We start from the raw sequence: 1,090,936 nt of genomic DNA, 5'->3' as shown, positions 1-1,090,936 counted from the left end.
GGATTGCAGTTCTGGTCTGATCCAGAAGAAACCCACCTTTGCTGGATAAGTAATTGACAGTCGGTTCGTTTTAAGTCCACCATTATATCAATAATGCTGTTTTTTTCTTCTTTTTAAATTATCTTATTTTTCAAAAGTTTTATTGAGCTTTGATACTGCTGTTTTTTAAAGGGAAAAAAGAAAAAAGAGTTGGGCCTAAGTGACTTGTCTCTTGGTTCTTTCTCATTCTCTGGTCAGCTGGCCCAAGGAGATTAGGGCGCAGGGGTGGGGAGGTGGGGAACCTTTGGCCCTGCTCTGGTCTCCATGTGGTAAATGCAAGGGGTTAGGATTCAACCTGACTTCTAGAGGAAGGTCGGCTGGAAGCCATCTCTCCCTCACTCCAGCAGGCCATGAGGTCAACGCCTGACTTGTCAGGCATCTGAGGATGCATGTCAGCTCTGGTATCCACCCAGACCTCCCAAGCCTTGGGAGGCAGTCTCCCCTAACTTGCGTCTCGGTGTGGCTTTTTTGAAACCCCGGCTTGTTGGCGTCTCCAGCTCAGTGCTTCAAGGTATCCTTCTCTTTCTTATTTTTCTCCCCCAAACTTCTCATGACCTTCCTTTTTCCTTTCTGCTGTCCCTCATGTTTGCTCTCCTGGGCTAAACAGCATCTGTTTCCTAGCTCTCAATTCTCCATCCTGATGAGGTCACATTGACATCTCAGAATTAACTTGTTGAAATGTAAATCTTGAGTTGTTTTATATGCTAACTCTTCTCTGCCCAGTGCACCCAGTCTCAGTAAATGGTCCCACGTTGGCTCAATCAAGGCAGAGTCGGCATTTTCTCCTCTCCTACCCAACAGCTGGTTCTATTTTTTCCAAACTTTGTGTTGAATACATGCAGCATCTCTTTATTTCTAGCCTCCCAACTGTACTGCCTGCCCCTCTTGCCCTCCTGCAACCCAAACGCCACACAGTGGAGCAGGGTTGTCAAACCTTTTCTGTAAAGGCCTGGATAGCAAATAATTGAGGCTTCTCAGGCCAGGTGCTCTGCATTACAGCTACTCAGCTCTGCAAGGACATCAACCACAGGTGTGTCAGACACTTAACAAAACGGGTGTGGCCACGTCCCAATAAAACTGTGTTTATAGATGTGTTTTGTGCTGGCCTCAGCCTATCAATAGTGATGCTATTGGTTAGAAATACCGGGACAAGAGTTTGATCCCTTTTGGGGACACGTGCCTGAAAGTAATTTGAGTGTCTCTTTTTTTTAATGTGTATTTTTGTTGTGTTGTTGCTTAGTCACTCAGTCATATCCAACTCTGCAAATCCACGTGTAGCTCACCAGGCTCCTCTGGCCATGGGATTCTCCAGGCAAGAATACTGGAGTGGGTTGCCACTTCCTTCTCCAGGAGATCTTCCCACCCAGGGATCAAACCCTTGTTTCTTGCATCTCCTGCATTGGCAGGCAGATTCTTTGCATATATCTATATATATATAATTGCATTTATTTAATTTATTTTATATTTGGCTGTGCTGGGTCTTCGTGGCTGCGCACAGGCCGTGTCTAGTTTTGGCGGGTCGGAGCTGCTGCTTGTTGCAGTATGGGGCTTCTCATAGTGGAGCACAGGCTCTCAGGTGTTCAAGCTTAAGTAGTTGTGGTTCACAGGCTCTGGAGCATGGGGTCAGTAGTTGTGGCCCACAGGCTTAGTTTCTCCATGGCATGTGGGATCCTCCTGGTCCAAGGATCAAACCTGTGTCCCCTGCATTGGCAGGCAGATTCTTATCCATTGTACCACCAGGGAAGACCCTGAGTGTTTCTTTAAGAAGGTCATTAAAATGCTCCGTGAGACCAGCTGCCTGCAGGCCTAACGTGAATGGAAGATCCAAAGAGTGTTAGATTGCAGAGGCCACTGTGGAATCTCCTGAGAGGTCTCCTGGTCAGAGTCTGTGATGTCTGTCCATCCAAAGCGAACAGGCATAAAGAAGAAAGAGAGAACCTATTTAGAAGAGGAGTTCTGGTTGGGGGTTGCCAAAAGGAGGCTCTGGTAAGCATTGGTGATTGGAACACCCTTTCTGGAAGCCCCAGCAGAAAAGGGCAGTGGGCCAAGGAAGCCATTCTGCCCGCAGGCGTGTGGTGGTTTCTCTAGGAATGTGTCCCAGATCTGGATGATCTCTGGTGTTCGATTTGGGAGCAGAGAAGGCACTTTGTTGCAACCTTGGCTGCTCCTGGAGGGGAGAGTCCTGCCCCCTTGTAGTCAAGTTGATAGGTGCAACTCCCTGGTGACCTGAGGTTGTGCAGCCTATTTGTCGAGTTGATGGAATGATAGGTACCCTGAGCCCTGTACCGGGCTGAGTATGGAGGGCTTATGAGAGGGTCTCCTGGATTGTTGACAATGGCTTCTGATGAGGTGAAGTTAGTGTAAGCAGAAATGTGGGTAGAAATGATAGGACCTGGGGACTCAACTAATTCCTTTTATATTTGGGTCTCCTGGGTGGGCTTGCCTCCTGTGAGAAAATTGCCCCTCAGCCCATGGTCAGACCAAACCATAGGTCATTAGTGACAACCCAAGAGTCTGACTATGTGGCTCTGCAAAAGGTTGTGGTATGGCCTCCTTGAGGGCTGGGTGCACAGTCACGAGTTCCATCACCTGGGCTGAGCGGGAGAGCCCCTCCCCTCCTCCAGGGAGGTTCCCGAGGAGAGGTGGGTGGAGCCGCATCTTCCAGCTGCACTGGAATGGTGCCATCTGTGAAGACCACAGACTCCCCATCCATCCCAGACATTTATTCCCAAGGGGCTCCCCAAGTAGCCACAGTGGGGGAGAGGAGGCACCGTTACCTCCTCAAGTCTCCCAGGCAAGGGGCTGAGCACGGGGAAGCCACAGCTTCCTGTAATCCAGAAAGGGCTTTGACATCAGGTGTGGCCCTATCCTAAAGGTACATTTCCATTTTACCAAAGGGGCACTGGGAGCCATGCTGGACTTCCATTGGGAGGCATCTCTAACCCAGGCCTTTATCGGGACTTGGATTTGGAGTAGTGGGGTGGAGGCTACTTAGGGCCTCAGTTTCTGTAAGAGCCTAAGAGGATGCCCGCAAACTGCACTCCAGGTGGGTATTTTGGGGCTCCTACTGTGGGTAGGTGCTTCTCCAGGGAATCTTCCCAACCGGGGGATCAAACCCATGACTCCCACATTTCAGACAGATTCTTTACTGTCTAAGCCACCAGGGAAGCACACTGTGGGTAGGTGCTTAGTCTAAAAGTCTGTAAGAAGCCAGGTTAACTCCTGTTTGGTCCAGACACTAACAGGAGGCATAGTCAGATGTGGCCAGGCTCTTGACTTGGAAAGTAGGGTCAGAGGGCATTAAAGGTAAGGTTTGTTGGACTGTCTGCTGAACTGCTTCTGAAGCCCACTGTTGGGCTTCATCTCAACAGAAGGTGGCAGAATCATGCATGTGATTGCACATATGGGCAAACACAGAGATGAGGGGTGTGTTCCTCCAGAACATGAAAAGACCTAGTTTGTGTTTTGCCTAAGTATGGGGGTGATGTAATGTGAGTAACTGATGTTTTGACTGTTGGGGAGGTTTCTCGGCCCTTAGAGGACCACGTGATGCCCTGAAACTTGTCAGGTGAGGAGGGCCTTAGGTCTCAGAAAGGGTAATTGCCCAGCCACATTGCTGTAACTGGTGCGGGAGGACATACAAGGCTGCCTGCTGCTTCCTCAAAGGGACTGTCAGTCTAAGGTCATCAATATGATGCCAAGAACTGCACTTTGCAATTGTATGGTATTTAAGTCCTGGCAGCAGAGGTTATGTAACCTTGCAGAATTGTTCACATATCCCATTGGGAGCCTCAAAATGTATGTGGAACCCCTTCCAAAGTAAAAGCAAGTTACCCCTGGGATTCCTGTGTAATAAGAACAGAATAGAACGTATGAGCTAGGTCAGCGACTTCAAAGGACTCTCCTTGGGCCCATTTATGACCTCACTCAATCCTGTATTAGGAACTGCCTGAGCATTGTGGTTCCAATGGTCAGTGGTGAGGTTCCATTAGTCAGTAGGGGCTTAAGTACCAGCCACATGGATATTAAATATAAGGGCCTGCTGACTCCCATCTCAAGCATGTGAGTAATGCGGGGCATAAGCCTTCAGTGCTCTGTTAACGGTGGTGCTGGGGGCTGTTTACCATCCTGACTGGAGAAAGAGGAGTCCCTGGCATCCATTTGGCATGTTCCACCAGTAAGTCAAGAACCTAGGCTTGTTGCAGGTGGCGTGGTGTCATTCAGGGCATCCATGCCCACAGGAGGGAAACAGGAGTGGGAGAGGCCGCCCCCAGAGGAAGCCCTTTGAGGTGAATGGCCAAATCATGGCATTGAATGCATTTATGCCCCTGTGATGGTTTAACCAGCAGAGCCCTGTAAGAGAAGGGCTCCTGTTTGGGGAATTTAGAGGGATTTCCTGGAGTGACTTGAGCTCTGGTGTCTAATAGGACCAAAAAAGGATGCATAGTTACTGTCCCAGTGGACTCTCAGAGTGGTACAGGGGCGATTGTCCCGGGAGGTGAGACAAAGCCTGGATAGGTACCTAGGTTAGGGAAGGGGCCTCTGCCAGCCCTAGAGGTTAGGGAAGGGGCCAGGAGGATGGAGGGCAGCTGGACGCTAGAGGATGGCTGGCAGGAGGGGGCTGTAGCAGGGAGAAGGCCAGTTTCAGGGCCTGGAGTCAGAGGCTGGCTATCCAGAGAGTAAGTGCCCAGAAATCTGAGGTGTCATGACTCCCAGGGCAGTTTTGTCCATGATCACCTTCCCACTCAGCTCGGGAAACCCGGGAAGCCTCAGGAGCAAGTTGAATTCCAACCACCCAAAGATTGGAAAGTCTCTGGATGTGTGAGGCTGGTGCTCAGCTAACTGGGTAATCCTTGACCTTTCAAATGAAAAGTCATATTCTCCTTTCTCCTTTTCCCAGACAATAGGGCTCCCAGAAAATAGGTAGCATTAGAAGCCCTATTTCTCTGTAATGAGCCATAGGAAAGCTTTCCAAAACTGTTTCTTTAAACTTTTTATTTTGTATTGCGGGATAGACGACGAACAATGTTGTGATGGTTTCAGGTGAACAGTGAAGGGACTCAGCCATACATTTACATGTATCCATTCTCCCCCAAACTCCCCTGCCATCCAGGCTGCCACATAACCTTTAGCAGAGTTCCCTGTGCTAAACAGTCAGTCCTTGTTCATTATCCATTTTAAATACAGGTGTCTACGTGTCCATCCCAAACTCCCTAACTATCCCTTCCCCCATCCTTCCCTCTGGCAACCATAAGTTCATTCTCTACATCTGTGAGTCTGTTTCTGTTTTGTAAGTTCATTTGTATCATTTCCTTTTAGATTCCACATATGAGGGATGTCATGGGATATTTCTCCTTCTCTGTGTGACTTACTTCATTCAGTATGACAATCTCTAGATCCATCCATGTTGCTGCAAATGGTATTATTTCATTCTTTTGATGGCTGCATAATATTTCACTGTATATATGTACCACGTCATCTTTATCCATTCCTCTGTCAATGGACATTTAGGCTGCTTACATGTCTTGGCTGTTGTAAACAGTGTTTTCTCCAGATATATGCCCAAGAGTGGAATTTCAGGGTCATATGGTAACTATTTTTAGTTTTTTAAAGAACATCCATAATGTTCTCCATAGTGGCTGTACCAATTTACATTTTACCAACAGTTTAGGAGGGTTCCCTTCTCTCCACACCCTCTCTAGCATTTATTATTTGTGGATTTTTTTATGCTAGCTATTTTGACTGATATGAGGTGATATCTCATTATAGTTTTGATTTGCATTTAACAATTAGTGATGTTGGACATCTTTTCATATGCCTCTTGGCCATCTGTATATCTTCTTTGGAGAAATATCTATTTAGGCCTTCTGTTGTTTTTTCAATTAGGTTGTTTTGATGCTGTTAAGCATCATGAGCTATTCATAAATTTTGGAGTTTAATCCCTCATCAGTCATAGCATTTACAAATATTTTCTCCCAATCTGTGGGTTGTCCTTTTTTTGTTTATTGTTCTCTTTGCTGTGCAAAACCTTTCAAGTTTAGGCTCCATTTATTTAATTTTCATTTCCATATTCTGGAAAACAGATCAAAAAAGATATTGCTGCGATTTATGTCAGAGAGTGGTCTGCCTGTGTTTTCCTGTAGGAGTTTTATAGTGTGTGGTCTTACATTTAGGTCTTTAATCCATTTTGAGCTTATTTTTGTGAATGGTGTCACAGAATGATCTAATTTCACTTTTTTATGTGTACTGTACAATTTTCCCAGCACCATTTGTTGAAGAGACTCTTTCCAACATTGTGTAGTCTTGCTTCCTTGCTTCCTCACAGATTAATTGACCATGGGTGCATGGGTTTATTTCTTTTTTTAATGTGTTAATTTTCTTGTCTTTATTTTATTAGTTTTTTGGCTCTGTGGGTCTTCATTGTTGCATAGGCTATTTCTCTAGTTGTGACAAGTGAGGACTACTCTATTTGCAGTGCCCAGGCTTCTCGCTATGGTGTTGTATCTTGTTGTAGAGCATGGGCTTCAGTGGTTGCAGCACATGGGCTCAATAGTTGTGGCACATAGGCTTTACTGCTCCATGGCATGTGGGATCTTCCCAGATCAGGGGGTGAACCCGTGTCTCCAGCATTGGTAGCCAGATTAGTACAGGTCTTTTGTCTCCTTTGGTAGGTTTATTCTGAGGTATTCTTTTTGGTGTGATGGTAAATGGAATTGTTTCTTGAATTTCTCTTTCTGATCTTTTGCTGTTCAGTCAGTTCAGTTTAGTAGCTCAATCATGTCCGACTCTTTGCGACCCCATGAAGTGCAGCACGCCAGGCCTCCCTGTCCATCACCAACTCTCAGAGTTTACCCAAACTCATGTCCATCGAGTCGGTGATGCCATCCAGCCATCTCATCCTCTATCTTCCCCTTCTCCTCCTGCCCCCAATCCCTCCCAGCATCAGGGTCTTTTCCAATGAGTCAAGTCTTTGCATGAGGTGGCCAAAGAACTGGAGTTTCAGCTTCAGCATCAGTTCTTCCAATGAACACCCAGGGCTGATCTCCTTCAGAATGGACTGGTTGGATCTCCTTGCAGTCCAAGGGACTCTCAAGAGTCTTCTCCAACACCACAGTTCAAAAGCATCAATTCTTCAGTGCTCAGCTTTCTTCACAGTCTAACTCTCATATCCATACATAACCACTGGAAAATCTTTTGCTGTTAGTGTATAGAAATGAAACCGATTTCTGTGTATTGATTTTGTAACCTGCAGCTTTACCAAATTCATTGATGAGTTCTAATAGTTTTCTTATATCATCTTTAGGATCTTCTCTGTACAGTATCGTGTTATCTGCAAACAGTGACAGTTTAACTTCTTTTCCAATTTTTATTCCCTTTACTCTTTTTTCTCTGCCATAGATAGACCTCCCAAACTATGTTGAATAAAAGTGATGAGAGTGGCTATCCTTGTCTTGTCCTTGATCTTAGAGAAAATGCTTTCAGTTTTTCACCATTGAGTATGATGTTAGCTGTAGATTTGTCATATACATTGGTCTTTATTGTGTTGAGGTATGTTCCCTCTGTGCCCACTGTCTGGAGAGTTTTTAATCATAAATGGGAGCTGAATTTTGTCAAAAGCTTTTTCTGCATCTATTGAGATGATCGTATGGTTTTTATTCTTCAGTTTGTTGATGTGGTGTATCACGTTGATTTGCAGATATTGAAAAGTCCTTGCATCTCTGGGATGAATCCACTTGATCATGGTGTATGATCTTTTTAAGGTATTGTTGGATTCAGATTGCTAGTATTTTGTTGAAGATTTTTTGTCTGTGTTCATCAGTGATATAGGCCTGTAATGTGTGTGTATGTGGTATCTTTGTCTAGTTTTGATATCAGATGGTGGCCTCACAGAATGAGCTTGGAAGTTTTCCTTCCTCTGCAATTTTTGGGAACAGTTTCAAAAGGGTAGGTGTTAACTCTTCTTTAAATGTTTGATAGAATTCACCTGTGAAGCCATCAGGTCTTTTTTTTTTTTTTAAGGTTTATTTATTTATGGCTGCACTGGGCCATTGCTGCGATTGGGTTCTCTCTACTTGGGGCCATCCGGGCTTCTCTTGTTTCGACGTGTGGGCTTCTCATTGCAGCGGTTTGTCTTGTTTTGGAGAACGAGCTCTAGGGCACTCAGGCTTAGTAGCTGAGGTTCCCAGGCTCTAGAGCTCAGGCTCAGTAGTTGTGGCGCACTGGCTTTAATGTCCCTCGGCAGGTGGAATCGTCCCAGACCAGGGACTCAACCCGTGTCCCCTGCATTGGCAGGCAGATTCTTTACCACTGAGCTACCAGGGAAGTCCTGTTGGGAGTTTTTAAATCACAGTTTCAATTTCAGTGCTGTTTCCCCAAAACTATTATGTTAAGCCCCAACCCCCATGTGAGAATATGGAGAGAAAGCAGCCATCTACATAGAAGGCAAGAAGTAGCATCTCACCAGGAACTGTGTTGTCTGGCACCTTGACCTGGAACTTCCAGCCTCCAGAAACTGAGAAAATCAGTTTCTGTCATTTAAGCCACACATTCTAGGGTATTTTGTTATGGCAGCCCAAACAGACTAAGACATAATCCTTTGCAAATTATTTTTTCACATTCCATCCCCCAGAGGCAAACAATCTTTGTGGTGTTTTTCTACTTTATAGATGTTTTCAGCAGTTAATCCTCTTTAGTTAGCTAGAATTTCTTGTATTAAAATAAGGAAAGAGAATAAAAGAACTAACCTGCCTTTAGTGCCTATGAAATGCCAGTTACTCTAGGAAGCAGTGTCCATCCCCACTTAATATTCTCATCGGTCCTGTGAGGTGGCACAGCTTTTCTTGCCAGAGATCACACAGCCATAGAAGAGATCTAACACGTAAACTCAAGTGTATCTGATGCCAAAATACTAGCCCCATCCCCCTTTAAATTATTTCTCCTTAAACCTAAGCTACATTCAATAAAACCCTGATATTCAAAATGGAGAGAGGGAGAGTTGGCCAAGGACAAAGGTCTCTTCAGTTATGGAAAACTATTGAAAAATATAAGCAAAGCTTTGCTCTTTATAAAGGTCAGTAGGTTCTCAGTCCAAACGCTAGGAAAGGGAAAGACATGGTATCTTTCCTAAATACTTAGGGTTCAATTCAGTCCAGTTGCTCAGTCATGTTCAACTCTTTGTGATCCCATGGACTGCAGCATGCCAGGCTTCCCTGCCCATCACCAATTCCCGGAACTTGCTCAAACTCATGTTCAGCGAATTGGTGATGCCATCCAACCATCTCATCTGTCATCCCCTTCTTCTCCTGCCTTCAGTCTTTCCCAGCATCAGGGTCTTTTCCAGTAAGTCAGCTCTTCGTATCAGGTGGCCAAAGTATTGGAGTTTCAGCTTCAACATCAGTCCTTCCGATGGACACTCAGGACTGATCTCCTTTAGGATGGACTGGTTGGATCTCTTTGCTGTTCAAGGGACTCTCAAGAGTCTTCTCCAACACCACAGTTCAAAAGCATCAATTCTTTGGTGCTCAGCTTTCTTTATAGTCCAACTCTCACATCCACACATAACTATTGGAAAAACCATAACCTTGACTAGACGGACCTTTTTTGGCAAAGTAATGTCTCTGCTTTTTAATGTGCTGTCTAGGTTGGTCATAACTTTTCTTCCAAGGAACAAGCATCTTTTAATTTTATGGCTGAAGTCACCATCTGCAGTCATTTTTTAAGCCCCCCAAAATAAAGTCTGTCACTGTTTCCACTGTTTCCCATCTATCTCCCATGAAGTAATAGGACCGGATGCCATAATCTTAGTTTTCTGAATGTTGAGGTTTAAGCCAACTTTTTCACTCTCCTCTTTCACTTTCATGAAGAGGCTCTTTAGTTCTTTGCTTTCTGCCATAAGGGTGGTGTCATCTATGTATCTGAGGTTATTGATATTTCTCCCAGCAATCTTGATTCCAGCTTGTGCTTCATGCAGCCTGGCTTTTCATATGGTATACTCTGCATATAAGTTAAACAAGCCAGCTGGCAATATACATCCTTGACGTACTCCTTTCCCAATTTGGAACCAATCTGTTATTCAAGTCAGGTTCTAACTGTTGCTTCTTAACCTGCATACAGATTTCTCAGGAGGCAGGTAAGGTGGTCTGGTATTCCCATCTCTTTAAGAATTTTCCACAGTTTGTTGAAATCCATACAGTCAATGGCTTTGGGATAGACAATAAAGCAGAAGTAGATGTTTTTCTGGAACTCTCTTGCTTTTTCAGTGATCCAAAGCATGTTGGCAATTTGATCTCTGGTTCCTCTGCCTTTTCTAAATCCAGCTTAAACATCTGGATGTTCACAGTTCATGTACTATTGAAGCCTGGCTTGGAGAATTCTGAGCATTACTTTGCTAGCATGTGAAATGAGTGCAATTGTGTGGTAGTTTGAGCATTCTTTGGCATTGCTGCAGGTCTGTCTAACCAGGCTTGGAACCACATTTATGTAAGAATAGAGATCCATGTGTTACTGTTTTCTGATATTAGAACATAGGACAGCCAGTTTTTAAGCACTGTCCAGCTCTGCTTGTTGTGAGGCTGCCAGATGCTCCAAGGCAGAACCAAAGCCTCCTCAACTTTCCCCACATTTATAAGAGCTTCATAAAGTTCTTTAAACATTGTTGGTACTTGAGATTGTTAGCTGTGTCATGATTATTATTTTCTACAGAGAAGGAAAGGACACAAAATATGAAGGCCATGCTAACTGCTTACCAGATCTACTCTGGAGTAAAGTTCACAGATAGGTGATGATTTGGGGGTCTCAGCTCCGCTCAGCCAAGCTCAGTCCTACCTCCATCTTAAGTGAGCAACATGAGAAAAAAGAGGGGAAACTTGGAGACCTGGATTTGCTGCTCTACCTCTTGTTGCTCCAAAGAACAGTGGATCAAGGACTTCCTTGGCAGTCCAGTGGGGCGCAGATTCACCAGTGGAACCAAGATCCCACATGTGGCACAGTATGGCTTTTAAAAAAAAGAATGGATCCTTCTGCCAAGCAGTTTTTACATCTTTAGGTACATGGCCAGTATCCAGTGTTGAAGGAGAGCCAGAGGAGTGTATACAACAGTCTGTACTCAAGGCATATTCAGAGCAATTTAGAGAAACCAAGTGACTTCGTGTCCAACAATTAGGGATCTAGGACCAGGCCCTGTGGTGGTATATAAGCTATCATTACAAAGACCGATGTCACTGTGGACTGAGGAAGTGAAGTCCCAGGAGAGGACCTTGAAAGATGAGTGGAATTCGGAAAGGATGAGGATGGAAAGAGGCATGGTGATCAAAATAATGGATCCCTGAACAGATCCACATCCTAATCTCTGAACCTGGTGAATATGTTACCTTACATGATGAAAATTACTTTGCAAATGTGATTTATTCAAGAATCTTGAGATGGGGAGATAATTCTGGATCATCTGAGTGGGCCCAGTATAATCACAAGGTTCTTATAGAGGGAGGCAGAAGTGTCAGAGTGAGCAGTAGGAGATGTGACATTGGGAACAAGAGATTCGAGTACCAGGGGCTGCAGGAAGTAGGCAGCTTCTAGAAGATGAGCAAGTCAAGGAATGGAATCTTCCCACAGAACCTCAGGAAGGAACTAGACAGGCTGACACCTTGACTTGAGCCCAATGAGACTAATTCTGAATTTCCAACCTCAGAACTGTAAGATAAGAAAGTGTTTTCTTTTTTCTTTTAAGCCACTAAGTTTATGGTGGTTTTGTTACTGCAGCAACTGGAAACTAATACAGGGGGTGGAGTAGAGGGCCTTCAATTTTGAAAAATAGCAAGGTCAACAAACCCCAAAGGCAGTGATTTCTAGGTGGTAATAAATCCCCAGCCCCAATACTGGGGGTCAGGGGAAAAAAAGGATGCAGAGTGTGCTGCCAGGATGTATTCATTTGCTGGGGTTGCCATAAAATGGACCACACACAGGGCAGCTTCAACGTCAGGAGTGTATTGACTCACAGTTCTGAGAGGTCAAGATCTAAGACCAAGGTGTTGGCAGGGCCATGCTCCCTCCCAAGTCTCTAGAGAAGGATCTGCTCCAGGCCCCTCTCCCAGCTTCCTTGACTTGTTGGCAACATAACTCCAGTTTTCATGTGGTGTATTCCTCTGTGCTTGCTTCTGCATGTCCAAATTTTTCCTTTTTTGTAAGAACATCAATCATGTTGGATTGGGGGCCCACCCTACTCCAGCATGACCTCATCTTAGCTAACTATGCAGTTCCCAGATAAGGCCACATTCTGAAGTAAAAGGAGCTGCTGCTGCTAAGTCACTTCAGTCGTGTCCGACTCTGTGCGATCCCATAGACGGCAGCCCACCAGGCTCCCCGTCCCTGGGATTCTCCAGGCAAGAACACTGGAGTGGGTTGCCATTTCCTTCTCCAATGCAGGAAAGTGAAAGTGAAGTCACTCAGTCGTGTCCAACTCTTCCCGACCCCATGGACTGCAGCCCACCAGGCTCCTCTGCCCATGGGATTTTCCGGGCAAGAGTACTGGAGTGGGTTGCCATTGCCTTCTCTGAAAGGGAACTAAAACTTCAAAAAATGGATTTGGGAAAAGGGAGGGCAAATTCAACTCATAGCACAATAAATAGGAATTGTATCCTGCCAATGCCTCCTATAGCTTCCACAATACACTATATAGATGAGAGTTGCAAAGGGAACAAAAAGTCAGTGCTTTCAAGGAATTGACAATTGTGCCTTGGCTTGTAGTAGACTGAGATGGCATTAAACTCCTCATGGTCTCAGAATTTTTAGGTCATCTGAGACAATATATCCTGTAACAAGACAAGGTGAGAAATCCATGCCAGAAGCTGAGAAAGCAAATCAGCAGATTGAGGAAAGAATTTATGCCAGTGTGGGGATGGTACTTGAAACGCACAGTGCTTAGCTCCTTGAAAGGACTTAGAATTTCCTGCAAATCTTGCTCCTAATCATATTTTCATGGACCCCCTGGCTCTTATCACTAACAGTGCCTTCTGAAAGTGAAAATTCAGAGCAGTAGAAAGAGCTGCCAAAAAACAGGATTGGGCTCTGTAGAGTATTTAAGCAAACTGAGTGATACGGGATGCCTCAGGTGTTCCGAAAAAGCTCCTTGACAGGGCAAGGGCAAGGTAGAAAAACCAAAGAATGAATGGAGATGGAAAAATGAGCAGGAGAGGCTTCGAAACTCACGGATAAGGATAAGATAGTCAAAGACTTAACTGTCTAATCACAGTATCAAAGTATAGTGTAAGAAATACTGAGGTATTGTTGAGTATTGTTACTACTACAGTTGCTACCATTGTCACTACAAACAACTAGCTGGCTCTGATTTATCGAGCCACTAATGTGCACTGGAACTGTGATTAGCATTTATACAACATATCATTTAATACTCAGAACATTGATGAAAGAAGGTGACACGGTTAATTTAGTTTTACATATAAAGTACTCAGGCATGGGTATGTGTGTGCTCACTCGGTTGTGACTGATTCTCTGCAGCCCCATGGACTGGAGCCTGTCGGGCTCCTCTGTCCATGGGCTTTCCCAGGCAAATACTGGAGTGAGTTGCCATTTCTTACTCCAGGGGATCTTCCTGACCCAGGGATTGAACCTGTGTCTCTTGCATCTCCTGCATTGGCAGGTGGGTTCTTTACCACTAGCACCACATAAAGCCGCTGATGTGTACTGGAATTGTAACTAGCATTTATACATCATTTCATTTAGTATTCAGAACATTAATGAAAGAAGGTGACATAGTTAATTCAGTTTTACATATAAAGTACTCAGGCATAGAAGCATGAAATAATTTATACAATGTTACACAATAACTAGTACATTTTAGATTTAAAACTGAGACCAAGACCTTTTAGATGGCATTCTCATAGCTAGCAAACTGGATTGAACAGGATTTTTTTTCAGTGAGAAATGGTGTACCCATTAATGAATTTGGTTAATATATGTAAATATACTTTTTTTTAGTTTCTTTTTCATTATAGGTTATTACAAGTACTAACTAGAGTTTCCTGTGCTATATGGTAGATCCTTGTTGGTTATCTATTTTAATACAATAGTGTGTATATTTTAATCCCAAACTCCTAATGTATCCCTTCCCACCCCCATCATTTTATCTTTAAAAAGTAGATTGGTCCTTATTGTTAATTCAGCCCCCTCAAAATAAAAATAGGTTGATAACTAATTATTAAGTATTCAGATGCTGTGATATTCAAACACACTTGTTATCCAATCCGTGTCCTCAAGGGGTTAGCAGAGGAGGAATGACAGCGTAGAGAGAGTCAGTTATCGTAACACAGATGACAGTAGCTACAGGAGATACACCCATACGGGTGTTACGTGTACCCAGTGGGGGAACCAGAGAGCTCAGACTGAAGAGTTAGGAAGTGGTTTAGCTGTAATGGAAGTTGAATATAGTTCCCTGTGCTTTACTGTAGGACCTTGTTATTTATCCATTCTGAATGTGATAGCATATGCCTAGCCTGACCTCCTAGTTCATCCCTCTTCCCCGCGGCACCCACAAGTCTTTTCTCTTTGTTGTGTAGGTAGGTTCATTTGCACATTTTAGATTTCACATATAAATGATATCACATGGTATTTGTCTTTCTCTTTCTGACTTACTTCACTTATATCTCTAGGTCCATCCATGTTGCTACAAATGGCATTATTTCCTTCTTTTTTATGGCAGAGGAGTAGTCCATTATATATACGTACCGTATCTTTATCCATTCATCTGTGGATGGACATTTAGGTTGTTTCTGTGTCTTGGCTGTTGTGAATAGCGCTGCCATGAACATAGGGATATATGTATCTTTTTGAATTGTGGTTTTGTCTGAATATGTACCCAGAAATGGGATTGCAGGGTCATATGGTAGCTCTAATTTTTAGATTTTTTAAGGAGCTTCCATACTGTTTTCCAGAGAGGATGCACCAACTTACATTTCCACCCATAGTGCAGGAGAGTTCCCTTTTCTCCACACATTCTCTAGCATTTGTTATTTGTAGACTTTTTATTGATGGCCGTTCTAACTGGTGTGAGATGGTACCTCATTGTAGTGTTGATTTGCATTTCTCTGATAATTAGTGATGTTGAGCATCTTTTCACATGCCTGTTGGCCATCTATTCCTCCTTTGAGAAAAAGTCTATTTGGAGTTTCTACCCACTTTCTGATTGGGTTGCTTCTTTTTGCTGTTGTTGAGTTTTATAAGCTATTTGTATATTTTGGAGATTAAGCCCTGGTGGGTCATATTGTTTGCAAATATTTTCTCCCATTTTGTAGGTTGTCTTTTCATTTTTTTTTTTTAGTGATTTCTTTGCTGTGCAAAAACTTGTAGTTTGATTAGGTCCCATCTATTTTTTAATTTTATTTCTGCTACCTTGGGAGACTGACCTAAGAAAACATTGGTACAGTTTGTCAGAGAATGCTTTGCATATGCTCTCTTCTAAAAGTTTTATGGTGTCATGTCATCAGATCAGTCGCTTAGTCATGTCCGACTCTCTGCGACCCCATGAATCGCAGCATGCCAGGCCTCCCTGTCCATCACCAACTCCCGGAGTTCACTGAGACTCACGTTCATCGAGTCAGTGATGCCATCTAGCCATCTCATCCTCTGTCCTCCCCTTCTCCTCCTGCCCCCAATCCCTCCTAGCATCAGTCTTTTCCAGTGAGTCAACTCTTCGCATGAGGTGGCCAAAGTACTGGAGTTTCAGCTTCAGCATCATTCCCTCCAAAGAAATCCCAGGGCTGATCTCCTTCACAATGGACTGGTTGGATCTCCTTGCAGTCCAAGGGACTCTCAAGAGTCTTATCCAACACCACAGTTTAAAAGCATCAATTCTTCGGCGCTCAGCCTTCTTCACAGTCCAACTCTCACATCCATACATGACCACAGGAAAAACCATAGCCTTGACTAGATGAACCTTTGTTGGCCAAGTAATGTCTCTGCTTTTGATTATGCTATCTAGGTTGGTCATAACTTTCCTTCCAAGGAGTAAGCGTCTTTTAATTTCATGGCTGCAGTCACCATCTATAGTGATTTTGGAGCCCAGAAAAATAAAGTCTGCCACTGTTTCCACTGTTTCCCCATCTATTTGCCATGAAGTGGTGGGACCGGATGCCATGATCTTCGTTTTCTGAATGTTGAGCTTTAAGCCAACTTTTTCACTCTCCACTATCACTTTCATCAAGAGGCTTTTGAGTTCCTCTTCACTTTCTGCCATTAGGGTGGTGTCATCTGCATATCTGAGGTTATTGATATTTCTCCCGGCAATCTTGCTTCCAGCTTGTGTTTTTTCCAGTCCAGCGTTTCTCATGATGTACTCTGCATACAAGTTAAATAAGCAGGGTGACAATATACAGCCTTGACGAACTCCTTTTCCTATTTGGAACCAGTCTGTTGTTCCACGTCCAGTTTTAACTGTTGCTTCCTGACCTGCATACAGATTTCTCAAGAGGCAGATCAGGTGGTCTGATATTCCCATCTCTTGAAGAATTTTCCACAGTTTATTGTGATGCACACGGTCAAAGGCTTTGGCATAGTCAATAAAGCAGAAATAGATGTTTTCTGGAACTCTCCAGCGGATGTTGGCAATTTGATCTCTGGTTTCTCTGCCTTTTCTAAGACCAGCTTGAACATCAGGAAGTTCACGGTTCACATATTGCTGAAGCCTGGCTTGGAGAATTTTGAGCATTACTTTACTAGCGTGTGAGATGAGTGCAATTGTGCGGTAGTTATATGTTTAAGTCTTTAAGCCATTATGAGTATTTTTGTGCCTGGTGTCAGGGTGTGTTCTAACTTCATTGACTTACATGCAACTGTCCAAGTTCCCCAGCACCTTGCTGAGGAGACTGTCTTTTTCCTTTCGTATATTCTTGCTTCCCTTGTGGAAGATTAATTGACCATAGGGGTGTGGGTTGTCTCTGGGCTCTCCATTCTGTTCCATTGATCTGTGTCTGTTTTTGTACCAGTACCACACTGTTTTCATTACTGTGGCTTTGTGGTATTGTCTGAAGTCTGAGAAGGTTTTGCCTCCTGCTTTTTTTGCTTCAGGGTTGCTTTGGTAATTCTGGGTCTTGTATGGTTCTATATAAATTCTTGGATTATTTGTTCTAGTTCTGAGAGAAATATCATAGGTAATTTGACAGATATCACATTAAATCTATAAATTCCTTTGGGTAATATTGCCATTTACCATTATTCTTTCTTTGAATCCTCTTTAGTTTCTTTTATTAATGTTTTATAGTTTTCAACTTAGAAGTTTTTCAGCTCCTTGGTCAGGATTATTCCTAGGGTTTTTTGGGGGTTTTTTTGGTGTGATTTTAAAAGGCACTGTTTTCTAAACATTCTCTTTCTGATATTTCATTGTTAATGTAAAGAAATGCAACTTATTTATGTATGTTAATCTTACATCCTGCTACTTTGCTGAATTTATTTATCTACTAGCTTTTGTTTATAGTCCATACAGTTTTCTGTATTTAGTATCATGTCAGCACGTACATCTTCCATTCCAGTTTGGATACCTTTTGCTTCTTGTCTGATTTCTGTGGCTAGGACTTCCAATACTATGTTGAATAGATGAGGTGAGAGTGGGCATCCTTGTTCCGGGTTTCATTGGGAAGGCTTTCAGCTTTTCACCTTTGAGTATTATATTGGCTGTGGGTTTATCATAAATAGCTTTTATTATGTTGAGATATGTTCTGTCTAAACCCACTTTGGTAAGAGCTTCATCATGAATGGATATTGAATTGTTTTCAACTTTTAATTTTGTCCTGGAGTGTAGCCAGTTAGCAATGTTGTGATAGTTTCAGGTGGATAGCAGAGGGACTCAGTCATACATACACATGGATCCATTTTCTCCCAAGTCCCCTCCTATCCAGGCTGCCAGCTAACATTGAGCAGAGTCAAATGCTTTTTCCTGCATCACTGAGACGATCGTGTGGTTTTTGTCTCTCCTTTTGTTAATGTGTATTACTTTAATTTGGGTTGTTATTGCTGCACACAGGGGCTACTCTCCAGTTGCAGTGCACGGGCTCCCATCGTGGTGGCTTCTCTTGTTGCAGAGCATAGGCTCTAGAGCATTCAGGCTTCCGTGGTTGCAGCACATGGGCTTAGTTGCCCGCAGCATGTGAAATCATCCTGGACCAAGGATTGAACCTACATCCCCTGTTTTGGCAGGCGGATTCTTAACCACTGGACCACCAGGGAAGTCCGTGTAATATTCTTTTTCAGTGGTTTCTTTGTTTGGTTTATGTATCAGACTTCATAAAATGTCCTTGGGAGTATTCCCTCCTCTTCAATCTTTCGGAAGAGTTGGAGAAGGGTTGGTATAAATTCTTTGTATGTTTGGTAGAATTCATCTGTGAAGTCATGTAGTCCTGGGCTTTGTAGGTTTTCTTCTTTATTACAGATTGTATTTCACTTCTAGTGATCAGTCTGTTCAAATTATCTGTTTCTTCTTGATTCACTTTTGGAGGGCTGTATGTTTCTAGAATGGAGAAGGAAACGACAACCCACTCAGGTATTCTTGCCTGGAGAATCCCATGGACAGAAGAGCCTGGCAGGCTACAGTCCATGGCGCTGTGAGAGTCAGGCACGACTGAGCCACTAAACCAGCACCATCACCGTGTTTCTAGAACGTTGTCCATTTTTTCTAGGTCGTCAAGTTTGTTGGCGTATAATTGTTCATAGTACTCTTTTGTAATTTTTTTGTGTTTCTATGGTATCAGTTGAGATTTCTCCTTTTTCATTTCTTATTTTATGTCTTTCCTCTTTTCTTGGTGAGCCTGATTTGAGGTTTGCCAACTTTGTTTACACTTTCAAAAACCAGCTGTTGGCTTTATTGCTTTTTAACCTCTATTTATTTCCTCTCTAATCTTTGTTATTTACTTCCTTCTGCTGACTAGGTTTTGTGTGTTCTTCTTTTTCTAGTTCTTTTAAGTGATAGGTTGTTACTTGATGTTTTTCTTATTTTTGGAGAAAGGCCTGTATCACTTTGAACTTCCTCGAAGAACTGGGAGTATCTGTTTTGCTTTTGCTGTATCTCATAGATTTCATATGGTTGTGTTTTCAGTGTTCATCTCAAAGTGTTTTTTAATTTCTTTTTTTGATTTCCTCATTTACCCATTGACTTTTTAGTAGCCTGTTGTTTGGTCTCCGTGTAATCTTGTTTCCCCTCTCTTTTCCTGTGGTTCATTTCTAGTTTCATGCCATTGTGGTCAGGGAAGATGATTAAAATATACTCTTAAATTTGTTGAGGTTAGTTTTGTGCCCTAGTATGTGGACAGTCCTAGAGAATGTTCCAGGTGCACTTGAAAAGAATGTACATTCTGGGTTCTTTGGATGTAATGTCCTGAAAATATCAATGAAATCTAACTTGTATATTTAGGATCTCTGTTGCCTTATTTATTTTCTCTCTAGAATATCTGTCCATTGATAAGAATGTGGTGTTAAAACGTCCTATTATTGTGGTCGCATCAATTTCTCCCTTTATGCCTGCTAGTATTTGTTTTATGTGTTTGAGTGCTCCTACTATATTAGGTGCATATACATTGATGAATGTAAAATCCTCTTCTTGTACTGATCCTTTTTTCATTATATAATGTCTGTCTTTATCTCTCTGTATGGCTTTTCATTTTAAAGTCTATTTTGTCTGATAGGAGTATCACAACTTCCACTTATTTCTATTTGTATGTAACATCTTTTTCCAACTCCTCATTTTCAGTCTATGTGTGTCCTTTGCAGTAAGGTACATCTCTTGTAGACAACATATTGTAGGCTCTTGTTCTTTATTCAGTCTGCCACTTTGTCTTTTGATTGGAGCATTCAGTTCATTGACATTTATGGCAATTATTGATACATATGTATTTGTTGCCACTTTAAACCTTGTTTCCAACTGATTCTATGTTTCCTCCTTTTTCCTTTCTTTTTCTTTTTGTGGTTTGATGATTTCCAGTTCTGTTTCTGGTTTTTGTGAATCTAGTGTATATTTTTGATTTGTTGTTACCCTGTTTTTCAGATGTTAAATCTGTTTGCTTTAGACTGATAGTCATATAGGCTCAAACACATTCTAAAAATAATCTACATTTTTACTCTCCTTGAAGCATTACTTCTTACTCTTGTTGAAACATTAAACATATGCTAAAGATTTTATCTAACTTGTTAATTAATGAGGAAACCAGCAAAATGTTACTACCAGTTACAACCAGTCCAAAGGGGAAATTTCAAAAGCACATGTATATCAGCCATCAGAAATGCTGAATTCAATTAGTCAATATTTATAAGGCATCTTACAATTGCATCTCCTCAGGATACAGTTTTTAAAGGAGTTACTTGTTATTTGGCTGTGCTGGGTCTTCATTCCTGCGTGCAGGCTTTCTCTCATTGCAGAGAGGAGGGGCTCTCTTCATTGCAGTGCCCAGGTTACTCACTGTGGCGGCTTCTCTTACTGTGAAGCATGGGCTCTAGAGTGCAGGCTCAGCGGTTGTGGTGCATGGGCTTGGCTATTCCGCAGCATGTGGGGTCCTCCTGGACCAAGGATTGTGCCTATGTCCCCCTGCATTGGCAGGTGGATTCTTAACCACTAGACCATCAAGGAAGCCATCTTAGAATACGTTTTGCACCTCTATGGACAAGTGTTATTTGCATTGCTCTCGGTAGTACTCTAAGACTTAACAGAGTTATAAAGTAACTCAAAGACTATGGAAGACACTAATAATTAGGAAGAACGCAGTACACATGAACACTAGTAATTTTATTCTCATTTCTACGATTTTCACAATTTCTCCTGGCACAGTTAAGTGTGATTGGAGGGAAGGGCTCTAAGAGGATTGGTTCTGTCTCTTGTTACCCAACATCCTGGTCTTTATTACTTCTTCCTCTGCCTCCTTGTTATGTCAGTTTATTTCAGGAGAATCAGAGGAAATGTTGATATCTGTGTAACCATGGGCAAGTTGCTTCTTTGTGCTTCAGTTTCCTCATCTGTAAAATGATAACTTGGTACCTAGTGAAGGCAGTGGCACCCCACTCCAGTACTCTTGCCTGGAAAATCCCATGGACGGAGGAGCCTGGTGGGCTACAGTCCATGGGGTCGCGAAGAGTCGGACATGACTGAGCGACTTCACTTTCACTTTTCACTTTCCTGCATTGGAGAAGGAAATGGCAACCCACTCCAGTGTTCTTGCCTGGAGAATCCCAGGGATGGGGGAGCCTGGTGGGCTGCCGTCTATGGGATCACACAGAGTCGGACACGACTGAAGTGACTTAACGGCAGCAGCAGCAGTGCACAAAGTGAATATGTGAATTCAATAACTGAGTATGCCTCATTCTCCTTCAAAACACTTCCGCATCTTTGCGCTCACTGAAACCCTAAAGTATGCTAGTGTGACACCTTGCCACAAAGGCACCCACCAAGGAGTGAAGTAAAAGAAGCATGAGCATCACGCAGAGCTGATAGAGTAAGGATGGAGGACGACTGTGGACCAGTATATGCTTTAGCCGAGTAATTTTATGCTCTGGATTTTAGTTTCCTCATCTTGAGGGCAAAGACTTGGGACTGTAATTATCCATGACTCTGTGTTAACCACTTGTGCATAGGAATGACACAGCTGTACACATTTATCAACAACTTAACACTTGGTCCTTTTTAACACTTTCCCATAAGTACTGAAATACATTTTAGAAATTCCGATAGGACTTATAAAGGTACATGGATGAAGTTGAGTCCCCTGGCTTGCTCTAAAATGCCCTGTAAGCTCCATCTGCCATAGTCTGGTAACTAGAACATTCCAAGGCAGGTTCTGAGGTGGGAGGTGCCAGGATTACCTCAGGCTCAGGTCACTGTGGACTATATGAATTCTCCCTTCTTCCTCTATGAAGACAAGAACAGGAAAGTTGGTCTTAAAAGAGACCAAAGAGTAAATCTACTCTTTGTAAAGAGTGAGGGTTCTCTCCAGGTGCCTATGGGCTCTGCCTTTGGTGACTCTGAGGTAACACAGGGCAATTGACATCAGTCCTCTCGGGGAGCTTTGGCCGCCTCCTTTCTGCCTGAACACTTTGCGTATGCCCACACCCATCTGTCCTTTCAGTTTTGGCAGCATGTGTCAGCTCCAGGGAGCATTGTGATCTTAGCCTCCTTTAGGTTCACAGAATCTTCTGAAAGGCCATTTAGCTGTTGCAATATCTCCTGAGACTTTGTAGCCCTCCACACATCCCGTCAGGACTTGCAAGCCTCCTTGTACCCAGGGAAGACTCCTGAGCCCTCACAAAATCCCCTTGAGTCTGGGAAGGATAGTGAGGTGAGTCACCAAGGAGCAAAAGGCCGGCCAGGCCACCAGCAGGACAACGATCGCCTGGCTGAGAGAAGGCTGCACCAGGGAATTTCTCTCCAGGCTGCCTTCAAAGGAAATATCTTATCCCAGAGGTGTGAAACATTACATTCTCCCGCATTTGAGTTCAACCAAATGTATTTAACTATACACTTAGGTGGATTTTATGGTATGTAAATTATACCTAATGGAATTTACCTGCTTCAAAGGTCTTATGAATAGAGAAGTAGAGCTAGGACCCCACACTGCTAAGTCTGGGAGCTGCTTCTGCCCTGCAGCCTGCCCACCCTCTGTTTCTGGAAGATGACAGAGCAGGAACGAGACGGGGAGACATCTGGAAAGATCCCCACCAAAAGACTGTGGGCTTTGAGGTGATTTTTATTTTCAGCTTCTTTATGTTATCTGATGTCAGGTCAATGAGCATATATTGTATTTCAGGGAAAGCACTAAAGCTGTTTTCTTTTTGGAAAAGAAAATGAGAGAAGCCAAGCCCTTGATTAAGAAGAGCTATACTGTGGGACTTCCCTGGAGTCCAGGGGTTAGGACTCCACACGTTCAGTGCAAGTGGCACAGGATCAGCCCCTGGTCAGGGAACATGCTGTGTGACATAGGCAAATATATACACACATATATACTGTACTGAGAGGCTGGGCTTTCTAAGTGGCGTAGTAACCCATGCATGGTTATTTGAAAGTAAATTTATGAAACGTAAATGATGCTGTCTCTTCAATTTTCATTATAAAACTCTAGATACATATATCAGGCAAAAACCCCTCGAGATATGATAAAATCACCCAAGAATGCAACAAGCCTTTTAAGTTTACTTATTTCAAAAGGAAAACACTTTTTTGTGAAATCCTTGATGTTTGAAACAACTTTTAAATATACACCAATATTTAGTGTTTAGGGTTTCACATTTTGCACAATAATTTAAAAGACTAAAAGGGGAAATAGCATTTGATTAATAAAACAGATCACCAACCAATCAAATGAACAAACAGAAAAATCCTTTTATTTCAGTTAACCCCTGTGGATATTTCTACCTAAAAATCAAATGCTGCTCTCTGGTCTCTTACTCCATGGTGCTTTGTGGGAGCTGTTGGGTTTTAAAAAGAAATAAAACACGTTAGTTCAGCAGATACTGTCCACAAGCTTCCTCTCAGTCCCAAAGGGAAAAAGATGTGATTCCAGTCTTTGGAGTTTGCTTTTCAGTCTGTCAGAAGTGAACAGATTCATCTGGCCTGTAGGGAACAAAATTGAAAACTACCATGGCATCAACTTAAAATATAGCAATAAATAAAAACACAAGTAACAAGAACCACTGAAAAACTATTCTGAAAGAGCCTAAAGGCCTACAGAAGTAGTGTCAGAGGAACATTTATGGAATCTATAATCTGTCAATGTTGTATAAAAAATGAACAGTTTTGGCTTAATTCATAACTATCATTCTCCATGAGCTTGTAGGGATCCCAAATATGTCCTTTCAAGCAGCTAACAAACTTATCCATGGAAACTGCATAGGAGATTTTAAATGGGGAGTTTAATATACACGTGAGTTTAATGACGCGTGAGTGAAATTTAAGATCTGCCTTAGTTTTATTCCTATTATATAAGCCATCTTTGGAGGAGAATGCAGTTCCAAACCACATGGAGTCCTGAACCACTTAAACCTGCAGTTTCTGCACTGGTTCTACTTGGTGAACCACAAGGCAAGGGAAGCAATCATTTAGGACGAACCCGAGTCAACTGGGACTTGACCAAGTGTTGAGAACCAAAAAGGAAGGATTCTGCTTGGTCCCCCTGGAAGTAGATTGGAGTGGGGTTAGGGTCTTTTCTGTCCAATTCAGCATGTTTTATAGCTGATAAGTGTCAAGCTGCCTGAAAATGATTACTGAAGCATGAACTAGAAAAAATGAATCAATAAAGAAAGGGAACAAAATATCCCTGCATTTTCCCTGGCAATTAAAATTGGCTTTAGAGAAAATGATAAGAGAAGAAAACAAAGAAGGTCTAAAAGATGGGGGGAGAAGAAAGGAAGTTACATTTTGTGAAGAAAGGCAGACGGTGATTGATTAGAGAAATAATAGTTGACTTAAATTACCACAGGACCTTATTAGGGCATGTAGGAGAATGTTCTAGCTGTTCTAAATTACTAGGCACTAGAGAAAATTGTCCCTCTCTTGTCTTGAATGCTCTACTCCCTGAAAATTTCATTTGATTACTTTCTGGGTCCATCCACTCTGACAACTTAGGCTGAATGAAAGCTGACACAGAGAAGTTCAAATCACATGCCCCATAGTTTAGAATCTAATTCCATATTAAGAGATTGAGACTTTTCTCATCTATAGATTTCTCCATATGTTATTTTAGATAATTTATGTATTCATTTTTATTTTTGGCTGTGCTGAGTCTTCGTTGCTGTGCTGGCTTTTTCTGCAGTTGCTGTTAGCAGCGGCTACTCTCTAGTTGCGGTGTGCGGGCTTCTCATTGAAGTAGCTTCTCTTGCACAGCACAAACTCTAGGACGCACATGGGCTCAGTAGTTGTGCTACGTGGGCTCAGTAGTTGCAACTCCTGGGCTCTAGAGCACAGGCTCAACAGTAGTGGCACACAGGCTTAGTTGCCATGCAGCATGTGGGATCTTCCTGGATCAGGGATCAAACCCGTGTCTCCTGCATTGCTAGGCGGATTCTTTACCACTGAGCTACCAAGAAAGCCTCTCATTATGATTTTGTTGGTAGTTTCAGCAATTTAATGCTTAGTCCATTCAAAAAGAAAGCATCCACCGTGTGCTCTGAACTAAACTTGACATGTGGGAAAACAGCATGTAATATCTTTTATATCCTTGACCAAAAACTTTGTAGGGTAGAAGATTATGCCCAAGTGACTTCATCACAGAAAGATAGATGACAAACTGCCATAGTTCCAAAAACTGTCCAGGATAGCAACTTCTTAAGGAGAATCAGTTCATTCCAGGGCTAGAGTAGGAAGCAGAGAAGAACAGGCCAGATGTGTCTGAATTCTGCTAATGGTCCCCTTGGTGGAGATTAAGCAAAAACCAGCAGTGGAAAATCCGTAAGATTTAAAATATTGATGATCTGTCCCCTGAGGCAGAGCCATGGAAAGAAGCTAATGTAAAGAGGGACCCACCTCAAAGGAGAAAACAAAGTGCTTGGATCCCAGTAAAAGGAGAGGCTCAAGGTAGATATGGAAAGGGCAGATACCTAATATTAGGCCAAGCTACCTGCTAGGAAGAGACCCTAGACCAACCCTGTAGAACGGGAAGGGAAGAGAAAGCCTGCTTGGTGGGTGAGGAGTGCTGCCCCCTTGTGGGCACTAGAATACCCAGCACTGGGCCCTTGGTTACTGGATGGTGAGTGTGAGGAGGATGAAGGAAGATCAGAGGATATGGAGGAGTTTACCTGCCAGAACTGAACCTTTGGCTTCTTGGAAACATGAGCAGCCCAGTTCATGGAGTCAGAGGAAGAGCAACAAGGATGGGTCTTCCCTGTGGTCCGTGCCATCACATTGTAAAAAAGTAATTAGGGGGAGACTAAGAGCGATACTTCACCACCACAGAAAGGCTGTCATTTCATTGTGAAGAAGATGGAGTAGCCAGCTCTTCCTGGAGGAGAGAAGAAAAGCTTTACACAGGGTGAAAGCTAAAGGACAAACAGCGATGGCAGAATGGTGTCCTGTGCAAAGGCATAAGGCATAACAGCACATGAATAGTGGGGGCAGAATGGGTGGTGCACAGCCACTTTCCTGCAGGGAACGTGGAGAGTCTGGGGCCAGCTTGGGCACATGTGTGGTTCTCCCAACTAAGAAACTCCTGCCAGTAAAAGGGACCCGATGCAGGTTTGTAAGCCAGGAAGTGACAGGTATAAGTCTGTGTTCTCTGGTGATGATGAGGATGAGGCTCAGAAGGAGTAAGGATGAGGCTTAGAAGGCACCTGGAGTCTGGGTCAGAAATGAGGATATCCCTGCTTAACGTATTGATGTAAGGCAATAGAAGAAAGGATAAATGCAGTTGTTGTTGTTGTTTTAAAGCTGGCTTGACAGCATTTGGAAATCAGGGGATTTCCTTCATAAAAATTATTTGATGATCTCATCTTGAGAAAAGCTAAGAACCATACTAAAAATGTAATGTTTTAAAATTTCTGCCTTGAGTCAGTGAGGCACACAACTTTGTTTGGTCATCAGGACCTTGCCCCCAAAATACTAAATTTGGTCTTTCTAAGCAAAATAAAACAGTCAGTAATAGCCTTCTCTCCCCACTTCCCAACACCAACTCCACTTTCCTGCACCACACTGTTCTTGAAAGGATCTTTGGAGTTAACAGCCAGTGAAAGGTAAGACTTCCTAACACTCTTGGGGGAATAGAAATGGCGAGGATCAGGTGCTCTTTCAAACTGTGCCTTCAAGTCTTGCAGGTGGGTATTGTCTGGGACCCAGTCTAAGCCCCACAAGCTCCCTCTGAAAGGACAAGAGCAGTGTCCTAGTGCAAGCCAGGGCCCAAGGACAGTCACTGACGCTGAGCTGAGGGGAAAACAGCAGAAGGAATAGCTCTGGCCACTTCCCTCTTTGTCACTGGACCCCATCCATTGTTCAGAGTTCACGCTCAGATTTTGCCTCTATGTCTAAGGAGAATGGAAGGGAAAGGAAGAAATTAAGCATAGCTGTTACCAACCAGTGTTCTTGGCCTTCCTTAATCAATAGAAATTGAGTAGAGGCCATACAAGAACTTCAGGCAAGGCTTTATGGGGATCCCTGCTGCCGCAGTGGGGAGTGAAAACAACAAGTTCTTTGCTCGCTTGGTCCCTGCTCAGGGGCCAGCCTGCTCCTTATATGGGATGAGGGTAGGGGTGTGTCCAGGGGTCAGGCTGGAGGGTGGCTTAGGTGTTTTGCCCATCCCTTAGGTGGTGGTGTGTACAGGGGGCGTACACAGTACCTTGTTTTTGTTCCAGGCTCTTCAAAAGTGGCAACTGGGTTTTTTTGTTCTCTTTGTATCTTGTGGGTCCAGAATTTCCCCAGCTGCTCATGCACACAGGTATTTTTAGTCCCATATAGTTTCTTTGGACTTTGTTGCTCGATGCAACATTTGTCCAGGGGCAAGCATTGCAGCCAAGGATCCCAGGTGCCAGGCCTGTCTCATAACTGAGGTTCCTGGCTTGAACAAATGGGCAGATAAAGATGCCATTAACTGAGATGGAAATGAAGAAGATGGACAGGTTTGAACAAAACAAGAGTTCGCCTGTAAACATCGTATGATTGAGGTACTGGTGAGTCATCCAGATAGAGATGTCCATAAGTGATTAGAAACAAGGAGCTGAAGCTCAGGGAAGTAGGTGGGTTAGAGAAGAGAAAGAAGTGGATTAAATCACTAACCTGTCTGATTGAGTTTTTCTGAGAAATGCACATAGGAAGAGACAGGGGACTCTCAGATGATAAAGCCAGAAGAAATACCAACATTAAAGAAAGTGAAAGTCGTTCAGTTGTGTCCAATTCTCTGTGACCCTGTGGACTATACAGACCATGGAATTCTCTGGGCCAGGATACTAGAGTGGGTAGCTGTTCCCTTCTCCAGGGGATCTTCCCAACCCAGGGATCGAACCCAGGTCTCCCACATTGTGGGTGGATTCTTTACCAGCTGAGCCACAAGGGAAGCCAAAGAAGAAGATAAAAGAAGAGAATATTTTCTGTTTTACCTATTTGGTATCTGAAAATATAAACATTGCTTGGTGACATTGATTTACTCAAATTCAATTAAATAATGGAGCCCATAAACCCATCATTTGCAATCTAGAAGATACTGAATAACATCATTTCCAGAACTTCTATATTAGAGCATGTACTGCCAAAGTCTCTGGGTAAGGGTAAAAATGGGGGGAAGTCTTTCAAGGCTGAGTGGATCCTGAAAAACTGACCTTTTGTGCCCTGAGGGTGAACACACGTTGTGTCATGGGCAGCAGTTATAGGCAAGAACAGCAGAGGCCGTGGCCCAGCCGTGAGCTAGCCTTCTGGATTTTTAATTTAATCTTTTTGTTCAGAATGAACCAATTCTTCTTTTTGATATTTGCCACTCTAAATTGGTAGATGGGTTAGATAATTTTGTCTTAAAGTCGTATTTGTAAAGGGTGCGTTTACTACTTACATGCTAGGAGCCAGAATATTCCATGGACTGTCTCACTCTTTCTTTGTAAGTTTCATCCGACACAGCTTCTTTTCTCCAGGCCACCAGAATCTTGGTTTTTGAAGGCAAAGTTGGATGTACAAGCAAAACACACTACTACTTAGTGAATAGTGAAAACATCTGCACATGTCAACCACTCTCTTCCAGGTTCAGAGTTTACTTTGTAAAACATTATTGCAAGTAGTAATTAAACATTATTTGAATAGGCTCATACCTTTCATCCATACCCCACCTCACAACAAACAGTTCATTTTCTCAAACACCCGTGGCGGATTCATGTTGATGTATGGCAAAACCAATACAATATTGTAAAGTAATTAGCCTCTAATTAAAATAAATTTAATTAAAAAAAAAAAAAGAGGGCATGGGAACTCACTTGCTATTGAATGAGCTTGTGTAAGCCTCTGATTTTTTGTGAATCTATCTCCTTAATATTACAGCAGCTACGCATAACTTAAGAACTTATAAATTTGGTAGGAATGTTGCAGTTTGTTCCTGTAGCCCTGATATCCACTCCTAGTCATTGCTTTCTGAAGTCTAGCACCTAAATCAGGGTGAAGGACATTTGCCATGAAGTCAAGCTCTTTCCCTCTGTATTGAGCGTGTGTGTGAGAGAGAAGGAGAACCTAAGACACGCGACTCCACAGTCACCTTTTCTGGCAGGTTTCGGTATACCGCTCATCTGGTTTTCCTCCCTCTGGTGCCTCAGGGAAAGCGTTTTCTGCTTCAATTGACTCTCACTTTCAGGTATGCCTTTACACGCCCTGTTTGCTGCCTGCGCCTCTCAGTGCGAGCTCTGAAATCCAGGTAAGTCTCCCTTTCGGTCTCACTGGCAAGTTGACATTTTTTGGATTAAGTGAAGGCAGCTGCAAATTTAAAAGTTGTCAGGTAGATGGGGGACCAGCATAGAGAATAATCATTCCTTTTTCAGAACAATAACATTTATATATAGAGCTTCCCTGGTGGCTCAGCTTCCCAGGTGAATCTGCCTGCAGTGCACGAGATGTGGATTCTATCCTTGGGTCAGGAAAATCTGTTAGAGGAGGAAATGGCAACCCACTCCAGGATTCTTGCCTGGAGAATCCCATGGACAGAGGAGCCTGGCAGGATGGGGTTGCAAAGAGTTGGACAGAGCTCAGCGACTAAGTAACGATAATAACAACAACAAATTTGTACGCAAGACCTATATACTTAATACAGTATCCAGTGGGATGGTTGATACATAGTTTAGAGAAGGGTGCAGCCAATGACCTGAGCTTTTCTGTTCCTTAAAGAAAGCTTCCAATGATACAGTGTTGAGCTGCACGATTTAAAGTTATGTATTAGGGGGATACTTATTTTATCATGGTGATCTACGTTGTGACAGTTTAGAGAAAGTTCAAATTCTATAGAGCTGTCCATATCTTCAAAATAATATCCTAGGTGTATGTAAATGATAAGTTTCAAGGAAAACATGTTGTCTGCTGTCATTGAAAGAAAAGTTAGCTTTAAAGCATTGCATTCCTCATGCTTATGCCATTTAGGTGACACAGGTGAAATAGTTCGTGATTCCTGATGTAATGTGAAAAATAAAATGTGTTAAATAAGCATAAGGTTTCTATGAGAATTGTGGTTTTAAATGTATACAATAACTCAGGTGAGTCAAAAAAGAAGTTGAGTAGTAGTGTCAGTCGCTCGGTCATGTCCAACTCTTGAGACCCCATGGACTGTAGCCTGTCAGGCTCCTCTGTGCATGGGATTCTCCAGGCAAGAATCCTGGAGTGGGTTGCCGTTCCCTTCTTCAAAGCATCTACCTGACCCAGGGATTGAATCCAGGTCTCCTGCATTGAATCCAGGTCTCTGAGCCACAAAGGAAGAATATAATGTTATAAAATTATTAAAATTATCCCCTGTGTTAAATATTACTGTGCCATTTTCAAAAGAAAAGAACAGTAGTAGAAACAAGAGTGGAATGCAGGACTATCTATGGAGAGGCTGTTTACCGAATACGATTTGCACCCACACTGTGGTTGAGGGGCTGGGCACTTTGACATGATATGCCCCCCGTGTTTTCATTTATTTTCATCCAAACTGGACAAAAAAAAATGAGGAAACTCTTGGACAAGATATAGGCCTGAGCACAGTCTTCAAGTTGAAGGCAAATGAGGTAAAGTTAGTACACAATCAGCAATGAAAACCAGTTAGCGAGGCCAGAAAATTAGTTGTCAGTTTCATATATTTTACTGTTTATCACAGCACGTCCTCATTTTAAGACCAGCATAATCTAGCAACTTTCATGAAACAATTACCAAAATGCATCCAGTTCCTTTGTAACTATATTGACATGCTTTTCATCCCCAAAAGCAATAATATTATGTTAATTCCTGCTGATTCAGTTCAGTCACTCAGTCATATCTGACTCTTTGTGGCCCCATGGACTGCAGTATGCCAAGCTATTCACCACCAACTCCCGGAGCTTGCTTAATCTCACGTCCATCGAGTCAGTGATGCCATCCAACCGTCTCTGTTGTCCCCTTTTATGTGATTAATACATAGATCACTAAGATTACCAATGAGTTTATCAAGAGAAAAAATTTCATGTAGCCCCACTGAGGCTTTGCAAATGTCAATGTGGTAAACCAACCAGAAAAGCAGGACCAATTAAATGTGTAGCCTGATAAAGGAAGGTATGGATGAGATGACCACAACACCTGGAACTGGGCTTTATGTACACCGAGGGGTTTTATCATGACTGGGTAAGTGATTGCAAATAACAGAACTTCTAAAAAGCTGATGGACTTACTATACATGATTAGTCTCTCAGTTGTATCTGACTCATCGAACTGTAGCCCATCAGGCTTCTCTGTCCTAGGCTCTTCTGTTCATGGGATTTCCCAGGTAAGAATACTGGAGCAGGTTGCCATTTCCTACTCCAGGGGATCTTCCAGACCCAGGGGTTGAACCTGCGTTTCCTGTGTCTCCTGCATTGCAGGCATATGCTTCACCCGCTGAACCATCAGGGAAGCACAGCTTACTGTAACACTCTTATAGTTTGAAGCCAATCACCTAAAATGGGAAACAGAAAGCTGGGAGTAAGACTACGGCTGAACCACTTAGGGAAGGAAAGGTGGGGTGGCGGGCCCTCAGCTAGGGGTACTGAAGCCACCTGCAGGGGTTCAGAACTCAGTATTGTTGATACTTGAGGCTGATAGTTCTTTGTTAAGGGGACTGGGGCTGCCCTGTGCATTGTCAGATATTCGTTTAGCAGCATCTCTGGCCTCTACCCACTAGGTGTCAGTAGCATCCCCCTCCCCTGCTGTGACCAGGGGAAGCGTCTGCAGACACTTGCCAAATGTGCTCTGCGAAGGGGAAGCGGGGGAGGCGGAAACCAATCCTATGAGAACCCCTGTGCACGTGAGAAGAGGCAAGCTGCTATAGGCTTAAACATTTCAGTGTAATTGCAGAAATCAGCCATCATCCATGTTCACTGAGAAGGAAGGAGACTCAATTCCAGGAGGTAGAATTGAGTGAGGGGGAAATACGAGGAAATCAAATTGGTAACAGGAAGTCCAAGGTCCACTTGCTATATAACACAGAGAAGTAAGAGAATCAGGGGTAATTTCTGTCCCTTCATCATATTTTATTGGTTCATTTCAGGGAGAATGTTTTTAGTCACCTGAATTAACCAGAACTAACTCACATCTGCCTCACAGATTTCAGAGAGCTGAAGGATTTTAAACCCCCATGTTGGCAGTCCTTTGGGGCCACTCCCATTATCTCAGTAGAGGAAAGGGAGCCGGGAACCCCAGCCGGGTTCTACTGGGCCCTGGAGAACCCCACAGGATGAATGCTTCGAGCTCCAGGCCAGTTCTTCTGACCTGAAAGCTGTAAATCCTTCACAGGATGTGGTTCAGGGTTGTTTCACAAAGCATAGTTCTAAGATCAGTTCTAAATGGAGACAAGGACTGTCTTCCAGCTGTGATATAAAAATACGTAGCACTGTGTAATCATCTCTAGCCTTCTATACCATCCAAGTACTTCCTATTACATCATTTAAATCTTCAGATTAAAAGACAGCCCCGTTTCATAGTGGGGCTCTGGAAAACAATATTTACATATATAATAAAATCAAGAACTTGAAGCCACAGAAAGAGACTGTGGAGGAAGAGGCAGGAAAAAGTTTAGCACCAGGGAACACCCAGGGTTGACAATTTACACCAACATTTTGAAACCAAGATGAAGGGGCACTTCTAGGGCACAGCTGAGGCCTTCCAGTGAAGGCAGAGAAGCTGAAGTTAATGGAATAGCCAGTAAATAAAAATCAAGCTAGAAATATCATGTCACTTAGTGCTGAGGTCAGAGACTGGCATATTTTAAACCCCAAAATGAAAGCTGCAATGAATTCAAGTCAGCAAATATTTTTGATATTTTTCTAGGTACTACCAGGGGCTAAAAGATGAATATTTGCCTTTAAGGGTTTACAATCTAATAGGAAGGTCTAGACAAAATCATATTTTTAAAAAAAAAACAAAACAGAATGTTTCCACTCCTAGGTATCTACTCAAGAGAAATGGAAGCATGCATCCATACAAAATTGTAGATAAATGTTAATTGCAGCATTATTCATGATAGCCAAAGAGATTCATTTTGATATTTGGCAAAACTAATACAATTATGTAAAGTTTAAAAATAAAATAAAGATAAAAAAAAAAAAAAGAATAGGAAAAACCCAAATGTCTACCCAATGGTGAATAAATAGAATATGGCATATCCCTATAATGGAATATTACTTAGCATAAAAAAATAGTGCATTATTGATTCATGCTACAACATGGATGAATCTTAGAAATATCATGCTAATTGAAAGAAGTCAGTCACAAAGGACCACAAATTGTCCACAATGGTTTTATTTATTTGAAGTATGCAGACTAGGCCAATGTACGGAAAGAGTAGATCAGTAGTTCCCAGGGGCTGCAGAAGGAGGCAGATTGTTGGGGGGAAGGGGGCAGGGGTGGTGACTGCCCAAGGGTGTTGAACTTCTTGTTTGGGTCCTGGAATGTTATTTTTTTAATGAACTTTTATTGGAGTATACTTGATTTACAATGTGTTAGTTTCAGCTGTATAGCAAAGTCAATCAGTTATACACATATCCACTCTTTTTTTTTTTTAGATTCTTTTCCCACCTAGGTCATTACAGAGTATTGAGTAGAGTTCCCTGTGCTATACAGTACTCTCATTAGCTACGTATTTTATATATAGTAGTGAGCATATGTCAATCCCTCCACCCCCCTTTTCCCCCTCAGTAACCCTGTTTGTTTTCTACATATGTGACTATTTCTGTTTTGTAAAGAAGTTCATTTGTACCATTTTTTTTAGATTCTATCTACAAGCAATATCATGATATTTGTCTTTGTCTGACTTACTTCAAACAATATGACAGTCTCTAGTTCTATCCATGTCACTGCAAGTGACATTATTATGTTCATTTTTATGACTGGGTAACATTTTCTCATATATATAAAACACATCTGTATCCATTCATCTGTCAATGGGCATTTAGATTGCTTCCATGTCTTGTCTATGTAAATAGTGCTGCAATGAACATTGGGGTGTATGTGTCTTTTCTTTTCTTTTTTTTGTTTTTTGTTTTATTTATTTATTTATTTTTTTATTTTTTGTTATAAAGCAATTTTTTTTTATTTTATTTAATTTTTAAACTTTACATAATTGTATTAGTTTTGCCAAATATCAAAATGAATCCACCACAGGTATACATGTGTTCCCCATCCTGAACCCTCCTCCCTCCTCCCTCCCCATACCATCCCACTAGCCCCAAGCATCCAGTATCGTGCATCAAACCTGGACTGGCGTCTCGTTTCATACATGATATTTTACATGTTTCAATGCCATTCTCCCAAATCTTCCCACCCTCTCCCTCTCCCACAGAGTCCATAAGACTGTTCTATACATCAGTGTCTCTTTTGCTGTCTCGTTCACAGGGTTATTGTTACCATCTTTCTAAATTCCATATATATGCGTTAGTATACTGTATTGGTGTTTTTCCTTCTGGCTTACTTCGCTCTGTATAATAGGCTCCAGTTTCATCCACCTCATTAGAACTGATTCAAATGTATTCTTTTTAATGGCTGAGTAATACTCCATTGTGTGTGTCTTTTCTAATTATGGTTTTCTCCAGATATATGCCCAGGCATAAGATTGCTGGATCATATTGTAGTTCAGTTTTTAGTTTTTAAAGAAACCTCTATATAGTTCTCCATAATGGCTGCACCAATTGGCATTTCCACTGTGTAGAAGGGTTTCCTTTTCTCCATACCCTCTCTAACATTTATCCTTTGTAGACTTTTTGATTATGGCCATTCTGATGGGTATGAGGTGATACCTCATTGTAGTTTTGATTTGCATTTCTCTAATCAGTGATGTTGAACATATTTTCATGTGATTTTTGGCCATCTATATGTCATCTATGGAGGAATGTCTATTTAGATTTTCTGCCCATCTTTTGATTGGGTTATTTGGGTTTTTTGGATATACAGTTGCATGAGCTGTTTGTATATTTTGGAGGTTAATCCCTTGTTGGTGGCTTCATTTGCAAATATTTTCTCCCATTCCATGGGTTGTCTTTTTATTTTGTTTATGGTTTCCTTCACTGTGTAAAAGTTTTTAAATTTGATTAGGTCACATTTGCTTATTTTTGTTTTTATTTTTATTACTCTAGGATGTGGATCGAAAAAGATCTTGCTGTAATTTATGTCAAAGAATGTTCTGCCTGTTTTCTTTTAAGAGTTTTATAGGTTCTGGCCTTACATTTAGGTCTTTAATCCGTTTTGAGTTTATTTTTGTGTATAGTATTAGAGAATGTTCTAATTTCATTCTTTTACATGTAAGTGTCCAATTTTCCCAGCACCACTTAATGAGGATATTGTCATTTCTCTATGTATATTCTTGCTTCATATGTCACAGATTAATTGACTGTAGGGGTCTGGGCTTATTTCTGGGCTTTATATCCTATTCCATTGATCTATATTTCTGTTTTTGTACCAGTACAATACTGTTTTGATGTCTGTAGCTTTGCAGTATAGTCTGAAGTCAGACAGTCTGATTTCTCTAGCTCTGTTTTTCTTTCTCAGGAATGCTTTGGCTATTTGGGGTCTTTGTGTTTCCATACAAATTTAAAACGTTTTGTGAAAAATGCCATTGGTAATTTGATAGGGAGTGTATTGAATCTGTAGATTTCCTTTGGCAATGTAGTCATTTTGACAATATTGATTCTTCCAAATCAAGAACATAATATATCTTTATCCATCTATTTGTGTCATCAGATATTCTGATTTAATTTGTGTGGAATACTATGGGCAGCAGGATTTTTAAAGCTCCCCAGGTTTAACAATCCTCTGAGAATGGAATTCAAGAGGCAAGCATGTATATGGGACAAACTAATGAGTTTTAGATGTTTTGGTTTTAGATATTTAGATAGAGCTTATTTCCAAATAAGTATGCCACAGTGGGTACACTTCTCAGTGAGTGATTTCCGTATAGCATTCAAGATGGCATTCACCACTGGCTACATATACAGAATCCTCTGGGGAGTGTCATAAACACATTGATGCCTGGATCCCCACCCCTAGCAATTCTGATGGAATTGGTCTGAGGTGAACCTGAGCCTTGACTGTTTTAAAAAAAAAATCTCCTCAGGTACACACAGTGAAATATCATTCAACTTTAAGGAGGAAGGAGATTCTGACACACGCTACAACATGGATGCGCCTTGAAGGTATTATGCTAAGTGAATAAGAGTCACAAAGACAGCTACCACATGACTGCATTTCCATGAAATGCCTAGAGTAGCCAATTTCATAGAGTCAGAAAGCAGAATGGAGCTGGGGGACAGGGGAATGACAGGTTGATACTGGGTACAGAGTTTCAGTTTTATAAGCTGAGAAGAGTTTTAGAAATGGGGTGTGTAACAATGTGAGTGTACTTAGGACTACTGAACTGTATACTTTAAAATAGTTAAGATGGTAAATTTTATGTGTGTTTTATCATGAAATAAATATTTTTTAGAGAACTCATTAAAAAAGAATCTCCCCAGGTGTTTCTAAGGTACAGCCAGGGCTATGACCTGCTGCTCTAAGTGGAGGCACTCAACAGGCAGATGATCAGATGTGTGTGTGTGTGTGTGCACGCGTGCACGCACATGTGTTCAGTGGTGTCCCTTTGTGACCCCATGGACTGTGGCCCACCAGGTTCCTCTGTCCATGAGATTTTCCCTGCAAGAATACTGGAGTGGGTTGCCATTTCCTTCTCCAGGGGAATCTTCCTGACCCAAGGACCAAACCCACATCTGTTGCATCTCCTGCATCGGCAGACAGATTCTTTACCACGACCACCAGTGACCAGATAAGTTCTGTGATTCTGTCATTCATTCCCTCACTGAGAAACTGATGAAAATCCATAAGCAATTATTGATAAGAGAAGGGTATCTATTCTGATCCAGTCTGGATCTGCTTCCACTCCTCCTCCTCTTCTTTGGGGCAAGTCACTCTTGAACCAATTGATTTATGCTTGGAAGTTCACTTCTTCCTATCATGGCTTTGTTAACACTTAATGATAACTCTTGGACGGAGAAAGTTCCCAGAGGTTCATTTTCATCACAGAGGAAGCTCTGTTCCCTCCAGATGCTCTACGAAAGGTATTTCATGTGTTCTTTTCCTCCTGCCATCAGCAATGCAGTTCTGCCTCCTTTCTCTCTAAATCTTGAGTCCTTAGAATTCTGCAATCTGCATCCCTCCCATCTTTGCAAAGGAGGGAAATTTTAGTCCATGGCCTGTAGTTGGAAGCAGTCTTTCAGTTTGGAATCTGCTCTGTGAATGGATTCCCACCGGGGAGAAACAGGTATGGCATTATATTTCCTATGTGGCACTTTAATTACCTTCATCCACTCAGCCTAGAATATTTCAAGCCCTGAATGTAGGCTCGTAAATTATTGTCTCACTTATTTTGATTTATTTGATTATAGAGAAGAATATTTTCAAACTTTGTTTATATTGCCCATTCCTATTAAAAGGATAATCACTCTTAATGTTTGTGCATATCTAGAATGAAAGAAGCATGTAGGCCGGAGTACTGAATGCAGGAGGACATCAGATTTGGGAATTTCATGTTATCAAAAGTGTAGCTGGGTAACTGACTAAATGAGAAAAAAAAATAATAATAAAACAATAAGAAAGTACCACCTAAAAAAAAAATGCCCAGATTCAGGTGGCCCACAGCAATAAACCTTCCTAAGGCTCCATTCTGGATTCTCCTATAGGACTTTGCAAGGTTTTGTGTAAGATCATTAGTCCAAAGTTGCAAACTTTTTTTAAATCAGGTAGTGCTTATTTTCAAATAAGGATACAGCAGGGAGTTTGCTGCTCAGTGAGTGATTTCCGTATAGCGTTCAAGATGCAAAATGAACCCAAGCCACGTTGCCTACAGTCAGTCATTTCAAAACACCCTTAAAAAAACTTCATAAGGAGGCTGGCATTGAAGTTCAGGTGAGTGGCATTCAAGGCAAAGGAATCTGCATGAGAAAAGGGTTCAGGAAGTAGGAAAAGCTGTACTGATGCTGCAGGGTAGGGAGTGAAAGATTAGAGGTATTGAAATGTGGGACTCGCAGGAGAAACCAAAATCTCACTAGGAAAAGCCTTGAAGAAGAGAATGTCAAAAGAAAAAAAAAATCTCTTAACACAGGGAGCTATATTCAATATCATGTTCAGTTCAGTTCAGTTCAGTCCCTCAGTCGTGTCCAACTCTTTGCGACCCCATGAATCGCAGCACGCCAGGCCTCCCTGTCCATCACCAACTCCTGGATTCACTCAGACTCACATCCATTGTGTCAGTGATGCCATCCAGCCATCTCATCCTCTGTCGTCCCCTTCTCCTCTTGCCCCCAATCCCTCCCAGCATCAGAGTCTTTTCCAATGAATCAACTCTTCGCATGAGGTGGCCAAAGTACTGGAGTTTCAGCTTCAGCATCATTCCTTCCAAAGAAATCCCAGGGCTGATCTCCTTCAGAATGGACTGGTTGGATCTCCCTGCAGTCCAAGGGACTCTCAAGAGTCTTCTCCAACACCACAGTTCAAAAGCATCAATTCTTCAGCGCTCAGCCTTCTTCACAGTCCAGCTCTCATATCCATACATGACCACAGGAAAAACTATAGCCTTGACTAGACGGACCTTTGTTGGCAAAGTAATGTCTCTGCTTTTGAATATGCTATCTAGGTTGGTCATAATTTTCCTTCCAAGGAGTAAGCATCTTTTAATTTCATGGCTGCAGTCACCATCTGCAGTGATTTTGAAGCCCCAAAAAATAAAGTCTGACACTGTTTCCACTGTTTCTCCATCTATTTCCCATGAAGTGATGGGACCAGATGCCGTGATCTTCTTTTTCTGAATGTTGAGCTTTAAGCCAACTTTTTCACTCTCCACTTGCACTTTCATCAAGAGGCTTTTTAGTTCCTCTTCACTTTCTGCCAGAAGGGTGGTGTCATCTGCATATCTGAGGTTATTGATATTTCTCCCAGCAATCTTGATTCCAGCTTGTGTTTCTTCCAGTCCAGCATTTCTCATGATGTACTCTGCATAGAAGTTAAATAAGCAGGGTGATAATATACAGCCTTGACGTACTCCTTTTCCTATTTGGAACCAGTCTGTTGTTCCATGTCCAGTTCTAACTGTTGCTTCCTGACCTGCATACAGATTTCTCAAGAGGCAGGTCAGGTGGTCTGGTATTCCCATCTCTTTCAGAATTTTCCACAGTTTATAATAAGCCATAATGGAAGTAAAATTCTCTCCTGTAAGTACATGAAAATATTTTATATTCACTGCTCTTCTAGCAAAAACATTAATAATGATGATGAGGTATAATTTTTTGCTTTTTAAATCGACAAGGTTTAAAAATTTCTATTCAGGCCAATGGTTGTTCCCATAGTCTGTTGGTGAGAGTATAAGTTGGGACAAACTTTCCATGTGGCTGTTGATAACAGCATCAACATTTCATTTACACACGAGCACAGGTACACTCTTTGATCCAGGGCTTCCACTTCATATCCTGAGGAATAGTTAAGGATCTGAACAAAGACTTGGCAACAATATTTGTAACAGGAAAATATAAGAAAGGAAGTGCATGTCAACCTGTAGAGCATTCGTTAAACTCTGGTTCCTGCATTCAGGAGTATACCGTCCAGTCATTTAAAATACTGGTACAGGAGAGCATTTCACTTCCTCTCTTCTCTCACAGAGGCCCATGGGTACTTCCATCTGTGTCAAGGTCCCTTACAACAGGGACTTGTGGGGGCCCTCTGTCTAGAGGGGCATAGCTGAATCTACAAAGAGGGACACAGCTTGGGTTTGTGGAAGCCCCTCAGTGGTCCTGATGTCCTTCCGTAAGTGGAAATTCCCTGATGTAAAAATGTTTTTCTTGGTACAGAAAGATGCCTGGGATGTATAGATTGAAGCAAGCATGCAGTATTGTACTACTTCTGGGAAATATTTATATGCAAGCAAAAAAGTATGGAAAAACAAAGAGCAAGATATTAACTACTTTTCTCTGGATGGTAGTTCAATGGTTAACAATTCAACTTTGCCTTCTGATTTTTCTACTTTTTCAACAGTAAGTACACATGTTCATTGTATAACTAAAGTTTTTTCTAAATAAATAAAATGGACAAAATAGATTAATGATTACATTCTGTGACTTCAGAAACTATAAAACAAATATTTGCAAAAAAGTGTATACCCTTATTATTTAAGGAGTTGGGCACTGTGGGTATTTTTGTGTCTCAAAGAATCATCAGATATACTTGAAACTAATGAAACATTGTAAATTAACTATTCACTTAGGTTTTTAAAAGGAGAGAAAAAGAAGACTAAAGGATGATAAGTACCGAAAGAAAGACCATCAGACAAATTTTCAAGTCACTTAAAATTGATGACAATTTTTGATTCTATCAGTTACTGACTTTACCTTCCTTTTGTTTCCCCCCTAAACCTAGCAGAACTGAATTTAATTTTTTCCTGGCAAAAGAATGCAATTTTAACTGAACTTTCTTTTGCACCTTGATGAGTAATGTCAAAATCCATTTTCTGTTTGAATTGAATTGTTCTAAAATATTTACTGGAAATAGGTTTTAAACATATCCACCCCTTTTTTCTATACTAACAAGATATTCGCATGACTCTTCTGTTGTATAACTGTGTCAAGCAACCAGAAAGTTTCATTCAAACATGGCTAGTATCCCCACATAGCTATTTCTGTCAGTCTTTAGTGGAGTATTCACAGCAGCAGATAAAGACACTTAAAAGAGCAAAATACTTTCAGATTCTTAATTTACAAATACAATGCATTTTAATTTTTAAAAATAGCTCTGCTTTGAATGTAGCACTTAACCTAGTGATGAAATCTCATAAAGAATTTATAGGCAAAATTCTCTTCTGAGTAAGTAGCAGCTCTGAGCTAAAAGGCCAAATTCTCCATGACTGAGCAGTCTTTAATAAGCTGAGAATCACTTACATTAGTCATAGAGAAGAGGTTGCCAACAATTACTCTCTTTGATCCTGAACTTTTTGTGTCTATAACAGCCCTGCTTTGGGTGAGTACCATCTAAATTGCTTAGAATCTTCAAAGATTCATGCTGAATTTCTTCATGGCAGCAGACTCGAAGAATCTCTTTTAATTTTACAATTCCCAAGTGAGTGAGTGATAGTCGCTCAGTCTTGTCTGACTCTTTGCAACCCCATGGACTGTAACCTGCCAGTCTCCTCTGTCCATGGAATTCTCCTGGCAAGAATACCAGAGTGGGTTGCCATTTCCTTCTCCATACAATTCCCCAACACTGAGACAAATTCTCAGTTGGCTTGACTGGTCATGATGGGAAGAACAGCTGTAGATGGTAAATGTTCATTTGTTCTCTGTAGAAAGTTTTCTGCCTCAGAGATGAGCCATTAGCCACTGGAAGAGGAGACTCACTGGTCTGTACTTCCTCAGAACTAGGAAGGCTAGGTCTGGCCTCAGAGAGGCCGAGAAGAGTTGGTTTCTTCTACATCTGTTTTACTGTTGTTCTGTTTTCTTTGTTGTTTGAGGGGAGTGGGGTTTTATTGGCCACTCTATGGGCATGCAAGATTCTTAGTCTCCTGACCAGGGATTGAACCCACACCTTGGTCAGGAGACGACGCACAGAGTCCCAACCACTGGACCACCAGGGAAGTCCCCATCTACATCTGCTTTGGTTGTTCTCTTAGGGATTAAACCAGTGTTCAAAACCAGAAGCAACCAATCACAGCATCTTCTCCCAGCCCCTCCACAGGGTAACTTACTCACATCTTGCCAATGTTCTAAACCTCCCCACAGCATCTCAGAGAGGCCTCCTCAATCAGGAGACACTTCCTCTCCCCCAACCTCTACTCAGCCTTCCTCCAGGGGATCTTCCCAACCCAGGGATTGAACTCTTGTCTCTTGCATCTCCTGCATTGGCAGGCAGATTATTTACCACTGAGCCACCTGGGAAGCCCATAGTTCAACCACAGGCATTTATAGAAATACCTGCTGCTGCTGCTGCTGCTGCAAAGTTGCATCAGTCGTGTCCGACTCTGTGCGACCCCATAGACGGCAGCCCAACAGGCTCTTCCGCCCATGGGATTCTCCAGGCATGAGTACTGGAGTGGGGTGCCATTGCCTTCTCCGACATAAATACCTATGCTTATTTAAACCCCCTGTCTTGCATTCTGGCAAAGGAAGATAAAGAATCATAAAATTGGTCCCAGGCTTGGGGAACTGTTTACAAAGCACACATCTTAACCAATCTGCATCCTTTGCATGTTTTCTCACTCCTAGTAATGTATGTGAGTATGTAAATGAATGTGTATGTGTAAAGCTTCTGAACTCTGAAGTGAATTCTAATGTAGATGAAAACACTGTGTGTGTTTAATAACAGTGTAACAATGTGCAGTTACTGAGATCATATAGTAATGGTTATATCTATAAAATGACCCTCGACTTTACAGAAAACTTACTGTATATTTTCTTTAAATCACCAGCTTTCCAAAATTCATTTTTAATAAGATCCTGTCCTCAAATTGTATGTAATTTTTTAGCAATACATTGGTTTTCTAAAGACTGAAACATCATTATTCTCTGAATCATTTCCAACCTAATGCTCATGTAATAACTTGGCAATTGAAAGCTTTAATCCAGGAAGGATATTTCTGAGTCTATCTATGTTCAGGCATGAAGCTTTAACTACTTAATGTTTCTAGCCTCTTTCTGCCAAGTATTTTAGATCAAAAGTTCATATTTGACTGTAGAATATTACACGAATAATAGTTCCATTTCCCAAAGTCTTGGAATACTTTTTATTTCTGAAAAGTACATACCTGATTAAAACAAGTTTGGCCAAGTCAGGTTATAAAAACATGTTTAATCTTTAAGGTAACAATTCCAGTGAAATAATTCAGGATGAAACTTGTCTAAAAGAATAAATCCCTGGGAGGGAAATCTTAGCTAGTCCACATGTAGCACTAAGAGATTTTATACCTGACCTTTTTGAAAAAGCCTCTGTCTGTTAAGTCCAAACTTCAAATTAGGTGTTTATCCTTAATGTCAATTCTAGGAAATAAAAGGAACTTTGGGTTTGGATTGTTGGGTGAATAAAAAGAAAAACTCCATGTTAACCAAACTAGAATCATTTATTATACAATAAGATTTTTAAAGTGTATGAGGGGAACTTACCATATCTCAAAGAGAAAGAAATGTCATGCTTTGTTGTAGTATAATAATCTTTACAAGGAGATGGAAGATGGAAAATTCCCAAAAGTGACATTTGGTAACCTATGGGGAAGGAGACATTATGATCATATTCTTAACTGTAGAACCATGATCTACATATGTTTGCTGCTGCTAAGTCGCTTCAGTCGTGTCCGACTCTGCGACCCCACAGACGGCAGCCCACCAGGCCGCCCCATCCCTGGGATTCTCCAGGCAAGAACACTGGAGTGGGTTGTCATTTAATCACAGAATCATCAGATGAACAGAATAGATGTGGGAAATGTGTACACAAGAGAGAGAGTATTTTTCAATAGCCTGTATTTTTGGAGAGCAAGTTGAAGGAAAGTAATCCATTAAATGCAAAACAAATCCATGAAGAAAACTCTTACTTTTACCATCAAAAAACCTGAGGAGAAAGCAAGCTTATTCCACAGTATGGTAATTATTTTTCCTTTTAGGCTTATCCCTCCCACCTCTGTCTGCTTAAAACAGAATTTGCCATAAATTCTCTTGTCTCAAAGGAATAATATATAGGAGCAGCTGGAACCCATCCTGTGTGTATTATTTTAGAGTGTGGGATTTACATGATTCACCATCCAGAGGCCGATGGGGATGATTTTTGAGGAGAGAGAGAATTGTTTGGTTTTTAGAAATTTTTTTGCTTTGAGATAATTGCAGATTCTCATGCAGTTGTAAGAAATAATACAGAGAGATCCCATTTTACCCAGTTTCTACAAATGATAGCACTTTGAGTAACTACAGTACAATATACAACCAAGAAACTGACACTGAAATAGTCCATTAACCTTATTTAGAGTCCCCCAGTTTTACATGTTCCCTTTCGTGTATGTGTGAGTGTGTGTCTGTATATTTAATTCTATGCAATTTTATCAAAAGTCTAGATTTATGAGCCCATCACCACAGTTAAGGTATAGAATAGTTCTATCACTTCAAGGATTCCCCCCAGTTAGTTCAGTCACTCAGTCGTATCCGACTCTTTGGGACCCCATGGACTGCAACATGCCCGGCTTCCCTGTCCATCACCAACTCCCGGAGCTCTATCAAACTCAAGGATTCCCTAGTAATACCCTTTTATATCCACATCCAGCTCCCTTCCTCCCTGCCTCTATCACCCCTGGCCACCATGCATCTGTTACCCATCTCTATAATTTCATCAGTAAAGAAATGGAAATATGCAGTACATACTTTTTGAGGTGGGCATTATTTACTCACTGTAATTCCTTGGGTATTCATCCACAGTGTTGTATGTATCAATGATTCCTTCCTTTTTTTACTGCTCGTATGGACAGACTACACTTTACTTAGTGAGTGATAGTCTCAGTCATGTCCAACTCTTTGCGACCCCATAGACTGTAGCCCACCAGGCTCCTCGGTCATGAAATTCTCCAGGCAGGAATACTGGAGTGGGTTGCCATTTCCTTCTCCAGCAGATCTTCCCGACTCAGGAATTGAACATGGGTCTCCTGCATTGCAGGCAGATTCTTCACCATCTGAGCCACCAGGGAAGACTTAACCATTTACCCATTGAAAGACATCTGGGTTCTTTCCAGTTTGGGGCTATTAAAAAGATGCTGTACAGTTTTTTGTGTGAATATAAGTTTTAATTTTTCTGGGATGATTACCTAAGAGTGTAAGTGCTGGGTTGTATGATAAGCACATGCTTAGCTTTATAAGAAACTATCATACTTTTCCCCAGAGTGACTGTTCCATTTTATATTCCTACCAGCAGTGTATAAGTAATCCAGTTTTTCCACATCCTCTCTAGCAGTTGGAGTTACCAGTTTTTTTGTTTGTTTGTTTGTTTTGTTTTTTAGCTATTCTGATGGGTATGCAGTACTATTGTGATTTTGATTTGCATCTCCCTAGTGACTAATGATGCTGAACATCTTCTCAGGTGCTTATTTGCCATCTATGTATTTCCTTCATTGAAATGTCTATTCATGCTGCTTGCCATTTTCAATTGGATTGGTTTTTTAATGTTGAGTTTTGAGAGCTCTTTATATATTCTCTGGAGAAGGAAATGGCAGTCCACTCCAGTATTCTTGCTTGGAAAATCCCACTGACGGAGGAGCCTGACGGGCTTGGCGGGCTACAGTCCATGGTGTTGCAAAGAGTTGGACATGACTGAGGGACTAACACTATATATTCTAGGTCAAGGGGTTTGTCAGATATGTGATTGGTAATTATATTCTCCTTGCTTTTTTACCTCTTCATAAAGTTTTTAATTTTGATGAGGTTCCAGTTTACCAGTTTTCCTTTTATGAATCATGCTCTTATTGTCAATTCTAAAAATGCTTTGCCTAGCCCTAATTGCCCAAATCTCCTATGTGTTTGTAGGAGTTTTATATTTTACTTTTTAAGTCCATGATCCATTTTTGTTAATATTTGTATACAGTGTGAGGTTTTGGTTATAGTTCATTTTTTTGCCTCTGAATGTCCAACTGCTTCAGCACTGCTTGTTGAGAGACTGTCCTTCATCCACCTTTGAACCTCAAAAATCAGTTGATCATATTTGTGTAGGTCTATTTCCAAGATCTCTATTCTATTAATCTATGGGTCTGTCTCTCCACCAATATTACATTTTCTTGCTTACTGTGGATACATAGTAAACCTTAATATCAAGTAGAAATATTATTTAAATTGTTTTAGCTCTTCTGGGTCCTGTGTCTTTCAATCCAGAGGCTGTTTGATTTCTGCAAAATTATCATGTCTGCAGTTTGAGTTGCAATCAAGAGAAAACTAGTTCCTAGATTTTGGCTTTAAGAAGCAAAAAAAAAAAAAAAAGAATTCTAACCATTTAACTGAATTTTTAAAAATACTGTCCTGTTCAAATATGCTTTTAAAAGAAGTATGAAAGTGAAAGTTTCTCAGTCGTGTCTAACTCTTTAGACCCCATGGACTCTACAGTTCATGGAATTCTCCAGGTCAGAATACTGGAGTGGGTAGCCTTTCCCTTCTCCAGGGGATTTCCCAACCCAGGGATCGAACCCAGGTCTCCCGCATTGCAGGCGGATTCTTTACCAGCTGAGCCACAAGGGAAGCCCAAAAAAGAAAATAAAAGTGAAACTATTTCTATAAATAGCTATCAATAAAATAGAGGACTCACATTATAGCTTTAGCATAATGTATTTAGCTTTAGAGTGTGTTCAGTTTAGACCTTATTCCCAGTAAGACTTTTGCTTTCTTTTATTCAGTCCAACAGTAAACAAAATCTACTAATATGTTAAGGGTTATAAGTGTGTAACTTAAACATTAAGGAATAAAGCAGACAAGCTGTGCAGGCAGGAAATAGTGTGGATTGCCCACCCTGTCTTCACATATAGAGATTTAAGTTATATTAACTCAGAATTTAACATTTTAAGACAAACAGACTTTAAAAATCATTTTTAAACCAACATTTAAGGATATTATCTCAGAGGTTTCTCATGAAAAGTAGAGAATTGTGACAATTGAGATAGAGCTGCCCTTTAATGCTCTGTGATTGAACCCTTCATGACAGATCTGTTGCCTGGCAGGTACCAAGGGTTAAGTGTACTATACAGTCTGGAATTCCATCTGTACCATCTTTTATCTCAAAGAAACATGATCTGTTCCATGGTGTGTCTGAATCCAGCACTCCAGGTTGTAAAGGGAGGTCAACTGAATTTACATATTTTAAGAGAAAGTTATTTCCCAAGGATTTCTTAATTTCTCCAGTTGAATTTCCTCCAGGTTGGAACAACAGATATAAGAGGCAGGATTAGGACTCTCCTTCCTCATGTCTGTGTATTTGTCTTTATTATTTGCCCTAAAAGGACACACAGAGAATTTCCAGTGAATGGAGGTTGTTTAAGGTCAGGTTTCCTAGAAGCAGAGCCTGAGACAAGGATTTGTGTGCAAGTAATTTACTGAGGGAGTGCTCTGAAGAAGGAGGGAGTGCTCTGAAGAGGGAGAGAGTGAGAGCAGTAGAGCCAGAATGGGGTCCCAGCAGGAGTCCAGCTTCAACCTCCTCCCAGAAGAGACTTTGAGCATAAACTGCATCACAGAGTGGATCCCACCTGAGGCAATGGCTGAGAAACGTGCATCCATAGGTCACTGGCTTCAGCTGATCCAGGTGGGGACATGAGCACAGATGGCATAACCGCCTAGGCTAAGAGATTTCCATCAGGTTGCAGTTGCCAACAGTATCCACCAGCAGGGTCCTCATGATCACAGAACTAGTATTAAAAATAGGTGGACTGTCAACTCTCCCACTTAACCAGTCACTTCTTTAAGCCTTCTACCACCCTTAGACTGTCTCATGTGTTCTGTTTCTATCATGTTTTCAAGGGTTGCTCAGTTACGTGGAAGCTCAAGATGAATGCAGCAGAGGTACCTGTCAGCCCCCAACTGGCGATCTCCCGGTGGGTCGCAGCGGGCAGCTCACGGCTTCTTCTACCTGTGGACTGGACAGAGCCCAGAAATACTGCATCCTCAGCTACCTCGAGGTGGGTTGGATCTTTGTTTACTTGTTGGGACATGATTTCATCAGTGATGTAGATTTTTTCCAAGTACATCTAGGGCCATCCAGACAACAGGAGAAAAAAGGAAACAGTCCACCTTCCCAAACATCAGAGACACAAGTGATTCAATTCAACATCTGGGAAACCATCACCAACTGGGGAATAAGGAAGACAGGCTTCATCTATTTCTTGTTACCTTCAGAATTAAACAAAAAAGGTGGATTTTCTTTGTTCAGTCTTTGAAGGGACTACTATACAATATATGTTCTAATGGGCTGCTTTAGTGACTCCAGTGGAGTGGACTTATTAAATAATTGATGAGTTGGATGAAGATGGAAGATCCTCAGGGTTCAGGGTTATTATGCTAACATGGGCTCTTACTGCCCTACTTTAGATGGAGATGGACAGAGTGTAGACTTGAATTGATTGTCTGCCAGTGTCTCAATGCCACTTGGAAATTGTCTTGTTTAGAGACTATCAAGTCCCAATTTGAACATCTTTTTGTACCTTTTATTCTTAAAGACCAGTCTTATAAAAGGACAAGTTGCTTTTTTTCTTCCCTGGGCTCTGAAACAAGCATCCAAAGTCATCTGAATATCACACCTGCTCAAAAGCCTCAGGCAATTATGTCAACCCCTTAACTGAGAGGATGTGCAGGAAGGAAGCTGGGTGTAAGCCTAATGTTAGTGACCCAGGTTTTTCCATGTATTGTTTGTGTAAGCCAACTCCTGGAGGCCTCTGGGAAGGCTTTGTGTTCTCATTGGTTTTAGTAAATGAGGGTGATTATAAATAAGTGGAGACAATACTTGAGTGCTTAGCCCTGGTCTAAGTTTAGGAAGTACTTGTATAAGAGAGCAAATTCTCTACCTGGGCAAGAAAGTGACACTGTAGAAGTTTTGCTCAATTTTAGGTCAGGTGGGATGGAAGGCCCTTCAAGTAGCTTTCCTAAGGCCAGGTCCCCTGGACAAAGCAGTGGTTCCCAACTCTAATATTAGGAACTTTGCAACACTGGCATCACCCATCTTGTCTTTCCACTATTGGCATCTGCTTACATTCTCATGAGCCTAATCATTTGAACTTGATGTTAAAATAATTAGAACTTGATATTCCTATATGGCAAAGTTACACCAAATAGAAGTAAAACAAACTCCAGAACTTCTTCAGTCTAGGGAATCAGAAATCTTAAAAATCTTAGAACTGGGGGAAAAAAATCCCACAATATCTTCCAGCTGACAAAGCATTACAGGTGAAACTATAAGCATTAGTTACATAAAATTCATGTGGCATGGAGGATAATTTTTTTTTCATCGATCAACTAGAAAAGAGCTCTCAAGCAAAAGATTCTCTTCCAAATGTTTAAGTCAGCATTGACTCAGAGTGTTACCCAGGTTGGGCCTCTCATATCTATTTGCCACAACTAAGCATCCTCTGTAGCCAGTTCCATCAAAGACTGTACTTCTAACATGTTTACAGAAAAAAAATAAACAGCCTGAAGTTAAACATTTTCCCCAATATTTTCCATAGTATTGGAAATATTTTCAAGTCTTGGCAACTTTTGGTGGAATCATTGGGCTCCTGTTGCTCTATTAGGACAGATGTGGGGCAAATCTCCCCATATGCAGAACTGATCTAACTTGTACTGGTCCTTAATTTCTAAAGGGCATTTTGGTTTTCTTCAAGTATAAGGGCTTACGATGGCCAGTGAATATAAGAAGATTATAACACTCTCTTGAAAGTCTGGTTTACTTTGACAATCTGTAGCTGAAATAGTCATTAAAATCATCATGCATTTGTTTAACAAAAGAGGTGCGACTGGTCAGATTACCTAGGCCCTTGTAAGCCATGGTCAAGCATAAAATCCAGCGTTTGCTGAATACCTACCAGCATATTTGCTGTTTGGGGCAATTTCCAATATGGAGGATTGTAAGAAATCACTCCTGCTTCCTGGAAGCTTTGCAAAAATGCTCCTCCAGAGTCCCACAAATATTAGCCAGAACAACTATGCAGGCCATTGACAGGCCTTTGGGAGAGTTGCTCAGGAGTTGTAAGTAAATACAGCTACAAGTGGATGCAAACTCAAAAGGCCAGTCTTGACTGTTAAAACCTTTGAAAATCCATCCCAAGCAAAATTAGTTCCAATTCACAAAAACCTTCTACCTGGCAAGACAAGAGGGTGGGTCTCTCTGTAATGAGTTTAATGAAATTCTTACAAAATCCACATGTGCATAGTAAAGGTTTTGGCTCTGGAAGCTTTTATGCCAAAAATAATATCTGAGAGAGAAAGGATGATGGTTGCAGATAAACTAATGGCCAATTGTTTCATTAATTTCTTACTAATTTTTTTTTTAACTAAAGGAAGTTATTCCAACTCGAGTATATCCTAGTTATTTTTCTATAAAACAAACTCTAAACCCTCTGGTCCTTGTATGAGAAAAAAATTATTAGTTCTACAAATTTGCAATTTTGTCCCAAATGTTTACATTTATAAAATTTCTAAGTCAAGTCTTAATTTTGTTTGTTTTGGTAGTCAAGCACCTATTGATGGAAAAATTTATGTCTTGTAATTTCCTCTGCTTTTTATTTTTAGCTAGATTGAATGACAAATATAGCACATCCAGCTTGTTTTTAAATTCAGATCAACAATAAGTAATGACGACTATTTATTTTTAATTTTAATGATGTGTTTTCCAGGGGGAACAAAAATGCTTCATCTGTGATCCCAGATTTCCATATGATCCACACACCCAACCCAACAGCCACACCATCGAGAACTTAATCACAAGTTTTGAACCAGAGAGAGAAAAGAAGTGGTGGCAATCTGAAAATGGTATGACCAAGTTTCTGTTCAATTTTTTATTTCTTCACATTTTTGTAAGGTATCTTTCTCTCTGTATGATTTTGGCACTATCACACAAGGAGTTATATTGAAGTGCAATAATATCCACTGAGAATGTAAAACCCTGTATAAAAGCAAAATTCAATTTTCATTTTAAGAAAGAATATTTTCCTCTTGAGAAATAGAAGTATTTTTTAAGCACATACCTGAGAATGTTTTACTTTTTTCATGTGGGGAACAGTTCTGTATGCTCTTGTTCTTTGGGAAAATAAAAAGGGGGATGGGAGTAGTTTATGAGGTATTGGTAAATTAAGCCTAATAAAAAATACACTGATGTAAAACAGAAATAATAATGCCAGGAGAAGTCTGAGAGTTAATGCCATGTGCTTTTTCCTTCTTCAACATATGAAGGCAGAAAGAGAAAGGATATTTCTTTCTGCAAATCAAAAATTTTAATGTAAAAATTTAATTGAAGGGCTAGTTGGCTACTGACTGCAATTCTTTCCTTCCTGGTTTTTGCCCTTCCCTGTTCATGACATTGTGATCCTGAACCTCACACTGGCCCTGTTTCCTAGATGCCCCTGTAAATTTGGACCTGATCAGGGATTTCCTATTTCCCACCCCAGCTTTATGTGTTTAATGTAGCTTGTTCACTCGTATGGACCCTCTTCAACACTGGTCTGGAGCTTTAATCCCCCCAGAGGATTCCATTTGCCACATCCCTGCATCTCTCACCTTGAACTACAATTCCTCTATTCTGTTTGGACTCTAAGCATATTTCCCTAAAGGGATCCCAGGCCATAAGAGGGGATAATAGGTAAGATCATTGATTGGTGCCTATTAAATGCTAGTTCATTTGGATCCTAATGATTGGTCTCTTGTTGGACTCTCCTTAGTTAATGTTGGCAGTTTTTACCACACTGATGAATGGGACCATTTTTGCTTCACAGTTGCTTTGATCCACATGCCCAACATTCATTCCATGTCTCCTTAAGAGGGAATGCCCTTTTGTCAAAGCTGACTGCACAGAAGATGTGTTCTCAACTGAGTGCTTGGTTGAGAACAAGAGGGAACAGGTGATCTCCTTTCCAGAAAGAGCTGGGAGCCTTTGACACAGAGCCTGGGATGTGGCTGCCCTCTCAGCAACAAACCCTTCCCCAAGCCATTCACCCTAGAACACTAAGCTATATCCCAGTTCACCACAGTCAGGTCATTGTTCTCTGGAGCTAGACTTTCCAATATTGTGGCTCCACATATGGCTACTGAGCACATAAAACATGGCTAATCCACCTAACAGAAGCAGAAGATACTAAGAAGAGGTGTCAAGAATACACAGAAGAACTATATAGAAAAGATTTTCATGACCCAGATAACTACGATGGTGTGATCACTCACCTAGAGTCAGACATCCTGGAATGTGAAGTCAAGTGGGCCTTAGGAAGCATCGCTATGAACAAAGCTAGTGGAGGTAATGGAATTCCAGTTGAGCTATTTCAAATGCTAAAAGATGATGCTGTGAAAGTGCTGCATTCAATATGCCAGCAAAATTGGAAAACTCAGCAGTGGCCACAGGACTGGAAAAGGTCAGTTTTCATTCCAATCCCAAAGAAAGTCAGTGCCAAAGAATGTTCAAACTACTGCACAATTGCACTCATCTTACACGCTAGCAATGTAATGCTCAAAATTCTCCAAGCTAGGCTTCCATAGTACATGAACTTAGAAGTTCCAAATGTTCAAGCTGGATTTAAAACAGACACAGGAACCAGAAATCAAACTGCCAATATGCGTTGGATCATCAAAAAAGCAAGAGAGTTCCAGAAAAACATCTAATTCTGCTTTATTGACCACGCCAAAGCCTTTGACTGTGTGGATCACAACAAACTGTGGAAAATTCTTCAAGAGATGAGAATACCAAACTACCTGACCTGCCTCCTGAGAAATCTATATGCAGGTCAAGAAGCAACAGTTAGACATGAAACAACAGACTGGTTCCAAATATGGAAAGGAGTATGTCAAGGCTGTATATTGTCACCCTGCTTATTTAACTTATATGCAGAGTGAAACTGAGAGTCACTCAGTCATGTCTGACTCTTTGCAACCCCATGGACTATGCAGTCCCTGGAATTCTCCAGGCCAGAATACTGGAATGGGTAGCCTTTCCCTTCTCCAGCAGATCTTCCCAACCCAGGAATTGAACTGGGGTCTCCTGCATTGCAGCAGATTCTTTACCAACTGAGCTATGAGAGAAGCCCATATGCAGAGTACATCATGCGAAATGTTGGGCTGCATGAAGCACAAGCTGGAATCAAGATTGTCGGGAGAAATAACAATAACCTCATATATGCAGATGACACCACCCTTATGGAAGAAAGCAAAGAAGAACTAAAGAGCCTCTTGATAAAAGTGAAAGAGGAGAGAAAAAAGTTGGCTTAAAACTCAACATTCAGAACACTAAGATCACGGCACTTGGTCCCATCACTTCATGGCAAACAGATGGGGAAAGGAAACAGTGAGAGACTATTTTGGGGGGCTCCAAAATCACTGAAGATGGTGACTGCAGCCATGAAATTAAAAGATGCTTGCTTCTTGGAAGCAAAGCTATGGTTTTTTCAGTAGTCATGTATGGATGTGAGAGTTGGACTATAAAGAAAGCTGAACACCGAAGAATTGATGCTTTTGAACTGTGGTGTTGGGGAAGACTCTTGAGAGTCCCTTGGACTGCAGGGAGATCCAACCAGTCCATTCTGAAGGAGATCAGCCCTGGGATTTCTTTGGAAGGAATGATGCTAAAGCTGAAACTCCAGTACTTTGGCCACCTCATGTGAAGAGTTGACTCATTGTAAAAGACTCTGATGCTGGGAGGGATTGGGGGCAGGAGGAGAAGGGGACGACAGAGGATGAGATGGCTGGATGGCCTCACTGACTCGATGGACGTGAGTCTGAGTGAACTCCGGGAGTTGGTGATGGACAGGGAGGCCTGGCGTGCTGCGATTCATGGGGTCACAAAGAGTCGGACACGACTGAGCGACTGGTCTGAACTGATCTGATCTGATCTGATTGTCTATCTAGGGTTTCCTAGGTGGTACAGTGTTAAAGAATCCACCTGCCAATGCAGGAGATACAAGAGACGTGGATTTGATCTTTGAGTTGAGAAGATCCTCTGGAGTAGAAAATGGCAACTTACTCCAGCATTTTTGCCTAGAGAATCCCATGGACAGGGGAACCTAGCAGGCTATAGTCTGTGGGGTTGCAAAGTGTTCGACATGACTGAGCACAGCACACAATATATTATCTATAATATATATATATTTTTTTATATATTTATTACCTGTAGTGTGTGTTATTTATAATATGTCATGTTATTTATAATATATGGATAAATATATTTTATAGATATATAAAATACATTTTATGTATCTGTATATATATAGAGAGAGAAGGCAATGGCAACGCACTCCAGTACTCTTGCCTGGAAAATCCCATGGTCAAAGGAGCCTGGTAGGCTGCAGTCCATCTCGAAGAGTTGAACATGACTGAGCGACTTCACTTTCACTTTTCACTTGGAGAGAGAGAGAGAGATAATAAATATAAATAATTTCTCCTGTTTCTTTTTACTTTGTAAAATATGCCTGCTGGAAAATTTTAAATCACCCATGGGACTCATACATCCATGGGACAGTTCTACTCTAGAAAGCAGCTTCCATCATGTCTGGATTGGACCTGATACTTCACATCCCTGCTATACCTGGATGGCACCAGGCTGTCTCAGTGCAAAGTCCTGGCCAGGATGTTCGGGCTATAGTCCCTCTATTGTCTTTGGATACCTAAATGTATTTCCTGCAGGGGACTCTAGACCATGAGAAGGGAGTAAGGAAATCATCATCATCAGTATATAAGATGATTTAGGGCAAGCATAGTATGAAGCTTTTTCAGTGTCGTCCATTGGACAGGAACATGATGGGTCGCCACAGAGGCGCCCATAGACCCTCAGTCCCAGGAGAAAAATCCAAGATGTGTTTTGTGCTGAGTGACAATACAGCTAGGTCCAGTGCTTCCCTGTGGCTGTTGGAAGGAGAGGGTGTGGGTGTTTGCCATGTGCTGGCTCCTAGCTTATATGAAGTCAAGATTTAAGGTGAACACGATGAGCCCTCTCTTTCTACCTACAGGGACCATCCAGGAACTCCCTTGGTGGTGTGCCATACTGCCACACTGTGGCTGTGCGTGTTGTCACTAAAATATAAATGTGGGCGCAATCAGGGAAATATTACCCTCACATAGGCCTTATCCTGAGTGTGAATGGCATGGAAAGCCACTCCAACAGACCCGGCAAGAGTGTTAATCACCAGCCGTAAGACTCCAGAGGGTTTCATTACAGACAATTGAGGAATTAGCAAGGTAAACAGTTGTCTCTCAAAATCACTGATTTTCTTCTTTCTGGATTTTCCTTTAGGTCTTGATCATGTCAGCATCAGACTGGACCTAGAGGCCTTATTTCAGCTCAGTCACCTTATTCTGACCTTTAAGGTACAGATGAGTAGACTGCTGCCCCCTTATCTACTTACCAAATGCTTGGCATACCTTAGATTTCACTTCCTTGCTCCCCTGCAGAGAACAAAAAGCTGTTAAAAATCCAGACTGGAGCTTTGTTATCTGGGCTTTTTGCTCTTGAAAGAAAAACAAAAAAACACCAGTGCTCATTAAATAATAACTTACATGATTAACAAAAAAGAAAAGACAGAGTGAGTCTTAGAAGAAAGATACAGGAGAAAGAAAACCTCCACACTCTGGGGTGCTAGAGATGACAAAAACTAGAAAGATAATTTGGAGGATAAAAGGCCAGGCACTGGAAATTATTTAAGGAAATTAAAAAAAAAAAAAAATGTGATCAAAAGAGGAAGAAAATTTAAAGGCTCTTTACTGAGTTAGATGCCAGAGAAAATCTGTGCTATCGTCATTCTTTAATCATTCATCAGAATTCTAATTTTGTCAGGCCTGGTGCTAGGTTTTAGCTATAAAAGATGAACATAAAATTAAAAGTTTTAAAAATTTAAGAAGTAGTCTTTGATTTCAAAGAACTCACAGTCTAGTCATAGGTATAAACAGATATATAATTTTGAAATCACAATGCAGAGTGACAAGTGCAGAAATAGATGTACGATTATCTGACATGGCTAAGGCAACTCGGGGAAACGGTAAACTTCATGGTAGATTTTGAAGGATGTATAAGCCTTTGCCAGAGAAAAAGTATTCTAAGTGAAGAAAACCACATGCAGATTGCTATAAAAATGTCAACTGCATTGGTTTTTTTAAAAAAAGTACATGCCATTTTTCTTCAATTAATTTATACAGAAACAATTTTAAAATGGAATTTGATTCTGAGACAAAACATATGCTCATAAATAGTCACCCACTTGATAGAAAGATTTTGGTGTGTTCATGGTAGAGTAGATTTTTTTTTTTTCTTTTCCTTTTCTTGGCCTTGCTGCATGGCATGGGGAATCTTAGTGGCCTGACCAGGGATCGAACCTGTACCCTCTGCAGTGGAACCACCAGAGAATTCCTTAGAATAGATTTGAAAAAGATACAAACAAAGGTATTAAAAATGAAATTCAAAAATATTGTCAATCTGGAATGAGTTATAAATTCTACTTTTGCGAAGCATGACAAGTTTAACTGATTTTTCTTCTAGACTTTTTGGCCTGCTGCAATGTTAGTTGAACGCTCCACAGACTATGGACACACCTGGAGAGTGTTCAAATATTTTGCCAAAGATTGTGCTACTTCCTTCCCTAACATCACATCACATCTGGCCAGGCCCAGGGAGTGGGAGACCTTGTTTGTGACTCCAAATATTCGGATATTGAACCCTCCACTGGTGGTGAGGTAGAATTTCCTTTCTTCGGTTTCTTTCCTAGAAATGAAATCTTTTTGTTGTTACCGTGGTTAATCGAGATGAAAACAATTTAGGTAGTGTCTACTGAAACAGAACATGAGCTGCTGCTTGTTTAGGAATGGCAGTGTCTAAATTGAAATGAGTCCTGAATTCAGCTCATATTCACATAAATTACAAGTATCTTACAAGAAATGATCCTGTACAAGAGTGCCCCTGCTGAAGGTAAACAAGGGCTAAAACGCAAGTTGGACACTGTGGCCAGGATGCCAGAGGTAGGAATATCTTTTTCTAGTCCTTTCAAAGGAACCATAAAGGCTAATGGCAGCCCTCCATGCTCTGCAAGCCCCCCAGCTGGGTGGAATCTGCCCAGAACTTCCTGAAAGCAAAGCTGGTGATGGGCAGAAAGTCAGGGGATAGGAGTAGGCTTGGGAGATATTACCTTATCAGGTAGAGTAGTAGGAATGGTTGACAGAAGGCAGCTCCAGAATCCCCCAGGGCCAGATCCACACTGATGAGGGCTTGCTGAACCATGAACCCATCACTCCACCCCAACCAAGCGTGGGAGTCCTTTCCACCAGTCGTATGAGCACTTCTGTCTACATGGACCACTTGTGCATAAAGAGCCAGGATGACTGTTTAACAACCTTCCTTCACTTTCATTCTTGGTGCTTTTATTCAAATGAGAACCCAAATGATAATCTACATTCTACACCAGGTGGGAAATAGTGGCTCAGCCTTCTTGTAAGGTCAGGATATATTCTTTAAGAGTATATTGAACACTTACGTTTTGGGGATAAAACACTCTAAATTTACCTACCTTTGTTTTACAGGTTGTTTTAAAGGTGTTGGATCCCAGGTTTGAAATAGAAAACCCTACAGCCCTTACATCCAGGGTATGAATTGCTTTATATTTTTCACACTGACTTCTTTTGTAAAACTTCATGTGAGGGGGCTTCCTCGTCATTGCATGTCTATAGGATGGTAAGAGAGTATCGGTCAAGGAGGGTGCTGTGAACCCATCCAACCTAATGCACTTTGATTTATTAATTTCATTATTTTCCTTTCTCTAGACCTTGTGACATTAACAAACCTGAGGATAAACTTTACCAGGCTCCATACTCTCGGGGATACTTTGCTTGGAAGAAGGCAAAATGATTCCCTTGATAAATACTACTATGCTGTGTATGAGATGGTGGTTCGAGGAAGCTGTTTTTGCAATGGCCATGCTAGCGAATGTGGTTCAACACAGAAGACGCGCGGTGATGTTTTCAGCCTTCCAGGCATGGTGAGTTACAAACTCACCTGAGAGCAAAATCGGCTCTCCTATCTTCCCTTCACTGTCTTAGTGCTGAATGTATGTCAGCTCTGTATGTGGGGATCAACAATCCAAGAGCCCTCTTTGTGCCAGGCAGATATCATTCAGTCTGGCCCATCAGGCCATGTGGGGGCCTTTGGTTCTCTGGACAGAAGTTCTTGTGAATTCTGCCACATGTGGCCATCATTGAGCTAATGGGCAGAATTTGTAATTTATGATTTCCAGATGGTCCATCTTATCTCTCTCGTTTATTGGTTTTTTAGGGAATGGAGATTTGATGGGGAGGAACCATGTCACATACATTGTCTCATAAAAATGTATTGATGGTCTATTCATGTGAGAGCCTGGGCTCAGTGCCAAAGTGTTTGAGTGACATCTGATGCTGTTGAAAGCCGTTACCTCGAGTGACACGCTATGAATGACTCTGTCCTAAGCAGTGCAGATCTTCTCCACTCCTGGGACTAATCTTAAAGGAATAATACAGTAGAAGAATTTGATTTTGTGCAGAGTCTTGGGAGTGTGTCTAACTAAAAATAGTTTTGAAATATTGGTCATAACGGACAATGTGGGAGACTATAGATCTTTCCAATTAGACATCTCATATGTTTCACCAGAAATGGAACTTTTCCCTGGGAATGTGGGCACTGAGGGCATTTTGTGAAAAATCAAGAGAATCCCACACCTTTTCCAGTTTTAGTTTTCTAATTCCCTGAAGTTCCTAAATCATCCCCCACAGACACACACTCGTGCACACACATACACATTCTCCATCCTGGCCCTCAGTTTGCCAAGGGCCTGTGTTCAGGCCATGTGTTCCCTGATACCAAAATTCAGAAAAACAAAGAATTCCTTGTAGATGTTCACTTACACATCTTAAAATTAAAAAGTTTTTAAAATTAAAAAGTTTAAAAGCTAATTAAGCAAGTAATAGTAGACAGTCAGGGTTCGTATTGTAACTAACACGTAGAAAACTAAGACCCAGAGAGACCCCCTCGGGCTGGTATTTCATTTTCCATTTAAAGAACCCCAACGTCCTCAAAGTTCAAAGATGAGCCCCGTGTTCTCACTGTTCACGTTCCTCACGCATGCAGGTTCATGGTCGATGCATCTGTCAGCACAATACAGATGGCCCAGACTGTGAGAGGTGCAAGGCCTTCTCCCAGGATGTTCCCTGGAGACCAGCTACGGGCCTCCTGGACAGTGCTTGCCGAGGTGGGTGGACCTCAGTTCTTAGCATAGACTGAGTTTCCTTATACGAAACTCCTTACACAGTCTCTGCTTTCCCTTCTTTTGGAGAACATTTAGCTGGTTTCTGCTGGGCTTCTGGCACCACAGGGGGTGAACTTGTGACTTTCAGCTCCAACTGTGTGATATTCTCGTGCCTCCTGCACAGAAGAACACCAGCTTCTCCAACCCTCACACCAAAACTGAACATTAATTTGAACAACTAGATTATATGTTGTGTGGCCCCTTCCATAGGAGGGGCACAGCCATGGGGGGGGGGCGGGTAATATCAGCGGGGATGGTGTCACTCCAGCAATCTGGTGACCACTAGAAGTTGTACAGAGAGCCCCACTGTTTTCCTGAATAAATATACACTCAGTGAATGTGACCTTAAACCCATATGTCAGATAAGATATGGGAAATGAGGCCCAGGATGGAGTTTGACAGGCTATTGTGTTTTTTAATAAAATATTTAGACTTAAAAAGATAGGAGGGAGTTTAGTCATGTGTTTTCTGCCTCTGAATTTTGATGCATTTCTAAAGCTGTTATTCAGTTTCTTTTCCCAAATGTGGGAAAAACAGGATTTGACAAAGAGGTTATTAGATGAGCTCTTATGAAAAATCCCCATCCATGGGTGTCACAGTGGACATGACCCAGCAAAATGTGGCCCAAGCTTATGCTGTTTACAGGGAAAAACCCAACCAGGCAAGTAGCATAGATATTACCACAAAGATACACAGATCCCTTTAAACAGACAGCCTTTCCTTCTGATGATCTGGGTGAGCACCTGTTGGGAGGAAAATGACATTTAGCCCTGCTTCCAGCAGTTCTGCCCTAGAGAAGGAGAGGCTGGCTGGACCCAGCTCTAGCATCTTATCTGGAGAATCCAGTACTACCATACTACCAAACAGGTGATATAAACCTTCAGATTTACCAGTCTGAGTCAGTAAGCATATTCTTTGTGTGTGCTGTGTGCTCAGTCTAATATCTAATTCTTTGCCACCCCATGGACTGTATAGCCCATCATATTCCTCTGTATTTGGGATTCTCCAGGCCAGAATACCAGAGGGGGTTGCCATTTCTTCCTCTAGGGGATCGTCCCGACCCAGACAAACCCACATCTCCTGCATTGGCAGGTAGATTCTTTACCTCTGTGCTGCCTGGAAAGCACAGAGGTAAAGAATATGTTTATATTCTTCATTGAACAACAGCAACAACAACAAAAAAGTATTAGATCCTATGGCTTTTAGATCACCCAAATGATTTGTATTTCTCTGCTTGATTAAAAAAAAAATCTAAATAGTGAACATTTCGAGAACACATTCTATAGAGTATATGAGCAGAATTGGAGTGCTAAAAAGATCCTTGAAAGCAACTCTTTTAAGCTTCTGTGTACTGGTGTAAGGAGTCTGAAGAAAGTGGAGGAGGGGGAAATGGGTGATGGAGCAGGGAGCCACCATCCCTGGGATGCTCACCATGGGGACCTTGGCAATCTCTCATAACTTTGCTGGGTTTTCAGCTTGTCACTGTAACGGCCACTCTGACCGCTGTCACTTCGACATGACTGCATACCTGGCGAGCAGGGGCCGCAGTGGGGGCGTGTGTGACGACTGCCAGCACAACACCCAGGGCCAGCACTGTGACCGCTGCAGACCTCTCTTCTACAGGGACCTCCTTAAAGCCATCTCGGATCCTGACGCGTGCATTCGTGAGTCCCCAGCCTCTGACCCATCCTCGCACCTCATCTGAGCAGGGGATGATGGAACTGGCCCCCACTGGGCTCAGCAGCATCTCCAAACTGCTCTCGTAGTGGTAGGAATTGCAAAATCACTTAGGTTCTGAGCTTTTCTCTCTCTGAACAAGTTGGGCCAGATAATCTAGGTCCCGCCCTGTGGTCTCGCAGCCATGGCTGTGGTGGTTTAGTCGCTAAGTTGTGTCCTACTCTTGCAACCCCATGGACTGTAGTCTGCCAGGCTCCTCCGTCCATAGGATTTTCCAGGCAAGAATACTGGAGTGGGTTGCCATTTCCTTCCCGAGGGGATCTTCCTGACCCAGGGATTGAACCCAGGTGTCCTGCACTGCAGAGAGTTTCTTTACCCACTGAGCTACCGGGGCTAATACTGATGAATTAGGAAACTGGTCTGGATTCAACCAGAAGGGGGCGATAGTTTCAGAAGCTGCCACAAGCACCTGCAGTGTTAGCTCAGGGAAATAATTAAGTACGGAGATTGGCTATATCATTTGGCTGTAGATGGTTCAGTTTTGCTAAGCTAATTTACCTTGTTTCATTTTTCCTTTAAAAAAAAAAAAAAAGCATCTTTATGGCTACACCAGGTCTTGGCTGTGGTATGTGGGAACTTAAATCTTTGTTGTGCTGGCACGTGAGATCCTTAGTTGCACCGTGTGAACTCTTAGTGTGGCATGTGGGATCTAGTTCCCTGACCAGGGACTGAACCCTATCCCCATGAGTCTCAGCCGCTGGACCACCAGGGAAGTCTCTCATTTTTCTTTTTTTAATGTTTACATGTTTTTCATGTTATTAATCTCAACTTTTAAAAGATAATATTTTAGGCATAGATAAAAATAATAGAAAATAACATTTTATATATATAATATAAATAATATACCCACCACTAGCTTTGTCAGAACATAGTATCTTGCCCTTTCACCTTCAGAACATTACTACAACACCACAGCACACTGAATGGGATATTCTAGCTACCCACTTCTCTTTGTCTACCCTCCTTCCTATGGATAAACTATCATTACCTTGCTTCTTTTTACACTTTCACACGTTTTTCACCAACAAATGATACATGTTGACGTGTTTTCAAACTTGAGATAAATGATATTACGCTGTGTGCTTGCTCACTCATGTCTGACTCTTTGCGACCCTATGGACTGCAACCCGTCCTGCTCCTCTGTATGTGGGATTCTCTAGGCAAGATTACTGGAGTGGGTTGCCATTTCCTCCTCTAGGGGATCTTGTTGACCCAGGGATTGAACCCATGGCTCCTGCATTGACAGGCAGATTCTTTACCACTGTGCCACCTGGGAAGTCTGAGGCATTTGCTATGAAACTCCAGTTTCAGACTTTACATAATCATAATACATAAATTGAAGTCTTATGCCACTCCAGTACTCTTGCCTGGAAAATCCCATGGACGGAGAGGCCTGGTGGGCTGCAGTCCATGGGGTCGCTAGGAGTCGGACATGACTGAGCGACTTCACTTTCACTTTTCACTTTCATGCGTTGGAGAAGGAAATGGCAACCCATTCCAGTGTTCTTGCCTGGAGAATCCCAGGGACGGGGGAGCCTGGTGGGCTGCCGTCTCTGGGGTCGCACAGAGTCGGACACGACTGAAGTGACTTAGCAGCAGCAGCAGCAGCAGCATGCAAAAGTAAATCAGCATTCACCCCAAATACATACAATGTCCTAGATTTTAAAGTTTAAATCATCATGATATGGAATAAGCATAAATGAAAATTTTTTGCTCAGATTACTCAGTAGGTAGCTGATTGTATAAAAGTTTACCTTAAAAAAAAAAAAAAGAAATTTATCTTACATGCCCTGTTTAATATAAAGAATTGCTGCTGCTAAGTCGCTTCTGTCATATCCGTCTCTGTGTGACCCCAGAGACAGAGACAGCAGCCCACCAGGCTCCCCCGCCCCTGGGATTCTCCAGGCAAGAACACTGGAGTGGGTTGCCATTTCCTTCTCCAATGCATGAAAGTGAAAAGTGAAAGTGAAGTCGCTCAGTCGCGCCTGACTCTTAGCGACCCCATGGACTGCAGCCTACCAGGCTCCTCCATCCATGGGGTTTTCCAGGCAAGAGTACTGGAGTAGGGTGCTATGAATTGGGTCCTCATAAAACATATTTCTTTAAATTGATGTGCTAAGTGCCCTACATTTTTTACCAGAATCCATAATCCACTTCTCTCTCCCTCCCTGTCCTTCTGCCCCCATCTTTCTCTCTCTCACACATACACACACACACACACATGCAAACACACACAACTTTTATTAATGTTTATAAAGCTCTATATTTGTAAATGAAGATGAAATTTCTTAGATAAAATCAGGAAAATACAGTGTTTAGAAACAGATAATCTGGGAATCTGAAAAGAGGTTAGAAATAACTAATCCAAATATTTCAAATAAAGTTCATCAACCAGAGTCTTGCTCTTTAAGAGCACTTAGTATTAACTTAATGGTGCTTTTGGAGGAAAAGAAGGAAAGAAAATTAGTACCCTTGATTTGAAATTTAAAAACCATTCTTTGTGAATAAGGAGTTTCTCGAGGAAAGGCAAATGAGGAGCTTGTAAAAAAAAACAATTTTGAGACTTCTTAGCTTCTCTAAGCACATATTTATGTGTTTGTAAGTGTGTGTACACAGATGATGTGTATTTGACCAGCATTCTCATATAAGTTTTCTCTAAGCTGTCCTAGTTTGAGCCTAAATATTTACATGATCAGATTCCAGGCCTAAGAGTTGACCAGTTTTAAGTCTTCTATGATTTAAGACACAGTTGAATGTGATACAGAAGAAACAAATATTTGGTAGACTCCACCAATAATATGTTTGCTGAAATTTAATTGTGTGACCTGAAAAGATTTTATTGGACTTCTACTCTAAAGGCCACAATGAAGGATTATTTCAAACTTACTAGCCATTTACCCATTTCCCTTTCCCAAAGGATATTTCTGTGTATAATTAAATTATACTCTGGAACTCATTGCTGACCCTTTGGAGTGTCTCCCAGATAAAGATGAGTTTTTTTTCCTTTTGGCTACTTCTAAAATGAACCTAGTTTGTTCCTTCCTTCCTAGAAGCAACTGGCTTTAATTAGAAGAAAACTGTGGGTTTTTTCCCCAAACTAAACAGAAGTCAGTGCTAGTTTTCCATAGTAAGATTTTATCACCAGTCACAATCCAGTAATAAACAACTGAAAATCAAACAAAAGATTTTGTCTGACAACTGTTTGCTTCAGTGATTCCGAACTGACTGAATTTTTTCCCCTAAATACACTAACCTAAATGGTGGTTAGGTAAACATTGCTTTAGACTTGAGGGTTTTGTTTTATTACTCCAAAGCAAACATGTATAAATCTTAACATAGTTGTTTCTTAGAATCCAGATATTCATTTTTTTAAAATCTTTATTGATTTCCTTAAAAGTGGAATCCCTTGAAAACACAGGTCCACGAAGATACAAGATGACCTTGTTGGTCATCTCATGTCTACTAATGAATACACTGTCCTCTATGCCAAAGTCACAACCAGACCTCCAGTGATAAGAAGGCTGCTGCTGTATCGGGCAGCCCCAACTGTTCTTTCTTATACTCAGTCAAGCGCTACATTTCTAGCTTTTACCCACTGGAATTACTCATATTATCAGCATCCTTTTTCATATGACATTCCTTCTTTTAATTGTTTGAATTTCTACTGGAAAAAAAAAAGGTGGAGGAGGTTGTTACTTTTGTTACATAGGACTGTTTATCTCATTTTCCAAAATCTCTTCATCTAAGCTTTTGCCCCACCAACAGATTTCCAAAATTAAAACAAAGATTTGAACATTTCTTATTCTCTCTTTTTCTTTCCTGAACGTGCTCCTTTCCAAGAAGACTCAAAAAGAATGATAGCTCTTACCTTTGTAACATATTTTTCTGTAATGGGAAGGACAGATTTACTTTCTAAACAACCATATTTCAGAGACTTGGTAAACATTTTATGTGATTTTTTCCCCTCTTTATCATGTCCCTCGATGCCTTTATAGTGTATGAAATCAAATATATGATACATGTTTCATTACACCATCCCACTCTTACTTATCTCTTGACCTTATTTTCACCTTTAGAGTCTTTTAAAAATCTTTTTAAAAATTGAGGTGAAATTCATATAACATAAAATTGACCATTTAAAAGTGAACACTGGCACAATATTTTGCAACCACTACCCCTACTTAGCTCCACAACATTTTCATCACCCCGAAAATAATCAATCTGATGTTTAAACTGAGATATAATTGATATATGGCATTTTATCAGTTTCAGGTATAGAATGTGACTCATGTTTGTGTATATTGCAAAATTATCACTGCAATAAGTCTAGTTGGCATTCATTACCACACACAGTTACAATTTTTTCCTTGTGATGAGGACTTTTAAAATCTACTGTCTTAGCAACTTTCAATGTAGGATACACTATTAACTATGTTTGCTATACTGTACATTACAGTAATGATTTATTTATTCTGTAACTGGAAATTTGTGCCTCTTGACTACCTTCACCCATCTCTCTCATCCCCACCTCTGGAAACCACCAATTTATTCTGTGTAACTATGAGTTTGCTTTGGGGATTTTTTTGAGATTCTATATGTAAGTGAGATCATGTGGTATTTGTCTTTGTCTACCTTATTTCACTAAGCATAATGCCCTAAATATCCACCCATTTTGCCACAAATGGCGAGAATTCATTCTTTTGTGACTGTATAATATTCCATTTTGTAAATATACACAGTGTGGTATATTTCTTTATTCTATCTATTGATTGCTTAAGTTGCTTCCATGTCTTGCCTATTATAAAGAATGCTGCAATGAACATAGAGTTCATGTATCTTTTTAAATTAGTGTTGTCATTTTCTTCAGATAAGTACCTAGCAATGGAATTTCTGGGTATTTCATATTTTTTAATTTTGGGGGAACATTGATATTGCTTTCCATAGTGGCTGCACCAATTTACATTCCCATCAACAGTACAAAAAAGTTCCCTTTTCTTCACATCCTTGAGAACACTTGTTATTTCTTGTCCTTACCAGTAGATTGCCTCTTCATTTCGTGGGTGGTTTCCTTTGCTGTGCAGAAGCTTTTAAGTTTGATATGGTACCACTTGTTTATTTTTCCTTTTGTTTGCCTTTGATTTTGATTTCAAACGCAAACAATCATTGCCAGGACCAATATAAAAAAGTTTGCTGCCTGTGTTTTCTTTCAGGAGTTTTCTGGTTTAAGATCTTACATTCAAGTCTTCAGTCCATCTTGAATTAATTTTTGTGAATGATGTAAGAGAGGGATCCAGTTTTTTCTTTTGCACATGGCTGTTCAGTCTTCCCAACGTCTGTTATTGAAGAGACTGACATTTCCCCAGCATACAGTCTTGACTCCTTTGTCATAAATTAGTTGACCGTACATGTGTGGGTCTGTCACTGGCCCTCTGTTCTGTTCCACTGGGTTATGTGTTTATTTTTATGCCAATACCATGCTCTTTTGATTGCTATTGTTTTGTAATATAATTTGAAATCAGGAAGCATGGTGGCTCCAGCTTCATTCTTTTTTTAAGATTGCTTTGGCTATTCAGGGTTGTTTGTGATCCGTATAAATTTTACGGTTTGTTGCTTTTTTTTCACCAATCTATTCTTAACATCTAGCTTTCATAATAGACTTTCTCTGGTCCTCTTCCTTTAGAATCACTTAAAATTCTTTTAAAAATATATTTATGTGTTATTCAACATTTTTCTAGTTCTGAGATATGGGAGACATATCTGAGCAGCCCTTGCTCACTGGTTTAAGTATTCAAACATATTTATTGTATTTAAACAACTAAAGCAGTTATAGTGAAGGTAAAGCAATATGCTTCTATTTCAGGATTTCCACAATTAATTAAAATAATGCACATCTGTGTCCCCAGCTTGTGAGTGTGACCCTGATGGGACCATTTCTGGTGGGCTTTGTGTGAGCCACTCTGATCCTGACTTGGGGTCTATGACCGGCCGATGCCTGTGTAAGGAGAATGTGGAAGGCGCAAAATGCGACAGATGCAAGCCAAACCACTATAGTGGACTGAGCGCCACGGACCCCCTCGGCTGTCAGTGTAAGTCAACAGCAGCTGGATCATCACCTTGAATGCATTTTGAGGCTTGGAGCTGCCCCTGTCAATGCTAACATTTGGTCATTGTAAATACTTAAGTCCCAGCATTCTCTGATTTTTTTTTTTTTTTTTTAGTGATACAAAATCTCTCGCAAATTTTAGTGAATTAGTGGAGAACTCTTTTAGGTGGTTTGCTCAGTTTATCACCAAGAACCAGCAGGGGGCGCTCACATTTTCACTGCTGGAGCAAACGCAGGATACGGGTAAGTCGGCTAAGTCACTTCAGTCGTGTCCGACTCTGCGACCCCATGGACAGCAGCCCACCAGGCTCCCCCATCCCTGGGATTCTCCAGGCAAGAACACTGGAGTGGGTTGCCATTTCCTTCTCCAATGCATAAAAGTGAAAAGTGAAAGTGAAGTCGCTCGGTCGTGTCCGACTCTTAGTGACCCCATGGACTGCAGCCTACCCAGGCTCCTCCGCCATGGGATTTTCCAGGCAAACGCAGGGATAGCTGCCAAGAAATTTAATGCCCTTATGAAACCTTTAAATTAAAAAAGAAAAATCCTCTACCAGGATTCTGTTCCACAAATTTGTTAAATTACATTATGCATTTTTGCATAGATTGATGACTTCTTAGGCAATTTTCAATTGGGGGGAAAAAGAAGCAAGGAAGGAGTCATGGGAAAATAGAAATAACTGCAGAGTTTTTGAGGGCCAAATAGGAAGCCCCTTGGCTCTGCTGCTGCTGCTAAGTCACTTCAGTCGTGTCCGACTCTGTGTGACCCCATAGACGGCAGCCCACCAGGCTCCCCCCGTCCCTGGGATTCTCCAGGCAAGAACACTGGAGTGGGTTGCCATTTCCTTCTCCAATGGATGAAAGTAAAAAGTGAAAGGTAAGTCGCTCAGTCGTGTCCGACTCTCAGCGACCCCATGGACTGCAGCCTACCAGGTTCCTCAGTCCATGGGATTTTCCAGGCAAGAGTACTGGAGTGGGGTGCCATCGCCTTCTCTGCCTTTGGCTCTAGGATCACAGAAATTTAAGGCTGCCTGGGGTCTCAGAGAGCTGCTGATTCCTCAGAGAGTCTGGGTTAATTATTTCCCTTTAATCACAGTGTCATGCTCTGTGTTATACCCATATAAGGAACTGTGGATTATTTGCATGTTTAGAAAGCAGCATGATGAATCATTCTATTTTTTAAATGCTCTTCTTTTTGGATTTGATGTAAAATTTAATTTCAGGGTAAATATATAGGTAAGCCAATTTCCCAGTATACCTCTCAGTACTCCAGGCATTTACACTGGTTCACTGACTAACATTATGCCCTCCAAGAAATGGGCCAAAACTGGGTTTTGTTTTTTCTTTTGTCAAAGATTTAGTTACATATAATTCACATGCCATACAATTCACTTTTTAAAGTATACAATTCAGTGATTTGTAGTATATTCAGAGTGTGTAACCATCACTACAATCAATTTTAGAACATTTTCATTACCTTAAAGAAACCCCATACTCTTATTTCTGGTTATATATCCTCAAAATTGAAAGCAGCATCTTAAAGATGATTTGCATGCCCATGTTAATAGAAGTACTATTCACAACAGTCAAAAGGTGGGAGCAACCCAGGCATCCATTGATGAATGAATGGATAAACAAAATGTGGTATGTATGCATGATGGAATATTATTCAGCCTTAAAAAGAAGGGAAATCCTGATCCATCCTACAACATGGATGAAACTTGAAAGCATTTTGTTAAGTAAAATCCATAGAAACAGAACATAGACTGGTGGTTGCCAAGGGCTTGGGGGAGGGAGGAGGGATAGAGAGATGGTATTTAATGATACAGAGTTTCGGTTTTGCAAGATGAAGAGTTCTGGAGACTGGTTGCACAACGGTGTTAGTGTACGTAACATTATTGAACTATATGCGTGAAAATGGTGAAGATGATAAAGTTTATGTTACAGGTATTTTACTATAAAGAAGAAAAGAAACACTAGCTACCACCTCCCATCCCACCAGCCCTAGTCAAGCACTGATCCACTTTATGTTTCTATGTTGTTTGGTCACTGAGTCGTGTCTGACTCTTTGTGACCCCGTGGACTGTAGCATGCCAGTCTCCTCTGTCCTCCAGTATTTCCCAGAGTTTGCTCAAATTTACATCCATTGAGTCAGTGTTGCTTCTGTTTCTATAGATTTGCCTATTGTGGACATTTCATAAAGGGAATCATATAATGTGTGGTGTTTTGTGTCGGGCTTTTCTTGCTTACCACGGTGTTTTCAAGGTTTATCCATGTTGTAGCAACTTCATATCTTTTCATTGCTAAATACTATTCCATCGTTTGGATACACCACTATTTACCCACTCATCAGTTGAAGGACATTTGGGCTATTTTCAAGCACATTAGCTTTTCCTGTAGCAGATTCAGCAGGGAAAACACCTATCTTGCTCTGGTTGCACAGTTTCTTAGCCTTCACAACATAAACAGAACAAAACAATACCTGTGAGTGCAAGAGAAAGAGACAAAGAATAAAAAAGAAAAAAGTAAAGAGGCCCTAAAAAAGAGGAGAGAAAGGATTATAATAGATGGCATCTGCCAGAGAGGGAGCCATTAATAATAACCACGATGCTTAGAAACCCTTGCCCCTAGTTACTTGATCCAGCCAGCATCACTTAGGAGAATTGTGCCCCACTCCCCAACATGCATGACCTCTTGTCTCCTCCTAATTGGCACCCAGTAGAACCACAGGATGGAGAAGGCAAGGCACCCCACTCCAGTACTCTTGCCTGGAAAATCCCATGGATGGAGGAGCCTGGTGGGCTGCAGTCCATGGGGTCACAAAGAGTCAGACACGACTGAGCGACTTCACTTTCACTTTTCACTTTCACACATTGGAGAAGGCGATGGCAACCCACTCCAGTGTTCTTGTCTGGAGAATCCCAGGGATTGGAGAGCCTGGTGGGCTGCTGTCTCTGGGGTTGCACAGAGTCGGACACAACTGAAGTGACTTAGCAGCAGCAGCAGAACCACATGAGGGCTCTGAGAGTGTCTGGCATTGGCTTTCCTGGGGAAAGTTGAATGAAGTGCAATAGTGGTGCAGCCAGGCAGACAGTGAACTTGGCAGGGCAGGCTGCTCAGGGTTCTCATGGCCATGTTTTGCTCAGTGTAAGCTAATAAGAAGGTTTACCAATGTGAAGAAGTCAAAATGAGATTGACTATGTATGATGTGCTTTCAGCCTGCGACTGTCACCCCCTTGGGAGTCTGCCGCTCTTGACCTGTGATGTGGATACAGGCCAATGCTTGTGTCAGTCGTTTGCTACCGGACTACACTGTGAAGAATGCACTGTATGTATTTGCCTCTGATTCCCCTTTTAGGGGGACTTCTCTGGTGGCTCAGACGGTAAAAGAATCTGCCTGCAACGCGGGAGGCCTGGGTTTGATCCCTGGTTTGGGACGATCCCCTGGAGGAGGGCATGGCAATCTAGTCCGGTAATCTTGCCTGGAGAATCCCCAGGGACAGAGGAGCCTGTCGGGGTTACAAAGAGTCAGACACAGCTGAGCACAAAATCCCCCGCTTTAGGGAGTGATGTGGTCTTCTACTGCCATTGCCTAGAAGAGACTTGGTCTTGTTGATCACTTTCCTTACTCTGTTGTATTTCAGTATTCCTGTGGTAAAAGTATTTACGCTGCAGAAGTCAGCAAACACTGGAAATCAGCCCCTATCTTTCTGCAGAAAGCTAGTTGTTAAACATTTACCAGCATAACATTTACCCAATGGATCTGAATCCACCCAGACAATAGTTTTTATCTATTCTTCTCCTGAAAGTGCAAGCAATAGAGTGTAAGAGCATTTATTTGCTGCCGCCCCCTGCCCCTCCACCACCCCTTGTTAAGGCCACCAGATCATGGAGTCTTTTAATATACAGTCAGTTTCCCACCCCTACCACTCCTTGCCCAAAATTATTTTTGGATGAGCTCATTAAAAAAAAAAAAAACAAGTTTAAATGTATTGTAGATTCCTGTGGGAAATAAACCCTTGGATTTTTCGCAGACTCGACTACACACATGAGCATGTATGTCTCAAATTAGCAAAATAAAACATGTTCCCGCCATAAGAAATGTGTCATGCATTTAGAGAGTTAAAAATCCAGCTCTTTCCTTTGTCCTCCAAACTTGGCAGCCCACCGTGACATTTTAGAAAGAAAAAACAAAAACTTAACCTAATAAAAGAACAGTGACCTTGATGTGTCTGAAGAAATGTAGCTGATAAATAAGAAACATATGTCTGTTACAACATAGTTTGTGCTAATATTGTAAGTCGCTTTACTGAAAACACATGGGGATGAGGCAGAGGAGGAGGGAAAAGACAGCAAGGAGAAAATATGAAAAGGGAACTCTACCACAGGACAGGTAATCTAGAAGTTTCTTGTTGGAAGGTGAGCTGGGCCAAGTTCCATGACCATGAACGGGCAACACAAAATAGTGTAGAGCTAGTGAACAGGTCAACAGAGACACCGCATCAGATCATTCCAGACAAACCTTAGACTCGGGCTGACTTTTTTTCTTAGCTAGTTAACTGCCATTGTTCTTGCAAAAAGAAACTAACTGAGCGGGGGCCACTATTGGGGAATCTTGTCCATCATGGCTGAGCCAAGGCCTCTGCTTGGTACCCCGTGCAGATCCATCGATGGTGCACCGGGGGCCAGCATTACAACAGCATATGCTGCCTCGTGGGGGTTCTCACAACCCCAGCCTGAGTAAAGCAGCTCAGTTCACATTGCTTTTGCCGAAACTGAAGTTTGGTTTGTGGAAAAAAGATTTCAAAAGCCCTTAGCTGTGTTACATAACAAATTGTGCCAACTTTTAATGTTTAAAATAAATCTGAGTAAAACTGGGCATAAAATTGTACCAAGATAACAACAAAAAATACGGGTACTTAACAAACCCATTTCAAATGAGAATTCCATCCCAACCTAGATCTTAATTTCACCTGAGCTTGTTAAATAGGTATTTGAGCAGGGGAGTCTTTTTCTGAGTTTTTTATAGTAAACGTCAGAATTGAGAGGTAGTTGTTTGTATCTCACCAGCTGTTTATATCGAATAAAGGTCAAGATGTTGCAATGATGAGAAAAGTCTTGAAGAAGAGAGTTGGATCTCTCACATGGGGAGAGTTTGTTATGCCAAAACAATTATTTATAAGTAAGTGATTCTACTGAACGGTGATAATTCATACAAGATCTCACTATCAGCTGAATAATTTTTTTTTTTTTTAACTCACAAACATTGCTGTAGTGTGGAAGTAAAAATCCCTAGGGGTTTTATAGTCAGGGACTCCATTGGTTTTATGCAAACAGTTGCAAGTAGGCTAGTTGAAGAATTTCTCCTGACTGGCCTTAAACAACCCAGCTTGAAGCTAATATTTGTGCTATCAGAAGAACAGTGAGATTTCTATTGCATTTCTTTTTTTTTTTTTTAATTGGAGTATAGTTTATTTACGATGTTGTATTTTAGGTATACAGCAAAGTGGTTCAGTTATACCTGTATCTGTTCTTTTTCAGATTCTTTTCTCATTTAGATTTTCACAGAATATTGAATAGACTTCCCTGTGCTATGTAGTAGGTCCTTAGTGATTATCTGTTGCAATTTCATTCGAAGCAATACATAGACAACCTACCTACCCTCTTCATGAGAATAAGAGATGTTTACTTTTAGAAGATCATTATCAAGGGTGTAGGCAAGCAAGCTGCTGTGTGATTGTTCGGGCCCTGTGGCTGTTTACTGTTGACAATTGACTTGTAGTGCTTTTAATATTAATGCCATACTTCAGAGAAGCAGGTATCTTCACAACTGGACTCACCTGAGCATTTTCTGTTTGTAGGCTGGATACTGGGGACTAGAAAATCACCTCCATGGATGTTCTCCCTGCGACTGTGATGTTGGAGGTGCTTATTCCAACAAGTAAGTCAGTAAAATGAGTGAGTTTTGTGGCAGTGTTCCTCAGCCCCATTTCCATAAAATAAGCAAAAGCACACTTATTAGGACATGCTGACAGTTGGAAGTGAAGTCATTCCACGGCAGGCAAAGGGCGTTGAAAAGCAGCAATCTTGAGACATTAAAGATAGCCCACTTGATTTCTTTCACTTCAGGTATTTCTGAGGCTGAGAAAACAGTTCTGTTACTTGGGAATCCCAAGGTGGTGGGAAATATCACTGCTCATGTATGACCTGACCCACCTGAAACACCAGCCTTTGTCAGCCTGTAAAGAGAGGTCCAGCATTCTCCTTTGGCAGTTTTTAGAGGAGAAGCAGAGAGCCACTGAGGTGTGGCTCAGAGCCACTGTGGTGACCAGGGTTTCATGGATCTGGGTTGGTTTGTCAAGATCAGACCTGTAGAGCTGAGAGAATGAGCTTATGGTTACCATAAGGAGAGAATGGCTAGGGGAGGGATAGATGGAAAGTTTGGGATTGACATGAACATACTGCTGTATTTAAAATGGATAACAAGCAAGAATCTAGTGTATAGCACAGGGAACTATATTCAATATTATGTAATAACCTAAATGGGAAAAGAATTTGAAAAAGAATAGATACATGTGTCTGTATAGCTGAATCATTTTGCTGTATACTTGAAACTAGAACAACATTTTTAATCAACTATACTCCAATATAAAATAAAAAGTCAATAAAGACACCAGACCTGTAGATCCCATTGCCTCTCCACATCTTCCCCAGGATGACTGGCTGATGGACTCAAAGAATGGACTCAAATCCAGAGGGCACTTACCCCAGCACCCCTAAGCCCTTATCTTACACTTGCCCCCCACCTCCACTTTTATTTCACGAGGTGGGTTTGTTTCCCCACAGGTGCTCACCCAAGAATGGGCAGTGTGACTGTCGCCCCCACGTCACAGGTCGCAGCTGCACTGAGCCAGCGCCTGGCTATTTCTTTGCTCCTTTGAATTTCTACCTCTACGAGGTGGAGGAAGCCACACCGCTTCAGGGCCTGGCACCTTTGGTTCGTATTTCACTGACTCTCCTTACAGACTTCATCTGGTGGAGTGTAGGTAAATACATAAAGCACACCCTTGAGATTGTGGGTAAGGTACCCAGAAGAGAGTGGTTTTGCCCACAAACACGGAGCAGAGTTGATTCTATTACGGAATTGCAGATTCTATAAAGTCTTAAGGGCAGAGTTTGCATTCTATTTTATTTTTATAGCCCCATTCCAACACAGAGGCTGGCACAGAAGTGTGAATTGGATTAAGTTGTGATGACACAAACTTGACTCTTGCTCCTTCAAGGTACCCGTCAGATAGGGAACGTTTATTGAGCATTCCCTGATGACACTATAAACCGTGAGAGGGAAGGGAGGCTGTGTATTATTCCATCACCACTGTGGCTCTAGTGCAGAGCACTGTGATTGGTGCATAACAGAAAGCCGTGAATCTCTGCTACTGAATGAATGAATCTGGTACCAAACCAAGTGTAAGATGTGCTCACCAACCTCCTGAAGCTGATCTTTGATTAGCAGTCCTCAGTGCTGGTTGTAGGGGTGTGTGATTGAAAATGCCCCTTGGTCCCATTCATTACAAGTCACAGTCCTGTGGGGCATGCTCCCTAAAAATATTTATCTCAAAGTCTTATGAGGGGGGCAAACACAAGCATCCAAACCCAAAAGAGAAAAGTTAAGTTAGACTCTGATAGCACTCACATGCCTGTAACTCCAGCCACAAGCAGGAATCTGACACAGGAAAAGGCAATGTGAGGTGAATGACTTTAAGGGGAGAAGGCATATGAAAGTTGACTCTAGAGGCAGGGTTGGATGGAAAACTGGGAACTCATCCCAAGTTCCAATGACTAAGTCATTTCCTGAGATCTCTTCCTAATCTGGACATGACTGGTGGGAGGGATGAAGATACTCCTGAAGAGGCTTGGAATTTGCTCTCTTCCTGACTAAAATTGGGGCAGGAAGAGAAGGCTTGCACTGTCCTGACCTCGATTCAGCACTGCGGTGGGTAGAGTCAAGATAAAACAATCCCATGTCTGGATTCTTCTTCATGGTTTTTAGTGTTGCAGGTTTATGAGGGTAACTGAAAAAAAAAAAAAAAAAAAAAAAAAAACTTTGGGAAGAGAATATTGATATTTAGGCTCCAACTATCATGAAATAATAGAAAAAAATATACCTAATGATGTTGGTCCCTGGTTCCCGGCTCAGAGCTCCTAAAACCTTTGAGTTTTTCTATGGGATAAGAGCACCAGGAGCATCCTTTGTCCTAATGTTTGGTCTTTGACCCTGGCTGCTGACACAGAACTACTAAATCCTTTTGGACTTTCCTGGGTGAGAGGAACGTCGTTTGTCCTGATGAGGTAACTCTGGATGGCTTCAGGTCAGTGGTTGGTCACCAGAATTAGACACTTGAAACTTTTAGCCCCACACCCCATCCTCCAGGAAGGGAAGGGGTGAGGGAGATTGAGGTAACGATCTGTCATGTCTGTGGGCTGAAGCCTCCATACAATTCCCGCAAGTACTGGGTTCAGAGAACATTCAGGTCAGTGGCCACATCGATGTGCTGGGGGTGGTGCAGCCCAGCTCCAAGGAGACAGAAGCTCCTGTGTCTGGGTCTCTTCCAGTCCTTACCCTATGTACATGTTCATCTGACTGTTCATCTATATCCTTTCATCATATCCTTTATTATACAAAAAAAAACAGTAAGCATAAATAAGCGATTCTGTGAGCTCTGTGAGTCATTCTAGAAAATGATCTAATCCAGGGAAAGTGTCACGAGAACCCCAGTTTACAGCCAGGTGCATAATGCTGAGACCCAGGCTGATTGGCATAGAAAGGGATTAGTTAAGGTCTATGCCCTCCAGAAGTTTTTCACCACAGCTAATACTTTTCATAAATAGCTCAAGATGGGGACAGTGCCGTAAAACAAGAAGAGTCCATAAGTGCTTCAGGATTTTAGAGCCATGACTGAATCTTTATGAGTGGACTTAACACATAGGTAGAATCATCTGGACTGAGACTTGAAACTAATTAAGTGTTTCCATTGGTGGACTTGGGGAAAAGACAATCCAGCCAGAAAAGTTCCAAGTAATAACTCAGAGGAGAAACAACGCAGGTGTATTCACAGGTAGAACAGAAAGTTTACATAGAGAAGTACTGGAAGATAAAATTAGATTTTCCTACTAAAGAGGCTGGGCTTCCCTGGTGGCTCAGTAGTGAAGAGTCTGCCTTCAATGCAGAAGACTCGAGTTTGATCCCTGGGTCGGGATGATCCCCTGGAAAAGGAATGACCACCCACTCCAGTATTCTTGACTGGAAAATCCCACGGACAGAGAAGCCTGGTGCACTACAGTCCATGGTGTTGCAAGAGTCAAACACAACTTAGCAGCTAAACCACCACCATTAAAGAGGCTAAATTTTGAATCTCTCTGAGCAAAGGAATGACATGATGAAGACTGTCCTCTGTGTCCTCATAGACACCATCCAGCGGGAGTAAAGCCTGGTTTGGAGCAGCACTATCTGCAGTAGTACAGACAGGGATGGAGAAGGGGCCAGGTTCAGGGAGAAGAAAGAGGATGGAAAATGGAGACATACAGGGACATGAATCCAAAACCCATCTTACAAGTAGTTGTTTTAATACTCAAATTGGAGAGCTAAGAAGAATGACAATTAACTTTCTTGGTAGGTCTTCAAAAAGATATCTATATATTTACATCTATCCATCCATCCATATCTACCTACCTGTCTATCTAATCTGTCTTAGTCTGTGCGGGGTGCTAAAAGTACCATAGACCAGATGGCTTATAAACAACATGAACTTATTTCTCACAGTTCTGAAGGCTGGGAAGTCCAAGGTCAGGGTACCTACCGATTCAATGTCTGAGACCCTCTTCCTGGTTCTTAGATGGCTGTCTTTTCACTAAGTCCTCACATAACAAGGGATTTCTCTCAGGCGTCTTTTATAAGGGCACTAATCCCATTCATGAGGACTCTGCCTTCATGACCTAATCACCTCCCAGAACTCCTCCTCCTAAGACCATCACAATGGGGATTGGATTTCACATAGGAATTTAGCAGGAGGACACAAGCATTCAGTCTATGGCAACATCCTTGCTACTCAAAATATGGTGGGCAGATCAACAGTAGTGGCATCATCTGTGGATTCATTAGACTTGGAGACTCTCGGCGCCCATCTAGACCTACTGAATCCAGTCTGCGTGTTAGCAAGATCCCCACGTGATTTGTACACAGTTTGGGAAGCACCTGACTTGTTTTCTTATAGAAATTAAACATGGCCACAAAAGTTAGTATTGATTGAATTTAACATAGTATGGCATTTATTATCAGATCAGATCAGTCGCTCAGTCGTGTCCGACTCTTTTCGACCCCGTGAATCGCAGCACGCCAGGCCTCCCTGTCCATCACCAACTCCCGGAGTTCACTAAGACTCACGTCCATCAAGTCAGTGATGCCATCCAGCCATCTCATCCTCTGTTGTCCCCTTCTCCTCCTGCCCCCAATCCCTCCCAGCATCAGGGTCTTTTCCAATGAATCAACTCTTCGCATGAGGTGGCCAAAGTACTGGAGTTTCAGCTTTAGCATCATTATAGTATTCCATAATATGCTTTCTGTGTAAAATTAGTAAAATAGTTTATGATTTTGTGTTGTAAGATGAACATAATTCGTGAGAGGAAAAAATGAAGAGGACAAATAAACATAATCCTGGGGGTCCTGTCCAAAGGAGTTGACTGAACAGCCTGGTCAAGAGTCTGAACAGTGACCACTAGAATAGAGGGCTCAGGGCTTCCCACTCACAATGAACAACCAGAGCATCTGTGAAATTAAAAACTTTGTCTGTAAAACTCACAGTGAAACATCCAGCAAACATATAGGGGCTTCCCTGGTGGCTCAGACAGTAAAGAATCTGCCTGCAATGCAGGAGACCCAGGTTCAATCCCTGGCTTGTGAAGATCCCTTGGAGAAGGGAATGACTGCACACTCCAGTATACTTGCCTGGAGAATTCCATGGACAGAGGAGCCTGGCAGGCTACAGTCCATGGAGTCAGAAAGAGTTGGACACAACTGAGTGATTAATACACAGGGTACAGCGAAAACTTGGAAATGAACAATTGGAGATTCTAACAATTGGAGATTCTAATTCACACATTCAGTTATGTACACAACTGAATGACTAGGAGATAATATAAAAGTGAGTCCCACAAAACCCAGGATTTTAAGGAAACTGCAGTTGTATAGACGCAATTCTGCTGTTTTAGTTTAGTTGGTGGAATTTTGCTGTCCTGATATAATCTCTTATGGAAACATTTAAAGCCAAATTTTACAGACCATGAGAACTAAGAGAAATTGATCTGGAGGTGTCAAAATTACAACATCTAATAAATCTTTGAATTGGTATATCATGCATATTGTTAATGTTCAAAACACCATAAAACCTAATAGCAAAGAACAAATGTTTTCCCAGTTTAGAATTACACTAGTATAATAGCCCTTGAAAAGAAAACTCAACACATAGCCTTATAACCACCTAAAATTTCACATGTTCACAGAGAAACAAAAAATTTTAAGCTGCCTCCATGACTTCCTCCCGAGGCTATTAAGTGAGAATCATGATTCCCTTTTGGAGAAGGAAATGGCAACCCACTCCAGTGTTCTTGCCTGGAGAATCCCAGGGACGGGGAAGCCTGGTGGGCTGCCGTCTCTGGGGTCGCACAGAGTCGGACACGACTGAAGCGACTTAGCAGCAGCAGTAGCAGCATGATTCCCTTTTAAATTATGGTAGAATCTGAAACTCTTCAACTATGGTAAAATTGAAACTGTTGTTCGTTACTTAAACTACCATTTCTTTTCTTTTTAACAGCTTTTCTTTTAGCAACAGCTTTGCCTACATGCGGTGTGTATTTCCAGCAACAAGGAGATGATTTCATAATTGACAAAGGAAATATAATACTGAGAAAAAGTCAGCAAAGCATACAAGCAGATGAACAGAATGAGGTAAACCATTTCTTCAGGGTCTTTGTCTATTCTGCTAGAAGCAAATAATCTGGGTAATGCACTTAGAACCATGCCTGGCTCATGTAAGTGCTCAAGAATAGAGTGCTCTAAGCTCTTATTATCCTCAAGAATAGAGTGAAGGAAAGGAAGAAGCACACTCAAAGTAACTAGAGCCTTTGGGGAAAACCTCATTAGCTTTATTTCTCTACAGAGTGAAAACTTTGGGAAAGTAAGATTCTGGAGAGTTGAAGAGTCAGACCGTGCATTCATATTTTCTTGTCTTTTTAAAAAGGAGAGGTACAGTGCTGAGAAATGGCTGTCTTCCTGGTTGAAGACAAAGGACATGTTGGTGACCCTGAGGATGATGTGTGACTATGCTCCTGATTCTGAAATGGCTATAGTTGATCAGTGCTGGTATGAGTGACACGGTAATGCTGCCTCCTCAGGGCCCTGCTGAGGGCCAATAGCTTCTGCCAATAGCTTCTGCAGGCTACAGGAGACCAGAAAACCCTGTGGCCAGTCAACTACTATTTAATTGAAGTCAGGATAACTTTAGGTCTATTTGTTCATTCATTATGCCAGGGTCTTTACTGAGCATTCCTGTGTGTTTGCACGAAGGGACATGTTGGAAAAGCAAAAGAAAGCAGATATTGGCTGTCCTGTTCATACAACTGGCATTTGAAACAGTTCTTTATGCCTAAGAGACTTTCTTGATTGAAAGAATGAAAACAGAAATACCTAGACATAGAAAGCCTGCCCTTGAGATTGTTGTGGAAGAAATGAGGCATGTACACAGACAATGATTGCATTTCAGGGTGGGGTGCGTGAAGAGGTGCACAAAACGTGTTATGAATTTCCCTTAAGGAAAACCACCTCCAGCCGAGAGGGTCAGAGAGGGCTTCGTGAGTGGTGGTCCTCCGTTCAGGCCCATGTGCACGCCAAAGCAGTTTTGCTCTTCTACTTGTCTCTGTCCCCATGCCACCTGTCCAGAAAGCCTTCTCTGACTCTAGGCATCTCAAGCTGAAGTCTACCTGAAAAAGAAGGGTTGGGGGTGTTCTTGTTCCCAGTGGCCCAGATCAGTGAACTTCCTGATTTTACTGCACAGAAGTATCACCCAGGGAACTTGTTTCGAATGCAGATGCTAGGGCCTTCCACTTGAGATGCTGAATCGGGGAATCTGACTAGTGTCATGAAACCTGCATATTTTTTCAAGTAACTCCATAGCCACATTGGACTGCTGTACTGGGTAGTGCAGATAAGGAACATTTTCACTGTTGCAGGAAGTTCAATTAGGCAGTGTTGCTCTAGAGCAGTGAGGCTCAATTTGGAACCTGCAGAGACTTTAGGGAAACATAGATACATTTTGTAATCTTCAATTGGATTTAGATATTTGAGATGTTTGGCATATTGATTTTTTTAATAAATACTTTTTGGATCATTTGGGGAAAAAAGAAACCTGCATTTGCCAAGCACCCCTAGTAATATGAGTGATCCCTGGAAGCACTTTGAGAAGCACTGTTGTAAGCAGCCATAGACTCCTCTCCTGACTCTCACCCGAAACAACTACTTCTGTATTACTCACTTGGAAAACTTGTAGTCATCCCTTAAGACCTAATTCAGATTGATCCTTCTGTGACATTCACTACCCTAACATCCGGACATAGTAATTGTTTCCATCTCTAGGGTCCCATAGGTCAGTAATTTTCAAACTGCAGGTCATGCCTGTTGGTAAGCAGGTCATGAAATCAATTGACTGGATCAACTTAGTACAATAAAAGACTATAAACCAAGGGCATATTTTTTGGTGCAACTTTTACATAAGTGTGTGTGTGCATATACGTACACCCTAAATCACTGTCTTAGGTTGGGTTCCCTAGAAACAGAGACTGCAACAGAGATCTGAATGCCTGTGCTTTGTTGAAGGAGTGCTCATCAGGAGAAACCTGTCAGGAAGGAGGGCAGGAGGCTGGGGAGGGGGGAAAGTGAGGCAAGGATGGCATCCAGGGTAATCTAGCCTTGCCTGCTTCCCTGGGGAAACTCTGAAACACACGTTGCACCACAGAGTTGTCCTCCACTGAGGCCTCAGGGCTAGCCTGTTGTATTCTCATGTCAGGCAGTCATGGCTACAAACTGCCAGGGCAGACCCAGATCACCTCCCAAGTGAGGCAGCCCCCTTCAGCCAAGGGCAGTTCTCAAAAGAAGGGAGCAGTGGTGAGACATAGCAGCTAACAGTCCCAGGAACTGGTGGCAAGATAGAGTGGTCCAATAAGGGGATCCAGGCAGTGCACTAACAGCGTCAATTCCAGCTCACTCCGGGCATGCTCGGACCCATGGGCAGGGCCAGGGCAAAATAGAAAGTAAATGCAGAGCCCCCTAATTGAGAAATTAGGGGGACTCCCCTTGTCGTCCCGTAGTTAGGACTCCATCTGTCTACTGCAGGGTGTATGGGTTTGATCCCTGACAGGGAAACTAGGATCCTGAATGATGCACAGCCAAAATAGAAAACAGGGAAAGGGCCCCTTGAAGATAGTAAAATTAAAATTTACTTTCTTCCATAGTCTCTGTCTCTCAACTTGTCAAAATATTTTATATGCTATTTAATGTCATTCTAAGTAAAGAAATATATAAAAATTTAATTATTAGCATGAATTATACTATTCATCTCCATAGCATGCAATGCCAATTTTAATTGCAAACATAAGAGCACTCAATTTATACACATAATCATTGAAATTACACAATTTTTATTTTGGAGTCATATACATATATATGTATGTATGTGTATATATAGGAGAAGGAAATGGCAACCCACTCCAGTAATCTTGCCTGGAAAATCCCATGGACAGAGGAGCCTAGCAGGCTACAGTCCTGGAGTTGCAGAGTCAGACACACTTTAGTGACTAAACCATCACCATGCATATATATTTTATTCTTCCTAGAACAATGGGAATGCTGCACAAAACTAACTCTGCTGTTATTTCATGTCTTAATATGTGTTTGACCAACAGTACCTTCAGCTTACTGATGAGTAAGGAGGGACTGAAAGGAAAAGAAACTCTGAACGGCCTATTGTCCTTTTTCCTTCTAGTTACCATTTTCAGCGTAAGTAGTTGGCTGACACAAGGAAGTAACATGAATAATGTGTTTCTTAGAATGTCATTCCCTTCTTTCTGCTTTCAAAGAAATTTCTGGTTGGAACAGAAAAGGCAGCTTCTTGGAGCTGTTGGCACCCCTGCTTACTTGGTCATGGATGTAACACACTAACTTTGTACTACCTCTGAGTCTCCTGAATGCCTAAGCGTAGTAGGTCCATTTGAATCCCATGCTCATGGGCATTGTGTGCCCTGCATGCAAACGAGGCAGCAAGGAAGCAGACATACGCTGTGCATATGTCTTCTGTCCTTGTGCATGCTCCATTGTCCCAGGACATTTCACTTAGGAAACAGCTTCTTAAATCCTAATTATTTCAAGATGATAAGAGCAGAGCATTAAACCAAGCATGGGGTCCTTCTAAGCATGGGGTCCCATGCAGCTGCACAGGCTATATGCCCGTGAAGCTGACTCTACCCGCTTGCTTCTTAAGGTCACTCTGTGCAGGAGTGTGACCATCCAGCAGCTTTAAAGTAGTGGAATTCTTTGTCCCTACCCAAGAATTAAGACGTCTAATCCCATAGAGCCTGGAGTAGCCAGCACAAGAAATTCATGGTCACTGGAAATGACAGTGAATTTGGATACTTCCACTTCATTCCCAAACCTGTACTTTCTCCCTCCTGGGGACATAGTATCACATAAAGACCATTGGTTTATGTACTCCTTAAATAGCCTCTAGAAGAAAACTTCCCCGTCTCATAACATGTCATTTCTGAGCCAGTGGGGCTGATGGATCTTTTAGGGGCCCCATCCCACCGCTATCTCAAGTTAGCATCTTCTGGATGCCATGGTTTGTGGAGGAACAGTGAATCCCTAAGTCACATGACCACGGATAGACTTTTACTGTAAAGTGGATCCTTTGGGCTGAGGAAGTTGTGTTTTCCCACACTGGTAAAATAGACATTCTGTGAGCCATCAGAGAGTAGGGGTGCTGACCAGGGCCATAGAGTGTCTGATTCTCACCGATGTTATGGGAGACCACACAACATTGCCATAGACCAAAGAATCCTCTTCACTGTCCTTCAAGATAGGGGATCAGTATGATATTTTATAGAACATCTGGTTGGTCCAGATTCTTTTGGACTATGCTGTTACAGCAAGCAAGAGAATTAACAACTTTGGGGCAAGACTAAATATATACAATACACACTACTGCTCATCCCAAGCAAATACAAATTGTTTCTCTTCATTTCAGTAGCTGCATATTATGTACCAGAGTGTACACACTGGTGTTGATACACCTGGTCATGATATTCCATCCATCATCATATCTGCAAGTGGGGCTGCAATTTGGTTACATTTGTATTAAATTTGTAATGCAGATGTGATAGGGGACCCACCAAGTCTTGAGAGTGGCTCTTTGAGGACACCTCTAATTTGCAGTATTGGTTTTTATTTACTGTCTTGGCTTGGTGTGTGGGATGGGCAATGGAGGGTGGGCATTTCTCAAGCTTTTATTCGACATTTCCTACCTTAAGAGCACTAACCCTACTCATAGAATCAATGAGTAGAATCAATGCCAACTGCTAGACCATAGAATCAATGCCAACTGCTAAGCAGGTACATTCCAACAGTTCAGCTTTCTGTCAGTTCATACTTGATAACTTTTTAAAAAAGCTCTTCAATTGATTTTTTTAAAACTTCATGTATTTGTTTTTGGCTGTACTGGGTTTTCATTGCTGCACACAGGCTTTCTCTAGTTGCAGCAAGCAGGGGCTGCTCTCTAGTTGCAGTGCACAGGATTCCCATTGCAGTGGCTTCTCTTGTTGCAGAGCACAGGCTCTAGGTGCATGGGCTTCAGTAGTTGAGGCACATGAGCTTAGTTGCCCCATGGCATGTGGGATCTTCCCTGACCAGGGATTGAACCTGGGTCCCCTGCATTGGCAGGAAGATTTTTAACCACTGGACCACCAGGAAGTCCCTTGATCACTTTCGATTATACATATTAAGCAATATTTTGCTGACTGCTCATCTGTCATGCTTCTAGGAACATCATGTTCTACTAATCATCTTCATAGAAGATTCCCATAGGTCAGGCCACCTTGTCTCCTATTCCAACTTTGCTACGCATTATATTTATACTCATCTTGCTTTTGAGAGTTAAATATTCCCCAGCCTTTGACAGTCTGTGATTGTGTCCTCTGCACTGCTACTAAGGAGCTCAGATTTGTGATGTTTTGTCCTACCACCCTACAGAGGGTATGCAATCCTCAGCTTCTCAGCGATCCTGGTGGCCCCCTCACCAGTTCATTCCTCACTCTCTTGGTAAGTGGAGCATGGTCAGCAGATGGGTTTTCCAGCCTTGGACTTGATGTCCATTCCAGCACCCATAGTTCTTTGAGCCTTGTGGCCCATCCTCCCCAGCCTGCTACAGCAGTTCTGGCAGCTCTGCTTCATTACTCGGAACCACAGCTTTTGCCAAGCTTCTAAGAACTACTCCAGCAACATATTAGATTCATCTCACAGGGCTCCAGGGCCCTTGCCAAGTAGCTAAAACCTATATCACCAGTGACCCCAAACAAGCAAGCTCTCCTTACCTGGTTTCATAGTCTGCCCCCTTGGTCTGGCACCCCTCATGATCCATGCCCAGCCATCCTCTCCCAGTTGCTACTGGTTCATGTTAAGCAGGTCTCTCTAGGAGAGCCAGCACAACATGCTGAAATTTGACCCCGATTATTAGGCAAGTGCTCAGCGGGGCAGGTGCTGAGGAATATACTTGTTTTCTTTTAAGGCACCTGCATCATTTGAGATTTGTGGATAGTCTTCAAATGAGGCAGGGATGGAGGCAGATTGGGGGAGGACTCTTTTCTAATAAGGGTGAGTAGACTACACATATAGTCCAAGAGTGCTCAGGGGAACCTCAGGGTTCATGGTTCTCATGTACAGACCCCCCTGACTCCCTGCAAAGGGAAGCTCTGACTTTCGCATAGGTGATTTACCCAGGCTGAGAAGTGAACCCTCCCTGAAGTTCTACAACTTTTTCAATAAAGTATCATGCCTGGTCTTGGATTTTTCCTACCCGCTCACTAAAAGAGATGGGAATCTCTTTATTTTATTTTAGGTTGTGCCGCTCAGCATGTGGGACCTTAGTTCCCCGACCAGAGATCAAACCCACGCCCCCTGCATTGGAAGTGCAAGGTTTTAACCATGGTCTACTAGGGAAGTCCCAAGAGTCTCTTTAAATGCTGCCAAGGAGCCCGTCTGATTCTCACATTTGACTGTAAATTGCCCTGAGGCCTCCATCTTCATCAAATGTACCAATGACAACCAATAGCAGCCATCCGGGCCCACAGTCCTTATAACCCGTATCTGTCGATGCCAGAAATATTGCTCATGTCAGTGCCTCCCCTCCCCTCTTTATCCTGGCCCAGTTCGCCCCAGATGACAGTTTTAGCAATGGCTCTGCTGCTCCACAAGGGGCATCAACACGTTACCCACTGAGGACCTGTTGCCACCTGAACAGCAAGTGATTCCCCTCCAGGAATGCATCTTCAAGTCTACTTTTAGGCACACTCGGTTGGTTGTCTGCTACCAACTATTTCAGGTCAGGGGCCCTAGAAACAGAGCCTGAGACTGGAGTCATGTGCAAGTGATTTACAAAGGCAATCTTCTTTGGGAAAACTCTTTAAGAGAATGAAGGAGATAAGATGGAGGAGGAGAAAGAGTCAGAGGTGGTCTCAGGCAATCTCTATGGATTGACCCATAGAGAAAGTCAGAAACATAAACTGCAGATAAAGTTTTCCTACCTCTTGAGACCACAGGGCCAGCCTTTTATACCCTATCAGGCAGTCTTTGGTGGCTTCCCCAGTGGCTCAGAGAGTAAAGAATCTGCCTGCAATGCAGGAGACCTGGGTTCGATTCCTTGGTTGAGAAGATCCCCTGGAGAAGGAAATGGCAACCTACTCCAGTATTCTTGCCTGGAAAATCCCATGGACAGAGGAGCCTGGCAGCTACAGTCTATGGGGTCACAAAGAATTGGACACGACTGAGCCACTAACACACAGGCAGTCATTGGCTGTGAGCTACCCTAGGTGTAGGGGTGGGGATGTAAGAGGGCAATTCTCCAGAGAAGGGGCAAGTGTGAGCTGTTAGAAGTCACACTTATACAACAAATGGGGGATGGGTGTACCAAGTAAAGGGGATCCTATGAGGCACCTACACTGTCTGCTGCAATTTCCAAGATACTTTTTAAAATTTTATTATTTTACTATTTCTAAAATATTTTTATTTATTTGACTGCTCCAGGTCTTAGAACAGGTTCTTTAGTTACAGCATGTGACCTCTTAGTTGCAGCATGTAGGATCTAATTCCCCCTGCTAGGGATCAAACCCAGGCCCCCCTGCATTGGAAGCATGGAGTCTTAGCCAGTGAACCACCAGGGATGTCCCCAGAGTACTTTTTTGAAGTTTGAAAATGTTGCAGAATGAGTTTACACACACCTCCATCTCATTTCTTATTTACCTTAAACTCCTCCGTGGCAGGGATTCTAGTCTATTCATCTTTGCATCTGATTCAGAGGCTGGGATTGAATTGTTCCTAAATAAACATTTGTCAAGTAAAGAGCAGTTTGTGGGAGATCACAGAGCAACTTGAACTTCAGGCTAAGTAATTTGGGCGTGAGGTTGTTGGCAGTGAGAATGCGTTTGAAATGCTCGTTGGCAGCAGTGTGTGGTATGTATTGGACTAGAGGGACCACAGAGAGAACAGCCAAGACACTGTTGCAGCAACACAGGCAAAAAGTAAGAAAGAGGCAGAATTCCAGTGGAGGCTGGAAGTGTTGAGAGGCAGATGCAAAAGTCATCAAGGAAGTATTATCTACAGGTCCAGATGGTCCCAGGCTGACGTCCAGCATCGAGACCAGCAGGGCTGCTAATCAGCCAAGCGTGTGAGCAGTTTTGTACTCGTGCCCCCAGGCAGATGGGAAAAGATCATTTCTCACATTTGCATGAAATAAATATCTAGAAAAAACAAATCCATGTGGTTTTATCATTGTCATGCACAATTAGGCAAAATCCATGAAGTAGGCATGGGAATATTTTCTTACCCTTCATATTTTGGCCAGAACTCCATAGTCACATCTGAGAAAAGCCAAGGTCACTAATGTGGAATCACTCAGTTTATGACACATGGGGTACTTCACGTGCTGGCCAGTGATCTTGCTTTCCAAGTGGTCATTCTATACAGTAACATATGTTCCACAGCTGCAGAATCAGCACTTTATTCTCCGTGGTATTCTGGAATGTGTCCTGGTTGGAATAATTTATCCGGGACCCAGATGGATCATATACACATCAAGAAATACATGAGGTTTTTTATTTTCTCTTCCAACCCTTCACTCTAGGCAAAGTTGTGTTCATTCCTCTCCTATTTTAGGTCTCAGTGACTTCTAACCAACTGCCTGCTGTTTCCATCTTTCTCCGAGAGCCAGTTCCTGGGATGCCTGTTACATGGACGGGAGCTGGAGTTGCAAGGGTTCTCCCTGGGGCTGGTTTGAGATTTGCTGTAGGGAACGTCCCTGTTCCCATGGATTTCACAGTTGCCATTCGCTATGAAACTCAGGTATCCTTCAGCTCCCCTTCTGTGCTGGTGGTTCCAAGCTGAACGAAACACATTCTCAAGCTAAGTGTTTCCATTCCAGTCTTGCCTAGGTTCATCATAACAGGATTTACAGAAAGTTGAACATCTGGAGAGCATTGTAAACCAAAGTGTTTCCTGAAGATATTAAAGCAACACAGGGAGCCATATGTACACACACACTATTCCATGGAGAGAAACTAAAGCCGGAGCTATAGATTTAAGATACTAAGTCTAGGGAAGTGGTGATGAAATATTTGTATAAGAATAATAAATAACTCAAATAATGCAAATCCTGCCCTCCTAGGACATTTTCCCCCCTAAAAGTGTAATAAGCAACATATGTGCAGAGATTTAGACTCATGGGGATGCAGAAGAGGCATTTATTTGCACTTGGATTTTACCAGGAGACAAAAAGAAAGCTCAAAGCAACCTGGTCCTCTTGCCTTCTCCCTTTCGAGCCCTTCCCCTGCCTTTTGAGAAATATCTAAGAAAGAAGAGAAACCAAATTAGAAAAACACTTGATCTAGAGTTTTCTTTGCATAATCTTTTCTTTGGTGGTCTGAAACTCCATAGACCATCTCCCCTGGAAAATATTTTAGGTGGCTGGGGGTGGTCTCAGAGCCCCCAGAGTCCCTCTGGGGACCACATTCTGAAAGGGCTCGTTGTCTGTTGTTTGACCACCAAAGTGGATGATCTACTTTGAAACTCTTAATATGACATACTTCTTAATTTCTCACTTAACAAATTAAAAGCAAGGGACTTGAAGGCACTTTGACATGGTATGACAAGAACGTCATTTTTAAAAAAGATACGTGTATATAAACGTGTATGTATAAATATAAATAAATTTTTGTATAGACAGAACATATCTCTGACAGCTTTAAAAAGCTTTTCCAGATTGTGAGACTTCTAGAGTTTAGATAATTAACATATATGCACTCTCTCTCTCTCTTTCTCTCTCTCTCTCTATATATATATTTATACACATATAAATATATCTGGTAATATAATATTAAAATTATTTAATAATAATTATATAAATAATAAATTTATATAAGAATATTTATACAATGGTATGAAAGAAATATGTATCCTTTTGTAAAAGATTCCTTTTTTCCCCTTTGTGCTGTGATCCAAGAACATGATGAATTAATTGACTCTTTGGGAGACAGATGTTAAAGATTGGACCTTCAGGGGATGTTTAGGGAGTTTGAGATGGACATGTGCATACAACTGTATTTAAAATGGAAGACCAATAGGTTCCTACTGTTGAGCACAGGGAACTCTGCTCAGTGTTAGGTGGCAGCCTGGATGGGAGGGGAGTTTGGGGGAGAATGGATACATGTAGAGGTATGACTGAGTCCCTTCACTGTTCACCTGAAACTATTGCTACATTGTTTGTTAATTGGCTATATCCCAATACAAAATAAAAAGTTAAAGAAAATAGAAGATTAGACCTTCAAGAGTCCCAGGGGTTTTCTAGGCCCAGGAATTACATCTATGGCCATAAACAATATTCTTTCTACCTGGATCATAATTCAAATACCAGAAAGTTAGGCCTGAGGGTGACTCTCTTCTCACAAATTCAAAACACCATTTTCCAAGCAGACTTTGGGTTGCAAATTTATCCTGAGCACTATCCATTAGAAATATGTTGGTGCGTGCATCCTCGCAGGAACATGCCCTTATGTGATGCCTGTCTAGTCTGCAGATGACTGGACCATCCAGGTGATTAACCCCATTGGAGCAAGCAAGCACTGCACACGCGAGACCCCACAGCCAAAGCTTCAGGCTTTACCAGCAGCTTCCAGGTATGCATGGGGACCTGGCCTCAAATGCTGAAGATTTCTTAGAATGTTGTTTTTCTATCAGTATTTTGTAACCAGGAACTATGTGGGAGAAGAGGTGTATCAAAGGAGACAGTAATGTTTATTAAGTGTTTACTATATGCTTCACCCGGAGAAGGCAATGGCACCCCATTCCAGTACTCTTGCCTGGAAAATCCCATGGACGGAGGAGCCTGGAAGGCTGCAGTCCATGGAGTCGCTGAGGGTCAGACACGCCTGAGCGAGTTCCCTTTCCCTTTTCACTTTCATGCACTGGAGAAGGAAATGGCAACCCACCCTAGTGTTCTTGCCTGAAGAATCCCAGGGACGGGGGAAGCCTGGTGGGCTGCCGTCTGTGGGGTCGCACAGAGTCGGACACGACTGAAATTACTTGGCCGTATATGCTTCACCTGGTGGCTCAGACGATAAAGCGTCTGTCTACAATGCGGGAGACCTGGGTTCGATCCCTGGGTTGGGAAGATCCCTTGGAGAAGGAAATGGAAATCCACTCCAGTACTCTTGCCTGGAAAATCCCATGGGCAGAGGAGCCTGGTAGGCCACAGTCCATGGGGTCGCAACGAGTCAGACACAACTGAGCAACTTCACATTCACATATGCTACACTATGATTTACATTTAATATCACGTTGAATTTTCCTAACAGCTCAATCAGGTAGATCTTGTCTTCATCAGATGGGGAGGAAACTGAGAACATTTCCATGACTTGCTCGAGTTTTATAGCTGATGTATAGCAGAACCAGGGCTCCAGCCCAGACAGCCTGACTCTGATCCTGAATGTTTGTTTTCTGTTCCCCCAGATGCCTGGAGATGTGAACAAATGAAATGCTACAAAAATAAGAGTACAATGTTCAGTTTGAGTTATCTCAGCAGCCAAAAGTCTAGTTTTCAGGCCAGTAATTTTGCATTGGAGATTTGTGGCTGAATAAAACAGAAACCTTGTTAGTATTAGCCTGATAGATGGGAGGGAGTACATTTGCTCCATCCTTTCCCCAGAGCAGTCGTGACACCCCTTGGCCAGTTCCCAAGGTTTTGCTATTTAGCACAATCCTGTGATAGAACCACAGAGAATCTGAATGTGAACCGACCACCCAACCCACCTGAGCTGGTCTAGATCTAAACCAAGCCTCCATCCGGCAGTGGAACCCACTTCACAGCACACGTGGAACTCACCAAATGCAATGGCTGCTTAGCTTATATAGCTGTACTTTTGACACTGAGTTTTTGCTTTATTTCTTTTAATACAGAATCATGCTGCTTCCCACACCCATCTGTTTAGAACCAGATGTACAGTATTCCCTTGATGTCTATTTTTCCCAGCCTTTAGAAGGAAGGCTCAAGGCTCATTCACACATCCTGGTTGATTCTGTAAGTACTACAAAGCCTTGTGGGTGCTTCCTTCTGAACTGAGTTCCATTCTAATTGTACATGTCGGGTTGTACTTTGCAGTGTTTCGTGAGAAATAGAAATCTATTTGTTTCATTATGAAAATCATCTCCTGTTTATGAAGGTCATCGCATAACGATGGGAAATCTTCCATAACAGCACTTGTCAGCCCCAGTTTGAAGTGTTTTCGATATTCTGTTGTTGAGACTTCATGACAACTCTGTGAGGGAAGTCTTTGTTTATTCCCATTTTACAGACAGAATTGAAGCAAAGGGTCACAGAGCTAGTGAGTGAGGAGTGAGAATTCAGAGCCAGAAGGCCTGACTCCAGCATCTCTGCCTGGAGCCACAATTGTGTACTTGCATTATAGAAAGTCTGGGGAGACAGTCCACCAATAATCAGTTACTTATTGTCATCTTGTAACTTCCCATTTTCTACCTATTATGCTTTTCTATCATTGTAATCAGAGTGCTCAGACAAGACTTTTTTCCATGGGTTTTTTTGGCACTTATATTACATCATAAGCATTTTCTTCTGGTACTTCTGTAAGCTTACCATTTTTAGGAACCATGCATAGTGTTTCCTTGAGTAACTTCTTTCATTTTTTTCTCCTCTAAATTTGGGCCACAGGTATTCATTCCAAACCTTTCATTCAGTCCACAACTTTAGGCTCAGCCTGTCACTGGGCAGAGTTTAGACACTGAATAAATTTACTTAATCTACTTACCTATTCCCTTACTTGGGGTCATTTAAGTCGCTTCTATTTTTTATAACTCTGCATAGTTGGTATATTTTTTAATATTTTAAAATGCAGTCCTACTTTACCAAAATTTCATGGCTCTTGAAATCTGTCAAATTAATTTTCTGGTATGTATTCATCAATTAATTTTCAGGATCATCAGTAATGCATGAAAGTGCCAGTTCCATCCCACCATTAGCAGAATTATACAGAATTGTGTGAGATTTTTAAAAATTTTGTGGATAAAAATCAAATTGCTTTGTTAAAGTTTATTTTTAAATATCTGCGAGAATCTCCTAATATCGTGATTTAATTGTCATACTACAACCCTACCAAGTTTTACTGGAACACAGACATGCCTGTTTGTTTACATATTATCTATGCTGCTTTCAAGCTCCAAAGACACCACTGAGTATTTGCAGCAGAGACCTTATGATCATAAAGCCAAATATTAACTATCTGGCCTTCCTGGGTTTTTAAAGAATTTTTTTAATTGGCAGAAAATTGTTTTACAATGTTTTATTGGTTTCTGCTATGCAACAACTTGAATCAGTCATTCATATATATACACATACACATACATATATATATGAATATGAATATATATCCCCTCCCTCTTGAGCCTTCCTTCTGTCCTCCACTATCTGATCTTTTATAGGAAGTTTGTCAACCCCTGATTTAAGTAGCTATATATAAGTATATTCATATGTATATATCTCTCTCCATATTTTGTGTATTGTGTCTTTAAACTTAAGTTTATAACTATTGAACACTTTTAATTTATAAGCTAGAGCTTCTTAATTTCATTATCTGTTATAGAATTTAGTATGGGGCAGGTATATCTTGGATTTTTATCCAGTAAGTTCAGCTATTATAACATTTTAGGCAGTTATTCAAGATTACTTTATCAAAGATGGGATTGCAAGTTTTAGGAAAGAAAGAAAGGAAGGAAGGAGGGAGAGATGGAGGAAGGAAACGTACAGGACACCCCGTTAAATTTGAATATGACGTAAATATGTGCCAAATATTGCCCTCAAATATTACTTGAGACATACTGAAAATGTATTCATTATTTCTCTGAAATTCAGTATAATTGAAATGGAAAGTAGAAACCAACTCCTGAATGGGAAATGTAAACTGTCATGATTTCCCTAACCCATATAATTCATATTCTGACGAGGAACTTTAAATAGAACTGGGCTCATGAACCAACATGTGAGTTACAAAGAAAGAGAATCAAATCCAACAGGTTTAATGAAGGGGGAAAAAAACCTGACAGGTGGGAACCCAGGCAGAGAAAAGAAAGGGAAAGAAGAAAATAAGGATTCCTCGTAACAAAGGGATGTTATTATTGTAATCGTAACAGTCGTGAAACTTAAATTTATGAGAGCCAAGTTATTTCTCATTTTAAATCCATGTCCTAAATATCTCTGAAGTTTATATTCCAAAGTAATCACTGGATGCTGTGTTAAATGCATCCATCCAAATTGTCCATTCATCACCCATTCTCTGAGGGTAAAACCAGGCACTGTGCTGATTCCTGAGGGGAAAAAAATCTGGTTCTTGCCTTCAACACATCCTCAGCCTGATATAGAAGACAGCCGTGTAAACAAAACCACTGCAATGATGTTTGATAGATGTAGAATATACATGGACAATTTGAAATTAACTAAAAATATGTCCATTTGGTCAATTATCAAGTGACCATTCTCTTACATATAGCCATGAAAAATCCTAAACCAAAATAAAAATTAAGAGAGCCACCAGATATTGGCAAACTGTCCAAAACCCCAGAAGAGGCCTTTGGTCATCATTTTACAGTGAGATTCCTTATAAGCAGAGATTCGGTGCTCCTGATTTGAGGTGCTCATTGGGAAAGAGGAGTGAGGAGCCAGCAGAAGGAGCTCAGCCAGGATGGCTCGGGGAGCTCTGGGGCATGAACTGCCCCATGGGTTGGTTCCACATGGAGCTGAAGGGGTAGGGTGTCATCGTCAGCTACAGGCTCCCCACCCCGCCCCCAGGCCCCCAGGGAGCACACTCACTCCTGGACACAGTGACTGAGTCCAGTTCTCTGGAGAAGGGAACAGCTGCGAGCTTTCAGCATCCAGTGCCACAGCAGCTGGTGGGTGGGGAGATCTGAGCAGGGCACCTGCAATGTCCCTGAGAGTCCCTGACCCAGGACGACAGTAGAAGAAAATCCTTGCACATTATGATTTCAGACTAAAGCAATTCTGCTGTTCTGGGAAATACTCAATTGCTTAGAACTTGACCCTCTCTAAGTTCATTCTCCTCTGTAGCCTGATTAACTGAGATGCATTACCAAGAAAACCAGAGGAAAGCTGTGTTCAACCCTTCTGCACAAATATCTTTTGTTTATGAGTCAGTTCATTTTTTTTCAATCACCCTAATTACATGATAGATGCATCCATAAAAATGTGCTGAGACTCAAACGTAGAAAACGCATTCTAGAATATAAAACTGGCATTCTTCTTTTAAACCATGGGATGGACTGTAGTTGGTAACATAAAATCCTTAGAAGTTTCTAGGAGAAGTGAGTTGGCATTAGAAACCTCTGTAGCTAATAGGAACTCTTGTCATCTGTTCCATCAGCTTGGTGCCAAGAATGGCCAACTCTTAAACCAACTCTGACCAAGAACTGTAAACAGTAGTCCTGGATTGGCTACCCTCACTCCTAAGCCTAATCCATCTGGCTTCCTTCTGAGTGTCACCCTGCTTGGTTTGTGTTTGCAGAATGCAGAGTCATTTTAGTATCAACTTAAAGATACAATAATACTAAGAATGCATGTATACTTCTTTACTGCAGAATTTTTAATAAGCATTTACTGAAAATTAGCCACTGGGATAGGCATAGGTGTAAATAAGACTAGAACCTTCCCTGCCCTCACCAGGGCTGACGCTCTAAGAAGGAGATGTAGGCAATTATGGAGGAAGTGACAGCACAGTCGTGACAGATACTAGGAGTTGTGACAGGTCATTTGGTTTGGCTCAGGCAGTGGCTCTAAATGTCATCTGACACAACCTTCCCTTCTTATTACAAATGTTTTGTATTACTCTTTCCTATCCTGCAGAGAAATTCACAGGAATTATAGCCTACCTGAACACACAGCTTCTAAATACTATCAGTGTTAGGTGCAAACACAAAGGAGAAATAAAAGGGAAGTAATTTATGGAGATATAGTATGTACTTCAATATGTACATGCATGGACATGAACACACTGGGAGACAGTGAAGTGTGGAGATGCTCATACGTGTAGAATCACTACATATGAGACAGCCATGCAAACAGGTGTGTTGTAAATAAGTTTAACATGTTTTAAAATCACAGGGTAAAGCTTTCACCTGATAACTATAAACATAAACCTCCTTCATGGATCTTCAGTGAAACATTCAAAAGCTATCAGAGACATGAGCTGATTTTCCTTTTTGTGAGAATGTCTAGCATTTCTGATCTCCACCCAGTAAATGCCAGTCACACACCTCACCCAATTACTTTGACAGCCAAAATTACCCCTTGGAATTTCTAAAATGCCCCATGCGGGGTGGGTACCTCCCACATAGAGAACCAGTGAGCTGAGAGGTCAAGGAGCAGCAGAATGAAAAGAGATGTGACTTAGATATCCTGAGGCGATGGGAAGTCACTGAAACTTTGAAGAAGGAATGTTATCTGAATAGACTGCCTTTTATTTTTTTTTTTTATTTATTTTTTATTTATTTATTTATTTTTTTCCCAATAAAAATACACTGAATCTTTATTCTAATCACAATTGTAGGCATAGGACAAATTGTAAAGAAGATAAACTTTATAGCATTTATTCACTTTAAATTACAGTGTCTCCAGCTCTTCCCTCTGCCTTTTAAAAGATCGCTGTGGCAATAGCATAGAAAATTGATGACGGAGGGGAGACAAAAGTGGAAGACGGGACATCTTTGGGGCTGTCCCCATGGTCATCTGGGTGGCCTAGATTAGGGAAGTGATGGGAAATGAAGAGCAATAAACACATCCTAGACATATCAGTTGGTCAGATTGACCAGGCTCGTAAAGAACTTGATGTTGGGGGTGGGAGCAAGTGGGATGAATTGGGCGTGTTGATGATGAAGAGGCAGGTATCAAAGACGGCCTTCAGTTTCCTACACCAAGCAGCTTGGCAGATGGTGGCACTATTTCCTGGCAATAAGCACTGAAAGGAAAGCAGGTTGTGGGTGTGTTTGATTGGCAGTACCTGTGGGACAACCGATAGGCTCGTCTGTGCAGAGCTGGGACCCAGGACTGAGATGCAGCAGCAGACATAAATGCAGATGAAAACCAAAGACACAGCTTCATTACAATCACTTAGGAAATGGATGTGGGGTAAGAAGAGAGCCCATGAGAGAACCCCAAGGAGCCCCAACATTTAGGGGAGAGCTGTTGCGTTGGCGTGAAGGGTAAATGGGAGAGGAGGTAGTGAAGATGGCAAGGAAACAATTGTTAAAGAAATGTGACTGCCAAGGAATCAAGAGACAAGGCAGCAGCAGGAGACACATTTGAGATCAAGGAGGTGACTTTACAGACGGGAGAGATTTAAGCACATACAGATGTCGACTGAAAGGAAAAGATTGAAGAAGGAGGGCATTGTTGTTCAGTCACTAAGTCATGTCCAACTCTCTGAGACCCCATGGACTGGAGCACACCGGGCTTCCCCGTCCGTATTCCACAGGAATGTCCCCTAGGGCACAGGGCGTAGCTGCCGGGACATCTCTTCCCCTGGGACACCTCTCCTTCACCAGCTCGCAGAGGTGAGGATGGCTGTCAGTCCCTGTGAGACAGGAGTTTGGGCAACAGGAAGTAGGAGACTCCAGTCCCTTTTCTGTTACCTGTTTTCTCTATGGAATTTTGAGGAGTGAGAGGCAGTGACATGCTGGGAGGATGAGGTTAGAAATTTGAGGAGTAGAAATAGTCTGGATTATTGAAATCGTCATCCAAGTTTGAGATTGCAGCCCGCGGTGTGGGTGTGTCAGAGGACAGGAAGGAAAAGACTGAAGAGGGTTGAAGTAAAACCCATGGAAACTAACGTCAGTGTAGACAAAGCAAAAGGATCAGGGGAGATTTATCTGAGCCATCAGGTTCACCTCCCAACTTGACCTGTTGAATTCAACCTTACTTTCAGTGCTGTTTTTTCTACCATTTGTTCAAAATGACAAACTTGGTGATCAGTTTGCTATACCATTCTTCACTATTTCAACCAAGTCATTAGGAAACATTTTGAACAGTATTAGGTTATAATTTAGATAAAATCTCAAGAAACCTAAAGAGATAGTTATTCTTCATGTAACTATTAAACTATAGATCATTCCTCCTTGAGAATAAGCTTGAAAACATGTCCTTGTCCCCATAATAGCTGTGTGGTTTTAGCCAGCAATTCCCAAAATGCATCTGTGAAGCACTAGCATACAGGATGTTAATAAATATTATTTGGATATAGGACCAAGTGATAAAATAAGTGTGGAAACACTGAGTTTTGAAAGTATTTTTCTATCAGATCAGAATTTTTCTATCAGATCAGATCAGATCAGTCGCTCAGTCGTGTCCAACTCTTTGCGACTCCATGAATCACAGCATGCCAGGCCTCCCTGTCCATCACCAACTCCCGGAGTTCACTCAGACTCACGTCCATCGAGTCAGTGATGCCATCCAGCCATCTTATCCTCTGTCGTCCCCTTCTCCTCCTGCCCCCAATACCTCCCAGCATCAGTCTTTTCCAATGAGTCAACTCTTCACATGAGGTGGCCAAAGTACTGGAGTTTCAGCTTCAGCATCATTCCTTCCAAAGAAATCCCAGGGCTGATCTCCTTCAGAATGGACTGGTTGGATCTCCTTGCAGTCCAAGGGACTCTCAAGAGTCCTCTCCAACACCACAGTTCAAAAGCATCAATTCTTCGGTGCTAGGCCTCTTCACAGTCCAACTCTCACATCCATACATGACCACAGGAAAAACCACAGCCTTGACTGGACAGACCTTTGTTGGTAAAGTAATGTCTCTGCTTTTGAATATGCTATCTAGGTTGGTCATAACTTTCCTTCCAAGGAGTAAGCGTCTTTTAATTTCATGGCTGCAGTCACCATCTGTAGTGATTTTGCAGCCCAGAAAAATAAAGTCTGACACTGTTTCCACTGTTTCCCCATCTATTTCCCATGAAGTGATGGGACCGGATGCCATGATCTTCGTTTTCTGAATGTTGAGCTTTAAGCCAACTTTTTCACTCTCCACTTTCACTTTCATCAAGAGGCTTTTGAGTTCCTCTTCACTTTCTGCCAGAAGGGTGGTGTCATCTGCATATCTGAGGTTATTGATATTTCTCCCGGCAATCCTGATTCCAGCTTGTGTTTCTTCCAGTCCAGCATTTCTCATGATGTACTCTGCATAGAAGTTAAATAAGCAGGGTGACAATATACAGCCTTGACGTACTCCTTTTCCTATTTGGAACCAGTCTGTTGTTCCATGTCCAGTTCTAACTGTTGCTTCCTGACCTGCATACAAATTTCTCAAAAGGCAGATCAGGTGGTCTGGTATTCCCATCTCTTTCAGAATTTTCCACAGTTTATTGTGATCCACACAGTCAAAGGCTTTGGCATAGTCAATAAAGCAGAAATAGATGCTTTGCTGGAACTCTCTTGCTTTTTCCATGATCCAGCGGATGTTGGCAATTTGATCTCTGGTTCCTCTGCCTTTTCTAAAACTAGCTTGAACATCTGGAAGTTCACGGTTCACATATTGCTGAAGCCTGGCTTGGAGAATTTTGAGTATTGCTTTACTAGCGTGTGAGATGAGTGCAATTGTGCACTAGTTTGAGCATTCTTTGGCATTGCCTTTCTTTGGGATTGGAATGAAAACTGACCTTTTCCAGTCCTGTGGCCACTGCTGAGTTTTCCAAATTTGCTGGCATATTGAGTGCAGCACTTTCACAGCATCATCTTTCAGGGTTTGAAATAGCTCAACTGGAATTCCATCACCTCCACTAGCTTTGTTCGTAGTGATGCTTGCTAAGGCCCACTTGACTTCACATTCCAGGATGTCTGGCTCTAGGTCAGTGATCACACCATTGTGATTATCTGGGTTATGAAGATCTTTTTTGTACAGTTCTTCTGTGTATTCTTGCCATCTCTTCTTAATATCTTCTGCTTCTGTTAGGTCCATACCATTTCTGTCCTTTATCAAGCTCATCTTTGCATGAAATGTTCCTTTGGTATCTCTGATTTTCTTGAAGAGATCCCTAGTCTTTCCTATTCTGTTGTTTTCCTTTATTTCTTTGCATTGATCGCTGAAGAAGGCTTTCTTATCTCTTCTTGCTATTCTTTGGAACTCTGCATTCAGATGTTTATATCTTTCCTTTTCTTCTTTGCTTTTCGCTTCTCTTCTTTTCACAGCTATTTGTAAGGCCTCCCCAGACAGCCATTTTGCTTTTTTGCATTTCTTTTCTATGGGAATGGTCTTGATCCCTGTCTCCTGTACAATGTCACAAACCTCATTTCATAGTTCATCAGGCACTCTATCAGATCTAGTCCCTTAAATCTATTTCTCACTTCCACTGTATAATCATAAGGGATTTGATTTAGGTCATACCTGAATGGTCTAGTGGTTTTGCCTACTTTCTTCAATTTAAGTCTGAATTTGGCAATAAGGAGTTCATGGTCTGAGCCACAGTCAGCTCCTGGTCTTGTTTTTGCTGACTATATAGAGCTTCTCCATCTTTGGCTGCAAAAAATATAATCAATCTGATTTTGGTGTTGACCATCTGGTGATGTCCATGTATAGGGTCTTCTCTTGTGTTGTTGGAAGAGGGTGTTTGTTATGACCAGTGCATTTTCTTGGCAAAACTCTATTAGTTTGCCCTGCTTCATTCCCTATTCCAAGGCCAAATTTGCCTGTTACTCCAGGTGTTTCTTGACTTCCTACTTTTGCATTCCAGTCCCCTATAATGAAAAGGACATCTTTTTTGGGTGTTAGTTCTAAAAGGTCTTATAGGTCTTCATAGAACCGTTCAACTTCAGCTTCTTCAGTGTTTCTGGTTGGGGCATAGACTTGAATTACTGTGATGTTGAATGGTTTGCCTTGGAAACGAACAGAGATCATTCTGTCATTTTTGAGATTGCATCCAAGTACTGCATTTCGGACTCTTTTGTTGACCATGATGGCCACTCCATTTCTTCTGAGGGATTCCTGCCCGCAGTAGTAGATATAATGGTCATCTGAGTTAAATTCACCCATTCCAGTCCATTTCAGTTTGCTGATTCCTAGAATATCGACATTCACTCTTGCCATCTCTTGTTTGACCACTTCCAATTTGCCTTGATTCATGGACCTGACATTCCAGGTTCCTATGCAATATTGCTCTTTACAGCATTGGACCTTGCTTCTATCACCAGTCACATCCACAGCTGGGTATTCTCTTTGCTTTGGCTCCATCCCTTCATTCTTTCTGGAGTTATTTCTCCACCGATCTCCAGTAGCATATTGGGCACCTACTGACCTGGGGAGTTTCTCTTTCAGTATCCTATCATTTTGCCTTTTCATACTGTTCATGGCATTCTCAAGGCAAGAATACTGAAGTGGTTTGCCATTCCCTTCTCCAGTGGACCACATTCTGTCAAATAAAACAGAAAACAAGCTTATAGTTATCAAAGGGGAAAAGGATGGGGTGGGATGAATTAGAAGATTGGGATTAATGGATACAAACTACATGAAACAGATAAACAACAAGGACCTCCTGTGTAGCACAGGGAACTAAAGTCCGTATTTTGTAATAACCTGTAAGGGAAACGAATCTGAAAAAGAATACATATGTATGTATATATATTCTTGTGTATGTGTGCGTGCACTCAGTCATATCTGACTCTCTATGACCCCATGAACTGTTGCCTGCCAGGCTCCTCTGCCCATTGGATCTTCCAGGCAAGAATACTGGAGTGGGTTGCTATTTCCTACTCCAATATATATTCTTTTATATATATACAACTGAACTACTGTACTGTACACCTGAAACTAACAGAGCATTATAAATCAACTATAAATCAGTAAAAAGAAAGGTAACTTTCTTGCAGTACTTCTCAGAGGTCTAAGATGTTAATCTGCACTGCAAGTCACCCAAGAGGCAGATTGTTTGATGTAGAATAGCACTGTTCATGTGTAACTGAAAAAGACAAAACTTTCTCTTCTTTAATGTGTTTATTTTTAATTGAAGGATAATTGCTTTAGAGTATTGTGTTAGTTTCTGCCAAACATCATCAACATGAATTAGCCATAGAAAAAGACAAAACTTTCTAGAGGAGAGTTTTGTGAAATTAGAGTTCCAGAGTAATACTACAGAGTGCACCATCTAAGTCATAATTTTTTTAATTATTTATTTTGCGGCATGTGGGCTCAGTACTCGCAGTTCTTGATCTCCAGAGTGCAGGCTCAGTAGTGGTGGTTCACCGGCTTAGTTGCTCTGTGACATGTGGGATTTTCCTGGAACGAGGATCAAACCTGTGCCCCTGCACTGGCAGGTGGATTCTTATCCACTCTACCACCAGGAAAATCCCTAAGCTGAACTTGACATTACATCACAAGTAGTCTAGTTAGCAATCTTTCAAATCTAAGACAAATTGATTAGCACGTAAAAAATATAATAATAAAAAGGTAAAGGCTTATTTTCTTTGCCATAAGTCAACAAATGTAAATATTTAGTTGAAGATTTCTTAAATAAATTGAAAATCTTAAAATCTTCAGTTGCACGCAATTAAAAGGATGAAATTGAGTCTCTTTTCAACCATGACTCTCATAGATCTAATTATTTTAATAACTGGAATCTTGAACAGGATCCTACTATGAACAGAAATCTTTTTTTTTTTTTTTTCGTTATTTTAAAAGCTTGGTCTTATTCCACAAATCAACTCACTGAAGAATTTCTGCAGCAAGCAGGATTTAGATGAATATCAGCTGCACAACTGTGTTGAAATTGCCTCAGCATCGGGACCTCAGGTGCTCCCTGGAGCATGTGAAAGGCTTATAGCCAGTTTGTCTGCCAGGCTGCACAACGGGGCCGTGGGTGAGTATCTGTTCAATGGGCTCCGCTGAAGCACCGTTGCAAGGAAACATGAGTGAAATGGTTTAATATGTTTTAGCTCAACAGCCAATGTAAATACCAATTGCTAAGTGATTAGATATACAGTGCATTCTCTCCATGTGTTGAAATCATAACTTATAGTACAGAAAAAGTATATAAAAGAAGGGCCTGGCAGTCACTTGGGGAATGCCAGATTTCTGGAACAACAGTCCTAAAATATTTCTTTGGAATCCTGGGATGTTAGAGCTAGAATGAACTATAAACAACCTCTTTCATCCCTCAACCTTCATTTAATAAATGAGATTGAGTCCAAAACATGAGGTGGCTTGCCCATTTCACCAAGCTGTAGAACAGGGTTTAAGCACTTTTGAAATCTAGGTCTGAGTAACACTTCGCTGGGAAGGGGGCACTATCCTCTGCATTGTAAGATGTTTAACAGCGACCCTACCCTCTGCCCACCTGATATCAGCAGCACCCTCCCCCTAGGTGTGACATCCACAAATGCCCCCAGACTTTATCATATGTCCCCTGGGGATCAAGATCTCCCCTCTAGCTGGGAATCAGTGCTATAGAGTGATAGCCACAATGAGAGCCTGGGCTTCCTCAGTTCCTGTCAGATGCTTCTTCCATGCAGGATGCCCACCATTTCATGAAAGATGGAATAAGGGAAATGAAAGGCATAATCCAGCATCAACATGGAGCATGAGGAATTGAAGAAATAATAGCATCAATTAGAATTACACTGGAACAACTAATGATTGAAGTGATCTATTTCAAGCCTTTCAGTAACTTGTTAAGTAATCTTTACTGCTAAGTGATGTGTATTACGTAGTGTTTATTGAGCACTTACTTTGTGCCAAACACTACTTCACAGGCATGATTGTCTTTAATCCTTATAATCCGAGGAGGCAGAGGTATCCAATGAGACAGATCAAAACTAGAGCTACCAATGGGCCGAGGTGCTTTGCTGTCACTTCCTTTCCCTCTAACTTCCTTTGTTCCTTGCAGCTTGCAGGTGTCATCCACAGGGCTCGAAGGGACCCAGCTGCAGCCGACTGGGGGGCAAGTGCCAATAAAGCCTGGTGTGACTGGCCGCTGCTGTGACACGTGCTCAACGGGAAGCTATGGTTTGGGGCAACATGGCTGTCACCATACGTAGCAAAACCCAGACGGGGAAAACGCATGTGTTCTCAACCTTGGCGTTTTAAAGGCAGGAAAATCAATGTGGGGAGTTTAAAAGGGGTGGAATTGGGAATTTGACTATATTATTCAGACTATCAATGTAGGTAAAACACTGAAAATTTTTCTGCCATACTTTATTCTTTCATGCAGTGGGCACTAACTGGTCATCAGAGAAATGCAAATCAAAACCACAATGAGATATCACCTCATGTCTATTAGAAATTCTATTACCAAAAAAGACAAGAAATAATGAGTGTTGGCAAGGATGTGGAGAAAAGGGAACCCTGTACACTAGGAATGTAAATTGGTGCAGCTACTATGAAAAACAGTATGGTGGCTCCTCAAAAACTTAAAAAGAACTACCATATGATCCAGCTGTTCTACTTCTGGGTATTTATGCAAAGAAAATGAAAATACTAACTTGGAAAGATACTTGCACCCTCTTGTCCACTGCTGCATTATTTACAGTAGCCAAGGTATGGAAACAACCTAAGTTTCTACCAACAGATAAATAGATGAAATGTGATGTATATATAGATATGTATTTCCATGATATAATATATGATATATAAATCTGAAAAGATGATGCTGTGAAAGTGCTGCACTCAATATGCCAGCACATTTGGAAAACTCAGCAGTGGTCACAGGACTGGAAAAGGTCAGTTTTCATTCCAATCCCAAAGAAAAGTAATGCCAAAGAATGCTCAAACTACCACACAATTGCACTCATCTCCAATGGCACCCCAATCCAGTACTCTTGCCTAGAAAATCCATGAATGGAGGAGCGTGGTAGGCTGCAGTCCATGGGGTCGCTAAGAGTCGTACACGACGGAGTGACTTCACTTTCACTTTTCTGTTTTATGCATTGGAGAAGGACATGGCAACCCACTCCAGTATTCTTGCCTGGAGAATCCCAGGGATGGCAGAGCCTGGTGGGCTGCCATCTATGGGGTTGCACAGAGTTGGACACGACTGAAGCGACTTAGCTTAGCTTAGCATGTGTTAGTAGAGTAATGCTCAAAATTCTCCAAGCCAGGCTTCAACAATACATGAACTGTGAACCTCCAGATATTCAAGCTGGATTTAGAAAAGGCAGAGGAACCAGAAATCAAATTGTCAACATCTACTGGATCATCGAAAAAGCAAGAGAGTTCTAGAAAAACATCTGCTTTCTTGACTATGCCAAAGCCTTTGACTGTGTGGATCACAACAAACTATGGAAAATTCTTCAAGAGATGGGAATACCAGACCACCTGACCTGCCTCTTGAGAAATCTGTACGCAGGTCAGGAAGGAACAGTTAGAACTGGACACGGAACAACAGAGTGGTTTCAAATAGGGAAAGGAGTACGTCAAGGCTGTATATCGTCACCCTGCTTATTTAACTTATATACAGAGTACATCATGAGAAATGCTGGGCTGGAAGAAACACAAGCTGGAATCAGGATTGCCGGGAGAAATATCAATAACCTCAGATATGCAGATGACACCACCCTTATGGCAGAAAGTGAAGAAGAACTAAAAAGCCTCTTGATGAAAGTGAAAGAGGAGAGCGAAAAAGTTGGCTTAAGACTCAACATTCAGAAAACTAAGATAATGGCATCTGGTTCCATCACTTCATGGGAAATAGATGGGGGAAACAGTGGAAACACTGACAGACTTTAATTTTTTGGGCTCCAAAATCACTGCAGATGGTGACTGCAGCCATGAAATTAAAAGACGCTTGCTCCTTGGAAGAAAAGCTATGACCAACCCAGACAGCATATTAAAAAGCAGAGGCATGACTTTGCCAACAAAGGTCTGTTTAGTCAAAGCTATGTTTTTTCTAGTAGTCATGTATGGATGTGAGAATTGGACTATTAAGAAAGCTGAGTGCCAAAGATCTGATGCTTTTGAACTGTGGCATTGGATAAGACTCTTGAGAGTCCCTTAGACTGCAAGGAGATCTAACCAGTCCATCCTAAAGGAAATCAGTCCTGAATATTCACTGGAAGGTCTGATGCTGAAGCTGAAACTCCAATACTTTAGCCACCTATTTGAAGAACTGACTCATTTGAAAAGATCCTGATGCTGGGGAAGATTGAAGGTAGGAGAAGAAGGGGATGACATAGGATGAGATGGTTGGATGGCATCACTGACTCAATGGACATGAGTTTGAGTAAACTCTGGGAGCTGGTGATGGACAGGGAGGCCTGATGCGCTACAATCCATGGGGTTGCAAAGAGTCGGACACAACTGAGTGACTGAACTGAGCTGAACTGATACATATATCTATAATATAATAATGGAATATTATTCAGTCATTTAAAAAAAGGGAAATCTTGACATCTGCAGCAACTCGAATGGACCTAGAGGGTTCACGCTGAGTGAAATAAGTCAGAAGACAACAAATTCTGTGTGATCACATTTTCTCTATTTTTATTTTTTTATTTTATATGAGAGGATAGTTGATTAACAATATTGTGTTAGGTTCAGGTGTACAACAAAGTGATTCAGTTATGTATGTACATGTATCATAGTAGTATGTACCTGTCAATTCCAAACTCCCAGTCTATCCCTCCTGTCTACCCTTTACCCTTGGTAGCCATAAGTTCGCTCTCTAAGAGTATGATCTCATTTATGTGTGAATCTAAAACAAATAAACAAAAATCAAGTTCATGGATATAGAGCACCAATAGATGAGCAGTTGCCAGAGGTGAGGCAGGCAAAAAGAGTGAACAAAGTCAAAAGGTACAAACTTCCAGCTATATAATAAGTCGTGGGAATGTAATGTACCGCATGGTGACTTTAGTTAATAATACTGTATTCTGTGTTTGAAAATTATAAGAGAACAAATCCTAAAAGATCTCATCGCAAGACAAATATTGTAACTGTGTGTCGTGACAGATATTAATTAGACTTAACGATGGTGATCATTTTTCAATATATACAAATATGAAATCATTATGTAGTACACTTGAAACTAATATTATGTCATATGTCATTCCACAATTCAAAAAAAAAACACTGCAGTTGTCTACAATATACTGTTGATCAAATGAAATCAGTGAATTCTTATTAATAAGTCATATGTAACTGGGTGCAGGAGACACAAGAGACACAGGACTGATCCCTGTGTTGGGAAGATACCCTGGAGTAGGAAATGGCAACCCACTCCAGTTTTCTTCCTGGAAAATTCCATGGACAGAGGAGCCTGGTGGGCTACGGTCCGTGGGGCTGCACAGAGTCAGATATAACTTGCCAACTGAGCACATATACCTGGACCCAGTACATGCAAGGCTCTATTCTAAGCATTGTATGGAATCAAATTTATTTACCTTCATCGGGTTGATACAGTAAATTAAAGATTATGATATCAGAACTGTGACTCTCTCACCAACCCACCACTAGCCCCTTGACCCTGACAGGTCTCTCTTTGTTTTGCTCAGCTTGTCACTGCCACCCTCAAGGCTCAAAGAGCGCCATATGTGACCAAGTAACGGGACAGTGCCCCTGCCATGGAGAGGTGGCCGGCCGCCATTGTGACCGGTGCCTGGCAGGCTACTTCGGATTTCCCAACTGCCGTCCCTGCCTTTGTAATGGGTTCGCTGAACTTTGTGATCCAGAAACTGGGTCATGCTTCAACTGTGGCGGGAGAAACTGTGAAAGGTATGGCATTTATATGCACTTTTTTTTTTCCTTTTGTTCTGATTTCACAACATTCTCTAAAGGACCACTGTGTAGAGAATCAGTTGTATTGAAGTGTAGAATGATGGCGACGGGCAGGGGAAGATAGAGCGTCATTTCATCATCCTTCAAAATCTTGTTATGAACTGGACTTTGTCTGATAAATTAGTAACATGCATTTGGCACCTTTCTTTTTATATCCCTAAAATATGCATGTAAATTAGATGCTGTGATATCCAGTTTAATGACTAAGCTGTGGGACTTTCAATATGAAGCAGAAAACCTTTCTACAGAGCAAATGAGCATCTTCTAAAATGTTGAGTTTTAAGAGTTGCATTGTCCTCAGTTCAGTTCAGTCGCTCAATTGTGTCCAACTCTTTGTGACCCCATGGACTGCAGGGCGCCAGACCTCCCTGTCCATCACCAACTCCCGGAGTTTACCCAAACTCATGTCCATTGAGTCAGTGATCCCATCCAACCATCTCATCCTCTGTTGTCCCTTTCTCCTTCCGCCCCCAATCCCTCCCAGCATCAGGGTCTTTTCTAATGAGTCAGTTCTTTGCATCAGGTGGCCAAAGTATTGGAGTTTCGGCTTCAACATCAGTCCTTCCAATGAACACCCAGGGCTGATCTCCTTTAGGATGGACTGGTTGGATCTCCTTGCAGTCCAAGGGACTCTCAAGAGTCTTCTCTGACACCACAGTTCAAAAGCATCAATTCTTCGGTGCTCAGCTTTCTTTATAGTCCAACTCTCACATCCATACATGACCACTGGAAAAACCATAGCCTTGACTAGATGGACCTTTGTTGGCAAAGTAATGTTATTGTCCTAAAGCATAGCAAATCCACGTTGGCTAACGTGAGCTTTTCCTAGGAACACCTTAGTAAAAAGAATTTGCCTTGACAGATGCATCGATGGTTAGTTTTATATATTGATATATATATATAACACAAAAAAATTTTAATAAAAATCATTCAAATGCTTTCTTTATATAATGTCAAGTAATCAATTTGATTGATATTTCACAGATATAACTGATTTTTTTCAGATGTCTTAAAGCACCAATTTGGGTAATGTACAGATACTGCAAAAATTAATTCAATATCTATGTCTGTCCCTCAATCAAAAATTTTATTTAAGGAGCTTAAGCACAAGTGCAAATATACAATACAAACAAGGAAAAAAATCATGACGTCTGTATGAGTTAATGATACTAAAAGTGTGGCATTATTATTTTCTTTATTATAATTACCATCATGATATATCATATGGCCATTGTTTTTCTTATTTCTTACCTCTAAGGTTACATATGTCTCTAGTTAATCTTACAGCCTCTTCTCCATGTACACTCTGGTTTGGTTGGTCAGTTCTTAAGAGCTGAGACCGTGGTTGAGCTATGAGACCACTTCTAAATGGAATAAACCAAAAAATGGAAGGTGAACCCAGGGTTTGGGCACCTAAACATTGGCAGTTGCCTTTGTGATTGAAAGAGTAGAGTGTAGGAGAGATGGGATGGTTTTCCACTATCTTTCATGGAAATACCCTCAAAGTGTCCTATAAAGGTTATTAAAAAAAACCCTCAGAGGTTCACATGTCAGGAAACTACTCACCTCTCTGCACCTCCAGGCATGTTATCTCAGGCTGCTGCTGTTTCACCTCTAAGATTGGGTAAGTGTTGGAGTGCCGCATGGAGAACATGGGCTGAGATTAGTTTTGGATCCAGAGGCATATTTGAGTGGTTTTGGTTATTTGAGGACCCAGGAATCCTGAACTCACAACTCAGTGGTTTTTTAAGAAAGACTAAAGTCTGTTCTTCACCAAGAACTTTCTATATTCAAATAACCTTTTTATTCTCTGAATGGATAGTGAATGAAAATGGTTTTAATTTAGAACACTTTCTCTTATTCATCCCAAATGTGTGACCTTTCATAATCCCCAGAGGAGTCCAATTATCCACATCACTCTCCACACACATGCACACATGCACACACACACACTTCTTATCTCATTCTCTTCTCTTCTCCCCTTCTTTCAGGTGTGCAGTGTGAAGAATGCTCTGCTGGTTTCTATGGAAATCCAAGAATTTCCGGAGCACCTTGCCGGCCATGTGCCTGTAACAACAACATTGATGTAACTGATCCAGGGTCCTGCAGCCCAGTCACAGGGGAGTGCCTTAAATGTCTGTACAACACTCAGGGCCCCAACTGCCAGCTTTGCAAACCAGGTTACTTTGGATCGGCCCTCAATCAGACCTGCACAAGTAAGTCTGCAAAGCTCTTGGCAGGAAATGTGGCAGCTTGAACTGTGGTAGCAACTCCTGTACTCATTTAAGTTAGGTCTGTAGTGCCAGCACCCACAGAGATTGGGCTAATGTCCTGAACTCAGCAGCAGAAATGGGTGCAGTGCACACGCAGCTCAGTGTCATTACAGTAATAACTCACTGGTGTTGTAAGTTTGCCTTTTGTAACTGTACACTTCAGCATGTGCCCTGCAGGATTTGAAGTCTTCTTTCTCAGAGTGTGTACCCCTGTGCCCTCTGCCAGAATAAGAGGTGGAGTATCATTATGCAGATTCCTGGACTGTGCCTCAGACCTCAGAGAATTGGATCTCTGTGGGGTGGAGCCCAGGAATCTGCATTGTAACCAGCTCATCAACCAGACTTTAATGTATAAAGAGGAGAATTGCTGATGTAGAAGAGGACAAGAGTTTAATTCCATGATAAAGAAAGGCAAGGAATATGCTATTCATTTTTAGGAAGTATTTTAATTTATTTCAGTTCACCCAAGTCAATTTAGTAAACCATTTGTTTTCAGATCATTGGCTTAAGTGGAACTTTGGTGACTGATGTGAGGAAACAGTGATACTTTTATTCATCCTGATTGTGAGCTCTTGGGACATAGTTGGCTGAACCATAGGAAATTATAGTTGAGGGAGATCAAAAACAGTTGAATGAATTCAACCTACTTAGATTCTTTGATAAATTATGTTCTTGTGAAACGCTTCTTCCTCGGGCCTTTTAAAGAAATGATGCCTTCACGCTAAAAAGCTATTTGTATGGGTTGTTGACTGCCAGGGTTATCGTGGATTCACCCCAATGATGGCTCTGTGCTTCTAGGGTGCTCTTGTCATCCCTCTGGCGTGAGTCCCACTGAGTGTCCCCCCAGTAGGGAAGCTTGCCTCTGTGACCCTGACGCTGGCATGTGCCCATGTCTGCCCGGCATCACAGGCCGGACCTGTGACCATTGTGCTGATGGATACTGGAATCTGCTCCCTGGCAGAGCATGTCAGCCATGCGATTGTGACCCCTGGACCTCGCTCAGCAGCCGCTGTGACCAGGCAAGAAACTTTCAACTTCCTATGGTGTCAGAGTGAGACACAGTGGGGAGACATGCTTTCTAAACACATAAAGAATGTTTTCTTTATGTATTGCTGTGAATCAGTGTTTTTAGATAGGATTGGCCTTTTATGGGCATAGAGTCTGCATTTATCAAGGAATGAAAAGCACCAAAGAAGAGAGAATAAGGGTCTGAAAGTTAAGCTCTGCCCCATTCAGCTTTCTCCAGTCCTCACTGGGACTGGGCAAGTCAAGATTCAAATCACAATCTTCTCTTTCACTGTTTTGTACATAGAAGCATAGGGAAGCCCCAAGAAATCCATCATTAATCAGAATTGACTACTAACCAGAATGAAAACTGAGTGCCTTCAGAATCCATAATTCCATCTTTAAAAATCAAGCTGTCATTCCCATGGTTCACCAGTTGCTTTATGTATGGTTAAAAAAGATGTCCTCTTATTTTGTTTATCTTCAAGCTACCAGACCAGCAGCAATTGTCTCTAGAGAATGCAGTCCAGGAGTAAATCTTTATGGTTTCATGTACAATTAACTCTACACTTAACTGCACATATGGTTTTCAGTCAATAAAACAATGAGAATGAAAAATTTTTAAAGAATATTAACATTATTTAAGGAAAAAACGATCTCATGATAAGGTTTTTTGCTTAGTAAATATATTCTTTGAAACACTTTTCACATTAATAGAGATGTGAAAAGAAGGGTAAAACAATGATGAGAAGTTTTAGAGTCGAATCCACAGTATAGGGATTAGGGCTTAATTAGAATCAAAATGCCCATTTCAGAAGCTGGAATCTTCCCAATTAATAAGTATGTCTCACCTCCAATTTCAACTCCACTGTTCAACTTATTAAATGTCAAATTTTGTAGAAGTAAAGTTTTGAAGTAGTTCTTATATATAGAATGGGTTTCCCCTTCTCTTTTTCTTTATCTCTGAGCTTCCTTCCTCTAACCCATATCCACACAAATGCACACCATGGCCTTTTTTTCCTTAATAACTTTTTATATTAAGATAGACTTAGGTTTACAGAAAAGTTATGAAGATAGAGAAGATGTACCCCACACCAAGTTTTCTCTATTATTAAATTTACTATATATTAATATGGTGTATTTCTCATAATTAATGAATTAGTGTTGATACATTATCATTAACTAATGTTCATAATTTATTCATATTTGATTAGTTTTTTATCTGATGCCCTTTTTCTGTTCCAAGACTTCAGAACACCACGTGACATTCAGTCATCGTATCTCCTTAGGTTGCTCTTGGTTGTGACGGTTTCTTAGACTTTCCTTATTTTTGATGCCATAACAGTTTTGAGTATTTTGTAAAATGTCCTTCAGTTCACATTTATCCTGTGTTTCTCTCATGGTAAGACTTGGATTATGGATTTTGAGAAAAAGATGACCCATGGAGGTCAAGTGCTGTTCTCATCACATCACATCAAAGCTATACACTATTTACATAGCTTGTCACTGCTGCCCTGAACCTTGACCTCCTGGCTGAAGCAGCGTGCATCAGGTTTCTCTCCTGCAAAGTGATCCTTTTGCTCTTTTCCATACTGTACTCCTTCGGAAGAAAGCACTAAGCACAGCACCACACTTAAGGAGTAGGGAGTTATGCTCTGTCCCCTTAAGGACAGAGTATCTCCATAAATTATTCTATTCTTCTGCACTGGAGTTTTGTCTGCTGTTTCCCATTTCTTCATTTATTTAATCATTTTTTATATCAGTGAACTCAACGATATTTGTACTATACTTTGAGTTATAAATCAACACTACTTAATTTTGTTCTTCAAGTTGTTCCAGTTTTGGTCATGGGAAGCTTTTTCAGTTGGTTTCTTTTTTTTTTTTTTCCAGTTGGTTTCTTTAGGCCTTTGACATACCTCAATATTGTTGGTGTGTTTTTGTTTTTTTTAAGTACCTCCCTACTTTTTGCACTGTAAGATGTTTTAAGCTCCTTTTGTATATTTCCTGCCTCTGCCCTAGAATCAGCCATTTCTTTAAGGAGCACTGGTTCCTTCTATTGGAGAATGATGTTAGAAACCAAGATCTGGGCACTAGAGGACCATGACTATTTTATATGCTCCTCTCCACTCATCACACCTGCAGCCACCAACCACAGAACATGTTGAACAAATTAGCAGATTGCCATACACTGCTTGGTTCCTTAATTCATGAGGAAGTCCTCATGCTCATGACATCACTGTCTGGTATGCTTCTTAGACTTTTGGGGAAGCATATTTGTAGGAGCACTTGGCAATGACCACAGTTCAGCCATGGAGGCTAAGGGAAGCCTCCAGAGCTGAAAATCAGATGGTGTTGGTTTAACCAAAGACCTGCTTATGACAAGGGTATTTGGGGTAATCTGGTCCACAGGGGATTCCTTGGGGAAGTTCGCTCTTTACAATCAGAAACACTTTCATTGGAGTATAGAAGAGCCACACGATCATTGAGATTTCCAGCTGTTTAAACAACTGCTGATAAATGTCTCTGTGTCGGCCTGTAGGTGGTCCCTAGTGCATTCTTAGAGAAGCAAATATGCTCTGCAATATTTTCATCAGCAATTTTGATGGAGAAACATATGTATCAAATTTGTGGATACTACAAAATTATAAGTTAATATGATCAAGACAGAACAAGAGACAAGATATTTTACAACTGTCTTATTGACTGGAAACAGGATGACATGTCAGTGGAATAAAAATAAAGTTTTGCAATTGGGTTTTTTAAATTCATTGCACAAATACAGAGAGGGAGCAATAACTTGGCACCAGTTTGTGTGAAAAACATCTGGGAGATTTTCTTTGTGTGCTGCAAGTGAACCAGTGGTGCGGCTTGGGGATGCCCATTCAGGCAGGAGTGGGAGTGCCACGCCCAGCTCCAGGGCAGCCTCTCTCCTCCCACTTGTCCTCTGTACTGGTCAGATGACTCCCAGGAACATTGTCGTCATTTCTGAGTACCACATTTTAAGGACTGAATTGACAAACTAGTGTTTGTGGATAGTGGAGAAGCACCATGCTATTTTGTGATGAAGTCTTAGGGGTGATTGATTTAAAATAACGAAGCATATACAAGTTGAGAACGGCCACCTCTAGTTGAGAGATGGACTGTACAAAGGAAGAGGGAAGCTATATGTTTTGTGCAATTTCCTTAAGACTGGGCTTAGAACAACGGGAGCAAGTTACAAGGAGCAGATTCTGCATCAACATATGGAAAGCATTGCCCAGCAGTCAAAGACAATGTGGCAACGTGACAACTCTTGGGACTACAGGCTCCTGCAGTTCCCTATATTTAAGCAAAAGCCAGTGGTTACTCCAGAGATGGGTAGAAGTTTTAGTAGTCCAGTCGCTTTAAGAATTCAGCTACTTCTGGAGTCCTCTTTGGGTAAGCAGATTTGGTCAAGTATAATGTAGGACCACAATAGTGATTGGCTTTGTGTTTTTTCCCATTAATTTTCTAATCTCCTCAGTGTTCAGAAAATCTGGTCAAGAATCCAGTTGGGAGGATACAGAGAAGTTCAGCCCTCTCTCCAAAATACAGTTAAATAATTGTCACTAAATGATTAAGCTTCATTTACCAAAAAAAAAAAAAATATTTGTGGAGGAAAAACACTAGCCCAATTGGGAAAGACTCCAATTTACATTTCATAATGGAAACATTTGCCAAACTTATTGATGGATGTTAAAACCAGGTCTTTGGTCTCTCTCTCTCAGGGGAGAACTCTCAGAACCGTAGAGGAGAAGAATGTGGCCCATTTCCTATTATGTATTTTGTTTTCATTTACATCTGTGGCCGTTTACCAGTTTGGGGCCACCTGTCCCTGAACAGCTGGAAGCAGGCGGTATATTCAAGAGCCCTCAGCCAAAACGCATTAACTCTTGATCCTTGGTGTTGTCGGGGGTGGTTGCTGCCATGGGAATCCTCCTCCTGCCTCTGCACAGCTGTAAGTCCTAAATCACTGGAGGGAAAAGTTGTTTTGTATTTAATTTGCATTTTTTTTTTTTTAGATCATAAAGCTTGCCAATTTCTTACCCATGACCATTCTCACAGCTTACAGGCCAGTGTCCGTGTAGATTAGGCTATGATGGGAAACGCTGCTCTGAGTGTGAGGAATCATTATGAGGATCCCCTAGGGCAATGCATTCGTAAGTATTGGTTCTAAAAATGTGAGTACAGTCAACCTGGTCCTACCACAGGCTTGCTGTGAACCAACTGAATTTTAAATTCCTTTATTTGGTAGAAAATTCACAAACTTAAAAAAAAAAATTTCTATATTAATAAAATGAAAGCTGTATAAACCAATTAGATTTCTCTTTCTTCTTTTCCATTATGGTTTTTCACAAGATATTAACTGTAGCTCCCTGGCTATATAGTGTGGGCTTCCCAGGTGGCCCTAGTGGTAAAGAACCCACCTGCCAGGGCAGGAGACATCAAGAGACTCCAGTTCCACCCCTGGGTCGGGAAAATCCCCTGGAGGAGGGCGTGGCAATCCACTCCAGTATTCTTGCCTGGAGAATCCCATGGACAGAGGAGCCTGGAAGGCTATAGTCCATAAGGTCGCACACAGTCGGACACAACTGAAGTGACTTAGCACACACACATGTGCTATACAGTAGGATCTTGTTGTTTATCCATCCTATATATAATAGTTCGTGTTTGCTAATCCCAAACTCCCAATCCATCCCCTCCCCCTTGGCAACCACAGTGTGTTCTCTGTGAGTCTGTCTCTGTTTTGTAAAATAAATTCATTTGTGTCATGTTTTAGATTCCACATGTAAGTAACATCGTATGGTATTTGTCTTCCTCTTTGTAACTTCCTTCACTTACTATGGTAGTCTCTAAGTCCATCCACATCGCTGCAAATAGCATTATTTCATTCTTTTTATGGCTATGTAGTGTTCCATTATATATATGTACCATGTCTTTTATCCAGCCATTTAGGTACATTTAGGTTGTAACCATGTCTTGGCTATTGTGAATAGTGCTGCTATGATCATAGGGGTGAATGTATCCAGCCATATGCCCAGGAGTGGAATTGCTAGACCATATGACAACTCCATTTTTAGTTTTTTGAGTAACCTCCATATGGTTCTCCGTAGTGGCTGTACCAATTTACATTCCCACCAACAGTGTAGGAGGGTTCCCTTTTCTCCACACTTCTCCAGCATTTGTTGTTTATAGATTTTTTTATATATAATTTTATGTGTTATTTTTGGCTGTGCTGAGTCTTCCTTGCTGCAGGCTTTCCCCTAGTTGTGCAGGGTGGGAGTACTTTCTAGGTGCGGTGCTCGGCTTCTCATTGCAGTGCTTCTCTTGTTGTGAAGCACAGGCTCTAGGGTGCGAGGGCTTCAGCTGTTGCAGTGCTGGCTCAGTAGTTCCAGTTCCTGGGCTCAGAGTACAGCTCAATAATTGTGGCTTATTTGCTTTGCGGTATGCGGGATCTTCCTGGATCAGGGATCGAATCCATGTCTCCTGCAGTGGCAGGCAGATTCTTTACCACTGAGCCACCAGGGAAGCCCTAGACATTTTTATGATGGTCATGTGACCAATATAAGGTGATACCTCATTGTAGTTTTGATTTGCATTTCTCTAATAATTAGTAGTGTTGAGCATCTTTTCATGTGCCTGTTGGCCATCTGTATGTCTTCTTTAGAAAAATGTTTGTTTAGGTCTTCTGCCCTTTTTTCAATTGGGTTGTTTGGTTTTCTTTGTTTTGTTTTGTTAGTTATTGAATTGTATGAGCTGCTTGTATATTTTGGAAATTAAGCCCTTGTTGATCATGTCATTTGCAAATATTCTCTCCTAGTCCACAGATTGTCTTTTCATTTTGTTTATGGCTTCCTTTGCTGTGCAAAAGCTTATAAGTTTGATTAGGTCCCATTTGTTTATTTTCATTTTTATTTCCATTGCCTTGGGAGACTGACCTAAGAAAACATTAGTATGATTTATGTCAGAGAATGTTTTGCCTAAGTTCTCATCTAGGAATTTTATGGTATCATGCTTTATATTTGAAAATTCACAAACTTTAATCTTAGTTTTGAAAAAAAAAAAAGTATTTTTAGCCCTTAAAAGTTTTTTCTCTTATATTAAAACTTTGCACTATATTGAATGTTAGGTTATATTAAAATTCCTCAAAGTTGTTAATATGGAACAGATTTTTGAGATCATAACTTGTAGCCAGTTTTCTGCCATCTGGAAGCATGCTGATGAAAACAGCTAATTTGGATCAAGGTAGAGGCTGGGAAATGGATCATAAGAAGCCAGCAGAGCAGATGTTTCCTTAACATGGCTTTCATAACTTGGGGTTTATCACAGATTCACTTATATATTTATTTAAAAACAGTCCCAGAGTGTCTGCTGGGTCCTCAGGGTAGTGAGCAAAGAAGGCAAGGCCTCCAAACTTGAGGAGTTTGTGTTCCTACTGCCTTTCATTCCATTAGCACTAGTTATAGGATTTAAAGCGGGGCTGTTTATTTCTATTTATTTATTCTTAATACACAGCCAGTGCTCCTGGCATCTTTAAAAAATAAGATTGTCTTTTTATTTATTTTTAGCTGCGCCTCACAATATGTGGGATCTCAGTTCCTGGACAAGCGATCGAACCCATGTCCCCACAGTGGAAAAGTGGAGCCTTAACCTCTGGACTGCCAGAGAATTCCCAGGGCAAGGCTGTTTCCTACTACTTTCTGCAAACATGGAACCATTTTACATCCGAACTATCCAGTGCAGGGACCACTAGTTGTATTAAGCACTTGCACTATGGCTAGTGCAAGTGAGAAAAACAAGTGTTTATTTCATTTAATCCATTTATATTTAAACAGCACATGTGGTTAGTAGCTACCATATTGGACAGTGCTAATGTAGAGTCTGGGTTGGTTCTAGGAGGAGGGATTTTTGAATCCCTCTTTGAAATCCACTTCCAAAAGAAGTCAAACTAAAGAAATATCAGATGTGATGGACTTACCGTTGCGGTCATTTCTATTCTGTGTAGCCACATATGGGAATTCTTTCTTCCTGTCCATTCCTTTATAAATGTGCTTTTGTGGTTTAAAAAAAAAAAAAAAGCCTTTGGTTTTTTGCCGCATTCAAAGATGCAATTTTCCAAGTGGAATTGCTACTTTAAAAACCAGGAAGGAATGTTGGCTCTTAGAAAATCTTTCTTAGAGAGCCTATATTCCTGTGTCCCTCTAATATTTTAATAATCTTATTTTATAAAAATGCTTTCATAGAGGAAACTTTGCAAATGGACAGCTCAGGCTACAGACCCCACTAGTGCTCCTGCAGAAGAACAGATAATAAGGGGGAGCCTTGGCCTCTAGGTGGTGAAATGCACAGAGTACCCCCAGGGGTTCCTGCAGAGGCCTCTGGACCAAAACGAATGCGCCAGACAGATGATGTCTATTGGAGGAGCCCAGTGTGTTAATCAGTTTTTATTTGTAATTGGCATTATTCCCACTCAGGCTGCCGAATGGATTTTTAAATCACTTGTTCCTTACACTTAAGCCTGTGGCATAGGCTAGTGATTCCCTGACCTTTCGGAAATTGCTTCAATAATAATAATAATTGCTTCAAATAACTCCAGTAGCTCTCTTCATCCTCCATCCTTAGCTGTAATCAACAACCTACTCATCTGAAGTGCATATAGTATCCGGTTTGGGGAGAGTTTTTGTTAATTTTTTGGCTACACTGCATGGCTATGGATCTGCTCCTAGACCAGTGACTGAACCCAAGCCCTCGGCAGTGAAAGCATGCAGCCCTAACCACTGGACCACCAGGGTGTCCTAACCATTGGACCACCACCTAACATCCAAGGTGTTTTTTTGTTTGTTTGTTTTTCTTTTAATTAAGATGGTAAACTTAATGTTCCCCGTTTTTTGAAAAGACTTTTTTTTTTAGAGCAGTTTTAGGTTCACAGGAAAATTGAGAGGAAGGCAGAGATTTCCCATATGTACTCCCAGACCCTACATATGCATGCGCTCCCTCATTATCAACCTCCCCACAAGAGTGGTACATTCATTACAATTGATGAGCCTATATTGATACATTGTAATCATCAAAGCTCATAGTTTATATTAGGGTTGACTTGGTATTGGGTTTAGACAGATGTCTAATGACATGTATCTATCAGCATAGTATCATACAGGGTATTTCCACTGCCTTAAAAATCCTCTGTGCTTTGCCTTCTATCTATCCTTACACACCCCTTAACCCCTGGCAACAACTGATCTGTTTACTGTCTCTATAGTTTTTTTGCCTTTTCAGAATATCTGTAGCTGGAATCATATTACAATATTTAACTTTTCCAAAGTGACTTCTTTCATTTAGTAGTAAGCCCCTAAGATTCCTCCATGTTTTTTTATGGCTTAACACTCATTTCTTTATAATGCTGAATAATATTTAATTGTCTGGATATATCACAGTTTCTTTATCTATTCACCTAGACATCTTGGTTACATCTAACTTGGCAATTATGCATAACATTGCTATAAACATCCATTGTAGGTTTTATGTGGACGTGTTTTGAATTCCTTTGGGTAAATACCAAAGGGAGATTCCACACACACACTTTTTTGAGAACAGAACAGTCTTTCTTATGCAAGGAAGACACCACATCCAGGCTGGGTTTCACTAAGAAAAAGTGTGATCATGGGCCTTCTTAGAGAGTCTGTGACATGCCTAAACCACCCTGCAGGAACAATAGCAGTTGTCCACAAGTGTGTCACTCGATTGATACTCTTCACCCACATAGGTGAAGAACCCAGATGTGAACAACTCACACACTTGCAGTAAAAATGACATCTAATAATGCCCATGTAAGAACCAAGACCTGGGACTTCCCTGGCAGTCCAGTGGTTAGGACTCCACACTTGCACTGCAGGATGCACGGTTTCCGTCCCTGGGCAGAGAACTAATCCTGCAAGCCAAGTGGCGTGGCCAAAACAAAAACAAAAAACAGAACAAAAACCCCAGGAGCTGATTTGTCTGGAGTGAAAAGAGGGATGCTATGTTTTAATGGCCATTGCAAAGATCTCTGAAATTATCCTGCTTTAAATGTTCACCTTAGAAATGGGATTTAGGAAGTTTCTCAGGGAAGAGGAGGGGACTTTATTCTTGAGCTGGTAAGGAGCCAAAGGCCAGGTGACTGACATTCTCTGCTCCTTCTCCCATCTTTTTCAGCATGTGACTGCAACAAGGAAGGTTCCCAGAAGCCTGTCTGTGACCAGGACACAGGCACGTGTCGATGCCAGGAGGGCATTTGTGGCCCTCGATGTGATCGCCGTGCCCAGGGTCATGACCAGGAATTCCCCACTTGTCTTCGGTATCGCTTGTGCTTTGATCAATGGGACCACACTATTTCTTCCCTCTCCACAGTGGTGCAAGGGTTAATTAGGCTGGCTGCTAACATGGAAGATAAAAGAGAGACCCTGCCTGTCTGTGAGGCCGACTTCAAAGGCCTCAGAGAAAACATGTCTGAAATAGAAAGGATTTGGAGACATCCTGTTTTCTCATCTGAGGAATTCTCAAAAGTCAAGGATTATCATGACTCTGTTCGGTAAGGTTTGTGCAAAAGTAATATGTCGCCAAGTTCTTGATTTACCTTAACTCCCGAGAGCTTTAACCACTTTCAGCTTAGAAATGTACCTTTGTTAACATTAGGAGAATGATCATTGTTCAATTAGTAACCAGGCTGATGATCATATCTGTCTGTCTCTTTCCTATCTAGTTAAGATTGCATGTGATTTTTCAGAATGTCATTGATTATAACAAAAAGGCAACCACAAGGTTAATCGGGAAGCCCAAACTCAGCAGAGCTGAAGGACACAAAATTGGAAGTAGGAAGGTTTCTAATACACAATTTTTTTTCAACCATGTACTCAGGGAAATTTGCTTAATGTTCCCAAATTCCTCAGTTGTTTACACGCCCATACATTACTGTGAAGTTGTATAATGAGTACAATAGTTCTTTCAAAATGCAGTATCATTTTTTCATTCATCACATTGTTCTAGAGATGATGTTGATTGCTGTGGCCCAGGAGTCAGCAAGACATAGTTCACAAGCAACATCCAACCCATCATATTTTTTGTAAATAAAGTTTTATTGGAACACAGCCATACCCATCATTTACATCCTCTTTGGCTGCTGTCCCTCTGCAATGACAGAGTTGAGCAGTTGTGATAAGGATGCTATGGCCCCCAAGGCCTGAAATATTTACTTTCTCACCCTTTACAGAAGAAGTTTACTGACCTGATCTGGGCAAATGAGGATGAGTTGGGTATAGTTTCTACCCATCTAGGAGCACACAGTCTACAAAGAAACCAAGAAGATTATGGTTCTATAAAAAATATTCCTCCTCCCCAGAAAAGCTCATGGATTAAAGAATAGTTGAAGCTACAAAGTTTCATGTTATATAAAACACAAGTGTAAAATAAGGCCATTCATTTTGTCAGTTTTGTCACCAGACAAAAATTCCAGAAGTATATAGTAATTGCTTAAAAGTTAAACAGGGAGGATGATGCAATTCACCTGGTTAGTTCAGAGGACGGGCCACTGGCATCATAAACATAGCTCTAGGGCCCATGGTGGTAACATATTCAGATCAAGCTGGCAGGTGAGAACAAGCACTTCCATACCCTAGTAAAGACTGTGGGTCCCCAGAGCTCCCCACTTTTTAAGTGATGTCAGATATCCAGATTTCTATGGAAATGTCCCCACTTTAAAATATAGGCAGCTAATTCAATAGCACTTTTTAAAAGTGCTGTATAGGCCAAAGAAACATGGCTGAGAATGAGCTTGTCCCACGGACCACTAGTTTGTGCTTGTCAGACCCAGCAGGTAAAACGGAACTGAGAGAGCAGAAGGAGCCAGTCCATAGTGGATGGTCCAAACAAAGAGTGCAAGAGCCCAGAGCAGAGCCAGTGAGAACAGGAGTCCCAGTGCCGGGTCTGAAATGGTAAGGGACGCCTGCCCCTTCCTGGTCCACCTGTTGAACTCCTGTTCCTCTGTAACAACCACCCAAACACCGCCCCCTCTCTGAAGCCTTTCCTGACGACCTCAGAGAAAGGATGTGTTTCCTTCTCCATCTTTCCATGTCTTGGTAGTTCATTTGCCACTACCTCACTGAGGACCTCCTGTGGGCAAAGCTGTTTTCTCTATGAATGTATTCTCCAGGCCTGATTTAGTTAAATAATAAATGTTCGCTGGGTAAATTACAAATCAAAATGGCAGTAGGGGAAGGACAGAGCACTTAGGATGTCCATAAGCATAGATTCAGAAGTCAGACTACTGCAGTTGAAATCCACCCGAAGTATGAGGATACTTAATAATGAGGGCAATTTCTTTGTGTGTGTGTGTGTGTGTGTGTGTGTGTGTTCCACCAATCTGTCAAATGTAATATAAGCTTTGCTACATTTACTCTCATTTCCCCCTATAAGAAACAAATCATGCAGCTAAGTGAACAGCTGAAAACAGTGGATGAATTTGAAGACCTGAAAGAAACAATAGTCAGAATGAGGAATGAAACAAACCTCTTACTTGAAGATCTTCAGGAAGGAAATGATCTGCACTCCAGTGCCTGGAATGCAAACCTCATGGGTAAGAGAGAAAATGTACCCTAACTGTCTGTTTCTGGACAAGTTGATAAAATCCTTAGTGCATTCCATTAGTGAATCACCCTGTGCTTATTGCCACAGCGCCCAAGCACTTTAAAACATGAAAACATACCCATTAAAGGTAGTATTTGTGCACGAATATTTCAACTTCTTAAAACATTGCAGAGACTGGATAGCATTTGCGCAAAAAAAATGCTAACAATTATGCAATACTAAACATATACTAAAACCCAAAGTATTCAGATGCCAAGCCACACAAGGATCTTGTGTAATCATCAGCTTGGAAATTCTAATGTGGCCATAAGAAAATGAGAGAGATATGTTTTGATACCTTCCTGAATATAAGCCTCTCAGATTCCAGCAATCATAAACACAAAAGAATATGAATCAAAAAGAACTTACATATTTCTTGTAAGAACTTTGTAGGAATTTGGAGACATGTAACATACTAGAAGGCTGTAGTCCATATTGCATAGTTTTTAAAAATGAATGGGAGCCATGCCAAAGCCAAGAGGAGAAACAAAACTTGAATTAAGTCATAGCCTCTTTTCCCATGAGATCCTTGTTATGTTTGGAAATGGACAGACATCTTGTTAACTACCAGGAGAGGTAGCACTGATCTTATTCACACAGAACCCATCTAGTTGAGAGATGAAACCTATCTGAAGGCAAAAGCATCATCTGATTTTCCTTATCCTATGTCTGTGCTCCTGTTTGTCATCTGATCTTGAGCTAAACGAGAAAAAAAAAAAAAAATAGATGGCAACTATGACGCTAAAGGAAGGCCTGGATTTAATGAAATCACTGTTGATGATGCTTAATAAATGCCATATAAAGAGTAAGGAATTTGCTCTGATTCCTAATCTGGAAGAAGGTGCCCAATGAAAGAATTGAAAATCCATCAGCAGTCACCCAAGCCAGATAGAAGAAAGCAAAACTGACCCATGCTGATCCTCTCAAACTTGCATTCCAACAGCAGTTACTGGGCTTTTTCTCAATGCCTGACACTGTACTGGGCATTAGAGACAGGCAGTAAATTCAGCCAGTCCTCACCCTGAAGTCACCCCAATCTCATGTGGAAAAGCCAGGCATATAAACAACCCCAAACAGTGAACAGACTCTGTTAGAGCATCTTCAAACTGCTTCAGGAACATAATAGAGAGAATGGTATTAGTCCTGGGTGTATTAGAAAAGGCTTCATAGAATAAAGATAAATTTGCCAGATAAATCAAGGCAGAAAATCATCACAAGCAATAGAAAGATGAGTTTTATTTGTTTAGGGAAGTGGTTCATGGTAAATAAAAATCATGATATGTTAAGAATTCAGTTCAGTCACTCAGTCGTGTCCAACTCTTTGCCACCCCATGGATTGCAGCAAACCAGGCCTCCCTGTCCATCACCAACTCCCAGAGTTTCCTCATACTCATGTCTATTGAGTCAGTGATGCCATCCGAGTATGTTAGTATAAAAACCAGGAATGTTTAGAAGATAAAGAGTGGCTGTCATGCCTGGACTCTGGTTATGTATGGAGTAAAGATCAGAATCATGAACCTTTGGTTCCTAAAATAGTCTAAAACCCTAATATGCTATCATTTACATTAAAACATCACATTATGCTTACAGGAATTTGTATTTCTATCAAAATATAGAGAAGTGTTTAAGAACACAGTCTCTAGAGTCAAACTACTTAGCTTCAAATCCTTGCTGCATCTCTTACTATCAGTGAGAATTTACTGTCATCAGAGCCTCGTTTTTCCACTTGTAAAATGGAGTTTGGGCTAATTCTCAGTGTTTTGTAAAATTAAGGATGAAAATTGATCAGAAGTACCGGTATATAGAAAGCACTTAGCACCGTTTGGCAGCTCAGGCAGTAAAGAATCTTCCTGCAATGCAGGAGACGTGGGTTTGATCCCTGGGTTGGGAAGATCCCCTGGAGAAGGGAACGGCTACCCATTCTTGCCCGGAGAATTCCATGGACAGAGGAGCCTGGCAGGCTACAATCCACGGGGTCATAGAGAGTCTGACACGACTGAGTGACTTTCACTTTAGCACAGTAGCTGTCGTCATCAGCTTCAACATCAGTTCAGTTCAGTTCAGTCGCTGAGTCGTGTCCGACTCTTTGCGACCCCATGAATCGCAGCACGCCAGGCCTCCCTGTCCATCACCAACTCCCGGAGTTCACCCAGATTCACGTCCATCAGGTCAGTGATGCCATCCAGCCATCTCATCCTCTGTCGTCCCCTTCTCCTCCTGCCCTCAATCCCTCCCAGCATCAGAGTCTTTTCCAATGAGTCAACTCTTCACATGAGGTGGCCAAAGTACTGGAGTTTCAGCTTCAGCATCATTCCTTCCAAAGAAATCCCAGGGCTGATCTCCTTCAGAATGGATTGGTTGGATCTCCTTGCAGTCCAAGGGACTCTCAAGAGTCTTCTCCAACACCACAGTTCAAAAGCATCAATTCTTCGGCACTCAGCCTTCTTCACAGTCCAACTCTCACATCCATACATGACCACAGGAAAAACCATAGCCTTGACTAGACAAACCTTTGTTAGCCAAGTAATGTCTCTGCTTTTGAATATGCTATCTAGGTTGGTCATAACTTTCCTTCCAAGGAGTAAGCGTCTTTTAATTTCATGGCTGCAGTCACCATCTGTAGTGATTTTGGAGCCCAAAAAATAAAGTCTGCCACTGTTTCCACTGTTTCCCCATCTATTTCCCATGAAGTGATGGGACCAGATGCCATGATCTTCGTTTTCTGAATGTTGAGCTTTAAGCCAACTTTTTCACTCTCCACTTTCACTTTCATCAAGAGGCTTTTGAGTTCCTCTTCACTTCCTGCCATAAGGGTGGTGTCATCTGCATATCTGAGGTTATTGATATTTCTCCTGGCAATCTTGATTCCAGCTTGTGTTTCTTCCAGTCCAGCGTTTCTCATGATGTACTCTGCATATAAGTTAAATAAGCAGGGTGACAATATACAGCCTTGACGTACTCCTTTCCCTATTTGGAACCAGTCTGTTGTTCCATGTCCAGTTCTAACTGTTGCTTCCTGACCTGCATATAGGTTTCTCAAGAGGCAGGTCAGGTGGTCTGGTATTCCCATCTCTTTCAGAATTGTCCACAGTTTATTGTGATCCACACAGTCAAAGGCTTTGGCATAGTCAATAAAGCAGAAATAGATGTTTTTCTGGAACTCTCTTGCTTTTTTGATGATCCAGCAGATGTTGGCAATTTGATCTCTGGTTCCTCTGCCTTTTCTAACAGGTCAGCAAACTACAGTCTGCCTGCAGATCCTACCCACAGCCTGTGGTAGATTTTTTTTTTTTTTTCCCTTTTTTTAAAAAAAAAATTTACTTTTAATTGGAGGATAATTGCTTTACAATACTGTGTTAGTTTCTGCCATACATCAATATGAATCAACTACAGGTATACATATTTCCCCTCCCAGTCTATTTTTATAAATAAAGTTTCAATAGGAGACAATCTCACCTATTTATTTGCATGGTTACTGTTACAGTGGCAGAATTGAGTAGTTGTGACAGCAATGTAATGGTTGCTGCTGCTGCTAAGTTGCTTCAATCGTGTCCGACTCTATGCGACCCCATAGGTGGCAGCCCACCAGGCTCCCCCGTCCCTGGGATTCTCCAGGCAAGAACACTGGAGTGGGTTGCCATTTCCTTCTCCAATGCATGAAAGTGAAAAGTGAAGTCGCTCAGTCGTGTCCAACTCTTAGCGACCCCATGGACTGCAGCCCACCAGTCTCCTCCATCCATGGGGTTTTTCAGGCAAGAGTACTGGAGTGGGGTGGCCTAAAACATTTATACTCTGGCCTTGGTAGAATGAGTTTGTCAACTTCTGTGCTATGTAGTGGGATAAACTTGGTTCATCATCTTAGAGTTCATATAGGTAGTCAAAATTAATACCTTACATATGTGAAACATTTCACAGAGTATTTTTATATTATTTCCCTTAATCTTCACAAAGTATTATCCCTAATTTACAAGAAACATACTCTAAGAGACTAATGGGTTTGCTCAAGGACATACCCTCACAGTAAAGGGAGAAGCCAGCATTCAAATCTATGTCTGCAGACTTAAACCTCAGTGCTCTGTAGGTATTCCATCTGTATCTATGACAGGACTTCCAACTTTTCCCCATGAAGTGCAAACTCAAGGGAATGGATGTTGAGTTTTTGTATTGATCATTGAGAGCAAGATAGTCTAGTCAAGTTGGAGAATAATTATGTTGATAGCCCATGTATAATTTCAGTTGTTTCCACAAAATTTATCTTACCTCAATTGGTGTTGATGTAGATTTTTCAAAGAACATCAAGAAATATTATCAGAGTTCTTTATCTACTGAAAAGAAAACTAATGAAACTACATCCATCATTAACAACTCCAAAAATACCAGGAATGACTTCCTTCGTATCTTAGACACACTAACCTCAAAAGAAGACTTGTCATTGGAGAAATTAAAGCAGATCAAGATACCAAATATTCAAATATTGCAAGAAAAGGTAAATGTTCATGACAGTATAGTAAAAGTATCTGTGGTTTTTACTTGATATGTGTGTGCTTGATCACTCAGTCGTGTCTGACTCTCGGGGACACCATGGACTGTAGCCAGGCTTCTCTGTCCATGGAATTTTCCAGGCAAGAATACTGGAGTGGGTCGCCATTTTCTTTTCCACAGGATCTTCCCAACCCAGAAATCATGCCCACATCTCCTGCCTTGGCAGGTGGATTCTTTACCACTGGACTACCTGGGAAGCCCAACTTGATATACAAATCTTTTCTATTTCCCTGTCTAATGTTTTATTTCATTTTTAGTTTATATTTTATAAGTATAGGAATAATATATAAATAATATAACCTATATTTAATCTAAAAATAATGTAATTTTTTAATTTCTGAAGTCCAAGTTTGAAAAAAATCAAAAAGTAAAGATTGTGGCTTAATTTTATTATTTTATACTATTTACTCTTTTCCAAATGGTACAGACTGTGGACATTTACTCCTCCTAATTCATAAGTGAAAGGTAGTTTTTATTTTTAAAAAGATGAAATTAACATGGAAATGCTTAATATTTTCCAAAGAAACCATAAGTATGAAAGTGTTATTGATTGCCACCAGTGCTAGCAACAAATAAGTTAGATACGTATTCAGTTAACTAGGAAACATTTAATGGGTCATATCTACATATTAAGCATGAACAACTGTTGAAAAAACACACACGAATAGAGCAGGGTCTTGCCTCAGTGAGCCTGGATGACGTTAGAAAAACCCTCTGCCAACAAGTCACTTTTTCACATAGATCCCTTTTCCTCTCAGGTGTGTGGAGCAGAAGAGGACACGGCCTGCATGCTCTCATCCTGTGGCAGCCCGAGCTGTTACGGCTCCCCAGCCCTCTCAAGGAATGCCCTGCAGAAAGCTCAGGGAGCAGAGTCTGTGGTTCACAGTTTGAACAGCCAAGTTCACAGGTTGAAGAAACAGGTAAATGATGTCTTCTCATGCTTTATTTGCAAAGCTATAGCAATTTTAAAAAAGCAAACTGCTTGAAATTTTTAAATTTTCCATTTATTTTCTAAGTGAAAGAATAGATTCTAGATGTTAGGTGTTCTTTTGCCTGGAAATACAGAATAAAATTTTTAAAAAGTTATGAAAGTGTTAGTTGCTCAGTCATGTCTGACTCTTTGTAAACCCATGGACTGTAGCCCGCCAGGCTCCTCTGTCCATGGAATTCTCCAGGCAAGTATACTGGAGTGGGTTGCCATGTCCTTCTCCAGGGGATCTTCCAAACCCAGGGATCGAACCTGGATCCTCCTGCATTACCATCTGAGCCACCAAGGAAGCCCTAAAAATATAGACGTGACTATAAACGGTGAATAGAAGGAGATGAAAATATTGACATATTTTCTCATATATATGACATATAAAAATGTGTATGTATGTGTGTATAACATTGTGTGTGTGTGTGTATGGAAAGAAAAGAGAAAAACAAAGTATATGTTCATAGAATATACATAGACGTTTGATTATGATTCCTTTATAGCAAACACTGCATAGAAATGTGTAAATTCCTAGCCTTGGAGGTTTGAAAACTATAGAAATCTCCAAATAAAGAATAATTTTTCATTAATTCAAGAATGTGTTTGAAATTCTACTAAATAGACAAATTTTAATGTTAGAATTTAATGTTAGAAAATGTTTTTAATAGGATTATACCCTTACTTCCTTAAACTCCTTCCTAGGTTGATATGATAAAGTTGTTTTAATATTTAAGTACCTGATAACAGAATCTCAAATAATTTTAAACGATTTTAAAAATCATTTCTAAAAAATGAGTATAATTTTCAGTTACCTAGTTTTCTTCAGGCTTTTGATCAATACATTATATTTATCTTGAAAGGATAAATATAAATTTAAGAGTTTTGTGAGTACATTTTGTTCATCTTGAAAATAAGATGGTATGCTCCCTAGTTTCCTTTTTTTTTTTTTGGCAATATACATAGAGCCTTTGAAGAAGAAAAGCTGAAAAAAGCTGCATTTTTTTTAATCAATATAAGATAAATATTATATCAGTCAGCCCTCTTGTTTGCAAGCGGCAGAAACCAACTCCTGAACAGAAAGGAAATGTACGTGCAGACATCTGGGCCTCAGAATTAAAAGAAGGATACAGAGCCAGACTTGAAAATGGGGTGAGAACCAAAGCTAAGATACACACTCCTGCACGTACACCCTGCAGAGCAGCCATTTGTTCCATGAGCCTCGTCTCCATGGACCTGAGCCCCAGCTGGTCCAGAATCCAAGTTCTGGAGCAGGTCTCTGATTAGTCAGGTTGAAGAACATCCCTACACACCCTAAATGTTGACATTTTTTGTTTACCTAGGCATCTGTGGCGCTAGTGGTAAAGAACCTGCTTGCCACTGCAGGAGACATGAGACGCAGGTTCAATCCCCGGGTCAAGATCTCCTGGAGGAGGGCGTGACAATCACTCCAGTATTCTTACCTGGAGAGTCCCATGGACAGAGAGCCTGGCAGGCTAGAGTCCATAGGATCACAGAGTCGGACATGACTGGAGCGACTTAGCATTCAAATTTGTATTGCCATCTAGTTTTTTCACTTATATATTATCCTTCAATGCTTTAACAAATATTCTTTGAGTACCTATTGCATGCTGGGCATTTATCTACATGCTGGGAATTCAACAGTGAGCAAATACGAATCCTGGTCTTGCATCCCTGTGTTTAAATCAACCCTTAACCATTTCATGCAATATTAAACTACTATTGTGTCCCTCCTCAAAAACCAGAAATCTCACACCATTTAAATAAGTCCCATGTTAAGTGATTACTTTTAAAAGATAACCCCTGAAGTATATAATAGTAGAATCTTGCTTAATCAACATATAAATGGAGAACTAGAAAAGGATGAAGGTTGTCATGTTGATAAAATGGTGTGCTATTTTCCTCTTGATTAGAAGGGGGAAGCATGCCAGAAGAGATTACGAGAGAATTCTCAGGAGTCGTGACAGAGGATGGATTGCAGAGAGATGTTTTAAGAGTGAAGTAATTTAGCATTCTTGTTCTTTCTGAATATGGCATCAACTCATCTACACTGAGATTTCATCTGTGTAATTTAGTGCTTCCTGACCAGAGTATTTATTTCTGAAATTCTCATCTTTCTTCTATGTATTCTTACTCACAATTTCTCCACTTTATTTTTTATTGAAATATAATTGACATAGGAAATTTGTATTAATTTTAGGTGAACAACATAATGATTTGATATATGTATATATTGTGAAATGATTAGTACAATAAATTTAGTTAATATCCATCCATCACCACATGTAGTTACATTTTCTTTCCTGTGATAAGAAATTTTAAAATCTCTGTTAGCAACTGGTATCCATTTTAAAGTTTAAAAAGTTCTAGAGAATTAAGGAACAACTCCAAAAAATTAAGGTACCTATTTTTCATCATGTAAATATTTCTGTTTTGTATCATTTGCCAGTGACTACCATTAAAGCCTTTTCCACAGAATCTGTATGGCTTAAATTAAGCTGGCTTTTTTATGGGGAAATAAAGGGAGATTTTTTTCCCCTAACTATGCTTGATCCTAATTAGCCCTGCTTCTGTCACAATTAATTTATTCAGTGCAGCTCAACTTGTGGGTGATATTGTTCTATTGCTCTCCATTTTTTTCTCTTTCTCTCATTTTTTGGAATCCAAGAAAAAGTCCATGACCTTTTTCAAATCATGCAGTTAAGAATTTGCACTTCTAAGTTGTAAGCATTTTTTAGTCCTTATCGTTTCTCCAAGTATACACAGTATTTGTAATTTATTTTTGTAGCCTGCTCTGAGTTCAAACTCATTTATTAAAAGAAAGAGTGCTTCCCTTATACGCTCAAAGAGAGTATATTATTTGAATTTGAAGAATGTTTAAAAGAGTAACGATTTTAACTTATGTTAAACTTATTAAAATTAATATTTTAACTTATATTAAAGAAAATGTTCTCAGCTTCCTAAACATGATGATCACTGTAATTCTGTGAAATTTTTTGATACCCTAAAGTACTAACATTTCATAAAAAGAAAATTTGTATTTTCAATTTATATCAGGAAAAGTCATTGTTTTCAAATAGCAATTTTGATCACTAATAATGTTTTAAGAGAGAAGTTTACATTATTAAGAAAACAGGATTATTAAAGCAACCAATATCACCTTTTAAAAGAGTCCTTTAACATGAATCTATTGTTTAGTTATCTAGACTTCTATTTTAGTTTTAGTGAGTTCTATTTGGTCAGCTAAGTAACGAGACATCACAAAATATGCCTGATTGTTATGTTTGCCTCTTTTTTGTTTTTTTCTATTCCAGATTAGAAATATAAGTAAACTGGCAGAAGTTTGCAAAAAGAGTACACTACAGCTAAGAAAGAAACTGAGGGATATGAAAAGCCAAAGTGAATCTGAAGAACAAAAAATGAATCTTCTAATAAAAAAACTGAAAATATTTTTGTTAGGTAATTGTTTTTAAATATTAGGACTAATTTTTGTTCCTCCTTCTTCCCCCCCCCCCCATCTTCTCTTCCTTTTTCTTCCTTTTCAATGTATACTGAAGCATCAACCAATTCCAAATTACATTAATTGGAAATCACATGCCTAAATCCAAAATAAGACATACTCGTTGATCTTAAATTTCTTAATGAAAACAATTGCAAAATACTAACTGTATCAAAAAATATGGTTCTTTATATAAGGTTAATTTAGTAATAAATCCTAGAATTTAGTTAAAATTCCAAACAAGTGAACTTAGCGTTTAAAATTATATTATTTTTTTTAAAGGAAAATCTAACATGAAGACTCTGTCAGATTCCACAATCTGACAGAGTGAGATCAAGGTATGCCAATTGCTGGTTAGTATATTAAATACTGAAGTAAAGTGGCATCTAAAATACTGATTATTTTGGATAACTGTTATTGACTATTTTCCAAGACTCATGTTGGCTTTCTGTGACTGCCAGAGGGAACTATTTGATTCATTATTATTATGATTATAAACTTAATATCCCTCATAGTGCCTTATTTAAGAGAGGTTTGTTGTTTTGTTTTTGATCACCCCATGCATACGGATCTTAGTTTGCTGACCATGGATTGAACCCATGCCCCCTGCAGTGGAAGTGCATAGCTTTAACCAATGGACTACCAGTGAAGTCCCTGGGAAGGGTTTGTTTTAAACTCCAGAGAATTATCAATTAAAGATAAAAATCAAATAGTACAGCTGGAAATTGACCTGAAAACCTCACTTTCTGCAAATAATGTCATTTGGGTACAATACTACATGGAATTGATCTGAGAAAGCTTTCTTTCCCACAGCCATCTTCCAAATTCAGTAATTTAATATCTCCACATGAATTAATAGACAGTTAGGATGTCGGTTTCACTTTATTAAATCTCTTTGCTATTGATTTTTATAAGAGACCCCTGTGGCCAAGTTCTATTTCACTGTTTCTAGAAATTGTATTAGCAGCTCTAATACTGATTTTCAAAATAAGAAAAAAATAAGGAGTGAAAATAATCAGTAAAAATGACCAAAATAATCTGTGAAAGTGACTGGGTATGAAATCAGTCAGATGGACATTTGTTCAAAAGCAAATTTTCAATGAGAAGCTAGATGGATTGATATTTACTAGGCATATATCCTAGTAGATCTGTGATTTAATCTAGTAGATTTAATCTCATAATCAATGTCAATTAATGTGAGGAACACATTAGCTATTTCTGCAGATACAAGTTAATTCAGACACCAAAACTAAATATCAGAACTACCACCGCTGTTGTATGAAAATGGTAAAATACAGTCCTGAGCTCAAGCAACAGATCACAAAGCAGTTTCTGCCTGTTTTCCTCCTAGTTCACTGGATCATAGAGCCTACTGCTATACTGGTCCTGGTTCTCATTGCTACTAGAATGTTACTTTAAATAGAGTCACAATAAAAATGTCACTTTAATTAGCCGAAGGAATTGGGGGCAGGGGGGAACTGTGTTCAGATTATTACAACAAAAATTAGGCTAGGCATCAAGAAAAATCGTGTTCCATAAAAGGAACTTCCCTGGTCAGAGTCCCGAGATTCTTGGTCACCAGGAAGTGGTGCCTTTCGCCCACCCAGTTTCTTCATTTTTCTTGGCTGTAAAGCCCAAATAAAAGTATTACATTTATGGTGACCACACTATGCAGCTCTTTTTTGACCATCTTAATATTTTCCTTGTGATCTGAATTCCTTATTAACAGAGTTTTGTGTCACTTTTCCTGAAAGTGAATTTATAATCATTTAAATTTTAATTTTTAATCTCATAATCAATGCCAATAAATGTTTCATGACTGAATGTGGAATTAAGCTCAATTCACTTTTTATTAGCACTTTTCTTTTTAACAAAACAGTTACCATTTCTATAAAGAGCCAGATCCACGGTTCTGTTTAAAATATGGCTTTAATTTATTCATGAAAAATTCTTGTTGCATTTTTTCAAAAGCATTATAGGAAGTAAAGCATTCACTTTGGGAATTTGCGGGCGGTCCAGTGGTTAGGACTTGGCACATTCACTACCAAGGGCCCAGATTCAATCTCTGGTTGGGGAACTAAAACCTTACAAGCTACGTGGCACAGCTTTTAAAAAAAAAAAAAAAAACTAAGTAAAATAGTCCTTTTATATTAAAACTAGCTAAGGCAAAATGACTGCAAAGAAGGTATATACTTAGGTCGTGTCACTCAAATACTGAAAGCCATCGATGGCTCCCATTGTCTCTTGAATGAAGTCCAGTTTCCTTAGCCCCACGTTTAGGGACTTGTGTGATCCAATCCCAGCCTTCCTGAACTTCAGCTCTTTTTATTTTAAACTTTTTAAGACACTTTTTAACTTTTTCACATACTTTTTACACACCCCCTCCACTGGCCAGCCAAACACACTATTTATCTGTTTCACCCTGATCTGACAATGCCCTTACCTGTCCCTTCAACCCACATCTCCACAGATTTAATCTGTGTGGGCTTCTAAGGCCGGATTTGAATGTCTTCTTAAAGTTCTTCCTGAAATATTTTCTCTTCCCTCTGAACACCACATCATTTTGTCTTACATTTATTCCTTCTCCTCTTATGAAATATCAGTAATCATCTGGAATGACATAATTTCCTGACTTGATGTAAACCCCTTGGAGATCAGATCTGTATCTAATTCATCTCTAACTTCCCCCATGGGACTCAGGATATGTGCCTCAGTAAGGAGCCAGAAAGAGACAAAGAGTTATTACCCCAAACACCAACAGTACATCTTCTACTTCAGTTCTCAAAGGAGGCCAATTCTATTTTCTGAAAAGCAGGGCATAAATGTATTTAGAAGTTTCTTCATAAGATGTTGCTCATACTATATTTTGTCATATCCCTTCTCAAAATAGGCTTTTGAGAAGTAGTATCAGATATAATTACCCTGTTATGCAGATAAGCAAAAATTGTTAGCCTTTTTATTATTTTAAATTAATTTATTTTAATTGGAGGATAACTACTTTACAGTATTGTGGTGGTTTTTCCCATACATCAACATGAATTAGCCATGGGTGTACATGTGTCCCACCATCCAGAACCCTCCTTCCACCTCCCTTCCCACCTATCCCTCTGGGTTGTCCCAGAGTACCAGTTTTGAGTGCCCTGCTTCATGCCGAACTTGGACTGGTCATCTGTTTTCCATATGGTAATATACATGTTTCAGTGCTATTCTCTCAAATCATCCCACCCTGGCCTTCTCCCACAGAGTCCAAAAGTCCGTTCTTTACGTCTGTGTCTCTTTTGCTGCCTCGCGTATAGGATCATCGTTACCATCTTTCTAAATTCCATATATATATGTGTTAATATACAGTATTTGTGTTTCTCTTTCTGACTTAATTCACTTTGTATAATAGGCAATTGTGAGCCTTTTTAATGTCATGGGAGATTAGAGTGGAGTTTTGTTGAGTCCAAACCCAGGGCTTCCCTATTGTCTCATTCATGGTGTTTGAATCTTTTGTTTTAAAATTGAACTAGAGTCGGACACGACTGAAGCGACTTAGCAGCAGCAGCAGCATAGCTGATTTATATTGTTGTTAATATCTACTACATAGTAAAGTGATTCAGTTATACATATATTTGCTTTCTTTTTTATATTCCTTTCCGTGATGGCTTATCACAGGATATTGAGTATAGTTCCCTGTGCTATGCAGTAGGACCTTGTTGCTGATCCATTCTATGCATAATAGTTTTCCATGGTTTTGAATCTTAGAGACAGGCATCTAAACATTTTAATTGCTTTTGAATCTGTACTTACAATAAGCAATTATTGTGAAGACATTATGTAGGTCACAAAATATCCCAAATCTGTTACTTTTCTAACATTTGTACAGGTTGTGTTCATCATTACACAAACAGTGTTTCTTTCACAGAGAAGGGAAAATTGAGGGTGCAGAAGAGTCTATGGGACACTTACAGTCTAGTTCCTATATTCTAGGGACACTAATCAAATACAAATAGATTTAGCTTAGAATTCATTGTGATGCTATTGACAAGATAGAGTGATAAGGAGACACAGTTATCTAAAATGCATCTTCTTATTTAAGAGGAAAACGTGCCTCCAGAGGATGTAGAGAAGGTGGCAAATCGTGCACTTGACATCCACCTACCAATAACATCGCAAAATCTAACCCGTGAACTTGACAAAATATAGAAACTTATGCAACTCTGTGAGGACTACAGGACAGAAGAGGACGGGCTAAACAAATCAGCAGATGGAGCCCAGAAGGTTTTGGTGATGGCAGAAGCAGCTGAGTAAGTGCAATTAATATTAATATTCTCCTCCTGCTCTAACAGGCAATCTGCTGAAAGGCCATCAGAAAAATATTTGCCTAAGGAGCTATAGCATTCAAATGAAATTACCCTCTGATAGTTCATTGCCCAAAATGAAGGCTAAGCTGTCTGTGGAGGTGCCCCAGAAAGCTGGGAAGCTGGGAGGCAGTGCATAAAGATGCTGGTTTGCCATTTTCCTTAGACTGAGCGCCCTTCCTGTGGTCTGTTACCTCTTTATACCAATATACGCCAGTAAATGCCATATATTGCTGCTGCTGCTGCTAAGTCGCTTCAGTCGTGTCCGACTCTGTGCGACCCCATAGACGGCAGCCCACCAGGCTCCCCCATCCCCGGGATTCTCCAGGCAAGAACACTGGAGTGGGTTGCCATTTCCTTCTCCAATGCATGAAAGTGAAAAGTGAAAGTGAAGTCGCTCAGTCGTGCCCAACTCTTAGGGACCCCATGGACTACAGCCTACCAGGCTCCTCCTATATTAATTATATGCCAATATCTTATTAAGTGGTGGGGATATCTGTGTATTTCCCCCTTCTTTTACACTGATTTTTGGTTCTTTCTATATTTATGGCAATAAGCAGTACTTTGAAAATCTAAACTTAAAATATATATATATATATATATATATATATATATCATGTTAAAAAGATATGATAGTAAGGAAGAGAAGAAAAGGACTCTAGTGCCCCTAAAGTAGTACTGGAGTAGAATGATATATACAGCACACAAAGTCAACTAATTCTTGCTTCCTTTTGCCCTTGTCAACTTCACTAACCAAAGATGAGAAGCCACCTTGATGTTTTTATGATCGTGGGGTACTGTGAGTCAAGGTCATAGGGTCACTGGATAATGGTACCATCATCTACATCCACCATCATTTTTGGATGCCCTGAAGCAGAGTTGAGACCTGAACTATCTCACCATCCACTTATACATATAAGGTTCCTCAGACTCCACTGAAAGCCCAGCCCCACCCAGTTTTACTATTTACAACTAGGAAGATTAAGTAACTACAGCACGATCATACTGCTGTTAAAAATGATGCTGATGAAGTAACATGCAAAGATTCTTACAGTGTAATGGTAATACTCTTAGAAAGAAGATAACACATTATACACAGAAGAGGCTCTCAGTCATGAAAACAAAAATCTTATAAGGACAAAAATGTTAGAATATGCCAATATCATAAAAGGTGGTAGAATTATTGGTACATTTTCTCTCCGATATTTTTTTCTTTCTTCTATTTTGGGGAGTGCTCTCTAAATGTACTATAATGAGCAATACATTGAAAATCTAAGGGAAAAAGGAATTAAAAAGATACAGGGATAGGGGGAGTTATGAGAAGGCAAGACTCAGGAACCCTCTTCTGTAACTGTAGAGAAAGAAGTGTGGAAAAGGAAAGCTACATACTGTATGATTCTTACTCTAAGACCTCTGGAAATAGCGCAACTATGGGGACAGTGAAAAAAAGATCAGTGGTTGCAGAGATTGAGAAGAGGGATGAATAGGCAAACACAGAGGAATTTTAGGACAGTGAAAATACTCAGTTTGATACTATAGTGATAAATGCATGTCATTATACATTTGTCCAAACCCACAGAATGGACAACACTGAGAGTGAGCCCTAATGTAAACTGTGGCCTTTGGGTGATTATGATGTGTCAGTGTAGATTCATCAGTTGTAACAAACGGACCCTCTGGTGTGGGGTGTCAATGACTGGGGAGGTTATAAGTGTATAGGAAATCTCTGTACCTCCCTCTCAATTTTGCTGTGACCCTAAAACCGCTCTTAAAAAAAATAGTATTTTTCTTTAAACAGAAAAAAAATTACCACTGGGAGGAGAGGATGGGTTGATTGGAGAAGGGGATGTTTTGCCATTTAGCTATATACAAACATTTCTAACTATGCCTCTATTAAGGTCAGTCAGCTATCTCCCTGACTTTGTACATTCTTCCAAAGGTTCTTCTGAGCCTGTAGATCTAAGTATCTGGTGAATGTTGACTTGAGGTGAGCTCATTTCTGTAAAATAGACTATCACTTGGAATGCTTGTGATTTTAACCTCTGACTGGGCCCCTGGGCGGCTGGAATGTCAGTGAAGCTTAAATAAACCTGAATAAACACAGCCTGTAAATGCAAAGCCTTTCACTCTCTTTGCTCTCTGTGGAGCCTCTTGACTTGCCCACCCCCCTACCCTCCAATAAGAATTTCAAGAGCATTGCTTAAGTTTGAGGAGTCAGGAAAGAACTGGCTGAAGATAGTTTTTTGTTGTTGTTGTTCCGAGCTTGGCACTTTTATTACCCAAACAGCTCTGCTTATGACAAGTTAAGAAATGATATCTATGTCTTTGATTTCCATACCTGGCAAAATCTGTACCTATGTAGGCATATACAATATAAGTGTTTTTATTGACATTTAAATATACCTGCTTCTCAAAATGAAAACTTCAGTGCTTTGCCTTGCTTGAGAGTAATTTAAACAGACTTTATGAATAATTCAGGAAAGTTTTTGGTTGAGTCGAATGAACTCTCAAGGTGAAATAAATGAATAATTGTATATTTATCTAATCTGATATGTTAATATCTTACCTCAGAAAAGCAGAAAATGTCTATCAAATCTCAGCAAAATGTTGAATAAGTTGCAGCAAGTTCAAATCACTCAAGGACAGGCAGATTCTACCATCACACAGCTGACTGCCGAGATAACAAAATTCAAAAAGAACGAACTTCAGGTATTTCTTTATCTTCTTTGAAACTAACCTGAAATAAACTTCAACTGTAGAGACAGCACAGGTTTTATGTCTGCCAATGTCATGCTTGTCGTACCTGTTCAATGGGATTATTATGATGATAAATTAGGCTATGATAGTATTATATGTGTAATTAATGTTCTACAGAGCTCTCCCAGCATTATCTCTTTTCACTGTTGGCCAAGCCTGGGGGACAAAGCAAGTGCTACCACCAACTTGTAAATGAAAAAACTAAGACCGGGGAGACTAAGTCACTTGCCTAAGGTCACACAGCTAATTAGTGATAGATTTGAGGACAGTTTATCCCTTCTTTTTTTTAAATTTGTTTAATTGGAGTGTAGTTGATTTACAGTGTTGTGCCAGTGTCTGCTGTTCAGCAGAGTAATTCAGTTTTACACATACATACATTCTTCTTAAAATATTCTATTCCATTATGGTTTATCCCAAGAGATTGGATATAGCTCTCTGTCCTATAGAGTAGGACCTTGTTGTTTATCCGTTCTAAATGTAATACTTAACATCCACCACCCCCAAATACCCAGTCCATCCCTCCCAGCCCTCTGCCCCCATCCCCCATGTTGGCAGTCAGAAATCTGATCTCTATGTCTGTGAATCTGTTTATGTTTGGTAGATAGGTTTATTTGTGTTGTATCTTAAATTCCACCTATAAGTGATGTCATATTATCCCTTCTTATACCAGGGAAAGTCATAGAGCTTTGAATGCTCACCAACCAATGAAATTAAGTTAATTGTTGCCAGACTTTTATAATGAAGTTTACATAAAATCTCACCAGCATGTCCTAAAACTGAAAGATAACCCAAAAGAAAGGGTTCCATCCAGAGTTTGGCAGGAATAAAGCCATGCTTTAACCCACTTGATGGGTCTGGAAGAGGAAGCCTGGCAGTTAAAGGACAAAACAGGTCCTAGTCTGAGAGTCCATGGCATCTCTCCTCCAAGACTCATCCCCTTCCCAGCAGACTGCAAGCTCCTCAGTCTCTGTTCTTCAGCTCATTTTAGATATCTAAATGCAGGCATCCTGAAAAGAAAAGCAGAAAGCACCAGAACAGGATTAGTACACCAGGAAATTAAAAAAAGGTTAGATATGAAGAGGAGCAAAAAAATAAAGAAGGCCTCCAGGTTTTCTCCTTCTGTGCATCTACTCTAGAATAGGGGTTGGCAAAATACAGCCCGGGGGCCACATGCACCCACCAACTGTTGTAGTGTCCAAAGTCACACAGTTCAATTGGAATTCAGCCACATATTGTCCATAGATCATTTGTGCAGCCACAGCACTGAGTTGAATATTTGAAATAGAGATTTTCTGGACCGCAATGTATAAAATGTTTACTGTCAGGCCCTTTACAGAAAAAGCTTGCAGATTCGTACTCTAGAAAAACTCCCACATATACTCGAGGGCACAGGAAAGGGCTTCTCTGTTTCTAGCAGCATGATGGACCAGTACACAAAGGAAAAAAGAAACCTGAAAATGTTATTTTAAAACATTTTTAAATGCATTGCTGAATAGGTAAAAAACGGAAGACAGCTTCAGAGGCCAAAAATGACGGACAAGCATGATCCAGAGAGGTAATTGATCAGGAAGCCGACAGCACGCAGAGGGCAGCTGCCAGTCCCTGGGGTATCAGCACTGCTGGTTTTCATAGCTGCCACAAGTAAGAGAAAAACCCATCCAAGGAGGCCATGAGGCCCCTGCAGAGAGTAGGGACCTTAAAAAGCACACCCTCAAGGAAAATGTTAGACCATTACACACAGAGAGATGGTAAAGACACTAGCCTCTGTGTGGAGGGGGATAATCTTCACTGAGAATTATTAACAAGCTGGCTCTCAGGTAAGATGCGGCTAGAATCCATACTACCTGGGTGACCCCCATAAACCAAGCTAAAAATATCATTTAAAGTGACCCTGAGTTGTCAAGGCCCTCAGATGCCTGACAGAGGCCATGAGAAATCCTTTCCAAAGGACTGTACCTTAAAACCAAGCCTCAAAGGGTTCCCTTAAAACACATAATAAATAAACAAATTGCCTTAAGCAAGAATCATCAGAAATAGCAAACAAGAGAATCAGAATGCAGGAGACTTCAAATATAACCATTACTGGATATCTGATGCAAAATAAGAGTGTTTATTATGCTTAAGAAAAATCAAAGAAGGTAGGAAACTTTGGCCAAAGAACAAAAGAGATAACAAATGACACATCAGACTTTAAGACATCACAAGCATAGTCACCAAAATAAGGAATAAGGGTAGTTCAGTTCAGTTGCTCAGTTGTGTCCGACTCTTTGCGACCCCATGAACCATAGCACACCAGGCCTCCCTGTCCAAATAAGGGTAAGGGGTTTGTTATTATTTATAAGGGAGAAAAAAATAAGAAGCCACCCCCACATCACCAGAGAAGAGAAAAGTCAACTTTTGTACAGTCAAACTGTGAGACACTTTAAATTGGTAAAATTGAATACACAAGAGCTATGCAAATTGGCTTAAATGACCTGTACAAGCATGATTTAAAAATTCAAACTGCAGAAAAACACAGGATGCTATATGTATAAAGTTTAAAAGTAGAAAATACTGTATTTTGTTAGAAATACCCCAAAAGACAGCTATTATATACATACATACACACACACACACACACACACACACACACACACACACACACACATATGGAATGAAGTGGAATTATGTGGAATGAGAAGTGTTAGATTCAGGATAGTGGTAACCTTTGAGGGGGTGGAGGGAGGTAGGGAGAGGAGGGTGGTATACCCAAGGCCTTGGCTCATGGCATTACTTACTCTTAAGCCAGAGGGTGGCTACATTGATATGTGCCATATTTTCTTTAGACCCTATTATCTGAAGCATCTTATTATAACATTGTTTTAATAGAACAGAAAAAGCAAAGGAACAGTTTTCTTTCCTTTTACACCTAGATTATTTGTGGAGGGATCATTATATCATTTATTTTCTTAAGGAGACTTTTTTCTTTTCTGGTGTTTCAATCAACAGCAGGCTGAAAATCAGGCCCAGGAGATGAAGAATAAGCTGGACATAGCAAAGCACCAGTCAGTGTTGGAGGGTGGACTTGCCCAGCTGCAGACCACGTTGCAGAGGGATCGAGGCGAGGCTGTCCGTGCATGAGCTCAGGCTGAAGCAGCCCGGCACCAGGCTGGGGGCCTTGAGGAGGTCATTGATCCTACCTCTGCCACCAAGAGCAGACAAACAGTGCTTCTTTGAAGGATAATCCTTAAGCCCAGATTTTTGTGCCATTTGTCAGCATTTCCTTTAGTGCTAGTCCATGTTCCATAGTGTGTGTGTAGGGACCCCGCTGGGCATGGAGACGCTTCTGTACATGGAGGGCTGTCTCCCAAGGAAGAGTTTTGTGACTATATTATGTTAGACTGTTTACCCCCATCTAGTTGAATTTTTTCCTAAACTTCCAAACGTTCACAATTTATGTCACGGGTCTAACTGTACGTCTTTGCCCTTTGCTCTAATTAAATCACATAGCAGATAAAGAAGTACAAGTCACCTGCCAAAGAGAATAGATTGAGTTACAAAAATCAGAGTGAGTTCATGAACCAGTTGTGGAAAATGGCCTATTCATTTCGGTTGCTGAAAGAGGCTGTCAACTCATTTTCTTGGCAGGAAATCTTTGGTTGGTCTCATTCATAATAGCAGCTTAAGCAAAAGAAAGAGGTTGAAGTGTTTTTTATAATTGGTGTATTTTCTTGCTCTTAATTCCTAATATGCTGGGTACATTTTCCGCTGACTTGGGAGCTGAGGGTGTTTTCTTGAAACAGAGGTTGAGAAAGGTGCTCCCTGCCCACCTGCTACCACTTCCATAGCCCACTCCTGGGTCGGGCCTGTATTCATCTGTCTAACGTGCTAGGTCGTCAGGCACTCAGGCTGACCCTGAAGATTTCCCTTCTAATACTGAGGGAGCGCTTCATTACCTTCTGCCTCCCTTCCTACCGCGTTCCTATCTCACCTTTGTACCAAGCAAATCCTGTGTCCTTGCTGCTTCGGAATGTTCATCCACTCTCTCTGACCTTCACCTTGCACTTGTAGGTGTTCAACCCAGCTGAACCGAGACCTTTGTCCAGGGCAGCACTGAGCCAGTTCTGTCCTGTGTAGCTCTGACCTTATACTTCAGGACAAACGGGTACCTCATAAACAGTTGCCATCACATAAAACAATGTTTGATATTTTACAACAGGAAATTTTCATTTTTAATTCACTAAAGCTGAGAATTTTTGCAGCCTGTAAACAAACAAACAATGCCAATGAAAGCCATGTTGGACATCTCAGAATGACTCAAGCATGTTGAGTGGATGAGGGTTGCCTCTTACTCCTTTTACGAACAGTATCAGGCAGACATCACATGTGTGCGTGCTTTACAAGTATCTTCTGATAATGAGAATGTTGCTCTGTTGTAGAAGTTTGTTGAGCTACAGAATCAATATGCTGTTCTCCAGCATAAGATGAGCGTGTCAGGACTGACGAAGGAAACATTAGGAAAAGTGAAACAGCTAAAAGATGCAGCAGCGAAACTGGCTGGAGACACAGAGGACAAGATGAGAAGAATAGCGGGTACCTCTTCTTTATATGTTCCCAGCTTTCTTGAGGTATAATTGACAAATAGAATTGTGTGTATTTAAGTGTACAATGTGATGGTTTGATGAATATGTGTGTTGTGAAATGACTACTACAATTAAGTTAACACATCCACTGCTTCACATAATTACCTTTTTGTGGTGGTGGTTTAGTCACAAAGTTGTGTCCAACTCTTGTGACCCCCATGGACTGTACCGTCCAGCCTTTCTGTCCATAAGATTTTCCAGGCAAGAATACTGGAGTGGGTTGCCATTTCCTTCTCCAGGGGATCTTCCCAACCCAAGGATTGAACCTGGGTCTCCTGCACTGCAGGCAGATTCTTTACCGACTGAGCTACCAGGGAAGCCTGTGAAGTTGTTCAGTCATGTGCAACTCTTTGTGATCCCATGAATGAAGCCTACCAGGCACGTCCATCCATGGAATTTTCTAGGCAAGAGTACTGGAGTGAGTTGCCATTTCCTTCTCCAGGGAATCTACCTGACCTGGGGATTGAACCTAGGTCTCCCGAATTGCAGGCAGACTCTTTACCCTCTGAGCCACCAGGGAAGCCCAGCCTTTTTGTATATGTGGTAATAATGCTTCTGATCTACTGGTGTGCACAGTACAATCTGAACGATCCACAGAACCATTCATCTTACAACTGGAAGTTTGTATTCTTTGACCAACATCTGCCCAATGTCCTCTACTCCCCCAACCCATGGCAGCCACAATTCTCCTCATTCCGTGTGTTTAGATCCCACATATGAGTGAGATCATGTAGTATTTGTCTTTCTCTGTCTGGTTTATTTTCACTTAGCATGATGTCCTCTAGGTTCGTCCATTGTCGCCTATTGGCAAGATTTCCTTGTTTTTTATGGATGAACTATATTTATACATATATATGTATATATCTGATACATGTATATATGCCTCTCACATTGTTTCTATCCAGTCATCCATGGACAGACACAGGTTGTTTCCGTGTCTCGGCTATTGTGAAGAGTGCTGCAGTGAACACAGGAGAGCAGTATCTCTTTGAGATACAGATTTTGTTTCTTTCAGATGAATACACACATTGAGGATTCCCAGATCATGTAATAGTTCTATCTATCCTTTTATGCACTCCCCCAGTTTGACAATAATGTCATATTAATAATATTCCACCTTCCTAGTAGGACAAATACTGGTTTCAATTTATTGTTGACACAGTTTAACCACTTATGAGTCCACTAAGTTGAGACAGATGTAGGAGCTGGGTTTGTGACTGAAACAGAACATGCCTTGTGCCTGGTCTTACTTCAGAGAGTATTGATGAACTCTGACCTGTATTAATTGGAGCACACTGAAATTGCCTTTAGTCACCTTGAAATGCCCTTGTCCTAACTTGGTGCTTCTGTTATTTCTTTGGCTGTGCTAGGTCTTGTGCTGGGTCTCAGTTGTGGCATGCGAGATCTTCAGTTGTAGCCTGTGGACTCTACTTCTCTGACAAGGATTCAACCCAGGCCGTGTGCATTGGGAACACAGAGTCTTAGCCACTAGACCACCTAGAAAGTTCCCTAATTTGGTGCTTCTTAATCAGGGGTGATTTTCTCCCCTCCCCTGGAGATAAAAATGTTTGAAGACATTCCTGTTTGTCACAACTAGTGGTTCAACTAACGTTCTAGTGGATGGAGGTTAGGGATGTTGCTAAATGTTCTATAATTCACAGAATGTCTCCCCGACAGTGAACAGTTCTTCTGCCCAAAATATCACTAGTGCCAAGGTGGGGAACCCTGTCCTAACCTATGCTGCTCATTGCTGCTCATTTTCTCTTCTCCTTCAAATTACTTTTTTGGAGTTAGTATGATCTAGACTCTAGAGTGCTACTTTAGCACAGGTCTGTAGGTAGCAACTCGGAGGGAAAAACACTCTGAACAAAATGGAAATTTTGATGCTCAAGAAGTGTAGTAAATATTGATACTATATGTAATATAGATAACTAATGAGAACCTACTGTATAGCTCAGGGAACTCTACTCAGAGCTCTATGGTGAACTAAATTGGAGGGAAATAAAAAAACAAAGAAGGAATATATGTATACATATATAGCTGATTCACTTTGGTGTACACAAGAAGCTAACACTACATTGTAAAGCAATTATGTGCATGTGTGCTCAGTCGTGACTGACTGTTTGCAACCCCATGGACTATAGCCGGCCAGGCTTCTCTGTCCACGGAATTTTCCAGGCAAGAATACTGGAGTGGGTTGCCATTTCCTACTCCAGAGGATCTTCCCCACCAGGGATCGAACTGGTGTCTCCTGCATTGCAGGCAGATTCTTTACCACTTGCACCACCTGGAAAACCCAAAGTAACTACATTCCAATAAAAATTAACTTAAATAAATAAAAGCCAAAGAACCATGAAAAACATAGACCAATTTGGCTAAAGAATTAGTTTCCATCAGACATCAGAGGTTAAGTAAATAAACAGTTATGTAAACACAGAACACATATACTTTAAAAGTTAATCAGTCTACTTTTCCCACAGCTGATACTTGTGATTGTTCTGGGCAGTCGTCATGTCCTGAACCACCTCTAAATCATCAAGAAATATCAAATGATGAGTGGTCTAGTTTTACTTCCAGTTGTGTTTATTGTTTCCCAAAGACCCTGATGCTGGGAAACATTGAGGGCAAGAAGAGAAGGGGATGACAGAGGAAGAGATGGTTGGATGGCATCATCTAATCCATGGGCATGAGTTTAAGCAAGCTCCAGGACATAGTGAAGGACAAGGAAGCCTGAAGTGCTGCAGTCTATGAGATCACAAAGAGTCAGACAGTGCTTAGCAACTGAACAACAAGAAATGCTTTCAAGTTAACCAGATTCATTTAGAATATAAGTAACTCTCAAAATATTAAAATAACTGAAACTCCTCACTTATAAGGACTTCTTTAGTATAAAATGGATTCCAAGGAGAAATGTCACTAACCTCAGATATGCAGATGACACCACCCTTATGGCAGAAAGCAAAGAAGAACTAAAGAGCCTCTTGATGAAAGTGAAAGAGGAGAGTGAAAAAGTTGGCTTAAAACTCAACATTTAAAAAACTAAGATCATGGCAACTGGTCCCATCACTTCATGGCAAATAGATGGGGAGACAGTGGAAACAGTGAGACCTTTAATTTTGGGGGCTCCAAAATCACTGCAGATGGTGACTGCAACCATGAAATTAAAAGACACTTGCTCCTTGGAAGAAAAGTTATGACCAATCTAGACAGCATATTAAAAAGCAGAGTCATTACTTTGCCAACAAAGGTCCATCCAGTCAAAGCTATGGTTTTTCCAGTAGTCATGTATGGATGTGTGCGTGTGTGTGTGTGTTAATCGACCAGTCGTGTCCAACTTTTTGTGACCCCATGGATTGTAGCCCAACAGGCTCCTCTGTTTATGGGATTTTCTAGGCAAGGATACTGGAGTTGGACTATAAAGAAAGCTGAGTGCTAAAGAACTGATGCTTTTGAACTGGGGTATTGGAGAAGACTCTTAAGAGTCCCTTGGACTGCAAGATCAAACCATTGAATTCTAAAGGAAATCAGTCCTGAATATTCATTGGAAGGACTGATGCTAAAACTGAAACTCCAGTACTTTGGCCACCTGATGCAAAGAACTGACTCACTGGAAAAGACCCTGATGCTGGGAAAGATTGAAGGCAGGAGGAAAAGGGGATGACAGAGGATGAGATGCTTGGATGGCATCACTGACTCAATGTACATGAGTTTGAGCCAGCTCCAGGAGTTGGTGAAGGACAGGGAAGCCTGGCATGCTGCAGTCCATGGGGTCTCAGAGTCAGACACAACTGAGCAACTGAACTGAACTTATTATAAAATGAGTCTTTGGCCCTATAACCATTTATATCACTGCTGTGACATGAAAAAATGAAAATGTGACATCAGTGTGGGCCAAAGTCAGGAAAAATAACACCATACTCTTACTGTTGAATATCTCTGGGGAAGGGATGGGTGAAGAGGAAAAATACTACTTTTTACATTTGTAGAATTGTTTTAAAAATAGTGAGCTTCTTTTCATTTTCAGTATTTTCCTAATAATTTTAAAAATACTAAGATTCAAAAGGACAAATGTTTTTTTACCTTGAACCCCAGGGGTGATACCATGAAGAATCAGTTTTTATTATTCCCAGACCTTGGTCCCTGTTATGGGAACAAAAACACAAGGAGAATCCTTTCTGTCTTATATTTTATGTCAGGGTCCACATTGTTTCTACTTTCCCGCATAGACTAAAACTTTCACAGTTCTTGAAATTAAGTTGGAAGAGAAGTTTAAGTCAGGGGACATCTACTCAGAGAGACCGAAAATAATGCCTTCTACTTCTTTCTCTCTTCTCACTTTAAAGCTGTTTTCACAACTCAACAAGATAGGAAAATAAGACAGTGGTTTGGCCATCTTCCCAACTCTGCCACTTGGGAACAGGCTGAACCACAAGGGTTGTATTCTATTCCATCTGTTAGGAAGAGAGGCCCATGGGATTCCAGAAAGGAGCCCTGACTTAACTTGACGAGGTCAAAGTGAAGAGAGTGGAGAGTGGGCCCCAGTCTATAGCCAAGATCCCTCTGCAGAGCTTTGTGTCAGTCAGGATCCTAGCAAGAAATGAAAACACACTTGGATACAATTCTGGATCATGTGTTTATAAGCAGAGTTGTCTCACTTATCTATTCAACACATCACAAAGTGTTCCCCAAATTTAACATCTTAGAACAACAAGCATGAACTGTTTTTCTGTGGGTCTCTCCTGGGGTGTTGCTCAAGCAGCTGCATTGGCTGATGGATCAACTGATAGGTCTGCCAGGGCCCAGGATTGGCTGAGGTACTGTGCCTCTCTCCACCGGGTCTTTCAGCTCAGGTTGCTTGACAGCCTGGTGGTTACAGGGTTCCATTAGAGTGAGTAGAAGGCCCAAGGCTCTTGAGGTCCAGCAACATCATTTCTTCCGCTTTCTGATGGTCCAAACATCTGACAAAGAAAGCTAGACCTGGTTTGAGGGGAGAAGGTAAATAGGCTGTATTTCTTGTTGGAAGGAATTAGAATAGAAGCACAGGAATTAAGGGCATCAACCAAGGGCATGGAGGTCATGGGTGACCAGCAGAGAAGCCATTAGCATCCCTGAAGGAGCCACGAGAAGCAGGAGTGTGAGTGCTAGAAAGCAGCCCTGGGAACACCAGGGCAGAAGGGAGGAGGCCGCATTGCAGGAGCTGGACTCAAAAGATGGCAGAACTACCAGAACCCTGCTGATCCCCAGGGATGCAATCTGCTCACTCCCCTCCCCCGCCACCCATCACTTCTCAGAACCACCTGGCCGCCAAGTGTGAATGAAAGCCAGAGGTCAAGGGAGCCCCAGGTGATATCATCCAGGGAGGCTGGCTTTCCAAGACAGGCAGGATGGGGAATGGATCTGGTGGGGCAAATGAAGAGTATCTAGCATGCTCTTATTAAATTACTTGGTAGAAACACCAGGATCCATTAACATTTTTCTCTTAGTACAAATAGTCTTCTAATGCTAAAACCCCTCTTCAATCCCACATGGCCTGTATGTGAAAGTTTCTAGTGATTGATAGAATGCTCATCACCTACCATAGCAACTTCTTAGTCTTTGAACTGCTGTGACTACTGGAAAGTTGTTGTTTTTTTTTTTTTTTTTGGTTGTGCCTTGCAACATGTTTGATCCTAACCAGGGATCAGACCCATGCTCCCTGTGTTGAGAGTATGGAGTCTTAACCACTGGACCGCCAGGGAAAATTCTTTATATTCAGACAGAATCTTCCTTCATGGAGCTTTCATGTGCTGGTTTTATACTATGTCCTCGGGATGACCAAACATGTACATTCTGCTTTTCTGCCCACAAGTACTTGAACATAGCTATAGTACATATCCTGAATCTTCTTTCTCCATTTGAAGCATAACCAGTTAATTCAACTTTTGTTCACAAGACAGTTTCATATTTCTTCAGCAGTCTAGCTTGTTATGCTACATGCTACATGCTAGTTTGACAGTAACCCCAAACCAACTGAGTATCCACGTGTGATACAACCAAGTGAAGTGAAACGCTTACTTCTTTCTTTTAGAAGTTCCACTAAAGAAGGTCAGTTTCGTTTCTAAAGGCCACCTCACACTGTTGACTGTAGCTCTCTCTACCTCTTTCATCCACTACTTTATGAGCTCCTGGTTAGGGTTTACTATAATTCCCAAGTATTTGTTGGATAAAGAACAGATAAGTAAATGCTTGGATGGATGCATGCATGGATGAATTCATGGATGGGTGTGTGGATGGATTTATGCAGTCATAGATAAGAAGACAATGGCACCCCACTCCAGTACTCTTGCCTGGAAAATCCCATGGATGGAGGAGCCTGGTAGGCATCAGTCCATGGGGTCGCTGAGAGTCAGACACAACTGAGCAACTTCACTTTCACTTTTCACTTTCATGCATTGGAGAAGGAAATGGCAACCCACTCCAGTGTTCTTGCCTGGAGAATCCCAGGGACGGGGGAGCCTGGTGGGCGGCCGTCTATGGGGTCGCACAGAGTCGGACACAACTGAAGTGACTTAGCAGCAGCAGCAGGAGTAAGACCAGATAAATCCATGCACCTATGGTCACCTAATCTATGACAAAGGAGGCAAGAATATACAATGGAGAAAAAAACAATCTCTTCAATAAGTGGTGCTGGGAAAACTGGACAGCTACATGTAAAAGAATGAAATTAGAACATTCTCCAACACCATACACAAAAAGAAACTCAGAATGGGTTAAAGACCGAAATGTAAGACTGGATACTATAAAAATTCTTAGAAGAAAACATAGGCAGAACACTCTGTGACATAAATTGCAGCAAAATCTTTTATGATCCACCTTCTAGAGTAATGGAAATAAAAGCAAAAATAAACAAATGGGACCTAATTAAACATTTCCTCCATTCTCTTCCTTAAGATTTGGAAAAGAAGATCCAAGCTTTGAATCTTAGTAAACAAGAAAAAGCTGATCAGCTGAAACAGTTGGAAGATCAAGTCATTGCCATTAAAAATGAAATTGTCGACCAAGAAAATAACTATGCTACCTGCTACAGTTAGGTGGAGTTAAAATGCAAAATCATGTATGCCTTCATTTCTGCCTTCTGATAAGCAAACCTGAGGAGCTGTGCTGAAGCTGAGAAGCACAAATGACCAGCCTTTTCTGCCTCCTCCTCTGAGCCCTGTCCTTGCCCAGCGTGGCTGGGGAGTGAAGTCTGGCCAAGAAAATGCCACTTCATATGGAATAGAAAAGGAGTAGTAAAGAGATCATCTCTAGTTTCAGAAGACTTTGCTTTTGCCTTCCTTTCCTTTCATAGCTTACAAATAATGACTTGCATGTTACAAGTGTAAATCTATAAATAAGGATGTATTTATACTCATTTCAATCTAATAGCCTAAGTGTTAAATAAGTTGCCAGCACTTGGGGTTGGGAGAATGGGGAGTTCTAATCAACAGGCAAGATGTTTCAATTAAGCAAGATGAGTACATTGTAAAGGTCTACTACATATTATACATATAGTCAGTGATAACATATTATACACTTAAAAAGCAATGAGTGTAAATCTCATATTAAATGTTAACACAGTAAGATAAAAGTAAATAAATTTAAACAAATTAAACCAATATGTCTAATACTAGAATGGCATAAATATGGATGGCATATACTAGATTGTGCTATATTTTATTTGGATATGCTTTGTCTGTAAAACTCTTATTCTATTCTGAGTAAAATGCATACAATTCAAAATGTAACTCGTTTTTACACCCACTTTCCTATGTATTCATTCTCTCAACCAAAGGATTCTGTTTTCCCAAAATGACACTAGAACAATATTCTAGTGTTGGAATATTGAAGAAGGAAGATAAATACTGAGCTACTTTTCATAAGTTGTCCGCAACCACATTTGCTGTAAAAATCTGCTTATTTTTAAAAGACTAGTGATCATGTTACTGTTTAGTATAAAAGATCAGATTGTTTCATTTCAAAATGGATCTGTTATTTCATATTAACCTGTTGCATGTATGTTATACAATAGAGCACATTGTGAAAGCTCTCCTTCAGAGGGATTATTTTAAGGGAATTTGGCCCCACATTTGTGAATAAGAAATAATATACATCAGTATGAAAGAGAAAAAGCAGCTGGAACCATTTCCATTAAGGGCTGACTCTTAACAGATGGACTTAAAAACTCAACAAAGAGGCCTTATGATCACATATAAATATGAAATTTCTTTAGATGTAGGTTACCAAGGAAAATCACAGTTTCCCTGGTGATTCTGAAGAATGGGATGAAACTTTTCTACAGAAACAACCATCCCAGAAATCTCTCTCAAAATATATGATTATAATCCTTCACACATTTAGCACTTGGACTTTTGGAAATTTCCACCAACAGCACACAGAATGAGCCAGAGTTGAAGAACACAGCTATCATATTTCTATCCAATATAGAGAGTGGAACATGCTCCAACTTTCCCACTGGGATACTGACTTTCAACTTGGTACAAATGATAGACTTAATTTTGCAAGCATGGTGATCTGTTTGCAATAACCATGTCAATTACCTTTTCGGTGGGCAGACTGTACAAGTAATAGGCCACAGAGCAAAGAAAGGATTAAAGAGGGAAGAGTTTCTATCCTCTGACTGGGGATGCTATTGAGGTCTGGAGAGAGTGAAAATTCCCCAGTCATGACAAAAGCACTGTGATCTGGGGAACCAAGTGTGAGTGCAAAGGCAAAGATAAACCCATCATCTCTGTGGGCCTCCAGGGATTGCAGCTTGATGAGGTTGGGAATTATGTGATGGACTTTGGACAGATTGTGATTAAAAAGTGGTTATGCTTTCAAAACTTTGGTGTTGAAAATAATCTTTGGTTATCTTTTTTTAAATGTACATTGGTGGAAAATCTCGTTCCTCAGTAATGTCGGGTAAATCATCTTCACTTCTATTACTTGCTGTATCCATTGTTCAAGATGTGACTAAGGCAAAAATTCAGTGAAAACAGTATCTCTTATACGTTGCAAAGTAATTTGAGCAAGATCTAACCTAAGACCAGTTAAACTTGTACATTAGGAAAAAATTCTTAAACACAAGGGTGGGAGGGGGAGTTTTGTGGATAATCCACTGCAGCATTGCTGCTGCTGCTGCTGCTAAGTCACTTCAGTCGTGTCTGACTCCTAGCGACCCCATGGACTGGAGCCCACCAGGCTCCCCCATCCCTGGGGTTCTCCAGGCAAGAACACTGGAGTGGGTTGCCATTTCCTTCTCCAATGCATGAAAGTGAAACGTCAAAGTGAAATCGCTCAGTCGTGTCCGACTCTTAGTGACCCCATGGACGGCAGCCCACCAGGCTCCACCATCCCTGGGATTCTCCAGGCAAGAGTACTGGAGTGGGTTTCCATCGCCTTCTCCACTGCAGCACTACTTATGGTAAAATTAAAGAAATCCAGTAATTAACAGCAAAAAACCCCTAACACTATGATATTTTCCAGTCTGAGTTGCCTTGATTGCAAATGCTGAAAACCAATGCTAGTTTATCAAGCAGGAAGGGAATTTTACCAAAAAAGATATAGCACAGAAAAATGAAGAAACAGCTGGAGAAAATGTACCCAAGGACAATTATGCATCTGGACGTATATTCAAGATCACACCTCAGGTGACACTCAGGTAAGGATGCTCAGGCTGGTCGTGATAGACACTCTCCGCCATCCTGTTTATTTCCAACTGTCTCTGCACCCTGAGTCACTTTCTCATGACTCAGCATCCCTGGTGGAAGTGTCCAATTGGCTGAGCCTTTTCATGTGCCCTGGCTGCCAGGGAGCGAGAAGAGAAAAATGTCTGTCCCCTTGGGCTTTGGTAGTAGAAAAGGAATTTGGCCTCCATCTATCTTTGAACTCTTCCAGAGTAAGAAGAGTTTTGCTGCCAGGCAACAAAGAATCACAAGTTTCCGTTCTAGCTTACCTCTTTGGCTTTCTAATACCATAATACATTCTTCATCCCATCTTTTCTTCCAGAACACAAGCATTTCCACCAAACACAATGTTGTATTCACTCAGCCATCTGGAATTACATCCCATGTCTTCAGAGGAACCAGCCGAAGGTCCCCCATCGTGCATTCAGTGCATCCAGCTTTCAAGTTGGGTCTCCAGCTGAACTCCATTTCTTTTCCACTTCTGTTATAAGTCTGTCTTGATGTACTGAACTCATAATCAAAATAACAAATTTCACCACCAACATATACTAAGTACAGAATAGCAGGGGTTGGGGAATAGATGAAAAAGTTAAATATATTTTGTATTTTATAATACAAAATATAAGTATCTATAAAACATCACAGATTGAGAAATACAGATTGAGGTAACAGTTTTCATTTTTATAACTGCTCAAGAAGTTGTAGTTGGGGATTTCTGATTTTTCTTTATGTTCTGTCTTCACCAACATCTCTTTGCCAGGTAGAATCCCCAAACCTTCTTTCCTGAGGATTCTGAGTCTTGGAAGGTCCTGCATGAATTGGGGAGAATGTTCTTATGTTTTTCCCCGGGAAAAGGCAGGACTAAACTGTCCAGATTCTAGCCACTGTGTCCCAACAGCTCTATTTCCCTTTAAAAATCAAGATCCAATTGAAATTATTATATAATCCACCCCCACCCCACCCCCATTTTTTGCAACCTGTTTATCATTTAGCATGAGGAGCCTGAAAAACTGGAAATTGATATGCATTGCAATTCAGTAGAACAACTATTATGTCATTAAGTGAAAACATACTTCCTTAGAGACAAGAGCCTAATGTCATGGGTACAGAAAGTAAAATTTTGCCTTTGAGTCATTTAGGCATAATTGTGAGGAGCATCACATATATTTCCACTCTTGATTTTAGATCCATGGATTCTGCCTAAGCAATGCTTCATCAACTTTCCTGGTAAAAGGCATGGCTCAGCCTCCTGTCTAAGAAAGATAATTCGATGTAAGTAACCAAAAAAGAATTAGAGTATGTAAAGCACCCATAGGTGATAGTCAACTGAAAATATGATTAGAAGAAGACACATTTTAATTCTTCTTATAAAATGCTTACAGGCATCACTATGTATCAATTTGCTTTGCCTCATTATAATTTTTTCTAATACTTTCCTAAATCATCCACCCAGCACTTGGAGGTCTGTTGATGTATGAGGGCCAACATAGAGAAAGCTAAGCTAAATTCTGACATCAAGAGGAGGGGTTGGGGGAAGGGCAGGAGCCGGGAGCCAAAGTTCCTGGGAATAGTGCCCAGGTCGATAGAGACAGGCTGGAAGATTCAACAGCAGCGGCGGGCAGATAGCATCTAAGACGCTGGATGTGGGGTGCGGCAAGGTGCTGAACCATGGGCTGGGTGGGTCACACAGGACGTGGGTGCGCCAGTAAGTGTGAGGAAACCCTGTTACCAAAGACCAGCTAGAAACATTTACAGCTCATCTACGAGTTCATTATGAAGATCACGAAAATCATTATGGCGATCAGGAGATAACTGGTGATGATGTATCTGATATGGTCCGTTTAGGAAATAGTTCCATGTCTTCTCCTAAATTAGAAACTACAATTCCAGGTAAAGCCTGGCTCGGGGCCTGTAGGTGAGTGCAACTAGCCAAAGCACCAGGGGGCAAGATGAAGTGAAGGGAAACAGACAGTAGAACCTGGCAAGAACAAAGGAGCCTGATATAGGGCACCGGCTAGAAAGTGCTGTTCATTACCCCACTTCTTTCTCTTGGTAATAGAACTCTCCATGGTTTAACCAGACCCAGGGCTGCCTACTTAGACTATATTTCTCAACCTCCCTGGGACTTCAATGTGACCTTTGGACTAAATTCTGTCCAACAGGATGTTGGTCAGCTGAGTGTGATTTCAAGGATACAACCGTAAAAGGAAGCTGTTTAGAAATAGACTCACAGACATAGAAAACAAATTTATGGTTACCAAAGGGGAAAGGGAGGGGAGGATGAGATAAATTAGGAGTTTGGATTAATAGATACAAACTACTATGTATAAAATTGATAAACAGCAAGGACCTACTGTATCACACAGGGAACTATATTCAGTATCTAGTAATAACCTACAATGGAAAAGAATCTGAAAAAGAATAGACGTATACATACGTGTATAACTGAATCACCCTGCTATATACCTGAAACTAACACAACATTGTAAATCAACTATAATTCAGTTTTTTAAAAAGGAAGCTCTTCATCCACTGATAGGCAGAATAGGTTAGGTTAGTTAGTGAAGTCGCTCAGTTGTGCCCGACTCTTTGGGACCCCATGGACTGTAGCCTACCAGGCTCCTCCGTCCATGGGATTTTCCAGGCAAGAGTACTGGAGTGGGGTGCCATTTCTTTCTCCAGGGAATAGGCAGAATAATGACCCCCAAATGATGTCCACATCCTCATCTCTGTAACCTGTAATACATATATGGCAAAGAGAAATTAGGAGTACAGTTGACATTGAAGTGCTAGTCTGCTAATCAGCTAATCTTGACATGGGGCAAGCAGCATGGATAACCCAGGTGGGCTCAATGAAATCATAAACACTCTTGAGCGACAGCTGGGGAAGGTCTCGGGTGACGCTGGTGGTTTTGAAGCTGGAGGGAAAGTGCCCTAGAAGCTGGAAACAACCAGGAAGGGAGTTCTCCTCCACTGGTTGCAGAAAAGAATACAATCATGTGACACCTTGACTTTAGCCCAGGGAGACCTGTCTTGGACTTTGAACCCACAGAACTGCAAGGTAATGTCATGTTTTAAGCCCTGTGTTTGTGGTGATTGGTTACTGCAACCATAGGAAATGAATACAGCTTCTGTTTATTTTTTCATTTGGGCCAGAATATGGTGAGTCAGAAGTAACCATGTAGATGAGGATAACACTGGTGAAACACGGTAGAAGCAGTGCAGGTTCCTGGAAGATTGTGCTGGTCAGGGTCCCAGCAGGAGACAAGGGCATGAGCCAGACAGTTTAATAAGAAACTGCTGACAAAGATGTGGACAGGGAGGAGGAAAACCATAAAGGACAGCATCCCACATCCAGCACCAGTCAGGGGGCTATAGCCAGCTTTGGACAGGGCTGAGGGACAGAGGGTGAAAACTATAGACTAGAATGGAGTGTGTGGAAGGGGCACTCAGCATGACCTATAGGGACTTTCCTGGTGGCCCAGTGGTTAGAAATTAGCACTTTCACTGCCCTGGCCCAGGTTCAGTCCCTGGCTGCGGAACTAAGATCCTGCAAGCTTGAAGGCATGCATCACCACCCCACCCCCTAAAAAATCAAAAAAACAAAAAAGGACCTGTAATCTTTGATTAAAGGATGCAGCCAGCTGTGACAATCTGCCGAGGGTCTTGGGGGACAAACATGCTGCAGCCACACTCCCCTCATCCCAAGTCTAATCTGTTGCTAGTGCTTCCCATTAGCTAAACCAAGGGACCAGGTTGATGTGTCCAGATAGCCCAGCCTCCTGGGGCACAGAGAGGGCCAATGACCTTGTGGATCACATCTGCCTGTACCTGACTCGCCTGGACTACCTGCCAGCATGAACTTGTCTGCAATAGAAAAGCAAACTCCTATTTATAGCACTGGGGTTTTGAACTTGGTTAAAGCAGCTGAACCAACATCCTTATTAGTATCTTAAGGGTCCTAAGTGAAAGTGAAAATCACTCAGTCATGTCCAACTCTTTGTGACCCCATGGACTATACAGTCCATGGAATTCTCCAGGCCAGAATACTGGAGTGGGTAGCCTTTCCCTTCTCCAGGGAATCTTCCCAACCCAGGGATCAAACCCAGGTATCCCACATTGCAGGCAGATTCTTTACCAACTGAGCCACAGGGGAAGCCCTAGGTGAATTCTTTACCAGCTGAGCCTCAAGGGAAGCCATAAGGGTCCTAGTTCAGTTCAGTTCAGTCGCTCAGTCGTGTCCGACTCTGCGACCCCATGAATCGCAGCACACCAGGCCTCCCTATCCATCACCAACTCCCAGAGTTCACTCAAACTCATGTCCGTCGAGTCAGTGATGCCATCCAGCCATCTCATCCTCTGTTGTCCCCTTCTCCTCCTGCCCCCAATCCCTCCCAGCATCAGGGTCTTTTCCAATGAGTCAACTCTTCGCATGAGGTGGCCAAGGGGACTTTAAATTCTGTCTAAACTGCTACAACTGCCCCCACTGCCCTGTATTATGAGGACAGGGGACCAAGGGTCAAATGATAGATGCAAATCCTGATATGTCCCCTACATGACCCTAGGTGATTCATAGTCTCTTGTATCTCAAGTCCTAATTTCTTTCATCTTTAAAAAGTCAATAAATAAACCAGGCCTACCCCACCCCCAGCCCCTGCCCAGGGTCACAGAGCCAGTTCACATGAAAGGGCTTTGAGAAGAGTGAGGTGTGACTGAAATCCTCTAAGACTGCAGTCCCAAATCTTTTGGGCATCAGGGACCGGTTTTGTAGAAGACAGTTTTTCCATGGACTTGGGTGGAGGATGGTTTCGGGATGATTCAAGTACATTACATTTATTGCACACTTTGTTTCTGTTACTATGGCATCAGCTCAGATCCTGAGGCATTAGATCACAGAGGCTAGGGAGTCCTGCTCTAAGGCAATCTCTGCCATGTTATGTGTGCTACATTTCCTGTGCCCTTCTGGTCTTTGCTCCCGTACTATTGCCGGCCTTGAAACATCAATTGTTCTCTCTCCTCCAAACCTGATGCTGCCTTAAGGGAAGCTCACTTTGCCCTGAAGGTCTCTCTGTCTCTAGTCTGGTTCAAAGCCCTTTTTCTCAAGTGTTCTCTTATTTTGCCGATTGGCTGATAAATTCTACCTGTCTAGCCAGAGAGTAAGTTCCATAAGAACACAGTATATCTTCAGTCACTTCTATGTCCCTTATAGAACTTGGTATAATGCGGAACACACTAATTTGTCCACTTACATGTTAGTTCCATGAACTGACTCCAAAACGTTGCGAGTCAGGCATTCTGTAGACCACTGCTGAATTATAAATTTTTCAACCGTTATATGAAACCAGCTCACCATATAGTTCAACTCTCTAAACATGTATTGAGTTGGCCAAAACATTCGTTCAGTTTTTCCATGCTGTCTTACAGAGTATAATTCAAATCTTTGCTTCCATATTTGGAGGGGAAAATGTCACATGGGAATAGAATACATAAGACAAAAGAAATCTTTTCCGCATCTCTACCACTCTCATTAGGTAACCCAACTCCAGAGCAGCTATTGAAAATGCTCTGCAAACTCCTCCCCCATGCCAAACTCACACGCTCTCTTATGTCCCCTTTTCTTGCCTCTCAAAATCTAGTCTCTTTACTTTGCAGTTGGTCACGCTTCTTTTCCTCCTACCATGTACGTGTGTTTACAAGACTGTTGCCATTTTCCAAGTCACAGGGCCTGAAATGAGGGTGAGCCACTCCCAAAGGAAGGTCATGGCCTTGCAGACAGGCAGCAGGGCACTTCCCAGGCACAGCCCACTGAGCCAGGGAGAACGACAGCCTCTCCTTTTCACTTGTTCAGGCTTTGCCCAGAAAAATCGATTGCATTAAGTGACTAAGCATAAAATGCTAAAGGACACATTTGAAAACATAATTTTATAAATATCAAATACTTAAAGGTTTATACATTTATATATGCTTAAGACATATGCAAAATCTATCTACTAATAAATACAACTAGAATTGGTAAGTTTCTGAGTGATCCTAATCAAACGAGTTTAATCAAACTCTCCTGCATACAAACCTTTCCCCCTGCCCCCATTACTCTCTGACTCCTTATCCCCACTACTCCCTGAAACCCCACACTCCCACACACACATACAAGCCCATGCATGCTTCTTTTCCCCTTGCCACACTCCTCCCCAAACAAGCTTGAATAGAACTTTTAAAAAATTCACTGTGTTTCTAACTAAAAGTTCTTTCCCAGCCTTGATTCTGGTGCTTCAGAAAGTGAGCAGTTTTTAAACTTTGATCAAATTGCTTGCAGGCATTTTCCATTATAAGCTTTAAGGTTTTTGGTAAGGCGCTGCCAGCTTACAGTTAATCAGAAAAAGGCCCCCTGTTTCTCCTTTCATGTTGCCTGCCCTCAGCCCTCTGCTCTCTTGTAAGGGTGAAAGAAGGAGCACTTCATTTTTTTCCTCTCCAACACAAAGCAGCCAAAGCAGAACTTCTCTTAATACCTGCTCATCTGCCAGCATCTAGCTTTTTCTTCTCTGGGGAATAACTTGAACCTATATATAATCTTTTTAAAAAATGAAGTATAGTTGATTTTACAGTATTTCAGGTATATAGCAAGTAAGTTACACATATATATATGTGTGTGTGTGTGTATATATATATATATATATATATATATATATATTCTTTTTCAGATTCTTTTCCATTATAGATTATTATAAGATACTGAATATAGTTCCCTGTGCTATACAGTAGGTCCTTGTTGGTCATCTATCTTATTTATAATAGGAGTGTATATCTGTTAATCCCAAGCTCCAAATTTATCCCTCCTTCCTCCACCTTTCCCCTTTGGTAACCATAAGTTTTTTTTCTCTGTCTGTGAGTCCATGTTTTGTAAGTAAGTGCATTCAAGCCTACATATAATCTTTAACCTTCTCATCAAATTCTATGAGTGCCATGCTAGAAGGTTTCTACTGCTCTACCAACATACTTCTGAGTCAGCCTGATAACTGAAAACTGTTACATGAAGCCACTTTCCACAATCTATATTAAACACATTAATCAGAAAGTATAGAAATGTAAAGTGTTTTCCTCATGGTCATAGAATTTGTGATTTTTTTATTAACAGCCAAGATGATTTGCAGAGATATCTCACTTAGTCCCATGCCCAGCCGTCATAGTTCTGTTGATGATGGTTGGTTGCATTTTATCTTATGTTTACTATGTAGTAATAGATTAAGGATAATGCATGTCAAAGCTCTCTCTATTCATCCCAATGTGACACTAAGAATTAATATCTAATCTTTAGGACTGGTACTTTCTTGCAATGAAGACTTTGAAATATTTAGCCCACAAAACGTTGACAGTAGTGTTAAAAAATGAACCAAACCAACAGCAGCAAAAAAAACCAAATGCTCAAACAATGAAATCTACCAGTGGAAGAGATTACCTCTTATGGAGAAAGATGGAAAATGACTGTCAGGGGACTTCCCTGGTGGTCCAGTGGTTAGGACTCCATGCTCCCACTGCAGGGGGCATGGGTTCAATCCCTGGTCAGGGAATTAAGATCTTACATGCAAAACATGAAAAAAAATGTTCTGTGATATATATTTTAAGAATTCATTTAATTATGTAGGAAAATAAAGTAAATCTAACTACTAAAAGAACAACTTGTTTGGGAGCACTAGTTCTATGTGATATAAAATTTTCTAGAATTGTATGGTAACCAAATAGCCATCCAGATGATTACCTCTGCCAAAGTGACTATCTAAATTAGTCCATGTGTTTTCTTTTTTAAACTTATTTATAATGTCGTGTTAATTATTGCTATACAGCAAAGTGATTCTGTTATATGTATATGTACATCTTTCTTTTTTTATATTATTATCCATTATGATTTGTCATAGGATATTGGATATAGCTCTCTGTGCTAAACAGCAGGACCTTGTTTTTGTCCATTCTATATACAATAGCTTACATCTGCTAACCCCAACCTCTCACTCCATCCCTCCCCAAACCCCTGCCGCCTTGCAACCACCAGTCTATTCTCTGTGTCTGTGATTCTGTTTGTTTCATAAATAGGTTCATCTGTGTCATATTTCGGATTCCACATATAAGTGATACCATGGTATTTGTCTTTCTCTTTCTGACTTCACTTACTATGATCATCTCTAGTTGTATCCACGTTGCTGCAAATGGCATCATTTCATTCTTTTTATGACTGAGCAATATTCCATTGTATATATATGCCACATTTTTCTCCACTCATCTGTCAGTGGACATTTAGGTTGTTCCCATGTCTTGGCTATTATGAATGGTGCTGCTGTGAATATAGGGGTGCATGTATCTTTGAGTTATAGTTTTGTCTGGATATATACGCAGGAGTGGGATTGCTGGATCATATGATAATTCTATTTTTAGTTTTCTGAGGACCTTCCATACTATCTTCCATAGTGGCTGTACCAACAGTGTAGGAGGGTACCTTTTTCTCCACATCGTCAGTATTTACTTGTAGACTTCTTAATGATGGCCATTAGAACTGATGTGAAATGGTACTTCATTGTAGATTTGATTTGTATTTCTCTAACAATTAGAGATGTTGAGCAACTTTTCATGTGCTTACTGGTTGTCTGTATGTCTTTAGAGAAACATCTGTTTAGGTCTGCCGGTTTGGGGATCCAAAAGCATTGGATATCTTTCCATTTCTTTTTAAATTTTTATTTGTTCATTTTTGGCTATGCTAGGTTCTTGTTGCTACATCTGGGCTTCCTCTTGTTGCAGAGAGTGAGGGCTGCTCTTTGTTGGGTTGCTTGGGTTTCTCACTGCAGTGGCTTCTCCTGGTGCAGAGCGTGGGCTCTAGGCACGCAGGCTTCAGTAGTCGCAGCACATGGGGTCAGTAGTTGTGGTGTGCAAGCTTACTTGCCCCATGGCGTGTGTAATCTTCCCAGAGCAGAGATCAAACCTGTTTCCCCTGCATTGGCAGGCAGATTCTTAGCCACTGGACCACCAGGTCCATTTCTTTGAATCATCTTTAATTCTTTCACCTCCTTGGTCCAGTTTATTCCTAAGTATTTTAATGGGAGGGGTGCGATTTTTATTATTATTATTATTTTAGAATATTTATTTGGCTGTACCAGGTCTTCGTTGTGATATGAGAGACCTTCACTGAGGCATGCAGGATCCAGTTCCCCAACCAGGGAGCAATCCCAAGGCCCTTGCGTTGGAAGGTAGATTCTTAGCCACTGGACCACCAAGGAAGTCAGGGTGCAACTTTTAAAACAGATTGTTTTTTATATTCCATTTCTGATACTTTATTGTTGGTGTTAAAGATGCAACAGATTTCTATATGTTAATCTTATATCCCGCTACCTTGCTAAATTCATTTATCAGTTTTAGTAGTTTTAGTGTGGAGTCTTTATGGTTTTCTCTATATAATATAGGTCATCTGCACGTAATGACATTGTTGCCTCTTTCCTTCCAATTTGGATACCTTTTATGTCTTGCCTGATTGCTGTGGCTAAGACTTCCAATGTTATGTTGAATATAAGAGATGAGAGTGGGCCTCCTGGTCTTGTTCCAGATTTTAGCAGGAGGGTTTTCAGCTTTTCTTTTTCTTCTTTTTAATATTTATTTATTTGGCTGAGTTGAGTCTTAGTTGCGGCATGCAGGATCTTCATTGCATTACATGCATGCTGAATTGCTTCAGCTGTGTCTGATTCTTTGTGACCCTGTGGACCATATCTCACCAGGCTCCTCTGTCCATGGGATTCTCCCAGCAAGAATACTAGAGTGGGTTGCCATGCCCACCTCCAGGGGATCTTCCTGACCCAGGGATCGAACCCACATCTCTTATGTCCTTTGCATTGGCAGGAAGGTTCTTTACCACTAGTGCCACCTGGGAAGCCAGGCAGGATCTGTTGTGGTGGCACATGGACTCTCTAGTTGTGGCACACGGTCTCGGGAATGTGTGGGCTCAGTAGTTGGTGGTGCGTGGGCTTAGTTGCTCCGTGGCATATGGGATCTTAGTTCCCCAACCAGGGATCAAACCTGTGTCCCCTGCATTACAAGGTGGATTCTTAACAACTGGACCACCAGGGAAGGCCATTTTCAGCTTTCAACACTGAGTGTTACGTTGGCTGTGAAAGAAAGTGAAAGTTTAGTCACTCAGTCATGTCCGACTCTTTGGGACCCCAAGGACTGCAGCCTACCAGGCTCCTCCGTCCATGGGATTTTCTAGGCAAGAGTACTGGAATGGGGTGCCATTTCCTTCTCCAGAGGATCTTCCCAACCCAGGGATCAAACCTAGGTCTCCCACATTGTAGTCAGATGCTTTACCATTTGAGCCACAAGTGAAGTCTTGTTGGCTGTGAGTTTGTCATAAATAGCTTTATTATCTTGAGATATGTTCTCTTCTATACCCACTTTGAGAAGAGCTTTTATCATTAGTGAAGGTTGAATTTTATCAAATGCTTTTTCTGCATCTACTGATGATTATGTGGGTTTTGCCTTTTCTTTTGTTGATGTGGTATATATGTTGATTTTGGCATATGTTGAACCATCTTTGTGAATGTGGGATGAATCTCACTTTGTCATTGTGTATAATCTTTTTTATGCATTGTTGGATTCAGTTTGTTAATATTTTGTTGAGAATTTTTGCATCTATTTTCATCAAAAATAATGGCCTATGATTTTCTTTTTTAGTTCTATCTTTGTCTGCTCTTGGTATCAGGGTGATAGTGGCTCCATCAGTGTTTGGGAGTTTCTTCCTCTTCAGGTTGTGGAAGAGTTTGAAAAGAATTGATATAAGTTCTTTGTATGTTGGGTAGAATCACCTGTGAAGCTATCTGCTCCTGAACTTTTGTTCATAGGCAGTTTTTTAAATTACAGATTCTATTTTGCTTTTAGTGATTGGTCTGTTCAAATTATCCATTTCTTCTTGATTCAATTTTGGTGGGTATATGTTTCTAGAAACTTCTGTATTTCTTCTAGATTGTCAAATCTGTTGACATTTAATTGTTCATAGTATTCCCTTACAAATTTTTTGTATTTCTGTGGTATCAATTATGTCTTTTTTGTGTCATTTCTTATTTTATTTGGGTTCTCTCTTTTCTTCTCTGTGAGCCTGGACAGAGATTTTCCATTTTGTTTACCCTTTCAAAGAACCTACTCTTGATTCATTTTTTTTTAAAACTATGGTTTTTATGTATGCGTGTACGTATGTATTTCTTTTTGGTTGCACTGGGTCTTCGTTGCCGTGTGCTGGCTTTCTCTGGTTGTGGCAAGCAAGGGCTACTCTTTGTTGCGGTGCATGGGCTTCCCACTGTTGAGGCTTCTCGTGTTGCAGAGCACAGGCTCTAGGCACACAGGCTTCAGTAGCTGCTGCATGTGGGCTCAGTAGTTGTGGTGCATGGGCTTAGTTGCTCTGAGGCATGTGGGATCTTCCCAGATCAGGGATCAAACCCCTGTCTCCTGCATTGGCAGGCAGATTCTTTACCACTAAGTCGCCAGGGCAGCCTCTATAGTGTCCTTCTTTATCTTTCTTTATGGCCTTTCTTTAGTCTATTTTGTCTAATATGAATATTACGACCCTCACTTTCTTACCTTTTCCATATTTGCATGAAATATCTTTTTCCATCCTTTCATTTTCAATCTACGTGTGTCCTTTGCGCCAAAGCGGATCTCTGTGGGCAGCATATTGTAGGCTCTTGTTTTTCAGTCCAATCTGCCACTCTGTGTCTTTGGATGGGAGTATTTAGTCCACTGACATTTAAGGTAATTACTTATAGATAGCTATTTATTGTCCATTTAAACCTCATTTTCCTATTGATTTTATATGCTTCCTTGTCCATTTCTTTTTCCTTCTGTGGTTTGATAATTTCCTTTTGTTTTATACTTATGTTCTCTGCTTTCAGGGTTTTTTTCCTCTGCCTTTTTATTTTTGTGACTCTATTGTATGTTTCTGATTTGTGGTTACCATTTCAAGTATGTTCACCCCTTCCTATCTCTAATTGCCTTCAACTGGTAGTTTTATAGGCTCCAACTGGTAGTTTTATAATTTTTCACATTCTGGGGGAAAAAAGTCTGTATTTTCTTACTCTTTTCCTCCACATTTTATGATTTTGATGTCCTCTTTTACATCTTCATATTCATCCTTTTACTGTTCAATGTTTTTTCTTGATCCTCAGTTAACTGAGACTGTTAAAGTTATCACCATTCTGTGAAAATTCTAAAAAGAGTAGAATTGGAAGTTAAGTGGAGCCTGAAAAATCTAGCAAGCAAACTCGTGTGTGAGAATTCCAGGGCTTTGTACCATGGGAAGAAGCTCAGATCTTGGAGAAGCTGTATAAACATTGCATATCTTAAGATAAACACTTAGGGTCTTATGACCTTCAGGTTTAGGTTTGTGTTGGCCATTACTGCATCATGACTCATCTAGGGAAGGCAAAATATGAATGGGAAAAAACAGATATTCAGGATTAAGGGAATAATTGCTTTCACTTGAAAAGATGACATATAACATTTTATATGAATAAAATAAATGTAAAAAGCCAATCTATATTGATATGATTGATATGTTAAGTTACAAGTTTTTCTTTTTAAAAATCCCAGTTTGGGGAACTTCTCTGACAGTGCCAGTGGTTAAGACTCTGTACTTCCTCTGCAGTGGGCCAGGTTCCATCCCTGGTCAGAAAATTAAGATCCTGTATGCTATACAGAATGGCCAAAAAACATTAATTAAAAAAATGTCATGTTCTGTTCTTCAATCTGATACAGAAAAATGTGCATCTAAATTTTCTCCTTATACTCAGTTTCTTTAAACCTACTTTGGGAGGCATATTTACTATGCAGACACTTTTAAAGATTTAAACTTTGATGTAAACAAAGTTCTGATTTTTCTTTAAGAAAAATCAGCTTATAATTGGTAACACAGTTTACCATACTTTGATTAGAACATAGAAGCAAAGGAGTGGGTTAAAAAAGTCATCCTGGCTGCTGTAACACTGCATTCAAACCCAGACAGACCATGACACTTCCTACGGAACTCGAACTCAAGTTTCTATCAAGTACCTGCATATTTTAAGGGATATCCACAAGGTTGATTTGTTTTTCCTCATTCTAGGCTGGTCAGAAAACAGGCCCTTTTCTTCGATGCGAGCATTGTCCAGTATCTCCATTTAGGTTGGAAAGTCTTTTAACAAGAACTTATGTCTAAACGTATAGTCACTCTTTCTTCCAACCACAGGAATGCGACTACTGTAAACTATTTTAAAAACTGAGTTTTTAGAACAAAGGCTATGCATATTAATAATGGAGACAAAAGAGGAAGCTATCATCTAATATTTGAGGCTGTATACACAGATAATTCCTAATGATAGCTCTTCTTAATCTCAAGAAATAAAGCGTATGTATACTTTTTTCATAATTGGAGCCTAGTTTTTCCTTCAGGTATAAAAATAGGTCCCATCTTTTTAGGCAACTGAGTATTCCATTACAGGGATCCATCATGATTATTTAACTAATCCCCTAGTGAGGACCATTAAAGTTATTTCCAGTTTTTCTTTTGTTACAAATGGTGTATGCTTAATTTGAAATATTTTTCCAGAGTTAATTTGAAATATATATATAATTTTAATACACATTTCAAATATTTATTTATTTGGCCCCACTGGATCTTAGCTGCGGCATGCAAGAGCTATTTCCCTGACCAGGGATCAAACCCAGGGCCCCCTGCAGTGAAAGTTCAGAGTTTTAGCCCTCAGACTATCAGGGAAGTCCCTAATACATGTATACTAGCGCTCCAGAAAGGCACAAGTTTACCTTCCCAATAATCGCTTATACTAGTGCCCTTATGAGCTTGACGATAGATAAGACTGGGGGACATTAACTCAACCATGTATATAATCACCACCTTGCAGCTTCTTGTGAAAGTTGCTCAGTTGTGTCCAGCTGTTTGCAACCCCATGGACTATACAGTCCATGGAATTCTCCAGGCCAGAATACTGGAGTGGGTCGCCTTTCCATTCTCCAGGGGATCTTCCAAACCCAGGGATCGAACCCAGGTCTATCCACATTGCAGGTGGATTCTTTACCAGTTGAGCCACGATGCAGCTTCTTACATGATTGTGAAAGTGCAGTCACTTCTTGGTCATCCTGATATAGATTTACACTCTCCACATAATGGTAGAGAGCAAGTTAATATTGAGTTAATACTATACATTGATTAATCCTTCATGTATCTAAATCACAAACCACTCACTTTTGGATATTTCCCATGGAAAATGAAACATACTACATGCTCTTTTAAGTACAAATGTGTATTGGATATGATTCATTTTGCTAAAGAACTACCTGTGAATGATTTGTTCCCCACCTCCCAAAACACCCTGGACATAATGCCAGGTGTTTACTGAACAAATACATGCAGCAAACGCCTGCTGCCGTCTGTGCTCAGTGTTAGGACAATTAAGATGCTCTGAGGGCATTTGGACTTCAGTCTACACAGAATCTATTCATGCACTAACCAGTTACTTCCTTAATACTCTTTATGCACCTACTGTGTGCTCTGTGTGGTGCTGGTATTGGGGGTACAGTAGTGAGTGGGAGAGAGGGTTGCATGACCTCAGGTGTGGCACACCTATTCTAAAAATCTAGAAAGACCTCCTCCATCCACTAGGCATATGTCTGAGTATCATACCTAGAGAATAGAATGGAGAAACTTCCACAGGTGAGCTATCATCACGTAAACTTCGAGCATAAGTAAAAGCTGGCTTGGCAGAGAAGAGGGAGGGGCATTCCAGGCAAAAGGAATGGGATGAGTCATAAATTAGGGTCTGGGTTTGGGGAATGGTGTATCTATGGAGGCTTAGTGGGGGTGGGAGACTGATAGGCTGAGAATGCAGAAATGAGAGAGAGTGTATAGGAGCCAGATTCCAAAGAGCCTGAGTAGTGTGTTAAAGCATCTGGACTTTTTGGGGTTTTTTTCAGTCTATTTGTTTGGCTGCACCAAGTCCTAGTTGCTGCATGGGGGACCTTTGGTCTTCCTTGCAGCATGCAAGAGCTTTCAGTTGTGACTTGTGGGATCTACTCCCCTCACCAGAGACTGAACTCAGGCTCCCTGTATTGGGAACATGGAGTCTTGGCCACCGGACCACTAGGGAAGTCCTGGCACCCAGACTGTTTCAAAAAAAATTTTTAACTGAAGTGTTTTTGCTTTACAATGTGTTAATTTCTGCTATACAACAAAGTGATTCAGTTATATACAGATTCTCTTTCTTAGTCTTTCCATTATGCCTTACTACAGGATATTGAACATAGTTCTTTTTCCCTGTGCTATGCAGTCAGGCCTTGTTATTTACCTAATCTATATATACTAGTTTGCCTCTAACCCCAACCCCCCAGTTAAGTACCTGAACTTTGTACTCCTTTTACAGATAAGGAAATTGAGGCACACAGAAATGTAATTTATATGGTCCCAATTTAAGAGCCTTGTAATGTCATTTGGTAAACCCATTTGTGAGAAACAATTTTAATTCTATGGGTCTTTGAATTTATATTTCAAGATAAGAACTCTGACTTATTCAAAATTTATAACATACTTTATTCAAAATAATAACACTTTGTATGTCAAAAAAGACTTTTGGTTAGGTCTGTTTTTTAATTATGCTATTAATAGTTGTAGACAAATAGTCTCCTTATTTTAAAAAAGAGTTAAAATATTACAGATAATGCAGAAATTCTCTTTAACTCCCAAACCAAGTACTTGGCATCAAATTACTCACTATTGTCTGTTTGCTTTGCCTCCATCTATAACTTCATCATTGTCTATTCATATGTATATATTTATAGAAACAGAGAACTATAATGTTCTTCCTAGACTTTATCCCTTGCTGATCTTTACCAATAGTGTATATAATTTAGACAACCCTGGCCTCAGAATGTAGAATATGTACCATTAATGCATAGTAGTGCTTAGCACATACTAAATGCTCAAGAAATCTTAAAGAATAAGAGATATATGTTGCTGCTAAGGTTTAAGGTACTAATTAGGCAGATGGGGGGGTTGCCAAAGTCAGAGGTCAGCCAATTAGTGGGGATTATCACCACCTGGATTAAAAAGTCCTATGAGTTGGTAACTCCATTGTCAGCTCCATATTCCACAATTTCCAAATAGGATCACTGAGAAATCCATGCAGTCCTAGAGGTTAATAGCAGCATTTTATTAGCGATCTTGAAAAGGGCAAATGCATGCTGCAACTTCTTTGTCTGGCGAAAAGCCCAATTTGTGAGACAGCACCTAATCCTAGAGTGAAACCTAGTGCTAACTTGTCTCTGATGTGATAAAAACACAGCCACTGCTCTGGGTGGGCTGGCCTTCATAAATCTGATTAGCTGCTTTGTTGTGCAACAGCACAACAGCCATGATGAGATAAATGCTCGCTTTCCAGAAGAGCAGGCTTATTCCTTTAGAGGAACTACAGTCGTGTTAATGCTTCTAGAAAGCCAAGGGCACTGGGGTTGGAGAGATGAGGCAAGACTGCATCTCTTGGAAAGTAGAGATGGCTTTTACTAGCATTTCCATCACTTCTGAAATGTGCTCAGAGCAAAGACCCCATTTTCCCAGGGTGAAAATACTGAATTGAGAACTCGGAACCGTTCCTAGTACAAGCCATGAATATTAGTGGAACATTTAACTAGCTAATTAAATCTAGTTTCTTAGATCACCCTATGTAATAATTAACAACCCAAAACTATGAGATAGGTTTGCACCCAGGGAGTAGATCAGGCTATTGGTTCAAACCTCTGGTACAGATGTTGCCTGAACCTGCTAGGTTCAAAATATAGGTTAAATAAGAAGTGCTTTTTCTCATATTGATGTTTGGCAGAAACCAACACAATTCTCTAAGGCAATTATCCTTCAATTAAAAAATAATTTAAAAAAATTTTTAAAAAGCATTTTTTCATTCCATAAGCATTTCAGTAAGGACCCACAAAATCCCAAGTATAGGAACTCATGGGGAAATGTAGCAAGGACTTAGGCCCATTAGCAGCTGAACTTTACCTTTCTTTCTTTTTTAAAAAAAGTTATTTATTTATTTGACTGCATTCAGGAGCTTTCATGGCAGCACACAGACTCTTCAGTTCTGGAGTACAGGCTCTGTGCAAGCACAGTAGTTGTGGTGATCCAGCTTGGTTGCTCGGCAGTGTGTGGGATCTTAGTTCCCTGACCAGGGATTGAACTCCTGGCTGCTGCATAGCAAGGATGATTCTTAACCACTGGACCACTAGGGATGTCCCTGAACTTGACCTTTCAAATAGAGAAAGAATCTGAATTTTTTTTTTTTCTGGCTACTCTTGATTTAATGTTTATGTAAAATGGATGTGGGTTTGGATTTCTGAATTATCGGATACAATTGAAATATTGAAGCAATTCAGCCTCTCAAAGATCCAACCACGAAGTCTGATATACCAGTGTTCTCAGAGCATCAGGATTAGCAGCCTCTACCTTCTTAATGAACTGATATTCTGTATTTTCTCTGGGATAAGTTCTTTCCTTAAGCTAATATGATTTTGTCTCTTTGAAACCCAAAGCTGTGGTTGTATTCTATTTCAGGATACAACACTGGAGCATGCTTAGTCGCTCAGCCATGTCTGACTCTCTACAATCCCATGGACTGTAGCTGGTCAGGCTCCTCTGTCCTTGGGATTCTCCAGGCAAGAATACTGGAGTGGGTTGCCATTTCCTTCACCAGGGAGAACCTGAATTTTTTTTTTTAAAGAGTAAAGGAGAAGTTAAAAATTAAAATATTGTAATACAGAAAGTCCTTTTTTCCTCCTCTGGCTACTGGTGAATTTCAGCATCTTTAAAAGGCTGAGGAAGTAATACCACCAGCTGAAATAAAAGTTTCAAAATAATCTTTAAATATGATTTTAGGTGGATTGCTAGAAGAGATGAACTTTCAGTTCAGTTCAGTTGCTCAGTTGTGTCTGACTCTTTGCGACCCCATGGACTGCAGCAAGCCAGCCCTCCCTGTCCATCACCAACTCCCAGAGTTTCCTCAAACTCATGTCCATTGAGTAGGTGATGCCATCCAACCATTTCATACTCTGTCGTCCCCTTCTCCTCCCACTGTCAATCTTTCCCAGCATCAGGGTCTTTTCAAATGAGTCAGTCCTTCACATCAGGTGGCCAAAGTATTGGAGCTTCAGCTTCAGCATCAGTCCTTCCAATGACTATTCAGGACTGCTTTCCTTTAGGGTGGACTGGTTGGATCTCCTTGCAGTCCAAGGGACTCTCAAGAGTCTTCTCCAACAACACAGTTAAAAGCATCAATTCTTCGGTGCTCAGCTTTCTTTATAGTCCAAATCTCACATCCATACGTGGCTACTGTAAAAACCATAGCTTTGAGTAAACGGACCTTTGTTGGCAAAGTAATGTCTCTGCTTTTTAATATACTGTCTAGATTGGTCATAACTTACCTTTAAGGAATGTTTTTCTAAATCTTAGTAACCATCAACCACTGAGTGTTAGTTGCCTTCTTAACTTGACATTGATGACTTTCAATACAAATTTATTTTAAAGCACATTTCTATTGGTGTGCTGGGTCATTGTTGCTGTGTGTGGGCTTTCTCTAGTCGCGGCAAGAGGGGGCTACTCTTCCTTGGTGTGCATGGGCATCCCATTGTGGTGGCATCTCCTGTTGCAGAGCACAGGCTCTAGGGCTCCTGGGTTTCAGTAGTTGCAGCACACAGGCCCTGCAGTTGTGGTGTGCAGGCTCTAGGATGCGAGGGCTTTAGTAGCTGTGTTGCATGGGCTCAGCTGCTCTGAGGCATGTGGACTCTTCCCCGACCAAGGATCGAACCCATGTCTCCTGCATTGGCAGGTGGATTGCTGTCCACCATACCACCAGGGAAGTTCAAAAGCACATTTTAGATGGCAGAGTATTTTTGTCTAAGTATCTAATATAAGATATCTTAAGTATTTCTATAGTAAATTATTGTTGTTCAGTTGCTAAGTCGTATCCGACTCTTTGTCCATGAACTGCAACACACCAGGTTTCTCTGTCCATCACTGTCTCCTGGAGTTTCCTCAAACTCATGTCCATTGAGTCAGTGATGCCATCCAACCATCTCATCCTCTGTTGCCCCCTTCTCCTCTTGCCCTCAGTTTTCCCCAGCATTAGGATCTATTCCAATGAGTCAGCTCTTTGTGTCAGGTGGACAAAGTATTGGCGCTTCAGCATCAGTCCTTCCAATGGATAGTCACGGTTAATTTTCTTTAGGATTGAGTGGTTTGATCTCCTTGCTGTCCAAGGGACTGTCAAGAGTCTTCTACAGCATCACAGTTCAAAAGCCTCAGTTCTTCTGTGCTCAACCTTCTTTATGATCCAACTGTTACATCCATACATAACTACTGGAAAAACCATAGCTTTGACTATACGGACCTTTGTCGGCAAAGTGATGTCTGCTTTTTAGAGCACTGTCTAGGTTTGACATAGCTATTCTTCGAAGGAGCAAGTGTCTTTTAATGTCACGGCTACAGTCAAAGTTGTAGTCATTTCTTAAACTTCCACTTATACAAACAAAAATGTTTGAATGTATCTATTACAAGTGACAAAAGCTGACCAAAGAAACAAAAGCCTTTACTTTTGATAGCCTTAAATCATATCTGTGAATTGGCAAATATTTGCATTTTTAAAATTCCTACCACCCTTCTTTTTTTTAATTAATTTTTTGGAGTATAGTTGCATTATAATGTTGTGTTAGTTTTTGCTGTACAGCAAACTGAATCAGCTATATGTTTACATATATCCCTCTCTTTTGGACTTCCTTCCCACTGAGTTTGCTCTGCTGAGTAGTTCTCATTAGCTATCCATTTTATACATAGTATCAGTAGTGTGTATATGTCAATCTCAATCTCCCAGTTCACCCTCTTGTTCCCCCTTGGTATCCGTATGTTAGTTCTCTCTGTCTGTGCCTCTATTTATGATTTGCAAGTAAGATCATCTATACCAATTTTTCTAGATTCCACATATTTTACTGCTCTTCTTTAGCTAGGGCACTCATGAATGAAGGTAAAGATAAGATACACCAGAAAAATGAAATTTGAACTCTTGACTAGTATTCAAGTCTTAAGGTGAACTACACTGAAGTTAATCCTGCTATAAATCTGATTAAAAAAAAATTAAGAGCTTTCTTGAGGCTCTGTAGCTTTCCCTCAGACATTAATCTCTCCTATTCATTTTTAAATGAGGTTAGCATCCAAACATTAAAATCCACAAACAAAAAACAGTGACCTGAATCATCTTGCTCCGTATTAGGAGGTAAAATGCAATATGTGTGCAGCCTTGCAGAGAACCTGTGATGAGCATGGATGAGGCCTTCTTACACCTGTTTTAGTGACTATCTTAAAACACTCAAATATTGACCTGGGTCCTCTCTCACTTGTGACATTTCTTTTGCTATATTTGAGAGTAGATGATTATTTTTAAGACCATATTGATAAAGACCCGCCTGAACCAGTCAAGATAAACTAGGCTATGTTACAGTCAAAACAAAAAGACAAAGACCTCCCAACTCTCAGGCTAAAAACAACAAAGTTTCCTCTTATACTACAGATCCAGAAAAAATTATTGACTAAGGTAATATCTTCTGGCTTCAGGCACAGCTGGATCAAGAAACTCCAATGTGGCTTTTTTCTTTGGTTTGTTTTTTATTTTTGACCACATCAGGTGTCAGTTGCAGTACGTAAGATCTTTGTTGCGGCATGCAGGATCTTTGGCTGTGGTGACTGGGTTTCTGTCTAGTTCTGGTGCACAGGCTCCAGAGTGCAAGGGCTCTCTAGTTGTGGCACATGGATTTCAGAGCTCCAGGGCTCTATAGTTTTTAGCACGCGGGCTTAGTTGCCCCACAGTTTGTGGGACCCTAGGTCCCTGACCAGGGATTGAACCCGGGTTCACCTGCATTGGAAGGCAGATTTTCAACCACTAGGCCGCCATGGCAGTCCCTCTAAGGTGGTCCTTAAGGATTTGCCCTACGACTTCCCTTCGTTTTGCTTTCCTCTGTGTTGGTCCCAGTTTCAAGCAGCCTCTACTAGTTCTGGGCAGATGTCTAGAACTCCAGGTCCGGAAGAGGTATTCTTCTCTTCCATGAAAATCCCAGTAATTCCCACAGAAATCCCCAGAGTCACCCTAACTGGAAAACTTAAGTTCCATACCCATCCCTAAACCCATTAGTGGGAAAAGGGAAATGGGAACTTACTGAAATCCATGCAGGGATGATCACCATCCAGTGATGTGGGCTGAAAATATGGACAGACGAGTCACCTCAGATCTAGGAGCTGTTTTCTGATAAAGGGATGTTACTGTAAGCCTAAGCAACAGTTTCTGTTGTATGGGTCCCAGACTGAAAATACCTGACTCAGGCCCTGATGTTTTCCATTTTACATTACTGGTGACAGTGATGACTCCTTTGTGCTCTCTTAATGGTTATTCAGTTTTAGTTACTTATCCAAATTCCACTAAAATACAATCTTTACCCTCCAGTAGCTGGTGGGGGATGGGGATGGAGTACACTTAAAACTATTGATACAAATTACTATCCTGTATGTTATAAAAGTATGTAGAAAATACTGTGACTTTTGTCCTAAAGTTTACTGGTCATTGAACTTGCTTTTCTAGACGAATTCTGAAGCTTATGTTTCAATACAGCAAAAACCTAGTAATTTTCATGAGAATAAGTGTTAAATAGCCAGGTTTAGGACTTAACGATGAAAGTCTAGAATGTGACATCCTTGTTACATCACTGTCAACTCGAGGATTTAAAATGATACACATAGGTGGCATTCTAAGATGATAAAGGTGATCTTGAAAGCATGTCTTGGATTTTCTTGAACAAAAATAATGCCTCAGGGAGACAACTGTCACACATTCTTTTGAGATGGAACAGCCAACAATTGGCAGTCCCATCTGTCATTCAGAATGCTGTAGAACTCTCCAGAGAAGCCTGCCTTAGGCTGAAGCAGGTAGTGCCAGGTACATACAGGTACAGGACAAGAGGCTTCTGTCAGCAGGAGTAAAGCATTGATGGGCTTCACTAGCAAAAGGGATTCATTTGCCCTAAACTTATAAGATCTTCAGAAAGCAGAGGAAGTTGTCTGAAATATAACAGAGAAGAAAATTTTGTTCAGGAGTGAGATTGGGAAGCGTTCAAGTCTGGTCATGATTATTCTTTTTGTCTTGGCCTGGAAATTTGTTAGACAAAAGTAGACATTTAAGATTTAAGACGGTTTTTAAAACATGGAAACAAGTCTTGATTTACTTTGATTCAAGAAACATTTATTGAGCACCAAAGACATCACATGAGACAATGTTTATGCACAAAGGAATGTTACATAACACTGGTATTTGTCTTGATGTCTATTGGGGGAGATAAGGGGGTAAACAAATAGTCACAGGATTATGTCATGTATGCTGTAACAGGCTTTTACAAGGTGCCGGTAGACAGACTCGGGTTTGCAGAAGATGGAGAGGAGGAAGTCATGTTTAACTAGAGGTGTCAAAGATGTGTGACAGCTCTCTAAGTTGAGGTCAAGGAGGGCAGAGAAATGAAGGTATAAGTAGTATGTCATGTCTAGGGCTTCCCTTGTAGCTCAGCTGTAAAGAATCCACCTGCCAACGCAAGAGACATGGGTTTGATCCCTGGATCAGGAAGGTCCCCTGGAGAAGGAAATGGCAACCCACTCCAGTATTTCCAGTATCCAGGAAATCCCATGAACTGAGGAGCTTAGCAGCTTACAGTCCATGGGGTCACAAAGAGTTGGACATGACTTAGTGACTAAACAACAACATATCTAGGGAACCTCAGGAGGCTAACATGGGCAGAGGGAAACCATCGAAAGCTTTTGATGTGATCAAAGCTATGCTTCTGGAAAATCCTTCCAGCCATGTTATGGGGGGTTAGACTGGAGTAGGGTAGAGTTTGGCAGGTGGAACACCAGGCAAGTGGGTTTTCAGGTCATACTAGAAGAGAGATGACTAAGGCAGGATGATGAGGTTGGAGCCATGGGGCCATGAGGGTTAGTTGCTAGTAAGTAGAAATAATGGCCCAAGTGATGGTAAGAGATGAAGATGGAACCATCCAGTGTGTTTCCCAGGCTGAGCTGGCTTCAAGGGTATTTATGATCTGTGTAGCCTCACAAAGCCTCCCCCTCAGAAAGATCCCATGATTGGTTCAATGCTCTATTGGCATCATCGTGAAATCACTGAATTTGTAAACAAGGGGCCCAACATGCTCATTTTCATTTTGTATTGGGTCTGCGAATCATACAGTTTCTGTATGATTCTGTATGAGCTAAGGGGGGGAAATCAAGGTACAAGTAACTGCAACTAGAAACAGAAGAGATGGGTGGAGCGATAAGTTCAGTTTTGTAGCCCATGTGTCTATAGTCATAAAGTAGTGATGTTCAATAAGCTGTTAGAAACTGGGTATAAATTCCAAGCAGGGTATATGTTAGAGTTATCGATGTGGGGAATAGCAAGTCCAAGGTGGTAGAGCCCAGGGATGTGGATTATAGTGAGTAGAGAGGAAATCAGCTGGAAAAGAAGCTTAATGCATAAGGGATCAGAGAAGGCAGAGAGAAATGGAAGAGTGGGGAACTGAAGTCCTGTGGGACTTTTTAAGAGAGAATCGAGTCCTGGAAGCCAAGGAAAGGTCTCAAGAAGGGAGGAATCATGAGGAATCATGCCACAGAGTAATCAAATACAGAGAACATCCATTGCATTTGGCAATTAGAGGATGGAAATGAGAGCTGCTTTCCAATGGGATAGAGGAGAAGCCAGGAGGAAACAAGAGTGCAGACTATCCTTTCAAGAAGGTGGGCTATGAAGTCAAAGGGAGGAATGGAGTAGAGGGTGTGCAGAATAAAGCTTCTTGGTTTTCTTTTTGTTTGCCTTTAAAATGGGGGACTTGAGCAGGTTTGTGTGTGAAAGAGCATTGCTCTCAGGAAGTGAGAGCAGGACACACTTTCCAGGGCAGAAGCACAAAAGATAAAAGTGAGAATGAAGACAGACACATTCATAGATCGAGTGGTCAGAACATACGCCTGCAAAAACAAACAAAACCCAACAAATCTATTTTTTTGAGTAAAGGTAAGTTTCCTACTGAAAGTGTAGTAGTAAGGAGCACGGGGGGCTTTAGAGGAGTGTTGAAGGTGTCTGCCCTCTAGCAGAGGACACTGACCAGTGACAGATAGAACCACCAAGTAACAAGGAGGGCTCCCAGAAGAGGCAGAACCAGAGATGCCTGCAGTTCCTACGAATGAAAAACTAATAAGCAACTTTGGCCCAGGGTATCCAAAGTTCCACAAAGGGAGAAGGCATTTACCTGTGAATCTTTTTAAGTTCTGAAGACCCTCCATCACAATATTAGACCTTCACAAGAGGACTAGCTGTCTGGGTGCTCAGGGCTGCCCAGAAAGCACCAGGGATCCTGAGCATCACGTAGAGGCAGAAATCTCCAGAGGCTACAAGCAGGGCAAAGTGCTGATTTGGTGAATAATTAATGTAGCACCACAACCTAAGGCTCCCCCACTCCCTCAGTGGAAAAGGATGTAGATAAACTCACAAAGCAACTTACTCTATGGTCTAATGATTAAACTTCCCGGGGCCCTATTTCATTTCAACCAAGTTAAAAGCTGACCAACTGGCCACTTAAACCCTTCTGCTGGGGTGATTAATTAGAAAGTAAAATCTCTTGACTGGACTAACAACTAACATACTCCCCTCATTTCAGAGGGCACTTTTGCCCAGAGGACTAAAGAAAGCTCAAGCTTTGATTCCAGTCATTGCTAAGGCAGCAGAACTGGGCTAGTTTACCGAAAGGGGGGCACAAAATGACACCACCGGCTTCTGTTCCCCCCTCTACTCCCAGGAGCTGGGTGAGGGTATATTTACGCCTTATATAACCAGACAGGTCACATTCAGGGCTGCTAGAGACCGGACATTAGAGGCCCTCTCTTCCACCCCAGCATTTGTACGCCATGTTATTCCTCCCGAGAATCTGCGAAGTTGTGCTTTTGTGGAGATTGTTAAGTGTGTCTCGAGAGACTTCCTCTCACGGTGAGATGAAGAAAAGTGTCAATAAACTAACCTACAACGTTGTTTGAGAAGTTACCTGAATTCGCACCTTACGTCTGGATTTGGATTTAAAAGTCGATTTTAAAAAAACAATTAGATGGGTAATTCAATGCTGTGGCCACCTGGGTTGCAGGCCCCCCAGGCAGGTCCTGAGTTGGTGCGCAAAGGCAGCGGAGCGAAGAGCACTTTGCTTCCTTGGAATGAAGACATCCGAGGTCGCGCCGAGTCCGGGTTCAGCAGGACAGGGGGCTTCCCCGCTTTCTCGGAAACAACCTGCCAGGTGACCCTCTTTCTAAAGGGTTAACCAGCCCACGCCTAGCGCTAGAGTTTACAGCCTTGGGCACCTCTTCGTGACTCACTCCTTATAAATGTAAATGCAGGAGCAAGCGGTAGGTCCCGACCAGCCCCCTCGCCCGCCAGGCGATTTGAACACCTACCTCCCAGACCCGCCCGAACGCCTCGGGGACCCCAGCGCACCGCTCAGGACACGCACCCGGCGGTCTCCCAGCAGCCCCGCACGGAACTGGAAGACCTACTACCCCATCGCATCCGCAGATGCAGCCTTAAAACAAAGGAGGGGCGGAGGGAGGGTGGGACCTGAACCTCACCCCCTCCCCGCCAAGCAGGGGCCGCCCGGCTCCCTCCGACCTGACTCCGCGTGTGCGCATGAGCAGAGGCGCCTCCCTTGGTTCCTCCCAGGGCGAAACTTTCTAATTCCCTTCTTTGGGCTCAGGGGCTGCCAGGCGCCGAGAGAGCGCTCGTCCCGCCGGGTGAGCAGGACACAGTGGCGGCGCGATGTTTCCCTCCCCACCCTCCCACCCTTCGCTTCCGTGGGAGCGGCAGGAAACGCGAGGGCCCCCTCTTCTCTGAATATTTGCCTTTTTCTCTCCACCTCTCTAGAAAAGAAGACTGGGAAAACAGCCGGCGGCTCGGTGGCCGTGTCCCCTGGGCTGCAGGGACTGGACATGGGGCGGCTCCAGGTGTTCGCGTTCAGTTTCTTAGGTAATTCAGAGGAAAGGGGGCGCGGGGTGTGTGTGTGAAGGGGTGGGCTTGGAGGAAGAATAACCAAACCTTTGGACTCAGCTTTGGGGGAAGCCTGTGGGAAGAGGGACTTGATAGAAATCTGCTTTGGGATTAATCGCCAGCGCCCTCGGTGGTGGCCGGGGACCGCATCCTGGGGTGTTTGTGCCCAGAGCTCCGGGTGCTCCCGCAGCTCCCGCTCTGGGCTTTGTGTCTCCGGCCCTTTTTCGGTGGGACTCTCCATCTCTGGGGTCAGGCTTCCTGGGCTCTGGGGTCAGGCTGCGAGGGCTCCTCAGAAGCCCATCCGGGAGAGTGCCTGAGCTGAGTGCAGGCTTCATCCTGGGAACAAATTGGGGCCATGTGGCTTTAATTAACCATCGCTGTTTGCCCCCGGATGGCGCCAGAAACAGCTAGATCGGGAGCTTCTCTGGAATGACGAATCGCTGAAGCCAGTCAAAAGCCTCAGGGATTGACCACTCGCCCCTTGTTCGGGACAGTGGTGTTCCCCGCGAACCCCATGATCCCCCGTCCCCGGCGAAGCGTAGGCGACCTCCGAGTGTGTGGGCACACACACTCACGCGTCCCCACGCTTACAAATTTCCACGCACACACTTGCACTGTCACCCAAGGATGCACAGGCTACCGTGTGCGTGCGAGTTCACATACTAGTGGGTGTGCGGCGTTTGGCCGCCTGCGTCCGGGTCCAGGAACCTCGTAGTGACCGGAGCTGCTTCCCAGGGCTGATCAGGGTGGGCGCGAGAGTAGGTGGGCTTCCTAGGAGTGATGCTCTCAGTTACTGGACAAACCTGCTGTATCTGTTTCTTTCTGAATCCTTCTCTCCACGTTCTGCCTTCCCGGCCTCACTCCATTGTGTCTCTTTCCTGTGTATCTTGCTTTTTTCCCCGAATCTACTCTGTCTCCGCCCCCTGCTTATTCTCTTTGCATGGGCCCGCTCCCTGCTTGTGCCCTACGCTGTCCGCCTGCCCCTTCCACAGCCCTGTGCGGAGTCGGAGTGAGCGCTCAAGAACCCGATTTCAGCTACGGCTGCGCGGAGGGCAGCTGCTACCCGGCCACAGGCGACCTTCTCATCGGCCGAGCGCAGAAGCTCTCAGTGACCTCGACCTGCGGGCTGCACAAACCCGAGCCTTACTGTATCGTCAGCCACCTCCAGGTGAGGGCAGAGAGATGGCTCCGCGCACACCTCTTCCAGTCCCCACCGAAGGGGAAGGCCTAGGAGACTCCATATCCTGCCAGCTATCCGGATAGGAAGCTCGGCAGTCAGGGAGTCCCGGGATCAGGCTGGTAGCTCACCCTTTTCCCTCATCTCAGTTTGCACAGTTGCATCCGCCAAACGTTTCCTGCCGCCACTGTATAGAAAGGCAGAGCTGCAGACAGATCTTAGGGCCCGTGCGCAAGCCCTGACCCAGGGTCTCCAAAAGCCCATGTTTTTTTTTTGTTGTTTTTTTTTTTTTTTAATTTTGTTTTTCAATCTTTCCTCTTTGGAAAATGTATGTAAAAGGTGGTTTGTCCTCTTCATTTTTTATATACTGAGTGGTGATCTTGGGTTTTCCCCAAGTCTTTCACTTGGATAAAGGGTATTCCAGCCCTAGCAAATACCTTGCAAGGTCACTCCAATCATGGAGAAAAGCACTCCAATGTTTTGCTCTCCTCATTTGGTGCTGCTCCCATCCACCTCCATTAGCTATCAAGATCAGATGCTTGCTTTTTCAAAATGCCCTGGTTGCCATGGTACCCTGATAGAGGAAGACCAAAATGAAATTTCAGAGTGTTTTCTGTTTCTAAAAGTGGATCCAGATCGTAGATTTCAAAGGTCACATTTTTAATAAGACTAATTTTGAAAGAAGGTACAAAGCATAAACTACCCAGAATCAGAATCCATTTCCTTGATTTTTTTAAGAGACTGATATCTCTGGCCTGTAAAGCAAACATAAGAGTTTAGGCTCCTGTACAGGGTAAGTTCCAAGTCAATTGCTCTAAATTTGGTCACTCCCCCTACATGTAGATCTGCCCTTCAGGAGAGGGACGGGATATTCTGTGGTTTGCATGCAGATGCCTTCAAATGGAGTCACTTTTAAAAAACAGAAAGAGAGCCCTTTCTGAAAACCTGATAAATTAAACCAAAGGAATGTGGTAAAGTAGATTCCACTTATTTGCTTCCAGGTTTATACAGAGATGTCTAGACTGCTTCCTCCTGATTAGAAGGGAGGCTATAATTACACTTTTTTAAAGTTCTGGTAATTGTTCTCTGGTATTAGTTTCCTTGACTACAAGTCACCAAAAGCAGTTGATGTTACCTTTTTTAACATTAGCATGTAAATTTCACCTAAAATATTATGCTAACATTTACCTCCAAGGCCAGGACATCCTGTAAATGAATTACCAGATCCTGAAAAATCCACCAGATCCTGCTTTGACCAGAATGAGAATTGGACTGTTTGTCTAAAAGCAAGTAGAGCCAGACTCTCTAGTTTGTATGATTAGCCATGAAATTGTGGGGCGCTTTTCAGATATCAGGGCTTCCCAGTGGCTCAGTGATAAAGAATCTTTCTTCAGTGCAGGAGACATGGATTCCATACCTGGGTCGGGAAGATCCCCGGGAGGAGGAAATGGCAACTCACTCCAGTATTCTTGCCTGGAAAATCCCATGGACAGAGAAACCTGGCAGGCTATAGTCCATGGGGTTGCAAAGAGTCAGACATGACCGAGCACACATGGAGGCATGCTATGCTTCAGATACAGAGCCTAGAGAAAGGAACTGGGCATGTAATTCTCTCAAACATTGAACAGGTGTAAAACTTGAGGCAGGAATCAGAATTATTGTGTCCAGGGTTCCCCTGCATTCCTGATTTCTGGTTTCTGTTTTCTAGTTAGTATATCTTGCCAGTCTTAAAATCCCTTTGGGAAGAAGGTGATAACCAATAGCTAGCTAAATACATACAAATGCAGTATCGTAGGTTGATACTGTCCTTACAAGGATATCACCTTTGCTTAATGACTTGCTGACCGGAGGACCAGAGACATATTAATCCATCCTTCATTACCCAAACATTATTGACAGGAGTGTTTCAGTATTCACTTACGTAACAAATTGCCAACCACAGGCATTACTTTCTGCAAAAATCCATAGGTGGATAATGTGTTAAATGTTGTTTGTAAGATGTGTGTGGGGTCTCAACAGATTTCTGCCTCGGCATCATTTTCAGACCTAATAAGCAGTTCAGAAAAACTTGGGTAGAGAGCCCAGCCTCATGTGGAAAAGAGAACCATTAAGTGATGCTGCTGTTTACAATTCACCATGATGGAGTGCAAAGAAGGCTGTTTTGGCCGTGGCTCACATTTTAGGTAGAAGGCAAATGTTAAGCCAGGAGTTTAAAGCTGCTCTAAAACTGAAAGTAGTGGTAGATTTTTCAGTTCAGGTCCTTGGCATTCTTTGACTTGGTCCCAGTTGTCAGTGCTCCCAACTTGACAGGGCAGCCTGGTGTCCCCTTCCTGGATATTCTGAGCAGTTTGTGAGCTAGCCTGCATGCTGCTGCCACGAATTCGCTGTCGGGGCAGGAGAGAAGCTAAGAAGTCTTAATCTGTCGTTCCCAAAGCTTCTTAAATATATCTGACTAATGAACTGTGGTGTTGGAGAAGACTCTTGAGAGTCCCTTGGACTGCAAGGAGATCCAACCAGTCCATTCTGAAGGAGATCAGCCCTGGGATTTCTTTGGAGGGAATGACGCTAAAGCTGAAACTCCAGTACTTTGGCCACTTCATGCAAAGAGTTGACTCGTTGGAAAAGACTCTGATGCTGGGAGGGATTGGGGGCAAGAGGAGAAGGGGACGACAGGGATGAGATGGCTGGATGGCATCACTGACTCGATGGACATGAGTCTGAGTGAACTCCGGGAGTTGGTGATGGACAGGGAGGCCTGGCGTGCTGTGATTCATGGGGTCGCAGAGTCGGACACGACTGAGCAACTGAACTGAACTGAATACTTGGTTTCTGCCTTATATAGGTTTTGGAAAATCAAGCCAGTTGAATTGTTCTCTTTTTATTTTCAGTTTGCTTTATGTCAGCAAAAATTCTCTAAAACCTCCTCTGCATTTTGCCTCAAGAGTAAGCTTTTCCAGCTATTCATTGAGATTAAGGCTTAAGCCTAGAAATTTCATTTTGATTAAATTAATAGCTTGTGGAAACAATGCCTTCTTTTACTTTTGACCTTGAATTTGCTAGAGAAGAGGAAAATTTCAGGAGTATATCATACTCCGTTAAGTTAAAAAGTGAAAGACATGTGCTAGGTCATTTAAGTAATTTTGGCACATTCGTTTTTCTTGAAGAAAGTAGGTTTGATTTTTGTATTGTGGACTTGATTTTTGGTGTGCATATGAGTGTGTGATTGCTTCCCAGACTCGTGAAACTATCTTTGCTTTCAGGAGGACAAAAAATGCTTCATATGCAATTCACAAGATCCTTATCATGAAACCCTCAACCCTGACAGTCATCTCATTGAAAATGTGGTCACGACATTTGCTCCAAACCGCCTTAAGATCTGGTGGCAATCCGAAAATGGTATGTGTGGTGTGGGAATAACTTCCATGGAGTGTGATTGGTTACCTGGAAAGTGTTTACAGGCGCCTGGGTGTTTGTAATTACGATTGGTTTCCCTATCCTGGAATTATGGCCTTCGACAGATTTACTGCCCAGAGCACTGACTTCTCTTGGTAAAATCTGATCCTTCTTCTTAAAGTATGCACTTCCTGTAAGAAAGAAGTCTTTCATGTGAAACCAAAGGAGGATTTCGTAGTCTTCATCCTGAGGGGCCCTTGGGGAGTGTGGCAATGTGCTGGGGCAGTCTGGGGAGGGCATGGGAAGGCCTTGCCCCACTCAGGCCCTTATCCTTCTGCAAAACAGCCATCTTTCATTTTGATCAATCCCAAAAGAAAGGGCAAAATCAGCGCCCACCACCTTCCTCCATCTAGAGAACATTTAGTAATAGTACTATGAATACACACTAGACATAATTTCTCAGACACTCAACATGGATGATGACCCTAAGTCAACTTTTCTAATGAGTGTGTGAATCCAACCCTTTTTCCTTTCTTTGCCATTTGGGTTGGGATTTAATAAATTCATCCAATATGATGTTACTATTGTGCTGCAACTAAGCTCAACTTAGTTTTGCATTTGTTTCCAAGTCAAATGCTGAAATTTGGCAACTAACAGTAGAGTTAATGTGTTGTTAATAATGAGTTAACTTTATATCTTTTTTTAAAAAAGCATTTATTAGAAAGGACTCTCAAAGAAGTGAATCTAAGCTTGGCCAGAGGAAGCCTGGGCACTACTAGATCCCTTTATTATGTATTCTATGCTCAGGAAGCTTTGGGCTGCTTTGCAGTTATTTATCAGTCTGTAAAAAGGAAGCATTTTTTTGCGCCACAAGGCTTTCAAGATCCAATTCTCGACCAGGGATCAAACCTGGGCCCCCCTGCAGCAGAAGCATGGAGTCCTAACCACTCTACCGCCAGGGAATTCCCAGGAGGAAGTCTCTTCATAGACTTATTTCTAATTGATTATGAAATTGTGCATGCTTTCTACTATTGATTTCTAGGGAAGGTTGATTATTCATTGGTAAGCTTTGGGACTCCATTGGTTATCAGCTTGATTGAGATAGATTAGATGTCAAAAAGCAATTTATCAGTTAAAGCCTTGTTAATTATTATAGGAGGGTATCTAAGTTGAGAGTTCGGGGTAAAAGAGAAGTTTCTGTAAGTCGGCACTTGAGTCACAGGGGACTTGTGAAATAGCATAGATCTGATTACAAGTTTGGGACCTATCTCACTGTCCACATTTTTCCAGTGAGACCAAAAGACAATTAGAAGGATGCCTTGGGAATTCCCCTGCAGTCCAGTGGTTAGGACTCCATGGTTTCACTGCTGATGGCACAGGGTTCAGTCCCTAGTCAGGGAACTAACATCCCTGCTAACTAGGTGCAGTGCGGTGCGGCCAAAAAAAAGACAGAAGGGTGCCTCAACATCAGTATCAAGTTAATACTTGATACAGACAGTAAAATAGTTCATCAAATTCTGTAGTTCTCGAGGAGGGTTTTTCTTGGTTACGTCAGGTGTTAATCAGTTTCCACAACTCTGAGTTTGTGGGACAAGAGAGGACAAAGGCCCGAAAGAAGGGATTTTCAAACCAAGAGTCTTGAGAGCTCTGTCTCTGTTATAAGAGATTAGATAGGATTAGATGGATGGAACTTCGTCTTTAGAAAGTCAGACGGATTGTTACTGTCTCCTATCATCTCTCTGCTGTCTGATAGTTCACAATTGAAGTTTCTTGATGAATGTGATTTTTATCTATTTTCTGTGTGTTTTATCCAAGTTGAGCTTTACATGATGCATTAAATTATCAGTGCTCAGGCCCAGAAACGGGCTTGGAATGTGCAACTGCTTTTAACTTAGCCCTCATGCTTTATTCCCAGGTCTGACCATACACCATACACCATAGAAGAATGATCTTGGTTCTTTTCTCCATGGATTTTTCTTCCCATATTAAAAAAAAAAAAAACCTGTAGCACTTTATCAGGTTAGGAATCTAAAATGGAATGTGCTTTTCAAGCCCACATCAGCAGATACATTCTTATGTTACAGAACTGGTCCTAGTCTTGCTCTGACTTTACATTATTTCGTTATCTCTTCATTTTAAACAAATAGTTCAGGTACTTAAAAGCCTGGGAAGGGAGAGACGGACAGTTGCTTAGCTAACATGTTGCTCAGAAAGAAACCTTGAGAGTCGGTTTGTAATATGGCTCTTTTTCAGAAGTTAGATAAGGTTTGTAATATGGTTCTTTTTCAGAAGTTAGATAAGGTTAGTTAGCATGACGATACTGTTTTTCTTTAACATTCCAACTAACTCATATCCGTTCCAGTGACTACTTTCCCTCCCTCCCCCACCCCCACCCCCAATTGACTTGGCTGTTTTCCAGTGGGAGAGTTTATTTCAAAAGTCTTACTGATTTCCTGAAAATACACCAGCCTGTGACATGATTCATTCTGACACATTCCTGTCTTTCTGCATTTAAGACCTCTCTTGGTCCGGAAGCTGAACCCCCAAAAGCTCTCTGGAGCACAAGAAACCTGGAAAGGTCTCCTTTACCAAACAGGCAGGCTCGAGGGCCCAGGGGATTGTGGAGGAGGTGCTTTCCATCCCTGGAATTCCAGTGGCCTTTTTAGCCTTTTAAAGTGGGATGACTTGACCCCCAGGGCATAGTGCAAAGGCTCATTTGTTTGTTCAGGCTTTCCCCTGAAAGGGAAGATGTTAGTATTTGTTCTGGGGCAGTTTATTTATTTGACCCATTCTTTGTCTCTTTGGCATTATTTCTCCATTGTGGCAATGCACCCAAAGGCTTCTCCAACGGGGATAGGTTTTTCTAAATTGGAGCGTAACTCACATTCATGATGGACTCCTGTTTTCTTTGCTGCTGCATAGAAACAAAAAGGAATATTTGTGTTTCGACTGGATTGTGTCCCTGTGCTTTAGACTGCAGAGCTGAACCCCTACTGTGCACAGGAAATGCCCCCTCTCGTTTCCCCTTTGAGAGTCCCTTGGCTTAGAGAGTTGGAAAGACTTTTAGTTTTTGCTAAGCAAAGGATGTCTTTCTTGACAGCAACTAAAAAGGCCTTCTGCCAGATGTCTTGTTCCATGGAGCACATTCAATACGTTGAACTCCAGAATGATTTATGACCAACCAAAGAGTCATTCTGAGATGTGCTTTATCACCTCAATCAAGTCAGGGCGTTATTGTTATTATCTTATCTTCAGATTAAGGTGGACTGCAGAGAGAATTTCTATGAGGAGCATAAAGATAGTTGAAGAAAATAGACTCAATTGTTCACAGATGTTCTTGTTTACCTTGCTATTTCCTTTTGTCTTTTTTAAAAATATCCTATAGGCGTGGAGAATGTCACTATCCAACTGGATTTGGAAGCAGAATTTCATTTCACTCATCTCATCATGACCTTCAAGGTAAGGAATCCTTCTCTTTCTCAGAAATGAGAGCATTGTGTAATTCCCCCTTTCAGAATGGATGGCTGTTGTGAGTTGGGCTAAGTGGGAACCTAAACATTATTGTTGCTATAAATTAGGATAATTGAGCAGCTTTTAAACATGGGCATGGATAACTACACTTAACAGATACTCTATCTTTGTGGCAATAAGTAGAGAGAGCCACTGTTCTATGATTCGACTGTAAACTTTTAATTAGATATCTGTTAATTTCCCCATGGAAAGAGACAGCTTTGACTCACTCCCAAACCACAGTAAAACATCTGGAGAATAAATCCCTACCCCCTTGGGTTGATGTTTTAATGCTGACTTTGGTAACTGGAAAGGAAGTGTGTTATCTTTAGTTTTCAAGGTTTTGCAAAATTTGTGGGAACGGTTTTACAGTTCTTTAAGAAATGTGCCTGCTTTCTTCAGTGAGGATGTTTTTCCCATCCTTTTTCTTTGAGAGATGTAAAATGACTCCAGGACTAAGGAATGGCCCTGTACAAAGTCTCTTTGTTTCTTCTTAAGCAGCTGCCTGGAAATGACAGGCTTCATATGGCTTAAAGTACATGTTGGTGCACACAAAACCCATAATTTACTTATTGCTTCTCAGATTAAAATCACTTTTGAATCGTTTTCTGTTGGGCATGGGGGCCTTATCTCTACCCTTGCAGGTTTTAGAAAAGGTGCCCAGGGTAGATTTGATTTACCATGTGGGCAGGTAACCACTAAAGTCTTGCTTGTGTCCTCTGCATGAACCGGGGAGGCCTAGGGTCAGGGGTGGGCATTGAGGTCAATGTGACTAGGGGAGATGCTGGGCTACCTGTCCCCAGGCCTGGGTTCATCCCCTTGCTTCTCCCCAGGAACCCACTCTTGCTGCTTGGAGAAAAGGTAGGGGGAAGGTTTACACTGTGACACCTACTCCTATGAGGCGGGGGAGGACTTTCTCTAAACCACTTTGTTTCTTCATTGGCCATGAGCTCAACCTGGCAGTTAGAATTAAGACTCAGCCTCAGATGTTGTCTGCCTGTTGTTCAGTTGCTCAGTTGTGTCTGATTGTTTGCAACCCCGTGGACTGTAGCCCACCAGGCTCCTCTGTCCATGGAATTTTCCAGGCAAGAATACTGGAGTGGGTTGCCCTGCCCTCCTTCAGGAGAATCTTCCCAACCCAGGGATTGAACCCGTTTTCCTGAATTGGCAAGTGGGTTCTTTACCACTAGTGCCACCTGGGAAGAAGGTGTACTTGCAAATAACTCGATACAAGGCAAGGTGTGTTCACTGCTATAGCAGAAGTTCGGATAATGTACATCAGCATGGAGGATGGGGAGATTCATTTTAGCCTGGAATAAAGGAGAAAGCTTTACAAGGAGAGGACTGTGATTGCGCTTGACCTGGGTCAGGAAGAGTGAGCAGGATTTTAGGAGGAAGAGGTAGAAGAAAAGGCCTTCTTGACAGAGGAAAAGGCCTTCTCTCTCTCTCTGTCTGTGGGACAGTTTGGACAGAGTTTGTTCAGCATGTACTATGTAGACATGCCTTGAATGTCTACACTTGGGCCAGTGAGGGGACCAACAGGAAGTAAGACTATAGCCAGAAGGACCTTGCTTCCTTCCTGAGGAGTGTGAACTTTATAGGAGATGGGGAGCCATGGACAGGAAATGAGACCTGTGTTTCAGGAAATGAGGGAGCCAAGAGGAAAAGCAAAGGAGGGCCTGAGGCATGGAGAAGAGAAGGCATAGAGGCAGGGGCTCTCAAGGTCCGCGGTAAGGGGGAGCTGACTTAGGCAGGGCTGTGGTTCTCAACTAGGAGGGAGCCACCTCCTGTAACTGGCGTCCTGGCAGTCTGACGTGGTGAGCTTTTTCTAATCATACATCACCCCTTGCTGCCATACTCTGCTACCCTCTGCGACTGCTAACTTTGAGTCATTACCCAGAGGAGGAGCCTCTGTTTGTTAAGGGAGTCAAAGGTTGAACCATGAACTGAAGAAAGATTAGAAGCAGAAGAGCAGAAGGCAGGGTTAGGAAAGGGATGAATCAAAGATTCCTGAGATGTCCGAGCTGGGGAACCTGGAGGCTGCTGATACCATTAAGAGTGGTGAAGACAGGAAGGGGATGAGGATGAAGAGTGTGTTTCTTTTTTTTTTTAATTTATTTTATTCAGCTATAGTTGATTTACAATGTTGTGCTATGCAACAAATGACTCAGGTATATATATATGTATATACATATATATACACATTCTTTTCCATATTCTTTTCCATTATGGTTTATTGTGGAATATTGAATATAGTTCCCAGTGCTATATAGTAGAACCTTATTTATTTGGGTAGCATTTCCCTTTTCCACTGGCACCTTCCTGACCCAGGGATTGAACCTGGGTCTTCTGTACTGCAGGCAGATTCTTTACCTTCTGAGCCACCAGAAAGTGTGACAGTGAAAGTGTTAGTCACTCAGTTGTGTCTGACTCTTTGTGACTTCATGGACTATAGACTGCCAGGCTTCACTGTCCATGGAATTCTCCAGGCAAGAATACTGGAGTGGGTTACCATTCCCTTCTCCAGGGGATCTTCCCAACCCAGCAATCGAACCTGAGTCTCCTACACTGCAGGCAGATTCTTTACTGTCTGAGCTACCAGGAAAGCTGAGCTACCAGGGAAGCCCATATAAAAGCTACATCTGCTAATCCCAAACTCCCAATTTATCCCTACCCCCTTGGCATCCAAAAGTCTGTTCTCTATATCTGTGAGTCTGTTTCATAGATATGTTCATTTGTGTCATATTTTAAATTTCATACAGTAAGTCACATATGTACCAACAAGTTCTGTTTTGAGAGTTCATAGGTCCAGTTTATTCGTAAGACCGACAAAGTTAGCCTAGGTACCTAATTAACACAATCAGCTGTGTAGTACTGTACTATAATTGGTGTATCATACTTTTCACACAAATGATACATAAAAGAACAAGCCAACACAAAAAATAAAGAAAACATTTTTAATCTTACAATAGTTTGGAAAGTACAGTAGTACAGTGCAACAGTTGACATCTGGGGGCTGGCATCAAGGGAACAGCGAGAAGAGTTACCAACTGGAGGAGGGAAAGGAGGTGGGAGATGGTAGAGCTAAAGGGTCATCAACAAGGAAGACGGAGGGCAAGCTGGGATTTCACCCACGCCTGATGTTGATGGCACAGGTTCTGGTTCCTTGCTGGATCCAATTCTATCTACTCTCTTGAAGAAAAAAGATCCAGTGATGTCTGGGTAGTAACATGTTCACATCTTTGAAAATTCCGAACTTGAAAGTTCATATGTAGGGGACTTAACTGTGTAAGGGATATCATATGGTATTTGTCTTTCTCTGTTTCACTTAGTATGATAACCTCTAGGTCCATCTGTGTTGCTACAAATGGCATTCTTTCATTCTTTTTATGGCTAAGTAGCATTCCATTGTATATATGTACCACATCTTCTTTATCCATTCGTCTGTAGACTGACATTTAGGTTGTCTCATGTCTTGGTTATTATAAATAGTGCTGATGTGAACATCTTTTTGAATTATAGTCTGGATACAGGCCCAGGCTTGGGACTGCTGGATTATATGAGAATGTTTTCAGGCAGATAGATGCTTACTAACTGGATTGGATTTTCTTAGGCTTGCATAATCTAGTTAGCATATTGACAGTCTGTTTTTGTACATAGCCAGACATTTCCAAGCTCACAGCTTTTTTATTTAGTATAAATTCAGAAACAGCCACGCAGCAATGTAAGGCCTGAGAAGGTCAATGACTCAGCAAACAGCATAGAGAGACTTCCCTTCTGTAGGTAAAATGCATTGTCCTGGTTTCCAGCAGCTTCCTAACCTCACAGGAATTTGGCCTTTTGGGACTTGGAAGGTTCCAGAAGGGAGGAATAAGGAAGCACAGCCAGGATAGCTGTAAGGCTCCCTTGCAACATAGAGACATCAGGCTAGTCTCTCTCCAGGTGTCACCACCCAGGAGGTGTGTCCCGTGGGAGGGTTTGCCATGGTTCAGTTAGTTATTGGGGTTTTTTCCCCCTTATTTTAAAATTCTTAGCCTAATACTCTCTCAGGTTTAATATAAAGTATTATTTCCTTATATTTCTGAATAGGTAAAAAATAAATTAAGCCTGAACAACTAGTAAATGCATAAGCCAAAGAATCTATCAAAATATGACTTTCCATTTCCTTATCCTTGTCTCCTTTTATCAGTGAGAAAGACCGTCAAGATTATTAAGGAAGGTGTGAGGAGATCTGGGCATGTACTGCTTTTCACTTCAGTTGTCACCCAGATTTCTATCAAGTTGTCACCCAGATTTTATTTATTTTTTTATGATATGAAGTGTTTTTTATGATATGATATGTTCAAGTTCTTGGTCATCTTGGCCTGCAACATTTGATCTCTCTGAAAAAAATTTTCATTTTTATATAATTTTTAAAGGTCACTCTCCAGTAACAGTTATTACAAAATATTGGCTATATTCCCTGTGTTGTCCAATACGTCCTCAAGCCTATCTAACACCCAACAGTTGTTCTCTATGAGTCAAGCACTGGTTGGAATTCAGAAGTGCCTTTGTTCAGATTCTGTTGGCTGAGTCAGCTTACCTTTCATTCATCACTGTTGAAGCATTTGCTTATTCTTAGAGTTCATTTTGTTTCATCTCATATTTCCAGTTGTCCCTGTTCACCACAACCTCCTATATCTGCGTCCTGCTTGTTTCCAGAATTCTTGTCCTTTTCCTCCTTCTGACATCCATTTTTCAGGCTGCTATTACACCAGAAACCAGAGGCAGAAAAGATCTTCATTCAGCCTGGATTTGATAGGTCTTCACTCAGCCTCAATTGAAGCCTCTCTGCGAATAGCTGGCGAGTTAGGTGATCTCTCTGAGCCTTCATTTCCTCATCTGTCAGACAGATGTGTTGGGAAGGTGTGTTAGTGTGCTAGGACTGCCGTAGCAAACTGCACAGACTGGGTGACTTAAACAACAGAAATGTATTTCTCAGAGTTCTGGAGGCATGTAGTCTGCGATGAAGGTGTCAGTAGAGGTGGTTTCTTCCGTGGCCTCTTTCCCTCCTTGGCTTTGTACATGACTGTCTTCTCCCTGGGTCTTTACCTCTGTACCTGTCTATGTCCTAATATATCTTCTTCTTTAAAGACATCAGTCATATGGGATTAGGGCCCACTCCAATGACCTCATAATTTTACTTTCAGTTCAGTTCAGTCGCTCAGTTGTGTCCGACTCTTTGTAACCCCATGGACTGCAGCACGCCAGGCCTCCCTGTCCATTGCCAACTCCCTTAGCTTACTCAAACTCATGTCCATTGAGTAGGTGATGCCATCCAACCATCTCATCCTCTGTCTTCCTCTTCTCCTCATGCCTTCAATCTTTCCCAGCATCAGGGTCTTTTCAAATGAGTCAGTTAGTCACATCAGGTGGCCAAAGTATTGAATTTTCAGCTTCAGCATCAGTCCTTCCAATGACTATTCAGGAATGATTTCCTTTAGGATGGACTGGTTGGATCTCCTTGCAGTCCAAGGAACTCTCAAGAGTCTCTTCCAATACCACAGTTCAAAAGCATCAATTCTTTGGTGCTCAGCTTTCTTTATAGTCTAGCTCTCACATCCATACATGACTACTGGAAAAACCATAGCTTTGACTAGATGAACCTTTGTTGGCAAAGTAATGTCTCTGCTTTTTAATATGCTGTCTAGGTTGGTCAAAGCTTCTCTTCCAAGGAGTAAGCGTCTTTTAATTTCATGGCTGCAGTCACCATCTGTAGTGATTTTGGAGCCCACGAAAATAAAGTCTGTCACTGTTTCCACTGTTTCCCCATCCATTTGCCATAGTTACCCTTTTAAAGACCCTTGTTATTGTTCAGCAGCTATGTCCAACTTGTTGCGACCCCATGGACTGCAGCACACTGGCTTCCCTGTCCTCCACTATTTCCCAGACTTTGCTCAAACTCATATCCATTGAGTTGGTGATGCCATCCAACCATCTATTCTCTGTTGCCCCCTTCTCTTCTTGCCATCAATCTTTCCCAACATTAGGGTCTTTTCCAACGAGTTGGCTGTTCATATCAGGTGGCCAAAGTAATGGTGCTTCAACATCAGTGCTTCCAGTGAACATGGAAGGTTGATTTCCTTTAGGATTGACTGGTTTGATCTCCTGCTGTCTAAGGGACTCTCAAGAGTCTTCTCCAGTATGACAGTTTGAAAGCACCAATTCTTTGGTGCTTAGCCTTTTTTACAGCCCAACTCTTACATCCATACATGAATACTGGAAAAACCATAGCTTTGACTAGATGGACCTTTGTTGGCCAAATGATGTCTCTGCTTTTTAATATGCTGTCTAGGTTTATCATAGCTTTTCTTCCAAGGAGCAAACGTCTTTTAATTTTGTGGCTGCACATACCATCTGCAGTGATTTTTGGAGCCAAAGCAAATAAAATCAGACACGGTTTCCACTTTTTCCCCATTATTTGCCATGAAGTGATGGGACCAGATGCCATGATCTTAGTTTTTTGAACGTTGAGTTTTAAGCCAACTTTTTACTCTCCTCTTTCACCCCCATCAAGAAGCTCTTTAGTTCCTCTTCACTTTCTGCCACTAGAATGGTACAATCTGCATATCTGAGGTTGTTGATATTTCTCCCAGCAATTTTAATTCCAGCTTGTGAGTCATTCAGCCTGGCATTTAGCATGACAAACTCTGCATATAAGTTAAATAAGCTGGGTGACAATATACAGCCTTGACGTACTCCTTTTCTAATTTTGAACCAGTCCATTCAGTTCTAACTGTTGCTTCTTGATCTGCATACAGATTTCTCAGGAGACAGGTAAGGTGGTCTGGTATTCCCATCTTTTGAAGAATTTTCCACAGTTTGTTGTGATCTACAAAATCAAAGTCTTTAGTCTAGTTAATGAAGCAGAAGTAGATGCTTTTCTGGAATTCCCTTGCTTTCTCTATGATCAGATATTTGCAGTTTGATCTCTGGTTCCTATAGCTTTTCTAAATCTAGCTTGTACATCTGGAATTTCTCTGTTCACATACTGCTGAAGCCTAGCTTGAAGGATTTTGAACATTATGTTGCTACCATGTGAAATGAACACAGATCTACAGTAATTTGAACTTTCTTTGGCATTGCCTTTCTTTGGTATTGGAATGAAAACTGACCTTTTCCAGTCCTGTGGCCGTTGCTGAGTTTTCCAAATTTGCTGGCATATTGCATGCAGCACTTTAGCAGCGTCATCTTTAAGATTTTAAATAGCTTAGCTGGATTTCCATCACCTCCACTAGCTTTGTTCAGAGACATGTTTCCTAAGACCCACATGACTTCACAGTCCAGGATGTCTAGCTCTAGGTGAGTGACCACACCTAGCAATGTTTCCAGAGTTCATCTGTGTCATAGGAAGTATCTGAATTTCAGTTCTGTTTATTGCCGAGTAATAATAGTCCATTGCTTATGTGTATCACCTTTCGTGTATCCAGTATCCGTTGATGGACACTTGAGTGATTTTCACTTGTTGGTGATTATGAATAATGCTGCTCTGAATGTTTATGTATGAGAGTCATCTGAGTCTCTGCTTTCAGTTACTTTGGGGTGTGTAGCTGGAATTTCAGGGTTCTCCAGCTTCTTGCATTAGTAATTCCTTCCCCTTGTTTTTCCAAAGCACACTGCATGTGACTCTACTATACAGTGTGATGGGTATTTTTGCAAATGATTTCTACACATTCCTGGACCTTATTGGACGAGTTACAGCACTTAGACCATGTCTGGTACTGAGTAGCTGTCGTTACACATCTACTGAATGATTAAATGATGGCATGAAGGAACAAGCACTCAACCTCAGCTGCACGTCATGGGCATGGTGGCTTAATGTGCCAAAACTTGTCTGCACTAAGGCCTGTTTATAATCAGCTTCTAAAGAGAAACAGCTTACTAGTCTCTAATAGGGTGGGAGAAAGTGCAGTATTTAGAGGTGCGACACTGCTGCAAGAAGAGGCTCCGTGGAACAGCTTGAAGTATTTGAAATCCAGCCACAGTGAAATACCAACCACATGCAGTCAGGGTTTGTAGTACACAGTTGAGTGATATTTTCCTCTGGGATTTAAAAAAATATAGATAACCAATAAAAGCATGCAGTGAGTCTCTTCTACCCTGCCTTTAGACATTCCGTCCAGCTGCTATGCTGATAGAACGGTCGTCTGACTTTGGAAAAACCTGGGGTGTATACAGATACTTTGCTTATGACTGTGAGAGCTCATTTCCCGGCATTTCCACCGGCCCCATGAAGAAAGTTGACGACATAATTTGTGATTCCCGATATTCTGACATTGAGCCCTCAACGGAAGGAGAGGTTTGTTTATACTTTTTATTTTCCATGCTATTTACAAATCCAGTTTTTGATCATAGCAAAAATATCAATTGCTCTTATGTCTATTTTTAGGTGATATTTCGTGCTTTAGATCCTGCTTTCAGAATAGAAGATCCTTACAGTCCAAGGATACAGAGTAAGCCTGTTTTCAAATAAAAGCTTGGATGGAAAACAGCAATCATGGGAGAAAGTTTACCCAGACCACTGCTACCCAGAATCTAAATACTCAGTGCTAAATCCACCCTCTTCATTTCCTTCTTTCTCTGCAGTGCTCTACCAGAAGCTCTTGAAATTGGCAATAATCAAAGTCCTCACTGACAGGAACATATTTTGATAAGAGTAAAAGGTTGATGTCATAAGTCCTCAAACCATTATGCTGGTCATATAATACTTTATTTACTTTTTTGTTATATATATGTATGTATGTATGTATATATGTATATAAAAATAACATATGTGTGCTAAATTTCTTCAGTCATGTCTGACTCCTTGCGACCCTGTGGACTGTAACCCACCAGGCTTCTCTGTCCATGGGATTCTCCAGACAAGAATACTGCAGTGAATTGCCATGCCCTCTTCCAGGGAATCTTCCCGACTCAGGGATCAAACCCAAAGCTCTTAAGTTCTCCTGAATTGGCAGGCAGGTTCTTTACCACTAGTACCAACTGGAAAGTCATATATGATATTTGTGTGTGTGTGTGTATGATACATTAATATATATCCTATATATTATGTGTATACGTATATAATTATGTATATGTATAATTAAGGCTTCCCTGGTGACTCACCTGGTAAACAGTCTGCCTACTAATGCAGGCAGACAAGAGACATGAGTTCAATCCCTGGGTTGGAAAGAGACCCTGGAGAAGGAAATGGCAACCTGCTCCAGTATTCTTACCTAGAAAATTCCATAGACAGAGGAACCCATGGGTTTGCAAAGAGTTAGACATGACAGAGCTCACATGCATAATTAAGGTACAGGTTAGCTTCCCTGGCAGCTCAGTCGGTAAAGAGTCTGCCTTTAATGCAGGAGACCTGGGTTCAAACCCTGGGCTGGGAAGATCCCCTGGAGAAGGGAATGGCAACCCACTCCAGTATTCTTGCCTGGAGAATCCCATGGACAGAGGAGCTTGGTGGGCTATAGTCCATAGGGTTGCAAAGAGTCGAACACAACTGAGTGATTTTCACTTTCACTTTTAGGATGTTGCTAACAAAGTGTCCCCCAAAATGCAGCATCTCAAACAAAAAAGTTTATTTCTCTCTTACAGAATTACCCAGAGGGATTTCCAGATAAAGTACTTTTCAACCTGCCACAAGCAAGCAGTCTTACCAGATAAAATACAGGCTGAAACCCTGTTCAATATGAATTTTCAGACAAATGATAAACTATTTTTTAGCATAACTATATCCCCTGTAGTATTTGTGACTAGTATGAGCATATTTCATGCAATATTTGTGGGTGAGGAAAACCATGTCTCATGTGGTATTTGGGGCATATTTGTACCAAAATGATTAGTTGTTTATCTGAAATTCAAATGTAACTGAGCACCTTGTATTTTTATTGCTAAATCAGGCACTTGTAGCCATTAGATCACCTAGGTTCCCAAGTTTCTTGTGGCTTATAGTCTGTGCCCACATGGTGAGACCTGGAAAAACCTCACCTTATCCTTGTACCAACCTGCAAGAGGGGGCAAGTAAAAGGCAAGTGGCTTAGAAGCCATACATCACATTTGTTCACACGCCATTGGCCAAAGTAGTCCCCTGGCTACACGGCAGGAGATGCTGGGAATCCTCTCTGGCTGGTGGCTGTGTGTGTTCTCAAACTCTTGGCCAGGGCTCTTATTGTCAGAGGAAGAAGAAAAGAAAGAATCCTGGGGGAAATCATGGGTCTCAACCTTGCTTAATATGATCAATGAGGGTTGTAGTTCCATTTTCCAGATGAGTCAACTGAGGCTTAGAGGGTTGGACTAACATGCACAAAGTGACTTGGCTATTTAATGTCGGATCCTAAGTGTTCTTGTTATGACTCTCAGTTCAGAGGGCTTTCCATTGTTCAGTAACCATGCTTATGTCCTCACAAAAATACAATTTGATCTTGGGAGGCAGAATGTGCACTAATTAAAAGAATGGGCTTTGGAGTCCAACAGAGCTGGGTTTAAGTTCTAGCTCCAGTATATTCTGTGATCTTAGGCAAGGAATTTATTTAAAACTTTTCTTAGTCTTTATTTTTTCATCTGTAAATGGAGATAATCATATTGACCTTTTGGTTGTTGTGGAAGGAAAATGAGTTAATATATATAAATGACTCACCAAAGCGCCCGACACATAGAAAGTGCTGGATCCGTGAAGCTGTTGCCACTCTTGTTGCTGCCTTCAGCTGTCACTCAGACCTTTTCTAGACTGGGTCCCACACCTCAGAGCGAAGGTGAGGCTCCCTCTCTCCAGCTGCTGAGGTGCAGTCAGCTGAGCAGAGTTGGGGCAGGGTCTTGCTGGTCTTCCCCTAATTTGAACCAAGCCCCCATGGCGCGCACACACATCCTTACCCCCCAGCTCACAGCATGAAAGAGTAGAATTGAAGGACTCCAGGGAAGATTGCCATGAAAGTACTGTTTCCCCACTTAAATTAATTTTTCAAGTGGCCCAGATCATCTCTGGTCCAGAATTTATTCATCCTATCATCAAACACATTTTTTACATGTTTAAATTTTATTAAAAAAATATTTTTATTGGAGTACAGTTGGTTTACCTTGTTGTATTAGTTTCAGGTGTACAGCAAAGTGTTTCAGTTATACATATATTCATTATTTTCCAGATTGTTTTCTCATATAGGTTATCCCAGAATATTGAGTAGAGTTCCTTCTGCTGTATACAGGAAGTCCTTGTTGATTATCTATCTTATATACAGCAGTGTGTGTACGTTAATCCCAAGCTCCTGATTTAGCTCTCCTTCCCCCCACCCCCGCCCCGCCATGTTTCCCTTTGGTAACCATAAGTTTGTTTTCAAAATCTGTAAATCTTTCTGTTTTGTCAATAAGTTCATTTGTATCATTTTTTAAAATTAGCTTCCACATATAAGCGATATTCTGTCTGACTTCACTTAGTATAATATCAAATATTTAATGGCACGTTCAGCCTTGTGCCATTTCTAAGTGTGCTCTGGGAGACCTGTGCTCCCTGCTCTCAAAATCCAGTTGCGAGAAGTGTCTGCACACGTTCCTTGACCAACACTTCCTGGGTCTCTCAATGGACTCTTAAGTTTGTTCCTTTTGGGTGGTACTTGTTTTACTTGGGGAATGTGCTGCCATTAGAATTCTATTGTGTTTGCTGTTCAATGGCATCAGAAAACCTATTTCTATATTAAACAAGCATCCATTGTAACAGATCATGCTTTGGATTTACTTTGTGATCAAGGGAACAATATCTCTTTAGCTGTCCCTATTGTTCTGAGTCCTCTGAGACTCACTTCAGAAGTGATTGTGCCTCTTACAACAGCAATCAATTTGAGGCTTAGATGTCGTTAAATATGGCAGGAGAGCTCGAAGGGAGCACAGTTGCTCTTCTGAGGACTTCCACAGAGATCAGCTCAAGGGTTTCTAAATACTCCAGCTGCTCTTCAAGTTTGTTTTTTGGCCTCTTGTCAATAGGCACTTGTGCTCGTTCTGTGCAGGAGAAAATGCTGGCATTCAGAAATTCCATTCAGCGAAGTAGTACCACAATTTCTCTGTTTAGTTTTTGCTTTTACAAAGAGCCTAAGTTGAATGCATGGCCTCATAGACTTTCTCTTTCAACCCACAGCTATTTCTATAGTCTTCATTGTATGCCGTGCATATGTTACAAGTATTTAAAATTGTATCTAGGCTTTGAAAGTATCTGATGTATTGGGCAAATGCCCCATTGTCCTGTGTTGTAAATTGTAAGAATCCATCGACAGAAATGAAAGAAAAGCTCAGAAGCAGTTTCAGGCTATGGAGCTAAAAGGGAAGGGCAGGTAGACTGTTTAGTAACTCATGTTTAGCAACTTAGTGGTTAATGAAAATACTGATGGAGAAGGCTATATGACTGTTGCTTTATCAAGTTACTAGAGAATGTAATTGACGGCCCCGCTTCTGTAATAAGCATTGGTCTATAAACCCAGGAAAAGGAAGGAAAGTTCAAATAAGAGACATTTCTCTACAAGAACCTCTATTTAGGAAAGCAATCTGCCCCAACATCCCAATACTAAACTCCTTTATCTTCATGCTACTGTATTATATTGGTAATTATATTGGTAAATTGTATTGTAAAACAAGGATCAAAAAAGGTGTAGGTTGTAATGGTGCTTCAAAACTTGTTTGAGATGGTCAGTCCCTTGATTATGGTTATCCTATCATGTCAAATCGATTTTAGTAACTTGTATTTCATCTGATTGGTGGGAAATTTCAGGTAGCATTTTTTTCCCTCCAGAAATAAACACAAACATGTTTTCTAACTATCTTACAATAATAATGACAATTAGGGTGCTTTGATAAATTCTTGCCCACCTAAATGGAATTTTCTGATTTTGAGACTAACACTAGTTGCTGTGGGAACCCGATGGTATTGCAGTAGTGTAGATTACTGTGTGCCAGTGGCTTCTGGCAAGCATGCAATTGCATTCTTAAATTTCTCTACTTTCACACTTCTTTCTGCAACATCAGTCTGCCAACAAATCCATCACAGAATATATGTTCTTGCTAAATGGTGATGAGAAGAGAGTAACCTTTCTTCCAGAGACTGTCACTTTAGGCTAAACTTTATTATTACATGCATCTAGATCATGAAAGGGAAGTAAACTTTACATAAGCTATTTTTATTTGTCATGTGTTTCTATAAAGAAGAAAAGTGTTGTCTTAATTGCAAACAAAGTCTTGCTTCTTTGATCAAACTTTTCATCTTCTTGGTGACCTTCGTAGATCTCTTAAAAATTACCAACTTGAGGATCAAGTTTGTGAAACTACATACTTTGGGAGATAACCTTTTGGATTCCAGAATGGAAATCAGAGAAAAGTATTATTACGCAGTTTACGATATGGTGGTTCGAGGAAACTGCTTCTGCTATGGCCACGCCAGCGAGTGTGCCCCGGTGGACGGAGTCAGTGAAGAAGTAGAAGGAATGGTAAGTACGTGCTCCAGGAAGGCTTCTCCTTTGTACAGGTGATTCTTAAAAGCAAATTGAAGCTAGTCTTAGCGTAAGCCTTTTTATTTTGAGTTTGTCCAGACTCCCTTTAAATTTAATAGCCTTTTGTACCATTCCAGTGGTTGATTTTTTCATTTTCTGTTTGCTGATTTTCTTGGACTGCAAGAATGTGAGGACTACTCGTTTCACAAACACTGAATTAATTTTTGAAAATTGTGGCTGCAGGCTGCCTCTATGGTATACATTTTATACAACAAGGATTAAAAACTTTTCTCAACTAAAAAAAAAAAAAAAAAAAACTTTTCTCAACTGACAGTCCAATCTTGAGGAAAGATTAAAAACCACAAGCATTCCAGCCTTCATGCCAGAAAGCATAAATTGACACCAGCCCAGAGAAACTGGAAATTTGAACTTAGAATCACGGCTTACCATTTAGGAGTCAGTGGACTTTGTATCTTGATCTCCAAGTTTCATTCTTTTCCCACTTTTATGCTGTGTTTTCAAATTTTTAAAATTAGTTTTAATCAGCGCTTCCTTGCTTTTCAATGTTCTACTGTGCAGCAAAGTGCATCAACTCTATGTATATATATACACGTGTGTGTGCTAAGGTGTTTCAGTTGTGTCCGATTCTTTGTGACCCCATGTGATCCTCTGTCTGTGGAATTCTCTAGGCAAGAACACTAGAGTGGGTTGGTATGCCCTCCATATGTGTGTGTGTGTGTGTGTGTGTATATATCCCCTCTTTTTTGGATTTCCTTCCCATTTTGGTCACCACAGAGCACTGAGTAGAGTTCCCTGTGCTATCCAGTAGGTTCTCCTTAGTTATCTGTTCTATACATAGGATCAATAGTGTATATATATCAATCCCAAACTCCCAATTCATCCTACCACTCCTCCTTGGTGTCCATACCTTTGTTCTCTGCCTCTATTTCTGTCTTGCAAGTAAGATTATCTATACTTTTTTTTCTGGATTCCACATATATGCATTAATATATGATAATTGTTTTTCTCTGTGTTTTCAAATTATGTAATTTTAAAAAGGGGGACTTGGATACTTGCCAAATGGATAAAGTTAGGGTGTTGTTCCAGTTTCTAAATGAATTGATAATTCCTGTTAGAAGAGACCAGAGTTTCAGTCTTTTGCCAAAGGGTCTTGAGTAAGTACATGGCAAATGGAAATTCACATCTCGCTTTCCTGACTGTGCACTGGGGCTTGCACTGGACCATAGGCCTCACTTCTGGATGAAAGGTGTGCCTTGCTTAGTTGCTGTTGACCTTTTCAAAGAGGGTTAGTCCTCACCTACGAAGGTGAAGATGCAGGAATGAGTGTGTTCAGTTGTCTAAAACTTCTGCCTTCTCTTTCCTCCAGTTAGAACTTTTATTGCACAGAGAAAGTTAAATTTTTAACAGAGCCTAAAGGGAGAATAGATCCTTCTGATCTTATTGTTCCATCTTACAGAGAATGCCAGGTAGATGATAATTCTTCTCAGTGTAACAAATCCTGTGTGTAGCTAACCTCTTGTAGTCCTGTCACCCCCATGCATCTAATGGTACATTGTACTCTTGATTCAGATGCTATAGGGTCCTGTGGTGTGGGCTTTGGAACTGTTTTTCAGTCTTTGCAAAATCACCTTATAATTAGGATTTTAGTCTGCTAATCACACTCCTGTCGAGGTGGGTTCAAGGTGGGCCTGTCTATCCTGTTTCTAAATTCCATTCTGTAAAAACTAGTGTTAGGTGAGGGATGAGCGTACGTGCATATTTGCTGGGTAAGAAGAATTGATTTTTCATTGATGTGCCTCAAGGGCTCGAGTGACAGGTGGTGTGTGCAAAAGAACACATTGTGGGCCCTTCCTCAAGCAAAATAATCTGCTTCTTTTTCTGATGTTTTATATTTTTTTCCTTGAAAATGTAAACATGGCAACTGATTAATTCTTAAAATCTCATTTTGGGTTGAAAAAATGTTTTTTAAGTGCTGAGCCAGAAGTCAAAAACCAAGCAAAGCAAGCAGAGAAATCCTGTCTTTTGTATGGTGTGGGGTAATGGTTGCAGGAAATTGAATTGGTCCTGGTAATGTATACATTTAGTTCTCCATTATAACTTTTGTTGATTCGTATTATACTAATTTTTTTAAAACTTAAAAAATTCTTAAATGGCTAATTTTGCTCTTCTGTGTTTTTTTAGATCAATACTTCAATAAAAATATTTATTGAGTACCTATTAAACAGTAGAAACTGTTCCTAGAGATGGGAATTAAAGCCATCAAGACAGGACTCACAGTGGGAAGGGACAAAATAAAAACAAAGCAGGACTTTTCCTGATTGTTCAGTGGTTACTACTCCATTCTATCACTGCAGGGGACATGGGTTTGGTCCCTGGTCTGGAAACTAAGATTCTGCATGCCTCTTGCAGCCAAAAAATAAGGGGGAAAAAAATTAAAACTGAAACAGAAAATTAGAAAATAAAAACAAAGAAACCCTCATTGTAGTGAGGTAGAGATAAGTATGAAAAAGGTATGATATTTATGACTATGACATTTTCCACTGCTTGTGGGGAAGGTCTGGCCATTACTATATCTCTTACTTGGCTCTTTCCTGTTTTTGTAACTTTCAAGGTTCACGGACACTGCATGTGCAGGCATAACACCAAGGGCTTAAACTGTGAACAGTGCATGGATTTCTACCATGATTTACCTTGGAGACCCGCTGAAGGTCGAAACAGCAATGCTTGTAAAAGTAAGTCTCAGGCAGGGAATTCCCTGGAGGTCCAGTGGTTAGAACTCCAAGCTTTCACTGCCAAGGGTGGTGAAAGTCCCTGGTTGGGAAACTAAAGTCCTGTAAGATATGCAGTGGTACCAAAACAACAAGAAAAAAAGAAGAAAGTCTTAGGCAAAGGGATGTTTTGAATCAGTTCAGACCCCAGGATCCATTTTCTGAGTAGACGTGCTATAATAGTACACTATTTTGCAAAAGGAAGAAAAGTTACTACCCTTTTCCCAGCCTCGCCCTAATACTCCTAGGAAGCCATTATCCACTCAGATTAATCAATTAGCATTTATTAAGCAGCTCCCATGTGTTTGGCAGATGTTGTGTGCCACCTGTAACATTGCACTTTTTTCAAGGCCAGATGACTGAGAAAAATGAATGAAAACGATGTTGTGGTGGATCCATAAGGTCTAAGAGAGATGGAGTACTTGTCAGCCTTGTTCTGTGCCAACCCAGGTGCAGCCTGTGGCCTCCTTCCATCCATCCATCTGCCATCCCTCCTGGTGCTATTCTCTGGGCAGAGGGGAAGTTTGAAAACCACCACCCTCCCCACCTCACACAGTGATGCTGATAGATGATCATCCCTGCAAACATGCCTGCCTCTGACCCCACTGAGGACAGAGGGGCTAGGAGTTCAGAAACCAGTGAGGGCTGGAGTGGTCAAGGTTTTTGTTAGTAAGGACAACTAGCTGGGCCCTAGCAAGTAGTTAGGATTGTTTAGATAAAGAGAAGAAAGCAGGGGGAAGGTGGAAGGGAGTTCAGATAAGGAGAATACAAAACACAAGGCTCCTAGGACCTTCTCATGATATCGTGGTTTAATTCATGATTCCATGGTTCCAGGGTTTAATTAAACCAATGCATCCAAGGCAGGATGACACAGTCCCTCCCTTTAGGATGGATAAGATCAGTTGTAGAGCCCTTTGAGAACCCAATTGAGTTAAGCTTCCTTGTGAGAAGACAAGAGGAGTCGATGAGGATAGTTGAGCACGAGAGGGAGACGGTTAAAGCTGGGTTGGACCAAGAGGACTCTGCCAAACAGGCTAGAGGAGAAGCAGACTGACCCAAGAAGACTGGCTTGATGGCTGTTAAGGGTCTGATTCATAGAGCCTGGCCTAGGGTGGTGGTAGGAATGGGGAAGAAGAGAACGCAGCCTTCATACCATGTTCCTCAAAGCCAAGAGCCCAGACAGGCTTCCCCAGGAACATATCGCCTAGAAAACCCTCTGGAGTGATGTATTCCTGTCCTACTCTGCACACAATCCAAACGAGTCCTCCATGCAGTGCAGCCTTCCTGTGGGTGAGCCTGTGAGGGGACTTCCCTCAGAGCTTTTACACTTTTTATAGCCCATTCTCTTCCAAAGAGGGCAAATGAGGTTATTTCATAAAGATCACACTTGGAAGGTTTCCGGCATGGTTTAGGATTTAAACTGATGGCATAAGCAGATGTATTTTTTCCACCTCCAGTTCCTTCTTGTTAGTTGCCGTTTTGCCTGACTTCATCCCCAGTTTCCAAAATGAGCTTCCTTCCCACCAATCCCATCCTCCACTGGTTTTTCTTGTTCAGTCCCTTAGTTGTATCTGACTCTTGGTGACCCTGTGAACTACAGCATGCAGGGCTTCCCTGTCCTTCACTGTCTCCCAGAGTTTGCTCAAAATCATGTCCATTGAGTAGGTGGTGCCATCCAACCATTTCATCCTCTGTCGTCCCCTTCTCCTCCACTGGTAAGTAGATTGAAAAGATTTTTCCTGACGTAGATCTTGTTTTGCAGAGTGTAACTGCAACGAACATTCCAGCTCATGCCACTTCGACATGGCGGTCTACTTGGCCACTGGCAACGTCAGCGGAGGGGTGTGTGATGACTGTCAGCACAACACGATGGGGCGCAACTGTGAGCAGTGCAAACCGTTTTACTACCAGCACCCGGAGAGAGACATCCGAGATCCTAGTCTCTGTGAACGTACGTAGGAGAAGGTTACGATGGGGCGGGGAGAGGGGGGGATCTGTTTGGGTCATCTTTCAGCTTGAATAGTCGAGTAGTAACCATCCTCCTCTCAGGACTCAGACCTAGCCTTATTTTAGCCGCTATATAGGATGCTGGGAGTGGAAGTTAGTTGGTAATCCAGTCTTCTTTAGTCTATTTTTGTGAAATTTGGAGGGATGAAGGGAACATAGGTGTTTCTGCAGACACACACATTGTGTTACCTGGTGCTTCTCATCCTTCTTAGAATGTACATGTGACCCAGCTGGTTCTCAGAACGGGGGAATCTGTGACAGCTACACGGACTTTTCTGCTGGTCTCATTGCCGGTCAGTGTCGGTGTAAATTATACGTGGAAGGAGAACATTGTGATATCTGCAAAGAAGGTTTCTATGGTTTAAACGCTGAAGATCCATTTGGTTGTAAATGTAAGCACTTGTGTTAAAAAGTTTGGGAGTTCTCGTGTGCACGTAATTCCCATTTTACCTGGCAATTCTTTATCATGTTGATGACTACAGACTCACTTGCTTGTGTTTCTTTGCTTCATTTTATCTTTAACCAAGCTTGTGCTTGCAATCCTCTGGGAACGATTCCTGGCGGGAATCCTTGTGATTCTGAGACCGGTTACTGCTACTGTAAGCGTCTGGTGACAGGACAGCATTGTGACCAGTGTCTGGTAGGTAAATCCTAATTACATGGGATGGGTGGTTTGTGAATGTGTTCCAGTAGAGAATGATTTTCACAGTTGTTTTGTAGGTTCTGCCTACAAAACACCCTTTTATGTAAATCATAAAAGCCACTAGTAGACAATTCACAAAAGAGAAATTACTAATGAATAATTTTGTCAGGATATTCACCATTACTATTAGAACCGTAAAATAAAACCAGAGTGAAGTACTGTTTTTACAGACAAAACTAACAAGTTTTTTTTTTTAATGGTAATGCCTACTAATAAGTGAAGTCATAGTGGGAGGCTGGTACTCGAGTGCTGGTGATGAAAATACAGATCGGCTCATACTTTGCAAAAAGCATTTTGGAGATGTGTATCCATTGCCTGTAGAAATGTGCATACCCTTTGACCCAGTAATTCCACATCTGGGGATCTATCCTAATGAAATAATCAGAAAATTGGTCAAAGATGAATTCACTAGAAGACTCATAGCATCTTTTATCAATAGCAAAAAACACTTGGAAGCAACAGGGAAAATATTTAAATAAATTTGGGAGTTTCTCTACAGTGTGATGGTTTCCCTGCTGGCACAGCAGTAAAAAAAAATCCACCTGCCAATGCAGGAGACGCCAGTTTGATCCCTGGGTTGGTAAGATCCCTTGGAGGAAGAAATGGCAACCCACTCCAGTATTCTTGCCTGGGAAATCCCATGGACAGAGGACCCTGGTGGACTACAGTCCATAGGGAAGCGAAGAGCTGGACAGGACTTAACAACTAAGCAACAACAAAACAGTATGATATTTTGTTGCTATTGAAAATGACGGTAACACAAGGGGGAAATGCTTATGCTGGTGTCAAAAAAAGCCACAGGATGTGAGTAGTATCTTGATTATGTAGGGAAAAAGTTCATCAAGAAAAACAAAATCTGGAAGGAAGTAGACCAAAAGTTCACTATGGTGATCTGGAGAATATTTATGAAGGTAATTTTTTAAATTATTTTATGTCTTTTATAACATTCTTGTGATTGCTTTCATAATTACTGACTTACTGCCAGAGTAATTCTAAAGAAAATTGGCATATTTGCTGCCAGCTCATGTTAATTTTTGGATGAAGGTTACTTGCAGGGCAAAGAAACTGCTCTGATCTGGGGTTACCATGTGGCTATGTGCAATCTTCTCTGACCCCAGTGACCTGCAGCTTGCGGTTCTCTATTCTAGAACACTCACGCCTCGTGTAGGCTTTCTGCTTTCACAGTGCAAAAGAACGTTTGGTGGAACGTCGTCCAAAACACGCCATAACTTGTCTCTTGCTGGGTCTATTGTGTAATTACAGGAACCCCTCTTTAGATGTTTAATCTTTTGTTCTGCAGCCAGAGCACTGGGGCTTAAGCAACGACTTGGATGGATGTCGACCTTGTGACTGTGACATTGGGGGAGCCTTAAACAATAGGTGAGTGGAGCTGCTCAGACACTCTTGCGCTCAGTCATCCCCAGGGTCCTCATGACCTCTAGGACGAGGTGACGCTCAGTGTTTTCCTGAGAGGCAGAGAACATTTACCTTTGCTTTGAATCTGTGATAATCACTTTTACCTGTGTTCTGCTGCTGCTGCTGCTAAGTCACTTCAGTTGTGTCTGACTCTGTGCGACCCCATAGACGGCAGCCCACCAGGCTCTCCTGCCCCTGGGATTCTCCAGGCAAGAGCACTGGAGTGGGTTGCCATTTCCTTCTCCAATGTGTGAAAGTGAAGTCGCTCAGTCGTGTCCAACCCCCAGTCACCCCATGGACTGCAGCCCACCAGGCTCCTCCGTCCATGGGAGTTACCAGGCAAGAGTACTGGAGTAGGGTGCCATTGCAAAGATTTTTAAAGATTGATTCATTCCAAGAGTTAGCTTTGAAGCCTTCTCTAGTCTGTTTATGTTTCCTGGTTTTTAATAGTGTTACTTGTTTTGTATTTTACTTTTCTGGTCTGGTTTGTGTTTTTTTTTTTTTGGTGACACAGCTTATGGGATCTTAGTTCCCTGACCTGGGATTCAACCCGGGCCATAGCAGTGAAGGTATTGAGTCCTAACCACTGGACCGCCAGGGAACTCCCTTATTATTTTTTAAATTATAAACACAGTACATGCCCATGGCTTAAAAAGATTCAGACAGCTCATGTAGGTATGCTGCCTTTTTTCTCCACTGAGTTCCGTTGCCTTAAAGTGCCACTGTTAGCAATTCCTTGTATGTCTCTAGAAAATAAAAATGGTGCTCAGAATACATCTTAAAACTGACAATTTCTTTCCTCTCATTTCTTTTGAAATAACATGTTGGGTGTTGTTTTTTAAATAGACAGTACAAAGAAATAAAAATTGTCCAGGATTTCCTACTTAGTTGTACAAACTTTTTTTATAAATCAAAATAATATATGTATGTACGTTACTCTGCAACTTGCTTTTTTAATCTAGAGATCTGTTTTTCATATCAGCATCAATTTTATCTCCCTTTTTTTGTATTCTGTCATGTGATAGTGCTATGATTTATTGATTTTATTATTATTATTATTTTAAATGTTGTAGAGACTTTCCTCGTGGTTCAGTGATTAAGACTGAGCTTCCACGGCAGAGTGTGTGGGTTTGATCTCTGGTCAGGAACTAAGATCCCACATGGCACGTGGTGCGTACCAAACAGAAATGTTGTGGTTAGTATCCTTGTGGATAATCTTGATGAATGTTTGTAGACATGTCTGTAGATTGGATTCCTAGTGATGGAACAGCTAAGTCAAATTATATGTGTATTTTCTATTTTACTGGAGATCTCAGGTTGTTCTCCAGACAGATGGTGCTAATCTGTTTTCTTCTCAACTGGTTACAAAGTACTGTTTTCTCCCATCTCCACCAGCAGCTGGTATCATCAAATCTTTTATTTTTCACCAATCTAAAAGACAAAAAGTGGAGTCCCATTTGATTTGTGTAAGGACTCTCTTCATTTTCTTCTTCGTTATTTCTTTCTTTTTTTTTTTTTTTTTTTACAACTTTCAAGTACATTAATGAAAATTACATACAATAATTTTAGGGACTTAAATATGTTGGCATTCCTTGAATCAATGAGATATGATACTCTCCCCGAAATGATCAAAATACACATTTTGGCAAGATGTTAAATTTGTAGGAGTTGGATTTATTACCTTTGAGTCAGAGAGAATTCTGGTCTCTGTGTGTTACTGGATCAGATTCAGAACATCTGGTAAAAATAGTGTAAGTGACTGTTGGGAGGATAGACAGATGTTTCCTTGTGGCCTTGAATCTTGCCTGGGAGAATGTGCTGAGTTCATTGAGTAAGCCTCACGGATTCAAAAACTGACTCTCTAACAAGAAGTTTTCCCAACACTGTAATAGTCTACTTGGGAAGGAATGAGACTTTAAGCAGCAAGAACATGTTCTGTTTGGCTTCTGTAGTTGATTTGTTCTGTTCCAGATCATGTAGTAAACTCTGGACTGCACGAAGCCCTCGGAACTCAGGGTGAATGTCCGTTCTTAGAAAACCGCCAGAGGGGAGGAAGCGAGGATAAGTCCATAAATGCAGAAAGAGACCAGTTGCTCCCTCTGTTAATGAAATCAGTTCTGACTTTCCTTGGTGACTCCCAGAACACATGCTGATAAATCATTCCTTTAGTAACCAAGTCCTCAATTCAAAGCTGTCATCACTACGAAAATCCTTCTTAATTAGAGGAAAGCAGCACACTTACTTCTCCAAATTATGTCCTAAACTCAGGAATGTCCTGTTCCTAATGCCGTGTCTCTGTCTCTTCCACACCATGCTTCCTGTCTCTAAATCCACCCACACACAGCCCCTGGCCTACCCTTCCAATCTCCTGCAAAACCGTATAAAAACCAGAATGTGCTAGTCAAGAGTTTGTGAAGCAACACATTTCAGTCAAGTTTTGTTTTTGTCTTTTTTATTGGAGTATAGTTGATTCACAGTGTCGTGTTAGTGTCTGCTCTACAGTAAAGTGAATCAGTTATACATATATCCTTTAGTGAAGCTTTTAAAGCGGGTAATTTGATCTTTCTAGGGTGATGGACGAGATAGCTGCCTTATCTTTTGGCATCATTGGTGGGGAAAAAAGAAACCTTAAAAAAGCCTCTAGTCTTGTGATTCTTCAGTATTTTGTAGTGATCCTGTTCGTTTTTTTAATTTATTTATTTGGCTGCCCCAGGTCAGAGTTGTGGCACGTGGGACCTAGTTCCCTGACTCAGGGATTGAACCCAGGCCCCCTGCATTGGGGGTGAGGAGTCTTAGCCACAGACCACCAGGGAAGTCCCTGTAGTGATCCTTTTCAAGGCTGTTTTTTCCCACAAGGACTTTAAGAATCTCACAGGGGTGATAGAGGCCCTGCCTTCTAAAGCACTTATTCTACTAGAATACTCAGTGCATAGCAGATACTCAGAGTTACACTTTCTGAATTGTTTTGTTACAAGCGCTCAAATATCTTCCACCTGACAATATTACTTTGCTCTGCCTCAGACCCATGTTGAATAAACATTGATCGAGTCAAAGAATTTGAGAAACTAGATTTTTATGATATAAAAATCAAACGCACTCTTCCTGGGAGATGCAGTCTCTAAATCAATCCCAAACATTCCTTAGTTACTTTGGCCAGGGCCAGAGTAACTGTAAAGTCATGAAGTGGAAAAAGTTTTTTAATGTTTTTGTTTAATGAGCCGAATGACTTTTGGTAGTACAATAAAAGTGTAGTAATCCATGTCTATTATGTTGACAGCTAGTCTCAACTTTTGAATATTTTAAAGTAAGATCTGATTTGTTTAAATAATGTGACTTAAGCCAGGTTAATGACGTTTTGCCTAGTAGATAACCCACTTTAATGAATAAATAAGAGTGCATGCTAAGTAAATGCTACTTGCAAATATTTAAAAACACTGAAAAATATAAATATCTTGGCAGCATCCTTTGTAATTATTTCATCAGTGTAGTTTAGGACTTTGGTATCTGGCTTGAAGCCCACCACTTTTTTGAAGACCTCTCCTTCCTAGGCTTAAGTCCCCCAACCTTCCTTTGATGTGAGAACATGTTACTTCTGCATCTGTATTAGCACTGATTCTGCTTTGTAATAGTTGCTTGTATTTAGAAGATCTCTTTGAACAGGGATTGTGTCGTACCTGTTTTTGCATCTCCTTTTGTCCCCAGCATAGTGATAACGTGCTCAGCAAATGAAGAACTGAAATTTATTGTACTCTGAAACCAGAGCAGAAGTCAGTAGATATTTTCATCAGTGTATTGAATGATCCTGATGTATTAATTAACCCTTTGTTAATTGCTATGGCAGCTGGGCATAGAGAGGTTATAGAACACAGGTCCTACTCTTTAAAAAAGTATTCTATTGGGGGCGGGGATTGGTTGAGGGGATGGAAAAGCTACTCTGGATAAAACGTATGATACTGACTGCTCAACACTGTGGAACCAATTCTTATTTGTAATCCGAATTTTGGAGATTTCAGTGTTGAACAGAGGAGTGGGTTTTGTCCTTTAATGTTTTTCTTTTGCTTAACTTCTTAGTAGTAAGGTTGAGATTGCACAGTATTTTCCCTGCTTATCACTGTTTAAATGAGTTTTCCTTCTACTAGTCCTTAATTTCTACATTTATGAGAAATCTGTTTTTGAAAAATGATGTTTTAAAAAATTTTTATTTTATGAAAGTATAGTTGATTTACAATGTTGCATTAATTTCTGCCGTACAATAAAGTGATTCAGTTATATGTGTATATATCAGATCAGATCAGTCGATCAGTCGTGTCTGACTCTTTGCGACCCCATGAATCGCAGCACACCAGGCCCCCCCTGTCCAACACCAACTCCTGGAGTTCACCCAGACTCATGTCCATCGAGTCAGTGATGCCATCGAGCCATCTCATCCTCTGTCATCCCCTTCTCCTCTTGCCCCCAATCCCTCCCAGCATCAGAGTCTTTTCCAGTGAGTCAACTCTTCGCATGAGGTGGCCAAAGTACTGGAGTTTCAGCTTTAGCATCATTCCTTCCAAAGAAATCCCAGGGCTGATCTCCTTTAGAATGGACTGGTTGGATCTCCTTGCAGTCCAAGGGACTCTCAAGAGTCTTCTCCAACACCACAGTTCAAAAGCATCAATTCTTTGGTGCTCAGCCTTCTTCACAGTCCAACTCTCACATCCATACATGACCACAGGAAAAAACCATAGCCTTGACTAGACAGACCTTTGTTGGCAAAGTAATGCCTCTGCTTTTGAATATGCTATCTAGGTTGGTCATAACTTTCCTTCCAAGGAGTAAGCGTCTTTTAATTTCATGGCTGCAGTCACCATTTGCAGTGATTTTGGAGCCCAGAAAAATAAAGTCTGACACTGTTTCCACTGTTTCCCCATCTATTTCCCATGAAGTGATGGGACTGGATGCCATGATCTTCGTTTTCTGAATGTTGAGCCTTAAGCCAACTTTTTCACTCTCCACTTTCACCTTCATCAAGAGGCTTTTGAGTTCCTCTTCACTTTCTGCCATAAGGGTGGTGTCATCTGCATATCTGAGGTTATTGAGATTTCTCCTGGCAATCTTGATTCCAGCTTGTGTTTCTTCCAGTCCAGCGTTTCTCATGATGTACTCTGCATATAAGTTAAATAAACAGGGTGACAATGCACAGCCTTGACGTACTCCTTTTCCTATTTGGAACCAGTCTGTCGTTCCATGTCCAGTTCTAACTGTTGCTTCCTGACCTGCATACAAATTTCTCAAGAGGCAGATCAGGTGGTCTGGTATTCCCATCTCTTTCAGAATTTTCCACAGTTTATTTTATGGGATATTATGGTGTATCCCAGGATACTGAATATAGTTCCCCAGGATACAGTACGACCTTGTTGTATATCCGTTTTATATGTAATAGTTTGCATCTGCTAATCCCAAACTCCCAAAGCATCCCTCCCCTACTACCCTCTCCCTTGGCGACCACAAATCTGTTTTCCATATCTGAGAATCTGTTTCTGTTTCATAGATAGGTTCACAAATAGATTTGTGTCATATTTTAGATTCCACAAATGATATCATATATTTGTCTTTCTGTCTGACTTACTTCACTTAGTATGGTAATCTCTAGGTCCATCCGTGTTGCTGCAAATGGGATTATTTCATTCTTTTTATGGCTGAGTAGTATTCCATTGTGTGTGTGTATATATACACACCACATCTTTCTTCATTCATCTGTCAGTAGATATTTAGGCTATTTCCGTGTCTTGGCTATTATGAATAGTGCTGTTCTGAACATAGAGGTGCATATATCTCTTTGAATTACAGTTTGTCCAAGTATATTCCTGGGAGTAGAATTGCTGGATCATATGGCAGCTCTGTTACAATTTCCTGAGGAATCTCCACACTGTTGTCCATACCGGCTGCACCAATTTCCATTCCTACCAACAGTGTAGGAGGGTTGCCTTTTGAGAAGTAATCTTGGCCTTTATCCTTTGAGGAAAAAGTAGGGCTTTATTAGGTTTCTGTTGGTGCCATAACAAATTACCACCACCACTTAGCAGCCTAAAGCAACATAAATTTAAGACCTTACAGTCTGTGTTTCCACCTGCAGGCTCTGGGGAGGCTCTTTCCTGCTCACGTGCACTGTTGGCAGAATTCAGTTCCTCTTGGTTGCAGGATGCAGTTCCCATTTTCCTGCTGGCTGTCAGCAGAGGGCCATTCCCACCTTCTTGAGGCTGCCCACATTCCTTGACTCATGACCCCTTTCTTTCACCTTCACAACCAGTGACGATGGGTCACATCCTCCTCGTGGGACAGCTCTGATCTTCTCTGCTTTGAAGTATTCATGTGATTTGCTTGGGCCCACCTGGGTAACCTACGGTAATCTCCCATCTCAAGGTCCTTAAGCTTGGTCCCATCAGGAAAGTCTTTTGCACCACATGAAGTAACATGGCCATAGAATCCAGGGGTGAGGACATGGAGGACATGGGCATCTTTGGGAGCCATTTTTCTGCCTGCCATAGGCCCTGATTTATTCTGTTTTATGTCATTACTTTGCCTAACTGGCCCAATGAATTGCATCTGTATCTAGTTGCAGATAAATTGGTGAAGGGAACTTGTATAATTATCAAGGGTATATTTCTATCTGAAATGATTTTTGCTTGAACACAGGAAAGAACAATGATACATAATAAATCTTTGTCTCCACTCTGGAGGAGGCGATATTTGAGCTTCCAGTGAAGGCACAGATGGGATGAGTGTGGCGTGGTAGAGACCTGGTCTGCCCTTGACCGTGTCTGCTCCCGTCCCTTCTGTCTTCTCTGGGCCACCTCTGTCCTGGTGTCCCCTCAGCTCCTCACTCAGATGAGCATTGTCTTTGCTCTTAGCTCTGGGTGGGCACTTCCTGCATTTTATTTTGCTATATTGGTCAATTGCTCTTTTTTTGTTTATACCACCAATTAGATTGGAAGTTCTTTAGGACAGGGACAATTTTTTTCTCCCCTTTTTCTTTCTCCGTTTCATTTTGAGGGAAATAATGGACTAACAAGGAAGGAAGGATTTGTTCAGAAGAGAATTGACAGAGGCTTTCCTGGTGGTCCAGTGGTTAAGACTCCATGCTTCCATAGCAGGGGGCTCCGGTTTGATCCCTGTTCGGGGAACTAAACCCTGCATGCTGCACAGTGAGCCAAAAAAAAGAGAGAGAGCTGACAATGAACTGAAAGGGGAGAGTATCAACACCAGGAAGCACAGCTGCCAGGGCTAATATTTGCTCAGTAAATATTTATAAAAGAGTATGAGTGTGACTCGGCTAAAGCCAAGGACGGGCACCGGGAAGAAAAGCAGTTGTTTTCAGAGGAGAGGTTATAGAGGCTGCTGGAAGCCAGGCAGAGACACCATGACTTGGTAGAAGAAGAAACAGTGGTAGCGTTTTGTGTTGTGGGCTTTTGTGAAGTGATGAAGGTGGGGCTCTGGGAAGACTCATTTGGCTGCGTAAAAGGATGGACAGGGCGGTGGGGAGAGAGGAGCTGGAGAGGTCAACTTGGGAGGTGAATAGAGTGACAGGTGTGGAGCGATGACATAGGGTACTAGGGTAGCCACAGTGACAAGAGGAAATGGCTAAGTGGAGAACCATCTTGAAATAACATGTGTTGTATTAAGGATAAAGGAAAGGGATGATTATGTCTCACCTACATCAGAAATTTTTTTTAATTGAAATATAGTTGATTTTCAGTATTGTGTTAGTTTGTGCTGTACAGCAAAGTGATTGTTATACATATATACAGTCTATTTCATTATGGTTTATCATGGGATGTTGAATCTAGTTCCCTTTTCTGTACAGTAAGACCTTGTTAATCCATTCATGTAACAGTTTGCATCTACTACCTGCAAATTCCCAATCCATCCCACCCCACCCCACCTCCCCTTGGTAACCATGCGTCTGTTCAACAACAGAGGAATTTTAAATCTGCTGATAGAAATAGCAGAGCTGAAGGTAGATCAGTGTGTGAGGTGACGAATAGCTTGGGACAATATGAATTAGAGGTGACAACTGGACAAATCATGGAAATGCCCCACGCATGACTGAAGGTGTACAACCAGAGCAAAGTTCTGAGCGGGTGAGGGCCACCTGCTTGGGGGCAGGTAAAGCCTTTGGTGAATGAGTTCACCAAAGGAATAAGTGTTGAATGGGAGCCACACCTACTGGCGACAAGAATTCAAGTGTGCAGACACGGGCGTGTGGCTGCGGGGGCCGACATGAGGGGAATTCCCTTCACAAGGTCAGGTTCTCATGAGTTGTTTCTCCTTTAGAATTGTGCTGCAGATAACAGTACTTCAGGAGTGTGCCCACCTCTCCTTCCTTACCTTCATTTGCTTGTTCTCTAGTGGTGGATAGCATAGAAAGGATTTGTGTGTGTTCTTCTTGGGTGGTTCATGTTTGAGACATTTGTTCCCTCAGTAAACATCTGCTGGGAGGAAGGGATTTTCTTTTGTCCATATGATGTCATGCCTGATGCCTGAATTTTGGAAAATGGGTGTTGTTGGTTGGATTATGTTTAAAGAGGGTTAGATCCTAATTGGAGCAAGCTTTCTTCCTCTCTGGGAATAGATTTAAAGTAACAATTCCAAATCGCGTCTTGATTTTAATGAAGTAAAGATGGATCCATGTAATTCAGGGTTTTTTTGTTTGTTTTTTTTTTATTGAAGTATATTTGAGTTACAATGTTTTAGGTATCCTGCAAAATGATCCATATATATATATATATATATATATATATATATATTCTGTTTCAGATTCTTTTCCATTATAGGTTATTACAAGATAGTGACTGTAGTTCCTGTGCTATAGGTTCTTGTTGTTTCCCTATTTTATATATAGCAGTGTGTATCTGTCGATCCCAGACTCCTAATTTATCCCTTCCCCTCCTCTTTCCCCTTTGGTGACCATAAGTTTGCTTTCTGTGTAATTCAGTTTTATCCTGTACATAAACTCCTGTTACCAGGGAAAAAACAGACAAACGTAGGCTGAGGACCAAATGAGTATGTTACAGTTAAGGCCTTTATTACCTAAATAATGACCAATAACACAAAAGCACTGTTTCCATTAAATAGTATTTTTCTTTTTAAAATTCAGAACACCTATCTTTCATGCATTTATTTCTTGAACCAATGTTTGGGTGTGTCTATGTGCTGAGCACTGGGCCAGCTGGGGGGTCGGGCAGGGTAACTGAGGTGAGTCAGGCACAGTCCAGGCCTTCAGGGAGTTTCCTGTCAACTCAGGGGTTAGGTAGGTCTATCAATAATTGTACAACAAGAGAGAAAGTAATAAATGTCTTAGTACAGAGCACAAACAATTGAGGCTTCAGAAAGCACCATTTGAGAACAGTAGAGGGAGGGAACCAAACAAGCCTTCAGGAAAGGATGATGGTTGAAAAATTAGGAGAATTTGAAGACACAGTGCCTCAAATGTAATGAAGCCAACTTCAGGACCAGCTTAGTTGTTGACGTTTCTCCTGCAAGGAGGTGATGGCGTGAAGGAGAAGGTGGTTCCTTCTATGGGATGGGGAGTGACAGTCAGGAAACATGATGCCTGAGCTGAATTTTGCGAGAAGAATGGGTGGGTCTTTGCTGGGTAAATGAGGGAGCGGGACATTCCAGCCTGCAGGAACAGGAGAAACAAAGGGAAAAGGTCATGCGTCCCCCAGCGCCCTGGAGAAACTCAGTCGCTCAGTGTGGTGGGAGAGGTGAAGAGAAGCCAGAACGGAAGAGGAGGGCCAAACTGGGGGCAGGGGACAGTGGGACTTGGCACACTGCCCCAAGGCCATCGTGCCTGCAAGTGTTATGGTTAATGCATCTCAGAAAGGTCATTGGGGCAGCTCTGGGGAAAGTGGAAGTTCTGGTTGAAAGTTGGAAGACTGGCAATAAGGATACCAGTTAGAAGACTTTAACTGCTTTTACTATGAATGAGAGAGGGAAGAAAGGCATAGCCTAGTCAGTGGGAAGTGGGGAGAGACACCCAAGATGCTAGGAGGGGCTATCACATAATTTGGCCCTTGATTGGTTACAAAGAGGGAATCTAGAGGATACCTTTTGATTTCTGACATGGCTGATGCAATGGTGGGTAGTGTCTTCTCCCAAGGCAGGGATTGGGTGCTGCCCTCTTGGATCCGTGATTAGCCTCTGGGACCACTGAGTTGGAGCTGTCCTTCTGAGAGTTGGATATTTAGATGTCAGGCCCAGGAAAGGGGTTGTATTTGCCAAAGAAATATGTTCTTGCCAATGTAAGAACATATGTGATAGCTACAGAAACACTGCCATGGCACATATGGAGCAGGGGAGAGCACAGGGGAGAGAACTGAAAGGCCAGGTTACTGAGACCTTTCAACCTCAGGTGCTGTGCTTGGTTACTCAGTTGTGTCCAACTCTTTGTGACCCCTATGGACTGTAGCCTGCTAGGCACCTCTGTCCATGGGGATTCTCCAGGCAAAAATACGGGAGTGGGTTGCCATGCCCTCCTCCAGGGGAGCTTCCTAACCCAGGAATCAAACCCAGGTCTCCCACATTGTAGGCAGATTCTTTACCATCTGAGCCACCAGGGAAGCTCAGGAGTTTAGGATTAATTGGTAGGCAATGTTTTTTTCCATGTACTTACTTTCAGAATGGAATAAGAATACCCTCCTGAGTATTTCACCCCATTTACCGTTTAATGGCAAACATGGGTCTGCTTCCAGTAGGTTCACTGATGGATGTGGTGAGCACCGCTGACCCTCTCTGCTTCCTTGCCAGTTGCTCTGCAGAGTCGGGCCAGTGCCTGTGCCGACCCCACATGATCGGACGTCAGTGCAGTGAAGTGGAATCTGGCTACTACTTCACCACTTTGGATCACTACATCTACGAAGCAGAAGAAGCCAACTTCGGGCCTGTAAGTAGGGGTGTGCTTGCCAGGTGGATAAAGCAGAGTGGAGGGGGGCAGTAATGTGATACACACATTTTGTAAAGAGACTAGGTAAGGAGCATCTTATCAGTGAGCATGAAGCAAGGATCAGGACCAGGCCTTCTTGAGAATAGTCCTATTTAAAACTAGGTAAATCCATCACCCAGAAAGACTTCAAAACATTCAGTAATAAGGCTATTTGTGTTTTTAAGGGGGTTGGCTTTTCGGTGTTTTTTTTCTATTCTCTACTGACACTCCAAAGTTATTGAGCTAGTATAGTTAACATTCAGAGTATATTGTTTCCGTTTTCTATTGCTGTGTAGCAGCTATCCCAAAAGTTAGTGGTTTAAAATACATGCCTGGCACTTCAGCTGGGGTGGCAGAAAGAGCTGAAGGCTGGCTGAGCACCGTTCTCCAAACAGCTGTCTTGAGCTTCTTCACAGCGTGAAGAGTAGTGAGACTTCTGCCACGGCATCTGCCTTCCAAGAAGGAGGAAACAGAAACTGCCAGGTCTCTTAAGGTCTGGGCTAAGAAGACCCAAAAGGTCATTTTTTCACATTTTGCTGGTCACAAGTCACAAGGCCAGACCAGATTCAATGGCAGGGGAACATAGTTTACACCTCTAGATGGTGAAGCCACACCCACGTTCATTATAGGTGAGGACGGACTTCATCTTTGGAGGTGACTAATCACAGGTATTGTATGTAATCCTGTGAACACACTCGAAGTCACCCTTGAGTTAAGCAACTCACATTGATCCATTCTCAATCTCATTGACCATCAGAATTCACTCATCAGTAGTGAACATTCATGACTGTATCGCGTTTCCTCATTTGTACCTGGAGCTTGAAAGAAATGCCAATGAGGATGACAGAAATACACCCATAGATATTGGGCTAGTCTTGTAGAAATGCAGAACATACCTGGTCACTCCTAGGCTTGCTCATAACAGCATTTGGGATGTTCTCTTTCCTTCCTTCATGCTCATTCCCCTGGTTGTATCGTAGAAGGTATATCCTAAGCCTTAATTCCATCTCCAGTGTCTCAAGACTACTTCAACCTAAAAACTAAAAAGAAACCAATTACCTGTTTATATTCCAAAAAATTATAGAATCTACTGGGAAAATGTGGCTGCAAAAAAAAAAATAGGTTTCATATCTACAGTTTCGGACCTTTGGGTGCCTTCAGATTTCTTTAACTGTTAACATCGAATTCCATTTCAAGTAAAGCATCACGCCTGTCCCCTTGTCCTTAGGGGGTCAGCATAGTGGAACGGCAGTATATCCAGGACCGGATTCCTTCCTGGACTGGAGCGGGCTTCGTCCGAGTGCCTGAAGGGGCTTACTTGGAGTTCTTCATCGACAACATACCATATTCTATGGAGTATGACATCCTAATTCGCTATGAGCCACAGGTAAGCCCTCATTGGACTAATGGGGCTTGGGGGATACTGGTAAAAGTTTTTCTTCTAATGGACACTGAGTCTTTGTGAAATGTGCAGGCTGCCTTGGAATAGAGGAACCTCTCTGACTTTCTATCTTCCTCGAAAGTAAAAATATACATTTTTATTAAATTCAGTTTCACAAACATTTAGTGATCTCTTTGTTAGGCACTTAGTCTTGCTGAGAACTGAGGTGGTGATGAGAACGTGCTGGGTCCTCTTCTTGCCCTCATAGCCTGCCCTGCCCAGGGATGGACACGTGTCCCTAACTGGCATCAAAGGTGGAAAGTGTAAGAGCAGAGACACAAGCAATGCTGCCAGATGAGAGGTTCATACCAACCAGACTGCCCCGGGGCTGCCAGGATGTTTCCTTAAAGAGTCAGTTGTAGGTCTTAAGATGGAGACAGAATTTTGACACAAGCGGAAGTGAGGGACAGCGTGAGCAGCAGATGGAGGGGTGGTTAGAGTGTCCTTCCACAGAGAAAGGGTGGTTGGAGAGGCTGTTAGAAGAAACGCTGGGATCAGTAAATGAAATTGGAGTCTGTATTAACAGGAAGCTTTTGAAGGGTTTTGGACAGGGGATTGTCTTTAAGCTGTGGGTTTGAGTGTTCTTTTTTTTAATCTTCTTAATTTTTGCTTTTAAGTCAGAGAAAGACAGATAACCATATGATACCATTTATATGTGGAATTAAAATATGGCACAAATGAACTTATTTACACAACAGAAATAGACTCACGGACAGAGAAAACAAATGTATGATTACCAAAGGGGAAAGGGAGGAGGGATAAATTAGGAGTTTTGGATTAACAGAGGCACACTGCTATATATGGAACACTGAAACAATAAGGACCTGCCATATAGCACAGGGAACTATATTCAATATCCTATAATAACCTGTAACAGAAAAGAATCTGAAAAAATAGATATGTGTGTATATATAACTGGATCTCTTTGTTGTATCCCTGAAACTAACACAACATTGTAAATCAACTATACTTTAATAAAAGATAATAAAGTGTGTTTTAAGGTGGATGGAAAGGGATATTGGGAGAGGCAAGGAGAGCTATGGAAGGCTGTTTCAGTGTCCAGGTGAGGAGATTTGGGCTGAAACTGGGGTAACAAGCCAAGAGCATGGTAAGAGGGAAGGGAAATGCAAGCGAGTGTTTCCCGTTTAAACTTGGCAAAAGATAGGTGGCTGGAGACTTCCAAACAGGCAGCAGCAGGCCAGCGAATCGTCCTTCTGATCCTCTGCTTCTTACTCTAGCTCCCCGACCACTGGGAGAAAGCTGTCATCATGGTGCAGCGGCCCGGCAAGATTCCAACCAGCAGCCGGTGTGGAAACACTGTTCCCGATGATGACAACCAGGTGGTGTCCCTGTCACCTGGCTCCAGGTCAGTGTGGCAGCGGTTTGCAGCTCAGTAGAACCAACATGCAAATTAATTATTTTGCTGGTGTCTCACCTTGTGAGTTGTACAGTAACCATTTCAGAGCCAAAACCAGACACAGACTATTCCTTCCTTTGGGATCTATGGGGAGCTTTGATAGATTGGATGCTTAAAGGTTGACCTTTGTTGTTTTTCTTTTCTGTTTTGGGGCAGGTACGTGGTCCTCCCCCGCCCCGTGTGCTTCGAGAAGGGTGTGAACTACACGGTGCGGTTAGAACTGCCACAGTACACCTCCTCGGACAGCGGTGTGGACAGCCCCTACACCCTGATTGATTCCGTAAGTGGAGGTCATTTCCGATGCGAGCGGGGAGGACTGGGCAGACAACGTGCATCTACTTCCCTAGAGGGCTTTGTGGAGGATCATGCTGAGGAGTCTTTCCTGCCTCCAAGGTTACTTTGCTTGTTTACTTTAATAAAACTCCACCCTCTGGAAGACTCTACTCAAGCTGATCCTTCCTGAAAATAGGAAGTGTCTGAACAATGACATTTCAAAACTCATCAAACTATGTAAGGGGTATCTATACTTTTTCTGGCAAGAATGTTTTAAGAATGAGAAGATTTCCACTTGACGTTGATTTGCGTTAATTGGTGACCCCAGACAGCCACCTAAGAACAGTGTGTTCTGGTTTCTTCCTAGCTTGTTCTCATGCCATTCTGTAAGTCACTGGACATCTTCACCGTGGGAGGCTCAGGAGATGGGGTGGTCACCAACAGCGCCTGGGAAACCTTTCAGAGATACCGATGTCTAGAGAACAGCAGGAGCGTTGTGAAGACGCCGATGACTGATGTTTGCAGAAACATCATCTTTAGCATTTCTGCCCTGTTGCACCAGACAGGCCTGGGTAGGTATCACTGCTGCTGCTTGTGCCCCTTCTTTCTCAAAAGCTCCGAGGACACTTGGCATCATGAGATACATTGGCAGGCATGTCTGATAGTTCTTTGTTAGGCATACAACACAAAGGAAAGAGTGTCTCAACTGCAGTTTATGTTTGTTTTTTTAAGAGTGTGTTAGTGATAAAGCACCTCTGACAGTGGACTCAGTCATCGAGAAATACACAAAGAGTAAGAGACGAGGGAAAGGTCCCTGAGACTTGCCATATGCAGGGCAGGAAGTTGGAATGAAATCAGAGGAGCATCCCATAACTGAAATAGATGTTTTGCTCTTCGAAAGGTCACTGGCCTTTTGTTGAAGATCCTATGATATTTGAGCTTTGAAGGCAAAGAGAGAAAACATTAGTGACCTCCTTCCTAGAAAAACTGATTTTATCTGTCAGCTTGCTCCTGCTGCTTCCCTCACACCCCTCTGAGGGAAGATAAATGCTTTAAATGGGAATTCTGAATGAGCCAAGATGCCCACAAGGGGTCAGGGAAGAATCTGAGCAAAAGGACAGGCCAATGCAGAACTGGGTGGGATGTGCTGGGCTATCGCTGTGGCAGGCATGGCTGCCCTGGGTCATGGGCTCTTGCCTGTCTTCCCTGCAGCTTGTGAGTGCGACCCTCAGGGCTCCTTAAGTTCCGTCTGCGACCCCAACGGAGGCCAGTGTCAGTGCCGGCCGAACGTGGTGGGAAGAAGGTGTGACAGATGTGCTCCTGGCACCTTTGGCTTTGGGCCCAGCGGATGCAAACGTAAGTTGACCGGAAGAACTGTAACATACTCATTCACATCATAAGTCATGCAGCTTCAGAAGGCGTGCTGCACCCCGGAAATTGATCACAGAGGCCCATGAGCATTCTACACTGAAAGGAGGGGCCCAGCCTGTATAAGAGGTGTGTTTGCATTTAACCAGTTTCTCAACGTGGTCCCTTGGTTGCCTATTTCTTCAGCTTGTGAGTGCCATCTGCAAGGATCTGTCAATGCTTTCTGCGACCCCATCACTGGCCAGTGCCACTGCTTCCAGGGGGTGTACACGAGGCAATGTGACCGGTGCTTACCCGGGTTCTGGGGTTTTCCAAGTTGCCAGCCCTGCCAGTGCAACGGCCACGCCGATGACTGCGACTCAGTGACAGGGGAGTGCTTGAGCTGCCAGGACTACACCACAGGGCATAACTGTGAGAGGTATGTGCCGCCTCTTGAAAGGAAAGAGAACAAGGTTGTTTTTGACTGAGCAAACAGCATCTTAGACAAACCACAGAATGACTCTCTACCAGGCTCCAGGTTGCTCATTCATTTCTAATCCCCTTGGTATTTTCTAGGAACTCATTCATTTATCTAGTACAGACTTCGTTTACAGCTTCTGTGTGCCAGGCATTGTTTGAGGGCAGAGGGAGATACAACAGAGAACAAAACTGGCAGGAATCTGCTCTCTTGAAGAGTCCTTCTAGGCTGCACAGCAATCGTCTCTGGCTCGGCCAATTCTGGCCTAGGGTGAGAGTTGTGAAATGTTAATTCCTAATTTGGGTCAAAGTAGAAACCAAATCCAAACGGGGATTAGCCACATTAATGGCTTTGTTGATCTCAACGTTTTATGCAGCTAGCGTTTCCAGGAGCCCATGTAAAATGTGCACAAGTAGATCTGTTCTCCAGTTGCTGCTGCTAAGTCGCTTCAGTCGTGTCCGACTCTTAGCGACCCCATGGACTGCAGCCCACCAGGCTCCTCCTTCCATGGGGTTTTCCAGGCAAGAGTACTGGAGTGGGGTGCCATTGCCTTCTCCAGTTAGCAGATGTTAATTGGACAATTATTATGGATGTAGTGCAGTGCCCCAGGGCTAGGAAGAATGGGACATAGAATATGCCTCTAATCATATTATAGCCCAGCTCAGTAGGTAAGAAATAGTCTGTATGAAAAGATTACATCCTGACTTACATCATTCGTTACTAATTTAAAAAGGCAGACATGCTCTTAGAATCTGCTGTTTTGCGAGTACTAGTCTCCACCTTTCACGTCAATAAACCTCTCCTGATATCCACCCTCTATGGTACTTTTGCTTTTAAAAAAATATTCAGCAAATGTTCAGTCAGTGCAAAATTTTCAATTTTAGTGAAAATTGAATATGTGATTACAGCATGAGGATGTGCAAGGCAGCAAATACACGGCTCTTGGTTGTGTGCTGGATGGTATTCAAGAATTTACTCCTTAGAGTAAAAGTCAAGTGTTTCCAACCACAAGATTGTGCTGTAGAAAGATAGGAGACAGTTAGACAAGATTGAAAGGAACAAATTAATGTATTGGTGTCATTTTTCGTTCTCTGCATTTGATTTTTCATCACCATTGTTTCAGTGGACACGGAAAATAAATTCAAGACAGACAGATGAGAAAATCAGATGAAAAGGGTGAAGAAGGTGGGGAACACTGGTCAGCAGAGGTGATTGTCCACAAGGCTGATGTGAAATCATATTTCTAAAGCGTTCTGATTGCTTGCAGGAGAACTCAAAAGGATGTAGGAGGAGGAAGGGTTTTCAGCCCTAGTTTGATGACAGAATTTCACTGAAGTATTTCAGATGCCACTATTTAGTTTGAGCTGGTTTCCCATTCTCTTCCTCTTCTCGAGATGGTCAACTCCAGTCCTGTGATTTTAAGAAGCTCTGGACTCAGATTACTGCCAAGGGGATTAGAGAAGGAGGAGGCAGGAAGTGAACACTCAGTTTCAATCATGATGTGTTTGGATGTATTGCACCTAGAAATGCCTCATAGGAAAATTTCTCAAACTGTTGCACAGAATTGCTTCATTCCTGTTGATTTCCCAGCATGTAATTGGGACATATGTTCTTGTATTGTGTCTGTGTCTCATAGAAGGTTAATGCCCTCTGAACAACTTTCCCCTTCTATTTCTTCATCCTTCCCCACTCCCCATTTAAAATAATCCTCTGCCTCAAAAAGAGAAAAAAGAAAAACAAACTGAATTAGAAGTTCCAGGCCCAATTCTGCTCCTGACCTGCTCTATCTTGGGTGATTTAGCTCACCTCTCTGAATATCCAACTTTATGATAGTAGAATAACTAAGTTGGATTAGATGATATCCAAACTTCCTTCAAGCTCTTATGCTATAGGAAATTTAACACGTAACTTAATTATCAGTCATGTTGAAAAGCGCCTTGGCATACTAAAAGAATTCCTTGCTGAAAGTTGGGAGGCTGAATCCAAATTGTGGCTTGTTACTAACTATTCATTTGAGCTTTGCAAATCATTTCTGCTCCCTGGCTGCCTTATCTGTAAGGCAGGGAGGTGGGACCTGCTGGGTCTGGGAACTGATAAATACCATCTCTCATCCCTGAGAGATAGACACAAGGGACATGCATCTGGAGAGCATCTTTCTCTACTTTTCACTGCTTAAGGCTGGATTGTAGAACAAGCCACCATGGGCTTACTGACACATCGCCCCACCCAGGCATGGGCAGAGACCAACAACCACAAGCTCTCTTTCCCCCAAACTCCTTAATGCACAGAAGGAGCTGACCAGAATGCCCAGGACAGGCAGCTATTAGAACATTAGCATGCACTTGGGGAGAGGTACACTCTTTAGGGAGGAGTGAATGAGAGTCCAGGTGAGGCCAGGAGTGTAACTCTAATGCAGTGGTCCTTCTGTGGGATCCCCAGACCAGTGGTGGCAACGTCACCTCCTAAATCAGGAGACAGAACCCAGCAATCTGTGTTTAAAAGCCCTCCAGGGAATTCTGATTGAAAGTAGTGTTTAAGCCACTGCTCTACTGGAAAGTCCTTCATGTGGAAACATGAGGAATCAAGAATGATGTTCCTAAACAGAGAACATGGTTTCTTAGACTTTGTCTTGTAACGTATGTCTTATCACTGCAGTTCATGACCTCTCTCCTGGAACTGATGCAGGTGCTTGGCTGGTTACTACGGAGACCCCGTCATTGGGTCAGGAGACCACTGCCGCCCTTGTCCTTGCCCAGATGGTCCCGAGAGTGGACGCCAGTTTGCCAGTAGCTGCTATCAAGACCCTGTTTCTTTGCAGCTTGCCTGTGTCTGTAATCCTGGATATATTGGTAAGTGATGTGCAGACTCTCAGAGGAAACGATGTGTCCTCATGAGGTTAGTGGTTAAGAAAGAAGAAAAGCTGAAGAGTGAGCCAATTTAGTTGCTTTTTAAAAAAAAATATTTATTTAAAAGTGAAGGGAATCTGAAATATAAAAGATGTTCTTTTCCTGTTTGGTATGTGGGATAGTCTCGATTCTCATGTCTCTGATAAAAATGTTATAATACAGAGCACAATAACAAGTTCATTTAAAGTCCCTGTGAAGTCTAATGTTCTTAACCAGTTCTGTTCCTAACCAATAGAAAGATTAATTTATATTTCACTTCTTCCTTCCCTTATCCAACGCCTAATAGGAGAGTCTCAAAAAGTAAAGTAGCCAAATAGTGGGCAGAATGAAGGAAAAAATACCATCTGCGAGTCCCAGACAATAGAATTGATCAAAGCTAGAAATATTCTTCATTATTTGCTGTACTCACATTATCTGCCAGCATTCATGGAGTGTAGCAAGTTGTACATACAGTCTCCCTTTCTTTCATCCTTGATGCCACTGTTTCAGATACTCCTTATGCTTATACACAGCTCAGCCAATTTGCACTTTTTAGGATTTTTTAAAATTTATTGAAGTACAGTTGATCTACAATGTTGTTTATTTCCGCTGTGCAACGAAGTGACTCAGTTATATATATATTCATCCGTTTTCCTGTTCTTTTCCATGTGGTTTATCCCAGGCTATTGAATATAGTTCCCTGTGCTATACAGTAGGAACTTGTTTACTCTTCGAAATCTCTTAAGAAGGGAAATTGGCTGTCACAAAGGGCCTCATTTTTCAGGTTGCTCAGGGAGGAGCCAGGGTTTTTCAATGAAAATAATCCTTGGGTTAAGATTTAACATCAAGCTAAGCTTTTTGCTGTGAAACCATTATTTTGCTCCTGATTGTCCATCCCTGTGTAATGAGGAGCTGAGTCCATGGGTTGGAACTCTCCTAACTGTCCCTCCCCGACCATGACCGCAGAGAACCCAGGCTGAAGCACCATCACTGCAAAGAACCTGCTGCCTTTCCCGACTGGCAACCCGTTCCCTGAAATTGTGGCCAGCCTTGGCCCAGTAACTAGCACCCTGGGGATCGAGGCACCACCTGGGTGGGCTCTCTGGTTGGCAGGAATGTCGGGGGACCAGATCTTGCAGTCAGCAAGCCAAAAAGCCCCATGCTGGTTTCATTGGACAACAGGCTCCAGATGTGACGAGTGTGCCTCAGGCTTCTTTGGCAATCCCTCAGATGTGGGGGGGACATGTCAGCCTTGCCAGTGTCACCACAACATCGACACAGCGGACCCAGAAGCCTGCGACAAGGAGACCGGGAGGTGCCTCAAGTGCCTGTACCACACGGAGGGGGAGCACTGCCAGCTCTGCCACTTTGGATACTATGGCGACGCGCTCCGCCAGGACTGTCGTAGTAAGATGCACGCTCCCTCTGCCCCATCCTTGAATGACTTCCACTCTCCTGCTCCTCCTCCCCTGCCTCCTTCTTGAGGGATTTTATTCTTAGGGGATTTATTTCATCTATGTTAGTCATTCAATTCATGTCTGACTCTTTGTGACCCCTTGGACTGTAGCCCACCAGGGTCCTCTGTCCATGGAATTCTCCAGGCAAGAATACTGGAGTGGGTTTGCCATTCCCTTCTCCAGGGGATCTTCCTGACCTAGGGATCGAACCCATGTCTCCTGCATTGCAGGCAGATTCTTTACTGACTGAGCTACCAGGGAAGCCCATTATCTCATCAGGTAAAACACTTCTTCAGAAAGAGAAAATTTCACTAACCACAAGAGAAAGATAGGGATGATTTTTTTTTTTTTTTTACAGCCTCGTTCCTGGCACTGAAGTGTTGAGCTGTGGCTCAGCACCTGAGAAGGAACCAAAAGCTGTGCCACTGTCCCCATGATAAATGCCATCGATAGAGTGGATTGATTTTTTTTTTTTTTAATTGAAAACAGTTTTGTTAAAATAAGCACAGTGCATCCTTGCATTGCATAAACATCTGGCATATGCAGGTCGATTTTCTTAGGTAACTAAGCAGCTCAGCTATCTGAGGCTGGATATGCCTTTGTGCTCACCAGTAGCCGGCGCCACATGCCTCAGCCTCTGGACTGGCTCCCCAGCAGGCGCAGAGCTCCTCACTGCCCCAGACCTGCACTGCCCTCCACACCAGGCCCGAGGGAGGAAGCCACAGACAAACATCTCCACAAGTCTAGAGTGGATTGATTTTATGTTCTGCCCGTGGACTTGTTGATGGGCTAAGACTTCTGCATCCTAAATACACACTTTGGTCTACCCTTTTGTCAGTGATGGATAGAGCCTTCCAGCTTAAGGAAAAGAAAGGAGTAACATCTCTGAAGTATCTCTTTCAGAACTCATTATTTCTCTCTTATCGCGAGATCAGCCAGCATTTCCTGCTGCGGCTGCACGGCCCCCAGGCCCCTGTCTTTGTTGATACAAACACGTGCGGAATGTTGAGGACCAGCAGGACTGGATTCTTTCAAGCCTTCCTAGTTTAAAGGGCTCTACCTGCCATGGCTCACACAGCCGTGACTGCTGTTCCCTGCCAAGAGTTTGAAATCATTAGGTATCTCTGCTCCCACAGCTTTTATTTCCAGTTAAATCCTCAATCTTACAATGATTCACCAGCCACTTATTAAATCAAGTATTTTTGAAGGTACATGCCAGCCATTTTACATGTCTGCCTGGGAAATGTCAGAGCTGTGTGGAACACTATAAGATAAGAACCACAGTTTTAGATTATTATTATTATTTTTTAAAATCCCTTCCATTCCATTCTCTTCTTTTCGCATTTCCAGGTTGAAATCTAGAGAGAGAAAGTGGTCGTTGTTTGATGTAGCTGACTTCCGCACTGTCTGTATTTTCTGAGTGGGCCTCTGTAAGTTCATCTGACCAGGTTGTTCTTTTTCAGAGTGTGTCTGCAATTACCTGGGCACGGTGCAAGAGCACTGTAACGGCTCTGACTGCCAGTGCGACAAAACCACCGGGCAGTGCCTCTGCCTCCCTAACGTGATTGGCCAGAACTGTGACCGCTGTGCGCCCAACACCTGGCAACTGGCCAGTGGGACGGGGTGCGACCCCTGCAGCTGTGATGCTGCTCATTCCTTCGGGCCGTCCTGTAATGAGGTGAGGCACTGTCGCCCAGGGCAGCCATCATAACATGAGGAAAGAGGACTTTGAGTCCACATGAAGCTCTTTGGTGGCTGGGCCCCAGTTAGAGAAAGGCACCCCTCCTTGTGGTTACAGCCTTGCACCAGGACACCCAGCTTGGCACACACAGCACAGACTGGATATCTGCCCTCACTTGCCCCCGTGGGCTGGGACAATGTAAAGCAATGTGCACAGAGTCCCCACTGGATACCACTGGGGCACAGCAGCCTAGGACCCCAGCAGCAGCAGGGGGGCAGCTCGCTTTAGAATGGACCAGGGGGGTCATTTTTTCCAATACCTGGCTGCTGAATCAGACTTTTTTTTCTTAGCCGCAGAGCCTGAAACGGGCCACATAACAATAGCCAACATTGTAGAAAGTTCTCCTATTCCCTGACACACACAGAACGGTGTGCCACACACAGTCACAGGTGGTCCAGGCTTGTGAGTGACGTATGAGGATATGAGTGAGGAAACATGTCAACAAAAGGGAACCTGCTCTGGGCCTTCCCAACCCCACTTGCAGAGGAGCGGTTAGGAGATGCCAGCCTGGGGCCCTTGGCACCCACGATCGGGGTGAGGTTCCCTGTGCTCGGTCAGGTCAGGCGCGAGGTCTTCTCGGGCAGGCCGTTAGGTCTCCCGGCCTTGCAGCTGATCTGACACAGGTCTGTCTTTGGCCTCAGTTCACAGGGCAGTGCCACTGCATGCCTGGCTTCGGAGGCCGCACCTGCAGCGAGTGCCAGGAGCTCTTCTGGGGGGACCCCAGCGTGGAGTGCCGAGGTGAGCATGGGCGCCGGACTCGCGAGTGGATGGGCCGGGTGTCTGTGGGAGCTTTCTGTCCGGCACAGCACAAATGAACTTGTCTATAAGAACTAGGCTGAATTACAAAAGAAAGCATGCTCATTGTTTAACAACCACAAAACCTGGAACCCATCTCCACTTACATGGAGACATGTAGCTGGTAAAAGTGGGCCTGCTGACTGCTGGCTTCGCTCCCCAGGGCTGAGGCTTGTCTGCCTTGGTACAGACAAGCATACATACACACTCCAGATCACACAGAATGGCTGTATTTTTTACTATTTTTTAAGTTGAAGCATAGTTGATTTCCTTGGTGACTCAGACAGTAAGCGTCTGCCTGCAATGCTGGAGACTCGGGTTCCATCCCTGGGGCAGGCCATGGCAACCTACTCCAGTATACTTGCCTAGAGAATCCCTTGGACAGCCGAGCCTGGCAGTTGTTTGATGTGGCTGACTTTCGCAACCATGGGGTTGCAAAGAGTCGGACGCAGAGCCATGAATACATAGTTGATAGACAATATTTCAGATGTACATCTTAGTGAATCAGTTATATATACGTATTTTCCAGATTCTTTTCCCTTATGTGTTATTACAAGGTACTGAATATAGTTCCGCGCTGTACATAGGTCTTTGTTGTTTTTCTGTTTCACATATAGCTGTGTATGTGTTAATCCCAACCTCATAATCTATCCCTTCCCCACCGCCACCTTTCCCTTTTATAACCATAAGCTTATTTTCTGTGTCTGTAGGTCTTTTTCTGTTCAGTAAATAAGTTCATTTGTACTGTTTTTTTAGATTCCACATGTAAGTGATTCATAGAGTCTTTGTCTTTCTCTGACTCACTTAGTGTGATTATCTCTAGGTCTGTCATGTTGCTGCAAATGGCATTATTTCATTCTGTTTTTATGGCTGAGTAATCAGAATGGCTTTTTAAAATGCTTTTAAGCAAAGTGAGCATCAAGTTCTGCACATGGATTCCCCCCTAACAGTATTTTGGGGTAAGCTTCCTTGTCAGCACAAGCATTCTGGTAAGATGGTTTGATCCCAGTGAAACAAGCAGATAGTGCTGACAGTTAAAGCCCTCAACTGTCACCCCCACCAGCAAGAACTCGGAGGGTAACGTCCTAGAACCCTCGTGTGCAACAAAGGAGCGGGAGACAGGACCACCACATGTGTTAAATGTGACGAAAACCCAGATTCTCCCTTAGGCTTGTGACTAACTAGGACTTTGAGGGAAAGCTTGATGTTTTCTTAAGAACAAGATATTGCTACAGGCATGTGAATCAGAAGGATTGCTTAATTTTTATGCTGTTGCAGTATTTTTCCTGCCAGGTTATTTTTCAGATCTTAAAGCATTCTTGGAGAAGATTTTAGTAGACTGTTCCTATACTGTTTTCCTCTTCTTTCTTTCCTACTTGGGTTTTCTTCCTTATGTTTTAAGTTTATAACTATGGATAAATATCTTCTGTACTTTCTTATTTGCTCTTTGATATATTTTCTTCATTATACGTATGAAATTCTGGGTCCCTGTTGGACACTACATTTTTTAAAAAAATCTCTTTTTTAGACTGAACTGTAGTGAGAAATAATATAGGTTAGCAGTTCATTCAGAATCTTCCGCTGAAAGTCACAAATCTAGAAGCTGCATGTTGTTTCAGAGTCAGCTCATATGTTCCTTAACTAAGTCCAAAGATTCAAGCAGTAGACATGACCAGAACCAATGGCCTGTGATTTGTTTCTTTCATTCGCTGTGTAGCCAGAAGGGTCTGCGCCAGTATCTTGGATGAGACGAATGTTTGCTCCACAGAGGAGATGACGAGGGCTGTGTAGATATACAGATGTATTCATATATATCATTCTTCAGTCCCCGACGTTGGTTCTTAATGGAACCTGATTTTCTCACTTCCTTTAGAAGGTCCATGATATTCAGTGGACCACTTGCTCTAGGAGGTCCCTTGCAAGTAAAATCCTGCTTAAAATCTGGTTTCTTCAGGACTTCACCACTATTTTGTTAAATTTCTCAATCGTATACTGCCCCAGGGGCTTGATTTTCTCCAGATAATGGCTCTATCATGCTTATAGCCTGATTCTGTCAGCATGTGTCATTGGCAAAATAGCTTTGACTGCCAAAGCTTTCTGACCTTTTGCTCCATCTAAGCTTTGTTAGCATGAAAAGCCTGTTTCCCAGAGTCAGAGTCAATCAGAGGATTGTTCACTTAACACTCAGAACTTTACCCCTTACCCTTTTATCTTTAAACCTTCACCTCTAAATCTGCCAGAGAAATTGTGGCTTATAAGCACAGTATCAACTTGTTTAGGTCAAAAGTGAGATCATGTTTTAGAAATTTTGCAAGGAGAGAAATCCATGGCATTGATGTTCGCCAACTTCTTTTGTTTGTTTTACGCAGAGGAAAGGTCAGCCTGTTACATAAGAAACTGTGGAGACCCAAATGCTTTTGACACCCCATGAAGGAAGTTCATAACTGAAGGAAGGCAACTAGAAAGGGCAAGAATTGACTGCAGCATGCAGTGGGGGAGTCCTGGCCAGCTATGGGCCCTGTGCACACAGGATAGATAGCTGTTGGAGCAAGACCAGAATAATCTGATGAGGGCAGGGACAAGAATGCAGGAACAGATCGAGTTCAGGAACACAATCACCAGTGCAAATGGGAGGGCAAGAGATTGAAGGGACAGGGTCCAGCAACCAGCGGGAACACAAGTAGGTGTTATCTGAAATTAGATTGAACTATGGGCAATGAAAATGTGAACAGTCTTCTCAGATTAAGTCACTCACTGCCCAGGAGTGAATTTCAAATCTTTCGGTTGAACAAGGCACAAGTTCAGACTTTCTGGAGCCACCTCACTAACAATATGCTTATAGAAAGACTTAAGTCATAGCTAAGTATTCTCCTTATGGAAAAAAATGGAGTTATGTCAAAGACAAACGAGCTGAGCCTCCAGCTCGTGAATTGTTGAATGTTCCCATTGTCCAGGCGGGTTGGGGCTCTTGGCCGACAGTGCTGAGTCTGAACAAGCCCGTCACTGTGCTGGACGGAGAGGAGCTCGCCCACCCAGTCCTGAACGTGCCCGAGAAAAACCTCTGCCCAGAGCTCTGCCCCATACCCTGAGGAGTCAAAGGGTCACAGGAGGAATCTTCTGTTGACTGGCAGACCGCAGAGGCAAGGCCTCTGGCTCTTGGGAAAGGCCAGGCTGATTGGAAATAGGGGCCATAGGTGAGAGGCTCTGGCTGTTTTTTTCATCCTGCTTGTTTCTCATTTCCAGTAGTTTTTGGTAGAAAATCGAAGCACATTTTTGCTCAGACATAATTTGTTTTTTTAATGCTTGTCATCTTTTCTCAGGCTGGGATTCCTTTATAATCACCCACCTTTTTGCTTTATTTCCAGGATGGCTCAGGAAGTCAGATTTAATTTGACTCTCTAGAGAATTGCAGATCTTTTTGTTAGTAGAGGGAAGGCTTGTCCATAGCCACGTACCAGATCCAGCTCACAGCCCCCTTCAGTAGAGTTTGACTGGAGCACAGTCATGCCCTGGTTTGTCCATATTGTCCGGGCTCCCTTTCTGCTGCAGGGCCAGTGTTGAGGAGTTGTGATGGAGCCTTTTATAGAAAACGTTTACCATCTCCTGGGCCAGACAGCCAGCTCATTTCTGCAGATGAATCCTATTCATTCTCCAACTTCCGTTTCAAAACTTTTGAAACTTCCATTTAAAATCATACTACTGAGGCAAAAAAATTAAAAAAAAAAACACGTGGGACTGGAGGAGGTTAGAGAATTTACAGAAAAAGAAAATCACATTTCAGAGATTAGAAAGTACTGAAATTTCCCTTAGAGTAAAATAGAAATGCCGAAGTAAAGCAAGAATTAACCTTTGGCGTGAGAGCACATCCCCGGGGATCTATTGAGGCAGGTTCATGACAAAAATGAGTAAACCCTGTCCCCTGACGTGAGGAGAGCACTCTCTTGGTCCCCAGGCAGCTTCAAGTTCAAAAGGAAAGGTGTGGGGACCAACACAAGCCTGAGTGACTGCCCAGTGTGCCCAGAGGGGAGTGGACACTGGGGAGGAGGGCCGCTCCCTGATCAGGGCACCTTGCAGGCTCCGGGGGGAAACAGCGCGTGAAGCTGCAGGAGGGCAGGAAACGAGAAGTGCTGAACTCTGCAGGTGTCATAGCGGGGAGCCAGCAGGAAACGAGAGGTGCTGAACTCTGCAGGCGTCAGGGCCGGGGGAAGCCAGGCAGGGACCGGAGTCCCCTCGGCAGGTGTCATGGGAACTGTCTTCATGGAGAGACAGAGGAGATTCAGTGCCATCAGATGGTGGAAAGCCCTTGAGGATGGACTTTCTTCAGTGGGCAGAGGAGGTCTTGCAGACAAGAAGGGACGGATACGAAGAAAGCAGAAAGGGACACTTGCTAAGAAAGAGGCACGTAGGCTATTTCCCATTCTGCTGTTTCCTTGCTGACAGTTTCTTCCAGATCTCAGAGTCTGTAAAATGGGTACACTATTTTTCATCTACCAACCTCTTAGAGATCATGTTTTATTAATTTTTTAGTTGAAGTACCATTGCTGTACAATAGTATATAAGTTACATGTGTCCGATATAGTGATTAACAATTTTTGAAGGTTATGCTCCATTTATAGCTTTTTTTTAAATAGTGACTATATTCCCTCTGTTGTGCAATATATCCTTGTAGCTTATTTTATGTACTTATTTATTTGGCTGCGTCAGGTCTTGGTGGTGGCAGTCTTCTTCATTGTGTCACGTGGGGTCTTTTGTTGTGGCATGTGGGCCCTCCAGCTGTGTCATGGTCTCTGGTTGCTCAGGCTCTGTAGTTGTGGCACATGGGTTCCAGAGTGCTCCAGCTCAGTAGGTGTAACACACAGGCTCAGTTGCCCTGCAGCATATAGAATCTTAGTTCCCCAACCAGGGATTGAACCCGTGTCCCCTGCATTGCAAGGTGGATTCTTAACCACTGGACCACCAGGGAATCCCTCCTTGTAGCTTATTTTATACTTAATAGTTTGTACCTCTTGTTTTAAATGAGGAGAAAACTTAGTGAAAATAGAGATGACCCACTGCCCATGTAACCAAGAATATATTTATATAGGAAGGTGGAATTCTCATGGCTCATTAAAATGATGACAGTCTCATTTTTAGAATGCTGTTCTTCATCTTCATGATTTGTTCATCTTAAAAATCAGGCAACAGCTTTCACTATATATAGTCCTTTCCAAGAGAAAGGTTTTGGTCCTTCACCTAATAATGCCATTCTTTAAAGCCACACTGAGTTGCAGGTCCCCTGGATTCCTATCCCTTCCTCTAAAGAGGAGAAAACACATTGGCCCTGTCGGAGACAACCAGTACAATTACTTGATAAATTTTCCCAGTCCCAGTGTATGTGAGGTTGGAGAGTCTCCTTCACAGCTTTACTGTCTGTAAAGTTTTAAACTGTCAGGTGAGAACCAACCTTTCTGCTTCAGCAGAAAGGAAGATACTCTTAGTGGGTATTTTTTACAAGGTCATAAGTTTGGGCCTTTTAGTACTTGCCTCCAAGGTGACCCCATCAGAGAAGCAGTTCTGGAAGCTTAATAAAAGAAGGAAGCACATGTCCACTGGCGCTTAACAATTCACCAGCTTCAGTTTGAAATGAAAACCTGATGCGTTTTTAGGTAGTCAGACTTTTTCAGTGATGAAACTGCAGTCCAGCCATCTATTAAATTTGACTCTGCTTTTCAAATGGAAGAAAGGAATGTGGTCAGCAAACGGGTCCTGGTCTCTGGAGGTGCCAGAGCACTGCCCACCCTCTGGGACACTGGTCTTGAAGGGCAGGGTCCAGAGATCAGCTAGCATGAGAATTAGGTAGATTTTGGGAAAAGAACGTGACCGCTTTTTTCACATTATGTAATCATTTGCCAAATATGCCTTCCATTGCTAACCTTTCTGTTGAAGTGACTTGTTGGAGGGCACAGTTTTAGACTTTCTGCTGTTGTCTCATTAGCAATATGCTTCTGGAAAGACTTAAGTCATAGGTAGGTATTCTTCCTATGACAAAACACGTAGCTGTGTGAAAGACAAGGAAAGTCGTAATGAGAGGCCACTTGCCTTTTAAATCCCACAGTTTGGGACCAATATTTTCCCCCTCAAAGAGGCCATGACAGAATGAGAGCAAGACATGCCTATTCCAATGACATAAATGAACACTTGTTAGAGAAATTAAAAATAAACTCAATGTATGCACACATCCCTTGCCCCCAGCATGAATTCAGTGAAAACCTCTTTGGGACTACACCTTTGCATTATCTTCAGGAAAGAAAGATTTTCTAAGCAAACTAAAAGCATATGCACCATCTGGCACTGTTGTCCCCAGCATAACAGTAAAGCAGGACAGATCTGGGGCTTCCCTGGTGGTCCAGTGGTTAAGATTCTCTGCTTCCAATGCAGGGGGCATGGGTTCGATCCCTGGTTGGGGAACTAAGATCCTACATCCTATAGTGCGGCCAAAAAAAAGTAGGACAGATCTGCTGGGCCACGTGAGGCCCCACACAGAGCTCCCCACTGGGGCCTGCAGGACAGGAGCACCTGACAGCCTCATTCATTTCAAATGGCATCAAAGGCCCTCTGCTTACACAAGTCCTTAGGTCCATTCATCAGCTTACACTGGTGAACTAGAAGGTCATGATTGCTCCACTACCCCCCTCCACACAGACACACACACACATACACTTAACATGCAAAAGGAAGGTGAACAGCTGGGAAGATAACATGGTCAGTACTTCTCAAAATGGGGTATAGTGACCCTCAATATCAGCATCTCTTGGCAACTACTAGAAATATAAATTCTCAGGCCCCACTGATTCCAGATCTGTGGGGAGAAATGGGGCGAATGTGTTAAATGAGCCCTGTACATGATTCTGATGCCTGCTAGAGTTTGAGAGGCTAGGACTTAGATGACCTAGGTAACTTACAGCTTTCTGGAAGATGACTAAATTCTATGAGATGATATGGAAATCCGTTCCTGAAGGCTAAACAACACAGACCTTCAGATACAAGCATTAGCCGAGTTCTTCCCAGTCTCTTTGATTTTAGAAACTGATGGAGGCAGTGGTTTTCCCAAGTCTTTCCCTTTCTTTTTTTTTTTTTTTTTTTTGAGGCGGGGGGGTGTCATTAGGTATTCCACTAGAAAAAGATCCCACAGTATAATGAGTTTGGGATATGACTGGGTAAAAAAAAAAAATGTGGAACAAGGTTTTTAATGCAGAACTCTTCTGACTTTTTAACATGCTGTTTGTTTTGAATTTTCAAAAGGAGAACGTAGAATTTCCCAAAGCTACTTGATCACAGAACTCTCATTTCATCCTGAAAGCAATCCTAAGAGTGGCTAGGTATAATCATTATCCCTTATAGACATGGAAAGCATGACTCAGTTTTTGTCCCAGCTAGGGTCGGGTGTGGGGAAGGCAGGATTCACCAGCAGGCAGCCTGAGTGTTTATTACAACACTGTTCTACTCAAACTTGGTGCTTGAGATCGCAGATTGTAGCTGGCAAACAGAAGCCAGGAAAAGCTAAAGGAACAATACAAAGCAGGGTGTGAGGAGAGTCAGGTGAATGGTCCAGTCCACAAACACACATCTTTCTGGCTTTGGAAGGTGGAGTATTTTGTTTCCAGGACCATCCATGAAACTGGTTCTGGAAAGTGTTTCATTAGAAAGTCTTTTGGAGACAATACTATTGACTCAGGAAGGGTTTTTTGGTTTTTAATCGAAATGTAGTTGATTTTCCAATGTTGTATTAGTGTCAGGTGTACAGCACAGTGATTCAGTTATATGTATATTTTCGGTTATATGTATATTTCCTACTATGCATTATTACAAAATATTGTATAGTTCCCTGTGCTCTATAGTAGGTCCTGGTTGGTTATCTGTTTCATATATAGTAGTGCTGCAGTGAACATCGTTGTGCTTTGCCACAATTGAGTCCTAGGAAAATTATTTTCTTTTGTAGGGGGTGTGTTGATGTCTCTTTTATGCCTGTATCAAAAGTGAGGGTAGAGCCTCGTTTGGCAGACAGTTGAGCTCCAGTTTGAGAGTTAACCCTGTGCACAGAGCTGAGAACGGAAAGATGGTTAAAGGCGTACCTCTGCCCTTGGAGTCCACTATCTACTTAGGGAAATAGGATCTTTGTTTTTATTTTTATCCTCACCTTTTCCCAGAAGGGGTTTAAGGCCAGGGATAAGGGGTGTGTGTGTGTGTGCATGCTCAGTTGTGTCCAACTCTGCGATCCATAGACTGAGGTCCGCCAGGCTCCTCTGTCCATGGTATTTTCCAGGCAAGAGTACTGGAGCAGGTGGCCACTTCCTTCTCCAGGGGATCTTCACGACCCACGGGTCAAACCCGAGTCTCTTAGGTTTCCTGCGCCAGCAGACAGGTTCTTTACCCCTAGTGCCACCTGCAGGCCTTTGTTATTCAAACACTGAACAATACAAATGTCAAGTGTTGATAGAAAACCAAGTTAGTCATCCGAGCTTTGGGACTCTGAGCCGGGGTTCAGTGGCGCAGTGCCTCAGATGCCAACCCTACTGGGCCAGTGAGAGGTTGGCACTGAATGGCTCCCAAGGCCTTTGCACTTCAGATGTTTTATGAGCCTCTGCTCTTAGCGCTGGGGGTGGTTAGTGCAATGGCAGGCACACACAAGTTAGATGATACTTAATTGAAAGCCTTTTAACCAGACGCTTAGAATTCCTGAGACTTCTTTCTCATTTAGTTTTCTCTTTATCAACCTTATTGCATTTCATCAACCGTTCACTGTTCTGTGAACGGGTAGAGGGATGTTGGTATGTTGCTTGCTCATCACTGCTCTATCTTAGGCCAGAGGCCTCACATCTTTAGGGTATCACCTGACAGACCCTGTCCTGTCCTGACAGGATCTACAGACAGGTCAAAAAAAGGGGAGCAGAGGCAAGACAGAGCTTAAAAGCACAGACTCTGGAGCTGCAAAGTGCTGAGTTAGACTCCTGGCTTGGCCGCTTCCCTGCTGCAAGACTTGGCAGTCACATAATCTCTCTAGACCTCAGTTTTCACATCTATAAAACTGATGATTGTAATACTTGGATCCCATAGGGTTATTGTGAGGATTAAGTGAGACGATGCATGTAAACCAGTTGTACAGAGGCAAGTACAATGATGCACAATGGTGCTCACTTAAAGAAAAATTTATTATCACTATAATTGTTAAGCAGCAGCTAGCCAGGGTTGAGGTACCACGTGTTGTTGGGGGAGCAGCTATAGTCTCTGTGAGGGTCATTGGTAAACTGCCGTAGGCCATGTACAGACCTTCCTGTGTAACAGTGGCTGAGGGTATAACTGCCTAGTGGCTGTTTGGGCTCTAGTGGCTCAGCCAGCATTGCTGTCTCCCTTCTAGCCTGTGACTGCGACCCCAGGGGCATCGAGACACCGCAGTGTGACCAGTCCACTGGCCAGTGTGTGTGTGTGGAGGGCATGGAGGGCCCACGCTGTGACAAGTGCACCCGGGGCTACTCGGGCGTCTTTCCCGACTGCACACCCTGCCACCAGTGCTTTGCTCTTTGGGACGTGATCATCGCTGAGTTGACCAACAGGACCCAGAAGTTCCTGGAGAAAGCCAAGGCCTTGAAGATCAGTGGTGTGATTGGGCCTTACCGGGAGACTGTGGACTCGGTGGAGAAGAAAGTCAACGAGATCAGAGACATCCTGGCCCAGAGCCCAGCTGCCGAGCCACTGAAGAACATTGGGAATCTCTTTGAGGAAGCAGAGTAAGTAGTTGATAAGCCAGAGTAACAGCTCACGATGTTGTTTCAACTTGGTGAATCAACAGCACGGTGCTTCCATCAGGAGGGGTGGTCAGTGCTGTGAGTGAAAATAGATGCTGGGCATTCATCTTCTGGCAGTCACTGCTCTGGGCTTGGGGGCGAATGGACCCAGAGTTGTGGGGACTGCAGTGCAGAATGTGTACACGTTATATTCAGCACTTTTCTCTGCAAACAATAACTCTTGGGCAGTAGAAGGTCTGGATACAGAGACAAAGGATCCATAACAGTCACAACCGGGGTACTTGCTAGGCTTGTGAACTAAAATGACTCACACACTTCCAGGCCTCCCTTCTCACCTAGGGCGGAGGGGAGGATACTCTTAACTTTTTCCTTACAGAGTAACAAAAGGATTAATCTATGAAATGGTAATGTAATTGCAGAAAACATTAAATATAAGTTGTTGTCATATGTTTTGCTACTTCCAGGGAAATTCCATTACCGCAAGTAAGACTCCTATTTCTAGGTTATTTCTACTGCTCAGCTATTGGTCCACTAGAGCTGTGCTTCATTCATCCAATTTTAACAGATTCCCTACGATGAAAATTCCTCTTCTTAGTCCTTCTCTGGGCAGTCATATCTCTGATTGGAGAGTGTGTATTTTGCCAGTGAAAGCAGAGAGAATTGAGCTGAGTGATGCTGAACTTTTATGAGATTATTTTTTTCCCATTTCTCCCAGTTATCTTTCCTGTTCTCAAACATTCCAACTCCCTTTGCCAGAAAGGACCCCCAAAACAGCAAAATAAGATCTAGGCTAAAGGACAAAACAGGAAAGGATATGGAGCATTTGTGCTTCTCCAAATGCTATGAGTTTTTATTATAGATTCCCCATTTGGCAGGAGCAGGGGCTTTGTTTCATGGCTAAATCCTATACATTCAGGCAATAGTACATTATGCCAGAACTACAGGAGCAATTTTGTGTGATGATACTTTAATCAGCATCTCTAAGAAGTCAGACGGACTTTTCATTCATCTCCACACTGTGTATGAGAAGCAGGAAGCTAACAGCTGACATTAGCTCAAGTACCTTGTAGGAGGTCCTTTCTACAACTTCTAGATTTAAAGTAACTGGTCCCTTGACTTCAAGCCTCAGATCTTGTGCCCAAGATCATGTGGTTGATCAGGGTGTTAGGAGATGTCTGATGTGAGGCGATAATGCATTTAATGAGGAATTTTACCTCATTAAAAAAAGACCACAGTACAGCTCAGCCTTCTTACATGTAGCGATAACAAGCCTTAAAAGGCCCTGGTCTGAATGCAACCCCATTTAAGAAATGATTCTTGGCCTTGGCGTCATGCACCTTAAGGGAGAACAGAAAACTCTGGGATCCTTCGGGAGCCTGCCAGAAGAGCGATTACATTCCACCGGCAGCTCTGGTTCTACCTTCGCTCTTCATCTAATCACACAGATTGTAATCATCTCAGGAAAACTAATTTCATTAATCTATTTCCAACACAGTATCCAAGGATGCATGTTTTAGGATCCTGAGTGGCATTATTTAAAAATCTACAATGTAAGGTTTGATTTTTTTTTTTTTTAATTATAACATTATATGAGACCTGAGGAGAAATGAAAGCCTTCTGGGAATCAACAGATTAATAAAAGCAAAGCACTGGAAAAAAAGAAACTAGCCTCGGGTCAGGAAAAAAAGCCATCAGGTTTACAAAATGTAATTTAACCCACAAATCCTTTTAAGCACTTTTCCTTTGAGTTGGGTCATGGTATTATCTCAGCCTTAAATATCATTTTTCAAATGGCCTCCAACCTTTCAGCATCTCTACATTTTCCCAGTTTTTTATATGATTATATCCCTGAGAAGACAATTACACTCCATTAGGTGATACCCAGAGCTGAGGTCTTCGTGATTTGCACTTTCTTTGTGATATGTACACACCTGCGCACTGCATATGCGAGTAATTTACAAATAGATGCCTAAACTACAGCTTTGGAGACAGAAGATACAGAACAAAGGCAGTTGGGTTTGCATTCCAAACGAAATATTGTGCAAAGTAAACGGTTATCATATTCCATCCTCAGTGATGCTGCTTTCTTTCTCAGGAAAAATGAAAGGGTTGCTTTGTTGGTGGAAGGTGGCTCCTTTGATGGGACTTTGTCTGAAGGGGGGTGTGTATGAAAAGCTTCTTTGCCTTGTTTCCACTGTCTTCCTGGTGGCCATGGGGCTTTCTTTCTGCATGTCTTATCTTGAAGGAGATCCCTGAGGTTCAGATAGGAGTGTTTTTGGCAGGTGACTGGGAGCCATAATTCTACATGGGAGTCACTTATGTCTTTTGAGTTTGTGGAATTGTATGGGCTTGCAGCTGCTTATGTTACAGAGTGGGACGCATGCTCTGGATCTGTGCTCATGTTATATCAGATATTGAGAATCCCTCAAATAGCCCATCTGTCACAACACAGCTGAGTGGAACTGCTGTGTTTTCCTTCAAAGCATTGAAGAAAGAAAAATCATTAGATTTAACATAATCTCTTAATGATAAGATTAAAACCAGTACTTGAAGATGAACTGTTATAAACTACTGAATCAATTTGAAATTACAGAGTAATGGATACAGTATTAGGGGAAAATGTAAAAATGAGACTTCTCATTTTCCCTTGACTTTCTTGCCCTTAAGTTCATTTACCCTTCTCTTTACAGGAAACTAACTAAAGATGTCACAGAAAAGATGGCACAAGTAGAAGTGGATTTGTCTGACACAGCTATGCAAAACAACAGCACAGCCAGACAACTAGATACTCTACAGGCAGAAGCAGAAAGTCTAGATAGCACAGTGAAAGAGCTTGCTGAACAGTTGGAATTTATCAAAAATTCAGATATTCGGGGTGAGCATTTTTTTAATGCAAATACTTAATGGAGCACTTTCAGAAGAAAAGTAAGTGCTTTGTAATAATTTTAAAGCTTTTCCTCATTGAGTCTCTGGCACAAAGGAGGATTAAAGTCATTTTGTCAGTGTGGGATGTGGGGCACAGACGGGACTGCATGGAGTGGGCAGTGGTCTTTATGTTAGAATGGCATCCCATTTAGTGGTTGACCTTCATATGACTTGAAAAGGGGCTCTTATAAAAAGTTAAGAAATCAAGTTGATACTTCTGCAAATCATTTTATATTCAAGAATGTTACTTGACCAGGAAATCACACTTGCAAATCATTTATTGATATTGTAGGCCATATTATATAGGACCCTCTCCCCGCAAAGCAAAAGAAAGTAAAATATGTCAGATCACTCTATGCATCCTGTTTTATGCATGATTACATTTTTTTTTTTAGCTAGTTCCTTTAAAGCCAAAACATGTCAGGCTGTTTTATGTATATAACATTAGCCATTTGAGTGGATATAAACAGTTAAATGAGAAAAGGGAAAACTCATCTGGACATGTAATCTACAAGTTGTCTCACACCAGCTATTTAGAAAGAACTGGATGCTTGCCTGTGTAGGAACAAAATCTTCATGATTGACTTAATTTTTTAATCCAGATGTTTGGCATCCTCCAGAGCCACAGTTAGGTGCCAATGGGACAAAGTATATTCATTGATCATGAGAAGAAAGTTGTATTTCTTTAAGGTTTTTATTCTTTGAATTTTAAAACAAAACCATATGGTCAATTTAGGGAGATTGGGTACAAGGGGATTAACTGTGGGCAATTTCATCTCATGCTCTAGGAGCCTTGGACAGCATTACCAAGTATTTCCAGATGTCTCTAGAGGCTGAGGAGCGTGTGAATGCCTCCACCACAAGTTCCAACAGCACGGTGGAGGAGTCGGCCCTCACTAGAGACAGGGTGGAAGATTTTATATTGGAGCGAGAGTCGCAGTTCAGAGAGAAACAGGAGGAGCAGGCCCGCCTTCTGGATGAACTGGCAGGCAAACTACAAAGTCTTGACCTTTCATCTGCTGCCGAAATGGTAAGGTTTGAGTTTGGCCCCCAGGCTGCCATGCTACAAGAGAAAAAATACCCTGCTTTGTCTTTAACACTGTCCACTTTGCAGATGAGTCAGCGGGAGGGAAACCGGTCTGGGGTTTCTGTGACCAAGCCAGATTAAAAACAGCAGCATGTGAGTTTCCGCCTTCCTCTCGCAGCAATTTCTCTGTGGTACAACCAAAGAATCAGGACTACTCTCCCATGCTGCTGAATTGACTCACTTCTTATCTAAATGGGATTCTTTTTATACTGTGGACATTTTTTTTAAAACTTTGTTCTGACTTGAAGTGCAAATTGCATCCCAGTGAAACAATTCAGAATCATTCTCAGAGAGACTGCCTAAAAAAAATAAAGGGAGCTAAAGAATTTTTTTTAATGGATAGGTTATTAGTTAAAATGTTCCTTTGTCCTAGTAACTTTACATAGTTAAGATTAACCTGAGACCAGCCTAGAAAGTAAATTTACTTCCCAGAAGCTTTTAAAAAAATAACTCTGGAGTGAAATGAAATTGAGTGATGAGTTTAATGGAAATCAGGCAGAAAGCAAAAAAAAAAAAAAAAAAAAAATCCAAACTAGGTTTTTCTTCCTCTTGCTCCCTTACTGTTTTTCATAGAAGAATACTTATCTGAGAGAAGCTGCAGGGTGTTGTTTATAACCTTTATAAGGCTTCTGCTCTCTTGGCTTTAGAAATAGAGGATCAGTACAAGAAGGGGTAAAGTGAATTCATGGGAGGCTGGGAGTTCAGACTTCATTACAATTTTGTCTTGGTGACAGTCTTCCGTTCCTGAAACAGACAAAAACACTGTGCTGTATTATGACAAAGTTAATTGATGCCTACAAGATTATGTTTTCATTACCTTAGGAAACTTGATAGCATCTAATGGAAAGGTAGGAGATCTCTTACCATTTGTTTAATACAGAAACAGAGGCGTAGAGAAATATGTATTCGTACCTAACATGAGACAAAGCTGCCATATGCAGGCATGAAACGCCAATTCTCTTTCTTCAATAGTGACTCCTTCCTTATAAATTCTAATTAAAACTAGTCATCACAAGTTTCTCCAAACTAAAATGAAAAGCAGCTAAGGATGCTAGAGTATGTCTGCTTTGCAGCAGGGGGCATCTTGGGAATAGGTGGCCTGTGGGCAGCTTCCTCCAGCTATTAAGAACGGGAGCCCTGCCTGTGCCTGCTTTCCATCAGTTGAGTGGCCTAGAAACTTGCCACCTTCTTCCCATCTCTCATTGTATGTGCCTGTTAATAATCTTGTGAGAACTCCCTTTTTAGGTTCCACACCACCACTTTTTGTGTAGAAAGATTTTTGCTCCTTTGTGTTTTTCCAGGACCTTCGGTTCTGTCTTTGTGTATATTTAGTTAGACTGATGATGTTTTCTTCCAGGCCTGCCAGGCTGATGAAATAAAACAGATCTCCTAGGGTGTTAGAATGTTTTTAGAAAGTATCCCTGAGGTCTTAAGCCTTCTTGATTAAGGCTTGTGTTCTTGTATAGCATGCAGAATAAACTTTATTTTCTGAAGATTTTTATGTGCTATAAACCAGATACATGAAAGAGTATTACTATAAGAGATAATAAGATAATTATCACAGAACTATTAAGTTATTGAGTAGACTGTATTTTGAAAAAACTACTCTTCTTAAAAGAAGTACCAGCATGCTTTGTTTGGGAGTATTCTGTTAACTATTTTTCACTGTAGTATAGCTTTTCCCTCTTTTCAACATGAGCATTTTCCACAAAATAGCTCTAAACACAGTTTGTCTTCCTGCTCAGCCTTTTCCGTCATATAGCAAACCTGTAGTTTATCGATTTGCCATATATATTCTACAACCAAGCCTTTGGAAGTTTCTGGCAGGAGAGAGAGGAGGAGTCTGGCAGGGGCTTTGGGGGTTATTTGGAAAAATTATACCCACCTTTATTTTCTCTCTTCCTCTCCCATGTGGAATGTTCCCCACTTCTGCTAAAAATCTAACCAACCCACTCTCCTTCCCCAGCTACAATCCTCAGTAATCTCCATCTGCTTTCTTTCTTACTTGATCTGACCTATTTTTGGCTGTTTTCCCTAGAGTTAACGTGTCTTCCTAACTAGACATAAAGTTACTAAAAGGCCTGATTATGGGTCTTTTATATCACCCTTTTTACCAGAACAGTTAACAGGCTACTAGGTCCGTTCTCGATACCATTTTTTCTTTCGGTAAATTCAACCAGTTAGGAGACCTTTCAAAGGATGCATTCTTTGGCTTTCATATCAGCAGACTTCAACTGGATGGAGCAGAGCCCCTACGTGTGGTATTAGGGCAGAAGGTACTGAAAGCACTGATGCAGGGTTAAATCACTATTGCCTTGGAAGGAAGCAAGCTGGCTTACCCCTAAGCTCTTTGCTCCTCTCTATCCTGAACACTTTTCCAAGCACCCTTGCCGAGGACCACCTACACACTCTCTTGGGCCACCCAGGCCCTGCACAGCTGTTGGCTACCTTGGACTCACTCTGCACCCCGTGCTTGTTCCTTGGCTTTGTTGCAGACGTGTGGAACGCCTCCAGGGGCCTCCTGTTCCGAGACGGAATGTGGCGGCCCAAACTGCAGAACTGACGAAGGAGAAAAAAAGTGTGGTGGGCCTGGCTGTGGTGGGCTGGTCACTGTTGCACACAGCGCCTGGCAGAAAGCCATGGACTTTGACCGAGATGTCCTGAGTGCCCTGGCTGAGGTGGAGCAGCTCTCCAAGATGGTAATTCAGTGGATGGCCTATTTTTGTTGGCTTTCAGTTATGGAGGACCTGAACGGGAGAAATCTCAAATGCTGACTAATAAGAAAAGGCAAAAGTTTTTGTAAGATCAGGGAGATGAGGTTTTATTCATAGGTGGGCTAAGAATTTGCTTATTTCTCATTATGATAATTTGAAATATCCATGTAAATAACCATTGGTCCAGGGTTATGAATACATCCAGCTTTTATTTCAATTGAGCTTGGAACCTGAGAAAAAGACTAAAGAACAACTGGGGAAAAAAATTGTATATGCTAGCCCTAGCTATGTAAGACCGCTGTATAGGAACTGATATACTGATGACTTTGTCTACACAATAGTATGGTTGAATGCGAGACATTTCTAAAACCCATGATTCCAAATATAGTTTTTCCTCATCATTTTCTGATCATTTATAGTATTCTCGTCTGTTTGAGTGACATTGTTCCATGCGTATTTTACTCCCCATATATAGGTCTCTGAAGCAAAACTGAGGGCTGATGAGGCAAAACAGAATGCTCAAGATGTTCTGTTGAAAACCAATGCTACCAAAGAAAAAGTGGACAGGAGCAATGAGGATCTGAGAAATCTGATCAAGCAAATTAGGAACTTTTTGACCCGTAAGGAATTTTTTCGTTTTACTTTTAGATATTTCTTCCTATCTAGGAATATAAAACAAATTTTTAAGAGTACTGGAGAGGCCATAATTCAAATCTGCAGTTTTGATAAAATCAACTTCTTGCAGGGGATAAAATACTTCCAAATTTTAAAGTATTTCCATATTAGGAAATATTTTCATTTCTTAACATTTATGTTCAGTTCAGTTGCTCAGTCATGTCTGACTCTTTGCGACCCCATAAATCGCAGCACGCCAGGCCTCCCTGTCCATCACCAACTCCCAGAGTCCACTCAAACTCATGTCCATTTAGTCGGTGATGGCATCCAGCCATCTCATCCTCTGTTGTCCCCTTCTCCTCCTGCCCCCAGTCCCTCCCAGTCCCTCCCAGCATCAGGGTCTTTTCCAATGAGTCAACTCTTCACATAAGGTGGCCAAAGTACTGGAGTTTCAGCTTCAGCATCAGTCCTTCCAATGAACACCCAGGACTGGTCTCCTTTAGGATGGACTGGTTGGATCTCCTTGCAGTTCAAGGGACTCTCAAGAGTCTTCTCTAACACCACAGTTCAAAAGCATCGATTCTTCGGCTCTCAGCTTTCTTTACAGTCCAACTCTCACATCCATAAATGACCACAGGAAAAACCACAGCCTTGACTAGACGGACGTTTGTTGGCAAGTAATGTCTCTGCTTTTTAATATGCTGTCTGGGTTGGTCATAACTTTCCTTCCAAGAAGTAAGCGTCTTTTAATTTCATGACTGCAGTCACCATCTGCAGTGATTTTGGAGCCCAAAATCTGACAGTTTCCACTGTTTCCCCATCTATTTCCCATGAAGTGATGGGACCAGATGCCATGATCTTCGTTTTCTGAATGTTGAGCTTTAAGCCAACTTCTTCACTCTCTACTTTCACTTTCATCAAGAGGCTTTTGAGTTCCTCTTCTTTCTGCCATAAGGGTGGTGTCATCTGCATATCCGAGGTTATTGATATTTCTCCCAGCAATCTTGATTCCAGCTTGTGCTTCTTCCAGCCCAGCGTTTCTCATGATGTACTCTGCATATAAGTTAAATAAGCAGGGTGACAATATACAGCCTTGACGGACTTCTTTTCCTATTTGGAACCAGTCTGTTGTTCCATGTCCAGTTCTAACCGTTGCTTCCTGACCTGCATACAGAGTTCTTAGCTGTATATAAGTAATCTCTAATTTATGCAGATATAAGACATACTTGATGTGATACCCAAATAGTAAGAAGTCAGACATGTACTATGAGAATTGAATTTGGAACTTGTGTTAGAGAATACATGTAATGTCATTAGAACCTTAATTATAAGGATTTTTTGTTTTTTTGGCATTGTCCCCAAAGCTTTGTAATCCTATTGTTTTCAGGATATTTTATTTATGATTAGATAGCTCTATGTCTTAAGCATTCTGTACAGAAATAGAAAATCTCCAGGATTTGTGGTCCAGCTCATAAATGTTGCTGGTCACAGTTTGAGTTCCATCAGTGAGGATGGTTGTGGTTGCAAGTTAAACTCTCAACTGAAATAGATGTAATCAAAACAGAGATGTCTTTTATAATACATAATCAGTTCAGTAGTAGCTACATGATTCTGGAATCCATGCATTTCTCATCTTTCTGCTCTGTCATTTTAATTAAGCATATCAACTCTTCTCAGGCTCGCTCCTCCTCATTACAAGGTGGCTGCCAAAGTTCCACAAAGACACAATAATAGCTAATGGAAAAAAAGACCAGCTATTTCTTTATTGTATCATTTTTAAATAGAGGAAATCTTTCCCAGAAGTCTTTGAAAAGTCATTTCCATAAATCTCATTGGCCAGAAATGAGTACCATGTATAGATGTCACTGATACAGTAATTCCATACAGTAATGGGATTACTGTAATTGGCAGGCTAATCAGTATTTAACTCTGAACTGATAAGCTTACCTTAACTTACAGGTTGGTACCTGAACAAAATCAGTATTCTGTTAGTAAGGAAAAAGGGAGAATAACTTAGTAATAAGGAGCCAACAGTATTTGCTAAGAATATCTTATGGACTATTCTGTGATGGTCATCATTCAGTTGTGTATTTCCCTGGGCTTTATAATTTTAATATTCTTTCAGTTAAAAAAAAAAAAAGGCTTAAAAATCAATGACATACTTAGAATTTAAACTCTGGTATTTATCTTTTCAGGCAACTATATTGACTCTCTTGCTTCTCTGACTGGATTGTCTAATTTCCTGAATCCAGATACTTTATTAGGGATTTCAACACTTACATCTGCATTTACAGCAGTAGTCTTTTAACTCAAAGTTTTCATTGCCTTTTAGGATCAAGTTCCAGCTTTTTACCTTTGCCTGTAGAGTGTTCTACAATCTGAACTGAACAACACTTCACTCAACTTCCACATAACATGCTCTGCCCATCCTGTCTCTCCAGCCAGAGATGTTCTTTCTTCTCTCAAACCCTCTCATCCTTCAACACCCTCCAGTCTTCCCTGACAACCCCAGCTCGTCACCATCTCCAGTAGTATGCATTGTCTGCATCACTTTTCCTGTGTGTAGGTCTCATCTCCCCAACTCAAATTAAAAACGCTTACATAGGAAGTACCTTTGCTTGGTATAAGCCCACCAGGCTGAACACACAGTAGTAGATGACCAATATGGTTGAAAGAGTGAGCCATCTTTACTTTTTACTTTTAACAGAAGATAGTGCTGATCTAGACAGCATTGAAGCAGTTGCTAATGAAGTCTTGAAAATGGAAATGCCTAGCACTCCACAGCAGTTACAGAACTTGACAGAAGATATTCGTGAACGAGTTGAAAGCCTTTCTCAAGTAGAGGTTATTCTACAGCAAAGTGCGGCTGACATTGCCAGAGCTGAGATATTGTTAGAAGAAGCTCAAAAAGCCAGGTATCTGAACACAGTTTTATATGCCATTTAGCGGAGCTCATTTTGTGTATCTCTTCCTCTTCCTCCTAAGTCACTTCAGTCGTGTCCGACTCTGCGACCCCATAGACGGCAGCCCACCAGGCTCCACTGTCCCTGGGATTTGTGTATCTAGCATGGAGTAGTCTTTTCTTTGATCAGTGACATTTCTCACCGAGTGACCTGTGGGAGTCTCTCTGCATCACTTCAGGAAAGCTGGTCTTTAAAAGAAGACCAAGTACTTTTTTCTTGTTCACACGTATCACCCTGTTCTTTTTACTCAGCAAAAGTGCAACAGATGTTAAAGTCACTGCAGATATGGTAAGGGAAGCTCTGGAAGAAGCAGAAAAGGCCCAGATTGCAGCAGAGAAGGCAATTAAACAAGCAGATGAAGACATCCAGGGAACCCAAAACCTGCTCACTTCGGTAAGAGACTGCAGTCATTGTTGCGTATGGGAGAAACACACTCACACATACATTTGTCAGGAAAGAAGCACATCTGACCATTACCTATAAAGATTCTTACAGCTGAACATCAAAGGAGTCTTTTAATAAATCTGTACTCCCTTAGCACAGATGCTAAAAGTCTTGTTTTCTGGGAAAAAAAGGAGCATGAAAACAAACATTAAACCCCCTTTCATTTGCATCCCCACAAAAAGCCTTATGAAAGATAAGTTTCCAGTTCCTTCAAGGAATAAGATTCTGTTTAGTATGAAACATACTATTAATTCATTTTTAGTTTTAGAACATCTCCAGATGGAGAGACAGGATGGGCAGAGCAAGCTTTTGCAGCCCAAAAGCAACTACATAGTTAAGACTAGATTTATGAGGTGATCATTCACAAAAACTTTACTAGTTTTGAAAACCACTGGAAAGCAATGAATTAAATTGTCTGCTTCTGATACCTAATTTTAGATGAATCTGATAGAGCTCTTACTTCCCAGATGGCTCAGTGGTAAAGAATCCACCTACCAATGCAGGAAACATGGGTTTGATTCCTGGGTCAGGAATATCCTCTGGAGAACCCCCTCCAGTATTCTTGCCTAGAAAATCGCATGGACAGAAGAGCCTGGCGGGCTACAGTCCATGGGGTTGCAAATGAGTCAGACATGACTTAGCAACTAAACAGCAATAGAGCTCTTACAGCTAGACAATCTGTTTTATGCAGAATACATGGGAAATTTACATGCAAAATACCCTTAGAGCCTACCAAATATTAAAGGCATTCACTAAAAAAAGAATTATTCACATGGATTTAGTGCTCTAGTCTAAAATCTTAAAACTCTGAAATTAGATGCTTCTCTTACTGGCTGTCAATCCCCCTTCTCAAGACAACAACCCATCATATTTAAAACCTGGGAGATGGTTTTTCAATCTGCTTTCCCTACCATTAGTTAATGTAAGCCCATCTTCCTCTATTCCATTACCCTCAGTAAAATGAAGCCAGACAGCTCCTCAGCCACTTTAAGTTTTGAATATATATATATATATATATATATATATATATATAACCCTTTGTTTGGGCTACTTAATCAAGTTTAGAAAAATTGTATTTTCACCCCCAGTCTATGTTCCAACCCTTTGCTTTATCTCTAGGTTTTTCAATCTTGTCAGTGTGCTGTTAACATGTAAATGAACTTTAAGTGACTTTTAAAAAATGACTATTTTGAAAAGCAAAATGGAAACTATTAATCAAATTGTAGATGAAATATTTGGCTTGATGATGCAATTTATTTAAAGATGAAACCTTGGAAGGTAGGAAGTGTTTCAGGTAAACAGTAAGAAAGAGAAGCTCTAAACCATATTAATGAAAGCTTGACACAAACTATTCACTTACTTACTCTAAGTGTTATCTTCTAAGAATACTCCCTAAGAATTGTTTTCTAACTAATGGGTGAACGCTCAAATCAAGAATCATTTGGTTTCAAACAGTTATAACTTTGAGCATATGTGTATACTGATCCATTAGTTATGACATTATTCTTCAGAGTTATTCTACAGAACAGAACCATCCTTGAAGATCATTTTTAAGGAAAAATAGGTGCTCAGTGAAACTGGTTCTTCTGTCATGGGTCAAGCTTACTTTGGCTAGCTTTAAAAAAAAAAAAATCAGCATTTATTGATTATACTTTGAAAAGAGATCAAACATGGACCCTCCCCAGTTGCCCAGATGAGATACTTTTACCCTAAATAATTCTTGAGTACTTACAGCTTCCAGTTGTAACTTTCCCAGATCTATGCCACGTCACAATCCTATAGTAACTTTTCATAGTTTTAACATTCCAGGTTTCCAGGTCTTCATTAATTAGCTGAAAACACTCAAATTAACTTTGCAGGTAGCTCCCAAAGTGCTTTAATCTCCACTACTAGAGCTTAACATTTACAATTGATAGAAAAAAAACTAAAATTGACTGGAAGTTATAATTTCCCCACCCACATTAATTGAGAAAGTTATGTGGCTATCCCTTTTGCTCACATCAACTTCCTTGTGAACACTGTGTAGCCAGAGTTTGCAGGTGTCCTTAAAATGCTTTCTTGGCACATCACACTGCCTGGTAGTGGTTCAGTAAGAAAAAATTTACGTAAATTTCAGCCTAGACTGTCAGAAGTACTGAAAGAATAAAATATATGAGATGTATCAGAGACTATTTTGAAGTTGGGCACTTTGTATCAGCTTTCTTGAAATTTTTAGTAATTACTTCTGTTGTTCTAGAGCAGTGGCACAGTAGCCTTTTAAATTTTTCTCTACACTTGAATTCATACCACTTGCTACCACTTCTTGAATTAATTGCTGAATATAATCTATTATATACTTTCAGATAGAGTCTGAAACAGCAGCTTCTGAGGAAACTTTGTTCAATGCCTCCCAGCGCATCAGCGAGCTAGAAAGGAATGTGGAAGAACTTAAGCGGAAAGCTGCCCAGAATTCTGGGGAGGCAGAATATATTGAAAAAGTAGTATACACTGTGAAGCAAAGTGCAGAAGATGTTAAGAAGGTAAGAAGAGCTTTGTTACTGCACAGCTGTGTGAACAAGGGAGCAAGTGCTCTCCTCCAGGCCTTTCTTGGAATGGTTATTCATCAGAAACATCTTGGGTGACCTGTTTTGAAACAGCAGTCTTTAAAGACAAAGATGGAAAAGAATGGGAGTGGATATGAAAATATCCATACATGAGATGTAGGCCCTCAAATCCAAACTTGGATTACGGTTTAGAAAAATGAAATTAATTTAACAAACATATTGAACTTATATTTCAAGTAGGAAGAGCTTTATGGCAAACAGTAAATTACCTGTTCATTTGAGAAATCTTTTAAAGCGGGGTAGAAAATGCTTAAAGAATCCCTAACAGACAACAGCTAGTATAGAACCATATCTTACCTCTTCTGTGCTCATTTGGAATTAACCACCTCTTCCCTCTAACTGGAAGGTACTATATTTTGCAGAGGAAAGTCTCAAGCCCCCATTTTTCACTAGAAGCCAAGTAGTCACTGAAACACATTTAATTTTTAAATTTGTGTCAGTAAATATTTATCACTAAAGAAACCTTTTTAAACTTTTCAAGGGAGTGTTGAAACTCTTAAATGAATAGTAGGAAGCTATAAACTGAATGAAATCAAGACGTTTCCTTGAAGCTACTGTAGTTTTTAGGCATTATTACAGATAACTTCCCTATACCTTAGTCAACGGTCCTCCCACTTTTTTCTGATGTCTAAATATTTGGATCTCAGCACACCTATGTTTGAGAGAATCTATTTCTCTAACTCTCCTTCCATGAATTTTCTTACAACACCTGCAAAGAAAAAGCCTGTCCCCCAGGGACCTACAGGAACTCCACCATGTCTTTGACATATTTTCATTTTAAAAAATCATGTCAGGAACAAAACTCAGTCATTTGTGGAGACATGGACGGACCCAGAGACTAATACAGAGTGAAGTAAGTCAGAAAGAGAGAAAAAAAACATTGTACATTAACACATAGATGTGGAATCTGAAAAAAACTGATATAGACAATCTTATTTACAAAGCAGAGAGATACAGATGTAGAGAACAAACGTATGGATACCAAAGGGGAATGGGGAGTTGGGGGTGAGGTGAATTGGGAGATTGGGATTGACATGACATATATGTACTATTGATACTGTCTATAAAATAGCTAAGTAATGAGAACCTGCTGTATAGCAAAGAGAACTCTCTACTCAGTGCTCTGCGATGACCTAAATGGAAAAGAAATCCAAAAAACAGGGGATATACACATACATACAGCTGATTCACTTTGTTGTATATACAGTAGAAACTAACACAACCCTGTAAAGCAACTCTATTCCAGTAATAACTGAAAAATATAGAAAATAAAAATTATGTCAATATTATATCTAATTATACCATTTCAAGTTAATGTTTTCAGTTACTTACTCTTGCGTAGCTTGAAACCTGAGTACCTGTGGTGATGGCCTTTAATTCAGAATGCTGGCTGTGCAAGTTAGCATCTATGTGATCTAATATTGCCACAATTATATTACTGACACTAACATTATTACCTTTTTTTACCAAAATGTGGAACTGCAGACTCTGGACAATGAACTTGATGAAAAGTACAAGAAAGTAGAAAATTTAATTGCCAAGAAAACTGAAGAGTCAGCAGATGCCAGAAGGAAAGCAGAAATGCTACAAAATGAAGCAAAAACACTTTTGGCTCAAGCAAACAGCAAACTGCAACTCCTGAAAGGTAGATTTTTTTTTTTTAAACTTATTATTAGAGTTTATTTAAAAGGTAAAGTACCATTCACTCTGTCTCAAGCACTTAGAGCCTTATAATAAAAGAGGATCAGTCTTTGATTTTGAGATCATCATAGTATAACTGCTCAGACCTTTTATTTTTATTTCCCACAGATTTAGAAAGAAAATATGAGGACAATCAAAAATATTTAGAAGATAAAGCTCAAGAATTAGTAAGACTGGAAGGAGAAGTTCGTTCACTCCTAAAGGATATAAGCCAGAAAGTTGCTGTTTATAGCACCTGCTTGTAACAAAGGAGGGGGAGCTGTAAGTAAAAGATGGCTGAGGTGACCAAAGTAAAATCATTACCTTTTAAAAACTGACTTAATGATCTTCAAAATAAAACTCAACCTATTTAATGTTTTTAATCACCACATTTTGTATGGAGTTAAATAAAGTACAAAGCTTTTATATAAATATATATTGAGTATATTTTTCCTGATTTAGTATTTATGAATTCCTTTAACAAAGAAGGCTATTTTCGCAGTATGCATTTATAAGCTCACTGATTGTCTCCATGGAGATGCTAATTTCTGTTATGTCTACAGGCCAGTATCACTCATCTGCTTGGGTCAATATCCTCCACAAATCCACCCCCAAAAATCACCTTCCAGTTGGATTCCCAGATCAAAATTAGAAAGGAAGGAAGTACCCTAAGCTACCCTCACCATCTCAGTGGCTGCTCAGTTGATCCAAATCTACTCTAAGTACTCCTTACTCTAGAAAAGAGAACAAAAAAGCAGCAACTTTCAGGGAAGGGTTGAAACTAGAAAGGCATGAAACTAGAAATCAAGCACAGAAAAAGCATCAAGAAAAAAACAACTGCATGCAAACTAAACAACATCCTAATAAAAACCAATAGGTTTAAAGAGGAAATCCAAAAGGAAATTTAAAAATACCGAGACAAATGACAATTAAAAAAAAATAAACATACAAATCTATGGGATGCAATAAAAGCAGTTACAGAAGTTCTTAGTGATACAGGCCTTCTTTAAGAAACAAGAAAAATCTCAAAAACACTTAACCCACAACCTAAAAGAATTAGAAAAAGAACAAACAAAACAGTCAACAGAAGGAAGGAGATAATACAAAGAAATCACTACTAATAACACAGATTTATATGCTGAGAACTATGAAATATTAATAAAGGAAATTAGTGACTCGAAATGGAAAAATATCCCAAGCTCTTGGATTGGGACATTTAATGTTAAAACGGCAATACTATCCAAAGCAATTACAGATTTAATGTGATCTCTATCAAAATTCCCAAAGAATAGCAAGGAGAGATAAGAAAGCCTTCCTCAGTGATCAACACGAAGAAATAGAGGAAAACAATAGAATGGGAAAGACTAGAGATCTCTTCAAGAAAATTAGAGATACCAAGGGAACATTTCATGCAAAGATGCATACAATAAAGGACAGAAATGGTATGGACCTAGCCGAAGCAGAAGATATTAAGGGGTGGCAACAATACACAGAAGAACTATAAAAAAAAAATCTTCATGACCCATAAAACCACGATGGTGTAATCACTCATCTACAGTCAGACATCCTGGAATGCGAAGTCAAGTAGGCCTTAAGAAGCATCACTACGAACAAAGCTAGTGGAGGTGATGGAATTCCAGTTAAGCTGTTTCAAATCTTAAAAGATGATGCTGTGAAAATGCTGCACCCAATATGCCAGCAAATCTGGAAAACTCAGCAGTGGCCACAAGACTGGAAAAAGTCAGTTTTCATTCCAATCCCAAAGAAAGGCAATGTCAATGAATGCTCAAACTAGTGCACAATTGCATGCATTTCACACGCTAGTAAAGTAATGCTCAAAATTCTCCAAGCCAGGCTTCAACAGTATGTGAACCATGAACTCCCAGATGTTCAAGCTGATTTAGAAAAGGCAGAGGAACCAGAGATCAAATTGCCAATATCCACTGGATCACAAGAGAGTTCCAGAAAAACATCTACTTCTGCTTCACTGACTATGCCTTTGACTGTGTGGATCACAATAAACTGTGGAAAATTCTGAAAGAGATGGGAATTCCAGACCACCTGACCTGCCTCCTGAGAAATCTGTATGCAGGTCAAGAAGCAACAGTTAGACCTGAACATGGAACAATAGACTGGTTCCAAATAGGGAAAGGAGTACATCAAGGTTGCATATTCTCACCATACTTATTTAACTTATATGCAGAGTACATCATGTGAAACGCTGGGCTGGACGAAGCACAAGCTGGAATCAAGGTTGCCAGGAGAAATATCAATAACTTCAGATATGCAGATGATACCACCCTTATGGCAGAAAGTGAAGAGGAACTAAAGAGCCTCTTGATGAAAGTGAAAGAGAAGAGTGAAAAAGTTGACTTAGTTAAAACTCAACATGCAGAAAACTAAGATCATGGCATCTGGCCGGTCCCATCACATGGCAAATAGATGGGGAAACAGTGGAAACAGTGACAGACTTTATTTTTGGGGGGCTCCAAATCACTGCAGATGGTAAATGCAACCATGAAATTAAAAGGTGCTTGCTCCTTGGAAGAAAAGTTATGACCAACCTAGACAGAATATTAAAAAGCAGAGACATTACTTTGCCAAAGTCAAAGCTATGGTTTTTCCAGTAGTCATGAATGGATGTGAGAGTTGGAATATATAAGCCAAAGAATTGATGCTTTTGAACTGTGGTGTTGGATAAGACTCTTTAGAGTCCCTTGGACTGCAAGGAGAGCCAGTCCATCCTAAAAGAGATCAGTCCTGAATATTCATCGGAAGGACTGATGCTGAAACTCCAATACTTTGGCCACCTGATGCGAAGAAGTGACTTATTTGAAAAGACCCTGATGCTGGCAAAGATCGAAGGCGGGAGGAGAAGGGGACAACAGGATGAGATGGCTGGATGGCATCACCGACTCAATGGACATGAGTTTGAGTAAAATCTGGGAGTTGGTGATGGACAGGAAGGCCTGGCATGCTGCAGTCCATGGGATCACAAAGAGTTGGACACAACTGAGCGACTGAACTGAACTATCAAGTACCCATGACATTTTTCACAGAACTAGAACAAACCCTAAAATTTGTATGGAACCATAAAAGACCCAGAATTGCTACAGCAATCCTGAGGAAAAAAAAAAAAAAAAAATCTGGAGCTGTAACACTCCCAGACTTCAAACAATGCTACAAAGACACTACGACAGCAGTCAAAAAGATAATGGCATTGGTACAAAAAGACATGGATCAATGGAACAGAACAGAGTCCAGAAATACACCCACACACCTACCATCAACTTTCAACAAAGGAGGCAAGGATATACAATGAGAAAAAGACAGTCTCTTCAGCAAGTGGTGTTGGGACAGCCACATATAAATCAATGAAGTTAGAACACAGCCTCACACCATACACACAAATAAAATGGCTAAAATGAAATAATGCCATTTGCAGTAATACAGATGGATCTAGAGATTATCATACTAAGTGAAATAGGTTAGAAAGAGAAACAAATACCATATGACTACCATTTACATAGGATGAGATGGTTAGATAGCATCACGGACCCACTGGACACGAATCTGAGCAAACTCCAAGAGACTGGAAGACAGAGGAGCCTGGGGTGCTTCAATGTACGGTATAGCAAAAAGTCAGACATGTCTTAGCAGCTCAACACCACCACCACTTACATGTGGAATCTAAAATAGGATACAAATCAGCATATATATGAAACAGACTCAGAGATAAAGAGACTTATGGTTGCCACAGCAGAGGGGGCGTAGGGAGGAAAGGAATGGGAATTTGAGATTAGCAAAGGCATATTATATATGGCATGGATAAACAAAGTCCGACTGTATAGCAGAGGGAACTATACTCACGATCCTCTGACAAGTCATAATGGAAAATACATATAGGTATAACTGAGTCACTTTGCTGTACAGAAGAAATTAATACAAATTGTAAATCAACTAGACTCCAATAAAATTTTTAAAAACCAGAGGGCTGTCACCTACAACAGGGCTAGGGTTGCTGAGGGGAATGTTTAAACTGAGCCAACGTTTAGGGACACTGCTTATGCCAAGGGGGCAGGTCTACAAAAGTACAGAAGGATGCTGTCATTTCTCAGATCTTACATTGTATTTTATTTAATTTCACAATCTGGTAACAATCACTTATTCCACAGGACAAAGAAGATACATGGACCATAACTGTCAAGGCTTTGTCAACTTCATAGCTGAGTTAGCTGGAAACAGGCCAGGCCCTAAGTGACTTTTTCACACCTTCTCCTTAGAGCAAGGCTATTCTGTATTCCACTTAACAACCACCCACACATCTAACACAGCTGCATTTGAAGCTGGGCCCAAACCAAATTTACGGTTATGTAAACAGCTGTAAATTCGACAATAAGGCAACTTTCTTCTGGTTCCAAGCATTTATTTGTCACTCTTATTTAGGTAGAAATCCTAATAACTAACAAGGTGGTTGTGCCTCCTCATCTACTAGAGCATCTAAATCTTTTTCCCCCTTGATTATAAGTATTTTACTTACAATTAAGTAGAAGTAGAAACCTTCACTACTCCTCATTCCTTTTCAGCCAAACAACTAAAAATCTCACTTTGAAATTACTCTTTTTCATTGAAATTACTAATTTTAATCAGCTCAATGAACTGGGCAACTAACAGCCCCATCGTCACAAGTCAAGAGAATACTTAGAACTTAGTACATAACAAGTGAACACTTAAAATTTGTTTTATACAGGACTTCATTCCCAGATATATTTTCACTCTCATACTGAATGAGAACCTTTAAAGTTGCATTTAACTATTATTTTGTGTCTCTACTGCTAGTAGTCCATATTAAATTATATTTCACTATTCTTTAATCAGATCTTTCTACCTAGAGTAGAGGACACATTTTAAGTTTAAATAAATTAGCACTTCACAGGATATTGGGATTTCAGATTTTAAAAAGATTCAGTTTATTACCAATAACAGGGAATAGCACATTCAGACCAACACTCCTATAGATTAACTGAAAACTCTGAATTTTAAAAAAAGTAAAGTTACTGGACAACAATCAGAAGTAGGTGGGGGTAGGGAGGGAGAGTACCACTCAAACAACAGCACTGGGTGGAATTCTCATTTTTAATAGCTTTTCACTTGAGGGCAAATCCCAGGAAGTGGCAACTTGAGCAGAAGCCAAGTTTTACTGGTTAAGGAATCAGAGGACAGAGTCTGGGGAAAACAACAGCAAATGAAATGAGGGGAAGAACCCCAGAAAAGACAGGTCTAATAAATTCTGCACATTCCTTGTCCAGTCTCTGACTTACCTGTGCACTACACGTGCATGGTACAAACTTCAGCCCAAGTGAAGCTAAAACAATTGAGTAGAGATTTCAGCTGCGTTCCCCTCCATCCCACACAAAGACAACAAGAGTTTGGCATTCAAATCAAGTTAACTGCTCACTAAAAAATTCAATATTTTCCAGAGGTAACAGAATCCAGTCTTTAGAATGTATTGATTTATAAGGACTGTAATACAATTCAAGACCACTGGACATGTGGAAAAAAAAGGAAAATGGACTTATATGTAAATAAATTAAAACCTGAAGGTTACTAAACATTTTCCTTTAATCTCCGATCAACTGATATCTTATTCTGCATAGCCTTCTGCTTATAAACTATATTCTCCAAACTTTCCTTAATATATGTTCCTTTAAATTGCCATCAAGTGCACTGCAATTTGACAAATAAATGTGAATGACTTATGCAAAAGTCTCTTTAGTATTTAACACTTATTTAAGAAACAGTCATTTTAAATATTTATCAATAAATATTATTCTTTAAAGAAAAAGTCAATTTTACCCAGACAGGATAAACTGGAAATCCACTTAGGAAAAGAAAGACGATTAAAGATTCCCTTAGGTTGCTTCTCCAAAAATAAATGGTAAACATTTAGTAGGTATTGCTAAAACAGATGAAAGGATGATGACCTTTTAAATACCTTAGTATTGTCCTACAATGTGGAAAGAAAAGATACATCCTGGTCTATAAAAGCAATAATAAAGAGTAACAAAAATATACACTAGAGGTAGTCAAAAAAAAACTAGGACCATCTTGACATCCACTCAGAATAACCAGTAAATGAATATTTAAGACATATTTATTTCTGTGTCTTCATTTTCCACTGTAATACATTGCTTCTCCATCTGATACTTGATTTTTGTATATACACTGCCTTACTTTGGTTAACTGTATAACTATACTTTAGACCTCAACAGAACCTTAAAAATCTAAACAAAAATTTTACCTCTAACCACCAAGACATTGGGGATTAAAATAACTGAGATCATCATTTTTTATTTACATCAGTTTATACATGTTTCCAACTTCTTCTAATGACTGTTTCCAATGTGAAAACCAAGTTTCAAATAACCTGATCACCTTGGTTCAAACAGAGCTATTCACATACCATACTCTAGTTGCATCCATGTAAGTAAATCCTGTATCAGAGATAACAGCTACTTAACATAAATTCAGTGACAATGAACCCTTCATAAACAGCATGAAAATATGGGTTGAAGAAAATTTTCCAGGAAGCTACTATAAGTAGCTTTTTTCCTGCAGATATTAATGCAGTGAAACAATATTAAATTTATTTAAAATATAGATAAGAGATTATTCAATTCTGTCCAAACCTATTAAATACCTTCCAAAAGTTTCCTAATTCAGTCCTAGAAATTTTTGCAGCTGTGAGCATTTCCTGTTCAGAAATGTGACCTCTACAAAAGTCCCCAGGAAATTGCAGAAAAATATAATCTTCTAATTTAAAAGTTGATTGATTTGCCAAATGATGCAGCCAAGTTTGCTTCTCTAAAAGCTTCTGATAAGGTCTGAAAGGGAAGAAATTTAGAATTAAAAACCAAGTATTTGTGGGTCAGAAGAAAATGTAGGTAGCCATTAATTGTGTGTTGTTACCGGATGGGCATGACAGACTCGAGCTATGTCTTCACAGGATGCGCCATACTCCAGTGCAAGTGCAGCTTCATTTACCATTTCACCAGCACCCTTTAAAATAATAAATCAAGAAGTAATTCTGTTTCTATGGCAAAACAACTATCATCTCATAGGACAGATTAGAATAGTTCTAAACTGCCTCCAGTTGGAAAAATCCTAACAGAAAGAAGTAGCACAGAAGAGCTTGGGCTCTGAAGAAAAATGGCCTGCATTCCAATCTTACCACTTACTACCTCAATTACTGACTGTACTTCATTCCATTTTACTCACCTTAAAAATGGGATGAACAACACCTACTGCACAGAGCCCTGAAAACCCAAGTTAATGCATGTATTTAGGAAAAACTTGCAGAGTAAGCACTCAAATGTTCTATTATCATCACTGATACATCAGATACCTAGGGGAGGGCATACTTCAAATGCAGTGGTAGGAAAGGCTTCTCTTAGAAGGTAACATTTGAACCAAGCTAAATAAGCCAGTCATACAAAGATCTGGAGAGACAGGATTCTAAACAAACGGTCTATAAGCACAAAGGTTTTAAAATGGGACAAGTTTTGGCCTATTAAGAAATTGTGAGAAGGTGCTCTCACTTTCTGAGATGGCCCACACTCTGTGGAGTATGTTTCTCTCTAAATAAACCAACTTCTTACCTATCAGAAAAATACAAAGAAAAAAACTGAGAGAAGGCCCATGAGACAGGGAATTAATGAGCAAAGAGAATGATTGGAAAGAGATGATGTCAGAAAGATAGTCAGGACCAAAATTCAGTGGAGCCTTGGGTGTAAGTCTGAAGTGGAAAGGACCACCAGAGAGTTTTAAGCAGGCAAATGGCCTGGTTTGTGTTTTAAAGGGAAAACTTAGTTGCGGCATGGAAAACAGAGGATATGATAGGCAAGACAGTGCTAGAAACAATCCATAAAGAGGCTATGTTCAAACTTCTGCTAGTAAATAATAACCTCAGAATGTAACCACTAGGTGGTTTTAAATTAATGTACTAAATAGCAATGTTTTCCAGAAATCCTAATGGGATTTCTGGCTTTACAATACTCACTGGTCCTAGAATATGTGCTCCCAATACTCTGTCTGTTGATTTCTGCCCAAGAATCTTCACCATGCCATCTGTGTCAGCATTTGTCTTAGCTCTGCTGTTAGCAGCAAATGGGAATTTCCCAACTTTGTATTCAATACCCTGTGAGAGACAGAAATTGAGAGCTTACATAAATTCTCAAAAAATTCATTTCCATTTGCTGAAATCATCTACCATTTATAAGAACTAAATCCCAAGAAGGCAGTTCTTCACAAAGCATATAGAAGGAAAGACCAAAAGGTTTATCACAGAAAAATATTTTGGAAACAAACATCAAGTAAATTCAAGTGTCAGCCCACCTGGATATACTTCAAAGTCAAATGTAAGACCTCTAGAATTACTAATTTTTAAATACAGGCAAGCAAATACTTTCTCCTTTATGATACTAATAAAGTAAAAAATTATTCAAACTTACCTATAATGTTCTACATAGTTATTAAAATGCATTAATGCAATAATGACAGGGTTCTTAACCACCATGGTCATTAGGTCAAATCACACGTTAAGAATAAAACCACCCTCATTCAGAATTACCTCTTCTTTCAACTGCTCTTCTGATTTGCCAACCCAAGCAACTTCAGGGTGTGTGTAAATCACTGATGGTACACAGTTGTAGTCAATGTGTACAGCGCCACCAGCCATCCCTTCAACACAGATAATGCCTTCATCCTCTGCTTTGTGAGCCAGCATTGGACCAGCAACCACATCACCAATTGCATAGATACTGCAACAGAGATCAACAGAAACAGCGAACTTCTGAAATCAGACACTCATCTTCTGTTATGCCAGAGTCAAAAACTATGAGCTTCCAGTTAGTAAATCACCGAAAAATAAATCAAATACAGCTCTTCCAAGTTCAAGTTCTACACTGCATAATCAAAAATTCAATTAATTATTTTTCTTTTACAGGTTATAATTTTACTATTCTACCCCAAAGCCAATGCATTTTTAAGGCATGAAAAGTGTTTATTTAAAATTATTGAAAATGCAGGTAGGTATGCAACTTACTTTGGAATTTTAGTTTGGAATCTGGTATTCACTGGAATTCTACCTCTAGTATCCAGCTCAATTCCAAGCTCTTCTAGTCCCAAATTCTGAGTAAAGGGTCGTCGGCCGATGCAAACCAGCAGTACATCACAAGTGATAACTTCAGCTTTACCACCAGAAGCAGCCTCAATACTAGGTAGTAAGCAGTATATAATTGTAAAACACATCTACACGAATAGCTGACAGATATTGGAAACTTAAGACCAGACATTGCTCAAGTATTAATGACACTTCTGACAGTCTATTTTAATCATAAATAAAACATAAACAGGGTCAGGCAATGAAAAATGTACATATCCTCTAGAGGTCTATCATTTGAACCTCACAACAAAAGGCTGTAATTAACATGGTTTAAGAACACAGATCCAAGCTCAAGTAGTGCTTCTGCCCCCACCAGCTGTGAGACATTAAGCAAGTTACTTCAGTGTTGAATAAGTAGAATACCAGACACATAGTAAGCAATCTAATCAATAATCTTACTGATTTCCCCATGCATCTGTCTAAAAATAATGATTTTACTGAATGTTGAGAGTTTAAGTTGTTCTGAATGTATACTATGAAAAAGTACATAACAAATGAGAACACTGGGTTAGTTTTTCTATCATCAATGCAATCATGAATTTCAGAGGGCTGACTGGATAAGCAATACTGAGCTACACTACACAATAAAGTGGTACTAAGTTATAAAAAATCTGATTCTTAAAGCTAAATGTTTTTCTTAAAGAAACACACAGAAGGATACCATTTCAAAAACAAATGTGGCATACTTACGAAACATCAATTTTTCCATCTGATTTCTTAGTAGCACCAGTAACTTTTGTGTTTAATTTAAATTTAAATCCTTGTTTTTGAAGGATACGTTGAAAGTTTTTAGATATTTCCATATCAATTCCAACACCACCAACATGACCCAAAAACTCAACTGCTGTCACATCTGCACCAAGCCTTTGCCAAACTGAGCCCTGCAAACAATAATCATGAAAATAAAGGCTTTGATAGCAAATGTTTAAAAAATCATCTTAAACAGTTTATTGTAAGGTATTTTCCTAGGTTACTATGTTCCTATTAGAAACTCTGAGGTTTAAAATTAACACTGTGACAAACATGTATGCTAATGCTAACTCACTTCAGTCGTGTCCGACTGTGTGTGACCCCATAGACGGCAGCCCACCAGGCTCCCCTGTCCCTGGGATTCTCCAGACAAGAACACTGGAGTGGGTTGCCATTTCCCTCTCCAATGCATGAAAGTGAAAAGTGAAAGTGAAGTCGCTCAGTCATGTCTGACTCTTAGCGACCCCATGGACTGCAGCCTACCAGGCTCCTCCGTCCATGGGATTTTCCAGGCAAGAGTACTGGAGTGGGGTGCCATTGCCTTCTCCAGACAAACATATATAACTTCATACATTTATTCATTCAGCATTTACTGAACACCTACTATATGCTAGGCACCATTTAGATGGTAGGTATACATCAGTGAGCAAAACCCTGCCCTCAGAGACCTTAAATTCTGATAGAGAAGACAAATAAGTTGAATTTATGCAGAGGACAGTAAAGTGTAATGAGAAAAATAAAGGTGAAGTAGAACCAGAACTACTGCAATGAGAAGGACTGCAATTTTAAATATGTGGTCAAGGGGAAGCCCTCGTGGGGAGCGACAACTGCACAAAGACTTGGAGAAGGAATGAAATACACTGGTAACTGCTTCAGAAACAGGCAAGACTGTGAAAAGGAAGGCTTTGAGGGGAAAGAAGTACCTCTTTTTGCTAATTACTGATGCTTGCAAAGTATTAATCTAGCTTCATATTTTATCTTCTCAAGATGAACGTTTACTTTTTTCATTCAAATTATAATTTAAACGAAACGCTGACATTTTATTTTAACAACATTTTAACAATTATAACTTGTGAATACTTATATGTCAAATTGGCAATAGGAAGATAATTTTACAGCATTAAACAAACTATGAAAAGCTATGAATATATCCTTTGCAAGAACTTACATTAAAATCACCTAATAATTTAAAATTCATTGTAAGATTTTAGCAACTGAATAAAGTTCATGTATTTATTTTTTGTATTTCATGAATTTTGGGGGTGAGAGCTGAGTTAACTAGAGGCAATACAGTGACACTAAAAATTCAATAACAAACATACACAAAAAATAACTCGAAATTATGGACCTAAATGTAAAATCCAAGACGGTAAAACTTTTAGAAGAAAACAGGAGAGAATCATTGTGACACTGAATTAGGCAAAGACTTCTTAGCTATAACACCAAAGTACAATCCATAAAAGAAAAAAAGTAAATTAGACTTCATCAAAATTAAAAACTTCTCTTCACAAGACAGTATTATGAACACAAAAAAGAGAAACCACAGGCTAGGAAGAAATGTTTGCAAAACAACTATTTGATGAATGTTTGCAAAACAACTACTTGATAAAAAAAAATATTTGCAAAACTATTTGATAAAGAAATGTTTACAAAAAAACTATTTGATAAAGATTCTATGCAGAACTCTCAAAACTCAGTAACAAAACAAATGGACCCAAGAAAAAAACATACAAAACATTTAAACAAATACTTCAAGGACATAGAGATGGCAAAAAGCACATAAAAATATGCTTAACACTGCAACACTAGAGAAATGCAAATTAAAACCACAATGAGATACTACTGCACACCCACCAGAAAAGCTCAAATCAAAAAAACCAACAATACCAGCTACTGGTGAGCAAATGGAACTGAAACTTACAGTGCTTGGGGATGGAGTTATAAAATGATGCAGCCCTTTTGGAGAACAGAGTTCCTTGAAAGGTTAAACACAGAATTACTCCTAGGTATATACTCAAGAGAAATGAAAACAGATGTCCAAACAAAAACTTGTACAAAAATGTTCATAGTAGCATTATTCATGTTAGTCCTCAAGTGAAAACAACCCAAATGTTCATAACTAAAGAATGGATACAGCACATTTTTAAAATTCACTGAATGGAAAATTATTTGGCCATCAAGTGAAATAAGGTATACCTAAATGTTGAGAACATTATGCTAACTGAAATAAGCCAGACACAAAATGCCACATATTGCACGAATTCCATTTATATGAAATGTTCAGAATAGGCAATAGACATAAGAAGCAGATTAGTGTTTTCCAAGGACTGGGAAAATGGAGAAATATAGAATGACTGGCGGCTCAGATGGTAAAGAATCTGTCTGCAGTAAGGGAGACCCAGGTTCAATCCCTGGGTGGAAAGATTCCCTGGAGAATGGAATGGCAACCCACTCCAGTATACCTGCCTGGAGAATTCCATGGACAGAGAAGCCTGGCAGACTACAGTCCATGGGATCACGGTAAGTCGGAAACGACTAAGCAACTTTCACTTCTTTCTGGAGTGATGAAAATGTTCTGGAATTGAGATACTGATGACAGATGCATAGCTCTGTAAATACACTAAAAATCACTGAACTGTACACTACAATCATTACATGATATGTAAGTTATAGCTCACTACAAAAAAAGGAATCACTCCTCTGAATCTAAATCAGAATAGTAAGAAACAGATAAGAGTAGAAATGATAAGCAGCAGCACCATCTTGAGAGAACAGTAAGCAAAGCTAGACAAGTGCCATATTCTTTAGGAAAGCTGATTTCAAAATCCTTAGATAGGAAAACTCCAGTAATATCTACCATTTATTCAGAGCTTATTAAATGCAAGGCACTATGGTGCCTTAAATGTATTAACCGTATTAAATCTCAACAAAATCTTATAAGGTAATTATTCTTATCCTCGTTTTTATAATGGATCAATTAGTTCAGAGAGGGTAATGAATTTAACAAAAACATAAAGTCATTAAGAGACAAAGCTAAGATTCCATTTTAAATCTGTCTGATTTGAAAGCACTACATTAAACTGTAATGGAAGAAAGAAAATGAACTGTAAAAAATAAGTCATATGAATAATCTTTATGAGAAAATAGATACGTATGTCGACACAGTAAGTTCTCCATAAACCTAAATTTTTAAAATGACATGTAAAAATTATTTTAATATAGTAACAGACACCTAAAACATTGTGTCAAGATGTTTAAATGACTTGAAGCTTGCAAAAAATCTAATGCAAAAGTGCAGAGATGGAAGAAACAGAGTCATTGCCTTGGGCTATTATTATGCTGATTAAAAGGAAGTAAAGCTATATGATTCCTTTATGTTTGTTTGTTTTATCCATCAGTGACAACAATTTTCAATGTGGCGTGAACAGAAGAAATAGCATTAAAATAGAAGTGAAGCCCCAAATAAAAACCAATTGTTTTGGATGAATTAATTCCCAAATCGAATAAATTAGATAGACCACAGAGTTTGGGTAACAGACAGTGAACTTTGGGAACTTAATTAGCCTAAGAGCACTGTCAAGAGGTGGGAAAGAATAGATTCTAAAAAAGAACATTCCTGGAGATTAGCTCAGGATGGTGGAGAAGGATATGAGTTCACTCCTTACAAAAACACATCTAACTGCTGAACAACCACTGACAGAAAAAACCAAACTCTGGAACCTTCCAAAATGACACCCTACATCCAAAGATAAAAAAGAAGCCACAAAGAACAGTAGGAGAGGCACAACTGCGATAAAATTAAATCACAAACCAGTTGGGTGGGCCACTCACAAATCTGAGAACAATTATACCATGGAAGTTATCCCACAGGATAACTTCTGAGATACTTCTGAGCCCCATGTAAGCCTTTCCAGCCTGAGGGATGGGAATGGGGAGGAGTTCCCAGAGAATCTGGCTTTGAAGGCCAGTGGGGTTTGATTTCGTTACCAGAGTGGAAGGGTGGGCAAGAGGGATAGTTATGAAGTTTGGGACTGATATATACACACTACTGTATTTATAATGGATAGCCAGTGAATAAGTCAGAAAGAGAAAGACAAATACTGTATATGAATGCATACATATGGAATTTAGAAAGACAGTGCCGATGATCCTAAATGCAGGGCAGCATAGGAGACACAGATATAAAGAACAGACTTTTTGAACTCAGTGAGAGGTGTCAGTCAGTCAGTTCAGTCGCTCAGTCATATCTCTTTGCGACCCCATGAACTGCAGCACGCCAGGCCTCCCTGTCCATCACCAACTCCCGGAGTTCACCCAGACTCACGTCCATCGAGTCAGTGATGCCATCCAGCCATCTCATCCGCTGTTGTCCCCTTCCCCTCCTACCCTCAATCCCTCCCAGCATCAGGGTCTTTTCAAATGAGTCAGCTCTTCGCATCAGGTGGCCAAAGTACTGGAGTTTCAGCTTCAACGTCAGTCCCTCCAATGAACACCCAGGGCTGGTGTCCTTTAGGATGGATTCATTGGATCTCCTTACAGTCCAAGGTACTCTCAAGAGTCTTCTCCAACACCACAGTTCAAAAGCATCAATTCTTCGGCACTCAGCTTTCTTTATAGTCCAACTCTCACATCCATACATGACTACTGGAAAAACCACAGCCTTGACTAGATGGACCTTTGCTGGCAAAATAATGTTTCTGCTTTTTAACATGCTGTCCAGGTTGGTCATAACTTTCTTTCCAAGGAGCAAGCGTCTTTTCATTTCATGGTTGCAATCAACATCTGCAGTGATTTGGAGCCCCCCAAAAATAAAATCTGTCACTGTTTCCATCTGCCATGAAGTGATGGGACCGGATGCCGTGATCTTCGTTTTCTGAATGTTGAGCTTTAAGCCAACTTTTTTACTCTCCTCTTTCACTTTCATCAAGAGGCTCTTTAGTTCCTCTTCACTTTCTGCCATAAGGGTGGTGTCATCTGCACATCTGAGGTTATTGATATTTCTCCCAGAAATCTTGATTCCAGCTTGTGCTTCTTCCAGCCCAGCGTTTCTCATGATGCACTCTGCATATAAGTTAAATAAGCAGGGTGACAATATACAGCCTTGATGGACTCCTTTTCCTATTTGGAACCAGTCTGTTGTTCCATGTCCAGTTCTAACTGTTGCTTCCTGACCTGCATACAGGTTTCTCAAGAGGCAGGTGAGGGTGGGATAATCTGAGAGAACAGCACTGAAATATGTACATTACCATATGTGAAATAGATGACCAGTGCAAGTCCGATGCATGAAGCAGGGCACCAAAAGCCAGTGCTCTGGGACAACCCAGAGGGATAGGGCAGGGCGGGGCGGGGCAGAGGGGGGTGCTGGACCAGCACACATACACACCTGTGGCCAATTCATGTTGATGTATGGCAAAAACCATCACAATATTGTAAAGTAATTATCCTCCAATGAAAATAAATTAACTAATTTAAAAAAATGTTTTTAAAGAAAACAAAATAGATAGCCAACAAGGATGGTCTATATAGCACAGGGAACTCTGCTCAATATTATATAACAACCTAAATGGGAAAAGAACTTGAAAAAGAAAAGATACATGTATATGCAATAACTGAATCACTTTGTTGTACACCTGAAAATAACACTGTTAATCAACTATACCCCAATATAAAAACATTTTTAAACAAAAATAAAAACTGAAAAAGAATAGATTCTGAAATGTGGAACAGAAGTCAATCCCTGTTAAATACTAGAAAGTAGAGATTTATAAATAGCCAGTTTGACAACCATTAGACACTACCATAAGTGTTTCAAACAGGTCATGTAAGCTACCCAAATTTTATTTCTGAAAGTTCTTCTGGGCTGGTTAATGCAGTATATTTTGGTATCAGAAAGGTAACCAGTTATGTTCATAACTGGTAAAAGGCTGCAGTATCAGGGCCTCCCTGGCAGTCATCCAAGATTCTTGCTCTTCCATGGAAGGGGGAGTAAGTCTGATCCCTGATCAGGTATCTTAAGATCCACATGCTGTGTGGTATGGCAAAAAAAAAAAATTTAATTTAAAAGCCTTTTAAAACCAAAAAAAAAGACTGTAGTATCAGATTGCTTTTAATACTTGGCATTGACAACCTGAATAACACTAGAGAATGCTTGATTAACCAATTGCAGATAAGATCAGATGATGGACCACACGCCTTAGTTAACATACTTCCCCAACTTATGAACAAGACAAAGCAAGAAATAACAGTTAAATGTAAAAGTGACAGAATCAAGACAAAGAACTAGGCTGGAAATACTGGGTGCAAGTGAACAATACTAAATTAAAAGCAAGGATAAGGTTCAAAGTCCTTTATTTAGGTTTTAAAAAAAAATCAGAATTGCTCAAGCAAAAGATGTGAGGTTTTCATCTGACCACAATCTCAATATGTGCTAAAAACAAATGAACAAATATCAAAAAACTGATCTTCAAGGGTTACACAAAGAAGCATATTATGCATATCAGAAGACTAAAAATCATTCTCACCAAAACCCAGACTATTTCGCTTAGTCTGGAACATCATTTAAAAATGACAAACTGGACTGGATCAAAAGGATGACAATGAAATAATGGATCTGTTATCTAAAAAACCTAAGTAAGAGTCATTAACAAAAGCAATGGAGATTTAAATATGACTAAAACTCAGTCTCTGCCTTTCAGGAGCTTATGATCCTATAAAAAAGAAAGACATAAACAAATAAATGCAATATATACTATTATCAGTAGATGATGAAAACATGTAGACACATTACACTAGACTCAAAGAAGGAAGGACCTGAGTTTTCTTAAACAGAAAGTGAAGTGAAGTCACTCAGTCATGTCTGACTCTTTGCGACCACGTGGACGGCGGCGCTGTCCATGGGATTTTCCAGGCAAGAATACTGGAGTGGGCTGCCATTTCCCTCTCCAGGAGATCTTCCCAACCCAGGGATCGAACCCGGGTCTCCTGCATTGCAGACAGATGCTTTATCGTCTGAGCCACCAGGGAAGCCCCCAGAAGTCTCCACTAAAAAGGTAACTTCCAAGCTGACATTTGAAAAATATTTATTATACCAACAAAAGTTTATTAAGCAACAATAACAAAAGCTAATATATGAGTACATATTATATATCAGCCACTATGCTAGATACTAAAGACACACAGTAAATGAAATAGCCGGCACCTCTAGCCTCATGGAGCTTATGATTTAATGAAAGAGAGACAAGTGAACAAATAGTATCAAGAAAGTAAGATAAATGCTAGAACAAGGACAGGGTGCAATGGAACACTCGGCAAGAGTACCTAAGGACATCCATGGTAGGCGGGGAAGGGCTCATAAAGCACAGAAACTCACAGAGGGATGAAATGTTCCAAACAGGAGGAAGGCCTGACTAAAGATAAAATACAAAATGCAGCTTGTTCAGGAACTGCTATTTCAATATATCCTGAACATAGTTTGAGAGGGAGAGGGCTTAGAAATGAAGCTGGAGACTTGAGCCAGTACAAACAATATTTGAGTTTGTACTTATCCTAACAGAGGATATATTCATGAGTTACCTAACAGGTAGTATCACATTAGAACCCACAGAGAGGTCACTTACAGTTCCCAAACGTCTTATTTAGGCCTCTAGACAGATGGCAGTACCACTCACTGAGGTGGGAAATGTTAGAAAATAAACAGGTTTTGCTCTGTATTTTGGTAAGTGAAGGAGGGAAAGACAGGTTAAGTTACACATTCACTGAGTGCCTGTGAGACCTACAAATAAAGATACTGTAAGCATTCACATACAAAAGCTCAGAGGTAAGGAGAAAGGATTAACTGCACATATATTTATGAGTCTTCAGGTAACTGGTTAAGAGTGAACAGAATATTCTCTGAAAAGACAAAAAGAATCTAGGAGAGAACCTTGAGACAGAATCTAGAGTAATAGTAACAATTAAAGTGAAGGCTGAGAACAGGAACAAAGAAAAGTCAGCCCAAAGGGTAGATGGAAAATCCAGAGTGCTATTTGCAGAGAGGGCAAGGGAAAAGTTTCAAAGGCAAGAAAATCAACAATGCTGTTTGCTACCAAAAAAGCAGTGAAGAAAACAGTCTACTGGATTGAGCAGTGAAGCCATACATGCCCCATCAAGAGCACTCTGACGGCACGAGAAGCCATGGGTGAAGATGTAAGTGAGAGCTGATGAAACAGTGTGGGCATCTCTTCCAAGGAGTCTGGCTGTGGAGAGAAGGTGAGAGGGGAATCAGGAACTTAAGGAGGACACAGGATCAAAAAAGGCTTATGTTTGTGTACGAAGTCCATGTCTTTAAGTACAAAGGCATCTTAGCATGTGTGAATGCACATAGGTACCCTCAGAGAAGCAGGTTTAAATGTAAATGAGAAGGAAGCAAAAATAGGAGAGGCTAAAGACTAAAAAAAATACAAAAATAAAAATCACAAAACAAAGTCGCCAAGAAAGCAGGAGACAGTGCACCCCCAAGCACAGGTGAAAGGCTGAGTCTCAGGGAAGAAAGCACGCACACAGACACAGCAGACAAGGCAAGAGAACAGTGTAACGCCGGGCAAAAATACTTCCAAATCCAGCCATCGGGTTGAGGGTGTATGTCTTTCTCCTGGTGTAGTCAATATCCTGGGTATAACATAAAAAAAGGAAGCTGAATCCAACCAGGACCAGAGTTTTGCCAAGCAGATATGACAGAACAGTGCGGCAAGGGACTCAAGAACACCTGTAAGGAAGTCGTTAGTGACGCACTATGGAATCTAAGCTGCTTGGAAAGCAGTCAAGACGGGATAAGGGCACAGAGCAAAGACACAGAGGAACCTAGGGACTAGAAAACATGATAAACTCAGCTATTCTTCAGCTAGATAGGCTCTCTGAGGAAGAGGAAAGGAGTTTATGGTCAGAGAATAAAATGTCTGGATTTGTGATTTTAGAAGGAGAGGTAAAACGGCCCTGGGAAAAGACTCCTAAAACAGAGGGAAGAGGTCACTGGACAGAAATAAAAGTTGCCAGATAGACAAGAATGGAGAACAAGATAAGCAAAAGGTATGAGACAGCACATTATTCAGAGAACGTCAAGTAATTTGCCATTTCTAAAACTTGAGTTAGAGGGATCAAAATGAGGACAGAGATGCAAGAAAGATGCAAGAAAGAACCACATCATATAAGTCATGTCTTTATCTGAAATGCAATTCACTCAGAATGAGAGCTGTCTGCTGAAGGGCTGGAAGATTTAAATATCTGAAGGGCTGGTAGATCTTTAAAAATCAGTCCAATTCTAGGGAATACAAAAGCTGGAAGATACAGGGAAGCAGATTTCGAAACAAAACAGAATGTTCTAATGAGTAATGATTACTTAAACAGATTATCTTGAAAACTATTACTAGATAGTATTTAAACAAAACTCAACACTAATCTGCCTGTGATGTTAAACAAACAATCAGAGGAACTCTAAGTCCTTTCCAACTCCACGGAAGTAATAAGGGACAGAAAAAACATCACTCACCAATTCTACACCTATTACTCCTGCACCAATGACAACCAATTTTTCTGGAACTTTTTTTAAAGACAAAGCACCTGTAGATGACACTATTGTATCTTCATCAATCTGTTAATAAAAAAAAAGAGACAGACAATCAAAATTACTTGAAAAAACCTGACTTATAATCTGTGATCTTATTCAGTATAATCACTAAAAATATTAAGTCATTTATTTGCTTTGAGCTATTTATGACTTTTATCCATGGACTTAATTTTATCAAAACCCATTAGAAATGGCTCACTTAAAAGTTTATCATGTAGCATCTCAAAATAGAATGGTCAACGTTAACCTCATATTGAATTCAAATATATCATAATATAAAGTGTTCCATTTCTGGTCAAGATCACTGCAGAATAAAGACAGGCAAATTCCCAAAGCTGAATGACTGTCAACATATAGTACTTCAGTCAGGTGTCTCTCATTCGAAGTTCATAAAGAACATAAAATATATTTAAGCAGAAAAGTTGTGCAGTTGTAAAACATGTAAATACCGTAATTCCAGGAAAAGGAGTGACTTCTGAACCTGTGGCTATAAGAATGTTCTTTGTATCAATAACTTGAGTGCTGCCATCGGCTTTCGTGGCGGTGACCTGATTTTTCCCAGTTATCTTTCCATATCCATTTACATGAACAACCTTTATAAAATAATATTTAAAAATTCACAAAGTTTAAAAATAATTTTTTGGGTAAACAAACGTGATTTGTAAGAAAAAACTATTAAGTAAGTTATCCAATACAAAACACCTCCTTACTTGGTAACACTACAAATGGCGCAGCAAAAATTTTGTTACATGCATCAGGGAAATCTATTTTAGGCTAACATACTGTTTTAAGTTAAATATCCTCCTGCAGCCAATTTCTAACAGCATCACTGTCAGCATAAAGCAATGTTTATCATGTATATAAAATAATGCAAAAATCTGAACATAAGACACACTAACCTTATTCTGTTTGAATAAGTGGGCAATTCCACCTGTTAAAGCTTTTACTGCATTACTCTTCTGCTCCATCATCTTCTCCAAATTCAAACGAACTTCAGACACTGTAATTTGTTAAATAAATCTTTAGTCCATAGCTAAATTCCTGAAGCAATGTGATATTTTTCACTAATCAAGGTCTGAAAAATTGCAGCCCAATGTATACAGAACTGCATAAAAGGCTGTATTAAAATTTTTTAATCTAATAACTGATACAATAATCATAGCTGACGAAAGGCCAACAGCATCCTATGACAATAACAGAACACATCACACAATGTAAAAAGTCCACCTTCAGCAAAAATTAAGTCCAAAATAAACCATTACACCCCACTCTGACAATACAGTCTTTAAACACCTTATGACAATTATAAGTCTGAAAGAGATTTAAGTAAAAATGACAAAGTAAAACATCACTGGAAATTTTAAACCAAAGACAATGCTAAATTTCATGAAACAAAAGCTAGTAAAAAATCACATCTGAAAACTTCAAATATAGTTTAATATAAAAGAGTTTAATCAACTAGATTTTACTTACTCATTTAATTCACAAGAAAACTCTGAAGCAACAATATAATAAAGAAACTCAAATTCCAAAAGAACTTCAGAAGCAAGAAGAGTATGTCAGAAATTAGCTCAGGCAACCAATACATATATTAGAGATGAGGAACCAAAGGCCCTAAGAGATGTCATCTACTTAAGGTCACAGTGCTAGAACAAGAAGCTGTGCCTACAATGCACATCTCTGGTTAACCCTGTCTCTTCTTCCCTTAGTAGGTACAGAAGGTCAACTTTGATTCTACTTTTCATCTAGTTTAAAATATTTGCTTTAATGTATGTACATCACTCCTATACCTATCTGCCTACACTACAGCCCAAGCTTTCAGAAACCTACTACTATAAAGACATAAAAATCAAATTAGCCTCCCCCAGCACAAGATGTGTTTTGACCTTTCCTAGGACTATTCTCCTGGATGTATCTGTAAACAACAATAATTGGAGAAAAAGGACAAAATGAAAACAGTCCAAAAAGAATGACAGGAGATAGGACATACCAAATTAAAACATTATGAAATGTCCATTTCCACTATGCCACCTCCTTCCCCCTCTCCTTGCATCTCTTTTCACTACCAACGACTTAAGTAGACCTTCCTTCCTTCACCACTATTTGCCCATTGCACTAAGGAATCCAGCGCCCCCCTAGTGATCTCTTAGTGATCTCTAAGTTTTAAGGAAACAAAAACTGAGTCTTCATACACACACACTCTGTCTCACACACACACAGGTTAGCAAAAGGAACAGAAGATGTCATAGTAGAAACATCATTAAGATCTGTCTTACTCTTCCCTCACTAACCATATATTACACTGTCATCAGACACAAGTCCTTAACCAGAAGAGCCAAGTGACGATATTGCTAAATGTGAAAGATATACATACTTTCAATTCCTCTAGATGCAAAATCTTTTCCATGGGCCAAATGGTAAAAGTGAGAGTTATTCAATAAAGCCTAAAGGAAAAAAAAAGACTAAATTATCAAATTTCACAAACTATATACATGCAAAAACCACTTACAAAATGACAGTCTCTACATGAAATAGCATATAGGACTACACCAATTCAATTTCTGTCCTTACATATTTAATGTAAGAAAAACAGTAACAACTTAAACGTTCAGCAAACAAGAATGAAAAAACTACCTTACTTTCTTTAAAAGCAAAGGATTAGGTATACAACGTCAGAATGTCAGGTTAAAAAGGAAGTTATTTTTCATACATAAAGGGCTTAAAAGAAGAATTTACTGCCTATTAATTGTTTCGCTGGAGAGGAAAGCCAAAAAAATGGAATATGATCCTGTCATCAGAGCCTAGCTCAAAGGCTAGGCATTCTGAGACAAGGAAGTTATTTCAGGAATGTATGGCAGACTGACAACAGTAACCTAAATTTTAACAAAGAAAAAAATGTGTTTTTATCATCTCTGGGTTATTTTTTAATAACTGTATTAGTTTAACATTCTAATCTCAATATATCCTTCCAGTTGGTGGCTAATGAAAAAAATTTCTACCCTGTACAAAACATATGCTCACCTTAGAAGGAATACAACCAACATTCAAGCATGTTCCACCGAGTGTTTCATTTTTCTCAACACAGACTGTCTATAAGCAAAGAAAACATTATTTATTGCACATAACCTGCAATGTTTCAGTTCACTAAAATTCCAAATGTATGTCTTAATTCTTCTATAAAACATGCTACTGAAAGTGTTTGTGAGAATGAAATATATAGACTCTTTTAAAATTTATTATCTGCATAATACTACCCAAAAGTGAATCACTCTGAAAGATATTTGTTTAAAAACCAAATCATGTTTTTATTTAGCTCTACTACTCTATCTTCCAAAGTGTGTGTGTGTGCAGGCCAAGTCGCTTCGGTAATATCCAACTCTGTGGGACCCTACAGACTGTAGCCTCTCAGGCTCCTCTGTCCATGGGATTCTCCAGGCAAGAATAGTGGAGCAGCTGCCATGCCTTCCTCCAGGGGATCCTCCCAACCCAGGGATCGAACTTGCATCTCTTAAGTCTTCTGCACTGGCACACAGGTTCTTTACCACTAGCGCCACCTGGAATTCCCAAAGTGTGACTAGAAGCCAAAACAAAAACAAAAAATATGGAGTGGGGGGTGGTGCGCGGCAGGGAGGGGACAGTGACTTCACTTTCCATTTCACGAAAATACTACAACTGAATAAATCCTCTCTCTTCATTAGTCTCAGACCTAAATATAATTTATAGAATTAGCAAATTATTTATCATTATTAATTACCTGCAAAGTATTTTGTGAATGTGCTCAACCTTTCCCAAATGAAAAGGAAATCAATGCCTAATCTGAGCTTAAACCTTACCTTGAAGCCTAACTGGGCAGCTTTAATAGCAGCAACATATCCTCCAGGACCAGAGCCAATTACTGTCACATCAGCATCGACTACAATCAAAGCAAATTGATACAAAACAATAAATTGCTTATTACTGATCAAAAGCATTACAGTTAAAAAAAAATCTTGCATTTTATACTCCAAAAAAGTGCAAATAACCAGCATTTTCTACATAATACTATTCATTCCGAGGTACCAGACATTCTCTGACATAACTGAAAATGACACAGATTTTTAAATTTTGTGTTCTATGTATTCATTATGGCATATAAAAATATAACTGAGTTCTGTACCCACTGTATCCACTGACTTTGCTAAATTCCATAGTTTTATTGAATGATAATGGACAGAGATTTAGTGACATAGCTGTACAAAGGAAAGAGCCTGAGCTTTGCAATCTGTCATACCTGGCTTCAAATCTCAACTCTTATCATTTATTAGCTGTGTGACTAAGTGACTTCATTTTTCTGTCATATAGGAACAATAATACTGCCATAAATGACTGATGTTTGGATTAAATAAAATAATTTCGTATAATACCTTAGTTCTTTCAATAAATTCAAAACCGATTATATCCTTTTCAGGTACTTAACTTCTAAAATAACAGGGGGAAAATTCTGCTTCCCTATAATACTTGGCAAATACGTTCTGAACTATTTGAATAATGATAAATTTTTTACAGTTTAATAGGCTAAACAGAACACTCAATTAACTATTCTGGACATTTATCATATAAAAATAAGAAACTGAAAATTAACTTTGATCAGTAGTCTCAGGAGTATAATAATTATGAAACAAATGTAAAAATAAATTCCAATTATTCCCAGTCTTCTCAATGCAACATCAAATCAAGCAACAATAACCATTAAGAGTTAGAGACAGTCTCCCTTCTCCCCCATCCACTGTCCTTACAATCTCAGTGACTTTAACACACTTTCACATATGTTTTTCTCAGAACTTCCTAGGAGAAAGGTAAGGATGGCATATATATATATATATATATATATATATATATATATATATATATATATATATATATGGTAAAAAACACTAGGTTAAAAAAGAAAAAACCCACTAGTTTCAGACAGGTCAATTAAACTTGCCCAAGGTCATCTAGCAGCCATGTGACAGAGACAAAATTAGGCTTTTTGTCTCCCCTTCCAGTGGTCTATTATTTAATATTACTCCATTCCTTAATTTCAACTACTTCAAGAGCAATAATCAAGCTGCGTAATTACTAGCTATCTAATCTTAGGTGAGTAATTTAATCTGCTTCACCTTTAGTTTTCTCATCTGCAAAATAAAAGTGAAGTCGCTCAGTCATGTCCGACTCTTTGTGACCCCATGGACTGTAGCCCACCAGGCTCCTCTGTCCATGGGATTCTCCAGGCAAGAATACTGGAGTGGGTTGCCATTTCCTTCTCCAGGGGATCTTTCCGACCCAGGGATCAAATCTGGCATTGCAGGCAGAGGCTTTAACCTCTGAGCCACCAGGGAAGTCCTCTGCAAAATAAGGAGTACACAAAAAAATATCTACCTCACAAGGCTGTAATATAGAACAAATAACATTTGCAAATAGCTTAGCACAGTACCCAAATGTATATAGTATTTGCTATATAATAGCTATATTCTGATCTACAAAGACAACAATTTTAATTTCTTATCATCCCCTTCCCCACAAAACACATACCCCCTAAGGGATGGGAGTAGAGTATCCTTTAAAAGACTTTTGCTGGCCTCAAAAGAATCACAGAAGCTATGTTGGAGGACAAGTAATAGGTTATCCAACCCAGTTATCCACAAAATCTAAGAATCACCCTACTGAATAAATTAAAGTACTGATTATCCTTAGTAATAATTTGGGTTACTCACACATGAAAAAAATATAGCTAGACTAACACACGATAAAAAGTATTGTATCAATTCTCCTGATCCATTTGTGCTTTTTGGCCATACTGCTTAGTTCACTCATTCATGTTCAGAATTAAATATATAATAAAATATATTTTGATTTTCAAATAGAAATTTCTATAAAATACATTTCTATTTTCAAATCTTGAACCAAATGAAGACCTAACCAACATCCCTTAGTTTGGGTCTAATTTTTAATTTCACAGTAATCTAAATACAAGCTAAAAAACTTATTTCTTGCCTAAATTTTTAACATATTTTAAATTATAATATACAGGTTTATTGAATAAACTTAAATACAAAAAAGTCAAAAACGTGTGTTTTATTTCCCAATTTACTATGTGATCTTAGGTCTTTTTCAAAGCTACGGAAAATACCAAGAAACAGTTCAGCTTGCACTGAAGATACTGGTTGTTCCATTCCATGAGAATCCCACTAACATGCTAGGAAGCACAAAGATGAAGGGAAAGAAGAAAAGTCTTCATTTAAAGATCTGTCAGCTGAAGTATAGGAGGGCATTCAGTTCAGTCGCTCAGTTGTGTCCCATTCTTTGTGATCCCATGGACTGTAGCATGTCATCATATGGGTATGATTCAGGGCAAAGTTTTAAAAATAAGCCATTATTTAGGGAAAGTATACCAATGTCTGCAATTTACTTTGAAATGCATCAGAAAAGTAAGATGAATGAATTGATATGTATATGAATGGACAGACATGTGATAATGTAAGTACAGAAAAATGCGAAGAATCCATGGGTATTCACTGTAAAATTTTTCCAACTTTTCTAAATATTTGCAATTTTTCAAAATAAAATACTGGAAAAACAAGCCAGCCAGCATTCACCTTTAGCAAAGGCTGCTTGCAAGTGAAGGGTTATAACACATGATTCTGACTCACTATTTCCTTGTCAAAAAGTATTTCTCAATTTGGTTTCTATACATAGTTTTAAAAATTAGGATATGGCAAAGTAGTTAAACAAAATGCATTAATTTAGAGAACATTTAACAGAAAATTTAAAACTAGCATCAGCCTTTACAAGTGAAAAAGAAAAACAGAAAAGGAAATGCAAATTGATAGCCTAAGAGAAAGATGACTAAGCCAAAACAGCAAAGGACAGCTGGATAGTAATCTACATTTCAGGTGGCAGTGAAATACCAAGAGGAAGCTATCAGGCTGATACTTAAAAAAAAATACTGGGTACAATAAGTGGTGACCAACTTAGTCAATACCATGAAATGAATGGAAAGAAAAAGCAGGGAAAAGTGCTCTAAAAGTTACAAAATATTGCTTATTACACCAATAGGAAGAAACTAAGGATATAATATAATCAAGGCTACCACTAAAATAAAGGTGTCGGGCTACAAACCAATTATAATCATCAACAAATACAACATGTGTATTAAAAAGTCAGTCTGCAATATTATTTACCACTTGGATAATTTACTACATGCCAGGCAGTGAGCTAAATGCTTCTGGTTGTCTTATTTAAGACTAAGGACATCTGTTACATAACTATTACTGCCATTTAACAGGGAGCAGATAAGGCTGAGGGGAATTAAATAACCTGCATAAGGTTACACAACTAGTAAGTGACCAGCCAGCATTTACGTTAAGTTGTTCAGATTCTGAAGACTGTGCTCCTGTACCATTATGCCTTCCAAACCACTCAGATGGTCCCATCATCTCCAGGGCAATCAGGAATTCCAAGCAAAATGACAAAAAGTTCTTCATTATCAGAATGAAATAAAATTTCATGAATGCCTACCCTATGAGGAAATCATCACTATCTTCAGAAATCTCACAGTATAGTTAGGGAAAACAGGTACATATCAAAACGTAGAGAAATCAATTGTAGAAAACAATTAATAATTGTCTTTTAAGGAACAAGAACAAATATTATAAGGCAGTAATCATTAATTGCCAAATTCACTAAATGAATATAAGAGCTACATGATAAGGTTTATCATGTTTTGTTGTGTATTGGGGGGAGAGAGACTTTTTTTTAATGTATTTATTTGTTAATTTTGGCCACAGCCCACAGCATGTGGGACCTCAGCTCCCGGACCAGGGACTGAACCTGTGTCACCCGAGTTGGAAGATGGAGTCTTACCCACTGGACCTCTGGGGAAGTCCCATGTTTTAAAATTATCAATAGCCTTAATCTTCAGCCTATTTCCATAGTCACATTCTATACCTTAATCACCCAAAACTGCTTGGATTCAAAGAAACTCTTGAATTTTAATACTTTACTTTCTGATCATAATCCTACAACCTCCTAGTTCATGAGCAAAGAGAAACACAGTAAAAGAAGAAAGAATGGCGAAGTAAAATACATCTGAGTTCAAATATAAGCTCTACCATCCCTTAAATTCTTGGGAAAATTATTTAATCTCCCTGGGCTTTGATGCAATATAGCCATAATAGTGACAGTAATACCTACATCCCGGGGTTGAAAGGCCAGAGGTAAGATATGTCAAGACCCTGGGAGGATGCCAGGTACCTACTGGGCACTCAACACATGTTTCGTCTCTCCTTAGATCCATCTCCCATCTTTGGTCTTGCAGCCTCCAGTAGATTCCCACCCTCCATAATACCCTACACAACTACATCCTGACAAAATCCAACTCAGATCTTATTCTTTTGCTTCTCATTGGTCTCCCTATTTCTTGTTAGATAAAGTTCAAGTTCCTAAGTGCACATCCAAATCTCTTCAATAACTTTCTCCAGCCTCGTCTCCCACCACATTCTGCTCATCCACCAGTATCATGTGGTGTAAGCTTCAGCAATAATGAGTTACTGGTAGCTTGCACCCAGACCTGTGTTGGTCTACCCACACACATTCTGCTCCACCTACCTAGAAAATAAATGCTGAGAGCATACCTTTCACATTACAGACACTATTCTAAGCTATTGGGCTACCAATAAATGGCAGAGCCCTGGTTCTTACAGTCTAATGAGAGAGAAAGAAAAAGTATAAAAACTCCAAATGTGCAACCAGAATGAGCTTTAAAAACAAATATGATTATATCATGCTCCTGCTTAGAACACTTCAGTGACCTCCAACTGCCCTTAAAATAGTGTCTTTTGTAACCTGGAAACATCAACTCTCAACTATCAACATATTCAGCCACACTGGCCCTTTCAATCTCCTCAAATGCACTACACTCCTTCTCACGTCAAAATATCCCTACATGCCATTTCTTCTACCTGGAACACCTCCTTCCACACATGCTCCCACAACGCTTTTCAGATATCAACATTAATTTCCTTAGGAAAATAATTGTGACCAGTCTCAATCCATATATAGCTATCATATATAGCTATATGCTCCATCAATGGAGCCTTCATCATAACTATAATAATTTGTTCAGTGTTTATCTTCCCCCTGCAAACTATAAAGCTGCATCTTGTCTGTCTTATCCTCTAGTGTATCCCAGCAACTGGTATAATAACCAGGACATAGTATAGACTTTGTTGAAATAATGAGTAAATGAACAGATGGATGTAACAAATGTGACTAAGTGCTATAAGTATCTGTCATGAAATGGGTCATATCAATAACAACACAACCTGATGAACTTGGCCCAGATTCAGAAATCACCCAGATGCTGTAACAGGGACTGTATCATAATAAGCTCAAACTTCTCAAGCTGGTCAACCAATACTCATCTAAGGAGACAGGTCAAACAGATCAGTGATTAAGAGTGTTTAAGTTCTAGAGTCAGAAGAATTTCCCCAGCTACACAGCTGGTAAACGACAGATTTCCTAGCTCAGCGCACTAAACTCAGGTCCTCAATTTCATAAAGGAGAAATCAGCAGTACATAACTGGTGGGGCAGCCACAAGGATTAAAGACTGTGCTTGAGACAGAGTAAGCACTCAATGCATCAGCTAATATCACTGTTGTTGCATCAGTTAGTATCACTGTTGTTTCTGGACACTTACTGTATACCAGGCACCATACTGGATGCTTGTGATGGAGCATAACTAAAACAGACATGATCCCAGGGTTTATTCAGTAAATAAGAACTGAGTACCCACTGGTCTATTTTCGGTGATAAGCAGTCACATTCAGTCCTTGCCCTAAAGAAGTGTACACTCTTGAAGAAAGGTCAGTCATTAAATAAATAGACAAATATAAATATGTACATAAAATACTTGTTACTGCATCCAACCAAAGACTTTACACACAGTATCTACACGAGTACTAAAGGATTTATAATCTACTCAATATGAATGCTCAGTTATGCCTGCAACATTACAATCTAAATTCCTGCTCAGGGACAGCCTAGCAGATAGAAGGTACTAAATGAAACTTTGTTGAATATGTAACACTAAAGGTGCAGAGTGAGCCATAAAAAGTCTTTACTTGGCATGCTTTGGAAACGAAAATCTCCTGCTGAATTAAGAATTTCCATTTAACAAAAGAAACAAAGAGTGTATACCAACTATACCTCAGTGAAACTGAAAGGGAAAGGGGATATAACGGGTTGAACTTTCTCCTCCACCAAATTTGTATTTTTTAAAGGATTTTTTTGACCTGTTCAAAGCAAGGGTAAATCACCCACTGTTGGTCATTACTGACCAGAATCCTCCTCCTACCCTCTCTCCTAAGAATAAAATATACCAAATGCCAGTAGTCTGACAACAGTTTAAGGATACAGGAAAAAATTATTTCACAGAATGCAGGAAGACCAATGGTCACAGTTACCCCCAGGTAAGCTTTAAGACATCAACATACAACTTTACTTATGATTATACAAGAAATTTCAAAAAATGTCAAAACATGATTTCAAATAATCAATAGTCTTGGTACTGGGAAGCCAAAGTATCTTATTATAAATCCAAGAACTTCCTGTTTTAAATACCTTTTTTTTTTTTAAGTACATATCCTTTATAGAAACTTCAAAAATACAGAAAAGTGTAAAAGAAGAAAATATTCATAATCCATAGCTTCCTTTCAGGGTACATTTTTCTAATCTTTAAAATGTGCTTTTGATAAGCCCATTAAGATTTCCATTCAGCACAGAAAGAGATGTCTCATCATTCTAAAAGTGTTAAGCAACTAACACACTCAGTCTTACCAGAGGACAGAATTAACTTTTTATTTTCTTGGCACAATATGTAGGCTCTTAGCTCCCAGCCCAGAGGCTGGACCCAGGCATCCCGAAGTAGTAGTCCATAACTTTAAAATGGAAACCCCCTAGCCACAATAACCTTCTTGCTATTCCTTAAACCACACAACTCAATTCCTACCTCAGACCCTTCTCACTGCTGGTTCCCTCTACCTGAAATTACCTTCTCACACCCTCACCTTACTCAGGCCCTTGCACAGAAAAGGCCTGATACACTATCTAAAATAGTCACCCTACCCCCAACTACCAGACTTCATTTTCAACCACTTCCCAAATTATTTCCCTGTTTCTTGTATACTGTTTGTATTTCACCATCAGACTTCAAGTTCTGTAAGAGCAAGGCTTTTTCTTGTTCACCACCTGGAACACACTACCTGTTCAACAGAGCATTTAAGTGAACAAACATTTGAACAAATGAATTCTATAGCTAATTACTTTGCTCTTAGTTACTCTTAACATTCACTTGCTTTTACATTTAAATATAAAGGAAATATGAGCAAAACCTGTTTTACTAAGCACTTACTTGGTTGATCTGCATAAGTTCTTAGTGGCACTACAGAAACTCCTTGCAGACCATGAGATATTCGACTGAAATGGCCTCTCTGAAAAAAAGAAAGAAAATGATCCTATTATGTAAAATATGAATTCAAAACCACTAAAGATCCATGAAGTCAATAATGAGTCAAATGTATCGAGCAATGATTGCTAATGTATCTTCCACTGACACAGGGAAGTTACACAACAATTTCTGCTTTTGTAAAAACAATCAGCTTGCCACACTTTTTTTATACATGTTCAACATATCATTTCATTTTTTTACCTAACTAAAACATGTTATTAAATGCTGCTTACGTTTTATTTTATTTTCAGAAGGCATGGCTAACTTTTGGCGCCAGAGATTATTTTAATGGCATTAACTAAAGTGTTTAATGGAGAAGGCAATGGCATCCCACTCCAGTACTCTTGCCTGGAAAATCCATGGACAGAGGAGCCTGGTAGGCTGCAGTCCATGGGGTCGCTAAGAGTCGGACACGACTGAGCGACTTCACTTTCACTCTTCTCTTTCATGCACTGGAGAAGGAAATGGCAACACACTCCACTGTTCTTGCCTGGAGAATCCCAGGGATGGGGGAGCCTGGTGGGCTGCCGTCTATGGGGTCGCACAGAGTCAGACATGACTGAAGCGACTTAGCATAGCAAAGCGTTTAAAGTTTCAGCTTAAGTACTTGGATAATCTACATTATGAAAATCCTTTTACATGTAATTATTGTTTCCTAAAATCAAAACTACCATGTACAATCTATGGAGATGTACCTGAACCACACAAAATGAACAGAAAATTAGACAAGATACCTTAGGAAAATGCACCATGTACTCGGACCCAAGAGCTACTAGTGTTACAAACTGCATCATAACTCCACAACAATCTCTAAACATGGATGGCTACTATTTTCCTAAGAATAGTGAGGCACAAAGGAACAACTGCAAATAGCTCCTATCAAAGTAGGCAGTGAAAAATCCTACACGTTGATCTAGGAACGCTGTCTACTTCAAGGCAAGGCTTGCACTTGAGGTGAGGACAGCGGACCAAAGAACAGCAGAGTAGAGACCAGGGCTGAGTTTCAGTTCCAGCTCTCTCACTAAACGTACATCTAGCTTGTTACATTAACTTTGCGAAACATAGGCTACTCATCTTGAAACAAAGGAGTCTAACTTCTCTATTATTTTTAAGGTCTCCGTCAATACTGTTTTCAGTCACAAACCCAAATATATACAATTTGGCTGTATTCGGTACATTGATGTAAAGAGAAGGCTATCTTGATAACCTGCTACAATTAAAAATACAAGCTCTAAGGGGGAGGTCAATGCACGCTCGCTTAAAGCTGCAAACACTAAAGGGACCTTTGAGGAATTCCTGGGGCCAAGAGTTAGGGCTCAGTCTGAGTCTTTCAAGCGGTGGCCCAAGCCTGTCTACTGCAAAAGGCCACTAGGGCCGGAATTAGAACTACGAAAAAGTCAACCATAACGGGCAAGGGTGACTCCTACTTTCTCCGCCAGGGTGGAAGGGCCTATGCGGGACTCCCAGGCTCCAGGCCCAGGCTTGGGAGGGGACTGTGTGTGGTTGTTGGCCGTCACACAACCGGCGGAGCTCTCCACGGCCCAGGCTTCTGCCTCCAAGCCGCCGCCCCAGCTGAGCGGGTTCAGGGGTGGAGTCGCGGGTGGAGTCCCAGGTGGTCCCGGCCTGGCCGCCGGTCTCTCCCACACCCACACTTAGGCCGCGTCCCGGATCCCGTCAGTGGGCCTCTCTGGGCCTGATTCAGCACGATCCCACCCAGTGGGCCCTCACCTTGACCAAGGAACAGTACACACGACTCCAGCTCTGCATCTTGCCGCTACACCTTCCTTTCTGCCAAGGATTTCACCTCCGCTAAGCGTCTCCGCCGCCTCCCCAAGGTCTCCCCGCCCTGCGCATGCACGAGCGCGGCCTACGTCATCGGTCGGGCGCTGCACGATTGGCCCGCGTGGTGCGCGCCTGTCAGGCCCGGCGTCGTACACTGTCGTAAAGAGCGTAAAGAGCGTTTTGTGGCACCGGGGAATGCGGGACATCTTACACGTATGGAAGTGTGCGGATTTGCGGTCTGATCTAGTACTTGAAAGGCAGAACAAATAAACTAAACTGTTGCTTCCTTAAAGCACGCTACGGAAAGTATCACTTCATGGGAAATAGATGGGGAAACAGTGTCAGACTTTATTTTGGGGGGCTCCAGAATCACTGCGGATGGTGATTGCAGCCATGAAATTAAAAGACGCTTACTCCTTGGAAGGAAAGTTATGACCAACCTAGATAGCATATTAAAAAGCAGAGACATCACTTTGCCAACAAAGGTCCGTCTAGTCAAGGCTATGGTTTTTCCAGTGGTCATGTATGGATGTGAGAGTTGGACTGTGAAGAAAGCTGAGCGCCGAAGAATTGATGCTTTTGAACTGTGGTGTTGGAGAAGACTCTTGAGAGTCCCTTGGACTGCAAGGAGATCCAATCAGTCCATCCTAAAGGAGATCAGTCCTGAGTGTTCATTGGAAGGACTGATGCTGAAGCTGAAACTCCAATACTTTGGCCACCACATGCGAAGAGTTGACTCATTGGAAAAGACCCTGATGCTGGGAGGGATTGGGGGCAGGAGAAGAAGGGGATGACAGAGGATGAGATGGCTGAATGGCATCACCGACTTGACGGACATGAGTTTGAGTGAACTCCGGGAGTTGGTGATGGACAGGGAGGCCTGGCGCGCTGCGGTTCATGGGGTCGCAAAGAGTCAGATACGACTGAGCTACTGAACTGAACTGAACCAGTTCTTGACTGTGCTAGGCTGAGGAATCTCAGCACTTCTGAGCATTATCTCACTTTATCCTTAAACTATATGAAGGATTCCAAGTATTTACACTTCTTGGATGAGGTTAAATACCACCTCCAAAGTCCTACCAACGACAGATAACTGGAGCCCTAAGGTTAAATACTTTAGGCTTATTTACTGCTTTATAATCTCTCCATCAGCTCAAAAACCATATTAGTGCTGGGGTCACAGACTTTGGTATCACCAGCATCCTGCTCTAAGTAACTAAGCTAACTGGCAATATGTAGAAAACACGTTATCTTCTGTCTCCTCAGCTAGTTAACACACCTCCCTGTTAGAGTAAATTAGAATGTGTGGGGTGATGGGTGAAATTATAGGTTTTTATAAGAGATACTGGAAAACAATGTCTTCAAAATTGAGCAGAGGGACTTCCCCCAGAGTCTGTGTGCTTGTGCTTAGCCACTCAGTCATGTCCGACTCTTTGCAACCTGGTGGACTGTAGCCCTCCAGGCTTCTCTGTCCATGGGGATTCTCCAGGCAAGAATACTAGTGTGGGTTGCTATGCCCTTCTCCAGGGGATCTTCCCAACCCAGGGATTGAACCGAGGTCTCCTGCATTGCAAGCGGTTTCTTTACCGTCTGAGCCCCTCTAGGGAGGCCATCCCCTGCACTCTAGGGGTTAAGAATCTGCCTTCCAATGCCAGGGATGTAGGTCTGATCCTTGATGGGGAACTAGGCTACCACATGCCAGAGCTGTGGGGCCAAAAAAAAAAAAAAATTGAGCACAGAGGTACAGAGTCTGATCTTTGCTTTGTAATAACTTTGTAGCATAGATATAACTTAATTCTACATTTCTTGAGTTTACTACCCAGGCACTGTGGATTTAAATACTACTTAGAAATTACTGAGAATTCCCTGGCGGTCCAGTGGTTAAGACTCCACACTCTAACTGCCAAGGGTCTGGGTTTGATCCTTGGGCAGGAAACTAAGATCCCATAAGCCTTTTGGCACAGCCAGAAAAAGAAAAAGAAATTACTCCTTGCCTAGCTAAGCTGTTTTGGGAGAGAAGATACGAATGATATTTAGTGTTTGTTTTTAGAGACTGCCACTTCACATTCAATGTCCATTTTCCCTGTTCTTTCCTCTGTACATGAGCATTTTGGCCATCTTAACCATTTTCATGCATTTAGCACCCACCTACATACACTGAAGGAACCCACTTAGCAACTAAACAACAATGTACACTGATAACTCCTAGATCCTTAGCTCCTGTCTCTACATCTCTCCTGGTCTCCAATTCCATATTCTCAACTCTCTACTGAACATGTCCAAGTGGGTGATTCTGCCAGCACTACAGTTTCAATTATCTAGTATCTAAAATATTAAATACATATTAGCTTCCTTCTTGGAGAAGGCAATGGCACCCTACTCCAGTACTCTTGCCTGGAAAATCCCATGGACGGAGGAGCATGGTGGGCTACAGTCCATGGGGTCGCTAAGAGTCGGACATGACTGAGCGACTTCACTTTCACTTTTCACTTTCATGCTTTGGAGGAGGAAATGGCAACCCACTCCAGTGTTCTTGCCTGGAGAATCCTAGGGACAGGGGAGCCTGGTGGGCTGCCGTCTATGGGGTCACACAGAGTCGGACACGACTGAAGTGACTTAGCAGCAGCAGCAGCTTCCTTATGATTCATGATGCCTCCAATCATCCATAGTGAAAAATACTATAGCCATTCTCAACTCTTCCCTTTATCCCAATATCTAACTAGTCACTGTTGTAGTTGACTACAGCTAGAAGCAGACCTGGAGATAAGCATTTGAGTACAGCAAGTTTGTTGAAGAGATTATCCAAGAAAACATCAGTAGGGGATGGAAAAGAGATGGAAGTTATTTCAGTTACATTAATGAGATTGTTGGATGGCATCACCCACTCAATGGACATGAATTTGAGCAAACTCTGGGAGATAGGAAAGGACAGGGAAGCTTGGCATGCTACAGTCCATGGGGTGGCAAAGAAGTATGATACGACTGAGTGACTGAACAACAACAATGAGTAGATTATACATGTGGGCAGTTGGGTCTCAGACACATCGGAGACCTCTGGAGAGTGGCACAGAACATGCTTCAGAGTTGTTCTACCCAAAATATATCCATCAACTTCCATCAGGCTTTGGTTGAGGACTGCTCCCAGGGATTTTTAACTATGTGGCATATCTGGGCTGTGTGAGCCCTAACAGAGAAATCTCTCAGGCAAAACATCCCTGGTGCTTCTAAAAAGGCAGCTTTGGGTGAGAATGAAAAGAAAAAGTGAATGCTAAAAGTATACAGGTGAGACTAATAAGGTTGGCTATAATCACCAAGTTCTATCAATTCTGAATGTGAGAATAAGAGTGAAGGGAACACCAACACAGATTCCAAACTTTTACCTTAGATAGTGGGGTGTTTAGTGAAACCAGTACAGAAATAAAAGGAAGTACAGCTCTGGGGAGAAACTGGAGACAGACGGCTCCCCTAAGAAAAACAAATATCGTATATTAATGCATAAATGTGGAATCTAGAAGAATAGTACAAATGAACCTATTTGTAGAGCAGGAATAGAGACACAGATGTAGAGAACAGACACAGGAATGCAGAACGGGAAGGGGAGGGTGGGATAAATTGGGAGGTTAGGACTGATGTTTATACAGGCTTCCCTGGTGGCTTAGGCAGCAAAGAATCTACAAAGTGGGAGACCTGGGTTCAATCCCTGGGTCAGGAAGATCCCCTGAAGAAGGGAATGGCTACCCACTCCAGTATTCTTGCCTGGAGAATTTCATGGACAGAGGAGCCTGGCAGGCTGAAGTCCATGGGGTTGCAATGACTTGGACATGAAAAGTCCATGTCTGAAAGTCTGAAGTGAAGTCACTCAGTCCTGTCTGACTCTTTGCGACCCCATGGACTGTAGCCTACCAGGCTTCTCCATCCATGGGATTCTCCAGGCAAGAATACTGGAGTGGGTTACCATTTCCTTTTCCAGGGGATCTTCCCAACCCAGGGATCGAACCCGGGTCTCCTGCATTGGAGGCAGACGCTTTAACCTCTGAGCCACCAGGGAATTCAACTAACCCTAGCATACTACATGTGTAAAACAGATAGCAAGTGGGAACCTGTTGTTTAGCACAGGAAGCTCAGCTCAGTACTCTGTGATGGCCTAGATGAGTGGGGCAGAGGGTGGGATGGAAGGGAGGTTTTAAAGGAAGGGAATATATGTATACATATAGCTAATTCACTTCATTGTACAGCAGAAAGTAAAGCACGATTGTAAAGCAACTATACTCCAATTTTTTTTTTAAGTGATGCTTGACCTAAAATCCAAACCGTTCGAAGGAGTGCTCCAGGCAGTAAGCATCATCACCATACCCATTTTACATATGGGAAAGAATGTGGTGAGGAGAACTGGAATAACAATCAGGGGACCAAAGTTCTAAAGCTGAATGCTCTTCTCTTTCTGTGTAATCTAGCATTAGTCCTGTCTTGGGACCTTGGTTGTCTAGATTTTCAAATGAGGGGCTACAAGCTCCTTTCCAGATATAAAGCTCTTCCACTGAGTTGCAAAGAGTTTGCTTCCAGAGAACCACAAAACAGTCACATCTGTAACAGAAGTTTGTTACTTTGGGGACTGTTGTCTAGCGGAACACTCATTCCATGTTTGAGGGATCTATCACAGCGTGAGATCACATGGCACTAGGAGGCCCATGTGGCCAGCCCTGGCTCTTCTGAGCCCCGCAGGTAGAATGGGCACAGAACCTAAGCCAAGCAGTCGCTCCCGCCGGACCACCATCAAAAGGGGTGGCACAAAGAAACTGACAGCTTAGAATCCATCCTACTGGCAGCTGCTGTGCCTCCAGTGTCAGTGGCCAGTGGTGTGCTCCATTCAGACCCTTCCTATGGAAAATCTCAGCTGGGGCCACCTAGCTTCTTGCCGGCTTCTCAAAACCACATTGGTTATTTCACTATCAGATAACCTGCCAATAATTTCTTTTTCCCAAAAGTGAACCAGAGATTATTTTGCAGAGGTTACTTTCAATCCAGAAAGTTGAGGTGCACTACACACCTTAAATGAACCTAGGAATCTTATTATTATTATTTTTTTGGAATCTTATAATATTACAAGAAAGGTGTCATAAACCCAGTGTTTTTTAAGGAAAGGAAACTAGCTCAGAGAGCTTAAATACTATACCTAAGGTCAAGCAATCAATCAGCAGTAAACCACAGTGAGTCCCTACCCTTCACACAATTCTGTGCTACATCTGTTCATGGTGCACACAACACTAACCAGGAAGGAAGGGAGTTCTTTGGCTCTTTCTTTGTACCACCTCATTCATCTCTGGTGTTGGCTGGCCTCGATTGTTTGCTGGAGTTGAATGTCTCCATCTGTTAGAACACGATGCTTCCCTCATAGCTCAATTGGTAAATCATCTGCCTGCAATGCAAGAGACCTGGGTTTGATTCCTGGGTCGGGAAGTTCCCCTGGAGAAAGAAATGGCAACCCACTCCAGTATTCTTGCCTGGAGAATCCCATGGATAGAGGAGCCTGACAGTCCGCGGGATCGCAAGAGTCGGACACGACTTAGCGACTAAACCACCAAACTGCCCATAGAGCCCTTTTGCCTGGGTATTTTGTGGATTTACTGTAGCCAAAACTCAGCCTCTGTGCACAGTATTGAATTGAATCTCAGAGACAGAGTTTGGGGGAAGTAGCAAAGAATTGCTTTATTGCTTTGCCAGGCAAGGGGGCCACAGCAGGACAATGCCCTCAAAAGTGTGTGTCCCATCTGAAGGGAGTAGTGAAGAGTTTCATGGTAATGGTTCACAGGGCTCCTGGACATCCTTCTGACTGGTTAGTGGTGAGATACTTGGGAGGCCGCATCATCAGCATGTAGACCTTTGGCCTGGGGTTGATGTACTTCTGGGCAGCATATAGTTACCTTCTTTTATCCAGTAGGGGTTTGAGTATCTGCAGAAGAGCTTAAAAATAGGGTTTTGTGTATCACTTGAGGTGGGGGTTGGGGGCTTCCCTGCTGGCTCAGTGGTTAAGAATGTGCCTGCCAATGCAGGAAATGCAGGTTCAAGCCTTGGGTCAGGAAGATTCTCTGGAGAAGGAAATAGCAACCCACATCAGTATTCCTGCCTGGGAAATTCCCAGGACAGAGGAGCTTGGAGGACTACAGACCAAGATACTGACATGACTTAATGACTAAAGACTAAAGAACAACAACCCCTTGAGGGGGAACGAGGACCCTGCCCCCAGGCTTCACTATTGTTTCTTGACTGCTTCTCCCTTGTCTCCACAGTTATCATTCACTCTGAGATACCTTTTGAAAAAGAAGGAAATTCCAGAAAAGAAATGTATGTGTTGGGGTAGAGATGATGGGATATACCATCCTCTGCTTCAAAATGACTCTAAATATAGAGATATTATAGATCACTGATGTGCAGAATCAATAAATCAACAGTTACCAAATGGTCTTTGTTGAAATATTGTGCAGGATATTGAAAGGAATGCAAAAATGTTGTCAGCAAATCTCTGTGATCTCAAAAGCTATTTAATTGAGGAAATAAGGCATTTCCTGCAAGCAGTGAAGAATATGTGACAACAGGCCAGCTCAGGCTGGGCCCTCTGTTCATACTTTTTCACCCCAACCACAATTAGTCAAACTCACACCCTTGCCTCCTCTGAGTCTTCCATCAAAATTCACTTTCTCAACTAAAAATAAAATTACCGTATGATCCAGCAATCCACGTCAGGATTTACATCCAGACAAAAGCATAGTTCTAAAAGATACATGCACCCCAATGTTCATAGCAGCATTACTTACAATAGCTGAAACACAATGTCCATTAACAGATAAGAGGATAAAGAGGATGTCAGTTCAGTTCACTTGTTCAGTCGTGTCCAATTCTTTGTGACCCCGTGAACTGCAGCACGGCAGGCCTCCCTGTCCATCACCAACTCCCAGACTTTACTGAGACTCATGCCCATTGAGTTGGTGATGCCATCCAACCATCTCATCCTGTCATCCCTTTCTCCCACCTTCAATCTTCCCCAGCATCAGGGTCTTTTCAAATGAGTCAGCTCTTCGCATCAGGTGGCCAAAGTTGGAGTTTCAGCTTCAACATCAGTCCCTCCAATGAACACCCAGGACTGACCTCCTTTAGGATGGACTGGTTGGATATCCTTGCAGGCCAAGGGACTCTCAAGAGTCTTCTCCAACACCACAGTTCAAAAGCATCAATTCTTCAGTGCTCAGCTGTCTTTATAGTGCAACTCTCACATCCATACATGACCACTGGAAAAACCATAGCCTTGACTAGACGGACCTTTGTTGGCAAAGTAATGTTTCTGCTTTTTAATATGCTGTCTAGGTTGGTCGTAAATTTTCTTCCAAGGAGTATGCATCTTTTAACTTCATGGCTGTAGTCACCATCTGCAGTGATTTTGAAGCCCCCCAAAATAAAGTCTGCCACTGTTTCTTGATCTGCCGCAGGGACAGGGGCTCTGGGTGCAGCAGACTTAGGTATGGCATAAGCCCTCTTGGAGGAGGTTGCCACTAATCCCACCATAGAGCTACCAGAACTTACACAGGACTGGGAAATAGACTCTTGGAGGGCACAACAGAACCTTGTGCACCAGGACCCAGGAGACTGTCCCAGACTTGCCTGTGAGTGTCCAGGCATCTCCAGTGGAGACGTGGGTCAGTGGTGGCCTGCTGCAGGGTTGGGGGCACTAAGTAGCAGTGCATGCATAGGATCTTTTGAGGGAGATCACCATTATCTTCATTACCTCCACCATAGTTCAGATCAGATCAGATCAGATTAGTCCATCAGTCGTGTCCAACTCTTTGAGACCCCATGAATCACAGCACACCAGGCCTCCCTGTCCATCACCAACTCCCGGAGTTCACTCAGACTCACGTCCATCGAGTCAGTGATGCCATCCAGCCATCTCATCCTCTGCTGTCCCCTTCTCCTCTTGCCCCCAATCCCTCCCAGCATCAGAGTCTTTTCCAATGAGTCAACTCTTTGCATGAGGTGGCCAAAGTACTGGAGTTCCAGCTTTAGCATCATTCCTTCCAAAGAAATCCCAGGGTTGATCTCCTTCTGAATGGACTGGTTGGATCTCCTTGCAGTTCAAGGGACTCTCAAGAGTCTTCTCCAACACCACAGTTCAAAAGCATCAATTCTTCGGCGCTCAGCCTTCTTCACAGTCCAACTCTCACATCCATACATGACCACAGGAAAAACCATAGCCTTGACTAGAAGGACCTTTGTTGGCAAAGTAATGTCTCTGCTTTTGAATATGCTATCTAGGTTGGTCACAACTTTCCTTCCAAGGAGTAAGCATCTTTTAATTTCATGGCTGCAGTCATCATCTGTAGTGATTTTGGAGGCCAGAAAAACAAAGTCTGACACTGTTTCCACTGTTTCCCCATCTATTTCCCATGAAGTGATGGGACCGGATGCCATGATCTTCGTTTTCTGAATGTTGAGCTTTAAGTCAACTTTTTCACTCTCCACTTTCACTTTCATCAAGAGGCTTTTTAGTTCCTCTTCACTTTCTGCCATAAGGGTGGTGTCATCTGCATATCTGAGGTTATTGATATTTCTCCTGGCAATCTTGATTCCAGCTTGTGTTTCTTCCAGTCCAGTGTTTCTCATGATGTACTCTGCATAGAAGTTAAATAAACAGGGTGACAATATACAGCCTTGATGTACTCCTTTTCTTATTTGGAACCAGTCTGTTGTTCCACGTCCAGTTCTAACTCTTGCTTCCTGACCTGCATACAAATTTCTCAAGAGGCAGATCAGGTGGTCTGGCATTCCCATCTCTTGAAGAATTTTCCACAGTTTATTGTGATCCACACAGTCAAAGGCTTTGGCATAGTCAATAAAGCAGAAATAGATATTTTTCTGGAACTCTCTTGCTTTTTCCATGATCCAGCGGATGTTGGCAATTTGATCTCTGGTTCCTCTGCCTTTTCTAAAACCAGCTTGAACATCAGGAAGTTCACGGTTCGCATACTGCTGAAGCCTGGCTTGGAGAATTTTGAGCATTACTTTACTAGCGTGTGAGATGAGTGCAATTGTGCAAAGAGCATTCTTTGGCATTGCCTTTCCTTGGAATGAAAACTGACCTTTTCCAGTCCTATGGCCACTGCTGAGTTTTCCAAATGTGCTGGCATATTGAGTGCAGTACTTTCACCGCATCATCTTTCAGGATTTGGAATAGCTCAACTGGAATTCCATCACCTTCACTAGCTTTGTTGGTAGTGATGCTTTCTAAGGCCCACTTGACTTCACATTCCAGGATGTCTGGCTCTAGGTCAGTGATCATAGTTCAGCACCAGATAAATAGCAGGGAGGGAACACAGCTCCACCCATCAACAGAAAATTGGATTAAAGATTTACTGAGCATGGCCCCACCATCAGAACAAGATCTACTTTCCCCCTTTGTCAGTCTCTCTTATCAGGAAACTTCCATAAGCCTCTTATCCTTCGCCATCAGAGGGCAGACAGACTGAAAACCACAGTCACAGAAAACTAACCAATCTAACCACATGGACCACAGCCTTGTCTAACTCAATGAAACTATGAGTCATGCTGTGTAGGGCCACCCAAGACGGACAGGTCATGGTGGAGAGTTCTGACAAAATGTGGTCCACTGGAGAAGGGAATGGCAAACCACTTCAGTATTCTTGCCTTGAGAACCCCATGAACAGCATGAAAAGAAGATATAATGAAATATTACTCATCCATAAAAAAGAATGAGATGATGCCATTTGCAGCAATGTCAACTATGAATTGGGCTTCCCTGATAGCTCAGTTGGTAAAGAAACCACCTGGGTTGTGGGAGACCTGGGTTCGATCCCTGGGTTGGGAAGATCCCCTGGAGAAGGGAAAGGCTACCCACTCCAGTTCTGGCCTGGAGAATTCCATGGGCTGTATGGTCCGTAGGGTAGCAAAGAGTCAGACATGACTGAGTGACTTGCACTTCACTTTGTTAGGTAGGTAGAATAGGGAAAAGGAGTCCAAAATGGCGGTGGCTAAAAGACAAGGAAGGTCAAAGGAAGGTCCGAGGATCAGAGTGAAGACTTCAGGCAGAACAAACAGCACTCCTGGCTAAGCCCAATTTGCATAGGGCAGGCCCAGGTGGAGGAAAAAACATATAAAAGGAGGAGCCAAAGCGCTTTCTCTCGGTCTCTCTCTCTCTTTTTCTTTTTCTTTTTCTCTCTCTCTCTCTCTCCCTCTCTCTCCCTCTCTCTCCCTCTCCCGTGCGTTCACGCACTGTCTCTCTCCACCCCCCCCAACGCACTCCTCCACTCTCTTCTCTTTGAGTCTTGGATTCTCCTGCTATCTTCTTAAATCAAATGGAGCTGTAACACTGATTTGCCTAAGAGCTGTAGCACGGTTTGTCCAAGACCCAAGAGCTGTGACGCGCTGAGGGCTTTAAGTCCGTCGCTCCAAATCTTTGTTGTGACGAGACAAAGAACCGAGGAACATACACTCGCGTGACATCTATGGTGCCGTGACTCGGATATAACCTGGCTGAAACAACCTCTGCGCGGAAGAGGCCAAGCACAGCAGGAGCCCAACTCAGCAAAGCTCCCGAGAACCCAGCGCAGGAGAAGGCCCATCGTACTTGAAACTGGGACAGCGAAAAACGAACTCAGCAGAAAGCTCATGAGGCCCAGTCTCAGATTCCAGAAGACCTCCAGTTAAGGTAAGAGGTCCTCGCTCCTATGGCTGGAGGGACCTTTACAATCTCGTTTCTTGTTTCCTCAAACCTCCCGCGAATAGGCGGGCGGCAGGGGACACAACTGAGGGACTCTGGAGAGGCTACTCCTCAGCATGTCCCAAAGGCACTATCTGCTGAGCCCCAGTAGCTGTTACACAAGCCGGTAGGGGTTCTTCTGTCCTTTCTCTTCTCTGTGCCAAGGATCAGACCAATGAAACTGTGAGTACCGGTCAGATATTTAGCAAGTCTTCCGGTGGGCTATGAAGGGGATTCCTTGGCACGTTTTTCCCACTGCTTTTTCCTCCTGTCCTTCAGCTCTCTCCCGGGACTCAAGCCCAGCCAAACCTAATGAAACTCAGGCTCTGAAGTCTCATTGCAAAAATTCATTGAGAGACAAAGCGATAAGAGGTGGATTTGTTAGGATCCAGAGAGAAGCCACTCTTCGGGGTGTGAACTATTGCAGAGGGCAAGGGCTGGGGCCATGGAATTAGGCCTAGCTAGGTTTTGTGAAGGGATGGAATTCATATGCTAATAAGTGAGAGAATCATCCCAGCCATTGGGGAACCACCCTCTCCTCCCTCGTAATGTGACCTTGTGCCTTGGAGCTGTCCTGCCACCTCTGGGTGTGTCTGTTGGCTTATAGATTGGGGATTAAGGTTTACTTGAATTTGACTTGTCATCTTGGACCCAAATGATTTTAATTGGTTTACATTATACCCTTGTGCTATGTCATTCTTTCAAAGGTTGTGCTCTGCCCCCTTCCCTCCTGTTTCATGCTCTTTTTCTGAGCCCCATCCAGACCCACAAGGTTGCCTCTACAATCTTCTGGAGAGACAACCAGAAAATAGCTGGCCTTGGGAGGGAAATACTCTATAATATTCAACCCCCTAATCCTACCCAATACTGGTCACACTGGAGATCTTGGGGACGCCCAAACTCCAGTCCGGGGGATCCCAGGAGGTCATCATGCCTTGACCTGCCTAGGGATCGGTCTTTCAAAGGTTGTCACGCCTCAACCTGTTCAGGGATCCTCTAGTCCCAGGGGTCCCAGGAGGTCATCATGCCTTGACCTGCCCGGGGATTCGATCTCTAGAGGCTGTCACGCCTCAGCCTGCCTGGGGATCTGCACCCTGACCAGGGGACGCCTGGCTTTCAGGTTGCAACAGTACTGGGTAGGATGAACTTACATCATATCTATTCCCGTCCACGGTAGGCAAACAAACATCTTAATTCTACCCAGCACTGGTCACACTGGAGATCTTGAGGACGCCCAAACTCCAGTCCGGGGCGTCCCAGGAGGTCATCACGCCTTGACCTGCCTAGGGATATGTCTTCGAGAGGTTGTCACGCCTCAACCTGCTCGGGGATCCTCTAGTCCCAGGGGTCCCAGGAGGTCGTCACGCCTCGACCTGCCCAGGGACACAATTCTCAGGAGGCTGTCATGCCTCGACCTGCCGGGGGATCTGCACCCTGACCCGGGGATGCCTGGCTCTCAGGTTGCAACAGTTCTGGGTAGGATAAGCTTCAGAAAGACTCACCCCTAAGGAAGTCCACCCATGGAAACATAAAGAAGCCTATTACTTGTGGGACTGTGCCCAGTCTCAGCAATAACTCAGGAGCCCAATGAGAACCCCATTGCCTTTCTGGAGAGGCTAAAAGAGGCACTCCAAAAGTTTACCAACCTGGACTTAGACTCTTACGAGGGACGGGTGATTTTAAAGGACAAATTCCTGTCCCAATGTGCATCAGATATCAGAATTAAGTTACAGCAGCTACAACAGCAGGACCCTGCTACCTCTTTAGATGAGATGGTCCAGACAGCCACCAATACCTTTTATAACAGAGAACAGGAGAAGGAGGCCAAGGCCCAGGAGAAGGAGAGAAAGAGAGACAAGGCATGCCCAGATGCTGGCCGCCCTCCAGAGAAGCCCTATGGCAAACCCCGAGTCCTTGAGGGACAAGGCACGAGACAGATGCCTGATCTGTAGACAGGCGGGGCATTGGGCCAGAGAGTCTCCTAGAACGGCTTGCCACAAATGCCATCAACTGGGACAATGGGCGGCACTCTGCCCTCGGGACCCAAGAGCCTCAAGGTCAAGTGCCAAGCCTACCCTCACAATGGTTCAAGAGGACTGAAGCAGCCCGCTCCAGCCAGCCCGCCTGTCACAGATAACCATCACGGGGCTGGAGCCAAGGGTGCAACTGGATGTGGCAGGTAGGTCCGAGAATTTCTTGGTTGACACAGGGGCTATTTCTTGGTTGACACAGGGGCTACCTACTCTCTCTTGATCTCCTACTCCAGAGCCTTCTCCTCCCAAACCTGTACCATTTTGGGTGCTACAGGAAAAGCAACTACTAAAAGATTCACCCGAGCACTTCTTTGTTGCTGGGATGGACAAACATTTTCCCACCAGCTTCTGGTGGTCCCTGAGTGTCCTACCCCCTTATTGGGAAGAGATATACTCACTAAACTGGGGACCACCCTTGTGATGGGAAATTTTTCAGCCCCTAGAGCTCTACAGCTCCTGGTTACTACTGAAGAACCCATTACACTTCAATAGAGAGGGACCAAAGACTATGGGAAGACAAAATTAACCCCCAGGTGTGGGACCAGGGGATTCCTGGACGAGCTCACCAAGCTGAACTGGTCATTATTGTCCTCCGAGATCCCACTCGGTTTCCTAACCAGAAACAATATCCTCTCAAAAGAGAGGCTCGGAGGGACTACAGCCTTTAATAAATAAATTCCTTGCTTGTGGGCTATTGGTCCCCACCAGTTCGCCATGTAACACCCCAATCCTCTCAGTAAAAAAAAAAAGACGGAACCTGACGAATGGTTCAAGATATCCAGATCATAAATGAAGCTGTAGTCCCCCTCCATCCCACAGTAGCCAATCCCTATGTAATCTTGGGAGAAATCCCACCCAGTGCCAAGTGGTTTACAGTCTTGGATCTCAAAGATGCATTTTTTTTTGCATACCACTGGCTAAAGAATCCCAATACCTTTTTGCCTTTGAGTGGGAAGCCCCAGGAGAAAAACACCAACAGATGACTTGGACAGTATTACCTCAGAGGTTCAGAGATAGCCCCCACCTGTTTGGACAGGCCCTTAGCCGGGATCTCCTAGATCTGGACCTGGGACCTAATGGGAAAATATTACAATACGTAGATGACCTACTAATCTGCTCTCCAGATGAGAAAAGTGCCCAACAACATGCAATTCATGTTCTAAACTTCTTGGCAGAAAGGGGATATAAAGTCTCCCGTGCTAAGGCACAGATGGTTGAGACAAAGGTCACTTACCTGGGAATTCAGATTACACACGGGTCCAGGAGGCTGTCCTCTGATCGGGTACAAGGAATCCTCCAGTTGCCCTCCCCCACAACTCGAAAACAATTGCGAGCTTTCCTGGGGCTAACTGGTTATTGTAGAATCTGGATACCCAATTATGGTCTAATTGCCCAACCCTTATATGAAAGCTTAAAGGGACGAGATGATTCAATCCCATTGATGTGGGGAACTCCTCAAAAGAAGGCAGCTGCTAAGTTGCTAAGTCACTTCAGTCGTGTCCGACTCTGTGCGACCCCAGAGACGGCAGCCCACCAGGCTCCCCCGTCCCTGGGATTCTCCAGGCAAGAACACTGGAGTGGGTTGCCATTTCCTTCTCTAATGCATGAAAGTGAAAAGTGAAAGTGAAGTCGCTCAGTCGTGTCCGACTCTTAGCGACCCCATGGACTGCAGCCTACCATGCTCCTCCGTCCATGGGATTTTCCAGGCAAGAGTACTGGAGTGGGGTGCCATTGCCTTCTCCGCAAAAGAAGGCAGAGGCTACACTAAAACAGGCCTTAACTCAGGCACCTGCCTTGAGGTTGCCAGACCCAGAAAAAGCATTCCAACTTAATGTCCATGAAAGAGAGGGAATATCCTTGGGAGTGTTAACTCAAAGGTTGGAATCTGAGCCCCAGCCTGTAGCTTACTTGTCCAAGAGGCTCGATCAAACTACCCGAGGTTGGCCCCCCCTGCCTTCGAAATCTTGCAGCTATTGCAATCATGATAGAAGATGCTTTAAAACTCTCCTTTGGGGGCAAACTAACTGTTTTTACCAGCCACCAAGTAAAACAACTCCTAAATGGGAGAGGCCATTTATGGATATCTGATCAAAGAATCCTCAGATATCAAGTAATGCTGATGGAAAATCAGGCCTCACTATATCCCCTTGTGAGGTTCTTAACCCAGCCACCTTCTTCCCTACCCCCGAGGGCTCTCTCCCGTGTCACTGTTGTCTAGAAACCTTGGACCACTGGACAAAACCCCGAGAGGGATTGTAGAAGATCCTCTGACCAATCCTGAGGAAATCTGGTACTCTGATGGAAGCAGCTTTGTCCTGGATGGAAAAAGAAGAGCTGGGTGTGCAGTAGTCTCCAATTTTGAGACCATAGAGGCTAAGCCTCTGCCACCAGGTACTTCAGCCCAATTAGCTGAGCTCATAGCCCTGACTCGAGCTTTAGAGCTGGGAAAAGGAAAAAGAATAGCCATTTACACTGACTCCAAGTATGCCTTTCTGGTGCTACATGCACATTCGGCTGTTTGGAAAGAAAGGGGCCACTTGACCACCTGAGGGTCCCCAATCAAATATGGTGATCAGATTCTTCAACTCTTGGAGGCAGTCCATCTGCCCACTGAGGTTTCAGTCTCCCACTGTAAAGGACACCAAAAAGGGAACACTGAAGTGGCACGAGGGAACCAAGCATCTGATCAGGCAGCTAGGAGAGCAGCATTACAGAACCATGACCTAATAGGGATTGCCACCTTAGTTCCACAGACTAATTTACCAGAAACTCCTTCATATACTGAAGGCGAGACTCTTAAAGCTAAGAGCGAGGGCTTTCAAGATCATATGAGGTGGTTCCAAAAGGAGGGACTCTTTTTTCTTCCTGGAAACCTCCAATGGAAGTTGGTTAACTCCTTACATGCCACTACTCATTTAGGAGAAAAGGCCCTCCAAGGATTACTAGAAAGGTCCTTCAGAGGAACAGGCTTCCAAACAACTGTAAGACAGGTGGTCTCCTCTTGCCCCACTTGCCAATTAAACAACCCCTAAGGAGCTTGAAGACCCCAGCTGGCCCAGCCCGTCCAACGATGTGGGGCCTACCCAGGAGAGGACTGGCAGATGGACTTTGCCCAGATGCCAGTTTCTCAAGGGTATAAATACCTATTAGTTATGATAGATAAATTCACAGGATGGATTGAAGGCTTTCCCACCTGGACTGAGAAGGCTGAGGAGGTGGTAAAAAAACTGCTCCATGAAATCATTCCAAGATTTGGTCTGCCCAGGTCATTACAAAGTGACAATGGGACATCACTTACTTCTAAGGTCACCCAAGGGGTCTCGAAAGCATTGGGCATTACTTATTATCTCCATTGTGCCTGGAGGCCTCAATATTCAGGAAGAGTAGAAAGAACCAATCAATTCTTAAAATCAGCAATAAAAAAGATAACCCAGGAGACCTCCCTGGGATGGAAGGAGGCTTTACCAATAGCTCTCCTCCACACCCTCATTGCCCCTAAGGAACAGGTTGGTCTTAGTCCTTATGAGATGCTATATGGGAGACCTTTTGTTTATGTCAATGACCTCTTCCTAGATCCAGAGGTTCAGACCCCCCTCGTCTTATACCATAGCCATTGGGCAATTCCAACAGGATATATGCTTGTGGGGTATGAACCAGGACCCAAAAGATTCTGAAGAGTCACCACTATATGCTCCAGGAACTCAAGTCCTAATTAAAGTCTGGAAAGATGGGTCCCCAAAGGCTCAACTCCAGCCCACATGGAAGGGCCCCTACCCTGTAATACTTTCTACCCCCCACAGCAGTCAAGGTACCAGGACATGACTCCTGGATTCACTACTCACGAGTCAAGCCGTGGAAGAAAACAGAAGAGGACACTCAATACACCTGTGAGCCCCTGGGAGCTCTCAGATACCTATTCAGGACTACCAATGAGTGTCATTCTAATGAACACCCCCAAAATCTGGTTTCTGGGGATAAAATTTCTCAGGATAACTCTAAAGAGCCAACACAGCTTGACAGAGATTGTACTCCAAAACAGACAGGAGATATATCTTCTAATCCCTGAACAAGGAGGGACTTGAGCCACCCTGGCGATGTGAATTTAAAATTGGCTAATGCCCCTACTAGTCTTTGTTATGCTATATTGATGATGCTTATGATTATTCCATGTACTGTCAATATTGGCTAACTTGTTTTGTCTCTGCCCAGGTCAACCAGCTACAACATGCAGTGCCAGTTCAACAAAGATATAAAACTACAGCCGACCACGGAAAATATCACACACCCTTGGACACCACTATAAGGACTCTGAGGCTTGAGACTAGTAAGAGGGGGAGGCCCAATACCCCTTGCCGTCCCAGTTCAGCAGGAAGTAGCCAGAAAGACCTCGACGCCCCTATTCCCAAAGAATTGGGCCTCCCACCTCTTGAGGGGGGAATGTTAGGTAGGTAGAATAGGGAAAAGGAGTCCAAAATGGCGGTGGCTAAAAGACAAGGAAGGTCAAAGGAAGGTCCGAGGACCAGAGTGAAGACTTCAGGCAGAACAAACAGCACTCCTGGCTAAGCCCAATTTGCATAGGGCAGGCCCAGGTGGAGAAAAAAACATAAAAGGAGGAGCCAAAGCGCTTTCTCTCAGACTCTCTCTCCCGCGTGCGTGTGCGCGCGCGCGCTCTCTCTCTCTCTCTCCCCCCCTCCCACCCGCCCCATGCACTCCTCCACTCTTTTTTTTGAGTCTTGGATTCTCCTGCTATCTTCTAAATCAAATGGAGCTGTAACACTGATTTGCCTAAGAGCTGTAGCACGGTTTGTCCAAGACCTAAGAGCTGTGACGCACCAAGGGCTTTAATGTCCGTCGCTCCAAATCTTTGTTGTGACGAGACAAAGAACCGAGGAACATACACTCGTGTGACAACTTCAACTACAAATTGGTGCTTTCCAAGAGCATTGCCAATAACTGAACAACAAGGGCATTTGCCATTTCCTTTTGCAGAGACTGGGCTTCCCTGGTAGCTCAGTTGGTAAAGAATCTGCCTGCAAAGTGGGATACCTGAGTTCCATCCCTGGGTTGGGGAGATCCCCTGGAGAAGGGAACAGCTACCCACTCCAGTATTCTGGCCTAGAGAATTCCATGGACTGTATAGAGAATTCCAGGGAGCTGAAGCTCCAACACTTTGGCCACCTGATGTGAAGAACCCTGGATGCTAGGAAAGATTGAAGGCAGGAGGAGAAGGGGACGACAGAGGATGAGATGGTTGGATGGCATCACCGACTCAATGGACATGAGTTTGAGTAAACTCCAGGAGTTGGTGATAGACAGGGAAGCCTGGTGTGCTGCAGTCCATGGGGTCACAAAGAGTCAGACAAGACTGAGTGACTGAACTGAACTGATCTTCCGTGGGGTCGCAGAGTCAGACACTGACTAAGAGACTTTTACTTCACTTTACTTCTACAGAGATTGAACCCTGTACTGCTGCAGCTGTTGAGTTTCAACACTCCCTAAGGGAGTTCAGGGTGGAGTGAGGCACGCTGTGCTTCAGGGAATCTAGTGAAGCAGGTCTTTAGATAGTTAGGTATTTTCAGGAACAGAGTTCATGATCCCAGTCCCTATATCTCTTCATATCTAAAAAAGCACTAAATCCCTTCATGATGACATCAGTTTATGGTCAGGGAAGCCTGGAGTGCTATAGTCTGTGGGGGTCACAAAGAGTTGGACACAAGTAAGTGACTCAACAACAACAAGCTTTAATATACAGAATGGATATACAACAAGGTACTGCTGCATAGCAGTGTGTGCATGCTAAATTGCTTCAGTCGCGTCCGACTCTTTGCAGCCCAGTGAACTTTAACCTGCCAGGCTCCTCTTTCCATGGGGATTTTCCAGGCAAGAATACTGGAGTGCGTTGCCAGGCCTTCCCCTAGGGGATCTTCCTGACCCAGGGACTGAACCTGCATCTCCTGCATTACAGGCAGATTCTTTACCACTGAGCCAGTGAGGAAGGACAGGGAGCTTTATTCAATATCCTAGGATGAACCGAAATGGAAAAGAATATTCTAAAAAAGAATGTACATATATATGTGTGTGTGTGAATAATCTTGCCGTACGGCAGAAATTAACAACATTGTAAATTAACTAAATTTCAATCAAAAAAAAAGTCATGTTCTCAGTGAGGGTTGTCCTGACCCTAATAAACACCATCTAGGCCCTTCATTCTCATTCTCCCTGATTCCACATTATTTTTGTCCACAGCACTTACCATCTTCTAACATGTGCTATAATTCCTCTGTTGTGTTTATTTTATAAAGTTCTCTGCTGCCAGGATCTAAGCTCCATGAGGGCTGATTTCTGCTTTGTTTACTGATGGTTCCCAAAAGCCTAGAAGAGTGCCTTGCACATAATTGACACTCCAAAAAGAAAAAGCAAAACAGAAAACTGTTGAATCTGAGAAATGGAATATTTCCTGTCATATCAAGAAACAAGGATGTCACAGTCATCCGTGACTACAGCCCTTTGGTGTGAGCCATGAGCCCTGAGGGTTCACAGGAAGGCAAATACCTGACATTTAGCAACCATCAGACTACAGCTACTCCCTACGGTGAGCCCTGAGGAAGCTCAGGATTTGAAAAACACAGACACAGTCCCCAGATGGCTGAGATGCGTATCCAAGGAATGATTTCAGAGAGCCCAGACTCTCGCATCTTCCCACAGGCAGAAAAGGGCTAGCTAAATTCCTTAACTTGGGTCATCTGGTTTTCTCTAATTAACAACAATCTTTCAATGTTTAGACTGCCTGCCCTTTGTTGCAAAACTTCTATATAACCTGGCTCCTCCTCTTGCCTCCTCCAGAGCAGTTCTCTAAAGGTTACTTGAGATACTATCTCCCAAGCTTGAAGTCTCAAAAATATCCGCCTAATAAAATGTAACCCTTAATTTTTAGGTTGCTTGCACTTTTTTCAATGGACAAATCTATGAAAGTAGACAAAAGATAGTAAATGCTGTAGGAATATTAATGGGGAGAGGTTATAATGAGCTGGGGACCTGAGGGAAATCTTTATGCAAAAAAACCCACAATTATTTACATTAGTGTTTTCCCTGTGCTTCCCATCAGAGGGTTCGGTTTCAGGGGACTAAGATCCCACAAATCACACAACACGGTCAAAACAAAAATAATAATAAATTGATCTTTGAAAAGTGGATAGGATTTTAACAGAGAAGAGTTAAAAAAAAAATGAAATGTAATTTCTGGGTCATGAAGACTTCTAGGCAAAGAGGATTAAAGGACAAAAAAGCATAATAGTTTATAGTGTGCTAGAGGGAAAAAGGTATAGACTTTGTAGTCACCAACTCTCCTTTGGCAATTCATTTGTTCAAGTCCTTGGAGAAACTGGCTAATCTCTTTAAATCTTTTCCTCATTTGTAAAGTGAAGAGAATGATACTATCACTGAAGACTGTGTAAAGGATTTTTAAAAACCTAAATAATGCACCTGGCACACAGTCATTCCTTAGAAAAACAAATTATTACACTGCTCTAATACACTGACATTTATCAAACATACAGTTGAATTCACTTTCACGATAATACAATTTGAGTCTCTTGACCTGAGTCTCTACAGGTATACCATTGAATCTTCCATAAAATGGGTTAGGGTGGTGCTCAAGCGGTGTGGTGGAGAAGGGCATGGCAACCCACTCCAGTATTCTTGCCTGGAGAATCCCATGGACAGAGGAACCTAGTGGGCTACAGTCCATGGGGTTGCAAAGAGTCAGACACGACTGAGCACCTGAGCACAGGTAGTGTGGAGAATTCCCTCTCTCAGGCACACACTCGCCATGGTCTACAGAGCGACCCTGTATTAGAATCATCAGTTTGGATGATAAAAAAAGAAATTTCTGCTCAGTGAAATGCAATTATTTGTCTAAGTGAGCAAATCTATGAATTGAAAATGGCACCGTGTGTACACAGGACTTCTAATTCCAAGTCTATTACTCTTTTCAATAAATTCTCTATTTCCAACCATTTTTATGGATTTGAGCCACACAATTATATTGCTGATCCATTCAATCAATGACAAACCTGCGATGTTTCTGAAATCTGTCGTTGCAGAGACTTCATTTGATACTTCTGTCTCTCATGGAGAGACTAAGGTAAGAAGAACTGAATTGCTGGAGTGTACCTCTCCAGGCCACTTTCTGCAGCTTATTGAAGATGTTCTCTACATGGTTTTTTCCTTGAAGAAGTTGAACCTCTGCTGGTGGAAACAGTACTTAAGGGGAACTCAGCTGGAAATACCCTTTACTTGATTTCACTCCACACATTTATGTAATGATGTTTCCAGTTTAAAAAAAAAGTATACTAGCCTTTGAGAAATTGATAGAAAAAGAAGTTAAATGACCCCAAACACTTAAAGATATGTGAATAAATACACAATGAGGTGAAAGGGTTGTTGCCATATCCAGGGATTAACAGAGTAAGAAATACTGTGGGAGAAAATAGTGGAAGAGCACTAGGAAATCACTTCAGCAGAGAACACCTGGAGCTACTTCTGAGACTGACAGGCTATGAAGAGGGACAGCTGAATACACAAACTTGATAAAATGGGCTTAGATGAAGAGTTGGGGGAGGGGTGATTACTGGAGAGATACAGTGATACCTAGATTAAGCATTTACTCTGAGTAACTGTGCTAAAGAATATAATCATTGTCTGTGCAAAATGGGCAGTTCTTTGTTACTGTCTACAGGCTAAGAAAGATATGTTTTTTTAAAAAAAATTTAACAGAATCAACAAAAAAAGATACTCAAAAGATACTCCAGAATTCACGTTTCTGCATCTCTTAAAGAACTGCCAATTTCTATCAGCTAAAGATATTATACTTTATTTTTTTCTGCAAAGTGAATCTTAGCTGTTAGACTGAAACATGTTTGTATCTAAGATATTTTAAACAAAAATACTTATCTTTTAATATTTTTCTTCAAATGATATTTTAAACAAAAATACTTATCTTTTAATATTTTTCTTCAAATGAAGAATATCTGTTTTCTGGAGGTATGCACTGTAGATCCTTTAGGAATCTTTCCTTTTTTTTTTTTTTCAGATTCATCTTTTAAAATAGAATTTAAAAACCAACAAGAATAAACCAATAACAAATCTCTCCTAAATAAGCCAAACTTCTATTCCCTCATACTAGCTAATTGTCACGCGAGTGTATGTTCCTCGGTTCTTTGTCTCGTCACAACAAAGATTTGGAGCAACGGACATTAAAGCCCTCGGTGCGTCACAGCTGTTGGGTCTTGGACAAACCGTGCTACAGCTCTTAGGCAAATCAGTGTTACAGCTCTATTTTATTTAGAAGATAGCAGGAGAGAGAGAGAGTGAGAGAGAGAGAAAGAGCACACGCACGCGGGAGAGAGAGTCGGTGAGAAAGCGCTTTGGCTCCTCCTTTTATATGTTTTTTCCTCCACCTGGGCCTGCCCTATGGAAATTGGGCTTAGCCAGGAGTGCTGTTTGTTCTGCCTGAAGTCTTCACTCTGGTCCTCGGACCTTCTTTTGACCTTCCTTGTCTTTTAGCCACCACCATTTTGGACTCCTTTTCCTATTCTACCTACCTAACATAATGATGAATGCCAAAAGTATGTTTAATCCACATACTAACCAAAATTCACCACCCTGTAGGGAGAGACTTCCCAGGAGAAGTGATTTATCCAAAGTATGAAGAGTTAAGGGGAAAAAAGATAATTGCCGTTAGGTGTTTCTTCCAGCACAATCAGCTCTCACTGACAAGCCACAAACAGGACTTTCACTAGGCCTGACTTTCACAAGCCAGGACTTTTACTAGGCTTTGGTGCCACAACACCCAGAGGATGGTGGGAAAGAAGAAATCCTGCCACCTTGTGACCATTTATTTTTCATAACAAAAACTGTTAAACCTATCAATGTGGGAACTTATAACTTACAAGGCCTGCAAGGCTGTAAATGACTCCTGCCCTGAAAAAATTGGCCTGAAGTCCCTTATCAAAGAAGAGTGAGAAACAGGGCAGGGTTTCAAGAAGCACATTTTAATATGTATATTTAATTCACACTGTAGTTTAGAAAGGAAGACAAAAGCAGACAAAAGCTTATAAATAGATCCTCTTTAGATATAATGTGAAAGTACCTGAAGAACAATGGACAAAGGTCCATAGTATTGTATAGGAGGCAGTGAACAAAACCATCACAAAGAAAAAGAAATGCAAGAAGGCCAAGCGGTTGTCTGAGGAGGCCTTACAAATAGTGGAGGAAAGAAGAGAAGTGAGAAGCAAGGCAGAAAGGGAAAGGCATGCCTCATTAAAGGCAGAGTTTCAGACAATAGCAAGGAGAAGAGGCTTTGTTCAATGAAAAATGCAACCAAATAGAGGAAAACGACAGAAAGACTAAGACTAGAGATCTCCTCAAGAAAACTGGAAATATCAAAGGAATGTTTCATCCAGAGATGGGCACAATAAAGACAGAAATGGTAAAGACCTAATAGAAGCAGAGGAGATCAAGAAGAGCTGGAAAGAATACACGGAAGAACGGTACAAAAAAGATATTAATGACCCAGATAACCACAATGGCGCGGTCTCTCACTCAGAGCCAGACATTCTGGAGTGTGAGGTCAAGTGGACCTTAGGAAGCACTGCTGTCAATAAAGCTAGTGGAGGTGATGGGAATTCCAGCAGAACTATTTAAAATCCTAAAAGATGATGCAGTTAAACTGCTGCACTTAATACGTCAGCAAATCTGAAAGACCCAGCAGTAGCCATAGGACTGGAAAAGGTCAATCTTCATCCAGATTCCCAAGAAGGGCAGTACTAGAGAATGTTCAAGCCACCAGACAATTGCACTCATCTCCAATGCTAGTAAGGTTATACTCAAAATGCTGTAGGTGGGCTTCAGTATTACATGAAGTGAGAACTTCCAGATGTTCAAGCTGGGTTTAGAAAAGACAAGAGGAACCAGAGATCAAATTGCCAACATTCATTGGATCAATAGAAAGCAAGGGAATTCCAGAAAAACATCTACCTCTGTTTCATTGACTATGCCAAAGCCTTTGACCCTGTGGATCACAACAAACTGTGGAAAACTCTTAGAGATGGGAATACCAGACCATCTTACCTGTCTCCTGAGAAACTTGTATGTGGGTCAAGAAGCAACAGTTAGAACCCTGTATGGAACAACTGACTGGTTCAAGATCAAGAAAGAAGTACAAAAAGGCTGTTTACTGTCTCCCTGTTTATTTAACGTATATGCAGAGCACATTATGTGAAATGCCAGGCTGGATGAGTTACAAGCTGGAATCAAGATTGCCAGGAGAAATATCACCAACCTTATAAATGCAGATGATACCACTCTAATGGCAGAATGGGAGGAGGAACTAAAGAGCCTCTTGAAGAGGGTGAAGGACGAGAGAGAAAAAGCCAGGCAAGAACTCAGTATTAAAAAACTAAGATCGTGGCATCTGGTCCCATCACTTCATGGCAAATAGAAGGCGAAAAGGTGAAAGCAGTGACAGATTTCCTCTGTCACTCTAAAAGGACTCTGTGGGCTCTAAAATCACTGCGGGTGGTCAGAAGGAGACTGCAGACACGAAATTAGATGATTGCTTCTTGGCAGGAAACTTACGACAAACCTAGACAGTGTGTTAAAAGGCGAGGACACCACTTTGCCAATAAAGGTTCCTTTAGTCAAGGCTGTAGTCCTTCCAGAAGTCATATACAAATGTGAGAGCTGGACAATGAAGAAGGCAGAGCATCAAAGAATTGATGCTTTCAAACTGTGGTGCTGGAGAAGACTCTTGAGAGTCCCTTGGACTGCAAGGAGGTCAAGCCAGTCCATCCTAAACGAAAACAACCCTGAATAATCATTGGAATTAAATTGAAGAAAGTAGAGGAAATCATTAGACCATTCAGGCATGACCTAAATCAAATCCCTGATGATAATACAGTGGAAGTAACAAAGCAGATTCAAGGGATTAGATAGAGTGCCTGAAGAACTATGGATGGAGGTTCATGATATTGTACAGGAGGCAATGATCAAGACCGTCTCCAAGAAAAAGAAATGCAAAAAGGCAAAATAGTTATCTGAGGAGGCCTTACAAATAACTAAAAAAAGAAGAGAAGCAAAACGCAAAGGAGAAAAGGAAAGATATACCCATCTGAATGCAGAGTTCCAAAGAATAGCAAGGAGAGATAAGAAAGCCTTCCTCAGTGATCAATGCAAAGAAATAGCAGAAAACAATAGAATGAGAAAGACTAGAGATCTCTTCAAGAAAGTTAGAGATACCAAGGGAACATTTCATGCAAAGATGGGCACAATAAAGGACAGAAATGGTATGGACCTAATGAAGCAGGAGATATTAAGAAGAGATGGCAAGAATACAAAGAACCATACAAAAAAGATCAAAAGGCCAGTTTTCATTCCAATCCCAAAGAAAGGCGATGCCAAAGAATGTCCAAACTACTGCACAATTGCACTCATCTCACATGCAAGCAAAGTAATGCTCAAAAATCTCCAAGCCAGGCTTCAATAGTACACGAACCATGATGTTCCAGGCGTTCAAGCTGGATTTAGAAAAGGCAGAGGAACCAGAGATCAAATTGCCAACATCCACTGGATTATCAAAAAATCAAGAGAATTCTAGAAAAACATCTATTTCTGCTTCATTGACTACACCAAAGCCTTTGACTGTATAGATCACAACAGACTGTGTGAAACTCTTCAAGAGATGGGAATACCAGACCACTTGACCTGCCTCCTGAAAAATCTATATGCAGATGAAGAAGCAACAGTTAGAATCAAACATGGAACAACAGACTGGTTCCAAATTGGGAAAGGAGTACATCAAGGCTGTATATTGTCACCCTACTTATTTAACTTTTTTGCAGAGTACATCATGAGAAACACTGGGCTGGAAGAAGCACAAGCTGGAATCAAGATTGCCAGGAGAAATATCAATAACCTCAGATATGCAGATGATACCACCCTTATGGCAGAAAGTGAAGAAGAACTAAAGAGCCTCTTGATGAAAGTGAAAGAGGAGAGTGAAAAAGTTGACTTAAAACTCAACATTCAGAAAACTAAGATCATAGCATCCAGTCCCATCACTTCATGGCAAATAGATGAGGAAACAATGGAAACAGTGACAGACTTTATTTTTGGGCTCCAAAATCATTGCAGATGTTGACTGCAGCCATGAAATTAAAAGACACTTGCACCTTGGAAGAAAAGCCAAGACCAACCAAGATAGCATATTAAAAAGCATAGACATTACTTTGCCAACAAGGGTCCGTCTAGTCAAGGCTATGGTTTTTCCAGTAGTCATGTATGGATGTGAGAGTTGGACTATAAAGAAAGCTGAGCACCAAAGAATTGATGCTTTTGAACTGTGTTGTTGGAGAAGACTCTTGAGAGTCACTCGGGCAGCAAGGATATCCAACCAGTCCATCCTAAAGGAAATCAGTCCTGAATATTCTTTGGAATGACTGATGCTGAAGCTGAAACTCCAGTATTTTGGCCACCTGATTTGAAGAACTGACTCACTGGAAAAGACCCTGAGGCTGGGAAAGATTGAGGGCAGGAGGAGAAGAGGACGACAGAGAATGAGATGGTTGGATGGCATCACTGACTCAATGGACGTGAGTTTGAGCAAGGTCTGGGAGCTGGTGATGGACAGGGAAGCCTGGCATGCTGCAGTCCATGGGGTTGCAAAGAGTCAGACACAACTGAGTGACTGAACTGAACTGAACCTTTGGAAAGACAGATGCCAAAGCTCCAATATTTTGGCCACCTGATATGAATAGCTGACGCACTGGGAAAGACCCTGATGCTGGGAAATCGAAAGCAGGAGGAGAGAGCGACAGAAAATGAGATGGTTGGAGACATCACAAATTCAACGGACAGGAAATGGGGAAATTTCAAAAGGTGGTGAGGGACAGGAAGGCTGGTGTGCTGTAGCTCAAGGAATCACCAAGAGTCAGACACAACTAGGCGACGGACGTTCGTCTGCTGTTTCTCGTGTTTCCTGAGGTTGGCCTGTTTTCGTGTGAAGTTCTCTCTTACCAGTGCATTTACTGGTACTTTGGGTGGTTCTGTTTTTATTGTCATTTGTGTCCACGCAAACTTTGATTTACTTCTTGATTTCCTCAGTAATCTGCTCCTTGTAAACTGGAACAGCTTTCAAGAGCCAGAAGGTCGCTCAGTCTCCCAGTGGTGCCGTTCCTTCTGCCAACTTCCTCCTAAAGGCTGGCCTCACTAACAGAGTACAGAACCCAGAGCAGGGCAAAATTCAGGGTAGGGGTTTGTGAGAAGCGGGGTTGGAATAGATTGAAGGTTACTGGGAAACACGACTTTAAACAAGGGCCTTGTGTCCTGAGAGGCACAGGCGGGAAGGAGAAAGTGCTGCTACCTTGTGGACATTTGCCGTAACTACAACCTGAAAACACCCGCTCAAGGAATTTCAAACTCAATGGCACCCCACTCCAGTACTTTTGCCTAGAAAATCCCATGGACGGAGGAGCCTGGTAGGCTGCAGTCCATGGGGTCGCTAGAGTCGGACGCGACTGAGCGACTTCACTTTCACTTTTCACTTTCATGCGTTGGAGAAGGAAATGGCAACCCACTCCAGTGTTCTTGCCTGGAGAATCCCAGGGACAGGAAGCCTGATGGGCTGCCGTCTATGGGGTCGCACAGAGTCGGACACGACTGAAGCGACGCAGCAGCAGCAGCAGCAAGGCCTGTGGGGCTGTAAAGGACTCCTCCTGCACAGCAGAAATAGCCTGGGTTCGTTAACAGAATAACATTTCCAAGTAGGGCAGGCTTTCAAGAACCCAATCTTCAAAGTTCAGTTTAACAGACTCTCTAACACCGTTCCCCCCCGCCCGAAACCCGGCACTTAAAATGATGCTCAACATGACTTTTTATTAAATGAACTGAAATCAAAATTACTAGGAGGCAATACCTCGCAGTTGACCTGATGGTCATCATCCATAGTCTGCAAAACATGGAAGACAGAGCATGGAGAAAACCAAAACCTCCTTTGCCTCTGTTGAGAATGCAAATTAGTCACAGGCAATGTGGATAACAGCATAGAGGTTTCTCAGAATCCGAAAGACACAGAGAGCTGCCCAGCAGGGAATCATGCCTTTTAAGCTGCAATGCGAGAAAACAACAGTTGAGAAAGACACAGGCGCCAGACGGCTCACTGCAGCACCGCTTGCAATAGCCACAACATGTAAGCAACCGTGATGTCTATCCATAGATGAATGGACGGAGAAGATGCACTACAACAGATACAAGGGAATGTTCCTCAGCCTTTATAAAAAAAAGAATAAATGCTACTTGCAGCACCACTGATGGATCTAGAGATTGTTTGAGGGAGAAAAGTCAGAGAGAGAAAGCTAAATATCCTGGGACCCCACTTATAAGTGCAATCTAAGAAAGAATGTTAGCAATGAACACTCTGAGCAAACACTATAGACTCACAGATTTACAGAATGCACTTGTGCTTGCCCGGGGGAATGCTGGGGAGAAAAGACAGCTATGGAGCTGGGAATGGACAAGTCCACACAGCTATAATTGAGTGACCAGCAAGGCCCTAGTGTATAGCAAGGGGAACTCTGTTCTATGTTAGGTGGCGACCTGAATGGGAGGCAAGTCTGGGGGAGAATAGATATGTGTATACAAATGGCTGAGTCCCTTTGCTGTCCCGAGATTCTATCATGACATTTTAATTGGGTCTCTTCCCATATAAAATAGGAATTGAAACAAAAACGAAAACACTACACCCACCCGAATATCACCACCCAGCTGACAGAATGGGCATCATCAGCAAAGTCTGCAAACAGGAAAGCTGAAGGCCTTCAGAAAAGGGAGCTTCCAATGTCTACCCTGCTGCTGCTGCTGCTGCTGCTAAGTCGCTTCAGTCGTGCCCGACTCTGTGCGACCCCATAGACAGCAGCCCATCAGGCTCCCCGACCCTGGGATTCTCCAGGCAAGAACACTGGAGTGGGTTGCCATTTCCTTCTCCAATGCATGAAGGTGAAAAGTGAAAGTGAAGTCGCTCAGTCGTGTCCAACTCTTAGCAACCCCATGGACTGCTGCCTACCAGGCTCCTCCGTCCATGGAATTTTCCGGGCGAGAGTACTGGAGTGGGGTGCCATTGCCTTCTCCGAATGTCTACCCTGGGAAGGTATTAATAAAACTGGTTCCCTTGAGGTTCTTCCACACCTAAAGAAAGATGGACTATGAGAGGGCACTCCCACCCCCGGCGTCTTTCATGTACAAACCTCTACTTGAAAAGGACAGGCACACCCCAGCCTTTACTGCAGCACTACTTCCAAGAGCCAAGACAGGGAAGCAGCTTGACATCCATCTACAGCTCAGGGCACAAAGAGGAGCTGATACTTACATTCAAGGGAATGTCACTCAGCCCAGAAAAGAAGGAAAGAATGCTATTTGTAGCAACATGGAAGGACCCAGCAAGGACCCCAGGAAGCCAAGTAAGTCAGACAGAGGAAGATGAATCTCATCTGGGATCTTTTAGAGGAGGAATCTCAAAATGGACACACAGGACGTCAGTTTCAAAACACACACAGCTTAGAGACTTGACAACCCACTTGGCGTTCCCGAAAGGGACGTATCAGGGAGAGGAATTTAATAGGACCTTGAGATGATCATAGACACATAAATATAAACATAAACTATACATCCTGAATGATGACCTACAGAATAGCACAGGAAACCCAACTGAACATCCTCATACTAACCTAGACATGCAAGTTGTCTGCAGAAGACTAGATACACACCCAGGGATACCTGAATCAATCTGTTGTTTCTTTAAAACTCACACCACCTGGGAAATCCACAATATTAGAAAATACACACTATCTTACAGATTAAATGGAAGGCCAATGTTATTCACCTCAAGCCTCGGTGACCAGGGCTGTGGGCCCATCCCTGGAGCCTGAGCTGCCTTTGGTCCCAGGGCTGCAGCATCCCGGGGCTGAAGGTGCTGAGAAGGATGTACCAGCCAATGAGCCCCAGCTGGACCTGTTGTGTTTGTCTCTATTGGATAAAACCACGATTTCCAGACTGGGGCCAGCCCTGCAGAGCTAAAGCCATCTCTAGTGCATTCTAGACAGATGCTGGTCCCTGGGAACTGGAAGAGCCTTCCAAAGTCAGGGCATCTCTCAGTTTCTGAGGGGTGGGGTTCTTTCTGCCAACTTCCTTCTAGAGATTGGCCTCGCTTAGAGAACACAACACTCAAAGCCGGACAAAACACAAGTTTGGGCTTTGTGAGAAGCGGGTAGGGGAGGTTGAAGGTTAATGGGACACATGACTTTCACTAAGGCCCTGATGCCCTCAGGAGGCAGGCAGGAGGCCTCCTGAGAAATCTGTATGCGTATCAAACTGTATGCAACAGTTAGAACTGGACATGAAACAACAGACTGGTTCCAAATTGGGAAAGGAGTGCATCAAGGCTGTATATTATCACCCTGCTTATTTAACTTATATGCAGAGTACATCATGAGAAATGCTGGACTGGATGAAACACAAGCTGGAATCAAGATTGCCAGGAGAAATATCAATAACCTCAGATATGCAGATGACACTGCCCTTCTGGCAGAAAGTGAAGAATTAAAGAGCCTCTTGATGAAAGTGAAAGAGTTGAGTGAAAAAGTTGGCTTAAAACTCAACATTCAGAAAACTAAGATCATGTCATCTGGTCCCATCATTTCATGGCAAATAGATGGGGAAACAGTGGAAAGAGTGACAGACTTTATTTTGGGGGGCTCCAAAATCACTGCAGATGGTGACTGCAGCCATGAAATTAAAAGACGCTTACTCCTTGGAAGAAAAGTTATGACCAATCTAGACAGCATATTAAAAAGCAGAGACATTAGTTTGCCAACAAAGGTCCATATAGTCAAAGCTATGGTTTTTCCAGTAGTCGTGTATGGTTGTGAGAGTTGGACTATAAAGAAAGCTGAGTGCCTAAGAATTAATGATTTTAAACTGTGGTGTTGGAGAAGACTCTCAAGAGTCCCTTGGTCTGCAAGGAGATCCAACCAGTCCATCTTAAAGGAGATCAGTCCTGAATATTCATTGGGAGGACTGATGCTGAAGCTGAAACTCCAATACTTTGGCTATCTGATGCGAACAATTGACTCATTTGAAAAGACCCTTTAATGCTGGGAAAGATTGAAGGCAGGAGAAGGGGACGACAGAGGATGAGATGGTTGGATGGCATCACCGACTCAATGGACATGAGTTTGAATAAAGTCCAGGAGTTGGTGATAGGGAAGCCTTGTGTGCTGCAGCCCGTGGGGTCGCAGAGTCAGACACGACTGAGCGTTTGAACTGAACTGAACTGAACTGGTGCCCTCTGGGCACAGCTGGGAATGAGAAAGTGCTACCGCTTTGTGGACATCCTTGGTACCTACAACTTAAAATCCCCTGTGGAATCGAACTTCAATCGAACTTCCTTTACAGTCTGTGGGGCTGTAAAGGATTCCCGCACTGTAGAAATGACATGGGTTTGGTAACAGAATAACATTTCCAAGGAGGGCAGGCTTTCGAGGACCCAATCTCCCAAGCTCAATTTTACAAACTCTTTAACACCACTCCCCGTTAAACAAACAAAAGAAGCAGGTGTATAAAAAGATGCTCATCGTGGCTCTCTACTAGAGGAACTGAAATGAAAACCACTAGGAGCTAATAGTTACCAGCAGACCTGATGGTCATCATCCAAATGTCTGCAAATCATGAAAGCCAGGGAAAACCAGAACCTCCTTTCCTCTGTTGGGAATGCAAATCAGTCCCAGGCATCCTGGAAAACACAGAGGTTCCTTAAAATCTGAAAGACGCAGAGAGTTACCCAGCAGGCAGACACGCCTTTCATCCACATCGGAAAACCAAAGTTGAGAAAGATACAGATACCCAACCGATCGCTGCAGCACCGCTTACAATAGCCACGACATGCAAGCAACCGTGATGTCTATCCCCAGATGAACGGACTGAGATGTGGTACATAAACACTGGGGAATGCGCCTCAGCCATTACAAAGAATAAATGCCACTCGCAGCACCACTGATGGATCTAGAGATTATCTGAGTGAGAAAAGTCAGACAGAGAAAGCAAAATATCCTGGGACATCACTTATAAGTGTAATCGACAAAAGAATCTTAACAATGAACACACTGAGAAAACACTCACAGGCTCACAGACTTACAGATTGCACAAGTGCCTGCCACAGGGGAATATCTGGTGGAAGGGAAAACTATGGAGCAGGTGACTGACAGTCCCAGCAGATATATTTAAAACTGACCACCAAGGCCCTAGTGCATAGCTAGGGGAACTCTGCTCTGTGTTCTGTGGTGACCTGAATGGGACAGGCAAGAGTGGGGAGGATAGATATGTGTATACCAATGGCTGAGTCCCTTTGCTGTCCTTGAGATTCTATCACAACATTTTAATTGGGTCTCTTCCCACACAAAATAAGAATTGAAACAAAAACAAAATCACTGCAACTGAGTATCACCAACCGGCAGATGGAATGGTCATCATCAAGTCAGCAAGCCAGGAATGCTGCAGAGGGCCTTCAGAAAACAGAACCTTCCAGTGCCTTACCCTGGGAGTATACTAGGAAACGGGTTACCTACCACTGTAAATAAAAGCTTATATGTTCCCTCCACACTTAAAGAAAAATTGGCTATGTCGGGCACTCCTATCCTTGGCCTATTTCCAGAGAAACCTCTACTTGAAAAATACACACACACCCCAATGTTCATTGCAGCACAGCTTACAGGAACCAAGACATAGAATCAAAAATAACATCCATCAACAGAGCAATGCACAAAAATGAGGTGATATTTATATACAAGTGAGTGAAAAGAAGAGAAGCAAAAAGCAAAGGAGAAAAGGAGAGATATTCCCATTTGAATGCAGAGTTCCAAAGAATAGCAAGGAGAGATAAGAAAGCCTTCCTCAGCAATCAATGCAAAGAAATAGAGGGGAAAAAAAATAGAGATACCAAGGGAACATTTCATGCAAAGATGGGCTCGATAAAGGACAGAAATGGTATGGACCTAACAGAAGCAGAAAATATTAAGAAGAGGTGGCAAGAATACACAGAAGAACTGTACAAAAAAGAGCTTCATGACCCAGATAATCACGATGGTGTGATCACTCACCTAGAGCCAGACATCCTGGAATGTGAAGTTAAGTGAGCCTTAGAAAGCATCACTACGAACAAAGCTAGTGGAAGTGATGGAATTCCAGTTGAGCTCTTACAAATCCTGAAAGATGATGCTGTGAAAGTGCTGCACTCAATATGCCAGCAAATTTGGAAAACTCAGCAGTGGCCATAGGACTGGAAAAGGTCAGTTTTCATTCCAATCCCAAAGAAAGGCAATGCCAAAGAATGCTCAAACTACTGCACAATTGCACTCATCTCACATGCTAGTAAAGTAATGCTCAAAATTCTCCAAGCCAGGCTTCAGCAATATGTGAACTGTGAAATTCCAGATGTTCAAGCTGGTTTTAGAAAAGGCAGCGGAACCAGAGATCAAATTGCAACATCCACTGGATCATCGAAAAGGCAAGAGAATTCCACAAAAACGTCTATTTCTGATTTATTGACTATGCCAAAACCTTTGACTGTGTGGATCACAATAAACTGTGGAAAATTCTGAAAGAGATGGGAATACCAGACCACCTGACCTGCAGCTTGAGAAATATGTATGCAGGTCAGGAAGCAACAGTTAGAACTGGACATGGAACAACAGACTGGTTCCAAATAGGAAAAGGAGTACATCAAGGCTGTATATTGTCACCCTGTTTATTTAACTTATATGCAGAGTACATCATGAGAAACGCTGGGCTGAAAGAAACACAAGCTGGAATCAAGATTGCTGGGAGAAATATCAATAACCTCAGATATGCAGATGATACCACCCTTATGGCAGAAAGTGAAGAAGAACTAAAGAGCCTCTTGATGAAAATGAAAGAGGAGAGTGAAAAAGTTGGCTTAAAGCTCAACATTCAGAAAACGAAGATCATGGCACCTGGTCCCACCACTTCATGGGAAATAGATGGGGAAACAGTGGAAACAGTGTCAGACTTTACTTTTTTGGGCTCTAAAATCACTGCAGATGGTGACTGCAGCCATGAAATTAAAAGACACTTGCACCTTGGAAGGAAAGTTATGACCAACCTAGATAGCATATTCAAAAGCAGAGACATCACTTTGCCAACAAAGGTCCGTCTAGTCAAGGCTGTGGTTTTTCCAGTAGTCATGTATGGATGTCAAAGTTGGACTGTGAAGAAAACTGAGCGCCGAAGAATTGATGCTTTTGAACTGTGGTGTTAGAGAAGACTCTTGAGAGTCCCTTGAACTGCAAGGAGATCCAACCAGTCCATCCTAAAGGAGACCAGTCCTGGGTGTTCATTGGAAGGACTGATGCTGAAGCTGAAACTCCAATACTTTGGCCACCTTATGTGAAGAGTTGACTCATTGGAAAAGACCCTGATGCTGGGAGGGATTGGGGGCAGGAGGAGAAGGGGACGACAGAGGATGAGATGGCTGGATGGCATCACCGACTCGATGGACACGAGTTTGGGTGAACTCTGGGAGTTGGTGATGGACAGGGAGGCCTGGCGTGCTGTAATTCAGGGGGTCGCAAAGAGTTGGACATGACTGAGTGACTGAACTGAACTGAATGTTACTCAGCCACAGAATAATTTTATTTTATTTTTAAACTTTACATAATTGTATTAGTTTTGCCAAATATCAAAATGAATCCGCCACAGGTATACATGTATTCCCCATCCTGAACCCCCCCACCCTCCTCCCTCCCCATACCATCCCTCTGGGTCGTCCCAGTGCACTAGCCCCAAGCATCCAGTATCGTGCATCGGACCTGGACTGGCAACTCGTTTCTTACATGATATTTCACATGTTTCAATGCCATTCTCCCAAATCTTCCCACCCTCTCCCTCTCCCACAGAGTCCATAAGACTGTTCTATACATCAGTGTCTCTCTTGCTGTCTCGTACACTGGGTTATTGTTACCATCTTTCTAAATTCCATATATATGCGTTAGTATACTGTATTGGTGTTTTTCCTTCTGGCTTCCTTCACTCTGTATAATAGGCTCCAGTTTCTTCCACCTCATTAGAACTGATTCAAATGTATTCTTTTTAATGGCTGAGTAATATTCCATTGTGTATATGTACCACAGCTTTCTTATCCATTCATCTGCCGATGGACATCTAGGTTGCTTCCATGTCCTGGCTATTATAAACAGTGCTGCGATGAACATTGGGGTACACGTGTCTCTTTCCCTTCTGGTTTCCTCAGTGTGTATGCCCAGCAGTGGGATTGCTTCAGCCACAGAACAGAAGGAAAGAATGCTATCTGTAGCAACATGGGAGGACCCAGGAAGGATCCCAGTAAGCCAAGTAAATCAAAGAGGAAGATGAATCTCATATGGTATCCTATATAGGAGGAATCTCTTAACTGATACTCATGAAGTCATCTTGAACACAGACACTGACTTAGAGACTTTGCCAACCCACTTTGTATTCCACAAGTGGAAATATCATTGAGCAGAATGAAACAGGAGTTTGGAATTATCATAGACACATTCAAATATAGACATAAAAATAGATCCTCAACAGGACTTACAGAATAGCACAGGGAACCCTACTGAACACTCTTGTAATAACCTAGATGTGACAATCGTCTGCCAAAGACTAGATACACTTTCATGTTTCCCTGAATAAAGCTGCTGTTTCCTTACAACACAAACAATATGGGAAATCAACTACATTCTAACACAAAACACACACTATACTGCAAGTCAAATGAAAGGCCTTCTGTATTGACCTCAGGCCTCAGGGACCCGGGCTGCGGTCCCATCCCTGGAGCCTGAGCAGCCTTTCGTCCCAGGGCTGCACCATCCTGGCACTGAGGGAGCTGAGAATGATGTGCCAGCCAATGAGCCCCAGCTGGACCTGTTGTGTGTGTCCCTTCTGGATAAAACCACAGTTTCCAGATGGGGCCGGCCCTGCAGAGCTAAACCATCTTTAGTACATTCAAAGTATGGTGGTCCCTGGGAACTGGAAGAGCCTCCCAGAGTCAGAGGGTCTCCATGTCTCCCCGTGGAGGGTTTCCTTCTGCCAGCTTCCTCCTAAAGAGTCACCTCACTTACACAATACAGCACCCAGAGCAGGGTAAAATCCAGGGCTTGGGATTTCTGGGGAGTGGGAGCAGGAGAGGGTGAAGGTGACGGGGAGCACGACTCTCACTAAGGCCCTGGTGTCCCCCCGGCCCCCCACCCCCCCCAACCCCTGACACCAGAATGGTCATCATCAACAATTCGGCAAGTCAGAAAAGCTGGAGAAGGCCCAGAGAAAGAAACCCTCCTATCCCTTCTCTAAGAATGTGCATTGGTTAACAGCTACACTTAAGAACCCTATGGAAGTCTGTTAATAACCTAAAGAAAGAGATTGCCTATGATCAGACACTCCCACCCTTGGGCCTATTTCCTGAGAAAACTCCACTTCAAAAAGACATGTGCAGCTGAAGTTAATTTCAGCACTGCTTGTAAGACCCAAGACATGGAAGGAACTGTAATGTCCATTGACAGAAAAATGGACAAAGATGGTGTTGTACTCATAAACAAGGGAATTTTACTCAGCCATAAAAAAAAAAAAGGAAATAATGTCATCTGCAGCAACATAGATGGACTTAGCCAGGATCATAGGAAGCGAGCAGTCATAGGAAAGCAAATATGCTATGCTGTCACTTATCAAATGATGCTACAAATTGATACACGTGAACTCATTTAGGAAACAGAACAGACTCAAATTGTTAGAGAACCCACTGTGTGTTTCCCCATAAAACATGGGGAAAAGGAATCAATCAGAAGGTTGGGATTAATATAGCCACACTGATTTTACAAAATCAGATCATCAGTAAGGACCTACTCTATAGCCCAGAGAACCCCACTAGACACTCTGTACTATCTAGAGGGGCATAGCTCCCAAAAAAGACAAGATAAACATCTATGCCTACCCAAATCACTGACTGCAGCAAACACATCCTTTGAAGTCAGCTATGGTGGAGAGTTCTGATGAAACGTGGTCCACTGGAGAAGGGAATGGCAAACCACTTCAGTAGTCTTACCTAGCGAAAGCCATGAACACTATGAAAAGGCAAAAAGATATGACACTGAAAAATAAACTCCCCATGTCAGTAGATGCCCAATATGCTACTGGAGAAGAGTGGAGAAATGATTCCAGAAACAATAAAGAGATGGAACCAAAGCAAAAACAACACCCAGTTGGAGTGTGACTGGTGATGGAAATAAAGTCTGATGCTGTAAAGAGCAATATTGCATAGGAACCTGGAATGTTAGGTCCATGAATCAAGGTAAATTGGAAGTGGTCAAACAGGAGATGGCAAGAGTGAAATTTACATTTTAGGAATCAATGAACTAAAATGGACTGGAATGGGCAAACTTACTTCAGATGACTGAAGTCTATCTACTACTATGGGTAAGAATCCCTTAGGAGAAACGGAGTAGCCCTCATAGTCAAAAAAAGAGTCCAAAATGCAGTACTTGGGTACAATCTCAAAAGCGAAGACTTGTCATCATGAACAACAATGTTTATAGAGTACTTCCTGTATGTCAGTCACTGTGCCAAACATTTTACAAAGAGTACACAATTTCATCTTCACCATGACACACTGTAGGAGTTAGTATTATCCTACATTTTACAGCTGAAGGAACTAAGGCTTAGAGATGGCAAGAGATGTGTTCTGGCCATTGGCTTTAGAAGATATACAGGAAAGAACAGCAAGAGAAACAATGTACAGAAACAGAAAGCAGGACCGATTACAATTGATAAAGATAGATAAGGATATAAAGGAGGAGAAAATATGTGTGCTGTAGCAAATGAAAAACCATCTTAGTAAACACAGGTCTGAGAATCCACCATACAAACTATTAAGACTTTCCATGCTCTGGTACAAATGGATGTTCCAAAGTCATTTCAAGATGCACAATTTGTATGGAAATACAAAAAACCTCAAATAGCCAAAGCAATCTTGAGAAAGAAGAATGGAACTGGAGGAATCAACCTGCCTGACTTCAGACTATACTACAAAGCTACAGTCATCAAGACAGTATGGTACTGGCACAAAGACAGATATATAGATCAATGGAACAAAATAGAAAGCCCAGAGATAAATCCACACACCTATGGACACCTTATCTTTGAAAAAGGAGGCAAGAATATACAGTGGAGAAAAGACAATCTCTTTAACAAGTGGTGCTGGGGAAACTGGTCAACCACCTGTAAAAGAATGAAACTAGAACACTTTTTAATACCATACACAAAAATAAACTCAAAATGGATTAAAGATCTAAATGTAAGATCAGAAACTATAAAACTCCTAGAGGAAAACAGAGGCAAAACACTCTCTGACATAAACCACAGCAGGATCCTCTATGACCCACCTCCCAGAGTAATGGAAATAAAAGCAAAAATAAACAAATGGGACCTAATTAAACTTCAAAAGCTTTTGCACAATGAAGGAAACTGTAAGCAAGGTGAAAAGACAGCCTTCAGAATGGGAGAAAATAACAGCAAATAAGCAACTGACAAAGAATTAACCTCAAAACTATACAAGCAGCTCATGCAGCTCAATACCAGAAAAATAAATGACCCAATCAAAAAATGGACCAAAGAACAGATATTTCGCCAAAGAAGATGTACAAATGGCTAACAAACACATGAAAAGATGCTCAACATCACATATTATCAGAGAAATGCAAATCAAAACCACAATGAGGTACCATCTCATGCTAGTCAGAATGGCTTCTATCAAAAAGTCTACAAACAATAAATGTTGGAGAGGGTGTGGAGAAAAGGGAACCCTCTTACACTGTTGGTGGGAATGCAAACTAGTACAGTCGCTATAGAGAACAGTATGGAGATTCCTTAAAAAACTGGAAATAGAACTGCCTTATGACCCAGCAATCCCACTGCTGGATATATACACTGAAGAAACCAGAATTGAAAGAGACACATGTACCCCAATGTTCATTGCAGAACTCTTTACAATAGGTAGGACATGGAAGCAACCTAGATGTCCATCGGCAGACGAATGGATAAGAAAGCTGTGGTACATATACACAATGGAATATTACTCAGCCATTAAAAAGAATACATTTGAATCAGTTCTAATGAGGTGGATGAAACTGAACCTATTATACAGAGTGAACTAAATCAGAAAGAAAAACACCAATGCAGTATCAGTTCAGTTCAGTCCCTCAGTCATGTCCGACTCTTTGCGACCCCATGAATCACAGCATGCCAGGCCTCCCTGTCCATCACCAACTCCTGGAGTTTACTCAAACTCATGTCCATTGAGTCCATGATGCCATCCAACCATCTCATCCTCTGTTGTCCACTTCTCCTCCTGCCCTCAATCTTTCCCAGCATCAGGGTCTTTTCAAATGAGTCAGCTCTTCTCATCAGGTGGCCAAAGTATTGGCGTTTCAGCTTCAGCATCAGTCCTTCCAATGAACACTCAGGACTGATCTCCTTTCAGTCCAAGGGACTCTCAAGAGTCTTCTCCAACATCACAGTTCAAAAGCATCAATTCTTCAGTGCTCAGCTTTCTTTATAGTCCAACTCTTTCTTTATAGTCCAACATCCATACATGACTACTAGAAAAACCATAGCCTTGACTAGATGGACCTTTGTTGGCAAGGTAATATCTCTGCTTTTAAATATGCTATATAGTTTGGTCATAACCTTCCTTCCAAGGAGTAAGCATCTTTTAATTTCATGGCTGTAATCACCATCTGCAGTGATTTTGGAGCCCCCCAAAATAAAGTCAGCCACTGTTTCCCCATCTGTTTGCCATGAAGTGATGGGACCAGATGCCATGATCTTAGTTTTTTTAATATTGAGCTTTAAGCCAACCTTTTCACTCTCCTCTTTCACTTTCATCAAAAGGCTCTTTAGTTCTTCTTTGCTTTCTGCCATAAGGGTGGTATCATCTGCATATCTGAGGTTATTGATATTTCTCCCAGCAATCTTGATTCCAGCTTGTGCTTCATCCAGCCCAGTGTTTCTCATGATGTATTCTGCATATAAATTAAATAAGCAGGGTGGCAAAATACAGCCTTGACGTATTCCTTTAATTAATGCATATATATAAGAATTTAGAAAGATGGTAACGATGACCCTATATGAGAGACAGTAAAAGAGACACAGATATAGAGAACAGATTTTTTAACTCTGTGGGAGAAGGCGAGTGTGGGATGATTTGAGAGAATAGCACTGAAACATGTGTATTACCATATGTGAAGTAGATCACCAGTCCAAGTTTGATGCATGAAATAGGGCACTCAAAGCCAGTGCACTGGGACCACCCTGAGGGATGGGATGGGAGGGAGGTGGGAGGGGGTTTCAGGATGGGAGACACATGTACACCCATGGCTGATTCATGTCAATGTATGGCAAAAACCACCACAGTATTGTAAAGTAATTAGCCTCCAATTAAAATAAATTAATTAATTTTTAAAAAGATGCTGCTGTTTATTTGTTCAGGTGTGTGGGTGTCTGCAATGTGTCTGAAAACCAACAGATGGCAGCAACATGCAAGCAATAGTAAGTCACTCATCCTCTAGAGCTAACCAATTTAGCTAACTCTGCCATCAGTTCCGGAGAAGGCAATGGCACCCCACTCCAGTACTTTTGCCTGGAAAATCCCATGGATGGAGGAGCCTGGAAGGCTGCAGTCCATAGGGTCGCTGAGAGTCGGACACGACTGAGCGGCTTCACTTTCACTTTTCACTTTCATGCATGCCTGGAGAATCCCAGTTGCTCAAATTTCAACAGATCTCTCAGTATTCCCACCAAGTATGATTTGAGGAGCACAAATGATGTTTCATAGACATCCCTCCCCAAACATTATCACCATATGGAAGCCTTGTAAGAATGCTGATTTTGAAGACAATACACAAATAGAGTACAAGAGCAGCTCTCCTTTGGAGAAAGAGAATTCCCCTAGAGGACCAGATTGCAGTTATGGCTCCTTTCACCAGCAGTTCTGGCTTGATGGGAAGATCATTGCTATGGGGGTGATTGACATCCTTCCATACTGTGTATTGTCTGTATATTTGTACTACAATCTGGATTATTTATTTCTGTCTCTGAGTGTTTACTCTGCGCTCCGAGAAACTGCTTTTACTAGGCAACTTCATGATAAAACACCTCAACTCAGCTATTACTGTTAGGTAGTTAGAATAGGAAAAAGGAGTCCAGAATGGTGGTGGCTAAAAGACAAAGAAGGGAAAAGCCCACAAAAATAGAACAAAGGAAGGTCTGAGGACTGGAGTGAGGACCTCAGGTAAAACAAACAGCCCTCCCGGTTAGCCCAATTTACATAGGGCAGGCTCAGAGGGAGGAGAAATAACAGATAAAAAGAGGAGTCAAAATTGAGCCGGCAGCCTCTCTTCTCTCTGTCTTTTGGGTCGGCCCGCCCTCACTCCTCAAGGGTGTACTATCCTTTGTTTTTGTAATAAAACTGAGCTGTAACACGGAGCTGTGACACTGGTCTGTCCGAGGAAATTTCACAAGGCTGTAACGCTGGTCCATCCATTGGTTCAAATTTTTGTTTTGTTGAGACAGAACCAAGGAAATTTCAAATTCCCCTGACATCTACAGTGTCGTTTCCCAGATTTAACTTGGCTGAAACAACCTCGGCTTGGCCCCCGCGAACACAGCAGAAGTACAACGCGGCAAAAGCTCCCACTGGAAGCTGAATGTGAGAAAACCCAGAGCAGGGGAAGTGACAAGACGCCCAGCGTGCTGGAAACTGGAACAGCAAAAACCAACTTGGTAGAAAGCTAACATGGCTCAGTCTCAGATTCCAGAAGACCTCCAGTGGGGATAGGAAGTCCTTGCTCCTATGGCTGGAAAGACATACGGCTAACAAAATCTTAAATCCTTCACAACCTCTCATTTCTTGTTTCCTCGAACCCCCTACAAACAGGCGAGCGGCAGTAGGTGCCCCAGGATATCCTGAAGGCTCTACTATCTGCTGTGCCTTAGTAGCTGTTGCCCAAGCAGGTGGGGGTTCTTTTGTTCTTAATCTGCTTTGTGTCGAGGATCAGACCAATGAAAACTGTGAGCACAGGTCAGGTATTTAGCAGATTTTCTGGCAGGTTATGAAGGGGATTCCTCGGCACATTTTTCCCACTGTTTTTTCCTCCCATCCTCAGGTCCTCTCTCCATCTGTGCTGTTGCTTACAAAGTATTGGGCAGGTCATCATCTTTCCATTTCTGAAAGTTGTGCTTGAAACCGTTTACCTAAGATTGGGACTCAAACCCATGTGGTAGGGACTCTGTACTATGCTTAGTCACTCAGTCATATCCACCTGGGACTTGAGCCTGGCCAAAACCCATGGTGCCTGGTTTTAGGACCTAATGAAGCTCAGGCTCTTGATGTCTTATTGCCAAAAATTCATTGAGGGACACAGCAATAGGTAAGAGGTGGATTTGTTTAGATTTAGAGAGAAGCACAGTCAACAGGGTGTGGGCCATTGCAGAGGGCAAGTGCAGCAGCCATAGAATGTGGTGTGGTTATTTCCCCCCCACCCCAATCTGGGTGATTTCATATGCTAATGAGTGGGAGGATCATTCCAACAATTGGGGAACCACCCACTCCTTGGTCTTTTAATAGGGCCTTAGAACTGTCAGAAGAACATCTATTTCTGCTTTATTGACTATGCCAAAGCCTTTGACTGTGTGGATCACAATAAACTGTGGAAAATTCTGAAAGAGATGGGAATACCATGTCACCTGACCTGCCTCTTGAGAAACCTATATGCAGGTCAGGAAGCTACAGTTAGAACTAGACATGGAACAACAAACTGGTTCCAAATCAGAAAAGGAGTACATCAAGGCTGTATATGGTCACCCTGCTTATTTAACTTATATATAGCAGAGTACATCATGAGAAACACTGGGCTGGAAGAAACACAAGCTGGAATCAAGATTGCTGGGAGAAATACCAATAACCTCAGATATGCAGATGACACCACCCTTATGGCAGAAAGTGAAGAGGAACTAAAAAGCCTCTTGATGAAAGTGAAAGAGGAGAATGAAAGGTTGGCTTAAAGCTCAACATTCAGAAAACAAAGATCATGGCATCTGGTCCCATCACTTTATGGGAAATAGATGGGGAAACAGTGGAAACAACATCAGACTTTATTTTTCAGGGCTCCAAAATCACGGCAGATGGTGATTGCAGCCATGAAATTAAAAGACGCTTACTCCTTGGAAGGAAAGTTATGACCAACCTAGATAGCATATTAAAAAGCAGAGACATTACTTTGCCAACAAAGGTCCATCTAGTCAAGGCTATGGTTTTTCCACTGGTCATGTATGGATGTGAGAGTCGACTGTGAAGAAAGCTGAGTGCTGAAGAATTGATGCTTTTGAACTGTGGTGTTAGAGAAGACTCTTGAGAGTCCCTTGGACTGCAAGGAGATCCAACCAGTCCATCCTAAAGGAGATCAGTCCTGGGTGTTCATTGGAAGGACTGATGCTGAAGCTGAAACTCCAGTACTTTGGCCACCTCATGCGAAGAGTTGACTCACTGGAAAAGACCCTGATGCTGGGAGGGATTGGGGGCAGGAGGAGAAGGGGACGACAGAGGATGAGATGGCTGGATGGCATCACTGACTCGATGCACATGAGTTTGGGTAAACTCCGGGAGTTGGTGATGGACAGGGAGGCCTGGCGTGCTGTGATTCATGGGGTCACAAAGAGTTGGACACGACTGAACTGAACTGAAACTGTCATGGGGCCTCTGTGTGTGTCCTTTAGCTTGCAGATTGAGGATCAAGGTTTAGCTGAATTTGACTTATCATCTTGGATCCATTTAATTTTAATCGGTTTATGTTATGCCCTTGGGCCATGTCATTCTTTCAAAAGCTGTGCCCTGCCCCCTTCCCTCCTGTTTCATGCTCTTCTCCTGAGCCCCATTCAGGCCGTCAATGTTGCCTCTACAATCTTCTGGAGGGACAACCAGAAAATAGTTGGCCTTTGGGAGAGAAATGCTGTATAATAGCTAATCCCTCTAGATATTCACGCCTTCATCTTCCATGTTTCCTACAACATGTGCAACAACAGCATCTCAGTGAACCCGCTAGAGTGGGTGACAGGCACACAAGGCCTGCTAGAAGTCCATCTGTTGGTGGCATTCCTCCAAGGGCAGTTGGGCTTCTGGGGATAATGTTTGCCACTTTGGGAGTTCCGCAGGCCATTTGGGCCCAAACCGTTGACACCCTTCTCCTAAAGTTACAAACATACCCCCAGATCAAAACTCCACTCCACTTTTATGGAACATTTGGTCTGTTACCTTTTATAAGTTTGTTCTTAAGCCACTTACTAACTCCTATAACCAAGATCCTGCCCCCTTATAGGCAACATTGCTCCACCCTGCTTATTATTAAAATACTTTTAGTGCACCTAACCAGCAATGCTGAAGAAGCTGAGGTTGAATGGTATTATGAAGACCTACAAGACCTTCTAGAACGAACATCCAAAAAAGATGTCCTTTTCATTACAGGGGACTGGAATGCAAAAGTAGGAAGTCAAGAAATATCTTGAGTAACAGGCAAATTTGGCCTTGGAGTACAGAATGAAGCAGGGCAAAGGCGAACACTTTTGTCAAGGGAACGCACTGGTCATAGCAAATACCTGCTTCCAAAAACACAAGGGAAGACTTTATACATGGACATCACCAGATGGTCAATACTGAAATCAGATTAATTGTATTCTTTGCAGCCAAAGATGGAGAAGCTCTATACAGTCAGCAAAAACAAGACCGGGAGCTGACTGTGGCTCAGATCATGAACTCCTTATTGCTAGTCTCAGACTTAAATAAAAAAGGGTAGGGAAAACCATTAGACCATTCAGGTATGACCTAAATCAAATACCTTATGACTATACAGCGGAAGTGACAAATAGATTCAAGGGATTAGATCTGATAGACAGAGTGCCTGAAGAACTATGGATGGAGGTTAATGACATTGTACAGGAGGCAGTGATCAAGACCATCCCCAGGAAAAACAAATGCAAAAAGGCAAAATGGTTGTCTGAGGAGGCCTTAAAAATAGCTAAGAAAACAAGAGAAGCAAAAGGCAAAGGAGAAAAGGAAAGATATACCCATCTGAATGCAGAGTTCCAAAGAATAGCAAGGAGAGATAAGAAAGCCTTCCTCAGCGATCAATGCAAAGAAATAGAGGAAAACATAGAATGGTAAAGACTAGAGGTCTCTTTAAGAAAATTAGAGATACCAAGGGAATATTTCATGCAAAGATGGGCACAATAAAGGACAGAAATGGTATGGACCTAACAGAAGTAGAAGATATTAAAGAGAGGTGGCAACAATACACAGAAGAGCTATTCAAAAAAGATCTTCACAACCCAGAAAATCACAATGTTGTGATCACTCACCTAGAGCCAGACATCCTGGAATGTGAAGTCAAGTGGGCCTTAGAAAGCATCACTATGAACAAAGCTAGTGGAGGTGATAGAATTCCAGTTGAGCTATTTCAAATTCTAAAAGGTGATGCTGTTAAAGTGCTGCACTCAATATGCCAGCAAATGTGGAAAACTCAGCAGTGGCCACAGGACTGGAAAAGGTCACTTTTCATTCCAATCCCAAAGAAAGGCAATGCCAAAGAATGCTCAAACTACCACACAATTGTACTCATCTCATAAGCTAGCAAAATAATGCTCAAAAACTTCCAAGCCAGGCTTCAAATGAACCGTGAACTTCCAGATGTTCAAGCTGGATTTAGAAAAGGCAGAGGAACCAGAGATCAAATTGCCAACATCCACCAGATCATCAAAAAAGCAAGAGAGTTCCAGAAAAAACATCTACTTCTGCTTTATTGACTATGCCATTGCCTTTGACTGTGTGGATCACAACAAAGTGTGGAAAATTCTTCAACAGTTGGGAATACCAGACCACCTGACCTGCCTCTTGAGAAATCTGTATGCAGGTCAAGAAGCAACAGTTAGAGAAAAAAAAAAAAAAAGAAGAAGAAGCAACAGTTAGAACAGGACATGAAACAACAGACTGGTTCCAAATTGGGAAAGGAGTACATCAAGGTTGCATATTGTCACCCTGCTTATTTAACTTATATGCAGAATACATCATGAGAAATGCTGGGCTGGATGAAGCACAAGCTGGAATCAAGATTGCCAGGAGAAACCTCAGATATGCAGATGACACCACCCTTATGGCAGAAAGTGAAGAAGAACTAAAGAGCCTCTTGATGAAAGTGAAAGAGGAGGGTGAAGAAGTTGGCTTAAAACACAACATTTAGAAAAGTAAGATCATGGCATCCGGTCCCATCACTTCATGGCAAATAGATGGTGAAACAATGGAAACAGTGAGGGATTTTATTTTTTTGGACTCCAAAATCACTGCAGATGGTGACTGCAGCCACGAAATTAAGGAAGTACACCCATGGAAACAGAAGGAAGCCTATCAGTTGTGGGACTATGCCTGGTCTCAGCAATAATTCAGGAGCCCAATGAGAACCCCTTTGGCTTTCTGGAAAGTTTAAAAGAGGCCCTCCAAAAGTTTACCGATCTGGACTTAGACTCTTACAAGGGACAGGTGATTTTAAAGGACAAATTTCTATCCCAATGTGCAACAGACATCGGGATAAAGTTACCATCAGTTACAGCAGCAGGACCCTGCTGCCTCTTTAGATGAGATGGTCTAGACAGCCACCAGTACTTTTTATAACAGAAAACAGAAGAGGGAGGCCAAGGTCCAGGAAAGGGATAAAAGGAGAGAGACAAGGCATGCCCAGATGCTGGCCACCCTCCAGGGAAGCCCTATGACAAACCCCAAGTCCTTGAAGGACAAGGCATGAGGCAAATGCCTAATCTGTAGACAGGAGGGACATTGGGCCAAAGAGTGTCCAAACCGTGACAAGTCTACTAAAATGGCTTGCTACAAAAACCATCAATTGGGACATTGGGCAGCACTCTGCCCCTGGGACCCAAGAGCCTCAAGGTCAAGTGCTAAACCTTCCCTCACGATGTGTCAACAGAACTGAAGTGGCCTGCTCCAGCCAGCCCACCTATCACAGATAACCATCACAGAGCTGGAGCCAAGGGTGCAACTGGAAGTGGCAGGTAGGTCTGAGAAATTTCTTGGCTGACACAGGGGCTACCTACTCTGTCCTGACCTCCTATTCCAGAGCCTTCTCCTTCCAAACCTATACAATTTTGGGTCTACGGGAAAAACAATTACAAAAATATTCACCTGAGCACTTCTTTGTTGCTATACGGACAAATATTTTCCCACCAGTTTCTGGTGGTCCCTGAGTTTCTTACTCCCATATTAGAAAGAGATCTTTCCCTGCCTTTGAAATCTTGCAGCTATTGCAGTCCTGATAGAAAATGCCTTAAAACTCTCTCTTGGGGGCAAACTATTTTTACTAGCCACCAAGTGAAACAACTCCTGAATGGGAGAGGCCATTTATGGATGTCTGATCAAAGGATCCTCAGATATCAAGTAGTGCTGATGGAAAATCCAGGCCTGACTATATCCTCTTGTGAGGTTCTTAACCCAGCTACCTTCTTGCCTACCCCCAAGGGCTCTCTCCTTTTTCACTCTTGCCTCGAAACTTTGGACCACTGGACAAAACCCCGAGAGGAATTGTCAGAAGATCCTCTGACCAATCCTGAGGAAATCTGGTACACTGATGGAAGCGGCTTTGTCTTGGATGAAAAAAGAAGAGCTGGAGAAGCAGTAGTCTCCAATCTCGAGACCATAGAGGCTAAACCTTTGCCACCAGTTACTTCAGCCCAATTAGCTGAGCTCATAGCCCTGATTCAAGCTTTAGAGCTGGGAAAAGGAAAAAGAGCAGCCATTTACACTGACTCCAAGTATGTCTTTCTGGTGCTACATGCACATGCTGCCATTTGGAAAGAAAGAGGCCACTTGACCACACGAGGGTTCCCAATCAAATATGGTGATCAAATCATTAGGCTTCTTGGAGGCAGTCCATCTGCCCACTGAGATTTCAGTCTCCCATTGTAAAAGACACCAAAAATGGAGCATGGAAGTGACACAAGGGAACCAAGCAGCCAATCAGGCAGCTAAGAGAGCAGCATTACAGAACAATGACCTAAGAAGGGTTGCCACCTTAGTTCCGCAGACTAACTTGCCAGAAACTCCTTCATATATTGAAGGTGAGACTCTTAAAGCTAAGAGTGAGAGCTTTCAAGAAGACCATACAGGGTGGTTTCAAAAGGAGGGACTCCTTTTTCTGCCTGGGAACCTCGAATGGAAGTTAGTTAACTCCTTACATGCCCCCACTCGTTTAGGGGAAAAGGCCCTCCAAATATTACTAGAAAGGTCCTTCAGAGGAACAGGCCTCCAAATGACTATAAGGCAAGTGGTCTCTTCTTGTCCCGCTTTCCAATTAAATAACCCTGTCCAACAACATGGGACCTACCCAGGAGAGGAATGGCAGATGGACTTCACCCAGATGCCAGTTTCTCAAGGGTATAAATACCTATTAGTCATGATAGATACATTCACAGGATGGATTGAAGGCTTTCCCACCTGGACTGAGAAGACTGAGGAGGTGGTAAAAAAAACTGCTCCATGAAATCATTCCAAGATTTGGTCTGCCCAGGTCATTACAAGGGGACAATGGGACATCATTTACTTCTAAGTTCAACCAAGGGGTCTCTAAAGCATTGGGCATTACTTATTATCTCCATTGTGAGGCCTCAGTCTTCAGGAAAAGTAGAAAGAGCCAACCAATCCTTAAAATCAGTGATAAAAATGATAACCCAGGAAACCTCCCTGGGATGGAAGGAGGCTTTACCAATAGCCCTCCTCCACACCCATATTGCCCCTAAGGAACAGGTTGGTCTTAGTCTTTATGAGATGCTATATGGGAGACCTTTTGTTTATGTCAATGACCTCTTCCTAGATCCAGAGGCTCAGACCCTCCGGTCTTATACCATGGTCATTGTACAACTCCAACAAGATATATGCTTTCTGAGTGTCAACCAGGACCCAAAAGATTCTAAAGAGCCACCACGATATGCTCCAGGGACTCAAGTCCTAGTTAAAGTCTGGAAAGATGGGTCCCCAAAGGTTCAATTCCAGCCCACTTGGAAGGTTCCCTACCCTGTAATACTTTCTACCCCTACAGCAGTCAAGGTACCAGTACATGACTCCTGGATTTGCTACTCATAAGTCAAGCCATGGAAGAAAACAGAAGAAGACACTCAATACACTTGTGAGCCCCTGGGAGATCTCAGATACCTATTCAAGACTACAAATGAGTGCCACTCTAATGAACACCCCCAAAATTAAGTTTCTGGAGATAATATTTCTCAGAATAGCTCTATGAAGCCAATACAGTTTGGCAGGAGTTGTACTCCAAAATAGACAGGAGATAGATCTTCTGATACCTGAATAAGGAGGGACTTGAGCCATCTTGAATGAGACATGTTGTTTCTGGGTAAATACCTCCAGCTAAGTTTAAAAACAGTCTCACAGTTCACAAGAAAAATAGTCAGATCCTACTGGATCTCAAAGAACGAGCTGGAGAGTTCTCAGGGTGGCTACAATCTCTCTTTGGGGGATCCTTCTCTTGGCGAGGGGAAATTTGGAGTTGGCTAATGCCCCTACTAATCCCTTTCATCACCATATTGATGCTGCTTATGACGGCTCCATGTATTATCAATTGTCTAACCTGTTTTATCTTTGCCCAGGTCAACAAGCTACAACATGCAGTGCCAGTTCAACAAGGATATGTAAAACTACAGCCGACTACAGAAAATATCACTCACCTTTAGATAGACACTGCTCTAAGGACTCTGAGGCCTGAGACAAACAAAAGGGGGAGGCCCAATGGCCCTCACCATCCCAGTTCAGCAGGCAGTAGCCAGAGAGACCTCAATGCCCCTATTCCCAAAGAATTGGGCCTCCCATCTCTTGAAGGAGGAATGTTAGGTAGTTAGAATAGGAAATAGGAGTCCAGAATGGTGGTGGCTAAAAGACAAAGAAGAGAAAAGCCCACAAGAATAGAACAAAAGAAGGTCTGAGGACTGGAGTGAGGACCTCAGGTAAAAAAAAAAAAAGCCCTCCTGGCTAGCTCAGTTTACATAGGGCAGGCTCAGGGGGAGGAGAAAAAACATAAAAAGAGGAGTCAAAATTGAGCCGGGGGCCTCTCTTCTCTCTGTCTTTTGGGTCGGCCCGCCCTCACTCCTCAAGGGTGTACTATCCTTTGTTTTTCCTCATAAAACTGAACTGTAACACAGAGAGGTAACACTGGTCTGCCCAAGGAAATTTCACAGGGCTGTAACACTGGTCTATCCATCACTTCAAATTTTTGTTGTGATGAGACAAAACCAAGAAAATTACAAACCACCCAACATTACCACATGGGTTTCTACATCCATTCATGTCCCAAGATGAAATATAAGACAATATTGCAGTCAACAAAGGGGTGCATGTATCTTTTTGAATTAGTACTTTTCTTTGGAAAAACACTCAGAAGTGGAATTGTCAGATTGTATGATGGAATTATAAGATGGTGGAGTAGAAGTATGTGTGCTCGTCTTCTCCTGCAAGAACTCCAAAATTACAACTCACTGCTGAACAACCATTGACAGGAGAAGGTTGGATCCCACCAAAAAAAGATACCCTATGTCAAAGGGCAAAGGAGAAGCCCCAGAAAGATGGTAGGAGGGGCAAAATGATGTTTAGAATCAAACCCCATACCCACCAGAGATGCTCGGAGGGCTCAAACAAACCTTGTGCACACCAGGACCCAGAGACCCCACAGAGACTGAGCCAGAACAGTGTTTGAGTGTCTCCTGTGGAGGTATGGGTCAGCAGTGGCCTGTTGCAGGGGCAGGGGCTCTGGGTGCAGCAGACCTGGGTATGGCATAAGCCCTCTTGGAGGAGGTCGCCATTAACCCCACCATAGAGCCGCCAGAACTTACACAGGACTGGGAAATAGACTCTTGGAGGGCACAAACAAAACCTTGTGTGTACCAGGATCCAGGAGAAAGGAGCAGTGACCCTACAGGAGACTGACCCACACTTGCCCGTGAGTGTCCAGAGTCTCCGGCAGAGGGATGGGTCGGCAGTGGCCTGCTGCATGGTTGGGGCACTGAGTACAGCAGTGTGTGCACAGGACGTTTTGAAGGAGGTCGCCATCATCTTCATTACCTCCACCATAGTTTGGCCTCAGGTCAAACAACAGGGAGGGAACACAGCTCCAATCAACAGAAAACTAGATTAAAGATTTACTAAGCATGGCCCTGCCCATCAGAACAAGACCCATTTTTCCCCCTCAATCAATCTCTCCCATCAGGAAGCTTCCATAAGCCTCTTAAGCTTACCCATCAGTGGGCAGACAGAATGAAAACCACAATCACAGAAAACTAACCAAACTGATCACATGGACCACAGTGTTGTCTAACTCAGTGAAACTATGAGCCATCCATGTAGGGCCACCTAAGATGGACGGGTCATGGTGAAGAGTTCTGACAAGACATGGTCTACTGGAGAAGGGAATGGCAAACCACTTCAGTATTCTTGCCTTGAGAACCCCATGAACAGTATGAAAAGGAAAAAAGATAGAACGCTGAAAGATGAACTCCCCAGGTCAGTAGGTGCCCAATATGCTACTGGAGATCAGTGAAGAAATAACTCCAGAAAGAATGAAAAGATGGAGCAAAAGCAAAAACAACACCCAGTTGTGGATGTGACTGGTGATGGAAGTAAAGTCCAAGGCTGTAAAGAGCAATATTACATAGGAACCTGGAATGTTAGGTCCATGAATCAAGGTAAAATGGGAGTGGTCAAAGAGGAGAAGCAAGAGTGAAATTGACATTTTAGGAATCAGTGAACTAAAATGGACTGGAATGAGTGAATTTAACTCAGATGACCATTATATCTATAGTGGGCAAGAATCCCTTAGAAGAAACGGAGTAGCCCTCATAGTCAACAAAAGAGTCTGAAATGCAGTGCTTGGATGCAATGTCAAAAACAACAGAATGATCTCTGATCTTGGAATGTATCCAAGGCAAACCATTCAATACCACAATAGTGCAAGTATATGCCCCAACTACTAATGCTGAAGAAGCTGAAGTTGAATGGTTCTGTGAAGACCTACAAGACCTTATAGAACAAACATCCCCAAATGATGTCCTTTTCATTATAGGGGACTGGAATGCAAAAGTAGGAAGTCAAGAGATACCTGGAGTAACAGGCAAATTTGGCCTTGGAATACAGAATGAAGCAGGGCAAAAGTTAACAGAGTTTTGCTAAGAGAATGCACTGACAATAGCAAATACCTTCTTCCAAAATCACAAGAGAAGACTCTATACATGGACATCACCAGATGGTCAATACTGAAATCAGATAGATTATATTCTTTGCAGCCAAAGATGGAGGAGCTCTATACAGTCAGCAAAAACAAGACCGGGAGCTGACTGTGGCTCAGATCATGAACTCCTTATTGCCAAATTCAGACTTAAATTGAAGAAAGTGGGGAAAACCACAAGACCATTCAGGTATGACCTAAATCAAACCCCTTATGATTATACAGGGAAAGTGACAAATAGATTCAAGGGATTAGATCTGATAGACAGAGTGTAGAACTGTGGATGAAGGTTTGTGACATTGTACAGGAGGTGGTGATCAAGACTATCCCCAAGAAAAAGAAATGCTAAAAGGCAAAATGGTTGTCTGAGGAGGCCTTACAAATAGCTGAGAAAAGAGGAGGAGCTAAAGGCAAAGGAGAAAAGGAAAGATATACCCATCTGAATGCAGAGTTCCAAAGAATAGCAAGGAAAGATGAGAAAGCCTTCCTCAGTATTCAGTGCAAAGAAATAGAGGAAAACAATAGAATGGGAGGGACTAGAGATCTCTTTAATCTCCTGTGGATATCCAACCATTCCATCCTAAAGGAAATAGCCCTGAATATTCACTGGAAGGACTGATGCTGAAGCTGAAACTCCAAACTTTGGCCACCTGATGCGAAGAACTGATTCATTTGAAAAGACCCTGATGCTGGGAAAGATTGAAGGCCGGAAAAGAAGGGGATGACAGAAGATGAGATGGTTGGATCGCATCACTGACTCGATGGACATGAGTTTGAGTAAACTTCAGGAGTTGGTGATGGACAGGGAGGCCTGGCCCGCTGCGATTCATGGGGTTGCAAAGAGTCAGACACGACTGTGTGACTGAACTGAACTGAACTGAACTGAGAGATCTCTTCAAGAAAACTAGAGATACCAAGGGAACATTTCATGCAAAGATGGGCACAAAAAGGACAGAAATGGTATGGACCTAACAGAAGCAGAAGATATTAAGAAGAAGTGGCAAGAACACACAGAAGAACTATACAAAAAAGATCATGACTCATATAGCCACGATGGTGTGATAAATCATCTAGAGTCAGATATCCTGGAATGTGAAGTCAAGTGGGCTTTAGGAAACATCACTACAAATAAAGCTGGTGATGGTGACAGAATTCCAGTTGAGCTATTTCAAATCCTAAAAGATGATGCTGTGAAAATGCTGCACTCAATATGCCAGCAAATTTGGAAAACTCAGTAGTGGCCACAGGACTGGAAAAGGTCAGTTTTCATTCCAATCCCAAAGAAAGGAAATGCCAAAGAATGTTCAAACTACTGCACAATTGCACTCATCTCACATGCCAGCAAAGTAATGCTCAAAATTCTCCAAGCCAGGCTTCAACAGTACATGAACTGTGAACTTCCAGATGTTCAAGCTGGATTTAGAAAAGGCAGAGGAACCAAAGATCAAATTGCCAACATCCATTGGATTATCAAAAAAGCAAGAGAGTTCCAGAAGAACATCTATTTCTGCTTCATTGACTATGCCATAGCCTTTGACTATGTGGATCACAATAAACTTAAAGAGATGGGAATACCAGACCACCTGACCTGCCTTCTGAGAAATCTGTATGCAGGTCAAGAAGCAACAGTTAGAACTGGACATGGAACAACAAACTGGTTCCAAATAGGAAAAGGAGTGCATCAAGGCTGTATATTGCCACCCTGCTTATTTAATTTATATGCAGAGTACATCATAAGAAATGCTGGGCTGGAGGAAGCACAAGCTGGAATCAAGATTGCCAGGAGAAATATCAATAACCTCAGAAATGCAGATGATACCACCTTTATGGCAGAAAATGAAGAAGACCTAAAGAGCTTCTTGATGAAAGTGAAAGAGGAGAGTGAAAAAGTTGGCTTAAAGCTCAACATTCAGAAAAGTAAGATCATGGCATCTGGTCCCATCACTTCATGGCAAATAGATGGTGAAACAATGGAAATAGTGACAGACTTTATTTTGGGGGGATCCAAAATCACTGCAGAAGGTGATTGCAGCCATGAAATTAAAAGATGCTTGCTCCCTGGAAGAAAAGGTCTGATCAACCTAGCAGCATATTAAAAGTCAGAGACATTACTTTGCCAACAAAGGTCCATCTAGTCAAAGCTATGGTTTTTCCAGTGGTCATGTATGGATGTGAGAGTTGGACTATAAAGAAAGCTGAGTGCCAAAAATTGATGCTTTTGAACTGTGGTGTTGGAGAAGACTCTTGAGAGTCCCTTGGACTGCAAAGGAGATCCAACCAGTCCATACTAAAGGAAATCAGGCCTGAATATTAATTGAAGCTGAAACTCCAATACTTCGGCCATCTGTTGCCAAGAACTGACTCATTGGAAAAGACTCTGATGCTGGGAAAGATTGAAGGTGGGAGGAGAAGGGGACAGCAGAGGATGAGATGGTTGGATCACATCACTGACTCGATGGATATGAGTTTGAGTAAATTCTGGGAGTTAGTGATGGACAGGGAAGTCTGGCATGCTGTAGTCCATGGGGTCACAAAGAGTCAGACATGACTGAGTGACTGAACTGAACAAGAATAGAGTAGAAAATATTTCATTAGTAATTAAAATACTGATGAATGTTGAAATGGTAATAGTTAGGATATACTGGGTTTAATGAAATGTAGCATTACTGTTCATTTCTCCTGCTTTTGCTTTTTTAAATGTGGCTACTAGAACATTTAAAATTACATTTTTAAAATTACACTTATGGCTCCCATCTGTGTCTCATGTTTACATTTCCCATTGTATTTCTACAGGACATCTGTGTCCTGAAGACTAGATATTGAACATGAGACTCAAGCCTGGCCAATCAGAGCAACCCACTCCCTTGGCCACAGTGATTGGTTCAGGGACATAGGCTGCCACTAGCAAGTGAAACACACTCTTGTTCTTCCCAGATGTCTATCTAAGTGGATATAGGAACTGAAACAGTTGCAACTGTTCTGATCCCATACATGGCCCTAAGATGGAGCAAACACAAGGACCTAGAGACAAGACAAGGAGAGAAATGACATTTCAGTGACATTTTTTGAGCCTTGGATTAAAAACCATGCCTATTCTTTGGACTCTTCAGTTAAAGGAGCTCACAGATTCTCTTTTTTGCTTAAACCAGTTTGAGTTAGAATTTCTATCACTTGCATTAGAAAGGTTCTTAGCTGTTACACCTTTGTATTTGACACTGGAGATCTTTGAGAGCAAGTTTCAGTCCAAAAGAGGTGGATGTCAAAATCCAAGGACTGAAAACTGGAATGGTAAGGAAATGGAGGAAGAAAAGGGAAACATGACATATTGTGGTGAAGAGAGAGAAAAGTCAGGTTCTACTCAAAAAGGAATGGGTGAAAGGGGCTGGGAATTCTGTCCATTTGGGTGTAGTTGCTTGGTTTGGCTTGGAGAGAACAGGAATATTCTCACTGCCTGGTTTCCCTGGATTTGGGATCAATAGGAACTGGGAGCTTCCTCCCATCACACTCTCAGAAGAGCAGCCTTAATATGGGGGCTCTCCTCACCCCACAAGAAGGACCTCTGGAAGTATCCCAAGCAATAGGTGATGAATGCTTGAGGTGGAGAAGAGAAAAGAGAAGGAAATAGTAAGAATACAGAACTACAGTGCTAGGGGTTGGCAGGATAAAGGAATGAAAAAGGGAAAGATGATCATGATGCAAAATTTCATTATCTGGAACATGGGGTGATTTGTGGTGATGCCTTTCACCTATGAGGACACATGGGAGAGGGAACAGGTATGATGGAGGAGGTGGTTTCAGAGGATGCACGGTAGAAGCAGTAGGTACGATGCAGGAGGTGGTTATAGAGGATGCACAGGAGAGGCTGCAGGTCTGATGCAGGAGGTGGTTTCAAAGGACGCCCGGGATAGGGCAGCAGGTCTGATGGAGAAGGTGGTTTTAGACATGATAGTCCATTTCTGTGCTCTCCAAGAACCACAGGAACTGGGGTAAGGATGTCCCCTAACATTTCCCTCCCAGTCATACTCCACTAGTCCCTTCTTGTTCTTCCCAAAGGCTTCTAAAAAGGTCTCTGCCTCTGGAGATCTTGAGACAAGATCTTGAGACAAGATCCCATCTTCCTGAGACAGGAAACCCCTCACCTTCGGAGGACTCACCAAGAAGGCTCAGGTAATGCTCCACCCACCGCTGCACCAGAGCCGACCTCACGCTTGGCTGTCCAGCCAGTGTCAAGCCCGGGATCAAGAAGCGGGTCTCCCCATCTTGTGGGACTCCCAGTCTCTGTGAGTAATTCTCTTGGAGCCCCACAGCACTCTGCTTGGGGGTGAGGTGGGGAAGAACCTTCCCAACAGGTAGAATAAACTCACCAATCAATGCTAAGAACTCTATTTTATTTTTGGGCACACCACACAGCCTACAGAATCTGGACCTTGCAGTGAAAGCACAATGTCCTAACCATTGGACCACCAGGGAATTCCCAAAGCTAAGAGCTCTTGGCCCTACTCTTCTATAAATAATCTCCCCTGCCCCCACCTTCCTTATTTAGAGGATGAGCAGTGTAGGAGTCAGTGGTGGTTGATAGCAATAGGCTGATCAGTCTGCCTCTCATTACACTTACATAAAATTATGTATGCTGCTAAGTCACTTCAGTTGTGTCCAACTCTGTGCGACCCCATAGACGGCAGCCCACCAGGCTCCCCGTCCCTGGATTCTCCAGGCAAGAACACTGGAGTGGGTTGCCATTTCCTTCTCCAGTGCATGAAAGTGAAAAGTGAAAGTGAAGTTGCTCAGTTGTGCCTGACTCTTAGCGACCCCATGGACTGCAGTCCACCAGGCTCGTCCGTCCATGGGATTTTCCAAGCAAGAGTACTGGAGTGGGGTGCCATTGCCTTCTCCAAAAATTATGTATATGTATCTATAAACATGTATTTATGCACTGAAAGCTATCTAAAGGTTATTTACCAAAATGCTTACTGTGATAATACTCCTGCTGCTGCTACTAAGTCGCTCCAGTCATGTCTGACTCTCCTAGATACCTTTAAAAAAAAAATTCCTTTGGAAACAAAGGTTTAGATATAATAGAGTAAAAGGTGTTAGAAGATATCTAGGTGCAATATACGCAGGTATTCTTATGCCTCGTATGCTTAAAAAATGAAAATCATATAAGAATAGATTGCAAACATAAACTTTTGAAATTTCTATACGGGATAAATATCGTAATCACCATTAAAAAGCAAATGGAAAGGTAGGAAAGATATTTGCAATGCATACGACAAAGTTTTAATATTTGTAATATTCAAAGGATCCTTAGAAAACAATTCTAAAGAACAGAACATTCCAACAGAAAAACTGGTGAAGGCAGTTTACAAAAGTAAGGCTATAAATGATGAGAAAATACAGGAACCAAACTATAAACTTTATCATCTATTCAAAGTTATTGTTTGAGACTTTTTTAAGCTCATTTTAAAATTAACTCATTTAAATGTCAAAACAAACCAATTTTGTTTTATGTTATTATTTTGACTACTTATGATTATATGTCATAATTGTTATTTCTCCCATTTTATAGACAAGGAAATGGAGATACAGAGAGATTGATTACCTTTCTAGAGGTCACACAGGTAAGTGATGGAGCAGGGATTTGAATTGAGAAAGTCTGGTTCCAGAGTTCATCTCTTAATATTTCATTATATGTAAGCACAGATCACCAAGCAACATCTAATAATACTGCCTACCTCTCCACACTCATCTCACTTCATTACTCCCCAGTTCTCTAGCCACACTGGCCTCCTTTCTGATCCACAGACATGGTAAGATGTTTTCTACTGTGGAATCTTTGCAATATTGGTCCTTCTGCCTGGAATATTCCTTCCCCACTTCTAGTTTTATTCATCCATTCTTCACTCCATCCATCATTCACTCATTCTTGCATTCATTTATAATACCTTTAAACTTTGTACCAGGCATTGTTCTAAAATCCTGGTTCTATCCTGTGCTATAGGGCTCATTCCAGATGTTACCTTTTAGAAATTTTTAAGCAAAGTGTTCAAGGGGGCAGCTTGATTTCCCCTGATCACTTACAGTGACATGCAAAAGGAGAGAGATGAGTTGAAGAAGAATGGAGACTTTGTTTAATAAACGTTTGTTAACTAGTGCCCCGGGGTGTCAGATGGTGAGCCCCAATGTGAAATGCTGCAAAGAAAAGTGAAATAGACATGTTTATTACTCAAAGGTCCTTGAGGAGGGACACAGCACACCTTGATGAGCCTCTTGGCTCAAGGCAGAATATGGGTAGAGACCCCTACAGAACCTTGAACTCTTGCCTTATTAAGGTGAAGGGCTTTTAGATTCTAGAGCTAAGGTCAGATTGGTCAATTCAAACCAAGAGTGAGGTTTTGGTAAGCTTTGCAGGAGTCTTATCTAAGGGGTGCACAGGGTAAGGTTGTGGGCTATGGGGGCAAGTGTTTATCACAAGGGTTATTGGAGAGTCATATCAGGAACTTGTCACATTTACTTGTGACTGGAGGTTGTTATCTAGAGAGGAGCTACTATCAGTACAAGCCCTCTTCAGGCCACACAAAATGGATGCTGAGTCGGCAATATTATGGAGTAGTTTAAACTCTGAACAACAGAATTGTTAAGCAAAAAAGAACCAGAATTTAAAGACTGAGAAAATTCTCAGTGTGGCCACATGGCAGAGAATGAGAAAGTTCATTCTTAAAGAGAATGCTAAGGGTGTGGCTGAACAACTTTGATAAAGTTACCATGACCATGAACCATGATCTCATCACCCATCTCAGCAGAAGCTAGGAACAGAGATGAGGCTTTACCAGCAGAAACCACAAGCTGAGATAAAAGGAAGCTGAACAAAGGGAAGGACTGCAGGAAGGCTGCAAGCTTGTTTATCTTTCAAGAAAAGGGAAGAATGAAACCAAAGGTGATCATGGAGTTGCCACTCCCACCACAGACCCAGGGAGCAAGGCTGCTTCCTTCTACCAGAGGGTGAAGCCCCCAGCAGGGACCTTCAGCATGGGAGGAGGAAGCTCTACTGAGCCTTGGGTATGATGGTGCCACCCCAGTGAGCCTGGATGACAGAATATTAAACTAAAATGGATTGCTCTTGAGCTTTAAGATCTAAAGGAACTAACTTCTTCCCATTTAGGTAACCACAGAGCATTGAGTAGAGTTCCCTGTGCTTACAGTAGGTTCTCATTAGTTATCTATTTCATGTGAGTGTGTGTGCATGCAAGCCCGCTAGGTTCCTCTGTGCATGGAATTTTCCCAGGCAAAAATACTGGAGTGGGATGCCTTTTCCTACTTCTTTATATGTAGTATCAATAGTGTATATATATGCCAATCCCAGTCTCCCAATCATCCCCCCCATCCCCATTCCCTTTTGGTATGCATGCATTTGTTCTCTGTGTTTGCATTTCTACTGTTTAGCAAATAAGATCATCTATGCCATTTTTTCTAGATGCCACATTTATGTGTTAATATACGATATTTGTTTTTCTCTTTCTGATTTACTTCACTCTATAGGAGAGACTCTAGCCAAAATATGGATAGATGTAAATACGTCGCTGATTCAATTTGCTGTAGAGTGGAAACTAACACAAAATTGTAAAGCAAGGACACTCCAATAAAAATTAATTTTTAAAAAAAGATTTAATGGGATTTACATATTTAAGTTTTGGACTTCCTTGGTACCCACCACTCTTTGTACCCACCACTCTGTCCTTTTCTCCCAATTTCTCCCTTTTTTAGAATGGGAGTGTCTATCCTGTGTCTGTCCCACCACTGTATTTTGGAAGAACATAACTTGTTTAATTTATACATAGGATGGATAAACAACAAGGTCCTACTCTATAGCACAGGAAACTATATTCAGTATCCTGTTACAAACCATCGTAGAAAAGAATATGAAAAGAATATGCATAACTGAGTCACTTTGCTGTACAAAGTAAATTAACACATTCTAGAGCAACTATTCTTCAATCACATTTTAAAAATTAAAAAAAAAAAATAACTTGGTTTTACATGTTCAAAGTGAAGAGGAACTTTGCCTGTGAATCAATGTACTTAGACTCTCACCCGTATCTGATTTAAGTGATATAAAGATGAAACTTTGGACTTCAGGTTTCTGAGTTAGTTAAGACAGGGGGAGCTGTTTGGATAGAATGAATGAATGAATTTTGCATGTCAGAAGGACATGAAATTGAGGGGGCCAAAGGTAGAATATTATGTACTGAGTGGTGTCTCCCCAAAATCATATAGCAAAGCTGAAACTCCAGTATGACGGTATTTGGAGATGGGGCTTTTTGGGAGACACAGTGTTTCCGCCCGAATTGGAGGCTTTGTTTTCCATGGCTTCAGTTACCCAGGGTCAACTGTAGTCCAAACACAGTAAATGAAAAATTCTAGAAATAAATAGTTATGTTTTAAAGTGCACGCCCTTCTGAGTAGGATGATGAAATCTCATACCGTCCTGCTCTGTCCAACCCAGAACATGAATTGTCCCGGTGTCCAGCATATCTACCCCTTAGTCGCTTAGCAGCCGCCTCAGCTATCAGATTGACTGTTGTGGTATTGCAGTGCTTGTTTTCAAGTTACCCTTATTTTACTGAATAATGGCCCCAAAGCACAAGCACAAGAGTCGTGATGCTGGTAATTCTGGTATGCCAAAGAGAAGATTTAAATGCTTCCTTTCAGTGAAAAGATGAAAGTTCTCAACTTAATAAGGAAAGAAAAAAAAAATCACAAGCTGTGATTGCTAAAATCTAAGATAAGAATGAATCTTCAATCAATGAAACTGCGAAGAAGGAAAAAGAAATATGTGCTAGTTTTGCTGTTATACCTCAAACTACAGAAGCTATGGCCACAGTGGTTGATAAGTGCTTAGTTAAGATGGAAAAGACAGTACATTTTTACAATAAGATATTTTGAGAGACAGAGACCACATACAGTAATCTTTATTACAGTATATTGTTATAATTTTTCTATTCTATTATTTTTGTTAATGTCTCACTATACCTAATTATAAATTAAACCTTATCATAGTTATGCATATATGAGAAAAATACAGTATATCTATGCTTCCATACTATCTGCAGTTTCAGGCATTCCAGTGTACAGGTTCTTAGAACCTCTCTCTCACACAAATGGGGGACTACTGTGATTAAGTTTAGATGAGGTCATAAGGGAGAGGCCTTCATGATGGGATTAGTGCCCTTATATGAAGAAATACTCAATCCCTCCTCCCCAACCCACTGTGTAAGGGCACAGTGAAAAGGCGACCATCTACAAGACAGGATGCCAGCTCTTGCCACTAGAACCCGACCATTCTGGCATCCTGATCCAGGAACTGCAGCTCCCCAAACGGAAGAAATAAATTTTTGTCCTTTAAGCCACGTAGTTTAGGGTATTTACTTATGGCAGTTCAAGCTGAATAAAGCAAGGGGTCTCCCCACTTTCTCTTTGTCACATAACGTCTGTGTTTTCAAATTAGTTATCACTCTCTGTAACTATCTTATTTGTTTTTACTTTATTATCAACTTCATTAAGATAGGAGCCCTAAGGTGACAGGGACATTTTCTGTTCTACCCTCCAAGCCTAGAACAGTGCCTGGCGTGTAACAGCTGCTCAATAAATGAATGAGTAAACAAGGAGAGAGAAGAGCTGAACACTTGCATCTTTAGTTTTTCAGAAACACCTGCTGAGGTTTTTTTTTTTAGGCTGTAGACTCCCTATGATCCTCACTTTCCTCCTTTCTCCCATTCCTTCCTCTTCTGCTTTCAAGAAAAAATGTAAATCATATTCATTTGGAGTGCATCCAACTGGAAAGCAGAAGGAAATAGAAGGGTCACTGTTATCCTTTTCCATCTGTTTGATTTTCATTAGAAAAAGAATTTTTTCCCCCAGTTCTGAAGAAAGAGAACAAAAGTCAAGAGTCATGAAAAGACCAAAGGTTACAAGTTACATAAACTACAGCAGAGTGTAGTTTTGTGTTTACTGCATAGTTGTATTTGTTAAATTAGGATCAATAAACAATCATCCAGAAGTGTATTGTTTACACTTTGCACTAAATACACACAGGCTAATTATAGAAAACACAATGATGTTGTTGAAAGAAGTTAGAATTCAGAACTGAACTTTTTCTTCTGGGTCAATCTTGGCCAAACGCTACTCAAAACAAATGAGAAATTTCTGTACTTCTTCCAATGAAAGGTCAAGAATGAGCAAATCGGCAGCCCGTGGGCCACACCCAACCTGGACACTTGTTTTTCCAAAAATCCAAATGTTGAGATTCTTTTCAGTCTGCATTCCAATGGCAATAATCTGCTGGAATTATGTTAGTGCTATCCTCTGGGCATGATTTTTGAGCTTTAAAACCTGACTGGATCTCACTAGTGTGTCCCATCCCTTATTTACATCATTTGCTTGGTTCCTGTCTGTATTCAAAATTAAAATCTCCATCTTAAAATAGAAATCAAAATGTCCTAATTTATACCAACTAAAATTAAGCCAGTGTTCATCCAGGATACAGCAGAGTGGTTGTATCTATTATTTACGGCCAATGCTAATTTGATAGGTCAGTTCTCATACTGTACAAATTGTTAACTCTTTTTTTTTTTTTTTTTTTTGCAGAACTGCCAAGCTTGTGGGATCTTAGTTTCCTGACCAGGGATCGAACCTATGCCCCTTGCAGTGGAGTCCTAGCCACTGGATCATCAGAGAAGTTCCTAAATATTGTGATTATAATTCTTGCCTAAAATTCTTCTGGAAAAAAACTTTTTTAAGTTGGAAATATATATATATATATTTAGTTTGACAGTTTGATTTGCATTATGGATATTCAAGAAATGAAAAGCTATTAATATAATACAATGGAGGCAAAGAAACTAGACTTGTGGGCAGACAGGTTAAACTTTGTTAGATCTGAACTTAAAAAGAATGTCAAACTGTGGGTCAGTAAAAAATATTTATTAAATGGAAATAATCCAATAATATATAATTCTTTAGGTGAATCCTGTGCATGTTTATCAAGTTAGTAAATGTTACAATTAATGATATAACTGACAACTCATTCTTGAAAAATTAATCTCATAATCACAAAATTAGATCAGATCAGATCAGATCAGTCGCTCAGTTGTGTCTGACTCTTTGTCACCCCATGAATCGCAGCACGCCAGGCCTCCCTGTCCATCACCAACTCCTGGAGTCCACTCAGACTCACGTCCATTGAGTCAGTGATGCCATCCAGCCATCTCATCCTCTGTCGTCCCCTTCTCCTCTTGCCCCAATCCCTCCTAGCATCAGAGTCTTTTCCAGTGAGTCAACTCTTCACATGAGGTGGCCAAAGTACTGGAGTTTCAGCTTCAGCATCATTCCTTCCAAAGAAATCCCAGGGCTTATCTCCTTCAGAATGGACTGGTTGGATGTCCTTGCAGTCCAAGGGACCCTCAAGAGTCTTCTCCAACACCACAGTTCAAAAGCATCAATTCTTCGGCACTCAGCCTTCTTCACAGTCCAACTCTCACATCCATACATGACCACAGGAAAAACCATAGCCTTGACTAGACGAACCTTTGTTGGCAAAGTAATGTCTCTGCTTTTGAATATGCTATCTAGGTTGGTCATAACTTTCCTTCCAAGGAGTAAGCGTCTTTTAATTTCATGGCTGCAGTCACCATCTGCAGTGATTTTGGAGCCCAGAAAAATAAAGTCTGATACTGTTTCCACTGTTTCCCCATCTATTTCCCATGAAGTGATGGGACCAGATGCCATGATCTGAGTTTTCTGAATGTTGAGCTTTAAGCCAACTTTTTCACTCTCCATTTTCATGTTCATCAAGAGGCTTTTGAGTTCCTCTTCACTTTCTGCCATAAGGGTGGTGTCATCTGCATATCTGAGGTTATTGATATTTCTCCCGGCAATCTTGATTCCAGCTTGTGTTTCTTCCAGTCCAGCGTTTCTCATGATGTACTCTGCATAGAAGTTAAATAAACAGGGTGACAATATACAGCCTAACATACTCCTTTTCCTATTTGGAACCAGTCTGTTGTTCCATGTCCAGTTCTAACTGTTGCTTCCTGACCTGCATATAGGTTTCTCAAGAGGCAGATCAAGTGGTCTGGTATTCCCATCTCTTTCAGAATTTTCCACAGTTTATTGTGATCCACACCGTCAAAGGCTTTGGCATAGTCAATAAAGCAGAAATAGATATTTTTCTGGAACTCTCTTGCTTTTTCCATGATCCAGCGGATGTTGGCAATTTGATCTCTGGTTCCTCTGCCTTTCTAAAACCAGCTTGAACATCAGGAAGTTCACAGTTCACATACTGCTGAAGCCTGGCTTGGAGAATTTTGAGCATTACTTTACTAGCATGTGAGATGAGTGCAATTGTGCAAAGAGCATTCTTTGGCATTGCCTTTCCTTGGAATGAAAACTGACCTTTTCCAGTCCTATGGCCACTGCTGAGTTTTCCAAATGTGCTGGCATATTGAGTGCAGTACTTTCACTGCATCATCTTTCAGGATTTGGAATAGCTCAACTGGAATTCCATCACCTTCACTAGCTTTGTTGGTAGTGATGCTTTCTAAGGCCCACTTGACTTCACATTCCAGGATGTCTGGCTCCAGGTCAGTGATCACACCATCGTGATTATCTGGGTCATGAAGCTCTTTTTTGTACAGTTCTTCTGTGTATTCTTGCCACCTCTTCTTAATATCTCCTGCTTCTGTTAGGTCCATACCATTTCTGTCCTTTATGGTGCCCATCTTTGTGTGAAATGTTCCTTTGGTATCTCTGATTTTCTTGAAGAGATCTCTAGTCTTTCCCATTCTGTTGTTTTCCTCTATTTCTTTGCATTGATGACTGAATATTTGCAGTAATACATAGGAGTTTCACCTACTTAATTGGATTTCATTACTGTAATGAAACTTTTTCTTGAGCAATAAATTTGTGCCTGTCTCCTATGCCTTTGCTTCCCTTGTGGCTCAGCAGGTAAAGAATCTACCTGCAGTGCGGGAGACCTGGGTTCAATGCCTGGGTTGCGAAGATCCCCTGGAGAAGGGAAAGGCTACCCAGTCCAGTATTCTGGCCTAGAGAATTTCACGGGCTATATAGTCCGTGGGGTCGCAAAGAGTTGGACACAACTGAGAAACTTTCACTTTCACCCATGTCTTTGCTAAACGAATTGGTGAATGATTTATTGCCGGGGTCCAGCCCCAGTGGATCCAGGGAATTCGAAGCGAGGATGGCATCGGAGAGGATCAGGAAACAATTGCTTAATTAAACGTTAATTAAGGATATAAAGAGTGGTTAAGTAAGGATAGCTCAGTGAGGAAATTCAGTGGAGAAAAGAGGCTGAAATAAGGATAGCTCAGTGAGGAAATTCAGTGGAGAAAAGAGGCTGAATAATTCAGCCAGAAGGTGAGAGAAAGAACGACATGGGGAGACGAAGTTTCAGTGAACAAGGCCCGCACTTTATTTTTCAAAGTAGTTTTTATACCTTAAGTTATGCATAGAGGATAATGGGGGAAGGGGTAGAGTCATGCAGTAAGCCAGGCTTTCTTCCTGCAAACTTATCATATGCAAAAGTTTAGGTGATTTGCATCATCTTCTGGCCCGGAGGCCTGTTAACATTTTAAGACCCTTTCTTCAGAAAACTTATTTTTCTCTAAAGGTGACTAGTCAGGCGCCACCCTCCAAAAGCATTAGATAAAGTTGCATTTCTACAGGGCAAAGGTGTGGTGGGCTATAACAAGAAAAAGAATTAACTCAAGGGTCCAAGGTTACAAACATTAAAGCTACTACTTACACCAATTATATTAATCAATACACTGCCAGGGACACAGCAGGTAAGGGATATGGAGACTTAGCAGCTAACATTGGCCCAACAAGTGAAAAACCCTTCACCAATACAATTTCTAATCAATCTTTTAACTGCTCAAAGGAATCTGTGTTTAGACAGTTTAGAACAGCTCATGCCTCTCACAGTTGGGAGGCTCTGAGCAATCACATGCGGCTGGAAAAACCTATTCAGGCAGGCTAGAGGACTTCCAAAGGAGTTTGTAGGTTGGAACACTATCATCCAGGAACTTTATTAACTGGAGCTGTAAGTTAACTCTTCTTTTCAGAGAGAGGTAGTGGGGGACAGCCCCCCGTAAAGTCAGAGGTGTAGGTGAGAGCACAAAGCAGAAAGTAGGCAGACTCTGGTTTTGGGGGTAGATGCTCGAGAATTTCCAGGGGGACTCCTGAGGCTTGATCCCACCTTTGCGTATGCCCAGCCTCCTTCCTCATGACCTTTGCCAGGGGTGGAGCTCCTACTCCCGGCAATTTATGTTCCATGTTTTTGTGGAATTAACTGGTTTCAAAGCCACAGATATTCTCAGCACTGCAAGTGCTGGGGGTCACCATAATCACATTATGAAAATCACCATAATCACAAGGCAGGTTTCAGTGCAAATCCCAGAAAAAATATTCTAATTAACCCAAGACTGTCTCAAGCGATCTCTTTCTATTTTGTTGCATGCTGGGAGCCACAGCTGCCCTAATATGTTTGGGTCATCTTTTAGCAGGGAAACTGGTGATGATCAGCCCTGGAAATGGCTTTAGTAGCCATTGGTATTTTAGTCCTCTGCCTCTTTACAGCCTGGTCCACTACAGAAAGCCAATCACTCTCCTTTTCTTGTTCTGTCTTGTCAAAAGAAGCAAACGGTTCAGGGTGAGCGGTTTGGACCTATTTATAAATGCGTACAATCATTGAATTATGGAATATTATGGAAGGAGCCTTTCTAGTTGATTAATCTGCTCCATCTCCTTTATGGTGGAGGAAACAGGTTCTTAAGAGGTCTTACAGCTGGTAAACTGCAGTCAGTTTAAGAAGTTATCCCTGTTGTTTCTGATGAGCGTTATAGCATTGCTATCTTGAACTGTAGTATCAGCACAAGGAAACTTCACAATGGTAAATATACTATATTTCAGAAAATCTATACATTTCACTCTAAGATATTACATGTCACTGTCCTGCTAACTTGAAAGTGAGAAAGTGAAAGTCGCTCAGTCCTGTCCAACTCTTTGAGACCCCATGGACTATACAGTCCATGGAATTCTCCAGGCCGGGTAGCCTTTCCCTTCTCTAGGGGATCTTCCCAACCCAGGGATTGAACCCAGTTCTCCCACATCGCAGGCGGATTCTTTACCAGCCAAGCCACAAGGGAGGCCCAAGAATACTGGAGTGGGTAGCCTATCCCTTCTCCAGCAGATCTTCCTGACTCAGGAATCAAACCGGGGTCTCCTGCCTTGCAGGTGGATTCTTTACCAACTGAGCTATCAGGGAAGCCCCTATTTTTAAATGACAGGATTCTCATTAACATGGTACTCAGGTTTGATGTTAAGAGTCAAGATTTCTGGTGAGATTTAGAAGAAATTTCAACATATGCCCAGTGTGATATGAGGAAGAAAACGGGAGCCTGGTGATTGACCGTAATCAGCGTGAGCCTCTCAGAGGCACAGCTGACACTGGAAATGCCTCGTTCCCCTTGCTTGGATTCTGTGCGTATCTTGTTTCCCATCCTGTCATCTAGATCCTCACTCTGTCTCTAGCCTAAACTTCAGACTCAGGCATCATCTCTGGACATTTCTAGCTGCCCAAGCACGTTAAAAAGCCAAAAGGCTCCTCAACTAAGCCCATGTGCCACAACTGTTGAGCCTTGCTCTAGAGCCCAGGAGCCAACTACTGAGTACACATTGCACAACTACTGAAGCCCACTGGCCTTAGAGCCCAAGATCCACGAGAAAAGAAGCCATTGCGACGAGAAGCCTACCCACTGCAACTGGAGAAAAGCCCCCCACTTGCCACAACTAGAGAAAACTGTGAGCAGCAACAAAGACCCAGCACAACCAAAAATAAATAAAATTAATTTATTTTCAAAAACCCAAAGGGCTTCTAATACAACATGGTAAATCAACTATATGTCAATAAAATTTTTTTAAAAAGCCACAAACCCAAAGGGCTCAGCAGTTCTTAAACCATGTCTACCATTGTCCCCATCAAAGATACACTCTACTATCTATGAAACAATTTCAGATGACCGTCCCCAAAACACATCACACGGAACTTAAGTCCTATTCCTGTCCACCTTCACCACGGCCCTGCTGTTCCCCCTGGAAATCTCTTCTATCTCAGTGAATCGCTAAACCAGCCCTCTAACTGCTTAAGCCCCAAACCAAGGAGATAGAATCCATGCCTTATTTCCTCTCTGCTTTCAATCCTTCAGAAAGCCTTGATAATTCTAGCTCTGACTGTAACTCAAATGCACCCACCAGCCCACCCTACCTTGAGCCCCTCCACCTCACTTCTTACCTGAAGTCCTATAAAGGCCTCTTTTATGTGTTCTCCCCTCTTCCATTCCTGCCTCCTTTCCAATTCCTTCACAAACCAGCACTGAGTGACTTTCTTCAAACACCAATTAGATATGGCTATTTCTCCGCAGGGTGACAATATACAGCCTTGATGTACTCCTTTTCCTATTTGGAACCAATCTGTTGTTCCATGTCCAGTTCTAACTGTTGCTTCCTGACCTGCATATAGGTTTCTCAACAGGCAGGTCAGGTGGTCTGGTATTCCCATCTCTTTCAGAATCTCCCACAGTTTATTGTGATCCACACAGTCAAAGGCTTTGGCATAGTCAATAAAACAGAAATAGATGTTTTTCTGGAACTCTCTTGCTTTTTCCATGATCCAGCGGATGTTGGCAATTTGATCTCTGGTTCCTCTGCCTTTTCTAAATCCAGCTTGAACATAGGGAAGTTCACGGTTCACATATTGCTGAAGCCGGGCTTGGAGAATTTTGAGCATTACGTTACTAGCGTGTGAGATGAGTGCAATTGTGCAGTAGATTGAGCATTCTTTGGCATTGCCTTTCTTTGGGATTGGAATGAAAACTGACCTTTTCCAGTTCTGTGGCCACTGCTGTGTTTTCCAAATGTGCTGGCATATTGAGTGCAGCACTTTCACAGCATCATCTTTCAGGATTTGAAATAGCTCAACTGGAATTCCATCACCTCCACTAGCTTTGTTCGTAGTGATGCTTTCTAAGGCCCACTTGACTTCACATTCCAGGATGTCTGGCTCTAGGTGAGTGATCACACCATTGTGATTATCTTGGTTGTGAAGATCTTTTTTGTATATTTCTTCTGTGTATTCTTGCCACCTCTTCTTAATATCTTCTGCTTCTGTTAGGTCCATACCATTTCTGTCCTTTATCGAGCCCATCTTTGCATGAAATTTTCCCTTAGTATCTTTAATTTTCTTGAAGAGATCTCTAGTCTTTCCCATTCTGTTGTTTTCCTCTATTTCTTTGCACATCATGAGAAATGCTGGGCTGGAGGAAGCACAAGCTGGAATCAAGATTGCCGGGAGAAATATCAATAACCTCAGCTATGCAGATGACACCACCCTTATGGCAGAAAGTGAAGAGGAACTCAAAAGCCTCTTGATGAACGTGAAAGTGGAGAGTGAAAAAGTTGGCTTAAAGCTCAACATTCAGAAAACTCAGATCATGGCATCTGGTCCCATTACTTCATGGGAAATAGATGGGGAAACAGTGGAAACAGTGTCAGACTTTATTTTTCTGGGCTCCAAAATCACTGCAGATGGTGACTGCAGCCATGAAATTAAAAGACGCTTACTCCTTGGAAGGAAAGTTATGACCAATCTAAATAGCATATTGAAAAGCAGAGACATTACTCTGCCAACAAAGGTTCATCTAGTCAAGGCTGTGGTTTTTCCAGTGGTCATATATGGATGTGAGATTTGGACTGTGAAGAAGGCTGAGTGCTGAATAATTGATGCTTTTGAACTGTGGTGTTGGAGAAGACTCTTGAGAGTCCCTTGGACTGCAAGGAGATCCAACCAGTCCATTCTGAAGGAGATCAGTCCTATTATATTTGTTGGAAGGCCTGATGCTGAAGCTGAAACTCCAGTACTTTGGCCACCTCATGTGAAGAGTTGACTCATTGGAAAAGACTCTGATGCTGGGAGGGATTGGGGGCAGGAGGAGAAGGGGATGACAGAGGATGAGATGGCTGGATGGCATCACTGACTCGATGGACGTGAGTCTGAGTGGACTCTAGGAGTTGGTGATGGACAGGGAGGCCTGGTGTGCTGCGATTCATGGGGTTGCAAAGAGTCGGACACGACTGAGGGACTGAACTGAACTGAACTGATTCCTCTGCATAAAAATCCTCCCTGGCTTCCTGTTGTGTTTAGAATAAAATCAACGTCAAACTCTTTACTATGGCCCTGAAGGACATCAAACTATCCAAACTTAATTCAAGCCACTCTTCCATTCACTCACCACTCCCAACTCCAGTCTCCCTCCCCTTCCTCAATATGCCAAGCTCATTCGGGCCCAGGGCCTTTACACACACTGTGGCCTCTGCCTGGAACCCTCTTTTCCTTTGCTATTCCCATGGCTGATGACTCCTCATCTTCAAGCCTGGTTTAAATGACACTTTCTCAGAGAAACCTTCCCTGATCACCCTTTTAAAAGTATGATCCCCTCTTAGACTCTATCTCAGTGCTCTGTTTTCTTTGCAGAATCTGTACCATTTATAATTATTTTATTTGTGACTTTCTTTGTTTTCTCTGTTTTACTAACCTGTAAGCTCCAAGAGGTCTAGGATCTTGACCATCTTGTTCATCTATTTATCTCTGACTCTGAGCCCAGGGCCTGACCCACAGGAGACACTCATCAAGTGTGTTTTGAATGGACGAATGAATGAAAGCCTGTTTCCTTCTCAGCATCCCCTTCCTGCCCAGGAGAATGTAAATTCTATTGAGATGGGAGACAGATGGGTCCCTGGGTTGGACAGCTAGGTTTGTCAAGTAGAGTAAAACTAAAGCTTTGTCCTCACCCAGACATTCCAAGGACAAAGCTAGTGGCAAAAGCTGAGCTCTGCTAAAGTAGAGAGATAAGGTACCTATTCCTGAGATCAAGGAAGACTTCCCTGTCTGCACATGTGCAGGAAGGCTTTTGGGGGATTGAAAAGGGGAGGGGCCCCACCCCATAGTAAGTGTGGACATGTATCCATAGGCCTCTTCGGTGGAATCCATCTTAGCAAAAAGTTGCGCAGGCATCTTGGCAAGGGTCTTAGGACCAGTCAGGTGTGAAGAAAGAAACAAGATAACTGGCCACGTGTAAACAAAGACCTGGAAGAACTGTCCTATACAAGTGATTTAAATCACCTTACTGTACTCCTCTTCATTCAGGATGCACTCTTCTCTGGGTGTGTCTTTCTGCCTAGCTTCTGACTTCAACGAACTGTTTCTCTGTGTGCTCTCCCATACTTTGGGCTGTGTCTCTAATAATAAACTTTGTACCCTTGTATAGTTTTTGCCTCCTTGCAACATTCTTCTTTCAAAGAAGGGAAAGAGCCAGAGCCACTTTGCTTCTGGCCTCTAGCCCCTGGTGGTCTAGTGGCTAGATTCCTGGTTTTCATTCAGGCTGCCTAGCTTAGGGATGTCCCATGGACGGAGGAGCCTGGTGGGCTGCAGTCCTTGGGGTCGCTAAGAGTCAGACACGACTGAGCGACTTCTCTTTCACTTTTCACTTTCATGCATTGGAGAAGGAAATGGCAACCCACTCCAGTGTTCTTGCCTGGAGAATCCCAGGGACGGGGGAGCCTGGTGGGCTGCCATCTATGGGGTCGCACAGAGTCGGACACGACTGAAGCGACTTAGCAGCAGCAGCAGCTTAGGGAACTAAGATCTCTCTTGAGGACCGCTCACTGCAGTCTCTCGGAGATCACTGTGGCAACTCTATCCCGTTGTCAGCACCTCTATCCCCAGCACCTAGTAATGTGAATGAATACTCTAAATATTTGTTGAGTTAAAATGAAAAGCAGCAGCTCAGTTAGGAAACAGTGGGAAGAATCTTCATTGGAGGCAATGGAGAACGAATTAAAAAGGCGGAAGGCAAAATAATGATCTTGCTATTTTTGGTACAATCACCTGTTACATGTATCCTTTACTATAAGTATGCAATATTATGCATTGTTGACTTAATATTAGCCTATGGTTACATTGCCTTTCTTGTCTTTTTCTTTTTTCTGAAGCTAATAATTTTTCTTTACAAAGCTCTCTGTGCAGCTATCATTAAGTTCTTCCAAAACTCTCTCTCTCTCAGAATTTTAAAGCACCTCTAAATACTCTTCTCTTTACCATGTGCTCAAATCCATCAGATGACCATTAGTTCTGCATCTTCCCTTGCACCCTCCATCCTCCTGCTCCTCTCTGTACCCTCTCATCTCGCTGCCCAAGATTTCCCTTTGCTTTTCTTCTAGCTTGGATCTCTTATTTCTAGGGTCCTATGTCTTCTCCTTTCTTAGTTTATCCTCTCTTTTGGCAAAGCATCTCCTGCCGAAGCTTCTTGAGAGAGAATGGAAGGGAAGTCTCTTCACTGCTAAGAATCCCACTTCTCATTTCTAAGGATTAATCCTGCTCCCTTACAATCTCCTTTAATTAAAGGCAGGGGCTAGGAGTTATTTTTCTTTTAATCTCCTAGTCTATGTACGACTGTTCCCCTGCCAGTCCCTGTTCATCACAGATCCTAAAATTATCCTAGTTATTTATCTGTTTACCAATATATTATCTTTCCACCTTACATGCCTTACTCCATCAATGTATCTTCAGCACATTAAAGTTGCCGGTCCCACTAAAATCACTGAATAAATAGACAAATGAATTAAAAAAAAAAAAAAGGTGGGAGAGTGGAAAGTGGAGGGCACAGGCCACCACTTACTACTGGGAAGACTACCCTGGTACTGGTTTTGCCTTTTCGAGGCACTATGATATACAGAGTCAGACAAACCCAGCAGAACTATAGAATCTAGGGAAGGCTACAGAAATGTTTCTTTCTTTTAGAATAATTTTAAACAACAGATCTCAGTGTGTGGATTATCCTGTAGAGAGAAAACCAATGCTGATTCTAGATTATAGATGCTTACAGCACTATATCAAACAGGAGAATTGTAGGAGTACACATTTATCTTGGTAACTGTGACAATTACTTCTTTCTATTCTGTGGCCCTGTGATGCTGGTGTAGACCAGGAGAACTCTGCCTAAGGCAGGAAGAAGTTACAACCTCCTGCATCCCCCTCACCTGACCCTCCCTACCTCCATACTATTAATTTCTTTAAGCTGGAAAAGGTCCCTGGGTATCTTTTGACTGTTTAAGAGTCCAGTTCAATATGTTTGCACAAGTGTACAAAGATGTATGTTCAAGGATTTCTCTGCACTGTTGCCTCTCTTAGCAGCCCTCTGGATCCCCACAGTGGGGGCTGGTCCCTTGATACTTCCCAGTGCTAAAGCCATGTGGGAAATCTCTGTTGATGGACTCTGCTGGTTTAAAGGCTACCAAGACATGCTTGTAAGTGAAAATAGCAAGATGAAGAATTATGTTTGTTCCTACTTCTATAGCTACAGAGTTTGTATAACTTAAAATATGTCTCTATGTATAAAAAGTTTCAAGATCCTCAAAATGCTATTAAAGCTTGCCTCTAAGGAAGAAGACAGGAGGCATATTATTTAAGGTGTTTTTAGCCATAGGCCATGTATTACCTTTTTTCAATAAAAAATACTACTGAATTTTTAAAATTGACAAATACTCTCTCATGAATTGTAGACTCCAATTCTTATCAAGCTTAGAGTAATTAACTAGAATAACTAGAGTAATTAACATTGGGTCTGATTCCTTCATGATTAATTAAAATACTGATAATATTAGGGTGGTACTTTGCAGTTTCCAAAACACTTTCACATATACTATTTCATAACAACCCACTGAAGAATGTACTAGCAGTAGTGATACCAATCACTTTTATCAATGAAAAAACAAACAAACAAACCCCATTCAAGGTAAATAGGAAGTTGTGGATTCAGGACTTGAATGAGGTCTTTGAACATCAAATGCTGTGATCTTTCCCCCAAATGCAACTTCTCTCTTCACTAAATCATTTTCTAAAAGAACAACTCTCTACATCAACTTCAAATTATAACATAATTATTGGGATGTTTATCATCTCTTTAAAATGCTGTTAAATTTTAGGTTTCTTGAAAAGCCTGAATAAGAATTTTTCTATTGTTGCTGGATGCCATTTTCCGCTTCATGGGAGAAAACATATGAATAATGTAAGACTTTTTTATCCTCTCTTGTTTATCCATCTATTATCAACATTTTATTGCAGGCAGGAATAGGGCTATGGGCATAATCCTGATGTTGATCCCAGAAAATTGGTTCTTATGAGCCTATCCATAGCCCTAATGGGACCAGAACAGTTAAAATAGACACTTGACAAAATTCCAATCCTAATGATATAAAATAGAGGAGGGAGTTCCCAGGATCCCCCTCTTCCATATTGATCTGAGTAACTTGACATAGCTTTTTGATGAGCTGACTAGATGGCCCTCTGTTGCAATAAGTAGGAAAGGGGCCTCTCTCTTTCCTCACCAGAGATTTTCAATCCTGTGTGCACAATGCAACCATCTAGAAAACTTAAAAAAAAAAAAAAAAATTACTGGTGCTTGGGCCCAACCCCCAGAGTTTTATGGGTTAATCAGTCTGAGCTGGTGCCTGGACATAGATATTTTTTAAATCTCTGTAGGTGATACAATATTAATAAGTGTTGGGGCTGTGTTTAACAGCTGTCTTCTCCTGGATCTATTGTGATGCAGCTTTCCCCTAAAGCAAAAACATCCCCAGCCCTATCAAGGTCCTTTAATGTCCCTCAGTGGGCTTGGCCAGCACCATCTCTCCCACATTCAATGAGGCCGAACTCTGAGCTTCCAGCTGAGAACTTGATCAGGCATTTGAACAGATTCCAGACAGCCTCTTAACAGAACACTGCTGCTGCTAAGTCACCTCAGTCGTGTCCAACTCTGTGTGACCCCATAGACAGCCCCAGCCCCATCCCTGGGATTCTCCAGGCAAGAACACTGGAGTGGGTTGCCATTTCCTCCTCCAATGCATGAAAGTGAAAAGTGAAAGGGAAGTCGCTCAGTCGTGTCTGACTCTTCACGACCCCATGGACTGCAGCCTCCCAGGCTCCTCCATCCATGGGAGTTTCCGGGCAAGAGCACTGGAGTGGGTGCCACTGCCTTCTCTGTAACAGAGCACTAGCCTTGCCTATACCCTCTCATTGTGCCGCATATGATGTGAGAAGGCTCCAGATCCAGGCAAAGACTCAGGTCTTTTTATTTGTCACAAGAGGATATAGATTTTACCCACTGGAATTTAAGCTGGATGGATCTATTTCAATCAGTAACAGAATTTTTATATTTCAGGACTTGCTAGGGAATACAGCCTGGTACTCTCTGCTCCGTCCAGTGCCTGAGAACAAGTCTCACTGAAACCTTAGAGTTCAAGGTCTGTGCAAATCACCTCCTTATCTACAGTCTATATGTTCCATCCTTGCCTGGAGCAAACAGGGAGTGTCAGGCTTGCACACCATTACTTTTTCTTTTTATTAAAAATTTACTGAGGGAGAGTTGATGTACACTATTATATTAGTTTCAGGTATACAACAGTGATCCAAAATTTTTAGAAATTTTTTTTATAGATTATACTCCACTTAAAGTTATAATAAAATATTAACTATATCCCCTTATTGTATAACATATCCTTGTAGCTTGTTTTATATTTAATAGTTGTTCCTGTCAATCCCCTACCCCTATCCTGCCCTTCCTCTCTTCCCTCTCCCCACTGGTAACCACTAATTTGTTCTCTCTATCTGTGAATCAGCTTCTTTTTTGTTATATTCACTAGTTTTCTATTTTTTTAGATTTCATATGTAAGTGATATCATACAGCATTTGTCTTTCTCTGACTTATTTCACTAAGCATAATACTCTCTGAGTCCATTCATCTTGCTACAAATGGCAAAATTTCTTCTCTATGGCTGTAGAATTTTCATGTACCTGTTAGCTATCCCTTATGTCTTTTAAAGAAAAATGTCTATTTAAGTCTTCTGCCCATTTTTTAATCTAGTTTTTTTTTTTTGTTAAATACTGAGTTGTACAAGCTGTTTATATATATTGGACATTAAACCCTTATCAGTCACATCATTTGCAAATATCTTCTCCCATTCAATAGGTTTTCTTCTAGAAGACCTAAATGTAAGACTGGAAACCATAAAACTCATAGAATGAGTTCAAGAGTGTTCTTTCCTCTGCAATTTTTTGGACTAGTTTAAGAAAGATAGTGTTAACTGTTATCTAAATGTTTGGTAGAATTCACCTGTGAAGCTGTCTTGTCCTGGACTTTTGTTTGTTGGGAGTTTTTTTTTTTTTTTTAACTGGTTTAATTTTATTACTGATGATTGGTTGGTTTATATTTTCTATTTCTTCTTAGTTTAGCCTTGGGAGATTGTACGCTTCTGGGATTTGTCCATTTCCTCTAGGTTGTCCACTGGCATTTATTTTTTATTGGAATTTAGTTGTTCATAATAATCTCTTATAAGCCTTCATATTTCTGTGGTTTCAGTTGTAACTTCTCCTTTTTCATTTCTGATTTTATTGATTTTGGCTCTCTCTTTTTTTCTTGAGTCTGGCTAAAGGTTTATAATTTTTGCTTATTGTTTCAAAGAACCAACTCAGTTTCACCGATCTTTTCTATTTTTTAGTCTGTATGATAATTTATTGCTGCTCTGCTGCTAAGTCACTTCAGTTGTGTCCAACTCTGTGAGACCCCATAGACGGCAGCCCACCAGGCTCCCCCGTCCCTGGGATTCTCCAGGCAAGAACACTGGAGTGGGTTGCCATTTCCTTCTCCAATGCATGAAAGTGAAAAATGGAAGTGAAGTCGCTCAGTCGTGTCCGACTCTGTGAGACCCCATAGACAGCAGCCCACCAGGCTCCTCCGTCCATGGGATTTTCCAGGCAAGAGTACTGGAGTGGGGTGCCATTGCCTTCTCCGATTTCTGCTCTAATCTTTATCATTTGTTTCTTCCTACAAATGCTGGAGAAGGTGTGGAGAATGGACTCTTCCTACATTGTTAGTGGGAATGTAAGCTAGTGTAGCCACTGTGGGAAACAGTATGGCGGTTCCTCAGAAAACTAAAAATAGAATTATCATATGATCCAGCAATCCTACATGTTTCCCAGGCGGCCCAGTGGTAAGGCATTCGCCTGCCAATGCAGGAGACGCAGGTTTGATCCCTGGGTCAGAAAGATCCCTGGGAAGAGGAAATGGCAACCCACTCCAGTATTCTCACCTGGAGAATTCCATGGACAGAGGAGCCTGGCAGACTGCGGTCCATGGGGTTGCAAAGAGTCAGACACCACCGAGCACTCATGCAATGCAATACACACCAGCAATACCACACCTGGGCACATATTCAGTCATAGCTATAATTCAAAAAGATCTATGCAACCCTATGTTCATAGCAGCACTATTCACAGTAACCAAAACATGGAAACAGCGTAAATGTCCATCAACAGATGAATGAATAAAGATGTGGTACATATATACAATGGAATACTACTCAGCCACAGAAAAGAATGAGATAATGGCATTTGCAGCAACATGGGTTTAACTAGAGATTATCATACTAAGTGAAATGTCAGAAAAAAAAAGACAAATACTATAGGATATCACTTATATATTGAATCTAAAATATGACGCAAATGAACCTGTCTAGGAACCAAACAGAATCATGGGCATAAAGAACAGACTGGTGGTTGCTGGGGGGGCGGGGGTTGGAGGAGGGATGGAAAGGGAGGCTGTTGTTAGCAGATGTAAGCTTTTAAATAGAGAATGCATAAACAACAAAGTCCTACTGTATGGCACAGAGAACTATATTCAATATCCTATGATTAAACCATAATGGCTGCTGCTGCTGCTGCTGCTGCTATGTCGCTTCAGTCGTGTCCGACTCTGTGCGACCCCATAGACGGCAGCCCACCAGGCTCCCCCATCCCTGGGATTCTCCAGGCAAGAACACTGGAGTGGGTTGCCATTCCCTTCTCCAGTGCATGAAAGTGGAAAGTGAAAGTGAAGTCTCCCAGTCGTGTCCGACTCTTTGCAACTGCATGGACTGAAGCCTACCAGGCTCCTCCGTCCATGGGATTTTCCAGGCAAGAGTGCTGGAGTGGGTTGCCATTGCCTTCTCCATAATGGATATATACATATAAATGAATCATTTTTCTATACAGAAAAAGAAATACATTGTAACATTGCAAATCAATCAACTATACTTCAATTAAAACATATTAAGAAAAACTAAAGTCTATTTTGTCTGATATAAATAATGCTAACCCAGTTTTCTACTGATTTTCATATGCATGGAAAACCTTTTTTCATCCCTCATTTTCAGTCTATGTGTGTCTTTAGATCTGAAATGAGTCTCTTGTAGGCAGTGTGTGTATATATATATTGTTCTTATACCCATTCAGCCACTCTATGTCTTTTGATTGGAGCATCTAAACCATTTACATTTAAAGTGATTATTAATAAGCATGTACTTATTGCCATTTTGTTAACCATTAGATTTCTATACAAATGTCACTACAATGGTAACATTGAATAATATAGCCTTGAGGTTTTATGGTGATTTAATAAAAGGAATAGCCATTGAAATACCAGCCTTGATTTTAAGTAAAAGTATATTTGAAGACAGTAGCCTATATTTTGTTCAGTGGATGAAACAGTAACATTTTTTTGCTCATTTTGTTCAATCAGCAAACACTTATTAAGCACCTCCTTTGGACAGATAGGTACTGGCCATTTATAGATAAATCAGGTAAGTGTCTATATTTCCAAGAATTCACAGGATAGTGTAGAGAAAGAGTATAAACAAATAGTTACAAAACCATCAGCCAAGTGCAATAAAAGAGTTTAGTGCAAGGTGCACAGAGGGGCCCCAGTTTCAGCCTTGGCTGGGCAGTCAGAGAAGCAGGTCCGAAGGGAATGACTGAGGTTCCCCCAAGTTGAAAGTGGATGTTTAAATTTTAGAAAGATAATTCTGGAATATAAAGGAGGTAGATTTATTGAATAACCATATATCGTGTAGCCCTCACCATGACCCCCATACTATTCTAAGTGCTTACATGGAGTGATACATTTAATCTTCATAACAACTCTTTGAGGAAAGAACTGTTATCCCCATTTACACATGAGGAAACAGGCACACAGAGATTATGTAACTTGATTGAGATTGTATGGCTATTAAGGAACAAAATCAAGATTTAAACTCAGGCTGTTTGGCTCCAGAGCCCACACACTTCCATTACGCTACAGTGCCTCAGGGACAGAGACAGAGCAAAAGGGAGATGGGTGGACCAGCTACAAAGCTGATGTCAAGGGGAGATGGATACCTTGCATTTAACAGGCGAAAATAACAGAAAAAATAGACTGAAACTCACTCTGTGGTTCTAGCTTGGGGAATTAGGAAAAAGATTAAGCCTTTAACTGAGTAAACAAATGATAGAGGTATACGCTTCAGATAGCCCAAAGTTAGAGGAAAAGGGAAACAACATTTATGAAACAGAATTTATGTTCTAGGAAATCTAAATATTCAATAGACTAACATGTTTAATTCTTATAACTTTAAGAGCTGGTTTTTAAATATGAGAAGACAGAAGTTCAGAGAGGTTAAGTGAAGTCACACAATATATTAGACATCTGCTGGTTTGGGCTGCCTAGAATCCTAACAGCACTTCGGTTTTTTCTGGGGGAATCACATCCCTCCCATTACATGTAGTCTTCTTGGTGGGGCATAATTTCAGGTACCCGCCTCCCAACAAAAGTTGAAAAGCTGTGTCATTCCTCTTTCTGGTTATTGGTGTACCCAAGGAGAAGACAGGCTGGTCAGAGTTTGTTTTGGTTGCTTGACCCTAAGAAATCCTAACTGAAATCCACAGTAATTGTCAAAGCCGAAATTGTCAAACCCTGGTCCCTCTGCTGCTGCTGCTAAGTTACTGTAGTCGTGTCCGACTCTGTGTGACCCCATGGACGGCAGCCCACCAGGCTCCCCTGTCCCTGGGATTCTCCAGGCAAGAACACTGGAGTGGGTTGCCATTCCCTTCTCCAATGCATGAAAGTGAAAAGTGAAAATGAAGTCGCTCAGTCGTGTCTGACCTTCAGTGACCCCATGGACTGCAGCCTTCCAGGCTCCTCCATCCATGGGATTTTCCAGGCAAGAGTAGTGGAGTGGGGTGCCATTGCCTTCTCCACTGGTCCCTCTAACGCCCATCTAATGGACATCTAATGTCCATCTAATACTTTTAGATTGTATAATGACACCTTGCTGCTCCCAACATTTCTGCAAGCAAAATACATGGTGATTGTTCACTATAGGTTCAATATGAGTTCTTTTTTTTTTTTTTTTTGCAAGCCATTAGGTGTTTATTCCAAGTAAACTAGCGAAGCCACCATGGAAAACATTGAGCAGTATGGAGTTCCTCAGAAAACTAAAAACAGCTCAGCCATACAATTCAGCAATTCCACTTTTGGGTATTTACCCAAAGAAGACAAAAATACTAACTCAAAAACGTATACACACCCTGATGTTGACTGCAGCATTATTTATGATTGCTGAGATATGGAAACAGCCTAAATGTCCATCGATAGATAAATGTGGCATATTCCATATATAATTCAACCATAAAACAAGAGTGAAACCTTGCCATTTGCAACAATATAGATGGACCCTGAGGGCATTATGGTAAGTGAAATAAGTTGGACAGGGAAGGACAAATACTATATGATCTCACTTATATAAGAAATGGGCTTCCCTGGTGGCTCAGAGGGTAAAGCGTCTGCCTGCAATGCGGCAGACCCAGGTTTGATCCCTGGGTTGAGAAGATCCCCTGGAGAAGGAAATGGCAACCCACTCCAGTATTCTTGCCTGGAGAATCCCATGGACAAAACAGCCTGGTAGGCTACAGTCCACGGGGTCGCAAAGAGTCGGACACAACTGAGTGACTACTTCATTTCATATATGGTAAATGAGAAATACAAAAAAAAAAAAATCAAGCTCAAAGATACAAAGAATCAGTGGTGGTTGCTAGATGTGGAGTGGGAGATGGGCAAGGTGGGTGAAGGGGGTCAAAATGTACAAAATTCCAGCTATAAAATAAATAGGTCAGGGGACTGTAATGTACAGAATGGTGACCACAATTAATAATACTGTATTGCATATTTGAAGGTTGTTAATACCTTTTTAAGTAGATCTTAAAAAGCCTCATCACAAGGAAAAAAAAACTTTGTAACCATGTGTGGTGACAGGTGTTGACAAGGCTTACTGCTGTGATCATTTTGCGACATGTACAGATATCAAATCATTACACTGTATACTTGAAATTAATCTCAATTACACCTCAATAAAAATAATAAAAAGGTGCTTATTCCAGGGTGAGTGAAGAGTTTTATCAGGCAATTAAAATCAGGTTTATTGAGGTATAATTGACATACAACAAAATTCATCCTGTTTAATGAACAGGTCTATGATTTTAATAACATATACAGTTGTGTAATCCCATCAAAATCAAGATATAGAATTCCCTTATACCCTTTTATAGTCAATTCCTACTACCCCAACCCCTGGTAACCAATGATCTTTTAAAAAATCTCTATAGTTTTCCATTTTCCAGAATGCCATGGAAATGGATTTTTACAACATGTGGCCTTTTGAGTCTGCAAAATGAATTTAAGAGTTATCCATGCTGTTTCATGATCATTAGTTCACTTATCAGGTAAGTTTTACTGAATGTTAAACTTGTTAAGTTGTCAGACAATTAATAAGAAGTTGTTAGCCTAGGCTCTGTTCCAGGTCCTGGGAGTACAGCAGTGACTGAAAGAATCTTGGTTTCTGCCTTTAGTGAGCTGACATCCTAATGCTGGGTAGGGAGGCAGACAGGCAATAAACATATAAAGTGAAGTCGCTCAGTTGGGTCTGACTCTTTGCGACCCCATGGGCACCAGACTCCTTCGTCCATGGGATTTTCTAGGCAAGAGTACTGCAATGGGTTGCCATTTCCTCCTCCACGGAATCTTCCCGACCTAGGGATCGAACCCAGGTCTCCCACATTGTAGACAGAAGCTTTACTGTCTGAGCCATCAGGGAAGTCTTAATAAACACATAAACAGGACTTTTAAAAGAATTTAATTTCAAAGATTTGCAGGTGCTAAAATAGGATAGGATAGAGTGGCAGAGGTGAGGATAGGGGTGCTGATTTATCTAGGGTGAGCTTTTAAGGTCTCTCTAAAAGATGGGAATTGGGATCCACATAAAGAGATGTGGGCATCCATGCAAAGATCTGGGAAAAGAGCAAATAACAGGAAGAACAGTAAGTGCAAAGGTCCAGAAAGGAACCAAGCTTGATGTGTTCAAGAGACAGGAAGAAGGTTAAAGGGACTGGTCTGCCGAGGGCCAGGAGCAAATTGTTGGTTAATTTGGGGAGATCCAATCAGGAAGGTTTAGTAGCCTAGTGTGAGAATATCAGTCTTCTTCTAGTTGCAAGGGGAAACCGTGGGAGAGATTTCTTTATAAAGATAGCTCTTGTTGCTATGTGGTGGATGGACTGTGCTGGGTGGGTATGGGTTAAGAGTAGAGGAAGGGAGATGCATCTGGAAACTTTCTCAGAGTTTCAGAGACAGTTGGCAGTGGCTTGAACAAGGACTGCAGCAGCGCAGATGGTAAGAAATGTTGAAATTTTCCACTTTTGTGGCATGATAGGAAAAAAGAACAAAAATCTCCCAACCCGTTACATTTTAATATATCTTTTAAAAGCTTTGACCTTAAAAATCTCATAGATGCAAATTTGGAGAAATGTACAAAAGTTTAAAACATTCAAGGTAACATAAAATAGGCTAGTGACTAATCTGCACGTATGCGTGCTCAGTTGCTCAGTCATGTCCGACTCTTTGCAACCCCATGAACTGCAGCCCACCAGGCTCCTCTTGTCCATGGAATTCTTCAGGCAAGAATACTGGAGTTGGTTGCCATTTTCTTCCTCCAAGGGATTGAACTTCATCTCTTGCATCTCCTGCATTGGCAGGCAGATTCTTTACCACTAGCACCACCTGGGAAACCCAATCTATACAGTGAAGGTAAACTAGTCTTGATGATTAAGGTCAATATATGCTAAATGGGGGAAATTCTTTTGATTCACTGTGGGCACTGATGAAATTAAGCCAGAAGCTCATCTTTATCTACTCTGTTGTCATAACAACAGGCAAAGAACTCACAAGGGCCATAATCTAAATACATTCACATGAACCCCAAATTTGAAGAGCTATATATGTGGGTTGGATTCCAAAGTAAAAGGAGTAGGAAGAGATTCATTGCTGAGGCTGTATCTGGTCAAAGTCCCATCACAGTCACACTTCTCAACCTTTAGGCTTAGAGATGAGAACCATTATAAAGTTGAGTCAGAAATATAGTGAGCCTCTAACTATAGTAAACTGAAAAAAAAAAAAATCATGTTCTCCTACGGCTTTCAGTTTTTATTTCTTTACATCCTCCATTCCATCAGGACGTGCAGGTCCTCAAAAGGCACTCGGTGCTGTGGTCTGAGATTATCATTTGGCTTTATCATTTTGATCTACAGCTGATGCCACTTTTCCAGCCAAGACCAGCCTCCCTTAAAAACAAAGATCTCAACTTCAGAGGGAATGAAGAAATGTATCTTAATGGAGTGTTCTGTTCCTTTCACTGTTCAAAGGATTTGAGAAATTTGTTTGTTTTGAAACAAGTAACCAGCCTCCTCCACCTGCATATTACTAACCTCCTGGGGGGCACCGTGCAGACCTGAAGAACTGGGTGACCCTCTCTTATCATCCTATCCCATTCTTGCCCTGCTTCCTGTTTACTTTTTTGGTTTTGTTTTTAAAGTGAAAAGAAAGAAAGTGAAGTCGCTCAGTCGGGTCCTACTCTTTGTGACCCCATGGGTACCGGGCTCCTTCATCCCTGGGATCTTCTAGGCAAGAGTCCTGGAATGGGTTGCCATTTCCTTCTCCAGGGAATCTTCCCGACCCAGGGATCAAACCCAGGTCTCCCGCATTGTAGAGAGATGCTTTACCGTCTGAGCAACCAGGGAAGTCTTGTTTTTAAACTGAGTTTATATCTGACTTACCCTCAGACTTTCAGTTAGGGTACAGTATACTACAAGTGTTTGCCAGGGAGGAGATTCAGAACAGGGACTGCAGCCTTTCAGAGACAGTGTGTTAGTCAATCGAGAAATGCAAATTATAGCCACAATAAGATATCAGCTCATACCTGTCAGACTCGCTATCATCAAAAAGACTACAAATAACAAATGTTGGTGACAATGTGGAGAAAAGTGAACCCTTGGGCACTGTTGGGGGGAATGTAAATTGGTTCAGCCACTGTGCAAAACAGTATGGAGGTTTCTTAAAAAATAAATAAATAAAAACAGAACTAGTCAACACCATTGTTGTCGTTGTTTTACTCACTAAGTCATGCCTGACTCTTAGTGACCCCATGGATTGTAGCCCACCAGGCTCCTCTGTCCATGGCATTTCTCAGGCAAGAATACTAGAGTGGATTGCCATTTCCTTCTCCAGGAGATCTTCCCAACCCAGGGACAGAATCCATGTCTCCTGCTTGGCAGATGGATTCTTTACCACTGAGCCAACTGGGAAGTCCAGCCAATGCCATAGGACCCAGCATTTCCACTCCTGGGTATGTAACTGAAAAAGATGAAAAGCACTAATTGGAAAAGATAGAAATACTCCAGTGTTCATAGCAGTATTATGCACAATTGCCAAGATATGGAAGGAAGCAACCTAAGTGTCCATCAACGTGGATAAAGACAATGAATGAATAAATACTACTTAGCCATAAAAATGGCACCCCACTCCAGTACTCTTGCCTGGGAAATCCCATGGACGGAGGAGCCTGGTAGGCTGCAGTCCACGGGGTCACTAGAGTCAGACATGACTGAGCGACTTCACTTTCACTTTTCACTTTCATGCATTGGAGAAGGAAATGGCAACCCACTCCAGTGTTCTTGCCTGGAGAATCCCAGGGACGGGGGAGCCTGGTGGGCTGCCATCTATGGGGTCACACAGAGTCGGACATGACTGAAGCGACTTAGCAGAGACTTAGCAGAACCATAAAAAAGAATGAAAATTTGCCATTTGCAACAACATGGATGGACTTAAAGGATAATATGTTGAGTGAAATAATCCAGAGAAAGGCAAATACTGTAAGATATTTATATGTGGAATCTAAAACAAACTGTGCATGCTAAGTTGCTTGAGTCCAACTCTTTGTGACCCTATGGACTGTAGCCTGCCAGACTCCTGTGTCCGTGGGATTTTCCAGGCAAGACAACTGGAGTGGATTGCCATGCCCGCCTCCAGGGGATCTTCCTGACACAGGGACTGAAGCCACGTCTCTTATGTCTCCTACATTGGGAGGCAGGTTCTTTACCACTAGTGCCACCGGGGAAGCCCCAAAACAAACTAGTGAACATAACAAAAAAGAAACAGATTCACAGATGTAGAGAACAAATGTTACCAGTGGGGCGGGAAGGAGGAGGGGCAAGATATGGGGAGGGGATTAAAAGGTGCAAACTACTATATACACAATAAATAAGCTACAAGGATATATTGTATGACACAGGGAGTATATTTTATAATATATTTTATAATAACTTTGAATAGAGAATAGCCTTTAAATGTTTTGAATCAGTATGTCATATACCTGAAATATATATAATATTGTACACAACTATACCTCAATAAAAATTTTTCTTATTTAAAAAGAAAAAAAGATGCTGTGTCAATGGTGTTACTCAGTCAGGAGGCAGGAAGGTGGAGGATGGGAGCAGAAAATTAAACAAGATTGTCTCTACAGCCCTCTCCTCCTTTTCAGCATGAATCTTTTCCAAGGAAAATGCCTTGACCAAGACTCGACAAAATCTGTGGGGCTTAGGAACCTCAGAAGAGGACCTTTCAGAGAAGATAACACAGGTCAGGGAGCATGGTGGCAGCTTCTCCTGCTCTTTTCATACAGTTACACAAGTATACTCTATCCCCGGCTCCTGTGTCCACGCCATTAAAAGCAAACATGGTCAACCACGTCCACAGGGAAGACTTCATCCTTCTGAAGCCTATTCACAGCTTAAGAAGCTTTTTTTGAAGGGCAAACACACTTGTAACTAACATCATACCATTGCTAATCATCCTTCTTTGTATAAAGTAACATCTAGCTGAGGACAAGAGTGAACTGCAAAAGATAAGTCCAGAGAAAGGAAAGAGAGAAGTATTATTAGTTTTTATTATATGTCACTTTAAAAAGAATGTATTGTATTACTTTTTGCATTAATTTTTTTAACTTTTTTTTTGTATTGGGGTATATCTGATTAACAAACAATGTCATGATAGTTTCAGGTGAACAGCGAAGGGACTCAGCCATTTACATACATATATTCATCCTTCCCTAAACCCCCGTCCCATCCAGGCTACCACGTAACATTGAGCAGAGTTCCATGTGCTATACAGTATGTCCCTGTTGGTTATCCATTTTAAATATAGCAATGTGTATGATGTCACTTTTTTTTAATTGGAGGATAATTGCTTTACAATGTTGTGTTGGTTTCTGCCCTGCAACAACGTGAATCAACAATAAGTATACATATGTCCCCTCCCTCTTGAACCTCCCTTCCACCCCATACCCCATCCCACCCCTCTAGGTTGTCACGGAGCACTGGGTTGAGCTCTCTGTGTTACACACCAACTTCCCACTATCTATTTTACAGATGGTAATGTATATGTGTAGTGTTACTATCTCAATTCATCCCACCCTCTCTCTCTTCTGATGGGTCCACAAGTCTCTATGTCTGCATCTCAAGAAAGGGTATTATTGATGAAGTAAGATGCTACTAAGGTTTCTGCTGGATTGCCTAAGACACATTATTCAAAAATATATTGAGAACAACTCTTGGTATACATTCATCTGTTCATTAAATAAAGATCGCTTTTGGACCTGACAAGATAATGTAGCCATTTGGCATGTAGTAGGTGGTCATAACTAACTGTTAGTTATAAGCGTTATTATTACTATCCCTACCGGCATTAGTACTACTGCTACTATTACTCTTTGGCATGTTAGACATTATACTGGGTTCTGGGAACAGAGAGAAGCAAAACCTAGCCTCTGTCCTCAGGGAACTTACAGTCTAGGAGAGGGGACAGATGAGTGAGTGCAGGCTGTGGCTCAGTGTCGCTAGTGCTGGGTGGGGTGGCCAACACACCGGGGAGACTGGCACAGGATGGAACAGGGATGGGTACTGCTTCTGAGAAAGTTGTAACTGAGAGGGGTCTGGAAGGATAGATAGAAGCTAGTCAGGTATAACAGTCAGTGTCTTAATTGTGAGTAACAGAAAATAGCTCTGGCCAGAATCTTTGGAAATGACATCAATTAGCCACACAGCTTCAGGGAAAGCTATGGAACAGTTTGGCAAAGTGGTACCAATGTGATGTGGATGTTGGTGGTGGTGTGGCCAGGAAACTGCATGCCACCCCTGCCATGGCCAAGTAGCGTGTCTTCCCTATTCTGCTTCTTGGTGGCTTTACTTCCAGAGTCCACGTTCAGATCAGTTCAGCTGATAGACCAAGGCTGGCTCCCTATCCACTCCTTAGGTACCAGGGTAGCTGGCAAATTGAGTATTGGGTCTTTCCCACTTCTGTCAAGGAAGACACTTGTTGTTTCCTGACAAGACCCATATTGTGAGGCTTGTCCTCACATGGGATAAAAGTTTAGAGGCTATGAGTCAAAATGCATCAAATGTTTTCTGTTCCAGGTAAAGCAGGAAGGAAAGGTCACTGTGGCAGAGGGGCCAACATATGCAAAGGCCCGACCAGGGGTGAGAGACATACGGTGAATCTGCAGCCTTCGATACTCCAGTTTGACCGGAGCATGGACTGGGGGGAGGGAGGTATCTAAAGACAGAAGTAGAAAGGCAATCAGAGTTAGATCAAGGGGGAAGCCTGTTGTGTTTTGTGTCCTCTAAGGACTTTTGTCTTCAATTTATGAATGAAGTATGGTAAGGTTTTAAGTTTGGGAGTAAGGGACAGGGTAGTAGAGATGGGATGGGGACTGGCAGGGAAGATCAGATTTTTGAAGTTTGAGCTGTGTATTCATAAATCTTAGCAGAAAACATCTTTATCGTGTTAGATCAGAGGTGTCTATTCACTTTTGCGTCATCTGGTCAATCACAGCTCTCCATTCTGCCTTTCTGTGTCATAAATTAGATCCACTTATCCCAAATTACAACAGAGGACATTTCTGGGTTGTAAATTCTTACATTCAAGCACAGTGTAGACACGAGCAGGTTAAAAACTGGCCAGGATTACAAGAATTGTGTTTAGATCCAGTACAAACTCCCAACTATAGCAAATTTTCCCAACGGTATAAGCAGTGTACTAGACCATGGAGGCAAATCACCTAAATCAGACATCGCTTTAGTTTTCTAACCCACAGGAAATGTTTTCTTCAGATAACATGGAGTAAATTGGAGGTGTGATGATAATCTGGCCAATTCAGGGCTAATGGTCTGATGGAATTTGTTGGCTAGTGTGGAAATCAGGAGAAGGAAAGAAGGCATCTGGAGTGTTGTAGCTCACTGGCTCTCCAACCAGGAGAAACCATGAGAATGAATAATGCCTAGGGAAGGTGATACTCTGGGTGACGCGCTGGAAGTCACAAAGGGGAACAACCTAAATGTTCATCAACAGAGGAACTGATAAAGATGATATGGTACATGTATACAATGGAATATTACTCAGCCATCAAAAAGAACGAAACGTTCTGCAAAAGTGCCATTTGCAGCAACATGGACAGACCTGGAGATGATCGCACTAAGCGAAATAAGACAGAGAAGACAAATGTCATGTTATACATTTATATACAGGATCTTTAAAAAAATGAAACAAATTAATTTATTTACAAAATAGGTTACAGGGGGGAAGGGATACCATGATGATGTGATCACTCACTAGAGCCAGACATCCTGGAATGTTAAGTCAGGTAGGCCTTAGGAAGCATCACTATGAACAAAGCTAGTAGAGGTGATGGAATTCCACTTGAGCTATTTCAAATCCTAAAAGATGATGCTGTGAAAGTGCTGCACTCAATATGCCAGCAAATTTGGAAAACTCAGCAGTGGCCACAGGACTGGAAAAGGTCAGTTTTCATTCCAATCCCAAAGATAGGAAATGCCAAAGAATGTTCAAACTACCATACAATTGTACTCATCTCACATGCTAGCAAAGTAATGCTCAAAATTCTCCAAGCCAGGCTTCAATAGTACATGAACTATGAACTTCCAGATGTTCAAGCTGAATTTAGAAAAGGCAGAGGAACCAGAGATCAAATTGCCAACATCTGCTGGATCATCAAAAAAGCAAGAGAATTCCAGGAAAACATCTACTTCTGCTTTTTGACTATGCCAAAGCCTTTGACTGTGTAGATCACAACAAACTGTGGAATATTCTTCAAGAGATGGGAATACCAGACCATCTGACCTGCCTCTTGAGAAACCTATATGCAGGTCAGGAAACCACAGTTAGAACTGGACACGGAACAACAGACTGGTTCCAAATAGGGAAAGGAGAACATCGAGGCTGCATATTTTCACCCTGCTTATTTAACTTATATGCAGAGTATATCGTGTGAAATGCTAGGCTGGATGGAGCACAAACTGGAATCAAGATTTCCAGGAGAAATATCAATATGCAGATGACACCACCCTTATGGCAGAAAGGGAAGAACTAAAGAACCTCTTGATGAAAGTGAAAGAGGAGAGTGAAAAAGTTGGCTTAAAACTCAACATTCAGAAAAGTAAGGTCATGGTATCTGGTCCCACCACTTCATGGCAAATAGATGAACAAACAATGGAAACAGTGAGAGATTTTATTTTTTTGGACTCCCAAATCACTTCAGATGGTGACTGCAGCCATGAAATTAAAAGATGCTTGCTCCTTGGAAGAAAAGCTATGACCAACCTAGATGGCATATGAAAAAGCAGAGACATTACTTTGCCAACAAAGGTCTGTCTAGTCAAAGCTATGGTTTTTCCAGGAGTCATGTATGGATGTGAGGGTTGGAGTATAAAGAAAGCTGAACGCCAAAGAATTGATGCTTTTGAACTGTGGTGTTGGAGAAGACTCTTGAGAGTCCCTTGGTCTGCAAAGGAGATCAAATCAGTCGATCCTAAAGGAAATCAGTCCTGAATATTCATTGAAAGGACTGATATTGAAGTTGAAACTCCAATATTTTGGCCACCTGATGCGAAGAACTGACTCATTTGAAAAGACCCTGATGCTGGGAAAGATTGAAGGCAGGATGAGAAGGGGATGACAGATGATGAGATCCTTGGATGGCATCACCGACTCAATGGACATGAGTTTGAGTTAGCTTCGGGAGTTGGTGATGGACAGGGAAGCTTGGCGTGCTGCAGTCCATGGGGTTGCAAAAAGTTGGACACAACTGAACCCCTGAATTGAACTGAACTTTATGGTGAATTTTAGTTCATATTAAATAAGAACACTCCAGGAACAAACGGGGTGTAATGAAGCAAACTCCTTGAGCCAAATTTCTCATTCTCCAGTCTGCATCATTCTATCCTGTTTTTCATTTTTCCCTGTCATTCATTTACTTACTTATTATCTGTCTTGCCTCACTAAAATGTAAGCTTCCAAGAAAACTCCATCTGTTTTGTTCCCTAATACTTAGAGTCTGACCCTGAGTTGGTGCTCCGTAAATATTTGTTGAATGAATGAGTGACTGAACCAGTGACTTCAAGCATGTTCTCTATAAACAGAGCTTATTTGAAGTCAAAGGCAAAGAGTCTTCATCTTTATATTATCTTTTCCTTCCTACCCTCTCCTCCCAATTTTCCAAACCCTAATTCCTGTTTAATATCACTTGAGTGACTAACACCAAACCTCTACACACTAACCGCACCCATGTTAATGTCCATTTGGTCCACACCCACCATGCTGCCCTGCCCATACTGGAGAGGCGGGGTCTTTTGAGGGGTGTAAGTGATTTGAAAGGTGACAAAGTCAAATATTACGGTACCCTGGGCCTTGTGGGAGATTCTGAACTGAAATGAAGAAACAGCGAATCTCCCTTCCATACTCACATTTTATTACAGTCATTGGCTGATGAAAGGCTCACTCTAGCTGTGATGGGCCAGGGAAGCCATCAGTAGGAAAAACCAGGAGCCATCTGACACTGACATGCTTGCGTCTCCAGAGCAGTGCATTAATTACCAGGCGTGGGGATTCACCACTGGAGATGCACTGGAGAGTCGGGGCTGGCTCGGGAAGACCCAGGGGCCTCAAAAGCTCTGAGTTCCTGGGAAGTATTTTTGTCATTTGAGCTTAACTCTTCAAGTTTTACTGGCAGAAAATTCTAATTATCTATAGCAGCTATTATAATCACAATCACCAGGTACCCTATGTAAGGTCAAAGATGCAGATCTCATCTGCCACCAGTGAGTGATAAGTAGGTAATATGAGTGAGAAATGACATTTATTTCTCAGAGTATACCCTTCTCTGACCTAGGGGTTTTATCTGATCTCATTTAATTTACCTATGGTCTTCAGTTAGTTCTTTAGCCAAGACTACAAATCACCTCTAGCCAGACACACTGCAGATATAGGTTCTTTGTCACAGAGTAGTAGATGAAATATGAATCCAAATGTATCTCTCTTGAAAAGGAACTATCCAAGGAACAGACTGGAAGAAGAAATAAACAATAACACCCATATATTTTTATTAGAGTAGTGAAAGAATGGTATATGATGAAAACATGTATTTTTGTTTCATTTTGCCCTAAGGTGTGGGATTACTTCATGTTTTTACTCATACACACCCCTTCCCATAGCTGCCACTCATCTTTCTGCCTCTTCTTTGTTTTCTCCATGAAGCAGGTTTCTGTGACTATTCTAGGAATTAGGAACTGCCTTGAACTTCTGCTAAAGCAGTTGAAGAGAGAAAAACAATCTAGTTTTTTTTTCTGAAAAATAAAAGCAAGTACTGCCTTCTCCTCTTCAATCACCTTGACTGAGCCTTCTCTACTTCTGTCAGCTTCTCTCAGTTTGGGACCCAATTATTACATCTTCTACTGTTAGTCCCAAAATATACAACATTCTCTACCCGCATCCAACCAACGTAGAATCGAATCTAGAAGTGAATGCTAAAAATTGAGTGAGATAAAAAAGAGAACCAATTATCTTTAAACAAAACAAACTCAAAAAGACTTGTGCTCACTGATTTGTTCCTGTGATGACTAGAACTTTCCTATGTTCAAAGTAAGAATGTAAAATGGTGAAAAACATTGTGAAAAACAGTACTGTACTTTCTTACAAAGGTAAACAAAATACTACCATATGACCTAGAAATCCTACTCCTAAGTAGTTAGCCTAAAGAAATACAAAAAATCAACTGGGCAGAAATATTGACAGTGGCTTTATTCATTATTGTCAACACCTGGAAACCACCCAATGACCTTTGTCAACATTTAAAGCAAAAAGGTAAGTGGTTTAGCCAGCAAAACCCAGTTTGTTTGGGAGTAGCAGAGGAATTGCAATTTGGGACATGAGAACTATAATGAATCATAGACAAGTCCAGAGGACAAAGGAGAGGAGGATTTCTTTTATAAAAGAAAGGAAGTTGGGAGGAGCTGTTTGAACAAAAGTTTATTGGAGGAGAACAAGAATTTGAGGTTGTGGTGGCTGCTCACTGGCTGAGTTGTTGCTGGGAAAGAAGAAAATCTTCCTTCTTCCTGTTGGACTATTTGAAGGAAGCTGCCACACTGGCACATGTGTGACAGCTTCCCTTTCAGGGCTTCCTGACTCCATTTTGAAAGATATTTTTCTTTATTCATTTTTACACCTTCAGTTGTGGAATGGTACAAAACATGATCCATCCACACTAAGGAATATTACTCAGCAATAAAAGAGTAATCTACTAGTACATATAAACATGAATAAACCTCAAATACGTTATGCTAAGTGAAGAAGCCAGACCCATAAAGCATTATGTGATATATAATTCATTCAGGCAAAAACTGTGGGGACAAAGGGGCTTCCCAGGTGGCTTAGCAGTAAAGAATTCGCCTACAATACAGGAGACATTGGTTGATCTCTGGGTCAAGAAGATCCCCTGGAGGAGGAAATGGCAACCTATTCCAGTATCTTTGCTGGGATAATCCCAAGGACAAAGAAGCCTGGTGGGGTACAGTCCATGGAGTCACAAAGAGTCAGACACAACTGAGCTACTGAGCACACAGGAACAAAAAACAGACCATGGTTGCCAGGAGCTGGGGGTAGAGGAGGAAATCACTACAGAGGGAATTCTTCTGGATGATAAAACCATTCTTAATCTTGACTGTAGTGGTAGCGACACAACTTACGTGTCTGTCAAAACTTACAGCTCAGATAGTAAAGAATCTGCCTGCAATGCAGGAGACCTTGGTTCGATCCCTGGGTTGGGAAGATCCCCTGGAGAAGGAAATGAAAACCCACTTCAATATTCTTGCCTGGGAAATCCCAAAGACAGAGGAGCCTGGCAGGCTATAGTACAGAGAGTCAAACAGAGTTGGGCACGACTGAAGTGACTTAGCACATTAAAAAACGTACTGTATGTATATGACATTCCAATTAATCTGACATAAAGAATAAGTGACACCCCCTCTATCTATATAAGATAAAGGCGGTTTATCTTATTCTTAGCTCCTGCAAGTACTTTTGTATCTATGTGATCCATACAACTGAAGGAACACTGCTGCTTTTGGTGCTTTTATGAAAAAGCAGTCATGTCATTCTTTGCAAGCTCACTTTGCACTCTGCTCATGCTGGCCTCATGCAGTCCTGGACACACTGCAGCCTCCACACCACCACCCCTCTGCAACACCAACACCCCTCCATTAGGGCTGCTCTGCCCCAACTGCTCCCCCAACTAGCTCCTTCTGATGCTGTAGGTCTCTGCTTAAGCATTACCTCCTTAGAGAAGCTCCCCTTGATTCTTTCAAGCTAAAGAATCTCTTATTCTCTGTCACCATGCCCCATTGGTTTGCTTTGATAGTCATAGTCTTTCCCTTTTTACTGTTTACTAGTAAACTTTTTAAAATCACCTATACAGATCTCCCTCAACTTAGATGGGGTTATGTCTCAATAAACTCATTGCAAGTTGAGTCTATCATAAGTCAAAAATGCATTTACTACACCTCACCTACTGAACATCATAGCTGAGCCTAGTCTACCTTAAACATGCTCAGAATGTTTGGGCAAAATCATCTAATGCAAAGCTGCTTTTATAATAAACTGTTGACCCTAATCCCCAGTGCTATGGTATTAAGAGAAGGGGCCTTTGGGAGGTAGTAAGGTCATGAGAGTAGAGTCCTCATGAATCAGATTAGTGCCCTTATGAATGAGACCTCAGAGAGCTCCCTCTTCTTTCCAGCCATGTGAGGACAAAGCTAGAAGACCTCCATCTATGAACCAGGAAGGGATCTCAGACACCATATTTACAGGCACACTGACCCTGGATGACCCAGCCTTCAGAACTGTGGGAGACACATTTCTGTTGTTTATTAGTCACCCGGTCTATGGTAACTTGTTATTGCACTCAGAACAGACTAAGACATGTATTCAATAAACTTTTGTTGAACCCAGGAGCCTAGAGACCCTGCTCAGAGTGAGCAAAAGCAATCAGCAGCAGCAGAAGTCAAGACAGTATCATGATTACCTATAAAGCCAACAGCTGCTATTATCTCCTAGTCTAGAGGCATAAGGTGTCTACCATATTGAATTACACTGAAATCCAAGCTATATAAAACAGTTCATCCCTTCCTCACCAGTACATTTCTTCTCTTCATTGAAAACCTTCTGGGGTGAATTTCCTGGAGTTTGGGCAGAACCAAATCATGTCTATTGTGCATTGGACCATTATGATGATAAGCATGTGCTCACAATGTACCTTTGCTCTGTGCAACACCACAGCGAGAACTCAAACACAATAGGAAAGGATCAGGTTTGATCAATATGTGATGCAAAAACCTTCTCAAACTCAATAAATTATTAACTGATAAGTTAAAGCTTTTCCTAATGAAAAAGTGATTTAAAAGGATCATTTCCTACTTAAACCACAGTCCAAGATTCAGAGGTTGATTTCTTCTCTGGTAATTATGAGTCAAATGTTTAAATTGGGCTCATATAGTAACTACATATTTATCCCCCGAATCAAAATCTATGTCTGTAGAAACCACCGAACAACTTTTTTACTTGGGGTTTTCTTAAACATGTGTCATTAATGTTTTAGAGTGGGGTCTTGGTATCTGACATTCCCTCTGCCCAGAACACTCTTCCCATATATCCTCATGGTTTACTCCTTCATCTCCTTGGAGACTTGGCTCAAAATTTATCATATCAATAGGTTCATCCCAACTACTTAATATCACACCCATCATCTTTCCCATCCAGCTTCTGTGTTCCCCTTTCCTCCATGGTGCTGATCCCCATCTGCCATATGGTAAATGCTATACGTTTTGTTTATTGCACATGTTTCCTCATTTTTACTGATTATTGTATCCCCCTGGCACATGTGCCTGGCACATGTAGTTACTATATGAGCCTACAATATGTAGTTACTATATGAGCCTACAATTTAAATATTTGGCCCATAATTACCAGAGAAGAAATCAACCTCTGAATCTTGGACTGTGGTTTAAGTAGGAAATGATCCTTTGAAATCAATAAATATGTGTTGCTGCTGCTGCTAAGTCGCTTGAGTCATGTTAGACTCTGTGCAACCCCGTAGATGGCAGCCCAGTAGGCTCCGCCGTCCCTGGGATTCTCCAGGCAAGGACACTGGAGTGGGTTGCCATTTCCTTCCCCAATACATGAAAGTGAAAAGTGAAAGTGAAGTCGCTCAGTCATGTCTGACTCTTAGCGACCCCATGAACTGTAGTCTACCAGGCTCCTCTGCCCATGGGATTTTCCAGGCAAGAGTACTGGAGTGGGGTGCCATGGCCTTCTCCGAAATGTGTGTTGAATGAATACTAAATAGATTGTTATAACTTATACTATCAACCATTTCCCCCTAGATGATATATATTTACTTTCTCAGTTGCCAGGTGGGAGTTCACAGCTCAGGAACTGCAAAGTCCAAGGGAAAACTAACGTTTCTTAGGCTTTATGGGGTTCCTGAGCTATCCTCATTGATGAGGGCATTTCTCTGAAATTCTCAGGACAAACCAAGCAAGTCTCAGGGGGAAGCAACATGATGGAAAGACCAGTGTCCTGGGCTCCAGGACTCACTAAAGCCATGGTGTCAGCCAATTCACGTGACTCTCTGAGCCTCAATTGCCTCCACTATAAAAAGGAGATGTGCTTGCCTCCCTTATCAGGCTGAAATGTGGGTGAACTGAGAATCTTTCCCCTCCCAATCTTGTCTCCCCCTACTTCCCCATTCCTCCCCGCCTACCTTACCTTCTGGACCATATTCCACTGTGGAAATGTGATAAGCTAACCAGAGCCAATGAGTGGTAATGGGTTAATGTGCCTGGATTTTTATTTTTTTAATTTTAAATGAAAGTTTAGAAAGTCTTTGGCCTTAATCTGGATGAACAATTTTAGATTAAAGCAAGAAGGGAAGAATTACGGCTAGAGTCAGGGGTCAGGGGGGTTTGTGGTTAATCACTTAAGGACCAATGTTCCTTTTGGTATGCCCAAAATAATAGACTTCAAAATGATTCAGGAAGCAACAGCTGCAGGCCTCGGGGAATTATTCCCATGTATCCAGTACTCCATGAACAAGAGGCTTCTCCTGGTTACTCTATCTTAGGTACACACATGCTTTCTAATGGAAAAGTTTACAGTAGTTTCCAATTCAGTATTCTTTTGCTGCAAAGGCCACGTAGAGAGAGAGCCCTGCCCTGCCCTCAAAACCCCCTCAGCATTGTCTCTAAATTGATAGATGTTCTGTCTCCAATCCTGATGAGTATTACTGCTGTCCACATATATCTGGAGATCAGTGGCTAAAATTGACTTAGCAGCTTCTGCATTCCTGTCCTTTGTGTCATGTCAACATTCCCCTTTCCTTCTGAGTGTTTTCCTCCTGTGTTTGAATCTAGGTTGGTGGTTGGTTAATGCTGGGACAAGTGTGATGGTGGTGGTGTAGAGGGGGTGTTTAAAATGACTGTACATCCTTTCCCTGTATGAAAATCTAGAACCTTTGTGTGTTGCTAGTCTCAGGGCTCAGCTTCTTGCATTCCTGGCCAGTTCAGTCTGTGCTTCATAAGGAATGTACCAGATGTGGGTTTGTGATATGTGTCTTTGCCCTTTATTAATCTTCCACAGAAGTGTTAGTTAGAGCCAAAATTTCCAAGACTTTCCCTGACAGAAAAGTTTAGGGGACAAAAAAAAAAAAAGAACGCAATGTCTCTTCCCTTAGTCTGTAATATTTTTGTTTACAGGGGGAAAAAATTTATTTATTTATTTTAGCTGTAAACCTCACTCTATCCTGGCTTTCTGGCTGGCACGCACACACAAATGTAATCTTTATATCAGTTCAGTTCAGTTGCTCAGTCGTGTCTGACTCTGCGACCACATGAATCGCAGCACGCCAGGCCTCCCTGTCCATCACCAACTCCCAGAGTTCACCCAAACTCATGTCCATCGAGTCAGTGATGCCATCCAGCCGTCTCATCCTCTGTCATCCCCTTCTCCTCCTGCCCCCAATCCCTCCCAGCATCACAGTCTTTTCCAATGAGTCAGCTCTTCACATGAGGCGGAGTACTGGAGTTTCAGCTTTAGCATCATTCCTTCCAAAGAAATCCCAGGGCTGATCTCCTTCAGAATGGACTGGTTGGATCTCCTTGCAGTCCAAGGGACTCTCAAGAGTCTTCTCTAACACCACAGTTCAAAAGCATCAATTCTTTGCACTCAGCCTTCTTCACAGTCCAACTCTCACATCCATACATGACCACAGGAAAAACCATAGCCTTGACTAGACGGACCTTTGTTGGCAAAGTAATGTTTCTGCTTTTGAATATGCTATCTAGGTTGGTCATAACTTTCCTTCCAAGGAGTAAGGGTCTTTTAATTTCATGGCTGCAGTCACCATCTGCAGTGATTTTGGAGCCCCCAAAAATAAACAGAGCCTCAAAATCCAAGTTCTTTTGTTCATGTAACAAAAATTAATTGAGGTCTTCCTTTGCACATACAGGAGTTTCCCTGGTGGCTTAGATGGTAAAGAAGCTGCCTGCAATGTGGGAAACCCAAGTTCAATCCCTGGGTTGAGAAGGTGCACTGGAGAAGGGAATGTCTACCCACTCTAGTATTCTTGCCTGGAAAATTCCATGGACAGAAGAGCCTGGCGGGCTACAGTCCATAGGGTTGCAAAGAGTCTGAGATGGCTGAGAAACTAACACATGCAGTTGAGTGAGTAAGAATGAAAGGCAGGGACCAGGAGAGGGGGTAGAGTGAGGGAGAGTGTGGCCGGAGAAGACGGAGCAGTGTCAGGTGAGGTGGAGCAGGCACGCTCTCCAGAGATCTGCCCCTGCTCACCCCTACCCTCCCCAAGCTACCATCACCAACTTCCTCCCAGGGTCTTTAGATTATGGCAACTGTGGTGAGACACAGAAGTATCTCCTGCCCTCAATTTTTTTTTTTTAAGGCAACATTGATCTCTTCCCTGCAAATAAAGTTTCCATGATGACACATTCATTTGGTGAGAATATGAAAGGAATACAGGGCACAGAAACAAAGGAAATGTGCAAGAGGCATATTTTAAAAAATATTTATTTATTTATTATGGGGTCATACCATGTGGCTTGTGGGATCTTAGTTTCCTGACCAGGGGTTGAATCTGTGCGCCCTGCAATGAACCTGCAGGGCTATAATCACTGGACCACCACGAAATTCCCTGCAAAAGACATTTTGATGCATAAAATTGAAGCAGCAGTTCAATTCCAATTTCACCTCATGTATGCATGCTAAGTTGCTTCAGTGTGTCTGATTTTTTGTGACCCCATGGACTGTAGCCCTGCAGGCAAGTCTGTCCATGGGATTCTCCAGGCAAGAATACTGGAGTGGGTTGCCATGCCCTCCTCCAGGGGATCTTCCCGAACCAGGGATCAAACCTTGTCTCTTACTTATCCTGCATTGGCAGTCAGGTTCTTTAACACTAGTACCACCTCACTGAAACCAAAGCACACTGTTAGCCTATCACCTGAATTTCCCCCAACTCTACTCCCCCAGACTCTTTCCACGCCTCCAATAATTATCTTTTTATTTCCTCTCTGACTAGATCTTATCTCTCAATGTGGTGTCAGGAGTACATGAAGTTAGCGTGCCTTGCTGAGGTCAAAGCCCTAAAGCCCTGACAATTCTTGACTCTGCCACCACTCCACCACCACTCCTATCTCACCTGCAGGTGACCCTGGGATATCACCAGAAGAGAAGCAGAAGCCAACTTTAAGAGCGGGGAGACCCTCCCTGGCTAAAGGCTTTGCCAGGCTGCCTGGGAGGCAGAACAGTACAAGGGACTGAGTAACACCCCACCATCTCCCACACCCTAGTTTGGACTTGGCAAGTGTTAATAATCCTCCTCTTTGGAGTTTACCTCCAGAAAATGTCAAGGTTCCTCACTCCTTCTTTGAGCAGCTCAGGCTTCCGCTTGGAAGATGAAAGAGACAGATATTTACTAAAATGGGTTAATCAGTAATTTCAAGCTAATTGACATGTGACCTTGACAGCAATTCATGAAGGATAACCTGGCACACAGTTAACACTTAAAAGAGATAGCCATATCCTGATAAAGTGCACGTGATTAACACATTGCTGCAGTTATGACAAACTCTATTTCTCCTGCACCTTAAGAAAAGTGTTCACCCATACGAAAGTAGGCGAAAGATTTTCTGCACAGTTGGCCTGATACGTGGCTTTCACCTCGAGCTATTGAAAACAATAGCAACTAGGTAGTAACTGGTAAGCATGAGTCAGAGCCTGGGCTAACCACTTTGTCTCATTTATTCATCTTGCCTACTCTACACTGTAACCCTATAAGGTACGTTCTATTACCATTTCTATTTTAGAGATGAAAAAGATGAGACAAGAAGAAGTTTTAAAACTTGTGCATGTTATACCCCTAAGTGCTGAACGTGGGAATCAAACTCAGGAAGTTTGATGCCAGATCCATGCACTCATCGCCTTTAAATTACTTAGTGTCATCTATATTTGCTGGCACTAGAGGGGATCTGTTGTGCTTTCTTCCAGTCCCCTGAACTCAGGGCAGTAGAAGGTAAATGGGATGCAGCCACCGTGGAAAACAGTATGGAGGTTACTCAAAAACAAAAACAAAACAAAAAACTAAAAGGAGAACTACCAAATGCTCCAGCAATCTCACACCTGGACATATATCTGGACAAAACTATAATCCAAAAAGATACATGTACCTTTATGTTCATAGCCACACTATTTACAATAACCAAGACATGGAGACAACCTAAATGTCCATGACAGACGAAAGGATAAAGAATATGTGGTACACATTATATACAATGGAATACTTGTTGCTGTTGTTTAGTCACTAGGTTGTGTCCAATACTTTTGGGACCCCATAGACTATAGCTCACCAGGCTCCTTCTATGAGTAGGATTTCCCAGGCAAAAATACTGGAGTGGGTTGCCATTTCCTTCTCCAGGGGATCTTCCCGACCCAGGGATTGAACCCATGTCTCCCACATAGGCAGGCAGATGCTTTCCCACTGAGCCACCAGGGTAGCCCGTAAAAAAGAATGAAATAATTCCATTTACAGCAACATGAATGGACCTAGAAATTATCATGAAATAAGTCAGAAAAAGAAAGACAAATACCATATGATATCACTTATATGTGGAATCTAAAATATGACCCAAATAAACTTATCTATGAAACAGAAATAGACTCACAGACATAGAGAACAACAGACTTGTGGTTGCCAAGAGGGAAGGTAAGTCGGGGAGGGATGGAGTTTGGGATTAGCAGCTGCAAACTATTATATATAGAATGGATAAACAGCAAGATCCTACTGTATAGCACAGGGAACTATACTCAATATCCTGTGATAGAGACTTCCTGGTGGACCAGTTGTTAAGATTCCGTACTTTCAATGCAGGGGGCAGAGGGGGCACAGGCTGGATTCCCCGCCATGGAACGAAGATCTCACATGCCTCACAGCATAGGAAAAAAAGAAAAAAAGATAAAAGAAAATAAAGGCAAATTGTTTCACAAAAAGAATATCTTATGATAAACCATAGTGGAAAAGAATACGAAGAAGACTGTTTGTGTGTATGTGTGTGTATACAACTGAATCATTCTGCTGTGCAGCAGAAATTAGCACAACATTGTAAATCAGCTATAATTCAATCAAATAAGACATGTTTAATTAACTGAAAATCACAGGAGAGTAGAGGTGATCTGGAGACTGGGAGAAGTGGAGGGAGGACTCTTGACTTCCCCTCATGTTCAGCTCTCCACTGTCATTCATGGATGTTTCTCCATCCAGGATTTCTGCCTATCCAACTTTTGACTTTTGGATTATAAGCATTGTGCCAAATAAGGGAAGAATAACTTTTTAAAATCACCAAGTTTGGTTTCATACTGCTAATGAATTGTGTGAAAAGAAAGAGTGTGCTCCACCTCCATTAGTTTGGAAAGGGGCAAAAACACTCGCCTCACTCCCTTACTCTACACTCTGCACTCAGTTCATACACCAAAGGATGAACATGGCAGTGACTTTCCAGTTCCTGATCTTTTACCAATACTGAGTGTATTTTGTGTCCCCCTTGATCTCTCTTCTGGGTAACTGATTTAATCAACATACCAAGCATATATCACATGGACATTTCAGAAGTTTTGAGCTTTGGAAGCTGTTAAAAAGTGAACTATGAAATTATTAGACCATTTGTCACTACTCTTGATTCTTTTGGGAAAAAAAAAACTTTTTTGCTTTGGTGAAAGCAGACTATGAATGAGGGAATGGAAGAACCTAGTCCAAGTGGACTTGGATGTACCCAGATGGAGAAAGAGGAGCTAAGGAAACAGTCATTCTTCTCATCTGGGGCATCTGAGGAGTTGAGACAGGGGAAGATGATCCACAGTTTATGAGTCCCTCCATGAGCCAGGCACTGGGCTAGGAGCTTTTATAAATATTTTTATAACTTAATTGTTTATAATTTTATAGCTAAAAGCTAACACCTTCTAGCACAGTCTTCTAAGTACGTTACATGTATAAGCTCATTTAAGAGTCACAAGAACGAGATAGGGCAGATTCTGTTATCCTTGCTTTAAAACATGAGGAAACCAAGTCATGAAGAGGTTAACTAACTTGGTCCCATCACTTCATGGGAAATAGATGGGGAAACAGTGGAAACAGTGTCAGACTTTATTTTTGGGGGCTCCAAAATCACTGCAGATGGTGATTGCAGCCATGAAATTAAAAGATGCTTACTCCTTGGAAGGAAAGTTATGACCAACCTAGATAGCATATTCAAAAGCAGAGACATTACTTTACCAAGAAAGGTTCATCTAGTCAAGGCTATGGTTTTTCCTGTGGTCATGTATGGATGTGAGAGTTGGACTGTGAAGAAGGCTAAGCACTGAAGAATTGATGCTTTTGAACTGTGGTGTTAGAGAAGACTCTTGAGAGTCCCTTGGACTGCAAGGAGATCCAACCAGTCCATCCTAAAGGAGATCAGTCCTGGGTGTTCATTGGAAGGACTGATGCTGAGGCCAATACTTTGGCCACCTCATGTGAAGAGTTGACTCATTGGAGAAGATCCTGATGCTGAGAGGGATTGGGGGCAGGAGGAGAAGGGGATGACAGAGAATGAGATGGCATCACTGACTCGATGCACATGAGTTTGGGTGAACTCCAGGAGTTGGTGATGGACAGGGAGGCCTGGCCTGCTGCGATTCACGGGGTTGCAAAGACTTGGACACAACTGAGTGACTGAACTGAACTGAACTTGCCCGAGATCCTGCAGCTGGTATGTGTTAGAATCAGGAATTAAACCTAGTTCCAGAAACACAGCTCTTCCTCTCTGGACCACATTACCTCTCAGGATGCTCAGAGAGGTTACCTGGTTCAATGTTGCACAGCTAGAATGGCAGAACCAGGGCTCAGAGCCCAAGTTTGTCTGGCATCAGAATGTATGCTTCTTACTATAATTTTCTGCTACCTACGCCTACTACATCTTTCCTGTTTGATCTTATGATCGCAGGAAAGTTTTCATCCTACTCTCAAGGAACTAATTCAGATACACCGCTTCCTCTTTTCTTTCTTTTCTCTCTGCTTCACCTCTTCCCTCCACTTTCCTCTCCCACTTTCTATTTTTCTCTGGTATTTTTTCCTTTTCTTGTTTTTCCTCCTTTTTTCCCCCCGTTTCCTGCTCGAGTCTGCCAGGTAATGCACAGAAAGGGCAAGGAGGACACAAAAGGTTACTAAGCTTTGACCTCATTAGTTTAAGCCCAACTTAGCAAGGTTAAGAATAATTGCAATCTGACCAGAAGCTAAAATGAAAAATTAAATGTTTATCTCAAGAAACATGTACATAGAGAATTGGTCCAACTGTTGTGACAAACGGGGCATTTTGAATTTTAATACGTTCAACCTATTGACCAATTAGATGGATCATTACGTGCTCACTGTACTGTTTAATGATTCTGTCAGGGGTTTAGTTATTGATGTCGGTGTTCAGATTAACCAAATTACACAGCTTTACCCTTAGGCCAAATCCTAGGAAGCCAGCAGGCTCAGATGTACAGAGGGCCAACAAGTTGCCAGTTTATTGGCCTGGAGACAGCTACAGTTTCTAAGACACCCACAAGTGCTTCAAATAAAGGCATTTATAGAACACATAACACCTAAAAGACTCCATAATACTCATTCACATCATAACCTTTTTGGTATATTATACAGAGTGTGTGGATCACAATAAACTGTGGAAAATTCTGAAAGAGATGGGAATACCAGACCACCTGACCTGCCTCTTGAGAAATCTGTATGCAGGTCAGGAAGCAACAGTTAAAACTGGACATGGAACAACAGACTGGCTCCAAATAGGAAAAGAAGTACATCAAGGCTATATATTGTCACCCTGCTTATTTAACTTATATGCAGAGTACATCATGAGAAATGCTGGGCTGGATGAAGCACAAGCTGGAATCAAGATTGCTGGGAGAAATATCAATAACCTCAGATATGCAGATGACACCTTATGACAGAAAGTGAAGAAGAACTAAAGAGCCTCTTGATGAAAGTGAAAGAGGAGAATGAAAGGTTGGGTTAAAGCTCAACATTTAGAAACTAAGATCATGGCATCCGGTCCCATCACTTCATGGCAAATAGATGGGGAAACAGTGGAAACAGTGGCTGAATTTATTTTGGGGGGCTCTAAAATCACTGTAGAAGGTGATTGCAGCCATGAAATTAAAAGACGCTTACTCCTTGGAAGGAAAGTTATGACCAACCTAGATAGCATATTAAAAAGCAGAGATATTACTTTGTCAGCAAAGGTCTGTCTAGTCAAGGCTATGGTTTTTCCAGTGGTCATGTATGGACGTGAGAGTTGGACTATAAAGAAAGCTGAGCCCTGAAGAACTGAAGCTTTTGAACTGTGGTGTTGGAGAAGACTCTTGAGAGTCCATTGGACTGCAAGCAGATCCAACCAATTCATCCTAAAGGAGATCAGTGCTCATTGGGAGGACTGATGTTGAAGCTGAAACTCCAATACTTTGGCCACCTGATGCAAAGGGCTGACTCATTTGAAAAGACCCTGATGCTTAAATGGATGAGATGGTTGGATGGCATCACTGACTCAATAGACATGAGTTTGGGTAAACTCTTGGAGTTGGTGATAGACAGGGAAGGCTGGAGTGCTGCAGTCTATGGGGTCACAAAGAGTTGGACATGACTGAGCTACTGAACTGAACTGAACATTATGTATTTCTTCTTCTATTCAAGGATTAGATCTGTCCAGGACTCTGATAGTGATCTCTTCTCCTTCTGCTAATGCTCTTTCATGCCTTCAAGTCCCGTCGCCTGCTGATGACCTCCAGATCAGTGTCTCTAGATTCTCAGTAACTCTAATTATCTTCCTGAAGTCATTACTTCACTATCCTTCTGGCATGTGAAACTGACCCAGAACTAGATTCCTAGAATTTTCCCCATCAGATCAGATCAGACCAGTCGCTCAGTCGTGTCTGACTCTTTGCGACCCCATGAATCACAGCACGCCAGGCCTCCCTGTCCAACACCAACTCCCAGAGTTCACTCAGATTCACGTCCATCGAGTCAGTGATGCCATCCAGCCACCTCATCCTCTGTCGTCCCCTTCTCCTCCTGCCCCCAATCCCTCCCAGCATCACAGTCTTTTCCAATGAGTCAGCTCTTCGCATGAGGTGGCCAAAGTACTGGAGTTTCAGCTTTAGCATCATTCCTTCCAAAGAACACCCAGGACTGATCTCCTTTAGAACGGACTGGTTGGATGTCCTTGTAGTCCAAGGGACTCTCAAGAGTCTTCTCCAACACCACAGTTCAAAAGCATCAATTCTTTGGAGCTCAGTTTTCTTCACAGTCCAACTCTCACATCCATACATGACCACAAGAAAAACCATAGCCTTGACTAGACGAAACTTCCTTGGCAAAGTAATGTCTCTGCTTTTGAATATGCTATCTAGGTTGGTCATAACTTTCTTTCCAAGGAGTAAGCGTCTTTTAATTTCATGGCTGCAGTCACCATCTGTAGTGATTTGGAGCCCAGAAAAATAAAGTCTGACATTGTTTTCACTGTTTCCCCATCTATTTCCCATGAAGTGATGGGACCGGATGCCATGATCTTAGTTTTCTGAATGTTGAGCTTTAAGCCAACTTTTTCACTCTCCACTTTCACTTTCATCAAGAGGCTTTTGAGTTCCTCTTCACTTTCTGCCATAAGGGTGGTGTCATCTGCATATCTGATATTATTGCTATTTCTCCTCGCAATCTTCATTCCAGCTTATGCTTCTTCCAGCCCAGCGTTTCTCATGATGTACTCTGCATATAAGTTAAATAAACAGGGTGACAATATACAGCCTTGACATACTCCTTTTCCTATTTGGAACCAGTCTGTTGTTCCATGTCCAGTTCTAACTGTTGCTTCCTGACCTGCATACAGATTTCTCAAGAGGCAGATCAGGTGGTCTGGTATTCCCATCTCTTTCAGAATTGTCCACAGTTTATTGTGATCCACACAGTCAAAGGCTTTGGCATAGTCAATAAAGCAGAAATAGATGTTTTTCTGGAACTCTCTTGCTTTTTCCATATCCAGCGGAAGTTGGCAATTTGATCTCTGGTTCCTCTGCCTTTCCTAAAACCAGCTTGAACATCTGGAAGTTCACAGTTCACGTATTGCTGAAGCCTGGCTTGGAGAATTTTGAGCATTGCTTTACTAGCGTGTGAGATGAGTCCAATTATGCGGTAGTTTGAGCATTCTTTGGCATTGCCTTTCTTTGGGATTGGAATGAAAACTGACCTTTTCCAGTCCTGTGGCCACTGCTGAGTTTTCCAAATGTGCTGGCATATTGAGTGCAGCACTTTCACAGCATCATCTTTCAGGATTTGAAATAGCTCAACTGGAATTCCATCACCTCCTCTAGTTTTGTTCGTAGTGTTGCTTTCTAAGGCCCACTTGACTTCACATTCCAGGATGTCTGGCTCTAGATGAGTGATCATACCATTGTGATTATCTTGGTCATGAAGATCCTTTTTGTACAGTTCTTCTGTGTATTCTTGCCACCTCTTCTTAATATCTTCTGCTTCTGTTAGGTCCATACCATTTCTGTCCTTTATTGAGCCCATCTTTGCATGAAATATTCCCTTGGTATCTCTAATTTTCTTGAAGAGATTGCTAGTCTTTCCCATTCTGTTGTTTTCCTCTATTTCTTCACATTGATCGCTGAGGAAGGTTTTTTTTAATCTCTTCTTGCTATTCTTTGGAACTCTGCATTCAGATGCTTATATCTCTCCTTTCCTCCTTTGCTTTTTGCCTCTCTTCTTTTAACAGCTATTTGTAAGGCCTCCCCAGACAGTCATTTTGTTTTTTTGCATTCTTTTCCATGGGGATGGTCTTGATCCCTGTCTCCTGTACAATATCACAAACCTCCATCCATAGTTCATCAGACACTCTATCAGATCTAGTCCCTTAAATCTGTTTCTCACTTCCACTGTATAATCATAAGGGATTTTATTTAGGCCACTATTCCAAATCCTGAAAGATGATGCTGTGAAAGTGCTGCACTCAATATGCCAGCAGATTTGGAAAACAGCAGTGGCCACAGGTCTGGAAAAGGTCAGTTTTCATTCCAATCCCAAAGAAAGGCAATGCCAAAGAATGCTCAAACTGCCACAGAATTGCACTCATCTCACACACTAGTAAAGTAATGCTCAAAATTCTCCAAGCCAGGCCTCAACAATATGTGAACCGTGAACTTCCAGATGTTCAAGCTGGTTTTAGAAAAGGCAGAGGAACCAGAGATCAAATTGCCAACATCCACTGGATATGGAAAAAGCAAGAGAGTTCCAGAAAAACATCTATTTCTGCTTTACTGACTATGCCAAAGCCTTTGAATGTGTGGATCACAATAAACTGTGGACAATTCTGAAAGAGATGGGAATACCAGACCACCTGATCTGCCTCTTGAGAAATCTGTATGCAGGTCAGGAAGCAATAGTTAGAACTGGACATGGAACAACAGACTGGTTCCAAATAGGAAAAGGAGTATGTCAAGGCTGTATATTGTCACCCTGTTTATTTAACTTCTATGCAGAGTACATCATGAGAAACGCTGGACTGGAAGAAACACAAGTTGGAATTAAGATTGCCGGGAGAAATATCAATAACCTCAGATATGCAGATGATACCACCCTTATGGCAAAAAGTGAAGAGGAACTCAAAAGCCTCTTGATGAAAGTGAAAGTGGAGAGTGAAAAAGTTGGCTTAAAGCTCAACATTCAGAAAACAAAGATCATGGCATCTGGTTCCATCACTTTATGGGAAATAGATGGGGAAACAGTGGAAACAGTGTCAGACTTTATTTTTCTGGGCTCCAAAATCACTACAAATGGTGACTGCAGCCATGAAATTAAAAGATGCTTACTTCTTGGAAGGAAAGTTATGACCAACCTAGATAGCATATTCAAAAGCAGAGACATTACTTTGCCAACAAAGGTCCGTCTAGTCAAGGCTATGGTTTTTCCAGTGGTCATGTATGGATGTAAGAGTTGGACTGTGAAGAAAGCTGAGCGCCAAAGAATTGATGCTTTTGAACTGTGGTGTTGGAGAAGACTCTTGAGAGTCCCTTGGACTGCAAGGACATCCAACCAGTCCGTTCTAAAGGAGATCAGTCCTGGGTGTTCTTTGGAAGGAATGATGCTAAAGCTGAAACTCCAGTACTTTGGCCACCTCATGCGAAGAGCTGACTCATTGGAAAAGACTGTGATGCTGGGAGGGATTGGGGGCAGGAGGAGAAGGGGACGACAGAGGATGAGGTGGCTGGATGGCATCCCTGACTCGATGGACATGAATCTGAATGAACTCCGGGAGTTGGTGTTGGACAGGGAGGCCTGGTGTGCTGCGATTCTTGGGGTCGCAAAGAGTCGGACACGACTGAGCGACTGATCTGATCTGATCTGATTCATCACACTGTAGAACTTTATGTCCCACACATAAGTTATCCCTGTATTTCCATTAGTTTCCTATCACTTGTGAAGGGCATGCAAGGCCCTTCACAAACTTGCTTACAATTTAATTCTCTCCCTCCCTCATTTTCCATCATTCTTTTCCATCTACCTGACACTCCAGCTGAATGAACTCAGATGTTCCTGAACATGTTGCTGGGGCCAGTAGGTGACCCCAAAACATGCCTCTATGGTATATTGATTATTCTGAATTAAAGTTCCTTAAGAAATGGTCAGTGCAAGAGGGACACTCTGACCTTCCCACCTCCCCAAAAGCAGGAAATCAATCTCTCATGTGAAAAGTACACTCACTGTATCTGGAGGTAAAAGATATCCCTGTCGCCAGAGGTTGAGAACTCAGGCCAAAGGGACTTACATACACAAAACTTGCTACTTCTTTAATTTATTAACCCATTCCCAAACTCTGTGTAGATGCTTCACTAACTGCAAACCCCAAACTTAAGTTTGTCCTGTCAATTCCTCATGAATGCATCATTTCTTTGTCTAAAAAGTATAAAATCTGCCTGTTCTGGTCAGTTCTCAGGTCTCATTTCTATAATACCTCTATATACATGAATTAAAATTCATTTCTTTTTTTCCTGTTAACCTGTCTTGTGTCCACTTTATTAAGTCCAGCTACCAGAACCTAAGAGTGATAAAAGGGGATATTTTTCCCTCCACAATAATGCCATACTCTGTGTATCCTTGGGTCTTTTTTTTTTTTTTTTTTTTACTATTCCACATGGTATGTGAGATCTTAGTTCCCTGACCAGGGTTCAAACCTGTGCCCTTTGCAGTGGAAGTGCAGTCTTAACCACTTAACCCTGGCAGTCTTCCTCTGCCAGGGAATTCCTATCCTCAGGTCTTCACACATGCTGCAGTTCTGCCAAGAATGACCTCCCCTTGCTCCAGCCCTAGCAGTGCCTGGAAAATGCTTCCTTATCTTTCAAAACCCAACTCAATGTCTCCTCTTCTGGGACACCTTCGCAGACAGCTCTTTTCTCTGCAAACATACACCACCTGGATCTCCACATAAGATGCTGTTTTTCAAGGATTGATTTACTTATCATCATTTATATTGGTTTCCTGGGGCTGCTGTACCAAATTGTCACAGACTGGGTGGCTTAAAGCAACAGAAGTGTACTCTCTCACAGTTCTTGGGGCCAGAAGTCCAAAGTGCATATACCTGGACTAAGATAAGGTGTCAGCAGGGCCACACTCTCTCCAGAAGTTCTAGAGGAGAATGTGTTCCTTCACCTTCTGGGGGCCACTGCCATCCCTTGGCTTGTGGCCACATCACTTCAATCCCTGCCTCCACCTTCACATCACCTTCTCCTCTGTGTGTGTTGTAAGATCTCCCTCTACTTCCTTCTTATAAGGATAATGTGATGGCATTTAGTGCTCAACATACCTAATCCTAGTGCTCACCAAGCTAATCTCCCCATCTCAAGATTCTTAATCATATCTGCAAAGACTGTTTTTCTAAATAAGTTAACACTGAAAGGTTTAAGCATTTGGGTCTAATATTTTGGGGACCAACATTTAGGCCACTACGCTATCCCAATAGTCTGGGACTTCAGAACAGGTATTCCTTTTTTATTCCCAGCACTAATAGAAATTCAATACTTGTTTACTGGCTGATTAGGGAATAAACAGAATTCAACATTCTCATCTTACAGATATTGGCTGTTTATTCACTCAACAAAGCATTTATTATTATGTACCAGATACTACACAGGAAGTACAGTGACAACACAAAACAAACATGACTCGTCTCATAGAACTTATATTCTAGTGAAAGAAATAAGCATTTTAAAAAGGGCAGATATTGGGACTTCCTTGGCAGGTCAGTGATTAGCATTCCAGACTTCCATTGCAGGCATCATGGGTTCAATTCCTGGTCGGGGAACTAAGAATATCAAGCCACACACTGAGGCCAAAGAAAGAGGGGCAGCTATTACAAAATGCATAATTATGGAGTGTAATCAGGGTCAGGAAAGGAAAGAGCAAGGATCAACAAGAAAGAAAAAGGAGTGCAGATCAGCAAGTGCTTCTTTATGGAAGTAACATTGTAAGCTGAGATCAAAGGATGGATAACTGGAAAGTGAAGAGTCAGGGGTGGGGTGCAATTATTTCCGGCAGAGGGAACAACATATGCACGGGTTTTTGTGCTGTAAAGAGCTTGGTGAATTCAAGAAACAGGATCCAGAGAGGCTGGAGTGTAATCATCTAGAGGCAAGAGAGGAAAGATGTTGGCAGGACACATGCAGGCTTTGGGAATGTCTTAACAATTTTGAATTTATCCTTGAAACAGTAAGAACTTAAGGCCAGTGATTAAATGACCATATTTTAGTTTTAGAAGTTGTCTCTGCCTGCTGATTTGAAGACTGATTGGAACAGTCGAGAAAGGAAAGGGAAGGCATGTGGGGAGGCCACTGGAGGGGTGCAGTGAGAGCTGCTGCTGGCTTGAACTAAAGTGATAGCCCCTGGTAAGGAGAGAAGTGCACAAACCGGAGATATAATTGGAAGTACAATAGATAAGCTTCACATGTTAAACCAGGAATGGTGTGTGGGTTGTTTTTTTTTTTTTTGAAGATGAAGTTCCCATGTCCCTCTGGTCTGGGTAGAGAAAGTACAAGAATTAATGAACAATATATTTAAGGCTTGTTGATTTTTGGAAAGGGTTTCAAGATCTTCCAGTGGGGAAAGAAGTCTTTTCAATGAAAAGTGCTGGTACAACTGGATTTCCATAGGCAAGAAAATGAAGTTGGACCTTACCTTATACCACACAAAACTTTTACACAAAATAATCAAAGACCTAAAGATAACAGCTAAAACTACAAACAGAAAAAAACTCAAGGATAGATCTTTATAACCCTGGATTTGGCAATGGATTTATAGATGTGACATTTAAGGCATAAACAAAAGAAAAAATAGCTAAATTGGACTTCATCAAAATTAGAAACCTTTTAAAAATGTTTTACTTTGGAACCCCCAAATTTCTAGTTACACTAAGAAATAATGATGTCATAAAATGGCATGAAAAATCTTAGGAAAGAATAAAGGGATTGAATATAGAGGCTGGTAGAGATAAGAATTTGTTGACTTGACAAAAGAATGAAAGCATAATATTCCAAATTGGCAATGGGTGGAGTGGCAGGAGAGGGGTGGTGTCTGCTTCTGTTACCAAATAAATACACAGAAGTTTCATTGCTTAAGGGTTTGGGGTGGGGGAGCCACAGGGAAGAAGAGCTGCTATAGAGGAGGGCTGAGCATTGAAGACAGATGCTTCCTTGTTTTTAATTCTATAATTTTCTCAACTGCTCAAAGTCAGGTCTAGTTCAGCAAAGTTTTAAAAATAGTTCAGTTCAGTCGGGAAGTCCTGTTCGACTCTTTGAGACCCCATGGATTGCACCACACCCACCTTCCCTGTCCATCACCAACTCCCGGAGTTTGCTCAAACTCATGTCCATTGAGTTGGTGATGCCATCCACCATCTCATCCTCTGTGTCCCCTTCTCCTCCCGCCTTCAATCTTTCCCAGAATCAGGGTCTTTTCCAAGGAGTCAGTTCTTTGCATCAGGTGACCGAAGTATTGGAGCTTCAGTATCAGTCCTTCTGATGAATACTCAGGACTGATTTCCTTTAGGATGGACTGGTTTGATCTCTTTTGCAGTCCAAGGGACTCTTCAGAGTCTTCTCCAGTACCACAGTTCAAAAGCATCAATTCTTCAGTGCTCAGCTTTCTTTATAGTCCAACTCTCACATCTATACATGACTACTGGAAAAAACAGCTTTGACTAGATGGACCTTTGTTGGCAAAGTAATGTCTCTGCTTTTTAGTTTGCTGTCTAGGTTGGTCATAGCTTTTCTTCCAAGGAGTAAGTATCTTTTAATTTCATGGCTGCAGTCACCACCTGCAGTGATTTTGGAGCCCCCCAAAATAAAGTCTGCACTGTTTCCACTGTTTCCCCATCTGTTTGCCATGAAGTGATGGGACCGGATGCCATGATCTTACTTTTCTGAATGTTGAGTTTTAAGCCAGCTTTTTCACGCTCTTCTTTCATTTTCATCAAGAGGCTGTTTAGTTCCTCTTTGCTTTCTGCCATAAGGGTGGTGTCATCTGCATATCTGAGGTTATTGGTATTTCTCCTGGCAATCTTGATTCCAGCTTGTGCTTTATCTAGTCCGGCATTTCACATGATATACTCTGCATATAAGTTAAATAAGCAGGGTGATGATACACAGCCTTGACGTATTCCTTTTCCTATTTGGAACCAGTCTGTTGTTCCATGTCTAATTCTAACTGTTGCTTCTTGACCTGCATACAGATTTCTTAGGAGGCCGGTCAGGTGGTCTGGTATTCCCATCTCTTGAAGAATATTACACAGTTTGTTGTAATCTACACAGTCAAAGGCTTTGGCGTAGTCAATAAAGCAGAAATAGATGTTTTTCTGGAACTCTCTTTCTTTTTCTATGATCCAACGGATGTTGGCAATTTGATCTCTGGTTCCTCTGCGTTTTCTAAATTCAGCTTGAACATCTGGAAGTTCACAGTTCACATACTGTTGAAGCCTGGCTTGGAGAATTTTGAGCATTATTTTACTAGCATGTGAGATGAGTGCAATTCTGTGGCAGTTTGAATATTCTATGGCATTGCCTTTCTTTGGGATTGGAATGAAAACTGACCTTTTCCAGTCCTGTGGCCACTGCTGAGTTTTCCAAATTTGCTCACATATTGAGTGCATCATTTTAACAGCATCATCTTTTAGGATTTGAAATAAGCTCAAGTGGAATTCCATCACCTCTATTAGCTTTGTTTGTAGTGATGCTTCCTAAGGCCCACTTGACTTCACACTTCAGGATGTCTGGCTCTAGGTGAGTGATCATACCATCGTGGTTATCTGGGTCATGAAGATCTTTTTTGTATAGTTCTTCTGTGTATTGTTGCCACCTCTTCTTAACATCTCCTGCTTCTGTTAGGTCCATACCATTTCTGTCTTAGGACAAATGCTCAGTTTGATTTTTATTGCATGCATAAAGACAGACAGCAGAGCAAGTAAGATGTGGGGCCAATCTAAGAAAGATTTCCAGCAATCCTTTCATTCATTATTTCTGGTTCAGTCATGAAAAAGGATTCATCATGCCTTCAGCTATTTTTTCTAACTAGTGAAAACTAACATTTGTCAAGCACTTATTATACACTCAGTCATTACATTAAATATTATACATACAATATCTTCTTTTACCCTGTCAAATTTCCTTTTAGGTAGATATTATTTACAAACTCACTTTATTTTATTTGTTTTATTTGCCTGTTTTTAAAATTTTTATTGAAATATATTTGATTTACAATGTTGTGTTAGTTTCAGATGTACAGCAAAATAATTCAAATATATATATGCACACACATATTTTTTAGACTCTTTTCCATTATAAGCAAACTGGACTTCATCAAAATTAAAAGATAAATTACATTAAATTATAAGATACTGACAATAGTTCCCTGTACTATATAATAGGTCCTTGTTGGTAATCTATTTTATATATAGTAGTGTGTATACGTTAATCCTAAATTCCTAATTTATCTCCCTCCTTTTCCTGTTTGATAATCATAAGTTTGTTTTCTATACAAGCTCATTTACAAGTGATTAAAGAAGAGCAGTGGGTAAACAGCTTGTTGAAAGTCAGAGAGCACAGCCTAAATTGGGACCTGGGAAGTATGATTTCAGAGCATTGCTCTTAAAGCCACTTCCCTGTATGGTCTACTCTTGACTTTTCAGTGATTTAAATTTTACTTAGCTTCTCTAAAGAACACTAAGATATATAATAACAAATGAGAAAATATCTTTTCTCTCAGAGATTCATGAAAATTCTCCATTTGAAAATTACCGTAGAAAATTGTTTAAAATAATCAGTTTGTAACACAAAGAATAAAAACATGTGAGTCAATACTGATATAAACACTTGGATAACTGAAGAAATAGAGGAGAAGGACTAGCTCTTCCTTACAGAAGATATCAACTAATATTGTAGGAGAAATGAGGGAAATAGAAAATCATCATTAGAATATCAGAGTAATAAATACTATTATTTATACCATAGGCAAGATCCACAAATTGATACTAAATTAGCATGTGCAGGTCAAGAAGAAACAAGATATTTGCATAGTCCCAAATTATCTAATCCCCACAAAAAGTTATTCATTATGAAGGCAAAAATAGAAACTAAATGTTAACTATACAGTGGAGAAACCTGGCAGATCCCATCTTAACCTCATGATCAAGGTTAATGTTATCAGTAATAAGATGTATCTGTATCATGTACCCCAGTATGATATAGGAAGAGACATTACTTATTTTTAAACTTTATAATATTGTATTAGTTTTGCCAAATATTGAAATGAATCCACCACAGGTATACATTTGTTCCCCATCCTGAAGGAGACATTACTTCTATGGTAGTCTTCCCAATGATGCATAACCTCTATCTAAGCCTAATATCAAAAAATATCAGAAAATATCAGACAAACCAAACCGAGGGATGTTCTGAATAACTGATGAGAATGATTTAAAAGTCTCAAGGTCATGAAAGATAAAACTATCACAGATTGAAATAAACAATCCTTATGGCAGAAAGTGAAGACAAACTAAAGAGCCTTTTGATCAAAGTTAAAGAGGAGTGTGAAAAAGTTGGCTTAAAACTCAGCATTCAGAAAACTAAGATCATGGCATCTGGTCCTATCACTTCATGGCAAATAGATGGGAACACAATGGAAACAATGAGAGATTTTATTTTTTTGGACTCCAAAATCACTGCAGATGGTGACTGCAGCCATGAAATTAAAAGATGCTTGCTCCTTGGAAGAAAAGCTATGGCCAACCTAGACAGCACATTAAAAAGCAGAGACATTACTTTGCCAACAAAGGTCCATCTAGTCAAAACTATGGTTTTTCCAGTAGTCATGTATGGATGTGAGAGTTGGACTATAAAGAAAGCTGAGCACTGAAGAATTGATGCTTTTGAACTGTGGTGTTGGAGAAGACTCTTGAGAGTCCCTTGGACAGCAAGGAGATCCAACCAGTCAATCCTAAAGGAGATCAGTCCTGAATATTCACCAGAAGGACTGATGAATATTGAAGCTGAAACTCCAATACTTTGGCCACCTGATGCAAAGGAATGACTCATTTGAAAAGACCTTGATGCTGGGAAAGATTGAAGTTGGGAGGAGAAGGGGACAACAGAGGATGAGATGGTGGATGGCATCACCGACTCAATGGACATGAGTTTGAGTAAACTCCAGGAGTTGGTGATGGACAGGGAGGCCTGGCGTGCTGCAGTCCATGAGGTTGCAAAGAGTCGGACAAGACTGAGCAACCGAACTGAACTGAATATTTTGTCACAAGTGAAAATTACATGACATTCAAATGTTAGTACTCATGAATAGTTGTATTGGTATACAGCTATGCTTGTTTATTTGCATATTGTCTATGGCTGCTTTCAGCTCCCACAGCAGAACTGAGCATTTGTAATGGAGACCATATGGTCCACAAAGCCTAAAATATTTATTATCTGCTTCTTTACAAAAAAAGTGTGCTGAGCCCTGGTATACGTGGTTGCCCACATCAGCTCCTTATGGGTATACAATTGTGCATCAAAAACACTTTTCTTAGTGCTACAAAACAGGTCTGTGTTAGCCACAGAATCATAATTTCATGCCTATTTTATAGAAACTTGGGAAATGTTAATTGAATAAATTATGTAAACATCTCAATTGTCCATTAAAGATTCCCACAATAACCACACTGCCTTCACATTATGTGTAGAAGGATGTTTCTACATAGGGATTACAGCAGTCTTCATACTTGTCAATCAAGCTAGTACCAAAGATTGTAATAGATTATGCAGCATGTGTCTACCTCGTTTTCTCCTTCCCTTTCTACCTCCCTCCATTTCTTCCCTTTTCCTCCTCTTCTTTCCATTCTAGCTTCTCCACAGCTCCAAGGGGAGTACGACCACCTCCACCTGACAAAGATGTCCCCAAAGATGCAGAGAGCTCATTATGCACAGTCTCTAAGAATTGTAAGGAACTTTTAGGAAGCAAAATGCTTGAAAAAGGGGTTTAACAAATCACTGAGTAATATTTTCTTATGGTATCAACTTAACCTAATCCTGAGCAGACACTACATGGTTAATTCAAGAACAATATGTATGGAATCACCAACATGTATGCTCACAGGGCAAGTACAGGGTGAGTACATAAATGGGATTGGCCAACAAGTGATAAGCATATGCACTAATAATATAATAAATATTAAATAAACTAATAAACATTTATGGAACACCTACTATGAGTTCCATAAATGTGATAAACATATGCACTAATAATACAGTAATAATTAGTATTACCCTCACAACAAATCTATAAGGTAGATACTGTTGTTTTCTCTGCAAAACAAATACAGGAGCCAAAACCTAGAGATGTCAACCTACCCAAGGGCACATAACTCATAGGTAACAGTCAGGATTCTAAGCTAGGTTTGTCCATGTCCTGGGATAATCTTATTAACCGTATGACTGTGTCCTTTCTCCCCTCACATATGTATTTTCATGTTGCATACTTTTTTCTCATATGTATACAACCTTTCTCCTACAGTACCTAGGGCATATCAAGGGCATGAATGAGCCAGGGAGCAGGTGAGAATGTGAGTTTGGGATTGTTATGCCAGAAAGAAGTCAAAAAAAAAAAAAAAGAGAGAGAGTTAATATTCAGCTTTCAATTCCCAAAAATCAAATTTTCAATTCCTTAGCACAACAACAGGTTTAAAGGCAGACTTTGCCAAGAGAAAAGTATTTTTCTAAATTATCTTACCTCTTCAAGAACCGTATCTGGAAGACTTAAGCACAACTTTAACAGAGGTATGCTGCTAAATCGCTTCAGTCGTATCCGACTCTGTGCGACCCCAGAGACGGCAGCTCACCAAGCTCCCCCTCCCTGGGATTCTCCAGGCAAGAACACTGGAGTGGGCTGCCATTTCCTTCTGCAATGCATGAAAGTGAAAAGTGAAAGTGAAGTCGTTCAGTCGTGTCTGACTCTTTGCGACCCCATGGACTGCAGCCTACCAGGCTCCTCCATCCATGGGATTTTCCAGGCAAGAGTACTGGAGTGGGGTGCCATTGCCTTCTCTGAACAGAGGTATAGGTAAATCAGAAAAGCCTCCTGTCTGTTCTCTCAGTGGCCTGTGGAGAGAAAAACAGAGTTATAGAGTCAGGGAGAGATGCTGCAAAAGACCCTGAAGCTGGGAAAGATTGAAGGCAAAAGCAGAAGGTGGGCAGCAGAGGATGAGATGGTTGGATAGCATCATCCACTCAATGGACATTAATTTGAATAAATCCCAGGAAATAGTGAAAGACAGGCAGCGTGGTATGCTGCAGTCCATGGGGTTTCAAACAGTCAGACATAACTTAGTGACTGAACAACAACAACAATCTTCCCTCTCTGGGCCAATGCCCCTGTGAGAACAGTAATAGTAGATAAGGTGAAGGGAAAGCCTGGATTTGAGGAGTTTCTGCTTTCTGCTTAAAGTGCTGAGAGGTGGAACCGCCTATGAGTTGCCCTGTAGCTGCATGGAGGCCACCATGTTGAAATGAAGTCAGGAGGTGGCACGGTTAGACAGCGGGAGGGCCTCACTCCACTTTCCACAAGGTTGTCAGTTCACACATGATATTTTGGGGGTTGGGGGACAGGGACGTGTGTTATGGATATGAGTTTAGAGACTGGTTGAGGTATTTTCCAAAAGTGTTGGTGTGCCAAGGCCCCTCAGGCCCAGTGAAGACTAAGGCATGGTCCAGGTGTTAGCTGCAGTAAGGGCAGCCTAACCAAGCCAAGAGAGAAGACCCCCCCCCCCACTTCAGCTCCGACACTGGCGGAGTACTGGGGTGCTGGCCCATCACTCTTAGCAGTTTCCAGTCCAGGCTGTGGCTCTGAGGACCCCTTCTCCATCACAGACACTCCCTCACACTCCACACCCAGTCACCCAAAAGACTTAGCACCATCTGGAAGAGGGTGATAGAAGTCTGACGGACTGAGCACCATTCCCAAAGAAACTGAATGTGTAAGTCCAAAGACACTATTCAATGAGACTAAAATAGTTTTGTTGAATGCAAAGTAGAATTTTCCCCACTAACGTGTATACTATGGGAGGTTATAAAGGCTAGCATACAGGTTATAGGTTAATCATGAGGGATTATTAAGGATCTCAAGTAGGTTATTTTTGATCATCAAAAAATCTGGGCATAGTGTGAGTAAATTTGTCCAACCCCACAACCTGTGCCCTAAATCATCACATTTTACTGCTAGTATATGCTAATGGTAAAGGTTTGGTCAAAATCGTAGGAAGGTGAAATGTTTTAACATTCTCCAAGTATATTTCTTGGCTGAAGTGGGGACAGAGGGTGTATAATCTGTTTGTGTATTATTTATATAATAATAATAATACCTTTCTCATTGAGCAGCTATGAGAATTGAGGCTTAGAACAGAGCCTGGCAGGAAGTGCTACATGTTTGTATCATTGTCATTATCATTTTCTATGGTAATTATGATAAATATTGTTGGCTGACTCCCTAGCATCCGTATGTCCCTTTCTCCCAGAGTAGCAACCACACAGTTTAAGTGGAATTAAGCCCAATCCCAGGCATGGGTCCTGATTACTGAATGCATCAGAGTGATCAGCCCCTTCTCAGAGTGATTGGTTTAAGAGTAGGCAGAGATCCTAGGGAGAAGACACTGGCACCCCACTCCAGTACTCTTGCCTGGAAAATCCCGTGGATGGAGCCTGGTGGGCTGCAGTCCATGGGGTTGCTAACAGTCAGACACGACTGAGCGACTTCACTTTCACTTTTCACTTTCATGCATTGGAGAAGGAAATGGCAACCCACTCCAGTGTTCTTGCCTGGAGAATCCCAGGGACGGGGGAGCCTGGTGGGCTGCCATCTATGGGGTTGCACAGAGTCGGACACGACTAAAGCGACTTAGCAGCAGCAGCAGCAGCAGAGATCCTAAGTTGGTTCAACCAGAATAAAAGTTGGGGCTTCTATCTGATGTTTTTGGGGAAAAGTTCTCTCTTTTCTTTGTATAGTATAGTGAATGAACTTGTGATTTAAAATTGCACCAGCCAATTTTGGTACTATATTATTTAGGATCTATTAGGGACGGGGGAGCCTTGTGGGCTGCCGTCCATGGGGTTGCACAGAGTCGGACACGACTGAAGCGACTTAGCAGAAGCAGGAGCAGCAGTGGGTCTCAATATTTTTTGGTTTAAGGACATTTTGCATCCTTAAAAACTGAGAACCATAGAGAGCTTTTTTATGAGAGTTTTTATGTATGTGGATTATATTTATCAGTATACATTGCATTAGAAATTAAAACTGAGAATTTGAGAACTATTAACTCATGTAAATAATAATAAAAATATTTCTTCAAGATTATGTAAAGATCATAGTTTTAAACTTTAAAAAAATGAAATTTCCAAAATAAAAAAATCAATGAGAAGAGTGGCATTTTTTAAACCTCTTCAGTATTTAGCTTAATGAAAGACAGCTGGATTCTCATAGCTGATGCACTCAAACTGATAAGATATCTATCCTCTGGAAAACTTCACTCTTTGCTTGGGATAAAGGCAAATAATGTCTAAGCATTTGTGTCAGTTTCCTGTGGTTACTGTAACAACGTAAACTTAGTTGCTTAAAACAACAAATTTTACCTTCTACTAAGTCCAAAATCAGCTTTGCTGGGCTAAAAACACAATGTCATCAGGGATGGTAACTTCTTGAGGCTCAGGGCTCCCCAACTCCTGGTTAGGAATCCAGCTGCGGAGCAGGAGGCAAGCAGCGACCTGAACCATCGCTGGCGTATTACCGCCTGCACCATACCCGCTATTGTTCACATTACTGCCTGAACCTTCCCCCGCTCCACACCTCTGTCCGTGAAAAAAATTATTTTCCACAAAATTTGTGCCAAAAAAGTTGGGGACCACTGCTCTAGTGGACACTCCATTTCCTTACCTTTGCCAGCTTCTAGAGGCTGCCCACATTTCCTGGCTCATGGCTCTTTTCTCCCTTCTCCAAAACCAGCAACTCTGAATCATCATGGCTTCGCCTGTGACTCTGCTCTCTTACAGCCCTCAGTGATTATATATATATCCCACCTGGGTAATCCAAAGTAACTGCCTTAGCTTAATAGCCTTAACTTAATAACACCTGCAAAATCCCTTTGGTCATGTAAAGTAACATAGTCACAGGTTCTAAGTATTAAAATGTCAACATCTTTGGGGGAATCATTATTCAGCCTACAACAGCATTATTACAAAAATAGACTTGACCTCAGAGATCCACTAAAATGGTCTCAGGGATCCCAAGGATTCTAGATGGCTGCTCAAAATAATAATAATGGTATAAACCATGGGTCTGCAACCTCTGGGATCTAATGCCTGATGATCTGAGGTGGAGCTGCTATAGTAATAATAGAAATAAAGTGCACAATAAATGTAATTTACTTGAATTAATCCCGAGACCATCCCCACCCCACCCACATTTGTGGAAAAACTATCTTCCATGAAACCAGTTTCTGGTGCCAAAAATACTGGGGACCACTGGAATAAACAAAATACCTCATATTTTAGTTAAGGCATAAGCAGGTCAAAACTTTCATGGAAGTTCCAGTTTCAGGGACCCAGGATCCTTTCCTCTGATTCTGTCATAATCTGCAGGATTCAAGATAGTTTTGTCCTCACAAGTGTTGCCTTCTTCTGTATTAATTCAGTGACTTGTTACCATGAAGAAGTATTTATCCACTTCCCCACCCCTGCTTCTAAAAGTAAGACTGAGAAATCACTTACATCACTTCTGCTCACATCCTGTTGGCCAGATCTGGTCTGTTCATGTAGTCACATCCAGCCACCAGGAGGCTTGGAAAAGTAGCTATGGCAGGGCCATCATGGATCCAGCTAAAAGTTCTGCTAGAATCGAGTAGTCTCTACTTCAGTTCTAGTAAGGAAAATCTAAGCTGATGATGAAGGACAGCAGAGCCAAGCAAATGAAGCCAGACCAAGCCTTAACTGAACCCTACCTCTGAACTTTTCAACTACTTGGGCTATTACTTTTTTTTTAATGATAAAACCTATTGGACTTGAGGTTTCTATAATTTGCAGCAAGAGTTATCTGCTTCAGTAACTGCATAGTATTTTCCTAACCAAAGAGCGGGAATACAGGATTTTATAGTTTAGTCTGCACTACAAGAACAGTGAGACAGGTGATTTGAAATTGGAGTCGTGGCAAAAAAAAAAAAAAAAAAAAAAATTCAGGGGGAGAGGATGGGATACTCACTAGTTATTAATGGTAGTTGCAACACACGCTGCTCATTAGCTGAAACTTCAACCATAGAATTTTTTAAGATGATTTGAACAGCATGGATTACTCAAACTTTTTTTTACCTGGATAAGCTCTACAATTATAAACTGGCATCATTCAATATAAAACTAAGGATGTTATTGGGGCTTATGCAGTCTTGTTATGGTATTGGGAACCTGGACTCCTTCCATCTTGTTATACTTCCCTAAAGTAGCTGCTGGTATCCACATAATCCAGACCAGCGCACCATCATATCTCAAGTCTACCCAGCAGGAAAAAAGGAAAGGAAAATCATCCCCTGGCCCTCTAAGGGGCATGAATCATTGTCAAGGAAAATCATCTATCACTACTAGTCCTTCAGGTTTGACTGGAAAATACATAAGAACATAGATAAGGATGATCACTTACATAATTTCTTTTGAATTTTAAAATACTGTTTTATTCTCAAAGCTATAAATAAAATATTGAATTACAATAGATATGGGCAAATGTTGAGACAAAGGCACATTTTAGGCAGTCAAACAACGTTGGATGGTGAGATACAACATTGGATAATAAGAGACAAATCTTAGCAAACTTATTAGAAAATTGCACCCAAATAGTGAGATTCTGATTTCTGTTAAATGAGCCGCAGATCTTGAATCTGGTACCCATGAAACTCACAATAGATATGGGGATGTCCAGTTCACACTCTTGGATGTCAAATTTTTCCCTATACAGACACAGAGAAAGAAAATGTCTAAAAACCTGAATAGGAGAAAATAAGTTTTCTCAAGTTAACAAGGAAAGAAAGAATAAGGACAGAAATGAACATTTGCAGGCAGGCAAGGTTAACAAAGTGTTCTTAACCTTCATCCCTGAGCCTGGTCTCACTTAATAGCCTTCTTTTTTTCCCCCTTTGTCCCTCCCACCTGAGGAATGAGGGATCTTAGTTCACCAACCAGGGATCACCCTGCACCCCATGCAGTGGAAGAATGGAGTCTTAACCACCGGACCTCCAGGAAAGCCCTTCATGTTCCTCACTGAATATCTATTAAGATAGCATGCTTTTGGAAAGGGACCGCATAGTCAAAACTTCTTTTATGACAATACTATGTTGGAGAGTGAAAAGAGAAGCCAGTGGGACCAAACACAATTTGGAATTTTTTCAAAGCTCTATAAATGTTCAAAGAAGTAGAAGATGATGTTTGGGGTTGATAGCTAATTTAAATTAAGTGTAAGCTAAATAATTTTTGAGCTAACAGTTATGTCTCTATGGTTCACAATAGTCTGTTCTCTGATCATGGCTGTGATATGTGCTGGCTTAGCTTAGATCAGAAATGCGCAACGGTAAAGTACATTTTAATGTTACTGGAACAAAAGAGAAAAGCTGATAGGAGTCCTGTTTCCTATTTTGAGAAATAGAGCAATGGAGCAAAGTCAATTATTAATTAGGACTAGTGAATTTTGTCAAAAAAAAGACCTTTTTCAATAAAAGAAGTCATTTTTCCTTCCTTTTCATACCCAGTTGCCCATGATTTACGTGTTCTTTCCGTCTGTTTCTAATATGTTGATTACACGGTAAAGAACACAGTAAAGTTGGCAGTCCTTGCCTATTCAGTCTCTTCATAATGAGCTCAAAAAACATCGAATGGTGATAAATACTAACCATACTAGAAGAAGCAGTTCTTAAACTTACAATGGGCTGTTCTATTCAGAAAGGCATAATAAATCAGCAGATTGTGAATCAAATCTGATTTTCTCATAGGAACAATGCTGCAAGAGCAGGGTTATGTTTGTAACCAGATGCCTCATGCTACACAATGTTTTTTCCTCTGAAAGAAATGACCCCAGTATCACATCTAACCAATTCTGAATTATATGCCTATATACAATACAATAGAACACTTTAATGTGTACATAAATCAGTTGCCAATGCAGTCCAATAACCAAAGTATAAGATTTGTATTTATTCATAAAGTCCTATGGAGAATTTTGGCAAGATGAGCAGGGAGGCTCTGACAGAACAGTTGAGCATGCCTAGAAATGACTGTTCTTGGGACTCAGGAGACAGAGAGGCTCCTGAGAAATGAGCTATGTCCAGTGAGGTAAGCCTCACACACTAGAATGGGGAGCATGAGGCGGGGAGAGAGAACCCCCGTCATGTGAGGTTCTCACCCCCTCTGGTGAGGGGGGCATGAGGAAGGGAGAGAGAGCCTGAGGTCTTAAATACATGGTCACGCCAGATGGTATCTCCTTTCACTCAAGCGTTGGTTGCTTTTGAGAACCTCCTCTATAAAGCGTCTCTGCTTCATTCATTTTACCTGCTACTGGGTCCTCTGTTGGGCAATAGAAATAGCCATGTCTCCCTCTGCCATGAGCACATGTGGAGGAAAAATGGAATGTTTGCATCACATCCATAAAACCCTTTATAAGTCTTCAAAGGTCAGTGCTATTTAAACAGATACAAAAGGTAAAAGGTTCTTATAGTTTCTATTCTTATCTATCGATAATGAAAAATTCCATCTTTATTATCTCTTGATTGGCTTTGTTAACAAATAAACTTGGGGTGGTGGAAGGGGACTAGCATTTTTATTCTGTATATTTCCATCAAATGTATATATGTATTTTTTACAACGTGCACGTGTAACTTTGTGCCACAGGAAATAAAAATAGAAGAACCTGAGAAGGACACTATAGAAATGGATTGACTGGGGCCAAATTAAGGGAAATTTTAAAAGAACATGAGATAGATACGATAAAGCAAGATTTTTTTCCTTCTAGTTTTATTGAGATGGTGTATCAGTTTGAGGGATACAGCAAAATGATGTGAATTGCACACATCACAAAATGATGACCACAGTAAGTTTAGCGAACATTCATTATCTCATGTAGCTACAACATTAAAGAAATAGAAAAAAATTTTTCCTTGTGATGAGAATTCATGATTTACTCTCTAAAAACACTTTCATATAGAACACAGAGTAATATTAATTATATTCAGTGTGTTATACATTATATACCTAATACTTATTTCTCTTATAAATGGAAGTTTGTACCTTTTAACAACCTTCATCCAATTCAATTTCCTCCCACCCCCACTTCCAGTAACCCCAAATCTGATCTCTTTTGCTATGAGTTTGCTTATTTGTTTTTGAAGCACAATCGACTTACAACATTATATTAGTTTCTGGTATACATTTCAAAATTATCACCATAAGTCTAGTTGTCATCTGTTACTGTACAAAAATATTACATAATTATTGACTAAATTGCAGACATTTCAGACTTGTGACTCATTTATTTTGTAACTGAAAATTTGTACCTCTTAATTCCCTTCCCCTATTTCTCTCCTCCCCCCAGTTTTCTCCCTTCTAACAAACGCTTTATTCTCTGTACCTATGATTCCATTTCTGCATAGTTGTTTCATTTGTTCTTCTGTTTTGTTTTTTTAGATTCCACATATAAGCCATACAGTATTTGTCTTTTTCTGTCTGACTTATTTCATGTTTTCACAATGATAAGATTTCACTTTTTTAAATGGCTGAGTGGAATTCCATTATATATATGAACCATATCTTCTTTGTCCAATTCACCTATTGATGGACACTTAGGGTTGCTTCTGTATCTTGGCTATTGTAAACAATGCTATAATGAATATAGGGGTGCATATATCTTTTCAAATTAGTGTTTTCATTTTCTTCAGATAAAAACCCAAAAGTGGAATCCTGACTTGCATGGTAGTTCTACTTTTAGTTTATTGATCAATCTCCATGCTGTTTTCAATAGTAGCTGTACTGATTTACATTCCCACCAAGAGGGTATGAGGGTTCCCTTTTTTCCAGATCCTTGCCAACACCTTTTATTTGATGTCTTTTTGATAATAGCCATTCTGACAAGTGTGAGGTGATACCTCGTCGTGGTTTTGATTTGCATTTCCCTAATGATTAGTCATGCTGAGCATCACTGAGGGTGATGGGCAAGGCTGGATCAGATTGCTGGCTATGGGGGACCCCAGGGGTCTCAGGACTAGGGCTAACCTACTGATAAGTGAGGCTGGGTCCTGAGCTCTCTGGTGGGCAAGGTCAGATTCTCTGTGTGGCCAAGGTAGCTGAGGGAATCCAAGTTTGCCTTTCTGCTGGTGGGTAAGGCTGTGTCCCCACACAGCTAGATGCTTGGCCTGGGCTAAAGTATTTCCTCCCTTCCAGTATGAGGGTTATTATTTTCATTTTGCATATGAGGAATTTAAGTGGCTTGCCCAGATTCTCCCAGGAAATGAGTGGCAAAGAACCAGGACCAGGGCAGTCAGTCTTAACGGAGGGGGAAAGATAAGCTGTGACAATGGAGAGAAGGAAAGGGACTTGGCAAAGCAAAAATGAAAGAGGTAAAGGCTGATTCTCAGCCTTCAGACTAGGTTCTTAAGAGTGATGTGGACAAACCAGGAGATGCATTTGTAAAAAAGAATGAAGTAATTTTATTTTTCAATATTATCATACTCTAGATTCTTATTTACATTGCCTTGAATGGTATAGTTTTAAGACAGCTTTCCAGAGATGCCTTATTCTTTTTAAAAGCTATATCGTATATCATTGTATGGACATACTATATTTAATCAGTCTTTCCTGATTAATATTTTACCTGTATTTAATGGGATTGCTTTGGTAGGTTGCTGTTGCTCCAATTTTTTAGAATTTATTTCATTGAAGTATATTTGATTTACAATGTTGTGTTAATTTCTGTTGTACAGCAAAGTGACTCAATTGTACATATATCAGTATTAGTTATCATATTCTTTTCCAATATAATTTATCAGAGAATATTGAACATAGTGCCCTGTGCCATACAATAAGACCTTGTTGTTGATCCATTCTCTGTATAATAGCTTGCAACTGCTAACCGCAAACTGGCAATATACATCATTCCCCCACCTCAAACCACCCCCTTGCTATTATTACCTGCAACTACACAACATTCCTGCAATGCAAATTCTTGTATGCAATTATTTTTACTTATTTACAAATACACATCACTAAGCTAAGTTTTTAGAAGAATTAGGTCAAATAATATTTCCTTTAAAATGTTTAATAATCTTTTAAATGTTGATAAGGACTGCCAACGGAGAAGGCGATGGCACCCCACTCCAGTACTCTTGCCTGGAAAATCCCATGGACGGAGGAGCCTGGTAGGCTGCAGTCCATGGGGTAGCGAAGAGTCAGACACAACTGAGTGACTTCACTTTCACTTTTCACTTTCAAGCATTGGAGAAGGAAATGGCAACCCACTCCAGCGTTCTTGTCTGGAGAATCCCAGGGGTGGCGGAGCCTGGTGGGCTGCCGTCTATGGGGTCACACAGAGTCGGACACGACTGAAGCGACTTAGCAGCAGCAGCAGCAAGTACTGTCAAATAAATAACACGTACTAATAAACACCTGTATTCACAGAGCACAGATGGTCCTAATTCTCCACACTGTCATTAGAATGAATATTTTCAAGCCTTTTGTCTTGGCAGACTGATGCAGGAATAATGTGACTGTATTATAATTTTAAGTTCTGCATGAAATATTAGACATTCTGAGTTTCGGGAGCTGCAGGGTCACTTAAAGGGAGCATTCATGTAGGTGGCTAGGAGTACAGGATCTGCATTTGAATGAGTGTGAAGTCAGCATAAATGTTGATTTTGGAATCACAACCATGCAAAGAATAAAGTTCTCTCCAGACTTGCGGTTGCTGGAAGGGGAGGTGGTGAGATGGAGTGGGAGTTTGGAGTTACCATATGCAAACTATTATACATACAGTGGATAAACAACAAGGTATATGTGGCCTTCCCGGGTGTTGCAGTGGTAAGGAATCTGCCTATCAGTGCAGGAGATGCAAGAGATGCAGTTTCGATCCCTGGGTCAGGAAGATCCTCTGGAGTAGAATCCTCAGTATTCTTGCCTAGAAAATTTCATGGACAGAGGCACCTCTGTCTGATTTGACAGACAAATGAAAATAGATTAATTCAGTCTTATTATTATTCAGGTGTTGTGACTCTTGTGGACAACACATTATAACATTTACTCTTTACTAGAAAATTCTAGTGTTAGTCGCTCAGTTGTGTCTGACTCTTTGCAACCTGTGGACTGTAGTCCGCCAGGCTTCTCTGTCCATGGAATTCTTCAGGCAAGAATACTAGAGTGGGGCAGCCATTCCCTTCTCCAGAGGACCTTCCCAACCCAGGGATTGAACCCAGGTCTCCTGCATTGCAAATGGATTCTTTACCAGCTAAGTCACCAGGGAACCTTGATGAAGCTGGTACAAAACCCATCCAGCTCTTTAAACTCCCCTAAAGACGAAGTTGACTCATATTCAAAATATTAAGTAATGTTGGCAATAAAGTAGAATATAGTTTCCAAATGACCAGTTTGGCCATCCCATCCCAATATACTCTGCACACTCATTCTTTTATTGGGAGTCCCACCTCAGAAATGAAGACAAGCCATGGGAGGGAGGTTGAAAATGATGAGGATGCAAGGTTGTAATGCTATATTTAAACACATAAAATGCAATCCTCCAGTCCAATATTGCTATAAGAAATCTTATACTACCACACATAATAAAATGAGTTGAAATAACAATAAACAATAAAGGAAATATGACTTATGCTTGAAATGAGAATCATGAACCCTGGGTGACTGTTCTCAAATTTGTACAAAGTGTACTTCCTGCAAACGTGTCAGAATCACCTCCCACTCCCTTTTTCTACCACTCCTTCCTCCCCCCATTTATATCTGAGGATGACTTTGCCTCCACTAAGCCACTCTAATCTAAAATCTTCCAAAGGATTATATTCTACAGGATTGCTTCTTGTTTCCTTCTGTATTTTTTTCTAAATCTGATTGGTGATCACTGGCTTGTTTTATTCTTTTCTTTCTGTTCTAAAATTTGAGTTTCCCTCTAGGGTCTGTCTCATCTTGACACTAAGAGGGATAAATAGAGATTCATATTATATCAGGAATTATTTTCCTTGATGGACTGGAATCCTTTTGGGGTCAATCTTTATGAAATGCAAGACAGTCTCATTTTCTAACTCCTCAAGGAAACAGAAAAAAATGATCTGCATGGGCTAACTGGAACTTTGAAAAGGCAGCCTGGGGTTCTATTAGAATGAGAATGATTTGATGTCTAGACATAACAGTAGATCTCAGGGAGGTGAACTTTTGTTGTTCTCTCCATGACCAAGAGATTTGCCTTGTGGTGTAATTTCTTTCCACTTTATCAATGATGACTGGGGATGCACCTGCACTATGCCAGGGAATTTGTTTTGATTTATTCAGGCAAACACTTGAATGGTCAACTTAGAAGAAGAATAATCAAATTAACTGCTTAATGTAATGAGTCAACTCCCTCTTGACTGTGCACCACACACTGTGCACAGAATGCACGTACTGACCTCACTGACAAGTCAATGCAGCCACAATATGGATTCTATTAACTCCGCTCTGTGATTTTGCATATTTCTTGTCTTTTGAAAAGCTGAGGAAAACTGCCATTGCCTTCTCCGTTTTACCTCTAGTAGAATTCAATACAGCTCGAAGATCATGCCTTTTGGTGTTGTAGAGTCAGGTGATTCCAGGTTACTAAAAATAATAACAGCCATTTAAAAGCATTGTGAGTCATGAGATATCACCCCTGAAACAACCTTGTGCCTAGAAAATAGATGGATTAGGAGAAGATGGACATCAAATCACTGATTTTTTTTTGTTGTTTACAAATACTAATTCTTCTTACTGGAGAAGGGCATGGCAACCCACTCCAATATTCTTGCCTGGAGAATCCCATGGACAGAGGAGCCTAGTGGGCTCCAGTCCATGGGGTCGCAAAGAGTTGGACACGACTGAAGCAACTAAGCACGAAATTTTCTTCTTAAGCAATTTTTTTTCACTTTAAATGAGAAATAGAATAAAAAATATTTTATCTCAATTCAAATTTGTAGCTAAGGTCAAACTAAGATTTAAGCACAAATTTGAAACTGGCTTTCTATTAAAACAAAGGTAAGTATTAATAATTATTATATAATATTATAATTATATAATTAATAATTATACACTCATATAACAAGTATAATAATTGTAATTATTATAACTGCATAATTATGATAATATAATATAATAATTCTAGCCTTTCATATTTATACTGTACATCAGTATGTTTATTTACTTGTTTATACACTCAACAGCTTTAACTGAGCGCTGTGCTAGGTACTAGAGATAGAAAGACAAATAAATAAAACACAGCCCTTCTTCAGGAAGTGGGAGAATGTTGAAAAATGAGAAGTATTTAATTCAAGGTATCAGGTCAATTAAGAGAATAAAATTTGACAGGAGAGAAAAAGGTTTGTTTCCTAAGATATATCTATATCAATACATTTGTTATGTTAAACCTCAACTGTTATTTATTTTTTAAAGACTGCCTCTATGTTACAATCATACAATGGCTATAAAAATAGCTTGCTCATATATACTATTAAAGGTTTATGTAACGAAACTTGGGCAAACTTTTTGAGAAATATTCTTTATTTTGTTGTTTGAGGGGGCAATTTTGCTTCTTTTTTTTCAAGATATAACCCACCTAATGGCTAAAAAAAGATCAGTTATACCAGATGTTGACAAAGATGAGGAGTAGCTGGAATTCTTATACATTAATGATGGGAGATGAAATTGGCAAAACCAGTTTGGGAAAACAATTTGGCAGTTTCTCATGAAGTTAAATATATTTCTATCCCCTGACTCAGCAATTCACCTAGATTTTTACCCAATAGAAAATAAAACATGCATCCAAAAAAGACTTGTCAAGAAAGTTTATGATTGCCCCAAACCTGGAAAAAAATGCAAATGTTTATCAAAAAACAGAATGTATAAACAAATTCTGGCATATTCATACAATGGAATATTATTCAACAAGAAAAAAGAATGGGCAACTGATACATGTACAACATAGATGAACCTCAAAAATATTATGCAATGATACAGAAGCTGTATACAAAAGTGAAGATACTGTAAGTGCCACTTATATCAAGTTCTAGAACAGGCCAATCTAATTGAAGATGATAGAAACCAGAACAGTGTTTGCCTCTAGGGGTTGGTTGGGATTGACAATAGAAGAAAGAGCAGAGAGATGTAACATTGCTGGCTTTGAAGATGAAGTAGAGTTATGAGACGAGGAATGTGGGTGGTCTCTAGAAGCTGGAATAGATAAGGAGACAGATTCTCCTCTAGAGCACTCAGAAAGGAACACAGACCAATCAACACCTTGATTCTAGCTCAGTGAGCTCTATCTCACACTTCTGACCTATAGAAGTATAAGATAATAAGTTTGAGTTGTTTAAGCCATTAAGTTTGTGGTAACTTGTTACAGGATCACTAGAAAACTAATACAAATGGGTATATGCATTTGCCAAAACTCAGCAAAATACACATTTTAGATCTGTATGTTTCACTGCATGTAATTTATATCTTGTGATGGATTGAATGGGAGAAGGCAATGGCACCCCACTCCAGTAGTCTTGCCTGGAAAATCCCATGGAAGGATGAGCCTGGTAGGCTGCAGTCCATGGGGTTGCTAAGAGTCAGACAAGACTGAGCGACTTCACTTTCACTTTTCACTTTCATGCATTGGAGAAGGAAATGGCAACCCACTCCAGTGTTCTTGCCTGGAGAATCCCAGGGACGGGGGAGTCTAGTGGGCTGCCATCTGTGGAGTCGCACAGAGTCGGACAGGACTGAAGTGACTTAGCATAACATGGATTGAATTGTGTCACCTGAAAAGATATGCTCAAGTCTTGGATCCCAGAATTTCAGAATGATGGTATTTGAAAACAGGATAATCGCAGATGTAACTAGTTAAGATGACGTCATAGAAAATAGGATGGACCCTTAATCCAAAGTGAATATCATCCTAATAAAAAGAGGAGAAGGGACTTATCTGGTGATCCAATGGTTAAGAATTTGCACTTCCAAAAAAAAAAAAAAGAATTTGCACTTCCAATGCAAGGGGCATGAATTGGATCCCTAGTCAGGGAACTAGGACCCCACATGTCCTAGAAAGTAAAATTGAAAAAACAAAGAAAGTAAAAATTAAAAACAAACAAACAAACAAAAAACAAAAAAAAAAAAACAAAGAAAGAAATTAAAAATAAAAAGAGAAGACAGAGACACACAGAACACCAAGTGTTGACAGAGGGAGAGATGTGAGTGAAGCAGCTTCAAGACAAGGAATGCCAAGGATTGAGGTCACCAGAAGCTGGAAGAGGCTAGGGGGAGTTCTATCTCAAGTTTCATAGGGAACATAGCCCTGCAACACCTTAATTTCAGACTTTTGGCCTCCAAAACTGTAGGAGAGTAAATTTCTGTTGTTTTAATCCACCTAGTTTGTGGTACTTTGTTAAGGCGGCACTAGAAAACTAATGCATATTTTAAAAGAAAAGAAAGAAATCTGCAGTAAAAAATAATATATTACAGATTCAGTTGAAGCCCTACTTCATAGTCCTCCCTGCTCCCGCTGTGAATTTCCTCCCTCTTACCACAGAGTTAACCACTATTCTTAATTTCTTATTTATCATTCTATTGCTTGTTTTTATATATTTGCCACGTATCTATGAACCATAGCTTCCCTGGTGGCTCAGATGGCAAAGCATTTGCCTGCAACAAGGGAGACCCGGGTTCAATCCCTGAGTTGGGAAGATCTCCCGGAGAAGGAAATGGCAACCCACTCCAGTATTCTTGCCTGGAGAATCACACAGACGGAGGAGCATAGTACGCTACAGTCCATGGGGTCGCAAAGAGTCGGAGACGACTGAGTGACTTCACTTTCACTTTCACTTTATGAATCATAAGCATTCTGTGTCTTTAAACTTTATATGAACAGAATCATATTGTATTTATTCTTTCATACTTTTTTCCACTTGATTTGTGCTTGTCAGATAAGTTTGTGTCATCATGTGTAGCTCTGATACATTAATTTTTATTATGCAGAATTCCACTGTATGAACAAAGCATAATTTTTTATTCATTGTCTTGTCAATAGACTTTTGCTGCCATGAACATCTTTGAATGCATGGTTCTTAAAAATATATACCTAAAGAGTAGAACTGCCAAGTCTTAGAAATTGTGTATCTTTAGCTTGATAAGACAGTGCCAAGTGTCTCTCTGAAGTGATGCCCCAATTTACATTCACACCAGTAGTACAATAGTTCCTATTGCTCCACATTCTCTGTAACCTTTGGCATTTTCAGGCATGTCAGGTAAAAGAGATCTCAGTTCAGTTCAGTCACTTAGTCGTGTCTGACTCTTTGTGACCCCATGGACTGCAGCACGCCCACCTTCCCTGTCCATCATCAACCCCCAGAGCTCGATCAAACTCAGGTCTATTGAGTTGGTGATGCCACCCAACCATCTCTTCTTCTGTTGTCCCCTTCTCCTCCTGCTTTCAATCTTTCCCAGCATCAGTTCAGTTCAGTTCAGTCACTCAGTCGTATCTGACTCCTTGCAACCCCATGAACCACAGCACGCCAGGCCTCCCTGTCCATCACCAACTCCTGGAGTCCACCCAAACTCATGTCCATTGAGTCAGTGATGCCATCGAACCATCTCATCCTCTGGCATCCCCCTCTCCTCCTGCCATCAATCTTTCCCAGCATCAGGGTCTTTTCAAATGAGTCAGCTCTTCGCAACAGGTGGCCAAAGTATTGGAGTTTCAGCTTCAGCATCAGTCCTTCCAATGAACACTCAGGACTGATCTCCTTTAGAATTATTGGTTGGATCTCCTTGCAGGTCAAGAGACTCTCAAGTCTTCTCCAATACCACAGTTCAAAAGCATCAATTCCCAGCATCAGGGTCTTTCATAAGGAGTCAGTTCTTCACATCAGGTGGCCAAAGTATTGGCGCTTCAGCTTCAGCATCAGTCCTTCCAATGAATATTCAGGACTTATTTCCTTTAGGATGGACTGGTTTGATCTCCTTGCAGTCCAAGGGACTCTCAAGAGTCTTCTCCCAACACCACAGTTCAAAGGCATCAATTCTTCAGCACTCAGCTCAGATCTACCATGCAGCAAATGAAGCTTAAGGGCCTCCCATTTACTTAGACTTCTTCAAGAGGTGCATAATTAATTTACATTTGTAATTTATATTCTTTTTCTTAAAATGAGCCTCATAAATTGCATAAGCTTCAGGTTCCATCAAATCTAGCTCCACCCCTACTGATAACAGATATGAAATGGATCTCATTGTACTTTTAATTTACTTTTTCCTGATTGCTAGTGAAGTGGAATATCTTTTCATATGTTAATTGGCACTTCAAGTTTTCTGTAAGTTGACTGTACTGGGTTTTTGGGCTTCCCAGGTTGCTCTGTGGTAAAAGAATCCATCTGTCAATGCAAGAGACACAGGAGACACGGGTTCCATCTCTGGGCTGGGAGGATCCCCTGGAGAAGGAAATGGGAACCCATCCCAATATTCTTGCCTGGAAAATTCCATGGAGAGGAGCCCGGTGGGCTATAGTCCATGGGGTCACAAAGAGTTGGACACGACTAAGCACACTGGGCTTTTGCCTTTTGTCTTATTGACTTGTAGGAGTTCTTTATATATGCTGGACATTAATCCTTTTTAATTGTTCATTTTGGAGCTTGTCTTCACTATTACTCCAATGTCTTTCATGTTTTAACTTTAGTGAAGTAGGATTTATCAATCTTTTTCTTCATGATGAGCACATATTTGTGATGTGTTTAAGAAATTCTGCTAGCCCCAAATTATAATGGTATTCTTTTTTCTTATGAAGGTTTTCAAGACTTGCTTTTTACATTGATATCTTTTTTGTGTGTGTGTGTAATAAAGTTTTATTAAAGTATAAAGGAGATAGATAAAGCTTCTGAAGGGGGTAGAAAGAGTACCCCTACATTGATATCTTTAGTCAACTTGAAAATGTTGTGTGTGTATGGTGTGAAATTTGATCTAAATTTGATTTGTTCCATGTGGATCCCAGTTGTCTCAGGACCAATTATTGAATGTTATTTAATAATGATAATCTTTTCATGACTGAAATACATCAATTGTATATCAAATTTCAATATGTTTCTGGGCCTTCTGTTCCATTGGTATATTGGTCTCCCACAGCACAATAGAGCACTGTCATATTTACTAAAGCTTTGTAATAGGACTCTACATCTGCCTAAGTAAGTCTCTCTGCTTTTTCTTCTTCAAAATTGTCTTGACTTTCTTGGTTCTTTGTACTTTTATATAAGTCTTATGATGAAGATTTCCTATTAAAAAAACCTTTAAATTTTCACTGCAATAGCATTTAATATAATTAATTTGGGAAAAAATCTTTGTGATACTAGGTCCTCACATCCATGATGTATGGCTTCGTATTTTTCTCAGATTTCCTTTTTGTGTGTTATGGTGTTTTGCCATTTGTGTCCATAAGGTTCTTATATGTCTTCAGATTAAAATTTATTCCTACTTATCTTCATATTTTTTATTGCTATTACCAATGGTATCTTTCTATTATATATTTTTATTTGGTGATTGTTAGTATATAGGATATAGTATATAGTATATTCTCAAATTCTTTTTTTTTTAATGTATTTATTTTTAAATGGAAGATAACTGCTTTACAATATTGTGTTGGTTTCTGCCATTCATCAACATGAATCAGCCATAGCAATACCCATGTCCTCTCCCTCTTGAACCTCCCTCCCACCCCCACCCTAAGTCCCCCTCTAGGTTGTCACAGCACCAGGCTGAGTTCCTCGTGCTATACGGCAACTTCCTATTAGGCATCTATTTTACACACAGGAATGTATATATTTCAGTGCTACCTCTCAATCCGTCCCGTCCTCTCTTGCCCCAATTGTGTCCATAAGTCTGTTCTCTATGTCTGAGTCTCTATTCCTGCTCTGCAAATAAGTTCATCCATTTTTCTAGATTCCATATCTATGTGTTAATAAACAATATTTGTTTTACTCTTTCTGCTTTCACCCTGAATAAGAGGCTCTAGTTTCATCCACCTCATTAGAACTGACTCAAATTCATTCCTTTTTATGGCTGAGTAAAGGAATTCTTTTGACTTGTCTTTATTCAGCTGTATCCAAAAACCTTACTCAACTCTTATTTGTTCTGAAATAAATAATTTTTAACTAGATTTCAGTGGTTCTGAGATTTTATCTTTACATGCAATGTTTTCCAGTTCTTTCAGCAACCAAAGCTAAAAACACAATTTGATCAATGCACAATAGTTCTAAATAAACACTGTACATTTTTATTGAAGTATAATTGATGTACAATATTATATAAATTCCAGGTGTACAACTTAGTAATTCAATTTTTTAAAGGCTATATTCCATTTATTGTTATAAAATTGGCTATATTCTCTGTATTATACAATAGACATGTTGTATAATATATTATAACTTATTTATTTTATACATAGTACTTTGTACTCTGTATATTTTTTAAAACAAAAAGCCGTTATTTTGTGTTTTAAATAATGCCATAACTAATTCAGTTGCACAGTTAGTGCATGTTTGAGCCAAAGTTAAAAATACAGGTTAGATTAATTTAGAATAAACATTAATGATTTTTTCAAATTCTTTTGGAACTCCAAAATTGTACCACATATAATTCATTCATTTAACCGTCATTCAACCAGTTCTGTGGTAGATTCATTCTAGATATTGGGGATAGAGTCGTGAAAGAGATAGTCAAGATCACTGCCTGTATGAAGCTTTTACTCTAATGAGGGAGCCAAACACTAAACAAGCATTCACAAAAAAAACCTGCTTATTTTTTAACTATGACGCTACATTAGGAAAGTTGATTAGTCACTAAGTTGCGTCTGACTCTTTTGCAACCCCATGGATTGTAGCCCACCAGGCTCCTCTGTCTGTGGAATTTCCCAGGCAAGAATACTGGAGTGGGTTGCCATTTCCTTCTCCAGGGGATCTTCCTGACCCAGGGATCAAATCTGTGTCTCCTGCACTGGCAGGCACTGGCAGGTGGATTCTTTACCACTGAGCCAGCAGAGAAGCCCCACATTATGAAAGTACAAGACACTATAAGAGAATATCATGAAAGGAGTTCACTTAGATTTGGGAGTCAAAGTTCTCTTTGAGGAAGTGATGTTGAAGCTAGTTAACAGTCATACAGAAAGGAAACAGCCAGGCAGAAGCAGAAGGAAAAGAACACTGAAGCAGAGGAAACCCTGTCTGAAAGGGGCAGGCAAATTCAGGGCGCTGAAGATGTCACTGTGGATGGAGGGAAGAAAACAATAGGCAGAGCAGAGCTAAATAGGGTTGTGGAGTTGGGCAAGAGTTATCATGCAAGACTTTGGAGGCCTTTTATCCTAAGTACTACCATTAGCTTTCTAATGAGACCTAGCATGAAAAAAATCATTCTAACTATTGGGTAGTGAGAAGACTGGAAGGGCTAAGAGAGGAAAAGAGAAGTGCAGCACGAGGCTATTGTGAGAGATGGTGGTGATTTAGGCTAGGAGGCAAGAGTGAGATGAAAATTTGTAATATATTTTGGAAATAGATTCAGCAGGACTTGGTGATGATGCATTGGCTAGGGGTTGTGTTTGCATGAGAAAGTAAGAACATGACTCTTGGATTTCTGACATGAGTAGCGGAGGTGTTCTTTACTACAGTAGGGAAGATTAGAGATGAAGCAGATTTGGGAGGAAAGATCAAGGGTTCAGATCTACATGTGTCAAGTGTGAAATGCCTGTGGGACTTTCAAAGAGAGATACCAGGTACACAGTTTAAATATGTGGATCTGGAGGGCTGAAGTTAGAAACATGAAACTCCCTCAGAGCCGTGGGACTCTTATTTAGTGTAGAGAGAATGACATGGGGTTGGGGGGTGGGGGCTGCTGCTGCTGCTGCTGCTGCTAAGTCGCTTCAGTCGTGTCCGACTCTGTGTGACCCCATAGACGGCAGCCCATCAGGCTCCCCGATCCCTGGGATTCTCTAGGCAAGAACACTGGAGTGGGTTGCCATTTCCTTCCCCAATGCATGAGAGTGAAAAGTGAAAGTGAAGTTGCTCAGTCGTGTCCGACTCTTAGCGACCCCATGGACTGCAGCCCACCAGGCTCCTCTGTCCATTTTCCAGGCAAGAACACTGGAGTGGGGTGCCATCGCCTTCTCTGGGGGAGGGAGGACCTGGAACTCTACAGAGAGCTTGTGCTTGCACCTGAACAAATGTCTCCTAGAGTGGCAGAATACAAAGAAACTGTAAGGAACTAAAAAGAAGTACACACAAGCACAGTTGGGGCAAATTATGAACAATAAGATACAAAGAAAGGCCACAAACCAACTGCCACTTCCAAGGTGCTGGGAATGAAAGCAGGGTACTATTATGCATGATTCCTGCAATAGCACCACCAACGGGGTGGGCAGACCACCTAAGCCAGCCCTCTGGTCTGACCCAGATGTATCAACTCACCCCTACCTTCACCCCATTTAAGGAACCAGCCCACCCCCCTCAGGGAGCAAACAAAGGAACCCGTTACTTGTTCTCGCTCCCTCGTGCAGCAGCACCAATCCCAACAAAGCTTGCCTGAATTTCTCACCTTGTCTGTTATCAGTTTCTATTGATTCCAGAGTCCAAGGACTCAAACTGGTAACAAGAAGAAAAGGGAGTCTAGGACAGAAGGGAATGCCAAGCAAGGAGTTGGGTAAAGGTGGAGTTGGCAAAGACGTATCAGGTGAAAAATGGAGACAGGTGGCTTGAAAAGAATTAACATTTTAAAAAGAGAGAATTCCTTGGAAGAGTAGTCAGCACAATCAAATGCTAAAAGGTTGAGTAAGATGAGGATTCAAAATACCCACTGGGTTCAGCAACATAGGGTTTGCTGCTTTTAGTAGGAGCAATGGGCCGGACATATGTTAGAGCCAAAACAGAGGCCTGTTGCCTGGAGTTAGGAGAGCTTCCTAACAAGGGCCTTTATCACACAAGTTAGCCTGTACACCACTCTCTTGCAGCTCATGAGCATTCCATGGAGTGACCCAGCCAAGAAGTAATACCTCTGAACTCCCATCCAAACTGCTAGGAAAAGTGTCAGGAAGACAACCCTCACTGAGATTTTTTTTTTCTTAACTTCTACATACACATCTGCTGTGCAAATCTCTGCAAACCAATGTAATGCACACACACACATACAAGTGCAATGAGAGGTATAATCTCACGAGGAACTTGAGGAAGCTGTTGTAATCATCCCATCTGCTGATCAGAGTCTCAAAGGTCAAGACACTGGAGTCTTTCCATTGTTGTAAAAGTTAATGGAAGTTAAGTATTAAAGACGACAGAAAGGTGATTTCCCCACTGCCTTACATAACCTATATATAGTCATCAATACACATATGGATGCATGCAGAACCTATAAAACTAAGTGGATGGACACTGCCTCTTAGAACTGGGCTATATTTCAACATTGCTGAACAGCCTCAATGACTGTGTATCAGGTAGGAAATACATTTATGATTTTTTACTCAAATTGGTTTTCTGTTTCTTGCAAATGGTATATTTTCTGACTGAAACATATTCAAAAGTTAAGGTGGCATTCTTGAGTTTGTTCCATGATCAGGAATATTTTAAATCATACCTAACAATAGGCTATGGATAAGGAAGTAGCAACCCACTCCAGTATTCTTGCCTGAAAAATTCCGTGGACAGAGGAGCCTGGTGGTCTGCAGTCCATGGGGTTACATGACTGAGTACGCAGGTATGAGGAGGGTGGAGGTAGATGGGTTGGTAGCAATAAACTGGTAGAACTAAAAAAAAAAAATTATACCTAACAATAGGCTTAAAATGTTAGTCTGGAGCCATAGCAATGTGATGTAAACATTTGAGTAGATTTTGATATGACATTTGAGTAAACGTCTGTATGCATTTTTAGGACTTAAAATAGCCCTTTCAATGATAGCAGGGTTTTGTATTCATTATTCCCCTATTCCTTTTATTCTGCACCCAAATCTGATTTTATTAGTAGACCATCTATTCTGAAGTTTAGCAAATAAAGCAGGATTTTAGGAGAGGCTTTTCCAGGAGATAGGATGATCTATTAGAAGGTGTTGAGAAAAGTCTTTTGGTCCAGAAGTGAGGGATTTAAGTGCCAAACTCCCCAGATAGTCCAAGAAGGGAAAATGGGAGTGGAGCTGCTGCTGCTGCTGCTAAGTCACTTTAGTCGTGTCCGACTCTGTGCAACCCCATAGACGGCAGCCCACCAGGCTCCTCCATCCTTAGGATTCTCCAGGCAAGAATACTGGAGTGGGTTGCCATTTCCTTCTCCATTGGGAGTGGAGGGGGGCGTGCAAAAAGGGAATAGAAACAAGTAGGACAGATAGTAAAAAGGAAGAGAGAGAGAAAAAAATTGCCACTGGAAAGCAGCAGAGTGTCATATGCCATGATTAATACTATATTGTGCAGCAGTATTTTTCCTATGGATTACCAGCCCTAACAAAAAATTCATTTCATTCTCTAAAATGTCAGAAGATTACACACATTCTCCTAAATGTGAGCATGGGAAATAACTTATTAAATTTCTGGATTAAATAATTTTCTTTTCCAAAGAAAATTTGTCATTCAGAAAAACAGTGTAATGAAAGTTGGCCACATAAAGATCATTTCTACTGAGAAATGAGGAAGCAAATATTTGATTTCAGACAAAAGTAGTTTTAGAGTGGGTTAGTTTTACAGTGGGTTAACACATATCTTGCCTCCTCCATCTTGATAAATGAATAAGTATATAAGTAAATGAACAAATGTCTCAATGTCTACTAAACAGCTTATATTTGACTAAGGAACAACATCCACAAAATCAGAATGGATGTTTTTAAATTGCTGAATAAATAAGTAATAACCTGGTTCAGCTTCTCTCCATGATGGAGGTCCTTGGTTCTCCAAACAAGAAGAAAAGAGCCTTCCTCCAGCCTCTGTTTCACTTTATTGGGTAGTAAAGGGGAGAATAATCAGGTTCACTTGAATGAGATTGAACTCCAGGCTACCCGGGCTCACATTCTGTGTGTGTGACATTGAGAGCAGGAGCGTGGCAGAGGGGCTCTTCTGCACAAGGACAAGAGCACTGTGTGTATGTGTCTCATCTGGAACTCTGTCCCCTTGTCTCTCAGGGATTCAGGGCTCACGGGTGCCCCTACATCAAAAGGCAGAGAAGAGTACATACTGGAAAGGATCGTTCACAAGACCTGGCTTCTTGTCCTAGCCCTGTCACTTGCTTAGCTGTGAAACTTGGGAAAGTCTTCTATCTTCTCTGATCTCAATTTCTTGATCTGTAAGTTAACGATAATAATTTCTACCTTCTCTGCTCAAGGGAGAAAAGTGAAAGTGCTTAGAAAAACGCAAAGCCTTAGAGAAAGTCAAGGGATTCTCTTTAATTTTGTCAGCTTCATGGGTCTGAGATGCCTTCTTAACAACTTAACACTTAACGTTTTTCATAACAGTTCATCCTTTTGTCCAACAAAATCCTCTGTTTCAGTATTTGTCTCACTAGCCTTTGAACATGATGTCTTAATCCCCCATTGCTTTCTTATCTCTTTCAAACTTATCTGTTCTTTAAGGTCTAACACAATTCCTAGATAAAATCTTTCTCAGTGCCAACCCACATTCACATCCCTTCTTCTTACAATTTGTTATCTGTATCACTCACATTGGACACTCCTTCTATGGAAGTAAACTTTGGAATTTAGAACCACATCATTTCTATATCTTTTGTTTATAGTTCAATTTATCTCAAAAAATCTTCCTGAGTAATGACTACTTTACAGGTACTCTGCAAAAAGGAAAGAAATGATTACGTTTGGGCTTTGTCCTTGAGGAACTGAGTCTTATTGGCAAGAGAAACTTATAAACAAATAATGACAATTCAGTATCCTCTGGGACAGAAATGCCTACCAGGTGTGTACAAAAGGAAATGATTAGCTCTTTTTAGAGGATTCCATGAAGGCTCTACAGCACCATCATATCTTACACAGTTATGTTAGGAAGTTTTCCTAAAAAACAATAGAATAATAAATGCTTGTTGAAGGAACAAACCATTGGTCATTGACAGCCAAGTATTTGAAAGGATGAATTGGAATTTACCAGGTGTTGGAGGAGAAAAACACGGGTAAAGGAAAAAGTGCATGCAAAGGAACGGGGGCGATGTTAAATATCATTTGTTTGTTAAGAAATTTCTGTAATTATGAAGGAGGAGTGAAGAAACTTGTGAGATAGGCCAGAACCAAAATATACAGGGCCTTGTATATGCTAGGAAGCTTAGATAGCTAGACACTTTAACATTACGTTGAAATAAATGGGTGAGAATGGAAAACTGTCAATTCTGGAGAAGTTTAGAATAAATATGAAGTCATAGAAAAGATGGTAGCACTAATATTTTCAGACAGGTACCAGCTGACTGTGTCATGTACAGTCTACTGGTCAATATTAAACTCAGTCCTGAAATTATTACCTATGCAATTAAAGCTAAGAAGGCTCTCCTTATATACCCTAATTTCAGTCTTCACAATGGCCCTTTATTGTTGTTTAGTCGCTAAGTACTGTCTGACTCTTTTACAACCCCATGGAATGTAGCCCACCAGGCTCCTCTGTCCATGGCATTTCCCAGGCAAGAATACTGGAGTGGGTTGCCATTTCCTTCTCCAGGGAATCTTCCCCACCCAGGGATCAAACCCACATCTCCCACCTTGGCAGGCTGATTCTTTACCACTGAGCTGTCTGGGAAGCCCTTACAATGCCCCTACAAGGAAGGTAATGACATCCCTTTTCACCATGAGAAAAACTAAGGATTGACGCACTTGCCCAGAGCAACTCAAACTATGGCCAAGTAATGATGTGAAGGCAGGTCTACTTAGCTGCCAAATTCTCACTCTTTTCGGCTGCACCTCCTGACTGCATTAGGCTTGACTTAGTTTCTCAGCAGTAAGACTGATAATAATGATTGCCAATAAAAAGAGCTGTCAATAATAAAAATAATGTTTAGTGCCTGAACTAAGATGAAAACTGAACTAAGTTCCTAGAAGGTGTTATAAGACCGCTGTAAAGCAGGTACGTAAGCAAACTTCTTGACTAAGCAATACAGGATGTTCTTACATTCTTGCCCACTGAACTAGAGTTGTGTGCATCATCCATATTATTTTAGCAGAAAAAACATCCAAAATATTTTTCTATAGCCATTTGCTTTGGGACTGTTTAGAGATACTGCCCCACACCCTCAGGATCCTCTTTCCAGCCCCATCACCTTTTTAACAAAAATAATAATATTTATTCTTTTTGCCTGTGCTAGGCCCTCACTGCTGTGTGTAGGCTCTCTCTAGTCGAGGTGAATGGGGAGCTACTCTCTAGTTGGGGGGCAAGAGCTTCTCATTGCCGTGGCTTCTTTTTGTTGCACAGCACAGGCTCTGGGGCATGCAGTCTGTAGCAGCTGTGGCTTAGGATCAGTAGCTGCAGAGGCTCCAGATTGCAGGCTCATTAGTTCTGGTGCACTGGTTCCTCTTTGGCTGTGGATTGGGGTCCCTCTGAAAGTGTTCCCTGGACCCATTATTCTGCTTGTTCTCCCACCTCTCCCCGAGGTGTAGCTATCTTCAAGACATGGCTGTATTTCCCATTGTCCAAAGACCAATTCATGAAATAAGGCTGACTTACTTCTGGTTTTCCGCTGACTGGCACAGCGGTATTTTGAAATCTGGCTCAGGGTGGAGTCAGTGACAGCCAACTTTGTGCAAGGGTGGTGGAGGTATCTACCGTGACTGGGGAGAGGCCAGGAAATATTCAGCATACCTGCTTGCCTCCTGGATTCAAATGACCACCAATTGAAGAAAAATACTAGCATCACTTATGCGCATCTTGGTTCAAATTAGTTTCCCACAGGAAGGGCAGACGCTGAAAGAATAGAACACTGAATGGATAAATGTATAAATGCTGAGATATGCAAAAGTTAGGGCGATGGACACTTTTCAGAGGAGTGGGGCAGGCAGAATGGAGGTGCCCAGGTAGCCGGAAGCCCGGTGGTGACAGTTTTGCACAGCCCGTTGTGGATGGGTGGAGTTTGGGGGGTTGGAGGGGAATGGGTAATGTACACGACTCTCCCTAATTCCTATAAATATCAAAGTGTTATTAATAAATCAAAATGGTCAAATTGGAAAAAACTGAACTCTATAAAATAATCCCAGGACTAAATTTGTGCTTGGGGCAGGGGGTTGGTGGCAGGGAACGCAGAGAAAGACAAACTTGTATGCCTAAGTCACAGGACCAAAGAATGTAGGTATATGTATATATGTGTATGTGTGTCTGTGTATGTAATCGGTATGAAATAAAAGCCAAAAAATTAAAAAGAACACATCATAGGAAAGGAGATAAGAGTGGAAATGTATACAATTGAGATTTAAAGTTCAAAAATCATTAGGAGGAAAAGTGCCTGAGAATGAATTTCAATCCCCCAAAACCACTGACCCCTTAACGAACCCAGAGAAAAATCTGAGGCATGAAGATAAAACAGAAATGAAAAGGTTATACATTAATATGGGTGTCATATTTGAAACTGAAATTGTTACTCTAAGCACCAAGAAAAAAAAGTTTTCCAAGAATTTCTGAGGTAAAGGTAACATGTTCAAGTTGTTTTGTTTTTAAATTAAGAAAAATCACTTTTGAATTCCTAACTAAATTAGGTCATTCTCAAGAATCCCAGAAATGATGGACTGGGGAATGACATTAATTTATGAGTGTCAGGAGCTTTTTTCAGCAGAGACACCAAAGAAGTGGATGATTCAGTGGCTCAGATGGTTGGTTACATGTGGACTATAAGGCAGCTGCTTTCGGGAGCAGTGATGGCGGCCTAGGGAAGAACCACAAGATCGGAATTGTGGCCCTCAAGCTCTCTAAATTCTGTAAAGATTTCTTAAGCAACCCTGACTCTTGCCCTCAAGCACTCCCTTTGTAGTCTGAGCCTTTGACCCACAAAAGAGCCAGACATGGTCCTCCTCAGGGAAGGCAGCTTCATGGAGATGGAGATGTAATCATATCTGCCATCCTTGTCACTAGTAAAAAAGATTAGACCATAACGTAACAGAGACAAAACACATAACAGCAAAAGGAAGGAGAAAAAAAATAAAATGACTAAGGAAAAGAACTAATGTGTTTCCATCAAAACCTGCTGGAAAATATGAGTAAAGCAACAAAACGGTGGCTTTTTTTTTTTTTGTCCATGGCAGCATCTGCCATAAATAGAATGCACAGTACCTGAGTCATCTTCATTCTAAGGTTGGCTAGATTGGGGACATTCCTGGCCACCCAGTGGTTAAGACTTGGAGCTTCCCCCATAGTAGGTGTTGGTTCAATCCCTGGTTGAGGAGCAAAGATCCCACATGCCTCGTGGGGCAGCCAAAAAAGAAAAGAGAGGAAAAATTTATTTATAGGGCTTCCTTGCTGCAGTCCACCGGGTCGCAAAGAGTTGGACACAACTGAGTGACTGAACTGAACAGAACTTGGCTGTCCAGTGGTTAAGACTTCGACTTCCAATGCCAGGGCATGGGTTTAATCCCTGGTCAGGAAACTAAGAGCTCACATGCCTTGCAGCCAAAAAATCAAAACATAAAACAGAAGGAATACTGTAACAAATTCAATAAAGATTTTTATTTATTTATTTATTTTTGCAGTTAAATGTTTAAAGGAATATTTACAGCATTAAATACTTTTTAAAAATTATTTTTATTTATTTTATTTTATTTTTTAACTTTACAATATTGTATTGGTTTTGCCATATATCTCCATGAATCCACCACAGGTATACACGTGTTCCCCATGCAATAAAGATTTTTAAAATGGTCCACATAAAGAAAGAATAGCGAAAAGGGTCTCACAGTCATAACAAAGTTCACAGGGACTCAAATGCTAGAGGTCAAGCCAGAGGTTGGGGCAGAAATGATAAGAAAATAAATGGGCAATATGCCTTGAATTTCAGATTAAAAGCATTTCAAAAGATATTACAAAAATTCTGATGGATAAAATGAAATAGCCTTGGCTCGAGTTAGCAGCAATGAATAGACTTTGATTTAAATCTTATCTGTCCCAATATCCACAATGCCATAACTTTGGAAACTTTACTGAAAAAAAAAAAAAATTGAGTAAATTCTTTTCTTGAGATCTCGCTTTACAAATCAAAAATGCACTGACTGGTTAGTAAACTGAGTCACTTCCTATTGTTCTTTGGCAATCTTTTAAAAATCAATCAATCAAAACCCTTGTTTACTTACCCAATGAATCCATGTCCAGCTCATTGCAGTAAAAAGAGATATCATTGTCACAAAACACAGTCTAGGTCCCTTAATCCAGCCTCTTTTGATCTCAAAAGGTGGTAACATTCAGTTCAGAGCTCACTCATCTGTAAATTGCATCACATTATCTCTGAGTTATTTAAGAAGCAAGCTCTGTTTGGTTTCAGGCATTTTAACCTGCTAAAGGCAAGAAGGGTTTGCCACATAGTTTCAAAGGTCTTCCACTTACTACAACCCTCAGAGAGGGCAAAATGATCGAGCCCATTGGGAATCAGTATGTTGTGGCCAGGCCAGTGTATTCTGCAAATGCTTTTGGGGAAGACCATAAGAAGAAACAAAGACATCATAAGACGCTTCTGGATCATCTCAAAAAGTTGTGCCGGTAAGATATTTTTCTAAAGTACTGGTATTAGGAGTAAATGAAGCACTTTCTCTGAAATTTTTAAGCTTCCAAGTTCTTCTTTCTAGCCCAGTCTCCAGAGTCAGTCTTTGATTTCCAAACCTCCTACTCCAGGGCTAGAAAGGTAGTCTCTGAAATGAACACTATCTCAGCTCTCGACACAATCTTTCCATATCAGAAAACTGATAGATGAGGACAGAGGAAAATTTTCTGTCAAGTGTTGTACAAGTCAAGCTGAGGATGACAAATAAGTTCTATTGTGGCTAAAGAAAAGAAATATTGTTCTTTAAAAAAAAATCCTTTGGTGGTAGTCAGGGCAGCTAGTACGTGTAAAGAGGTGAATATTAGTGGGAAGATTAGTGAAATGATATCATCTTCAACAAATTTCCATCTACAATAGGTACTAAACTTAAAATTGGATATTAATTAACTGACCTGTGGTTTTCATTGTTTCAGCTGTTCTGCACAAAGGGCCAAGAAAATTGCCTTCTCCTCCTTCCCCATAGCATCTTGGTTGCCAGCATATCGCATAAAGGAATGGCTCCTCAGTGACATTGTTTCTGGAATCAGCACAGGGCTGGTGGCTGTACTGCAAGGTAACTTTTTTTGAGATGTAATTTATATATCACAAAATTCATCCTTTTAACGTGTAAATTCAGTATTGGGTTTGTTTGTTTGTTTTGGATATTTACAAAATATTGTGCAACTAAGGTTCTGCAACTATCATGGCTAAATAATTCTGAGACATTCTCACCATATGCATACCCCCAAATCTCTGGCAAATCACTTCCCATCCTCCCTCCACCCAGCCCCTTGGCAACAACTTTCTGTCTCAATGGAGTTATCTATTCTGGACATTTCATGCAAACAGAATCATAGAACATATCAATCTTCTGTGTCTTGTTTCTTTCACTTAGCATAATGTTTGCAAGTTTCTCCCATGATGTACAAGTCCTTCATGCACTTTTATGGATGAATAAGATCCTACTCTGTAGATACACTACATTTTGTTTGTGCGTTCATGAGTTGATGGACATTGGGTTGTCTCCACCCTGTGGCTTTTATGAATAACACTGATACTATTATGAACACTTGCACACAAGTTTTTGTGTGAATGTATGTTTTAATCCTCTTGGGTATATACCTAGGAGTATAATTGCTGTGTCATATAATAATTCATTAGCAATGGTGAAGATTCAAATTCCTCCACATCCTTGTGAACACTTGTTACTGTCTGCCTTTGTTACTTTAGCTATCCTACTGAGTATGAAATGGTGTCTCACTGTGGTTTTGATTTGCATTCTTCTAATGACTAATGATGTTGAGTATCTTTTCATGTGCTTACTGGCCATTTGTATATCTTTGGAGAAATGTCTAATTTAAATCTTTTGTATATTTTAAAATTAGGTTATGTATCTTTTATTTTTGAGTTGCAATGGTTGCTTACACATTCTGGATAATAGACCTTTATCCAACATATGATTTGCAGGTAATCTCTCCCTTTCTGAGGGATGTCATTTCCCTTTTTCATAGTATCTTTGAAGTACCCATTTTTACATTTTGATGGAGTCCAGTTTATGTGTTTTAAATTTGGCCACTTATGCTATAGATGTCACTAAGAAACCCTTGCTTAATTCAAGGACACAAAGGTTTATACCTAAGTTTTCTTGCAATAGTTTTATAGCTTTAGCTCTTACATTTACATCTTTGATACATTTGAGTTAATAAAACAAGTTTTAAGGTGCAATCTTAAATAACTAGAAGACCCTAATAAAAACTTCTATGATCCCTTTGCATGAAATAAAAACACTGATGCTTGTATATTTACAGGTTTAGCATTTGCTCTGCTAGTCACCATCCCCCCAGGCTACGGGCTATATGCAGCCTTTTTCCCAGTCATCATCTACTTTTTCTTGGGCACTTCCAGACACATATCTGTGGGTAAGTGAATTACTGGGCTAATTAATGCTCATTGCTTTTTCTTTATGAATGATGTTATCCATGCATTGTATATGCGTGCTAAGTTGATTCAATTGTGTCCGACTCTTTGCAAACCTATGGACTGTAGCCTGCCAGGCTCCTCTGTCCATGGGATTCTCCAGGCAAGAATACTGGAGTGGGTTGCCATGCCCTCCTCCAGGGGATCTTCCCAACCCAGGGATCAAACCTACAGTCGCTTATGTCTCCTGCACTGGCAGGCGGTCTCTTTACCACTGGCGCCACCTGGGAAGCCCCAGTCATGAATTGTATCAATTCCATATTGTGCAACATCCAGAAGAGGAGTCATAATTTCTTGTAATTACAAATTAGAACTGGGGCTTGGGAAGGAGACCAGAACTCCAGATGGTAATCTTTCTACATGCTACATTTTGGTTGAAAGACAACTGTGCTATGGGGAAGCATAATGACTACAATTCACTCTGTCTTATTAGGTCCATTTCCAGTTCTGAGTATGATGGTGGGAGCAGTAGTTGTGAGACTAACCCCAACAGACAGTGCAGCTGATTCAACATTCACTAATAGCTCAATGACTAACGATTCATCAATAGATGAGCAGAAAGTGATAGTGGCTGCAACAGTTACAATTCTTTCTGGAATCATCCAGGTGAGCATTTTGTCATAAAATCTACCCTCCCCAATCTATGTGTCCTGACTGGTACACATCTTTCTGGTTTTTCTACTTCTTGCCACCCCTCCCAACTCTTCCTGTTGTGCCTCCTTCAGTGGCCCACTGGAAATAATTTAAGAAGAGTCACTCATGGCAACCGTAAGAAGAGGGACAGATCCACTTTGCAAAGAGGAGTGAATGTGGGTCTGGAAAGTAGGAAAAATGAGAACTTGGAGGCACATGTGATGACAAGTAAATGCTGAATTCAATAAAATACCTGGGAATTAATACACTCCCAGTTCTTACTAAACAGAACTGTATGCAAGTAATAGAGAAACTGGCAGCTAGGAAATTTTTTCTCATTTCACATTGTGTGTGTGTGCTCAGTCACTTCACTTGTTTCTGACTCTTTGCCACCCCATGGACTATAGGCCGCCAGGCTCTTCCATGGGACTATCCCAGCAAGAATACTGGAGGGGGTTGCCATTTCCTACTCCAAGGGATCTTCCCAACCCAGGGATAGAACTGGTGGCTCCTGCATTGGCAGGCAAGTTCTTTACCACTGAGTCAACTGGGAAGCCCAATTTCTTATTGAAAGTGAAAGTGTTAGTTGCTCGGTCATGTCCAACTCTTTGTGACCCTATGGACTCTGTCCATGGAATTCTCTAGGCAAGAATACTGGAGTGGCTTGCCATTTCCTTCTGTAGGGGATCGTCCTGGCCCAGGGATCAAACCCGGGTCTCCCACATTGCAAGCAGATTCTTTATCATTTCAGCCACCAGGGAAGCCCTGAAGCTTACCATCTGAGCCACCAGGAAAGCCCCAGATGGTAAAGAATCTGCCTGCAATGTAGGATAACCAGGTTCGATCCCTGGGATGGGAAGATACCCTGGAGAAGAGAATGGCTACGCACTCCAATATCGTTGACTGGAGAATTCTATAGTCCACATAGATTAGAGAGGGGCTTAAAGACTTACTCCCAAGCCACACCCCTACCACCATGCTGCTAAGTCGCTTCAGTAGTGTCCGACTCTGTGCGACCCCACAGATGGCAGCCCACCAGGCTCTGCCGTCCCTGGGATTCTCCAGGCAAGAACACTGGAGTGGGTTGCCATTTCCTTCTCCAATGCATGAAAGTGAAAAGTGAAAATGAAGTCACTCAGTAAGTGTCCAACTCTTCGTGACCCCATGGACTACAGCCTACCAGGCTCCTCCATCCATGGGATTTTCCAGGCAAAGAGTACTGGAGTGGGTTGCCATTGCTTTCTCCTGTCCTCAAGATGTTAGATAGTGATAATGTCAAACTCCTCAAGGTGTTGCCTAAAGACAAAAGCGTTAAAAAAAAGTCAATTCAAACCAAGACATAGTGACATGTCAGTTCAATGATGGAGTCTGAGTGCATCTCCGATTCTAGTGCTTTTGCAAACTCACAGCTTAGGTTGCATTCTGGTGACAGGAGTGGAGAGTCAGACCAACTTTCTATATCCATTTACCTTATTATTGCAAAATCCTAATGCTTTGGGGGAATGAATCAGTTTTGCCCTCAGTTAAAATCAAGCAGTTTTGATGTCATAAACAGTTATGTATTTTCCAACAAAAGTCGACCAACTTGTTTGAGGGAATCTGAATGGATGCTTGCCCATGCATGCAACAGCAACCAAAAAAAGGTAACTGACAATTCCCCGGGAAAAAGTTATGAAGACTGATGTTAGATAAAATTCTGCTATGAAAAGTTTATGGGGTGAGTCTCCTGAGAATACCTTGCCTTCAAAAGAGGGAAGAAAAGAAACATGCTAGTTCTTGGAGGTATACTGAAATGATGTGCCATTTGAACACCATGTAACATTTGGGGTGGGGGTGGGGAGGAGGGAAGCAGAAGGAGGTACCTTAATGGAAGGTGTTCCAGGAGGCTGAGACACTTTTCTTCCAGACCCAAGAGTGGAGGCTGAATCTCCACAGTTTGAACCATTTCAGTGGTTGATCTTTCAGATTGTCGAGGTGTATTGCGAATCTACACTAACAAGGCTCTGCCCTCTCTTTGCAGTTGCTGATGGGGGTTCTACGGCTGGGCTTCGTGGTGATTTATCTATCTGAGTCCCTTATCAGTGGCTTCACCACCGCTGCCGCTATTCATGTTTTGGTTTCCCAGCTCAAATTTATGTTTCAGCTGACAGTCCCGGCACACACCGATCCATTTTCACTTTTTAAAGTGAGTATTTTTTTTGCTTCAAAGATAAGGAATACATGAAATTCACGATCGTGTTTCCCAGAGAACTTTCCTTTTGTGCCTTTGCTGTGGGGCTTACTTAACAACTTCCAGGAAATCAACAGGCTGTGAAATGTATTCACATGAAGAAAAAATTAGTGGCAAAGAGAACAACACTGAAAATCTTTCACAACTCCCATGCAGCTGATGTAAACAACAGAAATTAAGTATCACTTCTTTTAGATTTGACTCTTCGGTATATTTTAAAAGAAAAAAAATGATGGCGCACATTTTAAAATCTTTCTCAAAATCTTATGTTGAAAGAAATGTGCTAATTGGATGGCACTGCATCCCTATTTCTAAAAAAGCAGGTCTTGTTTTTTTAGAATTGAAATTCTTCTGACTCTTATGTATCCTTATTTATAAAGCAAAAGGAAATTGGCCAATATGTAAACAGAACAGTGGTTCTTCTCTCCTCTGGAGGATGTACTTTAGAACAAACAGTGTTCTTAGCGCCTCTGAATTTATGTATTTAAGTCCTCACTCTTTTTTTTTTCTTTTGTGAGTCTAGCTAAAGGTTTGTCTCCTCTGTTTATCTTTTCAAAAAGCAAGCTTTTAGTTCCATTGATCTTTTCTATTTTTTTCTTTTTTAAGTCTCTGCTTAAATTCTTCCCTCTCTGTTCTTTGTTATTTCCTTCTCTTTCCTGACTGTGGGGCTTGTTAGTGCTTCTATCAAGACAGTGTTTGGGAGTCTGAGACAAAACTTGCTCCAAGTTGGAACCAGACCTCTCTCACTCCCATTCAGAGCTATTCCAGAAGTGGAATCTTTTGGGAGTCATTTGGGATCTAGTCTGGGCCTGCTTGAGCTGTCCAGATCCCATAGATATGGAAATCCAACTGGCCTTGGGAATTAAGACTGTAAACAGTGCACAGCTAGCCAGGAAACTATTTTCCAAAGGGACAGAGAGAGTCAATGAAGAAATATAAGGGGTCTGAACCTTAAAAAAAAAAAAAGCCAGGAATTAAGGGGAAACATGCTAAGAAAAACTATCAGAGGTGAAAGGTGATTCCCTGGACAGAGCAATATAGTATTGATTATGAAATGAAAAATGAAGTATACATATAGCTGATTCACTTCGTTGTACAGGAGAAACTAACACAGCATTGTAAAGCAATTTTCCTCCAATAATAAAAACAAGAAACAAACAAAAATGATGGCAATGACACCTAAGAGTAGAAGAGACCAGTTATAAAAATGTGAAAAGCATCCCAGAAAATTTGACACTAGATGAAGAGCATCAATAAACCAGTGTGATGACAATGCTATGCTAACTTACTCTTCACGTATCTCCATGCTAGTCTCTACAGTTACTAGGGTTTAACATGAGCAGAACAGGCAATTGCTATCCATCTGTCAGTCCTTTCATGTCTTACGTTTATTTTTATGTGTTTGGAATTAAGTGTTGTATCCAAATTACACATTAATATAGCACTTGGGTTTTTTAATTTTTATACTTTCAGGTCCTAGAGTCCGTATTCTCACAAATAGAGAAGACTAATATTGCAGACCTTGTGACATCCTTGGTTATCCTGGTGGTGGTATTTGTGGTTAAAGAAATAAATCAGCGCTACAAAGCCAAGCTTCCAGTGCCCATCCCAATTGAACTCATTGTGGTAAGTGATCATCTTCAGGTTTCCTTTCATAATTTGTTTGCCTTGTGTTTTTTTTTTTTTTAATTAATTATTTATTTCAACTGGAGGCTAATTACTTTACAATATTGTGGTGGTTTTTGCAATACATTCACATGAATCAGCCACGGGTGTACATGTGTCCCCCATCCCGAACCCCTCTCCCACCTCCCTCTGGGTTCCCAGTACACTGGCTTTGAGTGCCCTGTTTCATGCATTGAACTTGGACTGGTGATCTATTTCACATATGGTAATATACATGTTCCAATGCTATTCTCTCAAATCATCCCACCCTCACCTTCTGCCTTGTGTTTTTATGTTGAAAACCCTCCCTCTCTGTAAATTAGGAGGTTTTGGTGAGACAGGCAATCTCGCTGCAGTTTCTGGTATGACATTTAGTATGGTATTTCTCTTCATTCATAATTTAATAACTTGCTTTGACGATTTGGGGTTTATTCTTTCCATGTAAGGCAAGAGAAGCCTGGTGATAGACTCATTGGAATGAAGCTGTGGTTCTGTTTCAGTAGTACATTAGAATTGCCTTGGGACTTTTCAAAAAGTAGCCAAACCTGAGCTTGAGATTCCTATGTAATAGGTCAAAGAGTGGCCTTTGGCAATGGTACTTTTTTTTTTTCAAAGCAAGACTCTTAGTGACATCTCCCATTTCTAACATGGGCAATTTGCATCTTTGCAGACTGTGATCGCAACAGGTGTGTCCTATGGCTTTGACTTCAAAAGAAGGTTTAATGTGGCTGTGATTGGGGAGATGAAACCTGGGTAAGTGTCTTTCTCATGATGGCCTCTCCAAGCACCAATTAGAGAGCTAGCAGTAGTGACAGAGGACTCTAAGCTGAAAGGCACTAACCCTCCTCAGCACTCTCCCTGCATCTGGCATCCATCCTGCATCCAAGAGGAAGGCTCACTTTTGTCCTTCTAGGAATAAGTCACGAAGGACATCAGGTCTGCAGTTCTTAATATCAGAAAGTGTCTCCACGCGAAAGAACGCACAAATCAGAGAAGGGACTCCCAAGCATGTAAAAGCAAGATAGTAGAAGCAGAAAAAGAGGTTAAACTTGTTCCTTCTCATAAAAAAGAACCGAGAGAAACCAGATTTCCCTGGCCATTAATTACCATAAACATTATGTAGTATTTTGTTTGACGTTACTGGAGCCAAGTTCCAATAGTTCAAAGGAGACACTGAAGGAATACCTGCCACACACTGCTTGAGCAATCCAGATGGGCACACTCTGTCCTTTCTCAAGATCAAGTTCAAAACAAGTCCAGAGCAACTCTTACCGCTCCAAAAGGCTGGGAGGTGCAGTTTGTACAAGGAGTTTGAAAATGTAGTCCATTGCCTTTATTCAATTGTTGAGAGAGATCCAGTTTTGTGCTCTTTCCTCTCTCTGCCTTCTGACCATCGCATCAGTTTCTTCCAGCTTGCTTACCAAGGAAACATTTTATTCCTGGTAATGAAACAAAATGAAAACAAAAATGAAAACCTTCCCTCCTTCCAGTACCTAGGAATATTTAAGAATTATTCTAGGAATAAGAATTTATATGCATTTCATTGTTGACTTAAAAATAACTAACTTCTAATAGAAAGTGAAAAGTGAAAGTGAAGTCGCTCAGTTGTGTCTGACTCTTTGGGACTCCATGGACTGTAGCCTACCAGGTTCCTCCATCCATGGGATTTGCCAGGCAAGAATACTGGAATGGGTTGCCATTTCCTTCTCCAGGAGATCTTCCGGACCCAGGGATTGAACTTGGGTCTCCCGTGTTGTAGGCAGATGCTTTACTGTCTGAGCCACCAGGGAACTTCTATTAGAAGCAAATATATATTTTTAAGCAAAAAATATTTTTATCACCAGATAAAAATGTGTTAAACTTGTGATATTTAGATCACAAATATCACTTTAATAGTAGAAATTAGGCTGAAGTTGAAAGACTATTTCTAGGGTTTCTCTCTACTCTGCAACTTTCAAGTGATTATACTTTATCTTGTCAGAAGGATGTTGGAAATAAAAGATAAACTTAAGATCACTGAGTTACAGTGACATTACTTAGTAAATGTATTTTAAATGTCAACGGACATCTCTCCACAGTATGTGTGGGTGAAGAAGCGGGTGACATATTTATAGATCATCATACCCTACAGAGAGGCAGTGTAGCCCAGTAAGCAAATTCATGCTTTCTAGAGGCAGAGTGCCTAGAATTTACTCCAGACTCACTTCCTGACCTTGAGCAAATAATTAAACTCTGTGCCTTAATATCTTTGGCTGTAAAAAATGGGGCTAAAAATAGTAGTTATTACATAGGATTTTTGTAAGAATTAAGTGAGTTAATTAATGCATGTGATGTCCTAAAGTGCCTGGCCTACTGTAAGTATTCAAACTGCACTACTGCTATTCTTAATTTATCACCTAAATTACTGTGCCAGACACTTTACATGCTTTTCACACTCCCACTTCTCCTGAGCGATGATTGAGTGAACATTTTAAATGCCCATTGGTGTTTGCAAATAGAATATAAGTGAAAGATAATGATTATTAATTATTGCTAATCTGCTATTAATGAATATGACATCTTAGAAGTGACTTTGTGAAGTCATGTACACTGAATGCAAATACTTGGCTAAAGGAGAGAGATCATTGAAATAGTAAACAGAACACCAAGGATATATTCAGATTCCAGAGGGACACTGTAATAGTAGCTAAGAGGCACTTTGTACTTTACAGTATGTGAATAGTATTCACATTCATTGTTTTATTTGAACCTTCCACAAAAATTATGAAGAAAAGAGAACAAGTGTTATTATCAGCACTTTACAAATGAGGAACCTGGGTAAGTAGCACAGCCAGGAAATCAGTCCAGTTTTCAGACTGCAAATCCCCATCACATCATTCTGCCTATGGCATTTAGAGGCTAGAACAAAATAATAATAGCAGGCTTCTGGGTATTTTGTATAAAATGCAAATTGTATCATTCATTTTATATTTTACATATATAATGTTCCTAGCTAACTTTCTGATTTGTAAAAGCTGCAGAATATGAAATAATAGTTCTCCTTCAAAATTAGAGCTAAAACTGTACTAACACTTACAAAACATGAACAGCAATTAAAAAAGAATTGAATGGACCCAGTTAACCCTGTTGTAATAAGTTTTACATCAGAAACAGATGTTTATAGGAGCTGAACATTTTAGTAAATGTTATTTAACTGCTCTAAGTCCATGAAGTATAAACACAGACATATCCTCTGTGACTTCAGTGTTTGCCTGACACAATCTCACTTTAAATGGAAACCCACTCTCCATCACGGCTGCAGTTGGCTGTAGCTGATTAGTGGAGCTCAGGGCAGAGTCCAGCGCTTGTTTGCTGAGAGTTTCCCATGAAAGTTTATTGTTATCAATGGAGGGAAATATATCTTGCTTTACTTGTCTCAGAACTGTATTTGCTCAAAGAGCCTTCATCTATGGATAACTATTGGAGGTATCATGAGCAATGCTTTGTAAACCAATGTCACAATACAACTGGGATCTGAGATGTTTTGCAGGAAGCTTATATTGATCTAAATGTACACTGTAATGTAGCTATACTAGCAAAATCATATCAGATTTATCACTATCATTGGACTAGTTTTACAGTCTTATATCAAATCCAGGCAGCATTGCTTTTCAACATTAAGATAACAGATTGCAAGGTATTCAGTGGTGCTAAATTCTTGCTAGTCATACTTGAAAGGCACAACTCAGCCTAGAATGCATTCATTCATTCATTGACTTGCTCAACAAATACTGACCACCTGATATATGCTGTGAAAAGTGTTTGATCCTGGTCCTAAAACAGTGAACTAGTCATTGTCCCTGCTCTGGGTCTGGGTGAGAGTTTCCGGTTGGGAGGGCGGATGGAAACAGGAGGAATCAAACACTGGAGAAGCACAGACAATCTCACCTAACCCTGACCTTGGGGATGAGAAATGACTTTCTGGAGGGAACGATGGGATTGAAGGGAATGGTTCAGGCAGAGGGAACAGCAAATTAGAAGCTTCCAAGGTGGGAGAGGATGGGTGATGAGAAACAAAGAAAACTTGGTCTAGCTGGAATCTAAATTCTGAGAAATGGTAGTAATTAAGCAAGATGTGGGGGAAGGGGCCATTGGGGCATTGCTAAGGAATTTGGACTTTTTCCTGAGGATACATGGATGCTGTTGAAGGCTTCTAACCAGGTGGGCAACATTCTGACTTGCTTAATTTCAATTTCAGGTTTCAGGCCCCTATCATACCTAGCAGGCAGACTTTCCAAGATACCATTGGAGACTGCTTTGGCATTGCCATTGTTGGCTTTGCAGTGGCCTTTTCTGTGGCCAGCGTCTACTCCCTCAAGTATGATTATCCCATTGATGGCAATCAGGTAAGTATACAACCGACAGTGGGTCTAATTAGGCAACTTGAAATACTACTTTGCATACATAATATTGATGTGCTGCATCTAAAAAAGATTCCTTCTTGCTCTCCTGTCAGGAGTTGATCGCCATGGGAGCAGGTAACATATTTGGTGGATCGTTCAGAGGATTTGCAGCAAGTACCTCTCTCTCCAGATCAGGGGTCCAGGAGAGTACAGGAGGCAAAACTCAGGTCCTGGGGGGTCTTTGCTAAGAGGCCCATCTTTGCTTGAGTCAATGGGGATTTGGAACCCTGGGGGAAAGTTGAGTTTGTGATGAGAATGTTCTCCTCTCCACAGATAGCTGGCCTTATCTCTGCTATCATTGTGCTGATTGTCATCGTTGCCATCGGATTTCTCTTGGAGCCTCTACAAAAGGTAGCACTCATCCCTCAGGCTGACATCTCTCTCCTTAGATGATGAATCGAGGGCTCTGGTTCTTAAACTCAGGAGGGATAAACTAAACTAGGGAAAATGAGTATCTACAAACTCTCAAGTACTCTTCTTCGCCAGTATTCCATGGGCCAAAAATATTTCTTTCTCTCCTGGCACTATTTTATAAATGTTAGGAATGCAAATACCCAACAACGCTACTCTTAAAACTCTACACTGCCTTATCAGTTCTACTCTGCTGATCAACTCTACTCTTCAGTCTCTATGTGTTTACCCCAGATATGATTAATGTTTAGATTGGAAGGCACCCTGGCACTGAAGCTTCTGTATGGGTTGACTAAAGTGAAGATTTTCTTAAAGGTTGATGCCATTGAGGCCTGTATGGAATTCAGAGAATGGTACTACCAACCACACAACTTGTTCTTAGGAGTACGCCCTGCAGCTCCCAGAGTGTGGTTTGACTCCAAGACCAAAACGGTCAGATTGATGGATGGGAGCAAATGGCTAGACTTTGACCTTGCACCTTTACCCTCATGCTCCTCTGTCTGCCTCTTTGGAACTGTAATTTTTGAGGGTGTAGTGTTATGCTTTGTCCGTCACTGCAGTACCCAGGTTACAAAAATAACAGCGGGCCCTAGGAAACACAGGATCTGTAGGAAACCAAATGATGGTCAATATATTGTTCTTTTCGGTGTTAATGTGATTTTGAGGTAGTACAGAGGGCACTGGCTCTAGTCCTATAGACCTTCTTCCAATCTTGCTCTGCTGCTTATTATCTCTGTGCTTTAGGCAGATTATTTAACCTCTCTGAACCTCAAGTTGCCCATTTGTAAAATAGAGAGGGAAATAGCACCCACTTCACAGAGTTGTTGTGAAAATTAAATGAAATAGGGCATGTGAAGTATTAATATTTAGTCCAGGGTGTGGCACATGATAAACACTTAACCAATGATACCCTTTATTGGGGAGATTATTATTGTTGTTATTCTACAAACATCCAGTTATACCTCTGACTACAGAGGACATAGACAGAGGACACAGTCCACCAAAGTCTATTGGTTTTTATCTAGGCCTTTTTCTTGGTTGGTTGGTAGCTGGAACATGAGTTTTATCCCAGGTTTCTGGTGTCCTGATATGGTTATCCCAAACCTGGCCAAACAGTGCACAGTACTTGTTGTCAAAATTATGCATTCTTACTATGCTAACCTGATTTCCAAAGGAGTGGCATAAAAGGAGTCAAAAAGTCACCCCTGAAGAAATATTATGTGTAACAATGTATATCTCAATAAAAATAAATGCACACACAACCCCCCTACATAGAGAATTCGGCCTGGTGTAGTTCTTCCTGTGTGTATCCTTGGTCTCTACCTCACCCACTTCAATTTGGAGAAACTAAAAAAAAAAAGCAATTGCCACTTAAAATCCTATCTCTTTCGTGAATAAACGACACCAACAACGCTGGCCAGGATGTTAATCAAAGGCCCTACTCTGTAAAGGATCCATCTGACAATTCTTAGATCACTGTGTCTATAATGTTTTTTGTTTCATCTAAATAACTGGTCTGCTTTTATCATATGAAGGCAAAATAACCTTTCACGATAGCTAAGAATGAATGCTCCTTTAGCACTTACTAAGTATCAGCGGAGTTCTAAGCATTTTTTTAATAGTTAATCCTTAGTATCAACTACAGTCAGGATAGCCGGTTCCTGGTAAAAATGATCCCCCTTTCCCTGCCTGTGGCTTCTCAATGCTCTGTAATCTTTATTTTTTTTAAGGAGTTATTGTGTATGTATTTCACTGTAAACTGTTACAAATTTTTTTAATTAAAAAAATTTTAATCGATGTATAGTTAATTTACAATGCTGTTAGTTTCATGTGTACAGCAAAGTGATTCAATTATACATATATATTCTTTTTCAGATTCTTCTCCCTTATTAGAAGATACTGAGTATAGTTCCCCGTGTTATACAGTAGGTCCTTCTTATTTGTGGGTGTTTAGTCACTAAGTAGTCACTAAGTAGTTTAAGTCGGACTCTTTTGAGACCCCCATGGATTGTAGCCTGCCAGCCTCCTCTGTCCATCGGATTTCCCAGGCAAGAATACAGGAGTGGGTTGCCATTTCCTTCTCCAGGGAATCATCCTGATCCAGGGTTCGCACCTGAGTCTTCTCATTGGCAAGCAGATTCTTTGCCACTGAGCCACCAGGGAAGCCCCTTTGTTATTTACCTAGTTTCAAATTGTTTTTCCATGGAATATTGACCAGGTACAAATTAATGAAAAGAAGAAAATAACATGTCTCCTTTGCAAGTTGCACTTGACTTGTGTTATACTAAAGATCCCCAAAGCAGGAGGCTTATTGTACAGAGTTCTCTGAACCCTTCATCCAGCTCCCACAAGGGTGGCATCTTACACAGCTACACTGCAATATCAAAACCAGTACATTGACCCTGGAAGGACAGGTGCTGAAGCTGAAGCTCCAGTACTTTGGCCACCTGATGCAAACAACTGATTCGTTGAAAAGACCCTGATGCTGGGAAAGATTGAAGGCAGGAGGAGAAGGGGAGGACAGAGGATGAGATGGTTGGATGGCATCACCAACTCAATGGACATGAGTTTGAGCATGTTCCAGGAGTTGGTGATAGACAGGGAAGCCTGGTGTGTTGCAGTCCATGGGGTCAAAAAGAGTTAGACACGACTGAGTGAGTGAACTGAATTGAACTGAAGCTTCTCCCTGAGTTTTTTTTTTTTTTTTTTAACAAAGAGCAACACCCACTCCCTACTACAGTAAACAGACACACACTAGACTATCTCTGATTAGAAAGAATTGCTTTCAGTCACAGGTCTTCAGATCTGCCTTTCTCTGTCCCCAGGTACAGATGAGTAAGTGCTATCAGATGGCATGTCCCTGTCACTGTGGTGGAGCCAAAATCATACCTGGGATAGGTCAGAGTTCCAGGGCTGCTGTGCTATGCATTGGCATTGTACAGGAAAAGGGTGTATCGTTTGATAGGCTTTGAGGCCCTTGAAAGGATTCACTTATCTACAGCCTTCACCTTTGCTTCTATATGGTTATTGGATTATCTCAAAGTACATCTGCTCTTTCTACAGTCTGTCCTGGCAGCTTTAGCACTTGGAAACTTGAAAGGAATGCTGATGCAGTTTGTGGAAATACGAAGATTGTGGCGAAAGGATAAGTATGATTGTGTAAGTAGAGGTGATATTATCTGAGAGAAGAACTGGAATTGCATTTTAATGCTGATGTAAAATGTATATTTATATTGTAAACAAAGGGAAATTTTGTTTCTATCTACCTGTTCAAATAACCTAAGTTTGTTTTATTTATTTAAGTTTTATCTTGAAACTGCACACTCTAATGATTATTCTCTGGGATTTTAATGAAAAAGGATGAGTTACTTACAAGTAGGAAATAGTCCATGAAGCACATAGAGAAAACTTCTTAGATCTCTTCTTAAAATTCTTGTAGTTATCTCTAATGCCACAGAAACTCTGAATCTTATGGTATTCATTGCTTCTGGTCTTCATTACCTCATATGGCAGTGTCCAGAGAATCTATGAAGAACTCAAATTCTGAACATCCCTTTTGGAAACACTCTGTAAAGGCTCCCCTCACTCTCAACAAGCCTTGCTCTGAGAAGCTGTGTCCCTAAATTACATCAGGGTCAAAGTCTGCGGTGTAAAAAGGCTTGTTAACATAGCCTATGGTTCTTAACAAGCATAAAGTAATAAGCCAGGTTTAGTTTTGCAGCTGCTAGATCAGTGTTCGGGACTTGTAACTTTTGGGACATGCTAGGAGTCTGGTACAGATGAAAGTGTTAGTCGCTCAGTCGTGTCCAACTTTTTGTGACCTTATGGACTATAGCCCACCCACTAGGCTCCTCTGTCCATGGAATTCTCCAAGCAAGAATACTAAAGTGGGTAGCCATTCTCTTCTCCAGGGCATCTTCCTGACTCAGGAATTGAACCCTGGTCTCCTGCATTGCAGGCAGATTCTTTACTAGGTGGGCCCCCTAGGGAAGCCCCCGGCAGAGACAGTAGCCTTTAATTAAATCAGCAGACCAAAAGTAAGATATTAGTCCAGATTCTACTGATTAATAACAAACAGCAACCGGTTCTGGAATTTTAGCTAGGACAGATTCAGTCATTTCCTTAACTGGTTCAGGGATGGGATTAGAAAATGGATACACTCTCTTGGGATTTTTGAAAAGATTTGCTTGTGCTTCTGCAGCTTCTGAACCTGAGCCAGCAGAATGACCAGAAGGCAGCTCCCTTCTACTGTGTACTCCTGACCTCTGCTTTGGGCCCTAGAAGTTCATGCTTTCTTATAGCTCTGAAGCTAGGACACTGTATTTGAATCAGAGTAGTAAACGGTAATGTATGTGTTGCTTTTTTTTGACAGCTAATCTGGGTCATGACCTTCATCTTTGCCGTTGTCCTGGGGCTCGGTTTAGGCCTGGCAGCTAGTGTGGCATTTCAGCTCCTGACTATCGTCTTCAGGACTCAGTTGTAAGTGCTCATTGTGGTCTGCATCCTTGCAGGCTTTGAGTTGCCTGGGTCAGAGGAGGAAAAAAACCTGTCACTGGTTAGGGGGAAAGCAGTTTAGTTGATAAGTATGCAAATCTATCAAGACTGGCCAGACTGGGACTTCCCTGGTGGTCCAGTGGTTGACTCTGCACTCTCAGTGCAGGGGGTGTGGGTTTGATTCTTGGTTGGGGAACTAAGATCCCACAAGCCTTACAATGCAAACCCCACCCTGCTAAAAGAAAAGAAAAGAGGATTGGCCAGTCTATTCTGCCTCACTCCAAGGCCTGATGGCAAAAGATGGCCCAACCTTACATCAGCCGAATCCTACCAGTTGTTGGTCTGCTTCCTTCTTTGACAACAATTCAAATAAATCATAAATCTCTGAGTCTGTTTACCCAGCTATAAACTGGAAGTAATTCTGAGCAAGTTTACTGTCTTTGCCTCAGACTTGTTAAACACAGGGCAAGTGTTCCTGAGAAGATTCTGAGATTCTGTGTGTCTGAGGGAGGGTTGTTTCTCTGGGCAGGTTGTTAGATTGGACTCCCACCTGGAAATCATGGAGCTGTATTTAGAGAACTTTTCAAAGGCCCCTTTCAACCTAAAATGCCACAAAAGCCACTTAGAAGTCTTGATTTTTTAACAGAATTCAAACAGATTTCCCGTCCAAACATCTTCTGGATTCTTAAATCTGTTATAAAATATCACCACCATGTGGTCACTCAGTTTTTGATGGATTATATGACGTGACAGAGAGAGAAAGCTTCTTGGGATCTAAGGTGTTCTAGAACAGAAGGTGTTATCATACTTAAATTTGATGGACTGATGGAATACATTTACATTGAGATGTTCCTACACTCTTCTATTCACTTATTTCATTCATTTCTTTGGGACTCATCAAACATGAGACAAATTGAGCGGTTGTAGGCAAGTCATAATACTTCTCCATGTCCTCATCCATACAACAAGGTTATTGTATCTGCCTTATTTCACCCAATAACTGTAATATTCAGAATCAAAATGGCAATCAAAATGGCAAAGGCATATGGAAGTGCTTTGTAAACTGGATGTGGGAGATGGGAGAGGAGACAGTTTCGGAGCTGTGGGAGGGTCAGTCAAACAAGGTGTTTGCCCTCTAGGGCATGATGGCATGAGAATTTTCCAATCTTTAAATTTTAAATTGGATAAGTGAGCCTGCTTTGCGATGCTAGGAAAACACCAGCATTAGCCTTATAGGCTTAATAAATATGCATGAATGATTCACTTGGTGTTGATTTTCCCTACAGTCCCAAATGCAGCATGCTGGCTAATGTTGGAAGGAGCAACATCTATAAGAATAGAAAAGATTATTCTGAAGTAAGGTTCATTTTTTTACTCTTATTTGCTAAGTAATATTAACATAAATCTAATGGGCACCATCTAATATGATTTATCTGCCTTACAGATATATGAACCAGAAGGCGTGAAGATTTTCAGATGTCCATCTCCTATCTACTTTGCAAACATTAGTTTCTTTAAGCAGAAACTTATCGATGCTGTAAGGTTTGGGGTTATTAATTTTTTTTTTAATTCCACTGAATACCTAGGAATGAAATGCTTATTCTATAACAAGGAGGAGGGTCACTGATTTTACATATACTGCAGATGCGTAGTGTTCATATTTTTGTATCCTTTGTCCCAGGTGGAACTATCTTATAAGGGGTCCATTAACATGTTAGGAAATGAGACTCTTTATATAAGGTCCAATATAGAGACTCTTTTTATTATATATTGCTGTAAAGTAAAAAGACTTACCGTAAGATAGATGGTCTCCTATAGATTTTCCTTGGGAATCAACTTCAGAAACAATATTTGACTGCATCATTGAAGAGATTCAGGATAGCAAGTGAATACTTAGAAATGAATAAATAAAATATAAATGAATATTTAACACTAAATAACAACTAGTGTCCCTGGTGGACTGGAAAGAAGCTGATAAAAAAGCAGACTTTAAGGTTAAGAAACAAAAGCTCAGCACTCTTTCATGTTCCTTCTGGTCCACTCTGTCCCTCACATAGAGCTTGCCTTAAGCCCTAACTATTTTTAGTCATCTGTTATGCATCAAATATCTTTCTACCCAAGTTTTTTTTTTTACAAAAATGGGATCAGATTGTCTATCTGGCTTTAGATGCTGTTCTTTTCACTTAATCTAGTATCTTTTCATCTCACTACATTTTTTGGTCAAGGGTTTTTTATTATATAATTTGATCCTCCTTATTACTCTGGGCTTTCAGGTGGTGTCAGTGGTAAAGAACCCCCCTGCCAATGCAGGAGACATAAGAGATGAGGATTTGATCCCTGGGTCAAAAAAATCCTCTGGAGGAGGAAATGGCAACCCACTCCAGTATTCTTGCCTGGAGAATCCCATGGACAGAGGAGCCTGGTGGTCTACAGTCCATGGAGTCGCAAAGTCAGACAAGACTGAAGCGACTAAGCACGCACACACATACTTATTACTCTGGAGCTAAATATTACTGCAATAAGAACACATTTGTTTTGGAAAGGAAAAAATGAAAGTTACCCTCAGATCTAATACTAAAATTATAAAAAGCTCATATAATAGATATTATAAAGTATAATTATAAAAATTCTAATAGAATAAAAAATATCTAGAAGCAGGATACTAATTAGATACGACTCATATTCAACAAATGGAAAAAAATAAAATGAAATTCCCTAAGGGTTTTGTGGAAAGAAAACAAAAACTTCAAATACAGTTTAGATCCATTTGTGGATACTCTAGGGATAAGACCTGAATGGTACAGAGGTTTCTGAATGTTAGTTAACTGCATACGGAGTAGCAGACCATAGGTCTGATACAATGCCCTCAATGATGATGTTAAATTTTGAATTTCAATGCAAATTTTAATTTTAATGTAAATATCTTTCATATATGTCCCAGTCCCTCAACCCATCCCATTTAATTATGCTATAACTATCCCATTTAATTAAGTAGAATTATACTATAGCTAGAATTAGGTTATATAAGTAAAATTATGCTATACAAGTAGCAGAATATTCAGCATTCTTGTAACACAGCAATGGTTTTTCAGATTGGCTTTCGTCCACTTCGAATTCTTCGCAAGCGCAACAAGGCTTTGAAGAAAATCCGAAAACTGCAGAAGAAAGGCCTGCTACAAGTAACACCAGTAAGCTTCTTTCTCACATTTCTACATATTACAGCTAAAAGCTTAGTAAAATGTAGTTCAAGTGGTTGGTTCCATTCCTTTTAATGAAATGGAAGATAAACAAGGTACTTCGTGTGTCGATTAGTGTCATATTTTTAGGGGTCTCTTTAAAATTGTATTCTCCAGGGAAAATTTTTATTCTCCAAATAAAATAATTAAAATCCCATCACTTGAGCCAACTTTGACTCTATGCTTCAGAAATTCACTGGTTTACCTTGACATTCAGTGCTTTTCTTGGTCAGAGTTTTTATACATGTGAGTATCCTCTCTTGCAGAAAGGATTTATATGTACTGTTGATGGCTTTAAAGATTCTGATGAAGAGCTGGACAATGATAAGATTGAAGAGCTGGATCAGCCCATCAATACCAAAGACCTGCCTTTCCAAATAGACTGGAATGCTAATCTTCCTCTCAACATTGTGGTCCCTAAAATCAACCTCCACAGCCTCATTCTTGACTTTTCAGCAGTGTCATTTCTTGATGTTTCTTCAATGAGGGGTCTCAAAACGGTAATTTTTTTCCTGAATGAAAACAACTAATCAGTGACTAAAGGTTAAAAAAAAAATTTGTACATGTGGACGGATCTTCCTTTAGATAACACATGCATGCTTAAGCAGAAGTAAAATTTAATCTTAGAATATTTCATGGAGGGAGTGCAGGTGGGGTGTGTTTGGTGAACTCTTTAAAAGTGCATTTCCCATGAGACTGCATATAATTTCTAACATGTGCTTATAGACAATACTGCTCACAATCCTATTAAATTCCAATTCTGCTGTGCTTCAAATCCTTGGGGGGGTTCTATCTAAATTGTCCTGAAATAGAGATCTTGCAAGAAAGTAGAATAGTGGTCCTTTTATTTTCATCCTCATCTGTCATAAGCCAATGAATTTTAACTTGGCTATATAACAATTTGTCCTTTTTTTTTAAGTTAGATATATGAAAGAATATATGTCACATATGATTTTAAAAAACAGAACTGGAACAATCTGGTTGCAAGCTGTTTCCTTACCACAGGTTTGTCAACGTTTCTAAAAGAGTTTCTAACAGAAATGCTGAAACAGATATAAAGAAAATTTAAGAATGCCACATCCCCCTCTTTTGCTTTTTTTTTTAAACAGAAATCTGCCTACATAAAAACTGAGCTAAGATCTATTAAGTATAGGTGAACTGGATATAAAATTAGAAAACAGGATTAATTTCATCTCCTTCAAACTTAACCTTTTAAAAAAATCTTAGTATCACATGACCTTTGAGACTTTGCTTTGTTTGCTTTTGTCTATTTATTTTTGTTTTGAAGGAGAAATACACATAACATTTATTTTTTGATCTTGGCATATAGCACAAAGGACAGGGACTCTACATTAGGTTTCCTGAAGGTCCCAATTCTTACTTCAGCCCAGTACAGCCTCCAAGTTTTTACTGATGATAATAATAGTGATATTAATGATCACTACTGATATTAATGTAAACGGGACAAGCTACTTTCCTTACCTTTTATAACCTTTCTCACATCACTACTGGCATTTGTTATGAGCCTAGAGACCAGGAAAATGGATAAAGATTCTTTGGTGCTAGACACATTCAGGCACTGTGGACAGGAATAATGAACAACATATGGGTTATGGGTTTTTTAAAACTTTTATATAGATAGAAAGCTCTAGTAAAGATCATTCCATAGAATAAACTGTTTAAAAATTACATCAGAGTTCCTCTTGTGAATCAGAGCAGACATTTTTTCATTATACTTCCTTCAAGAATGATCATCTTTAACTTTTTACTGAAGAGGAGAGTTCTTTCCTTTAGACTTCTGTCATAGAGCCTTGTTATTAATTTTAGTATCTCTATAGTATTATCTCTTTTCAAAATGTAAAGGGCTCTGAAAGCAACATATTAGCATAAGACACAATTATGATAGTTTTCTTTACGTTTCTGACAAGTGAAACTATTCCCTAAGGAAGATCTGCTTTCTTTTTAACAGATTCTGCAAGAATTTATCAGGATCCAGGTAGATGTGTATATTGTTGGAACTGACGGTAAATTGTTTTATTTTCTGATAATCCCTTTACTGCTAGCTCTCAATCTAGACAGTTTCTCCAAAGAACAGGCATTTTTTATGATCACCAAGAAGGTCTAATTTGTAGATTTCCAACAGCAATCTCCAGGGAAACAGCATCTTTATATTTGAGTTGTGTTGAGTCTCAGTGAACTCCGGGAGTTGGTGATGGACAGGGAGGCCTGGTGTGCTGCAATTCATGGGGTCGCAAAGAGTCGGACACGACTCAGCGACTGATCTGATCTGATCTGACACATAATTAACTTTACAATTTGAATTCTAGTTTAACAGGCAGCAAAGGAGTGAATATGTAACCACAGTTTACTGTAAACTTCCTAAAAAAGTAGGTTTGTTTACTCTCTTCCTTGCCTCCATTGAATTAGCCGCCCATAATTACCTGGTTTCTACTTCACTTCACTGATGAGGCTGCCCTTGCCAAGGTCATCAATGATATCCACGTTGTCAAAGATCAACCACCCCCATCCCAGCCTCATTCTCTTGTAGCTTTAACAGCGGGCTCTTTCTTTGGCCTCTGTCTCCCTGACTTTTGAAAGACCTTTCTTCTGAGTCCCTTCCCACCACTCTCAGAGCTCTGCAGTATCTCACATTGGTTCCTATCCACACTGCTATCTATATGTTAATGAACCCACAAACTGTATCTCCAGCTCAGACCTTTTTTCTGAGCAGCAGACCTGTGTATTCAACCATCTGGATGTCCTCCAACTACCTAAGATACACACATTCAAAACTAAATACATACATCCCCCCAACTACTACTTCTCCTTTTCTATCTTGGTCACTGCATCACCACATACCCACCCAGTTGCCCAAAGTACAAATTTTGGAGCCATCTTTAATCTCTCCTCCCCATTCCTCTATATTCGGTGAGTCACCATGAATATTTCATATTGAATCAGTCTCTTCCTCTCCATTTCTACAGCTTTAATACAGCTCCTTATCATTTCTCATCTAAGTCCTCTGAAAGAACTAATCAGTGTCCTTGTCCATCCCTAGAATGTTCTCCCATTTTCTGACTCATCCCATTAATCTTTCTCATGAAGCTTATAGTCCAGTGGGAAAGCTTGATAATAAACAAAGATATTTCAGGTAATGATAAATGCTGTGAAGAAAAAAATCAGGGTTGAGACATAGAACAATAGGGGTAATGCTATTTTACATAGGTGATTAAGGATGTCCAGAAACTCAACATTTGAGCAGAGACTGGAATAAAGTGAACGAATCAATCTTAAAAGTGTCGGGGAGAAAGCATTTTAGGGACGGGAGGACAAGTGAAATTGAGGGAGGTATGAAACTGGCATTAATTTTTCTCTGTACTGGCTCCTGTCCATAAAATCTACAGATCTACTCTAGTTTCAAGGGTTCCTTATAATTAAAAATATCCTCTTAATCTCAGTAATCCATTAAACAATTTTACTCTTCCATCATCCTAGGTCTCTTGAAACCATCTCATCCTGCTGCCTCTGCTGCCTGGCATCCTTCTAGGTCCTTAACTAAGATCATCACCCTTGCTCACTGAGTGCCACCTGCATCCTGACGACCACAATGCCCTCATCTCCCTCTATTGCAGCAACTGCTAGGTCTTGTCCTTGTTGAGTTTCCCTGTGAACAGACTTCCCCACCTCCACGCTTTCATACCTTCTCTTCCTCCTCTCTCCCCAAATCCTAGGCATTCTTTTAAATGGTATCTGCTTCATTAACTAACCCAGAATCCTGCCAAGAGGAAATAACCTTTACCCTTCTCTCTATGAATTTCCATAGCACATGATCTGTGCCCCTCTTATTCATCTGACAACAATGTGAGGACCTACTATATGCTAGGCATTATTTTAGGAACCAAGAAAAAACATTAATTTAAAAAATTAGATTGCTTCCTGCCTCTATGATTCTACACTTTTCATTAAGATAGTATATATGTGCTCTGTCTTCCTCGAGGGCAAGATTCATGTCTAATTTATCTTTTGATCCTACCCAGCCAGAGCTTTGCATATAACAGACATGAGGCAATATTTGATTGACTGATCTGAGCCAAAGCTGCAGGTTAGTTCTTCCAAGAATAGTAGTAATTCCTCAAAGATTACTGGAAAGGTAATGGAGGGAGCCAAGGAAGATGTTTTCTGATGGTATCCAGAAGCTTTAGTAAAATGGACTACAGTAAGCTAATTGGTAAATTCAGAACCATGACATTGGTCCGTGACTATATGTTCTATTTTGGCAGAACCTCCATTTTTAGTAATAAGCCACCTTTGAAGCTCCTGTTATTAATAAGAGAAATTAACCCACAAGGCTCCTGCCTAAAAGTGTTTCTCATTTGATCCTTTTTGTTTACATAAAGGTATTCTACATGTAATTTTATTAGAAAGATGCCCGTCAGTTCCAGAAGACATTGTACTAATGGTACGCTAATATTGTACTAGGGCAACTCCCAAACACTCTACCGAACATCAGTGAAATGCACATTTGAAAACAGACATTCAAGTCCCCAACCTCAAAGAGAAACCCATGGTCAAACACTTAACTTCTTTCTGTTATTCTTTCTTTCCTCTCTTCAGATGACTTCATTGAAAAGCTTACACGGTGTGAATTTTTTGATGATGAAGTCAAGGACTCAATATTTTTCTTAACAATCCATGATGCTGTTTTGCATATTTTGATGAAGAAAGATTACAGTACTTCAAAGTTTAATCCCAGTCAGGTATCAACTTTTGGGCAACTTTCACATTTGTATAAACAACCACCTGTACTTCTTAAATTTCTCTTTATTTTTCAATATTAAAAAGCATATTCCTAATTCTTAATTCCATCTTGGTTTTCTCAGGAAGTAGAAGCAAAACTTGATGATTTCACCATCAATACAAACGGAGGATTACGTAATCGGGAATGTCAGGTAAGACTCTTCAGCAGGTTTATGTACATATATATAGACAGTATGACAAAGAACTTTCAAAAATGCTGAGGCCTCTTCCAGCACGCTATAGAAAGTCCAGCACCTGTTTGAGCCTAGAAAACTGAAGCAATCCCAATCTAATAGGGACATTAGGGGAAAATAAACTCAGATCAATATAAAAAGAGATGGAAAACAGTGATACTAGACCTCTTAGTGCAATAATGAGCATACAGAAAGAGAATGTTTTATGTTTTCAAAGTATTTACAACCAAGATCTTATTCTGGTCTCGTCATAATCCATGAGGCAGGGAAGGAAATACTATTTCCAGCTACAGACGAATTCATGATGGAGCTGAGAAGCTAAATACACTTCCTGACCCCTACAGGCATGGGAAGCCCCCAGCCAGGATCTAGCTCAGTGCTGAATGTTAGGTTCCTTCACTTCCTTACTAGAAAGAGTTGCTGAATCATTTAACTGTATAGTGCCATTCCATTCTACAACATTCATTTCTAGAATATTCAGTCCTTTAAAGGTCTGTCCCTAGTTTGGGAAAAGCAGAACTACAAATCAAAATGAGTATCCCCTATAAAGCAAGTATATGGTAGGTGCATTACATTCATGATCTCAATTTTTACAACAACATGCAAAGAAGGTATCTTCATTTCACAAATGAGGAAATTAGAAGGGCTCAGAGTTAAACTAATTTGCTTAGGGTCATGCACCAAATTGACAGCAACAGGATTTGAAGCAAGATCTGTCTGATGTCAAGATCTATGCTCTACAGACTATATTATACTGGCTCTATCCTTTCGTGAAAAACTATTGGAAGTGAGGGTCCCAAGGAAGAATCCAATGCTTGTCGTCTTCTCTCATATGAAGAAAGGTCTAAGAAGAGTATCAGAAAGGAATTTAAGTTAGAAGCAATGTATAGCATAAGATAACCTTGCATGATTATTAAGAGTTCAAATAGAAAAACCTTAGATAAAAAAGCCATTCCAGAAATTTAGATAGACCTGAGGGGTGAGGGAACCATGATTCTGCTTCCCGGAAAATTCACACCTAGCACCTTGTCTGAGGATTCTATAGAGAGAGCCTTACTAGAAACCCTCTGCCCAGCAGCTGGACTCAGAATTGTCACCAAATTTTAAGAGACAAAGTAAAGGAACAGAATTTCAATCCAATGTCTGATCAAAGCTTTAGATTTAACACAAGCCCCTTGCATTACTTAGAGGAAGATAAATCGGCGGTTGTGGTTATGCCACCAGTGGTGATTCATGTAAAATCTGAGTGTCCCTGGCCAGCACACATAAGCCCTTGGAGTTTGTGTGGCCCCTGAAACAAATGTGAAGAAATAATTACTACAACACATTATATTATTTTGGTTAAATTAGGCCTTTGAAAAATACACTTCTACTACAACATGGTGTCACATGGGTCTACATTAACCAAATATCCCTGGAAAACGTTTGATCATTAAAATTGAAGACAAATTTGTTGGTGAATCTGGTAAATTCTAGCTCCCAATTTTAATCAGATTGATCATGTTTACTCCTTTTAAATACAAGATATGATTATTAAAAGGGATAGAACTTAACAAGTCTTTTAAAACAAGAACTTTCTCTCTTCTTCCAGGTACCAATTGAAACAAAATTCTAAACAAAATGTAATTCAGAGAGATCCTCATCCATCACATAAAGAACTTTATACCCAGAAAGTTATTAAGTTCATACATTGTATGAAGAATATTTCTGACAGAAATTATGTTTCAAACTTTGGAACGAGATTGTTCTAGCATGGTATATTTTTCACATATCTAGTAACCAATTATGTAAATACTTTTAATTTTCTACCTTGTAGATTTATCAAAAGAAAATTATTTTGTTTATAAGTATTTTTATAGCACTGACAGATTTCCATCCAAGTCACTACTTTTGTGCATAGTTTGCAGTGCATTTGCACCATTGCTTTGAATCTTGTAATTTATATAGTTCATACTAATATATATTCATTTAAAAAAATCAATTGTACAATAGGTGTGTCTTGCTTTATTAAGTTTCTTATTAGCTTTCTGAAACATGTTCACAGTCCTCTTTACAGTGATCTGACTGGAAACCTGCTACATGAGAATCCTTCTAACCTTTCTGCAATGAGACTTATATTTTATAAATTTGTTATTTATGTAACAGAAATTAAACATCATCACCAACAGTAAAAGATTCAGTGGCCTCTGTTCAACATAAAGCCACTATGTTAATGGGAAAAGTTGTGCCAACTGTTTTAGATCCCACTTCTTAATGTTTATTGTCAAAGTACTCTTTCATTCTTTATTAATAGTCTTACTGAGAGGGCTTGTCTACTTGACTTAAAACCAATTACAGAAAAATAAAACAAAGGCTTACTTACATATCTTCTCTTAATTAAAAACTAGAATCTCAACACTCTTTACAGCAACGTATCTTAAACTTTTTGAGTCATGGACATCTTACAGAGCCTCATGTACCCTATGAACTTTGGGGAAAAAATACACATACACATTTGTGTATGATGCTCTATGAATCCCAGGTTAAGAGCTCTTCCTTTATAGAGGGCAGGGAGTAGAAATTGAAAACATGAGCCTATTGAATTGATCATTTGCCTTGGGAGTGGGACAAATGCCTTACATACAACGGACATGTCTGCATCTTCCCAAGCAAAGGTGCCCTCTATGCTCTTCTTGCCAACCAAAAGGAACAAGCATTCCAATTACCGCACCTCCATCACAATCCATTCAACCATAACATCTTGAGGCTCACTTTCCTCATCCTTAAATGTGCCTCTAAGGTGAATATGCTTTGAGTAAGGGGTATGCATGGAGCTGGGCCTTGACTTGCCTGCCTCAGAGCAAATACTGGAAATTGACTAGGACAAAAACTCTGACCTTTGATTTAGGAAGAGGCCAAGAGATTGGTGCTGGGAGACAAAAATAAAACTTACACAAATCAGAGCAAGACTGAAGGGGAGAGGACATCCAATGATCAACTGGGAGACAGAACCACTTGTCAGGAAGCAGCTATATTACTGAAATTAAGAAAAGTTGGAGCTCATACATGCCAAGCAGGTTTATCTTCAAAATCATTTTCTAATATTAACTTGTGCATGTGATACATATTCTTGTTTAAACACAGTAATTTCTCACTGAGAAACGTAATGTCTTAAATGCAAGCTTGACCACCAACAAAGAGGAATATTTCATATTTGCCTGCCATCTTCACCTGGACATCTACATGCCAAAACTGATCTACTGATCTTCTCCCCCTCATCAGCTCTACTAGCATCTTTCCACCCCAGTTAATGCCAACTCCACAGTTTTCCAGCTGGTCAAGCTGAAAAATCTGTCAGGAAATTCAACTGACTCTACCTTATATCTAGAACCAACTCATTTAACTCTCAAAAAAGTCCCCATAAGGTAGGTTCTACGTTTATCCTCATTTTTCAGAAAAGCAAAATAAATCAAGGCTCAAAGATTAAATAATTAGTCCAAATTGCATATACTTGCTAGTTCTATTGGTAGTAGAACCAGAATTCAGTCCAGACAGTCTTGACTCCAGAGCTCAGGCTCTTAACCTTTAGGAAATATTCTCTCTCCAGAGAAACAAAAACCTATCTCAAATGATCTAGCACAAGGCAGGACTAAACTCAGGAACAATATAGATGCATTCTACAGATATGTTCCAAAGTCACTTATTTAGCACTGCACAATTAAAAATACCCAGAAAAGCAATTAGCAAACATTAATTCCAGAATCAAATTATCTCTCATTATGGTTGTATATATATATTACATTTTTGTAATATTTTTTAATGTTTTTTTTCTACCTGGCCACTGTATTTTGAAAAAGAACATAAAATTTTTTGAGGAAAACTTAGGGACTACTAACTTTAGGGGTTAGAATATAAGCTCCTAATTGGCAGGGATCATATCTATTTTGTTCATCATTATATACCCGTGTCCATCATATAGGTGTTCAATTTACGTGTAGAAATCGAACCCAATCATTACATTCCTTTGCTCAGAACTTCACAATGGCTTGCTATGTCAGAGGAATAAAGTCCAAGCCTTTACAATGGCCTAGGAAGCCTGTGATCTTTCCATTCCACTGTCATTACCTCTCTGACCTCTTCTTACTACTCACTCATTTGTGCTATTCCTCAGAGAATGCCAGGCTTCTTTAAAGCCTTCAGATTTAAAGCCTTCAGATTCTGTCTTCTGCTTGGAAAGTTCTTCCACATATATATGTGGTTAACTCTTACCTACTTCAAATCTTTGCTCAAATGTCAACTTTTCGATGAATCCTATCCAGACTGCTCGATTTACAATCGCAAACCTATCAACACCACATTATTCTTACTTTCCTGACAAGTGTGATTTTATCACACTTCTAGCATGTTATATAATTTAATGAAATTTATTGGTCATCTGTCTCTACAGACTTGTGCATCCCAAGTGATTAGAATGGTGTCTGATCAAGTATACATATCATGTATCACTTATATGCAAAACCTAAAAATAGAAAAAATGAACTTATAAATCAGAAAGAGAACAAACTTAGTTACCAGTGAGGAAGGGCAGTGAAAGCTGCTCAGTCTTGTCCCAGTCTTTGCTACCCCATGGACTACACAGTCCATGGAATTCTCCAGGCCAGAATACCGTGAGTGGGTGGCCATTCCCTCCTCCGGGGGATCTACCCAACTCAGGGATCGAACCTGGGTCTCCTGCATTGCAGGTGGATTCTTTACCAGCTGACCCACCAGGGAAGCCCAGGAAGGGTACGTACAGACTGGGAGCTTAGATCAACATGTACACACTGCTATACTTAAGATAACCAACGAGGACCTACTGTATAGCACAGGAGCTCTGCTCAACATTCTGTAATAACCTAAACAGGAAAAGAATTTGAAAATGGATATATGTATATATGTAACTGAATCACTTGGCTGTATACGCAAAACTAATGTAACACTATTAATCAACAATACTCCAATATAAAATTTTTTAAATTTGAAGTGGCATCTAGCATATAAATGAATATATTTCACATGATGGATGTTCAGTATGTATCTGAGTACAGGCCACGAAATACTACTTACCATGGATTATTAAGGTGCTTAACCAGAGCATGAAGCCTATTATTTAGTTGTCAGCTCTGCAACTAACATGATTTGTACACCAAAGTTATAACAGTGGTTATCTCTGGAAGGGAAAATTATGGTGGTGGTCGAGGGGATCTTTATTTGTAATATGACATATTTCTCCCCAAAACTTACTGCTTGTATAACTGAAATGAATACAAATTTTAAAACAAAAAATTAAAAGGTTTTGAAAGCAACACATAGGAAGAAAAGTAAAAGGGAGTAAGATTTTTCAATGTGAAGACAGAGAACAATTTCAAAGGTAAATTAACAGGAAAAAGTGAAAGTGTTAAGTCACTCAGTCGTGTCCAACTCTTTGTGACCCCCACGGACTGTAGCCTACCAGGTTCCTCTGTCCATGGGATTCTCCAGGCAAGAATACTGGAGTGGGTTGCCATTTCCTTCTCCAGGGAATCTTCCCAACCTAGGGATTGAACCTGGGTCTCCCACATAGTAGGCAGACTCTTTACTGACTGAGCCACCAAAAAAGACTAGATTAATAAGAAATAGACTTAAATACAGTATTAAAGTTGGTGCTTACAACTAACTTAGACTTGAAAAAGGATATTCTGAAGACATAGGCTAGATTTTTAGAAAGACGCGGTCCTGCCCAAGTGATAAAAACTCATGACCCACCACTGTTCATTTAAATCCTGTGATTCTGTAATGCCTAAAATTTCAAATGGGAGATGAGGAAATTAAAGTTTAATATTAAAATGTTGCTTTAACAATTCTGCCTTAACGGTTTTCCCCTCAAAGTCAGAAAACTGAAGGGGCATGAATCAAAACAAAAAATGTTTGAAAATTCAAATATTTTTATTAGTATTATTACCAAGTATTTTACCTGGCTTACCTCTCTTTCCCCTTTAAGTCTAGTATATCCAATATTGCTTTATTAGATCGTGCATATATTGTAGTACGTAAAGTCTGCTTGGTCTAGGCCACAACTGAACAGATTACAATTACAAACCAGTAAAGAAAAATAAATCCACTTCAGTTAGAATATAGTATGATTATGTCAAGCCTCAATTAACATCAATATACCAATTTGATGGTTGATCTAATAATCAGAAAAGTGTATTTTGGTTTCAGGTACTTGAGATTTTTCCACATACTTTTTTTTTCCATTAACGCTTTTTCAAAAATAAGTTTACATGGTTTTTCCAAAAAGACGTATGAAAGATACCCTTCGAGTACATCAGAACAAAGCCAAAAGCAGCTCTGTATACTTCATATCATAAAATGACCTATTTCAAGTTTAAAAATACGGTCAAATTATCTTTTCCATTTGCGTTTTAGTGTTAGTCTCTTATACAATAACTTGAGCAAGTGGTTTTTTACAGGGCAAAATGAATATTAAGTAGTTTCTTACAATCTTTGCAACTGATAATTTTCTCCAATACTATATATTATACTCTGAACAAGCATGCCACTTTAGAAATATTAACGTTCACCTTGCTGGTTTTAATCTCCCAAAACGTGAAATTTTGCTGTAAAAGTTGTATCGACGTGGAAAATTCTGCAGTCTCCCAAATGTGTCATCATTAGGTAAAAACTCACCTAGGCAAAATAGTATTTATGCTTTCATTTTATTGTTTTTAAGAATTAAACTGCCACCTCAGTAGTCTTTTAAGAGCAATATAATGAAACATACATACATTTAATTTAGACTTACGTCCATCATAGCTTCAAAGGCTTCCCTGAAATAAGGCTGGGATTCACATCTTTTTCCTTAAGGAAAGAAACACTAACAGTAATTTTGTTATCCTTCTACCCACCCACCCTCATTCAAACAATAACTAGATGAATTCAAGTCTAACACCATTAAAAAAAAAAAAAACTGTCTGCTACAACACATTCATCTGAACTGCCTCCCTGCATAACACATATTTCTTAAACCTAACCAAATATTTTAAAGCCTACAAGACTTAACATGTGGAATTTTACCGTGATAACATTTTTTTGTTCAATACATTCTAGTGAATTTCAATTAAGTCAGGTGAGCTCTTCATAAATAGCTGAGAAGCTTTAAAGTGAGTTTTGTTATTTCCTATTACATGAAACCAAACTATTGGTACTGAATTTTCAATAATATTTTAACAGCTCCTAAAAAGGGCCATTAAAGGTAATCAAGTTTGCACCAGTCCAAGTACCTACAGTAATATGATAGACACACTCACCACCATTTCACACTATTTCACTCCTATGCTTCTAATAACAATTTCTCATTAGAAACACCACATTAACACTGAACTCTCAAATTGCTAGGTGTGAAAAATCACGTACTTTCACTTAAAAAAAAAGTGTATTATTTTCAGCTGGTCATGGTTGAAAGGGCCATTTATATTATTTCAGCTCTAAATTTATAGATGACTTTGTATCAGTTATCCAAAGTGAGAAACTGCTTTGCCTGTTTCTGACAGAATTAAATGGTAAATTAGCCATCAGTTCACCTCTTGTCAAAAAGAAATGTTCTAAATTTATACACTATAAACTATTTAATAATAAACGGTATCTGTATACTACACATTTCATGTTTATGTTATGCACCATTTTGGGGGGGGAGGAAGTACTTCACAGGGGTGTATTCAAAGGATATATAGTAATATCCCAAGAATGTTGATTTATACATATGAATTCTGTATAAACTGTAAGTGGTCATCTTAGCTGGACTGTAACAAGCCCCTATAATGCAAAAGCTGACTCCGAAGGCACCTTATAATGCATTGAAATTCACAATTTAGACATTACTTTTCTCTTCAATACAAAATCATCTGGTAGTCTTCACTGTTGACTCTGCTAAAAAAATGTTCCAAGTTTTAGACTGCTTAACCAATAAAAGAAACAGGAAGTCAGTAATAGTTAAGTTAGAGAAAAACACCTTATCATACAGTAATGAAACCTGAGCAACGCAAGTATGTGATTACAAGAACATCCTTCATTAATACAGTATTCAAATTCCTCCATGGCATTCAAATTATACTTTAAAACCCAATAAACAAGAATCCACTTAAGTACAGGATCAAATTCTACCATGAAATGAGGAATTACATAAAGCCTATTCAGCCCTAAATATTTAGTTTCAGACAATGAGCAGAGAGGAACACACTTCATCTAAAGAATACCACTTATACAGTTCTATAAAATGTTACTTAAGGTTAATTAAAGTGTGATGCATCATATGACTCCAACCATTCGGTAAAAAGCATTAATGAGTAACAACATCCCCAACAGCTTGGAGCCTACAGAGTTGATTACTTTGGCCCTATCTTTCCAAAAATACAAGCAATGCCTCTTAACATTACAGACATAAATATTCTTAGTACTGGAATTTCAATGTATTTTGGTGCTCCTGAGGCTGCCTATAAATGAAAAGGCATCCAAGTGAAGTGCATTATATACCTAATATACCTCAAAATTTCAGTGCCTAAAATGTGAAATAATTTTCTACCATTTAACAGTCTGCCCTACAGTAAATTTCTATTAGATTTTTACTTTTAGGATTTTATTGTAACTTTGGGAAATTAGTGGTAAAACATATGGTTTAAAAAACAGTATGTGGCTGCACTTAAGTTCACATAAAAATAGCATTTTTACAACCATATTGAAGTTTAATCCTTTTACACAGGTTAACAAAATGTATCACAAGAAAAACTTAAACATTGGGTTTAACAAAGGACGTACTTTTGAAAGTGTAACAATGGAAAAATGTTTTCAATTTTTTTTCTTCTTACAAATGGTTACCTCTGGGTCAATTTACCACACTAGGGGAACAAAGTTCTTAAAATATAGCTGTGCTCAACTGAGCCACTTAACTGCACTACAGTATAGTACTTGAAATCAATCCTAAGGTCAAGATTTAAAACCATTTTAAGAGACAAGACCCTAAGTGTTGTATAGCCACCTCAGTAAGAGGCGCTTTTCCTTCCCCGAACAGTCAAAGCTTAAAGAAAAGATTGACTATACATATAAGTTTTGTTTCCTCATCATATCATCAGTTCAGAATACTATTATCATTGGTAATACGGTCTATATCTTGTCTGATCTGGATGATGTGGTCCAGGTAGTGGGGTTTGAGAAGGCGGACCCTGCATTCGTGGAGGAGGAGGTGGCCCTCTTGGTGCAGGCCATATACCAGGACTCATTCCCCCTGGTTGTGTAAATGGAGGGCTCAGAGTTCCTTGATCTTCAGTGAACTGGGGTAAAGAGTTGGGGTTGTAATGGTGAGGAGGGGGTGCAGTTACAGGTGGACCACCATGTTGAGGTGGGGGAGGTCCTGGAGGAGGATGATTCATATAAGGTGGCATCTGGGCAATAATATGTCCAGGGGGAGGGGTAATTGGTGGTGGAGCAGAGGTCATTGGTGGAGGTGGAGCTTGGCTATACACCAAGTGAGGAGTACCTGCGGCCTGGGGAGGATGTGGCATTGGATGGCTTATTGGTGGTGGAGGAGGTGGGGGTGGTGCATAATGTTGCTGTGGAGGCATAATATGATGAGGGTGCGAGACCACTGGTTGACCCTGATATTCAGGATGATGGTGAGCAGGTGCGGGGGCAGGAGGTGGTGGTTCTCTAGCACCTGGATTTGAGTCATCCTGAATAGGGACAGTTATTAAATTGCTGTGTTTTCTTGTTGAAATACGAAAGGTTTCCTGACTGACTGAGCGAGGTGGAGGTGGAGCCATGGACAATTCAGCTGGAGGAGCACGAATATCCTCATGTGGCTGATTATAGTGCTCGTGGGGCACATGTTGCAAAGGAGGTGGTGGCATCATGATGTGCTGCTTTGGCGGAATATGGCTCATATGGTGCTTGTCTGGCGGCATGATAAAACGATCGGGGATTTCAGCTGGTGGTGGGGCAATAGGAGGAGGATGAACATTTTCAAGTGAAGCCCGGGTAACAGGTTTTCCAGCTCTCATATGGCGGTGGTTGATATGAGCCTGTAAGTCTCTCTGAGACAAGTATGTTCTCTTGCACCCTTGAACAATGCTACACATGAAGAGAGAACCTCGTGTACACTGCTCAATTCGCTGCACAGGATCACTACAGCTAAATTAGAAGGGAAAAAAGTTTGATTTACTAAAAATAGACTAAAAACAATGCACTAAATTTCAAAGATATGACTAGTTTTAAATTTTATTATGGAAAACTCTGCAAAAAGTTCACAATTAAAAGTTATAGTTAATGTAAGTGAACCTTTAATCTTTTCCACTTTATGGTCTGTTTGCTATTAAGCATCAGCATTTCTGTCAACATCAAAACTCTTAAGAAAAAAATTTTAAGTGTTTATCAAACAGAGTATGTTTGAAGCAAAACCCTTTTCTTACCAAGATTTAGAATTTATCTGATTTCACAAACAATTCTATGTTTTGAATCTGTGTGCAAAAACCCCCAAAACTCCAGGAAGGGCAAACCAAAGGATCTTGTCAGAATCACAAAATGCAAACTTGTAGAGTATTTATTGACCAGTAAGCAATTTTCTGAGCAAATAATACTAAGTAGAAGATACTAAGTGAAAGGTGTTGCAAGAACTACAAAAATAAACAGGATCATCCTAACCATCAAGGTTCTTAATATTAAACAATATTTTAAATTCAAACCATGAATGCCAAGAGTCCTTTCAAGGAGGGGGGTCTTCCTGAATTGTCAAATTTACTAATATGAAGTATTACACACTCCTACTTTTCTAAATTATAAACACTAAATTTAACTCAATTATTTTCTTAATGAGTCAGGGTCAAATTGTAACTATTCTTCTTCATTCACTATTTTTTAATACACTTTTGACTTTAGAAGGCTTCTTGAAACAACAGAAAGACTGAACTAGGAATTGGAACTGGGATCTAGTATATTGGCTCTGAGATCTTGGAGAAGTTATTTAAACTTTATTTCTTTATCTGTAAAATGGGTTATAACATCTAACCTTAACTCATAATGCTTTTATATAGACTTCATCCTAGTTAAAAGATGCTTACTCCTTGGAAGGAAAGTTATAACCAACCTAGATAGCATATTCAAAAGCAGAGACATTACTTTGCCAACAAAGGTCCGTCTAGTCAAGGCTATGGTTTTTCCTGTGGTCATGTATGGATGTGAGAGTTGGACTGTAAAGAAGGCTGAGTGCCGAAGAGTTGATGCTTTTGTGTGGTATTGGAGAAGACTCTTGAGAGTCCCTTGGACTGCAAGGCGATCCAACCAGTACATTCTGAAGGAGATCAACCCTGGGATTTCTTTGGAAGGAATGATGCTAAAGCTGAAACTCCAGTACTTTGGCCACCTCATGCGAAGAGTTGACTCATTGGAAAAGACTCTGATGCTGGGAGGGATTGGGGGCAGGAGGAGAAGGGGATGACAGAGGATGAGATGGCTGGATGGCATCACTGACTCGATGGACCTGAGTCTGGGTGAACTCCGGGAGTTGGTGATGGACAGGGAGGCCGGGAGTGCTGCGATTCATGGGGTTGCAAAGAGTCGGACACAACTGAGCGACTGAACTGAACTAGTTAAAAGAACGTTTGAAACATCAATGAAACAGTGAAAATGACAGGACTTAATGATTAGTTAAGCACTAAACATGTATAAGCTATCATCATTGAATATGCAGGCCAAGTCATATAACCTGTATCAAATGGCTCCATATTCTTGATTTTGAGTGGTGGTAGTGTTCCTTCCTCACTGAAGGCTGGTACTACTACTTCATACTTAGAAGGCCTCCCTTTAGTGGCCATTTGGCACACTTCTAATTTTTTGCTTCTAATTTGCTGTAAACTCTGAAATAGCTCCACAGTAACAGGATTGGGAGGTGGGGGGCATTTCTTTGGGTGATGCTTAAGCATTAGTATATAATATTTACATTAATTTGGGTTGTCATTTCTTCACTTTCTGACCCAGGTCTGTTAATCCAGATAAGCTTATGTTTTAATATCCCTAACAGCCAACCAGTGATATGCCTACTGAAGTTACACTGAAAAACTTGAAAACTAAATTCCCTTTTAAATATTAACATCAAAACACTTACATAAAAGAGAAAACCTTCTGGTGTCCTCTACGTGGTGTTTTACAACATCCAAAATCCCTTATCTCAATGAGGCAATCAAATTCACTATAGAATTTAAGTGGGTGTACACTGTGTTGGAAAATTAGGCACTACAGAAAATGAGGCAAATAGTGAATATGCACTTTCAATTTCCTAATTCTTTTGAATTATAATTATATTGAGAAAATATTCTTTAAACTCACACTATAAAATTAATGTGACTTTAAAGGGCTAATAAAATATGCTAAGAGAATTAGTTCTTACTGGTTTGTTAATGAATCATTCATTCTCTCCCACAGATGCCAATCTTCCTACACCATAAAAGAAAATTATCCCTTACAACTGTCCATAATTTTGTTATCAACTAATACTACAACCCTTGGGATAGGTTCTAACTTAGGTTATAAGCGACCTAGAAAGCCTACAGTTGTTCCAAAGAAGTTTCTCTCAAAATTTTTCTTAAATCTTCTATCAGGGGTTCTGAATTGATATAAAAATTCATAGTTTATTCTGGATCCTTTAAGACCATTCCCAAACAGATCACTATTGATCAACACCTTCCGATGATCTTAACGTGTCTGAGCCTGTCTTAGAACATGAAGGTGTTCTAAGATGTACTCAAGACATAATCAGGGGAGAAAGGCATTGAAACATGTAAAATATCATGTATGAAACGAGATGCCAGTCCAGGTTCGATGCACGATACTGGATGCTTGGGGCTGGTGCACTGGGACGACCCAGAGGGATGGTATGGGGAGGGAGGAGGGAGGAGGGTTCAGGATGGGGAACACATGTATACCTGTGATAGATTCATTTTGATATTTGGCAAAACTAATACAATTATGTAAAGTTTAAAAATAAAATAAAATTAAAAAAAAAAAAAGACATAATCAGATTTGAAGTCAATAAATAAAAGTTTATACTTACATAGTACTTGCTATCTGCTACTCATTTACTTCTAATAACAACCCAGGGAGGTAAGTACTATTATTAGCTCCATTTTACAGATAAAGAAATCATCTATGTGACATAGTTAATAAATCACAAAACAGAGATTTGAATCCAGTAATTCTAATTCCAGAGTCTTTGCTCTAAATCACTACGTGATACTACCTCTCTAGCATCCCATTAAAATGAGAAAATATTTTAGGTTTACAATGCTAACTTTGTGATGTATTTATTATTGTTATTTTGGCCAATGTGAATTAACTGATAATAGCTAATTAGCCCTATCCTAAGGAGAAGGTTATAGTCAACTCTTGGCTCACAGAGAAACATTAGCCAGGTCTACACACTTGACATCTTGCCACTGGTCTATATCATACCCTCACCTTTAACCTAGATCATAAATCATTATATCACAATCCTTATTATTTAAAAATTTAATGATGATCTTACCCCGGACACATCTTATCTCCCTTTTTTTCATGTAAAATAGCACAGTCATAGCAAAACACATGCTTGCATGGAATCTGCGAACAGAGACACGTTACAGTTAATATTCTAGAGCAAATTAAAATACTTCGATAAAAAGCAACAGTGAGTGCAGTGACCTAGACATAGAAGGCACTTGAGAACTGTTGGTTAAAATGAACATTTATTAAGTACTAATTACATAAAAGCAACAGTTAACCTTTTTCAGTCACAAAGCTCTTTGTGAGAATGCAATGAAAACTTTGGCCCTTTCCCCAAAAAAACATATACATGCACATTCATGGTCCCTACAGGTTAAAAGCTCCTGAAGAATACTGTACAATGTTTCACCTAATCCTGTTATCTCCAGGAAGTATTTCATGGCAGTGAAAGAACAAGTATCTTCTACATTTAATATAAGCAGGCTTCTTCCCTGGTAGTCTTAAGTTAATGAACTTACATATATTTAAAAATAAATCAGAAGGACACAGTAAAATAATGTTACACTATTTTAGAACTCATAATTCATTACTGTTATTTAGTTATGCCACACAGCAAAGCAACAGTGCAGAATCCACAGCTTCTACCACCACAGATTTAACAGTAAATTCAACTTTTTCCAACAAAAATGTAAAACTATCTTTTTATATTATCAAAATTACTATAAAATTACAGTTGGGGCTGTATTTTAAGTGCTTAGAATTCAATACTCAGAAATCATAAATAATATTTAATTCAGTTCTATATTAAAAATTTTAGCCTTTAGAAATACTGATTTTATTCTATTAAAGAAAAATTTTTTTTTTCCTTAAGGATCAAACCATCCAAAGAAATTAGTTTCCTTAATTTTTTACAAGCAATCCAAGAATCTGTCAAGATAATTCTTTAAATGCATATTATCCCCAAATGTTCCTTAGCTATTTTATACTTATTCGTTATAAACTTTATTGTTAAACAATAATAAATCTATCTACTTAAATTTCAGAGTCCTCATCTCTACACAAATATATAAATTTATAAAAACAGAATTTAACTTAGTTATACTTACCATTCGCCCATAAATTTTAATAGGTAATCCACATTTGTCACAGAAATGAACTGGAGTATCATCCTTTTCACCTAAGATGTTTATCTGTTGAAATAATTAAAATTTCCTTAAGCATTTCTAAAAATTATGTCTATAAATTACACAATGAATTAGTATAAAAGTTACTAAAACAATTAGAAATGAAGATCTCTTGATATAATTCCCACATATGCCACATTATTTGGGCAACCATCAGTTTTGGGTTTTTTCCCCCTTTGACAGTGTTATTACTTATTGATTTTACTTGACATCACTGAAAATTACTTCAGATTATTTTTGGAAACAGTGAAATAGGGCATTAACAAACGATTTATGGGTAATGAAAGATATAATTATAATAAAAGTTCGCACTATTCTTTATGCAATCTAAATTGTCCTAATAAAGTATTTAAAATATTTCATTGTTCTAATAAATTTTTTTATTTTTACTTATACCTGAAAGTCCCAAAAAAGGTGTCCAGGAAATCTTCGTTGATTTCCAAACAGTTCACCCCCTTTACAGTCATACCGTTCTTCTTCATTATAATCAAATCCTTCTGAGAAAACAAAATGTTACCTATTAACTTTTTACATCTCAAATTTCATTTTGGAAATACAGGTACATAGACCTGTATTTTACATGGACAAAACAGACCTGTTCACTGACACCTTTCAAAGCTCCTCTAAGAACAGCATAATCAAGTCTTACTAAACAACTGCTAGAAATGATCCTGGGACCCATGCAGTCCAATTCTCATGCCTGAGAATATTGCAGTACTGGAGACCATAACAACACACAGAAGCAGAGCTAGGAAGGGACCTCTGCTCTCTTCACTCCTATTCAAGGGCTCATATTAACCCACCAGACTATTTCTGGTATAAAACTACTAATAATTATCATCATGATTATTACACAAGATACTGATTGTCATTTATTCTGATAATCTATAAAAGTGATATTACATTGTAACTGGTATTAGTGCCAAAGGATTAACAAAGAATTCTGCAGGCTTTCTTCTTATCACTTAGAAAATTAGGTAACCTCTTCTTCAACTTTAAATTGAACCTGATTTTAGAAACCTCAACATACTCATACTTCATCATTTCAATTAAAACCTTTCTTATTCACCCAAATAGCAAAATTTATATCCTATCTACAAGTCTCCTCCCCTACACTGTATGTATCAATATCAATAAAGTTCAAGATGAAGATCAAATATGCTCAATTTCTCTGACCTGATTAAAAAGTTGATGGCAATCCTCTCATCTTATACAAAAGAAAAGAAAATCAGTGAACAGTCTGATGGGGATTCTAAGCAGAATTCAATTACCTAAAGTAAAGCTGAGAAGACAAATCTATCCCTCCAATATGCCAGGCTTCTCACGACTTTTGGCCCTAGAACTGGTTAACATCTGCAGACAGACACACAGGCACAGATGCAATAATTTCTTGAGGCTGATACTGATACACCAGTGTACTGCTATCTAATTACCTGCAACACCAATGTAGAGTTCTTCTAAGTTACATCTGAGTGACCCTAGGCTCTTAGATGGCCCATTTATATCTTATAAAAGCTGCTGTCATCAAAAACTCAAAATAAGGAAAATTAATTTTTCTACTTATCTAAAACTCAGAAAATTATTGAGCAGAACAAGAGCTAAGAAAATCACCAGTACATTATCATTATCCAGAGTGGTTCAACCTATACTCCCATCATTAAACTATACATATATCTGTATAGATAACAAAGCAGCAGCTGCTGCTCCATCAGTAACCTAGGGTACTCTGTCTTTGGCCTTTCTAGTTTTAAAATGGAGAAGGCAATGGCACCCCACTCCAGTACTCTTGCCTGGAAAATCCCATGGCCAGAGAAGCCTGGTAGGCTGAAGTCCATGGGGTCACTAAGAGTCAGACACGACTGAGCGACTTCACTTTCATTTTTCACTTTCATGCATTGGAGAAGGAAATGGCAACCCACTCCAGTGTTCTTGCCTGGAGAATCCCAGGGACGGGGGAGCCTGGTGGGCTGCCGTCTATGGGGTCACACAGAGTCGGACACGACTGAAGCAACACAGCAGCAGCAGCAGTTTTAAAATAATTTTTTATAACTATACAGTAATGTATAAATAAATTATTGTGTAACAGTAAAACAATGCAAAAAAGCTAAAATCCCCTTCCTAGCCCTTTCCTCTCAGATATCTCTTCATCCCCTCCCACTTCAAGTCACACCCCATTTTTGTTTTAACAACCAAATATATATCCATAAAAGTTCCAAAGCCACGATCAGCAAACTTTATCTAACTTTATCTGCCCAAAGACCAATTAATACTGCCATACCTGCAATTACTCAACTATGCCAATATAGTGTGAAAGCAGCCATGTGTTGGGTGCCCTAAGCTCAGTCATGTCCAACTCCTTGTGACCTCAGGGACTATATACAGCCCACCAGGCTCCTCTGTCCATGGGATTTTCCAAGCAAGCACACTGGAACAGGTTGCCATATCCTACTCCAGGGGATCTTCCCAACCTAGAGATCGAACCCGAGACTCCTGCATTGGCAGGTGGATTCTTTACCACTGACCCACCTGGGAAGCCCGAAAACAGCCAGACAATACGTAAAAGAATGGGCATGCATGTATTCCAATACAACTTTATTGATTAAAAACAGCACTGGATTTGGCCCATAGACCACAAAAACTGTTTTATACTCAAGAAATGGTGAAAGTCCTCTCTAAGGATAACATAAAACCCAGAAGTTCAGTACAAAAGACAAAGAATTGTCAAGCTTCTCTACAATAAAAATTTTATACATAAAATTCAAAAGACAAATTGGGAATATACACAACATATAACAAAAGCCAATTTTGTTAATCTACAAAGAACTCATAAAAATCAAGAGAAAGACAATCAAACAGGAAAAAAATGGGAAAAGGATATGAACAGATAGAGCCTAGAAAAAAGAAATGACCAATACTATGAAAACATACAGCACTACTCATAAATTAAAGAAATGTGTATCAGTACAAAAATCTGTAAAGGATAATAGTACCAATATTGGCGTGGGAGTATCAAGTGACGTACTATTTTTTAAGAACCATTTGACAACAATCTATTAAATTCTAAAATGCATACATTCTAAATCCACCAAGTTATAAAAATGCCCAAATTCATGCAAAATTTAAATTTCAAAATATACATACTAAGGTGTGTATTCTACAAAATATACATACTAAATAAATAAGGACATTTACTGCAAAATTGTCTCTAACAGCAAAATGTTTTAAAAAAATTGTTAAAGTATGGTACATCCTTAAGTGAAATACCTAAACCCATTTTCTTAAATAAGATACATCTGAATCTACTGAGAAGGCAGAATCTCACATGCATCTTACAAAAAAGGTGGGGGGTGGGGGGGGCAGTGATAAAGCAACTATGAAAATGTCATACCAGGGATTATTTGAGGGGGGAATAAAAATGGGAGAACAATTTTACTTTAGTATTATGTTTTCTGCGATACTGTTTAGATCTTTCTAAACAATAGATAGTATTACTTTCAACAACAAAAGAAAATAAATCAAAAATATTTATAAAGGGATAGAAAGTAAAATATGCCAAAATGAGAAGTCAAAAGACTGAAGAAGAGAATATTTAAGATAAAAAAAGAGGTGGCTAAAAGTAAATAAAATCACATGGCTTATTTGGTGGAATCAGATATAAAAGAAAGACTTTTGGACCTGTTAAACACATTACCTTCATCACCAGCTGGAGCCTTTGCAGGCATCCTGTTTATAGTCCTTGGAGTTCGAGGTGAAGCTTTGGCTTTGTTCCCTTGTTTGGAGATGAGCTTTATAGGAATTCGTCTTCGAACATCAAGACCACCCAATGATCCAGAACTATTAGTGCCTTGTAACTCATTGTCTATGTTAGGAAAAAAAGTTGTAATTTCTTTTAGGTTTTCTTTTTGAAGGTTATTCTGGCACAGGTATTAAAGCAATATACCCAACATCATGAAGGGCTCAGTATCTGATTTTAAATACTAGGCTATGTAAGTTCAAGTACCAATTTTCTCTATTCTGGATAAACTCTTAAAGCAATGCTTTTTAAGACATGGAGCCCTTTAAAAAGTTGACAAAAGCTATAGAACCTCTCCCTAAGAGGATGGACAATAAAATTTTCCATGTAGTTGAAGAGGGGTTTATAGAAACATAAAATCCTTCATCAGCCTAAGGTAAGAAACTGTCTAGCAACTGTAAGATTTTTTTTTAAAGAAGGAATAAAAGGTAAAGAAAGAACAACAAAAAGAAAGAAAACCATCATTTCCATCAAGCATGCAAAGTAGGCACTCAATGAATTTAGTAATCTGCATCTACATCCGGACAATCAATAAAACTGGAAACACAAAACTAACACTGACAATGGTAGAATTAAATCAATAATACCCTGAAAATGAAGTTAGTTTCAGGGATGTGATTATCCTCTTCGGTATAAAATAATTTTTCTAAGAAGCAGTCAGGAATATACTAAAAATTACCACACAATTTAGTAGTAAACACACACACTAATGTACTATACCATTTCTAGATGCACAGGTGACTGCGCTGTTCTTAGTCAGCACTGTAATGGTAAATTATGGGTGAGGAGGATGCAAGACTTCTGTACTTCAACTAGGCCTACACAACTGACACTTTCTATGTCTCTGTTACTAGCTTATGAAATAAATTTACTCATATCCAATGAGTAATACGAGCATTATTTCATAGAACTGACTCTATTTTAAGATTAAAAGCCACCTTTTTTCAAGTCCATGATGACATATTACAATCCAGAAAATATCTACCTTTATCTGCTAAAAACAGAAAGGGAAATGTCCTGAAGTGGGAAATGCAAATAATTTAAAACAGTAACATTTTAAACATGACAATTAGCGAACAACACTATGTAACTGCCATTGCAGAGGACAGCACAATCAGAGACATAACCAAACTATCCACATTAAATTCACTAAAGTCAAATTTAGAAGTAGTATTCTACCCAGCAGTAATCATCTCCAAGAATACTAGAATTACACATCGATTTGCACTCTTTCTCAATAATACACAGAACAAAATTCAAAATCGGTCCTTAATTATTAATTTAAATATCTTTCAGTCTGCTTTCTATTATTATTTTCGTAACAGCTAACCTGCAAAAAAAAAAAAATCATGGGAATGGGAATACATGGACAGTTGAGAATCTTAAACTAGGATAAATCCATCTTGATTTAACTCTCCATACTTCAACAATCAATTAAATCAATACTTGATTTAACTCTCAATGTATCAACAATCAGATAATGCTTTCATCTGCTTTCACTCTAGTTGCATTTAGTTGCTAAATATCTACAAGCAATGAAGTAGCAAAAAGATAATAATGTATTTCATCTGCTTTGACTCTAGCTGTTTAAAGTACCTACAAACAATGTAATAGCAAAAAGGTATGACAGAATGATTTTTTTTTTGCTTAGAAGGTAATTCCTGATTTTTCAATGAATTAAAAAAATAGCAACTTATCAGAGACAGTTCAATGTTGTCTTTCCGACAGTAAAAGAACTCTGAACGGTTTTTCCTTGGTGAAACAACACTTCATTACTACAAGTCCTTTTCACACTACCCTAGACATCTGAGGTCACAATTATGACTTTCAAGAGCCTACTGCCCTCTAACATCTTGCAGCCTGCCTCAGACTCCAAGTTCAAGCTGTTAATAGTGACATCACTCTGGGTTTATCTTGGGGCTTGGGAGGTTTTTATTATGAGTCAAAGTATACTTTTGAATATCACAACTAAAAATCCTAAAACCCTAACAACAAAAGTCCTTGGATATTATAGAAAGTGAGAATTAAGGAGGTAACCACTCATATGAAGTGAAATCCACTGTAAAAGGCCTAATACGGAATACTGTATTATATAGGTTTTTAAAAGATTTGTGCAGAATCTTATCTTGAATTAAAGGAATCAAGAAATATTTTTACAAAATTTAGGTTACAGTTACAACTAAGTGCTAATCTTTAGAATGGCTAAAGACTCAATCAACTGTTAATTAGCAGTTTCTTAGAGTAATTTTCTATTACAATACTACAGGATAGCCTTCTTTTTATGACTGACAATTTCAGCACATTCCCAAAACCAGTCATTTTTGCATAACATTCAAGAGTTCCATCAATCTCCCCAGGGGCCTCTTTTAATCCTTTGATATTAGAATTTTCCTTTTGAGATGCCTATCCTGACATAATGTGTTCAATTTACTGGCTATCTGGCACGTCCTCATTTCCCAATGATTTTATTTGTGATTCAATTACCAAACTCACATTTATGAATATCATAAAAACTTGAATATTTTGTAAGGTTTGTAATCACAATCAGTGTACAACATTTAATACCATTTTCTGACACGAAACTGCTAAGGACACTGCCTTATAAGGAAATTAACTAAAAAACAAAAAAAGAAAAGAGGCTCATGCTAAGCAGCAGGGATATCTGAGTAGGAACTATTTTTTCAAGTGGTCAGTTCATTAGTGAATATTTCCATGTTAGGATGACTTTTACTTTCTTAGGCAACTTTTAACTTAGAAAGTAGGATAATAAATACTCAGATACACACCAACCCACATTACAATTTCCTAACATAATAAACTGTGAAAAGTGCTCGACTCCCAATTCCAGTAACAGGCTCAAATGAGAAACATTTCACTAACGTGGCACGTTTGCTTCTCTAACACCAAGATTTCACGGTTTCAATTCCATAAAACCTCCAAATACTAGAGTTCCCTAGAGCCTGCTGCTAGGCCCTCTTCTCTACTGTTTTGCCTTTCCTTAAGTGATCCCATCCATCCTCACGCCTTAAAATCATTCCAAACAAACTGCCCTATGATTTCCACTTGACATCTCCCCTTCTATGTCCCAACAAACACCTCATACTTAGCAGTTCAAAGTCTTGTTGCCAGATTCCCATTTGTTACCTCTACTCCATTTAAAAAAAAAAAAAAAGGTATTTTTCTCCCAAGTCCTCCAGTAAAGGACACCACTCAAACTAGAACCCTACACACCTTTCCTTTCTCTCACATGCCTCCAAACCAATCCACCAGGGCCTGAGTTCTATCACCAAAATATTCACTGAATCTGCCCATTCCTGTTTTTAGTAAACCAAGCCACCGTCACTAAACCACGCTTCCCTTCTGGTCTATTGCAACCACTTCCTAAATTTTCTATTTATCTTGCCTCCTTCTCTTACACCATTCTTCATACAACAGCCTATTACACTTTAAAGAGAGATTATGTTCCTCCTCTACTTCTGTTCAATGGCTTCATATTGCACTGAAAATAACACTCAAATCTTTACCATGGACTTCAAAGTCTTGCACCACCCGACTCCTGCCTTCCTTACCAATCTTATCTTAGGGCTCTTTCCCTCTACATAAGTGCAGCTGACTGGTTTTCTCTTCATTTTCCTCCCTCAGAGTCTTAGTACGTGCTATAAACGCTTTCCACGTGATTTACGCCAAGCTGGATTCCTCTCATCCATCAGATCACAGCTTACAAATGTTACTTTCCTAAAAAGACTCTTCTGATCACCATCTCTGAAGCTTCCACTTTCCACAGCCCCATATGTCTTCTTCAAAGCCCTCATAATCTGTATTTCTAAAAACTTGTTCATTGTGCTTTTCCCAATAGAACGTAACTTCCATGAGGACAGGTACCCAGTTCATCTTGTTTACCATTCCACCTCCAGGCCTAGAAGAATATGTGTATATACATACGTGTATGTGTGTCTGTGTGTATATATATATATATGAAATTAAGTGGACAGTTGATGACTGAGGAATCCTAACTAATACTTGATACTGGGAAAAAAGCCTTTTATCACCTTACTAGTAATACGGCTGATACAACTGAACGGAGCAGTATCTAACTCCAAATGCACTCATTCAACATCCAAAAACTGCAAGGAAGCAAAAGACAAAAAACACTTAAGAAAGAATGGAGTCATTCTTACTTGGAGAAAGTGATGAGAATATCTTGATTTTAAGCTCAAGACTGGTGGTGGTTAAGGACCACAGCTGAAGCGCGGGGCATGCTATAGGCTTAAGCAGAAAAGCTGCTCCCGGTATCATTCCAAAAACCATATCCGACTCCCTTCTCCCACCTCTAGTCCAAGAAACACCGGAGAGACAACGACAGGCAGTGACCACCGCAGCACCCGCCCAAATCTGACTGAAACAGCAGGAAGTCTCTAACCCACTCTATCACATCGACTCCCAGCGTAATGAGACTTCCCAGACTCTACCCACCAGTCCCCATAACGCAGGGCAGAGCACCCCAAATGAGGGGAAAAACTGCCGGCGCTCTGTCCTCTCCGCGAAGCCCGCGCCTCCCGCGGTGCCGGGTCCGGGCTCAGAAGGAGCTGCCGTTGCCGGCACCGAGGCTGTAGGTACCACATCCGAGGGTAGGCCAGGAAGTAGCAGGCCCTCGCCGGACACGGGAAGGGGGTCTGTGACATTCCTTCCTCGCCGCCACACCCCAGTGCTGTAAGGCGAATGTAACCCCTCTACGTTCGCTGGGCGACCCGTCCCCGGCCGGCCAAGGGGGCATGGAACCTGGACCCCCACTGCCTCCGCCTCCTTACCAGTGTGATCCATGATTCGACTCGCAGGGCACAGTGGGAGCGGAAGTCAACCGCGCCGGAGTCGCAGGGAGCGCGTGCGCGGTACCTTCCGGAGCCCGGGAGGCGGAAGTGTGGTCAGGTGAAACCAGGTTGGTTCCCTCCAAAAGTTCCCTTCTCTTGCGTCCGCTAGCCGACTCCGGTGAGGGAGTCAGGCTCAGTTCGGGCAGAGAGAGAAAAAGCGAGTACGCGGGGAGCGTCAGTGTAGAGGCTGCTAAAGGTTCCTCTCTTGTGCTTCCAGAGGAAGTAGCCTTTTAATGTGGAGCGGAGACTGACGGGAACGGGGGAGGGAGAGAGCCGGTAGTAGCCGGAGGACTAAGCTCGCGGCAGGTAAGGCGGCCGCCGCGCCCCGCACCGCCGCACCCCCAACCCCGCGCGGAGCTTTGCCTTCTGGGACTTGTAGTGCCCCCGGCCGGGACCCTGGTGCCGACCTAGCCCAACTGCGCAGGCTCAGCCGTTGGGCTGTCCCCACCCCGGCGGGCGGAGTAACGGTTTGGAATCCCCCAGAGTCCGCGAGCTACGTTCTCCGGCACCCCCGGTCAAGGAAGAGTGTAAACACGCGCGCTCCGGAAAGCGTCCTCCAGCGGGAGGTTGCCTAGGGGACGGTTGAGCTGTGTAAGGCTACCAGCTAGAGAGAAAAGCTCTGTGCATATATGTCTACATTTTGCTTTGCCGTGATGAGCTGCACAGACCCACGCAGAGCTGACTTGGGTATCTACCCCGGTTCCCATCTCTCAAGTTGCTAACAGTTGAAACCCATTTCTAACGCTTGATTAGCATTCATTTTCTAGGGAAACCTCCCCCTCCCCCTAGAACTCCTGTCCTAAGGACTGTACGCGGGGCCAGGTGGAGGACGGATGCGGCGCAGCCGACTCTTAATAAAGGTCAGCGGGGACTCCAGTGCGGAGTAGAGCTGAGGATGGGGAGAGAACGTTAGGGCTGGCCGCGAGGGAGCCGTGAAAAAGGGGAAAGGCCTAAAATGAAGAGACAAGTTACCGCCACGGGCAGTACCTAGTTCCAGTTCTTGGTCCCAAGGGTTGGTGGTTGCTGCAGCTTTCATCGTTCTCAGCCGAAACAAAAGACAAGTGCCAAAGAGTGATTCCTGAGGACCTTCTGGGCCGTCTCCACCTCGCGACCCTGGCGCATGTGTCCACTCCCTTCTCCAGCCCTTCACACTTGATGATCTCGAATGAGTAGAAAGGAGCACAATTAGTGGAAAACACAAGCTGGGGAGTCAAGGGATTTGGGTTCTATTCTTGTCGTCCCTTGGTGACGACATCATTACCTTGTGTTATGCACGCTTTCAGTGCCAGAGTTCCTAGATCAATTAAAGATTATTGTGTCGACCTCTTAGAGAAGCGGTTTCATGGTGCTGAATTCGGAGTCAAGTTATGTGTAGCGATGTGCTCTATCTGTATAGTTAACCAGTGAGAGCTTGGAAGAATAATGATGAGTAATACTGTAAGTGTTCTGTGTTATTTGGTGAATGTTTTGGTGGGATCTTTTAAAAGACTTACCGTTTGTGCAGCTTTATAGACAAGTTTTTAGGTGCATTCACAACTAAGGACAATTGTGATTCAGAGTTACTCCTGCTTTTGTTAAAATGTAAGTTTCTGTATCCCTAAGTGGTTTTCAAGATGCTTTCAATTGCTGGGCATTTTTTGTGTTTTGCAAGTTGGAGGAAACAACCTTTCTTCCATACCTCCCTGTTTCTCTAAATACAATACTGATAATGAAAATCAAGCATTTTCCACCAATTTTGTGTGTAAAAGAAAGTAGTTGTCACCTAGAAAGTGGTTTTTTTTTTTAATTTTTTTTGATCCTCATATTTAGCCTATCAACCATCCTTCAGACAAGGTCAGTTGCATTCAGGGTGGTATGGCCATAAACTCAGTCATACTTCAGATTGATGCAGATCCAGGTTCAGAATAATAATATTAGTGTCTGCTGATGCTATTTAAAGAATTAGAATTTTTTTTAAAAAGTCTTCAAACTGTGTTTTATGTAATTTAATATGTAAGTCAGAAGTTATGTCAGCATTTTATGGTGCTTCAAGTTATGAAAATTTACTAAAAGGAAACTCACATGTTTAGATTTCTTATTGCTAAAATGTTAGGTAAACATTTAAATTATTTGATTTGACCTCGTGCTTTTATGCATTTCTATAGCATCTGTGCTCTATATTCACTTTCCCCTTAACTATATCCTTACTTTACTAGTACAGTGGCAATATGACAAATTAATTTCTTCCTCAAAAATGATAAGAGAAATTGTATGTAACATTTTATTACTGCCCTCTGGTATCCATTGTTGCTAACCTTTGTGCTGTAAGCAGTCACAATTTTACTGAAAGTCAACATTTATACTTAATTTATAGCTTGGTACTGTCCTAAGGTTTATAAAAATGAAACATCATGGTAATGGACAATCAGAAGCACCAAGGTATATATCATATTTTCATCTTATTGACAGACATCTGCTAGTCAGTGCTCTTCAAGGTGTTTTGATGACCTTGCATTTAAATACATAGCACTATTTACTTACAAAAAAAATAGGATGTATGTGTCAGAGAGCTTGAGACTCCTCAATGGCAGATCAAGGGCAATAACTTTCATTTCTTTAATGTTTTTTTTTGTTTTTTCCCCTCACTGCAGTCTTATGGAATCTTAGTTCTGGAACCACATATCAAATCCTGCCCCCTGCAGTGGAAATGCCAAGTCTTAACCACATGCTCTTTTAATTGTAACACTGTAGTGCCTAAGACCACAGAAGGAAAAAAAACATATAAATAATGGTTCCTATATGCAGAACCATATAGCCTAGCATTTATAGAAATAATTAAAAACATGGAATTACATTCTGTGTCTTTCAGGAGAATGCAGTGCTACCTACATTCAGAGAAAAGTATGAGCTGAGGGAAGTTAGGTAGACTGACTTTATCTTGATGAACAGGATTGCATTTGAAGGTGAGAAGAGAAATGAAAGAGGCACATCAAACCAGAAAGAGCAAGGTCACAGATGTCATAGCTTCTATAGAGAACAGTGATCAGCTTCACTTTGGTCCATGTTTGGGAATACTGAAAAATAAGGTTTGATTATAGAGAGCCTTGAAAAGATTTCAGAGTAACAGTTCAGAAAGAGCATATAGACAAAACCTAGCATGTTATGTTTATGAAAACAACACAATTCAGCAAGGTAGATTCAGAAACAATGAGCCGATCTTAAGTGTGGGTAGGAGGAAGTCAGTACTATTAACCTGTAAGAACAATTGACCAGGAAGCCTGAGACTCCCTGTGATGGCCAAAATGCCAGCAAGCGCGAGTGATCTGTTAATAAGAGAGCCGATCAGGACAGTGTCCACTAAACGTGAACAAGTTTGATAAGTAGATATGAATAGGAAAGGTAGTGGACTGTAGTGATAGATATATGGACTTGGATGTTAAAAACTGGGTTCTAAGCCCAACACAGCTGTAAGACTTTAGACAGATTACCTAATCTCGTGGCTGGCTAACTTCATTTGTAAAGTGGGAATGATAATAGTACCTACCTGTAGGGCTACTTTGAGAATTAAATATTATTTTCTATCTAAAGCATTTAGTACCTACTGGCACCCAGTAAGCCCTCATAAAATGATAGTTTTTATTACCAGAGTAGTTACTATATTCATTGCTTCATGAGGTGGTTAAGTGAGACAACAATATAGCACCTGCCCCATTATTAAATGAGTGTTAAATGTTAGCTGCAATTTCATTATTGCCTATACATATGGATTGGAGATAGGTTTTGACAATAAGGTCAGTAGGGCAGTTTTAGACCTCTTAGCATACTGATGCACACACCAAGCAAGCCTGATGTTTAGCCAAGGCTCTTTGACTTTTGTTTATTGGAGTAAAGTGAGTGATTGGCCTTCAAGCATCATTAGCAGACTTAACGAACTCCAGCCTCTCCCGGTCCCAGCTTTCTCCTCTCCCTACCAGCTGCTAAAATGGCCCAAACATGTTACCACAGCTGAGCCTTATTAAGTATGGCCCCCAGCTTTCCAAAAACTATCAGAAACGGCAAGAGACAGATTTGGGGAATAAGAAGGAAGCAAGACTACAAGGACTGAACATTACTGATTGAAGGCACTTCCCCACTCTGTCCTTTGAAGCCTGGTGATGTATTTACCCATTTGGATAGGAATGTTTGTTCTAGAGAATCTCTGCAGCCTTCCTTCTCTTCTGAGGACAGTTTTGCAGTGGATATCCTTTCAGCTTATAGGCCTGCTCCTCCCAACCGCTCCTCTACTAAAAGATTCATGTCTTGTTTTTTTCTCTCCACATCTATGTTCAGCTCACATCTAAAAGAATGTTTAGCGGTTTTACACTACTCTGAGCAAACTGTGTCATACTAGTACATGAAAACAGTTTTTTGACAGTAGATTTAACACCCACCTGTCGCTCAGTTGAGAAAAATACTAGGCCTGAATCTGCAGTTCTTACTCCCACCTTAAAAACCTACCTACCCATCAAGGCTTCTGTTCATGTGCCATTTTCCCCGTCAGGGCTTCTCTGACTCATGCTTCCAACAGGTAATATATGTAGTAGAGAAAGAGCATGAGCTTTGGGATGAGGCAAAATGGGGTTCCAATCTCAACTCTTGCTGTGTGATATTGGAAGATTACTCAAGCTCAGTTTCTATGTCAGTAAAATGGTGACAATAACATTCCTTGCAGAATTGGTCTGAAGATCATAGGAGATCCATCTGTGAAGGCTTCTTATTGCTTGCTAAATAACAGGCCCTCAATAAATGTTCATTTCCTTCATTCCTCTTGGTAATTACTGCTCTTTCAGATCTACATTTAAGATAGCACTGTCTTAATTCATATTTTCAAAACATATTTTCTCCAAGTATGCCCCTAGAGGATAGCATGCATTAGTAGTTCATACTTGTATAATATACAGTATTTAGCAGAAGGCACTCACAAAAATATTTGTTTACTTACTAAAGAATGCCATCAAACATAATATGACCCTGTCAAAAAAAAATTTAAACTTTTGACCACAAATGGATATGGCAAACAACTGGATAAAACCTTGCAATAAAAAAACAACTGCAGTAGGATGGCAATGACCACAAGAATTGTAAAGAATTAGTGACAATTTATTACACCAATTTTCACAATTCATTCAATAAAATGAGCAAAGAGCATTTAATGCCAGAAGACAACAACCCATATCTGCCAACATGAAATTCAAACAGTACAGCGAGCCTGAGGTTTTCTTGAGTGAGAAAAAAATATATTAAATAGTAATGCATATATGTGGAATCTAGAAAAATGGTACAGTTAAACCTATTTGCAAAGCAAAAATAGAGACGTAGATGAAGAGTACAAACACATAAACACCGGGGTTGGGGGAGGGGGAATGAACTGGGAGATTGGGACTGACATATATATACTATTGATACTATGTATAAGATAGATAACTCATGAGAAAGCACTGTATGGCACAGGGAACTCTATGCTCTGTGGTGACCTGAATGAGAAGGAAATCCAAAAAAGAGGGGAGATATATATTCATATAGCTGATTCACTTTGCTGTACAGCAGAAACTAATACAACATTGTAAAGCAACTATACTCCAATAAAAATTAAAAAAAAAAAAAAAACTGTGTAGGTGTGTGCTTGTTTAAACATATACACGTTTTGTTGTTCAGTTGTTAAGTCATGTCTGACTCTTTGCAACCCTGTGGACTGCAGCACGCCAGCCTTCCCTGTCCTTCACTATCTCCCAGAGTTTGCTCAAACTCATGCCCTTTGAATCAATGATGCCATCCAGCCATCTCATCCTCTGTCATCCCCTTCTGCCCTCAGTCTTTCCCAGCATTGGGGTCTTTTTCCAGTGAGTCAGCTCTTCACATCAGGTGGCCAAAGTATTGGAGCTTCAGCTTCAGTATCAGTCCTTCCAGTGAATATTCAGGGTTAGTTTCCTTTAGGATTGACTGGTTTGATCTCCTTGCTGTTCAAGGGACTCTAAAGAGGCCTCTCCAGCACCACAGTTTGAAAGCATCAATTCTTTGGCACTCTGCCTTGTTTATGGTCCAGCTCTCACATCTGTACAGGACTACTGGAAAAACCAAAGCTTTGATTATACGGACCTTTGTCAGCAAAGTGATGTCTCTGCTTTTTAATATGCTTGTCTGTGTTTGTCATAGTTTTCTTCTAAGGAGCAAGTGTCTTTTAATTTCATGGCTGCAGTCACTGTCTGCAGTGATTTTGGAGCCCAAGAAAATAAAATCCATCACTGTTTCCATTTTTCCCCATCTATTTGCCATAAAGTGGTGGGAATGGATGCCATGTTCTTAGTTTTTTTAATATTGATTTTTAAGCCAGCTTTTTCACCATTAATTGGTCCTAGCTGTATGTCAGTTGGCGCAGGAGCCAGGGGAAATGCTGTACTGATGGAGCAAAGGCAGGGCAAGAAATGGACACACAGGCCTTGCATTGAATATAGGCAACTGTGTTGTCTTTATGAAAGTATTGCTACTGATCTGCTAGGTGTGGAGAGAGCTGAGCAAGCTGTTTAGCTGTGTTGCTGCTGCTGCTGCTGCTGCTGCTAAGTCTCTTCAGTCGTGTCCGACTCTGTGCAACCTCAGAGACGACAGCCCACCAGGCTCCCCCATCCCTGGGATTCTCCAGGCAAGAACACGAGTGGGTTGCCATTTCCTTCTCCAGTTCAGCTGTGTTACTAATGATTATTTCTGTATAGACTGCCATTGAGTGATTCCCAAAATTTTGTCCTTATATTTTTTTTGTATTGCTGCTGCTGCTGCTAAGTCACTTCAGTCGTGTCCGACTCTGTGCGACCCCATAGATGGCAGCCCACCAGGCTCCCCTGTCCCTGGGATTCTCCAGGCAAGAACACTGGAGTGGGTTGCGTTTCCTCCTCCAATGCGTGAAAGTGAAAAGTGAAAGTGAAGTCGCTCAGTCGTGTCCGACTCTTAGCGACCCCATGGACTGCAGCCACCAGGCAAGAGTGCTGGAGTGGGGTGCCATTGCCTTCTCCCTTTGTATTGTTGGAAAAGTTTTAGTTGGAATTTTTAAAAATTTGTCATCCATATAGCTGAATCATTAATGACCGTAAGTTGAAAACTATGGTAAATTTAGGCAGAGTTCTAGAATTATGAACATACAGTGTTCTTTAGTATTATCACCATATCACAGTATGTTAACTACTGCAGTTGATAAACCTGATTCCACTCAGGTAAGAAGTTTAAATCTGAGGTCTATTAATTATGCACTGTATTTTTGTAACAGCGTTTCCCCTATTGGTCAATATTTCTGTACATATCCCTAAGAGGTAATAAAGTCACAATGCCATTATCACACCTCAGTCTCTTGAGAAAGTCAGTGTCATGGGGAAAAAAGGGATAGGACTTTTCTAGATTTATAAGACTAAGGAACTATAATAACTAAATGCAATTCTTGCAGCTTCATTGGATCCAAACTCTAGAAAACAGCTATAAAAGATATTAGGGAAGTTTTAATATGGATCGGCTGGAAGATGACGTAAGGGAATTAATTTCTTCAGAGCAATAATGGTATTCTGATTAGAAGATGCATGCTGTCATAGTTGGAGGTTGAATATCATGTCAGCAAGATACTTTAAACAAAATATATGGCTAATCGGCATAAAGTCACGTAGATAAAAATATATAGCTAATAGGCATAAAGCCATGTAGATAAAAATATATAGCTAATAGGCATAAAGTCATGTAGATAAAAATATATAGCTAATAGGCATAAAGTCATGTAGATAAAAATATATAGCTAATAGGCATAAAGTCATGAAGATAAAAATATATAGCTAATAGGCATAAAGTCATGAAGATAAGGCAGATGAGGCAATTAATGAATCTAGGTGTGGTGTACTACTGTATTTCAGTTTTTCTGGTGTTTGAAATACTAGGTAATAAAAAGTTGGAAATGCTCTGGAAAGACTCATTTGCAATAAAAATAAATGTACACAAAAGAAATTAAATACCTGGTACTATGGACTGTTTCCATCTTCTCAAAATTCATATATTGAAGCCCTAAACCCCAATGTGATGGGGCCTTTGGAACGTAATTAGGATTAGATGAGGTCATGAAGTTGGGACCCTGATAATGGGATTAGTGCCCTTGTCAGAAATAATCCACTCACCAATGCAAGAGATGTCAGTCCCTGGGTTGGGAAGATCCTCTGGAACAGGAGTTGGCACTTCAATCCAGTATTCTTGCCTGGAAAATTCCATGGGAAGAGGAGCCTAACAGGCTACAGTCCATGGGGCCGCAAAGAGTTAGATATGACTGAGTAAATGAGTGAAGAGACAGCTGAGAATTTGTTCTCTCTCTATTCATGTGCACACCCCAAGGAAAGGCCATGTAAGCAGACTGCAAGAAGGCAGTGAGCTAGAGATCTCTCAGCAGAATCCAACCATGCTGGCACCCTCAGAGACCTTAGAGGTCCAGGCTCCAGAACTGTGAAGAAATAACTTTCTATTGTTTAAGCCACCCCATCTATGATATCCTGCTATGGTGGCCCAAGCTGACTAAGATTGAGTTTGGTACCAGTGAGTGGGGTGCTGCTGTCACAAATACCTAAAGTTGTGAAAATGGGTGATTGGAAGAGGCTGGCAGAGTTTTGAGATGTGTACTAGGCATACAGACATTAAGAAGAAATGTAGAATGTTACTGCAGAAACACGCTTACAGGAAAAGGCAGTCCTCATTATCAAATGGTAAAGAACCTGGCTGCACTGTAGTGCTTCGTGGAAGGTGCAACTGTCGTTTAGCTAAGGAGATTTCTAAGCAAACTATTGAAGGGACAGCTTGGTTCTTCCTGACTGCGTATAGTAAAATGCAAAAGGAAAGAACTGAATTGAAGAAGGAATTGTTAAGCAAAAAAAGGAGCCAGAACTTGAAGATTTGGAAAATCTTCAGCCTATTCATATTGCAAAAAATGAAAAAGCTTGTTCTGAAGAGGCTTGTTCACTAAGGCTATGGCTGAACAACCATCTGGTAGAATTAGGGACTGAGTCGGCCATCTTAACAGAAACCAGGCAGAAAGATGGGATTATATGACAGAGACTGCCAGTTTGAAGTAAATGAATAGAGAAGATGGGATGGAATGAAGGAAGGTTGTTGGACTTGGATTTCAAAGGGTGGGACCATGAAACTATCCTTCAAGAAGCAAGATGGACCCCTTAGGTGACTACACAGATTCTCAAGGCTGCCACGCCCATCACAGATCCAGTGAACCCAAGGCAAGGCTGAAGAAGGCAGCAAGGCCGCCTCCATCTTGGTTTCAAAGGGCAGGACTGCTGCTCAGCAGAGCTGCATAGACAGGTCCCTCCCAGAGAGCCATGAGGGCAGGGCTGTCCCACTGAGCTGTGGGGCTGGAGGGCAAGAGCATCAAACCAAACAGCCATAAGATCTAATGGAGGGAATTCCCTGGTGATGCAATGGCTAAGACTAGGGGCTCTCAATGCAGGGGACCCAGGTTCACAGTGGCTAAGACTCTGTGCTCTCAATCCAGGGATGGAACCTGGTAGGGGAACTAGATCCCACATGCTAAAACTAAGAATTCTGCATGTCACAACGAAGACCCAGGACAAATGGAATTTGCCTTGTGGAGTTTTGGACCTGCTTGAGTCCTGGGTGTTCTTTGGAATGAATGATGCTAAAGCTGAAACTCCAGTACTTTGGCCACCTCATGTGAAGAGTTGACTCATTGTAAAAGACTCTGATGCTGGGAGGGATTGGGGGCAGGAAGAGAAGGGGATGACAGAGGATAAGATGGCTGGATGTCATCACCAACTCAATGGGCGTGAGTTTCAGTGAACTCCGGGAGTTGGTGATGGACAGGGAGGCCTGGCGTGCTGCAATTCATGGGGTTGCAAAGAGTCGGACATGACTGAGTGACTAAACTGAACTGATCCTTCCTGGAGAAACACTGGGCTGGAGGAAGCACAGCTGGAATCAAGATTGCTGGGAGAAATATCAATAACCTCAGATATACAGGTGACACCACCCTTATGGCAGAAAGTGAAGAAGAACTAAAGAGCCTCTTGATGAAAGTGAAAGAGGAGAGTGAAAAAGTTGGCTTAAAGTTCAGCATTCAGAAAACTAAGATCATGGCATCTAGTTCCATCACTTCATGGCAAATAGATGGGGAAACAGTGGAAACAGTGACTGACTTTATTTTTCTGGGCTCCAAAATCACTGCAGATGGTGATTTCAGCCATAAAATTAAAAGATACTTGCTCCTTGGAAGGAAAGCTATGACCATCCTAGATAGCATATTCAAAAGCAGAGACATTACTTTGCCAACAAAGGTCCATCTAGTCAAGGCTATGGGTTTTCCAGCAGTCATGTATGGATGTGAGAGTTGGACTGTGAAGAAAGCTGAGTGCTGAAGAATTGATGCTTTTGAACTGTGGTGTTGGAGAAGACTCTTGAGAGTCCCTTGGACTGCAAGGAGATCCAACCAGTCCAAACTAAAGGAGGTCAGTCCTGGGTGTTCATTGGAGGGACTGATGTTGAAGCTGAAACTCCAATACTTTGGCCACCTGATGCGGAGAGCTGACTCATTTGAAAAGACTCTGATGCTGGGAGGGATTGGGGGCAGGAGGAGAAGGGGACGACAGAGGATGAGATGGCTGAATGGCATCACCGACTCGATGGACGTGAGTCTGAGTGAACTCCGGGAGTTGGTGATGGACAGGGAGGCCTGGTGTACTGTGGTTCATGGGGTCACAAAGAGTTGGACACAACTGAGCAACTGAACTGAACTGATTCTTCCTTCTTAATTATTTCTCCCTCTTAGAATGGAAGTGTCTCTCCTATGCCTGTCCCACAACTATATTTTGGGAGCACTTGTTTGGTTTTACTGCTGGAGAGGAATTCTGCCTCAGGATGAATCCTATCTACAATTTCATTTATGAAATGAATGTATTCCTATCTACATTTCATCCTATCTACAAATACCATTTTTGTATTTAGATGATATTTTATTTAGATAATATTTAGGTGAAACTCTGGACTTTAGACTTCAGAGTTGAGAAGTTTACTGAACTTCTCCCTAAGAGTCTAGAGAGATATATACTCTTCCTTCATCAGGAAAAAGAGAGTCCAGATGGTCAGGGTGGAATCTGAGCTTTCTCATTGGATATGGTGGGAGGGAAAGTGCCAGTCTTTGCCCTACTTCAGCTATCCCATTTATTGTGTTTGTTTATCTCTTGCAATGAAAGACAATAAAAGTGATGGCCTGGCCCCCTGTGTTCGTGCTTAGAGCACCAGAGGAATTCAGAATGAATGCTGTCTGCCCAGTGTCCAGTGCAGGACATATCTTTAGTCTCTTTGTATTGCCCCAGGGGTAGCTTAGCTGCTTCCTGGGAACCTATCAGTCATCTCCCAGGTGCTAAATCCACCACCACCATCCACTCACCTCCCAATGTATTAACACATGGACCCTGAAATTTATTTCCTGAGCAGTCTCAGTCTACATAGTCTGCAAAATGGTGTTGGCTGTTTCCAGCTAATAAATAATAAGCATGTAGTGAATGTTATCCAGATCTTCATCACCACCTTTGCCAGGTAGATAAAAATCCTGAACTCAAAGCTGTTTCAGAGATGATGTCCACTAGATGGCATTGCTGCTACTGCTGCTGCTGCTAAGTCGCTTCAGTCGTGTCCGACTCTGTGCGACCCCATAGACGGCAGCCCACCAGGCTCCAACGTCCCTGGGATTCTGCAGGCAAGAACGCTGGAGTGGGTTGCCATTTCCTTCTCCAATGCATGAAAGTGAAAAGTGAAAGTGAAGTCGTTCAGTCATGTCTGACTCTGTGCGACCCCATAGACGGCAGCCCACCAGGCTCCTCCGTCCATGGGATTTTCCAGGCAAGAGTACTGGAGTGGGGTGCCATTGCCTTCCCCACTAGATGGCACTAGTCACAGGTAAATAAAGTCCCACATACATTCTGTCTTCCATCAAGTTTGGAAGTCCTATGGAAAGAGAAAAGTGTAATAATAAGAAGTGTGGTAATAAGGCAATGTGCATATACTGTGGCCCCAAAACTAAGCATTTGATCCATAATAATTATTAAAGCAGTTGTCCAAAACAGTTACAGGTCAAAATGTGTTCTGGTTTTTGATTCCCAGACTCCAGGAGATTCTGATGCAGTGTATCAAATCTCGACCGTTTGAAAGATAATTCTCTTTTCATTTAGCATCTTGTAATCGCTATCCTCTCCTTTCTTCCCTTTGCAGCCACAATTCTAGGAAGAGCAGTCTCCCTGGCTCCCCTTCCTCTCCTCTCTTTCTATGCCCTCCCTGCAATCAGACCATTTTGCTAACACCCAATTGCAAATGCCCCCACGCAGGTTACCAGTGAAATTCCTCATGTCAAGATCTTTGGGTGGTTTTCGGTGCTGGTCTAAGAAAGCCAGCTGCAATATTTGATTGCAGCTGTTAGCATTTATCCAGTAATTACCTAGCACCTGCTATGCATTTGACACTGTTCTAAGCACTATGATATATAGCTAGATAAGGCTCTGTCTTAAGGGTGCAGCCAGGTGAGAACATTCATCAGAGATATCAGGCCCCAGGCTTGGGCAAGTGAGCCCCACTATTTAGGTGAATAGGACAGCAAGCTCTGATAAATGTGCCCACTTTGACTCACTTCTCTGCTTTGCGTTGCAATCTGCCTTTCAGACCACTTGCTCAAATATTATTTTCATCATATTATTTTTAATATTCCTTTTATTTATGTATTTGGCTGTGTCTGGTATTAGTTGTGGCACACTGGATGTTTCTTGCAGCCTGTGAACTCTTAATTGCAGGATCTAGTTTCCTGCCCAGGAACTGAAGCCTCCTTTCCCCCAACCCCTGCATCAGGACCATGGAGTCTTAAGCCACTGAACCACCAGAGAAGTCCCTCATCATATTCTTAACAACTCTCCTATCAACATAGCATCTTAAAATTGCTGAAAATATGATATTTTAGGAGGAAGTAATCACTCCTTAAAGAGATCCCTTTGCCCCTTCCCCCATGTAATGACACAGTGAAAAGTCACCTTCTGTGAGCCGGGAAGTGAGCCCTCACCAGACACTGACTCTGCCGGAGCCATGATCTTTGACTTTCCGGTCTCCAGAACTGTGAGAAATGAATGTGTGTTGTTTACAAGTTACTGAGTTTTTGGAGTTTTTGTGACAGTAGCCCAAAAACTAAGACAAGCACCTATGGCACAGGGAGAGCTGCTTTACATAGTATGGACAAAGAAGGCCTCTTTGAGAAGATGCCATTTAAGCTGAAACATAAAAGTTGCCAAAGAGTTAATCTTTAGAAGACCCTGGGAGGAAGCCTCCAGGCAGAGGGAACAGTAAGTGCAAAGGCACCGCAGAACTTGGAATGTTGGGAGACTGAAAGGAGAGCCATTTGCCTAGAGGTTTGTGTTGACAGTGGCTAGAGAGGAGGCCTTGTTTTATCAGAGGGGAGATCTCACTGAAGCATGTTTAAGAGCTAACAGAATGGATTCAGTAAACAGAGGAATCGAGCTACAGAAGGGATGGGGCTCCATCATGAAAGTGGAAGCATTTGCTTTGCTAAGAGCAGAAATGTGCATACTTTGTAAAGGTTTTAGTCTCCTTTCCAGACCCCCCTTTAATTTTCACTGTCAGCAGGATTCTATCCATGACTGTCTCTCAGTTATCCTCTCTAAATCTTCCTTATGTAGACACTCTCATGCCTACACCACTCTCGTGGACTTCTCATATCCAACTGTAGGTAGATATATTTTAATCTCTCAAATTATAGCTCCAGCCCAGACCTGTCCTCTGACAGGATTTAGCTGCTTATTTGACATTTCCACTTGGATAGAGGTATCTTTAATGTATGCAGAATACATTGGGATTCTTGAGTGGATGGGATTCTTCTCCATACACAAAACTCAGCACACTGCAGAGGGTTGTTGGTGCTCATTGAGGACCCAAGTTCCACTTCTTCTCTGACCTCTACCCCCATTCTTCGATACAGATCTTTGAAGTGTTTTTATGCTCATGTAAGATACAATAGTAAGCATTACTAGAGTCACCAGCACTTCTGGCTCTCCTTTTCCTAGACATCATATTTATTTATATAAAAGGATTATGTTTATCTACCTCCTTGAAGGTAGGCTTAGCTCCAGCTCTTATGTTAGCCACTGAAATGTGGTTGAAAATTACATGTGCTGCTTCCGGGTGGAAAATATTTAAGATTAGGTGTTCAATTCTCCTTGCTTTTTCCCCCTCTTCTTTGTTTTAAGGTTATCATTTGTTGAGATAAAGATAGCTAAGATTAAAGCCATTTGGAATGCTGAGCCATCACGTGGAAGAAAATTGCCCAGAGAGTCATTTGAACATGCAGCAAACTTTGAGCAAGAAGGAAAACAATAAGAAAAAAAAAAAACCAAAAAAACAGACCCTTTGTTATATAAGTCACTGAGGTTTTGCTTTTTTAGTTCTCGTGTGTGTACCTGTCTGTATTTTGGGGTTACTACGTATAATATGACATACCTTGACTGATTAAAAAAAAAAATGTTAAGAAAATTCATTGTTTAAGGCAAATCTCTTCTAGCCACTACTTCAACTAGCTGGGCGCTCCTAAGCCTCTTTTAACTAGAAATTCTGGAGCTGCCAGTGCTCCCAAACTGTCCGTCCTCAACTCTCCCCGATTTGTTATCATCACCATCTACTTTGTCATTCAGTCCTAAATCCAGAAACACAGATCAGCTTAATTCCTCCCTGTTCCTCACTCCTACAGTCTGATCACCAGATTTTTTTACGTCTGTCTCAGACTTGTCCCAGACAACTGCAATAGCTTTCTTCCTATTCCCGTGTCTAGTCTTAGAATATATAATACCTTCAAAATCAGAAGTGAACAAAGGGTCTACAAAGCTTCTTCCTCCTGCCCTTGCCCCCAGTCACCCCTAGTCCCTCTTCCTGAAGGCAACCAGGATGACCAGATCCTGTGTATTCCTGGAGAGATACTCTCTGCACATGGAAACAAACAATTCACCCAGAGTAACCTTCTGAAAACCAAGCTGGCCATCCCTTTCCCAGCTGAAAGCCTTCCATTTACAAACTCTTGAGTATCTAGGACCTTCCTCCATCCTGCCGATCTTTCGGTCCCAAATGACCGCTTTCAGCTGAGATTAATCCTGCCTCAGGGCTTTTCTTGATCTGTTCCCTCCGCATGAACAGTTTTCCCCCAGGTCTGTGCTTGCTAGTTCGTTCCTCAAGCATTACCTTCCTGGAGAGCACACCCACCCTTCCCAAGCCAGTCATCCCCCATGACAGAAGGCCCTTTGTGTGTCACCTTCAAGCCTCTACCACAAGTAAAATTGTCAGCCTCTATTTACCAGGCTCTTGGCCTGTTTATCAACCATCTCCCACATTAGACTTCAGCCCAGGAGGATAGAGATGGGCTCGATTTTGTTGCCCACTGAGTGTCTACCCAGCTTCTAGTTCCGTACATGTCACAGAAAAGGCACTTGATGAATAAAGAGCTGATGGAAAAGCTACTACCCTGAACAAAATAAAGGAAGATGAAACTAAAAAGAAAGTAGCCTTAGCTCTTTAAGCAGGCAGATCAGGCCTGCATGCCGTTTCTCCTCCAGATCTTCATCCTGAGCATCTTCTCACTGAGTGGCTGGCTGTATCTCTGGTTGGGCCACCACTCAGTGTAGAGAAGAGGTGGTGAGGGAATAATAAACAGGCTTCATCCCCACAGCTTGGAAGCCTTCGCTTTTTCCGGAGCAGGTGACAGCTAGCGCAGAGTACTCGTTTGCACCCTTGTATTTTGTCACAGACATTTAACAACTGCTTTAAACATAAATATTAAGCAATCACTTCCTTCTTTGTTTTAGGGACCAAAAGTTCTTTTTTTTTTTTAAGGGAAAAAAAAAGGTAAAACCAGAAAAGACAGGGACTCCTGCATAGAAACAGCAACATGTTTATGAAGAAACGTTGATTCCTCAATCTCAAATCAGTATCCACTTCTGCTTTAAACGCTTTAATATAGCACATACCTTCCTAATCATAAAAGTGATGCCTCATATCATTGTAGATGATAGAATTCTGAAATTGTCTTTAAAAATCCCTGAGCTTAATCCTTCATCTGTTACTCTGTCGTTGGAAACCAACAACAAAAGCTTCATTCATCTCTAATTTCACCTTCTGAATTTATTTCTAGGTATCCAGGTCAGCTGATTGGATTAGCTAGGTAATGTAACCCAGCCATTTTGCTTTTATCTCTTACCAGAGTGGAGGATAGATAAAATCCAAGCTTCTTAATGTGGCATACGAGGTCCCTCGTAATCTGGCCCCAGTCCACCTCTCAGCCTTATTTCTCACCACTTCCTTCCTTTACCCACTTAACTGGGAGCTTACTGGTGAAAGGGCATGGGCACACCAGTTGTTCTACTGGTCCAGACCACTCCTATTCACCTGAATACTTCTGTGCCGGGGAATCAAAGGATGCCCAGGCCTCCTTTTGTATATGGTGTAAGCTTGGAGGAGTGGGTTAAAGAATCTTGAAGTGCTATATTCACCATGAATTGTTGAGCTCAGAAGTGAATTCACCTGGAAGGGGTCGGGCTGACTACTCTGATCAACACACAGAGATCAGGACCCATCCTCAGGTGTGTAGCAATGCCACCAAGTTCACAGGTCTCTTGAAGAGAGCTGCAATGAACTGAATGTGTCCCTCTCCCAAATTCAGATGTTGAAACTGTAGCCCCAGAGTGATGGTATTTGGAGGTGGGACCCTTGAGGGGTAGTTAGGTCAGGAGAGTGGAGCCCTCATGATGCAATTAGTGTCTTCCAAGTAGGGAACTAGCTATGTGAGGACACAGCAAGAAGACAACCCCTAGTGTCCTCTATAAACCAGGAAGAGGGCATTCACTGACCATGCTGGCACAAGATCTCAGACTTCTAGCTTCCAGAACTGTGAGAAATAGAAATAAACATTTGTTGTTTGAGCCACTCCATCTATGGTAATTTTTTATACTAGCCTGAACTGAGTAGGACAATAACCATACCTGTTCTCCATATTGAAGGGCCTCTGCCAACTTGTAGTACTGGTTGGTCAAGGACTTGTATCCTTCTTTTACATCCAAAGGGTGATTTTCACATGCTCCTCCTGTATGGCCCAGAGCTCCTCCATCCTGGGATAGTCACGAGCAAAAATGGAGACAACTTCAAGCACATTCTAAAGTAGAATATTGGTGATTGATGTATCCTGGCCACAGGAAGTGTATTATCAGAGGTGCTCCTCCAACTCAGAATGTGCTTGTTCAGTCTGGAGTGGTTGGATGTGGAGAGGTGTAGCTGTGCTTTTTTTCGAGGCCCTTCAGAAGGAATTGTGTGTTCATGATACAGCTATGCATCTTGAATGCCATGGTGTGTACATGGAGCTATGCGTGTGCATGTGTGCTCAGTCACTTCAGTCATGTCCCACTCTTTGCAACCTCATGGACTTTAGCCCATGAGGCTCCTCTGTCCCTGGGATTCTCCAGGCAAGTGTACTAGGGTGGGTTGCCATACCCTCCTCCAGAGGATCTTCCCGACATAGGAATCGAACCCACATCTCCTGCAGGTCCTGCATTGACAGGCAGGTTCTCTACCACTAGGGCCACCTGGGAAGCCCAACATGAAGTTATACTTGGGATAAAATTGCATAGAGCTATACACACGCACACACACAGTGACATGTGATAAGCTCTATGGTTTGTACCAATGTCAATTTCCTGGGTTCTGTATTGTATGTAATTGTACAAGGTGTTAACATTGGAAGAGACTGGGTGAAGGGTTCAAAGGAACCTTGCTGTACATGTCTGCAAATTCCTGCAAGTCTATAATCATTTCAAAATAAAAGGCTCTTTTTTTTTTTTTTAAACGTAATGGGGAGGGATTCAGAATACTGGAGCACTTGGTCTAAAACAGTGAAGTGGGTTGGATCTTGTGCAAAAATATTTCCTCTGTGTCTAGGCCTGAAGATGTTCCTGAAGAAAGGGATGAAGTGGGCTACCTCAGAATATTTAAAATTAGTATAAAGTCTAGGTAGGTCTTCAGCTTCTTGGAGCTCTGTGAGAATACTAGTGAATCCCCAGCTGCTTTTCTGAAGACCTGTATGGAGAGCAGGCAGACAGGCAGATGAGTTGCGTAGACCACAGGAACAGGCCAGAAAGCCCAGGACTTCCCTGGTGGTTCAGTGGTTAAGACTCTTTGCTTTCAATGCAGGGGATACAAGTTGATCCCTAGTTGGGGAACCAAGATCCCAAGTGCCATGTAGTGCAGCCAAAAAAAAAAAAGAAAGAAAAGAAAAAGCTGTTAGTCCAAAAAGAAAAATACACAAATGAGTTGGGTCAATGACTCCCTCGAGTATTAAATGATAATAAACATCTGAGGTGCTCAATTTCTTTAGTCATCAGACAAATGCAAATTAAAAACACAGTGTGATCCTAATACACAACCACAAGAATAGCTCAGATGAAAAAGACACACAAACCAAGTGTAGACAAAAACATGTAGCAACTGAAACTCTCATATATGATGAAAGTGTGAGTCCATGCAATCACTTTGGAAAATAGTCTGCCGTAGATACCTATTGCAGTGTCTACTGAAGTAGAACAGGTGTATTGTGGTTGTGGTTTAGTCACTGAGTCGTGTCCAACTCTTTTGCAACCCCATGGACTGCAGCCCTTCTGGCTCCTCTGTCCCTGGGATTTCCCGGGCAAGAACATTGGAGTGGGTTGCCCTTTCTTTCTCTAGGAGATCTTCCCAACCCAGGGATCGAACCCACATCTCCTGCACTGGCAGGCAGGTTCTTTATCACTGAGCCACCAGAGAAGCCCTGAACATAACTATATGACACAGCAACTCTGCTCCTAGGTGAATACTTCATAGAATAGTCTGCATATGTTTACCAAAAAAATTTAACAATGTTCTCAGCAGCACTATTCATGAAAGCTGAAAACTGGAAACAACCCAACTATTCATAAACAGTAGAATAGACAAATAAGTGGTGGTAAATTTATACAGTGGAATGTGCTGTACTGTGCTTAATCTCTCAGTCATGCCCAACTCTTTGCGACCCCATGGACTGTAGTCCACCAGGCTCCTCTGTCCACGGGGATTCTCCAGGCAAGAATACTGGAGAGGGTTGCCATGCCCTCCTCCAGGGGATCTTCCCAACTCAGGGATGGAACCCAGGTCCCTTGCATTGCCGGCAGATTCTTTACCATCTGAGCCATCAGGGAATCCCAGACGAATACCATTTAACAATGAGAATTAATGAAGATTGTTATCTACAATAACATGGATGAATCTTATATTTGTAATATTGAGTGCAAGAAGACAGACACAAAAGAGAAAGGGAAACAATCTTATGATTTTGATAGAAATCTTTCCATTTTGATTCCATTTATATTAAATTCAAAGAGCAAGTGTTAGAAGTCAGGACAGTAATTATCTATTGAGGCAATTACTGGGAGAGAGCATGAGAGGGCATCTGGGGAGCTGGCTATTTCCTGCTCCTTGATCTGGGTGCTGGCTGCACTGGTGTGCTTATTTTGTGAAAATTCATGCAGTACACTAGGCTTTGCATCATTTTGATGTGTATTCATACCAGAAAGAAAAGTTTGCTTAAAATAATGAAAATCATTGCACAGAACAAGCTGGAAATATTTGGGTAAGAATTATAAGATTGAACTGAGATATTTATGTGACATTGTTTATTGCATCAATAAGTCTTTTACAAAAATAAATTACACCCAAAACAAACGGAAGTAGAGCTATGAAGAATACATCAAAATGATGACTGATAAGAATACTGAACCACTGCACAGCACAAGAAACCAGTGACAAAATATACTTGCAAATTATATGATCCACTGGATTATTATTAAAAATACATAAAAAAGTCATACAACTCAATATCAAAAAAACAAACAACCCAATCAAAAAAAAAAAAAAAATGGGCAGAAGGGCTTCTCTGATGGTCCAGAGGTTATGAATCTGTCTGCAGTTACAGGGCAAATAGGTTTGATCCCTGGTCCAGGAAGATCCCACATGCCATAGGGCAACTAAGCCCGTGGGCCACAGCTACTGAGCCCACGCATCACAATGACTGAAGCCCACATGCCTTAGAGCCTGTGCTCTGCAACAAGAGAAGTCACCACAGTGAGAAGTCTGTGCACCACAGCTGAAGAGTAGCCCCACTCGCCGCAACTAGAGAAAGCCCCTGTACAGCAATAAAGACACATTGCAGCCAGAAATAAAGGAGGAAAGGAAGGAAGAAAGAGAGTGAAAGGAAAGAAACTGGGGCCTAAAAGGTAAATTTTTTTTTTCATGTGTAGAAGACCCAAATAGACATTTTGTCTAATGAAAACATACAGATGATCAATAGACACATGGAAAGATGCTCAGCATCGTTAATATCATCAGAGAAATGCAAATCAAAACTACAGTGAGATATCACCTCATACTTGTCAGAATGACTATCATGAAAAAGACCACAAATAACAAATGTTGGTGAGGATGTGGGAAAAAGAGAACATTTTTACACTGCTGGTTGGAATGTAGATAAGTGCAGCCACTGTAGAAAGCATTATGGAGACTCCTCCAAAAATTAAAATTAGAACTACTATATGACCCAGAAATTCCACTGCTGGGTATTTATCTGAAGAAAATGAAAATACTAATTCGAAAAGAACGTGCACCTCAATGTTCACAGGAGCATTATCTGTAATAACCAACATGTAGAAGCAACCTAAGTGTCCAAGAATAGATAAAGAAGACATGAGATATATATATATATATAAAATGGAATATTAAAAAAATGAAAAAATGCCACTGGAGCAACATGGATAGACCTGTTAGGTATTGTGCTTAGTGAAATAAAGTCAAAGACAAAAACTGCATGTTATCACCTATATGTGGAATCTAAAAAATAAAGCAAACAAATGAATATAATGAAATAGAAGCAGAGTCACAGATAAAGACAAAAAATTAGGGGTTACCAGTGGGGAGAGTAGCAAGGTAGGCAAGATAGCAGTGGGGACTTCTGAGGTAAAAACTACTGTGTATAAAATATATAAGCTTCAAAGGTATATTGCACAGCACAGGAAATATAGCCAATATTTTATAATTTTAAATGGAGTATATTCTATAAAAATTTTGAACCAGTTTATGATACACCCAAAACTAATATAATATTGTAAGTCAACTATATCACAATTAAAAAAAAAGTACTGGCACACTTAAAATTTAGCATTTTTATTATATTTAATAGTTTCGTTCAGAAGGGACACATCAGAGTAGTTTAAAAGGTAACATTATTTTTCATAAAAAATATGTGCAAATATTTCCATATGTACATGATTTGACTTTTTCACTTGTTGAAATTCATATACAATAGTAGAATCTTATCCTATAGGTTAAAAACATAACAAAAACTTTACTTTCAAGTAAAATTTCTACTGAAAATATAGAATTAAAATTATGTTTACTATTCACAAGATGCATTAAGAGACAAAATTACTAGAGTGAGCTTGGGAAACAAGTCAAATAGACTGTGGTCTTATATAGCCACAAATGGACCCAAGATGTTAAAAAACTCTAGCCTTTAAAATATAACTTTGGTATTTCCTTTGACTTAAAAAAAAAAAAAAACAGAGCAGTGCATATTTCCTCTATTGAACAGAGGTATTCATCCATTTTCTGCAAGACTATTACATTCAGTCTTTAGAGCTATGACTTGTTGCCATTATAGAAAAGTATTACTGTAAAAATGAGATAACATTACAATCCTGGTTATGTTTCTCACCTCAACTAGGTGAGAAATCTGTTCCCTATCAATTAAAGACAGAAAACTCATGAGCATCAAAGACTATTGTAGCATCACAGGCCACTATAATTCACTGAAATTCTAACATGTAGTGGGGGTAGAAGGAAGAGAAGGATGCTTTTTAGTTAGCCAATTTGATCTGATCACTAATGACATTTCTTCAGAAGTAGATACAGACCTTATTTCTGATTATATTTAAGAAGAAAACCAGAGATAAGATACGCTGCCTTTGGATAGCCAAACGCCTTTAGGAACTCCACACATATGTGCCAGAGATACAATACCATTCTCAGTCAAGTTAAGACATTATCTCAATTGAAAACCTGAGTATTTTTCTCTAGAAATGAAGTACAACTTCATTCAGTCCAGTGTGAAATTCATGCAACCAGTCCACAGGACCAAAGCCAATATATTATACACAATGCCTAGAAATATTTGGCCCTCAGAAAAGGTTAAGTAAAAATGTTTTGGCTTAACATATGGATTTTTAAAAACATATATTTTCAATGTATATATTCCAAACCAACTTTTTTCCTTTGATACTGAGCTCATTTAGAATGCTTTATCTTCATATCCATACACATAAGCAGTTCACTTTTTAGATTTTTTGAAAGGTGTTTAGAATTTAGTTAAAGATCACTTCACATACTTGCTAACATTTTAACAAAAAATATAAACTTGTTTTAGTCACCATGGTCTTATGAACATATTAAAATTGATTTTTGTTCAAAATAACACAATTTTTCTGTTAGATTTTAAATAGACCATACTTAAATATACTGTACACAATGCTCATTTCTATAAACTAGGGTAAATTAAAACTGCATTTTTCAACTAAAGATAGTGTATCATATATTTTTACTGGATCTTATTTGTGAGCTTTGCTTTTTATATCAAAAAATGATATCAATAAACCACAATAATCTTATCACGTCACTTCTCTGAGTCAATTCTATAGCTTTTAAATGAACATTTCCTTTATTCTAGTTACATATCTGGTCACATATAGTAATACCTCATTAACCAAATTTGTATTTTTAAAACTTTTTGGATGCATTTACCAAAAGGGATTTCTAAAGACCTTTACTGATAAGTACACTAATAATTCTATTTCGGCCTTTACTCACTGTGACATTACACTGTGATCAGAGCAGCTCATAGGTATCAAGGTCAATCAGAAATAGATTTACAGGATAATCGTTCCTGACTCACCTGCCCACAGAGACTGTTGGGTGATCCTTACCCCAGCTGTACAGAAGTACACATGTACCCACATGCACACTCCTAGCAAATCTGTTGTAGGAGTAGCAGCATGGTTCCCTCAGATCCTGCAAACTGCTAAACCCTCTTTGACCATGTTGCACATTTTAGAAGTAAAATACTCATTTTATAAATAAAGCCTAGAAACAATCTTTGTGCTTCTCTTTCAGTGGTTAAGAGGTTAAAAAAAAAATTTTTTTTTAAGTCTACTGGAAAAAGAATGAGTGTTTCAAGTTCAAAGAAAATAGTCAATGCAGAAAATATTTGCATAGAATTACATGGTGGGGAAATTCTGCCACGCAGTCTTTGCTTAGAGTGACCTCCTGAGCTCAATTTCAGGAAGCAAGTCTTCGAATAGCCTGTGGAAGCAAGGGGGAAACAGTGTTGATGCAACAGAATTCTCCTTAAGTCTACCTAATCTTTTTTGCAAATATGTCTTCGTAGCGTTGGTTGCTTCCATTTACTCAGGTGTATACCACCACAATGAAAGTAGGGTAAAAACTTAATTTTGTACCTCATCATATGCTAATTGGATGTAGTTTAAAAGCAATCATTACTATTTCTTGAGCACTTACTATGTACAAGACTGTTTTATTCCTTTACATGTATCCATTAATAGTCAAAACTCTGTAACGTTATTATTTCTATCTTACATGAAGAAACTAAAATGAGGTCAGGATAAGTAAATTGTCGCAGGCTACTCAGATGGTTAGTTGCAGAATCAAGGCCAGCACTCAAGTCTGTTGGTCTAAAGTTCAGCCCCTTAAAACCACTCTGCTTTACAGTTTCCTTATCTACAGGAGCCCTACCTGAATGATGCTTTTATGTGGCGTCAAAAATACTTCTATAGTGTGGCAACTTCTTAAGTTCCAATTGTGATATATGAGTTCTCATTCAACTAACTTGTCCTTATAGCCTTAATCATAAACAGTAAGCTGGAAGGACTTCACAGCTTCATAATAACATTCCTGGGCTCATTAAGCTGATGGGCTAAAATGCAGAACCCCTGATTTTCACTCTACTTGGTGATTTCTTCCCTAAAAATCTTCTCTGCCTGTAATCTAGCAGAAAATACATAGTTCTGCATTAAGGTCAAAACCAATTCTATAACTGTAAATGAGGCGCCCACCTAGACCATGGTTCATGTGAAAATGCTCAAGTCTTTAGTGGACCCCTGCTCAATAGGACAAAAAATTTGATGTAGCTGTTATGAAAATAAACCCATTCTTAAGTCACAGTAATGTAAATATCTTGATGAGACCAAGGGACATCATAGTTGACCCTGTCTGGGATTTTGTATCCCCTTCTTGTTCAGGGAAGAACTAACAAATTTCTTAGCCGTGAGGAACAGTAAAGAAAACAGGAGTCTCATCCAGGGTAGAGTCTGTTATAAACATGAAAGCTACTCTCAAATATTTAAGGACTGTTCAGAGAAGGCAACCAGAATGATCTCAGTCCACTGGATGATTCTTAGAGAAAGGGTGAATCTGGTTTGTAAGCACAGCTGACACCTGGAGACTTCCAGCTGTGTAGCAAACCCCCTTGAAAAGCTACTAGTTGCCAAAGTCTAGAAACATTCACACAAAAGCTGAGACAACATCCTTAGAGATGGGGTAGGAAGGATCTCTGCAGAGCTGAGGATGTGGGGCTACTTGATTTTGAAACATCTTTCAACTGGAATCTGTCTCTTTCTAAAGCCATCATCAGTCAGAGGAAGAGGTTCCTACTCTTCACATACAATTAAGTTGGCCAAAAAGTTCTTTTGGTTTTGTCCCTAAGAGCTGGCAAACTCGAACGAACTTTTTGGCCAACTCATTATTTCTGAGGCTTATGAAACTCCTGGCTTAAAAATTCCCTCCATTCACCTTTCTCCTATCCCACTGGCCTTAGGTCTCTGAAAGAGAAAGTGTGCGTAAGTTTAGTATAAAATCAAGACAAATGTGTTGGCTGCTTCCAGTTGCTGATCACATCTGTAGGCTTGGAGCAAAAGGCACCTCCCCATCCCCTGGTACTTAATGTCTTCAATAGAGAATCCTTGTTTTCCATTTTACCCTCTTGGTATTTTCTTAAAATTATTTTCCCTGGATAGTTTTTATCAAATATTTTTAATACTCCAAGTATTATTCTGTTTAATTCAAATTCTTTTCTTTGAACAAAAATACTGATCATACCTCATCTTGGACATCAAGTTGTTCTTCGATCATTTCTGCTTCCATTAATTCAAGAGGATCTTTACAGTCTTGGATGAGGGTGATCTTGACAAAAGAGAACACAGAAACTATTTATTAGAAGCCTAATAGCATCAACCTACCTGGTTCTTCACTGAAAATGATTTGCAGCTTGGCTGGTGCCTCTCATCTAAAATCTACATACTTCAAAATCCTTTTCAGCTTTCTTGATCTTTCATATTTCCCACTTAGAATTCTCCCTCCACCATTTTTTTCACATTCAAGTGTGAACTGGTATAGTTCATTGTCTAACCTCCTTTGCAACTCTCTTCCCCAACCTCTGAAGTGTACACTTAGCAAGTCATCTGGTCAGCCTAAATGATTCTGCAGTCAATGGTCATTTTCTTTCAATAACCAAGCTAAGAGCACTTAGTAAAGCATTGAGCATCCAGGGAACTCGAAGTGAAGGGCTCCTGACTGACAACAATAAACAATCTCAAGTTGAATTGAATGGGAATTAATTTTATTGGAGATAGAAACCAATATCTATGGACCAAGTAGGTTATTCAGGAAAATTCTGCTTTTTAGCCATAATGTGTAATTTAATCTACACACAAAGGAAACCAGTAACAATCTGGACTTTGTCTTACCCATAAAGCATATTCCCAAAGCAACTCTAAATGTACATTAAGATAAGAGTAACATTTCATTTTAGCTACTTTTAACCTCACAAATAAAAAACTCAATTCTCTTTACACTATCCTGCTTTGTTGTTGTTACCTACGGGGAAAACAATAAGTCAATTTTCAGTTATATTAAAATTTTTTTTCATTTATTTATTTGGGTACTGCTGCTGCTGCTGCTAAGTCGCTTCAGTCATGTCTGACTCTGTGCGACCCCATAGACAGCAGCCCATCAGGCTCCACCATCCCTGGGATTACATTGGGTCTTAATTGTGGCTTGCCAGCTTCTCTCTAGTTGCGGCACAAGGGCTCAGATGCCTCGTGGCATGCAGGAGCTTAGTTCCTCGACCAGGGATCAAACCCATATCCCCTGCATTAGAAGGTGGATTCCCAACCTCTAGACACCTGGGAAGTCCTTAGACATATTAAAAAATATTTGCAGGTTTTCAAAGCTGAGCATCTTGAGTGTAGCACCTTTTTTTTTATTTATTTAAGATCCACATCTTGGTATTTAGAAGTAGTATTTTCTCCAACACCATTAAGTAGAACAATCTTTCTACTAACAATAGGTGAATTGAATAATGTACTATTGTTTTCTAAATTAGTTTCACTTCAAACAGTAACTTTCAATCTACACTAAGAATCTACTTATCCTACTTTTAGAAAAAAAGGAAGCAATTTAAAATATAGTGGACTGTGTTATCAGAATGATTATTATTGTTGTCATTTTTATAGACATTTTAGTTTCCCAAATTCATTGTGAGACAGTCCATGAGAGATGACATTCTTGTATTAAGCAGTAGGCCCAGCCCAATGACGCACATCAGAATCCTCAACTCTCCTGGGTATTTTACAGGAAAAATGATAAAATAAGGAGGCCAGTGGGAAGTCAGAGTCTATCCTGTTTTTCGGAGAATAAACTCTAGGATGATTTGTGGTTTTCAATTTTTTTTCTTCAAAGATCACTTATGACCTAATGAATCCTATTTAAAAACATTGATAGGAAATTTCCTGGCAGTCCAGTAGTTAGGACTCCACACTTCCAATGCAGGGGGCACAGGTTCAATCCCTGGTCAGGGAACTAAGATCTCACAGTCACACGGTGCGGCCAAAGGGAAAAAAAAAACTGATAAGAGTTTACAGACTGCTGAGAATTTAAATTGCATTTACATACAAATCATAGAAGATCCAAGATTTGGTGCCTTTTTTCTTAAAAGTCAGTACAGCTACTGCCTACTTATATTAGTAAACCCCCACATTGTGGAACTAATAATGTACTGGTTTCTACCGGGTGCTTTCCTATAAACTGTCCCATTGAATCTTCATATGTACCCAGCAAGGGGAATGTTTTACTCCCATTTTACTGATGAGAAAACTGAGGCTCTGAAAAGTTAAGCAGGTGGCTTAAAAACTTCACTGGCCTGGGATTCAAATTTAGGTTTGTGGAATTTTCTGCCATTTACAGAAACCATGGTAGTTTAGGAAAGCTACATATGTAGAAAGTTTCAATGTTCACCGTTTCTAAAATGGAATCTTGAACCTCTTGAGATTTCACCTGGTTCTGGAGATGGAGGACAGCATCATGAACAGTCATAAAAAATATGTCCTTCCTGATGTTATTATCATTAAAGAAACCACATTTCTCCAGCTTTTCTATCACATGATCTTCAAAAGAAAAAGATAATGTTTAGTTAGTCTCTAGGAAAAGATATTCTTACAACATCAACCAATGCTAAGTTTTGGAACCTCCTCCTTTGAATCTTTTTTTTTTTTTTTCTCATTTCCAGAATGTGATCCTGCTCTGTCAGTTTCTTTTCCAGTAGCACACGGAATGGTGACACCATAACTGGTTGTGGTATTAATAGATGGTCTTGTTTCCCAGCCATCTCTCTTTTTCCAGGGAACCCATTCTCCTGCTGCTGTGAGTCTGGCTGCTAACAGTTCACAGCTATACCCTTCAATGGAGAACATGCTTTGGCCAATGGGAACTGTCTCGCCTGAAGAAGGCCTAGGAGGTTTCACCCCCTCCCTTGGGTGGCCCGCAGCCACAGCTGGACTGATCTGGAGGTAAAAGGGCCAGCCCCCCACTGCTCTTGCCTCAAGAAAACCATCTGGTGCTCTTCTTGAGATATTCCCCTGTGAAACCAAGCTAAGTAGATTCTGAAGCCATCCCTTTGTCTTCTCCTCCTGCCCTATCCTGCTCCCCTCAGTTCTTGATGAATTTTCCAGTGTACTGCCTTAATAAGTCACTTGCGCTAGAATCCTTATCTCAGGCTCTGCTCCTAGAGAACTCAGTCTAACCACTACTATTCCTATACACCACTTGTACCTCGACAGACACAGATTCGTGCCCTGCAAGTTCCTCTAGTTCTCAGGGATATGAGTCATTTTCCAGCTCTGCTCTCCCGAGGACAGTTTTTTCCCCATTGATCCTCCACTGCTAAGAGGACATAGGTTTCCAGGTGTTACCAGCTCTATGACACAAGTTGGAAGTAATCCTTCTGGATTCAAAAAGACCTTCAGAGTAATTGTTTAATGGGTAGAGTTTCTGTTTGTGGCAATGGTAATTTTGAAAATAGATAGTTGTGGTGATCTTTGGGACACACAGATCTTTTTAAATTAGTGTTTTTGTTTTTTTCCAGATATATACTGAGGAGTGTAATTGTTGGATCCAGTGGTACTTCTATTTTCAGTTTTTTGAGAAACCTCCAAATTGTTTTCCACAGTGGTGGTACCAATTTACATTCCCACCAACAATGTACCAGGGTGCCCTTTTTCTCTACATCCATACCAACATTTTTAACTGTAGACTTTATAATGATAGAAATTCTGACAGGTATAAAATGATATGATTGTTGTTTTGATTTGCATCTCTCTAACAATTAGCACTGTTGAGCATCTTTTCATGTGCCTGTTAGCCATCTATATGTTTTCTTTAGAAAAATGCCTGTTCAGGTCTTCTGCTCATTTTTTTTGATTGGGTTGTTTGGTTTTTTGATATTGAGTTGTATGAGCTATCTGTATTTGTTCCAAATATTTTTAATTGAAGTATAGTTGATTTACGATGTTGTGTTAATTTCTGCTGTACAACAAAGTGATTCAGTTTATATATATATATATATATATATATATATATATATATATATATATATAAAACAGAATATCGAATATAGTTCCCTGTGCTATACAGTAAGCCCTTATTGTTTATCCATTCTATACATACTAGTTTGCATATGCTAACCCCAACTCCAAACCCATTTCTTCCCCACCCCTCATTCCCTTGGCAACCACAAGTCTGTTCTCTATGTCTATAAATCCGTTCTGTTTTGTAGATAGTTTCATTTGTGTCATATTTTAGATTCTGCACAAGTGATATCATATAGTACTTCTCTTTCTATGACTTACTTCAATTAGTAGGATAATCTCTAAGTCCATCCATGTTGCTGCAAACAGCATTATCTCATTCTTTTTATGGCTGCATAGTATTCCATTGTATATATGTATTAATACCACATCTTCTTTAGCCATTCATCTGTTGATGCACATTTAGGTTGCTTCCACGTCTTAGCTATTGTGAACAGTGCTGCACACAGAGCTGCACGTATGTTTTGAATTATAGTTTTGCCCAAGAGTGGGATTGCTGAATCATATGGCAACTCTGTTTTTCATTTCTTGAGGAACCTCCATTCTGTTTTCCATAGTGGTTGTACCAACTTACATTCCCACCAACAGTCTAGGAGCATTCCCTTTTCTCCACAGCCTTTCCAGCATTTGTTCTTTGTGGCTGTCTTTATGTTTTGGATATTAACTCCTTGTCAATCACATAATTTGCAAGTATTTTTTCCCACTCAGAAAGTTGTCTTTTCGTTTTGTTGATGGTTTCCTTTGCTAAGCAAAAACTTTTAGGTTTAATTAGGTCTTGTTTTATTTACAATAGCATGGAAACAATCTAAGTGCCCATCAACAGATGATTAAATTAAAAGATGTGGCATAAATGAAATGGAATATTATTGAGCTATAAAAAAGAATGAAATTCTGCCACTTGCAGTAATGTGGATGGACCTAAGGAATATTACGTTTAGTGAAGTAAGTCAGAGGATGACAAATGCTTTATGATATCACTTATATGTGGAATCTTAAAAAAATACAAATGAATGTGTATGCAAAACAGAAACAGATCCACAGATGTAGAAAACAAACTTATGGGACTTCCCTGGTAGTCCAGTGGTTAGGACTTCACCTTCCAATGCAGGGGGTTTGGGTTCAATTCCTGGTCAGGGAGCTAAGATCCCAAATGCTTCATGGCCAAAAAACCAGAACATAAAACAACCGAAGCAATATTGTAACAAATTAATGAAGACTTTTAAAAATGATCCACATCAAAAAAAAAAAAATGCTTCAAAAGCAAGAAAACAAACTCCTGGTCACCAAAAGGTTGGTACAAGGACAAATTAGGTGTATGAGACTAATTGATACAAACTACTGAGTATAAAATGGATAATCAACAAGGAAATCCTATATAGCACAGGGGATTATAGCTATTATCTTGTAATAACCTGTAATGAATTATAGTCTGAAAAAATACTAAATCACTATGCTACATACCTGGAACTAATATAATATTATAAACCAACTAAAACTTCAATTAAAAAAAAAAACAGAAAATAACAACAGCAACAACAAAAAATGTGCAGTAAATGTAAAATACACACTGGATCTCAAAGATGTAAACAGAAGCAAATGGTGCAAAATATCTCAGTAATAAATGTTATACTGACCAAAAGAAAAAAAAAGGAAAGAAAGCAAGAAAGGGTAGTTGTGATTAATTGCACAACACGGTGAATGTACTTAATGCCACTGAATTAGTTGGATTCTTGACTAAAAGTCTTATATCTCTTTTACCACAATAAAAATAGTTTTTGGAAAAAAAGCCCTTTGGACATTATGTACTCACATTCCAAGGTAGGAGAAAAGGCTTAAAGAAAAGTCTTATAGATAGATACATATATATGCATTTACCTTGAAGGGATGCAAAGTACACATTTACATCAATTCTTTGGAATTCTTTGACAATCTAAAAATTTAAAAAGGAGAATTTGTAACAATGAGTAACTTTACCTGCCTTTAACTCAGTAGCATTCAACTACTTGCTCAGGAGAAACTTTGAACACTTTCATGGTGAATCAGGAGTCTGAAGAAAGTTCATTATTGGAAATTGGAAAACCACCGAAGTTTCAACATACAGTGATGATGCTTAGGATGAAAAGACCATGTCTCAAGAGGTGGCAACATCCAGTGCTCAATAGCCCAGCACTGGATAGCACACAAGAGCTTCATAAATACTTGAGGAAGGAAGGAAAGAAGGGATAATGCAACCTCTGCTGGTTGGAGAGAAGAGTATGAGTTTACGTCTCTGAGTGGAAGAGATATGGCTGTGGATATGCGGCCACCAGACACCAAGTGTAAACACTGGCCTAGAAACCAGGGTCTCTGTATTTGACTGTAGCAGTGTCAGTATAGTGATTGTGCTCTTACACTATAGTTTTGCAAGATGTTACCACTGAAAGAAACTGGGTAAGTGGTACTGAGGATCTCTCTGTATTATTTCTTATAGTTTTATGGGGGTCTACAGTTATCTCAAAATAAAAAGTTGAATTAAAAGAATTAAGACAGAAGACCTATGGACAAAACAAAAGACCCATGGACAATAATCATACAGAGCTTAAATTTTCTGGGGAAAAAAGATCAAGACCTCTATGCAAGTATAGAGTTTGGAGCTTTCAAAATTGTCACTTTAGCATTTGAAAGCAACAAGAAGCCCCAGCTAAGTTAAACCTCAGTTGAGAGTAGTTTGATATTATTACATAAACCTGATTGTCGGTGCCTTGACCCTGCCTGCTTTTCTGCCCAATCCTCTTGATACCTACATGAAGCTTCACTTAAACTTGACACTCCTGGTCAAGTTGACCTCATTAGTCTGTTTTGAGCACTTAATACAATTGTTATTTAAAAGATTATTTAACATTTTCCTTGCCCCCTAGATCGCTTAGTCCCAGGAGGGTAGGAACTATGGCTACTTCATAATTATTAATAGTTTCTGGTCCCCAGCCAAGGGCTTGGCACATCTGAGGCATTGCACATCTATTTGTTAAAGGAATCACTGAACTTGACCTTGCATACCTGCTTTCTGATAAGAATGTTTCTGTCCCGCATGTTCTTCATTCAGCTCTTTGACTGCCTAGATGTCTGGCCTACTTCCTGCAGATCTAACCCTGATAATGCCTGGCTTTTCCAGCCCTACCGTGTTTCTCATTCTGCTGCTGTTCACATAACAGATAAAAACATAATATTAAATTTTGCCCATTTTTCTTTTCATATTCCATGTCATATATATTCTCAGGAAAATAAAACGTAACAAACAGTAATACTTGCTGACAGGTGACCATGTGCCAGACACTCTTCATTCTTCTCATTTAATCCTCATAACAAGCCTATGAAGGAGGTACCATCACTATCCCCACATTCAGATGGAGAAACTGAGGTACAGACAGATTAAGCGATTTGCCCACAGTCACACCACTAATAAGTTGAAGAGCCACGATTCAAGCCCAGGGAGTCCAGCTCTGCAACCCATGCTTTAATAATACATTCCATTGCAAAAGCATCCCCCTAGAAAAATTACAGAACCTGTGCAATCAGTTACCCTTCTGTAAGACCAGGAAACCCACATTGTTTTACTATTACCAAAGCTCCAAATCTGTAATTTGAAACATCAGAACCTTACCACACGCAATGATCTCACTCCAACAACATCCAAGAAAGAGACGGCTCCACAGTCAAGTACGAGGCTATGGATTGGCACTTTGGGAACATTCACTTTGACTGGAAGCTCAGAGTTCCAATCCACTTGGATCTCTATTTCCTTGGTTGGGATATCAGGTTCTTCTGGATTTTCAATGTCTTCATCAGGCTCAAAAGCATTATTTGATGAACCAGCACCACTTATAATGCCATTCTAAACAAAGAAAGCATTGCCAACTTAATTACCAATTAGCTGGGATGTCTTTCAACAATTAATCTAAAATGACTTCATAGTCCTATAGACTGTTCCTTGGTAAGCAAAACATCAAGAGGATGAACTCTTAGGGAATAAGGTTTACCTCAGCCCAAATTTTGATGTTTTCTAGGAAGAAAAATGGAAGAGCAGTGGAGCCAGGAAATGCTTGATTTCTGGAAGATGATGGAACTTAGGCAAGAGATATATTGGCAGGAATGTTTGAATAAAAGGTAATACCGTAGCTCTAAAAGTCTATGAACCTATAACTGTCTTCTATTGTGAATAATTTTCTGGTATTGAATTAGCACTTGTTTTGTTCCTTTCAGTAAAAATAAGGTTTATTTCATGAAAGAGGAAGATAAATCACACCCTGTGTTTCCAAGGAGCTCTGTTGATGTCATTTTATTCTTTCCCATTCTCTCTTGCCTAAAAGAACAACTCAGCTGTTCTCTGACATACATGTGTCATCTGCCTGTTCACCTCTGGGTACCAAAGAGGGTACATTTAGTTTTAGACGATCTAACTGCTTTAATGTCATCTGAGAAATGAGAGAATTTCAGAGTGGGAGCGGAAAGGATGACGCTGCCTTACCTTTGTTGCTCTTAACTGCCCTTTCTTGATGAGCTTTTGTATTTTTCTCAGTGCTTTCAGCCTCTTATTATATACTCTAATGGCATCAAATCCAACCTTTGGAAATAAATGTTAAGTGAGTTAGAACATTTGGTTTCTAATGCTCATTAATGACTGTTTTTACCTGGAAAGGCTATTTCTCAAGCGATATTACTCCCTTTTGTTGCTGCTGCTGCTGCTAAGTCGCATCAGTCCTGTCCAACTCTGTGTGACCCCATAGACAGCAGCCCACCAGGCTTCCCCGTCCCTAGGATTCTCCAGGCAAGAACACTGGAGTGGGTTGCCATTTCCTTCTCCAATGCAGGAAAGTGAAAAATGAAAGTGAAGTCGCTCAGTTGTGTCCGACTCTTTGTGCCCCATGGACTGTAGCCCACCAGGCCCCTCCGTCCATGGGATTTTCCAGGCAAGAGTACTGGAATGGGTTACCATTGCCTTCTCCATACTCCCTTCTATATCCTGCCAAAAAAGAAATTCTGAGGTCTGATGGAGGTCTCCACTACCAGGCCACCCTAACCTACCCACCCAGAGACTCAGGGAAAGTGAAAGTGAAAGTGAAGTCACTCAGTCATGTCCGACTCTTTGGGACCCCATGGACTGTAGCCTACCAGGCTCCTCCATCCATGGGATTTTCCAGGCAAGAGTACTGGAGTGGGTTGCCATTTCCTTCTCCAGAGACTCAGGAAAGGTGGTAGTATATTGAAGACTCTAAGACTGTAAAAAAAAAAAAAAAAAAACACACAGCAAAAAATAACCTTTTTAGCTTTAAGTCTTAACAAATTTCCTTAACATAACAAAGCCCTCTTGTTGCAAAATTTAGGAACATTCCTTTGAACCTTAGGAAAACACTGATCTAAAGGCAAATTCCACCTTCAAAGCATAGCATAGAATTCAAGACCAGAATTCCCTGCTTATATAACCCACTTATACTTTTTACCCTTTATTCCAACTGCCCCTCACCCCTTACCCAATATACATTCCCATATTTTCCTCTCAGCTCACACAGTTCCCAAACCCCTGCATTAATCTCCTTCCTTCTGCCCAACTGCCATGCAAAGCCTGACATGGATCGCTCCCTTCCATGAAATCTTAACACTTACTGTCTACACTTCCTCTTTGAAACTTACTCAGATTCTGCCTGGAGACATCTCTTGTGGTTTTGTCCAGCACAATTATTGCTACCTGAATTTTAACATATGTGTTGTTATTGGTTTTTTCCTGTCCCCAAATATTAATAGATTAGAAGTTATTTGAGGGCAAGGGTGTTATAGTTATTAATGCCCTGTACAAAGGGAACAGGGCATAGGGCCAAATAAATACCTATAAAATGAATGAAGTCTCAAAGGTGGTTAGAAACCAAATTTCTAGGGATAAAATACTTACTGTGGACTTGATACATTTTTTCAAACCATCAACGTTGCCATAAAAAATAGGACTAGAAAATCTCAGAATCTTCACACCTTCAAGTTCTTCAATCTAGCATTTAAAAAAAAAATTGAGTTTAAATCATTTAAATATTCAATTAAGCTTTTGGCTATTCAGCTAGGAGCGGAGTTAGAATTGCTCCAAGGAGCTAGGCAGTGGCAGTCAACTTGCCTTGAATAGGGCCGAGATTGCAGTTGGGAGACAGAGTTACACAAATTCCTGAACTTCCACAGTCACAGAGAAGGTCAGAATAGAAACAGTCTTAGAAAGCAATTATCCAGCCCTCTAATTTCCAGATGACGAAACTGAGACTCCAAAACACAGATACTGTATATCCCTGTAATCCCACTCCTGGGGCACGGATCCAGAGAAAAACATGATCCAAAAAGAGATATGCACCCCAATATTCACTGCAGCACTGTTTACAACAGTCAAGACATGGAAGCAACCTAAATGTCCATCGACAGAGAACGTCCATCGACAAAGAAGATGTAGCACATATATACAATGAAATATCACTCAGGCATAGAAAGATTGAGATAATGCCATTTGTAGCAACATGGATGGACTTAGAGAGTGTTATACTGAGTGAAGTCAGTCAGTCAGAGAAGGAGAAATATCCTATGACATCTGTTATATGTGGAATCTAAAAAGAAATGATACAAATGAACTTACAAAACAGAAACAGACTCACAGACTTGGAGAATGAGCTTATGGTTGTTGGTATGGGGGAAGAATGGAGGGGGCAGGGATAGTTAGGGAGTTTGGGATGGGCCTGTACACACTGCTATATTTTAAATGGATAACCAGAATTCCATAGCACAGGGAACTCTGCTCAATGTTACATGGCAGCCTGGATAGGAGAGGTGTTTGGGGGAGAATATATACACATATATGTATAGCTGAGTCTCTTTGTTGTTCACCTGAAACTATCACAACCTTGTCAATCGGTTATATCCCAATACAAAATAAAAAGTTAAAAAAAAAATGAAACTGAGGCTCCAAATCGTCATATGAATTGCCTCAAGTTCATATGACTGGCCTTCTCCCCATCTCCCTCAACTATTTTAAAATAGGGAGGGGGAAAAAAGGAGAAAAATCTAAGGGACTTGCAGGAACTGAAGCCTATTATGTTATTTGCTTGTTCTGGAAAAGGAAATGGCAACTCCAGTACTCTTGCCTGGAAAATCCCATGGATGGAGGGGCCTGGTAGGCTGCAGTCCATGGCGTCGCTAAGAGTCGGACACGACTGAGCGACTTCGCTTTCACTTTTCACTTTCCTGCATTGGAGAAGGAAATGACAACCCACTCCAGTGTTCTTGCCTGGAGAATCCCAGGGACAGGGGAGCCTGGTGAGCTGCCGTCTATGGGGTCGCACAGAGTCGGACACGACTGAAGTGACTTAGCAGCAGCAGCACCCTGACACACAATGGCCAGACAAAAAGTGAACCTAACAGAATCATCGACTTTTCTACCCTTTAGGGATCATAGCAGTTTTCATCCAGCCCCTTCAGATGAGAAACCTGAGGCCCTGAGAGGCTGACTGACTTGGGCAAAGTCTCCACAAGTTAGAGCCTAGAATTCAGAACCCCCAACTCACCAAGTGTTCCCTGACTCAGAGCATCATAGAATCATTTCTAGCTCTTGACAGCACCTGGCTCAATACAACTGCCAGAGACTGTGAAAATAAATTAAGTAGCAGCTACTGGAATTTTAGATTCAGTATCTAATATCTAAAAAAATTTTTTTCTTTGCTTTTAAAAACTATTTGTTGCTAAAATACATGTTTTCTTTATTTTGTTGTTTCTCTCTTTGCTTTCTTTCATGGCCAGGTCTACTTCCTACCATGAGAAATTTTTTAAATTGAGATAAAACTGGTATATAACACTATATTAGTTCTGTATATGCAACATAATAATTCTATATTCATATACACCACAAAATGATCACCACAATAAATACCCTCTTCGCTTCCTTCATCCATTTCACTGAACCTCCAACCCCCTTCCCCTCTGGTAATCACCAATCTGTCCTTTGTATCTGTGACTTTTGTTTCATTTTGTTTTTATTCATTTGTGTTGTTTTTTAGAATCTATACCTCTAATGGTATTTGTCTCTCTCTGTCTTATTTCACTTTTCATAATAACCTTAAGATCCATCCATGTGGTTACAAATGGTAAGATTTTCCTTTTTATCTCTGATTAGTATTCATGTGTATATGTGTGCCCACATGCGTGCGCATGCTCATTTCTTTATCCATTCATCTGTCAGTGGATACTTAAGTTATTTTCATATATTGGTTATTGTAAATAATGCTTCAGTGATCATAGGAGTGCATACATCTTTCTGAATTAGTGTTTTCATTTTCTTCACATAAATAGCAAGAACTGGAATAGGTGATAGTTCTATTTTTAATGTTTTGAGGAGCCTCCATATTGTTTTCCATAATGCTACACCAATTTACATTCCTACCAACAGTGTGTTCCGTCCAACAGAGGGTTCCGTTTTCTCCATACTCTTTCCGATACTTCTTATTTCTTGTTTTTTGTTAATAGCCATTCTGACAGGTGTGAAGGAAAATCTCACTGTGGCTTTGGTTTGCATTTCTCTGATAATTAGTGATACTGAACATTTTTTCCTGTGCCTGTTGGCCATCAGTATATCTTCTTTGGGAAAACGTCTTATTAGAGCCTCTGCCTTGTTTGGGTTTTTTTGCTATTGAGTTGTTTGAGTTCTGGGTATATTTTGGATATTAACCCATTATAAGATACATAATTTGCAGTTATTTCCTTCTATTCAGTTGGTTGCCTTTTCATTTTGTTGATAGTTTCCTTTGCACACAAAAGCTATTTAGTTTGGTGTAGTCCCACTTTTGCTGCCTTTGCTTTTTGATTCAGATCCAAACATTTAACATCAAGACTGATGTCTTGGAGCTAACTTCCCATGTTTTCTTCTAGTTTTATGGTTTCAGGTCTTATATTCAAGTCTTTAATCCATTTTGAGTTCATTTTTGTATATTATACAAGATAGTAGTCCAGGTTCATTCTTTTGCATATGGCTGTTCAGTATCTCTAACATCACTGACTTCTGCTTTATTGACTGTGCCAAAGCCTTTGACTGTGTGAACCACAACAAACTCTGGAAAATTCTTAAAGAGATGGGAATACCAGACCACCTGACCTGCCTCTTGAGAAGTCTCTATGCAGGTCAGGAAGCAACAGTTAGAACTGGACAACAGTTAGACTGGTTCCAAATAGGAAAAGGAGTACGTCAAGGCTGTATATTGTCACCCTGCTTATTTAACTTATATGCTGAGTACATCATGAGAAACGCTGGGCTGGAAGAAGCACAAGTCGGAATCAAGACTGCCAGGAGAAATATCAATAACCTCAGATGTGCAGATGACACCACCCTTATGGCAGAAAGCAAAGAAGAACTAAAAAGCTTCTTGATGAAGGTGAAAAAGGAGAGTGAAAACTTGGCTGAGGCTCAACATTCAGAAAACTAAGATCATGGCATCTGGTCCCATCACTTCATGGCAAGTAGATGGGGAAACAGTGGAAACAGTGGCTGACTTTATTTTGAGGGGCTCCAAAATCACTGCAGATGGTGACTGCAGCCATGAAATTAAAAGATGCTTGCTCCTTGGAAGGAAAGTTATGACCAACCGAGACAGCATATTCAAAAGCAGAGACATTACTTTGCCAACAAAGGTCCATCTAGTCAAAGCTATGGTTTTTCCAGTGGTCATGTATGGATGTGAGAGTTGGACTATCAAGAAAGCTGAGCACTGAAGAATTGATGTTTTTGAATTGTGGTGTTGGAGAAGACTCTTGAGGGTCCCTTGGACTGCAAGGAGATCCAACCAGTCCATCCTAAAGAAATCAGTCCTGAATATTCATTGGAAGGACTGATGCTGAAGCTGAAACTCTAATACTTTGGCCATCTGATGCAAAGAACTGACTCCTTGGAAAAGACCCCGATGCTGGGAAAGATTGAAGGCAGGAGGAAAATGGGATGGATGACTGAGGATGAGATGGCTGGATGGCATCACTGATTCAACAGACATGAGTTTGAGTAAACTCTGGGAGTTGGCGATGGACAGGGAAGCCTGTATACTCCATTTATTCTAAGGGATTCTTGCCCGCAATAGTAGATATAATGGTCATCTGAGTTAAATTTATCCATTCCAGTCCATTTTAGTTCACTGATTCCTAAAATGTCAGTGTTCACTCTTGCTGTCTCCTGTTTGATCACTTCCAATTTGCCTTGATTCATGGATCTAACATTCCAGGTTCCTATGCAACATTGCTCTTTACAGCATTGGACTTTGCTCCATCACCAGTCACATCCACAACTGGGTGTTGTTTTTTCTTTGGCTCCATCCCTTCATTCTTTCTTGAGTTATTTCTCCACTGATCTCCAGCAGCATAGTGGGCACCTACCAACTTGGGGAGTTCATCTTTCCATGTCCTATATTTTTGCCTTTTCATACTGTTCATGGGGTTCTCAAGGCAGGAATACAGAAGTGGTTTGCCATTCCCTTCTCCAGTGGACCACATTTTTGTCAGAACTTTCCACCATGACTCGTCCATCTTGGGTGACCTTACATGGCATAGCTCATAGTTTCACTGAGTTAGACAAAGTTGTGGTCCATATGATTAGATTGGTTAGTTTTCTAACCAAGAAAACCATCCCCAAGAAAAAGAAATGCAAAAAAGCAAAATGGTTGTCTGAGGAGACCTTATAAATAGAAAAGAAGAAAAGCCTTTTCTTTAGAATAGGCTTCAAATAGAATAGAAAAGCCTGTGAAAATAAGAGAAGCCAAAAGCAAAGGAGAAAAGGAAAGATATACCCATTTGAATGCAGAGTTTCAAAGAATAGCAAGGAGAGATAAGACAGCCTTCCTCAGGTATCAGTGCAAAGAAATAGAGGAAAACAGTAGAATGGGAAACACTAGAGATCTCTTCAAGAAAATTAGAGATACCAAGGGAACATTTCATACAAACATGGGCTCAATAAAGGACAGAAATGGTATGGACCTAACAGAAGCAGAAGATATTAAGAAGATGTGGCAAAAATACACAGAAGAATTGTACAAAAAAGATCTTCATGACTCAGATAATCACGATGGTGTGATCACTCACCTAGAGACAGACATCCTGGAATGTGAAGTCAAGTGGGCCTTAGCAAGCATCACTACGAACAAAGCTAGTGGAGGTGATGGAATTCCAGTTGAGCCATTTCAAAGCCTAAAAGATGATGCTGTGAAAGTGCTGCATTCAATATGCCAGCAAATTTGGAAAACACAGCAGTGGCCACAGGACTGAAAAAGGTCAGTTTTCATTCCAATTCCAGAGAAAGGCAATGCCAAAGAATGCTCAAACTACCACACAATTGCATTCATCTCACACACTAACAAAGTAATGCTCAAAATTCTCCAAGCCAGGCTTCAGCAATACGTGAACCGTGAACTTCCAGATGTCCAAGCTGGATTTAGAAAAGGCAGAGGAACCAGAGATCAAATTGCCAACATCCACTGGATCATTGAAAATGCAAGAGAGATCCAGAAAAACATCTATTTCTGTTTTATTGACTACGCCAAAGCCTTTGACTGTGTGGATCACAATAAACTGTGGAAAATTCTGAAAGAGGAATACCAGCCCACTTGACCTGCCTCTTGAGAAATCTGTATGCAGGTCAGGAAGGAATGGTTAGAACTGGACATGGAACAACAGACTGGTTCCAAATAGGAAAAGAAGTACATCAAGGCTGTATATTGTCACCCTGCTTATTTAACTTATATGCAGAATACATCATGAAAAATGCTTGGCTGGAAGAAGCACAAGCTAGAATCAAGATTGCTGGGAGAAATATCAATAACCTCAGATGTGCAGATGACACCACCCTTATGGCAGAAAGTGAAGAACTAAAGAGCCTCTTGATGAAAGTGAAAGAGGAGAGTGAAAAAGTTGGCTTAAAGCTCAACATTCAGAAGACAAAGATCATGGCATCCAGTTCCATCACTTCATGGCAAATAGATGGGGAAACAGCAGAAACAGCTGGAGACTTTATTTTTTTGGGCTCCAAAATCACTGCGGACGGTGACTGCAGCCGTGAAATAAAAAGACGCTTACTCCTTGAAAGAAAAGTTATGACAAACCTAGACAGGATATTAAAAAGCAGAGACATTACTTTGCCAACAAAGGTCTGTCTACAGAGCTAGAACAAATAATTTCACAATTTGTATGGAAATACAAAAAACCTTGAATAGCCAAAGCTATCTTGAGAAAGAAGAATGGAATTGGAGGACTCAACCTACCTGACTTCAGGCTCTATTACAAAGCCACAGTTATCAAGACAGTATGGTACTGGCACAAAGACAGAAATATTGATCAATGGAACAAAATAGAAAGCCCAGAGATAAATCCACGCACATATGGACACCTTATCTTTGACAAAGGAGGCAAAAATATACAATGGATTAAAGACAATCTCTTTAACAAGTGGTGCTGGGAAAACTGGTCAACCACTTGTAAAAGAATGAAACTGGACCACTTTCTAACACTATACACAAAAATAAACTCAAAATGGATTAAAGATCTCAACATAAGACCAGAAATTATAAAACTTCTAGAGGAGAACATAGGCAAAACACTCTCTGACATACATCACAGCAGGATCCTCTATGACCCACCTCCCAGAATATTGGAAAATAAAGCAAAAATAAACAAATGGGACCTAATTAAACTTAAAAGCTTCTGCACAACAAAGGAAACTATAAGCAAGGTGAAAAGACAGCCTTCAGAATGGGAGAAAATAATAGCAAATGAAGCAACTGACAAACAACTAATCTCAAAAATATACAAGCAACTCCTACAGCTCAACTCCAGAAAAATAAATGACCCAATCAAAAAATGGGCCAAAGAACTAAATAGACATTTCTCCAAAGAAGACATACAGATGGCTAACAAACACATGAAAAGATACTCAACATCACTCATTATCAGAGAAATGCAAATCAAAACCACTATGAGGTACCATTTCATGCCAGTCAGAATGGCTGCGATCCAAAAGTCTACAAGTAATAAATGCTGGAGAGGGTGTGGAGAGAAGGGAACCCTCTTACACTGTTGGTGGGAATGCAAACTAGTACAGCCACTATGGAGAACAGTGTGGAGATTCCTTAAAAAACTGGAAATAGAACTGCCTTATGATCCAGCAATCCCACTGCTGGGGAAATCCCACACACTGAGGAAACCAGAAGGGAAAGAGACATGTGTACCCCAATGTTCATCGCAGCACTGTTTATAATAGCCAGGACATGGAAGCAACCTAGATGTCCATCAGCAGATGAATGGATAAGAAAGCTGTGGTACATATACACAATGGAGTATTATTCAGCCATTAAAAAGAATACATTTGAATCAGTTCTAATGAGATGGATGAAACTGGAACCTATTATACAGAGTGAAGTAAGCCAGAAAGAAAAACACCAATACAGTATACTAACGCATATATATGGAATTTAGAAAGATGGTAACAATAACCCTGTATGTGAGACAGCAAAAGAGACACTGATGTATAGATCAGTCTTGTGGACTCTGTGGGAGAGGGAGAGGGTGGGGAGATTTGGGAGAATAGCAGTGAAACAGGTATAATATCGTGTATGAAACGAGTCGCCAGTCCAGGTTCGATGCACGATGCTGGATGCTTGGGGCTGGTGCACTGGGACGACCCAGAGGGAGGGTATGGGGAGGGGGGAGGGAGGGGGGTTCAGGATGGGGAGCGCGGGTGTGCCTGTGGCGGATTCATCTCGATGTTTGGCAAAGCTAGTACAATATTGTGGAGTTTAAAAATAAAATAAAATTAAAAAAAAAAACAAAAACACAAAGGTCTGTCTAGTCAAAGCTATGGTTTTTCCAGTAGTCATGTATAGATGTGAGAGCTGGACTATAAAGAGAGCTGAGCGCCAAAGAATTGATGCTTTTGAACTGTGGTGTTGGAGAAGACTCTTGAGGGTCCCTTGGACTGCAAGGAGATCCAACCAGTCCATCCTAAAGGAGGTCAGTCCTGAATGTTCATTGAAGGACTGATGTTGAAGCTGAAACTCTAATACTTTGGCCACCTGATGAAAAGAGCTGACTCATTTGAAAAGACCCTGATGCTGGGAAAGATTGAAGGCAGGAGGAGAAGGGGATGACAGAGGGTGAGATGATTGGATGGCATCACCGACTCAATGGACATGAGTTTGAGTAAACTCCGGGAGTTGATGATGGACAGGGAGGCCTGGTGAACTACAGTCCATGGGGTCACAAAGAGTCGGACATGACTGAGCAACTGAACTGACTGAACTGAATATCACTGATTGAAGAGACTATCTTTTTCCATTGTATATTCTTGTTATAAGCTGTCTATGTATCTGTGAATTTATTTCTGGTTTTTCTATTATATTCCATTGATCTATATGTATTTTGATGCTAATACATACATACTGTTTTGATTATAATAACTTTGGAGTAGAAAGGGGAAATATTAATATGATCTGAAGAGAAACCAGAGTATATGACAATAGCTTTGTAGCAGAACTTGAAATCAGGGAGCATGATGTCTCCCGCTTAGTTCTTTCTTAAGATTGCTTTCGCTACTCAGGGTTTTTTGTGATTCCATAGCAATTTTACAGTTATTTGTTGGGCTTTGTTTCTAAATATATGTCTGGCTAATCTACCTTTACTATATTTGCCTTTACCAATGAGATTTTGACTTTTATATGTTTTCTTGTTGCTAGTAAGTAGCTGTAGATTGGGTGTGTACTTAGGGGAAGGGGAGTTCAGAATCTTCCTGCTTCAGAATCCATCTTGGACTACCCCTTTAAAATTTCTTTCTCTGCTTTTTCATCTTTGTTGCCTCTGATCATTAAGCAATCTTTTTTTTTTTTTGCAGCGAATATAAGCCCATCAATGGAATGTTCAGTTTCTTCATTTTTGATTTTCTGTATTATATATTATTTCTTCCAATGCCAAGGATACAGATGTCAAATAAGGTTCTTTGTGACAGAGAACATGATTTCACAGGGATTTCAGACAATTTCATAGAGGATAATGATAACATAGAGAAATAGAAATTTTTTTCCTCTTGCTGCTTAAAAAAATTTTTTATGCCATGGCTTTCAGCCCTATCACTAATATTTCTTGGTATGGGTTTTTATGTGTACATTAACTGGGTTCAGTGGGCATTCTGGATTTGTACATATTTTTCTTCTAATTTGGGAACATTTTGATACTTATTCAAATATTTTATCTTTTTTTTTCTCTTCTCCTTTTTTGGGACTGCTGTTACTCGTATGTAGATATATTGTATTTTGTCCTAGATGTCTCTGAGGCTCTGTCTTTTTAAAGTTATAATTGACATATTAGTTTCATATGTTCACATTGTACATATTATATACAACCTATTTGTATATATTGCAAAATGATCACCACTATAAGTCTAGTTAACATCTGTCACAATATGTAATTACAAAATTTTTTGTGTGATAAGGACTTTTTAAGATCTATTCTCTTAGCAACTTTGAGATATGCTATATAGTATTATTAAGTTTGGTCACCATACTGTATATTGCATCCCCGTGGCTTATTTTATACCTGGAAGTTTATGTCTTTTGACCTCATTCCCTCAGAGAAATAGAATTTTGATTCAACTTTTGGAAATAATTGAACTGCCTGTTTTTAAAAAAATACCTCTTACAATGGTTTGACATTAAAATGACATCTTAACTAGCATGAACAAAATTCATATCAGAGAGCTTCCATGGTGGCTCAGAGGGCTTCACTGGTGGCTCAGACACTAAGGAATCTGCCTGCAATGAGGGAGACCTGGGTTCAACCCCTAGGTTGGGAAGATCCCCTGGAGGAGGGCATGGAAACCCACTCCAGTATTCTTGCCTGGAGAATCCCTATGGACAGAGGAGCCTAGCGGGCTACAGTCCGTGGGGTCGCAAAGGGTTGGATATCAGAAGGCACACTGGGACAAAAGTTTTCCTAGTATGCCCAGTATACTTATGGGCTTTCCCAAAAGAAGTAGCCTCCCTTTTTGGCTACCTTATCCCTAACACACTAGAAGAGAAATATGCAACCTCTGAAAATCCAGCTTAGCAAACCCAAGTCCAGCCAGTGTCTCCCAAGGGCACTTACATTTTTGTAATTCTTGGTGCTTTTGTAGATGTCTGTGCTAGGGATACTTCCAAGGCTGTTCCAAGATGGACTAAAAGAAGAAAAATTAAGGTCAGGATTTTTTGGAACAGGCATATTTTGGAATAAAACGTTAGAAGAAATGACAGAATCTAAAGAGCCCATAATTTGGATGTCTTGGGACTCTGTCTTTATTGCAGATGACATTTTCTGGTAGCTAACTCTGAAGTGAACAGCTGGTATTTGTGCAAGCCTGGGGGTAAAAAAGGAAGTGTGCCTCTTTTCCAATGCCTGCAAGAAGTAATGAGCATCGTACTTTCATATGTGTGGCACTTTATAGGATAAGCAAAGAGCTTTCACACATGTTAAATCTTATTTGAGCCCTGAATGGTTAACAGTATTATCCTCATTTTTAAGGGTGAGTAAACTGAGGTTTAGAGAAGTTCAAAAAGGCTCTGGAGGGAAGAGAAGCACAGCCTCTGTCTTTAACCTGTGGGTCTTCATGGTCTGGAACAGTGCCTAGAACTACCTTGTGAGTTACAGCAACTTTCTGATGAAGTATGGAAAGTCTGCAGTGATCCAATTAGTCTCATTTCATAGAAATAGGAACCTGGGAGGACCAGATTGCTGATTTCCTGTTCCTGATGCAATCACATAAATTCCAGGATTCTTCAGCTGTGACTAGGGACATATGCTAAATACTACGCCTGAACAAAGAATGCCTGTTTGGGGTGCTCTCAGCAATGTGCTCTCTGGACCAGGCTTATAATTACTGGAAATTAAATCCTGGGGAGGATACTGCCTTTGGTTGGCTCAAAGCCTCATTACCAAATCTGCAGGTAAAGTGTTTCACCCATTTCTCCTTGGCTTAGTGTGCCATGCTGATTTTTAACTTTAAGCTCAGAAACTGTGTAGTCTGTCTCTAAAAACCCTTCTCCCCCTCAATCACACACAAGTTACAGTAAATACAGAGGCATCCAGAGCTCAGAAGACATCATCTTCCAAGGAGAGTTTCTGGGGTGTTTCCCAGAAGAAAACTGTGTGCTTTGGGAGCTTGAGAAGTCTTTCAGGCCCCTGGGCAACCACTTAAGGGTGCTGAGATGGTAAACACACACCTTTGGGTAGGCTCCAACATGCCAGGGGAGGCAAGGAGAATTGCTTGGTGGAACAGGAAAGGTGGACCTAGGCTAAGCTGTAGACATCTGTGTTAGGTTTACCAAGGTTTTTCATTCCTTCATGGCCCAAGTGCAGGCCAAGAAGGAGCCAGAAGTCTGGGAAGATAGCAGAGGCTTCAAGAAAAGCTTTCTTCAACTCTCTGTTCAGAAAATGCCAGAGACATAGAAAGGTACCTACCGAAGGCCTCTCAAGAGTCCCAACAAAACAAACACACCTCCAAGATGCCTCACAGATTGTTTTCCATTACTCTGAACTGTGTCTCTGCTGCTTTCACTCTCTAGATGACCTGATTATATCTATTTTACATTATTGGTATGGCTTATTAGGTACATACCTTATTTGGCAGATTTGAATGAATTTTGGCTACAATCAACTAACTTAAAGTCTCCTATTCTGGGTTATTACATAACTTCTGGGTTACTAGCTTCAAAAGAAAATGAGCCATAATATATTTAGCAGCTGTCTGGGACCAAGACTTGGGTCCCCAGTGCCTCTTAGACTTCATCTCATTTTAAAAAGAAACTACACAGCAACCTCAGTCTTTTGCTGCTCATGTATCTTTTAGACTTACCATGACTTGGAGGTGAACATAGCAGTAAAGCCTGTGAGTAAGTGCATAGATTTTGGGGTGGGATACATCTTTGAAATGCTGGCTCTGCAACATACTGGCTGTGTGATCTTAGGGAAGGTTCTTAACCTACTGAGTTTCAATTATCTTACCTATCAAATGAGAATAATAAAACATATTCACATTTTTTTAAAGACTAATTATGATAATGTTTAACTTGTAGAAGCACTAATAAATAGTAACTACTGTGAAAGGGAGTAGTTTTATTATACTTATCAAAATTGTATAAGAAATTTCAGGGTGTGTTGTCCTGTTTATCGATAACTTGGATCTTATATTACTCACAATTGAACTCTTAGGACCACAGTGAGAAATCCAAACACAAGGCCAGCTAGTAAACCGAGGTCCAGTCCCAGAATGATGGATGCCATGCATGTAAATACCCAGATAACCTAGGAAAACATGAAAATGAAAAATGCTAATTCATCAGGTACCATGAAGTGGGTGACTACCTGTAAAAATAATAAGATCAATTGTCCACGAACAAATCACAGCTTTGTAAAATATTCTGACATCTTTACATACTTTAAGTGGAAATTGGACTTCCCAATACAGGCCAACTGTCCCATTAAAATATTTTTAGATTTAATTTTTGAATAGGTGATATATTGTTGTTTTAGTTACTGAGTCATGTCCAACTCTTTGCAACCCCATGGACTGTAGCCCGCCAGGTTCCTCTGTCCATGGAATTCCCCTGGCAAGAATACTAGAGTGGGTTGCCATTTCCTCCTCCAGGGGATCTTCACCACCCAGGGATCAAACCCCCGTTTCCTGCATTGGCAGGCAGATTCTTTACCACAGAGCCACCAGGGAAGCCCTGATATATATTAACATAGTTCAAAATGAAATTGGTATGAAGCAGAGGCACTTTCCTGGAGGTCCAGTGGTTAAGACACCACATACCCACTGTGGGGGGTTCAGGTTTGAATTCTGGTCGGGGAACTAAGATCCCACAAGCAACATGGGTGACCAAAAAAGTGTGCAGTGAAAACTCTTGGTTGCAACCCTCTCCTTTCTCCATTCATTCCCATCCTCTTTTCTCTCTTACATCCTCTTTTATTTCTGTGTGTGTGTGTATGTGTACACATGTGCATATTTTTCACCAGCATTTTTTTTTTTTTTTGCAAATACAAGCAAATACCAATGCAAAACATAGATTATTTTCCTTTCTTTTAGGGTGTTATACACACTCTTCAATTTGGACCAGTCTCTTTTTACTTAACAATTTGTCTTGGAGATCTTTCCATATAGATAGATACGGAATTTTTTCCCATTCTTTTTATCTGTTCTGGTTTAAATTACAGCAAAATTCTGAAGGGTTTAGCTGCTGCTGCTTCTTCTTTTTTGTTTTTACAATTCCTCAGAAGAGTTGTAAAGATTACTTTAATCAAAATTATAATCGACATGGGGTTTTGCATTTTGTTTCTGCTTCGTGTTTTGTTTTATTTGTCCTTCTAGATTAGAGGGTTTTTTGTTGTTGTTGTTGTTCTTTGGCTTTGGAAGGCCAGCGGTATATGAAGGAGCTCATATGGGATTCTTGTACAAAATGGATCTTCCCAGCGATATAGGACCTTCACAAGTTGTAGCTCATGTGGAAGACTTCACAGTTTTGGCTTATCCACAAAATTCTAATTTCTGCTCTGCTTCCCAAAATGCAAGTAAGACTCAGGAGATAAGGGGACATAATAATATGGCAAGAAGCACATAAGTAATTCCTATTTCAGAAAAAAGGATGGCAAGCAACTTACAGCATCAGTCTTATTCTGCCTCCAAAGATGAGGAACGTCACACACCTGCATAAACATCCCCTTCAGGTTGGCAATTACAACAGCTGCCAAGACTGACTGCCAGGAGAGATGGGGAAATCCGGGTTATTTAGTGGAATGGTTTGCCATTTGGTGACTTTTAAATCCCCTGCTATTTCTTGGGTAGCAGAGCAGGAAAGGGAAAGTAAGCAATTGGTGTGGCGAGAAGCAAGGTTATACCTTCTGCAGGGGTTCCAGCAGCTTCCCCAGGGCAACGATGGCGATCATCACAACCCCAGCCGAGATGATGCCGGCAACCTGAAAGACACACACATCTCCCATAGTCTGGGTCTGTGCTTCTCACTCTGAATGTGTGCTTGCTGCACGCATGTGTGCAAGAGCCTGTTCATGGGCACACAATGCTCCCCCACCTCCCTCCTTCTGCTCAGTCCTGTTGAAAGAAATAAGAATTATTTGCTAAAACCAAATACGTTTAGTAGCTATGGCAGAGAAAAAGAAAATTTCGGGGCTAGGTCTGCTAGAGTAAGGCCAGTTTGGCTTGATTGCACTTGGATACATAACAGACCTCTATTTTTTTGGTGTCAATTTAAGAGGTCAATCATCAGTCATTTGTCATTCCAGGAAACCCAGCCCATCCTTGTTCCTGGACAACAGATCCTTGATGCATTCTTGGGAAATAACTTCTCATAGCACATAATTGATTCTTCCCCATTATTGAATAGGCAACCTGATAACTATTCTAATAACGCTTTGCAGGCACGGTTGCCATGATAATCTCAGAGAAAATAAATTCACCAGTACTGCAGATTAAAAAACACCACATGAGTCTGTTGAGAGGTAGGACCATAAAAGCAAAAATAAACAAATGGGACCTAACTAAACTTAAAAGCTTCTGCACATCAAAGGAAACTATTAGCAAGGTGAAAAGACAGCCTTCAGAATGGGAGAAAATAATAGCAAATGAAGCAACTGACAAACAACTAATCTCAAAAATATACAAGCAACTTCTGCAGCTCAACTCCAGAAAAATAAATGACCCAATCAAAAAATGGGCCAAAGAACTAAATAGACATTTCTCCAAAGAAGACATACAGATGGCTAACAAGCACATGAAAAGATGCTCAACATTACTCATCAGAGAAATGCAAATCAAAACCACTATGAGGTACCATTTCACACCAGTCAGAATGGCTGCGATCCAAAAGTCTACAAATAATAAATGCTGGAGAGGGTGTGGAGAAAAGGGAACCCTCTTACACTCTTGGTGGGAATGCAAACTAGTACAGCCACTATGGAGAACAGTGTGGAGGTTCCTTAAAAAACTGGAAATAGAACTGCCTTATGATCCAGCAATCCCACTGCTGGGCATACACACTGAGGAAACCAGAAGGGAAAGAGACACGTGTACCCCAATGTTCATCGCAGCACTGTTTATAATAGCCAGGACATGGAAGCAACCTAGATGTCCATCAGCAGATGAATGGATAAGAAAGCTGTGGTACATATACACAATGGAGTATTACTCAGCCATTAAAAAGAAAACATTTGAATCAGTTCTAATGAGGTGGATGAAACTGGAGCCTATTATACAGAGTGAAGTAAGCCAGAAAGAAAAACACCAATACAGTATACTAACGCATATATATGGAATTTAGAAAGATGGTAACAATAACCCTGTATTTGAGACAGCAAAAGAGACACTGATGTATAGAACAGTCTTATGGACTCTGTGGGAGAGGGAGAGGGTCGGAAGATTTGGGAGAATGGCATTGAAACATGTAAAATATCATGTATGAAACGAAATGCCAGTCCAGGTTCGATGCACGATACTGGATGCTTGGGGCTAGAGCACTGGGATGACCCAAAGGGATGGTATGGGGAGGGAGGAGGGAGGAGGGTTCAGGATGGGGAACACATGTATACCTATGGCGGATTCATTTTGATATTTGACAAAACTAATACAATTATGTAAAGTTTAAAAAAAAAAAAGAGTCCGAAATGCAGTACTTGGATGCAATCTCAAAAATGACAGAATGATCTCTGTTCGTTTCCAAGGCAAACCATTCAATATCATGGTAATCCAAGCCTATGCCCCAACCAGTAACGCTGAAGAAGCTGAAGTTGAACGGTTCTATGAAGACCTACAAGACCTTTTAGAACTAATACCCAAAAAAGATGTTGTTTTCATTATAGGGGACTGGAATGCAAAAGTAGGAAGTCAAGAAACACCTGTAGTAATAGGCAAATTTGGCCTTGGAGTACGGAATGAAGCAGGGCAAAGGCTAATAGATTTTTGCCAAGAGAACACACTGGTCATAGCAAATACCCTTTTTCAACAACACAAGAGAATACTCTACACATGGACATCACCAGATGGTCAACACTGAAATCTGATTGATTATATTCTTTGCAGCCAAAGATGGAGAAGCTCTATACAGTCAGCAAAAACAAGACCGGGAGCTGACTGTGGCTCAGATCATGAACTCCTTATTGCCAAATTTAGACTTAAATTGAAGAAAGTAGGGAAAACCATTAGACCATTCAGGTATGACCTAAATAAAATCCCTTATGATTATACAGTGGAAGTGAGAAATAGATTTAAGGGATTAGATCTGATAGACAGAGTGCCTGATGAACTATGGATGGAGGTTCGTGACATTGTACAGAAGACAGGGATCAAGACCATCCCCAAGAAAAAGAAATGCAAAAAAGCCAAATGGCTGTCTGAGGAGACCTTACAAATAGCTGTGAAAAGAAAGAGAACTGAAAAGCAAAGGAGAAAAGGACAGATATAAGCATCTGAATGCAGAGTTCCAAAGAATAGCAAGGGGAGATAAGAAAGCCTTCCTCAGTGATCAATGCAAAGAAATAGAGGAAAACAACAGAATGGGAAAGACTAGAGATCTCTTCAAGAAAATTAGAGATACCAAGGGAACATTTCATACAAACATGGGCTCGATAAAGGACAGAAATGGTATGGACCTAACAGAAGATATTAAGAAGACGTGGCAAGAATACACAGAAGAACTGTACAAAAAAGATCTTCATGACCCAGATAATCACGATGGTGTGATCACTCACCTAGAGACAGACATCCTGGAATGTGAAGTCAAGTGGGCCTTAGCAAGCATCACTGCGAACAAAGCTAGTGGAGGTGATGGAATTCCAGTTGAGCCATTTCAAAGCCTAAATGATGATGCTGTGAAAGTGCTGCACTCAATGTGCCAGCAAATTTGGAAAACTCAGCAGTGGCCATAGGAATGGAAAAGGTCAGTTTTCATTCCAATCCCAAAGAAAGACAATGCCAAAGAATGCTCAAACCACCGCACAATTGCACTCATCTCACACGCTAGTAAAGTAATGCTCAAAATTTTCCAAGCCAGGCTTCAGCAATACATGAACCGTGAGCTTCCAGATGTTCAAGCTGGTTTTAGAAAAGGCAGAGGAACCAGAGACCAAATTGCCAACATCCACTGGATCATCAAAAAAGCAAGAGAGTTCCAGAAAAACATCTATTTCTGTTTTATTGACTATGCCAAAGACTTTGACTATGTGGATCACAATAAACTGTGGATAATTCTTCAAGAGATGGGAATACCAGACCACCTGACCTGCCTACTGAGAAACCTATATGCAGGCCAGGAAGCAACAGTTAGAACTGGATACGGAACAACAGACTGGTTCCAAATAGGAAAAGGAGTATGTCAAGGCTGTATATTGTCACCCTGCTTATTTAACTTCTATGTAGAGTACATCATGAGAAACGCTGGGCTGGAAGAAGCACAAGCCGGAATCAAGACTGCCAGGAGAAATATCAATAACCTCAGATATGCAGATGACACCACCCTTATGGCAGAAAGCAAAGAAGAACTAAAAAGCTTCTTGATGAAGGTGAAAAAGGAGAGTGAAAACTTGGCTGAGGCTCAACATTCAGAAAACTAAGATCATGGCATCTGGTCCCATCACTTCATGGCAAGTAGATGGGGAAGCAGTGGAAACAGTGTCAGACTATCATTTTAGGCTCCAAAATCATTGCAGATGGTGATTGCAGCCATGAAATTAAGACGCTTACTCCATGGAAGGAAAGTTATGACCAACCTAGATAGCATATTAAAAAGCAGAGACTTTACTTTGCCAACAAAGGTCCATCTAGTCAAGGCTCTGGTTTTTCCAGTGGTCATGTATGCATGTTAGAGTTGGACTGTGAAGAAAGCTGAGCACTGAAGAATTGATACTTTTGAACTGTGGTGTTGGAAAAGACTCTTGAGAGTTCCTTGGACTGCAAGGAGATCCAACCAGTCCATTCTAAAAGAGATCAGTCCTGGGTGTTCATTGAAAGGACTGATGCTAAAGCTGAAACTCCAATACTTTGTCCACCTCATGCGAAGAGTTGACTCATTGGAAAAGACTCTGATGCTGGGAGGGATTGGGGGCAGGAGGAGAAGGGGACGACAGAGGATGAGATGGCTGGATGGCATCACTGACTCGATGGACGTGAGTTTGAGTGAACTCCGGGAGTTGGTGATGGACAGGGAGGCTTGGTGTGCTGCGATTCATGGGGTCGCAAAGAGTCAGACACAACTGAGCGACTGAACTGAACTGATGGGGACCAAGACTAATTTTGGTTACTATTTTTTAAATCTACAAGGGGACCCACTACCTGTACTTAATTTATACGGGAAAATTACTTATTTGACAAGAAATGCTGTATATTTTGTATCTATGAGCAGATTCAGTTGCTAGACAATTAATTTTCTGTTAAGTGAGAAGATAACCAGGGCTAGAGAATAGTTTGTCATCAGAATTATTTTTTCATGAATCATTAGGAGTCAGATGGGGATGAGAGAAAGCACAGGTTGCAATGTTGAGTATCTATAGATGTGCTGAAATTAGTTGATATCCACTGACACTCATGATTCCATCCATTCATTCAGCAAATATGTTTCTTATGTGTCAGGTACAATGTATGTGTCATAGGTACTAAGGCATTATTCTTACCTTGAGAACTTAATGACTGGAACAATCAACAGTCAACATGTATGTGCCAGAATTTTATAAACAGTTGCTTATTTAATCTATACAGTGTCCCCGTGAGGTGGATACAATGATTACCCCCCATTGCATAGATACTGAAACTGAGGCCCCAACACGAAAAATGCAGGAAAAGTCAAAGAACAAGGGAAGACTTGCCAGTTTAGTTGGTCATTAGTTCCTGGATTTTAGTCCAGACACTTAGACTTTTAACCCCAGAATTTAGTATACATTTCAGTAATTAAATACCAAGTGATTTCTGTGCTTGTTTCATTCTTCAGTATGAAATCCTGGCATCCTTCATTCCTAAATATAATACATGCCAGTGTGTGGCAGGGGGTATTAGCTTACCAGAATGCTATTATCCCCAAACCTTCTGCCAAGGGATCACTTTGCATGGGCATTCGTGGGGGGAAGGGAAGGGGGAGAGGGCTGTCCCCATTTGAGCCTGGAGTTAGCAGACAGTGAACATCAGCTCTTGGGGATCTGCCTGCACCCACTTATAGCCATGTGCCTTGGGGAGCTTGTCAGGTCTCCATGTCCAGTGGAAGCCACAGAAAACTTCACTGCTAACAGCTGCCCCTGAACACAGGAGCAGCTTTGGCAATCACCTCCAACCTTCCCCTTGACTTTCCCCTTGACCACAGATCTCTGGTTATGCTTCCTGTTTGAGGCTGTATTGTTTTATTTGCTCTCTCAGAGCTAGAAATGTCTTCAGAAAAATGGAGAAGGAAACTTGACTTTAAATAGGGTAATTCTGAAAATTAAAAGTAAATGTTTGTTCATCAGGAGCCAAGAAATTGGAGAAGGCCAATTCCTCTGACTCTGTCAGAAAGATCTGTTATGAATGGGAAAGGAGCATCCTGGGCACCTTGGGGACAAATCAAACTCTCCCTGAGCCACTCACTGTTGGAGTCATTCATTTTCTCAGTTACTCTCTTTTTTATATTTATTTGTGTCTCTACCTGGAAAAAAAGTCCTATTTGAAGACTGTGTGTAGATAGTGTGTGTTAAACTATTTACTTTGGATTGTTGCTCCTTATAGTCTCAAAGTACTATTTACTCTTAAATAATAGTTCTTTCTGTGTTGGGAGGAGAAGCCTCCCCAGGCCTAACAGAAACACAATCCCTGAGCCTGCCCCTCACCCCCATCCATTCGGTTTGGCATAGCTGACTCGTGTCCTCTGAAAAGGATGGCCTGAGTACAGATCCTGAACTATCTGGCCTAGGGAAGGAGGAGTTTTTCAGAGATTAACTGGGATGCTGGTTTGGGGGAAGGCCACAACTTAAAATCACAGTTAAAGGCAAGATCAAACCCACATTCAGAACTTCAAGAACAAAAGTTTTTCTCAGGAAGAAATTACAAAGTGTGTAACAGACATATGCTTAGCTAGCAAACTGTGGTTCTGTCAGATGCAAGGCCTCTGGAGGAAGCCCCCGATCCTTGGTAAAGGAAATGTAAATAGACAGCTTTTCATTTTCTTGAAGACAGAATAACTCATTAAGCCACAAAGAGATCTTACTAGGCCTTCTCTATTCCCAGATAACAAATAGAAAAAAATGTGCACCTTCGTTATCAACTGTTATCATCCCTGCAAAAGCAAGTAAGTGGATCTATCTGCCAGCTGGGCAACGACACAAAAAGGTTTGAGACTTACTGCATCATAAAACTATAAAGAGAGGTTTACAGGGAGGGGGTAGATCATCGTTACAGAGATGGAGAGGTCCCAAGTGGAATCAGAATGGGATGTGCAAGTTTTACTTTTTTCAAAGGCTAATTGTCCTGAGTTCTTGTGCAAGCCTTTCTGAGCCACCATTCCCCTGACTCATTCTTTACATCATTCTAGCTTTCACTTTTCACTTTCATGCATTGTAGAAGGCAATGGCAACCCACTCTAGTGTTCTTGCCTGGAGAATCCCAGGGACAGAAGAGCCTGGTGGGCTGCCGTCTATGGGGTCGCACAGAGTTGGGCATGACCTAAGCGACTTAGCAGCAGCAGCAGCAGATGGGTATTACCACATCGCCACCCCGTACCTGTGTCTTTCCCCCAGTACTCTCCTGGACAGCGGTGCGGGACAGGGCAGTGGTAGCCACAAAGCAAGAGAATAATCCAGAGAAGATGTTGCTGATTCCGAAGGCGATGAATTCCTAAGAGAGAGAGAGAATGAATGGTAGTGATGCTACAAATCAAATCTTTGGAAGACTCTTGTCAAGCAAAGAGCATTAAGAAAGCAAACTCCCAAGCCCAGCCTGCCTGGGAGTCCCAGTTTAATTCTTACCATTAAAGGTGCTTGGAGACCTTGAAAAACATGTGGAATCTGGGCTCCATAAAGCCTAAGAGAGGCTTCACTGCTCTCAACTGTTCTGAAGATTGACTTATCTTTTGCTGAAATGCTTTATCTTACTTCCTGGTGAGTGGCCTATCTGTAACTCTCACATAAAATATTTTTTCTGAGGTTGGATGTTTGCTAGGAAGTATATTATGACTTGGAGAATGATTATTCTGATGACTAATCGTTTAATTGCTGTAATTGCTATGCTGTGTTTATGGACACAAACAAGACTTGCAGATTCGCAAGCAGTGGAAAATCAGCGTGGTAATGGATCACGCTGGAATGGATCAGATACAAAACCCATCTTGTATCTGTTACTGGTATCCCCTGCTTTTCAAAAGTTTGGTTTACACTTGGCTTTTATAAAAGATCTATTTAAGTTAGTTACTTGTTTTTGCTAACTCAAAGAAATCTCAAGAGAATTTTTGCTATTATGAAAAAGGGCGAAAAGTTTGTTTTTGCAGCAACCCCTTATAAAGGCAGCATGCTCCCCAAGCAGAGAGAGTGGCAGCACCAAGCTCCTTCCTGGGAAGCTACACTCAGCATCTCAGCACGGAGCCACCATTGCTCTGAACTGTGTGAGCACCTGTTCACCTCAGTGTATTTTGTGCATCTGTTTGCAAGATGTGTCTTAAGGTAACTGCTTCTTCACTTGACTGCCATTTCAGCTCAAGATTTTCATAGGAACTCTCTACTTTTGGATATGGGGAAACCTGTAATTAATTGCACAATGAACTACCTCAGTTTAAAGTGGTCACAACTATTATCATTGATGTTTGTGGCAATCTTTTGCCATATTATAGCTGCCTTTAAAAAAATTACCAAGAAAAAAAAATTTTTTAATTACTAGATTACATGAAGAATTCTTATTCCAACTTGCTCCTAATATGTTAAGCTTAAATGTTATGATCTAACTTTTTAAATTAACTTTTATGAATTAACTTTTTAAAAATTAGGATTACTTTGACTTTTTTCTTAAAAGGTAAAGTGATGCACAGGGAATATAGCCAATTATTTTCTAAGAACCATAAATGGAGTATAACCTTTAAAGCTTGTGAATTGCTATGTTGCACACCTGAAACTTATATAATATAGGACATCAACTATACTGCAATTAAAAAAATAAATCTTTTAAAAATGTAAAATAAAAAAAGAGATGTATCTAGCTAATATAACACATGGAGCTTTTTTGGATACCTAGCCAAACAAATCAACTGTTCAAAAAACTTGCTGCTACTGCTGCTGCTAAGTCGCTTCAGTCGTGTCCGACTCTGTGCGACCCCATAGAGGGCAGCCCACGAGGCTCCGCCTTCCCTGGGATTCTCCAGGCAAGAACTCTGGAGTGGGTTACCATTTCCTTCTCCAATGCATGAAAGTGAAAAGTGAAAGTGAAGTTGCTTAGTCCTGTCCGACTCTTTGCGACCCCATGGACTGTGGCCCACCAGGCTCCTCCGTCCAAGACAACCTAAAAACTGGCTAGATAGTTGATGTTATTAAAGAATTATTATTCATTTTTTTAGTTGTGATAATGATATTGTGGTTATCTACCTAAAAACTGACTGGATATTAGATGATATTATGGAATTATAGCTAGTATTTCTAAAAATATAATGGTGTATCATGCTTATGTTTTTTTTTACATTCTTATCTTCCAGATATATAATAAAATATGGATATATAAACAACAAAATATATTTTAAAAATGAAGTGATACAGCATGCATGTTTCAAAATAACTTCAAATTAGCACACGCAGGAGAGAAACCAACTCAGTAAAGATGGTTGGGAGAAACCAATCCCTTCTTTAACAGACAACAAATTCTTTCCCATATTTTCTTCTTATTTGCAGTCCTACAAACCAGTTCAGCAAAAGGGTGACCATACCTGGTTCCCATCGATGGTGTAATCATGCCTGATGGCGTACACTTTTCCTACAGACACTGCAATGGCGTAAGCGACCACAGAGATGGAAAACGATGCAGTCAGCATCTCAGAAAACAGACTCACAGATGGCATTGCCGGAGGCAAAAACCTAGTTTTTAAATGAAAAATGCTGTGACTATTTGACTACAATGCTCTTCCCCCACCTCACCAAATGCTACGTCAACCCAGCCGTGGGTTGGGTTGATCTACATCAACCCAGACATGAAAGAATTTAACCCAAGAGAACAAGAGGTACATAAGATGGATAAGTGGTAGCACCTGCTTTTACAATGTTCAGTCAGAAGTAGGTGCTATCTCACTGGCTGATTCCTTTGTTCCCTATTTGAGAGACTAGGTGCTGCCTTATCTACACTCTGACAAGAAGAAACCTGTCATTACTGATTTTTTAATACCATATAATCCTATGCTGCACCATCTCACACATTAGTGTTTCTCCTTACAATTTCATCTTAGAGGTCTTTGATGTCTTTAATATCAAAGGTCTTTGATATCTAGGATATCTTTAAATGATATCCTGGCCGTTAAATGAGATTTACCCTGTATAAGAAGTGGGTCAGGTCTGTTACAGAGACAAAGAATGTAAGATGCTGAAACAGAGAAGTGGAAAATCCTTATTGAAGAGCCATGATACTGAAAATCTTCTTGAGTACCCCCAAAAGATTAAATGTATATGGTTATCAGAATGCTCCATAGTCACTATAGTTGTGGGATCAAACACTTACTATTTGACAAAACCAAAGCTACTCACCAACCATATAAAGAAATAAATTTACAAGTTTATAAGTATGCAATCATCCCCAAGTATGAAAATCAGAGAGGATTCCTTTCTTATGCCGCATCTTGATGATTATCTGTATGGCCAGTTCTCTGGCCGAAAAAAAAAAAAATAATAATCTCCCTGACCTACCTAACACCTGAAGCTCCTTTCATAGGAAACTACACTTTTTCCCCTATAGTTGGAAGTGGTAATGTAGAAATAAGGTTCTTATAGAAAGCCATAGAAATCTAGAACCTGCTAATATCTTAATATTATCCAAAGTATTATCCTAAATCTAATATCCTAGAAATTGTTTAATCTACCTTTCTCTTTTTGTTGATTAGGGAACTGAGGCCCAGAAGAGTGAAGTACTTAGTAGGTCTGAGTGTGAATGTTAGATATTAGATGATTTCCTGAGTAGCCAGATCTGATTTGCCCTCTTAGAGCCTGCTGGTTAAGAAAAAGAGTTAGTGGGAGAATAGGGGGCCCTGGTTTGGGTGAATCCCAGTGGGATGCTCAGAAGCTGACCACACTTGGAGAAATTGTATATTTGGCCAAGAAAGGCAGTAGGGGAGTAGGGCAAGTGGTTATGGTTTGGGGGACGGTGTCATTGGACACTGAGCAATATTGACATATGGCATTGACTTTCAATGGGATTAAAGAAAACTGCCAGTAATGGCTGTGCTTTTACTCCCTTCTTGGGGGATTGACATGGGGAGGAGATGAAGAGGTGGGCACGCACAATCTATATTTTGTTTTGTTTTGGTTGCGCCACACAGCATGTGGCATCTTAGTTTCCTGACCAGGCACAGCACCCATGCCCCTGCATTGAAAGTGAGGGTTCTTAACCACTGGAAGGTTAAGTTCCACAATCACTCTTTTGTTCCTCTTTATTTCACCCTTCTCATCTCACGCTCCTTTCCTTGACCTTTTCCAATCTCTCCACATCATGCTTTCTTTTTCAGTTTTTGTTAATGTTGTTATACTTATTTCTGGGGTATCAAAAAGCTGAACAAGACAAGTGAGATCATTACCCTTGTGGAAGAGCTTATATATATATATATATCCCGGGGGCCAGGCAGGTGAGGCAGACCGACCAATCATAACAGGTGGTCTGTCAGAGCATTCAACTTGACTAACGCAACAGTAAGAGGCTTGAGATCCATTTTCAGCAGGAGAGTATCCAGGAAATCTCTTGATAGGGCCAGAAAGGATCACTTGTGGCAGCAAAAAGGAGTGCCCAAAATCTAGTAATAGGACCTGGACTTAGGGGACAGGGCATTTGCCATGGACCTCCTCTAAGAGTTACACCTTAGGAAACCTGACAACGTGGATCTATAAAATATATTTTTAATATAGCTGCTTGTAACTACTCAAATAATCTAGTTGTTAGGGTGAAAACACTGGAACTCAAGGAGCCACACTGCATCTTTTTATTACTAAATTTATACCAGCATTAGGATTCACTATCAAAATGTTGATCCTCTAACGTAAAGTTTCCCAAACTTACCTAATCATTAGAATCATATGAAGCCCCTTTGAAAAATATTAATTAGGTTCAGGATGAGAACCAGGAAGGAATTTGTGTTAACAAGACCTCCTGTGATTCATAGAAAAAAGTGAATTTGTGAAACACTGGAATGGATGATACATAAATTAAGCCCCATGTAGCCAGTTGTAACTTTTCTTTCTTTTTTTTAAATAGATTAGAAGAAATCATACAATTAATCTAATGTCATGGCAGCAGTTCCCCGTGGAATAAGCCCCGGGGCTGGGCTGGGCTGAGGAATTTCAATTAAGAGCATGAAAAACACAGAGTGTTATAGGTCCCTCAGCTACTATTCAATGGAAGGGAAACCGGTACTTACTTGTCATCTAATAGCAAGTCTAGTCATGAATGCTGTAAGTTAATGTTACAAATCTAATAAACATTTGCGTTTCTTTTTCACTGTCATATGATCAAATTATGATGTAGGGCCCTTGGTCCACTCTGCACTTTATGAAGGATCTCACTGGTGTTTTACAAGAAGCTGAAGCTGAGATTTCAGTGGTTTGTTATTATCTTTGTGTTGCTGGCTCAGATGGTAAAGAATCAGCCTGCAGTGGAGGAGGCCTGGGTTTGATCCCCAGATCAGGAAGATCTCCTGGAGAAGGGAATGGCAACCCATTCCAGTATTCTTGCCTGGAGACCTCTATGGACAGAGGAGCCTGGTGGACTACAATCACGGGGTCACAAAGAGTCAGACACAACTGAACAGCTAACACTTACACTATAGGAGAACCCCCCTCTGCCCCAGGGCCACAGAAATGGATGATGACAGAGGACAAAGACTCTTAGTTCCTTACTCTTTTAATTCACCAGACTATCAAAATATCAAACCAAAAGATCATGCACTTTATTTATAGGAACAAATGATATAATTATTATCCTAAGCTGATTATATGGAAGAGAATTTAGGCCAGATCTCCCTTTTTCTTTAAGCAGATTGTTCTCAGTACAATAAGCGTTACACACCATGATTCTGCTTATACTGTAATTGTATATGTGAGTTTAAATCAGGAGTCTGGAGTTAACCGTGCATGTCCTGCCATGTTTTAAGAATGTAAAGAAAAAGAGAGAGCATATAGTGCTGCTTTTAAACAAATGACTTGATCTTTACCTGATAGTTTGCACAAATGGGATATTTCTTTAAGATCATACACATGAGACTATTGAAGGATCACCAGTGAAATGAAGCTTGTTTCATTTAAATAGGAGGTACTGACAATGTATTATTAATGCCTAAGAGGAACTCCATACTCACCCACTTGGGATGGATTTAACAATGCCAGCATTATACTTTTTTTCCAGGTCAACTCCATACGAAATGGCAGTAGCTGCTATTGTCTGAAATAAAACAAAAAAGGTTTTAAAAAAGTTCATTTGTTTGAACAGTTCCTTTCTTACAAAGCTAATTAATGCTGAATTTTCTAATTATACATTCTACTTACCACAATCACCTCTATAGGAATAGGGACTGGGATTTTGTGTTTAAATCGATCATTTAATTCCTTAACTGCCATACAGATGATAATGGTGAGTAATCCAGCAATGAAATCAGCAAGATTAGTGTTACTAATATTTTGAAAAATCTCAATCAGTGTCTGTAAAAAAAAATAATTTCATATACCTCCTGTATTAAAAATCACATCATAATCAAAGAGCACTTAAGAATTTCATGTAAAATTAAAAAAATTTTAATTTGTGTTTGTTAATACAGACACCATTAACTTCCAACCCTTGCAATGTAAATACCAAGTTGGTAATGATGGTTAACTTGGAGTGGCAAAAGTATGGGTGATTTCTGCTTTCTTATTTTAGCTTATCTGTATTTTTTACAATAAAAATGATATCTTTTAAAAGAAAGTATATCATCATATACTGTCTTTTGCTTGCAGAAAAGCTTTGAAATTTTATACCTTAAGTAGCTTTACAGGTGCTACTAAGTGACCTAATTTTCATCATGTTGATATGTATTATTGAGATTAAAAACAGAAATCAAAAGTCCTGGTTAACCAATATTTTAGGTTAAACTTTCACTAAACATGAATGATACAGATGTTAATAAAAATTCCTAAAATTCTTCATATGTAGATACATATGGATTCATCCATTCTTTATGGCAAAGAAAAGCTATTGAATTGATATATAGGTCAAGTAGAAATTTTTGGAAATTAATTTGGTACTTAGTTCAAACTTGAACTATGATCATTTAAATAAAACTAACTCTTTCAAAAAAAAAAAGCAAGAGAGTTCCAGAAAAACATCTATTTCTGCTTTATTGACTATGCCAAAGCCTTTGACTGTGTGGATCACAATAAACTGTGGATAATTCTTCAAGAGATGGGAATACCAGACCACCTGACCTGCCTCTTGAGAAATTTGTATGCAGGTCAGGAAGCAACAGTTAGAACTGGACATGGAACAACAGACTGGTTCCAAATTTGGAAAGGAGTACATCAAGGCTGTAACAGTGCTTATTTAACTTATATGCAGAGTACATCATGAGAAACGCTGGGCTGGAAGAAGCACAAGCTGGAACCAAGATTGCTGGGAGAAATACCAATAAAGTCAGATATGCAGATGATAGCACCCTTATGGCAGAAAGTGAAGAGGAACTAAAGAGCCTCTTGATGAAAGTGAAAAAGGAGAGTGAAAAAGTTGTCTTAAAGCCCAACATTCAGAAAACTAAGATCATGGCATCTGGTCCCATCACTTCATGGCAAATAGATGGGGAAACAGTGGCTGACTTTACTTTTTGGAGCTCCAAAATCACTGCAGATGGTGATTGCAGCCATGAAATTAAAAGACACTTGCTCCTTGGAAGGAAAGTTATGCCCAACCTAGACAGCATATTAAAAAGCAGAGACTTTACTTTGTCAACAAAGGTCCATCTAGTCAAGGCTATGGTTTTTCCAGTAGTCATGTATGGATGTGAGAGTTGGACTATAAAGAAAGCTGAGTACAGACTCTTGAGAGTCCCTTGGACTGCAAGGAGATCCAATAAGTCCATCCTAAAGGAGATCAGTCCTGGGTGTTCATTGGAAGGACCCATGTTGAAGCTGAAACTCCAATACTTTGGCTACCTGATGAGAATAATTGACTCATTTGAAAAGACCCTGATGCTGGGAAAGATTGAGGGAAGGAGGAGAAGGGGACAACAGAGGATGGGATGGCTGGATGGTATCACTGACTCCATGGACATGAGTTTGGGTGGACTCCGGGAGTTGGAGATGGACAGGGAGGCCTGCCATGCTGCAGTCCATGGGGTTGCAAAGAGTTGGACATGACTGAGCAACTGAACTGAACTGAACTCTTTCCAAGTGGACATAAATCCAATTCAAGAAAAACTAGTTTATTTTGTAAATAGGAGGTTTCTGGGACTCAAGGGAGATTAGTAAGGAAGACTCTCAAGAGAGAATACTAATACCATTGTTATAGGAACTTCCATAGAAGGCATGATTTTAGAAGGTTCTTCCAGACAAGTAAACTCCCAGTGAAGGTTACTTTCCTTTGAATGAGTCCTTTTATAGATATGTATTTCATATGAAGATAAAATATTGCTTCAAATAATTATAACAACAATCTGGTAACAGTTATGTATAGTGATCACCAAGTAATGTAGGAGTCATCTTGCCAGCAACCGCATTCTTTGGAAAACTTTCAAGAGTAAGGGATGAGAGGAGAAGCCATTGTGTAAGCAAAATACATTCCACCAAGTGCTTGAACTAGAGTTCAAGAATCTGACTTGTGGGAAGCCTCTTGGATTTTCACCCAGTATTTTTGTCCTTGCTTTAAACCCAATACTAGCATGTTTACTTTGAACACTTTCCAGAGGCAGTATAATTGCTAGAGGCATATACATTGATAGTAACAAGATGAAGCCAGTGATAGCAAGGTGAAAAAGAAAACAAATCAGAAACTATACAAGCAGACACAACAACTCAAGAATTTAAGGCATCTACCATAGCAGTGCAGGCTTCCCATTGCTAGTAGTAAAGAACCGCCTGCCAATGCAGGAGACGTAAGAGACGTGGGTTCAATTCCCTGGTCAGGAAGATCCACTGGAGGAGGAAATGGCCACCCACTCCAGTATTCTTGCCTGGAGAATCCCATGGACAGAGGAGCCTGGCCGGCTATCGTCCATCAGGTCAAAAAGAGTCAGACACGACTGAAGCAACTTAGCACACTTAGGGCTGTGTACTACAGCCCTAAATAACTCGGAGTCTTGAAGGTATTGCTATCCAGTTCTTTATATAATCAAATTTCTTGATGATGACCCTCATTAATTCATGAGCTAAACATAATACTTCAATTAACTGTCTACACAATAAAGGTTTACTTTCAACGCAAGATGGAAAAATTCAAACTTAAGAACAATATGAACAACTATCCCAACCCTAAAAATTTTCACCTTACAAAAATGATCACTATAGGATTTTCATGAAATCTATGGGTCTCACTTAGACCTTTGAATAAAAAGCATCTGTGACTGTATTAAAAATGTAATATGAAAAAAATAAAATAAATGTAATGTGAGTTGCAAAAACCAAAATCAGTTTACATTACACAATTACATCAAACAAGGCTTATGAATATATCAGTTGCCTATATTGAATATTTATTCAGAATCTCTTATGAAAAGTTATACAAAAGAAAGCTTAATATATGTGGAAATAAAACTCACCCATATAAACTGAAGTAGTCAGATTGTATTAATATTCCAAGATACAGAAATGAGACTTAAGAAAGCACTGAAAACTAATTCTAACTTATTAATAGTTTAATAAATTAAATTAAAATACTAACTAAAATATGGATACACTTATGATTCCATATTTCAGCCTAGTATTCTGACCAGGCAAATCAAGATAATAAAACTTTTCAGAAATGGGTAATATTTTATTATATTTCCTACTATGCTTGGAAAATTTTAGAGCCATTTCATTTAAAGAATTTCTTCCTACTGGGTGTATGAAGCCATAAGTTAAAAATTATACCTGTATTACATATGAGGAAATTCATTAGTTAACTTTTGGTGCCAAATTTATTTTAATTCATCTTGTCTCTATGAATATAACAAACCCCTTGCTGTCAGGAATTTCCTCCTACCAGAACTTCTGTGCATATATAAGATCAACCCTTAAAGTGTTACTTTTGTTTTATAATGGCTTCATTTTTACATACGGAAATAGGTTCTAAGTAACGAATCTGATCAAGCTTGGGGGTAGCTTTCAAAACTCTCACCATCTGGGCAGAACTTTTCAATGTGGTCTTCCTTCTTGTTAGGGAGGAAATGGGGACACAGAGCCAATTTAGTCAGCAAGCAGAAAGACTTCCCTTGTCTATCAAGACAGACCACTCAGAGTGAATGGTAGGAAAACATATCCAGTTTGAAATGGACTGCATGATTTACTTACATAATTGAGTAGGTACACGGTAGCTTGAGTATCACTAATTCTGAACTCTGCCAACACCTTGTCATTTTCTTTCTGTAGCCTCTATCTTTTTTTTTTTTTTTTTTGGCCACACAGCATGTGGGATCTTAGTTTCCCAACCAGGGATAGAACCTGTGCCCTCTGAACTGGGGACATGGAATCTTAACCACTGGATCACTAGGGACATCCCTCCCTTTTGCATCTTATACCCAGCCATCTCTGGCATTTGTAAACTGAAGTTTCTATTTTTCTTTCTTTTCCATTGTTTCCTCCTCCAATTATTTATATTCATTATTTCCTTTTTCTTTTTTTTTGAAAGAGGAGCAGGCAGATGATCCAAAGCACAAGTTTATAACAAAAGGGATGTTAACTCCGTTCCAGGGAAATCCATCTTACAACAACCTTACAGTCTTTCCTGGAGGAATCCACAAATGCCCTGCATTTGTTGAAGGATTCTTTCATGAATAATCACAACTGGTAATATCATAAGCAGAATTCTCTGTTCAGGTACTGAGCGGCTCATTCAACCCTTATGCAATTATTTCCAGACCTGCTGTTTCTTCTTTTTTCAGAAAAGCAAGCTTATATTCACCCTCACACAAGGATGACTGAAGTATCTTTATCCAACTTGGCTGACCTGTGAGGAATGGCTTGCAGAATTCTCTAACACATTCTAACCTGAGGCTTCAAGAATAATGTTCAACACAACATAAGGCACATAATAGCTTAATATTTTTGACCTTGTTCTATCTAGCATTTCCTAGTTTACTTTGGTCTCTGTTGAAAGTGGAGTTATTTGCAGTAAGCTTTATCTTAAACATGTCCTAAGAGACCAGAAAAACTGTGAAATTTCATTTCCCCCATCTTCAGAAGTCCAACAGTGACCAAGGACCCAGATTACCTATCAGGCTGGGCCTCCTGTTATCTGTGAGGATGCAGGCCTAGCAATGTTCATACAGGGAGGTGAGCACACTCAGTCAGGGGTATCTTGGTAGATTCAGGAGTCAGTGGGTTTGTAAAGGAGTGAAAAGCCCCTGGCACATGGCAGGTTTCAATAAATAACTTATTGAAAAGATGAATGGATGATAATAAAGGGATAAATGAATGAACAGTTGATAGAGAAAATAAGAAAGCAAAAAACAAACAACAACAATAACCACAGTGTGTAGAGACTGCAAAAATGAGAGAACCTGTCAGAAAAAGGCAATCAGATGATCTCAAAGCAAACCTAGGACTTGGTAGGGAAAAAGAAGTCAAATATGACATGCCCAGAATCACATCATATTTAATCATAGGATCATAAGTGGTAGAACCAAGACTCCAAAGTTCATAGTCTTGATCACTATGTTAAACTGCCTCCTCTACCTAGTCCTGGGCTTCTCCAATGGCTCAGCAGGTAAAGAATCCACCTGCAACGCAGGAGACACAGGAGATCCTCTGGAGGAAGAAATGGCAACCCACTCCAGTATTCTTGCCTAGGAAATCCCATGGACTGAGTGAGGAGCCTGGTGAGCTACAGTTGAAAGGGTTACAAAGGGTCAGGGATAACTGAGCTGTTGAGCAAGTATGCATCTAGTGCCACTGCTCAGCATGGTATCTGGCTCATAATAGACACTTGGTATATTTGTTGAATAGATAAAGTAATGCTAATGTTTAATGGAACTACGGCAATGCTGCAAACTTCAGCAAACCCTTGACCAACTCACTAATTTTTAGATAGGTATGCACAGCCTTACCTCATTTTAAAAGAAATTAAAGGTCATTAGAATACACGGGTCATTAAAGGACTCCATTCTTAATCCTAGCACATTGTATTTGGTATCATTCTCCCCAAGCTAGAGTGACATCATGTTACTATTATCACCACTTTTCAAGCATCGATAATATGCTCTATATAGAACACATATTTAGATCCAAGAACTTTTTCAAATCTAATTAGTGTGAAATACATCCTTCTTTTGCATCTCTTTTGCATGTTGAATCATCTCCGAATCTAACGTTCCTTTTCATCTATAATTGCTGGGACATTTACATTATGCATTTTATGGACTCTCAGAGTTAAAAAAGGCTTTAGAGATACATCTCCAATCATTTCACTTTATAAATAAAAAAGAAAATAAGTCTTGAGATGTGAAATAATAAGTAATTTCAGCTTAGTTCCCAGAGATTGTACCCACCTCCCCTGCAGTATAAGCAGAGTCTTAACCTATGGCCCGCCAGAAAAGCCCCTCAAAATAACACTCTTTTTTTGAGTACTTTGTTACTCATCAGCCCCTAGGCCATGGGCTTCTCATACAGCCTTATTTAACTTAATTTGTAGATATTATTACCAACTCCATTTTGCAGGGAAGGAAGCAGAGGCATATCAATTTGCTCATGCAATAGAGCAAATAATAAATAATAGAGTCAGGATATATGTGAATCTTGGTCATCGAAACTGAGTTTTCAGCCACTATCCTACACCCTGTGTCCAAAGTCACTTAGCTTGTCAGAGGCAAGGTTGAGAATGGAACTCAAGTGTGCTGCCTCCCAAACCAGTCTTCAGTATAAAACTTTGCTTTTATTAATATTTTGAAGATTGATGACACTTCTGAAACCATACTGACCCACTGAAAACAATGATTTGCAAACTCTGCCTTCTTCAATGTGACTCCTGGTGCTACTACTTCTTTCAGAGAAGAATGTTGTCAATGGCTCCCAAAGCATGACATGGAGGAGCTTATACTCTCCAGACTCAGGTTCAACAGGAAAAGTGAGCCATCCCTGGAGGCAAGCAACACTTACATAGATGATGGAGAGAATTCCATTATAGTTTTTGGTTGAAACATTGAGGACAATCTTTAGCTGTGAGACCAACACTTGGAAGGCAGCAGCTGTTGTGAATCCACCAACCAAAGGATCTGCCAGATACCTCACTATGAATCCAATCTGCAAACCTCCAAATATCAACTAGAACAAGAAGGAAGGAAAAATTAAATGCTTGCCTGGGAGAAGGACCAACACTTTTGAACTATTCATGAATTAAAACTTAATACCAACTAAAACTCTGGCCCTACCTCTCCCATCCACCATTCTAAAATTTGAAAAACATGTGTAGTATGAAAGTACTTCTAGATATATAATAAAAATTCATGTAGGTTTTCTTCCTGTGACTTGTAGGTTTCATGGCTCCAGTGACCAGAATATTTTTTGTCTCTTTATGGGTCCTGGCACAGCTCCCTTCTCCTATTTTCATTCTAATCACACATGTTCCTCTGTCTTGTTTTTTCTGTCTCTGACTTTGATGATTAAGTGAGCCTTAATAAGTGGAGGCTTGCTATTTTAGCATCTGACCTAAAACAGTATAACTTAAAAAATAGCTTTGAGAGTCTTAAATTGATTTGTTTTGCTTTTAAATGAGTCTTTAAGTCCACGTGCTTAACAGTTCTTTCAGATACAAATCCTGCCAACCTCTATATCGCTTGTAAGCCCATTACCTGTATGATTCCAACCAAAAGAGTAAGGGTGCTCGCAATCAATACTCTTGCTGCATCTCTAGCTGCAAAGTCTATTATGGTGGTATTCAGTGCAGTTCCATTACTGCTAGATACAAGAAAGTGTTCGTCGGGGGCCATGCTCAGAACAACAGATCCCACCATTAAACTGACCACTGGGAAAGGTCCTGGGGGAAAAAAGTCATTATCAATTAATAATTGTTAATCACTTGTAAATCAACTATACTTCAATTAAAAAAACTAAAAAACAATATTTATTATTAATTGCAAATGCTTAGGTTCAACATGTCTACACAGGATTAAAGATGCATCTGAAGTAATTAGCTGTGATTGGGAAAATACTGTTTGTTCACAAAAGAAGCTAAAAAGCAGATGTTTCAAGGCATTCATGACCCAGTAATGAGCAAGAGAGATGTGCAGGTGGGTCACTATACTACAGCTCTCAGACACTTTGCATTACACAGGAAGGCTGTCTAAACTGTGTGTGATCTCCTTGTGTATGGGTAGGAACAAGGGGATGGAGCGGGGAGTTGTCAAGAAAGGTTTCCCGGCAGAAATGGCATATTAGCTGAATCCTTACTTGTTCCATCTTATTTTTATTCCATGTAAGTTTATTTCCTAGAGCATCCAGTGTCCTGATCTCTGTGGAGCTGAGGACCTTGATCAATATCACAAGGTCAAAATTTGGTTAAAGAAATAGCTAAAGTAAAAAACAAACAAAAAATAGCAAAGGTAGTGTAGACTTTCTCTTTTTCTTTTTCCAAGACAAATTATTTTTTCATATCAAATATCACTCTGTAGGCTTCTACATTTCAAAAAGTACGTTTCTTTCAGCAGCTGCTCTATCACTACTGATATTTGTATCTATGATGATGAGGATCCTATCCTTTGATCATGGAAGGCTTTACCAGTTAGAAGGACTCAGTACCAAAATCCAGTAATCTGAAGTGTCTAAATGTATAGAATACCAGAGAGAAAAAAAATCAACTTCCATGTTCCTTACCTTGTCATGCATTTGGTACTAATCAACTCTCCCAGGTAAGGAAGTTCTTTTAATCATTAATCTCCTCCTGATCTCCCTTTATAGACAAGGAAATATTCCAGACACTGGCAGAAATATTATACAACTAAGGATAAGGATAAGGGTTGGAGATAGAGCAGTAGATGGCTCTATTTGTTTCAAGAGGATTGCCCAGGTAGACATGTCTAGCCAGCAGATGGATGTAGGCGAAAACTTATCTCAAGTATAAATGTCAACGTTGCAAAATAGCATTAAAACATTCATTTACTAGAACATTCTAGCAGAAGAAAATTCAAATTTCAGGAACATCAGGAAATAAATCTATTTGGGGCTATACCAAGAAGGAAAGCCAAGCTTAGTTTCTAAATTGTTTTGGCATAATTTTCCCAGTCTTCAAATATTAGTGACTTAAAATAACTACGTTCTTTAATAAGACAATGAATATGTATTTGATGAACATAATTTAGTAAAGCTAATTTAATCTAGCAAAACAGGTTCAAAGACCTCTTCAAGATTCTTTTCCCTTATCATTTTTCATTTTAGAACACTTTCTAAATAGAGTCAAATGTGTTAACATTTTTGAAAAGTCAAACATGGCAAGATTTGAAGGTAGTCTATAATTTTTTAACCATCTTTCAATTTTCTCCTCTTCATTATAAAAAAAGTTAGGTGTAAAGCCACCTAATAGCATAGTATTTTGAAAGCTAAGGAGAAACCTTTGCATCACTGAATAGGAAAGCCCTATCTTGCTAGAAAACAGTAACAAAGATAGGGAAGCAGAACACACATAATATAGCCCAAACACGTTCAGTGTGAACAAACAGAATTGTATATGCTTATAATTACCAACTGAGATGTGTCTTGATGTTCCAAAAATAAAGTACGTCAGGATAGGAAAAAAAGCAGAGTAGAGACCATATCCGACAGGAACAGCAGCTAGTAGAGCATACGCCATGCCTGAAAATACATCCAAAATGGTCAAGTTCAGGAACAAGCTTTGTGTCTACTGGACAGAGAAAAGCCTTTTCATAGGTCTCTTTAATTTGCAGCTCATCTTGAGTGATCTCCTTATTTTGCACATGGTCTGTGGCTATGCTAGGATGCAGAACGTGATTCAAATCATCTACTCAAAAGAACTGACACAACTGATCAGTAATTCAACCATCCACTCAGGTGAGTCGGGGGAAAAGCTGTTGATTAAAAACTTGATCAGTTCTATTCAAAGGTGTAGTCTGGCTTTGTCTGAATTAAGTGTTTCTCTGAGTAATGAGGAACATATGTACTTTCTCCTTTCTTGTTGGGGAACAGAAGTTAGATCCAAACAAAGAAAAAAATCTGACCTTTGTACATAGCACTAGGAGATCAACACCTTCGCTAGGCTTCCCCAAGGGGTTTCCGGGTCCATGAATGTCACGCTGTATGCAGAATCTCAGCCTTCCCTTGTACATGGGGGTTGGAAGGCAACAATGTGTTGGGGTTTGGGAGTTTTGTTTTGGGCCTTAAACAGTGAACATTTATTTTTTAGAGTTCTGAAAGCTAAGAAGTTCAAGATCAAACTACCAGCAGATTCAGTGTCTGGTAAGCACCCTTTTCTGGTTTGCAGATGGCTGCTTTCTTGTTGTAACCTCACACGGCACAGATTTCCTAAGGTCACTAAGCCCACCATGAAGACTCTACCTGATTGCCTTCCAAAGGCGTGTGTTGTGTTTAGTTGCTAAAGTAGTGCCCAACTCTGCAACCCCATGGACTGTAGCCTGCCAGGCTCCTCTGTCCATGGGATTTCCCATGCAAGAATACTGGAATGGGTTGCCATTTCCTTCTCCAGGGTATCTTTCTGACACAGAGATAGAACTAGAGTCTCCTGCATTGCAGGCAGATTCTTTTACCACTGAACCACATGGGAAGCCCTACCTCCCAAAAGCTCCGACCTCCAAATACTGTCATACTGGGGATTAAGTCTTCAAGAGATGAATTTTGGAGGGATACAAACGTTCAGTCCATAGCACTTTCCTTCTCCTGTGGGTTGTTTTTTTAAATACTTCATAGGTAGTCAGCATATCTTCTACCTCCCCACATTTCACTCACTCACAATGACAGAACATCAAGTTCTTTGACCTTTTGGTCATTGATAAAGAGTTACATGTATAACAGTTTTTTTAAAAAGTGATGGAAGCAGCTTAGATGTCAACAGATGAACGAGTAAAGACGTTGTAGTACATATATATACCGTAGAATATTATTCAGCCATAAAAAGGAATGAATTTGAGTCAGTTGAATTGAGGTGGGTGAACCTAGAGGGTAAAGTAAGTCAGAGGGAGAAAAATATTGTATATTAATGCATATATATGGAATCTAGAAAAACAGTGCTGATGAATCTATTTGCAGGGCAGGAATAGAGATGCAGGCAAAGAGAACAGATTTGTGGACACAGCAGGGGAAGGACAGGGTGGGACAAATTGAGAAAGTAGCGCTGAAACATATACATTACCATATATACAATAGATAGCTAGTGGGAAGTTGCTATATAACACAAAGAGTTCATCCCCATCCTCTGTGACAACCTGGAGGGGTGGGAGAGGGGGCTGGTAGGATAGCAGGGAGGTTTGAGAGGGAGGGCATATATGTATACTTGTGGGTGATTCACATGGTTGTATGACAAAAACCAACACTACATTGTAAAGCAAGTATCCTCCAATTAAAAATTTTTTAAAAGTGGCAACAACTTAAATTGGTGCCCCAAATGATGTATTTATCCCTGTCTCAAATCAGGGAAGTGGTTAACTACACTATATTTCATATACTGTAATCTATGAAATGAAGTTGATGTGCTGTATAGAAATAATTTACTACTAATAGTAATTTACCTCTTTCCAGTGCAATACAGTACATGTAAGAAATAAGTAAGAAAAGGCAGAATTCAAAATAGTGATCAGGGAGTGCCCTGGAAGTCCAGTGGCTAGGACTCAGTGCGTTCACTGCTGTGGTCCAGATTCAATCCCTGGTCAGGGCACTGAGATCCCACAGGCCAAGCAACATGGCCAAAACAACAACAACACAAAACAGTAATCAGCATGCATGCTTCTACTTTTGTTAAAGTAGACACGTTTGTTGTATGAATTTTAAAATGTGGGACGATTTCATACAGTTTAGACATGTAAAAAGTGTAATATAATAAACACCCAAGTATCCAACATCTAGTTTAAGAACTAGATCATTGCTGTACAGTTGAAACTTTCTATATACTTTTTCTCAATCACATCGTTTTTCCTCCCTCCACCCTCAGGAAGCAACACTCTTTTGAATCTAGTGTTTATCATTCTCGAACATTTTTTTATACTTTTAAATAGATACTTATTTATGTGTCTGGTAGGATATTTATTAAAATTTAGGTTTAGTGGACTATCTACAGAGCAGAATCAAAGGAGACTTCTGAAGAGGTATTTTTCATGTTCCTTATAATGTGTTTTCTAGTTTCCCACAATAAGCATTCATTCATTCAACAACTATTGATTATGTACCCTTCATGTGCCAGCCACTGTTCTAGGCTTAGGGGAATACTGGAGTAGACAAAACAAAGTCTCTGCCCTTAGAGAGTGTGCATTCTAGAAAAGTCTGTATTCTGATGTAATTATTTTCATATATAAATTACAACAAGCAATCATCTCAAGGACATAGAGTAGAAAGGTGAGGTCACAAAGGGAAGACAAGAAAAGAAGGAGCAAAAAAAAAAAAAAAAAAATCCAAATTAAAAAATATTAGAAAAGAAAAGAAAAGAAGGAGCAAGGAATGAGAACAGCCTATTTCCTATGTACATTTTTCAAGTCCTTCTCAAATTTCCACTTTCCTAAACTGGCTCTGCAGTCCTCACAGACCTGGAGAATGCAGGCTTTTTCAATTTTCACATAATATCCTATTTCAGGACAACTGCTACTCAAATATACTGTAATCATATTGTAAGGGAATTTGGTACAACAATTTTGAAATTATACATAATTTGTAAAGAAATTTGTCATTGATTTAAACTATGGAATCTCTGTGTTGGTGCTCCTCCTATGTAGGACGGTGCTACAAACCATAAAGGTGGTGCTAACAAACATTCAGAAGCATCTAGAAGGCATAGGTAGGAAGTAAGAGAGCAGGCCCCCCATATCTGTGAATAAAAAACAGCAATAAAAGGGCTGCATTGATTTCTTGCTGCCTGGAGGGAATTTTTTGTTAATAATAAAAGTGAAAAAGATCCCATGGCAGCACTCACCTTCTGAGATGGACCACACTCTGTCTGTGGAGTGTGTTTCTCTCTAAATAAATCCACTTCTTAGAAAAAAGCAAAACAAACCCCATGATCCTTAGCATTTCTGGCTTCTCAGTAACATGATTGATGAGTTTTTTCCTACCCCTTAGCAGCCCAGCCATCGGATATATCGCAGCCTTTGCCATCCCTAGAAACTGCAGCTCTGAAATCTCAACATTGAGCCTCCTTTTCTCCACCTAGAGACATGCAGCCTTTCCGCTCACCTATCCAGAATCCTTAGTGCAACATTTTTTTGTCCTCATGAGGCTTCTAACCCATGAACAGATCCACTATCCTTAGCACCCTCCCATCTTCATTTGCCTCCTTGTCCCTAGAATTTTCACAAATACTCTGGATTTCTTTGCTTCACTCTTTCTCTTTTTCTCCTGTCTTCTCTGATAAATCTCCAGTCTGGCCAAACTCAAGCATCACCCTTTTCCATGCCAGCATTCAAACAGCTGAATAACTGAACTAAAGACGTCTACATTTGGGCTGGCCAATTTCATGCAAATTTCATGATAGCAAGCCCCAGATGGAATGCCACACTGCCTGGCCATCCAATTACATTTCCTCAGCAAGTGTGCTTTTCCTCTTCTCAAGACAGCTACTCAGACTTCCCCTACTTTCCTCAAATTCCCCATTCCCCTTCTTAGACATGGTTCAGAGATGAACCTTAGACTTCATCCAAAACCTGGAATCCATGAGATGCCCATTGGTTTTTTACAATGCAGTGCTTGTCTGTCTTTTCTCCTTTGAAAATGGAGGAAATATCCCACGTATCTCTAAGGAGTAGCCTTCCCACTTCTATCCTTGTACCCATCTACACTTGTCCCTTGTCATTTCTCCTCTTCCTTGTGGACCACAGATTTTTCTATCAGCTAGGTCATTCCCACTGGGTTACATCTATGTTCTAGTACCTCCTGTATTATAAGAAAAATAAATCCTCCCATCACTTTACCATTGTCTTTTATGCCTCTGGAGCCACTTCTCTACTCTGCTTCATGGCAAACCTTCTTAAAAATATTGCCTGTGTTCCATCACCAAGAGTATTCCACACTACAGACACCCCCTCTTCCACCCATCCTTTAAAATAGAGCAGAAAACAATTCCTCTCTTGGTTTTGGAACCCACATCCTTCAGATTGTTCTTTTTCTCTATCTTCCTGAGCCCAACATCATGTTTCTTTGTGGCCCCTGCTCCTCTGCCCTGACTTTAAGTACTCCAGCCTGGTTCTTCTCCCCATCTACCTTTCTGCCTAGGTAGTCTCAGGGATTCCCACTCCTTTGAATATCATCTCTAGAGTGATGCTTTCCTGACTTTTATGTCTAGTTCAAACCTCTCCAATGACCGTCCTGCTTCTAGTAGCTCCAACTCCATATCTGGCATCTCAAATGTGGCACATGCAAAAGGAAACACTTGGTTTTCCATCCCAATTCTGCTTGTTAGCCAGTCCCTATCCATCAGTACGTGTTACCTGTGATTCCTGCTCCAAAATATTTTTCAGATTTGTGCAGCTCTGCCTCCTACTTGATTAGCTTCAAGCTGAAATGTCTGTCCTCAGGGCTAGGACTAGGGAGAGGCAAGTGAGGTGCCTGGGGCACATTATTTAGAAGGTCCCTGGAGGACTCACTTACCTAATTTTAATCCTGGCCCTGCCTAACCTTATCTCCTCCTGTTCACTCCTCTAAACCTCTCTCTCCTCCACCCATATTGGAATTCTTCCTCCCTTGAAAATACTATGCTCTATTTGACCTCAGGGACTTTGCATCTTTGCCTGGTACACCCTGCTTACTGCTTCTTACCTGGCTATCTCCTTCCCATCCTCCCAACCCTGATTAAATTTCACCGCCTCAGAAAAGCCTTCCCTGACCATTCTATCTAAGACAAACACTCCCTCCCCAAATTAACCCCTATTAAAGCCGAAGAATTGATGCTTTTGAACTGTGTTGTTGGAGAAGACTCTTGACAGTCCCTTGGACTGCAAGGAGATCCAACCAGTCCATCCTAAAGATCAGTCCTGGGGTGTTCACTGGAAGGACTGATGCTGAAGCTGAAATTCCAGTACTTTGGCCACCTAATGAGAAGAACTGACTCATTTGAAAAGACCCTGATGCTGGGAAAGATTGAGGGTGGGAGGAGAAGGGGACAACAGAGGATGAGATGGCTGGATGGCATCACCGACTCAATGGACGTGAGTTTGAGTGAACTCCGGGAGTTGGTGATGAACAGGGAGGCCTGGCGTGCTGTGATTCATGGGGTCGCAAAGAGTCGGACATGACTGAGCAACTGAACTGACTGAACTAAAAGCCTATTTGATCAACCACAATAGATATCACAACCTGTAATTATTTTTCTATTTATCTGCTTATTTAATTCCTGAAGTCTCCCACTTAGAATGAGTGCCATGAGGTCAGTATCCATGCCTGTTAGTAAACCACTGAATCCCCATGGCTGGCCTGTAAATATCGGTGGTGGTTTAGTTGCTAGTGAAATCGCTCAGTCATGTCCGACTCTTTGCAACCCCATGGACTGTAGCCTACCAGTCTCCTCAGTCTATGGAATTTTCCAGGCAAGAATACTGGAGTGGGTTGCCATTTCCTTCTCCAGGGGATCTTCTCGACCCAGGGATCAAACCCAGGTCTCCTGCATTGCAGGCAGGTGCTTTTCTGAGCCACCAGGGAAGCCCCGTATCCAACTCCTGTGACCCCATGGACTGTAGCCAGCCAGGCTCCTCTGTCCATGGGGTTCTCCAGCCAAGAATACTGGAGTGGGTGCCATTTCCTTCTCCAGGGGATCTTCCCAACACAGGAATCGAACCCGGGTCTCCTGCATTGCAGGCAGATTCTTTTCCTACTGAACCATGAGGGAAGCCCATCCTACAAATCTTAGATGAATGGATTTATGAATGAACCACATTAACCTCTCAGATATTCACCATACAAAGATAACTTCATAGAAATCATGCTTCCGGAAAACGGTATCACTCATAAAGTGAGGAACTGCATCCTTTATAAATTAAGACCCTAGGAATTAGATTCTGGGTTCAAATCCCAGCTCCACCATTTACCAGCTCCATGACCTTGAGCAGAATTTAATAGATTTTTTGACTATTGAAAAAGAGCTATAAAGAGTTGTTGTGAGGATTAAAGAGATAACTTGCCAAAGCCCTTAGCATTGTGTTTGATACTTAAACAAAACTAAAGTTAAATTAATTTGTATAAGATACTTGTCTAGGAACACTTGCGGGACACAGCTTGCAATACCATTTTTCATATATAAGGACGATTTGTTATTCAGTCCTCTTCATTAAATGTTTACCGGGCCAACTACTGGTGCCAGAATCATGCTAGCCACTGGCTAAACATGAATTAGACAGTTCTCATCCCCCAGAAGCCAGAGGAGGTTGCCATGCCACAGTTCTTAAGAGTCTACTGTGTAAGTCACACTTACTGTATGAACCACACTGTCCTGTCCAGCTCTCCCATCCATTTCTGTGACTGGGAACACAGGCTGCTCTCCACACAGGGGCCACAGAACATCCTCCTTCTCTGTGGGACTCTCCCTGGCTTGCTCTGAGTAATCCTCAGAGTTCTAAGAGCTCTAAGTAATCCTCAGAGTTCTATAGGCAAATTTTGGCTCAGGACATTGCTCAACCACTGTTACTAACTTCTCAAGTAGTCCATTTCAAGCCATCTCTCTACCCACATTTCTACACCATCGTACTTCCCATCACTTCGCAAAGTAAGACTTAACCTTCAGGGAAACAGCTCTGACACCTCTTCCTCCAGGAAGCCATTCTCAGTCCCCTAAGGCCAGGTTGAGTGACCCTGTGTGCACTGCCTTCCCAAGCAATATTACCACACGCCTACAGTCAGTCCTTCCATTGAATCATTGTCCATTTCCTCATTGGACTATGAGCTCCTTGAAAGCAAGTGGTGCATCTTATTCATGTGAGAATACCTAGAGGCTGGCATCTACTAGATATGCCACGAAATAATAATAAGTAAAGTCGATTTTTGTTTTCATAGTCCAGAGGTTTTGTGAAGTTGAGGTGAGGGCAGAAGCAAGATGATGAGGATAGGGTACAAAGGAAAATGCCCGTAATGCTATTCACCAGCTCTGCAATGGAGTTCCAAAATAAGGCTTAAAGGCAGTTTAAAAAATGTCCTGTGTTGGGACATTCTGCCAGAAGATTAAGATACAGGGATGAATTTAAAACGGGGAGGGAGAGGCAAGAGCAGAAAAAAACATTTACACGTAGTCTAGGCTAACATACTTCCTTCCCTTTCCTTTAGGAGAGTTTCAAATGGCATGTCGAGACCATGTAGGAAATGTAAATAATTTGATGAACTGCAATCATCATCTTAAAAATCTAAGCAGAATAAGACAGAATAGAAAATACTAGAGAGTATTACTTGTAGTGAGGATAAGTATTATTTCACAAAACTTGAGATGCGTGTGTACATATCATGATGTCATACAGATTTCTTACTGTGAGCTGTGACCAATGAAAATTGGGAAGCAGCTGCTTAGGTGACAGGGCTCTAGTTGGAGCCAAGCAGATAGAGAAGCAACAGGGTTTCCTGAGAAGAGAAGTGTAAGGAAGATGAGGAAGAAGGGAATCTTACCACTAAGGGGCAGGCTCTGGAGGAAAGATGCAGGCTATGATGGGTGAGCAAGCCTTTGGTACAGACCCATGGGAGGGAGGGGGGAGTTAGGAATGGCTGCTGGAGGCTGTGATTCTCCATCACTTCGGAGCTAGACCACCATCATCTTACCTTGAAGTGTTCCCACTAGACCAGTACTAACTCCTGAAATGATATCACTAAGTAGCCATTCCTTGATCCGGTATTTGGGAAGCCAGTCCAAGATGGGCAGGAGAGTCTTCACCATGCGAAGGGTTCTCTTTCTTGAACAACTGTCAAAAGGCAAGAAAAGGAGATTTCCAATCCAATCTTGGTCACAACCCACTGCAAATCACAAAGTTTTGAACCAAAGTCTGCTAATGTCTCTAACTATTTAGAAAAAAGCATACGAATTGCATGAAAAAAATACTAACAGTGAAGTGCTTACCATGTCTTTGCCAATAACTCTTTTTACCCTTTTAAATGCACTGTACTAGAAAACACAGGATTAAGTGTTAACCACCCCACCCCCTTAATCCTCTGAGAAAATATCCCCAAACAAGAACCCATTTTCTGGTCCAGCCACAGATTGATCAATGTGGAGTCTTTAAATGGAGATTACATTTGGACTTTCAACCTAGGTGTTTTCTTTTTCTTTCAAGAAACAAACTCTGTATATTCTGGCAATAGGAGCTTGGAGCCAGTTTTTACAAAACTCTTAACATGATGAATACATATCTTGTTGTACCTTACTACCTACTTTTTAAAATTCAACAACCTAGAGGTAAAAGAAAAAAATGTATTTTGGGCTTCCCTGGTTGCTCAGATGCTAGAGAATCTGCCTGCAACACAGAAGACCCAGGTTCAGTCCCTGATTAGGGAAGATCCCTTGGAGAAGGGAATGGCTACTCCAGTATTTTTGCCTGGAGAATTCCATGGATAGAGGAGGGAGTCTGGAGGGCTACAGTCCATGGAGTTGCAAAGAGCTGGACATGACAGAGCAATTAACATTTTTAGTTTTTCAAACAGTATTTGACTCTTGATTCAAATAAATTATTTTAAAAAATTGTATTTATGAGACAATTTGAAATTTTGTTGACTTAATTTTTTAATATTAAGGAATTGCTTCATTTTTGTGTGTGATAATGAAATTGTGGGTTGCATTTTTTAAGAGTTCCTAAAAATAGATACTGAAATAAATACAGTCCAAAGCGGGGGCGGGGGGGCGGGAGTGCGGGGGAACCACTATATGGAATTTGCTCCAAAAAAAAAAAAAAAAAGTGGAGTGGGGCAAGTATGTGGTAAGACAAGATTAACTTTGAGTTAATCATCCTTGAAGCCATGTGATGGGTAAAAACATGGGAGAGGGTTCATTGCACTACTGTGCCTGCTTTTGAATATATTTGAAATGTTTTTTTAAACGGTTTGAAATGTTTTAAGAAAAGAAAAAAGAAATCTAGCAGCAGCTGACAATTCCTTCTGTTTGCGATATCTACTTACGGGTGGCCCGAGTGGGTTTAGAGACTGATGGAGGTTCTTCTTGGAGAGCCCTACTTCCTGCACAGTGGACAACTAGGAGCACAGCGTGCTCTCCTGTGTTCTCGCCTTCATTTCATGCCTCTGAGTGTCATTCTTCCTGGATGCGCTTAGGGCTTTCAAGGACTCTTGGTCAAGTGACGAGTTACCCACTACCTCTTTGTAGTAAAGCCCCTTGTTCTCCCACTCTCCTCAGCCTAGCCTTCACAAGAAGACCGTAGGGACCCGCTGTACCACAAGGCGCACTCCAGGTGCCCTCGAGAGCAGCGCAAAGAGACGGCGCTCCCCGAACCTTCCCTCTCCAAAGTTGAGTTTCCGAGACTAGGATCGATTCGGGCCGAGAGTGATGGAGCCACCTTCCCACCAGGGAGGCCAGAGTCCGTGACCTGACCGAAGCCGTCCCTGCAGGGCGGGAGCGGCATCCCATTCTCCGCCGCTGGGCATGCCGGCGGGTCTGCGCGCCCACATTCCGGGATTCACTGCGCCCCTCGCCCCGTCCGCCGCGGGCGCTACCTGCAGCCCTGGGCCAGGTTCTCTCTCAGCGTCTTGCGCTCTTTCGGGCGCTGCTCGTACTGCTGCTGGAAGGCGAGCTCGTTGTAGACCGGCCGCGACACCACATAGCTGCAACTGTACTCGGGGAGCGGCGGCGGCTCCAACCTGTCGCCGGGCGCTGCCATGACCTGCGAGGCGGAGGGCGACGAGCAGGGAGGAGATGGGGCGAGGGAAGAGAAGAGGAGGTGAAGACCGCTAGTTAGCTGCCTCCCGGCCCCACCTGCTGCAGTTGATCCCCGAGAGAGGGATCCGCTCTCTGCCACACTCTCCGCCCAGGCCCGCCTCGGCTGGGCGCGCACCTCCAGCCCGTTGGAGGCCCTGAGGACCTCCCGTCCCGAGCCTACATCTGCTGCCCGGGGCTCCCGGACTTTTAAGAGAGTGAGTCCTGCGCTGGGGGGCTGCCGGAGCCAGACCCAGTTCCCCTCGGATGAGCAGCCAGGGCGCTGTCCGCGTCCTGAAATCTCCCCAAACCCGGGCTGGGGCCCGCGACGCGCGAGCGGCAGGCAGTAAAGGGCCCTTGTGAGCGTCCGCATCTGCCTAAACCCGAAGCAGCGCGCAGGGCCAGGAGAGCCCTGGGAGAGAAGCACAGCCCCCCGCGCCGGACATGGGGCCTTCAGGCCAGTTTCCCCGGGTCCCAAGGCTGCGCGCACGCTGCAGGAAAATTCCAGCAGCCGGGCGCGCTTTCCCGGGGACAGAACTTTGGGGAGTGGAGTGTCTCCACACCTCGGCCTCTTTCCTAGCGTCCTTCTTGCTCTCAGCTTCTCAGAAAGACTGTACTGTCCCCTGCCGGGCAGCTCCGTAGCGTGTCCATCCCCACCCCCTCCACTCCCCTCCCCCGCCACCTCCACTAGTCCCATCCCCAACCAGCGATGCCTCCCCAGGAGTTAAGGCAGGGCGGCGTGGCGTGCGTTGCATCTTCAGCGACGATCTCACCTGCTTCGACTCACGACCAGTCTGGAATGCCCCCGGGACAGCCGTTCCGCCGCCTTTATAGCGCTCTCAGAAGGCAGTGAGACGTTTTATTTACGGAGCAACAGAGACACCTTAGTCCAAAAAAGGGACACACAGACAGCGGTCTTTACCCACCTATCCTACCAGGGGGAAAAAAAAATTCTACCCCTCCCTAATTCTTTCCCTTTCCCGAAACAGGAAGGCTGAGAATCTTACTGGCTCTCACCCAAGAGCCACCCAAATCCACCGCCCCTCAATTACTAACGTGGGCTACGAGGTCAGGGGCGGAGCAGGCCCTGGGGAGCTTGTTACAGGAGACCAGAGCCCAGCGTGGAAGAAGAGGTCAGTGACTGCGAGGAGCGCTGGCCTTGACTCCTAGGTTGTATGAATCCGGAAGCTCCATAGTCTGGCACACAGCTCTCAAACCAAGTGGGGAAGAGGAAAGGAGCAGTGGCCAGTTTTGCATTTAATAAGGGTTTGGATTTCTAGAAGGTCTTTCATTGAAAGTACTCACTGAGTGGTGGTTATAGACAGTTCAGTAATTTATTCATAAAGCTTAGATACGAACTTTTCTGTGCTTATGTGTGTTTTACTTCACAATCAAAATCAAGTGCCCAGGTGACCCTCTTTCTTATTTGACTGACCCTTTGGTTCTTTTATCTTTCTTCTCATTCGTCTGAACTGTGAAGGGGGGAATATGCTGAAGTAAACAAGAATCAACACTAGAAGGGCGAGAGTGGGGAGTAGGAATCTATCGAATCTCCTCAGTATTTTGTCTTCTGCTAGGATGAATCTTGTTAAAGCCAACTATTCTGGTTAAGATGAGGGGAGGGAGAGTTCAGTAAACAAGAAAATTCTCTCCTGATTATCAACACCAGCCTTCAGTTACCCAGCTGGAAAATTCAGACAGTGGTAATTTCATAAGCATTAGGAAACAGAATCCTCTCAGGAGAACCCTTGGTGTAAATCTCTTGAAGTTGTATTTGACACGATATTACCATGTGTGTGTTTTTCTGAGTAATGAATAAATCAGTAGCTTTCAACAGATCTTCCAAAGCACATGCCTAGTCATTCAGTTGTGTCCAACTTTGTGACTCCATGAACTGTAGTGCTCCAGGCTCTTCTGTCCATGGGATTTTCCTGGCAAGAATACTAGAGTGGATTGCCATTTCCTTCTCCGGGCGGGGGGGTGGGGAGGGGAATAAGCTGGCTCAGTGGTAAAGAATCCGTTTGCAATGCAGGAGATGCAGGTTTGATTCCTGAGTAGGGGAGATTTCCTGGAGAGGGAGATGACAACCCACTCCAGTATTCTTACCTGGGAAATCCCATGGACAGAGGAGCCTGGTAGGCTACAGTCCATGGGATCACAAAGAGTCGGAAATGAATTAGTGACTAAACAACAAGAACAACAGACTAAGGTTAAGAACCCTTGAAGATACAACCTAAAAAGAAAATTCAGGAACTTACCTGGCTGTCCAGTGGTTAAGATTCTGCGCTTTCAATGAAGATGAGGCTTTGATCCCTGGTTGAGGAACTAAGATCCCACATGTTTCATGGCCAAAAGAAAAGAAAAAGAAAATCCAGGTCATTAAATTTAGAATTTTTATCCATCTGCAGAGAATAATGTATTTGTATATAGGATTCCCCCTACCCCGAGACGTTTGGCAATGTCTAGAGACATTTTTGGTTGTCATGATCAGGGGATGCTCCTGAGATCTAGTAGAAAGAGGCCAGGGATGCTACTAACCATCCTATGATGAAGTTTTCAATCCCTTTAAGTTTCTATATGTTATTTGAATGTACATTTATTAATAAATCGTTATGTATACTAAATATATGCATCTCTCTCCATATTTATAGTGTACATGCATTTTCTGTAAGTAGCAGATATCCAATTTATCATTGGATATCAAATTCAACTACACTGAAATAGAGGCAAGTTTTTTAATGTCTCCACTCCTCACACCCCCACAGGTACCTTCAAGATTCAGTTAAAGCTCCTTTTCCATGAACAGTGCTTGATGCTCTCAGAATTAATCCAATTACTTCTCTAAATTCTCTTGGTAGCTTATCTGAACTTCTCCCTCAAGACACCTCTTACTATCTACCTTAGGACCACAATTTTATTTACATACAAGTTTTATCTCCCTCACTAGACAAAACTTCATGAGGGCAAGCACAATGACTCCTTATATGTCCTATATTACCTTCTATAATGTATTCTAAAAAGATAAATCTTTGACCCAAACATCTTTTTTTAAATAACTAAAAATTATACGGTGTATTGATCAACAACTTTTTTTTTCTTTGCAGTCAAGGCTGTGTCATGGATATTTTTCCAGGTGAGTACATATAGAAACTCATTGATTTTGCTAATAGCTGCCTAGGATTTCACACTATAACTCAGTTCCATGGTAACTCCTCTAGATGAATGACAATTCTTCAGTGATTTAACTTGGAGGCATTCTGTGCAAATATAAATATAAACCATGTCCTATTCTGATAGGCCTTTCTGTTCGCTGTCACTTGTGGTTTTGAACATTTTTTAGTCTACTTCATTCAGCTGTGTGCACCACTTTGTATCAGAACTTGGTGATCATATGTTGATGGTAGCAATTCAAAGGAACAAGGGATAAGGTAGAGGTCTCAGAAGGACGGAGGACAAAAAAAGCTATCAAATAACACTAGGAGTCAATGGTGTAACTTTCCTTGGAGAATAGATGGAATTCTTCGAAATGCATTTTTCTAGGTAAGGATTCAGTTTAACAATTATCAAAATATAATAAGACTTGCGTGTACCTGGATGAATATATTGCCTTTTTGCTTGGTTGTTTGTTAAATGCCTTTTCTACTGAAGAAATGAGTGGTGCATGGACAGAATGGCCTCTCCCTTACAGGTTTCTATAAAAATAGAGAACTACTTCTCTCATTGGTCTGAATTTGGCCGTCCTTTGAAAACAGAGAAGAGTAGGAGGTGGTAACAGCTGGCTCTCTCCACCCAATTTATTTGTTATATTAAACACCTCAAATTACTCACTTTAGAATTCACCTGTTTCACAGAGGTGGGTGGTTCTTATTTACCAGAATTTAATCATTTCCAGAACTTCTTTCCAAAGAGATAGATGTGTCATTTCAAAATAAATGTCAGACAATATTATCGTTACTTTCCAGCACTTATTTAGCAGTTAATGCTGATTTAAAAGGCATTTTCTTATTTATATCCTTTAAGCATTTGGTAAGACAGAGTCCTCTATAAGATCTGCACACTCATTCATTCATTCATTCACTCATTTATTCATTCAAGGATTTATTAAGAATCACGTTGGCCGTGATACAATGATGAAGAAAGAAGTACGGACCCTTGTCTCATACCCGTAGGTGCAGCAAACGTTACTACATGGTCACAAATTGTATATTACGTTTCACTGACTCTAAAATGCACATTTTTTGCAAATCAGAACTACAATGAGGTACCATCTCATGCTGGTCAGAATGGCTGCTATCAAAAAGTCTACAAACAATAAATGCTGGAGAGGATGTGGAGCAATCCCACTGCTGGGCATACACACCAAGGAAACCAGAATTGAAAAAGACACGTGTACCCCAATGTTCATCGCAGCACTGTTCACAATAGCCAGGACGTGGAAGTAACCTAGATGTCCATCGGCAGACGAATGGATAAGAAAGCTGTGGTACATATACACAATGGAGTATTACTCAGCTGTTAAAAAGATTGCATTTGAATCAGTTCTAATGAGGTGGATGAAACTGGAGCCTATTATACAGAGTGAAGTAAGTCAGAAAGAAAAACACCAATACAGTATATCAATGCATATATATGGAATTTAGAAAGATGGTAACGATGATCCTATATGCAAGATAGCAAGAGACACAGATATAAAGAACAGACTTTTGGACTCTGTGGGAGAAGGTGAGGGTGGGATGATTTGAGAGAATAGCATTGAAACAGGTATATTATCATATGTGAAACAGATCCCCAGTCTAGGTTCAGTGCATGAGACAGGGTGCTCAGGGCTGGTGCACTGGGATGACCCTGAGGGATGGGATGGGGAAGGAGGTGGGAGGGGGGTTCAGGATGGGGAACACGTGTACAACCATGGCTGATTCATGTGAATGTATGGCAAAAACCACTACAATATTGTAAAGTAATTAGCCTCCAATTAAAATAAATAAAAAATAAAATAAAATGCACATTTTTCACATTTTATCAGGACTCATAATTGATGATGTGTTATAGTTCAATTAGCACTTTTTTTTCTTAGTGGTTCATAAAGTAATTGTGGATTTTACTATTATTGGCATTATAGAATTGATAAAATATGAATATATAAAAAATCATAAGTGAGCTATATTTTTGAGTGATTTCCTGTTATATGAGAATGATTTGAGTTCTATGTTAGTCTAAATTGAGAGCAGTCAGTCTTGCTAACTTTTTCTGGTCTAGAGGGCAAATTTTTACATAGTTTCTCCTTCCTCTCTTTTTTTAACTTAAAATTTTCTTTAGTCAGAAGAATTGAAAAATAATGGAAATATACAAATAATGCCCCAAAGTCTATTTTTAAAAGCAATCTAGATTCTGATTTTTATCATTTTCTACCTTTGAATTGTAATGTTTGTAGCTTATTCCTTATTTTTTTTTTTAATGTAGAATTGAATTGACTCACTTCTGTTTGGATGCAGCATTTGACCCACTGTTAATCACATTTCAAACAGAAACTACACCCTCTTCACACTGGCACCGGTGAAAAACCAGTTGCCCAGGGAAATCATTTTTCCCTGGGAAATTCAACTCTGATCCTGAGTTTTATTTTAATCACATTTGTTAATTTTCTCAAGACAATGGATGCTAAGTTTCTGCCATATGTAAACAGAAAAAGAACTTTAACTTTCTCTTTTTCTGATCTCTCCTCTGAACAACTGATTTGGCTTGCGTTCAGTAATCATACAGCTTTATACACTATTGTTTTCTATTTATTTCCTGTATGTTACCTTTTTCCTCCTCTCCAGATATAAGATCTGCTCCTTAAAGTCAGAAATAGTATCTTATATTTCTTTTATAGTATTAAAAAATTACATATAGCCTGTAGTGAGCTACTTGGAAAATATAGCAATCGTTTCTTATTGCACCACCCAAATGGTCTCTGTTAAGTTTTTTGCCTATTTCCTTCTTGCTTTTTTTTCCTATGTGCACACATGTATATATTTCAAGCAGGTAAGATTATAATGCTAGTCTTAATGCTAGTCTTGTTTTGTATCTTTACACAATACCTTGGCAAATTATGACAATGTAATAGGTAAGAAAATACTTGTTAAATTATTGATTGATTTATCATTTAATGATAGGATCTTGAGAAACTATTAGATAGAAATAAAACTTGTTAAAAAAAATAAGAGAATTTAGGCTTCTAAAGGAAAATCATTAAACAAATGAATTCTTTCCAAACCAATGTAGCAGCCCATTCCAATTTAAAGCAACTTACGTTGCCGATAAAAATTTATTTGTATATAATTCAATAAATTTTCAGATAGTGGAGGAAACACCACATTCTTTAATATAAATCCAAATTTGATATTGTTTTAGTAAAATTATCTCTCATTAGATAAATGAAATAATGACACATCTTTTTAAGCAAAGAGTAATTCGAGGGCCCACTCAAGTTTTTATGATATTTGTCTTTCTTTTACTTCACTTAGTATGATAATGTCTAGGACCATCCATATTGCCACAAATGATATTTTTATTCCTTTCTATGGCTGAATAATATTCCATTCTATATATCTCATACCACATCTTCTTTATCCTTTAACTTTTAAAGTTATCTTTGCACACCTATTCTGTGAACATGGTTTGTCAATGGAGGGAGAAAGGGAAACTTGAGAAATGTTTCAAGAAAACACTAATGTGCTGTGTTATCCTGAATTGGATATTTAAGTAATTCCATCCATTCATTCCTATATAGATACGTTTATTGATTCAGTGAATACTTATCATCAAACCCCATTTTAAGTTTTGGGGATACGGCACTTAACAAATCTGACAAAGTTTCTGCCCTCAAAATGGTACCAAACCAAAACATGTTCACAGTAAAGACAACCTGCTGACACGGGGTTGTGATGAAGGGAAGAGCAGTGTTTCTTGCAGGGCCAAGCCCAGAGTCCAGGCAGCTGAAGTTTAAAAGGCCTGAAGGTGGGGTTTCCCTGGTGGTAAAAATCCATCTGTCAATGCAAGAGACAGGGTTCAATCCCTGGTGGGAAGATCCCACATGCCACAGAGCAACTAAGCCCGTGTACCACCACTACTGAGCCTGTGTTCCAGAGTCAGGGAGCCGCAACTGCTGAAGCCCCTGTTCCTTAGTGCCTTAGAGCCCCTGTTCCACTCAAGAAAGCCACTGCATCACACCTAGAGAGTAGCCCCTACTAGCTGCCACTAGAGAAAAGTCCAGGCAGCAGTATAGACCCAGCATAGCCAAAAAAATGAATAATAAAACAAAAAAAATTTTTAAGGCCTAAACTTTCCAAAGGTTTTCAGGGAAAGCTTTTTAGGGAGGAGGTTCTAGGGTATGTGATCAGCTCATGGAAATTCTTCTGACTGGTTGGTGGTGAAATAATCCAGAAACAATCATCAGCCTTCTGATTCCAACCAATCTGAGGTCTATGTGCTTATGGGCAGCATACAGTAAGTTTCTTCTGCCTGGTGAGGGTTTTGGTATGTGCGAAACAGCTCAAAGGATATGACTCAGTATATTATCTATAGCACTTGAGGAGGAACTAATGGTCCTTGTCCTTGTTTAATGACTAAACTATTATTATTTGTCTTGTTTGACTTGTTCTTTCTGCATTGTCTCACTTCTCTAATTAAATTCATTCTTTGGTTAAAGTTTTTCTGTAGACTGAGCAACTAAACACAGCACACAGGCAAAAGGCAGGCAGAGGACATTGGTGGGGAGTGAGGGAGGCGGGGGCTGCTCTGGGAAGGCCCATAGCGTGCTGCTCGGTTACAGAAGAATTTATAGGCTAGTTGATGACAGTCATATACACGAATAAGTAAGTCAGATAATACTCTGTGATGATAAAAATCTGTGAGAGAAACAGAACAATGTCATGTAGAATTACTGGTGGGCAGTGATAGCAGAGGGAGAAGGAGGAAGGCTTTAAATGGGGTGGTCAGGAAAGGCCTCTCTCTCAGAAGGTGACCAGCCTTCCGGAAAAGGAAACTGCAAAGGCAAAAACTCAAAGTCAGGAAGGAGTTTGATGTGCTTGAGAACAGTGTGGTTGAGATCCAGATAATGCAGATCTGGAGATACCAGAGTGAGAGACCTCAGCAGCATGTGAAAATGACAACTCGGCACTTGGGGAGAGAGAGGACAGACAGATGAAACAAGACCAGTGCAAGTCCCTGAGAGGTCACAGGAGGAGGGAGAGGGGCTTTTCTTCTTCTCTAAAATGCAGATAATTGAACTCAGGTGGTAAGGAAAAAAATAAAATATTTTGAATGCTTTGGAGAACTATTCTCTCAGTAAGAGGTTTTTGGTAGCTATGTTTTTAAATAACATATATCAAGGAAAGGGGAAAAATTAATATTTAAAATGTATGGACTTCCCTGGTGACACAGTGAATAAGAATCCACCTGCCAATGCAGGGGACACGGGTTCAGTCCTTAGTCTGAGAAGATCCCACATGCCGCGGAGCAACTAAGCCCGTGTGTCACAAGTACTGGGCCTATGCTCTGGAGCCTGCACACTGCAGCTAGCAGCACCCGGGCACCTAGAGCTTGTGCTCTGAACAAGAGAAGCCACTGCAGTGAGAAGCTGGAGCACCGCAGCGAAGAGAAGTCCTCCCCCACCGTCCCAGCCCTGCTCTCTGCATCTAAAGAAAGCCCTGGCACAGCACTTTAGACCCAGTGCTGAACTCTCGCCACCACCAACAAAATGTGTCCTCTTGTTTCTAATTATTGCATGTGTGATTAATAATTTTATTGCTTTGGGGTACTGGTAATGCCTTACGCTCAGGAAGTTTTCAGTAATCAAGGTAGCTCCTGTAGATCTGAACAGAAATTGATCCAGTTAATCACACTAGATTCTTTTGGTGGAAAACAACAGCCTACTGTCTGAGGCCATTTATCTTTCTTTTGTGGGGGAGGGGTGCTGACTGACAGCTGTTTTGCTTTATAAAGAATATGCTTTTAAAATTCGTTCCTACCTCTACTGATCTACAAATTAGTAGCAGCACAATTAATCCTAGAATCTACTGTCTAATTTTTCATTTAAGAATGAATCTTAAATACCAACAGAAAGAAAGCCTGTCAAGGGACAGACAGATTGATGAGGAGAAAAAAAAAAGAGGAAAGGATGAAGCTGAGGGAGGCTGAAGAGACAGAATCAAAGGACTGGGATGGGAGAGAGAGATGGGAGGGGGAGACTCATGGCATTTTTTCCACTGGATGAATTGAAAATTCAACTGCTTTTGAGCATAAGTATTACCTTGAGGTGAACATTGTTATTCATATTATATAGATAAGGAGATACACACAGTTAAGTAATTTGCCAAGGGTCACACAGCCTAGCTGAGCTGGAATCTGAACCCAAGCAGTTTGACTCCAAAAACCACTCTCTTAACTTCTGTAAAAATATCCTGGGGCTTTAGCAACACCTGCTCACCTCCCCACCCCCCACCATAGCATAGAATTTCTAGTTGTGTATTAGCAGCCTAGGCTTCATGATCCCTCTGCTAGTTTCAGCTTCTAATTCTCCCCTTTTGATATGATATTTAGACATATGATATACACAGACAATGGTATATCGTGGGATACTAACAAGGTGGGTTAATGTATAGGATGTATAATGTATAGGAACACAGCAAGAAACCCAGAGTGTATTGTAGATGAAAAAAAAAATGAGGTGCAAAAAAATGTGTAGAGTATACTCATATTTGCATTCCTGAAGGGCGTATACATTTGCATATCATCTTAATCAGAGTCCTAGGAAGAGAGGGAACACACTGAGACAGAGTTAATGAAGGCACTGTTTACAAAAGTGTGGGGTAGGCTCGAGGAAAACCAATCAGGCTTGGTGAAGCCCTTTGGGGTTACCTGAAGGGAAGTGTTAAAAATCTGGAGAAAAGAGCAGTCAGCAGTCCTAGCCTAAGGGGGCAGTGAGGAGGGAGCTGTTACCAGACCCAGAGTGTGGTTGGACAGGGTTGCTCCACAGGTTCTGGAGCTTTCAGTACAGGAATAGGGCCTGCTGGTTCCAGGTCCAAGGAGGAAGGAGCTAAGGACGTAAGCACCTCTACTTCTCTCCCGTCTGATTGGCCTGCTGGTAGGGACTTCCCCAGCCTCCCTTCCTGCGTTGCTCAAGTTCTACTGGAAGAAATTAGAGAGCTGAGAAACCTGTTGGCATTATCCATAAGGTTAGTCTCTACGGCGCCCAGCAGAGCAGAGAAAGCTGCAAAGAAGATAGGGAGGGGTCCATGGAGACTCCATATATATAAAAGTAGAATGTTTCTGGAATAATTCACAAGACATTAGGATCTGATGGAAGCAAGGGTGCTTTTTTTTTTTTTCCTCATGGCTTGACTTTCAGGACCTCAGTTGCCCAACCAGGGGTTAAACCTGCACCCTTGAAAGGCCAAGCCCTAACCACTGGACCACCAGAGAATTCCTACAAGGGACTTTTTAAAAAGTATACTTTATTTTAGAGCAGTTTTATTTTATTTAATTTTTGGCTGCACCACATGACACATGGAACTTCCCCCACCAGGGACTGAACCTGTGTCTCCTGCAGTGAACGCTTAGAATCTTAACCACTGGACCACCAGGGAAGTCTCAGAGTAGTCTTAAATTTACAGAAAATTTAAGAAGATAATATGAAGAATTCTCATATTAACATTCACCAAAAGTCAATAGTTTCTTCAGATTTCCTTAACTTTTAGCTAACACCTTTTTTGTTCCAGGATACTACACTGGATTAAGTTTCATTAAGATTTCTTTTGAAATTAAGCAGGATCCTGTGGGGCCTTCCTGGATACAAAAGCCCCTCTAAGCCCCTCATTTCTGGTTTGTTGAAAAAGATCTGGTCTCCTAGACCTTCTCTGAGTTTGAAAAAGCAGACTTAAACAATTACTAATTCTGGAAGGGAGGGAAAAATAGTTCAAGGATAGCTTCCTTTTCTAGTGTAAGTCTGTGCTGCACTGTTCCCCCTTACTCCTTCCTCAGGGTCTTGGAGTTGTAATAGGAGGGAAAGGGACAGGGCACAACTTTTGAAAGAATGACGTAGCCCAAGGACAAAACATAAACCAATTAGAATCAAATGGGACCAAGAACAGACTGATTCCAAATCGAGAAAGGAGTACGTCAAGGCTGTATATTGTCACCCTGCTTATATAACTTATATGCAGAGTACATCATGCACAATGCCAGGCTGGATGAAGCACACACTGGAATCAAGATGGCCAAGAGAAATATTAGTAACCTCAGATACGCAGATGACACCACCCTTATGGCAGAAAAAAAAGAGGAACTAAAGGGCTTCTTGATGCAAGTGAAAGAGAAGAGTGAAAAAGCTGGCTTAAAACTCAACATTCAAAAAAAGAAGATCACGACATCCAGTCCCATCACTTCATGGCAAAGATGGGGAAACAATGGAAACAGTGACAGACTTTACTTTCTTGGACTCCAAAATCACTGCAGATGGTGACTGCAGCCATGAAATTCAAAAGACACTTGCTCCTTGGAAGAAAAGCTATGACCAAACTAGACAGCATGTTAAAAAGCAGAGACATTCCTTTGTCGACAAAGGTCTATCTAGTCAAAGCTATGGTTTTTCCAGTAGCCATGTATGGATGTGAGAGTTGGACTATAAAGAAAGTTGAGCACTGAAGAATTGATGCTTTTGAACTGTGGTATTGGAGAAGACTCTTGAGAGTCCCTTGGACTGCAAGGAGATCAAACCAGTCAATCCTAAAGTCCTGAATATTCATTGGAAGGACTGATGTTGAAGCCGAAGCTCCAATACTTTGGCTACCTGATGCAAAGAACTAACTCTTTGGAAAAGACCCTGATGCTGGGAAAGATTGAAGGCAGGAGGAGAAGGGGACGACAGAGGATGAGATGATTGGATGGCATCACCAACTCGATGGACATGAGTTTGAGTAAGCTCCGGGAGTTGGTGATGGACAGGGAAGCCCGGCGTGCTGCAGTCCATGGCATCACAAAGAGTCAGACATGACTAAGCTACTGAACTGAATTGGGACCAAGATGGCAGACAAGACTAGACCTTAATCCTCAACCAGCAAGTGAAATGACACACACAGAGGTGCCATTACAATTCCAAGGCAATGTCAAAAGACCAAGAAGTGGGCGGTGGCGCAAATCCTGGAATTCTCCACCCCTTCCCAAAAATAGTTGGAATAATCCTCCCACTCATTAGCATATGAAATTACCCAACTTATTTCCTAGTTGCACTCGCCCTCTGCAATGGCCTACACTCTGGAGTGTGCTTCTCTCTGAATAAATCCACTTCTTACCTATCACTTTGTCTCTCACTGAATTATTTCTGTGATGAGACATCAAAAACCTGAGCTTCTTTAGGTCCAGAAACTAGGTACCATGGGTTTTGGCTGGATTCAAGTCCCAGCCATGTGGGTTCAAGTCGCAAACTGGGATTTGGCTGGGTTAGAGTCCCAGCACATGGGTTCAAGTCCCATTCAGTGGTAAATGGTTTCAGAGTCACTATGAACACTAAATCCCCATACCTGAGCTTAAACCCCAGTAAATCCGGACCTCGCGTTTACAGGATAGACCTCTAAAGACTCATGATGCCCAACGAAGAAGCCTGGAAGAGAAAGAAGAAAGAAAAGGAGTCAGAAATTAATCTTTCTCAGTATGATATAATGTTGAGAACTTGTCTGGTGGTACAGTGGATAAAAATGCACCAGCCAGTGCAGGGGACGTGGGTTCAACTCCTGGTCCAGGAAGATTCCGCCTAAGAGCATCTGAGCCCGTGCACCACAGCTACTGATGGCTGTGTGCCTAGAGTCTGTACTCTGCAACAAGAGAAGCTACCACAGTGAGAAGCCCACACGCCTCAGGGAAGAGTGGCCCCCGCTCGCCACAACTAGAGAAAGCACAGGAACAGCACTGAAGACCCAGTGCAACAAAAATAAAGAAATAAATAAGCTTTATAAAAAGATAATGTTGACAAACAAGTACAATTGATTCATTTTCCTGGTCCAATGATGCTGAAATACATATGAATAAAAATAATGAGAAAATCATTCAAAAAGAAAAAGAAAAATAGTTCAAGGATGAAGCAGAGTCCTACTTCCTCTTCAAGGGATATACACAACAATTTAAAGCACATTGTTGAGCTCCTCTGCAGAAATTGAGACCACCCCTCACTCCCCCACCCCCACCAGGTGGAGGATGATGCCTACTTAGAGAGCCTAGATTGGTTGGAACCAGAAAGTTGATGATTGAGTTTTCTGAAACACTACCCTGTTACCTCACCACCAACCAATCAGAAGGAAGTCATGCACCCTGCATCCCTCTAGCCAAATGTTAACTTTAAAAACCCTTCCCAGGGGGAATTCTGGAAGGGTTTGAGCACAGACCACCCATTCTCCTTGCTTCAGCTCAGTTCAGTTCAGTCGCTCAGTCGTGTCTGACTCTTTGCGACCCCATGAATCCCAAAACGCCAGGCCTCCCTGTCCATCACCAACTCCCGGAGTTCACCCAGACTCACGTCCATTGAGTCAGTGATGCCATCCAGCCATCTCATCCTCTGTCGTCTCCTTCTCCTTTTGCCCCCAATCCCTCCCAGCATCAGACTCTTTTCCAATGAGTCAACTCTTCGCATGAAGTGGCCAAAGTACTGGAGTTTCAGCTTTAGCATCATTCCTTCCAAAGAAATCCCAGGGCTGATCTCCTTCAGAATGGACTGGTTGGATCTCCTTGCAGTCCAAGGGACTCTCAAGAGTCTTCTCCAACACCACAGTTCAAAAGCATCAATTCTTTGCGCTCAGCCTTCTTCACAGTCCAACTCTCACATCCATACATGACCACAGGAAAAACCATAGCCTTGACTAGACGAACCTTTGTTGGCAAAGTAATGTCTCTGCTTTTGAATATGCTATCTAGGTTGGTCATAACTTTCCTTCAAAGGAGTAAGCATCTTTTTATTTCACCATCTGCAGTGATTTTGGAGCCCCAAAAAATAAAGTCTGATACTGTTTCCACTGTTTCCCCATCCATTTCCCATGAAGTGATGGGACCAGATGCCACGATCTTTGTTTTCTGAATATTGAGCTTTAAGCCAACTTTTTCACTCTCCACTTTCACTTTCATCAAGAGGCTTTTGAGTTCCTCTTCACTTTCTGCCAGAAGGGTGGTGTCATCTGCATATCTGAGGTGATTGAGATTTCTCCCGGAAATCTTGATTCCAGCTTGTGTTTCTTCCAGTCCAGCGTTTCTCGTGATGTACTCTGCATAGAAGTTAAATAAACAGGGTGACAATAGACAGCATGGACGAACTCCTTTTCCTATTTGGAACCAGTCTGTTGTTCCATGTCCAGTTCTAACTGTTGCTTCCTGACCTGCATACAGATTTCTCAAGAGGCAGATCAGGTGGTCTGGTATTCCCATCTCTTTCAGAATTGTCCACAGTTTATTGTGATCCACACAGTCAAAGGCTTTGGCATAGTCAATAAAGCAGAAATAGATGTTTTTCTGGAACTCTCTTGCTTTTCCCATGATCCAGAGGATGTTGGCAATTTGGTCTCTGGTTCCTCTGCCTTTTCTAAAACCTACTTTAACATCAGAAAGTTCACGGTTCACATATTGCTGAAGCCTGGCTTGGAGAATTTTGAGCATTACTTTACTAGCATGTGAGATGAGTGCAATTGTGTGGTAGTTTGAGCATTCTTTGGCATTGCCTTTCTTTGGGATTGGAATGAAAACTGACCTCTTCCAGTCCTGTGGCCACTGCTGAGTTTTCCAAATGTGCTGGCATATTGAGTGCAGCACTTTCACAGCATCATCTTTCAGGATTTGGAATAGCTCAACTGGAATTCCATCACCTCCACTAGCTTTGCTCGTAGTGATGCTTGCTAAGGCCCACTTGACTTCACATTCCAGGATGTCTGGCTCTAGGTCAGTGATCACACCATCGTGATTATCTGGGTCGTGAAGATCTTTTTTGTACAGTTCTTCTGTGTATTCTTGCCACCTCTTCCTAATATCTTCTGCTTCTGTTAGGTCCATACCATTTCTGTCCTTTATGGTGCCCATCTTTGCATGAAATGTTCCCTTGGTATCTCTAATTTTCTTGAAGAGATCTCTAGTCTTTCCCATTCTGTTGTTTTCCTCTATTTCTTTGCATTGATCGCTGAAGAAGGGTTTCTTATCTCTTCTTGCTATTCTTTGGAACTCTGCATTCAGATGCTTATATCTTTCCTTTTCTCCTTTGGTGTCCTGCAAATAAATGCTTTCATTTACTACTTTCATTCACCACAACCCCGTGTCAGTAGATTGGCTTTGTTGTATAGCAAGTGGACCCAAGTTCCCTTTGATAATACTCTTGGCTGTGACAGACTTCCCTTGGTTTTGATGACCTTGACAGTTTTGAGGAGTGCTGGCCAAGTATTTTGTAGGTTGTCCCTCTATTGGAATTTGTCTGGTTTTTCTCATACTTAAAGGGGTGATATATTTTGGGGGGAGAGGAAAACCACAGAGACAAATAGTCATTTTTATCACCTATCAAGGTTACATAGTATCAACATGACTTACTGTTGATATTGACCTTGAGCACCTGGCTGAGGTGGTGTTTGTTGGGTTTCTCCACTGTAACATGACTCTCTCTCACCACCATCACCCTTTCTATGCTGTACTGCTTGAAGAAATTCACTACATGCAGCCCACACTTAAATAGTAGGAAGCTAAACTCCACCTCCTCGAGGACAGATTATCTACATAAATTATTTGGAATTATTCTGCAAGGGAGATTTGTCTTCTCCTTTCCCCATTGATTCATTTATTCAATCATTTCTTGATGTCTTTATGGAATTATGCGTATTTACTTTGTGTGTGTGTGTGCTCAGTCACTTCAGTCATATCCGCCTCTGTGACCCTATGGACTGTAGCCTGCCAGGCTCCTCTGCCTATGGAATTTTTTAAGTAAGAATACTGGAATAGGGTGCCATTTCCTTCTCCAGGGGACTTTCCTGACCCAGGGATCAAATCTGCATCTCCTGCATCTCCTGCACTGCAGTCAGATTCTTTTCCACTGAGTCACTGGGGAGGTCCTTGCATTATAGCCCAATGCTACTTTATGTGTTGATTACATTGTTCCTGCTTGGTTATTAGGAGATCTTCAGTTGCTCCTGTGCTCCTTTGACATGCCCCATTAATGTAAGGTGGTTTTTCATTTTTGGAGCATTCTCTTACTTTCTGGCATTACAACATGTTCCAGGCTTATCTTATATATTTTCTGTGTCAGTCCTGAAATCAGCCATTTCTCCAAAGAACTCTGGTTCACTTTATTGGGAAATGGTGATAGAAACCAAGATGTAGGTAATGGTTGTGCTCTTTGTTACTGCAATGTCATTGCTTACAGGCCCTCTCAGGTGATAGAACAAAGAAACATATTTATTATGTTATTAAATAACATTTTATATTATATATTATGAAACATATTATGTATCAGCTCAGTTCAGTCACTTAGTCCTGTCCAACTCTGCAACCCCATGGACTGCAGCATGCCAGACTTCCCTGTCCATCACCAACTCCCAGAGCTTACTCAAACTCATGTCCATCAAGTTGGTGATGGCATCCAACCATCTCATCCTCTGTTGTCCCCTTCTCCTCCCGCCTTCAATCTTTCCCAGTATCAGGATCTTTTAAATGAGTCAGTTCTTTGCATCAGGTGGCCAAAGTATTGGAGCTTCAGCATCAGTCTTTCCAATGAATATTCAGGACTGATTTCCTTTAGGATTAACTGGTTTAAACTCCTTGCAGTCCAAGGGACTCTCAAGAGTCTTCTCCAATACCTCAGTTCAAAAGCATCAGTTCTTCAGTGCTCAGATTTCTTTATGTTTCAACTCTCAAATCCATACATGACTACTGGAAAAACCATAGCTTTGACTAGACAGACCTTTGTCGGCAAAGTAATGTCTCTGCTTCTTAATATGCTGTTTAGGTTGGTCATAGCTTTTCTTCCAAGGAGCAAGCATCTCTTAATTTCATGGCTGCAGTCACCATCTGCAGTGCTCTCGGAGCTGAAGAAATAAAGTCTGTCACTGTTTCCATTGTTTCCCCATCTTTGCCATGAAGTAATGGGACTGGATGTCATGATCTTCTTTTTTTTATTGTTGAGTTTTAAGCCAGCTTTTTTCACTCTCCTCTTTCACTTTCATCAAGAGGCTCTTTAGTTCCTCTTTTCTTTCTGTCATAAGGGTGGTGTTATCTGCATATCTGAGGTTATTGATATTTCTCCTGGCAGTCTTGATTACAGCTTGTGCTTCATCCAGCCTGGCATTTCACATGATGTACTCTGCATATAAGTTAAATAAGCAGGGCAAAAATATACAGCCTTGACGTATTCCTTTCCAAATTTGGAATCAGTCTGTTGTTCCATGTCTAGTCCTAACTGTTGCTTCTTGACCTGCATACAGATTTCTCAGGAGGCAGGTCAGGTGGTCTGGTATTCCCATCTCTTGAAGAATCTCCCACAGTTTGCTGTGATCCACACAGTCAAAGGCTTTGGCATAGTCAAGAAAGCAGATGTTTTTCTGGATCTCTCTTGCTTTTTCAATGATCCAGCGGATGTTGGCAATTGATCTCTGGTTCCTCTGCCTTTTCTAAATCCAGCTTGAATATCTGGAAGTTCTTGGTTCATGTACTGTTGAAGCCTGGCTTGGAGAATTTTGAGGATTACTTTGCTATTGTGTGAGATGAGTGCAATTGTGCAGTAGTTTGAACATTATTTGGCTTGCCCTTCCTTTGGATTGGAATGAAAACTGACCCTTTTCCAGTCCTGTGGCCACTGCTGAGTTTTCCAAATTTGCTGGCATATTGAGTGCAGCACTTTCACAGCATCATCTTTTCGGATTTGAAATAGCTCAACTGGAATTCCATCACCTCCACTAGCTTTGTTTGTAGTGAAGGCCCACTTGACTTCACACTCCAAGATGCCTGGCTCTAGGTGGGTGATCACACCATCGTGGTTATCTGGGTCATTAAGATTGTTTTTGTATAGTTCTGTGTATTCTTGCCACCTCTTCTTAATATCTTCTGCTTCCGTTAGGTCCATACCATTTCTGTCCTTTATTGTGCCCATATTTGCATGAAATGTTCCCTTGGTATCTCTGATTATCTTGAAGAGATCTCTAGTCTTTCCCATTCTATTGTTTTCCGCTATTTCTTTGCATTGATCACTGAGGAAGGCTTTCCTATCTCTCCTTGCTATTCTTTGGAACTCTGCATTCAGATGGATATATCTTTCCTTTTTGCCTTTGCCTTTTGCTCTCTCCTTTTCTCAGCTCTTTGTAAGGCCTCCTCAGACAACCATTTTGCCATTTTGCATTTCTTTTTCTTGGGGATGCTTTTGATCACAGCCTCCAAGATACAAACTTCCATCCATAGTTCTTCAGGCACACTGTATATCAGATAGAATCCCTTGAATCTATTTGTCATTTTCACTGTATAGTCGTAAGGGATTTGATTTAGGTCATAACTGAATGGTCTAATGGTTATCCCTACTTTCTTCAATTTCAGTCTGAATTTGGCAATAAGGAGTTCATGAGCTGACTGTGGCTCAGTCTTGTTTTTGCTGACTGTATAGAGCTTCTCCATCTGACTGTATAGGCTTCAAAGAATATAATCAATCTGATTTCTGCGTTGACCATCTGGTGATGTCCATGTGTAGCGTCGTTTCTTTTGTTGTTGGAAGAGGGTGTTTGCTGTGACCAGAGTATTCTCTTGGCAAAACTCTGTTAGCTTTTGCCCTGCTGCATTTTCTACTCTAAGACCAAACTTGCCTGTTACTCCAGGTATCTCTTGACTTCCTGCTTTGGCATTCCAGTCCCCTATGATGAAAACGACATCTTTCCTTGCTTTTAGTTTGAAATGCAGTACTTGCATGCTGTCTCAAAAACAACAGAATGATTTCTGTTCGTTTCCAAGGCAAACCATTCAATATCACAGTAATCCAAGTCTATGCCCCAACCAGTAACGCTGAGGTTGAATGGTTCTATGAAGACCTACAAGACCTTCTAGAACTAATACCTAAAAAAGATATTATGTATATAGACATGTATATATATATAATATTTATATATGTAACCATCTGTAATTATTAAGCTAACATGTGCATGCATGTATGCTAAATTGCTTCAATTGTGTCTGGCTCTAAGTGACCCTATGGACTGCAGCCTTACAGACTCCTCAGTTCATGGGATTCTCCAGGCAAGAATACTGGAGTAGATTCCCATGCCCTCCTCCAGGGGATTTTTCCAACCCAGGGATCAAACCTGTGTCTCTTACGTCTACCTACACTGGCAGGCGGGTTCTTTACCACTAGCACCATCTGGGAAGCCCATTAAGCTAACATAAGTTTGAGTGACTAAGCATGCAATGAACTAATACTTTTATTTTGCAGTGTTTTGTGCAATTTGAGTTTATTTTTTTAGTTCCATATTTTAAGTTTTCAGTTATTTGAAAAGAAATAATATGGGAATTCCCTTGTGGTCCAGTAGTTAGCACTCCACTCTTCCATTGCAGGGGCCATGGGTTCCATCCCTGAGCAGGGAACTAAAATCCCATAAGCCATGCAGTACAGCCAAAATAATAATAATAATAATGTTTGAAATTCCCTAGTGGTAAGAAAAATTGTACATATGTATATATATCTGTTTTGATAGTTGTGGATTACTAGATAAAAAAAAAAGTTCTGTCAGAAAGACCATATAATCAAAATTTTGTGAATCAAGGTTTTTAAAATATATTAGGAAAACTAAGTGATTAAAATGGCTTATATGAGTTATCCTTTTTTAAAGTAGAAGAATGATCCCTTTGTATCCATATGTTGCACAAGAACTTCCACACAGTTCAAATGGAATTTGTTATCTTCTTTCAACCCCATTATTCAACCTGTGCCTGTTTCAGTGTCTTCCACCTTGATGAATAGATTACCCCTAAGGCAATAGCCTCCTATCAGATCTCCCTCCTTTTCTTCTTGCTCTTCTCAAAAGTCATTCTCCAAACCAGTCAAAAACAGTTCTAGAAATGCAAATCCAGTTACATCTATCCTTAGCTAAAATCTTTCAAAATAACTCTTCATTGCCATTAGCCCTCTCCTCTTATACACCTAAGATACTGATCTCTCTTTTATCTCTGAGCTTGGAGATCTGCTTCCTCTACTTGGAATTCCTTCCCACTTTGGCCATTCCTAGCTTCTGCCTTGGTTTTGTTGTTCCTTTCATGAATCCTTCTCCAGGAGCCAAAAGCAAGTTTAGATGATCTCCCTACACTGGTCCTAAGCAGTCTTACCACACTGAAGGGTACTTGTCTGAATTCACTATTAGACTTTAAACTCTTTTGAAGGTAAGGACTTTGTCCAGAGTGTAGTGAAGTCAGATTGAGTTTCAGCCAGAGCTCTGTTGTTTTCTACCTTTGTGACGTTGGACAGTTGTTTGCTGCTGCTGCTGCTAAGTCGATTCAGTCGTGTCCGACTCTGTGCAACCCCTTAGACGGCAGCCCACTAGGCTCTTCCGTCCATGGGATTTTCCAGGCAAGAGCACTGGAGTGGGGTGCTGTTGCCTTCTCTGTGGGCAGTTGTTTAGCTTTCCCTTGATTGTGTCTCATAGTTTAAAAAATAAGGTTATGTGAGAATAGTACCTAATTCATTGTGTTAGTGTGAGAGTTAAATGCACTGCCTGGCACATAGTGAACACGTGATAAACGTTAACTCTTATAACTGAGTTTTGGAGCCTTGGGGAGCAGTTTGAGTTAGATCTTGGTATATTTTGAGCTTCATTTCAAAAAAAGGTACATGAGTGTGTGTATATGCTATTTGATGTTGCCAGGAATTGCTAATTTTATCTGTCAAAAATTTCTTCCTAGCACGCTCTTTTGAGTCATGGATTTTGGCTTTTAAGTAAGCTAAAGGTTGTTAATTGGGAGAATGGCCAGAAAAACTTATCCATGGCTTTTGAATCACACGTTGAGCAAATCTGGCATCACAAGTGTCAAGCTGCCTTCTGTTTCTAATCACTTCTCTTTCTAATTTAGTTTCTCCCACAAAAAGGGATTATAATTGATTTTCATTGCAGAGTCCGTGGAAGATGTCACAAGATGTAAAGGCAATTATTTTCCAGTAGATGGAACCCATATTTGCTGAACGTTGCTGCTGGCTTCATCCCAAATGCTAAGCAGTGGCAATACTTTCCTAGATTGAGACGACGTGCCATTTATCTGGAGGAAATGCACACATCTTAGCTGAGAGAAAGCTTTCTTCTCCCTACATCACTGAAATTCCTTTTTTTTTTTTTTTAAAGAGGCAGCACTTTATTATTTATGAAAATCTCTCCAACAGCATGGAGGTCAATGGTCTGGGCCACAAAGGCTTTGAATCCAATTCTTGTCTCAAGATAGACCTCCCTCAGGGAATTGCACTTTTCCCCCTATACTCCGAATTTTCTTTTTCTTCCCTCCCTTCATTTCTCAGCATGTATCCTTTCCCTCCCTTTATTCTAACCTTAAGAGAACAGCCTCCCTTCTCTTGAGTTTCCATATTCTGCTCTTCCAATCATGCTTTTTATTTAAAAAAATTTTTGAATGTATTCCACTCATGCTTATCATTTTCTAAGCTTAGGCATTTGTCTCTGCTTTGAAATTCCTATAAAAAGAGAAGAATCTGGAAATGAATTTTTGTCATCAAAGCCAATATCATGAAAAATAGTGAACATTTACAAAAGGAGGAAGATTGCAAGTGCAGAAGAAAACAATGCTGTTCTCCCCTTCTGTCTATCAGAAATGGACACATCAAGCTTTGCTCATCAACTTCCTCCAGGACGTCTCCCAGCCTCTCCCTTGGATTGAATGCTCCTTCTTTGGAGATCTTACTATATATATTTTTTTCTACCACACATTTGACATCATCTGTAGTTGAGCCAGTGCCTTCTCTGTGTGTGTGTTAACTCCCAGTAGAAATAGGTTTCTTGAGGGCAGAAACTTATCTCTGTGACCCTGGGAAAGTTTCCTAACCTGTCTCACAGGTATAAGGAAATAGTTATCTTTCATGGTATTGTTGTGATGATTAAACTCAAGAGAACTTCCTGGACCTTGGTAGTTCATTCCTTTCTCTTTCTGCTTTGGTTTTGTGGTCCCCTCCACGGTGCTCACTTTTCACTTTCATGCATTGGAGAAGGAAATGGCAACCCACTCCAGTGTTCTTGCCTGGAGAATCCCAGGGACGGGGGAGCCCGGTGGGCTGCCGTCTATGGGGTCGCACAGAGTCGGACACGACTGAAGCGACTTAGCAGCAGCAGCAGCAGCCACAGTGCTCATGCTGGATGGGATTTGGGTTTGAGACCCTGCTTTGCCATTCCTTGGGAAACTCAGGAGACATATTTAAGTCTCCAAGACTTATTTTTCTTGCTTGCAAATTGGGGATAATAAAAGTATTTGCATCATAGGATTTCTGCAATAATCAAATGAGGAGTGGGTAAAGCAATGAAAACTCGGCATACAGTGAGTACTCAATCCAATGTTGGCTGTTACTATTATGATGATACTCAGTGTAGATTTGGTGCCCCCCAAAATACTTAAATTGGGGAAAAATTCATAGCACAGTCCTTTTAATAGATCAGCAGAGGTAACCTTGGTCACGATTTTCTACTCAATGGCTGTCTTCTATTTAGTTTGCCAATTCATCTGACACCTGGACCTTGTAAACCATTTGCTGGATCAGTTCAAACCTCATTCATGTAATAAAAATCAAAAATTGTTTGCAAGACAAAAGCCAGAACGAATTAGTAAGTGAAATCATAATCAAATAGGAAAGGTGTTTAACAGAGGGTGAATGAGAGATTCCCACTGGTATACATCTTCTTTAAAATCTTAATTAGAGTTCTGGAAAAGGCAAAGTCATATGCTGATATAATGTTAATCTAATTACACTAGGAACAAATGGAGATGCTAATATGGGCGGAAGACCAATATAAACAAATCTAAACAAGGCTTTCTTTCAAAGAGCTCGTAATGTATTATAAACATCGCCTTCATCTCAACAGTACTTCTAAAAAAGTGAAATAGATTCCTAAGTTAGCACTACTGTTTTCTTTTTTTAATCAGTGTTCTGATTTCAGGAATTGACTAGTTCTACAAGGGTGCTTCTCAGGCAGCACTAGTGGTAACAACCAAGCCCCAGCACTTACCGCATGCAATATCTAACTTACCTGAAAAAACCCAATCACTTAAGAAAGAGGAAACCGAAGCTCACCGTGGTTAAATGATTTGGCTAAGGTTACACGGCTAATATGTGCTGATGGTGGCGTGTGGTGTGAAAAGGCTCCAAATCCAACACAAAGAATGAGGATTCACATTATTATAATTCTGTTTTCTATTCAGAATGAACTATATGGCAAGCTTCTATTACTTTTTATTTCCTGGACTTTTTTGGGATGTGTTCCTTTGAGTTTTTTTTTTTTTTTTTTAAAGATGTATGTATTTATCATTGGCTGTGCTAGGTCTTCATTGCTGGGCATGGGCTTTCTCTAGTTGTGGTGAGCAGGGGCTACTCCCTAGCCGCAGTGTGTGGGCTTCTTACTGCCGTGGCTTCCCTTGCTGTGGAGCACAGGCTCCAGGGTGTGTAGGCTTCCATAGCTGCGGCGCATGGGTTCAATAGTTGTGGCACATGGGCTTCGTTGCTCCTGAGCATGTGGGATCTTTCCAGACCAGCGATCGAATCTATGTTCCCTGCACTGGCAGGCAGATTCCTAACCACTGGACTACCAGGGAAGCCCTTTGCTTTGAGTTTTTACTTTCTTGGGTATTTTTTAGTTCCCTTCTCTTGTGTTATTTGCCTAGTTTTCCATGACCACTGAAACATCACCGTTTAACCTCAAACACTCCTCCAGCATAATCAAAGTCTCCTTTCCATATGTTCCTTATATCCAGTATGTTCATTCACAACAGGAATTTGATGAACAACATCTTCCTGAAAAAGCCTCTCCCAGAGTCATCTGAGCTGCTTCCTAGCTAAGAATCTCCCTTCACCATCCTCCTGCCCTCTGTCTCTCGCTGAGCTGATCTCTGTTTTCCTGGTTCCTGGCTTCCACCTTTTCAGTTTACTCATCACGTAGGTGGAGCACATCCTCTAGACGCAGTTCCCTGAGGAGGGGTGTGTGGGAGGTAAATTTTTTGAGAATTTAAGAGCCTGAAAACGTTTTTATTCTTCCTTCATACTTGATTTATAACTTGATTGAGTACAGAATTCTGGGTTAGAAATGCTTTTCTCTCAGACTTTGGAAAGCTTTGCTCTAGCGTCTTCTACCTTCCAGATTTCCTTTTGAGAAGTTTGGATTCCCTTCACCTTTGTGTGTTGGTTTTCTCACACTTGTAGAATCTTCTCTCTGAACTCAGGTCATTCGGGTGGGTCTATTTTTAGACAGTATGCTAGGGATATGATGATATGATGGGCTCTCCTCTGTTTCTCCCTAAAAGGGCTCATTTTTATTTTCTGCAAAAAAGATTTTTTTTTATACCTTCCAGTTCTGATTTTATGGGTGAATTGAAATAAGAATCCAGTTTCTCTGAAAACATTGAGTTGTTATTATTTTTACTGTACTTTTCTTCCTCCTGAATATTTTGTATTTTCATCACATTTTTTTTTTTCCAGCTTGTGTTTTTGGTTTCAATTTTTTTCATATCAGAGGCTTTTCTTATCAGGTCTCCTAAGATTTGATTGCCTCCTTGTATGTACAAGTAGGGGCCTCATAGCTGCCCAGAATTTCCGAGTGAGAGGATGAGGTGTCCTGCAGGGAGAGTTGACTGGGAACCCCTGATGTCAACACTCATGGCTGTGTCATAAGGTCTTTCCTCCAGTGTCCGAGAGGTCCCCACCTAGAAAAAGACTTGTTTGGTCTTCTGCCTGGAAGTGAGGGACTGGCTGCTGTCATGGTGGGTTGAGGAAGAAGTTCTGCAATTAGTATGCTGTGTCATTTACTTAACACATGTGTTTTCCTCTTTTGGAAAAAGACTTTCTGCTTTAGCCTCTTCAAAGAGATGAATCATCTCTGTTGGGGTGAGGGAGGGACATCACCCAGCATGGCAGGAAGACTGGGGCATCTAGGGATCTAAGTGCTTTTCAAGCAGCTTTCAACTAACCTTCCTCATTTCAGCCTATGCCTGCCCTCCTTTGCCGGGAGTAGCTGGTGCCATCACTCCCAGAGCTTCTGTTATTTGGCCCTTTTCTTGACTTGCCCCTTCTCCCCCACCTCTTCCCTCCCCCGAAAGTAGAATTCATTCTTTTTCAATTCTACCAAGTCAGTACCACTTGTTCATCTGCGCTGCAGCTCCTAGAACATTGGTGCTGTTCCTTCTCACTTTTCTTATAGGTTATGCCTTTAAAAACTTTCTTTAGTTTTAGTGCAGTTTGCTGCTGCTGCTGCTGCTAAGTCGCTTCAGTTGTGTCCGACTCTGTGCGACCCCATAGACGGCAGCCCACCAGGCTCCCCCATCCCTGGGATTCTCTAGGCAAGAACACTGGAGTGGGTTGCCATTTCCTGCTCCAATGCATGAAAGTGAAGTTGCCCAGTCGTGTCCGACTCTTAGCGACCCCATGGACTACAGCCTACCAGGCTCCTCTGTCCACGGGATTTTCCAGGCAAGAGTGCTGGAGTGGGGTGCCATTGCAGTTTAGTGCAGTTTAGGAGAGAGTAAAAGTGTGTGTTCAATCAGGTATCTTTTTGAAATTCTGTTTTCTTTAGATAAAATCCTGCATCTGATATCTTCTAGTGTTGACAGAATTTTGCAACTGCCTTCATTAGGGAAAACCAAAGGCAGCAGGCTCTGGGCATGGTGAGCTTGGGTCTTGCTCTGTTTCGGTTTTGAAATGTACAACTGTGCTTTGGATTGCCTCATAGATAGTCTAATTAAAAGTACAAATTCTCCCGGGAACTATACACAGTATTTTATAATAATCTTACAAGGGAAAAGAATCTGAAAAATATGTATGTATAACTGAGTCACTTTGCTATATACCTGAAACTACACATTGATTTACATTGTAGATCAACTAATACTTCAATTAAAAAAATAAAATTTCCTCTATACTCCACCTCCCCGACACCCCACCAAATTCTCCACACTAAGAACTAATAAAATGTTATGGGTGTCTGATTACAAATCACACTTTCAAAAGTACTTGGCATTCACATAGTTTCCTCACTGTGGTAGCTAGAACAATAAAGCGAAGTGAAAGTGTTAGCCACTCAGTCATGTCTGACTCTTGCTACCCCATGGACTGTAGGCTGCCAGGCTGCTCTGTTCATGGAATTCTCCAGGCAAGAATATTGGGGTGGGTGGTTATTCTCTTCTCCACGGATTTTTCCTGACTCGGGGTCGAACCCAGGTCTCCTGCATTGCAGGCAGATTCTTTATCATTTGAGCCACCAGGGGAGCACAGATAGAAAAATAACACCCCCCTCCCCTAAAGATGACCATATTCTAATCCTCAGAAACCGTTAAGTGTGCTAAATTATGTGGCAAAGAGGAATTAAGGTAGCAGGTGGAATTAAATCAAAAGCAGATGGTAAGCAAATCAATTGCGTTTTAAGATCAACATTATCCTGGCTTCTCTGGGTAGGACACCATGTAACCACAAGAGTCCTTAAATGTAAAAGAGGGAAGTAGAAGACCAATGTCAGAGTGCAACGTGACATGAGGACTTCACTGGCTCTGAGGATAGAATGGGGCCAGACAAGTGCAGAGCTCGAAAAGGTGGGAAACAGGTCATCCACTAGAGCTTCCAGAAGGAACCCGCTCTGCTGATACTTGGATTTTAGCTCCCTCACACTTGGAAGAAAAGTTATGACCAACCTACACAGCATATTAAAAAGCAGAGACATTACTTTGCCAACAAAGGTCCATCTAGTCAAGGCTCTGGTTTTTCCAGTAGTCATGTATGGATGTGAGAGTTGGACTGTGAAGAAAGCTGAGCACTGAAGAATTGATGCTTTTGAACTGTGGTGTTGGAGAAGACTCTTGAGAGTCCCTTGGACTGCAAGCAGATCCAACCAGTCCATCCTAAAGGAAATCAGTCCTGAATATTCATTGGAAGGACTGATGTTGAAGCTGAAACTCCAGTACTTTGGCCACCTCATGCGAAGAGTTGACTCATTGGAAAAGACTCTGATGCTGGGAGGGATTGGGGGCAGGAGGAGAAGGGGACAACAGAGGATGAAATGGTTGGATGGCATCACCAACTCGATGGACATGAGTTTGAGTGAACTCCAGGAGTTGGTAATGGACAGGGAGGCCTGGCGTGCTGCAGTCCATGGGGTTGCAAAGAGTTGGACATGACTGAGCGACTGAACTGAAAACTTATTGCAGACTTCTAATCCCCAGAATCTTAACAGAATACACTTGTTATGAGCAACATTTGTGATAATGTATTGCAGCAGCCCTGGGAAACTAATATACATATTATGAAGTAAAACAGCAATTGTGATGCATGTTCCACTAAATTTTGAAAAAGTTGATTACATTAACTTTTCCCTCTCATGTCTTGCCTAGAGGCAGATTTGCTTAATATTTACTTATTTGGCTGCGCCAGATCTTAGTTGTGGCATGAGGGATCTTGGATCTTAGTTGTGACATGTGAAATTTTGTTGTTGTTGTTTAGTTGTGGCATGCAAACTCTTAGCTGTGGCATGTGGGATCTATCTAGTTCCCTTACTAGGGATTGAACCCAAGTCCCTTGTATTGGGAGCACGAAGTCTTAGCCACTTGACCACCTAGAGGTAGATTTGTATGAGCTAATGAAGTTTAGCTTTGGGCCTCTCACCTGACATAGGTACCCTTGGAATACTGGAGTGGTCGAGTGCAGCCAGGAAGCATTCCTGATAAACTGCCCAGGGAGAACTTAGTAGAAAGGGAGCTGGGTCTCCAAGGCTCTAGCAATTTGTCATCATTTTTGTTCTTATTCTGAAGAAATTCTCATGTTCAAATCTAATTTTGCTTTGGTAATTTTATACTGTTTTTCTTACAGAGATTTCCACAGATTTTATCTGCTCTGGGCAACCCCACGCCCCACCAACTGTAGGTCTGGCCCTACCCTTGCCCCTTTCTTATTTTTCAAAGAGTTAGAAATATCACACACACACAGGTGTGCATATATATTTTAATCATCAGGAAAGGAAAAATATGAGTGGCAATAAAGGTTCAAGTGGCTACTAAGACATCCCAGACCCAGGCCCTTCCACAAGATCAAATCTGCCAATGGGATTTGAAGGGAAATATGGCACTGGTCGGAGAAGGCAATGGCACCCCACTCCAGTACTCTTGCCTGGAAAATCCCATGGACAGAAGAGCCTGGTAGACTGCAGTCCATGGGGTCGCTAGGAGTCGGACGTGACTGTATAACTTTCAAGTAGACAACCTGAGTGACTTCACTTTCACTTTTCACTTTCATACACTGGAGAAGGAAATGGCAAGCCACTCCAGTGTTATTGCCTGGAGAATCCCAGGGACGGGGGAGCTTGGTGGGCTGCTGTCTCTGGGGTCGCAGAGTCGGACACGACTGAAGCGACTTAGCAGCAGCAGCAGCAGCATGTCACTGGTCTGGAACAGGGATGTATTAAGACAGTTGGTCCAAATTGTAATTAATTTTGTTGTAATCTTCAAATAGGATATACTCTAAAGACAGGGGATGAGAAGAATTATCTGAAGAGAATCTGATACATTAGAAATATAATTAAATTCAAATAAACATTTATTGCATTTCTATGCAAATCAGAGGCTGGGCTTTGCCTAGGGCAGGAGAAGAGCTGTCAGAATGACAACCCAGAGTTGTCAGGAAAAAGTTCTTGGCAACTGCCTTATGGTGCATTTTCATTGTGTAGAACTAGGGGGTCCACTTTTAAAGCATAAATTCTCCTTTCAGATTATCTTTTTCTCCCTTCCTTTCTCTCCTTCCTTCCCATTCTCTCTTTCCTTCCCTCCCATTCTCTCTCTCCCTCTCCCTTTTCTTCCTCTTTTCCCCCTGTCTTTCTTTCCTTTCTCTCTTCCTTCCTTCTCTCTTCTTCTTCACAAAGGCAATTTTCCATTGGGTACCAGTTTTTGTATAATATTCAGAGTCACTTTCTTCCAGAAAAAGTTGTTTTACTTCATTTAATCCTCTAAGTCCCTGAGGTAGAGTCTTGGTGGTGGTTTAGTTGCTCAGTCCTGTCTGACTCTTTGTGACTCCATGGACTGTAGCCCACCAGGCTCCTCTGTCCATGGGATTTCCCAGGAAAGAATACTGGAATGAGTTGCCATTTCCTTCTCCAGAACCTTTCCCCAATCCAGAAATAGAGCCGGTGTCTCCTGGATTGGAGGTGGTCTCCTGCATCGCAGGCAGGTTCTTACGCTGAGCCACCCCAGGTGGTGAGGTAGTCTTTCACTTTAAAAATGAAGAAACTAGGAGTCAAAGTGGGATTTGATTTATGCATATAATAATTATGCTTGTCTGCTCGTAGAGCATTTTCTGCCTATAAAATTCCTCATTAAATGTCCCACAACAGGGGATGAATCACATGCTCTTTGTCGCAGGACAGTGGCTTTCATCTCCTTTTTCTGTCCTCATTATGGCACAGTCCTGTTGCTTGGGTGGGTAATTCTCAATGGTGTAGTTAGTAGTGAATGGGGCATACAGGTACGACTGTATGTAACTTGAAGAAACCCTGACCCATCAGGTGATGGGTGATCTTTATACACCCTATTGGAGGTCTTGCTGTAGAAAAACATGTATTGATGTGGAGGAATAAAAGCAGGTCACAAAACAGGTCACAAAACATGTATGGTATGATTTCATTTTTGTAAATATTTGTATATATATATAAATATTTGTATGTAAGAGCATTAACTGAACTGTATTTTTTTCTGTTTTCTATGTTGTGTGTCAGTTTTGTTTCAAGGGGAAAAAAAAAACTTGAAAAAAAAAAAGCTTTCAGGAAGTAAATCCTTGTAGAGTGTTATTTCAGGAAGCCCTTGGCTGAGATGTGGCAGGAAGTCATCAGTGCACTGAGAATGAGAATGAAATTCTTTATCATGGGTGTTGCTTCAGGAGGAACAAAGGTTTCTGGAGTGATAATACAGTATGAAGAAACCTGGTGGACCAGGAAGGCACCTGGCTTAGGGAGCAAAGCCAAAACTTCAAATATGTTCTTTGTTCAAATTTAGAACACCTGTGACCACAAAAAACAAAAAGCCTGTAGGAACTTTAGTCTTTCCTAATTTTGTCACAATCACAAGTCAAGTTCTTATGTTGTATGTGTGTGTGTATGTACACAAGGGGTAACTGAACGCTCTTGTGTCTGTGTGCTTCGTCCTCCTTGTGGTGAAAGTCACAGTAAAGATAAAAAAGGAGAGACCAGAAGTCGACTTCCCTTGTAAATTCTTCCTGTGTAAAATGCACAGATATTGTTGGGGCACACTACACGCTGCTGATGGACTAATAACGGGTAAGTTAAATGTAAAAAGCTGGACTGCAGAGGATGTAATTTAAAATCATGATCCAAACGTAAATGGCAGGCATGAGGAGACTCTTCGAGTAGGAAAGAGATGGGCGGGCCCTCCCATCTACATACCACCAGAGCTCAACTATGAAATAATAAAATGCACTTAGTAAATTGTTTTTTAGTCACCAGGCCGTGTGTGACTCTTCTGTGACCCCCTGGACTGTAGCCTGCCAGGCTCCCCTGTCCATGGGATTTTCCAGGCAAGAATACAGGGGTGGGTTGCCATTTCCCTCTCCAGGGGATCTTCCCGGCACATGAAGATGTCTCCTGCCCACGTCTCCTGCATTACAGGCGGATTCTTTACCACTGAGCCACTTGGGAAGCCCCAGTTAACTGATTTAAGGAATGCTAAAACAAAAAGCAAATTGAATTCTCATTAGTGGGGGTCAAGAACTCTAGGAAGGTTAGCCTGAAGAATAAAAGAAATTCAAAAGGGCTTCATGGACTTCAGATAACTCATTCTAGACATGAGCAAGGCATAAAAAGCCCCTGTTATTTATACATTGCATCATGGGTCCTCAGACACATGGCGTAACACACGTTGGTTGGACCAGGCATGGCCGTTCAGCTCTGGTGGTATGTAGATGGGAGGGACAGAGAAGGCAAAGAACCAGATGGGAATGCAGAACCAGACCAAGCCACAGAGGTGGCACAGGATAACGGGAGCAGGTGCATGCAGGAGGCTATAGCTGTGTGGTCTGAGGCAAGGCTCTCGGCAGAGCCCCACCGGGACTGCAGCGTGGGAATTTACAGATCCAGGCAGGTTGGTGGCATCAAGACAGCACGATAGAAAGCAGTTAAATTCCAGGCTCTAGACGGTAGTTCCCAGTAATCTAGTTACCAGTACAGGGGCCCAATATAGAGTCAGACAAACAATGAAGATGACTAATGCCAAATTCTAGATGCTCAGCTAGAACTTTTTTCTTTTTTTGGCCACACTGAGTGGCATGTGGGAACTAGTTCCCCAATCAGGGCTCGAACCCATGCTCTTTGCATTGGAAGTACAGAGTCTTAACCACTGGACCCTCAGGGAAGTCCCTCAGCTAGAGCTTCTTAAGTGTGACTTTCTATAACCTGGAAGTTCAAGGTACATTTGCAAGTAGGGAGAGAATCTGACAAAACTCTTAACTGATAGAAAAGGGCAAGTGTAACCTTTCTGTTTGAACCTATAATACAACCTAAGATATAAGGAAGTCATTACTGACAGGAGGAACTTAATATGCAATTTGACTAGGTCTGTGTTTATTTATAATAGGATTTGCTAAATACCCTCACTGACAAGGAGAGTCAAAAGAATTAACAAGCAGAGTTCAAGAGGCCTTCAGCCTGGTGTAAAACAGACACACTCGGGAGCCAGACTCCATGGTCCAAACCTTGGTTAGTACATATGGCAGTATTTTATTTAGCAAATTATAGCTAATCTGTGTATTAAAAACTGGAGTAATATCTGGGGAACCAGGACACCTAAATTCTAGACTCAAATCCTAGCCCTGGATCTAACTACTCATGTTAACTTGGGAAAACTGCATACACTTTTGAGGACTGTTTGCAGACCTCTACAATTGAGATGAGGACTAAGACTACTTGAATGTACGAAGTGCTTTCTGGGAATCTTTCAAATCCTTATGCCCTTCAAAGAGCACTGGGTCTTTCCCCTTGCTGTACAGTCTGCACAACTTTTGGGAATTACTGTGTTATCTCAGTTTATATATTAATCCCAACCTAAATGTTATGATTCCCATTTCAGAGATGAGGAAATGGAAATCTAGCAAGTTTGATTTATCTGTGCAAAATCCAATGGCTAAATTAGTGGTGAGAATAGGATTATTATTTGGTTCTGTCAGTTCTAAAGCGGTATAACTTCTATTTTTCTGTTCTAGTCAAGCTATGGTTTTTCCTGTGGTCATGTATGGATGTGAGAGTTGGACTGTGAAGAAGGCTGAGCGCTGAAGAATTGATGCTTTTGAACTGTGGTGTTGGAGAAGACTCTTGAGAGTCCCTTGGACTGCAAGGAGATCCAACCAGTCCATTCTGAAGGAGATCAGCCCTGGGTGTTCTTTGGAAGGAATGATGCTAAAGCTGAAACTGCAGTACTTTGGCCACCTCATGGGAAGAGTTGGCTCATTGGAAAAGACTCTGATGCTGGGAGGGACTGGGGGCAGGAGAAGGGGACGACAGAGGATGAGACGGCTGGATGGCATCACTGACTCGATGGACGTGAATCTGGGTGAACTCCGGGAGTTGGTGATGGACAGGGAGGCCTGGCGTGCTGCGATTCATGGGGTCGCAAAGAGTCGGACACGACTGAGCAACTGATCTGATCTGATCTGATTCTGTCATTAGACTTGGTTTGTTGACCAGGCCAGGATCATAAATACTCAGAATCTGTATCTCACTCTGGTAGGCTGGCACTTTGATATTTTTAAGTTGCTACTTGTTCAGTTCTCTCCTCTGTCAGCGTTCCCTTGCCTTGTTATTTATGGTTCTGTCAGCCCATATGGCCTAATTCCCATTTCTTACTCTGTTAAATGTCTCCTACATGTCTGTTTTCTAGCAGTAACTCCTTTTATCTGAAATAAAATTCTTATGTACTTGCTCATTTCTTTTGTACTTGCCACGTTACAATGAAAAAAACTAATTATGCATGAAGTTGGTGCTAAAATGATCATAATAAAGGATAAAACAAACATCAGGGAAGTAAAGACTCTAGTAATTATTTTCCATTTTTTTTTATATCTAGGTCTTTAAGAAACAAGGAAGATAGCTTTCAAGTCTAAACACTGGAGTGACCTAAATCACATTAATATAACAATCATCCTCTTCTAAAGGAAACTAAATGAATACATGAATGGAAAATAGTATTTAATATGTAGCTTTCAGAATATAGAAACATCTCAGAGAAATTGTGACCCCAGTGTACGTATATATGAGGTAATGTCTGTATAATTAGCAACTCTCACAGCAATGGGAAACATTACTTTTTGGATACATTATACATAAACTTTCTATCTCAAGAATTCCACATTGTTGTAAAATTATTTCAGTTCAGTGCTATGGCAGTTATGCAAATAGATGTAAACTCCATTCCCAGATGAACATTAAAAAAGCAGAATGCCTACTAATTATGTGTTATTAACATAAGTGTCAACAAAAATAGTTTAACAGGTGCAGAAACACAATACTGAAAATATAATTATCAATACAGCTGTCTTAAAAGAGTTAACTAGTACCATCAGGCTTAAAAAAAAAGCACTTAAGGTCATTGTTTTCATGTTTCACTCTTTCAGCCACCATACACCAGTGTTACTATCGGTATCTAAATAAAGTGTTTAACATGCTTATATTTTATTTAAGAGCTGGAATACAGGCTTTACAATATATCTGAAACATCATCAATACTGTGATAATGCCATTACGATAAGTCTATGTGTGTGGCATTAAAAAAATAATGGCTGGTTATAGTATGTTTTTCTGAACTGAATTTTTAAATTTTCTAGAGGCTAACATGATAAGAAATTTTTCTTCTTGACATGGTATATTCACAATCTTCTTTCATAAAGTTCACAGGCATTTCTTGTCTTTCCCTGCACGATCCTGTAAGAAAAAAACATGACTTAGGTAGTTAGAGAAACAGATTCACAAATATGACAAGGACTTTTAAAAAACATTGTCTTTCAGTTCTGGTTTCCTCAGTGTGTATGCCCAGCAGTGGGATTGCTGGGTCGCATGGCATGGAAGCAACCTAGACGTCCATCGGCAGATGAATGGATAGGAAAGTTGTGGTACATATACACAGGAATATTACTCAGCTATAAAAAAGAATGGATTTGAGTCAGTTCTAAAGAGGTGGATGAAACTGGAGCCTATTACACAGAGTGAAGTAAGTCAGAAGGGAAAACACCAATACAGTATATTAATGCAAATATATTTACATTTAGAAATTGTATTAGAATTTAGAAAGATAGTAATGATGACCTTATATGCAAGATAGCAGAAGAGACACAGATGTAAAGAACAGACTTTTGGACTCTGTGGGAGAAGGTGAGGGTGGGATGATTTCAAAGAATAGCATTGTATGTATTTTACCATATGTGAAATACATGACCAGTCCAAGTTCCATGCATGAAGCAGGGCACTCAAAGCTGGTGCACTGGGACAACCCAGAGGGATGGGATCGGGAGGGAGGTGGGAGGGGGGTTCAGGATGGGGGACACATGTACACCCATGGCTGATTCATGTCAATGTATGGCAAAAACCACAATACTGTAAAGTAACTAACCCCCAATTAAAATAAATTTAAAAAATAAAAGCATTCTCTTTTCTATGTATAGTTATTAATTACAAGGATAATCAAATGAAAATACAAAGTCTCATATTTTAATAAACTACAAAATGTGTAGTTTTACTTGAAAAAGTGTTTAAAAGGAAAAGAAACAACACTCTTGTTAAGTTAATCTTTTCCCTTGCTTTAATCTATTTTGCTTTCATTTCACAGGTTATACAAGGAAAACAAAATTTCTAAAATTCCCCTCTTGCAAACTTAATTAAGATTTTTGGCAAAGAAAGAATGAAAGAAACAAAAAAATCCATACGGGTGGCTTTTTTTGTTGTTGTTCTTCTGATATTTGCCAATAGAACTGGCTTCTCAAATTATACTCTTTGCTGATCATAAGACGACTATAATACATCATTTAAAACTGGAGGAAAATGGGATAGAAATTAACCATGAGAGATCATTTTATTGAGAAAAAATAAAACAAACAATGGAGTTGTGTGGTTATTGCTGCAACAGAGAAGCTATCAAGCTCTCTTTTGGGCTGAGCATTCTTGCTTTCATCAGGGCAACTTCAGTAACATTAACTCAAAGCAACTGAGTCAGAGGACAGCATTAGAGGAGGCACCTGAATAACAAGGTATTGCTCTTATGTGTTCACATACATCTTACCACTTTTGACAAAAATCATAGCTTTAATGGAGCTGCTACCCTGACGAGTCCCTTAAGCGAAGGGTGATTTTCCAAAATGCAACTTTAAAAGTGGCTAGTGCTGACAAGTCTGTGCTGTCAACCTGAATATGCTCTGTGCTTTTTTTTTTCTAGAAGATAGTCAGGGCAAACAAGGCAAGGCAAAGAATACATGTTTTGAAGGTACTGTTTTCCAATATTTATTTAGTGCCTATAACAGGGAGGGGATCAGATGGGGAAATCCAAAGAGGTTTAAAAGATATAAAGTGGCATTTGTTTACAATAGAGAAACCAGTTTCCCCTCTTCCACCTGTTTCCTTAATATTTTAACAGTTCTTTATGTCATGATTTATTTTATTTAAAGTATATAAAACTGAAAAGTTAAGTTTCCCCTAAGAAACTTTATGATGTAATTCAATTATTGAAGTTGGTCTGACATCAGAAGTAAAATTCATGACGGATAATTTGGTACAGCTTTTTACTGTGGCTGGTCTAGAGCAATCTTTAGCTTCTCAAGTGGGTTCAGAAGACGAATATCAAAATGGTTCTGGCAAAGAAAGAATGAAGGGAACGGAAAAACCCAAGTGGGTGGCCTTTTTTTTTGTTCTTCTGATATTAGCCAACAGAACTGGCTTCTCAGTTCTGGCTTATACTGGCTTATACCCTTTCCTGATCATAAGATGACTATAATACAGCATTTAAACTGCAGGAAAATGGGATAGACATTAACCATAAGAGATCATTTTCTGCACTGGGAAAAAAATACCACCAACAACAGAGTTGTGTGGTTCCTGCTGCACCGGGGAAACCATCACGCTCTCTTCTGGACTGAGCATTCACGCTTTCAAAACAACTTCAGCAACATTAACCTCAGGACAAGTCAGAAGACAGCATTAGAGGAGGGATCTGAATAACAAGGTTTCCTTTGTGTTTTTACACGTATCTTACTTTAGAAAAAAACACAGCTTTAATGGAGCCGCTACTCTGACAATTCCCTTAAGCGAAGGATGATTTGCCAAATGAAATTTTTAAAGTGGCTAGTGCTGACGGCTCTGTGCTGCCAATGACCTTGAGTATGTTCTGTTTTCTTTTCCAGAAGAGTGTCAGGGCAAACAAGGAATGGCAAAGACTATTAATACATATTTCCAAGGGACTGATTTCTTTTTTTTTTTTTTAATTTAGTGCCTGTAACAGGGATAGCTCAGTGGTAAAGAATCCACCTCCAATGCAGGAGACATGGGTTCAATCCCTGGGTTGGGCAGATCCGAAATGGCAACCCATTCCAGTATTCTTGCCTGGGAAATCCCATGGACAGAGGAATCTGGCAGGCTACAGTCCATGGGATCGCAAGAGCTGGTCACGACTTAGCGACTAAACCACCACTACCACCATAACAGGGAGAGGATTGGATGGGGAAATTCAAAGGGATTTAAAAGATGTAAAGTGGGATTTGTTTACAATAGAGAAACCAGTTTTCCCCTCTCTCATTATTAATATTTTAACAGTCCTTTAAGATATTTTATTAAAAATAAATCAAGTATATAAAACTTAAAAGTTGTTTCCCAATGAACTTTATGATGTAATTCAATTATTGAGGTTGGTCTGACAACAGAAGTAAAATTCATAAAGGACAATTTGGCACAGCTTTTTACTGTGGCTGGTCTAGAGCAATCTTTTGCTTCTCAAGTAGGTTCAGAAAGTGAATATCAAAGTGTAAGAGTGACTTTTAAGAAAATGGTTCTTATATAATGACACCTAAATCTCAGAATTCAGGCTCTCATATTGGATAATGAGGGGTTAAGTATAGGTGAATGGGGAAAAAATGTGTCCAATTAAGAAATAACTTTCCTACAGTAGTAGACGTAATGGTCATCTGAGTTAAATTCACCCAACCAATCCATTTTAGTTTGTTCATTCCAAAAGCCACCACAGTCAACAAAAGAGTCTGAAATGCAGTACTTGGATGCAATCTCAAAAAGGATAGAATGATCTGTTTGCACCCAAGGCAAACCATTCAATATCACAGTAATCCAAGTCTATGCCCCGACCAGTAATACTGAAGAAGCTGAAGTTGAACGGTTCTATGAAGACCTACAAGACCTTCTAGAACTAATACCAAAAAAGGATGTCCTTTTCATTATAGGGGACTGGAATGCAAAAGTAGGAAGTTAAGAGATACCTGGCTGCTGCTAAGTCACTTCACTGACTGGAGTAACAGGCAAATTTGGCCTTGGAGTACAAAATGAAGCAGGTCAAGGTCTAACAGAATTTTGCCAAGAGAACGCATTGGTCATAGCAAACACCCTCTTCCAACAACACAAGAGAAGACTCTACACATGGACATCACCAGATGGTCAACACTGAAGTCAGATTGATTATACTCTTTGCAGCCAAAGATGGAGAAGCTCTATAATCAGCAAAAACAAGACTGGGAGCTGACTGTGGCTCAGATCACGAACTTCTTATTGCCAAATTCAGACTGAAATTGAAGAAAGTAGGGAAAACCACTAGACCATTTAGGTATGACCTCAATCAAATCCCTTATGATTATTTAGTAGAAGTGACAAATAGAATCATGGGATTAGATCTGATAAGACAGTTCCTGAAGAACTATGGACGGAGGTTCATAGCTCAGAGGCTGTGATCAAAACCATCCCCAAGAAAAAGAAATGCGAAATGAAAAACAGTTGTCTGAGGCGGCCTTACAAATAGCTGAGAAAAGAAGAGATGTGAAAGGTGAAGGAGAAAAGGAAAGATATACCCATCTGAATGCAGAGTTCCAAAGAATAGCAAGGAGACATAAGAAAATCTTCCTCAGTGATCAGTGCAAAGAAACAGAGGAAAACAATAGAATGGGAAAGACTAGAGATCTCTTCAAGAAAATTAGAGATACCAAGGGAACATGTCATGCAAAGATGGGCACCATAAAGGACAGAAATGGTATTGACCTAACAGAAACAGAAGATATTAAGAAGAGGTAGCAAGAATACACAGAAGAACTATACAAAAAAGATCTTCATGACCCAGATAACCACAATGGTGTGATCACCCACTTAGAGCCAGACATAATGGAACACAAAGTCAAGTGGGCTGTAAAGCATCACTACAAACAAAGCTAGTGGAGGTGATGCAATTCCAGTTGAGCTATTTCATATCCTGAAAGATGATGCTGTGAAAGTGCTGCACTCAATATGCCAGCAAATTTGGAAAATGCAGCAGTGGCTACAGGACTGGAAAAGGTCAGTTTCCATTCCAATCCCAACAAAGGCAATGCCAAAGAATGTTCAAACCACCGCATAGTTGCACTCATTTCACATGCCAGCAAAGTAATGCTCAAAATTCTCCAAGCCGGGCTTCAACAGTATGTGAACCGTGAACTTCCAGATGTTCAACCTGGATTTAGAAAAGGCAGAGGAATCAGAGATCAAATTGCTAACATTCGTTGGATCATCAAAAAGCAAAAAAGTTCCAGAAAAACACCTACTTCTGCTTTATTGACTACGCCACAGCCTTTGACTGCATGGATCACAACAAACTGTGGAAAATTCTTCAAGAGATGGGAATACCAGACCACCTGACCTGCCTCTTGAGAAATCTGTATGCAGGTCAGGAAGCAACAGTTAGAACTGGACATGGAACAACAGACTGGTTCCAAATTGGGAAAGGAGTACGTCAAGGCTGTATATTGTCACCCTGCTTATTTAACTTCTATGCAGAGTACATTATGAGTAATGCTGGACTGGATGAAGCTCAAGCTGTAATCAAGACTGCTGGGAGAAACATCAATAACCTCAGATACGCAGATGACACCACCCTTGTGGCAGAAGGCGAAGAACTAAGAGCCTCTTGATGAAAGTGAAAGAGGAGAGTGAAAGAGTTGGCTTAAACCTCAACATTCAGAAAACTCAGATCGTGGCATCTGGTCCCATCACTTCATGGCAAATAGATGGGGAAACAATGACACACTTTATTTTTTGGGCTCCAAGATCACTGCAGATGCTGACTTCAGCCATGAAATTAAAAGACATTTGCTCCTTGGAAGAAAAGCTATGACCAACCTAGACAGCATATTAAAAAGCAGAGACATTACTTTGCTGACAAAGGTTCATCTAGTCAAAGCTTTGGCTTTTCTAGTAGTCATGTACGGATGTGAGAACTGGAGTATAAAGAAAGCTGAGAGCCGAATAATTGATGCTTTTGAACTGTGGTGTTGGAGAAGACTCTTGAGAGTCCCTTGGACTGCAAGGAGATTCAACCAGTCCATTTTAAAGGACATCAGTCCTGAGTATTCATTAGAAGGGCTGATGCTAAAGCTGAAACTCTAATACTTTGGCCACCTGATGCAAAGAACTAACTCATTTGAAAAGACTCTGATGCTGGGAAAGACTGAAGGTGGGAGAAAAAGGGGATGACATAGGATGAGATTGGATGGCATCACTGACGTGATGGCCATGAGTTTGAGTAAGCTCTGGGAGTTGGTGATGGACAGGGAAGCCTGGCGTGTTGCAGTCTATAGGGTCACAAGAGCTGGGCATGACTGCGTGAGTGAACTAAACTGAACAGTTGTAGAGAGTTTATCTTGTTTAAAGATATTTGAAGGGCTTTCTTGCTCAGGATTTGATTTAATGCTCATGAGATATTAAAATCCTCATCTAAGCATTAAAGAAGCCAAGGTGCATGAATGTTAAATGATTCACCTGAGGTTTACAGAATTGTTTAACCATGGGGCTAAGAGTTTTTTTTCTTCAAATAGATATTTGTTACAGGGAATTGGTTTTATAGGTGGTAAGAGAGTAGAACTGAAACAGGATGGCAAGGCAACTTAGCAATTAGCAACAGGAGAAAACCACTCTTTGGGTTGAAGGGCAATGGAGGAGACAGTATTACAGATCCTAGGAATGAGGGACACCAGGTGGAAGCCCCCAGTGCGAACTGGGACTGTGGAAAGAGATGAGGCTGCTGTGGCAGATGCTGCCCAAAGCTGAGAGAGCAGGTGAAGTTCCTGGCTTTCCCCTTTTCCTGCCTTTAGTCTTTTACCCATGCCTCCCTTTGGCTGAATCTGCCCAGAAGCCAGAGAACAGATTCCAGAACTGATAGTCCAATGACCAGCAGGTGAAAGAGCCTAACAGTTAATGATGATGATTTCTTGACTTTGAATCCAGTTGTGAATGCTATCACTTTTCAGTTAGTGCCTTTGGGTACATTATTTAACATCTACGGGTCTCATTTTCCTTATTTACATAATATATATTTTAATTGACAAGCTAAGACAGAAAGTACAAGGATAACATATATGAAGCCACCAACTAAGTGCTCGGTCCAGGGCACATCCTTAGTAAGTACTATCTATTAAACATTTAAAAAACCTGGATATAAGGCCTAAATGCATTAACACCCAACTCTCAGCAAAACCTGGATGTAAGGCCTAAGTGCATCAATGCCCAACTCTCAGCCTGGTACTTGGCATATTTGGGATGAGGTCATTTTTTCAAAGACACAGATTTAACAGTCACTTTCTTGGGAGGGGATTTCTCATAAAAGCTTTGTGAACACTTTTATCAAGAACGTATAAGCTGTAATCTGAAATTTTGGGGGAAAGCTTTTTTGCATTGAGTGTCTCTTAGTAACATATACTTTTTAGGGATTAAGAGAATCATTGGCTGCCGCCACAGTGGGAAATTCAGCAATGGAGTCTTCCTGCTGCTTCTCCATCTAGGGATCTAAGTGTTTCTGACACCTAGGCAGAATCCACTGGTGTAAGGTACTCATCCTTATTGCCTATACTCTGACCTCACACATGGGAAGGTGAAAAAGTTCTTTTTCTAGGCGAGAGGCTTCTAAAGTGTTTCTCCACTTTCCATGGAGGATCTTGAAGGATGCAAAGGAATAATTCTCATCTCATTAGGCCATGATGAAGCCAACAATTTCAGGACCTCTGTTTTACAGATGGGTAAAGGGTGGTCTTGCTGAAAATCTAACTGGTTTCTCCAGACCCTGTGAACTGAGCTTTGGGTGTCCTGGGTCTGGAGCACATAAGGTATCTATCTGTCTCTGGTTGTCCTATTGTCAAAGTAGGTTAGTTAAACATGCAACTTGGCTGGGAATAACAGATTGCCAATGTGCTTTGGACCTTCTCTTAACTGGCTCTAATCAAGGCCAGAGTGCCTGGAAAAGAGTAATTCATTATTTCAGTAAAATTTCAATAATGGTGCTAATTATGGTAAAAGCTCTCATTCCTTGGGTGTTTGCTGGCCAGGTACAATGCTAAGTGGCCTACACATTTTCTTTAATCCTCCCAAGAAGCTGGTGAGCCAGGTGCTATTATTGTTCTGATTCTACAGATGAAGAGAAGTGAGCCCCAGAAGCGTGACATAAACTGCTTGGGATCACAAAGCTAGCATGAGAGTTAAGTTATTCCAGTTGTCCGACTCCAAGGCCTATGAGTAGAGTGCTTGCTTGTCTTGTACCAGGCACGTTGCTAGGCCTTGAAGATACAATGACCACTGACAAGCAGGGAAATGAGTCTTGGGACTAAGGTTTCTTGTACAGTGAAATAACTGTAAAGCTGTAATTGCTAAAAAGCATCGATTGAAGGCCACAAACACTACCAAATTCTAAGGAAAAGCCCAACCTGAAAGCAGAAGAGCAGAGACAGTCCATTTTGGGAGGAACTAGGAAAGCCAGGATTGCCTCTGGAATGGGTGGGTCTTCCCAGTGGGCTGGCAAATCAATTCAGGTTATGACCTGGCAGCCCAAGAGGGAAGGAAGACAAGCCCATTCCATGGGTGAATGTAGGGAACTGGCTCTTGCTGAACTGAAGGGGAAGAGAAAGAAAATCATGGCCCCAACTTTGTAACTTCAATGACAAAATGGTTTTCTCTATTTCCATCTTTCAACTCAACTCTGGAGGAAAAACATATATTTGAATGCTTTTGGGTTTGTCTTAAGATGTTTAAAACAGCAGGACAGAAGAGTAGTGTGATGTAGGTCTTCGATTTTTGGTTGTATTTTGACATGCATATGGCAAACATTCCAAATGTCAAAACTAAATTATTTCAGGACCAGCCTTTTTTTCAATGTTGCTCAATTCTTTTGCTTAAAACATCACCGCAACTGTAAGTTAGCATGCTGTAAATCTTTATGTCATGATTATCTTGCATATTGATGTCCCACTCTTAAGCCTCCAAGTAAAAATTGGCTTAATCATTTAGCAAAGTCAGAATTAAGAACACCTTGACTTGGGAAGGTGAACAGCCCAAATAATTTACTTAAGTAATTATTTTTTAAAAGCTGAGGCTCATAAAGTGGATGTCACCCACCTGAAGTTCTGAGTGTTCTCTCAGGAGCCGGTCGTACTCTTTTGAAAGTCTCTCTGATTGCATCTTCATTATCATCACGTCATTTTGTGCCTTAGAAAGGGCTAGAGAACATTGAATAGAATTAAAAAATCTTGAATTTGAAATTATTTCAAATTTATGGGAAAGTTGCAAAGAGAACTCCTTTGTAGCCTTTATTTGATATTGTATTCTCTCTGTACAAGCACAATTATTTTCTTGAACCATCTGAGATCAAATTACAGACTTCATGCCCCTTTCCCCTTAGGAGATCACTGTGTATTTCCTAAGAACAAAGATATTCATAGTATAGTTACCAAATTTAGGAAATTTAACATCAATATAATACTTTTTATCTGATCTACCATCCATTTCCAATCTTCGCAACTGAACCACTTACGTCCTTTTTATCATTTTTTTCAGTTCTAGTCCAGATATCTAGTCCTATATTGAAGATTAGCATTAAGATGTCATATCTCTTTAATTTCCACTAATCTGGGATAATTCATTAGCTTTCCCCCTTGCCTTCTTCTCCCTACTCTTCAATGACACTGATATTTTTAAGAACACAGCCCCCTCTTTTTAATAGAATGTTTTCCATTTTGATTTTGCCTGATGTTCTCTGATTAAATTCAGATTATATCTCCCTCTTACATGCAAATATGACATAATGTTGAATGTATGTTGATGCTGAATGTATCTCAAGGTTATAACATCCAGAGGCCCATCTGCCTCTGTTTTTTCCATTTTTATAGTTATTTTCCTCCTGTAACTAAGAAGTGGTGAGACACTTAAGACTATGTAATGACACCACCTTATGGCAGAAAGCGAAGAGGAACATAAGAGCCTCTTGATGGAGGTGAAAGAGGAGTGAAAAAGCTGGCTTAAAACTCAACATTCAAAAAACTAAGATCATGGCATCTGGTCCCATCACTTCATGACAAATAGACGGGGAAAAAAATGGAAACAGTGACAAACTTTATTTTCGTGGGCTCCAAAATCACTCCAATCGGTGAATGCAGCCATGAAATTAAAAAGTGCTTGCTCCTTGGAAGAAAAGCTGTGACAAACTTAGACAGTGTATTAAAAAGCAGAGACATCACTTTCCTGATAAAGGTCTGTATAGTCAAAGCTATGGTTTTTCCAACAGTCATGTATGGATGTGAGAGTTGGACCATAAAGAAGACTGAGTGCTGAAAAATTGATGCTTTTGAACTGTGGTGCTGGAGAAGACTCTTGAGAGTCCCCTGGACAGCAAGGAGATCAAACTAGTCAATCCTAAAGGAAATCAACCCTGAATATTCATTGGAAGGACTGATGCTGAAGCTCTAATACTCTGGCCAACTGACGCAAAGAGCCGACTCACTGCAAGACTCTGATGCTGAGAAAGATTGAGGGCAGAAGAAGGGGGCGACAGAGGATGAAATGGTTGGATGGCATCATAGACTCAATGGAAACAAGTTTGAGAACTCCAGAAGATAGTGAAGGACAGGGAAGCCTGGTGTGCTGCAGTCCATGGGGTTGGGACATGACTGAGTGACTGAACAACAAAACATCCTGTTTCTTGTCAAAATGTCAAGCTTATATTCAGCATCTACAGATCATTCTTTCCCAAAATCAATCTTTGTTATGATGATTGCAAAATAGTGATTTTCCAACGTCACCATTCAATCCAAATTTATCAGTCAGCACTGTAGTATAAAGAAGAGTCTTCCTTTCTTTCATATCCATCCATCCACCATCAGTATGAACTAAAAATAGATTCCTATTTTTAAAAATGATTTATAACTCATGAATATACTTCATTTCCCCCAGGTCTGGCCAGGGGGAACCCCTTTCAGGCTGGCATTTATGTCCTTTGACTATGCCCCCAACAGTTTCTGGCACAAGATGTTCCAGATTTACCCAGGTTCAGCCTGGACTCAAGCATTACTGAATTCAACTTATCAGAAGGGTCTGCTTTTGAAAAAACTTGAGGGTGGGAAAAATATTTTATCATTTTTACTAAGAGATGGGCGACTCTATTTCCTTAAGAATGATCACTTTCTTATACAAAGTAGAAAAATATGGGGTATATAAGTGGTGTTTAAAGACATTACTTCAACATGCCAAGTCAACACTTTGTGTAGAAGCCAGTGAGCAAATGTGCAGAAGGGAAGAGTTGTGTAAGATGGACTGGAGAAATTCTGGGAATCCTGAACTAGCTCTACATACAATTCTGCACATGCAGGCTTCAGAAGTTCTACATTTGTAAATCTTTGAGGGTAGGATTTGAGGAAAGAAAGTGGGATTTATAAAACTTAAGTCACTTTTTTTGCAAAATGAAATTAAATTTTAGGTTCTCTTTATAAACAGTTTGATTGTCTTCCCTCCTGAGAAGCCATCATATGGGCATTTTTATATATAAATGTGTAAGTCACTATCAACTGAAGTACCTTTTGTATCAATACTTTCTTGACTATTTTGTCTAATTAAACTCTGCATTGTTCTACATCTGTGCTGTCCAATATGGAAGCCACTAGCTTTATATGGCTGTCGAGCACTTTATTTAAAAAATTTTTGTAATTGGAATACAATTGCTTCACAATATTGTGTTACTTTCTGCTGTACAACATTGTATGAATTGGTTATATGTATACGTATACTCCTTCCCTCGTGAGCCTCTCTCTTACTCCCTCCATCCTACTTCTCTAGGTCATCACAGAGCACTGGGCTGAGTTCCCTGCGCAACACTTTAAATATGGCCAGCGCAACAGAAGAACTGGGTTTTAAATTAAATTTAAATTAAATTCTGATTTAAATAGCCATACATAACTAATGGCTGGTGATATTAGACAGCATAGCTTTATAATTTCCTCACATTACTTCTATAGATCCATAAATCTAAATTAGGTATTAAAAACTGAATTTGACAACTTTAATGTGTCACTTAGTAAAGAAAGGCATGGGTTGGATGTGGAAGAGAGATTTCTGGTAGTTAGATTTCGTAAGGACCCATAGCCACAACATAAACATAATGCGTTAGTTTTCAACTTGGGCATAAGGCATTTCCTAGAAGACACTCGTGGAGAAGGCAATGGCAGCCCACTCCAGTGCTCTTGCCTGGAAAATCCCATGGACGGAGGCGCCTGGTGGGCTGCAGTCCGTGGGATGGCTAAGAGTTGGACGCAACTGAGTGATTTCACTTTCACTTTTCACTTTCATGCACTGGAGAAGGAAATAGCAACCCACTCCAGTGTTCTTGCCTGGAGAATCCCAGGGATGGAGGAGCCTGGTGGGCTGCAGTCCATGGGGTCGCTAAGAGTCAGACACAACTGAGTGACTTCACTTTCACTTTTCACTTTCATGCATTGGAGAAGGAAATAGCAACCCACTCCAGTGTTCTTGCCTGGAGAATCCCAGGATTGGAGGAGCCTGGTGGGCTGCCATCTATGGGGTCGCACAGAGTCGGACACAACTGAAGCGACTTAGCAGCAGCAGCAGCAGCAGCAGCAGAAGATACTCGAAAAAACAGAGCATGGTGTCATCTTCAGGACCTTCCTTACTAAAAATGTTTAAGAGTCTTGACTTGGGTATATAAAAAGCAAAGAAGATTCTACAACTTAGTAATATCTGAGTAGTCTGTAATAGTGGTTTTAAAAATGTTGATCAGGAGCTTGTTTGAACAGTTCTTAATGTTAAAAATGACTTATATTTAAATTTCTGACATGAATAAATTAATTAGGAGATTTAATAAATCATATATCAACTCATTAAAAAATACTATTACAACTTTCTTATTAAAAGATACTATTTTCTTATGAATTGTTAGGACAAAGAATGAATCAGGTGACCCTACGAATCTGTCAGAAAAGCTAGAAACCATGTGTACAGCCTATCCAGAAGTTTCTTCTGATTATGAAGAAAGTACAAAGATATAACAAAACAACTGCAGGCAAATCCTGTTTTTCTAGCACTTATCAAGTCAAGGCATGAACTGTGTTTCTTATTTTATTTTGTATTTCAGTGGATATTACTAAACCTAATGATTACTAGCTTACTGATTTACTCCAATTAGGAGAGGCTGTTACTGTCTAAGAGTCTTCTGGACTGTTTCCCAGTCCTTTCTTTACCTCTCATTTTATAAAAACTACAATATTCTGTTTTGGTTGTCTTCTACCTCCTTCTGGAACTGCCTTTATGACTAAGCAATTACATAAAGTTGTTATCTGACATTTGAATATGCTTCTTGTTTTATTTCAAACCATGTTATTTTGGAAATAGCATATATAAGGAAGACATCAGACAAGGAGGCTTGAGGTGATACATCTAAGTCACTATTTCAATTTTCCCATCTGCCAAACTGAGCTATCACTTTCCAGTAGTGGTATGGAAATATTGAGATATTTCATGAGATTACTGGACAGGTTCAGTTATGCTCACTGGGAACTTTTAGAGGCACAAATCATTAATATAAAGAAAACTCTAATTAATATTACAGTGACATGTAGTAAGCCAAAATGTTTGTGTAAAACGACATGTAAGCAGGCCAAAAACATCTGTGGTTTTCCAAATGCCAAACTTACATTTATTGAGCTATTTGCACAGTGGGAAGTTGGTGAGACCGATGCGCTGTGTAAATGTATCATTATGATTTATATCTGAGATAACAGACAGTATCAACTAAACTCTGCCAGGAACATAAAAAAACATTTTTAGACCCATTGGCAAGGGAGCTCAAGTTGGCTGTGGTATACGAGGTATACCGCTACTGCTGCTGCTAAGTCGCTTCAGTCGTGTCCGACTCTGTGCGACCCTACAGACGCCAGCCCACCAGGCTCCCCATCCCTGGGATTCTCCAGGCAAGAACACTGGAGTGGGTTGCCATTTCCTTCTCCAATGCATGAAAGTGAAAAGTGAAAGTGAAGTCGCTCAGTCGTGTCCGACTCTAGCGACCCCCTGGACTGCAGCCCACCAGGCTCCTCCGTCCATGGGATTTTCTAGGCAAAAGTACTGGAGTGGGGTGCCATTGCCTTCTCCGAAGGACTGCACTAGAGGAAAACTAATTTGAAAAGTGTTCATACATCTGCTTTTGATTTTTTTTCAGTCCACTTGGTTCTATTTTTGAGAACTCGAGAGTGACATACCAGACTATTCAGTATACTTAATCCTTATATGTACTGTTCCTTTACAGGGATCATCACTGGACCATTAATCTACAGTAATAATTTCAAAATTCTTGGAAAGGACACACAAACATCTGTTAAGTAAGGGATGTAAGTTGTGGTTTTAATTATATTATGCTTGTTTTTGTATGTGACTATCTTGTCAGGTACATGTAGGTAAGGTCTGTTTTATTTTTTACTTCAAACATTACCTACTTTCTTTTAACCGCACACCCATATGTTGATAAGGTGTGTTGGTTCTACTTTCTTTATCTCTCTCCATTCTATCCACTTCGCTCAGTCACTATTACCACTCTCTTTTTCTCTACTGAAATGGATTCCTCACCTTGTTTCTTGGCTACTCTAGTTCATTGTCCACAGTGATGTCAAAGAGACTGCTCGCTCCTATGCCTAAAAACCCCACAACAGTGCCCCTCAGATGTAACATGTAAACATGGCTCACGAGACCCTTTATGATGGATCTGAGACCTACTTTTCAACTTGTATCACCGCCTCCATCTTATTTTACAGTCCAGTCACAGTGAGTTCCTTGTAGTATTTCAGAAAGTACTACTCTTTCAGTTACATGCTGCTCATTTTCTTAAAACATCCTTGCTCATCTCCTTTAACCTCCTTGCCTGACTCATTCTCTCCTACTTCATCTGGCTAATTAATATTTATCCTTTAAAATGTCAAGAAATTATTTTTGATCTCTTCTGTTGGTTTCTATTTCACCTTGAGCTTAATTTTATCACTTACGCTGAAATGTAACTATATCCCTGGGCTTCCCTGGTGGCTCAGTGGTAAAGAATCTGCCTGCAATGCTGGAGATGTGGGTTTGATCCCTGGGTCAGGAAGAACCCCCTGGAGAAGGAAATGACAACCCATTCCAGTATTCTTGCCTGGAGAATCCCATAAACTGAGGAGCCTGGCGGGCTACAGTTCATGGAGTTGCAAAGAGTTGGACACGACTTAGCAACTCAACAACAACAACAAACTATGTCCCCAGCAGACTGCTGACTACTCAAGAAACAAAGTTGGACTTCCCTGGTGGTCCAGTGGTTAAGAATCTGCCTGCCAATGTAGGGTATATGGCTTCGATCCCTGGCCCCAGGAAGATTCCACGTGCCACAGAGCAACTAATAAGCCTGTGCGCTGCAACTACTGAGCTCATGTGCCACTACTGAACCCCTGCACCCTAGAGACCACGTTCCACAACAAGAGAGCAGCCCTGCTTGCCACAACTAGAGAAAGCCCGAGTGCAGCAACAAAGACCAGGGTAGCCAAACATGTTTTTAAAAACTAAAAGAAAAAAAAATGAAGGTGTTTCTTATCTTTCTATTCTGAGCACCCAGCACTGTGCCTAGCGTTTGTTGGGTATTTAAAATATGTTCCTTGAAGGAATTAAAGAGCAGACAAATGAAAAGTCTAAGCTTTAAGCATGTGAAAAATCCACTTGTGTGGAATCAGTTCAGTTTTGAAAATACAATAAATGTCAGGTAAACAATGGAGGACCATTTTAATCACTTGATAGGAATCCTGGTTTCAACTAAACCCAATTATATCTTTAATGAAAAAAAATTCAGGCTAGCTGGAAATTCACAAAGCAAAAGGACCACTCATGATATTTTGATAAAAATATAGTTGTTACAAATATCTCATGCTAATTTAGAATTAAAAACCAAAAGCAAATACTATCACAGAATTGAGTTAAGAAAAAAACAAAACCAGAAAATACTTATTTTAGTAATGGGGCAAGATATATACAAGATATATACAAGCCTGGAGTATCTTGTAGAGTTAGAATGATGTACTTAAGAAAAAGATAAAGCAAAAAAAAAAAAAAAAAATCCATGATGAGGAGGATACATCAAGGAGATACAGGAGTCAACTGAAGGAGTTCCCAATGACTAAAGCTGAAAAAAATGACCTGAACAACAAAACAAGTAGTATTAAATTATAATCTGAAGTACAAAGTGGATATCCATGAGTTTTTCTGATATAAATAAATATAAATAAATCCATTCTATCCACTTTACTCAGTCACTATTACCACTCTCTTCATCTCTACTGAAATGGATTCCTCACCTTGTTTCTTGGCTACTCTAGTTCACTGTCCACAGTGATGTCAAAGAGACTGCTCACTCCTATGCCTAAAAACCCCACAACAGTGCCCCGCAGAAGAGCATCAATCATTTATTCGGATACTCTGTCCTCAAGGATATAGGGTATAACCCCCTACTTCTTAATCTTAGGCTATAAATAGCAATAACACCCCAGTAGCACACTGAGGGTCCAGATCTTACTTTCTACATACCACTCTTCACTTTAAGGCTCACTAATGAAATGGTTGATTCAAAGGATGGAGGAGGAAAAGTACAAGATAACCTAGGAATACCAAAGTTATACCAGAATGGAAATGCTTACAGAATGGGGGCATGACAAAATGATAGGGAATCCAGCTTGAAAAGACTCCCATTGGCCAAATCTGAGACAATCTGAACTACAAAATAAAATCTACTGAATACATTAAATAGGCAAATCAATAAATAACTGTGGGAAAAATGAAAAAGCTCCTCCTTTAACAACAGAATGGCATTTACTAAACAGAGAAGGAATAAGGAAATTAGAAAATCACCACTTGGAAACTGTAAAAATAATAAGGAAAATATGAAGAGAGAGAAAAGGAGAGGGCCAATGTAAGATGTTATCATTTGGGTAACTGAGGGAGGGCTACAGGGCTTTTCTTGGTAGTATTTCTGTGTCTCTTCTGTGATTTGAATTTATCATGTCTGAATAAAAAGTTAAAAGGAAAAAAAAGTCTGCCGTGAAGCAGAACAGAGAAATGGGGCAGTAAGTGAAGGAATATGAGACAAAAGAGGTTTTTACTTTTATCTTTTGGGATAGGAGGTGTCAGAGGATGCCTGTAGGGTGATAGGAAGTGAGGAAGTAATTGCAGAAAACAAGAGCGCTTGAGAAGGATAACTGGGTTGAGAGTCACAGCAGTAGAAGAGGGACTAAAACTTGTAACCCAACAACATTCAGAGTTTGAGTCCAGTTGGGGAAGGATGGTAGTTTTGGTGGTAAGAAGATGACTTTCTTTTAATTCTGAGTTCAATGAAGTAGGATGGATTTAGAAGTGAGATGAAAAGATCTAAAACAGTTCTGGAGAGTGAAAAAGTGAAGAATTTAGATAAGTGCAATAGGACTGTAACGGTGTTTAGGGACCATCTGAATGCAGTGACTGTATATTTAAAACAAAAAGTTAGTTCTTTCAGCCATCTTGAGATGCTTGTGTGCAGGTACAAAGTAGATGGATAAGTAGACTATCACCAAGGCTCAGACCTTGAGAGACACAAGGGAAATAGATGATGAGGGTGGTGGGGGGAGGGGAGATTGGAGGAAAAAGGAGGTAAGTAGTTTGCAAGAGCCTAATTATGATGAACCTTGAAATCTAAATTGGATAAGGAGGGAAGAGAGAGCATCAGTATTTGGGGGTGAGATTTGTTAGTATCTGTTAGCTACCCGGCCTGGAATACTGTGTGTGTGCTAGGGACAAAAAGTTGATTTAGATGTGGCCCTGCCTTCCCAGAGAAGGCAACGGCACCCCACTCCAGTACTCTTGCTTGGAAAATCCCATGGACGGAGGAACCTGGCAGGCTTCAGTCCATGGGGTTGCTAAGAGTCGGACACAACTGAGACACTTCACTTTCACTTTTCATTTTCATGCATTGGAGAAGGAAATGGCAACCCACTCCAGTGTTCTTGCCTGGAGAATCCCAGGGACAGCGGAGCCTTGTGGGCTGCCACCTATGGGGTCACACAGAGTCGGACACGACTGAAGTGACTTAGCAGCAGCAGCAGCAGCTGCCTTCCCAGCACTTACAATCTAGTAAGAAACATAAAAAATGAAAAATAATTTCTACAGAGTACACTACTAAATACACATCCACACAGAACTATGGAGGTCCAGAAGGAGGCCATTCAACCCAGCTTGAAAGGAGGGAGTTTCAGGGAGGCTTCTTAGAGGTGGTGACAGGGAAGCTGAAGGATGAGGGCAGTAGAGGCAGACAGACCTGCAGTCCGAAGGGTCAAAGGAGAAAAATGATGAAACACCACTGTTAGGACAACTACATGCTCCCATACTTAATAGAGTTCAATTCAGTTCAGTTCAGTTGCTCAGTCGCGTCCAACCTTTGCGACCCCATGAACTGCAGCACGCCAGGTCTCCCTAAAATTAAGACTGGACAAGGGTGGGACTGGCAAAACTGCAGATAATGCTGGGGGCAGATCACAGAAGACCACGTGTGCCTTCCTGAAGTGCTATTATAAAGGCAACAGGAACTAATACAGAGTTTTAAACACTGAAGATGCCAAATCAAATTGATGGTGTTGACACTCTAGTGGCAAAGTGAAGATGCCAAACTAACAAGAGTGACATGCTTTAGAAGACTGCTTGCTTCGCATGAGAAGGAGTAAGATATTTTTTGGAATGGAAACAAAGGGGCAAAAATAATTATACTAAAGAGTAAACATTAATGAATAAAACCCAAAATAGCTCTATTTTTCATATGCAGAGAGGGGAAATGAATGATTTTGTGTGTGTTAGGTATCGTTAGCTATTTTTCTACCTATTGTTAGGTATGCGGTGCCTGCCACTATCCTCTGGGGGACTATGAACATGAATGAGGTTTGTGGGTGAAGTGCTTTTGGGTTTTAGAAAAGACATGAATGTAAGGCATGATGATACTTATAACGATTACTGGGACTCTGGACCAAGGAACCAATGAGCAGGTTTTATAATAAATAAAATCAGACCTATGTTATGCTGTTGGCAAAAGAAACAATAAATGCATAAAGACTTCTTTCATGAATCTTAAGTTAGGTTGCTAAGTAATATATTTAAGAAAATTTTGTCTCTGTTGCTTAGCAAAGAATAATTACAAATTATATAAATATGCTGGTTTTGCACTTGAAAATCAGGGTGTACGTTTTAGGCAAAGCACTGTGTGCTGCTGCCAAGTCACTTAAGTTGTGTCCGAGTCTGTGCAACCCCATAGACGGCAGCCCACCAGGCTCCCCCGTCCCCGGGATTTTCCAGGGAAGAACACTGGAGTGGGTTGCCATTTCCTTCTCCAGTGCATGAAAGTGAAAAGTGAAAGTGAAGTTGCTCAGTTATGTCTGACCCTTAGCATGGACTGCAGCCTACCAGGCTCCTCCGTCCATGGGATTTTCCAGGCAAGAGTACTGGAATGGGGTGCCATTGCCTTCTCCAAAGCACTGTGTAGGTATAGCTTATATATACTGCTTCGAGAGTATGTTTTATAAAGCAATTTCATGTGAAAGCAGAAGCAACACGCGAACTCTCTAATTTACAAATCATCATGTATGCAGAACTGAAAGAATCGATTGACTCTGACTATAAAAAAAGAACTAGTTTTACTATATATAAGCATACATAATTCCTTAAATTATCTAATCAACATTCATTTAACAAGTACTTAGGTGTACAGCAAATTTTATAATAATATTAAGGCAGAAATCAATCTCTTCAATAGCATCTCATTTATACTAAAAAAGGTATTCTTTATTTAAAGACCTTTAACAGGAGTCAGTAAGGGCCAGATTGCAAACATTTTTAGCTTTCTAGGCCATGCAGCGTCTGCCTAGTTTGCTTAACTCCACAGCCCAGAAAACATGTAAATGAATGAGCAGGGCTTTGTTCCAATAAAATTTAATTTCTAAAAATCAAGGCAGCAAGCTGGAGTTGACCCATGGGCCAGTTTGCTGATACCTATGCTAAAACACACTTTTAAGTCTTATCAGATTCTCTTAGATTATCAATTTATTCAAAAGAACTATAAAATAAAGTATCAGAACATGAGAGGAGAGGACTCAAATTACACTTGAAATTTTAAGAAACTGCCTAAGAAGTTCCCCATTTATCTATTTTGCTTATAGAAAGAACAAATATTATATAGATACAGGATGCTGCAATGAGATTTCGCTTTAGGAAGGAAAGGTTTTCTTCCTTTTTCAGCTCATTTTCTTGGCTGAATGCTTTCCATCCATTTCGAAAGTGTCTTTAGAGTTGTCCAGTTTAATTTCTGTACTGCACTCGGCAATTACACATAAACCTGAAACAAACTGATTCAATCAATATGTCTATCAACATATTCAGAGAATTATGCTTGATTATATTTTAATCATCTGAACATTCCATTATTTGGTATGCATCTAGAATTCTCTATTCTAGTTTTTTTTTTTTGTAAACTAACTCATATGTTACACAGAGGAAGGAATAATTTGTAGTCACTTCATGTATATATGTTGGATCCATTCATCAAGGCTATAAGCTCTCCAGGGAAAAGAATATTTTCTCTTGCTGTAATGCCCCTTTGTAGAGCTAATGAAAGCTTTTCTTCAGGTAGTATCACTTACGCTTGCTGGCTTCCCGGGTAGTTAAGCTGGTAAAGAATCCACCTGCAATGTAGGGGACCCCACTTTGATTCCTGGGTCAGGAAGTTCCCCTGGAGAAGGGATAGGCTACTCACTCCAGTATTTTGGGGCTTCCCTGGTGGCTCAGATGGTAAAGAATCTGCCTGCATTGTGGGAGACCTGGGTTTGATCCCTGGATTGGGAAAATCCCCTGGAGGAGGGCACCATTCTAGTATTCTTGCTCGGAGAATCCCCATGGACAGAGGAGCCTGGTGAGCCAGAGTCCATGGGGCCACAAAGAGTCGAACATGACTGAGCAACTAAGCACAGCACACGTTGTCAATGCTATGAAAGTCATCCTTGAGTTTCTGTCTTCAGTTACTATTTTCCCTGGAGCTACTGGTCACTGTATAACAATTATAGAGTTTATTTTACATGAAAAGGGCCTGGAAATAGATAAGCTCACAAAATGGAAAACATTACAACTGAATGGGAATGTGACAGGGAACCAAGTGGGAGAATATATCACTATGACATATTTGTTCTAGGAAATAGTCCACAGCAAGAAAGTCTCCTTCTTCTTGTTTGATAATACTACTAACTGCATGTAGAGATAATATACAGTAAATGGCAATACACCCTTTATTTAAAAATTAAAAAACCAACCTAAGAGTTAAAAGCTGACTAAAGGGATGGGTCATATATTTGATTTAAATAAATGATGTATTGTTAATAACATATAGTCTATTGCCATATCCATCAAATAATCTATGCTATTTTTTTAAAATATGCACTTTGCTTCAAAGGAAAAGGAGATATTAAAGAAGCAGAAATTTCCAGATAAGAAGCATAAAAACATTTGTTAAAAGGTTATAAAGCAAAAAACATAATACGACTAAACCTACCAATTTTTTAAAAAGCATTGCAAAATTAAAAATAAGATGGCGGCTTTGATATAAGTGCAAGTTAAAGATAGCTGAGTTTACACCCACAAGAATTTGCAACTGTAAGATATGCTTAGTTTGGACTTCGAGAATTTATTTTTAGCTAGATAGATGGCTCAAATAGTTCCTTTGCAAGAAACTAGAAACCCCACAGTTTTAAATCTGTCTTATTCTTGTTTAAGACTCAAGAGGCAGAAACACAGGGTTACTGATATACAGAGTATTAATTTTTCTATAATTTTCTCTTATCTTGATCTTCAATTTCTCTTGTAAAGCACTTCAACTATTTTTACTCTCTGGTCCCCATGTTAGTTATGACTTGTGTATTACTGGCTTTAGAGGATGATGATTTTTTTTTTTAAAACTCAAACATGCTAAGGGTAGAGAAACTGGTCTGTAAAAGGAAATGCTAGAATGTTATTTCTTTTTAAGGTAAGCCATGGTGAAATGGAAGCCTTTATCCAGGAACAGAGTTGAGTAAACTAGTTGAGAGGTGAATAAAATAACTAGTTAATAAACTTGAAGTTTAAATAGGATTAGAAGATTCCGTTTCCTGATTCAAATCTAAGGTCCCCGTTATATGCTGCCAATACTTAGGTACACAGAATGGGCCTTTACACTCAGTTTCTGTTCTATTTGTATAGACTTTGAGTAACGTTTAAAATTTGCTTTATCTCCAGCAATAGCACTCCTCTGATGGAGCCAAAGCAAAAGCAGTACCCAGCTGTGGATGTGACTGGTGATAGAAACAAGTAAAGAGCAATATTGCATGGGAACCTGGAATGTCAGGTCCATGAATCAAGGCAAATTGCAAGTGGTCAAACAAGAGATGGCAAGAGTGAATGCCGACATTCTAGGAATCAGCGAACTGAAATGGACTGGAATGGGTGAATTTAACTCAGATGACCATTATATTTACTACTGTGGGCAGGAATCCCTCAGAGGAAATGGAGTGGCCATCATGGTCAACAAAAGAGTCCGAAATGCAGTACTTGGATGCAATCTCAAAAACGACAGAATGATTTGTTTGTTTCCAAGGCAAACTATTTAATATCACAGTAACCCAAGCTTATGCCCCAACCAGAAATGCTGAAGAAGCTGAAGTTGAACGGTTCTATGAAGACCTACAAGACCTTTTAGAACTAACACCCAAAAAAGATGTCCTTTTCATTATAGGGGACTGGAATGCAAAAGTAGGAAGTCAAGAAACACCTGGAGTAACAGGCAAATTTGGCCTTGGAATATGGAATGAAGCAGAGCAAAGACTAATAGAGTTTTGCCAAGAAAATGCACTGGTCATAACAAACACCCTCTTCCAACAACACAAGAGAAGACTCTATACATGGACATCACCAGATGGTCAACACCGAAATCAGATTGATTATATTCTTCGCAGCCAAAGATGGAGAAGCTCTATACAGTCAGCAAAAACAAGACCAGGAGCTGACTGTGGCTCAGACCATGAACTCCTTATTGTCAAATTCAGACTTAAATTGAAGAAAGTATTCAGGTATGACCTACATTAAATCCCTTATGATTATACAGTGGAAGTGAGAAATAGATTTAAGGGCCTAGATCTGATAGAGTGCCTGATGAACTATGGAATGAGGTTCGTGACATTGTACAGGAGACAGGGATCAAGACCATTTCGACAGAAAAGAAATGCAAAAAAGCAAAACGGCTGTCTGGGGGGGCCTTACAAATAGCTGTGAAAAGAAGAGAAGCGAAAAGCAAAGGAGAAAAGGAGAGATATAAACATCTGAATGCAGTGTTCCAAAGATTACCAAGAAGAGATAAGAAAGCCTTCTTCAGCGATCAATGCAAAGAAATAGAGGAAAACAACAGAATGGGAAAGACTAGGGATCTCTTCAAGAAAATCAGAGATACCAAAGGAACATTTCATGCAAAGATGAGCTCAATAAAGGACAGAAATGGTATGGACCTAACAGAAGCAGAAGATATTAAGAAGAGATGGCAAGAATACACAGAAGAACTGTACAAAAAAGATCTTCACGACCCAGATAATCACAATGGTGTGATTATTCACCTAGAGCCAGACATCCTGGGATGTGAAGTCAAGTGGGCCTTAGAAAGCATCACTACGAACAAAGCTAGTGGAGGTGATAGAATTCCAGTTGAGCTATTCCAAATCCTGAAAGATGATGCTGTGAAAGTGCTGCACTCAATATGCCAGCAAATTTGGAAAACTCAGCAGTGGCCACAGGACTGGAAAAGGGCAGTTTTCATTCCAATCCCAAAGAAAGGCAATGCCAAAGAATGCTCAAACTAATGCACAATTGCACTCATCTCACACGCTAGTAAAGTAATGCTCAAAATTCTCCAAGCCAGGCTTCAGCAATATGTGAACCGTGAACTTCCTGATGTTCAAGCTGGTTTTAGAAAAGGCAGAGGGACCAGAGATCAAATTGCCAACATCTGCTGGATCATGGAAAAAGCAAGAGAGTTCCAGAAAAACATCTATTTCTATTTTATTGACTATGCCAAAGCCTTTGACTGTGTGGATCAAAATAAACTGTGGAAAATTCTGAAAGAGATGGGAATACCAGACCACCTGATCTGCCTCTTGAGAAATTTGTATGCAGGTCAGGAAGCAACAGTTAGAACTGGACATGGAACAGACTGGTTCCAAATAGGAAAAGGAGTACGTCAAGGCTGTATATTGTCACCCTGTTTATTTAACTTCTATGCAGAGTACATCATGAGAAACGCTGGACTGGAAGAAGCACAAGCTGGAATCAGGATTGCCTGGAGAAATATCAATAACCTCAGATATGCAGATGACACCACCCTTCTGGCAGAAAGTGAAGAGGAACTCAAAAGCCTCTTGATGAAAGTGAAAGTGGAGAGTGAAAAAGTTGGCTTAAAGCTCAACATTCAGAAAACGAAGATCATGGCATCCGGTCCCACCACTTCATGGGAAATATATGGGGAAACAGTGTCAGACTTTATTTTTCGGGGCTCCAAAATCACTGCAGATGGTGACTGCAGCCATGAAATTAAAAGACGCTTACTCCTTGGAAGGAAAGTTATGACCAACCTAGATAGCATATTCAAAAGCAGAGACATTACTTTGCCAACAAAGGTTCGTCTAGTCAAGGCTATGGTTTTTCCTGTGGTCATGTATGGATGTGAGAGTTGGACTGTAAAGAAGGCTGAGTGCCGAAGAATTGATGCTTTTGAACTGTGGTGTTGGAGAAGACTCTTGAGAGTCCCTTGGACTGCAAGGAGATCCAACCAGTCCATTCTGAAGGAGATCAGCCCTGGGATTTCTTTGGAAGGAATGATGCTGAAGCTGAAACTCCAGTACTTTGGCCACCTCATGGGAAGAGTTAACTCATTGGAAAAGACTCTGATGCTGGGAGGGATTGGGGGCAGGAGGAGAAGGGGACGACAGAGGATGAGATGGCTGGATGGCATCACTGACTTGATGGATGTGAGTCTCAGTGAACTCCGGGAGTCGGTGATGGACAGGGAGGCCTGGTGTGCTGTGATTCATGGGGTCGCAAAGAGTCGGACACGACTGAGCGACTGATCTGATCTGATCTGAAGAAAACTAAAACACCAATTAGAGAACATAAGATACATGTACCTCACTATAGCGATAGTTACAACAGCCAAGATATAGAAACAACCTAATTACCCATCAACAGATAAATGGGTAAAAAAAATGTGACACACACACACACACACACACACACAATGGAATATTTGTTGTTGTTGTTTAGTTGCTAAGTTGTGTCTGACTCTTTGTGGTACCATGAACTGTAGTCTGCCAGGTTCCTCTGTTCATGGGATTTCCCAGGCAAGAATATTATTATTACTCAGCTATAAAAAAGAATGAGATCTTGCCATTTGTTACAACATGGCTGGACCTAGAAGGTAGGCTAAGTGAGATAAGTCAGACAGAGAAAGACCAATACTGTACTATTTCACTTTTATGTGCAATAAAAAAAGCAAACAAATGAACAAACATAACAAGATACAAAGTTATATATAGAGAGAAAAACAAGTGTTCGCCAGGGGTGAGGGTTGGTGAGGGGGAAGATAAGGAGAAGAAAGAAACAGGTGAGGAGATTAAGAAGTACAAATTTCCAGACTTCCCAGGTGGTCTAGTGGTTAAGACTCAGCCCTTCCACTGCAAGGGGCATAGGTCAGATCCCTGGTTGGGGAACTAGATCCTGCATCCTGCATTATAACAACAATAATAATAATAATGAGAAGCCTAGAAGAAACTTAAAAAAAGGAAGTGTAAATTTTCAGTTGCAAAATAAATAAGCCACAGGTATGAAATGTACAGTGTGGGGGATACAGTCAATAATTATGTGTTATCTTTGTATGGTGACATGGTAATAAGACTTACTGTGGTGATCAGTTTGAAATGTTTAAAACATCACATCACTATGTTGTGTTAAAGGAACTAGTATAGTGCTATAAGTCAATTACACTTCAAAAACACACTCGTAGAAAGAGAGCAGAGTTGGGGGAGGGGGAATTAGAGGAAGGCAGTCAAAATGTGCCAACTTTCAGTTATAAGTTCTAGGGATGTAATGTACAACATGATTAATATAATTAACACTGGTGTATGTTAGTTTCCAAAGTTGTTAAGAGAGTAAATCCTAAGAGTTCTCAACACAAGAAAAAAAAATTTTTTCTATTCTTTAATTTTGTAATGAGATGAAGGATGTTCACTAAACATTGTGATAATCATTTCATGATGCATGTATCGATAAATCAAATTATTAAACTGTACACCTTAAACTTGCATGCATATGTGCTTAGTTGCTAAGTCATGTCTGACTCTTTGTGATCCTATGGACTGTAATCTGCCAGGCTCCTCTGTTCATGGAATTTCCCAGGCCAAGAATACTGGAGTAGCCTGCCATTTCCTACTCCAGGGGATCTTCCCAACCCAGGGATCCTACTGGTGTCTCCTGCATCTCTTGCAGTGGTAGGTGGATTCTCGACCACTGAATCACCTGGGAATCCCACACCTTAAACTTATACAGTGCCATTTGTCAACTATATTTCAATAAAACTAGAAGAAAAATAAATAAAAAATTGCTTTATCCTCAGTAGGTTGCTTTTTAAGGACAGTTATTTTTTGGGCTCCAAAATCACTGCAGATGGTGACTGCAGCCATGAAATTAAAAGATGCTTACTCCTTGGAAGTAAAGTTATGACCAACCTAGATAGTATATTCAAAAGCAGAGACATTACTTTGCCAACAAAGGTTCGTCTAGTCAAGGCTATGGTTTTTCCTGTGGTCATGTATGGATGTGAGAGTTGGACTGTGAAGAAGGCTGAGCGCCGAAGAATTGATGCTTTTGAACTGTGGTGTTGGAGAAGACTCTTGAGAGTCCCTTGGACTGCAAGGAGATCCAATCAGTCCATTCTGAAGGAGATCAGCCCTGTGATTTCTTTGGAAGGAATGATGCTAAAGCTGAAACTGCAGTACTTTGGCCACCTCATGGGAAGAGTTGACTCATTGGAAAAGACTCTGATGCTGGGAGGGATTGGGGGCAGGAGGAGAAGGGGACGACAGAGGATGAGATGGCTGGATGGCATCACTGATTCAATGGACGTGAGTCTGGGTGAACTCCGGGAGTTGGTGATGGACAGGGAGGCCTGGTGTGCTGCGATTCATGGGGTTGCAGAGTTGGACACGACTGAGCGATTGAACTGAACTGAACTGAACTGATGCTCCATGTTAAATGATCTTACAATGAAGAAGTTATTTGAATGGGCTTCCCTGGTAGCTCAGCTGGTAAAGAATCCACTTGCAATGCAAGAGACCCTGGTTCTATTCCTGGGTCAGGAAGATATGCTAGAGAAGGGATAGGCTACCCTCTCCAGCATTCGTGGACTTCCCTGGTGGCTCAGCTAGTAAAGAATTCATCTGCAATGTGGCAGATTCTTATATTCAACCTTACAATAAATGTTATTTGAATAGTTCCCCCCAAAATTGCTGATGGAAAGAAAAAGAAAGGAAGAAAAGGAAGAAAGAATAATGGCAGGGTCAAGGAATTTGCCTTAGTCACTTTTTTTTCCTTTTCCCTTTATGTAGGAGACATACACTAGTACTCAACTTCTACTATTAGACTGCCAGTCCTGAGAACTTTCAATGTAGCATGCTATGGATATACTTCTGCTCCTAAAGGAATGAGGAACAGACATTTTCATATACAACTCAGTCACACTTAAAATCATTGCCTGGATGCATGCAATGACTGAATGATATGTATTTCTTCTAGTTTTAAGAATAAGTACTGAGAAGGTATTAAGAATAAATCCTGGGAAGCTCTCCTGGGAAGAATCTTTTGAAGTCAATCTCCTTGGATATCAGAAAGTTTTCCGCTACATACAAGGTCTATTTTTTATTATGAGGGCTTGTGAACTTTGTAAATTCTTCAGAGCTTAAGTTCTCAATTTTCATGGCAGTGCCCTTTCCCAATTACTCCACACACTGGGACATCAGAGCTACCATTAAACAGATCATTAAAAATGACAGATCAGGTCCTTACACCTGACTAAGTTAGTCTTGAGTGTAAATTGGATGCTTGGGGACATGCACGCTCTCCGTTGGCTCACTAGGGTCATATGACTGCATTGGAGCACAGGTAATTTAATTAACTAACTGGTGAAAAATCTGAGCTGGTGTTTAAAAACTGATGGAGATTTTGGCACTGCTGATAGAGTGAGTGCTCTTAATACCTGCTTTCAGAATAATACTTTCCCAATTTGGATTGAATCAGTTTAAATAGACATTTGTATCTGTGCTTCACTTCCACTAATATACTTGGAGAAAATGTTTCACCAAGATTAAAAGAAACACTAAGGGTAAGACCATGCATAAGAACAATATTCTATTTACCTCTTTTAAAAAATATACCGCACTGCCTTTCTACTCAATTTTGAAATATAAGAGAACTTCCTGAAACATTTCTTAAGCACCATCAGTCTTAATACTCTCAATTTATAGAAATCTATGAATATTATTTGAATGGTACTATATACAAAGCATTGTGCTGCTGAACTCATCCATACCTTGAACTACTAATTTATTTCTTAGTCTTGTCTGAATGAATTTGACTAGTATAGGTCAAGAGAACACAGCCAGGGTTATACCTCCATTAGAAATGGAACTTGGATCTTCTCAAGGTCAGTAACAATGTTATCTAAAATAAAATGTGTTCATAAAATACTACACTCCTTGCAGAAACCAAACAGAACATACTCAAACAGGTAAAATCTGCTTTTACCTCAACCTTGATTCACTTTGAAAGTAGTTCTGCAGTCTACACTTTAAATAGGAAACTTGGAATCGCTTGTTATCAGATCATAAACAAAATGCCTATATTATAAAAGAGTTCATCTTCTCCAAACATCTGAATTGTCAAAGAAATATTGAGCTTCTTTATATTACTCAAAATAACACTGAGTTTAGAGTTATATATCAGACTTGTGAAGTTAAAACTCAAAATACATGAGTTGGATTTTTTAAAAATCAAAGGGAGAAAAAAACTAAGCTGGCCAGGGTTAAGAGAGGTAGCATGGCACACAACCTACTCTTGTCTGCCTTTTATTTCTGTCCTACTCTGCTTACAACTTAAGGAAAAGGATCCTTGGCAGATATTTAAAAAAGCAGGAATTTAAAATAATTTTTTAAACTAATTAAAGGTATTTTGGAAATAGTCCCTTGAATTCTTCAGAAGGATTACCAGCAATATTTTGTGTTGGGTAAAAAAAGAACACTATTTCTCTTTTGAAATGTCTGATTACTAAATTTATTTTCATACAAATGTTAAAACTTCGTGATAATGTTCCAAATTGTTTGGAACTGCAGAAGAGCCAAAAGTACAACTATGAGAAGATTTAGAATTTTGAGCTATACTATTCCAAACACACCATCTACCATTTTGTCTAGAAGAGTAAATTATTTTTTAACTTACTGCTTCTAAATGATTTTTTACTTTAAATAAGAAGTAGGAAAGTGACTATATACTTTATATCAGAAAAAATATCCTACCAATTTTTTTAAGCAATTAGCATTTATCTTCAGGCTTTCCATTTCAAATGCAAATACATCTTGATGAACTCAACTCTGTCCAAACAATATACATAATTAACAATAGCAAGATGTATTACAGAAACTTATACTGAGGCCTATTTTTTTTTAATCTAAACTTACAAATGGCATAAAGTATTTTTTATTCAATTACTGAATGTTTTCCAATTTATTTCCAACACAAAGCAGTGGAAGAGATCTGAAATTGGAGAAGGCCTATGCATTGATTACTATCTTGACTGTGCCTGAGAGGTTCCCAGTATCTGGACAACATCAAGGACTATCTGTCATAAGCTGGAATGTTGCTCAGGGGTCAAGCCATCAACTTTGAGGCAGTTTCTTAGATGACATCAGATTTAGAACTTTTCAGTGCTATGCAGCTGCAGGCAATAATAATTTGTTCCTCCTTGTCTAAGAAGATACTAAAACAACTGTTTTTCAAAAAAACAAAAAATGCAGAAGAAATAGCTGCCTTCAGGGAAATGGGAGTTGGGACTCCCTACCCCAAGTCCTTATTGCAATGTATTTTGGAATGAGACACTGAATTCTCTACTGACACCCCCCAGTCTGTAGCTTACTCTGTCCGTACCATTTCTTTCAAGGAACGTTTTTCTTATATCTGGCACGTAGAAAATATTAGGGCTTATCTCAAGCCCTAATATTATAACCTTATCTTATAACCAAAACTTTCCCCCTGTCATTGCTTCTTTTAGCAGCAATGTACTATGATGAAAAACTGTGATAATTTTCCAAATGTGTTTACAAGCAACTTTTCAGGAACACAGGTCTTTTGCTAAGGCAGGAACATTTGTATTTACAACACAGATCTGAAACACCTACATGTTTGTCTGTAAAACAGAGCATGTTTCTCTTGGCTGAAACAATGTTTCATCTTCATATTTGAGCAGGAATTTGTAAATAGGTCACCCTTGGTATTTTAGCCAGAAGAACATGTAGCCACTGGTTTTGTTTTAGCAAAAGTAGTGAAGTTTAACAGCATAAAATATGATACTTCTACTTTTGTGCAGGCATATAACGTTACCATCTGAAGCCTTCTTTAATTCAGTTTTCAGTTTTTCTTTGTCTTCTTCTAGTTTTTTATTTTCTGCTTCCAAAATGTGTTCTTCCTTGCCATAGTTTTTCAAGAGCTATCAGAAAACAAAGTTATAGAAAGAAGTAGTCTTATATTGTAATAGCCAGACATTTTTTTAGGAAAAAAGCTAAATAATGTATTTTAAATTACTGGCCTTTATTCTTTGTCCTTTTCAGTGCTTTATACTTTTTTACAATGTAAACTTTTGTTAACAGAAACTTGGGTTTTTGGTAAACACACACACACACACACACACACACACACACACACTCTTTCTTCTATGATTGAAACCTCTGACATGAAAATAACAAGAGTTTCTGGCTGGGCTACAATTAAAATTATATTTTCAAAAGTATTCAGATAAAACATACCTTTTCCTTAATATGTGATGTTAATCTAAGGGAAAAAAATAGTTCTGAGGGTAATATTACTTGGAAAGCCTTTATGTTCCAACTGCAGAGCGGTCTACTCAGACTAGGTTTATATTGATGATTTGTAAGAAAAGAACATGTTTTCAGGATAGAAATGGGTAAGTGGAGTATGACAGGGCCACCTCTATGCTTGGACAATTCTACCTAATTTACATTGAATGGTCTCCAAATTACTTTTATCCAGTTAATCTTTCATAATATTATTTGTATTTTCAAATCTATTCTGGCTTTTAAAGTGTTTGTTTTATGTTTGTAGCTTATCTTTTCTAGGCAAGAAAAATTAAGATCTGAATAGTAAAATATTTGACTAAAATAAAAACATCATGGGGTAAAAATTTCACAGCCTGGATGGAAATCATCAGTGTTAATAGAAGTAAGTAGCTGACATTAAAAAGAACATTTTAAGATGTTTAAAGATGTTAAATTAATGTTTGAAAAACAGAACATGTACATATTGACATGGGTTATTTGACTAAGTAAAAAGGCAGCAATTTGATACAGAAAACCTCAACAGTAAGAAAAAAAATTAACTCAGGACAATTTAAAATAGACATAGAAAAGAATTTCTACTGCAGGGTGATTCCTTTCCTAATGTAAACTGACATTAAAACACTGATATATTAAACAAAACAAAGTTCTACTTAGCACTGCTACTACTACATGCAAATATTGTACAATACTATGTAGTATTAGGAGTAAAAATATAACAGAAATACAATCTTTTGCTCTCAGGTAAACTCAGGCTTGAGGAGAAGGCAATTCAACCCACTCCAGTACTCTTGCCTGGAAAATCCCATGGACGGAGGAGCCTGGTAGGCTGTAGTCCATGGGGTCGACAGGAGTCAGACATGACTGAGCGACTTCACTTTCACTTTTCACTTTCATGCATTGGAGAAGGAAATGGCAACCCACTCCAGTATTCTTGCCTGGAGAATCCCAGGGATGGGAGAGCCTGGTGGGCTGCTGTCTATGGGGTCACACAGAGTCGGAGATGACTGAAGCGACTTAGCAAACTCAGGCTAGTGGAAATGATGATATGAGCATAAATATTGCAGCACAAGATCAAATACAATACTGCTGTGCTACAACAGAGATCAGGCAGATCCAAAGGAGGAATTAAAACTCGAATGAATATATAATTCCAAGAATTTTAAGAGATAAAGAACTGAAGTACCTATTAAAACCGAACAAGTCTCATATCTTTAACATAAAAAAAAAACACATTTTTTTTTTAAGAGCAGAGACTAGGGAAAAAAAATCCCTCTGAATTCTACAGGTCTGTTGACCACTTCAACACAATCCTTACTTTTACTTCACTTGAATTCATTTCGCACAGTCTTCAGTGATTATCCAAACTGGAAGAGAACCAATGAGTTACAGGAAAGCTTACACTGACTGCCTGAATTAATATGCCACTGACTTGGAAAAGTTGAATTTGGTGTTGGTCTTGTAAATAAGCTTTCACTAATGCACCTATAAATCTGTTCAACTTTATTATTGAATTATGTGTAACTTGATGCTGGAGAAAGACCAACAGCCCTGGAATCTGAAATTTTATAGCCACTAGCTATAGTAATGCACATGTAAACTGTCCTACCCACCTCACCCCACCTGCCTAAGTGGCTGCGAAAAAACAAGAAGTAAAGCTCCACCACTGTTGTTATTTTAAAGCAGTCATATATAAGTTAATTGGTCTTTCATAATTATTTCATTAACTGAGTATCATAGCAGAATGGGGTCCCATGCACCATCTGCAAGTCATTTCATGGGCTAGCATATGATTGAAGGGAACAAAACAATGTGGTTTAGAGTGTGGATTCTAGAGGCAGGCTGCCTGCCTGGATTCAAATCTTAGTTCTGTCTCCTATTAGTGGAATGATTTTATACAAGTCACTTAACCTTTCTGTGCCTCCATTTCTTCATCTATAAAATGCAAATAGTAACAGCACCAACCTCCTAGGGTGGTTGCAACAATTCAAAGAGTTAATACCTTACTGTGAAGCCTGTGAATACTGTGAGCTATTATTTATAAACTTGAGACCCAGAACAAATGTGGTGACTGGCCGCAGATCACAATGCTAATTAATTACTGGCAGATTTGGGACTGGCACCCAAATCTCTTGAACTTTAGGGTAAAACACTTTCCATTAGATAATGTGTCTCTTATAGAGAATGAAGAGATGTTTTTACCATTATAAAATGAGATCAAAGGACAGAAAATGAAGCAAATAATATTAACATACAAAATAAGTCTGACTGTGTTGCTGAAACACTGGTGACATACTGTTTGCCTCTGAACACAGAAACACTGACACAGCTTAACGACCAATGGAAAGTTACATGACATCTATGGACCAAAGCTTTTTTCAAAACAGAACAAAAGTAAACATACAAACCAGTGCTTATTCTCTAAATGTTTCCTTAAAAGATGCTGTTAAAATCTACCCAAAGAAACATTTTTGAATCCTATTTGTGTAGTGGTAATAAGGCAGACATCATAAATAAAACATGGGTTTTTGAACAGGTCACCATGATACTGTAGCATCAAAATTATTTTTTTTTGCAATGAGTTTTCCCTTATTTAATAGGTAGTGGAGAAGACTCTTCAGAGTCCTTTAGACAGCAAGGAGATCAACCTTGTCAATCTTTAAGGAATCCACCCTGAATATTCATTGTAAGGACTGATGCTAAAGCTGATGCTCTAATACTTTGGCCACATGATACGAAGAGTCAACTCATTGGGAAAAAACCTGATGCTGAGAAAGACTGAAGGCAGGAGGAGAAGGGGGTGACAGAGGATGAGTTGGTTGGATAGCGTCACCAACTCAATGGACGTGAGTGCGAGCAAACTCCAGAGACAGTGAAGGACAGGGAAGCCCGGCGTGCTGCAGTCCATGGGATGGTGAAGAATCAGACACGACTTAGCAAATGAACAACAATAGTTTTAGAGAGCTTTATATTGTTCTAGTTAATAGGTAACTCTTTCAGAATTAATAAAAGGTGATGCTTAGAGTTCTTTCTGTAAGAGGCTGGGCTTTAGGATTTGGGTAATTCTCTACTGTTAGACTTACAATACTTTTTACATAAATATGAAAAGTGAAAGTCGCTCAATCATGTCCAGCTCTTCGTGACCCCATGGGTTATGCAGTCCATGGAATTCTCCAGGCCAGAATACTGGAGTGGGTAGCCTTTCCCTTCTCCAGGAGATCTTCCCAATCCAGGGATCAAACACAGGTCTCCCGCATTGAAGGTGGATTCTTTACTTGCTGAGCCACAAGGGAAGCGCAGGAGTACTGGAGTGGGTAGCCTATCCCTTCTCCAGCAGATCTTCCCGACCCAGGAATCGAACTGGGGTCTCTTGAATTGCAGGAGGATTCTTTACCAACTGAATTATCAGGGAAGCCCTCACATAAATATAATTTGATGTAATTCATAATTGATTGCAATTCATTAATCTGTAATAGGGAAATAATCTTATTGCATTGTTAGGAATTATTTAAGAAAATGTTTCACTTCTGAATGGTTCTTTTGACTTTTTTCCCTAAGAAGCAGAATTACGAAAACATAGGTTATAGGGCTTAACATGAACTGAAAACACTCAAGCTTGAGATCTGACTCCTAAATTTTAAAGTTAAGAAAAAAAATACCCAAAGTAATTTTGTATCTTCCATTTTCTCATTTGTTCTTTTTACTTAACATGGAAAACATCAGTACCTGATTTTCACTCTCCCTGAGGAGCAGGGGAAAGACAGCCTAGGGTTCTCAAAGAATTATTAGCAACATAACCCAAATTAGAGACTGAAATATTATATGCCATCTTCTATCTGTATCAACTATTTTTCTCTGCTTCTTATATAAACATCATTTAAAGAAAAACACACAGACACACACAAAGTCTTAACAGTAATTCAACTGAATGGGAAATGGAAACTTAAGAGAGACTTATTAAAACTTGCCTTATGTTATAAAGTAAAATTAACGGTAATAAAGGAACTAAAATTCATATTCCCAGAACTGTTTTCTCCTTGAATCATAGGAAGTAGGTCCAATGGCATTAATCTACTACTGAGGGAAACTTTGAGAACTCACAAATCTAAAGATAATAAAATACTTCTGGAACAATCATACTGTAGAATACTGTTATTTATGGTCATTTTCTACTTATAAAAATGCTCTTTTTGAGGCTGAAAAAAATATACCATCCCTTGGGAATACCAAAAACATTCACACCAGTTTTTTTTTAAAAAATTAAATACCCGTTTCAGTCTTTCATTTTCTTCCATGAATTTTTTGGCAGCCTGGTTAATATTTTCTGCTTGATGTTTAAGTACTCCTTTGTGTGACAGCTCTTTTGCCAGCTGAGTAATAAGGGTAACCAGACGTCTCAACACTCTAAGAAAATAAAAAAAATGTCAGAGTAGTATATAATTAGACTAATCCCCAAGAACTGTGACTTTAAGCACTAATTATCCAGTAATTCCCCTTCAGGTGTGGGTGTGGTAATGTTTAAGCAAGGGAGGATGTTTAAAGAAGTGTGTGTTCAGTCACTCAGTCATGTCTGACTCTCTGTGACATCATGGACTGTAGCCTGCCAGGCTTCTCTGTCCATGGCATTCTCTAGGCAAGAATACTGGAGTGGGTTGCCATTTCCTCCTCCAGGGTTTAAAGAAGACAAATACATAATCCAAGTCCTAGTTAAAAGAAGCCTGTGCCTCATTTCTTTGAAATTTTTGCCAGAAGACTAACTTTTGGAATGTGGGTTCAGTGGGACTTATTTACTTATTTTTCTCTGTAGAGGACTTTGGCCAGGAGGAGCAGAAAGAGAATTATGGACATTGTGGCAGGGCCAGTAAGAAAATTTCCCCCTCAGATCAAAATCTGCTATGTAAACAGCACTGTGCAGGATTTCCCTTGTGGTCAGTGGTTAAGACTTGAGCCCCCGTGCTTCCAATGCCGGGGGCATGGATTCAATCCCTGGCTGTGGAAATAAGATCCCACATGCCTTTTAGTCAAAATAAATAAATAAAAATAGCACTGCAGAAGGCTGGCTAAACCTAAAAATTACTCTCCTTGTATTGATGAGTAACCTCCATTGTTACTAATAGTAATCATTATCTTCAAGTATCCAATTCAAGAACTGCTAAGTGTTAATTACTATGCCAGGCATTGGGGATATAATTGGAAACAAGACAATGGCTCTGCTCTCAAAGGGTTTAGGCTTTAGTTGGGGAGGTGAGAGTTAAAACAGTATTTAATTACAACCATGAGTAATTAAATGACACTTGGAAGAAAAGTATATACACTACACGTTCTATGGGAGTGTACAACAGGAGACCTACCTACTTTGGGGAAATGATGGTCACAGGTCTCAGCTTACCTGAGAAAGGAGCTAAGGATGAGTAGAAATTAACCAGGCAGAGAGGGAAGGGAAGACTGTTTTGGCAGAAGGGAAAGTTGGTGTGAAGACCCTGAAGTAGGGAGGAGTTGGGTACACAAAAGGAACTCAATAAATATTTGTTGCAATAATGAATGAATGAAGGAGCAGCAAAGGACAGTGTGCGTGCAACGGTGGTATATGTGTCAGAAAAGAGTACAAGAGGAGGCTCCAGAGAGCAGCAGGGGTGAGATCCTGCAGGACCTTATGGGCCTATCAAACCTACAAGCCAGGATTATTATTTGTTATTTGGGTCTGCCATCTGAGTTCTTTCAAAAAAGATGTTAGTGTGCTAAATAGTACAGAAGAAAAATCTACACTGTAGGTGGAAAAAATGAGAAACATAAATCATGTTTTAAAATTGTGCTTAAAAAAAACTTACAGCCAGAAAAATAATGAAAATCCAGAAATGTAAAGATTTCTTTGAGACCTGAAGAGTTTCATTTGTGTATGTTCATAGGCAGCAGGTCTGCTGGCTGAGCTCTTTTCAATAGTATGAGTTGAGGAATATTTTCTTACTTCTCTCACAGCATCTATTAAAGAAAAAGAGGAAACACATTGCTTTTGGCTTTTAAGAATATAAGATTATTAATATAATAGAAAGCAGATTTAGCCCAAGTGACCTAACTTTTAGATAATGAACTTTAGCTAGAGGGTCTCTTTATAATACATGGGAGGATATTACGCTCAAAATAGATGCCAGTGGTAAACTTTGAATGTAACAGTATTTTGCTTTTTTACTATTGATCTAGGAGTCACCATCACTGCACTGTCTCTAATATCTGGCTACACTGCATTAAAATTCAACCTACTGACAATAACATATATAGGTCATATGCCATTACAATCAATTCCAGGCTAACCCATTTCTCTTATTGCACTAGCATTTTTATTACATCTACTGTAATTTTTTTTTACAGTGGAAGTGACAAATAGATTCAAGGGATTAGATCTGGTGCCTGAACTATGGACGAAGGTTTGTGACATTGTACAGGAGGCAGTGATCAAGACCATCTCCAAGAAAAAGAAACAGCAAAAAGGCAAAATGGTTGTCTGAAGTAGCCTTATAAATAGCTAAGAAAAGATGAGAAGAGAAAGGCAAGAAGAAAAGGAAACATATATCCATTTAAATGCAGAGTTCCAAAGAATAGCAAGGAGAGATAGGAAAGCCTTCCTGAGTGATCAATGCAAATAAATAGAGGAAAACAATAAAATGGGAAAGACTAGAGATCTCTTCAAGAAAATTAGAGATACCAAGGGAACATTTCATGCAAAGATGGGCACAATAAAGGACAGAAATGGTATGGACCTAACAGAAGCAGAAGATATTAAGAAGAGATGGCAAGAATACACAGAAGAACTGTACAAAAAAGATCTTCATGACCCAGATAACCATGATGGTGTGATCACTCACCTAGAGCCAGACATCCTGGAATGTGAAGTCAAGTGGGCCTTAGAAGCACCACTATGAACAAAGCTAGTGGAGGTGATGGAATTCCAGTTGAATTATTTTAAATCCTAAAAGATGATGCTGTGAAAGTGCTGCACTCAATATGCCAGCAAAACTGGAAAACTCATCAGTGGTCACAGGACTGCAAAAGGTCAGTTTTCACTCCAATTCCAATTCCAAAGAAAGGAAATGCCAAAGAATGTTCAAACTATTGCACAATTGCACTCATCTCGCATACTAGCAAAGTAATATTCAAAATTCTACAAGCTAGGCTTCAATAGTATGTGAACCAAGAACGTCCAGATGTTCAAGCTGGATTTAGAAAAGGCAGAGGAACCAAAGATTAAATTGCCAACATCCGCTGGATCATCGAAAAAGCAAGAGAGTTCCAGAAAAACATCTACTTCTACCTCATTGACTACACCAAAGCCTTTGACTGTGTGGATCACAACACACTGTGGAAAATTCTTCAAGAGATGGGAATACCAGACCATCTGACCTGCTTCCTGAGAAATCTGTATGCAGATCAAGAAGCAACAGTTAGAACTGGACGTGGAACAAAGGACTCTTTCCAAACTGGGAAAGGAGTGTGTCAGGGATGTATACTGTCACCCTGCTTATTTAACTTACATGCAGAGTGCATCATGCGAAATGCTGGGCTGGATGAAGCACAAGCTGGAATCAAGATTGCCGGGAGAAATATCAATAACCTCAGATATGCAGATGACACCACTCTTACGGCAGAAAGCGAAGAAGTAACTTTTCACTTGATGAAAGTGAAAGAGGAAAGTGAAAAAGCTGGCCTAAAACTCAGCATTCAAAAATAAGACCATGGCATCCAGTCTCATCACTTCATGGCAAACAGATGGGGAAATAACGGAAACAGTCACAGACTAATTTTTTGGGCTCCAAAATCACTGCAGATGGTGACTGCAGCCATGAAATTGAAAGACGTTTGCTCCTTGGAAGAAAAGCTATGACCAACCTAGACAGCATATTAAAAAGCAGAGACATTACTTTGCTAACAAAGGTCCATCTCGTCAAAGCTATGGTTTTTCCAGTAGTCATGTATGGATGTGAGAGCTGGACTATAAAGAAAGCTGAGCACCAAGAGCTGATGCTTTTGAACTGTGGTGTTGGAGAAGACTCTTGAGAGTCCCTTGGACTGCAAGGAGATCAAACCAGTCCATCCTAAAGGAAATTAATGCTGAATATTCATTGGAAGGACTGATGCTGAAGCTGAAACTCCAATACTTTGGCCATTGGCCACCTGATGCAAAGAACTAATTCATTAGAAAAGACCCTGATGCTGGGCAATATTGAAGGCAGGAGAAGAAGGGGATGACAGAGGATGAGATGGCTGGATGGCATCACTGACTCAAAGGCCACGAGTTTGAGCAAGGTCCTGGAGTTGGTGGTGGACAGGGAAGCCTGGTGTGCTGCAGTCCATGGGGTCGCAGAGTTGGACACGACTGAGTGACTGAACTGAAGTATTACTCTTTAAAAAAAACCTGAAATACAGTTGATTCACAATGTTTCAGGTATACAGCAGAGTGATTCAGTTATATAGTTATCTTTATTCCTTTTTCAGATTTTTCCCATTATAGATTATAATATAATTCTGTGCTATATAGCGGGTCTTTGTTATTTACCTATTTTATATATAGGCTACTATTATTTTAAATTATTGAGATTTTAGAAGTATTTGGTTACACTGAGATTTTTACTGGCAAAGATTTGTTGAAATGTGATTGACCTATGGTAGTATATGATCCCTCAAGTGTTTGTGGATGGCACCTGTTACTGAAAATATTCAGAGAGCTGCTCTTTTGATACTTTCAGTTCTGTTAAGTCTCAGATTCAGAGGAATCACTTTTCTCTAGTAGGAGACAGATTTCAGATTATAGCATCTTTATTTGGTGTACTCTTAGTCATTGATTCTTACAGTTTCCTGGGAAGGTATCTGCCTTCGATGTCACAAAGACCAGTGGAATATAAACAAGTTAGGTTGCTCCTTTCATGCAGTCATAAGCACTCCTAGGGAAGAGTTACTGCCATATAGGAAAGAGATTCTAGTTGAAAAACAGCTAATTTTAACCCCTATTTTACTTAAATTTTTTAACAGCACTTTGAACTAAAATTCACATAACATTTACTCTTAAAAGTGTATTTAGTGGTTTTGAGTATATTCACAAAGTTGTGTAACCAACACCTGAATATTTTCATCAACCCAGACAGAAAGCGCATATCCATTCTTGCCCTCCCTCCACCTCCTGGCAACCACTAATCTACTGTCTCTTTGCATTTGGCTATTCTGGACATTTGATATAGATGGAATCATATTTTATGTGTTCTTTTGTGTCTGGCTCCCTTAACCTTGCTTAATATTTTCAAGGTTCATCTATGTTGCAGCAAGTTACATAGATGAACTTGCTTTATTACTTTTTATAACTGAATAATTCTCTGTTGTACAGCTACACCACATTTGGTTTATCCATTCAAGAGATGATGGATATTTGGATTTTCTCCATTTTTTAGCTATTATGAACATGCTGCCATGAGGATTCACGTACAAGTTTTTATACTGACGTATGTTTTCATTTCTCTTAGTATATACCTATGAGTGGAACAGTTGGGTCATATGTTAACTCCCAAGTGGTGCTAGAGGGAAAGAACCTGGCTGCCAATCCAAGAGATGTAAGAGAAGCAGGTTCGATCCCTGGGTTGGGAAGATGTCTTGGAGGAAGACTTGGCAACCCACTTCAGTAAGGATACTGAGAATCTTACCTGGAGAATCCCATGGACAGAGGTGCCTGGTGGCTTACAGTCCATAGAATTGCAAAGAGCTGGACATGACTAAAGTGACTCAGCACGCATGCATGGTAACTCTATGTTTAACTTTTTGAGGAACTGCCAAACTGTTTTCCCAAAGCAGCTTTACCAGTTTACATTCCCAGTGTAATGTAAATTGGGATGGTTCTTATTTCTCCACATCTTCATCAGTATTTGTTATTATCTGTCTTTTAGATTATAACTATCGTAGTGAGTATGAAGTGGTATTTCATTGCAATGATTGTGAGTTTTTCAACTGAAAAAAAAAAATTTATTTCCATTTTCTTTAATTCCTTCGAACAATGTTTTTGTAGTTTTAAGCGTTGAGATCTTGTACATCCTTTATAAAGTTCTTTTCTAAAAACAAGAAGTTTTTAGGCTTCTTGTTGTACTTATAAAAGTAATTTAAAACTTTTCAATTTTGAATTGTTGCTTATAGCATAGAAATGCACTTCATTTTGTATATTGACCTTGTATTTTGTGATGCACTATAGTTCTTTGACACAGTATTTTTCTTGTAGACATTTTAGGATTTTCTAAATAAATAATCATGTCATCTTCAAATGACTTCTACTTTTTAATTTAAAATCTTAACACTTGGTATATTTTTTTTTAACTTAATATTATCTCGGTTAGAAAATCTATTACTTAATTGAACAAAAATAGTCAAAGTGAATATCCTTGCTTTGTTCCCAACCTTACGGGGCTAACTTTCAATATCTGACTAAGGATGATGCTAGCTCTAGGCTTTTGTAGATGCTCTTCATCAGAATGAAGAAGATTCCTTCTATTTGTAATTTGCTAATTAAAAATAATTCGATGTTTGTATATACTGTAAAATAGTTACAAGTCCATCACCATACAGTTACAGAATTTCTTTTTTCTTGTGATGCAAACTTTCTTTCAACATCTACTCTCCTAGCAATTTTCAAATGTGCAATACAGAATTATTAACTAAGTCACCATGTTGTTCATTATATCTCTATGACTTATTTCTTTTATAACTGGAATCTTGTATGTCTTGACTCCATTTACCTACCCACCCCCACCCCTGGCAACCACCAATCTGTCCCCTGTATCTATGAGCTTGATTTCATTTTTTAAGATTCCACATATGAATGAGATCTTAACAGTATTTGTCTTTCACTTAGCATAATGTCCTCAAGGTCGACTTATGTGAACACAAAAGGCAAGATTTCCTTTCTTTTTTGTCATTTCTAAGATTGCCTCAAAACAATAAGAGCATGCCAACCACTACAAAAACAACTAAAAAAAAAAAAAAAAAAAGTCTTTATGAGTTATTTTGAGCAGACCAGAGGAACCAAACAGTTCTTTGAAGTCATTGTTGTTTTCCTTGTTGTTTAGTTGCTAAGTCGTGTCTGACTCTTGTGACCCCATAAACTGTAGCCCGCCTGGCTCCTCTATCCATGGGATTTCACAGGCAAGAATACTGGAGTGGGTTGCCATTTCCTTCTCCAGGGGATCTTCCCAACCAGGGACAGAACCTATGTCTCCTACATTGGCAGGTGAATTCTCTACTTCACTGAGCCACCTGTGAAAGTGTGATGTCATTACTACTTGGCAATTAAACAGGAATAATACTCCTGGATCCATTATGCAGAAATGCTGAAGATTAAGCAGTACTACCAAAGAAAAACACAAACACGTTTGTAGAATGCACTGCTTGCATAATAATAAAGAAACTGTGTCTGAAAAGTGGGATGGGGGGCAACAATAAGAGGAGGATGTGACACTTAGTCAATTTTCTATAAGGCACATGGAGATCATCTTTTTGTGGGATCAATTCTGTAAGTGTTCACATTCCCGAGAAGCATTTCTGCTGACACTAAATAAACTCTTCTGGGTTTCCTACTTCCTTTCTGCCTGTTCCAACTTGCTAAAAGACACACATACTTTTCAGTTAGTATTGGCTCTAGGAATATAAACATCTAGTAATGATTATTAGACCAACAAGAAAAAAATTCCAAAATAAAAGATGACTTATGTTGAGTAATTCAAACCTACTGGGTCTGCATTATTTACACCAATGTCATTTCAGTGGAAGAGAACAGTGGACTATGCACTTTACATATGTAACTGCATGTTATTCTTTCAACACCTCAGTGAAGTAGGTGTTATTCCCCTGTTCTGAGATGAAAACACTGAGGCTTCATGGGTAAGTCCCTGTTTGACTGTCTTTATCATCCAGGGTTAACGGCCCCACATTAATCATCCATGATGTTCCTATTCTCTGGGAGTTGCTTTCTCTGCCCATAGATCTAGGTTCCTGCCAGCAGCCATGATTCTGCTCTGTGATCCTGGCCCCTGGCCATAGCTTCTCAGATGAGGACTGGATACCTGGTGTTAGCTGGTCAGATTTTTTCTTCCTTAGAACTGGAATTTAGAAATGGCTAGTTAATCCTCACATATGGCTGGCATGACAAAACTTAGCAGCTGTATATAATTCTGGCCTGGGAATTGAGTATCAGAGTCTGTAGAGATAAGGAAGAAGTAGATGGAGGGAGAAATACAGGGACACTAAATGGACACTTCACTTCCTATGAGTTTGGCTTCCTTCATTTTTTGGGCCACACTGAAACAACCCTATATTTTAATTTTCCCTTTCATGCTCAAGTGAGCGGATGCTGGTTTCTGATTTATGTAACCAAAAGAACCTTGGCTAAAGTTGTCAATCTTTATATGGCTACATGGTAGTTTTCAGTAGAAATTCTTGTGATAATTTTAGAATTAGAAGGGCACAGTACACTCTTAGAGCTACCAAGAGCTGTGGAGATTATTTCCTCTCTCTATTTTGCAAATGGCTAACCCAAACTTAGAGAGATGAAATGACATTCCAAAGGTCATTTAGTTAGCTGGTGACAAAGTTGGAATCTGGTTTTCCTTATTGTTTTACACCTGCTTGGTGTGATTTCTTCTATGGCTAGAGATTCAATCAGTAACATTAAGAACATACCATGAGACAAATACAGTTTGAAATGAACTGCAAATCCATTCACATCCTGATGCAATGACTTACTCATACCTTCTCATGCCATTTATTTCCAGTTTATAAAGAGGATTCCCCTCCAGAGGTTAGTAATATGGAAGATGAGAAGCATTTTCTCACAAGACAGTGGCACACGCAGTGGTCACGGCCTCAGACCAACACCTGGGAAACCTGCCTGACTCACAACACAACTCTGAGCGAACTCTGAGGGACAACACACTGCGGTGCTATCAAAAACTGAACTGCCAAGAAGTAGCTGGCTGATCTCTGACAAGTTACATAATCTGAGCTCAGTTCTTAAAAGCTCCTTAAAAGCATGGCAATTTACTCCTTCTAAAAAGCACGGCAATTATTTTGACTCATAGAATTTCTAATTTGACAAAAACCTTAAAAGTCTACTTCAAGGGAAAAGTAGTGTCTGGGATGTTGCAATACCTCTGCCAGCATCTGGACAAACATAAAGGAGGCCTGTCACCAAGGGACAGGATTTATACCCATGGCAAGAAGCTGAATCACCCCGGCATCAAGGGATCGATATTTTGACTATTAAGAGTTCTACTGAAGACCTATAATCAAATGGGGAAATGATGGAAAAATCTGCATGTTTTTGAGACAGACACTGAACCCCTGACTAGGTGAAAGAGGTTAACTGTATGCTGCACACAAGCATGTAGAACCTAGACTGGCTGGAAACAGAAGGTTGATAATGCTGACTCCCACCTGCCTCCCACCAACCCCTGAAAGGATGTCCACAAGCTGATCACGCCCTCTTTGAAACATTACTATAAAACTCCTCACTACCCCTTCTAGGTTGGGATATGCAGTTTGGAGGGCATTAGCCCACTGTGGCCCTCTCTACCTCACAAAGCAAATAAAGCTATTCTTTTCCACTTAAAAAAAAAGTCTGCTTCTAATTTCTAAGGTACTTGTTATGAAAATTTCAAACATACTGAAAAACTAGTACAATAAACATCCATATTTCCACTACCTAGATTCAACAATTGTTAGGATTTGCCATATTTGCTTTTTTTTTTAACCAACTGAAAGTAAGTTGTAAATATCATGAGACTTTACTTCTATGTATTTCAGCATGCAATTCCTAAGCATAAGGACATAATTCTATGTAACAGGTGTTGGTAAACTTCTTCTGTAAAGAGCAGCTTGTGTATGTTAGGCCACACGGTCTGTTTCAACTACTGCACTCTGTAGTTGTTCATACACAGACGACACATAAACAGAATGGCATGGTATGTTCCAATAAAACTTTATTTACAAAAATAGGCAACTGGTCTGTAGGTTATAGGTTGCTGACTTCTTTTATATAATAATAACATTGATATCATAACTAAAGTTAACAAAACTCCCTAATATTATCTAACAAATAGTCTATATTCAAATTTTTGCAATAGTACCTAAATGTCTGTGCTATAGTTGTCTTTCAACCAGGGTTCAATCAAGATTCACACCCTGCATCTAAAACTTCTTTTGAGGGCCATTGCTCTGTTTGTCTCCCAAACAGTTAAACCTGTGGATAACTCAGACACCACAATAACAAAGGACTGCTGCTGCTGCTGAGTCACTTCAGTCGTGTCCGACTCTGTGCGACCCCAGAGACGGCAGCCCACCAGGCTCCCCTGTCCCTGGGATTCTCCAGGCAAGAACACTGGAGTGGGTTGCCATTTCCTTCTCCCGTGCATGAAAGTGAAAAGTGAAAGTGAAGTCGCTCAGTCGTGTCCGACTCTTAGCGACCCCAAGGACTGCAACCCACCAGGCTCCTCCATCCATGGGATTTTCCAGGCAAGAGTACTGGAGTGGGGTGCCATTGCCTTCTCCGAACAAAGGACTGTATAACTGCTAATTCTGAAACCTAGGTTATGCATTGCAGCATTTAAATCTTAAAACAACATAAAAGAGATTAAGAACCACTGTACTCTGCTGCAATTTATGATTATATATATATATATAACAGTAATAATACCTATCAACATATCAATTATCTACTCCATAAAGTCAACTGTATACCAATGGCAGCATCAACTTAATTAAAAACCAATCAATAATAATTCATTAATGATAATAATAATATAAAAAATTATAGTTAAGCTTAGTCAAAGGAGGACTCTAGTACTTACCTAGAAACAGAACAATCAATAGGATTATAATAGTAAGAAAAGCCTTGTTCCAGAAACTTGCAATTTTACCCCAAACGCTAAAGGAAAATATCTTCTGCCATCTGTAAAGCAATACAATTACATCAGGTGTAAAAAGTCAAGAGAACACTTTGAGATACTTTCTAAATACTAAATTAACATTTTGGCAATTGTGTAGTGAGTGAAAAGAACTACGGAAATTTAATTTTTTGTAAGAGAATTGTCTATTCTTATCAATAAGAATATCTCATGAAATAAAGAACAACTTTCAAATTTAATAATAATCCAACATTTGATTATCTTCTGTCTGGTGCCTTAAATATTCTTAAGTAAAAGTAACTTCTGAAGTAAATACACATGATCAAAACCTTAAATAGGAATTCTCACAGTAAAAATGTTAAATTACTGATAGAAGTTATCACTTTATATCCTTTTCCTTATCAGGATAATAACTCAGAAATAACAAAGATCTATTGTTCTAACAACTAATAACATTTCAGGGTTAAGGGGTCTGACTTTCTACACTGTTTATTTTTATAATAAAAAAAATAGATGCAGTTTCAACGTCTACTCCAAGTAAAAAAGTCTTCCTATTTTTACTGTAAGGAAATTAAGAAAATCATCGGGCTATTATACATACATCGAATCACTGAGCTATTACGTACACATCAAATCACTGAGCTATTCTATAATGTGTGTGTAATGCTGTGTAGCACATACATAGTAAATACTGTATTACATAGACAGGAAAGAGCAAAAATCTTAAATATATGGCTTGAAAGGGAATTCCCTGGCGGTCCAGTGGTTAGGACTCTGCACTTTCACTGCTGAGTGCCTAGTTTCAATCTCTGGTTGAGTAACTTAAGATCCCACAAGATGCATGGCATGGCAAAAAAGGAGAGAGAGAGAAAAAAAAAAAAAAATATATATATATATATATGTATCTCTTGAGGGATATTTATGTGTGTTTATACCCAAGTAATTATATTCAGATCATTACTTGAACATAAAGAAAATGAAATAGGGAAACAGTCTAGATGGAATGAACAATATGAGCAAAGACACATAGGTAAGAAAGCATGAGTTATCAATGGCAAAGAGTGACAAAGTAATCTATCACACAACTGAAAAGGTAACAAATTTCACACAAGGGCATTTTAAATGAGTAACACATTAACTGAGTCCAAAGGAGATAAATAAAGATAAGCACTTGAGTAAACTTCGAATTTCCTTTCATGGACCACAGCCTTGTAAGTGGTGTGTGGGCCACTACACAAGTGTAGGGCTTGTGTAATTCAATGAAACCATGAGCCATGCCGTAAAGGGCCACCAAAGATGGACGGGTCATCGAGAAGAATTCTGACAAAAGGTGGTCAACTGGAGGAAGAAATGGCAAACCACTCCAGTAGTCTTGCTGCAAGAACCCCATAAACAGAATGAAAAGGAAAAAAGATATGACACCGGAAGATGAGCACCGCCCCCACCACCCCCCTCTGGGTTGAAAGGTGTCTAATACGCTAGTGGGGAAGAGCAGAGGGCAATTAATTACTCATAGCTCCAGAAAGAATGACGTAGCTGGGCCAAAGCAGAAATGACGCTCAGTTGTGGATGTGTGTGGTGGTGAAAGTAAAGTCCAATGCTGTAAAGAATATTGCATAGGAACCTGGAATGTTAGGTCCATGAATCAATGTAAAATGGATGTGGTCAAGCAGGCGATGCCATGAGTGAACATCCACAGTTTAGGAATCAGTGAACAAAAATGGACAGGAATGGGCGAATTTAATTCAGATGACCATTATATCTATGTGGGCAAGAATCCCTTAGAAAAAAGGGAGTAGGCCTTCATAATCAACAAAAGAGTCTGAAATGCAGTACTTTGGCGAAATTTCAAAAACGAGAGAATGATTTTGGTTCGTTTCCAAGGCAAACCATTCAACATAACAGTATCCAAGTCTATGTCCCAACCACTAAATGCCAAAGAAGCTGAAGCTGCATGGTACTATGAAGACCTTCTAGAACACCAAAAAAAAAAAAAAAACAATGTGCTTTTCATCACAGGGGATTGGAATGCAAAAATAGAAAGTCAAGAGACACCTGAAGTAATAGGCCAAACTTGCCCTGAAGTACAAAATGAAGCAGGGCAAAGGTTAACAGAGTTTTGTTAGGAGAACACACTGGTCATAGCAAACACCCTTTTCCAACAACACAGGAAATGACTCTACACATGGAATCATCAGATGGTCAATACCCAAATCAGGCTGATTATTGTCTTTGCAGCCAATGATGGAGAAGCTCTATGCATGCTCAGTCGCTCAGTTGTTTCTGACTCTTTGGCTACCCCATGGACTGTAGCCCCCCAGGCTTTTCTATTGCAGCAAGTGAGTTCAGTAGTTGTGGCTTGCAGGGTATAGAACGCAGGCTCAGTAGCTGTGGTGCATGGGCTTCAGTTGCTCCGTGGCATGTGGAATCTCCCCAGACCAAGGATTGAACCCGTGTCCCCTGAACTGGCGAGCAAGATTCTTATTCACTGTGCCACCAGAGAAGTCCCTTAAGATTATGTTTTGAAAACAACTCTAATAATAACCTGAAGTTTGTGGGGAGACAAAGTTGATATGGATGCAGTTTCTTTTGCCTCTTTGATTCCTACTCCAAGAATACTATTCAAATTTTACATTACAAATATTTGTATTTTTACAAAGAGAACTAGCAATACCTTGACCTAGGTCCAAATGTAAATTCACATTTCAAGTAAATCAACAGTATAAAAGGGAACACAAAAGGAGACCCGCCTCCACCAGAGGGAACAATTAGCAGTTTATAAGGGTTGATTTAAGGAAAAGCTAATAACAGCTACTATATAGAGTCCATACTATACTTCCCTTCTAAGCACCTTTACATGGCTTAGCTCATTTAATTATCACAACCACCATACGAGGTGGATACCAGTACTACCTCCATTTTACAGACAAGGAAACCGGCCAGAGATGGTAAATAACTTGCCCAAAGTCATACAGTAGCATGCAGAGTTTTGATATAATCCCAGGCAGTCGAATCTGAATATGTGTCTTTCACTAGTGGGTTATGTGAAAGTATGGGTTATTGCCAAAGTATGAAGCCTTTTCTTTGAAGAGTAAGGTGATTATACATGTTAAAGGATAAAAAGATGTGAACACACACAGTAAGGACATATTGTAAATGATCTGTGGACATACATATATACATATACACCATGTTTTTCTAGTGTACATTTGTCCAAGAGGATATATTTATATAATGTGTGTACATGGACTCAAATCTACCAAATAGCTACTTTATCAGGATAGAAAAAAATATATATTTGATAGGAAGAAAAAGATCCATAATCTATACACCATTTTGAGGGAGAAAAGATCAACGGACAAAAATTTTTTTTTTTTGCAAATCCTAAAGTTTTATGTTAGATGTTTATAAATACCATCTTTCTTTCTCTTAAATATAGGATTCTACTCTTGCAAGTATTACCAAAAAGCTGAAAAGGGTCTTACTGAGGATTTGAAAATCAATAGGATAAGAGACAAGGTGATGAAAGAGAAAGAGCACTTTATTGAAAGGCAGATTCTTGTCCTGAATCTGCAAAGCTCAACTAGATGACCTTAGGCCACCTTCTCATAGAATGAATAGGATGAATAAAGTTCAAAAATCTCAAAGGCCCCTTCCTATATTATAATTCTATTTTTTCTTTCATAAGCAGGAAAATAGTGATGGCAGAGCTGAGAGATAAAAACGGAAGTGAGGAGAAATCCAGGCAGGTAAGAAGAAAGTTAAAAGTTGTGGAAGATTACTGGATCCTGAAGATGAACCAACCTGTCCACAGGGCAGGAAGAGAAATGCAGATACAGAAAACAGCCTTGTGGACACAAGGTCAGGGTGGGGGTGGGGTGGGGGGGGGCTGAATGCGGAGATTGGGATTGACTTATATATTCACTGCCACTCATCAAGTAGCTAGCTAGTGGAAACATGCTAAAGCACAGGAAGCCCAGCTCAGTCCTCTGTGATGATTCAGATGGGTAAGAAAAGGGGGTGGGGTGGGAGAGAGGCCCAGGAGGGAGGGAACATATGTATACATACAGGTGACTGACTTCACCATACTGCAGAAACTACCACAATATTGTAAAGCAGTTATACCCCAATTAAAAAAAAAGATAAAAACTTTCATAAGTGTCTTCAAGTCAAGGAATCTTACTAAATTTCAGTGGGTTATCTGTAGGATCTCATTAATGAAAGATTTTCTTTTACATGAACAAATGTGTTGCAACATTTTTACACAAGAGTATTTCATCATTCACACTGCCAAGTCTGGATCTAAAACTGAACTCCTAAAAAGTAGATTACAATAGGGGTGGAGAGAGTTAAGGGTACAACTGAAATCCTACTGAAAGACCTTTGACGGTCTTTTGCTAAGAAACTAATGTTAAGGAATGGTTCTGATACTTTTGCATATTCAGCACTTTTAATTTATACTCAACTCTGCATGGGGATAAAGTAGTAAAACTGCCATTAAATGAATACCAAATGAATTATGTAAGACCAAAACTAAGAATCATTTATTGGCTTAAGTTTTCAAATGGTCTTTCCACAGACCCAGTGAAATATTTCTGCATCACGGTGTACTGTAAACATCATTTATCCATTTACTTTTATTTGGCTCACTATTCTAATTCACGACTGAGCGACTTCACTTTAACTTTTCACTTCCATGCACTGGAGAAGGAAATGGCAACCCACTCCAGTGTTCTTGCCTGGAGAATCCCAGGGACAGGGGAGCCTGGTGGGCTGCCATCTATGGGGTCGCACAGAGTCGGACATGACTGAAGCGACTTAGCAGCAGCAGCAGCAGCATTCTAATTCAGGGCAGTAAAACAAAAGTAAAAGCTAAAACAAGACATGTAAAAAGGGTGGCCATCACTTTACTACATCTATAATTAACAGAACCAAAAGGAAGGCGGACGAGGACCTTCTCCTTTTAGAAGGGAGGAGAAAAGTTATTTGTACGTATGTGTGCGCTCATTCAGTCGTGTCTGACTCTGTGCTTTCCCATGGACTGCAGCCCACCAGGCTCCTCTGTCCATGGAATTCTCCTGGCAAGAATACTGGAGTGGGTTGCCATGCCCTTCTCCAATTTGTACAAACAATAAAAAGCTTTATGAAATGATACTTTAATATGGTCATTAGCTATTACTTAATTGGCGTGTGTTTATTTTTAAAGAGAGCCTTTTATAGAATTAGCACTGAAATTCTTTTAAGAAAACTTTTTCCGTAACACACTCAACCGTCTGAAGAGCTCATCATATATGTTGCTGTAACGATTTGGAGGGTTCCTACCTCTGAGGAGGAATAAAAGGTAGACAGAAGATTAAAATGAGTCCTATTTCAGCGTAAAGAAAAGTTGCAACTGCCGTCCATTGGAGTGTCATTGTTTTTCTTCACACCTAAATAGATAAACACTTATTTCACTCAGTTGCCTTTCAAAGAAAATTCGGTTTAAGGAGAGGCCCTTGGGCCGCGAGGTTTCCGGCCTGGAGGTTTCCGGGGTCCGACACTCCCCTAAATGGGAGGCGCCCGGCAGTGACCCGGGGTGGGGAGGGGAAAGGGGAGAGGAAGGAGCCGGTCGAGGGTGGGCCCAGAGGCCCGGGTCGGCACCTCCCCGGCGAGCCTTACGGAACCAGCCAAGCGGCACCGCGGTCCTGCTTTCGGTCCAGGTTCACGGCGTCAGCAGCCCAACGCCACCCTCCGCTAACGCCCGAGCCCCGTCCCCATCCCCACCCCCGCTCCGCGAACGCGCCAAGGGAAGGGCCGGCCCCGCGGACCAACCGCGGCGATAGCAGCGCGACCCCGCGCCCCACGCCGCCTGGAAGCCCGCCGGGCTCCCGCCCAGCCTTACCCCGCCTGCGGCCGCCTGGCTCCCCGCGCTACTCCGCGGCCGCCGACGCGCGGGACGTCACACGCCGCGGCCGGGGGAGGGGAGCGTGCCCCACCCCCACCGCCACCCTCGCCGGACCCTTCCTGAGCTCCGGCCTCGGGTGTGGGGCCCGGCTGACGCGCCAGGCGGTGCGAACATGATGATTAGCATTAATTGTTTTCTAATTGGGCGATGGAGTTACGGGATGACGGAGACTCTTCGATCTGGTGCTTAGGGGCTGCCAAGGGCAACGTCTTCTGAGGAGCCAGTTTAACATTTCTAATAAAATGTGGTTTGGGTGGAAGGCGTGCGGTTAACCGACGTTTTGAAAGAGCTTGTGGGGTCCGGCGAAAGAGAATGGCATCGGGGCGGGCGGGTTAGACAGGGTGCTGCCATTTTAGTGAACGTGGTTAAAACACTCCTTCCTGTCTGTATTTTACTGTGGACAATTTCGTTGGCCGGAACAAGCTAGAAGTTACATATTAGAAAGGCCAGGATCTGGTGATTGTGCCACATTCTCTGAAAATGTAGGAGTAGGTAGCGTCCAACATTTCCTGTAAGGGTTTCCCCTTTTGTCCATGGGCTCGGAAGAGGAAATACACTTTAGGGATTGGGGACTAACTGGAAAGGAGAACAACGTGGGTATGGGTACACTTTTTCAATTACTCTTTTCAGGGTATTCAAATTACGTGAATACACTCAAATTATGGCAGTTCCCCCCCCCCCCCAATATTAACAACATATTAGAAATGCACATCAAAGTATTCTGTAGAGGATTATTTTGGGAACATTAAATAAATGGTAAAAATCAGGTAGTTATTGAATATAAAAACTCATTTGAGTCAGTGTTTTCTCTTTGTCACAAATATAGACAACATAGGTTAACCATAAGGGACTTAGAAAAAAAAAAATTAAGCGCGTTTAGAACTCCTTGCCCTTTACACTGGCTCCTTGGAAACGCTGTGCACCTTACTCTAATTATGCCATTGTCCTCACAACACAGGTAATTCACCTCAGAGTTAATTAACAAATTTAAAAATGACTACGTTTTGACTATAACTCCCTGTGTGCTAATATGGTACTCATATTTAATGAAAAGCAGTTATCTTTAAAAATCCATTAACTGAAAAATGAAAGCACAGAGTGTACCTTAAAAAATATTACAACAGGGTGTATGTTAAAATTGACTTATCTCATATTCCCAAATTCGTTAATCAACCAGTTCTAGATAACTGCTTATAAGTTTTTATGTTGGTCATATAGACCACTATCTTAATTATAGAACTGTTTTTAACAAATCGAGGTAATTCTTGCAGTGGCACCTTCACTGCCAACAAAATTCCACTAGCAGTATCTCCAAACCATGGAACTTTAAAAAAATTTTTCAATTTTTTGGCTGTGCCATGCCACTCAGCTTGTGACAATCTTAGTTCCCTGACCAGGAGACTGAACCAGCACACCTGATGGTGAAAGCCGGGAAAACTAACCACTATACTGCTAGGGTATTCCCTAAGCCATGGAACTCTAAAGTTAAAATTACCCTCAACTGCTGGGAGGCATAAAAATAACATTACTAAAAATGTTATGAAAATTAGGTTTTTAAATAAAACCTAGTTACTCTTCTCCAGGAAATAATATTTCAAGTACATAGTTGTCTTTTGGTATCTGTGGGGCATTGGTTCTAGGACTCTTTCAGGTACCAAAATTTGTGGATGCTCAAGTCCCATATATAAAACATTTTAGCACCAAGGGCCAACTGTGTAATTATCTCAAGACTATTGACCAAATTTTAATATTTAAGATGTAGGAGATAGAAATTAATAGTATCATTTATATACAGGACTGATGCTGAAGCTGAAACTCCAATATTTTGCTACCTGATGTGAAGAACTGACTCATTGGAAAAGACCCTGATGCTGGGAAAGATTGAAGGCGACAGAAGGGGACGGCAGAGGATGAGATGGTTGGATGGCATCACTGACGTGATGGTCATGAGTTTGAGTAGGCTTTGGGAGTTGGTGATAGACAGGGAAGCCTGGCGTGCTGAAGTCCATGGGTAGCAAAGAGTCAAACCCGACTGAGCAACTGAACTGAACTGATATTTACCAAGCTCTCAATCTTCTAAGAATTTAGAAGCCTTGAGATGTAACAAATATAATGTCATTTAAAGAATTTCACAGAATCTTAGCTTTTTTTAATAAAGGTTTTTTATTTTTGATGTAGATCATTTGGAGTTTTAATGGCTGCGAGGCATTAAAGGTTGAGATCTTGGCTCCCAACCAGGAATTGAACCTGCACCTCCATGCACTGGAAGGAGGTATTAACTACTGGATCAGGGAAGTCTCCCTTAGTTTTAAACTACAGAACACATCACATCTAATTAATTTGTTACATACAATTTAAAACAAATACCTTAAGGTATATAATTCATGAATTAGGAAGTAGCAGTTTAATTTTCCAACCTAAACTTTGAATTTAAGCCCTGAAAGCAATTCTATACAGAATTTTTTTCCTTTTCATTTCATATAGATGTTGGCATTTGCTGTCTTACTTTTCTGCACTGATTTTCATTTAAAACACTTCATGTTAACTAACGGATACCATATGAGCCATATTTTTAGTATTAAAATAAAAGTTTTATTTATTTAAAAATGTTAAAAACGTGATTTCTTTAGGAAAAAAATTCTCACATTTTAATTCATAATAGGATTCAGAGCAAGGTCTGTCAATGTTTGAAACACCTAGGATCTTTTTTAAAATTAAAATTTGGGTCTATCCTAGAGATCTACTGAACCAGAATCTCTGAGGATGTGGTCCAGGAGTGATTTTTAAAAATTCTGTCAGGGCATTGTTTTTACACTAATGTTTTAGAGTCACTGATTCAAAGTAAAAACCAAGATGTGACCTTCCATGGTTTCATTGAAGAAAGAAAATAATTCAAGTCCGGTCAATCCCATAATGGTCTGTAAGATAATCTAAGACTGCTGATGTGCTTGACAAAGCATTAAATATTCTTTTTTCCTGCCTTGAAGTTATCTTTTCCATCATATACATTAAATGTTGATGGAAACACATATAGGGAGTTCCAAGTTCAAGAGCAATGTCAACCCAGTCCCAGATGCATTTCAGTGGGGTTTCCTCATATCCAGCAAACATGGCCGGGTTTGCTAAGAGTCCTCTTGCAACCATCACACCTACAAATTAAAGCATATTTCATTTGTCCACACATTAAGAACTCATGGTTATGGGGTCAAACTCAATGAAACAAACTGAAAATATTAAAAAATAATTTATTACAAGATTTTACAATGCCCTTAGTTTCATTCTTATTAAACAATTCATTTTTATACTTTTTATAAACCAATGAAGTGTAAATGCAACTTTTAAGACTTTCTTTTTTAACGTTTTAAATACTTCAACATTAAAAATTAGTTTGGGGTTTTTTTTTAAGGGTAAACCTGGATTGTTATAAATTGGATTTGCTTGAAGTTAAGTTTATTTGCATTCTCTCATCTAGCAATAGGTATCACAGGGCTTGATATGCCAAAGTTGAGGCGGATAATGAAACTGCATAGCAGTCTGGGGTTTCTTTGGCTCCTATAGCCACTCTTCCATTCACAAATTCTCATTTCTATTCTGTAGGCTCTACTGGTCACTCAGTGGATGAGATGGTGGCAGAGAAGTAACTGAACTAATTCACTCCAATTAAAATAATCTGTTGTTCCTAAGTCAAAGGATTAACATTTTAGTAAACTGCTTAGCTTAAATTGGTACAACAGGAAAATAGGCTCCATTTGAAAGAAAAATAATGAAAACCACATTAACATTACTCTCCCACCCCCATTTAAAAATTTTTCTAATTAAAAAACAAAAAAGTCAAAGGACTTATTTCTTACCATCTGTCCCAGTAGTATGCCACACATTTTCTGCTTCTTTTAAGCTTCTGATGTCTCCGTTAGCAACTATAGGTATAGACATACTTTCCTTAATTATTTTAATGGCCTCATAGTGAACTGGCTGATGTCTTTCCTCAACAGTTCTTCCATGGACTGTAATCCAGGAAACTCCTGTTGCTTCAGCCTTTCGACAGAGATCTACAGTTCTTGTAAGGTCATCATGGATCCTATAATTTCAAAATCATATCTATCTTTTTACAGCACACACATCTTAATGATATCAATAAACAGAACATTATTTCATCTACTACATTATTTAGTTTAGCTATGCTGTTCATATTATCACCACATACCACAATTAAAGTTTTGTTCAGGTATCAGATCCCATTCAAGATCTTGAATTTAGCTATTTCACTATTGGCAATAACAGGATGACAAAGAATTGTTACCTAGTGTGGCTCTTTTTTGGCTTTGATAACTGCAAGATTCATCAGAGTACTATCACAGATGCATTGAAAGTTGCTATTGTAATATTTGCTGTGCATGCTCCAATCCACAAGTGGGAGAATTTATCAAAATATGTTTTTAACCTGTCACCAAAAAACTATTTTTCATTTTTGATGTGAAATTTTAGTGCAAATATTATTCCTATTTTCCACTCTTGGTATCAGAAATGTTTCTTAGCGTTAGTTATTTCAATAGTACGTGGAAAGAGTTGTTTTTTTTTTGGGAGTGAGTTTTTTAATAATAAAGGGACATTTTAATTTTTGTTAAATATGAAGAAATTGTTTTGAATTATAAATAAAAATTATGGTATCTGTTAATTCACTAAGCATCTTTGTTTCAACATTTTCATATTCTAGATGCCTATGTGGGGCTTCCCAGGTGGCTCAATGGCTAAAGAATCCACCTGGCAATGCAGGAGACATAGGAGACAGAGGTTCGATCACTGAGTCGGGAAGATCCCCTGAAGGAGGGCATGGGAACCCACTTCAGTATTCTTGCCTGGAGAATCCCATGGAGGAGGAGACTGGTGGGCTACAGTCCATGAAGTCACAAAGAGTCATACATGACTGAAGCAACTAAGCATGCACGCAGATGCCTGCATACGAAAAGGAGACATCTCCACATTTCCAGACAAAAGGAATATTCTTTTATTTCCTGAGTAATGGATGGACTATCGTACCAAGAGATTAAAATATTACCTTTACCTTATTTTAATAGATACTGAAAATCTGGGGTTTTCCACTTGATTTCTTACTTGTTTCACCATGTCTCGAACAAGCTCTGGCTTGTTTATTAAGCAAGCTCCATAACCTTCTGCCAGTGCCCACCTTCATAAAGTAAACATAACAACAAATAAATGGTAAACAACTGGAAGAGAAGATGCAATTCTAAAAGCACAGTAAGTGCATTTATCTATTTCTCTACCTAGCAATCTGGAATGGAACCATAATTTTTAAAATTCATAGATCCAACATTTCTAAGTGTATCAAGATTAGGAAAATATGTTCCCAGATCAAGAAGTATTTAGGGGAAATGGTTTTCACTGGCAAGTGAAAAAATTAAAGTTCATTCAACCAAAACAGATTTAAGTATTTGTAATTAATTGTAATTACTTCAGATTTTTTCAACTCCAAATGTGATGTTTATTATACATAACAAGAAGTTTTATTAATCTTAAGAGTAGATATTTTTGGCTTACAGCATTCCAACACCCACTAAACAGCTTACTGAACTCTACTAATGAGTATACAAACATGTCTAATCTGATTTGGATTATGCTATATGTAAAACCTTGACTTCATTCTTTGAACATATTTTGAATTATTGACAGATAATCTAGTATTGTGCCAAGAGGTAAGGATATTATCATCAAATTAAGCACATTCTATCAACACTCAGTTACTCAGACTCAACCAAGTAACTGTAGTATAAGAAGAAAAGGTAATTTTAATAAGGTATTCTTATAACTGAATCATAGAATCACGTATCATAGAATCACAATGCTTGGAGCAAGTAGCAGTAAAAATACATTTTAGGGGTTGTTATAAACATCAGAGTCTCACATAACTACTTATGGATGAGGTTCAAGGCAGATCCACACATAAAAAAATTCTAGTGGTGAGGTGAGACAAAAACTTGTCAAGGGTCTATACACTGTTGCAGCTGTCAGAAAATATCTTTGCATGTGTGTTTCTAAATAATATTTCCTTAGTTTTTCTTGCTTCTTAGAGCCCAAGTTCTTTATGTCTATCTTCCTTACTTTTCAGTTTTTGGAATACCAGAATGATAGTTAACCATGTTCACTAGTTTTTCCTAATCTTTTGAAAATTCTTCCAACTTCTTTGAGCTTTACCTCTGAGGGCAACCACAGTTAATGTCTATTCCATTCGCATAAGGACAGACTATACGAGCAGCATCAGATAAAAGTCTTGCATCATTAGCAGCAAACTGAACAATCAATGGGCAATCACCTGATAAAATGAATAGCTCAACATTAAAATTCACAGAAACACACACACACATGAGAAAACAAATTTTAATGTTTGTACAGGATAAAATTCTATTTTTAGACTAAGAAGCATGTGTTCAAACAATATAGCATTAAAATAACTTAAAATATTTTAAATTATTACATGCAATTTAGACTTGGTACAAATTCAAACAGTACAAAATTTGATAAAATAAGAAGTATAACACTTTTGCCAAACAGACTCCTTTCCTAAAGGTGAGATTATACTGCATTCTAAAACATTACGAAGACCTGTAAAATTTAAGCAAATGTGAACATTCTAAATACATTGCTATCCCTATGATGTTTTCCCCTGATGTACCTGAGATCTATATGCAGACCTGTTTTCCTGTTTTTAGTGCATATTCCACTATGATGGTGAACTACAGACTGTTTTTTATTTGAGACTCTTGCAAACAATGTTGCGATGAAGATACTCTTACATACATATTTTTGTGAGTATATTCATGAAGTAAATTCCTAGGAGTATAACTGCTGGGCAGGTATTAACATTTTGAAAGATACTATAAAATTTTCTTAGAAGAGTTTACCGATACACATATACACCAATATGGATGACAGTTCTGGTTTCCTTACAACTTATCCTACACTGTACATGTAACAACATATTTTTTATTTATAGCCTGTCTCTCCATACTTTTTGCAGAGTTCTCTATGTGCAATTTTTCTTTTGGTTGCTCCCTTTTTATTATTTAAATTTAAAAATAAAACAATTAGCTCTGCTATCTATCATAAACATCAAAATATTCTATTTTCTCCAGTTTTTAGTTTGTCTTTGAGTATTATCTGTGCCCTTTTCTTATATATAACAGTCTACATTTTAATATAGCCAAATGTATCAGAGCTTTCCTAGGTTTTAAAGGACACATTTTCCTCATCTTTGGATGTTACAGATTTTGAATAGATGTATTTTGACGTTTCTAAAGGTTTTTTTTTTTTTTAAGATTACCTGTATGAGATTTACTGGGTATTTACCAAAATGCAGATTTGTTGTTATGGCTCTAGTTCCACTGACTCAGAATTTCTATGAAAATCTACTGATTTACAGGATTATCAGAGGATAGGAGAATAAGCTTTTTCCTGAGGATATAGGTAGGATTCTTTCTGCTTCGTAACGCGAGAGTTATAAAATTTCAATTTAACAATCATTTATTTGTCAAATATATTTTCAGTGCTGGGCTAGAAGCTGAGGATACAAATCCACAAGAAAAAAATTCCAACCTTCAAGAAGCCCATAGTCTAGTGGGAGAGACAGACACGTAAGGAGGAAATCACAGTACAGTATGATTAAGTACAACAAAAAGTCTGTGCTTAGGCAACGGACATGAATGGAGTGTGATTAGGAGAGTTCCTTGGTCACAACTTTAGAGCATTAAGAAGTATGAAGTGTCCTTTCCCAAAGAGACAGGGATAAGGGGACAGGCCTGACTAAGAAGGATACTCTAGGTGGAGCAGTGTGAGAGATTAGGGCATGTTCAGGGACTTAAAATAACTTAGTATTTTGAAGAATAAAGTCGGTGGGCCATGGAGAAAAACTGATGGAAGATAAAGCTGCAGAACATGTGTTCAGTGTTCTAGATCATGAAGAACTTTATATTATCTACACATGCTGGAGTTTTCCTCTTTAGGTCAGTGGCTCTCAATCTTTAGCAAGCTCAGAAGCACCTGAAGAGCTTTTAAAAACACAGATTGCTTGTGACATACCCAGAGATTCTGATTAAGCAGGCTTGGAGTGGACTCTAGAATTTCCATTTCTAATGAGTTTTCAGATAATGCTGATGCTAAGTGGTCTGGGAAATCACTTTGAGAACCACTGCTTTAGGTGATGAGAGGTCTAAGGAAGATTTTGAGTTAGGGAAAAGAAGTGATCAAATTTAAGTTCTAGAGAGCTCACTTGGAGCTGTCTGCAGGACAGTTTGGGATGGGATAAGGCTGGCGGCAGTGAGATAGGAATCTGCCAGGTGAGAGAATGGGGCCCTGAATGGAGGCTGACTTACACTTTGATAAATTATTCATAGTTTACAAGGCACTGAGGAAAAACACATTGTAAAAAACTTATTAAACATTTATAGAAAACCGAAAGATCTTAAAGTAAGCTCTCTGAATTCTGTTGTCTGATTAGACAAGAGTGTTGAGTTTTTTTTGTTGTTGTTTTGTTTTTTAAGTTTTACAAAGACAGCAAACTCTGGCTTTCACGTACCTTGATTTGTGGTAAATTCACTGTCTCTGGCTTTTGCAGATCTGACAAAATCAGCAGCAACTATCATTGGTGTATAGCACAGATCACAATCGTATTTTCTGACTAGTGTTCTGAAAGACAACCTGTGAGCATATAAAACTTTAATTAGGCAATCAGAAAGCATGATAATCCTACATTCTTCAGAGTTTAGTTATTCATTAAATATTTATTAAAGTTCTGCTACGGAAAGATGCAGTAGATGTACTCTTCCTATTCCTCTTGCTTAGTGTAACTAAAAACTCTGGATATTATATACAAAACAAACATAAGCAAACTCTGAAAGGGGGAGAGAAGAGAGCAGACAGGCTAGTGACCTTGAGCAGGACCTAAGGAATGACAATGGTGAGTTATCCGAGTTTTGTTTTTCCCTCAAATATCCTAGGTTTGAAACTGAAGAAGCTGGCAACCTGGAAGCAGCAATGGATGCAGACAAAAACAGCCCCAGCAAAAGCCTGCTAATTTTACCCCAAGGACCAAGAAGGGGGCAGCCTAGCAAGCTTTTAAATAATGATGATTTTACTCTAGCCCAACACCAGAGAAAAATTTGTGGCCTGCACCTCCACAAGCAAAGCTCAAGTGGGGAGCCTCGACTTCTAGCCTTCCAAAGCTGTCACAATGTTCTCTAACACCCCTCCACGGTGGTGTTAGAGAATGCCAGGTAGGAAACTGGGACTTTAATCCTTGCTGGCCAGAAACAAGGAGGCTACCAGTGGAGACCAAGTGGGGAGCCTGGAATTCCACACCAACAGTGCAGCAGCAAGACACCCTTCTCCCTCACCCCAGGAACAGTGTCAGAGAATGCCTAGTGAAGAGCCAGGCCTTTCGTCATTGCTCAGCAGTTACCAGGCCACCCCCTGCATGGGGAGCTGGAACTCTTAGCCCTGCTCAACGGTAATGAGGAGCCTTATGCCCCTGGGGTGTCAAAGGAGACCAAGTGGAAAACCTAGACTTCTATCTCTACCTGAGAGTAATGAGGTGGTGCTTTCCCATCCTTCCCCTGCTGTGGTGGTATCAGAAAAAGCTAGTTAGAGCACAAGTTTCAATATTCAGAATCAAGCACTGTAATCCACCATATTAACAGGCTAGAGAAAAAAAAAATCACATGACTGTATCAACTGATGCAGAAAAAGCACTTGACAAAACAACATTCGGATTAAAAACTAAAACCTCCCAGAAAAACAGGAATAGAGGGAACTTTCTCAACCCTATGAGGAACATCCACAAAAAATTCTATACTTCATATTATACTTAAAGGTGAAAGAATACTTCCCCGCCAGATCAAGAACAAGGGAAAGATGTCTGCTCTCATCATTCTTATTCAGCACAGTGTTGGAACTTTAGGCAGTGCAATGAGGCATGAAAGTGAAATAAAAGGCATCAGATAGAAAGGAAGAAGTAAAACTATCACTATTTGCAAGTGACATAACTGTCTACTTAGATAATCCTAAGGAATTTATATGAGGAACCTCCTAGAAGCAATAAGTAAACACAGCAAATTCACAGAATGTAAGAATAAAACACAAAAAGCAATTTTACTTCTATATACCAGCAATGGACACATGAACACCAAAATTAAAAGTATAATAACTGAATGTAAGCCTTACAAAATATGGACAGAATTTGTATGCTGAAAACTGTATAACACTTAACACTAATGAAGGAAATCAAAGAAGATCTAAATAAATGGAGAGATACTGTGTTCATAAGGAGACTCAACACAAGGAGTTCAATTCTCCCCAAATTGATATGCATATTTAATACAATTCTTATGAAAATTCCACTAAGATTTTTTTTGTAGGTAGAGAAAAGATCATCCTAAAATTCATTTGGAAAGGCACTAAACAGCTAAAACAATTTTGAAAAAGAAAAGTGGGATTTATCAGATTACTTAATTTCAAGATTTATTACAATAAACTGTGGAAAATTCTGAAAGAGATGGGAATATCAGACCACCTGACCTGCCTCTTGAGAAACCTATATGCAGGTCAGGAAGCAACCGTTAGAACTGGACAAGGAACAACAGACTGGTTCCAAATAGGAAAAGGAGTACGTCAAGGCTGTATATTGCTTATTTACCTTCTATGCAGAGTACATCATGAGAAACGCTGGGCTGGAGGAAGCACAAGCTGGAATCAAGATTGCCAGGAGAAATATCAATAACCTCAGATACGCAGATGACACCACCCTTATGGCAGAAAGTGAAGAGGAACTAAAGAGCCTCTTGATGAAAGTGAAAGAAGAGAGTGAAAAAGTTGGCTTAAAGCTCAGCATTCAGAAAACTAAGATCATGGCATCCCGTCCCATCACTTCATGGAAAATAGATGGGGAAACAGTGGCTGACTTTATTTTTCTGGGCTCTAAAATCACTGCAGATGGTGACTGCAGCCATGAAATTAAAAGATGCTTACTCTTTGGAAGGAAAGTTATGATCAACCTACACAGCATATTAAAAAGCAGAGACATTACTTTGCCAACAAAGGTCCATCTAGTCAAGGCTATGGTTTTTCCAGTAGTCATGTATGGATGTAAGAATTGGACTATAAAGAAAGCTGAGCACCAAAGAATTGATGCTTTTGAACTGTGGTGTTGGAGAAGACTCTTGAGAGTCCCTTGGACTGCAAGGAGATCCAATCAGTCCATCCTAAAGGAGATCAGTCCTGGGTGTTCACTGGAAGGACTGATGTTGAAGCTGAAATTCCAATACTTTGGCCACCTGATGTGAAGAGCCGACTCATTTGAAAAGACCCTGATGCTGGGAAAGATTGAGGGCAGGAGGAGAAGGGAACCACAGAGGATGAGATGGTTGGATGGCATCACCGACACAACGCACACGGCTTTGGGTGGACTCCAGGAGTTGGTGATGGACAGGGAGGCCTGGCGTGCTGTGGTTCATGGGGTCGCAAAGAGATGGACACGACTGAGCGACTGGACTGAACTGAACTGAACTGACAGTAATCAAGACTGTGTGGTACTGGTAGAGGGACACATAGATCAGCAGACCAGAGACTGCAGAAAAAGAACCATATAAACATGCTCAGCTGAGTTTTGATAAAGATGCAAAAGTAATTCAATAATGGAAAGACAGCCTTTTCAACAAATGCTGCTGGAACAGACAACTGTCAGCAAAAACAATAAACCAACCAAACTGAGCCTATGTCTCACACTTCCATAGAAATGAGGAATTATGAACTTAAATGTAAAACGTAAACTAGAAGACTTTAAGAAAAAAAGTAGGACACAATCTTTAATATCTAGAGCTACATAAAGATTTCTTATACTTGAAAACAAAAGTACAATCTGCAAAAGGAAATATTGATAAGATGGACTTCATCAGTAAGTAAAAACTTTTGCTCTGCAAAAGACATGGTAAGAAAATGAAAAGACAAGCTACATGCCAGGAGAACACATATTTAAGCCACCTGTCGGACAAAAGATCTGTCTATAAAATATAAAGAGCTCTTAAAACTCAAGAGCAATCAAAACTGGGACAACAAAAAACCAAACAATCTTGATTAAAAAATGGGCAAAGGGTTTGAAGAGATTTCTCCCAAGAAGATACCCAAATGGCCAATGAGCACAGGAAAAGATGTTTAACATCACTAGAAAAACACAAATAAAAACCACAACGAGATAATTCACATTCATTAGGATGACTATTAAAACAATAACAACAACCTCCCAAAACAGTAAGTGTTGAGGAGAATGCTGAGAAACTGAAACTCTTGTGCACTGAAACGGTGTAGCTACTATAGTAAACAGCAGGGCAATTCCCCCAAAATTAAAAACAGAATTGCCACATAATCTAGCAATTCCACTTCTGGGCAAATACCCCAAAGAACAAAAAGCAAGGTCTCAAAAAGATATTTATATATCCGTGTTCATAGAAGCATTATTCCCAAGAGTCAAAAGATGGAAGCAACTCAAGCTGGGCTGAATGAATGAATGGATAAATAAAATGTAATATATACACACAATGGAATATTATTCATTCTTAAAAAGGAAGAAACACATGGGTGAACCTTGAGATATTATGCTCAGTGAAATAAGCCAGTCTTAAAAAGACAAATACTGTGACCACTTAGATCATACATATGCCAGGCAGGTAATAGCATCAGGACTCAAGCCTGTATCCTAGTCCCAAAGCTAGGCATTTGAAGATCCATGTGGCGGGGTGGTCTTAATACAATATTGTAAAGTTTAAAAATAAAATAAAATTAAAAAAAAATAAAAAAATAAAATAAAAAGTCAGAGCATAAAAAGGAAATCACACCTAGGCTCATTAACCATTTAACAACACTTACTTTGAATATCGCACCATTGGGGCACAGATTTTTACCAGCTGCCCAGAATGAAACATTTCTATTGGATCTTTTCTTCTTTCTTGACATGTTGTAGTTTGTATGTAGTCACTCTTCATGAAAACAGATTTATTTCAAATCTGAAAAAGACAATTAGTTTGCATGGAGGAAGCACTTTCACTTGAATCCCATCATTCTTACAATTTCAATTGCCAGGAACATGAATTTTTCATTAGGTTTTGTAGGCTTAGGAATCTTAGTTTCTTTTCACAGTATTGAATAGGATACTACAGAATTCTGACTTTATTTATACGTCATGGATAGCTTTTAGCACACTGTGAAATTATAACGTTTATATTTTATATAAATTATGCTTGTTCAAGTCAAAAACTAACAGTTTTGAATTTTATACTTAATTGACTATAGTAACAATTTCTGCTCAAATTAATAAGTGCTCAGGATGTAGAAAACTAAAAGATGTTTTCCTAGAATACATGTTATTATTTTCCATGTTAGTTTTTCCATTTTACTTCGTTTGGCATTGATTTAACCAAGAAATTTGATTGAATTAATTCATATATAGTACTAAGTATGTCTGGCACTTTGAAATACCCTTTTTTATCCAGAAAAGTTAAATGGTAGTAACAGAACAGCTTAAGTACCGAGTATTTTAAAAGACATACTGGTACGTTTAATGTTTATTCTTATTCTCAAATTCCATTCTTTTTATTTGAATCAGAAGGCAAACAAACTTTTAATTATATTTTTAAACATTTAAATGTTTTGTGAACATTGTTTCATGAAAATCTCAGTTGTAATCACATAGCTGCATAGTAAATCACTATTATACCCAGAGGGACAAGTGATTAAATTAGGTAATTTCTAAGTGTTTTACAGTTGCCGTACGGTACTTATCATTTCATAGTGTTGGCTGCTTACTAATTCCAATTTTGGCCTTAGTAATTTAAAAACAAATACTGGCCAACTTTAGAAAAGTCTAATTGCTCACCATGAAATTTTTTGGTTGGCTAAATCTGAAAGTATTGATATAACCTAAACATAAACTAATAATTTAATCTCCTTAGGTAGAATGTACAGGTGGAATAAGATAAACTAGTTTTACTGATCACTGTTTATTAGTTTATCACCATTTATCATCTAAACAATAAACATTTAGAGGTGGGTGTGTCAACTAAGTGGTACCTTTAATTAAACCTTGAGCTCATCTTCATCGGCTCATAGTCCCTGTATTCTTAATTCCCCATCCTGAGGACCCCAACAATCTTCTTGGAATCCCAGTTGATCTTATTTTTTTCCATTCAATAAAGATTAATTTCCTGCTATATGCTGAGAACACAGATGAAAATATTTTTGGTGTCTTTAAAAATGTATTAAACAAACTTATACAATAAGGCTAATACACACACTCAGACACAATTTCAGCGTTGTAGAAATAACTGCCAAGAGGAGTCAGTGAAGTTGGGGAAGTGTCCAGTTACAGAGAACAGTACAAAGAACTCCAGAGCAGCATGAAAATGCTTGATGTTTTCAGTGAACAATGAATAGTTCAGCACTGCTTGAGCTGTAACTAGACAGGATATGAGAGTGCCTACAAGTTAATGGGCTTTATACACCAGGTTAAGACTTTTTAGATTTATACTCTAGGGCCTTGGTTCTCAGACACTTTCCCTGCTCTGTGGGTAATTTTTACATGTGCACTCAACATGTTAACGTGTGCATGTGACATACTTCCATGGGCATGTATTCTTGTGTAAGTTGTTTGTCTCTCCTTGTACACTAGTTATAATTGAAAAGAATTTAGCAGGGAAATGAAGCATGATCAGATTTCTGACTTGGAAAGATTTCACTGGAGGGTTTAGGGGTGTTGATAAAATACTAGTAAGGATGCCACTGTAGTAGACCAAGCCATGTGTAATGAGTATCTGATCTGGGAGTCTAGGAGTGAGGAAAGAGGAAAGAGAATGCATTTAGGAGCTATTTAGAAATAAAAATAAACTAGCAAGACATTTAAGGGTTGGAAATCACCTGATGACAGCACGAGTTATATGTGCAGAGAGAGAATATTAGGATGATGTCAACATTTTTGGATTTAGAGCCTGGTGGATGGCAATTCCAATCAATGAGACAGAGAACCAGAAGGAAGAACGGACAGGCTTTGGCAGGGAAACATGAGTCGATGCTTGGACACATCAAAGAGGTACTTAGCTGATTTCCAGGTGGTGATGCCTCATATGGGGTATATACATATGGTTCTTAAGAAAAAGCTAGAGATACAGATTGAGAGTCTTTAACCTCTAGGTTAAACCAGAGATCAAACTGTCAATATCCATTCGGTCATTGAAAAAGAAAGTTCCAGAAAAACATCTACTTCTGCTTTATTGACTATGCCAAAGCCTTTGACTGTGTGGATCACAATAAACTGTGGAAAATTCTTTAAGAGACGGGAAAACCAGACCACCTTACCTGCCTCCTGAGAATATGTATGCAGGTCAAGTTGGAACTGAACATGGAACAACAGACTGGTTCCAAATTGGGAAAGGAGTCCGTCAAGGCTGTATATTGTCACCCTGCTTATTTAACTTACATGCAGAATACATCATGTGAAATGCTGGGCTGGATGAAGCACAAGCTGGAACCAAGATTGCCAGGAGAAATATCAATAACCTCGATATGCAGATGACAGCACCCTAATGGCAGAAAGTGAAGAACTAAAAAGCCTCTTGATGAAGGTGAAAGAAGAGAGTGAAAAAGTTGGCTTAAAACTCAACATTCAGAAAACGAAGATCACAGCATCCAGTCCCATCACTTCATGGCAAATTGATGGGGAAATAATGGAAACAGTGAGAGACTTTATTTTCTTGGGCTCCAAAATCACTGCAGGTGGTGACTGCAACCATGCAATTAAAAAGATGCTTGCTCCTTGGAAGAAAAGATATGACCAACTTAGACAGCATATTAAAAAGCAGACATTACTTTGCCAACAAAGCTATGGTTTTTCCAGTAGTCATGTATGGATGTGTGAGTTGGAGTATAAAGAAAGCTGAGTGCCGATGAATGAATGCTTTTGAACTGTGGTGTTGAAGACTCTTGGACTTCAAGGAGATCAAACAAGTCCATGTGAAAGGAAATCAGTCCTGAATATTCATTGGAAGGACTGATGCTGAAGCTGAAACTCCAATACTTTGGCCACCTGATGTGAAGAACTGACTCTGAAAAAGACCCTGATGCTGGGAAAGATTGAAGGCAGGAGAAGGGGACAACAGAGGATGAGATGGCTTGGATGGTATCACCGACTTGATGGATATGAGTTTGAGTTGGTGATGGACAGGGAAGCCTGGAGTGCTGCAGTCCATGGGGCCTTAAAGGGTTGGACTGAGCAACTGAAGTGAACCTCTAGGTAATATGCTGAAACTAGAAACATGGACAAAGTACTTATGGGTACCATATTGTGTAGAAATCATTAAAAGCGCCAACATTTAAGTAAAAGGGAGAAAAAATTTGAATATAAAGGAGACAGCAAGATGAACTTTGGAGCTGGAAGGAATAAACCTGAAACGTGATATTCAGAAGCCAAGAGAGGGCTAAACTTTTACAAAGGAAGGAGGGGATGAGCATCTTAAACATCAGAGAAGAGTGAGAATGAGGTAAAGACTAAAAAGGTAGTCCAATGGCAACTGGGTCACTGTGACGTTAGCAGGAATAATTTCATTCTTATTCACTCTTGTTCCCTTACATGGCACATAGAAGGGTTCCCTTAATGTTTTTGCTGAACGAAGAAATCAGTAGTTCTCAATCTTGGTTGTACATTAGAATGAGGCAGGGAGATTTTAAGCAGGATGCCCAAATCATACCCCAGAGCAATTACATGTGAATATCTGGGCTTAGGATACAGGTATCAGTGGTTGTTAAAGCTTTCCAGGTGATTTTAATGTGCAGTCAAGCTTCGGAATAAATAAATCCACATCCTCCAAAGCAAGTGACACTATAGATGTGTTTAAATGGGTTTATATGTACCTCTTAGCTCCTTTGGGATAAGACAGGAATTGAGTCTAATGTTTTACACTCAAGCTGGTATATACAGGTAGAGATTCAAAATTCTTCATTGAATGAATGTTCTGCAAATTTTTGATGTAACAGCCAGGAAAGGAAAAATGATCCATGATTCAAAGACAATGCTTATTTAAAAATTATTAGTCAAATTTTGTGTATTATTGATAATGAAAACTAATGTGACTCTGGGCACATTGCTCTTGGCAATTTTTGAGACCTCCATTCAGAACAAACAATCCTATTCAACACCAGAATTGATATCAAATATATTAGGGAAGAACCTCTGTGACAAAGTTAAGGCTAAGCACAACGTAGTGAGCTGAGGCTTGTTTGCTTGAGTTCTTATGCGTATCTAATACATTTAGACTTATAAAATACCTCAAACAGCGTTTGGCACAGTAAAGTATTTCACATTCTCAAAAATCTGTTAGCAGAATCAAGAGAACCCGTAGCTCTGGCACTGGGGAAAACTGGTTCCCTGTGTACATACTTAATGTACACAAAAGAAAACATTATTTTTTTACAAAGAAATGCTTAACCTTCTTGCACACGTGTGGCTGACCTGTTAACTTACTATTAATTTATTGAGGGAGAAGTAGAGGTGAACAGTGCCGATGTAATGGGAACTAACTTGATCTTTCAGCTCAAAAAATGGAAAATTCATCAATTTGTAGTAAGGAGAAGTCTGGTGTCGCTCACGACATGTGGCTGAAGCTAAGCAATAGAAAAACCTTAAGGATACTCTCTCATGGGAGAGTAGGTAGAGAATGAGTCCCACATCTTTCTGTTTCAGTTGTCCTGCTACTGCTGCTGCTAAGTCACTTCAGTGGTGTCCGACTCTGTGCGACCCCAGGGACGGCAGCCCACCAGGCTCCCCAGTCCCTGAGATTCTCCAGGCAAGAACACTGGAGTGGGTTGCCATTTCCTTCTCCAATGCATGAAAAGTGAAAGTGAAGTCACTCAGTCGTATCCGACTCTTAGCGACCCCATGGACTGCAGCCTACCAGCCTCCTCCATCAATGGGATTTTCCAGGCAAGAGTACTGGAGGGGGGTGCCATTGCCTTCTCCTCAGTTGTCCTACTTCACCGATTTTCGGCTCTTCCTAATTCTCCTCAGTATTCATTCGTGGCAACTTTCCTCTCCAAGCTTTCTCCACCTGCCTTTACTCCAAGAATGCGAATCAAGGCATGTGGCAGATACACGTGATGTGAAAGTCGCTCAGTCGTGTCCGACTCTTTGCGACACCATCGACTTGTACAGCCCATGGGATTCTCCAGGCCAGAATACTGGAGTGGGTAACCTTTTCCTTCTCCAGGGGATCTTCCGAACCCAGGGATCGAACCCATGTCTCCCTCATTGCAGGAGGATTCTTTACCAGCTGAGCCACAAGGGAAGTAGATACACGTAGGTAGCTATTAACACCCTCCAGCTGTACTTGAGGCGTGCAAACGAAGTTCCCAGAAGCCTCCGCTCTCTTGCCTCCATCAAGAGGCCTCTGTTCTTAGGTTCAGCGGGAAACGACGCGGCCACGTTTTGGCGCTCACCTTCTCCGCCCGGAGAACGCTGCTAGCACCAGGGGTGCGGCAGGACACGGAGGAAAGCGCCGGTCCCGCGACCTCGGCTTCCTCAACGCCCTGGGCCCTCAGTGCCCACCAGATCCGGGCCCCACGCCGATCAAAGGCAGGTTCGGTCCGGCACAATTAAGCGGAACCTCCTAGTCGGCTCGGAGCCTCGGACTGGGCAGAGCGGGCGGCGCCCAAATTCTGCGTCATCATCTGGGCGGGGCGCGCCGCTGCTGACGGCATCACTCCCGTACCAGCCAACATGGAAGGTGGTGACGGCGGCGTCTCTATGGCTGGCCGTGGGGCTCCGGGTTCCGGAGCTGCTGCAGCCACTGTCCGGGAGCTCCTGCAGGACGGTAAGGGGGGCCGGGCTGTGGTCGGGCCATGGGGTTTGGGAGCTGTCTGCTCCGCACCTGGGCCTGGGTGGTGGATTCAACTCGTCGCTTTGCAGAAAGTTTTCCGTTCTCGACGTGACCACTCCCCTCAGCCCGGCCCACTGGCACCTGGGTGCCGGCCTTGTCAACGTGTTTGCCCAGGGACTTGCTGACCCGTTTCTTTCCGGTTGCCCTGGGGACACCTGGTTTCTGGAGGCTCCTCATTTTCAGCTCTACCCTCCACGCTCCTGGGGCTTCGCTGATGTCCCGAGTTTCCGCACCTGGTGACCTACTGCTGCCGCAGTTCTTGACCAAAGGCTGAAGCGTTTAATGCCCTGAAAAGTGTAAGAACTAGGACACATGACAAGCGCTGAATGAAGGGGGTCTCTTTTTATGTAGATTTGGAAACATCCGCCCCTTTGACAAATTCTTGGACTGCACAGGTGGCCCCCGTTTACAAGCTCGCTTGTTTGTGGTTTATCCACAACCACACATGGGGGAGGGTTCGGAGCATTCATTCAAGCTGGGATTAACCATATGTATTGAATATAGTAGTCAAGTTTATTTATAGTTTTGGACAAATTGCTAGGAATAAGAAAAGTTAGACATACTACATTTGAGAAGCGCACACAACTGTATTAGTGACGTTCAGTTCAGTTCAGTCGCTCAGTCGTGTCCGACTCTTTGCAACCCCGTGAATCGCAGCACGCCAGGCCTCAGTGTCCATCACCATATCCCGGAGTTAACTCAGACTCACGTCCATCGAGTCAGTGATGCCATCCAGCCATCTCATCCTCTGTCGTCCCCTTCTCCTCCTGCCCCCAATCCCTCCCAGCATCAGAGTCTTTTCCAATGAGTCAATTCTTCGCATGAGGTGGCCAAAGTACTGGAGTTTCAGCTTCAGCATCATTCCTTCCAAAGAAATCCCAGGGCTGATCTCCTTCAGAATGGACTGGTTGGATCTCCTTGCAGTCCAAGGGACTCTCCAGAGTCTGCTGCAACACCATAGTTCAAAAGCATCAATTCTTTGGCGCTCAGCTTTCTTCACAGTCCAACTCTCACATCCATACATGACCCCTGGAAAATCCATAGCCTTGACTAGACGGACCTTTGTTGGCAAAGTAATGTCTCTGCTTTTGAATATGCTGTCTAGGTTGGTCCTAACTTTCCTTCCAAGGAGTAAGCGTCTTTTAATTTCATGGCTGCAGTCACCATCTGCAGTGATTTTGGAGCCCCCCAAATAAAGTCTGACACTGTTTCCACCGTTTCCCCGTCTATTTCCCATGAAGTGATGGGACCAGAAGCCATAATCTTCGTTTTCTGAATGTTGAGCTTTAAGCCAACTTTTTCACTCTCCTCTTTCACTTTCATCAAGAGGCTTTTTAGTTCCTCTTCACTTTCTGCCATAAGGGTGATGTCATCTGCATATCTGAGATTATTGATATTTCTCCCTGCAATCTTGATTCCAGCTTGTTCTTCCAGCCCAGCGTTTCTCATGATGTACTCTGCATATAAGTTAAATAAGCAGGGTGATAGTACACAGCCTTGACGTACTTCTTTTCGTGACGTTAACGTACTCCAAATCTATTTTCTTTCAGAATAAAGTTCAAATTTCTAAAGACCCTTCTCATCTGTTCTTAATTTCCTTCCCAAATCAACATCATGTTCAACCTTGTATAAAAATAATTTGTGTGCTTAGCCTTTACTGCATTGTAAAATTCCTTTTTATATTCTGCAGAGTTACCTATGGTAGGTGCAGAGTGTTTTTAAAAACTGAACATCACACTGAGAAGCATATGTACACATTTGTAGAACAAAATAAGTTATAAATGAATGAAATAAAGTTCTAAATTGCTGTTTGTTTTCTGTGTTGTATGCTTTATTATTGCTCTTAGTTTCTTGCCTTCTGATTATAATTTACATACTTTTGCCAAGATTTACTAATGATGTCCTTTTCTGAACTAGATCCTGTTCTGTAGGATCTCTGGCTAATGCATCTTTATATCTTAATTTAAATTCAGTTTTACAAAGTCTTGACTCCTGTTACACATACAATTTCCACTCTTAAGTAGCTTACGATTTTGGTAGGGGAAATAGTCCTGTAAAATTATAAAGTTAGACACTGTAATATAGCATTATAATGGTAGCAGTAGAATTATATATGAAGTAAAACATGAATAGAAAAGTGGATGATAACTGTTGGTGGCTAGGAAATGTCAAAAAAGACTAGTTGGAGTTGGTTTTGAAGTATAAATAGAACTTCTCCAGGTGAACTGCACGAAGGTAGTACATGCCACACATGGGTATTGATTTCAGTAGGTTTCACTCCAGGAACTGTAGTCAGTTTTTGGAGGGTACATAAGCCTCAGTGCTGCTTTCTGTATTTTCCTATTTGGTTCTCTTTCTCATCTTCAACAGTAATTACTTAAATCTTTTTTACTTTTTTCAAGCCACTCCCTTTGAGCTCAACAAATGGTTTTCAGGTTCCTTGGAAGAATCTGATATGAACTTCCTCGATTTCTTGCCATTAAATCTGTGAACTAGCCTCAACCTGTTGCCATCCTTTCTTCTTTTACATGATATTTTTAATTACAAAAGAAGTGTACTGCTTCCTAAAGACAGTCGCTCCTCTTGGTGTTCTGGATTTTCTTCCTGCCTCCTCCAGGACCAGTTACTCTCATTCTGTGCCATTGAGATCGCTTTGCTTTGGGGATAAATCAAATGGACACTGTTTTGGTCCTTATCTTACTTGATCTTGTGAAAGGTTTTGACTTTTGAAGTACTTTTCCTCATGTGGCTTGGGAGTTGCATGGTTTTAGTTTGTTTTGTTTTTAAATTTCCTTATTCTTTAAGTGCTCTTTTTCAGCTTTCTTTAGATATTGTTGTCTTCATTGTGTGCCAGTTCAGTGATTCACTCCACTCTTGCCCCCACAACATTCCTAAGGAAGTAAATATTCCCATCAATAACAGTGATTCACTGTGTCAGGGATCTGCCAGTGATGGAGATTAGGATTGATAGGGTTGGTGAGAAGATGCATAGTTTGAAATTTTGTGAGATGTTTCTGATGTGATGGCTGTAAGAATGAGAAAACTATAAAAGAGAAGCATTAGGGATATTCTCTCCTCTGATTTAAAAACCAGTGATTAGTATCCAGCCTTCACTATGTTTGATCTTTGTAACATATTTGACACTGCTACTGTTAAATCACTTAAGTCGTGTCCGACTCTGTGCGACCCCATAGATGGCAGCCCACCAGGCTCCCCCATCCCTGGGATTCTCCAGGCAAGAACACTGGAGTGGGTTGCCATTTCCTTCTCCAATGCATGAAAGTGAAAAGTGAAAGTGAAGTCGCTCAGTCGTGTCCAACCCTCAGCGACCTCATGGACTGCAGCCTACCAGGCTCCTCCGTCCATGGGATTTTCCAGGCAAGAGTCCTGGAGTGGGGTGCCATTGCCTTCTCCGATATTTGACACCACTGGCCATTTACTTTCTTTAAACTGTCCGTTTTGGTTTTTGCCATTCTGTCCTGTTTTTCTTTCTCTCTGAACATTTAATTTCTTTGCTTTCATTTTTTATCTTTACCCCCAAACTTTGGTGTTTCCCTGCTTCTGAATTGTTGTCCCCATTTTTTTGTGCATTCTAAAGTGGCTTCCTAAATCATCTGGTCTTTTTTTCATTGTTTGACTATTAATATCTTTGTACACAAATATACACATATATGGTCCTTACCTCTCTTCTGAGCTATAGAACCACTGTCTATTGGACGTTTCTATCTTGATAGTGAACAAGCACTACTAATTCTACATATAAAAAATCTGCACGTGGTACACACTGCTATATTTAAAATGGGTAACCAACAAGGACTTATTGTATAGCATATGGAACTCTACTCAATGTTATGTGGTAGCCTGGATGGCAAGGGGGTTTGGGGGAGACTGGATGCATATATATGTGTGGCTGAGTCCCTTTGCTATTCACCTGAAACTCACAACATTGTTAATTGGCTGTACCACAATACAAAATAAGTTATTAGAAAGGCCCGTGTATGAACAGATAGTATAGATTCTGCACATGAAAAAGTGAAATCAATTTTTTTCACCCTTCTCCTCTAACCCTTTGCTCTAGTCGTCTCTGTTATCCTTACTTGTATGTGGTAAGTTAGGCGTGTGTTTGTTCTCCTATAGGTTATGAGTTCTGTGGAGGCAGGGGTACATTCATGTTCATGTTTATACAAAGATTACATGTCTGTTAGTCAAGAAACTTGGAAATCATCTTTTAATTCTTGGTCTACCCAATCACCCATTTCCAGCCTGTGTCTTAAGTCCTGTACATTGTAGTGTCTGAATATTTGTCACTTCCTTGACATTCTTACTGCCACTATGTTTGGTCTCCATCCTGTCACTTGGGCTGTTAACATAGCACCGTACTCACTCCTGTGGCTCTATTCAGTGAGTATGCTGGTAAAGCAGCTTTCTGGGAAAAGAGCAAAATCCCCGCTTTTGTATTACATGTGAATTTTCATGGTATAAATACCCTTAGCATGGTCAGTTTGAAGATAGCTACATGAGATGTCAGCTGGCTCACACAATTCCTGAAAGTTTAACAGTTGGCTCTGAGGAGTCAGTCTGAGCCAGCCCCAGTACACCACTGCGTGGCTAATCCCTTTTCAGTCATCCTCCATCCTGCTGCCAGAAACTGTTCTACAACACAAGGCTCACAGCACTCTTTCTTGGCTGTAAAACCTTAAATGGGGTATAGTCTGAACATTTTGCTTGTTTTACCAGCCTCTTTAAAAACTGCACCCCAGCCTTCCTTTGGAACCTCAAATCCTGCCATCCTTTACCCTTTCTGTCAATATCCATTGTGATCTAGACATACTGAAGTCAGTATTATCCTTATTCCTCAGAATATACCTTTGTATTTGCTGCCTCTAAACCTTCGCTTTTGGAATAACCTCGACTTGTCTGCCTGGCGGGATCCTTGATTCTGAGAATTGCTTGGCAGACTGTAAGGAAATGGGGTTCTCAGGATTAAGGCCAAAGTAGCAGTTTCCTTCTTTCACTTCACTTCGAGAGTAGTCAAGAATGAATCTCTGCTTTTAGCAGAATGATACTTGTAGCTGATGTATAGATTAATTCATTCAGCCAGTATTGAACACCTGCTGTGTGTCAGGCATTGTTCATGCTCTGTGGGTGTGGTAGTACAGAAAGCAAAGACTTTGCCCTTGAGCATATATTATAGTGAATGTAGACAATTGAAGTTTTTGGAAAAGTACATTATAGCTTGTTTTATAATCTCTTGTCAAGGCAGTCTTACCTCTATCTACCATATGGCTAGGAGATAATCCTTTTTACCTACATTGACTTCACTTCTGTATATCTATTTTTAATTCATAATTCCATTTTCCTTTCACATATTTGTGGATTTCTGTACAGAAAGTTATCTTAACAGCTATATTTACTCCTGTTTTCTTTCTCGTAAGGGCCTACATTCAACATGGTTTCTGCTTCCTTTTACTCATTTCACTCATAAATCCAAAATTTCAATAATACCTTTAAGTTTGTATGTGCCTAGTTCTTTTAAAATTTCAGATTCACTTTATTGTAACAGTATTTGTGCATTGATCTGGAGATACTGGAGACCATAATTTTCAGATCCAGTCAATTTTCTAATTGTTGTTGACCTTGTTTTCTTGTGTTGAAAACTGTTGCTAGTATTTTTTTTTCAATCTTTTCTCAGTATTTTCTTTTAACTTACTGATAAAACTAGCTTTTTTGTTGTTTGCTAATCGTGTCCAACTCTCTGTGACCCCATGGGCTGCAGTATGCCAGGCTTCCCTGTCTTTCACTGTTTTCACAGTTTGCTCAAACTCATGTCCTTTGAGTCAGTGGTACTCTCCAATTATATCCTCTGCTGCCCTCTTCTCCTCCTGCCCTGAATCAGGGTCTTTTCCAATGAATTGGCTCTTTCCATCAGGTGGTCAAAGTATTGGAGCTTCAGCATCAAGCCTTCCAATGAATAGTCAGGGTTGATTTCCTTTAGGATTGACTGATTTGGGTCTTTTCCAATGAATTGGAAAAGGGTCTTTTCCAATGAATTGGCTCTTTCCATCAGGTGGTCAAAGTATTGGAGCTTCAGCATCAAGCCTTCCAATGAATAGTCAGGGTTGATTTCCTTTAGGATTGACTGATTTGATCTCCTTGCTGTCCAAGGGATTCTCAAGAGTCTTTTCCAGCATCACAGTTTGAAGGCATCGATTCTTTGGTGCTCCTAAAAACTAGCTTTTAGGAGTATGCATAGTGGTCCAGAGGTGGGCTCTGGAGCTAGACTGCCTTGGGTTCAAACAATGAGATGGTCAAAGTTTCATGCCTTGTCTCTGCCCGTCTCTTCACCCGTAAAATGGGGAGAATGATATTTCCAACAGGGTTGTGTGCATATAGAATAAATTAGTATGAGTTCCAACAGGTCTGTGTGCATATTGAATGAGTTAGTATGTATAAAGTGCTTAGGTCAGTACGTGATGTGTAGGAATATTCTTAGTAAATATTGCCACTCTTCTGCTGTTGCCACCACGTATTCCTTCTTCTTCACAACAGAAAGCCTTTTCATTAGTTTTTGGTGTACAGAAAAATCTCAAAATATGTTAACTGTGGTTATAATTGTTCTGTCGTTTAATTTCTGTGGTTTTGTTGTTTTTCAGTTGCTAAGTCGTGTCTCACTCTTTGTGACCTCGTGAACTGCAGCACACCAAATTTCCTGGTCCTTAACTGTCTCCCAGAGTTTGCTCAAACTCATGTTCATTGAGTCGGTGATGCCATCCAACATCTCATCCTCTGTCATCCTCTTCTCCTCCTGTCCTCAGTCTTTCCTAGTATCAGGGTCTTTTCCAATGAATGGACTCTTCCCATCAGGTGGCCAAAGTATTGGAGCTTCAGCATCAGTCCTTCCAATGAATATTCAGGGTTGATTTCCTTTAGGATTGACTGGTTTGATCTCTTTGCTGTCCAAGGGACTCTCAAGAGTTTTCTCCAGCATCACAGATTGCAAGTATCAATTCTTTGGCACACAGCCTTCTTTATGGTCTAACTCTTATTTTTGTACATGACTACAGGAAAAACCATAGCTTTGGCTGTGTGGACCTTTGTCAGCAAAGTTATGTCTTTGCTTTTTAATACACTGTATAGGTTTGTCATAGCTTTTCTTCCAAGGAGCAAGCATCTTTTAATTTCATGGCTGCAGTCACCATCTGCAGTGATTTTGGAGCCCAAGAAAATAAAATCTGCCACTGTTTCCATTTTTTCCCCATCCATTTGCCATGAAGTGATGGGACCAGATGCAATGATCTTCGGTTGAATGTTGGGTTTTTAAGCCAACTTTTTCACTCTCTTCTTTCATTCTTATCCAGAAGCTCTTTAGTTCCTCTTCGCTTTCTACCATTAGAGTGGTATCATCTGTATATCAGAGGTTGTTGATATTTCTCCCAGTAGTCTTGATTCCAACTTGTGATTCATCCAGCCCTGCATTTTCCATGGTGCACTCTGCATATGTTAAGCAAGCAGGGTGACAGTATACAACCTTGATGAATTCCTTTCCCAATTTTAGACTAGTCTGTTGTTCCATCTGTGGTTTGGTGCAATGTGATTAATAATTTTTCTTATATTTTCCCCAGAGTGTTATAGTGATTTTTTAAATGAAGACTTCGATGTAAAGACTTATACTTCTCAATCTATTCATCAAGCTGTAATTGCTGAACAACTAGCAAAACTTGCCCAAGGAATCAGTCAGTTGGATAAAGAACTACACTTACAGGTAATTCCAATCTTCTGGAGCATATAATTTATCCCAGAGTAATTATATATCATTTTATAATCCTTTTATTATTTAATCTAAATGCATATTTATATGAACAAATGTATATTTTCCCAAGTATATATATATTTTTACATTTTTGGCTGCACCACACAGCATGTGGGATCTTAGTTCCCCAACCATGGATTGAACTCACGTGCCCCACCTGGGAAACATGGAGTCTTAACCCCTGGACCACCAGGAAAGTCCCTCCAAATGCATTTTTTAAAAGTTTACTGGAAGCTACTTTTTGTCAGTTGAAAAATGGATATCCCATCTCTCGAAAACCTTTTATTCGTAGTTTGTTTTCATCATCTCATCTGATATGGAGGGAATATAGGTTGGCAAAAAATAGGATGTCTTAAGTCTTTCCTGGTGGCTCAGACGGTAAAGAATCCACCTGCAATGCAGGAGACTCAGGTTCGATCCCTGGGTCAGGAAGATCCCCTGGAGAAGGAAATGCAGCCCATTCCAGTGTTTCTGCCTGGAGAATTCAATGGATAGAGGAGCCTGACTCTCAGTTCTTGGGGTTGCAAAGAGTCAGACACAGCTGAGTGACTAACATTTGATAAAGATAATAGAAAATGGAATTTTGGAAGCAGAATAGTGTGAATAAGGAAAACTGTTCCCATCAGGAGTTCATACTTCCTGAACACAAAATGTAACATTTGATGAAATTGCAGATAGTTGATAAATTTGTGGTGGATAGGACACAAAAGGGGATTATGAGATAGGTCCAAGTCTCAGTTGTGCTGTTACCTATATACCTTGGAGTCTTGCCTTTTTTTCTGAGTAGGCACTTAAACATTTAAATTAATGAACAGTTGCATGAATAAATGAACATTTACCAGGAAACCTAGATCTGGTATAAAATGAGACATGTTCCCTTAAACTTTTTTGTGTCTTGCTTTATCAATTAAAACAGCTACTTGTTTAGGACTGGGATGACATCTAAGGTTGATTTAACTGTAAAATTCAGATTATATAGTTAGAGATCAGTTATTTATTGGGAAACATTTATAGTCAGTTTTAATAGTCTGGTTTGCTGTAGTCTGTGGGAATAGAAAAATGAACATATTCCCTGGCTCTCTAAGCATTCACAGACCAGTGGCAGACACAGACAGAAATAATGACAGGCAAGTGATGCCTGTTATAAACAGAGTAGTACACATTGTTTATGGGGGCAGGGGAAAACGCTTTTAATTCTGCCTGTGTTTCTTGGGGTAGCTTTTTGCAGAAGCCACCTGAAATTCTTTCTGCCTTTTTGTGGTTGGCATTTTCCTTATCCTTTGCATGTAGTAACTTCTCTGAAGGAATCAGTAAAAACTATTTAACATCTCCCAGAGAGGGCAAGTTATACTTAACAGTAGTTTTGGATGTGGGATTGAGAAAAGTCTCAGTCCTGGTATGAGATCTGAACCTGCTATAATTATTTTTCTGCAGAAGCAAAATTGGGATAATGCTGACTGAACTCATAAAATATAATCAAAATAATTTAAAATATCAGTGAGATGATTTAAATTACAAAAGACGTACAGAGATATGTATCAGTCAGGACTTTAGTACAGGAAACAGAAACCACTCTAGGTATTTAAAGCAGGAAAATACTTAATACAGAGGATTGGATGGACAGCTAATAGGGTGGAAGGATCTACCGTGGATGCAGCCCAGAGGCCTGCAAGCACCTGCTGTTAACTCCCATGTCCCTGCTGAAGTTCAGCTTTTGGGTGCTTGAACTCTGGTAACTGAACTCTGGAATGATGAATAGGGCTATCTTGGCTAGCTGTCTCTAAAGCCTCAGGTCTCAGGATCTGGCTTACTAGCTGAAACAGTAATGGGAAAACAGCTTTCCTCTTCTGTCTTCTAAATCTCTTGGAAATCCATCCAGTTGATTGCAGGGGAGACTATAACAGTGTAGTTTTAGGTTTTTCAAACTTTCCGCAGCATCACAAGGGACAAAGAAAGAGGATTAGGAGAAAATCATTGTGTTAGGATGGATGCATTAATCACCATGTCAGTGGACTGGGGAAAATTGAGAAGTCTTCCGGATAAGACATAGGAGACCAAAAGTAACAGTTATGTGATAGAGGAAATTGCTAGAATGACAGTGACATCTGGTATTGGACAGAGTGGAGGATTTAGGGTTCCAGTCAATGAATCTTCGCTCATGAGGAGCTTCAGTTTACAGATTAGACATGAAACTTCTTATTCATTGTAATAAAGGATTCCTGGATTATTCTAAAGATTTGCTTGATTTCTTGATGTTTCTAGGATTCTCTTGCATGTAGCCTTTAATTCCTAACCTTTTGTTTTTTTTTGGTATAACATTTCACACTGCCCTAATATTCTTAAAAATATCAGTCTTCCATAGGAAAGAGGATTTGCTGTGACATGGGGAAGCTGGAAACAGAGAGATGTTCAGGGAGGTGCTGATTCTGCTTTATCTTTGCAAATTAGAATGTGGTTGTGATGATGCTGATTAAGTTCGAGAGCTAAAAGAACCTGCTGTTTGAAAACACTCTTTAAAAGGAAAACATGTATTAATTAGTGTGGTGAGAATTAGCAGGTTTTTGTTGTTCAGTTTTGGCACATCTTCCTTCTGCACATCCTACTAGGAAAACATGGTGCTAATGAAAAGACTTCCTTGGCACCATGTCGAGCTTTAAGCATGTTTATGTTCCTGCCAATCAGACATCTCAAACACACCTTTCTTACTTGTATTTTTTTCTCCATATAGAGAGAGACCTTCAGTTCTACATTGTGGTTACAAATTAAAATACCTAATATTTGTAATGCTGATTATTCATTCTTGATTTTCAGGTCGTTGCAAGACATGAAGATTTATTGGCACAAGCAACTGGAATTGAGTCTTTGGAAGGTATGTTTCCATTAACTGTTATACTTTATATAGAGCTTGCCTAGGGCTTGGTAACTTTTCTTGTGAAGGATTGGAAAGTAAATAATTTAAGACTTTGCAGGCCATATTAGCTCTGTTACAGCTATTAAATTCTGCTGTTACAGAGTGAAACCAACTGAGTAATATGTAAATGAATGTGTGTGGCTGTGTTCCAACAAAACTTCAGTAAAGCTTTGCGGTTTTATTAGCATGTGTGTCTGACTTTTTGTGACCCTGTGAACTGTAGCGTGTAAGGCTGCTCTGTCCATAGGATTCTCCAGGCAGGAATACTAGAGTGGGTTGCCATGCCCTCCTCCAGGGGATCTTCCTGACGCAGCGATTGAACCTGTCTCTTACGTCTCCTGCATTGGCAAGCAGGTTCTCTGACCTTTGAGCTAAATTCTCTAGATTTAAATCATTGCTTAGCTTCCTACTAGATGTGTGAGTTTGGACAAGTTACTTTCTGTGCCTGTTTTATCCATAAAAGAGTGTTAATATGTACTAATATGGTGCTAATTTGAGTAAACAAAATGTTTAGAACAATTCCTAGTGCATATTTAGTGCTTTTATAACTGAGTTAATGAAAACAAGCAGAGAATTCTAGTGGTTAGAGGTTAGGACTCTGCAGTTTCACTGCTGAGGGTGCAGGTTCAATCCCTGGTCAGGGAACTAAGATTCAGCAAGTCACATTGTGGGGCTGAAACCACTGTCCCCCGCCACACCCCGCAAACCCCAAACAAAGTCAGCTCCACCAAAGTAATGGAAATAGGCTTCAGTTCTTTCATTATGTTTGACTTCTTTGAAATGCTTTTCAAAACTGAAAGTATAGTAGAATAATGCATTGGATTTTTATTGTGAATTCTTCTATTTTTGTTTGACTACTTTTATGAATTTTTCATTCTGTTAAATTATGTCTCATAAATATGAAATGCTAATACTGTGTTTTCTGTCACCACTTGTGATTACATTATTAATCACTGCACATCAAAAGAAAGCTAAATGATTTTTCCCTTTGTTGGTTGAATTCTTGAGGAAGAAGGATATTGCCTTTTGTGAGGCAATATTCTTTAATGCTTCCCCAGTATTTCTTACACATACTCAAAGGTATTATTCTCAGCATGTACACTGTTTCTAATGCATCCTGATGAAGAACATAGTATTTTAAAAATAATAGTTTGTCTGTTTCTTGAATATTTAGGATAGATACTAGACTATGGGAAAATTAAGAGGCTCTAGGTACTGACTTACTGTTGCAAGTTAATTTTTTTAATCTCATAGTATTTTATAAGTTTCTGGAAGCAAGAAACACTACCTGGTTTTTAATGGTAATTTTTGTAAACAAATGATAAATGATTTTTTTCCTTTATAAAACCTATAGGGATGTCATGGTAGTATGTTGATTTTGAGTTTAAATATGTGTAGATAAATCATCACAACAAAAATACTTCTTACTGTGGTTTTTGTATATATGCTTAGTTCTTTTTATTTTTTTTAATTGGCTGCATCATGCAGCTTGTGCGATCTTAGTTCCCCAACCAGGGATTGAACCCTGGGCTATGGCAGTGAAAGTACTGAATTCTAATTGTCACGGTCTGTGCATGGATTGGAAGATAATTTTTAGACATGAGGCAGAATGAGAGAATAGAGTTTATTACAGCGGGAGACACTTAGAACAGCAGGCCAGCTCAAGGGTGAGCCGATGGCTTTTGTGTGTTAGTGGCCAATTTTATAGCCTCAAGACCGAGTTCTTGCTGGGTGCCATTAGGTGATTGTTTAGGGTGCTATAGGGAGGTTCTCAAAGAGTCGGACGTGACTGAGCACAGCACAGGGTGGGTATTTTTTTTTTAATCTAATATGGGGTCAGGGAACTGGAGCTGGCTGGTTTAGATGGGTGGAGGCTCATGGCAACAATTGCTGTGGGGCTTGGTCAGTTCCGGAGATGACCTTGGTACAAGGCTCCACATTTGTGACCTTGGTCAAAGGCTTTATACCAGTGACTTTGGTATAGAGCTCCACATTAACCACTGGACCGCCAGGTAATTCCCTATGTGTGTTAAGTTCTGTAGTGTGCTGATTTTCCCCTGAATGCTTGCTTTTCAGTGATTACAACATTTAAAATACGCTATTTGACTGAGTTAGAATGATTATCCATTGGATGAGAGTATACAGTACAAAGGCTGACTTCTGTAAATTCCTATGGTAATCTAAAAGTATTCTGCAGATTATTTGAACATAAGAAGTCAAGGTATGAATCAGTATTTTAACATGATGTGTATTTCTAAGCATATTAAAAATTTTAAGATTTGTGTTAGGTATTTGAAAATGAGTAGTTTCCCAGCTTTTTACTTCATCTGCTTTTTCTCCTATATATTTAAAATTTTGTGCTTATAATTCATTTGGAGGTGTATTCATTTAGCCTATTTTATTAAAATTTATATTTTTGTAGAAACTAACAACGTGGTTGAGCAACTACACTCCAATACAATTAATTAAAAAAGAAAACATTCGGTAAAATCTACTGTGCTTTATCTCTTAAAATGAAATAAAACTTACTCTCTCTGTCCTGTTCATTTATTCATTTAAATTTTAATCGAGAATTTGCTAGATTCCAGGCACTTGTAACATTATAAAAAATCCCTGTTTTTATGGAGGTATGTTTAATTGTGCATGTGTGTGTGCCTGTCAGTCGCTTAGTTGTGTCCAACTCTTGTGACCCCTCGGGCTGTAGCCCGCCAGGCTTCTCTGTCCATGGGATTTTCCCAGCAAGAATGCTGGAGCAGGTTGCCATTTTCTCCTCCTTGGAATCTTTTGAACCCAGGGACTGAACCCACATCTCCTGCATTGGCAGGAGGATTCTTTACAACTGAGCCACCCAGGAATCTCACTTAAGCCTATTTAATTAAAAAGAGATTGCTTAATTTATTAATTTATTTGCTCACTCATTAATTGAGAAATTGTTAGATACCAGGCACCTGTGAACAAAAGCCACAGTCACTGTTCAGGTGATATTTATGTTCTAGGTAGGAAATTAGACCCAAAAAATACGTTAGTAGGAAACTTCAGGTATTTGTAAGTTCTAAAAGAAAATAGATGACGAGATAGAAGGGGAGTCCCTTACTAGCTAGGATGAGCAGGGATATCTCTGAGAAGATGACATTTGAGCTGAGATCTGAGTGATGATAAAGAGCTACCACATGACTCTCTGGGGAGAAGAGTATGGTAAGCTGAGGGACCAATAAATGGAATTAGTGTGGCATGTTTGAAGGGAAGAAAGTCTAGTATGATTAAGAGTTTAGTGAATGAAGAAAAGAATTGTAGATGAGGTTCTTGGAAAGGAATTTTGATTTTCATTCTAAATGCAGTGGTAAGCCATTGGAGGATTTTAATTAGAGATATTATGTGATTAGTGCTCTAAAATGTTTTCTCTGGTGGTTCTATAGGAAGGCAAGAGTAGGATCTGGGGTTCCCATTTAAAAGTTAGAGTAATAGAAGTTGATGGTGCCTTGAATTAGAGTGGTGGATGTAAAGAGAGAGAAGTGGATGGTATAAGATGGGAATAGAGTAGATAGGATTTGTTGATGGGAAATTAAAGGTCTGAGGGAAAAAAACTCACCAAGAGTGATTCCTGAAATTTTAGTCTGAAAAATTGGATAGTTGATGGTGTAAGTAACTGAGATGAGTTAGACTGGAGAGGATCATGACTTTGGGGCAGATCTTATCTTGGGTGTCTTAAACTTGTCATAAGAAAGTTCTGAACTAAAGACTTGTGTGTGTGTATGTGTGTGTATAGTTAGGCAGATATAAAGAAAATATAGATACAGGTGCATATGTGTATATCTCAAATCAGTATTTTATTGAATAGATCGAGATTTCATTCAGACCCCATGTTTTAAATACTAAGAGAGACTCTGGATGGAGAGGTGAAGATAACTGAGGATCATCTCTGGGAGTACTCCAGCATGTAGAGATCTAATGGAGAAGGAGTAGGAGCAACTACTGTGATCGGAAGGAACCCAGGGGGTGTAATGATTTGGAAGGCTAGAGTAAAACATGTTTTAGGAAGGGAGTGGTTCAACGTGAAGTGAATTTTTGAGAGTTTGAACAGGATCAAGACAGAACTGATAATAGAAATTGGCACCTTGGAGATTTCTGGTGACCTTGACAAGGTCTGTTTTAGTGGAATATGTGTGAAAGCTCTCATGAGTGGGTTGTGGAGAGAAAAACATGTAAGGAAGTGATGATAACAAGGAAGACCAGTGCATTCTTGGAGATTTCAGGTCAGTGAACCATAAAGCCAGCAGAAAAGCATAATCTCTGGGTCCAGAAAGGATTCTATTGAACTGAGCCAAATTAAAACATATTTGTGGCAGGCTTTAGTCCATGGGGTCGCTGAGTCGGACACGACTGAGCGACTTCACTTTCACTTTGCACTTTTGTGCATTGGAGAAGGAAATGGCAACCCACTCCGGTGTTCTTGCCTGGAGAATCCCGGGGATGGGGGAGCCTGGTGGGCTGCCGTCTATGGGGTCGCACAGAATCGGACACGACTGAAGCAACTTAGCAGCAGCAGCAGGAATGTTAATTAACCTTAAAATTACCTCATCTAATATGTGACAACATTCTATACTTGAATTTATTTATAGAATGCTGTGTTTTAAAACTACAGTGATGTCAGTTGACTATAGAAACTGAGTTTTAAAGAATGGAGTTCAAAATAATTAGATCTGTAATACTAGAAAACCCATTTTTAGGCATATAGTCAAATTTAAGATCTGTCTTCCTGAAAATAGTTCTACAATTTTATAAATGGTTCTTCATCGTGTTATATAAATAGAGAGTAAAGGCAATAATATACTTGCTCTCTGTATCTATTATTTATCTATCACTGGTGGTTAGAGAGAATATACCAGGAGCGGAGTACGTCACCCAAATTGTTCAGGGCCTTGGAGATCAAGCTGTGGACTTCAGTTTTAACCTAGGAATGAAAGGGAGACTGTGGATAGATTTTAGCAAATACGTGTTAAATATAATTTATACTTCTAAAGATCATGCAGGCTTTTGTGTGTGTGTGTGATTATAGTACAATGCGTATTAATAACGGGTTTCCCTGGTAGCTCAGCTTGTAAAGAATCTGCCTGCAATGCAGGAGACCACCATTCAATTCCTAGGTCAGGAAGAGCTCCTGGAGAAGGGATAGGCTACCCAATCCAGTATTCTTGGGCTTCCCTGGTGGCTCAGCTGGTAAAGAATTGCCTGAAATGCGGAAGACCTGGCTTTGATCCCTGGGTTGGGAAGATCCACTGGTCAGAAGGAAACGGATATCTACTCCAGTATTCTTGCCTGGAGGATCCCCACAAACAGAGGAGCCTGGCAGGCTACAGTCCATTGGGTCACAAAGAGTTTGATGTGACTGAGCGACTTTCATTTTCACTTTTCACACATTAACATGGAATTTACCCCTTTAATCATATTAATGCTAATTCAGTGCCATTAATAAGCATCACTATCCAGTTCCAGATTTTTTTCATCACTCCAAATGGAAACCTTGTAACCATTAAGCAGTCACTCCCCCTTCCTTGTGGTGGCTAGTGGGAAGGAACCTGTCTGCCAATGCAGGAGACACAGAGACTTGGGTTCCATCACTGGGTTGGGAAAATCCCTTGGAGGAGGGCATGGCAACCCACTCCAGTATTCTTGCCTGGAGAAATCCCATGTTCAGAAGAGCCCTGTGGGCTACAGTCCATAGGATTGTAAAGAGCTGGACACGACTGAAGTGACTTAGCACGTGTACACCCTATTCCTTGTAAGACTTCGTTGGTGAAGTAAGATTTGGAGTAGAGGAAAACTAGTTAGAGGTTTTTGAATAGTCTAGGTAAAAGATACAGTTTGATTATGATCATAGCAGAAAAAAATGGAAACATTTTTCAGTTTTTTCCTTTTAACTTTTTACCCAACTTGAAACCCATGTAAATTTCTAAAGTAATGTAAGCTGTTATGTTTTCCTAGGTGTCCTTCAGATGATGCAGACAAGAATTGGGGCTTTACAGGGAGCCGTTGATAGGTACTGTTGTTCATTTTGTAAATAAGTGAAATGGAAAGATTTTTATCCATTGATATTTTGAAGATGATTTTATCTCTCCTCTTTTTGTTTTTCCTTTAGGATGAAAGCAAAAATTATTGAGCCGTACAATAAAATAGTAGCCCGTACTGCTCAACTAGCAAGACTTCAGGTAGGTCCTCATTTGTCATTTCTTTGTAATTTTAGTTCATTTTGTCTTTATAAGGGTATAGATTTCAAGAGAATGAATTCTGAGGAAGTAAGAGAATATGAGAGAAAAAGAAAATATTCAAGTGCTTTAAAAGAAGATGTTCAGTTTAAAAAGTAAAAATCAAAACTACTATTCAAGTGAATTATTTTCACTCTTATTACTATCAGTTCAGTTCAGTCACTCAGTCGTGTCTGACTCTTTGCGACCCCATGAATCGCAGCACGCCAGGCCTCCCTGTCCATCACCAACTCCCGGAGTTCACTCAGACTAACGTCCATTGAGTCGGTGATGCCATCCAGCCATCTCATCCTCTGTCATCCCCTTCTCCTCCTGCCCCCAATCCCTCCCAGCATCAGAGTCTTTTCCAATGAGTTAACTCTTCCCATGAGGTGGCCAAAGTACTGGAGTTTCAGCTTTAGCATCATTCCTTCCAAAGAAATCCCAGGGCTGATCTCCTTCAGAATGGACTTGTTGGATCTCCTTGCAGTCCAAGGGACTCTCAAGAGTCTTCTCCAACTCCACAGTTCAAAAGCATCAATTCTTCGGCGCTCAGCCTTCTTCACAATCCAACTCTCACATCCGTTCATGACCACAGGAAAAACCATAGCCTTGACTAGATGGACCTTTGTTGGCAAAGTAATGTCTCTGCTTTTGAATATGCTATCTAGGTTGGTCCTAACTTTCCTTCCAAGGAGTAAGCGTCTTTTAATTTCATGGCTGCAGTCACCATCTGCAGTGATTTTGGAGCCCCAATAAATAAAGTCTGACACTGTTTCCCCATCTATTTCCCATGAAGTGATGGGACCAGATGCCATGATCTTCGTTTTCTGAATGTTGAGCTTTAAGCCAACTTTTTCACTCTCCTCTTTCACTTTCATCAAGAGGCTTTTTAGTTCCTCTTCACTTTCTGCCATAAGGGTGGTGTCATCTTGCATATCTGAGGTTATTGATATTTCTCCCGGCAATCTTGATTCCAGCTTGTGTTTCTTCCAGTCCAGCGTTTCTCATGATATACTCTGCATAGAAGTTAAATAAACAGGGTGACAATATTACAGCCTTGATGTACTCCTTTTCCTATTTGGAACCAGTCTGTTGTTCCATGTCCAGTTCTAACTGTTGCTTCCTGACCTGCATACAGATTTCTCAAGAGGCAGGTGGTCTGGTATTCCCATCTCTTTCAGAATTGTCCACCGTTTATTGTGGTCCACACAGTCAAAGGCTTTGGCATAGTCAATAAAGCAGAAATAGATGTTTTTCTGGAACTCTCTTGCTTTTTCCATGATCCAATAGATATTGGCAATTTGATCTCTGGTTCTTCTGCCTTTTCTAAAACCAGCTTGAACATCAGGAAGTTCATGGTTCATGTATTGCTGAAGCCTGGCTTGGAGAATTTTGAGCATTACTTTACTAGCATGTGAGATGAGTGCAGTTGTGCGGTCGTTTGAGCATTCTTTGGCATTGCCTTTCTTTGGGATTGGAATGAAAACTGATCTTTTCCAGTCCTGTGGCCACTGCTGAGTTTTCCAAATTTGCTAGCATATTGAGTGCAGCACTTTCACAGCATCATCTTTCAGGATTTGAAAGAGCTCAACTGGAATTCCATCACCTCCACTAGCTTTGTTCGTAGTGATGCTTTCTAAGGCCCACTTGACTTCACATTCCAGGATGTCTGGCTCTAGGTCAGTGATCACACCATCGTGATTATCTGAGTCGTGAAGATCTTTTTTGTACAGTTCTTATTACTATAGTGTATAATAATTTTACTAACTTTTTATAATTCAAAATTATTTCTCTTGATAGAGAACAAAAAGAAACCTAACTTTTATCCTTACAGTTTTCTGTGGTCAAATGTAAATAACCTAGTCATATAATTCCTATAATAGATGTTGCTGTTCAGTCACTAAGTCCTGTTGATTCTTTTAAATCCATGGACTGCAGCACGCCAGGCTTCCCTGTTCTTCACTATCTCCTGGAGTTTGCTCAAAAACTCACATCCATCAAATCAGTGATGCCACCCAACCATCTCATCCTCAGTCGTCCCCTTCTTCTCTTGCCCTCAGTTTTTCCCAGCATCCAGGTCTTTTCCAATGAGTTGGCTCTTTGCATCATGTGGCCAAAGTCTTGGAGCTTCAGCTTCAGCATCAGTCCTTCCAATGAAAATTCAGGGTAGATTTTCTTTAGGATTGACTGGTGTGATCTCCTTGGAGTCCAAGGGACTCTCAGGTCTTCTTCAGTACCACAATTTGAAAGCATCAATTCTTCAGCACCCAGCCTTCTTTATGGTCCAACTTTCACATCCATACGACTATTGGGAAAACCATAGCTTTGGCTATACAGATCTTTGTTGGCAAAGTGACGTCTCTGCTTTCTAAAACACTGTATAGGTTTGTCATGCTTCTCTTTCAAGGGGAGCAATAGTCGTATGGATGTGAAAGTTGGACCATAAAGAAGGCTGAGTGCTGAAGAATTGATGTGTCAGTACTTTCCTTTTTGTGACCAAATAATAATCCATTGTAAGGGTATGGCACATTTTTGTTTATCCATTTATTTTACTTACCTATCAGTTGATATTTCAGAGAAGGCGATGGCACTCCAGTACTCTTGCCTGGAAAATCCCATGGACGGGGGAGCCTGGTAGGCTGCAGTCCACGGGGTCGAGAAGAGTCGGACACGACTGAAGTGACTTAGCAGCAGCAGCAGCAGCAGTTGATATTTGGGTTGTTTCCTCTTATTGACTATTATGAGTAAGAATTCTTAGGAACATTTGTGTATAAATTTTTGTATGTACAGTTTTTTTAATTGGATGTGTATTTGAGATATGCTAGGTCATATGCTAACTCTATGTTTAATATTTTGATGTATCAAATCATATACATATACCTAAACAGCATTATGTGTGCTCAGTTGCTCAGTTATGTCTGACTGTTTGCAGCCCTATGGTCTGTAGCCTGCTAGGCTTGTCTGTCCATGGAATTTTCCAGGCAAGAGTACTAGTGCAGGTTGCCATTTCCTTCTCCAAGGGATCCTCCCAACCCAGGGATTGAACCTGTGTCTCTTGCATCTCCTGCACTGGCGGGTGGATTCTCTACCACTGGGCCTTATATGTCAATTAGAACATTTTGGGAGCGCCAAAGTGTTTTCCAAGGAAGCCGTACCATTTTGCATTCCTATCAGCTATGTATGAGGGTTTCAATTTTTTCCTTTCCTGCCAATACTTCTTTTCTTTTTAATATAGCCATCCTACCACTTATGAAGTAGTATATTGTTGTTTTGATACAAATTTTCCAAGTGACTAGTGATACTGAGCATTTTTTATTGTGCCTGTTGGTCACTGTGTATCTTCTCTGGAGAAATGTCTTTTCAAATCTTTTGGTCCCTTTTAAGTTATTTTTCTGTTTCCTTCCTTCCTCCCTCCCTTCCTTGTTAACTTTTTATATGTGTCATACATAATTCAATTCTGTTCTGGCTTCCAGTTTAGTTGTTGAGAAACTGTCATTCTGACCTGGTCTTTTGAAGGTAATCTGTAGATTTCCTCTGGTTTGTTTTAGGAATTTTTCGCTTTAGCATAGTGTTCTATGCGTGTGTGCGCTAAGTTGCTTCCATCGTGTCTTACCCTTTGCGACCCAGTGCACTGTAGTCTGCCAGGCTCCTCTGTCCAGGGGATTCTCCAGGCAAGAATACTGGTGTTGGTTGCCATTTCTTCCTCCAGGGGATCTTCCTGATGCAGGGATCAAACCTGCGTCTCTTATGTCTCCTACAGTGGCAGACGGATTCTTTACCACTGATGCCACTTGGGAAGCTGTAGAATAGTGTTATGTACCATATTAAATGGTTACGAAATGCAGCATCATGCACTTCATTTCCCCTCTTTGTTTAGTACAGTCTTTTGACAGTAAGTTTTAAGAATCTCATTTTTGCTACCTCACTTGGAATTCATGATAAAAATTTTTTTTTTCAAATTTATGTGGGACTTTATGAAAAATTTCAAGTATTCTAAGTCAATAATTGTGTTTAGAAGTTACATAGCTCATCACTTTATGAGTGAATAAAAACTTAGCTTCTGAAAGTTACTTGCTGAAGTTCATATAGCCAATATGCAGCAATGTTCAGACTGAAACAGAATTTCTCTCGCTAAATTTAGTATTCTGTGATTTTGATTCTATGGAATATGTAAAAAAGTAGAAAGTATGACTCCTGGTTTTTAGAAACTTGCTTGTAGTAGAAAAATTAAAATCAAATCTAGATTCATAAAGCATGGATGAAGAGCACTGGACTAGGTGTTATGAGACCCGACTACATTCTTCATCCTTCTAGCTTCATGGTCACGAACAAACTATTATTTTTTTGTTTGCAGCTTTGAGATATAATTGACATAACGTGTACATTTAAGATGCACAGTGTGATTATTTGGTAGATGTATATATTGTAAAATGATTACCACAGTAAGGTTAGTAATACACATTTCACTTTACATAATTACTATATTTGTTGTGGTGTTCTTGGTGGTTTAGTATCTTTATACAGTGAAAGTTTGGACTGGATCTGTGAATTCTCTTCCAGCTGTAAAATGCTGTGATTCCGTGACACTGTGATAGTTTCTTTTATGAGTGCTTTTATTCTTACGGTTATGATAGTGTGAGGTCAGGATTATTTGTGTTTAAAATAAACACTTTTTATATGTATTAGTGTTATTTTCTATAGTCTTATTGTAAAAAATATTATACTACTGCATAGCAGCAACTGAGTTGAGTATCTGGTAAATTTATCATAAAGGAAGAAAGAGGAGAAGGGAGAGAAAGAAAAGAAAAATGTGCCAGGTACATTTTGATATCTTTATTTCTAGTATTTAATTTTTCCTAAATTGACTCCTACCTTAGGATGAGTCTTACCTATAAGAGGGATGTTCATCATGGAAATTGAAACTTCTTTGATGTCCAAGGGCTCTTTGGAATTTTATGTTTTAACCATTTTTATTCTGTTTACTTTGTCTAGACATTTCCATTTTAAATTTTGGAGAAACTTTAATGTTCCTGTTTAATCTTTTTATTCTTTGAGCTTTAAATTCATTTAAGTGCATGTGATATAAGAAGAAGAAAGAAATGGCTCTGAACTTGTTTTTGCCTTGAACATAAAATCACTATGCTGTACCCTCAATTAGAAGAAAGTACTTTTACCTTTAATTTTTTTTTTTTTGCTTTTTATCCCCACTTTACTCTTTCCAGAAGGCTTTTTCTTTCTCTGAGCAGAAGCTTCTGACTTCATCTATATACATGAAAACATGAGTTGAATTTAATTATCACCCCAAGAATCATCTCCATCTTAGCTCTTTTTAGTAACGTTTGCTTATGAACTGCCTCAGAGTTTTTCAGAAAGAAAAATTTAAGAGCTTATTATCCTTTACATAGAATATATAAACTTTTTTAACTTTAACGTTATATAAGAAAATGAGTTTTTAAACTTTCAAATCTTATTTTTTTTTTTAACACTTTTAATCATATGTTTTGAAAAATACAACAGCTTTATTGAGGTATAATTCACATACGTGCATATAAATTTTTTATCTTTTGATTTTTTTCACTTTTTATCATTTTACTTTTTAAGTCACATATATTAGCTTTCCAATTTAAGGTTTTTAATTTAGTTTTTTAACTTCAAAATTATATAAGTAAGAAAGTTTGAGAAAATGTTGATATGAAGGAGGAGGAAAGGATTCATAAAGCCTTTTCTCTTTTTATGTTCATGTTTTTTACATGTATGTGTTTTTCACCATATACATTTATAGGATTCTTTTTAGTTTTCAGTTGATAACGAAGTCAAATAATTTTATCTGCATTGTTCTGTGTGATGATGATTTAGTTAACTGGCTTTATAAATAATTATCCACCAAACAAGTAATATACCAGGAAGGAAGGAAGAGGGAAGATAGCAGCAGCAGCATAAGACGCCAGTGTCCCTAAACACTTTGAAAACACTGAGAGTAGGCAGGATAGCAAAACGGGAGAACCGCTGCTGGTGGGAGTCATGCTGGGCTAGTTTGGGAGCTAGCATTCAAGGGGCGCAGCAGCTTTTGTTTGTGCTCTGGGAAAGCCACTCTCCGTTGAGAGTACAGTCATTGTGAGACCATCAAGGTGTGAGAAAGCATGTGCTGGTGGTGGGGAGATGAAGGTAGAGAAGCGCTGAGGCACGGGACAGGGGAGTGAAGCCTTGTGGTTAGCAGGAGGTAGCAGAATGAGTAACCTGGGGATACCACATGAAGCACATGAACCCTGCCTAAACTCCTGACTCACAGAGTTTTGAGGAAGAACAAATCGTTTAAAACCACTGTGTTTTGGGCTGGTTTCTTATGCAGCAAAAGATAATGGATTTAACAGCTGAACTGATTTTGATGTATAGAGATTGCTGTCCTCATAGAATCCAGGGACTTTTGCTCCTATAACCTTTTATTAGGACTCTGATAGATGATATACTTGAGACAATCAAATGACTAGAGAAACTTCAAAGTAAAAACTAGCAATGACAGTAAGAACGAGGCTTAAATGAGGGATATAAAGTAGTATGTAATGGCTGTATGTTACTTTTAAAAAATATTTATTTATTTTTGGCTGCATTGGGTCTTGTGGCACGTGAGATGTCTCCTTGGGGTGCACAGGCTTCTTTCTAGTTGAGGTGAGCAGGCTCAGGAGTTGTGGTGCCTAGTTGCCCCACAGCATGTGGGATCTTAGTTCTCCTAACAGGGATCAAACAGCTGTCCCCACGCTGGAAGGCAGACTCCAAACCACTAGACCTCCAAGGAAGTCCCTGGCTGTATGTTTTGACAAAGAAATAAAATTCAACTCTAAGACATCGTGGGGAGAGTATGTGGGGAACCGTTTTTTTAAATTGTCATCAATCATATTTTTATTTGTAGTTTCGGTTTTGAGTTCAGGTAATGTTTGTATCATGCAGCAAAGCAAATGAATAATTATACATATTCTAATTCTGTTATCTCTGATGTCTCTGGAGCCAGGAGTCTCTGTGGAAGAAATAATTTACATATGTAATTTAGAAGATTAAGTATAAATACTCTGTGTTCCTATTTAAGTGGAAGTATCAGTGAACTTATGAGATGTTCTAATTTTATCTTAAAATAGTGTACACATCATATGTATATATTTTTGTATATATGTATAATGTTAATCTGAGACTGTTTTATGTGTATTGTGGAATCAAGCAAATGAATATTTATGTGGTATTTTAATTTCAACATTTCCTAACTGTGTGTACTCCGAAGTCTCAGAAATGAGCAGACCTGGTTTCCCCAACATGGTCTTCAAATGCTGCTGACTTCTAAAGGAAATCAGGGCTTCTTTGATAAATCTTTGATTCCAGATCTGGGACATGAAATATACATTATAATATTTTTATACCTGTATATCCCAAGGAAACTATCAATAACCACTAAGTAGAGTCATGACAAAAGGATTCAGGAGCCAACTTGAAGAGGCTCTAGGGTGACCAGCTGTGTCAGTTTTAACACTGCAACACCTATATCCCAGAAAACCTGTCAGTCTCCGGCAAATCAGTAGATGTGATCAGGCTCAGAGGCTCCCATGGCCAAAAATGGGACATGGTGAGCACCTGTAAGGATAAGAGCTACAGTGGCTTCACATCTTTTTATTATCTTTAAATCTATGAGTTCATAATGATACCCAAAACAGTGAACTTAATTGTTCATCTTTTGTGGCTCTTAGGAAAATAAACCATTGATAAACCAACGGAAGGAACCCAGTGATAATTCTTACTTTTCTATATGAACAGTACCACTGGATAAACTAACATAGATGAGGTAAAGCTTCTTCTAATAGAGACATTTTATATGCTAGCAGATAAAGACAAAATGATAAAACTGGAGTAACACCATTTTGCAGTTATAATAATAATAATTATTTTTTATAAATTGGAGTATAGTTGCTTTATACTGCTGTCAGTTTCTGCTGTACAGCAAAATGACAGCCATACATATACTTGATGGTGGGGGTTTGCTTGCTAAATTGTGTCTGACTCTTCGTGGCCCCCTGGACTGTACCTCTGTCCATGGGATTTTCCAGGCAAGAAAACTGGAATGGGTTGCCATTTCCTTCTTCAGAGGATTTTTCTGACCCAGGGATTGAACCCAAATCTCCTGTGTTTCCTACTGTATCCCTTCTTTTTTGGATTACCTTCTCATTTAGGTCACCACAGAGCTCTGAGTAGAGTTCCCTGTGCTATACAGCAGGTTCTCAATAGTGATCTGTTGGTAGTGTATGTATGTGTCACTCCTAATTTCCCAACTCATCCTATCCCCTCTTTTACCCTTTGGTATCAATATGTTTGTTCTCTACATCTGTTGTCTGTTGCAAATTATGTGTTAATGGATTTTGATGTTGAGTATCAGTGTTGCTAACAACAGTAATGAATAAATTTGCCCAGAATATTAACCTGAATCTGATGAAGCTGCTTATATCCAACTACTAATGTTTAGGGAATATAGAAGATACAGGGGCTTGTTAAACTAGAAGACAGTAATCAACTAAACCCAGTCCGTGGGAAACTGTATAGATCAGATGATCCAACATATTTAACAGATTGCAAAGGAAAAAAGATGCTAAGGGAACCTATATAGATTTAAAAAGAACAAAATTAAACTATAGCATTTAGGTATATACACTTCAGTGATGAAGCTATAAATGAAAAAAATAAGGATATGATTATGACAAAAGCCAGAATGATGTCTCTCAAAAGCCAGTAGGGAGGTTGGGTGGAGGACGTTATGACTGGAATGCAAAAGTAGGAAGTCAAGAGATACCTGGAGTAACAGGCAAGTTGGGCCTTGGAGTACCAAATGAAGCAGGGCAAAGGCTAACAGTTTTGAAAGAGAAAGCACTGATCATAGCAAACACCCTCTTCCAACAACACAGGAGATGATTCTATATAGGGACATCACCAGAATGGTCAATACTGAAATCAGATTGATTATGTTCTTTGCAGCAGAGATGAAGAAACTCTATATAGTCAGCAAAAACAAAACTGGGAGCTGATGGCTCAGATTATGAACTCCTTATTGGAAAATTCATATTTAAATTGAAGAAAGTAGGGAAAACCACTAGGCCATTCAGATATGACCTAAATCAAAGCCCTTACAATTATACAGTGGAAGTGACAAATAGATTCAATGGATTAGATCTGATAGAGTGTCTGAAAAACTATGGTTGGAGGTTCATAACATTGTACAGGAGGTGGTGATCAAAACCATTCCCAAGAAAAAGAAATACAAAAAGGCAAAATGGTTGTCTGAGGAGGCCTTACAAATAGCTGAGAAAAGAGAAGTGAAAGGCAAAGGAGGAAAGGAAAGATATACCCATCTGAGTGCACAGTTACAAAGAATAGCAAGGAAAGATAAGGAAGCCTTCCTCAGTGATCAATGCAAAGGAATAGAGGAAAACAATAGAATGGGAAAGACTAAGAAATCTTTTCGAGAAAATTAGAGATATCAAGGCAACATTTCATGAAAGATGGGCACAATAAAGGACAGAAACAGTATGGACCTAACAGAAGCAGAAGATATTTAAGAGAGGTGGCAAGAATATGCAGAAGAACTATACAAAAAAGATCTTAATGATCCAGATAACCACGATGGTGTGATCACTCACCTAGAGCAAGACATCTTTTAGTCAAGTGAGTCTTAGGAAGCATCACTATGAACAAAGCTAGTGGAGGTGATGGAATTCCAGCTGAGCTATTTGAAATCCTAAAAGATGATGCTGTGAAAGTGCTGCACTCAATATGTCAGCAAGTTTGGAAAACTCAGCAGTGGCCACAGGACTGGAAAAGATCAGTTTCATTCCAGTCCCAGAGAAGAGCAGTGCCAAAGAATGTTCAGACTACAGCACAGTTGCACTCATTTCACATGCTAGCAAAGTAATACTCAAAGTTCTCCAAGCTAGGCTTCAGCAGTATGTGAACTGAGAACTCCTAGATATTCAGGCTAGATTTAGAAAAGGCAGAGGAACCAGAGATTAAATTGCCAACATCCATTGGATCATAGAAAAAGCCACAGAGTTCCAGAAAAACATCTGCTTCATTGAGTACTCCACAGCCTTTGACTGTGTAGATCACAACAAACTGTGGAAAATTCTTCAAGAGATGGAACTACCAGACCACCTGACCTGCCTCCTGTGAAACCTGTATGCAAGTCAAGAAGCAACAATTAGAACCAGACATGAAACAATAGACTGGTTCCAAATTGGGAAAGGCATACATAAAGGCTGTGTATTATCACCCTGCTTCTTTAACTTATATGCAGAGTACATCATGTGAAATGCTGGGCTGGATGAAGCTCAAGTTGGAATTAAGAATGCTGAGACAAATATCAATAATGCAGATGATACCATCCTTATGGCAGAAAGCTAAGAGGAGCTAAAGAGCCTCCTGGTGAAAGTGAAAGAGGAGAGTGAAAAAGCTGGTGTAAAACTCAACACTGAAAAAACTAAGAAAATGGCATCTGGTCCCATCACTTCATGGTGAATAGATGGGGAAACAAAGGAAACAGACTTTATTTTCTTGGGCACCAAAATCATTGCAGAATGTGACTGTATTCATGAAATTAAAAGGCGCTTGCTCCTTGGAAGAAAAGGTATGAGAAACTTAGCATATTAAAAAGCAGAGACATTACTTTGCTAACAAAGGTCCATATAATCAAAGCTGTGGTTTTTCTAGTAGTCACGTATGGATGTGGAGAAGGCAATGGCAACCCGCTCCAGTACCCTTGCCTGGAAAATCCCATGGTCGGAGGAGCCTGATAGACTGTAGTCCATGGGGTTGTTAAAAGTCAGACACGATTTCACTCTCACTTTTCACTTTCCTGCATTGGGCAAGGAAATGGCAACCCACTCCAGTGTTCTTTCCTGGAGAATCCCAGGGACAGGGGAGCCTCCTGAGCTGCTGTCTATGGCGTCGCACAGAGTCGGACATGCCTGAAGCGACTTAGCAGCAGCAGCAGCATGTATGGATGTGAGTTTGGACCTTAAAATAAATCTGAGCGCCAAAGAATTGATGCTTTTGAATTTGGTTTTGGAGAAGACTCTTGAGAGTCCCTTGAACTGCAAGGAGATCAAACCAGTCAATCATAAAGGAAATCAACCTTGAATATTCAATGGAAGAACTGATACTGAAGCTGAAGCTCCAATACTTTGGCTACCTGATGCGAGGAACTGACTCATTTGAAAAGACCCTGATGCTGGGAAAGATTGAAGGCAGGAGGAGAAGTGGACGACAGAGGACAAGATGGTGTATGGCATCACCGAGTCAATGGACATGAATTCGAGCAAACTCTGGGAAACAGTGAAGGACAGGGAAGCCTGGCGTGCTGCAGTCCATGGGGTCGCAAAGAGTCGGACACGACTGAGCTACTGAACAGCAGCAACAACAACATGGAGGGCTTATGTAGTGGCAGAGAGAGTTTTGTTTCCTGATCCATGTGGTAGTTCCAAGTTGATTTATTTAATTTCTGTATGTAATTTTCTATATATATAATATCTAAATATATTTTTAAATACTGATTTTTTTAGAGCAGTTTAGATTCATAGCAAAATTGAGAGGAAGATGTAGATTTCCCATGTATCCCTTGTCCCCACACATGCATAGCCTCCCTGTTAGTCAATATCTGTCACCAGAGTGGCATATTTGTTAAAAATGATGAACTTACATTGACACATCATTATGAAAGTCCATAGTTCTCTCTTAGTATATATTCTATGGCTTTTGCAAAATAATAATGACATATATCCATCACTATGGGGGTTCCCTGGTGGCTTAGCGGTTAGGAACCTGCCTGCAGTGCACGAGCTGCTGGAGATGTGAGTTCGATTCCCTGAGTCAGGAAGATCCCCTGGAGGAAGGTGTGGCAACCCATTCCAGTATTCTTGCCTGGAGAATCATGGACAGAGGAGCCTGGTGGGCTACAGTCCATAGGTCTCAAAGAGTCAGACACGACTAAAAGGACATAGCACACATCCATCTTTCTATAGTATTTCCAATGCCCTCCAAATCCTCTTTACTTTGACTCTTTATTCTCCCAACTCCTGGCAATGGCTCATCTTTGTAACCGTCTCCATAGTTGTGTCTTTTCTAGAAAGTCATATAGTTGGAATCATATAATATATAGCCTTTTCAAATTGACTCTTTCCCGTAGTAAAATGCATTCAAGATTCCTCTGTGTCTTTTTCTGTCTTGATAGATCATTTCTTGTCAATGCTGAATAATTGTATTATATTTTCTGATAAAAGTATGAAATAAAAAATAAGAAAAGGAAATTGGAGTGGAAGCAACTATATTAGGAAATGGTGCAAGTTGGTGCCTTATAGATTATCTAAGATGTGTTGACTGAGGATTTTATTAAATGCTGTTGAATTCAACATAATCTGTTAGTAGAGAGCCACTGAAGTTTATTAAAAGGGGGGACTAAAGTGCTGAAAACTGTTTCTAAGACAATAAAGCCAGCAAGATGGATTTCAGCAAGAGATTGAAAAGCTACCCAGGAGACCACAGTGTTAAGATAAAAGTGGTAAAGATTTGGATTAGGGTGATGCTTTTGGGAATAGAGGTAAAATAATTATTGTATTATGCAACAGAAGAATAATCAGTAAAACTTGGTGACAGATTAAGTATGGTTAAACAGAAAAGCATTAGAAATAAGCTCAAAGCTTTCATATTTGAGGGCATATCCTTTATTGGTTAGATATTAGGGAATTCTGGCAGAGAAGGCAATGGCACCCCACTCCAGTACTTTTGCCTAGAAAATCCCATGAGCGGAGGAGCCTGGTGGGCTGCAGTCCATGGGGTCGCTAGAGTCAGACACGACTGAGCGACTCCACTTTCACTTTCATGCATTGGAGAAGGAAATGGCAACCCACTCCAGTGTTCTTGCCTGGAGAATCCCAGGGATGGGGGAGCCTGGTGGGCTGCCATCTGTGGAGTCGCACAGAGTCGGACACGACTGAAGCAACTTAGCAGCAACAGCAGAAGGGAATTCTGGAAAGACAGTTTGTGCTGATTAGGCTAAAGTAAGATCTGGTATTTCTCCTCATGATGTGTTTAGAATCTTAAGAGGAATGATTGCTTGGGATTTTACATTCCAAATAGTACATCTAAAAATAGAATTCTGACAAGCAAGAAAGTGACAATAGTGGTTATTTTTGGTGATTACATAGTTGAGACATAGAAATATGATGGTGACTTTTTATCTTCTGATCTTTTGAATTATATGCTTCCATGACCTATTCATAAAATAAATCAAATTTAACTAAAAGATTTTTTCACAGTTTATTGTGATCCACACAGTCAAAGGCTTTGGCATAGTCAATAAAGCAGAAATAGATGTTTTTCTGGAACTCTCTTGCTTTTTCCATGATCCAGTGGATGTTGGCAATTTGATCTCTGGTTCCTCTGCCTTTTCTAAAACCAGCTTGAACATCTGGAAGTTCACGGTTCACATATTGCTGAAGCCTGGCTTGGAGAATTTTGAGCATTACTTTACTAGCGTGTGAGATGAGTGCAATTGTGCCGTAGTTTGAGCATTCTTTGGCATTGCCTTTCTTTGGGATTGGAATGAAAACTGCCCTTTTCCAGTCCTGTGGCCACTGCTGAGTTTTCCAAATTTGCTGGCATATTGAGTGCAGCACTTCCACAGTATCATCTTTCAGGATTTGAAATAGCTCAACTGTAATTCCATCACCTCCACTAGCTTTGTTCATAGTGATGCTTTCTTTCTAAGGCCCACTTGACTTCACATTCCAGGATGTCTGGCTCTAGGTATGCAGGTCAGGAAGCAACAGTTAGAATTGGACATGGAACAACAGACTGGTTCCAAATAGGAAAAGGAGTCTGTCAAGGCTGTATATTGTTACCCTGCTTATTTAACTTATATGCAGAGTACATCATGAGAAACACTGGGCTGGAAGAAGCACAAGCTGGAATCAAGATTGCCGGGAGAAATATCAATAACCTGAGATATGCAGATGACACCACCCTTATGTCAGAAAGTGAAGAGGAACTAAAAAGCCTCTTGATGAAAGTGAAAGTGGAGAGTGAAAAAGTTGGCTTAAAGCTCAACATTCAGAAAACAAAGGTCATGGCATCTGGTCCCATCACTTCATGGGACATAGATGGGGAAACAGTAGAAGCAGTGTCAGACTTTATTTTTTTGGGTTCCAAAATCACTGCAGATGGTAATTGCAGCCATGAAATTAAAAGATGCTTACTCTTTGGAAGGAAAGTTATGACCAACCTAGATAGCATGCATATTCAAAAGCAGAGACATTGCCAACAAAGGTCCGTCTAGTCAAGGCTATGGTTTTTCCAGTGGTCATGTATGCATGTGAGAGTTGGACTGTGAAGAAAGCTGAGCGCCAAAGGATTGATGCTTTTGAACTGTGGTATTGGAGAAGACTCTTGAGAGTCCCTTGGACTGCAAGGAGATCCAACCAGTCCATTCTAAAGGAGATCAGTCCTGGGTGTTCTTTGGAAGGACTGATGCTGAAGCTGAAACTCCTATACTTTGTCCACCTCATGGGAAGAGTTGACTCATTGGAAAAGACTCTGATGCTGGGAGGGATTGAGGGCAAGAGGAGAAGGGGATGACAGAGGATGAGATGGCTGGATGGCATCACCAACTCGATGGACATGAGTTTGAGTGAACTCCGGGAGCTGGTGATGGACAGGGAGGCCTGGCGTGCTGCGATTCATGGGGTCGCAGAGTTGGACACAGCTGAGCGACTGAACTGAACTCAACTAAAAGATTAAGATGCCTAAATCTTCAGTTTGTGGGTGGGGGGGGGATTTTTATTTGACATTATTTTATTATTTTAAGTAGTTCAAACTGTTGTTACTCAGAAAAGCAGTCAGTTAAACATGTTTAGTACTTGGCTGCCTTGATTTACATATGTTTGTAAACGTATATTTGATTGTATATTTGTGTATGTTGTATGTGCACGAGTGGGGCTGTGTGTGGCTCTGAGGTATATGTATATTTCTTTCAGAAAAAATGTTTATAGTTGAAGCCTCAGGACCCTGTCTTCCTAGGGCTTTTAATTATTATTGCCACCAGTTAGGATTTTCCTCCTTAGATGGGAGATGTTGTTGCTTCATCCAGCTTCAGGATCATTCAAAGATGGCTGTGATGTAGCAACATAGACTGTCTCTTTTTTCTTTATTGTCACCACTTAAGCTGACAGTAATTACATATATGTTACTCCATCAATCTCCTTTCTTGTCATTCTCTCCTGGCAGTCACCCTGGATTACCTCTGTCTAGAAATACATGAGTCATTATTTCATGTCTTAGTCTTTTGGGTAGGTAAAGACCCAGGATTAGATGTAATAACAGAAAAGGGAATAGAAGGTGACATACAAATTATAGGTTTATTTTTAAAATAGCTTTCTCTTTTACATTTAGTCATTAATGATAAATTAGGAAGAATCAATTAAGGGCATGCTTATTCTTTAAGGTCTAGTAAGTCTGTTCCCCTAGGGACGTAGGAACAATAAACTAAGAAACAATAAGGAACAGTACTAGGAAGCTGAGCAGCCCTAGCACAGTGGTTGTCAACCTTGGCTGTACACTGGGCCTGCATAAGGATATTAAAACAAAAACAAAAACCTGATTCTGCTTTAATTGGGCAGAGCTCTGTCTTGCCTGGATATTGGATCTCTAGCATCTGGGAAGATTAGACAGTCGATTCACTATGTCATGAAACTTCATGGATTGACTTTACTTACTTAACATTTCACAGGTTGCCTGTGATTTGCTTCGGAGAATCATTCGCATCTTGTATCTCAGTAAGAGACTCCAAGGACAACTGCAGGGGGGAAGTAGAGAGATAACAAAAGCTGCTCAGAGTCTCAATGAACTTGGTAAGTCCTCTTGTTCATCGATTCACTGGTTGAAGGATATTTGTGTTTCCAGTTTTTGGTGATTATAAATTTAAGCTACTTTAACATTTGTGTATAGGTCTTATGTGAACTTAAGTTTTCATTCCCTAGGGGGAAATGTTCAGAAGTGCTGTTTTTTAGGTCACAAGTCTCATGTTGATATGGTGCCTAGAAGATCTTTTGAATTCATTTCTCATTCATCATTCTTTTCTCAAACATTTAGAACAGCCTCTTGACATTTGAGGGTTTAACAGTCACAGCTTTGATTATTAACAAGTTGCAAGGTCCATGATGAAGGAGTTCATAATTTTTTAGGCAAAATTTTGAATATCTTCTAAGTATACAAAGAACCACCTAACACCTGCATTTTAATGAGGCTTTGTGATTTTCTTCTTTTCATTGGGTACCCAGTAATTTTTCTGAAGTGGATGTGGTTAGTGGAATTTGTACCATTTTAGGTTCAGAAAGTCCTTGATTACATCCATCTCAAATATCAAAAGTCTCCTTACTCTTAGTAATGTGTTTTGAAAGTAGTTGTGCCAAAAGAACATCAGAAAGATGTGCATTTTATGTTCTTTTTGAATTTTTCTATCTTTGATATTTAAATTATGTAGTCATACTGTAATGCTTATTGCTTGTTTTTGATTATAAAAATGTAATATCCTTCACAAATCATGCTTCAACAGCATTTCAATTTATAATGTTCAGATACATTGCTTAGGCACATCATTGGGAATATATTGAACTTGTAATCTAGTGTGCTTGGAATATGTTATATAAAAAGTTAATTTTTAAGCAGTGAGACATACTTTAGGGTTTTTTCATAATATGTGCTAAATATAAAAGTGTAAAAAATCCTAGTATCAGCTGTTATTTTTTGCTTTGTCACATTTAATTTCTGTGCTCCAAAAAATAAAATGTAGGGTGATAGAATCATTAAAAAGCAAACACACATTATTCCAAGGCTTATATTTATCATCACTTACACTCTTCCATAATAAAAAATCGCTAGGTTTTGATTTTGATTATCATCTCTTCTAGAAACAGCATATGCTGTGAGGCAAATGGTGATGTCTTCTTTTTTCTTCATTAAGGCACAGATTATGTGCTATTCAAAAATTTCAGAGGCATCACGTCTTCATCATTCCCCACTGTATTCTTGGACAGTCCTGGCATTGATAATAAGGAGAGCCAAGAGATTTGGAGTTAATGTTTTAATGTTAATAATTTAGTAATCACTGTAATGGTACACATGTACACTATAAATGATATTTCTGTGATTGGAACTTCTGTGAAATTATCGTGTTTATATTTGTATGGTTTTGGTTCTCATTAGAAAGAATACAATGATAAACAGTAGCAGGTACTTGAAATTAACTTAAAACCAGTCTCTCAAACTTGAAAGGTCTTGAAGCTTGAAATGTAGTGACCAGATGAAATACATCATCATCTGGAAATTAATTATATTCTGAGGGACTGAGGGGAATGTCAGTGACTGCTAATGGGTGCCACTCTTTGGAGTGGTGAAAATGTTCTGGAATTAAATACTGGTGATTGTTGCACAACTTCTGTCACTACAAAAAGCCACTGAATTGTGTGCTTCAAAAAGTTGAATTGTATGCTATGTGAATTATATATCAATTTAAAGTTATTTATCAATTAAAAAGTCTATTCTGGGACCTAGCATGCTGGTACATTTTCTTTTTTAAAAAATTGAGGTCTAAGTGATATACGGTAAACTGCAGCATATTGAAAATTTACATATTGGCAAGTTGTGACTTGAAGCCATCAGTATTATAGTGAACATGACTATCTCCCTCAAAGTTTCCTTATGCCCCTTGATAATTTTTTCTCATGCATTTATGGATCTGCTTTCTATGGAATCAGATAGTTTGTATGTGGGTTTTTTTTGGGGGGGCCTCTTTTAACCAGCTTAATTATTTTGATGCGTCTGTGTTGTGTGTATCAATAGCTCATTCTGTTTTATTGCTAAGTAGTTTTCCATTATATGGATATTCCCCAGTTGGTTTATTCATTCACCTGTAGATTTGTATTTCAGTTGTTCCTAATTTTTGGTTATTACAAATCAGGCTATCATGAACATTCATATAAAGGTGTTTTTATAGACATTTGCTTTCATTTCTCTTTGATAAAAAATATAGGTATGGAACAACCAGATCATATACTAAGTGTATATGATCTGAAATTGCCCAGGTATTCAACCCAAAGTTAATGAAAACTGTACTTTCTCTACATCCTTGGTAACACTTGTTACAGTCAGTCATCTTAATATTAGCCATTCTAATAGGTATGTAGTAGTATCTTGCTTGGAGAAGGCAATGGGAACCCTCTCCAGTACTCTTGCCTGGAAAATCCCATGGACGGAGGAGCCTGGTAGGCTGCAGTCCATGGAATCGCGAAGAATCAGACACGACTGAGCGACTTCACTTTAATGCATTGGAGAAGGAAATGGCAACCCACTCCAGTGTTCTTGCCTGGAGAATCCCAGGTACGGTGGAGCCTGGTGGGCTGCCGTCTATGGGGTTGCACAGAGTTGGACACGACTGAAGTGACTTAGCAGTAGCAGCATCTTGCTTTGAGTTCACAAGAAGAAGTTAGTAGAGCTAATAAATGAATCTAGCAGGATTTCAGGATGTATGATGAATATATAAAATTACTTGTATTTCTACATAATAGTATTAACAAGCAATTGGAAATTGAAATTAAAAAATACCACTCATAGTAACATCAAAAATATGAACTACTTAAGGTTGAATTTGACAAAAGATACACACGACCTGTATACTTAGGGTTGAATTTGACAAAAGAGGCAAATAGACGGGGAAACAGTGGAAACAGTATCATACTTTATTTTTCTGGCTCCAAAATCACTGCAGATGGTGATTGCAGCCATGAAACTAAAAGACGCTTACTCCTTGGAAGGAAAGTTATGACCGACCTAGACAGCATATTAAAGAGCAGAGACATTACTTTGTCAGCAAAGGTCCATCTAGTCAAGGCTATGGTTTTTCCAGTGGTCATGCATGGATGTGAGAGTTCGACTATAAAGAAAGTTGAGCGCCGAAGAATTGATGCTTTTGAACTGTGGTGTTGGAGAAGACTCTTGAGAGTCCCTTGGACTGCAAGGAGAACAAACCAGTCCATCCTAAAGGAGATCAGTCCTGGGTGTTCATTGGTAGGATTGATTTTGAAGCTGAAACTCCAATACTTTGGCCACCTGATGTGAAGAGGTGGCCATTTCACTCATTTGAAAAGACCCTTATGCTGGGAAAGATTGAGGGCAGGAGGAGAAGGGGACGACAGAGGATGAGATGGTTGGATGGCATCACCAACTCGATGGACATGGGTTTGGGTGGACTCCAGGAGTTGGTGATGGACAGGGATGCCTGGCGTGCTGTGGTTCATGGGGTCGCAAAGAGTCGGACACAACTGAGCAACTGAACTGAACACAAGACCTATATACTGAGAACTAAAAACATTATTGAGAACAATTAAAAAAGACCTAAATAAGTGAATAAATTTTGTCTGTGAATTGGAAGACTTGATCGTTTTTAATATGCCCAGTCTTTCTAAATTGATTTGTATAGATTCAACACAATTATAGTCTGAGTTCCAGCAGGCTTTTATTAGCCATTGACAAACTGATTGTAAAATTCATAATCAAATGCAAAGGATCTAGAATAGCCAAAACTTTTAAAAGAAAGTAAAATTGGAGTATTAACCATACCTGATTGGAAGACCTATTGCAATGACTTCTACTAACCAAGACAAAGAGATAGGTCAATGGAACGAAGTAGAGAGCCCAGAAGAAGATCCACACATGTAAGAAAAATGGATTTTTGGCACATTTATTGAAGAAAAGATAGTGTTCTCAACAGATGGTACTGGAACAATTGGATAGCCACATGTAAAACAGGGAACTTGTATTCGGACCTACTTCATATTAAAAAAATAAAGCAAAACTGAAAGTGGATCATTGTCCTAAATGTAAAACTTAAAACTATAAAACTTCTGAATGGAAACAGAGGACATTTTTATGGCTTTGAAAATGATTTCTTAGATGTATAACTGAAAGCACAGTCCCCTCCTCCCACCACCACACACAAATTGGTAAATTAGATGTTCTCAAAATTTAAATTAAATTTTAATTCTCAAAATTTAAATTTAAATTTCTATGAGTGATTCTGTTAGAGGAATGAAAAGCCATAGACAGAAAATGTTTGCAGAGTATATATTTGATAAAGGACTTGTATCTAGAATATATGAAAAACTTTGAACATTGGTAAGAACATAAACAACCCAATTAAAAAATAGGCAAACTGTTTGAACAGATACTTCATCAAAGAATGTATGTGAATGGAAAGTGAAATGAAGTCGCTCAGTTGTGTCTGACTCTTTGCGACCCCATGGACTATAGCCTACCAGGCTCCTCTCTCCGTGGGATTTTCCAGGCAAGAGTACTGAAGTGGGTTGCCGTTTCCTTCTCCAGGAGCTCTTCCCAACCCAGGGATCGAACCCAGGTCTCCTGCATTGCAGACAGATGCTTTTACCATCTTAACCACAATGGAAAATATGCATATAAAATACTCAACATCATTAGGCATTAGGGGAGTAAAAATTAAAATCAAACTGGTAACTTATTGACAGAATAAGCAGAATTTTTTTAGTGCAGACTTATATGTAGTTTTCATTCAGATTATTATGTATGGTTAAAAAAAAACTAGTGCAGATTTCAAGATTAAATTGTATCACAATGATTTGTGACTTCTTCAGGAAAAGTCTTGGGGGTAGATAATTTCGGTCTTTTTTGGAGCATTAGTTAAGGCAATACACTTAAATCACATTTAAGATATACCATGTTTATACAGTGAATGTATTTTATGCTGAGTGGCACAGTCAAAAAAAGAAAGTATATCCTGCATTAATTTTCATTGCGTCTGGTCTGTTCTGAGTTTTATAATTTTGTTGCTGAGTTGCAGCATATTAGCACCATATATCATGAGAAAATATTCTTAAAACCAAATTTATCACAGAAGCGTTTTATGAAATATTTATTATGGAAGGAATGGATAGTCTAAGTTCCTTTTATCAATTAATATCCTTTTTATAACTGATACTTTCTCAATCTGATAAAACAGCACTTATATGCAAACATTTTTGATTTATTCATAGGTGGGAAAAAGTATCATTTATATAGTCTTGGCACATAATACGTGATTAACTGATGAACTAATTAATTTTTTTGAGATGTCTGTAAGATGATATAGTTAATGAAAATTTTAGGAAGTTTTATTTCAGGCTTTTAAAAATTGTTTATTAGTGGGAAATTTGTAAATAATCCATATAACTGTTTCCAGGAATAAATTAGGTCTAAGATGACTTCTTTTTTAGTTGAAGTATAGTTGGTTTGCCTGGGAAATCCCATAAACAAAGGAACCTGGCAGACTATAGTCCATTGGCTGGCAGAAGAGTTGGATATGACTTCGTGACTGAACAACAACAACAAATAGTTGTTTTACAATGTTGTGTTAGTTTCTGGTGTACAACAAAGTGAGTTACACACACACACACACACACACACACACACACACATGTTCTTTTTAGTATTCTTTTTCATCATGATTTATTTCATCATGGTTTATTGAATATAGTTCCCTATGCTACACACAGTAGGATCTTGTTGTTTATTTTCTATGTGGTAGTTTGTATCTGGTCATCCCAAACTCTTACTTTATTCCTTTCCTGTTTGGTAACAATAAGTTTGTTCCCTGTGTCTGTGAGTCTGTTTCTGTTTCATAGCTAAGTTCATTGCGCCATACTTTAGATTTAATCTGTAAATGATATCATATGGTATTTGTCTTTCTCTTTCTGACTTAATTCACTTAATATGATGATCTTTAGGTGAGATGATATCTTAAATGCACTTAAAACATATATAGCTTCAACATAGCAAATTCAATACATGCCTTTTTAAACCTACAGTATTGGTCACATATGATGACAAATGTTTTCAGTGACTGTGTTTGATTTGTTGTTTTGGATCGCTTAAGTTGTGTCAGACTCCTTGTGACCCCATGGGCTGCTGCACTCCAGGCACCTCTGTCCTCCACAGTCTCCTGTAGTTTGCTCAGATTCACGTCCATTGAGTCGGTGATGCTATCCAACCATTTCATCCTCTGCTGCTCCCTCCTCTTGCCATCAGTCTTTTCTAGCATCAGGGTCTTTTCCAATGATTTAGATGGTCTCAAAGTGAAAGTGTTAGTCACTCAGTTGTGTCCGACTCTTTGTGACCACACGGACTGTAGCCCTCCAGGCTCCTCTGTCCATGGAATTCTCCAGGCAAGAATTCTGGAGTGGGTAGCCATTCCTTCTTCAGGGGATCCTCCTGACCCAGGGGTCCAACCAGTTCTCCTACATTGCAGCCAGATTCTTTACTGTCTGAGCCACCAGGGGAAATACTTACATATGTGACTGGATTCAGCTACCCCCAGATCGGAGTGATGCTGTGCTCAAATCCAGAATAATGGGTTTATGCTGATATTGAGGGTTGCCAGTAGTTGAAGACATAATTGTGTTATCAATAAAATAACATACCGATAAACCCTCATTTTTTAACTACTTGAATTTAATGTTAGTCAAATTTATATTTAACAGATAATACCCATCATTTCAGTTCAGTTCAGTCTCTTAGTTGTGTCTGACTCTTTGAGACCCCATGAATTGCAGCACGCCAGGCCTCCCTGTCCATCACCAGCTCCCGGAGTTCACTCAGACTCATGTCCATCGAGTCAGTGATGCCATCCAGCCATCTCATCCTCTGTCATCCCCTTCTCCTCCTGCCCCCAATCCCTCCCAGCATCAGAGTCTTTGCCAATGAGTCAACTTATCGTATGAGGTGCCCAAAGAACTGGAGTTTCAGCTTTAGCATCATTCCTTCCAAAGAAATCCCAGGGCTGATCTCCTTCAGAATGGACTGGTTGGATCTCCTTGCAGTTCAAGGGACTCTCAAGAGTCTTCTCCAGCACCACAGTTCAAAAGCATCAATTCTTTGGCGCTCAGCTTTCTTCACAGTCCAACTCTCACATCCATACATGACCACTGGAAAATGCATAGTCTTGACTAGACGGACCTTTGTTGGCAAAGTAATGTCTCTGCTTTTGAACATGCTATCTAGGTTGGTCCTAACTTTCCTTCCAAGGAGTAAGCGTCTTTTAATTTCATGGCTGCAGTCACCATCTGCAGTGATTTTGGAGCCCAGAAAAATAAAGTCTGACACTGTTTCCACTGTTTACACATCTATTTCCCATGAAGTGATGGGACCAGATGCCATGATCTTCGTTTTCTGAATGTTGAGCTTTAGGCCAACTTTTTCACTCTCCTCTTTCACTCTCATCAAGAGGCTTTTTAGTTCCTCTTCACTTTCTGATGTAAGGGTGGTGTCATCTGCATATCTGAAGTTATTGATATTTCTCCCAGCAATCTTGATTCCAGCTTGTGCTTCTCCCAGCCCAGCGTTTCTCATGATGTACTCTGCATAGAAGTTAAATAAGCAGGGTGACAATATACAGCCTTGACGTACTCCTTTTCCTATTTGGAACCAGCCTGTTGTTCCATGTCCAGTTCTAACTGTTGCTTCCTGACCTGCATACAGATTTCTCAAGAGGCATGTCAGGTGGTCTGGTATTCCCATCTCTTTCAGAATGTTCCACAGTTTATTGTGATCCACACAGTCAAAGGCTTTGGCATAGTCAATAAAGCAGAAATAGATGTTTTTCTGGAACTCTCTTGCTTTTTGGATAATCCAGTGGATGTTGGCATTTTGATCTCTGGTTCCTCTGCCTTTTTAAAATACAGTTTGACCATCTGGAAGTTCACGGTTCATGTACTGTTGAAGCCTGGCTTGGAGAAGTACTTTGCTAGCATGTGAGATGAATGCAGTTGTGCAGTTTGAGCATTCTTTGGGATTGGAATGAAAACTGTCCTTCTCCAGTCCTGTGGCCACTGCTGAGTTTTCCAAATTTGCTGGCATATTGAGTGCAGCACTTTCATAGCATCATATTTTAGGATTTGAAATAGTTCAATAGTAGTAGAATACTACTCAGCCATGAAAATGCATTTGAGTCAGTTCTAGTGAGGTGGATGAACCTTGAACCTGTTATACAGAGTGAAGTAAGTCAGAAAGAGAAAAACAAATACCATATATTAAGTCATATACATCTGGAATCTAGAAAAATGGTGTTGATGAACCTGTGTGCAGGGAAAGAATAGAAATGGAGATGTAGAGAATGGACTTGTGGACACAGTAGAGGAAGGAGAGAGTGGGATGAATGGAGAAAATAGCATCAACATCTGTACACTCTCGTGTGTAAAATAGATAGCTGGAGAAAAGTTTCTGTATAACACTGTTTTGACCTAGAGGGCTGGGATTGGAAGAGGAGAGGGAGGCTCAAGAGGGAGAGGATGTATGTATAATTATGGCTGATTTGTGTTGTTGTAGAGCAGAAACCAACACAACATTGTAAAGCAGTTTTCTTTCAATTACAAAATAAAGACATAAAATGGCTTATCTAGGTTTAGAAATTATCTGTAGGAAACTATACTTGACCAATTTGCTCTGCCATTAGTGAAAGCTAGACTAAGATAATTTGTATTTGCCTTTTATGCATATGCAGTCAAAGTCCATAAAGTCAGATGAGCTTTGTAAATTTAAATTGCTTTGATAAAAATCTATGTAGGTTGAGAATCCATGCATTAATATTAGTTTTTTAATATGATTAATGTTCAGTACAGACTTGTGTATACAAAATCTCTGTATTCCTAAAGAATGAATGGATACAAGAATGATTCATGGAGTCTTAAGTAATGTGCAAATATAGAACAATAAAGTTGCCAACTCATTTTATCTTTACTTTGCCTTTTGAGTCTACTACTATTAAAAGTTATTACTCTATTTTGAAAGGATGACATATTTTGTGAAAATTTTTACTTAAAGTTTTATGGGATCTTTTTTCTGTCTGTTTAACTAAGATAAGTCAGTTCTCTAAGGCAAGTTCTCTTGAGGCAAGTCTTTCATTTACTTAGAAGAGAAACAGAAGAACTGTACCCATAGAAGTTATTCTTTCTTTTAGCCAAAGCTAGTTTAAAAGCAGCAACACCCTTTCTCTAGTTTTCAGATATATTTAATATGAGGATTCTAAGTTTTTAGATGGTTGTGTCTTGCACTGATGGGTCTTATTGATTTTTGTTTCTGGGCTATAAAAAGTGTCATGCTTTCCAGAAGTTTTCATTTAACCCTGTGTGTCTTTCAGGGTGTCTTTAGCTTTGTGGGAAGCTTTCTTCCAGATAAAGATTTGTGGAACATCAAGAAAGTGAAGACAGAGAGTGGTAGAAACTAGTGCCAGTGGTAGAAACCAGTGCTGTTTCACAGTGAGAAGTAGAGTTAGCCTTGAGTACGTTAAGATACTTAGATATTTTTCCATTTAAGAAGAGGTAAGGATTTAGTGATAATGTCTATCTAAATTGATGGATTCTTTGATAGTGGTAGTATTTGATGAAGATTGCTGAGTATTTTGAACTCTGTAGTTTAGGAATTTTTTTTTATTTAGCCAAAAGATGGTGACATGCTCTTTTGTTCCTTGCTTTAAGTCAGTGCAGTTCAACAAGTATGGTGTAGTATGGTGAAAGTGAAAGTGTTAGGTGCTTGTTCATGTCTGACTCTTTGTGACCCCCATGGACCATAGCCCTCCAGGCTCCTCTGTCCATGGGATTTTCTAGACAAGAATATTGGCGTGGGTTGCCATTTCCTTTTCTGGGGGATCCTCCCAACACAGGGATCTAACCCAGGTCTCCTGCATTGCAGGCAAATTTTTTACCATCTGAGCCACCAGGGAAACCAGTTGTATGGTAGGCACAATAATGCGTCTCCTCAAAGATACAAGAACACTGGACTGGGTTGCCATTTCCTTCTCCATCTTACTCACTGCTGCTGCTGCTGCTGCTGCTAAGTCGCTTCAGTTGTGTCCGACTCTGTGTGACCCCAGAGACGGCAGCCCCCCAGGCCCCCCCGTCCTTGGGATTCTCGAGGCAAGAACACTGGAGTGGGTTGCCATTTCCTTCTCCAGTGCATGAAAGTGAAAAGTGAAAGTGAAGTCGCTGAGTCGTGTCCAACTCCTAGCGACCCCATGGACTGCAGCCTACCAGGCTCCTCCATCCATGGGATTTGCCAGGCAAGAGTTCTGGAGTGGGGTGCCATTAGAACCTGTGAATACAGTACTTTATATGGCAGAAGGAACTTTGCAGATGTAGTTTCTTGTGGACCTTGAGATGAGATTACTCTGATTATCCAGATGGGACCATTCTAAATACTTGAGTTTTTGAACGTGAAAGCGGAAAGCAAAAGAGTGAGCCAGAGAAATGGAATGGTAGAAGAGGAGGCTGGAGAGATTTGAAGCGTGAAAGTACTTAACCTACCATAGATGGCTTTGAAATTAAAGGAAGGGAGGCATGGACATGCAGATGTCCTCTAGTAGCTGGGAACTGTCCCCAAATGACAGCAAGGAAATGGGAACCTCAGTGCTACAACCTGAAGGAATTAAATTCTGCCCACATAATGAATGAACAAGGAGAGGGTATCTCTCTTAGAACTTCCAGAAAGGAATGTAGCTATGGTAACACCTTGATTCTCTCCCATTGAGACTCATTTTGAGTCCCGTTGAGACTTCTAACCTTCAGAACTGGAAGATAATAAATGTGTAGTTTTCAGCCTTCTAAGTTTGTGGTAACTTGTTCTGGTAGCAAATAAAAAGCAAATGCATCTATACCATATCAGCTACCTGGATGAAGGATTATTTGTTGTTGTAAGAAAGAGAGTGGCTGATCTGTGAAGTTCTGAACTAGGAAAACCTTATCAAAACAAAATAAAATACACATACAAGCACAGAAGTGCAAAGCTATATAACTTTTTATTTTCAGGAAATGGGTACTTTCTTTATACACAGATATGAAAGATTAACATGTTTTTAAAGTTAACAGCTGTAATGGAATAGGGGTTGTAAAATATCCTGCATACTCTTCTGATATCATGGCTAATGATATATCTTTTTCCCTGTTGCTCTTAAGAAACAAATAATGGCCTCAGGCCACATTAAAGATTTTATAGGTAAATGATTTGGGTGTAAAAGAAAACTAGTATTTATTCTAATCAAACTTATGTATGGCTTCCCTGATAGCTCAGCGGTAAAGAATCTGCCTGCAATGCAGGAGACTTGAGTTTGATCCCTGGGTGGTGAAGATACCCTGGAGGAGAAAATGGCACCCACTCCAGTATTGTTGCAGGGAAAGTCCCATGGACAGAGGAGCCTGGTGGGCTACAGTCCATGGGTTGCAAAGAGTTGGAGACAAACTTAGCACATACACACAACACATACAAGCTTAAATAATCAATTCTATACTGATAAATGTTTTAAAACCCTACTATATGCTTGCCTCTAAGACTGTTTTAGAGTTATTGCCCTGAATAATAAATCCATTCTTGGTCTTTGGGATATTTGTAGGATGTTATTCCAGATCGGATTATAGGCACATGATGGAGCCTGGTTATGTGACATAGTTACTTCTAACAGAAATAAGAATAATGTTTAGTCAGGATCTCAATACAATGAACAAGGCATTTTGCATAGAATTAATTTCCTGGTAAAGTTAGTAGTTCAATATCTTGTTTGCTTTTAAACTATGATATGAGGAATTGTGCTTGGTCTTCTCCAAAAATGCTGAGCTGTGGTAATTGCTGGACAGAGGGTGGAGGAGGCAGAGAAGGTATTTTTTGTTTTAATAAAGCTTGGTGGTGCTTAAGAATAGCCAACTAATTGATGTAGAGACTTTCTACCTAAAACAAAGGAATGAAAGTGATATTCCAGAGTGGGTTCAGTTCAGTTCAGTCGTTCAGTCGTGTCCGACTCTTTGTGACCCCATGAATCGCAGCACGCCAGGCCTCCCTGTCCATCACCAACACCCGGAGTTCACTCAAACTCATGTCCATCAAGTCAGTGATGCCATCCAGCCATCTCATCCTCTGTCGTCCCCTTCTCCTCCTGCCCCCAATCCCTCCCAGCATCAGAGTCTTTTCCAATGAGTCAGCTCTTCTAGCACTGAAAATAAAAACTGAAAAGGAGTAGCCGGGAAGACTTCTGAGGATAAATTACTTAAGAACAAATCTTGTTGAATGGGCACTTGGAGGCTAGTTCTTTTAATGTAATAACTGGAACAGCATAGTATTCACAAACTTTTCTTTCATCATAGTAATATTCTCTTTACTGACACTTTAAAGACTTCAAAACATCCTAAAATTATACCATAAAATAACATAATTGTTCCTGCTATGTATATAGTTTATGATTAAGAGACAAGAGAACATAGGCTTTGAAGCCATCTAGAGCTTGATTTAAATCCCATTTCCATCCCTGTTGCTAACTATGTTAGTTTTGACAAAGTAAATTCTCTCTCAGATTTCAAAGGACTGTTGGGTAGATTTAATGAGAAATTTATAGATTGTCTTCGACCTTGCCTAGCATATAGTAGGTCCCTCAGTATTGCTTTCCCTTTGTCCTTCTTTCTTTAGAAATAGAACTAAAGGATGAATTTGTTAATATATATTTTGAAGTCACATTGGTTATTCATCATTATCTGTGGTTGTGTGTTCCACTTTTACGTGTTCAAAAACGCCATCTTTTTCATTCATTTTTTAAAATCACATAGTATACAGTTTTTATGCATTTTTTTCTGGTAACAAAATAGTGAAGCATTACTATAAAAAATTTCAAGTTAAAGGTGGGCTCTGTGTCTCTATGTGTTTATGTGCTCAGTTGTGTCTTACTCTTTGCGACCCCATGGACTGTAGTCCACCAGGCTCTTCTGTCCATGGAATTTTCCAGGTAAGAATGCTAGAATGGGTTGTCATTTCCTGTTCTGGGGGATCTTCTCAACATAGGAATCAAACCTGTGTCTTTTGGGTCTCCTGCATTGGCAGGCAGATTCTTCACCACTAGCACCACTGATGTGGTGAATAAACACATCTAAACACATTAAGTCTCATATACTGAAGTGGGAAAAAGTATTTTTTTGAGTAACTAGACTAATTAATACATAGTGTTTTTTTTTTTTTACAACCATAATACATCACATAATTGAAAACACATTAAAAAATAAAATTTCAGAAAAATGATAAAAGCTGTCATTGACTGCTTGTGGCAAGTACTGTGCTAACCATTATATATATTTTATCTCATTGAGGTTTCACAACCTCAGTGAGATAAAGTAGATGCTATCATTTTGCAGATGGGCAAACAGAGCCTCGATGGGATTAAGCAGCATTCCTAGGGTCACACAGCTAGTAAGAAGAGGATTTCGACTTGCACTTATTTATTTCTTCTACTTGTTCTCTGGTGGAGGTGCTAATGAGAACCACAGTGCTATAAGACAAAATAATTTTGTCAGGTTGGGATTTTTGTAAATTTTGGGTACAGGCTTAGTTCAGTTGCTCAGTTGTGTCCGACTCTTTGTGACCCCTTGGACTCCAGCATGCCAGGCCTCCCTGTTTATCACCAACTCCCGGGGCTTGCTCAGACTCATGTCCATCAAGTCGGTGATGCCATCCAACCATCTCATCCTCTGTGGTCCCCTTCTCCTCCTGCCTTCAATCTTTCCCAGCATTGGGGTCTTTTCCAGTGAGTCAATTCTTTGCATCAGATAGCCAAAGTATTGGAACTTCAGCATCTGTCCTTCCAGTGAATATTTACGACTGATTTCCTTTAGGATTGGCTGGTTTGATTTCCTAGCACTCCAAGGGACTCTCGAGTCTTCTCCATCACTACAGTTCAAAAGCATCAATTCTTGGGCGCTCAGCTTTCTTTATAGTCCAACTCTCACATCCATACCTGAGTACTGGAAAAAACATAGGATAGCAGCTATAACAATACTATTTGTGAGTAGAAGTTGAAGGACTTTTACAGCTTAAAAACAGTTTAAAAAATTTTAATGGAATGGTTCCTCTTCTCCATTGATGCTGCCTACATTTTTCTTTTGAGATATGAGATTGGTCTGGGATTTAAATGTGTTCATTCTGAGTATTCTAAGAAAACAAAAATACATCTTAGGGGTTTGTCTTTTGCTTCTGGTTATTCTAGAAAACATTTAAGAGCATAAAAGAGGCATCATTTAAAGAGATCTCAGTTTTATTTTTAACACTTTATTTAACTATAAAAAAGATGCACCAAGTACACACTTTAATGAATTTTTTTAGATTTGATAATCTGACCTAATTAAAAGTACAGGGTAATATCAGAAAACTTACAAAAGGAACATACCAAAGGCTGGAGCAATTGCAATTAATGTGCAATGTTTATGGATTTGCCCAGAATTTTAAAAATGAAACATGTTTCATATATTTAACATTTTAAATTTGGGAAAATATGTTGTTTTAAATGTAGGAGTATTTTATAAAGTATGCTCGTAAATTAAGGTAACATAAAGCTGAAGAGAAACAAGATCTGAATATTAAAAAAGCAGTCTCAATCTGCATAGTACCTTTGTGAAGATAATGACTATTTTTAATACATCCTAATGACCAATTAATTTGACTTTCACAGTCTCAATTTTACTTGTATAAGTTTCATTTAATAATATTTAAAAAATAATTTTATTATTTTTGTTCTTTTATTTCTGGATATGCTGGGTCTTCATTGCTGTGCAGGCTTTCCTCTGGTTGTGGAGAGCAGGGCTACTCTGCAGCCGCAGTGCACAGGCTTCTCATTGTGGTGGCTTCTCTTGTTGCAAAGCACCGGTTCTAGGTGTGTGGGCTCAGGAGCTGTGGTTCCCCGGACCGTAGAGCACAGCCTCAGTAGTGTGGGGCACAGGCTTAGTTGCTCCACAACATAGTAATATGATTTTATACTTATGTTTGATGACTATTAAGTTCCTAAATTTGACTGAGGAAGGAATTTTGATAAGGCCTGCCATAGGTTATGAATTTTTATTTTTTTCAGAATAATCAGCTCAATTGTAGTGTTATTTAAAAAATTAAGTACTACTGTCATACTACTATCAATGGTTTAATAGAATAATTTTTGAATTTTTAAAATTATAATATTTTATTTGTGAAAACAAGAAAGTTAAGGTATATATTAATTTCTGAAAAACTAGAAAGTGTAGGTACATATCACCTAGGAATTCATTTTGGGAAATCTCCCAACTATTTCCTTGTACATTACAACATCTATTATTTATATTCTTTTATATTAATATTACATTACTTCCATGTTAATAAACATAAATATATCATTTTAATGCTAAGTAATATTCAGGTGAAAACTTTCTAAAAATTTCTGTAAATAGTCTATTCTTGTTAACTGCTTTGGTCATTTTAATATTATTTACTGGTATAACTATCCTTTGATGACCATGCTTGGAGATATATTTTTGCATAATTATTTCATTGTTAGGATAAATTTAAGAAGTTGAATTCCTGGTCAGAGGTTATGTTTAAGGTTTTTGCTTAATGTTTCAAAATGAAACTTCTTTCTTGAACTAATGTGAGAAAATATACCTATAACTTTGTCATCATTAATAGGCATTAGCTTTTAAAAATTATTTGCCAGTCACACATGTGAAAAACAGTATATTAACTTATCTTTTAACTTATTCTAATTTGCATTTTGTTTTTGCTGTGTTTGTCATTTGCTTTTCATTGATGAATTAGTTGTTACTGGCCTGTTTTCCTATTGCTGTATTGGTTTGTAGACATGTATTCTTTACGAAATATAGGTAAAATTGCTCTGCGTTATAGATGTCCCAGTTTATCCTACTCTTTCCTTTTTTTTAAGTATAATTTTTATAACTTTATGGTTACACCTGTTACTGTCTATCAGCCAGTCTTATTCCTCAGTCAGTTATTTCAAGGCTGTTTCCTTTCTGCTGCTTATCCAGGGACATGTGCTCCATTGTTCTTCGTTTGCACTCTTTAAAAAAATTATTAATCATTTTGGCTGCACTAAGTCTTTGTTGCTTTGCATAGGCTTTTTCTAGTTGTGAGCAGTGGGGCCCACTTCTCGTTGCCATGTGTGGGCTTCTCGTTGCAGTGGTTTCTCTCGTTGTAGAGCATGGGCTCTAGGCACGCAGGCTTCAGAAGTTGCAGCTTGTGGACTCCAGGGTATGCAGGCTTCAGTGGTTGCGGCACACAGGCTCAGTAGTTGCGGCTCGTGGGCCCTAGAGTGCTTGGGCTTCAATAGTTGCAACACCCGGGGTTTGGTAGTTTCAGCTCACTGGCTCTGCAGGGTGAGCTAGTAGTTGTGGTGCACCGGTTTAGTTGCTCTGAGGCATGTGGGATCTTCCTAGACCAGGGATTGAACCCATGTCCCCTGTATTGGCAGGTGGATTCTTATCCACTGTATCACCAGGGAAGTCCCGTTTACACCCTGTTTGTAGTTATATTTGGCCTTGTGATATTGATGCTGACATTTCAGTCTTCTTGCCACTACTTTTGTAAGTGCCTACAGCCCAAACCTTTTATGAAATCTTTGGGCAAGTGAGGGCTAAGTGCTATTATAATGAGCCTTATAAAAGTGCTTTTATGATTTTAAAAAAATGCTTACAAGATAGGTGACTTATTTATCATGGCAACTAGGATTTTATGGCTATTGCTGCTTGCCAGTTTTGAGTGGGCATTTTATGACCTGTCTACTAGATCCTGTAACATATGTTATTCATTAAGATTTTAAAAACATTTATGTAGTTTGAGAAGTTGGTTGTGTTGTGGAACCAGTAAGTCTATTTGTTAATATAAACGATAGTGATAGAAGAAAAGAAGTAAAAGCTTCTCATCTTCTTTCTTGGATTTAACAATAGTAATAAAATATTTAATGGTGTCCTTTATCGTGTGTTCAAAGTGCAGTTTTATTTTTGTTTGTTTTTTAGTTCGTTGTAATTATTCATATTGTATATTTGAATCATTGATAGGTAAGATGTTTTAATGAGGACTAGAAATTTTGCGTAAAATAGATTTATCTTAAACTTAGTTGATGAAAATTCAGTTTATTAACTTTTCATTTTGGAATTTTCTAGCAGCCACCTCTGCTAAGTGTCATTCTCCTGATGTTAGTCTTTGCCTTAGCTCAGATGGCTCTTTTGGTTTGTGGTTTTGCAATTAACCATTTTTCTGCCACCAAGTTTTTCTAGAACTTCGTTGAGAGAGAATATTTATGAAAGATTTTTCTGAAGGTTAATCAATTTTTCCATTTCTATTAATCAGTGAATCTTTGAAAGCAGGGAAGTGAGGATGAAAGGAATAAGTACATCATAATTACTGGGGTGCCTTTTTGTTTTGTTTTTAAGAATATCTGTTTTCTTATCAGTTGGAAGTGCCATCTTTTTCTTCCAACTGGTCTGCTTGGCTCCATTGCTGTTATTGTTCAATAACTAAGTCATGTCTGACTCTTTGCGACCGCATGAACTGCAGCATTCCGGGCTTCCTTGTCTATCACCAACTTCCAGTGCTTGCTCAAACTAATCAATGTCCATCGAGTTGGTGATGCCTTACAACCTCTCATCCTCTGTCATCCCCTTCTCCTCCTGCCGACAATCTTGCCCAGCATCAGGGTCTTTTCCAGTGAGTCAGTTCTTTGCACCAGGTGGCCAAAGTATTGGACTTTCAGCTTCAGCATCAGTCTTTCCAATGAATATTCAGGACTGATTCCCTTTAGGATGGACTGGTTTGAGCTCCTTGCAGTCCAAGGGACTCTCAGGAGTCTTCTTCAACACTGCAGTTCAAAAACATCAATTCTTCAGCTCTCAGCTTTCTTTAAGGTCCAACTCACATCCATACATGACTACTGGAAAAACCATAGCTGACTGGACGGACCTTTGTTGGCAGAGTAATGTTTCTGGTGATTGCAGCCATGAAATTAAAAGACGCTTACTCCTTGGAAGGAAAGTTAGGACCAACCTAGATGGCATATTCAAAAGCAGAGACATTACTTTGCCAACAAAAGTTCGTCTAGTCAAGGCTATGGTTTTTCCTGTGGTCATGTATGGATGTGAGAGTTGGACTGTGAAGAAGGCTGAGTGCCGAAGAACTGATGCTTTTGAACTGTGGTGTTGGAGAAGACTCTTGAGAGTCCCTTGGACTGCAAGGAGATCCAACCAGTCCATTCTGAAGGAGATCAGCCCTGGGATTTCTTGGGAAGGAATGATGCTAAAGCTGAAACTCCAGTACTTTGGCCATCTCATGCGAAGAGCTGACTCATTGGCAAAGACTGATGCTGGGAGGGATTGGGGGCAGGAGGAGAAGGGGATGACAGAGGATGAGATGGCTGGATGGCATCACCGATTCGATGGATGTGAGTCTGGGTGAACTCTGGGAGTTGGTGATGGACAGGGAGGCCTGGTGTACTGTGATTCATGGGGTTGCAAAGAGTCGGACACGAGTGAGCGACTGAACTGAACTGAACTGAACTAGGTTGGTCATAGCTTTTTGTTCAAGGAGCAAGTGTCTCAATTCCATGGCTGCATTTTGGAGCTCAAGAAAATAAAGTCTCTCACCGTTTCCATTGTTTCCCCTTTTATTTGCCATGATGTGATGGGACTGAATGCCATGACTGAATGCCATGATCTTAGTTTTTAGAATGTGAAGTTTTAAGCCAGTCTTTTCACACTTCTCTTTCACTTTCATCTAGAGGTTCTTTAGTTCCTCTTTGCTTTCTGCCACAAGGGTGGTGTCATCTGCATATCTGAGGTTATTGATATTTCTCCCGGCAATCTTGATTCCATCTTGTGTTTCATCCAGCCTGGCATTTCTCATGATGTACTCTGCATATAAATTAAATAAGCAAGGTGACAATATACAGCCTTGATGTACTCCTTTCCTAATTTGGAACTGGTCCATTGTTCCATGTCTGGTTCTAACTGTTGCTTCTTGACCTGCATACAGATTTCTCAGGAGGCAGGTCAGGTGTCTGGTATTCCCATCTCTTTCAGAATTTTCCAGTTTATTGTGATTCATATAATCAAAGGCTTTGGTGTAGTCAGTAAATAAGAAGTAGATGTTTTTTTGGAACTGTCTTGCTTTTTCTATGATCTAATGGATATTGGCAATTTGATTTCTGGTTCTTCTGCCTTTTCTAAATCCAGCTTGAACATCTGGGAGTTCTTAGTTCATGTACTGTTGAAACCTATCTTGGTGAATTTTGAGTGTTACTTTGCTAGCATGTGAAATGAGTGCAATTGTGTGGTAGTTTGAACTTTCTTTGGGATTGAAATGAAAACTGACCTTTTCCAGTCCTGTGGCCACTGCTGAGTTTTTCAAGTTTGCTGGCATATTGAGTGTAGTACTTTCACAGTATCATCTTTTAGTATTTAAAATAGCTCAGCTGGAATTCCATCACCTCCACTAGCTTTGTTCATAGTGATGCTACCTAAGGTCCACTTGACTTCACACTCCAGGATGTCTGGCTCTAGGTGAGTGATCACACCATCGTGGTTATCTGGGTCGTGAAGCTCTATTTTGTATAGTACTTCTGTGTATTCTTGCCACCTCTTAATATCTTCTGCTTCTGTTAGGTCCATACTGTTTCTGCCCTTTATTTTGTCCATCTTTGCATGAAATGTTCCCTTGGTATCTCTAATTTTCTTGAGAACATCTCTAGTCTTTCCCATTCTTTTGTTTTCTTCTATTTCTTTGCATTAATCATTTAGGCTTTCTTATCTCTCCTGCTATTCTTTGGAACTCTGCATTCAGATGGGTGTATCTTTCCTTATCTCCTTTGCCTTTAGCTTCTTTTCTTTTCTCAGCTGTTTGTAGGATCTCCTCAGACAACCTTTCTTGCCTTTTTGCATTTCTTTTTCTTGGGATGGTTTTGATCACTGCCTCTTATACAGTGTCACGAACCTTCCTTCATCATTCTACAGGCACACTATCAGATCTGATCCCTTGAATGTATTTGTCACTTCCACTGTATAATCGTATGGGATTTGATTTAAGTGATTGACCCCTTTTCTCTCTTATCCAACCTAGTGGAAAATAAAGGGAACAACCTTTTTTACCCACTCTTGTAAGAATGTAAGACTTAATGATTAGTGTTTTGCATTTTTATTTTATACCAGGATTAATTTTAATTTAACTTTTTTCATTCTGTTTGCTCTGATTTTTATTTTCTCATTTAATTTAATTGTATCTAAAGTTGGATGCTTAAAAATTTGTCTTGTATTTCCCTTAGGATGACATAGGATATAAATAATATTTACCAATTTTCCTTTCTTACTTCCTAACTTTAAGCATAGTTTTAGTTTTGGGTCTTTCTGAGTTTTGTAGAGATTTGTTCCAGAGAAACACATGCACACATATGCCTTTTAAATTTTACACACAATTTCAAAGGACTTAAGAGACTCCAGGAAATCCTGCACCAAAGTCATTGTTTATCTGAAATCATCTTTCTGAGTTTTGTAGAGATTTGTTCCAGAGAAACACATGCACACATATGCCTTTTAAATTTTACACACAATTTCAAAGGACTTAAGAGACTCCAGGAAATCCTGCACCAAAGTCATTGTTTATCTGAAATGTATTTTTTGGGAGATGTTTTTCTGTATGGTGGCTATATTCAATCACCTGAACTTCCTTTGTATATTTAAATTGTATTCATTAGCAGCCCATTTTCAGTAATACCAGCATGCTCTGGAGTTCTGTGATTCAGTGAAAGTGCTAAAAAGCAAAAGAATTATAGCAGTAGATAATATCAGTGTTTTTGGAAAGAATTCTTAGTGTAAGGTTAATAAGAAATGTTCCCAGAGTAGTGTTTTTGTTCTACTCTTTGAAGTATTTAAATAACACTGATTACCAGTGTTACTTAAACTGTTATAGAACCAAATAGGAAATTAAAGTTGTCATAAACTACCAAAGAGTAGCTGATATTTCCTTAATTGTGTTGATGGCACAAAGGAAATTTCAATAATATAGGAAAAATATTTGACTGAAACTGTCTACCTAATTTGAGTGACATCTGTTCAAAAGATACACAAAATGAATTTTTTAGTATTTTCCTTGTGAACTTATTTTAGAAGTAATAAATTTTGTATTGAAATGAATAGAAACATGCAAATATAGTGCTTACTTTCTGGTCAGAATAAGGTAACATTATGACAGACAGTAGTTGTACGATTTGTAATTAACTGAGTATAATGGCTGAATGAAGTAACACTTTACAGTATTGTCTTTGTGTTTGGTATTATTTTATCTTAGTGTATGATTTTTAAAGGAAAATCCTCTGGAGTAGGACATGGCAAGCCACTCCAGTATTCTTGCTTGAAAAATCCCACAGGCAGAGGAGCCTGGTGGGCTACAGTCCAACGGGTTACAAAGAGTTGGATGTGACTAAGCACTATACACACGTTGCCTAGAAAACTTCTTTTTAGAAAATAAATTTTTTTTCCGTTGATCATGCAGTGTGGTTGGTAGGATCTTAGTTCCTACCCTAGGGATTGAACCTGGACCCACAGCAGTGCTCACAAAGTCCTACCACTGATCCGCTAGGGAATTCCCAAATTTTAGTTCTTAAGGAAATAAATGTCCTGGTGAACTGTAGTACTGTTGCAGGAAAAGGGACCCCTTCCAAGAAACTGGGCTCTTGTCTAACACTCAGAAATGAATTGTCCGAGGAGACACATGTGCCAACAAAGCAAGAGATTTTATTGGGAAAGGGCACCCGGGTGGAGAGCAGTAGGGTAAGGGAACCCAGGAGAACTGCTCTGTCAAGTGACTCACAGTCTAGGGTTATGGTGATGGGATTAGTTTCCAGGTTGTCTTTAGCCAGTCATTCTGACTCAGAGTCCTTCCTGGTGGTGCAGGCCTTGTTCAGCCAAGATGGATGCCAGAGAGAAGGATTCTGGGAGGTGGTCAGACATGTGGTGTCTCCTTTTGACCTTTCCTGAACTCTTTCTGTTGGTGATGGCTTATTAGCTCCGTGTTCCTTACCAGGGCCTCCTGTCCTAAAACAACTCATGCGAATGGTTACTGTGGTGCCTGGCCAGGGTGGGCAGTTTCAGTCAGTGTGCTTCCCCTAACTGTATATAGGTCCAACTAAGAATTTTATAAGGTAAAATGAAGTGTGCTTAATTTTTTTTTCCTTAAGTAGGCATTGTGGCCTGAAATGAGTTCAGAATTGCTTCTATATCTTTTGGTTTAATAGTTATTTGAATGTCTGTCGCTGTGATAGTCTATCTTCTAGTATATAAAGTAATGGTTCTTAATCTTTAACACACAAATCATCTAAGAGAACTTATTAAAACTTGTTATTTGGATGCAGCCATAGAGGTTCTGCTTCATTAAGTAAAAGTAGGGCCCAGAAATTGGAGTATTCAGATAAACACCATGGAGATTCTGATAAAGGGGGCTATGTTTTGAGAAACTCTCCTAAACAAGATGGACAGGGAAGCCTGATGTGCTGCAGTCCATGGGGTTGCAAAGAGTTGGATACGACGGTGCGACTGAACTGAACTGAAACTGAAACAAGATTAATAAGTTTAAAAGTTGTTCCTTTCAGTTTCTCAAATATTTACTCATCCATTGGTATTTATCAGTCACTTTTTCTAGGGAAGCATTATGAAAGGTTACATTAGTATTACAGACTATTATTGTATTATTTGGGTTAAAGACAGTTTATAAAGTTAGGTAGCTACAGTTTGCTAGCATTTTGTTGTTTGTAAGAAGTGATACTTTGAAGAGATTTAATAGCAAAAGAAAGACTAAAGGTTTTTAAGAATTGGAAAGAAAATTCTTAAAGTGTAGACATATAATTTGATTTTTTTACATTTCAGCCTGCCCTGAGTGAGGTATTAACAATATTAGAGTGAAATACGTATCTTTGTTTCTTCTCCACCCAATCAGTATTCCATGATAGTATGACATGTGGGATTGTGTGTACTATTAATGGCTGCTGTGTCTATGTGTCAGTTCCATGTATTAATATATTTCTCATTCCTACAGTCTGTGTCTCATATGGCCCGAACTCTGATTTATTAGTATTAACATTAAAAAAATTTTATGTTAAGTTAATATGTTTTCATTTTGCATCACTTTCTAGTATTGTATGTCCTAAACTGTCTCTGCAGAAAGTGATTCCTCATAACCTTATTATCTTCTCTTGTTCCTTTTTCTTTTCTCCCTGAAAAGTTGGTGATGTGTTTTGGTAGTCTGCCTTGCTGAATGGCTCTCAGAAATATATGACATTAAATAATTGCTTACATGGAAGCAAGGTGAGGAGAATGACCTCAATCCCAGACAAACTCAGCTCTCCATTTCTATCTTACTTGATGCTTCAGGGTTTGATACTGGTATGAAGTTAATATTGGTGGCCCTGACAGGAGTGACAGCACTTTTTACCACTTGTTGGTGTAAATACAAAGCTGTCATCCTTGAAAGCCACAGATACAGTGTATAGAGGTCTGTTAAAAAAAGAAAAGTGTGAATAGAAGGGTAGAGATACTTAGGGTTATTTTCACACGTTATTTTATCACGAGCCAGGGGAGAAATATTACTGTGTTAAATTTGCTCATCTTTTTCTCTCGCAAAAATGAGTATTCTTTAGAAGGTGATAGCGTTCGTATAAATGATGAACCCAATGTCCCATTTGTTTCTACATCTTAGTACTGTTTTGTTCCAGATGTTTGTGAATTGTTATAGTATTCTTTGTCATATTACTGCTCTGTCTAGTCTGTTGACTGCATTTTAATTCTTTCACTGTTTTGAATGATTTTTAGGAAGAGTCTTCAAATTAATTGTCTTTTGTGAACTCAGATCTGTAATTCTATGTTCTCTTTGTATTTCTCTAAGAGTTAAGCATCTCTGAGTATTTTTGGATCTTTTCCCTAGTTTTTCTGAGTTTAATTATCTCCTTGTATTTCTTGTTTATAATAGGATCTGAGCTTCTCTCTTCCCTAACATTTATTGCTTGTCATCTCATGTTTAGCTTTCTTTGAGTTCACTTTTGGTCCCATAGGCAGCTGTTATCCAGAAGGGGTATATATGGGTATCCATCTCTGAAATGTAAAGAAAATAACTGTCTGAAGTTTTCTCTGGTTTTTGTATTTCTTATCTTACAGAGTGGAAATGAAGAAAAGAAATAGATTATTTTATGTGTTTTTCCCTTGCTTTTAACTTTCATTTAGAAAACTAAGCTGTTCCATAATTTGTTAAGTTACCTTTCTTACTTTTTGAAATGTAATTTGAAGCTATTTAATTATATTATAAAAAAGTTTAAGTACTTGATATTTTATCAATATTGTTTTTCAGAAACTTTGCTTATATGATTTTTTTTAATTTTTAAAAATTATTTTTATGTAGCCATTGACAAAGAATGAAGGTGATATGTATATAATGAGTTGGATGGGTAATTTATAATAAATTATTAGGAAAGACACAAAGGATCATATTTATATTTTTTACTTTGTATATGTCAAATTTGGCCAGTGTTTAAAATTTTTTGTAGTTAAAAAAATTACCAAAGAGGAAAATAATACGTTTAATGGAAAAACTCAATAAACCAATATGTGAAAAATATAAAGTAGATAATATAAAACATCGAATTGGAGTTTTCATTTTGAATATTTGTAATAACTAGAACATTCTTGAATACTGTTATTTATTTTACTTAATTGAATTTTCTGCTTTGCCAGAAATTTTTGTTTTTGTCCTTGTTACCTATGTATTAATGCTTTATTCAAAGCATAGTTTAAAAAGTTCTTAGATCATTGAGGAAATCTCATTTCTTGTGGTCCTTCTTACGGCCATCATTTTTAATTCTTCAGTCTTTTATACCAGTTGGCTTTCTAGTCAGTTGGATACTTCACTGATTCTGCCTTAATGTTGCCTGTCACATGTATATGCTGCTTTGCAGAGCTGCCAGCACTTTTTGCCGGGTCTTTCATTACCTATCAAGTGATGGCAGCAGCTTCCTATCCTGGGTTTTACCCAACTGTTTGGTTTTTCAGTTTCCCACTGCTGTGTCTTCATCAGCTCTTCTACATATTGCTTTTTTGTTGTTTGTTTTTTGTAGCTCACTTCCTACTGCATTATTCCCCTGCTCAGATTTCTCTGCTCGCATTGAAGACCTCCGTCTTGGGGTTCTAATTTAACTTACCAGATAAGTTCTCACTGCTGTATTACTTTTCTTCTACAAAGAACTGTGTTTTCTGTTTCCAGAATACACTTATTTAGTAGCTTTCCTTTTATTTTTACTGTTCTTAAATCCAACATAATTCTTTTCTTATCAAGAATTTGATTCTTTTAAAATACCACATTCTGATTTTTTTATAGGTATTTTCATACTTTTTACTACGTTGATTCTATTTTTTAAGCTCTGAGGGTAATACATAAGTTTCTGCCATATAACTCTCTTCCATAATGCCTTCTACTTTGTAAGGATTCAAATGTTAATAAAATTACAAAGCTTACTTGACTGTATAGTCATAAAATATAATAAAGCCAAAAGTTTTATTGGCTTTGGAAAGTAGTCTTGAAGTTACTGTATTGAAGAAAGCTCTACAAATAAAGCACTTGCTTTCTTATACTTTTAGGTTTTTGCATTTAAAAGTCTAATCTCAGTAAAATCTCAGGAGTTTGATTTTTTAATGTCCGTCCAGACAGCTGAATTTTGCTATAACTTTATTTGGGGGATTAAAAAAACAGACCACATACCTAAAAATTGACTTATCATGAGTGAGAAGTACAGAATTATTAGGAATGGCATTTTTAATTAAAGCATAATTGTAAATAATTCTTTTTTAATATGTTTGAACATCTGTTGGGTACAAGTTGGTAGAATAACAATGACCTTAAATTAGGAAACAAATAAAAAAAATAGTAGTTCCATATCTTGTTGAACATTCTTCTTTAGTTAGTTTTTAAAATAATAGTTGTTTCTGTAGTTTTTAAGAACTAACACAGCTGTATAGCAATTGGTATCTGTGAATGTGATTTGTGGCAAGTGGGTTAAAAAAATGATCTTAAGAAGATCCCATATTGAATTTATTGTTACCTTTATTGCTTTTGCATTTAAAACTTCATTCTAACATGAAAAATTTGCATTAATGCTTTTAAAAATAAAATTATTTGAAGTAAAGTAAAAAGTTTACATGTTATAGTAAGAGCCATTGTAAGAAGAATAAAAATAATTCACCTTTTCATTGAATAAGCATTTAAAAAAAGGTTGTCTAAGCTTCTCGTTCTTTCTTTTTAAGCTGAGATCAGCTATTGCAAACATATTTGTGACTTGTTTTTAAAAACTGAAGTTTCAACATAAATGTTATTTTAGTTTACAAGTTACACATTATTTAACACTAACAAGCTATCAGAGGTTATCTAGTAAATATGAATATCCTTGATTATAGATCATTGGGTACACTTCTATATATCTGAAAGATTACTACAGGTGGGCAGAAATGCTTGTTAGTTGTTCTTGTGTCAAGTGTAGAAATAGTAATAGTTTAGAGGGAAACGTTATAATGTTTGCTGTTTATTTCTTATTTTGTTAGTTTTCTTATTACAGAGAACAAGAAGGCAATAAGGCAGTTTAGACAGATTTATTAGAAAAGTGGTTTTTAACTGAGTTTTTTGGCGTGTTTATAGACTTGAAGATGAAAAATATTTAAAACATAAAGAGTTTTTCTTAATATGAAAACTTTAAAAATAGTCTGATTTTCACTTAGATTAAAAACTCGATATTAAAATATTTATGCTCAGAAATCCAAGTATAAAATTAGTTTAAAAAATTTAAGGAGTATGTTAGAAGATACTCTGTGCTAGATATACTTATCTAACAAAAATTTTTTTGATGTCTGTATGAAATCCTGATATCTCTTAAGAGTTTCAAAATATTAGTCCTACTTGTTTATGCTTCATATTGTCAAATTGAGACATTTCTTTAATTCTATTAAAGAGTACAAAGTAAGGCAGAAGGAAACTGTTCCTTTGCTAAGATTTGACATTATGTCAATTATTATCAGAAATATATCACTATTGAATTTCTCATGTAATCTCAGTGAATTCAAGCTATTGCATGGTGCTCTTTTCCCCAAGATATAAGATAGTTCAGTAAACTAGACTGGGTGAATTTCATTTATTTACACAAAAGTGGTGTATTACTGTTTTTTTTCTTAAGAGTCCAGCATTTAATTTTTAATTATAGAAGACCACCTGATGAAAACAGTTTCTTTCAATGAGAGATTGTTATTGAATTGTTTGACAAATTTTTTTATTTAAAAATGAGTTGCTACTTAATTTAGTGAATACAGTATGAAAAAACAGAATAAAGAATTGTTCAGTTAACCAATTACAAGGTAGCAAGTATTTGCCTACTTTAAATAACTTATTGCTAGTTTTCATATACAATGATAATTAGCACTTACTATTAGATTATAACACTTGGAAAATCCTTGTTTGATATAAGATTCTCAAACCTGATATCTATAATTGGGATTAGTAATTTCATAGTTTTCTAATATGAATTGAGGATTGGAGGCAAATGCTTTAAGTTTATGTGTTGTAGAGTAAAAAACATTCACAAGATTTATTGCCACTTTAGTGATTTTCAGAGTTGAAAAGAACTAGAGTATTTTGAAACACTTGGGAGCTCTGATAGTGTAGGAACATTGTATAAATTTTATTACTCTAAAGTTGCTATGTATCTAAAATTATAAGTAGATGACTTTTCTATAATGACATAAAGTCTTTTTTCCCCCATTCCTAGAATTCAGATTTTAGTAGTTAATTTCTGTTATACAAGAAGTCCAACTTGAATATAAAGTTAGGATGTCAGTTTATTTTAATGTTCTGGTTTTTGCCTGTATACTGTATTAATCCAGAGCATTTTGTTTAACTCAACCAAAGTGAGGAAGGAAGAAAGAAACTTTGGTTTTCTTCCTTCTTTTTATTGTCAGTTCATTTGTATATTATAGGCATAGTGCCTTTGATCTTAAAAAATCAAACTTTTCTTCATAATAAACTTGAATTTCAAAAGTTTCCCTGTCTTGATGTACATATACAGTTGTTTGTTTTTTTCTTTTTGAATTTTAAAATCCTGATAAATCCTGCAATTTCCTACATTCCAAAAAGGATAAAGTTTCATAAATAGGTCATTACTTTTGATGCATCAAACATTATAGCAAGTAGACTATGTTAGAAAACATAATATAGCAGTATAGAAAATCCTGGGTTGTTTTGATTGTTTGGAACCCATAATTTTGGTTTACATTAAAACACTATTCCAGTTATTAACATATAAATATATCTATAGTTTGTGGCTTAGAAACAAATACACTTTATAAAAAAATGCAAGGATACCTGTGTCAGTTATATTTTAAAGTTATACAGTGTTTTAAGGCTATGTATTTATTCTTTAGAAAATATGACTTACATGAATATCTTCTGATGGACATAATATTGACAAAATATACACATGATATTACCTTAACAAACTGCCATGCAACAAATACATTAAGTAATGAAGAAATTGAATATATATGACCTAATCTAATCTTGACATTTACATTGAAAGTTTACAACATAACCTATACTTAAATTGTTTTTCTTATATTTGGCAGTAATTCATTTTTTACAATTTAAAATTTTGAATGTGGGTTTGGTGAAACTTAGACTTTCCCTAGTCTGTGACAACCTGAGGTACTAAACATTTTTCTCTTATTTCACTATCTTCAAAGGTGAGTTTTTTGTTTCTTTTAGGATCTATCCAAGAGTTGTGTATTACAGCATTATTAGGCATGGGATCAGCTTCTACTATGGAAACAACTCGCTTTTTCATTTTACTTTTTAAGACCTTTTGAAATTTTTGTCTAGTAAATGCATATAATAGAGGGTGAAATATAGTTGTTCCATAACCCATGACTAGAAAACACAACCTTAATTTTACTAAAAGGTCACTTGGGCCTAAACATAAAATGGTGGTATTTAAAACAGAAATTGGTGTCCAGCAGAGAAGAAATGTAGAAATAATCAATAAAGACATTTTGAAGACTCTCTTTTGCCTTTCTCGTCGTTCACGGTGTCGTTTCATAGCTCGCCGGAGAGCGATTATTACAGACACTGAAGTTCTAACACCAAAGACTACATTTCTCCCACCACTGCCTTGTGACATGTCTGTAGTCTCGTGTTGTGTGGTTAGAGAGATTGTCTTTTTCTTTCTTGCTTTCTTCTTCTGCCCTGTTGAGAATCTTGTGCCTATTCGAATATTGAGAGCCTGAAGTATTTTGCTGTATGTGATTAACATCACTATGACAGTGAAAAAGAATATTGGAATCTGTACTAGCAGGTGATAATACATTCCCAGTTCAGTGTAGTATTCATTTGTGCTGACACACAAAAGTGTCTTGTTTTCCCATGTATTTCCACTTTGAAGGCTGAAAAAATTTACCTCAATAAAGGGAATCAGGAAAGAGAAAAACGAAAAAATCCAAATGGATATCATTAGCATTGCAGCTCTGCCCATTGTCAGAATTCGGTTTGCAGGCTTTACAGAGATGTCGTATCTGTCCAAAGTGATAGCGAACACGTTGATTGCTGTTGAGACACTTGCAAAAGATACACAGGCCTCATGGAAACAGCAGATGAGAGCAGTGTTACTCTCCAGTGAAAGCAGAAGGATAACTATAGTTAGAGGAATACATCCCACACAAATGATTACATCAAGTACATGAAGATTCATTGTAATAATGTTACTGACAGAATTGATTAAGTTGGATTTCATGCAGTAAAGTACCAATACGGTGAGGTTGCTGCCAAGTCCCAACACAATTTCTAACATAAGAAATCCGGTGAGAGACACTTGAAAGCTTAATGGATATGATAGTGGTTGGTACATATTGGTGTTGATGTCATCAATGTCATCTCGCACTGTAATGTTAGATTCAGACTGCATGTTGATTTCCAGAATGGGAGAAAAACACATTCTTTTGGAGCAGCTGTTTTTTCCCTAGAAAGTGAAATAGAATAAACTATTTGATATTCAGCAATTTAAATGACGTACAAAACCTGTGTTTATTGTGAAAAAAAATTTTATTGTGTACTTAGTTTAATTTTTAACTTTATAAACTGTTAATGGAAAATGTAGAAATGTCAAGATTACATTGTTTTGATGTAAAAGGAAATTGGTCCATTTGAAGAAATAACTATTGGGGATTGCTTCTATATGGCTTGAAATTATTTAATAAACTAAAAAGGTTTTTCTTATTAGGGTTTTTCAAGGTTATTATTTGAGATACAGTGTATTTTTGTATAATAAAACTACCCAGTATGCAAAAGTAATTTTAGCCCAGTGTTTTAAGATTTCATTTTAAATATTGTAAGTAGGTGGAAAATAAATGCTGTTTTAACATGTTGTGGCACAATTAGTGTAGGTGTAATTATTCCCATGAGATTTCAAATGAACAGGAGAAATCTTCATTTAAAATGATAAATGGCACAGAGCCCTAGTTTGTTTTAAATCACTTTGTCCTTGTTCCTGATTGAAATTCATATTCAGAAGTCTACAGTGTGCTTGGGGATATCTGGAGTTTTTTCCCACTGAAGTAGGAAAATGATAAATATTTCATATTTTGCACTGAACTTTACAAAGAGCAAAAATTGGAAGAAAAAAGACAGTATTTTGAAATAAAACACCACAAACCTTGGTAAAAGAGCACTAATCACTTCTATGAATGAATGATTTGTGACCACACCCTTTCATATCATTTAGAAGGAGAAAATGGAAATTTAATATCACTTAAGAAATAGCCATTTTTGTGATAGTTTAAAAGAATATATCAATTGATTTTATTAAGCAGAATTTTTTTAAATAAAAAATGAAATTTTAGGGAAAAAGGAGTATCTGAAACCCATTTTCTGAGGAATCTATTAAATTTTCACATTCCCTATAAAACCTTTTGTATAAATCACCCAGTATATATGATTTTAAGGAAAATTAAAAAAAAAAAACAACTCTTGCTAATTCATGCATATTTATGTTTTAATATAGAAGTTTAGAGTAATTTATAAAAATAATGTCTGATTTGCTGGGCTAAAATGTCAGTAATTCATATATTAAAATATAAATGATACAACCAACTATATTTCACATTTCAAGTACAGCATTTTGCCTGCAAAACCATAACAAATTATAAAAGCTAACAGTTTTCAGAACTTATGTTAGCCTTTCACTTGTTGTAACCTTTGACAAGTTTTAGAATACAGTTTTATTTATGCATATTATTTTAGAGGTAGTATTTCAGAAACACAAATGCTGATAACATTAATTTCTTTTGAGCTTAATATAAAGTATTACTAAAGGCATATATTTGAGTAAGTGAAAGTCTTAGCCAGCATTGAAATCCTATAAAAATGAGAATTTTATAGTGTGCCAGATTTTCAGAACTGACAGATTAAAACATCAGATCTTTGTCACAGCAGTTAGAAGTGTCAATTTTAGGCAATAACGGAGGGAAAGGCATTGAACTGTAGATCAAGATTCTTTTCTCTTGTAAATGTTAAACAGTGCTGTGGGCTGCATGCATCTTCTGACCTACCTGTTTGTTGTTGCCTTATGGGCCTTTTGGCTCACTATAGCAGTTTTCCACAATATGATAACATGATGTCATTGACAGATTTGGATATGATTTTTTTTACCTGACAACATGAAGTAGCTGTGTTTTATTTCATGTCTTGTAGGAATTCTTTCATTTTTCTCTTCAGTACTTCAACTGCATGAATTGTAAGATTTAGTTGGCTGATGGATTTCTAAAGACCAGTACAAAATACTTGTGTTTGTTTTACCTTAAAAAGTCACATCCGAGAGAAACTTCCTCAAATGATAGGCGTTATGTTTCCCTTTGAGAGAGTTTATGATGATGTTTCTTTATTTTCCAGAACATGTGAAAACAGAAAGGAAACATAAAGTTCCTAGCTTCTAAAATGTTTTTAGACATCCTTTTGTTACAAATGTAAATCTACTTCTATAGCAGTCCTCATTACTTTGAAATGATTTCTTGGTCACATAACTTGCTTTGTAAGTCCAGTCCATGTTCTCTTGATAAAAACCATCTGCTATTTAATTTGGTTTGTTTTCATTAGAAGAGGACACATAATTGGTCATAAAACTCAGATGGAAAAATTCTTTAGTAATATTAATTGATATGAATATCTGAATATTTAGTGCAGAAAAATACTTGATAAAGCCTCATTAGCTTGCTGATAATGTATGTCATTTCTTTTGGCAATCCATGTTTCATTGTTTCTTCAAGAATTGGTGGCTCCACGATTCTGGTAATGTTGTAGTATAAAGTTCTCCTTTAAAAATGCTCACCATTTTGTTTTCAGGGTTTTTCAGTTACATTGTTTTTCATTTTGTGGCTATTTTATATGGCATCTTCTTAGTATTATTACTATTGATGTGTTATAATCCCAGCAGTCATGTAGACCTCTGTTCTCCAGTTTTAACTCCTTAATGTCTTAAAATCATGTGTTGCAAGAATATCCTGCAGTTTATGGTTCAGACAGCTAGGGAGATGGAGATGATGGATCAGATGCATTCTTCATGTTGTCAGTTGTAAATACTGAATTAGCTGCTTTGAGCCCTTGTGAAAAAGAAAAAAAGTAGTTAAGCAATAAGGTTCCTAATAATTTTCAATTAATTGAAAGTTACTTTGGTTGTGCTTATTTAACACCATACACAATATTTGTTATCAAAGTAAGGAAACTGTATGTATAATTAGAGCCATAGCTTATGCATACATTTAAAGGTTTCTTTAAGTAAAAATATTCTCTTTTCCTAACGAAGACTAAAAATTGTTATTCAGTAACAGAGTTAACATTACAGACATTGTGTTTTTTTAAACCAATTTCTGCTCTCATTTTAGAAGTTAAGGTGTATTTTCAGAGATTATGAGCAATTAGCATACATTGAAAGTACTGTCATTCCTTCTTGTCTTTATAATAATTTAACAGTATTTCTTGCTGTAAAATATTATAGCTTGCTTATTAGCACAGGGTTTGAATTTTAACTGGTTAAAACAGATTCCATGATAAATACTATAAATTTCCTTGATGAAATGTTCATGTAGTTGAAATATAAAGGGTGATATAAAATGTAACTGCAAATTAAATAATTTTCAGTGAACATGCCCAATAATAAACTTAAGCTAAAATTGAGTAATAATAGCTAAATAATAAACCTGATTCTTTCAAGAAATATAATAGTTTTTTGAACACTTGAGAAAGACTAGTAATGACATTAGGATATTTAGTAATTTGAAGTGATTTAAAAAGCTGGGATCTTCATCGTGATTCAACAAAGAATATTCTTTATATTTAACATACCGTCCTAAAAAATTACATTTAAAATATACCATATCTTAAATAGATCTAAAAGATACATGTTTAGCAATAAGTAGAATTAAGCAAATAAACTCTTAAAATTTAGGCTGAAATTTTTCAAAGTAATTTTACCCCACTATGCTGGTTCAAAAGCAGCTGAATACTATAATAAGGAGCACAGCTTACCTCTGCTAAAGATTTGAAAGATTCTTGATGTAGTTGAAGCGTTTCCAGTTTTGATTGATTCATTTTGTTCACTGGTTAGTAGAGGACCGGGAAAGAGGGTCATAAACACCTCTTCGGAAGAGACCTTAATGAAAATATGTGTCTGTACTATGCCATTGTTTCAGCAGTACTGCTAATGTATGGAACATGTAGTGCTGCTTGGAGGCTGCTGCAGTCTCTCACTCTTCCTACTGTGGAATCAATAAGCATCTGAAAATACATAATGAAAGTAATTTAACATACTGAAGGCTTCTTGTCTCCAGAGACAACACTTAGATTCAGTCTTTCTAAAAAGGAATGGCACTGCTTTTCAGAGGAAAGCCTGTTCTGGGCAGCTTTTGCAGAATGACAGCCTACCTTGTCGCTTCTCTCCACTGCAGAGAGATGCAGTGCATTCACTAATTTTGATTGGTCAGTTGTATTGGGCTTAAATTGTGCTTCATATGTATAGCAGGGATTTTTCATCCCCCACTGTTTTATATAAGGGTGCTTTTTTAAAAGGCTATATTTATAAATGGTTGTGTGTTGCTCTTAAAAGAACATGAGTAAATCAGTCTTTAAAAATGCATATTCCTTTCTGGTTTGTTGTTCACTTATGCCAAACATCAAAAAATACAGGGAGGTGGCAGGGGGAGGGGGTAAGAAAGAATTACATAGTAAAATGTATATATTCTTTTTAAAGCCTTGGATAATTGCACTTGAAAATATTTTAGTTGTATATATGTTTTAGGTTGAGATTCTTTGTTCTACAAATAGAAAGCCATTGCATCTTTACTGTGAACCACGTTGAATTTCAACTAGTTTGTTTGTATTCAAGTCATTTTCTCTGTGTATTCCAAATTTTTGTGAACATCCAAAGGTGTTAAATATTATTATGACTGCAGTAGTCATTCATTCAGGTATTCATTCATTTCATTCATTCATTCATTCAAAATATCAATAAAACTTGATTTAAGGTTTTTATACCCTACAAATATTCTTTAAAATTCCATTGCTATTTTTAAAAGTATGTAAAGATTTAATCACATGTATTACTTTTGTTATTACTACTCAGCCTTCACCTCTGGTAACCCATTTTGCTTGGTAGATACATACTGGTCATGTGCCATTGTATTTTATTTCAGCTGATTGTTTCTGTTTTTAACATATGTTCTTTTAGTGGATTGCTATACCTTAATATTATATGCAGCTGCATGTTAAAGTTATTGGGTGAATATATTGGTAAAGGAAGTTAATTATGTATCTTCATAAGTTACAAAGCTAAATTATTTTTGGGATATTCTATCAAAAGAATTAAAAGCAATGATGGAAGTAACTTAAAATATTTAAATTTAAATTTAAATTAGTTTAGGTTGTTCAGTTGCTAAGATGTGTCAGACTGAATAATTTTCTGTTTTCAATATTGAACACATTTTATTGAGGAAAATTGTTTTTTTAGACTTGAATATATAATATGGCTGGATTATATATCTCAACAAGACAGAAGACATGTTTCAAATCATTGAATTATTAGAATATTGATTACCTGCTTCCATTATTTTAGGAATATTAATGATCTACATTTTTAAGAAAATGTCTACTAGGTTTTTAATTTATAATTGTAATTATTCTTTATAATTTTGAAAGTCAGTATACATTTTAATGATCTTCCATTGCTAGTGTTTAAGCTGCACATAGAGCTGGCTAAATAATATGTGGATTGTGAGTTGGATTTCCATAGGAGTTGAGAATAATGTGGTAGAAAATTTTGCTGTGAATTTCTGAAGTTTTTTGCACAGCTTTGGGTGGCAGAACTTTGGTAATGATAAAAATTAAAATATTGTTCCACTTTTTGTGCATTTTGAAAGTTGGAGAAAAGGATCTTAGAAAGACAGCCATGTTGAAAGGTTGTGCAGGCGTGCACACACACAGGCAATGTTGTTTGAAGCTTAAACCTAAAACCATAGAAAAGGTAGCATCAGTTGAAACTTATGGTAGAGCTAAGAAGTTTACTAACATACTGGAATACATATAGTGCTTTCCTGCCAGAGAATTGAAGTCTTTGTTTATATTTATCCTCACAATATCACCATAAAGTTGAGGAAACAAAGGCATAGAGAAGTTTAAGGACATGAAAGGAAAGTTAGTAGTAGAGCTGATGCTGGAACTCTGCAAAGCCCCCTCCAACTGAATATAGCTGGCCTTCTCTCTTTGGAAAATTCTGAGGGTTCTTTTGGCTTAAAATTGGATGATTTGGGTTTAGTCACTATTGAATAGTTACATGACTTTCAAGTCATACATTCTCTGTGTCACCATATAGCTTTTACTTTTTAAATTAATGTTTATTTATATGCTTTGTTTAGCTCTCTATGAGACAGTATTTCTAAGCTATACTCAGACTATTTTGAAAAAACATAAATTCTGGAATCTCTCTAAGACATAATGGCAGCAAGAATGTTCAGGTCTAGACAACACTTTTTATTCCCTGTGACTTGTGGTTAGGGATACACAAGATACTACAAGTAATTACTTCTTACTGCATACATTGCTTGGTATAGTTTTCTTTTTGTTTCGTATTTTATTTTTTGGCTGTGCCCCACAGCTTGTGGCATTTCAGTTCCTCTATGAGGGACTGAACCTGGGCCAAGATAGTGAAGGCCGAAATTGTAACCACTAAGCCACCAGGACTCTCCTCTATAGTTTTCTTTTTAAAAACCACAAATTGGTTTGGTGAATATAAGGTTCTCTGATTTCTTAGCAGGATAATTCTAAATTCCTTTGTTTTTAACAAAGAAGAAAATATCTAAACTCCTGGATTGAGAATCAGATTTATTTTTTCATGAAAAAAAATGACATCAAATTATAAATATCAGAATTTACAGGATTCTTCTTTCCATAGAAACAGACTTTCACAGTTTTGTTTTTAATATTTTTTGTGTTCATGTAGGATACTAATTTTGAAAAATGCTGCAATTAGTAATTTAACACCAAATATAAAATTTGTAAAATTTTGTAAAAATCATTTTATAGATTACTTAATTAGTTAATTAATAACCTTGGAAGGCAGTTTAACTTTCCTAATAATGACTAAGCAACAGATATGAATCTAACCTTGAAATAGCTCTATTAAAATCCTTTTTCACAAATTATATTTTTCTTTTGCTTGAAAGCATTTTGATTTTTATTTAGTTTAGAAACTAAAATTCCTGATATGATAGTCTTTGGTTTCTAGTTTTATATATTTGCCTCCTTCAGTTTGGACAACTTTGAGTATGAGAGAGTAATTTACTGTTCACATTTAAATTTACCATTCATATCAGATCATTCTTATCTAGCTTCTGTCTGGTTCTGATGCTGCAGAATTTTTGATGATTTTGAAATTATAAATAAAAAACTCAGTTTTGTGAAATGTTGGAATTAACCACAACTGATGGTGCTTTGAAACTGTTTGCAAAGTATGTATGCAATGTGCTGTGCTCAGTCGCTTCAGTTGTGTCTGACTCTTTGCAACCTGTGGACTGTCGCCTGCCAGGCTCCTCTGTCCATGGGATTCTCCAGGCAAGAATACTGGTGTGGGTTGCCATGCCCTCCTCCAGGGAATCTTCCCAACCCAGGGATTGAACCATACCTCTGGCGTCTCCTGCATTGTAGGCAGTTTCTTTAACCACTGAGCCACCTGGGAAACCCATTAGCACACTAAGACCCCCTAAACCTTGTTCCCATTAGCTCATGGTATCAGAATGTAGAGAAGCAAACCTACAGATCTGTCTCCTGACTACCTTCATAAGGCATGTAACTGGTCTGTTATCAACTACACACCGGCCTCCTGAATGCATGGTTTCTCCAGCCTTGCAGAGCCCCTTAAACTGCTGCTGCAAGCAACACATGCAGTAAGCAAGAGCACCAGTATAAAGACAAATGCTAATTGAATAGTGTCAGAGCAGCATTTCACATACTCCCGTCAAGCACAGGATATGAAGTAAGTGAAGAACAGAGCCTGGAGAAATCATGTCCTAGAACAGGACTGGTAGGCACTGCGAGTGGGCTGTGCAGTAGTGTCCTGTGCACTAGCAGGAAGTCAAGAGATGCACACCATACCCTGTTTCTACCAAGAAATGAGAAGAATGGGCTCTGACAGGAAAATATTCTATCCCTAAATAAAAACAGCATGGGACATGGACTCTGAATGCACATTTGTGGTGTAAAAGAATTTCAGTTCTCTGATTTCATAAAGCAAAAATCTCAAAAAAAAAAAAACAAAAAAACCACAAGTCTTTGTGATTGAGTTTCAGATTAACTGGCACTTTATTTTGCTTAAAACTTAAACATTGTCAGTTTGAGAAGAAATCCACTGTGATATATAGAGCTCCCCATTTTAATTCTATGGTTTCTTCTTTTGATCCTTGGTAAAATTTTTCATCCAAGAAACAGAATAGATACTTACATATATTTAAAAACATGAACCACTAGAGAATGAAATAGGAAATCAAGAAAGATTTAAGTTTTGGCAGCCTTGCTTTTTTTTTAATTCTTTAAAGACTGTAGCAGAATAAAAGGATCACTGGCTCTGCGTCTTCTAGAGATTACAAGTGATGGAACTAAAAACAAACAAACAAATCCATATCCTCAAACAAGGTCAGGTAACCTCAATTCCCTGCCCTGCCCTACAGTAAAAAAACATGAATACCTATAGTAGTATTTTTTTTTAATTCAGGTAGAGAAAGAAGCAATAACTTTAAACTAAAACCTCCTACATTTTTTGATTGCCATTCAACTTGCTACCATTAAGCAAAAAGCAAAATTCTCATAGTGTTTACCTCAAATCTTATTGCTTTACAACTGTGGCATACCCTCCATTAAAAATAAAAAGATGAAGCAGTCAATCCAGTGATTAATTTAACATGGCTTTCATTGAGAAAAGGGGGGACAGGGACGAGGGGGTCATGATGAAGAGAAGACCAATAGACAAAAAAGGTAAATTAAACACACAATGGTTTTCTTTAAGAAAAAAGAAGAAGAAGAAGAAAATGTTATTTTCAACAAGAGGGGAAAAAAGCATTGAAAGCCCATGAGTTAAACCATATTCTATCTTAAGTAGCTTTTCTTTCTTTTTCCCTCTTTTTTTCTTTTTCCTTGTCTCTCTCTCTCTCTCTCTTTTTTTTTAAATTAAAATCTCTCCCCAAACCATCATCACTTTTAATATTGCCCAGACTGGGCTTCATCTTCAGACCCTTCATCCCCGAATTTCTCATGTGGAGGGCTTGAAGATGTTTTCTTTTCTAGAGGACTTTCTGGTTCCTCATCTTCTTTGGGAAGAGGAGTCTTTTCCTTTGAGCCTGTGAAGCTATGGGGCGACCCACTTTCCCTTTGCCTTTCACAGGACTTGGTGTCACTGTGGCCTTTATTTATGTATGCAATAGCAGTTTCTAATTGCTGAAAAATCACTTTTAAGTTGTATTGTTTCAAGGGTACTTTTCAGTGAATACTTAATGTAGCTAACTCTCAACTCTCTAATATTGGAGGCCAAGGTAGAAAGAATTATTTCAGTATACAGCTAATTCAAAATTTTCATTTGGCTTCTCAACTTTAAATTTCTTTCACAGCAAATGTTTTATCAGAAAAATAGAAATAGACCATCTGCTGAAAACTCCCCATCAAATGAGGAGTAACCAGGGTAGTACAAAGTCAACAATATTGGTGATTCATTACTTACAAAGGAGGATAATTGAAAACTGATTATAATTGAATAAAGTACACGCATCAGAATTATATATCTGAACTGAAAAACTCCACAAAGCCTTCTTTCCCATCCTTCCCTACCTCACCTTAGTTGAGCATTTCAATTTTTCGTTTTTATTTTTCACAATATGTAATTGTAAGTCATTTGCCAGTATCTATTATAAAAATAAATATGTGGCATTTCTTTTTGTTTTTCTCATCCAAACCGTGATTTTGGACCCTGTGATTATTACTACTTTTTAATCTCCGTCTGTTGTCCTACTGTTGGCATGTTGTTTTGGAGGCCTGTCCAAATCATTATCACCCCTGACCCAGTTTTCTGGCTTACTCTTTTCACTGCCTGTATCTCTTTTTGCCTCTTTAAATATTATAGGTTTTGTTGACATTTTTCTCTTATATTTCAACCAAAGAATTACACAAACATGTTTGTGCTTTTTTTCACTTCGGTTTCTTTCTTTTTTTTCCTTGTTGCTGCTTCACATATTCTTGTAATTCTGTAGGTTATACAGAATCAAATTCATTTCTATGTTCTGAAACCAAGTCAGTTGATTAACTAGATGCTATATTTAGCAAAGCTATGGCAGATCCCCTCTTCTGTTCTGTTATGGGTCCTTTGCTTATTTCTTCTCCTCCTCTTTTTTTTTTTTTTTTTTAGTGTGGAGAAATGTAGTTATTTTTTGTATACTGACCTTGTGTCCTGCAAATTTACTAAACGCGTATGTTGTTGCTAAGTTGCTAAGTCACTTCAGTCGTGTCTGACTCTGTGTGACCCCATAGACAGCAGCCCACCAGGCTCCCCCGTCCCTGGGATTCTCCAGGCAAGAACACTGGAGTGGGTTGCCATTTATATGTTAGTCTTGAGAAATTATTTTGTGAATTGCATGGTATTTTCTATACAGACAGTTAACGTCATTTGCAAATAGAGAAAGTTGACTCCCTTTTGAACCATGTATAACTTTTATTTCTTATCTTGCCTTATGCTGTGTAGGACATCTGTTACTAGATTTTATATTAGGAGAAAGACTCTGCCATGGACTCTGAGCATTCCTGAAGGTCCTAGGACACGCTGGTGTTGCTGGGCATACTAAGAATGAAAAGACCTGACTATTCTTTCCTTGATCCATTTCTCAAGGATAAAGGAGTTGTGTTTGAAGCTAGCATCCTTAAGTGATGCAATAATAACTCTGCAAAGAGTTTCTTCTGCTTGTTATAAAAGTGGTAAGTTGTCCAGCTTAGTGTTCTTTGGCTGTGATGCAAACCCACTGTATCCAGAGTATCTGCCTAGGCTCCTCTGTCAGGAAGAGTTGGATGGGAAGGTTAACTGTCAGTGACATGATCCCTCATGCTGCTTGCTGTGTTTTGAGTCCTTTGTGTCTGATCCAGGCATCTTAAGCTTTCTGCCAGCATACATGACAGAAACAAGCTAGCTTTCATAGCTTGCAAATAGGGTAAAATCTAGACCCTTCATGATTTTTGACAATTTTGGGAACAAGAGCATAATGTTGACTGAAACATGGCTTCCTACAAAAGAGAAGACAAGGGCCCTTGTGGGCTGGTTTAGAGAGTATGAGATCTGGTAGCAAATGCTCTTGTTTAAGGGGTGGGCTAGGCACTACTGTTTTACCTGTTAATGAGTTTTTAGAAGCTAAGCAGTGAGAGAACTAAACAAAGCTGCCCGAATGGTACTTTGGTTTTTGCTTAGGCTCTAGGCTGTAGGAAGAAAGAATATTATTATACCAATGAGGCAGCAAGCCTCTCAGCCTAGACAAAAGGCAGTATAGCTGTAGCTACTGATTAAGGGCTCCCTAAAGCTAAAATAAAAGGTGCCAGCAATGAGAAGAGAGCGTTGGGTAAACTTAATACATTTTAAGTTCATTTGTTGAGTCTAGGTAGGCAGCCGCTTGAAATTGAATGTAGCTGTGAAGTCTTAGGGAGCAGAGCTACTTTTTCCCTTTGTGCCCTTCGACTCGTCTCCCCCCTTGACTCCAACCTCAGCTGCTTAAAGTAGACACCAAGTGTGGCAGGGACCTCAGGGAGAGGGGAGAGACTCAAACTTTTATAGCTCTGTTGGATAGAGGTGCCCAAGCACTTTCCAACCCTGTCCTGTGGGGGAGAAAGTACAGTAGGTGGCAGGGAGGCTGAAAGCACTGAGAACTGCAGGGTGGAGCTGTCGCAGTGTGCACATGGGCAGATTAACAGCCCCTAGGCTCAGGGGCTTAAAAGAGTTTCGAGGTAGGTGGGAGGAGGCGGCATTGACTCTGGGGTGAGGAGCCAAGCAGAAGAAAAGCCTCCCACCAGCTCAGGCTGCTTCTACAAGCTGGCCTCCTCCACTGCCCTGTACTCCGCCTGCTCCTGGTCAGAAGGTAATGTCTCCTGGCAGCTGAGGCTATAGTCTCTTTTGTGTATGTGTTTAATTCCTTGGTTTGTGTTCCTGCACGGTGCTGAGTGTGTCTTGGGGGGCACCACGACACTCAAATTGAAGAAAAGCTAAAGTGTGGGTGGAGCCTCTGGTCTTATTTAGTGTACTGTTCTGGCTTCCTGTGCCAAATATGTATTTGGTATTAACATTTTTCACATTCTCATGTTGTGAGTGTCTATAAATTCATAGGAGATTGACCCATTCATGGACCCCTGCATGATGCCCTCCCTGGTGATCACCATGTATCATCCTAGGAGGAAAGAAAAAACCTTACCTTTAGTTTAAGAATTTGAGGCTGCTAAAGTGTTCAGGCCATTTCTCAGCACAGCAGTGCCACCTGCCTCACCCAGCTGCCAAGTGCACCTCTTTTGAACAGTCCTACTGCTTAAGGTCTTGTTCAAACCAGACATTTGACCCATAGTTGTCTTGTGACTCTCTGGTCCACTGTCACCATTTGGGGGTAGGTTAACTCAGACTTGACAGCCAACAAGGAAAGGGTCCAATAGACTTAACTGAAAGAAACAAATGAGAGTGGTTTGTTCAAGGGTACAGCTGGCCTGGGCTTAGTGTACTTTTCGTTTTACATAAAGGAATAGAAGTGAACCCTTTTGGGGGAAACTTTTTCTTTCATTCCACCACCTGAAGCAAAGCACTCATTCCCTGGGGCCCTTGATGCACAGAAGTTCCTGTAAGTACATGGGCCTGGCTCACTGAAAGTTTGGCCAAGTTATAAGCTGATGATATTCATCGTGCTGCTGCAGCTGTTCAACCTCAGTGCCAGCTCCAGAAAACTGAGACTGGAGGTGACCACTTTGTTCCACTCTCATAGCTCTGATCAGTGCTTCTCTTGATTAATGTTGTATTTTTACTGACTCCTGGGCTGTTGCCTATAGCATAGCCTTCATAGCATCACTTGGAAGATAGGTTAAAAGCATCTTTCTTTGGGACTGCAAACTGTGGAAACAAATTGCAACCAGCAGTTTTGGTCACTGGAGTGTGTACATCCCAACAGCTGTCATTTCCACTTGGATCTGTTATCAGAAACAGCAAGATATCTGCTTTTTCCTCCCCTAGGAAAATAGTTTTTTTTTGGTTTTTTTTTGCTATTTCCTTTTCCTACCTCGAATGTATTTTCAACAATGTTCAGAAAATGAGAGGTTTTTTATACCCCAATGGTTTTAGGCTTTTATTCTCCCTTATATTAGAGATGGAAGAAAGAACCAAGGCTGAACTTCATGCCTTTCTCTCATTAGCTGCTCTTGTCATTCCAAGCATGAGGGATGCTTTCTTAGACCTCTCACTCTGCACCTGGCCTTTTATTTTCTTTGATGCAAACCTGGAGAGGCTCTGAAGAACCCGTGAACGGGTTGTGGCCTTCATGGGTTCTGTGTTTTCTTGCTGGCACACACTCAGCCTTTAGGAATTTATTAACAATTTTAGCTGAATTATTTTTAATTGTGTCTAGAATTGTTTTCCCGAGGTACTCAAGTGCTCATGTCTACATTTATTTTACAGGGCACCTGTTTTTCCTTAGAGTTTGGGTTGGTTGGTTGATTGGTTACCTTGTTACCTCAGCTCTCCTGGGAGCTATTTACCATGATGATATACATTAACTTAATGACTGTACTTGGTAGATTACCCTTTTAGAAATTGCATGGTTTTATTTAGTTATTTGGACAAGGTATTTTGCCTGTATGTTCATGAGGGATTTTGGTTTGTTCTTTTCTTTTATTGTATTTTCTTTGTCTGGTTTTGAAATCAGGGCAATAATGTTGGGTTCATAATGAGTTGAAAAACGTTTCCTCTTCCTTTAGTTTTAAAAACATTTATGTAAGATCGGTGCTAGTCTTACCTTAATTGTTTAATAGAATTCAATAGAGAAGACAATCCTAAAGGAAATCAACCTTTAATATTCCCTGGAAGGACTGATGATGAAGCTGAAGCTCCAGTACTTTGGCCACCTAATGTGAAGAGCCAACTCATAGGAAAAGACCCTGATCCTGGAAAAGATTGAAGGCAAAGGGAGAAGGGGCCAGCAGAGGATGACATGGTTAGATAGCATCACCAACTCAATGGACATGAATTTGAGCAAACTCCGGGAGATAGTGGAAGACAGAGGAGTCTGGCCTGCTGCAGTCCATGGGGTAGCAAAGAATCAGACACGACTTCGTGACTGAACAAAACAGAGAAAACATATGAGCCAGGAGGTTTTATTTTGTTTAAAGATTTTAATTATAAACTCAAGTGATTTAATAGGTAATAGAAACAGATTTTCTATTTTTCTTTTGTCTGTTTTGGTGATAAGTATCTTTCAGGTAAATTCTTGTATCATTTGAATTGTCAAATTTATTGACATTGATTTGTTTTTCTCATATTTTAATATTTGTACCATTGTACTGATACCTTCCCTTTCATTACCAGTATTGAAAATTTGTATCTTCTTTTTTCTTGGTCAGTTTACCTAGAAGTTTATCAGTTTTGCTAATCTTTTCAATAACCAGCTTTCGGCTTCATGTTCTTAATGAGTAGTGTTCTTATGGTTGTTATTCTGTCTTCATTTTTTTCTTATTTTCATTTTACATAGAGAGCTATACTGACTTTTTTTTCTTTTGTCATTAAACTTTTTTTTTTTTTTCCTGTAGGCATAATTTCTGATGAGAGGTCTGTGATGGATCTTACCTTTGTACGTTGCTATGTAATTTGTCTTTTTTCCTCCGGCCATTTTTAAGATTTCCTTTTTATTTCATTGTTTCCATAGTTTCACTGTGGTTTATGTTGGTGTAGTTTCTTTGTGTTTACCTTCTTTTGGGTTTGCTTATATTCTTGGGTGTGTGTTGTTGCTGCTGTTTTTGCTATTTGTTGTTTTTTTCCATCAGATTTGAAAAAAACCAGTCTTCAAGTACTTTTTCTTTTTTATATCTTTCCTTTTCTTCTGGGACTCTGATAACATGATTTTTGGCCCTTGGTGTGTGTGTTAGTCACTCAGTCATGTCTGTTTGCGATCCCATGGACTGTAGCCCACCAGGCTCCTCTGTCTATGGGGATTCTCCAGGCAAGAATACTGATGTTCCACATATTATTAAGGCTCTGGTCGCTTATATTTTGCAGCTTTAGTTTCGGTAGTTTTGCTGGCTCTGATTTCAGGTTCACTCGTCTTCTCTCTTGTAGTGTCTGATCTGTATTGAGCTCTTCTAGTGAATTTTTCAGTTCAGATACTGTTTTTTCCAGCTCTAAAAGTTTTATTTGATCAATTTTTATAGTTTCCATTTTCTCTTCATTGTGTTCATATTTTTTTAAAAACCTGTGTACATAATTATAATAGATGTTAATATCTTTATCGCTTAATTTCGTCATTCTTTTGCATCTTGGTATTTCTAATAATTTTTGATTGGATACTGGCCATTGTGTTTGAACACTGTAAATGGATTTTGTTTTCTTCTTTTAGTGAATGGTGTATTTTGTTCCTTCAGGTAGTCAAGTTATGGATCAACTTAATTCTTTAGAGGTTTGTTTTAAGCTATATTGAGGCAGTTTTAGAGCAACCTTTAAAAAAACATATGAGAAATGTTGGAGAGGGTGTGGAGAAAAGGGAACCCTCTTACACTGTTGGTGGGAATGCAAACTAGTACAGCCACTATGGAGAACAGTGTGGAGATTCCTTAAAAAACTGGAAATAGAACTGCCTTATGATCCAGCAATCCCACTGCTGGGCATACACACTGAGGAAACCAGAAGGGAAAGAGACACGTGTACCCCAATGTTCATTGCAGCACTGTTTATAATAGTCAGGACATGGAAGCAACCTAGATGTCCATCAGCAGATGAATGGATAAGAAAGGTGTGGTACATATACACAATGGAGTATTACTCAGCCATTAAAAAGAATTCATTTGAATCAGTTCTAATGAGGTGGATGAAACTGGAGCCTATTATACAGAGTGAAGTAAGCCAGAAGGAAAAACACCAATACAGTATACTAATGCATATATATGGAATTTAGAAAGATGATAACAATAACCCTGTGTATGAGCAAAAGAGACACTGATGTATGGAACAGTCTTATTGACTCTGTGGGAGAGGGAGAGGGTGGGAAGATTTGGGAGAATGACATTGAAACATGTAAATATCATGTAAGAAACGAGCTGCCAGTCCAGGTTTGATGCACGATACTGGATGCTTGGGGCTAGTGCACTGGGACGACCCAGAGGGATGGTATGGGGAGGGAGGAGGGAGGAGGGTTCAGGATGGGGAGCACATGTATACCTGTGATGGATTCATTTTGATATTTGGCAAAACTAATACAATTCTGTAAAGTTTAAAAAAAAAAAAAAAAACATATGAGAACCTTTAAAGGAACATTTAGAGGAACTTTTAAAGGAACATTTGAGGAGCATATGAGGAAAGTTTTCTCATATTTTAGTATTTGTAGGATCATACTGATACTTTCTCTTTCCTTAAAGTGAAGTTGCTCAGTTGTGTCTGACTCTGCGACCCCATGGACTGTAGCCTACCAGGCTCCTCAGTGCATGGAATTTTCCAGGCAAGAATACTGGAGTGGGTTGCCATTTCCTTCTCCAGGGGATCTTCCCAACCCAGGGATCGAACCCGGGTCTCCCACACTGTAGGCAGACGCTTTACCATCTGAGCCACCCGGGAAGCCCTCTCTTTCCTTACCAGTAGTGGAAATTTGTTTAGCCTTACCACTAAGGCATAATCCTTCATAGCTTTGTAATGAATTCCCCTTTGTTCAGTGATGTCCTTTCATTTTGGCTTTCCAAGCTGGAATATCTTGCTCAAATATCTCTTTGAGCCCGTAGAGTTGATTGGCTTGCAGATTTTCTAATAGTTCTTCATTTGACCTTTTTGAGTCTTACCATATATATTCATAGCATAATATTCCTTTGAATATTCAAGAAGCCCTATATAGAAATTTCTGGAGCTGTCTCTCTGCTTAGCTTATTTTTTTGTGCCTCAGCTTCTGGCTGCCTCAGCCTTCCTTAACTCAGATTCATCCCTTCAATTCCTCTAGACCCATTGTACTCCACTAGGGTTTTCACTTGGTTGTAGAGCGAAGTGTATTTAGTCAGAAAGACTTGATCATTATTTCACTTCATTTGTTTCCAGGAATTTTAGTCTTGGATTTGCTGTTGTCCAATATCTAAAGATAGTATTTTCATAAATTCTGTCCTGTTCTCTAGGTAAGCCTTGTACTAATTACTCTTTAGCTTGCAAGCAGAAGTTCCAAATTTGTTTTAAATGTTAATTATCATGGAATTTTCTTTTGGCAATTGATTATGAACTGTCTTGTGGCATTCCTTTTATCATGGTCCTAAAATTATTAAAATCTTTAATTTTTACTTTCACGCTTAATTTCTTAAATTACAGTCTTAATTATAGGCTGATAATATTTTGTATCATGTAATTCCATTCTTTCCATTTAAGATGTCTCTCCTGCACAGTTTTCTTTCATGAGTACCTCTGTTAATTTTTTTCCCTGTTGGAGAAGAAGATAACACTGCTGGAAAAGAGATCACAAAGCTATAGAGATTGATGCTTTTGTAGATTTCTGTCTTCTAATCTCTATAGTCATTTCCCCGCTTTCACAGGTGCTATTAGACCAGGGATTGATATTTTTTCTGTAAACGGCCAGATGGTAAATATTTTAGGCTTTTGGAGCCACATACAGTCTGTAATATGTATTCTTTTTTTCTTGCTGACTCTTTAAAGATGTAAAAACCCATTCTTAACTTATATGTTTCGCCTGTGGGCCTTAGTTTGATCACTCTGGACATGGACCACCACACCTTTGTTCAAGGAACTTTTCCCTCTGCCTCATTTTTACCAAAAGACCTTACTTCTTCACGGCGGGGAAAAAAAAAAAAGGAGACTTGAACTTTGTCACCTTCTTCCATCCATCTAAAAGCCTTCCTAGATCTTCGGTTATTTGTCGACCTTTCATTCTGTGTCAAATGAAGAATCATTATGCTATTATTCTTTCATTTAAGCCTAAACCTACTACTTGGATTCCTGTTTCATCCTCTTCCAAGTTCATTTATATCTTGTTCCGTCTTGCTATCATATATGTTATCTTCCCTTGTTCTTCTAACTGTACTCAATCAGTATGTGCATATTTGCTATCTGTCCTGCTGTATTGAATTTATATATTAAAATGTTGATTTTTAAGGGAAAAATCCAAACCATTGGAACAGTCTATCTTAGGTACTTTTAGTTGAACTTAAATTGAAAATATAAAAAGCTTGCTTTTACATGTAATAAAGTATAGAGATATAAGGTGTTTTTATGGTACATACTCATTTCTGGGTTGATTTTGGCCACGTTTTTCTTCATTTTGTAAATTAACAGCTCCTCCCTGCTCCCCCAATGACAATATAAGACTAGTAGATTAGAACATCTCAAGCAAAAATGTTCTGTTACGGGTAGGGATTTAGTTCTTTAAAAAGCAAAACATCAAGTACAGAATTTTTTATTAAAAAAATTTGAAATCAGACTAGATCTAGGCACATTGTGTTGCAAGCATCACCTCACAAATCTGCCAACGCATGTCCTTTCTGAGATTCAACACAGCTGCTGTCCCCACCAATTTCTCTTCTCTCCTCTTCTTGGTAGTGGATTGCATTGGTGTTTTGGTTTATGATAGGGAAAGAAAAAATACAGAAGAATCCCTTCCTCATTTTTCTTATGCTACTGCAGGTTTTAAAAGAACAGTAATGTGAGTTAATTAGCAGTGACTTCTGGCTCATTCTCGTGCTAAGAAACATGAAGGGCATTAGGTGTTTTAAATACACATGAGTCCATTAATGTAAAAAATAAACATTAAAGAATAAGGTTACTTATAAAGAATGAAGACACATTTAAAAAGTACATGTTCTTACAACAATTTGTTCTTTCTTTTTTCTGTAACACAGTTATTCCTCCCCCGCTCCCCACACAACAGATTTGTAATGTAAGAATAGAATCGTGGTTCAGCCTGCAGCTCCCAGAGGTAAAACGCGCAGTACTAGACTTCCATCTGTAGATGTTACTTTTCAGATTTCATGTCATTTTTTTTGTGTTAAATTAAGATTTGAAATCATCTTAAGCTTTCAAGGGCTGTATTTATGTTAGGTTGTTGTATTAAGTGACTACCTCATAGAGAGGTTATTTATACTTTGTAGTAAGACTTTGTATTTGTTAGGCGTATTTGTTATCTTTTGCAGTCGTAAATACTACAGTTTGGCAATGCTTTGAGTCTTTTCAATTTTAATGGCTTGCTTTTGTCTTATTTGATTGTATTTTTCTTTGTAACAGTCTTTTACTCTTGAATTTTACTGTCCCTCCCTCTTTTTAATGGATGTATAATAGCACTGTTTATGAACATTTGATCTATTTGAGTAAATTTCTAAAATTTGCTTTGAATTAGATGTTTTAGATATGTAAATATAACTGAGTTATTAAAAATTGAAGAACAGTGTTGAGTGACCTGAAAGGAATCATAATATAATAATTTAATGTTTTAAAATGCATGTTTGACCTTACTCTTGGATTTGAGAGTATTTGAGTCTAGAATAAAGAAACACATTTACCAATATTGTAATAGATGTGTCAGATATTTAAATCTGTTGACTCACAGATGAGCTCTTAAACTAGTAGAATCAAAATGTGTGCCATGCTGTTATGCTCTTTTTTTGAACATGTGAGGTACTGAAGATATTTCAGATTAAGTTAAAAATATGGTTGTTTTCACTAGTTTTTGAAAGGAGACCAGTAAGAGGCTTAAGTTACCTGGGGAAATTGTTCTGTGAAAACATTAGATGACTTAACACATTAGGTCGTAAATGTTTTTTACTTGTCTTGGAAGATTCCTTGACTTTAAACTAATTTTTTTCTTTATTGAGACAAGTGTATGAAACACATGTTGGAGTTCCTGATGTTCAGGGAGTCATTTAGTTATAATAACTATATATGTGTGCATCTCCTGCATTGGCAGGTGGGTTCTTTACCACTAGTGCCACATGGAAAGTGCTTCAGTTAATATCTGAACCTAGCCTTGCCTTCCTACCCAGTCTTATATTGGTTAGTTCTTTATATTTATCTAATTTTCATTAATGATATTATGTGTAGTAACTCTCCTAAGGTCATATTTAAAAACTAGGGACTTCTTAAAGTTCCTATCATTTATATCTTTTGAATGTACTATATTAATAAGAGAGATTTTACTCCTGTACTTTGATCTATAATTCTTACTTTTATTCATGGAGACTGGAGTGGACTGTTGTTCAGGAGGTTATTTTAAATGATATCAAAATCACCATAGGAAAGTCTGATAACTCAGCTAGATATTTAACAAATATTATTTAGTACATTTTGTCTGTCAAATAGTACATAAAGTTCTAGGGAAGCAATAAGAAGTTTGTAGTTTAGTAAGAAAGACAAATAAAATACACCATGATGGTACAAAGTAAGTACAGTGCTAAAGGTCCAGTGTGAGATACTGTAGAACCATAAGAGGGGTGGTCTTATGGTGGAAGATGATCAGAGAAAGCTTTCCAGAGGAAGTGGATAAGCTGACATAGGATATTCAGATATTAGCCAGACCAAGGCAATGGGTACTGGTCCAGATTAGTGAAAGCATACCAGACAAAACAGACAGCCTTTCCTAGAAGAGGTTAGAGGAAGAGAAGACAAAGGAAGAGGAAAGGAAGAGGACGGTGGTGAGAGATAAGGCCAGATAGTAGTAAATGGTCATGTAAATTGCAAGCCTTGAATTTGAACTTCTATAGAGGAGCAATGTTGACTTCAGTAAAGGCTTCTAAGTATTAGTAAGAGAATAACATGACAAAAAAAAGAATAACATGGTCAGACTTGGATTTTAGATGGCAATGTCAAATGGATAAGAAGGTGAAGATTGGGAGTGTAATTAGAGACAAGGAGATATAGTGTGTTAGGCAGGAGTTGATGGTGGTAAGAATTATTGTAGTATTAAAGGTGGCACAAAGTAGTAGGATCCATTTTAAGGAGACACAGAGCACTGAGATTTAGTGAGAGGAGTAGGGCTATCTTGCCAAGTTAACTGGGTGGCAGGGCTACTCCCTGATGTGACTCTTGGTTTTTTGTGGGGTAATTTAAAGTGTACATTGGAACTTGTTAATTTTGAGGTGCTTGTTGGACACCCAAATGTAGGTATCCAATAGGGAATCATATGTGTGGATTTGAAGCCCAGGGTGGAAAAAAGGGCATAAGGCACAGATCTGAAAGTTAATTCTATGTATAGTTGGTGATTGAATATGAAGAGTTATGGAGTTGGATCCCCCAAAGGGAGTGGAAGTAAGCCGTACCGCTGAGAAATTATAGTATGTAAGGGGTGGATATAGGAACAGAAGACCACAGAGACAACAGAGGCACTTAGCAGGCACAGGCATTGAGATCAGTTGAACACTGGTGTAAGCATAACTTCCATATGACCCTTTCAATGGAAAAGTCATTTCAGTTGTCAAGTGTAGCTATAAAGCATTTCATGAGTGGTGTCAGAATAAAATAAATGTGTGAAAAATTATTTTTGAAGACTTTGTACTTAGAATAAAAATCTGATTCTTGATCAAATTTAAAACTTTACAAAAGACAAATAGGTGTCATAAATGCAGTTTGGATTTGTAATAACTGAAATTTAATCTAACTCTACCAAGTACTGAGACTTTTTTATAGATAATATATGATTATTGACATAAGTTAAATAATATATGAAAAAATAGTTAGCATAATGCCTGACCAGTTGTATATGTGTGTTTGTAAATATGTGATATATTGACTACCTTATATGTAATCATATATCAGTTCAGTTCAGTTCAGTTGCTCAGTCATGTCCGACTCTTTGCGACCCCATGAATCGCAGCACGCCAGGCCTCCCTGTCCATCACCAACTCCTGGAGTTCACCCAAACTCATGTCCATTGAGTTGGTGATGCCATCCAGCCGTCTCATCCTCTGTCATCCCCTTCTCCTGCCCCCAATCCCTCCCAGCATCAGAGTCTTTTCCAGTGAGTCAACTCTTCGCATGAGGTGGCCAAAGTATTGGACTTTCAGCTTTAGCATCAGTCCTTCCAATGAACACCCAGGACTGATCTCCTTTAGAATGGACTGGTTGGTCTGGTTAATAATTTCAGGGTACTTTTTCTGTCTGTTGTGTAATAAATTAGCTAAAAGTTTAAAACCATCAACATTTATTAAATCACTGTGTTTCTGGGGATGTGGTAGGCAGAATAATGGCCCCTGAAAGATGTTCACATTGTATTTCACAAAACCTGTGAATATATTACATTACCTATTAAAAGAGACTTTGCAAATATGAATAAGATTATCAACCTTGAGATGGAAAGATTATCCTGGATTATCTGGACAGACTCAGTTTAATACATGAACCCTTAAAAGTGAAGAACCTGTCCCAGCTGGAGTCAGAAGAGATTCTAAACTATCCATGTCCTGCTTCTTCCTTTTTCATAGACTTAGTCCTTGAAATTGTGCAAAGTTTCTTTTCCTTATGTGTCGGATAACACATTTGCTCAGATCATGGGTCATAGTTTGGTGTAGAGGGAAAGGGTCTTATTAAATTAATATAATGGTAGACATCATTTTGAGGAGTATTTTGAATTTTTAGAAGTTCACTTATTTTGCTAAGTAAATTTCTGACTGATGGAATTTAAAATGTTTTAGTGAGTGAATAACTTTGGGCAATGGGGGAGATTTTTCAGCATTAGTCATTAAAATTTAGCACATATGGTTTTAAGTAAATGCCAGAAGAAATACAAGTAATATGCTGTGAAAATTCAGAAGATAAATTATTTACAGTTTAGGAGAGTAGAAAAGATGTGTGTAATTAACACCAAAGATAGGACTTTATCAGGATTTTGGAAATTGGAAAGGTGGAAGCATTTAGGGTTAGAGTGTTTAGTATTCCAGTTTGACTAAACTGTAAGCTCTACATTACTGGTTAAATATAGTGAATTAAATGTACAACCTATGTTTCTGCCTCCTCCTTAAAATTCATTAAAATGTCAGTAAAGGACTAAAAAGAAATAAACTCACAAGGACAGGGCATGCAAAAAATGATACAGTAGATGAGAGAAATTAAAGAATTTTGATATATGAAAATCAGATAGCTGAGGGGTGATTGAATTTTCAAAGGGTATAAAGTGGAAATGTAAATACCTGCAAAGGGTGAAGCCAGGAAGAAGCTTGTCAACCCATAGAAATTTGCAAGACTCAGGATTAGACATGACCTAGCTCTTGAGGAGAAGGCAATGGTGACCCACTCCAGTACTCTTGCCTGGAAAATCCCATGGATGGAGGAGCCTGGAAGGCTGCAGTCCATGGAGTTGCTGAGGGGTGGACAGGACTGACCAACTTCACTTTCACTTTTCACTTTCATGCATTGGAGAAGGAAATGGCAACCCACTCCAGTGTTCTTGCCTGGAGGATCCCAGAGACGGGGGAGCCTGGTGGGCTGCCTGCCATCTATGGGGTTGCACAGAGTCTGACATGACTGAAGTGACTTAGCAGCAGCAGCAGCAAAAGCTCTTGAGGATGGAGTGAGGGATGGTGGGATTAGAAAGAAGGGGCTATGTTGAATTTTTTATAAGTCACCACTTAGAACTTAGAGAAAAGCAGTTTGGTGTTGGAAAATAGGTGCATTGACTAGTAATATTCCCTTTATTAGCAACTAAACATTCCCTAAGATCCATTCATATGGTCATTTGAAGGTTATCAGGACAGATATGGAATAACTGCAAAATAGTTATGTTGTATGCTTAGTCGCTCAGTCATGTCCAACTCTTTGTGACCCTATGGACTGTAGCCTGCCTGGTACCTCTGTCCATGGGGATTCTCCAGGCAAGAATACTGGAGTGGGTTGCCATGCCCTCCCCCAGGGGATCTTCCCAACCCAGGGATTGAATCCAGGTCTCGCGTTGCAGGCAGATTCTTTACCAGCTGAGCTACCTGGGATGCAAAATAGGATGGTGGCTCTAAATCTAGGGAAGATAAAAGAAAATGAAGTAGCATTCTGGCACTGTTTAGTTCTCTTTGGGGTAAATCATTTCTCATCCTTAATGGTAAAGCCCTGTTGGTTTTAGCCCTGGGTTTTCTTCTTACCAGAATCTGCTTTGAATAAAGTGTTTGCATGGTAAATCTCCTCTCTAATTGTGTGTTGTAAGACTATAATCTTGTTAAAGCAGTTCTGGGCTCATCCATCATGATAATGGCCACAAATATATTTCAGTCACTTTATAAGTGTGTATGTGTGAGAGAGATGTGTGGGAAAGAGATGGAGTGTGTGTGTGTGTGTGCGCGCGCGCGTGCACGCTTAGTAAAGGAAACTTCTGTTTTCTTCATGCTTTTCTACCCTGTTTTCCTCTCTGCTTCATACTGAGCATATGCATACACATTCTTCTTTGCTTCTTTTACCAGAAGGAAGAACTAAAACTAGTCTATGCTGTAGCTGCCAGAAGTTTTAATTCCTTTACTGATTTCTGTGGAAGAGTTTAGAATTAAGACTTACCAGAATTAATCTGGTAATTAATTTAAACAAGTATTTATCAAAGTTCTCCTCTTAGATATAGTCCTAACCTCTGGGAATAACCTTGTGGCCCAGACAGTAAAGAATTCGCCTGCAATGCAGGAGACCCAGGTTTGATCCCTGGGCAGGAAGATCCCCTGGAGAAGGGAATGGCAACCCACTCCAGTATTCTTGTCTGGAGAATTCCATAGACATAGGAGCCTGGAAGGCTACAGTCCATGGGGTTGCAAAGAGTTGGACATGGCTGAGCGACTAACATAACTAGGAATATCACAGCCACATTTCTACTCTCAAGGGAATTACAGGCATGATATATGGGGCAGTTTGATAAGTAAATAATACAATATGGTGCTTTTTACTGATATGGGGAATACTGAGGGAGGAACAGATATATGGGGGAAATGACAGTTCATCTTAGACATAATTAAATTTGGAATACCTTTTAGCTACTCAAGAGGAGATGATTCAGTAAGGGAATTCAGTGGGAAGTTTGGGGTTGAGGATATAAATTTAGGGTCAGTAGTATGTGGATGGTAATGATCCTAGAAACTGAACTCTTCTTCAGCAAGAGCATAGGCCTCTTTTCTGGTCCTGTCATCCATTGTCTATCCCCTTTGCAGTTCACTTTACCATACTTAGACTGCTGCTCTCTTCCTTCCCATCACTCTCCTCTTTCTGCTCTTCTTCCTCCTCCCCTTCCCCTCTCCTCCTTGTTTCCAGCCTGTCTCATTCTGAAATCATTTTGGCACATTCCTCTTTTGCTCAGTTTTTTAGATTCTGGTAAAGTACAACCCATTCTGACTATTCTCTCATGCAAGATCCTGTGCCTCATAATTTCCAACCTGTTACCACCATGTGTGTGCTCAGTTGTGTCTGACTCTTCACAGCGCCATGGACTGTAGCCTTCCAGGCTTCTCTGTCCATGAACATTTTCCAGGCAAGAATACTGGAGTGGATTGACATGTCCTTCTCCAAGGAATCTTTCCGACCCAGGAATTGAACCTATGTCTGTACTCTCCTGCGTTGACAGGCAGATTCTTTACCCCTGAGCCACTTGGGAACCCATTGTGATTTAATTAATACCTTGAGTTCAGAACGACATTTTCTCTGGCCTCAACACTGTAAGCCTCTACTTTGTGGAAACCTTGTGGATAAAGGAAAGGAATAAAACATTCTGCCTGTGTTGGATGCCTTATGGATACTTGATAGCCCAGAAAACTCTCTCCTTGTTAGAAACCTTGGAAACTGTGGCTTTGGGAGTGAGGGGGGAATAATGGGGCATCTAGCAGTGTTTAAAAAGGATATAGCATCATCACAGGAAAGTTGAGTTTGAGGACTGCGAATTTAATTCAGTATTGGAATAATCAGTTAATTACATTTGACAATTAAAATGACAAAATAAAACATTATATAGATGGAGAAAAAGTACTCAATATATTAACATCTTCTTAAAATAAAAAGTTATGGTAACAAGAAATAGTAGGGGGTGTCCTTAATCTGTGATGAATATCTGTAAAACAAATGGGAGGAGAGCTAAGTTTCAGTTGGAATAATAAGGTATAAATTTGTTTTCTTCATACAGTTTGTGACTTTCTATATTTCCTCTCATGGTCTTTTCTTTTTAAGTACTTAAGTCATAGTTTGTAATTACTCATTTGTCAGTACCATGTATCAACACTTCATTTAGCTCTGGATAACATACACCTTGACGTTGTTGTTCAGTCGCTCAGTCGGATCTGACTCTTTGCAACCCCATGGACTGCAGCACACCAGCCTGCCCTGTCCATCACCAACTCCTGGAGTTTGCTCAAACTCATATCCATTGAGTCAGTGATGCCATTCAACCATCTTGCCCTCTGTCGTCCCCTTCTCCTCCTGCCTTCAATCTTTCCCGTCATCAGAGTCTTTTCCAATGAGTTGGCTCTTTGCATCAGGTATTAGTAGAGCTTCACTTTCAGCATGAGTCCTTTCAATGAGTGTTCAGGACTGATTTCCTTTAGGATTGACTGGTTTGATCTCCTTGCAGTCCAAGGGACTCTCAAGAGTCTTCTCCAACACTGGAGTTCAAAAGCATCATTCTTCAGTGCTCAGCTTTTTTTCTGGACTAACTCTCACATCCATACATGACTGCTGGAAAAACCATAGCTTGGACTAGATGGACCTTTATCACCAATGTAATGTCTCTGCTTTTTTAATACTCTGTCTAGTTTTGTCACAGCTTTTCTTCCAAGGAGCAAGCATCTTTTAATTTGATGACTGCAGCTACTGTCTGCAGTGATTTTGGAGCCTAAGAAAATAAAGTCTGTCACTGTTTCCATTGTTGTCCCATCTATTTGCCATGAAGTGATGGGACTGGATGTCATGATCTTAGTGTTTTGAATGTTGAGTTTTTAGCCAGCCTTTTCACACTCCTCTTTCACTTTCATCAAAAGACTAATTCCTCTTTGCTTTCTGCCATTTGGGTGGTATCATCTGCATATCTGAAGTTATTGGTATTTCTCCTGGCGATCTTGATTCCAGCTTATGCTTCATCCAGCCTGGCATTTTGCATGATGTACTTTGCATATAAGGTAAATAAACAGGGTAACAATATACAGCCTTGACATACTCCTTTCCCAATTTGGAACCAGTCTGTTTTGTTCCATGTAAGCTTCTTACTGTTGCTTCTTGACCTGCCTACAGGTTTCTCAGGAGGCAGGTAAGATGGTCTCGTGTGCCCATCTCTCTAAGATTTTCCACAGTTTGTTGTGATCCACACAAATGCTTTAGTGTAGTCAATAAAGCAGATGTTTTTCCAGAATTCCCTTGCTTTTTTGATGATTCTGCAGATGTTGGCAATTTGATCTCCTGTTCCTCTGCCTTTTCTAAAGCCAGCTTGTACATCTGGAAGTGCTCAGTTCACATACTGTTGAAGCCTAGCTTGAAGGATTTTGAACATTAGCCATACATACCATGGCTTAAAAGTAACAGGTGCATCATTCTCATGTAGTAGTTCAAAAGTGGTATAAAGCAACTGTGGATAATGTCAAGGAACCAAGTTTCTTCTGTTTTTCTATTCCACCATTCTTATTTTTATCCTTAAGGCCTCAGTAAGATTGCTGCAGTTCGAAATATCACATCTTTGTTCCAGGATGTTCCTTTACAAAGGAAAAGGTGTAGTCTATCTGAGGAAGTAAAACTTGCTCAGAAATCGTTGACAGATTGGGTAACTCACTGCCCTGAACAAAACTGAAGTTCTGTTAGTAATGAAGAAGGGAAAAGTAGATATTGGTTTGACAACCTGCAGTGACGGCTGTTAACAGAAATCAATACTTAGAATACTACTGTTATGGGAAAATAGGAATTGTCATTTCCATGAGGAATATCTGATTCTTTTATTATTTTAAACAAAGCATTTTAGGATACATGTTAAAATGAAGCTTTTAATCTAATAAATAATATTTAAGACATGATAAAGAAAATAGGCATATAAAATCATGTTAAAGTCTTACAGTTTCTATCTCAACAGTGAGATCTAGAGGTACAGTTTTTACACAGTGGCTATTCAGTAATAATTATCCAGCAAAAAGAAAGACATATTCAATTCGGTTCATTCACATTGGGTATGGGTAAGAATTTCCTTTAAAAATTTTTTTAAAAAATTGATTTATTTTTTAATTGAAAGATAATTGCTTTACAGAATTTTGTTGGTTTCTCCCAAACATCAACATGAATTAGCCATAGGTATACATTTGTCCCCTCCTTCTTGAACATCCCTCCCACCTCCCTCCCCATCCCACCCCTCTAGGTTGTTACAGAGCCCCTGTTTGAGTTCCCTGAGTTATATAACAAATTCCCATTGACTATCTGTTTTACATGTGGCAATGTAAATTTCTATGTTACTGTCTCCATACGTCTCACCTTTCCTTTTTAAGGATGAATAATATTTATGTACATACCACATTTTCTTTATCCCTTTATCTCTTTGAACATTTGGGTTGCTTCACTATTTAAATATTGTAAATAATGCTGCTGTGAACATAAGTATACAAATACTTGTTCAGGTTTCTGCTTTAGAATCTTCTGGGCTTACACTATAGTTGGTCAATTATATGGTAATTTTATGTTTAGTCTTATGAGAAACTGCTGTGCTATCTTCCACAGAGGCTGCCCCAGTTTGTATTCCCACCAGTAATGTAGAAGGGTTGCAGTTTTTCAATATCCTCTCCAACAATTGTTATTTTGTTTTATTTTTTCTTTCAAAGTTGTGGTAAGAAAAACATAACACAAAATTTACCATCATCATCATTTTAAAGTTTATAGTTTAGCAGTGTTAATTGTATTCTCAGTGTTGTGCAAAATAAAATTCTATACCCATTAAACAACTTATTTCAGCCTACCAACTCCTGGCAACCACCATTCTTTCTGTTTCTATGATTTTTAACTGTAAATGGAATCATACAACTTTTGTCTTTTTGTGTCTTAATGTTCAAACTATATCCATGTTGTAGCATGCGACAGGAATTCCTGCATTTTTTTTTAAAGTCTATTTTATATTTTAGTCAATGTATATACCACATTTCCTTTATCCATTCATCCATCAGTGGACACTTGAATTGCTTCCACCTCTTGGTTATTGAGAATAAGGCTGTAGTGAATATGAGTTTGCAAATATGTTTTCTAGGTTTTGTTTTCAATTTTTTGGATATATTTCCAGAAATTAGATTACTGGATCATATGGTAATTCTATTTTTAATTTTTTTGTGGCTTTTCCATACCATTTTCCATTGCGGTAGCCCATTTTACATTCCCAGTGATGGTACACAAGGTTTCCAATTTCTTCACATACTTGCCAACACTTATTTTCTGTTTTTTGGTAGTGACCATCATAATGGATATAAGGTGATATCTCATTGTAGTTTTGATTTATATTCATCTAATGATTAATAATGTTGAACATCCTTACATATGCTTGTTGGCCATTTGTATATCATCTTTGGAGAGGTGTCTACTTAAGTCCTTTGCCCTTTTTAAAATTGAGTATCTTTTGGTTAGTGTTGTTCAGTTGTAGGAGTTCTTTACCAATTTAAAATAATAATCCCTTATCAGATACATGATTTACAAATATTTTCTTCCATTCTGTAGGTTGCCTTTACACTTAGTTCATTGTGTCCTTTAATGCATAGAAGTTTTTATTTTTGATGTAGTACAATTTTATTCTTACTTGCCTGTGTTTTTGGTGCCATATCTTAGAAATCATTGTCAAATCTAGTGTTGTGAAGCTTTATCCTTTGTTTTCTTTTAAGAGTTTTTATAGTTTTAGCTCATACTTTTAGGTCTTTAATCCATTTAGAGATAATTTTTGTGTATCATGTAGGATCAGGGCCCAGCTTCATTATTCATGTGAATGTTGAGTGTTCCCAGTTTCATTTACTATAAAGACTATTCTTTACTGTACAGACTGGGCTTCCCTAGTGGCTCAGATGGTAAAGAATCCACTTGCAATGCAGGAGTCACTGGTTCAGTCCCTGAATCGGGAAGATCCCCCTGGAGAAGGAAATGACAACCCACTCCAGTATTCTTGCAATGGACAAAGAAATCCCATGGACAGAGGAGCCTGATGGGCTATAGTCCATGGGGTGGCAAGAATTGGACATGACTTAATGACTACCATTCTTTCCCCACTAATAGCCTTGGCACCCTACCCTTGTAATAAATCACTTGACCATATGTGTCATGGTCTGTTTGGGGCTTTCTGTTTTATTCAGTTGGTCTGTATGCCTATTTTTATGCCAATACCAATAGTTTTGATTAGTGTAGCTTTGTAATAAGTTTTGAAATAAAAAAGTATGAAAACTCAAACTTTGTAATTCTTTTTCAAGATTGTTTTTGGCTATTCAGAGTCCCTTGAGATTGCATATGAATTTTAGATGACCTTTTCTGTTTTTGCAAAAAGTGCCATTGGAATTGAGATAGGGATTACATTGATTCTGTAGATCACTTTGAGTAGTATTTCTATCTTAATACCATTAAATCTTCCAATTCATAAACACTCAGATGTCTTTTCATTTATTTTGTGTCATCTGAATTTCAGTAGCATTTTGTAGTTTTCAGAGTATAATTTTTTTTCTCCTTCATTAATTCCTAAATAATTCTTTTTTTTCCTTTTGATGCTAGTGTAAACAGGACTGTGTTTAAATTTCCTCTTCAGATTATTTGTTACTGGTATACTGAAATGCAGTGTTCTTTGTTAATTTTGTATCTTTGAACTTTGGAAGAAGTCATTTGTTAGTTCTAACAGGTTTTTTGGTATTAACACTTCAGGGTTTTATTTATCAGATCATGTTTTTATGAGCAAAGATAATTTTGTTTCTTCCTTTCCAATTTAGTTGTCTTATATTTCTTTTTCTTGTCTAATTGCTTTTTCTGGGACTTCAGTACTTTATTTTCAGTACTTTATATTCAATTGAATATAAAGCTTTTTGTAGAATTTTTGCTGCAAAAATGATACTTATACATACATACATCCGATCAGATCAGATCAGTCGCTCAGTCGTGTCTGACTCTTTGTGACCCCATGAATCGCAGCACGCCAGGCCTCCCTGTCCATCACCAACTCCCGGAGTTCACTGAGACTCACGTCCATCGAGTCAGTGATGCCATCCAGCCATCTCATCCTCTGTCATCCTCTTCTCCTCCTGCCCCCAATCCCTCCCAGCATCAGAGTCTTTTCCAATGAGTCAACTCTTCGCATGAGGTGGCCAAAGTATAGGAGTTTCAGCTTTAGCATCATTCCTTCCAAAGAAAGCCCAGGGCTGATCTCCTTCAGAATGGACTGGTTGGATCTCCTTGCAGTCCAAGGGACTCTCCAGAGTCTTCTCCAACACCACAGTTCAAAAGCATCAATTCTTCGGTGATCAGCCTTCTTCACAGTCCAACTCTCACATCCGTACATGACCACTGGAAAAACCATAGCCTTGACTAGATGAACCTTTGTTTGCAAAGTAATGTCTCTGCCTTTGAATATGCTATCTAGGTTGGTCATAACTTTCCTTCCAAGGAGTAAGCGTCTTTTAATTTCATGGCTGCAGTCACCATCTGCAGTGATTTTGGAGCCCCCCAAAATAAAGTCTGACACTGTTTCCACTGTTTCCCCATCTATTTCCCATGAAGTGATGGGACTGGATGCCATAGAGTACTATTATTTTTCTCTTACCAATCATGATACAGTGGTATCAAGTGAGTAATAGTTACATAACCACAATAGTAAAAGATGTTTATCAGTTTTCACAATCAATAGCCAGACAAAAAACAAAAGATAATTATAATTGCAAGCCATAATGGGAACATGACAGTAGAAAATAAATACACATAATTTGGGGGTCAAGCAGACTAATGTGATAATATGTGGAAGTGAATACATGCATAAGTTTTCATCTACTCAACCAGTCTATGTCTTTTGGTTGATACATTAATCCATTTACATTTTAAGGTAATTATCAATATATATGATACTATTGTCTTTTTTATTTTTTTAAATTGTTTTAGGTTTATTTTGTGTAGGTCTTTCCCTTCACTTGTGTTTCCTGCCTAGAGAAGTTCCTTTAGCATTTGTGGTAAAGGTGGTTTGGTGGTGCTGAATTCTCTTAACTTTTGCTTGTCTGGAAAGCTTTTGATTTTTCCATCAAATCTGAAGGACAGTCTTGCTGGATAGAGTATTCTTGGTTGTAGGTTCTTCCCTTTCACCACTTTAAATATATCATGCCATTCCATTCTGGCTTGTAGAGTTCCTGTTGAGAAATCAGCTGATAGCCTGATGGGAGTTCCCTTGTATGTTGTCTTTATTCCCTTATTGCTTTTAATATTTTATCTCTGCCTTTAATGTTTGTTGGTTTGATTACTATGTGTCTTGGTGTGTTCCTCCTTAGGATTAGCCTTCCTGGGATTTTTTGTGCTTCCTGTACTTGATTGACTATTTCCTTTGCCATGTTCAGGAAGTTTTTAGCTATTATCTCTTCAAATATTTTCTCAGGTCCTTTCTCTCTTCTCCTTCTGGAACCTCTATAATGTGAATGTTGTCCCCGAGGTCTCTTAGGCTGTCTTCATCTTTTTCATTCTTTTCTCTATATACGGTTCTGTGGCAGTGATTTCCACGATTCTGTCCTCCAGGTCATTTATCCATTCTTCTGCCTCAGTTCCTCTGCTACTGATTCCTTCTAGTGTATTGTTCCTTGGAAGAAAAGCTATGGAAAACTTAGAAAGCATATTAAAAAGCAGAGACACTACTTTGCTAACAAAGATCCGTCTAGTCAAAGCTATGGTTTTTACAGTCAGATCAGATCAGATCAGTTGCTCAGTCATGTCCGACCCCATGAATCGCAGCATGCCAGGCCTCCCTGTCCATCACCAACTCCCGGGGTTCACTGAGACTCACGTCCATCGAGTCAGTGATGCCATCCAACCATCTCATCCTCTGTCGTCCCCTTCTCCTCCTGCCCCCAATCCCTCCAAGCATTGGAGTCTTTTCCAATGAGTCAACTCTTTGCATGAGGTGGCCAAAGTACTAGAGTTTCAGCTTCAGCATCATTCCCTCCAAAGAAATCCCAGGGTTGACCTCCTTCAGAATGGACTGGTTGGATCTCCTTGCAGTCCAAGGGACTCTCAAGAGTCTTTCCAACACCCTCTTCCAACAACACAAGAGAAGACTCTATACATGGACATCACCAGCTGGTCAACACCGAAATCAGATTGATTATATTCTTTGCAGCCAAAGATGGAGAAGCTCTATACAGTCAGCAAAAACAAGACCAGGAGCTTACTGTGGCTCAGACCATGAACTCCTTATTGCCAAATTCAGACTTAAATTGAACAAAGTAGGGAAAACCACTAGACCATTCAGGTATGACCTAAATCAAATCCCTTATGATTATACAGTGGAAATGAGAAATAGATTTAAGGGCCTAGATCTGATAGATAGAGTGCCTGATGAACTATGGAATGAGGTTCGTGATATTGTACAGGAGACAGGGATCAAGACCATTCCCATGGAAAAGAAATGCAAAAAAGCAAAATGGCTGTCTGGGGAGGCCTTACAAATAGCTGTGAAAAGAAGAGAAGTGATAAGCAAAGGACAAAAGGAAAGATATAAACACCTGAATGTAGAGTTCCAAAGAATAGCAAGAAGAGATAAGAAAGCCTTCTTCAGCAATCAATGCAAAGAAATAGAGGAAAACAACAGAATGGGAAAGACTAGGGATCTCTTCAAGAAAATCAGAGATACCAAAGGAACATTTCATGCAAAGATGGGCTCGATAAAGGACAGAAATGGTATGAACCTAACAGAAGCAGAAGATATTAAGAAGAGATGACAAGAATACACAGAAAAACTGTACAAAAAAGATCTTCATGACCCAGATAATCACGATGGTGTGATCACTGACCTAGAGCCAGACATCCTGGAATGCGAAGTCAAGTGGGCCTTAGAAAGCATCACTACAAACAAAGCTAGTGGAGGTGATGGAATTCCAGTTGAGCTGTTTCAAATCCTGAAAGATGATGCTGTGGAAGTGCTGCACTCAATATGCCAGCACATTTGGAAAACTCAGCAGTGGCCACAGGACTGGAAAAGGGCAGTTTTCATTCCAATCCCAAAGAAAGGCAATGCCAAAGAATGCTCAAACTACCGCACAATTGCACTCATCTCACACGCTAGTAAAGTAATGCTCAAAATTCTCCAAGCCAGGCTTCAGCAATATGTGAACCGTGAACTTCCAGATGTTCAAGTTGGTTTTAGAAAAGGCAGAGGAACCAGAGGTCAAATTGCCAACATCCGCTGGATCATGGAAAAAGCAAGAGAGTTCCAGAAAAACATCTATTTCTGCTTTATTGACTATGCCAAAGCCTTTGACTGTGTGGATCACAATAAACTGTGGACAATTCTGAAAGAGATGGGAATACCAGACCACCTGATCTGCCTCTTGAGAAATTTGTATGCAGGTCAGGAAGCAACAGTTAGAACTGGACATGGAACAGCAGACTGGTTCCAAATAGGAAAAGGAGTTCGTCAAGGCTGTATATTGTCACCTTGCTTATTTAACTTCTATGCAGAGTACATCATGAGAAATGCTGGACTGGAAGAAACGTAAACTGGAATCAAGATTGCCGGGAGAAATATCAATAACCTCAAATATGCAAATGACACCACCCTTCTGGCAGAAAGTGAAGAGGAACTCAAAAGCCTCTTGATGAAAGTGAAAGTGGAGAGTGAAAAAGTTGGCTTAAAGCTCAACATTCAGAAAATGAAGATCATGGCATCCGGTCCCATCACTTCATGGGAAATAGATGGGGAAACAGTGGAAACAGTGTCAGACTTCATTTTGGGGGGCTCCAAAATCACTGCAGATGGTGACTGTAGCCATGAAATTAAAAGACGCTTACTCCTTGGAAGGAAAGTTATGACCAACCTAGATAGCATGTTCAAAAGCAGAGACATTACTTTGCCAAAAAAGGTCCGTGTAGTCAAGGCTATGGTTTTTCCTGTGGTCATGTATGGATTTGAGAGTTGGACTGTGAAGAAGGCTGAGCGCCGAAGAACTGATGCTTTTGAACATACATACATACATACATACACACACACACACATACACACACACACATATGTAGGTACAAGGTGGCAAGCTGTCGTCCATAGGGTTGCAGAGAGTCAGACAAGACTGACACAACTTAGCATACATGTGCAGAGTATATATAATATGGTATACTTCATTTTGTTGTGCTTTGTGTTAGTGTGCTTTAGAGATACTGTGTTTTTTTGTTTTTAACAGATTGAAACTTTACAGTAACCTTGTGTTGCCAAATAATGGTTAGCTTTTTCTTTTTTTTAAGCAGTGCATTTTTTTTAAGTTAAGGATATGTGCATAACTTTATATGCCCTGGAAAGCTAAAAAAATTTGTTTGACTCCCTTTATTGTGATATTTATTTTATTGTGGTAGTTTGAAACTGAATCCACAATATCTCCTAAGGTTGCCTCTCTAAACATTATGTCACTTTCGAAATCCTCATTTTTCTAGTTTGACTTGTTATTTAAGGAGGAAAGACACTTTTCATCAAGAGGCAGCTTTTCTTAACGAGGGTAGTTGGATATCTTTTTTGAGAGTAATTCTTGATTTACTTGAGATACTTACACTGAAACTGTTGCCTTTTATTAAGTGTATTATAGTGTTTGCCTTCTGGGCTATCTTCCAGTTATATTATTTTAGTATTCTAAGATTATACCCATAGTGCATTCGATGGTTCCATCTTGTTTACTCCATATGTGCGTGCACGTGTGTGTGTGATATGTCAGTTTTGAACTGACGTAATGTTACCTGGCATGGTGTATTTTATCAGCTTAAATTTTATTTTCTTTTAGCAGTGTTTTTTGTCTGCTCTCCTTGTGCTTAATTTTTCAACTTTCTTTGACTAAAAAGCAACTAGTTTTAGAGCATACTTTGGGCTTTTCACTTGACATATTCTTCTTGATAATTCTTTTTGTACTTAATATTTAATGCTTATGCTGAAGTATATATGGGGGAAATAACTTGATTTCTTAGATTTGCCTAAAATGCTTCAGCAAAACAAATAATGGAGTGGGGATATGGACAAAATACAATTAATTAGATAATGAGAGTTGCTGAAACAGGGGGCTTGTTATACCATTTTCTCTTCTTTTTAAGAATTTTCATGATAAAATATTAAAGAAAATCCACAGAATTGCTGTCCAAAATAACAGTTCTTTAGACTTTGTTTGGAGGTTCAACCTTGTTTAAAAATTAGTATAGCAAATAGTAGGACTTTTATAGTAAATAACAATACCTCAATGGTAAGATAATTGAGTTTGATGCTCAAAATGAAAGTAGGCTGTCTTTTATATATTGTATTCTCTTTACTTCAGTGAACGTTTTTCATCTTACTATTTTGAAAGTTTTCAAACTAGAGCAAAATTGAGGAAATAATAAAATGGATCCCCTTATTTTATAACCTGGATTTCAGTTGAGTTCAGTTCAGTTGCTCAGTTGTGTCCTACTGTTTGCAACCCCATGGACTGCAGCATGCCAGGCTTCCCTGTCCATCACCAGCTCCTGGAGTTTGCTCAAACTCATATCCGTTGAGTCAGTGATGCCATCCAACCAAGTCATCCTCTGTTGTCCCCTTCTCCTCTTGCCTTCAATCTTTCCCAGCATCAGGGTCTTTTCCAGTGAGTCAGTTATTCACATCAGGTGGCCAGAATATTGGAGCTTCAGCCGCAACATCAGTCCTTCCAATGAATAGTCAGGACTGATTTCCTTTAGGATTGACTGGTTTGATCTCCTTGCAGTCCAAGGGACTCCCAAGAGTCTTCTCCAACACTACAGTTTAAAAGCATCAGTTCTTTGGTGCTCAGCTTTCTTTATGGTTCAACATTACATGAGTACTGGAAAAACCATAGCTTTGACTAGACGGACCTTTTTTGGCAAAAAAACATCTCCGCATTTTAATATGCTGTCTGGGTTGATCAAAGGTTTTCTTCCAAGGAGCAAGCGTCTTTTAGTTTCATGGCTACAGTCACCGTCCAGAATGATTTTCGAGCCCAAGAAATTAAAGTCTGTCACTTTTTCCATTGTTTCTCCATGTATTTGCCATCTAATTACTGGTAACATTAACCTTGATCATGAAGTTAAGATGATATCTGCCAGGCTTGTCCCCTGTACAGTTAATATTTAGTTTCTATTTTTGCCTTTATTATTAATAACCTGGATTTACCCATTGTAAAAAATTGGCAATGTTTGTATTATCTCTCTGTATATAGATATCCTTACTGATTTTCCATTTGCCTGGTCTGTCACTTACTGAGAAAGGGATATAGAAACATCTAAGTATAGCTGTAGTTTTTTTTTTATTAGTTTTGATTTCATGTATATTGAACTCTTATGTGCAAAAACATTTGGAGTGTGTTAGGTGTATTAGTTTATTAGGGCTGCTGTAACAAATTATCACAAATTTTGTGGTTTAAAGCAACACCAATTTATTACAATTCTGGAGAAGTTAAAAATGAGTGTTATGAGACTAAAAGTTTTAGCTGCTAGTTCTTTCTACATGCTAAAGGGGAGACTCCATTTTCTTGTCTTTTCAAGTTTCTGGAGGCTCTCTTCATTCCTTAGCTCATCAAAGTGCTTCCCATCACCTTTACCTCCCCTTGCTTCCATTCTCACATTACCTTCTTCTATAGTCAAATCTCCCTTTGCCTCCCTCTTATAAGGACACTTGTGTTTACCATGGGGTCACCCAGCTAATCAAGATAATTGAGAGATTATTTTAAGATTCTTAATTTATCACAGTTAACTGCACAGTCCCTTTTATTGTGGAAAGTGGCATATTTACAAATTGTGAGGATTAGGATATGGATATCTTTACGACCCCACTGATGGTCAAACTCTCCAAATTAATTGGCAGATTAAGTGCAGTCCCTATCAAAATCCCAACTGATGTTTTTGTAGAAATTGACAGAATAATCCTGAAATTCCTATTGAAATGCAAGCAACCCAGATTAGCTAAAACAAGTTTGAAAAAGAATAGTCAAAATAAACTTGAAAAAGAACAAAGTTGGGGAACCTGAGCTTTCTGACTTAAAAACCTGCTACAGAGTTACAGTAGTTAAGATAGTCTGGCACTGCCATAAGGATAGAACTCCAGATCAGTAAAGTAGAATTTAAAGTCCAGAAACAAACTCTTACATTTATAGATTTCTTACAAAGCTGTAAAGACAATTCAGTGGGTAATGAATAGCCTCTTTACCAAGGACTATTGGATAGTCACCATTTGCCACCAAGGCTAAATGGATATCTCTATGCAAACAAATAAATAAGTACTTCTTTCTTATACTGTGCAAAAAAGGAACTCAAAATATATCATATACCTAAATATAAGAGTTAAAGCCAAAAAACTTCTAGAAGGAAGCAGAAGTAAATTCTCGTAACCTTGGTTTCTTAGACGAGATACCAAGAGGTTAAATGAAAAAGTAAAAAATAGATAAATTATGCTTCATCAAAATTAAAAACCTTTGTCCATCAAAGGACAGCATCAAGGAACAGAAAAGGTGAGACACCATTAAGAAAGGATAAACATAACAAGTGGTGCTGGGAAAACTGGTCAACCACTTGTGAAGGAATGAAACTAGAACACTTTCTAACACCATACACAAAAATAAACTCAAAATGGATTAAAGATCTAAATATAAGACCAGAAACTATGAAGCTCCTAGAGTAAAACATGGGCAAAACACTCTCTGACATAAATCACAGCAGGATCCTCTATGACCCACCTCCCAGAGTAATGGAAATAAAAGCAAAAATAAACAAATGGAACCTAATTAAACTTAAAAGTTTTTGCACAACAAAGGAAACTATAAGCAAGGTGAAAAGACAGCCTTCAGAATGGGAGAAAATAATAGCAAATGAAGCAACTGACAAAGAATTAATCTCCAAAATATACAAGCAGCTCCTGCAGCTCAATTCCAGAAAAATAAACGACCCAATCAGAAAATGGGCCAAAGAACTAAATAGACATTTCTCCAAAGAAGACATACAGATGGCTAACAAACACATGAAAAGATGCTCAACATCACTCATTATCAGAGAAATGCACATCAAAACCACAATGAGGTACCATCTCACGCCAGTCAGAATGGCTACTATCAAAAAGTCTACAAACAATAAATGCTGGAGAGGGTGTGGAGAAAAAGGAACCCTCTTACACTGTTGGTGGGAATGCAAACTAGTACAGCCACTATGGAGAACAGTGTGGAGATTCCTTAAAAAACTGGAAATAGAACTGCCATATGACCCAGCAATCCCACTCACTGCTGGGCGTACACACTGAGGAAACCAGAATTGAAAGAGACATGTGTACCCCAATTTTCATTGCAGCACTGTTTACAATAGCCAGGACATGGAAGCAACCTAGAGGTCCATTGGCAGATGAATGGATAAGAAAGGTGTGGTACATATACACAATGGAATATTACTCAGCTATTAAAAATGCATTTGAATCAGTTCTAATGAGGTAGATGAAACTGGAGCCTATTATACAGAGTGAAGTAAGTCAGAAAGAAAAACATCAATGCAGTATATTAATGCATGTATATGGAATTCAGAAAGATGGTAATGATGACCCTATATGTGAGACAGCAAAAGAGACACAGGGATAAAGAACTGACCTTTGGACTCTGTGGGAGAAGGCAAGGGTGGGATGATTTGAGAGAATAGCATTGAAATATGTATATTACCGTATGTGAAATAGATCGCCAGTATAGCTTTGATAGATGAAACAGGGCACTCAGGGCTGGTGCACTGGGATGACCCTGAGGGATGGGATGGGGAGGAAGGTGGCAAGGGGGTTCAGGATGGGGGAGACATGTACACCCATGGCTGATTCATGTCAATGTATAGCAAAAACCACTATAATATTGTAAAGTAACTAGCCTCCAATTAAAATAAATTAATTAATTAAAAAAAGAAAGTATAAACAGCCCATATAATATTTGTAAATCATATGTCTGACAAGGAACTTGTATGCAGAATATATAAAGAGCCTTTCAACTCAAAAGTTAAAAAAGAGAACCTAATTAAAAAATGGACAAAGGACTTGCTGTTTCTTGAAAGAAGATACACAAATGGCCAATAAGCACATGAAAAGATGCTCAACATCATTAGTCGTTAGGGAAATGCAAATCAAAGCCATATAGAATACCACTTCATACTCCCTAGAATGGCCAAAATTAAAAAGACATACTCTAGTAAGTGTTGGTGAGAATGTGAAGAAATTGGAACTCTCTTATCCTGCTGATAGGAATGTTAAATGGTGCACCCATTTGGAAAAGAGTTTGCTTGTTTCTCAAAATGCTAAACATAAGTAACCGTACACCTGGTCAGTTCCACTCATAGTACCTAAGAAAAATGAAAGTGTAAGTCTGCACAAAAACTTACACATGAATATTCGTAGCCGCATTATTGATAATGGTCCCAAATTAGAAACAGTCTAAATGTCCATCAAATGGTAAATAAAGAAACATGGTACATTCATATGTGGAATATTATTTGGCAGTAAAAAGAAATGAAGTACTGATACATGCTGCCTTGTGGATAAACCTTGAAAACATTATGCTTGGTAAAAGAAGCCAATCAGAAAAGACCAAATTATATCATTCTATTTATATGAAATATCCAGAATAGGAAAATCGATAAGAACAGAAAGTAGGTTGTTTTAGGTTGGGGCAAAGTGGGTTGGAGGGGAAGCAGAAATAGGAAGTGACTGATAATCGGCATGGAGTTTGTTTTTGGAGGTGATAACAATGTTCTAAAGTTAGACTGTGGTGATAATTATATAGCTCTGAATATGTAAATATTGGATATATAGTCTTTATGTATTATATATACACACATATCATTCACATGGGTGAATTTGATGGTATGTGACGTAAATCTCAATAAAAAGGAAAAACAAAATCAAAAATACCTGAGAGATTATTTTATAAAATCATCTGGAAACTGTACCATTACTTGACTCATTGTTTGTTTTTTATTTCAAACTTTTCATTTTGTACTGGGTATAGCCAATTAATAATGTTATTAATAATAGTTTCAGGTGAACAGTGAAGGGACTCAGCCATACATAAATATATATATACACTCACTCAACCTGAAGTTCCCCTCCCATCCAGGGTGCCATATAACATTGAGCAGAATTCCATGTGCTATACAGTAGGTCCTTAATGGTTATCCATTTTAAATCTTACTATACTCATTCTTAAAGTGGATGAATCATTGAATCATTAGAATATTTTGGTTTTTGAATTTTCTTTACCTCTTATAATGGGTAACAACTTGTGTACATAGTTTATTTGATATGATCATGGTTTAATGTATCATCTAGTCACCCAGAATTTCCTGGGACTGTTGGAGGACTAATTCTAACTTTTGTAGTTAGAAACATTCTGCAGCTAAAGTGACTTAGCACACATGGCATGCACATAGCAATATATTCTAGTACTTAGTATCTTTCATTGTTCCAGTTGGTTTTTTACGCATAATTGTTTGAATATTTTCTTGCAGTATGAAGCAGATGGACAAGAAACACTAGTGGTGGAATTGAGATCATGATCTCCATTTTATTTAGCAAAGTGTCTAATATCTGTGTTTTAAGCCTAAACAGTTTTCTGTTCCATTTTCCTAACTCCTTTTTACAAGCATAATTCATTCATTGTGAAAATTGTATTCAGTTGCTCAAGAGCTCTTAAACTAAGAATACGGGAACTTGCTGGTAATGGGCCAGTGAACATTGTGTAGAAGATTAAATGGCTCATCCTGCAGCTGCTCTGCTTGTGGAACCTTCGTTGACTTCAGTTCTCAATTAACTTGTTAGGTCTATAGCTTCAGGCCTAAATTGGGGCTTGATTAAAGATGGGAAAAAGTGAATATATTGGAGAGAAGATGTATTAGATGCCTAGGGTTACTCTAACAAATTACCACAAACCAAGTGACTTAAAACAACAAAAAATTATTCTCTCACAGTTCTGGAGGCTAAAAGTCTGAAATCAAGGCTATTTACATGACTCTGAAGATATTTCCTTACCTTTTCTAGTTTTTGGTTGGTGCTGTAAATCCTTTGTTTTACCTGGTTTATAAAATGTGTCATTCTCTTCTTTGCCTTTGTCTTTATGTGGCCTTCTTCCCTTGGTTTTAATGTGGCATTTTCCTTTCTGTGTGTCTGTGTCTAAATTCCCCTCATTTTAGGATTCCGGTCATTGAAGTGGAGCGTATCCTAATCCATTGTGACCTTGTCTTAACTTGATTACATCTACAGAGAACCTGTTTCTGAATAAGGTCACATTTATAGGTACTGTGGGCTAAGATTTTAACATGTCTTTTTGTGGGATATAATTCAGTCTATAATAGAATAATGCATTTTGTTTGAAAATATATTTAACTGTCAAGTTGTGAACTAATTTGTGGGCACAGTGTTTTCACAGGGAGTTAACATGAAGTGAATTAGATAAAGACCATGAAAGACAAAAAAGAGAAGAAATTATCAGCTTTGGGCCATTGTCAACTTTATTATATAGGAAAAGCCAAGCTGTAACACTGATCTCTCATCTCCCCTGGTAGTGTGAACTTCTCCATTGCTCCCTACCCTCCTCCTCTCAAGTGGCCTATGTATATATAGCCTTGCTTTTAGAGAAAGATCTAGAAGTGTTTATGGTCATAATAGATGAAGTGCTTTAAGATAAGTCAGTCAGTCAGTCAGTCAGTTCAGTTCAGTCGCTCAGTCATATCCAACTGTTTGTGACCACATGGACAGCAGCACAACAGGCTTCCCTGTCCATCACCAACTCCCAGAGCTTGCTCAAACTCATTTCCATCAAGTTGGTGATGCCATACAACCCATCTGATCTTCTGTCGTCCCCTTCTCCTCCTGCCTTCAATCTTTCCCAGCATTAGGGTCTTTTCCAGTGAGTCAGTTCTTCACATCAGGTATTGGAGCTTCAGCTTCAGCATCAGTCCTTCCAATGAATATTCAGGACTGGTTTCCTTTAGGGTTGACTGGTTTGATCTCCTTGCAGTCCAAGGGACTCTCAAGAGTCTTCTCCAACACCACAGTTCAAAAGCATCAATTCGTTGGCGTTCAGCTTTCTTTATGGTCCAACTCTCACATCCACACATGAATACTGGAAAAACCATAGCTTTGACTAGATGGACCTTTGTCAGCAAAGTAATTTCTCTGCTTTTTAACATGCTGTCTAGATTGGTCATAGCTTTTCTTCCAGTTTCATGGCTGCAGTCACCATCTGCAGTGATTTTGGAGCCCAAGAAATTAAAGTCTGTCACTGTTTCCATTGTTTCCTGTCTATTTGCCATGGGACCGGATGTCATGATCTTAGTTTTTAGAATGTTGAGTTTTAAGCCAGTTTTTTCACTCTCCTCTTTTACTTTCATCAAGAGGTTCTTTAGTTCATCTTTGCTTTCTGCCATAAGGGTGGTGTCATCTGCATATCTGAGGTTATTGATATTTCTCCCGGCAGTCTCGATTCCAGCTTGTGCTCCATCCAGCCCAGTGTTTCTCATGATGTACTCTGCATATAAGTTAAATAAGCAGGGTGACAATATACAGCCTTGACATACTCCTTTCCCAATTTGGATCCAGTCCATTGTTTCACGTCTGGTTCTAACTGTTACTTCTTGACCTGCATACAGATATCTCAGGAGGCATGTAAAGTGTCTGGTATTCCCGTCTCTTTAAGAATTTTCCAGTTTGTTGTGATCCATACAGTCAAAGGCTTTAGCATAGTCAGTGAAGCAGAAGTAGATGTTTTTCTGGAATTCTCTTGCTTTTTCAGTGATCCAAAGGATGTTGGCAATTTGATCTCTGGTTCCTTTGCCTTTTCTAAATCCAGCTTGTACATTTGGAAGTTCTTGGTTTATGTACTGTTGAAGCCTAGCTTGGAGAATTTGGGGCATTACTTTGGTAGTGTGTGAGATGAGTGCAATTGTGTGGTAGTTTGAACAATCTTTGGCATTGCCTTTCTTTGGGATTGGAAAGAAAACTGACCTTTTCCAGTCTTGTGGCCACTGCTGAGTTTTCCAAATTTGCTGGCATTTTGAGTGCAGCACTTTCACAGCATCACGTTTTAGGATTGAAATAGCTCAACTGGAATTGTATCACCTCCACTAACTATGTTCATAGTGATGCTTCCTAAGGCCCACTTGACCTCGTACTTCAGGCCATCTGGCTCTAGGTGAGTGATCACACCATCGTGATTATCTGGGTCATTAACATCTTTTTTGAGGAACTAAGTTTTGTGGCCAGGTTTTCAGATAGGCCCTTCACTACCTCACTGCAAAACTCAAAATCTATATGACAAGTTGTAGTTAGAAATCACTTCGGTATTTTTTGAGTCTCACTCCAGGTCCTAATGGAAATCTCCTTATCTGTCAGTCAGGGTTCCTTGTTGAGGCCAACTGAATCTACTCCTACTCTTTCAAGTAGAAAGGAATAATTAGAAGATTTTAGAGAGTATATGACGAGAATAAAGCTTTAGAGGTCCAGAGATTCAAACTTTGGTATTGTTAGCCAGAGAGTTGAAATATTCTGCCATGCTACAGGACACCACCATTTGTGTTACTTCCCTAATCCTGTGTTTGAAACCTAATAATTGTGAACTTGGGGAAGATAGTTAACTGCTCTGTGCTCAGTTTTGATGTCTGTAAAGTGAGATAGATGAAAATACCTAACTGAAGGGTTGTTGCGTTAAATGAGTAATATACACGTTCCTGTAACAGTGTCTGGACACCTGGTATATGTTAGTGCGCTAGAGCTGCCTTAACAGGATTGCGAACTGGGTGGCTTAAACAACAGGTAGTTACTGTCTCACAGATCTGGAGGCTAGAAGTTGTAGGAGAGAGAAATTTTTCCATTCTCATTTTGGGTTCTTTGGCTGGTCTAACAATTAAATTAACATAGAACAGGGGATTTATAGGAGAAAGATTTAATTTCATATGTAAGAGACCCAAAAAGATATGAGGCTCTCAGTCAGGCAGTTGAGGCTTTTATGCCATTGTTAGCTAAGGAAGAGAGAGACTAGAGGTCTGAGACTTCACAGGAGGAAGGCAGTTAACAGGAAGATGGGAAGAGGAAATATTTGCCAAATAAATGTTTCCCATGCCATGCAGGTAATCCTTTCTGATGTAAAATGTTATGTCTGGTTTTAACTCTCTTCTGGGTACAGACTCTCTGTCTAAATCCTTTGAGGTGGTTGAGGGAAGGGTAAAATAAACTTTTCCCTAGTCTGTTAGGTCTTGTTCACCTTCAGCTCAAAATGATCCACATGCCTGGTGGCACATTTTGGGATCACTTGTTCTGGTCCCTCTGAGAGTCCAAAATCAGGATGTTGGTAGGGTTCATTTCTTACTAGGACTTTGAAGGAAGATTGTTATGTACCTCTCCCCTACTTATGGTCATTTATGGCAATCTTCAGTGTTCTTTGGCTTGTGGAAGCATCACCCTGATCTTTTCCTTCATCATTTCTTGCCAGGACTTTGAGGGAAGAATATTACATGCCTCCCTGCTACTAGAATATTTAGTGGATACTTTAGTCATACAAGAATAGAATACATGGTTATGTATCTTCCTTATTTATATTATTGCTTCTTTGTGCTTTATACAGTGTAAATAAGGTCCTTTATTGAGATTTTTAAAGGGTAAATGAAAGAGTTTTATCAGTGGGTTTAGATGGATTTTGTTTCTTTAGTATTGTACCTAAACCACTCTGTTCAAGCTACTGTGTTTTCTTAAGTGTGTTCTGTGAGTGCTAGTCCTACTAGATATTATGTAATTTGGGGGGCGGGGGATGAGAAACAAATAGATTTGGGAAATATTATTGTATATTATTATATATTATTGTATATGCCTCTTTTGGTTGATTTTAGTGCATATTAATAGTGACAAGGAACAGTGTGGTGAATAAACCAGGTTTATTTGGTTTTAACTCAGTGTTTCCTAAATTTGTCATAACATCTACTAATACAATGAAGTTCAGATCAGATCAGATCAGATCAGTCGCTCAGTCGTGTCCAACTCTTTGCAACCACATGAATTGCTGCACGCCAGGCCTCCCTGTCCATCAACAACTCCCGGAGTTCACTCAGACTCACGTCCATTGAGTCAATGATGCCATCCAGCCATCTCATCCTCTGTCGTCCCCTTTTCCTCTTGCCCTCAATCTTTACCAGCATCAGGGTCTTTTGCAATGAGTCAGCTCTTTGCATGAGATGGCCAAAGTACTGGAGTTTCAGCTTTAGCATCATTCCCTCCAAAGAAATCCCAGGACTGAATCTCCTTCAGAATGGACTGGTTGGATCTCCTTGCAGTCCAAGGGACTCTCAGGAGTCTTCTCCAACACCACAGTTCAAAAGCATCAATTCTTCGACGCTCAGCCTTCTTCACAGTCCAACTCTCACATCCATACATGACCACAGGAAAAACCATAGCCTTGACTACACGGACCTTTTTTGGCAAAGTAATGTCTCTGCTTTTGAACATGCTATCTAGGTTGGTCATAACTTTCCTTCCAAGGAGTAAGCGTCTTTTAATTTCATGGCTGCAGTCACCATCTGCAGTGACTTTGGAGCCCCCCAAAATGAAGTCTGACACTGTTTCCACTGTTTCCCCATCTATTTCCCATGAAGTGATGGGACCGGATGCCATGATCTTCGTTTTCTGAATGTTGAGCTTTAAGCCAACTTTTTCACTCTCCACTTTCACTTTCATCAAGAGGCTTTTGAGTTCCTCTTCACTTTCTGCCATAAGGGTGGTGTCATCTGCATATCTGAGGTTATTGATATTTCTCCCGGCAGTCTTGATTCCAGCTGTGTTTCTTCCAGTCCAGCGTGTCTCATGATGTACTCTGCATAGAAGTTAAATAAGCAAGGTGGCAATATACAGCCTTGACGTACTCCTTTTCCTATTTGGAACCAGTCTGCTGTTCCATGTCCAGTTCTAACTGTTGCTTCCTGACCTGCATACAGATTTCTCAAGAGGCAGATCAGGTGGTCTGGTATTCCCATCTCTTTCAGAATTGTCCACAGTTTATTGTGATCCACACAGTCAAAGGCTTTGGCATAGTCAATAAAGCAGAAATAGATGTTTTTCTGGAACTCTCTTGCTTTCTCCATGATCCAGCGGATGTTGGCAATTTGATCTCTGGTTCCTCTGCCTTTTCTAAAACCAGCTTGAACATCTGGAAGTTCACGGTTCACATATTGCTGAAGCCTGGCTTGAAGAATTTTGAGCATTACTTTACTAGCGTGTGAGATGAGTGCAATTGTGCGGTAGTTTGAGCATTCTTTGGCATTGCCTTTCTTTGGGATTGGAATGAAAACTGCCCTTTTCCAGTCCTGTGGCCACTGCTGAGTTTTGCAAATGTGCTGGCATATTGAGTGCAGCACTTTCACAGCATCATCTTTCAGGATTTGGAACAGCTCAACTGGAATTCCATCACCTCCACTAGCTTTGTTTGTAGTGATGCTTTCTAAGGCCCACTTGACTTCGCATTCCAGGATGTCTGGCTCTAGGTCAGTGATCACACCATCGTGATTATCTGGGTCGGGAAGGTCTTTTTTGTACAGTTCTTCTGTGTATTCTTGCCACCTCTTCTTAATATCTTCTGCTTCCATTAGGTCCATACCATTTCTGTCCTTTATTGAGCCCATCTTTGCATGAAATGTTCCTTTGGTATCTCTGATTTTCTTGAAGAGATCCCTAGTCTTTCCCATTCTGTTGTTTTCCTCTATTTCTTTGCATTGATTGCTGAAGAAGGCTTTCTTATCTCTTCTTGCTATTCTTTGGAACTCTGCATTCAGGTGTTTATATCTTTCCTTTTGTCCTTTGCTTATTGCTTCTCTTCTTTTCACAGCTATTTGTAAGGCCTCCCCAGACAGCCATTTTGCTTTTTTGCATTTCTTTTCCATGGGAATGGTCTTGATCCCTGTCTCCTGTACAATATCACAAACCTCATTCCATAGTTCATCAGGCACTCTATCTATCAGATCTAGGCCCTTAAATCTATTTCTCACTTCCACTGTATAATCATAAGGGATTTGATTTAGGTCATACCTGAATGGTCTAGTGGTTTTCCCTACTTTGTTCAATTTAAGTCTGAATTTGGCAATAAGGAGTTCATGGTCTGAGCCACAGTCAGCTCCTGGTCTTGTTTTTGCTGACTGTATAGAGCTTCTCCATCTTTGGCTGCAAAGAATATAATCAGTCTGATTTCGGTGTTGACCAGCTGGTGATGTCCATGTATAGAGTCAAGTTACTGTACAGCAAACATTTAATCTTTTGGAGTGCCAGGGCCCTAGAGAAGTAGTACCTCTTATGTCCATAATTAGGAATTATATATTTATTTTTAGCTCTCTGGGGGAAAAAATCTTTTAACATGTAAGTTTATTGTTAAACTTTTTGGTTAAGTGAACTGCCTGGATTGTTGTTCTGTTTTGGAGTTTGTCAGCAAAACTATAATATAAGTGTTTTGAAGGTAGGATTAGTGTCTGTTTTCTATATATATGTAAGAAACTTACCACATAGGAATCATTTAGATGGCAGTTTGAGAGGAAAAAAAAATCAAAGTCGTACAGATAATTCTTCATGTCTTTCATAAGTAAGACGAAAATGGGAAATGATTATGTTGGTTGTTGAATAAACCCTTTAATTCTGTTTGATGTATTTCTGTTGCAGTTTTTTTGTTTAAAAAAAAAAACAAACCATAGCTTTATTATGATATAATTGATGTAAAATAACCAGAGCATCTTTTCATGTGCCTTTTGGCTATTTGTATCTTTTCTTTAGAGAACATTTCTCTAGGTCTTCTACCCATTTTTTTGATTGGATTGTATGTTTTGTTTTTTTTTTTCCTGATATTGAGTTGTATGAGCTGTTTGTATATTTTAAATATTAAATCTTTGTCAGTTGCATTATTTGCAGATATTTTTCTCCCAGTCTGTAGGTTGTCTTTTTACTTTGTTTCCTTTGCTTTTATTGTTGTTGTTCAGTCAGCCAGTCATGTCAGACTCTTTGCAATGCCATGGACTACAGCATGCCAGGCTTCCCTTTCCTCACTTTCTTCTGGAGTTTGCCCTTTGCTGTACAAAAGCTTTTAAATTTGATTAAATCCTCTTTGTTTATTTTTGTGTTTATTTCCTTTGCCTTGGGGGACAGTTGTAAGAAAATATTGCTGTGATTTATGTCAAAAAATGTCTTGCCTATATTTTATGTTCCTTTGTATAAGTTTTATAGTGTTATGTCTAACATTTATGTCTTTAAAACATTTTGGGTTTATTTTTGTATATTGTATGAGGGAATATTCTAAGCTCATTGGTTTACATGTAGCTGTCGAGCATTGCTAACACCACTTGTTGAAGAGACTCTCTTCTCCATTGTATATTCTTGCTGCCTTTGTCATAGATTAATTAACTGTGGTTGTATTGGTTTACCTCTGCACTCTGTATTCTAGTCCATTGATCTATTGCGTCTGTTTTTGTACCAGTACCATACTGTTTGATTACTGTAGCTTTATAGTATAATCTAAAGTCTTGAAGGCTTTTGTCTCCCTTTGTTGTTTTTTCTTAGGATTGCTTTGGTAAGTCTGGGTATTCTGTGGTTCCATATACATGTTAGGATTATTTGTTCTAGTTCTATATAAAACATGTCCTGTCTTGGTATGGATTGCATTAAATCTTTAGATTGCCTTGGGTAGTATGTCCCTTTTGACAGTATTGTTGGAATCCAAGAGTATGAGCTTTGAATCATCTTCAGTTTCGTTTATCAATGCTTAATAGTTTTTACAATATGGGTCTTCCACTTCCTTGTTGAAGTTTATTCCTAGGGTTTTTTTTTTTTTCCCACAATTTTATATGCATGTGTTTTTTAACTTTCACTTTCTGATATTTCATTTTTAGTTCATAGAAGTGTACTGGATTCTGTATTTTAATCTTGTATTTTGCAACCTTGATGATTCATTTATTAGTTCTTCTAGTTTTTCTGTGGAGATTCTGGGATTCTTTGTATACATTATTATGTCATTTGCCAAGAGTGACAGTTTTTCTTCTTCCTTTTCAATTTGAATTCCTTTTTTGTTTTATTTTTCTTCTCTGATTGCTGTGGCTAGGACTTCCAATACTGTGTTGAATAGTAGCAGTGAGACATCTTTGTATTATTTGTGAGTTTAGCAGGAAGACTTTCAGCTTTTTACTGTTGAGTATTATATTGGCGGTGGGTTTGTCATAAATGGTCTTTATTGTGTTGAGATATGGCCTCTCTCTTTCTACTTTGGTTAGCATTTTGTCATGAATGGATGTTGATTTTTGTGAAATGCTTTTCCTGTATCTATTGAGATAATCATGTGGTTTTTGTCTCTTTTTTTGTTATTATTGTGTATCACATTGACTGATTTGCATAGTTGAGCCATTCTTGTGACCCTGGAATAAATACACTTTGATTATGTTGTGTGATCCTTTTTATGTATTGTTGGATTCAGTTTGCTAATATTTTATTGAGTTTTGCATCTCTATTCATCAAAGATACTGTCCTGTAATTTTATTTTTTTTGATAGTGTCTTTGGCTTTTTTATCAGGATGATGATGGCCTCAGTGACTTAATTTTTTGGAATAGTTTTGAGAAAGATAGTTACAAGTTCTTATTTATATGTTTCATAGAATTCTCCAATGAAGGCATCCAGTCCTAGACTTTTGTTTGCAGGGAGTTTGTTTACAGATTCCATTTCACTTTTAGTGATTGGTCTGTTCACATTATCTGTTTTCTTTGTGACCCACTGTTGGCAGATGTTTCTAGAACCTTTTCCCTTCTAGGTTGTTCAGTTTATTGGCATGTAACTGCTCATAGTATTCTCTTATGATATTTTATATCTGTGGTGTCAGTTGATTTTTCTCCTCTTTCATTTCTTATTTTGTTATTTGGGTTCTCCCTTGGTGAGTCTAGCTAGAGATTTGTCAATTTTGTTTTTTTTTTTTTTTTTTAAAAAAACAGCTCTTGATTTTATTGATCATTTCTACTTTTTTCAACATTCATTTCTCTCTGCTCTTAATTATTTCCTTCCTTCTGCTGAGTTTGGACTTTGTTTTCTAATTCTCTGAAGTGATAGTTATTTGTCATTTTTCTTGTTTCTTGAGGAAGGCCTGTATCACTATGAACTTCCCTCTTAGAATTACTTTCAATGCATCCCATAGATTTTGTAAAGTTGTGTTTTCATTTTCATTTTTTTAAAGGTATTTTCTGGTTTATTCTTTGATTTCATCATTGACCCATTGCTTCTTAGTAGTGTGTCATTTAGTCTCTGTATGTTTGTTCTTTCTTCATTCCTCCCCTCCCCCGTGGTTGATTTCTAATTTCATACCTTTGTGATCAGAAAAGTTGGTTGAAATAATTTCTATCCTTTTAAATTTGTTGAGGCTTGCTTTGTGACCATGTGTGTGATCTATCCTAAAGAATGTTTTATTCACCCCTAAGAAGAATGTTATATTCTCCTTTTGTTTTTGGATGTTGTGTCCTGGACACATCAATGAAATACAGCATATCTGTGTCATTTAGAACCTCTGTTGCCTTATTGATTTTCTGTCTGTATGTCCGTTGATGTCAGTGGAGTGTTAGTCTCCTGCTGTTATTGTATTATTGTTGGTCTTTCCCTTTATGTTTGTTAGTATTTGCCTTATAAATTTAGGTGCTCTGTATTGGGTGTATATATGTCAAGAAGTATAATGTATCCTTACTTGTCTGTCTTTATAGCCTTTGTTTTAAAGTTTGTTTTGTCTGATAAGAGTATTGCTACTCCTGTTTTCATTTTGTTTCCATTTTCTAGTTTAAGGCAGTAAACAATTGCATTGTTGAGAATTTTTTCCCCTAATAATAAATCTTTTTCTAAGAATACATTTAATATTAAATTTCTTCCAACTCCACTTTAGTTGAATCCCAGAGATTTCAGTGTTGATTTTCCATTTTCATGTAGTTAAATATTTAAAGAAAATTTCCTCTGAGAGCCTTTGGGGTCCCTTGAATATTTGGAAGTGTGTTGTTCAATTTCAAAATGTTTGGGAAATTTATAGGTATTTTTCTATTACTGATTCTTAGTTTGATTCTATTATGATCAATTGAGTGTATGATTTCAATTCTCTTAAATTTAAAATGTTTGTTTTGTGACCTAGGACATGCTTTGTTTTGATTAATGTTCCACCTGTAGTTGAACAGAATGTATATTCTGTTTTTATTGGGTGGAATGCTCTGTTGATATTATTAGATTCCCCTGGTATATGGTGGTCATTTTTCTGTTCCTTGTTGATTTTATCTAGTGCTTCTCAGTTGTTGAGGGAGAGGTATTGACTCTTACCTCTGGTTAGATACTGACTGGAAGATAGGCAGTAAATATAACACCTGAAATACCTTTCTGGAAGGGGAAAAAAAAGGTTCGTTTTCTAAATCCTTGTTTTAAAATTCCAATACCATATCAAAATGCACCATGGTTAGAAAGTCAGGGGAAGGGAAAAGGAAAAAAAAAAAGACTATGTCCAAAGGAAAGATAATACACTGTCTTATTTATATGTTTAGGCCCTGAGCAATTTTTGGGTGCTAGCTGAAAAAAGGGGTAAGACTTTGGAAGGGAAAAACCCATCTCCATTTTAATAGTAGGGTTTTCCTCCTCCCTAAAGTGAGAGCCAAAACAAAAATAAGGCATTTGATAATAAATTTTCCTGAAGCTTTGAAGAACAAGAAAGATCAGCGTGCCCTGAGAAGTGCTTTGGACTTAAAGTATAAAGATTTCACCCAAAGGGTTTTACTTAAGTGTGAGGCTTATTTTGTGCATAGTTCAAGCAGTAGAATTCATTGAGGATCTGTTAGAAACATGTAAATTTCACATTTATGTTTTTTGGTGGGTTTTTTTTTTGAGAGGGGCATAATACCAAACTTTAGATTATGTGTCTCAAGGCCTTTTCCCCTTCATTTTAAAAAGAAAAAAAGAGATTAGTAACTAAGACACCATTTATGAAAATGTTATCACTATTTACATGTTTTTGGTGGTTTACAAAACATTCCTAATGCATATTATCTCATTCGATCCATACAACCCTGTGAGATTTGTAACACGGGTTCTTTATTCTTTAATTTTGGAATCTCTAAAAGGTTAAGTGATTGTTTCCTCAGGTCATAAAATTGGGTAGAATAAAATTTAGATATTCTCATTCCTAATTAGCCTTCTTTCTGTGATACTGTGCCTTTGAAAGGATATATCTGTTTTCTTGAATAGAATTGACTTTACTTAAAGTATATTTTATTTATACTTTATATTTTATAGATTTTATATGTACTCCAGTGATCATGTGTTATACTATTTAATTTTACATAAGAATAAATTTCAGAGATTATTAGAAAGGTTTAATAAATTTTCAGACATTGACTTCATCCTGAATTTTCTCTTCCATGAATTTGTTTTTAGATATCCTTTGATTATTTGCCCATAGATAACTATGACTTCTTATATGTTTTTACCTTTATGTTTTGATTTCAAATTATTTTTATTCTTTTTCTGATTTTATTTTTATATTAGAAAAAGTTAGAAAATGTATATGTTAGTATTTGTGAAGTTTCTCTTGTAATTTGTTTGGTTCAGTAATTACTTTCCTCTATGGTAGAAACAGATGTTTTAAATTATTAAAATTTTTTTCTATGGTTGGTGTTATGTATTGTGAGATAACTTTTTAAAAATACATTTTCCAATCTGTTTAGTTGTATTTTGGTTGTTATATATTAAAATCTTATACCTTTTAAACACCATGTTATTTTGTTGTTTGTTCTGTCAGTTTTACTTTTATGCAAATGCCACATTACTTTTGAAAAATTTTGCTTTATAATTTCAATTATATTTTCATATATTCAGATATTTCATATTTTGATATAGTTATGTTTCAGTTATTTCACACATTATTGAAATCACTGTGTATGTATTAAACATTTTTCTTGAAAAGAATTTTTCTTGTAGACCTGTTTTGTCATCAGATTCATGATGTAAACTTAAATATGATTAAAATATGTCAAATATAAACAAACCAATGAAAATCAATATGTGTATGTAGATGTCATTGTTGAAGTTTAGTTGGAGTTTTTGACCTTTTTCTCTTACTTTATGTCTTTTCTAAAATTTCTTTATTGAAAGTTTTTTTTTTTACTGAGGAGGGAGGGACTTTTAAAACAATCCTATCTTAGACTTAGCCATTTGTAACAAGTAAAAAACTAGTATTCTGTGATGAAGATGATGATGTTGTTTTTATTATGATGATGGTGATGATACCTTCAATAATTGGACAGTAGATCTCATTATTGATTGGACAAGTTAATTTTATCAATATTGTAACCCTGAAGCATCCATATTGTTCAGTGTTTTGTGATGGTTGTTTGTTTTGTCTTAATTTAAATTTGTTATTGAGCTCAGTATTCTCTAGGAACTGTGTTTTTAGCAGAACAGGTTAAAATGTAATTGTTGTAATGAATGCTGATCTTATAATACTATTTATTTTAATTTAAAGATAAACTTTTTGTTGAATGGAGTCTACAATGACAGCTTTCCTCTCCAGAGTATTATTCATCAATGTGCTGGATAACTCTATATAAATCATAGCCTTAGATGTTGCTATTTGCTTTTGTAAAAGACAGGCTTTAATCTGAAATTTCTAAGTAATCAGGGCTCTGCAAAAAAATCTAATACAGAGCTTTTTAGATAATATAATTGAATGACTGTGTTCTGGAAATGGTGTTAGGAAGTAATATATAAATAAATAAAAAACATGTTGCCAACAGTCTGGGAACATATTTATAGCAAATATGATAGGCAAACAGTGAATATTATTATATAATTAATACACAGTGATGTAATATAAAAAGATAGGGAGTAAAAATTACATAGACATTCCCCAAAGAAAATACAGATAGTAAAAGTTACTCAGCCTTATCATTTAGAAATTCATGTGAGACCATCAATAAGAACCTTCTAGCAGCATATGAAATACTCAATACAGTGGTAATATCCAGTACATGATTAAGTAACTCCCATAGATTATTGGGAGAATGTTTGAAGTAGTACAGTCATTTTGAAAAGTAGTTTGATAATTTTTATCAACCAGCTTAAAATTGTTACTTTGATCCATTAATTCTTTTTCGTTTCTCAAGGAAATAATTATAGATATTTAAAGTTTTTGTATGTATTTATTATAAATAATCATTACATTTAGGCAGATGATTAAGTAATTTTTGATGATTTGTTTGATGAAATATTGGGCAGTTGTCAAGAGCTGATATTTATAAGTATTACCATATTATGGGTGAATGTTTATAACATTGTTAATAAAGAAGACATTGTAAATAAATATAATTACAGATAAAAACAGGAACACAATAACTTGTGGGTGGTTTAAAAAGTAGGGTAAGAATTTAAAGGAATATAGTAGACCTTTTATTTTAAGCACAAACAAAATTTTAAGTATTTTAGGAACATCTGAAGGTTGCTTGAAATTTCTCTGAGGCACTTATCTGCGTTGTGCTCTTTGCAAAGTTGGTGTGTAGGAGGGAGTCACTTTCATCAGTGTAGCCAGCTGCCCAGTCCCTATATGTCAGTTTTTGCTTTTTCTGCTCTTTTTTACATAAATATCCGGGGGGGAGGAAATATGCTATTTTAATGCTGCTTGAGAATTTGAGGATTCATAAATTTCTCAGACATATTCATGTATATTCCAATAATCCACTTGGCAGTTGTGGCCTCTGTGCTCTGGGGTTATATAATTTCCCCCTTTTGAAATAGTTTCCTGATTTTCAAAAATTCTTTCAAGAGCATGATATTTTTAAAGGAAAAGAAAACCTTTTATTCAGTTATCAGTTAAGTATTCTAGCATCAAACTCTTCTTCATGAGACAGTATATTCTGTTTTTCTTGCAGTGTCTCATATGCCATTAATCCCTTTTAGAATTTGAATTTATCTCTAGAAGTTCAATTTGTGCCTTACTTTATTACACGTGTTTTTACTAATGTGCTTAATCTTTTCTGTTTTGAACACATGAAATACAGTTATAACTCTTGTAAGTTCTTGTTTATTGTACTGTAATCTGTGCCATTGGTTCATGTATTTTAATATTCAATAGAAAAATGTAAAAATGCAAAAAACACTTAACATGTATAAAATACAAATACTACCTAACAAGTTTGTTTTAGAATATTATAAGCATGTTGTATCACCTCTCTCTGTAACTTTGCAAAATGTCATTGTTTGTATGTGTATATAGTATATTGTTTAATCATACATGTTTTACTATAAATTACCTCTGGCTGTGTGTATTCTTCTAAAATGTCTTCTTCTTCCTTAATATTATGTTATTGAGAGACACATTGACGTGTATATTTGTCATTGGTTTTACTCTTCTGTAGTAGTATTTTGAAAGAATGCTTTTGTTTGTTCTCCAGTTGATTTCAGTTATACACCTTATCTGAGTATATATACATTATTTCCATTTCAGTTATACATGTTTGTTTTGTTTTTGACAGTGCTGTTATGAACATTCTTGTACATATCTTCCAATGTACAAATCTAAGAACTTCTCTGAGTTATATGGAATGAGCTTCAGTTCAGTTCAGTCTCTCAGTTGTGTCCAACTCTTTGCAACCCGATGAATCGCAGCACGCCAGGCCTCCCTGTCCATCACCAACTCCCAGAGTTCACTCAGACTCACGTCCATCGAGTCAGCGATGCCATCCAGCCATCTCATCCTCTGTCGTCCCCTTCTCTTCCTGCCCCCAATCCCTCCCAGCATCAGAGTCTTTTCCAATGAGTCAACTCTTCACATGAGGTGGACAAAGTACTGGAGTTTCAGCTTCAGCATCATTCCCTCCAAAGAAATCCCAGGGCTGATCTCCTTCAGAATGGACTGGTTGGATCTCCTTGCAATCCAAGGGACTCTCCAGAGTCTTCTCCAACACCATAGTTCAAAAGCATCAATTTTTTGGCTCTCAGCCTTCTTCACAGTCCAACTCTCACATCCATACATGACCACTGGAAAAACCATAGCCTTGACTAGACGGACCTTTGTTGGCAAAGTAATGTCTCTGCCTTTGAATATGCTATCTAGGTTGGCATAACTTTTCTTCCAAGGAGTAAGCTTCTTTTAATTTCATGGCTGCAATCACCATATGCAGTGATTTTGGAGCCCAAAAAAATAAAGTCTGACACTGTTTCCACTGTTTCCCCATCTATTTCCCATGAAGTGATGGGACCAGATGCCATGATCTTCGTTTTCTGAATGTTGAGCTTTAAGCCAACTTTTTCACTCTCCACTTTCACTTTCATCAAGAGGCTTTTTATTTAGTTCCTCTTCACTTTCTGTCATAAGGATGGTGTCATCTGCATATCTGAGGTTATTGATATTTCTCCCGGCAATCCTGATTCCCGGTTGTGCTTCTTCAAGCCCAGCGTTTCTCATGATGTACTCTGCATAGAAGTTAAATAAGCAGGGTGACAATATACAGCCTTGACGTACTCCTTTTCCTATTTGGAACCAGTCTGTTGTTCCATGTCCAGTTCTAACTGTTGCTTCCTGACCTCCATATAGGTTTCTCAAGAGGCAGATCAGGTGGTCTGGTATTCCCATCTCTTTCAGAATTGTCCGCAGTTTATTGTGATCCACCCAGTCAAAGGCTTTGGCATAGTCAATAAAGCAGAAATAGATGTTTTTCTGGAACTCTCTTGCTTTTTCCATGATCCAGCAGATGTTGGCAATTTGATCTCTGGTTCCTCTGCCTTTTCTAAAACCAGCTTGAGCATCTGGAAGTTCACGGTTCACATATTGCTGAAGCCTGGCTTGGAGAATTTTGAGCATCACTTTACTAGTGTGTGAGATGAGTGCAATTGTGTGGTCGTTTGAGCATTCTTTGGCATTGCCTTTCTTTGGGATTGGAATGAAAACTGACCTTTTCCAGTCCTGTGGCCACTGCTGGGTTTTCCAAATTTGAATGAGCTTAGGAATGGTAGGTTTTAGTAATGGGGTATTCATATGGAATCTTACTAGCTTATCCTGGTTGATTTCTGAAGTGTTTTTATCTTATTTACAATGTTTCTTTTTATATGTATATATACACACACATGTATATATATATACACATATATACATGCATGTGCACATATATTTATATGTATGTATATATTTATTTTTGCAGTTAACATAGAAAATATCTTTTTGTCTAAATTATTCACTTTTTTCTTCTTTTTAAATATTACTTATTTTAGAAACTGAATCATTAATTTAGAGGATACAAATTTTTTATTAACTAGCCATCTTTTTTAAAGTTCTGTTTTTCTTGACTTACCATGTACTCTTCCCATGTTTTATTTGTTAAGAAAGTTATGCATGTGTAACATACTCAAATAGTTCTACAAAACTTATTGTTAAAAATAGCAATTGCTTGTCTTGTTTCTGCCCCATTTACTCTCCCCTGGAGGCCACCATTTTCAGCATTTTTGCTGAGTTTTCGGTATTTACCTCCATAGCTCTAAATCACCTGCCTTTATTTCTAGTTCTTAATTTTTATCTTCTTTGACTTCTCACTTTGAAACATGAAAATTTAGCTTCCTTTATTTCTTCCAGCTTCCAGCACTATCCAGACCTCACATGTGTACTCTTCCCTCATCTCTTTTATCCCAAATAAATAATGTCGTGCTAACATTATTAGGAAAAGTAAATGCATAGCTGAGTTATTTAGCAAACTATAATTTCTCTTCTTTTTGTTTTCTTTTAAACAGAGAAGGATGCTAGTAAAAGAAGAAGCAGTAAGAATTTTGAAATTGTAGATTTGTATTGCAAATTTGTATTGCAGAGGAGGATTTGTGGAAGGAGATAATACTAGTCACTAAAGAAGCCATAGATTCCATAAATGGGAGTGGATCAAGATGAGTAAGAATGACTAACCATCAAAAAGTACCTCATTGTGTTTTGGTTTCCATTTCTCTAATAATTAGTGATGTTGAAGCATCTTTTCATGTGCTGTTGGCCATCTGTATGTCTTCTTTAGAGAAACATCGATTTAGGTATTCTGCTAATTTTTTGATTGGTTTGCATGTTTTTACAGTACTGAGTTGTTTGAACTGTTTATGTATTCTGGATATTAATACCTTGTTGGTTATTGTTTCCAAATATTTTCTCCTGGTCTGTAGGTTGTCTTTTCATTTATTGATGGTCCCTTTTCTGGACAAAGCTTGCAAGTTTGATTAGATCCCCTTTGTTTATTTTTGCTTCTATTTATTTTGCCTTGGGAGACTGATCTAATGTCAAAGAACATCTTCCTTGTGTCCTCTCCTAGAAGTTTTATGTTGTCATGTCTTACATTTAGGTTTTTAAGCCATTTTTAGTTTGTTTTCACATATGTTAGCGAATGTTCTGGTTTCATTCTTTTACATGTAACTGTCCAGTTTCCCCAGCATCACTTATTGAAGGGACTATCTTTTCTCCATTGTACATTTTTCTTTCTTGTTGTAGGGTGATTGACCATAAGTGCGTGGTTTTATTTCTGGGCTACCTATCCTGTTCTACTGATCAATGTGTCTGTTTTATACCAGTACTATACTGGGCTTCCCAGGTGGCTCAATGGTTAAGAGTTCTCCTGCCAGTGCAGGTGACACAAGAGACAAGGGTTTGCTCCCTAGGTTGGGAAGATCCCCTAGAGAAGGAAATAGCAGCCCCCTCCAGTATTATTGCCTGGAAAATTCCATGGATAGAGGAGCCTGGTGGGCTACAGTACATGGGGTTGCAAGTGTTGAACACGAATGAGCAGGCATGCATACATAAACTGTTTCAGTTACTATGACCTTGTAGTATAGTCTGAAGTCAGAGAGTATGATTCCTCCAGCTCCATTCTTCTTTCTTAAGATTGTTTGGTATTCAGGGTCTTCTGTGTTTCCATACAAATTAAAAATTTTTTGTTCTAGTTCTGTGAAAAATGCCATTGGTGATTTCATAGAGATCGCATTGAACCTGTAGATTGCCTTGGGTAGTATAGTTTCTTTAACAGTATTGATTTTTCCAATTCAAGGATACGGTATATCTTTCCATCTGTTTGTATTGTCTTCAATTTATTTTACCAGCATCTTACAGTTTTTGCAGTTTAGATCTTTTGAGTCCTTAGGTAGATTTATTCCTAGGAATTTTATTATTTTTGGTGCCGTGGTAAATGGGATTGTTTCCTTATTTCCTCTTTTGATAGTTCATCGTTGATTAATACAGATTTTTGTATGTTAATTTTGTATCCTGAAACTTTACCAAAATCATTGATAACCTCTTGTAGTTTTCTGGTCGCATCTTCAGAGTTTTCTATGTATAGTATCATGTCATTGGCAGACAGTGACATTTTTACTTCTTCCTTTCCAATTTGGGTTCCTTTTATTTTTCTTATCTGATTGATATGGATAGGACCTCCAAAGTATATTAAATAAAAGTCCTACTCATTTTTTTGATACCTATGTTGGGTCATTCAGTTGAATCTCTTTTTCTTTAATCTATTAAATTAGATTTTCTCAATTTAAGTAAACATGGAGTTGAGTAGTATCATTTCTTTTCTGCTAAAATTACTAGTCTTATCATTTTCTTACTAAAGAGAGGATAAATATGTTAAATCCAAGTAGATCACTTTCGTTTTCTCACATATATTCTTTGTACATAAAATGACTCAACAGATATTAGTATTAAGTGGCTAGAAAGGTAGTTCTGGCTTTCTATTCCACACTTATTAAGGTTTAATTGTTAAGTGTGAGTAGTGGTCTCATATTTCAAAATTTGGCATTTTAGCACATTTTATGTATTTTAAAACTTTTCCATGTTACTTTTTTGTTAAAATTTATTAAACTTAGCATGAAAGTGAAAAGTGTTAGTTGTCCAGTTGTGTCCAACTCTTTGTGACCCCATGGACTGTAGCCCACCTCTGTCCAAGGAATTCTCCAGGCAAGAAAACTGGAGTGGGTAGCCATTCCCTGTCATGCAACTTGAGAAATTTCAAAGTTCATCAGGATATTTATTTATAGTAATTTGGCACAGTTTTTTTGTAACCTGTTGATATTACTTTGAATTTATAATAATCATAATTCAATTCTTGCTTTATCAATTCTATAATATTTGAAACATTTTCCTCCAGAGTAAAGTTCTCATTAGGTAGGGAATGTTTGGGTAATTCTGTTTCTTAAAATACAGATTTTGAAATGGAATAGTGTTCAACAGCAAGTTTTTAACATTTTGAAGAAGTTAGACATGATGTTTTGATACCTTTATATTTATTCAGTATTGAAATATTTAAATGTGTGTATTTTTTTTAATAGATTATCTTTCTCAAGGAATAGACCTTTCTGGAATAGAAGTGATAGAAAATGATCTACTTTTTGTTGCAAGAGCTCGACTTGAAGTGGAAAATCAAGCTAAGCGCCTACTGGAGCAGGGTGTGGAGACTCAGGTAATAAAAATAATATTACTTTTTTAATGTGAAAAATGTCATAATATAGATGAACATTTGATTTTGTGTTTAAAATAATGTATGTCCTTATTACTGAGGAACTGTGTCTATGATTTTAATTCAAGAGTAGGCATAATGTAAGTACAAGAAAAATTTTAAAAGTATGTTTATTTAATTATACTTAAAATAGATTCTAAGATGTCTAATGTGTACTATATATAATATGGAATGTATTTTAAATATCATATGTATATGTAGATAGATGGTTAATAGATGTTGAGTAGGCTTCCTTTGTCCAAGTCACTGGTACTCATTTAAGCTTTTCAATGACCCAGTTAGGATGGTATGACTGCTATTTCCATTTTACAAATGGGGAAACTGAAAGCTTGATAATTGGTCAAAGGTTATACATCTAGTAAACGGTTTAGTTTGCCACTCTTAATAATCACGGTGCCGTAAATTTTTTTAGAAATTTCTCAAGATTTCTCCTAAGATACCATTTTCCTGATGCTTAATTTTCTGAATTAGAACAGCCTAATGGTATTGATGTAGTAGAATCAGCAAATTAAATATAAATCTCAGTTCTGTATTTGCATTGCACCCAGATAGTTGCTCCATTTGTATTGGACCCAAATTTTTAATTCATATTCTTTAAACCAAAAGTTTTATTTTGAAAAATAAAATTTCATTTTCCACATTTGTATTGGACAGAAATAATTTTATAAATACTCAGTTCTTCAGTCTCAAAATCAGGAAATATTTGATTTCTGATTCTTAGCTGTTGTAGTTATAAATAACTGAATGTCAGTTATGTTTAAATGAACTTTTAAAGTTGATTATCATGTATATATAATGAAAAGTGAACAAATCGTAGACACACATGTAGAATGAAATACTTCAAAGTGAGCACACTTGTGAAATCAAAACACCGGTCAAGATATGGGACATTACCAGCACTCCTGGTGTCTCTTCACTCTGACTCACAATCACTACTCTCTCCTTTTCCACAGATAACTTTGATTCTAACTTCTAACCTGGAGTTTAGTTTAATCTGCCACCAATTATGTGTTAACTCTTGGTCTCACTATGAAGACAAAATGCTCATACTGTTGAAAAATACTTGTCTACATCAAATAAGAGAGGATACCTCATTCTTAAAGAAATATTCAAGGAATTCCAAGTTAGTTTTGAATTAACATGAATATTTCTATAGAAAATTGGTGCTGGCCCAGCTCATTTAGTTACAAGAAAGGAAGTAAGAATTTTTGTATTCCTCTAATGTTCGTAATATCACTACATCAGAGATTAAACCTTTATTTATATGTACTGTTTAATATTTTTTACCTCTGAAGTTTTTATTGCTATGTATATATGTATATGTATGCATGTCTTTGATTTATACAATTCTTAATATTTTACTGTATTTTAGAGTCATGGAAATGAAAACCAAAATGGTAGAAAGGAAATAGTATCACAGTTTGTAGAACTCAAATACTATTTTTAATAGAGATGGGGGAAATGATTATCATTTAAAGACTAATTTGTTTTATTACATTCTCATATATTTAAAATGGGAAAATATTTTCTAGGATAGTAGTTCCTAAGCAAACTCTATTTTATGTATGTTGTTACTTTATGTCCATTTTAATAATTGTCAAATATGACTTTACTTCAGTTTTTAAATCACATTGAAATTAAACTAATCAACTTTTAAGAAATTAATATTCCTTAAATATTGGTAGTGTTATATATGCAGATTTATGAAGTTAACCAAAAGATTATTTAAGTGGGTAAGTATTGTTTAGCCAATTGCCTATATCTAATCAATGAAATTATGAGGATAAAGAAGAAAAAATTTTTAAATGTTGTGCATCTATATGGGTAGATGTGGAATGATCTGCATGGAACTAGATCGATAGTTCTAGTTCAAACTAGAACTATCAAAATCGTTCAAAATCGTTCAAAATTAGAACGATAATTTTGTTGTATGTTTCAGTGTGATTTGAAGGAAAATAGATTCTGCTTAGTGGATGGGAATATTGTCTCTTTGTTAAGGCTATGCTGTGCTTAGTCTCTCAGTCATGTCCAACTCTTTGCAACTCCGTGGACTGTAGCCCTCCAGGCTCCTCTGTCCATGGGGATCCTCCAGGCAAGAATACTGGAGTGGGTTGCCATGCCCTCTTCTAGGGGATCTTTCCAACCTAGGGATCAAACCCAGGTCTCCTGCATAGCAAGCAGGTTCTTTACCATCTGAGCCACCAGTTATGTTATAGATTGCTGACATTAACCATTGATATTTTTAAATTCATTTTTCTTGTTAAACTCCATAGATATAAAGTAACCTTCTGAGTATAATTTGGCCTTCTCCATAATTTTCCTAAAGGGAGAAAATGTACTGTCTTGCCAGTATTAGCATTCTGGTTCATTTCACAATTTTTACAACATTGCTGCTGCTAAATCGCTTCAGTCATGTCCGACTCTGTGCGACCCCAGAGACGGCAGCCCACCAGGCTCCCCCGTCCCTGGGATTCTCCAGGCAAGAACACTGGAGTGGGTTGCCATTTCCTTCTCCAATGCGTGAAAGTGAAGTCGCTCGGTCATGTCTGAAACTTTAACGACCCCATGGACTGTAGCCTACGGGCTCCTCCGTCCATGGGATTTTCCAGGCAAGAGTATTGGAGTGGGGTGCCGTTGCCTTCTCCGTTTTACAACATTCCTCATGTGTAAATTGATATTTGTATTTATAGCATTATTTATGTCTGAATTTAGTCATGTGTGTCTATCTCCCTCAGACCTGGGTCCTCTGGGTTATTTTCACACAGTCAGGTTTCTGGCTTAGCAGGATGAGATTATACCCTTATCAGTAACGGTGTCCCTGAGATAATGTTCTCAGGAACCAGGATGTCTTAGCAGAAAGTGCTTGTGTTTTGGAGCCTCTTTCCTTTTCCTGCAGCACGTCAGAGGTGTCCTGCAGCTGTCCCAGCAGGCAGTATAGGAATTCAGGGTGAAACTAACCTTTATTGAATGCTCCTTCTCTGCCAGGCTTTGTGTTAGTCACTTTACATTTGTTATCTCAACCACAGTAACAATTATGTGAGGAAGATATAATTATCCACTTTTTAAGTTAAGGAAACAAAGGCCTGGAAAGGTTAGGAAATTAACTGCAGATGAGTTAGCTATCAAGTAGTAGAGTCATGGTCTGGGGTTGCTGCTTTTCCTCTTTCTTTAGTAGGACCAAGCAGTTTATTCTAATTATGTTAAATAATTGCATTTTAAATCATCTGACAATTTGTGAAGCAATTTATATAAAAACAGTAATTTTTATAGTGTTAAAGTTTCTTTGGGAAGCCTCCATGGAATGACTAATCTAAACCAACTCCTCAGAATTTTTGTTTTTCTCTGGCCAACTCTCTTTTTTCCATTTTCTGAAATGACTATTTTAGACTCTCCACTTTCTGTCAACCTTCCCCTCTCACCCCACACACCAACTAAGGCAGATGCTTTTAATTTCTACTTCACAGAGGTGCCTCTCTATATCCCATTTTTTGGATCCCGTTTTCTTGGGAAACCTATCTCCTTCATATTTCTGTCTCTCATGTCTTTGTTCTTTTACTCTATTTCTTCTCATCAGCATTTAATTATACTCCTTTTATTCCACTCTTCTCTGTATTCTCTGTTTTTCAGTCTCACAAGCTTTCTTTAGTTTTCCACATGTGCATTTTCCTTCCTCCTCTAGGGATTTCGAGTTCTTTTTATGCCTGGAACACTCTTTATACTTCCCATTAAAACAGAAGCTGCAGGTTATATATATTGGGTTCTCAAAATATATTTTCCCATTTATAAGAAATCATTGAAATAGTTAAGTTTATTGTTAATATTTATTACAAACATAGACTAAAATAACTATAGCATTTTAATATTGATGTAATACTGCATTCCTGAACTGTAACTTAGTTTATGGGCTCATAACCTGAATCAAGGTATTCAATAAACATGTGTCATTACTTGCATTTAATAATCAACTTCTGACATTAATTTGATTCCTCAGAAAAGTTAGTTATCTTCTTTTATTGAGTATATAGTTGGTGGCCATCATTTTTAATATCAATTAACTGTAAAACTTAAATTTACTAAAAGAAAATTAGGGTAATTTATTTCTGTAGCATTCTTTGTCTGAAACCAAAATTTTTAAAATAAATGCAGGTAACCTCTTTTTGATCATTACTGTTTTTCCCTATTTAATTGCTTAATTGTTCTGTATTCATTTGTAGGTTTTTATAGCTTTGTAGTGTTACAAAGTCTCTACTATAGTATTACAAAATGTTTGTCTTGGAAGACATAAACTAAATAATTATTTAGATACTAAGGAACTGTGTTTTCTTCTTATAGTACAAAACTGTAAGAAAACTGGTGACCTCACAAACTCATGCTATTTCTATAAGGAAAAGATTCGTAGTGATACCACTGCCACATTCTTTCTGCAGTGTTTAGGATTGATGACCCAGAGTACTTCTTCTGGTGAAGCATATCATTATCACCACATAAGAAAGAACATTCTTCAGTTTGACAGGCAGTTTTTGTTCCAAATATGGAGCTAGGTAAATGACCATCTGCCGCTGCTCCTTGACTCCTGTTTCTCTTTTTCACTGATCCTGAAAATCTTCCGTTGAAAGAAGCCAGACAAAGAAGAAGAGAACCTTATGGTATTTTCAGGATTGCAACAGACTCCATTACCTCAAGCTGTAACTAGCTTTCAAAATAGGTGACAGAGATTTTGATCTGGATGAGTTCCTACATCACCATAGATACCAGGCCCCCACACTGAAATGATGACATTTTAATTAGAAAGATGGCTTTAGCTTGTGAATTAGAAGCTTTTACGGTAAACAAGTACAGGGCTTTCTAGAGGTTCTAGAGTGGAAGGGGATCATGTGCTTACTTATCTTTAAGATTATCAGGAAGAAAGTCTCTCAGCTCTATGCCAGGCTGGAATCTCCCCTGTGGTAATTGTTGCCAGTACTAGGTGGTAAACATCCACAATCTGCCTTTTCCCTGAGTCAGAAAGTCTCCTTGGTCAGGTCCACACAGAGTACTGGTGCTTATCATTTGTCAGCTAAAAATACCATGACAGCATGATCCAGACAAAATCTCTCTAAGAGGACAATGTGGAATTGAAGTTCACTAAATAAATGTCTACATAGCATACAGTAACTGATAATGATGTTATGAACCCTTTTAACTTACATTGTTAAAGATTCTGAATTGTTTCCAGCACAGCTGTTGCTGCTGCCTAGTCGCTTCAGTTGTGTCCAACTCTGTGCGACCCCATGGACTGTAGCCTGCCAGGGTCCTCTGTCCATGGAATTCTCTAGGCAGAGTACTAAAGTGGGCTGTCATGCCCTTCTCCAGGGGCTCTTCCCAACCCAGGGATCAAACCCACGTCTCGCACATTGCAGGTGGATTCTTTACCATCTGAGCCATCAGAGAATCCCAAGAAGGCTGGAGTGGGTAGCCTATCCCTTCTCCAGGGAATTTTCCCAACTTAGGAATCGAACCAGAGTCTCCTGCATTGAAGGTGGATTCTTTACCAGCTGAGTTACCAGGGAAGCCCCTTCCAGCACAGAGAGGGTACCACTTCAGATGTATTGTGTTGAAGGTTTATGGAAGTTAAGCATTTTTCTAAGCTACAAAAGGAACTTTTTGGCAAAGTTGAACTCATTGATTACTTTCGTAATTAGTTATGGGAGTTCAGTTTGCAACAGGTTTTTTTTTTTTTTTTTATAATTCTTTTCTTCTCTGTGTGCCCAATAAACACCATAGTTGACTCAGTGTCAGTTGAGTCAAGTTGAATACCTGCTTTAAGAGGGCTAGCTTTCCTACTGTTAGTTGCTGGTTTCCTGGCTGGTCACATGAATTCTAGAACAGATCTCATTATTTGAATTTATAGGAACTCCTTTTGTATCTTTGGTCCCAATGTTTTTGCTGTTTACTAAATATAAAGTTCCAGTAATTTTTCAAAAATGTATGAAGCATTTTTCTTGACACACAATAAACAATTTGAGGAAACGGGCAAGATGGGTGAAGGGGGCCAAAATCTTCTAGTTATAAAATAAACAAGTCATGAGGATATAATGTACAGCATGGTCCTATGGTTAATAGTGTGTTGAATATTTGGAAGTTGCTAAGATCTTAAATGGTGAGATCTTGTGGTGAGATCTTTCTCACCACAAGAAAAAGCATTTTTGTAACTATGTATGGTAACATGTTAACTAGACTTATTGTGGTAATCATTTTGCAATATACACAAGTATCAAATTATGTTATATACATGAGACTAATATAATGTATGTCAGTTATATATCAAATTTAAAAATATATAAAAGATGATTACAGTAAGAGCTCCTCAAGTTACACAGATCCAAAGATTTCATTTATTTTCTTTATTTTACCAGCCACAATGGATAATTTGCCACCCACTCTCAAATGTTTGCTCCTATCACTGTAAGCTCTCCTTAAGTTTTAAACTGATCATCTAAATGTTTTCCCTAAAACTTAATAAATCTTGTTTAGTGTATATTTGCTATTTTATCCTTAAATTTGAGCAGACACTAACTTGAACTCTTAACTTTCTAAATCAAGGGTTGGTGAAACTACCATCTTTGTATTGTCAAGTGCTAATTCTTACATTTTTGTATGGTTGGGGGAAAAAAATGAAAGAAAAATATACAGCAGCGACCATATGTGGCCTGTGTGGCTGCCAAAACATGAACTGTTTGGTGTCTTGCCCTTTAAGGACCCTAAGCATGTGCTGATCCCTGCTTTAAATGATTGTATTATCTTCATGCTGGGTGCTTTATCATGTTCTGTCCTTACATCCTTTCTTCCAGCTCTGGTTCCTCTTTTTTTATGCTAAATGTAAAGTAGTAGTAGTTTTCTTATTTTTATATTTTTCAGTCATGATCTTTTCTTATTCTTTGATATAATCTCTTGTCATGAACAACCCACAGTAACGTTGGTTGCTTTGTTATTTTACTGCTATTTTGCAGTGTAGATTCACATCTAACTAACTGCTTTTAGCCTTAAATTAAGGTCTTAGTTTTTCAGTTCACTGAACTGTGAATAATTTTTTTCAATAACTGCGTGAATTTTTATTGTATTTCATACAGAGTTCTGTCGCTACTCTTTGCTTAAAATTTGGTAATCACTCTTTATGTGTAATTGTCTATTCTTCAAAAATTCAGAATTTTTGTATTTGGATAACTTTTATTTTACTCAATTTAAACAATCTTATGCTGACTTTTTATTAGAGTAGTAAATACTAAAGTTTTTATTTTGTAGTTTGGAAACTACAAAGAACCAGAACCAGATAACCATTTTGCATCACTGTGGATTAATTTGCACTGTCCATAGTTTTATACAATTGGAGGCATACAGTGTGTTCTTTCTTGTGTCCGGTTCTATCCATTCAATATTATTATTTTGACATTGATTCCTGTTGTGTATATTGGTAGTTTTGTATTATTTTTGTTGCTAATTAAAATTGCATTGTATTTAAGATCATGGCATCTGGTACCATCACTTCATGGGAAATAGATGGGGAAACAGTGGAAACAGTGAAAGCCTTTATTTTTGGGGGCTCGAAAATCACTGCAGATGGTGATTGCAGCCATGAAATTAAAAGACGCTTACTCCTTGGAAGGAAAGTTAGGACCAACCTAGATAGCACATTCAAAAGCAGAGACATTTCTTTGCCAAAAAAGGTCTGTCTAGTCAAGGCTATGGTTTTTCCAGTGGTCATGTATGGATGTGAGAGTTGGACTGTGAAGAAGGCTGAGCGCCGAAGAATTGATGCTTTTGAACTGTGGTGTTGGAGAAGACTCTTGAGAGTCCCTTGGACTGCAAGGAAATCCAGCCAGTTCATTCTAAAGGAGATCAGTTCTGGGTGTTCTTTGGAAGGATGGATGCTAAAGCTGAAACTCCCAATACTTTGGCCACCTCATGTGAAGAGTTGACTTACTGGAAAAGACCCTGATGCTGAGAGGGATTGGGGGCAGGAGGAGAAGGGGATGACAGAGGATGAGATGGCTGGATGGCATCACCGACTCAATGGACGTGAATCTGGGTGAACTCCGGGAGTTGGTGATGGACAGGGAGGCCTGGCTTGCTGCGATTCATGGGGTCGTGAAGAATTGGACACGACTGAGCGACTGAAGTGAACTGAACTGAACTGAATTTATCTATTCACTTACTAACAGGCATTGGGTTATTTCTAGTTCAGGGCTATTGCAAACAAGTGGCCATGTATAGTCAGGTGCCTGTCTCTGTGTCAGCATGTTTCCTTTTCCTTGAGTAAATGTCTAAGGCAAAAAATGGTTGGGTTTTTGCAAGGAATGATATGTTTACTTTCTATAGAGACTGCTAGTTTTCCAAAGTAGTTCCATTGTTTTACTGCCCCACGTAAGTAGGTTAGAATTTTTGTTCCTCTAGATTGTCACCAAAATCTGATGTTGGCAGTCTTTTAAATTTTAGCTATCTTAATGGGGGTATAAGATTCTCACTGTGGTTTTAATTTGCCCTTTCTTAATTGCTGATGTAACCAACTTTTCAAATGCCTAACAGTGAAAGATATTTGACTAACAGACTTTATTGTCTTCTTACTGATTTGTAAGAATTCTTAATGTATTCTGGGTACCAGTCTCTTGTCATACATGTGAACTGTAAATATTTTGTCCTATCCTATGGCTTGCCTTTTTTTCTTTTAGCATTGTTATTAAGGTGTAATTTATATTTCATAACATTTGTGCACTTAAGCATATAGTTTGATAAGTTACTAAATTTTTGCATTTGTGCAACTGTTTCACAGTCCAGGTATTTTTTTTTTCTTAAGCTACTGTCACCACCAAATAGTTCCCTCATGACTGTTTGTAGTCAATTCTTCCTCCTGCCCCCAAACCCAGGGAATCACGGATGTGCTTTCTATCTCTCTACATAGTTGCCATTTTCTAAAAGTGTCATACAAATGGAACCATACAGTAGGCCATCTTATGTATGTAGCTTGCTTCACTTAGCATGTTTATATAGCTTCATCTGTGTTGTTGCATGTATGGTGGTGGTGGTTTAGTTGCTAAGTCATGTTTGCCTCTTGTGACCCCATGGACTGTAGCCCGCCAGACTCCTCTGTCCATGGGATTTCCCAGGCAGGAATACTGGAGTGGGTTGCCCTTTCATTCTCAAGGGGGATCTTCTGAACCCAGAGATCAAACCCAGGTCTTCTGTATTGCAGGTGAATTCTTAACCAACTGAGCCACAGTTCTTTCCCACTGTTGCATGTGTTCAGTTCAGTTCAGTTGCTCAGTCGTGTCCGACTCTTCACGACCCCATGAATCGCAGCACGCCAGGCCTCCCTGTCCATCAACTCCCGGAGTTCACTCAGACTCATGTCCATCGAGTCAGTGATGCCATCCAGCCATCTCATCCTCTGTCGTCCCCTTCTCCTGCCCCCAATCCCTCCCAGCATCAGAGTCTTTTCCAATGAGTCAACTCTTCGCATGAGGTGGCCAAAGTACTGGAATTTCAGCTTTAGCATCATTCCTTCCAAAGAAATCCCAGGGCTGATCTCCTTCAGAATGGACTGGTTGGATCTCCCTGCAGTCCAAGGGACTCTCAGGAGTCTTCTCCAACACCACAGTTCAAAAGCATCAATTCTTCGGCGCTCAGCCTTCTTCACAGTCCAACTCTCACATCCATACATGACCACAGGAAAAACCATAGCCTTGACTAGACGGACCTTTTTTGGCAAAGTAATGTCTCTGCTTTTGAATATGCTATCTAGGTTGGTCATAACCTTCCTTCCAAGGAGTAAGCGTCTTTGAATTTCATGGCTGTAAGTACTTCTTTTTACTGCTGACTGAATAATGCCGCCTTGTTTTTCCCCTTGACATTATCTTTTATTTTTTAATTTTTTTTAGTTTGGATTGTGTCTTGTTTCTTCTTGTTGTTGTTTTTTTTTTTTAATATTTATTTATTTTGGCTGCATTGGGCTCAGTAGTTGAGATATGCAGACCCTAAAGGCTTAGTTCCCAGCCCACAGAGTGAGCTCATGTCCTCTGCATTGCAAGGCCGATTCTTAACTACTGGACCACCAGGGAAGTCCCTGTTTCTTGTTTCTTTTTAAAAATGTTAAGTATAGTTGATTTATAATATTATATTGGTTTCAGGCATACAACACAGTGGTTCAGTATTTTTATAGATTATACTCTATTTAAATTTATTGTAATATAATGGCTATTTTCCCCTTTTCTCTACAGTATATCCTTGTTGCTATTTCCTGTTTTTTGATCAGGCCTACTTGATCAGGCTTTTATTAACTTATTTTTTTTTCCAAAAGATGTAATCTTTTATGAAGAGCAAATTTTTTTAGTTTTGATAAAGGCCAGTTTACCCATGCTTTCATTTGCATGTTATATAAGAAAGTTTTGCCTACCTTAATGTTGGAAAGCTTTCCTCCTGTGTTTTCTTTTAGAAGTTTATAATTTTATGTTTTAAGTTTAATTTTTATGTACAATGTTTAGAGTTCATTTTTTTCTTATGGACATACACAATTGTTTGAGCACCTTTTGTTGAAAAAGATTATTTTTTTCTTCCATTGAATTATTTCATTGTGAATTTGAATGTATTTTGGCACCTTGAGAACATTTAATTCACAGTCTTTCTCCTAATGGTCTTAATATCTATTGATGATTTTTGCACAAATCTTTTAATTTTTTTCAATCGAGATTGTGAAAGAGTGATTTTCTGTTTTTATTATTAGTTTGTACTTGTTAGCTGTGATTCTTTTGTAAAGAAGAATTTTTTCTCACTAATTGAAAGGGTAGTTGGTTACCTTGAACTGCAGTTCTTTTTTAAAATGATGGATAAATATTTAGATTTTGCACTTTTATTACCAACTTACACAGTAAGGAGTTTATATATTAAGTCCCCTCCCTGGTAGCAAATGGGGCATAATTTGGTTTTCTCTTTTTTTTTTAAGTATTGTTATGGATTCACATGTTTTTATGTATTGTGTTTTCATCAGTTTGGTGCTGGACGAAACTGAGAGTACTGTAGCAACAAGCTAGACTAACAGTGTTTTAAACAGGGGTTTGTCTGGATGTGGGTGGTGCTAACATTGCTTCAGCTACTTCACAAGCATGCAGGTCTCTCTTTCCATTCTGCCTTCCTTAGTGTCCCCTTGCTTGTCATATCATGGTCACAAGATAGCTGTCACACTGCAGGCATTAATCCATGTTCACAGGGTGGAGATGGAGCAGTGTCAGCTGCCAGCCAAAAGACATGTTACAGAATCCTTTTTGAAAATTGCCTCAGCAGACGTATTGTTATATCTCACTGACCAGATAGGTCTTGCAGTCACCCCAAGTGTCCAGGGGACTATGAAGACAAGAACCTGACAAAGAGGAACAAAATTGTCAACATTGGCTTAAGCTGATCATGAAGTGTGTGCACATTGACATCCATGAAGAAAGTTAGGTTTTAATAATAAGAAAAAAGGAGGGAAAGAATTTTTCAGTTCAGTTCAGTTCAGTCGCTCAGTCATGTCTGACTTCGCGACCCCATGAATCACAGCACGCCAGGCCTCCCTATCCATCACCAACTCTAGGAGTTCACTCAAACTCACGTCCATTGAGTCAATGATGCCATCCAGCCATCTCATCCTCTGTCGTCCCCTTCTCCTCTTGCCCCCAATCCCTCCCAGCATCAGGGTCTTTTCCAATGAGTCAACTCTTCGCATGAGGTGGCCGAAGTACTGGAGTTTCAGCTTTAGCATCATTCCTTCCAAAGAAATCCCAGGGCTGATCTCCTTGAGAATGGACTGGTTGGATCTCCTTGCAGTCCAAGGGACTCCCAAGAGTCTTCTCCAACACCACAGTTCAAAAGCATCAATTTTTTGGCTCTCAGCCTTCTTCACAGTCCAACTCTCACATCCATACATGAACACAAGAAAAACCATAGTCTTGACTAGACGAACCTTTGTTGGCAAAGAAATGTCTCTGCTTTTGAATATGCTATCTAGGTTGGTCCTAACTTTCCTTCCAAGGAGTAAGCGTCTTCTTATTCATGGCTGCAGTCACCATCTGCAGTGATTTTGGAGCCCAGAAAAATAAAGTCTGACACTGTTTCCACTGTTTCCCCATCTATTTCCCATGAAGTGATGGGACCAGATGCCATGATCTTCGTTTTCTGAATGTTTAGCTTTAAGCCAACTTTTCACTTGTGGTGTCATCTGCATATCTGAGGTTATTGATATTTCTCCCGGCAATCTTGATTCCAGCTTGTGCTTCTTCCAGCCCAGCGTTTCTCATGATGTACTCTGCATAGAAGTTAAATAAGCAGGGTGACAATATATAGCCTTGACGTACTCCTTTTCCTGTTTGGAACCAGTCTGTTGTTCCATGTCCAGTTCTAACTGTTGCTTCCTGACCTGCATACAAATTTCTCAAGAGGCAGATCAGGTGGTCTGGTATTCCCATCTCTTTCAGAATTGTCCACAGTTTATTGTGATCCACACAGTCAAAGGCTTTGGCATAGTCAATAAAGCAGAAATAGATGTTTTTCTGGAACTCTCTTGCTTTTTCCATGATCCAGCGGATGTTGGCAATTTGATCTCTGGTTCCTCTGCCTTTTCTAAAACCAGCTTGAACATCAGGAAGTTCACGGTTCACATATTGCTGAAGCCTGCTTGGAGAATTCTGAGCATTACTTTAGTAGCGTGTTAGGGAATACCTAATAATGGCTGCCATAAATATATCTGGTAAAACAAGGAATGACTAGAATTATTATATTGTATTGCTTTATTTAAAAGTAAGCCACATATGCACATTTAAGTTAAAAATTTGTGTTTAAGTAAGATTTGGGTGCTTGCAATATTAATGTCTCATGATTGCTTTTGTTTTCCTCTAAAATTCATTTTATTATTGAACACATTTTTAGTGTCCTTGAAATATTATCTGCTATTATCTAAATGTGATGAGAATATTATTCTGAGTACTGGCATCACTTTAAAACTTCTACTTAATGCCAATATAATTTGTGTGGACTGTGCACTCCAGATTCATTTGATAAAAAAAATTTGAAAGTTAAAAGGACCGTTTTTTGTATATTGATCTTTTTTACCTTCTCTGTTTTTTAAGACTCTCTCTGTGTTATTCTTTTTTGCAGAACTTTCCTCTTTCAATGCATGTTCACTTTCATTCTTTATTTTCCTTTTTCTTTTTACACTCATTTCCCCCAGTCCTTTTTCCCTACTGCTTCTCAAAAAAGGCTAGAATAAAGTTGATTTTTGGTTGATAAGATCATACTGCACTATTAAGTGTTCTTCTTAGTTTCTTAATTTCATTTGGGTTATGCACTGTTGACTGCTGATTGTTAACAGGTTCTGAAATAATTATATTAGGTTAGCTGAGAAGTACATATCAAGCATTAGTGGACTGCATGCTACTGAATCAGAAAAGCCTCTGGTAAGCTCTGGATCACAACCGAGATAGTTAATATAATTCTTGCCTTTAAATTGCATTATTTAATGTGATTCTCTCTTCCTTCAATACTTGTAATCTCCCTTGGGGCTCCATTAAGTCTTCAATGTTTTAGACATAGCTTCAAAAAAGTATCCAATGTATGTATCATGTTAGGGTACAGAGATATTATAAATTGCTATAAATATTTTGACCTGTTATATATACTTGTTATGTATAAAGTGTTGTGAATTTATTAACACTACTCTTGAGAAATAAAATATTTGGATTTTAGAATTCCTCAGTTATTGTGCATGATTAAGTTGCTGTGCTTTTTACTGTATTAAATTTACCTGAAAACTAGCCTACTTCTATTAAATACATATTCTACTGAGGGAGTGGTTTAAAAAATTATCTACTTAGTGATAAAAATTCTTAGATTTGTATCCTTTCTATGCTATAAAAAATAAAATAATAAGCTTTTTTTTCCCCTCTATATATTGGAAGATACTTGTTCTTTAAATTTTTGCTTGAACTGGCTTTGCATTTTTCTCACTATAACCTCTGTGTTTTTCAGAGACTGGGGACATGTAGATGATTTCCCTCCCCTCCTCCCTCTCCACCTTTCTCCATCACTCCCCCTTTTAAATGTGATTCTGAGGGTTCTTATTTTTGTCTTATTTTAGTTGAGCATGAAATGGCTTACTAATAAGACTTTGAGGAAATACTGTAGTCCTGAAAACATACTAATAACCAAAACAGAATAGCAGCAGGGAATTTTATATTCTCTATTTGTCCTTTTCCTTCCCTCAGCTCATTGTATTTTTTTATGTGTTAAACCTGTGGCTCAGACAGTAAAGAATCCGCCTGCAGTGCGGGATACCTGGATTTGATCTGATCTCTGGGCTGGGAAGATCCTCTGGAAGAGGGCATGGCAACCCACTCCAGTATTCTTGCCTGGAGAATCCCCATGGGCAGAGGAGCCTGGCAGGCTATAGTCCATGGAGTCTCAAAGAGTAGGACACTACCAAGTAACTAAGCATATCTATTAATTATATGAAACCTAAAGAAAGAGAAGTTACCTGCTAAAGAGTTAGTTCATTAGGGAAAAAAGTAAAATGTGATGGTTAGTCTTTTTGGCACAAAGATTATTTGATCCTTGCAGAGAGGAATCCTGGTCTTGAACATATATATGATTTTTGCATTTTGTTTTTAGTTAAATCAAACTCTGTTACCTTTTTCATTTCTAATTTCAGTTGTATGAAGCTTTTAAAATCCTGTCATACTTTTGATTTAATACTGTGTTTATGCTCACAGAGGTCACCTCGTATTATCTATAGTTTAGTTAACATGAGAACGTTGCTTGCTATTTTATGGCACAATCTTTGCAGCAGTCTTGCTATCTTTCCATTCCATTAGCTCAGCACCAGCTGTCACTTTGGTTAAAGTGTTCCTGTTTTGGCAAGCTTTTTAGGGATCCTAAACAACTATGCTTCTTTTCTGATTGTATTCTTGTGGGTATTTTTTTTTTTTCCTCCCATGTAATGCTACAGAGATGTTGAAAAAGAAAGAAAAAAACTTACATCATATGTATTCGTCTCCAAAGCAGAAGAAATAATTTTAGTTTAATAAGAAAATGCCATCTTCTGAAATGTTTTTGAAAAGGTAGAAATCTGTTTTGATCTACTTCTGAAATAGATCTAATTTATTATATTGTCTTTCATCTCATTTTATATTACAGTTTATGAAGTTGGAAAATTTCATACATGGTTAAGTGATTTATTGAAGGTCACATTGACAGCTTGTAGAAAATTACTCTTAGAATGAAGAAGTGAAGTGAAGTCGCTCAGTTGTGTCTGACTCTTTGCGACCCCATGGACTATAGCCTACTACACTCCTTCTTCCATGGGATTTTCCAGGCAAGAGTACTGGAGTGGGTTGCCATTTCCTTCTCCAGAGGATCTTCCTGACCCAGGGATCGAACCCAGGTCCCCCGCACTGTAGGCAGACGCTTTACTGTCTGAGCCACCAGGGAAGTCACTCTTAGAATATTGACTCTCATTTAAAGAGGAGACATTGTCTATTAGGTTGCTGTAAAATAATTGCAATTTTGTGTTGTTGAACTTGGCCACTTGATATTGGAGTATATTCTTAGATAAATATGGTTATGCTATTTATCATTTTAATGTGCATTTCTCACTTTGTTTTTTGCCCATAACTTATTATTTGCTATTTATTTTATATTTATTTTAGACTATTAGAAATGAGGTTAGACAAAAAGCAAATTCAAGCATTTTTTTTTATTTGACTTCAAAATGGATCGTAAAGAATCAGAAACAACTTGTAACATCAGCAATGCATTTGGCCCAGGAATTGCTAACAAATGTACAGCGCAGTGGTTGTTCAAGAACTTTTGCAAAGAAGAGGAAAGCCTTGACGATGAAGAGAGTAGTGGCTCGCCATCAGAAGTTGACAACAGCCAACTGAGAGCCATCTTTAAAGCTGATCCTTTACCACTACATGAGAAATTGCCTGAGAACTCAATGTCCATAATTCTATGGTTATTTGGCATTTGAAGCAAATTGGAAAGGTGAAAAAACCTTGGTAAGTGGGTGCCTCTTGAGCTGACCAGAAATCAAAAAAATCATTATTTAAAGGTGTCATCTTCTCTTATTGTGCTCAACAACAGCAAACCATTTCTTGATCAGGTTGTGAAGTCCAACAAAAAGTGAATTTTATATAACAGTCATCAATGGCCAGCTTAGTGGTTGGACAGAGAAGAAGCTCCAAAGCACTTTCCAAAGCCAAACTTGCACCAAAAAAAGGTCATGGTTGCTATTTGGTGGTTTGCTGCCCGTCTGATCCACTGTAGCTTTCTGAATCCTGGAGAAACCATTACATCTGAGAAATATGCTCTGCAAACGGATGAGATGCACTGAAAGCAGCAACACCTGCAGATGGATTGGTCAGCAGAAAGGGCCTGATTCTTCTGCACGACAATGCCTGGCCACACGTCACATGACATTTCAAACATTGAATGAATTGGGCAATGAAGTTTTGACTCATTTGCCATATTCACCTGATCACTTCTTCAAGCACCTTGACAACTTTTTACAGGGAAAACACTTCCACAACCAGCAGGAGACAGAAAATACTTTCTAAGAGTTCATTGAGTCCGGAAGCATGGATTTTTATACTACAGGAATAAACCAACTTATTTCTCATTGGCTAAAATGTATTGATTAATAAAGATATGTTTGAGCCTAGTTTTAATGATTTAAAACTCACGGTCCAAAATTGCAATTACTTTTGTACCTAATAGAAGACATTGCTCCTTGTCAGTAGTTTATTTCTTTCTAGAAAGAATGGTATTTTTCAAATGTGTTCATTTTGTTTTGAGATCTCTTACAAATGCCTGAAAAACTGGTATATCTGGATATCTAGAGTCAGGTGGTGACAGGGTGAGCTGTGGAAGAGTATAGAATAGGGAGTGAAGGGACTGAGGCCTGAAACTGGCCTGCTAGGCCCACTTTGGACCTATCTTCTTAGTACCTTAGTTACCTAACTGTAAAATGAACTTTGTAATATTTATTCTACTTATGTTGTGTTGACAAAAGAAAATAGGTGGATATGGAGGTCATTTTAAACATTACCACCTAGGGGAGAAGGCATCTTCATGTAGTATACTGTTTCCACAGATCAGGGTGGAACCTGGCAATTAATGTAGACCTAAGAAGTGCCAGGAATGGGTGTGATTTTGTAAAGAGGGCTTTGGGTAGGTCGTGTAAAGAAACAGAGAAGTCCTAGAGCTAATCTTGGAACATTGGGAAAATAGGCCCAAAGAATAGGCAGCTCCAAGATGAGCAGTGAATTGTTCACGTTGTGTTTGCACAGTTTGCCTATGAGATGAGAAAGTGTTCTATTAAGGACAGTTTATGATTTTACCGATTTCAGCTTTGTTGAAGTTGGGATTTGCAGCCAAGCATGGGGAGCCAGGTGAGTGTGGCAAAGAGTTAACTGTTTGCCACTGAATTTAAACCATCAAACTTTACAGAGAACACAGTGGCCCTGGGTACCAGGAAAGAAGGAATTTTTTTATGGGCAATTTTCAGGGAAACTTGAATCTTGAGGATATTGTATGCAAGCAAGATTGGCTAACCTGCTTATTTGTAGAGAAAGATAACAAAAGTACTGGTTTCCAAACACTGTAGCTTGGTAGCAGTCATGCTGAGGTTTTATCGGTTCCCATTAAAATTCAAAATGAAAACAAGGCAACTACTTACTCTGAGAATTTCCCTCTATTTTCCTTGTTACTTGAACTACCTTTCTTTTATGAAGTGATCATAGTAGATAGTGAAGTTTTTAAAAATGTCCGTACTTAGCAAGCAATGCAGAAGACCCCAGTTTGATTCCTGGATTGGGAAGATTCCCTGGAGAAGGGATAAACTATCCACTCCAATATTCTTGGGCTTCCCTGGTGGTTCAGCGTGCAATCCTGGAGACCTGGGTTCGATCGCTGGGTTGGGAAGATCTCCTGGAAGAGGGCATGGCAACCCACTGCAGTTTTCTGGCTTGGAGAATCCCATGGACAGAGGAGCCTGGCAGGCTACAGTACATGGGATTGCAAAAAGTCTTGGACACAACTAAGCGACTTTTACTTACTTAGTAAAGTAACAGCATTTATTGGCCATTTTCCTTAGTTATTTTCAAAGTTTATTTTACTGCTTAAAGAAAGTCAGACTTTAATTGGTACTAATGGTTATTTGCAAATAACTGTTGTTATTTGGAAAAAGCATGAACTTTAAAATCCAGACGTTTTAATGTTTGAATCCCTGCTCTTCCATTTATTCTTTGTTGTCTTGGAGCTTCTGCTGACTTCTCTATTCCTCAGTTTCCCTCTCTTTCAGTAGGGAACAGTACAGCTACTTTGAATGTTTTGTTGGGGAGGATTAGACCTCACATGTGTAAAAGCCCCTTAAATAATGCTTGGTTCATAATAAGGCCTTACTGGATGACTGCAGTAGAAAAATTAGGTTTATCATAATTATCCCGATTCCTTGACCTCATTCCTAAACCTGTCAAATTAGTGTATTTGAAGTTGAGATCCAAGCCTATGCGTTTTTAAATTCTGATGAAATACACCTAATATGAAATCAGTCACCATTAACGTTCAGTAGCATTAAGTATGTTCATATTAGTTCACATCACACATCCAGTCTCCAGAAGTCTCACTGGACTGAAACTGTGTCTATTGAACAGTTTTTATCCCTCTCTATCCCTGAGTCCCTGGCAACCACTGTTCTGTTGTCTCTATGAATTTGTCTGTGTATTTACAGTCTTCATATAAATAATATGTAAATAATATTATCTTTATAATATGCAGCCACACAGTATTTTTTTGTGACTGGTTTATTTTGCATAGCATGATATGTTCACCCATGTTATAGCTTGTGACAGGATTTCTTTTAAGACTGAATAATATTTCATTATCTGAATAACACATTTTCTTCATCCATTCAGTGGACACTTGGGTTGCAAACATGTGCATTTTTTTCCTGATGCTCTTAACCCTCTTATTTTAGATTGTATGGTGAAAATGTAATCAACAGAAAAGTACATACCTCATAAGAGTACAACTCAATGAATTTTTCACAAAGCGAACAAACATACATAACCAGCATTCAGATTAAAAAATTAAAAACTTACCAGCAATCCCCGGTCTTCCTTATGTGTCCGTTTTTAGTTAACAACCTCCCTCAGGTAGTTCTTTTATATTTATCAAAAGTTTGAGATTGATTGATATGGACACCTGCATTGGTTTAGGTATTTGTGTAGTTCTCTTACCTATCAGATATTATATTAGTCGATTTAATTTCCACAGTGTGCTCATTCACAGGCTTTTGTATGTGCTATTCCTCTGCTTGGAGTGGTTTTCCTTTTGTTTTCCTGACTCCTGTAAATCTTTGACCCCTCCTTGTCTCCAGCTCCCAACACCTTCCCATGACAACTTCACTTTGGGGTCTTGGCTGGGCTTTCTTCCTTTAAGGAGAATTTCCTGACTCCTCTATTGCTGCTGCTGCTAAGTCGCTTCAGTTGTGTCCGACTCTGTGTGACCCCATAGACAGCAGCCCACCAGGCTCCCCCGTCCCTAGGATTCTCCAGGCAAGAACACTGGAGTGGGTTGCCATTTCCTTCTCTAATGCATGAAAGTGAAAAGTTGAAAGTGAAGTCGCTCAGTCGTGTCCGACTCTTAGCGACCCCATGGACTGCAGCCCACCAGGCTCCTCTGTCCATGGGATTTTCCAGGCAAGAGTACTGGAGTGGGGTGCCATTGCCTTCTCCGCCTGACTCCTCTATCCCTCCCCAATTCTGAGTTAATCACCTCTCCTATTAAACTATCCATTTCTCCTCTAATTTATCATAGTGCATTCTAATTGCTGCTTTAATTGTCTTTATCGCCCATCAGACCATAGATATTGAAAGGTCAGACAGTACAGTATTTGCTTCAGTTTTTTTAAATCCCCAGTACTTTGCACAGTGCTAGCACGAGTAAATGATGTGTAATCATATGTTAGTATTGGCAAGGGTACTAGAATTCATCTAGTCCAGTCCCCTCATTTTACAGATGAAGGAGCTGAAAGCCTAATGTTTATTACTAATAAGGACCCAGAAAAATCTGCTGGTCAAAATATGTGGTATTTGTCTGCGATGAGAAAGGATGATGGGAAAAGAACACTAATGTTTATTATATTTAGGAGATATTCTTTGCTGGAATCATAGCTAGACAAAGTGATTTCATTCCCAGTTTTTCTAATGTTCCAGTTGTTACTCTGATTAGAGTATTCTATCACCCCATTTCTGTTCTCTCACTCTCACCAATTCTGTTCTTTATTCCCTTTGTGATTAAAAGTTTCCAACATTCTGTATTTTATTATTTATTACATCAGTTTAGCTTGCTACTCAGTCTAGGTTCCTATGATAATCCAGTTCAAAAGTGTTCTCCTCTCCAACTGAGAATGCCCCGTTGGCACCTGAGACTCCCGCATGTCTCACAGTGAGCACTTCATTAACAACAGCCGTTCACCCTCTCATCCCACCACTCCTCCACCCACTTGCCCAAATGATCTCCTTCTTTTGATTTTCTTTTTTCTTTTTCTCTCCTTTCAGGCCCCCACACTTGAAGAAACTTCCATATATGGTAGACTCTTCCTTCCCTCTTGTCCATCATAGTCAGTAGACAGTTTCTTTTCAGTGTTTCAGAATCTTTCCTATCTGTCCTGTTCTTTGTTTTTAGTTACAACTCCCTAGTCCAAGCTATTTTTCCTTCTTTTCTTTTTAAAATTATTGCCAGAGCTGATGTAATTATTTTTATTTTCTCAAACATCTTAGATTATGATAATTTTATTACATGAATCATTTTTCTGTTACCAGTAATATTAAATAGAAATTTCACAGAATGCAGTCCAAGGTTGTCAGTGACCAGACCCTTATTTGCTTGTTCAGGGTTATCTTTTTTTCCCCCCACATATGCAAAACTTCTGGCAGTAAAATCTGTGTACCACTCCTTAAGCATACTCTGTAATTTTCCTCTGTCATTTCTCTCTGTATTTGGTTCTTTTTACCAGAAAATCCTGTCTTTCACATGAACAAATGATTCTCATTTTTCAAAGTCTGGCAGAGTCATCTAGTCAAGTGGTTTCCAAATGTTGGTTCCCAGGTGGCTGCATCTGAAGAGCTTTAAAATATAATAACCAGGCCTCAGTCTGATCCAGCTGAATCAGAATTTTAGAGCTGGGATCTTGTTGGCTACATTTTTATTTTTATTTTGTTTAAAAAAGGAACTTCAGCCAGCTTTGGAAATCTATCTGTCCTCATCATTTTAAGATTATGAATTCAGGATACAGAGGGGAGAGCTGAGTTCCTCAGAGTTACTTACATAATTTTTGGAGGAACCCCCATAGTATTTTTCATAGTGGCTGCACTAATTTACATTCTCAACAACAGTGCGTAAAGGTTCCCCTTTTTCCACATCTTTGCCAACACTTGTTGTCTTTCGCTGATAACCATTCTGATACTGGATGCTTCTTTAATGTTGCCCTGTACATGTTACTGTTTTGAAAGTTTTTGGTAGTTAATTTTTGGAGTAGAAACTTAAGAAGACTGATCAATTTTGACTAGATCTCTCAAGTAAAATAAGATTCCAACTGTTTTCAGTTAACATATGCATATAACTTTCAATGTACATTCTTTGTAAGCTATTGAAGTTACATAATTATTGTAAGTTACTGAAAACCTGTATGTTGAGAAACTGTGATTTTCAGATCCTTTGAGGATAATAAAGGCAATAAATATAATGTTATAATATGTGTCTATATTCTAGTTTTTAAGGTGAAGATATTCTTTGAAATTGGTCAGGTAATGCTTTCTTAGATTATATAAACTTTGAATAGTGATAAGGGAAATGTCTTTATAGCTGCCTAATTTTCATTCTTGGTATCTACTAAAAGCAAAAGCATGTTTTAATATGAAACAATGTCCATTTGCTACTTTTTCTTGTTTAATTAAAAAACAGTCTAAAACGGGTGTTCACCAACCTTGTTTCCTGATCTTGTCTCTAAGCTGGTCCTACCCTGCTGCCGAGTGTGTGTGTGCCACGTACTCTTACTATCTCCAGTAGACTTCAGAAATAACATTTTGTGTTATTTATACTCAACAGTCAAGAAAATGTTAGTGAAATAATCTCACTTTTTAATTGTGTGCCTTTAATGACAGATGCTGAATCATAAATGAAAGAGGAATTTCAGCTATTTGGACCTATAACTATGTTAATGTAGATATACCTTGTTAATTCAGTCATTTACTTAATGACAAATCCAGCAGCTTATTTATATCACTGTGGACTGAATCTACTCACTGGTAGTGTTTCCACTTCCCCCTGGTTGCTTACCCCTGTCTGCTCCAGCCACCACCATGGCCTGATTGCTCTTTCATTAGCTACCAAGCACATTTCCACCTCGGTTCTTTTGTTGATACCCCTGCTCAGATCTGTATTTCCCCATATTTTCCAGATGTTGATCTCTGTTTAAATACTGCCTTTGAAATGCATTCTCTGACTCTTCCCTCTATAATATTACCTTTGAGATGCATTCTCTGGCTCTTCCCTCTATAATAATACACATCATTCTCTCTTTTTATTCCCTGCTTTCTTTTTTATAGCATACATCACTACCCGATACTCTCTTATATTTATTGTTTATATATTTCTCAGTAAATATTAAGTTCCATAAGGGCAGAAACTCAACTGGTTTTGTTTACTACTATAGTTCTAGCAGATAGAAGCAAGATAGACCCCATAGTGGACACTCTATGTATATATATTCGTAGTTTCAGTGAATGGATGAAGGAAGATAATACAATGAATAGTAGTATCAGTTCACAAGGCTCAGCCTGCAGTTTACTGTGCACAATTTATTTCTTTCTAAACAAATATAGGGTTGTTAGTTCTTACATGGCTCTCTTCGTAGAGATTAATGGTAAATTTCAAGTAAGCTCCAGTAATATAACAGATTCTTTATTTTGTGATTATCCTTTAAAGGAGGAAGAAAAGGGAAAGGGAGGAAATCATACACATGGTATTTAACTTTGTCTTTTATGAAATAAGTAATGACTAAAAATAATATTTGTTCCAAATACATTATTTTTGTTCTTGTTTATAATAATTTAAAAAATATTATAGTAACTGCTCAAGTACCACTTAGATTTGTAGATTTATATTTATTTTGTTTCTTTTCCTACTTATATCTTTTCTCACCCTACCCCACCACCACCTTTTTAAAGAATCCAACCCAGGTCGGAACTGCTCTTCAGGTTTTCCATAATCTTGGAACTTTGAAGGACACTATTACCAATGTTGTGGATGGATATTGTGCTGCAATAGAAGAAAATATCAACAGTGCATTAGATATCAAAGTTTTGACTCAGCCTTCCCAGTCAGCTGTGAGAGGTATGGATGTGGTTTATATTTAGCTTCATTTATTTATTTATAACTGAAAAGTCCTTTGAATAGTATGTGAAGCATTCAAGTTTCAAAGTAATCTAATGACTCACTTTTTAGTAGACAGAAAACGAGAGAAGAAATTTTGTTTTAGAGTTTATTTATAACTTTTGTCTAATCAGTGAGTTGAACTGGCCAATTGGTATATTCAGAACTTCTAGATAAAAACTATAAACTGTGGCTTTATTTAGTTCAGAGGAAACAGATGCAAGGGAAAAAAAGGAACATATTTTTCTTTCTGAAATCCTTATCCTCACATGTACTTCTTATTGAGGCAGAAAATATTTTTTAAGGAAATACAATCTCTATCATACTTTATCTTTCTGGGCATGTATAATTCTGGTACTCAGGAGCAATAACAGCTGAGTGTGGAGATTGATAGACGCTGATAAAGCTTTGGGAACATTACAAGTATAGCAAAATCTAAGGAAAAACCAAGCAGGTAGATTCAAGACAGCAGTTGTCCCCAGCCCTTTTCCTGCAAAACCATGCCTGATGGTGACATTCATGTATATAACACACTTCATAGAGAGGAGAGACTGCATGTTCTGGGTGCCTCTCATTTTCCTAAGCAACCCTAACTTTGCATTTCTCTCCTTAAAATCTTTCATCTTTCCTGTTAATATGGATGAACTGTACTTGCTCCTAACAGAGGCAAATACTCTACTTTTGCCTTAGATCCCATCACTCAAAGAAAGGCATTGCTCTCATAGATCCATTCTCTCTACCACATCATCAGTTTTTCATTCTATCTCTTTCCCATCACATACAATCATGCTCTTTATTTTCTTATACTTAAAGACAGACAAATCTGTCTTGATTCCATTTCTTTCTTCAGTTTTACTGCCTTATTTTATTCAGACTATTGAAAAAATTCCCCAGAGTGTTTTTTTAATGCCTATTAAAAAAGTTTTCTCCTCTTCCCATTTTTGTATTGAACAGGATACTCTAATATCATACAGTTGTCCATGTAAACTCAATAACAGTTCTTGATACAGAGCTAATACTAAAACATTTTCAGCCATTGATTATTATTTTTATGTTTGCTATATAAATATAACTTTAAATAAGAGTATGTCCCTCATAAATAATTTGTACAAAATAAAAAGAGATAAAAGAATCTTTGATCTTAAAGGGATTTTTAAAGGTTAGCCCCAGCCTCTGAATAAGTCTGTATTTAAGACCATCCCAGGAGGACAGCTTTGAAAAGAAATTGCCAGAGGAGATTTCCCTCTCAACTTTCCCCAGCAATTATTTTCAGAAAGTTTGATCTAATGTTTAAATTTGCAGAAGGAGTTTAATCTCATTCTCTACTGTGTTGTCAAGAATGGAGGAAAAAAAATTGAAAGCAATTATTTACCTGCTGTCTATCCTAATGTATGCTCCTCTTTTTGGAAAGAATGAAGTGTTTTCAAGCCTTATTGTCATCTATTGAGGAGTGAATACATGATTTAGTGTAGAAATCCTATTCTTTATTGTTTTTAAAAGAATAATCACTTATTTTTAAAGATAATACATTGGCAGGGTTAATGTTAATTGCCTAATCTTGTTGGTTATATTGAGATTATGTATAGCAATGTCATTTTTGTTGGAAATAACACATTAAAGCCTTCAGGGGTGATAGTGCATCATGTCAGTAACTTATTCCCTAATGATTCAATAAAAATTTTTTTACTGTAATTTCAAATTTTCTGTATGTTTAAGATTGTTTCAAAATTTAAAAAATAACATAATTACATGGGAAAATATACTACCCAAGATGTACCTGAAAGTTTGTAATCCACTAATAAAAAGATAAATAACTCAGTTGAAAAATAGACAATGAATATGAATAGGCAAATCACAGAAGAACAGATCCAATAAACATGAAAAGATGTTTAGCCTCTTTTTAGAGGATGTGAACTAATTATTAGAGAAATACAAATGATTCAAGATTTCTATTTCTCTGTGAGATTGGCAAAATGTAAGACCAGAACTAAATATCCAATGAGAGCAGAAACTCTTATACTCTGATTGTAGGAGAAGAAAAGGTTTCAACCACTTTATTCAGTTTTGTCGTACTGATCAATAAGGTTAAAAATGGGTATTTCTTATGATCTTATAATTGCCTTTGTAAGAGTATACCCTAAAGAAACTCTGTCACATCTGTATAAGAATTTTTATTTTACTATTATTCATAATAGTTAAACAATGAAAACAGTCTCTCCTTCATTGGAAAATGAATAAGCCGGCTTATTTATTAATTAGACTACTATATAATATTTATGGTAATAAATTTATCAATATAGATAATTCTCAGCATCCTTATATGAAAAATCAAGTTGCAGATTTGATTATTTGTCTCTTCCAGAATAGAAGTTTTTAATGAAGTCCACCTTATCAGTTATTTCTTTCATATCATGTCTTTGGTATTCTATCTAGAAAGTCATTGCCATACCCAAGGTCATCTGGGTCTTCTCATATGTTATCTCCTAGGCATGTTATAGTTTGACATTTTTACTTTTAGGTCTGTGATCCATTTTGAGTTAATTTTGGTGAAGTATGTGAGGTCTGTGTCGTCTTGTTGTTCAGTCGCTAAGTCATGTCCAGCCTTTTCCGAGTCCATGAACTGCAGCATGCCAGGGTTTTCTGTTCTTCACTATCTCCCTGAGTTTGCTGAAACTCATGTCCATTGAGTCAGTGATGCCATCCAACCATCTCATCCTCTGTTGCCCTCTTTTCCTCTTGCCCTCAGTCTTTCCCAGCATCAGGATCTTTTCCAACGAGTCAGCTCTTTATATCAGGTGGCCAAAGTATTGGAGTTTCAGCTTCAGCATCAGTCCTTCCAATGAATATTCAGGATTGATTTCCTTTAGGATTGACTGGTGGGATCTCTTTGCTGTCCAAGGGACTCTCAAGAGTCTTCTCCAGCACTACAATTGAAAGCATCAAGTGTTCGGCACTCAGCCTTCTTTATGGTCCAGCTCTCACATCCATACATAACTACTAGAAAAACCATAGCTTTGACTATATGAACCTTTGTCAGCAAAGTGCTTTTTAATATGCTGTCTAGTTTTATCATAGCTTTTCTTGCAAAGGATCAAATATCTTTTAATTTCATGACTGCAGTCACTGTTTGCATTGATTTTGGAGCCCAAGAAAATGAAATCTATTTGCCATAGTGATAGGACTGGATGCCATGATCTTAGTTTGTGTCTAGTCTGTGTCTAGATTCATTTTTTTGCTTGAGGTTACCCAGTTATTCCAACATCATTTGTTGGAGATTCTGCCTTTGCCAAATTTATTACCTTTGCTTCTTTGTAAAAGGGCATTTGACTGTATTTATGTGGGTATATTTGTGAACTCACTATTCTGTTCCTTTGATCTATTTGTCTCTTCTTTTGCCAATACTACCTCATTGTGTTGATTACTAAAGCTTTATATAATGTCTTGAAGTTGGCTAGTCAGTCTTCCAACTTTGTTCTTTTTCTTCAATATTGTGTTAGCTGTTCTGATTTCTTTCCTCTCTATATAAACTTTAGAATCAGTTTGTTGATAGAAGAAAAATTTTTTTCTTAAATTCAGATTTTGACTGCATTAAATCTATAGATCCAACTGGAAAGGACTGACATCTTCACAATATTGTTTCTTCTGTCTATGAATATGGAATATCTCTGTATATATTTATTTCCTCTTTGGTTTTTATCGTCAGAGTTCTCTAGTTTTCCTCATATAGTTTTTGTCCATATTTTGTTCGGTTTATTTATACCTGAGTGAAGTTGCTCAGTCGTGTCCAACTCTGTGACCCCATGGACTGTAGCCTACCAGGCTCCTCAGTCCATGGAATTCTCCAGGCAAGAATACTGAAGTGGGTTGCCATTTCCTTCTCCAGGGGATCTTCCCGACCCAGGGATCCAACCCAGGTCTCCTGCATTGTAGGCAGACGCTTTACCATCTGAGCTATCAGGGAAGCCCTATTTATACCTAGGTATTTCATTTGGAACGGGGAGTAATGTAAATGGTATTTTGTTATCAAATTCAAATTCCCCTTGTTCATTGTTGGTATATATGAAAACAGTTGACTTACATTTATGAACCTTGTCTCTTACAACCTTGGTATCAGTTCAGTTCAGTCGCTCAGTCGTGTCCAACTCTTTGCGACCCCATGAATCGCAGCACGCCAGGCCTCCCTGTCCATCACCAACTCCCGGAGTTCACTCAAACTCATGTCCATCGAGTCGGTGATGCCATCCAGCCATCTCATCCTCCATCGTCCCCTTCTCCTCCTGCCCCCAATCCCTCCCAGCATCAGAGTCTTTTCCAATGAATCAACTCTTCACATGAGGTGGCCAAAGTATTGGAGTTTCAACTGTAGCATCCATCCTTCCAGAGAACACCCAGGACTGATCTCCTTTAGGATGGACTGGTTAGATTGGATACGACTGAATGACTAACACTTATTGACTTACTGATGGGACTGGATGCCATGATCTTAGTTTTTTAATTTTTAATTTTAAGCCAGCTTTTTCACTCTTCTCTGTCACCCTTATCAAGAGGCTCTTTAGTTCCTCTTCACTTTCTGCCATTATAGTGATATCATCTGCATATATGAGGTTGTTGATGTTTTTCCTGACAGTCTTGATTCCAGCTTGTGATTTGTCCAGCTTGGCACTTTGCATAATGTACTCTGCATGTTAGTTAAATTAGCAGAGTGACAGTATACAGCCTTGTGTTACTCCTTCCCCAATTTTGAACTAATGCATTGTTCCATGTCTACTTCTAACTGTTGCTTCTTCACCCAGATACAAATTTCTCAGGAGACAGGTAAACTGTCTGGTACTCCCATCTCTTTAAGAATTTTCTGCAGTTTGTTGTGATCCACACAGTCAACGTTTCATGAAGTCAATGAAGCAGAAGTAGATGTTTTTCTGGAATTCCCTTGCTTTCTCCATGATCCAGCAAATGTTGTCAATTTGATCTCTGGTTCCTCTGCCTCTTCAAAACCCAGCTTGTACATCTGGAAGATTTCGGTTAACGTACTGCTGAAGCCTAGCTTGGAGGATTTTGAGCATAAAGTTGCTAGCATGTGAAAGGAGGGCAATTGTATGGTAGTTTGAACATTCTTTGGCATTGCTCTTGTTTGGGGTTGGAATGAAAACTGACCTTTTCCAGTCCTGTGGCCACTGCTAAATTTTCCAAATTTGCTGACATATAGAGTACAGTACTTTAACAGTATCATGTTTTAGAATTTTAAATAGCTCAGTTTCTTTATGCTAGAGGGCTACTTCTTTTTTTTAAATTAATTTTATTAATTGGAGGATAATTGCTACATTGTGATGGTTTTTGCCATGTATCAACATGAATTGGCCACGGGTATACATCTGTCCCCCCTATCTGAACTGCTCTCCCATGTCCCTCCCAACCCTATCCCTCTAGGTTGTTCCAGAGCACTGGCTTTGGGTGCCCTGCTTCATGCATAATTCTCATACACTGTACATGTCATTTTATAATGGTTTCTCCTTCTGCTTTTCTCTCTTCCCTATTCTGCAATGTTGAACATTTTTCTGGCTTCTCTCCTGGCCCATCTATGCCTGTCCCTTTTCGCTCTTAAGCAAAGAATCAGTGGATAGCTTATCTAAATTCTTACAGTTGATTTTAGGAGCAGATTGTTCCTTGCTAATGATCTAGGATGTCAGCTATCTGCTTCCTTGTTCATTTTGATTTATCTATAGCATTTGGCATATATACTTCATAAAGTTTGAAGTTTTTAATTGATTTCTTTGTTTCTTTGAAATTGATATTTTTTTTCTACTTTTTTTTCTTTTTTCCATTGCCCTTTAAGGGACAAAGGCAAGAAAATGATTTTATTCCATTAATTAGAAGTTACTCAAGTATTGTTTCTTTGAGTACTTCTTAGTTTCTTCTTTCACATTAATAAAACTTAGTTTAAAACACTTAATTTTGTTTTTTGAGGTTCATAAAACTAGTGGATAATTGCATCAGTTTTTTGTTTTAGTTATTCTTGCTCCCTTTACAGGTGTTCTATGTCGATTATTTTTTATTACGTTTATTTCTTCAGCAAGATGTATTTAGTGTATGAGGATAAAAGTCCTTAAGTATTCAAGTATAAATGAGAAAAATGAAGCCACTGGAACTAATAGAACCAATGACTGTGATCTTAGTCTTTTTTGGTGCCTCAGTTCTTCCAAATAATTGCTAGCAGAAAACAATACCTTTTTGTATTTCTGCTCTTACCTATTGTAAGAGTAGTGGGTTGATGGATTCCATAATTCTTTATAATAAAACAAAGCTATACATATTCTAGTAATTTGATATTTTCTTCTTTTTACAAATTCACTGCATGCCTTTTCCTCACTATTACAAGTTCATTCTTTATGTAGCATCTAAGATAATTGCATATTGTTTCAGTATTACCTCTCCAGTTCATGTACGCTTTTACTTAACATTCTTTGTACAACATTGCAAATAATTTGAAAAATTAATTAGACCTAGATTTTGAACAGGAGTATTCATATTTTAAACTCCTAAATGTTTCTCTTTGTTACTGCTTTCCATTATTATCAGAGTAAAAAAATAATAAACATCTCTTTACAAAAGGAGCATGTAGGTAATTTCCTGGTGGTCTAGTCATTAGGACTTAGAAGTTCCATTGCTGGGGCCCGGGTTCAATCCCTGTTCAGGGAACTAAGATCTCACAAGTCACAGGGCAAGGCAAAGAAGACAAAAAAAGGAGCATGTAGTTCTTTCCTAAACTTGGAATTGTTGAGAAACTAGAGTGAAAAGCTTACTACCATAGCCTCTGGTTTTCTTGATTCTTGCCCTCTGTAAAAGTAGGATAGACTCTAACCATTGATGGGCTCTTAATGGCACCCCACTCCAGTACTCCTGCCTAGAAAATCCCATGGACTGAGGAGCCTGGTAGGCTGCAGTCCATGGGGTCGCTGAGGGTCAGACACGACTGAGCAACTTCACTTTCACTTTTCACTTTCATGCATTGGAGAAGGAAATGGCAACCCACTCCAGTGTTCTTGCCTGGAGAATCCTAGGGACGGGGGAGCCTGGTGGGCTGCTGTCTGTGGGGTTACACAGAGTCGGACACGACTGAAGTGACTTAGCTTAGCTTAGCTTGTACTACCTAGTCTTTAAGTTTAACTTAAATTGAAATGTGTACTTTTCACTTTGAGGTTAAAAATCCTCATTTTATGTTGAAACATTCTAACATGTGCAAAGAGCTGTGCATGTATACCATATCCAGTAACATTCTTAGGCATTAGCTTCAAGAAATTTCACACTGATACATTAATATTATTTTGCATGTAATCCACATTCAGTATTTTTAAGTTATTTCCATAAAATATTCTTTATGGCTGTTTCCCCTCCCAACTGGAACCAATTAGCCATTATGCTATTCCATTGGTTGTCTTGTTTCTACTCTGCTTTAATAATAATAATAATCATAAAAAAGCAGTATCTTTTTTATCTTTTATGGCATTAACATGTTCAGCAAACCCCACACTCAGAATTTGTCTGATTGTTTCTTCATTATTACATTCAAGGTAAAAAACCCATAAGATGATGTGTATTTCCCGTTATATGATATAAGAAGCACCAAAATTATGTCAGTCTGTGTCATTGTTGCTTGTTTGTTCTTATAGTGTATGACAGGTTGCTGCTTGTAAAAGTACTCTTTTCTTAGTAATTAGTAAGTAACTTTGGGTGCATACTTTGCACCATGTGAAACATCCTGTTCCCCGTAACATTTTACCCACCGATAATCATTCCTTCATTATTTTACTAGTTGGTAGTTGCAAAATAGTGATTTTTTCCTAGCATTATCATTTCTTTTGCACTTATTAACTGACAGTTTACTGTAAACAGCAGTTCCCACCCTTTTTAAACATTTGAGTTTTAAACTCTGAGCTCAGGGAATATTTTTTTAATCAATATTTTAGAAACTATTATCATTGGTATTATTTTGACCTACCAGATACTCTCACATTTGTTTTGTGGAAGCTTCCTAATCTCCATTGGTCTTTAAACACTTTTTTACTCTCTGGCCCGTCGTGCTCCAGGTTGACCTATTTACACTGCTCTGAGTACAGAATCACTTTTTTATTCAATAAGCCTTGTATTCTTTCATTGAGGATTGTTGCATAGAGATCAGAGTTTGACTCTCAGACATGTTCATTTCTAGTGAGGGGTTGTCTTATCTCTCTCCTTTACGGAGCAGCAGTAGGAAAGACCTCTAATCCTGATTACACACCTGTCTTTGTTCTGTTTGTGAAGAGAACCTTCATTTGCACCATCCTAAAATACATCTAGTTTCATTATTGCTAAGAAGCAACACAGTTCAGTTCAGTCGCTCAGTCATGTCCAACTCTTTGAGACTCCATGAACCGCAGCACTCCAGGCCTCCCTGTCCATCACCAACTCCCAGAGTTTACCCAAACCCATGTCCATTGAGTTGGTGATGCCATCCAACCATCTCATCCTCTGTTGTCCCCTTCTCCTCCTGCCCTCAATTTTTCCCAGTATCAGGGTCCTTTCAAATGAATCAGCTCTTCGCATGAGGTGCCCAAAGTATTGGAGTTTCAGCTTCAACATCAGTCCTTTCAATGAACACACAGGACTGATCTCCTTTAGGATCGACTTGTTGGATCTCCTTGCAGTCCAAAGGACTCTCAAGAGTTTTCTCCAACACCACAGTTCAAAAGCATTAATTCTTTGGCTCTCAGCTTTCTTTATAGTCCACCTCTCACATCCACACATGAAAACCATAGCCTTGACTAGACAGACCTTTATTGACAAACTAATGTCTCTGCTTTTTAATATGCTGTCTATGTTGGTCATAACTTTCCTACCAAGAAGTAAGTGTCTTTTAATTTCATGGCTGCAGTCACCATCTGCAGTGATTTTGGAGCCCCCAAAATAAAGGCCCTCACTGTTTCCGTTGTTTCCCCATCTATTTGCCATGAAGTGATGGGACCAGTTGCCATGATCTTAAGTTTTTTTAATGTTGAGTTTTAAGCCAACTTTTTCACTCTCTTCTTTCACTTTCATCAAGACGCTCTTTAGTTCTTCTTTGCTTTCTGCCCTAAGGGTGGTGTCATCTGCATATCTGAGGTTATTGATATTTCTCCTGGCAATCTTGATTCCAGCTTGTGCTTCCTCCAGCCCAGCATTTCTCATGATGTACTCTGCATAGAAGTTAAATAAGCAGGGTGACAGTATACAGCCTAGACGTACTCCTTTTCCTATTTGGAACTACAGAGACTCACTGCTTCTATCTCTATTCTTCTCACCTGGTCCCGCTTCCTACCACTGCAGCTGCCCCCTCTAGGAAACCATTTTTATTAATTCCTTTTTTTTGAAGAGGGGGAAGAAATATTTTCTGCATTTGTTAGGCACATAGTGTATCAATTTATATGATTTAGTAAGTTATTTCCTTATTATGAAGACAAGATACAAAGAAAAATCTGCATTTTTGAAACTATAAGTGTTAGTTGTACATAGAACATAACTGAAGTCTGAACAAATACGGGAACATTCCTACTAAGAACATAATGGCAAGGGCATCTTTCATTCCTACATGACTTCATTAAGGGACTTCTTCCTCATACCAGCAACATACTGAATAATAAAATTAACCACATACATATTCAGCAGGTAATAACCTGAAACCAAACTCACTTGATTAATGTGCCATACTTACTGTCCCTATACTTTGCACTTTTAGGTCAAGCACAAATAAAGAACATAGCTACAGTAAGATAGCTTCTGAGAAGGCTAGAACTATACTTGGTGATTTGAATCTGTCTGAGTCCAAGATCCTTTCTTTTTATACATGTGTATATTTTATTGACGTGTAGTTGACTTACAGTATTTCAGATGCACAACAAGTTGACTCAGTTATACATATACACCCATATTAATTTTTGTGTATGTGTATATATGTATAAAACAAGCTTAATTCTAAATAACCAGGAACATCAGAACCTGGTATGATGAGGAACTAAACACGAGAGGTGGTTTCCCAAATTTTTGAATGATAGAAATTCATGGCTCCTGTAGAATATCATGGAATGGGGAATGTTCTCTTTCAGTGTTACTGAGTTTTTTTTCTTTGACAGAATGGTGAGCTGGGGCATATTCAAATGGATTCAAAAATACATGATAAGTTTTCACTCACATGTGTTGGAGGCTGATACCAATGCTAGTATCCTTGGTCACATTTTCATGAAGTTATATATCTATGGCTTTGGGGGCACAAACTTATATTTAAAACTCTTTCACCTGTGATAGCGATCTTCTTGCTTGTTTTACTAAAAAATTTTCTATTCCTCTACACTTTTAAGATTCTGGTTTATTCACTGTTTATGTTAAAGGCCTGAAGATCCCCAAAAAGAAAAAAACAGCTATCCAAAATTCTTATTTATTTTCTAGCTTTTGTGGCTTTTAAGACTTTATTTTGAGTAAGTACCAATATGTTTCTACTGATTCTATTTCAGATCCGCAGGGCCTCAACCCATTTGTGAGTGGAAAACAGTGAAATGACATTATCTGAAATTAAGCAGAAAATCAGATATGTCATATCCCTTCATGGGATGTCAGGTTAAGAGGAAACAGGAGAAGTTACAGAAAATGGGAGCATAGTCTTAATTTGCAGGGGTTTTAAGGTTCCCATTAAGGGTATTTTATAATGGAGATCTATTCTGATTGGAGGTAAAAACTGTTATAAAGAATTATAGAATAAATCAACTATATTCAAATTAAAAATATTTATAGAATGTTACATTTATCAATTTATAGAGTCAAGATTAATACTTTCATTTAACAAACGAGATATCTAAACTGCAGTATCTTGTTCTTTTTGTGGAGAGTGTTCGTGAATGCGTACTCAGTCGTGTCTGACTCTTTGTGACCCCTTGGACTGTAACCTGCCAGGCTCCTCTGTCCATGCGGTTTCCCAAGCAAGAATACTGGAATGGGTGCCATTTCCTTCTCCAGGGAATTCCTGTTTTCTGTATTATCCTTGTTGGGTGTGTGTGGTGGGGTGTGTGTGTGTGTGTGTGTGGTTTAATTTTCTTTCTTAAAAACAAAAGGTTAAGATTCTTTTTTATATCACTCATGATAAATTATTACTTCTTCATAAAGAAACTTCTCATTTGTTAGCCTGTATGTGCTTTTCATAATAACATACATTTTGTTAAATTTAAAACATTTTATTTTGTTTGTTTTTTTTTGTTTCTCATAAACAGGGGGACCTGGACGATCTACCATGCCAACTCCAGGGAACACTGCAGCTTTTCGTGCTTCCCTCTGGACCAACATGGAGAAACTTGTGGATCATATTTTTACTGTTTGTGGTCAGGTAAATATTTGAGAGAGTAAAAAATAGTATTAATTATGGGTTAGCATGCTGTGTGCTTAGTTGTATCCAACTGTTTGCAACCCTTTGGATTACAGTGCAGTAGGCTCCTCTGTCCATGGGAGTTTTCGTTTCAGTTAAGAATACTGGATTGAGTTGCCATTTCCTCCTCCAGGAATCTTCCTGACCCAGGAGTTGAACCTGTGTCTCCTGTGTCTCCTGCATTGCAGGCAGAATCTACCTGCTGAGCTGTGGTTTAATTCTTAGTTATTCAAAGTTGTGTGATCTTGGGCAGCTTTCTTAAAAATCTCTGAAAGTTCAAAATACCTCCGTAACTAATTATAATGTATGTAAGGGCTCTAGCAAAATGCTTTTTCCCTTCCCTTAGTGTTTCTAGTACCTGTACTCTATGCTTGTTACATTTGAAAATACTCAATTATATATGTTTTCCCTCTTTTCCTTCCTTTTAGGTGCAACATCTACAAAAAATATTAACCAAGAAGAGGGATCCTGTCTCTCACATTTGTTTCATTGAAGAAATAGTTAAGGTATGTCTAAATGAAAGTATTTTTGTCTCTTTATTAAGGAATACTGGAAGATAATGAGCCATTATTATTTGTGTTCCTGTCTTACAGAGAGACTACACGTCAAATAGCTAAAAGAAAATGTATTTCTTGATAGCCACAGATTTTCTTTGCTTGTTTGTTTATTGAGTAGATGCTAAATGATACTATTTATAGACTAATTTCTGAACTGCATATAGTAATTTCCCATTTTCTGTTATACACATGATGTGAACTAGATTACCAGTGCATGTTTGATGCATGAAACAGGGCACTCAAAGCTGGTGCACTGGGACAACCCAGAGAGATGGGATGGGAAGGGAGGTGGGAGGGGGTTTCTGGATAGGGGACATGTGTACATGCATGGCTGATTTCATGTCAATGTATGGCAAAATCCACCACAATATTGTAAAGTAATTAGCCTCCAATTAAAATTAATTAATTAAAAAGTTTTCAATGTCCTGATAGAGACTAAGATGAAAATTTTTGGTGTATGAGAGATTTAATTAATGGTTATTAAACTGTCATATAATGTCTTCTCTGAAAATGGTATGATCCATTCAGTTGTTAGTTTTTCCTATAAAGCACATTAATGTATTATTTTTCTATATTGTAAAGTTTCCCTTCTGTCAGTTATCAATCTCCTGGCCTCATAGTCATCATTTGTAACAAATGTACCACACCAATGCAGGATGCATAAGGCATTATGCAAATATGTAATTTCCTATCTTCATTATTGTTCATTGTTCAGTTGCTAAGTCATGTCTGACTCTTTGCAACCCCATGAGCTGTAGCACGCCAGACTTCCCTGTTCTTCACTATCTCCCTGCGTTTGCTCAAACTCATGTCCATTGATTGAGTGATGCCATCCAACCATCTCATTCTCTGTCGCCCTCTTTTCCTCTTACCTTCAGTCTTTCCCAGCACTGGGGTCTTTTCCAGTGAGTTAGCTCTTCGTATGAGGTGGCCAAATTATTGGAGCTTCAGCTTTAGCATCAATCTTTCCAGTGAATATTCAGGATTGATTTCCTTTAGGATTGGTTTGTTTGATTTCTTTGCTGTCCAAGGGACTCTTAAAAGTCTTCTCCAGCACAGCAGTTGAAAGCATCAATTCTTTAGTGCTCAGCCTTCTTTATGGTTCAACTCTCACATCTCTACATGACTACTGGCAAACCATAGCTTTGACTATAGACCTTTGTTGGATAAGTGATACCTCTGCTTCTGAATATGCTGTCTAGATTTGTCACAGCTTTTCTTTCAAGGAGCAAACATAATTTTTTTTTAAATAATTTTTTTTATTTTGAGCTGTGCTAGGTCTTTATTGCTGCACAGGCTTTCCTCTAGTTGTGGCGAGCGGGGGCTACTCTTTTGTGGTGCATGAGCTTCTCATTGCTATGGCTCCTCTTGTGGAGCACGGGTTCTAGGGCACATTGGCTTCAGTTGTTGAAGCTCCTGGACTCTAGAGCACAAGCTTAGTAGTTGTGGCACAAGTCCCACTGCATGTGAGATCTTCCCAGATCATGGATCAAACCTGTGTCTTCTGCTTTGGCAGGCAAATTCTTTACCACTGAGCTACCAGGGAAGCCCAGCTAGCATCCTTTAATTTCATGTCTGCCATCACCATCCACAGTGATTTTGGAGCCCAAGAAAAGAAAATCTGTCAGTGTTTCCATTTTTTCCCCATCTATTTTGCCATGAAGTGATGGGACCAGATGACGTGATCTTTGTTTTTTTAATATTGTTTTAAGCCACCTTTTTCACTCTTCTCTTTCACCTTCATCAAGAGGCTCTTTAGTTCCTCTTTGCTTTCTGCCATTAAAGTGGTATCATCTGCATATATGAGGTTGTTGATATTTCTTCCTGCAGTCTTGATTCTAGCTTGTGAGTTATCCAGCCTGGCATTTCACATGATGTGCTCTGCATGTACATTAAATAAGCAGGGTGACAGTATACAGCCTTGATATATACCTTCCCCAATTTTGAACCAATCCATTGTTCTATGTCCAGTTCTAACTGGTGCTTCCTGTCCTGCATATATGTTTCTCAAGAGACAGGTAAGGTGGTCTGGTATTCCCATTTCTTTACGAATTTCCCACAGCTTGTTGTGATCCACATAGTCAAAGGCTTTAGTGTGGTCAGTGAAGCAGAAGTAGATGTTTTTTGCTTTTTCTATGATCTAGCGGGTGTGTAGTATCATACAAAAAAGGTACATTTAAAAATACTCAGTCGTGTCAGTCGTGTCCGACTTTTTCTATGATCTAGCGGGTGTATAGTATCATACGAAAAAGGTACACTTAAAAATACTAAGTCGCTTCAGTCGTGTCTGACTCTGTGTGACCCCATAGACAGCAGCCCACTAGGCTCCTCTGTCCCTGGGATTCTCCAGGCAAGAACACTGGAGTGGGTTGCCATTTCCTTCTCCATCATATAAAAAAGGTACACTTAAAAATACTCAGTGCTGCACCTTTACATCCTTTCCACACTTTTCTCTTAACCCCTGGAAACCACTGATCTTTTTTCTGTCTTTAGAGTTTTATCTTTTATAGACTATCATATAATTGGAATCATACAGTAGGTTGCCTTTCATACTGGTTTCTCTTAGTAATATGCATTTAAGGTTTCTTCATGTCTTTGTTGCTTGATCCCTCATTTCTTTTAGTCACTGAATAATATTTTACTTTGTACATAGACCTAGTTTATTTACTCATTCACCTATTGAAGGCCGTGTTGTCGCTTCCATTTTTTTGACAATTATGATTTAAATTTATAAATGTTCGTGTGAAGATTTTTGTGTGCATATAAACTTTTAGCTGATTTGAGTAAACACCAAAGCACATGATTGCTGTATATTATAGAGAATTTTTAGCTTTGTAAGAAACTGCCAAACTATCTGTCATGGTGACTGTATTATTGTACATACCTATTAGCAAAGAAACAAAGTTCCTATTGTTCCACATCTTCGTCAGCATTCGATATAGTCAGTGTTTTGGATTTTAGCTATTTTAGTAGGTGTGTAGTGGTGTGTCCGGAGAAGGCAATGGCACCCCACTCCAGTACTCTTGCCTGGAAAATCCCATGGGTGGAGGAGCCTGGTAGGCTGCAGTCCATGGGGTTGCTAAGAGTCAGACATGACTAAACGACTTCATTTTCACTTTTTACTTTCATGCATTGGAGAAGGCAATGGCAACCCACTCCAGTGTTCTTGCCTGGAGAATCCCAGGGACGGGGGATCCTGGTGGGCTGCTGTCTATGGGGTCACAGAGTCGGACACGACTGAAGTGACTTAGCAGCAGCAGCAGTGGTATGTCATTGATTTATTTTGTATTTCCTATGAATTTTAAAAAGATTATATTTATAGGAAAAACTTGATTAGTTAAGTTTCTAAGACTTTATATGAAGAAAAATGGACTGCCTTGCCATGTTCATTATTTAAAATTTATCTCTTACAGTCAATACAAGTGGTTAAAAAAATCTTAAAATATTCTAAAATAATTTTTATTGGATTAAGGATAATTTTTTTTTAAATCATTTGGATAGCCAGATATTTAATTTAAAGGTTACCTTTCTGAACATCTAGTCAAGTAATGTTAAAGGAAGTATAATACAGTTATTAAGAACTGGGTCCTTGGACTTTAGTATCAAACAGAACTGAGATTTCCTTTGCTGATTATGCAACCTTGGGTAGGTCTTATAATGTTTCAGAATGTCAGATATCAAATGAGGGTGATAATATTACCCATTGAGCTGAGGTTTTCTGAGGGAAAATTAGATAATGTAGACTTAATTCAGAGATTGGCTCAATAATTTGATATCCTAATTTTTATTTCAGTCTTTTTTAAACTTTAAAAGTTAAATTATTTAGGGGTTAGAAATTTTCCATGTGCATGGTAACAAAGAACTCTAGTGTGCAAAGAAGGTCAGTTTTGTTTTTTTTTTAACAGTTCTGATAACATGATATACAAGTATATTAATTTATGCTGAGTGTCAGAAATTTAAGAAATGTTGCTTCCTTAAATAAGACAATACCAAGGATTCACTATAAATGTGTCATGATTACATGTCTCATTTCACTACAGAATCACGAGTTTATGATCTAACATTTGGTAATTCTGTAGTTGTAGAAAAAGTAATGATGATTTTCCTTCATTCAGTTCTGTGAGATTTTGTAAGAATTGTTAAATCGTTTATGTTTTATTAGTCAAAAAAAAATGTGTTTACTTTTAAAACTTTTAGTTTTGAAGTTAATATTGCCAAATGTGAATGCTTTATTAGTTCAGAACATTTTGCAGTAAATGTTTATCATGCTATAAATAATACATCATAGTGTAAAAAGGGCATAAATATGTTGAGTATAAAGTAAAATTGGGCCAATTATATCAGGCATAACAAATCTTAAGATATATAGTTAATGTAGAGCCTTATGAAAACTTTTCCTTAATTAAGATAACTAATTCTGCTTCTGCTTAATTTAATGAATCTTCTGGTTAACTTGTAAAATTAGCCTGTTAATTTCAGTTCATTCTATAAATTTGAAAAGACATTTATGCTTACAGTTATATTAATTATTTATGTGGTTTAACTGTGGAAAATACTTCTTTTCTCTTATTATTTTTATTTACAAAAGTTAGTTGATTGGATATATCTTCTTAGTTTAAATAAGATTTCTAGACTGTTGACTAGACATCAAAAATTCAATTTTGGCAACTTTTTAAAAACTTTTAAAACTTTTAAAGTTAAAAAGTTCTAGTATCGCTATATACTTGTCAATATTATATGTAGCACTTTGTTTGAAAGTGAGTGTACCAAGGTATTGACAAATTATTCAGGATCCAAACAGTAGCAAACAGGTTGCAGATTCTTATCTGCAGAATTAAGCCAGTTTAGCTGTATGTGGCAGTATAGATATGATACCTTCATTTTCTAAGCCAGCATTTTTTTTTTATCATTGAACAGAATCTTGTAATCATGTGTGTAGGATGCATTAGGCTATATTTGGAATGTATTCAGCATTTTGAGCAGCTGTAGTACTAACAAGGATTTTAACTATGAAAAAGAATGTGTTTTGTTTTGCCCTTTTTAATGTATTAAATGATTTGATAATAGCATTTAAGACTCAAAATTTTTAGGACACCCAAATATGAAATATTTTTAGAAAAATGAGCAAAATGTTTAACTCATTTATCAATGGCATCCTAATTTGATTTAAAAAAAAAAGTGGCAGTAAGCCAATTTACATGTCTTAAGTCATTTGTTATCAATAAATACTCTTATCTGTAAAGGTTTAGAAGATTTTTGCTTTACTAGCTTGAAGAGTTATTTTTTATTTATTTTTTCATAATATAAATACATTTTATTTTATTTTTTTGACTTTTAAAAAAAATTATTTTCATTGGGGGCTAATTACTTTACAATATTTTGCTGGTTTTAGCCATACATTCACATGAATCAGCCATGGGTGTACATGTGTTCCCCATCTTGACTTTCCCTCCCACCTCCCTCCCCACCCCATCCCTTAGGGTCATCCCAGTGCACCAGCCCTGAGCATCCTGTCTCATGCCTCAAACCTGGACTGGCGATCTGTTTCACATATGATAATATACATGTTTCAATTCTATTCACTCAAATCATTCCACCATTGCCTTCTCCCACAGAGTCCAGAAGTCTGTTCTTTACATCTGCATCTCTTTTGCTCTCTTGCATATAGGGTCATCGTTACCATCTTTCTAAATTCCATATGTATGTGTTAATATACTGTATTGGTGTTTTTCTTTCTGACTTACTTAGTTCTGTATAATAGGCTCCAGTTTCATCCACCTCATTAGAACTGATTCAAATGCATTCTTTTTAATAGCTGAGTAATATTCCATTGTGTATATGTACCACAGCTTTCTTATCCATTTGTCTGCCGATGGAAATCTAGGTTGCTTCCATGGAGGATGAGTTATTTTTAAGAGCCCTCTCCCTGCTAAAACAAATTTTAGATGTTAGAAAGCTTAATTTTTAATAAGAGAATCTCTGAGGGACATATGCATATACAGATATGCATAAGCAGATAAAGTAGTTGAAACTGTAGTGGAGATGTGTGAGCTGTAAGTCATTGCAAATGCTGAAGTTGCTCTGAAGTCAAATGTTCATGTCAATGATGGGGTCAGTCTACTAAGCTCTGGGTCTCTAGCATGGTGGGAGAATGAACCTTGCATTAAAGCTCCTGAGATCTTGAGACCTGTGACTGTGGCTAACATGTTCCTGGGTTGGTAACAGTACCTACTCTCACAAAAAGCAAGTACAGATCCTCTGTAGAGGAAAGCATTTCTAGTTTTAGCTGTCAGAATTCTCCACATGTTAAGGTCATCCAACTATGAGCTCATAGTTGAAAATCACCAGTCATATAAATAGACTAGAATCTGTGATTGAGAGTCAGCAGGAAAAATAAACACAATGCAAAACAGGTTTTAGACTCCTAAAGAACTTCTGAAGGACGCTATGGACTTCAGATGTTAGAATTAATTGATAAAGAATCCAGAATACCTGCATAGGTTTTAGAAGTAAAGATGGAATAAAAAAATGACAAGTGACCGTTAAGAAATGATCAGGTAGGAGGACAAGTATTCTTTGTGCTCTCACTACTTCTGCCTAACATTTTCTTAACTAGTGCAATGAGAAAGAAAAAGAGATAAAAACTTCTAGTTTGGAAGTGAAAAGTTAAAATGGTCTTTGTTATTTAAGTACATATCTAAAAGTTGAAAGACCTGAGCATACCATGTGTTGGTGAGGATATGGAGCAACTGTAACTCTCATATACTGCTAAAGGGAAATGTAAAATGGTACAACCACTTTAGGAAACAATTTGGCTTTTCCTTAAAAAGTTAAACATACATGTATTATATGACTTAGCAATATTCCCCTAGTTATTAATCCAAGAGGAATGAAAGAATATATCCAAAGACTTGTAAACAAATGTCCATAGAGCTGTCTTCTCCCCGTGTCTTTACATCATTTCCTTCTGTATGTGTCTGTGTTTCAGATTTCCTCTTCTTATAAGGACACCCTAATGACTCTGTTTTAACTTAATTACTTCTTTAAAGACCCAATCTCCAAATATGATTACGTTTTCATGTATGGTTGGTTTCGGTTAGAACTTCATCATATGAATTTTGTCAAGACAAAACAGCCTATAGCAGTAATTTACATTGATGCCAGTAAAAATGGAGACAGTTGCATTGATTTGAGAATTATTCAGGAGATAACACCAACACATCTTAATGACAGATTAGAAGTGGTGAGATAGAGAAGGAGGTGTCAAGGCTGATATTGTATATTCAGTTTTGACAAGAGTTCTGGTGGATAGTAGTAAATTTCACTTGAGACCATAAACTGAGAAGCACATTAAATAAGGAAGATATGTTCGGTATTCAGGTGCTCATGGCACATTCAAAGGAAGTTTCAGTTAGGCAATTTAATATATGAGTCTGGAGCTCAGAAGAGGCATCCACTGGAAACATAAATTTTGGAGATGTCCCTGCTTATTTAACTTATATGCAGAGTACATCATGAGAAATGGTGGACTGGCTGAAGCACAAGTTGTAATCAAGATTGCCGGGAAAAATATCAATAACCTCAGATACACAGATGACACCACCCATATGGCACAAAGTGAAGAACTAAAGAGCCTCTTGATGAGAGTGAAAGAGGAGATTGAAATGTGGGCTTAAAACTCAGCATTCAGAAAGCTAAGATCATGGCATCTGGTCCCATCACTTCATGGCAAATAGATGGAGAAACAATGGAAATAGTGGCAGACTTTATTTTTTGGGCTCCAAAATCACTGCAAATGGTGACTGCAGCCATGAAATTAAAAGACGCTTCCTCCTTGGAAGAAAACCTAGACCAGCCTAGACCAACCTAGACAGCATATTAAAAAGCAAAGACATTACTTTGCCAACAAAGGTCCATCCAGTCAAAGCTATGGTTTTTTCCAGTAGTCATTCATGTATGGATGTGAGAGTTAGGCTATAAAGAAAGCTGAATGCTGAAGAATTGATGCATTTGAACTGTAGTGTTTAAGAAAACTCTTTAGAGTCCCTTGGACTTCAAGGAGATCCAACCAGTCCATCCTAAAGGAAATCAGTCCTAAATATTCATTGGAAGGACTGATGTTGAAGCTGAAACTCCAATGCTTTGGCCACCTGATGCGAAGAAGTGACTTATTGGGAAAGACCCTGATGCTGGGAAAGATTGAAGGCAGGAGAAGCAGATGACAGAGGATGAGGTGGTTGGATGACATCACATCAGTTTGAGTAAGCTCTGGGAGTTGGTGATGGACAGGGAAGCCTGGTGTGCTGCAGTCCATGAGTTCACGAAGAGTCGGACATGACTGAGTGATTGAACTGAACTGAACCTCATAGATGGTGGTCAAAGCCATAGTAATAGGTAGAATTGGCTATGGAGAGAAAAGAAATGTACCTTGAAAATGCAACGTATAAAATTTATATAGAGCTCTGCTTTTTCTAAAGGGTGTATACAGTTTTACATGGAAAAAGACAGTTCTAATTTCTACCCATCCTTTTTTTTAAGTTTCATCCTTTAAACTATATTTTTTGTACATTTTATATTGCACATATTTTATTAATATAGTAGTATTTATTTATAATTTTGGAGAAGGAAATGTCAACCCACTCCAGTATTCTTGGCTGGGAAATCCCATGAACAAAGGAGCCTGGTGGGCTATAGTGCATGGGGTCACAAAGAATTGGACATGATGTGGCGACTAAACAACAGCAACAAATATATAATTTTAAACAAATAAGTAAACATATATTAGAATGTGTATTAAAAAATATTTATGTTCACTAAGTTTAGGAAACATTGTAACAGAGGATGCCACAGGGAGTACCTCAAGAGAATGAAGTCAAATGGAATATGAAAAAGGAAGCCAAGGGAAAAGTTTGAAGGAGAATACGGTTCATACTAAATCTAATTTGACTGACAGTCTATTTAAAACACCGGTCCACCATGCATTCTCAACAAGGGCAATATTGACCCCAAAAGGAAGAAATAGTTCTGTTTTTTGGGAAGAAGGATAAACAGAAACAGTCATATATTACAATGGTTTTGAGTGCCCTCCAGAGTTCAGTTCTGCTGCACCAAGTCTTATTCCTTAGTATTTAGTATCTGTCATTAGGGAAAGACTAAGTTAAATTTAAATTAAATTCAGTTACATTGTATAGTTTTTTTTAGTATAATATATATTCAGTTCACTTCAGTTCAGTTGCTCAGTCGTGTCTGACTCTTTGCGACCCCATGAATTGCAGCACACCAAGCCTCCCTGTCCATCACCAACTCCTGTAGTTTACTCAAACTCACATCCATCGAGTCAGTGATGCCATCCAGCCATCTCATCCTCTGTCGTCCCCTTCTCCTCCTGCCCCCAATCCCTCCCAGCATCAGAGTCTTTTCCAATGAGTCAGCTCTTCACATGAGGTGGCCAAAGTATTGGAGTTTCAGCTTTAGCATCATTCCTACCAATGAACACCCAGGACTGATCTCCTTTAGAATGGACTGGTTGGATCTCCTTGCAGTCCAAGGGACTCTCAAGAGTCTTCTCCAACACCATAGTTCAAAAGCATCAATTCTTTGGCGCTCAGCTTTCTTCACAGTCCAACTCTCACATCCGTACATGAACACTGGAAAAACCATAGCCTTGACTAGATGACATAGGTATAGTTAATTAGTTTTCATTTTGGAGGGGAAATAATGAAAAGAAAGGTTGAGAAACACTACAGTGAACTATGTGGAAAGGGTTTTAAAACCCTTCATTTTATTTTTAGCTCCTATAACTTTAAAACCCTTTGACTTGATGATCTCTTGGGGAAAAGTGTGGGATAAGGGATTTGAATTTGAAGAGGAACTTTTAGTTTTTGCCATGTGTAATTCAGTACTGAATTTTTTACATCAAGAATTTATTCTTGCCTTTAGAATTAAGTTAATTATCTTAATTACTCCTCCAAAAAAGAATAAAAGAATAAAGGAAGCATTGTGTTTAAGCCTGTCACCTAGAAATGACTTATGTTAACATTTTGTGTATGTTTTTTCTATTTAGCTCTACAGTTTCATACATTTTAACAAGTCCTATCTGTTCACTCATCAGAAGTTAACTGAAATCTGTCTACTTTTTACTTTTCCCACTGCCACCTTATCTAAGCCCCCATATCTTAAAACAACAAGTAGCTTGTACCATAAATATTCTCTTATTTTAGAACAATATGCATATAAAAGCCAACATTTTGATTTGAAGTAGAATTCTTTTGGTTGCATAGGTGTTCTCATTTTGCTTTTTGGTGTTCATCTTAAAGTCCCTACTGAATTTCTATACCTTCCTTTATTGTAATCAGAGCAAAATGTTGTTCCCTGAAGACTCTTTTCCAGTAAAGATAACTTTTTTCTTTGCTTTATATTTGCTTCCCTAGACTCCCTCTGCTTTCATCCAGAAGATGATTAAGAGCTAATATAAAATTCATATCTGTTTGGTTTTTTTAATCGAGTCTTCAGGCTTTCTTACAATGTGATCTCTCCGCAGAGATCTCTGGCACAGACTTGTTGCCAAACCTTTAACTTCCTCGTGTCCTTTAATTATAACTTAATTACACTTGGTTCCCTCTCACCTTGTCTCATCTAGTTCATCCGTCCGTCTGTCCTAAGTTGCTTCAATCGTGTCTGACTCTTTGCGACCCTAGGACTATAGTTTACTGTCTTAAAAAAATCTCCCTGAATTGTTCCTTGCCTTCCCTTTCTGTATCAAAGATTGTATCATCTTCTTTGAATTGTATTAGGTTGTTGGTTGTATCTTCTCTTTTCTCAGACTTGTCCCTCTACTTTTGTTTGCGTTCTACATTTTATCCGTGTCTGGGGCATGCTCTGCTTTCTTCAATATCCACCTTTCCCACTTACTTCCTCCTGAGGACCTACCGTCTAAACCCAAAACCAGAGCAAAATCCTTGGTCCTGTACCTCTCTGTAAGCATTTCTTCCCTTCGTGCCAAGATTTCCATAAACTACTTGGTATCTCTATTTCTTACTTGTTTTGTTCCAAACCATTGAAATCAAGCTTCTGCTCCACTGAAACAGTTCTTACTAAAAGAATTATAATGCCCCAACTATCAAATCCTTGTGCTCACTCTACTTTGTTCCTTTGAGGTAGTAATGACTTCTGCTTTCCCCTTTCACAAATACTGCATCTTTTCAGAATCCTTCATCAGTTCCTCTACCTCTACCTCCCCTTCTTTTAAAAACATTTTATTAGTAACATTTCAAACAAAAGCTAAAATAGAACCAAAATATAGGGCCGTGACTCCCTATGTATCCATCATTCGGTTTCATCAGTCACTAACTTGTGCCCAAGCTCTACCCACTTCTTTTTCTCCACTCTAAATTATTTATTTCCCAACCTTTAGGTAGTGTTGTTCCCCTGGGTCCTATCCTTTTCTTATGCCATATGCAATCTGTAGAAAAGTTCACACATTCTAATAGTTTCTACCACCTCCACATGATGATATCACCTAAATTTCTTTCTCTGGCTTAGATTTTATTCTTAAGCAAGAGAGTTGTATCTTTTCCATGTCCTAGATCATCTTCACTCAGATGCCCCACAGGTTCTATCAGTAGAGGTGGTAGAGTCTGGATTTGAACTTTAATACTCTACTTTCAGGCTCCCTCTTCTTGACCACTGCTCTGTTCCTTTATTTAAATGGGAAAATGTAATTATGTTGGGGAATATGGGGTGCAATAGATGTATTTAATAGAGCACACCAAGCATAGGGGAACCAAGAGAAATGATACCTAAATTGACTGATGAAGGTTCTAGTTTAAAGGCTAATAACTGGGAGAAACTACAAAAGAACCTTTAAGAACCTGAAAGAATTGGAGTGTGGTTGAATCTTTGATCTCGGTGGGGTGTAACAAGAGAAATAGACTGGGACAATTGAAAGGTTGTTGCTGACCCACGAAAAGACGCCCGGATTCTGGGCCTCTGGAATAGAAGAATTCAATCCAGGGCCAGAGACAAGGCTTGATCGCTCAGAGCTTTTGTGCAATAGAGTTTTATTAACGTATAAAAGGGATAGAGAAAGCTTCTGACATAGACATCAGAAGGGGGCAGAAAGAGTACCCCCTTACTAGTGTTAGCAATGGAGTTATACACTCTCCAGTTAGTTATTACAGTGAGTCAAAAGAATGTCCGGAGGTTGCAAAGAGACACACTCCCACAATCCACATTTCAAGATAACAGGATTAGCCAGAAGGCCCTCAGGAAGGAGAAACTGTCCTCAAGCAGGATAGACTGCTATATAATCCTTAGTACAGAGTCCAAACCGAGTTGTTAGTTGTGTAATCATCAAATGGCAACCCACTCCAGTGTTCTTGCCTGGAGAATCCCAGGGACGGGGGAGCCATTGGGCTGCCATCTATGGGGTCGCACAGAGTCGGACACTATTGAAGCGACTTAGCAGCAGCAGCAGCAGCAGTTCCAGGCTTAAAGATAAAAACGTTTTATGTGACTAAGGCTAAGGAAAGTAGAGGGAAAAGAAAGTTTGTCCTTTCCTCTTCCCTGAGAATTCCAGACCCCTCTCCCCTTGGGGACCCCTGGATTTCTTATCAACCTACCTAGGAATTGACTCTCACAATCATACCATATAAGGTTTTGTAAGTTAAGTTAAAGGGGACTAATACTTTGATAGGGGCTTCCCAGGTGGCACTAGTGGTAAAGAACCCACCTGCCAATGCAGGAGACATGAGAGATGTGAGTTTGATCCCTGGGTCAGGAAGATTCCCTGGAGGAGGGCATGGCAACCCACTCCAGTGTTCTTGGTTGGAGAATCCCATGGATAGAGGATTCTGGCGGGCTGCAGCCCATGGGGTTGCACAGAATCGGACATGGCTGAACCGACTTAGCACACACAATACTTTCAACCAAACACACTTTAGATCAAATCCCAGCTCTACCACTTTCTGTGTGATTCTAAGCAAGTCACGTTTTCTCTTTGATCTTTGTTTTACTCTGAAAAGGGACATAAAAATGTCATCCACTTATTCTCAAAATAAATATTATGTGCCTTTATGTCTAGGTCACAGTCTCAGTGTTGTAATTAGAGTGGTGAAAAAGACAAAATAAGGCCTCTACTACTGTGGGCCTTATACTCTAGTGGTTGTTGTAAGATTTAAGTGAGATAGCATTCAGCAATGCCTGTTACATAATGGATATTCAGAAAACATTAATTTCTTGGCCAAGGTTCACATATATTCTAGAGCATGGACACTTTGAGTTCTCTGAATAAGTTAAAAGTACATACTTTCTGGCTTTGAAGTTTTAAGTGACTTGTCACTAAAAAGGAAGAAGTAGCCAGATTATCCGGGACCCTATGTTTTCTTTTAAAATGGCATGTCTATGTCTTAGAATTTTCTTGTTTACTTTGGAAATTATAAAAGAGCCTTGAAGATTTCCTGTTATTTCTAGGAATCTATTTCAGTAATTCTGTAGAATTTCAGAGATGATTTGACTGAAAGGAATTTATGGTCAGTTGTAGGAATAAATAATGACACATCCAAAATGAATAAATAAAAAGCCTCTAGAGAAGATAAAAGCAAACAAAAATAATCCACAGACCAAATACAGAAAACAAAGGAAACACAATGAGATGATAAAAGCTAAAACAACCTGTTAGTTAAACATATTTGGTTTGTAGTTTCCTTATTAAAAGACAAAACAATGTTTAAAAAGAAAATAGATTTATAAGAGTCACATCAAAAAACAAACAACTTGAAAGAATAAAATAAATGGATTGATAAACATTTCTCAAATGAAAGCAATAGTGACAGTATTAATTTCAGATTAAAAAAAGACAAATAGTGGTATGTAGAATAAAGAGGGTCACACAAACTTTGTATTACTAGTCTCTTCTAGAAATGATGCTGGAAAATTGGATGTTCCTGTGCAAAATAAAGAAATTAGACCCTTACCTTAAACTGTATTAAAACATCAATTCAAAATGAGTTAAAACCCTACTGTATTAAAAAATGAATTCAAAATGTGTATACCTGTGGCGGATTCATTTTGATATTTGGCAAAACTAATATAATTATGTAAAGTTTAAAAATAAAATAAAATAAAAAAAAAAATAAAAAAAATAAAACCCTAAATGTAAGAACTAAAATTTTAAAACTCATAGTAGAAAACAGGGGAAATCTTCATAATATTGTACTTGGCAGTGATTTCATGAATATAACACCAAAATCACAGGTGAGAAAAGCAAAAATAGGAGTACATCAAACTTTGAAACTTCTTTGTGACAAAGGAAACAATAGAATGAAAAGGCAACCCACAGAATGAGAGAAAATATTTGCAAGTTATATATTTGATAAGGGGTTTATGTTCATAATATATAAAGAACTCCTACAACTCAACAACAGTAACAAGAAACCAAGTAACTCAACTAAAAAAAATGTGTGATGGACTTGAATAGACATACAAATAGACATTTCTTCAAAGAAGACATGGAAATGACCAACAAGCAAATTAAAAGATCATCAGCACCACTAATCATCAGGAAGTACAAATCAAAATCATAATGAGATATCACATGCACTGATTAGCATGACTTTTCAAAACAGAAAACAAGTGTTGGTGAGGATGTGTAGAAATCAGTACATTGTTATTAGGAGTGTAAAATGGTGCAGCTGCTAAGAAAAACAGTATAGAGTTTTCTCAAAAGAAGTAAAAATAGAATTAATGTATAATCCAGCAATCTCACTTCTGGAGATAGAGATCCAAAAGAACTGTAAACAAGATCTTAAAGAGAGATTTGCCCCGCTGTGTTCATTGCAGCATTATTCATAATAGCCAAGAGATAGAAGCAATTGAACTGTCTGACCTAAAGAGACAAAAGACCTATATATAAAAAACTAAAGAACACTGATGAAAGAAATCAAAGATGACACAAATAGATGGAAAAATATACCATGTTCATGGATCAGAAGAATCAATATAGTGAAAATGAGTATACTACCCAAAGTAATCTATAGATTCAATGCAATCCCTATCAAGCTACCAACGGTATTTTTCACAGAACTAGAACAAATAATTTCACAATTTGTATGGAAATACAAAAAATCTCGAATAACCAGGCAATCCTGAGAAAGAAGAATGGACCTGGAGGAATCAACCTGCCTGACTTCAGGCTATACTACAAAGTTACAGCCATCAAGACAGTATGGTACTGGCACAAAGACAGAAATATAGATCAATGGAACAAAACAGAAAGCCCAGAGATAAATCCATGCACCTATGGACACCTTATCTTTGACAAAGGAGGCAAGAATATACAGTGGAGAAAAGACAATCTCTTTAACAAGTTGTGCTGGGAAAACTAGTCAACCACTTGCAAAAGATGAAACCAGAATACTTTCTAACACCATACACAAAAATAAACTCAAAATGGATTAAAGATCTAAACATAAGACCAGAAACTATAAAACTCCTAGAGGAAAACACAGGAAAAACACTCTCTGACGTAAATCATAGCAGGATCCTCTATGACCTACCTCCCAGAGTAGTGGAAATAAAAGCAAAAATAAGCAAATGGGACCTAATTAAACTTAAAACCTTTGCACAACGAAGGAAACTATAAGCAAGGTGAAAAGACAGCCTTCAGAATGGGAGAAAATAGCAAACGAAGCAACTGACAAAGAATTAATCTCCAAAATATACAAGCAGCTCCTGCAGCTCAATTCCAGAAAAATAAACGACCCAATCAAGAAAATGGGCCAAAGAACTAAACAGACATTTCTCCAAAGAAGACATACAGATGGCTAACAAACACATGAAAAGATGCTCAATATCACTCTTTATCAGAGAAATGCAAATCAAAACCACAATGAGGTACCATCTCACCCGGTCAGAATGGCTGCTATCCAAAGGTCTACAAACAATAAATGCTGGAGAGGGTGTGGATAAAGGGAACCCTCTTACACTGTTGGTGGGAATGCAAACTAGTACAGCCACTATGGAGAACAGTGTGGAGATTCCTTAAAAAACTGGAAATAGAACTGCCATATGAAATCAAGAAAATTAGAGATACCAGGAGAACATTTCATGCAAAGATGGGCTCAATAGAGGACATAAATGGTAGGGACCTAACAGAAGCAGAAGATATTAAGAAGAGGTGGCAAGAATACACACAAGAACTGTACAAAAAAGAGCTTCATGACCCAGATAATCACAATGGTGTGGTCGCTCACCTAGAGCCAGACATCCTGGAATGTGAAGTCAAGTGGGCCTTAGGAAGCATCACTATGAACAAAGTTAGTGGAGCTGATGGAATTCCAGTTAAACTATTTCAGATCCTAAAAGATGATGCTGTGAAAGTGCTGTACTCAATATGCCAGCAAATCTGGAAAACTCAGCAGTGGCCACAGGACTGGAAAAGGTCAGTTTTCATTCCAATCCCAAAGAAAGGCAATGCCAAAGAATGCTCAGACTACCACACAATTGCACTCATCTCACACGCTAGTAAAGTAATGCTCAAAATTCTCCAAGCCAGGCTTCAGCAGTACGTGCACTGTGAACTTCCAGATGTTCAAGCTGGATTTAGAAAAAGCAGAGGAACCAGAGATCAAATTGCCAACATCCACTGGATCTTCGAAAAAGGAAGAATTCCAGAAAAACATGCATTTCTACTTTATTGACTATGCCAAAGCCTTTGACTGTATGGATCACAATAAACTGTGGAACATTTTGAAAGAGATGGGAATACGAGACCGCCTGAGCTGCCTCTTGAGAAACCTGTATGGAGGTCAGGAAGCAACAGTTAGAACTGGACATGGAACAACAGACTGGTTCCAAATAGGAAAAGGAGTATGTCAAGGCTGTATATTGTCACCCTGCTTATTTAACTTCTATGCAGAGTACATCATGAGAAATGCTGGGCTGGAGGAAGCACAAGCTGGAATCAAGATTGCCAGGAGACATATCAATAACCTCAGATATGCAGATGACACCACCCTTATGGCGGAAAGCAAAGAAGAACTAAAGAGCCTCTTGATGAAAGTGAAAGAGGAGAGTGAAAAAGTTGGCTTAAATCTCAGCATTCAGAAAACTAAGATCATGGCATCTGGTCCTATCACTTCGTGGCAAATAGATGGGGAAAAAGTGGCTAACTTTATTTTTCTGAGCTGCAGAATCACTGCAATGGTGACTGTAGCCATGAAATTAAAAGACGCTTACTCCTTGGAAGGAAAGTTACGACTAAGCTAGACAGCATATTAAAAAGCAGACATTACTTTTCCAACAAAGGTCCATCTAGTCAAGGCTATGGTTTTTCCAGTGGTCATGTATGGATGTGAGAGTTGGACTTTAAAGAAAGCTGAGCACTGAAAAATTGATTCCTTTGAACTGTGGTGTTGGAGAAGACTCTTGAGAGTCCCTTGGACTGCAAGGAGATCCAACCGGTCCATTCTAAAGGAGATCAGTCCTGGGTGTTCATTGGAAGAACTGATGCTAAAGCTGAAACTCCAATACTTTGGCCACCTCATGCGAAGAGTTGACTTATTGGAAAAGACCCTGTTGCTGGGAGGGATTGGAGGCATGAGGAGAAGGGCACGACAGAGGATGAGATGGCTGGATCGCATCACTGACTTGATGGACATGAGTTTGAGTGAACTCCAGGAGTTGATGATGGACAGGCAGGCCTGACGTGCTGCAATTCAAGGGGTCACAAAGAGTCGGACAGACTGAGCCACTGAACTGAACTGAACTGAACACATGCTATGCTAAGTCACTTCAGTCGTGTCCGACTCTGTGCGACCCCACAGACGGCAGCCCAACAGGCTCCCCCGTCCCTGGGATTCTCCAGGCAAGAACACTGGAGTGGGTTGCCATTTCCTTCTCCAATGCATCAAAGTGAAAAGTGAAAGTGAAGTCGCTCAGTCGTGTCCGACCCTCAGCGACCCCATGGACTGCAGCCCACCAGGCTCCTCCATCCATGGGATTTTCCAGGCAAGAGTACTGGAGTGGGGTGCCACTGCCTTCTCCAACTGAACACATACGTATGAAATTTAGAAAGAATGTAACAATGACCCTATATGCAAGTCAGCAAAAGAGACATAGATGTATAGACCAGTCTTTTGGACTCTGTGGGAGAAGGCAAGGGTGGGATGATTTGAGAGAATAGCATTAAAACATGTATATTATCATATGTGAAATAGATTGCCAGTCCAGGTTCAATACATGAGACAGGGTGCTCAGGGTTGATGCAGTGAGATGACCGTAAGGGATAGGATGGTGAGGGAGGTGGGAGTGGGGGGTTCAGGATGGTGAACACATGTACACCTGTGGCGGATTCATGTGAATGTATGGCAAAAACCACTACAATATTGTAAAGTAATTAGCCTCCGATTAAAACAAATAAATTTTTAAAAAATGTTGCTTAACAAAAAAAGAAAATATGTTTAAGGCACAGAAATACATGTGTACATAGATACAATGGAATATTATTTAGTCTTAAGATGGTAAAGATGGTTGAATCTTTACATCATGCTAAATGAAACAGTCTTACCACAAAAACACACGTATTTTGTATAGTTACCTTCTTGGAAAGTAGATAGGTAGTTTGCAAGGGCTGGGGGAGAAAGAAAATGGGAGTAGTTCATTAGTTATAGAGTTTCAGTTTTGCAAGATGGAAAAATTGCAGGGATCTGTTGCACAAGGTACATGGAGTTAACACTACTGTGGCTAAGATGGTAAATTTTGTGTTTTTTAACCATAATTTTAAAAGGATAGGAATCATTTTATGCTTTGTTTTCTATGAATTTTTTTTAAAAATGAGAACTGGGTATTAAGTATTTTGCTAATTTAAATGGACTGTATTAATTGCCTTTTATTCACTCAGCTACATGCTTCTGTAGATTTCCTTATTGCAAACATTGGGCTATTGCATTAATACAGTTCCTAATATTTAATGATACTTACATTGCTGACATAAATCCAACTTGTTTAGGTAGATAATTCAAATACCAAAGTCAATTTACTCTTATACCTGAAAGTTTTGTATTTGTATGCTTAAGCAAGATTGACCCATTTTCTTATTTAAGTGTGTGTGTGTGTAGAAGCATATATATATATGCATGTGTATATATGTGTGTGTGTGTATATATATATATAGTCATCCAGTGTTCTGCATCTTCGCTTTCAGATTTTTACCATTATGATGTTACCTGTGGACTTGTTATATATGGCCTTTATTATATTGTGATAATTTCCTAGCTTGTTGAGTGGTTTTATCATGAAATTGTGTTGAACTTTGTCTAATGCTATTTGTGTATCAGTTGAGATGATCATGTGGTTTTGTCCTTCATTTTGTTAATATGATATAATGATTCTTTAATTTGATGAAAAAGTCAGTTTATTTAACTAAAGTTTAAGGAGTTACAATGTTGCATTAGTTACAGTACACCAAAGTGATTGAGTTATAGTTTTATATATAGTAGATATATATGCTTCTCCAGATTCTTTTGCATTAGCAGTTATTACAAGATATTGAATATAATTCCTTGTGCTATTATAGGTCCTTGTTGGAAAAACATCCACTTTAAGCTGTATGATATACAGTGTATCTGCTTACCAATGCAGGAGACATAGGAGATGCAGGTTTGATCTCTGGGTCCAGAAGATCCCCTGCAGGAGGAAATGGCAACCTATTCCAGTATTCTTGCCTGGAACAAGAGGAACCTGGCAGACTGCAGTCCATAGGGTTGCAGAGTCGGACACCACTGAGCAACTGAGCTTGCACATATACAATATACATATTGCATAAAATATTGGTGATCTAAATCTACTTTCTGATCCCTGAGTAAGAAACTGGCAATTATTTGATTTGCCTCTTTTTGTGGTACACAATACCCATTTGAAATCAAAACAAAAGACTTACTAAAGAAACAAATAATGAGAAAAATAGATATGTGTGTAGATATAGAAGTGAGAAATCAGTATTTTTCATAGTTCATTTTCTTTATAACCTTGATAAGTAGAATTTCATTTTTGCAATTGCAAAAGTAAAATAGAATTAATGAATTTCTTAATTATTCTTTTTTATGAGAGTAGTCATATTTGAACATTATACATATTTATGTGATTAAAGTGAACCATGTGAAATTGGCATTCTTGTACTTCAAAAATAGAATACCAGCAATTTGATATTATATACCACGCAAGTAGAAGTACCTTAAAGGACTTGGTAAATTTTCCAGAAGTTCCATTTTGTTTTAACAGTACTAAAATACTTTCTTATTTTAACAAATAATACTTAAACTAATGTTTATCCTTTCTTGTAGTAATTACTTTGTAAAATATGTATTAATAGTTGAATGATAGTATCCTGCTAAGCTGAGTAATAGTAATTTGTACTCAGTTGTATCCTACTCTTTGTGACCCCATGGACTGTAACCTGCCAGGCTCCTCTGTCCATGAAATTTTCCCAACAAGAATACTGGAGTGGGTTGCCTTTTCTTATTCCAAATAGTAATTTCTGTGACTTAAAAAAGAAAACAAAAAATTGTATCTATTCTTCAGGCAGTTCTCTTTTGTAGTTGGTGAATTATATCCTGCTGGTCAATGTTAATCTAAGTATGCTTGTTCTTCATTTTCTTATGGTCACACAAATTGCCTTTTGTATATAAAATGATGATGGTAATTGTTATAGTAATAACTAACATTCACTGAGGGTTTACGACATGTTAAGAACTGTCCCAAGAGTTCACTTTTATAAACTTTAGAAATCCTCTTAATAATTCTGCAGTGTAGGTACTGTTACCATAGTCATACAGTGATTTAGCAACTTGCTCAAGCTCACACAGCTAGTCAGTAGCAGAGAAGGATGGTGACTGATTATCTGAACATGAGACGTGATTTGAATCATCTATATATTTCTACTTTGTTATTTAATAATTTCATTGTTTGATAGATGTCTTAGGAATTTTGACTTAAATATATTTTTAATACATTGTCAATGCTATATCTTATCCATTATCATTAAAAAAAAATAATATACCCCCCTTTTTTTGGGCCACAGGATGGACAGGCTGAAATTTTATATACATTTTGGAATTCAGTTACTCAAGCACTTTCTTCTCAATTTCAGACAGCAACAAATTGTAAGTATAGTATTTATTTTGCAAATTGATTTCAAAGTTTTTCAGTTACTTCAAGAAGTTTTGATCTATTGGTTTATATAACATATCTTTCAGAAACTCCTGGGTAATTGTCATTTCTTATGTTACCTGTATATTCAGTTATATAAGCAATAAGTTCTTTCTACACTTTTAAAATACTTAGGATATGAAATGAAATTCTTCAGAAGAATAAGTTAATTCTCCATAATTTAGTCAGGGGAACTCTGATTTTTTTTCTGTGTAAAAGGATGTTTGATGTTGAAGAATTTTATTAATGCTTGTAGAGTATTTTAATTAGAATATTTTAGTTCCTAACTAAGAGATATTAAGACACAGAGACCTTATGGCTTTTTCCTTTTTGTAAAAATGATGATTTGATGAATGAACAGATGAAATGCCTGCATCATGAGTTAAAAGTTGCTTAACCAAATATCATCTAAAAATTTTCTCTCTGTTTGTTTTTGTCATGGAATAACGGCACAGGGTTGTTCTAAACAGTGAAATATACAAACTAGCTAATATCATGGAAGTGTTTTTGTCTAATCACTGAATGTAAGAGCATTAAATATATGGAGGCTTTTTAAAAGAATTTTGAGAGTTTCTATGTAGTTAAATTTTTATTCAAAAACATTTATTGAAAGTACTAGTATATGTAAGCATTATTTAGTCCCTGGCAGTCCTGGGTGAACAAACCACAGTACCTGCTTCCCTGCTTCTATTTGTCAAGAACTGTGCAGCAAGGTAGTGACCACAGAGGTCTTCATTCCTGTGTGGCTAGACAGAACTTATGCAGAGGATTTATTTAGGACTGATTCTCTCCATTTTCTTCTACAAATCACTCTACTCTGAGAATACTGTGCTTTTCTCTGCTTTATATATCTGTTTGGTCATCTTTTTTAATATGTAATTTACATGTATTTACCAACTTTGAGCAGAGGATTCTATGAGTTTTTAACAAGTGTTTACATCGTTAAAATTGCCATTACAAGACAGAACATTTCCATCACCCCCAAATGTCCTTCATATACTTATAGTCAGTTTCTTATTTCTGCCTCTTGGCTCCTGGCAGCTAATGGTAAGTTTTCTGTCAGTATAAGTTAGCTTTTCATAGATTTTTATAAAACTGGAATCATGCAGTATGAGAACTTTTATAGCAATGTATAGTTATTTTAAGATTTATTCATGTTGTTGCATGTTCCAGTAGTCTGTTTTTACTTCTGACTAAACTTTCATTGTATAGATATATGCTATTTGTCTATTCCTCAGTTGGAGGATAACTGGGGTATTAAAGTTTGATGTTGTTATGAGTAAAGCTGCTGTAATCATTTACACACAAATCTTTTGTAGACATATGTCTTCATTCTCTTGGGTAAATACTTGAGTGGAATTTCCTGATCATTTGATACGTATATGTTACCTTTAAATAACTGCTGAACTGCTTCCTAAGATGAATGTATGATTTTTCATCCACATCAACAATGTATGATAATTCCTCTACCTTTTTATCAATCCATGATATTGTTATTTTACTTTTAGCCATTCTTGTGTTTAGTAGATTTTCATTGTGGCTTTAACTTCCACTGGCTTAAAGACCAGTGATAACCATATTTTCACATTTATTTTCCATCTGTATATCTTTATTAATCAAGTATTTATAAAGAATATTGACTTTTTAGCTTTATTTAATTTTTTAGCTTATTGCTTGTCCTCTTCTTCACGCTTCCCTTGTAGCACAGTGATAAAGAATCTGCCTGCAGTTTAGGAGACCCAGGTTCGATCCCTGGGTTGGAAAGATCCCTTGGAGGAGGAAATGGCAACCCACTCCAGTATTCTTGCCTGGAGAGTTCTTTGGAGAGAGTAACCTGGCGGGCTACAGTCCGTGGGGTCACAATGAGTTGGACACGACTGTGACTAACACTTTCACTTTCACTGTCTTCTAATTATTAAGTCTTAAGATAATTTTATATATCTGGGTTCAAAGTCCTTTCTCAGATGTTTGTTTTGCAGACACATCTGTCTGTGTTTGCCTTTTCATTTTCTTAATGGTATCTTCCAAATGACAAGTTTTATTTTTGAACCAGTATAACTTATCAATTTTTCTTTTATAACTTTTGGAGGATTGTTTGACCTAAGAAATCTTTGTCTAACCTAAGGCTGTAAGTATTTCCTCCTATATTTTATTGTAGAAGTTTTACTGGATTCCTTTGGAGTTAATTTTTGTGTATGGTGTGAGATCATGGTCAAGGTTTATTTCTTTGCATGTGGATCTGAGATGTTATGCTTTGCCTGTTGACTGTCCTGGCACTTTAGTTGAAAGTCATGTGGTTATATATGTGTAAGACTGTTTTTGGCTCTGCTTTGTTTCATTTTTTTAATGCACATCCATGTTTGTATAAATAACGTATGATTTTCAGTTACTAGAAATTATCTTGATTTATTTACTTAGTAATTTTGGTTATTCTAGTTTCTTACTCCATGCATGAAACTAATAGTTTTTCATGAAACCAGTTATCATCATGAAATTTTCTTTAATACTTTCACACTGTAAGCCAATTATGTTTAAAGAAATACATTTATTAATACTTACATACCAGTATGGAAACACAAAGATGTAAATTTACCTACAAAATATTAAGAATAATTACAAAATTCATTAAAATCTTGGTTTTCAGAATAAAAGAAGGCTAATGTAAAAGCTCATTTATGGCTGTTACAGTATTTCTGCTTTCAAGCATTCACTGAAAATGTACCTTATCACTTTAAAGCCTTTACAGAAACGTTGGAGTTGTTGTAGACTGTATTTTACTTTCTTTGTTTAATGAGTAAATTTAAATTTCATTTATAATGTTTTTTCTCTCAATATGGAAGGAGTGTACCAAAGAAATAGCCTTAGCATTATTGAAAAATTTCAAACCTTTAATCATTACATCTTCCAGTATTGTTTATGATTGGTTTACTTATCACATTTTTAGTAGAAACTGTATAAGGTAAGCTTCATCTCAAAAATCACACAAATACTAAGAGAGTATAATTCTGATGCCGAAAACTCAGCCTCTGTACACTCGTACTGAATCAAATCTCAGAGACAGAATTTTGGGTGAAGTAGAAAAGAATAACATTATTACTTTGTCAGACACAGGGCAACACAGTGGGCTCATACCCTGAAAAACTTTGTGTCCCAACCTGGAGGGATTTGGTGGGGAGTTTTATAGCAGTGGTTCAAGAGCAGGGCTGCTGATAAGGGTCAGGGTATGTGCAGGGCCTGGATTCCTTTAATCTGGTGGTCTCAGGTGGTCTCCCCATAAGATATGGTTCTTTTGTTGTTGTTGTTTATTTTCTGGTTGCACTGGGTCTTCACTGTTACACGAAGGGGCTACTCTTTAGGTGTGGTGGGCGTGTTTAGCTGTCCTGTGACATGTGGAATCTTCCCCGACCAGGAATCAAACACATGTCCCCAGCATTGGCAGGTGGATTCCTAACCACTGGACCACTAGGGAAGTCCTAAGCTGAGGTTCCTGAGGTTATCAAATTGTGCCCTTTCTGCAATGAAGAATGCTTCATCAAGTTGTTCATCTTCTATTTTGGGGGAGTTTTAGTTCTGCAGAAGAGTTCAAAGATACTGTTACATGTATCCCTTAAAGCAGACCATGCTTCAAATCTGTATGTTTGTTTCTTGAAAGCTCCTCCTTTGTCTCTGCATCTTCTCCCTTCCCTGATTAGCCACTGTTCAAATCTGCCCTCTGGAACTCAGGAAAGGTCAGGGAAGCAAGAGTCTACTCCCTACAAACACAGAATGGGGGACCCAAAGGCTTCTGTGTGTTGGAGCCCCACATGGTTCTGCTCATTTTCAGCTCTAGGGAGTGGGACTGGAATGGAAATGCCCTTGTCTGTAATTCAGTCCTGTGTCATTTCTGGGTCTGGTTGATTGAATTTTCTTCTCATCACTGATATTTTCTCTACTTTTTTGTATATCTAATAATTTGTGATTGAGTATCAGACATGGATTTATCTTGTTTGGTACTAGATACTTTTGTCTTCCAGTCAATATTCTTACTCTTCGATACTGTCAAGTTGCTGAAAAATAATTTTGATCCCTTTGAGTCTTGCTTTTTAGATTTATTGGCAAAACCTGAGCAGTGTTTACTTTGGAGCTAATTATTTCCCACTGCTGAGGCTAGACTTGTATACTCTACCAAATAGTTTTGGCTTTTTAGTTTGGCTTTAAGAAACAGGCACTTTTCCCAGTCTTGCATGAGGAACAGGTATATTCTCTTTAATCCTTATGCTTGTTTTTACCCCCCAAACTCTGGAAGTTTTCTCCCACATATACTGATTAGTGTTTTGCTGAATACTCAGGGTGAATCATTTGCAGATCTTTGCAGTTCTCTTTTTGTGCAGCTCTCTCTGGCATGTTGTCTTGTGAATTCTCCTTGTCTTCCTGGTCTTGAGGACCATAGAGGGAGAAAGATTGCTTCCTCTTTCCTGTGCTATAGCCTGGAAACAGCTGCCGGCAATCACAGAGTCCACTCATTTGTTTCCTGCTTCTCAAGGATCACATTGTGTTCAGTGTTTTAAAAATCATTATATCATATATTTCACCTTGTTTGTTTTTTGGTTATTTCAGAGAGGAGAGTAATTCTTGTTCATGTTACCACATCTTACCAGAAGCAGAAGTCTCTCATCTAGCTTTAAAAACAGTTTTTATAAGTGCATTTCAAAATCCTGAGTTGGCCGGAAAGTTCATTCGGGTTTTTCTTAAGAAGTTATGGAAAAACCCAAACGAACCTTTTTTGCCAGCTCAATATTATGTAGGGTATGTGTGTGTGTGTGTGTGCACTTAATGGTACCATCATCTGCTTACCTTTGGTTATCTGCTTTCTTATTTCTGTAACCATTACAAACCCTTGGCTCTTTCCACATGCCCTCCTTTTTCCCATCTGCTCATTTTGAGTAACTAACCTTTTCTCCTGGGTCAGCAGGACGATTAATGTCATTAAGAAACTCAGAAGTCTGTAACTGCCATCCAAAGAAAAGCCTGATTTCCTCCCTGTGGGCCTTGAAGAGTAAGATAACTTTTTTCTTCATAGCCACCCATTTACTGATGGATACCTGATCCTTTGTTTACCCCTTCCTCTCAGCAACATTATTCTTTTTTTTTTGATTTTGCATTTCCACTTCTCTTTTGATCTTTTCCCCCTTTGATATCAACCTATTTCAGTTGCTCTAATCTAATTAAAGCTATAGAGTTTCTTTTTAGTTACTGTCTAATCTCTTTTATTCTAACTTCTCAAAAGAGTAGTTTACATTTTTTTGTCTTCATTTTATTCCATCCATGTAAGAATGGTGAACTCCTGAATTCTACTGAAATTGCTCTCAATGAAGCAAGCAATGACCTACCTCTTAATTACCAAATCCAGTGGATATGTTTCACTTCTTATCCTATGGAACCTATCTGACTTGTGTATGAGAGGAAATATGATATTTTTAGGCAGAAACCCCCATTAATATTTACATTCGGAGTAGTTGGTTGCTTCTATTAACATTTTTACTGTAATAACTTCCTTTGGGAGAACTCTTAGTGGCTCAGAGGGTAAAGAATCTATCTGCAGTGCAGGAGACCCAGGTTCGATTTATCCGTGGGTTGGGAAGATCCCCTGGAGAAGGGAATGGCTACCCACTCCAGTATTCTTGCCTGGGAAATCCCATGGACAGAGGAGCCTGTTAGAGTACAGTCCCTGGGTTGCAAAGAGTCGGACTCAACTGAGCAACTAACATAACACAAAATAAGTTTAAAAAAGCTTTTTTAAAATAAAAATTTCAGGAAAATATTACAAAATTAAAATAAAGTGAGAAACACCTAAGAAGCTGTTGGGCTGCACCTTGCAGGCCTACAAGGCCTGTGCTTGCTTAGTTTCAAGACTAAAGAGAGAGCTGGAGTCTATTTATATAGCACAAACAGTCCGTGAAATGTAATGTAGTAATTGTGAAAATTATAGACAGGCAATATTAAGAAAATGCAACCATCTGCAGAGTTGAATATTATATACAATGTAACAGATTGTATAAGTAAGATTTTGGCAGAAAATACCTAAAGGAAAAATTTCCTAGTTAGGAACATGTTCTTTCTGACTATAAATGTTCATGCTTAGTAAAAAGAATTTCTACTTGATATAATAAGATATATCTATGGGTTTGACAGTGAATTTACTTTTTTAAAAAGGAAAGGGGCCTGAATTTATGACTATGAAGATTTAGAGTAGCTTCTGCCAGACATGTGCAGCTTTAATTGTCTATGGCTGATAGTTATTTCCAAGATGATTTCTAAGATTTATGTCTGTTACCTCTCTGTTATAGTTTCCAGATAACGGTTGTTAACCAGCCTGTTGGGTTATGGTACACATATTTTCAAGTCTCAGTAGAAACAAGCAAAATAAATATTACATCGAAAAGATGCTAGTGCCCTTTTATAAAAGCTTAAAAAGATTTTTTGAAATATGCTAAAAATGTTCTGGCAAGTAAATCTGTTTTAAAATATTTAAAGCCCTTTGTGCAGTTTTAGTCTCTCAGAAGTCTTAAACAACCGACGGACTTGAGTCATAGAATTAAGAGAACTACACAATATATATTTCTAGTGCTTTGGAAAATCATATGTGAATTGGAGAGATACTTTAGGAGATATGCACATTTGAAGATTTAGAAAGCTTTCAGGCTTAAAATGTACGCTAAAACGCATTACCTTTACTTTTAAAAAATACAATAATAAATCAGGAGTCCAATCTTGCCAGGAAGTAGAGGGATAAACAAGCTATGCATTTATAAATGCTTTATTTAATGTAGATTAAGCAATGTTAGAATGGTTTCCCAATTTGTCCCACCTGTGCCTACCCCAGTGTGTCCACGTGTCCATTCTCTGTGTCTGCTTCTCTATTCCTGCCCTGCAAGTAGATGTATCTATACTGTTTTTTTCCCTAGATTCCATATATGTGCATTAATACGCAGTGTTTTTCTCTTTCTGACTTCAGTCTGTAGGACAGACTCTAGGTCCATCCACATCACTACAAATGACCCAGTTTCTTTTCATTTTATGACTGAGTAGTATTCCATTGTACGTATGTACCACATCTTCTTTATCCATTCATCTGTCAGTGGACGTTTAGAATGCTTCCATGTCCTGGCTGTTGTAAATAGTGCTGCAGTGAACATTGAGATACATGTGTCTTTTTGAATTATGGTTTTCTCAGGGTATATGCCCAGTAGTGGGATTGCTGGATCATATACTAGTTCTAATTTTAGTATTTTAAGGAACCTCCATACTGTTCTCCATACTGGCTGCATCAATTTACAGTTCTACCAACAGTGCGAGAGAGCTCCCTTTTCTCCACACCTTCTCCAACATTTATTGTTCGTAGATTTTTTGACGATGGCCATTCTTACCAGTGTGAGGTGGTACCTCATTGTAGTTTTGATTTGCATTTCTCTAATAATGAGAGATATTGAGCATCTTTTCAAATGTTTGTTGGCCATCTGTATTTTCTGTGTTTTGTTTTTAGCCATTCTGGTGGATGTTGAGTCAAATCACATTGTGCTTTAATTTTTATTTCCTTTGTGATTAATATTATTCACTTTTCCATATGTACTTTGGCATCTGCATATACTCTTTTAAAAATGTTATTTTCTATAGCATTGTCTGTCTTACTGATTTAAAGTATTTTATTTACATATTATGAAATATTTTGTTTCTTTCTTTTGTCTCCCTTTGGCTGACAGGTAATTGCTATTTTAATAAGACTGTCTCTAATTCTCCCCTTTACTTAGGCATGCTTCTCCCAAGTTTTTTTTAATTTTCTATTTAAGATTTTTTTTTTTGGACCATTTTAAAAGTTTTCATTGACTTTGTTACAGTATTGCTTCTGTTTTATGTTTTGGTTTTTTGGCTGTGAGTTATCCAAACCAGGGATGAAACTCCCTCCCCCTGCAGTGGAACGTGAAGTCTTACCCACTGGATTGTGAGGGAAGTCCCTTGTCCCAGGCTTTTTAATTGAGAGATTGGAGGTCTTTGTCCCCTCAACCCTGAAATATTGAAGCTGATTTAGCTCTGTTCTCCAGAGATTTCCAGACAAGCTCTTTAGGCTCCCACCAGAATCTGTTGGACGTCTTCATGGGAAGGAAGACCTGCCTCTCTGTGTTGGTAGGCGTGTTCTGTCATCTTAGATTTCCTATGATATGTGCCACAAATATGAAGGATATTTTAATTTCCATTCTTTGAAGCTTTGGACCTAGTTCCCCAGCTTGCCTTGCAACTACATAACTGAGTGGGTCTTCTATAGGTTACTCAAGTTGAGACTTGTTAAGTTTCAAAATGTTCATTCCAGTCTCATAAATCACCAAAAGCCTTGCCTGTTTTCATCTTCTCCAGCAAAGGTTCTCTGCATGGGGCAAGCTTGACTTTTTAAAAATACATCTGCCGTCCTTTCTTTTGCATGTGACTGTATGTGGCTGTTTAGTTTTCCCAACAGCATTTATTGAAGAAAATTTCCATCCTTTATGGTAGACTAATTGACCATATAAGTGTGGGTTTATTTCTGGGTTCTCTATTTTGTTTCATTTGTTTTGTGCCTGTATTGTACTTTTTTGATTACTATAGCTTTATAATGTAATTTGAAATCAGGGAGCATGATACCTCTAGCTTTGTTTTCTTTCTCAAGATTGCTTTGACTATTTAGAGTCTGTTTTGGTTTCATACACATTTTAGGATTATTTGTTCTATTTCTGTAAAAATGCCATTGGAATTTTGATAGATAAAGCACAGAATCTGTAGATTGTCTTGGATAGAGCTGTTATTTTTAACCAGGTACGTGCCATTTTGAAATAGCAAACATTTTCATTTTTATGCAATCTGGATAATTTTAGATTTCTCAGTAAAAAAAAAAAAAAAAAAACGTCTGCCCTCTTTAGTTATTACCTTGGGAGCACTGGTCTCCTGCCACTCTTCTTCCCCTGTCTCCCTCAGGATACAGTCTCAACGTGATGTTTTATTTGGTTCCTTCCTATCCGCTTAGCAGTATTTTTCTCCCTTCTAATTTTTTTTTTTAAATTTCTGTCCTGGAGTGTTAGTTCTTGAATGAATCACCCTCTTCCTTCTCAGTATTTACAAATACTGAAGCACCTGTCTGTAATCATCCTCTTCATCTAGATAATTCACATTCATCTTTTCAGCCTCAGTTTAGAAATAAAGTGTTCCTTGATTCTTCCCTCTTCATCATTGTACTCAAATATGGGTATGGCATCCTCTCTCTGCTCCCACAAAGCTCTAACATGTTCCCAGTTTTAATCCTTATCTCACTGCATTGTTATGGCTCACCTCCTTCAAGCTTGTCCGAATCTCCCACTAGGCTGTAGAGAAACCATCTCTGTGTACCTCTGTTCCATGCTATATTCCTATCACTCACATGGCACCGTGCTCAATACAAAATAGACATCCTGTTGAAATGGATTCCTAAAGTGTTACTTTAATAGTAAAGGCTTTATGTATTAGGAAATCCGAGGAAAATGCAAACTGTAAAATAGAAATACTTTTCATTAAAAAATAGCACATATAAGGTAAATGAGACCTTAAAATATGAAATACTTTTAGAAAATAAACAATATGTATATGGGATAAACAAGGATACAAAAGCATGATTATTATAGGATCAGATCAGATCAGTCGCTCAGTCGTGTCCGACTCTTTGCAATCCCATGAATCGCAGCACGCCAGGCCTCCCTGTCCATCACCAACTCCCGGAATTCACTGAGACTCACGTCCATTGAGTCAGTGATGCCATCCAGCCATCTCATCCTCTGTCATCCCCTTCTCCTCCTGCCCCCAATCCCTCCCAGCATCAGAGTCTTTTCCAGTGAGTCAACTCTTCGCGTGAGGTGGCCAAAGTACTGGAGTTTCAGCTTCAGCATCATTCCTTCCAAAGAAATCCCAGGGCTGATCTCCTTCAGAATGGACTGGTTGGATCTCCTTGCAGTCCAAGGGACTCTCCAGAGTCTTCTCCAACACCACAGTTCAAAAGCATCAATTCTTCGGCGCTTAGCCTTCTTCACAGTCCAACTCTCACATCCATACATGACCACTGGAAAAACCATAGCCTTGACTAGACGAACCTTTGTTGGCAAAGTAATATCTCTGCTTTTGAATATGCTGTCTAGGTTGGTCATAACTTTCCTTCCAAGGAGTAAGCGTCTTTTAATTTCATGGCTGCAGTCACCATCTGTAGTGATTTTGGAGCCCAGAAAAATAAAGTCTGACACTGTTTCCACTGTTTCCCCATCTATTTCCCATGAAGTGGTGGGACCGGATGCCATGATCTTCGTTTTCTGAATGTTGAGCTTTAAGCCAACTTTTTCACTCTCCACTTTTACTTTCATCAAGAGGCTTTTTAGTTCCTCTTCACTTTCTGCCCTAAGGGTGGTGTCATCTGCATATCTGAGGTTATTGAGATTTCTCCCCGCAATCTTGATTCCAGCTTGTGTTTCTTCCAGTCCAGCGTTTCTCATGATGTACTCTGCATAGAAGTTAAATAAACAAGGTGACAATATACAGCCTTGACGTACTCCTTTTCCTATTTGCAACCAGTCTGTTGTTCCATGTCCAGTTCTTACTGTCGCTTCCTGACTTGCATACAAATTTCTCAAGAGGCAGATCAGGTGGTCTGGTATTCCCATCTCTTTCAGTTTTCCACAGTTGATTGTGATCCACACAGTCAAAGGCTTTGGCATAGTCAGTAAAGCAGAAATAGATGTTTTTCTGGAACTCTATTGCTTTTTCCATGATCCAGCATAGTAGGATATAAAATAATTTTTACTTTTTTCCTTATGCCTTCATATATTTGATATTTTAAAGTACTTTATATCATTAGTTATAAACTATGAAACAGTTTTCATTGAGGTAAAACAAGCCTAGGCTACTTAATTAAGTCTTCCATAAAAATTTGTTGAATGGATAAATGTGATCCTGTTGTTACGAAAATGAGTAAAGTGCTCAGGGTTGAAGAGTAGATTGAGATAAAAGAGTTCAGAGGAGAAAATCCCTACTTTACCTCACATAGCAGGGTAAATTTCAAGTAGACCGAAGAATTATATGTAAAATATAAAGCTATTCAAATGCTAGAAGAAACACAAGTGAGCAAGCTAGGTGTAGGGAAAACTTTTCTGATTTAATTTCTAGAAGCAATGATGAGAAGATTGATAATTTGACTGTGTTAAAAAATTTACATAGCCAAAAAACTTTTAAGCAAAATAAAATAACAAATGAGAAAAATATAACTTACCTCAATGAAAAAGGGTTAGTATAAAAAAAACTTCTGAAATAAGAAGAAAAAAGATCAAGAACCCTACCAAAATAGTATAAATATATCTCGTTTGTAAAAGATTCTCAGTGTCACCATACATAGAAAAATGCAAAGTAAAAGTGTACAGAAACATCATTTTTCATCTGTCAAATTGTTCAGTTGCTCAATCGTGTCCTACTCTTTGTGACCTAATCAAATTAGCCATAAGTAAAAAGAAATTTGGTAACACACTCTGCTGGCAAGCCTGTAGGGAAATAGTCACTCTCACACATTATTCATTAGCATCCAAACCTTATAAGAATTTCTAACAAAATTATCGAACAAAATAGATAAGGACCTAACAAAATTATATAAGCAGTTGCTTGGTGTCCCTTGTGGCTTAGCTGGTAAAGAATCCACCTGCAACACGGGAGACCTGGGTTCAGTCCCTGAGTTGGGATGGTCCCTTGGAGAAGGGAAAGGCTACCCACTCCAGTATTCTGGCCTGGAGAATTCCATGGACTGTATAGTCCATGGGGTCACAGAGTCGGACATGACTGAGTGACTTTCACTTTCACTTTTTCTTTTTTGTATTTAGCAGTTCTACTTCAAAGGATCTATTCCATAAATATACTATCAAAAATACAAAGAGATATATTCACAGGGCTGTTCATTGCATCATTATTTGGAAAAAACTGGAAACAGCCCAAATGTTTATCACTAGGGGGGTAGTTTAACTATGGTGCATCCTAGAATGAAATGCCATGCAGCTATAAAAAGGAATGAGAAGCAAAAAAGGAATGAGGAATATCTTTATATACTACTATGGAGCAATCTCCAAGTTATATTGTTAAGTTTAAAAATATAAGAAAAACATGTCTACAGTGTGCTAATAAGAAAGGCAGTGGTATAAATAAATATACATTTTTGCTTATATTTTAGAAACAGAAGACTAAACCTTAAAATCCAGAACAAAATGGTTACCAATAGAGGGGGAGTGTGTGAAGAATACGTTGGAGAGGCCAGGGATGAAAGCTAGACTCCTCTGAATATACAATATATTTGTGTAATATATATATACACACAATATATATTCTTTTCCAGATTCTTTTCCATTATAGGTTATTACAAGAGATTGAATATAATTCCTTGTGCTATATAGTAATAGTAGGTCCTTGTTTATCTGTTTGACTACTTTTAAACAGAGTAATTTGTTTTTATAGCCCTACTAGGATATACTTATAGGATAATAAGAACTTTCCCCCAAACAGAGTAACTCTTCTAAACAATCATGTTATTCTTAGTAGTGTTATTGTTATACTCAGACTGCTGTTTGTGCCATATAGTGTGAAAGTCACTCAGTTGTGTCCGACTCTTTGTGACCCCATGGACTATACAGTCCATGGAATTCTCCAGGCCAGAATACTGGAGTGGGTAGCCTTTCCCTTCTCCAGGGAATCTTTCCAACCCAGGGATCGAACCCAGGTCTCCCACATTGCAGGCAGATTCTTTACCAGCTAAGCCACAAGGGAAGTCCAAGAATACCAGAGTGGGTAGCCTATCCCTTTTCCAGCAGATCTTCCTGACCCAGGAATCAAACCCGGGGCTCCTGCATTGCATGTGGATTCTTTACCAACTGAGCTATGAGGGGTATGGTGTAAATAAATGTACTGGTATCAGACTGAATCTGGATTTTGAGCATGTGTGAAACAAGATATAAAAATGGTTGAGATCAACTGATATTTTTTTCTTTAAAAATATATAATTTGATCTGCAAACATTTCATAGCTCTGCCCACTTGTAAAGACCTGAAAATAGTGACCGTTTCATTGGTCCTGAACCTCTCTAAAACCAATGCTGTGGATTTAAAACTTGATTTCCCATGGAAAGAAATCCCAGTTCTTTGAAGAAATGGTTAATTTGGGGTTAGGGGTAAGAAATGTGCAGGATAATTTTCTAACCCTATATACTAGAAAGAAAGAAAGATATGAAGACCAAGACTGTTAGGATTGAATTAGTAGGACCCAGGAAGCAATTTAAATAGATATATACAAGAGAAGGAATAAATTTAGCGTCAATAAGAAGATAGTCAAAGGTGATTAAGTCCATCAAATCCATGGGCTTGTAATGATGTAAGTAAAGAAATACTGATTACCCTTGGGGATACTATGGAAATCTATTCCTTGCTTTGAAAAGTGGTGAGTAAAGGGGGAAAAACATTTTTAATCCTTCCTACAAATGATAAATTACAGAAGTTGAATAATTGATGGCAGAAGTTTTATTTGTAAAAATATCACTTGTAATAAGTGTAAAAAGAATGTTACATATATTCAAAGAACATTCAAAGAATGTTATCTTCATCTTGAAATCTCTTAGTACAACTGGGCAATGATTGTTAATGGACTGTCCATATAAAAAAGGCAAACAATATACAAATTAAAAGGTAGAGAATCTGCCTGCCAGTGCAAGAGACGCAAGAGATGCAGGTTCAGTCCTTGGGTTGGATAGATCCCCTAGAGAAGGGAATGGCAGCCCACTTCGGTATTCTTGCCTGGAAAATCCCACGGACAGAGGAGCCTGGCATGCCACAGTCCATGGGGTCGCAAAGAGTCGGACACAACTGAGTACACATCATATTGCCATACAAGTTCATATGATACATATGTAGTAGGCTCACCAGAAATTATAGACTGAGGAAACAGATCAAATTTCTTAAATGCTGCAGTGGTTTTCAACTTAGTTGCATGTTAAAATCACTTAAAGAGTATTTAAAAATCTCACAGCCTATACTGCAATTGCATTAACATCTCTGAGTTGAGACCCAAGCATCAGGACTTTTTTTTAGGCTTCCAAAGTTGTTTCAGTATGCAGCCAAGGTTGAAATGTATTGTTTTAGATCCAGCTGATAATTTACAGGAAATACAGGGATCCAAGGGTGCAATAAGCAAAATTCAGACTGGGAAGCTCTAGAGGATAAATGACCCAATTTCTTAAATAAAGAATTAAAAGGAATAAAAAAGAGAGGAACTATAGGTGGGGCTTGATGATATATCAAATAATTATAATATATGGACTATTTATGGGTCCTAAATAAACAAGCTAAAAAAAAGTCACAAGTCAGTCGTACAGATACTGTGACTGATTGTTAATTTTGTAAAGTTTGATAAGAGAACTATGGTAACTTTTTAAAAATAGTCTTTACTATCAGAGATACATGCTGAAGTATTTATGGATGAAATAATATGATGTTGTCATTTGCTCCAAAATAACTGGCAGCAGTCAAGGAAAATTGGCTAGGGTTATGATAGATAAAACATCATCAAGCTGGTAAATGGTGATAACCCCAGACACACAGTCTATCCCTCTCCTTCCCTGCTCCCCCTTGGCACTTGCAAGTCTGTCGTCTATGTCTGTGAGTCTGTTTCTGTTCTGTAGATAGGTTCATTTGATACTGTTACTTTTACCAAAATAGTTTCAGTGGCATTGTGGCAGTTGGAAGTTGGGTTACAGCCTGAAGGAGGCAAGGAGATGTATGTAGACTATGATTATAAGCAGTGACAGGACAGTGGCTACTCATTAACTGTTGGAAGGTCAAGAGGAAGTCTTTGCCATATTATTTGTGTTTTTTGATTTTTTATACAATGAAAGTATGTTCAGTCTTTTTATAAAAAATTAATTGGAGGCTGAAAGTACAGGAGAGAGTAGTAGAGGAGGAGCTGAAATAGAATGAGATTAAGTGTGGAAGTTGAATAATTGATCATGTATAGAATGGACACTTGTTCCTATGAAGAAAGTTAAAGACAAACATTTATAGGGGAATAGAGGAGAAGGTAATGGCAACCCACTCCAGTACTCTTGCCTGGAAAATCCCATGGACGGAGGAGCCTGGTAGGCTGCAGTCCATGGGGTCACTAAGAGTCACACATGACTGAGTGACTTCACTTTCACTTTTCACTTTCATGCATTGGAGAAGGAAATGGCAACCCACTCCAGTGTTCTTGCCTGGAGAATCCCAGGGACTGGGGAGCCTGGTGGGCTGCTGTCTATGGGGTCGCACAGAGTCGGACACAACTGAAGCGACTTAGCAGCAGCAGCAGAGGGGAAGAAGTTGAAGGTGACCTTTATTTTTGTTGCAGCATTTATTGTGAGATAATGAGGGTGGTCATCTTCATATCATAAATGGATTCAAAGTTAACTAATTAAGAGTTTGGAGAAGAACGTGTATGCTTTGTATTCCTGTTAAAAGGGAAGGGTATGGTGTAGAATACATACCCAGTTGGTATTGGATACCATACTTTGTATTGCTGTTATTATGAAAAAACAAAACCTAAAAAATCTCTTAGGTGCCGTATCTGGATATTTTCAGACAGTTATTGCATCTTAATTATGTGTGTGTGTAGTGTAGTTTGTGCAAGTGGCTAATATTGGATTGTGTGTGCTTTTTTTAAACTCAGTTTCTTCATTCAAAGCTTAATGTTTTAGGCTTTGGTCAGATTTTCCATCTAAAGCTTCCATTTTAATATCTGTTTATCTTAAATAGGGTTTCTCTGAACTTTAAAAAGGTCTGTTTTCTATTCTGATTTTAGTTTTATTAAATCATAACTTTAAAATTAAATCAAAAGACATATTAATCCTCAATAAAATACATTTATAATTAGTTTTAGGTCATATAAACATTGATTGCTTTTAATATATAACTTGGACCGTACATTTCTGGAACTTAGAAGGAAAAGTTCTTTTTATGAGTAATGGGAAAATTCATTACCTTGGGTGCAATTGACTTACCATTATTTTATTGTAGAACTATTTCTGTAGTGTATTTGGTCTATTTTTCAACAATACTGTAAACGATTTTTTATATGAAACTGTTAAATACGAAGGAATAATATAGTCTGTGTTAGTCGCTCAGTCGACTAACTAACCATGGGGTCCATGCGACCCCATGGACTGTAGCCAACAGGATCCTCTGTCCATGGAAATCTTCAGGCAAGAATACTGGAGTGGGTTTTTATTCCCTTCTCCAGGGGATCTTCCTAACCCAGAAGTCGAACCCAGGTCTCCCACATTGAGGCAGCTTCTTTACTGCCTGAGCCACCAGGTCTATAATGTATTAGTATTTGAAAAATAGGTCTTTATCAGACTGCTGGATGGCCCTCAGCATTTGACTTTTTATCATTTTTATTGATGTGAATGAAGTATCATTCATTTTATCAGGGCAGATAGATTCTAAGATTGCTCCCATTGATCCCTCCCTCCTGATATTTATACGCTTGTGTTATCTTTTCCCCTTGAATACAGGTACAACTTGTTTGTAATCTATAGACCATGCAAAGAAGAGGTCCCTTGTATGATTAGGTAACATAAGAGCGTAATTTCCATTTCACTAGCAAGCACTCTCTGTTGCCTTCTTGGATTACAAGCTTTGATAAAATAAGCAGTCCTATTGGAGTGGTCCACTTTGTATGGTTGACCCCTTGCCAACAGCAAACTAGGAACTGAGACCCTCAATCCAGTTCAGTTCATCAGGAACTGAATCTTGACAATAGCCACATGAGCTTGGAATCTTGTCCCCGAGTTAAGCCTTCTGATGCGACTCCAGCCATGGCTGACAGCTTGATTGGAGTCTTAGGAGAGACCCTGAAGCAGAGGACCCGGCATGTCTCATTCATAGAAACTGTGAGATAATAAATGTATGTTTTTTAAAATAAGCAGCTACATTTGTGGCAGTTTATTGTGTAGCAATATATATCTAATGCAATTATGAAACAGAAAATACTTTCCAAGACATACCAAACCCTCCTTTACTTTCGTAGTACTAGATGATTTAGATGCAAGACAGGTTTTGGGAACTGAGCCTATTAGGAAAGGAATGAACTAGAAATGAGTAGCAATGTACTTAAAAAAGAGGGACTTAACATAGCTATGGAGGCTTACTCTCTCAGGCCAAGAGCATGGCAGGTTGTTAAAATAAGAGCAGCAGCCTCTGCTGGGATTGTCTACCTCACATCTTTTGCATTTGCTATTTCCTCCATCTGAATCACACTTTCCCCAGGCATCCAAATGGGTCATATCCTTACTTCACTCAGAGAGGCCCTCCCTGTCGTCAGTAAATAAAATGCTACTGCCTATCCCCAGATTACTATGATGGTGTGGTCAGCCACCCAGAGTCAGACATTCTGGAGTATGAAGTCAAGTGGGCCTTAGGAAGCACTGCTGTTAATAAAGCTAGTGGATGTGATGGAATTCCAGTAGAGCTATTCAGAACCGAAAGGATGATGCCATCAAGGTGTTGCATTCAATATGTCAGCAAATCTGGAAGACCCATCAGTGGTCATTGGACTTGAAAAGGTCAATCCTCATCCCAGTTCCTAAGAAGGGTAGTACTAAAGAATGTGCTAACCATTGGACAGTTGTACTCATCTCCATGATAGTGAGGTCAAGCTTAAAATCTTGCTGCTAGGCATCAGATTTATGTGAACCAAGAACTTTCAGATGTCCAAGTTGGGTTTAGAAAAGGCAGAAGAACCATAGATCAAATTGCCAACATTTGCTTGATCATAGAGAAAGCAAGGGAATTCCAGAAAAACATCTACTTCTGTTTCATCGACTACAAAGGCTAAAGCCTTTGACTGTGTGGATCTTAACAAACTGTGGAAAGTTCTTAAAGAGATGGGAATACCAGACCAATACCTGTCTCCTGAGAAACCTGTATGTGGGTCAAGAAGCAACAGTTAGAACCCTGTATGGAACAACTGACTGGTTCAAGATTGAGAAAGGAGTATGACAGGGCTGTCCGCTGTCACCCTGTTTGTTTAATCTGTACGTGAGCACATCATGAAAAATGTCAAGCTGAATGAGTTACAAGCTAGAATCAGAATAGGCAGGAGAAACATCAACAACCTCAGATACACAGATGATAGCGCTCTAATGGCAGAAAGTGAAGAGGAACTAAAGAGCCTCTTGTTGAGGGTGAAGCAGGAGAGTAAAAGAGCCGGCTTAAAACTAAATATTAAACAAAACTAAGATCATGCCATCTGGCCCCATTCAGTTCAGTTCAATCGCTCAGTCGTGTCTGACTCTTTGCAACCCCATGAATTGCAACACACCAGGCCTCCCTGTACATCACCAACTCCCAGAGTTCACTCAAACTCGTGTCCATCGAGTCGGTGATGCCATCCAGCCATCTCATCCTCTGTCATCCCCTTCTCCTGCCCCCAATCCTCCCAGCATCAGAGTCTTTTCCAATGAGTCAACTTCGCCTGAGGTGGCCAAAGTACTGGAGTTTCAGCTTTAGCATCATTCCTTCCAAAGAACACCCAGGGCTGATCTCCTTTAGAATGGACTGGTTGGATCTCCTTGCAGTCCAAGGGACTCTCAAGAGTCTTCTCCAGCACCACAGTTCAAAAGCATCAATTCTTTGGTGCTCAGCTTTCTTCACAGTTCAACTCTCACATCTATCCGGCCCCATTACTGCATGGCAAATAGAAGGGGAAAAGATGAAAGTAGTGACAGATTTCCTTTTCTTGGGCTCCAAAATCACCGCGGACAGTGACTGCAGCCATGAAATCAGAAGACTATTGCTTCATAGCAAGAAAGTGATGACAGACCTAGACAGTGTGTTGAAAAGCAGAGACGTTACTCTGCTGACAGAGATCCATATAGTCAAGGCTGTGGTCTTCCCAGTGTCACGTACGGTTATGAAAATGTACCATGAAGAAGGCAGAATGCCCAAAAATAGATGCCTTCAAACTGTGGTGCTGGAGAAGACTCCTAAGAGTCCCTTGGACAGAAAGGAGATCAAACCAGTCAAGGGAAGTCAATCCTGAATACCTGTTGGAAGGACTGATGCTGAAGCTGAAGCTCCAGTATTTTGATAATCTGATGTAAACAGCCGACTCATTGTAAAAGTCCCTGATGCTGGGAAAGATCGAGGGCAGAAGGAAAAGGGGGCATCAGAGGGTTAGATACCTGGATGGCATCACTAATACAGTGGACATGAACTTGGGCAAACTTTGGGAGATGGTGTAGGACAGGAAGGCCTGGCACACTGCAGTCCATGGGGTTGCAAACAGTCGGACATGACTGGGCTACTGAACAACAACATCACTATTCTCTAATCTTGATATTATGTTACATACTAATTTGTTTACTGTCTTTCTCCTTCATTGGACCATAAGCTCCTCATGGGTAGGAACTTTGCTTCTTTTGTTCACTGCTGCGTATGCATCATTTACAACAGCATTTGTCATATAGTAAATGATCAGCAAATACTTGTTGAGTCAATTAGTCCACCTTCCAGATTTCACACTGACCAGGATTTGGTTGTCTGGAGGCTGATGGGAGTTTTCAGGAGTGATGCCCTTTCTTGGTCAGGACTCCAGTCAATGGCTGAGAGATGAGGTGTTGCGTCTTCACACAGGGAGATGTGCTGGCAGAGTCAGACAAACAGGCTGAGATTAAGCACAGCTACTCAAGACTAAGGCCAGATCTGTGAAAGCTGCAGCTCTGGGATAAATAGGGGGTCTAGGAGGAGTGAGGTAATGAAGTCTAGGCTATTAGAATCTAGAGAAAAGATTTAATTCCATACCTACATCCTTCTTCATTCTTTTTTCAGTTTGTTCATTCAGTAATTCAATGCCTGGTGTTATTCTAGGTAAAGGAAATACAGAGACAAATCAAATAGTATCCCTGTCTCATTAAACTTGCATTCTGAAGAGGGAGCACAGACAGTCAACACAAACTAATAAATAATTTCTTACAGTGTTCATTGCTATGAAGAAATCTTCATAAAACAAGCTACTGAAATAAAGATGAATTTCCTCTCCCTGTTAGTGTCTATGTTGGAGTCACTAGTTATTGCTCAAAAAGAATTGAGCAGTATCGCTCAGTTGCTCATATGAAGGCATAATCTGAGTAATGGATTACTTAGTAACCGGGAATTAGTAATCTGTCATTTTCTATCTGTAAATGATTTGTTAGATTATTAAGATATGCAGTTAAGTTCTATAGACATTGCAGTTAAGTTCTAAAGACATTTATCAAATAAGTAATTGATTGTAATCAAGTTTATAGGTAATTGATGTGAACATTTTAAACCTATTTATAAAAGAAAGTAAAGTAGAATTTAACTTCAGGAATTACCACACAATATTTATTTGTAAACTTTAAATGTATTTGATTTAAGTAACTTAAAATCAATGAGTCAGTCACGTTTACTGAGATGATATAGTCACAGTTGGGCTTTCTAAAACTCTGAACAGTGGATTGTTCTGCATAGATAAGATTTCTGTGAAAGTGAGCATATTGTCCATTGAAAAGCAAAACTTAATTTATTCTATCATTAAGAGATACGTTGTGTTGAGTACCAAATATGCATTGAAGAAAATGAGTCTTGTCCTTGTTCTCATCAAGTTTATAGTCAAGTACGGGAAACATACATTACATAAATAAAATTGGAAATTGTGGTAAATGGGAAGGGAAAAAGCAGATTCCTATAATGAAAGGAATATGATTTAGCTTTGAGGAGCTCAAGAACTGTGAAAGATCTGAGATATTTACCCTACTTAGAAAGGGTAGCCTGCCAAAGTGCTCTGGATATTGTCAGAAGACAGGAGACTCCTGGGTCAGAGCAGAAGGACTTTATTACTCAGCATACCAAGCTGCGTGAGCATTGGCATCTTTGTTTTTTGGCTCCCCCCACCTCCAGGTCTCACAGGGAGATGCAGTTCAGTGGTAAGTATGCCCTGAGTTTGTCTCTCTTAAGTTGGGAGAATCTGCCACTTTTGCTGTAAGCAGTAAGCAAGCCTGCTCTTTGTGTGCTTGAAGAAGTTACTTCATCTTTCAAGGCTACTTGCTACAGATGCAAACCTTGCTACAGATAAATGGCCTGGATAAAGAGCAACTAGGGCCTCTCATTGTTGACATACCTGCAAGAATATGTGGGAACACTCAGGGCCATGGTGAATGGCTTCTTCATTGGGGAGGAGGGATTTCAAAGAAGTCCTAGCTGAGATTTCTTTAAACAGTTTTTTATTAGAGTATAATTGGTATACAATAACCTGAACATAATTTTTGTTAAGTTTTGACATACATGCACACCCATGAAAGCATCACAGCAGTGAAGATCAGTGAATATACTTGTCATCAGTGAAAGTTTCCATGTACCCCTTTATAATTCCTCTCCCTGCCATCTCCTTTCTCCTTCCCCAAGCAAATTCTTGACAAGCTTTTTGTCACTTTGAGCTAGGTTACTTTTCCGGGAACTATGTACAGATTGAATGATACAGCATGTATTATGGATTCTTATTTGCCTTTCATGGAGCAGGATTGTATTTAGAATCATCCATATTGTAATGTGTACTTCTGTATAGTGTTCTGTTGTTCAAGTATACTACAGTTTGTACATGCATTCACTTGAGGATGGACAATTTGGGTTGTTTCCAGTTTTTGGCTATTACAAATCAAGGTGCTTTGAGTGTTCATATATAAATCTTTATATGGACATATACTTTTATTTCTGTTGAATAAACATGTAGAAGAGGAATGGTTTGACCATATGGTAGGTATATCTTTAACAGTTTAAGAAAATGCCAGACTTTTTTGCAAAATGATCAGTTTTTCTTTTCTACCAACAGTATATAAGAGTTTTAGTATTTCTGTATTCACCAACATTTGGTTTTTGTTTTAGCTAGTCTAACAGGTATAAAGTCATATTTCATTGTGATTTTTAAAATTTGACTTCAAAAGCAAAGTCAACAAAAGGAAAAATAAACAAGCGGGACTATATCAAACAAAAAACCTCTATACAGCAAAGGAAACCATAAACAAAATAAGAGGACAACCCACTAAATGGGAAAAAATATTTGAAAATTACATACCTGATAAGGGGTTAATATCCAAAGTATATATAGAACTCATACAACTCAGTAGCAAAAAACCAAAGTATCCAGTAAAACAAAATGGACAGGATCTAAGTAGACATTTTTCTATAGACAACATATAGAAGGGCAACAGTACATGAAAAGATGCTTAGCATAACTAATCATCAGCAAAATGCAGATAAAAAACACAGATATTATCTCACACCTGTTGGAATGACCAGTATTAAAAAGTAAAGAAATAATAAGTGCTGATGAGGTTGTAGTGAAAATGGAACCCTTGTACCTTCTTTAGTGGGAATATAATTAACTGATGCAGTCACTATGAAGAACAGTATGGAGGTTTCTCAGAAAATTAAATATAGAACTGATCTAGCAATTTTCTTTTGGATTTTTATCCAGGATCATTTAAATATATCTTTCTGTTATGATTTCTTATCTAAAACTATTTGGGTTTTTCATACTTTGTATGATTTGAAACCTTTCAGATTTATTCAGATGATTTCATAACATTAACAATTGTCATTTTTGGTAAATATTTCATGTGTACTTGAAAACAATGACTACTTTGCTGTTTTGGATGAAGTATTCTATAAATGTCAATTTAAGTAAATCATGGGTGGTGGTCAGGTATTTTTTATGCTTCCTGATTTTCTATGTATTTTATCAGTTTTTGAAAGAAAAAATTGAAAGTCTTCAACTTTTTTCATCAATGTGTTTGTTTCCTTATAGATTAAGTTTCAAAAACCAAAGGAACTTTGTGGCCAACCCAATATATGGTACATATATCAAATGCAGTAAATAGTCTGGGAGGAAAATTACTGCTACTGGCATTATTTTGAAAAGCCCTGTTAAAACACACCTTTGTTTTGTCCTGTGGTATAGGCTATTTGTAGCACGGTTTTCATATACAAAAGAAACTTTATTTGCTACATTTTATTGTTTTATCATTTATCTAATCCATTTTATTGTTTTGCTTGGCAGCTTCTATGTTTTTGAAACAGGCATTTGAAGGAGAATACCCAAAATTATTGCGGCTTTATAATGACTTATGGAAGCGTCTTCAACAATACAGCCAAAATATTCAAGGAAATTTTAATGCAAGTGGAACTGCAGACCTCTATGCTGACTTACAACACACGGAAGATGATACACAAGATGTATTCATACCGAAAAAGCCAGATTATGAGTATGTTTGTGTAATCAAATCTGTTTGTTGGCACGTTAAGGATTTTGTCCTTTATTTTTATTACAAGTTAGAAATTGGGGAAATGTTAATCTTTCTGAATATTTGTAATGATTATTATTAATTTTTTTACCTTAAAAGATTTCACAACACTTTTAACTTAAGGAGTCAAACTTTTATCCTTAGTTGAGCAGCCTCATTCCGACTGAGAATTTGTCTTAAAGGATATCACCAAGTAAGGTGAATAGAAGCTAAGAGATGAGCATGTGTAGTCACTGTCCTTCAATTGATACTATAATACACTTGTAATTATATAGCATCATTATTGATGGGCCAGTGGCATAAATGTGATACAAAAGGAACTGGTATGTTCAGGAACTATAGTGGAAACAAATCTTATGCTGGGATAGGTTCTCAGTCTGGTGGGCAAAAGCTAAGTATTGTCGAAATTAAACCTGAAAGTCTCTTAGATGAGTCATGAAGTATAGTATATGTAGTGATATTTATAAGCCACATTGGAAAACAATGTACCAACTCAATAAGTTTAAACCTGCCAGCTTTCCCCCTAAATTGAAAAGAAGTACTGTTTTCATATTTCTCTGTAAGTACCAAATCAATTGATTGGTTTGCACACTTCCTTTAAACACTTGAATCATTTATTGTGATGTGATTGACTCAGGTAACAACCGATTCTTATCACCTACCTTGTAAGAAAAATGATAGATTTATGAGTGCTTTTTTAATGTTTGTTTCAACTTTTTTTTTTCCTGAATACTTACAGTTGAATTGTAGCCACTTTAGTAAGAAGTTCTGACTGGTAAAATACAGATTATATAAGTTTTAATTGGTAGAGTAAGTGCATAAGAGTAGGCTGAAGTGACAGAAGGAACTTTGTTCTCTTCAGTTACTCTTTCACATTAAACATGAAGTAAACCCGAACATGGTTTTTGGCCAGTCCAGTATATTAAGGTTTTTTTTTTTTTTTTTTTTAAGTATATGAAATAAAATATGTAGTATCATTCTATTTCTGGCTTAGTTTTATTTTTAAATTCATATGCTTGTACTGAAAAGCTCTGGAAACATACATAGCAAAAAGTAGTAATGCTTTATCTCCAATAGGTAGAGTTTTTATTTTGTATTCCTGCTTTTATTTAAAATGAGTATATGTTACTCATGGGGGTAGGGGAAAGACAGTAAATTCAATGTAGAGAAAAAAATCAGAATGAAAAAAACCTTTTATTTTGACTAGTGGGATATCATTGTCACCTTTTGGAGACTAACTTTAGTAAAGTAGCTGATGTGGAAGAAGAGTTGTGACCTGTACCCTAAGAAACCAAAAAATAATGAGAATAGTAAGGAGCAATTGTATTATGTTTTACATATTCTTTTGAGGAGTGAGGCAAAGAGTCAAACATAAATTTGACCATGAGCCAAAGGAAGGTTTTTTTGTTGTTTTTAATTATAGAGGGAAAACTGAGAGTATTTATAGATAGAAGTAGCCAGTGGAGAGAGCAAGAGGTAATGAACAAGATCTTGGAAGAATCTGAGTATAATCAAGGCACAAATAACCAGGTTAGCATTTTTCATCATTAAGTATTCATGCTGAATTTGAGAGCTGTTCTTGTTATGAAGAAAATAAAACAAGGATATTCCCTGATGGTCCAGTTGTTATGACTCAGTACTTTCACTGCTGGGGCCTGGCTATAATCCCTGGTTGGGGAACTAAGGTCTTACAACCACGCCCCTTCCACCCCGCCACCACCCCCCACCAAAAAAAAGACAAGACAACATGATAGAGTGCCTTATATAAGGTGGTGAGGGACGGTCTCTATGAGAAGATAACTTTGACCCAAGACCTCAGTAAGAAATCAGCCATGGAAGATTTGGAGTAAGATTTCTGCAGGCAGAGAGAAGAGCAGATGTAGAGTCTTTGAGAAAACTAAGATGGAGATGTTGAGGAATAGAAAGCTGGAACACAATGAAAGAGGGAGAGTGGGGGCTATGAAATTGGCTCAAAGAGGGAGGAAAGTGTAAGATCATGTAAGGCTTTATTCACTATGGTATGGGATTTGGAGTTTATTCAAAACAGTAGAAACCATTGCTTTTAAACAGAGGAATGATATGAACTGATAAACACTTTAAAATTAACACTAGGGCTTCTATATGGACAACTAGGGAAAGCATCACCACAGGGAAAGAGAAGTGGGAAATGGAAGCTATTTTGTTTATCCAGACAAGAAATGGCAATGGCCTAAAATAGGATGAGTGGATGAGGTGGTGAGAACTGGTCAGATTGCTTCTAGATATACTTGCTAGTAGATTGGATTTGAGAGGAAAAGAAGAATCAAGGATATGTATGGACAAGTTGGGAGAAGACCAAAGATTGGAAGCCATGGTCTCATCAAGTAGTGTTGAACAAAGGTTTTTCTTTTGAAACTCTTGAATCAAAGATACAAATAGAGATGTTATAGACTTTTTGAAAAGGTAGTTGACTATGAATCAGGGCTAGAAATGCATATTTGAGAATCATCGCTATGCATATCTTGAAAAATCATGGGTCTGGAGGAGATTCTATAGGGAAGATATATGTAAAGAGAAAAGGGAACTTTGGCCCAAGATATGCACTCCAGAATTTATAACTTGGAGGATTGGCAGCCTACAGGACTGAGACAGAAAAAAAATAGTGAGATAGGAGGAAAACTCAAAGTTGTGTGGAACTCTTAAGGAAAGAGTTCATTAGTCAGAGGAGGAATAGTTAACTGTGTCACATGCTGTTGAAAAGCTGAAGAAGCTTAGGACTGAGAATTGACCTCTTGCTACAGCAAAATAAGGTGGTTCAAGGCCTAAGTGTGGAATGGTGGATATAGTGAAGTGAAGTCGCTCAGTCGTGTCCGACTCTTAGCGACCCCATTGACTGTAGCCTACCACACTCCTCTGTCCATGGTATTTTCCAGGCAGTAGTCCTGGAGTGGATTGCCATTTCCTTCTCCAGGGGATCTTCCCAACCCAGGGATCGAACCCGGGTCTCCCGCATTGTAGGAAGACGCTTTAGCATCTGAGCCAGTGGATACAAGAGCATTATTAGAATTGATGAAAGGCAGACTATGAGGAGATTGACTTCTGGGATGACAGCACTTCCCACTCTGCTGACCCATCCCCAGTGAATCTGGTGAAAACTATTACAACAAAACCAAACAACTCAGTGCCTCTGGAAATGATTTTAAAAGCAAACAGCAAATGAAAAATCATCAATGCAAGAAAGTTTATGAAAATTTGGTAGAAAGAATTCCATAAGAGTCTGTGATACTAGAACCAAGACAGTTGTTTTCTCCCTTCCTCTTCCCAGTTCAGCAAGGCACAAGCTCCACTCCAAACTGTGGCACCAAGAACCAAGGGCTCCCTCTCCCACCATTCCCAGCCAGAGGGCTTTCTGCCTAGGAAGAACAGCACTGCAGCATTTCTCATGCTGCTCTCAGCTGCCAGTTAGCTGAAGCCAAGTGTCAGCCAAATGAGATCAATATGTGGGTGCTTCCTTATTGTGCACAATGCTCACGTGTTATGTATGTTATCACAATAAAAACAAAGCACATAAAGTGAATTTTTTAAAGTATGCTCACACACAAATTTTTAATGAATGTTTATAGCAGTATTCATAGTTACCAAAAGATAGAAACAAGCCAGATGTCCATCAGCAGACAAATGGATAACCAAATGTTGTATATCCACACAGTGGAATACTATTCAGCCGTAAAAGGAATGAAGTACTAACACTTGTTACAGCATGCCTAAACTTTGAAAAAGTTATGCTAAGTGAAAAAGGCCAAATACAAATGCATATACTGTATGATCCTATCCATATGAAAGTCAAGAACAGCAGATCTCTAGAGATATAAAGCCTATATAAAGCCTATTGGTGGTTGCATAGGGCTGGGAACGGGGTGAGAAGGGTAAAGATTTTAAAGCTGAAGGGTATGAGGTTTCTTTTGAAGGTGATAAAAATGTTCTAGGTTTGAGCATGGTGATGGTGGCACATACCATGAATATACTGAAAACCATCAAATATACACTTTAAATGGTTGAATTGAATGTAAGTCTCGATAAAGCAGTTTTCTAAAAAAGAATAGGAAAGGAGGAGGTGGGTTCAATTCATCTGAGGTTTTGATATCAACAAAGGAATAAAGCTACTCTTTCTTTGGGATAAGAAGAAAATCAGATGTAGATGAAATTACAGAGGAAAAAGAAAAGCTGGTATCAAGTTGACAAAGATCATTGCAGTAGTTTTGGTCTTCGTGTAGAAACAAATGGTCCGCTATAGAGAGTGAAGGAGTGCAAAGAAGGTTTTTAATGCCTTGAGCTTCAAGTCTCTTGAAATTAAGGGGTTTGTATCAGTGTTCAATAGAAACAATTTCCTTTTTCTCTGGAATGCTTGGGCAGCTTAGCAGCAGGTACAGAGATTATCTAAATGAGATATTTCTTACAGCTTTGAAAGGAAGGTACATTAGAAAAATCAGGATGCTCATGAGAGTACCTTGAAATGCTGGGCTGATGGAGGATGAGCACAGCAAAGGATTTTACAGCACTGATCACAGTCAGGTCAAAAAGCAAGTTCTTTTGAGTAAAATCTAGCGTTTTTATTCATATACAAAACCCAGCATGTTTTGTTCCATCTGTTTAATCTTAAACCTCATTTTGTACTGTTCTCCTGTCACTTAAGTGCTCTGCTCCTCTCGCTCTTTGGCAAACTCAGCCAGGTATAAGTCCCCTCTCAAGGCCTTTATAAGTCCCCTCTCAGGGCCTTTGCACTTCTTCTCTCCTCATAAAAGTGCCTCCTCTGGAAATCGATGTAACTTGTTCCCTCCTTTTTCCTCATATCTTCCCAGGAAGCCTTGCCTTACCTCACTCTATCTAAAGTTGGATAAAAACTGCTCTCTGGCTTCTTTGCTTCCTTCTTCTCTTAGAATTTATTAGTCTTCTTTATATTCCACAATTAAGTCATTTAAAAGTTTTATTTCTTCTTTAAGAGGGCAGGAAATTTTTTTAGCTGACTTTATTGCTACATTCCTCACTTCCAGGAAGTACTTGGCAAATTGTACACACTAAAGAGAATTTGTAGGAGGGAAGGGGGTAGGGGCAAGTGGAGGTGTGGAAAGTTGTCTTCAAGCTTGGAGACCTTAGAGGTGGAGCAGTTCAAAATGATGACTCAAAAAGTAGACGTATAGTACAGGACGGGCTTCCCCGGGTGGCTCAGCAGTAAGGAATCCTCCTGCAATGCAGGAGACACAGGTTTGATTCCTGGGTCGGGATGATCCGCTGGTGAAGGGAGTGGCAGCCCACTCCAGTATTCTTGCCTGGAGAATCCTATGGACAGAGGAGCCTGGCAGGCTACAGTCCATAGAGTCGCAAAGAGTCGTGCACAACTGACGTGTTTTAGCACGCATGCAAGCACAGGATAGGTTTTAGAAAAGCTGTCTGTTTTGACATAGTCACCGAGGATCCTACACCCCCCATGCCTAGTTCTTCAGTTTTTCCAAAACTAACAGGGTGGAATAGGGTAGGGAACAGGGGAAGCAGGCCACCTTGGGAGCAGGGCTAGGGTGAGGCTAGGCTTCTGCTGCCACCTGAGGCCGGACCCTGTCACATTGTTCTTCTGTCACATTCCTGTGTCAGTGGGTTGGTTTCCTACAGCAACCACAGGCCTTGGCCTTGCTCTCCCTCTCAGCCAGCCTCTCAAACATAGAGCATAGAGCTGCTTCTCCTGTGCAGCTACTCACAGATCTGCTGCTGGCAGATAGCCATCTAGGCCCTGGCAACTTTGTTTCTGGAGTAAAACTGTAGTACCTTCTGGGTGAATCCTTGGAGAAGAGGAAGAATGTCAATACTTATAATTTAGTGCTGAAATTTCTGTGGAAGAAAGAAGAGGATTCTTAAGGGCAGTAAATGATCAGAGCAGAAGTAGGGAAGATGTTTAAATACCTGGTGTGGACCTCAGGAGAGGATTGACTCAGACAGATTTAGGCACTAGTTCTTCCCTGTTCCTACGGGGCTCTTTCATCATCTATTATAAAAATTATAGTTATCACTCCACCTGCACATTTCTTCACTGGGCTGTAAAGCAAATTTCATCTCTATCTTCATAGCACTTAACAAGGGCTGGTACATAGGATTCTCGGGAACTATGTGTTGACTGAAATACCTACATTGAATGAGAAAGTGTTGAGAGATAACCATGGAATTACGATGTAGGAGCCAAGAGTGTGGTGACCTCTAGGTCTTGTCATTTGACCAACAAGACTGGAAAAGGAGAAAGCCAGGTTTCCGATACCAAAGGAGTAGGTCAGATGTTTTCAAGATGAACATTTAGGATGAATTTAGCGGGATTTGTTTTTTTTGTTTTTTTAAGATAATGGAAAGGTAGGTAGAAGGATCATAATCAGGGGTGATGTGAGAAGACACAGTTAATTATACGGTTATAGACATTTGATAATAATTTTCAGAGGTAAAATGTAAGTTCCAATAATTGGACAACTAAATGAAAATCAACAAAAATAACTGAAAACATTGGAGGTCTGGGGGAGAAAGAAGTGTTTAGTAGGTTAAATTTTAGTTTGTGAAGAATGTTATAAAAATAAGAACTCCAGTTGGGAGATTTTTTGTGATTTTGTGGGACTTGTACAAACACTTTTTATTTTGTCCTCAATTCTTGTTAGTATCAGTTTTGGTATCAGAAGGGTGATAAAAACCTACATTTGTATACTTCCCTCTCAGATGCTGAGCTTATGAGAGTGCATCTATGTGTGAAAAGGGTTGAACTGGTGGGAGCCAGTTCAAGTCTTTGCAGACTTGCCTCTCTTGTATGTTGTGTAGAAACATGCTAAGTGAAGACATGGCCCCATTAGAATTAATAAGATTTTACAGTGTTACTCTTATAGTTTCAAGTGACAAACTTGCTACAGTAGATACTGGGGCATATTATTTTACATTTATACCCAGGAATTATGTACAAATTAAAATGTTTAATTCTTAATAAGCATTTAATTATCAAATGTATATAAATGTATTTATAAATTTTTAAGCAAAATTTTTCTGTTGTCCATATAAAGTTACCTTCTATAGAGGAGATGTGTTTTTTATTTTTAATTGGAGGATAATTTACAATGTTGTGTTGGTTTCTGTCATACAACAATGTGAATCAGTCTCATATATATATATATATATATCTCCCCTTTTCTTGAGTCTTATGGAGGATATATTTTAAAGAAAGATATTTACAACCTAATACCATAGTATTTAGTCTTGTATAATTTAAGTTCATTTTTAATAAACTTTGTTCCCACAGTCCAGAAAAGGCTTTGAAAGACTCACTACAACCCTATGAGGCTGCATATTTATCAAAATCATTATCTCGACTCTTTGATCCTATCAACTTGGTTTTTCCCCCTGGTGGTCGTAATCCTCCTTCTGCTGATGAACTTGAAGGTATCATTAAAACTATAGCGAGGTATGTGTTTTTATATAATGGCATGCCATAAAATGCCCACCACATTTGTTAGTGATGTCTGATGCAGTACATTTTAAATTTATCTCTAGTTGTTCAAGTAATTAGTCCAGCAATTAAATCAAGAGTTTTGCAGTGAATGAGTGCACATGTCCTAAGTACTTGAGATTCCAATTAATAAAACCATTTAAATACAGTCTAAAAATAGTCATTTATAATTGTTCTTTATCTTGTCAAGGATGCAGAGTAAACCAACCTAATTCTTTATACCATAGTAAATTTCTGGTATTAAATAGGACAGTAAATATAAAAATAATTTTACAGATGGAGAAGCTAAAGCATGGAGAGTAATTTTTTTTTTTTAATCTTAAATCCAGAAAGTACTTCATGGTGTACAAGTATTATAATCCTGATTAGTCTACTCGTGTTTGCTATTTTAAGCTTTCTAAAGTTGAATGTGACAGCTTTTAAAACTCTTAAAAGGGAAGATATCCTAGCAGAGGTGCCACCTGAATGCTTGCAGACAATGTAGTTATACTGTTGTCTTTAGACATTTTATGGTCACCCAGGCGACCCAGTCTGCAGTTGAGACTCTCGGTTCCTGTCATAGTATATAAGTTGTCATAACAGTAGGTCTGTACATTTATAGGTGAACATTTTGTGAGTTAAAATAGTTGTTAGGCCATATAGGACCAGAGTATAGAAGTCTAAATTCTTTTAGATTACACATCAGATAATGATTCTGAGGCATGTGAGAGTAAAACTAGAAAGCCACAGGTATAATCTGCAGAACCATATACAGTAGTGTTGAAAGAGCCCAGAATCTTGATCCTAATCTCTCCACAGTTACTTTGACTTTCTAAGGCCTGACTCTGGATTCTTGAACCCTGATGATGTCTCCATTATTTGTTTAGTATAGTAGTGATCAAACCAGTCATTAATTCAACTTGATCTCTGACCTGTTTATGGAAATATTAAAGAAGTAACTCCCTTTCCTCTGTGCAACTTAACTACACTGTGATCAGTTGTAAGGTGGGACTTGAAAAAGCATACTTATGCCACTGATCAATAGAATGTGAATATCAGGGTTAATTATGTCTCACTGTTAATTATGTCTTACAGTGAGATTATGTCTCACTATTAAATGAAAGGGCATTTTTGATGCACAAATTAAGCACTAATGTTAAAGTCTTTCGCTTTCTTCATAAAGGGAATCTGGGAAATACCAAGATTCTTTCTGCTACTTCAGAGACAGTAATTACTTTTCTTGCTTTCTACTTGTATATGCATTTTCATGCAGTTTTTAACTGCTGGTATACTTTACATGGTCTTTATAAATACTTTTTTTGGAGCAGTCAGCTGAAGTGTCCCAAATAATCCAGTATAAAAAATTGAAAATAAGCACGGCAAAGAAATACTTCAGGAATCTAGATTTTTAAAATTTCCAGGTAAATCCTTGTTGTGCTTTTGATATAAAAAAGCTACGCTATCAAAATAACATGAATTGGCATAATTTCTACAGAAACTTAGTATCTTGATATATCATGTAATTTATATTTTTAGCCTATGTCCTTCCAAGGTCATCATTTCCATTCAAGAGCTGTCATTTCCTTGCAGATGTCTGTGATATGCAGTGTCTCTAATTGCACTTATCAGTATGAACAAGAGTGCTACTTGAAAAATCTGTACACAATTTACTCTTCTTAATCACAGCCTGAACCCACACATGACATGCTTTTATTAATGAGAAACTGGTCATTAACCAAACCATCTCAGGGCACTTTTTCCTAATGCTGAATTTAGGAGAGAAAATGAAACAATCCAATCAATTCTTAGAGGCACCCAGGGAAATCTATAAAAAGAATCACCTTTTTGTTTAATGGGTTTAAGTTCATATACTTGTCTTTGTTGATAAACTGTATTGCTAAAGTCTGTTTTTGTTTTCTTCAGTGAACTAAACGTAGCTGCTGTTGATTCAAACCTCACATTAGCTGTGTCAAAAAATGTGGCAAAGACCATCCAGTTGTATGGGGTAAAATCAGAGCAGCTGGTAAGTGATAATCACTTCTGTAAACCTTGATTTTGTTTCAAATAACTAATTATACAATACTTGACTATAAATATTGAATTGACTGAATAGTAATTTACTGTAAATTTTTAAAGTGACATTTTGAAACTTTCTTATGAATTTAAATCAGAAAAAAGTGTTAAATCTATTAAAAAACGGCCCTCCTATCATTGTTACACTTACAGAATGCAGGCAAATTTTGTAATATTTTTTAAGAAATCTGTGTGCCACTTTATGAGTTAAATTATGTATATTTTTAAGTATATTAATAATTATTTCAAATTGGTCAAATTTCCTCTCCTGTGGTCACTCACTCCAGGTATCATTTATGTACTGTTAACCTAGTGTGAAATTAAGTTGAACCATTAGAAAATGATTGGAGGATGTTAAGTGCTTAAACTGTAAAAGAAAAATATTGATTTACTTTCTAAAGTTTCTGGACTGTGAAAGTTTAACTCCAAAATTACTCTATTTGAGCAGATGATTGCACATATTTAAAATAATAACTACATGACTGAATCATAATCTTAATTCTCTACATTAATGTTTTAAATTACGTATTAACTAGTAGGTATGTATACTAATTGAAATCCAACGAATAAGACTGTAGTATATCTTTAACTGTCATTGATTGAAGAATTTTAGAGAATGTGCCAAAATGTGATCTCTCTACTGTCATTGTAGGGATCGCCAACCATGGGTTTTTTGTGTGGCCTCCCTTACTGCTCCAATTGAAACATGGGAAAATGAAGTATAGTTGACCCTTGAACAGCTTGGGGGTTTGAGGCACCTACACTCCCTGCAATCAAAAAATCCACGTATAATTTATAACAACATTTTCGTTGTTCCTCCTTATCATCCCTTCACCTCATTGGAGTCAACCAACTGTGGATTGTGTAGTATTTACTATTTCCTAAAACTTAGTATCTGCTAAGTACCGTAGTATTTACTATTGAACAAAATCTGCATGTCGATAGACCATTGCAATTCAAACCTGTGTTGTTCAGGGATTAACTGTAATCCAGTTTTATCTATATCCAAGTGGTTCAGTTGGTTGTGGTATAATTTTTAGAGTTGGTTGGTAAAAGATTTAACTGAAGGAATTTGCATAAAATGATCCTTGATGGGAACAGTCATATCCTGAGGCTTCCTGCTTTCAGTTCCAGTGGGTGGCCCCATTGTGTTTGCATGTTAATATGATGCTGTCTTCTATTTAATTATTCTTGCAACCTTGACAGATTTTTTTTAAGCATTTTACAAGCATTTTTTAAAACATTGTTTATTGAGAACTGGCCCCACAGAGACCATGGAAGCTCTTCATAGGTAATTAGATCATTAATTTTTCTCTCAGTCTTTGCTATAAAAGCTTTATTATGATGTTTATTACTTTAAAAAATATGGTTTATTATTATAAATGAAATTCAGTATTATATCCAATAGAATTCAATGTAATTACTAAAAGTGTCAGGAAAAAATAACCTCATGAGATGATCCCACCAGAAGATAACATAAGGAAGAGCCAATATATACATGGAAAATAGTTCACTTTTCCACATCAGGCAAGAGCAGTAGTAAATGGAACATGTGACTTCAGTTAAGTCAGTAATGACAAAAAGCTTTAACAAAATTAAAATATATCAAAAACTTTTGATTGAGTTGATGTTCTTGGCCAGATTGTCTGTGATCCTAAGTTACTCAGGCCTGCCATCCTAAAGTGCTAAATTAAGGGTAAGAGAAAGTCACTGAATTAAAATTTTTTAAGTTAATTTTTTCTGTTTTTTTTAAGTAATTTTACTTTTCTACTTTCATTTTAGTTTTTAAAGAAAGCTTAAGTATTACTTAATAGTACAAAGAGCATCATTTGTTTTATTTTTTAAAAAATGCTATTGAGCATTGACAAGTAACGTTTTAATGTTCATCTCTATAATTTTTTGGCTGTTAATAACATTATTTCTGCCACTCCTCTATGTGTTTATTTATTTCAATATCAGTTCAGTCATTCAGTCGTGTCCGACTCTTTGCGTTGCAACCCCATGAACCGCAGCACTCAAGGCTTCCCTGTCCATCACCAACTCCCAGAGCTTATTCAAACTCATGTCCATTGAGTCAGTGAATGCCATCCAACCATCTCATCCTCTGTCATCCCCTTCTGCTCCCACCTTCAATCATTCTCAGTATCAGGGTCTTTTCAAATGAGTCAGTTCTTCACATCAGGTGGCCAAATTATTGGAGTTTCAGCTTCATCATCAGTCCTTCCAATGAACACCCAGGACTGATTTCCTTTAGGATGGACTGGTTGGATCTCCTTTCTGTCCAAAGGACTCTCAAGAGTCTTCTCCAACACCACAGTTCAAAAGCATCAATTCTTTGGTGCTCAGCTTTCTTTATAGTCCAAGTCTCACATCCATACATGACTACTGGAAAAACCATAGCTTTCACTAGATGGACCTTGGTTGGCAACGTAATGTCTCTGCCTTTTAATATGCTGTCTAGGTTGGTCATAGCTTTTCTTCCAAGGAGTAAGCGTCTTTTAATTTCATGGCTGCAGTCGCCATCTGCAGTGATTTTGTAGTCCCCCCAAAATAAAGTCTCTCACTGTTTCCCCATCTATTTGCCTGAAGTGATGGGACCAGATGCCATTATCTTAGTTTTCTGAATGTTGGGTTTTAAGCCAGCTCTTTCACTGGCTCAAGAGGCTCTTTAGTTCTTCTTCGCTTTCTGCCATAAGTGTAGTGTCATCTGCATATTTGAGGTTATTAATATTTCTCCCAGCAATCTTGATTCCAGCTTGTGCTTCATCCAGCCCAGCATTTCAGTTAAGTAATTTATTTTTCTCAACCACTCATTCTATCCTTGAACTTGAGGACGTCCTTTGCATTGTTTCCACCCTCAGTAAAACAAAAGAAAGGCATCTTAACCAAGTGTGTGTTCTTAAACACAAGCCATCCTTCCCACTGTCCTGTCCACACTGAGCTGCTGTGCTCACTCTACAGATAATCTGTATTGCGTGGTCTGTGTCCTCTGTGTTTCTAATTTTGACAGGTTTTATTCTTTGATCTTGCCATATTTCTCTTTATAATTATTTTGCTGAAAACGTTTAGTGGAAAATAGACAAGTATTAAATCTTTAGTGGGAGAAAAATTGAAACAGATTTTAAAGTAGAATATCTATAAGTGGAAATGTTAACTTGAAATTTAGTATAACTAAGTCTATAAAGGGAGAATTCTTTTTATAGATGAGATATTTAGGCCTCAAGTCCACAAGGTTGAAAGAGACAAAAATTAAAGCATTAATGGTTTAGTGGTGAGATAGATAAAGGAAAGCTAGAATTTTAATGACAGTGTGTTTCCAAAAAGGGTGACTTGAAAATACAAAACTTGAAATGTAAAATGAACAGCTTTCCAGGATCCTAAGTTTATTTTCCTAAAGGTTAGTTGTGAAAGTTTCTTGGCTATCAGATCATTTTAGTATGCTTAACCATAGCCTTAATTCACAACAGGAGAAGGAATCATAAAATGATTTCTCAAGGTGGTCCTTTCTGTGGACCATCTTTATGGTTATATAAACTCACTATGTGTATTTGGATATATTCCTCCATATGCCTAAAAAAGCTGTATGTTGTTTCTTTTCAACCTTGTCTTTTGAATGTTTTAGGATATAATAGAATATATCATGTATGGATTATATGCATAGTACATGTATTTGCTTATAATAAGAAAAATTTTTTTTATCATTACACATGTGTTATTTTTTTTCTAAGTCTTCTTTTTTACTAATCACCAGAGTTATGTGTCATAAAAACCTAAAGTTATGTAGGGACAATTTCTTACATCCTTTTTTCTGGCTCTTAAATGGTACCAGAGAATTCATTTTTTACAGTTAGAGTAGGGCCATAAAAATAACTGCCATTATTAAACATCTACAGTGTCTTGGATTGTGCCATTTATTTTACAACAACCCTTGAAAGTATCTATAGTGGCTTGAATTGTGCCATTTATTTTACAACAACCCTTGAAATGAAAGTATCTGCCACAGCAAAATGTGGAAATTGAGGCTGAGAAAGCTTTGTAGCCTGCCCACTATAGACTGCTGAAAAAACAGTGCCAGCTAGCAAGTCTTGAAACTAGCATTAGACTCACATTTGAGTCTGCTGCTGCAGCTAAGTCACTTCAGTCGTGTCTGACTCTTTGCGACCCCATAGATGGCAGCCCACCAGGCTTCCCCATCCCTGGGATTCTCCAGGCAAGAACACTGGAGTAGGTTGCCATTTCCTTCTCCAGTGCATGAAAGTGAAACGTGAAAGTGAAGTCGCTAGTCGTGTCCGACTCTAGCGACCCCACGGACTGCAGCCCACCAGGCTCCTCCATCCATGGGATTTTCCAGGCAAGAGTACTGTAGTGGGTGCCATTGCCTTCTCCGCACATTTGAGTCTAGACTGAGCTAAAACTCTCTTGTACCACAACACAAATATATCTTTCTTTTTTACTTAAGTATTATTTTGTGATTTACTTATTCACTTTGCAATATAACATAGAGATCTGTATCTAGTGTTTTAACATTGAGTTGGCCAAAATGTTCATTTTGGTTTTTCCCAAATGTTTGTTTGTTACATTGTGGGGAAAAACCCTGAATGGACCTTTTGGCCAAACCAATACATGCCTAGTATGCTTATGTATCATAATTTATTTCTTCATTCTTAATGGATAGTGTCTTAGGCCTTTTGGCCTGCTATAACAAAGTGCCATAAACTGGGTGACTTATAGACAACAGCAGTTTATTTCTCACAGTTTTGGAGGCTGGCAAGTCCAAGATCAAGGCACCAGCAGATTTGATATTTGATGAGAGCCCCTTCCTGATTCATAGATGCCTATCTTTTTTTCTGTAAGCTTACAGGGTGGAAAGGGCAAAGGTGGCTTTCTCAAGCCTCTTTTATAAGGTCACTAATCCCATTCATGAGTGCTCTGCCTTCAAGTCCTAGTCACTTCTCAAAGTCGTTCAGTCGTGTCCGACTCTTTGTGACTCCATGGACTGTAGCCTACCACACTCCTCCATCCATGGGGTTTTCCAGGCAAGAGTACTGGAGTGGGTTGCCATTTCCTTCTCCAGAGGATCTTCCTGACCCAAGGATCGAACCCATGTCTCCTGCATTGTAGGCAGACGCTTTACCATCTGAGCCACCATGGAAGTCCTCAAAGACTCCACCTCCTGATAAATATCACCACCTTGGGCATTAGGTTTCAACATATGAATTGCCTGGGTGCTTAGTCAGTCAGCCATGACTCTTTGTGACACACCTCGGACGGACTTTAGCCCACCAAGCTCCTCTGTCCATGGAATTGTCCAGGCAAGAATACTGGAGTGGCTTGCCATTTCCTACTCTAGGGATCTTCCTGACCCAGGGATCAAACCCATGTCTCCAGTATTGACAGACGGATTCTTTATTGCTGTACCACCTGGGAAGCCCTGTAACATATGGGTGGGCAATTACAAGCATTCAGACTATAGCAGATGTTTAGATAATGTAGTTATTTAATTTAGAAATAACAGGGATTGAGCCTTGAATTCTCATATGTGAGTTATAGGTCATGGGGTTTAGTTCCTTTCACATATATTTGATTTAGTATATGTCCTGTGAATATCAGCCTTTAAGGTGCTCTTTTGTGAAAATGAGATCAGTGTTTTAGATTATCTTCATTTAAAAATTCTTATTTGTCTTGACAGCAGGTGTGAAGTTATAGTTAATTTATTATGCTAAGTAGAATTTTATGTTCCAAATATACACATACCTGTAGATGTTTATAGTATAATATCTTATGATTGAGTTGAACAAATTGATTATTTAATGGTAATACAGTGATAATTTATATAGGTCTGAAGTGTAACCATTAATAGAAAATGTCACTAGACCTTGCTATTACAAGTTTGAATCAATGATATGTTTAAAGGAAATTAGAATATTAGTATACAAGGAGTTTTTATGGCACCTTGATAATTTATAGACTTACAAGCTATTGTAATAACAAAATTATAGGTAAGCATTCTTTTTAAAAAGTAAATTGTTAGGGCATTTTCCAATGATAACTATTATCTGATGGTTTTCAAAAATGACATATGGAATCTTAGTGTAAATGTCAAATGTTATAAAGTGTAAAAAAGTAGATTGGCATTTAATTAAGTTGCGACCATTTGAAGCAGTAATAGGAATGACATTTAAGGGGAGGTTTCAGCTTCAGTGCAGGTCAGTAGTTGTGTATGATGAGGTCAGTAGCTGTAGATGGCAGTAGGGTTTTTTAAAAGCTTTATAAATATATGCTTTATTCTTTGTATAGTTAATAACTTGTTTGGAGACTTGACATTCTTATAATGAAAGAAAGCCTACATGATATAGAAGCATAGGAGTTTGACTCTCTTAGTTTTAAAAGGATGACATACCTGGGTACTGCTCCATATAGCCTTCATGTGGTAGTAGCCTGTTACTAACATTCAAGTAAAAGATTTTTTAAAATAGAAAATCACTTGGTTGAAAGAGTTTTCATATTATGTGCCAACAGGAAACATACCAGTAGATTCTCTTGGACCAAATACAGTTGAGCTGTGATACAAATACACTGATCCCTTTGGGCTTCCTACTCATTTGATTCTTTAGACAGCTTTCTGCTCTTTTCTACCTCTGTTCTTACGTTGGACTTATTTTCTTTAAGATAGCTTTCTGACCTGCTTCCCAGACTTGTAAGATCTTAATTTTCTGGGGCTGTGGCAGATCAGTAGTAAATGGTCAACTTGTCTAAGATTCAGTCGGCCATGGTGAAGACAGAGACAAATATCAAGTAATGGTTATTGTAATTAGGAAATATTTTCAGGAGAAAGTAAGCAACTCAGTTGTCACTTAAAGTCTGAAAGTTTTCATTATCTGTTGCCACAAAAGTGCTGTATGATAGACAGCCACAAAATCTGAGTGGCATGCAGGAAGCATTTACTGCTCATATGTCCTGGGACCAATGAGAGGAAGCTAGATGGCTTTGCCAGTTTTGGCTGGGTTTACTCCAGAGCAGGCTGGCTACTGATCAGGCTGGCTTAACCATAGATAATCCTCTGTTCTTCACATCTCTGATCCTGGAGCAGGCTTTTCTGAGCTTGATCTCACGGTGAATGAAGGCAGAGGTAAAAGAAAGAAAGGAGCCTCAGAAATCTGGCTCACCAAAGCAACCCAGCCAAGGTGCAGATTGAGACAGCACAGGATGTGGATGCAGAAAGAGATGAAGGATTGGGGCCAGTTATGCCATCTATCACAAAGTGAGAGTGGGAACATGGCAAGAAAAAAAGAGTTCATTAACTTTTCTTTTTTAATCACCAATTGCCTAATCTCCCTACTTGAATCCTAGTAATGTGTATTACATTTTTAAGATACCATGTATGTATGTATTGGGATATAATTGACACATCAGACCATATCAGATCAGTCGCTCAGTCGTGTCCAACTCTTTGTGACCCCATGAGTCGCAGCACGCCAGGCCTCCCTGTCCATCACCAACTCCCGGAGTTCACCCAGACTCACGTCCATCACTTCTCCTCCTGCCCCCAATCCCTCCCAGCATCAGGGTCTTTGCCAATGAATCAACTCTTCTCATGAGGTGGCCAAAGTACTGGACTTTCAGCTTCAGCATCATTCCTTCCAAAGAAATCCCAGGGCTGATCTCCTTCAGAATGGACTGGTTGGATCTCCTTGCAGTCCAAGGGACTCTCCAGAGTCTTCTCCAACACCACAGTTCAAAAGCATCAATTCTTCGGTGCTCAGCCTTCTTCACAGTCCAACTCTCACATCCATACATGACCACTGGAAAAACCATAGCCTTGACTAGATGGACCTTTGTTGGCAAAGTAATATCTCTGCTTTTGAATATGCTGTCTAGGTTGGTCATAACTTTCCTTCCAAGGAGTAAGCGTCTTTTAATTTCATGGCTGCAGTCACCACCTGCAGTGATTTTGGAGCCCAGAAAAATAAAGTCTGACACTGTTTCCACTGTTTCCCCATCTATTTCCCATGAAGTGGTGGGACCGGATGCCATGATCTTCTTTTTCTGAATGTTGAGCTTTAAGCCAACTTTTTCACTCTCCACTTTCACTTTCATCAAGAGGCTTTTGAGTTCCTCTTCACTTTCTGCCCTAAGGGTGGTATCATCTGCATATCTGAGGTTATTGAGATTTCTCCCAGCAATCTTGATTTCAGCTTGTGCTTCTTCCAGCCCAGTGTTTCTCATGATGTACTCTGCATATAAGTTAAATAAGCAGGGTGACAATATACAGCCTTGACGAACTCCTTTTCCTATTTGGAACCAGTCTGTTGTTCCATGTCCAGTTCTAACTGTTGCTTCCTGACCTGCATACAAATTTCTCAAGAGGCAGATCAGGTGGTCTGGTATTCATTCCCATCTCGAAGAATTTTCCGCAGTTGATTGTGATCCACACAGTCAAAGGCTTTGGCATAGTCAATAAAGCAGAAATAGATGTTTTTCTGGAACTCTCTTGCTTTTTCCATGATCCAGCAGATGTTGGCAATTTGATCTCTGGTTCCTCTGCCTTTTCTAAAACCAGCTTGAACATCAGGAAGTTCACGGTTCACATATTGCTGAAGCCTGGCTTGGAGAATTTTGAGCATTACTTTACTAGCATGTGAGATGAGTGCAATGGTGCAGTAGTTTGAGCATTCTTTGGCATTGCCTTTCTTTGGGATTAGAATTAAAACTGACCTTTTCCAGTCCTGTGGCCACTGCAGAGTTTTCCAAATTTGCTGGCATATTGAGTTGCACATTTTCACAGCATCATCTTTCAGGATTTGGAATAGCTCAATTGGAATTCCATCACCTCCACTAGCTTTGTTCGTAGTGATACTTTCTAAGGCCCACTTGACTTCATATTCCAAGATGTCTGGCTCTAGGTGAGTGATCACACCATCGTGATTATCTGGGTAGTGAAGATCTTTTTTGTACCGTTCTTCTGTGTATTCTTGCCACCTCTTCTTAATATCTTCTGCTTCTGTTAGGTCCATACCATTTCTGTCCTTTATCGAGCCCATCTTTGCATGAAATGTTCCTTTGGTAACTCTGATTTTCTTGAAGAGATCCCTAGTCTTTCCCATTCTGTTTTTTTTCTCTATTTCTTTGCATTGATCGCTGAAGAAGGCTTTCTTATCTCTTCTTGCTATTCTTTGGAACTCTGCATTCAGATATTTATATCTTTCCTTTTTTCCTTTGCTTTTCACTTCTCTTCTTTTCACAGCTATTTGTAAGGCCTCCCCAGACAGCCATTTTGCTTTTTTGCATTTCTTTTCTATGGGAATGGTCTTGATCCCTGTCTCCTCTACAGTGTCACAAACCTCATTCCATAGTTCATCAGGCACTCTATCTATCAGATCTAGGCCCTTAAATCTATTTCTCATTTCCACTGTATAATCATAAGGGATTTGATTTAGGTCATACCTGAATGGTCTAGTGGTTTTCCCTACTTTCTTCAATTTAAGTCTGAATTTGGCAATAAGGAGTTCATGGTCTGAGCCACAGTCAGCTCCTGGTCTTGTTTTTGCTGACTGTATAGAGCTTCTCCATCTTTGGCTGCAAAGAATATAATCAGTCTGATTTCGGTGTTGACCATCTGGTGATGTCCATGTATAGAGTCTTCTCTTGTGTTGTTGGAAGAGGGTGTTTGTTATGACCAGTGCATTGTCTTGGAAAACTCTATCAGTCTTTGCCCTGCTTCATTCCGTATTCCAAGGCCAAATTTGCCTGTTACTTCAGGTGTTTCTTGACTTTCTACTTTTGCATTCCAGTCCCCTATAATGAAAAGGACATCTTTTTTGGGTGTTCTGAAAGGTCTGTAGGTCTTCATAGAATTGTTCAACTTCAGCTTCTTCAGCGTTACTGGTTGGGGCATAGACTTGGATTACTGTGATATTGAATGGTTTGCCTTGGAAACGAACAGAGATCATTCTGTCGTTTTTGAGATTGCATCCAAGTACTGCATTTTGGACTCTTTCGTTGACCATGAGGGCCACTCCATTTCTTCTGATGGATTCCTGCCTGCAATAGTAGATATAATGGTCATCTGAGTTAAACTCACCCATTCCAGTCCATTTCAGTTCTCTGATTCCTAGAATGTCGACATTCACTCTTGCCATCTCTTGTTTGACCACTTCCAATTTGCCTTGATTCATGGACCTGACATTCCAGGTTCCTATGCAATATTGCTCTTTACAGCATCGGACCTTGCTTTTAACACCAGTCACATCCACAGCTGGGTATTGTTTTTGCTTTGGCTCCATCCCTTCATTCTTTCTGGAGTTATTTCTCCACTGATCTCCAGTAGCATGTTGGGCACCTACTGACCTGGGGAGTTTCTCTTTCAGTATCCTATCATTTTGCCTTTTCGTACTGTTCATGTTATTTTAAGGAGAAGGATGTAATTTTTTTTTCTTGTGATGGGAACTTTCAAGATTTACTCTTTTAGCAACAAAAAACTCGCCACATTCATGTATGACCTAAATCAAATCCCTTACGATTATATAGTGGAAGTGACAAATAGATTCAAGGGATTAGATCTGATAGAGTGCCTGAAGAACTATGGATGGAGGTTCATGACATTGTACAGGAGGTAGTGATCAAGACCATCCCCAAGAAAAAGAAATACAAAAAGGCAAAGCGATCATCTGAGGAGGCCTTACAAATAGCTGAGAAAAGAAGACAAGCTAAAGGCAAAGGAGAAAAGGAAAGATATACCCATTTGAATGCAGAGTTCCAAGAACAGCAAGGACAGATAAGAAAGCCTTCCTCAGGGATCAGTGCAAAGAAATAGAGGAAAACAACAGAATGGGAAAGACTAGAGATCTCTTCAAGAAAGTTAGAGATACCAAGGGATCATTTCATGCAAAGATGGTCACAGTAAAGGACAGAAATGGTATGGACCTAACAGAAGCAGAAGATATTCAGAAAAGGTGGCAAGAATACACAGAAGAACTATACAAAAAAGATTTTCATGAATCAGATAACCATGATGGTGTGATCACTCACCTAGAGCCAGACATCCTGGAATGCAAAGTCAAGTGGGCCTTAGAAAGCATCACTACGAACAAAGCTAGTGGGGGTGATGGAATTCCAGTTGAGCTATTTCAAATCCTGAAAGATGATGCTGTGAAAGTGCTGCACCCAGTATGCCAGCAAATCTCAAAAACTCAGCAGTGGCCACAGGACCAGAAAAGGTCAGTTTTCATTCCAATTCCAAAGAAAGGTAATGCCAAAGAATGCTCAAACTACTGCACAATTGTACTCATCTCACACGGTAGCAAAGTAATGCTCAAAATTCTCCAAGCCAGGCTTCAATAGTACGTGAGCTGTGAACTTCCTGATGTTCAAGCTGGATTTAGAAGAGCCAGAGGAATCAGAGATCAAATTGACAACATCCATTGGATCATTGAAAAGCAGTAGTTCCAGAAAACATCTACTTCTGTTTTATTGATATGCCAAAGCCTTTGACTGTGTGGATCACAACAAACTGTGGAAAATTCTTCAAGAGATGGGAATACCAGACCACCTGATCTGCCTCCTGAGAAATCCATTTGCAGGTCAAGAAGCAACAGTTAGAACTGGAGATGGAGAAAAGACTGTTTCCAAATTGGGGGAGTACGTCAAAGCTATTTATTGTCACCCTGCTTGTTTAACTTTTATGCAGAGTACATCATGTGAAATGCTGGACTGGATGAAGCAGAAGCTGGAAATAAGACTGCTGGGAGAAATATCAGTAACCTCAGATATGCATATGACACCACCCTTAGGGCAGAGAGCAAAGAACTAAAGAGCCTCTTGATGAAAGTGAAAGGGGAGAGTGAAAGACTTGGCTTAAAACTCAACATTCAGAAAACTAAGATCATGGCATCTGGTCCCATCACTTCATGGGAAATAGATGGGGAAACAGTGGAAACAGTGAGAGACTTTATTTTTTGGGGCTCCAAAATCACTGCAGATGGTGAGTGCAGCCATGAAGTTAAAAGACACTTGCTCCTTGGAAGAAAAGCTATGACCAACCTAGACAGCATATTAAAAAGCAGAGACATTACTTTGCCGACCAAGGTCCATCTAGTGAAAGCTGTAGTTTTTCCAGTAGTCATGTATGGATGTGAGAGTTGGACTATAAAGAAAGCTGAGCGCCAAAGAATTGATGCTTTTGAACTATGGTGTTGGAAAAGACTCTGGAGAGTCCCTTGGACTGCAAGGAGATCCAATCAGTTCATCCTAAAGGAAACCAGTCCTGAATATTCATTGGAAGGACTGATGCTGAAGCTAAAACTCCAATAATGTGGTCACTTGGTGCTAAGAACTGACTCATTTGCAAAGACCCTGATGCTGGGAAAGACTGAAGGTGGGAGGAGAAGGGGACGACAGAGGATGAGATGGTTGGATGGCATCACCGACTCAATGGACTTGAGTCTGAGTAAACTCTGGGAGTTGGTGATGGACAGGGAAGGCTGGTGTGCTCCAGTCCATGGGGTTGCAAAGAGTCGGACAGGACTGAGCGACTAAACTGAACTAATACAATCCAGTTTTGTTAGCTGTGGTCTCCTTCGTGTACATTAGATCCCTAGACTTACTTATTTTATAACTGGAAGTTTTTACATTTACCACATCCCTTACACCTCATCTCTAGCAACCACCAATCTGTTCTTTCTATCTGTGAATTTGTTTTGTTTTGTTTTTTGATTCTGCATATAAGTGAAATCATGCAATATTTGTTTTTCTCTATCTGACTTATTTTACTTAGCATAATGCCCTCAAAGTCCATCCATGTAGTCATACATGTTAGGATTTCCTCCTTTTTTTGTGGTTGAATAATATTCCATTATATGTACGCACCACATTTCCTTTATCCATTCATTTGTCCATGGACCCTTACGTGGTTTCCATGTCTTGGCTAGTGTAAATAATGCTGTAATGAACACTGTGGTGCATATGTCTTTTCCAGATAGTGATTGCATTTTCTTCAGATTGCTGAATCATACAGTAGTTCTGTTGTTTATTGTTTTCCCTCTGAGTGAGAGGGAAGCCCTGTAATGGTTGAACACTGAAGGAGGAAATCTAACTCTAAAGGAAGGTTTTTAATGCAAGAAGGAATAGTAAGCACACTTGGAAAATATATAGGTAAATTTAAGCCTTAGTTGCATAAAATGAGAAAGAATAGTGACTAGTTCAGGACATGGAAACAAAACCCCTAAAATACAAATTCACTTTAAAGTTTATACTGATGAAAAGATAATGAGTTTGAAAGCATTCTAAAATGCTTGTGTTATTCAGGAGGACTATAAAGGTATAGATACTTTGACCTAAGTTGAGCATGAATTTTAACAGTTTAATTATGGCCACTGGAAAAATAGAAATAGAATGTGTATCTTCAGAGATAATTGATGAAAAAATTGATATAAAGACAAGTACCAGTTCAGTAAAATGCTGAAAAGTAAACAGAATAAAAAGCAAAAAGTCATATGAAAGTTCATAGTAAGATGAATTCTAACTGTATCATTGATCACAGTAAATGTAATTACCTCAGTCAGGTAATTAATCTTTTTTTTTCTGGTTTGACATTAAAAACACTGCTATTAAGATTAATATTCAGGGGGGGAAGAAAAAAAAAAGATTAATGTTCAGAGAGAGCCTCATTAGCTTGGAGCTCAGTAATACAATTTTTTACTATTAAGACTTCGGTTAAATTGAAAGTTATCTGTAGACCATATAAAGAATTTCTTGCTATGAAAATTAATAATGCATAAATGATTATAGGTTTAATTACATTAGACTTTATATCTCTCAAAAACTGTGAAAGTATTAGTCTATAATATACAAATAAATAAACAACTAATTATTTTTAAAAATCATATTGACTGGCTTAGGTCTTAATAGTTGGATGCTGAAATTTTAGTTTTTTGTATCTCTGAAGGTAATACATTTTATTAGAAAGTCTATGGTTTGAATTTCAGTCTGTACTAAACCTGAACCATGTAAATCAAAGAGATCTTATTCTCTATATATTCAAAGAGGTTTTCTGTCAATTAATAAATTAGTCTTAGTATTTATTATTGGAAAATGGAAAAAGCTCAGTATAACTGACAGTAAACCATTTTCTCTTCAAAGAATTAAAAATATAAAGACTTATAACTATAAATTTAATTAACAAAGCCAGTGCTTTAGGAGCCAGTGATTGGGCATGGGTAGGTGGAAACTCCATCTGTTGTTCAAAAGCATAACGTTCTTTGAAGAAAAATAAAGTAAAAGTTTCAAGTGATCCATTCCTAGCAAATTGTGTTTGTCTTCCCTACCCGCTGTAGTTACCAAATCCCATGTGCTGGGTGGAGGTTTTGACTTAAAGGACAGGAGCATGGGAGCAGATCTAGAGGAGGTTGATGAGAAAGGTAGATTGGTAAAAGGGTCTTAAAGTAATCCAGGGTGTCTGAGCAATGCAGCTATGAATTACAAAGCTATGGTTGATTCCTGTATGCTGGTTTTACTCATATATAAATAAGATTTGACTTCCAGCTTTTTAGTTTTATGTTAACTGCCCAAAAGGGAACCCATCTCAAGTTGTCATTTCTTTACTATCAGATCTGTGTGACTTCTAGTCTGATGTCTCGATGTAACATTACCATTGAATCTATTCTGTAGTTGAACGGACTTGTCCTTATTTTTAGCTAAACAGATGTATAGTAACAATTGTTTGTTTTTTTTTTTAATCAAGTAGTCAAATATTTGAGAAATTCAGTAGTCTGAAATATAAGAACTAGGAAAGAACTAAAACCATCCTCTGAACTTCTAGAATTGATGTCACAGTGTTCATGCACTAAAGTATAAACTTACTTCATGGAGAAGTCTCCCAGTTTGCATGTAGTCTGTCCTCTTGCTTCCCAATTTAAAGCAAGTTAGACCAAGAGGAGGGGAAAGAGGATCAAAAAGAGGCAACTTACATCTTAAGAGTAAGAGAAGGATTTGTTAAATCATTAAATTAAAAGGAAAAAGAAACACAAAATCTCAGAAGATGTAATAGCCTAAAGCTGTTAATGAGTGAAGAGGCAAGCAGCCATATAGACACTATGAAGATCTGATAGAATCACTTTTAAAACAAAGATGTGTAATAGCACAGAAATACCAGTCACTAGTGAACATACAGAAAGGGGAAGTAGAATTTGCCTTCTTAAGGTATATGCTCCCATCTTATTTATGAAACCAGAAAGTGTTGATGGACAGTGTAGCAAGATTTTCATGAAAATATTTTCTGATAGTTTCAACACCTAAGAAAATTAATTTTATTCATCAAACAAGTTCAGTTAGGTTGACATGCCAGGAAAATGAAGAATTGCTGTGTAAACCTGTGGGTTTGTCCTTTGCTGTAAACATTGCAGAAACATGTCCTATCTCTGAATTTCAAATGCAATACAATTTCTAATATATTAAAAACTATGTAGTATTAGGGATATTAGATAATTTAATTGTGAATGTGCATCTGTGTATAGATTTTTAATAAGATAATTGGCATGTTATAATAAGTTTAGTGATATTTAATTATGATTCTTTTTTGCTGTAAACCAGGTAATTATAATGAAAGCATTTGATAAGTATAAATAAAAATTAGTTATTTTAATCTGCGTCACAGATAAGTAGATCAAATGAGATTATCTTCCCAAAAACCTTCTGGGGAAGTAAACAGTAACCAAAGCAGTTTATTTTCTCATATTATATTAAATCTTTCAGGAATGGAATTGTACATCTTTCATTTTTACAATGAAGGAAATTGTGTGACAATTTTGAAGTGTGTTCTGTAAATTAAGCTTTAGATACTCTATGAAATTCCATAGTGCCTTTTACTAGTATATGGTAACCTTACACATTATATAATCCCTCATACTACTGTTTAACATTTTTGCTTTATTTCTTTCCAGTTTTTTTTTTGTGTGTGTGTGTGTTTGTGAGAGCAAACTGCTACACAGACAAATCTTTGTTTTTGTTTGTTTTATACAGTTAACACTATAATGTAAGCATCTTCCATTGTTATTTTTTCCAGCTTGTGAACTGCCTGATATACCCAACTATTCTCTTGTTCTTAGACATGTAGGGCTTTCTAGTTTCTCTATTTTATAAATAACATCATCTTTTGCATACAGCTTTATTATTTTCTTAGGATGCATTTCTAATAGTGGGCTATGAAGGGGCACAGCAGTTTTGAGACTCTTAGAATATATTGCTCATCAGCATCTCTTGACCTCAAAAGTATTTAGATGAACCATAGGATACACTTACACTCACATTTCCATATGTCCAGAAAAACTGATATGATGTCACTCTGGGATTACAGATAGATTTCATCTACTGTGTCTAAGAGATCTGTAGTGACTGGCTGGAACATTGTGTTACAAGGCTGTAACAGGACCACAGTTAATTGCTGACGTCTTCTCTGTGTGGGATTGGGGAGTGGCAGTCTGAGAGCTAGATATTTGCCCTTTATACACTCCATTTTTTTTGTTGTTAAAAATAACAGTAGTAATAATACTTTGCCTTTTGTGAGTTTTTTTTTTCCTTTTTAAAAAAAAAAAATTATTGGGATAAGGCCTGGCGTGCTGTGATTCATGGGGTCGCAGAGTTGGACACGACTGAGCGACTGATCTGATCTGATCTGATAGTTTTTGTGTTTGTTTCAGGTGTACAGCAAAGTAAATCAGTTTTGCTTATATACCAGTATTCACTCTTTTAAGATTCTTTTCCTTACAATTCATTACAGAACATCAAGTAGAGCTCCTTTTGCTATACAGTAGCTGTTTATTAGTTGTCTAATTTATATGGAGTAGTGTTTCTATGTCAATCCCAGTTTCCCACTTTATCCCTCCTGTGTTTTCTTCTTGGTAACTATAAGTTTGTTTTCTACCTCTGTTTTGTAGTTTTATACCCTTTTTATGGATTCCACATAAGCAATAGCATATGATATTTGTCTTTTTGTGTGTAATTAAAAAATTTTTTTTGTGCTGTGAACTACAAAATTGGATAAAAAGCAAATTTGAGAGAATTTGAGAGTTTGTTTTAATATAAATTTCACATTAAATTTTAAATTCGGCAATTGTAATCCAAGTATATTCACCACTTTCAGAAAAACTAATGTAGATGTAACTATAACTGAAGGTTCATCAGAACTTGTTTCAAGTTTTTGTTAAGAATATCTGATTTAATATAAAAATGTTTTGACTTTTTTTCACTCAGGAACCATTGTAGATTAGTATACATTTTGCATTGTTCTAAGTCTGTGAAATTCTAATACATATTTTCCTCATTTGTTTTACATGTGATTGCAAAGAAATATTTAAAATTATTATGACCAAATCCACATTAAAAAAAAAAGTTATCCTGAACCTTTGACATATCCTTAGCAGTAATAGAAATTACAGATGAAAAGAACACTAGAACAATAGAATATCTGGAAAGTAACTTAACTGTATGAAATTCATAACTAATCTATAATATATTTTCTTGTTCTTTTTAGACATTCTTCTAAGTCACCAACGTTATAATTCCCCCAAAGAGTACATTATCTGAAAGAAATTTAAAGCTCTCATCCAACTCATCTCTTGAATTGTCAGTTTTCTTTCTTTTACTTGTAGCCCTCAACTGTCATTGATCATAGGGCGGTCTTAGGATCATTTCACCTATAAGTTAAACAGGCTACCTACCAGGCTCCTCCGTCCCTGGGATTCTCCAGGCAAGAATACTGGAGTGGGTTGCCATTTCCTTCTCCAACGCATGAAAGTGAAAGTGAAGTCGCTCAGTCGTGTCCAACTCCTAGGGACCCCATGGACTACAGCCCACCAGGCTCCTCCGTCCATGGGATTTTCCAGGCAAGAGTACTGGAGTGGGTTGCCATTGCCTTCTCCAAAGTCTAGTATTCATTTTATTGCAAACATTTTAGAAACAGTAAGAGAATGGGTAAAATAAAATTAGGTAAATTCATATAGTGGAATAGGACATAGCAATAGATAGGGACAAAAATGGATGAAAACCAGTAATACTATGCTGAAAGAAGCTTTATACTTATATGCACAAAAACTTTATATAAAGATATAGAATAGACAAAACTGATCAATGAGATGAAGTCATTGGTAACAAATATAATGATGCCTATAAGTTGTTTTGAGATGCATCAAATATATAAAATGCATAGAGACATGAATAAGATAAGCAAGTTTATAAAATGCTGTTATAGAATCTAATTAGTATATTGGTGTTCATTGTACAAGTCTTAAGTGTTCATAATAAAATGTTAGAAAAAAGTTGTTCATTACTTTTGGTGGTTTTCAAAATAATATGTGTTAGTAAAAATAAAATTTTTCACCAAGAAGAATACACAGGAGGTAGCAGGAACTGGTAAAAGACTGGCTGATATGTGAAATATATTCACATATATTGGAACTTATTAAAGGTATCCTTCCATATTATCTGTGAATGTAGCCCCACTTAAAAGTTAAGACTTACCAAACCAGAAGAGTGGTGTTGAGTGGAAATTGGGATGAAAGACCCTCCTGGAATGATGTGGTTAGTGTTACACAAATAAAATAATTTATTAAAACTAATGACACTCTGTCTACATTACATTATATAAATTTACCTTAAAAGTAAAAAGAAACCTGAAAGTAAATATTGAATGCCAATTAATTATATGCATGCATAAAGTGTTTAGGGGTGAAGTATACTGATGTCTAAAAAAATGAGTTGAGGATAGATGATAGGCATGTGATATAAAGGACTTCCCAGGTGGCACTAGTGGTAAAGAAAAGTGAAAGTGAAGTCACTCAGTCGTGTCCAGCTCCTTGTGACCCCAGGGACTTGTAGCCTACCAGGCTCCTCCGTCCATGGGATTTTCAAGGCAAGAGTACTGAAGTGGGTTGCCATTTCCTTCTCCAGGGGATCTTCCCAACCCAGGGATCAAACCCAGGTCTCCTGAGTTGTAGGCAGACACTTTTACCATCTGAGCCACCAGGGAAGTGGTAAAGAACCTGCCTTCCAGTGCCTGAGACATGGATTCAGTTCCTGGGTTTGGAAGATCCCCTGAAGGAGGGCACAGCAATCCACTCTAGTATTCTTGCCTGGAGAATCCCACGGACAGAGGAGCTTGGCGGGCTACTGTCCATAGGGTTGCCAAAAATCAGACACAACTGAAATGATTTAGCATGCACACATGTGATATAAAACAAATTATAGAATGTTAATTGTGAAGTCTAGTTTATCAGTATATGGGAATTTACTATATAGCTCTTATAACCTGATGGAGAAGAAGACAAGGACCTAAGTAAGAGTCCAGGGTATTCAAATAATCATTTTTTAAAAAATATTGAATTAATTAAGAGTTATTGTAGCAGTAAGTAGCAACAAACACACCCAGGGCCCAGGTCTTGGTCTCTAATACCACTTCTCACTAAAAGAAACCAGAATTTCTTGAAAACATGGCAGATTACAGATAGAAGAATTGTATCATTGTGAGCTTAAGAAATTGATGACTGAACTGAGCTTTTATAATAGAATACTACTATGCTTAGGAAATAAAAATTCTTAGGGACAAAGGGCCATAATGTATGTATGATTCAGAAAAAAATTATACTCACACGTGTGTATATGTGTATGAAAGGGGGAAAGAGACTACGGATAATAAAGCAAATGAGATAAAGTGTTAGCAACAGGTAAATCTGAGTAAAGCATAAATGTGTGTTCCTTACACTGTTTTTATTTTTATAACATTTTGTAAGTTTGAAATTACTTTCCCCCAAAAGATTAGACAGGAGTGGTGCTGGAGGGAAACCCAGGTGATCTTCTTAGCTAGGGACTAATTTTTAGTTGGACTAATTTTTTTTTTTTCTTTTGCTGAGGGATGTTCCATTGTATGGATATTCTACATCTTATTTATCCATCTAGAGTTGACATTTGGGTTGTTTCCATTTTGAGACTGTTATGCTATGGAATAATGATTCTGTGAAGAGTTGTGTACGCATTTTTGTGTGAATGTACTTTTTATTTCTTTGTGTATATATATCTAAGAGTTGAATTGCTGGATATGTTTTCACTTCTGTTTACTTTTGAGGAATGGCCAGGCTGTTTTCCAGAGCCTCTGCTCCATTTTAAATTCCTACTATCAATGCATATGAGTTTCCTATTTCATGGCCAACATTTGTTATTATCTTTTTTTGTTAAAGCATCCTAATAGGTGTAAAGTGGGCCTCTGTCTGTTTTTAAACCCTGTAAGTATGATTAGTTCTTAGTAGTAATAAAATGGTCTCCACCCATTACTAGCAGTGAGCCTCTTTATTAAATATGGAATACATATAATAAGTGGAAATAGGATAACATCAGAGAAATTCTTTTCCCATTTCTTTGTTAGTATTTCAAAATTATTTGGAGAAAATCTCAAGAGAGATTGGAGTTTTAAAAGTGTAGAGCTAGAACTCACAGATTTTAAATGCCTGTTATAATGAAATACATATTTAGCATCTAACCCCCTGAGTCTATTGTAACCATTAATACCACTGCCACTGAAGTCTCCACAGTGGTTTTGGGTGCCTTCCCTCACCCTCGCCATAGCGTGGAGCCCATCATCTGCCTTCTTCTGGGAGCTCAGGCTTCTGTTAGTCTTAGTTCACCACACTGTAGATTAAACTGGACTATGTGAGTTCATCTGAGGTCTAACCATTGATTTTTTAACATGGTTTCTATAGGGAAAATACTACATTTTTTTTTCTTTCAACCCACCAACTTACAAATGACTGTTTAGAAAACAACTTGATAATAATTTGGTAACTATTTGTCCATGAGGAAAGGCAAAATAAGTTGAAATTATTTAACCTAATGTCAGAAAGCTTTATGTTGACTTAAACCATCATCATGGATTAAAACTTTAATGAGGGATCATTCTCTTTATTCTAATTGGAGTTTTTATATTTTTGAAATTAAATATTATTGCCATAAGTAGGAATTGAAAAAGTGGGAATTGAATTTAATTTTGAAAATGTATGTGTGAGTATCAAAGAGAGTAGAACACCTAGTATTTCTTTCACTCATATTTTATTTGTCTCATTTTAACAAAGGGAAGATGCTCTTAGTTTTGTCTGTTTCCTAAATGGTCAGTTTTTCGTATTTGATATGTGCATCCGCCTATATACTTATTTCCTCATGTTTTATTTTCATAATCAAGTTTAATTGACCTTTAATAATTGTTAAAGAGGATTGGATTAAAATCTGATTAATATGAGAATGGTTATACGTGGGCTTTTTTCTTAAATGGGACTATAATAGTTTTAGATTTGATTCGATAAAAATTTCATGTCCTTTCCCCTAATATGCATGTATTAGTACCACTTCTACTGATCATCCATACACAGTATAATAGTACACAACTTTCTTTTTAATCTACAAAATAAAGAGTGTAGTGCTCTCTGTTTATCTCTCATTTCATTAGACTATTATGACTGTCAAATGTCAAATAGGATGTAGGTTTATTTTTATTACTCCCACCCTCTCTCCTTTCTTTTTTCTTTTTTTGGGGGGATGGGTTTTTTTCCCTGAGTTTTTGAATAGAAAAAAAGATGGCTGGCAGAAGGTGTTCCTCAGAAACACTATGCTGATGTATCAGAATAACAGCACATCCTGGACTTTTTGGTCACACTTGCCTGAGGAGTCCACCAGCTATGAAGGACTGATGAAGGGTGTTCCTGTGTGAGACTAATTAGGCTTCTAGGCTCATCATGTTATCTCTACAGAGATTCCTGGCTATGCCTGAGGTCCAGAGCTTGACTTGAATATTTTCAGTTAACATTCGCTTTGTCAGAGGACCATAAACTTCCCCCCAGTTAAATATGAGCTGTCATTTTGGTAATATCTTTTTGTGTTGAATTCTTACAGCTCTCCACACAAGGGGATGCAAGTCAGGTGATTGGACCTCTTACTGAAGGACAGAGAAGAAATGTGGCAGTAGTAAATTCACTATATAAGTTGCACCAATCAGTAACAAAGGTAACCTTTATTTTAATTAAGCTCTATTGACTTAATTTCAAGTTCTTTCTTCTTGCCTCGAATTTAGACAATCATGAATTATTATTTAGTTTTTTGCCAAGGAATACAGTGAAAATGTGATTGTAAACTAAGCTGAGGACTGAACTCTTTCTAAACAGTCTTTGTTCCTGGCCTTTATTATTTGCCTGTACAGTTAGTTTAAAACTTAAATAGATTTAATAGTACTAATAAAATCAACAACTGCAACAACATAGAGGGAAAAGGGGGAGGAGGGAAAGAAAAAGAAAAAAATCCAGAGGCAACTATAGAACATGTCAAAATATAAGAATAATAAACGTATTTCTTGAAAAAAAATAAAAAATAAAATGCATGAGGTACTCAAGGTTGCTCAAGTATGAGCTTTTATATGCTAGATGGTATTTTAGAATACTTGTAATGACTTGCTTGTAAGTGTATTTTCCATTTACTTAAATTTTTGAGCAAGTCATTTTGATCAATTAGGGGTTTCCAAACTGTGTATTTGGTGCACTAAACAAAATATATTTTTAAAGAGTTATTAACAGGTAAATGTCAGAAAAGTAAATAACAAAAGTAAATAAAAAGAATACATATTTTCCATTTCCTTTCATTATTACTCTGCAGACTCACAAGCAATGAAAAGTTGTATTAGCCTGATTTAAATGTCTTCGTTGATACTTTCAGAATTTTCATAGTGTTGGTATTGATTTGTAGAAAGGGAAATATTTGACATTATAGTCAACTTAGAAAAAGTGATTTTTTTAAAATAAATAAATATGGCTTTAAACTGATCTTTTCAAGTTAAAACTATATCATTAAGGAAAGCTAGCTTTTAAAATTCTTAATGTTTTAATTATTTCAAGTAGATAATTGCTTTATACAGGAAAACATTTAAAAACCTATCCTACCTACTGCATACTAATGGACTTTTGAAACACGTATGAGATGCTACTCTAAAGTAATGATAATGTGAAAACAGCTTTATCATGTTATGATCAAAATTAGTATTTATAAAAATAGATAACTTTCTCAAAATATAACTGGATTTGTTCTAGGTGGTTTCCAGTCAGAGCTCATTCCCACCAGCAGCTGAGCAAACTATAATTTCAGCCCTAAAGGTAAAAGAATTTAATTTAATCTTTGACTCTGTAGATCAGAGTCAGTTTTAGAATTGTTTGGATGAGTGGGAGATGTCACATTTAAAAATAATTCAGAATCTTCTCCATATGCCAAAAGTAGCATGTTGATGATTATCCTAAAGAGAGAGGCTACTTGTGTGTTTATATTTTCTAGAATTTAAAAATAGACCCTGTTGGTGTCTACAGATTGTGTTCCAGTTATGATAATTGTATCATAAGCAAGAGAAGCAAGAGTCTTATAAATATTCACTGTGTCTTAGGGCAGTGCTGCCCGGTATTATCCCAGCAAAGCAGTGGTTCTCCATCAAGGCAATTTTGTCCCCTCGGGGCATTGAGCAATATCTGGAAACATTTTTGATCATCATGACCGGGAGCAGGGTGCTACTGGCCTCTCGTGCCAGGGATTCTGTCACGCATTCTGCAGTGCACAGTCCCTCATAACACAGAATTACCAGGCCCCACATCTCAATAATGCCAAGGCTGGGAAACTCTTCTGTGTACCTGTAAGGTATGACGCCAGCGCACATTCCCACTTTTTAATGTACTAACGTAAGTTTTGCCTTGAGAAGAGTAAGAGAAGATGCAGTCAGTCCAAAGCCTTCCTGCAGTGACCCTGCCAAGTACGGACTGAATTGCTTATGTTAACAGACCTCAGTGAAACAGTTTTGACCTTGCTTTTTAATTAAATTTCATTAAAAATCTTTATGGCATAATAAGTGAAGAACAAACAGAATCATCTGACTCAAAGGGAAAAAGAGAATCTTAAATTTTCCTAAGACTGTAGGAAGCTTACTACGTCACTTTGATTTAGGATGTTATGATGCATAAATGCAACCCAAGAACCAAAAATCTCCATGCTTTTATTATTTGATGGAAAAGATATTAAACATACTTTTTTACTTATTACAGAACATAAAGACACATAGTAGTCTTCTCTACCTTGTTGAGATTTTATCCAAAATTAAATGTTATTTTAGGTTCAAAGTTCATCATCTCATATTATCAGCATTAACTCCTATGTCATCAATGACATAATTAATGATTATACATTTACAGTCATTTCATTATAACCACCTCAGCTATAAGTAGCTTTAAACACCTTAGGCCAGTAGTTCTGATCCATTTATTACTGAGATCATCTTGCACAGATAGTGAATATATTACTAAGTTTATATAAGTTTTTATTGTGTGGGTTTGATATTCTTTATATTGAGATATTTTGTATTGTCAGGACTTCAGTATTTTTGTAATCTTAGTTATTTTAGGTAAGTACTTCCCTTACCAAAAAAGCACTGTTTTGTAAAGAGCTTGTGAAATATAATCTAACATCCTTTCTCAGTTTCCTCTGGCAGTTATCAGTCCTGTGCCCATCCTTTCCATGAAGGCATTCTCCATAATGCTGTCTTCTCTGTTTTATGTTTTCCATGAGTTGGAAACCTCGCCTGACTGTAAAGTTCTCTGACTACACCATCATACTATAATACAGACAGAGGCAGTTTTATTTCTTCCGTTCTGATCTTGATGCCTGCTTTCCACGCTTTTTTCACCTGCTAGAACACCTAGCACCACGTTGCCTAGAACTGATGAGAGTGGACTTGTCTGCTTCTTTCTCACGTAGGGAAAAGCACTGAGTATTTATTTTACTATTTGAAGTAGGATATCTTCTCAGATGGCTTTTATCAGATTAAACAGTTTCTTTTTTATTCCTGATTTAATGAGATTTTTTAAAGTTATAAGTGGTGTTTCATCAAACAGCCTTTTCTGTTTAAAATGATCACATGGTTTTACCTCTTTATTCTATTAATAAAATACTGAATTTATTTTCAAATATCAAACCAACCTCGATCATGATGTATTACCCCCTTAATGTATTTCTTTCTGGATTTGATTTACTTATAAGTGTTGAAGATGTTTGTATCTGTATTCATAAGTGATATTGGTATATAGGTTTCTTTTTTGTAATTCTTTGTCTGGTTTTGAAACTGTTTCCTCCTTTTCTATTTTCTGAAAGAATTTGTGTAGAATTTGTATTGTTTTCTCCTTAAATGCTTAATACAGTTCTCCAGTGAAGCCATCTGGGCCTGTAGGTTTTTTTCATAGGAAGTTTATAACTACAAATTTAATTTGTTTAATAGAGGGCTATTCAGATAATCTTTTTTTTTTTTTTCTGGATTGAGCTTTGATTCTTTGATTCTTTCTTAGGTATTTGTCTGTTCATCTAAATTACCTAATTTGTCAGAATAAAGCTGTATATGATATTCTCTGTCTAGTTAAAGTCTATACGACCTATAAGTGATAACCTCTTTTTCTTACTGATGATTTGTGTTCTCTTATCTTTTTACAATCAGTTTAGTCATGGGTTTACCAATTTCATAATCTTTTTAAAGAAACATCTTTGGGCTTTATTAATTTTATCTACTGTTTGTCTTTCTATTTCCCTGATTTCTGATTTTAGATTTTTTAATTTCCTTCTTATTTTGAATTTTTTTGCCTTTTATTGTTTGTTTTTTGGAGACCATATACCATTGATTTTTAGACCCCTCCTATCCTCTAAATTTAAAGTTGTAAACTTCTCTTGAACTTTAATTTTCATATGGCATGCTTTTATCTTCATTCATTTTGAAATATTTTTTATTTCCTTTGTGATTTCTTCGATTCATTTAAAAAATTTTCTGATTATTTGCGGTATTTCTAGATATCTTACTGATTTCTTTTTTCTTGCTTATCACTTTTTTATTGAAATATAGTTGATTTGTGATATTGATTTCTGATTTAATTCTGTTATCATCAGGAAACATACTCTGTATGATTTCAGTCCTTTTGAATTTATTAAGTATTATGGTCTAGTATGTGGTCTGTCTTGGTGAATGAACCATGTATGCTTGATAAAAACTTGTAATCCTCAGTTGTTTAGTATCATGTTTGTAAATATCTGTTAAGTCAAAGTGTAGTGATGTGTTCAGATTTCATGTGCCTCTACTGATATTTTGATAGTGGTTCTATCACTTGCTGAAAGATAGGAGTTACAATTTTCCATGATTGTGGACTTGCTTTTATCTCCCTTCCATTCTGTTGATTCTTGACTCTTCAGTTTTGAAGCTATGTAACTAATTGTGCTGAGGCTCTTTTCTGTAAGTATTTATCATTTTTATGCCTTCTGATGAACTGACCCTTTTGTCATTATGAGATATCCTTCTTTGGCTTTGTTAATACTTATTATCATGCATTATTTTATCTGATAATAAATTACTCCAATCTTTTTATTCTTAATGTTTACAGAAGATGTATCTTCTTTTGTCCATTTACTTTCAGCTCCTCTGTGTCTTTAGTTTTTAAATGCATTTCTTGTAGAGAGTATAGAGTTGGGTTTTGCCTTTGTCTGTTCCCATAATGTCTGCCTTTGAATTGGAGTGTTTAGTCTGTTAACATAATACAGTTATCAATAAGGTTTTATTTAGGTGTATAGTTTTATTGTTTTTTGTTTGCTCCCTTTGTTTTCTTATTTCCTCTTTTCCTCCTTTTCTGCCACCTTTTGGATTGATTGTCATTTTTTTGAATTTCACTTAAATTTATTTCTTAAATCTATGTCTATATCTCTTTGTGATTTTTTTTCCCATTGTTCTTCTGTGGATATGTGCATTCTTAACTTCCCACAGTCTTTTAGAGTTAATATTGTACCGTGTCATGTAAATATAGAAACTTTGCATTAATTGAAGTATATTTACATCTACTTGCATGGGGTATCCGTTTTTTATTTTAAAATTTCCATGTTGGTTCTTTTTTACATTTTGAATCATTCTGTTGAGATTTCCTGTTATTTATGATGGGCATTTTTTTCTTTATCTCATTGAGGTTCTTGCCTGATAACTGTAGAGTGGATCATTTCAGAATTGGCAACTATTGATTGTCTTTTCCCTTTAGAATTGATAACATCTCCTCAGTTCAGTTCAGTCACTCAGTCGTGTCTGAACCCCATGGACTGCAGCCCACCAGGCTTCCCTGTCCTTCACCAGCTCCCAGAGCTTGCTCAAACTCAAGTCCATCGAGTTGGTGATGCCATCCAACCGTCTCCTAGCTTTTTGTTATTTAGTCATTTTAATATATCCTAGACAATGTAAACATTATGTTTTGTAGACTCAGTATTTTTATATATTGCTCCTATAAACATGTTGACCATTTCTTTAGCAGATAAGTAGCTTGTTGAGACTCAGATTGTACACTTTCAGATCTGCAGTTGGCCATGTTGAAGATCTCAGTTCTTTAAGCCTTAGTTGCAAGCCACTTGTTTGCTTTGCACACACATGGTTGAATCAGCTGAAGACTAGTGCTGAGTTCACACGTGGAAAAATAGGCTTGTTTCTTCTGTGGCTGTCTCCTCTCTGAAGTTCCCCCCTTACTCTCAGCAACCCTGGTTGAACCACGGCCCCTTCCCATGTTCCTTTGACCTGAAAGACCTGAAAGGTTTGGTTTGATTTTCTCTCAGCATTTTAGCCACCTAGGCTTGCCACTACCATGACTAGTCACTGTCATTGCAGAGGCACAAAAAAAGGAAAACTCACTCCCTTCTGATTGTTATATATTTCCACACTCCTCTAAAACTACTTGCTTTTTTTTTTCCATCTCCAGAAGCCTCCAGTAGGTTTTTTGTTTTGTTTTTGGTATCTTTCCACAATTATATATAGGAGGATCTGTAGTTAGGCACTCACTCCTTCATACTGTGTAGAAAACTTGCCCTTCCTTCTTGAAATCTCCTGTCTATTTATTTTCACTATATTCCAGGATCTCTTCTTACTTCTCTGCCCAGTGGCAAAGAATAACCAAAAGCTCACTGGAGTCAAATGCACCTAGAAAATCCCAGCTTTTCCACTTGATGGCTTTGGATAACCTTAACTTGACTTTAGTTTCCCTGTCTATAAATTACTTTAAATTCCACATCAGTAAGTTAGAGATTCTCTTAATTCTTAGAGGAAGGAACAATTGAGTTTTCAGTGGCATGGTTACCTGTGAAACCCAAAGCACAGTATCCAGCACGTGACATCTACTAAATTAGTACTGAAGTGAAAGTGAAAGTGAAGTCGCTCAGTCGTGTCCGACTCTTTGCGACCCCATGGACTGTAGCCTACTAGGCTTCTCTGTCCATGGGATTTTCCAGGCAAGAATACTGGAGTGGGTTACCATTTCCTTCTCCAGGGGATCTTCCTGACCCAAGGATCAAACCCGGGTCTCTGGCATTGGAGGCAGACGCTTTAACCTCTGAGCCACCAGGGAAGCCTACTCCTCTTAATCCGCCAAGGGCTCCTCTTCTGTATGACATGAAAATGGTATTCCTTACTCTATGAACTGTCCTCTGGGATCTCAGTGACTCATTTGGCTTCATCTTCTCTCTTAAAAGCCAAAGACAATCATATTTAGTTAAAATGTGTTAGAAACTACAACTGTGAGGCCCTTAGTCCCTGCTAGAGAGCCCATGTGGGTTTCCCCATAAGTCCTTCCAACTTGTGTCCAAAACTGAGCTCAGTATTTCCTCCCTCCATCCCTAAATCAGCCAATTGCTTATGCATTTACACATTCAGTTGATAATGCCACCAAGTCATTAAAGGAGGAAAAAAATCTGAGTGTACCCTTCCGTCTTTCCATTCCGTATTTCTCCCATCTGATTCCCAAGTCCTCTGTTCTTTCCCAGCGTCTCTACCTCTTCTCCTCATCTCTGTTCCTGCTGCCTCTGATTGGTTCAGGCACTCACCACTTTGCATCCTACTATGTCCTCTTGCCTTTAGTCTAATATATCCAGTCTGCTGTCCCAGCATGATTTTTCCCAAATTCAAATCTTTAACCACGTTTTGTTTTGTTTTTTCCCATTGCTTAAAACCCATCGTTGGTTTCCCAGTCCCTTCAGGATATATTCCTGTCTCCTTAGCAGCCTGCACAAAGTATATCTGCTTTGTCTCTCTTCCACATCGGCAGCCACCACATACTCTGTTAAACTCCTTACAGTTCCCCAAATGTGTAACCTTCCCCAGGCTCCTGTGCTTTTGACATACGCTCCCCCCAGTCTCACACCCTCCCTCCCAGCACATACACTTAGCTTTTAACCTATTTTAACCTTTGAAAATTCAGTTCGCGCAATACCTTTTGTTTTTTAATCCTGTAAGTATAATTTGGATGTCTCTCCCATGTTCCCTATCAACTTCCCTGGTGGCTCAGACGGTAAAGCGTCTGTGTACAATGTGGGAGACCCAGGTTTGAGCCCTGGGTTGGAAAGATCCCCTGGAGAAGGAAATGGCAATCCACTCCAGTACTATTGCCTGGAGAATCCTGTGGACAGAGGAGCCTGGTAGGCTACAGTCTATGGGGTCACAAAGAGTCAGACATGACTGAGCGGCCCGTGTTCCCTGGCTCTCAGAGCTCTGATACCACCACAGCTTATCTGTTGTCACTAGATTGTGAGCTCCCTGAGGGCACACTGTATGTGTGCATACACACAAACACTGTCTCTTCTATCTTGTTTCATTTTCATCCTTTATTTCCGAAAGGAGAGCCAAGGGATTGTGGGGCAGAAGGCTTAGAGAGAAAACACAGAGCCCATGTCTCTGTCAATCCTGTATACATATCTTTATTTTTATCAGCAAATTAAGGCTTGAGATGACATTTAGGAATCTTATGAATAAGGATCCTGTTTAACCTTTTTTCATTGATTTCAATTACTTGTATGAGTCAAAGTCATCCATCTTCCTTGTATGTAATCATGATTGAAGCATATATATATAATATACTTAAAATATAGATTTTGAAAGTTTACTGAGGCCCAGTCATATTTTCACATAAAAACCGTAACTGTGGCCTAGGATCATAACATAACTGATGAGTATACTTCGCTGCTAACTGCTGCTAAGTCGCTTCAGTCGTGTCCGACTCTGTGGGACTCCATAGACGGCAGCCCACCAGGCTCCGCCATCCCTGGAATTCTCCAGTCAAGAACACTGGAGTGGGTTTCCATTTCCTTCTCCAATGCATGAAAGTGAAAAGTGAAAGTGAAGTTGCTCAGTTGTGTCTCTTAGCGACCCCATGGACTGCAGCCTACCAGGCTCCTCCGTCCATGGGATTTTCCAGGCAAGAGTACTGGAGTGGGGTGCCATTGCCTTCTCCGGTATACTTTGCAGTAGAACAGTTTCTCAACCTTAGCACTATTGATGTTTTTGGCTGGATGGTTCTTTGTCATGGGGGACTGTCTGTTGCATTGTGGAGTGTTCAGCAGTGTCTCTGTCCTCTTATTTACTGGATGCTGGAAGCATACCCCTCCCCCACCCCAGCCATGACAATCAGAAGTGTCTCTAAACATTGCCAGGTGTTCTCTGCAGAGCAAAATTGCCCCGGTTGACACTCACTGCCGTCAAACTCTAAATAGAAATCTGATTCACGAAATGCCTAACTGTTCTGCCCTTTGAGAGTCATTAATGTATTTATTATATCCAGTTTGGTCTAAAGCATATGATGTTGGTCCAGTTTTGAAGAATTACTTTTGGTCTTGCCTCATTCTTTCCAGAAACTTTAAAAAATGTGTTCATATTATCTTTGCTTCATAAGTGACATTACCCTTCTCTTCTCCTTTCTCCAGAGGCTCATTTGAGTGTTAAACTTTTTGAAAATATGAGAAAAGTGGGGGAGTTGAAATTTTTCAGTGCTGTGTTCCACATATTTTAAACTTTAAAAATCATTACTGACAGCAGTTATGAGAAGAGCAGACTTCTGTTGGGTTATTATAGTTAAACTGTGTATAGTCTGAATTTGATATAATGTGAAAACTTTTAGTCAAAATGCTTCTCACACCTCAGATTTTTTTGTGTTTGATCTATTTAAATTTTGCCTCTTCTTAATCTTCTTTTCAGGCGATCTATGTTCTTATGGGAAATGCTGTGCAACCCTTGCTGACTTCTGTGGGTGACGCCATTGAGGCTATCATCATCACTATGCATCAAGAAGATTTTTCTGGGTAATGACTTCCAGCCAAAGGTTTTGCTAACCTTCATAGCATTTGTTTTTCATTCCCACCTCTACCTCTACTCTCTACTCTCTAAGTCTCTACCATCTAGACCATCTTGAACCTTGTTCCTCTCGTGATGGAGTTGGCCTCCACCCTTATCCTACTTTATTCGTTGTGCACCATTAACTGATTTTTTTCAGTCTTTATTGTCATCATTTGTCTCCTGTTATTCAGACATGGAACCATTAACATCTGTGGGACTCAGCTTGTTATTAATACTTCAGGACGCTTGGTACCATCTTGTTTTTGCAATTACGTTTTTTTCCTTCCTTCTCACAAATAGCCTGTGCTTGAGCCTGTGGTGTTGGTATGGTATTCCTTGTATAAAATGTCCTGTCGCTATTGCTCTGCTAGTCTGATTCCTACTCTGGCTTTGAGGGGAAGATCCTGCCCAGCCCTCTGCAAAAAAATGATTTTCCTTCTTCAGAGTCTTAGTGCAGTCTAATGTGGTCATATCACTCCTAAACACTCCATAAACACTGGTATTATTCCATAGCTATTTCATATATGAACTGCTTATCCATATCTATGTTTTTGAAAATAAAAATCATAGTTCCTAGCTTAGTGTTTACTGAAATCTTTTTAAGTAAAATGGTTTTGATTTAGTGTATTAAAAAACTGGAGAATTTGAAACAGTTTGCACATGTTCAAAGTGATTTTAAAAAACATACTTTAGAACTAAACATTCATATATTTTGTATGTAGATATATATTCTTCAGTTTATAGTTAATTTTTATTTTTAATTGCCTTGTTTCTTTATATTCATGTTGTTTAATAGAGTACCTACTTTACTGAATTTCTAGCCATTGGTCTATCTGTTTATGGAAAAATTATGTGACTATTGCACTTCTTTTAGTTTTTCAGATCACTTATTTCATTATGAAAGTATCTTTTGAAAGGTGAAAAGGTCAGTCTATTTTTAATAATAATGTGAAGCACAGAATGGTAAAGTGGGTTCTACACAAAAATGCTGTACTATTTGGATATAGGAATATGAGACTACTGATTACCAGCATTTGGAAATACATGAATTTTGTTCAAAAGTGATCTGAAATGTTCCAGTTAGACCAGTCATCATTGCCTCTGCAAAGGAAGCAAAACTGAAGTAATTTTTAAAGGCTTGTTCTAAGAGTCGTTAGATACTTCCTTCAGTAATTGTGTTAATGAGCCACGGCTGGTGCCTGCAGATAACCGATTAGCTATTAAAAGTTGGTTTCCCAAAGAGATATGTTTTTGTTAGTTTGCTTAAATACCAGTGAACCAGATTGGTCCTTTGTCTGATAGGTTGCCCCTAGGAGGACCCTAGGTCCCTTGACGTGGTGGACAAGTGCCTCAGAGGAGGGCAGAGCACACACAGACCCCAGAATGACTGGCGCTGCTTCTCAGGCGTGCATTTGTTTACAGGCCTTCTGCCTTCTGCCTCTATGCGGGCTCTTACTGCAAAGACTCGGACGTTTCTGCTCACCTTTCTGCTGCACTTTATCACTTGAGAACCTCTTACTAAAAACTTTTGACATAGCTGGGAAAACTGAGTTTTAGCAATCGCCAGGCAAGGTTTATATTCCAGTAAATTTAAATCAGGCTTCTAATCCACACTGAAAATTGGTGATAACATATTTCAGAATTTTGTCTAATAGAGCATTTTACTTATGTTGACACATGTTTATGAAACTTGTTTTAGTGAGTTATTTTCCAGTCCTCAAGGAAATCATATCACCTGGCCAGATTAAAATTCTTAAAGCAGTCCTCCAGAGTAGTACCAAAATAATGACAGTGCTTTTGATAAAGCATAAGAAGGTTAGAAAGAGATTTGGTGCCTTCCCCCCTGCCCCCAATATAGCCTTTTAGACTGATAAAATCTGAATAAAGATAGGCCATTATGGTCTGAATCTGGCAAAACCAAACCCCATGTGAAGATTGCCATCACCTACTGAGGCTGTCCCTTTGCTCTGTTCCAAGCAGCACTCCGGCCCGTGATACTGCAAACACCAGTGTTCCACTGGGCCCCTTCCATGGCCCTGCCATAGTTAGGATGCTGTTTCTTACACCCAAAGAAAATCTCTTCCTGCTAGAGCCTAGCCTGTTTTCTCTATTTATATCTGCTTTCTGGAAATGCAAGACCTTCAGTTAGCATTCCACTTATAATAACCATTGTTGTATTTTAAAATAATTAAGTTCACCTCATTCTCTTGCTCTAGGCGTTTGAATCATGTCTGTTGTTCTTCCCTAAACCTTTGCCAATTTCGCCACATCATTCTCAGAATATGATTTATTTTTTGAAAGATACAGCATTATATAGCCAGTGATCTCATTGGCTCTCTAATTAATATCAGGTGATTTCTAATTTTGACATAACTCTTCTTTCCTATAAATATTGCACATTCTTTTCATATATTCTTTAAAGAGCAATTATAGACACTTATGAATTATAAATAGTATTTCATGGAGCATCAGCTGGCATCATCTGTTGATCCAAATTAAAGCCTTTCCAAACATCTTCTGGGAGGAAAAAATTGCATACCATGTGTATTGTTACATAACCAGTTCCACAGTCAGAATTCTACTATTGGACTGATTGGATTAAATAGCACAAGAGCAGAGATATTTTTGCCAAGAATTTGTTTGGGGAAGGCAGTGTTTTCTGTTGCTACCGAGTGTAAAATCCTGTTTCAGTATCTAATATTGATTTATTCACTAACCAGGCAAACCATGTGAGTGGATGGAGAATTGTAAAGCTGGAAGAGTCCTTGAGAGGTCAGAGTGCGTAAGGCATTCTGTGAATCATCCAAGACAGATGGTTGTTGGTTTCATTCTTCATAGTCTTTCAGTAAACAGATTCACAGATTCCTTCAGTCGTCTTCCTAGCATCCTAAATCAGGCTTTAAAATAAGATTTAAATGTTGTATGATGCTTTTTAACTCTTAACAAAAATGAACAATTCCTTTTCTACCATTATGGAAAAAAATTGCTTAGGAGTGAAATGGCAGGCAGAGGGGGAAAGGAAATGTCCAAGAGTGCCTTTTAGTGAACTGGCTGATTTTTTTTTTTTTCTTTTGCAGATCATTACCCAATTCAGGAAAGCCTGATGTTCCCTGTTCTCTCTACATGAAGGAGCTTCAAGGTTTCATTGTCAGAGTTATGAGTGACTACTTTAAACACTTTGAATGCTCGGATTTTGTCTTTGACAACACTGAAGCTATTGCCCAAAGAGCCATTGAACTTTTTATCCGCAACGCCAGTCTCATTAGACCTCTTGGTGAAGGTGGGAAAATGCGACTTGCTGCTGATTTTGCACAGGTAAAAAGGGAAAATATTTCAACTCCAATATTATCCATTTAAATAAAAGACCATCTGTGTATTATTCAGTGTTTTAAAGAATTGAAACATGAAGAAAAGTAAACCTAAACTTAATAGGTAAAAAAGGAAAGAATTTAAAGGTACTTTCGTACAAGATACTTTTTTACTTTAACAAAAGAATCACTCCTCTTTGATAGTTCAGGGTACATCAAGTAGCTCATTCCACAGTAAAGTAGCATTTCCCATTTTTCATAATATGGGACCTTCTGACGATTTTACTATTCTACCACGTCAGTAATGATAAGAATAACTGATTAACCTTGTTGGAAAATAATGAAGAGAATGAAATTTATCCTTCAAAGAGTGGGAAAGGACAGTCTGTTCTCATGTAAAGAGGAGCCCCAACACATGTGTGGTCCTCCAGGGTCAGCTCAGCGTTCCAGGGCAGGTTCTAATTCGTTTACATATACAGAGGTCCAGGTAGATTTTTTGATCCTCGTCTGTTAAATAAGAATACCTTTCTTATGCACGGCCAGCCTTAAAGTCATTCCACACTATCCGATGTGAATGAAGTAGCGTCACATTAAAATAGCAGAATAATAATCAGCTCTTATAGAAAGGTTTTTTTTTTCTTTGTCCTTTAGACAGACTTTTAAAAAGCCTTATAAATATAGTATCAGAAGCAGATTAGAACTACCTCACACATCTACTTTCATTAAAAAAAAATTAGAAACAAATAATTCATATTTACATAGCATGTCAAAGGTGAACTCATTTTTTAAGCCTTTGAAAGCTGTTAGCCCTCCTGGTCTAAACAGTAATCCAAATGGATTATTCCCAATGGTGTGCCCCATCCTCCCTGTTTATAAAGGTAGACAAGTTGTAATGTCCCTCCTCTTTATTCCTGTGTGTATCTGGGAGCAAGTCGTGGTTCATCATTCCTACTCCCAGGAGAGAATGTGGTGGGCTACTTACACCAGGCAGGGGTTTTAGAGGCTCCTCTGCACCCAGCAGTTACAACAAGGTACATATCCTGATGTTTCAAGAACCAGGCTGTCTGCATGTTAATTGGTCTAGAGTTAGTCATTTTCATCCCCAAATGATATGCCCGAGACCACTAAGTCAGAGTAAGGAGCCTTCCTTTGTGAAATATGCCTTTAGTAACCTCAGCGTGAGAATACTTATAAGTGTCACCTTTGTGTGGCTCCTTTTACCTTTCCCATTTTTGTCAACTTAATTCTTAGGCACCTGTACATTTTGTTGTTACAAGTAAACTGCAGCTTAAAGAGAATTATATGTCGTGTCATACTTGTGGGTATGACAAATTTATTGGGGTTACAGGGGTTACAGGCTGATTATCACATGAAAGCACAGTGATGTACCAAGACCTGCTCGTATTTGTTAAAAACACTGTGAGCTGTACCCCAGTGAGTGTCTGTTCTTCTTTCCCCCTTTCCTCCTTCATTTTATTTTTCTTTCTCTGTCCTCTTCTCTCTCCTGGGCTCCCTCCCCCACTGGTTTATTTGCATTCTGCTCCAGCTGGTTCTTGAGTCACTTTCCTGGAGGCAGCACTTCAAGTCCAATTAGAGTGGCAGCCGAGCAGGAGATGGCCGACATGAGAGTGCTGCGGGAAGAAGGCTTTTTTTTTGTTTGTTTTAATGATATATCCCCTTATGAGTCCCGGGAGCTGGAGAGTGCTATCCTGTGACCCTTGCTATCGCAGCCTGCACCTGCTTAAAATGCCTAGCTTCCAGGGGCAGGATTGAGCTTCTACCTTCCTTGAACCACACATTCAGAATTTTATTTGGCATTTCCTTCTTTCTGAAGACATGTTGCCCATAAATCAGACCTTTTTCCAGGTCCCTTCTCTTAAGATGAATGAAACACATCAGTCGTTATTATATACTAACTTATTATGCACCAAGGCCACCTCTGCTTTCCATCTCTTACTCAGTGTTAGAGTATGTTTTCCAGCCATACAGTGACACTGGTGGCTGCACCCTCTGTGGGCTGACTCCTTCACTCCTGGACAATGTCCCTGCTTCACAACACCCTGCCCCTCACTGTGTGGCTTCTTCCCAGCCCTGCGGGTCGTGGGCAGTGGAATGACAGGCACAGGCACTTTGGAAGTTAGTCGTGGGTATGGCCAATAGCTTTGGCAAATATTATCCAGCTATTGTATCTTCCCCTATATTTTACAAATATTAAAGTGAGTTTGGGGCCTTCATTTCATTTAATGTAGTTTCTTACCACAACTACAATTATGTGATATTCTACCTCAGCTTTTGTACTTGGTTGGAAATATTTTTCTGAGGTAAATCGAAACACTTAGATGGCATTACCCTGACATTTATATTCATGACAGGCATCACCTGGGACTAGAAAGCCTTTTGGCTGCCTCATTACTGAAAGTTCTATCAACTTGTGTTCAAAATTAAACAAAACCATAGCAGCTATTGGAATCAAGAACACACTTATCCTTGATGGGTTTCAAAAAAAGTTCTTTTGATAAAAGTGCCTGCTATTCTGGCATAAATAACAGAAAGAGAAAGAACTCAGAAGAGAGTAGTTTGGGATTACTGATTATTTGTCATCAAGTCCACTTTGCAAAGGCAGATAATGATATATTTTTAAAGATTTATGTAGGAATCCTAACTTCTCCTCACTGGCACCATTACACAGGTGAAAGAGAAAATATTTTCAGGGAGCCATCTGGTGGGTTCATGATGAGGAACGTGCCCAGTACATAGCCCCTTAGGAATCAGGTCATGGGCATGAGGTGGTTTCCTCATGGTAATTAATTCCCTACTGTGACCACATGGTCTCTGGGTTTACACTAATCACACAGCAGTCCTCAAGCACTAGGCTTGTCCAAGCCACTGGGGTTCTGCTGATTCAGAATCTCTCTGGGGACCTGTCCACACTGTCCTTTGAACCACACATTCCCCTCTGCTCCTCAGTTGTGTGTGTTTCCCAGAGAGAAGGATGATGGTTTTTTTAAACATTAACATTTTATTTATTTATTTTTGGCTGTGCTGGGTCTTCGTTGCTGCGCAGACTTTTCTCTAGTTGTGGCGAGTGGGGGCTTCTCTAGTTGCTGTGCTTCTCATTGCGGTGGCTTCTCTTATTTCAGAGCACAGGCTATGCCGCTGTGGGCTCAAAAGTTGTGGCTCCCGGGCTCTAGAGCACAGGTTCAATAGTTGTGGCATGGGCTTAGTTGTTCACTGCATGTGGATTCTTCCCAGATCAGGGATCGAGCCTGTGTCTCCTGTATTGGCACACAAATTCTTAACCACGGAACCACCAGGGAATCCCTAGAGAAGGATGACTTTTGACGTTGGCATTAAATTATTTACTCAGTGGCACTCTGAGCAGTTTCTGTTTATTTCTGGTTCCCTTTAAATATATATTTATATCTCTCTTGCTTTTTGCCTGAAAATTATAAATTTGGGGAAAAATCCCCAAATAATCAAGATTCTAATTCCTGTTGCCTTTTCTTCTGAACAGTGTCAGGGCAGGAATGCCAGGAGTATCTGAAGATGCCCTGTGGTTAGCCAGATGTCTGCGGTGGGCATGGAGCAGCTCTGTAATTAGTTAACCATGCCTGCTGCTCACTGTTTGTTGCCTCCAAACAGGAGAGCTGGAGAGGGGCAGCTGCAGGTGCCGTTTGTATCCACAGCTAATGGCAGAGTCACGCCTCTAAAAGGAGCACTCCTGCCCTTCAGAAGCATGGCCTTTATTGTCTAGTGGAACTCTGGCAGAAGAAGATGGTCTTTAGTACCCTAGGGGTCCCTGATGGATGAAAAATTTATGTTAAACATATAACATTTTGAAATTGTCATATGGCATAGAAGTCTCCTGCAGTCATCAGAGATGACACAGCCATTCGAGGTCATATTCTCATACTGTAATTTTCTCCTAGCTGTTTTATTTAACATTCAGTCCTGCTCAAGTGCTAAAGCAAAGGTTGTTTGCTGTAATCTTTGAAAATGATAAATCCCACTGGGGTAACAAAAAAAATTGACAAATTTCAGTGTGTAAAAAACCATTATAAATGCACCTCCACAGAGAAACAGACGGGCATAGGTACATGTTAACCACATTTTTACTTTGTACTCACTGTAAAATAAATACCACGTTCTATAGGAAACCAGAAACTCCTATCTAGTGAATAAACTAAATAGGTCCCAAGGAGCAGCCCATCGCCCACTGTCTTCAAGAACATTGGCTTGAAACTGCTCTCTCTTGTAATATTGGAAAGAATCTGACTTTTCTTCATCAGATTTCTCCTTTTATTTACTTATCCTTTTGTGTTTTAGAAAGTTTGCTGACCACGTAAGGTTTCCCTCTAGGACATACAGTACACTCTGTCTTCTGTATGCTGAGAGAGAAATCCACCAGTCACGAGTCACCCTCAAGACCATCTGAAGAAAGGAAGCTGCTTTGTAATTCTCCCCTGACACTCAGTTCACACAGCTGATTTCACACTTGTTTGTTGTTTCTCTTAATAATAATCAATCTGCATGTGCATCTGTGTTTACACACACAGATCTCTCATAAGCTAGATGAGTGAAGATTATATTATTTAAATAAATATTTATCCTCTTCAATAAATTTGAGAACTCCTCAGAGGTAAGACCGTCTAATTCATCTTCTTATCTCCATGTCTAGTTTGGTGCCTGATAATTAGTAGGGAGTAAAAAATGTTTCTCAAATGAGTGAGTACGTCTCCATGGTCTTCTAATGGCAAGAAGATATGAACAGTTTTTCAGAAAGATGGCCAGCAAGACAGATACCCCATTTTTCATTCATATGTTTTTCTTGAAGAAAGATGTTGATTTACCAGGGCGCAGGCTTTTCTCAGAAATTTTCTAAACTATTCTTTACCAGAGCTCTGTTCATAGCAAGTATAGTGAAATGGCTTACCATCTGCCATATATGCAAAAACTTTGCGTATGCACTTGGTAGGTAAAGAACAGGTAACCTAAAACTCCAATTAATGACAACATTTCCAGTCAAAGGAGGAAAATAAAGAGAAGTAGTAGTTGCTGAATTCTTCAGTCAGGAAGCAAATTAATCCACTAACAATTTAAAAGGGGAAATTTTTTTTTTTTAATGATAGTAATTGCTGACACTTAATAAGCACTTACTGTATGCCGTGCACATAGTGCTTTGTGAAATTATCTATTTTGTTTACATAATTTTATGACGGGTATTATCTGTGTTTGACAGATGAGGAACTTGAAACGTAAAGAGGTTAAGCCCAGAGCCACACAACTAGTCACTGTAGATCAGAAACTGACACACGTGCGCTGCCTCCAGAGTCAGTGCTTTTAATCATTTTTCACCAGCCCAGTGAAAACTGTCATCATTTCTGTTTAATAGAAAAAGACTTGTGATGTTCACTTAAAGTACAGACACACAGGCAGTCTTGAAAACATTTCTTTTTCTGATTTTTCAATGGAGAAAAAAAATCTAAACCTTCTCCTCATACACAACAAAAGCTGCTTTTCTATTCTTGAAGGAATTATCTTATGACCTTTTTAGTAAATAAATGCAAAAGCTATCTAAGTTCTTGCCTTTTAATAAACTTGACATTCAAAACTGCCTTACAGTGCAGATCCAATTAAGTTTACTTCAAGCTACAACTTTCTGTGATCCAAGTGGGTCCCCAGTTCACTTCAAGATTCTGATATAAAAAGCTATGGGATATCTTTTAATATTTCAGATGGAGTTGGCTGTGGGTCCATTCTGCAGAAGAGTATCTGATTTGGGAAAGTCCTATCGAATGCTGAGGTCATTCAGGTGAGGCATAGTTCTGTTATCACTGTTAATATAACCATACCCTATTAGCAGATAAATCCTTTCCTAGTCATGTTGATCTACACGAAATTGCCATTATTCAACCATTTTGTGGTATACAACAAACAATGGCATTTTCATATGGTTCATCTTGAAAGTTATCCAAACCAGAAATTTATAATGTTATATTCAATAATTTGTGTGTGTGTGTGTGTGTTGCAGTTCAGTTGCAGTTCACAAGATTGAGCTGTTAAATTTTTTATTATGCTCTTCCTAGGGGAATTTTTTAAATTCTCCATTCTTACAGAAATATATTGAATAATACCAGGCAGTTCATAACTATATAGACATCTTTTTCTGAAAATGTTATTGGTTCATTTATCATTTCCAACCCAGTCTACTTCTAAAAAGGTCATAGGTTGCATGCCATTAAAAAAACAAAAACAAACTATTAGATAGAGCATTTGAAGAACCGAGTTTAGTGTTGAAATGCAGAGAATGACTGTAAATGTAGTAGATACTTTAAGGTAACCATGGCTAATGCAATTGAGCACAAAATTCGGGATTGAGCTTCCTAGAAATAAATTCAAAAAGAAAAATGAGTTAATTCAAACCCATGATCTAAGAATGTATCAATTTAACAGGAAAATCCTTTTCAGTGCTGAATACTTAGGTAGACCTTTTACCAACTCAAATTTTAAGGACCATTGAATAGCTTAATGTCTAGGTCTTAAGTATCAGATTTTAGAAAATAAAAAGATGTTGTGCATATGGCTGTTTATTCAGTAAGCCAGACTTGCCAAACTTTTCACATCATGGCACACATAGAAAATGTATATGTACAAAAAGATGACTAACGCTGAGAGCCAAGGGGATCAACAATAGTTACAACTTGTGACTGAAGCATGCCAGATGGGAAGCCTTGATGTCAGCTATCCATAATATCCTGGAGCGTGATGTTTTTTAATATTTCTTTCTAAAGATAGGTAAGAGAATCCAGGCATGTGGCTTTCTATAAACTGACTGAGTACTAGAAACTAGAATAATCAATAAGTAGTATGTTCTTTAAAAGGTTGCTTCACTCTCTTATGTCACCCAAGATCTTCGTAGAAAATTCAGGTATATTAGCACTTGAAATATAAGAACCTAAGGTTGTTGATTGAAAGGGGAGGGTTATCTTTTACTTTTACTGTGTGTGCTTGGCAAAAATATTTTTAATGCCAACACAAGAGCCTGAACTTGTATTTTTCTCAAATGCCTTATGTGTACAAAGTTGGATTTCAGAAACAGTGATGTCACAAGTGTTTCAGATATCTTCTTTGGATTAGCTCAAACCTTTTATAAGTATTTAAATATTTTGGAAGCCTTTGGGTTTGGCACTACCAGATATGGACAAGTTGAAAGATTAAGAGGCACTGAGCTTACTGATCTTCCAGTCATCTCTATGTACCATTAAAAACAACCTTAATAAAACTCCTATAAAGAGACGGTTGGATGGCATCACCGACTCAATGGACATGAGTTTGAGTAAACTCCAGGAGTTGGTGACAGACGGGGAGGCCTGGCGTGCTGCAGTCCATGGGGTCGCAAAGAGTCGGACACAACTGAGCAACTGAACTGAACTGAAAGTTACTTACTCTGAGTAAGATGGAAACACAGCAGTCCCAGTTGGATGATAAAATGCTGCCCCGAGTCACAGAATCTTAGCATGCTAGAGGACATTAACCAACTAGTTATTTTAAAAGGCATGGGAAAAGCCATGATTTGGAATTTGCTAGTTTAAGATTAGATAAATATTTCTGATAGTCCTGCCTCCCATATTTGGTTGTTTATTCCATGTGCGTGTATTAAAACAGTGCTTATCTTCCCATATGCTAATGCAAGACAACCTTTATCCAGGTACTTGCTGGTTTTTTTGTTTTTGTTTTACTTTTTGGCCCTACTGCGCAGCATGTGGGAACTTAATTCCCCAAGTGGGGATCGAACCTATGCCCCCCTACAATGGAAGTGCAGAGTCTTAACTGCTGGATCAGCAAGAAGTCCCTATCCAAGTGCTTTTAAAGTTGTGTCACAGGATAGAGATACATGTTCTGAGGGTTTCACATAAGAACAGTTCTTTTTTAAGTCACTTAAGATTTTCTGTCAACCCACCCCACTTTCCACATGAGAAAAAGAATCTTTAAAGCAGTGTTTAAAGTTTGAATAGTAACACCTTCTAGTATCAATTTAGGGAATAAAAAATTAATGATTGGTGTATAATTTTTTTAAATCCTGGGTTTTTTATAGCTACCTTCTATCATGAGGCAATGGTCAATCTAGATGTGTTTCAAAACTTCAACTCTGACTGACAGTAAGAGAGATTTTATGTTACCATCTAGCATGTACTTACATGCAAGCACCCTCAAAACCGTGCACACAAACATGCACGCAAACTTGTGCCATGAAACAGAAATTACTCTTCCTTCGTGCGATATTCTCTGGTTTCTTTTGCATTTGGTTATTTTCACCCATTTAATTAGTTTCATGATGCCCTAATGTTTTGCATCCAGTGGTTTCTCACCCTTCTCTCAGGGCCCTCTATTCTTGAACTTGAGCTGCTCCAGTGGTAGGGGCCGAGTTTTGTTCCTTTCTCCATCTGTAAAGATGTGCACCCTGATCTCCTGGAATGCTGGTATGTGAGTTTCCTCCTGCAGATCCCTCAGCTCCCAAGGCATTGGCACAGATATAATCAGAGTAGTTGAATCTTGCCTATGGAGCCTTCTCCATATCTTTAATTCATTGAAAAATTCTAAAAGAGACTTATCTACCAGTGTATTCCTACAGTTGTTGGCTTAAATCTCAACAGTCAGAAAATTAAGATCATGGCATCTGGTCCCATCACTTCATGACAAATAGATGGGGAAACAATGGAAACAGTGACAGACTTTAATTTTGGGAGCTCCAGAATCACCACAGATGGTGACTGCAGCCATGAAATTAGAAGATGCTTGCTCCTTGGCAGAAAAGTTATGACCAACCTAGATTACATACTAAAAAGCAGAGACATTACTTTGCAAACAAAGGTCCATCTAGTCAAAGCTATGGTTTTTCCAGTAGTCATGTAGGGATGTTAGAGTTGGACTATAAAGAAAGCTGAGCACCAAAGAATTGATATTTTTGAACTGTGGTTTGGAGAAGACTCTTTGAGAGTCCCTTGGACTGCAGGGAGATCAAACCAGTCAATCCTCAAGGAAATCAGCCCGGAATATTAATTGGAAGGACTGATGCTAAAGTTGAAGCTCCAATACTTTGGCCACCTGATGCAAAGAACTGACTCATTTGAAAAGACTCTGATGCTGGCAAAGATTGAAGGTGGGAGGAGAAGGGGACGACAGATGCTGAGATGGTTGGATGGCATCTCTGACTTAATGGACATAAGTTTGAGTAAACTCCTGGAATTGGGATGGACAGGGAAGCCAGGCGTGCTGCAGCCCATGGGGTCACAAAGAGTCAGACATGACCGAGCAACTGAACTGAACTGATTCCTACAGATATATGGAACCTACAGAAATCTTTTGGATTGATTCTAGTGCTTTTCTCAGTTGTTTGAGCGGTTTTGGACACCATTTGATAGATTTTAGGATTAAGTAGATCAGGAAATAAAGTGAAAGTAGTATATTCTGGGGTTCAAATCTAGCCCTAGGCTGGAAAGGTTTTAGGACCTGTCTTTGGAGAAGAGAAATGACAGTTCTGCTGCCTCTGCCTGTAAATGTGACTGGGCAAGGCCCTGGCCCTGCCAGTTTCTCTACAGTTGTCCTGAGAGGGGAATTGACGTAGGACAGCAGAGGCCCTTCCTAGAGAGGAGTCAGTCAGTACAGAGTTGTCTTTATTCCAGTAACTCACTTCTAGGCCCTCCTCTTGCTTCCTGCAAAAACTTGTTAAGAAGTCGGTATCTTCTCCAGAATTTAGTCCTGAGCAGTTGCAGTGGCAGGGCCCACTCTTGTTCATCTTCTTGTCTGTGCTATGACAAGGAAAAGGCATCATCTAGTGGTCATTTCCATAATTGATCTGGACTCTTGTTCCTGGACTGAAGGTTCGAAGTCATACCCGAACTAGCTCAGTGGCTATCAGTAGGAAACTGGCTAAAATAGGCCACATTCATTAGATCAAATATATGCAGCCAATTAAAAATTTAAACTGTTAGTTAATGTCCAAGAAAAAGAAAAATACTTCCTGGTGTATCACAAAATGAAAAAACAGGCCACTCACCAGTATATGCAATAGGCATCCCTGATGTTTTAAAAATACTGACCTATGGCTTTGGAGAGGACAAGTCAAGGATGAGCATCAAAATATTACCTTTGGAGAGTAGCATTGTTTCTAGTGGTTTTTTTAAAAGAGATTTCTTAAATTTTTCAAATTTTTTGCTTTGGTTGTTGTATATTTATAGTTAGAAATGTCAACAAATATATTTTAAAATTCCTCTTACAGTATTTCTCCCATTTAAAAATAACAAGTGAGCCTAAAAATAATATAAAATATACTAAAATATTATATAGTAAGGGGTTGGGGGGCAAGAAAGACAGCCAGACAACCAAAGCCCCAGCAGGTTTAGAGGCAGTGGCTACAGGAGGAGCAACAGGCCCAGTGCCAGGGAGGGTGACAGAGCCAGGCGGGCGCCTCCAGCCTGGACCTCAGGTGCAGCCTCCCCTCCCCCCTCCCCAGACACCCTCGCCTTGGCGAGCACCCCCTTCCCCCATCAGGCAGCCATCTGCCTCAGGGTGTTCTCCTTGATGGTGATATTAGTGGACTCTTTAATTAGGCCGGTGAGCTTCTTGCATGCATTTACATTTTCCTGTCTACATTAGAGTTTCTCAGGCAGCAGGAATCTTTTACCCCAGAGAGAAGGCTGCCTCAGAAAGCTGCTGACATTAGGGACTTGCTCCTGGGTATTTGTGTTGTAGCTGCACACAGGACGCGTGAGCCCCCATCCCCGTCCATCCCTCTGCAGCATGGTGGTGTCTCCCATGTGTTCGTGCGGGAGGTTACCTTGCCTCCACCTGGCCAAGGGCCTGTCCATGCAGATCACTAAAGACCCTGCCTTCTAGCAGGGCCCAGCGTCCCCACTCCCCAGGGAACAGCCTGGTCCCTGAATTACATCCACAGCCTGCTCTGCTGAAAGCCTCCTCAGATTTAATGAAAAAGCACTGAGAGCTGTCAGGAGATAGGGGCTATTCTGATGGGTCTGTTAGCATGCCGGGCACTGGAGAAGGGAGACCATCAGTAACTCTACAGAGTGTAGCGTTCACGTCAGCTGTCTTCAGCTGGAGGAGTGGTGAGGGTTCCCCATAGCTACAGTTTACCTCCCTGATTACCTGATGCTTGAGATTCAGAGCTAGGCCTGGCCTGCGTGTCTGTAGACCCGAGGGTGGCCGTCTCCACAGCTTCCAGGATGAGCGCTCCCACCCCCAGGACCCCAGATGGGTTCTGTTCCTTCTTTCCACTTAGGCCACGCTCTGCAGTCATGATTTCCGCACGGTTTCTGGGTTCTTAATTCCAAGTTCCTAATGTCAGCGTTGGAGCCAGAAGGCAGCCACATCTGGGGCTTGGTTTGCTTTGCTGCCTGCCAGTACTTCAGCAGTTCCGGGAGCTCCCGGGTGAACATGCAGGGCTGGCTGTTTCATTTTGGTCATCTTGATTCTAGCAATCATTGTTTGGTCATTTGTTGTATGTTAGCCTGTACTGAGCATTGTCCTGGGATTTTTCTCCTTCCATCTTCAGGATGACAGTTGAGAGTCGAGGGCTCATTCGGGGCTGAGGGGTCAGTTTTCAGACTGCACGTGTGAGAGCTGTGAGCTGTGGGTCTGCATTTGAGACCCCTGGCCTGCCTGACCCTACCGCCCATGCTCGCAGCCACCGCCCGATGTCTTATTCCAGAAGTTCTCGTTTGTTCTCACTGGGACGGGTCCTAGAACACAATGTGAAACATCCAGGGAAACATTAGAAAGTGTTACAGACCATCTAGACCCCCACTCTGGCCATGCCCTCTTGATCTGAAATGCCCTGTCTCCCTGACTTCCGCTGCAGACAGCCTGCCAGGAGATGCCTCAGGAGTCTTGAACCACGTGTGCACTTTTATTCCTAGAGAATGTGTGAAATCCCCACCTCCTTTCCATCCTAGTCCCCTAGGACAGACAACCTTGGACTCCAAGACAGGGACCCGAGGGGCTCTCACCTCTCTGCTCTGAGCCCTGACTCACCCCCAGGCGTCGGCCTGCTGCTTTGTCCTCTACTGGGACACACACGGCCCCTCCAGCCACCATATGTGGACCTCTTCCCGTCTCCAAAACCCCCACCATGTCCAGTGCAGGGAGAAGTCCTGTGTCCTCCCCGCCCCCTCATTTCTATGCTGATTCCGGATCTCAGTAGTCTGGCCTCCTTCCTGGCCCCTCACCAAAAGCAGCTTTGGAGTGGGGGTCGTGGCAGGCAGCACGCAGCACAGACCACCTCGGACACTGGCTGTGGACAAGCGCACAGGAGGACTTGGGTCTTACTCCACTTCAGAACTGGCCTTAACAGAGGACAACAGCTGCACAGATCCCTTAAATGTGGAGATCTCTACTAGAAGCATAATTTTTTTTTCTAATGAGACCTAATACTTGATTAATGAAGACTACTAGCTGCCTATGAAGTTTAACCTTGAAAGCGCTGCTATTTGGAGTATTTTTTCTCAGAATGATTTTGTGGCATTGGGCTGTCCGCATTCTGTAACACCTTAATTTGTTTCCTTTTGTTCCTTGTGTCACCTCAGATGGTGATACGTTTTTTGAACTCACTGGTATTTCAGATTCCACCTGCAGTCAGGGAGGATGGGGGTTTTCATGCTGTGTTCTTTCTGCTTCTTAAAACAAGCACCAGAAACAAAATATCTGCAGTCAGTGTTTACAGGTAATTGTGTCAGTGAGGCATAATACCAAATCAAATCCAGTTTTGCTTCCCATGGCTTTTTTGGCAGTCCTGTTAGTGGCTACATTTGGTCTTGGCAGCAAAAGAACATCTGTGACTCAGAGCTCCACAGGGACAGATGATTGACCAAAAGATGCTATTTCAAAATGAGCTGGTTTCTCCCAGGCTTTGCCCTGTGCTGGTGTCACCAACAGCAGCCACGGTGCATAGCTCAGCTGGGCTGCTGGACGGGGCACGTTTCAGATCATTTCTCGCTCCCTGTCTCCTTCCCACTCCCTTTCTCACCCTTCTTCCCTTTCCACGCTTGTAGTGTTTGTATTGCTGGATGGGACTTCCCTGGCAGTCCTGTGGCCAGGACTCAGCACTTTCACTGGTGTGGGCCTGGGCTCAATCCCTGGTCGGGAAACGAAGATCCTGCAAGCCACATGGCACAGCCAGTGTGTGTGTTTGTGTGTGTGTGTACAAACACATACATTCAAATTGCAAAACTAATTTAATTGCTGTAAATAAGTTTCAAATTTGACTTTAAATTTCCTGAAGCTGAAGATAAAAGAGGAATAGAATCAGCTATGTAATTCCCATTTTCAGAAAGAAGAAAATGTATCAGTTCTTCGGAAAATAGTTCAGTGTTTGTTAGTGTTTCATTCTAAACCGTTTGTACATGGGGCTTCAGATAGTGAGCACCGAGAGAGACTAGGGACCAAAATGCCTGTTCATCTTCCTGTCATAGTGGCAGAAAGGATTCCATCTGGCTGCTTTTCAGTGAGTTGAGGACGGTCATAAGGACTGGCCCCTGCCCTGGGTCTCCTGTCATCAGCCAGGGTTCCGGTGAATCCTACCATGTCACATGCCATAGCAAAGAGTGGGCTTTACTGGGGCAGGGGAGGACCCTCACCGGACCGGGATGGCTGGAGAGAGGGGAAGGCGTGAGCTCCCCGTCTCGGCGCATGGCTCCGGGCGGCCTTTCGCGTGTGCCGGACCTGCAGGCTGGGCCCATGACCCAGTACAGGAACCCCCTCCCGACTGGCTCTTCCCCCTGTTTAGTTCTAACCTGGAAGCAGTCACGTCAGTGGTGCTCTTGGCCCCTGGCTGGGCTTGGAGGATGGAAATGTCAGCTGTTCAGCACCCGAGGACCTCAGGCTGTGAGGCGTTTTCAGCTTCCCCTGCCAGAACAGGGGTCTGCCGGCTACAGGAAGTGGAGCTCTGGGGTGCACTGCCATCCCCTCCACCCAGAGTCAGCTTCCAGAGGCCTCTGAGACCATGCCAGTCATCACCCCACAGGACCTTCAGGTCATGCCAGGTGAAAATAATTCCAGGAGAGAGTGTGATGAGATGGTTCAAGTAGGTGGGTGACTGGAGATCCACTTCGACCCATAGAGAGAATCTGGGATTCCTAAATAGATACTAACTGCATAGCCTTTAGACAATGTACTGGAAACATTCATTTGCCCAGGTTATCTTATAGGAGCTGTTGACAGTTTGAAGTTGTGCTTTCTCCAAGGGGTCTTTGTTTCTCTCTCAGAATAAGTCTGTTCTAAAAACAGATGCACAGTCGCTTCAGTTGATATTCTAAAAGAGGCTGCTTAGCAAAATGAAGTTTGAGTCTGTGTTCTGCCCGTTCCTGGCTTTTACTTGCTGTCTTCCTCCTAGTTTACTTATCTGTAAAATGGGGATGTAACAGTGCCTACCTGATAGGGTTATTTGGAGGAATAAATGAGTTCACATCTATAAAGCTTTTCATAAGTGCTCTGTGTGGTTAAAACTGGGAGCTTTGCTCCTATGGAGATGGGATTTTCCACGCACAAGAGAATGACTTACGGGGATGCCTCCAGGCAAACCAAAAGTTTCCGAAGCAACATTTTCATACCTGAGTAGGTGCTGAATGTGTTGCCTACAGCTCTGCAGCATAGAACCCTGTGAGATGATTGACCTTGAGAATCTTTGAGGTGAGCGTACCACCCGAGGCCGTGAGAAGACCCTAGTCCTGCTTCCACGGAGGACCTGGATCAGAGCATTATGGATGTCTGCTAACAGCACAAGTGAACTGAAGAGTTTCCACAGTAGCTAAAGACTGTAAATTACAGAATGATGTTTTTATAGAACAGTTGAAATTAGAAAAATTCCTACAAGGGATAAATTTTACTTGTTTAGTCACTCAGTCATGTCCGGCTCTTTTGTGACCCCATGGACTGTAGCCCACCAGGCTCCTCTGTCCATGGGCTTTCCCAGGCAATAATACTGGACTGGGTTGCCATTTCCTTCTCCAGGGGATCGTCCCCACCGAGGGACTGAACTCATGTCTCCTGGTTGGCAAATGTATTCTTTGCCACTGAGCTTCCTGGGAAACCCCAAATTTTACTTATAGAATAGTTAATATAAAGGCATTCTTTCCAATAGTATTCTGGATCCAGCCAGAACCAGCTGTCTAGTGGGAGCTCTCCCGACTCTTGAGTGAGCCGTCACGGTGGTGAAGAAGCCCGTCCTGCTCTGTGCGGGCCCTCGGCCGTAGACTGGAGTAAACACATGGGGAGAAGTGCAGGCCCTCGGCTTAGACTGGAGTAAACACATGGGGAGAAGTGCAGGCCCTCGGCTTAGACAGGAGTAAACACCGTGGGGAGAAGTGCAGGCCCTCGGCTTAGACTGGAGTAAACACATGGGGAGAAGTGCAGGCCCTCGGCTTAGACTGGAGTAAACACATGGGGAGAAGTGCAGGCCCTCGGCTTAGACTGGAGTAAACACATGGGGAGAAGTGCAGGCCCTCGGCTTAGACAGGAGTAAACACCATGGGGAGAAGTGCAGGCCCTCGGCTTAGACTGGAGTAAACACCATGGGGAGAAGTGCGAGGCCAGGTTCAGAGCTGTTGTACAGGCTTCAGAGTCTCTGCTCAATCAGATGTTGCCATCTTACCTCTTGAGATTCAGCCTCTACAGCTTGGCCTTTATCAGAGCCCAAAGCCAAGGACAGGGAGCGCTGGCGTGCTGCAGTTCATGGGGTCGCAAAGAGTTGGACATGACTGAGCGATTGTACTGAACTGAAAGCCAAGGAGGAGTCAGTGAAAGTTTTAAATTATTTTTGCCAGCATTTTGACAAGGTAGTAGGTGGTTAGTAACAGGGTAGATTTGCCTGCAGGTTCCTGTAAAATGCAAGCAGGCGTACACTGGAGATATTATAGGTTCGGTTCTAGCCCACTGCCTCACAGCAACTCTCAGAATAAAGCCAGTCACATGAATTGTTTGGTTTCCCAGTGCTTATTAAAGCTGTGTTTAAACTATCCTCTAGTTAATTAAGGATGTAGTAACATTATGTCTGAAAAAATTGTACATATCTTAATTAAAAATATTGCTAAAAAAAGATGCTAACCATCATCTGACACCACAGAGCAGGGTTGCACAAACCTTCAGTTTGTAAAAAAAAAAAAAAATGCAAAACAAAATACCTCCAGCATACCTGTGAAGCACAGTAAAATGAGACGAGCCTATCTTGGATGGTAACACCTAGACACGCAGTGTTTTAGAAGAGAGGGATGTCCAGCGAGGTAATAATTTCATATATGTAAGGATATAATGGCCCTTTGAAAAGCTGTATAGAAAATGGTTGAATTTATCCACATTAGCTTATAGCCCATGGAAGGATTATGTATACAATAAAAGCTGAAAGCTGTGGCCACCATTAGAACCTTTTAGTTAGAACTACTTGAAGGCTTTAACTGTGTGCTTTCATTTTAGCCCGTTATCAGATGAGCTCTAAGAGGGGGTTTTGCTGAATCACCCTGAAGTAAAGTCAGACCCAAAGGCAATGAGTTGGGGGCCAAGGAAGGGGCTGAAGGGAGGGCCAGCCTACGTGTGTGTGTGTGTGTGTGTGTGTGTGTGTGTGTGAGGCTAAGAAATGGTTAAGAATTATCCAGTCTAGGAAGACTGCTATTATTCATTCTATTATGTATTATGCTATTACACTAATGCTAATGTGCTATTATGATTCTTGTACTGAGTCACCTCTTTCCATATTGAACAGCATTAAATGACTTCTGCATTTCCTTCATTTAGACCACTGCTCTTCCAGACAAGTGAACACGTGGCCAGCAGCCCTGCACTGGGGGACATAATTCCATTCAGCATCATTATTCAGTTTTTGTTCACAAGAGCACCCCCTGAGCTGAAATCCCCCTTCCAGGTAAGAAGGTGAAGCCAGAATCCTCTTACTTGTCTTCCTTCTGAACTCAGAGAATGCAGGGGACTCCCCCCACCCCACCCCTAACTCACTGAAGGTCCTGGCCTTCTCCTACCAAGAGAAGTCATGAATTTGTGTCTTAGCAGTGAATGATTCAGGAGGGAAGGTTCCCACTACCCAGGCCCTACTTTCTCATCAACGTATAGGTCACCTGCCGCATCTAGAATTAGCCCTTTAAATAACAGTGATTCAAGTAATGTATGTTCATAAAGCTTTTTTGACAGAGGCCCCATTTCCTTTGCTGACCCACCTTCAACTGACAAACCCAAGAGGCCCCCTGGGGTTGGGAAAGTGCACCAAGGGCCGGTCTGCCCGCCTTTGGGGCCGGTGTCTGGGGTCCTCTGACCCCAGGAGTCCCAGAGATCCTCTCCGAACCCGCGAATGCCCCACAGGACAGGACAGGGTGTAGCCGCTCTCTCTGACTGTGTTTCCACCCGCAGAGGGCAGAGTGGTCCCATGCACGCTTCTCCCAGTGGCTGGATGATCACCCTTCTGAAAAGGACAGGCTCCTCCTCATCAGGTAAAGCCACGTGTGGCAGGCGCACCTGCGTGTTCTCGAAGCCTGGGGCCTGGGGGGTGCTGGGGAGGAGCGGAGCCCAAGTAGGTGTCAACATGGTGCACCCCCGGGCCCCACCTGCCGGAGCGCCGCCAGGGGAGCTGGTGGCCCAGCAGGGTTTGCTTTCCGTGTCCCTTGCATCCGCTAGTGCTGCCCTGTGCCTCATGCAGCCCTAGGAACTTGCACCTTGAAAACCATCTTCAGCTATGAAACAACTCCTGGCCTTGGCTCCACATTTTCTGCTTCATTTCCACATGGGGCAGTTACTGAAGTGGTGGAGTACAGCTGTGAGTAAATGCGGTGTAGTTGTTAGTAGACACCCAGCAGCCTGGTGCCTCTCAGGTGTATTTATGCACGTGTGCACACACATGCAGCACACATACCCCCCGCACCCCCACGCACACACACATACCCACACAGACTTGCCATGCTCAGGGAGGGATGTTTCCACCCTCAATGTATGCACACACCCCCGTGCACCCACACCCACACCCACACACACCCCACGCGCACCTGCTACGCTCAGGGAGGGATGTTTCCACTGTCATGTATGCACAGACACCTCGCACCCCTGCACACACACACGTACCCGCACACCCCTGCATGTGCGCGCGCACACTCTGCACGCGTACACATACATACGCGCACACACACAGCCCGCGCACCCCCACCATGCCCAGGGAGGGACGCTTCCACTGTCACATGTAACTTACTAAGCATCTCTCCTGCATCAGCACCACTCCTTTGAAATTTCTCTCACCAAGACCTGCCGAGACCTCTTAGCCACCAAATCCCAGTGTTTCTGTTCTCTCGGTATCACTCTGCAGCTTTAGCTGAAAGTGACCACCACTTCTTTCTTAAAACTCATCCCCTGACCAACTCCACACATTTTTACTAATGCCCACTATGCGCAAGGCCCTTAGGACACAGCACAAGCCAAGACAGGCCCCGCCTTCTCGGATCTTTCCTGACCCCTTGGTCATTTGTTCCTGCTGTGACCTCTGTGACTGTTTCTCCCTCAGTCTCGTTGTCTGAATTGTCTTCCTCTGTCCACTCCTTGAATGCCATCGCTTCCCACGCTGTGTCCCTGGCTCCTTTTCCTTCACGTTCAGTCTGTATTTCAGTTCCCCATTGAGCTCACTCAGACTGGTGATTCTAGTGACTCTTCTGTCCTGTGACCCCGGGACTGTGGTTCACCTTGGTTGCTCAGGGTCTCAGGCCAGCAAACGTGCTGTTACATGTCACCACTCAAAATCCCACAGAAATCTCAACCCCAAAATGTTAAGTCATTTTTCCTCTCATACCTGCTTACCTAGACTCACTATCTGGTTGGGGTATCATTGTCACCTGTATTCAGCCAAGCTAGAAAACCTTTAAGCCATCATTCACTTCCTTGGTCACACCCTCATTCTCCAAAGCCCATCAGCTGTACCTCTTAAATCACTCTGGGAACCATCCTCAGCTCTTCGAAGGGCTCCTAATGCTGCTGGTCTGGGGGACAGCACTGAACACGGTCGCTTAGGCCTGAACTCAGGGGCTGAGTTGGGTTGTCCAAAGGCAGTGTGGGGCTCATGTGTGAAGCGATTCTCAACTGTGCTGGCACCCGAGAGTCATTTTCAAAGCTTTGAAAAATCCTGGTATTGAGACCACACCCTCAACTCCCTCAGAATCTCCGGGGTTGGGTCCTGGCGTCAGGATTTCTTAAAGTGGCTGGGCAGCTCTTTACAGCATCAGTTCAGTTCAGTTCAGTCACTCAGTCGTGTCTGACTCTCTGCTACCCCATGAATCGCAGCACACCAGGCCTCCCTGTCCATCACCAACTCCCAGAGTTCACTCAGACTCACGTCCATCGAGTCGGTGATGCCATCCAGCCATCTCATCCTCTGTTGTCCTCTTCTCCTCCTGCCCCCAATCCCTCCCAGCATCAGGGTCTTTTCCAATGAGTCAGCTCTTCGCGTGAGGTGGCCAAAGTATTGGAGTGTCAGCTTCAGCATCAGTCCTTCTAATGAACACCCAGGACTGACCTCCTTTAGAATGGACTGGTTGGATCTCCTTGCAGTTCAAGGGACTCTCAAGAGTCTTCTCCAGCACCATAGTTCAAAAGGACCAATTCTTCAGCGCTCAGCTTTCTTCACAGTCCAACTCTCATATCCATACATGACCACTGGAAAAACCATAGTCTTTACAGCATAGCCAGGACTAAAACCGAGTTGCCAGGTGAGAGACCCCATGGAGGAAGAAAGCTGGGGGAGGTCACATCAGCCCACCAGGTCCTGGGAGGGGAGCCGAGCTCAAGCATGGTGACTGGAGCCCAGGGGAGCCCCCGGCCCCGCCAGCGCCTGTGTGGGTACAGTGGAGGTTGGCCCGCACCTGCTCTTCTTCCTTGCTGTCTGTTACCCTCTCAGCTAAGAGCATCTGATCTAGAAACTGGGCAGGATGGGCGGTGATCCTGTCACCGTCAGCACAGTGTCTGGTTAAACTGGTTTCAGAAAAGGCTTCAGGTGCAAATGAAGGACTCTGCTTGTGGCTGCTGTGGGGGTTGTGATGTCTGCGAGTTTCCCCTGAGGCCCGTAGACTCTCCCAGCTGCAGCGCACCGGGTGATAGAAGACTCAGGACTCAGTTAATGGAACAGGGTGCATTTATGTCTTAAAGAGATGGATGGAGTTCATCTACAACAGTTGTGCTGCTGTGGGCACATCACAGATCTGTTTTCTTTTGCTTCTTTTTAAAAATGTCTCCTGAGTGATATCATCAGCAGTGCTGTTGCTAAGCCTATATTTAGCAACCGAAAATCACGCTCAGAAATACTGTCATGCTTTCTGAAGAAGGCCTGCCCATCACTGCACACATGGCTGCTATTAGAGCCTTCCACCCTGAGCGGGGAATGAAGCCCTCCTTGAGGGATTTCACAACACTGCTTCTCCTCTGGCCCAGGCCGGTGGCAGGGAGGGGTGCTTTGTCCTAGAGTACACTCCTGCCTGTCATCGCAAAACTGGTTTCGTCCCTGCATACTGAAGCACCACTGGATGAATTTCTTGCCCCTGTAGATAAACCCAGGGTGAGTACTGTCCTTTAAATGTCAGTAAGTTTGTTTTAGCTTTGGGGCAAACCTTGCTGTAGACTCATCTGCTGCTCCCGGCACGGTGTGTTGGGTTGTCATAAGTAGGGCAGATCGAGGGTACAGCAGCTACTGCGGAACTAATGGCAAGTAATGACCTCTCTTCTGCCTTCCTTTCTGCTTCCTTTTAATGCCAGATATTTTCTCTAGAGCTTGAATGAATCCTAGTTCAACTTAATAAACCAGTGGCTCCTGGGGCCATGTGGGGTCAGTGGGGACAGTGGGGAAGATGGCACCTCCCCAGCCCCCAGCAGGCAGGCGTGTGTGCCCGCGGCAGGAGGGCGGCAGCGGGACAGCCTGCAAGTGTTGCCTGTGTTCTCCGCAAGGGTGAAGGCTGAGGTTTTGATGCAAAGATTCCTCAAGCTCTGCAGAAGAGGTAGGATTGGCCGCAAATCACCAGCTCTGGATACTGGCAGTGGGCAGCAGCGCTTCTGACTGTGGCATCCTTGCCTTTGCTGCTCCTGACTCTCAGTCGGCTCGGAGCACCTTTATGGTGTCACAACTGTCTACAGGCTTTATTTGCTGATTGGTACTTTGCATCTGTAGGATCGTCAGTTCTTTGTGCCAAGTGCATCCTTGGACATCCCCCGCTCCCCAAACCCTCCCACAGGTATCCAGGACCCACAGACTGGGAACCATTCCCTCAGCTCCTCCACTTCTGTAGGACCACACAACCCCTATGGATGGAGGGTGAAGTTTGGTCTCATAGGAGCTAATGTTCTGGTGGCACGAGATCCCTACCCATTCTGGGAACTGGGTGCCTGAGATGAGATCCTGGGGTAGGTGGAGCCAGGGGAGAGCCTGTGAAGGCCCAGGTAGTTTTTTAAGTCATGTATGTGTTTTAGTATTAAGCACACTGATATTTCACGGCTGACAAAAATCAGTTTTGTTTTCTATAAAATTCTCCACTTATATCACAATGCAGTGTTGTCAGCACAACCCCTTCCTCTACTAAATGTTTGCAGAACTCCTATGCTACTTTTTTTTCAATAAGGGTAACTTTAATAATCTTCCTATTTTGGATACAAACCAGAGTTGAGAGTCTTACATAATGTTTGGCCCAATTTCCAAGAAAGCTGATGTTTTTTGCTCAGGCAAATGAAGTAATAATTGCTTGAAAATCTTGCTCAATTTTACGTGGGAGGGCAGCTTTAGTCCTTTTTCTCTCCATAGTTCTCATAGTGTTTTTGATGAACAAAACCAAAAGCACTAACCACACTGATTTCTGTTCTTCCACATACTGTGTGGTTTTATGTAATGTCTTACTGTTCTGAAAGCAGACGAAACTGCTACATGGATTTTTGTCCAAATATTAGATAAAATGATTCTAATCCTCTAACCCATTCGGAGCAGAATGATGACAGTTTCTGTGAATTTCAGTGCTCTGATTTCTTAGACTGATACATCCACACCATCGATTGTCTCAAAGACAGTGGGCGCGTGGGGGTTTCTCCACTGTGTTCGAGTCTGCAGGGCCTGCATGGTGGGAGTGGGCCGAGTGCCTGGGATACCATGGCAACTTGAATAGTATCACTAAAAGAAGCACGTTTTCCTCACAGAGAAACAGCTTCGTTTAAGCCTCAGCTCTGACGAGAATAAGGCATCTCATAGAACATTGCTCTCTAAAGGCATTCGTTAGATTCCATTTTGCGTGCATATACTTTTGCGGATCCCCTACACTTGCTTTTCTTATATTTAGTTTCTTTAGTGCTTTTGTCCTTTTCATCATAGTCCTATCTTCCTGTATCTAATTCATTTTTAAAATTCATTCACTGTGCATTTGTCAAGCACTAGTCCTGGGGCTACATTCATGCTGAAAGTTGTTAATCGTAAGAGTGAAATTACCCAGCACAGAGATCCTTGCACTGCAGTGTGATCGTGTGGGCAGAAGGGTAAAGACCTGCTCTTTACATAGAGAGTCCCAGGCCATCAGAAGTGCAGTGAGGGGACCTCCCTGGTGGTCCAGTGGCTGAGACTCTGAGCTCCCAATGCAGAGGTGCAGTGGGGAAAACCGTGTTGGAGGGCTTCATAGGTTCAGAGGTGTACCTAGAAGAGAGCCAGGTGCCTCACAGGACAAGCCTTTAATTCTAACTAAATCTTGTGGGTATTCTTCCCACTTTGCCGATGGACAGGCTCAAGACACAGTCTAGATCACACAGCTTGGTCAGGAGGCAGAGCCTAATGTACCAGCTGTGCTTTTTTTTAAAAAAATTATTTATGGTGGGGGCTGGGTCTTTATTGTTGTGCATGGGCTTTCTCTAGTTGCGGCGAGCAGGGGCTGCCCTCTAGCTGCAGTGCCTGGGCTTCTCAATGCTACGGCTTCTCTTGTGGCTCGCGAGCTCTAGAGTGCAAACTCAGTAGCTGTGGCACACAGACTTGGTTGCCCTGCAGCATGTGGGATCCTCCCGGATCAGAGATGAAACCCACATCTGCGTTGGCAGATAGATTCTTAACCACTGGACCACCAGGGAAGTCCCCAGCTGTGCCTGCCAGGCTTGCACACCCCACCCCCACCCCCACCCCCTGCGCTGCTGGTTTCTGGGTTACTTTGTTGTGAGTAGTGAAGTATGAAGCTGGCTTTCAGAGATCCATCCCCAAATGCTGGGGTCCTGCTAAGCTGTGCTACTGGCGCAGAAGTCCTAGACTTTTCCACTTCTTGTGACTCCAGGATAGTTTGTTTTGTGCTGCCTGGAGTCAGGAAAGGCTTTATCAAAAACAAGGCACTTGAGCTGGTCCTAAGTAAAAGCTCTACAAGGAAGAAGTGGGGCGGGGTCAGGGGTGCGTGTTGGCATTCCAAAGGACAGCCGGTCCTGAGGAAGGCTCTCACTAACTTAAAGACTAGCTCTCACTAACAATGAGATGTGTGGACAAAGGGAAACAGGCCTCTTTTTGGAACTCGACTTTATTTTAGAGTATTTGCACAGGCACCCCAGTCTCTCAGTGGGTGAGCATAGGGGTTGGGCTCTGCCTGTGTTGGTAACACAGACAGCAGAAATGAATGATTTGAGGGTATTTTTCTGGGCTCCAAAATCACTACAGATGGTGACTGCAGCCATGAAATTAAAAGACGCTTACTCCTTGGAAGGAAAGTTATGACCAACCTAGATGGCATATTCAAAAGCAGAGACATTACTTTGCCAACAAAGGTTCGTCTAGTCAAGGCTATGGTTTTCCTATGAAGAAAGCTGAGCGCCGAAGAATTGATGCTTTTGAACTGTGATGTTGGAGAAGACTCGTGAGAGTCCCTTGGACTGCAAGGAGATCCAACCAGTCCATTCGGAAGGAGATCAGCCCTGGGATTTCTTTGGAAGGAATGATGCTAAAGCTGAAACTCCAGTACTTTGGCCACCTCATGCGAAGAGTTGACTCATTGGAAAAGACTCTGATGCTGGGAGGGATTGGGGGCAGGAGGAGAAGGGGACGACAGAGGATGAGATGGCTGGATGGCATCACTGACTCGATGGACGTGAGTCTGAGTGAACTCCAGGAGTTGGTGATGGACAGGGAGGCCTGGCGTGCTGTGATTCATGGGGTCGCAGAGTCAGACACGACTGAGCAGCTGATCTGATCTGATCTTCGGTAGAGCAGAGGCTGGGGCCCAGCAGTGACAGTTGGGGAAGGTTGGCAATGAAGCTGGTGTGCACGGAGTTGTGAACGTAGACACTGTCCTGGGGGCAAGGAGGGCACGGCAGGTGGACCACAGGCCCTGACTATAGTGTGGCAGGTCCTCTAGTGCAGGGCTCATGGCACTGGGGTGACCACCACCCACAAGACTGCGCCAGTATTTAGGGCACAAAATGGCAGGATTCAGACTGAAGCAAAGGTGAGAGGAGGGACCAGATGTGGTAATATGTTGTTCAGTTGCTAGGTCACATCCTCCTCTTTGCTTCCCCATCGACTGTAGCACACCAGGCTCCTCTGCACTTCACTATCTCCCTGAGTTTGCTCAAACTCCTGTCCATTGGGTCAGTGATGCCAACCAATCACCTCATCCTCTGTCGCCCCTTTTCTTCCTGCCTTCAATCTTTCCCAGCATCAGGGTCTTTTACAATGAGTGGGCTCTTCGCATCTGGTGGCCAAAAAGTATTGGAGCTTCAGCATCAGTCCTTCCAATGAATACTGAGGGCTGATGTCCTTTAGGATTGACTGGTTTGATCTCTAGCACAATTTGAAAGCATCAGTTCTTGGGTGCTCAGCCTTCTTTATGGTCCAGCTCTCACATCTTTACATGACTACTGGAAAAGCCATAGCTTTGACTATACAGACCTTTTTTGGGCAAGTGATGGCTGTGCTTTTTAATACATCTAGGTTTGTCATAGATTTCCAAGGAGCAAGCACCTTTTAAATTTTGTGGCTGCTCTCACCATTCACAGTGATTTTGGAGACCAAGAAAATAAAATCTGCCAGCTTCCACTTTTTCCCCATCTATTTGCCATGACGTGATGGGACTGGATGTCATGATTTTAATTTGTTGAATGTTGAATTTTAATCCATTTTTTCACTCTCCTCTTTCATCAAGAAGCTTTTTAGTTCCTCTTTGCTTTCTGCCATTAGAGTGGCATCATCTGCATGTCTGAGATTGTTGATATTTTCCACTGCCATCTTGCTTCCAGCTTGTGATTCATGTAGCCTAGCATTTTCCATAATGTACTCTGGCTATAAGTTAAATAAGCAGGGTGACAATATACAGCTTTTCACACACTCCTTTCCCAATTTTGAACCAGTCCTTTGTTCCATGTCCAGTTCTGTTGCTTCTTGACCTGCATACAGATTTCTCAGGAGACAGGTAAGGTGGTAATATGTAGGGTACATTAATAGGACTTGAAAACTGGTTATGTGTAGGACTTAAACAGTTTTAGACATAGACTATGGGGAGATGATGGTCACTTTACTGAAATAGTAAGGGGGCAAATACTAGTCTTCACGTAGGTTTTTTACCAGACGTTTGTCTTTTTCTTTTTATGGTGGTTTTATTTTTTAGAGTAGGTTCAGGTTCACAGCCAATTTGAGAAGGTACAGATATTTTTTCCATATGCCCCCTGCCCCTACGTGCACAGCCTCCTGCCTTCCCAGTACCCCTCCCCCAGAGCAGCCTTCACGTCTACACTGGCACACTGTCACCTGGAGTCCATAGCTCGCACTGGGGTTCCCTCTTGGCGGTGTACACCTTGTGGGTTTGTGTGGCCCTAGGTTTCCGACAGGTGAGTCTGAGGGAATCCTGGAAGGAATCACATAAAGATGTCCAGAAGGCAGAGATGAGGAGCGAGGTCAGGACAGGAAGTTAAGAGATTCTCCACTCTCTTAATTCGGTTCCATATAAAACCCTGACAGTGGGTAGCGAGGGTGAGGGGTGCTATGGCCTGAGCACTGAACTGGCCACACTCCCATCAAATATAGTCCCTGTAGTTGAATGAAAATGACTAAACTGACAGAGGACTATTTTTTTCAGTATTTGGGAGCAAATAATACAGGTAAGAATTACGTATTAGATGAGACTTGAGACACTATGTGAGCTATGATAGCTATGGAAATGCTCTGGAGTGTGTGATTTCATGATTATAACAAAAATTTGATTGTTTTACTTGCAACTTAAATAGACCAATAATGAAAAGTATGCATAAATGAACAAGCATAGGGCTGGACTTGATCTGTGCTGTAGTTTGCTGACCCCCTAATTGAGAACATTTATCATACTTATCGCTAAATTCAGGCTGTCTTCTTAGCACAATCTGCCAACAACTGGAGCCTACGAACAGTTTACCCTACTTGTGGGTTCACACTCTTTAAGGAACAGGAATATAAAGCCCCTGAGGCATTGGTGTGCAGTGAGGGCCCCGCTCCCCAGTGCAGTCCATACTCTGCGGAGCGGGGCGCCCCCTTGTGAGCGCTGTGCAGACACAGGCTGCACTTGGCTCTGCAGAAGTCTCTGCAATAGCAAAGAAAGGCAAACACAGCCTTAGCTGCCAGAGAGCCTCCCATGGTGTGATTAGACCACTAAGTGCAGTGCGGGTTGAAAACTGAGCACAGCTCTGCACCTTGACCACAGGAACCCTACTGACAAATGTTTTGAGGGCCATTCGCTGACTGAGCAAAGCAGAAATGAGCTGCTTTTAAACGTTGGCATCCTCCAAGCTGTTCTGTTTCATTTGTATAGCCTTCTGACATTGTTTTCCTTTGGTTTTCAGGGGTGCTCTGGAAGCTTATGTTCAATCAGTAAGAAGCAGAGAAGGCAAAGAATTTGCACCGGTTTATCCCATAATGGTTCAGCTGCTTCAAAAAGCTATGTCTGCTCTTCAGTAAGAATGTGAAGTATTTCTTAATCTCTATTTTGTGCTAACCCATCCAGCGGTGGCTAATACATACTCTAAAAGACAGCTACCATCTACTGTTCCATGAATGTAATTGACTTTTCTGTATTTCCTTGTTGACCTCTTCTGTTTACCTCTTAAGCTCTTCTACCTTAAGTAGCATAAAATGTCAAAATAGATTCATCACCACCTTGAAACTCTGCAGAGCTTATTTTTCCAAAAAGATACCAAACTCTTCTCTCCCATCAGGTTTTTCTATGAGGCTATCTAAAACTTCTTTCCCATCACAGAGTCCCCACAACTTAAGAGACAGGGTCACGTTCTATAGTAAATACGCTGCTTCTCCCCAGCCGGCATCCTTTCTTGCTGGATAAGGAGTTAACCTGGTAGCTTCCATTATTTGGCTGCACATTAGAATCACTGGTAGCTTTAAATAATCCTGATGCCCAATTTGTACTCCATATTAACATGCAAGCATGACAATTTTTTTTTTAATATCCTGAAATGTTTCCAACGTGCAACAGTTTGGCAACTACTGGCATATCCCGAAGCTAAGATGTAGGGCTCAATGTTTAACCGCGTCTTACTGTATCTTTAATAGAGCAAGGCTGTCTTTATACTTTGTGTGTCACTTTATTGGGGGCTGTTCTACTTTATAACAGAGATGCCAAGTTAAAAATTAACTTTTACTCTGAAAGGAGTCTTATAAATCGTAATCTGGGTCCTTCTTTCTATTGCCCTTGCCTTGTCATTAACATTTTAAAGTTTAAAATCCCACAAGCCACTTGTAAAAATATTTTCCATTTCCTGAACCTATTATTTGGATGACTCATTCATAAAGTTCAGTCAGGATAAATCAGAAGTCAGAGATAAACAATTTTTTTCATTTTATTTGAAATAATATACAAGAATATAGTGTGCAAAATTTAGGGGCAACATCATGAAGTGTAATGAACTGAAATCAATTTTATAGCTGTGATTCCTAACCAGAAACACCACTTGGTAAGTAACATGAAAAGCCATGATTGTAGCTCAGAGCAAAAGCAGCTCTATTGCCATTGTGTTTGCTCTCGTTGTAGACAGTTGGAGGAAAGTAAAGTGCAAGTGTTGCACTGCTTAAGTGCAAAGTCCGCCCCCACCATAGATACGATGACAAAAACGATATTAAGATACGTGGCTGAGGAGATATAGGACACAAAGTTAAAAATACAATGGTGTCAACTGTTAACAGCACCATTACAGTGACAATATCCCAATGCTATTAACTAACTTTACCTTGGCCTGGGCTGGGTCTCCACTGAAGTCAAGGGTGGGCGCCGCCGCCCGGTGTGTCCAACTCAGCATGCTCAGGAGCCGCGGCCAGTGGCTAGGCTGGCACTGGCACCATCCACCGGCCCTGTGTCCTGGCAACCTCTTGGCACTGGCCAGACTAGGAGCCCCTGTGTTTGGCACAGATGCTGAGCCATGTGGTGGTTGCTCAAGGAAGGCCAACTCCCGGCTTCTGCTTCACCCCATTATGTGTACAATACAGATTAATAAGCAGTAAGGAGCCAATGTATAAACAGCAGTTACATATTTTTAAATTCCCCTTTTGTACAATTTAAAATAAAACATGTATACACTTCTCCTCTCTTTTCTACTGTACTTTAGCACCACAGGATATCAATTTTCAAGCCTATATTACCTGATAGACATATATGAAGTTTGGAAGAAAAATAAGGCAATTTGGTTTACAATGTTGATAGTTTTAGCTTACTTAATGCTCTAATGGAGAAAGCAAATCCTCACTCATTATTAAATCATTTCAAGACTCAATGCTATCGGTATCTTATGGTCACACAGATTCAGGACAAATGGTGAGACCTTCATCTTAAATCTTTCCATCAACAGCCAAGCATCCTGTTTAATGTTGTTGTGAGCCCTGTGGAGATAAAATTAAAACTCAGTGAATGTTTACAAATCAACACATAATTTTACAAATGAAAGCTAAGATGGGTAATATATTAATAACCATACTGTTAAAAAAGACTGCTTTCTCAAAAGTGGTAGATTTTCTGAAGTTTGCGAATACCCAGTGGTATTCCAAGCAACCAAAAAATTTATGGAAGTGAGATGAGAGAGATGGACTAGGATGAGCAGAAACGAAAGGGGGTCCAGGCGAAGTTCCACCACATGGAATCCTAAGGTAATAACTAAAAAACCCAGTCCAGTCATATTCTTATATTGGAATCTGACTACTTTTTAAAAAGAAATTCTTAAGTGGATGTGAACTACATGTTACTATAACAGAAATAGACAAATACATGGGATGAATTAGAACATCCTTGGCCAGCACTCCTGCTGCAAATACTGTCGTCCCTTTGTTTTTAAGTTATCATGGGAAGTTTTCTTGTAATTAATCAAAAACACAACTTAAAAAATGCCAGTCTAGTAATGGAGAAGTTCTAAGAATCAAGTCTGTCCAATATAGCATTATTATGGTGCGAACCTGTTTACCAGCCTTCCCAATTTTCTATTTCTTCTCCATCCTGAGATTTTTTAACCTGGAAATTCTGGGCAAATGTCAGAAGTCCCCATGGAAGCTGGTTAACTTATCTCTACCTCCACCATCCTTACCCATCAGCAAGACAAGCTGTTGAGACATACCACCTCAAATTAGAAAATTTTTCTGCTGTGTGATATTAATGAGTTAATAATCCTTATCGTTCAACCCAACTAGAAATACATTCCAAATCTTTCCACTTCAGCATCTCCAGCAAACATTTCTACTTTCCATGCTAAAAGAGTAAATGGCACTAATGATGAAAGGCAGCCTACCTTACATGATGATGGACAAACATTGTTAGACTTTGAAAGATAAAAAGGCTGAGAAACAGCTTCAACACCCTTTTAAAGGTTCTAACAAATGCTCTAATATGATGGTACAGTTTTGGAGGTAAGTCAGAATCACTTTAAGGAACTACTTGTTTAAACATACTGAATTGGTTCTTTTCCTTTTCCAACAGTCAGGATTTAAACGTTTTTGTTCTTCAGCCAAAGCCTTTGCTTCTAATGTATACATCCTCCTCTCTTCATTCTTCATTTTCTTCCACCTGTCACCAAGGATCACACTTATGGCTCTATAAAAGAAACATTTACACAATGCTGAAGGCAAGAATTTTTCAGAAAACTCATGTCAAGTGCTCCTACTTCAGGAAGAAATACAAAGTTGAAAAACAAAAATCTTGTCCAACACAGAGAACAGGAAAGGTCAAGACTATAGTAGTCATTTCCAGTAAAATCCTAAGTCATATGGTCCATTCATCATAATCTTGGCAATTAAAGCCTCCTGGAGTAGGACCAATATTTCCAATTGTCAGAGAATATCTAAAATGGCTAAAAATTGGGTATTTTACACAGCTTTGATTTGAAGGAAAAAAAAAGTATTCAGAGAAACAGTTTATCATTGGGTACATCAGTTTTTCAAAAATGTTTGAGATATTAAAGCAGAGTGTTTAGTATCAGCAGCATAAAGTATTCACCTTCTATTAAAAGCTTTTCATTTTGTGTCCCTAACCCATCAAATAGTCTTTTTTCTTTCATGCAAGCATAAAGAAAATACAATGGCATTAACTATGTACTTACTGCTTATCTCCTAAAGACACCACCAAATAAACCTTAGGCATCATTTGTACTTTAAAATGGATAACAAGGAGGGAAAATCAAACTGGTAAGACAAGGATTGAAATCTGAAGCTGTTTCCTATTTACTAATCAAGGGGCTTCCCTGGTAGCTCAGATGGTAAAGGATCTGCCTGCAATGCAGGACACCCAGGTCTAGTCTCTGGGTGGGGAAGAACCCCTGGAGAAGGGAATAGCAACCCACTCCAGCATTCCTGCCCATAGAATCTCATGGACAGAGGAGTCTCGTAAATGGGGTCGCAAAGAGTGGGACACAACTGAGCGACTAGCACGTTCGCTTTCATTTACTAATCTGCTCCCAAACCTACTAAAATAGTCTCATCCAGAACAAGCAGACATAAGTATTTTCCTTCTGTGAAGAGCTTAACCCTTAGTTAACTCTTAGTTAACTCTCAGTTTCATGACACTCAACATGAAAAAGAAGTCTGCAATGACTGTGTGTAGTACATACAAAAGATTTCACAATGGCTGATACGGAGGCTAGAAAACTGGCCTCTAAGCTTTAGAAAAAGTCACCATAGATGCTCTACTCCTTGAAATTTAAAATGTTATAAATGTGTGTATTTTTTAATATAATAAGCTGATGCAATTAAACATTGCATCTTTAATTAAAATAAAAACCAGTTTTTATAGTCTCTGGGTTAAAGGTACCATATAATGGTTGATACGTGTACTATTTGATTACAAAGTATTCACATATATATCAATTCCCAAGTCACAGATACATTTGGTAGAAGAAGCTTCTCTTTTTAATAAAAATACTGGGGATGGGCAAAATGGGTGAAGCTGGTGAGCAGGTACAAACTCCCAGATATACAGTAACTGATCGCCTGTAATGTACAGAAGGGTGAGCACAGCGAGTAATAAATACTGTGGTGTATTTGAAAACTGCTAAGAAAGCCAATCTTGAAAGATCTCATCACAAGAAAAAAAACCCCTAATCACGGTGATGTATATTAATTAGACTTATTGTTGAAGTGTGAAGTCACTCAGTCGTGTCCAACTCTTTGTGACCCCATGGACTGTAGCCTACCAGGCTCCTCAGTCTGTGGAATTTTCCAGGCCAGAGTACTGGAATGGGTTGCCATTTCCTTCTCCAAGACTTACTGTTGCTATCATTTTATTATATACAAGTAGCAAAGTATCATGCTATACACCTGAAACTCAGTATGTAATATGTCAGTAGCATCTCAAACGTATGTATATAAAAAGAGATGAGTCATTCAAACCTGATTCAAAGCTGAATTATTCTATGTGCATAATCATTTGACTTTTCTCATATTAATATGGGTAAGGGAACTAGGAAGAATGGAAAGATAATTTGTGGAGAACTTGGTTTGAGGAAGTGAATAGTAGAGGATTCCCAGATGAGGTAAGGGTACAAGGAAACAGTAGGAAGGACCAGCATTAACTTTTATTCCTCAGTGTTACTGAGGATACCTCTACGTTTAGTCTTTTGGCAAACCTGGCAGTCATTAGAAGCTGCCAACGCCTGCACATCCCATGGTATGACATGGTTGTAAAGTACCTCCTTGAGGTTTGACAAAAGAAGGTGCTAGTCTTTCCTATAAAAGTGGAACAGCTATTAAAACTAAGTCTTCTAACAGGCAAGTGACATTTAATATTATTTTAGAAGGCAGACCTTTACCTCTTAGGTAACCTAATTATCTGTCTTAACTTTTACTTTAAAGCCAACCTGGACAACAGAATTCAATAATGAAAGCTACTGAAGAATAAGTTGATTTAATTATCCCAGTTCCTGTGAACTCCAGAGAAGTATTATTCAATTATCACAGTCAGAATCATCACTATTTTTACCTGTTATCTTTCCCTGGATACATCTGAGTATATTCAACTCTGTATTTTTTGGCAAAAAGCATGAAGGCATTCATTGGTCTTTTGCACTTGTTAGGAGAAGTGGCACTCACAGTCCCTGAGCTGTGGGTTTTGACAGCTTTAGCGTACAAAGAACTGGAAGAGAGCTGTGATGATCCTGGTGAGCCACAGTTTTTACTGAATCCAGATCTTTCAAAGTCTTGACCTCCAGGTCCTCCACAAGACAAAGACGCACGACGCTGACGAGCCATACTACTTAGCACGTAAACGGCAGAAGAATCCATAGGCGTGAAGTCATAGCTATAAATAAATAAGTTTAATTCAGTACAATTATCTGATTTGTAAGAACAGGATTAAAAAAAAGTATCCTTAAGATCTGATTGGAAACTTGTGTATTTTACCTTAAATACTACCAACACCATTTTACCAACTTCACCTTTGACAGATGCTTATAAAATGAAAGCTTATGTGTGCATTTACTAAAATTAGTTTTTTTAATCTTGAGAATACAAAAAGTTTTTTTTTTTAAGTACTTCACCCCTCCCCACCCCAAAGGAATTTATTATAATCCACATACTTTATTCATAGCAAATACCTCTTTCAGATCCCATACAACTGATTTATTCCTACTTTAGATTTATTTTCGGACAAATCTGATAATCTACTTTGTTGAGCTACAGAAACCTGAAACTAAAAAAATTTAAACAGCAGTGGCATACACACCAGACCTAAAGACCAACTGCTACAGAAGGTAAGATGTTGGCTAAGGACAGGGAGAACTGGTTAAATGTAGCTGAAGGGACTTAACGTGCACAGCAGCCCGAGCACTTGTTTGGTGATCATGTAGGCAGTCACGCATGCAGAAATTCTCCCCTAAAGGCGACCCACATAACACAGCCTAGAACTTCGACACCCACACTTGTCAGAAAGGCTACATTTCGTCTGATACATTCAGTTTATACAGGTATCAAAGTAAGTTCTCCATATTCTCTCTTACTCTCTCAATTAGCTTGCTTGTTGATTATTATCCTCTCTATATGAAGAAACAGGCTAAAAAAAGGTAAAGTATCATTCACCCACAGCCTCACAGCTATTAGCTCTAAATCCTCATGTTTGTCCATCTCCAAAGCCCCAGGTTGCCTCAGCAATACCATAGCACTCTGTACCATTGTTGGCAAACCTCAAGGTGAATAATCATCAGACTTACTGAAAACATTGTCTGAAAATTAGAGAAAATGAGGACCATAGCCTAAAGATAACCTATTAAAAAGAGGTCTCTTGTTCCAACTGTGTACATTTTTTTAACTTACCACTTACATTTTTAATCTTAGCAGAAAATCTTTTACTCTAAACCCGACTCTCTTTCCCCCTGAAAACATAAATTCTAGCAATACATCAACAGGTTGATATGAGCTACAGGAATAGTATCTGCCTACAGGTAAAACAATATGAGATTATAGATGATTCTAGACACAGACCAAGAGCTACATGAGTGAGGCCCACACCACTCACTGCACACAACAAAAATGACTTTTACCAGTTATCGCATCTGTTTTAAAAGGTATCACAACAAGCAACAAAGGTTTGCTGTATAGCACAGGGAACTAGTCAGTATCTTGTAATAACCTATAATGGAAAATAATCTCAAAAATAAGTGTATAGCTGAATCACTTTGCTGTGTACCTGAAATATTATAAATCAACTGTACCTCAATAAAATGTATTAAGGAAATAAAAGGTATTACATGAAATAAGTGTACTTGAAGAAGTATGACTCCAAAATCATCCAATAAATACTTAGCAATCAGTATTAAGCCAGAGAAATAGTTTTTGATACCTCAATCCCCTCTCATATGTAATTTAGAAAAACAGCAAACCTAACCATTGTAAACGAACCTGACACAAAACTATTAACCTCTACTGTGCTTGCGTGCTAAGTCGCTTCAGTCATGTTCGATTCTTAGGGATCCCATGGACTGTAGCCCACCATTCTCCAGGCAAGAATACTGGAGTAGGCTGCCATGCCCTCCCTTCAGGGGAACCTTCCCATCCCAGGTATCAAATCCCTAACTGAAGGAAAATATTTAATTACAATTTGAAATACCAAGAGATTTAAAAATAGGGTAAGCTAACTGACTACTGAAATTTGAAAATACCACCATCTAGTGGTACAACCAACCACCCATTTCCACTACTGATAAAATCTGTAGTTTGAAATACTCAATCACAGAGTTCAGATTTTGACGTGACCATAGCATTACAATATTACATAAAATCAATCTTAAAAGTTTAATTTTTTTGCTATACTGAACATTCACTGCCTTCACAATCTGTAGTTCCTAAAATATGCTTTTATTTCACACCTCACTTTTTCTACATGCTATTCCTAAAGCTTACAATGCCCCCTTTCCCACCATTGTCTTATTACTCTTAAAGAAAAACTCTACAATATTGTAGTGTATATTAAGCAAATCACAAATACTAACTCACTTAACCCTTTTACAGTTTTTTTTTCTTTTTCCAAAGACCCACAGAAGAATTAACTTACCCCAATCTCCAGAGCAAATCTATCACAAAGCCAGGACCTGAATCCTGGCAGTCAGTTCCAGAACCAAGGTGCTACTATACTACACTGCCTCTCAACCAGCACATCACACACCATACACATGGACTATTCATCCACTTCTTTCTTTAGACTGGAAGCAGAGAGGCAAGCTTATGTTTTAACTGATTTTAAAATCCCCAAATGCCAGCATATTCTAGGCGCTCAAAATGTCTGATGACTGACAGGATAAAATAAACAAATCTGGAGAACGTAATAATTGGGCTCAGAGCCCATCTCTGCCACTTACCAATAATACAACCCTACAGGTAATCCTGTAGCCTGTTCACTCATCTCTAAAATGAAGACAATACATGCTATGCAATGCTGCATAGGTGGAAGAACAGACTATATAAGACAGGCAAGCTCACAGGTACGCAAGTAAAGTATCAATTATTACTGAAAAAGTAGCCTAGATTGGTAAAGTGACTATCCCTAAACCTGCCCAGGGATGCCTAGAAGATTGGCCTCAATGCCCAATTCTCTCAAATGGGCTTCTTCAAATCAAATTCTCACTTGGAAGCTTCCTTTCTACAGTAGAGCCACAAATTGTGTTTAAGAGCTCACCAGTTTATTGCTGACTTCTGGTCCTCTGCAAGCTAACATCGACTCACATGCCCTTCCCCAACCAGCATGACCCAAAAGCACCTATTGTGTTGCCAGCAATGCCTAGCTGGGTACTATAACTTCTAGTCTTCACAACAAGGAGTAGAGTTAGGTGGTGTTATTACTTCCGTTTTACAGTTAAAGCACTGAGGCTTGCATTTACAAAAAGAGAGTAAGTCGAATCTAAAATACAACACAGGAAATTCCTTGGCGATCCAGCATTTAGGACTCTGTGATTTCACTGCCTAGAGCCCGGGTGGGCACTAAGATCCTGCAAGCCAGATGGCATGGCCCAAATAGAGAGAACAGACTTGTCGATGCCAAGGGGGAGGAAGGGTGTGGGAGGGAAGGACTGGGAGTTAGGAAATGCAAAAATTATTATATACAGAATGGATAAACAGCAAGGTCCTACTGTACAGCACAGGGAACTATATTCAATACACTGATAAGCCATGTGTAAAAGAATATATGAATGTATAATAAAACTTAAAAAAAATAACAAATAGTATATTTCTAATATTACTAACGTTCTACATTGGCCAGGCCCAGAGATAACCACTCTCCTGAACTGTTTATCACTCCCCCTTCCAGTAATTTTATTATAAAATACATTCATAAACAATAACACTGTAACAACACTGTTAAAACGGCAACTATGTTAACATGTTATATTAGAATGTTTCATTGTGCAGAAAAAAACATCACAGGCTTGCTGTCCTTTCAAAGGGTTACTTACAGGCTGGCAATGACTAGCATTTGGAATTAGGATTTCAAGAGCGTTCCCCTCATTCCCACAACTGGTAAAGTGGCTCACTGTTCCTAAACTGTGGGTACTGAAAATACTGTTTACCCTAAACACCTGCTTTGGTACATGCCAGGCAGAGAGCCTGTGCACCCAGCTCCCAATAAAACCTCTAGTGTTGCATGTCTAATAAGCTTCCTGGCAGATGACAATTCCTACGTGTTGTCACAACTCCCTGCTGAGGGAAATAAGCTTGTCCTGTGTGACTCCACAGGGAGAGGACTCCTAGAAACGGGGCTTCACGAGACTTAAGCCCATGCCTTTCCTTGTCACAATTTTGCTTCATATCCCTTCACTGTAAGAAATCATAGCTATGCATGTGACTCAGTACTGAATCCTGTGAGTCCTCCCAGTAAGACACTGAACCTGGGGGTTAACTTGAGGATCCCTAACCTAACTGTATAATGTATATTTTATATACAACGTGTTAGTCACTTAGTCGTGTTCAACTCTTTGTGACCCCATGGATAGTAGCCAGCCAGCCTCCTCTGTCCATGAGATTTGCCAGGCAAGAATACTGGAGTGGATTGTCATCTCCTTCTCCAGGGGATCTTCCTGACCCAGGGACTGAACCTGGGTCTCCTGCATTGCTGGCAGATTCTTTACCATCTGAGTCATAGAAAGATTATATAAATTTTTACTTAACATTTCTAAAGTTGATCCATGTTTAAAAATGTATGTCTAAGGTGGCACTAGTCATAAAGAATCTGGTTCAATCCCTGTGTTGGAAAGATCCCCTGGAGAAGGAAATGGCAACCCACTCCAGTATTCTTGCCTGGGAAATCCAAGGACAGAGGAGCCTGGCAGGCTACAGTCTATGGGGTTGCAAAAGAGTCAGACACAAATGAGCACACACAAGATTCATTTCTTTTCCACTGACAAAAAGAATTCCACTGCATGAATGTATCACATCCAGTTTCCAGTGACTGAGGACTGATACTGTGTCCATGCTTTTGCTATCATGAGCAACACAGCTATGAGCTTCACACATCTCCTAGTGCACGTCTACAAGCATTTACTCTCTTTGGTGTACATACAGAGGAATGGAACTACTGATATTCGGTGGTTGACAATAAAGCCAAATTATCTTCCAAAATTTTTGTATCACTTTACACTCTCACCAAAACATTAGAGGTATCATGAATCTACATCCTAAGAATACTGAGTAGCAGACCTTAACACTGTCTTGTTTTTCAAAGATGACCGTGTATGAAAGAATCAAACAGCATTTAGATTCCAATCTTAGGGACGTTTAGTGAGCATACAGCCTGGGCCAGGCCCTGTGCTGGTTACCTTTTTTTCCTTTTTAACAGTCTCACTTACGCTTTCAAAATAAAAACATATTAACCTTATATTGGACTTCCCTGGTGGCTCAGACGGTTAAGCATCTGTCTACAATGTGGGAGACCGGGGTTCGATCCCTGGGTCGGGAAGTTCCCTGGAGAAGGAAATGGCAATCCACTCCAGTACTATTGCCTGGAAAATCCCATGGACAGAGAAGCCTGGTAGGCTACAGTCCATGCGGTCACAAAGAGTCGGACACGACTGAGCGATCTTCACCATAATCTTATATTAAACTGGATGAAATAAAATTGTCAGCCCAGCAAAACTCTTCCGAATTCTCTACTTAAATGCTTATGAATTTGTTAATTATCACAAAGAAACAACGGGTCTTAAAATCCTAGATATTATATTCAGACTTTCTCTGCATTCCTTCTGGGAGAAGGGTGACCCAACTGCCCCCATGTTCCCAAGACTGAGGGGTTTCCAGGGATGCAGGACTTTCAGTGCTAAAACCAGAAAAGTTCCACAAAAATTCAGACAGTTCGTCAACCTTCTTGAGTGTCAGCACATATGGGTTCTTATCCTATTCTACAACTTGTTAAACAAGGTGATCTCAGGAAAAAAATCTCTTTCTTCAAGTCTTTCCAAATATCAACTTTTTTGCTATTCTGACAATTGTTAATCCATACAACTAAAGACCTTGGTCAAATTGAGTATTAAAGAGTTAACTAAAGGAAAAAGGATACAATTAAAAGATTAATAAACTGGTTTAAAACAGCTGGCTAGATTTAACAAATTTTTTTTTAACTCTCAGAGCTGATCTATTTCAGCAGGACCTTGTTTATCTATTATATGTATACAATTTGTATTTTCTAATCTCAAACTAATTTATCCCTTCCTATCCCCCTCAGGTACCTTTTTCAGGTAAGTTTTTCAGTCTATAAGTCTATCTATTTTGTAATAAGTTTATTTGTATCTTTTTTTAAAGATTCCACATATAAGTGATATCATAAGGTATCTGTCTTTCACTTACTTAGTATAATCACCTCTGCGTCCATCCATGTTGCTCCAAATGGCATTATTTCATCCTTTGTAAAACCTCTCTAGAATTACTATTTTACTGTAATTACTAAGTATTTTTTCATTTTTTCTTATACTGTTGACCCTTAAACAATGTGGGTTTGAACTGCATGGGTCCACTTAAACACGGATTTTTTTTTTCAATAGTAAATACTACTCAGTCCATGGTTGGTTGAATTTGCCTACACGAAAAGCTGGCTATAAGTTATATGTGGATTTTCAACTGTGTGGGGTCAGTGTCCCTAACACTTGTGCTGTTCGAGGGTTGACTGTACATATTTCTCCTAAGTAGTCCTTTTTAATTCTCACATCTTTAAAGGTTTAACTTCCTAAATAGCAATCATTAGGGAGATTAAGAGTTAACAGAGGAAAAAAAAGATTTACTATTACCTTTTAAATGTATCAAAAACACCTGAATCATCAAAATTAATGGCATCGGGGTGTCCAGGAGGTAGACATACATCACCAATATGAATTTCACAACACGGAATGCCATGCTGTACCACAGTCAAGCTTGGATAAAATGACGACCAACCTAAAGGTAAATCAAACAATCATTACACGAAGGATAGACACTGACATAAAGCACCCAAATTATTTCTTAGACATGTCACCTCTGAGTCTTAAAAATAAAAAGTTAATATTTAAGAGATTTTTAACACAAGTCATGTATCTTTGCCACAAAACAAATCTAAGTATTTTATTTAAGCAATGCAAAAAGCCCTCCAAAACTAGTTTAATTCAGCATTTTACTAACGTATCAATTCTATCAATCAGTACTCCATCTACCTACAAGATAGTAAGTGATAAATGATGATGATGGAGACCATGAAATAGTCTCTGAATCATTACATTTGATACTGTGTTAATGTGACTCAGGTATAAAGCATAGTTGGCCTAAACCAAATTTCAATTACCAGAATATTTCATTCCCCAAATTATATCAAGACCATAGAGAGCTTATTATAGTATACACTACATGAATCTACAAGTTCATACCCACAGGAAGTACAGCTCCACCTGACTACTGCTAAGAGATTTAAACATCAGTAGGTATTATAAGGCATTTCCTATGGTAGTTTTAGTGTGAAAGAAGATTTCCCTTCAAAAGTTTTTTCTTAATCATCAAAAATCACGCCATAAGACATAACTATAGATTTAAGAAGCTTTCTTTAAAAGTATGACAAATTCAAATTGAAGCCCTACCTTTATTTTTAACATAGAAAGGGTGGTCCAGTTTACACTCTACAGTAAGTAAACCATCTTCCACTGTACCAGGATCAAAAGTCAACTTCAGTACAGACTCACCAAATGATACACTTTCTTCATGTGATAACAACTTTAGACCATCAGAACCATAGTCCTGGAAATACATGCATAGAGCAAATAAATTGGCAATGTTCAGTTCAACATGGAGTGATGTTCCTATAACGTGTAAGATTTTGTAGAAAAGGTAAAAATAAGATGGGATTCTTGCCATTGAGGAGCTATCAACCCAGTAGTGAAGAAAGGCAAATATATAAATTACTACAATATAAAGCAGAGTGGAATCACTACTTCAATGTAAAAATAAATAGTGCTATATGGAGTTTAAAGGGAGATATTAACTCCAAGAGATTAGGGGGCTTTCAATTCCCATGTGAAATGGAATCCAGAAGCACTCTCCTTATACCAGGAAGAGTTTTAACTAGCAACTTCTTTGGAGAGTGCTGAGTATTTGCTAAAAATACAAGATGAATTCAAAGTTGGGGCAAATAAGGCTGCAAAGAAGGGCCCAGTTAGTAAGTACGTAAGTAAAGGGGTCTTAAAGACTGGCAAAGTGCTCAAGCTTTCCTTTGAGAAGGATCTGGAAAGTCAATGAAAGTATTATTATTAATGACTCAATTTTATGATGATGACAAAGACTACAGATAAAAGCTATCTCTAGTATTCAATTTATTTGAAGATTCAACAGGAGAAACCCACTACAGTCTTGAATTGACAACTGCAATGGTGGTAGAACTGGGCTGAATAAATTCAACCAGTATTTACTGAGTGCTTAGTAGATGCTAGGTGCTAGGCTCTGAAAACACATGATCCCTACCCTTAAATTCACAGAAAGACAAAGGAGACAGACATGCCAATGGCTAGCTATAATATCCAATCAAAGTTGACTAATGAAAGAAAATGATAAACATAAAAAGTCTTGAAATAGAATGGATCAACTGAATATGAAGGGAGGAAAGGAAATAGCCAACTTCATGTTTTGAATGAAGCAACCAAGAAAGATTTTGAATCTGGCCATCAAGAAAAGATAATAATACTCCTAAAAGAAAGGAGGAAAACAGCCTGGAGGGGAAGAAAAAGGCAGTCCAGTGTTGGTTATACTAATAACTAGATTAAATCTTCTGATTCTTCAAGCTGTAAGAACTTAAAATCAATCCAATTCCATCTTACAAAGCAGGAAGCCAACACCCAGTGGGGCAGACAAACTGCCCAAGGCCAGTCACGCAAATGTTAATAGCTGCTGGCAGAGCACAAAAGAAGAGCACAGCTCTCCTGACTCCAAGACCAGAGCAGTTTCCATGGGCCACAAGGAATTGCTTTGAACATTATCATCAGTGAGGAAGTGGTAAATAGAGTGAGGAGGGGTAGAACCTTATCTAACATTCACCATCACGGGCAGACAAGTCAACAGCAAAAAAAACTCAAGACACCAGAAGGAAAATCATGCTACACAAACCAAAAGAAGACAATCCACTGTGCAGAATGCTGCAGAAATGACAAACCAAGCAGATTTCTAATCAGAATGAAACTAGTAACCTTTGACACAGTTTTAGTAGAGCTACAGAGGCCAAAGAAAGACTACAGTGAACTTCACTATACAGCGCTTACAGCATGAAGGCAAACTGAAGGCATCAAGACTGTCTTTCTCAAGGACCTAACAGTAACAGCAGGGTCAAAACAGGTATTTTTAAACAAGCACACTTCACAGGCCCGTTTTCTCTGCCCAAAGTGGAGATGGAGAAAGTGAAGATTTCAAAGATAAAGGTTTCATCAGTATTTATCCACTGCTACCCATTACTGCCTTTGCTTACCAACTCAGAAAATACCAGCATTTTATTGGGTCATTTTAAAAGTAACTCAACTCTCTATCCACGGGGGAATTAACCACTTCGTAGATTACCTAAGCTAAGGCTTTGGTTTATTTATTCATTTTATGTTTAATGCCAGTTTAGCTTTCCCTAAAATGCAATGTGTAAAAAGTGCTAAGAAATACTCTTTTTTCCCATCTAAGAAAGCTTCATTATCAAGGTACGATCTCAAGTCACTGTTGTTCTCACCAAGAGGATTCACAAAAGCTCCTCCCAAAACGTAGGATGCCATTTAACATAAAGCAAGTGGAGGATACATCTGTAGATTAATAAAAAACCTGTGCTCCCTTTGAAAGACTTGGAAAAGTTGAAAGAATTTTAAATCAACCTTGTGAGTGCCCATCTGGAGATCTTCCTCATTATCACAGCCTTCGGTTCTAGCAAAATCTTCCACATTCTGCCATTCCTTATTGCTTCCCTTATGAAAGCACAGTCGTGTGCCTAAAGTTGAAATAAAAAACAAATATTAGATATGTGATCAGTGTGTGTGCTACACATGTAAACTAAAGAATTCAAGCCTTTTTTTAACCTTTCAAAAAACAGTGCCAAGCAGTTGAAGGCCAGGAATTGCACCACCCCAAGTCGTCATCATCTGAGAGGGAGGACATGCAGAAAATGCCAGATTCCGACTCACTGTTTGCCTGTGGGAAAAAAGCATCACAAACTTTTTAGTTTCTTTTTTCAACGTATTTTGTTAATATGTGTCTTCAGACTTTATTAGTAGGTAACTTATTTTAAACTGTGGGAGAGAAAACTGCCTTCTGACGTTTTGGGAAGTTTAAATGTATTTTCTTACTGGTAATTCTGAATTTTTCTAACAGTTATTAGAGCTGTACATATAAAATCAAACTCAGATCACTAGCAGAAAAACGAGACAGACTATTTTCCATCTGTGTGTACTTCAGAAGACACTCTTAGTGAGGGAAAAGTTAATGTTTTTCAGCTGCTGCGCAAACGTCATAAAAGTTTAATTTCATGAATGAACTTACCCTTTCATGTCTGACTGGTGTTTGCTCCTTCCAGTGATGAGGGAAGGCCGGCTCACCCTTCGAAGAGGCCACCGGTGGAGGGCGCGCGTAGGAATGTAAACTTTTGCTAGTAGCTATGATGTGTACAGGAGATGATCTAAAATAAATCAGCCACTTTAGTTACAAAGCAAATGTCCTTAAATTAGGGCTTTCCTTTTGATGAAAAGAACTTCACATTCACCACACCAGTGTTATTACATGTAAGACACCTATGGGAAACACTGGTGAAGATAACAAAAATTTCATCTATAGTGTGTTGTATAACTTCTTTCCCTCTTCACACATTTTAAACACTTTTTTTCAGATAATATACTTTAAATTCCAAATTACTGTTTCCTTCATTTATTCACTCATTTTTGTATCACTAAATACAAACAAATATACAGTTTCCTTCATGAAAGATGATGCCCCCTCGTGTAGGGCTCCCTGTCCCTTTCTGTCTTACTCTGATGTGGTCACTAAATCTCAATCTGAACAGGGCCTCCAAGCTCTGTGTGACAAACTCGGAACTCTTTAGCTACCAACCACCTGCAGGCTCAATGAATTACCTGAAGCTGAGATGTTTAAACTTATTATAGTAGAAAACAGCCTATTTGCAAAGCAGCTACACATAAAGCCAGCTACTTCAACCCCCAGGATCACCTTAAAAAGCAAGCTACTTCTTCCCCCTCTTTCCTGTCAAAGGTCTCTTTACCAGGCAGCACTCCCTTCAGAGTACATGGGGCTCTCAAGAACACACTAAGATCCTTCCCCCACAAACGTATGGGAGGGGTAAGAATAAACAGCAGGCCCATACAGGGCAAGCACTAATGTGCACTGATTCAGGAGACTGGAAAGCAGCAGAGAAGACTTAGGGTCAACTGAAGGTTGGGACAATGCTCCATGTCAGCTAGGGATCTGGTCTTTAACAGAAAAATGTCTGCAGTGTCTGTACTAATCCTCTTTCTAACAAGAGGAGGGCATCTTTCCTCCTTACTTTCGAATTCTGCCCTTACTCTGTGAGAAATTTATTAGTCCCTCGATTTTTCTAATCTTAACATTTTTATTATACCTTTGCAGAAATTACTCTATATATAAAACTATACTTTGTTTTCATGTTCACATAACTTAAGTAAAAACCCAAGTTAGTTTCCACGTATTTTAGCATACTCTCCAACCAGTTTTCAAAATATAAATACTTAAATGTTTCATTTTTTATTTCTTCCTTTTGTTACACATTTACATATTTATTGAGTGGCCAAACTGTTGAAAATTCCTTAAGCTCATCCCTGCTTTCTTAATAAAAGAAAATTAAGTTTATCAGTTCTTCTGTATAACCATTTAAAAGAGAACAACATAATGTTCTAAAACGTGTGTGGCCTAAATGCTCTACAAAAATTAATATACTAGATGTGTCTGAATGACTAACACCATGGCCTCCTTATCCCTCTATCTATGCAAGCATTAATATAAATTTTATCTGTCCTCAACCCCTTGACACACTACAGTTACAACTTCAGACATCCAGAAGCTCAATAACTAACAGTGTGACAATCTACAGGAAGTCGTAGAGAATAGCTATGGACCACTGACAGAGTTAGAAGCCGGGAGAACAGCAGAGTGTTACTGTGCCTCGTTCCCGAGGAAGAAGGGAAGCACAGAAAATGCGGTGGGGAACTTACACCTTTAAGGAGCTACTCCTTTTAACTTTTTTTTAAACATTAATTTTCTTCGGAGGGCTTTACTCAGCTTTCCATCAATTATTAAACCTCTAGTTTGTTGTGAAAAATGAAAATTACTATCTCAACTAAAATTGGGGGAAAAGGAAGTCCAATAGTAAAATCTGGATTTTCTGTTTTTAATTATAAAAGAATTTTTCATTTTTTGATTCTTAAAGATTACAATAAAAACTGGTACAATAAAGGAAGAAATACTTTGAAAAGTCAACTTTTCATCCTCGTGGAAATTTTCATGGTCTTAAACTGAAGTTATTTAAATTGAATTTGCTCTAATCAAGACCAATATCCTGCTGAAGAGAAGAAAAGCAGGATAACTTGATGGGATGCAAGAAAACCAAGGCTCCACACCTAACAAGTTTATTTTTTAGCAAAGAATTATACTAACTTACGAACACTACCAAAATTCAGTTATTCCTGCATCAGTGTGTATGGACCCTGGTCTACCCACCCACATGAGTGCAAATCTGGGTTACTTCTCTTCCTTATAAACTATCATATTTATCTATGTCTTTTTAAATAGTCAACTTTATAAGCTGGGGGATAATTAATAAAATATTATCCATTTAGGTCTCTCTAGAAACCTATATGCAGGTCAGGAAGCAACAGTTAGAACTGGACATGGAACAACAGACTGGTTCCAAATAGGAATAGTAGTACGTAAGGCTGTATATTGTCACCCTGCTTATTTAACTTATATGCAGTTAAATCATCATGAGAAATGCTGGGCTGGAAGAAGCACAAGCTGGAATTCAAGATTGCCAGGAGAAATATCAATAACTTCAGATATGCAGATGACACCACCCTTATGGCAGAAAGTGAAGAGGAACTAAAGAGTCTCTTGATGAAAGTGAAAGAGGACAGTGAAAAAGCTGGCTTAAAGTTCAATGTTCAGAAAACTAAGATCATGGCATCTGGTCCCATCACTTCATGGGAAATAGATGGGGAAACAAGTGTCATACTTTATTTGGGGGGGCTCCAAAATCACTGCAGATGGTGATTGCAGCCATAAAATTAAAAGACACTTACTCCTTGGAAGGAAAGTTATGACCAACCTAGATAGCATATTCAAAAGCAGAGACATTACTTTGCCAACAAAGGTCCATCTAGTCAAGGCTATGGTTTGTCCAGTGGTCACGCATGGATGTTAGAGTTGGACTGTGAAGAAGGCTGAGCGCTGAAGAATTGATGCTTTTGAACTGTGGTGTTGGAGAAGACTCTTGAGAGTCCCTTGGACTGCAAGATCCAACCAGTCCATCCTAAATGAGATCAGTCCTGGGTGTTCACTGGAAGGACTGATGCTAAAGCTGAAACGCCAATACTTTGACCACCTCATGCGAAGAGTTGACTCATTGGAAAAGACTCTGATGCTGGGAGGGATTGTGGACAGGAGGAAAAGGGGAAGACAGGATGAGATGGCTGGATGGCATCACCGACTCGATGGACATGAGTTTGAGTGAACTCCGGGAGTTGGTGATGGACAGGGAGGCCTTGCGTGCTGCAATTCATGGGGTCACAAAGAGTTGGACACGACTGAGCCACTGAACTGAACTGAGGAATATCAGTTGGAAGATTCCATAATTTTATAGAACAATAACTCATTTTCTTAAACTCTGGTCTGGGTAAACGAAACAGTGGGTTTTTTTTTACCAATGAGAGTCTACTTCGAGAAATTCAAGATTTCAGTATAAGCAAACATATACATAAGACCACATACACTGGGGGGGGGGGGCGGGAGGCGAAACTTAGACCAAAAAGAACCAAATGCAAAGTTGACTAAGTTTAAAATATAATGTTTATTTTAATTATGGCTCTTTAGAAAACTTTCATTTCTCTAAGCAAAAAATATAAATAAAAGTATTCTTGGTCTGATGTATTTCTTGATGACTTTAAACCATTTAAGACTCAGTTCTCATATTACTTTTATCTAATCCTCAAAATATGAAATAATGACTCAGGGTTAATACCTCTTTGATCATTTTAAGATAAAGAGCTTAATTTTAATGACTTTAATTAAAAAAATCTTTATTTAAATGATCAAGAGCATTATTACTTGTAAAACTGCTGCTGCTGCTAAGTTGCTTCAGTTGTGTCTGACTCCGTGCGACCCCATAGATGGCAGCCAACTAAGCTCCCTAGTCCCTGGGATTCTCCAGGCAACTTTTAAAACTAGGGAGGAAAAGAGTGTTTTGTAATGACAAAGTTTTCAGTTAAAATACAGCCAATGTTCCCACCTGTTGTAAAATGAGCACTGCATAAGTGGACTTTGTGGGCTGGTGGCAATATTTGCTAGTTCTGTTAGCCAATCCACTTCATTTTCACGGTAGGTATTTTCTGATATTTCTGAGGTATTTTGGTTCCAAGATGGTCTTGGATATTCTTGATGCGACACATCTGAACTTAGTTGGTATATGGCAGATGGAGTAGGATCACTCTGAACAGCCTGAAGTTCAGGAAGATCATCTGCAAATAAGCACACTCAAGATTATCAGAAGGAAATTACTAATACAGGAGACAAAAGTGTAATCACAGCTGGAAAAGAGGGCCTCAAATTTAGCTAGTTAATTTTGTGAGAGGTAAAGTGTAAATTCAAAATGTTTTTTTGAAAGAAACAAGTTTCAACTGAAAAAACAATGACATCTTATACATTTAAGGGTCAACAAAGCCTAACAGAAAAGTAAACTTAAATGTAAATGGATTAATGGCTAAACTGTTACAAACTGTTCTGTTTGTGTTTTCTGACTCCCCACCTCCAGTTTTTCACAGGCTCACCTGGGAATAATCCCTATGCTATTCAGACATTTTTATGTTACCACGTTAACAAGGAAAAAGGCATTACATGGGTGCATGTATGTACTTATTGTTCACACATCTGAATCTGTTAAACAAGATTACTACAATAAATGAAAACAACAATTTTCAAAGATGCAACTTAGATCATAGGAATGTTTAGGTACTACTTATTCAACTTTATCTACACCAAATTATTTATTTTTAATGAGAAACTCTAAACTCAGGAATATTTATTATTTTCCAAAAAAGTGTGTTCTCAAAAGGTAGTTCATGACAGACTTTCAGCTACCCAAGAAAGAAAACCAGAAAGAGTACCCAAGGACCACTCTTGTTCATGCCAAAACTACACTGTAAGGTAGACTGAATTCTGAAAAACTGAACTGGAAAAAAAAGCCTCTTGCAGGCCTTAAAAACAACAAAATCCCTTTGTGAATTTTGTTTACAAAATTTACACCTGTAAATTCTATGGATCCAATGGGTCTCTTCAATATATAAACCCAGAAGCTCTTGTAGACGTGAGAGCTCTCCTATATTGTCACAATAAAAGCACATACTCATTCCTATACAGGGAATATCCCAGAGTAACTCACTAAAACGGAAATGTCTGACAAGTACTAATTCAGGATATCCATTCATAAAACCTACTAGAAGGTATCCCTTCCTTCCCAAAGAAGCCAAAACACACCAACTGAAGATAATTCCACTCTGTAATGCTCATGGTGATGGAGCTATTTCCCTTCCCTCATTGCCAACATCATTCTTTGACTATCATCTGTGTATTAACTGTGAAGGGTTCATCTCTGTCTTTCAAGTTAAGGAAACTACGTTTAAACTGAAGTCATGAGGGGCTGTAAAGTTTTTGACCTCCTGAGCCCTAGTTCCTGATTTCCTTCTGAAACCAACTAACACGCGACAATGGAGAACCAAGTAATTGATTGAAACGATACTTTCCACTCAATAGTAACCACAACTCAATAAATATTTTGAGCTTAGCAAACCCTTAGCATGCCAACAGGTTATGTCTCAAGACCTTTAAGATCTTCAAATTCCCAAAGAAGACTCTACCACATAACCTCTTTTATTTCATCATTTATATAAAATGAGGACAATCACATCTTGGATTTTGTGAACATCAGGCGAAAACACATGTTAAATGGGGCAATGCCAAGATGAAAAGTGGGCAGCAAGACAAGCTCACTCATCGGCTGTTTATTCTCTTTAACACTTACCTCAAAGCAGTAACATTCAAAGTCATACTTCAATACACCTACACAGTTCTATATATCATGCATCTTTGGAGTAGCTCAGCAGTACTGATAATTACAAATGTCCGATCCTCCAGTTTCAACTGTCCACTGGAATTTCCCCCATCATACCAACAACCCAGGCATAAAGGCATAGCCAGCTTAATTCGCTGAGTTTACATGGATATTTCAAAAGTAACAGCTTTTGAAAAGCCACACCGCAAGGTTTTCATAAGGTGTTTAAAGGCTCATCTTAACCCACAAAGACAGTTGAGTTTGAATTTGTAAATGAGTCTCTATGATAACCATAAATAGCCCAAAGTTATGTTGGTTTAAATACTTTATAAGCAATAACAAGAGAACACTGAAAGTTCCTAGGGTACAAAACTTAACACACTTTTTAGCAATTCAAAGTGGGTGGAAAAGTTAGCTAAACATGAAAATTAATCCGAATCTCAGTGAAGATCCCTAAAAACTTAATTTTGTTTACCAAGTTCCATGTGCTCATCACAAGAGTTGTATCCAGGAGAGGACGGCAACGTCTCCTTGCACTGCAGCAGCTGCAGCGAGTCGCTCACTCCTGGCGCTCTCTTATCCATGACTAGCAGGAGCTTCTGCACCGCATCAGGCATCTGGTTGCTCTTCACTTCCCACACCATGTTATGGCGCTCCGACTAAAAATGACACAAGAACAAAAAGTCAAGTCACGTGGTCTATGAACGCATAAAATCAATCAGAGACATCAGTGCTGTACCTTTAATCATATACTGCCATCTGTGTCCCCCTCAAAGTCGCTACACATGGGCCGACTGAAGGTCCATTCTATTTGGGACCTTTTCCGGAAGATTCCAATTTCTCTATTTATCAATTGTGTTCACTATTTTGTTTTCTCATCTTCTGAAAGTGAACAAGTATACTGTTACAATCTCTAAAGAACATTTGAGAAAGAGTTTCTTGGGATTTCCAGTGGTTAAGACTCCATGCTTCCATTGCAGGGCCACAAGTTCAGTCTCTGGTTGGGGAGCTAAGATCTTGTGGCCAAAACAGAAACATAAAGTAAAACAGAGTTTCTTAAAATGGACATATATTATACTTCCCATAAAAATGTTTTCTTAATGATAATTTGGAATCTAATCATAATAAAAAAGCTACTATTTTTACAAAGATGTATAATAATAATGGGAAATTTAGCTAAACAAACAGTAAATCTCCCATTATCTCAAGCTTACAAAATTGAAACAATGAAGAAAACAATATAAACTGATACACCTAAATAATTTCTCAGCTATGTCTACCAACTAAATTGTTATGAAAGTAAAATGAGGTTATACTTTTTATATTCTTGCCTTTGAACAATGATCAAATCAGTTATTTAATATGAGTGACAGCAGCAGGAAGAGTTCCTGATTTCTCAGGCTCTCCCCCAAATTTCATTTTTTAAAGTTCTAATGAAATATACCAACACACAAAATTCTAACATAGTTTTTTCCTCAAAATAAAACAATAAAATATACTGCTGTTAAAAGTCACTTAAAAAAATAAAGTTGGGAATTCCCTGCCGGTTCAGTGTTAGGAGTCGGTGCTTTCACTGCCAGGAGCCTGGGTCCAATCACTGGTCAGGGAACTAAGACCCCACAAGCCACATGTAGCATGGCCAAAAAAAACAGGCATTAAAAGTCAAGTACCGTAGCCCAGGCTAATCAAAAAATGCAGTGGAAAGATATTTAAACCAAAAGCTAAGTCATGACATAATCACCAACAAACACTGTCATTTTTTCTACAAAGGCTTTTTTCATGAATTTTCTTATTATGAAACATTATCCTGACTACAAAACATATGATCACTGTGGGAAAAAAAAAAAAAAAGCTTTTCTTAGAAAAGAAAAAAGGAATTAGTAATTATTTCTAATTCCACCAACCTGAGTTACTGGGACATTTTGATGTTATTATCTAATGATCCAATCTCTTTTTCACAGAGACATCTACATTTTACCTAAACAAAATCATTTCTTTTTCTTCATATGTCATATTATATATAAATGAGACCTTTTCTTAACATTAAGTTCATAAGCATTTGCCTGTTCATAAGCATTAAGTCTTTCAAAGATCTATTTTTAAAAATTAAATTATATATAATCACAGGAATTACCAAAATTTACTTATCCCTCCTACTACTAAACATGTTCCCAGTTTTTTCACTCTTACTTTATACATTCTTTTTTTTTTTAAGTATTTGCTTACATCTGGTTATTTCTTTGAACTTCCAAGAGACAGATTAGTGGTTGGATGGCAATTAAACATCTTCTAAGGCTTACTCCTTGGAAGTAAAGTTATGACCAACCTAGACAGCATATTCAAAAGCAGAGACATTACTTTGCCAACAAAGGTCTGTCTAGTCTAGGCTTTGGTTTTTCCAGTGGTCATGTATGGATGTGAGAGTTGGACCATAAAGAAAGCTGAGCTCTGAAGAATGCATGCTTTTGAACTGTGGTGTTGGAGAAAACGCCTCAGAGTCCCTTGGACTACAAGGAGATCCAACCAGTCCATCCTAAAGGAGATCAGTCCTGGGTGTTCACTGGAAGGACTGATGCTGAGGCTGAAACTCCAATACTTTGGCCACCTGATACAAAGAGCTAACTCATTTGAAAAGACCCTGATGCTGGGAAAGTTTGAAGGCAGGAGGAGAAGGGGACGACAGAGGATGAGATAGGTGGATGGCATCACCGACTCAATGGAGTCTGGGTGAACTCCAGGAGTTGGTGATGGACAGGGAGGCCTGGCATGCTGTGGTTCATGGGGTCACAAGGAGTTGGACACGACTGAGAGACTGAACTGAAGGCTTTTGACACATACAGCTAAACTGACCATTGCCTTACTTTATTTCTAGTATTTTATTTCGCTTTCATATTTCTGCCTCAAATACGACCCATTTCTTGGGCACTTGGAGCCGGACACAGTATAAACTGTAAGATGTACAATGGAGTAGTGAAGAGGGCACTGGGTTCGGTGTAAGGAAACATGGGTTTGATTCCAGCTTGATCACTTACTATATCTATGACCTAAATGACTGAGCTTCTCACTAATTCAGTATCTCCATATGGAAACAGGGCTCATGACACCTGCTCTCTCCTTCCCAGAGCAGTTGTAAAGATGAAACAAAATGAGCAAAATAAAAAGTAAAATTATCTTTAAAAAATTTTTATCTGTAGACTGACATAGGGCAATATTATGCATATTTTGGATACTTAATCTCTTAACAGAACAGTTACTGAAAATAATTAACAATAGGAGCCAGACAGGCAGCTATTCAGCTTTGGTAATTTCCTCCCTGCAAAATATGACAAAGTATCCAACACACCTCAATAAAAGTCACAGATCATATCATTACTTTAAGCAAGTAACAGTTTATCTAAAAGATGTCTGAGGCATTCCCAAGAAATGAACACTTTTCAGTAAGTACAATGTATTATGTAATAATCACAGTCTTATGATATAATTATAGCAAATACACTAGTGTATAACAAACAGCCTCCTACAAAATTGGTGGCCACAATAGATGTGGCTACTAACACAAATTGACTTCTCAAGCATAAATGGCCAAATCCTGGTTCTGAGCCTCCACTTTCTCATTGCAAAAGCTCAGCAAACTTAGATCAATCTGTAATGTGCAACCCTGGGGGCACACAGGACCATGTCTGCTTCAAACCAATGATGCTGAAGCCCCGCCTTCCAGAGCATGTGATTTATTTGAACTGAGGTACAATCCTGTGCAATGGTTTTTACTTGTTTTCATTCAAACAAACTCCTGGTACACTGGGAGAAGCAGCAGGCTAAAAATTATTGCCATATTCCTTTTTTATCTAAACATGTGTGTGTATATGTAGAATATATTCAGTCATTTAATACATATTCTGTACAAGGCACTCTACTAGGTATTATGTTGAAACTCAATGATGAACAGTTTATCATGAATTTCAAGGAACCTGCACTTGAGTAGAAAGACAGAAGCAAACAACTGCAGTTCTATGGAGGCAGGGCTTGGATATGAATGGGTAAAAAGGAAGGAAGGGAGGCTCCTAATGAGAAACTCACATGAGCAAACTCAGAGGAGCAAAGTACTGGATGAAATCAGAAGGACATCGAAGCCAAAGGCTAGGGTATCTCCTGGTTGTCAATAATAAGGCTGGAAGGCAGACTGGGATCAGAATCTTTCATTCTAGTTTAGGAAAACTGGTTTGCCACTTCTTTTTTTTTTTTTGAAACTAGGCTCCTGAGTTTATACATTTGCTACCTACCAGCTATGTGCCCTGGACAATTTATTTAAAATCTTCATGCCTTGTTCATAAAATGGAAATAGTAAAAGCACCTACATAGGTTGTTGTAAAAACTCAGTGAGCTCATGTCAAAAGCTTACAATAGTGCCTAACAGAGCAAACTCTCAAGCTTTGGTAGAGTGGCCAGTATTATTATTAGCGACTAGCAAACAATGGGAACCACTGCAAATTTTTGAATAGAAGTCTAACATAATCAGAACTATACTTCAAACATTTTTTGTCTATTTTAAAAAATCATACTGAAATACAATGAGTATGCAAGAACATCTATAATACACAAATACTTAAGGGAGAGTGTTTTGAGAGCACAATATATTCACATTCCCAGTTTCTGTCTATGCCACTCACTCCCAGCTTCCTTTGCACGAGTCCTCATGAGGGACTTCCCTGGTGGCCCAGTGGTTAAGACAATGCTTCCACTGCAGGGGGGACGGGTTCAATCCCTGGTCAGGGAACTAAGATCCCACAAGCCACAGGGCAAGGCCACCCCCCCCCCCACAAAAAAAAGGCAAAATAAGGCCCCCCAATGAAAGCCCCCTCCAGAAAAGCAGCAAGGCGCTCCCCCACCCCATGAAATACGTGGTAACTGGTAGTACCAGTGCAGATTCCTCCTTTAGTAATGCCCCAACAAGAAAGAACTAGTTATTCTAGGTGGGTTCTTGGCGCAGCTAATATTAAGTTTAGTCAATTTTAACCCTTTCCACAGAAAACTTTCTGACATCCTAAGGATACAAGACACAATTTAACCTGACATGACTCAAATTTCATAGGAACATCTACTGGACATCTCACACACAGAAGTGATCGGCATAAATCAGTGCAAGCTGCAATCTCAACATGAAAACCTTCTCACTTTTCCCCAGAGTTGCACTGGACACGTATGCCTCCTCAGCAGAGCTGCAGTCAGGCTGTCGTGTCCCACTGCCTGCAGGACTCTTCCCAGCTGGGTCTGCCCTCCCCCTCCGCAGGTCCCGGTGCCCAGCCACCATTCAGTGCACTCACATCTCCTTGCAACTTCTAGCATCTCTTCAGCACTCTTAGGAATCTACCAACATCCCATCACAACACACCTTAAATGAAGGTGGAAGAAACATTTTGGTTTCAAAACAAAGAACAAAAGTATCACAGAAGTATTTGTTGAACGTGAGTTCTATGTGTTTGCACCTCTCACTGTTTGTACCTCTTACTGCACAAGGCTATCAAAAGTTTGGTCTTGAGATAGCGGAGATTCTCCTTCTCTAAACCTGTGCAGTAAACAGAGTAACAGACTTGAAAATCTGACCATTTTCTCTTTAAAAAAAATAAATAAATAAAAGTTGAGAAAAAGGTAATCTAAGGTAGGTTAACTTAACCTCAAGGTACCTCTACTGATCTCAGAAGAGCTAGTTGGAGGGGAAAAAAAAAAACAAACATGCAATCAAAATTCAAACCAAAGTTTTTTGCCTGTTTTTGGCAAACTATTTGGGAGAAACAAGGCCTCTGATACAGTAAAGGAACACCAGAGAATCCATATTCAAAATAACTCCTCACATACATCACACCAATTAAACATTCATTTTTAGAAACAAGCTTCTCTTTCAAACTTTCCCTGGTAAAGCTAACACTGTTGCTCGTTCACGCTGTTGTATGCTGCTTTGGTATTATAGGATTTGACACGGCAAGCCTGGTGGGCTGCCGTCTACAGGGTTGCAGAGTCGGACACGACTGAAGTGACTTAGCAGCAGCATACTGTGTTTCAGCTATCTCTGCACATGTCAACTCTCACTAGACTGGTGATTTTCAAAGAGAAAATTTTCCAGCAGTTGTACTCTTAAATGTCATGGTCAATATTACAAATTTTTACTGGGTGGAGATGAGACAGCCCTATTGCATCTGTTTTGCAAACTTTCAGAAGTAAATATCCACAAAATCTCAATGAAAGGAAAGGAAGAGATGACTACAAATGACCAACTATCAGTGAATGAAAAAGGAAATTAGGTTTTACTAAATGCCTACCTGCCATTTGCCAAGCATTTCCACATACTTCATCTAATTTTGTATAAACTTCAAATCATATAAAGCTCAGAACAAATTACTGTTCTGGATCAGGAGGGACTTCCCTGGCAATCCAGTGGTTAAGACTTCTGTGCTCCCACTGGAGGGGGCAAGGGTTCAACCCCTGGTCCCTGGTCGGGGAACTAAGATCTCACATGGTGTGCAGTGTGACCCCAAAAAATAAATACTATTCTGGATGACAAAAACAGGGCTCTGATGATTGAATCAGACCATTTTCCCTTCCCCCTGCCCCCAAAATGAGAAAAAGGACAAAAGATATAGACCAACACAGATTAGACATCTAATTTCAATTACATTCAAGTGCCTGTCCTTCCCTGAATCTTTATCTTTTCATCACTATGGATAAAGGAAAAGGATCCTCTCTGTGCCTCCCATAATCCCGAAGGACTTCTGTATGAAACTCCAACTCTTTGGGGGAAGGAGGTGAAGAAACGGTAATTTACAATTATTTTACATCTCCAACATGAGAAATTGAGGTGGTATTTAAAATGTATTACACAATCGCAAGCTAAAATGAACCTCCATAACAAACTAGATTAAACACAAACTACACCAAATGCAGTTGAGGGCCTCTATACGGTTCTTTCAGAAACTTCAAACCAAAGAGTTCAGAGAGATTTCTACAACTCTGGTTTGCCATAATGTTAACAGGGGAAAAAATCCACATCCCAATAGTGGGTGGTATTCTTTCCATAAAATGTTACTGTAGAGTATCACTTACTTATAGTGTCATTTCTATATATAAAGTAGAAAAAATAATTTTCTTCTCTAATTTAGTTGATCGAATTTTTCACAGCTAAATTGGTAGTAGTTTAGAAAAGCTATATGACTATGAACAATTTAACTTCTATGCCTCAGTTTTCTTTTTCGTAAAATGGGACCAGTCTACCTGTATCTACCTATATCATAATATTCCAAGTATTAAAGACACTACGTGACACACCCTCTTAATGGTTCCAAAGCATTCCCTTAACTCATCAGTCACTGCTGCTGCTGCTGCTGCTAAGTCGCTTCAGTCGTGTCCGACTCTGTGCAACCCCAGAGACGGCAGCCCACCAGAATCTCCCCCGTCCAGAGATTCTCCAGGCAAGAACACCGGAGTGGGTTGCCATTGCCTTCTCCTCAGTCACTGCTGCCCAGTGCTAAATACATCTACACAAGTTCTTATTCCTTTTGTGCTGATCTGACACAAAATACTGAAACTTGAAGAGAACACCAAACACACCACTACAAGCCATCTGTAAACCTGTTTAAAAGCACTATCAATATAAACAGTACGCAAGATAAGTCACTGCACATAAACACTTGAATCTTTACATCATGTGTAACAACCTGTGAGAAAAGCTTTTCTAAACTACCAAAAACTTTAGAGAAGAAAATTTTTTCTTCTAATTTACAGAAAATGAGAGTTTAAACTATGATATGAAGTACCAAAGTAAATGCAGGTCAAAATATGAAGGTATATGATTACTGTTGATGAGTTAGGCACAAACAAGAATATAAAATATCATTAAGAGAGTATTTTTCCTGAATTTTGTAATATACAAAGTATTTGTCAAAAATATCTGGTGTGATTTCTCATTCCAGGTAAATATCACTTTCATAATTAAAAGATAATACGTGTAAAATACCTGGCATCGTTTAACACCGTACTAACTTAATTTATGGCAGAAAAATAAAGTACTAATATTTTCATTTCAAACAAATATAGAAGACCAGCTAGCTTCTCCCTCATAAAGCCCAGGCTATTTGCACTGAGCATTTAGGTAGTGAGGAAACGGTCCGAAAAAATTAAAATACAGCGGTGGAAACAACTCTTAAAGTGATAGTACCATTTTTGAAGTCTGAGAAGCAAGCATTGTGAAACATGGAAAATTGTGGGAAATCCCGGGAGAAGGTAACTTTGAACTAAGGAGATTTTTCTAAGCTGAAAAAGGTAACTGGGGGACCAGTGGTTCGGGCCCCGCACTTCCTCTGGAGGGGGCTAGGGTTTGATCCTTGGTTGGCGTGGCCGGGGAGCCAAATAAATAAAATCTTTTAATTTTTTATAAGTAGTTGGGCTTATAAAACTAAGTAAAATGGAAACCAGGAAGTGAAATCAAAATTTCACTCTATAATGTACCGTCAATTTAGAATTTAAATATTTTGTTTTGGCTTCCTCAAAAGTATAAAACAGCTCCAAAATGTATTGGGTACATTGAATTCTTTCGAATGTAATTCAAATTTCCGTAAAACTTTGTCAACTATTACCTACTCAGCAAGAACTGAGTAAGTTCAATCGTGGAAATTCAACAGTTGACCCTAGTACTTAGCAAATTAAATCGGAAAACAGCAGAAACAGTAACAACAAAAAGCAGAGACTGAAAGAACTAGCAGTACATCACAAACGTATTATCAGTGGTTAATAGAAAATTATTTACAAATGTTACAACTATTCTAATTCTCCAAACGTAACTTTAATTTCACTAAATCATTGTTAGGAATCACCTGTTACTGCTAGTTAGAGGGAAATAAATCTATAGCACTCAGTCGGAATTGTTGGTAGGACTCCCAACACTTCCTGGTATACATACAACTGACTTTTAACCTCCTCCCTTAGCATCACTGGATCCCAGAATTAAAGACTCTTGAGTGCTTCCCTGCAGTCAGAGCTCCCTTTACAAAAGATTCTTGCTGAAAACTCCTAAAGAATTAACTCTAGGTGAAGTGTTCAAAAGAATGCACGGCGACGAGCGAACTCCCCTAGACAGCATGCAGCGTTTGAAGGAGCCACAAAAACCTGGTTCCGACAGTCGATTTCGCTAGTCTTTTTTGTTTTAATCCGCCTGGGGCAGCAGCATAGGTTGGAAGGCGGAGACTGAAATCGCCTGCCAAGCCTCGATCTCGGTCACACAGAGGCAGTGCCTCCCGGTTCACGCCAAGTCCATCCCCCACCCTCTTTCGCCATTCATCGCGTTCCCCTCCCCTCCCCCCATCATGTGACCGCAGCCTGGACTCCAGGCTTGTTTTTCCCCTCGGCTCAACTCCACCGCGCAGGCGCCAAGGAGTCCATTCATTCGAACTGCGTAACAATGAGCCCCGGGGCCCAAGGGCTCCGCGAGCTTCCCAGTTCGGCCCGAGCCCCTCTCGGCCCCTGAAGAGGCGGCGCCTCACAAGAGTCCTCCACCCGCGGCCGGCTGCCCACCCCGGGCCAACCTCCGACCCTCCGCCCACTCGCGGGGAGTTGAAGTCAAACTTTCCTGGGCAGCCCCAGAGTCGCGTCGGCCCCCTTTCCCCCGCCCAGGCCCGCCCCATCTCCTCACCCGGCCCGGCCACCCACCGCGCCACCCGGCCCAGAGCGCAGTCCTCGCAGACGCCTCCCAGCCCCCGCCCCAAGACCCCCACGGACCGTGCCGACGCGAAGCCCAGGTGAGCTCGCGGGAAGCGCCAGTCCGGTGGTTTCGCCGCAGGCCGGTATCGGACGGTTAACTGCCCCGGCCGTCATGAAGAGGACAGCCGACCCGAGTTCACCCGGCCGCCAGATACCCTCGAGATCCTGCCCCTCCCTTCCCCACCCCCACCCCTTCCCGAACAGAAAGACAACAAACCGCCGCGGAGTATAAGCAGCCCCGGCGCGGGCCGCCCCGGCCGCGACAACACCACCAGCAACTCGCGTATCCCCTCTACAACTGACGCCGGCCTTCCCGGGGCGCGTTACTGCTCCCGCCGCCGCTCTTAGTCCTCCACCGAAACTTTCCTACTTACCAAACCCGTCGCCATTACCAAGTCTTTCAAGCTTCGTCTTCCCCCTCCCCTCAAACCCCCGGGGGGTTGAGCCTCCGCCCAGCTCCTTCGCCTTCTTATTGGCCTGCGGCACTGCCATTCAATCGATTCTCCTTCCTATTGGTTGGTACCGTGGTCCGTCTCGGTGGGCGGGCTTGTATTGACTTTTGTGTTGTATTTATTGGGGAAGACGGAGTGTCAATCACCAGGGTGAGCGCTTCGGATTGGATTGCTGCCGAGACTCCCGGGACTCCAGCCAAACATTGCCCCCGAAATGGATTGTGGGTTCGTAGTCTGGGTCTGGCTGTGTTTCTCTCCGAGACTGCACGTCGGGGAACAGGTTGGACTACATTTCCCAGAAGTGCGTGCACGGTGCAGTCTTGATAGTAAACAAGAGTCATAGGGACACGTGTATCAGCTCGTTTGTTTTGGTGTCTGGGACAAAAAGGAGGGGGCGGAGGAAGGGAGTGTTTTAAAGCTTTGGCCTCTTCTCTTCCTCTGGGCCTGTGCTAGCACTCAAAGCAGCCTCAAGCTTCTCGCAGTACCCATTCCGGGCCATAAACAGCCAGAGTTGCTCGCAGCTCAGAATTTGGCAAGAGGCCAAGGTATTGTTTAAGTGCGAGGGGAAGGCGATGACTGCACAAGCGGAAGCAGTGCTGCCTCGAGGGGGACCCAGTCACCCAGAAATCACGGCCCCAGGCCTGATGGGGATAATAAAGGTGGTGCTGGGGTCCAGTGGGAAGACTTAACATTTCTTTATCCTGAGCCTGGCTTCGCCCCTCCCTGGACAGCAGCTTGCGGTTTCTCTGCGGACTCTGTTCAGTTCACCCGAAATTTTTTGAATGCCGGCTGCGTGCCAGGCACCGAGAGGCTTGGAGATGAACAGTGAGAGAGAAGCTCGGAGATCTGGACAATTTACAAAACTGTGAAGCGGGAGGTGGGGTCATTACTGTTGACTTTCGAATTGAGGAAAGGCAAATTGATGTTTTCTGTATTTGACCAGCTTACTCGTTGTTTAAGGTAATACGGAGGGATATAATGTGTGACTTAAACGGATGTAATTTGTGAATCGTTATCAGGGTTTCTCTGGCGAGTTTCAGTTTAACCGTTTTTCCTCTCCAGAGGTCTTCCACTGATGAAAGAATGTCTTCCTACTTTGTTTCCACTAGGAGTTCCTCCTTAAGTTACGAATTCTCTGACTCAAAGAGAGGAGGATGGCTTCTTTGGCATTATAGTTACCTTCATTTTAAACAAGGCTGTCCAGTTCCTAGTCTATAATTGATGTTTTTACCATTCCCATTACAAAGGCATTATTAAGCTTTTTTTCCTTTGAACTTTTAGTGTTTAGTCATTTAAGCTATGCTTTAGGTTTTATATCTTTAGATCATTATATGTATGTTTAAGAGGAGGAAAACATACTAGAGAGAAATCTATAAAGTCAAACTTTTGGAAAGGAGCCTTAAATCCTTGCTAGTGATTCCTTTAAAACCCCTACTTTTCTGGAATTTTTAAATCTGAAAGCCACGGAACAAATATGGAAATCCAAAGTAACTTTCCCATACTGAAACAAGTTTTCAAATTCTTTTAGGGATTCCCTGTTTGAATCCTTAAAGAGTCCTCCCTACCATGTGATCAAAGATGGTATTCAGATCAAATACAGATCAAAGATTCTGTATTCACAAATACTAATCAAATTATTTTGTTTCCTAAAAATAATTCAGAAGGCCAATAAAATGCCTAAATTTTTCCCTGAGTAAAAAGGACAATATTTGTATTTATCTTCGTTCAGAGATTAATGGAGTGACCCCAGGACTCAATTGTGGCCCTGCTCTTTTGTGTATTTTTATTTTCTTTCTTCACTTTTTTTAACAGTGGAGGTTCATTGCGCCTCAGAATTGAAAAATTGAAAATATGAACTCCAGTGTTTAATTTCCTGACAAAAAGAAAAATCCGTGGAATTCACTTGATCACTGAAAACTAAAATCTCAGCTATTAATGACTAGCTCCCTCCAGGAAACTAAAAACCTTTCCCACCATCCAAAAAATGAACTTTCAAGAGCTGGTACCACACCATCCCTGCCCCCCCACCCCCCAACACTGCATGAACCATGAGATCTGCTTTTGGCTGAACCTTAACTAATTTTAAAAGGTTTTCTGTTTCCAAGCGTTTAGTAAAAGCCTTAGTGGAGATATTTTTTTATTTGTGAACACAATGGTAGGAAGAATAGCACCTTCACATCAAGCTATTGTACATTATTGGAAATGATTGTCTTTTATTAGTACTATAAAGGTTTTCCTATCCATTCATTCAGAAATACCTATTTAGTTCCTACTATTGGTTGACCACTGTGCTAATTCATATGGATACAAAGATAGAAAATATTTTCACATACTCTCATTTTTGTCCAGGTCATTAAATAGAAGAGTAAAATTCTCTTGAGTTAGTTCAGTCATAACTGATTAAATGTCAGTGTTAGAATCTCTGTACCTTTAAGTGGACAATTAGTCCATGTTTGGACTCTCCTGGGAAGCTAAATGCTTACCTTATGCACCTATGTATATTTAATAGGAACCTCATTATTCATTTTTGGATGACTAAGAAAACCAGCCAACTCAGCCGGAACAAAGATCAAAGTACAAAACCAGTAAGATCTCCTTAGAATATAAATTCTACTACTTCACTAAAATATACATAAAGAATTTTTGTACCAATTACTTACTATTTATATGTGATAAAATATAAAATGACATATTTTATAATAGATATAAAATATTTTAGCTCAGTGGTGAAGGATCTGCCTGCCAATGCAGGGGACGCAGGAGACACAGGTTGCATCCCCATAGGTTCCATCCCTGGGTCAGGAAGATCCCCTGGAGAAGGAAATGACAACCTACTCCAGTATTCTTGCCTGGGAAATACGGTCAGAGGAGCCTGATGGGCTACAGTTCATAGGTTTGCAGAGTCGGACACGACTGAACCTGTAAGGGATTTTTATATATACTAAAGAACATTTGTTCATAACATACTTCCATGATAAAACTGACATTAAAAAATCAATTTTGGGAATTCCCTGGTAGTCCACTGGTTAGGACTCAAAGCTCTCACTGCCAAGGGTGTGGGTTCAATTCCTGGTCAGGGAATGAAAATCCTACAAGCTGTAACCAAAAGAAAGTTCAAAAATAAAATTTTATTTAAATAGCATCTACTTCTGGTCAGTGCAAATACCATATACACACATACATATTCCACATAAACTATGCCCAAATATGTTGAGTTGTTATCCAAAATCAAAATGTCTTCAGCAATTTGTAAAATACTTCTGTTTTCATAAAGAAACATCAAATTCTAATTTGTTTTTTAAAAACTAGATAAAGCTTATTTAGGGGTGAAATTACTGTATTCCAACACAGTTGGCATACCAATGACCAGTGGGCTAAGAAACATAGAAGTTAAAGTACATGACATTGCTTAAATGTTTAAAATATCACTGTTCAAAATGTTAAAAGGTAAGCAAGCAAAGAAGCAAAGAAGAGGAACTCAAAAGCTTCTTGATGAAAGTGAAAGTGGAGAGTGGAAAAGTTGGCTTAAAGCTCAACATTCAGAAAACGAAGATCATGGCATCCGGTCCCATCACTTCATGGGAAATAGATGGGGAAACAGTGGAAACAGTGTCAGACTTTATTTTTTGGGGCTCCAAAATCACTGCAGATGGTGATTGCAGCCATGAAATTAAAAGACGCTTACTCCTTGGAAAGAAAGTTATGACCAACCTAGATAACATATTCAAAAGCAGAGACATTACTTTGCCAACAAAGGTCCATCTAGTCAAGGCTATGGTTTTTCCTGTGCTCATGTATGGATGTGAGAGTTGGACTGTGAAGAAGGCTGAGTGCCGAAGAATTGATGCTTTTGAACTGTGGTGCTGGAGAAGACTCTTGAGAGTCCCTTGGACTGCAAGGAGATCCAGTCCGTTCTGAAGGAGATCAGCCCTGGGATTTCTTTGGAAGGAATGATGCTAAAGCTGAAACTCTAGTACTTTGGCCGCCTCATTCGAAGAGTTGACTCATTGGAAAAGACTCTGATGCTGGGAGGGATCGAGGGCAGGAGGAGAAGGGGATGACAGAGGATGAGATGGCTGGATGGCATCACTGACTCAATGGACGTGAGTCTGAGTGAACTCCGGAAGTTGGTGATGGACAGGGAGGCCTGGCGTGCTGTGATTCATGGGGTCGCAGAGTTGGACATGACTGAGCGACTGAACTGAACTGAACTGAAGCAAGCAAATGAAGTCAAGTATTCAAATTAGGAAATGGAGCACAGATTCCTACACTTTTTCTCTCATGTCTGTCTGGGATGCTAGGCCTTTCTCTGTGTATTTTGTTTTAGTTACCAGTCAAAAGTAGCTAATTTTAGATAAAAAGCCATTAAGATCACAGGACTAATATGTACTTAACTGTGTGGTGTGTGCTCACTCACTCAGTCTGATTCTTTGCGGCACCATGGACTGTAGCCCACCAGGCTCCTCTGTCCGTAGGATTTCCCAGGCAAGAATACTGGAATGGGGTGCCACTTCCTCCTCCAAGGGATCTTCGTGACCCAGGGATTGAACCCATGTCTCTTTTGTCTCCTGCACTGACGGACGGATTCTTTACTACACTGAGCCACCTAGCAAGCCACTTAAATGTGCTACACTTAACCATTTTTGCTTACATTTACCTCCTCCCAAATTCGCATTATTTCTTCTTTCCATATTTCTTATGCATCTTTTTGTCTGGTCTATATCATATGCATCGTTTTGCCCAGGCAATCAATAAATATTATAAATACCTGCTGAACAGATGAATAAAAGGAAATAAGATACATTTTCTTATTAATATATAGTATATGTTATTTTGTGTAAGTTGCTTTGAACACTGACCCCATTACATATAGTTTCCGTATGGTTTGTGTCACTTGCTGTGTCTACTCATCACCAAACACTGCAGCTCCTTCAAATTACATAGCAGATCATAATGTGCACTATAGTAATAAAAAAGTGGAGGACATTTCGGTTCAGCTTTCAAAAGCAATTAAGAAAGAAAAGACTTGCTAAAGACGTCTTTATAGTGAGCCCCTCTCCTAATTAAGATATTTGGCTTTTAGAAATGTCATTTGTATACATTTCAAGAATATAGTCATTTTGTAAAGAGATTCACTTGTATTAAATATCAACCTTCCACCTAAATGTGGCAGTGCAGTTCCAGGGATCCAGGACTCACTCTCTTGTTCCTCAGCAGGACTGTGGTCATGGTAGGTTTTAGGGCAGAGATGGAAAATCAGGAGTTAGAAGCAACTTTATCCAAGGTTGTGCCTGGGCATATTTACCGCTCATGAACTCATTCAGAGGTTCTACTTGGTGAGTTTTTATCATGTGAAATATGTAAGACATTGAGGATTCCATTTCTAGGTGGTTACAGTCAAAAGTGAAGGCAGCCTTTATTTCAGAGTCCATTTCCAGCTCATTGAGGTTCCCTGGTGGCTCAGTAGGTAGAGTCCACCTGCAATGCCGGAGACCTAAGCTCAATCGTGGGTCAGGAAGATGATCTGGAGAAGGAAATGGCAACCCACTCGAGTTTTCTTGCTTGAGAAATCACATGGACAGAGGAGCCTGGCGGGCTACAGTCTATGGGGTCACAAGAGTCAGACAAGAACTTAGCAACTAAACCACCCTAACCCCCTCGTGCCTGGGGAATAAAACCATTTTTCCAGTTTTTTCCAAAGGCCAGTGCCTGATGCACAGTGAGACCAAGGGGTTGGGAGCAGAGAAAGGTTTAAGGTTTAAGCAGAGTCAGACACGACTGAGCGACTTCACTTTTACTTTCACTTTCATGCACTGGAGAAGGAAATGGCAACCCACTCCAGTGTTCTTGCCTGGAGAATCCCAGGGACAGCGGAGCCTGGTGGGCTGCCGTCTATGGGGTCACACAGAGTCGGACACGACTGAAGTGACTTAGCAGCAGCAGCAGCAGCAGCAGGCCAAGCAAGGAGAATGGGCACCTCATGTTCAAAGAACCCGACTCCCTGGTAGGGTTCAGGGAAGAGCCTCTAAGGGCAAAATTTGGGGTGAGGACACAGGGTGTGTCACTTTCCACTGATTTGCTGGCGGTGAGGTAACAGGAATCTTGGGTTCCGCCTGAAGTTACCATCCTCCCCCTGGGTGGGAGCCTTAGTTCCTGCAAAAGAACTCAGAGATATATCAGATGGTTATGAATGTATCTCTTCAAGAAAAACCACAATCCTGCCCTTTCTCTGCACTGTTATTCACTGCTTTTCCTTTCTTTTGGCATTCCCGTGTTTCCCTAATGAGTAACTTTTGAATCTGCCCTCTGAAAATCAGGAAAGGTCTAGGAAGCTGAAGCTTTTCCCTATAAACAAGAAACAGGACATGAAAAGTTTCCATACCCCACAGGTCCTGCTTGGTTTCACAACTGAGTAATAAATGCATCTACTTTAAAGATTCAGTTATAATTGGTACTAACAAAACATTTCATGTATTTACATGTTGCAGTGGCTTGAGTTTTTCAGGAAGATGGCAAGACCCAAGCTGTGGTTAATCAAAATGTGGGAACACCACCTAAGAGATGGCACTTCATTTTTATGGCGGAGACAGTTACCTCTGTAAGGTCTACCATCACATCTTTCCATATATAAATGTTACCTTTTCAGGACTTCCTTAGCAACTTTAAATTTACAAACTTAAAGCATAAAAAGGGACAGAAAAACCCAGATCTCTTGGTCAAAGAAAGTCTTCCTTGGAAACTCTGTACACATTTGTCTATATACCAGGCTCAATTACATCATTATTCAGAGAATATGAGTGTGGACAAACATAAAAATGTTACCTACCATTTCAGTAAACAAAGAATGTTGCCCACCCTCAAGCCAGCAGCCATTGCAATCACCCCTGCACCCTGAGAGGAATTCAGGATGGGAAAAAACAGGATACTGGCCCTAGATGAGAAAACCACTAAAATCTTTTAACTTGAAATATGTATTTTTGTGTGTGATTAGCAATGATCTTTTGATATCTGACTACATTTTTTTTTTTTGGTCTTTTTCAGCAAAAACTCCTATGTATCCTGGCTCCTCCCTTACCTCTTTGGAACAGTCCCTCAGGGTTATCTGAAAGGCTGTTTCCCCAGGCTATAGTCCTCAGTTAAATTCCCCAAATAAATATATCTCTCAACTTTTAGGCTGTTTTGGGCTTCCCCCCCACCCCCACCCCCCCCACCCCCCCGCCCCCGCCGCCCCCAATTGAAGTATGAAGCCAAGAATTGCATGGGGGAAGCAAGAGACTCAAGATTGCCCAAGTTCTGCCATGGATGCACAAAGTAAATGATTTTGGTGGAGTCATGGATTTTTCTCACTTATACAAATGAAACTGATTTAACTTCTTGTAGTGACTAATGGGCACACAAGTCCTCCAAGTAAGTTTACCTTACTGCTTTCATTTCCGTAATTCATTTTACTTTCAAGGTGTTGTTTTTTTTTTTTTTTAATACCCGTAAAGACTGTTTACTAACAACTGTATAGTTTCAGTTGCTCAACCAGTTTTGCTGCCTTGAAAAGTATCCTGGAGCAGGTAAGAGTTTGTCTTAACTCTTGCTCCAATTTCTTTTTTTCCTTCAGTTTCTTATCAGAATTCTTTCTCATACTCAACATGAGGCTGTACCTCACACATTTATTTTAGAAGCCAGCATTCCTTATTATTCTATTTCTCCCTTATGAATTTTCTCCCACATGTGTTAGTAATTCTGTTTCTCCCTTAGTTATTAACATTTTATTTAGATTTGAGACTCTCCTTTCCAGTTGTTTAAGCTGGATAGTACAGCTCATCCAGATGTGTTACTTAGCACTCTAGGCTTATACATTATTAATGTTCTTTAAGAATGCCAAAGGCCATCTAGTCCTTATTAGAAATGTAACATTTTTTGAAAAAAATTAGGAAAAATTATATCCATATTTTAAAGATGCTTTAGAAAGAAAAAGGACTCAGCACTTAATCCTACATATTCCAATAAAATCCGAAGTTCTTCCTTAGTGCTGTGTGTCTCACTTGCAGAATTGTAAAGCATTTTAAAGAGTGCTAGCCAGGTTTCTAAGAATAAACCAAACACATTCACACAGCATGGATCCCAGGTAGTGTTTTACATTTATATGCACCAAGCCCTAGTTTGTATCAGCAGGACACACACACACACACACACACAAAGAAAAGCACCTTTGTATTAAAATTGAGCGTCCTCCCAGAATTCTTAGTCATACATGATGCATGCTTGAATGAAACATCAACAGAGAATTTCCAAACATAAAGACTCTTGGCTGGTGATTAAACAGGGGCATCCATAACTCAAACTTGTGGTGTTTTAATTACTTTAACACATACATTCCCTAGTTAGCCAGCCAGACTTGGTTATTCTAAATGGCTGACTGAGTCTGCAACATATCACAACTATCTGTATCACATATAACCGATAGTTAAGATTTTTAAAAACCTCTCGTCCTACAGAACCACACTTCCTTGCTGCAAGCTGCCCAGATCTTACCTTTGTTTTCACATATGCCGGACCTCTGTCATGCATTTCACATGGTATAATGTGCACTACGAAGTCACAGTAAAGAAACAAGAAAGAAAAAAACACCTCAGTAATAATATTTTATTATAAAACTGTGCTTTATTATAAGGAAATTTTAAATATAACCAACAATACTGAAAATAATGTAACTGGCATTTACAGCCTTGGTCAGAGTTCTTTATTAAACAGGCATTTGTAGTTAACAATTAGCTTATGCAACAAAATAGGTAACTTGAAAAAGTGAAGGAAGTTGAAAATACAGAATGATAAACCAGGAATTTGTGGTTGTGTTTTTTTCTTGTTCGGTAGACATGACTTTTAAAATCTGAAATATTATAGAAAACAAATCTGCATTCAGTAAGCTCTCTTCCCGTGGGAAAGTTTGCAAAGTAGTTAAAACTGTGCTAAAATGTGGCTGAAGGTATATTTTACATACTTCTTATATGTACATTATCCAATTCACGTATCTTTACCACATTTTCATTATACAAGCAAGACCAGAAACATTCTCTAATAAGACCACACTAGCCACAGAATTTTTTTACCCATGTATATATTTCTTTGAAACATATTTCCCAAAATGAAATCGCTGATTTAAAAGGGAACAACTATTTAGAATTAATGTCTCTGGACATTGGGGTCATGTAGTCCTAGAATCCATGTAAGAGTATACTGCTTTGGTGGAATATAATTAATTCATTTTATGTAGCAGGATAATAAGCATTATCAATTATCAACAAAAATCTATTCAGCTGAGTTCATTCTGCATTTGCAGAATGAAATGAATGCAGTTGAGAGTCTACATTAAAGCAAGTGGAGAGGCCTAATGGTATACTTGGAATGGGCAGAAATTCCTTGCATCCTTATATATGTTTTACTTACAATAACTTATTTCTCCCACTTTGGAGGAAACCCATGGGAGCAGATGTCTGCAAGGATGTTATTACACATGTCTAGTGAAGAACAAAGAAATATCTATGGGCATGTTGATAAGGACCCCGAATATTTTTGGTATAGGAGACTTTTTTTTTTAGCATATATAATAAGATCTTAGGCTTTTAGAAGACAACAATTAAGTTTAAAGAACATTTAAAAATATTTGTGACATTAAATGTCAAACAAATTTTTAAAGATAACAGAGAACTGCAAAAATGAAAGAAGGAAGCATAGATAGATGCTTTATGAGGAAAATAATGACCTTTCATCCAAAGACACTTTCCTGTTGTTGTAATGACTAAACTGCCTGTCCTTAAAACCACTGGAATATGTAGGCTACTGACATTATACCCAAGAAGTCAAAAGGTACTTTATTGCAAAAATATAAAAGGTTTTAAAATTGCATAAGATGTTTTATACCATTTCACCAATAGGCCAAGGCCAGCACATAACTTATCAAGCCAGAAAAACTTTAAAACAAAAATGGTTAAATTGTACTTACTATATATAGTGAGTTGTAAAAAGAATGTGATGCCATGCTGTATAGCATGGTTCACTGCCAAGTTCCCTTTTACATGGGTGTAGTCATAACATATCAATCTGAGCAAGTCAAAATGAATACACATTGCCTATGATAACATCCTTTAATTATCTTCTTAAACACAGATACTTTCAATATATTACAATCATCTGAATCTTTCAGTCAAATCATAATTTTGTGGAGTAGAAAGTCATTTTATCAGTATGTTGATATTTTTTGATCTACTCTTTTTAGAAAGTGATGTTAAAGCCTATTGACTATTAAATACCTATTCTGTTTACTGATACATTGTAAATGTAAAAAAAGGAAAAAACCTGAAATCACAGAAAATGCTTGGCATCTACACAAACACATTCTCAGTGGACTAACCACTACTGTGTAATTTTGTCACTAGAGGTCTTGCTCCAATACTTTTGCTTCATGCAGTGGGTTCAACAATATCCATGTTTGTTCCAAACAGGGCAACTAATTGCTCTTCATAGGTAGCGATGTTCCTTTTCATAATTTCCATGCAAGGTCCCAAAAGCCTTTCAAATGCTTGCACATCCATGGCTAAGAAGAGTGGAGAATAAAAGAAAAATAACATTCTTTACAAACCTGGAATTTCTAAGTCACTTATGGTACCTATTTCACGTATGTCAATGACGCAATGGCATTTTTGCATAAATATCAGATACAAGAAAAAGGCATAAAGATAAAAACATTCCACTTCAAAAAGGAAGCAGCCAGTGGCCCGTGGCCATATGACGTTGTATTGGAAGTTCCTGATCCAGGTTAAAAGAATGAGGGATTGTTATGGCAAGACCTTGGAATTTTACAAAATAAATTCATTTTTATGTCACCACTTTAGCAGTATGAACTCAAGAGTGGCAAGGTAGTGTTTTCTATCTTGTTTTCCCTCCTCAGGGTTTACAATGCAATGCTGTGAAGACCAGATGTTGCCCTTTACAATTTTTTACTCTTTTATACTAGGGTCTAGTCAATTCAAAATGGCAGTCCAAATAATGATTTTGTCCACTTCTGTAAGTATATGCTCTATGTTGCTTAGATTGCTTGTCTCGAGCATTTTTAAAAACTGAATTTATATGAAAATATAATCATACTATCATTGAAATACAAATTAAAATTCTTTTGTTTTTGCTTCTTAAATTTACAGAACTAAAAAAGGCAGTGTTTACAATAGAGTGAATGGAAATTCTTGCACTGCTGGCAGCATGCAAATAAGTGCAAATACAAGTGATATGGCAATAGATATCAAAAACCATAAAAAGAAAACCCAATTCCAAAAAGCATTTCTCAGGAAAAATCCTATCATGTGAAAAAGCAGTATATGCACACACCCCCACAGAAAAGCTCTCCTCCACCGCGCAAAATGGAGCCAAAACTCAAAAATTATGTAACAGTGGGAAGTGAGTAAATAATTCAGTGTGTATTTAAGCAATGTTAATATCTGATGTAATAAACATGAGAAAATGCCTAAGCTATAATGAATGAAAGAAGCAGTTTACAAAACTGATTTAAAGCTGAAAACATACAAATAAAAAAGGATGATAAGGAATTATAATAGGATGTGGAAATTGCTGGGTGGTGGTGGTACTGGGTAACTCTTAGTTTTTCCTACCTTTCTGTATTTCTCAAATTTAATGTGAATATATATTTTATTATAGAAAAAAAGTAATGGGATTTCACTCACATCATCTTTACTCCCTACTGTCTAACACCTCTATCTACTCAGAGAAATTACCTGTCAGCTTCTAAATTTTTCTTTTTCATCCAAGTGTAACACTAGAGTAATACTATACTTATTTAAAATCATTTAAAAAACAACTTCTCTAAGAAAATTCTGGGGATACTTGCAAATCTTAACACTGAAGCTAAATTTATTCTACTGAACTGTGGACGAAGAGTACAGAGTAGCTAATTACTTTTTAAATTAATTTTTATTGGTGTATAGTTGATTTATAATGTTTATTACTTTCTGCTGTACAGCAAAGTGAATCAGTTTATACACAGACATGTATCCACTGTTTTTAGATTCTTTTCCCATACAGGTCATTACAGAGTATTGACTAGTTTTCTTAAAGAAAATGTCATCTGTATTAATATCTCCTGAGTTATATTTTTCATTACTAAAATAAGTTATTTCTCACATATAAAATCTCTGCTATATATAGATGCCTTCCAGCTGAAGATGGCCCTTCTGTTCATGGCATTTCTGTGTGGTACACAGAAGTAATAAACAGCTGAACAAGATTTTCATTGTGCTATGACACACTTGAACTCTTGTTTCCTAATCCTAGGATGAGAAACTTTTCCTAGACATTTTAACTTCCCCTGCAGAACTTAGTATACCTTATAAAAGTGCTGTTTGAGGGGGTTTTTAGCAGAAATGGAACACAGTGCATATTGTTCATTTGAAAAATTAGATGTAAAGCTTGGTACTCAGAATTCTTATCTTAACAACATACTAAAATGTTACTTAATGTCTGTAAAAAAGAACAATGTATATGTGTGTGAAAAGTTTTCTAAGAAGTTGGCTTCCACCAAATTGGCTTGACAGTGCAATGAATCCTAATCTTGTATTCTGTTGGGACCATAAAACTTGTGAACCCAGTAAAATAATCAGTGTGACGCTGAATACGTACAATGCACACAGAAGGATTTCAACTGGGGCAAGTGTGCCCTGGGCCGTGAGTCCTACCTAAACATTTGACGGTCCCGATGGCGTGTGCGGAAGCGGCTCGGGGCTTGTTCGTTACCAGAGCCAGTTCGCCGAAGTACTGCCCTCGAGAACACCGAGCGATTTCAACTGCACCGTTCTCCTCCACCTCTGACTTACCCTGACAAGGTGATGGAAAGTGTTAGCGTTCACTCAGCTTAAGAAAAACAGAATGAAGCTTAGTCAGGAAAAAAAAAAAAAAAGTCTATTATGTTACTTGTTAATATTTCATGGATTTTTAGGACTTACCTTCCTTTTCATAGTAATTTTCACTTCTCCCGATTCTACAATGAAAAAAGAATCAGCCAAGTCTCCCTGTCAGAATAGAATAAAAACAGAGGGTGAAAAATCCAACTTTAGTTGACAGCAATCCTGCTGCCCACCACACTCTGAAATCAATCCCATGCCAGTTTACAGATCATCTCCTGAAAGCTGAAACCCCACAGAACAGGTTATGGCCCCTCCTAAGTTGAGATGTTATGATCAACAATTATCGTGTAACAATTTCATTTGTAAAATCATCTGAAATGATATACTGTCTACTAGAGCATCTCTGCTAAAACTAGCAAGAAAATATAGCAACTAACACCAAGGTAAGAATTTCGCTCAAACTGCAGCCTGGATAAAGCACAGACATGGTCAGAAACGTGAGCACTGTTTCCCAGCAGTGTCGCCTCTGTCAGCTGCTCCTATGCTGAAATATGCCACCCTGGGTCGTTCCTAACCTATGAAGCCAGAGCATGGCAACCCAAGATAATCCAGCAACTCCGCAAGTGGAGAAAGCAGGCAGACAAAGCGGTGTGTGTGGGCCCTGATGCCTGTCCTGCAGGCTGGGGACCAAATTTTAGATGCTGGGTTACTGACAGCCCACCTCAAGGCCCAGAAAGACTTCTCAAAGAAAGTGTTGCCATTTCTAACTACATAGCTGCGTTTTCTTGTTTTCTTTTTTGAACAAATTCCCTTGATTTCCAATGATGCCTTATGAATTAAGTAATGTAATACAAAAGATGACATTGACTTCCCTAAGCCTCTCAAAGTGATTCTGGAGAAACTCAGGTATTTCAAAACTCTTTACTACAATTCAAGAAATACAGTATCAGATTGTAATATATAATAAGGAATGCAGAGTCTCCATTATACTATAGTGCAGACATGTATGTTTATAAACGCTTAAAAGACAACTATCTAAAGATACCTTTAATAAAGTCTCAGTATACATATGTCTTTTCCCTTACCTTTTATCAGGCTTTCTCTAAGACCTTCATGTGAAATATTCAAGTGTCTTAAATCATAAAAGGTCTATCAACTGCCATGCAATTTCATTTTTAAAACATGCTCAAATTGCATGTAAAACTAATGAGTTAAGTTCTGTTGGTCGGTTGGGTCAATGTCAGTTTGCTAGTTTTGATGTTGTACTAGTGATACAAAATGCACTGGGAGAGATTGGGTCAAGAGCACATGGGACTTCGTGTTTTGTTTTTTTTTTTTTTTTTGCAGCATGCTGTGAATCTATAATTCCCAAAATAATTGGAAAAAGTCATTTCAAAAGTGCTCTATGCTTTGCAGCTTTTCAATTTGTATCATGGAATCTCAGCCTTGTTCTCTAATTTGACAGACTGGGGGTGGCAGAGGGGGAAGACTGACCGATGTACTTGTTTATTTGCCTTCTAAACTGATTCTTTTCTCGGCCTCCCAGACCTTGAATCTTGTTTCACATGTATGAAAAGAGACAATATTTTAGATAAATATTACAATATAGTATAATATTAATAGGAAAATTACCCAATTTGTTAAAAACCTTTTTTTTTTTTAAAGTCTTTATTAAATAAACAAATTCAATTTGTTATAAACTGCTTCTGTGGTTTTTTGGGTTTTTTTTTTGTTTTTTTTTATGTCTTGGGTTTTTGGCCATGAGGCATGTGGGATCTTAGCTCCCCAACCAGGGATTGAACCCGCACCCCTAGCTTTGGAAGGTGAAGTCTTAACCACTGAACTACCAGGGAAGTTCCTAAAAAACCTGTTTGTAACTAGGAAATTAGCAGTATCATCGATATGCTTTTATCTGTAAACTCTAACCGTTTCTATAAATCCTACTTCTGGGTAGGTCTGTTCTAACCAATATGTGTATTGCTTCAGGTTCTAAATGGGATTTGAGAAAAGCATTATGGGTTCAAGAGCATGCCGGCCCCCTCAGTGCCTGGCAGCCAGTGAAGTACATGGTGCAACATGTCCCCTTCTTGGTTAATTTCACGGTTTCACCAGTGAACTGACTGTGCAGAACTTTACACCTTCCAATGCACCTTCTGGGTCCTTATTAATAAATGTTATGGAACGATTACCAGTTTTTTTCCCCTGTTATAAATGACATCTTAATTCTCTATATACATGTGACCTTCACGTCTGGTACAAATATAAAATTATGCCTAAATCTATTGGATGATTTAATATATATTTCCTTAAGATTTAATTAAAAAAAATAAAAACATTCAGATAGCTTGATGGCTATAAATTAAGCCATTTTAAATACATTTGGCAGGAAATAATTATATTAATCCACCACTACATACTAATTATGGACAATGAAAATTTTATTAAGACTTAGAATATATAAGAATCTTTTGGAAAATAACCTCAAACTGAGCTCCATAAAAAGTATTATACCTGAGCAATGATTTGTTCTCCATCGTTGTATACTTTGGTGCCTATCACGTCTACCACTTTCAGGCGTTCAGAAACCTATAAAGGAAAAAGGATAATACAGTTGACCCCTCAATGATATGGGTTTGAACTGTGCACAGTCTACTTATCTACAGATTTTTTCCAGTAAATATACAGTTGCCCCTCCATATCCACAAATGTGGAACCCAGGGCCATGGAGGGTCTGCTGTAAGGGACTTGAGCATCTGCAGACTTTGGTATCCACCAAGGTCCTAGAACCAATCCCTGTGGAGACGGATGAAGAACTATATGAAACAAACTAATCAGGTAATCTTAACTATTTCATGGGTTTAAAAATGGTAGCCTACAGGCCAAATAAACTGAGCAATGTGTGTGTTCATATTAATAAACCTAATTAATATAAAAAGCACAATCGCTCAGTGGTGTCCAACTCTTTGTGACTCCATGGACACAAGGCTCTTCTGTCCATGGATTTTACCAGGCAAGAATACTGGAGTAGGTTGCCATTTCCTACTCCAGGGGGATCTTCCCAACCCAGGGATTGAACCCATGTCTCCTGTGTCTCCTGCATTTGTAGGCAGATTCTTTACTCGCTGAGCTATCAGAGAAGCCCCATTATATGAATTACGTGCCAGCATTTTAAACAAATTTTTCATAAAAACTTGAATTTCCAGCTTCTCTTGAAAAATCAGAACTGTCAGCAACACTCAGCCCATATTTTCATGTGGCATAAATAAACTCTGGTGCACCAGCAGCTGTTTCTTAAGATGGAGCACATGCTCTCCAGTTTACCAAAGTCCCATCCTGGCTTGGTTTTCTTCTTTGTTACTTGCCTAACTCTGAAGGCATTTGAATTTCCAACTCTGACCTATTTTTACTTAAACAGATCTGCTGCTGGAGAAGATGAGCTGCCCAATATGCATTCTGAAACGAGGCCTGAATTTCTACCAGGTGAATACTGACAAGCCAACATAGGGACATGTCAGCAGGTAGGTCTGTCAACCCCAAGGATTCTGGCCGAGAGGCTGGAAGGATGGTATTACTGTCACTCAGGTGGGGAAGAGAAGGAAGGATGTTTGGGACTTGTCGGTTTGAGATATCTTTTAGATATCCTAGAGGAAATGTTAAATATGCAATGTTAAATAAGCCTGGCTTGGGTGGGGCCTTGCACAGTGATGTCAGTTTTAAGAGGCATCAACATAATAGACATTTAAAGCCAGGGGATTTGACAAGTACAGCATGGGAATAAGTGCAGCCTGCAAAAAGAAAGAGAGACCTTGGGATGCCAATTTTAAGAGGAAAGGAATAAGGAAGGAGAGGGCAGTGAGGACATTCTGTATTTAGATAACCTCTTCCTGTAAAGGCTACTGCCTACATTTATGTGATTAGTTTAAGTCTGCTTTTAGAAAGAGATCTCATACAAATCTGCTGTAGCTGCTCCCAAGAGTCTATTATGTGTAAACAACAAAATAGATACAGTTACAGGCAGTAAAAGAAATACTAAGCTATTAAAACAATGTAATCTTTTCAAGTGAAAATATAGATAGATTATTATTCAAAGAAACCTTCTGCAGAGCTAAGCATTCCTAACAAAACAGAAGCTTTTAAAGCAAAATAAAATAAAAGCACAAACATATACTTACTTCCAAAGATTTAAGGAATGGCAGTGACTCAATAAAGCTTTCATACATTTTTCTCTTTTTGGCATTATTTTTTACAATTATCCTCCTGAAGGTTACCCTGTCCTAAAGGCAGAATATCAAATATGAAGACAATTAAAAGGTAGACTTTATGAGGAAAGAAAGTTTGAAGAGATAGTTTCATTTTATTCCCTGTAAGAAACAAACAATAATTGAAGATTTTCAAAATAAAAGATTAATATTATTATACTTCTAATACAACTCATTTCATATTTTTATTTCCTTAAGCATTAATATAGAACCATATAAAATGTTATTTTCATGCTTTTGAAGGAAAGCAACAGTTTACTTTTAATTCAGAACAGAGATCTGACCAACATGTAACTAGTGGGCTAAACCCACGAGGTGGTGCTGTTGCACCATTAAAAAAATACCAGCTTCTGTTTTCTTTTTCTCCCCAGCTTTTTGAGATACAATTGACTTGTAATATTGTTTAAGGTATACAACATGTTGATTTGATATATATTGTAAAATTATTACCACAGTAGAGTTACTTACTACCACAAATAATTGTCATTTTTTTGGTGTGTGGTGACATTTAAGATTTATTCTCTTGGCAGCTTTCAAATATATTGACAGTATTGTTACCTATAATCATCAGGTACACTGGGTCTTCAGAACATATTCATTTTATAATTACGCCCCCCAGCCCCTGGCGACCAACATTCTACTCAGTTTTTATGAGTTCAAACTAGCACTGAGTTCTTTTGTTATAGATAACAGCCCTGGAGTGTTAAAGTTCAGTGGGACGTGGTGAGCTTTTTTTCTTTTTTTTTTGAGATATAACTGGCATACAGCATCATACTAGTTTCAGGCGTAGGACATAATGATTCAGTATTTGTATCCGTTGTGAAATGATCACTACAATAAGTACTTAATATCTGTCACCATAAATAGTTACAGAATTCTTTTTCTTGTGAGGAGAACTTTAAAGATGTACTCTTATAGCAACTTTCAACTATACAATACAGTATTATTAACTGCAGACACCATACTGTACGTTACGTCCCTAGGCTGTATTTTTAACGGAAGTTTGTACCTTTTGAACCCCTTCACCCATGACCAGCCTTTTATTTAAAAAACAAAACAGAAAATCTGGGTGTGCATCCCTTTTAGTAAAGTGTTGTTATGTATCTGTTTCACACACACACACGCACTGGTTGTGACATTTCCTCGTGTTTCCTGTGGGCTGCAGTTAAAAAAAAATACATGGAAACCAGTAGTATTAGAAATGTTTTTAAATCATGCAATTACAATGTAAAGAGAGCTTGAAAAATTATTGACTCTAGGATTTTTTGTCACATCCACATGTCAGTTTTCTTTTTTAAAACTGTGCACAGAGAAACTACAACTTTCTTGAGTAGACTTTGATTCCAGTGTTTATCATGTTCATTTTCCTCAAATGTTCCTATGTTTATACTACTTAATCTCAAGGATCCAACACTGAATTGAGGAACGAGGGAAAACTTTATAGGTAATGGCTCAAAAAATGGTCTTCCTACAAATTTTACATTTTAAAAATTCCTACAAAACATTATATTAGTTCTTAGTTAAGAGCTCTCAGAATTATGTTAGTTTGGCATACACTGATCAACAACTATACTTTTAATACAAAATAAAATTAACAGGGATATGTTCTTTAATTAATAATTACTATGACAACATATTGAAAGTGAAAGTGAAGTCGCTCAGTCGTGTCCGATTCTTTTCGACCCCATGGACTGTAGCCTACCAGGCTCCTCTGTCTATGGGATTCTCCAGGCAAGAGTACTGGAGTGGGTTGCCATTTCCTTCTCCAGGGGATCTTCCCGACCCAGGGATTGAACCCGGGTCTCCCACACTCCAGGCAGACGCTTTAACCTCTGAGCCACCAAATGAACTGATAGGATAGAGAAAAATGCCAGTGTGGATGTAAGTATCTAGGAAATTAAACATCCTGTCTTCTAATTTAGTTTACTACAATTTTATAAGGGCTGTGATTTGGACTTGCACTCAATCATTTTTTAAAAAAGAAAAAAATTTTTCAAGATAACAAATAAAATTATTGAAATAATTTCCAAGCCTGGCTCTGCAGGCTTGTGTTTTTTTCAAAAAGGTTTCTAAGATCCCAGATTTTAATGACTCAAAATCTCTGCAAACAGCGCTCTATAATAATCTGCATTTCATGAAAGCTCCCCAAGTGACTCTGATACATAAACAGGTCTGGGAAGCAGCTGCAACACCATTTTATGAACAAGGTTTATTACAAAACAGAGAAGACAAGAAATGGGTTAGCAATTTAGAAATTAACCACGGCAACAAGCTATGTGTCTCAAGAAAAATCTTCTACTGGTGGCCCACCTCTTCACACTCACTGTGACATATCAATAAAATCCAGAAAGTCCCATTTCAAATGTTTTCACCCCAGTCATTTCAATCGTCACCTCTCTGAATCATCAGCATGGTCGTGTAGATCAGTTAATCCCCCAAGGCTAACCGTGACCTAGACTTATTTACAAAGTTGGACTATTCTACAAAGGACTTTTCTCTTGAGATTTGCTTATCTTCGCACCTGCACTTACATGGCAGAGCTCCAACCTGTTGGTCTCAAAAGCAAAATTCCTTTTCTATTTGACTTTGTCTGAAAAGGGGCTAGTTAGGCCAGCTGCTAAGAAAGCAGATTTGAAGTATTAATTATGTTAATGACTATAATTTTAAAAAAACACCAACTTCACTTATACACATACCCTAAGGTGATCATCACAAACTGCTCACCTCTACAGAGCTTAAAACGGGTGTGTGCTTAGTTGCTTAGTCGTGTCCGACTCTTTGCAACCCCATGGACTGTAGCCTACCAGGCTCATCTGTCCATGGGGATTCTCCAGGCAAGAATACTGGAGTGGGGTGCCATGCCCTCCTCCAAGAGATCTTCAAACAGGTACAGATTAGTAAAAAAAAAAAAAAAAAAAACTGAAGAATCCTTCACCCTTCCTGAGAACATAAATATCACATATACCTGGAAATGGCTGGACCTCTGTCCCTAGTTTAAGGTTCCTTCCAGGGCTGAGAACTATCAGTACTCGAAGGGCCAACCCGCTAAATATGTGACCTTGTTCCAAGGATGTGCATGAGGAGCCTTCCTGATCATGTGACAATCTGACCCTGCCTGGCAAGCCCACCAGGATGATTAAATTTTAAATGGTACCTCCTCTAAGGAAACAGATCACAACCCACCCTTGTGACAGTGCGTAAACACTTCCTAAGGGCCAAGTCTACTGGTTTTGAGTGTTTATTTTGCCGGCTTTGGGTATTCAAATCTCTGATTATCCTTAAGACACTTCAGAGGACAAGCTCCCTTCCACCTGAAACAATTCCAATTTTGCTTGCACCACTTAAAAAGTTACTCATGACATTTTTAAGAAGTAAACAGTAGCTGCCTGGGTCTCAGAAGAAGAAATGCACAAGTCTTGTTTCTCTGATCAAGAGATATTTTTATTGGCTGAATTCACCTCGGAGTCAAAGGCTCAGTGGTGACTGAACCATGCGTAACTTCCGTGAGACTACAGATCTTGAAAAGGAGGTTTTAACAACCTTCCTGTTACTTCAACCTTGCCTCCTTCCACAAAAGGATTTGAGAGAAATAACCAAATAAACTCATGTCAGAACCATAGGGTGGGATGTTATCAACAATTTCAAAAGAAAACACAAGTAGTATCCACATTCCCTTAAATCAAGGCTACTTAAAGTGTGTTCTGGGCACCAGCAGCCCCTGGTGCCTCCTGGAAGCGTGTGAGAAATGCAGAATCACAGGCCTCATGCCAGACCCTATGAGTCAGATTCTGCTTTTTAACTAAATTTCCAGGTGATCCCTAAGCACCAGCTTAACCAGAGTCCAGAACCAGCTTTACTCGGATCTGCTACTTTGTCTCCTAAGATCTTTGAGGAAAAGAATGTCCCTCACTCAAGTCTTTAAACCAAACTTTAAGCCTTTTAGAAAAGGCATCATTAGGAAATTTTTCTTTTTGCATGGATTGTTTAAAAATTGGAGTATAATTGCTTTACAATGTTGTCTTAGTTTCTGTTGTACAACAATGTGAATCACCTATAACTATACATATATTCCCTCCCTTCTGAGCCTCCCTCAAGAAATTTACTTTAAAAGCCCAGGTCTGAGAGTTCCAACCCTGAGAGTTGAATAAGTTTGTGTGTAATGGAGCCTAGGTAAGAGAATTTCTTTTTTAACACCTCTAAGTAATTCTGACATGCATCCACGTGAGAAACACAGACATTGAGTGTTTTTTCTCTACACAGTTGCTTGTCAATGCAGGGTTGTTACCAATCAATTTATACTACACAAAGAGTCTCCGTTTTCAGTGGTTATCTCAAGCAGGCATGAGACTCATGTGATGGACTTGCTCCAATACAGATTGTGGAGTCCCATAGCCAGTTTCTGAGTCAGCAGGCCTGAATCAGTGAGTGGAGCCTCAGTGGGCATTTCCAGCAAGTTCCCAGTTGATAGAGATGCTACAAGGCAGGGGACCGCACTTGGAACCAGAGATATTATACCTACCACAGAAACCTACCAGAAAAAAACAGCATTGAAGCCTCTGTTTATTTGTGTGACTGGCTGGTTTTTAAGAATGCATAAAAGAGGAGCATTTAGGAGCACCTATTAGTTGCTTAATAAATTCTCTGATGACCGATGGTGATCCCCAAACCATCTACCTATTAAAACTAAAATACTGCAGCTACCTGGCTGCTAGCATAATGATTTTTCACAAATGACATTCAGGTCAAATAAATACTTCACTCACCAAACCCCACAGAGCACCAGGAGAGGTAGCAGTGATTGTAGCTGCTCTGGGTGTGTTGTACATTAAGGCCAGTTCGCCAAAACTCCCACGATTGTCATAGTTGCCAACACACCGTCCAACACCATCGCATTTCACATAAATATCAAATGTTCCTCTGGTGGATGCATGAAAAAGAAGATGTAAAAGTAATTCAAGTCAAGTCTCATCACAACAAAACATGAGCCTTTGGCAATAAAATCTCATTCATTTTTTAAGAATTACTTATTGCTTGGTCTTCTTGCTCAGACATCATAACACATTCACTTGATTAAAATTTTAAATGTCTAGAAGGATGAACAGTGGGAAGTTCCCTTCTGCCCTGGTCCAGCCATTCAGTTTTCTCCAAAAAAGCCACTGCTCCCAGCTTCTCCATCCTTGCAGAGGTCTTTACACCTGGGAGCAGCGGGAGCTGGATAGATGCACTGGAAGCCTTCCGAAGGTGCAGGAAGTGACAGGAGCCATCCCTGAGACTGAGGGCACATCCCCAAGGGTGACAGCTGGGGACGGGCTCTCCTTTCCTTTCCTCTCTGATGACAAACAGTAATAAAAGGGCATCAATACATGACAAAGACACGGCCTGTTCCGGACAAGCAGGAAGAAGAGACCATCAATGGGACTAGGGTGAAGTCTGTACATGGGCCTGCTGGGGGCAATGAGAGTAAACAACACACACTTAAGATAAAAAATAAGGGATGAAAATATAACTGACTGCAACCAAAGAGAACAGGCAAAGAAAACCATCTGAAGGAATGCATGTGAATCTGCTGACCTCAATGAGCTCTGAGTTTAAGAATCATGGAGGCTAGTGACATTCACATGTTAACTGAAAAGTTTGTTTCCAAAACGAACATGCATTACTTTTGAGATCAGAAGAAAATAATCTTAAAAAAGAATATAGCTCTAACAATCTGGTCAGCCATTACTGTACAGTACCTACAGGGTCCTTTATGATCTAAAGGGGGCGCTGGCAAGCTGGGGCCCAAGACTGGTTGCCTGCTGCTGTAAATCAAGCTTCACTGGAAAGACAAACACGCTGGCTGTTTCTGCACTCTCTGTAGCTGACCTGTGCCACATGAGCAGACGTGGGTAGTTCCAACACAGACCTTATGGCCTGCAAAGCCTGCAAAATTTATTCTCTGGCACTTTATATCATCTGGCCCTGTATGTTAGACCGACCGCCCATCTGAAGGTGGTAGAAATTCAGACTAAATATCCGATCCTGGTCTTCTAGATTTTTTGCGCTTATCTTTTAATTGGGTTCCTTTTCTAGCAAATAAAATGCTGTTTGCATGTCACTGCACTCCTGATGCTTTATTTCTATTAACTTCATTCTCTCTGTGGAAGACTGTCTTTTCATGTACTGTATCTGTTCAGGGAACATGGCTTCATGGTTTGCTGAAACACCTGTGAGGTCAGACAGGAGAAAATTCTTTGGCTTTATTCTATTGGCTAAAGTCTAGCAAAGACAAAACAGGGAGTGCTTTTAAGATTAGGAAAGGATTACAGATGGTAAATATGCAACAAAAGCAAACACACGAGGTATTGGACAAAAGATATTCATGAATAAGAATAACCGGTTTTTAATATAATTCATGACTAGAATGGCTGTTTCAGGGATTCCTTCTAGAATTTGTCTCATGGACAGTTATTTTTCAAGTACAGATTAATGTCTCTATTTATACATTTGCACTAAAACCGTTTTCTACATTTTTCTAATTTGAGTAGGATAAAATATACAACAAATGTGCTGATGAGAAGTGCAGTGAGCTACCAGTCCTGTTAAAATCACATCAGTCTAAAAAATCAGCTAAAACACTATGTGCTGCTTTTCCTACTGATTTCTCCCCTGAGAACATGAGGCCCCGGGCAGTGCAGAGTCACAGAAAGACCACACACGGCGGCCAAGAGACCTGGGTGCTGGGTCGGCCCGCACTCACTTGCGTGACCTTCCAGACTCGCATCACTTTTGTGTGCCTGAGAATTTTCATCCTTCAAAAGGGTGATGAGAAACTAAGGGAAGGCACTGTGCACTAACGTAAGGAGGTTTTATAGTCAAAATACCAACCATACCAAAGTGATTCCTGTACGGTATCTGGAGTTCTCATATACTCCTACTATTCAATACAATTAAACAGTGAATTTCTGAGGTGTTTCGCTGATGAAAGCTGCTAATGGTACCAGAATCGTGACTTTAATTTACACGTGAGACCATTCTAAAATCACAGAGTCCCCCTCCAGCCCTGGCTAATGCAGCCCTTACAGGTCACCAAGGTCTAAGGGATGAGGGGCTGAAGGAGTCACAGAGCATGTGGTCCTGATGCATGAAAGGCGCGTCCCACAGCCCAGAGCGGGGAACAGAGCCGACACAGACAGGTGAGGGGGCTTCCTGTGAGGCCTCTGAATAGAACACAGCTGGGCCCAGGGAAGCCAGTGTAACCCAGCAAGTCAGACTGGGAAATGATCCATGTTCTACATGAACGGGAGAGGCTAAGGATTCCAAACAGCTCATAAACACTTCCTCACTGCTTAACAGAAGTGGAGAAACGAAGGCTCAGCTCAGGCTGCTCTCCTTTAACATTTTAGGGTTGTTATCCAAGTTTTGCTTAAAACACACTGTTCTTTGATGAAGTGAAACACAACTTCAGTTTTCTGAAATTGTATTTTCAATATAAATACAAACCTTCTCACTTAAATAATTTCTCTGTAGAGTTTTTAACAGACAAATAGAAAAAGCATAAACAACTTCTGGAAGGGCTCAAACTACTCACTCTGTTGATGAGATGACGCTAGAGCGGTAGGAAGAGAGACTACCCTTTCACCTTAGGTCCTTCTGAATTTGAATTTTTTAAACCATGAGCATGCTTCACTTCATTAAGCAATAATAAAGGAAACTTTTTAGAAAACATAATAGCAGATTGAGTTATATGGATACCATATCCCAGATGCTGTATCACACTGCTGGTTTCATGTTAACAAGAGTACCCAATTCTGTGACAGGCGTAACTGGCCCTCAAGTAAACTTAACAAATGAGGAGGCTCCCAGTAAATGACTGAGATTTATTGATTCACCAAAAGTCAAGTCATCCATACATTATACCTCTTTCCTTGATCTAGCACAGTTTCCTTACACGAGTTTAAAGCAGGTTTATAGGCCCAGTTACATAGGAATAAGGGTAGACAGGCAATAGCAATTATTGTATGTTAATCCGTCAGTCATTATAACACATTAAGATTTTCACAAAAGGTTCATTATGTTTCAGGAACAAAGTTACATAAAACTTACCTATCAATTACATAAAAGTTGTCGCCATCATCACCTTGATCAATTACATGTTCCCCTTCTTTAACCAATTTTTCAAACATGGCATCTAATACTTGAGACATCTGCTCCTATTTTTCAAAAATAAAAGACATAATCTTTGTTTATCTAGAACATGTTTTCTTAAAGAACCACAATTAGCTCTATATTTTTGTGAACAAGCTCAAAGAAATGGAAATATCATGACTGACACTGAGTCTTGTAAAAAAAATACAGAACAGTCCCCTCTTCATCACATGCAAACCAGATGATTATATATTTACTCTCATATTCAGTACCTGAATAAAAGTAATTATAATTGGTCTATTTCAGAATCTTTGAAACTCTCACCACTTTAATACAAAAGGAAACTAACCATCAAATCATCATATACCTTGTGAAATATAACCTTAGCAACTAAATTTATCAGGTTTATAAAGAACTATTGCAAATGCCTTTTAAAGATATCTAAACTTTAAAAAACCTTTCCTATTTTAATCATCACTGTAATTTATAAATATTTAGCCAATTTAAACCCTGACGCCAATCCTTGTTTTAGCACCAAAAACAATACAGAACCAAAAAAAAACAAAAAACAAAAGTAAAGCCAAAAATGATTGTAGCAAACATTCCATCCATGTCCTTTATCACTAAGGTTCTCTTCAAGAAGCAACCATGTACCTCCCTAGGACAGATGTATTAAAACTGAAGCCAGAGACATCAAACCTATCAGTCAACAACTATCTTGAAACTTGGTTCTTCTAAAGTGTGCTTGACAAGGATTAAGAATAAACTCTGGATAGTGAGAATAAACTAGAAGGCCAAACAAATCTTTCTTCAGAACAAGTCCTGGGACAATTCACAGGTCTTTGGCTAGTTAGAACAAATGGGTATGGAGAAATAGTGTGGTGATAGTAACAGAAAATTCAGAAGATGTAGGAAGGGTTTAAGTCACTCTCTATGAATATAAAAAGACAGCAACTCCAACCCCCCAGGCCAAAACCAATTATTACTATAAACAAATTAAGGATCTGAAGATAGATTGGAGGGGGGGGAGATGCAAGTGGAAAACACAGGTTGAAGAAACAAAATATTCTGGATCAAAAGCACAGACTACGTGTGATTCTTTTCTTCTTGAGACCCCTTAATATTTCACAGGGACCATGAAGGTACGACTCCACAAAGATGAGAACAGGAAGAGGAAAAGTGGAGGAGAGATTTCTAGAGCAAAGAGAAGTTGCACGAGGGCAGAGAGGGGGTGCCGCCCAGAGATGGGCAGGGGGCCTGCGCGTGGAGAGGCCGGCCACCTGTCAGAGCACCAGAAGATCCAGACTGGGAAACACCTGGCTGGTCAGAATGGGACTGAGACGCTGCTGAAAACAGAAGGATTGATTTGAAGTCCTTCACGATCAGCTGATACTCTCCTTGCAATGTCTGCATCCTGAACACAGAACATTAGCAACCAAGTGTTAATCCCAACTCTTCCCAGATAAGAGATAAGTGTCAGGTTATTAGGAGAAACTAAATGAATAAGACAGAACTAGAACAGTTACTGTGAAGACTGGTGCCCCGGAACAAGGACCTTCACCTGCTTGGATGAGGGGTTCCTCCATGTGAACAGCTGGCTCCTTGCTACCCAACCAGCAGGACAATGATGGACAGGCCTGCCCCACTTACTCAGGGGTCCTCATCAGCTTTGCACAGCTCCTCTGGGAGCCTACAAGACTAAGATAAACGGCAGTATAACACCAATGAGCTAGAAAACTCAAGAACACTGATGAGCTTTCAGAAACTTTTACTCTATATACACAGAGATGTTCAAGATGATGTCATAATCAGGAGATGAAAAACAGGTAGATTAGAAAAAGTGCAAGAGAAAAATGGGTAAGCTCAAAATTGAAAACATCATTACCAAATTTTTTTTCCTTTTAACTATTTTATCTTTTAGGTCAGTTTAAGCTCCAAAATCACTGCAGATGGTGACTGTAGCCATGAAATTAAAAGACGCTTACTTGTTGGAAGGAAAGTTATGACCGATTTAGATAGCATATTCAAAAGCAGAGACATTACTTTGCCAACAAAGGTTCGTCTAGTCAAGGCTATGGTTTTTCCTGTGGTCGTGTATGGATGTGAGAGTTGGACTGTGAAGAAGGCTGAGCGCCAAAGAATTGGTGCTTTTGAACTGTGGTGTTGGAGAAGACTCTTGAGGGTCCCTTGGACTGCAAGGAGATCCAACCAGTCCATTCGGAAGGAGATCAGCCCTGGGATTTCTTTGGAAGGAATGATGCTAAAGCTGAAACTCCAGTACTTTGGCCACCTCATGCGAAGAGTTGACTCACTGGCAAAGACTCTGATGCTGGGAGGGATTGGGGGCAGGAGGAGAAGGGGACGACAGAGGATGAGATGGCTGGATGGCATCTCTGATTCGATGGACGTGAGTCTGAGTGAACTCCGAGAGTTGGTGATGGACAGGGAAGCCTGGCGTGCTGCGATTCATGGCGTCACAAAGAGTCGGACACGACTGAGCAACTGAACTGAACTGAAGGTTCACAGCAAAATGGAGCAAAAAAGTATAAAGAACTGTCCTAAACCTGCTGCTTCCCCATATCTCTCCTCTATTAACATGCCCCAGAAGACAGTATGCTTATTACAAGTGATAAACATACAATGACATCAATATCACTCACAGTCCACAGCTGACATCTGGGTTCACTCGTGGTGCTACACACTCAGTGGTTTAAACAAAGGTACTCACAAAGGTAAAAATGTACCCACCATTACAGAATCTTCTTTAAGTAAATAAAGAACTAAGAAGGTAAATTAAAATAAAAAACTTCAAAGAAAGTACACAGATGAAAAGATAAGAGTAGGAACAAAGTGATATCAGAGACAACACATGAAAGAAAATAATTAGGACAGTAAAGAATGAATTTTCCAGTAACAAAGGATGTAAGTTTTCAGACTGAAAGGGCTCACTCACAGGCCAGCACCTCCAAACTCAAACGACCCTGTAGCTTTAGGACATCAAAGATACAGAACCGACTGCAAGGCTTCCAGAAAAAGAGGAAGGAACTCTTAAAAATATAAAAAAATGTTTGACTTCTCTCAGTTCAGATCAGTTCAGTCACTCAGTTGTGTCCGACTCTTTGCGACCCCATGAACTGCAGCACGCCAGGCCTCCCTGTCCATCACCAACTCTAGGAGTTCACTCAAACTCATGTCCATCGAGTCACTGATGGCATCGAGCCATCTCATCCTCTGTCACCACTTTCTCCTCCTGCCCCCAATCCCTCCCAGCATCAGAGTCTTTTCCAATGAGTCAACTCTTCGCATGAGGTGGAAAAGTACTGGAGTTTCAGCTTAACATCATTCCTTCCAAAGAACACCCAGGAGTGATCTCCTTCAGAATGGACTGGTTGGATCTCCCTGCAGTCCAAGGGACTCTCAGGAGTCTTCTACAACACCATAGTTCAAAAGCATCAATTCTTCGGTGCTCAGCTTTCTTCACAGTCCAACACTCACATCCATACATGACCACAGGAAAAACCATAGCCTTGACTAGATGGACCTTTGTTGGCAAAGTAATGTCTCTGCTTTTGAATATGCTATCTAGGTTGGTCATAATTTTCCTTCCAAAGAGTAAACATCTTTTAATTTCATGGCTGCAATCACCCATCATCTGCAGTGATTTTGGAGCTCCCCAAAATAAAGTCTGACATTGTTTCCACTATTTCCCCATCTATTTCCCATCTAGTGATGGGACCAGATGCCATGATCTTCGTTTTCTGAATGTTGAGCTTTAAGCCAACTTTTTCACTCTCCTCTTGCACTTTCATCAAGAGGCATTTTAGTTCCTCTTCACTTTCTGCCATAAGGGTGGGTCATCTGCATATATGAGGTTATTGATACTTCTCCCTGCAATCTTGATTCCAGCTTGTGCTTCCTCCAGCCCAGTGATTCTCATGATGTACTCTGCACAGAAGTTAAATAAGCAGGGTGACAATATACAGCCTTGACGTACTCCTTTTCCTGTTTGGAACCAGTCTGCTGTTCCATGTCCAGTTCTAACTGTTGGTTCCTGACCTGCATACAAGTTTCTCAAGAGGCAGATCAGGTGGTCTGGTATTCCCATCTCTTTCAGAATTTTCCAAGGTTTATTGTGATCCACACAGTCAAAGGCTTTGGTATAGTCAATAAAGCAGAAATTAGATGTTTTTCTGGAACTTTCTTGCTTTTTCTATGATCCAACTGATGTTGGCAATTTGATCTCTGGTTCCTCTGCCTTTTCTAAAACCAGCTTGAACGTCTGGAAGTTCACGGTTCACGTATTGCTGAAGCCTGGCTTTAAGAATTTTGAGCATTACTTTTCTAGCATGTGAGATGAGTGCAATTGTGTGGTAGTTTGAGCATTCTTTGGCATTGCCTTTCTTTGGGATTGGAACGAAAATCGACCTTTTCCAGTCCTGTGGCCACTGCTGAGTTTTCCAAATTTGCTGACATATTGAGTGCAGCACTTTCACAACATCATCTTTCAGGAGTTAAAATAGCTCAACTGTAATTCCATCACCTCCACTAGCTTTGTTCGCAGTGATGCTTTCTAAGGCCCACTTGACTTCTCATTCCAGGATGTCTGGCTCTAGGTGAGTGATCATCGTGATTATCTGGGTTGTTAAGATCTTTTTTGTACAGTTCTTCTGTGTATTCTTGCCACCTCTTCTTAATATCTTCTGCTTCTGTTAGGTCCATAGCATTTCTGTCCTTTATCCAACCCATCTTTGCATGAAATGTTCCCTTGGTATCTCTAATTTTCTTGAAGAGATCTCTAGTCTTTCGCATTCTGTTGTTTTCCTCTATTTCTTTGCATTGATCACTGAGGAAGGCTTTCTTATCTCTCCTTGCTATTCTTTGGAACTCTGCATTCAGACACTTACATCTTTCCTTTCCTCCTTTGCTTTTCATTTCTTTTCTTTTCACAGGTATTTGTAAGGCCTCCTCAGACAGCCATTTTGCTTTTTTCCATTTCTTTTCCATGGGGATGGTCTTGATCCCTGCCTCCTGTACAATGTCATGAACCTCTGTCCATAGTTCATCAGGTACTCTATCAGATCTAGTCCCTTGAATCTATTTCTGACTTCCACTGTATAATCATAAGGGATTTGATTTAGGTCATACCTGAATGGTCTAGTGGATTTCCCTACTTTCTTCAATTTAAGTCTGAATTCGGCAATAAGGAGTTCATGATCTGAGCCCCAGTCAGCTCCCGGATTTGTTTTTGCTGACTGTATAGAGCTTCTCCGTCTTTGGCTGCAAAAAATATAATCAATCTGATTCGGTGCTGACCATCTGGTGATGTCCATGTGGAGAGTCTTCTCTTGTGTTGTTGGAAGAGGGTGTTTGCTATGACCAGTGTGATCTCTTGGAAAAACTCTATTAGTCTTTGCCCTGCTTCATTCCGTATTCCAAGGCCAAATTCGCCTGTTACTCCAGGTGTTTCTTGACTTCTTACTTTTGCATTCCAGTCCCCTATAATGAAAAGGACATCTTTTTTTGGATGTTAGTTCTAAAAGGTCTTGTAGGTCTTCATAGAACTGTTCAACTTCAGCTTTTTCAGCATTACAGGTTGGGGCATAGGCTTGGATCACTATGATATTGAATGGTTTGCCTTGGAACTGTCAGAGATCATTCTGTCGTTTTTGAGATTGCATCCAAGTACTGCATTTCGGACTCTTCTGTTGACTATGATGGCTACTCCGTTTCTTCTAAGGGATTCCTGCCCACAGTAGTAGATATAATGGTCATCTGAGTTAAATTCACCCATTCCAGTCCATTTTAGTTCGCTGATTCCTAGAATGTGGACATTTACCCTTGCCATCTCCTGTTTGACCACTTCCAATTTGCCTTGATTCATGGATCTGATATTCCAGGTTCCTATGCAATATTGCTCTTTACAGTATCGGACCTTGCTTCTATCACCAGTCACATCTACAACTGGGTATTGTTTTTGCTTTGGCTCCATCCCTTCATTCTTTTTGGAGTTATTTCTCCACTGATCTCCAGTAGCATATTGGGTACCTACCGACCTGGGGAGTTCCTCTTTCAGTATCCTATTATTTTGCCTTTTCATACTGTTCATGGGGTTCTCAAGGCATGAACTGAGAGAGGTTCATACTGAAGAGGTTTGCCATTTCCTTTTCCAGTGGATCACACTCTGTCAGACCTCTCCACCATGACCCGCCCGTCTTGGGTTGCCCCATGGGCATGGCTTAGTTTCATTGAGTTAGACAAGGCTGTGGTCCGTGTGATCAGATTGACTAGTTTTCTGTGATTACGGTTTCAGTGTGTTTGCCTTCTGATGCCCAAGCCCGGGAGCTGACTGTGGCTCAGATCATGAACCCCTTATTGCCAAATTCAGACTTAAATTGAAGAAAGTAGGGAAATCCACTAGACCATTCAGGTATGACCTAAATCAAATCCCTTATGATTATACAGTGGAAGTGAGAAATAGATTTAAGGGACTAGATCTGATAGACCTGATGAACTATGATGTACCTGATGAACTATGGATGGAGTTTCATGACATTGTACAGGAGACAGGGATCAAGACCATCCCCATGGAAAAGAAATGCAAAAAAGCAAGATGGCTGTCTGGGGAGGCCTTACAAATAGCTGTGAAAAGAAGAGAAGCAAAAAGCAAAGGAGAAAAGGAAGGATACAAGTATCTGAATGCAGAGTTCCAAAGAATAGCAAGGAGAGATAAGAAAGCCTTCTTCAGTGATCAATGCAAAGAAATAGAGGAAAACAACAGAATGGGAAAGACTAGAGATCTCTTCAAGAAAATTAGAGATACCAAGGGAACATTTCATGCAAAGATGGGTTGGATAAAGGACAGAAATGCTATGGACCTAACAGAAGCAGAAGATATTAAGAAGAGGTGGCAAGAATACACGGAAGAACTGTACAAAAAAAATCTTCACGACCCAGATAATCACGATGGTGTGATCACTCACTTAGAGCCAGACATCCTGGAATGTGAAGTCAGGTAGGCCTTAGGAAGCATCACTACGAACAAAGCTAATGGAGGTGATGGAATTCCAGTTGAGCTATTTCAAATCCTGAAAGATAATGCTATGAAAGTGCTGCACTCAATATGTCAGCAAATTTGGGTAACTCAGCAGTGGCCACAGAACTGGAAAAGGTCAGTTTTCATTCAATTCCCAAAGAAAGGCAATGCCAAAGAATGCTCAGACTACCATACAATTGCACTCATCTCACACGCTAGTAAAGTAATGCTCAAAATTCTCCAAGCCAGGCTTCAGCAATATGTGAACCATGAACTTCCAGACGTTCAAGCTGGTTTTAGAAAAGGCAGAGGAACCAGAGATCAAATTGCCAACATCCGCTGGATCATGGAATAAGGAAGTGAGTTTCAGAAAAATATCTATTTCTGCTTTATTGACTATGCCAAAGCCTTTGACTACGTCGATCACAATAAACTGTGGAACATTCTGAAAGAGATGGGAATACCAGACCACCTGATCTGCCTCTTGAGAAACCTGTATGCAGGTCAGGAAGCAACAGTTAGAACTGGACATGGAACAACAGACTGATTCCAAACAGGAAAAGGAGTACGTCAAGGCTGTATATTGTCACCCTGTTTATTTAACTTCTATGCGGAGTACATCATGAGAAACGCTGGGCTGGAGGAAGCACAAGCTGGAATCAAGATTGCAGGGAGAAGTATCAATAACCTCAGATATGCAGATGACACCACCCTTATGGCAGAAAGTGAAGAGGAACTAAAATGCCTCTTGATGAAAGTGCAAGAGGAGAGTGAAAAAGTTGGCTTAAAGCTCAACATTCAGAAAACTAAGATCATGGCATCTGGTCCCATCACTAGATGGGAAATAGATGGGGAAATAGTGGAAACAATGTCAGACTTTATTTTGGGGGGCTCCAAAATCACTGTAGATGGTGACTGCAGCCATGAAATTAAAAGACACTTACTCCTTGGAAGGAACATTATGACCAACCTAGACAGCATATTCAAAAGCAGAGACATTACTTTGCCAACAAAGGTCCATCTAGTCAAGGCTATGGTTTTTCCAGTGGTCATGTATGGATGTAAGAGTTGGACTATGAAGAAAGCTGAGCACCAAAGAATTGATGCTTTTGAACTGTGGTGTTGGAGAAGACTCTTGAGAGTCCCTTGGACAGCAAGGAGATCCAACCAGTCCATCCTAAAGGAGACCAGTCCTTGGGTGTTCATTGGAAGGATAATGCTGAGGCTGAAACTCCAAACTACTTTGGCCACCTCATGTGAAGAGTTGACCTATTGGAAAAGACCCTGATGCTGTGAGGGATTGGGAGCAGGAGGAGAAGGGGACGCCAAAGGATGAGATGGCTGGATGGCATCACCAACTCGATTCACATGAATTTGAGTGAACTCCGGGAGTTGGTGATGGCCAGGAAGGCCTGGCGTGCTGCAATTCATGGGGTTGCAAAGAGTCAGACATGACTGCGCAACTGAACTCAACTGACTTATATGCCTATCTGTATGTCAGTAACACATTCTTTCAATTAGTGTAGCTTTGTAGTAAATATTTTCAAAATTTATTTATTAATGTATAGTTGATACATAATATTGGGTTAGTTTCAGGTGGTAGAGTAAAAGTTTTGAAATTTGCAAGTGTGAGTCTTCCAACTTTGTTCTTTTTCAACATTATTTTGACTTCCTGTATGGGGCCCCTCTTGTATGTACAATGTTAAAACATTAGACAAAGCAAACATAAAGTGTGTCCATGGTTTAGCTTTATACACATAAATGTTACTGTTTTAAACTTTTATAAATAATTTTTTAAAAGAATATGTAATCTCTGTAAATACAAATATACTGTTTAGTGGGGAAAAAAAAAAAAAAAAGAACCAGGCAGAACACTGTGTAGAGTTTGTTGCCACTAAAATTTTTAAAAGAATTACCTGTATATACATAGCATAACCCTGGAAAAATATGCATGTTAGTGCTAAAAGAACTTGACTCCTGAGAAACTGGATTGCTGGGAAACAGGGATAGAAGGGAGACTCTCTTTCACTGACTACTTTTTGTTCCTTTTGAATTTTTGTAAATTATATATGCGTATGTTGTTGTTGTTGTTTAGTCACTAAGTCATGTCCTATTCTTTGCAACCCAATGGACTGTAACCTGCCACGCTCCTCCGTTCATGGGATTTCCAGGCAAGAATACTGGAGTGGGTTCCCATTTCCTTCTCCAGGGGATCTTCCCAACCAAAGGATTGAACCCTGTCTCCTGAGTCTCCTGCACCGTCAGGCAGATTCTTTACCAATGAGCCACCAGGGAAGCCCATATATGCATACTGATTTAAATCTAATTAATTAAATTGTCAAACTCTCCATTTGAACCCATAATGTAATATTGTGTCTTTATGTGAGTTAAGGAAAACTTTTGGAAGAAAGATGGTGATCAGTTTGCAGGCAGTGGCTTTCATCCCCTTCCTAGGTCCCTGTGTGAGCTCTGGCACCTACTTGTGAAAGAAGAGCCAGGGCTGGAGATGAAGCCAATGGGTCTGTAAAATAGTGCTTTCTTGATGTGATGCTAATTAGTCCCACGGGGACCAAATGAGTTCATCAATCCAGGCAACATATGGTCACCTATCAAAATTACAAAGTTTGATTAAATGCTTTACAAATATTTTATTTTCGCTTACTGTTATATTTCAACTTGTTTAGAACAGGTGGAGGGGGAATATCAGCTTCATTGATTAGCTCTAGTCTTGGATGTTAAATTTAAAAAAGGATGAAATATAGTGCCATATAATAACTTTTCATTATCTTGGAATTAACTGCATTTTAAAATATTATAAAGCTTAAGAATTCATACATGGATTTATGAAAAAGTAATCCCTGCTAAAATACAGAACAATTATTTCTTTTAGAACTTTTCTATGTGACAGGTGTCTGTTCTAGACAATCAAAATGTAATTTCCCCATAATTATGCACAGAGTGCAAAGAATGTAGGAAATATTTAATATGCAGAGGCTTATCTCAGGGACTGACAGCTCCTGTATGAAAACCACATCTTATTCGCCTACAGAATGCAAATTCGAGACTGAGCTCTGTAAAAGGGCTCTGACTCCCTTAAAAAATAACAATTTACTCTCCATTAATGAAAGAGCCTATCATATAGCATAGGACAATTATTTCAGTTTTCCTCAAATTAGAAGAATTTCAGAAGAAACATGGCCTACTGAGTTGAGCATTAAAATATTCATGAAAAGAATATCTTCAAAGAGATTAATAATTATAAATGCTGGGCTCAATGTATGAATACACAGAACTCCAAGAAAAAATGTTCTGAGGTCTAGGAGGTGCTAGATTTTCAAGCTAAACAACGCCTTTAAGAAAGTCAAATGAGATAGTGGATACAAAGCCACAACTGTGCTTCTTGCCAATTCGTAATCATGGCTTCCCCTTCCTCCTTCCAAGTCTTCCCTTTTCAGGGAAAGGCACCAGACACTGGGGCTCATCCAAGACTCTTTCTGTTAGGCCTCAATTCATTTGATCACCAAGGACCAACTTCTGCTGGTCCTGAGTACTTTATGAAACCATTACTTTCTCCCCTTCCTCAGTTGAGTCTGTTTCATATCCCCTTAACAAGGCATGGATCGCTGTTTCCTCACTGAGCTCCTGCCTGTCCCTCTCACCTTTAATTCCACCCCTACACTGTCACCACTGTGACCTCAGACACCCCCGATTGTTACTGTCTCTGCTTACAATGCTACTGCCCACACAGAGCGTGTGTCCACTGCTCCCGTGTGGCATGCCGCACGGGCCCTTCCTGACACAGCACGTACATCTCAGCCCCCGCCAATGGACGTCTTCCACTTCAGACTCCAGTGTTGACACTCTCCATTGTTTTCTTTCAACTGGTGATTTCTGACTCATTTTCTGAGGCTCAGTTCAAGTGTCTCTCTGGCTTCCTGGATCCTCAGGTGGGGCTGAGAAGCCCTCATCCTTCCCTAGCCCTGACCATATTACAGCATTTATCACATTTTACCAAATGGATTTTTATGTGTATTTGAATCCCTCACCAAGTGTAAGTTCCAAGAGCACAAGAACTATGTCTAAGTATTTTTGTGGCATCCTACGCTTTATACAGGCCCTGGAACACAGTGGGTGGTCAAGGAATTGACCTGAAAGGAGCTGCTATATGATATGCAGATTATATAAATGGAATATGTAATTCACTTTAAATGCATTTGGGTTATGGCAAAAATATATATATGATAAAAAACTAGAAATTTGCTTAAAATATGAACTTAAAATCTTCAACCTGCTATGTTTGGGGATACATTTCTTATTTCAAGTGGTTATTTTCTGAGAAAAATTAATTTTTACTTATTTATATTCTGTATTGTTCTTAGAAGGATTTAAGATAGTAGAGAAATAAATCAAGACGGTATGAGATCAAATTCAAAAAAAGATCTTTTGGAAACAACTATATAAATATGTTTACTTTTTCCCAATAAAATATTCAACAGTGGTAATTTATGAACTTGGTAATTTCATGAACTGACTTTTTCCTTTTTGTCCTTACAAACTGTGACCTTTATATATATATATATATAAGACCTTAAACAGAGCAGTAAAATCTTTAAAAAGTCTAAAAAAAATCCTGTTTATAAAAATAACCACTGTATTTAAGTAAAGATGCTCCCTGCCAGAATACACAGGAAAAGTTTTATTATTATTATTTTTAAAATGTAATCAAACTTTTCACAATGCTTTGAAAGAATTAAAGTTGCAATGGTAAGAAAAATCAATTTACTTTAGAAGATGGAACAGAACAGGCAGCATCCGAGGAAACTATAACTGGCAGCTATTTCACTGATGCCTGTTATCACTGCTGAAGCATTAAAATACTGGTTGAAATGAACAGGAAAGTAAACAAACAAAATAACATATGGTAGTACCAAAATACTGCCCTAGAGTGTCTTCACATTGGGTTCTAGTCCTTCCTACTCAAAGTGCGGCTGTGAGAGGAGAGCACTGCTATCACCTGGGAGCCTGTAAGAAATATAGACTCAGGCCCCACCACTGATCTACTCATCAGAATCTGCATTTTAAACGAGATCCTCTGATGATGTATAGACAGATTAAAGCTTGAGAAACTGTTTTTGGTGACCCTGCAATTTTCCCATGGAAACTTCTGGCCTGAAAATAGAATCTCCTTGCTGAAGCCTACCCCTAAGGATAAAACTAAGGGTTAATTTCATAGCTGTCTTCTGTGTCTATCTGTAGCAAAAGAATTAAATACTAAATTAATTCCAATACCAAAATTACCATCTTAGACACACACACACAGACAATGTTGTATCTTTTCACTAACAATTATTTGAATTCATTTTGGTGAAAGATCACTAGAGATCATAGTTTCCATGTCCTTCGTTTCATAGAATCGTTATCATTCTAGATAAAAGAAATCTAAGATTATCTGGAAGCCCATCAAAATCATTTAGTCCCTTATTCTACTATTTAATACTACCAGGAAATTTTTCCACTCATAAACTAAACTCCTATACTTTCTATCTTAATTCCATTTCTTCTTCTTCCATTATTAGTTACCAGCAACTCCATTCTTTACAGCTTTAGTTTAGGTGATAATCCTGGAGGACCTGGATCAAAGTGGACAAAACTTGTACTGTGTGGTCCTAAAATAACATCTCCAAAGTTACAAAATGTAATCTGTGATCCTGGAGGATATAACATAAACATAACTGGTATCAGACGAGGAGCTTTAAAAAGTAATTTCAGGGTATAATATGACCCAGCATAGAAGACTTGGTAAAATGCAGCATGAAATGTATTATAAAGTATTCTTTATAAAAATGGCCTTCTAAAAGAGACTTCATCTTGTAAGAGTGGGTTTTGACTTAATGTTTTCTTCTCTCAGGCATCAATCTGAAAATTATTAAGATGTTCAGTCTGACCAAAAAAAGAACTGAAATAAGTTATGCAAGTTGACTCAGGTTTCACATGAGAATATGGCAGCAAGGGTTCTTTCCCAAATGACCATATAGCAATGAATAAGCATAATCTGCAATGAAGGAAGCAGGGCATTGAGGTCAGGGTACAGGGCAAAGTCTGAACAGCATGATTACTCGTTCTGAGAGAGGGGATTCTAGAAATACATCCCAAACCAAAGATGAGAGATTTCAAAACTTTTATGAAGAAAAAAAAAAAAATCCTTCTACCTTTAAAGTCAAGTAGAAGTTTACTTTTACAATATGAATAATATAAAAGTCATACATTAAAATATAATACTGGCTGGTGAGAGAGGCACTTCCCCATGGGCCCTGCTACCCCTACTGAGTGGATGAAGAATACAGTCTTAGCCTCTCTTCATCAGGGCCACATCTCAGGGCTGTGTGTGCAGTAACTTTTGATGAATGACCTAATGCCTTCCCCCAACACACAGCAGGCACTCATACTTGCTCTGACAGCAGTCACCCCTCAGCAACCAGAACACAACCCAATGCACATGCAGGCATCTGTGGTGGGACCTTTACATTGCTCTGGGTGATGTCAGCTTGTAAAGAGGGTGAACTCCAAGACCCTGCACAGTTCTTCATATGGACACTGAAAAAAATCATCTCTATTATTGAGATTTATCTTACCGGATCCAGGTTCTTAAATAGCAGGATGTCTTTGCAAGCCTCTTGCAATCGATTTCTTTGATCGTCAGTTTTGGGATGTATAATCTACAAGAACACCAAATCCACAATTAGACTATTCCCCTTACTTATAATGGATAAAATTTCCTAGCAGGACATTAGAAGGAAGAATGGTTATGGCTGAGGTTCACTTTAGGTGACTAGACACTAACTACCAGCCTGCTAATAGGGGAAAGTAATACAATTTGTCTCAGGGAGGTGGTGGGCATTAATCAATACAGCACCTGAATGTTTTTCAAAGAAGTGTTTCCCCCAGGTTAGCAAGTTCATTCTGTAAAGGTCTGGACTGGCTAATCACTAAAGACTCTGAAGGTCCAGCGGGAACATAAAAAAGGACTAAGTGTTGTAACAGTTATGTTGAAAATCTACACTGTCTTTATTCTGTTTGCGCGCTAAGTCCCCTCAGGTGTATCTGACATTTTGCGACCTCACCTGGAAGCCCATCAAAATCTTTTAGTCCCTATTCTACTATTTAATACTACCAGGAAATTTTTTCACTAATAGTCTGCCGGGCTCCTCTGTTCACAGGATTCTCCAGGCAAGAATACTGAAGTGGATTGCCATGCCCTCCTCCAGGGGATCTTCCCAACCCAGGGATCAAACCCTTATCTCATGTCTCCCACATTGGTAGGCAGATTCTTTGCCACGAGCACCATCTGGGAAGCCCTTATGCTGTCTAATACTCTTAATATTCTTTAATACTGTTTCATACATTTTACCACTAAACTTAATACTCTTTCAGAATGTAGCCCCTTTCTTCAAAACTTGATAAAATCTCTAGATGTGAGTAAATTCTTACCTGTATATTAGATATTAAATACATTTTATGCATAACACATGTAACCAGGCCCACAGGGAGTGATTTTCCACAGGGACCAAGCAATCATGTACTGTCACATCAGGAGACTAGGGATTTGAGGGAAAATGAATCTAACACTCCTGGTGCGCTGATTTGAGAATGAGCTCAAAGAAGACCACTGCCCGAGGTGCTCACTTTCAACCTGGAGGGTGAAGGCCAAAAGTATGCCCTCAGTAAGGGAGCTGGCCAGTTCTTTGGAGTCCCTTCTGACCACCAGAAGGCTCAACTGACTTGGACCCAAAGGCCCGTTCTTTTGTGAACATGGGTACCGTATAACTATAAAATGGGGTAACGAGGCAAGAGATGATCCTAAAAGCAGAAGACACCAAGTGGAGACCCACACATCACCTTTTCCTACTCTAACGTCACACACACAGTGACCGGAGGACATGATGATGGGTAGGGGCCCCACCATCAGAACCACCAGGGCCGGCCGGTGCTGAGCTTTGTGTCCATGACTACATCAAAACTCACAATGGGAGATTAAAACCAGCATTTCAAACCCATCTCTGACGGCTAAAAGCCAGAGCCCCAAGAAGAACTGAGGAAATGTACAGCATATGTGTACTATTTATATGTGTACTGTTCACATACTATTAGCCAGTGAGAGAAGGAAGCTGTTGCAGAGTTTTCTTTAAAAGGGTAAGGGATATGCAAACTAGTGTTTCCTAGCTAACCAATATTCACATCAAACTAGATTCTGTTATGGCATGTGGACCTAGAAAAAGCAGATCCTGCTGCCTAAGAACTCACTGCTATTTAAGAAACTTTAAAAATTTGGATATGAACTCAATCATGCCAACCAAAATTCATATCTGCCTACGTCAAATAAGGATGATTTTAACACAATCAAACAAAATAAAACAAAACGTTATTTCTCACTTCACAAAAACCATCTGGAACTTCAAACTGAGGTGATCATAAGTGTTTGCCTACTGAGAAACTCTCTCCTCAGAAAGAAAAGGTTGGGGATACCATGTCACAGATGTTGAAAATAATTTTCTGAGCCCAAAGTGGAGCCACCCCTGCCCAGGGTGCCACATCAGCAAAGCAGAGCCGAGATCACTCCCACGTCTAGAAATGCTCCACTTCGCCAGCAGTACAGTGTATCCAGTCAGCCGATCCCCAAAGGCCGAGCCAAATCTGGGCTCTCTGCTCACTTCCTTGTTCCTCGTTCACTTTCTGTTTTTCTCTTCCTTGTTCCTTATTCTTTATCCTCTAAAAGCTTCCTGCCCTCCACCCCATTTTGCAGTTCTCTGGACCCTTGGGGATGGAGACTGCCTGCTTCATGCAGGATTAAATAAAATTTATATCACCTAAACTGTCTTCTTTAATCATTTTCAACACCATATTGCACCTGATTTACTTCTGTCATCAATTTAAGTCTTTCTCCCCCAACCCATTCACTTTGTATGAACACCTCACAGAAAAACCCGTCGTCGTCTTCTCTCTCACTCTCCTGCTACTTCCCGTTATGAATGCACAGTTCCAAATTTTGTTTCTCCATCCTGCTACCACTGCTACTGCGTACCTCTCTCCTCCCTGCTTTCTTTATTCCCCTCTCTTCCTTCTGCCTGCCATCACTCGTCAGGGTCTTTTATCTACCATAGTCGCCCCTCACCCTCAACCTCTGCCATTAAAATTCCTGCTCTGCATCCTGAAATGCAAACACTCAGAAATCAGGTGAATCTTTGAAGCTCTGCCCTCCCTGCCCTGTACCAACTGTTCAGGTGCTCTCCTCCTCTTACAGACTAATTTCCTTCAGCTGGATTTGGTGGGATCCGACATCTGAGATCTGCATCTGGACAATTAAGGTCTTCTGCAGTGTGCCCAAGCGTGATTTCTACTAGGGGCAATTTTGTTTTTTATTATTTATTTCTGATTTCAAGATAAAAATCTTTTTGTTCAAACAAATATTGATGTGGCATTTACCATGTGCCAGGCACTGTTTTAAGGGCTTCACAAATATCAGTTTTAGTCTAGTAATAGGGAGTGTAGATGGCACAGTGGTAAAGAATCTGCCTGCCAACGCAGGAGACCCAAGAGACATGGGTTTAATACCTGGGTCGGGAAGATTCCCTGGAGTAGGAAATGGCAACCCACTCCAGTATTCTTGCCTGGAAAATTCCATGGACAGAGGAGCCTGGCAGGCTACAGTCCATAGGGTCACATTCCGCTGGATTCAACTGAGCACACACGCACACGCATCCTAGTAACAGGCCCCACGAAGCAGGTGACTGCTCAGTGAAATAAGTCAGACAGAGAAAGACAAACACTGCATGACCTCTTAAAAGGAAAAACGTAAGAAAATCAACTTGCCCAGGCAACTTCTTCAATGTGACACAGTTGAGAAGTTGTAGCACTGGGATTCACCCTAGGCAGGCTAGCCACAGAGTTCTTACTATAAGCCAAGGTCAGCACACCATTGCCTGAAGGCCAAATTTCTTTCTGTAGGATCCCTACACTGAAAATGATTTTTTTAATGACTGTGGGAGGATAACCAAAAGAATGTTTCCCAACATATGAAAAGTATAAGAAATTCAAACGTCCACAAGTAAAGTTTCATGGGTCACAGCCACACGTGTTTATTTATGTATTGTCTATGGCTGCTTTTAAGCTGTAACAGCAGAGCTGAAGAGTTGTGACAGAAACCAAATGGCCCCCAAAGCATGAAGTATTGATTATTTGAAAATAGAATTCCCAGGGAAAAAAACTTTACAGGGAAAGTCTGTCAACTACTGCTATAAACCTCTGTTGCCTTTCAATTTAAAAAAAATAGAAGAAACAGTAAGACTGACTGACACATTTTCTTTAAAGAAAACACTGGGTATCTATTTTGTTAAGCAAGGGAAGTCTGTACAAGATGTTTTCATATCTGTCCACTATGTTCTCCACACAGAGCTGAAAGTAATCTTTTAAAAGTTTAAATCAGAACACCCCATTCTCCAGAGTAAACCCTCGGTAGAGGCCATCACATTCCCACCTCCTCCTCCGCCTTCCCCTCAGCCACTCAGCTCCAGCCACACCAGCCCCCACTCAGAGCCTCCAACTCTTCCCACTCTGACGGGCATGGGTCAACCCCAAATGCACTCCCAGACTTTTGGCAAGATTCTCTCCACATTCATCCTCTGGTCTCACTTCAAGGAGCCCTTCCCCCACTATTCTGTTTCATTAGGGATCTAGTTGATATGGGGGTTTGGTTTTAATTCCTACACCCTATCACACTGTCCTTTCAACAGTTCATATTTTGTGACTGCTAATTTGCTAGCTTTCTGTTAGCTTCTGTTATTAGACTCTGAGCTCCAAGACGGCAAGGACTTGTCCATCATGTTCACCACTGTATACTTAGCATTCGCCCAGATATGCAGAAAGCAGTCCCAAAACCTTTGATGGAGTACAAAATGAAGAAACACTCCACTCTTAAATTTACTAGCTCTTTTCTGCCCGTTTCTACATGCTAGATGTACATAACCCTTACATTTTCATTTATTAAAGGTATTCCAAGTAAAATCTAATTTGTTATTTTCCAAAGTCAATCTTAAGTACTTAAATTTTCTTTGAATATGTATTATTTTATAAAAAATTAAATATCTATTTACAGCTCTGAGATTACAGATTGTTGTTGTTGCTTAGTCACTAAATTGTATCTGACTCTTCATGACCTTACAGACTGTAGCCTGCCAGGCTCCTCCGTCCATGGGATTCTCTAGGTAAGAATACTGAAGTGGGTTGCCATTTCCTTCTTCAGGGGATCTCTCAGACACAGGAATCAAACTTGTGTCTCCTGCTTGGCAGGCAGATTTTTTTTTTTTACCATTGACCCACCAGGGAAGCCCAATAAAAAAACAGACTCTTTGAAATAAGACAAAATGTCCAAATGAAAAGTTAATTTATCAAAATGCACTGTATGTTTTCCTTATGGACATTTTCTAAAGCCAATTAATTTTGAAATCTGTAATAATCATTTCTAAAGGCTATGGTACAAACTGCCTTATAGTATCTATTCAGATCAGATCAGATTAGTCACTCAGTTGTGTCCGACTCTTTGCGACCCCATGAATCGCAGCACGGCAGGCCTCCCTGTCCATCACCAACTCCCGGAGTTCACTCAGACTCATGTCCATCGAGTCAGTGATGCGATCCAGCCATCTCATCCTCTGCTGTCCCCTTCTCCTCTTGCCCCCAATCCCTCCCAGCTAGACAAAAAAATTGTAGTTTTTAGCAACATGTTTAGAGAAGAGTCAACTTAATGAAAACCCTGACACTTTATTATGATTAATAATTAATTAATTACCAAAAATCTACTAAAGTAACATCGAAGGGTGTCACAGGCACAACTTGGGTTGAATGTCCAACCCACAAAGATGCCTCCTTCACCAGGAACTGGCCTTATCTATCTATTTATGTACCTTTCAAAAAATTATAGTTAATCTACAAAGTTGTGTTGGTTTCAGATATAAAGCAATTGTTTTATATATATGTATATATATGTTTTTGAGATTCTTTTCCATTATAGGTTATTATAAATACTGAATATAGCTCACTGTGCTATGTTGGTCATTGTTCTTTACCTATTTTATAAATATATATATATAGTAGTGTGTATATGTTAATCCCAAACACCTAATTTCTCTCTCCCCCAACTCCTGCTATCTACTACAGTAACCATAAATTTGTTTTCTATGTCTACAAATCTATTTCTGTTTTGTAAATAAGTTGATTTATACAATTTTTTAAGATTTCACATACAAGTGATGTCATATGATATCTGTCTTTGTCTTACTCAGTATAGCAATTTCTAGGTTTATCTATGTTGCTACAGATGGCACTGCTTCATTCTTTTTTGTGGCTGAGTAGTATCCATTGTGGAGAAGGCAATGGCACCCCACTCCAGTACTCTTGCCTGGAAAATCCCATGGACAGAGGAGCCTGGTAGGCTGCAGTCCATGGGGTCGCTAAGAGTCAGACAGGACTGAGCGACTTCACTTTCACTTTTCACTTTCATGCATTGGAAAAGGAAATATCAACCAACTCCAGTGTTCTTGCCTGGAAAATCCCATGGACAGAGGAGCCTGGTAGGCTGCAGTCCATGGGGTTGCTAAGAGTCGGACACGACTGAGAGACTTCACTTTCACTTTTCACTTTCATGCACTGGAGAAGGAAATGGCAACCCACTTCAGCATTCTTGCCTGGAGAATCCCAGGGACGGGGGAGCCTGGTGGGCTGCCATCTATGAGGTCGCACAGAGTTGGACACGACTGAAGCGACTTAGCAGCAGCAGCAGCAGCATCCATTGTATATATTTGCCACATCTTTATCCATTCACCTGTTGATGGACATTTAGGTTGTTTCCAAGTTCCGGCTATTATACAAATGGTGCTGCTATGAGCACCAGGGTACATGCATCTTTTTGAATGAAAGTTTTCTCTGGATATATGCCCAGGAGTGGGATTGCAGGATACCCTCATTTTAAGTGAGGCCCCACAGTTAAGTCTATACTCCTTGGCCTGGTCCCCAACCCCAAGGTCAGGTCTGTGAAAACTCTCCACAAGGAAACTAGGATTGTGAACTGAGAGAGACATAAGAGTTAGTGGCAGCTGAGTCCCTTTCAGTGTTGACACTCTAAGTGCTACACCAGTGCTGTGAAAGGACCCCAGAGGGGGCTGACTCCTGCCTGCTAGCCACAGCCTGGTGTTTTCTTTAACTCTTTCAGGAATTCTGTAAGATCTCCAAGCACATGTCCAATAATTCCCCAATGTTTTTGTTTTTTAATCTCAATGTGATTAGGGGTTTCTTTCCCCCAGCCAAATGATTCTTATCTGGTATAGCCCTCCCAACAAGACTGCCAGCAATTAGTTGGAGTGATCTAGTCAAACCACTTTACCTATGGCATGGACCAAATGGGTAGCTAACAGCTGTCAGGTCTATGAGATACCATATATTGCTTTCAAACTATATTTTTAAATGTTCTTTTTAATTTAAATTTTTACTAAGTCAAACCAGCTCATCAAACGTCTCAATTACTAAGCTTTATCACATACATTTATACACAAATACAAAGAATGATTGGAGTAGGAAACGGCAACCCACTTCAGCACTCTTGCCTGGAAAATTGCATGGAAAGAGGAGTCTGGAGGGCTACAGTCCATGGGGTTGCAAAGAGTCGGACATGACTGAGCACATATACACAGACACACACACACACAAAACGCTGTCTTCAAAGTAACCTATTATTATTTCGTTGAAATACATAAATAAAGTGTAGGATAGGGGAGGGTTGTTTGGACCACATTATAGTGGTTATAGCACATTAAACATTAGTGATGATACCTTGACCCTAAGGCAACATAATTTTCAGACTGGAATTTATGGACTTTATAAAAATATGTAAGTTTTGGTTCTCAGAAGTGAATACTGCAAGTCTGGTACTGTCCCCATCATGGACAATTGTGAAATGGGATTTCCTTCAAAATCTTCTGTGTCATTTAAGGTTCCTGATCTTTCTACCACTGGATTTTATTTACATTTCAGGGAGCTTAATGATGTAATGACTTAGGGACCCAGTATTCTGCTTTTCTATAAAACTCAATCTTATTGAAGTATTTTTCAGAGCTACAGAAATAGATTTTCTTTTCATTTTTTACCAAATGAAAAAAAAAGAAACTTTTGCAATGTACTCAAAAATAAATAAACAAATGATTACTTTCCATTTCCAGGCTCAGTAATCTCCTATTTAGTTTACTTTCTACTAAATAAGTAATAGGAGCATGGAGCAAAAGGACACAGCTTAAAAAGTGTTTCAAACCAGACAAATTCTTACAAAAACATTAGGCCCTCCAAATCAGTTTCTGAGCAAACAATCAGATACACAGATTTTAAAAAATAATAACTTCTATACTGACACTTTAGATGTAATTTTATTGTGTCTGTTGTTGTTTCAGAGTAAGCATCTGTTATGATAAATTAGTAGGAGCAAAAGTCTTTTCCCAGTATTTTTCTTTGCTAGAAATACTTACTTGTCTAAGAAAAATAATATTATCACTTTGGGAAAGATAGCTAAAAACATTTTTCATCACAGGCTATATTTTTGCAAGAGAAATAAAAGCACAACTTCAGTGAGTTATTATGTCCATCTTTCCTTTTATCCAAAGAGAGAGATACTTTGGATCAAAGTAACTACACAGAACATGAAGCAGTAAGCTATCAGAGAGAAGACTACGAAAAGAAACAGTCAAAATAATTCCATTATGCTTTCTGTTAATCTATAAACCTGTTAACATCTTTTCTATTACTATTTTCCTTATCCAAGACAAGAGTATAATGTAAAATTAATGTATTCAGTAAGTTACATACCCTGGATTCAGCATCATCTTCTTCTTCATCAGGATTATAAGCTTCTGCACATACTGCAAAGATAAACATGGAAATTTTAAAGATTCTTTCACCAAGAAACATGCTACAATAAATATATCTTTAAAAATTAATGAACAAAAAGAATGCTGTGGTGTAAAAAAGCATGAATCTACCTCATCCAGGGCAAGTAGTCTACCCCGCAAAGCCAGTGCTATTGCAATTTATACGGAATTCACTAAAATATAAACCTGCCCTTTTAGGTACTGATAACTTCTTTTCTTTCTTTTACTCAGAGAAACATAGCTAACCTCTTTCACCTTCATTTCCAAGCTAGAGAAATGGTTAAGAGCAAAAATTACTGGAAAGAACAGGCACACATAAAATCTAAGTCTGCTCTGAAATGGTCAATTTAATCATGCAATTATGAGTAACTTGCATAAATCATCCATAATTCAATCTTCCAGGAATAAATACTATTAATATTTTGCATATTCCTTTCCAGTCTTTATTCTGAGCTGAGTTCATACTGCATTCAACATTTTAAAACTTGCTTTTTCATTTAACACTGTAAGAATTCTGCATGCCATTGGAAACATTTTATAAATATTTTTTAAAGACTGCTAATTATCATAAGCTCCAATTTACTACTCCCCTAACGCTAGACACAAAACTGACTTCTATTGAAACAGCCTTGCAGTAAATATCTTAATGCACAAATATTTGTCTACATTTCAGATTATGTTGTGGAATTATTCCCAAATGTTATTTTGGGGGCTAAAAGGTATGACAACTTTTAAGGCATATTTATCACGACACTTCTTTGCAATGTGTGAGGAGATTCCCCTAAATGGTACCACAGAGTTAGATATTATTGCCAATTTTAATGAAAAAAAGATTAAAATTTTTAAGTATTATTGAATTTGAACAATTTTCAAATGTTTGTAAGCTGACTGTATATCCTCTTTTGTCCCTATGCCTGAGACATTTATTTCTGTATTTTATTTCCTTTTTGATTTACACCAGTTTCTCAATACCAGTTTGACATATCTCTTATAATCATTTCATCCAATCTTCTTTTTTTCTTTGGCCATGCTATGTGCTTGCAGGATCTTAGTTCCCAGACTATGGATTAAACTCAGACCAAGGCAGTGAAAGCATGGAGTCCTAACTACTGGACGGCAGGAAATTCCCTCCAGTTTGCTTTTTAACTATAATTACTAGATCTTTTTTTTGTTTGTTTTAAACCAATTACTCATGTTTTTTGTTTTTAATGTAATGACATCAAGAAAAAAAATCCCCCAATATGATTTAAACCCGATGTTAAACATCACAAAAGTACCACTGCTTCTGAGTTTGGTATTTGCAAATCTTTTTTATTTGCAAATTTACAGATCTGTAACTTCTCTTCTTTCAGTTCATAAAAGGAGACCGTTTTACATTTATCCTTTAATTCAGGTGGTGCTAGTGGTAAAAAACCCGCCTGTCAATGCTGAAGATACTAAAACTCATGTATTCAATCCCTGGGTCAGGAAGATTCCCCTAGAGGGAGGGGATGGGAACCCACTCCAGTATTCTTGCCTGGAGAATACCGTGGACAGAGAAGCCTGGCAGGCTACAGTCCATAGGGTCGCAAGGAGCCAGACATAACTGAAGAGACCTAGCACACACACTTTAATCCATGTGGACTTGATTCTGGCATGGACATAGAAATTTAAAGAGCAGAGGACAGATGAAAGCTGGAAAAATATCTTTCCAGGGGCCTCAGAAGCACTGTCATCTTTAGTCCAAGGATTGTCAATATTATTATGAAATCTGCCAGTAGCTTTCTTTTTACAGGCATTGTTCTACACACCTTAGCCAGTGAGTGATTCTTAACTAGGGCCTATTCTGTCCCCCAGCATGACGTCTAAGCAACATCTGGAGACATTTTGGCTGTTACATCTATAGGGGGTTAAGCTGCTGGGGGAAGCTAGGAGACACCACATCATGCACAGGACAGCTCTCCCTCCTCCCTCCTTCCAACAAAGAATGATCTGATCCAAAATGTCAACAGCGCTGAGGTTGAGAAGCCTTGACCAGGTTTATATTTTCTCCTTCAGTCTCACAACAACGCTAGGTGTCATATCACCACTTGGGAGATGAAAGAACTGGGCATAGTTATATATCTTGGCCAAGATCACACAACGTGGTACAATCACACGACTTGATCCCAGGGCTGTCTGGCTCACTCCAAACACCTCGTTCTTCTTCTTTTTTAATGTTTTAAAAAGCAGCTTTATTGAGATATAATTCACATGCCATACAATTCACCCATGTAAAGTGTACACTCAATGTTTTTGGTATATTACATTATTAATTTACTGTAGCAGGTCCTGGAACTTCATTCCTTTTTATGGAAATGCCTTGCTCTTAACCACTGTTCTGCCCTTGCTGGCTTCGGTGAATTCACCAACACAATGCCTGGACCTCAGCCTTCTGTCTCAGAAATCTAAAAGAAGGAGGCCTTCTTACAGGGACAGGCACCCATTAAAGAACCTCACTGATGAATATCACCAGGATGCCAGCTTAGTAACTAACTTCCTGAATTATTACGGCGTCACCATAACCAGCCAGCTCTCTCCCTGCAGGAAGACCACAGAAGCCAAATCACAATTAAAGGCTTCCTTGGTGAGGAGATGGGAAGAGGAGAGAGTCTGTCAAATAAACTATTTAATGCATCAGTCTGGGACAGCCTTATGTAGATGAAAGTGAAAGAGGAGAGTGAAAAAGTTGGCTTAAAGCTCAACATTCAGAAAACTAAGATCATGGCATCCAGTCCCATCGCTTCGTGGCAGATAGATGTGGAAACAGTGGCTGACTTTATTTTTCTGGGCTCCAAAATCACTGCAGATGGTGATTGCAGCCATGAAATTAAAAGACGCTTACTCCTTGGAAAGAACGTTATAACCAACCTAGACAGCATATTAAAAAGCAGAGACATTACTTTGCCAGTAAAGGTCCGTCTAGTCAAGGCTATGGTTTTTCCCGTGGTCATGTATGTATGTGAGAGTTGGACTATAAAGAAAGTTGAGTGCTGAAGAATTAATGCTTTTGAACTGTGGTGTTGGAGAAGACTCTTAAGAGTCCCTTGGACTGCAAGGAGATCTAACCAGTCCATCCTAGAGGAGATCAGTCCTGCGTGTTCATTGGAACGACTGATGCTGAGGCTGAAACTCCAATACTTTGGCCACCTGATGTGAAGAGCTGACTCATTTGAAAAGACCCTGATGTTGGGAAAGACTGAGGGCAGGAGAAGAAGGGGACGACAGAGGATGAGATGGTTGGATGGCATCATCGACTCGATGGACATGGGTTTGGGTGGACTCCAGGAGTTGGTGATGGACAGGGAGGCCTGGTGTACTGCGGTTCATGGGTCGCAAAGAGTTGGACACGACTGAGCGACTGAACTGAAGTGGGACAGCCCAAGACGTACACATGCAACACACACAGTCCTGCAAATGAGGCCCAGACTCTAGAATTGTGTTGCCACAACTTTCTTAAAAGCAGGGTAACATCTACCTCTAAAGCTTGGCTCTGTATTTTCTTTTTCCCTGTCTGACCAACCTCACAGGCAGGACTGATATATAACTTGGAGGGCTCAGTGCACAGTGGAAATACAGACCCATTTTCATAAATTAAGAAATTTAAGAGGACAAGAGCAGAACATTAAACCTAAGTTGAGGCTCTTGGGAGTGTGGGGACCACAGAGTCAACCATTCTAATGGTGTCTGTATGTTTAGTGAGGTGATATTGTAAGATATCATGTCCTTCAAGGTAACCTGTTATATATAGCACCTTGACCCATTCATGTTGATCTTCAGTTTTAATTCACAGAAAGAAATCTTAATCCTCTAATTTCTAAGTTGCAAGCCCCTAAATGCTGACTAAAAATCGTCACTAGTAAGGATCTATTCTCTTTCTAAATAATTTATCAATTGCTTCAGTATTATTACTTAATACCCTTCTGATTTGTGAAACCTACCTTATCACATATTTGTTTGTTTCTTTCTGGACTATTCATTCCATTGAATCATTTGTTGTTCCAATATTACAAGGTTTAGCTCTGGCACTAAAGTGCGGTAGTTTCACTATATTAAAACTCATCTACTGCACCTCCTATACTGCCATGGGGCCCTCATACCTCCTTACTTTCACTTACACAGTCTCTTCTGATTGGAATTTCCCCCACGTCCTCCTTTCCAAGCCATCCCTTCTCTTCAGCCCCAGCTGAAAAATCAGATCAATGGCAGAGTTGTGAGTTCCAAGAGAGACTTTATAGCCTATAAGCCTAAAATATTTACAATCTGGTTTTTACAAGCTGAATTTTGTCCCTCCAAGTTTTATATATTGAAGCCCTAAGCCCTAATGCCTCAAAATGTGACAGTATTTGGAGGCAGAGCCTTTAAAGGGGTGATTAACTTAAAATCAAACAATTAGATTGGGCCCTAATACAATCTGACTGGTGTTTTTATAATAAGAGGAATTCTGGTCACAGAGACACACCAAGGATGCACACTGGTGGAGGAAGGACCAGGCAACAGCACAGTGAGAAGGTGGTCTGCTGCGAACAAAGGAGAGAAGCCTTATGAGAAACTAAATATGCTGACACATTGCTCTTAGCTTTCTACCCTCCAGAACTGTGAGAAAATACATTTCTGTGGTTTAAGCCAAAAAAATAAAGTGAGATCAAGAGTCAAACATTGACTTCTCGCTTAGACAGGGCTAACTTAGGACACCCCACTGTTGTGTTCCCTTTGCAGTGTGGACAGAGTCCATTACCATCACCTACTGCTGCTGCTGCTGCTGCTAAGTCACTTCAGTCGTGTCCGACTCTGTATGACCCCAAAGACGGCAGCCCAGCAGGCTCCCCTGTCCCTGGGATTCTCCAGGCAAGAACACTGGAGTGGGTTGCCATTTCCTTCTCCAATGCATCAAAGTGAAAAGTGAATGTGAAGTCACTCAGTCGTGTCCGACACTTTAACAAACAGGTTACCACCTGTGCCCCGCCCAGGCAGAACTGTGGCCCTTCGGAAACTATGTTCATTTCTATATGTCCCTAGTACTGACCAGTGGCTTAGTGCTAAAGAATCTACCTGCAATGCAGGAGACGCAGGTTCAATCCCTGGGTTGGGAAGAACCCCTGGAGAAGGAAATGGCAACCCATTCCAGTATTCTTGCCTGGGAAATCCCACAGACACAGGAGCCCAGCGGGTTACAGTCCATGGGGTTGCAAAAGAGTCAGACACAACTTAGTAACTAAACAACCACATAAAAGCACTGACCTGGCACAGTGACTGGCTCAATGCCCATTTTTTTGAAAGAATGACTGATGAACAAACAAGCTTGAAGGTCCTCGAGGGCAGAGATGATGTCTCTTTTAAATATCACCCAATAATCTACCTGTATTATAGACTCTCAAACAAAAATACATAGAATGAATGAATAAAAAGTTGTTCTTTGTATACTATTTGTCCCAAAAAATGGGAACAGAGAGGATGAGTGAAAATGAGGACCTTCCATCTTGTTCACCAAAGGTCCTGGCACAGAGGTTAGGAGCTTAGTGAATATCTATACAAGGAATGAATGAATGAAAGACTCTCTATCTGGATAGACCCTGAAGCCCAAGCCTCCAGATAACCTGAGCTGCCTTGAATTTTTTTCTCAAGTGTACCCCATCCCTCCCAGGGAATCTGAAATTGAGCCTGAAACTATATACGCTATTCTGTTTGGCAATTACACAGTTACGAGGAAAAGAGCCTTCTTCTTTATGCGAACCCTGCGTTGAGTTTTTCTACCATGTTGTGTATATATGTATTTGGATAATGCATTAATAATCTAGAATGCTCCAAGAATTTAAGTAGTTTCCCACATTGCAGACAGTATAATGTGCACTGGCAATAGCCAGACAAATGTCAGGGTTTTCAGGACAGAAAAGTGAAAACTATATATTGGGTTGGCATCTTGTGGGACTTGGCTCTTGATCTTTTCATGCACTACACACACACACACACACACAGTGTGACAGACAAGGGCCAAAGGTTTCTTTTTCCTATATTTAAAAGCACGTTGTCTTTTTCAACATCATTTCCAATAGGGTGTCCAAAAACTCACTTCAATTCTGACACTACCTACCCAAAGTTAGCATTATATCCCAAGAGTTGAAGCAGTAGTCCCACAAGACTGCCTGCACCTTAGGCATCAATCACAATTCCCAGGCTACCATACTTCTGACCAACCGACTATAAACTGAGGGTTTCCACAACACCCTCCTCTAGTTTGATAATTCAGTAGAATGACTCATAGAACTCAAGAAGTACTTGCCTTTCTCTTACTGGTTTATTATAAAGAATACAACTCAAGAATAGCCAAATGGATGAGAAGTATAGGGTGAGATATGGTGGGAGGGGCGCAGTCTCCATGCCCTCTCTGGATGCCACCCTCCTAGCTCATGCTGTGCTCCCCAGTTTGCAAGTTCTCTGCAGCTGGTCATTTAGGGATTTCTATGGAGGTTTTGTTACATGGGCACAAACCAGTGGCCTTTGGTTAAACCAGTGGCCATGGATTAAACCAGGGGCCTTTGGTTAACCTCCGTCTCCAGTCCCTCTCCCCTACTCCAAGGCTGGACTGAGTTCCACGCTTCCAATCATAGTTTGGTCTTTCTGGGACCAGCCCGCATTCTGAAGCTATCCAGGAGCCCCTCAACCAAGAAAGTCTGGTGAGCACACCAAAGAAATCAGGAGATCCCCAGGGTGTTAGGAGCTCTGTGCCAGGCGCCAGGACCAAGTATCTTTGTCTTGTTTATATTGCACAAAGGATTACACCAACTCCCAGGGTTTTCACCAAGGGCCCACTATACTTTGTTGGGGAATGTATAAAAATCAGTAGTCAAAACAACTGTGCCCTGGACAAGTTTAACCTGTGAGTTCTGAAAAAGCCAACAAAGAGTAAAGGAAGCAGGCCCAGCTCCATGAGCCACTGGGCCTCAGCACCTGGCGCAGAGCCTTGCACACAGTACAGCCTCAATAAATATTTGCAGAAGGAATCAAAAGCAAATGTGGCCTGCAGAGAAAGACTGCGTGCTTCAGAGGTCTAAAACCTAGGGAAATAATGGACTTCTGCAAAATATGTAAAATTTACTTCCCCAATGGGAAGTAAATGCACTAAGATTTCAGCATACTTATTTAAATGATAATCAGCTTAAAATAAAGCTATTATAAAAGCACAGGTGTATTAGACAACAGAGTTCTGATGCAATGTGGTTAAACTTAGCTTACTCAAGTGGAAATGAGCTTCTACAAAGGGAAAAAAAATGTACCTTTTACAAATACTAGTTTAAGGCATGCATTTTCAAACAAGATTAGTTGGGGGAAGGGGCAAAAAAAAAAAAAACCAACTTTTACTTTACTTTTCTTCCATATAAACCACGATATACATACAATTGTTGTTCAGTTGCTCAGTAGTGTCCTCCTCTTCTGTGACCCTGTGGACTGTAGCCCGCCAGGCTCCTCTGTCTGTGGGATTTCCCAGGCAAGAATACTGGAGCGGGTTGCCATTTCCTTCTCTAGAGGATCTTCCCAACCCCAGGGATCAAACCTGGGTCTCCTGCACTGACGGGTGGATTTTTACCACTGAGCCACCAGGGAAGCCCCCTTTTTTCCATATGAAGAATAGGTATTCATACAATACTTAACCAGATACACACTATATATATTGTACTAAAATCTCATGGAGGGGACAGTTAGGGGGAAAAAGACTAAAAAACACGTAGGGGCAGAGGCAATAATAAAAATAAGACTGAGACACACTGGTATAGGGATATACTAGTTATAACTAAGTAAAAGGAGGAGGCATGATGACAAGCCATGGACACCCCTCTCCCCTCTTGAGTCACATTTTTGCCCAATCTGGTACGTATCCACTGTGACACATCACTGATCATCTTAACATGTAATTCACAAAGCAAAGGCATTTGGATAATATGTCCAAAAACAGAAGTTCACGTTTTGATCCCAAATCACATTCAAGCAAAACGACCCACAGGAAGTCTGAACTTATTCACTTAAAAAAATAGTTTTTGAAATGCGGGAGGTGATGTAAGAAGGTATGTACACCACATTTCACAGGACAAGCAGCATGATCTTTCCAGAGAGACAGGGAAGTGCACTCCTACCTTGTAAAGGCCCTGAACCCCAGCCTTCCTATCCCTGTTTCTTTTTAGGGGCTTATAAGGTAAGAGAAGACGTATTGAAATCAATCTCACAGTTTATGTACAAATAGGGAGAAAAACTTCTTAACTTAAAAATCTATAAAATAAGGCTCAACAACTCTGAAAAGAATCATTACCATTTCCTTAAAAGTGCTTTTCAAATATTAATTGACCATTCAGCTATTTAATGTACAACTTAATATCCTACTATTTCCTGCATCAAAATACTAGAAGTTGTTATAATCTACCATGTTACTGCCTAGATTTTAGCTACAAAAAGAGCAATATAAATACAACCTGTATCTATCTTGCAGTAATGCTGGCAGGCTTCACTGAATAGTACTTAAGTGAATATTTAATTTCCAGATCAATTATGTTCATGTCAGAAAAATTAATTTAAAGATTTTAGCCAAGGTACTTAACTGTATAATCTTGTCTTGGTGAAACGATTAAACAGGGCTTTAAAAATCAGCCCTTCAAAACCATCTCTGGTTCTCCATAAATTTCTGAATTAAAAAAAAATTTATTTTATATTATAGTTGATTTATGATGTTGTCTTAGTTTCAGGAATATAGCAAAGTGATTCAGTTATACATATACATATATTTATTCTTTATCAGACTGTTTTCCCATGTAGGTTATTATGGAGTATTGAGTAGAATTCCCTGTAGTATACAATCGGTCATTATTGATTATCTATTTTATATATATAATAGCGGCATGTATATGTTAATCCCAACCTTCTAATTTATCCCTCCCCCTTCTTTCCCCTCTTAACCATATATTTGTTTTCTAAATCTACGAGTCTGTTTCTGTTTTGTTTGTAAATAAGTTCATTACCATCATTTTTAAAGATTCTACATATAAGTGATATCGTATATTTGTCTTTGTCTGACTTACTTCACTTCATCCATGTTGCTGTAAATGGCTTTACTTCACTCTTTTTATAAAACATTGTTTTAAATCTTCATTCATGTAGGCTCCTAAAGTGTCAAACATATAATTACCAATTTTAAAAAGTTTTTACAAATTTTTTCCTGTTACTTCCACTAGAAAATATATTATCTCATAAGTATTTTAGAAGCCTTGGTGGCTCAGATGGTAAAACGGAGACCCAGGTTCAATCCCTGGGTCGGGAAGATCCCCTGGAGAAGGAAATGGCAACCCACTCCAGTATTCTTGCCTGGAAAATCCCATGGACGTAGGAGCCTGGTTGGCTACTGTCCACGGGGTCGCAAAGAGTCGGACACGGCTGAGCCACTTCACTATCTATCTACCTATCTATTAAACACTTCATTAAACCACCCTGATTCATCACAAAATCATTATTTTTGTTGCCCTTTAAGAGAGAGATTTAGAATAAGATTATATAATTGACCCACTCCTATCCACGTTCTGTTTCTAAAAACACTTTTCCTCCACCTGTATACCACGCTTCAAGTGATTATACTATCAGGAACCAATCACAAGTAAATGCTTCACAAGTAAAGCAACAGAACTCAAAACATTCTCTAATCTGTTTTTAAAAGACATGTAGAAACAACCTAAGTGTCCATTAATAGACAAATGGATAGAGATGTGTGATATTCCACAGACAGTGAAATATTACACAACCATTCAAAATGTAATCTTGCCGTTTGTGACAACATGCAAGGATCTAGAGGGCATTATGTTAAGTGAGGTAATTCAGATAAATAATGGCAAATACTGCATGATTTGATTTACATGCAGAATCTAAGAAGCAAAACAACCAAACCAAACCAAACCTAAAACCGACTCACAGACACAGAGAACAAACAGGTGAATGCCAGAAGGGAGGCACTGGGGTGGATGAAATAAGTGAAGAGCATTAACAGGTACAAACTTCCAGTTATATAATAAATAAGTCATAGGGATGTAATATACAGCATAAGGAATATGGTCAACAGTATTATAAGAACTTTGTGTGCAGACAGATGATTAATAGACTTATCCTGGTGATCATTTCATAATATATGCAAAATCAAGTCATTATGTAGTAAACTCGAAACTAACATGATATTGTGTATCAACTATATATTTTTTAAACTGTAAATTTTTCTTCAAAAATGTCTCCAAAGGAAAAGCAAAGAACTATGTCAGAACTCATATACATATAATTTTTATTCTAGATTTGGGTTCCTAAGTAATTAAAAAATTTAGTTATGAAGTATGTGGGCTTCCCAGGTGGCCCAGTTGTAAAGAATCTGCCTGTCAATGCAGGAGATGCAAGACATGTGAGTCCAGTCCCTAGGTTGGGAACTCTTTCTAATAAAGCTTTTCACATAAAATAAAAATACTGACTTGGTGTCTACCTCAATCTGATAATAAAATGGCTTGCTGTACACCTTGAATACTTAAAAAACATCTTCAGGCGTTGAGAACAGGAGAGGAAGGAGTATGGCAAATCCTCACTCCCAAAGCAATGATAAAATATGATTTTCACAAAAAATATAAAACAAAAACATTTCAGGACTCTGGGAATCAAAGGCCAACAAATTGAGAAGCATTTATTCATGAAATACTACTGAACCCTAAGTTAGAACAGTGGGGCTGTGAAAACACTCCTGCGTTCTTCCCTTACTCCCTCTATCACCACATTTACAGCACTCTTGATACCCAAGTGAGAGCTGATTCCCACACTGACCAATCCTCTTTTAATAGCCAGATGTCCAACAATTCCCTTCAGTTCTGACACTAGCTCCTTGTAGTGAGCATCAGATTCCACAAGCCAAGGGTTCAGCCCCACAACACCGCCCCCACTTCAGATGCCAAACATGGGTAGTGAGTCCCCAGATTACCCACAACTTCTGTCCAAAGTGGCTATATATGGGCGGTCTCCATGACCCCTCCCTGGACTTCATCATTTGCTGCTGCTACTGCTGCTAAGTCGCTTCACTTGTGTCGCTTCACTTGTGTCCAACTCTGTGTGACCCCAGAGACGGCAGCCCACCAGGCTCTGCCATCCCTGGGATTCTCCAGGCAAGAACACTGGAGTGGGTTGTCATTTCCTTCTCCAAAGCATGAAAGTGAAAAGTGAAAGGGAAGTCGCTAAGTCGTGTCCGACTCTTAGCGACCCCATGGACTGCAGCCCACCAGACTTCTCCATCCATGGGATTTTCCAGGCAAGAGTACTGGAGTGGGGTGCCATTGCCTTCTCCGAATCATTTGCTAGCCCAGCTCATAAAACTCAGGGAAACATGCTTATCAGTTTATTATATACTAAAGGATACAATAAAGGGTCCAGCCAGAAGAGATAAGAGAGGACAAGGCTGGAAGGGCTCTGAGTGCAGGAACTTCTGTCCCCGTGGAGTTGGGGTGCATTACCCTCTCAGCATACAGATGTGTTCACTGAACCCTGTACTTTGGCAAACTTATACAGAAGCTTCATCTTGTAGCCATGATTAATGCTAATTAACTCAATCTCCAGCACCTCTCCCATTCCCAGAGGATGGCAGATGGGGCTGCAAGTCACAAGCTTCTAATCCTGGCTGGGTGTTTCAGGTAACCAGCTCCCATTCCTAAAGCTATCCCCAAGCTCATCCAAAGTCTTCTCAGTAGAACAAAGACATTCCTATCACCTAGGAAATTTCAAAGGATTTGGGAGCTCTGTGTTAGAAACCAAGATCAAAGACCAAACATTAGAACAAAAGACGTGTCTAGTGCTCTTGCAACCTAGAATATCACAAAGGTTTTAGGAACCCTGTACCAGGAAATGGGGATAGAGACCAATATACGTTTTTTCAATTATTTCATAGACAGTCTATGGCATTCCTGCTTGGGACTGCTATCCTGGCCCCCCAAGTTCAGCATGATCAGCAGCATAGTTCTACCTGCTTTGCTGCTAAGGGAGGCTAACTTGATTAAAAGTGCAAAAAATCCATGCCCAGCAATACAGTTGGTAATGGCAATCATGAAGGCAGACAAACAGCAAGACTAGCAGGTTACCTAGCTGGAGGTTGTGGAGGTTGTGGAGCTGCAGCAAGTATCAGACCAACAGACTAAACAGAAATGTTTAAAAGTGAGACAACCACAGAAGAGCTTCAAAAGCTATCCAAACAACCATGGCCCACTGGAAGGCTGTGTGGGCACACACGAGAAATGGGACAGGGTCCAAGCTATCTACCTCTCTGGGTCCATGAGGCTATAGCACATGCAGAGAAGACAAACATGGCAGCCAGAAGCTGGGAAACACTTTAAAACTACCTGTAACAACTAAAGAGAAAAAAATCCAATTAAAATCTGGGCACAGGATCTAAAGTGACTTTTTTCCCCAAAGAAGGCATACAAATGGCCAACAGGTACATGAAAAGATGCTCAACATCACGAATTACTAGGGAAATGCAAATCAAAACCACAATAAAGTATCACTTCACATCTGTTAGAATGGCTATTATCAAGAAGACAAGAAATAACAAGTGATGGTGAGAATGTCAAGACCCCTTGTGCTAAATTGGACCCCTGCTGAATTGGTGCAGGCACTATGGAAGTTCCTCAAAAAATTAAAAATAGAAATACCATACAATCTAGCAATTCCACTTCTGGGTATTTATCTGAAGAAAATGAAATCTTTCTCACAAAGATATTTGCACCCCAATGTTCACTGTATTATTTACAATAGCCAAGACCTGGAAGCAATCTAAATCTCCACCCATGGATGAATGCACAAAGAACATGTGATATTTATATACAATGGAATACTATTCAGCATAAAGGAAGGAAATCTTGACATTTGCAACAACACGGATGGACCTTGAGGCCATTATGCTAAGTGAAGTAAGGCAGACATAGATAAAAGCTGTTATGATATCACATGTTGAGAATCTTCAACAAAAAAACAACTTAGAAACACAGAAGACAGATTGATGGTTATCAGAGGGGGAAAAAAGCTGTCTGAAATTTGAACATGCTCCCCAACTCACACATATATCCATCAGCTCAAGGCATTTGTAGATAACCTCTAACCCATCATGGACTTACCACTAAGCCATGCAGATACAGGAGCTAATACTGGAGATCCAGGGTTAATCTTTTTTTAATTAAAAATTTTATAAATCAGAGACATTAGCATTTACACACCATAGTGGAAACAGAGTCCATAAATTTAGCCCAGTAAAGCTGTTAAACAAAAAAAGGGCAACAACAAGTCTGAGAGGGAGTAAATCAGAATTAAGAATTACTACAAAATAAAATCTGAAATCTTGGTTCTCAGCAAACTTTCAAGGCATATAAAGAAACAGGAAAGTGTGTTCCATGAACAGGAAAAAAGCAGTCAACAGATACTGACTCTAAGTGGATCCATCTGTTAACACTTCTCAAAGACTTCAAAATAAACCATGATGCTTTGTAACTAAAGGAAGTCATATTTAAAGAATTATAGTATGATGACAATGACTCAACAAAGAGATCTCAATAAAGAGGTAGAAATTATGAAAAAGAACGAAATAAAATTTTGAAATTGAAAAGTACAATAATTGAGATGAAAAATTCATTAGACGGGTTCACTAGGTTTAAGCTGGCAGAAGGAAGAATCTACAAACGTGAAGAAAGATCAATAGAAACAATTCAACCTAAAAAGCGGAGAGAAAAAAGAATGAATAAAAAGGAAGAAAGCCTCAAAGACCCGTAAGATAACATCAAGCATACTAACCTGCATGTAATGGCAGTTTCACAAAAAGAGGGAAAGGGTAGGAAACACAAGAAGAAATAATGGCTAAAAAACTCCCAAACTTTATGAGAACTGAACTTACAGATCCAAGAAGCTCAATGAACCCTACCCTAGAATAAACACAAACAAATACATACCTAGGCACATTTCAGTTAAACTGTAAAAGTCAAAAACAAATTAAATTTTCAAAATAGTAAAAAACAGTTATCATATATAGGAGAATAATAAAACAATGGTTAACTTCTCTTCAGAAACAATGGAGATAAGAAGGTGTTGATAGCATATTCAAATTGCTAAACGGGAAAAAAAAAAAAAATTGTCTCACAAGAATTCCATATCCAGCAAAACTATCCTTTAAAAATGAAGGTGGAATGAATTCATTCTCAGAAAAACAAAGACTAAGAAGATTTACTGCCAGCAGATGGGCCCTACAAGAGACACTAAAGGAAGTCTTTCGGGCTGAAAGGCAATGACACCAGATGCTAACTCAAATTAGCAAGAAAAAAGGAAGAGCAGCAGAAAAAGGTTAACACTTGAATAAATATAAAAGACTGTATAAATACATATGCTCGCTCTTTTTTCTCTTAATTTTACTTTAAAAGACAAGATTGCACAAAGCAATAATTATAACACCAAACTGTCAGGTCTGTAACACATATAATACATATGTCAATAACAGCACAAGGGGCTCTTCAATTCCTCTTGGTTCACACACCTGAGTAGGGCAGTCTAAATGTTCCATGTAGCTATCCCTAGGAAGAGATCACCACTTCTCACTCTGTTTCCAGGTAAAGCTAAGGTAAAAGGGGTGGGGAGGACAGTATTGATCTATTTTGAAATGTCAAGATTCTACCTTGACCATTCCTAGGCATGATATTATCTCTGACCAAAAAAGTTTAATGATTCCCATAACATACAGAATAAGGTTGTTAGAACCTTATAGTAAGAAATGTATGGGTTTTTTTTTATAGTAGGAGGAAGGCTCTCAAAAGTCTTAGTAAGAATTTGGGCTATCGTGTGTGTTATAGGAAGCATTAATGGGCTTTCCAGGTGGCACAGTTCAGTTCAGTCGCTCAGTGTGTCCAACTCTTTGTCACTCCATGGACTGCAGCACGCCAGGCCTCCCGGTCCATCACCAACTCCTGGAGCTTAATCAAACTCATATCCATTGAGTCGTTGATGCCATCCAACCATCTCATCCTCTGTCGTCCCCTTCTCCTCCCACTTTCAATCTTTCCCAGCATCAGGGTCTTTTCAAATGAGTCAGTTCTTCGCATCAGGTGGCCAAATTATTGGAGTTTCGGCTTCAACATCAGTCCTTCCAATGAATATTCAGGACTGATTTCCAGTAGGATTGACTGGTTGGATCTCCTTGCTGTCCAAGGGACTCTCAAGAGTCTTCTCCAACACCACAGTTCAAAAGCATCAATTCTTTAGCACTCAGCTTTCTTTATAGTCCAACTCTCACATCCATACATGACTACTGGAAAAACCATAGCTTTGACTAGATGGACCTTCGTTGGCAAAGTAATGTCTCTGCTTTTTAATAAGTGGTCTAGTGTCATAGCTTTTCTTCCAGGGAGCAAGCGTCTTTTAATTTCATGGCTGCCGTCACCATCTGCAGTGATTTTGGAGCCCCCCAAAATAAAGTCTGTCACTGTTTCCATTGTTTTCCCATTTATTTGACATGAAGTGATGTGACCAGATGTCATGATCTTAGTTTTCTGAATGTTGAGTTTTAAGCCAACTTTTTTACTCTCCTCTTTCACTTTCATCAAGAGACTCTAGTTCTTCTTTGCTTTCTGCCATAAGGGTGGTATCATCTGCATATCTGTGATTATTGCTATTTCTCCTGGAAATCTTGATTCCAGCTTGTGCTTCATCCAGCCCAGCATTTTGCATGATGTACTCTGCATATGTTAAATAAGCAGAGTGACAATACACAGTCTTGAAGTACTCCTTTCCCAATTTGGAACCAATCTGTTGTTCCATGTCCAGTTTTAACTGTTGCTTCTTGACCTGCACACAGATTTCTCAGGAGGCAGGTGAAGTGGCCTGGTATTACCATCTCTTGAAGAATCTCCCACAGTTTGTTGTGATCCACATAGTTAAACACTTTGGTGTAGTCAGTAAAGCAGAAGTAGGTGTTTTTTTGGAACTCTCTTGCTTTTTTGATGATCCAGCAGATGCTGGCAACTTGATCTCTGGTTCCTCTTCCTTTTCTAAATCCAGCTTGAACATGTGGAAGTTCACAGTTCACGTACTGTTGAAGCCTGGCTTGGAGAATTTTGAGCACTACTTGGCTAGGGTGTGAAATAAGTGCAATTGTGCGGTATTTTGAACATTCTTTGGCACTGCCTTTCTTTGGGATTGGAATGAAAACTGACCTTTTCCAGTCCTGTGGCCACTGCTGAGTTTTCCAAATTTGCTGACGTATTGAGTGCAGCACTTTCACAGCATCATCTTTTAAGGTTTGAAATAGCTCAGCTGGAATTCCATCACCTCCACTAGCTTAGTTTGTAGTGATGCTTCCTAATGCCCCCTTGACTTCACATTCCAGGATGTCTGGCTCTAAGTGAGTGATCACACCATAGTGGTTATCTGGGTCATGAAGATCTTTTTGTATAGTTCTTCTGTGCCACCTCTTCTTAATATCTTCTGCTTCTGTTAGGTCCACACCATTTCTGTTCTTTATTGTTCCCATCTTTGCATGAAATGTTTCCTTGTTATCTCTAATTTTTTTTGAAAAGACCTCTAGTCTTTGCCATTCTATTTTTTTCCTCTATTTCTTTGCATTGATCACTGAGAAAGGCTTTCTTATCTCTGCTTGCTATTCTTTGGAACTCTGCATTTAAATGGGTATATCTTTCCTTTTCTCCTTTGCCTTTAGCTTCTCTTCTTTTCTCAGCTATTTGTAAGGCCTACTCAGACAACCGATTTGCCTTTTTGCATTTCTTTTATTGGGGATCGTCTTGATCACTGGCTCCTGTACAATGTCATGAACCTCCGTTCATAGTTCTTCAGGCACTCTGTCTCTCATATCTAATCCCTTGAATCTATTTGTCACTTCTATTGTATAATCGTGAGGGATTTGATCAGGTCATACCTGAATGGTCTAGTTGTTCCCTACTTTCTTCAATTTAAATATGGTGGCACAGTGGTAAAGAATTAGCCTGCCAATGTAGGAGACACAAGACTCAGGTTTGATCCCTGGGTTGGGAAAACCCCCTGGAATAGGAAATGGCAACCCACTCTAGTATTCTTGCCTGGAGAATTCCTTGGACAGAGGAGCCTGGCGGGCTACAGTCTATGGGCTCACAAAGAGTCAGACAGAACTGAGCACACACAGGCTGGGCTATTACCTCAACACATTATTAAATGTATCCCTTCTATTCCCCATCCCCACCTGTCAAAATCTCTCTCCCTTCAAAGCTCTACACAAATGCCACATCCTTCCTGACACTTGCCCCAAACACACAAGTTAGAATTATAAGTCTCCTTTTATGCAGGAACACTGCACCTTATTCTCATCTTCCTTTCAGTGGAATAAAAAACTACATGGGGGCCAAATTCTAAACACAATATATGAAGCAAAATCTCCAACAGTAAATGCTATTCTTGAAAATCTCATAGAAAGCCATTGCCGAAGACAGTCATATGGTCCTGCAATAAGTCCACAACAATGGGTTTTCCCTCCAGCATTCAAATAGATTGCTTTTTCTTCTGTTGAGTAGCAGAAGTTGTTGTTGGCTACATTCAGAAGCCATGTTGTGTAGAAAATGGATATCTTTAAAGCCTAGAAATGGTCTTACTCTGAGAGGCATGCAAGAACTGAACAAGCCAGCATGAAGGGTACACTTCCTTTTCTTTCTCACTCACTGAGGGTACAAACTCACTGAGTGGACTGACCATCTGTTCCTTTGCACGCATGCTCTGTGTAGAGTGTGTACTGTGAAATCAGAGTGGTAGCACCATGACCCAGTTCTGCTGTGCTGCCCTACAACTGTCCGGTAGGTCAGTCATGAGTACATGGTCAGTTCTTTCAGAGGCCTGGGCACAAGCTAAGTCTTACTCATCTTTAGTAATCTCTCTGAACAATGCTGTAAATGGTGAGTTAATGATAAATGCTTTTTAATTTAACTGAAGTGACTGCACAACCAACCAGATAGAAAGCCATCTCTTCCACAGTTATCAGAGTATAAACATTTTCAAAACAAACATTGTTGCACAAAAAAAGCAGTTCTCTTTAAAATTAAAAACCTTTGCAAGTCTAGAAAAAAATCCAATCTCATTTAAAAACACAGTAAGTTTGCAGAATATGAGTGAGCCAGGTGGTTGGCTGCTCTTAATGTTGAGAAGAAAACAGCATCAGTAAAGGTCTGTGAGAGGAAAATTACAGTGACCTTTAGCCTCCCACTTGATCTCTTTGAAAAACTTGTGGTATAAATGTAAAGTATTATTTCTTTTTTGAGGCATTTTCCATTAGTACCCAGATGAAGTGATATGCAAGATAATAGTTACATTCTTTTGAAGAGAAGCAACATTTGTCTGCTATTGTTATTTATTGTCATTCTGTATGTAAAGCATTATTCTATCATAAAATGGAGATTTTCTCAACATAAAAAGACAAATCCAAATGGGTCACCTGCAGTCATACAGGCAGGTGGTGAAACAAAGGACAGAGCATCCCTCACACACAGAGCTCAGGGTTCATCAACTGTCTCTGATTCAAAAAGGTACTGAGGACACTGCAGATGTCCCTTTAGGCTGGAAAGGAAGCTCAGGAACCAAGGGAAAAGCTACCTTCAACAAAGACAGAGGGCTTCTTAGGGGCAGCCAGTCTAACCTAGGAATCAGCTAGTAGATGAGATCCTATAACCCAAAATAGGGCAGACAAACTTATTCCCCAGGTGAGGTCAGGGTTTTGAGTCTTGTGTCCTAGCAAACGAGACAACTTCTAGGCAACTTCCCAGGCAAATAAGACAACTTCTAGGTCAGTCCAGAATGACTGGGCTAATTAATCAGAACACTTTCTTGGGATCTTCGTGGGGCTTGAATCAGAGGGAATGTCAGGTGGGTCTCTTTCTGGTGGCTACTGCTGTAAAGTGTGGAGCTGTAGTGGTTATATTCCCATCACATGGAGAAAGTGACCTACAGTAGAGGAGAGAATTGGAGGCAAGAGATGGAGCGATCCCTACCTGTGTTCAAAACCCAGGTACCCAGCTGCACTCCTGCCCTCCACTTGTGGCTGGATGATTTTGTGAGACTCCCCCCAACACACACCACTGACTAAATTTCACTTAATGGAATTCAATGTGCATTTCAGTCACTCACAATCAGGGAGACATCAGAAATTAAGGGGAACGCTGGTACAGAAAGATTAGGACAAGAAAAAAAAGATAATAAAGGTCCAACAAATACCAAAAATAATTTAAAATAAAATCAGACATCTGTCATTGATAAGGAAGTAGTATTTGGAAAATAACAAGTTCAAATTCTAGTGAATTCAGTGGAATTCTAACAACAAAAGTGAGCGATACTTAATTCAGGGATGTACAGTTCTGACAGGAGTACCCACAATTCTTTATCTATGATATTAGAGAATGTAAATGATAAAGTAGTCTACAAAACTGATGGAGAAGGAAATGGCAACCCACTCTAGTATTCTTGCCCAGAGAATCCTGTGGACGGAGGAGCCTGGTGGGCTGCTATCCATAGGGTTGCAGAGTCAGACTCGATTGAAGCAACTTAGCAAGCACACATGCATTGGAGAAGGAAATGGCAACCCACTCCAGTATTCTTGCCCAGAGAATCCTGTGGACGGAGGAGCCTGGTGGGCTGCTGTCCATAGGGTTGCACAGAGTCAGACTCCAACTTAGCAAGCACGCATGCATTGGAGAAGGAAATGGCAACCCACTCCAGTATTCCTGCCTGGAGAATCCCAGGGACAGAGGAGCCTGGTGGGCTGCCATTTAATGGGGTCGCACAGAGTCAGACACGACTGAAGTGACTTAGTAGCAGCAGCAGCTGCTAAACTGAAATTCTCTTCTTCCACCAAGTTTTGCTGTTTTGCAGAACAAGTAAGTAAGGTTGGCCTGTGGTCTTTAGTTTTTGTTTCATGGATTTCAGAACAACTGGCTGGTCAATAGTTTTATTGTTTTTATGATGATGATACATACACTCTGCAAACAACTCATTTTTAACTATTAAAATTTTGTTTTACTGCATGCAAAATGCCTCTAACTTTAGTGAAACTAACACATGGAAACAACTCAATTATTAACTCTTTATTTGTAAAGTTGTGGTTGATGTTCATGACAATAAAAGTACTACAAACGGTCCCTGCACTCTGGTTAGGGAGATTAATCATCTACAGGAGGAGTATAAATTATTATTCAAGGTTATACACAGTGGCTGATCTACAGTGTGGGGAAAGAGCATGGGATTCAGACAAACTGAGGCATATCCCAGCTCTGCCATTTTTTTTTTCCTGCTACTTATTAACTGTGTGAACTTTGTACATTACCCAGTACTATGAATCTCAATTTTTTTCAGCAATAAAGTGTGGCTATTAAGATGACCCAGAAGGATGGTATGGGGAAGGAGGTGGGAGGGGGGTTCAGGATTGGGAACACGTGTACACCCGTGGTGGATTCATGTTGATGTATGGCAAAACCAATACAATATTGTAAAGTAATTAGCCTCTAATTAAAATAAATAAATTAAAAAAAAAAGAAAAGACCTACCTCAGAGAGTTGCTGTGATTAAATAAAAGCCAGCTGTAGAGGCATCACAAGAGATATAAACCCTGAAAAATAGACTGAAATATTTGGCTTAAGCTATCAAAAGACATAAGGATGAAGTAGACTAGATAAACATTTATACTTGTGAAGGAGACCAAGTTCTTGTCCTTTGCACACACAATCCTCCTGGAATGCTACCCTCCAAGACCCACTACCTTCTTCCTACATGTTGACTCAAATGTCACCTTCTGGGAGAGGCATTCTCCCGCATGCCACAGGTGTCATAAGCCACTCAATGAAGAACCGAGTCACCCAAAGATTCTTATTCAGGACGATACCTGAGTTGGGCTTTAGTCCCTAAAAGAGTCTGTGCTGAAGAGCACACATCCAGTGGGAAACTCACTAGGTTCAAGCTTTAACTGCTCCCTAGAAAACCTGAAGAATTGTGGACCAGTTAGTTAACTTCTCTGTGCCTCAGTTTCCTTGTCTACAATATGGGGTTAAAATAATACCTTACTCACATGACATTTTAAATCAAAGAATGTTTAAAATACAATAGGGAGTCACAGCTTGACTGGATGCGAAGGTTTATGTTGTGGTAACAAAAGACAGGGTTACAGAGTAATTGAGTCTAAGTTCTTCAGGGCCTTGAGTCAAATATCAATTTAAAATGTATAGACTTCATGATGCATAGGGTATCATGACAGAGATCTGCCAGATGAATTAGAAAAAAAAAGGAAGACAAAAGCAAGAGAGATTACCTAGCCTTGCTACAGCAACCTACATGTGTTGTAATTGGTACAGGTTCCAACAGAAACAGAGAGGAAGGGAAAGCAACAGTAAAAGTCGGCACTAATCCAGTGACAGATGAAACACAAGGCCGAAGTTATTCAGTGTACACATTAATAATTTAATGAACACGTGTGGTTTCCATCAAGAACTCATCATAGAACAAAAAAAATTTGATTGTCACATTATACTGAGTGACTATCAAACAAATGTGGGTATGACCAAGTACAAGCAAGTAAGAAGCAGTATCTTTTTAAAGCAAGATGAAATTAAAATGTATTCTTTTTATGGTACAAAACACAGAAGTACAGTCTAGCATACTAATGTAATATACCAATGGAAATTTTGAGAAAATAAGCAGTTAAGATGCATTTTTTTGTACTTAACTCTCAGATCAGTTCAGTCGCTCAGTTGTGTCCGACTCTGCAATCCCATGAACCGCAGCATGCCAGGCCTCCCTGTCCATCACCAACTCCCGGAGTCCACCCAAACCCATGTTCATTGTGCCGGTGATGCCATCCAACCATCTCATCCTCTGTCGTCCCCTTCTCCTCCTGCCCTCAATCTTTCCCAGCATCCAGGTCTTTTCAAATGAGTCAGCTTTCCGCATCAGGTGGCCAAAGTATTGGAGTTTCAGCTTCAACATCAGTCCTTCCAATGAACACCCAGGACTGATCTCCTTTAGGATGGACTGGTTGGATCTCTTTGCAGTTCAAGGGACCCTCAAGAGTCTTCTCCAACACCACAGTTCAAAAGCATCAATTCTTCGGCGCTCAGCTTTCTTCACAGTCCAACACTCACATCCATACATGACTACTGGAAAAACCATAGCCTTGACTAGACGGACCTTTGTTGGCAAAGTAATGTCTCTGCTTTTTAATATGCTGTCTAGGTTGGTCATAACTTTTCTTCCAAGGAGCAAGCATCTTTTAACTTCATGGCTGCAATCACCATCCACAGTGATTTTGGAGCCCAGAAAAATGAAGTCAGCCACTGTTTCCACTGTTTCCCCATCTATTTGCCATGAAGTGATGGGACCAGATGCCATGATCTTAGTTTTCTGAATGTTGAGTTTTAAGCCAACTTTTTCACTCTCTTTTTTCACTTTCATCAAGAGGCTCTTTAGTTCTTCTTCACTTTCTGCGTAAGGGTGGTGTCATCTGCATATCTGAGGTTACTAATGTCTCTCCTGGCAATCTTGATTCCAGCTTGTGCTTCATCCAGCCCAGCATTTCTCATGATGTACTCTGCATATAAGTTAAATAAGCAGGGTGACAATATACAGCTTTGACATATTCCTTTTCCTATTTGGAACCAGTCTGTTGTTCCGTGTCCAGTTCTAATTGTTGCTTCCTGACCTGCATACAGGTTTCTCAAGAGGCAGGTCAGGTGGTCTGGTATTCTCATCTCTTTCAGAATTTTCCAGTTTATTGTGATCCACACAGTCAAAGGTTTTGGCATAGTCAATAAAGCAGAAATAGATGTTTTTCTGGAACTCTCTTGTTTTTTCCACGATCCAGCGAATGTTGGCAATTTGATCTCTGGTTCCTCTGCCTTTTCTAAAACCAGCTTGAACATCTGGAAGTTCACAGTTCACATATTGCTGAAGTCTGGCTTAGAGAATTTTGAGCATTACTTTACTAGCGTGTGAGATGAGTGCAATTGTGCGGTAGTTTGAACATTTTTGGCATTACCTTTCTTTGGGATTGGAATGAAGACTGACCTTTTCCAGTCCTGTGGCCAATGCTGTTTTCCAAATTTGCTGACATATTGAGTGCAGCACTTTCACAGCATCATATTTTAGAATTTGAAATAGCTCAACTGGAATTCCATCGCCTCCACTAGCTTTGTTCATAGTGATGCTTCCTAAGGCCCACCTGACTTCACATTCCAGTATGTCCGGCTCTAGGTGAATGGGAGTGATCACACCTTCATGGTTATCTGGGTCATGAAGAATCTTTTTTGTACAGTTCTTCTGTGTATTCTTGCCACCTCTGCTTAATCTCTTCTGCTTCTGTTAGTTCCATACCATTTCTGGCCTTTATTGAGCCCATCTTTGCAGTATTACTAATACTACTAGGAAACATATTATTATATTTATTATTATATTCCTACCACATTATTACATTCTACTATTCTCCCTACATGGTGGACCAGATGGTAAAGAATCTGCCTGCAATGTGGGATACCTGGGTTTGAACCCTGGGTCACGAAGATCCCCTGGAGAAGGAAATGGCAACCCACTCTAGTATTCTTGCCTAGAAGATTCTATGAACAGAGGAGCCTGGTGGGCTACAGTCTATGCGGTAGCAAAGAGTCAGACACGACTGAGCAACTAACACACAAACACACACACACTATTCTTTAGGAAATGGGTTAAGTATTCTACATTGATTATCTCATCAATCAACAATACCCCATGAGTAAGTTACTCTCACAGCCCCAGAAAATGAACTGAAGTTCAAAGAGCCTAAAAACCCTCTCAAGGTAAAACAGCTAGTGAATGGCAAAGCTCAAATTTGAACCCAAAGCTCTGTGACCTTAGAGCTCAAACACTTAAAGCAGTAAAAGGGAAAAAAATTGAATAGGCAGTTAACAGAAAAATACAAATGGTCAAAAAAAAAAAAGTAATGCCAAGCCTCACTCAAATTTTAAAAAATGCCAACTAAAACATACTGATCTGTTGAATTGATACACATTTTTTTTAAGTTTGGCAAGTATATGTTAAACATAATTTGAAAGTATAAATTAGTATACTATTTTAAAGGGCAACTAGACAATGCCTACACAAATGTCACATGCTTATACCTTTGACTTCTAGAAATAGATCCACTTCTAGAAATATATCCTATAGATGTACTTGCACAATTATGCAAAGATACATGTACCTAAAATGTAAACACCCTTGTTATTTATATAAACTTTAATATATTCATATAGTAGAACACTATTCAGTCATTAAAGTAAGAATAGGGTACCTCTAGATGTTAGGACATGAAAAGTGTTACAGGGCACACTGCTAAGTGAAAAAGGCAATGTACAAAGCTGGATACAATTTTAATTCTAACTAAATATGCACATGCATAAAAATACCCATGAAAGTACTCAAGAAACCAACTGCGTTACCTCTAGGACTAGGAATGATGGGAGAAACAAGCACCTTTTTAGTGTTCACTTTATACTTTTTTGTACTATTTGACTTTTTACCATGAGCATGTATCACTTTAATAATAAAAAAAACTTAAATGATATAAAATGTACATGTACACACTGATTACAATATAAAACACGGGTACATATAAAAACAGGGATACCAATTCATAAAGGTTCCGTTTTAGAAATATTTTAATAGTTGAACTTAATACAGTGGGAAATGACTTCATCATTAAAAAGGCCAAAAAAGAAAAAAGATACTGACTTTCAGTTGCTGAAGATAGAGGAGAGTGGGAAATGATTTCAAATTAACACAGAGAAAATGAACAAGCCATGGCCAGTCAGCCCTCTCCCTCCACTTGTGCCCATGTCTATTCCTGCTTCTCATTTCATCCTCTCCCTTCCGAATCACCACGAGGCATTTCACATACTGTTTTTAGACTGCTCAGAGTGCTGGACTCATTGGTTTCTAGTTTATACAAGTAGATGTAACTAGATCTTTTTTATTTATAATATTCATAATTACAATAATAAAATTCTGCAAACCAAGAAAACTTGGCTCATTCAGTTCTAAGCATGTTCCTTAGGTATACTTCCATCATCAATCTTCCAGTTTGATTTGCACACATCCAAAAAGCATATAGATGGTGGTCATGACAATATAAATTAAATTGATTCTTCCCAGTATTAAGAGTTTTTTCCCCTTCTCCAGGGAGAAACAAAGAGAAATAATAAACCTCACTAAACTTCAAGCAAATTATTTCTACCAATGTAGTTAATTCTATGTAAAAACAAGTAGTAGTATAGTTTATAATATTGCCAGATACTTATCCATTAATTTGAGTGGTAACATAGTATTTTCAGATACCTAGCTGAAATGGAAAGGAAGTACTTAAATTTAGATCAAAATTAATCTGAATCAAGATGTCAAGGGGCGAAGGCAGAGTGCAAGTCACATCAAAACTGCTTTTTATATATTTTGTATAAGGACCACTTTGGAAAAGTTGGTTTTAATAAATGGTAGAATCACATGCTATACCACAAGTTCAGGGTGAGGATTTTTTTAATAAACCTTTTCTGCTACTAAGAAGGAAAAATAAGAGGAAAAAAAAATCTGAATCACTTGAATTGACTGCTAAAAGTATCAGAATGTAAACCATTTTCTAATTTGGGGCACAGAAAACTTGACTAACCTTGGCTGTCGGAGAACAACAATAAACGCTTCATTTACAAATATGTGTAGAAATAATGCTCTTACTAGAAACCATTGTTTTTTCTTTCCTTTGAGGGAATTTAGGGTATAAAATATTTAACATAATTTCAAAATTCAGGATGAATTATAAAGAAAATATAGCTAGTTGTTCGATTTAGTGTTCTCCAGAATCCCCACAAACAAGGGAATGATTTGGCTGTGACATAGCCAAAAGTTTTATAGTTCTACTAGCCTATATCTCTCATTTAATAAAACTGTTAAAAACTAGTTTGATTCAATTTTCAAGTATAAATTAACCATATTTTAAAAAATGAAAACATGACCTTAGGCATGCTAAACTCTTTGTGCCTCAGTTTTCCACACCTGTAAAATGGTGGAGACCAAAAGAAAACTTCCTTCGAAGACGGCAGCAGTGATTCTTGTGGGTTATCATAAGGAAGGAGGCTAAAAAGCAGTGCCTGGCACATGATCCATCCTGCATAGATTTTAGTGTCATCATCAACATCTACTGTCACAAGAAGTTAGACTGCTAGGGCTCATAACCAAAACAAGTGCTCCTTACTCAAGCTCCCTTGTTAGAGAAATTTATTCTTTGACAAAAGCACAGGGGAAGGCTCTGGGAATTAAAAATTCATGAAAAACATTTAGCACTGGTGAAAACAAGACAACAGGCCCAAAATGAAGTTGCTTCTACTAAGCCTCAAGTCATCAGACTGAGACTTAATTACAGTTTCTGCTCTCCCAGAAACGGAATCTTAAACCAGCCAATCAGGAGTCACTTGGTCTGCCTCACAGACCGTGCTACTCCTTTAAGGAAAGTGACCTTGCAAATAACCAATTCTCTTTTTTCCCTAGTGTAACTTCCTTGGCTCCACTCCTTTCTGCCTATAAAGAGTGTTTCATTTCCTGCAGCTCCTCAGGGCCCCTTCCTATCTGCTAGATGGGATGCTACCCGATTCAAATCAATCTTTGCTCAAGGTAACTTTTAAAGCGTTTAGTATGCTTCAGCTTATCTTTTAACAGCATGCACAGGCTGCCTTCAGAACATACAACGATCTCTGCCTCAGAATCTCTGTCTAGGATGAGATAACCAACCAAGAAACACCAGGACCTCTGCCTACACGGCTTAACAATAAGAATCCCTTCTAAAAGATGTAATTCAAGAAATGATTTAACTAAAGAAAAACTCTGATTTTATTTAAATTCTAATTTTATTGCTTAGGTGATACAACATGAATGTTTATTTTTTAATCAATAAAAATATATAATTCTGGATTATAAGCCTTTTTTATTATTCTCATTCCAAGAATAGCTCTCAACTCTAAGAAGTGTACTTAAAAATAGATTAAACTGTCCTTTCCACATAAATGTGCTGAAGAAAAGAAAACCAACACTGTAACGGTCACAGAATCTGAATAAAGTGAAAATACCAAATAAAAAGGTAACTTAAAAGTAGTTTATTTTTAGAACCCACAGAGTTGAAGTTTTCAGTTTCTACTGCAGCACACCACTCTCAGCAACCTGTTGAAACTCAGCTCTGAAAATAACCCCACAGCATAAAAGTCATGTACATTTTCTGGAGCACCATGGGTCTGGTACCTCATCTACGTTATGCAATGAGCATATCAAACTACCTAAATCTGCTTTTAAATGGGAGCTATAACTTGGAATTCTCTTTTAAAATATCTAAGGAGAGGGTCAGTTCCACCTTTTTTGATGGAGGCCAGTAAAGATGACTAACACTCACAATTCCTTGAAACAAGTATAATGATATAATTATTTAAGCTGCTCAGTCTTTCAAATGAAAGGCTCTTTTCTACAATCCTGAAAACAAAACTCAATTAATTTGTATTTTTTTTTTAGCAATTTGATTATACTATCTTATGTAAAATAACAGCAACAAAACCAATAATCTCTGGTTTTAATGCAAAACCGAATGTAGGAAAAAATGGTGGTAGTGGTGGTGAAACCCACTTGTTAATTTTCAGAAAACATGATCAAATGATTAGCTAGTATAAAATACACTGCTGGGCTCTTGGTCTCAGCATGCAATGACAGTTACATTCTCCAGTAATCAGCTCCCAAAAGCAACTGGTTCAATCTGATTAAGAGGGTTGCGGGGTAGGGGTGGGGAGGTGAAGGCTATACACACACCCATCTAAAATTAAAGGTTAAATCTTAAAAAAGTGGATCAACTCATTTTCAAAATAACCATCTACAAGCACAGCTTATAATTTAGGGGAGACTGAAGTTGCTTTCTGTTTTTACTTGAAGAGCTAAAGGATGTTACATTTGAGAGAAATTTCTCCCATCTCCCCACAAATATTGACATGGTGTTAATTAAGTTAATCCAAATTTGCAGTAAGGGAATTAGCTGTAAGAGATACACAGAATTATGCACTTTGGTCAATTAAAATTAAGTGGGAGGGATTATCGGAGAAAATAACACAGATACTAATATCATGACATTCTGATTAGATTAAAATTTGACAACTTGAGCCTAAAGATATATAAAAGTTTATTTAGCATCCACTGTGCGTCAGGCACCACACATTTTTTTTTTTAAAAGCTTTGCCTACATCTCTTCGTGAATTACACCAACCCAGTTTTACAGAAGAGGGTTTAAGGAAGTTGTCCATGGTCACACAGCTAAAAAATAATGCAACTGAAATCCTAAATTACATTTATCGGCCTCTGGCCCAGCCCAGTGCCAAACCCACTGCAGGCTCTTGTTGAATATTTGGTCAATAAATGGAAGAATGGCCTCAAATACAAGCTCTTTGCTTCTATACCTCCTGACTTCTGTAATCATGATAAACATGAGTTTAAGGTGCTCTCACTGGGAAGAGTTAGCCTTACAGGAAGTTTAGTAAACAAGCATTCATAGTGAATGAATTATAACCAAAAGACCCTCCATCCAACTCTGTCCTCGTTGTTCTGTCATCCTTGGTCATCCACAAGATGCAAGACCATCTAGACAACCAGCTTTCCCCAATTTCATCTCCATGCTTCTCCAAGCTTCCCCATTGGTCCTGGAAGGCAGAGCATGTTTACTGCTGCTCTGCTCAGCGCCTAACACCATGCCTAGTGATGCTAAGTGCACAGTAAATATCTACTCAATAGCTGACCTGTGGGACAGCCCCTGCCCCCAGTCACTGTCTGAGCACCACTGCTGCCAAAGGTCCTATGCTCTGCACACAGTGGGATCCAAATGATGGTGAGGGACGGCCCTGGCTCCCCACCCTGGCATCTAGACCATACATGTACTCCCTGCTGATGCCCTGCTTCTGAGATTCATGACATTCTGGCACCCTTGGACCAGCATCTAGCTCTGTCTTATTTCCACCCCAGTACTGCCACAGTCACAGAACACATCAATGTCCATGGCCAACTTCAATTTTTTTCTGCTTCCTCAACCCCAATAAAGCTTCATCCAATATCTACTTTAGCAGTCTCACTCCACAACTGATGCACACTGGTCCCAACTCCTCTGGAATCTTAAAGCACATTACAACACAGCTGACCCAATATTCCCATCCTTCAGGGACTCCCATTTCCTTACCTCCCATTCTCTTTTTTCTTCGACTTCACCCAGAAATGCCCTTTTCCCACAGTTCACTAATGAGACATGTGAATAGCCACGATATCAAACAACATGTAAGAGTAACAGCAGCTTGGGTGCATACATAGATGGCACCTAGAAAGAAAGGAGTGCCGAGGCGTGGGGTGAACTGTCGCAAGGCCAGACAAGCAAACCCCATGGAGTGTTTCCAGCGTGAAGAGGCACATGGATGCCAGGAACAGAGGTAAGAACACACGTGCCATGAACCAGAGTCAGGGGCCCCCACATACCAGCATCCTACCTGTCCAAGGGTGCCACTCACGTTCAGCCTGCTCGCATAAAAATGCCCAAATGGAAATATACTTTTTGGTTTCATTTTAATCATCAGTTCCTCTAGATAAATGTGCTGTTTCCCTTTTGAAAAGCTTCTTATGAGAACTTTCATATCTCATACAGGCCACACCAAGGTCATGACACCTAAACCTCAGCATCCATAGTGAGATAACTCCAGACAGCAGGAGCTTCTAGGAGCTATTACAATTATTCAATAGTACAGCTGTGTGATACCACCCTGGCAATTTCACTACAGTTTACAAAAGGGCAGGTCTGCAATGGATTGGGGGTGAAGGGGCAGGGAGAACGTGCTTCACACAGCTGTGCAGTGGTGACCTCCACTCTGATCATCCTTACAGAACAGCTTCAGTTAGTTCACATGTCCACCCTATGCCCTCCCGTCTATTTCACAGGCAGTATCTAGGGACCTGACGCACAAGGGTCTCAGCAAGCTGCACAGGCCTCCCTGCCATCTTCCAAGCACTTGGCATCTGCTGGCCCTGAGTCTGAGGACACATTTAGGAGCAGAAGGAGACGCCCCACCTGGCCCTGAACTATAGACCAAGGTTTTACTATTGTCTTTCTCTTTCCCTTCCCAGGGGTCTCCAAAAGAACTTGGGAGAAATTGCAATAAAGGTCAGGAGCTAATCTCCCACTGGCCATAGACAGTTGATCAGCATTCCTGGGCCCAACAAAAAAGAATCAGAGACGGAACACCTGCCGTGGTCCACTGGGCTGTCATGCACTGCAAGTCAGAAGCACCAGTCAGCTAGGACTGCCAGGGAGGGCGGAGGTGGGGAAGAAACTGGGGCAGAAAGGGAGCAGCACTGGCTCTGGTCCCCTCCTCTGACTTGTGATGAATCCCAAGGGAGAATCCATTTTAACACAAGCCAGAGAACAGAGCGAACAAGTGGCTTGGAACCACTCCCCCCACAAGGAGTCCCAGGGCCTGGGCACTGGCCTCTCAGAGACCAACCCCCCCTTCCCCCAAGGTCCATCCTCCACCCTCCCCTCACCTCCCTGCCCGGTGCTGGCACTCTGGTTTCATCTGGCTGCCTCCAGGGAGCTGTCTGACTCTTGACTTCAGCCCTACCCCTGGGTGTTTCTAAACAATTCTTGGTGTCCCACTGTGTGCAGTCAACAAGATACCTCGGACACCGTTAAATCCAGTCTAGGCTCCTGGAGGCCCCTGCCTATTTCGAAGACTTATGTGAACCTCAGGCTGAGATTGTGGAACCAAACTGGGGTGAATACTGTATCAAGTGACTTTCATGTATTATCTACTGTTTAATCATTACAATCTTTTTGTGAGATAGGTATTAGCTCCATTTTATACCTGGAGAAACAAAGGTACCTAAGACCAACACACACACACACTTTTAATAAGTGGGTATATAAAGAGCAGAGTAAATACTCCAGCCTAGGTCTATCTGAAAGCAGAGCCTACGCGGCCTCCCCTGGTAAGAGAGACCCTAAACATTTTGCAGCAGTGGTTTCATTAAAGGCAGAAATAACTCCTGGCCTTCAAGCCTCTGCTGTCCATGGCCTTGAGCATCTGCTTACTTCAGGCCACAGGTGCCTGATGGCAGAGGTCAAGTATAGAGCACTATAAAAGAGGATTTATAATAAAAATAGCTAGCTACTAGTGACAAAGTACAGATACTGCCCTTATCTACCTGCTGAAACCCATATCATAAGCCTTAAAGACCAGCTCAATGGCACCTTTCTGTGAGACCCACACCCTGGAAGAATTAGATCTTTTCTCCTTTTCACTCTTTGGATATTGTGGTACTAAGCACACGCCTACTAGACTGAACTTCCTAAGGGGCCCCATCCTGCTCTTCTTGCATCTCTAGCACTATAAGTGACCCAAAAGACTCAGTAACATTTGCTAAATGAATTAGTAAATTAAAGTAGGATTCTCACAGAATGTATTATCTAGTGTTTTTGACTATCAAACTTGAAATGAGCTTCTAGGCACAAAATATAAATGTAAATATATTCATACCAGCAAATTAGTTTGAAAATACGAGAATGACCTCTGGGAGAAAATAATTTGGGGGCTAAAAGCTCTCGTCAAATAACTTTAAAATAAAAACAATGAATACCAAGGCTACAAAATATTTTCAAAACAAAACAAAAGGAAGCATATGCTCCCTGAATCAAGGAAGCATATGTTCCCTGAATCAGATTCAAGACGAGATCTGAACTTCTGCTATTTTACTACTTTTCTTGGGAACTAACCATGCTCTGTTTGAGGGTGATATTACTGAGTTTTTAATGTGCCACTTTACACAGTGGGTGTGTGAGATTCAAAGACTTAATTTCACCTCTGAATTATTCCACACGCTGGTTTAGGGAAAATTAGATCTTAGCTCTATTAAAAATATACTATAAAATTCAGTGCCCATGTTATGGCTAAAAATTGAACAGAGGCTAATTCTCAACATGAGAAAAGAAAATTAGCTAATTCATAATTTGGAGTTTCATTTTCACTTCTATTTTAGGAAAAAAAAATGATGTACTAGATCAAGAGATACTCAATAGCTGTTCATGAAAGCAATACTAAATGTCCATGCAAAGACTTCATGGTCGTCAATGGGGCACCGTGACCAGACAGTGGACGTGCCTGTACAATCTAGGAACAGGTCACAGGGGAAAGTGCCTCACTGTTGGGGACAACTGTCAGAACTCAAAAAAGCAGTTTTCAAAATTTCAGGGAGCCAACTTATGAAAGACAAGAAAAGTGGAGTCATGACAATTAAATGCAACGTAAAATCCTTGAATATGCTGGAATGAAGAAAAAAAAAAGACACACCAAGACAACTGAGGAAATCGGACTCTAGACAGAAGATTAGATAACAGCATTGCTGCTAAGTCACTTCAGTCGTGTCTGACTCTGCAACCCCACAGACGGCAGCCCACCAGGCTCCCCCGTTCCTGGGATTCTCCAGGCAAGGACACTGGAGTGGGTTGCCATTTCCTTCTCCAATGCATGAAAGTGAAAAGTGAAAGTGAAGTCTTTCAGTCGTGTCCCATGTCCGACTCTTCGCGACCCCATGGACTGCAGCATACCAGGCTCCTCTGTCCATGGGAGTTTCCAGGCAAGAGTACTGGAGTGGGGTGCCATTGCCTTCTCCGGGATAACAGCATTATATCAAGGCTAAATTCCCTGCATGTTATATTATTATGTAGAAAATGTCCTTGTTCTCAGGAGATATGCATGAACTATTTATGATTCCTAAAAGGTTCAGTTAAAAATAAATAAATACAAGTATTTATCTGGGCATGTGCAAGGAAAAAAAGAAAAGAACATATAAATGTGGCAAAATAGTAACACCTGGGAAATCTAGATAAAGGTGTTCATTGAACTATTCCTCAAACTTTTCTATAAGCTTGACTTTTTCAAAATAAAATTCTGAGGTTAAAAAAAATTCAGAGAGGTCTGACCTCCTGAGAAGGCATTGTCTCAAGATTAATGGGTCATTTCTATTTGTTTTTCAATTTAGAGCCAAAAACACAAAGGAAAACCATTAAGCTCTTAAAAAAAACTCTGCAATGTATAAACAATAAAAAGAGAGACCCATATTAAAGGATGAATATCAAATACTATTATGACTCTTTTAAGGCTTTTTTGACAGACTAAGACACAGAGTTGAGCATTTTATTGTTTTGTTCTAAACTATGTTCCAGGGGGCTGACCACCAACTTTTTTGAGAGCCTAGATACTCTGCTTTACAAAAACCACCTAACCTACCCCTAACAAGGTGACTATTGCTGCTATGACCTCAAAGTGAAAGAAAATGAAAATAAGAAAGAAACACTCAATGAAGTAAATAACTTATCTACAAATTCACACAGTAAATGAGTGGTTTGAACTCAAGTCTGTATAACTCTACATTCTAGGGTCTTTCCCATACAATATACTAGATAAAACACAATGCAATAGAGTTGCTGTTTGCTTTAAGTTTTATTCTTCAAAGATTTATTCAGCCACTATCTCTACTACTGCCACTAATTTTAATAGTAATTAAACAATAAATGGGCTTCCCCAGTGGCTCAGTGGTAAAGAATCCATCTGCCAAGCAAGAGACGTGGGTTTGATCCTTGGATCAGGAAGATCCCCTGAAGAAGGAAACGGCAACCCACTCCAGTACAGTATTCTTGGCTGAGAAATCCCATGGATAGAGGAAACCTGGCGGGCTACAGTCCCTGAGGTTGCAAGAGTCGGAAATGACTTCCAACTAAACAACAACAAACAATAAATGGTATATTTCCTTTCTTCTCCATCAGAAAAACAATCTTCCAAAACAAAGTCCATAAGCTTTAAGAAAACTAAACCCCCAGCTGTCAGTGTTATTTCTATCAAAAGTCTAAAACAGATTATGTATATGACTTTTGTGTATCTGAAAAGACATACCGATAAGAAGTGACTACTCAGAGGAGAAATGGATCATAAAAGAACGAAACAAAAAAAAATTGTTTAAAAATAGGCTTAGGATCATGGGATGTTGTTTAAAAATAAGTTTATGGATAATCATATTGTAATATATACATGTATTGAATCAACACGCTGTCCATTTTAAACATACACAATGTTACTAATACCTGCCTTTCATTCCCGAACCAAATGGAAAACTAGTTTAGGAAACTTCTAAAAACTCTTAGAATTCTAAGAATTTTGTTTGAAAACTGAGTGAAACTAATTCCTTTTATAGAAATAAAAGCCAACAGGTTTATGGGCAGGCACTGAAAACACATGAGGACAGTTCAACAGATACAGTGTCATTAAAAGTATAAAAATGATCCAAAATAATGTATCTGTATTAAACACATTCTTAATATAAACAGTCCCCTCATCCTCCTGAACCATAACAAAAGAAAAAGGCATGAAAAGGAAAAATGTTTTGTTTGAAGCATTTAGGTTGAAATATCTACTTTTGACAGACGCAGTATGAATCGAAAAGCCAAAACCTCAAAGATTTAGGAAACTCAGTCAGATTAGGACCCTGTATATAATAGTCCTAAGCTTTCATTCAATCAAAAGTGACTGAATACCTAGCACTATCAAATTGTTTTTTACTGTTGTAATGTGTACACACAGTATTTGTTGTTATAACTATTATTTAAAAATAGCAGTAGTAGTGTTAGTCAGTCGTGTCTGATTCTTTGCGACCCCATGGACTGTAGCCCATGAGGCTCCTCTATCCATGGGATTCTCCAGGCAAGAATATTGGAGTGGGCTGCCATTCCCTTCTCAGGTAACTTCCCAATCCAGGGATCGAACTCAGGTCTCCTGCACTGCAGGCAGATTTTTTACCACCTGAACTACAGGGAAGCCCTCATTTAAAAATAATAGATAAATAAGAAATAAATTCTTATATCCTAGACAGCTGGTTGATTTTACCTGATGTAATTTTTTTCCCTTAAATTACAGGTCTCACACTACAAATTTAAATTTATAGTTTATTTCTGAAAAGTGTTTCTGAACTAAAATAACATCAGAAAAAGATATCCCAAGAAATATTTTTAACTATCAAATATGAATTTTTCTATTTTAAGTGGGTATCTATTTTTGTTATTTTTTGGAAATGCTATTTCAAAAGAAATTGAAGTCTATCTCTACTTCTAAATTAAACTACTTTTAGCCACTAAATTAAATTTACAAAGAGAAATAAAGAATTTCCTCCTCAAGATGCCTTAAGACTGTTTCTGTTTTCTTCTTTGTCAAAAAAGTTTTAGTGATTGTTCTTTTTATCTAAGGTAGTAAATATTTTATTTCCCTTGCCTGAAAGACTGAAAATGTATATAAGATGCTTAGCATAGTCCCTGACCTACCAGGGTACTCCATAAGCCAGTTGTCTTTTCCTCCCAATAATCAACGTCAAAGTTCATTCCTACAGTGCTCTCCAGCATGTTATATTATTAGGGTTGTAAAGAATCGGACACGACTGAGCGACTAAGCACAGCACAATACTTACACCTTTAAAAGGTTTTGTAACACGGCTCTGAACTTGATATCACTTCATTTTTCTTTCAATTGCTTCCTGCTGTTTTCACATTTCCTATTACCTGTCACTCTAGGGAAAAAATGCAACATTTGACTTGAATGTGTATTTCTTTGCTGGGGTTCCATCTTATCGGCATTTCCAACCAATTTTGCTGAGATACAATGGACACAGATTTAGCTGTGGTGGTAGGGGCTGAAATAATGCCGTTTCAAAATGAACCTACACTGGGACTTCCCTGGTAGTCTAGTAGTTAAGACTCCACTCAGGAACCTACTGAACCCTGGATCTATCAAACCAATGGTAAGTATACTGAACAACAAATGTTAATGGAATTTGCCCAGAAATAATGTCTCATGTCAGGCAGAAAGAGAGATAATTTATTCTAAGAGTCTTAATTACATTTCTATGGAAAGACTCTCACATCATGAAGATAAGATATCACACTACTGATTCTCTCTTATTGTTCTTCTCTGTTTTCACCACTGTTGACAAAGACTATGTATTACACCAGAATAAAATCACTGTTGATTACTCTACTTTGGGATAAAGTCTGATTGATGCCTTACTGACAAAAACATAATTTCTCACTTCACAAAAGGCATAATCTACTCTTTGTTTCCAACATTTAAAATAGATACTCCTTGACATTACAAAAAGCTCACAAGGATAAAGCAGATACCATCCCAGTAGAACATATTTTCCTAATCCCTGTCTTATTCCTTATAGACCTGGTCACCACATAGTAAGAGTAAACCATACCAGTAACTGTTGACAAATTAAATACAAAACTCAATTTTAAAACACCCTTAATAATATAGCACATATGGAAAGGAGGTAATTTTATGAAATAAATGACTCATTTGTATTGTATAAATGTCAAAGATGATCTGTTTGAATCTTATCTTGTGGTTTTCAACCAAAAAACTTAGTTATAAATAAAAGAATGTCATTTTTTTCAAACCAAACATGGTAGTACTTCATTTGTCCTCTATCTTTAGAGAAGAAGGTATTTCAGAGGTGAATTTTCCAAACAATAATTTATCCATTTCAATGCCCAAACTCACTTAGGATAGAAACGCTTTCAGCTGTGTCCTGTACTTACCCACCCATGTAATGTAGGTGGTACCCAGTATGAGTGTGTGTTAAGTCGCTTGAATCACGTCTAACTCTTTGCAACCCTATGGACTACAGCCCGCCAAGCTCCTCTGCCCAGGGTTTTCCAGGCAAGAATACTGGAGTGGGTTGCCATACCTTTCTCTAGGGGATCTTCCAATCCCAAGGATCGAACTCGCATCTCCTGCATTGCAGGCAGAGTCTTTACTGCTGAGCCACGGGGGAAGTATCCAGTGTAGGGAACCAAATCTAAATTCTTGCCAATGGCTAAGGTCTCCCTCAATGTGAATATGCAGGAGGTTACTAAGGTATCTCTAGGATACCAACAAATATAAAGCAATTTGCTCCTCTTCTAAATGGCTCCATGATGACAAGTTCTTATATCTCAGTGTTATGAGTTTTCATGTCTTTATTAAAAACTATCATCCCTTCCCGTTTTGAGTCTCCTTCCCTGGTGGTTCAGACAGTAAAGCATCTGGCTGCAATGCAGAAGACCCGGGTTTGATCCCTGGGTGGGGAAGATCCCCTGGAGAGGGAATGGCAACCCACTCCAGTATCCCACTCCAGTATTCTTGCCTGGAGAAGCTCATGGACAGAGAAGCCTGGTGGGCTACAGTCTGTGGGGTCACAGAGTCGGACACGACTGAGTGATTTCACTTTTACCCAAGTTCTAAATCACTTCTTCTAAACTGTGGCTGGCAAACCAGATAACCATGTAATTAGTAATTTATCAAGCGCAGAAATAAACAAATTTGGGTAAGAGTTTCCATACATTAGCCACACTGGGATTTTAAATTCAGCCACTCAGAGGATATTTCCATTTACTTCCTAGTTCTTGATTTTATCATATGGCTGTTTTCTGGGAAAATGACTGATAAATAAGTTATTACTCTATAGCAATTATTCTTTTCATACCTTCTTATCCAATCCATTTTTTAAATGTCACCATTAGTAAGCAAAATCCATAAGGAGACTTACCTGAGGCACGCCTTGTAAATCGGTTTATTACTGGAGCTGAAAGAGAAAAGTGGGATAATATGCTTAGATAAAATTCTAATTTATCCAAAACCCTGAAAAGGAACTAAACTGCTAATGATCCCATAAGTTAAATAGGAGGAAGATCTGAATGAATAACAAGTGCTAGAAGAAATATATAAATATATGAAAATTAAATGTTTAAATTTAATACTAGACAAGGAAATATAAATTAAAACCAATATTTCATCTGTTAAATAGTGCCTCCAAAACTCTTTAAATGAAAATCCCTAGCTATGTGTGGCTGAAACTACTTACATAGTACAGTACAAATCTATATAATAGTTTTATAAACAATTTGGCAATTACATGAAGTATCATAAAAGGTTTATCTCCTTTAAAAAAATTAATTCAACTTTTAAGAGAGTTATCTCAAAGAAATATTACTAGAAAAGGAAAAAGCTATTTAACAGCATCACTTTCACAGTGAAAAAATCTGGAAACAAAACTAATGTTCACATATGCTGATATCATTATTAGGTAAAGATAGTATATTGTTGATATTCTCAGATTTAATATTTGTAGTATTGACAATTTTTGTGTTCAACCCAAAAGTCCATGACATGCAAATCTGTCTGCAGGAGGCTACAATTTCAGGCTGGGTGTGGGAGTGTACTGCTCTACTGGTAAGCCCACCCTTGGCCCACTTCCCACACTCAACTCAGCTCTGTTGTTTTTTCTTGGTTTTGTTTCTAACTATCTCAAGAAATGAGGGTTTTTTTTTTTTAAGCTTTTTTTCTTGATAGAAGCAGCTAAGTTTACAGTTCATATTATGTACAGAAAGAACACCAGGTACTAACTACAGAGTATATTTTAGTAGCAGGATGTCATGGGTCCACTGTAATACTTTCTAATACTTCAATACTTTTAAAACAGTCATTATAAAGATGGTCTACACTATGGAAAGAGGTCAAATAAAAAAAGAAGACTAAAATTTTTGTCAGCATTATGTCAAACAACACAAAAATTACAGACGCTTAGGAATAAGTACTAGAAGAAAATTCTCTCAAATGTTTTACACTAGTCCTTGCAACTATGCCTTTAAATATCAGCACCTCCACATTACTGATGACAACATTTTACAGTAAGGCTCAGACATACTGACTAGTTTGCTTTAGATCACACAGCCACACTGTGGCAGAACTTGAGTATTTGAACTTAAGCACTTCTAGGACCAAAATGCTTCCCACCAAGAGCAGAAGGCAAAAATACTGACACCTGAAATCATAAAGTACTAGGTTATTTCCTCCCATATTGATCTCCACTTTTAATGAGGATTCATTCTGTGAAATAATTCACAAACCCAATTATTAAAATACTATAGTTTATAGCAAAATTATATCCTCTCAAATGATCAAGATACAAAATTTCCACTATTTACATACCAAATTAATTCAACCATATAGCTGCAAAGTCACAAATCACTTAAAAAATCTTTCATCAGATAAACTGTAGTTATATTTTAGATATCACACACACACAAAAATGTCCACCAGTTTTCTTGGATATTTTCCAACCTCTTTTTCACAACTCCTTCAGCACCTAGTCTAAAGGAAGCCTCCCCAAGCCAGCCATAAGGACGGGAAAGGAGGGAGTGCAAAAAACTTCAACCACAAGAATGCAGAATAGACAGGGCAGGCTGACCAGAGCAAGATGAAGGTAAAAGCATATCTCAGCTCCGGGGTGAAAACACAGCAGATACTCTCTGCCTCCTGCTCCAGCCTCTCCTCTAGACAATGAAGTCACAGCACAATGAGCTTCTGGTCTGAAATTCTGGGATGTCTTTGTCCCCTTGGGGTCCCTCAGGTTTGTGTGTCTTTCTGAAGTGTTGGAGGCAGAGACAGATTTTCAAGGAAGTGACACTGCCTTCTTGGAGGTGTACTCTAAGTTTGTGGGAGCAATTTTTAAAACCGTCTTAGTAATTCAGAGGACATCTTTGACATTTGACAGACGATTTGACATTGACAGTTCTATACAACAAAGAACTGTCCTAAATCCCACAACTTTCATGCTTTCACATATCCAACTGCACATTCATGTTGGCAAGCAAGTCAACTTACAACCATCTGAGACTAGATTCCAACACTGTTTACTATTTAAGTACAGTACTTCCCTGGTGGCACAGTGGTAAAGAATCCAGCCGCCAATGCAGGAGACATGGGTTTGATCCCTGGTCCAGGAAGACCCCACATGCTGTGGAGCAACTAAGCTCATGCACCACAACTACTGAGCCTGTGTTCTAGAGCCCGGGGCTCAACAACAAGAGACGCCCCCACAAAGAGAGGCCTGCCCACTGCAACGAGAGGGTAGCTCCTGCTTGCTGCAGCTAAAGAAAAGCCCAGCCCATGCAGCAACGAAGACCCACCCAGCACAGCCAAAAAATAAATAAATAAGATTTTTTTTTTATATGCTGCTGCTGCTAAGTCGCTTCAGTCGGGTGCGACTCTGTGCGACCCCATAGATGGCAGCCCACCAGGCTCTGCCGTCCCTGGGATTCTCCAGGCAAGAACACTGGAGTGGGTTGCCATTTCCTTCTCCAATGCATGAAAATGAAAAGTGAAAGTGAAGTCACTCAGTCGTGTCCGACTCTTCGTGACCCCATGGACTGCAGCCTACAAGGCTGCTCTGTCCATGGGATTTTCCAGGCAAGAGTACTGGAGTGGGGTGCCATTGCCTTCTCCATTTTTTAATATATACAAGTACAATTATTAGATGCAGTTTTAATATACATAAAACTTTCTGCAACACAAATACGACATAAATCAAAGGAATTGGGTGGGCTTCTGGTATTTTGTTTGGAGTTATATTAATATTCGTTCATCATTTCAAAAAATCATGTCACTACTATATTTGGGGTATCTGAATGGCCAGTAGAATACACCTGATTAGACTACATTTGCAGCTTTCATGTTCTTAGGGATTCAACAAGTGAGAGACTCTAACTATGCCTCCCTGTGTACATGTAAGCACATGCCTGCTGCAACACATTACTATAAATTACTTGCCTCTGTTTCTCCTTTATATTTTTGCTAAAATTTTAAATTGTGGGTAGAGAGGTTCTATGACAATGACTTCTGTCTCCCATAGTAAACGGGGCACAGGACTGGGTAGTTAAAAAGATGGGGGCACCAAGCATATGCTATGCAGTTGTCAAGGTAAACACTGGGTTTTGACAAAATTACCAAAATTCCATCCAATCCCTCATAATCATATCCCTTCATATCCACTTGCAGGGATAAAACACAAATGTTTCCTGCATCAGCTCTTGGCAAACCAACAGTAACCTTCACCATTTTTCTTGTTTTTTTTTTTTTTTTTCAGTCCAGCAGCCAAACCTAGGGAAGAACGTTGAGATTCAGGGTGGAGGCCTCACTGGAAGTAAAGCAATGTGTATCTGGGCAGGGTGTGCCTGGTGTTTTCTCTCTCAGGAACCCAAGTACAGGGAAGAGGAGCAGGGGGAAGGTGAAGAAGGACGCACCACTGGGCACCAACTAGGGTCAGGAGGCGTGGGCTCCACTGCCAGCCCCATAGCCTTCCAGGAAACCATGGATGAATCATGTAACTTTGAGCTAAATTCTCAACTTAAAAAATATGCAAAGTAACATCTGCCCTCCTTAATGCAAGAGGGTTTTAAGAAAAAATAAACATCTTTTTGAAAGTGCCTATAAACTACAAATTCCTATTCAAATATAAAAGATTGATGTTTATTTATTGTGAGCTAATATTACCAATTTTAACATTATCACTTTTTAAATATACAAAGAGCAGAACAAATTGACAAAAAAGTTAACAGATGATGTTTTAAAATCTGCTAAGTCAAAGTAGGTTTTCGCAGACTCTTGGTTTCCACCTTTAGATTTTCTTATTCTGTGGATCCCTGATGGCTCAGTTGGTAAAGAATCCGCCTGTAATGCAGGAGACCCCGGTTTGACTCCTGAGTCGGGGAGATCCGCTGGAGATGGGATAGGCTACCCACTCCAGTAATCTTGGGCTTCCCTTGTGGCTCAGCTGGTAAGGAATGCACCCTGCAATGCGGGAGACCTGGGTTCAATTTCTGGGTTGGGAAGATCCTCTGGAGAAGGGAAAGGCTACCCACTCCAGTATTCTGGCCTGGAGAATTCCATGGGCTGTATAGCTCATTGGGTCACAAAGAGTGGGACATGACTGAGTGACTTTCACTTTCACTTTCCTATTCTATGGATATTCCGGGAGTGTATTTATACACACACACACACACCAATATTAGGAGAATATAGAAGGAAAAATATAGCAAATGTACTATCTGCCTGGAGAAACAAACAAATATGATTTAAGAATATACTAAATGCCTCTAACATTTGAAACAGATATAACCTATGATCTTAATGAATCCTCAAGGGAAAATACAGAAATGTTTATATAGGTTTGATTTTCTCCCAAGTGACATTCCAGCAGAATACTGAGAGTCCTGTGTTGCTATGAATATCTTCGTGCTTATCTAACCAGAGATTCTGTCGGTTTCCAAACTAGATGGGTCTTAATTCCTCCGCCCCCAGGAGACACAGAAGTGTAGCTGATTCAAGTCGTCTTTAATCCTGGAGCATCCTTACAAGAAAAACGCTCCATTACTTGAAGATGGCTGAATAAGCCTCTCTATTCCTAGCAGGGAAAACAACCTCCCACACCTGTGACTCCCCACCAGTGCCAGCGGGACCTGCTTATCTTCTCACTTCTTTTTGCCTGAAGCCCAAGATAAGCAGTGCCTGGCAGATAAGAGGCACTGATTCAACAGCTGTGGGTTAATCCATCAACTCTGTGAAGTAAACAGAGCAAGTCTCCTTGTCCCACTTACTCTGCTGTTTATTGGATGTGGATGCTGGGCACTGGGAATGTGACAGAGTCCTTGCCTCTGAAGAGCTTGACCAAGTCGGGAGGTATTTTCAAATACTATGGCTGCAAGGGCTTACACCACATAAGCAGAAATTTCACAGAAAACTAGAAAACTCAAGAAATTCTATGAAAACAAATGCAGTCAACTGAAAGTATGAACCAATGAGTTTGGCCTTCAAAAAGAAAAGCCAGGTTGACAGTCATACAGATAGTTTGCATCTCTGAGCATAATGCTGGGAAAGAAGTCCCATGCAAGTTAAAGAAGTAAGAGCCCTGAGTTGTGATTTATGGTCATTAAATACACACACACACACACACACACACACACACACACACACACACACACACAGAGAGCCACTCTATATGGTAGCCACATTGGTTAAATACTCTTTGCAGAAAAGAGTTCATGTACCCTGAAGTAAGATGTACACAACAGTCTTGGAGTCAGCACAATAATTAACATCCCCAGCCTCATGAGTCACCTTTTCTAGAATAAACATTTTCCAAATCTGCTCTCTAAATAAAAGATTCTAGAAATTATGTTAACTGAAACCATGTTAGGTAATTATTTTTGACAGAATAAATACTTGGCTCAGAGTAAATTTCTCTTATGCCTGAGCTATAAGGCTCACCTTTGAAGGAAGGAGAATTTAACTTTTTTAAAAGATCAACAGCCACTAAAGCAAATAAACAACAAAACCTGAAATATTGTGCTAATTAACCAAACAAACACAATTTTCAAACTTCTTTATACATGCTTACTTTCTGACATTGCAAAGGACCACTTATTTATTTTCTGTGTCTTTGTTAAAGCCATGTCCCCTCAAAGTACTTCTGATCAGACATGATGGGAACTATTTGAGAAGCAAGTGTTGGAGGGACCAGTTTTCTTTTTCCTTTTCGATTACATAACGTGAGATTTAGGTGTCCTATCTACCCATATACATGGAGCATGGCTGGAATAGGGCAGAATGAGATGAAACACAGACGTTTAGCTTTTTTTAAATGCCACCTTTAAGAACCACTAAAGAGATGCATAGTCTCATTCTATTCACAAAGCAAACTCCTCAAAATATAACTGATACTCTAAAATACCGAGCTAATAGAATATAACTATTACTTTAGGGGAAAAAACACTCTTGGTTTACTTTTGCTTATGAATGAACTTGATTCTCCACTTTTTAATTCATGAGGACTTTACCAAAAATACCCTCTTAGGACCGGAAGAAAAATTCAGCTTCAGCTATAAGAGTTGATGTAATAACAATGTCCAGAAAGAGGCTCCCAATACTTTAAGGATTTTGAAATGTGGACTCTGAAATAAAACTGGATATGGGAAAGGCCATTGTCAAAATTACATCAATGCAATCTCTGCTTCTGCATATGCTAAAACTGTCTCTTCTAAACCTGTAAGATCAAATACGTGTAAAGGGCAGATTTACAGAGACTAATGTTTTGTTCCTAATGTTTTGTTTGTTAAGAGTGAACAATCCAGACTAGACCACTAAGAATACTACAAAAACCAAAAGCTAGGAGAGTTCAAATCCTCACACATCCCTGAAGGCACAATAAAATCAGACCTAAAAAAGAGTAGTTAAGAAAAATATAAGGGCTCTGAAATGAAGACAAAACTATCAGGAAATGTGATTAAGGTTGGCCTAATCACAAAAGTACAGTTTCAGAAAACACTACCTTGTCTTCACAGAATGATGTTCCTGCTATTCTAGGCTCAGCTCAAATGCCTCCTAAAAAGAGGAGGACTTTCTCTGAATACTCAGTTTAACCCCATGCTGCTGCTGCTAAGTCACTTCAGTCGTGTCCGACTCTGTGCGACCCCATAGACGGCAGCCCACCAGGCTCCCCCATCCCTGGGATTCTCCAGGCAAGAACACTGGAGTGGGTTGCCATTTCCTTCTCCACGTGCAGGTCCTCTCAAATGTCAGTACTATCTAAAGATACCTTTCATTGCTGTTGTTCAGTAGCTCAGTAGTGTCCAACTCTTTGCGACCCCATGGACTACAGCATGCCAGGCTTATCCGTCCTTCATTATCTCCTGGAGTTTGTTCAAACCCATGTCCACTGATTTGGTGATGCCATCCAATCATCTTGTGCATTATGTTTACTGTGTGTTTCCTCCCGTGCTACCGAGAGGGCAGCATCCTTCCTTGTCTGTTTCACTACTGTATACCCAGCACCTAGAACTCTGCTTACTAAGTATTTAACTCAACAAATACTGAATGAATAGTGCTATTGAAAATTTAATATAAGGTTATTTCCTGATACTTAAAGATTATTTGGACAAATGTAAGTGATAATTTATACACACATTAAATTTATGAAACTCATAAAATACTATACTGGTTGGAACATAAAATCAACTTTAAAATGGTAGAGTTAGACTGGCCTTTGACTTTTTGTACAAGCAGTAAAATGCAATCCCATTTATGACCCATAATTAGAAAAATTCAACCCAGCTGCTGCTGCTGCTGCTAAGTCGCTTCAGTCGTGTCCGACTCTGTGCGACCCCAGAGACAGCGGCCCACCAGGCTCCCCCATCCCTGGAATTCTCCAGGCAAGAACTTCTCCAATGCATGAAAGTGAAAAGTGAAAGTGAAGTCGCTCAATTGTGTCCGACTGTTCGTGACCCTATGGACTGCAGCCTACCAGGCTCCTCCATCCATGGGATTTTCCAGGCAAGTGTACTGGAGTGGGGTGCCATTGCCTTCTCCAACCCAGCTGCTAGTTTCCAACAAAAATAATGAAAAATTTCACAAGTTAATCAGTGCAGAAAGCAAAGGCACTTTTCAACTAAAATGTGGGAAAGAGGCTTTTAAGAACATCCATGTTTCGAACGGTTTTATTTTTAATCAAGGTGAAAATGACATACAATGAAGTGCACAATTCACTGAGTTCTGACAAATGTATACACCTATGTAACCAACATTCCAATCAATATACAAAACATTTCCAACACCCTGGAAAATTTCCCCCAACTCCTTACAGTCAATTCCTACTATCCCTTAGGAAACTACTATTAGTATTTCTACCACCATAGCTTAGTTTTGCCTGTCTCTGAATTTCATACAAATGTGAGATTTATTCTCACTGCTGAGAAGATCAATAGTTTGTTCTTTTTTATTGCTAAGTAGTATTTCATTGTGTGAATGCACTACAATTTGTCTATCCATTCTCCTGTTGATGATTTTTTCCAATCTGGGCCATTCTGAATAAAACTTCTATAAATATTTTTTTACAAATCTTTTTGTGAACATATGCATTTCTCATGTAGATACCTAGAAGGAGCTTCCCTGGTAGCTCAGCTGGTAAAACATCTGCCCGCAATGCAGGAAACCCTGGTTTGATTCCTGGGTCAGGAAGATTCCCTGAAGAAAGCATAGGCTTCCCACTCCAGTATTCATGGGCTTCCCTGGTGTCTCAGATGGTAAAGAATCTACCTGGAATGTGGAACACATGGGTTTGATCCCTGAGTTGGGAAGATCCCCTGGAGGAGGGAATGATAACCCACTCCAGTATTCTTGCCTGGAGAATCCCCAGGTACAGAGGTGCCTGGCAGGCTATGGTCCCTAGGGGTTGCAAAGGGTCAGACACAACTGAGTGACCAAGTACAGCACAGCACAGATACCTAGAGTGGGACTGCTGGGTCATAGGTAAATAAATATTTAACCTTATAAAAAATCTGCTGATTTCTTGTTTGTACCATTTCATCCTCTCATGTAATAACCAAGAATTTCAGTTACCTTATATCTTTGCTAACGTAAGACATGTCTTCTATTTTAGCTATTCTTGTGTGCTTAGAGGAATCTCATTGTGATTTTAATGCTAATTTCCTTAATAATCAAAGTTACTGAGCACTCTCCCATGGGTTTACTGGCCATTCTCATGTCTTCTTTATTAAACTGTTTAAGTCTTTTGCTCAGTTTGATTAGAGCCTTATTATTATTGAGATTTAACAGCTCCTTATATATATTCCAATAAAAATAAATTAGAATATGTAAGGGAAAAAACACAATTATAATAGCAACAAAAAATAATAAGTAACTTAGAAATAAAGTTAAGAAAAGACAAGAAAATCCTTTATGGAGAAAATTACAGAACACTGAAGAAATGAAAGGAAAACTGAATAAATGGAGATACGCAATGTTCATGGACAGAAAGATTCAGTATCATTTAAAGAAGCTTATCCTAAAAGTTCTGTGGGATAATAGAAGCCCATGGGTGGTTAAACAATTCTGAAGAAAAATAAGGTAAAAATTACTTCAGTTCAGTCGCTCAGTCGTGTCCGACTTTGCAATCCCACGGACTGCAGCACTCCAGGCCTCCCTGTCCATCACCAACTCCTGGAGCTTACTCAAACTCATGTCCATTGAGTTGGCGATGCCATCCAACCATCTCATCCTCTGTCGTCCCCTTCTCCTCTTGCCTTCAATCTTTCACAGCATCAGAGTCTTTTCAAATGAGTCAGTTCTTCGCATAAGGTGGCCAAAGTTTTGGAGTTTCAGTTTCAGCATCAGTCCTTCCAATGAATATTCAGGACTGATTTCTTTTAGAATGGACTAGTTGGATCTTCTTGCAGTCCAAAGGACTCTCAAGAGTCTTCTCCAACACCACAGTTCAAAAGCATAATTCTTCGGCACTTGGCTTTCTTTACAGTCCAACTTTCACATCCACATCACAACTTTCCATACTAGTGGAAAAATCATAGCCTTGACTAGATGGATCTTTGTTGGCAAAGTAATGTCTCTGCTTCTTAATATGCTATCTAGGTTAGTCATCAGAGAAGGCAATGGCACCCTACTCCAGTAGTCTTGCCTGGAAAATCCCATGGATGGAGGAGCCTGGTAGGCTGAAATCCATGGGGTCGCTATGAGTCGGACACTACTGAACGACTTCACTTTCACTTTTCACTTTCATGCATTGGAGAAGGAAATGGCAACCCACTCCAGTGTTCTTGCCTGGAGAATCCCAGGGATGGGGGAGCCTGGTGGGCTGCCGTCTATGGGGTCGCACAGAGTCGGACACGACTGAAGCAACTTAGCAGCAGCAGCAGCAGGTTGGTCATAACTTTTCTTCCAAGTTTGAGTTAAGTGTCTTTTAATTTTATGGCTACAGTCACCATCTGCAATGATTTTGGAGCCCCAAAAAATAAAGTAAAAATTACTTACCCTACCACAAATCAGGACCATATAAACTCGTATTAAGATAAAAATATTAAAATGAAAGAATGGACAAATGAATAGAACAGAATAGCCTTTAAGTACATTCACATAAAAATGAGAAACTGATGTTTAAAAGTCAGTGAGGGAAAAAGTAAAAAAATGATGCATATTCTTAAAAAATGAAATGAGATTCTCATCTCACACCATGCACAAAAATAAATTATAGATAGATTAAAACCTTAAGTGTGAAACTCAAGACTTTTTCATTTTTACAAGAAAATGAAGGGATTATCTTTTTAATGTGGGGCAGAGATGGATTTCTTAAGGCACAAAAAAGTGTAAGTATAAAGGAAAGGATTAATGTTAGCCTATAATAAAATCAAGAAATTATGTTCTTGAGTGAAAAGGCATGAACATGAGTGAAAAGAGTGGAACAAGTGAAGGAAATTAAGAGGTAAACCTCCATTTACAAAACAAGTGAGTCATGGGGATGACATATACAGCAAGGAGACTATAATCAATAATAATGTATTGATAATATCTTTGTACGATGACAAATGGTAACTAGACTTATTGTGGTAATCAATCTGCAACATGTAGAAATATCAAATCTCTATGTTATGCATCAAGAACTAACAGAGTGTTTGCTGTAGGTCAATTATTCTTCAACAAACAAACAAATAAACAAACTCATAGAGAGATCAGATTTATGGTTACCAGAGGCAGAGGTTGAGAGGAGGAGCAATTGGATGAAGATAGTCAAATAGTTTAAACTTCCAGTTAGAGGATGAGTAAGTATTAGGGACGTAATGCGCAATAAGATCTATATAATTAACACTACTGTATGTTATATATGAACGTTCTTAAGACAGTGAATCCTAAGAGTTCTCATCATAAGGAAAAAAAATTTTTTTCTTTCATTTTACATCTATATGAGATGATGGATGTTCACTAAACCTAGTGTGATAATCATTTTATGATGTACATAAATCAAACCATTATACTGGACACCTTAAATTTACACAGTGCTGTATGTTGATTATATCTCAGTAACACTAGAGGACAAAACAAAGAAAACTCTGTTCAAACTACGCTACTGTAAATAAAATGAAAAGACAAGCCCAAGACTGGGAGAAGATATTTTTTAATGCATGTTACCAACAAAGAATTAGTAAACAGAAGATGGATGGATGGATGGATGGATGGGGAAAGAAAAGGAACACCCTTACAAATCAGTAAGAACAACACAGTCAGATAGGAAAAATGGCAATAAAAAATTATTTTTCACAGAAAATGAACTACAAATATGATCAGTGAACATAAAAAAGATGTTCAAGATCAACAATAATCAAGGAAAAGCAAATTCAATTCACGAGATCGCAAGATAATATCCATCCTATTGGCAAAGCTGCTTAAATTCCAACAACATCAAATGGTAGCTTAAATGTGCAGAACTAGAAATTCTCACACTACTGCTGAGGGTGAAAACTGGATAACAGCTTTGCAGAGCAAATAAGGCAAAATGAGGTACAGTGAAAGCTGTGTGTTCCCTCCAACCAGCCTTTCTACACTTAGATATATAACCTGGAGCAGTAATCCTCGAACTTCAGTCTCAAAACCTCTTTACGTTCTTAAAAATTATTTGTTTATATGAGTGATAATCATGAATATATATTGTATAAGAAATTAAAATTGTTTTAAAATTATTTCACTTAAAAATGAACAGTAAGACAACTACACATTATTATAAATAACATATTCTTATGGAAAATAACTACATTCTCCAAAACAAAAAAAATTAATAAAAAGAATGGCTATTTTACGTTTTTTTACAAATCTGGCATAATAGAAGACAATTGGGTTCTCACATCTACTTCTGCATTCAATCTGCTGCAATAGTATACATTATGTACCCTCTGGAAAATTCCATTATATACTTATGAGAGAATGAGGGGGAAGGCAAAGAACTTATTATATATTATTATTATAGTTATTTTCAATCCATAGGCTCCCTGAAAAGGTCAAGGAGTAGGAGAGGAATGGTCCTCCAGGGGTCCCCACACTTTAATAAACTTGAGTACATTTGCATAATACACATACATGCACACACACATCATGCTCATCAGAGCACTGTAATAACAAATAATTAGAAACAAGCAAAATATTTATCGAAGAACGGATAAACTGTCTATTTACATAAGGGTATACTAACAGTTTAAAAGAAGTAAACAAGGGCTACATGAATCAATGTAATATCTCAAACACTGTTCTCAAAAACAAGCTGAAGAATGATAATTTACATAAATGAAACTTTTATAAGTGGTACAATTATACAAACTTGGAATATATGCAAAATAGCATTATTCCTAATCTATAAATAGATGCCTTTGTAGTAACAGTACAGAAACAAAAATAGGAAATAAAGACACCAAATTCATCATAGTGGTGGTTATCTATGGAGAAGGAAGTTAAGAGAATGGGTAAGAGAGGGACACACAAGAAAACTACTGTATGTATAATTATTTTCTTAAAAGAAAAAAAAAAAAACCTGAAGGGTTAAGATGTTAGAATCTGTTAGAGACAGGGGGTAGTTTTTATGAGTATTCATTTTTGTATATTGGAAACACCTCATAATTATAAGAAAGAGAAAGAAAGAGAAGAGAGAGAAAAAAAATTTCTCCTCTACTTGGTTTTGGAGATAAAAATCTCTCGGTACATAAAAATCTCTCAATACTCTCAGTCCAACCAGATTAGTTTACACTGCATTTTTTTTACTTTGTTACCTTTGACATATAAAAACAATACATGTAAGGCATGCAACTTGATATTTTGGCATATGTATACACTGTAAAAAAAAAATCACCACAATGAAGCTAAACAATTTAACTATCACCTCTATATAGTCACCATTCTGTATGTGTGAAGATTTTAATTAAGATCAATTTTCTCAGCCAATTTCAAGCATCCAGTACAGTACTGGTAACTGTCACCTTGCTATATACTTAGATTCCCAGAACTCATTCACCTTGCATAACTGAAGCTTTGTACTCTTTCAATAACTGAAGCTTTGTACTCTTTCAATGCTAAATATGCTCCTAAATATATTTCACAAAATATCCTTTCACAAATGAGTTTTTCTTAAAATTTGAACACTAAAATATCTTCTGAATTCTTTTTAAGGAACTATTAGGAATCAAAGATCCTAATATTGCTTAGTTGATAAACTGTTGTTGCTGCTGCTGCTGCTGCTAAGTCGCTTCAGTCGTGTCCGACTCTGTGCGACCCCATAGACGGCAGCCCACCAGGCTCCCCCATCCCTGGGATTCTCCAGGCAAGAACACTGGAGTAGGTTGCCATTTCCTTCTCCAATGCATGAAAGTGAAAAGTGAAAGTGAAGTCGTTCAGTCGTGTCCGACTCTTAGCGACCCCATGGACTGCAGCCTACCAGGCTCCTCCATCCATAGGATTTTCCAGGCAAGAGTACTGGAGTGGGGTGCCATTGCCTTCTCCAAACTGTTGTTAATGACAGTCAAATAAGATATCAAAGACCTGTGAAAAACTCCATGTAAAAACAAAGATCCAAAAGAACTGTCTTTTTCTTTCTAAAAATCTATTAAGACAGTAATTTGTAGTGGAGCAAGTACAGAATGATGGGTTTTCAGAATAAAATCATTCTAACATAAAACTTAGGTACAAAAGTTTGTCCCACCATAAGCTTTCTTTCATAAATATTATGACATAAGGAAATGGAAACAAGCTGTCAATTTAATGCAACCAATTTTCCCAATTTCTATTTCAGGCACACGTTCATGTTTTTACTATAAGCATCTGCCTCACTTAAATAAAGTACCTATTATCAATACCCTTACCTACTCTTTCCCAAGTTGTTTTAAAATGACTTATTAAAACTTGACTAAAACCATAAACTGGGAGATTTTACACACACAAATTTATTTATTCTACCAGTTAAACACTGATTGTCAAGGAAGGAGATGGTGTGAAAACAAAGCAGAGCTTTGCCTTTTTTCCCTTATTTTTCTTTCAAGTCAGACTATTTACCTTGCATTTCAAATAGAATTAAAGGAGGACTTGAGATTTAAAAGAGCAAGGGGTTTTAAAGTTTGAAACACTTGGCTGAAAGATCTAAAAACTTTAGTTTTATACTTTTCATTAATAACTTTTTCTTTAAGTACCATTACTATGCTGACTTGAAAGTAATCTCCAGTGTCTTACAGTCTCAATCAAGTTTCATTTTTTTTAATTTATTTTTAATTGAAGGATAACTGCTTTACAATGTTGTGTTGGTTTCTGCTGTACAAAAATGAATCAGCCGTAAGTGTACATATATCCCCTCCCTCTTGGGCCTCCCTTCCACATCCCCATCCTACCCACCTAGGTCATCACAGAGCACCAGGGTGAGCTGTGTTCAAACTTAATTTTTAAAAACTGTCATGTTCTGACTTCTAAAACTTGCCTTTCCTTCCTTCCTTCCTTTTCTTATTTTTTAACAAATCCATATATAAGGCTAGTATATGTCAGACACTGTTAACTCATTTAACCCTCTGAGGTAAGTACTGTCATAATTCCCATTTCACAGATGAGGAAACTGAGGCGTAGATGGTAAAGTAACTTGCTCAAGGTTCCAAAAGTTATAAATGGCAGAATCAAGATTCAAACCCAGAGCTTATGCCAAACAAGGGTATATTTTTTTTAAAGTTTTCACTGTTTCTGATTTTTCAGCATTACTTTAAAAATTTTCAGCACTAAAAGCAATCTGTTTTCCATAAACTACCAGACTTAAGAAGTATAAGGCAGAGGAAAGGGGCTCTACTGACCATGTTTATCAAATTAGTGGAGGGGAAAAGTGGAAGGAATAATAATTGAGGTAGATGACGGTAACACATTCAGTTTAGGGCAAAATTATTTGAGTTGCTTGAAGAATATGCAAGCAGAGGTGGCTGGTAAGCAGGTAGATTCATTGAATCTTAAGGAGAGGGGAGGTCTGTGCTGGAACTACAGTTAAAACTGGAGGGCTCCAAAGAGCAAGTCAGCCCTGGGGGGTGAGCAGGATTCTCGTAATAAAGGGAAGAAGGCAGCGTCTTTCAAGGTGGTTAGGAATGAGGCAAGATGGAGAGAAAAAAGGACAAAGCAGGTTCAGGGCAACAGATGCATTTGAGATGTAACACAGGGCTCACAGAAGCAGAAGGAGAGATCAGAACGTCTACTCAGTGAGTATATGTCATTCTCAGCTGCAAGACAAGCCTGTATGCTTGTGTTGCATTTTGCAAAATGATCAAATACCAGCCAAAATATAATGCCGCCTTATTTTGTTTAATATAATGAAGTCTAAACCTATGAAACCGAAGACTAGTAAAGGCTTTTACATTTCATGGAAACACTTTAAAATGTTTAAAATATGAAAGATTATCCGAGGCTATTTTTAACATTCACATGCCCAAGAAGGTTTCGATCACTTCAGAAATATACGCTTACAGACATTTACTATTATTAGACATTCAGTATTCAACTTGAGGTTAATTAAAATGTATTTGGCCACCTAATGTGAGCAAAGCGAGATGCACACAGGAAAGTCTAGAAGGCAGGGAGCTTATTACTGCATATCCCTGCCTGCCTGTGCCAGGCACATCTGACAGCCACCAAGCTTTCTTCCTGCCATTCTGACACCTTTCATGTCAACCAGAGAATTTTGTAAGCATCTTTTGGAAGGGTGAAATGAAACTAACCTTTGGAGAAAAACGGATTTGGCAGAAAGCTAAGGAAAGAGGACTGGGTACCTATAACCAAGAGAATAGTTCAGGCAAGAATATTTGACTGCATCAATTTTGAACCACACTATGTGCCTCTACAGTGTTTTATCTACTACTCAAGGACTGCTTACAAATGAAGAGACTTTCTTTCATGCCTTTTTTCACTTAAAATGTACTTAATAGGTAATACAAGTATATGATAAGCTTTTTATCAAGTTACAAAAAGGGAGACAGTGAAGAGTCTCCCTTCTAAACAACGGTCCTCTCCAGAGACTGCTTTCCTGAGATACCCTGTGCGTGCGTGCATGCTAAGTAGCTTCAGTCATGTCCGACTCTTTGTGACCCTATGGACTGTAGCCTGCCAGGCTCTTCTGTCCATGGGATTCTCCAGGTAAGAATACTGGAGTGGGTTGCCAGGGGCTCCTCCAGGACATCTTCCTGACCCAGGGATCGCACCCATGTCTCTTGCATCTCCGCAAACAGGTTCTTTACCAGTATACCCTAAGTAACTGCATTTCTTTTAAACTATTTTAAACTTGTTCTCCCTACAGTATTGCCTGGTCCTAACCTTTTAAAATATTTTAAACTTTAAATTTTCTTCTAATTCAGACAGCATTTCCATGACTTAGTGATTCTTAACTAAACACCTATAACATGGTATGATTCTGTTTGTCACATCCCCAAAATGTGTACCAAGAACCTTAGTACTCTATAATCCAGGTAGAATTCAAGGTACAGATAGGAATACAAATTTAAAAGAAAAAGCCTGGATCTTATCTGTCATGTAGTATGATTTTATTTCCTCCTTATAAGATAGAATTTTCCTCTTTATTCTGCCGAACTTCGGTTGAGTTAAACAATTAGCTTACCTAATGAATCTCTATTTAAAAAGACAAACACAAACACACTAGGACCCTATAATTCAGGAGCTTAAAAAAGGAAGCCAAAGTTTATTACAGCCAGCTTATATATTAATAGAGTATCAGTTTAGTTGAATTGTTAGGATTGTGCTCCCCCAAATGGGGTCATGCACCCCAAGGCAGAGTATAAGGCATTCTTTAAGGGTGTAGGAAAAAATTAGAACTTGTTTACAATGACTTCTTACTTGTCCCTTTCAAAATTTATATTGTAGAATCCTTTCTCATGGGACTCCCCTGATGGCTCAGTGGTAAAGAATCTACCTACAATGCAGAAGACACAGGTTCGATCCCTGGGCTCGCAAGATCCTCTGGAAAAGGAAACGGAAACCTACTCCAGTTATCCTGCCTAGGAAATCCCATGGACAGAGAAGCTTGGTGGGCTAAAGTGCACGGGGTTGCAAAAGAGTCAACAAGAACAACCACCACAACGCTTTCTCATATACATAGTAAGTTAATATACTGGTACATGCACAGATTTATAAAGACATTCTTGGGATGTGTATACTCATCATGTTCCCTCATTAGCAATTTTGCTAATGAGGATACATAATCAAAAACAGTTGATAATTAAACAGCTCAGTATATGAGGTGTTCATTTCTAAAAATAAATATTTTATTGATTTTGGAAAGTCCACCAAGGACTGGGGCTTCCCCGATGGTCCAGTGGATAGGACTTCGCGCTTTCACTGCTGAACACCGAGGTTTGATTCCTGGTTGAGGGACTAAGATCTCACAAGCTGCAGAGCATACCAAAATAAAATAAAGCTCATGTAAGAAAAGTATACCAAGTGCTAATCCAGATAGAACAGAGAGCAAAAGCAAATTGTAAAAGGGATGGATCAACGCTGAGCTAGACTAAATGTTTAGAGGGAAAAGTAGGTGGCTTAGTTTTTGATACGTGGTTCTTTTCAGCCATGTTATTGCTGTAAGAGTTACTAACACTGAAGTGTGTGGTCAAGCAGATGGGCTTTGAACTTAAGACTGTCAGATTCGAATCCTGACTCTACCACTCACTCGGGGGAGGGCTGAATGATATGTATAGTAGTCTTATTCAGGGCCTGGCAGTTAAGTAGCCAAAAATGTTAACAATGATTAAATAAAAAGAATATCATTTAACAGACATTAGCTTTCTACAGCAACTGAAATGAAACAGCTGAGTCATGTTTTAATTAAGAACCTTTGGAAAGATGCTTTTTTAGTCTAACATATTCAAACAAATGGAAGTTTTTCCTTCTTTTTTATCCAAAAAAAAAAAAATTCCCCTCAGTAAAACTCCCATGAACTATTCTATCTTGGAACAGCTAATGTAAATTAAATAGTGTCAGTCCCCAGCCAAACGGATACCGGAATCACTGTATACAGTATATCTTTTTGGCTTCACTTTTATGTGGAACATGTGTTTATATTTTGACCTTTTGTCTTTTTTTTAAAATACAGAACATTTTTAAACAGCAGCAACTGGAATGATTTTTTTTTTTAGCTTCCAAACATACTAAGCTACACATGGCAAAGCCTATTGCTGAAACATTTATAAATGTTACACCAACTGTGTTTATATTTCTGATTTTTTTAGATTGTTGTTTTCATGTAAGCCATGACCTGAAAATTTGAGCTCAAATTCTTTCCACAAAATAATTACATAATGGAACAGTCTGAGTCATTTTGAATTTCCGAAACACAAAAACTTGCTCCCATAAAATAAAGATAATAATCAGTATCACAGTGAAGTTTTCGTATGGGGTTTTGCAACCACGACCATCTCAATCACAACTAAATGGTAAGGATAAGGCTGGAAGGACAATAAGAACAGGACCAAGAACACGATGACAACAACTCACCCAACTCAGAAAAGTCACTGCACTCTTTTTTCTTTTCCATTGCCTCTTCTTAAGCAATTGACACACAAATAAAATCTAATATTAAATTTCACTGCAATGAAAAAATCAAAGAGAAAAAAAAATGGTGACTCTGAAGAGAAAAGTACAAAAGTACTTCTTGTTAGCCTGGCCTTTTAGACCTTATCTATCACCCTGATGGAAGACAGGGAGGATTTATAGTATGTAAGTTAATATCAATAGCACTCAAAATGTTAAGTGATAATTCTATGAACAAAAAGACCAAAACGGACTAAATCTGGGCAAGGAACGTCTCTGGCTCTCAGCAGCTCCATCTGCTAAATGTTATAGACAACATATTCTATCTATGAAACAGTCTGTGACAAAAGGATTGTCTCTTAAGGAGTCTAGAGACAGTAAACTTAAAAGAATAATTACTTCTTTTTTCTTAAGAAAAAAAGGAGTTGGTTCTCAATAAATATGTCTGCAGTGGGTGAATGAGCAGAGGATCCTACCTCTCAACTTAACACATGTTCTTTCTCCTCATGGGCTGTCCCAGGTCTCAGCCCCTTTACTCTGTGACTCTGAGCACTGCTAAGGCAGACCCCAAGGTCAGTCAACTCAAACACCTTTGTCAACCCCTTACCTCAAATATTCCATCAACCCCTACTTCCACCATAGGCTTTCTTTATTCCTACCGCTCTCATTAAGATCTCTCTTTTTAAGGGATCACAAATAAATTCCTCCTTGACAATTTCAAAGATCTTTTGTTAGTATCCACATGGTTGAAAAAGATACACATTTTTTTTTTTTTTGACACAGCTATGGACATAACTTTGACAGCTGGAAATTTACTGGAATCCAGGGAATGAGATTTGCAACAATGAATAATCACTAAATATTTACTCTGTCCCACCCAGATACAATATATCACTTTATGTACAAACTCAAATGGAAAGCTTACATGCCTTCAAATGGAAAGCTTGTAACAGTCTTAAGTTAAATAATAGCTACAGTTTGATCTTTAAGATAGGGTAAGTAAACATATGAAAGCATCCAATGCTTCAGTTTTTGTTGAGATGCTTTTATTCTGTGCCACTGCTTAAGAAAAGGTATCAGTTTCTCAAAGAACCCTTCACAAGTTGCAACTGATTTCACTCCTCTCCCTCCTCCTCTCTCTTTTCCCATCCCTCCTCTCCCCCCTCCCTCCCTTTTCCCAAGTCTAAAGTAATAGACGGATAAAAGTTTGAGAAAGGACACCCAAAGTCCTTTGATTTCCCAATTTCAATCCCTAAACTAATCCATTTAATGCTACTATTAAAATGAATAATGTTCTTAACTGTTCTTTGAAAAATCATAATTGCCATCTCTAACGCAAAATATTTTTTTAAAATCTTCTCTAATGTTGTTTTAAGCTCCTAACTAAAATAATGGCTTCAACATTTCAGCCATTGTCATGAATGATGTAATCCATTTCAGGAGGAGGATTTAAAACTACTATATAAATTTCCAATAGCCAAAGACCAGAAAAGTCTCATTAACTACAAAATCCTAGAGTGCTTAGCTACAAATTATGAGTTGAAAGGATGTGGGTTTTATTACTGGACATGACTGAAGCGACTTAGCAGCAGCAGCAACATAACTTCACATTAAATCCTAAGAGAAACTGCCCAGCAAGCTCATTTCCTATTTCATCTGTGTAAAAAAGTGCAAACATTAGATTCATCTCCACCAAACACAATGAAAGCCTCATTGTGAAGAAAATACTTCTGGAAGACCTCTTATAAATAAGATTATTTGTTTAATAGGTAACCTATGCTTGTTGGGTGCAGTATCCTAAGGGCCTTGCAAATATTACTCCATTTATCCTCATTAAAACTTCACAAAGCAAGTACCATTATTATGACATGTCAACAGGCTGAGCACAGCATTTTATCCATTAAAAAAAAAATAGACATTGTCTAAGTTGCAAGTTAACCCTCCAAAATCAACTTCCATGAATGCTTTTCAAACTGATTAAATGGATTTAAGAGGTTGATTATATACTAAAAGATATTTTAACTTTCAGTCCATTGCACAAGTACCATCACTAAAATAAATTTCTTTCTTTAGCTGTATGCTAAAGGCTACATGAAGTAGGAGACTAAGGATTGGCTGCTTTGTCTCACAACAGTCTCCAGGAGCCCTCCACAGAGCAAGTTCTTAAAAAAGGGCTCACACAAATGAGCCTAAAAAATCAACCAAAGCAACTCTCCTTTAAAGCTCTAATTCCTCTCTACAATTTCCTACTGTCAGTTAGGCCATGAATATCAACATGTTTTTTTACTTCCAATATGAACAAGGTTAAGAACTTTTTCACAGCAGATTCTTAGGAAGTAAATCTACTACCCTCATTGTTTGTCATCTCATTTTTTAGGAAGACCACACACGTCATTCCAGGCAGATGAATTTCTGACTTTTATTCTTCAAGTTACAATGAAGCTTAGCTCTTCCAATTCTGTATTTAATAGAGATGAAGAACATTTGTTCTTAATCCTCTTAAGAAAAAATTTCAGACACATGCACGCTCTTCTCAGCTCTTTCAACCATTTCCTCTCATGCTACGTACCTTTGTTCCCTTAATCTCTCACCATAAGCTCCAATTTTCCAATATTTTGCATAATTTTCAAGATCTCGGGTAAACTCTACACAATCCCCTAAAATTGTAAAAATGTAAAGGTAGATAAAGATAAAGTTCTAAAAGATTTGACGTAAATCAGAGTTAAGAGGATTAAGTCACAGATTTTACATGCTAAATTTCTATTTATATACCTTTGACATCCAAGCTTATAAGCCATGGTTCTATAGTTTTGCCCTGTAAATTAACCTGACCTTGAGATCTTTGCCTTCCATAATTTAGTATATTAGTTCTTCCATATTTTACATTAGTCTATTTTTCTTCCAGTTTGATTCCTCATGGGCCCTTGTGTAATTTGTTTCCAATTACTTGTCAGTTTTGGAGATGGAAATGGTAACCCACTCCAGCATTCCTGTTGCGATAATTCCATGGACAGAGGAGCCTGGCGGGCTATAGTCCATGGGGTCGCAAAGAGCTGGACACGCCTGAGCAGCACTTGTCATTTACTTCATTTTGTAATTTGAGTTATTTCACTTAAGAAATAATTGAGCAACACAAGATCTCCCAATGATGCCTGTATTAATTGCCACAGATTTCACTCCAAATTGGTACTGCTCCAACTTTGGCTTATTGCAACCCTCCTAATAATTCCAAGCCTGGGGACATGGCCCTTGCAGAAGAGACAGGTCAAGTTTCATTTGATTTCTGTAGGACGGGGAAGAGGGAGGCAGTCTCAATGATCGCTTTTTCCAGGACTTTAAGAGTTCCCAGAAAGGGAATCACAATATGCCACCATCATTCTAACACCTAAAGGTTGCCCTTTTAACAAGAATTGACAGCAAGCTGGAAGTAAACATCAGAAGTGATAAACTTAGAAAAGAATAGGAGGGGAACAAGAAAGCAATCAGCAGAGGAAGAATCCTTTGGAAAGGGAAGAGAGAAGTAAAGACCACCTTCACCCATCAGACTTTTGACCAAGGTCCCAAATGCTGGTTCACTTGCTTGATTCAACTACCACACTATGAGTTCAAGGTCACACATGCTTGATCTCTCTGGGGAAGTCAATGGCAACCAGTTTCATGGTCAAAAACTTGCCTTTTTGAACAACCTCTCACAAATACTATCACTTGTCCTAAGGGATTCGTGACAGTAGGTATGAATTAATCAATGCAAATTCATCACCATTACTGAAAAAAAAAAAAAAAAGCAGGAACACCTGACCTCTGATTCAGCCAGCTGGACAAATTTCATTAAGGGAGAGACCTCTGATGATCTTAGGTCAGACAGATGTGAGTAAGAAACCAGGCTCTATTCCTCACTAGTCCTGTGTGTGACCTTGGACAAGTTTATTTTTCTAAACCTTACAGACAAAACATATTAAGGGCCTCAAGCAGAGCTTGACATAAAAGGGATGCTCAAGGGATGCCAGGCCCACCCCCTTCCCAGAGATAAAAGCCGGGACTTAAGAGCACAGGCATGGTGCCAGGCCCACCGCTCTTACAACCTCTGCAGCCTACCAGCTGTGAAACACTGAACAACTGTCAGTCTCATCTTTCTTATAAAGCTGGGATAATGGATCCAGGCATTTAGATAGTGCCTAGCACACAATCTCAATAAATGGCAGCTATTTTTTAACTGTTAATAAGAGAAAGTGATATTATAATCATCATTATTATCATTATCTGTTGACCAATCTTTCTCAAAGAAGGATCAGGGAACAGTAGATATCATCTGTTAAAAAAAGATCCCAAGTCCACCCCAACCTATTCAAAAAAGCTCCAAAAGCATAGTACCAGGTAATACTCATTTCAGAATCAAACTTCCTTAAGAGATATACTAAAATTTAAGAATGACTTATCCTTTTCATCTTGTGCTATGTTTTAGTAAATTAAGACTTGTCTTCTAGTACTTTCCCCATTCTTTAGTACTTTTCTTATTTTTTACTATGTCACAAGGATTACCCAGTATTAGGTGTTTTTTTAATATATTTCAGCACTTTTTTAGACTTAGGTATTAAACTGATAGACTCATTCCCGTTGTTTCCCTCCCTCTCCCCAAGAGTATTATTTTGACTTTTTCCTCCTTTGACCGAGGGTTGACAGACTATGGCCTTGGTCTGTGGCCAGTTTTGTACAGAGGGAATTCATGTTTAAAGGACTGTTTAAAAAAGAAAAAAGAGGAATATGAGATGGAGACCATACATTGTTCACAAAGCCTGAAGTATTTACTCTCTGACCCTTTACAAAAAAAGCTTGCCAACCCCTCGGTAGTCTATAATTCTCTTTAAATTGGGGGTCTCAACACAAATTACTTTTAAAAAATTGAGAAATGATTAGAATAGAAACTACTCTAAATATGTATTTTTTCACTGTGCCTAAAGGAAAATGGAAAGGGAAGCACCACTGCCAAAGTTTCTGTTATACATAGACACATATGTGTGCACTGGATAATGACCAAACTGGTTACAGTCATAAAAGTCTTGGGGGAGTGTGGGGGGGGTAGGAATGGGGAATAAATTGGGCAATTGGTTAACTAGTATATAGTAAAACTGACACTGAGTAGTTTTTACAATAAAAGTGCTTTGGAGACTATAAAACCATAGTATATGGTTTACTCCCCATAGTAATGGGGAATAAATTGGGCAACTGGTTAACTAGTATATAGTAAAACTGACATTGAGTAGTTTTTACAATAAAAGTGTTTTGGAGACTATAAAACCATAGTAAATGATCCCTACTACTCAGAAGGTAATGGCTTATTTCTTCATTGCTAAATGGAAATGAAATCTGTTCTGTGTACAATCTACATTGTTTTAAAGAGAAAACAAAATCACAAATGCAAAGTACTTCAAAACATTACACAAGTTATACAAACAATATATCGCACTGAACAAATACAGGCTGTTTAGCAAGTCCCTTAGTCTTTGGTTTCTCCAATCTGGGAAATTAGTCCTTTTGGTTTTCTTTGTGTGTGTCCATATGCATGTGGATGTACTCGTGTGTGGATGTGTGTCTCAAGCATTAAAGAGGTATTAGATGTTCCTTTGTGTCATTCATCAGTGGCTTCTCCTGCCCATCTACTTAAAATGTGCACTCTTTCCTTCTCATGCCATTTCTAGTAAGAAAAGCATTAGATTAAGTTTTTGTGCAAAATGAAGACTATGATTATCCTATCCCTGGGAACATTACAAAGTCCAAAATCAAAATTTTTAAAGTAACAATCTTCCATTTTATCTTCAGAGAGCATTAATTCCTAGGGCTTTCTGTGACTGCTTCAGATAAGCTAAAAATACCTTAATTTTATAACACATTTCAACAATTCTGCAAAGAAAAGAAACACCTTCCTAGAAACGTACACAAGGAAATGACACTTTAAAACATGAAATGTACTGCGGACACACAAACCACGAGTAGTGTAAATAAATAAAAGCTGGTGTGATGCTGGATGCACGTTTGTCTTACACCACAAAGAAAAAGCACTTGCACATTTGCACACCCGGGTATTTTAGCTTGGGATGCCACAAAGATGGGATTTAGGCATGCTGTGTAAATGCAGGAGGCTGTTAATGTGTAAGCGCCTCTGCGTGTGTCAGGGAAAGAGGGTTAGAAGCGGGAGGGGTGGGACCTGCCAGGAGCAGCTACTGGAGAAAACCCCCCTTTCTTTCCCATTCATTCTTTCTAGCTTCAGTGTCTGGCACAGTCCTTACAATTACTCACTGCTTTTCATTCTAAAGACAACCAACAAGCTTTCAGAACGTCCTACAGTGTTTTTCCTACATTTTTTTTTAAGACATCAAATCATCCAAATTTTGTTTTAAATCAAACCATTAGCCCGTTTCCTCATTCCAAAGACCCCACGGGTTGCAGGCTAAACAGGATCCTTTGTTGTGTGTCCCAGAAGAACACAACACGCTATCGGTAAACTGGAAAATAATAGATGACTCTCGTTTCCAAGAATGCCAAAGCCATCACCATAAATTCTATTCTGCCCTGTGAGTCCAATTTCACGCTCCTTTTAGTGAATCTGCCGTCCTAACAAGAGTGAAGCCAATGTGATTGACCACCCCTCCGCCTTTTCGTTTTGGACAGTCCACTAATACACATAAGGGCTGAAAGAGGATGCCAAATGGGCCAGCTTCATTTATGCAACCCCAGCGAAAGTTGTTTCTCAGATGCCCACTCCAATCCTGCCGGCCTCTGCCTCTGAGCCCAGGAAGAGAGGGGGGCGAGTGGGCAGAGAAGTCTCACCTTTCGGCTCCCCACCTCCCGAGGAGGGAAGGCGGGGGAGGGCACGACGAGAGCGCGGAGGAAGAAAGTGGGCGAGTGGAAGAGACAGAAATGGATGCTGAGGGGGTGGGCGCGAGGGGAAGGTAGGGAAGGCGGAGAGAGGTGGGTGAGCGTAGCTCTGGGATCTAAGGACCTAGGGGGAGCGGCGGGGGTGGGGGCCCGCGCGGGGAATCCGGTCCTCACCGTTGAATGCCCCTGCATCCGCGGCCTCTTCCTCCTCCTCCTCGCCGTTCTCCGAATCGCTGTGCCTGGGCTCCTCGGCGAAGTTGACCCCCTTGCTGGGGGTGCCGCCCCCGCTGGCGGCGCCCGCGTCCCCCCAGGTCCTGCCTTCATGGCCGAAGCGCGCGGCGCCTTTGCGCTCGTTCTCCTCCTGCAGGCGTGTGAAGTGCTGCAGCGCGAACTCCAGCAGGTCCGCGGGCTGGTGCCTCAGGACCTCCACGGTGAAGCCCTGCAGCAGCTCCGTCAGTCCCGCTGGGATCTCGATGCTCATCCTGCCTCCCCTGCCAGCGGGCGCCGGGGCACCGCCCTCGACCCCTCGCTGAACCGGCCTCGGGCCCAGCGGCAGCCAAGCAAGCGCAGACGGGCGCTGGCGGGGCTACCGGCTGCGAGCGCGGCGCACTGGGCCCCGGCAGCCAGGCTGGCCCGGCCCGCGGCTCCCGGCGCGCGGCTGCTCCGTGCGGCGGCGGCGGCTGAGCGAGCTCGGCCCGGAGAGGGCTGGCAGCATCTCCGGCTCCTCCCGCTCCCGCCGCGGCCGCTCCTCTCCCCCCGCCCGCCCGGGCTGCCCCGCCCCCGCCCCACCGCTGCACGCGGGAGGGGGCTCCGGCGCGCCCCCACGTGACCCACGGAAACCATGGCAACCCTGCCGGCGGGCGCCGAGCACCCGCCACTTGCACAGCTGAGGGGCTGAAGACGCAACGCAGGCCGGCGCCAGCAGGCTGGCGGGGCACTCTCCTAGGGGGCGCGGCCCGGGCGGGTCCCCCCACCCCGCAACTCGGCACTCCCCGGGTCACCCTCGGGTCCAGGCGCGCCTGGTAGTCCACCTGTCCGCACGCCCCGGAGAGGACGGGCCACTCGGCCGAATTCCCACGCCTGTTTCACCACCCCGAGTCCAAGCAGAACTGGTGCCACGCGATTTGCCCTGAAACTTGGGCCTCCACCTTGTTAGCGTCATTTTCTTTTCCTCCTAGAATCTAATTGTAGTATTAACGTGCGTGCGGGTAATGTCTTTTGTTTAAAGTCGGGTACTACTGGTTCTTTTGGACAAAGAAATAATGCCCCATCTTTTGTGACACCTTTCTTTTTCTTTCGCCATGTGTTACACAGCCTTTCTCCACTCAACCTGTTTTATTGTTTTGGTTCACTGATAGTATCCCATTGTCCACTTGGTGCAGTTACTACTTGTTGAGACAAATGCATGATTTATTGTGAGGCCCTTAGAAGTTAATCGATGGCCTTCAAACAGGATAAAATGTCAATGAGATGGCCCTCAAGCAGAAGAACCTTTGCCTGATTAAACTGTTATTGTTTATTTTAAAACACTCCCTTATGCTTTGAGTGGTTTTGAATTATATCCCCCAAAATAGGAATACGTAGTTCAATATAAAGAGAAATAGAATCCGAGATATGTGCTTTTCAAGAAGTCCTTGACTTTGAAACAAGGCTTATTCTGTTTACAGTTTAGAATTAGAAAATGTCTTTTGCCAATTAAATGGTGTTTTAAAACATATTTCATTTTTCATCATGACCATCATTATAAAATAAAATATCTCAAGAGCAAGCTCAGTTATTGTGATTTCTATTATTATTTCCATCTACACACACAAAAAAGGTAAATACATGGTTCAGAAACCTCGAAGACTAGAAATCAAGATGTAACAAACTAGTCCCTTTAATAAAAATACATTTGGAAAATAACCCTTTATTTATAATACCACTGATAGTCACTCCATGAGTGACTATTTTCTTTGTGTTTCTTAATCTCATAATAATTTTATTTTTAAATATAATAAGGTACTTCCGATGATGAGAGTCAAGCATTTTAAGAAGTACGCTTTTATAAAGCACCATGATCCTCACTGCATGGTCCACAGTATTAGTCAAACTTTAACCATATAAATATTATATAGACCATATAAGCATTTTAAGAAGTAAAAGTACGCTTTTATGAAACACCATGATCCTCACTGCATGGTCCACAATATTAGTCAAACTTTAACCATATAAATATTATATAGACAATATAAGCGTTATCTTTATAGACCCAGTAATTTAAGACAAGTTTGCATCATCTATCTTCATTTATGATTTTTTTTTATGGGTTAACAAGAAAATGGTAAATACAGTAACTTAAACAAGACAGAAGTTCATTTCTCTGTAATGTAAATATCAGCGGTTCAGGGCTCCCATGGTGGTTCTAGGATCATTAGCCACCCAGCCTCTTTCCAGCTTGTTGCTCTGTAATCCTCAATTTGTTGTCCAAATTGCTGCTCTACCTCCAGTCTATTCATCCATATTTCAGTCAAGAGGAAAATAAAAAAGAGAAGGAAACTTCTCCTCTCACCACATCAGTCAGATCGGATCAGTCGCTCAGTCGTGTCCGACTCTTTGCAACCCCATGAATCGCAGCACGCCAGGCCTCCCTGTCCATCACCAACTCCCTGAGTTCACTCAGACTCACGTCCATCGAGTCAGTGATGCCATCCAGCCCTCTCATCCTCTGTCGTCCCCTTCTCCTCTTGCCCCCAATCCCTCCCAGCATCAGAGTCTTTTCCAATGAGTCAACTCTTCGCATGAGGTGGCCAAAGTACTGGAGTTTCAGCTTCAGCATCATTTCTTCCAAAGAAATCCCAGGGCTGATCTCCTTCAGAATGGACTGGTTGGATCTCCTTGCAGTCCAAGGGACTCTCAAGAGTCTTCTCCAACACCACAGTTCAAAAGCATCAATTCTTCGGCGCTCAGCCTTCTTCACAGTCCAACTCTCACACCCATACATGACCACAGGAAAAACCATAGCCTTGACTAGATGGACCTTTGTTGGCAAAGTAATGTCTCTGCTTTTGAATATGCTATCTAAGTTGGTCATAACTTTCCTTCCAAGGAGTAAGCGTCTTTTAATTTCATGGCTGCAGTCACCATCTGCAGTGATTTTGGAGCCCAGATAAACAAAGTCTGACACTGTTTCCCCATCTATTTGCCATGAAGTGATGGGACCGGACGCCATGATCTTCCTTTTCTGAATGTTGAGCTTTAAGCCAACTTTTTCACTCTCCACTTTCACTTTCATCAAGAGGCTTTTGAGTTCCTCTTCACTTTCTGCCCTAAGGGTGGTGTCATCTGCATATCTGAGCTTATTGATATTTCTCCCGGCAATCTTGATACCAGCTTGTGCTTCTTCTAGTCCAGCGTTTCTCATGATGTACTCTGCATATAAATTAAACAGGGTGACAATATACAGCCTTGACGAACTCCTTTTCCTATTTGGAACTAGTCTGTTGTTCCATGTCCAGTTCTAACTGTTGCTTCCTGACTTGCATACAAATTTCTCAAGAGGCAGATCAGGTGGTCTGGTATTCCCATCTCTTTCAGAATTTCCCACAGTTTATTGTGATCCACACAGTCAAAGGCTTTGGCATAGTCAAGAAAGCAGAAATAGATGTTTTTCTTGAACTCTCTTGCTTTTTCCATGATCCAGCGGATGTTGGCAATTTGATCTCTGGTTCCTCTGCCTTTTCTAAAACCAGCTTGAACATCAGGAAGTTCACGGTTCACATATTGCTGAAGCCTGGCTTGGAGAATTTTGAGCATTACTTTACTAGCGTGTGAGATGAGTGCAATTGTGTGGTAGTTTGAGCATTCTTTGGCATTGCCTTTCTTTGGGATCTCACCACATACACATCCCCTAAGAATACTTCCAGGAAGTTAAACACACCAATTCCTCTTATATCGTCTTGTCCAGAACTTGGTCACTGGCCATACCTGTAGTGTGACCAACTGCGTGTTCCAAACTTGACTGCGGAAATCTCACCTGTTTCATGTGCTCTTCAGCAGTGTACCTTGCCATACCCCATCGAGAGCTGAAGCCCTAATTCCCTTCCTCTTGAATCTGGGTGGGCTCATGACTGCTCTGAAAGAAGTCATGCCAGAATGACAGAAGAAGCCAGCCCTGTGATGCCCCATCACATATCTTTGAGCATAATAAAAACTCTGTTTTCAACCTCTACATTTTAAGGTGATTTATTACACAACAACAGTAACTCAGATGCATGGCTATAAGGAAAGCTTGGGAATGGAAACTCTATTTTGAGCAGTTATGTGCCAAGCAAATATTTGGAGATGAAGTAGAACAAATTCTGGGAGCAATAATTAGTGTCTGCCACAATGCTCAACACCCAGGAATGACAGAAGAAAAAAAACCACTACTTTCCCAAACACTAACAAGAGCCATATTTCAAAGTAGCATTCTTTATTTT

General features: G+C 39.8%; 11 protein-coding genes, 2 long non-coding RNA genes and 2 other non-coding genes across 31 annotated transcripts; 5 read left to right on the top strand and 10 right to left on the bottom strand.

The window, feature by feature from the left end:
• Positions 1–177,897: 177,897 nt before the first annotated feature.
• LAMB1 (laminin subunit beta 1) lies at positions 177,898–254,833 on the top strand. The gene is made up of 34 exons (XM_070787755.1): positions 177,898–178,046; positions 178,177–178,278; positions 179,292–179,467; positions 182,737–182,872; positions 186,255–186,328; positions 194,529–194,717; positions 194,808–194,871; positions 199,667–199,869; positions 202,505–202,625; positions 204,424–204,612; positions 204,881–205,060; positions 205,196–205,308; positions 206,672–206,751; positions 217,576–217,711; positions 218,979–219,137; positions 220,430–220,557; positions 220,765–220,888; positions 221,249–221,453; positions 222,094–222,237; positions 222,436–222,667; positions 225,392–225,555; positions 226,774–226,998; positions 228,512–228,726; positions 229,431–229,527; positions 238,979–239,348; positions 242,057–242,241; positions 243,080–243,321; positions 245,874–246,077; positions 246,568–246,712; positions 249,415–249,622; positions 249,922–250,063; positions 252,457–252,633; positions 254,203–254,362; positions 254,527–254,833. Exons 2-34 carry the CDS (start codon positions 178,242–178,244, stop codon positions 254,661–254,663), a joined length of 5,361 nt encoding a protein of 1,786 aa, XP_070643856.1. The 5' UTR covers positions 177,898–178,046; positions 178,177–178,241; the 3' UTR covers positions 254,664–254,833.
• A 5,700-nt stretch (positions 254,834–260,533) lies between these two features.
• Positions 260,534–287,379, bottom strand: DLD (dihydrolipoamide dehydrogenase). Its single transcript, XM_019958689.2, has 14 exons — positions 287,228–287,379; positions 285,404–285,482; positions 277,805–277,884; positions 276,993–277,061; positions 276,346–276,415; positions 274,871–274,971; positions 274,421–274,564; positions 273,894–273,995; positions 264,311–264,501; positions 263,501–263,671; positions 263,027–263,216; positions 262,457–262,594; positions 261,367–261,456; positions 260,534–261,281 (listed from the first exon to the last, which is right to left on the bottom strand). The coding sequence occupies exons 1-14, from the start codon at positions 287,264–287,266 to the stop codon at positions 261,216–261,218; spliced, it is 1,530 nt and encodes a 509-aa protein (XP_019814248.1). The 5' UTR covers positions 287,267–287,379; the 3' UTR covers positions 260,534–261,215.
• A 3,878-nt stretch (positions 287,380–291,257) lies between these two features.
• On the bottom strand, positions 291,258–291,329 carry TRNAW-CCA (transfer RNA tryptophan (anticodon CCA)). The gene has a single exon. It is a non-coding gene; the product is annotated as a tRNA-Trp (tRNA).
• Positions 291,330–434,192: 142,863 nt separating this feature from the next.
• SLC26A3 (solute carrier family 26 member 3) lies at positions 434,193–461,584 on the top strand. 2 transcript variants are annotated; one of them, XM_019958685.2, is made up of 20 exons: positions 434,195–434,452; positions 434,927–435,066; positions 436,301–436,411; positions 436,903–437,075; positions 439,123–439,287; positions 440,806–440,958; positions 441,668–441,750; positions 445,235–445,382; positions 445,493–445,606; positions 445,713–445,790; positions 448,914–449,009; positions 450,223–450,329; positions 451,631–451,700; positions 451,789–451,881; positions 453,437–453,532; positions 453,847–454,080; positions 455,550–455,604; positions 458,195–458,337; positions 458,461–458,529; positions 460,163–461,584. In XM_019958685.2, exons 1-20 carry the CDS (start codon positions 434,322–434,324, stop codon positions 460,184–460,186), a joined length of 2,283 nt encoding a protein of 760 aa, XP_019814244.2. In that variant the 5' UTR covers positions 434,195–434,321; the 3' UTR covers positions 460,187–461,584. The 2 variants fall into 2 exon arrangements, with proteins under 2 accessions (XP_019814243.2, XP_019814244.2); XM_019958684.2 differs by having other exon boundaries at positions 434,193–434,452; positions 458,461–461,584.
• A 2,911-nt stretch (positions 461,585–464,495) lies between these two features.
• Positions 464,496–483,691, bottom strand: CBLL1 (Cbl proto-oncogene like 1). Of its 5 annotated transcripts, none has more exons than XM_070787754.1 (6): positions 482,925–483,691; positions 476,968–477,135; positions 473,673–473,773; positions 473,199–473,282; positions 472,136–472,209; positions 464,496–468,750 (listed from the first exon to the last, which is right to left on the bottom strand). In XM_070787754.1, exons 1-6 carry the CDS (start codon positions 482,971–482,973, stop codon positions 467,712–467,714), a joined length of 1,515 nt encoding a protein of 504 aa, XP_070643855.1. In that variant the 5' UTR covers positions 482,974–483,691; the 3' UTR covers positions 464,496–467,711. The 5 variants fall into 5 exon arrangements, with proteins under 5 accessions (XP_070643855.1, XP_019814245.1, XP_019814246.1 ...); XM_019958686.2 differs by lacking the exon at positions 482,925–483,691 and adding an exon at positions 481,878–482,157; XM_019958687.2 differs by lacking the exon at positions 482,925–483,691 and adding an exon at positions 481,878–482,157 and having other exon boundaries at positions 473,673–473,770.
• LOC139182702 (uncharacterized) lies at positions 481,928–486,717 on the top strand. The gene is made up of 2 exons (XR_011566226.1): positions 481,928–482,005; positions 482,155–486,717. It is a non-coding gene; the product is annotated as an uncharacterized lncRNA (long non-coding RNA).
• A 16,528-nt stretch (positions 486,718–503,245) lies between these two features.
• SLC26A4 (solute carrier family 26 member 4) lies at positions 503,246–563,799 on the bottom strand. Its single transcript, XM_019959564.2, has 20 exons — positions 563,321–563,799; positions 561,425–561,564; positions 553,202–553,312; positions 551,317–551,501; positions 550,625–550,789; positions 543,854–544,006; positions 543,667–543,749; positions 540,046–540,193; positions 537,864–537,977; positions 531,017–531,094; positions 530,780–530,875; positions 529,317–529,423; positions 527,231–527,300; positions 516,996–517,088; positions 515,577–515,672; positions 514,713–514,943; positions 512,948–513,002; positions 509,445–509,593; positions 507,249–507,332; positions 503,246–505,436 (listed from the first exon to the last, which is right to left on the bottom strand). Exons 1-20 carry the CDS (start codon positions 563,482–563,484, stop codon positions 505,413–505,415), a joined length of 2,346 nt encoding a protein of 781 aa, XP_019815123.1. The 5' UTR covers positions 563,485–563,799; the 3' UTR covers positions 503,246–505,412.
• Positions 563,800–596,941: 33,142 nt separating this feature from the next.
• On the bottom strand, positions 596,942–649,463 carry BCAP29 (B cell receptor associated protein 29). 3 transcript variants are annotated; one of them, XM_070787252.1, is made up of 8 exons: positions 649,327–649,463; positions 648,768–648,874; positions 643,389–643,489; positions 634,350–634,500; positions 632,790–632,925; positions 628,052–628,157; positions 606,383–606,483; positions 596,942–597,694 (listed from the first exon to the last, which is right to left on the bottom strand). In XM_070787252.1, exons 2-8 carry the CDS (start codon positions 648,857–648,859, stop codon positions 597,662–597,664), a joined length of 720 nt encoding a protein of 239 aa, XP_070643353.1. In that variant the 5' UTR covers positions 648,860–648,874; positions 649,327–649,463; the 3' UTR covers positions 596,942–597,661. The 3 variants fall into 3 exon arrangements, with proteins under 3 accessions (XP_070643353.1, XP_019814242.2, XP_019814241.2); XM_019958683.2 differs by lacking the exon at positions 649,327–649,463 and adding an exon at positions 649,257–649,306; XM_019958682.2 differs by lacking the exon at positions 649,327–649,463 and adding an exon at positions 649,104–649,194.
• On the bottom strand, positions 625,001–625,130 carry LOC139182853 (small nucleolar RNA U109). Its single transcript, XR_011566422.1, has one exon. It is a non-coding gene; the product is annotated as a small nucleolar RNA U109 (small nucleolar RNA).
• Positions 649,464–651,553: 2,090 nt separating the features above from the next.
• DUS4L (dihydrouridine synthase 4 like) lies at positions 651,554–668,105 on the bottom strand. 5 transcript variants are annotated; one of them, XM_019958677.2, is made up of 8 exons: positions 667,930–668,100; positions 663,517–663,660; positions 662,317–662,453; positions 657,977–658,098; positions 655,600–655,717; positions 654,452–654,574; positions 653,241–653,467; positions 651,554–652,538 (listed from the first exon to the last, which is right to left on the bottom strand). In XM_019958677.2, the coding sequence occupies exons 3-8, from the start codon at positions 662,430–662,432 to the stop codon at positions 652,282–652,284; spliced, it is 963 nt and encodes a 320-aa protein (XP_019814236.1). In that variant the 5' UTR covers positions 662,433–662,453; positions 663,517–663,660; positions 667,930–668,100; the 3' UTR covers positions 651,554–652,281. The 5 variants fall into 5 exon arrangements, with proteins under 5 accessions (XP_019814236.1, XP_019814237.1, XP_019814238.1 ...); XM_019958678.2 differs by having other exon boundaries at positions 666,959–668,043; XM_019958679.2 differs by lacking the exon at positions 663,517–663,660 and having other exon boundaries at positions 666,959–668,043.
• A 42-nt stretch (positions 668,106–668,147) lies between these two features.
• On the top strand, positions 668,148–949,772 carry COG5 (component of oligomeric golgi complex 5). Of its 4 annotated transcripts, XM_070787248.1 has the most exons (23): positions 668,148–668,303; positions 675,992–676,131; positions 678,991–679,048; positions 685,073–685,127; positions 685,227–685,296; positions 701,141–701,261; positions 792,577–792,707; positions 816,053–816,218; positions 827,528–827,640; positions 828,108–828,185; positions 849,313–849,394; positions 872,592–872,796; positions 880,130–880,291; positions 882,239–882,338; positions 904,313–904,423; positions 905,497–905,559; positions 913,467–913,570; positions 916,682–916,919; positions 922,648–922,724; positions 933,710–933,836; positions 934,334–934,413; positions 943,754–943,864; positions 949,248–949,772. In XM_070787248.1, exons 1-23 carry the CDS (start codon positions 668,210–668,212, stop codon positions 949,291–949,293), a joined length of 2,532 nt encoding a protein of 843 aa, XP_070643349.1. In that variant the 5' UTR covers positions 668,148–668,209; the 3' UTR covers positions 949,294–949,772. The 4 variants fall into 4 exon arrangements, with proteins under 4 accessions (XP_070643349.1, XP_019814985.2, XP_070643350.1 ...); XM_019959426.2 differs by lacking the exon at positions 949,248–949,772 and having other exon boundaries at positions 943,754–944,073; XM_070787249.1 differs by lacking the exons at positions 668,148–668,303; positions 685,073–685,127; positions 685,227–685,296 and having other exon boundaries at positions 675,991–676,131.
• GPR22 (G protein-coupled receptor 22) lies at positions 729,684–731,299 on the bottom strand. Its single transcript, XM_019958675.2, has one exon. It carries the CDS (start codon positions 731,297–731,299, stop codon positions 729,998–730,000), a length of 1,302 nt encoding a protein of 433 aa, XP_019814234.1. The 3' UTR covers positions 729,684–729,997.
• Positions 944,740–975,922, bottom strand: HBP1 (HMG-box transcription factor 1). The gene is made up of 11 exons (XM_070787251.1): positions 975,813–975,922; positions 966,170–966,353; positions 963,877–964,105; positions 959,889–960,024; positions 959,429–959,540; positions 959,228–959,340; positions 956,972–957,128; positions 956,156–956,300; positions 949,375–949,692; positions 946,854–946,995; positions 944,740–945,797 (listed from the first exon to the last, which is right to left on the bottom strand). Exons 1-11 carry the CDS (start codon positions 975,825–975,827, stop codon positions 945,780–945,782), a joined length of 1,569 nt encoding a protein of 522 aa, XP_070643352.1. The 5' UTR covers positions 975,828–975,922; the 3' UTR covers positions 944,740–945,779.
• Positions 975,923–976,073: 151 nt separating this feature from the next.
• LOC139182605 (uncharacterized) lies at positions 976,074–983,068 on the top strand. Of its 3 annotated transcripts, XR_011566110.1 has the most exons (4): positions 976,074–976,191; positions 978,400–978,475; positions 982,379–982,488; positions 982,932–983,068. It is a non-coding gene; the product is annotated as an uncharacterized lncRNA (long non-coding RNA). The 3 variants fall into 3 exon arrangements; XR_011566109.1 differs by lacking the exon at positions 978,400–978,475; XR_011566108.1 differs by having other exon boundaries at positions 976,074–978,475.
• Positions 983,069–984,525: 1,457 nt separating this feature from the next.
• PRKAR2B (protein kinase cAMP-dependent type II regulatory subunit beta) lies at positions 984,526–1,087,151 on the bottom strand. The gene is made up of 11 exons (XM_019958673.2): positions 1,086,651–1,087,151; positions 1,060,939–1,060,974; positions 1,023,113–1,023,165; positions 1,014,844–1,014,927; positions 1,001,137–1,001,243; positions 997,815–997,968; positions 992,965–993,066; positions 991,304–991,378; positions 988,892–988,957; positions 988,625–988,763; positions 984,526–986,475 (listed from the first exon to the last, which is right to left on the bottom strand). The coding sequence occupies exons 1-11, from the start codon at positions 1,086,955–1,086,957 to the stop codon at positions 986,342–986,344; spliced, it is 1,257 nt and encodes a 418-aa protein (XP_019814232.2). The 5' UTR covers positions 1,086,958–1,087,151; the 3' UTR covers positions 984,526–986,341.
• Between the last annotated feature and the right edge of the window lie 3,785 nt (positions 1,087,152–1,090,936).

This window comes from Bos indicus, chromosome 4, assembly GCF_029378745.1.
Source record: "Bos indicus isolate NIAB-ARS_2022 breed Sahiwal x Tharparkar chromosome 4, NIAB-ARS_B.indTharparkar_mat_pri_1.0, whole genome shotgun sequence".
NCBI classification, from domain to species: Eukaryota; Metazoa; Chordata; class Mammalia; order Artiodactyla; family Bovidae; genus Bos; species Bos indicus.
The sequence above is the reverse complement of the archived record's forward strand: the minus strand, read 5'-3'. Positions and strand labels throughout refer to the sequence as shown.

Excerpts from the sequence above, each read along its gene's own strand:
- COG5 (XM_070787248.1), top strand. The coding sequence starts at position 668,210 with ATGGAAGGTGGTGACGGCGGCGTCTCTATGGCTGGCCGTGGGGCTCCG. Across the intron at positions 880,292-882,238 it reads ATCATTAAAACTATAGCGAG|TGAACTAAACGTAGCTGCTG; the intron begins GTATGTGTTTTT and ends TGTTTTCTTCAG. Across the intron at positions 913,571-916,681 it reads CATCAAGAAGATTTTTCTGG|ATCATTACCCAATTCAGGAA; the intron begins GTAATGACTTCC and ends TTTCTTTTGCAG.
- DLD (XM_019958689.2), bottom strand. The coding sequence starts at position 287,266 with ATGCAGAGCTGGAGTCGTGTGTACTGTTCCTTGGTCAAG. Across the intron at positions 285,483-287,227 it reads TGTACTGTTCCTTGGTCAAG|AGAGGCCATTTCAGTCGAAT; the intron begins GTGAGGGCCCAC and ends TCTTTTTTTCAG. Across the intron at positions 263,672-264,310 it reads GATGGAAAAATTGATGTTTC|TATTGAGGCTGCTTCTGGTG; the intron begins GTAAGTATGCCA and ends CTTACTACCTAG.
- BCAP29 (XM_070787252.1), bottom strand. The coding sequence starts at position 648,859 with ATGACACTCCAATGGACGGCAGTTGCAACTTTTCTTTACGCTGAAATA. Across the intron at positions 632,926-634,349 it reads TTTTCATTATTTTTCTGGCT|AGTGTTGAGACGTCTGGTTA; the intron begins GTAAGTTTTTTT and ends TTATTTTCTTAG. Across the intron at positions 628,158-632,789 it reads AAAATGAAAGACTGAAACGG|CTCTTGAAAAACTATGGCAA; the intron begins GTATTTAATTTT and ends GTTTTCTGATAG.
- HBP1 (XM_070787251.1), bottom strand. Across the intron at positions 959,341-959,428 it reads TTGGCACTGTTTTTTGAAAG|GCACACGACTGTGCTTTCAT; the intron begins GTTAAAAAAAGG and ends TTTCAACTTTAG. Across the intron at positions 946,996-949,374 it reads TATCCAGGGAAAGATAACAG|AGCCATAAGTGTGATCCTTG; the intron begins GTAAAAATAGTG and ends TTTCTTTTATAG.
- LAMB1 (XM_070787755.1), top strand. The coding sequence starts at position 178,242 with ATGGGGCGGCTCCAGGTGTTCGCGTTCAGTTTCTTAG. Across the intron at positions 194,872-199,666 it reads TTACAGTCCAAGGATACAGA|ATCTCTTAAAAATTACCAAC; the intron begins GTAAGCCTGTTT and ends TGACCTTCGTAG. Across the intron at positions 205,309-206,671 it reads AGCATTGTGACCAGTGTCTG|CCAGAGCACTGGGGCTTAAG; the intron begins GTAGGTAAATCC and ends TTTGTTCTGCAG.
- GPR22 (XM_019958675.2), bottom strand. The coding sequence starts at position 731,299 with ATGTGTTTTTCTCCCATTCTGGAAATCAACATGCAGTCTGAATCTAAC.
- DUS4L (XM_019958677.2), bottom strand. The coding sequence starts at position 662,432 with ATGAAGAGTGACTACATACAAACTACAACATGTCAAGAAAGAAGAAAA. Across the intron at positions 658,099-662,316 it reads CCAATGGTGCGATATTCAAA|GTTGTCTTTCAGAACACTAG; the intron begins GTAAGTGTTGTT and ends ATATGCTCACAG. Across the intron at positions 652,539-653,240 it reads GCATACTACTGGGACAGATG|GTGTGATGGTTGCAAGAGGA; the intron begins GTAAGAAATAAG and ends TTTAATTTGTAG.
- SLC26A3 (XM_019958684.2), top strand. The coding sequence starts at position 434,322 with ATGATCGAGCCCATTGGGAATCAGTATGTTGTGGCCAGGCCAGTGTAT. Across the intron at positions 440,959-441,667 it reads TCCCAATTGAACTCATTGTG|ACTGTGATCGCAACAGGTGT; the intron begins GTAAGTGATCAT and ends GCATCTTTGCAG. Across the intron at positions 449,010-450,222 it reads GAAAGGATAAGTATGATTGT|CTAATCTGGGTCATGACCTT; the intron begins GTAAGTAGAGGT and ends TTTTTTTGACAG.
- CBLL1 (XM_070787752.1), bottom strand. The coding sequence starts at position 481,377 with ATGGTTTTTGGAATGATACCGGGAGCAGCTTTTCTGCTTAAGCCTATA. Across the intron at positions 472,210-473,198 it reads TTAAAATTTATGGGCGAATG|ATTCCATGCAAGCATGTGTT; the intron begins GTAAGTATAACT and ends CTCTGTTCGCAG. Across the intron at positions 468,751-472,135 it reads GGAGATAAGATGTGTCCGGG|CTGTAGTGATCCTGTGCAGC; the intron begins GTAAGATCATCA and ends CTTCTAATTTAG.
- SLC26A4 (XM_019959564.2), bottom strand. The coding sequence starts at position 563,484 with ATGGCAGCGCCCGGCGACAGGTTGGAGCCGCCGCCGCTCCCCGAGTAC. Across the intron at positions 561,565-563,320 it reads AACCTGGCCCAGGGCTGCAG|TTGTTCAAGAAAGAGAACCC; the intron begins GTAGCGCCCGCG and ends GCCTTTTGACAG. Across the intron at positions 527,301-529,316 it reads GTGGTCCTAAGAGTTCAATT|TCCATCTTGGAACAGCCTTG; the intron begins GTGAGTAATATA and ends TTCTTCTTTTAG.
- PRKAR2B (XM_019958673.2), bottom strand. The coding sequence starts at position 1,086,957 with ATGAGCATCGAGATCCCAGCGGGACTGACGGAGCTGCTGCAGGGCTTC. Across the intron at positions 993,067-997,814 it reads CTGGTGCTCTGTGGGGTTTG|GACAGGGTAACCTTCAGGAG; the intron begins GTGAGTGAAGTA and ends TTCTGCCTTTAG. Across the intron at positions 988,764-988,891 it reads AAATTACTATGAAAAGGAAG|GGTAAGTCAGAGGTGGAGGA; the intron begins GTAAGTCCTAAA and ends TCACCTTGTCAG.